Consider the following 1,016,594-nt stretch of genomic DNA (forward strand, 5'->3'; position numbering starts at 1 on the left):
AATATACTTCCAGTATAGGAAGCCAACAAGCAGTAACGTATGTAAGGCATGTGCCTTTTATTTTAAAGTGAACTTGTTTTTTTCCCATACAGGTTCGCTTAAATGTACACAATTTCCCCAACCCAACCCCTCATCTTACCCTGGAAATATATTTTCCTTCCTAATCCTTTCCTTTTGAATATGGAGGGCTAACTGTCCCATTTCTTTCAAGATGCAGTGCTGTGTTTCTGAGCGATCAATTACCAGGCCCAAGTCCTAAGAGAGAGTCCTTGTACTTGTGGGCAAAGGAGCATTTGGGGGAGCAAAGAGAAGTTAGGTAAAAGCAGGTGTGGGCTTGTTGGCATTTAAGGCTACGTTCACATGTAGGCGTTTTGGGGCATTTTTCAGCTCTAAGGATCAGCTCAAAAAACACCCAACAAGACAAATCCTACTCATTTCAATGGCCCCTGTTCACATCTGTGCGTTCCGATGACTTGAGCAAAACACCCGACGCTCTAAAAAGTACATGGGCTTCTTTTTGGGCAATTTACAGATGTTTTTTCCCCATAGACATCAATGCAAATGCTGGAAAGGTGATTTAGAGCGTTTTACAGGCATTTTACAGGCGTTTTGTAGCTGCTGATCTGCTCAAACAGCATCTCTCCACCCAGCTCTCCACCCATTGTCACGCCTCTGCTTTAGCACATGTTCTGCAAAATGGAGGACAGCACTTTACTTTTGGAAGCTGAAGGCTTCATTGCACTAGTGAGGACATATCCATGTGTGTACAATGCAAAGAATGTGCATTACAAGAATCGTGTGTATTGGAAGAATTTGTCCTCGCACACACGAAGGTCATCATACATTGCCCAGACCTGGCCACGCTGTCGCTGATTAGCGATCACACGATGGACCCAGTATTGTCGATCCCTCGCTTCCTCCTCTTCCTCCAGCATCAGAAGTACAACTGATGCACAAAACAGAAATCTGTATTTGTCGGCCATTTTAAAGACAAAAAGCAGGAGAGCACACAGTAACACAACCTCACACAGACACCAAACACCACCACAAAATCCTGAGGAGGAGGTCCCCATTTTATGCAAATGTTGTAAAAAAACACGCTGCTTTTCATCGGTCACCTAAACTCATATGACTACACAAAAACAAAAAGAAGGGCACACCAGCCTTGCGCATTATCCTCAGTAGGCTTTTATTGATAAAATATAAAAAAATGGCTACTCACAAACATGCAATGTAAACCAGCATATCAACTCCATTGTACAACGTCCATGATGTTGGAGTCCAATATCTTGTTAAAATGAATGGCTAACGCGTTTCGAGGCAGTGCGTCTTCCTCAGAGTCTAAGGGCCATGACTAGGCTCTGAGGAAGAGGCACTGCCTCGAAACTCGTTAGCCATTCATTTTAACAAGATATTGGACTCCAACATCATGGATGTTGTTCGATGGAGTTGATATGCTGGTTTACATTGCATGTTTGTGAGTAGCCATTTTTTTATATTTTATCAATAAAAGCCTACTGAGGATAATGCGCTAGGCTGGTGCACCCTTCTTTTTGTTTATGTCTACAGTGTTTTGTCGACCACCCCGGTCATAGAGGGCAGCAAGGATTGCCATTAGTGGATGCCAAGTGAGAGTCCCGGGATAGAGGCAGTCTGAGAACCAGGTTCTGAGCGCAGGAGCAAGGTGCCAAGCATCGCAATTTTCTTTTTGGACTACACAAAAACGCCTGTAAAAAACGCCTATAAAAATGCCTGTAAAACGATTATAAAAAGGCCTATAAAAACGCCTGGAAGACTCCTGGAAAACGCCTGAAAAACGCCTATAAAATAGCAATGCCTAGATGTGAACAAAGCCTAAATAGACCTGCTGCTTTTCCCCATGTTGGTAAAGCACAAGTTCACTATCAGATCCTCATACTTTTTCTCTGTGATACCTTACAGTGTAGCATATTCATATTTTATATTCTAAAGAAAACATTTAACTTGTGATTTCTTTGAAAATCAAAGATCCCTTGGCTCTGTTGGATTTTAGAACAATTTGATTAATGAACAGGCGGAGACAGTTAATAAAGAAATTAAACAGAAGGAGATAAAAGATAGCACTTGTTATTCTTTCTTTTTATTTCTAACTAGGCTAATTAAGTTGATTACTTGCAATCCACATCGATGTAAATAGAAGCAAGCTAATTAAATATTGCATCTGGGAAGAAAAATGTGTGCATTAGAATATGTGCAGTGGCAGAATTAAAATGATGTAGTAGGGTAGCCCATGTAATTCCTTTGAGGTTCAAGGTTGTGGGGTGCATGAACCAGATGTTCTTAGTAATTCCAGATGCTGCCAGTAATGTTCTCAATTGATAACAGGAATTTAAACTGTAAGACCTTGTTGTGTAGTGGATCGCTTTTCAGAGGCAGCTAAGCAGTGGTTTCCAGTCATTTGGAAGGTGATACTGGCGCATCCTGAATGCCTGTTCTTTTTTCCTAATGCCAAGGGAGTATTTGCCTTGCAATGCTGTGCTGCAGACATGTGCCAAGCAAATTCATTTGCAATTTACTAAAAACTAAACGTGTCCTGATTCTGGTACAGTACATTTGTTTAGGCTTTTCTAACATAAAGAAAAAAGAGCAGGAAATAAAGTTACTGAAGATCCACATAGGTTTAGCTTCTTATCTGGAAGGCACTGGATTTACATAATTACTTGTTAATTCGTTGACTCCCCATTTTACCTTTTCACATTGGAATGTGTAATGAATGCTATAATGTTATCTGATTATAATTAGTTCATCTGCTTAAGCTTCTGGGTATAAGGCTTACAGCACAGAGGGAGATAGACATTATATTGTTTAATTTGAATGTGATAGACACACAAATATGAAATTAAATGGATTTTATTACAGTCTACAGTACAATCCTTTAAAATGTGGATTATAGATTTTTTTTAAATGAAAGAAGGTCAATAAAGAAAAAGTAAATCTGCTTTATCTCTGACACACAATGTTCTTCATGTGTCAGCTAAGATATCCATTAAGTAGAAATGATGTAAAAATTTAGGGCATGATCTTGTCTCACCAAATGGACCAAATAATAATTGATGTATTTCATCCAAAACTCCAAAAAAGATTTTGATCACAATTTACATTTAAACAGATCATACATTTATAAGGTCAGGGAGCTTAGTTACAAGTTACCCAAAAAAAGTAGGATTCATAATACCGCAGCAAAAACATTTGGTTAAAAATTAGGTGTGAAAGAAATGACTGCAAAACTATACCTCTATCTCAGGAAGCTATTTGATAATTCAAATGTATTTTCCCCTACCCTGTATCGACCTTGTTTCTTCTATTCACATATTAAGCTCCTTTAACCACTTGCCAACTGGCTGCCATGTATTTACTGCGGCAATGTGGTTCTATTGCGCGAAACGACATACCTGTACGTCGTTTTTTCGTTCAATAGCACCTTGATGGCACCATCATGCCATGATTGGCTAGCGGGGATGTCAATCAGCAGGTCTGGCAGGCCTGATGTCTGCTGGCCAACCACGATTATCCCTGGGAGAGGCGGAACGGCAGTCTGCCTATGTAAACAAGGCAGATCGCCGTTCAGCAAGGGGACAAGATGGAGATCTTGTGTCCCTGCTAAGCAGGAACCCGGATCTCTGTCTTCCCCCAATTAGTGCAACACCCCCCCCACAGTTAGTAAGCACCCCTTAGAGACACCCTTTGATTCCCACTGATGTTAACCCCTTCCCTGCCAGTGTCATTAGTGCAGTGACAGTGCAATTTTTTTTAGCACTGATCACTGTATTAGTGTCACTGGTCCCCAAAAAGTGTCAAAAGTGTCCATTAGACATCCTTTTTGTCCGGCGCAATGTCACAGTCCCACTAAAAATTGCTGATCGTCGCCATTACTAATAAAAAAATAAAATAAAGGAAATTCTATAAAAACATTGCATCATTTGTAGACGCCATACCTTTTGCGCACGCCAATCAATATGCACTTATTGGGATTTTGTTTTAGCAAAAATATGAAGCAGAATGCATATTGGGCTAAACTGATGAAAAAATTAGATTTTTCCGCTCCCTCACACGGTCGAACTACGATCCCCGATCCGTAACATTCAGACTCAACTGAACAATTGGTCCACGTCAGATCTTTCATGGGTGGGCAAAATAGCGGCATATAAAAACTCCATTCTCCTGCAAATTTTATACCATTTTCGGGTTCTCCCCTTTCCTCTCCCACACCGATATATTGCCTTTCTCACAAAATCCCTAACCAAATTCCTTTGGCAGCACAAAAAACCGAAATGCGCGCATAAATTTCTCATTGCTCACAAATCTGTAGGAGGGATGGGTCTCCCCAACCTCAACGATTACAAATGGGCGGCAATCCTGGATCAAATACAAAACTGGTTTTGCACAGCTGACCGCCCACGCTGGGCGAACCTGGAGGCTGCACTAACCGACACCCGAGACCTGAAGTCCCTCTTGTTTATCGACTCGTTGGGACCCAGGGACCTCTCATCCCTACTCCCAACTGTGAGTGCCTCTATACTGGCATGGTGTCGTCTTCTTTGATTCAGACGCTATCCTCTAGGTCTAGGATACCCTTTCTGTACACCAAACCCCTAATTTCACACAAGACTTTCTTTGTGAGGGAAAACCTCGCAATTGGACGGAGATGAAGGATAGGTTCTCCCTGCCGCCGACATTACACTTCTCCTGTTATCGCATATCCTAATTCCTCTCCAAACACCCCTTACCCCCCCCCCCCCCTACACATCCCACCCGCAGTATGGAAGTTCTTGACTAGAGAGACTCAGAATAAGGGAGGTATATTCCTTTTCTACGGCACATTACAGCAGAAAACTAAACCTCAAACTCTCTACCATTACAGAAATGGGAGGAGGACCTTGGCACAACATACACCTGGGCAGAATGGCAATTGGCAATCTGATCCTACTATCGTTTTTCTAAATGCACCAGTCACTGAAAATGATGCTTAAACTCTTGCATAAATGGCACTACACACCGTACAAGCTGTCAAAATTTTCTCCCCATCACTCCGCCACATGTTGGCGACTATGAGGGCCGGATGGCACTCTCCCCCATATTATGTGGGAGTGTCCCAGCTTGACGAGTTACTGGAACACAGTTTTCCAACTGATCTCTTCTCTCACGGGCATATTGATGGCACCCGATATGGGCTTAGCGATGCTCAATCTGGGCATCGATCGCTTTCCACTGCAAACGAGACAGGTGATATGTCACACACTGCTAGTGGTCCGCAATAACATACTCAAGAACTGGGGTTCTCAAAACTCTCCAAATTTATCTGATGTCAAAACTACCGTGACTTGCAATTATGTCTTTGAACGCTTACTAGCTATTAACCAAGGGACATGCAAACCCTTTGACGACCGGTGGACTCTGTGGCAGAACGCTAACGCTAATATTAAACTTTTGTAACATGGTTTATTATCTCTCTCATGTAAGCCCCTTACATCTTTAACATGTCTCTGTGAGTCTTGGCGAGGGCCTGGCGCTCCCTCCTCCTGCACAGCTTGCACCCAGTTGGTGTGCGGGGGAGGGGACAGACCTATATCACCTACTATATAATCCAGTGATGCATGCATATGATAAAGCTATATTGTCTTTTTGCACGTTAAGGCATTTTGCTCCTATACACCTGTGAACCTATTTTGGACCATTGTACGGTACATTGGTGTTTATCTTCTGTTTGTTTTTTGCAAATCAATAAAAATTATTGAACCAAAAAAAAAAAATTAGATTTTTTACATTTTTTTTTATTGGCTGTGTTTTATAGCAGAAAGTAAAAATTATTGTTTTTTTTTTCAAAATTGTCACTCTTTTTTTTGTTTATAGTGCAAAACTGCAGAGGTGATCAAATTTTACCAAAAGAAAGCTCTATTTGTGGGAAAAACATGTAATGCATTTTATTTGGGTACAGCCTTGCACGACCGCGCAAATGTCAGTTAAATTACCACAGTGCCGAATCGCAAAAAATGACCTGCTCATTAGGGGGGAAAACCTTTCAGTCCAGAAGTGGTTAAGCCTCACCTAAAGTGGACTTCAACTCAAAAAATTAAAATGTGCTATCCAAGTTATCCTTATCCTATAGGAAGAATCTAGATATGTATTCAAGCAGTACCTCAAACGATTTACTTTTTGTCTTGAAAGCCTCCTAAATGTGAACATGTTTTGTCTAGGCACTTGTTTTGCCTACATCCATGATTAGCAAGCCATTGAAGATTTTGAAAATTAATAAATGATTAAAAAAAAATAGCAAACATAGTGTATATGATTTCTGCAGAGGATCTTTTTACACACTTTTATGGGCAATAAATCATTTTTTGAATAATTATGAAATATAAATAAAATGTTAATAACCACCACCAAAGAAACACAAACAGTAAAGATTAAAGTTTTCTTTTACATTATTTGGCAGAGAAGTGCCCCCTTACATTGCTCGTCAGTGAAGACGGGCCCCACTCAAAATGGTGGCCAGTGGAGAAGGGTCCCCTTGCAATGGTGGTCAGTGTAGAAGGACCCCTTACATTGGGGAGCAGTGGAAAATAGCCACCTTAAACTGATAGTGTGCTGGGATATTAGCTCAATACTGCTTACTAGTTAAGGAACAGCTAGCAAACTTTGGACGATCCCTATAGTACCACAGAACCTTGGTTGAGTAAGGCTTAACTATTCTGCATTTATGAAGTGTGAATCTAAGGCACTTAGCCAATCACAGCGTAATGGTGCCATCTAGTGGCTATTGAACGAAACGACATACAGATATATCGTTTCGCGCAATAAAGCCACACTGCTGCAGTAAATACACGGAGGGTGGAACATTTTTCTCACCTACTGAGGACTACTACAGGCTTAAATGCTTAAAGCATTATTAAAAACAAATAATGTTGAGAAAGTAGAGTTTGTGTCATGGCAGGTGTCGAGCCATCATGTCACCAGACAAATGAAGACTTTAAAGAGGCCAGAGGCACAGAAGCTTGTGGGTGCCACCTGGTATTCAGCAGTGCTTCCCACACGAAGTGATAAAATTGACTTTGGAATGGCTCCCATACAGCGGTGCCTTAGATCAGTGTTTCTCAACTCCGGTCCTCAGGGCACACTAACAGGCCAGATTTTAAGTATTACCTTGATGAGATGCAGACTAGAATACTGCAATCACTGAGCAGCAAATTATATCACCTGTGATGAATTTCAGTTGTCTTGCAAACCTGGCCTGTTAGTGTGCCCTGAGGACCAGAGTTGAGAAACACTGCCTTAGATTCACATTGCATAAATGCAGAATAGTTAAGCCTTACTCATCCAGGGTTCTCTGGAACTATAGGGTTCCTTCAAAGCTTGCTAGATCTTCCTTAACCAGTAAGCAGTATTGAGTTAATATCCCAGCTACACTATCAATTTAAGGTGGCACTTTTCCAGTGATCCCCAATGTAAGGGGTCCTTCTACACTGACCACCATTGCAAGGGGACCCTTCTCCACTGACCACCATTTTGAGTGGGGCCCTTCTTCACTGTCCAGCAATGTAAGGGTGCACTTCTCCACCTAATAATGTAAAAGAAAGCTATAATCTTCACTGTTTGTGTTTCTTTGGTGGCAGTTATTACCATTTTATTTATATTTCATATTTATTTCATATTTACTCAGCTATTGGCAAAATGTCAATCAGCAGACCTTTTTCGGTCAAGCCTCTTTAACAGAAGCCAGGTGTACAGCCGACTTCTGTCGGATCGACTGCAGTACACATGAGCCAGATGGCGGCCGGTTTCTATTGAACAGGCTGATGCTGCCCACATTTGGCCCATGTGTACTAGGCTTTACGCTGCGCTTTCCCAAGCCCGTGACTGGACAATGAAGGAGCAGCAACAAACTGATGAACAACACCTTCCCTTGCTAATCCTTGTTGCAAAGCCCTTTGGAGCACATGTACACAGCAGATACAGTAAATAAATTAACTGCATTAAGATTTTTTTGTTTTTTTAGTTGTTTTTTTTTTTTTTTTTGCCTGGAGCTGAGAGGTTACCCTGTTGACTATTGTATCTAGTGATACTTTTTTTCCAAAAAAGGTTTAATTCACATACACAAATAATGCTTAGTTTTACTAAAAAAAAAATGTTCATGTGGTACATTTAACTGACCTGTACAAAAATGAGGATCAGACAATAGAATCTATGATTGTAAAAAATGGAAACATCATATGATAATGAACCTTTTGCATGTTTTATGTTTTTGTGAATTGAGTCAGTAGACATGCCGCAGAAGTGTTGTCAAACTTGTGTCTGGCAATTTAAAGGTCCTCAAATGCTAGGGTATATACTTTTTACAGATCACACGCAAGACAGACCGAGAATTGGCTGCTGAAATCAGAAGAAAAAAAGTCATGCCACTAAAAATAAACAAAAGGAGCACTGTCTAAATTATTGAACTTACAGACTTGTAATAAATGTTTGCAAACCCGCAGAAAAGGCTGCTTAGCAACTGCAAGTCAAGTGAATCAGCAGTCTACGAAGGATGTGGCATAGGGGTTGATTTACTAAAGGCAAATCCACTGTGCACTACAAGTGCACTTGGAAGTGCAGTCGCTGTAGATCTGAGTGGAAGATCTGAAATGATGGGAAGCTCTGCTGATTTCTATCACCCAATCATGTGCTAGCAAAAATGCTGTTTTTTATTGTCCTTGCATGTCCCCCCTCAGATCTACAGTGAGTGCACTTCCAAGCGCACTTGTAGTGCACAGTGCATTTGCCTTTAGTAAATAACCCCCATAGTCATATTCTGGCCACTCTTAGACTCCTTAGGGTAGAAGATTATTGCATTACCATTTACAGAGTGACAGTGGCTCCAGCTGCTGGATACAAACAGAAATGTGCATATTTGCGATCCAGTCAGTGTAAAAGAAAAATGCTTGTTGAGCGTAGATAGGAGCACACAGCAGCCCTATTAGGATACATTTTTCCCTCATTGAGCGTGCAGAGAGTAAGAAATAGTAATACGAAAGTAATATGCTAACATAAGTGTCAATGCAACATGAAAAATGGGGTAGACATAGACAGCTGACCCTCTGATTCATTAGTGGAATGGTAGTTAGTAAAAACGCTTTATGTCCAGCCACAGAAGATGGGAAATCCTGGCTGCTAATATAAAGGGCAGCGACAGCATGGCTATATTGACGTCAGGTCGTACTGACGAAACGTACGTCGGGAACGGAAACGTGAGACCGTAGCCATTTCCGGGTTAGAGGAGCGCTGTGCGATCGGCAGTGCTCACAACCCTCGCTGGATGTTTTTATGAGAAAGGCGATTGTTTTATGGTGATTCGAGTAAGTGCAATACTTTTTAAATAAAGCGATATGTTTAGATGTACTGCACCATGAGAGTCTCCTTTTTGTCCCACCCATGTTTGTCACCTGATCCGAGCCACACTATAAGGGCTTGATGCTGGATTACCCACTGTGTAACAGAGGAGCTGAGGATCGTGTGTACTGAGTGGAGATATTGCCTATGTGACCCCCTATAATCAAGGGGTCATATATTTCCGGTAAGGAGTACCTTACTAGATCACTGGGTGAAGTGTGGAGGTGAAGGTTAATCTGCACTAACATCAAGTCTCTGCTAATTTGTGTGACACCAAAGAGATGTGGACTGTTTGATGCTGCATATGGACTGTTTGCACTTTACAATGTTGAGCACAGATTGATTGATTTTTTAGATTGTCACCTATCATGAATTTTTAATTTTTAATTTTTGAATTAAGGTTTAATTATCTGCACAAGCACTTTTATGTTTGAGCGCGACACTACCCTTCTTTTAAACAATTGTTCAGCACCTCGCTTTTTTTGTTGCCGCTCACTACAAGGAAGCAATTCCTGTAAATAATTAATATTTATTAATTATTATATTAATATCTATATTCACATATAAATATAATTTTAAGTTTATATTTATTGATTATATATTTATATATTTATACATATATACACGGTTGAACCACTTGCGCGGTTTTTGGTTTGCACCAAACCCCCCTTTTTTTCTTATATTTTTTAATTGTCTCTTCAAAGTAGAAATCTGTCCCTTCTAAAGCCTGGAGAAAAACTAGAGTTTGCTTCAGTCTACAAAAACGGTGTCTGCCTACGGCCTGCTATTTTCTGTTGCCACTAATTTTCTAGCCAACCTGCCAAATTTATTCATGCTTTGCTGATAGAGGTATGCAGGTCAGGAGTTATCAATACAGTGACATTATATTTTTTTTACTAAGAAACAAAATATGGTTGGTAGTACCATGCGAGGCACCTCAACCCCTATTGTGCATACAATTGGAGAGTTTTGCCCATTGGGACATTGGATGAAGCGCCACACAACCAGTAATATAAACATATTACAAGTTTATTGAGTTTATGCCAGCAAAAAAAATGGAAAAGGTGTCATAATGCTAAACAGTAGGCCCAAGTATACAAATCCATTACATGGGTACATACAGTAATCAAAAAGTCCATGGTAAATGTGTCATAGCATCTATGGTGACCCAACGTATTTTGTGAGTTCAGTCTCACTCTTCAGGGGTTGATGCATTGACATAATCTGAAAAGTAAAATGGTTAAAAAAATTTACCAGGTAGATTGAAATGTGGGAATCAGACTAAGGGATGGTGGCCTCTTGCACAGTTCCTATCCGAGCACCCCTGGATGTTGAGACAGGGTCTGCAGTGGTGAAGGAAAGGCACAAGTGCCAAGGTGTAGACACTGTGAGCAGGAGTTTGGGAGAGCTGGTATCTGATGAGTAGCGGTATAGCTGACAATAAACCGTGGAGATGCCAAGTTCAGTTGAAGGTAGAGCCAGGTCTCAAACCTGGTCAGTTGATAGCCGAGTGAAAGGACACCAGGATGTGAGCAGAATTAGAGTTAGTAATAGGCAGCAACAATTCGGCAGCGTGGACCAGATTTATTACTAATCTTGTCCAATTAATCTGTCAAAGTAATCAGTCTGTAGCCACAGAAGAACATTCTCACATTACCATGCTGACTTCAAATTTCATCATCCAAAACATTCATAATCAAATAATTATAAATTATTCACTGCAATCATCCAAATCATAAAAATAAATGTAGATCGAAATCCACATTAAGCCCCCACAGTTAAATCCATTTCACCTCTCTCCTCTTGGGTCTGGCTCGGAAAGGTTCTTTTGCATGTCTAAATGTTATGCACTAAATATAGCTATAATGATAGGAAAGAGTTGTATTCATCCCCAGAAAGGAAATATTATACCTATTAAATATTATCATGTCACTTAAGTTAAGTGATATATATTAAGTCTGTGCAGTCTCTGAAAACCCACACAGAAACTTAAGGACTGTAGGGAAAAGAAAAAAATGCAATTAGAGATAAAATAATGTAATACCTTTGGTTAGACACATAATTGATAAAGGCCATGCAGTTTCACAGTTAAAATAGATGGCCATTGATCATATCTCTAAATTATAGGAAAATACATTTGTTAAAAAAGAGGAACTAGACCCAAACATTTTTCCCATACATTTTCTTGTTTGTAACTTTAAAATATTGAAGATGTGTTACTTTTAATAGATTAATAAAAAGAAGAGTGCTTCAAAAACTTGGTGTTACATATATACATACAGTATACAGCAAGTAAAACAGGTATAGAACACGTCACTATTTTTCTAGATAAATATATTTCTAAAGGTGCTATTGACATGAAATTTTCACCACATGTGGGTAACAACCCATGCAGTCCATACATAAAACAAAACCAAAACAAAAAAGTTCAGAAATGATTTTATGTGTAATAAAATAGAATGACATAGGGAAAAAGTATTGAACTCGCTAACTGAAATTTACTTAATACTTCGTACAAAATCATTTGTTGGTTATGCCAGCTTCAAAATGCCTCCTGTATGGAGAAACCAGTCGCATGCATTGCTCAGGTGTGATTTTAGTCCATTCTTTAACACAAACACTGTCTTCAAATCTTGAAGGTTCCGTGGACCTCTTCTTTGAACTCTGATCTTTAGTTATTTGCATAGATTTTCTATTGGGTTCAAGTCGGGTGATTGGCTGGGCCATTCTAGCAAATTAATTTTCTTTCTTTGAAACCAACTGAGAGTTTCCTTGGCTTTGTATTTGGGATCATTATCTTGGTGAAATGTCCACCCTCGTTTCAACTTCATCATCCTGGTAGATGGCAGCAGATTTTTATCAAGATTGTCTTGGTACATTTATGCATTCATCCTTCCTTCAATGATATGAAGCTTGCTAATACCATATGTTAAAAATCAGCCCCACACCATGATGTTCCCACCTTCAAATGTCACTGTTGTTATGGTGTTTTTTGGGTGCTGTGCAGTGCTATTTGACCTCCAAACATGGTGTGTATTATGGCATCTAAAGAGTTCAATTTTGGTCTCATATGACCAGATTATATTATCCCAGTATTTCACAGGCTTGTCTAAATGTTGTGCAGCAAACTTTAAATGAGCTTGAACATGCTTTTTTTTCCAGCAATGGAGTCTTGCGTGGTGAGCGTGCATACAGGCCATGGCGGTTGAGTTTATTACTTATTTTTTTCTTTAAAACAATTGTACCTGCTAATTCCAGGTCTTTCTGAAGATCTCCACAAGTGGTCCTTGGTTCTTGGACAACTCTTTTGAAATTTTTTTTTCACTCAGAAATCTTGCGAGGGGCACCTGGTCACGACTGGTTTATGGTGAAATAATGTTCTTTCCACTTCTGAATTATAGCCCCAACGGAAACATTCATAAAATTAGATATCCTTTTGTAACCAATACCATCAGTATGTTTTGCAACAATAAGTTTGCAAAGGTCTTGAGAGAGTTCTTTGCTTCTGCCCATCATGAGATGTATTTTGTGTGACACCTTGGTAACCATTCCTGTTTAGGAGGGTGTCTCATTGTTGCCCATCTAGTGCACCTGTTGTTAATTTAATTAACACCAAAGCAGCTGAAACTGATTAACAACCCCCTCTGCTAGATAACTAACCAGGTCAATATCCCATGGGTTTAATTGAATTGATTGTACACTCTTATTAGAAAGTGTTCCTTTAATTCTTTTGAGCAGTGTATATTTTTCTCGAAAAATAGTGACATGTTCAATACTTATTTTACCCAAGAGTTATATATATACATATATATATATATATATATATATATATATATATATACATATTATTACTATTATTTAGATAGAAATAAAAGTGTAAACAAAGAAGAAAGAGCTGAATGTTGGGTCCACCAGCTCTGGTGATTTTTTGAGCAAATGTTGAACAGTCAAGAATAATTAACCTGACCTGGGTTAATTTTTTAACCTTACTGATTGATTTGCTCATCCCCAATATTTAATGTAACATTAACATTAACACATTAAATCTCTGTTTGCTTCAATGATATTATAAATGTTTGCATGCTTGACATTAGGACTTTTCTGTAAAACATGGACAACCCAGCTGAGGTAATCTGTCCAACCGTATTTATTTGGTAGGGAATTTGTGGTTTACATATGGTCAATGTCACTAGAAGTACAAACCATATTTTGTATCAGAGTTTATTGCTATGGAAGTAAAAGGGAAATGCCGACTTTAATCTGTAAACATCAAAAATCAGTTACATAAAATGGAGCAAGCGGTGTATGATCTGAAAATAGAAAGCATGCATAATGAATCATCCTGAAATTCATTCATAAAGCATGGATGACTACATGTTGATGTACAAAAATTGACTTTCATGTACATACCAAAGTGAGGAATGATTTCTCTCTCAGAACAGACAGCATATGTGATTGAGGGCACATAAGTATCACACATCCCCTTAACTAATAAAAGGGATAGTTAGACATGGTGCTCTGTAGAGAGGTGTAATCTCAGCAATAAATCAATGAGAGTCACCTAGCACTGTGTCTCTTTCATGGAAAGTCATCTAGTGTTGTGTCTCTTTCGCTAAAAAAAATGTGCTCCTTTCCAGTTTTTAAAAAGGATTTTCCTCTCGTAGAGCCCAAAGCATGAGAAATGAAAGGAAGGGTATTGTGGGTATAGTGTGGATCAAATCAGAAGAATCAATGATTTGCAAATTTATGACTGACCTGAATATTTGCATAAACTCAATATAGTTTAGGGAGTGTCTTACAACTCAAGAGTTCAGGTGTGGTTCATAAATGCAACCAGGCAGACATGTATGAGGGGAAATGAAAAGGAAGTGATCACCATGTTACTCCCGTTCAGAAGCATATCATAGGCTCCCTTCTGCTGGGCACTAATGAACTTTAACAAAGTGAGAATTGGCACATTTCTTTTGTGAATAATAATGGATGGATGAGGGAGGGATTGAAAGCTCGACTTCCAATGTAAGCATGCTCACTGGCTGAGAGTAAACAGGTGGGATTTACAACCAATGCTTGGTGATATTGGGAGGGTAATAATTCCAGGAAATGTTTAGCAGCCGTGTTTGTTTTTTTTAGATCTTTTTTGTTGTTGCCCTTTCTTATTTTGTTTCGCCAGATGAAGTTAATGTAATGGCAAAACATGGTGAGTTGTGGATTATGTTTGTGTATTTTAAAATGATAGGAATTAGGAAGGAAAAGGACTATATAGTGAGGGCAAGTAACCAGTATGTCTATGGTTATGACCTCTTCCTTCCCTTCCTTATATATATAAAGTATTTAGGGAAGTTTATGAATAAGCGATTGTCTGTATCGTGAAACGCATCAACCTGGCATGTCTGTTTTGCACTGTCTGTATGAATTCATCTATGAGGAATAAAGAAATTTATTGATTTCCATTAAATTGCCTCGAGTGCGGTCCTACTTTTGGATTTTCTGCTATTTCGGACGACGGATCTGACCTGTACCGGGCTCATTTAACTACACCTGAGCGGCTTCTTTCTGTTTATTGCATTATCTTGTAACAGTGCTAGGCTCTGCCACTGTGAGCCCTAATACTAATTTAGCTGTCTTCATTTGTGTCTATGGGATGATATGTGTCTCTGGTTAAGGCCAGATCATTTCCCTTTTCTCAGCACCTGTTTTTTTTTAAGTGAATCGGTCTTGGTCAAAAGCATAAAGAATGCTTCCTCTTCCAGGAAAATAATATATCATAGCATGTCAGATGTTCATTAATTCATGACTTTATAATACTGTACAGTTGCTCTTTTTTAACCGTTGGTTACCTTTTTATGCCATAAAACTGACAATTGTAGCTGGAAAAAATTATTGTGGCAGAACACTGAATTTACTAGTTCAAGGGCACTAAAGTTCATGTGATATCCCTAACATTAAACTATCAATTAGAAGATAGCAGCCTCCATCAGATGCTCTTGAATGTTTGTGTGTTGTGACATAATCTCACTGTCAATTTGTGAAGCCATTGAAAAAACTGAAAAAGCAGCAGCACTATTTACTTTATTAGTAGTAGTAGTATTGTACTAGTATTGCAGTCACTATATCACAGCTTCTGTAACAGTGGCTAAGAAAGATAACAGAAAAATACTTTTGCATATATGTTCAAAGCACTGTACTTATCTTACTAGTTTAGGTAAGTACTAAATGAAAGAAACAGTATAGTCCATTTCCTCAGATCCTCAAAACTGGCCATCTATTAGCTAGTAAGATTTAGTCACATTCAACTGGGCTTGGAATGAAATGTTGAAGATGCCTCACAGCTTATCCAAGCCAGTTCTTATGAAGCTTAGGAACATAAGCCAGCAATTATATCCACACAGGTAGCACAGTCTCCTTAAACAAATGACTATGGATTGTGTTAAGGCAGGTGTTGGGTAGTGAAACCATCCTGTTCTAACTACATAATCCAGTCCCTTGGTATCATGGAGCCTACATAGTTGTTAAAGAATACTTTCAGGCATCGGCATGTTATAGTTCCTTTGGTCCAGCCTGGACCATTGTAACTATAATATATATGACATACTTGGCCTTTGTTGCTGGAAGCTGGAAATCACTGAAGAAGACACCTCTAATTCACTGATCTCAACTTGCTTCCAGGTCGCATGCAGAGCGCCTAGCCTGATGCCTTTTGAACATAGGAGGTTTGCATTTCAACATGGGCACCATTCAAATAATTCTTTGCATATTCTGAATGAATACAAAGCGTTCTCTGGGTGCACAAGGTAGGGATTGTGATGTCATCGCCCCCTGTATCTCCACCTCACCCAGTCAAAGAATGCTTTACATTCATTTAGGAAATAAAAAGCATTCTCTGAATGCTATCTATAACATTCTGATGCCTGTAATTATTATTAAATAATTTGATTTAGACGGATAAAGTGGAAAAAATTGATTAAGTACGCTCCCAGCTAGCGGTATCCTGGGCGTCTACATAGCGTAGTGAGTGCCACATCCTATTAGAAGACTAAACAAAAACTAAATGGAAAGAAGCATGGACTTTGGAGGCACTGGGTACTTTAAAATATAACATTTTATTAAATAACATGTATAAAAACATCAAAAGGAAAAAAAAAACAAAACAGTGTAACCATCCCATTCATAAAGGGGGACACATTTGTACAGAATAAACAATTCTGGCAGTTACATTGCTGGTGAATAATGAACAAGTACAGATCATTTGAATAACATAATAAAGTAATTGATACTTCACATTAAAGCGATCCAACCGAAGGTTTAGATTTTTTTTAGATTTAGACGGATAAAGGTGTAATGTGTTGAAGGCCCATCTGCTATGACCTTTCCTAGAAGCACAGTGCTTTCTCAACAGGTTCTCTTGATAACAGTACACAGCAAACATTCTTTAGACATAAGTTACATTCTCAGCACCTGCATTTAGCTATAATTTAGTAATAGCAGGAAACCAATGTGGTCTAGAATCTATATTTTCTCCATAAGCAGAGCTGTATTTATGATGGTAACATTGGTGGGTCAGTGCCTAGGGAAGCAATTTAGAGGGGGCAGCACCAAGCTTTGAAACTTACAAACTATTTTTGTTAATTATTTTCCACCTTCTTCCCACCTCTGGACATTTGTGAATACATTCAGCAAGAGTAGAGGGTGCAGAAGATGTTAAGAGAAAATTTGGAAGGCTCTTTATAGTGCAGAAATGTGAAACTATCTCTGTTTCTTCTTCTTCATTAGAGCTACTTACTAGGAACATGCAGCTCACTGGGGAATTTAGCAATGCAGAAGCTGATTGCCCCTCCCCTCAATCAGCTGATTGTTAATGTCACCCCCCACCTGACTGATAAAAGCGACTAGCAGTCAAGACCTGGAAGCTTAATGTGTCTTATAAAAGGAGACTGTGCAAAATTGAAAAAAAAACATTTTTTTTTCATTTGCCCATAACATTAATGATATGTCAAATGGGATAAACTACAGAATAAAATGTATACACTGCTGTATATACCACAGCTGAAGTGCTAAAATGTGCTCTTGACACACTTTTTGTGCATAAACCCTCTAGAGAAGCTGCTTTGATTTTGCTCAATGCTATGAACATTGAATGTGTAAAAATATATGGTGCGCTAAATCCAACTGAACAAATTTAAATAAAATGAATTAGGTGCAAAAAAAATATAATCATAAAGTCCAACAGTTCATAGAATAAATTCTTTCAATCGGTGATATGATGATGTGAAAACGGGTGTGAAATTCAAATAATAATATCAAGTTGATAGTGATGAAATCCCTCCACCTGGTGAATTTCCCCCTTACCCGGCGGACGATAGGTAAGTGCAATATATAATAACCAAGATATACTCTTCATGTGACAACACCAAATGACCGTGCTCTTCAAAACTGGTGCAAGAACCAAAATAGCCTCTTACCATATCTTGGTTATTATATATTGCACTTACCTATCGTCTGCCGGGTAAGGAGGAAATTCACCAGGTGGAGGGATTTCATCACTATCAACTTGATATTATTATTTGAATTTCACACCTGTTTTCACATCATCATATCACCGATTGAAATAATTTATTCTTTGGACTGTTGTACTTTATGATTATATTTTTTTTGCACCTAATTCATTTAATTTGAATTTTTTCAGTTGGATTTAGCGCATCATATATTTTTACACATTCTTATCTATTTTTCTGGTAGCAGCTTTATCACAGATCAGCGCACCTTTTCCACACACAACATTATGAATATTGAATGCTATCAATATGTGAATGTCAACCCAACATTGTACTGCACTACAAGAAAACCGTTGATAAACACAGTAGGGTTAAGGTACTAAAACTAGGGATTTTTTTTTTTGGGTCAAAGCTTAATTGAATGTATGAGAGAGATACATTGAATCACTCTCTGTCCTTGCAGGGATAGAAAAAAAAGTTTGAAGAAAAAAGAAAAAAAAAATCATGATAATTCTAAAAAAAAAACAAAAAACCTTAGATCACAGTTTGATCTAGCTCAGTGCCAGGATTAGTGTTTGGGTCAAGGTCAGGGTCAGAGGGCAAAAGTCAGGGTCAGTATTTTTTTGGACAGGAATTTTTTTAATTATCTGTGTCAGTTAGTGTCTATGTTTTAGAAAGGATTTAAAAAAAGCAAAATGCACACTATTGATTCTGGGCTGTACTACGGGTACAAACAACGACTAACATGCACATATGTGGTATCGCTCTGATTGTCAGGAGCAGTAGAATATATTTTGGGTTGTTCTTTGGTGGCAGATTATTATTTAAAAAAAAATATTTGTTTTTACTATTTTGGGACAGTTTTCTTTTAATAATAAAAAAAATCAGGAGATGTGCGTTACCATTTACCACCAAACGAAAGCCCAATTATTTCTGAAAAAAAAAATTTTATATTCCACCTGGATACACAAAGTAGTTGTGCTGATATGTACGGTTTTACTAACACATGTCAAAATTACAAAATTGGGCTTAGACATTTAGATTTGTTTTAACCTTAGGCGCGAAGGGGTTAAAATCATAATGCCATTCAAACCTATTGCAGGCCAAAATTTTAACATGCCAAAGATTATTTATAACAGATCAGAGGATTATTATATCAATAAAATGTATATAAGCTTCATAAACAGCGAAAGTTAACTGCATATAGTGACATTAAGGTTTTCTACTTAACAAGTATCATTGAGTATTAGGAAGAGATTACCTGCCATGTGGGAACAAGTGCATTTAATTAATCAACAATAGAGTTAGAATACCTGCTGAACAGTGTTTATATACTGTATGTGTAATCTCTAGAATGAAGGTCAGGGATAGCATTTAATTCCTAAATCCAATTATTTCCTGCTTTTATCTTTAGAGATTAGATTTGGTGCAGTTTAACTTTACACAGTAGATAAATACCACCCTAAGGTATAGATTAAATGTAACAAGTACTTTTGAATAAAGAAAGCTTACAGATCTCTGTAATATGCAGCCTGTTTTTCTTGGAATGTTATTATACCCATGTAGTTTTGTCATGGTTTAACATTTTAAATCAAGAAAATTGTGTAGAAAATAAAACATTAAATCTACTCATTTTAAACTTTAGGTAAAGAGTGGTAAATGGTAAACTCTCTAAATATCACCTAATTACTTTATCTTTCTCAAAGTTCCAGTGTGCAAAAAAATAAAATGGGGCTACAGGGCTCAGTCAGGTCTGAAGTCTACCCTGATAGCTTAGTAAATGCAAATAATGATCTTCAACACCATTTCTACAATGGTCACTACTATAGAACTAAACTTATTAATACAGCTATTCACATTTGCATAGGTTTAGGTCTTTGTTAGCCCCAAAAATGAGCATGGTGTATGGGACGATTATGTGCTTTGTTTTTCTAAAACAAAGGTGCACCATATGTCTAAGAAACTTTTTAGGTATGATGTGCTGAGGAGGAAGTGACAAAGAGATTAAGAGAATCTACTAGTCACATCCTTGACATGAGATTGCACTAGAATAATTTATCCTTTTAGAGGAGCCTTTCTCAATCTTTTCACTCCAGAGGAACCCCCAAAATAGTTTTTAGTTCTCAGCTAAAACAAACTCATAGGAGGTCTTTGACAACAATGCCACTTAAATTGATGGTCATTTGCAGGAGTGCAACTCTTACATTGGTGATTAGAATGCTAAGCCTATTCATCCCATTTATATGTATCGCCAGCAGCAAACAATAGGTTAATACAATTATATATGCTACATCAATCATATCTCTCTCCAAGTAGACTTTATGCAATGCAAAGCATTGCATCTCCTAAATGTTTGAGATGCAGTGCTAAGCGGGCAGACTTTATACATATTATGTGGTTTTGTCCAGTGATATCAAGATTCTGGCAGGAAATAATTCAAATATTATCCTCTGTCCTGAATATGCCTGTACCTTTGACCCCAGAAACCTGTTTGCTGGGTATATTAAATGAAATAACATGGTCTAGATATCACAAGATAATGCTTAGAGAAACACTGTTTATGGCAAGGAAAACAATCACAGTTACAGTAAGTGGATTCAAGTGAAGCCCCCTGCTGTTAAGAACTGGATAAGAGCGGTAAATCAGATTTTACCGTTTGAAAAAGTATTGTATATGCATAGAGGATGCTCAACGAAATATAATAAAATTTGGGATAATTGGTGTCAATCAACATTAACCAATGGTTGAATATAAGGAGATAACTAAGAGGATATAGAGGGATGCACATAGTATGATGAGGAAATAAATCTATGAATGCAATGGAGCAAGGGGTTGGGGCACACCAGGACAACGGCGATCAATTAAGCTAAATGGATATACCTTGGCATAAAGAGATTATGAATACTAAGTAAACAGATAATTATTTGGATATTGTATAATTTTTTTATTTTATATTGTTTTGTCCCTTTGTTGAAAGGACGTTTGGAATGTTCGTTTTTATGCACATATTGAAATAAAATGAATTAAAAAAAAAAAGAATGCTTATCTTAGGCCCCTTTTACCCTGCCCCACTGCGGTTTCCCATAAATGGAAGTGCAGCGTTCCTGTGGTTTTTGTGCAGGTTACCCACATGTTCCCTTAGACTCCAATTAAATTGTGTGTTTTTGGTGTGTTTTCTGAAAGCCTACCAAAGAAGCAGCATGCAGGACATTTGGTGTGCTTTCATAAAAACGCACAAAAATGCCCAATCTAATAGAAGTGTTTGGGAAAGTGCGGGTAACCTGCATGGGGAAACCACAGTGGGGCAGTTTAAAGGCACCCTTACAAGCAACTACAAAAGATTCCAGGTTTCGCAAAACTGGCTTTGCCAAGTGATTTAGGTCCTACAACTATGAAAACACCATCAAATGAGGTTAACCTCTTAAGGAACCCTAAAGTTCCACAGAACCATGATTGGGAGTGACTGTTTTAGATAGTTGTTGAACTTAATCTTTTATTGCTCTTCCTGATAGGCCATTTAAGATGGAATACATTCAGTTTTATTCAGTTAAGAGAAATATGGTGACTCAAAGTAAGTTAACCAATCAAACATCTTTTAAAAACTGCTTTACACTAATGCATTCATGAAAGAGATGATTAGTTCTCTAGGGTGTTGAACTTTTCAAATGTTTGAATTGCTTTTTGAATTGCCTTACTGAAAAAAAAATCTGCAACACAGAGTACACGAGGCAACTGTTTTGTTATTTTTCACATTTACTGTTGAAAGGGGAAAATCCCTTTATGGTCTTCATCGTTAATAGATGCAATGTGTCGCACAGTTTAGGATGGGTTTTCATTGAGCACATCACTTGAGTTATTGTAGTGTGTGTCTCAAAATAAACCTGCATAAGACCCACATACGGGCTGCCACTGCATTCAATGTTTAAAAAATGTTAAGATAGAATATTAGCCACACACAGGGGTCTATGTATCATTGTTTTCACCAAAAATTCAGATAACATGAATATAACATAAACACAAGATTCACCCATTTTTCTAATTAAATGCTATGTTAAAATGTGTGAAATATGGGCAAAATGAATCTTAGATGAAAACATTAATAAATGGACCCCACAGAGAACATTGAGAAGATTATCAGTGAATCAGCTGACTCACAAACTTGTGAGAAGGAGCAGTAAAAACAGAATGCAGAACCTAAAAAATTCTCTTTTTTTATCATTCTGGATAGAGATGGAATGGTTAAAACCCCATCACTTTTATTGCCATCGGTGCCCCCTTTAAAAGATTTCCTTAATAATATATTCTCTCTTAGACTGTTGTCAGTGGAGCAAGTGTCCATATTGGAGGATTTACCATCTATTCCTGTTTTGATGGCAAGTTAAAATGTATAATTTTCGCATTGTACCCAGTGGCATTAGTCTTCAAGACAAATAGAAAAGTAAAGTTTCTTTAGTGGAGACTCAGGCAACAATGACAACTTGACATAGGTTCTAACCTTGCTCCAATCTATCCAAAACTAAAAAAAATACTTTGCCTTTATGTATAGTTTATTTGTAAACTTTACATATAATTATTTTTAAAAGCCCTTTTCTGAGCAAAGCAAAATACATTGCTCAAAAAATTTAAAGGAACACTTTGAAAACACATCAGATCTCAAAGGGGAAATATATCATGCTGGATATCTATACAGAAATGGACTAGGTAATGTGTTAGGAAGGAAAGGATGCCACATTGTTTGATGGAAATGAAAATTATTAACCTACAGAGGGCTGAATTCAAAGACACCCTAAAAATCAAAGTGAAAAAATGATGCAGCAGTGGAGTCCATTTTGCTGAAATTTCATTGCAGCAACTCAAATTGGTACTAAGTAGTTTGTATGGCCCCACGTGCTTGTATGCATGCCTGACAACATCGGGGTATGTTCTTAATGAGATGATGAATGCTGTCCTGGGGTATTTCCTCCCAGATCTGGACCAGGGGATTACTGAACTCTTGAATAGACTGAGGTGCAACCTGGTGGCATTGGATGGACCGAAACATAATGTCCCCAGAGGTGTACTATTGGATTTATGTCAGGCGAGCCTGGGGGCCATTCAGTGGTATCAATTTCATCATACTCCAGGAACTGGCTGCATGCTTTTCGCCACATGAGGCTAGGCATTGTTGTGCACCAGGAGGAACCGAGGACCCACTGCACCAGCGTAGGGTCTGACAATGGGTTCAAGGATTTCATCTCGATACCTAATGGCAGTCAGGGTACTATTGTCTAGCCTGTAGAGGTCTGTGCATCCCTGCATAGATATGTCTCCCAAGACTGTCACTGACCCACTACCAAACTGCTCAAACTGAACAATGTTACAGGCAGCATAACATTCTCCACGGCTTCTCCAGACCCTTTCATGGCTGTCACATGTGCTCAGGGTGAACCTTCTCTCTTATCTGTGAAAAGCACAGAGCTCCAGTGGCGGACGTGCCAATTCTGGTGTTCAATGGCAAATACCAATCAAGCTCCACAGTGCCGGGCAGTGAGCACAGGGCCCACTTGAGGACGTCGGGCCCTGAGGCCACCCTTATGAAGTCTGTTTCTGATTGTTTGGTCAGAGACATTAACACCAGTGGCCTGCTGGATGTCATTTTGTAGGGCTCTGGCAGTGCTCATTCTGTTCCTCCTTGCACAAATGAGCAGATTCTGGTCCTGCTGATGGGTTAAGGACCTTCTACGCCCTCTCCAGCTCTCCTAGAGTAACTGCCTGTCTCCTGGAATCTTCTGCATGCTCTTGAGACTGTACTTGGAGACATAGCAAACCTTCTGGCAATGGCACGTGTTGATGTGCCATCTTGGATCGCCTCATGCTACCAGAAGTGACACTGACCCTAGCCAAATGCAAAACTAGTGAAAAACAGTCAGAACAGATGACTAGGGAAAAAAAATGTCAGTTACCAGGGTTCGCAGTTAGAGTCCAAATTCTTTCCATGTTCGGGAGTTTTGGTGCAAACCAAACCAGGGGGTATTTGACCCATCACTAGTGTTCACTAAGAAACACATCTAAAAGTTTTTTTCATTTATCTACACTCTCCGCTGTCACCACCAACTGTAAAAGGGAGTTTCACATCCCTACTGCTCTAACAGTAAACAACTTCTTACTCAGTTTAAGACGGATCCGCTTTTCATCCAACTTTATTGTGCCTTCTATAGAGACATTAAAACATTTGTAACCCTAAAAAAAATAATGCTCCTGTTCCTTTAACCTTCCTAGCGGTATTCCCGAGTGTGACTCGGGGTAAGATTTTAGTGCCAAAAGCGGTAACCCCGAGTCACACTCGGGGTAGCGCTAGGAAGATCGCTGGATGCTGGAGGAGGTTTTACTTACCTTTTCTCCGGGATCCAGCGATGTCTGCGAGCGGTGTGCGGCGGCGGAGCTCTCTCCCGATCGTCTGCGAGCCCCGGCTTCCGTCTCCGGCGACGTGACGTCCGCCGGGGGGTGGAACCGGCGGCAAATTCGAATGTAAAATGCACCAAACACACTGATATCGTTCAAAATAAAATAAAATCACATTACATTACCCCCCAGTGCCCTTTCCTGCAGTTTTACTGTACTTTTTATGTAAATATATGTATATATATATATATACATATATATACAGTATATATATATATATATATACATATATATACAGTATATATATATATATATATATATATATATATATATATATATATATATATATACGTATATATATACACATATACATATATATATATATATATATATATATATATATATATATATATATATACACACACACACATATTATATATATATATACATATATATGTATATATATATATATATATATATATATATATATATACACGTATATATATATATATATATATATATATATATATATATATATATATACACACGTAATTCTTGTGAATGAGCAGCCCAAACCAACTGTATACATTATATATATATATATATATATATATATATATATATATATATATACGTATATATATATAATATATGTATACATAATATATGTATACATATATATATATATATATATATATATATATAATATGTATAATAAATGTATACAGTTGGTTTGGGCTGCTCATTCACAAGAATTACATGCTTTCAGCACCTAAAATAATGGTACCGCTTTCAGCACCTAAAATCCAAAAGAATCATACCGCCAGGGAGGTTAAAGCATGAATAACAGGTTAATGCTTTTGCAGTGTATTTTTTCCTTTTCTATTTTCTACAAACCTGGTTGAACCTGTCTGTTCCTGTGTCCTCCTTTGTGAATTGACCACGGTAATTATGGCTGCTGATCTGTGATACCGTGGTCAGTTTATGTGTCTCTGTCATCCTGCTGTGTTCTGAGTGTCTCCCGCTCTCCCTTCTCCCCCTCCCTCCCTGCCTATCAGCTCCAGTCTGTGTGTGAGAGCCGATCTGCTCCCCACCCCTCCCCTCTCCTCCTGCCTCAATGCTGCAATACATATACTTGTATCCTCTCTGTTTTATACAGCCATAAAGTACTGTGTGTCTGGTTTATTTTTTCATTCTAATCCCAAAAACCTTTTTTTACAGCACAGCTCTGCAGTCACGTGACCTCCCTCTGCCTTTGGTGGGTACTCTCAGCCCCTCCCGCTGAGATTGGGAAAGGAGAGCAGAGGGAGGTCACATGACTGTAGTGCAGTGCGTTGAAAGAAGGTATTGGGGATTAGAATTAAAAAAAAAAACTGACACACACTACTTTATAGCTATATAAAACAGAGAGGATACACGTATCGGATATATGTGACTTCACAACTACTTTAAATTAAATAGTTTCCTTCCAATGCTAGAGTCACCATTTAAGAATTTCTTTATTGTGATAATATTTCCTCTTATGTGCCTCTTCTTCAGAGATAATGACAAATGCTATTGTTTATTTGGCCTAAAAAGCACTCCCATTCAGTGTTCTTTGATGCAAGAATTTGATTCTGTTTAGTATAATGTAGTATGGAGCACAGCTTAGTAAATTTGGCCCTTTTGAAAGTGTTCTTATCCCTCTCTCGTGTCTCACTTTCTTATAGTTTTCAGCAACCATAATTACTCTGTGATCACCATTACCTAAACTATCCCTTACTAATAATCTCTGTGCTATTTTAATTAAAAGGTCCAGCAGAACATTATTTCTAGTTAAGGCTTCCACTGTTTGAAATTGTCCTTTATTACATTCAAGAAATGATCGGCTTTAATTGAGTTTTAATAATTCGAAACAGAGCATACCCTTGGATAGTCGCAAGCCACTCATGCGAGCTGGTAAATCAGTAAATAGAACAGTAAATAGAACAATATAAAAAGTTACCTACCTTGTACTATGAATTGAATTATGGGAAAACACTCTTCCTGAATTTCTGTACTTTCACAGGTTACTTGTGATTAAGTCCTTGATGATTGAAACTTAAAGTCTTAGTCACATGAAGCTGCATTCACATTACATCTCTAAGGGATCGTTTCTTATGTTAAGGTGCACTTCATTTCACAGCTTATTCAGAATAATTAGGCTGAAATGCATAAAAAATAGTTGAATTTTTTTTTGCACATCAGTGCAATGCACGGGACACCACAGTGCACCAACACAGACCCCATTACTGCTAATTACTGCATTACATAACTTGATTGGTGTGAATTGGCCCTAAGGCCAAGATCATACTAATAAATGGTACTCATTCTATGCGTCCTTTGTTCAGAATAATACAAATGAATGACACTCATTCTATGGGTCCAAGCCTGGGGTCATGCTATTGAATAATGTATGGGACCTAAGAACAGGAACACAATATTGAATGGCACTTATTCTATGGGTCCCAAGGCCAGGATCACCGTACAGTATTTAATGTACTCATACTATGAACCCTAAGGCCGGGATCAAACTATCAAATGGCACTCAATCTATGTACCCTAATGCTGGTATCACACTCATTTTGAATGGCACCCAGTACAAAACAGGCAAATGCCTTATCCTGAAACCAATAGCAATGCATGTGTTGATTTCCTGAAAAAGGGTCAGGGGTAGTTTTGAGACCACAGTGGGGTGCATTGGAAAACCATTAAAAATGTATTGGCTGTCTTACTGTAACACATGTTGGAGCACCACCGAATTGTGAACCTATCCTAAGGGTAAAATCAGGGTTTAAAGTTGAATTGATATATTAATTAATCAATGTTTCATTTAACTCTGGAATTCAAGTAAAAATCACACTTCAAAATTGTCAAAAAAATTCTATATAGCCTACACATCACAATGTGTTTATTCTCATGGTTTGTATACATAGCATCACATCTATTAACCATGAGAAACAGATGAATTATGTATAATATGAAATGTTATACAGCTGTATATGCTGTGTATAATCAGAGATATTGAGATATTTTATATCAATAATGACGTGGAACAATGTTTCAACCTAATTGCATAATAACGCTCCAAATTATTCAGATTTATTTTAGCCTAGATACAGTGTTCAGCAGGATTGCCAAATTTAGGCTGCAGAAATGCTTTGATCATAATTCAGTTTAAAAGATTCTATTACTTACTGAAGAACCATATAGCTTTCTTAGAATATCAGAAAGAATAGTAATAATACTTCCTGGTTACATACACGGTGAAAGTGTTAAATTATTTGCAACTGTATGCATGCCTTATAATTCATGCACACAATGGATATGTATATACGCAGTCAAAAAACCTATATGCTAATATATGGCCCCCAACCACTTTTGCTAAAGTTAAGTTAATCATGTGGAACCCAAAATAATGTTGCCCACATAATTGGCTCTACATTTAATGAAGATTCCTCAGGTAGATTGTAAAGTATGTGGTCAGCTTAATGGTGGCCATACATGTTCAATAAATGTTTAATTTGTTTTCTAATCAAACTCTACTCTACTCTAATCAAACTCATAGGAATAATCAATTTATAGCATACAACTCAATTGATTAGTATGCCACACACGGGAAAATGAACTCTGATTGATAATTTGATGGTACGAGCATAAGTTAAATGATTGTATCTCTGTTTTCACCATGCAATCTCTGATTGACTGGAATACAAATAAATTGATGACCAAAGCATCTCAGTGCTGTCGATCAATGCAAAAGGATCCATAATTTTCTGACGTGGCCAACTGACTCAGATTGACCAAATTGAGTCTACATCAATCATAAGGGAAGTTATAACTATTTGATTGTTTGCTGATTCAACCATATTGATCGGATCACACATTGCTTGGATTATTCAAAAGAGAATAAACACTCGCGTCAGGAAGAGAAGTTTAAAATAATTGTGTATGTGTGGACTGCTGCTGCTACAACCCACAAGTGGTGTAAATGTTAAAAAACTGTAATAAAGGAAATATTACTAGCAGCACAATGACTTGCCTAAAATTGCTTCTAAAGCCAAAAATATAACTGAGGTCAGTATATGTAGAATGGTGTAGGATACGTGCATGACAGCAAATAATAGCCTTAATAAAAATCCCAACATGTATATTACATCTGCCCAATAACAGGTAAACTAATTAATTGCAAATAACATTAAAGTGCAAAGGTGCCAGAAAAGGGCAAATGGTGCCCTGTTATCATAAACTGGTAAACAACATCTGAAGCCCTTCTGAAGCTTCAGAAGACATCAATTTTTGATGACGAAACGCGTCAAGCTGTAACGCAAATAGCCTCGTTCTGGTACGTGCCCTTGGAACACACTCCACTCTGAGCATATCCTGAAATGGCGGGCTGCGTTAGCAGTGTTCCTAGCCGGCTTCCTACTGTTTCCTACTGTTTATTCAGAGTTTGTTTTTTTTTACAGCGGCATTATTATCCACTGTACCACCAAAGTTTTTTACTGTGTAATATTTTAATAACATTTAGCTATTTTAAACAATATACTACACAATGAGGAGCCCCTTTTTTATACCTGCACACACCAGCAACTAGGACCATCCAGTTCCACCCAGGCACGGATAAAGGGGATACCTATCTGGATATTATCCTATAAGACTGCTTTGACTCCCCTTGCCGTACGGTATTGGAGGTTAACATCTTCTGGTGAGTGTGCATTTCTAGTACATCTCACGAGCACGGAGGGTGACACCACCATTGTATCATAGTGCATTCCAGAGGAATTGATCCCAGGAGTTATCTGTTCGCGCCATTTCAGTGGCAGCCTAACAAATTGGACACTGAGAGACTTCACTTACCAAGGACGCTATACCGCACTTGTTTGGCACTTTTTTTGCACATATTTTTTATTCATTTTTATATTTTTTTATTTATTTATTTCAAGTGCATTGTCATTTATGTTGTTTACCAGTTTATGATAACAGGACACCATTTGCACTTTTCTGGCACCTTTGCACTTTAATGTGTAATATACATGTTGGGATTTTTATTAAGGTTATTATTTGCTGTCACGCACGTATCCCACACCATTCTACATATACTGACCTCAGCTATATTGGCTTCAGAAGCTATTTTAGGCAAGGCATTGCGCTGCTAGTAATATTTCCTTTATCACAGTTTTTTACCATTGCTTGGATAATAAAATTTTTAACTTGTATGACCACCATTAGACTTACAAAATGCTAAGCAGTGTGACTTTGGAGGCATTGCAGGCCTGTCTATCCAAGTAAAAAAGCCTCTGTGAGTGACAGAGAAAGACATGGTACTGCCTACTGACAGGGCCAGATTTCCCATTAGGCACTATAGTCATGTGCCTACAGGCACCCTTTATAAGGGCCACCCGCCCAGTGGTAGAGGGAGGAGGATATATCTGGGTCCCCTCTGGAGGATTGATCTGTCGGGGTCCCCCCTGGCAACGAGTGCCGGAATGGTGTGGAGTGTACAGCTTTGTCTAGCTGGCTGCTGATGCTGGGGGGTAAAAAGGAGCAGGTAGCACCTCCCTCCTCAGGAACTCACCATTACCCAGAGGCTGCCACTGCGACTTTGTCTGTAAAACTGGAGCCCCGACACAGCCTTTTGTCTTTAGGAAGAGGGATCTGGCCGGCTGAATTGGTGGGGGGATTCCCGGGAGCTCTAGCGATCTCACCCTCCCTCCATCCCCTCCTGCTCTGGCTCAGGAAAGAATTGGGGGGCATGGACATGTGAAGGGGGGGTGATGATCGGCCATGGCACCTGGATCAGGGATCGGATCTGTGCCCATACACAGCCTGGGCTCCAATCCCTCCCTACCCACCTCTATGAACGTGGCACCCGATGTTAAAGATCGAGTGTCTGCTGTGCCTGCCGATCTTTCTCTACCTTACCCTGGGATCGGGTGTGATCGCTGCTGCTGCTACTTCTCGGCACCACACCCAGAAATCAGTGCCCAGTGAGGATGCAGATCCTCCATGCACTGCTTCTTTCTGTATTTCAATCCCTTCCTGGTGCTGGGTGGCCCCTGTGCTGGAAGGCGGCGGCAGGGGCACCCTGCAGGCTAATCCCCGGAGATCACTGACTGCCTGTCCTTCCATGGGGGAGGGGGGTGACGTCACCACCCATAGCCCCCATCCAATGCCACCCGCACCAGGCTCTACCAATCACTGTCCGCTTACATTGATTCCACCCAATGTCATACAGATTACTCCAAATCTCCTGCTGACCAATCCCAGTACTACACCCTAAACCCCAACCCATCATCTCTAACATGGCTTCCCATGCCAATCAATGTCACCTATCCTAAAATCTCATAACCACCATCAAAATTATTTCTGAAAATCTCTAAGATTCTGGCAGCGGTGCTGGAGGATGCAGATGTAGACACCACCCCTTACCATCACTCCAATCTATGTTTTAAATCTGGCAGGATTGGTTGTTTTTGCGTTGTTTGCATTCACAAAATGATCTGATTGTTCCTTGAATGTCATATTGGCAAAAAATCTGCACCTCTGTGTCTGTAAGATGAACTGTTTGTGTTGCACAGAATAATTGTGTTTGCTGTAGAGGGGTTGATGATTGTTATTTTTATGTTATATTATTAGTGATCTGCTATTAATAGCCATATAACATAATAAAAGACTATATATGACACAAGGGGCTTACGTACACAGCTGTATAAGATTTACACAGTGATCTGTACTGCGTCTGAACTCACACGAACGTAAACACACTTATGTCTGTATGAACTGTGTGTGCATTTTGCGCTGCCGCTGATGATAATACATTGTCTGTGTTTACATCTCCCCCTAAATTAGGAGGGGGGCGCTTCTGAATTCTCTGTCTATAGGATCCTGAGATGTAGATCCAGCCCTGCCTACCGAATATTGTAATTTAAAAACCACAAATTAATATATTTTTTAACGGCAGCTACTTTGTTCAAATATTTTAATACACAGGTAAAAATGTAAATAACAGAAATAAAATGTATGCAGAAAACAGGGTAAGCTATAAATAGTAATGAGGTATTAAAAATAGTAATTAGATACAATTATTCTGAAGGTTGTGTTTTATATATTCATAAACATGATCTACGCTGGCGAGCACAAGAGTTATTACTCCCTGTTTAATTTTACCCTTTAATTATATGACTAGTTTGGAGTTTTAGAATGACTGTTGGTGAAAAGAAAATCTAATATGACTACCAGGCTGCAATAAATCTTGTCACCATGAAGCATGCAATTTATCACAGGTTTCATAGCTTAATGTATTCATTGTCCCACTGTGCAGAGATATTTACTGTGTAAGATACAGGAAAATGTTCATTTTAACCTAGATATAAAACACCCACCCAAACAGGTTGTACATACAGAATCAATTAATCGCTTCCATAATTTAACACAGTCAGTAAACCCATGTGCACAAAACATGGAGATAGTATTAATGATGTAATATTGTAATATGTAAAGGGATTAAATGGAAGTGAGGGTAGCGCTGCTTGTTATTAGTTGGGTGACTAAATATAGCGTGGTGATTTTTAAAATAAATTACAAATTTACAAAAAGTATGCAACCAAGTGTGTGCTTACTCCATTCAGAAACACTGCATTTCATCCAGACAAAATGTATAGATACAAAGATAGGAAAATGTAAAAAAGTGACAAGTGCCGTGTCAATAAAATGACAAAATACTATGTAGCAATATTGATCCAAAAACAAAAAACGGATTAAAAAATAAAGTGACGTGCTGAAATTTGATAACGAGTCCATAAATTATTATACAGCTCTCGCAGTGTGCCGGTGGTGTTCACACGTGCTCCGTGTTGACCTCATTCACCAGAAGTCTTTCCCCTTGTGGGGTGTATTTGCATTCACAGCGCTATTGTGGCTGTACACATGCTTCAGATCCAGGGCTGTCCTCCCCTTTGCTTGTCTGCCCCTCCAGGTCTCTCTCATACTGAGATAAAAACAATAGGCATACCCCATAGTGTGATATTGTTTTAAAACTTTTCTTTTATTTAAAAATGCATTTGCACTTACATTGTAGAAAGAAACATTTAGCATTTAGAATCAGGAAGTCCAGGAGTGTGTCTGCGTTCCACGGCTTCAAGTGATGCAATGAAACTGGAGGCTCCGCCCTACGTGTTTCGTCACAATGACGTCATCAAGTGAGGCGCCATCTTGCTACACTTCCGGATTTATATACACTACAGTATCCTAGCAACCCGAGGACATGTGATTGGTGTCCATGTTTACTAAATTCCCAACTATGTATTTCAGTATCTAGGTACGTTCAGAACACATGGCCATCGGCCATGTTTTAAGTATACTCAGGTGCTATTGTGATGGAAACCCCGTGACTGACGCCCATATATACAAATGTGCCATATTGACACTTCCAGACCTTTATCTATTGCCACTGAGTTTGAGAGACAGCAAACAGCTTATATTGGAGTTGAGAAATATACAAGGAGTAGAAGATGAGTTATTGGTTACTATAGATGTAAATTCATTGTACACAAATATAGTACAGATGGATGATATGGATAGTGTAAAATGGGCATTACAAAAATACACGGATTTGAATATATATACATATATATATATATATATGTGCATTTTGTCTGGATGAAATACATAGTCTTTCTGAATGGAGTAAGCATACACTTGGTTGCATACTATAAATTGTAATTTGTAATACTACTAATTGTACTTGTAATTTATTTTAATAATCCCCACACTATATTTAGTCACTCAACTAATAACAAACAGCGCCACACCCACTTCCATTTAAACCCTTAATACTTCTGACTCTGCTGGCAGTAGTCTCAGTGGGGGCAGCAGCTTATTATATATTCTTTGTTCATCCCATATAGTGGTCCATAGCATGGAATACATTTTCTTATTTTAATATTCTAATATAATTTAGGATAAAACTGCTCACAAATAGAAACTTCTATGAGATACTACAATATTATAGATCCATTGTGCTGGTTACGTAACATGTTGTTTATTTTATATGTATTATTAGGAACTTTTCAGAAGCTCTGGATTTCTCCTGTATTATTGTATAATATATGTGTGTAAACAGGATCTTCCCAGAAGCCCCTTATTAACCTCATTATTTTACATTTTTTCCACAAGATGTTAAAAATCAACATTAAAAAAAAGTAATATTAAAAATACTAAAGTGACAGTACATTAATAACGATCAAATACAAAAATGGTAAAAACAAAAATACAAAGAACACTATATATATGATTTCACCCATGATTTCAACACTATATATATGATAAATATCAAGGGGGGAGGGGAAGGGGGGAAGGTAATGATGGTTAGTATCAGGTAGCAGAGGCAATCGGCATATTGGGTAAAACAAAGTAGTGGATAATGTATGGTAAGACATAAGATCCGTAGACTATATTTGAATATAAAGCCGATTCGCCTGAGGTTACTGACAAATAAAATAGGTAAGAGGGGAAACAATTGGGACTTTAGATGAGGTGCATGAGAAGGGTTGGCAGATAAAAGGTACAATCACAGATATAAGACATATAAAAAGATTTAATGGACAAATCTCATCACAGTACATGAATAAGGATAGATGCATGATATAGACATGTGATACATAATAAAGGAAATAGAAACAATGTTGGACACTCCATGCAAGCTATAGGATGCACATTCGGAAGGGGATGGACAATAATGGTAGTTGCTGTGTATGGAATCCAAATCAATGGACGATAGGAAGGATGCACGTAAGGAAGCTCAACGCGTTTTGTGGATTTTCCCACTCGTCAGGAGCAAGTGCATCACCAAACCCACTTTGACAGTGGAACCATGTAGGTAAATTAAAAACGTTTGGTAAAGTAGTTTGATAAGGAAATTGGTATAAGTGTTTTGGGCGATTGTCCAGAAGGGCCAGGGGTCCTGCACGGGAGCTGTGGTGGCCTCGACTGCAGCCAAAGGGCATCCCCCATGGGCATCCCTGGAAAAAGAAGGCAACAAGGCCCAGGTTGAGTGTGGTGATGGATATCAACATAGGATCCCCATGGATAACTGTGTAAATAAAGTAAAAGGTAGTGATTATTCAAAAGTTGGGATAATAGGAGTGATAAAGTGAGAGTAGACATCCAAGGTGAGGAAGGAATTAGACCCAAAATCACCTAAAATGAAAGAGTGACGGAAAATGGTAGTGCTAATGCATAGGGAGTGAATGAAGGGTGAAGGAGAGAAAAAAAGGGAAGAGAAAACGACAACATTGTCGTGAGTGAAAGTCCAGTGAAATAGGGCAGTAATAGCCACAGAGGTGAATGCTGAGTGCCTAGGAGAGGTATAGATAGGATGAGACAAGGTAGGTAGAAAGTGAGGGGTGTCCAGGGAGGGGCGTACCGGAGGCTGGTCACAGCCGGGTCACCAGCGTCATGTCCACGCTCAGGAAAGGGAGAAGGTAGCCGCATCGTGGACAAGCAAGCTTTCTCCCATGTATATGAGCGCGAGGTGGACATCACGTGCCATTGACGTAGTGGCGCCAAATGATGACGTCACACGAACGGCACGGAAGACATGACGCCGATGCACAGCAGGGAGCCGCCCCAACACCCCGCGTCCACAAAGGAACGAAGGGGAGGGGGGAGGCCCCCGGGGTGCATCGCAGCTCCCGAGCTAGACAACGGTCCAAGTGGAGAATCTCCCAGAAGCAAAATTGGAAATCTATAATTCCAACCAATATGAATCCTGTGCCTGATGAATGGCAACAATGATGCATAAATCCACTAATAGAGTAGTGTACATATTCAAAAATAACAATAAATACAATAAATACATTAGTAACATGTAGGCTGGAAAAACCTGCATTGCTGTCCAATCACAGAGCCATGCACCTCCATCCCTATGAATATCAAAAAACTGAAAAACAAAAAACAAAAGTTGGGACTTTAGATGAGGCATTATACCATTGGTATAAGTCTCCATCCCTAATGTATAAATATCAAGGGGGGAGGGGAAGGGGGGAAGGTAATGATGGTTAGTATCAGGTAGCAGAGGCAATCGGCATATTGGGTAAAACAAAGTAGTGGATAATGTATGGTAAGACATAAGATCCTTAGACTATATTTGAATATAAAGCCTGAGGTTACTGACAATTAAAATAGGTAAGAGGGGAAACAATTGGGACTTTAGATGAGGTGCATGAGAACGGTTGGCAGATAAAAGGTACAATCACAGATAGGTACAATCACAGATAGGTACAATCACAGATATAATGCTGAGTGCCTAGGAGAGGTATAGATAGGATGAGACAAGGTAGGTAGAAAGTGAGGGGTGTCCAGGGAGGGGCGTACCGGAGGCTGGTCACAGCCGGGTCACCAGCGTCATGTCCAGCCTACATGTTACTAATGTATTTATTGTATTTATTGTTATTTTTGAATATGTACACTACCCTTCATTCACTCCCTATGCATTAGCACTACCATTCTCCGTCACTCTTTCATGATTTCCCGTCACTCTTTCATGATTTCAAGAGTCACACAACCTTCCCTCAAGATTCACAATTTTTTTCAGTTGGATCCAATTCTAAGATTGTGTGATTATTTTCTGAAAGTTGTGTGAAACTAGTGTAAAAACTTTTAAAAATGGACTCCTAAATCAAACAAGCTGAATCAACCTAAATATACCACCAAAAATGCATACCTTTTAAATGCTGCTCATCCCAACCTGATCTGTTTGGTAATCAGCAATGGCGAGAATATTTAAAAAAAGTTTTTTAGTAAATCAAAAATGTGGATTCCAGTTCCTGTCTGTTTTTTTTTTTTTATATTTTCGGCAAAAAAACCCTATTAATGAGAGTAGGCATGGGGTATTTATCCAGAATGTATGCTTTAGACTACTGAAGGAAAACTACACTGCCTGGCAAAAAGAAAATTTGCCGCCAAAAACAAAGTTTACACACATAGGACCGCCTTTAGCTTGTATTACGGCACGCATTCGCTGTGACATTGTTTCGATACGTTTCTGCAATGTCACAAAATGTATTTCCGTCCAGTGTTGCATTCATTTTTCACCAAGATCTTGTATTGATGATGGGAGAGTCAGACCACTGCGCAAGGCCTTCTCCAGCATATCCCAAAGATTCTCAATTGGGTTAAGTTCTGGACTCTGTGTGGCCAATCCATGTGTGAAAATTATGTCTCATGCTCCATGAACCAATATTTCACAATTTTAGCCTGATGAATCCTGGCATTGTCATCTTGGAATATGCCATCAGGGAAGAAAAAATCCATTGATGGAATAACCTGGTCACTCAGTAAATTCAGGCTGACCTTATTCTTTGGGCACATGCAGTAACTATCCAACGGGATAGTTACTGCATGTCTAGTTTAGTTAGTTGCTTAGTTAATTCCAGGTGGTGACTTTTTTTTTTTTTTAGCAAGGCAGTGTATTTCATGAATAGGAAAGCAAGATACACCCTAAGAAATTGCCCTGAATGGGGTCTGGATCAGCATGAGATGAGAGTTCTGAATTTCCTTGAGACATTGAAGTGGCCCTGGATACCATATTGGGCAGTGTTTCTCAGGTAGGGTGCCACCTGGATCCCCTGAAGGTGCCATGAACCCAGTTTGCCTGGATCAGTGTCATGAGTTGCCATGGTGCAAGCAGGCCAGTTGATTCACCATTCTGATGCACGATGTTGATGCAGGGCAGGCAGCATGTAGGCCAGCATTCAGGAGAAGACCGAAGTTCAACCTCACCAGACCTCTTTCACCACCCATTCTCTGCCACGCTGCTGGAGCCAAAAGCTAGGGTGCTGGTGTGAACAAGGGACTGCATGATTGAGGAGTTTTGTGATGGGAAAGCTGTGTTATGTGGAGGCTCTGATGTAATTGGGGGATACTGATGTGATGGGGGGGACTCATGTACAGCATAGGGGGCCTATGATGTTTAGGGGGACTGTGATTTGATGGGGGCCTCTGACATGCAAGGGTGACTCTGACATAAAGGGAGAACTCTGATGCGATGGGGGGGGGGGGGTTGGGGGGTCTTGTGTGGCATGGTGAATTGACTGGCCTGCTTGCACCATGGCAACTCATGACACTGATCCAGGCAAACTGGGTTTGTGGCACCTTCAGGGAATCCTGTTGGCACCCTGCCTGATATAAGAGGAGGCTTATAGTGGGGGGGGGGGGGGGTCTGATGTGAAAGAAGAACCTCTTATATAAAAGGGGGCTTCTGATATGAAATAAAGTGGTTGTGTGCATTGTCCCAGGCTCAGGTTTCCCACTGATTAGTAATATTAGGTTTTTTTTTTTCATTTTAGACTGGGGTGCCTTAAGATTTTGCATACTTTTAATAAATGCTATTACTGAAAAAAGGTTGAGCAATGCTCCCAAATGTGTCCCAATTTTTCTTTTGGCTCCGTTCTCACTAGTGTATTTCAGTGTGACTTTCATGCGACTTAAATGTGATTTATTATTTCTATGGCGTTAAAGTTGCATCAAAGTAGTGCAGGAACCTTTTTTTAAAGATTCTGCGACTTTAGTTGCATAGATTGGAACAAGTGCTAATAAAATTAAATGGGTTTTGACTTGTCTTGCGACTTTATGTGTCCCAAGTCACATGATAAGTTGCACTAGTGTGAACCAAGGCTTAGGATGTGCTGTCCCTATTACTACTTAAATTTAAATTGAAGTCTGATGTCTGTATAAGTTCCTGTAGTTGTTTTATTAAAGTTATGTCTTTCACGTCTATGGGACGAAGTGAGTCTCAAAAGAAGGGAACAACTTTTTAACTTATTATATTTTATTCATTTATTTTAAAACTGTGTTTCACATTGTAATGTTTCAGGTTCTAGCTGTAATTATTTCCTAAATTGAAGAATGACAGATTCTGCAACATTACAATGAGCAGCACAGTTATTAAATAAACAGAAAATTAAAAATGGCAGCAGATTGTGATGGGTGGTTGTAAGTAATACATATATATATATAAATATTAAGGATTTCAGTTGAAGAAAAAGCATACCTATCCAGCTGGAAATCAATACAAACATACCATAATAAGACAAGACTGAACAGACTTGGTATCAGCATGATTTTAGGATGATGCTTTGAACTCTAGATTTTGCTATGGGCTTCCGGGTAAATTTAGACATGCTTACTTATTATTCAAGCACCAAGAATGCAAGAAAAGCCAAGAACTGCTCACAGTCTTAAGGAAAATGTATAGTTGTTTCAATATTCTTGTTGTTAGATAAACATAACAACATAAGATATGACAGAGTGCCTTGTCCTTGTGAAACACGGTACAGTGCAAAGTTTTCGCAGGTGGGAAGAAATCCTGTAAAGTATACATTCAAAGAGAATACATTCAAAATAAATATTTTGTTCATTTGTTATCAATTTACAAAATGCAAAATGAGCAAACAAAAGAAAAATCTAAATCAAATCAATATTTGATTTGACTACTCTTTAGCTCAAACTGGCAACAATTATTACACTTGCACACTTTTTTACACTTACACAAAGTCAGGGATTTTGTATGATTAGAGTCGGGTGTATGATTAAGCAACTATACCAAAAAGGTGCTAATGATGATCAGTTTTATATGTAGGTTGAAACACAGTTATTAAATGAAACAGAAACAGCTGTGTAGGAGGCTTAAAACTGGATGAGGTACGGTACAGCCAATCTCTGTTACTAAGGTGAGGATGTGGAAGACAATTTCATGTCACAGGTCATACGCCATGGCAAGACGGAGCACAGCAACAAGACACAAGGTGGTTATACTGCATCAGAAAGGTCTCTTCCAGATAAAGATTTTAAAGCAGACATGCTGTTCAAGTTCTTTTGAAGAAGCACACAGAAATGTGCAATGTTGAGGGTTGTAGATGTAGTGGTCGACCAAGGAAACCTAATGCAGTAGATGAAAGACATATCATGCCTACTTACCTTCAAGATTGGAAAATGTCCAGCAGTGTCATCAGCACAGAACTTACAGAAAACAGTGGGTCCCTGGTAGCATCTACTTGGGGAGAATTCTGGTCAGACTCTGACCTGGAAACAAGACTAAGTGACTCAACTATGCAATAAAACATAGGAACTGTGGTGCAGAAAATTGGCAGCAGGTGCTCTGGACTAATGGGTCAAAATCTGAAATATGTTGCTGTAGCAGGAGGCGATTTGTTCGCCAAAAGGCTAGAGAGTGATACAATAATGAGTTTCTGCAGGCTACAGTGCAGCATGGTACTTGCAAGTTTTGGGCTGCATTTCTGCAAGTGGAGTTGGAGATTTGGTAAGAATCAATGGAGTCTTCAATGCTGAGTAATACAGGCAGATACTTATACATCATGCCATAGGAAGGCATGTGATTGGCCCCAAATGTATTCTGCAGCAGGACAACAGCCCTAAGCATATAGCCAATGTCATTAAGAACTATCTTCAGTGTAAAGAAGGACAAGTAGTGCTGAAAGTGATAGTTTGGCCCTCACAGAGCCCTGATCTCAACATCATTAAGTCTGTCTGGGATTACATGAAGAGGCAGAAGGATTTAAGGTAGCCTACATCCACAGAAGATCTGTGGTCATAGGTGTGCGCAACCTAATGCATTAGGGCGTACACCCCTTAGCTCAAACACACATGCCTGTATGTGATATATATATATATATATATATATATACAGTATATATATATACAAATACACATACGCACACTTTTATTAAAAAAATATATACAAACATTTAAAAAAAAAGGAACTTATCAATGTTAACAAATACTTCATTTTTTTAACTTATCAAAAATATGGTGTGGACAGTCAGTGGGCAGTATGCAGTGTGGACAATCAGTGGACACTATGCAGTGTGGACAGTCGGGGGGCAGTATGTGGTGTGGGCAGTCAAGGGGCAGTATGTGGTGTTGACAGTGGACAGTCTGGGGCAGTATGTAGTGGGCGCACTGAGAGCAGTTCTCCAGTCCTTTGTGGGGAGTGTAAAGGCTTGAAGCAGCACAGATGAAGCATGAAGAGAATTTGTGCAGGGGAAAGGTAAACCTCTCCCCATCAGCCACTTACCATATGGCTGGAGGTTGAAGACTCCTGGGCTTCCATCACTGCTCCACCTCCTTCCCAGTTTCAGCTGCTTGATGTGTATGAAGGAGAGTTGGGGTACATCCCTGCCCACCCCTTTCTCAGCTGGCTGCAAAGGTTGATACTGAAGAGATGAGAGATTCTCTGCAGGCTGCAAGCCTCATGATGCTGTGGGTGGGGTGTTAGAGGGGCACTGTGGCCTGTGTAGAAAGTCAAATACAGTCCTTGCCATCTTGTTGACAGAAATGGTTGCAGAGATGGGGTTGAGCCCCAGCTCCCTCCTGGTGCTGCCTCTGGATTAGGATGTGCTGCACATGCCTATGTCTGTGGTTAGTTCTCCAAGATGTTTGGAACAACCTACCATCTGAGTTCCTTTAAAATACTGTATACAAGTGTACCTAGAGGGATTGATGCTGTTTTGAAGGCAAAGGGTGGTCTACCAAAAAGTGATTTGATTTATTTTTCTCTTCTGTTCATTTACTTTCCATTTTGTTAATTGATAAACATAAAGTATTAACACTTCTATTTCTGAAAGCATTCTTAATTGACAGCATTTTTGTTCACACCTGCATAAAACTGTTTGCACAACATTGTATATTTATTGTATGATTTAATAAAGAATAGATAGGTACTCACAAGATGAATAAGCATAAATTGCATATCAGATCAGCACTATATTTGTGACCCCCGGAAATGATCCATTCCTCTGATTTCCCAGGCACTGACCAATCCAGTGGTGTGCGAAAAGCAATGGCTAATGTCTTTTCAGGGCCATGGCCCCATTATCAGAGGCTTTTTTATGTACTATAGAGTTTTCCTTCTCAGATGTATGTGGCCTTTCTTCAGTGAAGTCTTAGTATGACTGTGATTACATTTGTGGTAGTTAGAGTGAAAATTGCTAGTCCTGGGAATAATAAACTTTGAAAACTGTAACAAAGGGCATCTTAAAAAATAATAAGGACCCTTCCACATGGGCTTTAAGATCAGATCCACCTGTCAGTTTTGTAAGTGGACCTGATATGAGGTTCCATGCAGCTCTATGGAGAGGCAGATGTAAATGGACATGTGGCTGTTTATATTGGACTACTTCTGAGTCCGTCCTGCATCCTTTTCTTTTTTTCCAGACCTAAACATGAGGGAATGAAGGCAGCAAAAGGGACACAAATCTGTTTACATCCAGCCACCCATAAATTCATCACAGGTCCTATCCTATCTGCTGTGTGAATGCAGACACTAACTGCATTGGCAGGGATGTAAAAAACTGACATCCTTCTTGTTCAGCTGTGATTCAGCAGGAGATCTGCTCATGGATTCCCTGCTGAACTGAACAGAGCATCTCTGTGAAAAATAGCCCTGAGTAAAGCCTCGTACACACGCACAGATTGTTGGCCAACTGATCGGCCAACTTTTGTCCAGTGTTGTTTGTTGGTTGAAATGTGCTCTAGACTTGCACTGGACTTTTGTTGGCCAACAAAAACCAACTTCAGAAGTGATGTCATGTGATGGTTAACTTTCCGTGTGTTTTTTCTTCTCTGAGCATGCCCAGTCTTGCTCATCAGATTTTTGTCTGCCGAAATCTGTACTGACTGAGGAACAATCGGCCGTTCTTTGTTGGCCAACAAAAATTTTATAGCACGCACACCAGATTTTTTTCGGCCGAAAATTTGCAGTTGGTTGTCGGAAGCATCATACTAACAAGCCTACAATCGGCAGATCGGACGTTGGCCGACAATTTACGGCCAACAATCTGTGCGTATGTACGGGGCTTTAATCATCAATATGTTGTGGTTTTAGGTATAACTTGTAATTCTGGTATATGTAGAAGGGAGCAGTGCAATCATTTTGCTTTTCTGCTTTTCTGACTGATTTACTAAAAGATTTGAAAACGTTCACGCATTCAAATTTGTAAAGACCCACACCAATTATCCAATCATGTTAAAAGAAAATCCCTGTCTACTTATTATAACTGCACATGATTGGATAATTGAAGTTCATATTTACATAATTTATTGTGTGAACATGCTCAAACCCTGTTAACCACTTCAGCCCTGGAAGGTTTACCCCCCTAATAACCAGGCCATTTTTTGCGATACGGCTCTGTGTTATTTTAACTGACACTTGAGCGGTCCTGCAACGCTGTACCCAAAAAAAAATGATGTCCTTTTTTCCTTACAAATAGAGCTTTTTTTTTGGTGGTATTTGATCACCTCTGCGGTTTTTATTTAGTTTAGGCCAATATGTATTCTGCTACATGTTTTTGGTAAAACAAATATCAAATCCCTGTCTACAAACTATGGGATAGATTTATGGAATTTTTTTTTTTTTTTTACTAGTAATGGCAGTGATCAGGGATTTTTATCTGACACTAAGTGACACTTTTTGGGGACCAGTGACACCAATACAATGATCAGTGACACTTGCAGGGAAGGGGCTAACATCAGGGGCAATAAAAAGGTTAAATGTTCTCCTAGGGAGTGCTTTCTAACTGGTGGGGGTTGCTTAGGCTGCGAGAAGACAGAGATCCGTATTCCTACGCATCATAAACACAGGATCTCTGTCTCCCCTACTAGCAGAGCGCTGACCTGCCTTGTTTAAATAGGCAGACCGCTGTTCTGCCTCTCTTGGGAATGATTGCCATTTGGGCGGACATCGGATCTGCCGGACCAGCTGATTGGCTCCTGGTGTGTCCATTTGATGACCGAAGAGCGAAATCACGTACCTGTACATGATTTCATGCAGGAAAGCCGCCACCTTGCAGTATATATACGTGGGGCGGTTGGCAAGTGGTTAAAGTACCCTTATCTTGATAAAAGTATAGGGGCTGCCACTAAAAGGAATGCTCATTAAAGTCTCTTTTTTTTGTTTAAATATAACAAACATGTTCTACTTATCTGCTCTGTGCAGTTGGTTTTGCACAGGGCAGCCCAGATCTTCCTCTTCTCGGGTCCCTCCCTGCCGCTCCTGGCCCCTCCCTCCTGTCGAGTGCCCCCACAGCAAGCAGCTTGCTATGAGGACACCCAAGCTAAGCCGCTGCTTTGAGTGCCCATTCAGACACAGAGCAGCCACTCGGCCCCGCCCCCTCTCGCTGTCCACATTGGCTCACTGTCTTTGATTGAGAGCAGCAGAAGCCAATGGTGCCCCTCTGCTGTCTCAGCCAATTAGGAGGGAAAGTCCCAGACAGTTGAGACTCTTGTGCAACATCTCTGGATCAAGATGGGGCTCAGGTAAATATTAGGGGGACTGACGGGAGCTGCTACACACAGAAGCTTTTTTTATCTTAATGCATTCTATCTGAAAAACCTTCTGCCTTTAGAACCACTTTATTGAAACATGCAGTGGGATTTCTCATACAATAGGCAATTCACAGTACTCTGGCTGGAAACACACAGCATTTTAATGCATCCCAACAGAATATAGATGAAAGATTACAGCGATGATAACCCCAGTCAAAACCACAGCCCCTACAACTATATACATATTTCCTCGCAGTTTATATAGCAAAGCCTTGGACAGATGCTACTTTGTTTTACTTGTCTATAACAAGAGAAATTGAAATCTAGTTCAAATCTCAGAAGATGCACAGTGTAGACGATAGGTGGAACAGTGATTTATGACCACAGTGTTCCATATCTGTACATAAATCTATTTACTGCTTTGTCTGCTGGTGAAACACCTAAATAGCATTGCCAATATGGGTGACATGACAGCCACAGTAATGCAGAAATACATTAAGGTTTTCAATAAAGAGACATTTTCTTCTAATATAGGAGGAGCAAAATCCCATATAAATAAAATGACTAAAGAACATTTAGAAAAATAATAATACTTTGTGTTGATAATAAAATAATAATAAAGACTGTATTAAAGAGCAAATCTGTACTAAAAGTCAAATCATTCAATAAAGTGGTAATCAAAGAAAAACTGCAGTCATGCTAACATCATAAAACCTGCCCAGTTTGTTCTAATCTGAGTAGGATATGCATCAGCTTTACTGTTTACAGCAACATTAAACCCCCTGGCACACGGGAAGTCCTGATTAACCAATTCTGGCCAGGAAGGATTTGCCCCCTTAATGACCAGGCCATTTTTTGCTATTCGGCACTGTGTTATTATAATGGAAAATTGCACAATCATGCGATGCTGTACTGAAAAAAAAATTGGTGTCCTTTTTTTACCCACAAATATAGCTTTCTTTTGGTGGTATTTGATCACCTATTCGATTTTTATTTTTTGAGCTATAAACAAAAAAAGAGCGACAATTCTAAAAAAAAAAAAAAAAAAAAAAACACAATATTTTTTTACTTTCTGCTATATAACATTCCCCCAAAAATATTTAAAATATCATTTTTTCATCATTTTAGGCTAATTTGTATTCTGCTACATATGTTTGGAAAAAAAATCACAATAAACGTATTTTGATTGGTTTGTGCAAAAGTTATCACGTCTACAAGCTAGAGGAAATATTTATGTAATTTTTATTTATTTATTTATTTTTACTAAAAATGGTAGCGATCTGTGATTGTTAGCGGGACTGCGACATTGCGGCGGACAGATCGGACACCTAACTGACATTTTTGACACTTTTGGGGGAACCAGTGACATTACTACAATATTCAGTGCTAAACATATGCACTGTTACTGTAACAATGACACTGGCAGGGAAGAAGTTAACCTAGGGGTGATCAAGGGGTGAAATGTTAGCCTAGGGGAGTGTTTCTAACTGTGGGGGGGAGTGGCTTTTGAAATGATCATAGAGACATGTGATCCTATAAAGAAGGTTCACAGGCGCTCTGAGATCATTCCAGAGAGAAGAACAGTCAGCTGTGTTTACAACATTATCTATGATCGAAGTTAAAGCATATGTAAACCCTCACCTTGTAAAAACCCATTCAGTTTATAATCTTTGTTGATCGTGTGACCTTGGTTCCCAGCTGTAAAAGGTGCTTGGAGAGGTAGGGGTATATACTGCAAAAGGTCTATCTACAGGAGACAGAGAAACTGCAGCACAATGATTTTTCCAGTGAAGAGCTGTGCAGGGGAACATGTCTGCAGGAGGCAGAAAAACAGCAGTACACTGATCTTTCCAGTGACATGTTGTGCAGGGGGATGTTTCAGCAGATGTCTGACCTTGGGTGTATTTACAGCGAGGCAAATAAGGAATTTGACTTGGGCAGAATTTTTTAGGGGGGCGGCGTCTCTACCAGGATAATGCCTGCAGCTGCAGGTATTACCCTGGTATAATTTTAGGGAGAAGGCAGTCGGCACCCTTGTAATAGCAATCGGAGCAGCTTACTAGCCACTCGATTGCTATTACAAGCAGCGGGAGGGGTGACTAGCTGGATGGACAGCCAAGCAAAGCTGGAATTGGCTGTGCTCAGCTGTTTGTAACAGTAAATCGGAAGCAAGGACATGACATCACTTCCAGCTTACTCGGGAACCATCAGCGCCAGTTTAGAAAAATCTAAAGCATTCAAAAACACAGATCTTGGTGTTTTAAATGCCTTTAAGGGCAGAGGAGGGATTTGGGGTCTTATAGACCCCAGAACTCTCCATAATAATTACCTGTCACTGCCTATTGCTGTCACAATGATGTTTACTTTCCTTGTGACAGAAATAAAAGTGATAAAAAAAATATATATTTATTTTCTTCAATGGATCAAAAATGTATATAAAAAAATGCACCTGGAATATGCAAACAGCAACCTGCAGAGATGGGAACCAGGCCTGAGGCCCCTTTCACACATGTGGACCATTCAGTTCCACCTGTCAGTTTTTCAGGCGGATCTGAACGGATGCCCCATGCATCTCTATGGGGCATTGGATGTCAGCAGGGACATGTCCGCTGACATCCGATCCAATCCCGTCCGTCAAATCCTGACGGATGGAAACCCCTATTTTCCATCCATCTGGTGGATCGTATCAGATGAGAACGAACAGACGGTCCGTTCTCATCCGATTCCCCCATAGAGGAGAGCGGGGATCTGACACCTCCCTCTCTGCACACAGAGCGGAGACAGAGCTGTCATCCGCCTGCTCAGTGGAGGATCGGCGGATCGATCCTCCGCTGAGCAGAACGGCTTCCGTCGACGGAACAGAGCTGTGTGAAAGGGGCCTTAGACTTAAAGGGATGTGTGCACCTTTTTTTTTATCTTTTAAATATTTACATTTTAATTGTGTCCATTTAACTTTGATGTAACGCAGACCATACGTTTACTGACTGTACAATTACTTTTAGGTCTACCATCATCTATATGCTATAAGGTCCTAACTTATTGGATACAGAATGAATGGATTTTTTAATTAGTGAAAGTCTTTGAAAAAGTAAGGGCACTTTCACGCTGCTCCGGTGTAGTTTCCCTGCAGTGCTGGTGAAGTGCTGTGTACTAGCGGTTTGCGTGTGGGTTACCCACATTTTCCCATAGACTACTAGTTTTGGCATTTTATGGTGCATTTTCTGAAAGTGCACCAAAATCCTGGATGTTGCATCTTTGGTGCGCTTTAAAAAAACCCACAAAAAACACAATCTAATAAACATCTATGGGAAAGAGTGAATAACCTGCATGGAAACCATGGGTTAACTGCACTGCACCAATGCTGCAAGGAAAATCAGAGAATTTTTAAAGGGCATTGAGGAGATCATATAGAGATTATAAACTCATATTGCTACATATATAGCCAGCGGAATATGCAGTCCCCTGCAATGCATGTCCTGAACACAAAAAAATCTAAATGAAAAGAAATCATATCTTTACAATGTAATCTGACTAAGCAGGAGGATAAAATTAATTAAGTCTCCTAACAGAAAACATTTTTGGTTTCCAAATATATGATAAGTTTCCTGACAGACTGATATTGTTTATATTACATAACGATATTTATCAGTAACTGAATCATCAGAATTGCATACGTGTTTATACAAATTTTTGTTGCTAGTGTATTTTTTCCTCTTTTTTCCAATGGACACTTTATTTTCATTCAGAACAATATGCATTCCAATACATTTACATGGATTTACACGTGAATTATCGCATTTTAGATAAAAAAAAATGCAGCAGATTGTCCTCTTGTAGAATGCACTGGAACTGACTGCACTGGTGTGAAATAGGGCCATTAGAATGCATGGCAACCACTGCCACTGTGCATGCATTCTGGATATGGTTTAAAAACGCACTGGAAAGCATCTGATGTTAAACAGCCCAAAAAAGAATGAATGCACAGAGGAGAGCTGAAATATGAGGGACATAAAAGTGTCTTACTCCCGATATGTATGAAACAAAAAAGAAGAATGCCAAAGGGACTTTGTAAGACACAAACCACAAGGTATACAATGTACAAAATGTATTACATTTTCAACACTTTGGTACATACAATTGAAATAATTCTGATAGACAGGTTTGCAACAGTCTATCAGGTGTGAGCTTGTTTGGTTTCTGGTGTGCATACCTTTTGGAATATTCAGGGAAGTATTTGTACATCCCTGACCACTGTGACACCCTGTCACCTTCTTGGATGTTTGCCTGTCTGGCTGGCCCCCTCCCCTCCACAGCCCCCGGGGAGTACTACATGGACCATTTGGGGATATTATTCTGTTTTCCTTCATCTCCAATGAGGAGTCCTATGGAACCCATGAATCTACCTGACTGTTTTCCCTGGTTTAGAAGTTTGTTAGGACTATTACACACAATTGCATTTATATATGTATCCCTGAGGAAGCGACCATTGTCTTGCGAAATGCGTAGAGAAATGTATCATATACACATTTACACCTTGGATTGTCAGTCATACTTTGATTTACAGTGGGGATCGAAAGTTTGGGCACCCCAGGTAAAAATTTGTATTAATGTGCGTAAAGAAGCCAAGGAAAATCTCCAAAAGGCATCAAATTACAGATTAGACATTCTTATAATATGTCAAAAAAAGTTAGATTTTATTTCCATCATTTACACTTTCAAAATAACAGAAAACAAAAAAATGGTGCCTGCAAAAGTTTGGGCACCCTGCAGAGTTAATATCTTGTACTGCCCCCTTTGGCAAGTATCACAGCTTGTAAACGCTTTTTGTAGCCAGCCAAGAGTCTTTCAATTCTTGTTTGAGGTATCTTTGCCCATTCTTCCTTACAAAAAACTTCCAGTTCTTTGAGATTTCTGGGCTGTCTGTCACGCACTGCTCTTTTAAGGTCTATCCATAGATTTTCAATTATGTTGAGGTCAGGAGATTGTGAAGACCATGGCAAAACCTTCAGTTTATGCCTCTTGATTTAATCCCCCATGGATTTCGAGGTGTGTTTAGGATCATTATCCATTTGAAGAAGCCATCCTCTCTTTAGCTTCAGTTTTTTCACAGATGGCATCAAGTTACCATCTAAAATTTGCTGAAATTTTATTGAATCCATTTTTCCTTCTACTCGTGAGATGTTCCCTGTGCCACTAGCTGCAATGCAACCCCAAAGCATGATTGATCCACCCCCATGCTTAACAGTTGGACAGAGGTTCTTTTCATTCAATGCTGTGCCCCTTCTCCTCCAAACATACCTTTGCTCATTCCGGCCAAAGAGTTCAATTTTAACCTAATCGGTCTACATAACTTGTTTCCAAAATGCATCAGGCTTGTCTATATGTTCATTTGCACAGTTCAAACGCTGATTTTTGTGGTGAGGACGTAGAAGAGGTTTTCTTCTGATGACTCTTCCATGAAGACCATATTTGTACAAGTATCCCTTTATAGTGGAATAGTATACCACAACTCCAGTGTCTGCCAGATCTTTCTGGAGGGATCGTGCAGTCAAACGTGGGTTTTGAATTGTTTTTCTCACAATCCTGCGAGCTGTTCTGTCTGATATTTTTCTTGGTCTTCCAGATCTTGCTTTAACTTCCACTGTTCCTGATGACTGCCATTTCTTAATTACATTCCAAACAGACAGAGGATATTGACATCTAAAAATGCTTTGCTATCTTCTTTTTTTTAATAGTATTTTTTATTGAATTTTCAACAAGGTACAAGGGGCAAAAATGTACAGTAGAAACAAAAAGACAAGTCACAGCATAACAGAATACATTAGCGCCCAATCAGGGGGAGTTGGGGGAGGGAGGAGGGAGGGAGGAGGGAGGGAGGGGGGAGTTGGGAGGCCCCAACTTTTGCATATGTTATTTTTTTGTTTTCTGTAATTTTGAAAGTGTCAATGATGGAAATAAAATCTAACTTTTGTTGACATAGTATAAGAATGTCTAATCTGTAATTTGATGCCTTTTGGAGATTTCTCCATCTTTCCTTGGCTTCGTTATGCACATTAATACAAATTTTTACCTGGGGTGCCCAAACTTTCGATCCCCACTGTATGTACAGTAACTATGGAAACCCATGCATATATCTATGTACGTATGTATGTCTATCAGAATTATTTCAATTGTATGTACCAAAGTGTTTAAAATGTAATACATTTTGTACATTTTATACCTTGTGGTCTTTCAAAGTCCCTTGGGCATTTTTCTTTTTTGTATTAAAAAATAATGAATGTTTGAATAAAAATTGTAAATGCTTTATCTCGTTTAAAATTGACCGAACATCATATTTATGTTTAAATTAATAATGAAAACCTTCTGGGCTGCAAAAAGGTGCTTGATGCTAAGTAAGGCAGGCCATACATTATACATTTTTTTTACGTTCATCCAGAAGGTTGAATAAAAAAAATGTGCAGATTCTGCCATCTATACACTCGATGAGGATGGGGGGATCCTCCTTCTGTACTATTGTATTTTGCTGACAGTGAGCGTTCCCTGCCAGCAGAATACAATAATCAATGTTGCTGGCTATAGCCGGCAGTGCTAATCATGTGAAAAAAAAAGCTAGGGGACAAGCGTGTGCCGCTGCCGGCGCGCTCCCGTCCCCACTTGGCAGCGGGGAAGCCAATGCACGGGTCAGGCGGCTCCGATTGCCGTCTGACACCAGCGATCTCTCCCCACTGAGAGAGAAGAATGATCAGCTGTTTTAAACACAGCTGACCGTTCTTCTTCCTGGAATGATCATAGAGCCCCTGTGATCCTTCTATATAGGAACACAGGTCTCTATGTTCATTTCAGAAGCCACGCCCCCCCCCCCCACAGTTAGAATCACTCCCCTAGGCTCACATTTAACCCTTTGATCACCCACAATGTTAACCCCTTCCCTGCCAGTGCCATTATTACAGTAACAGTACATACTTTTAACACTGATTGCTGTAGTAATGTCACTGGTCCCCCCAAAAGTGTCAAAATGTCAGTTAGGGGTCTGATCTGTCAGCCGCAATGTCGCAGTTCCACTAAAAATCGCAGATCGCCGCCATTACTAGTAAAAAAAAAAAAAACAATAAATATGACATAAATCTTGCCTGTAGTTAGTAGACGCGATAACTTTTGCGCAAACCAATCAAAATACGCTTATTACAATTTTTTTAACCTAAAATATGTAGCAAAAAACAAATTGGCCTAAAATGTTAAAAACATTTTGATTTTAATTTTTTTTTTTTGAGAATGCTATATAGCAGAATGTGAAAAATATTGTTTTTTTTTTTTTTTTCAGAATTGTCGCTCTTTTTTTGTTTATAGTGCAAAAAATAAAAATCGCACAGTTGATCAAATACCACCAAAAGAAAGCTCTATTTGTGGGAAAAAAAGGACGTTAATTTCTTTTAAGTACAGTGTTGCACTGCGCAATTGTCCGGTAAAGTAACACAGTGCCGAATCGCAAAATATGGCCTGGTCATTAAGGGGGACAATTAAAATCAACACAGCACAGACTGACGTTGTGTACAACAGGATTTATATAAGACAAATCATTATTCACATATAACGTTGTATATATCTTGAATTTGTATTTCATTATTTATTGATGCTTTTTCTATTGATGAATTCACCATGTTGTTTTTAAAATATGATGTGCAATAAATTTGTTTGATTTTAATATTGGCTATCTGTCTCTTTAAAAGTCCCGCGGGTCATTCCTTGTGTTTTTCTAGTTGTACATAAGTCAGTTGAACAGAGAGGCTGACTTCTGTACAACCTGCCTACAACCAAATGGATCAAAACTCGGGCTGGTCCCTGCTAAACCGACCAAATTTCAATCCATCTATGGCCAGCTTTAATTGAAAGGGAAAATCTAACTGCTGTTCTAAAACAATACATAAGTGTAATATATATGCGGTATGATACTTAAGTATGTAATAAGATATAATAGCCCTGATTCATCAAATTGAAAAAGCACTTAAGGTAACATAAAATGTGCTCAGCATATGCTAAGTGGCCTCTCGGTTAAAATTATCTTGTTATCTTAGCGTGCCTTAATTAGCTGTTTAGCATGTCTCATACCACAATGATTTTAGGTCAGTTTTGTTTTAAATTTTTTTAACCACAAGAGTCCCAGGTTAATTAGCCGTTACATATGGTTTAGCAAGTATTTCTACCAGCACACATTTTTAACCACTTCAGCCCTGGAAGGTTTTACCCCCTTAATGACCATGCCCTTTTTTGCGATTCGGCACTGCGTTATTTTAACTGACAATTGCGCTGTTGTGTAACGCTGTACCCAAATAAAATTGATGTCCTTTTTTCCCCACAAATAGAGTGTTCTTTTGGTGGTATTTGATCACCTGTGTGATTTTCATTTTTTGCGCTATAAACAACAAAAGAGCGACAATTCTGGAAAAAAAAATATATATATATATTTTTTTTCACATTCTGCTATATAACATTCCCAATAAAAAAAATATAAAAATCAAATTTTTTTCATCTTTTTAGGCCAATTTGTATTCTGCTACATATTTTTGGCAAAATAAATCCACATAAGCGTATTTTGATTTGTTTGTGCAAAAGTTATCGTGCCTACAAACTAGGGGAAAGATTATGTCATTTTTTTTTATTTATTTATTTTTTACTAGTAATGGCGGCGATTGGCAATTTTTAGCGGGACTGTGGACAGATCGGACCCCTAACTGACATCTTTGACACTTTTGGGGGGACCAGTGACATTACTACAGTAATTAGTGCTAAAAATATTCACTGTTACTGTAATAATGGAACTGGCAGGGAAGGGGTTAATACCGGGGCAATCTAAGGGTTAAGTGTGAGCCTAGGGGGTGTTTTCTAACTGTATGGGGGAGGGACACAGAGACCTTTGATCCTAAATAGGAGGATCACAGGAGCTCTGTGATCATTCCAGAGAGAACGATGGTCTGCTGTGTTTACAACGTCAATTTCTTTTAAGTACAGTGTTGCACGACTGCGCAATTGTCCGGTAAAGTAACACAATGCCGAATCGCAAAATATGGCCTGGTCATTAAGGGGGACAATTAAAATCAACACAGCACAGACTGACGTTGTGTAAAACAGGATTTATATAAGACAAATCATTATTCACATATAACGTTGTTCTCTCAGCGGGGAGTGATCGGCGGTGCCCAGCAGTAACCACGGCCACCGGCCCCATGGATCGGCTTCAACACTGCCTAATGGGGTTTGCGCAGTATATCTGCAGTGGGCGGTCGGCATGTGGTTGAAGCAATGACACTATCTGGGAGTCCAATGAAAATAAAACCAAAGATTTTAAAACGCACTCAAAATTCTTGTAACTTCAGAAATATATATATATATATATATGTATATATATATATATATATATATATAATCTTTTTTTTTTTTTTTTTTTTTTTAGAGCTTGTTCAAAGTAAGTAATAAACAAAGTCCATTAGAAAAAAAGTCCATCATTTAAAAACAGTTCATGTCCATAGGTAGAGCCAGGCATTAGAATCATCAAGAGTAATTAAAGGATAAGTTCACCTTTCTACAAAAAATAATAAATGCACATCTTTTTGCATGTAAATAAATGTGCATTTATTATTATTATTTTAGTAGGAGCCTGTAAAGCGTTCTACCAGCAAACAGTAAATAGCTTATGCCATATACGCCTCCTGTACACTGTCAGTGTATCTGCTTGCCCATACATCCCATCCGAGTAAGCTGATACTCCCTACCAGGAAGACTTAATGACTTACCACAGCGCTCCACAGTGCCATGGTAGTTTTTTGAGAACTATAAGCCGACAGCCGCTATGCATGTTGGGGCTTGTCATTCGTTCGGACACACAGAGCTGTGTGTGTGAATGATGCAGCTGTGTGGGCGGAGCCCCACGCGGCCGCGCTGTTTTCAAACAGTGACAGCTAGTACGGGGAAGTTCTCCCCATACTGCTGCCACAGGGAGGAAGGGCAGCTTGATGGCAGAACATGGAACATGTTCCCAAGGGTGAACTTATCTTGATGTCTTTGTTGCTGCACCCCACAAGATTGGGGAAATTTACAAATGGCATACAAACAAACACCTCTTGCTTCCTTTATTGCTGCTCCACACAAGATTGGGAAAAACTACAAATGGCATACAAACAAACAAACAAGAAGAGTGCACGCTAAGTGCAGTAGCGTTAAAAGCTGTAATGTTTAAATCAAATGCCCACTCTCAAAATTAGGGCATGTACGCAACACTCGCTAGCATGATCCCGGAGATGTGACATCTTTCCAGAGATTTCCTACAGCACACTGTGTCTGCGTACAGAGCTCTTCTCTGTCCTTCACCTGCAGCTATTCCTCCATCTGACAGGGCTGCTGCCCAGGACTACTAGAGTGAATACAGAGAGGCGCACATGCTGAGGAGTGTTGAGTAAATGTCTTTTCTTTTTCAATTTTGTGAGAGGACAATTTGCATTTGATTTTAACAGTAAAGCTTTTCTACTGCACTCAAGCCTAGTACACATGGGTCGAATGTCAGGCGGCATCGACCGGTTCAATAGCAACCGGCTGACATTCGGGCCGTGTGCACACAGGCCGTCTGGCCGGCTTCTGTCGAAGGGTCATGACCAAAAAAGGTCTGCCGACCTCCTCCCGATCAGGGCTCTCAACCAATGGCTGACCTGAGTGTTCTGGCAGGAAGGGGGAAAAACACAATAGCACAGCAGGGCAGTGGCTCTGACCTAAGCTGTCAGTTTGTTTTTCATTCAACCTGCGGGGTTGAACAAATAAAACTAGTAGTGTGCACAAGGCTTTAGTGCGCACTCTTCCTATTTGTTTGTTGGTATACTTGGAAGTCCAAAAGCCATTTATAAACAGGGTACAGCTCTTCCCTGTCTCCCTTTGCAGCAAAAGATCACTTCTATAGCAAATTACTGCAACAGAGTTGCATGGGAGGTTATGTCAGATCTCCCCTGACCCAAACCATCCAATTTGTAAAAAAAATGTGTAAAAAAACATATTAGGTAATTAATTTAAAGAAATACAAAAACAGAAAACATTTCTTTCCCCCATTAACCCCCACAACCCAACAATTACATTGCATGCTCGAGATGACATTTGCATTAGCTGCAGAAAGCATGTAGAAAGCCTTTTGGAATTTTGATGACACAACCCTGTGAAAATATTGCCATTATGCTAATCTCTTTCTGTGCAAACCCATCTGATTTTATCTTGATGTTATGCTAACAATTTTCACAAGGAAATAATTAGTTCCTGTGTGCATTGCAATGTAACATCGAAGGTGGAAAGATTGCTCTCCTAACCTACAAAGCAACATTTTTGCTTTGAGGAATACCATTCTTCTAAAAATGCCATGGAATTTGTGGTCAGAAAGAAGAAAAAATATCCCAGCATTGGTGATCAGTAGGAGGTAAAAATGCCTCATCATTGGTCAGTGGGAGAAAAAAATGTATTGTTGCCAGTAATCAGTGGGAAGAACAAATGCCCCAGTTTCCAGTGGGCAGAAATACAATTTTCTGGGCTCTGGAGGGAAATGGAAGCTCTTCATGTGCAATGTGGAGGACTCTCTGAGTTGCTTTGGGTTGAGATGTCTGTCTGTATATGCTCTGCATCAGGGTAGGCATTGATCTACAATGCTTCTGATTGATGCCTGATGGAGCTTTACCTGGTGCTGGAATGCTCAGCATTTAGGCATTGGGCACCTGCTTTCACCTTGCTCTGAACACTTGACACTCTACTAGGCTTCATCCCTCCCAAAACGCTTTTAAGGCTTCAAGGTCCAGACCCTAATCTCGTATTAAAGAACCCAGAGAAAGCTGCAAACACTGCTTTGTCTGCTCACAATCAACATTCTGAAGGCCAGTGGCGGGGCCTCACACTGGCACAGCTGCTATGGTGTTTATTCTATTCTCCCAGTGGTTTCAATTATATTGTGTGCAAATATTTAGAGCTGCATGAATTTCATAACAGGTTGTGTAGGGAAACAATGAAGGTACTTTTTACTTTATTTTTACCAAATTTTTAATAATTAAAACCAAGGGTATAAATATATATTACTCAAAACCTGCTAACAAATCAAAGCTTAACTGTTGGATAAGCAAATATTGTTTAGATAAAGGCATGTATTTTCATATGACCCTAGATTTTCTGTGCATTTTGTGCTTTCTAAAGATAGAGCTTAGCAGAAGCTGTTTGCTTTCAGACTTTCTCTGATTTAAACTTTGCACATAGTCTGAACAGGCAGGCAAAAAGGGGTTGTGACTCCTTTGAACTCTGTAAAATAGGTATTATTTATTTTTAATGTAGCAACTGAAAAAACATTTAAAAGTAAGTCTGGAGCCCCACCTGTTGTCTGAAAATAGGAATACAAAATATTCAAGTATTTTGGCTAACAGAAAATAATGGGTTTCTGTGAGGAAAGCAGGCTCACTACACTATCCCAGCATATTGGCCAATCTGTCTCCAACAGTTTACACTCTGAGTCTGATTAGGAACCAGCAGGATTGGTCTCTGATTATGTGACCACTACTGTATGAGAGCCAATAACAGAGGTTGTGTTATAGAGATGTTGCATTGCCCCCCAGCGTTAAAACCCTCTTAAGGGGCTGTTGGGAGGCAGCATGAAGGGATTAAGCAGAAAATATACAAAAGCCTTCTATTCTTTTCATTTACAGGCCACTTTGGCTTGATAATTTAGGACCATTGAATCTTGCAGGGCAATAATCTATTTACTACTGTTTTCTCCAGACTTTGATACCAGCTTATTTCAGTAATTTATTACAGGTTTTAAAATGATCACAGAATCAAAGAAAAAACGGAATAAGCCATCCTTGTCTAAGCTATGCTAGGATGAAGCTGTTTGCCCATCACAATGTTGCAGGGACAAAATCAAACGATTGCTTTCAGGGAGAATTAAAGCTGCAAGTTTTATATTTTTCCTCACTCGACATAACATTATTATGAGTTACAGCACTGTGCATCTTATTACATAAGCCTGCCTCTCATTTTCTAGGTCCGTCAGTTTTTAATATCATGTTGTGCATACTAATTTTATGTGAATCATCGCACACATTGGAATTTATTAGAACTTATTTATAACTAAATGTCCTTTTTTTTTTTTAACTAAACTCATGGGGATGGAAATCTGGGGTATGCAAATGCCCATTTGCTTTAACAGGTGCAGGCTTGGAGATTGTCATGTGATCCTGACTTTTCTGCCTGGTTAGTCCTAAATCCCAAGTCCTGTATGGTTGTTTCGTGTAAGAGACTTGTTAGATAGCCAAAAATCACAAAAACCTGGGTATAAACTGGGTGAAGTGCTACAAAATTCTATCTGCCGGGACTCATATAGTGCTTAATAATCTATCCACCTAATTTAAAATCACAATACTTCTAAATATCACAGTGAGCACAACAAACCATATACGACATAATGTATGTCCACAACCGTAAGATCAAACAGTGTCCACAGAGTCTTCTCATGTTAGCTAACTCTTCCCTCTGTATCCACACTCTTCTTCTGTTAAACCACCCTTCTGTTACACTTCATCCACAGTGGACAAATTCTCACCTTACTTGATGGACCTCAAATACCTATAAAGTCTGACAGCGTTTTGTACTGTTGTCTTTCTCCTCATTGGGTAATTCTATTAAAATTCTGTGCACATTTTCTTTTTATTCTCATCCATATTTCTATGTGCGATTTTTACTTTTTGCGCTATAAACAAAAAAGAGAGAACATTTTGAAAAAATAACCATATTTTTCACATTTTTTTATATGAAATTCCCCCCAAAAAAATGTAAATATCAAAATTTTTTATCATTTTTGGCCAATTTGTTTTCTGCTACATATTTTTGGTAAAAAAATCGCAATAAGCATATTTTGATTGGTTTGCGCAAAAGTTATTGCGTTTACTAACTAAGGGAAAGATTTTTGTCAATTTTGGTGTTTTTTTTTTTTAACGAGTAATGGCGGCGATCTGCGATTTTTTTTGCGGGACTGCGACATTGCGGAGGACAGATCGGACCCTTGACTGACATTTTTGACACTTTTGAGGGTTCCAGTGACATTACTACAGTAATCAGTGCTATAAATATGCACTGTTACTGTAAAAATGACACTGGCAGGGAAGGGGTTAATTTTATTGGAGATGGAGGGGTTAATGTATGCCTGGTGCTTACTGACATGTGTGGGGGGAGGTGACTGAGTGACACAAGGACAGATCGCAGGTTCAGCTATGCTGAACCCTGCAATCTGACCCTGCCTGTCAGATTTGTTTTGTAAACAAAGCGGGCGGATCTCCACACTTGATTCCCCGACGATCGGGGAAGAGCAGCGGCGATCGCCGCTGCTCCTCCCCTGGCCCGACACCCGCTGTGACTGAATACAGCGGGAGCGAGCCTCAGGCGGCGCCCACAAGGGGAGGAGTCCAGCGACGTAGGTCTATGTCGCTGGACGATAACGAGCCACATTGCCGCAGTAGCAGCAGTGTGAGCGGTCGTTATGTGGTTGAAGTAACGCAGTGCCGAATCGCAAAATATGGCCTGGTCATTAAGGGGGAAAATCTTCCAGTACGAAAGTGGTTAATGACAAGGCCATTTTTTGCGATCTTGCACTGCGTTATTTAACTGACAATTGCACATGCAATGCTGTACCCAAAAAAAAATGAATGTCCTTTTTTTCCCACAAATACCTGTATAGCTTTCTTTTGGTGGTATTTGATCACCTCTGCGATTTTTATTTTTTATAAATTAAAAAAGGGCAACTATTCTGAAAAAAAAAAAACATATTTTTTCACATTCTGCTATATAATATTCCCAATAAAAAAAAATGTTAAAAATCAAATTTTTTCATCATTTTAGGCCAATTGTTATTCTGCTACATATTTTTGGTAAAAAAAAATCCCAATAAGCGTATTTTGACTGGTTTGTGCAAAAGTTATTGTGTCTACAAACTAGGGGAAATATTTATGTCATTTTTATTTAATTATTTATTTGTTTTTTACAAGTAATGGCGGCGATCAGCAATTTTTAGCGGGACTGCTACATTGTGGCGGACAGATCAGACACCTAACTGACATTTTTGACACTTTTGGGGGGACCAGTGACATTACTACCGTAATCGGTGCAAAAAATATGCACTGTTACTGTACTAATGACACTGGCAGGGAAGGGGTTGACACCAGGGGCGATCAAAGGGTTAAATGTATGCCTAGTGGGTGTCTTCTAAATGTGGGGGGGCTTATGCAATTAATGCAGCGACCTGTGTTCCTAAATAGGAGGTACGCAGGAGCCCTGTATTGATTGCTGACAGAACAACAGTCTGCTGTGTTTACAATGGCAGAATGCCGTTCTGTCTCCACGGGGAGCGATTGCAGGTGCGCGGTGGCAATGATGGCCACTGGCCCTGCAGATTAGCTTCCCCGCTGGCGCATGGGTGCGCACCTACGACAGCACGCGTGTGCCCCCATGATCGCTTCCTGCGAAGCAACATACGGGTACAGCGTTTTACGGGAACCTACCGACCTGCCGCCGTATATCTGTTGGCAAGTGGTTAAACATAGAAAAATGTAAAACAGATAGAGAAATTTTATTTTACAGCAACTGTATTGTTCTCTAAGAGAAGAAAGGTTAACATATTTTAGTTTTCCAACCTGCATTGAAAACTCAGGAGAAACACTCTTGAACTATGATAAATGATATTCCTAATAGTAAAAGCGCACAATCTAGCATCTGTTAAAGTTTAACGTGATATGCTATTGTGTTTTTCCCTAATTGTCATCTCTAAATGAAACTAGACTAGCATTGCCCATTAAAGTAGACCAAGAATCTGTACTTGCTGACAACAGGCACTTCTACAAGAAGTAATCTCTCTAGCACTTGACAGGGCTTACTTCAAAGCATTTCACGCTGTCACAACTCCAGAATTTCCCTCTGAGTGCTCTGATTATTGTAGGAGTAGAACCTCCTGTACTAAATAAAGTATTGAGGAAAAGCCTACTATCTTATCTTGTTCTATTTTTTTTTTTTTAAGAAAATAATATATAAGTAGTGGTGAAACAGCAGTCTTAAATTCAACCTATAAAACATAGGTTGTCATGGATACAGTCATGCTGAAGGCCATATAATAAATGTATGATGAATCTGACACTTTTTAGAGGGATGCCCTTTGGGAAAAGATAAATTGAGTCATCCTGTTCTGTAGTATTCATAATGTTTATGATAAAGATCCCATGTGAGTAAATATTAGACATTTTGAAGATGCCTGTAAAATAACAGCTATAGGCTATTTGACATATATACCTACTGAATATATTTGTTATGATTAGCTGCTAGCAGTGCATGCTCATTATGATCCTAAGAGCAGCCTTCAAATCTAACATCATAGTCTTCTGGAATCGACAAATCAATTCTAATCATTTTTTCCCTTTGGCCCTTTAAAGGAAACATGGTTGTTCATTAGCAATCTTTGAAAGATCTTTAATATGCTCAACGCATATTCATACTTGAGTCAATTGTATGAGCAGAATTTGGGCTGTGCAGTGGGAAAAAGCTTTCTGCCTTTATGATTCTTTTTATTTCTCCACTGGTCGTTGTTGCAGTCTTCTCCAATGCATTGCCACTAAGGAAATTTCTTTGATATCATAATTATTACATTCTTATAAAGTTGTCATACAAAGGCAATACAGTAATTCAAAAATCATTTTTTTTCTTGATTAAAGGTCTTTTATGAGTGACCACTTTTGTGCTGCTTACAGATAATCAGATAATGATCACAGTGCTTCTTACAATAATCTTTGCGTTTGTGAGTACCATAATAAAAACAAATAACACAATAAACTATTGATCAGTTGATAAAATGAAGTCGCAACAAGAGTATTATATTATATTATGTATGGCACAATTTTTTATATAATTTAACCACTTTTGGACCGGAAGATTTTCCCCCTTAATGACCAGGCCATATTTTGCGATTCGGTACTGCGTTACTTTAATGGACAATTGCGCGGTCATGCGACGCTGTACCCAAATAATATTGATGTCCTTTTTTTCTAACAAATAGAGCTTTCTTTTGGTGGTATTTGATCACCTCTGCAATTTTTATTTTTTGCGCAATAAACAAAAAAAGAGCGACAATTCTAAAAACAATATTTTTCACTTTCTGCTATATAACATTCTCAAAAAAAAAAAAAATGTAAAAATCTAAATTTTTTAACATTTTAGGCCAATTTATTTTCTGCTACATATTTTTGGTAAAAAAAAATTGCACTATTTTGATTTGTTTGCGCAAAAGTTATCACGTCTTCTAACTACGGGAAAGATTTATGTAATTTTTAGCGGGACTGCGACATTGCGGCGGACAGATCGGACCCCTAACTGACATTTTTGACACTTTTGGAGGGACCAGTGACATTACTACAGTAATCAGTGCTAAAAATATCCTATATAGAAGGATCACAGGAGCTCAGTGATCATTCCAGAGAGAAGAACGGTCAGCTGTGTTTACAACAGCTGACTTTTCTTCTCTCTCAGCGGGGAACGATTGTGGGGGGCAGGCGGCAATTGGACCCGCCTGCCCTGTGCATCGGAGTCCCGCCGCCGAGTGTGCGCTCGCCCCCTAGCTGCAGGCGTGCAGCCGACGTAGACCTACGGCGGTTCTCGTAGGAGGGCCAGCCTGCCGCAGTAAATATGCGATGGGCGGTCAAGAACTGGTTAAGAAATCTTACAGCATGCTACAACTGCAATAGGTCAGGAACTGTATATCTTTCGGTTTATTTTTTCATATACAGTATACTTGACTGCAATGAATGCTGGCTGCCCATTTAAAGTATTCAGGTAAGCAAATATGGTCTAAATACAATAGGCATGTGTATTGTTATTTGAACTTTGGTTTGCTTTGTGTGTTGCTTCTGGATCTGTGCAGTAATGCAGCATGAACTTCGCTATGTGCAGAAGTTTCCTGTAATTAAGACCAGTCACTGCTGGCTTCCCTTTGTACAGGGAGACTGGTTATGTATCCGCCCAGATTTTGTCCTTTTTAGGTTAAGGGCCTTAAGTAAATAATTAAAGTATGACCACTATATGCCTATATGCACCTCTGTCAATGGTAAATAGTTTGTCTCAGCCTGCTATCTGCCACTTCTGCTTCACTGTTTGGTCTGTTAAAGGCAGTTGAAAAATAACAGCAGGATCAAAGTTAAAAACTAAGTTACAGGCAGGACTGAGAAAAACAGACTGATATGTTAATGTTAGTGACAGACTGCACCATATATGTCATTTTGTTTTTGACTTTCATACTATTTTAAGTTCCTCAATCACGAAGAAGACAACAATAAAAACTTGATATAGGGTCTAAACCTTCCCCACTGTACCCAGTACTACAAAAAAGGTTTTGAGTAAAGAATCTAAATTCAACCAGTTCAGCAGGGACCAGACGAATTTTGATCCACTTATGGGCAGGCTGATTGTACCCAAGTCAACCCATCAATCAGCTTGTGTATAACCAGTCTGTCAAATTTTTTTGGCATGCAATTACCGCCAGAGGCTATAGCTGCTAGCAGTAATCATCATGTTCTGCCAGCTGGGAAGGCTCCCCACACACACCCACACACATCCCCAGCGCCCGTGCCACCCCCTCCCACCACATCAGAACCCAATATTGCTGTGAGAGGCATACAAAACAACTTTAGTCTAGGTTTTGTTGCTGAGAAGACTGGGAGGTTTCTCTGTACTCCTGGCATGCTCCCAGTCCTAGGATAACAATGCTGCTCCTCCATGGACACAGTGCATTAAGTAAGTGTTATCACCGTAAGTCAGAAAGTGAGTTACTGGCAGGATTTCTGAGTAAGCATCTAAACAAGTGAGCAGCCTTCCAACCTGAGAGTGTCCCTCTCAAAAAACAGGTCTTCAATTCCAGCCGAGCTAAGAGTAGGTTGTGCCTCTGCAAAAAGGGAATGCTGAACTAGCACTAGAAGTAGAACCATGACTGTCTCAGTCAGAATGGTAGGACTGCAATTACTGTCTGTCAAACATGCCAGTAATAACCATTCATGGTTTTTCAAGGCATTGCGAGAATGTGTCAGCCAACATGTTCTGTGATCATGCATACACCAAAATTTCCCTTAGATTGGATTATTCCCACTTTATCATTGGAGCCACCTTACTCAGCAAAGTCCTGCTGCAAATTCCCCTTAGCTTCCTGATGTTCACTACCAATGTCCTTTTGTCAATATTTAAGGACATGGCTTGACCCTTGACCACATGAGTGAGGTGTGAAGGGCACAGGATGCTGCCTTGAGTTCCAGTGTATTCAACACAACCTGAAAAACATCAAGGTCCCATAAACTCTGTGTAGTAACTCCTTGCCAGTATGCCAGTACCACCACATGCTGACATTCATGGGAAAAATAATGAAGATCTATTGTTTTAGGGATCTGCTGGAATACTGTTGGAGAAACCCCGGTTCAAAAGGTTGGATCTGCTATTGAGGCAATATGATCATATGGATTGTAGTGGTCAGTGTTTTAATGATCTTGAGGCACTGTGTCACAGAATTTGAGAAGAGAAGGCCTCTTACACCCACTGTCAGACTATCAGACTTTATGGGGAAGTGGTTGCACAGTGGTCATAGCACCAGCTTAAACAGGAATCTACTGTAGGCATTGATTAAAAGATGAAGAAACTAAATTAAGCTACATTAGCTCAGTAAGTGAGTAAACCAACTGCTGAAACTACTTAAAAAATTGAGGGTATATTATAAATTTAGGTCGATTGACAGCATTGAATAATTGCCCACCCTGCCAAAAGGATGTAGTGAAATAGGATGATATTCTTGTCCTGCTGTTCTGCAATATTTGTGTGACTGAATGGATTTTTGGGCTTTGCTGGAAAGATCAGCTATGGCCCTGACTTATTGTCTTTAATAGCCACCCATCTGTAAAAGTTTCCAGCCAGCCCTGGTGAAAGCAAAATAACTGAGATTCCACTGTACAGTCCTGATGGATGCACTCACAAAAGGACATACCTTCATCCTCTTCTTAGAACAGAAAGCTTGATCATTTCAATGGGTTCTTCTGAATTCTCTAATTGGTCTTTGGGCTTTTACCTCTCTTGAACATTGTCTGGTGTGGTTGGAATGTTATCTGTTTTGTAAGTCACCAATCCTGGGTTATGCGCCTCAACATCCTGTTAGTTACTTTGGAAATAGCTTTGTCTAGGGTGATGGCTGATGAAGGCTGATGTGTGTGTCAGCCCCTGTTTCAAGAAAGGGTTGGCTTTGCTGTGACTGCATGCAGCATGGATCTAGCTGACTGGTTGGAAAGCTCAGCATGCATTCCATTGCACTTTTGGGATATTCTGCTACCTGAGAGCATGGTAAATGGTAAATAACAATCAATGTGGGTAGTGTCGTTACTGTAGTATAAGGCAGGCCCAGCAGACACTGTACAGAACAGATCACAGCATAGCTCCTCTTCTGGGAAGGAGTCCATCACAATTGAAGTAAAAGCATCCTGGCAGTCAAAACAGTCTTTCTGTTAGTCTAACACCATTGAAATAACCAGTATTCTGGGGACTCTTGTTAAAGGCTCAAAATGTACACCACCGAAGGGCTGTTGCAACCCAGATTTACTGGGGTGGGTAGGTAGATTTCCACCTGAAGAATAAAAAAGGAGTGTTCCTGTAGGGTGAGACTCAAATCACATAAACATCCTGGAAGGTTGTGCAGAAGGTGAAGTCTACATATGTGTGATGTCATGGAGACGTCAGGAAAAGAGCTTGTATGCTGACTACCCTAATTTACGCCTACTAAAGGAATTTCTTCCAAAGTGCCGTTTCTGGTACCTTTAAGTTTAGCTGCCATTCGCTCATGAGTAGCTTTAGGGTAATGTTATGTGAAAGCTTTGCATGCCAGAGGATTTTGAAATTTTAAATTACAATCGAAAAATGACACTGACTTCATTTAACCTGTAGAAAACATACAGATTGTAAAACACATACAGGTTTTTTTTTCAGTAGAAGAGGCGCTCATCATCCCAAAATTAAGTTAAATTGATGAAACTATTTTACTGAAAAACATTTAAACCCACGAAAAGCAGTTGAGTTGAGAATCTTTACACCAATAGTAAAAGTCAATTATTCACTTCAGTTATCCAGTTATTTACCGATGAAATAAGCAAATATGGATTTCCTTTTCATGTTATTGGATGATTGAAGTGAAATATTCACACAATTTGTTGTGAGAAGATTCTCCGCCCCTTTAGTAAATCAGCCTCAGTCTATATATATATATATATATATATATATATATATATATATATATATATATATACAGCATATAAATCAATACATTTTAGAGTTTTAGGAATTTAGAAAAAATAGTGAATTTCATCAGAAAAAAATTGCACGTGAATCATTATATAATACAAGCATCTACAATGGGAAAAAGGTAATATAAAATGATATAGTCATATGGGGTTTATTCATTTTCCTCAGTCTAAATATAGAATAAAGAAACCTGCAGTGGGACCATTAAGGAAATGGTAACCCTGCATGAGCTGACATAGGATTTCATTTAAGGAAGTTGTTTCCCTATAATTATTCACACAGCTACCACAGTTGTAAGTCTGTAACTCAGATGTATTTCAGATACTATTAACTACTCTAATCAGAAACTGTAAACACAGACTATGAATGCATCTGATTTAGTAAGAGAATATTTTAAAGAACTACACCATTTACGAGTTAATACCGAAGCTTTGTAAAATATGTTTGCAGTTTAATTTAAAAAAATCAGACCATGGCAATTAGTGTAAATGTTCATACTTTGGTACAATTGCAGTGTTTGCTGACTAGAATTAATACTAAATTGATGTGTTTTCACCTGATCACTGGAATTACATGTATACTTGAATTACATAGAATGACATACTGTATATATTGCATTTCAAGTGATTGTAATTGTTCCATCAGGAGTAATTACACCTCAAAGGTTTTTTTTTCCTTTCAAGATGGGCAGACGCTAAACACAGATACACAGAAGATACTATATATCTTATGCACTATATTGTCAAAAGTATTGGAGTGCTTGCCTTTACACTCACAACATTAATGGCATCCCAATCTTAGCCCGTTGGGCTCAATATTGAGTTTGCCCACCCTTTGCAGCTATAACAGCTTCAACTCTTCTGAGAAGGCTGTCTACAAGGTTTAGGAGTGTGTCTATGGGAAGGTTTGACCATTCTTCCAAAAGGGAATTTGTGAGATCAGGCACTGCTGTTGGACAAGATGGCTTGGGTCGCAGTCCCCGCTCTAATTCATCCTAAAGGTGTTCTATGGGGTTGAGGTCAGGACTCTGTGTAGGCCAGTCAAGTTCCTCCACCCCAACCTGGCTCATCCATGTCTTTATGGACCTTGCTTTGGGCATGGGTCCAAATCATTTAGTGGAGGGAGGATTTTGGTGTGGGTTGTTTTTCTGAATTTGGGCTTGGCCCCCTAGTTCCAGTGAAGGGAACTCTTAAGGCATACCAAGACCTTTTGGGCACTTTCTTGCTCCCAACTTTGTAAGAACAGTTTGGGGATGGCCCCTGTGACAATGTAGTGTACTTTTTTTAAGGGTATGTGCACAGAGCTGGCTTATCTTTGTTTAATCAACATATAAAAGCAGAAAATGCTCTATAATATTTCAACTGAGCTGGTATTTAGAAGCCAAAAGAAAAAAGTGAGATGCAGCAGCAAGAATAGCCAGATCTTAATCTCTGCTTTGAGGCAAGTCAAGGCCCCATGTACAGTCTGGGCCCCAACTCTAAGGATATCCATAGAACACTGAGGTAAATTTGAACATGATACCAGTACTTTGTTACTTATATGAGACCAGAAACTTTATAGGCCAGTACAGGCTCACCATTAAAAAAAAAAAACCTGAGCTTTAGTGCTTACTCACACCTTTGTATCACTTTTGGGTGTGTTATAAAATGTGTTATTGGAAGTTTCCGATTTGCTAATGCACTTTGCAGATCCAATATAATAGCCAAGAAAATCTTTCCTTTTAGATTTTTCTAGGTAGAAGGTGTGATGGCCAATTCTAAGAAATTCAGGAGAGTCCCACGGTGGCTTTGTCCCCACACAGGCTCTAGCTATCCCTCATTCTCATACAATGCAGGAAGGTGGTTTTTAAAATGTTAAGCCTTTGCTAGGTTAGAGTTCATATCTAGTTTACAGCTTATAATGAAGAACTAGTACACCCGGGGTGTGAAGAGGTAACCACAGGTATCGTGTCTGCAATAACAGCCACAAGCTTGTACTTGTTTTCTTCAGCTGGCTCCTGGCTGTAAAGTGAAAGTCATCCAGGTGGCTGTATAGGTACCTTAGCTCATACCAGGAGCTCAGGAGTCAGGACATCATCAGAGAACTTCAGGATGGTGAACTAAAGGAGACCAAGAATTATTTAATCCTTAGTCTCCTCTGCACTGAATGAAACTGAAAGTAACAATTATTTTGTCACTTTCAGAGCTGGCATTTCTTGACTGATACAGCTTTGGAAGGCAGGGGAAACATTGGGGTACCGGTCACCTGCCCAATGCTATCACATAAGTTTTTATTTTTTAACCCCTTCTGATAACAAAAAAGTTAAATAAAAAAAAAAGTGTAAAAAATTCCAATAAAATGTATTAAAAGAAACACAAAAATAAAATGAAAGGGGGCTTAGTGGGAACACACGACTAATAGTAAGTAAATGTTATCACAATTTGGCTGAAAAGCGGAAATACACATTAAAGCAGAACTGCCCTGGGAAAAGTTTTCTAACAATTTTTTTGCCTTTTACTGTACTGTTTGTTGCACATACACAGTTCAGGTAAGCTCATAGCATGTAGAATGCAGAGAGGTGGGTGCTAGGAAAATGGAATTCAAGAATAATTGTGGGAAATTACATCATGACTGGCCACCCAATGGGCAAAGAAAGAAGTCACTGTAGACAGTTGCAACGGAGTGGTAGCTGTGAATGTGAACCTGGAGAAGGGCAAACTATGGCGTAAGGCAAGGGACAAAGTCACATTGCAGTTTTATAGACATAATAATAATTATTATTGCTAATAATAATAATTGCTATTTTGTTTCAAAAAATAATATTTTCACTTATATTTTAACATTTTTCACATATCAGTTATGCTGATTTGCTTCAGCCTCTTTCAGCCTCCCTCTGTCTACAAGCACCTACTCCAATGTTGGTCGCAATGTTGTCATAAACCAGTATCCTGACAACAGTGAACCTTGTCTACACAGCGTGTATCAGCTTATAATTTTTACTAGGGTTGCATGTGACAATTAGAAAACATTTGTCACCCCAAAGCTGGAAGCGTCCGTACAATGGTCTTTATGGCATGCTTACCAGGTATTATTTTAATGAAAGCTGCAGATTTAAAGCGTTTAAAATGACATTTGCAAATACATAACATGTTTAACATTGTATGAAATTTAATTTAATTAGGTTCTTTTTATTTTAAATATGTCTGTATTATGTCACTGGAGTCATACATCTTCTTATATTCACCAATATAGAGTCATGCATATATAATGTTTGTGGTTTGCAGCATTATTAGGAAAGAGCAGGTCCTCAAAATGCTGGGATACAAAGAATTAAAAAAAATAAATAAATTCTGGGATACTGAAATTTAAATAACTCTCCCTTCCTCTCCACAGAGAGCAACCATTACTCATATGCTAACAATTAATTATTTTGGTTGTCAGATTTACAGGTAGAGGTTGTTTGCATATTGAGGCAGCACCTCACTGAAGGTACAATTGTTATATTTATAGCTTGATCATGCATATGTATTTTGCTTTTTTGGGCTTTATGTGTATGGCTACCAAAAAACTTTTTTCATTTTGGATAGAGCAGGGAACAGTGTCTATTCTAGATCCTGTCAGTTTACTTTTTGCTGCCTGTTTCAAGTTGGTGAGATTTTCTTTCATTCCCTGTCCTGGAGACACAATACGAAGTGATAAGAAACTTCGAATTAAGGGGTCCTTTCCTCTTAGACATTTGTCACTACTAAAAGATTTTTCCTCATGCTCTGGTAACAACTCTAAAATTATTATCATTTCCTTCAGTGTCAGTGACAGTCTTCACTAGAACATATAGTATAATTTTAACAGAACCATTCAATCCACTTTTGTATTCAATACAATTATTGAAGGGGAATTCCACTTTGGTGGGAAAAATAGTAGGTAAAAAAACAATATTGCATATATAATCGCTACACAAGCCATAATCTAACTGAATGTTATTATAAAATGCCTTTCCTTTTCAGTCTGCAGTGATGTCATTTTTTGTAAAATCCAATGCAGCATGGCAACCTGGAAGCAATCAGCATACCCACAGAAATGTAATTTCCTGCTTGCGTAGTTGGCTCACTGGTTTTCCCAGAAGTCTGTGCAAAGATACAAGTCAGATTTTAGGTATCCTAAAATCCTAAAAATGTAATATTTGGTGAGATGACCTGAAAGAGTTAGGGCCGGTTCACATTAGTGCGATCACAGAGATCGCATGTAATTTGGAGCGCACTGCTCCTAAATTACATGCGATCTCTGTGCGGTGCAAATTTCAGCCATACAGTTTGTATGGCTGAATTCGCACCGCAATCGCACTCTACACGCACAGGACCCTTTTTTTATCCACAGCAGAATCGGATCGCATGATGGTTCACACTAGTGCAATCCGATTCTGTGCAAACTTGCAGATCGCACTGCGATATGCGATCTCAACTGGGGGTGTCGTTAACTTTTAATTGACACCCCCTGCGTATCGCATATGGCAGTGTGAACTGCCAGGGGTGCGGATGCGATGAGGGAACGCGCTGCATATTCGCAGCATTCCCGCATCGCAGAAGTGTGAACCAGGACTAAAGAGATGCAGACCCTGCAACTTTCCTCATTAGAACACTGCAAGTGCATCAGCTGATTAAGTGATTAATAATAATGAAGTCACTACCATTTAGAATTAGTATCCAAAGACACAACGTTGAACAAACAGCTATTTCTTAAGAGCAAAAACAGGTAGGAATTTGCTATAAAGTTTGTTAAAATCCTAGCAATACACATTGATCACTCAGAGGGGAATATTTTTTTTTTCTCAACAAAAGTGAAATGTAAAGCTTATTTCCAGCCAAAGCTTCTGCACCAAAGTTTTACACCTCCCCCCCCCCAATCCACCCACTAGTTGCCCAATTATATTTGAAAAAAAGGACACACCTTTTGCTGGCTGTTTTAATGCAAACTAACATGTCTCTTTTGCTGCCTTTGGGATGCCATTAACAATAAATTATGTCTTGTAAAGCCATTCAAATTGTGCATTTTTGCACAAATTGTGCATGCTCATGAAACACTGTTGTGTGAATGCAGATGGAACGTAATACAGTTCATGAACATGTATTTTGCCTGTGCAGTTAGCTGTTTGCCTGGAATCCAACATTACTCCTTAACCTAACCCATGTATGACAAAGCAACTTGCTTAACTGCCTTTCCTTTACTATCCCACTTTTTTGTGCTGACTTAAAATTTTTTACTAGACTTAGGCTTAAAACTGTTCAATTGAATAAACGGGTTTGGTGCTCATTTGGTGGCCCATGAGCACCATGTGACTTGCCTGTGCCACATCCTACAATTTATGCATGATTAAAACTTGGGAAAAAATAATTGGACTTTAAAGGCACATATATAAAGTTGGAAAAATGTATTGATCTACATTAAAATTATTTTTTTGCATACAATAATATAGTAGAACAAGTAGAAAGGGCCAAGGGGGTGATTGCTGATTCTGCCTGCATTCAAGTGTCTGATGTGTGGAAGACGACATATTTCTATTGTTATGTTATTATGTATTCAAATGCTTTTCATCTGTTAAAGTATTGTTATATCTCCTGAAGAAGCGACAAAAGTCGTGAAACATGTAGAACGGAACTCATCAGGACAAGTGATACCCCAATTTCTTGAGGCTATGTAAATGCTGATGTATTATTCCTTGCATTAAGTTCTATATACAATATACTATCCTCCAGGGCATGAATACTTAGTCCAAATCCTTTTTACTTTTTCTAATGTATTATTGTATGCAAAAAAATACTTTTGATGTAGACCAATAAATGTGTCAAAAGTTATATATGTGCCTTTAAAGTCCATTATTTTTTCCCAAGTTTCAATTAGTCTTTAAACTGTACATACAGTATCACTTAATTGAAAAGTGTAATAATTTATCTTCAACTCTTTAAAAATCTACATAAAAGTGATGATAAGAAAATCTAGGTTTCTGCTGCATTTACGTTTGGGTGTTTTTAATTAGAAATTAGATAATATTTAAAAATCTGCTCCATTTGCAAAGGTGATTTTCTCCCCCGACCCTGGTCACTTCATTCAGGTCCACTCATCCACCGATTTTTATACCTCAGATATTTTTACAGTAAAACATACCACTGCTATGTTGATTGCAGCCCCGATTACCATCTGCATTAGGCAGAGTTTATAAAGAGGCCACAAAAAGAAAAAAAAAAACATTTTGGAAAAAAAAAAATTTTGGCCCCCTTAGCATGCTTGTGCTTATTTCCTATGTAGAGGCCTGAAGGGGCTGTACAGCTCTGGATGTTTCTGTCTTTTCCTTTAAAGATTTTTAGGTCATTTCTGAGAACCAGCCTGACACGGGTCAGATCTTGAGCCATGCAAATTGGTATGATTTCAATGTATTGATTTTTCATACCAGTTACCCAATACAAGCCATTGCACTAGATACATTCATTCATGAGACCTCCATTCTTAAGTGAAAACAGGACTACAATTCTCTATGACAACTCTCTTGGGAATTTCTGACACATTACACATCAGCAGAAATCTTTATACTACATAAGACATACAACATGCTTCTTCATTATTTCTTACGTTTTCAAGTACAGCTAGTAAAACCTTTTGAAAAAAGAATATTTGGTCTAAAAATACTGTATATGTTAAGCATAGCAGGTGATCCTTACTTATTTTTTACTAGCTTGGAAAATGAAAGGAAATACAGGTATATAATTGAAGTAATTTGAAATAAATTGATTCATATTCAATTTAAATCTGCTATTCTATTCCCTATAATTAAACAAAAATATTTTAGGGGTATATTTATAAATGTTTTCACATGAGATCAACACAACATTCATTTAATTTTCTAACTTTCAGAAACTGGACCCCGGAAGCTACAAACCAGTAAAGAGGGCCATAGACAATTCAAATCTTGGCCGGTTCAGCAGGGACCAATCAAGATTCTAACAATGTATGGGCACGATGATTGTACCCAAGTTGATTGATCGATCAACCTGGGTACAACCATACTGGCAGCGGCTTTAGCTCTCCATTGGGAGAACACAATAGCTCCGCAGGAGTTGGTGTGGTTGCAGGAAAGAAAATCACACCATCTATAGTGCCTGATTTATGCTCTGTGCAAGTATTTTTGATACGCTAAAGGATGATATAGAAAAACATATGGCATAATACAATCTTATAATAAAGAAGCAGTGTGGTTCAATGAAAGCTGGGTTGTGTCCAACTAGCAAGATTATTTTTATTAGGTAAGGATGATATATTTGGATTTTGCTAAAGCATTGATCACTGTTTTTCATAACAGCCTGCTATATAGTTTAAGGTTTAAAACAGGACATTGATATTTATGTTGGTTTAAATACAGAAGACAAAAGGTATTTATAAAAAGAACATATTTTAAAATAGGCAATAGTTGCCTTTGGCTGCCAGAACCATTTTTTTTTTCTTGCACATGTTTAAAGATTTAGGCCTGAAGATTACTTAAACCCGCACAACATTATATACTTTCGGAAAGCAGAGCTCTTGAAGAATAAATGACTGGTAAATTATATTTTTATGTCACACACTATTATTACAATGGTTTATCAAACACAAAATTGTGGTACTAAAGGTAATTTTAGGGCACCCAAACGCAATATATTACCCAATTTGTATGGTAAGATAAAAAGATAGAGTTGTGCTGAGTAAATACTGTAGATCCCCAAAATGTCAAAGCTTAAAGCGTAACTCCATTTTTGTTGAGAAAAAAAAATATTCCCCTCTGGGTGATCTATGTACATTGCAAGGAATAAAAAAAACCTTTATTGCAGATTCATACCTTTTGTTATTCTGAAGAAATCACTGTTCACCGCTGATGCCTGCTGCTCTCCGATTCAATGTGGTCCGTGAAATCCAGACAGATGGAAATCCTATTTTCCATCCATCTGGAGGATTGGATTGGATAGGATCAGATGAAAACGGACAGGCGGTCCATTTACATCCAATCTCCCATAGAGGAGAGCAGAGATCTGACAGGTCTGTCTCTGCAAAGTAAGCGGAGATGGACCTGTCATCTGCCTGCTCAGCGGGGATTGGCGGATCGATCCCTGCTGAGCAAAACAGAGTCCGCCGGGTGGAAACCCCATGTTAAAGGACCCTAACAGAGAGATAAGCTAATCACTTTGCTGCCTTTTTTCTAAACGATGCAATCACAGGCTGGGGTGGGTCAGGGACAACCTGGACTCAGAGCAGAGGAATGATTTGAATGATTCTAGTTAGCAGACTGAGGATATCTAGTGGTAGGAAAATATCCTGCAGGAAAAACCTCTGGATTGAATATTGCAGCAAAATCTAGTTTTGCTATCTTATCTTTTAATAGGCTGTTGATTTTTGTTGTTATTTTTGACTGGAGTTCGGCATTTACATGACTTACACTGTGTAAGCTGCATCCAAAAAGGCAGATAGTGAGCAAAGTCACCAATATTGCCTATCAATTCCCTGCAGCTAATCTTTATACCATTTCCAACTTGCCATGCTTAGTAGGGATGATCGAACGGTTCGGGTGGACCATCGGTTCGACCCGAACATTGACTGTTCGGAATTCGGCAACCAGAACTGCCCAAAATGCAATGGGACAGGAACTGGGCTTTAAAAGCCTGTGATTGGACCAGAAACATCAGTAAAAGCCAATTGAGGGGACAGGAGGATGCTAGGAATGTGATTGGAGTGACTTGGGGGTCCAGAGGCCAATCAGTAGTGAATACGCCCCCCCCCCCCAGTATATAACATAGCCCTGCCAAATCTATAGCACTGTAATACAGGGGCTGTGGAAGAGAGTGGAAGCAGTTCTGTTACTCCTGCTGCAAAAGTGTCATTTAGCAATTATTAGTGTGAGGAAAGGGATATCTAGTGTAGTTAGGGTACTATATACCACTATAGTTAGATTCAATAATCTAGTTTCTGTAGGGGAAGTGTTAAGTGTCAGGGTGACCGTAGTGTAGGGTGAACTGACTCTGACTGCTATGCCAGGGTGACAGAACTCATCCATGTCAGGGTGACCGCCATAAGAAAAAGATCATTTTTCTTAGAATTAATAGTAGAGCAGGGATGGGGCTCCGCTCCTTGTATGCCAGGGTGACCGAATTCATCCATGTCTGGGTGACCGCCATAAGAAAAAGATCATTTGTCTTAGAATTATTAGTAGAGCAGGGATGGGGTTCCGCTCCTGTCACACCTTGGCATTTTTGTTTCAGGCGTTTATTGGGCTTTTTTAGGGACGTCTTTGGAGGCAGGCATGACATCTGAACTTCTGTGTAGCGGCATATATACACACACACATATATGTATATATACATATACACACATATAGGTGTGAAAGTAGCAGAACCCCATCCCTGCGCTAATTAAATTATTTGCAGAAGTTCAGATGTTATGCCTGTCTCCAAAGATGCCCAAAAAATGCCCAATAAACGCCTGCAACAAAAACGCCCAGGTGTGTTGTTGCAGGCGTTTATTGGGCATTTTTTGGGCGTCTTTGGAGGCAGGCATAACATCTGAACTTCTGTATAGGGGTATATATACACACACACATATATGTATATATACACATCCACACATATAGGTGTGGTAGGAGCGGAACCCCATCCCTGCAAACAATTTCATTAGCGCAGGGATGGGGTTCCGCCACTTTCAGACCTATATGTGTGTATGTATATTTATATATGTGTGTGTGTATATATACCCCTATAAAGAAGTTCAGATGTTATGCCTGCCTCCAAAGACGCCCAAAAAATGCCCAATAAACGCCTGCAACAAAAACGCCCAGGTGTGTTGTTGCAGGTGTTTATTGGGCATTTTTTGGGTGTCTTTGGAGCCAGGCATAACATCTGAACTTCTGTATAGGGGTATATATACACACACACACACATATATGTATATATACACATCCACACATATGTGGTACCCCATCCCTGCAAACAATTTCATTAGCGCAGGGATGGGGTTCCACCAATTTCACACCTATATGTGTGTATGTATATATATATGTATATATATACCCCTATAAAGAAGTTCAGATGTTATGCCTGCCTCCAAAGACGCCCAAAAAATGCCCAATAAACGCCTGCAACAAAAAACGCCCAGGTGTGTTGTTGCAGGCATTTATTGGGCATTTTTTGGGCGTCTTTGGAGTCAGGCATAACATCTGAACTTCTGTATAGGGGTATATACACACACACACATATATGTATATATACACATACACACATATAGGTGTGAAAGTAGCGGAACCCCATCCCTGCGCTAACAAAAATTCTAAGAAAAATTATCTTTTTTTTCTGGTTCTGGACATGCTACAGAGCTGAAACTTCACAGGTACACTTTTTAGACCCCCCAGACACTAAATCCAAAGAAATCTCATTTTTTTTTCAATAATCTTTTCAATAATTGGCTCTCTATCAAAAACGACAATTTTTAAGAACTTTTTTTGTGTGATTAATAGTCCCTGGGGCATGACCCAGAACCCTAGGCACTTTTTAGGGGCATTTATTGGGTTTTAGGGCTTCAAAATTGTGTTTATTGATTACCGAAGTTCGGGTCCCATTGATTTCAATGGGGTTCTGGAATAAAGACCCGAACTTTCGGGAAGTTCGGGTGTTCTGGTCAAACCAAACTTTTCAAAAGTTTGATCATCCCTAATGCTTAGTTCTGCACGTTCTCTCTGTGTCAAAGTGGCCATCTTGGTAGAAGGCTTTGCTACCCCATGTCAAAGCTGTCCCCTGATGACTAATAATCTGATAACTGGTGGGTGAATAATCAAGAAGGAGCAGAAGGAGTGGAGGAAGCATTGAATGAGGCAGATGCAGGAAAATCCTTGCACTGCAGCATTTTGTCCAGTAATATTGAGCAACACAGTAATGGTATCACCATTTCCCAATGCAATTCTCCTGAGACTAGGAGTCAAGGACAGAAGTGCCTCAGTTAAATTTTAATTTTTAGATATACAGCTTAAGTCCCCTTTCACACAGGGGAGTCCGTCGGCGGACTCCGTTTTTCTCAGCGGGGGATCGATCCGCCGATCCCCCGCCGCATTGAGTGCGGAGACAGAGCTGTCAGGTCCCCGCTGTTCTCTATGGGGGAATCGGATGGGAATGGACCGTCTGTCCATTCTCATCCGATCCGCTGGACGAATGGAAAATAGGGTTTCCATCTGTCCACATGTCTCCGCTAACATCCAATGGCCCATAGAGATGCCCCAAAAAACTCACAGGTGGATCTGAATGGTCCGCCTGTGTGAAAGGGGCCTTAGGCACAGGTGTGCCTAGGCAGATGAAGTACACTGCTTTCTAGATGAAATGCTAGCAGTGATAACGATCTTCATGTTTTGAGTTTAGGTCTATTTTAACAATGACATTTAACAATGAAATAATAAATACATTTTCTTTTTTTTACTTAAGTGACAAATTAAATAGCTATAATAAAAAGAGGCTTGATAAAATATGGACAATTTAAAAGCAAATTATCGTTTTATGCTAGGTACTGTGCTAAAGGGACATTAGCTGGGTATGGAAGAAAATGTTCCAGATAATGACATGGTTCTTTACAGTAAGCTTCCATTAATGGTTGTAATAGCAATAACAAGGGAAATATCAAAAAAAAAAAAAAAATGATAAATGATATTCAAAGGTATTACAATAATGCAATAGAACAATTTTTTTGATCCAGAATATTTATTTAACTGTCATTGTGGGCCGGGATGCCAACATTTGCAACAGTTGTGCAGTGGACTTTGTATTTCTAACTGCAGATGTTATTAGGGGCTAAATTTAATAGACAATTCTTTTTTCAACTTTAATGACTGGGCCACTGTGTGTGTTAATAATGCATTATCTTTCTACATTAGGGAAGTTGCAGAGTAATCTGTGCTGTCAGCACCCAATAAAAATGAACAATGCTGGCCACACACCAATTGTTATTGTCTTAGATATTAACTAGTTAGTTGGAGTAGTGTGCGTTCAAGTATTCATTTACAGCCTTCTCAATTTATATCCAATCAGGCAGAGTCTTACCTATGCAGGTATTGGTGACTTTGCAGTATTCGCAATCTAACTCACAGTTCCCATTCATGCAGTAATACAGTATCTGTACTGTCTGAGTCTTTGTGTAATATTGATGATATCCTTCCTGAGATTCCAGTATAAGTCTGCATGATTTCCTATTTCTGGTTAATTCTTGTCAATTGTCCTATACATTAGGTTGTTGTAGGTTTTGTGTTCTGTTTTGGCTACTAATGAAAAACCGAAGGAAAACTGGTCCAATATAATTATTATTTTTTAAATGTAACTGTATATTTTTATGCCATTACTGTGAACCTCCAGCAAAAAAAAAAAAAAGCCAAAATTAAATTCTGCTACTTCTGACATTCTTGGGGATACTTCATACAGTATGCATGCATTATTTATTGTTTGTACCTGAAGTAGGGCTAAGAAACAATACTGCATATTTTCCTTTTTTTTTCTACCTGAACACCTTGGAATCTGAAAAGTGCAACATCTGTTGCAGCTGTGCATAGAAACCAATCAGCTTCCAGTTTTTTTTGTCAAAGCTTAATTGAACAAGCTGATGTAAGAAGCTGATTGGCTACCATGCACAGCTGCACCAGATTTTGCACTCTCTAGTCTAGTTTAGTAAATAAACCCCAATGACTTTGACAGTAACACCGGCACTAAATACAAAACCCTTTATTTTTCTAACTACAAGACACTATCACTGACACTAAGCCCCCCCCCCCTTCACATGGGGGCAAATTTAACATGCGATTTGCCATGTCAAATCGCATGCCTAATCGCCGCCTATTGCCGGCAAGGTCACCGTACCGAATCCCAAATTAATTTCTTGCACTATTTTTGGCGACTTTTGAGGCCTTTTAAATAGATGTCTGTGCATGAACCCTCACAGATGTCTCTTAAATCGCCCCCGAAGTTGGACTGAAATGTCGGTTTGAAATTGTGCGTGTACCTAGGCTCACACTAACTTAGTTCAAGTATCAAAAAAAGGAAAGAAAGCGGGGCTTTACTGGTGTTGACTACCACATTCAGTAAAAAAATGCATCAATCTTAAAAATTCTTACTTTATTCAAATCAAGTAAAATTAATACCAATCATGACAAATAGAGTCAATACAAAATATTGCACACATTCATTGAACAATCCAATCCATAAAAAGTCACCTCCCTCAATCTAAAGAAGCTCGACCTCTCCCACAGATCTGCTGTAAATACAATATGATCAATGTGCACACAGGAGGGTACAGAGCTTCTCCCGACATGTTTCGCCTGTCCAACTTCCTCAGGGGTATTAGGTAAAGAGGGTTCAAGTAGGTGACTGTGAGAAAAAAGGAGAAAAGAAAAACAGGCTAATACAAAATTATATTTTATTTAACGCAATTATGCTGTATACTACAGTGTAGCATCTACACACTAAATCTGATACTCCCTAACAGTGCATATATCTTAGCACAAAATAATACCCCTGAGGAAGCCAGACAGGCGAAACGCATCGGGAGAAGCTCTGTACCCTCCTGGGTGCACATTGGTCATACTGTATTTACAGCAGATCTGTGGGAGAGGTCAAGCTTCTTTAGATTAAGAGGGGTGACTTTTTATGGATCGGATTGTTCAATGAATGTGTGAAATATTTTGTATTGACTCTATTTGTCGTGATTGGTATTAATTTTACTTGATATGAATAAAGTAAGAATTTTTAAGATCAATGCATTTTTTTACTGAATGGGATATTCAACCTCGGTAAAGCCCCACTTTCTTTCCTTTTTATGATACTATACGCTCTTTTGGAGTGTGGTGTAGCATGATTGGCTAGGTCGATATAATATGACTTAGATCAAGTACTGATCAAACTATTTTATTCTTACTTTTTTTAACAGTGACTTTTTTTTTTTTTGTTTTGTTTTCCTTTAGCTGGAAGGAAAAGTACAAAAAATGGATCTTGAAGCAGGAGAGCTTTCTATTTTACTGATCTAAAAGTCTAACTACTTTTAGTTATTTGTTTAACCATTACAGCTTTCTCACACCTATATGCCCCTAACTGACCAGAAAATGTTTTACATTGCAGGTAAACGCCTATTAATTTGGCAATTTCCCCATATTTAATGACACTAAAATCACAAAGCATGATAAAGTTATTTACAATTGAAAGGCCTTTTACATTTGAATGATTTTTCAGCTAAAAATATTACTAACAAGTAAAAGAAGGAGAAAATAGGTAAAGTGAAATTAAAGGTTAATTTAGGAAAAAAAAAACATGTCATACTTACCTGCTCTGTGCAGTGGTTTTGCACAGAGCAGCCCCAATCCTTCTCTTTTTGGGTCCCCCCTTGGTATCCTCCGTCTGCTTCCTCCTCTTCAGCCAGTGCCCCGAATAGCAAGCCACTTGCTTTGGGGGCACTGATGGGTGCCTACTCCCGAGCTCAGATCTTTGTGTCCAGAAGAAGACACACAGAGCCGGGGCTCGCCCCTGCTTCCTGCTCTATTCTTATTAGCTCACTGCCTGTGATTGACAGCAGCAGGAGCCAATCAATCCTGCTAGTGTCTCAGTCAATGAGGAATGAGACCCGGGAGAATCTCAGCTCTCATGAACATTGATGGATTGAAAGGAAGCTCAGGTGAGTATTAGTGTGGGCTGGGGGGCCACTGCACACAGAAAGTTTTTCTACCTTCATGCATGAATGCATGAAGCTATAAAAATCTTGAGCCTTTAAAACCACATTATTATGGCTGGTTAGGAGTAATTTAACCAATTTAGGACCACTCACTGTGCTGCTACTGTGGACTCCTAGCTGTCTCGGCGGCGCGTGCGCACAGCCGGAGGCTCGCTACCTCTGCGTTTAGACACAGTAAGAGTCAGACCGGAGGAGGAGAGGCGGCGATCACCTCTCTTTGCTTGTGTAAACAAAGCAGGTGGATCTTCTCTGTGACAGAGAGGGACAGATCACAGGATTCAGCATAGCTGAACCTGCAATCTCTGTCTCTGTCACAGAACCCCCCACAGACATCGGTAAGCATGAGGCATACATTTAACCCCTTGATCACCAACAGTGTTAACCCCTTCCATGCCAGTGTCATTATTACAGTATTTATATTAATATATTTTTAGCACTGATTACTGTAGTAATGTCACTGGTCCCTCCAAAAGTGTCAAAAATGTCAGTTAGGGGTCCGAACTGTCCGCCGCAATGTCACAGTCCTGCAAAAAATTGCAGATCACCTCCATTACTAGTAAAAAAAAAAACAATAAAAATGACAAATCTTTCCCATAGTTAGTAAAGGTGATAACTTTTGCGCAAACCAATCAAAATCCGCTTATTGCGATTTTTTTTACCAAAAATATATGTAGCAGAAAACAAATTGGCCTAAAATGTTACAACATTTTGATTTTTAATTTTTTTTTGGAATGTTTTATATCAGAATGTGAAAAATATTGTTTTTTCTTTCAAAATTGTCGCTCTTTTTTTCAAAAATTAAAAATCACACAGGTGATCAAATGCCACCTAAAGAAAGCTCTATTTGTGAGAAAAAAAAGGACGTAAATTTCATTTGGGTACAGCATCGCACGACCGCGCAATTGTCCATGAAAGTAACTCAGTGCCGAATCGCAAAATATGGCCTGGTCAGGAAGGTCAAAGACATGTAGCTAAATACATTTTGGCCTTAATATATGACAAAAATTTAATACATTGGATATTGTTTAACCGTCAAAGTAGAAAATGTAAATTTTTCGCAATTTTTTTTTTTTTATTAATATCGCAAAAAATAAAAAGCGCAGAGGTGATCAAATACCACTAAAAGAAAGCTCTGTTTGTGGGAATAAAAGGACGTACATTTAGTTTGGGTACAGCATTGCATGACCGCGCAATTGTCAGTTAAAGTCGCACAGTGCCAAGTTGAAAAAAGTGGCCTGGTCATTCAGCAGCAAAATCTTCTGGTCTAAGGCTCCATGTACACGGGACGCTGGAAATGGCCGCTTAGGAGCAGTTGGGCATTTTTTTCAGAAGCCCCTGAACCCATCTACATTTTATCTTATCTGTCCATATACACCAATTCGTTTACAGTCATTTGCAGGCAGTTGCGTTCAGGGACTGTTTTTAGAACGCAATTATTTGCATTCGAACGTGTGTTTCCCGGCGTTTCAAACGCACAAACGCGTCCGAACGCGTCTGAACGCGATGACCCGCGTTTAGCGTTCGCGTTTTTCCATTTTAAAGGGAAATAATTTTTATGACCTCTAGGAACGCTTCTAAACGCAAACGCCCGCAAACGCTGCTAAACGCCCACTAAACGCGGGTACAAACGTGACTGAAGGGACTTTTCAAACGTCCTAAAAATTCCAGCATTCAAAGGGACTTTTAACAACGTCCCGTGTACATGGAGCCTTAAAGTGATTGATAATGTGTTAAACGGAACCTATTGTATTAAATAATAAAAAAAGTAAGTGATAAAATCCACTGCTGAAAGTGCTTAAAAGGGTTTAACTTCACTTTAAGCTCTTGTGATATGTACAAAAAAGTCATTTTCAAAATGCGTGGTAGCAATTACCAACAACACTTGTAAAAAGTTGCTTCTGGGACATGAAGCAGAACAGTGAAAATGACAGCCAGGTTTCGCCAACTATACCAGCAGAACAGCTGCAGCAGAGGAAGAGGACCGGGGCATTAAATATATCAGAAGTATTGAAAACATTTTTTATTTTTTATATGTTTTACCTCATACCCCCAAGGTCCATATCAGATTAAGCCATCATTTTTGAAGAGGATAAAGTTTGGTGTTAATCTAAAACTTGTCTGTGTCATTTATTTGCCTATATTTACACCTTTGGACACCAAGTCATTTAGGTTCAGCCTTTACTGTGCCTGCTTAGTGATGGTCCTACTTCTCACATGACTAACTCTCCACTGAGACATGATAGATAGCTCTTTCTCTAACAGGTCAACCATGGCAATCTGAGAAACTCTAACAAAGTTAAGAAAGGCTGGTATTTCTAAGAAAATCAGTGGGGGCATTTGACCTTCTGTGGTCTGTTCAGCTTTAATAAATTAGTATATTCCACAGCACTGGGCTTTGAATGCTTTAGTGAGTCAGAAACTCGTGTTAATTAGGAAAACTGTTTTATTAATCTAACGAATTTAGGACAATGTGAAAATCAGCAGAAGTTTGGGGCATTTATTATTAAAAGTGAAACTATATTATACTCTCAGTGAACATTAAATGTTGTACATACATGTTGTACCATGTATAATGTTTCCAGTGTTTCTTTATACAGGTTTGGAGATTTTCCCCCAAAAATACAAATAGCTTGCATTATTTTCAGTTAGTTAGACCCAGTGTTGGTAGTAACTGCGTTTAAGTAAACGGCGTTACTTAACGCAGTTACTTTTCAGGGTAACGAGTAATCTATCTGAGAACTGGAGAGAGAAGAGGAGGAGACTCAGTCGAGTGAGTCACGCGGCGCCAGGAGTCGGACAGGGACAGAGGCAGCACAGCGTGCCAGGAGAGGGCATAGAGTCCGGGGCGGCGAGTCGGCGATCCGACCCAGCCATTGCCGCCCAGTGCGCCCACAGTGCCAGACAGTGCCACCCACACTAGTACTTCACTGTTGTGACTTACTTTTGCCAGGCTGGCAAAATATATATAAAACAAGGCAGTTACTTTACTTACAAAACGATATAGTCCAGGTCCAGGAGACTCCACCACCACCACAGGGCAGTGCACTGGGCAGCAGGAAGTCCACCACCACCAGTCCACCAACGGTCCAACGCACACAGCCAGCCCAGAAGAGGAGAGAGGCACAGACAGGCAGGCCTGAGGCCTGCAGGAGGATGGAGCCAGAGGGACCGGACAACAGTGTGCCTGCCAGGCCAGAGGCCACACCACCACCAGCAAGCCCAGCACAGCAGGTACCAAAAAAAAACTCACAGTCAGTCACAGACAGTCAGGAGTCAGGACTCAGACCCCCACCAGCCACCACCCACCAGCCACCACACCACCACCAGTGTGCCACACCACCACCAGCAGCGTGCCACACCACCACCACCAGTGTTCCACACCGCCACCCCACCGCCAGTGTTACACACCGCCACCACCAGTGTTCCACACCGCCGCCGCCAGTGTGCCACACCACCACCACCACCAGTGTTCCACGCCGCCACCACCACCAGTGTGCCACACCACCACCACCAGTGTGCCACACCACCAGTGTGCCGCACCGCCACCACCACCACCAGTGTGCCACACCGCCACCACCAGTGTGCCACACCACCACCACCACCAGTGTTCCACGCCGCCACCACCACCAGTGTGCCACACCACCACCACCAGTGTGCCACACCACCAGTGTGCCGCACCGCCACCACCACCACCAGTGTGCCACACCACCACCACCAGTGTGCCACACCACCAGTGTGCCACACCACCACCACCAGTGTTCCACACTGCCACCACCAGTGTTCCACACCGCCACCACCAGTGTGCCACACCGCCACCACCACCACCAGTGTGCCACACCGCCACCACCACCAGTGTGCCACACCGCCACCACCAGTGTTTCACACTGCCACCACCACCAGTGTGCCACACCACCACCACCACCAGTGTGCCACACCGCCACCACCACCAGTGTGCCACACCGCCACCACTCGTGTGCCACACCACCAACAGCCAGACACTCCAGGCAGCAGGTACCAAAAAACAAAACAAAATACAGTTACTCACAGTCAGGAGGACTCAGGACTCAGACCCCCACAGTGTGCCACACCGCCACAACTATTAAAGGTCTCATAGAACGTAATTGCATTATAGAATAGTAAAAAAAGTCGCAGTTACTTTGCTGAGTAACTAATTACTTTTTCAATGTGGTAACTGAGTCAGTAAGTCAATTACTTTTTGGGAGAAGTAATTTGTAACTGTAACTAATTACTTTTTTAAAGTAAGATGACCAACACTGGTCAAACCTAACTTGTGAGCTTGCACATAAAGAACAACAATTTTAAACTTTTTTAAACAGAACACTTAACTTGGAAGGCATGCTGAGCTATCATGTCTTCCCCCATGCACACATATAGTTGCAAAAAATATTAATTTTTTTTTGTTTTCCAGTTAGACACAGCTAGGCTGAAACTAGTTTAAGCTTTGTTAACATTTTCAGTGCTCTGCAGATGTTTCTATGTTCAGGTTATTGATTGCTCCTGCCTGTAAATCAGGGCTTTTGTTATCCAGAACGGGGTGGAACAGTGTTCCGTCACCTCTGGCAACCCTCTTCTTTCCAGGCTGTCACTCAACACTGAAGCCGGTGGAGGAAGTTCTCTATATTGTTTCCTCTACCAGCTGTGTGCTAGCGTTGGCATCCAGGGCACATTCCCCACACCTGGAGTTTTTTTAATCGGAGGCTTCCAGAGGCATCTTCTGTCCCTTTCTGCTGCCTATCAGATCAGTGTAGTATGGAGCTGAATGAAGCACTCTGAAAGTACTACTCGGCTCTGTGCTACACTGATCTGACAGGTGATGCTGTACAGAGTAGACTGTGCAGTAGGCAAAAAGAAAAAGCCTGTTCTACCTTACAGAACAGAGCCGACTGCACTAATCTAATCATGTGAGGATAAACTGTGACTGTAAACTATGTAGAGGTGAGAAAGCTGTGAAGGGAAAGGGGGTGGGGTCGCTGTGCGGAGAGACAGCTGTGGAAAAGTTAAGGTTGTTCTGCAGGGGTCAGAGCTGGAGACGGGGTTTGGGGGGGTGGTTATTGGGTATTAGATTTTGCACAGTGAGAACTGCGGAGGGAGCTGGAGGTGCAGAGGTAAAAGATTGGAAGTTGAGAGCTATGGATTAGGGGGGCTGTAGATAGGGATGCAGAAGTGAAATGCGAAGGGGTAGATAGATAATCTGTGGATGGGGGTGCAGAGGTAACATGTTGATAGAGGGTAAAAAAGCGAGTTGTGGATGGGGGGGCACACTAAGGTAAACTGTGGAATGTGGGGTAGAGAAAGAAGGGTTAAGCTAGGGGGGGGCTGTGGATGGGGAGGGAGAAGGTGAGCTTTTAGGGGGGAGGTGAACTGTTGGTGGGGGAGGGTGAGCTGTGGATGTGGAGGAAGGATGAGCTGTGGGGGGGGGGGGGTGAAGAGGGTGAGTTGTGGATAGGGGGAGGGGGAGAAGGTGACCTGTGGATAGGGAGGGAGAGGGTGAGCTGTGGATGGAGAGAGAGGGTGAGTTGTGGATGAGGGGGAAAGCAGGTGAGCTGTGGATGGGGGAGAGGGTGACCTGTGGACAGTAGGGAAAGGGTGACCAATAGATGGGGAGGGGGGAGAAAAGGTGGCCTGTGGATGGGGAGGGAGAGGGTGACCTGTATACAGGGGGAGAGAGGGTGAGCTTTGGATGGGGAGGGAAGGTGATCTGTGAATGGGGGGGAGAGAAGGTGAGCTGTGGATGGGGAAGAGGAGGGTTACCTGTTGACAGGGGGGGGGGACAGTGAGCTTCAGATAGGGAGGGAAGGTGGGCTGTTGATGGGGGGGAGAGAAGGTGAGCTGTAGATGGAGAGGGAAGGTGGCCTGTGGATAGGGAGGGAGAGGGTGACCTGTAGACAGGGGGGAGAGGGTGAGATGTGGATGGGGAGGAAAGGTATGTTGTGGATGGGGGGAAGGGAAGGTGAGCTGTGGATTTGGTAGAGGAGGGTAACCTGTGGAAGGGGGGGGGGACGGTGAGCTTCAGATGTGGAGGGAAGGTGGGCTGTTGATGGGGGGAGAGAAGGTGAGCTGTGGATGGGGAGGGAAGGTGATCAGTGGATGGGGTGGGAGAGGGTGACCCATAGACAGGGGGGAGAGGGTGAGCTGTGGATGGGGAGGGAAGGTAAGTTGTGGATGGGGGAGAGGGTGACCTAACGGGAGGAAAAGAAGGCAAGCTATGGATGAGGGAAAGGTGAGCTGTGGACAGGAGGAAGAAAAGGCAAGCTGCGGATGGGGGGGGGGGGAGTGGAGTTGAGCTGTGGATAGGGTAGTAGAAGGTGAGCTATGGACAGGAGGATGGAAGGTGAGCTGTGGATAGGGATTCTAATTTTTTTCTGCACACTGTGTGATACACACTCTGCACAACTCTGTGTGTTACACTTTCCTGAACCTTGAATTGTGTGCGAAACGCAGTTCTGAGCCTTGACCAAAACCATTATTTGGCATCATTTTACTTCTCTTCCCCAAGGAATGGCGAGATTGGGGGCAGTAGGGGGTGGGAATGGGGGCGGGAGGGGATGGGGGCGGGGAGCTGACTGGGGAGGGTGGTTTCCAGCACCTATTTTTTTTTTTTTTTGGGGGGGGGTTTGTTTTTTGTTTTTGTCTGTTTTTTTTTCATTAAGTTTGTTGTCTGACTTTAGATCTATGTTTACCCAAGCATGTTTAATAGCTGTTTACTGTAGATTGTCTCAGTACCTCTGCTGGTAGTTTATTCCAAGCATTAACTACCCTTCCAGTAAAATAATACTCTCTAAGATTAGTTTTGTACTTTCAATCTGTCACATGGAGGGGGGTTGGCACCAAGGCCCAAGTGTCAATGCTGTGGACACTGTCCTCATTGCATGTTTAGCCTCTTGATAGCTAGGGCACTATTGGCTCTGCAACCGACAGTATGCTAACAACTTATGACTCATCCTTGGCCCCATTCAGCTCAGGATGTGACAGCTGAAAGTAAAAAAAGCAGTGGGGATGCTGGCTGATGCTATTACCAAAATATGGCCATGTCATAGCTGGACAATGAAATCAGCCAACATTCCTGTCCCTTTGTTTACTTTCAGCTGTCAGCCAGGGAATCATCCAGCTAGCAACTGATAGGGGATGGTAATGAGTCATTGGTTGTTAGAAAGCCAGTGTACATGATTGTCCTATCTGCCTATAAGTCCTATGTGGGAATCTGTCACATCAATGGCAGCTTCCAAGCACATATGTCGAACTGTGCTACCTTTCTGTACACCGACTCAACATTGGTCCTAAACACTGCAGTTTGCTTATATGCGAATCGGCGGTCATTTTTTAAAATCTGCTGCAGCCACAGTGACAGATTCTAAGTGGTGATAATTAGTGTTGAGCGAACACGGACTGTATTATTCGTGTTCGTACCGAATAATTGGATTTTTTGTACCCGAACACGGACACGGACACTTTACTGTATGTTCGGGTAAAAATCCGTGTTCGGTCGTTTTATTTCCGGGTTTTGCATGCTTTGGCGCTCTTTTCATGGCGGGCTTTCAACAGCCAATCAACAATCGTTTAACTGGTGTGCCTTAAGCCATCCCAGCCATGCCTGCAAATGTCTTAGTAGCTGTGATTGGCCGTCTGAAGCATGTGACCAAGTCTTTATAAGTTCGAGGCAGCCGCAGCGGCGTCATTATGCTGCTTATATCAGGGACAGAGCACACATCAACGTGCTGGCTGCTGATTAGGGAAAGATAGGCAGGAAAAAACCATTTGTGTCCGGATAGAATTGAGGGACAGGTCGGAGTGTTTAGGCAGGGCGAGTTGTAGGCATTTTAGGGATAGAGTCTGCTGAATTATAGGGTCAGTGTCTTCTACAAACTACAATCGATATTGCTGTGTGGGGGGTGGGGTGAATCTGCACTCAATCCTGATCTACGATCTCTTCTCAATCCTGTTAGGGACAGAGTCTGCTGAATTTTAGGGAAACTGTGTTCTACAAACTACAATCGATATTGCTGTGTGGTGTGGGATTGGAGATAGGCAGGTGTCAGTGATCCACATCCATTTTTCTGTGTGTGAGCTGCAGTGAACACAATCTTTTTGGGCTGCAGTGAACACAATCTTTTTGGGCTGCAGTGAACACAATCTTTTTGGGCTGCAGTGAACACAATCTTTTTGGGCTGCAGTGAACACAATCTTTTTGGGGTGCAGTGAACAAAATCTTTTTGGGGTGCAGTGAACACAATCCTTTTTGGTGTGCAGTGAACACAATCTTTGTGGGGTGCAGTGAACAAAATCCTTTGTGGGGTGCAGTGAACACAATCTTTTTGGGGTGCAGTGAACAAAATCCTTTTTGGGGTGCAGTGAACAACATCCTTTTTGGGGTGCAGTGAACACAATCTTTTTGGGGTGCAGTGAACAAAATCCTTTGTGGGGTGCAGTGAACACAATCTTTTTGGGGTGCAGTGAACACAATCTTTTTGGGGTGGAGTGAACAACATCCTTTTTGGGGTGCAGTGAACAAAATCCTTTTTGGGGTGCAGTGAACAAAATCATTTTTGGGGTGCAGTGAACACAATCTTTTTGGGGTGCAGTGAACACAATCTTTGTGGGGTGCAGTGAACACAATCTTTTTGGGGTGGAGTGAACAACATCCTTTTTGGGGTGCAGTGAACAACATCCTTTTTGGGGTGCAGTGAACACAATCTTTTTGGGGTGCAGTGAACACAATCTTTGTGGGGTACAGTGAACAGAATCTTTGTGGGGTGCAGTGAACACAATCTTTGGGGGGTACAGTGAACACAATCTTTTTGGGGTGCAGTGAACACAATCTTTGTGGGGTGCAGTGAACACAATCTTTTTGGGGTGGAGTGAACAAAATCATGTTTGGGGTGCAGTGAACAACATCCTTTTTGGGGTGCAGTGATCAAAATCCTTTTTGGGGTGCAGTGAACACAATCTTTTTGGGGTGCAGTGAACAAAATCCTTTGTGGGGTGCAGTGAACAGAATCTTTGTGGGGTGCAGTGAACACAATCTTTGGGGGGGTACAGTGAACACAATCTTTTTGGGGTGCAGTGAACACAATCTTTGTGGGGTACAGTGAACAGAATCTTTGTGGGGTGCAGTGAACACAATCTTTGGGGGGTACAGTGAACACAATCTTTTTGGGGTGCAGTGAACACAATCTTTGGGGGGTACAGTGAACACAATCTTTTTGGGGTGCAGTGAACACAATCTTTTTGGGGTGCAGTGAACAACATCCTTTTAGGGTGCAGTGAACACAATCTTTGTGGGGTGCAGTGAACAAAATCCTTTTAGGGTGCAGTGAACACAATCTTTGTGGGGTACAGTGAACAGAATCTTTGTGGGGTGCAGTGAACACAATCTTTGGGGGGTACAGTGAACACAATCTTTGTGAGGTGCAGTGAACACAATCTTTGTGGGGTGCAGTGAACACAATCATTGTGGGGTGCAGTGAACTCAATCTTTGTGGGGTACAGTGAACACAATCTCATACTTCTGAAGATTTGAGGGTGCTGCCTGTTCCATACTCCCCCTACTCCTCATCTAGCCTTTTAGGGGTACAAACAATAGTTATTGGGGCCTAGTGTGGTTGTGTACGTGTGATATACATACACTTTTTTTGGATCATATTTTCTATTCCGCTATTTAATCAAAAACCTTTGGGGATCAGTTAAATTGGGGGATAGTCTGTGTTGGTACGTGTGAGAGAGATCCACCTTTCCAAGTTGTTGGGGTTCATCTCATACTTCTGAAGGTTTGAGGGTGCTGCCTGTTCCATACTCCCCCTACTCCTAGCCTTTTAGGGGTACAAACAATAGTAATTGGGGCCCAGTGTGGTTGTGTACGTGTGATATACATACACTTTTTTTGGATCATATTTTCTATTCCGCTATTTAATCAAAAACCTTTGGGGATCAGTTAAATTGGGGGATAGTCTGTGTTGGTACGTGTGAGAGAGATCCACCTTTCCAAGTTGTTGGGGTTCATCTCATACTTCTGAAGGTTTGAGGGTGCTGCCTGTTCCATACTCCCCCTACTCCTCATCTAGCCTTTTAGGGGTACAAACAATAGTAATTGGGGCCTAGTGTGGTTGTGTACGTGTGATATACATACACTTTTTTTGGATCATATTTTCTATTCCGCTATTTAATCAAAAACCTTTGGGGATCAGTTAAATTGGGGGATAGTCTGTGTTGGTACGTGTGAGAGAGATCCACCTTTCCAAGTTGTTGGGGTTCATCTCATACTTCTGAAGGTTTGAGGGTGCTGCCTGTTCCATACTCCCCCTACTCCTAGCCTTTTAGGGGTACAAACAATAGTAATTGGGGCCTAGTGTGGTTGTGTACGTGTGATATACATACACTTTTTTTGGATCATATTTTCTATTCCGCTATTTAATCAAAAACCTTTGGGGATCAGTTAAATTGGGGGATAGTCTGTGTTGGTACGTGTGAGAGAGATCCACCTTTCCAAGTTGTTGGGGTTCATCTCATACTTCTGAAGATTTGAGGGTGCTGCCTGTTCCATACCCCCCCTACTCCTCATCTAGCCTTTTAGGGGTACAAACAATAGTAATTGGGGCCTAGTGTGGTTGTGTACGTGTGATATACATACACTTTTTTTGGATCATATTTTCTATTCCGCTATTTAATCAAAAACCTTTGGGGATCAGTTAAATTGGGGGATAGTCTGTGTTGGTACGTGTGAGAGAGATCCACCTTTCCAAGTTGTTGGGGTTCATCTCATACTTCTGAAGGTTTGAGGGTGCTGCCTGTTCCATACTCCCCCTACTCCTCATCTAGCCTTTTAGGGGTACAAACAATAGTAATTGGGGCCCAGTGTGGTTGTGTACGTGTGATATACATACACTTTTTTTGGATCATATTTTCAATTCCGCTATTTAATCAAAAACCTTTGGGGATCAGTTAAATTGGGGGATAGTCTGTGTTGGTACGTGTGAGAGAGATCCACCTTTCCAAGTTGTTGGGGTTCATCTCATACTTCTGAAGGTTTGAGGGTGCTGCCTGTTCCATACCCCCCCCTACTCCTCATCTAGCCTTTTAGGGGTACAAACAATAGTAATTGGGGCCTAGTGTGGTTGTGTACGTGTGATATACATACACTTTTTTTGGATCATATTTTCTATTCCGCTATTTAATCAAAAACCTTTGGGGATCAGTTAAATTGGGGGATAGTCTGTGTTGGTACGTGTGAGAGAGATCCACCTTTCCAAGTTGTTGGGGTTCATCTCATACTTCTGAAGGTTTGAGGGTGCTGCCTGTTCCATACTCCCCCTACTCCTAGCCTTTTAGGGGTACAAACAATAGTAATTGGGGCCTAGTGTGGTTGTGTACGTGTGATATACATACACTTTTTTTGGATCATATTTTCTATTCCGCTATTTAATCAAAAACCTTTGGGGATCAGTTAAATTGGGGGATAGTCTGTGTTGGTACGTGTGAGAGAGATCCACCTTTCCAAGTTGTTGGGGTTCATCTCATACTTCTGAAGGTTTGAGGGTGCTGCCTGTTCCATACTCCCCCTACTCCTCATCTAGCCTTTTAGGGGTACAAACAATAGTAATTGGGGCCTAGTGTGGTTGTGTACGTGTGATATACATACACTTTTTTTGGATCATATTTTCTATTCCGCTATTTAATCAAAAACCTTTGGGGATCAGTTAAATTGGGGGATAGTCTGTGTTGGTACGTGTGAGAGAGATCCACCTTTCCAAGTTGTTGGGGTTCATCTCATACTTCTGAAGGTTTGAGGGTGCTGCCTGTTCCATACTCCCCCTACTCCTAGCCTTTTAGGGGTACAAACAATAGTAATTGGGGCCTAGTGTGGTTGTGTACGTGTGATATACATACACTTTTTTTGGATCATATTTTCTATTCCGCTATTTAATCAAAAACCTTTGGGGATCAGTTAAATTGGGGGATAGTCTGTGTTGGTACGTGTGAGAGAGATCCACCTTTCCAAGTTGTTGGGGTTCATCTCATACTTCTGAAGGTTTGAGGGTGCTGCCTGTTCCATACTCCCCCTACTCCTAGCCTTTTAGGGGTACAAACAATAGTAATTGGGGCCTAGTGTGGTTGTGTACGTGTGATATACATACACTTTTTTTGGATCATATTTTCTATTCCGCTATTTAATCAAAAACCTTTGGGGATCAGTTAAATTGGGGGATAGTCTGTGTTGGTACGTGTGAGAGAGATCCACCTTTCCAAGTTGTTGGGGTTCATCTCATACTTCTGAAGGTTTGAGGGTGCTGCCTGTTCCATACTCCCCCTACTCCTCATCTAGCCTTTTAGGGGTACAAACAATAGTAATTGGGGCCTAGTGTGGTTGTGTACGTGTGATATACATACACTTTTTTTGGATCATATTTTCTATTCCGCTATTTAATCAAAAACCTTTGGGGATCAGTTAAATTGGGGGATAGTCTGTGTTGGTACGTGTGAGAGAGATCCACCTTTCCAAGTTGTTGGGGTTCATCTCATACTTCTGAAGGTTTGAGGGTGCTGCCTGTTCCATACTCCCCCTACTTCTAGCCTTTTAGGGGTACAAACAATAGTAATTGGGGCCTAGTGTGGTTGTGTACGTGTGATATACATACACTTTTTTTGGATCATATTTTCTATTCCGCTATTTAATCAAAAACCTTTGGGGATCAGTTAAATTGGGGGATAGTCTGTGTTGGTACGTGTGAGAGAGATCCACCTTTCCAAGTTTTTGGGGTTCATCTCATACTTCTGAAGATTTGAGGGTGCTGCCTGTTCCATACCCCCCCTACTCCTCATCTAGCCTTTTAGGGGTACAAACAATAGTAATTGGGGCCTAGTGTGGTTGTGTACGTGTGATATACATACACTTTTTTTGGATCATATTTTCTATTCCGCTATTTAATCAAAAACCTTTGGGGATCAGTTAAATTGGGGGATAGTCTGTGTTGGTACGTGTGAGAGAGATCCACCTTTCCAAGTTGTTGGGGTTCATCTCATACTTCTGAAGGTTTGAGGGTGCTGCCTGTTCCATACCCCCCCTACTCCTCATCTAGCCTTTTAGGGGTACAAACAATAGTAATTGGGGCCTAGTGTGGTTGTGTACGTGTGATATACATACACTTTTTTTGGATCATATTTTCTATTCCGCTATTTAATCAAAAACCTTTGGGGATCAGTTAAATTGGGGGATAGTCTGTGTTGGTACGTGTGAGAGAGATCCACCTTTCCAAGTTGTTGGGGTTCATCTCATACTTCTGAAGGTTTGAGGGTGCTGCCTGTTCCATACTCCCCCTACTCCTCATCTAGCCTTTTAAGGGTACAAACAATAGTAATTGGGGCCTAGTGTGGTTGTGTACGTGTGATATACATACACTTTTTTTGGATCATATTTTCTATTCCGCTATTTAATCAAAAACCTTTGGGGATCAGTTAAATTGGGGGATAGTCTGTGTTGGTACGTGTGAGAGAGATCCACCTTTCCAAGTTGTTGGGGTTCATCTCATACTTCTGAAGGTTTGAGGGTGCTGCCTGTTCCATACTCCCCCTACTCCTCATCTAGCCTTTTAGGGGTACAAACAATAGTAATTGGGGCCTAGTGTGGTTGTGTACGTGTGATATACATACACTTTTTTTGGATCATATTTTCTATTCCGCTATTTAATCAAAAACCTTTGGGGATCAGTTAAATTGGGGGATAGTCTGTGTTGGTACGTGTGAGAGAGATCCACCTTTCCAAGTTGTTGGGGTTCATCTCATACTTCTGAAGGTTTGAGGGTGCTGCCTGTTCCATACCCCCCCTACTCCTCATCTAGCCTTTTAGGGGTACAAACAATAGTAATTGGGGCCTAGTGTGGTTGTGTACGTGTGATATACATACACTTTTTTTGGATCATATTTTCTATTCCGCTATTTAATCAAAAACCTTTGGGGATCAGTTAAATTGGGGGATAGTCTGTGTTGGTACGTGTGAGAGAGATCCACCTTTCCAAGTTGTTGGGGTTCATCTCATACTTCTGAAGGTTTGAGGGTGCTGCCTGTTCCATACTCCCCCTACTCCTCATCTAGCCTTTTAGGGGTACAAACAATAGTAATTGGGGCCTAGTGTGGTTGTGTACGTGTGATATACATACACTTTTTTTGGATCATATTTTCTATTCCGCTATTTAATCAAAAACCTTTGGGGATCAGTTAAATTGGGGGATAGTCTGTGTTGGTACGTGTGAGAGAGATCCACCTTTCCAAGTTTTTGGGGTTCATCTCATACTTCTGAAGATTTGAGGGTGCTGCATGTTCCATACTCCTCTTCCTCATCCTCCCTTTAGGGTAGGAAAAAATTTAATCGGGCCTAGTCTGTGTTTGTACGTGTGAGATACACAGTTTTTTATCCTATTCCGCTATTCAATACACACCCTTTTGGTGTAAAAAACATTAAATTGCGGCATAGTTTGCATATTTGACATTTGCATATATTGTGCCTTGTTGCGCTGTTTTGGGTACTCCACCAACATGGCCAGTGGCAATGACGCCATTCTCAGCTTAACTATCCCACTTCTATGCCTCCTTGAAAAAACAATTTGGGCGATGATGGAAGAGGATGTGGCACAGGATGAGGAGGAGGAGGAGGAGGATGAAGAGGTAACATTTCAAAGGCTTTCAGGGCAGTCATTCGCAAGGGGCTCCGAGGGTGGGTTCCTGCACACACAAACGCCAGGGACACAATTGTCCAGCAGGGGCACAGTTCTGGAGGATGAGGAGGATGAGGAGGAGGAGGAGCTGAAGGAGGAGATGGAACCATGTTCACAGCAGGGTGGCACCCAAGCCAGCTCATGGCCATCACTGGTGCGTGGCTGGGGGGATACAGAGGACACGGACGATACACCTCCCACAGAGGACAGCCTTTCGTCGCCTCTGGGCAGCCTGGCACACATGAGCGATTACATGCTGCAGTGTCTCCACAACGACCGCCGAGTTGCCCACATTCTAACTTGTGCTGATTACTGGGTGGCCACGCTGCTGGATCCCCGTTACAAGGACAACGTACCGTCCTTAATTCACTCACTGGAGCGCGATCGCAAGATGCGCGAGTACAAGCGCACGCTGGTAGACGCAATGCTGCTGGCATTCCCATCTGACAGCGGGGCCACAGTGGAAGCACAAGGCAGAGGAGGAGGAGGAGGAGGTCGCCAACGCAACCAGGGCACCGCCAGCACCTCAGAAGGCAGGGTTAGCATGGCCGAAATGTGGAAAAGCTTTGTCAGCACGCCACAACAAACAGCAGCACCAGCAGCTCAGATGGAACGTCTTAGCAGGAGGCAGCATTTTACCAACATGGTGGAGCAGTATGTGTGCACACGCCTACATGTAGTGAATGACGGGTCTGCCCCCTTCAACTTCTGGGTCTCCAAATTGGGCACATGGCCTGAGCTTGCCCTTTACGCCTTGGAGGTGCTGGCGTGCCCTGCAGCCAGTGTATTATCTGAACGGGTATTTAGCACGGCTGGGGGCGTTATAACAGACAAGCGCAGCCGCCTGTCCAGAGACAATGTGGACAAGCTCACGTTCATTAAAATGAACCAGGCATGGATCCCACGGGACTTTTCCGTACCTTATGCAGAATAGCAATGGATACCGACCTTACCCACCCATTGTTCCATTTTTGCTCTTTCTCACTCTTTTGGGGTGTACCCTCATTTAAAATTTTTGAAAAGAAGCAGTGTTGGCTACCTCGTCCTCCTCCTCAGGGCCAGATTAATGTAGGGGCTATTGGAGCTGCAGCTCCAGGCCCCTACCTTTTATATAGGCCCCGGGTTGGCCATATTCACTGTTACCGCTCTTCTGTCACTTGTAAACACAGAAGTCTGGCTTCTATGCTCGCTTCCCCAGGCAGCACCCTCAGAACCTCCCCACACAGCGTGAAGGCCGGACAAGGAGGGACAGTTGGCGATGCATGGATGTGTTTATGGGCTTCAGAGACAGCATCCCATGTTGAATTAGGCATGCATGGCTGCACCCTTCCTCCTCTGGGTGCATGGCAAGGCACGGCCCTTAAGGCCCTTCAAAATCCTCAGCACCAAGCCCATGATGCTGTTAATCCGGCCCTGGTCCTCCTCCACCGCCGCTTCCACCTACACCGCCCATAGGTGTGCGCAGCCTATTGCATTAAGGTGTGCACCCCAAAGTTGAAATACACATGCATGTGTTTGCCAGCAGGGAGAGTAATGTATCGGGGCCATGTACCTGTAGGCAAGGAGAAATAGAGCAGAGCAGGTCCCAGGGAGATCTTTCCCATCTCCTCACTGGCAATGCTATGTGCCCTAGGTGATTAGGGTGTGCCCAGGCACACCCAGCACACCCTGTGCGCACGCCTATGTCACCGCCACATCCACCACCACCTCAACCTCCCTCCTACTCCATATGGGCCTCGTCCTTCAGAGATGAAGAAGAACATTGTTTTATTTTTCTGTTTTTTTTTGTTGTTTTAAGTTATTTCCCTATCCACATTTGTTTGCAGAGCACTTGCCATGCTCTTAATTACGTTTTGCTGCCATTTGCAGCACTCTAGCCCTTTCCTTTGGTGTTTTAGAGCCATTTTAGTGCCTTAAAGTTCGGGTCCCCATTGACTTCAATGGGGTTCGGTGTCCGGGAAAAGTTCGGTAAAAGTCCGGGACACGGACCCGGACTTTTTTTTAAAGTTCGGCCGAACCCGTCGAACACGGACATCTAGGTGTCCGCTCAACCCTAGTGATAATCAAATTCCCTTATCTGGTACACATTTTGGTACTGGTAATGAAACCAGTGCAAGCTTTCATGAACCAAGCATGGGGACCATAACTCTAAAAAAGATATCCTTATTGCTTTATTGAATTCCTCGTTATGTGTGAATGGGGCCTGCAGGCAAGAAGCTGCTACACATAAGAGGCCTTGGAGACAGCTGTGCAAATGAGTTGCTGTATAGAGAATGTACGGTTGTATCTTCAGGTATCCTGTTTCCTCACTGCTTCTTTTGATTGTACAGCAATTATACTACAAAATCCTAAAACTACAGTGACTTTCACCTATCTAATTACCCACCAAGAATATAATAAGACAAAACTACTAATAATATTCTATTATTCTATAATCATTCATTACTGTAGTTTTGTCTTTTTATATTCTTTACTCACTTAAAATTACTAATTTCAGATATCTATATATATTTTTTCATACCTCACATAGTTTAACTTGATCAAGACTTCATGCAGTAAGTACCCCTCATAATTACTATCATCTCGCTATTACCCACATATCTTTCATTTCCTCTTTTTTTTTTATACATTTATCCCTTTTTCATTCATTTATGCTTTATGTACTCATAAACCTGTATTTTTAGTGTACATATATACAGTATGTGCGTATACGTGTGTGGTATATATGTATTACTCATGTGCTTATATCTCATATTAATTTATTCATCTATTTATTCCTTATGTATTACCTGATCCTGAATTGTCACATGATTTAGTATGTAAGGTAATTTTTTGTATTAACTTTTTGTATTAATGATATCCGTTTTAACTAGGGATCGACCAATTATCGGCACCACCGATATATTGGGGGCCGATATGCACTTTCCCCGATATATCGATATCGGCCCCTGAGGTTACCAATATTGCCGATGTTTCGGAAAGTGTTTCTACCGGGGTGATGCCTGCAGCTAGAGGCATCACCCTGATACTGACATCCATAGCCGACCGTCGGCTGTCTTGTAATGACAACCGATATGGCTGAGAAGCCGCTCGGCTGTCATTACAAGGAGTGGGAGGGGACCCCCCCCCCCCTCTTGCTGCCTTTCATGGCTCACCCGTCCCACTAGGAGACCTGGGCATCCTACCTGCACGCCCGCCGAAGACCCGATCAAAGCCGCATTCGGCTCTGATTGGGTCTCCATGTAAAAAACCCAGAAGTGATGTCATGACATCATCTCCAGGTACTCGGCGCCAAATTAAAAAAAACTGACAGCATTCAAAACAGCCAAACTTGGCGTTTTTTCCAGTAGAAAAAAAAAATAAAAAAAAAAAAAATTTTTAACATGTCCGAAAATATCGGCCGATATCCGATGACTAAAATATTGGTATCGGCATTAAAAAACGATAGCCATACATTTTATCCTTTGTATGGAGCTCTATTATGGCAATTTTCTTGTATTTGTTTTATTTTGCCTTATATAATCATCTTATAATTTATGGACTACAATTTCAATAATTGTCACCTTAAGGTATTCTTATTGCCCCTTTAAGACTCTTTTACACACCCCCCTGATTAGACTATATTAGTCCGTATTGCTTAAACATCCCATACACTTGATAAAGGAACATGCATGCCCTGTGTGGCTGATGCGCATGCTCTGAAATGCGCTGTGTTCTCTTCTGCCCTTTGGTGACGTCACGTGCTCTGACATAGCGGTTCAAGCCTCTCCCTGACGCCAGCCTACCCGGAAGACGCTGAGTGCCGGTTCCCTCCTCGTCTCCCACTGACATCTTGGCCCTGCAGTCTCGGTGTTGGCTACACCACACCATGATCACCAGTTGGACCAGATCAACTGGTGATCATGGATCAACTGGATCAGATGAGCTTTTACCTTTACCTCTATGTAAGTTTACTATTGTGTGCATTGTACCCACCCACATTAAAACTACTGCACTTAGAGGCACTCTTCTCTTTTTTAAAAAACCTGAAGGTGCTACTTTGATTTTGGGCTCTTTTGTGTGGTTAGGCAGAGAAAATTCTCACATATGTAGTATCCCATACTTAGGAGGAGTTGCATAATGTGTTTTAGGGTGTAATTCTAAGTATGCCTATAATGTGTGTTAGAAATATCTTATTAATTGACAACTTTGTAAAAAAAAAATACATTTTCTTGCCTTCATTTTCAAAAACTTTTGGCAAAAAATGACATCTTCAAAAGATTCATTATGCCTGTTAGAAAATACCTTGCAGTGTTTGTTTTTCAAAATGGGATCATTTTGTGTGTGTTTCCGCTATCCTGGTGCTTCAGGGTCTCCAAAAATGTGATAGGTAGTCAGAAAATTAAATTTATAACTTACATGTAAGTTATGCTCCTTAAAAGCCCAAAGGTGCTACATATATTTTGGGTCCCTATGTGGATAGGCTGTAAAAATCTCAGACATGTGATATTCCCATACTTAAGAGGAATATCAGAATGGGTTATTGTGGGGAATTCTAAGTATGCCTATGCTGTGTTTGATACAAATCTTGTTAACTTTGGGGGAAAAAACAAAAAACTAATTTTCTTCAATTTCTTCATTTTCCAAAAATTGTGAAAAAGAAAAACAACTTAAAAAACTTAAAAAAACTTACCATGCCTCTTATTAAATACTTTGGATTGTCTACTTTCAAAAAAGGGGTCATTTGGGGGGTATTTGCGCTGTTTTGGCATTTTAGGGCCTTAAGAAATAAGATAGTAAGTACATCAGGAATTATCAATTTTCAAATATATGTATCATAGCTTGTAGACTCTATAACTTTCACAGACTGAATAATATACATTGGTTATTTTTACCAAACAAATGTAGCAGTATAAATTTTGGCCTAAATTTTTGAAGAAAATGTAAAATGTTGCAAAATGTTTTAACAGAAGCTAAGAAAAACTTGTTTTTTTTTGCAAAATGTTCACTCTTTTTTCATTTATTTAGCAAAAAAAATCCAGTGGTTATTAAATACCACCAAAAGAAAGTTCTATAATAACAATTGTGTTTGGGTACAGTGTTGCATGACTGAGCATTCGTCATTCAAATTGTGACAGCGCTAAAATGGCCTGGGCAGGAAGGGGGGAAGTGTCTGGTATTGAGGTGCTTACATTTTTGACAAATGACATTCATTGCCAGCTTCTTTTTTTTTAAAAAACTCCAAAAAACAGGAAGCAGACCCCTCAAAAGGTCCCCCAAAATACAAAGCAGACCTTTGAAAGGACTGTGTCTTGTATGTTTTTTTTATTTTAAAAAAAGACATTGTCAACGACATGTCATTTGCCTGCAATTGTCAACAATTTTTACCTTTGTAAATGTTAGTGCTGCTGAACCACTCCTCACAGAGATGCACCCCTTCACAGGCAGGATTATAATCCCCCTCCACCATCCCCCCATGTATGTTATTTAAAGGAATTTTTAATGTTTCACTTTTGTTTCTAGCTGAATTAATTATTTTAAAAATGTTTTTCATTGGCACATGTTACCCAGGGCAGTGACCCCCCTACCCCAACCATGTTATTTTTTTACCCCTTGCCTATTAAATGGACATTGATTTCCATTGATTTTAATGGGGTTTGGGTTAAATCTTCTTTGAAGTTTGCAGACCCCTGATCGAACAAAACCCAGGGTAGTTCAGCTGATCCCTACCCACCACAATCCAAGGATCCAGCCCTGTGCTTGGGAGCTTAACTCAATTTAGACCACTTAGGCAATTTAGATCACATGATCCTGGAGATAGTAGCATTACTATTCTTTTTAAATAGTCACACGCATAGATAACATTGTTATCTTCCCTCATTAACTGTAGCCCTGCTTTTAATTTACCATCATTCCCAATACCCCACTTACCACAGTTGGCAAAATGGAAATTGAAGATTAGTGATGTCGCGAACCTAAAATTCGCCGTTCGCGAACGGCGAACGCGAACATCGCCAAATGTTCGCGAACCGGCGAACCGCCATAGACTTCAATAGGCAGGCGAATTTTAAAACACACAGGGACTCTTTCTGGCCACAATAGTGATGGAAAAGTTGTTTCAAGGGGACTAACACCTGGACTGTGGCATGCCGGAGAGGGATCACGCCAAAAAAAGTTCTTAAAAATTATAATTTTTTGATAGAGAGCCAATTATTGGAAAAATTAAAAAAAAATAAAAATAAAAAATTTATTTGGATTTAGCATCTGGGGGGTCTAAAAAGTGTACCTGTGAAGTTTCAGCTCTGTAGCATGTCCAGAACCCCTAAAAAACAGCATTTGTCTTATATTTTCAGGAATATGGCTTCTCTGCGGCTGGCTTTTTCTCTTGCAGGCATTTATCGGGCATTTTTTTAGGCAGGCATGTCATTTTTTGTATTTAGTGTCTGGGGGGTCTAAAAAGTGTACCTGTCAATTTTCAGCTCTGTAGCATGTCCAGAACCCCTAAAAAACAGCATTTGTCTTATATTTTCAGGAATATGGCTTCTCTGCGGCTGGCTTTTTCTCTTGCAGGCATTTATCGGGCATTTTTTTAGGCAGGCATGTCATTTTTTGTATTTAGTGTCTGGGGGGTCTAAAAAGTGTACCTGTCAAGTTTCAGCTCTGTAGCATGTCCAGAACCCCTAAAAAACAGCATTTTTCTTATATTTTCAGGAATATGGCTTCTCTGCGGCTGGCTTTTTCTCTTGCAGGCATTTAGCGGGCATTTTTTTAGGCAGGCATGTCATTTTTTGTATTTAGTGTCTGGGGGGTCTAAAAAGTGTACCTGTCAATTTTCAGCTCTGTAGCATGTCCAGAACCCCTAAAAAACAGCATTTTTCTTATATTTTCAGGAATATGGCTTCTCTGCGGCTGGCTTTTTCTCTTGCAGGCATTTAGCGGGCATTTTTTTAGGCAGGCATGTCATTTTTTGTATTTAGTGTCTGGGGGGTCTAAAAAGTGTACCTGTCAAGTTTCAGCTCTGTAGCATGTCCAGAACCCCTAAAAAACAGCATTTTTCTTATATTTTCAGTAATACGGCTTCTCTGCGGCTGGCTTTTTCTCTTGCAGGCATTTATCGGGCATTTTTTTAGGCAGGCATGTCATTTTTTGTATTTAGTGTCTGGGGGGTCTAAAAAGTGTACCTGTCAAGTTTCAGCTCTGTAGCATGTCCAGAACCCCTAAAAAACAGCATTTTTCTTATATTTTCAGTAATACGGCTTCTCTGCGGCTGGCTTTTTCTCTTGCAGGCATTTATCGGGCATTTTTTTAGGCAGGCATGTCATTTTTTGTATTTAGTGTCTGGGGGGTCTAAAAAGTGTACCTGTCAAGTTTCAGCTCTGTAGCATGTCCAGAACCCCTAAAAAACAGCATTTTTCTTATATTTTCAGTAATACGGCTTCTCTGCGGCTGGCTTTTTCTCTTGCAGGCATTTATCGGGCATTTTTTTAGGCAGGCATGTCATTTTTTGTATTTAGTGTCTGGGGGGTCTAAAAAGTGTACCTGTCAAGTTTCAGCTCTGTAGCATGTCCAGAACCCCTAAAAAACAGCATTTTTCTTATATTTTCAGTAATACGGCTTCTCTGCGGCTGGCTTTTTCTCTTGCAGGCATTTATCGGGCATTTTTTTAGGCAGGCATGTCATTTTTTGTATTTAGTGTCTGGGGGGTCTAAAAAGTGTACCTGTCAAGTTTCAGCTCTGTAGCATGTCCAGAACCCCTAAAAAACAGCATTTTTCTTATATTTTCAGGAATACGGCTTCTCTGCGGCTGGCTTTTTCTCTTGCAGGCATTTATCGGGCATTTTTTTAGGCAGGCATGTCATTTTTTGTAGTTAGTGTCTGGGGGGTCTAAAAAGTGTACCTGTCAAGTTTCAGCTCTGTAGTATGTCCACAACCCAAAAAAAAACAGCATTTGTCTTATGATTTTTAGTAGAAAACTAATGCAGTGTCTTTCCAGCTGTCTTTTTTTCTTTCTGGCAAGCTGAAATATGATATGCCAAGGCAAACATGCCTATCAGTTGAGCTATGACACAGACAACACTGCACACATGGGGAAATATGTAAAACAAAAAACAGGAAAAGGAAATTAGGTGACGGTCACAAAACATGATATTGTGATTGGCCAAATAAAAAGTCACCTCGCGATGAGGTCGCGCCAAAGTCGCGCTAAGTCGCGCCAAAGTCGCACTGGAAGCGACGCTACTTTAGTGGTAGCGGCAGTGTAAACCAGCACTAAAACATCCAGTGTGTGAATACGATCAGGTATGATGTTTTATCGGTCAAGTAGTGTAAGGGTTACGCCCGTCGCCCGCTTCACAGTGACAGACCAAACTCTGACAGACCAAACTCCCCGTTTAACAGTCAGTCAGTCCATTTGCACAACCGCAAACTCCCAATTTGCACAAGGTTGGATACCAAGCTAGCCATGTCCCGTTCCTTGTCCTCACTGACATCATTGAAGGTCTCTTCCTCCACCCAGCCACATACAACACCAAGGGTCCCCGAAAGGTGAGAACAAGCCCCCTGGGACGCCTGCTGTGGCTGGTATTCCACCTCCTCAAAGCCACCTTCCTCCTCTGACTTCTCTTCTTCAGACTCCTCTCTCTGCGTTGCCACAGGTCCAGCAATTGACAACGACAAGGCTGCTTCTGGTGGTGATGAGGACCACAACTCTTCCTCTTCATGCTCATCTACAGCCTGATCCAGTACTCTTCGCAGGGCACGCTCCAGAAAAAACGCATATGGGATGAGGTCGATGATGTTGACTTGGGTTCGACTGACCACCAGGGTTGTCATCTCCGCAAAAGGACGCATGAGCCTACAGCCATTGTTCATGAGCATTCAGTAACGCGGCCAAAAAATACCCAGCTCCGCAGAAAGAATGAAAGAAAATGAATGTTTTTTTTTATGAAAAATTATCCTGCGGATCGCTTTTGGTCTGTACACAATGAAGCAACGACCTTATCATCTGGGGTGTGCCAACACAATCCTAGAGGTGATCGCTTCATTGTGATACGCAAGCCCCTTCACCACGACAAGGTAACGATCACGAAGGGGAATTGACACATGTATGTGCCTTTTTTTTTGTTTTTTGTTTTTTTGCAGCCACAGTGTAGCACCAGAGGCCAGAAAAATTAGGCATGTACACATGCATGAAAAAGTAAGTATTGTTGCAGCCGCTGCTGTAGCAGCGGCCTGAAAAATTGAGGTTTTAAGGCAGAAAGTGCACTAAAACATTGCGGCTTGAACCGTAGTTGGTGGCGGAGACGTCACGTAAGTCATCCGGCATGCAGAGAATGATTATATACAGCAGCGTGTGGACCATTTTTAGGCCAAGGCATCTCAGTCATCACCAGGCCTTTTTTAGTCAAATGCATCCCCCACTGTCAGTCCCTTCGGGATCCATGCCTCATTCATCTTAATAAACGTGAGGTAATCAAGACTTTTTTGACCTAGGCGACTTCTCTTCTCAGTGACAATACCTCCTGCTGCGCTGAAGGTCCTTTCTGACAGCACACTTGAAGCAGGGCAGGCCAGAAGTTCAATGGCAAACTGGGATAGCTCAGGCCACAGGTCAAGCCTGCACACCCAGTAGTCAAGGGGTTCATCGCTCCTCAGAGTGTCGATATCTGCAGTTAAGGCAAGGTAGTCTGCTACCTGTCGGTCGAGTCGTTCTCTGAGGGTGGACCCCGAAGGGCTGTGGCGATGCATAGGACTAAAAAAGCTCCGCATGTCCTCCATCAACAAGACGTCTGTAAAGCGTCCTGTCCTTGCCGGCGTGGTTGTGGTGGTAGGAGGAGGATTACTTTCACCTCTTCCCCTGTTGGATTCCCGTTGTGCTGTGACATCACCCTTATACGCTGTGTAAAGCATAGTTTTTAACTTATTTTGTAGCTGCTGCATCCTTTGCGACTGCCGGTAATTGGGTAACATATCACAGACTTTCTGCTTATACCGGGGGTCTAGTAGCGTGGCCACCCAGTACAGGTCGTTCTCCTTCAGCCTTTTTATACGAGGGTCTCTCAACAGGCATGACAGCATGAAAGACCCCATTTGCACAAGGTTGGATGCCGAGCTACTCATGTCCAATTCCTCGTCCTCACTGATGTCATTGAAGGTGTGTTCTTCCCCCCAGCCACGTACAACACCACGGGTACCAGATAGGTGACAACGAGCACCCTGGGATGCCTGCTGTGGTTGGTGTTCCTCCTCCTCAAAGCCACATTCCTCCTCTGACTCCTCTTCCTCACACTCCTCTTCCAGTGTTGCCGCAGGTCCAGCAATCGATGGTAAGGCTGTTTCTGGTGGTGGTGATGGTGACCACAACTCTTCCTCTTCCTCTTCACGCTCATCTACGGCCTGATCCAGCACTCTTCGCAGGGCACGCTCCAGGAAAAAAACATATGGGATGATGTCGCTGATGGTGCCTTCAGTGCGACTCACTAGGTTTGTCACCTCCTCAAAAGGACGCATGAGCCTACAGGCATTGCGCATGAGCGTCCAGTAGCGTGGCAAAAAAATACCCAGCTCCGCAGAGGCTGTCCTAGCACCCCGGTCATACAAATACTCGTTGACCGCTTTTTCTTGTTGGAGCAGGCGGTCGAACATTAGCAGTGTTGAATTCCAACGTGTCGGGCTGTCGCAAATCAAGCGCCTCACTGGCATGTTGTTTCACCGCTGAATATCTGCAAAGTGCGCCATGGCCGTGTAGGAACGCCTGAAATGGCCACACACCTTCCTGGCCTGCTTGAGGACGTCCTGTAAGCCTGGGTACTTCTGCACAAAACGTTGCACAATCAGATTCAACACATGTGCCATGCACGGCACATGTGTCAACTTGCCCAAATTCAATGCCGCCAACAAATTGCTCCCGTTGTCACACACCACTTTGCCGATCTCCAGTTGGTGCGGGGTCAGCCACTGATCCACCTGTGCATTCAGGGCGGACAGTAGTGCTGGTCCGGTGTGACTCTCTGCTTTCAGGCAAGTCAACCCCAAGACAGCGTGACACTGTCGTATCCGGCATGTGGAATAGCCCCTGGGGAGCTGGGGGGGTGCAGTTGGTGTGGAGCAAGACGCAACAGCAGAAGAGGACTCAGCCGAGGAGGTTAGCAAAGAGGATGGAGTAGGAGGAGTAGAGGAGGTGGCAGCAGGCCTGCCTGCAAGTCGTGGCGGTGTCACCAACTCCTCTGCAGCAGAGCCACGCATTCCATGCTTGGCAGCCGCCAGCAGGTTTACCCAATGCGCAGTGTACGTTATATACCTGCCCTGACCGTGCTTTGCAGACCAGCTATCAGTGGTCAGATGGACCCTTGCCCCAACACTGTGTGCCAGACGTGACATGATTTCCTTTTCCACAATAGAGTACAGGTTGGGGATTGCCTTTTGTGAAAAATAATTTCGGCCGGGTACCTTCCACTGCGGTGTCCCAATAGCGACAAATTTTTTGAAGGCCTCAGACTCCACCAGCTTGTATGGTAAAAGCTGGCGGGCTAAGAGTTCCGACAAGCCAGCTGTCAGACGCCGGGCAAGGGGGTGACTCTGCGAGATTGGCTTTTTACGCTCAAACATTTCCTTCACAGACACCTGACTGTGGGCAGGTGACGAGCAGGAACTGCTGAAGGTGAGAGGCGGAGGGGCGGGTTGTTGATAGGGGGCATGGAGGACAGCAGTGGTTGACGTGGCTGAAGATGCTGGACCAGGAGGAGGATGGTGGCTTTCAGTTTGTGTGCTGCTTTTACTCATGTGTTGATCCCATAGGCGTTTGTGATGTGAGATCATGTGCCTTCGCAAAGCAGTTGTACCTAGGTGGGTGTTGGACTTCCCACGACTCAGTTTCTTTTGGCACAGGTTACAAATGGCATCGCTGATATCAGAGGCAGACACACAAAAAAAATGCCACACTGCTGAGCTTTGCAAGGACGGCATTCTGGTGGTGGCAACAGCTTGCGTTGATTGGCGTGCTGTCTGGCTGACCCCGGGTGCCGAATCTACATGCTGTCTGACTGCGCCACTAGCTCCTTGCGATGACCTCCTCCCCCTGCTTCCAACTCGTCTCCTCCTCCTCTCTGTCTCCCCATCTGAACTTTCCCCCTCTTCTTCTGCTCTTCGAGCAGGCACCCAGATGACATCCACAGACACATCGTCATCATCAGCCGCTTCACTTGACAACTCAGCAAAGGCAGCAGCAGCAGGTACAACATCATCATCATCACAATGTACGTCCATGTGTATAATGCTGCCTGACTGAGACATATCCCCGTTATCTACATCCTCTGGCACTAATAGTTGCGCATCACTTATTTCTTCAAACTGATGTGAAAATAACTCCTCTGACGGATCAAGTGAAGCGGCTGTGGTGCTAGTGTTGGTGGTGGTGCCGGCGGGCTGGCGAGTGGTAAATTGAGAGGTGCCCGAAGCTGAGCTGGAGGAGGATGGTGCATTAGGGTTCCGAGCGGAAGCTGTAGACGATTGGGTGTCTTGTGTAAGCCAGTCAACTATGGCCTCAGAATTTTTTGAGTTCAGGGTCTGTGGTGGCCTCTGAACACTGGGCATTATTCTAGGGCCTAAGGAAATCACAGCACCACGACCACGACGGCCCTTGCGGGGTGGCCTGCCTCTGCCTGTCATTTTCTTTTTTAATGTGTTGTGTACTATGAGTGCAAGGTGCTGTGCCACCCTATAGGAGTGTTGGGCAGTGGGTACAGTACACTCTGTGGACCTGACAGTCACTGGCACTCAGGCAACTGCAATTAAAAAATCTATATATTTTTTTTACTTGGCAAGCTGCTGTGCCACCTTATATATCAGTGGTGGGTGGGCAGTGGCACAGTACACTCTCTGTGGACCTGACAGCAGTCACTGGCACCCAGGCAACTGCAATTTTAAAAAATATATATTTTATTTTACTTTGCAAGCTGCTGTGCCACCTTATATATCAGTGGTGGGTGGGCAGTGGCACAGTACACTCTCTGTGGACCTGACAGCAGTCACTGGCACCCAGGCAACTGCAATTTTAAAAAAATATATTTTATTTTACTTTGCAAGCTGCTGTGCCACCTTATATATCAGTGGTGGGTGGGCAGTGGCACAGTACACTCTCTGTGGACCTGACAGCAGTCACTGGCACCCAGGCAACTGCAATTAAAAAATATATATATTTTTTTTTTACTTTGCAAGCTGCTGTGCCACCTTATATATCAGTGGTGGGTGGGCACACAGTGGCACTGCAGTGGGCACAGTACACTCTGTGGACCTGACAGTAACTGGCAGCCCAGGCAACTGCAATAATAAAAAATATTTTTTTTTTTCAATTTATTGCAACAAGATGCTGTGCCACCGTATATATATCAGTGGTGGGCAGTGCACTGCAGTGGGTACAGTGCACTCTGTGGACCTGACACAGCACTCACTGCAATTATGACAGAGGAAAAAAAAAATATTTTTTAAAATGCCAGGTACTGTGCCTGTGCCACCCGAAATGAGTGTGGTGTGCACACAGTACAGTCTGTGGTAGGTCTGTGGCCTCTCACACACAGCGGGCAGGCAACTGCAGTGTACAATAGATATATATAGATATATATATAAAGAAAAAAATCTATTACCTTACCAGCCCTTAAAAGGGCTTTTGGGGACACTATATATATATATATATATATGTATATATATAAATAAAAAAATCCTCAATTACCAGCCCTTAAAAGGGCTTTTGGGGACACTAGATAGATATAGATATATATATATATGAAGAAACAACTCAATTACCAGCCCTTAAAAGGGCTTTTGGGGACGCTAGGTATATATATATATATATATATATATATATAAAAAAAAAACACAAATACCAGCCCTTAGAAGGGCTTTTTGGGGTGCTGATATTACAGCAGTAGTGGACCAAGAACACTGCAAGACCAGGAACACTGACTAACTGTCCCTAGCTTAACAGCAGCAGCAGCAGCAGCTCTCCCTACTCTCACTACACACACTGCTTCAGAATGATCTAAGATGGATGCTGCCCTTGCTTATTTATAGGAGGTGGGAGGGTGTGGGAGGGAGGTACGCTGATTGGCTGGAAATGTGTCTGCTGACTGTAAAGTTCAGGGTCAAAGTTTGCCTCAATGATGTCTTATGGGGGGCGGACCGAACATCGCATATGTTCGCCGGCAGCGGCGAACGCGAACATGCTAAGTTCGCCGGGAACTGTTCGCCGGCGAACAGTTCTATACATCTCTATTGAAGATGAGCCCATCCCTTTTGATAAGTGGTTTACAATCTTGTTTTGCTCTTTAACTATGGTATGAGAGTCCATTAGCTCTGGTAAGCATGCATGGATTTCATATAGTGGTGGATCACTTAATCGTCTCATGCATTACGGATTGTCACTTTTAAATGTACAAAAACTTTTATGGTGATCTTTGGACTTGTTACATGTACTATCACTGTGATGTTTACACCTTGGACTTTATTCACCACTATACTTCTTTGATTTCTTTTTTATTTAGCAGTTACTTTTTATTTTTATACAACAATTTATGCATATCATTTTTTGGTTTGTTTTACATGAAGTGCTGCACTGTTATATATATCGTGAGGGATTAGCTCGGTGGTAGGCGTGGATGACCCCTTGGGGGGGGGGGTGCATTTACACATTAAGATAGCCGAGAAGTGGTTGCAAAAACAGTGTATGAGTTTTATTCTTGCAATTTTTCTTCATACCAGTGCAAGCATCAAAACAGCCAAAATAAAATAAAACAAAATAAATCCTTGCCATGGTGGGCGGCTACCTTCACACACTGGAACCTACCTAAGAGTCTGTCCCCAACCTACTGTTGGGCAGACTTGGCTGATCATACAGCAGACAATCAATAGTCCATGTTTTATCTTCTCACAGCACATGTTCATTGGACTTTCTTTTCACATAGAAAACATGTCCCTTTGTTTTCTCTCCAGCTAGAGAACTTTCCTTTGTTTTCTTTCCACAAAGAAAAACAATCCATGTCCTCACCTTGTGAAGTCTTCACAGCGGTTTACCCTCCTTAGCGCATATCACTTCAGGGGGTCTTCTCCCATGCTCACCAGCTTGTCGGGAGGCACTCATCTGTCTGTCCTCCTCTCCCAGCCCACACGGCTTCAGGAGACAGCTTCTGGAGGCAGCAGTCCTTCTCCCAGGCTTCCTGAGCGTCGGGAGGCACACATCTGTCTGTCCTCCTCTCCCAGCCCACAAGGCGACAGGAGGCAGCAATCAATAGGACTTCCTTTGGACAAATTATAGAGGCCTTCATTTCCTCATTCTGAACAGCTGAAGTCTGTTCAACTTCCTGCTGGCTAGCTCTGTAGCCAACACCCTATAGTAATTGGTGAACTTTCTAAATCAGGTGGAAATGTATCTCCTGCCTGTGACTACATCCACAGATTTACCTGACTTCCTGTCACAATATCTACAAAGTTAAAATTCCCTTTTCAGCATCCTACATGGGACACCATTTGTTTTAGACACAGACAAGCGACAAGAAATCTCTCAAAATGAGTACCATGGATATAGAGGTATTTTTCCTTCCACTGACACCCCCAACACAGGGAACTTTTTTTTCTTCTGGTGGTACCACCAATGTTGGGGCATTTTTTTTTTTCTTTAGGTGACCTCACTGATGCAGGGACAATTTTTTCCTTTCACTGACACTATGGAAGTAGGAGCTTTTTATTTCCACCACTGTTAGCCCTTTATTGCCGCACAGCATACTCTGTCTACAGTGATTAAACTCTTCAGTTCATTGTGGAGCGGAAAGCACACCACAACCAATACATCTATATTGGTGCAGCACACACCAGGGGAAGCTGCATGCACTACTAATATTCCTGCACTTGCTCCATCCCCAATCTCAAGCCCAATGAATTGCAGAAATTCCCAGGTATCCTCTTGTCAGAGCTGCACCCCGATGACTGGTGATCTGATGACTGGTGAAGTAAGAGAGAGAGAAAAGGACTGATGTTTGAAGGTCCTCAGGTGCTGCTTCCTCTCCAGCCGGCCCTCCCAAGAACAGTGAGCAACAACGCAAAAGCATCACAGAATCTCACTCCAAATCTCATACTAATCACATTTGCCAAAACTATGTAATATGAGGACCTAGCTAAACTATCAAATTAGTCTGTATGTAATCAGGAAATCTCTTACAGGACCATGCTTTAGTGAATATAAAGGAGATATTGCAGAAGAATTGTAACAGGTAACATACTGCACTTTAGATGTTCTCATACTGCACATATATATCTCTGAGGCTACAGGCTATAGGCACAGTCACAGACAGAAGTATATTGCAATACATGCCCGACGAAGGGGTTCTGTGTGGTTCCGAAACGTTGCACTGGTTTTTTTTTTATGTGATCCTCTTTGCAATAAAGCTTTTGGACTGCTTTTGCAAGATCCATGGTGTGCTGGTGAATATGTATCTACTAGAAAGTATATTGCTTCTTCTCAGATGGACTTCAAGGTAAAAGGTAGATATACTGTATATTGAAATCTTCCCTTTAACAATGCAAATCTCTACTTTTTAATTATATATACACCCACTTCAAGTCTACCCTGGCTAATCAGACAGATGATCTATTTACACATGAATGCAGTGTTCTGCAGCATGTGCATGTTTGTGCATTTAGGCGTATTGCATCAAGCTGCGTTATGCAGCTCATTCAAAATGCATGGGCTGTAATGCACCCCAAGGCACACATTTTAGGTCCTTCTGCATTTTGTCAGCACAGCATACATTGTGGTGCTCAGTGATTCATTCTGACAGATATGCTTTTTGGCTGTATGATGGGGTGGCATTCAAAATGAATAAATAATACAATATACAATATACTAACTTTTGGTCCACCATGAGTGTATCTATAGTGGTTCTACAAAATACAACTTACCCATAAGAATGAATGGGCCCATGGAGTGCATGTGCAATATGAATAAGAGAATTCAGGACCTCGTAGGAGGAAAGTTCCCTTTAACCAGGAGAAGAGTTAGTATTATCCCAGGTGAGCTGCACTCAAGGTGGTGAATAGTTCATCTGAACTATTTTACCAGCCAAAAAAGTTCTAATTCTGTGCATCCAGACTTAACATCCATGCAATCCTGCCAGGCAAAATCACTAGATTCTTAACCAACTTGGCAGCAACAGAACAACATGGTAAATAAATTAGCCCAAAACTGCTGATTGGATGATAAATGAACATCAGGAAACTGGCCAAGCATTTTTCGGCTCACAACATCAACCTCCCATTGCAATTGTGATATACGATGTCTTATATTGTAATGTACAAAGAATTGCACTCTAGACTGCATGCAGTATAACAGAGAAACACCTCCAGAAAAACTTCCCTGTTTTTTTTTTTTTTTATAGAGATCATAGACAACAATTTTTCAATGGGCTAAGGAAGATTCGATTTGGATTGTTAATTAATTTTTTGTTTACCCTGTTGCATCTCAAATTCTGCCATACCCTCATAATGATAATTTCATGGAATGCTGTGAAACACCTTTGGGACAGACATAAATACAGCATTCAAGGATGGACTATGCATCCATCAAAAACATTCAAAAGTTGCAAAATGCGTTAACAACAGCACCAAATTACTACTGCATCCATATAATGTTATTGTCACACTATGTTAATTGCTGTCAGGAAAGAAATGCAACATGGTACCTGTTGGGGTTTATATATACTGTATATATATATATATATATATATATTAATTAGGTATCGACCAATATCGGTTTTTCGTTGCTGATACCGATATTTTGGCCATTGCAGATCGGTATCGATAGATATTGGCCGATATTTTTGTACATTTAATTTTTTTTTTTTTATCACTTGACAGGTACTCTTGTGGAGGGATCTGGGGATCTAAAAGACCCCAAACCCCTCCTCTGCACTTAAAAGTAGGGATCAACCAATTATCGGCACCACCGATATATTGGGGGCTGATGTGCACTTTCCCCGATATATCGAAATCGGCCCCTGAGGTTACCAATATTGCCGGTACCGGCGTCCATAGCCGACGGTCGGCTGTCTTGTTTTGACAACCGATGCGGCTGAGAAGCCCCTCAGCTGTCATTACAAGGAGCGGGAGGGGACTTCCCCCCCTCCCGCCGCATTCTGCGGCTCGCCTGGGTCTCCCGTCCCTCCCATCCTACCTGCATGGCCGCTGAAGACCCGATCAAAGCCGCATTCGGCTCTGATTGGGTCTCCATGTAAAAAACCCGGAAGTCATGTCTTGACATGACTTCCGGGTACTCGGCGCCACATTAAAAAAGTGACAGCATTCAAAACAGCCAAACTTGGCATTTTGAATGCTTTTCAATGCCGAGGAGGGGTTTGGGGTCTTTTAGACCCCCATATCCCTCCACAAGAAGTACCTGGAAAAAAAATAAATAAATAAATAAATGTTTTACATGTCCGAAAATATCGGCCGCTACCGATATCCGGTGACCAAAATATCGGTATCGGCATTAAAAAAACAATATCAGTTGATCACTACTTAAAAGCATTCAAAATGCCAAGTTTGGCTGTTTTTAATGCTGTCATTTTTTTTATTCTGGCGCCGAGTACCCGAAAGTGATGTTATGACATCACGTCCGGGTTTTTACATGGAATGCCGAATGCAGCTTTGATCAGGTCTTCGGTGGCCATGCAGGCTGATTGCCCGGGTCTCCCGGTGGGTCAGTAGAACCGGGTGAGCCGCAGAAGGTCTTTGTAATGACAGCCGAGCAGCTTCTCAGCCGCATCGGTTGCCATTACAAGACAGCTATGGACTCCGGTACCGGGGTGATGCCTCTAGCTGCAGGCATCACTCCGGTACTAGCACTTTCCCGAAATATATTGGCAATATCGGTCACCTTGGTGGCCAATTCCAATATATCGGGGAAAGTACAGATTGGCCCTCGATATATCGGCTTTGCCGATAATCGGACGATCACTAATATATATACACTGTTCAAAAAAATTAAAGGAACACTTTTTAATCAGAGTATAGCGTCAAGTAAACTCCTAGGATTTTGATCTGGTCAGTTAAGTAGCAGAGGGGGTTGTTAATCAGTTTCAGCTGCTTTGATGTTAATTAAATTAATAACAGATGCACTAGATGGGCAACAATGAGACGACCTCCAAAACAGGAATGATTTTACAGGTGGGGGCCACTGACATTTTTTTCCCGACTCATCTTTTCTGTTTTTCATTAGCTTTGCATTTGGCTAGGGTCAGTGTAACTACTGGTAGCATGAGGTGATACCTGGACCCTATAGAGGTTGTACAGGCAGTTCAACTCCTCCAGGATAGCACATCAATACGTGCCATTGCCAGAAGGTTTTCTAGGTCTGCCAGCACAGTCTCAAGAGCATGGAAGAGATTCCAGGAGACAGGCAGTTATTCTAGGAGAGCTTGACAGGGCTGTAGAAGGTCCTATATCCATCAGCTGGACCGGTTTTCTGCTCCTTTGTGCAAGGAGAAATAGGATGAGCACTGCCAGAGCCCTACAAAATGACCTCCAGCAGGCCACTGGTGTGAATGTCTCTGACCAAACAATCAGAAACAGACTTCATGAGGGGGGCCTGAGGGCCCAACATCCTCTAGTGGGCCCCATGCTCACTGTCTGTCACTGTGAAGCTTGATTAGCATTTGCCATTAACCACTTCCCGCCCGCCCTATAGGCAAATGACGGCGGGAATGTGGTTGCATTATCCTGACTGGACTAGAACCACCAGGGATGCCCACCCATGACCCCAGGGATACCCACTATGGCCACCAGGGATGGCAATCAGGGCACAGGGAGCCCCCCAGTGCCCTCCCCATCAGTGCTGCCCACCAATGCCCTTCCCTATCAATGCTGCCTCACAGTTCCCATCATTGCCATCTATCAGTGCCGCCCACCAGTGACCATTATTGCCCACCAGTGCTGCCTATCAGTGCCCATCAGTGCCGCCCATCAGTGCCAATCAGTGCCCACCAGTGCCGCCTATCAGTGCCCATCAGTGCCCACCAGTGCCGCCTATCAGTGCCCCAATGCTGCATATCAGTGCTACCTATCAGTGCCACATATGAGTGCCACTTCATCAGTGCCACCCCATCAGTGCCTCCTCATCAGTGCTTGTCAGTGCAGCCTCATCAGTGCTCATCAGTGCAGGAAAAAACTTATTTATTTACAAAATTGTATAGCATAAACAAAAAATTTTTTTTTTTCAAACTTTTCGGTCTTTTTTTTTTATTTGTTTAGCAAAAAAGAAAAAACCTTGTGGTGATCAGACGTGAAAGGGTCTGGAGTAGCCGTGTTATGCTGCCTGCAATATCATTCAGCATGACCGGTTTGATGGTGGATCAGTGATAGTCTATGGAGACATATCCATGGAGTGATGCACAGACCTCTACAGGCTAGACAATGGCACCCTGACTGCCATTAGGTATGGGGATGAAATCCTTGAACCTATTGTCATTGCCCAGCCTCATGAGGCAAGAGTATGCAGCCAGTTCCTGGAAGATGAAGGAATTGGGACCATTGAATGACCCCCACGGTCGCCTGACCTAATTCCAATAGAACAACTCTAGGATATGTTTCAGTCCATCCAATGCCGCCAGGTTGCACCTCAGTCTGTTCAGGAGCTCAGTGATGCCCTGGTCCAGATCTGGGATGATATACCCTAGGATACCATCGGTCATCTCATTAGGAGCATTCCCCAACGTTGTCAGGCATGCATACAAGCACTTGAGGTCCATACAAACTAATAGTACCATTTTGAGTTACTGCACTAAATTTCAGCAAAATGGACTAGCCTGTTGCATCATTTTTTCACTTTGATTTTCGGGGTGTCTTTGAATTCAATGTAGGGTGATCATTTTAATTTCCATCAAACGATGTGGCATCCTTTCATTCCTAACACATTTCCCAGTCTATATCAGTAAAGATATCCAGAATGATATTTTTCTCCATTGAGAGCTGATGTGTTTTCAAAGTGTCCCTTTAATTTTTTTAAACAGTATATAAACAGTATATATATATATATATATATATATATATATATATATATATATATATATATATGTATGTATGTATGTAAGCAAACCCGTATTCATGGCACACATATGCTGCCACCCTAATAGGCACACGTGGGCTCTTACTGTTAACTATTAAGTAGATTCTACTTGGTCTTTGCTGTGCAGGCAGGCAGTTATTTTGAAACATAACCATATGCCTGTCAGCTAGGTGTAAATAGACAATTAAGTAACAAATGGAAATCTTTTAAATTATATATTTAAAAATAGACTATACATTAATAAGGAAGCCCTTACACATTATACATTATGATGACAGCAACTCAGAGTTAATGTGAAGCATGAATAATTACAAGGCAGATATGTGCTTTTTTTCAGGGATAAATGTTGCAGCTCATATGAAAGATAGATAGATGGATAGATAGATAGATAGATAGATAGATAGATAGATAGATAGATAGATAGATAGATAGATAGATAGATAGATAGATAGATAGATAGATAGATAGATAGATAGATAGATAGATAGATAGATAGATAGATAGATAGATAGATAGATAGATAGATAGATAGATAGATAGATAGATAGATAGATAGATAGATAGATAGATAGATAGATAGATAGATAGATAGATAGATAGATGCTTGATGGCTATGATTCATGCATGTAATATTTGCACTGAGGTTCAGTAGCTTAATGAGATGCAATACATAGCCCTTTTTATAGCCTTAATGGGTATTAGCCATTTCACACTGTGAAACAAGTAGAGATATAAAAACAAATAAAGAGCTTGCCAGATAGAGTTTAATGCAGTCAGAATAAATGGCATGTGTGTGTAGTGGAAGAAACAGCATGTGTAACTGGAAACAGTGAAGGAGAGGAGGAGGGGGGGTGAAGGAGAGACACAGGAGATGGAGAAAGGTAGATTCCTGTTTTTATGCAGGCTACCCCTCTCCTCTAAAAGAGTGCAACCCTCCCCTGAGCAGCAGGCTGATTGGAACCATTCAAGCACATTTGGTATGCATGAGCACTGCTGCTTAAAGAAAGGAGGTTGATTTTTTTTTAAGGAGGATCAGGAGCTAAAGAAAATCCACTTTTCCAGCCTTCCAAGTTCCAGGGAGCATCAACTGCACGGAATTGCTACAAAGCTGGAATGGACATGTTGATGAGCATGGGATGTCAGCGTTGCAAGGGCTCTTTTGTTCTATAGATATCTCTTAAGGTTTATTTTCCCAGTGGAATATTACAAAGGGTCATGAGTCAGATTGATGCACCCCGGCCTCTAAACTGGACCATTCGGAAGCTGTGCCATGCTGCCTTTCTGCCTTCTGTAAGACTTCTAAAGGTATGAATGCTCTAGGATGCTGACAGTCATTATGAGCAATTAAAATATTACCATATAACTGCTTTTATTCTGTTTTGTGTTAACTTTATTTCCCTTCTTCAGCATGACAGGCTACTGTGTGTGTATAGGCATGTAGCAGATAATTTGCTTTTCAATCAGTTTGGGCATTTGCAAGTAGGGTTAAAACTGGCGTAAAAGAGAGAACAATGCTCTTGTGTTTCTATCTGATAGCTGCTCTCCCTGAGTCATAGAAGCAATGTATTTAGATCACTGATTAATCCAAGTCTAAAGCTGCAGCTAAATGATTTGAAAACCAGAAGTATTTCTTTATTGCTTTGGGACATATGTCACAGAGGCATAGTTAGAAGATCCATTTTCAGAGAACAAAAGACTGTCACGCTTGATATAACGCTTATTTCTTAGGTCACTGTATCACCCCAGGAGACCAGGGAGCATCAGATGTGTGATATTTCCTCCAGTAACTAAAGGGTTACTACTTATTCTAAGAGTTAATCTTGTATGTCATATGGAAAAATAATGGAAAATGATAAAAAGTATATTTTATTACAGAGGAGCAAAGGTGACAACAAAAGCCATAGACCATGCCAGTGAAACCATTTCACTTCATCTTATGCTTTTCACCAACCTTAGATTTGTGGTGTAATACATCTTACTGTCAAGACCCACTTCCATTTGAAACAGAACATAATGCTGTGCCTGTGTACCACAAACTTGCATGCTATTAAATATTTAACGATGCTAGAAAATGGAAGTCTTTTATAAAAATAGTTAATTCTAGCACAAAACCACAAAAAAATTATAATCAGGGCAAAACAAGAAAAAGATTTAAAACTTTTTATTCAAGAATATGTTTAATATGTGTAAATAAAGGGTATACGGTATAAACCATTTTGTTTGTAATAAGAACACAGCATATCACAATAGTCCTTGCAGCTAGTGACCCATTTAACATTTTTCTGTGCTGTCAATGTATAATTATGTTTTTGTTTAACATCTGACACATTAGGTATAAATCATTCAATTTAGTGTGTAGTGCTTTTCACAGTAGATCGATATGCCTGGCTGGTATTTCTAATGATATAGGAATTTCTATCAGTGCTATAGAGGGGCAGGTCTTCATGAGATGTTTTCTGATAAGCCTCAGATCTTCAGAACAGCAGCCAGACAAACTTAGAGTATGCCAGGTCTCTGACAGATGTCAGCGCAGTAATGACAAGAGGCTATTCCAGGGAACATGATAACGCTGAGGAATTAAGAGTGAAGAAAATGATGACATAAAGTAGTAAAGACATTCCCTGAATAAGGAACAGGAAAAAATATAGAATCATCGTTTTTGGTCAATACAATTTCATTGTCACCTATTTACTAATGAGCACTGAACCTTTAATAAACAGGTTAGCTTGGAAGTCTCACCTCCTTGAGTGTTATCCTGTGGAGTCTGCTTGCTAATATGTGTAAAACATCTGTCACTGGAACTGGAGAGAAGGCAGCATACATTATAATCACGAAGAGAATGATTACTATATGCTATTGGAAGACATGAAAGGAAGTCATAACAGATTTTATATTTATTTAAAGGGCTATAATCTATTATATTCAAGTTTATGAACTTGTTCAGACTTGGAAGAAGATTATAGCTTGTCATCAACAGTTCACTTTTATGTAATATTTTACAAAGTGATATAATCAGAAATGCTTTAACTCCCTGGCTGACTTCACAATTCTTTCTAAAGCTATATTTTGATTTGTGGTATGCTATTATATGAAGACATCTCATGGAATTTAGGCTGGGTGTAGTCGTGCATTTTCTGCAACTGCAGTCATCAGCAGAAGCAAATTTTGCATTTGTGTTTGAACAGCTGGACATTAACAAAGCACATACAGTACCTGTTGGAAGATGGCAAAGTCTGCCATGGACAGATTGTTTTTTTTTTTTTTTCTTGGCTTTCTTTTTGGTATGAGGCTGATACCTTTTTGTATAGATAAAGTACAGAAATAATTTTAGAGCTGAAGGTTTAAAGCTTACGTAAGGGGCTATGTTTAAGTGGTAGGTACCCTGACCAATTGTATTGCATAAGGTTTTATGCCTTGTACACACGCAACGATTATCGGCCGACTGATCGTCCGACTTTTGTCCAGAGTGGTGTTTTGTTGGTTGGAATGTGCCTAGACTGCACATGAATTTTCTCGGCCAACAAAAATCTACTTCAGAAGTGATGTCATGTGCTGGTTTACTTTCCGTGTGTTTTTTCTTCTCTGAGCATGCCCAGTCTTGCTCATCAGATTTTTGTCTGCCGAAATCTGTACTGACTGACGGAAAATCGGCCGTTGTGTTGACGGCCAACAAAAATTTTATAGCCTGCACACCAGATTTTTTTCGGCCGAAAAGTCGGAGTCGGTTGTCGGAAGCATCATACTAACAAGCCGAAAATTGGCCGATTGGACGTTGGCCCGAAAATTCACGGCCAATTATCGATGCGTGTGTATGGGGCTTTAGTCACTGACCTGGAACAGGTGTTGGTGGTCAATGGTGAAGTGCTTCCTTACCTTGGTGGCCAATGGATAAGTACCTCCTTATATTATTTTGTTGTCAAGTGATACATTTAGCTTTCTTAAATTTGTGGTCAGAGTAGTGCCCCCTTACATTGGTGGTTAGTAGTAAAACGGCTTCTTATTTTAGTGGTCAGTGGAGAAGCACCCCCTTACAACAACGGTCAGTGGGAAAATGCATCTTTAAATTGATGGTCAATGGGGATGAGCACATTTACATTAGGAGTCAGTGGTGAAGTGCCCCTCAAGCTGGTGGTCAGTAGTAATTGGCAAAGCTGGTAGGGGATCACTTGGCCCTACTAGTGCCTGTATTCTGTCTGGGACTCACTAGATTTGGACAAACTGGCAGTAGACCTAAGGCACATGCCCATAATGTCTATTAATTCACATGTTCCTTAAAGGAATAATTCACCTTTACCAAAAAAACTGCCTATGAAGATAAGGGACATGTGTGGAGGAAACCAAGCTATGTAGCTTCGACCAAAATTTAACAATGCCCTTGCTATAGGTTTACAGAACATTAGGGGGTTCCCCTCGTTTGGGACTTTTTAGGCACATAGACTATAAAAAATGAATGTTCAAATAATTTATTAGATATTAAAGTACAAATTTTTTTTAAAAAAAAACAGCAAGCAGCAATCAATAACAAGGTGTACAACCATATATGTTCCAGAACCCGAAACACAAATGTTTCAAAGATAAAATTCTTCTTCTTCAGGGGTGGTTCTTAACAATGCTAGGGTTGACCTTGTGTGGAATTTATGACTAACCATAACCTTGCTGGTTGGAAGCCGTGACACTGTCGAATATATGACTTCTTTTGTTGAAAGCATTCCTTCAGCTTTAATGCAGCTTTGGCGTCCACTTATCTGGACTTCGGTTGCCCACACTGAGGGACACCTGTCTGGCTCTATCCTTCATTCCATCTAGCATATCAAGGGATGTGTTTTTTATTTCTACAAGGAAAAAAACACTGCCAGTTTAATCATGGTCAACCTGTTGATTTGAATGCGTGCTGCAAGCATCATAAATTCCACACAAGGTCAACCCTAGCATTGTTAAGAACCATCCCTGAAGAAGAAGAATTTTATCTTCGAAACATGTTAGGTCTCGGGTTCTGGAACATATATGGTTGTACAACTTGTTATTGATTGCTGCTTGCTGTTTTTTTTAAAAAAAAAATTGTACATTAATATCTAATAAATTATTTGAACATTAATTTTCTATAGTCTGTGTGCCTAAAAAGTCCCAAACTAGGGGAATCCCCTAATTTTCTGTATTTCAAAGGGATGTGGCACTTTTTACAAGAACACTGGTCATGAGCAAATCTCTATTGCTATAGGTTTAGGCCATTTACATACTCCATGAATCCTGACCTGACAACTCACAGGATGGTACTAGGATGTTGCTAGGTGCAGCCTAGCTATTACTGTTCACCTTCACCATCGCAAGAGTGAGCTGTTTCTCTGGTTCAAACCTCTTTACATTTCACTTTCTCTCCCCTGATGCAGTAGCTCTGAATTCAGCAATGTCCTGGGAGTTTTCAGGTTTGGTTTCATGAGGAACGTTAATGGCCTACACCTATTGCGAGGGCATTATTCAACTTTAGTCAAAGCCGCACAGTTTGTTTTTATCTACAGATGCCCCTTATCTTCATAGACAGCTTTTTGGTAAAGGTGAACTAACCCCTTAATGTTTGTTATATTTGGATATAAAAAAGATCCTGTAGCATTTGGGGACCCTGTGGTAGGTAATTCATAGCAGAAATATGTATTCAGTGTAGTGCTATATAATTTTGCAGCAATATACATTATAGGTTGCTTATATATCATTACATACAGTAGGTCTAGTGGATTAGTATTATTGTAATTTAAGCATTGTCTCCAAATCAGTAGCAGTATTTGGGTAGTACTTGTTTTGGCTTGGTTTATTTAGGTGGATGTCCAAAGCTAAATTTTACCACATATATAAAACAGGTCTAAAAATCATTAATTGCCAGTAAACAATACAACTAGCATGACCAAAGGATAAATCTAAAATAATTTTAAGTTTACTATTCTGAAGCAAATGTATTCATCAACTACTACATTTAGCTGAACTGTAATAGATTGTCTAAAATAAAATCTAGTAAAAATTCCAGCTCCATCATTTTTTTTACACATTATGTCTCCAGAAGCATGGGATATGCTATGTAGCCAGTAATTTGAAGTATAAATAGATTTTGATCTTTTTTTTTTTTCTGTACTTGTCATTTTTTTACATATTCTAGCAAAAGTGTGCCCATTTGCTGAACCAGCTGAATATGGAAGGGGAGTGTCACTGCAATGTATTGTGAGGCATGTGTAGATTCAGTGGCAGTTAGTGCAGTGACGAGTGGAGTGGGGGAGGAATAGGAGTCAGAGCGAGGGGGTTGGTGTACATGTGTTGTGAGACAGAGGGGGGGAGGATGGAAATCAGCCAAAGTGAACACGCAGGGAAGGAGGTTAAGGCACAGTTGGGGAAAGGTTTCAGGCACAGTGGTAAAAAGGTGGGTACAGGCACATTGGAAAGGAGGGAGGGAGGGTGCTGGCATAGTGGACCTCAGGGGGTTGGATGCAGGGGTGGTGGTGAAACTGGAAAAAAGCTAAAAAGCCATGACTTACTACAACACTTCTGCTGCAGGGACCACTGTGGATGTTCTTCTTGCTGGGTTTGGCTTTTGTTGATGGAGCTGGTCTACATCTAAATGACAACAGAGTGACACAATGGTGTCACCTTCTTGCCTCTCTTGCCTCTCTTGTGCATTTGTCAGGTACTGGCTCCATTTTGGGTTCTCCCAAAGACTTTACACTACCCCTAGAGCAGACCTGGCTTACAATGCTGCTGATCTTCTCTAACGTGCAGTGATCTTCACAGAAACTACCAGTCATCTCCCAGCATAGGAATTCTCCCATCATTTGTAACTTATTTGTGAGAGTTGCAAATACATTATTAGTGTTGGAAAACAGGAGCTGATTTGCTGGCTCATTAAATGCTGAGCCTGGATCCCATATCCAGCAAAGGCATAGTAGAACACCATAGACTTCTGTGGGGTTCTACTGCAAACAGCCCATTCACAGAACTTTTCTGTCAGCTAGCAACTCTACCACTACATAAAACTGCCCATCTGTCCCTACTTCTTCTCGTCACCTTTGCATGGACATGAAGAGAAGAGACTAAGTCTGGAGATCCTGGGTATTCTTCTTATGTCTTCCTTACTCTGGTCTGGGGACATCACCACCTTCTTAGTGAAGCCTGTAGAGATAGGTCAATCCTTCACCCACTGGAAGCACTGTGCACAGTGTGTTTCTAAGAAAAAGAGGCAGGAAGCACAAGCTTCAGGGGTAAAAGCCAAAGGGAAACAAAATATTGAACCTGCCCAACACCTTTATTACTACAGAACCCTTCCAATGTGGTAGCCATCATATAGAAGCCCAACATCCAAATGTGTTTTTTATTTATTTTACTTTTAAAGTTAAACATTTTATTTTAAGTGTAACACCACTGTTTATCACTCCTCCCTCCTAAACTATTGAACCTTCTATACTTTTTTAAGCATGAAATCCCTATATCAGGATGAAAGTAAGTGTGAATCTAAAACTCAATTTTAATTCCTCCTTATTTTTCTTTTACAACAAATATAGGATAGGGCAGTTTTCAGCAATTCAGAAATTATGTAGAAAATACCACACCTGATACTCTTTCTTTATTAGAAAGAGAGTAGAGTCTACAAGGAGGGAGCGCCCAATCTCCAATGGAATGCAAGTCTAGATGACTCATCTAGACGAGTCTCGATGTTGCCGCTCCAAACACACTCATTTGGGATCATTTTCCCCATTCACCATCAGCAGACAGCAGCAGCCCTGAGAAAGGGAGATCTTTTCCCCCCAAAATGCGTTGGCTTGATCATTTGTTGCTACTTTCAATGAACGACCTTAATTTCACCTCTAGACTTGCATGTAATTGGAGATTGGGCACTCCCTCCTTTTCCTACCTCTACTAGTACATCCCCAAGGCTGTACCCAAAAGCAGCAGCCCAGGCCCCCAATAAGGGTTCACCACATTTGTCCGGTATAGTGGGGCAGAAAGCATCAGGAGATAACTCATCCATTCCCCCCCCCCCCCCCCATCACCTAACCATTGACCTTCAACTGATTAAGTCAGTCCAGTGCGATCTCCAACCCTACAGAAGCTTATTAAGAAAATGGATGGTTAGTTCAAATACTTATTGAAATTTGTTTGACCTCATCTAAATATTTCAGGTGCAGGAAAATTGTGCCAGTATTTTGATGGGTAAATAGATTTTGCCACCTTTATACTGAATCTTTGCTCTAATGTTTCACCAATAAAACTATAAAACAGATGGTCTTCTAGGTTGTGAGACTGGCAATATTTTCCGTTTGGTGTAGATTCTAGCTTAAGAAAAAGGTTAAGTTTTCACATTTAAAAAGTTAGCCAAGCAAAACGGATTTCAGTTTTGGTAGATGCCAGAGAGTTAAACCACCTGATAGTTTCTTAAATCTTTGCAATTGTGCTACTCAGGATGGGCGAGGTTTGGATTTACCACTACCATAGATTTGTGGTGAATCTCTGGAATTTGCAAAGTTCATAAATAGTGAATTTTTGGCTTGAAAACTTTGCAGGTTTGTCACCAAAAATAAGTAACAACCTATAATGCACTGCATAGCCATTTCCCCTGATTCACAAGAGCCAATATATTAAAGGAATGAATAACCCAGCCCCCTTTTTGAAAAAAAGGCGGGTTCACAGCAGCAATTTTGTTAGTGTGTGTTGGATCTGTTGGGCAGAGCTGACAATTCTGTGTAAGGAGATAGAATGTTTTTCTTTTGTCAAATTAATACAAGTCCCCTATGGCAGTGCTTGACATCCCATTGCTTTTGTTTGACAATATATTATTTTTTTTAGCCCTACAAAGGGCAAGAATTGAATAACAAGACTTATTCTCCCATATATTTAAATTCGGTTCAACTTTGAGCAAGAATTGCTAAACTGTTTGAGAACAGAATCCAAGAGAATACTCTCATTCCTATTTCTTGCGGATTCCTTTATGAGAAGTTTCCACTCTCCCTGTTGGATTTTTTTTTTTTTATAAAGAATGCAACAAGAGCAGCTGGAATATGCAAAGGAGGATGGAAATATCCAAAAGTCACAAGTGGAAATTAAGTCTAGAATTGGGGCAAGGGGACCTTGCTGCTGAAATATGCAAATCATTGAGAAAGCCAGAGGACATCTAACTTTATCTATAATTAAAATCAGTTTTGGGTGGACTTATCCTTTAATTAAAAGTCCAGTATTCCTATATGTTTACTACGTATTAGTACTGTTTCAGAATTATCAATAGATGAGATTAAAGACAGCAACAAAAGCTTTTTTAGTCGAATAGTAAGACGTTTTTATTGCTCCCTGTGTATACCTACTTCACTGATTCCAGCACCTTCTAATTTCTTTCCCTGGTGATATTGTAACAAGAAGAGAACACAGACCAAAATAAAAACTTGACAGAAGTTCTTACTCCTACCTACTCTATTGAAAACTAAAAAAAAAAAAATACTTTTTATTTTCTGAAATCAAGTTTTAAATAAACTGCAGGTTTTCAACCATAGCATTATTCTATTCTATCTGCTTTATATTTTACATTACTGCTTTTCAACTAACAATCTTTTTTAAGGGCTAATTCACATGGGTGCAAAGAGCTGTAAAAAGTTTGCATCCAGGGCTGCTCATTTGCCTCTGTACGCAAGTAAACATTCATATGTGATATTACCAGCGTACACCTTTTGCCTGCTATTGATTTTCAGCTGTACACAAACACCCAGCATTCAGGGGCGTAGAGAGTGGCTTGTTTTTCATGACTTTTATTTTCTTGATTCCCTTGTTTTTCACATTGTACTGATCTCTGCCTCCGTGTAAATGAGCCATAGGCTTGACTATGCTTTTTCATCAAATTTCAGCATTAGGTAGCACTTGATATGTATCAGCAGTGCACACTAAGCCCCCCCATTTTGTCATCGGTCATTAGATGCATATTGTAGCATTCTACCCAAACATATTGTAAACGAGTATATCTTGTTTTAATTTAGAATTTACAGTGACTTGTAATAGTTCAATCACCCTTTAGAATCTCTTTTGAGCCACCCCATTGAAATTGATGGTGCTTGCGCCCGTATCATGTACCTGTCAGAGCCAGGTACTGAGGTTTGAGTGTTCAAACTGGATACTCCTCGCTCAGTGTGCTCCCTCCCCACAAATCCACACTCACAGGTACATAGCCCAAGTAGGTGTGGGCCCAAGCCTGATAGGGAACTGGGAGAATAATTCCCCATCAGGTCTGCCTTGCTGTCGATTGACATCCCACAGCGGTGGGCACATCCATAGCCGATATTTAGTTCAATAGCGGCTTTTGAAACCATGCAATGTCAATTAAATGTAGAACACAACCAAAGAGAAAAAAAGATGGGGCTTTGTAAAGGCCAATGGAGAGAGGAGGATCACAGGTAACACATAATTGTATAAAAAAAATATCTTTATTGAACAAAACAACATAAAAAAAATATATATAATATATCATAAAATCATATATCCAATTACAATATATAAAAGAAAATGCATGTGTAGAAATAAATTCCCATATAGGAATACCGATTCTTGGTATCAGAAGATGGTATGGTCTCTATGTAGCGCGGTCTAAGGGTCCCCAGCAAGCCGACGCATTTCGCAGCAAGGCTTACTCAGGGCCAGAGAAATCAAGACAGACCGACATTTCCCACTCCCACAGAGACCATGACGAACAGATGCGCCGATGGGCAGACCGACCAGGGTGACCAAGATAAAAGGCTCACGCTGAAATAACCATATGCATGTAAATGGATAGAGATGTCCCATTCGTCTTCAAGGTGTCACAATACACCTGCAGCTTAAATATGCTTATATTATGGAATCCCTCTCATGCTCAGCATCTGTGGTGACAACAAAAACTTAGTTTAACCCACTGTCAGCATGAGGCAGGCGCTCCCCAGGCACATTCCAAGCAGTTCAATATAGATAATATAAACTCCCTGATCACTGGGATAGGGGTAGCCTCAAATACACCAACAATTCACAAGCCTGCCCCTGGTCAATTAAATGTAAGGCCCACTAAGTGACTCAAATCATTTCCCAATTAAGGCATTGCTATATTTGACGTCACCACTATCCTCTTTTTTTACATTTAGCTTTAGGCCAGGGAATCCCTGAATCTCTCTCTGAATGGGGCCAGAGTAAGAACCCTTATATCATTGACAGCTTCCTAGCACAGGCATGCTCTGCTCTGAGCACTGGTGTACCTCTGCACACCAGCTCAGAGCTGGTCCCAATTGCCACCAGTTTCCTAATCCATGAACTGGTGGTAGTTCCTTAAGACTCCCTCACAGCCATAGCAACAAGTTTGGCAGTAGTTAAAATGAACTGATTTTGTCACCTGTGTCAGTAATGTTACCGAAACTGGTGAAAATGCTTGCCTAAATTAGGCGCAGGTCATTCTAAAGGGACCTACTGACAGAATTGCTTAGATTGAAACTCACCACAACTCCATTTAACTCATAGATAGCAATGTCACTCCATAGATGTCATGTGGTCTATTAAAAGTCCACAGAGGGACAAGGGGGGAATTGGGACTGTGCGATACCAAAAAAATAAAATATGATAGAAAATGGAAATGTAAATATTGAAAATTGATATTCTAAAAAAGATTTTTTTATTAGTACAAAAACACATCAATGATGATCATTAGTAGGGTGAAAACCCATGAAAGCATACAAAAGGACATTAATGTATATATATGGGAAAGCCCCTAATATAGATACAATTACAGATGTCAGAGATTGTGGACACAGAAGTACTGACGCGTTTCAACCTGAAGTCTTCTTCTGGGGGTAGATGTCCACTTTACACAGTTATCTACAACAGGTATATCAAGAAAGATAATGACTATGCAAACATTTAAATAGAAAACAATAAAACTGCAATAATAAAGCAAAATACAGCAGCATCCCATCAAACACTACTTACAGTGAATAGATCAACATATACATTAATGTCCTTTTGTATGCTTTCATGTTTTTTTTTTACCCTACTCAACAATGATCTTCATTGATGTATTTGACTGTGTTTTGTACTTTTAGAATATCCATTTACAATATTTACATTTACATTTTCTATCATATTCCCAATTCCCCTCTATATCTTTAGGAACAGATAACGCTCCTTCTTATATCATTACCTTCAAACTTTGGAACCTAGCTTTTTTGGAATGTCATGTGGTCATATAACACACTTCAAACAGGTTCATACATGTAAAGCTCCATCATACAAAATGTATAGAATAAGTTAGGTTCCCCTGCCTATACCTAATAGTGTGTCTATTTCTATATTCGTAGTAGAATAATGTCCAAGCAGGCAGCTTTGGGTGTCACAAATAAATCAGTTGCATTTTGTGTGATTAAATAAAGCTGTGTTTTTAGTAATTAATATATAGAAATATGACAATAAGGCAAAAATCAATAGCATGCAAACTTTTCCCAATATACCTACGTAACACATCAGTAGGATTAAATTGATAAACTGTCTTTTCATGCAAGGTTGTGCACTTATAGATATGTTGTGGATGTTAATTTTTTTCCTTGCTCTGATTTGTATATGTATTATTTTCTTTAGCTGTTACTGTTACCCAGTGGGCTTTTATGTCCTGTCTGTTATCAACAGCTGAATGACTTCTGCTCAAAGATGCATACACAAAGCACTGAACCAACAAATCAATTAGTATATCACCCATCTATCATTACAGTACTACAATGACTAATCCTTGCTTAGTTGTGCATTGGTGGAAGAAACAACTCACACACATCAGCGGACCACAGAGCGGCTTGACGTTTTATGGTTTGAGTTATACAGCTATGACAGCAATAAGCTATGAAGGCATTTACTTAACTACATAATTCAAAGGAAACATGTCATGGGGAAAACACCTCAACTGTTCTTTCTGATCTCCTTGCTAATTGGCTGGCTGTCATGCTGATCCTCTGGTTGACAAACTGACCCAGAATTATTATGCAGGCAGTGAGGTCAAAACTCCTGACTATCTGTTCTTTTACAAATTCAGTGACCAAGAAGGAATTCATTTCATAGGATCACCCGAACGGGCAAGCAATCAGCATTTTTAGAAGGCAATAACAAATGGCAGCCAAGGTATCTCCTTCATAACAGGTTTTGTTTACTAAGGTAAAGAGCTATGCTCAAAGGCTCATATAGACTTGCGGTTGAGGAGCGTTAAAATGGTCCCCCCTTAAGGACAGGGGTGCTCAAATGCCGCAATTAAGATGCTTTGCTTCTCATCTGTGGCAAAAACAATTGCTCCTATTGCAAATAAAGCAGTGATAAAACCCAAAAGCAAACATTTATTATATTGCAGCTTACCAATTCTTGGTCTGCCATTGTTACCGGTTACCTCTCCAGCCCATGTGAGCTGCGACCCTGGGTGTGAGAACTGAGACATGGACAACTCCGGCATCTTTGTTTGGTTGTTTAATTGTATTTTAAGGGGATGGGAGAAGGGAATGGGTGGGATACTCCTTTGGCTCGACTATGTACAATCCTGGGACTTTATAGCAAAAAATGCCCGTTAGCGCTGTCTTGACGCCAGCCAATGCTTACTGGCGCTTGGAACACACTGTATCTCTGAAAGCTGTGCTGGAACTCCGACTTAAGTCCAAAAGATCCAGGACTGTAGAATATTGAACTTCTAACAATACTTGCACTCAAAAGTCACTAACTACTCCCTCCTGCCTTGCACTGGCTTGAGGTAGCTTGTTGTGAATTCCTGTATGGCTGCAACTCTTAACTGATGCACTGTGCACTGACTCTTCAGGGCCCAAACTGCAGAAGGCCCCTTTAACTCTTCAGGGTCCCCCGACTAGGCACCCCCTCTGTCACTTCAGGGTCCTCAACCTAGGCACCCCCTTTACAGCTAGCTGACATTTGGATCCTAGAACCTTCTCGGGAGTGGTCCCCTTTGACACTAGGCAGGCCCCTAGGGGCAATCCTCAGTACTCACGACCTGTTTAGGCTTTCCTGGGACTGGACCCCTGTTTCCCTCCTCTGGTTTTCGGCACACCGGATCCCCGCAGCTCAACTCAGCATCCTCTGGATTCTCAGAGAACACCCCAAGACATCCACTTCCTCAACAGGAGGAGAGACAGCCGTTCTCTCCCTCCTGGGACTCTGCTCCCGCCAAAGACGCTGAGTCACGCACTCCCCTCAGACTTATACCCACTCCCAGAATCCTCTGCAGCAGAATGTGCCTTCTGGGGTAGTTACAAGCCTGAATGTGTCCCTGATTGGGTTTCCTCCAATGCCCTATGAGAAGCCTCTCACAGAGCCAGTGGGGAGACTCCCCTCTCAGCAGGTACACCTGGAAGCCCTGACACCCTAACCAAAAAGCAATTATGGCCCTGCTGTTAGGCAGACAAGGCCCACTATGCATTTACCTTGCACCTACCTGTAGGGTGCTACACCTACTTAACCCATGACCCCACATTTACTATATTTGATCTCCCACAGTACACAGAACATGCAATTATTTTAGTAAATTTAAACTGCTAAATACCTTTTATCAACCGCAGTATATAGCAGTCCTATGACTTCTACCAGTGTCTGGTTTAAGCTTGAAGGAGGAGTTTTCACTTTCCTCTGACTGTCCTGACAGTGCTGATTGGCCCTGATCACATACACGCTCCCAAGAAAAAAAACTCTCTATCAATACACCAAACTGAGCATGTGCAGAGTGCCTCCAAGGCACTGTTCTATTAGCAGATGGAAGAAGGGGAGGATGAGAAAAGACAGCACCAAACAGCCTTTTTACACAATACTGAGGATTAACCCCTTAGGTTCCACAGTGAGTACAACAAGCATGCTTTACTGTATATACATGCTGATTTTACTATTGTGGGTTTAGTAACACTTTAATGCTTAAACAATAAATGTGCCTAAACATGCCTGCAAAATGTGTCTTTTACCACATTTGTTAAACAGCGTGTTCCTGCCAGGAGCTCTGGAGTTTGGAGGGGCTTAAACAGACACCTAGTGTGCATGAGGCTTTAAAAAAAAATGTTGATTTGGGCTTTAAGCAAAGTAGTTAAAGTGTATCTGAACCCAAGAACAAAAAATAACAGTATTGTAACTTAGATTTGGGGCTGCATGAGTTAACACACTTACTGTCCTATGGAGGTCACCATATTACAGGGACTGTGTTAGGACTACATAATACATTCTTCTCTTCTCTTTCTCAGAGGTAGCAGGGAACAATGCTAACGGATAGCAGTCCAGAGACAGAGAGCACAAGATTTCTGGCTGGATAAACAGCATTATTTTTTTTTATTTTGCGTTTGTCAAACGGATATAATAAAACACTTTATATGATAAAACGACCTGACCAACAGGCAGCAAATAATAGAAATGTTTTGTTAAACAGTACATACACTTTAAGTTTAGCCTAGTAAACAAGTAAAAAAGAGGAACCTGATGGCTGCTAATAATAAATATGTAATATTCATATAAAATATTTCATATTTACCTTGACATAAATGTGTACTGCTACATAGTTTCTTTCCCCTAGGGCAGTGATGACGAACCTTGGCACCCCAGATGTTTTAGAACTACATTTTCCATGATGCTTAACTACAATGCAGAGTACATGAACATCATGGGAAATGTAGTTCCAAAATATCTGGGATGCCAAGGTTTGCCATCACTGCCCTAGGGCCTGCTATTGTTAAAAAATCCATAAAAAAATAGTTTTCACCTGTGGACTATATGTAGACTAGTGATCTATTATGGTGAAGAACATTTCTAATAATACATTTTAAGTAGAGTTTCATTGGCTGTTAAGTTGTATTCCCCCTACGTGATTGCTATTTATCATAATGATTTACTTCTGCACGCCATTGCTCTAATTCACATTGCTAGGCTGGATATTTAATTAAGAGGATATGTTACAAAGATATCACTGCCAGAAAAATAAATCTGTTAGTATGCTTTCCAAGCACTACAACACACATACTTGATAATCACTAATCCCCCAGATTTTCATGTCACAAAGACTCTGGAGTAAAAGATGAATTGAGAGGCATTATAATGAATTATAGCTTTCTGCAAAAGGTAATTGTAGTCATATTAGCGCACTATTGCAACAACAAAGTTAACTATTGTCCGTAGTACTTTTTTCATCCTGAAAATATAATTGTTATAAGCAAAAAAATGTGTTTGTTTAAAATAGGATGAATACACACCTCTACATACACTTTATAGTCAGAAGTATTGGGACGCCTGCTTTTACTCGCACATGAATTTTAATGGAATCCCAGTTTTAGTCTGTAGGGTTCAATATTGAGTTGGCCCACCCTTTGAAGCTATAACAGCTTCAACTCTTCTGGGAAGGCTGTCCACAAGGTTTAGGAGTGTGTCTATGGGAATGTTTGACCATTCTTCCAGAAGCGCACTTGTGAAGTCAGGGAATTGATGATGAATGAGAAGGCCTGGCTCGCAGTCTCAGCTCTAAATCATCCCAAATGTGTTCTGTCAGGTTGTGGTCAGGATTCTGTGTAGGCCAGTCACGTTCCTCCACCTCAACCTCACTCATCCTTGTCTTTATGGACCTTGCTTTGTGCACTGGTCTAAATCATTTGGTGGAGGGGGGATTTTGGTGTGGAATCGTTTTTTAGGGGTTGGGCTTGGCCCCTTAGTTCCAGTGAAGGGAACTCTTAAAACGTTAGCATACCACGACATTTTAGACAATTTCGTGCTTTGTGGGAACAGTTTGGAGATGGTCCCTTCCTGTTCCAACATGACTGCACACCAGTGCACAAAGCAAGGTCCATAAAGACATGGATGAGCAAGTTTGGGGTGGAGGTGCCTGGCCTCAACCCGATAGAACACCTTTGGGATGAATTAGAGCGGAGACTGCAAGCCAGGCCTTCTTGTCCACGTCAGTGCCTGACCTCACAAATGTGCTTCTGGAATAATGGTCAAACATTCCCATAGACACACTCCTAAACCTTGTGGACAGCCTTCCCAGAAGAGTTGAAGCTGTTAAAGCTGCAAAGGGTGGGTCAACTCAATATTCAACCCTACAGACTAAGACTGGGATGCCATTAAAGTTCATGTGCGTGTAAAGGCAGGCGTCCCAATACTTTTCACAATATAGTATACGTGCATATAGAGGGGCACGGTTAAGAAGAGGTAACCATTCTGTAGTATATTATATTATTTCAGTAAACATTTTAGAAACTGAATAGAAAGGTCTTTAGGCAGCTCACAAAGTTCAGGTAGAGTTCAGGCATGTGTCATGAGGCATGAGCAACCCACATGCAAAAATAACTGCATGCTGAGAAATGTTTTCCTCCTTTTTCAGCTAAAACAACATCCTGCCAATGGGAAAATCTGCTGGAACCAAAAATAGCTGTTCAAAAAACAAAAGGAACAATGTTATAATTTGGGATGTTCATTGATTGACTAGAAAAATGTATAGTTTCCTAGCCATCTTTATTATACAGTATGCTTGACTTTTCTGGGCTGTATTTTACCTGTCTGAGTAGAGGAAGTGATAAGTGCTGCAGTACCCAGAAGGAAATCTCAAGCTCGGTGAATTAGAAATGTCAGTTAAATACTTGTGCAATGCTGTGTACTAATAATTCCTATGGGAGTCTTATCTGACCTCCAAATCTGATTTATAATGTCAATACCATTATTTGTTTCTATGGTCACTGGCACTAATAGTTTCTATTAAATTCATGTAACTAGATGTGGGCTGTGTCTAAACCTACCATTCATTATATACATGCTTCAGGCATGTCAAGCCATTTATGAGTCATATTACTCTACTTTGTATCAGATACATTTTTAAAGACAAAATAAGTACAATTTGCATCTTAAATATATCTAAATATACTGTAGTTTTTAATAGAATAAGAAAGGGTTAAAACCCCAGTTTATTATTGGAGTCCCATTAATGATGATTCCCTTGACTTCAATCCAACAGGAAGTCAGAGAAATTTTCCGCAAAGTGAGAGTAAATCCATTTTTAGATTGCTGTTTTCCTACTAGCAGATTTCCCTTCACCTCTTGTTATGGTGACAACAGTAAACATTTTGATTACCCGTCACCTATTGTCCCTTTGACAATGGGTTCAACCCACCATCCGCTATATCCCCAGTACGCTCCAGGGGTACCTATTATTACTCTTCTTTCAGGATTTTAATGTTTTTTTTTTAATTTGCCAACAGAGTGGTTTTATTAACCACTTGCCAACTGCCTGATGTACATTTACAGTGGTAAAGTAGCTCACACAGTTAGTAAGCACCCCTAGGGAAACATTTAACCCTTTCATCACCCCTGATGTTAACCCCCTTCCCTTCCAGTGTCATTAGTACAGAAACAGTGCATATTTTTAACACAGTGTCAAAAGTGTCAGTAAGGTGTCCGATTTGTCCGCCGCAATGTAGCAGTCCTGCTAATAATCAGCGATCGCCGCCATTACTAGTAAAAAATAAAAAAATAAATAAAAATGCCATAAAAATATCCCATAGTTTGTAGACGCAATAGCTTTTGCGCAAACCAATCAATATATGCTTATTGGGATTTGTTTTACCAGAACTATGTAGCACAATACATATTGGCCTAAATTAATGAAGAAACTTGATTTTTGACATTCTTATATTGGATGTGTTTTATAGCAGAAAGCACAAAATATTGTTGTTTTTTTTTCAAAACTGTTGCACTTTTTTTTGTTTATAGCGCAAAAAACAAAAAACAAAAACAAAATGCAGAGGTGATCAAATACCATCAAAAGAAAGCTCTATTTGTGGGGAAAAAAAACAACATCAATTTTTTTGGGTACAGCATCTCACGACCGGGCAATTGTCCATTAAATTAACACAATGCCGAATCGCAAAAAATGGCCTGGTCATTAAGGGGGTAAAACCTTCTGGGGGCTGAAGTAGTTAAAAGTCAAACAACAGGGATAAAGGTGCTCTACCTCCTTCACTCATGTTTCATCGGCAGCGGATATCAGTGCTTGTTTAGGCTCCCGCCAACCCCTCAATCATTGCTTAGGCTCCTGACAGCCCCTCAATCATTCAAACAAAAGGGAAAATAAAACCCAGTCTTTGATCATCTATATGCCTTTATTTTGTCTCTGGCTTACATACAAGCCCCGACAGAGGTGCTAACATGTTTTGGCCAATGTGGCCTTACTCATAGCTATGAATAAGGCTGCATCGGCCAAAACATTTTAGCACCACTGTGCCAGAGAAGTCATAAAGATATATAGAGGATCAAAGACTAGGCGCTGTTTTTTCCTTTTACCTTGTTAAAAGAGCCTGCCACTGCCGGTGCAGACTGATCTTGTCATCCTGATCCTGGCTTTACTGCCTAGTAAGTTGCTGATCTAGAACAACTAGTAGCTAGTAAAATCTAAAAAGTCTGAACTCCTAACCAGCCTACAAAATTTCTGTTCTCATAGAGTGAATGTGGCTAATCATAAGCCCAAGCACCAAATGATTGATATTAAAAAGGTGACAGAACAGGGGCAAAGCAACAGATCCATTTTAAGGACTACCTCTATAGCTGCTAGTACTTGCCTTTTCTTTGCTCCTATAATGTTCCATTTACCCAAGGAGGCAAAGTGACATACCTGGTATATTAGGATAATGGAGAGCATGTGACACACTCCCCTTCCTCCCATGTGACAGCAGTAGTGCCTGACTATTGATTGCTTAGGCTGCCTGCCACTTCACTTGGGTATGAGGAGAGAGTCCTTAGCTCTGAGTAAGCGTCAAGTCATGATTTGTAAGGAACAGAGCCTCGCGTATGCTCGGAAACGCGTTGTGACATCATATGCCAGCCGGCGCTGCGCCTCAATCAGTGGACCGCACAGCTGAGAGCCGGAAGCAGCCTATCTCCCCACTGAAGACACCATGCTGTACGGAGATAGAAGATCCATCACAGAACTCTAATGCCAGTCTTCTCCCCACCGCTGTAGAAGTCTCATTAGTGAAGAGCTTCACCTTATTCCTTCTACTTTAATGTGAGTTTTAAATGTGCTATGTACTTTGGACTAATAAAAACTACACTTAGAGGTGCTCTCCTATTTCTCTCTATATTTCATATGGACCTGTGAGCTGGCTTCACTCTAGAGGAGATGCCTTAGCTATGGTGTGGATCGCTGACTTTTTACAGTCTACTACTGACTCCTTGAACCATCCATGGTTTATTTATATTTATTTTAATTGCATTCTAATTGTATTTTAATTAATTTTACCGGTTATTATCATTTGATTTACCTGTGTGCCAGCTTTCTATGTATATGTAAGAAACAAAAGGTTTTGCTTTTGTTGGTTACAGCAAAGAAGCAAAGGGATGGTCTATATAAAGAACTGCGGTAGCTAAATTAAATCTTTCCTATGAGAAATATGAGGGCCACCATTGCTAACCTCTTTCTGAAAATGACCTCCCTAGATGTTATGCTGACCCTCCTATTTCAATACTTCCTGAATCATCAATCCAGAAAAAGTATGCTTATGAGATAAGTGAGTGTAAAGTCACAGTTCCTTATCTTTATACATGTTTTTGCTCAATAACTAAGAAGCTATTGAAAACAAAGGGCCATGAAACTAGTAATTTCATAAGGAGTTTCCTTTAAGACATATTAAATCAGGTACACCACAGGGGAAGCCATTATAGAATCATCTGTGGGAAGCTTGTGTCAGGAGCAGTTCAGCCTGCTACTCATAGCCTGCTGCCTCATAGCCGCAGCTGCAAGCAATAATGTCTTGGAATTGAAATCGTACCTGTAAATATACAAGCAAGAATAGCTGGATATCATCTGTTCATTTAAGGACACAAAGAAGGATGTATATATATATATATATATATATATATATATATATATATATATATATATATATATACATACAGTATCTCACAAAAGTGAGTACACCCCTCACATTTGTGTAAATATTTTATTATATCTTTTCATGTGACAACACTGAAGAAATGACACGTTGCTATAATGTAAAGTAGTGAGTGTACAGCTTGTATAACAGTGTAAATTTGCTCTCCCTTCAAAATAACTCAACACACAGCCATTAATGTCCAAATCGCTGGCAACAAAAGTGAGTACACCCCTAAGTGAAAATGTCCAAATTGGGCCCAATTAGTCATGTTCCCTAATGTGACTTGTTAGTGTTACAAGGTCTCAGGTGTGAATGGGGAGCATTATATATATACATATATATATAATATTAGTATTCATGTATACACAAGTATACATCATATAGCTGTTCTGTATTAATTTAATCTTTGAATTATTTTTGACAATCTTTTAGAGCTTCTGTTATTGTTGTCATCATACTACTGTATATTACATGTAAGACTAGGGCTACTCCAGCCCTTTTAGCACAGCCCTCGGATCCTAAGATTGGTTATTTCATTTTGTAAACTCCCCTTTCAAAGATCCCAAAAAATGACTGCAATTGGCAGCTGCAGGTTTCATCTGCATAGAAAATATGAAGGAATGCTAAAAGTAATTTATGAGAGTCAGTGACTCTGATACCTCAGAATCAACTTATTCTGTAAGCACAGGATAAAAACAAAAAAAACAAACGCCAGGTAAAAATTGTTAGGTATTTTTTACTTGCTTCCATTTATTTTATTGTTGCAAAATGTCTGTTTTGTAATATCTGCTCTGTAAATACATTATTGCAATGTTTTTCTTAAAACAATTTACATACATAGTACTTAAACCATTAAGCACAAGCTGAAGGCTGCAGTGCTGGTTTTAGCTCCCGGCTTGAAAGTGAAAGTGATGCTGCAGCCGTATAGCTGTTGATCACTTTTACATGGCGGGCAGTGTTCCCCCAACATGTGGTTCCCAAGCTCAATAATTTAGTCACTTCCGGTTTCAAATCTTCCTTTTCCTGGCTGGTACATCTTTTAGACCCCCAATGTCTCCATAAAGAGTACTTGTCATCTGCCCAATGCAAAATTAAACACAGGCCTAGGGTGTTTCGTGGATGGGTAGAATTGCTTGACTTTACTACCAAAAGTTTTATATTATTTAGAAACATTACTTATTAATATCCCCTCCCTGGATGTTGTATGTCCTCAGATCATCTAGTGAATTGGAGGCCAATTAACCCAACCTAATGTCAATATTCCCATGGCACACTTTCCTGAAAGAGGCTTTAGGAGTACTAAAGCAACAACCACCCGGAACTGAGACATCATAGATCAAATGCACATATTCGCCAGCCAACCACGGATTGTCGAAAAGCGTCCAGATCTTTATTGAAGAATGAACACATCACAGAGGACATAATACAATCTTTCAGATCATCAAATGCCTGTAGAAGGTGTTCTGCGCCGCTCCAAAACATTGCACTATGTCCTCTTTGATATGATCATTCTTCAATAAAGATTTGGACACTATTTGATGATCCGTGATGTGCTGGTTAATATGTGCATTTAATTACCCAACTGTCACAAATTTACTACACTACTTTCAAACCAGACTAGAAATACATTGAATCTCAGACAGGTATTCCTCATCCCATGGACTTCTTACTGTGGTTGTCTCTGAAACAATACAGAGCAATTTCATGCCCTACACTTTTGCTTTTTTTACATTTAATGGATGCCTCTTGCAGACTATTTACTCTCAAATCCCACACATTCCAGTGGCTCAGCTTTAAATACTGTAACCCAGCATTTCTGCTGTGGTTGCAAACTCTAACTGTGTAAGTGGTGGATGAACAAAGGTTTATACCGCATAGGACATTTCCTTGATCATAGGGGAGTTCAGACTTTAAATTAATTTCTCTGAAACCTTCAAAAACCCTCTCAGAAATGTTTCACTTGGACCAAATTATACATTTGCTAAATACTGACAAAAAAGGGACAGATGACATCACTGCAGGATCTTTTTGAAAACAGATAAATGCAAGACATGAAACAAAGAGCAAAAACAGCATTTTAATGCTATACCAGTTGCTCTCCATCATTTCATACTAGAATACATAAGGTAGTACTTAATATGACCCTCATTAAAGCAAATTTTCTCACTAGAATCACAAGTATCTACTCCAATGGCTCCCAATATTGCTTCAGAGCATGCAGACAAATTATATCTGTTGTACCTGCCCTTTCATATCTGGTGGACAAGAATATTTACAGTGATATATTCTCTTTACACCGTTATTTGTTCCCAAGCCTGCGAACAAAGCCCGTTAAAAGAATGGTTGCCTATATTTCCAGACAATCTCGGGCACTCATCTTCTACATTTTTTGGTTGTGAAAATATCCCTTGCTAATGAATTTACAGTATATGGAATTCCCATATTTAAGCTTAAAAATATGGGTGAAGTGGAACCTTGACCAGGAGGAGGGTTTGCTTATTTTTCTCTTTTCTTTTCTTTGTTCCTATCTTTACCCTTACCTTCTTTTCTTCTCATCTTGAAACTTTCAGACGCTTTACTGTTCTTTATGGTTAATTAAGTATTGAAACAGTTAAGGTATATATTTTTTTTTATAAAAAAAAAAAAAACTTGCTAAAAACCTGCTTGGGATAGGTCTCTGAGTCTGTGGTGATCTCACCAGATCCAGACTCAAGCTGACTTTTTTTCCTTGCGCTACAAGCCGACTTGCCTGAACTGAAACCTTACCTCCTAGAACTTAGCTTGACTTAATGTAATGGCCTCCTATTTTGCTTTTTCTAAATACATTTGCATTATTTTTCTGCTTTTTTTTGGAAGTGTCATAAATGTAAGACCAACAGACATACAGTATGTTTGTAAAATTTCTCTATTAACGACTTGAGTCCCCAGTCATTTTTCTCATTAAACTTCCTTGATTTCCAGAACTTTTTTTTTTTTCGTTTTTGGTGATGTCTTAGTCTCGCACATTTTACCTATACAAAATACATCTATACATAATTTTTGTGGAACAGACAGGGGTATTTTCTGCTAGAAAATTTGTATATATTATTTTTTTATTATTGTCTTTTATTGGAAATATATTCAGTAGTTAGAAATTAGAAAGAAAATGCATTATCCTGTAATTTTTCCCAACACTCCTTATACATAATTTTGCTCATTCCCATAAATTTACCACAACATATAATCAACACAGTCTGCTGATTAAAATGATATCACATTAGTGACATTAATGCGATGTAGCCGAAGTTCACTTAACGTGAATGTATGCTTTTTACTTTAGGACAGGTTCACTCTCCTTTAAACTTAATATTATGACACAAGCTGTAGATATTGTAAATTGTTGGGGTAACATTAAGATAAGAATAAGTTTGGTTGACTAGGCACATCTAACATAATAGCACATTTTTTACAGGTTTGCGGTTGCTAAACATTTAATTTACATGAGCATTTAATGTTTGCGCAGTGAAAGCAAATGTCATGCAGATAATTTAATGTCACTTTACACTTTTTTTCATAGAGAGTTTAGATCAGGTCATAGGAGACCAGATTCAGACCTGCTAATCCAACTGTGTGGCAAAAGATCACGCCCCTTCTTATGTAAACACGGAAGCATTGTGTTTACAGCAATCTGCTACAGGTGTCCCTATGGAGGACCATAAGATTAGAAGCCCATGAGCTGTCAGTTCTTGGGCTTAGCAGTGGACCCCAGTGATCAGTGATCACCAATGGCCAACAGTTTCAGTGCTAATGTTGACAAGGACAGCAGAAACCATGGAGAATGGGTGCCATTTTAAAGCATCACTGGGACCCTGATAAAAGAACGTTGAAACAAAAAAGGAAACAATAGTGCATTTTCAAGAGATACTGTATATTTTGAGGTATTACTGCAAATGTACCTACATTTTAAAGCAATTTTTTTGACTTTCACATTTTTTTCCCTGTTCCTCTATATTTTAATGACTGTAGTTCACAAACAGATTCATGCTTTGCCTTTTTTAGTATCTGTATAAAAACTTGTTGTAAGACTACTGAGATAAAACAAATTACAAGTCAACTCACCAGAGATTTTATTCTTCTGTAAAATTTTGTATAGGTAGACATACTGTGCTATACTTTGCTATACTGTGCTTTCAATTTTTGCATTGCATCATGTCCACCATGGCAGCTCCTGGCATCACATGATTTAATTTTGACAATACCATGCTTATCAGCCCTACAGATGACCAGATCTGAACACAGATCCCCCCCCCCCCAGGACTTCAATGGGGTTTTATGCAAACGTCTGCAACTTTTGCAAACCTCGAACTTAAAATTATTGTAAACCTATTTTTTTTTAATAACAAACATCTTATACTTACCTGCTAAGTGAAATGGTTTTGCACGGAGCAACCCCAATCTTCCTCTTCTCATATCCCCAACAGCGCTCCTGGCTCCTCAGCTTCTTGGTGTGCCACCAAAAGAAGCTGCTTCCTGTTGTGGCACACCTGACAGTGTGGCTCGGGCCCCTCCCTCTGCTCCCTCGTGACAGGATTTGATTGGCAGCAACAGGAACCAATGGCTCTTGCTTTTGCCTCAATGTCCTTTGAGACGGGAGAGATTGGAAAGGGCCCCTGCTTTTGGGCACAGCGCTGAATCGAGATCAAGCTCAGGTAAGTATAAGGGGGGCTGGGCAGGGAGCTGCACACAGAAGGTTTTTCACCTTAGTGCATAGAATGCATTAAGGTAAAAAAAAGCTTCTACCTTTACAACCACTTTAAAGCAAAATTTGTATAACTGTCAGTGAACTGAACCCAAGCAGATATGTTCTTGGGAGCAATACTGCAGGAGAGACTTTTGTACTTAATTATGTAATCTAAATGAATTCAAAATAAATAATAATAGTGCTGCCACACCTATATATATATATATATATATATATATATATATATATATATATATATATATATATATATATATATATATATATATTTTTTTTTTTTTTTTTTTACTTTTTTGTCTATATAGATCTTTGTTCATCCCAAGCATGTTTGGATCCACACTTGAGCTAAGTGCCTCTGATTGTTTTGCAGGCTTTTAATGCTTGTTGGGACCAAAATGTTGGCGCTTGAAGCTTGTGACTTAAAAGAAGCTCATGCACTTTTTCAAGCCAAACACTTTGTTTTTCAAACACTATGCTCAGGTGTGAACAGGCACAATTGAAAACCAAGTAATTTTGTATGTTGAGCATTTTGTAGTTTGGAGCTTTGGGCTTCAAAATTCTCAAATGCGAATGGGGCCTTACTGTTGATTTTCTCACTGCCTCTACTGGATGTTTATTCTAAGCATCAATTACTCTACATTCTAAAGCAAGCCATACAATTTTCTTTCCTTCAACTTCCTACACTCAGTGTTAATGGGGGAATCCTCCCCGAAGCTTTATTGTATTCTCACAGTGGGAAGATTCAATGATCACTGCCAGCAGCTATAGCTACTGCCAGTGATCACACACAAAAAACCTGACAGGCTGGTTGTAGTACTTCAGTACAACCAGCCTGCCCATAGACAGATCAAAATGTATCCTGCTGAACCGGCCTAATTTCTATGTGTCTGTGACCGGCCTAAGTTTTGTTATGAACCTTAATCCTGCTAGTCTGAGCCATGTCCACTAGTTCCTGATCTTGACTTTATAATGAAAATATACTGTACATATTAAGTTCCTGAAATCTCTCCAGATATGTTTTATCCCCCAATCTTTTCACCATTTTTTGTTGCCCATCTCCTTACTCATTCCATCTTGTCAAAATTATTTTGTAAGTAAGGTTTCCAGAACAGAAAATAGTATTTTAAATGATACATAAGGAAATGTCTATAATAGGGAATCGGGGCCTCCTGTCTCCTGCTGGCATACTTCCGAACTTTAGAACTTGAGAATGAGAGACACTTGAGGGAGATCGTAGTCTGCGGTAGGCTATGCATGCCAAAATGTGGGTGTGGCTTAAAATACAGTGGCTCAAAGTGAACAATCTTCCTCAGCGCCAGGGGCATTGCTTGGATTGTAAAAAACGGAGGCACCCTTGAGCGCCCCAAAGACAGTAAAAATCCTCTTCTCCTTTAGCACACACTTCCCCCTCCCAAATACGCTTTCGCTTTCAGCTTCTCTGTGACTTCCCAATCTCCCCTTCCAGCAAAAAATCCTCTTTGCTTTCCCGCACAAGTCATCTCTGCACCTGTTTCCTCCCAGCACAAATCCTCTCTCCACTTCTAGCACAAATATCTATTACAAATTAATCTATTACATTTATCCGTGGGATTTGTTTGTTTAAGTAGACCTAGTATCAGATATATAATTGCATGGTAAGTGGATGTATGCTAAGTAATGTGTAAGTGTAACACAGGTATGTATTACCTCTCACAGAGATCACAGCGCTTCTTCTAACAATGCTCCATCCATTTTTCTCATCAGAAGAAGGGAGCCACCTTGATTCAGGGCTCAGCATATTTTTCCTAGAATGAGATGTTGGCTCAGAGATGTCACTCCCATGTAAATCCTGATGTTTGCGACTCTATGTAGTCCTCAGCTATGATACAGATCAACCCCTAGCTTAAGCTCTTGCCTTGTGGCTTGCAGTCTGAGGACTGGTCTATATAATGATAAAAAAGTGTGAAATCTGCCCTAGCATATTCTATTTTGTATACCTTGTAATCAGCATTGGCGATGTCACTGAATCTCCATTAGATTTAGTCAGAATATATCTAAGAGAAGGAGTCTATAATCTCTAAAGGTTTACCAAAAGATTTTATATTTCATGAGAAGGTAAAACAGTTATCAATTTATAGGATCCAGGAGGATAGAAGACCTTATGGATTAAATATTAAACCATTATTGCAAAATGAAACGTGTTGTAGGAGGGTAGGAATTGCATGTGCACTTGTAAGAAAGATGCATAAAAGCCTAAGTGTCCATTGCCCCTACTTGAAGCATCACCTGAGAATGAAGTGCATTTGGCTGTTAACCTCCTGGTGGGGCCCCATATGCTTAAAAAGCTCCAGTCTTAGAGGAGCCTGCCTTTATGCCTAGTGTGCATTGTTTGTATCACTCAAAGGAGGGTGGAGAGAATGCCTGCTTAAAGAAACAAACAGAAACAAAACAAAACAAAAATGACAACTGTTTGGCTAAATACATTATAAGCTTAAGGGTACATAAAAGTAAATGTATAGTGTCAAAAAAAAATATATATATATATATATATATATATATATATATATATATATATATATATATGTTTTAAAAGGTGTTGTTAACAAATGCGTCAAATTTGAAGAATTACATATTAAAATTTCCATTTTTTTACCATTTAGAAAATATAAGCAGATTTTGACCTAGAACTCTAATAGTTTCCCTAGTGGACCTTTGTGAATTTCTCACAACAAAAGCATAACAGCATGTTTCACTTTCCCAAAAAAAGAGTATGCTCAACAACAGGTAGCTGCAGGAGCTTAGTCCTGTTTGCCTCAAAATTGCATTCTTGTGCCAGATTCTTTACCCCATCTGCACCATCTTCTAATGTGCATCATCAGTAACTAAGGTCATCTTACTTCATCTATGAGACAGCCCACCAATGGCAAGCATTTTAGATATTGTGAGTGCAGTGCTGTTTTCTGTAGAGAAGCTCATTGTTGCAAGATTTTAAGGAAGGTGCTGCAGTCTGCCTTCAGCATCCAGTAGTTTCCAGAAGGCTGCAGGGAGGTATGGCATAATTCATGAGTGCCTACATTGAAAGGCTGATGAACAAAGATTCCAGAATGGGATTTAGGTATTTGTAACTAAAAGTTTTCTTTTATTATACATAATAAACAGGCAAAACATTTGGGAGAGCATACCCATGTATTTCTAAAGCTGCTGCAGCTGTGAACCAAAAGACATGTATATTAAAAAAGAATAGCGCGCAAATGCAAAAGAAATTACTACCAAATCTGAAGACAATCCATAAATAAAAATGGGGATTTGGTCCCACCATATGGCCATATCGTGCTCAAGCCCACTACTGCGTCAAAGTACCCCATTATCAGTGGGTTCTACACTATCCATGAAAAAGAGATGAATCCATTCTTTCTAACCCTTGGAGATAATACTCCTTGCTGGGAAAGATGTGCAAATGCACTACAGGGGACTCCTCCTATATCCACTTGATGGTGGACACTGATTGAGTACAGGTGTGTGTGGGGGGTGGGGAGGGTTGCTCAACCTCGGTGGTCTGGTCAGACCGAATACATAATAAACAGGCAAAACATTTGGGGGAGCATACCCATGTATTTCTAAAGCTGCTGCAGCTGTGAACCAAAAGACATGTATATTAAAAAAGAATAGCGCGCAAATGCAAAAGAAATTACTACCAAATCTGAAGACAATCCATAAATAAAAATGGGGATTTGCTCCCACCATATGGCCATATCGTGCTCAAGCCCACTACTGCGTCAAAGTACCCCATTATCAGTGGGTCCTACACTATCCCCCTGTAGTGCATTTGCACATCTTTCCCAGCAAGGAGTATTATCTCCAAGGGTTAGAAAGGCTGGATTCATCTCTTTTTCATGGATAGTGTAGGACCCACTGATAATGGGGTACTTTGACGCAGTAGTGGGCTTGAGCACGATATGGCCATATGGTGGGACCAAATCCCCATTTTTATTTATGGATTGTCTTCAAATTTGGTAGTAATTTCTTTTGCATTTGCGCGCTATTCTTTTTTAATTTTTTATTATACATATTTTATTATATTATTATTATTAGATTAGATTCATAATAGATTATTATTATTAGATTTATAATAGATTATTATTATTTACAGATTCCTAAAGTGTATCTAGACCTGCAATATCAAAATGTAATATATTGCAGATTGCCAATCCTTAGATTAGGTGCCTGAATTAATTTTCTTTTGTCAGACCTTTTTAACTTTATTTTCACCTGTTAATCTTGTGAATAATATACTTCCTGTCCCTGGGTGATTACATGTACTTTCCCAATGTATTTATTAACCACTTAAGCCCCGGAGGATTTTCCTGCTCAAAGACCAGGGCCTATTTTGCGATTCGGCACTGCCTGAATTTAACGGACAATTGCGCGGTCGTGCGATGCTGTACCCAAAAAATATTGACGTCCTTTTTTTTTCCCACAAACAGGGCTTTCTTTTGGTGGTATGTGATCACCTGTGCAATTTTTATTTTTTGCTCTCTAAACAAAAAAAGAGCGTCAATTTTGAAAAAATAACAATATTTTTCACATTTTTTTATATGAAATTCCCCCCCAAAAAAAAGTTATTGCGTTTACTAACTAAGGGAAAGATTTATGTCATTTTTATTGTTTTTTTTTTTAACTAGTAATGGCGGCGATCTGCGATTTTTTTTGCGGGACTGCGACATTGCGGCGGACAGATCGGACCCCTGCCTGACATTTTTGACACTTTTGGGGGTACCAGTGAAATAACTAAAGTAATCAATGCTATACATATGCACTGTTAGTGTAAAAATTACACTGGCAGGGAAGGGGTTAACTTTATTAGAGATCCAGGGGTTAAGTGTGTCCCTAGGGGCATGCTCCTAACTGTCAAGGGGCGTGGCTTTTGATGCAACCACAGAGACATACGATCCTACATAGCAGGATCGTATAGTCTCTGCTGTTACACCAGGGAGAATGACAGGCGGCTTTGTTTACATCAGCCGCCTGCCTTTCTCCCTCTCCAGCGGGAGATCGCGAGTGAGCGGTGGACATCGGAGCCGCCGGTCACTCGCACGGGGAAGGCAGGGAACAAGCGGGGGCGGGAGCGCGTCTCCGGCGGCGCACGCTCGCCCCCTACAGGCTCGTAGGTGAGTGACGTAGTACTGCGTCACTTTGCCCAGGAGGGGCTGACTGCCACTGTAAATGTACTTGCGGCGGTCGGCAAGTGGTTAAGATATGGTTGCTGGTCTTCCACATCTAAGGACCCATAGGCTGCTATAGTATTAACTTTTTTTTTATTTTATTCTGTTACGCTTTAACAATTGATAAATTGGCTTTAAAATGGATTTAATTACCTTTGTAGCTGCAGTCACTGTGGAGCATGACAAGCACTGAAGGTAATAACCCTCAGCATCTCATCTTACCCTGTTTCCTCCTCCCTATCCACTCATTCTATACTTAGGTGAGATGCCTGAGAGAACAATTTGACTTTGGTGCTTTTGCTGAAAATTTTAGGTTAAATTGCTCCTCAGTGGTCAATGGTCAAAGAGGTCAATAAGTGTTTGATTCAAACCTCATTCAGTTCTTGTCAAAATTATGTAAGTATGTGAATATCCATATCCTGACCACACTTAAAGAGCTGTCATTAATTTTCCCATTATATATTTAATGGTATTGTATGTCTCATAGTGTTCTCTGTTTACCCTGATAACTGTAATGTTAGCATGAAAGAGGAATTTTTTTCCTAGATGCTATAAAGTTTCTGTGATGTAAGACTATTCTGAAACTCTAAGGTGATGGAGATTTTCCCGTGATTTTAACTTCTGTTCCTAAAAAATGCAGAAGATTGGTTTACTGGAAAATTCTAGAATTATAGTAACACATAGGACACATGGTACTTAATGTCTAAAGATTATAAAATGTCTCATGATTAAATTTTATTATAGGCACATAAATATATTCAGCAGTCAGGCTCATGAAGGTGGAGCCAGGTAATTGACGCAAAGATTTAATAAGCTTGCAAATGGTTGTAATTCCAAACAGCCTTAGCTGATTTCCATAACATAAATCACTTTAATTGGCAAGGGAAGTTGTAGCTCAATCAATCACCTCAGTGATTGAGATTGACCATGAAAATAAATAAAATAAATAAACTGACATGCAATATAAGTTGATTGCATACACTATTAGGAAGGTTGCAGGCAAATAGAGGAGAGAAAGACGACAGCTTGTAGATAAAATTAGACTACAAATGAGTCTGTCCTCTAACTCTCATTCTTAGCCTTGAAAGCCCAGCTTAATGTGGACCGTGCATTAAAAATAACATTTACCAGTAAAATCTGTAGGGCTCTCACAGCTATGTTAAGTATATGCAACGTGTAAAATCATTATGTGGTATGTCTCTAACGTGCAAAGCCTTGGCCCGCCCTTTGCATTGCTGACTGTTTTACCAACAGACAACGTGGACAGTATGTTGTTGTCAAACTTTCTGATCACCAGTCAAACTGCAGTGATATATGTTTGTGTCTAAAGTCTCATGAGTTTAGAAACTATGAAATAAAGAGAGGAAACAGAATGCAAGCTCTTTCTATGCTACATTTTAGGCTACACAAAATTGGCTACTCCAGAAAATCATTCCTACACAGGAAAATACAAGAAACAGTTATACCAGATAAAGCAACTTGCAATGTTGACATGTATCAATATTGTGTAGAAATTTCATAGACAGTGTTTTTTTATTCATAATGCAAGAAGCCCTATGTAGATACTTGTAGATACTTCGTACTAGGTCGCCAACTCAAGGTATTGGGGCTAGAGTATCATCATGACAGCTAGGAAACGAGTATCAGCAGAACACAATGTCCATTAAGGCAGCCTCTGTGTTTTTCTCCGGAAAGATTTATTTTATTATCCACATTGTTCAATTTACATTCCCAATTACCTGTTTAAAGACGCTGTCCAACCTAATGTCAAACTAAGAGTGCCAGTATGCATGTAAAAGAGAATACCTATATTATCTGCTACCCTTACCACTAAAGGCCTTTTAGATGAAATCGCTGGCCAAATATCTTCATAAATTAAAACAACTGGGGTTCTTGTCCGGTATAGTACCTTCAGTTGACCTCTATGTTACTAAGGGACACTACCAAGGTAGTAATGCAGGGGTTGGTGGGGAGAACCAGGAATTTGAAAGTCCAAGATATGTCAGTTTTGAAGCATTTGTAAAGTGATGGTGGCATTAAGTGGACAGCATTATGTCCAAATAGGGAACAATTGTTGTAACTCTTACAACTTTCTGATTGACACCTTTTTCCTGAACAATGAACTGATGTTTAAAGTATTCTCATGCTTTCTTTGATTTACTCTTTATCTTTTATTTTTTTAAATAGTTTCCATGACATCCAGGGCCCTGTCACAGTTGCACCTACAGCCCTGTAGTTATGTCCTAGTAAACGTTTGGGGAGATTTACTAAAACTGGTGCACACAGAATCTGGTGCAGTTGTGCAGAGTATTGCAATTGTCCAAGTCAAGCTAACTGTTTGGATATTATATATTTTCCAACAGAATTTTCCCAATGAAAATGCATAGTGTGTACAGGATCCCCATGTTGTAAGTTTGGAAGACTGTATTATATGCCACATTATGAATTAGGATGTATTAGATGCCACATTATGAGTTAGGATGGAAGTACTGCATACTATGGGGTGCTGCAATAAACATTACAAATACTGCTACCAAAATATTTTCTTATTTTTATAACCACCAGAAAATATTTCTATATAGTGATAAAAAAGTTAGCTTTATAGAAGTATATAATTATAATCAGTAGTATGTATAATCAGTAGTATGTAGGACACAAAGCTAAGTGTCTGGTATTGTACAGTCCAACCCATCTGTGACTAGTGTGACCAGGGCCACTAATAAGGCAGTACAACTGGTCTTGTTGTACTAGGCCAAGACCTCATCAGCTAAACATGGGGGCCAAGGACAACTTTATTGTTCATTTCTTCCTAAATGAATGAATGGATTTTACTAGACCACAACCCGCTCATACTTGTTTACCAGAGCTTATACTACATTTATATTACAGTACATTTCCCTGGACCCATTCAGTTCAACAGAGGGGCCCTAAAAGTGGGATTCTCTTTCATTTTCGGGGCAAAGGGGGGTAAAATCAGTGTTGTTTTTCTGAATGGGGTGGGTGGGGTGTAGCCAGAGCTGGGGGGGGGGCTGTAAGAAAGGCTGCACAGGGCCCCATGATTTTTAACACCAGCCCTGGGTATAATAAAGAAACTGTACTGATTAAAAATGTCATAATTTATTCTCAAAAATAATTTGTTCTATCTTTGCAAATGGAGAGATTGGTCATTTTACACCAGTTTTCTAATATCTCCATTTTTTGTCTGTACTTGGACTCATCCAACTACCCCCCGTATTTTCCCCAAATTTCACATTATGAGTGCTCAGATGCCAAACTGAACAGTCATAGGTCAGGATTGTTTACAATACTTCAAAATGCACTCCATGTGGGGAACCAGTATTAAGGATAGCAGAAGTGGATAGAATATAATGAAATATCATAGACTGAGGTCTTCTCAAAAAAACAAAACAAAAACTCCAAAATGCAATTACACAAAATTGGCCTAAAGCCAGATAATCTCAATTTTCCAATTAAAGTGTGTGGGACAACAGTATTAAAAGCTGAACTAATAATCAAAAATGAATGCCTATTGAACCAGCCATGAAATAACATCTGAGAGCAGTTCCGCTGCTTAATGTTTAACATTAGCATAGGTGATTACAATGATCAGCTTGTATTTATTTATCTAAAACCTTTCTACCAAAAGGCAAAAACGGTTTGTTGTAACTGATTAAAAAGAGTGAGCTGGAGTTTGGTTTCAATTTGTAAAGCCTTCTACACACTACTAGTTTTTGCTGACAGCTTAGGTAGGAGCTGCTGTGCTAACAATCGGATGCTAGTACAGTGATCCCCCCTGCTGTGCTATTGTGTTTTGACAGGGGGGACAGTCCCCCTGCCAGGACACTCCGGTCTGCATTCTCAGCCATTGGCTGAGAGCACTGATTGGGAGCTGGTCAGCAGACCTTTTTTGGACATGACCCTTCAACAGTAGGACCGACTGCAGTACACACAGGCTGTTTCTATTGACCCGGCCAATGACACCCGACATTTGACCCATGTGTACTAGGCTTAAGTGTATTTAGGTCTGTTAGTACATCCAACACTCCCCTCCTCTCCAGACTGACAATGCTGCTATCCAAAGGTACTCCTGTGTTCCTTCATCCAGAGTGGGAGCACTCTAATGCAGGAAGTGTGTAACTGACCAGATCCCCTGGTAAAAACATAGAAAAAAAGCCTAACAAAAACAAAAAACGAATGAAGCTGCTACATCTATGGATCGGTAATCTAAAATATATAAAATTTTTGGTTTTGAGAGTAATACCACTTTTAAGCATGTAGAAACAGATGCTTGAGAAAGTGAAACATTACCGATATCCATCAGCACCTAAAATACCTGATAAGGACCCAACCTTGGATGTTATTTGGGCCTGCAGCCTTATGAGACTTAACTTCCTGCAGAGATCTCCTTTAGTCTCTCTGAGGGACAGTGCACTCAATGTGGTTTAAACCCACAGTAGAGATAGTATTGGAACATTTAAAATGAGCATTACATTTATTCAGAGCGTCAGGGAGAGATGAATCACCAGGACATTCTACTAGGGATGATCGAACGGTTCGGGTCGACCATCGGTTCGGCCCGAACATTGGGTGTTCGAGGTTCGGCCGAATTTAGAACTTTTTGCCCAAAAAGTTCGGAATTCGTAAACCAGAACCGCCCAAAATGCAATGCTTCAGGAAATGGGCTTTAAAAGCCGGTGATTGGACCAGAACCATTAGCAAAAGCCAATTGAGGGGGCAGGAGAATGCTAGGAATGTGATTGGAGTGATTAGGGGGTCCCTAGACCAATCATTAGTGAATACGCCCCCCAGTATATAAGATCGCCCCCGCCATATTCCTAGCATTGTTATACTGGACATGGAAGAGAGTGGAAGCAGTTCTGTTAATTTTACTTTAAAAGTGTCATTTAGCTATTTATTAGTGTGAGGAAAGGGATATCTAGTGTAGTTAGAGTGCTCCTTTACACTTAAGTTAGCTTCAAAAATGTAGTTTCTGTAGGGAAAGTGTTAAGTGTAAGGGGACCATAGTGTAGTGTAGGGTTAACTGGCAGTGACTGCTATGGCAGGGTGACAAAACCCTTCCATAGCAGGGTGACCGCTATAGAGAAATGATCATTTCTCTGAATTGCTTCGGCACAGGAATATGGCTTCTCACCAGCCAAGCATTTTTTATGCTGCAGGGGCTGCCACTGCCAGTGCTTTTTTGAGGACATGTTTGATGTCAGACATGACATCTGAACATGTGTATAGGGGGTATATATACACATATATGTCTGTATATATACCCTTAGACATATATAGGTGTGATAGTAGCAGAAATAAATGCTTGCACTAATGAAATCATTTACAGTAATATATTTCTGCTACTATCACACCTATATATGGCTAGGTGTCTATATACATATAATTATGTGTGTATATATACCACTATACACAAGTTCAGATGTTTTGCCTGCCTCAAAAGAACCCAAAAAATGCCAAAAAAACGCTAGCGTCAAAAAAAATGCCCAGGTGTGTTTTTGCTGGCATTTTTTTGGGGGTTTTGGAGGCAGGCAAAACATCTGAACTTGTGTATAGTGGTGTATATACACACATCCATATATTTATATACACACCTAGACATATATAGGTGTGATAGTAGCAGAAATATATGCTTGCGCTAATGAAATCATTTACAGTAATATATTTCTGCTACTATCACACCTATATATGGCTAGGTGTCTATATACATATAATTATGTGTGTATATATACCACTATAGACAAGTTCAGAAGTTTTGCCTGCCTCAAAAGAACCCAAAAAAATGCCAAAAAAACGCTAGCGTCAAAAAAAAATGCCCAGGTGTGTTTTTGCTGGCATTTTTGGGGGGTTTTTGGAGGCAGGCAAAACATCAAAACTTGTGCACAGTACCACTATACACAAGTTCAGATGTTTTTCCTGACTGCAAAGAACCCAAAAAAATGCCTTCTATTAAACCGGCAAGGTGTTACAGCAGCGAAGCCAACCCCCTGAGCTGAAAGTTTTCTAATACAAACAATCTTTTTTTTTATGGTTCTGGACATGCTACAGAGCTGAAACTTCACATGTACACTTTTTAGACCCCCCAGATACTAAATCCAAAGTAAAAATAAAAAAATCTCTCTTTTTTTTTTTTTTTAATTTTTTCAATAATTGGCTTTTTTATCAAAAATGACAATTTTTAAGAACTTTTTTGTGTGATTTTGTGTCTGGTGGGTCTAAAAGGTGTACCTGTGAAGTTTCAGCTCTGTAGCATGTCCAGAACCAGAAAAAAAAGGATTGTATGTATTAGAAAACTTTCAGCTCAGGGGGTTAGCTTCTCTCCTCGGTTTTCACACCTTGCCGGTTTCAAAGCAGGCATTTTTTTGGGTTCTTTGCAGTCAGGAAAAACATCTGAACTTGTGTATAGTGGTACTGTGCACAAGTTCTGATGTTTTGCCTGCCTCCAAAAACTCCCAAAAAATTCCAGCAAAAACACACCTGGGCATTTTTTTTTGACGCTAGCGTTTTTTTGGCATTTTTTGGGGTTCTTTTGAGGCAGGCAAAACATCTGAACTTGTGTATAGTGGTATATATACACACATAATTATATGTATATAGACACCTAGCCATATATAGGTGTGATAGTAGCAGAAATATATTACTGTAAATGATTTCATTAGCGCAAGCATATATTTCTGCTACTATCACACCTATATATGTCTAGGTGTGTATATAAATATATGTATGTGTGTATATACACCACTATAGACCCCCCAGATACTACATCCAAAGTAAAAATCAAAAAATCTCTTTTTTTTTTTAATTTTTCAATAATTGGCTTTTTTTTATCAAAAATGACAATTTTTAAGAACTTTTTTTGTGTGATTTTGTGTCTGGTGGGTCTAAAAGGTGTACCTGTGAAGTTTCAGCTCTGTAGCATGTCCAGAACCAGAAAAAAAGATCATATAGGTGTTAAAGGAGGGTCCCACATCCCTGTTCTACTGAAAAATTATCTTTTTTTTTTCATGGTTATGGACATGCTACAGAGCTGAAACTTCACATGTACACCTTTTTAGACCCCCCAGATACTAAATCCAAAGTCAAAATCAAAAAATCTCTCTTTTTTTTTTCAATAATTGGCTTTTTTATCAAAAATGACAATTTTTAAGAACTTTTTTTGTGTGATTAATAGTTAATGGGGCATGACCCAGAACCCTAGGCACTTTTTAGAGGCATTTATTGGGTTTTAGGGCTTAAAAATGGTGTTTCTTTGATTACCGAAGTTCGGTTCCCATTGATTTCAATGGGGTTCTGAAATCCGAACCGAACTTTTGGGTATTGGGGTGTTCTGGTCGAACCGAACTTTTCAAAAGTTCGATCATCCCTACATTCTACGTTTATAGAGGCATGGCCTGTGATTCTGCTAATGCCTGAATAATATAGAAAAATGACCCTTAGGCATCTTTCACACATAAAGACTGTTCATTTCATCAGTTCAGTCACGTCTTTTCAAAGAAAAAACAGATGAAGTTTTATAAGTTTTTTATCAGGTTTTCATCAGTTTTTTATCAGCTGCTCATCATTTTTTTAAATCAATTTCTCATCAGTTTATTTACATCCACTACCAATGCAAAAAGGGATGATAAAACGGATCGTTTATCAGTTTAAATCATCCGATCTGTTTTTTTCTAACGAAAGAAAAATAGAGCTTTGATCCATTTCAAAAAACGATTGTTGACGGATGCGGATGTAAACTGATTTAAATAGATGATCATCCATTTATATCCGTTTTTCCATAGAGATGCATTAATGTTTGTTTTTTTATTCGTCAATGGATGGATGAAAACGAACAAATGGACGGCATGTGGGAAAGGGGCCTTAAAGAGAATAGGTTGCTTTGGCTGTCCATATACTCGTAAACGGAAGAGGAGAAATTTAAAGTCTAGTGGAAAATGAGCCATCTTTCAATTAATTGAAAATGATGATTGTGGATTTTAGAAAAAATAGTACCATCCCTCCTCCTCTTCATATTGAAGGTGGAGCTATAGAAGTGGCTTCAAATATCTGGGGTTGTTTATTTCCAATACTCTTACTGGAAAGTATTGATATAGATAGTATAGTGAAGAAACCAATGCTTTTATTTCTTGAGAAGAATTAAAAAATGCCAGTCTTGGCTCTTCAGCTTTTATTCCATTTTATGGGTGCACGATAGAGAGTACACAAAGGATTATTGAAAGTACCCCACCAGACCTCAAAGGCATTTATAGCAGCAGGTGCAGTAAAAGGACTTTGGACATCATGAGGGATTGGACTCACCCTGCTTATAAGTTGTGTACCCCTGCCCTTTCAGGTCAGAGGTTGGTTGCATTAGAGCCAGGACCCTAAGTTGAGGGATAATTTTGTCCTGTTGTGGTGAGACTGATAAATTCAGCATGGCATTAGATGATTTGCTATAGCATTGACTGCTTTATGGTATTATTGTTTTCATGATGCAATTTGTTGTTTGCTATGACTGATAATATTATAATTTTATTGAATATTTGCTAATATTTTGTGTTTTTAAACAAAGTGCTGCTAAGAATGATTATTTATTATGTGTTTGTTGATTAGGATTTTAATACTGTTATCTGGACCAAAGTACTGTTTATTGTTCTTTCTCAAATATAGAAATATCCTTAACTTATAAATATGCCACGATGCTGAGTTCACCAGCAGGTAGATGTGTAATTTACAGTCGTAACTGTAGCACTTTGCCCCATAGTCTTAACCTTAAGGTGCAATCAAACTGAGGATCTAAAAAAAAACAAGGAATTTTATGTATTTTCTATAAACATTGTCCTGAGTCATAGAAACTTTTAAGGAGCTATATATGATATTACATTTTTGGAAAAAAAAAAAAAAAAGATAATATTACACCAATACTAACATTCTAAATTCTGTAACCTGTTCACCTTTCCAGCCGGTAGCTTAGAGAGTAGGGTTGAGCGGACACCTAGATGTCCGTGTTCGACGGGTTCGGCCGAACTTTAAAAGTCCCGGACTTTTAGCGAACTTTTCCCGGACACCGAACCCCATTGAAGTCAATGGGGACCCGAACTTTAAGGCACTAAAATGGCTCTAAAACACCAAAGGAAAGGGCTAGAGTGCTGCAAATGGCAGCAAAACGTAATTAAGAGCATGGCAAGTGCTCTGCAAACAAATGTGGATAGGGAAATAACTTAAAACAACAAAAAAAAACAGAAAAATAAAACAATGTTCTTCTTCATCTCTGAAGGACGAGGCCCATATGGAGTAGGAGGGAGGTTGAGGTGGTGGTGGATGTGGCGGTGACATAGGCGTGCGCACAGGGTGTGCTGGGTGTGCCTGGGCACACCCTAATCACCTAGGGCACATAGCATTGCCAGTGAGGAGATGGGAAAGATCTCCCTGGGACCTGCTCTGCTCTATTTCTCCTTGCCTACAGGTACATGGCCCCGATACATTACTCTCCCTGCTGGCAAACACATGCATGTGTATTTCAACTTTGGGGTGCACACCTTAATGCAATAGGCTGCGCACACCTATGGGCGGTGTAGGTGGAAGCGGCGGTGGAGGAGGACCAGGGCCGGATTAACAGCATCATGGGCTTGGTGCTGAGGATTTTGAAGGGCCTTAAGGGCCGTGCCTTGCCATGCACCCAGAGGAGGAAGGGTGCAGCCATGCATGCCTAATTCAACATGGGATGCTGTCTCTGAAGCCCATAAACACATCCATGCATCGCCAACTGTCCCTCCTTGTCCGGCCTTCACGCTGTGTGGGGAGGTTCTGAGGGTGCTGCCTGGGGAAGCGAGCATAGAAGCCAGACTTCTGTGTTTACAAGTGACAGAAGAGCGGTAACAGTGAATATGGCCAACCCGGGGCCTATATAAAAGGTAGGGGCCTGGAGCTGCAGCTCCAATAGCCCCTACATTAATCTGGCCCTGAGGAGGAGGACGAGGTAGCCAACACTGCTTCTTTTCAAAAATTTTAAATGAGGGTACACCCCAAAAGAGTGAGAAAGAGCAAAAATGGAACAATGGGTGGGTAAGGTCGGTATCCATTGCTATTCTGCATAAGGTACGGAAAAGTCCCGTGGGATCCATGCCTGGTTCATTTTAATGAACGTGAGCTTGTCCACATTGTCTCTGGACAGGCGGCTGCGCTTGTCTGTTATAACGCCCCCAGCCGTGCTAAATACCCGTTCAGATAATACACTGGCTGCAGGGCACGCCAGCACCTCCAAGGCGTAAAGGGCAAGCTCAGGCCATGTGCCCAATTTGGAGACCCAGAAGTTGAAGGGGGCAGACCCGTCATTCACTACATGTAGGCGTGTGCACACATACTGCTCCACCATGTTGGTAAAATGCTGCCTCCTGCTAAGACGTTCCATCTGAGCTGCTGGTGCTGCTGTTTGTTGTGGCGTGCTGACAAAGCTTTTCCACATTTCGGCCATGCTAACCCTGCCTTCTGAGGTGCTGGCGGTGCCCTGGTTGCGTTGGCGACCTCCTCCTCCTCCTCCTCTGCCTTGTGCTTCCACTGTGGCCCCGCTGTCAGATGGGAATGCCAGCAGCATGGCGTCTACCAGCGTGCGCTTGTACTCGCGCATCTTGCGATCGCGCTCCAGTGAGTGAATTAAGGACGGTACGTTGTCCTTGTAACGGGGATCCAGCAGCGTGGCCACCCAGTAATCAGCACAAGTTAGAATGTGGGCAACTCGGCGGTCGTTGTGGAGACACTGCAGCATGTAATCGCTCATGTGTGCCAGGCTGCCCAGAGGCAACGAAAGGCTGTCCTCTGTGGGAGGTGTATCGTCCGTGTCCTCTGTATCCCCCCAGCCACGCACCAGTGATGGCCATGAGCTGGCCTGGGTGCCACCCTGCTGTGAACATGGTTCCATCTCCTCCTCCAGCTCCTCCTCCTCCTCATCCTCCTCATCCTCCAGAACTGTGCCCCTGCTGGACAATTGCGTCCCTGGCGTTTGCGTGTGCAGGAACCCACCCTCGGAGCCCCTTGCGAATGACTGCCCTGAAAGCCTTGGAAATGTTACCTCTTCATCCTCCTCCTCCTCCTCATCCTGTGCCACATCCTCTTCCATCATCGCCCGAATTGTTTTTTCAAGGAGGCATAGAAGTGGGATAGTTAAGCTGAGAACGGCGTCATTGCCACTGGCCATGTTGGTGGAGTACTCAAAACAGCGCAACAAGGCACACAGGTCTCGCATGGAGGCCCAGTTAAATTAAATAGCGGAATAGAAAATATGATCCAAAAAAAGTGTATGTATATCACACGTACACAACCACACTGGGCCCCAATTACTATTGTTTGTACCCCTAAAAGGCTAGATGAGGAGTAGGGGGAGTATGGAACAGGCAGCACCCTCAAACCTTCAGAAGTATGAGATGAACCCCAACAACTTGGAAAGGTGGATCTCTCTCACACGTACCAACACAGACTATCCCCCAATTTAACTGATCCCCAAAGGTTTTTGATTAAATAGCGGAATAGAAAATATGATCCAAAAAAAGTGTATGTATATCACACGTACACAACCACACTAGGCCCCAATTACTATTGTTTGTACCCCTAAAAGGCTAGGAGTAGGGGGAGTATGGAACAGGCAGCACCCTCAAACCTTCAGAAGTATGAGATGAACCCCAACAACTTGGAAAGGTGGATCTCTCTCACACGTACCAACACAGACTATCCCCCAATTTAACTGATCCCCAAAGGTTTTTGATTAAATAGCGGAATAGAAAATATGATCCAAAAAAAGTGTATGTATATCACACGTACACAACCACACTAGGCCCCAATTACTATTGTTTGTACCCCTAAAAGGCTAGATGAGGAGTAGGGGGGGTATGGAACAGGCAGCACCCTCAAACCTTCAGAAGTATGAGATGAACCCCAACAACTTGGAAAGGTGGATCTCTCTCACACGTACCAACACAGACTATCCCCCAATTTAACTGATCCCCAAAGGTTTTTGATTAAATAGCGGAATAGAAAATATGATCCAAAAAAAGTGTATGTATATCACACGTACACAACCACACTAGGCCCCAATTACTATTGTTTGTACCCCTAAAAGGCTAGATGAGGAGTAGGGGGGGTATGGAACAGGCAGCACCCTCAAACCTTCAGAAGTATGAGATGAACCCCAACAACTTGGAAAGGTGGATCTCTCTCACACGTACCAACACAGACTATCCCCCAATTTAACTGATCCCCAAAGGTTTTTGATTAAATAGCGGAATAGAAAATATGATCCAAAAAAAGTGTATGTATATCACACGTACACAACCACACTAGGCCCCAATTACTATTGTTTGTACCCCTAAAAGGCTAGATGAGGAGTAGGGGGGGTATGGAACAGGCAGCACCCTCAAACCTTCAGAAGTATGAGATGAACCCCAACAACTTGGAAAGGTGGATCTCTCTCACACGTACCAACACAGACTATCCCCCAATTTAACTGATCCCCAAAGGTTTTTGATTAAATAGCGGAATAGAAAATATGATCCAAAAAAAGTGTATGTATATCACACGTACACAACCACACTAGGCCCCAATTACTATTGTTTGTACCCCTAAAAGGCTAGATGAGGAGTAGGGGGGTATGGAACAGGCAGCACCCTCAAACCTTCAGAAGTATGAGATGAACCCCAACAACTTGGAAAGGTGGATCTCTCTCACACGTACCAACACAGACTATCCCCCAATTTAACTGATCCCCAAAGGTTTTTGATTAAATAGCGGAATAGAAAATATGATCCAAAAAAAGTGTATGTATATCACACGTACACAACCACACTAGGCCCCAATTACTATTGTTTGTACCCCTAAAAGGCTAGGAGTAGGGGGAGTATGGAACAGGCAGCACCCTCAAACCTTCAGAAGTATGAGATGAACCCCAACAACTTGGAAAGGTGGATCTCTCTCACACGTACCAACACAGACTATCCCCCAATTTAACTGATCCCCAAAGGTTTTTGATTAAATAGCGGAATAGAAAATATGATCCAAAAAAAGTGTATGTATATCACACGTACACAACCACACTAGGCCCCAATTACTATTGTTTGTACCCCTAAAAGGCTAGATGAGGAGTAGGGGGAGTATGGAACAGGCAGCACCCTCAAATCTTCAGAAGTATGAGATTGTGTTCACTGTACCCCACAAAGATTGAGTTCACTGCACCCCACAATGATTGTGTTCACTGCACCCCACAAAGATTGTGTTCACTGCACCTCACAAAGATTGTGTTCACTGTACCCCCAAAGATTGTGTTCACTGCACCCCACAAAGATTCTGTTCACTGTACCCCACAAAGATTGTGTTCACTGCACCCTAAAAGGATGTTGTTCACTGCACCCCACAAAGATTGTGTTCACTGCACCCTAAAAGGATGTTGTTCACTGCACCCCAAAAAGATTGTGTTCACTGTACCCCCCCAAAGATTGTGTTCACTGCACCCCACAAAGATTGTGTTCACTGCACCCCAAAAAGATTGTGTTCACTGTACCCCCCAAAGATTGTGTTCACTGCACCCCAAAAAGATTGTGTTCACTGTACCCCCCAAAGATTGTGTTCACTGCACCCCACAAAGATTCTGTTCACTGTACCCCACAAAGATTGTGTTCACTGCACCCCAAAAAGATTGTGTTCACTGTACCCCCCCAAAGATTGTGTTCACTGCACCCCACAAAGATTCTGTTCACTGCACCCCACAAAGGATTTTGTTCACTGCACCCCAAAAAGATTGTGTTCACTGCACCCCAAAAAGGATTTTGATCACTGCACCCCAAAAAGGATGTTGTTCACTGCACCCCAAAAATGATTTTGTTCACTCCACCCCAAAAAGATTGTGTTCACTGCACCCCACAAAGATTGTGTTCACTGCACCCCAAAAAGATTGTGTTCACTGTACCCCCCAAAGATTGTGTTCACTGCACCCCACAAAGATTCTGTTCACTGTACCCCACAAAGATTGTGTTCACTGCACCCCAAAAAGATTGTGTTCACTGCACCCCAAAAAGGATGTTGTTCACTGCACCCCAAAAAGGATGTTGTTCACTCCACCCCAAAAAGATTGTGTTCACTGCACCCCACAAAGATTGTGTTCACTGCACCCCAAAAAGATTGTGTTCACTGCACCCCAAAAATGATTTTGTTCACTGCACCCCAAAAAGGATTTTGTTGACTGCACCCCAAAAAGGATGTTGTTCACTCCACCCCAAAAAGATTGTGTTCACTGCACCCCAAAAAGATTGTGTTCACTGCACCCCACAAAGGATTTTGTTCACTGCACCCCAAAAAGATTGTGTTCACTGCACCCCAAAAAGGATGTTGTTCACTGCACCCCAAAAAGGATTTTGTTCACTGCACCCCAAAAAGATTGTGTTCACTGCACCCCACAAAGGATTTTGTTCACTGCACCCCACAAAGATTGTGTTCACTGCACACCAAAAAGGATTGTGTTCACTGCACCCCAAAAAGATTTTGTTCACTGCACCCCAAAAAGATTGTGTTCACTGCAGCCTAAAAAGATTGTGTTCACTGCAGCCCAAAAAGATTGTGTTCACTGCAGCTCACACACAGAAAAATGGATGTGGATCACTGACACCTGCCTATCTCCAATCCCACACCACACAGCAATATCGATTGTAGTTTGTAGAACACAGTTTCCCTAAAATTCAGCAGACTCTGTCCCTAACAGGATTGAGAAGAGATCGTAGATCAGGATTGAGTGCAGATTCACCCCACCCCCCACACAGCAATATCGATTGTAGTTTGTAGAAGACACTGACCCTATAATTCAGCAGACTCTATCCCTAAAATGCCTACAACTCGCCCTGCCTAAACACTCCGACCTGTCCCTCAATTCTATCCGGACACAAATGGTTTTTTCCTGCCTATCTTTCCCTAATCAGCAGCCAGCACATTGATGTGTGCTCTGTCCCTTAGCTAAGCAGCAGAATGACGCTGCTGCGGCGGCTGCCTCGAACTTATAAAGACTTGGTCACATGCTTCAGACGGCCAATCACAGCTACTAAGACATTTGCAGGCATGGCTGGGATGGCTTAAGGCACACCAGTTAAACGATTGTTGATTGGCTGTTGAAAGCCCGCCATGAAAAGAGCGCCAAAGCATGCAAAACCCGGAAATAAAACGACCGAACACGGATTTTTACCCGAACATACAGTAAAGTGTCCGTGTCCGTGTTCGGGTAAAAAAATCCAATTATTCGGTACGAACACGAATAATACAGTCCGTGTTCGCTCAACACTATTAGAGAGTACTTATATCACCCAGTCAATTTACAAATTATGCAAATGATATTGTGTGTCTGTCTCAATGTCATCCTCTAAAGAATGTTTGTAGTACATGTAATCTCTTTTCAGATTTTGGAAGTGCCCGTAAGCCCTCTTTAAACACTACAGCAGTATTATGTTGGTAGCTTTAAAAGTATTACATTCGATTAGGTGGTTTTATATTTTTGGAACACTTAAAATATAAATAAATTCATTAAAACTAGATACTAGATTGCAAAACACATTTTTCAAAAATTGATACTCTCTGTCTTATGCCATTCATAAAGATATAAAACGGGGGATGGGTAAAGTGGACATTTGGGAAATACATACTATATTGATTCTGTCAGGCAACACATTAGAGAAAGAAAAGAAACTGAAATCTTTAAGCAAAAAGCACTCTTCACAACAGGGGTTTAACAAAACCACATTTATTGGCAGCTACGCTATTCACCTTTTATGCTTTCATGAAAGCAGTTAAAGGGCTGCAGGAGACGTCAACTACCTAATTGCAAAGAAGGAAGAGAGACAGGTCTGTTTTAGAGATGAGCTCAAGGTTTGGACCGAATATTGGCTGCTCGGGCTTTCATCCAAACACCAGACTTTTTGCTTATTCAAAAGGAGCTTAAAGTCATATATAGCAGCAGTAGAAATACCAATACTATTTATGACAGATTATTTCCTGTCAATGGGTGCTAAATATTTGGTGGGTGCAGACACCTGCTACATCTTCTGCAACCGTTAACATCACTCCAAATAGCGCCATATATTTACTGCCTTGGTATCCCCAGCCATGTAACCAAATGCAGGATAGAGTGACATCACTGATCAAATATTGCAATATTGGTCAATTATGTCACCCAAGAGATGCAGCCCCTCGGTTTACTTTAGCGGTGGGGCCCCAGAAGATGTAATTCTTGGTGAGTCAGAGACAGGATGTGACATTTCTTTTAGTCAGTGAGGTTTTTTTCTTTTATTGGGCATCAGGCGTTGTCCATTGTAAGTGTCGTGGATCTGCCTCACTGGACCATGTGATTGACGATTAATGAACATCATGGGACATTGTGCGGAAGAGGCCCTTGTCTTCATCAATATTAGTTAATTAAGGGGGGAGGAGGTGGACACATTCTTGACTCCCTCCCCCATCCTTTCCTGTATGCTCGAAAAAGGACCTGGTATGGACTTTTTTGGGGGTAGGACCTCGTGCTTTTTTTCTTGGTTTTGCATGGGATTCCCTCTTAAAATGCATATCAGATACAAAAGGTCTACTGTGGAAACTAGGGGAAGCCCTACAACATTTTATGTATTTTTTTATTTATTTTTTAGATTTTTTATGGATTCCCCCTTGACATCCCAGGCGAGCCTCTACTGATTGAGAAAGTGCTTAAAATATCATATACACCTTTACCCATCCCCCATTGAAACTGATGTGTTTGCAAGTGTGTGTTGTCTTCCACAGATTCAATGCATGGGATTGCATGTGGTATCAGATTGCTTTCTGGTTTTTAATGGGTATCTACATTTTGAGGTCTATAGGGGGGAAGAGCACACACCTGGACTTTTATGTTAATCCAGTCTAATCTACAGGATTTGAAAAAGATTTTTAACAGTTGCAATAATTAGGCTGCCTGATAATATTTCCAAGGGTTCGGGAGTCCCACGCCACCCAACTCTTTGGGGGCATACCACTCCTGGCATGCGAATCTGCACCCCCCAGAGTCCAAAATGTATTTTAGTTTACAAAATTGGATATCAGGAGTTGAAATATTAATAGGTAGTGAACTAAAGCAATTAAGAACTTTAGGTGATATGGTCATTTTAATTGAGGCAATTCTGCCTATCCACAAAAGGGAATTGGTTGACCACATATCCATCTTTTCTAACAATTTCATGAAAAGTGTGGTGTAGTTTGCTTCAAATAATTATAGCTGTGTTTGAAATGAGTTTGAGCCCCAGTTATGGTAAGGAGGGAGGTTGCCAAGAGAAGGGGAATTGGACCCTAAGATTTTCAAGTTTAGATTCTGCTAATTTAAAAAATATGTCACCCCAACATTTCATTTTCCTGATATGTGCCTGTTGTATCATATACTTGTGTTAAACACTTGACCTTGGGAAGATTTAGCCCCCTTCATGACCAGGCCATTTTTTGCGATACGGCACTGTGTTATTTTAACTGACAAATGCGCAGTCATGTAATGTTGTACCCAAATTAAATGTATATGCTTTTTTTCCCACAAATAGAGCTTACTTTTGGCGACATTTGATCACCTCTGCATTTTTTTTTATTTTTTGCACAAAAAAAAAAAATCGACAATTTTGAACAAAAAAAAAAAAAACAATATTTGTTATTTTCTGCTATAAATCCTATAAAAAAATTAAACAATCACATTTATTCATACATTTGGGCCATAATGTATTCTGCATTTTGATAAAAAAATAAATCCCAATAAGCATATATTGACTCGTTTGCACAAAAGTTATAGCGTCTGTAAACTGTGTGTGATATTTTTATTTATTTTTACTTTTATTTTTTTACTAGTAATGATAGTGCTCGGTGACTTATAGCAGGACTGTGATATTGCAGCAGTTATTCTGACACTAACTGACACGTTTGACACTTTTTTGGGAACCAGTGACACTAAACAGTGATCAGTGCTAAAAAATATGCATTGTCACTGTAATAATGACACTGGCTGGGAAGGGGTTAACATCAGGGCTGATCAAAGGGTTGACTGTGTGCCTAGCCAAAGGTTATGTGTACTGTGTGAGGTGCTTTTACTAGAGGAAGATGTGGAATTTGTACCCTGCTTTGCAGGGACACAAATTCCATCCCTTTCCTCCTGTCATAATGGCGATCTGCTTTGTTTACATAGGCAAATCAATGTTCTGCCTCTCAGCCAAATGAGTGGCAGGTGCCGATGGACATCAGGTACCGTGCACCCACCAATTGGTTTCCACTGTGTATTATACACAGCGGAAGTGAGCCGCCAGCAGCACACATGCGTGCCCCCACCCGGAAGTGTCGGAAGTGTCACACAGGTGCTGCCATGTAGCAGTAAAATTGCAATAGGGCAGACCTGAACTGGTTAAAAAGTATCCTATTCTATTTGTTTTGCTTTCTTTGTGCAAATTACCTGGTATTCCTGCCAGTCCCCCTGCTTTTCTATTTCAAACTGGCGATGCTAGGCATGATAGCACATTCATCTCAGCATGATCAGTTTCTGGCTTTGCTGGGAGCACAGCCTACCTGTAATCCAATGATCAGACTTGTGCTGCCCCGTTTGCACAGCCATTGACTGAAATCCACTGTACTGCTGTTTCTCCACCCCTAGCTCTCTAAGCCCCTTATGTGGCTGAGAACACAGAGATTATGAAATAAAAACAAGTTTATATATATTTATATGTATATATGCACAGTATATATAAATGTTCTACTTTTCATGCTTTTCATTTTTATTTTAAACTGAATGGGTTGTTTTACAAGGTAAGGGTTCACATATAATTTAATGTTTAGTGCTTCCATTTTGTATGAGTTGACCTTAAATCCTAATATTTTGCCAAGTTTCTTAAGGATATTGACTAGGTTGAGCAGGGTGGTATACAGAGAAGTGATGAATAGGAGTAAATTATCTGCATAAAAAAGCACACTTTTGGTGTAATTTTCTGTTTTTAATACTGAATATATCAGGGTTTGCTCAGCTATAGCTAAAGTCTCAGTAGCTAAATAGAAGAGGTGATAAAGTGCTTCCCTGCTTAGTTCCCATATGGATATGAATTTATATCCCTTCATTGTGATCTGTACAGCAAAACTTAGCATTTTTAATGTTGCAAACTGAATTTTGAACCTTTTTTGGCTTTGGTTCCCCAGGGCAATGTCCAGCCCTCCACGCCCTTTGTTTGACAATCCCTTGCCTATTATAGACTGCCTATTATGGACTGCACATTTTAGGCAACATTAATCTCATCTTGAAAGATCTTCTTAAAGCAAATGAAGAGGGAAAAAAATGCTATTTACTATTGTGTGTTGGAGAGGAAAGCCAAGACATTTTCCGAACATGAGGAGAGAGACCTGCATAGACAAGTAGCTCAATGCTTATTGCAAAATATACTATTGTATCCCCAAAATCAGGGTTCCAGTGCTTACTGGTTCCCCCACCAATGACTAAGAACTTCCACAGATTATCATTAAGAGGCCTAAAAGTAACTGTCAGTGCTCACTGGTTTCCCCCATTAATGACTAAGAAGTTGAACTCCCACAGATTGTCATTAAGAGGCCTAAAAGTAACTACCAGGGTTCACTGGCTCCCCCCACCAATGACTAAGAACTCCCACAGATTGTCATTAAGAAGCCTGAACGTAGCTACCAGTGCTCACTGGTTCCCCTCACCAATGACTAGGAACTCCCACAGATTATCATTACGAGGCCTAAAAGTAACTACAGATAAAATTTCAGCAATCTCTTACACATCCAAATTGGTTTTCCTAATATTTTTTCATAAAATATCATGCCCTTTTCAGTCTTTAGTCTGCCAACCCATAGCAATCGCTATGTAGACTAGGATTTTTTTTTATTATGCAGCATGCTGTACTTGCTAGTGTGCTAAAGTGCCTTTTCAAATATACAACAAAGCAGTTCACAAAGTGCTATGCAATAACACATCATTCATTAGTAACGTCATGCTGGAAACTAAGCATACCATGACATGTCACAAAAGTGACAATTCAGGCATTTAGCATTAAAAATTGTTTTGATGCTGGTCAATTCTCATCCACTGTGGACTACCTAGTTACAATAAATGGGAAGACATGAACACACTGAAATCTACAACCCTCTCCAACCCAATCCAGTTTGATAAGAAATAATCCATTCATCACTCCCAAAAACAGCAACATGTAAAAGATCTCAGCACTCGTAGAGAAAACAATATTGCAATCTGAAGACAAAAAAACTACATAAGGTGAATGTCTATTAGAAAAGTATATAATTATTTAGTGCTACCAAATAATTCATTAAACATTGAACAAGTCTATTGTTAGAATCTGTGTAGCTTCATGCTGGACTTTACAACAGATCCTAGGGGTCATCTAGCTCAAGCACGACTTATTTATGACTATCAACTTTCTAATTAACGCACTATAAATGTTGTACCTCATCGAGTACGCTACCACGGAGCATTACATAAAGAATGTGCTCCCTGTGGACTAAATATTAAAAAAGGAATGTGAGACAGATGTAACTTATGTGCATGAGAAGCACTGAAGAAAACAGTCACCTTAACAGGTGACAAGATTGTGGGATTCAGATAAGCTGCTAGGCCAGAAAGGAAGAAAATAAGGAAAGGCTTATTTAACTAAAGCAGTCTTGTTACACAAAGGCATTGGCTTTTCATTACAATAGTCAGCAGCTCAAAAGAACTCATTTAAAATGGCTTTATAACATTTCAAATATCCAACTACAAAAGGCTGACATCATGAGCATTTAAACTGAAATTATGCACAGCGTTTTATAATACAAATGTCTTCACTTTTGTTCTTCAAAGGCAGACCCAGCACTATATATATATATATATATATATATATATATATATATATATATATATATATATCTATTAGAGAGAGAGAGCGAGAGTCTATTATTCCAAAAATATTAGGGTATCCAGAACATAGGAATGTTATGTGTTAAGTCAAAACAGCATCAAATCAGCAGATAGCTTAGAGACAAATTCGAAAAGGCAAACGAAACAGCATGTCTGCAATTTTTTAGGCTGGTGACAAGGTCTCTTTAAATGTTGTTTTGTTTGCGTTCACCCTAATTTAAGCTCAGATTAATAGAGGTAGCAAAATCTCTCTTCAATGAGTTTTGAACCATTTTCATGTCAATATACCAGTCAATATCAACTGTCAATAGCAAAATGTCCAGGCACGATGTTCATCATTGTATTGAAATCAGGTTGAGTTTCATCCAAACACTAGGGGCAATTATTGTCAAATAGAAACGCTAATTGATTTTATGCTCTTCCACACCTAACAGTAGAAACAATTTGCTAGAGGAATTTCCTCATAAAGGCCAGTCTAGATTTAAAACACATCATGATCAGTTTTTTTTTTATGCAAATTTTATCTAAGGGAAAGAAATGTAATATTCTAATTTAAAATACTAGACTAGTTGATAGTACAGTTTTTTTTTTTTTTTTTCATTTTTTTTTTTTTTACCTTATACTTGTTGCATCAGGTTTCTCTCTTGCGCTTTTTGTACCTGTTGCTTTTTATATGTTTCTTTAGTTTATTGAGTGTTATTGTTCTAAAGAATTCTTGAGGAGAATTGTGCTTTAATATAGCTTACTTTTATCCTGTACTAATGGTAGCCTAAGGATTTTACCACAGGCCCAACATTCTTGTGGAATGTGAATTTGGTAACAGATTGGGACAGAAGGGAAGAGAAGTAATGACTGTCTATGGCCCCTTTTGTCAATTATACCTGTTAATTTGTCAAGTATGGGCAAAGCAGGGGTTTGCTTTGAGAACTAGTGATTGGTCCACTAGTATAATTTTTGTTGACAAGAAGACCTTGGAATAGCAGAGGTTAGAAAATATAAAATATAAGTTGAAGAATGGGTTGATGACCCTTCCTGCTTCTCACCTGTTTGTACATAAAATTTGTACAGACTATGCACCTGCTTTACTCGTCTATTGAATAGCAATAAGTACATTTCAATTATATCATATTTTCATCTGATTAATGCTATTTTATGCACTGTATAACTGTGAATGATTTAGTTTTTTTGCAATAATTACTTCCTTTCTACATGCACGTGCATGCATGGGCAAATTCTTATAAGACCTGGCTTTTTAAGGACCTTCAAGGATGCTAAATTATGTCACCCTAGCCTAAGTGAACAGGCCAGAAGCCAGGGTCTAAAGTAAGTGTGAGGGAGGGGGCTACTATATAGGGTTTAGTTGTTGCAGAAGGCAAGATCTTCTTTGCAATTGATTCAGTATTTGGGTTTAAATTTATGTTAATTGACTTGAATTGAAAGATGTAAAGCTAAATCAGGATAGGACATGTTTGAGGATCCTCCTAACCACTTGCCGACCGCCAGCAGTACATATACATTGCCGACCGCCAGCAGTACATTGGCTCTGTCCCACGAAACAGCGCAACTGTACGTCGTTTCGAAGGACCGCTAGTGGGGGTGTGCGCACGCACTGATTGGCTTCAGGGGGAGTCAATCAGGTCTCTATGTTCATGCAGCAAGCCCTAACCCCACCCAGTTCGAAAGCACCCCCTAGGGACACATTTAACCCTTTGATCCCCACTGGTGTTAACCCCTTCCCTGTCATTATTACAGTAACAGTGCATATTTTTAGCACTGATTGCTGTAGTAATGTCAATGGTCCACCCAAACGTGTCAAAAATGTCAGTTAGGTGTCCGGTCTGTCTGCCGTAATGTCGCAGTCCCACTAAAAATCGCTGATTGTTTGATTGATTAATAGTAAAAAATAAATAAAAAAAAATGACATAAATATTTCCCCTAATTTGTAGACGCAATAACTTTCGCGCAAACCAATCAATATACACTTATTGGGATTTTTTTTAACAAAAATATGTAGCAAAATACAAATTGGCCTATAATTATGAAAAAATTAGATTTTTAATTTCTTTATTGGGAATGTTGTATAGCAGAAAGTAAAAAAAATATTGTTTTTTTTTTCAGAATTGTGTCTCTTTTATTGTTTATAGCACAAAAAATTTAAATCGCAGAGGTGATCAAATACCACCAAAAGAAAGCTGTAATTGTGGGGGAAAAAGTACATCAATTTTATTTAGGTACAGCGTTGCATGACTGTGCAATTGTCAGTTAAAATAACGCAGTGCCGTATCGCAAAAAATGGCCTGGTCATTAAGGGGGGAAACCTTCCAGTCCTGAAGTGGTTAAGCCAATGCACTAATTAATAAAACTTTTTTTTCATTCAATATAAATGAGATATCTTAATGAATATATCTAAGCTGTTAAAGTCTTTTCAGCCTACAGACAATAAATGGTCTATTCTGCCTCATTATTATCCCACGTACAAGAAACTTTAATGCAATCAGCTTAGTTAATATAATGTTTTTTTCACGTTTTTTTCCAAATATAGTTATAATTCATCATTTGCTTGATGCAGCTAGTATATTTTAATAATTCAAGAATACCTTCAACTTTAGAAAGTGTTAATAGTTTCAAGCATTTGATCCAACCAAGCAGAATGAGACTCCTTTATGCCAAAGGAAAGCCTGCCTACTGGAATCATTAAAGAGTGGTGGGTTGCATAATGAATCCTTCCTTCTCACCTTTCAAACCTTCCCTGTTAATTATTAGGCAACAAGGACTCTTTATTTGCTGAGTTGCCTTCTGGGTAGATAAAGCTGTAAGTTTATTTATGTTTGTTCTGCGGGTGGAATCACTGACCTGAAGCCACCCCAAACAACCAGGAAATTGTCCACCCACCCTCAACCTTTTGTGATCATCATACCTTTATTAGAGTTTACCATTCCAGTATTTAAATAGTTCTAGTTTAAGCCTCCATGTGTTTTGATGGCAATTAGGTGATGTTTTAATAATAATTGGGTGCCTACGGTCTATCTGTATAAAGCATGGTGCTTATACTAAATCAGAAATGTCATACTAAAGCTGAGTATAAAAAATTTTAAGGGGCCACACCTATTTCGTTTTTGATTGGGGTCCATTCATACTAGGGGGATGAAATGTGGTACATTGAATGAACACCCATTAACCTGCATCATGTCATACATTATCATACTTTTAGACTTCCCAATGCACCAAAACGTATCACAAACCTACTACCTGGTACATTTTTGTTAACACAATGCACCGCAATGGTTGTGCATCACCATGCGTTACAGTGTGGTGCATTGTGAAGGTGCATTTAAGTGCCAATGGTACACCAACACGTGTGGTTACGCACTCATTACAGTAACACAATGGTGTGAATGGACCCTAAAAAATATATTAATTTGATAATTAATATTATAGTAACAACAGCAACTTACAGCACGCTTTATCAGGGAGAAGGTAAAAAAAATAATTTAGCAATTAGCAGCAAAACTACATACAGAAGTGTAGCTTTTGGCAGCTGAAGAACAGCTAGGCCTACATCCAGTCAAAATTCTTAAACCAGCTAACAATCATAAAAAAGTGGCAATAGGTCAACATGGAGCCCAAAACACCAGTTTGATGCATCTTTAAAAAAATACACATTGCTAGTTTACTTCGATTTGTGGTATGTGTCTATGCCTGTGGTTCTCAGCAGTCATAAATGGATGACTTTATTCCATCAGCCAAAAAATTTAATTAGATATGTGGAAGATGATTTGTGATTGGCTGCTTTTGGGCACTACACTTTGATCAATGCCCTACTGAAAAATTCCCAAAAATTCAAAAGCATGATCTATGGTTCCAAATATGCTCCTGAGTTTAGTGAAAGCTCTTCTGAACATTGTACATCTACTGCTGAGGTATTTTTAACAAAGTTGTATAATTGATGGTTGACTTAAAAAGTGCTGACCTGTTTTCAAGAGCGCTGTAACTAATGTAAAGCCGTGCCAGATTCATAGAGATTACAAATTCTGGATGGACCCTCTGCATGCTGCTATACACCCTTTCCAGCAAACTATGGAAATGTAAAACAGGGATTTTTAGTTCACACATATTTGATACATGTTTAAGCTGACCATCTGCGCCAAAGAAAACCCTCTTATGGCCATTCCTACACTGCTTTGACACTGCAAATGCTACAGTGGACACCATGCCAACCTGGGGCACAGAGACCCAAGGTGGGTAGAGCTACTAGATTTAGGTCTGGTCACTGACCTGTGTCAGGTCAGGTTAAGGTCTGGTCACTGACCTGTGTCAGGTCAGGTTTAGGTCTGGTCACTGACCTGTGTCAGGTCAGGTTTAGGTCTGGTCACTGACCTGTGTCAGGTCAGGCTTAGGTCTGGTCACTGACCTGTGTCAGGTCAGGTTTAGGTCTGGTCACTGACCTGTATCAGGTCAGGTTTAGGTCTGGTCACTGACCTGTATCAGGTCAGGTTTAGGTCTGGTCACTGACCTGTGTCAGGTCAGGTTTAGGTCTGGTCACTGACCTGTGTCAGGTCAGGTAAAGGTCTGGTCACTGACCTGTGTCAGGTCAGGTTTAGGTCTGGTCACTGACCTGTCGCAGGTCAGGTTTAGGTCTGGTCACTGACCTGTGTCAGGTCAGGTTTAGGTCTGGTCACTGACCTGTGTCAAGTCAGGTTTAGGTCTGGTCACTGACCTGTGTCAGGTCAGGCTTAGGTCTGGTCACTGACCTGTGTCAGGTCAGGCTTAGGTCTGGTCACTGACCTGTGTCAGAAAAGATATACTTGTGTTCAAATCCCAGTAGCTTGTACATGTATTTAAACTATCAGGTGTTAAAAGGGTGTCACCATATATTAACACTACAAAATCTGAACAATTCCCTACTGAAAAAGCCCCAAAAACTCAAGAGCTTGATATATGGTTCTAAATATGCTCCTGAGCTTCGTGAGAGCTCTTCTGAACATTATACATCTACTGCTGCGGTACTTTTAACAAAGTTGTATAATTGATGATTGAATTGGGTGAATTCCCTACATAAAAAGTGCTGACCTGTTTTCAAGAGTGCTGTAACTAATGTGAAGCCATGCCAGATTCATAGAGATGTCTGTGCAAGCGAGTATAAAAAATGTTTCAGTAATCTCTCCTAATCTGATTTGACTCTTGCATTCCTCTGCTGAAGAGCGCACTGCTATCAGATTGTAAGGCTGCCTTTCTTTACTGGCCTCCAGTACTGTAGCTTCTTTAAATCTGGGTTAAAACATATTTACAGTTGATGCTATGTACAGAATGTATATATAGAACGAGAACATAATTGTTTGTTGCATTCACTAGCTTGAGAAATAATACCATATTGACTTTGATAATAAATATAATAATGCAATGCTGTACTTTTCTTTGAAATAGCTGTTTTTTTTTACCATATTCAGTCTCCTAGTTTATTTCTTGCTGGACTAGGCCACATAATATGCACTGTTGGCAATATGGTGCGTAATCATTAGCTTGGGTAATCCGTGCTTGGTCCAGCTGCTTGATAAAGGAAGACATTGTGGGGACAGAGACTTGGCAGCTGTGATTACATCAGAAAGCTTTACTCTACAATTGAGCTTTAGCCCACTCTGATAAACACTGAATTCCATGTTACTTCCTAGAAAATTAGTTTTTTCTTTCCCTGCTGCAAAATGAGGCAGTTTCATTTGTAAGCTTCAGTTGGAGATATTAGTTTTCCAATTTCTGTCAAACATATCACCAAAATGTTTCTTCTTGTGGGATTCTGCTATAATCCAGCATGTTATTCTTTTCAAATTAGCCAAACCTAATAACCTCGTAGAGTGTGTGTGTCTGTGTATGTGCTCTCTGTTTTTTATATATTAACTGCAAAATGAAACTGCTGCTGGCTAACTATAGCTCATTATGTTTTTTATGATTTTCGTTTACATGTAGAATCATGAATAAAAGATCAAATGCAAATATTTTGTCTTGATTACATTATATGTCATCAAGATAATGTTTGAGGTCTGCTCAATGTATTAAACATATTTTTTTTATTTTGTTGTAAATTTACAGTTAAGGATTAAACATGATCATTAGTATGAATTAGTATGTATGCTTTTCAGGACTGGAAATATAAAAAGTACTGTATGTTTTTTTATAGACTGAAGTAGAAAAAGGTTTCTCTGGAATCTTAAAAAAAAAAAATATATATTAAATATATATTTTAAGTATTTTAAAATGGCTGCTCAGGAAGATATTCAAAATACAGGTACCTACATCCCCGAATTCACTTCTATATCAGGCCATTTCTGGCACTCCGCTCCTACATGTAAAAATCATAATTTTTTTGCTATAAAATTACTCAGAACCCCCAAACATTATATATATTTCTTTTTAGCGGAGACCCTAGGGCAGTGATGGCGAACCTTGGCACCCCAGATGTTTTGGAACTTCATTTCCCATGATGCTCAACTACACTGCAGAGTGCAAGAGCATCATGGGAAATATAGTTCCAAAAACATCTGGGGTGCCAAGGTTTACCATAACTGCCCTAGGGAATAAAATGGCAGTCATTGCAACTGTTTATGTCACACCGTATTTGCGCTTTTTTTTAAAAGGAAAAAAATTATATCTGAATGATGCCTGCAGCTATAGGCATCATTCAGCTATCCCCACTTAAAGCCCTGAACGTCATATGATGTCCAGGGGTAAGGAAGTGGTTAAAGCATGTTTGGAAGGGTAGGGCAATGGAATTTTTCTGGTAATGTCACGAGACATTACAAACAACTTGTATTAAAATCAAATAAACTTATTGCACATATATAGAAACAAAATGACAATGTAAAACATCAGAAAAAACATTCAAAATACATAATGGGTCCCTCTAGAGTAGACAGTCCCAACACCTTTTTGGGAGATTACTAGGTCTAAGGATACCTCTGAAAGTAATGTAGGTGTGGACAGTCATGCTCTCAACATGTTTCAACATTGCCTGCTTCTTCAGGAGAAATGAAAAGAGCAGGGTACCGGCTGACTGTAGGTGAGAATGCATGCTATTCACATATAACTAATACTCTTAACTGTTTCTTGATTTATTCAAATGCATTATTGCTCTCTGTTTCCCCTCCAGGGTGATTCACTCTTTCCTTGTCCCTGTTAACATTGTAACTTGCACTAAAAGTGAAGGAAAATACAAAAGTTTGAGTTGTAACTGGAACAGCACTAAGGTGGAATTCTTCAAATGAGGATATTGGTTCCAATGAGAACTGTCAGAAGAGGGCATTTTCCTCACTTTGAAGAAATTTCTTATTATTTGTTGTGCCTACAGGACAGAAAGGTAATGAAACCTCCCCAGTAGGAAGCAGACATTAAAAAAAAAATTAATAGAGACTTTAACCATTTACTACCGTACAGTATCCAAAAAAAATAAATAAATGTTTGGCTTTATATACAGTACATTAATATTGCAAACTGTGATTAAAAAAAAATGTTACCAATACTATCAGAGCTGAACATGATTTAAAAGCCAATCAGACAGGCTTTTGTCTTGACAAACTTAAGAAGTTTGTACAATCAGACTGTAATGTGAGTGTCAAGCTTTAGAGAGAGAAATTAGTGCCTTTTAAAAGTCATTTAAAATAATCTTTTAAAGTAGTGACACTAGTCAATAGTAAAGAATAGACATTATTTTAAATGATTAAAATCAGCATTATAAAGCATATTTCAGTTATCTCTTTGGCCATTCCATTCATGCAGGAAATGAGCCAGTTTGCAACACTGTATAAAATGGCAAGATCTTTGATAACCCTTGGTAAGTAGCATTATCTGAAAAAAAACATCAGAGACATACAATCCTTAGGACGCCATTCACATATCACACAGCAGGAACCTGGGTTCCTGCTCAGGATTTTAAAAGCGCAATTCACACATTTCCACGTGTCGCTCATAGGGCAGCTCATTCACTTGAATGGGCAGCCCTATGTGTGTTTGTCACTCCAAAGAAGCTCAGGGACCAAACTTTAGCCCTGAGCCAGGCGTAATGTTACACGTGAATTTTGTCACACAAAAATCAGGAAGAATGGCACCCAGAAGCTTGTTATATATTTTGCCACAATTTGTAATCGTGGGTAGAATTGTGATGATTCTGTCCGCAATTCCCAATCTCTCAAATATGAAAGGACCTAATAATAAAAGTTTTCTTAATGCTGAAGTTATGGATTGTTGGTGAGGACACAAAATATAGCAGGAGCAGGCACCCTGTGGCCAATTTAATTTCCCACTGACCTTTTTTGTGATCATATGTCTCAGGGCTGATGCATGGAAAGTGTGCTATGTGAAATATTTCTTTTTTTTGTCTCCAGAAGCCAATACATTTCTGTAATTTACTGAAATGCAGGTTTGAAAATTAAGTAAGGATGTGGATTGGTTACTATGGTCAGCAGGAGATCATTCTCACGTATATTCTGCTTTCCAGGCTTCAGTCACAGGATGTTTTGTAAAGAAAAATGTGCAGCCCTTTTTATTTTATTTTTCCGTAGGGAGAATACATTTTCTACCAAATAGGTTTACCCTCTTAGCTGTCTACCAAATCTTGGTAAAAAAAGCTTTATACTTTTAGATAAGGTATCAGGATACCTCTGGATAACTTTATTTTCGGTGTTGGTGTCCCCTTACACTACTTCCTGATTTGGTGACCACATAGTAAGTTAGGGAAATGTATCCAGCAGGGGTAAAGCAAAAAATGAATAAATAAAAAAAAATTTGATGAGGGTAGTAATATACTTACACTTGGGAAGGTCTTCTGAATGGACTCACAGACTACAATGAAAATTGAATATGTGTTATAGCCTTTTATTGCCTTTCACAAATAACAAAAAAAAAACATATTTTTGCATATCTTGTATTAGTCAAATATTTTGTATTAGTAAAGCTATTTCTGTAAGCTAGCACATCATAACCTTTTCTAAGCTCCCAGAGGATTCTGGGAATCACATAACATCTGCTATATGTTTCTCTTTGCTTTATAAGACAAGAGAGCAAACATATTTGTGTTCATTTGTTCTAGCACACATTTCATTATGAAAAAGGTTACGTTTATCATCAAACATAACAGAGATTATTAACATGCTTAACTACAAACAATAATGATCACACAAAATGAAATTTGCCAAAACATTTGTATTACATAATAAGAAAACTCTACTGCCATTGTTTCATGAATGAAATAATTAAAGCTTATTTTCAGGCAAAACCCATTTATTTCCATTACAAATTCAGATAAATAGGATTTCCTAGCAAATATATCATTTTGTGTTTATTGGAGATTTTATATATGTATATCCTTTATTTATGTATTATTTAAGTCATTAAAGTCGATGCAAACCCAATTGTTAAATGCCTTTAACCACTTAAATACTGGGCGCTTTCACCCCCTTCTTGCCCAGGCCAATTATCAGCTTTCAGCGCTGTCTCACTTTGTCATGCAACACTGTACTACTTTGACATTTTTATAATTTATTTCACTCAAATAGAGATTTATTTTGCTAAATGAACAAAAAAAGACCAAAAATTCAAAAGAAAAAAAAGGACAAGTTTTCCTTTGTTTCTGAATAAAAAAAATATTTTTTTTTTCTAAAATATTTATTTTAAAAATAATATTTCTTCATAAATTTAGGCCAAAATCTATTTTGTTACATTTCTTTGATGAAAATAACCCAAATCAGTGTATGTTAGTGTATAGGAAAGTTACAGAGTCCACAAACTATGGTATTTAAATCTGAAAATCGATCAATCCTGGATTCCTGATGTACTGACAGCCATTTCTTGAGACCCAAAAACCCAGGAAAATACAAATATCCCCCAAATGACCCCTTTTTGGAAATTAGACAGTCCAAGGTATTTAGTGAGAGGTATGCAAAGTTTTTGAAGTTGTAAGTTTTTGTCACAGTTTTGAAAATCAAGGCATTTAAAAACATTTTTTTTATTATTTTTTACATATTGTCAGCAGTGCTGTACAGTGTCATCATATAACTGGTGTGGCGGTGATCAGGGACACTGACTAGTAACAGTGTGTAAAAAAAGTAGAAAAAATGAAATGCATTCATTCATTGTTTACTATTATGATTGGCCACAGCTAATCACATGGTACAGATGGGATGTGATTGGCCCTGTCTGTACCATGTGATCACTGTGACCAATCACTGTAAGCAACACAATTGTATACAAGGAATCACATGAATAGAAGCCATCCATTTGTCATGTGACCTGCTGTGATTGGTCACAGCGATCACATGGTATCGGCAGCAGGCCAGTACACTGATCTGTCATCGGCTGTGTCTGGTGGACACAGCAGGTGACAAATTGTGCCGCAGCGTGGCACTTCGGGCCCATGCAAGGCACATTCTGGGGAGGACCTCATATGAGATGAGAGGGCTCCCGTCATTTGTCTATAGGCCGGGCGGGAAGCAGTTAAATTCTTACCCACCTACAAAAATTATTTTCAATATTTCTAAATCTCAAGCTTTCATTATTATAACACCTAACCATATTTAGTCACCATTTTAAATTGCTCTTCACTATTGTCACAGGCGTGTTCCACTGCTGTTACAATCAGGAAACCTGTTTGAAAAATGATAATCAATAGCTAATATATTTAATGCATTTAGACAGGACATGGATGCAAAGATCCTGCAGGAGATTGTCAGTGTTAAAGTGATGTAAAGGCTAAAGGATTTTTTTTTTTTACCCTAATGCATTCTCTGTATTAAGGTAAAAAAAACTATTAGGTGCAGCTCCCGCAAGCCCTCCCAAATACTTACCTCGATCTCGATCCAGCGATACGCCCGAGAGCAGCCAATACACACTGTGTGTGTCAACAGACGGACACCATGAGGCTGAGGATTGAGCCCACATGAGTGACGTCCAAGCAAGCGGCTTGCTAGGGGTGCGCTCACAAAGAAGGAGGAGCCTGGATCGGCGTGGAACCTTGAAGAAGAGCATCAGGAGGCTGCTCTGTGAAAAAATGCGCAGAGCAGGTAAGTATAACATGTTTGTTAGTAAAAAAAATAGATCCTTTACGATCACTTTAATATGCACCAAGGATAATATACAATATTTTGTTTAAAAAAAAATGCCAGTTGTTTATGATGCACCATGCTTTATCAAACTAAATGTCCTTCAGCTATGGTTTACATCAACCTTGAATTTATTTTTAAATACTGCTAGTATATTTGCCTAAATTCAATTTTTAAAATAACTTTCCATATTTTCCAAATGTAAGTGCAGTTGCACTTTAATAACTGTGCAAAGTCAATCTGCCATAGCATACCACTTTATAGCGGGCAAGAATATTTCTTGTATTTGGCAAAGATTCTTTAGAGAGAGAGAGAAATACAGAAAGAGAGGGAGACATAATATTTCCCCTATACCAAATATTAGTAAGAAGACCTCACCTGGAATAATTAGTTTTAAAGTGTCACTAAATCCACATCATAAAAATGATGTATTATATGCTTTTTTCTGTATTCTGCAAAAATCCAGGTTGATCCAGCAGCTCTCTATCTCTACCTTCTGTTAATGTCCCCAATTCAGCTAGTAATTTTGCAGCTGTAGTGGCAACTCTGCACATGCTCAGTCTTCAGGGAGTTTCTATGGTGAGCATTTCCTCCCCATCACATCTGAGCAGCCCATGTGATTAAAGATTAATACATGTGGGTGTATACACAGTGGTAAATGACAGCCCACTCCCTCCCTCCTCCATGTCCACTAACCAGTTAAACACAATAAGGTGTAGATTGATGGAGGCTTCATCTCCCTCTTATTCTAAGACAGGCTGGAGGTGCGTGATACAACCCATGACAGAAATCCAGCCACACTAGGTTATTTCCACAAAATAATAAAGATTTGATTACAACTATATATTTGTATGACAACTTAAAACAGTTTATTGATATTAATTATTTATTTTTACTCTGCATCCCAAAGGCTGTTTTTTTTATTTTGAACATATAACCAGCAGCAGAGGACTAGAAGCTCCTCCTATTTATGTTTCCCTGGGAAAGAGCTGGGTCATGTGATAGCTGTATACCAATTAAGAAAAAGGTAATTAGAGTTTTTTTATAAAATAATTACCATTATATAAAAATAAAAAATAAAGTCCATTTGAGCCTTTATTACTGGCCTATCCTAGGCCTCCTAGAGCAGTTGCGGCCCCTGCACCTCTAGAACCCTCCTGGGGAGAAGGAACCCAGATTTCCAGTGTCTGAGACTATTTATTCATACTTCAGCCCCCTACTGGACACTTCTCCTCCAGGTATAGGCTAGAGCCCAGATAAATATTCAGGCTGGTTGATTTGAATATCCAACCCTAAGCTCTGAAAGCTTCTTTCAAAAGGCAGGGAGAAGCAATCAAACTCCAAACCTGTGAGACACTGAACAGGCCAGAACAATTTTTGCTCTCTTGGTTACAGAAGGAGCAAAAGCTAAATTTGCCTAGAAACCTATGCTAGGAGGGGGCTACAATAATGTAAAGTGGTTGAGGTGCATGTTGTTCTTGAACTTTTTTTTACCTTTCAAACAAAAGACTGATCCAAGAACAGATTATCAGTAACAAAAAAAAAAAAAAAGTCAAAACCCCAAAATACTACCACCCAGAAACACAAGCCCCAAGGTAGGTCTTGCATTAAAAAGGACACAGGACAGCAGCTAAAAATGACAGCTCTTTTGAAGTCAATTATAAAATAAAATTAAAGACAAAGAGTCTCTAATAGGGTTGAGCGAACCCAGACTGTATTGTTCGTGTTCATACCGGACTTTTGGGTATTCGGTACCCGGACCCAAACCCGGACATTTTACTGTATGTTCGGGTACTGTCCATTGTTGGGTAAAGTTATTTTAATGTTTTGGAGCGGTTTTAATGGCGTGCTTTCAACAGGTGCAAGGCAGCCAATTAGCAAGCGTTTAACTAGTGTGCCCTAGAAGCCATCACAGCCATGTCTACTAATGGCATGGCTGTGATAGGCCAGTGCAGCATGTGACCCAGACTGTGTATAAGCTGGAGTCACACAGCGCCGCGCATCACTCTGCTAATACTACTGTAGGGAGAGGTTCCTGACTGCTGCTGCTGATGGAGAGATAGGACTTTACTATAGGGCGAGGCTGGAGAAATTGCTTGTAGGGAAAGCATAGGAGGAACAATCTGCTTTATCATACAGCGATCTACATTGATTGTATTGTGTGGGGGTGCAGTGAACGATCTTTATGCCCTGACCTGACCCAAGTGAGGAGGAGAAGGGAGAAGGGAGAAGGGAGAAACAAAAAAATATTATCAGTCTGTTAGGCGTGCGGTGCTGCACATTTCATGCAACCGTGCATATGTGTGTGCTTAATCTGCATTTAAAAAAGACAAAATGTGAGGGGAAAATAATTATTTTACAGTATTTAGGGTAAAAAAAATATTTTTCAGTTTTTCATTCAAATGTTTTTTTTTTTTTTAAATTCAATACGGGAATAGAACAACATTATCCAACCTGTTAGGCATGCAGTGCTGCACATTTCATGCAACCTCTGTGCATATGTGTGTTCTTAATCTGCATTTAAAAAAGAAAAAACATTTTTTCCTTCATATTTAACTTTAAAGACTATATGTCAGACAGACATTGCTTTTCTAACCTGCTCTTCAAAAAGCACCAATGTGAGGGGAAAATAATTATTTTACAGTATTTAGGGTAAAAAAATAATTTTTCAGTTTTTCATTCAAACATTACAGTGAGATACACCCATTGCATACTGTTGTATTGCGCCTTGCAATAAAATAAAAAAAACATTTAGGGGCAAAACAAGTTGATTGCGGCCCTGTCCGCGTATGTTACAGTGATATACACCCATTGCATACTGTTGAATTGCGCCTTGCAATAATAAAAGCTATTTAGGGGACATAAGAGTTTATTGCTGCCCTGTCCGTGTATGTTACAGTGATATACACCCATTGCATACTGTTGAATTGCGCCTTGCAATAAAAAAAACTATTTAGGGGACAAAAGAGTTTATTGCTGCCCTGTCCGCGTTTGTTACAGTGAGATACACCCATTGCATACTGTTGTATTGTGCCTTGCAATAAAAAATAATAATTTAGGGGACAAAAGAGTTTATTGCTGCCCTGTCTGCATATGTTACAGTGAGATACACCCATTGCATACTGTTGAATTGCGCCTTGCAATTAAAAAATAAACATTTAGGGGACAAAAGAGTTTATTGTTGCCCTGTCCGCATATGTTACAGTGTGATACACCCATTGCATACTGTTGAATTGCGCCTTGCAATAAAAAAAACTATTTAGGGGACAAAAAAAGTTGATTGCGGCCCTGTCTGTATATGTTACAGTGAGATACACCCATTGCATACTGTTGTATTGCGCCTTGCAATAAAAAATTGCTTGTAGGGAAAGCATAGATAGAAAGAATCTGCTTTAATCAGACAGCGATCTACATTGATTGTATTGTGTGGGGGTGCAGTGAACGATCTTTATGCCCTGACCTGACCCAAGTGAGGAGAAGGTATAAAAGCTATTTAGGGGACATAAGAGTTTATTGCTGCCCTGTCCGCGTATGTTACAATTATATACACCCATTGCATACTGTTGAATTGCGCCTTGCAATAAAAAAAAACTATTTAGGGGACAAAATAGTTTATTGCTGCCCTGTCCGCATATGTTACAGTGAGATACACCCATTGCATACTGTTGAATTGCGCCTTGCAATAAAAAACTATTTAGGGGACAAAAGAGTTTATTGCTGCCCTGTGTGCGTATGTTACAGTGAGATACACCCATTGCATACTGTTGTATTGTGCCTTGCAATAAAAAATAATAATTTAGGAGACAAAAGAGTTTATTGCTGCCCTGTCCGCATATGTTACAGTGAGATACACCCATTGCATACTGTTGAATTGCGCCTTGCAATAAAAAAAAAACATTTAGGGGACAAAAGAGTTTATTGCTGCCCTGTCCGCGTATGTTACAGTGTGATACACCCATTGCATACTGTTGAATTGCGCCTTGCAATAAAAAAAAAACTATTTAGGGGACAAAAAAAGTTGATTGCGGCCCTGTCTGTATATGTTACAGTGAGATAAACCCATTGCATACTGTTGTATTGCGCCTTGCAATAAAAAAAAATATTTAGGGGACAAAAGAGTTTATTGCTGCCCTGTCCGCATATGTTACAGTGAGATACACCCATTGCATACTGTTGAATTGCGCCTTGCAATAAAAAAACTATTTAGGGGACAAAAAAGTTTATTGCTGCCCTGTCCGCGTATGTTACAGTGAGATACACCCATTGCATACTGTTGTATTGTGCCTTGCAATAAAAAATAATAATTTAGGAGACAAAAGAGTTTATTGCTGCCCTGTCTGCATATGTTACAGTGAGATACACCCATTGCATACTGTTGAATTGCGCCTTGCAATAAAAAAAAAAACATTTAGGGGACAAAAGAGTTTATTGCTGCCCTGTCCGCGTATGTTACAGTGTGATACACCCATTGCATACTGTTGAATTGCGCCTTGCAATAAAAAAAAAACTATTTAGGGGACAAAAAAAGTTGATTGCGGCCCTGTCTGTATATGTTACAGTGAGATACACCCATTGCATACTGTTGTATTGCGCCTTGCAATAAAAAAAACTATTTAGGGGACAAAAGAGTTTATTGCTGCCCTGTCCGCATATGTTACAGTGAGATACACCCATTGCATATTGTTGAATTGCGCCTTGCAATAAAAAAAAAACATTTAGGGGACAAAAGAGTTTATTGCTGCCCTGTCCGCGTATGTTACAGTGAGATACACCCATTGCATACTGTTGTATTGCGCCTTGCAATAAAAAAAACTATTTAGGGGACAAAAAAAGTTGATTGTGGCCCTGTCTGCATATGTTACAGTGAGATACACCCATTGCATACTGTTGAATTGCGCCTTGCAATAAAAAAAAAACATTTAGGGGCAAAACAAGTTGATTGCGGCCCTGTCCGCGTATGTTATGGCGCTTTTCCACTGCATGGAACCGTACCGGTTCGGCACGCTTTTGTGCTCTTCCACTGTGGTACTGCATGGTATAGGGTCGGAACGGTTCGGTACGGTACGGTATAGGTTTGCTTTTCCACTGCATGGAACCGAACGGTACGGCTCTGAAAAAACAGTACCTACTTGATTGTGGTTCCAACAGGTACCAAACTGGTACCATATCCCACAATCCTTTGCATGCAGTCACTACTAGCCACTGATTGGTCAGAGAATCACACCCACCCCGTTGTTATCCCACCCACTTAACTTTAGTACTACTTTAGTGGAAAAGCAAACCTATACCGTACCGTACCGAACCGTTCCGACACTATACCATGCGGTACCGCAGTGGAAAAGCAAACCGGGCCAAGCAGGGCCGAGTAGAGCCGAGCCGGTACTAGCCGGTACTTGCAGTGGAAAAGTGCCATTACAGTGAGACCCACCAATTGCATACTGTTGAATTGCGCCTTGCAATAAAAAAAAAACTATTTAGGGGACAAAAAAAGTTGATTGCGGCCCTGTCTGTATATGTTACAGTGAGATACACCCATTGCATACTGTTGTATTGCGCCTTGCAATAAAAAAAAACTATTTAGGGGACAAAAGAGTTTATTGCTGCCCTGTCCGCATATGTTACAGTGAGATACACCCATTGCATACTGTTGTATTGCGCCTTGCAATAAAAAAAAAACATTTAGGGGACAGAAAGATATTAAATTGCGGCTTAGTCTGTATCTGTACGTGTGAGATACACTCGTTGGATACTATTGTTCTAGTCCGCTATTCAATAAACACCCATTTAGGGAAAAAATATTACATTGCGGCTTAGTTTGCATATTTTACTGTGAGATACACCCGTTGTATACTGTTGTATTGCGCCTTGCAATAAAAACTCATTTCGGGGAAGATCCAAAATTCGATAAATATGAGGAGAAGGTCAAATAAGGGACGTGGCCTGGGTCGTGGTGTTGCTGTGGAGCTCCTGTTGCAAAGAGAGGACGTGGTCGATCTGTGCCAGCTACACGCACAGGTGAAACACCTTCCTCAGCTGCGAGTAGGCGACAGAACCTGCAGCAGTATTTGGCAGGGCCTAATGCGCCTCTACAAATGTTGAGGCCAGAACAAGTACAGGCGATAGTAGATTGGGTTGCTGACGGTGCCTCCAGTTCCTTCACATTGTCTCCCACCCTGTCTTCTGCTGAAAGGTCAGAGTTGGCACCTTCAACCGATGTCCATCAAACTGTCACCGCACCCCCTTGCAAATCAGCCAAGCAGTCTGAGCCCCAATTCATGCAGCAATCTCTTCTTATTTTTGATGACTCTGTTAGCATGGTTTCCCAGGGCCATCCACCTAGCCCTGCCCCAGTGGAAGAGATTGAGTGCACTGATGCCCAACCACTTATGTTTCCATATGAGTACATGGGAGGACCATCGCAGCACGTCTCGGATGATGACGAAACACAGGTGCCAACTGCTGCGGAATTCCGAATTGTGGAGACCGATAAGGGTTACAGTAATGAAGACTGGGTGGAAGACGATGTGAGGTCCTCGACCCCACATGGAATGAACGTCATGCAGGTGACCTGAGTAGTTTGGAGGAAGAGACGGTGGTCGCACAGAGCCACCAGCACAGCAGAAGAGAGAGCAGGGTGTAAAAGCAGAGCGGCCGTGCCCTAGACACTACGCCTGCTACTGCCCAACGCAGCAAAGGACCGAGCACACCAAAGCCAGCTCACAGGAGTTCCCTAGCGTGGCAGTTCTTCAGACAATGTGATGATGACAGGACAGTGGTTTGCACGCTGTGCAATCAGAGCCTGAAGCGAGGCAGAAACCTTCTCAACCTGAGCACAACCTGCATGACCAGGCATCTAAGTGCAAAGCAAGAGCTGCAGTGGAGTGCACACCTCAAAAACTAAGAAAGGTCTCTGGCTCCTCCTGCTTCCTCTTCTGCTGCTGCAGTCTCGGCCTCTTCATCCACCTCTGTAGTGACAGTGGCACCTGCCACCCCGCAAATAGAGGATCCACCAGCAACACTACCACCTGGGTCACCAACAACCATCTCCACAATGTCCCGTGGAAGCATTCAGCTTTCTATCTCCCAAACACTGGAGAGGAAAAGGAAGTACCCCCCTACCCACCCGCGATCCCTGGCCCTGAATGCCAGCATTTCAAAATTCCTGGCCTTTGAAATGCTGTCATTCTGGCTGGTGGAGACGCAGAGTTTTAAGAGCCTTATGGCGGTGGCTGTCCTACAGTACGTCGTGCCCAGCGGCCACTACCTTTCCAGGCAAGCCATCCCTTCCCTGCACAACCAAGTGGGTGACAAAATCAGGTGTGCACTGCGCAACGCCATCTGTGGCAAGGTCCACCTAACTATGGATACGTGGACCAGTAAGCACGGTCAGGGACGTTATATCTCCCTAACAGCACACTGGGTAAATGCAGTGGCGGCTGGGCCTGAGGCGTATAGCAGTTTGGCGCATGTCCTTCCACCACCGAGGATTGCAGGTCGCTTCAGTTCGCCTCTTGTTCCTAACTCCTCCTACTCCTCATCCTCTACCACCTCCTCTTCCGGTCAGCGTAACACCTTCACCACCAACTTCAGCACAGCCAGGGGTAAACGACAGCAGGCAGTTTTAAAACGTGCCTGTTTGGGTGAAAAACCACACATCGCGCAGGAGTTGTGGAAGGGCATTGAACTGCAGACCGATGAGTGGTTGCTGCCAGTGAGCCTCAAGCCCAGCCTGGCAGTGTCCGATAACGTGCAAAATCTTGTAGCAGCTCTTACTGCGTGGCCACCCTGCTGGATCCCCATTACAAGGACAAAGTACCGCCCTTAATTCCCTCACTGGAGCGTGATCAGAAGATGCGCGAGTACAAGCGCACACTGGTAGACGCGCTGCTGGTGGCATTCCCACCTGACAGCGGGGGCACAGTGGAAGCACAAGGCCAAGGCAGAGGAGGAGGAGGAAGAGGTCGTCAACGCTGCCAGGGGAACGCCAGCACCTCAGAAGGCAGGGTTAGCATGGCCGAAATTTGGAAAAGCTTTGTCAGCACGCCACAACAAGCAGCTGTACCAGCAGTTGATATGGAATGTCTTAGCAGGAGGCAGCATTTCACTAACATGGTGGAGCAGTATGTGTGCACACGCCTAGACGTACTGAATGACGGGACTGCCCGCTTCAACTTCTGGGTCTTGGAGGTGCTGGCCTGCCCTGAAACAAGTGTATTATCTGAACGTGTATTTAGCACGGCTGGGGGCGTTATCACAGACATGCGCAGCCGCCTGTCCAGAGCCAATGTGGACAAGCTCACGTTCATTAAAATGAACCAGGCATGGATCCCACAGGACTTGTCCGTACCTTGTGCAGAATAGACATGTATACCGGCTTTACCCAGCCATTGTTGGATTTGATCTTTCTTACTCTTTTGGGGTGTACCCAAATTTAAATTTTTTTTTATTAAAAACCAAAACCAGTGTTGGCTACCTCGTCCTCCTCCTCCACTGCCTCCGCTTCCACCTACACCGCCATATCCACCGCCATATCCTCTGCCACCTCAACCTCCTACTCCATATGGGCCTCGTCCTCCTCCTACATCATTCAAGATGATTATTTTTTATTTTTCTCTTTTTTATGTTATTTTAAGTTATTTCCCTATCCACATTTGTTTGCAGAGCACTTGCCGTGCTCTTAAGATGATTTTGCTGCCATTTGCAGCCCTCTAGCCCTTTCCATGTTTGTTTTAGAGGCATTTTAGTGCTCAAAAGTTCGGTCTCCATTGACTTCAATGAGGTTCTGGATCGGGTCAAAGTTCGGGTTAAGTCCAGGTTCGTTTTTTTTTCAACTTCGGTCGAACCCGCCGAACCCAAACATCCAGGTGTTTGCTCAACTCTAGTCTCTAAAAATAACAACAATGATAGCAATTATAGTTAGCGATCAAAAAAAAGTACAGTATCCTAACTATTCTCTGTGCTATTTTGGCAGCTTCCTCTATGCTTTCCAATTCACTGACACTATGGCTGCTCAGTGCCCCCATTATAGTCAGGGGGATGGCTTAACCAAAAGCACCCTGATTTGCTGTTCTAAGCTGCTGGCTGTATTACAAAGGCAATGCTTTGGATTATGGCTTTAAATCTGCACTTAAATTCATCGTGACTGGGAATTTTTGATCCAGGATTTTCATCGAACACATGGTAGCAGCGAACCCAAATATGTTTGGTAGCACCAATTTAAAATAGGGATGTTGTAGAACTAGCAAGAGTGCAGATATGATAAACTAATTTATTAAAGGACACTGTTTGGTGGAACTCAGGAAATTTCTTTTTTCTATTCTGCTTTCAGTAAGCTACATAACTCACTGAAAGTTGGAGACTATCTGAATTGTAAATGTGAGCTGTTTAATGCAATAAATGTAACTTTCTAAAATGGCACATATTAAAAGTATAAAAAGCCTTATTTAGCCGCTAATACTGCACAGCTTATTCCATAATACTGTATTTTGTCTGGCCAAACAAGAATTAAATGATTGTTTATTAAACTGCAACAATTTTGCATAAGCTGTTGGATGATTAATGACATTCTTGTATCTGGGACAGCTTAAAAAAAACTAATTGGGAGTCTCAAAGCAATACAGTATAATTCATCCTCTTGTAAAAAAGAGGTCAATAAGTTTTTAAACTCATGTTATGAAAAACCTTCACCTAATGTTGTCAACACCATCTCCGTCATTAAATTGGTGTATTGACCCAGGGCACTGTAGGGTACTGTATTCATGCATAGAGTTCATAAAGTAATATCTTATAATTGTATTCCCTACATTTTCTTCCAAGTCTTCACTTATTACTCCTCATCAGTACGGTAGGCTGTTATTGCATTTTAAGTCACTTCTCTCTTTTGTGCACAGTGGTAATAGCAATAGAGATATGACGTTATTAGTATACGTATATCTTAATCATGAATACTACCCTTTTCTTTCAGTTATAAAATAAAATTCTCCCAGTTAATCGTACATAACAAGCAGTCTTTCATGTTTGTATTTGTTAAATTTTTATTCTATATCCTTAATTTTTTGTTCATAGTCATTCACCATTGAAAAATGATTTTTCCATTTGAGTAACTATTTACATACAAAGATAACGTTTTCTGTTTTCAATGTCACTATATGCAGTGACATACTTCCTTAGAAGTATGTCCTTGCTAACTTGACAAGATCCACAGGTAAATACACTTGTAATATTATTATTTTTAATATTATTATACAGGATTTACAGTATCTCACAAAAGTGAGTACACCCCTCACTCAAGTGACATAAACCTCACATTTTTGTAAATATTTTATTCTATCTTTTCATGTGACAACACTGAAGAAATGACACTTTGCTACAATGTAAAGTAGTGAGTGTACAGCTTGTATAACAATGTCAATTTGCTGTCCCCTCAAAATAACTCAACACACAGCCATTAATGTCTAAATTGCTGGCAACAAAAGTGATTACACCCCTGAATTAAAATGTCCAAATTGGGTCCAATGATCCATTTTTCCTCTCCGGTGTGAATGGGGAGCAGGTGTGTTAAATTTGGTGTTATCACTCTTACTCTCTCATACCAGCAACTAGGTGAGGAGTACAAAGACAAGTTTTTCTTGCCTTCATTCAAGCATGGTGGTTGGAGTGTCATGGTCTGGGGCTGCATGAGTGCTACTGGCACTGGGGAGCTACAGTTCATTCAGGGAACCATGAATGCCATCATGTACTGTGACAAAATGAAGCAGAGTATGATCCCCTCCCTTTGGAGACTGGGCAACATGATAATGACCCCCTACACACCTCCAAGACAACCACTGCCTTGCTAAAGAAGCTGAGGGTAAAGCTGATGGACTGGCCAAGCATGTATCCAGACCTAAACCCTATTGAGCATCTGTGGGGCATCCTCAAATGGAAGGTGGAGGACCGCAAGCTCTCTTACATCCACCAGCTCCCTGATGTCATCATGGAGGAGTGGAAGAGGACTCAAGTTGCAAACTGTGAAGCTCTGGTGAACTCCATGCCCAAGAGGGTTAAGGTAGTGCTGGAAAATAATGGGGCCACACAAAATATTGACACTTTGGGCCCGAACTGGACATTTTCACTTAGGGGTGTACTCACTCTGTTGCCAGAGGTTTAGACATGAATGGCTGTGTGTTGAGTTATTTTTAGGGCACAGCAAATTTACACTGTTATACTGTTATACAAGCTGTACACTCACTACTTTACCTTGTATAAAATATTTACAAAAATGTGAGGGATGTACTCACTTTTGTCAGATACTGAAAAAAAAAAACTGCAGACAATTTACATAGCATTTATATAGCGCTTATATTGTCTTTATGAAGACAATACAGAACAAAGAATATTATTCCAATCTTTTGAAGTGTGAGAAGGCTTTCCTAACCCTGACTCTGCAGTGGTAAAACAATTAAAAAAAAAAAAGCATGGAGATGCTGGTAGATTATAATTGAAGACAATATTGTGTAACAGCAAATAGGGGAGAGAAAACAGGGGAACATACCAAAATAAAATAAAATAGATATGATATCTAAGCTGTTGTGCCAGCACATTTCCAGGGACAGCTTCTATGGGTCCTAGGGACAGGACTTCTGGTCATGCCTCACTTTGGCATATATCTGACACCGGTGTGCTTAGACCCCTGACAATAATGCAGCATTTGTAAAAGTATTCCATCACATCCAGACATTCTTTATTGTTGAGCATGCCAGAGTTCTTTTCCCCTGTCCTCTCGGACACATTTTCACATGGTCTGGCAAATGTACTATAGGTCCTACCTGCTCATGGACTCCTGCATATATCGTACCAAGGGTGGCAACTGCAGTTCATTTCCTGTCATTACAATAGGTGTTCGGATTAGGGCTATAGACAATGCATGAGCCTTCAAAGTTATATATGTTACTGGGGAGAAGATGTGCTGCTGAGAGCTTATTTCTTGTATCTGTCAATATACTCAAAAGCAAACATTTATTATATTCTAGCTTACCAATTAGATTTGATGGCTGCTTAAGTTATCTTTTTTAGGCTTTCTTTCTTTTATTTTCACCTGGTGTTCCTGCCAGTAAGTCTGTTGTTTTAAATAAAACAGGCTATTCTGAAAATGTAGAAGTTAGGGGGTTGAGACAAACTATTCACCAATGACAAGAGTGCTATTCACCAATGACAAGAGTGCTTACAATGATCAGCTTTTATTTATTTATGTAAAACCATTACCCCAAAAGATACAAAACGGTTGATGTAACTGCCTAAAAAGTGTTAGCTGGAGTTTGCCTTCAGTTTGTTTTGTGTATCTAAATCTTCTAGTCCGTCTAACACTTCCCTCTCCCCAGACTGAAAATGCTGCTGTCCAAAGGTGTCTCTGTTGGCCCTTCAGGGGTTATAGAAGGTGTGTTACTGCCAGAATATCAAATGAAAACAGAGGGGAAAAAAAACATACAAAAAAGAAACCGAATGCAGCCACTATCCAATAATCGATAAGCTGCAATATATTAAATTTTTAATTTTGGGTTTAATACAATATTTTATATTAGGAAAGAATATGCTCATATCATTCGCAGATAATGTAAAGAGCAGCCAGTCATAGCAGTTAGTATACTGACACTGATGGTTAGGAGCAAATCTGTCTGGGTTGGGTTTACTGAACAGTTTCACAAAACTTGCCTGAAGTTCACACACTTTGTGGCAAACAACTTTAAAGGCTGTGGGGGGAGGAGGGGGCGAATCTTGTTTATTTAATTCTAGCAATTTTTAGGCAAAAGGTACAGGAAGCTGAGTACTGCCATGGGGATATGTATCTTTGCCAAAATTAATAATAGGGGAAAAAAATTATATACAGAATTTTCATCACTCCAATAGCTCCAACACACATAGACACACATAGACACACTGAGCCCACCTGTTTATAGAAGAGGGACTAGGTTATCTATTGCTTCAAACTGGCTATTGTGATAGATGCTTCAAAGAGGGGTTGCTTAAGAAGATTCAGTGGTAGTTGGGAAGGGGCAACATCAACATGTATATAGCCATGGTCTTAACCAAATAAATTCAAGTACAGCATGGAGAATAAATATTCCTGTGCAGGTAATTTAATAAAACATATAATACTTTCTAAAAATCTTAAGAACAAAATGAATGGGGACATTTCAGCTGTTCATGCTACACAGTGATACCCAAAGGGGCAGATTTACCATTTAACCTATGCCTACAGGTGGCAGGGGTAAAGATGTAGCTTTTACCTGTATGATTATCAGCCACATAATTTTTACCAATTATAAACAGAAACACAGATATCTTTAATACACATATTTACATGTTGCGGCAATATTCTATGCAATGCTAGGAGCAGTAAAACAAGAAAATATGTTGAATCTAACAGCTCTGCTTCCAGGGAAGTAATGGTTAATTGCTGCCAATAGGGTGATCTGAAGCCAGTTCACATTACAACATTACAACAGAAAAGAAGAGGACCCATAGTGCGTTATCGTCACATAAAATTGTTTATTTATTCAATAAATATATACTCACAAAAATAATCTTTTAATCACTGATATAATACAGCATTCAGCCTGTCATATAGTGATGTCAGTGACAAAGCTCCGGCCCTACACCTTTCGTCCACATAGACGTCTTTTAGGGAAATGGAGATTCAGCACAGTAAATAGCTTTACAAAATAAATACAGTTGTTGCATATGGTCAGATACTTCAATGCTATAGTAACTACTTAGGCTGCCTTTTTTTTATTTATTAAGGAGTTCTGTGGTGCAGAGCTAAGGTAATCCACTGTGATCAATAAAAGTAAACTGTGAAATCACAGAATACAAAAAAGTGCATGAAGGATACAGAATAGGATCAATCTTCCATGAGGAAGAGCCTCAATCGATGAACTTCACAGGGTGCAAGGCTTCTGACAGGGGCAAGGCATACTATGGTCAACTTAGGCCAAAGCCAGGTGGACACTGCTTCTTAGGGACCAGCCAAAGCTGTCCTCCAAACGGTAGAGTCACATGGGAAACCCCCTGTGGACATCTTCCTGACCTTATTAACTGGTTAGTGAGATACCATATAGATTAGCAAGTTGCGTCTTGGAGATCCTACAGAATTGTTGCCAGTTTCAAGATGTATGACATGTGTGACATAAGTCTGCTCTGACTCCCCCCCCCCCCCCCCATGCTTCCATATTGCAATTGGAAAGCTTTCCATAGTCCTAGCTAAGACTGAATGCATCCCTATAAATAGAAACGCTTGCGGAGGGTAACAATTTTCATTATGATAATGTCATCATAGGTGCTGAACCACAACATAATTATGCTGTGCATGTGTGTGATGATGTGATCTCTGCATCTGGCATGGGATCTTTTGAAGCAAAAATAAATTAATGGTGTGAAGTATGTAAACATTACCTTGTAAGATTTACACTGTATTGCTATAAGCCTAACACAAGAAGAAAGAAAGAAATCTTCTACTCAAAGAATGGCTGATTTACTTGTCTGTTGCAGTATTCCTCAATAAAACATAACATGTAATGTCACATACCTATATGAGTGCCATAAAATTTAATGTACTGCAACATCAATGGATTAGTACAAAATGGTTACTTCAAAAGAAACTGATGGCTATAAATATTGCAGGGCCTTTTTTTAACTGTTTCCTGATGTTTACTAAAGGTATTCCAATTAATACTGTGCCATTTTTAGATTTTTTTCTCTACTTTCTATGTTTGTAGAGATCCTCAATTTTGCCATTATATTGTTGAAATATTGGAAGGATGGGGCTCATTTCACTGACATATTAGAGGATTATTATTAAGTCTGTGCCTCGTGTGTGGTGCTTTCACAGATTCCCCCAATGCTGCATGATTGGAAAGTGATCATTTATGAACTTATTTTTATTGATCATGTTATATCAAATTTAGGGAGAACTGATGAGCTATTAGGGGACAGATAATTCTACAAGACAGAAGAGCTATGTTAGCACCGAAAGGCAGGTTCGAAAAGAAGTGGCAATACACTTTGTCTCAAACAGGAAGTCCACAGGAAGCTTGGGCCTTCTGTCCACTATGTAACCTCAAACTACCCATTAGGTTCCAATGGGGATACTACTTTTAATGCTGCAGAGGTGTATGGAGTGATAATCCCTGACCCTGTGAAAAAAGGGGCCTAATAGGGAGATATAGGAGTTGGTTTACCAAAAGAATATTTAGTAAATAAGTGTCCATTTTGAATGCTTAGTAGCGTGAAAGTATGTGAACACAGCTTTTACCATAGTCACTAAACTAGATGAAAGTTTACTTTGCATTGTGAAAATACACTGAAAAAAAATGATTAGTCTTTTTCTTTTAGTAAATCAACCCCATGGAGTAGTTTATTGGTGGGATAACTGCCACTCTCCAATCAAAAAAGTGAACTGGTAAGCAGTCATTTAAACCACTTTTTACTAATTCATTGAAAGCACCTTGCAAATTAAGTCTTCACCTATTGGATAAAAAATTGGAGTTCACTCTGCTAAATAACTGGCAGTGCTTATTTTCCATTCTTAACTCATCTCTAATTAAAAATTGCACACTCTAGCCTGAAAAGTATTGACATTTAGAGACTGCTGTGTGAGTTACTACTGAATCCCAATTCCTCTTTGCAAACACATCGGCAAAAAGGAATATCTAATAAACAAATTCTGAAAACTTTAGTTGTTGGTAACAGAGGCACAAGTGAGTATCACTTTTGCAAAGCAACATTCACTCCTACCTACAAGATGGAATGCAACAAAAAAACACAAAGATTAGTAGATTGAAAGCCAAAAAGTGTATACATTTGACAAAGGAGATGTCAGGAAATGCTGTCAAAAATCCAGCTGTTTCTGTTTCTTATACTTCCTGCTTATCCAGCCCACTGGGTTGGGACCCTGTACACTGCCTAGCATCAGCAGCACAGTGGCTAGTAGGGCTAGTAGGGAACACAAACTGCTTCTGCTAGCCAAAAGACTTTCGGCAGGACTTCACATTTCTGCAGTTAGCTCGGGTGCCTAAAAGTATATTTTACTGACAAAAAAAGTCTGCTTTATGTAGCCCTTAAGCTTTTTTTTTTTCAATCGGTCAGCTCATGTATGGGGTTGAGCAGTGTGCTGGGTAATGGGGGATACAGGGAGATGCAGATTTCAGGGGCTTAATTTTCCTCAACACTAAAAGCCATACACAGGGAAGCGAAACCCACCTTGTTGGCCTTGCCTCTAGTTGATTAGTAGGTGGTTCTCTTTGCTGGCTATATTGTTCAGGGGACAGTGCTAAGCACATTGCATTTCTTTTCTAGGTAACTTTAAATCGTCCCTCCTAACTCTGCATGCATATATCAGTGCCTCTTATTTGTTATACCTTGAATGTCTGCCTCTTGTTCCAAAGGTCTTTGACCAATTGTTTTGAGGGTGTGATTAAAAATAAGACAAAGAGAGTACAGTGTCCCCAGATTTCATTTTTGTAAAAAAGAGCTTTCACCTTCACAAAAATGTTCAGCAATTATTTTCCTAAGTGGTCTACCTGTACAGCTCACTTAATGTAAATTCAGTTTGTACTGGCAATCAAATACACAACATTAAGGGGGAGATTTACTAAAACTGGTGCACACACAATATGGTGCAGCTGTGCACCATATTGTAAAAAAGTTAAAAAACTGTTTTTTAACGGTAAAAAATCAGCTTATAACTTCAGCTTGTTCAATTAAGCATTGACAATAAAACCTAAAAGCCGATTGTTTTACGATACACAGCTGCCCCAGTCTCTGTGTGCTTAAGTTTTTGTAAATCTCAACCCTATGAGCAGTACAATTTATGAACTGCTGAATTGGAAAAAAAAAACCTTGTTAGACACCATACATTGTAACTTTATTTTTTTTTTATATATGTTACAAAACCAACAAACCATTTAATAGGACCCACCTACTGAGCTGGCAATAGTCTTAGCTCTATCTATTGTTAATTCTGTATAAGTCCTCTAAGTCATCTCTCAATTAAAGTGGTTTATAATGCATAACTTTCTGCATCTAAACAATTCCTTAAACCTCTTGTAAATTTCCCCACTAGCACTGCTTATATTGTATGTAATCTATGACAATTTGTGGTCAATAATGTTTACGAAAAGTCAATGTTGATATTTTTCCGAAATAACCTTAGAGCATCAGATACAAAATATGAATATTGACAGCATCCATTCCCTAGTGAAGGACAGGTTTAATTGATTATCATTTATATAAGTCACAAACTCTGACAGTTGAGTTGGGGACCCTTGCCATATAGCAATCAGGATAATTTTAAAGAACTCATACAATAGACATTTTGTCGCTAAAAGGGTTTCCACAAGTTATTTACAACAAAGCTATAACATCAACCTGGTGAAAACTGGAAAGCAGCCTAGTGCTCCACTTTTTAGCTGCATTGAGAAGTAAATACTCAAATGAGTTCATATTTACGTTACTAGAAAATGTGTATTTTTTTTAGTCCTAATCATATTAAATAAATTATTATTTTCAAAACCCCTCACCTTCCCATTCATTTTCTTGGCTGCCGATTGTGGCATGTGAGAAGCTTTTGGGACACTGTAAAATATATGAAAATTAACTGCAGGGGGAAAAAAAAACAGGCTGGAGATTACAGTGCCTGTGTGAGCTGCAGCAAAATCAAGGGTTTAAGGAGCTTGTGTCAGCTAATGGGACCAGAAAATAGAAGGCCATTTCCATTGCAAAACAAACTCATCTGCAGCAGGGACTGAAACTGATTTCCTTTTCCATTGCCTATGACTTATGTAAGTAGCGCTGGCCTACATTTACATTTAGAAACAACCAAGCATACGTGGAAGCATCTTTAGGATGTGCAAAAATGATTCAGTTGTCTGACACTACATCTAGAACATACATGACATTAACCGTGACAATGATCTCCTCTAACTTGCAGCAAACTCTCCAGATATTGGCACTCAGCTACCACCACACTTATCTTCTGTCACTAATAACTTATTTGTGGCTTATACATGTCACATGAACTACTAAAGAAAGCCACAGATATGTTATTAGTGATAGGAGACATCCTGTGATTGGAGCTGAGTGCTGGAATGTGCAATGATCGCTGCAGGTTAGAGGCGACCAGCAGCAATGTCACTAAATGCTTGGGTCCACATCCTTAAGCCTGCCTGCACATGCATAGTAGAACTTCAAAGACTTTGGAGATGTAACAGTCTCCAAGCCTCATTGAAGTCTATGGGGTCCTACCGTGCACATGTAGACAGCAGGAAGAAGGGGACAGGCTGGCTGAAAGTCAACATTGCAGCAGAATGGCGATATAGAAGGAGGAGGGTGGTTTAGACAACAGAGCTGGGGGGGAGGCTGTTTGTTTTTTGTAACTTCATAGCAGCCAGGTTATTATGAGTGGGTTGCCCAATGCGCAGTAATGAAAGAGAAACAATGCCTGCACCTTTTTTAACACAGCACACCACAACACAAGGAATATGTGTGGTGGTGTGCTGTAGTACGTCTGTTGTGCATTGGGGTTCCACTCTAAATGAATAAGATGGCAATGTACTACCATACAAACTGCCGTGTGTTAACATGTGTTGAGGTAACAAGCCATGCATAGGTCTGAAGGGGGCTAGCTATACTTTGAAAACAAATTAACCCTTACCTTAATGCAAGCTAAATCCCTTTGCCTTTGTACCTTACATCAATGGATGATGTGATCCAGGTGCCTACGCCATATTGTAGACAGTAGACAGCTTTTGAAGAACTGCCCACTTCCTCCTCCTTCTTATTTTACAATAAGTATAGGATAGGATATGAAATGAGGACAATGTGACCATAATGTTTTTTCCTAGTAAACTTACTAAAAGAGAATTTGAGCCTAAAGTGCATTTTACTTGGGACCATTACCCTCTTGCCAATTGTGTAAGGAATAATTGCGGCAGCAAGAAATGTGGGCTTTAAAGGAGAAGTATGGCCACGCTTCTCCTGTGGGTCACAAGAGTGCACCTACTTCTGCAATCCTGTGCCCCAAATTCAGCCCTCAGTGGGCTAAAGTCCACTTTTAGCTCATTTCACAGAGGTCCACACATATGCGTCAATTGTAGCCTGTGTTTGTGTGCTGAGAGAATGCAGCTGGATGGGCTCTCGATCATGGGACCACTGTAAGAGCCTATCGCAAAGGCCACATGATATAGAAGCCATGCTGCCGCCTGACAGCAATTCAAATGGACTTTAAAGCGGAGTTCCGGCCACAGAAAAAAAATTTCAATGAACATACCCCCGGGACAGTCAGGGCTAGCACATTCCACAATGGCTAGCCTCTGATCTGTCCCGGTTCGCACTTACCTATTAGAAGAAATACTTACTTTTAAAATTTCTTCTCCAGCGCTGCCCTCTCAGGTGTGGGCAGCTTGAAGGCAGCGCGATCCTCTTCCGCGTCTTCTTCCGTCCTCTTTGGTCCCACGATCCACTGCGCCGGCCCCGCCGTCACTTCCGGGTCTGCAGCGTCATCCCTGCACAGCTTCTGGGCATGCCCAGAAGCTGTTTAGCAAGGTATGACGCGCCTGCACCGGAACTGACGTCGGGGCCGGTGCAGGCGCATTGATTCCTGGGAGCGATGACGTTCAGCTCCCAGGAATCATTGCAAAGCGGAAGTGACGGCCGGGCTGTGCGGCCGAGGGAGGAAGTGGAAGGAAGGTGAGTATTTTTTTTGTGCAATTACAAGGTGAGTAAAAAAAAAAAAATCCTAACTACCCATTTCTTTTTCAAGGGAGGTATAGCAAGCGGATGGCCCAAAATCGACTATGTCGATTTTGTGTCCGGAACTCCGCTTTAATTCCTGGAAGTAGCCATTTAAACTTTATCCTGGAGTTTGGCAAGTAAAAGTGTTTATTAAAAATAACAATCTTGATCGGGTTTAGTCATTGTGAACTAAACATAAGTAAATTTGAACTATATCTTTTATAGAAGGAAATGTAATGAGATATTTGCCATGGGCACACTATTGCCTTGCAACAGCTCTGACTTTGAAGTAAAATGGGTAATTTAACATGATGAGAATGCCTAAAGTCATCCCTTTCCTTCCGTTTGGAAGCTACTTGGTTGGTTCTATAACCTTGCCCTTGTAGACACTATAGGTTATTTTACTTCTAAAGTTTGAAACTTTAAATAAAAACCAACCACATCTAGAGCCAATTGCCTAAAATGTCACTAAATGTCATAAAAGCAGAGCACTCAGCATTCAGATCTTTTCACTTCCAATTAAGCTGTATCTCAATAGTATGATCTTTTTACAACATGAGATGCTAGTAGGCTTATTAACCTATCTTAGGCTATGCTAGGGCAACACAATTGGACTGTCTTTCTATATGTTGTGAAATACTTTATCACTTGATACCTCTGAAATATTTATTTCCTCTAAAACGCACTTTAATTTTGGCTCTTGAAAAAAAAAAAACTAATTTAAACTGTACTGTATGTAAAGGCACAGCCTGAATTGTTGATGAATTGCCATTCATTTTTTAGTGCCACCCCAGCAGACACAAACAGACAAAACAAACTCACCTAACCCTCAGTGCTCCACGACATATGCAATAAAGAACACAAGTTGCTTTGAAATACTTTGGAAAAAAGTAAGGCAGGTGTGTTTTTGGTTGATAAACATGCATTGAGGCCCTGAATGTGCCACAATAAGTTTGAAAACAAGTAATATAAATGGGCCCATGCCCATTAGGGAGTTTACCTTCACTTACTGTAAATATGACACCGATCCAAAAGACAGAAACTAGGAGGATACAAACAGTAATAAAAAAGACTTTAAAATGAAAATAAAAAAAAAAACGAGAAGTTTTGGCTAGATTTGGTCTTTAAACATTATCATTTTCCAATTGGTTTCTCTGTTTGGTGTGTGGTTTCTTACAGTTGGGTTAAACTATCAGCAGCTCTGAATATTGTTTTCTAATATTTAAATATGCATGCTGATATCATTTGCTTTTAATACCAAAGTATTTTATCTATTTATTCACTCTATACACTCTTTCACACTGGTCCATTAGGGAGGCATATAGGGCAGTGGGAGGAAACCTGACAAATGAGTGCACAGGTATTTAGTACAGCCCTGGTGATTGGCAAAGGAAAGTGCCTTGGTGCATGTTGGGATACTGTATAAATGCCAAGGGCACATGTGCTCGGGGGTCTTTCAGCTGGAGAGTGGAGTCACAGAAGTAGGGGGCGGCTGACTCATCCTCTATAGAGGTTGCCATGCGACCTCAGGTGGTTGACTTGAGGGTCTAAGAGTTAGAGAGAAACTGAATCCGGAGGTCCTGTAGAGCTGACTGGAAGGGAAACACTGGAAAGGATCTGATTGTACATACAGTGAGTTCAGATCTGTGTCAAGGGGCCTGACCTGAGGGGGCCATCCCTTCAGCTAGAGGAGTCAGTGGATGGTTGTCAGTAAAGGTGATGCTAGAGAGTGTCCTGAAAATAATTTAGTTCATCAAGTCTGTCGCTGGAGAGAGAACAAAAAGACTTAACCCTTTCCATACAAGTGGCAGTATGGTTAAAGCAGTGTGACTGCCTCCACAAATAACCTGGTGAGGCCAAGTGAGAGTTATCCTTATCAACTGTAAATAGTTCAAGTTGGAGTATCCCACTATTCCCTTCTCCCATCCAATTTCCACAATAAATACCCAAAAGCATAACTAATAGACTGTTTATTAAGTAATGAGCCTTTGGGAGTAAGGATGAATGTGTGAACTGTCTCTAAATGACTGTCTGCAGGTAATCAGGGGAGGCCCAACAAGTCATCACACAGCAAGCCCTACTGGGACAGTGCTAGAGTAGTTTAGAAAAATGCAGTCTACAGCAGGGGAAGGCAACATTAAAGAGGTGGAGAGCTAGATCACCGTGCACACCTTCTTGCAGCTGATTTAAACCTCTAATTGCTTTACTACCCTGTCACAATTGCATGCATTGCACAGCAATTTATGGGTTTAAATCAGGTGGTGAGGAGGCAACATATCGCCTCTTCCTACCTGTCAAACACACTTGGATCACTTTTCAGAGGAGCAGCAGTGCCTGCTGCACTAGTGAATGAGCCTGTAGTTGCATTGTGGCATCCTTAGGGCTCATTCACACATACAGCTGGAGGGTGGTAAAACCCTGCAGTTGAGTCACAGTTTTACTGCCCAAAATCTTTACCCCTTTAGTTGCTGAGGCAACAACCAAAAGGTGTACATACTGTATGTGGCAGCAGGAATTAAACCCCCTGTTGCTTTTGGTGAGTTCTACAGCCTGCCAATCATGACCTATTCAAGTAAATGAGGCCACTGCTGGGTCCAAGGGGTTAAAGCAGGTGGTGAGAAAGCAAAACAACCCTGCCTGCTTTAACCCCTTGTTTTCTGTACTGCACAAGGTTGCAGGTCACTAACAGAGAGGCAGGTTCTATACCTACCAACCATGACAGGGCATACAACACTTGCTGTGGCTGCGACATGTGTACACCCCTGACCACTGCAGCTAAAGGGGGTGCAGTTGGGGCAGGGGGGGGTAAAAATATGTCTTAACTATGGGGTTTTACCACCATCAAAACTGAAAATGTAAATATACCCTTACTGTTCTGAGCCCCCTATAAGGCTGCTTTCACACTGATGTGCTGTGGTTTACTTGCACAACAGGTGCAGATCAGTGCATCTGTGACTTTCCTGGGTTAGCTGCATTTTGCCATAGACAGGAGTTTTGGTGTGCTTTCAGAAAGTGCAACAAGCCCGCAGGGCGGTAAAAATATGTCTTAACTATGGGATTTTACCACCATCCATGGGATAAAATGTAAATATACCCTTACTGTTCTGAGTCCCCTATAAGGCTGCTTTCACACTGATGTGCTGTGGTTTACTTGCACAACAAGCTGAGCCCCCTATAAGGCTGCTTTCACACTGATGTGCTGTGGTTTACTTGCACAACAGGTGCAGCGCAGTGCATCTGTGACTTTCCTGGGTTAGCTGCATTTTGCCATAGACAGGAGTTTTAGTGCACTTTCAGAAAGTACAACAAGCCCACAGATATAATTGAAGTCTATGGCTAAGCGCAGCAAGCTGCAGGTACACTTCACTGCACCCGCGGTGTGAGTCTACCTACAGCACATCAGTGTGAAAGCAGCCTTATACCATTATGCCCAGTGTATTGCTTCAGACTGACCTGAAGAGCTCTTCTTTCCTGCTGCTGGCACAACTCTGGAGACTGCTAGCTGGGATAAAAGATGGAGCACAGCTGGTATCACTCTGCATGGAACAGGAGCCAGCACTACAGAGGATCTTGATCCCTACTACGGCTCCAACTTTACAAGTAGTCCCTCTGACTGCGATCTACTGGTAGATTGTGATCTACGAGTTGCTGACCCCTGTTCTACAGCTTCTCTCTCCAGTTTTCATAGAACACATATGTCATTGTTTTCAGTGGCTCACCATGTACAGTAAAAGCAAAATGTAGATAAAACCAGAGGGAAAGCACATGTAGATGCATGAAACCGAACATATGCAAACCAAAAGCAAAATGCATAAATTTTCTTATGTAACGGTATATATCATGATTATTTTAGCATTGCACAATTCCTGCACACTACATGCTGTAGACAGTTACAAATGTTGTGTGTTCACTTGTGCAGCTTGCTTGTGAAAAATGCAGCTTAACCACTTTACCTCTGCTCACATTTCTGCTACTGCAGCAATGTGGCTCGTTCCCATCCAGTGACGTAGACCTACGTCGCTGGACTCCTCCCCCTGTAGGCGGCGCTCCCGCTGTTTTCAGTCACAGCGGGAGTCGGGCCAGGGGAGGAGCAGCGGCGATCGCCGCCGCTCTTCCCCGATCGTCGGGGAATCGAGTGAGGCGATCCGCCCGCTTGTGTAACAGGGAGTGACAGATCGGAGTGTTCAGCATAGCTGAACATCCGATCTGTCCTTCTGTCACATAGTCACCTCCCCACCCACACGTCAGTAAGCACCAGGTATACATTAACCCCTCCCTCTCCAATAAAATTAACCCCTTCACTGCCAGTGTCATTTTTACAGTAACAGTGCATATTTATAGCACTGATTACTGCAGTAATGTCACTGGTACCCCCAAAAGTGTCAAAAATGTCAGTCAAGGGTCCGATCTGTCCGCCGCAATGTCGCAGTCCTGCAAAAAAAATCGCAGATCGCCGCCATTACGCGTTAAAAAAAAAACACCAAAAATGACAGAAATCTTTCCCGTAGTTAGTAAACGCAATAACTTTTGCGCAAACCAATCAAAATACGCTTATCATGATTTTTTTTACCAAACATAGGTAGCAGAAAACAAATTGGCCAAAAATTTTTAAAAAATTTGATTTTTACATTTTTTTGGGGGGGAATTTCATATAAAAAAATGTTAAAAATATTGTTATTTTTTCAAAATAAACGCTTTTTTTTTGTTTATAGCGCAAAAAGTCAAAAGCGCACAGGTGATCAAATACCACCAAAAAAAAGCTCTGTTTGTGGGCAAAAAAGGACGTAAATTTTGTTTGGGTACGGCGTCGCACGACCGCGCAATTGTCAGTTAAAGTCGCACAGCGCCGAATCGCAAAAAGTGGCCTGGACGTAAGACAGCAAAATCCTCTGGTGGTAAAGTGGTTAACATCTGTCTTTTTTTCGCCTTTGTTTTTCTTTTTAGCTGTCCATGTTCCCAAAAAGACATCTCCCCATACTTTCTGCTGCATTGACAGTGGTTTTCAGGACAGAAAGTGGAGGACATAGGCAGTAATACAAACCCTATTTTTTTATAAATGGAGTTGATAAGTACGAGAACATCTGTCTGATTTGAATTGCTGTTCATGGCCCTGTTAGGAAGATTTTGCCTACTTTCCTGGGAGCAGTGGTCACTAGGACAGGAAGTGAACAGGAATCTCCCTAGCAGACACACAAACATTGTCTGTGACATTGCCTGACATGGTTCCAATCCTTGCCCACTCTAAAAAATATAAAAGGAGAAGCATTTATTTTAATGAGCAACAGTGATATTGTGATATCAAAATAATCACACAGTCTTTATGTGTGACAAACGTTGTGTTTTTTTTTTTTTTTCTGCCACTAAGTGTAAGTATTTCTAAAGCTATTTTTTATTTTGAATAAAGAATGGTGTTCCAACACATCTTAAAAGGAATAAAGAGGAAATCTTTGAAAAGGTGAAAATCCTTGTTACACAGGTGTCACCTAAACAAATGTCCCCCCTATAAGGTTTCATCCCTGTTCTTATTTTGAAGTAAACTCAGAATGTAGGATATTCTCTTACAAATGTCACATGACCAATAAAGAGGATGAATGATTCTAGCCAAAACATGGACGGGCAGCAATAAAAACCTAACAGGGGTTTTAATACTTCTGTATTCTATCCGCAACAAAAAAACTTTTGGCTTTAGATATACTTTAGTTATCTGGTCCAGGAATTAAAAAGGTGTGACCATCGAATTATAGCAAAGGAAGTGAAAGTGTCATGTTCAATTAGGCAGGAACATCTAACAGCAACATTAAAGGGCACTCTCAGTTTGCTCATTTGGCGTAAAGTGGCAATGTCTGTGTAAAAAGTCCCACCTCCCACCCACTTATAATCAGGTCTCTATTGACCCCCTGCTCCTTCTGCATTTGTCACAACCACCACCAAATTTCCCAAGGTAGGCTGGTGTTGGAGCCTAATGGTAGTGGTGACATTATCCCCTCCACCATGTGACGGTGCTTTGGCATAGAAATTGACTGCTAGGCCTAAGCACAATATCATGGCTGGTGGCCCCCTATACCTGGAAGTACGGGGTATTTTGTGACAGCTTTGATGAAGCAAAGAGTGCCTGGTGGGTTTAAAATTTTTGGGCTAGCTAGATGGTGAGGGAGCCTTTATACAGTCACTTTGCCCTAAATAAGCAAAACAACGGTGTCTCTTTAGGTTAAACATACTACAATAACTCTTAGTTATTGATCATTTTTCCTTTAAAAAGAAAAAGGCTCAGATAATACTTAAGCTGGGTAAAATAATGGTTTGTAGTGAATTTTAAATCCTATAAAATAGAAACTTGAAGCCGCATTTTGGTCATTTGTAAGGAGAAGAGCTAAAATGGAGAACATTTATATACAGGGCATAATGTGAGTAAATATTAATAGGAGGTACTTTGTACCCAAGGGGATACCTGCCATTTAGAGAGGTGTACATACTATGAGAACATTGAGAAGCACTGCTGTGAAACGCAGTACTAGCGAGAGAGGTGTAAAAATGGTAAAGGACATAAAAGTGCTTATATTGTCTAGATAACTAGTTTATACAAGGGTACTTTAACCTTGATAGATATAAACTGATTAGGTGTAGCTTGCAAATGAATGTTTAAATGTTTCTATAGAACACATTTTGCAATGTTCCAAAAAGAAACATATTAAATGTGCAGCAAATCTATTTCAGAGCCATGGAGGTGTGACATAAAGCTGAAGGTAATTACCATACAAAGTCATTGTTGAGTAAATTGTTTTTCCAGTCTGTATTACAACCAGTTAGAAAAGGGCAGATAGTAAATTAGCAAAGCATTTTCTTTGCAAATGAAGTGTAGGGGATTAATAATGCACACATAAAGTGGAGCCCCAGCCATAAAATTTTTCTAGTTTTGACTTTGGTCTGGTGACCTTTGTCAGTGAAACAGTAAGTGAGGACAAATAAACATTTTTTACAGATGTCACCAGAAAAAATGTAGAGGGGAAGTGTTTCAATTTACAATTTTTTAAAATTTACTTCTAGGTTTTGTATACACGTATATATGTAATATACAGTAAAAAGTAGATTTGGATATATATATGAGTATAAAGTGTATTTTGAACTTATGTCATGCACTTTTATACCGATCATCTGATAGTTCTTGCTATTTCTTTTGTACATGAATATGACCATAAAAAAATTGATTAAGCTTTAAAGAATAATTCTCTGCATATCAGTCAAATATACATGCAGACACGAACCAAATCAATTGCCCATGGGACTTTAAATGAGGCATAGCATGTAAGTAGATTAAATGTAAAATGTCAGTGTATTGAGCATTACATGAACATCTCATAGAATAAAATAACAAGCTGATTGGTTATATCCAACATACATCAGCCTAGGGTACACATTGTGTTGATAAAATTAATCCATACTTTTATTCCCACATTACTAAAAAAAAGGTGTGTATCCTAAAACGTAAATGTAACTTCTCTAGTGCTTCTCAATCTTTTTTCAGTCACGGCACCCTCTAAAATTATAGACAATCCCAAGGCACTCTTTAAAATTATAGACAATCTCAAGGCACCCTTTGAACAGTCTCTAGGCACCCCATTCTGAAATAAAAAAAAAACTATTCTAATAGCTTTAAACAATGCAGCAACATCCACACGTAGTACACTAAACGTTGGAGGTAATTTTTTCTTCCTAAGCAAATACACTTTTGCACACTGGTACTGACTAGTACTTAACCACCTAGGCGGTAATCCCGAGCGTGACTCGGGGTAGATTTTTCATTGCAGGAGCGGTAACCCCGAGTCACGCTCAGGGTGGATGTGCAGAGAGTGCAGCGGTGTTCTCTTACCTTATCCTGGCGATCCAGCGATGATCTCTCATTGCTGAGATCGCCAGCCGAGAGTCCCGCCGCTCCTCCGTCCACCGTCGGTGTTATCACTTCCTAGTTCCGTTCCCTGCAGCAGCAATGCTGCATGGGAGCGGAACTAGGGAGGGAAATTTAAAAAAAAAAAAAAAAAAACGTTGCACAAAACACATTTTATATTATATATATATATATATATATATATATGCATATATATATATGCATATATATATATGCATATATATATATATATATATATATATATATATATATATATATATATATATATATATATATATATATATATATATATGTGTATATATATATATATATATATATATATATATGCACACACACACATATATATATATATAAAATGATATTATTGATTCGATTATAATTCATGCGTTATATATTATATATATATATAGATATATATATATATATATATGTGTGTGTGTATATATACATATATATATATATATATATATATATATATATATATACACACACACACATATATATATATATAATATATAATGCATGAATTATAATCTAATCAATAATATAATTTTATTATATATATATATTATATATTAAATAATAAAATAATATTATTGATTCGATTATAATTCACGCGTTTGTGTTTCAAATTTATCACATCTGGGATGTCTACTAGACTCTTGTTTTGGTCAGGTTTAAGTCAGTAATTACTAAGAATTGTAGGCCTATAATACATAACGCCAAATTTCCATGAAAACAATTGTACCGCTTTTGGTATGTAATTCCTGACATAATCATATCGCCAGGGAGGTTAAATGTTTTTCTTCTCCCTCAATTTCTCTCCATCAGTCAACTAATGTCACCCCAGTGCTGAGGGAGAGGAGCACAGGAGGGTCAAAAAAAGGATACTGTAGAAGTAACAGACATCCCCCTTATCAACTGATGATGTCAATGATTGTTAGGATGCCAGTGTCTAGAAAGCCGTAATGGTGCATAATGAAAACCCATAGCTTTGTGTAAATAAAAGGGGGGGTTTGATCCACTTGCTGGCTTGTATACAATTTTTGATCAATTTTAAGCCAGCCCTGAAGTAACCTCAAGGCACCCCAGGTGCCTGGACACCCTGGTTGAAAAGGGCTGAGCTAGAAAACAAGGTTTCAGAATATATTTGAGCATTCCTTAACAAGGGGAGAGATTTGTAATGTTGCTCAACTGTTGTCATTAATTAATAAAAAAGAGTACTTACAAACTATCTTGATAACAAGATCATTGTTGCGGCATCTCCAGATGGTGACATCCACATGGTGTCTGCCCCGGGTGTTGTAGAAGGGGCCCATGACACTCCAACAGGACAACCAAAGAGTGGCACAAAGAGGTGTCAATATGGAATTTGAAAACCCAAAGTCCCACCTGTGAAACAGAAAAGTCAAGTGGAGCAGATGTAGAATATCAATATGCATGGGACTACCACCGGTAATACCCAATGAAAAAGAAAAATTATTTGAGTATACATGCAAATATTCAGAAGAATCAAAAATGATGAATTTTCCTGATTTAATTACCCTTATACCCCTTATACTTCAGTCCACTCAAAAGTGAGATTTCAATATTAAGTTTGATAAAACTGCCAACTGCCTATGTTTCTCAGGTGTCCTAGTTCCCCCCCTAGTTAGCAGGAAGTATCTACTAGGAGTTTCCAGGCTGCTCATACTGCTCCTTATACATTATATCACATTGGCCTTAGTATGAGACAGGTGTCATGATGCTAGTATGATGCAAGTTATATTTTATACAGGCACACATACCCCCGCTCTTCTGACAGTGGATGCAGGCTTCCAGTGGTCACCAGCCCTTTAATACATTCCATTTGTAGAAACAGTTGGAACGGTCTATGCTTTGGATGCTTCAATAAACTTACATGCAAGGCTGATACAGTATAGCCTCAAATTGAGTGCAAAATGGAAAGGGCGGATCTACCTCATTATTTTCTAAGAAGAAAAATGGTGGGGGTTCAAATTATGAGAAGGAAAAATAAGAGGTGGGTGGCTACTAACAGCTTAGAATCTATGTTGTGATACATGGAGAGTGGGTTAAAAATATGAAAGAGAAGAAAAGGCAGAGACTTCTGACAAAAGGAAAAGAAACTCCAACAATTACAAAAAATGTCCTACTATTAGTCAAAGCTGTGAAATCTCCAAGAAGTCCAGATTTCCCAGTAGCCACCTGAACTGCCCATCACTGTCTTGAAATAAGCTGCAAAGCTTTAAGGCTGGCACTCTGCTGTCCTTTCTTGGCATTTACCAAGCTTTATTTCACAAAAAAAATGCATTCAATGCCCTTTACTGACCATAGTAAAACCCTGGAAGAATGTAGATATGCTCGAGAGACAAGTTAGAGTAAATGGCTGTATCTGTACTATAGGCAAGCAGCAGTATTAGAAACATCCTAATGAAGGAATGCTTTACACTGTTTTTCTAATCTAGTATGTGGGATAAACCTTTTGGTTTTTTAGATTTGTATTGGAATTGAGTATATGCTCATTCATTCTTTTTTAACAAAGAAATGCTTCGGTGTCTGAAACAATTTTAACACGAACGACTCAAGACCAACCAAAGCAGAACTGATAAAAGAACATGAAAATGTAAATCTGTTGGATTTCCATTTTACAGGACTGTCCTGGAACAGAGAATTTTGCGATGTTCATGGTCTATTACAGATGATGTTAACTGTAGCCATATGTTTTTTTTGCTGAATGTTCAGAAAAGTCACAAGCTAAGGTAGCAAAATGTCATGGGAAACATGTTATCCCTTGTTTCATTGACATATGTCCTTCTTATGTAAGCGTACAAGAATAAATTAATAGGCGCATACTATATCGTTTTTATAAGACAGGAAATAAATTCTCATTTAGAGTGTCCAACTTTATTTTTTATTGAGTCCAAAGGATTTTATTTAGATAGTTCACATAATTTACACAGCTGAGCATTCTCGGCAGACTGCATATAATATGATAAAATATAATAAAACAAAGAATCCCGTGAGCAACCTCCCTAAATATAGCAAATAAAATGCCGCAAGCACTTCACTTCTCATATAAGTGTAAAAAATCTTATGAATAAATAAATAGTGTTGCGCAAATCTAAAACCTAATATTCAGTGATAACAATAAATAATAATAGATGATAATAGATAATAGATATCTATTATTATATATGATAAAATATGTTGGCATGCAAAATTTAATTTTGCAATAATGATAGCAGTATTATAGTTCTTTATCATAAAAACACACATAAAAAATGTCTCATGGTGCGTCATAGGGAAACTATTTGATTGTTTAATTGAGTTAAAACACATTATTGCATCTTAAACAACAGCATATTGCATAGCTCTGAATATTAAAGTCTTAAAAACAGAAAAATAAGCTATAATTTGATTTACTAAAGTCATAAAGGGTGTTCATTTTGCAAGGGAATGTTTCTCTTTGTAAGCGAATTAAATGAGGTGAAGCTCTGTTGACATCCATCATCCAGTCATGTGCAGGCAAAAACCATGTTTTTTACTTTCCTTGTACGTGATTGGGTATTTATTGCAATTTTCACTGTATTCACTAAGCTTTTGTAGTGATGACCCCTGGAGGGGTCGCTGGAAATATACTTACCTGTTCAGAGAATGTCAATCCTGTTTCCAGTCCCAGAAACACACCAGGTCATTTTGGAGGACAGCTTGAATATCTTGTCCCACAGTATTAGGCCCTGTAGTTGCAGCCTCAAAATTATTGCAGATAGAAGAGAGGACAGCCAGTAAATATTAGACCCTCTTCGAGCAATTACAGTACTTAAGCAGCAACCTATGGCATCTCAAGGAGTACTTTCATACCTTGAGCTAAGGACGAAAGGCACCACCTCTCCAGCTGAGCTTTCACAAGCCAGTTTCCTTTGACCTATAGCACACACTGAGGCTTAGTAGGCGTAGCTTCTCTGAAACACAAAAAGCATGCCCCCTTCCAGGGTTGAAGCACCAGGTGAAAAGAAAGACTGATAAGCCCCTCCCAAATATTTATAAGGTATATTCTCCACAGCCACGCCTTCTGGGTCAGCCTCCCAGGGATTGGCTAGGGTCAGATAACTAATCATAACACAATGATTGATCCTCCCACTCTATTTCTGGAATATCGTTTCAGAAGCAAGCAGAAGCAATCATCCACCAGGTTTAGGGAAATCCTGATAAGACCTGAAAAATGAATTACAGCTCACCTAGCTACACCAGAACCATGTATTAAATTTAGCCAGCACAGGAGAGGGCAACTACATTAATTTTAATCACAAAGTGAATTTTTGCCACATTAACTAAGCTGGTGAAAATTCCCTTGCAATGTATATTATATTGCTTCTAGTAAATTTACCCCCTATATCTCAGTTTATTATGCTGTCAGTAGGGGTAATAGGGTTCTATGGATCACACGAAAGGTGGCATTGGATTACAAATCCTCTGACAGGTTAGACAGCCTCCATATATGTTTTTAAACTTTGTTTTTTGCTGCTTGCTCAGAATTAAGCTATAAAGTGATTCTAAAGAATAAACACTTTTTACCTTAATACATTCCTTGCATTAAGGTAAAAAATGTTTAGGCATCAGCATCCCCCCTCACCCCCACCCCTTTATTTACCCTTATTCGATCCAGTGCTGTGCACGTCTGCAGTTATTTTCTCCCCTCACTTTCAGGCCTTACTGGCTTTTCTGGGGCACCAGGAGCCATTAGCTCCCAGTGCTGTAAATCAAAGCCAGTGACAAGGGAGCGGGGGGGGCAGAGTCTCGCTGTCTGTGTCAATTGAAACAGCAGCTGGGCTCAGGAGCAAGCATGCTCGAGTGCCCCTATAGGATACGGCTTCCCACGGGGTCACTGGAGAGAGAAGAAGGGCCAGGAGTGTCGGCAGGGACCCGAGAAGAGGAGATTTGCAATTCCATTGCACAGAGTAGTAAGTATGGACATGTTTGTTATTTATTTATTTTTTTTAATTACCACAATCACTTTAAGGAGATCATGATACAAATAAAAGCTAATGAACAAAAAATAGGTTATCATATAAGTCAAGTTTAAATTCTACATAGACTCTACACACCATAAAAAAGGTGAAATTTTAAGTCTGAGTTAATATATTAGGTCATAAAGGAATGTGAAATGTGCCAATCAGCAAAGATCTTTCATTGTACTTATTGATGAAATGTGACTTTGCACATCATTACTTCTTTTTGCACTACATTAATTAACATTCTTTTCAGAGTCTACAAGTGTTGAGGCACAAATGATTAGCTGATTTATGCTTCTTTTCCCACACATACAAATGTATACCAAATACTTACAACATCTTACAAAGCAATCAACAGCTTAGCCCCCAACTACATCACCAGCCTCGTCTCAAAATACCAACCTAATCACTCTCTTCGTTCCTCTCAAAACTTCCTACTCTCTAGCTCCCTTGTCACCTCCTCCCATGCTCGTCTCCAGGACTTTTCCAGAGCCTCTCCAATCCTATGGAACTCCTTACCCTTATCTGTCCGATTATCTCCTACTCTATTAGCTTTTAGGCGATCTCTGAAAACCCTCCTTTTCAGAGAAGCCTATCCTACCAAGACCTAACAAATATACCTCCATTTTCTCCATCAACCCATCCCCCAAGGTTATTGCCTTTTGTTTCACTTGACCCTCCCTTCTAGATTGTAAGCTCTAACGAGCAGGGCCCTCTAGTTCCTCCTGTTTTGAATTGTATTGTAACTGTATTGTCTTCCCCCACATTGTAAAGCGCTGCGCAAACTGTTGGCACTATATAAATCCTATATAATAATAATACTATATCACTTGTGTTTGTATCTCTAAAGCCAGCCACAGATGGTTCGAATCTTGGCAGGTTCAGCAAAGACTGGCAGAGATTTAGACCATGTATGGGCTGGCTGGTTTTACCCAAGGTGATTGATTTGATCAACTTGGGTACAACCAGTCTGACATATTTTACACGTGATTATTGCTAGTGGCTATAACAATGACTCAGCATGAGGGATTCTCCCATCAACCCATGATTGCAGGAAAGAAAATTCCTCCATCTATGGCCAGCTTAAGGTATGCATATGATTAAGAGAGGCAGACAGATTTAGGACCATGCTTATCTCTGCAGTCAGAAAAAAAAAGTTTTCAATTAAAAACATTCCAACTTGGCTGATAGCAATTTCCACCTGCAGTATAAGAGCTGCGATATTGACTGATCCATTTTTTTACACCAAAGACAGTCTGATTATTATCCTAGTTTATGTATTGGATGACAGTCATTAATATCTATTCGATCTTTTAGGTTGAACTTCTCTATTTTCTCTTTTAGTCTGTTAAATACACCATTAATGGTATTTTTTTAAGTTTTGTTTGGGAAGTTCAAAGATAATCCTACAATTTAATCCTGCCAAAAATCTTGTAAATTGATAACTTTCTGTGCATTCTGCCTCTGCTGACTGTTATCAGTTAACATTGTTATCAGCTATTTCTGCAGAACAACTCATCTCTTGTGGTAAATAGGAGAGGAGAATGTGTTCTGTAGCCCTGCCCTAAGGTTAAGGCAGTAAGACACCGTTCCTCCACAGATTCAGTATGGTGAGTAAACGTTGTCACCCTAGAACAGAGAGCAAAAGGAAAAAGAAACCAAATGCAGCCACCACATCTAAGGACTGATAAACTGCATTATAAGAGATGTTTGTTTAGATGTTTAACTTTGAAACTCCGAAAGACTAACAATTGCGAAAAACGGAAAATTTATATCAATACTTACCGTAATTTTCCTTTCCTGATAGAACTCCATGGCAGCACACGTATGGGTAGGCTCCGCCTCCTCTCCTACCCTATAGGACCCCACTCCCATAAATTTTTGCTCCAAGCCAGGAGCCGTGTTCCATATATAGACTACTCCAGCAGATGGGAGGGAACTCCTGCTGCCATGGAGTTCTATCAGGAAAGGAAAATTACGGTAAGTATTGATATAAATTTTCCGTTTTCCTGACAGACTCCATGGCAGCACACGTATGGGAAATAACTAGCCATACACACCCGGGTGGGCAACTGCTGGTCAAACAGAAATAGGTTTAATTTGCACCGTCAACAGACAAAATCTTTAAACCAAAATCAACTGAGGATAAAGAAGCAGGTTCAACACAATAGTGTGACATGAAAGTGTTAATTGAGGACCATGAGGCCGCTCTGCAAATGACATCTGGTGCAACATGAAGGGAAGCCGCCCAAGACGTAGAAATCCCTCTGGTGGAATGAGCCGTCACCACTTCCGGAGGAGCCAGTCCCTTGGCTCTATATGTCCACTGGATGGTCTGAACTATCCAGCTAGAAATTGTTCTGGAAGAAGCCCTCTTGCCTCTGTTCTTTCCATAAAAGAGAACAAATAGATAGTCTGACTTGCGAAAGGAAGCTGTGAACTTCAAGTATGTTTGAAGGACTTCGCCCACATCCAACGGATGGGTACTCTGGTCATCTTGAGACTTGAATGTAGGTAAAACAATCTCTTGGTTGACATGAAAAACTGAATTTACCTTCGGATTGGACCCTAGCATAGGGACCAGGACAACCCGATCAGGAAAAAATGTCAGAAAAGGTTCTTTGCAACCTAGGTCACTAATTTCAGAGACACGTTTAGCCGATGTGATGGCTACTAAAAAGGCCGTCTTCATAGACAGATTCTTAAGGAAGAAGGAATCTCCATGTTCCAAAACTGTTGTTGAGAGAAACTCAAGGACTAGTGGAAGGTCCCATTTGGGGAACCTGGGTTTCCTGGGAGGTCTCATTCTTGACGCACCTCTGAAAAACTGCCGGACCAGAGGATGTTTTGCCCATGAGGTCCCCGTGAAGGCAGAGATTGCTGAGATCTGTACTCTGAGAGAGCCAACAGCCAGAGATAGGTCTAAGCCTGTCTGGAGGAACCCCAGAATGTGATGGATCTTAGGATTAGTGATGAAATCGGACTCATTAGACATGTAATCCTCAAACTTAGACCAGATCCTCTCGTAGACTTTGTTGGTGCCCGGTCTCCTGGCACTCATCATTGTGGACATTGCCGCACTTGGACAGCCAAGAGCTTTTAGTCTTTCCCTCTCAAGGACCATGCCATGAGATGTAACTGCGCTGGGCATGGATGCAGCACTGGACCCTGAGATAGAAGGTCCGACCTGAATGGCAGGGGAACAGGATCCCGAAAGCTCAGTTGGAGCAGCAGAGGAAACCAGGGCCTCCTTGGCCAAAACGGAAGAATTGCTATGATTTCTACCCTCTCTCTCCTGAGTCTCTGCAGGAACTTGAATATCACTGGGACCGGGGGAAAAGCATATGCTTTGTGGAACTTCCAGTGGTCCGTCAGAGCATCTACCCCGTAGGCTTGGGGATAACGCCATCTCGAGTAGAATTTCGTCAGTTTGGCATTGTTTGGAGAGGCAAACAGGTCTACTTCCGGAAGAATCCCCAGAGAGATGACCCACTTGAAGGTTTCTGGATGAAGAGACCATTCGTTGTTGTCTAGATTGGTTCTTGACAGAAAATCTGCCTGAACGTTCTGGACTCCTGGAAGATAAGCAGCTGATAGATTGGCAAGATTCCGTTGGGCCCATGCCATGATCGGTTTCACTTCTTCCAGAAGGGAGGAACTGCGGGTGCCCCCTTGCCTCTTGATATATGCGACTGCCGTCGTATTGTCTAGCCGTAGAAGGACCGAGGACCCTTTCACCAAGTGACGGAAAGCCATGATGGCACGAAAAACTGCCCAAAGCTCCAGGACATTTGAGACCAACCCGAGGGTGGGAAAGTCCCACCTGCCCTGGGCCACCTCTGACAGGCAGTGCACACCCCAGCCCGTCTGGCTGACATCCGATGTCACAACGATCCAAGGAACGGGAACGATCGAATGACAATTCAGGAGATTTTCCCGTTGTAGCCACCAAGACAGACTCGCCCTCATAGAGGATGTTATCCGTACAGGAGTGTCTGGATTCCCAGAGCTCCATTGGCGGAGGAAACCGATTTGAAAGGGCCTCATCCTCCACTGTGCCCACTTGACCATGGGGGCCGTGGAGACCATGGTCCCTATTATTTTCAGACACTGTGATGCCCGAAGATAAGGAGTTGACATTGCCGGTTGTATTCTGCTGCGGATCACCGGAATCTTCTCCACTGGAAGAGAGATGGTGCCTCTGGAGGTGTTGAAGAGTGCCCCCAGGAAGATCAAGGATTTTGACGGATCCAGATGGCTTTTCTCCAGATTCAAGAGCCACCCGAATTCTTGAAGGGTGGAGATTACCTGAGATCTGTGTTGCAGAATCTGTGCTTGGTCTTGAGAAAGAAGAAGCAGATCGTCTAAGTAGTGAAACAGTCGGATCCCTTTCGATCTGATCAGAGCTACAATAGCCAGTAAGACCTTTGAAAAGACTCGAGGTGAGGTGGTAAGCCCGAAAGGGAGACAGGTAAACTGGAGATGCACTTGACCCACGGCAAAGCGAAGAAACTTTTGTAGTTCTGCTGCCACTGAGACATGGAAATAGGCATCTTTTAGATCTATGGAGATCATCCAATCTTCTGGTTGCACCACTTGGCGGATAGTGAAGAGTGTCTCCATCCTGAACCTCTCTTTCTTTATGAAAGAGTTCAGATGAGTCAGGTCTATGACCGGTCTCCAAGAACCGTTTTTCTTTAGCACCATGAATAGAGGTGAATAAAGGCCTTGAAACCTTTCTTCGGCCGGAACTGGGATGACAGCACCTTGAGAGATCAGGGAATCTACGTATGACAGAAGAATTGACTTCTTTTCTTCCACGCGAGGTAGAGCCGTAGGGATGAACCGCAGAATTGGAGTTTCTTCGAAAGACCAAACGTGACCATGAGACACAGTCTTGACGGTCCACTGGTCCATAATCAAGGCTGCCCAAACGTGCGCAAACTGACGTAGACGAGCGCCTACTCGCAACGCTTGAGCAGGCCTGATATCAAAAAGACTTTGTGGTCTCCCGACCACTAGAAGGTGTTCCCTTGTTGAACTTCTGACCTGTAGGTTGAGATCTTTTCCAATTCTTTCTGAACTCACGTCCAGGCCTGTAAGATCGAGCTTCTCTGGATCGATCCGAACTTGGTTTGTGCTGAAATCTTCTGCGGTCAAACAAACGGCGATCCTGAGGGAGGAAACCTGATTTACCACCAGTGGCACGGGTAATGGCACTGTCCAGCTTGTTGCCAAAAAGGGACGCACCCTCAAACGGAATCCTGCACCAGGCTTGTTTGGAAGCAGGATCGGCCAGCCAGGGACGTAACCATAAAGCACGTTTGGCCGTGACAGAAGAGAGCATGACCCGCGCCACCAGGCGAATGATATCAATGGAAGCCTCTCCCAAAAAGGCCGTTGCTAACCTTAGTTCATACACAGCCGAGCTTCTGGCTGCTTCTTCTGAGACACCTTTCAGTGTGGTCTCCACGTTATCTACCCAAGCCTCCATAGCTTTGGATGTGGCTGCAAGGGCTAGGGCTGGCTTGCAGGTCATACCAGCTAACAGATAGATCTTTTTGAGATCCGTATCAATTCGTCTATCCAGACCATCTTTAAATGAGACGGAATCTTCCAAAGGTAGGGTAACGTGTTTGACTAGCCTCATCAAGGCTGCGTCTATTGTAGGTGCAGAATCAAGATGCTTCACCTTGTCGGTCTTAAAAGGATATAACCTGGAAAATTTGGACGATAAGGAATTCTTTCTTTCAACTCCATGCCATTCGTCTGTAATGATTTCCCCCAGCTCATTCAGAAAAGGGAAATGATCCCGTTCTTTCTTGAGATGTTTAAAGTATTTCTTCTGCTTTGCTGGGGAGTCTGCTGGCTCTTCCCATTTTAACGCCTCTTTTACCGCTCTTACTAGCGGAGAGATCATGGCAAAATCAAAACCTGAACTTTGGTCTTCTAGGTCATCCTCACTTTCAGAGGAATCCGAGAAGCGACTCGGCTGGGAAGTGCCTGGCTCTACGTCTTCCCTCTGAGGGAGAACTGGAGTATCGGTTGTATGCCCAGACAGCCGGTTGGAATCCCAATCCCTTAAGGATTCTTGCACGATCCGCCTGACCAGGGTTTCCACTGGTGGATCTGGGACTTGTTTTTCCTTGATTGCCCGAGAATAGCAGGCATCACACAAGGATCTATCCTCAGGGACTACAGCCCTACAACCCCAGCAAGATTTGTGTGCGGGGCGGTCAGCATGTCGGGAAGACCGGCTTGGACAATCATCATGGCGCCTAGACCTAGACCTGGATCTATGGTGCCTGGATTTGGATGATGCATGGTGATGGCCTGAAGGTGATCTATCCTTTGATCCCGATGCAGGACGTTGGTCAGACCTAAAAGGGCTGAAAACAAAGGAAAGAAAAGCTCAGGCTACAGTAAGCCAGCTGGCAGACAAGCGAGAGTTAAAAGCTAAAGCTCACCTGTTGCGCAGGGACTGGCCACCGGGGGGCGGTGAGGCATCCATTGCAAATCACAGCGAGATAACCTGCAATAGGAAGGATGTAAGAACTCAATCTTACCTTCCCATAGCCGCCTTTCCCCTCCCCCATTCAAGCAGGACTGACCCAGCACAGGACTTACCAAACACAGGCAGAGACACAGCGTGGGGAGGCCGCCGCAAAAGCCCACAGACATCCCAAGAATGACAGCTCCATCAGCTGTTTAAATTTCCCGGGAGCCGTAAAGCCACGCCCCCCCCCGACGCCACCGCGTCATGGAGGACCGGAAGTGGCGTGCGCACATGCGCAGACCACTTAGGAACCAAGCCTCGCAATGAACACCCAACTGGGAATCAGGAGGCAGGGGGAGGAGCCGAGAGCGACGGCCTGGAACGCAGGAGCGCTCCAGCCGCCATACTAACCAGGAAGCAAAACGATATAAAGTATAAAGTAAGCAATACATTACCACCAATACCGACAGAAGGACCTGGAACGCTCCTCAACCGGAGACTAGCGTGTGCGTCAGGGCATAAGGGCCTCCCGCTAGTAGCAAGGACGTTTGGCCAAGCGATGCAGCCCACCTCTCATTCAGGATTTATGGCATCTTCCGGCATCATTTCAAATTGCCCGGGTCCACCCAGTAGTACTGAGATTGCTGGACTAAGGTAGAAAGGCATCATCCAGGAAAGCCACACGCCACCAGGTATGTAAGAAAACGCATCCTATAAGGTAAGACTTCTCTTGCGGAAGGAGGACAAAAAAGGAACACGGCTCCTGGCTTGGAGCAAAAATTTATGGGAGTGGGGTCCTATAGGGTAGGAGAGGAGGCGGAGCCTACCCATACGTGTGCTGCCATGGAGTCTGTCAGGAAATAATTTACCTCTCTCTGACTTCTTTTTTTACTTTTTTATTACAAGACAAATTGCAGACAGCACAATATTGAAAGTGACCTACCCTGTCCATTTTTTTTATTTTTTTATGATAAGTCTAATATCTAGTTTTTATTACACATTATGCTTCTAGAATGATTTGACCTTATCATATTTTGTGTGCCTTTGGGTGCAATCATTCATTTTTACTTTTGCATGTTAAATTTTGCAATATTTCGTCATTATATTTTAAATATGGGGAATACAAGCTTATGTAGCCATTCTCGGTAATTCATTTTAAGCTTATTAAGTGGAACACTCTGTGAATGTACTGTATATAGCTTCAAACTGCATTTTCCCAGTGAATAGTTGAGAAGTATGTATGAGCTTGTGAATATAAAAGCAAAGTTTAGCTACAATTTAAATTGACCTAAGGCAATCTATCATATAAATCATATAATTGTATCTCTGGCAGAAATATATTCTTGACAACCTCAAACTGATTGTTGAAAAATATAAGGCATAAAAAGATCCTGATTGCATCTGTCACAGCCTATGACCTACAGACAGGGTACCTGTCTATGGACTACTAGAGCCATCCTGGGGCTACTAAATGTAAGGCAGTAAGACGTGTCCTATTGCCTTATATTTAGCATATACTATCTTCACCCCTAAAAGCAAGGACAGACTTCAATAATTTCCCCACAGGGCAACTTTGCTGCATTATACCCCTATGGCCATAAATCCTGACATCTAAGAAGATATATTTTATCCATATGTGAGGACACGTGATCATTTCTCACAGTTTTTTTTTTTTCACCTTAGATATCAAATATCATAAACAGGAGGGTTCTGAAAAACAGTTTCCGCACTCTTTTTAAAACTAAGTTATATATATATAAGTGCAGAAACTTTTTGAGGTTTCTCTGACTTGCAGCACAAGAGACAGCAGTAAGAGCCAATCAGAAAAATAGGGTGACAATGAACATGCTGACAGGGTTAAGCCCCGTACACACGTACCGATGGTCGGCTTACAAATGTTCCTCTTTTCTCCCCGGGATGTCGGTGTCTGCTGAAAAGTGCAAAGACAGCACAAGGACAGCACAAGAATTTTGTCCGCCGACTGCAGAAGTGATGTCATGTAATGGTTAACTTTCCCTGTGTTTTCTATTTTCTGAGCATGCCCAGTCTTGCAAATCTGCGGTCTGTCGGCCGAATTGTGTACTGACAGGCGAACAATCGTCCGTTCTGGTGTCGGCATACAAATATTTTCATGTTTGCACGAAAGACTTTTGTCCGCGGATTGTGCGCAGACATCTGTCGGAGGCACCATACTAACACGCGTACAATCGGCAGATCCTTCGTCCACCGACGTTTGTATGCCGACGATCGGTACGTGTGTACGGGCCTTTAGAGAGCAGAGAGATATGTTCATCACTCTAATAATGTTTTTTTACTATCTAGGCTGTCCATCCGATGCAAGGGGTGACCAGACTGTGTTTAACTGCAGCAGTGAAAAGTTAGATTACCAGTAGATTTTCAGACTGGATAGATTTAAATAAAAACTGGGTAGGTGTAAAACATCACCCATATACAGTATATATTTAAACTGAGTATCTATAACTGTTTGCCTGGAGTTCAACTTTATAGCTACCCTGTTGCAAAAATTAGAAAAAAAAAGTTGACACACATTTAAAATGTTGGTTTCCAGAAGAACTTGGGGGGGGGGGGGTGACTCCTCATTAATGAAGTGTGTTCCGGGCTAGAGAGAAAAGTATTTGCACAATTCTCTTTTGCAGGAAAATAGTTTTGCACCTATTCTTTTTATTTTATTTTTTTGCAACAGGGTCACTTTAATAAGAACTGTTTAATAGTACATGGTTATGGTGTTTTGAATGTGTTTTCAGCTTCACGACAGAGTTAACCACCTTCTGGCCTTTACTGAACAGACAACTATAATATCATCACAGATGAAATCCTTTAATATCATCATACATATACATAAGCTTCCCACACATTTCCTTTTTTCCTGTACAGTATGTGATAAGCGAATTTCTGCTCTGAAATAGTATGTTTATTGATTCTCAAGCAGCGGGTAGTAAGAGAGGATTCAGCTTAATTTAATAGTGTAACTGTTGCCATCATTTAAAGAGATGAAGTGAGTCATTTAAGAGCAGATATATTCCATGATTTATTATGTACTAATATTTGTACTCTTCGAAACACTGCATTGCTATATATTTTTTAAAGCTAAAAATGCACGTTTTTTTTACAACTGAACTAGCTTATCTTTACTATTTTAAAATGCAATAATGACTTATACGCTTTGGCTGTATTTATATTTTAAGTGTAAGACTTAAAGAGTATTATTTACTAAAATTAGAGAGTGCAACATCTGGTGCAAGTCTGCATAGGAACCAATCAGCTTCCAGGTTTAATTGCCAAAGCTTAAAGTGGAAGAAAACTCAAAGGCATAATTTGTACCTATAGGTAAGCCAATAATAAGGTTTACCTATAGATACTGTAAATATCTCCTAAACGTGCACCGTATAAGGAGATACTTACATTATATACAGCCAATGACATCATTGGCGCATGCGCTCTGAAGGAACGGCCACCTGTGCAGTTCCTTCCGATACCTGTGCGATGAATGTCGGCTTCCCAGCGCATGTGCGGGAGTGATGTCATCGTGGCTCTGGCTTGTCACACAGCTGGAGTCTGTGGACCAAGAAAGAAGATGAGCGAAGATGGATGCTGCCCCAAGCGATTACTTTTAATTACTTTAATTGAACAAGCTGACGTTTGAAGTTGATTGGCTACCATGCACAGCTACATCAGATTCTGAGTGAACCAGTTTTAGTAAATCTACCCCAAAGTGGCACTAAACCCACATCAAAAATCATTAACAACTGTTGTATTACATGCTGATCATGCTCCCCCAGTCACTATGAGAATATTTTTCTGTATTCTGCAAAAGACCTGATAAACCCCAACTTCTGTTCATGTCACCAGGAGGCGGAGAGGGGTGCTGCAGCTGCACAGAGAAGCACAGGATCTGGCGGAGGAGTTCTGTCCTCCTCTTTGCTGCCAACTGCTGAGACAAGGAGGGGGCAGAAATGAGGGGGATGCCACAGCTGCAGAAAAGGTGTGAGGCAGGGGCGTAACTACAGGGGTTGCAATTGCAACCGGGCCCCATGCTCCAGGAGGCCTGTGCGGCTCCCCTGTACACTTGGATAGGAGGGGTGGTGGGGGCAGAATGTAGAGAAATCACTGTCCTCATTTTTCCTCCTGTAGCTGCTGGAGGAAAATGGAGAAGATTGGTTCCTCTGTATGCTGCCCCCCGCCACTCCTCCTATCCAGTTCACTTGTGTTCTGCTGTCTCTGGGTCCCTGTGTGCTCCCCGGTCCCCCCACCCCACTGTGTTCCCTTCCCTCTCTTGCCGGCTGCTGCAGGGGATGTGTCACAATAGAGAACCAGGAAGGGGTCGGTAAATATGTAATTTACCAGCTCCTTCCTTTTCTGAATGGACAGAGTCATAGTCAGTGACATTGTAAAAAACACAAAAAAAAAGATAAAAAAATAATACTAATAAAGTACCAAAAAATAAAAACTACTGACATCAGTGGGTGAACTTCCAGGATCACAAAGGTCACACTTGCGACCGGGCCCTGGCATTCCACCACCGTGGGGAGGCCCCAAGATGGCAGGAAGGGGGCCCACTGCAGAACTTGTGAAAGGGTCGTAATAAAGGGCCCGCAACAAGAGTAAAGGGCCCCCGGATCAGTGGGAAGAGCCCAAGGCTTGAAGAGAAGGGCCCTGGCCAGGGGTCCGAGGGGCCCCTCATGGTTTCTTGCACCGGGGCCCTGAAGGTTCTAGTTACGCCTCTGGTGTGAGGCCCCCGGGCCTTGTGTTTGACACATGTGATCAATAGCATTGAGTATAGAGTCTAATCATACACTAGAATAATGCAACATCACTAAGTACACAGCCTGATCCTCCAGCCATCCAATACAGAGTAGCACCATTATGGAACATGTAGGCTATCAAAGCACTAGATATCATCATATCAGCAATATCACTAAAAATGTAGTGATTATACATTAGAAAAGTTACTAAGAATATAGTTTTTTAATTTACTGGAGGCATTATGTGCTGAAAAATTATGCAGATGGCATTTAAAAGACTCTACCACCTAAAATAAAAAAATAACTGGTTTTGGGAATAAAGTGCAGGCACCTAGAGGTTCCTACACATACACTACCTGAAGAAGCTTTTATTCCCCTTTGCTATGACTGAATACTGAGCTATTCTGCAATGGCAAAGCCCCAATTCTAACATATAATATGGGTTCTTGTCCACTACCTTCCAAACCCTCATATTCATATTGACCTCTTGCATTTACAGTTTGCTTTGTTGATCAGTAAATATTTGTGTGAGACAGAGGTGCTGGGCAGATTGGTGCTAGCAGTTATTAGCGGTGTTTAGCTGTAGCAAAGAGGAATCAAGTGCCTTTAGATGCCTGAAATTTGAATCTGCTAGCAGACAATTAGTGTTCAGGCCCACTTATCTGCCTCTAATCGCATCTAACCAATCAGATGTGCAGTTACATACGAACAGCCACGCCACTTGTTAGGCCCCTTTCACACGGGCTTTCCAATCAGGTCCGCCTGTCAGTTTTTCAGGAGGACCTGATTGGATGCTCCATGTACCTCTATGGAGCAGCGGATGTCAGTGGTGTCATCTCCGCTGACAGCCGCTGCTCTCTGATCTGATGTGGTCCGTGAAATCTAGACTGATGGAATCCCTCTTTTCCATCCATCTGGGATAGGATTGGATGAAAATGGACAGGTGGTCTGTTTATATTCGATATCCCATACAGGAGAGCGGAGATCTGACAGGTCTGTCTCTGCAAAGTAAGCGGAGACGGAGCTGTCATCCGCCTGCTCAGCGGGGATCGGCATATCGATCCCCGCTGAGCAAAATGGAGTCCGCCAGGTGGTTAGCCCGTGCGAAAGGACCCTTAGGCTGTCATTGGTTTGTTCAGTCTGCTGGTCAAAAACACCTGCGCATACACACCTCAGAGAAATGCTGGTACTTGGCATCATTGAGAATGCAGTCTATCCATTCACTAGGAGACATTGCAGAGATTACAACCTATCTATGTACTAAATGCATAATTTGGATTATAGTCTACCTTTTCATTTATTAAATTAATGTTAAATGTTTGACAATGGACTAAAAATATGCAATCTATTTTATAGCTCATGGAAAGATTTAGATCCCAGTAAAGCACACAGTTTATAGGGCTCATGTACAAGAAGCGTAATAAAATATTGCAGACAAATATAAGCTTACCAGATCTGAAATATGACAAGAGGAGCAATGCTGTTATGACATATCTACTAACCTTTTAATTGGTAGCACAATTTAAAAACAAAAGTTCTTTCTTTCTAAAGCAGTCCAGCCTGAGTGGAAAAGCCTGTCCCCTGCCAGCATGCTGCAGAGAAGAATCCTTGTTCTCTGTATGCAAGCTGTGATCTCAACGCAGATGTCTGACACGCCACTTGTTGAGTCAATATCAGCGCTTTCCAATCAGTTGGGGGGTGTAGTGGGGGGGGGGGTGTTGGACCTCTGCAGAGAAACCACTGCTTCCACACACGGAGCCAACTGCTATAAGAACATTTTTTTTGCTTAGGCTGTGGATGCTTTAGGAAGAATGCAAGCTGTAACATCACAAACACCTTTTGTTTTGTTTTGTAAGCAAGACAGACCGCCATTCTGTCTTCACGAGGAGCGATCATGGGTGTCCGCCGGACCCACTGATAGGCTAGCCCTGTGGCAAAATGGTGTGTGGGCATGCCCCCACTAGCTGTCTCACGAAGCGATGTACAGGTGCGTAATTTCAGGGGACAGAGCCCACCTGCCGCTGTATAAGTACAGCGGCTGGTTGGCAAGTGGTTAAAAATGCATTGAATAGACCTTATTAACATTTTATCCAGTATTCTAAATTCTATATAAACCCACAATCTAATCTCAGTGATTTTGCCATTATGTATTATGTACATAGTTTTCTTAAATATTTTATGTAAAACTGTTGCAAAGTTTCTTAGGGCTGTTGGTGTGTTTTGGGAGGAAACAGTAGTGATGTGCTGATCCCATTGCAATGCACTGTTTATTTTATTTCTGGTTAGAACTTTATTGAAATGTCACAAATGACATTTCATTAAGTACTGTTGGCTGCAGGGCAGTGCGATGTAGTAGACTGTGTTGTGCCATGCTGTGCTGAAACAAAGTACTGCATGTTGTACTGTCAATGCACACCACAGCAGAACAGTGTTGTGAACTGCCTACATAGTGAAAAGGTTTTTTATCTTGTTGTACTGAGCAAGAGTGCCCAGAGCAGTCCCAATACAAAGAAAGAGCCTCTACTTCAAGATGCTGCCAGTATCAGCAATTCCAGTTGCAGGCTGGCAATGCTAACCTTCTGCCTTCCCATTTGAAGCATTGCCAGCCTGCCTTGCACATGCCTTCAGTTGGCTGTTGGGCTACTTATTAGATCTACAGAACAAATGCACAAACCTCCTTCATGTGTTTGGTGCGGTCCGACTCATTAGTAAGTTTACCTATTACTTTTTGAGAATTGTAACTTTAGGTTGTTGAGAGGTACTGTGAACAAAACAGTCCTTTCCTGCTTCCTTCCTCCAATTTTGTGTTCCCTTATTGAAAAGCAACAAAGATAAACTTTATTACTAAATTAATCATGATAAAAAAAAGTGTGCAATAATGATTCTGATGTCATGACATGACATATTAGAAGCTAAGTGCCCTTCAGCCATGAAACATTTCTTAGGTATTCTATTGCTGTATTACAGGTGGTAACACATTTTCTAAATGCTTTATTTTTGCTTAGTTAAATACCCTAATTAATTAATAATAAATTAGCAGCTATACTCGGATGTATTTATTTCCTAATACATAGTGGAATTTGGTATAAAATGTACAATAAGTACAGTACTGTAGAATAGTTGAACATATTTATTGCAGTAGTTCACTTTATTATTCAATTGTGTGTTTAATGATAAGCCTTCATGATAAAAGAGGGACTCCTTAATCTAGTACAATTAGGTCTCCTCTTTTATTGAGCTCCCAGGATATCTCTGCCTTTTTAGACATAATGGGCCAGAGAAATCCAGATGTCACAAAATACAATTCACTTTGAGAACACTTGTGTTGTGGCTCAGGGGAAGGTTGAGGATTTGGGTCAGGTTTAGGTTTTACTATTGAGGGACCAGTTGAGGTTAGGTTGAAGATTAGAGATATGGACTAGGTAAAGGATAACCCTTTCACTGCCAGAGCCATTTTTACATTTTTCTGCAAACAATAAATTGCACATTTTAAGCCTGAAGATTGGTTAAAACCCCAAAACAGAAAAAGACCCTGCAGAACAAATGGGGGTTAAATGAATGCATATTTTAAGGTCAAATGATATTAGCTCACATATTTCATTTTCACATCAAACAATTTTTTTTCTAGAAAAAAAATACAATAACGTTAAATTTAGTGTATACAAACATAATATATTACCCAATTTTTGGGAAACTAAAAAAAAGATGAGATTGTGTCAAGTAAATAGATACCAAACATGTCAATCCCTAAAACTGTGCATAACTGTGAAGTGACAAACTTTGGTACCCACTATTGGTGACTCTTTACAAGCCTTTACAGGACAGTTTGGAGTTAAGCATACATAGTGGCCCTATAATTACAGCTGTCACTCCGCCATGCGTGTTGATACCTGATATGCCCAATTATTTTTGTATGTAGCTGCACCTCATACAGGCCTGGTTATTTTTGTTAGTGCCTTTCTGTGCTCAAAGGGATTTGTTTATGGGGAGGAGGGAGGGGGTGGATTTAAAAAACAATTGTGTGTTTGTTTAGTGATTGTAATTTTTTCTTTTACTTTTTAATATAACTATTTGCTATCACATACAGTCAGGTCCATAAATATTGGGACATCAACACAATTCTAATCTTTTTGGCTCTATACACCACCACAATGGATTTGAAATGAAACAAACAAGATGTGCTTTAACTGCAGACTGTCAGCTTTAATTTGAGGATATTTACATCCAAATCAGGTGAAAGGTGTAGGAATTACAACAGTTTGTATATGTGCCTCCCACTTTTTAAGGGACCAAAAGTAATGGGACAATTGGCTGCTCAGCTGTTCCATGGCCAGGTGTGTGTTATTCCCTCATTATCCCATTTACAAGGAGCAAATAAAAGGTCAAGAGTTCATTTCAAGTGTGCTATTTGCATGTGGAATCTGTTGCTGTCAACTCTCAATATGAGATCCAAAGAGCTGTCGCTATCAGTGAAGCAAGCCATCATTAGGCTGAAAAAACAAAACAAACCCATCAGAGAGATAGAAAAAACATTAGGTGTGGCCAAATCAACTGTTTGGAACATCCGTAAAAGAAAGAACGCAACAGTGAGCTCAGCAACACCAAAAGACCCGGAAGACAACGGAAAACAACTGTGGTGGATGATCAAAGAATTCTTTCCCTGGTGAAGAAAACACCCTTCACAACAGTTGGCCAGATCAAGAACACTCTCCAGGAGGTAGGTGTATGTGTGTCAAAGTCAACAATCAAGAAAAGACTTCACCATTGTGAATACAGAGGGTTCACGACAATCATTGGTGAGCCTCAAAAACAGGAGGGCCAGATTAGAGTTTGCCAAACAACATCTAAAAAAGCCTTCACAGTTCTGGAACAACATCCTATGGACAGAGGAAACCAAGATCAACTTGTACTAGAGTGATGGAAAGAGAAGAGTATGGAGAAGGAAAGGAACTGCTCATGATCCAAAGCATACCACCTCATCAGTGAATCATGGTGGTGGTAGTGTCATGGCATGGGCATGTATGGCTGCCAATGGAACTGGTTCTCTTGTATTTATTGATGATGTGACTGCTGACAAAAGCAGCAGGATGAATTCTGAAGTGTTTCAGGCAATATTATCTGCTCATATTCAGCCAAATGCTTCAGAACTCATTGGACGGAGCTTCACAGTGCAGATGGACAATGACCCGAAGCATACTGCGAAAGAAACCAAAGAGTTATTTAAGGGAAAGAAGTGGAATGTTATGCAATGGCCAAGTCAATCCCCTGACCTGAATCTGATTGAGCATGCATTTCACTTGCTGAAGACAAAACTGAAGGGAAAATGCCCCAAGAACAAGCAGGGACTGAAGACAGTTGCAGTAGAGGCCTGGCAGAGCAGGATTAAACCCAGCGTCTGGTGATGTCTATGCATTCCAGACTTCAGGCTGTAATTGACTGCAAAGGATTTGCAACCAAGTATTAAAAAGTGAAAGTTTGATTTATGATTGTTTATCTGTCCAATTACTTTTGGTCCCTTAAAAAGTGGGAGGCACATATACAAACTGTTGTAATTCCTACACTGTTCACCTGATTTGGATGTAAGTACCCTCAAAGTAAAGTTGAAAGTCTGCATTTAAAGCACATCTTGTTTGTTTCACTTCAAATCCATTGTGGTGGTGTATAGAGCCAAAAAGATTAGAATTGTTTTGATGTCCCAATATTTATGGACCTGACTGTAGATCAGCCTTTCTCAACCAGTGTGCCGCGGCACACTGGTGTGCCGCTAGAGGTCCTCAGGTGTGCCCCAGAATCATGGGAGAGAAGGGCTGTCAGATGAGCCCGATTTCCCAATCCCCTGCCGAACTGTACATCGGCACTGTGAGGGAGCTCTCTCAGCCTCAGCATGGAGTATGTTGTGCTCTCTGCTTTCCCCTACAGTGCAGTAACCGGCTGAATGAGGAAAGGTACTGTGCTAAAACTTTTAAAAGGGCTTTATACGTGTGTGTGTGTATATGTAGGTGTGTGTGTGTGTATATGTACATGTGTGTGTGTGTGTATGAGTACATGAGTATGTGTGTGTATGTGTGTATGTATGGGTGTACATGTGTGTATACATGTGTGCGTGTCTGTGTGTGTGTACATGTGTGTATGTGTGTACTTGTGTGTGTGTGTATATGTGTGTACATGTCTGTATGTGTGTGTACATGTCTGTATGTGTGTGTTTGTTTGTACATGTGTACGTGTCTTTATGTGTGCATATATACATTTGTCTGAATGTGTGTGTGCATGTGTGTATATGTATGTTACTTTTAATCCTGACCCTACCCGCAGAAATGCAGGGAAAGAAGTCACTGACCATTTTTTTTATTGTAATGCATCAAAAGCACCCCACATTTGCCAATGGGCTACCATTAAGAATTAATGGCTCCCCTAAACATCAGAGCATTTGTCTGTGTGTCAGGAACAAGAGTGATTTTGAGTGTGTTCCGTGACATACAGTAACGCGAACCAAGCCTTGGACAGGGGTGCCTCAAGACTGTAAACACTTTTCCAGGGCGCCCTACTGAAAAAGGTTGAGAAACACTTCACAAACTGTGCTCAATTCACTGCTTCCCTGACCATAGCAGCTGTAGAATGACAGCTCTGAACCCAGAAACGATGTAATACGTACATTTACTAGTTTCATTCCCTGGAAGGAGGATCAGTGAATGGATGTTTGTTGATCTCCCTCTGCTCTATCCAGCGACAGTCACCATGCCTGTCCTGAGCTACCAGGATACAATGGAGAGGGAGGGGGGTTTGAGAGTTAGGCAGCATGTTGACAGTCAACTTGACAAGTTTACCTGCACTTCTGGATGCCTAATGTCTTTGTAAGTTTTCCTAAGCAAATCATTCTTTTTAAGTTCATTACCTGGAGATCTTTCCAGTAACAGCACTTCCTTCTTCAAGCTGACAGCCACTGCCAACTGTCAGGCCATTAAGATGCCTTCAGGTCTGCGTATGGCATACACCACCCTGATAGGCTGCTAAACATCCAACTGCAGTACCACCCATGGCAAGCTGACAACACTGCTGCTAATTGCAATGCAGCCATTTGCAGTGTCGTCAGCCTACAATGGGAAGTTTGGGTACTGAAAGATCTCTGGGAAACTCCAAAAAAGTAAGAAGCTTTGAAACAGGTTCAGAAAATATGTCTTGCTTTACAAAACTGTGTACAGTGAGGTATATTGTCAAGCATACATAAAAATGCATTTAGGGTATGCATATAATTTAGGGTAAGGGGTTTGATTGGGGGTGAGGGCTAAGAACTAGGGTGAAGTTTAAGGTCTGTGTGCAATGCCAAAACATCATATTTGCTGTAAGCTTATCAAAAGCCAAAAAGATATAGCACTGCCATTTGAGATTTCCAGCCACACGTTGTACACATTTACCAGTTATTTAGTGAACACATCAACATCATGGCACCAGTAAATGAATGCCAATATGCTTTCCATTAGCCAGTACATAGCAACAGAGCATAAGAAAAAAATGATTCTTTAACAAAATCGACTCTGAGTAAATGCCACCTGTCTGTTAAGGCCATCTGTCAGTACCACCTCTGGGAAATTGCAACTTCTCAATAACTACTAGCTTTTGAAATATGCTACCAGTAAGTAAATGCTCCCTATTAGAATTTGGTGCTTGTTATAACCTTTCACTTGAACATGCTGCCAGTCAGTAAATGGCACATTTCGAAAAAAGGAAAGAAAAATGACAAGTCTGAAGCTGTCACTTTTGTGTAATATATGATCTACTGCTGTTTTCTTCCTTGGAGAATGGATGATAAGTACAAAAAAAAAGTTTTATTTTGAAGGCTTTCCAAACGTTATTAATTTATTGTTATTGAAGTTGATTTTTCTATATTTATACCTGTTTGTATTATTCATTATATACATCTTCAGCGCATGAATATCATAGTAATTGTTTTCCCCCTGTACACATCCTGTGCTCTGTTTTCTTTGAACAGTGAAAATGTTTAAATAATTCAGTAAGAAAAATTACCATAAACTCCCCGCTGATTAAAGAGACGGCCCTGTATACCTCAATAGCTGTATGTCGGGCAACCGAAACAACAGTATTAGTTGATCCTTCTAATATTTCTCAATGTCTTTTTTGTCTCGGTTGGCCTTTTTTCTTTCAACAATGCTTTAAGAATACTACTAGCATTCTTCCAAATCCCAAATACTGCCTTTCCTACAGTTAACTGTGAGCTTTTTTTAATGGGGCAACCCTATGAACAGCAACAATGTACCGACTACATTTACTGACAGCAGGCAATTCCATTTTTGGAGCAATCTGGTGGAAATACAGTCAAATCAGTTTGCATTGCTTATATAGCATACACATTCTTTTGGCCATTCTATTCAACTTTTTTTAATGTAAAGCCCATTTCATTTTTTTCATTTAGTTCTGAGAAAAAATGGAGTCTGTCAAATTTTAATTCTGTCTGTGTCCCTATTAGGGAGATTGCCTCCTCATTTCCTGTCATGGTAGGTGGAAGGACTAGTACTACTACTCTGATATACTAAAGGAGAGAATGTTCACTTATTTTGCTTAGCTTAACAACTTGCCGAACTTGCCAAAGTTGTCCTGCACTTCCGGATCTGGGGCATCTGCATGCTGCCAGCGGCCCACTCCTGCTGTGATTAGACACAGTGGGAGCTGATCGGCGAATATGGCAGACTCGATGTCCGCCGGCACCCACGGATGCTTCGGTACACAGGCAGAACAGCGGTCTGCCTATGTAAACAAGGCATATAGCCTATCCCTCAGTACATAAGGCATGGATCCTGTGTATCTGCTATGCAGGGGCACCAATCCATGCCTTCTCCTAGTACAAGCACCTCCCCCACAGCAGTAAAGCACTGGTCAGGCAGACATTGAACCCTTTGATCATCTCTGATGTTAACCCCTTCCCAGCCAGTGTTCTTAGTACAGTGACAGTGCATAATTATCACATTATTAGTGTCACTGGTCCCAAAGAGTGTCAGTTAGTGTCTGATTTGTCCGCCACAATATCACAGTCCAGCTATAAGTCGCTGAACACCACCATTACTAGTAAAAAACAAATAATAAAAACATTTTAAAAAATATCCCACATTTTGTAAAAGTTATGACCTTTGCGCAAACCAATCAATATATGCTTCTTGGGGTTTTTTTTACCAAAAATATATTGCAGAATTCATATTGGCCTAAACTGATGAAGAAATTAGATTTTTTCATTTTTTTTATTGGCTATGTTTTATAGCAGAAAGTAAAACATATTTGTTTTTTTTTGTTTTTTTGTTTTTTAATTTTCAGTCTTTTTTTGTTTATAGCGCGAAAATAAAAACGCAGAGGTGATCAAAAACCACCAAAAGAAAGCTCTATTTGTGGGGGGAAAAAAGAACATAAATTTTATTTGGGTAAAGCGTCGCACAACCGCGCAATTGTCAGTTAAAATAACACAGTGCTGTATCGCAAAAAAATATCTGGTCATAAAGGAAGGGTAAATCTTCCGGAGGTCAAGTGGTTAATAAATAGCCATTGTGTGCGAAGGTAATGAATAAAACAATTTTTGCTTTCACATTATTTGATGATTGACATTAAGCCCAGGTTCACACTATTGCGAACACAGACATTGCATGTGATTCGTACTGCCTTGCTGTGCAGGCCACATGCGATGTCTGTCTGAAGCGAATTCATCCATACATATTGTATGGCTGGTCTCGCATTGCATTTGCATGAAAATGCTGCACAATCTTTTCTTTTCCTGCACTGGAATCAGACCGCATGGATGTGAACACCCATGCAATCCAATTTCTGTCTGAATTCACAGTTTGCACTGTGATCTGCGAACTGATCTGGGGGGTGTCATTAACTTTATATTGATACCCGCAACGGTTCGCAGAGGGCATTTGAACTGCCTGCGAGGGAGATACGATGCGGGAACCCCCACTAGAATTGCGCTGATTCCTGCATCGCAATAGTGTTAACCCAGGCTAACAGAACGTTACTAAGATAAGTGAACAACATTTTTCAAAGTTAAAACTCTACTCCTTTAGAAAATTGGGCCATGTTTTTTTTTCCAGTTTCTAGTTTTTGAAATTCATATTGAATATACACTAGAGCTTTAATTATTGCTGTGGCAATGCAATCCTTTGATGACTGTGTCTTCCTTTATTATCATGTATCATTATTTACCAGCTAGAAGGGGACCTGCTATCCAGAGGGCCACAGGGTAAATGATGTAATTACAGGGATTATAAGATCATTATACTGCATGTTACGTGACTTAGAGACCTCTATAGACATTCATGTGCTTGAGGACACTAATGGTATCCAGTCAGCTGCTGCAGTGGCTTCTCATCCCATCAAGCCTAGTACATCCTTAGGCTGCTCTTCAATCACCATCAAAGTCGTACTGAAAAATAACAGTTGGAAAATGAAAGTTTTAATGTAATGGATTTCAGTTTGAAAGTGTAAACCATTTTTATTTCAAATACTTAGGGGTATATACAGGCTTACATAACATTAAAAATAATGCTGGGCTCATTATTTAGAGATCTATTTTCTCTTGCCATGGTCAGCTGATCACTTAAAAAGATCAAATGAGAGGTCGAAAATCCTAAAGATCTGTAAGGGGCTGTTCATACATTAAAATGCATGCATAGTTACATAGTTAGACGTGTTGAAAAAAGACACATGTCCAATCTGGCTCAACCAATAAAAAACAAAAAACAGTATTGAAAACCCAACCATACAATCCCATATACACAATCCTATACCCGCAGTTGATCCAGAGGAAGGCGAAAAAACTCCAGCAAAGCATAATCCAATTTGCTACAGCAGGGGAAAAAACGTCCTTCCTGATACCCCCGAAAAGCAATCGGATATTCCCTGGATCAACTTTACCTATAAATATTCAAAGTGGTTGTGCATTGCCTCCCATTGATATGCCTTTTAATGTATGTATGTATGTTGACATGTTTTTACAAAGTTAAATTGCAATGCATTTTGCAGGTTATTTCCTCTGACATCACATCCTTCTCCTGTTTGTGGGCTGAGAGAAGGAGTGAGAGAGAAAAACAGAGAGGGGCACATTTTTGCCAAACAGAATGTCTAGCTTAAAATCCCTAATAATTGTAATTGTGCTAGCTATATTGAGGAGAAAGAGGAGGATAAAGAGATTGGGCAAAGCCATACAGCGCTATTGAGTGCATCTCTTGCTCACACAACCTGACAGTAAAGGGCAGTTTTGGACCTTATACCAGGATTTGCAAAGCCACCCACCTATTTCTTTAAACCCTGTCATTAAGACACCTCACTATCAAAGTTTAAACAGCACACTTTCTACTCCCCCTCTCCTTTAAGATGGCTGCCATATGGGTCCTTGTAAGGGACAAAATAATAAAAAAGCTTTATTTTTTCCTCAGTAGACTTGGATTGTGCTGATGTGCATTCCCATGCATTCACACGCATTTCACAAATGTAGCAATTTATTGCAATGCAACCAGGTCCGTCTTTAATATTGGTTGGACCCTAGGCAAACATTTTCTTGGACCCTCCCGAATCCACGTATCAACTATTTGCAGGCAGTGAGGGTTCAAAGGGCAGCTGCTTTGGGCTCCACAACAATGAGGCCCGGGGCAGCTTCCCCTTTTGCCCTGTGTTAAAGATGGCCCTAAATGCAATGCACTGCACATGACACCAGTGCCATGGTGTAAACAGGACACATAGAAAACAATTGTTTTCTTTGTTTCCTTGTGATGACTTGCATTCTTCAAGTGTGGAAAAATGCAGGTCAATGCAGTATGTGTGAACAGGGCCTGAGGTCTTTTATTTTGTGCATAGTATGTTTAAAGTGGTTGTAAAGGCTAAAGGTTTATTACCTTCATGCATTCTATGCCTGAATGTAAAAAACCTTCAGTGTTCAGCTCCCCCCTTACCCTCCCTAATACTTACCTAAGACCGATCTTGATTCAGCGATGAGCTTAAGACCTGAGGCTCTCCCGGGTTTTTCCTTCCTGATTGGCTGAGAAACCATTAGCTCCCACTGCTGTCAATTACAGCCAGCAGGGCAGGAGCAGGGGGTGGGATTAAGCCGTGCTCTCTGTGTCTTATCGAGGTGGAGAGCTGGCTTGAGAGCAAGCACACACGAGTGCCGACACAGCAAGCGGCTTGCTTTGGGGACACTTGGCAAGGGGGAGGGGCCCAGGGCGCCATCAGGGGACCCAAGAAGAGGAGAATCGGGGCTGTTCTGTGCAAAACCACTGCATTGGGCAGGTAAATATGACATGTTTGTTATTTTTTTGTTTAATAAAAAATTGTTCTGTTACAATCACTTTAAACTGCACTGATTTGTATGTGTTTAAAATTTGTTTTTTCTTCAGTCTTAAAACTGATCTCCAACCAACTATTTAAATATACATTTCAAATGCATATTAAAAAATAAGAGATATTTTACTTTTCAAATGATAGATATTTCTGTCCATCCTTTCCTGAGATGTATACAGCAATGCCACACAGCACAGCTAGCCCAATGATCTGACTTTTCTCTCCTAAAACATCAGAGTTAGGCTACCTCTCCACCCTACCCCCTTGCAGTTTGGGTGCTCTTCACAGAGCATTACAAGGAACTAAGATCAAGTAAAATTTAGGTATATGAATATAACATAAATAAGTATATTACTTTTTTTTGTGCCAAATTTATAACTACAGTTGTTACTCTTTTATGCTGGGCATTTAAGTTTAATATTTCTTAGTTGGTCATTATTTCTGCACTCGGAAAGGAGTGAGATTAGCACAACTAATCCATGGAGCTTAATTCTTATTAGGGCCAGGGACAAACCATTACATGGTACTTCCAGCCTTTTCATTATTCTGCCTTTGTATTTATTCATCTATTAGAGGTTAATCCTCTATTGTAAAATATCTAAATGTCTTTTTGAATAGCTTTATCTTCTATAGATTACATGCTTGTGAGTGTACCTTGTGTTAGTCTTTTCATAATAAACCTAAATTTTGTTTCATTTTGCCATCATAGTCAACAAAAAAATTCTGAACAGCTACTAAGGGCAACAGCTCTGTTTTAACTTGCAATCATTCTTTCATAAATCAGCCATAAAGCCTCATTTTAGACCGTATCGGCAGCAACTGTCAGAGGAGTAAATTCCAGCTGAAGTTTAGTTGTTTTTTTTTATGTGATTGTAAAAGATTTTTTTCGTAAAAAAAAAACAGCTACTAAGGGCAACGGCTCTGTTTTAACTTGCAATCATCTTTCATAAATCAGCCCTAAAGCCTCATTTTAGACCATATCGGCAGCATCTGTCAGAGGAGTAAATACATTCTAAAGTTTATTTATTTTATTTTTTTATGTGATTGTAAAAGCTTTTTTTAAAGAAAAAAAAAAACACAGCTACTAAGGGCAACAGCTCTGTTTTAACTTGCAATCATCTTTCATAAATCAGCCCTAAAGCCTCATTTTAGACCATATCGGTAGCAACTGTCAGAGGAGTAAATAAATTCTAAAGTTTAGTTGTTTTTTTTTTTTTTTTATTATGTGATTGTAAAAGCTTTTAATACAAAAAAAAACAGCTACTAAGGGCAACAGCTCTGTTTTAACTTGAAATCATATTTCATAAATCAACCCTAAAGCCTCATTTTAGACCGTATCGGCAGCATCTGTCAGAGGAGTAAATAAATTCTAAAGTTTAGTTGCTTTTTTTTTTTTTATGTGATTGTAAAAGCTTTTTAGAAAAAAAAAAAAAACAGCTACTAAGGGCAACAGCTCTGTTTTAACTTGCAATCATCTTTCATAAATCAGCCCTAAAGCCTCATTTTAGACCGTATCGGCAGCATCTGTCAGAGGAGTAAATAAATTCTAAAGTTTAGTTGTTTTATTTTAAGTGAATGTAACAGCTTTTTAAAAAAAAAAAAATAAATAACAAACATTATATTTACCTGCTCTTTGCAATGATATTGCACAGAGTGACCCCACACCTCCTCATCAGGGGTCCCCCGTCGGTGCTCTTGGCACCTCCTCTTGTCCGAGTGCCCCTATAGCAAGCTGCTTACTATAAGTTCACTCATGCAGGCTTGATCCCGGGCTGGACTGTGTGTGTCTATAGAAACACAAAACACAGCTCGCCCCCCCCCCCCCACCCACATGATTTGGCTGAGAGCAGCAGAAACCATGGACTGCCAAGACTATAAGAGAGGGGAAAAGAACTGCTGCACATGGGAGAACGCTGGATCAGTGGAAGACTCAAGTGTACTATTGAAAGGAAATTTACCTTAATGCAGGGAATACATTAAGGTAAGCAAAAAAAAAAACACAGCTGCAGCCACATAACTTACCTGTAATGCAGTATGCCCCAGGTCCTGCAGGCTGATGGTTCTTGTAGGAATTTGCTCTCTGGTGGTGCCCTGTCCTCTTCACAGGTACTTAAAGTACAAGTAAACGCAAAAAAGGCAAACATTTTTTTTAGTTTTGGATAGAGTGGAGATGGATTAGAACCTCATGTCTGTTTTTTTTTTTTTCTGTCCATGCCCCCGTTAGGGAGATTGACTCCCTCTATTTGTCATGTTTACCGTTATCATTGAAAGTGAAAGTAAAAGAAAATCCCAAAATTTGGGTTGTCCCCAGAAAAGTAATAAAGGGGTAATCTTCCAATGGGGACACTAGTTCTGGTCCCCAAGAGATTCCTTTAGTTTACAGGGATTTCCTCTTACTTCCTGTTTGGCTATGGGACAGGAAGTGACGGGAAATCTCCCCAATGGGACACAGATGGCAACAAAAACAAACTGATGGGAGTTATAATCCTCCCTTATTCTATCCAATTTGAAAAAAATAAAATAAAAATTTGCCTATAGTTCTTGAACTTCTGGTGCTGCTGGAGTTTAATAGCTTCAGGTCTAACACATGTCTTCAGCCCATCCCTCTCTGTCTTCTCCTCCACTCACAAACATCCTTGCATTGCTTTCACAGAATGTAACGTGTTCTGTAAATGGGGGACGGATGGATAAATGACAGAATCCTCCCCGCCATTCACAGAATGTGTCACATTGTTTGAAAACAAGGCAATGACTTGTTAGCAGAGGGGAGGACAACATGGTGGGCAACTGTCAGGATCTCCTTCATTGTAATTCAATGTTAGATCTAAAGCTATTAACCCCTGCAGCACCAGAGGTTCAGTGCTGAAGGAGGACTAGGTACTACTGGAAAGAAGACTTCTACAGGAACCATTAGCCTGCAGGACGGGGTTTGGGACATACTTTATTACACTTTATTACACTTTAGGTTATGTGACCGCAGCTGTAGCCAAGAAAATAAATAAATAAATAAGTACACTTCAGTTTTAAAGTGTTACTAAACATTCAGCAGTAAAATCAGTCTTTATATGCAGTAAAGCATGCTTGTTATACTCACTGTAGAACCTAAGGGGTTATACCTCTGCATTGTGAAAAAAGGCGGTTTGATCCTGTCTTCTTTGATCCTCCCATTCTTCCACAGTCCCCAATCCATCTCCTGATAGAACAGAGGCTAGGGGACAAACTGCACATGCTCAGTTTGGTGTTTATTAATAGAGACTTTATTTTTCTTTTTTTTCTTCCTTATGGGACAACAGCCATACAGACCAATTTGATGCAGTGTGTTGCGTTTGGTCTGAGCACTGACAGGCTGACCCCCCACCCCTTCAACCTCTGCAGCAATGCTGGTAGCACTCATACGTCTATTTCCCAAAGACAACCTCGGGATATGACGCTGAGCTCGTGCACTCAACTTCTTTGGTCGATCATGGCGAGGCCTGTTCTGAGTGGAACCTGTCCTGTTAAACCGCTGTATGGTCTTGGCCACCGTGCTGCAGCTCAGTTTCAGGGTCTTGGCAATCTTCTTATAGCCTAGGCCATCTTTATGTAGAGCAACAATTCTTGTTTTTAGATAATCAGGGAGTTCTTTGCCATGAGGGTGCATGTGATCAGCACAGGGCCAATCAGCACTGTCCAGACAGGGGGTCAGGGGTCCTGCAGCCTTACAGGACAGTTAGAGTAGAATGAAAACTCCTCCTAAAAGCTTTAACTAAACACTGATAGAAGTCACAAGACTGCTCTAACTGCTGATGAAAAAAAAAAGGTATTTAGCAGTTTAGATTTTCTAAAATATTGCATTTCCATGTTCTGTGTACTGTGTGAGACCAGATATAATGAATGCAGGCTCCTGGGTTTTCGTAACACTTTAAAGCATCACCAGTCTAGAGAAAATTTCTAATACAGAAAAAAACACTACTATCTTACTAAAACTTTTTTACAGAATGGGTTCGGTTTTAACTTTTCCAATCTCTGTAAGCTTTATAATTCTGCTGGAGGCTCAAACAGCAAGTGACAGAATAGGAAAGAGAAAAGAAAAATCAAATTCTCCTTTATTCTGTACAGATTCCAGTAGAGAAGCTCAGCTAATAAGTACGAAGGAGAAGAAGCTGTTACTGGACACTTTGACATCATGGGCTCAGTTGCAGCCCCCACAGCCCTGTAGCTAGGCTTTGTGGTTTATGATGGAGCTGGGGATGCAAGTTTGATCCAGGTAGGAGAGGAGAAGTAGCAAGAGAGATGAAAGTGATTAGAGCAGAATGGGGTCATGTGTGCGTTGCTGCAGGTCCAATTCCTACTCTCACTGCTCTTACAGATTTGTCATTAGTTCTCTGTACCGCTGCAGGTACTAATATTTTTATAGTGTATTTGACCTTTTTTGCACACCTATACATCAGTCTACAGTTTAGTACTACTACAGTAGTTCTGTCTTTCTGTCTAACAGCATGCAGAAGGGCATCCAAAAAATGTGTACACTACAAAAGCAGTGTAGCACTGTCCCCATAGCACTTGGTGTGTGATGACTTGTTGGGACTCCTCTGATTACCTGCCGACAGTCACTTAGGGACAGTTCACACATCTATCCTTACTCCCAAAGGCTCATTGCTCAATAAACAGTCCAAAGGTTTTGGTTTTTGTATTTATTGTGGAACTTGGATAGGAGAAGGGAATAGTGGGATACTCCAACTGGAACTATTTACAGTTGATAAGAATAACTCTCACTTGGCCTTACCAGGTTACTCGTGGAAGCAGTCATGCTACTTTAACAGACTGTCACTTTTATGGAAAGGGTTAAGTCTCCTTGCTCTCTCCAGCAACAGACTTTGTGAACTACATTATCTTCAGGACACTCTCTAGCATCCTCTTTACTGACACCCGTCCACCGACTCTTCTAACTGCAGGGATGGCCCCCCTCAGGTCAGGCCCCTTGATATTTACTGTATGCAGAATCAGATCCTTCCAGTGTCTCCCTTCCGGTCAGCTCTACAGGACCTCCGGGTTCAGTTCCTCTCTAGTTTTTTAGGCCCTCAGTTCGACTACCTGAGGCTGCATGGCAACTTCGACAGAGAAAGAGGCAGCCACCCCCTCCCTTCGGGACTCCGCTCTCCAGCTAAAAGACCACAAGCATTTGTCCCCCTTGCATTTTTACAGTATCCCAGCATGCACCGAGACACTTTCTTCTGCCAATCACCAGGGCTGTACTAAATGTCTGTGCACTCATTTTGAAAAACAAAAGATCTCTCTCCTATACGGCTATATGAATGCAATGAATTGGAGCAGGGGGGGGGAACAAAAGATCACCCCCTAGAAATGCTCTCTATACCACCTTTTGCCCTACTGGGGGCTAATATAGTCTGTTGACCAAATGAATAAATATGCAAGAATAGAGGAGATAGGAAATTCTCCACAGACAAGGGTCAACAATGGACACAAAATGTATTCAAAGGAAAAACTTTATTGATTGAAAAATGTGACATGCATAGACTCCCAGAACCATACAAACTCTCAACAATAAAAACATATACATAAAAACAACAAACAACTTGAGGGATAACTGAAGTAACCAACCCAGCAATCCCCCAGACCTGTGAATAGATCAAAATTGTGAAATTGATGAAAGAAGGGAGAGGGATCCACTTGGGAAGTGGGGCGCAGTCCCTGATAATTAATTGATTCCACAGGGGTGAGAGGTTGGGCCAAACATGGATCCAAAGCATTCAGAGAGTCAGTTCAATATATGGACCAATATTCCAGGTAGACTGAACAGGGAATATTCCCTATAGTAGAAATAGGCAGTATGAACTGAAAGCCTGAAAAAACATTGTGTGTGCACTCATTTGTCAGGTTTTCTCCCACTGTCCAATATGCCTCCCTATTGGACCAGTGTGAAACACTTATATCACAAAGAACAAATAGGTGTGTGCAACTAATAATGGCCTAAATCACCTCCCAAAACAATTTACATGAGAAACAAAAAGGAAAACGTCCCACTGGGATTTAAATGGACATGGCCGATCAAGAAGTAGGAGTAGTAAATGGCGATAGAAAAAGTGTAATTGAATAAAAGCAATAATTTATTAGGCAAAGATAAAATTGTATAAATTCATAGAACATACAACAGATATAACAATGCATCACAATACAGTGTACAGGTAACACAATACCAAACTCGTATTGAGGTTAAGCTCAGGTCTAGGCATAAGGTCAGTGTCATGCTGTAAAACAACTGATCAATAGTGCAACATATAGACATCCCGACATGTTTCAAAATCTATATTGATTTCTTCCTCAGGGGAAATTCAAAGCATAGACATATTAGATGGTATGTGCGACTGTATGAATGTGTACATTTGGCAGGAAAGAGGATAAAGTAAAGGATGTGTTGGTCCCAGCAGCGACAACCAGTCTCTAAAAAAGAGAAGGGTATTCACAGGTGCAAAACGCAAACATGGATAATTCAAGGCCGTAGCTAAAATGAGGGCACTTCTAGCAACCAAATACAAGATTGCCAAAGATGTGATTGCAGTATCTTAGCCCAAGGGTACATCAAAAGCAAAAACACTCACGAGGACCGCTAAAGCAAGGGGAGCAATCTGTACAGCGCACCCTGTCTCAGCCTGTCCATCACACGCATTGGCCATGAAATGACCACCGGCGGGCATTAGGGGTTCTGTTTGGAAGGGCATAACATAGAAGGGCATGGTTCTGTAGTCCTCAGAGATAACTTCGAATAAAATAATTGATAGGACTCAGCACAGACAGAGAGCACAGGGATTTAGCAGCTCACAAGATTCCTGGCAGGATCAACAAGTATTTTTTAACTTATCAAACAAATATAAAAAAAAAACATTTTCAATATTATATTTAACAGACCAAAAGGAACTAAATACTTATTTTTTGTTTTTGAGTTTTTAGGCTTGTTGAAACATCTTGAGCATGCAGCACACATTAGGTTATGTTGGATGCCTGGTCCCTGGCTCTTTTCTGGGGCCTCACTCCTCTGTTCATGAGTGTTAGATGCAGATGATTCTTCACCAACCTAGCAAAGATCAGTGATATTAAGTATTAACTGCCCGGAGAACTTTATTAACCTCTTTACGACCGTCCGCTGCAGATGTACTGTGGCAGGCAGCCGCTCCCGTGCGAATTGCCGTAACTGTACGGTGGTCGTGAGCAGAACGTTAGGGGGTGGCACGCTCCCGCCCCCGCTTGTCAGCGGAGAAGCCGATGCAGCAGGCAGGTGGCTCTGATTGCCGACTGACACCCATGATCGTTCCCCGCTGAGAGAGAAGGACGGTCAGCTGTTGTAAACACAGCTGACCATTCTTCTCCCTGGAATGATCATAGAGCCCCTGTGATCCTTCTATATAGCATTACAGGTCTCTATGGTCATTTCACAAGCCACGCCCCCCCACAGTTAGAATCACTCCCTTAGGCTCACATTTAACCCCTTGATCACCCACAATGTTAATCCCTTCCCTGCTAGTGTCATTATTACAGTAACAGTGCATATTTTTAGCACTGATTACTGTAGTAATGTCACTGGTCCCCCCAAAAGGTCAAAAATGTCAGTCAGGGGTCCGATCTGTCCGCCGGAATGTCGTAGTCCCGAAAAAAATCGCAGATCACTGCCATTACTAGTTAAAAAAAAAAAAAAAACAATAAAAATGACATGAATCTTTCCTAGTTAGTAGACGCAATAACTTTTGCACAAACCAATAAAAATACGCTTATTGCGATTTTTTTTACCAAAAAAATGTAGCAGAAAACAAATTGGCCTAAAATGTTAAAAAATTTTGATTTTTAATTTTTTTTTTTGGGAATGTTATATAGCTAATGTGAAAAATATTGTTTTTCTTTTTAGAATTGTCGCTCTTTTTTTGTGTATAGCGCAAAATATAAAAATCGCACAGGTGATCAAATACCACCAAAAGAAAGCTCTATTTGTGGGAAAAAAGGACGCTTGGGTACAGCGTCGCATGACTGCGCAATTGTCAGTTAAAGTTACGCAGTGCCAAGTTGAAAAAAGTGGCCTGGTCATTAAGGGGGCAAATCCTTCCGGTCTTAAAGTGATTAAACTTTTTGAATCTTGGGATGGAGTAACTTTAAAGAAAATTTCTTCACAAGACAAAAGTTTTTATGTGCAGCAGCAAACTAATTAGATCAAGGGACATGCCTTCAACAAGTCTGCCTATGTCTGCACCAAAGATGGCTCAAAAAAACAGCATTTCCAAGCATTTTGTAGCCTTTTGAAATACTGACAAAATGCTTCAACATGAATGTTTTTTTTTTTTTTAATAGGAAATAGTCACACTGTGACCTTCTGCTTAATAGTGTTTAGAAAGTCGCCTGAATTTTGCAAGAATAGTCATGTGATCTCACCTTTCACTGTAGTGTATAAAAACACACATACAAATCTCTCCTAAAATGTCCATAAAAAGCTTATAAACGTAGCTATATGTGCTTACATGCTTTCTTAGTTCCAGAAGTCATCACAATATGTTTCAAAACACTTGAAACTTGCCCATTAAACACTTATCAAGCTCACATAAAATGAAAACACGCACCAATACTCAGACATAAATGCTAGGTATGCCGGCTTATTAATGCTCAGCTTGTATAATAGATATGTAATGTCCCAGTGTAATACAAAAGTCATTCTGGAGATAGCTGTGCTGGATAATACAGAGGGCTTGATATAATAAAGGAGCAGAGAATGTTCACTTAGCAAAGTAAATAGTCCCTGAACTTAGTAAATGAGGTGAAGCTGTTTTACCCAATCATTCAATCAATCAATTTTACCCAATCAATGCTTGAAAATGGTTGCACATGATTGGGTGTTCAAAATGAACACAGGTTCACTTTGTTTACTAAGATCCCTGAGCATTTACTTTTGGAACATCTGTTTCTTTTGTAAATCAAGCGCCCAGACACAGAATGGTCATTTACTACTGTACATGGTGCTTTTTGAAAACGCAATAGATATTAACTACTTGCCCTCCAGAAGATTTACCCCTCTTCATGACCATGTCATTTTTTGCGATATGGCACTGCATTACTTTAACTGGCAATTGTGCGGTCATGCAATGCTGTACCCAAATAAAACGTATGTAATTTTATTAATACAAATCATGTTTTTGGTGATATTTGATCATCTGCGTTTTTAATTTTTGAGCTATAAACATAAAAAAAAAAAAACAACAATATTTTTTACTTTCTGCTTTAAAACATATCCAATAAAATCCAATTTTTAAAAATCAAATTTCTTTATAATATTAGGCAAATATGTATTCTGCTACATGTTTTTTGTAAAAAAAAAAAATCCCAATAAGTGTATATTAATTGGTTTACGTGAACTTTATAGCATCTACAAACTATGGGATATATTCATGGAACTTTTTTTATTTACTTTTTATACTAGCAATGGCAGTGATCAGCGACACGTGCGCCCCCCTGCAGGCGAAAGTGCAGAATCACGTATATATATACATGATTCTGCACAGGAAAGCCACCCTGTAGCAGTAAAACTGCTATGGGGAAGTCTTTAAGTGTTTAAAATAATATGTTAAAAAAGCTTCTTTTTTTCAACTGCTAATCACTGCAGGCAAGGCAAGATAAATTTAGAATGTACTGACTGAATACAACTGAATAAGGCCTCTTGCACACAATACTCCTGTTTAAACATCTACTTTTTCTAGATGTTTTTTTTTTATGTATTTGCCTGTATTTTCGCACAAATGCGTTTGCGCATTTTCGCGTAAATGCATGAATGCACAAAGCTTGTTTACGTGCCTTTGTGCACAGGCACATTACAATTAATGGGCTGTATTTTAGCTCAGTAAAAAAAAAAAAAAAAAAGCTGTACTGCGAGATTCTCAAACAGGAGTATCGTGTGCAAGAGGCCTAAATACATGTGGAAGCTTTGCAATTACAGTAATGATAAAAAATGATATATTGTATTTGGATTGTATCCTAAAACACAGGGGGAGATTTACTAAAAAGCTGTGCATTTTAACCAATCAGCTTCTAACTTCAGCTTGTTTAATTAAGCTTTGACAAAAAATCTGGAAGCTGATTGGTTTCTATGCTAAGCTGTGTAATGATATCATGTACTGGACACAGGAAAAGCTGTAGCTAGTGGCCATGTTGTTCAGGAATCATAGGTCGGCCATGACAGTTTTGTAAAACAGTTACACTTTGCAGCAGCAACTACTTAGGAATGCACCTCCAGCTCCTTCTTATTTAGCTCGCACTTCAAAAGAGCCTGCTATCTCAACTTCGGGACAGCAGAAACCAGCACTTAGGCCTTTGCAGAGCTGTAAACAGCTAATTGAGTTCTAGCAGGATGTTTGTTAGTTTTCTGACCAGACCTATCGTAAAATTATGACCAAATCCATAACAAATACAGAACATGCCATAAAATGCCTATCCAGAACTAATGGGGATCGTTAAAAGCAGTTAAGCTCTATGCGACCTCTTGGAGACCTCTGACAATTCACAACTCAACAAAATCCACCCACAATTAATATTCAGTATATGTTTGAATGGGGAATATCATGCTGAGCAAAACAGGGTCACACATGACTAAGCTAGCACATACAGAAGGGAATATGGCAGTCTCCTATCTCCTGGGTGACAGTTTTTTCTGAGATACCCTGTGTTTAGTATCCCTGGACATGAAATTCAATGCTGAACAATAATCTGTCAGTTTCTAGAATGCAACCGGTACCTAGTAGGAAACATTTATAGACGTATAAAACTGCGTGTAAGGGAGGGCCGTGATACTGTCATAATCACAATGGCAACTCCTCAAACACTTAATTGGTCAGATGGCCTCTGTCAACACCCTTTTTATCCCAGAGAAAAAGGGAGGTGCCAAGACAGTTGACAGTTCACATGCTTAAGAACCAATAACACCTGGCTCATCGATGATAAAACCAAGGACACAGCAAGTATCTTCCCTCTCAACTCAGTTTTGTTTCTCTGTTGCTGTATTATTTCTTTATTTCTTTGTAAAACCCTTTTTTTTCTGTACATATTTTATTTGCACCAATTTGTCCTTTTTTATTATTAAACCCTATTTTGAAAAGTGTTAAACTTGTCCCTAAGCTTTTAATGCAAGCTAAACAAATCTATGTCTCTTGAAGAGCACTACTGTATACAATAAATCACTGAACATACCTGTTTGTGGTGACAGCATGTGTTACAGACGTTTATTTTAAAATCATAATAGGTATTGGTATCACAAAAATTATGAGTTTCCACCTTTCTGTTCAAAGGCAATGTTGGTAGCTAAAGGGTTAATTGTTTAGGTTACATAGCTCAGTGCCAATCGCTCTCAGGCTGCTGGGTCTGTGGTCTCGCAAGTTGGAAAATCTATGTGCAGGATGCAGCTGAGAGTGGCATTGCTACGTAAGTGGCAGCGCGGTGTGAGGCCAGTCGTTTGTCATGAGTGTGTGGGGAGGGAAGGGATCTGATACCTGCATCTGTCACAAGCTGCACCAGATTTTGCATGCTCCAGCTGTAGTAAATACCCCCCATTGACCACACAGTAACTAAACACCTTGTTCAAGTTACCATTTTGGCACACATATACATTAAGCCTGACCATAGATGGTTTGAATCTCAGTTGGTTCACCTGTCCATCAATTGACTTGGGTACAACCAACCTGTCAGATTTTTCATTCAATTATTGCTAGCTATAACTGCTACTAATAATTAATGTATGTTCTCCCAGCAGGGGCAGCTTCCCATGCTCCCCTCCCAGGAGAACACAATAGCTCCATGGGAGGAATTTCCCCATCAACACTGACTGTGCTGACGGGAGAATCAATCGATTTTATTTCCTGCAACTCATGCTTGCAGGAAATAAAATCTCACTATCTATGGCTGGCTTACCAGCTTTACTTTAAATTAATTTGTTGAAGCCATGTAACAAAATGACCACACTTTAACTAAATATCAAGCTTTAGACACCTTTCACACTTTAACTAAATATCGAGCTTTAGGCCCCTTCACGGCGGACTCCGTTTATCTCAGCAGGGGATTGATCCGCCGATCCCCCGCTGAGCAGGCAGATGGCTGCTCTGTCTCCACACTGTGTGCAGAGACAGAGCTGTTAGGTCCCGCTGTTCTCTATGGGGGAATCGGATGGGAACGGACCGTCTGTCCGTTCTCATCCAATACCATCCGATCCGCTGGACGGGTGGAAAATAGGGTTTCCATCCGTCCAGATTTGACGGATTGTATCGGATTGGATGTCAGCGGACATGTCTCCGCTGACATCCGATGCCCCATAGAGATGCATTGGGCATCCGTTCAGATCTGCCTGAAAAACGGACATACGGATCTGAACAGTCCACCTGTGTGAAAGGGACCTAATTCAAATTATATCTAAGCATTCTCTCCAGCTAAAATCCTTGAGCCTATGCTTCATTTATGTTATTTTAGTAATGCCAAATTTTGATAAAAACAATACAGCTCTGGCCATCTTTGGGTTAGTCTGCCTTTCTACATACATAGTTTTTTACAACATTGTTTTACAGGTTTGATAGAACTCTTGGAGGCAGTTAGGATAAACGGTTAAATCTGTAGCTGAAATAGGCTTGAGTTGTCTTCCTAGCCTAAACATTTGTAATTCTTTTCTGACAGTTTTCTAATGCAGACATTCATGATAAAAAGCACGTCCAGGATCTGACCTCACTTTTCTCCATTGCAGTTATAACAATAAAGCTTGGCCAAAGGCTGCTGTAGCCTGTGACTGGGCAGTAAAGGGACAGCAATACACTTAATGAGGTCATCCCTCAGCTCTTTCCTCCAGCCAGCCTGTACTGTGCAATGATGTAAAGCCTGATGTGTTTGTGCTATTACTCCTCTCTGCCTGAGCCTGTATCATTCTATGCATTGAACTGTAAGAGGCTAATATAGTAATCAGATACTATTGACCAACTGCAACTCTCACACCTGTACACCCCCTATGAACTAGAGCATAGTTTATGTTTCTGCTATGGACTTGTTAAAACGGTATTAAACCAAAATTGTAATATATTGCAGTTTACACATCATTAGTGGTGGTGGCTGCAGCAGTTTTCTTTTCTCTTCTTCTCCTGTATCACCTGGTGATCTGACCAGTAACACACCTCCTATATTAGTTAGACACAACTCTGGATGAATGTACACAGGAGGCACCGCAAGCAGCAGCATTGTCAGTCTGGGGGGAGGTAGCATATTTAGAACTACTAGCAAATTGAAGCCAAACTCCAGATGACACTTTATAATCAGTTACAGCAAACGTTTTTTTTTTTCCTTTCAGGATAAAGTTTTTGCATTATAGATAAAAGCTGATCATTTTAATTTCCCCTGCCAGTGTTAAGAGGTTTGTCTCATCCATGAAAACGGACACATTCTACCGGAAAGTTTATGCTGTAACAAACAACAGACTTGCTGGCTGAATTACCAAATGAAAACAGAAGAGAGAAAGCTTAAAAAGGAAACAAATGCAACCATCACATCTAAGAATTGATAAGCTGCAATATAATACATTTTTGATTTTGGGCTTAATACTGCCTTAATTAGGTAATAATTTTGCCATTACTTAAAGCGACACTAAGGTCTGGTTTGAAAAAAAAAACCAAAAAGAAATAGATTAAACAAAAAATACCAACAGCCAATTTTTTAATGAAGTATGGTGTTGGAAAGTTGTAGGCTTTTGTTTTATTTCATATGTGCTTCCCTCTGTTAGAGATATTTTTAATAGATGTTTCTAATTAGATGATTGTAAAAAGTGATTATTTTTATTTTGTTTGTTTTAAATGTATGTTTTGTTACAATACAATCAGTTTAGTGTCGGTTTACACTAGGGCGACACGACTTTGGGCGACTAATGCCGTCGCCCGTGCACCTTCGGTTCGGCTTGCAACGACTTCACATAATGGAAGTCAATGCAAGTCGCTCCTATTGGATGTGTAGTGTGCACAGAGCAGTGTACATGACCACAACTAATATAGATGTAGCACCCTCTTAGGTAGGTGCTAAGCAAAGCATATACGTATGTGACCCTGTTCTGCTTATCAGGAGGGTCTGATCTGTTAGTTAGCCTGACACATGCTTCCAGGTGTGACCTGTTGAGTCTGGGGAGCCTCCCCAATGTATCCAATGAGGGACCTTGTTAGACAGTGGAGGAAGCCTAGCCAATAGCACACCAGGGTTTATGACTGTCCCAGTGGGTGGGCATTGCTGCAATGCATCCTGGGATTGGGAATAAATCCAGAGGGAGCATATGACAGGGTGTCTTTGGGCAGGAAGCCAGGTCCCAGGAGGAGGGTGACGGCTGTCTCTCCTTCTGTTGCTGAGGAAGGTGGTCCAGGCAGTCGGCCTAGGGACCAGAGGTTGAGCTGTGCTGCAGAAGGATCCAGTGTGCTGACCAAGTGGAGCTGCTGGGCAGAATACTTCTGAAAAAAAAACAGTATCATGAGTACTCAAGCATCTGCACAGGGGTCTGCCTAAGAGAGGGGACCACTCCAGAGGGGTCAAGGGGATCCAGAAGTCAGCTACCACAGAGTGATAGAGTAAAGGGGGTGCCAAGTTGTTAAGCCCTGAAGATTAGAGGGTAAGGGGGTGCCAGGAAGGGCCCTGAAGTTGCTCAGCAGTGCAGTCTTCTATAAAGGACTGTTACCTCAGGAAAGGAGTGCCTTAGGAAGCTTAAAGGACTCTTTCACAGTCAAAGGCAAGTAAAGTAAGCGGCCTAGCTGTGACTAGCTCAAACAGCCTTAACCAACGTCAGTCAGTGTTAACCAGCGTCAGTCAGCGTTAACCAGCGTCAATCAGCATTTTCTATATCGTCCCAGCATATTGTGCATAGTTCAGTTTAATTGAAGTATCCCACTCATCCCTTCTCCTATCCAAGTTCCTAATAAAACATAAAAACCAAAGAAACTGGACTGGTCCTTGTCTGAGGTAAAAACACTTGGAAACATGTCAGAATGGTCTACTGTTGCTAATGGTAACCCAGTAGAACCCACACACAGCAGCTCCCATGGGAGTAGTGCTACATACGCTGCTAATTCCAGCCATATGGAAGTGAGGGTGAAAAGGAAAAGAGAGCTATGGGAACTCACGGAGGATGTTACAAGGAGGCAGAAAAACACAGTAATAAACAATTTCATGGAAAATAGATCAAACACTTGCCTACTGGGCACTTTCACCCCCTTCTTGCCCAGGCTGATTTTCAGCATTCATGCAACACTGTACCCATAGGAAATGTTATAATTTTTTGGAGACTAATAGAGCTTTCTTTTGGTGGTATTTAATCACCACTGGGTTTTTATTTTTTGCTAAACAAATTAAAATAAAAGAACAACTTTTTTTTAATTTTTGTTATAAATTTTTACAAATAAATATTTTTTCTCTTTCACTGATGTGCACTGATGAGGCCGCACTGATGAACACTGATAGGCTGCACTAATGAGCACAAAAATGCTGCAAAAAATGGACACTGATGAGGCTGCACTGATATGTGGCACCGATGGGCACTGAAATGCAGCACTGATGGGCAATGAAAGGTGGCATCACTAAAGGGGCACTTAAAGGCAGCACTGATTGACATCACTGATGGGCACTGACAGACACCACTGACAGACAGGGCACTTATAGAACTGCACTGATAATCAGGGTCAGTGCCCTGATTATTAGTGTAAATGTCCCTATGTGGATTGCCACTTACTGGCTCTCCACCTGTCAGCGTGAGGAGATGACTGCCGATAACTGGTAAATCCTGTTTACGTGCAGGGAAGCAGGTTTCTGGAAGGACCTCAATAGACACCATCCCAGAAATGTGCGACCACACTGTAGCCATCATTCGGCTATTGCGGTGTCAGCAAAAGGTTAAAGGGCTATTAGGTAGTAAATGGAAATGGATTCTTTTTGGAGAACAAGGATATCATTTAGTGTCATATTGAGGTAACAGAGAATAAAATATATTATTATGTAGATGTTGTTTATTATTATTATTATTAATATTATTATTATTATTATTATTAATTATTCAGGATTTATATAGTGGAAGCAGTTTGTGCAGTGCTTTATTTTGTTTTATTTCTTTTGGTAACATTGTCTTGCACAAATTATTTTAATTTTTATGAAATCCATAGACAACAAACGTAATAAACCTAAAAAAATGCACAAAATGCCTACTTTGAATAATGTTAATAAAAATGCGTTACTGTAGATACAATTTTTCGCTGCTCGTGCTGCTTTATCCTCTCATGCTCCAGTTCTGCTGTACAGGTTCTGAAAGAGACTGATATCAAATCAGGTGCTTACACTGCTTATGTTAAAAAAGGAAAACAAAATGAATGATGTATTAAAAATTACAGATCTGCATTAAATTGAGTCTTTTATATCTGCCTAGAGTTTAGATTTAAGAAAAGCTACAATGAAAACATTATTATAAATAAAAGGTTGCCATTTATTGTAACACAGGTTCTCGATTTCCAAAAAAGTATCCTTCTTTGATCACAAAGTAAAAAAAAAAAGAGCCTGACCAGGGTTCCTCTGACATTCCTATATCATACTGCTGTCAGAAATTCAAGTTTAATAACACTCATATTTCTATGCTAAGTACAAAATTGGGCTTGGATTTCCTTATTACTCACCTGGCTATATATATAATCCAAGGAAACTGGGAATCCAGGCTCTTTCTGCCAGCCATCACAATGGGTTGAGTTTTTACACTTAACAGCAGCTGTTTGTCAGTTTTATTATCTATCTGCCAAACAGTCTGACTCAGCTAGTTATCAGCCAAGTTAAGGGCTGTATTTATAAAAATGTGAAAAATACACATTTCACTTACGAATGCACTTGGCTTTCTACATGCACCACTTCACATCATGAACTTTGTGGAAGATGCAAAGTCATGAGGTATTTTTTTCTTCTAAATGTCCCTATAATATGGTGATAGTATGATGGTATTGCTCCATATTTACTTTATATAGCTGAAAGTAGTGAATCGGTGGGTGAGAAGAGATAGAATCAAAACACTTTTCATGGCTCAGTAAATATCAGGCGTGCAAGGTTACTTTGTATCTTGCAAAAAAAATAGCAATGGTAACATTATGTAAAGTAAAAAAGGCATCATACTGTGGAGATGCAGACAAGAGAATATACATTTTGGTGAAATAATAACGTTTTGGCAAAACACCTTCTTCCAATTTATATAAATATACCTTTGATTGGATTGCTAATGTCTGTAGTAATATATAAAGATATAGCTGTACTTTACATACTAGATGGCAGATAGTTTTCATTGTAGGATAGGGAGGTTCACTTTCTCTATTTGTTCCATTAACCATTGTCACTAGGCTAAAAGTGGGGGAGAAATCCAAGATTTTGCATCAGGAAAGGAAGAAATGGAAAAATCTTCCAATGAGTACATTCCCAGTGTTGTTCCAGTGACAACAGTTTAATAGGGGAGATTTCCTCTCACTTCTGATTGAATTTCAGGATAGGAAGTAGAGGGGAGTCATCCCAATGACACACAAATTGCAAAAAAATTCTCAACTCTGTTCTTATTAAAAAATGGGCTTAAAGCCTCCTACACATGATGAGAATATCGGATGAATGATCGTCCGTTTTCTTTTTTGCATGCTAGTCTCATATCGAAAACCAATAGGTTACTAAAGTTAAGAAAATTCTTGTACGACAGAATACAACTTCAGAAGTGATGTAATGTATAATATTGTAAAGTATTCTTTCAATTCCAAGCATGTGTGGTTATGATCTTCTCATGAATACTGTACTTATTAAACGAAAATCATTCATTCTGGTATGCTTAAATGAACTAATGATCACATTATTGTGGTCGTTAAGGTGCCCAGCTAATAGTTTTTTTTAAACTATCAATGCTCCCCGCTGACACCACTGCTTGTGGAAGAGAATTCCACATCCTTACTAGTCTGACGGCATAGAACCCTATACGCAATTTAATGTTAAACCGCTTTTCTTCTAATTTTATTGAATGGCCGCGAGTCCTTTTATATTCCCTTTCGCTGAATAGTTTGTTCCCTATGCTAGGATCGCCAACACTGTATTTGTTCATTGATATCATATCCCCTCTCAAGCAGTGGTGTATTTTGGTTTTGAGCTGCCCTAAGCAAGACTAAAATTGGATGCCCCCCTCCCCCTCCTATGTAAATTTGCCTCACCCTTCCTGTTTAATGGATGTGACTCCCTCCAAAATGTAAGCACTACAAGTCCCAGCAAGAACCCCTAAGATCTTACGGGGGGGGGGGTGAGAGGGAGTGGGAGAGAGAGGGGGTGGGTAAGGGAGGGTGAGGAAGGATGAGAGAGGGAGAAGGTGGTGGGAGAGAGAGAGGGTGATGGGAGAGAGAGAGAGAGAGAGAGAGAGAGGGTGTTGGGAGATAGAGAGAGAGGGTGCTGAAGGATAGAGCGAGAGAGAATGTGTTTGGGAGATAGAGAGAGGGTGTTGGGGGGGTGTTGAGAGAGAGAGAGAGAGAGATGGGGATGAGAGAGAGAGAGAGAGGGAAATGAGAGAGAGAGAGGGGGGTGAGAGAGAAAGGGGGGTGAGAGAGGGAGAGGGGATGGGAGAGAGAGGGAGGGGGGAGGGAGAAGGTGTGACTTCACTGGTTGCTAGACGCCAGGCGGCTCTAGCAACCAGTGGCTAATAGAGTCTTAGATGGAGGCAGGGGTGGCTATTTTGCTGCCCCCCTGCAAAGTGCCGCCCTAAGCCTGGGCCTTGTCGGCCTAGGCCAAAATATAGCACTGCTCTTAAGTGTCTCTTCTCCAGAGAGAATAAGTTCAATGCTTGTAGTCTTTCCTCATAGCTGAGATCCTCCAGTCCCTTTATTACCTTTATTGCCCATTTCTGGACTATCTCCAGTTCCAGCACTTCCTTCCTGAGGACCGGTGCCCAGAATTGGACAGCATACTCCAGATGAGGCTGGACCAGAGTCTTGTAGAGTGGAAGAATTATCATTTTATCTCTGGAGTGAATCCATTTTTTAATACATGCCAGTATTCTGTTGGCTTTGCTCGCAGCAGCTTGACATTGCATGCCATTACTGAGCTTGTCATCTTCTAGGACCCCCAGGTTTTTTTCCATCTTATATTCCCCCAAAGGCTCTCCCCCTAGTGAGTAACTTACGTTCGTATTTCTGGCACCCAAATGCATTACCTTACATTTTTCAACATTAATTCTCATTTGCCATTTAGATGCCCACCCCATTATTTTGTTCAGTTCTTCTTGTAAGGTTTCCACATCCTGCGTAAAAGTTATTGCCCTACTTAATTTAGTATCGTCCGCAAATACGGAAATTGAGCTGTTTATCCCATCCTCCAGGTCGCTTATGAATAAATTAAATAGGATTGGTCCCAGGACAGATCCTTGGGGGACCCCACTTTCCACACCAGACCATTCTGAGTACTCCCCATTTATCACCACCTGAAGCCAGCTTTTAATCCAGGTACTCACTCTATGGTCCATACCTACATACCTTAGTTTGTACAGTAAACGTTTGTGGGGAACTTACATAGTTACATAGTTACATAGTTAGTGAGGTTGAAAAAAGAAATCAGTCCATCCAGTTCAACCTATGATGTGTGTGTGTGTTTGCTTTTAACCGTACATTGTATACCCCTGTATGTTTTGGTCTTTAAGGTGTCCATCTAATAGTTTTTTGAAACTATCAATGCTCCCTGCTGATATGACTGCTTGTGGAAGAGAATTCCACATCCTTACCGCTCTTACAGTGAAGAACCCCTTACGCACTTTAAGGTTAAACCGCCTTTCCTCTAGTTTTAGTGAGTGGCCACGTGTCTTATTGTATCTCCTTTCACTGAATAGTTTGTTCCTTAGGCTTGGGTCACCAGTACAGTATTTGTACATTGATATCATATCCCCCCTCAATCGTCTCTTCTCCAGAGAGAATAGGTTCAGTGCTTGTAGTCTTTCCTCATAGCTGATGTCCTCCATTCCCCTAATTATTTTTGTTGCCCTTCTCTGGACTTTCTCCAGTTCCAGCACATCCTTCCCGAGGACCGGTGCCCAGAACTGGACAGCATACTCCAGATGTGACCGGACCAGAGTCTTGTAGAGAGGGAGAATAATCTCTTTATTTCTGGAGTGAATCCCCTTTTTTATACATCCCAGTATTCTGTTGGCTTTGCTTGCGGCGGCTTGGCATTGCATGCCACTGCCAAGCTTGTTGTCTACCAGTACCCCCAAGTCCTTTTCCATCCTAGACTCACCCAGAGGTTCCCCCCCTAGTGAGTAGCTTGCTTTCAGGTTTCTGGCCCCCAAGTGCATTACTTTACATTTTTCAACATTAAACCTCATCTGCCATGTAGTTGCCCATCCCGTTATTTTGTTCAGGTCCGCTTGCAAGGTTTCCACATCCTGCATAGAAGATATTGGCATGCCTAGTTTAGTATCATCTGATACTGAGATTGTACACGATATCCCCTCCTCTAGATCATTTATGAATAAATTAAACAGGATTGGTCCCAGGACAGAACCCTGGGGGACCCCACTTTCCACCCCCGCCCAATCCGAGTACTCCCCATTAATCACCACCCTCTGGACTCTCCCCTGGAGCCAGTTCTCTATCCAGGTACTCACCTTATGGTCCATACCTACCTTCCTTAGTTTGTACAGTAAGCGTTTGTGGGGAACTGTATGAAATGCCTTTGCAAAATCCAGATAAACCACATTCACAGGACTTCCTTTATCTAGATGGCAGCTCACTTCTTCATAGAAGGTTAATAAATTGGTCTGGCAAGAGCGATTTTTCATGAATCCATGCTGATTACTACAAATGATACCGTTTTCATTACTCAAGTCTTGTATATAGTCTCCTATCATCCCCTCCAATATATTATAGACTATTGATGTTAGGCTGACCGGCCTGTAGTTCCCAGGGATATATCTCGGCCCTTTTTTAAATATTGGTACCACGTTGGCTTTTTTTCCAATCAGCTTGTACCATTCCCGTCAGTAGACTATCCCTAAAAATTAGGAACAATGGTCTGGCTATCACCTGGCTGAGTTCTTTAAGGACCCTCGGGTGTAAACCATCTGGTCCCGGTGACTTATTTATGTTAAGTTTTTCAAGTCCAGTTCTGAGTATGTCTTCTGTTAACTATGAGGGTGCTTCCTGTGATGTGTTATTAACTTTAACATTACAGTCTAGGTTACTGTATTCCCCCCAATTATTTTGTGAAGACCGAGGAGAAGAATTTATGTAGCACCTTCACCTTCTCTCTGTCCTTTGTAGCCAGATTCCCTTCTTACTATTTATATACTTAAATCATTTATCAGGGTTTTTTTTACTCTCTTCCACTATGTGCCTTTTGTGTTCTATTTTAGACGCCTTGATTGCGCTCTTACATTTCTTATTACATTCTTTGTAATGTTGGGATGCTGCCTTGTATTTTTTGAAGGCCTTTTCTTTAGTTTTCATATGCATTTTTATGTTGGAGTTTAGCCACTCAGGGTTTATTTGAGGTCTTTTAAATGTATTCCCCGTTGGAATGCACTGGCCAATACCTTTATTTAGTATGTTCTTAAAGCACTCCCATTTTTCCTCCGTGTTCTTTGTTCCTTGGATTTTATTCCACTTTATCTTGTCTAACAAAGAGCGCAGTTTAGGGAAGTTGGCTCTTTTGAAATTCAGTGTCGTTGTATTACCCTTGTGTTTCCTATTTCTATGATTTTTACTGAAACTAATTGACCTATGGTCACTATTTCCTAAGTTGCCCCGTATTTCTACATCCATGATCAGGTCTGTATTGTTAGTAATTGGTAGGTCTAGTAAAGCATTGTTTCTTGTTTGTGCGTTCACCATCTGACCCATGAAATTGTCCTGCAAAACATTTAGGAAATGGGGAGCCTTAGATGAATGCGTGGTTCCTTCTGCCGACTAAATATCTGGATAATTGAAATCCTCCATGATAATGACATTTCCCATCCTTGCTGCCATTCCAAGCTGTGATAGAAGGTCCACCTCCGCCTCCTCCCTCTGGTTGGGGGGGTCTATAGCATACTCCCAATATTACTTTCCCCATAGTACCTTCCCTTTGAAAATCCACCCATAGGGATTCTATCTCCTCCCTAGCTCCATTCGTGATATCGTCCCTCATATTCACTTGCACATTATTCTTGATATATAGGCATACCCCTCCCCCTTTTTTATCCTCTCTATCTCTGCGATAAAGGGAATACCCCTAAATGGTTGCCAGCCAATCATAAGAGCTGTCAAACCAAGTCTCTGAAATTCCCACAAAATTTAAATCCTCTTCATACATTAGCAGCTGCGGTTCTCCCATCTTGTTGGCCAGACTTCTAGCATTGGCATACAAACCTCGTAATTTTGTCCGGTTGCATACTATATCCTTGTTAGATGTTAGGAGGCTGAACTTTCAATTTGTCAGCCTACCTACCTTGATGTATTCTGTTGTACACAAATTTTCGTAACTGTAGTAACCTATTGGTTTTCAATATGAGACTAGGATGCACAAAAAAACTCAGATTCGTCCAATAGTCGCATCGTGTGTATGAGGCTTTACATTTAATAGAATGCTATATATTAGTCCCCCACCCCCAAATTTGCTCATAATTTACTTAATGTAATTTAAGCTTCATTGGCACAAATTTGCCATAGTTGCCACCAGAGATAGTATATTCCATAGGTAGGGCATTGGTAACATGGGTAAATAATAGTTCAGTATGCTAATCCCACCAAACCACTTACATTGCAGTTCTATCCACAACGTTTTATGTTGTTTTGAATAGGGAATAGGAGAAATAGAGCCTCTTCTGGGTTTTATGGCTTTTTGTTTCTCTTTTGGATACAGGACATTGGCTAGACAGGAAGTGATGAAAAATGAGGGGACACAAAAAAGTCAAAACACATTTTGTTACGGTGAGAAAGCAATGTTATTATTGCTATGTGTTCCATCATGTTTCATTGACTACCACGCCAGTCATTTCTTATAAGGGACAGAACATAAAAGAAAAACTTCCCAATGGGGGCGTAGACAGAAAAAAAATTCTTTCCCACTCTATCTAGAACTGAAAAAGGTTTTATCTCATGTTTTCTCAGTTAGGCCCCTTTCACAAACGGAGTCCGTCAGACGTACTCCATTTTTCTAAGCGGGGAATCGATCCGCCGATCCCCGCTGAGCAGGCGGATGACAGCTGTGTCTCCGCGCTGTATGCGGAGACACAGCTGTCAGGCCCCCATGCATCTCTATGGGGGAATCGGATGGGAACGGACCGATGCCCCATAGAGATGCATGGGGCGTCCGTTCAGATCCGCCAAAAAAACTGACAGGCGGATCTGAACGGACTCCATGTGTGAAAGGGGCCTTAGGAGGCAAATCAACTGTTCTAGAACCCCCAACACCTGGGTTTGCAGCTACTAAAATAAATTAGTCTAACCTCTTTGCATACTGCAGAAGTTCAACAAAAGAATTGAGACCAATTTTGGTAGCACCAATCCACCTACCTCCATCTCACCCCAGTCCAAAATTGAAGCTTTTGGCCAGCACAAAAGAGAGACAGGACAAGTGTAGACAACCAGTTTTGTTGGGTTAGCATCCACTATATTTAAATGTGTATTCAGATCTCTAGACATTACCATATATAGCTCATTTTTTAATAGAAATAAGCAAAGTAATGTTGCCAAAATAAAACTCAATTCATCATGTTTACTTATTAAGCATGCCTTTTTTTAATCGCACGGCTTTGTTTTCTAACAAGACTATGTATACATTTTTACAGCATGACAAGACAATCAATGTTTTTTTTTAATAAACAAAGCCATCCCGTACATCAGCACTATTGTTAAAGCGTTTGTTACCTCAATACTTTTATATTCCTGATATCTGCGTGCTGTACCATGTGTATATCCTGTTCTCTTTGTATTGGTGATCCTGCCAGTCCCTCTGCTTTCCTATTAAAAACTGACCACACTAAGCAGGAGAACACACCAAAGTCAGTTCTCTAACCTGTTCTCCTCCAGTGAGCACACTTGTCCTTCACAGCCTGTCACTGGGAATATCATTGTGCTGCTGCTTCTTTTCCCCCAGCTCTTATGCAGCTGAGAACAGAGGGAATGTGATTACTTATAAAAAAGGTGAAAAGGGAATTTATAATGTTTTTGTTTATATCCATACAAAAATGTTTTGCCTTTCACTTCTATTTTAAACTGAATGGGTTGTTTTACAAGGTGAACGTTTACAATCAGTTTTACTCTAAGAGCCCATTCACACTAATACGGCTTGTCAGGCGAGCCTGACAAGTCGGGGCCCGTCGCGGTCACATTGTGTGGTACAGGAACGGTTCTAATAGGAGCGACACAAGTCGCTCCGACTTAAAAAAAGGTTCCTGTACTACTTCGGAGCGACCTGGAGCGACTTGCATAGACATTCATTCTGTGAAGTCTGTACAAGTCGCGCCAAAGTGGCGCTGCACGCGACTTCACAGGTCGCCCCCGAAGTCGTGCCGCGTTGGTGTGAACCGGCACTTAATGTATTATTTTTCTTTTTCTTTGGTTCTGATATGGTGATTACATAGCTTTGTTGATAAACAAATTATTATCTTTAGTGTTAGCATTAGGAATAAAATTACCATTAGGGTTATCTTTAGGGTAATGCTTAGTATTAGGTTTCCTGTGTTCTTCAGTATAAAAACAGGTCTAGCTTTCCCAACTATCAGGGGCCTGTAATCAAAAAACACCTAATTTGTAGAAAAATTGTGCTCATCCCTACTGATCATCGTGTGCAAAGCGTGGCTTCATTTTAAAAGTAGACACTTTTCTACCACTTACCTTGCTTTCAATCAATGAGGGAGATTTACCAATACTGAAGCACAGAGCCAATCAGCTTCTAGGTTTTAGTATCAAAGTTTAATTGAACAAGCTGAAGGTACTATGAGGTTACTATGCACAGCTGCATCAGATTCTGTGGGCTCCAGTTTTAGTAAATTTTTCATTATTGCTTATGAAAAAAAGAAAAGATGACTGTTAGCTGTCATCATCATCATCGACAACATCATAAGAGAGCTTATTTATACCCGCTAAAGCCAATGATAAATGGAATGGAATAAATAGTGAAGTAGCTAGAGAGGTCAAACTCCTGCACATAAAGTCATGATTACCATGAAAAAACATGGTATTCTTCTTGGAGTTTAAAGAAAACAAGCTCCACTGATATTTCATGAATAATATATTTCCTAATATATATACACTGTCTGGATATAGTTAATATTTTGTAAATGTTCTTGGATTTTTATAAATTTTAATGATAGCCCCTTGTGAGCTGGCAGAGGGACATCATTTTTAATTATTTAAAGCCTTGCAGACAAATTAGTGTTGGAAGAGGGAGGATAATATCAGTAAATATGCATAAAGTGTTAGAAATTGTATGCTTCTTAATGTTTATTACTGAGTTCAAGTCAAAGCACATCAGACTCTGTAGACATATGTGAGAGATCCCAGATCAGACACACACCCCCGTCTGTGGAGCAAAAGGAGAAGGATGTGAATAGTAACTTACTGTTCCTGCTTTTATGAAAAGAGGCACTTCTACACATGAGACATACACTATATTAACAAAAGTAATGGGACGGCTGCCTTTACATGCACAGGAATCTTAATGGCATCCCGGTTTTTGTCCGTAGGGTTCAATATTGAGTTCGCCCACCCTTTGCAGCTATGCAGCCAGGCCTTCTCTCCAACATCAGTGCCTGACCTCACAAATGCGCTTGTGGAAGAATGGTCAAACATTCTCATAGACACACTCCTAAACCTTGTGGACACCCTTCCCAGAAGAGTTGAAGCTGTTAGAGCTGCAAAGGGTGGGCCAACTCAATATTGAACCCCACAGGCTAAGACTGGGATGCCATTAAAGTTCATGTGCCTATAAAGGCAGGTGTCCCAATACTTATGGTAATATAGTGTATATGTAAATTACAGTATATAACAAAATATCCTAATTTATTGATTGATACTATATTTCAGCTGCCCAATCTGTTTCGCTGACATATCCTTTTTAAGATTACTCTCTATACAACATAGAACATTATGACTGATTGATGTTTGCTTAGAGTAACCATCTATATTTTATATTATAGAAAATTAATCTTACAGCTATTTGTGACTATAATGTAAGACAAACATGTAGCACCATGCCTACCAAATTTGTAGATTTAGGTTTAGACACAGTGACAGGTCACTACAAACAATCTGATTCTAGTATATTGCTAGGAATATTTCTAATGAATATTTACATTGAAAAAACTGTCCTTGAGTACTCTTCTCACACCTCATAACTTGTAGTTAGCAAACTGGTTTGACTAAAACCAGTTTTAAATAAGTGCCAATCTGTTGCATTCTAATCCATTCAATTATCTAGTAAAAGGGTGTTTTGCACCCCTTGCCAGTTTACCCACTGTTTTAAGAGCCCATTGTGGGTCCCATCCTTCCCCAATTTTGCTCTACGGAGCATAAATTTCCAGGTCATACTTGGTGATTGAAAGTCACCAGGTAAAAAGGTAAATACCATTTATATTGATAAAGGCAAGAACAGACTTTACTAAAATTGAATAAAGACTTGCCAAAGTTCAAACTAAGGCATTAAAACCATTATGATATGTCCAACAGCATTGTGGACCAATTATTTAACCACTTAACCACCGGAGGATTTTCCTGCTTTACGTCCAGGCCACTTTTTGCAACTTGGCACTGCACGACTTTAACTGACAATTGCGCGGTTATGCAACACCGTACCCAAACAAAATTTACGTCCTTTTTTTTCCACAAACAGAGCTTTCTTTTTGGTGGTATTTGATCACCTCTGCATTTTTAATTTTTTGCGATATTAATAAAAAAAGCGAACATTTTGCAAAAAAATTGACATTTTCTAATTTGACAGTTAAAAAACATCCAATATATTCAGTTTTTGTCATATATTTAGGCCAAAATGTATTTAGCTACATGTCTTTGACAAAAAAAATCCTCAATGAGCGTATTTTTAACCGCTTTAAGACCGGAAGATTTTACCCCATTCCTTACCAGGCTATATTTTGCGATTCGGCACTGCATTATTTTAACGGACAATTGCACGGTCATGCGACGCTGTACCCAAATTAAATTTATGTCCTTTTTTCCCCCACAATCAGAGCTTTCTTTTGGTGGTATTTGATCACCTGTGCGATTTTTAATTTTTTAAAAAAAAGAGTGACAATTTTGAAAAAAAATAACAATATTTTTTACTTTCTGATATATAACATTCCCAAAAAAATTTAAAAATCAAAATGTTATAACATTTTAGGGCAATTTGTTTTCTGCTACATATTTTTGGTAAAAAAAAATCATAATAAGCGTATTTTGATTGGTTTGCGCAAAAGTTATCGCGTTTACTAACTACGGGAAAGATTTGTCATTTTTATTGTTTTTTTTTTTTTTACTAGTAATGGCGACGATCTGCGATTTTTTGCGGGACTGCGACATTGCGGCTGGCAGATTCGGACCCCTAACTGGCATTTTTGACACTTTTGGGGGTACCAGTGATATTACTACAGTAATCAGTGCTATAAATATGCACTGTTACTGTAATAATGACACTGGCAGGGAAGGGGTTAACTTTATTGGTGACCAAGGGGTTAAATGTATGCCTCAGGCTTACTGACGTGTGTAGGGGGAGGGGATTGTGTGACACAGACACAGATCACAGGTTGAGCTATGCTGAATCCTGTAATCTGTGACTGTCTGTCACAGAGGAGATCCGCCAGCTTTGTTTACACAAGTGGGCGGATTTCCTCACTCGATCCCCGACGATCGAGGAAGAGCGGCGGTGATCACCGCCTCTCCTCCCCTGGCCCGACTCCCGCTGTGTCTGAATACAGCGGGAGCGAGCCTCCAGCGGCGCGCGTGCCGCCGAGACAGGGCATTGTCCAGTGACGTAGGTCTACATCGCTGGATGATAACGAGCCACTTTGCCGCAGTACCAACTCAGTGAGCGGTCGGCAAGTGGTTAATATGCAATTGTCATTTGACCCATCAGCAGTCAGCATGGGTGTCCAAGAACTAACCCCTGGAATGAAAAAAAAAAACAATGTAGTTTAGCTTCCTCTGCAAATATCTACAAAAATATGATGCTAGAGCACGGAGACAGAATTGGAAAATACTAAACTAACCTACAAGTTTATAAAAAAGGTGTGAACGTAGCTCTTAGATATGAACCCTTATCACACTAGCAGCGCTGAAAGAAAGAGCAACAGAAGATCCAGGTGATGGAAATTCTAAACCATTATTAACCCTTGCACATATGTAATGTCAACTTCAATTGAGGCCAATGGTGCAAAACTGCATAAGCTCAAAGATCTCCAGTTGGCTATAAATCACAAATAGCGATTAACATACATATATATGTATTAATAAGATAAGGGTAAAGGTTATTGAATAGTTCATAAATAGTATATAGGGTTCCAATGAAGCGTATCCTTCACCACGGTGCAAACGTATCTATGGTTGGACCACCTTCACCACACCAAAGTGTGTCCCCCGTAGCAATGAACACTCACCGGACCACAGAACAAATGAAGCCTTTTTGGAGTAAAGTAAACGTCCCACATCAGATGGAATAAAGGCGGTCAATATGGATCTCTCCAACATCCACCAACATGTAATCTCCAAACTCCCATGAGCTCCATTAGATGTATAAGTGCATATACGGCATATAAAGCGAAGAAAAGGGACCCATAGCGTAACTCAATTATAAGCAGATTTATTTAAGCTACAGATTCCCCTTCCCCAATGCAAATGCACTCACATGTAAATAAAAATAATTAGCATATATAAAACTTGCGTCTGTGCCAGAAACTCCTGACTGGTGTTCACTCACCGCTCGGCGCCTTGAGCGAGTGAGTTCCGGGTGTGTGACGTCAGACGTATCCAGGTGCTCACGCCCTTACGCGTTTCATCATCACAGACTTCTACGGAGTTTAACCTACGAGTTTACTTCATTCTGGGTTGGAGACCCAAGAATGTGGACATACTGTAAGTAACTTTGCTCTCCAAAATGTATCACATGTTTTCTTGCAATGAACAGGAAAAGTAAAAACACAGTAATATTTTACTTATATCCCATGCAACTTTTATGAGGCACTGGTACTGTTGAGAAAATCAGTGCCCCTCCTCATCATACTTGTGTTTTGAAGGGGACCCTCTCTAAGCACTCTCAAAATGCTGAAGGACCTCTACACTTGCAGCCCTTTAAGTTAATATGCATTATGCGCTGGGGTTCAAGCCACTGTCAAAATGTATTTTTGATTTAAAAAAAAAATAACAAAAAATAAATAAAAAAGTGAGGTCTGTGAATTTTCACCTCCATGAACTTGGATCATAATTTTTATAACCTGTTGCTTTCACATTTCACATTACTTACTTGTCTCTAATCATGGAATTCTGAAGACTGAAATGGAAAGATAATTTTACATACCTTTTGCGGCTTGCAATGCAATTATATATATTATAGCAATTAAAATAAGTTTTTTTCCAGTAATGTGTGTTATCCCACGATGTTAACTAGCCTAATCGAATGAAATGAGTGTTACAGAGGAATTGCATTTTAGATTAACTGAAATGCACACTTTAATTCTTAAAATAAATGAGACCACAGACATAAAGGTTTGACCTTTATGAAAAAGTATCCAGTCAATACAAAATGAATCATCAAAATTATCTAGTGACACCATTATTAAAATATGGATGATGTTTTAGAATTTTGCAGTACCCTACAAGTTGATAAACTAATTAACCTTGAAAATGAATATGCATTTGTGTTTAAAAACTTTGTATGTGTTATGCTTTTGGTGTAGAAAGTTCAGCCCTACCCACAGAGCAAATCCAATCCTTCTCAATAGTCCCAAGAAAATGATCCTGCAATCTTCCTGGTGGGTTGGTCTAGACGTGTGCAATGTCAGCAGTCTCTCCTCTCCAGTTTTTATTTTTTATTTTTTATTTGCACTCTATTGCCTTGTTAAATATACCATTAGAATTAGTTTGTTAGTTCTGATTGGTAACTGCGGTCCTTTGTCTTCTCCGCACTTCCCGTGTTATCTGAGAGACTATTAAGTCCTCCTAGTTCGTATCATAACTACAGAATGATTAGATCTGAGAGTTTGAGTTGTTGAGTAATTTAGCAAAACTGAGGACTGAGTACACTTAATGTCAGCCCACAGTGTAGCAAATGGAAGGGGAACTTCAACCGTATCTTAAAAGTTACAACAGACGCACTTTTAGAATTGTTTAGAAAGGCTAAACATTATTGATACTTATACTAGTATACATGATATTTATAGATAATCACAGACTTTTTATTCTTTGTATAACTTATTTTTCTTTCCTCCGCATTCTTCTCACTGTGGCCATTTTCACTAGGGGCAAATTAATCCATCGCTCCTTACTTCCTGGAACTCTTGGTGTGCCTCCTGGAGCATGTGACTGTGGGGGAGAATTACTAAAACTGGTGTCAAAGCCCATACCCATAATTGAACAAACTGAAGTTAGAAGCTGATTGGTTACTTTACACAACTGCACCGGACTCTTTGTGCATCGGTTTTAGTAAATCTCCCCTAGTGCCTATCATCTGAGGAGAAAGGTACTGCTGAAGTGATTTTCCTAAGATGCAGCTGTTAGACCAGAACTACATCACCTGTGCCTCACTCAACCAGGAAGTAGCTTTTCTCTTATCCTGCCTATCCTGACTCCACCTAACAACTGTATTTTTTTTTTCTCCATCAGCTCATCCCCCACAGCTATTACCTTTTGTATCACTACCCTCCCTTTTAGGTTGTAAGTTCTAAGGAGCAGGGCCCTCTGATTCCTCCTGTATTAAATTGTATTGAAACTGCAATGTCTGCCCTCATTTTGTAAAGTGCTGTTCAAACAGTTGGCGCTATGTAAATCCTGTATAATAATAATAAAAAAGTAGAAAAACATTTAACAAAAAATATATAGGTAAAAGCAAAAAATGTTTGTTTAATTAACTAATGAATGTAAGAGGATTTCATATCAGCATGCAGAGCTGGGTGGGTGGAAAGGTCCGCTTTAGTAGGGATACACCATAGGGAAATGTGGATGTATTACACACCTGTACTACATATGTATTTATATATTTGTTTGCCTTGATATTTCCTTGAAGTGACTGAAACCTTATTATAGGACTTTAAAAACCCCCCAAAAAAAAGAAATGGAGTCAGAAAGTAATTCACTCCATGCAGTGCAGTTTAACGCCCCGTGCACACAGTCGGGCGGCACACATTCGGCTTGTGTGTACTGCAGCCTGAAAATGGTCTGCCGATTCCAAATCAGCACTCTCAGCCAATGACTGAGTGTGCTAACCAGAGTGTTCTGGCGGGGGGGCCGTCCCCCTGTCAGAACACAATAGAACAGCAGGGGAGATCACTGTACTAAAAGTGCGGAGTCGGAGCTGTCATCCACCTGCTCAGTGGGGATCGGCGGATCGATCCCCGCTGAGCAGAGAACGGAGCTCATGGGAAGGCGGATCGTGTGATAGGACCCTAAAGGGAAAACTTAAATAATAAAAAAATAGAACAGTTTTATGCATAGATTTTTAAATTACATTTTAATTGTTTCCGATATGTATATAGAATATTCTTTAACCACCTCAATACTGGGCACTTAAACCCCCTTCCTTCCCAGACCAATTTTCAGCTTTTAGCGTTGTTGCATTTTGAATGACAATTGCGCGGTCATGCAACACTGTACCTAAACCAAATTTATGTCATTTTTCCCCACAAATAGAGCTTTCTTTTGGTGGTATTTGATCACCGCCAGGTTTTTTCTTTTTTGGTGCACAAATAAAAAAAGACCGAAAAATTGGAAAAAAAAAAAAGTTTTTTTGTTTAGGTTATAAAATTTTGTAAATAGATACGTTTTTTCCTGCACTGATGAGCACTTATGACGCCGCACTGACAGGCACTGATAAGGAGACACTGATGGGGTGGCACTGATGGGGTGGCACTGATGGGCACTGATAGGTAGCACTGATATGCAGCACTGATGGGCACTGATATGTGGCACTGATAGATAGCACTGATATGCAGCATTGGTGGGCACTGATAGGCAGCGCTGATGGGCACTGATAGGCAGCACTGATGGGCACTGATCTGAGGCACTGATGGGCACTGATAGGCGGCACTGATGGGCACTGATGGGTGGCACTGATGGGCGGCACTGATCAGCACTGATGGGGGGCACTGATGGGCACTGATAGGCAGCACTGGTGGGCAATAATGGGCACTGGTGGGCGGCACTGATAGATGGCAATAACGGGCACTGGTGGGCAGCACTGATAGATGGCATTGGTGGGCAGCACTGATAGGGGGGCACCACTTGCAGGCTCTCTGAGCCCTGTTTGCCATCCCTGGTGGCCATGGTGGGCATCCCTGGTGGTCATGGGTGGGCATCCCTGGTGGCTCTAGTGGCATCCCCTCCCCCCAGGGCTGCACTTGTAATCAATCATCTGATTACCAGCACAGACCCCCCTGTGATCAGTGAGTAATTAGAAATACTTACTGATCACCCCGGCTGCAGAATCGATCCTCTACTTCTCCTCACACTGACAGGATCTGTCAGGAGGAGAAGAGATCGAAGCCGTTACAACGGCTGTATTGACATTACATGACGGCTGTGATTGGTCACAGCCGTCATGTGATCAGGAGGGCCAATCACAGGGCCCTCCTGCTGAGTCTTGTTGCTCTGTGTCCTAGGGACACAGGCACATTGAGATCGCGCCGCTGCGTGTGCCCGCGGCGGCGCGATCTCTCTCCTTCTGAAGGACGTTCCGGAACGTCCATTCAGAAGGACGAGACTCCCACCCGGCCGTATATGTACTATGGCCCGGGTGGGAGGTGGTTAAAAGAAAAAAAATATTAAGTAGAGTGTGCACCCATGATGCTGGTGTCACAGAGCATTATGGGTTTTCCAAAGAAAGACCACAACAGCAGATTTTTGCTTTTAGGCAGCCACTCTCTAATTGAAAATCAGTAGAGCAATATGAGTATGGGACGGGCATACAACGGGTATGGGATTGTGTATATGGGATTGTATGGTTGGGTTTTCAATACTGTTTTTTTTTTTTTGGTTGAACCAGATGGACTTGTGTCTTTTTTCAACCTGACTAACTATATGAAGCAGATAAATAAAGGAGGAGTGAGTCGCACTTATTAGCTGTGTGTATAATTAAACCTAGGGCTATACAGGTAAAATTAGACTGGTAAATATTTTAAAAAACAGTTTAGAACCCACCAACTGGTTGATAATATGTAAACATTAAATAATAGTAAGGCTCCTTTCAGACGGCCGCTCCGCTGCTTAAGTCCGCTGTGGGACTTTTTTTTTTTTTTCCATGGAGCGGATGACATTTCTGTCATCCGCTCCGTGTGCCCGCATATCATGCCATCCGTTTGCGGATAATATGCGGACATAATGTAAGTATATGGCATTGCGGATGTCAGCGGATGACACCGCTGACATCCGATTTTCCTTCCTTTCCGTTTTTTACACGGATGGAAAAATGGGGTTCTGTTCCATTCGAAAAAACGGAACAGAACTGAAAGGAGGAAAATCGGATGTCAGCGGATGGTATTCCGCTGACATCCGCAGTGCCATTCACTTACATTGATGTCCGCAAATCATCCGCAAAAAAATAGGATGATTTGCGGACACACGGAGCGGCCGTGTGAAAGGACCCTAAGCATACAAATGTTATTTTTTTTATCCATAAGCATGAAGGAAACATACAACATTTTAATGTGTGCCAAAACTTTTTAAAACAAAAAACTAACCTGACCCTGCTGCAGTGCAGATGCAAAGCCTGATATGATGTGTTTTTCCTTTACTGATAGATTGAGTTTAAGCCAGAATACCATTTTGGACAGGGAAGATAAGACATTAGAAAATGTAATCATCCCTGTTGGCAGGTGTTCATTTTTAAAAATGTTTCTGCTCTGTGCAAAAAAAAAAAATGGTTCCTGTGAGATATGTTTCAAAATCTTGTCATTCATTTTTATGAGGGAGAAAATAAGTACAGAATTGTTTTAAAAACACTTTGTAACTATAGTTTAATGTATTTATTCTCCCAAAAATGTAGAGAAAATAGACAAATTAGGGAGTTTTTAAATAACATGATGCTTAATAATCCTAATTTATTCAGTGCGTTAAATCTTGTTGAGAGTTGAAATATATATGACAGCAGGAAAATTATTAACATGAATGTAATAGGATACATTGCCATTTATGTTTTAAATCTGCATGATTGCATGCACTGGCTTAATCAAATTGTGTTGAATGTTTGCTGTCTTATGCTTACAGATCCTCTGTACTACCTTAACATTATCAGAATGGGTAAAGAGTTATAAACTGGCTAGAATTCTTGCCCTTTTTAGCAATAAATGCTGCTTCAGACTCATTCAAGTTCACGTTCTTACGTGTTATTCATATTATCTTCATTTATGCTGAGGATAAGAGTTTAGATTGTTTAAACCACACTTAGATAAACGCCAACATGTTTCAGAAGTAGTATGACTTCTTCAAAAGGGTTGTAAGGATAAACAGTTGAAAATAGGTCATGCAATTGTATGTAATAATCACAGCAACCATACAGAAGTTTTGTCTGTTATAATGTCTTACACTTATTCACCTGTCTTAAAATTCTTAATTAACTAGTAAAAAAAAAAAAAAATATATATATATATATATATATATATATATATATATACACAGTGAGTACACCCCTCACATTTTTGTAAATATTTTATTATATCTTTTCATGTGACAACACTGAAGAAATGACACTTTGCTACAATGTAAAGTAATGAGTGTACAGCTTGTATAACAGTGTAAATTTGCTGTCCCCTCAAAATAACTCAACACACAGCCATTAATGTCTAAACCGCTGACAACAAAAGTGAGTACACCCTAAATGAAAATGTCCAAATTGGGCCAAAAGTGTCAATATTTTGTGTAGCCACCATTATTTTCCAGCACTGCCTTAACCCTCTTGTTCATGGAGTTCACCAGAGCTTCACAGATTGCCACTGAAGTCCTCTTCCACTCCTCCATGATGAGATCATGGAGCTGGTGGATGTTAAAGACCTTGCGCTCCTCCACAGGATGTCCCACAGATGCTCAATAGGGTTTAGGTCTGGAGTCATGCTTGGCCAGTCCAATACCTTTACCCTCAGCTTCTTTAGCAAGGCAGTGGTCGTCTTGGAGGTGTGGTTGCAATATTGCCTAAGCCCAGTCCCTGAAGGGAGGGGGGTCATGCTCTGCTTCAGTATGCCACAGTATATGTTGGCATCCATGGTTCCCTCAATGAACTGTAGCTCCCCAGTGCCGGCAGCATTAATGCAGCCCCAGACCATGACACTCCTACCACCATGCTTGACTGTTGGGAAGACACACTTATCTTTGTACTCCTCTCCTGGTTGCCACCACACACGCTTGACACCATCTGAACCAAATATTTTTATCTTGGTCTCATCAGACCACAGGACATGGTTCCAGTAATCCATCCCCTTAGTCTGCTTGTCTTCAGCAAACTGTTTGCAAGCTTTCTTGTGCATCATCTTTAGAAGAGGCTTCCTTCTGGGATGACAGCCATGCAAACCAATTTGATGCAATGTACAGTGTATAGTCTGAGCATTGACAGGCTGACCCCCACCCTTTCTACCTCTGCCGCAATGCTGGCAGCACTCATACTATTTCCCAAAGACAACCTCTGGATATGACACTTAGCCCGTGCACTCAACTTCTTTGGTCGACCATGGCGAGGCCTGTTCTGAGTGGAACCTGTCCTGTTAAATCACTGTATGGTCTTGGCCACCGTCCTGCAGCTCAGTTTCAGGGTCTTGGCAATCTTCTTATAGCCTAGGCCATCTTTATGTAGAACAACAATTCTTTTTTTCAGATCCTCTGAGATTTCTTTGCCATGAGGTGCCATGTTGAACTTTCAGTGACCAATATGAGAGAGTGAGAACGAGAACAGCAAATTTAATACAACTGCTCCCCATTTACACCTGAGACCTTGTAACACTAACGAGTCACATGACACTGGGGAGGGAAAATGGCTAATTGGGTGTACTCACTTTTGTTGGCAGCGGTTTAGACAATATTGTCTGTGTGTTGAGTTATTTTGAGGGGACAGCAAATTTACACTGTTATACAAGCTGTACACTCACTACTTTACATTGTAGCAAAGTGTAATTTATTCAGTGTTGTCACATGAAAAGATATACAAGATATACAAAAATGTGAGGGGTGTACTCCCTTTTGTGAAATACTATATATATATATATATATATATATATATATATATATATATATATATATATAAATAAAAAAAAATCGGTATGTGTACATACAAACATCTGTTATGGGACTACTTGCTTACTATTACTACTACTTACCAGAAACAAGAGTATAGCAAGTTGTGAGACCTAGGCACCATATAATTGTCTTTAATTGGTAGTAGTAATCATAATTATAACAACAATGCTAATTATTATTTTTTAATATATATGTTTTTAGACATATACTCTACTTCCTATTTGAGGCGTTGTGCCTTGACATATAATATGTTAGCGACAGCACTAATTCCTTTTTTTAAGGACAAACAATGATTTTGTTTTGTGGATATTGTCCTGCAACAATAATTTTTTTCCACAATCCTTAGACAATTAAATGTAATAAAACTAAGCAACTAAACAAACTAAAAATACTTTTTAGTTATGTGTTACTGCACATAAAAAAGAGTGCATTTCTTTATGTAATTTGTCCTGTTTAAAACAAAACTAAAATTATGATTTTGGTAAAAAGCATTACAAAGTTATTTACAAATGAAGTAAAGTGGGTTTTTTTCAATTTTGCGCTTTTTTTCAGTGTGATACGTGTAAATATATGTAAAAGGTGAAAAATTATAATAAAGCAAAAAAAAAAAAAAAACAGAAAAAAAAATTTTAACTATTAGCTAACAAAATAGGAAAATAGGAAAAAAGTCATCAGGAAAATTACAATTGAATGGAGAAAGAGAATACAGAGTTAATTAGTGCTAATTGGAGTAAACTAAGGGGTTAATAAGGAGTAGGGATGATCAAACTTTTCAAAAATTTGGTTCGACCAGAACACCCGAACTTCCCGAAAGTTCGGCCCGGATTTCAGAACCCCATTGAAATCAACGGGACCCGAACTTCGGTAATCAAAAAACACCATTTTGAAGCCCTAAAACCCAATAAATGCCCCTAAAAAGTGCCTAGGGTTCTGGGTCATGCCCCAGGGACTATTAATCACAAAAAAAGTTCTTAAAAATTGTCATTTGTAATAGAGAGACAATTATTGAAAAAATTAAAAAAAAATGAGATTTTTTGATTTTGACTTTGGATTTAGTGTCTGGGGGTCTAAAAAGTGTACCTGTGAAGTTTCAGCTCTGTAACATGTCCAGACCCAGAAAAAAAAGATAATTTTTATTAGAATTAATATAGAACAGGGATATGGCTCCGTTATTTTCACACCTTGCCGGTTTAGTAGCAAGCGTTTTTTTGGGCATTTTTTGGGGTCTTTTGAGGCAGGCAAAACATCTGAACTTGTGTATAGGGGTATATATACACACATACTTACATGTATATATACACCTAGACATATATAGGTGTGATAGTAGCAGAAATCTATGCTTGCGCTAATGAAATAATTAACACCAATATGGCTCCGCTCCTATCACACCTATATATGTGTAAGTGTAAAAATACATATAAGTATGTGTGTATATATACCCCTATACACAAGTTCAGATGTTTTGCCTGCCTCCAAAGACCCCAAAAAAATTCCCAAAGAAACGCCAGCTACAAAAGCGCCCAGGTGTGTTTTTGCAGCAGGCGTTTTTTTGGGGGCATTCTTTTGGGGTCTTTGGAGGCAGGCAAAACATCTGAACTTGTGTATAGGGGTATAAATACACACATACTTATGTTTTTATACACTTACACATATATGGGTGTGATAGGAGTGGAGCCAAATGCCTGTTAATTATTTAATTAGCGCAAGCATAGATTTCTGCTATTATCCCACCTATATATTAGTGATGGGAAGTTCGACTCTTTGAAGTGAATTGGTTCATTTCGAGTCACTCACTGAAATGAACCGATTCATTGAATCGAACCTTCGGTTCACTTGGCGAGTCTACTGACAAGCAAGTGAACTGAGGCTCCGACTCAACTCTATACAAATGAGCTGAATCAGAGGAGTGACTCATACGTTTGGCAGCTCTCTGGGGATGTTTTCTTTGATTTAACTCCTTCTTGGCTCCTCAGAGCTGTCTCAAGCCTACGGTATGTCAGACACAATACACTTTGTCAGATAAGCCAGCATTATCACATTCAGGACTTCAGGTGACTGAGCTGTATACATGAAAAGCAGGTTTCTGTGCATGCGAACTGCATTCTGATGGGCCAACTTCACAGTTAACATTGCCAGCTATCAGATTTGTCCAGTTTTTACAGCGCATGCACAGGAATAATGATCAGATTTTACTAATGTGTGGGTACATCGGCCAAAGTAATAAAATTAGATTTTTATTGCTTTGCATGCGCTGTAAAAACTGGACAAATCTGATAGCTGGCAATGTTAACTGTGAAGTTGGCCCATCAGAATGCAGTTCACATGCACAGAAACCTGCTTTTCATTTATACAGCTGTATGTGCTAGTGATGAACGGTTCTTTTAGTGTACTGTGTGCTAACAGAGACCGACTCATAAGTTTTGATTCTTTTGACTCAGTAACTCGTGTACTGAACTACTCAGTGAAATGATTCGACTCTTCCCTCTGAACGGTTCAATACAAGCTTGTTTCTGGCCAGTTCTTCAGTGTGCTGGCCTGGGAGCTGATTGGTTAGAGGGAGGAGCTGAGCTCCTCACTCTAGGATCATATTACAATCAGCCCAGACCAGCTCTCCTTCACTGAATAATGAACTGTTTTCCTACCGAGTCGTTCAGAACGAAGAACCGAGTCATCCAGTTCACTGAAAAGAATCGATTCAAAAGAACGATTTGTTCATGAACTGGACATCACTACTATATATGTCTAGGTGTATATATACATATAAATATGTGTGTATATATATACCCCTATACACAAGTTCAGATGTCATGCCTGACTCCAAACTTGTCCTCAAAAAAGCCCTATAAACACCTGCAGCCAAAAAGCAGGCTGACAGGCGAGAAGCCATATCACTGTTCTGTAAGTGACCTAATAGAAACAAACTTGTTTCTATTGCGGTCACCCTGACATGGAAGGGTTTGATCACCCTGCCATAGCAGTCAGAGTCAGTTCACCCTACACTACATTACGGTCACCCTGGCACTTAACACTTTCCCTACAGAAACTACATTTTTGATTCTAACTAAAGTGGAAAAAAGCACTCTAACTACACTAGATATCCCTTTCCTCACACTAATAAATGCTAAATGACACTTTTGAAGCAGAAGTAACAGAACTGCTTCCATTCTCTTCCATGTCCCTGTATTACAATGCTAGGAATTTGGCGGGGCTATCTTATATACTGGGGGGCGTATTCACTAATGATTGGCCTGTGGACCCCCTAGTCACTCCAATCACATTCCTAGAATTCTCCTGCCCCCTCAATTGGCTTTTACTAATGGTTCTGGCCCAATCACGGGCTTTTAAAGCCCATTTCCTGTCCCGTTGCATTTTGGTCGGTTCTGGTTGCCAAATTCCGAACTTTTTCAGCAAAAAGTATGGAATTCGGCCGAACCTTGAACAGCCAATGTTCGGGTCGAACCGATGGTCGATCCAAACCGTTCGATCATCCCTAATAAGGAGTTAAACAGAGAAACATTAAATTAGAAAAAAAATGTATTTTTTTTACTTGTCATGGTTACTTTAACTCTCTTCATCTGCAGATTGAAGTTCATCCCTTTAATCGGTAGATGAGAAACACAGAAAGTTACAAATGATACAATATAACTTTCTGTAATCCTGTCTGAGCAATGTTGTTGATAAATATTGCCAGACTGCTTTTTTTATACAGCTCCTGAGCTAATGTTTTCTGTGTACTCTTTAATGCAGCTGTGAATAATCACAGCTGAATTGTCAGGTACTGGGACAGGGGAAATCCCGGCAGCAGAGCAGAATGATTGGACATACTACAGACGCCCTGTGTACACTGATGACATGTTTTTGGGAGTGTCTAGTACGCCCAGAGTCTGCAACTGGATATCTAAGAAGGAGCATTGTTAGGACTCTAATACAGAACGTCTGTTAGGACTACGGAACACCTCTCTCTTTTCTCATATCCAGGGGGAGGGAGTATTCTATAGCTCACAGAGGTTACCTGGGCAGGTTTAATTACACTGAACCTAAAGCTGAACTCCAGGATCTAGCTACCTTTGCAAATGCAGATTCCTCTCCCTAAGTACTGTAAAACGATGGCAAAGTTTAAATCGTAGGTCCTTACTTTTCTTGAAATCCAGGATTTTTAGCCCTACTGATGTCATGTAATTCTTTGCAAAAGAGTGTTCCTTCCTGATGCTGGGAGGAGGACTATCTACAATGTATCTTGCTGCTGTATTCACATCCATGTGGGGAATGCAGGAAATCACAGGCAGCATGTGCAGTGAACTTGAGTAGGAGCAGAGGAGGTGGAGCTGAGAACTGTATTTCAGGTACATCCACATAGCCATCCACCCACCACTGACACAACCCTGGTACAAATAGTGGACAACTCAGACCAGGAGTCTCAGTCTCTCGAGTCCGCCCATTATTTACATCACCACTCACTGTAATGAACTATACTGGAGCAAAGACAAGACCAGTGGCCAAGGGGATACACAGTATAGCGGCCACCAGTCTTACAACATGTATGTCACAGAGAATAAGTGGGGAAAGAAACAAGCAGCAATTTGCAGTTAAAAAAGCAGCAATGCTGCCAGCTAATACATTTTTTGCCCAGAGTTCAGCTTTAACTCTCCTACTGAGGATTGGGAAAAAGGAACCAATATATACAGCAGTGTATGAGAAAAAGAAAACATGGTCTTCAGTGTAATGTTTGCTGGCATTGGCATTTTGTTAAAATGTATACCCATAAAAAAAATTACAGGTGCATCTCATGAAAAAGGGAATATCATCAAAAAGTTAATTTATTTCAGTAATTCAATTCAAGAAGTGAAATTCAAATACTGTATTTTATATAAATGTGTTACACACAGAGTGATATATTTCAAGCATTTCTGATGATCATGGCTTACAGCTTTCAGCCAGTGAAAACCCAAAATTCAGTATCTCAGAAAATTAGAATATTAAAGACCAATAAAAAAAAGTATTTTTAATACAGGAATGTTGGCATACTGAAAAGTATGTCCATGTACAGTATAGCATGCACGCAGGGCTTCTGTTTAAAATCACGGGCCCCAATATGCCAACCTAGCAGGGCACCCCCAAATATCAAGACAATATTTTCACTAAAAATACACTAAAGTTATTATTATTAGACTCAAACATAACAGAGAACCTGTGTGAATTAGCCCTTTTTAATTATTTTTTACATTTTTTTTATTTTTAACAGGGAGGGGGTTTGGTGTCGGAGAAGCAATTGCTGAAATGATGCCCTGTGTCTGAAAAGCTGGCAGGAGTTGGAGAAACTGGTTTTCAGCTGCTGCAGAGAGCTGCACAGGGTTTCCTTCTGTAATTGCCCCTCTGCCCCATCGCACCGATTCCCCATGTTGTTGGGGCCCCCCTGTGTGCTCGGGCCCCCTACAGGTGGACTGGTGGTCCCCCCCTATCAGCGGCTCAGCATGCATGCAATACTTGGCCGGGGCTTCTTTTGCATGAATTACTGAATTAATGTGGTGTGGCACTACTAAGGGGTTATGGAAGCCCAGGTTTCTTTTAGCAGTGTGGGCAGGTGCCAAGTCCTGCTGGAAAATAAAATCAGCATTTCCCTAAAGCTGGTCTGGGAAGCATGAAATGTGCTCTAGAATTTCCTGGTAGAGGGCTGGACTGGCTTTGGACTTGATAAAACACAGTGGACCAACACCAGCAAATGACATGGCTCCCCAAATGATCACAAACTGTGTAAAATGTTGCATTCCACTTGGAAATCCAGGTCTCGGAGTCTGGAGGAAGAGTGTAGAGGCACAGAATCCAAGTTGCATGAGGTCCAATGTGAAGTTTCCACAGTCAGTGATGATTGGGGGAGCCGTGTCATCTGCTGGTGTTGGTCCACTGTGTTTTATTCTGAGATGCTGAATTTTGGGTTTATACTAGCTGTGAGCCATAATCATCAAAATTAAAAGAAAGAACTGCTTGAAATATATCACTCTGCATGTAACGCATCTATAGAAAATACAGTTTATGAGTTTCACTTTTTGAATTAAATTACTGAAATAAATGATCTTTTTGATGATAGTCTAATTTTACGAGATGCACCTGTAGTATTTTGTATATCAATAACATTTGGTTTAAAGTTAATGCAGGGAAGAGGCAAGAGTGGAAATTAACAGGGCAGAGATTTATGAAACACTAACAAGGGGAGGATAAAAACACTGGAGAACAGACCCAATAAAAATGCTTTTGCCTTTTGTAAAGATTACCAGATTTTCCTCTAAAACCCTGAAAAATTATTTTATTTCATTTTATTTGAGTTGGCAGCATGCTAGAAATAAAATTATTTGAAACTGTGGCAGGCTGGTCTGAAAACACATTGACCTGGGTGATTAGTGTGCTTTCATAGGTACAATGACAAGTGTGTTACTTTGAGTTGGAATCAATTTTGTGAATCAGTCATAACACTGTGAACTTTTCCAGTTGGTGGTACGTTTATGTTTTACCTTAAAGTGGTTGTAAACTTCTGACATGAAATATGAACGAAGCACATATTTCCAGAGTGTTTACTTGGCTGGACAGGGGGAGGAGAGCATATTTACAAGGCTGTACAGGAAAAATTGGTGCAGATAGGAAGCTACAACTTATGTAGGATGATTTGTTTCATCTCTGTGTTTCAGCTTAGGCCAGTTACTTCACTGGGTATATGTAAGGGTATACAACCACTTCAAAACACAAACCCTACCCACCATAAAAAGCTTCCTGCTATTAATATGCCACATGAATGACCTACAAGGTGAGCTGCTGAGCTCTTATGATTTTCATCATCCCTTCCCACACCATATTTACTCCATTAATCTTTGACTCTGTCAGTGAAACTGGAATTGAAGTAAACTCTTTGTATTGCGGACACAAACAGCATCTAATCATTTTTATTCCTGTCTTGATGATATTTTCCCTCTCCTCCCACTGCAACACCAGGTCACTAAGTGATGAAAAAGCTCATCAACAGGGACACATACAGCTAAAAGAAAGAAATTGATAGAGATTGAATACCAATCCAACTATATATTAACCACTTTAGCCCCGGAAGATTTGGCTGCTCAGTTACCAGGCCACTTTTTTCAACTTGGCAGTGGCCCTGCCAAGTATCCAATACATTCAATTTTTGTCAAATATTTAGGCCAAAATGTATTTAGCTACATGTCTTTGGCAAAAAAATTGTCAATGAGCCTATTTTTATCCACTTTAAGACCGGAAGATTTTACCCTCTTCCTGACCAGGCCATATTTTGCGATTCGACACTGAGTTACTTTAATGGACAATTGTGCGGTCGTGCGAGGCTGTACCCAAATTAAATTTATGTCCTTTTTTCCCCACAAATAGAGATTTCTTTTGGTGGTATTTGATAACCTGTGCGATTTTTAATTTTTGATAAAAAAAAAAAGCGACAATTTTGAAAAAAAAAAACAAATATTTTTTACATGCTGCTATATAACATTCCCCCCAAAAAATGTATAAATCAATTTTTTTTAACATTTTAGGCAAAGTTGTTTTCTGCTACTTATTTTTGGTAAAAAAAAATCGCAATAAGCGTATTTTGATTGGTTTGCGCAAAAGTTATCGCGTTTACTAACTACGGTAAAGATTTGTCATTTTTATTCTTTTTTCTTTTTTTTACTAGCAATGGCAGTGATCTGCGATTTTTTTGCAGGACTGCGACATTGCGGCAGACAGATTGGACCTCTAACTGACATTTTTGACATTTTTGGGGGGACCAGTGACATTACTACAGTAATCAGTGCTAAAAATATGCACTGTTACTGTAATAATGACACTGGCAGGGAAGGGGTTAACACTGTTGGTGATCAAGGGGTTAAATGTATGCCTCATGCTTACTGACGTGTGTGGGCGGAGGGGGTTCTGTGACAGAGACAGAGATCGTAGGTTCAGCTATGCCGAATCCTGTAATCCTGTAATCCACAAGCGGGTGGATCTTCTCACACTTTCCCCAACGATCGGGGAGGAGAGTCGGTGATCACCGCCTCTCCTCCTCTGGCCCGACTCCCGCTGTATCTAAACACAGCGTGAGCGAGCCTCTGGCGGCGTGCAAGACAGCTAGGAGTCCAGCGACGCAGGTCTACGTCGCTGGACACAGGGCTGCCACTGTGCCGCAGTAGCAGCACAGTGAGCTGTCCTAAAGTGGTTAAAGGAGTTTCTATAGTCAAAGCATGCACTTCCACTTTATAACATCAGTACTGTAATAACAATACAAACAATGATTATCTCTGACAATCCAATGTAAGCTAACTTGAAAATTCTCCTTTCATATTGTGTGTTCTGTATCTACTGACGATCTCTTTCTACAACTTCCTGAATTCCCTGCATGCTTTGAAGCTTCTGCTCTGCTGTCTACTTTCAGTTTCTAAGGACTACACATCCCATGGTACCTTGCTGTCTACTAACAGTGATTCTTGCACTGACTCCACCTCCTGAAACTCCTTTCTCAGCACCTCTGTAGTTCAAAAGGCAGGCTTTGTGAAATGTGGGGCACAGCACTGCCTACTCAAAGGGCATTTGAATCTATGTCACAGAATTCAAGGAAATAAATATGTGTAGATCTTCACAGAATAAGTTTACAAACTTCAACATTGTTCAGATTAATAGGAGTAGGCTAGAAATAAATAAAAAATTGTGGAAAGTAATATATGGCTTTACATTTTGACTACAGACTAGCCTTAAGAAATTGCCAGTGTTTCACTATAAAGGAGAATTGTGCAATATTTACTGCTATATATGTGAGCTAGGTTATCAGTCAGTTTACATATTAGCATCCCTTTGAGCTTGAGAAACACAATTCTTGCTGAATTATTAAAGATATAAACTGCTATGCCCTTAACACCTACAGAAAGGTTAGGTTTAAATGAGATTTCTTCAAACAATCACTACACTGCAGCATATTATACAGCTACTTCTCATGCAGTATTAGCAGTAAAAGCAAAGAAATATTGTAAAGTTTTTATAACAGATTACGAATATAATATTGCATGTGACTCTTTGTCATGTTAAGCTACCCTAAAGAGATTTCCAACAATGCAGCTAGATCTTCCAAAGCAACTGAAAATAGTATTTAAAATGTACTTTTGTTAAATTCCTAATACATACAGGCTTTTATTTACTAGCCACGAGATGGCGTTGACTTCCCCACAATCCTTTTTTTTTTTAGCTCTAACTATAGGACAACACTGTTGTCAGTTACATAAAAGAGTTTTCATGTGTAAAAAAGCCAGTAATAGAAAAAAAATGTTTTCCCTGTTATTGGGTGAACAATGTCCTTCATGAGCCTAAGTATATCTGAAAGTCACAGTAATAACTATTAGGATCACGAGGAAAAGGGTTTAAAGAAGATCTATAGCGTGGCTGTTGCATATCTCCCAACTTTCTAAAATGATAAAGGGGGACACCTTTTGGCACAAGGACAAAGGGCAAGGACCAGGACATGGCTCTGGTTACATGGACCACAGAGATCTAATATGCAGAAAATGATTGGCTAAACTATACAAGTGCTTTTTTCGCCTCTATTTTTCCTTTATGTTGGCTTCTCGAAATACAAATGCAGTAATATAGAGGTTGGATAAAACGTTTTGGTAGTAAAATAATACATTTTGTATGGAGATGAACACATTAGACCAAAAAGAGTAACATCTGAGTCTGCACAAGGGACAGAGGCATTTGGTCTCAAGAGAGGGACAGTCCCTCCAAATATAATGACAGCTGAAGCTATTATTATTACACAGGAATTAAAGTGTGCAGCATTTTACAACATGAGGGCAGACAGTACAGTTACAATACAATTTAATACAAGAGGAATCAAAGGGCCCTGCTTGTTGGAGATTACAATCGAAACGAGAGGATCAAGTAATAGAAAAGGCAATACCTGTGGGGATGAGCTGATGGAGAAAATGAAAGTACAGTTGTTAGGTGGAGGCGGGATAGGCTTCTCTAAAGAGCAGGCTTTTGAGGGATTGCCAAAAAGTTGACCAGAGCAGGAGATAATCGGACAGATTGTGGTAGGAAGTTCCAGAGAATGGGAGAGGCTCTGGATAAGTCCTGGAGATGAACATGGCAGGAGGTCATGGAGAAGCTGGAGGACAGTAGGTCTTGGGAGGAATGAATAGAACAATTTGGTTGGTATATTGAGACAAGCTTTGTGACGTAGCTCAGGGCAGAGTTGTGGATGACTTTATAAGTTGTTAGTATGTTGAAATGTATTTGTTGAGTAAGTGGAAGCCAGTAGAGGGGTTAGCAGAGAGTGGTGACAGACACCGAACGGTTGATAAGATGGATGAGTCTGGCAGCAGCATTCATGATGGACTGAAGGTGGGATAGCCTATATAAAGATATTACGATCAGGAGGTAATTGCAATGGTCGAGATGTGAGATAACCAGGAGTGTTTTTTGGAGATACTGGGGAGGTTGAGGTGGCAAGATCTTGACAGTGATTTCATGTGGGGCTGAAAGGAGAGTTCAGAGTCCCAGGAACACCTTGGCATGCGGGGACAGACTGATAGTTGTTACATCAATCTCGGCAGAGAAGTCAGGGGGAAGGGACATGTGTGAGAGGAAATATTATGAGCTTAGCTTTGAATAGATTGAGTATGAGGAAGTGGTGTGACATCCAGACTGATATGTCTGCCAGTAAATTAGTGATGCACATTGAGATTGATGGAGCAAGCTGAGGACTTTTAAGATTTGGGTTTTGTCAGCATAGAAAAAGTAATGAAAGTCATGGGAGGCTGTCCTCTCATCAGCTGTCCTAGGGAGGAGGTGTGGACTGAGAATAACAGAGGTCCAAGAGCAGAACCTTGGGGGATCTTGATGGAAAAAGGAAGAGCAGAGAAGGAGGCAGAATTGTAAGTGATACTGAAGGGGTCAGTGTGATAGGAAAGTTGAGAACCAACAAAGGCTTCAGTCACAGGGATCAAGGGAATGGAGTTTTTTGAGGAGGAGGAGGAGGGGGTGGTTAACTGTGTCAAAGGCAGCAGCTTTGGGAGTTGTACCTAAAAAATGCAAGCAGAGGACAATCAACTAGTCACCAGTATTACCTATATCAGGGTTGCCCAGCCTTTTGATGAGCAAGGGCCACTTGAGCGACTTGGTAACTGGTCGAGGGCCACAATGAGCAGAGTGAACAGATGACAGGTCTGTGTCCACTCTGCATATGCAGAGTGGATATGGACTCAGCCAGCTCTACTCTATGGGCCTTGGATCTGCCCAGAAGGAAGGGGACAGATCCCATTCTGTTTTTTTTTTTTTTTTTTAGCAGATCGGATTGGGAGGCAGGAGGGTGTAAACAGACTGTCCGTTTATATCTGCCACTCTATAGAGGTAAATAGAGGGTCCAATTGGACACACCTGAAAATGTACAGGCCGACACAATCAGACTGTTCATGGGAAAGGGGCCTAAGGCTGCTTTCACATTGATGTAGTGCAAAAAGGTAAATCAGCGCAATTAAATATAAAGTGATGCAGTGCTTAGACCCAATAATTTGGGACAATAAAATGTGAATATACAGCAGCTATATGAAACCTCCCTCACTGGCGGGAGAAAAGACCTGTAAACAATATATATACAGCGCTATATAAAATCAAATAAAGTGACAATGTGCATCATATAAATCAATATTCCTTTTAAAGTGCAATATATAAATAAATATTCCTCTTAAGGTGCAATAATTAATGTCCATAAAGTGCATTCAAAGGTGAAGTGCATGAAAAGTCCACTAAAACATGAATAAAATCGTGAGCCAAACTTCAATCAAGGTGCTTGATAGATGTTTCCATATATAAAGTGCAAGGGACACCACCACCGTTTAGCCACAAGATGGCCTCTCACCTCACTGAAGCATTAAACCAACAATGAATCCTCAATAAGACCAGTGTAAGGGATGCCACTTCCTGGATCGATCTCTTACAATCTGCGGAGACTCGGACGGACTAGCGGCCAACCCATCAGCTCGGCTCCAGACAGCTACTGTTTGGCATGTACGGTCCGCACAAGCCCATTGTGCCGATTCCTGTGAGTGCATTTCCACCTTTGAATGTGATTTAATAAAAGGATATTAGCAGTGTACACTTAGATGCTTTATTATCTTTATTCACATACTATATCCATGGGATTGTGAGAGATCGATCCAGGAAGTGGCATCCCTTACACTGGTCTTATTGAGGATTCATTGTTGGTTTAATGCTTCAGTGAGGTGAGAGGCCATCTTGTGGCTAAACGGTGGTGGTGTCACTTGCACTTTATATATGGAAACATCTATCAAGCACCTTGATTGAAGTTTGGCTCACGATTTTATTCATGTTTTAGTGGACTTTTCATGCACTTCACCTTTGAATGCACTTTATGGACATTAATTATTGCACCTTAAGAGGAATATTTATTTATATATTGCACTTTAAGAGGAATATTGATTTATATGATGCACATTGTCACTTTATTTGATTTTATATTTCACATTGATGTGCTGCGGTTTATTCGTACTGCGGGTGCAGCGCAGGGCACCTGTGCCTTTCCTGTGGGTTAGCTGCACTTTGCCATAGACTTCTATTATATCCTGCAGGTAGTCTATGAAGTCTGTGTGAAACACTTGAAAAACCTTCAGGAGTTTTGGTTCACTTTCAGAAAGCGTACCAAACCCGCAGGTAATAACAGACGTCTGTGGCTCAGTGCGGTGCACCTGCAGATCAGTCTGAAAGCAGCCCAGTAACCACTGCAGAAGAGAGATGCCCATATATACACTATGGTTTTAAAATATAAATTGACCTTTATTAATAATTTTCTATCCAGGAATCTCCCTTGCTACAGGTATTGCCAGGTGTTGCTGTCCCAGGTGGAGTGCAATTGCTATCACTTCACCTGTGACAGGAGCAGGCCCTATACAGGAAGCATAAGCTTATTCAGCTCTGCTCCCTTCGCAGTCATGCTTCCTTAAGCACTGGCTCCATTGCTCCATTAAGAACATTGATGATCTGAGATGGCGGGTGGGGAATCTGAAATCTGGGCTTGCCGACCCCCCCATCCCAGAGCAGGAAGCCACATCAGGAGGGGCCAGCGGTTGGGCACCCCTGACCTATGGATTCCATGCAACTAACTGATCCTTTCTCCATCCACTTTTCTAACTTACTAAAGTGCCTTGTTTCTCGCTGTGTCTCTGTGAAGATATGGTCATCTTAAAAAAAAGCACGGCTTTTCTTCCTATGTTAGACCTGCCATCTCTGAACATTGGTGATCTGATTATTTGACAAGGTGAGCGGGAGATAGTGAAGAAACAGCACAAGAGTGGAGGAGGATTAGAGGCACAGATCAATAGAATGACTGAAGTAGAAGCAGAGTAAATCTTTCATTGCAGGTTTTTAGCAATATATTCCTCTCCAGCAAGAACATTAAGCAGCACAGTAGTGACATTACCAAATCACACTCTAGATCTGGTGAGACTAGCAGTCACAGGCAACTGTGCCTTAGATAATCTCATACTGCATAGGCTGTAGGTATACTGTAGGAGTACATAGAAACAATGAACTACCATGCACTTTTTAGCCACCAGTGCACAACAAACCTTTAAATTTAAATGTTATTTAATATATTCTACAATATAAACACTCACAATAATACAATCTACTATCCAAGATAAGTTACTAGCACAAACTAGAAACCAAACCCCTTCCTAAATAGTATGGTATAAGCGCCAGAGATATTAAGGCTGCCAACATCCAGACGGGCTTGGTGTGGGTTGATGTAGCTTGTTCGGGCTCTACATGACACGCAACACTGTGCTTCTTCAAGAGATTAAGCATATAACCGGGATAGATAAAAATATACAGTATGTGATTTGTAAACTCTCATATACAATATACTGCCAAAAGTATTAAAATGTATATTAGTCACCATCTTTCTGGCTAGTACAAGGGCCAAGATAGACCACCAGCATAGGAGAGGCAGTTATTGGACATGAGGACACGGATATGCACATGAAGGTATAGGAGTGTCTAGGCACATTCAGGTACCAGGATGTACAGTGCTATTTTTCTAGGACAAATGCTACATTTTGTTTAGGGTATTGCTAAGGCACAGTTCTAATATTAGATAGCAGATAATATTCACCTTTTGAGTTCGGGTCCACTTTAATAATATTAAATATAATAATAAATAAATGTAATAAATAAATGTATAAATGTAATAAATAAATCTGTAAAATAATATTTTTCTATGGTATTGTAGCTTGGAAATAGGCATATATTAAAAAACAATCCACAAATGAAAGCCTGGTAATAAAAGAAAAATACTGTAATATGTATTATTATGCTGTTTAATGTTCTGTTAATAAATTTGTTTTTAATACACGAGAAAACTAACAGCTGGTCAGTCGTTTTGGGTATTATAGTACAGAAATGTTCTTTTTTGGTCTGACCCAGTTAAGGAATGATGGCAGAAATACCAATATCATCTAAAACCTCCATCCGTCTCAGTCCTGTGTATTCAGCTTGCATAAGTGTTCTTTAGTCATCATACATTAAACTTTTATTTTACTTTCCTCACGGGTAAGAAATGTGCAAACTTTCTAACACTTGATATTTCTAGATAAGAAGAAATCTGACAGCAGCGAGACTGGAAACTTGATATATTTATTAGCTAAATAAAGGAAAATGAACCCCATTGCACATATCCCTGGTGCCCCTTTATAGGGTCTGTATGCTTTGGGCAGAACTGATTGGCCGATCACGTAATTGCTATTATAGGCTGTCACAGTGGTCACATGATAAGAAGCCAGTTCCACCAATTCCCAACCATTAGTACCATTAGGACCGAGAACTTTCTTTGACAGCTCGGTTACTCTGCTGGGAGCATGCAGCTGGCATAAATCTCTGTTGCCCATTGATGCATACGTGTGTCCTGTGGGCATTAAAGCCTGCCCTCCTTGTTACCGCATATATTCATTAGATGAGCAGTAATCGGTTAATAAGGTGGGTAAGGATGGGGATTCAAATACAAATTGAACTTGAAACAAATATGCCAATTGTGACTAGGGCTTACTTGCTATGTGCTAATTGAGTTACCTTTTCTACAGTTAAGTCTACAGAGTGTTTCAAGTGCATACCAAAATCTGAAAACCATAATAAGTTTAAATTGTATTAAAAACAACCTTGAGAAGCTTTACCAGTCTATTAACACTTTGCAGTCGTTTATTAAATAGCGATGTATATGTTGGCTCTCACTGATTTTTATATAAATTTAATAGACTCCTACAAAGGCATAGCAGCAGTAGCAAATTAAAGTCAAATCTTAGGGATGTTAAAATGATTTGGTCTACTGGTCAAAATTTAGCTTCCAAAACTGGAAGTGTTTTTCTCTGCCCCCAGCTCTGTTGACTCTGTACTGGGAGCAATCTAAATGCATTTGTACATACAAGTGCTATGAGCAGCCTGTGAAAGTTTATATAGTAAAGACAAATTATTCCACAGTGGTCACTTTGTGGACACTCTATACTGTGCCTCCAGGACTAAACACAAAGGGTCCATGAGTAATAAAATAATGTTTACAATAGAAAATACTTTTTCATTTACACCCCTCACCACTAAAAGCAGCAATACTCAGACAACAGAAAAGGAAGGTCCGAGAACCAAAAGACATAGCTTCCACAGGTTGCATGTACAAAAAGAATGTATGTGAAAAAAGCAGCAAATGCAATGTATGCAATTTCTAAAATTCTATGTGTATCAGTGTTGATTTACTTAAAGGGATTATAAAGGCAGAATGTTTTTTTTTTTTATTCTAGAGCATTCTATGCATTAAGATAAAAAAACTTTCTGTGTTCACCAGCTCCCCTCAGCCCCCCTAATACTTACCTGAGCCTCATCTCTGTCCAGAGTAGTTTCAGGCATGTTTCAGCTGCCCTGGACTCCCCTGGCTGAGACAGCAGCGTGGTGCGATTTGCTCCCGCAGCTGTCAATCAAAGCCAGTTAGCCAATCAGGAGAGAGAGGGGCATTGCTGGGTTGTGGCTCTGTGTCTGAATGGACACAGGGAGCTGTGACTCGGCTCGGGTGCCCCCATAGCAAGCTGCTTGCTGTGGGGGCACTCAACAGGAGGGAGGAGCCAGGAGCACAGAAGAAGGACCCGAGAAGAGGAGGATCCGGGCCACTCTGTGTAAAACCAACTGCACAGAGCAGGTAAGTATAACATGTTTATTGTTTAAAAAAGAAAAACTAGACTTTTCAATCGCTTTAAGTGAAAAAAGTTGAACTGTGTTTACCATCAATACTCAATCATGGGTGAGGGAAAATAAAATAACTGCATTTGTTCTAGCACATAGTCGGGTATTTAAAATGAACACAGCTTCACCCTATTCACTAACATTAACTTTGCATAAAGAGCTGCCTCTGCCCTTGTAGCAAACCAACCCCATTGATTTCTAGCTACATGTACACACTGCTACAACAATTTGATTAGGTGAATCAACTAGTACAGAATTATAGATTATTAGGGTAACACCTGGATTTTCTTTTTTAATGCATACTTTGTCATTACAATACCTTCAAACCTTTCTTTATAGTATATATAGAAAACTGTGTTCCCTCTACACATTAGAGGAATATTAGGGTTCACTGAACAATGTGTAGTCGGGTCCAAGTCTATGGTACCCAGATCAGAGAGACCACACATTGCAGTAATGTAGTTTAATATCAAAGTTCCCACAAGGTAGTAACAGTTAACACGACTGAACTGGCACAGCAGCACATACAGAGACGTTTCAGAGGATATCCAGAAACAACTTATGATGCTGACAACATTTGACAGAGGAGGTGGCTGCAAGGCATAGAAACCAGTTCCAACTTCCAATATTATTTTTTTTTTTTCTTGTTAAAGTTTAATTGAACAAGCTGAAATTAGAAGGTGATTGGCTACCATGCACAGCTGCAGCAGATTTTGCACTCTCCAGTTTTAGTAAATAAACCCCTATGTGTGTTTTTGAGTTATTTATTTACTGGAAAGTGCATGTTTTATATATTTTACCAAATAAATAACAATTTTATTTGTCCCTATTCCTAACAGGGTCATCTTACATTTCCCAATTTTGTTTGCAACTGATTTATATTATAGTATTTATTGCATGGTGTGTTGCATTAGACCTGCACCATCTATTGTGTCCAGGGAAAACATCCTAAATGAGTTAATTTTTATCTTTGTCATTTAGTACATGTATAATTAAAAGTTTAGAATTAAAATCAAAGTTGTGTATACTGTTTTTCAAGCTCATAATTGAATTGGCAAGTACTATACATTTGACATAAATGTACAGTGTTAAAAAGTTATCTGCATTTAAATTGTATACTCAGTGAAATACTGAAGATTTTAGTTAAAAAATATTTAAAAATACACTGTCACCTTGCCAATATGCAGCAAAATTACCTTTTCTGCTTAAAGCCCAGTCCCTCATCAAGCTATATTCACAAATGTGCAGTCTCCACAATGTAATGTAACAGTAACATGGGAAGGAGCAGTAATGTCATCCATCAACAGCATCATCCAACTCTGGAGCTTACTCAGGATGGACATTTGCAGCAGGGAGGCAGCGGAACTTGATGAGATTGATAAGTGTAAATTGAGGAGTGCACTTGTTGGGGTAACTGGGCTGTCAAGAGACCAGTGGCAGCCAGTCAATAGCGCCTCCACCCCCCCCTCTAGGTCCCTATAGTTTTAAAAAGCATTTGATTGATGCTGGGAGCTCTAATTGGCACTACTCTCTGAACCCACCCACTTTTGATTGTAGCGAATCTATATTGTTTTTTTATTTTTGGTCTTATGTGATTGGACGGTTCTCAACGAGCAGGGTGGTGCCTTAAGCGTCATTTCGTCCGTCATTTCCAGTTTCCGGCTTCTCGTCCCATGGAAAAGCGTCCCGGGCAGTGGCATGCTGCGTATTGCATGCAATTGTTTTTCTACAGATGCAAGTGAGTTTTTGGCTGTTTTGTTTGTGCCCCCCCCAAAAAATTTTAGCATCAGCCACCACTGCAGGAGACATTGTCAGCTTGCTCTGAATAGACAGTGTCTTTTGACACAAAGACTGTGTTTTATGACACAAAGAATGTATTACTGTGCTTAGTAGTACTGACTACTGTAGCCAACGTGATTTGTTCTGCAGTATTGAGCAATAATAATTAAACATTAAAAAAAAAAAAATGGATTGCAGTAATAATCTTGAGCAAATTATAGCACATATTCTGTAGATTTACATGGATCATTATGAGCAATTACTGGGCTATTGAAAGAATTTGAAAGAATTTTATGTATAAATCTGGGCCGAGTGATCAAAGAATGTGAGGCCTAAATAACATATTGGACATGACAATCCAGAAAACCTTTAGGCTTGTTCTATTCTTCATGGAGCATGTGTCACGTTCGATCTAGTAGTGGGAAACAGAACAAGTCTAGTCTTCCTTATACCATCTAGAGTCTGTACAGATAGGTAGAAAAGAGCCACTTTCTATGCCCAGTCTAAAACTAAAATACTTTTCTGCTATGAACTGTTTTGTATATTTAAAGTAAAAGTGTTGCCAGGATTTTGAAATTCAAATAGTTTTATGTTCCTTAAAGCGACTCTGTCTCTTTCCTGGAATAAGCTGAACAATGCCCCACCTACAATAAAAAGGAAGTGAAGGAAAATCTGCAGGAAAACAAACAACAATTAAAAGCGGCCAGAGGATCTAGCATTCCCCTGCTTAAGTTAAAAAAGGAAAAGGGGGGAGGGAAAAACTGCTGACTTAAATCACTTCACCATTTGTATTATGAACTTGTATTAGAGTATGGATTGCTCCACAGTGCCTTCATCTAAGGAGATCTTTCCTTTACTTCCTGGCTCATAGCTGAAACAGGAAGTAAAAGGAAATCTATCCAAAGTAAGAGAATGCCTGGTTTCTCACCATGGTCACCAGAACTAGTTTTCTCATTGTAAGATTGTCTCTCTATTATTATTCTAGGGACAACCCAATATTTCTGATTTTCGTTTATTTTCACTTTTGATGATATCTGTAAACAGGACAAACAGAAGCGGCGAATCTCCCTAATGAGGGCACAGTCAGCAATAAAAAGTGGCAGGTGTTCTGGGTGTTCTGACTCCTCTCCACTAAAAAAAAAAAATAAATTATTTTATTTAGCTACACTCTAAATTACATCTTAGGTAGCAGTTTCCCTAGTTGATTATCTTGAAAGGCTGTATAATTTGCTTTGCCTGTCCGCATTCACAAGAGTTTTCCATACCTTCCATTGTGTTCAATATTTATACTGGTTCCCTTTTCTTTGACAAGTGAGATTTTGGCTTCATAATTTTTGGCTAGAATTAGGAAGACTAGATCTTCTACCTACACACTTCTACCTACATACTTCTGTAGATGTATAAAAAGATATTTTAAAAATTGAGTAGATCAAGTGGTTCAATTTGAATGTCACAAAGCTGTCTTTTTGTTACCATGTATGTGCTGATAAACTAAAAGACATATAAAAGACCATACTGCCCACTTGTAGGCAAGCATTTTATTTCCACATTCTCTTTGTAGTTAAAGAGGAGTTCCACCCCTCAGGAAAAAAAAATAAAAGTCAGCAGCTACAAATATTGTAGCTGCTGACTTTTAAATATTAGAACTTACCTGTCCAGGGTGCCCGCGATGTTAACACTCGAAGCCGATTTTTGTATCGGCTCTGAGGTGCTGCCGCAGCCATTCAGGGTAAGTGAACCCAGCAGTGAAGCCTTTCGGCTTCACAGCTGGTTCCCTACTGCGCATGCACGAAGCGCGCTGCACTTTCTAATATGCCCAGCAGTGGAGGAAGAAGGAGGGGGTCAAACTTTCGAGGGACAGCACCGCGGCGCTGTCTCCCGGAAGTGGGGAAGGGTACCTGTCAAAAACAGGTACCCATTCCCTCCTCCCCTCTAAAAGGTGCCAAATGTGGCACTGGAGGGGGGGATGCAGATAAGCGGAAGTTCATCTTTTTTCGTTTCAATAATTTTTATTGAATTTTCAAGAAATTTGTAACAATGTATAACAAAAATAGAAATAACAACTGGAACTGAGAAAAACATGTATATACATGTCCAGTTAGGTTAGAGGAAGTATCATTGGACCATTTCAGAACAAAGCAGCGCACCACAAGAGGAATGGGATCGGGTAAGCATCAGGGTAGTTACAGAGTCAGATACTTAAGCAATACAAAGAGTGCAGAAAACAACATGTCAGAAGAGTGAGGCATAGTATTTACTGCTGATCCATGGCTGCCAGTTATTGAAAAATTTAGCACTCTGAGAGATAGAGTAAGAATATTCTTTTTCAAAGGAGAATTGTGTATTGACCAGGCGAATCACCTCCAAGTGGGATGGGGGGTCAGGCGGCTTCCAATGTCTGGTGATGACGGTTTTGGCTGTTATTAGGGTATGGCCGTATACTGTTCGCATGTCGGGAGGGATGTCGTCAATGCCTAAGGAGAGGAGTGCTAGAGCCAGGTTAGGTGCTATTAACATACCAGTGGCAGTCGAGAGAACCTCAAAAACTCTCCTCCAGAAACCCATGGACGCCTGGTACGTGCTGCGTATAGCTGTTTGCCATTGGGCATCTGAAAAAGATTTCCGAAGCTCTCCTTCCCAGTTCAACATGTGTTTGGTTTTTTGGAATGTCAGCTTGTGGTGAAGGAGGTTGTAAAAGAGGTAGATACCTTTAGTGGTGGGACGTGATGAAGTGAGGAATCGCCACACGGAGGTGGGGAGGCGTATTTAAGGAGGGGGATACTTGGAAAGAAAATTAGAAACACTATTGTAGGTGTACATAGACGTTCTGGGCAGGCTGAATTCAGCTTGAAGTGTAGTGAAGCTTTTCAGGGAGCCTCGGTGAAACAATTGGTCTATCGTGTGTACGCTTGCCGATGCGAATTTGATGAGGGATATGCAAGGAAGTAAGATTTCCAGAGTTTTTACCGGGATAGTTACCGACGTGACTAGTGTAGATGTGTCTAATTGATTCATCAATGTTCTCCAGGCCTTAAGTGAAGTTTGTGTGGTGATAGGGAGCGTTTGTATATTGAGGGGCCTCCAGAGGTCTGCTAAGAGCAGAAGGTTAAGGTCTTCATATTTGGACAATGTTGATTCAATGATTAACCAGGGGAAGGATGGGGGTTGAGAGAACCATTGGCGCAAAGGAGCCAGTTGAGATGCAAAGTAGCAGTCTTGTAGGTCGGGGAGACCCAGGCCACCTACAGTTTTATGTCGGATAATGTGGGCATAGTTACATCTGGCGCACTTCTTCTGCCAGATGAACGCGCGTAGGAGCTTAGAAAGGGCGGTAAGATATCATAGGGGGACGTGTACAGGGAGAGTGTGGAATATATATTGAGAATTTTGGGGAGGCAAACCATTTTGAAAGCAGCAATTCTGCCCGCCCATTATAGCTCTCCCATGGTAAGCTTTTGCGTGTCTTCTGAGATAGAGGTCAGGAGGGGTTTTAAATTAGAGGGGACTAAGGCTGAGGTTGGAAATGTCCTCTTAAGGGATAAGGGATCTCACGGTCTGTCCAAGTATAGGGCAAAAATGCTTTTCAAGTGGGCAAGTGTTAAGGGGTGGATGCCCATGTTTAGGATCAAGGATTTATTGAAGTTTACTTTGTAGTATGATATTTTACTAAACGTTTGAAGTAGTTGGTGTGCGGTTGGGAGAGAAACTATGGGGTTTGTGAGGCTGAGGTTCACGTCATCCGCGAAAAGGGTAATGGAGTGGTGCGAGTGGTGGAACTTGAAACCAGAAATGAGAGGATGATTGCGGATCGATGCAGCAAGGGGTTCTATTAGGAGATTGAAAATGAGAGGGGAAAGAGGACAACCCTGGCGTGTGCCATTCGTTATCGGAAAAGATTTAGAGAGCAGACCAGACGAGAGGACTTTGGCAGACGGAGAGGGGTATAGTGCCAGTATTGCCAACGTAATAGGGCCGGAGATGCCAAACTTAGCCAGAACCGCCCTCATGTAGCCCCAATGGACAAGGTTGAACGCCTTCTCTGCATCAATTGACAGAAGCAGAGAAGGCGTTCGAGTGCGCTCTGCATGGTGGATCAAGTTGACCACTCGTCTGGAGGCATCAGGAGCCTGTCTGCCTTTGACAAACCCCATTTGGTCAGGGCCTACCAAATCTGGGAGAACCATAGCCAATCTGTTTGCTGGGGAGTTTAGCAAAAATCTTTACGTCTATGTTTAACAGGGAAATAGGTCAAAAATTAGCAGGGGTGTTAGGGGGTTTACCTGGTTTGGGAAGGGTAGTTCTGTGGGCCTGTAACATTTCTGGAGGAAATTGTTGAGTATCTATGGTAGCAGAGAACATTTTGAGTAGGTGGGGGACTAGTAATTCTTGTAGGGAGCGGTAATATTCATTGGTCAGCCCGTCTGGGCCAGGGGATTTGTTCAGAGGGAGGGATTTCAAGGTTTGGAAAAATTCTTGGGGGGTGATGGGGCTATTGAGGAAGGATAAGGAAGTAGGAAAGAGTAGTGGTAGGTGAAGGTGTCACAGGAAATTGTGAATGTCCACGTCTGAGGGTTGCAGAGTATCTTTATCACTATTGAGATTGTAAAGGGAACTATAGTAGTCCGCGAAAGCATCCGCTATATCGTGGGGATGGAGTAGCTTGGTTCCGGTGTGGGGGTGTATGATTGAGTTAATCTTAGTTCTGGTCCTTTTCGCTTTTAATCTAGAGGCAAGAAATTTCCCCGCTTTATTATGGGAAGTGTAGTATTGGAGGCGTAAATGCACTAGCAGTTTGTCGTGCCGCTCCCATAAGAGACTACGTAGATCAAGTCTAAGAGAGGATAGTTTGGAAGAGTGAGCTTGGCATGGTGACTTCTTATGTAAAGCGTCAAAGATCTGGATGTCGGTCAACAAAGTATTCAATTTGGTTGTGTAGCGTTTTTTTAGTTTGGAGCCAAGTTGAATCAGGATGCCTCTGGCAAATGCTTTATGGGTGGTCCAGAGGAGAGATGGTCGCACATCCGGAGTGTCATTGTGTTCAAAAAAGTCTCAGAGTTGGGATTTAAGGGAGGTCAAGGAATCAGGGTCAGATAGGAGAGAGTTGTTACACCGCCAAATATAAGATGAGGGGTGGGTAGGGCCTACTGTGATGGTCATGTGGATAGCAGCATGGTCAGACCTTTTGTCAATTGACCCTAAAGTAGTTAAACCCAAGAAGGATAAGATCAGAATCATACTAGACTATAATATCCAGCACAAAAAAATCGAAAAAAAAAAGAAACACTGGCCCATCCTTCAACAGGATAAGACTTTGGGAACAATTATACCTGCTAGACCATCGTTTGTGTACAAAAAAGCACCCACTCTCAGGAATTTTTTGGCCCCAGGGGTAGTCGACCCACCTACACAGATTAACAACAAACTGTTGCCATATTTATCAGGTTTTTACGCCTGTGGCAAATGCGTGGTGTGTAGAACAGCCAAAGGGAACTTGAAACGCAGGAAGGAGTTCATAGCAAACGCAACAGGAAGGAGCTATGCAATCAAAGACTTGATCACTTGCTCGACTACAGGCGTAGTATACATGTTAGAATGTGACTGCGGCCTGCAGTATGTAGGCAGGACATCAAGGGCCCTACAAACTAGGGTTGCTGAACATGTCCGGAGTATTAAAAAGGGAAAAAACCCCCATCATGTGACCCAACATTTCAAGAAATTCCATAATAAAGATCCTAGGAATCTGAAGTTTTGGGGTATTGAAAGAGTTCACAAGCACTGGAGGGGGGGTAACCTGAGTTAAGTCAACGAGAGCCCTTTTGGATATACGAGACTAAAGTGGGGGTACCCCGAGGTCTGAACGTGGAGTTCGACCTCAATTGTTTTATTTCTGACCGTTAAATACAATTCTTGGTTTTAAGGTTTTTAGTGTTTTATATTTTATATTCACATGCGTTTTTTCTTTATGTGATCCAGACAACAGTGGGACGTCTACAGCTCCATATTTCATATTTTAATATATATAAGGGCTTGAACCACCCTTTAGTGATGTAATTAGAAATTACAAATACTATATGGGCATTGGGACATGTGGGGGTGGAGGTATATTTGAGTACGTGCACCTGTCGTGGGTGCAGGGATGCTTTATACGGAGAGTACCTCCATCCTTAGCCTAAGGGCCTTATGTTACCTTTTTATCTATGTATTCAACATATTTTTAATGTATTTTTGTGTTTTAACACGGCTTGGTTTTAACACAGCCTTATTTTGAGTTCAGACAAGCAGGAGTTACATCCGGTTTTGTCTCAGTTTTATTACATATATGCTGATAGTAGTACAAATTATGGGAGGTACCATGGACTCCCATCGGTACGATACAGCACTGTTTACTTCCGGCCATATGTAAGGATAAGGAAGGAAGGGGCGGTCCTCTGACGTCAAGCGTGGGCGCTTCCTCTCTAAGCAGAGCGGTGGCGTCTACCGTTCCTATGACGACGAGAGACCTGCTTCCAATGGGACCCGGTCCGCTCATCCAAACAGAGAGCGGCGAAGGGGCGGTCTCCAAATGCGGGGCATCGTCACTTCCGCTCTAGAGAGAGCGGAAGTGTATGCAGTAGTCCGGGCAATGGAGGCCAGCCAATGAGGGGGTCCTTATCGCCTGTCCAATCAGTGGACATGGCGGTATATTTAAGGGGCGACGTCAATTACCAACCTTTACACACCGCTGAAGAAGTCCCCGCCCATTGTGGGACGACACGCGTCCGGGGGGAAGGTGGAGCTATCAGACGTCGCCCGCTGCTGCCTGGAGATCCGGTGAGGTACCTACGGGACCCGTCGGCATTACTGTTGATGCAATTTCATCTCTTTTTACAAGTAAGAGGCTGTCTTCACTTCATCTTTTGAATAAAGTTTTGTCAGTATTACGCTATGGGCTTGTCCGGTGTTTTCCCTGTCTCATGGTTTTATGGGGAGCTGCTGGCTGAAGTCTATCTGTGATCAGTGTTAAGTCCGCTCTGGGAACATTGTGGTGTTGTGCCTGGTCAATGTGAAGTCTCTATATGGTGGAGCACAAGAGGGAGAAATACCCTATTTGCCGCCTGTGATAAGGGGAGGATCGCTACATGAGAATTTGAGTCATATGCTTATATCCAATAAGCTTAAGGTGAGAGGCCATTTCACTTGGTGGTGGATTCAAGCACTTAGAGCACCTGTTGATCCTGCCAGAAAGTGTGTTCACTTTTCATCCTGGGCCTTTGCATGGACTCATATTGCTTCTTATGATTGGTCTACGTTTATATTAGTGTGTTTTTAGCGCTGCTTTATTGCACCTTACATTTGGTCAGACCACATGATAGGGGAGATGGAGGTATCTGTAATAGTAGGGAATACCTGTTTGTCAACCAAAAACATGTCAATTCTGGTATAGGTTTTATGTCTAGAGGAGAAATGCGTGAAGTTTCGTTCTTCAACGTGATGTGAGCGCTATACATCATGCACGTCCTCAGAGTTAAGGAGGTTGGCAAGAGTACGTAGTTGGGATTTCCCCCTGGATGAGGAATCCATGGCATGGTCTACCACCAGGTTGAAGTCTCCGCAGACAATTTGTTTCCTGGCTTTCACCTTATTAATTTTAGACCACAGTTTGCGTAAAAAGCGTAACTGGTGTGTGTTTGGCGTGTACACATTAACGATTGTATATGGACAATTGTTGTTAGTACACACAAGGATCACATATCTGCCATCTGTGTCCGTCACCACTTTGGAAGGGGAGAAGGAGACAGAGTCTGCAATTGCAAGCATAACACCTCTTTTTTTAACAGGAGCAGATGCTAGAAACATTTAGTGTGTGAGCAGCAAGGAGTCCGATCTATCTGGAAGTGGGTCTCTTGGACCGCCACTATGTCCGCTTTAGTGCGAATGGCCTCTGTCCACAAGGAGTACCTTTTGGCGGGGTGGTTCAGTCCCCTAACATTCAGGGATAAAAAATTGAGAGGCATATGGATAAAAAGGAGTGGGCGTTATACATACACTGACTTGCGTGTATAGAGCGGGATGCCAGGGTCTGCCCGGAGCCGGCCACTGAGAGTGTTATAGGAATGGTACCTTTGATAGAGCAGCAATTTGGTGTGAGGGAGCCACTTTCGGATGCAGTTCAGGAGAGCAAAACTGGGGAGGAATTCGCCAGTCGTAGAAGCTGTGATGGGCTTGGTTGGTGGTCGCGGAAGGAGAATGAGGTTTTCTTGGCATGATGGGACGGTCCTTGAGGAACTAGTTAAGGTCAAAATGCAGGAAAAGGCACTGTAAAGAAACAAATAGAACCAGCAACAACAGGGAAAAAATAAACATAGTACATTAAAAAAAACGAGGTCCGCTCGTGGGGAACAGAGTACAGTGGAGGGTACTCATTAACCTTAGAAGGGCAAGGTGGACCCGGTAATTTAGTCCATTGCATCTTTCAGTTGTGGCGGTGCGAGGTCCTTGACCTCCTGGAGACTACCTGCCAGTCCGGCTGGACATGGTTGGGAGAAGGGGATATTCGGCCCGATGGTGCGGTGGGAGGATCCGGGACAATGCCCCACTGGCGAAGGAGTTGGAGGGCATCTTCCATGGTGGGGACATAGGAGTGCCCTGATGTGTCACGCATAATTTGGCAGGCTATTTCCACTTGTAGATAACCTGATTGTTTCTCAGCGCCTTAGTGATGGAGTTCAGATTGCGCCGGAGCTGTAAGGTGTACTGAGAATAATCAGGGAAAAACTTGTAATGAAACTGCTTGCTCTGGTAGGTGGTCTTTGCGGCAAAAGGCTTCCAGGATCTTTTCTTTTGCTTGAAAAAAGTGTATTCTCATCAGCAAGTCGCGTGGGATTTCTTGTGGGAGAAAGGACGGTTTAGGGATGCGATGAATCGTATCTATGGTCAAATCATCAGAGGACAAATCAGGTAGCACTGTTTTGAAGAGGTCTTGTACATAGTGGGGTAGTTGATTTGGTGGGACAGATTCAGGGATCCCTCTTACCTTTAAATTGTTGCGTCGCGACCTGTCCTCGAGGTCGGCGAGTTTGGCTTGCACGCGAAGCATTTATTCCTGGTGGTGTGTGTGGGAATCCACTAAAGTGTTATAGGATGTAGTGAACTCACTCATCTTATTCTCAATGTTGTCCACTCTCTCCTCTAAGCCATTCATTTCACGCTGACAGTATGACATGGATGTGACAATATTAGCTTGTAGGGATGAGTGTAGCAGAGTCAGCATGTCTTTCAGCGTAGTGTCAGACACAGGTTGCCCTGTGGTTTGGAAGGAGGAAAAAGGATCAGGTGCAGGCGAGTGTGTTAGGGGAGAGTGCTGGTCATTGCTCACCTCCATAGATAGCGCTGGGGGGAGTGGCTGCATGTTGTCCCGCCTAGGCCTGGATTTTGCAGGGCATTGCATGGAGGGTGTAGAGTGTGAGGAGTCTACAGATCGCTGGGTAATGCTGCGGGCAGACATGGATCCCGGCATGTGCAGTGCGGGCTCTTCAGTGCCCTCCTCTCTGGTCTTGAGCATGGCTGCCGCTAGAGGGCTCGTGGAGCGGCCGCTCAGTATGTCTCTGCCACCATGTTTGTGTGGACCAGCGGGGACGGCAGAGAAAAACTCAGAGAGTTTCCTCACCGGAGCCACATCTGTGCACCTTCTACGTTGGGCCATCCTGTAGTATGGGTATTCCACCGACCGGGCAGGGAGAGATTAGGTCCCAAAAGATGCAGTGGATGGGTGTAGATGGGAAGTAGACCGGGCACATGCTGGAGCTCTCAGTTCAAGCGGCCATTTCTTTCGGCAGTCGCCACGCCTCCCCCCCCCCCTTGGGTAAACTTTTTTAAGTAAAGCATGAGTCAAGAGTGTTGCTCTTAGTAAACTGTTAACTGATGCAATAAGCCTCTTACCTGCAGGAAAAAGGGAATGGGAACTGGGTGGATGCCATAGTTGACACTGAACAGAATCAGAATTGTAACAGTGCTTCCAGGGGTAGTAGCTAGCTCTTTTAGATGCAGGTAAAATAACACTGGATATGAAGGTTAAGCTGCTGTTTAGCAAAATTTTATAGACATTTTTAAGGGTTGGTAAAGAATTCAAAGGCAAATGTGAGCCCTAACATGAAATATTGTGAAATACATGAGGAACAACTCTTAACTGCAACTAAAATAGTATCAAACATTTTTTTGGGGTGTAGTATTTTTGCAAAAATACTTTTTGTATTTTTGTAAAAATAATTTTGTATTTTTGTGACTCTGTAGAAATCAGTCTATCTGTACCCCAGCAGGAGTGATCTCCAAGCACAGAATGTAATTTCAATACCACTTGCTGTTTTAGCATTCGCTAGCAGGGTGTGCTAGGAAGGTCTATTTCCGTTATTAATGTGTAATTACCTAGCCAATCCGCAGGCTTAAGGAACATGAGATGCATGCTGAGAGAACTGTTAAATATTTGGGACACTTTCTGCTGAGACGTTTCCCTCGTGTTTTTTTGCCCTGTGAGGATGTAAATGTTGAAGATCTGTTTATCTCTCTAGGCCTTTGAGCCTAGGGATTGGAAGGAAGCTAAAGAGTTCTGGCCTAGAGGAACAAGCTGTGGTTGAGTAGAAAGTATACACAGTAACCTTTACATGTTGGCTGCCTTGAAACATAAAGATTAAGATTCCAATTTAAGCTCAGTTGCCAAGGAGCCATAACTCTGTGGGCATCCAGACAGTATAGTTTGTTTTCAGAAGGTTTAGAGAGACTTTATCAGAGATGAGAGCTTAAGAAAGAAATAGGGCCTAGTCTGCTGTTTGAGACGCTCCAGATTCTACACCTCACCCTGCTTCCCATATGTGCAATACATCATTCATTTTGAGCTCACTAAAGTGTGCATTCTTTTTTACACTCAGAGAATATAACCACACTTTCAAATGTGCCTAGGACATTTTTGCCATGTAACAGTACTTAGGACATTCACAATGTAGTTGTTAGTAATTTGGAAGTCAATGTCTATTGAAGATCAGTACCAAAAGCATTGCACCTTCAAAAGAAGTAAGTTCTATAGTATCTTAGGAGCTAATTACTGCTTTAAAGGAATCTGGCTGACCTAGAACTAATCAGTTTATTAGAGAAACAGATGTGAAAGATTTTGATAAAAAAACAAATGAGAGATTTAGGGGGAGACTTACTAAAACTGATGAACTCAGAATTTGGTGCAGCTGTGCATGGTACCCTACCAGGTCCCATATTCAGCTTGATTAATTAATCTTTGACAATAAAGCCTGGAAGATGATTGGTTCCTATACAGAGCTGCACCGGATTTTGCACACATTTTTACCCCCTCGCTGTCTAGGATTAGGTAAACGTTAGGTGAGCTAAGGTTCTTTAAAAATAATATAGTTAACTGGAGCTGAAAATGTTGTTCCTGCAAGTCAAGGTCAGGGATGTTTAGATTGGCTTGTTTAGAGACCATAATGGGCACCACATCTAGATATGGATTTTGAATAATATTATGTGAGAAATAGATTTGAAAAGAAAAGTGTGTCACTGTTCCCTGAATGTCAAGAAACTTATAGTTGGCATATATCAAAGTTTGCCATAAATTGGCTATTCCATCAATATTTGTCATTCTTAAAACGCAGATATAGCAGTTTTCATACACAAACATGTAAATATTCTTTGTCTGATAACTGCTTCTAAGACTGCCAAACGTCCTCTGTTTCTGAATTACCTGCCTTGCCTTACTCCGGGACTTCAGTGTTTAAGATAATCAGCAGACTCAAAGCATGTATGAAGATTGGGTACATGAATGAAGATTGGGTAAATGTCCAAAATCGCTTCATATGGTTCTGACCAGCAGAATTTAGTGTTTTCTTAGTGAGATCGGTAATTGAGCAAATAATGTGAAAAAGGTATCTGTTGTCTTTTCTGTAAATGTTTGCTGATTCCATGAAGATTTACATTTTATATCAATATTTTATCAATGAATTATATTTAAATAATAACATTATTATTATATTATTTTATTAATATTATATTATTGGTGGTCAGACAAAGTTTTCTATTACTTTTCTTGCTAGAAATCTATTTAAAAAGCAAAATGGTTTCATTTATTTGCAATTCTTCAATTTTGATAGCAGTGTGAATACAAAACAGGTGAATTAGGTTTATTGCCAACGACTTTATCTAGACCAGACATTCATTGTGGAGTTGAAACTCTAGGATTAAAGTAGCCGGAATAGCCAAATCGTCAGGTATTTGTCCAATGTTTAGCCAGAGTTTAGGCAGGGCATGAGCCTAGTTGGTTAGACTCAACAGGAACACAATATTGTCACTGTAACATCCCTAAACAGGGTGACAGTAATTAATGAAAAATTAAAAAAAAATTTGGAGAATGATTTACTAAAGACCAATGGACTGTTCATTTTGAAAGGGAAGTTAAACTTGGCAAAGGAACTTCGCCTGAGCTTAGTGAATGAGGTGAAGCTCTGCTCACTTCCATCATCTAATTGTGCAAGCAAAAGTTCTGTTTTTTTATTATTTTTCTTGAATATTCTTTGTAAAGTGACATTTCATTGCATTCAACAGGAACACAATATTGTCACTGTAACATCCCTAAACAGGGTGACAGTAATTAATGAAAAATTTAAAAAAAATTTGGAGAATGATTTACTAAAGACCAATGGACTGTTCATTTTGAAAGGGAAGTTAAACTTGGCAAAGGAACTTCGCCTGAGCTTAGTGAATGAGGTGAAGCTCTGCTCACTTCCATCATCTAATTGTGCAAGCAAAAGTTCTGTTTTTTTATTATTTTTCTTGCATATTCTTTGTAAAGTGACATTTCATTGCATTCACTAAGCTCTGGGGGAAATTCCATTGCAAAGTGAACCTTATATAGCAAAGTGAACAGCCTATTTGCCTTTAGTAAATCTGCTCCATTATTTCAGTGTGCTTTGTAAGGTTGCCCTAATTGAGCATGATAAAATAAATAATGGATTATTAATGGAATGAATGTAAACTTCAAAGGAATATACTGTAATTTCCTCCTTCAGCCAAAACTGGTTATGTAGGATCCTTTGCATAATGTTGTTGTGGTTATGTAGGAACCACACTTGGTCTGAGGTTTATGGTCAGTCTTCTCTTGTAAAGAGGACAGACCTAGGGCAGCATGGCCATTAGTAGCACTGTTCTACAATTATAACATTGCAGTTCTTGATTCCTTTAGAACAAGCATATTCTCTTAGGCAGCAGAGTTGGTCTGTGAAAATATTTAAATGTCTACACAGTATTATGCATTTAATATACAGTTTGGATTTAGCTGAATCTATTGACTGTCAGCATTCACAAAAAAATACATTTTGGCATTGTGGAACTAGTACTTTTTTAACACAACAAAATATAGTTTCTTTTGCTAGAGGCATTCATTTCAATGTGTTAACAGCACAGAGGGAGGTCGTAAGGGGATTCTCCTTGTCATTGTCTCTTCGTGTATATATACTATTCATGTGCAACTTGCTGACAGTAGTCTTCTTGGCACCATTTCATTTTTTACATTTTATTTCAGCATCTAATGTGAAGTAGGGATTGCGGGCTAGAAAATAATGTTGAAATGATAAGGTTATTGCCTTTAAAAATGGTCATTACCTGAAAATATGTATAGTTATTATGACACATTTTTACATTCAGAGTGCTATGTATTTCTAAGTATGTGAAAGAATTATAGCATGCCACTAATTTATGTATATTTTAATATTTATTGTTACAGTCATTTATATTACAAGGTACTTGAAGAATCTATAATTTAATATGCTAAGCTAATTGACATGATTTGTTGTAAGAAGGCAAGTGTCTAGATTTATTTCTATGGCTACTGTTAAACTTGTGACCACTGTGTTATTGGTAGAACAAAGTAGAGCTGCAAAAAAGAAATGTTTAAAAATAATATTGAAAACATGTATGTAGTGGTTCATGCTCTTTGGAAAACATGTGGGTAGATTATGAAAATGTTGGTACCTACCACACTTTCTTTGTGAGGCTCCATTCACACCTGAGCGTAGCGCAGCGACAGCTGCTGCAGCGCTTTTTTTTTCTGTTTTTTTTTTCAGTGGAACGTTTTTGGAGTGGTACCATTTATTTGAATGGGCCTCCCTCTGCTCCAAATAAGCTCCAAAGAAGCTCATGTACCAAATCTTGGCACAGAGCAAGAAGCATTTGCGGTTGAAATTTTTGGTGTGATTGTAGCATGTTTTGTCACTCAACAATCATGGCAAAAGCATTGGGGTGCCATTAAGAAATAATGGCATTGCAAACATGTTCCACGGTTTGCCGCAATCCGAATCGTTCAGGGGTGAATGGAGTCTGGAAAAAAAAAAAAAATTTTGTATGCAGTATTGTACATCATATCACATTTTTTAGTGCCCTTGTATAACTCCACTACATTTTACATCTTTAACCACCTCCCACCCGGGCCATTGTAGATATACGGCCGGGTGGGAGTCTCGTCCTTCTGAATGGACGTTCCGGAACGTCCTTCAGAAGGAGCGAGATCGCGCCGCCGCGTGCACGCGCAGCGGCGCGATCTCGATGTGCCTGTGTCCCTCGGACACAGCGCAACAAGATGCGTCAGGAGGGCCCTGTGATTGGCCCTCCTGATCACATGACGGCTGTGTCCAATCACAGCCATCATGCAATGTAAATACAGCCGTTGTAACGGCTTCGATCTCTTCTCCTCCCTGACAGATCCTGTCAGGAGAGGAGAAGAAGAGGATCGATACTGGAGCTGGGGTGATCAGTGAGTATTTCTAAGTACTCACTGATCACAGGGGGGGTCTGTGCTGGTAATCAGAACATTGATTACTAGTGCAGCCCTGGGGGGGGGGTGGGGTGCCACTAGAGCCACCAGGGATGCCCACCCATGACCACCAGGGATGCCCACCATGGCCACCAGGGATGGCAAACAGCCTGCCAGTGGTGCCCTCCTATCAGTGCTGCCCACCAATGCCATATATCAGTGCTGCCCACCAGTGCCCATTATTGCCATCCACCAGTGCTGCCCACCAGTGCCCATTATTGCCCACCAGTGCTGCCCATCAGTGCCCCCCATCAGTGCCCCCCATCAGTGCCAATAAGTGCCGTCCATCAGTGCCGATCAGTGCCACCTATCAGTGCCCATCAGTGCCGCCGATCAGTGCTGCCTATCAGTGCCCATCAGCGCTGCATATCAGTGCCCACCAATGCTTCATATCAGTGCTATCTATCAGTGCCACATATCAGTGCCCATCAGTGCTGCATATCAGTGTTACCTATCAGTGCCCATCAGTGCTGCATATCAGTGCCACCCCATCAGTGCCACCCCATCAGTGCCACCCAATCAGTGTCTCCTCATCAGTGCCTGTCAGTGCGGCGTCATCAGTGCTCATCAGTGCAGGAAAAAACGTATCTATTCACAAAATTTTATAACCTAAACAAAAAAACTTTTTTTTTTTTCAAACTTTTCTGTATTTTTTTATTTGTGCACCAAAAAAGAAAAAACCTGGCAGTGATCAAATACCACCAAAAGAAAGCTCTATTTGTGGGGAAAAAATGACATAAATTTGGTTTAGGTACAGCGTTGCATGACCGCGCAATTGTCATTCAAAATGCAACAGCGCTAAAAGCTGAAAATTGGTCTGGGAAGGAAGGGGGTTTAAGTGCCCAGTATTGAGGTGGTTAATAACACAAACCCTGCTGTGAAACTCACACTTCCCGTGAATAATTATAACACCATCAGCTGCCAGTAGAGTACACATCCCAATTTTCAAATATTAAAAAAAAATTCTAAATTAAGTGATGAATCAAAACATACACATGTGCATAAAATATAGTCCTTCATAAATCAAATGTCCACAATAATAAACTGAAAGTCCTTAAAAGTAAACAAAAAATCTGTGTTGTACAATCCACCAAATTCTTCCAATATGTGGCCAGTACTTATCTCAAAAAGGCTCGTCGCAATTTATTGACCTCTTGTGTTTTTAAAAGTATGTCATATGACGCTTTCCCAAAGAGGGGTCAATCTCATCAGATCTGTCTCTCCTCTCAGGTTAGGAACTCCCACTTCATTCCTTCACCACTCTCTTTACTCCATGACTCAAGAACAACATTTAAGAAGAAAGGAACATCTCCATAGTATAGTATCTCTCAAACTATTAGAACTATAGTCTCATAGTATTATACTCACATTATGTTATTAAAAAGGATCATCATATATTTAAAACGTTATACAATATTATAAACAAAGGCTCACCAGATATAAAATATGCATTATATTAGTTGAGTCAGATGCACATTTCGCAAAATGTAATTCACGTACTCCCTGCTATTAAATTGGGTTTTGTCTATTGCATACCAGGACCTCCTCATTCATCTACCACTCATCCATCTCCTAAGGTGCAAAAAGGAATTGACCCCTTTTCTCAAAGAGAGTCACATACACGTTACAATATTCCCTCAGTTTACCTCCGCTCAGGAAAAGGCACAGGACAGGAACCCAGCTCTGAACAGGAACCCAGCTTAGGGCGAGAGCCCAGATCAGCATATAGAAATCCAATATCCCCTCAGTTATCCTCTACTCAAGACAGGAACAGGAACTTTGCTCAAAACAGGAACTTTGCTCAAAACAGGAACCAACTCAGGACAGGACCCAGCACAGATCAAAACAAAATACAATTTCTCCCATGCCTTTTTGCATAGTATCATTAAAACCAATATTAGTCACAAAATGTTAAAATCAATGCTCCTTGAAAACATTGTACAAAAACCAGCACTAATGGGTGCACACAGTGATGACATCACTTCTGGTCAACGCATTTTGTCATGGGCATCTTAAGGATATTCTACACTCCCTGCATTACAGTTCCTTGCTTTCATGTCTTTTCCAAAACAATGCTTTTTTGTTTGCAAATTGAAAGGACCATGTATTTGGAAGCTAAAATATCTTTTGTGTTTCATTTTTGATTACAGTAGTTTTAAAAAGGGTCTTGATTTGAACCTCTGGAGTGATATCCCACATAGGACTAGGGCCACTGGCTAGTTCATGGACCATTCAGACATCTAGTGAACCCATCATAAAGTCTGAAAACTGCAAACTTTAATTTCAACTTGAAATTTATGAGCCAAAATCCTGGAAATACATTCTGCCAATTTTCATGGCTAATGAGCAAGGGATTATCAACAAAAAGCATGGGGATGATCTTTTTTGATGAAACATCTGATTTTTTTTGATTTTTTTAATTCAGTTGGAATTGACCAGTGAAAGTAACAGTCACAACAGATCTGAAAGCTACAGAAAAGTGTATACTTAAAAAACAATTAAGCTTAAGCTCTCAACTTTGTACAAACTTACCTGTGGCAAAACAGTTTTGTAGTTTGTGGGTGCCTTTTTGTTCTGCAGTACAATCTTGCACTGTCTTAAAAGTTTAATAAAACATCAAAATAGTCTACAAAAACACATACAAACCACAATACCACATTCCCTGAATTCCTTCCTATTCCCATATCCCAAATTATTCTCAAAATAATCAAACTATGGATATAAGATATGTGTTTGGTACAAATTGGCTACTATCAGGACAGTAAAGAAGTACTTACATAGGCTGCAAATAAAACGAGCTCTGCAGTGGGGGCCTTTTTTTAACATATCTGCTGCCATTGACATAGTTATGCCCACAGTCTCTGTCTGCAGTGTATCAGCTGTGGTAAAAGTAATCGCCATTTGGATAAAAAATATACGAATAAACACATGATGCTACACCACAGAACTTGATAGATCCATCACCTTAATGAGAGCAGCAAAAGGCATGTGCTATTCATTCATCCCAATGGGTTTTCCAATAGCCACCTTATTTTAGAGTGCTGTTATTGCAACCATTTTCCTCCTCCTCTTCCTAAGGGGAACAAAACAGCTCTTTTCTTTTAGAGAGCTGCTAATGAGCCATTTTCATCTTCCAGTTCCTGAAGGGCATATAGCAACCACCTAAAATTAGAGTTCCTTTAGATTGACCCTTTTCTCCCCCTCCTTCTCAAAATAACAAATATTGTATTTTGAGGACTACTGATGCACCATTTTCCTTGTCCATCTCAGGGGCACATAGCAGCCATTTTTAGGAGGACTGCTAATATATCCATTTCCTCCTTCTCCTCTACTAAGAGAAGATTGGGTCACTGATTGTGATGAGGGGGGATGTGGTTCTGGCATTAGGAGGGAAGAGGAGTTTAGCAAACATAAAAAAAGCCACCTGCCATTCCACTGCACAGGGATAAGGGAATACAGCACAATTAGGAGGAGGAGGTAATTATATTCCAGGGAATAGGACAGGCAGCAACAACCCTATGTTCATAGACTGCCCTTCCTTCCCCAATCTTCCTTTTTTAGGGAAAAAGAATTAAGGAGTCCAGATTGGATTCTTTCTTAGCTGTCATTTATATATTTTACACATTTACAAAATTTACATATTTACAAATTCATTTTGCCCATTTATTTTGGGCCTGCTAATGTGTCAGTTGTATCCTCTTCTTCTTCCTCTTCAAGAGCACATATCAACTATTTATTTTGGCCCTGCTAATGCACCCTTCTCCCCAAAGAGAGCATAGCAGCCATTTATTTTGGGGCTGCTAATGCACTCATTTCCTTCTTCTTTATGAGGACAAAAATTGCCTTTCTATTTCCCCTTTTCTCCTCCTCTTCTGCTAATGTCACCCTATCCCCACCAACTAGCTTTGTGAAGTTGCTATCCCTGTCCTCATGCCAACTTTGTGTACCACCCTGTTTATGCCTTTTCAGTGGTCTGTGCTACAGCACAGTGCTTGGCACTCAGCCACCATTATTTACCCAGGAGGTCATATGACAGCTGTTATCACTTTGCATAGAAAATCATGCATGCCCTTCACCATCATGGGGAATGTCATGAGGCAGCAGGATGCAGAGAATAAATATGAGGAAGAGGAGAAAAGGTGTGCAGGCAATAAAGAGGGGGAGAATAGTTTGGGGACTGGCAGTGAGGAGGAGTGTTGTGGTGTTGATGGTGAGGAAGAGAATGAGGGTTGGGGTAGCAAGAAAATTGGAGTGATTTAAAGGGGAACTTTTCACCCCCTCCCAGTACTTATGCAAAATCATGCAAGAATCTATGCCACTATCCAAGAGGGAGCACAAAGTGCCTTAACTTAAGGATGCATGACAAATAAGCTTTTCTCCATTTCCTGATGGTGGCTAGATACAAATCCTTTTAGGCATAGGTGATGATGGAAAACCTAAAGGGAAAAGGCTGGCTTTCTTCCCAATAGGTGGCTTGATTTTTTGCTTAAAAAAATGGCGGCTTTTTTTTTTTTTTTTACTCGGTTTCTGCCATAATAAGGATGCCAGCTCAGGCACTGGCCTTGCAGAGAAGTGAATGGTGACAATAAATTATTTTGGTGTAGATGCACAAGGTTCTCTGTTGTAAAACAGCTTTTGAACTTGACTTCAACTGCATCCCTGGGCTCTTCTGACAATATGGAGGGCATGAATGGAAGAGCCCGGACACTGACATTTCAAAGGAGTTATTAATTTTTTTTTTACCCAAAGGCATTACCCTAATTAAGATAAAGAAAAAAACTTCAACTAGTTGTTCCCCCCACCTAGCTACCTAAATACGTACCTAAATCCTGCATCAAACCAGTGATGTGCCTGTCTATGGACGCACACTGCCTGGTTCAGGACTAGTACACCGGCACATGTGAGGTGGAGCAGAGAGCACCGGCGTGAACCCTAGAAGAGGAGGTCCGGGGCCGCTCTGTGCAATACAATTGAACAGAGCAGGTAAGAATAAATCTCTTCTTTTAGTTAAAGTTTATTTTAGGTAAACCAACATGAGCCTTTAGTATCACTTTAAGCTTCAATTTCAAAGACAGAGATGACCATGGCTTATAAAAAAATAAAAATCAGAGTGTATTATTTCAAGGAAAAAAACAGAACTATAGTAGTTCCACAACACTTTTAATAGACTACATCTTCAAAGGGAGACACCAGGCAGATTTATGTGAATACGTCAAAATTAGAGTGGTTTATAGTCAAATCAATCCAGGTGTATAATCAAATGGATATTACACTTTATTATTTCACAGTATAAATGAAGTCTGTAAACATTCTGGCTTTTCTTCTATGTAAGCAGTTCTTACTAAGCCACACTTTAATACAGTGACGCTTAAACTAAACTAAAGTTTTAGAGCGAGACACCAGGCATCTTTTAAAACAGATGCATGACCAAAGTTCTTTTGGTTTGGTAACAATGTAATTTTGGTAACACTGTAATTTTTTTTCGTGAAAAAAAAAAAAAAGATTCCACTAAGTTTATTAAGTTTTAAAAACCTAAATTAAGGTAAACATAAAAAATAAAAAAAAAACTGCAGTTAAGTGCATGCAAAGAGAGGGAGACTCAGCAAGCTGGAAAGGCTGCAGGCAAACGATCAACAAGAAACATTGCTGAGAATGACACACACAGCAACAGGAAATGAAGGGATCTACAGACAGAAACCAAAGGGAATATAACTGCACAGCCAGAGGGAAAACACTGAGAACAAAGACATGATCAAGCAACACACAAAATATTCACTCAGACGGTGGTGAATACCACAGGTGCAGGGGGGTCCGACTTCCAAGTGAAAACAGGTTGCTTGAACACTAACACACAGGTGTAAGGGCTTAATAATACCTAGGTTCATGGCGGATAACCAGGAACCTAAGCAACTCAAATGGGAGACAAAACCCCTGCACCGGATGGATGTGTACGGAAGCGTGGCACTGTTGTCCTGGCACATGTTTATATCTGTTATGAAACCTAAATAAATGGGATATTAAAGACTTCTACTAGTGCTCCAGAAACAAATTATGTTTTTTTAATGAGCTGTTGGCAAAGCAGTTTTAAAAAAAAGATGAATTCATTGCTTGTGATAATCCTAGCTAAAAGGATTTCCATTGCCTGAGTTTTTTTCGCATTTTATTTTTTTTTAATAGACAATGGCCTACTTAATTTAGAGAAGTCACACTTCTAAAAGGTAAACTCATTTTTGTAACATCTGCTTAAGCGAGGAGGATCATTATGACATTTTAGAAATGTTTCCATTTGTTACAGACAGGTGGAAGATTAATGAGATATTATCTTTGTAATAACATGAGCTGCATATGAGCTGTGAATAAAAAAAAATTGGTAAAATTTTATTTTTTTTTCATTTACAAGAATTTACATAATAAAAAAATTAATCTGATTATGCTAATCCACTAGTTCTACATAATTGAAAATGAAACATTGAGGTTTACAACACTTTCCCTTAATGTCATTTTCAGCCTGCTGGGCTTTGGAAAAAAAAGGTTTAGAGTGCAACAATATGCACTGACTGGGAAATTACTGCATTTGTTGTTTTTCTACGCTACCCACTGAATAATAGAATAATAAATGTACTAGGATTACTTTAGTGGTTTCCTCTTGAAATGGTATTTCCACTTATATTTTAGGGGTTTAGGGCTATTCTCTTTTGTTAGTATACCAATTGTTGGCTATTCCTGTTGGACAGAGTTTGGTAGGGATACAATGAAGAGTCTGGCAATACTAAAGTGACAGTGAAAATGAGCAGATCACTCATTGGAACTGATGGATTTAACTAATGCAGTATATGGCAGAGATGAAAATGAGAAAAATATTTGAGTAGCTGCAAGTAGAAATAATTCAGATTTCATCAATAATTTTATGGATTGGTTGGTTATCGTCAACAACCTAGTTTTGCGTTCATTTTTTTTCCACTGTTAATGGATCATCTCTATTGTGTAATTGATGAGAGGGCTACCCATTCATTAAATGTCCTAAAACTTGACTGTGATTAAAATAAGGGTGGAGACGCAATGGAATTCTTGGTTGGAACATTTACCGTTTACAGAATATAGTAACTCTTTAGATCCCTTATGGTGCCATTTAGTCTGTTAAATAAGTGCAGAAACACCTGCTGATCTAGTCAGAAATCGTGGCAACTGATTACTCCCTGGGCTCCCTGCTTGTGCTTCAGTCTTATCAGTTAAATATGTTATAGGAAAGAGGGGAAGGCTTCTGTAGTCCTGTCTCTGGGGAACAACTTTTTTTACACATAGATACATTACAGTAAATGGGTCACCTTAAGACAGAAAGTGTGTTACAGAATCGGCAGGTGAAAATAAAGTTTGATAAAAATAATGCATCACACCAAATAACTGATGAACTGCAATATAATACAGTTTTGATTTTTGGGTTTAGATATGCTTTAAGACTTGTATGTTAATTACTTTGATGAAAGAAGTAAACAGTTGAATGTTAAAGCGGAGTTCCACTCAAAAGTGGAACATCCATTTATCTGTCTCCTCCCCCCTCTGGTGCCACATTTGGCACCATTCAGTAGGGATGAGGGAGCGGTACCTGTTGTTGACAGGTGCCCTGTCCCCACTTTCATCGGACCTCACCGCGGCGAGGTACGTCAGAGGTTCGGTCCCCTCCTCTTCCCTCTGCTTCCAGGCCAATTACCGAGTGCAGCACACTTTACATACGCAGTAGGGACCCGGCTGTGAAGTCTTCACTGCCGGGGTTCCCTTACCGGCAATGGCGGCGGCAGCACCCGACAGCCAATGGAAACATCGGCTGCGGTGCCGACATCGCTGGATTCCAGTACAGGTAAGTGTCCTAATATTAAAAGTCAGCAGCTACAGTATGTGTAGCTGCTGAATTTTATTTTTGGAGGGCGGGGGCGGAACACTGTTTTAATATTTGGTAAGCCATGGGTTATAGGTCTCCTCTCTTTTCATTGTTTTATTAAATAAGCCCTACAAGTTTATAATAGGCAAACATGACTGCCCCAAACTAAAGCAATGGCAGGCACAGTTTTGCAATAAATTTGATATTTTTAGGAGATTTATCGATATATCTGGTTTCAGATCATAAGATAGGACAGTTTAGTTCTTTTACTCCATCTGGCAATACCAGTTGTTATTGATTCGAACAAAATTATATAATACGGCCAGTATCTTTATTTTGTTATTATTTTCACAGTATGTTATGATAATGTTTTATACATCATAATGAGGCTAATTGACTTACAGTAAATCAGTTGAGAACTTTCACACAATATATTGGGTAAAAATTAACTTTTTCTTAAAAGCAGATTTCTGTTTACTTATTTCATTTGCACACAATTGGATATTTAAAGTGAATATTCACACAATTTATTGTATGGTGTTTCCTAACTACATTAGTAAACTAGCCTCAACATCCATTTGGCTTTTATGCAGAGAGATAATCATGAAAGAGTCCAGACCTGGAATATTTGGAAGCACTTCCTTGCAGCTTACACCAGGATCTATTCACTTTGTATTTCTAGTTTTCACTGACTAAAGCTGACCATAGACTAATCAAATTTTGGCCAGTTCAGCAGGGACTGGTTGAAATTTGATCCATCTATGGGCAGGCTAGTTGTGCTAAATTTGATCCATTGATCGACTTCAGTACAACCAGTCTGTCAATTTTTTTGCATGTGATTACTTCCGGTGGCTATAGCCGCTAGCAATAATCTTTGTGTTCTCCCGGCAGGGAAGGCTCCCTGCGCCCCCCACCGGCAGAACAAAATAGTGTGAGGGAGGGATTCCCCCATCAACACTGACTGTGTTGATGGGAAAATTGAACGTTTATCTTTCCTGCAACCAGTGGTTGCAGGAAAGAAAATCGCATCATCTGTGGCTTGCCTCACACTAAAGGGTATTGCAACCAACCTTGTCTCTTTAAAGATCACTTAATGGAGGAGATTACATTTGTCAGTCTTAAATATCATACAACTTGTAACATACAAAATATAAAATTGTATCTAAACCCATGAACAAAATGTATTATATTGCAGCTTACCAATCCTTAGATGTGGTGAATGCGTGTGTTTGTATTTTTTCCCAGAGTTTTTTCCTTTAATCTCATCTGGTGACCCTGCCAGTAGCACACATCCTGTCCTGGGGGTGACAATAGGCATTTGCTGTATTGTTTATGTAAAGGAGCAGTGTTGGCAACCTAACACAGCACAATTAACTTAAATTCAAATTCTACGTACAGCAAAATTCTAGTTTTAGAGTTTAATTAAAAATTGTCATGCCCAAAACTTCTTGAATTAAAAAAGAAGCTTTTGGTGCAATACTCATTCCCTCCTTGGCAATGGTAATGACCTTTCTGTGTCTATAGACAAAGGCAGTGTGACTTAGGATCAAACCCACTGGTGTGCCATGATAGGAAATGGTGGCACGCTGAAAAGAGGAGAAGCCAGGAGTGCTGGCAGGGGACCCGAGAAGAGGAAGCTTGTGACCGTTCTGTACAATTTCATTCCTAAGAGCAGATAAACCTCTGTTATGTTTTTTTTTTTTTTTGCACATTGCACAGAGCAGGTAAGTATAAACCTCTTTGTTATGGGTTTTTTTTTTTAACCTTTGAGTTTGCAATCACCTTAAGAAACAACTAACTTAGGCTTAAAGTACAATGAAATGTGTTTTTGAGAACTATCAACAGCTCGCTTAAAGGGGCACCCAGCTCATGTTAAAGAGATATCAGGTGCTTTTCTTGAGTCTCAATCACTGTGCAAAGGCAATCTCATGGGGAAAGCCTCACTTGTCATAACTGTACTGATGCATCTTTATTATACCAATGTAGTGTATATAATTGCATACATGGTTGGCATTGATGTAAACTGGGTATGTAATATAAGGAGTGTTGTTTTTTTTTATTAATTTAGGGAAATACAGTAACTAGGGAAATAATCAAAATAAAGTGCATGCAGCTTTAGATGTTTTTCTGTGTATTGTTCTGTGGTTCTGAAGCAGGGATTGTGACAAACATGCTAATGCGTTTGGTTCATACCATATCCTAATCTTTGTTCCATCCATTTATAAATATTATAAACTTTTTGTTTACAAATAAAGCTCAGTATTTTTTTGCTATAAAATTATTTAGAACCTCCAAACCTAATATATTTTTTTATTTTTTTAGCAGAGACACTAGAGAATAAAATGGGCATCGTTGCAATTTTTTGGGAAAAAAATACATTTTAATTAATGTTAATGGCAAAAAAACACTATACATAAGCCAATTTATTGGTAGAATAAAAAAGATCATGTTACGCTGAGTAAATAGATACCTAGCATGTCATGCTTTAAAATTGCGCACGCTTGTGGAATGGCGACAAACTTTGATACTTAAAAAATCTCCATGGGCAACATTTTACAGGTAACCATTTTAGAGTTACAAAGAATTTATAGAGCTAGAATTATTGCTCTTGCTATAACATTTGTGGTGACACCTCACATTTGTGATACAAACACCATTTACATAAGAGTGCACAACCTACGTATGCATTCACCTGGGGGCACTTACATTTCTTTTTTTTTATTATATATTTAATTTAAAAAATTATATTTTTACACTGTACCTTTCAAATTTTGTATATCCCTTTTATTGCTATCACAAGAAATTTAAACATCTCATGTGATAACAGTAAAGCATGACAGGTCCTCTTTATGGAATTATCTGGGGATCCCATCTGGGGATCTCTCCTCTACCTTTGCAAGCATCATTAAAAAAAAAGAGAAAAACACATTGATATGCTCCCCCCCCCCCAAAAAAAAGCCAGTGTTTACATCTGCCCTAAACCTGGAGTGACGTCATGACATCACTTCTGGCCACCTAGATCATGAGGTGATCAGAGACAATCTGGTCTCTCTTTACCTCTATGGCCAGCCGTGTGAACCACTGAATTGAATCCTGGGCTTCCTGGTGAGACGGGTAAGCCCCAGAAACACTGGCGAACAATGGGAGGGGGAGGACAACCCCTCTTGCTGCTTTAAAAAGTGATTCAGAGGCTAATCGGGTGCCATTAACCACTGTAAGTGGTAGGTAGGGCAAAATTGAATAAAATGATGTGAATGTGCCAACTGCTTTAGGTTTTACACAACTCCCCAGTTTGAATTTTAAAGAAATGTTTGGACTACAAGAGAATTACTCTGGAAAAGTGGTCACTCCAGATTAAAATTTACCACGCTTAACCTAGGCTTAACATGCTGAAAATGTAATATTACTTTAAGTCATTCTGTAGTGCTGTGCATCTTTATCCTGTTTCCATTTTGGCAGCCCAAGAAGATTTTGTATAATGAGTAAGGTGAGACAGGAAGAATTGTTTAGAGCTATCAAAAGTTGAATGTAGAAGGTTTAATAACTGTACTAAAAACTTGAAATAGGTATTTCCACCTGCTATTTAATAGTAGCTCATTCATGCTGTCCATTCATCAACACATCGCTTCCATGGCAATAAAAACTTTTAAAAGATGGGATTTTGGGTGTTTCAGAAACGGTTTAAAGTGGTTGGAAACTCCATTCATAAAATTTGAACTAAGCACATATACACTACTGTATATTGTCAAAAGTATTGGGACAACTGCCTTTACACGCACTTTAATGGCATCTGTCTTAGTCTGTAGGGTTCAGTATTGAGTTGGCACACACTTTGCTGCTATACCAGCTTCAACCCTTCTGGGAAGGCTGTCCACAAGGTTTAGGAGTATGTCTATGGGACTGTGTGACCATTCTTCCAAATGGGCATTTGTGAGGTCAGTCAATAATATTGGACGAGAAGGCCTGGCTCAAAGTCTCCACTCTAATTCATCCGAAAGGCATTCTATCGGGTTGAGGTCAGGACTCTATGCAGGCCAATCAAGTTCCTTCACTCCAAGCACACTCATCAATGTTTTTATGGAACTTGCTTTGTGCACTGGTCGAAATCATTTGGTGGAGGGGGAATTATGGTGTGGGATTGTTTTTCAGGGGTTGGGCATGGCCCCTTAGATCCAGTGAAGGGAACTCTTAAGGCATCAACATACCTAGACATTTTGGACTATTTTATGCTCCCAACTTTGTGGGAACAATTTGGAGATGGCCCCTTACTGTTCCAACATGACCGTGCACCAATACACAAAGCAAGGTCCATAAAATACATAGATGAATGAGTTTGGGGTGGGGGAACTTGACTGGCCTTCACAGAGCTCTGACCTCAACCCGATAGAACACCTGTGGGATGAATTAGAGCAGAGACTGCGAGCCAGGCCCTCTTGTCCAACATCAGTGCCTGACCTCACAAATGCACTTCTGGAAGAATGTCACACATTCCATAGACACACTCCTAAACCTTGCAGACAGCCTTCCCAAAAGAGTTGAAGCTGTTGTAGCTGCAAAGGGTGGGCCAACTCAATATTGAACCCTACAGACTAAGACTGTGATACCATTAAAGTTGTGCATGTAAAGGCAGGTGTCCCAATACTTTTGACAATATAGTGTATCTGTAGTGTTTACTTGTCCCTCTCCAAAGCTCTAAGTGTCATTTCTCTCTGATGCTTCCTTCCTCTGTTATCAGCATGAGTTACTTCCGACAAGTTCTCTGACACATGAGATAACATGAGCTAGAAATTTGTGTAGGGGAGGGTGTTTAGAGATAGATAAGCACGGAGCTTGTCTATTCAGATCACATCTCTGCATGTTCCTTCATTTCTCTGCCTATGTGGAGGGGGTTTGTGTCCCTTTCCTCCAATCAGCTGTCACACAGTGTGTGACAAATGCCCATTTGCTGGGACGTTCGCCACGGGCTACTGGAGGAGTGTGGAGGCCAGCCTCCTGCCCAGGGACTATGGCCCTGGCTTGTAGGGGAGCGCAGCTCTGTGTGGGGGTGTATGCTGGGGGACCCTTGGAGTACTGTTACTTTGAATTCAAGTCCCTGTCACCACAAGCGACACAGACTCTAGGCCTAAGCTGCCTAAAACCAAGGACTTCACACAAGAAGAGACTAAACAGATGCTAATGACATAAGACTCAGCTATGGTATACTGGGGGGTATGTGAATTGACACTTAAGTTATAATAAGGTGTGTTGAAAATGGAGATGGGCAGTCTGCGAGCCTATGTCTTCTGCTTTCATCTGTTTTGAGGTGGTGTGTGTTCACACTTCTAGGAATGCGTATTCGGCTATGTTTTGGGCTTGTTATTTGTTGAGTCAATTATGATAATGCCAATCCTGTATGAGCCTATTGTTTCTGTCCAGATAGCCAGGTATGTTAATTATGTTCTGTATACAATACATTTGCATGATGTAATCAAGCACCTAAATATTTGGGGGGGGGGGGAATTGAGGGTCATAGACACTGCATCACGTGGCATTCGAGAGACCTAAAACAGAAATACTTGGTCGAAGTATTGGGGGTCTGTTACACTGGTGGCAGTGGTGGGATTCTTCTCCCAAATAGATCCCAAACCAGGAATGCAGTGAGGAGTCCAGCAACGTCTCGATCTAAGGAGGAACTCAGGAGATGGAGCAAGCTAGCCCCCGGGCAGTGTCTCCATATGAGGGGGAGTTCCAGAGGAGACTACTGCCAAAGGACATATGTCAGCCAAGGACAAGGTGGACTGGAGAAAATATGTAATGCGAGAACTCTGGCAGGAGTCCATGGAGGTAGCACAGCTTCAGTGGAAAGAGAAGCTTCCAAGTACAGCGCAACGCTAGCAGGAACAAGTGAGCCAGCGGATGTTTATCCTGGGAGAGCAACCCTTGACGGAGTGGGTAAGGCACCTTGAGTGCCTGATCCAGAGAGAAATTATGCTGGACGACTCGTACCGGGCACTATGGTGGTATGCAGTCCAGTGAGACCCTTGGTTGGCAGAAGGCATTTAACCAGAGGGGGGATGCTATCATGGCCCAGGCCTGTTGAGGAAGGCCATGGAAGGCGATGATGATTTTGGCAGTCCTGCGATGTCGTGGTTCTGGGCTATTTATTATTACCGGAGAAGGATGCTACCGGTCCAATGGTTGGAGCTGAGACTAGACCTCAGCCACCTGGTTATAATGGAGTGCGGGTTAGAACAGGACTACCAACACCTCCTAGACTTGGCCCAGCAGCAGCCAACAGCACTGGGGGCGGAGATGGTCATGCCCACTACCCAGGACCAGCCAGCATTAGCGGGAGAGGCGATTGTAGGTCCCTTGTCCCAGCAGCAGCCAGCAGCACTGGGGGTGGAGATGGTCTTGCCCACTGCCCAGGACTAGCCAGCATTAGCAGGAGAGGTGATTGTAGGTCCCTCGTCCCAGCAGCAGCCAACAGCCTTGGGGGTGGAGATGATCATGCCCACTACTCAGGACCAGCCAGAAATTCCAGAGGCGCGGAGTCTAAGTGTTAGCTGGTTTTCACCAGGGCCCCAGATGGTGGGGATGGACTTGGCTGCTTGCTAACACCAGGTGCCGGCCCCCAGATTCCCTGGTGGAGCCAGGATCAGGTCCAGGACCAATAGCCGGTAGCGGATAAACAGATCAGGATCAGGCAGGAGAATAGTCAGGACAAGCCAAGGTCAAGGCGGGCAGTAGGTAATCAGAATCCAAAGACAAGCCGGGTCAGGTAAACAGGAACAGCAGAATATAAACAGGCACAGGATACAGGAGAGCTGATGATAACACAGCAATTACCTGGAGTGACTGCTGTTTTTAAATAGGCTTTTTTGGTGCCAATTTAGTAGCCTCAAACTATTCTAAGGTAGCCTCGAACTTATTCCAAGGTAGCCTCTAACTATTCCAAGGTAGCCTCTGACTATTTCAAGGTAGCCTCTGACTATTCCAAGGTAGCCTCGAACTATTGCAAGGTAGCCTCGAACTACTGCAAGGTAGCCTCGAACTACTGCAAGGTAGCCTCGAGCTATTGTAAGGTAGCCTCTAGCTATTCAAGGTGCCTCTTCATACGCGCATGCGCATAGGCATTCGCCGGTTAGCGGCGCCAGTGCGCCTGCACAGGGTATTGATTCCCTGACACAGTCCATGCAGCATTTGGCATGGAAGAGATGGATGGGGCCGTGGCCTCCACCCCTGGATTACAGAGATGCTGGGCAGTCAGCCCAGATCCCCAACCCCCTAATATGGGGGCCCATGCCACCCTGATTTTACCCCTCCAGCAACAACGGGATGCCTCTGTAGTGGATTATAGTTGGTGCCCTGCCCAGGAAGACTCCGGATATTTAAACTGGGACGTAGCCTAGGGCAGGAGGCCCTCTGGAGCACAGCACAGTCTGGGAAAAGACACCAGACTAACACAAACCCAAACCAGTTGGAGGTTTGGGGTCTGGTTAGTCTCCCCAGGAGGGGCGAGATACATATGTGACGAACGCCCATTTGCTGGGACGTTCGCCATGGGCTACTGGAGGAGTGTGGAGGCCAGCCTCCTGCCCATGGACTACAGGCCCTGGCTTATAGGGGAGCGTGGCTCTGTGTGGGGTGTATGCTGGGGGACCCTTGGAATACTGTTACTTTGATCTCAAGTCCCTTTCACCCCCAAGCGACACAGACTCTAAGCCTAAGCTGCCTACAACCAAGGACTTCACACAAGGAGAGACTAAACAGATGCTAATGACATAAGACTCAGCTATGGTATACTGGGGGGATGTAAATTGACACTTAAGTTATAATAAGGTGTGTTCAAAATGGAGAGGGGTAGTCTGCGAGCCTATGTCTTCTGCTTTCATCTGTTTAGAGGTGGTGTGTGTTCACACTTCTAGGAATGTGTATTCGACCATGTTTTGGGCTTGTTGTTTGTTGAGTCAGTTATGATAATGCCAATCCTGTATGAGCCTATTGTTTCTGTCCAGGTGGCCAGGTATGTTAATTATGTTCTGTATACAATACATTTGCATGATGTAATCAAGCACCTAAGACTGTATATATTGGAAGTGAGTTGTTGAAAAAAGTCTTTGTTTTTACCCTTCATCGAGCTTAGGCTGATGTTTGGGGGGGGGGGAATTGGGGGCCATAGTCGCTGCATCACGTGGGATTCAGTAGACCTAAGATGGAAATACTTGGTCAAAGTAATGGGGGTCCGTTACACAGTGTAACTGCAGTCTCTCCACCCTTCCCTATGTACTGTTGGCTGATTAAGAAAGATTTTTAACACGATCTTCACTTTTGAAAGGGTGTATAAAGGGGAAGACAGCAGATATACAAGTATGTAGGAGGATTTGTTTAATTTCTGTGTATCATCTGAGGCTGTACACTTCGCTGGGTATATTTGAGGGTTGACAACCACTTTGACAGTACAGAAGGTGTGGCTTATTTAGTCTAATTCATGTTTGAGAAAATAAAGGTAATTGCTACTTTCTAGTTACTTTCCTAGTCTGCTCAGTCACAGCAAAACCTGGTACAAATTGGCATGCAGACTGAAAAAAAAACAGAAATTGGATGAAGAATAAATAACTCTTTCCATCCTCTATGCAAAATGAATAACACAACATAATAATGATGTACCACTTTGAGATGCACTTACCTTTATGTTTCTGGATAGGCAACTTTAACATGTGGCTATAATGTTGATGTTTCTATTCTGGATTTCCACTGTAAGAAAGCTTACAGCTGTTCTTTTTTTTCAATAATTTATTTATGTAGAGACATTGTAACTGCAGCACTTCATTTTTAATTCAATTGCATTCATATTTTATTTCATACTATGAAGTATTTATTTGAAGTCTCTCTTTGTTTTATCAGTGTGTATTAACAAGGTGCTGGCATGCAGCATGCCTTGAAAAAAATCACTTGCTGTAACCGTATAAGTAAATTAATAGTTGATTGATGTCTTTCTGTCATAATGCTCTATATTTCATAGACAAATTGTTTTAATAAATTGTAAAGATGAACACACACATCAATGCATAATGTTGGGAGAAGCACTGAGGCCACAGCACACAACTTAGTTTAAAGACCATACACAAATACCAATGTGTCTGTTATATAATTGGCATAGCTGTCTAAGCTAAGTTAGCCTACTGAATTATGTAATATTTAATGCATCTAGGTATATGATTGTACATACTTATATGCATTTGGAAGCTGCCCTGTGCATGGTGGGTGCACAGGACATTTACTCCATTATGAGAAGTGGTTATGTAGACAAGCCTACAACCCAGGAAAAAAGTATGCACATTGCTTAAAGCGTAACTCCACTTTTGTTGAGAAAAAACATTCCCTTTGGGTGATATATGTACATTACAAGGATTTTACCAAGCTTTGTTGCATATTCCTACCTTTTGTTATTGTGAAGAAATAATTGTTTGTCCCTCTGTGCCTCTGTGCTGAATGGGTCTAATGGGAGTGGTTTCATAATTATCTGTCAGCTGTGGCAGCTGCAGAGCACTAATGAGGAAATCTGCTGGGCCTGTATCCCTTTAGACGTGTTTCTGTTGGGAGTCTCTCACCAAAAATGACATTTTTGTTGCAGGGAATGCCAGAAATCTGACTTGTATGTTAGGCAGACTTCTGGGAAAATTGGTGAGCCAATCACACAAGCAGGAAATTATGTTTCTAGGGTGTGGTCAGTATACATTCTGTGTACAGAACAGCTCTAGGTAGCCATATTGCATTGCATTTCAGAAAATTACAACAGCTACAGATTGAAAAGGAAAGGTCATTTTTAATAACACTCAATTACAATGTGTCACAATTGTATACTCTATATTGTTTTTTCTTTATTTGCTATTTGTTTCCCCCACGAAAGTGGAGGTACCCTTTAAAGGGACACTCTCATGATAGATTTGTAGATGTTGCCATTACTGAACTCTCCTTTGATATTGATGGTCCCCTAACTGTCATCCTGATACTAAAATATTTAGACTTAAATGCAGCTAACATAGAATAAGTATTAGTATAGTGATAATTCTGACACCTTTCAAACACTTATTTACGACATACTTGTTGCAGGACTGTGACTGAAATGTCAGATAAAGCCAGGCATCTAGCATTGGCAGCCCTCATACTTCTCCTATGACAAAATCACTTTAATTCACAAAACTTTATCCATGTGACTTTAATTTTAAAATATTTTTTTGACTAAAATAACTGTAATAACTGTGATTTTTTTTTTTTTTTTTTAATCTGAATCTCTATCCAGGTGTTAGTTATTTGAATTGATTTAATTATTAACAAACATTTCAAACTTACCTGCTCTGTGCAATGGTTTTGCCATGATCCTCCTCCTTTCGAGCCCCCCGCTTACACTCCTGTCACCTCCCTTCTGCCGAGTGGCCAATAGCAAGCATCTTGCCATAGGAGCACCCAAGTAGGCTCGTTCCTGAGCCTCTGCTCTCTGTGTCCATTCACACATGGAGCGTGGCTCAACCCCACCCCCACTGTCTCCTTTCTCTTCTCATTGGGTCTCTGACTCCTGCTGCTGTCTCAGCCAAAGAGAAAGAGACCCGGCAGAGCCGCTGCTCTTGTGCACATCACTGGATCAAGATATGTCTCAGATAAGTATTTGGGGGGGGGGGGCTGCTGTACACAAAGGTTTTTTTTTTTTTAAATCTTGAGCCTTTACTACTACTTTATTGTCATTTGAAGTGACATTTTATTAAAGCCTAGTTTTTTTTTTTTTTTTTTTTAATTAGCACAAGGGACAGTGGCTGCAGTCATAGTTGAAATCCCAAAAATCAAAGCATGTTTTGATTTTTGGTTTGTTTTGTGTTTATCTCACTTTATAGTTGCTGCTCCAATGTTCCTTTGGTTTTCTGTGGATGCTGACCTTTATATTATTATCTAAGTTTCTAACTGAATACCTGTCACAATCTGTTGCTAAGCACATCTAGTCATATTATCCCTGCCATTATCCAAGTCTCCCAGTGCCATATGGGCTAATTAGGGGAAGGGTCTATCTGGCTGATACAGGCAACATTGAAAAATTTCCCACATACATTTTAATAAATGTGATTCTCTGTTTTCAGAACCTTTTCAAATCGCATTCATCTGCCAATAATAATCCAATAGGAGTCATTGATAAAATCGCAGGGAAAGAAAAAGTCTCTAAATCAAAAATTAAAATTGGAATCTGTCTGGTTGCTTTGCAAAGTAGCTACATTTTTTTACCTGTTTTTTATACACTAATACTAATTCAGGTTTGGAGAACTTGGTCATCCATGTAAGCTGGTATATGAAGAAATGGCATCACTTGATTACCCTAGGTATATACAGTATATGTGGAAGTATTTGGTTATTGGTTACTTGATTACTCACATTAAATTGAAAATTGGATTCACATTCTTTATCAAGGGGTTGTGACATGTGGAATGTCACATTGCCTTTTTGAAGAAGTCATGCATGACTCCAAAACATTTTGTTATTTGTTGTACTTCAATAAAAAAAATGGACTTAGTTAAGAGTATGTTGGGCTGGCACAGTGGGAAAGGGGTTAGCACTTCTGAGTGGCAGCACTGAGGTCAACAGTTTGAATCACACCACTGCTACAACCTGCCTGGAGTTTGCATTTTCTTCTTGTTTGAGTTTCCTTTGGGTACTCCAGATAGAGTACCCAAAGAGTAAGGTGTGCTGGCACAGTGGCAAAGTGGTTAGCACTTCTGAGTGGCAGCATTGAGGTGATCAGTTTGAATCCCAACCATGCCACAATCTGCCCGGAGTTTGCATGTTCTACTTGTGTGGGTTTCCTTTGGGTACTTCAGTTTCCTCAATCACCCCAAATAAATTCTAGTTGGTTTACTGGCTCCTCTGGAAAAATAAATTTACCTTGAATGGAGGAAGTATGTGTATATATGTGAAATAGGGATCTTAGACTGTATGCTTGTAATAAACAAATAATTTTGTTGTCTACAATGCTATTTGCTAGTTGCTACAGCACGCTGTGCAAGGGGACAACACCAGTAGGTTGTACGATAAAAATGTACTGACTGCTGGTCATTCTTTGGACTCAGATTTGGCAGATCTTGATTTTCAATTTATATGCATATGTCAGGATATGTTATTATTTTAACACACCTGGGAACATTCTAATTAAAGCGGTTGTAAACCCAGAAAAAAAAAAAAAAACCCTGCAAGACAAAGGCATAATGAGCTAGTATGCATCGCATACTAGCTCATTATGAATTACTTACCTTTGAACGAAGCCCCGACACGGACCCACGGACACCGCTGCGGGCACTGACATGATCCCACGGCGTCTCTTCTGGGTTCGGCGCTGTGATTGGCCGGAGCCGCGATGACGTCACTCCCGCGCATGTGCGCGGGAGTGATTTTCCAGCAAGCTCCCGGCAAGGGAAGCTGAAGGTCCGCCGGACCTTCAGAGCGCATGCGCCGCTCGCGTGAGCGGCTGCATGCACTGCAAATATCTCCTAAACCGTGCCGGTTTAGGAGATATTAATTGTACCTACAGGTAAGCCTTATTATAGACTTATCTGTAGTTAAAAGTGAAAAAAACGGGATACTACTGCTTTAACCACTTATGCCCCGGAAGATTTTACCCCCTTCCTGACCGGGGGTATTTTGCGATTCGGCACTGCGTGACTTTAACGGACAATTACGCGGTCGTGCGACACTGTACCTAAACAAATTTGACGTCCTTTTTTTCCCACAAACAGAGCTTTCTTTTGGTGGTATTTGAGCACCTGTGTGATTTTTTGATCCTGCGCTATAAACAAAAAAAGAGCGTCATCTTGCAAAAATAACAATATTTTTCACATTTTTTTATAAGAAATTCCCCCCCAAAAAAATGTTTAAATAAAAATATTTTTTAACATTTTAGGCCAATTTGTTTTATGCTACATATTTTTGGTAAAAAAAATTGCAAAAAGCGTATTTTGATTGGTTTGCGCAAAAGTTATTGCGTTTACTAACTAAGGGAGGGATTTTTGTCATTTTTGTTGTTTTTTTTTTAACGCGTAATGGCGGCGATCTGCGATTTTTTTGCCGGACTGCGACATTGCGGCGGACAGATCGGACCCTTGACTGACATTTTTGACACTTTTGGGGTTACCAGTGACATTACTACAGTAATCAGTGCTATACATATGCACTGTTACTGTAAAATGACACTGGTAGTGAAGGGTTAACTTTATTTGAGAGGGAGGGGTGGTGTGTGTCCCTAGGGGTGTGATTCTTACTGTGATTGGCTGTGGCTTGAAGTGTAGGAACAGTGATCAACGGTCCTACATAGTAGAACCGTATGATCACTGTTCTTACACAGGGGAGAATGAAAGGCGGCTTGTTTACATCAGCCGCCTGCCTTTCTCCCGCTGTCACGGACGATCGCGAGTGCCTGGCGGACATCGGGTCCGCCGGGCACACGCGCGGGAGAGTCCGTGACCGAGCGGGAGCGCGCCTCCAGCGGCGCGCGCTCGATTGCTCCCCAGAGCCTCACAGGCTAGTGACGTACCCATACGTCACTTTGCCTGTGAGGGGCTGACCTCCGCAGTATATGTACTTGCGGCGGTCGGCAAGTGGTTAATGCATGTAGGAACATATTATAGTCATTTTGATCTCTTGGAAGCATCACTGAGACTTCAGTAACTTGTGAGGTGAACAACACTGTGACCAAATTTAATCCAGAAGTAGTGCTCCATAAATACCACCACCAGGCCTATGCTGTGTAGGGGGACCAGTTGTGAGTGCTGTGGCCACAAGCAGGCTTTATCCTACATCCCACAAAATGTATCAAAAGGAATAAATAGGCTCTACTACCACTTTTTTCTTCCATTCAATAAAATGTTATTGCTCCATCAACATTCGCTGATATGTTTTGCTTTAATGTAGGACCCAATTGTAGAGGTATGGTGACTAGAAGGAATGGGGCTGTTTATATAACCATAATCACATATAATTTGTCGTCGGGTGTAAAATCACAATCTCTATCAATAAAAACAGCATGCGTCACTTGAAATTTGGAGAAAGCAGTAGCCTTTTTTAAAATATAGGATATACATACAAAAGTTTTTAATGAGTGTTATATTGTTTTTTGGTTTAATAGTGTCAAAAAAAATATGATTTTTTTAGAGAGGTGGATTAAGGGAAGAAGGATCATTTATATATTGCATAATATTGTGTATCTGCATATTAGTTGCAGAATTCTATTTTTTTGAGTTAATGTATTTATTGAAAAAGACTGACTACTATGTATATGTGATTATGGACATATATATATATATTTAAATACAGTATATATATCCCCATCTCTCAAAGTCTCGCTACCACTAAAAGCAAACTCTATACTAGGCTTAAACACATCAAAAGTAGACTAGTTTCTAACAGAAGGTGGACACAGATGGAACAATAAATTTACCTTGAATGGAGGAAGAAAGTAGTAGTGTGGCCTAAATTTTCTTTTTAATTAACGTAAACCAGAAAAATCTTCTTGACAGGGCATTAGGATGATTTGCAGTTCTTGTAGCTGAAATAGTTACAGACACAATGGTTATTCATATATCAACAGAATTCTTGCAACTGATTCTGTCAACTAGAAATCCAAAATTGGTCTAACCATGTTTATTGTGCTTGATTTTATGCCAATTGTTCTAGTTATACCCACTGAGCTCTCATTTCATTCGGAACTGCTGTGGTAGGGTCAGAAGCAGGGGACACATTTTTCGTTTTGAATGAGTGGGTGTATTTTGTGAATGTTCCCCTAATGGGGACTGTCCCAAAATGAAAATGTGAGTTGTGTTCTGGAGAAATTCTACTATTTAATAATATTAACTAAATACTCTGCATGGTATCTATTATAAAATGTGTGAATTAAAATGAACAAGATTGAAGAGTAATGCAGTAAAACGCATTTCATGCTGTACTGTACTCACTACAATTATACCTTCCTTAGTAATAGAAGTCATGTTGTACTGCATGCATTTCTGCGCTCATCTGGGTGAAACTAGTTTGCAGAAATGCTGTTTTTCTTTCGAGGTTACAAGTGTTGAACGTTATAGTTTGCTGCTACAAATAAATTATATATACCACATTCAGTGACTTCTGGGGATAAGCAATAAATAGCATTTTGCTGCTCTGAAATTGTTTTCCTGGGCAACAGCATGTCCTTTTCCATTGTTTTATTCATTTTATAGGTTCATTTTTCTGCAAATCATCAGTGTAGCATATAAACATGGAAGCCCAAGAGATTTTAAAGAGATTCCTTTGCAGAGTGTCTACCAAATCATTTTACATCGGTTATGGAGAAATCTTGGCTTCTGATGGCATCTCTGCAAAGATAACCAAGGGTTAATTTCCTTTAAAGGCAACATATTAGGTGTGATTCACTAAAATGTTTGTGATACATTTATGGTGGTATAATCCCTTTAAAAAACCTTGCGCTAATTCATGAAAGTTGTAACAGTTTTGTAAAGAATTCTGAAAAGAAATGTGTCACCTCATAGATAAGGAAACTGGAGATAATTACAACCAATTTTATGTCGGCATACAGAGACAGGCCAGTGCTTAGAGTTGGGACTTAGTGTGTATTTATCTATGTGTGAACCTTCCCCTAATCCCCCCCCCTCCCCACTTGTCATTGATTGCTAAGAGACTGTCAACTACACAACATCACTGGTTGCCAGGACGCTGTTGGCTACACAGCATTGCAGCTTGTTAAGATGTTGTCTGCTACACAGCAAACAGCATCCTAGCAACCAGTGATTCTGTGTAGCTGACAGCATCCTAGCAACCAGTGATGTTGTGTAGCTGACAGCATCCTAGAAACCAGTGACACTGTGTAGCTGACAGCATCCTAGCACCCAGTGACGCTGTGTAGCTGACAGCATCCTAGCACCCAATGACGCTGTGTGGCCTTGGAGCACTGAAGAAGGATGGACACTCTGACCTCTGTACCGCTCACCACCATGCCTAACTGACACTTTTTTGGGGACCAGTGACACTAATACGGTGATCACTGCTAAAAAAAAATGCACTGTTACTGTACTAATGACATTGTAAGGGAAGAGGTTAACATCAGGGGCGATCAAAGGGTTAAGTGTGTCCTTAGGGGTGCTTACTAACTGTGGGGGCTGATTGGGGGAAGACAGAGACCTGAGTTCCTGCTTAGCAGGAACACAAGATCTTCATCTTGTCCCCTTGCAGAAGAGCGATCTTCCTTGTTCACATACAGTAGATCATCTTTCTGCCTCTCCCGGATTATTGCAGGTGGCCATCTGGTCCACTGGACACGTTGATTGACAATGCTGCTCGCCAATCATAGCTAGTAGCTATTGAACGAAACGACGTACAGGTACGTCATTTCGCGCAATAGGGCCACTTTGCCGTAGTAAATACATGCCAGCTGGTCGGCAAGTAGTTAAAGTATAATTTAAGGCAAAACTTTTTTTTTAGTTTTGGATAGAGTGGAGAAGGATTAGAACGCTTGTCAGTTTTTATTGATGTCTGTGCCCCTGTTATAAAAATCCATCCTCTCCATTTGTCCTGTTTACCATTATCATTGATAGTGAAAGCAAAAGAAAATCCCAAATTTTGGGTTGTCCCCAGAAAAGTAATAGATGTGAAATCTTCCAATGGGGACACTAGTTCTGGTGGCCTGGGGGTCCCCAAGGAATTCCCTTAATTTGCAGGGATTTCCTTTCACTTCCTGTTTGGCTTTGGGACTGGAAGTGAAGGGAAAAATCTCCAAAATGAGACACAGATGGCAAAAAAAATCTGACAGGGATTATAAGCCTCCCTTACCAGAGTTGTATAAAGTACTCGAAACACATACTTGAGTAAAAGTACAAGTGCTCGATCAAAAAGTGACTTGAGTAGAAGTGGAAGTGCTCAATCAAAAAGTGACTTGAGTAGAAGTACTAAAGTATTCAACATTTTTTGTACTTAAGTATTGCAAGTAGTTTTTTTAAAAATGTTGCTACTCAAGTACTGAAAGTAAAAGTACCAGTAGTTTTGAAAAAAAAATTGCTACTCAAGTACTGGAAGTAAAAGTATAAGTACTGTGTTATGTAGTTATTAAAGAAAGAAGTCAAACGTTTGAACATTATATTGTTTTTTATTATTTCAAATGCAGCTTTTATTTATACATACAGTAGCATTTATTTTCGTATGCGCTGATAATACACATGTTTTGCGCTTCATGAAACCTGCCATCTACTGTTCTGGCAGTGATAATTTTTATAATAGTAACGAGTAACTATGCAGCACAAAACAAATATATCAGAGTAGAAGTATTGAAATCATCGAAAAAATGTAGTGAAGTAAAAGTGGAAGTAGGAGAAAAAAATTCTACTCTAGGAAAGTACAGACACCGCCTTTCGGTACTTAAGTACAGTAGTGAAGTAGTTCTACTTAGTTACTATACATCTCTGCTCCTTACTCTATCCAAAATAATAAAAAAAAAAGTTTTGCCTATAGTTCTACTTTAATAAGGCAAAAGAGTAACAGCCAATGTATTTAGTAAAATGTCCAAAAAATGTCAAAATGGCATTATTAGGCTACCCTGGATACCCTGTTTCTTGGTCATAATATTATATATTAAGTTCTAGTGCATAGGGTAATACAATAATGCTTAATTTTTTTCTTTGACCTTTGAAATGATTAATATATTTATTTGCTTGAACACATGAAAAGCTGGCTGTATAATACATTAAGAATCATTTCCCCTTGATGCATTTTAAATGGATGCAGAATGGAAACCCAGGCCTAGACTGCTCCCTTTCAATACACATTGGCACAATTTATTGAAAGTGAAATGTCGTTACGGAAAAACATGCCTGAAAATATATCACCTAGGAATTTTAATAAGGGTAAAATGATTTGCATAAATACTGATGTGCATATTCCTAGTTGGTATTCTAGAAAATGCTATTCCTAGAAAACCATTCCACATTAACATTCAGCGCACATTGGATGGAATACCCAAAAGCATGGAAGCTTTTACATGCCATAAAGAGTCTGAATTGCTCTCAGCCTAACCCTAGGGATAACTGCTCATCTGCTGGATAATTATATATATAATTCAGATGGAAATGATTGAATGCAAATTATTAAGTCTATTTCTTAAAAAAAAATGAAAAATCTACCACTGTCACTAAGAGATTTATTGTCTCTTTTTTAAAAACGAAATCTATATATATTTTTTAAATATACATACAGTGCTATCTTTTCATTTCATATTTGATTTAACCTGATCAGTGAACACATCTCCAAATTAAAATTATCTATATTTCTGCAATTTATGTGTACTAAAAAAATATGGGATATCCCGCGCTACCTTATAGGTAATAACATATGGCTTGTCTTGTGACGGGTGGCTGCATACAACCTAATTGTGTTTCTACAATGTGAATCAAATAATGAGAGTGTGCGTTGTTGTGCCTAATGCCCTTAGTAGTGTCAGTAAAAGAATTGTGTTGTAAGGTGCAAACAAAGTCTAAGTCTCCATTCACACTGGTACGACTTGTCAGGCGACTTGGACAGCCTGACAAGTCACGCACCGTCGCGTCCCCTAGTGTAGTACAGGACCGGTTCTAATAGGAGCGACACAAGTCGCTCTGTCGCTTCCTCTTTATTGTCCTTGGTAAATAGTAAGTGAGTCATATACAAAACGGCAATATCATAAAATCAAACACTGGTTCCTAGGTAAACTCTAATACAGAGATTATAAATATGAAACACAAATATGTACTAAAAAAAAAAAAATCGCAACTGAATGGCATGATCTCAAAATCAAAGTATCGCAATATAATCCCATGAACAAAAAAAATTCCTTAAAAATGCAACGTGTGTATGCAAATTATAGGTGATTCCATATTATTACCAAAAACAAGTGCAACCAAAGTCTGAAACTTTCCTCCTTAGTATCCTTTATAAATAATATTGGTAGATACACAATTATAAATCGATTTTATAAATTCAAACTATGGTTCCTAGGTATACTCTAAAACAGTGCAAATAAATGTGAAACATAATGTGTAATGTGAAAAAATGAAAAAATCACAATATCGCAGTGTAATCGCATAAACTGGAAAAGTCCTTAAGAGTGCAACATGCATATACAATTCATGAGTCCATAATAATAATCCGTAATCAGAAAAGTGCTGGTGCTTCGGTGATCCCCACTACCTCTCAACTAATGTGCTTGCCTCTATGTTTGACCTCTCTTACTAGGTCAAATTTCACCTTCCCCTATATGCTGAGGTATTCCTGGTGGGCTCCTCTTGCGTCCTCCTCCTCCTCCTCCTCGTTTGTTCCACTGTATATCCAGATACCCTTTCTTTAGTGGGGTGTGTGGACCTTTAGAACTGCGTTTTTTCCTCCATATAAGGATTCTTGCAAAAAAAAAAAGGGTCCTCATGGTGTAGTCATTTCAAAGTAGGTATTTATTTAAAAGTAGTAACTTAAATTTAAGATTTAGGCCCCTTTCACGCGGTCCGCATTCCATTGCGGACCGTGCTCTGTTCAGCGGGGATCAATCCCAGCTGAGCCGGCGGATGACAGCTCGTCTCCGCACTGTGTGCAGAGAGGGAGGTGTCAGAGCCCCGCTGCTCTCTATGGGGAATCGGATGAGAGCGGACCGCCTGTCTGTTCTTATCTGATCCGATCCGATCCGATCCCCAGGACGGATGAAAAATAGGGTTTCCATCCGTCCGGATTTCACGGACAGGATCGGATGCGGATGGCAGCGGGTGTCAGCGGACATGTCACCACGCTCCATTGGGCTGAATGGGGCATCCGATCAGATCCGCCTAAAAAACTGACAGGCGGATCTGATCGGAACGCCCGTGTGAAAGAGCCCTAAAACAAACAGCTCCTGTAATGGACAGCAGGACACAAATGTTTTCACATCACTTCCTGTGTGCACAGATCTTATTTGTTTTTTTTTTTTGTTTTTTTATATAAACAAAAAAAGACAAAAAAAAAATATTTTATACTTTCTGTTATAGAACATATCCAATAAAAAAAATAAAAAAATCAAATTTATTTATACTGTGAGGGATTAGCTCAGTAGTAGGGTGTGCAGGACCCCCTGGATGGGTCACAGCACAGTGAAGTAGGCACATATAGACAGCAGGATCTTTGTGAAAACAAAACTGTGGTTTATTTTCATGTCTGTGGTTACAAAGTGCAGGTATAAAAACAGCAAAAATAAAACAAAACAGAACATAAACCTTGGGCTGGCCATACATTATACAATTTTCTTACTATTTCCTGTACAATTTTTTTTGAAAGTTACATTCAACTATGTAGTACAAAGACCTGCCTAATTGGATACAAGTGAAAGTGCTGTTTAGCTTTGACCTCATATTATGTGGTTTGTGGTAAATCTAACAGAAAATTGTACAAGTAAGTGTAAAATTGGAAATGTATTTGCCTATACCAGGAATACTCTTTGCTCTGCATATGTGCTGTGTGGTATCTGCTTTTTGGATATTGTATAAAATGTTTTTATAAAAATGTATGTTGTACTATCTTGAGTGTCGCAGGTGACCTCCCTGTACAGTCATTTAAATATTTTTACTCCTGTTTTGAAATAAGGATTTATTCTTTTATATAAAAATTATATTGCTATATAACTTTTGTGATTATCACACAGTTCTACCATTTCCTTGGAATCACAACATCCCTTTCCCCGTTTTGTTTTTGTTAAATCCCTTTCTTGGGATTTTTCTTCGTATCATAAAAATTAAGATCGTTTTACCAGCAATGCTTTGAACTGTTATGTATGAGTTTCATTCATGACAACTGTAAATACTAGTGATCTGTGATTGGCTACAGCTAATCACATGGTACCCGGTGCTGTGATTGGCCCAAGTACCATGTGATAGCTGTGGTCCAATCACAGCTTACTAGTATCAGCAGCAGAGCTGTTATGAATGAGATTTATTCATAACAGCTTTGTTGACATTAGAATCATAGCTCAAAGCAGCCCAGTACTGTGAGCCACAGTTCAACACAGCGATTGCTGGGGGGAAGAGGGGCGTGTGTAGTGCCCCCTTTAGCCTGAACAAGCACAATGATGCACTTGTACGTGATTGTGCCTGCATGTACCACATTGCCACAGTATGTACTGTGGCAGGTTGTCAAGTAGTTAATGGGCTATTTATTTTTATTTTGTAAATTTTGGCTGGAGTTCTGTTTAAATAATATATACATATTTTAATTCCCATAGCCTGGGCACAGAATCAATTTAATCATTTTCTTTAAGTAATTACCAATTTATGCGCTACTTTGTCTTTGCACAGTTCTTGAAAAAAGTTTGCCTTTATATCTCAGTAATGACAGTACATTTTTTCATACTGCAATTGATGATAATGGACACAGAGATTCAGTAAATACTGATATTTTTTTATTTATTTTCTTTATTGGGTTGTAAATGTTCTTTTTGGCTCATCCAGCAGTTTCCAAAGCATGCTTGGAAAACGATTAATTTATTACAGTTTTTTTGTACATAATGCTAGAATGCTGTGATACTGGACAGTATAAACAAAAAGGCAAAATATTGCATTGAAACTCAGCCTAGGGCACTAAATCTGGATCTGATCCTAGAGCACATAATCCATTTACAATTCCTGAAGCAGCATATTAACAGCAAGAGAGCAACTTTGTGCTTTAATTGACCCACAGACGCCTGTTCTTCAAAGTATTGCCATCTGTTTCCTTTTCTAATCTGCCATTTTGTCTATCACTTCTTTCTCTGTTTGTTTCCTGTGGTTTGCCCTGGATGTAGTTATGATAGCTGTATATCATTTTTCTGTTTTTCTTTTCTTTCTTTCTTTCTTTCTTTCTTTCTTTCTTTCTTTCTTTCTTTCTTTCTTTCTTTCTTTCTTTCTTTCTTTCTTTCTTTCTTTCTTTCTTTCTTTCTTTCTTTTTACAAAAGCATTCATTTTGGCCCCATTTTCTTGTAAACCTGTTTGGTAAGGTCATATTGGTATTCATTGAAGAAATGTTGGCATTTTAAACTACAATTGGTTTTTATAATGGCTCTTATAACTAGTATTGAATTCACGATTTGTAGGTCTGTGTGTAATGGAAGCACATTCTAGCTGGCAAACATTACATAACCCTATTACAATATAAAATAAGATAAATTAAAAATCATCAATCGGTCAATCTTTACTGGGAAAGATTTAAACAAAGAAAAATATTCTGCATAAAAATCTGTACCAAGGAAATAATGTGGCAATGTTTGTGCAACTAAAAGCTGCAATTTTGTTAGTCTGACTCTCTATATAACTTTATATTTTTAAATTTGTAATATTTATTTATTCCCACCAACTCACCCCCAAACCTGGGAAACTCTGGAGTCACCTGACATTTTGAGTAGGTCTCATAATTACTTAACTCGATCTCTAGTAGTGTCCCAAATTCCTGTGATTCACCCAAAAATATCTACCAAGTTACGAGTAGGTACTCATGTCTTGAAGTCCAAGTCCCACAAGATTTTTCAGAATTGTTTGTGATTCTTGAGCCTCAAAAACACACAGTGAAATGCGAAAGTGCCAAGCAGAGCTAAATGTACAAATACTTATTATAACCACTTGCCGACCGCCTGCCGCATATTTACTGTGGCAGGTCGGCTCTATTGAGCGAAATCACGTACCTGTATGTAATTTTGTGCAATAGCCACTGGGTGGAGTGCACATGCCGTCGGAGGCGTGATCATGCCCTGATTGAACACAGGGATGCCAATCAGTGGGCCAGGCAGACCCAATGTCCGCCAGCCACCACTCTGGGGATCGTTCCCCAGAGAGGCAGAACAGCAATCTGGCTATATAAACAAGGCATATCGCCGTTCTGACAGGGAAGAAGATGGAGTTCTTGTGTTCCTGCTAAGCCAGACCATCCCCCACACAGTTAGCAAGCACCAGCTAGGAGTACACTTAACTTTCTGAATGCCCCTGGTGTTAACCCCTTCCCTGTCAGTGTCATTAGTACAGTAACAGTGCATATTTTTAGCACTGATCACTGTAATAATGTCACTGGTTCCCAAAAAGTGTCAAAAGTGTCAGTTAGGTGTCTGATTTGTCCACCCCAATGCTATGAATGAACAATAAATTATGCAGATGAGGCCTGTACTGCAAAAATCCCAATAGCAACGTCACACGACAGGTGGGGAAACCCGGAAAAGAATATAAATGCAACCAAAAACCATTTATCTGACTGGTCAGTTTTAGATCAGGAATGAAAATTCTTAAATCTTTCTCCTTTAAGAATATATGCTCGAATAAAATACCTGATATTCTTTTTTTTGTTAGGGGGTACCACCTCAGAAATTTGCAACGCCCCAAAAAAGAGAATCGAAAAAACAGCCCGAAATAAATTTGCCTCGTAAGGGGAAAAACAAACCTCATCAACGGCCATACATAACTGTTCAAGAATAAAGGGAGTGATAGGGGATCGTGTATCTGGCCCATTGAAACCTGGATAATAATGCAATTTTAGGAAAAAAGAAAGCCCTGCTAAAATGTTATTAATATGGGCCCAAGTTAGAGATTGAGACATCAGGCTGTTGAGGATGGATAAAAGTAATTGTTCAGAGAAAGCAGATGGAGGTTCCCTCCTGGAGGCTAAGTAAGAGAGCCACTGCCACTATGCAGAAGAATAAGCTGTGAAGGTAGAAAGTGCAACGGATCCCTCAATGCTCTCGTAAACCATTCCTAAATCAGATCCCAAAAGTGCGAAGGACATTGGATCCCTCTCTCGTCCGCAGTTGGTAAAAGCATCCTGAATCTGGTCATCTGCAAAGGAGAGAGGGAATCTGCAATCTCTTTGTGCTTACCTGGTAAATAGCAGGCCTTCACCCATATGATAAGATTTAAGCATTTGAAAACAAGGTGTCTGAATAAAATGATGTCTGGTGGGGATTTGGAGGATAAGCAATTCACAGCGAATAGGACCCTTGTATTGTCTGTGCTAAAAATAATCCTTTCATTCCTAAAATACTCACCCCCAAATCTCAAACGCAACCAGAATAGGAAATAGCTCCAGGAGCACCACATTCTTAACCAAACCATTAGCTCTCCAAGAAGAATGCCCCAATGAAGCACACCAATGGATTTCCCAAATGGATGCAAAACCTACTGAGCCCGCTGCAAGAGACACAAATCATCATTTGATACACATTCTTCTTGGAAGATAGCCCTCCCCATTAAATTATTCTAAAAACTGAGCCCATATGAACAGATCCTCCCATAAATCCGAGTAGAAATCTCCCGTAAATCCCATAAAACCTGATATGAGACAAGGGGGATTTAAAACCCGAAATTGCCAGGTAGAAACACCTAGAGAATATCCTGCCAATAGGCAATACTATAGAAGCAAATGCAAGGAGGCCAAGAAGATTCTGCATATCCTTCAGGATGACTTTTTTTCTGTCTAACTACCATGGCAATGACATTCTTTAGTGTCGCAATTTTTCCATCCGGTAACCTAAATTCCATGGCCAACGTATCAATCGTAATACTTAAAAATATAATGCGGATATAAGGGGATGGAAAGATGGTCTTCTCATGGGCCAAAGGAATATTGAATTTTTTAGCACAAACTGCTAAAAAAAGGAATTTAAAATATTATTGCATTCAAAAACTGATGAACCTAAAAAAAAAAAAAAAAGAAAATCATCTAAATAATGCATTGTTAAAGAAAACCCAGAACGGACTCTAACCACCCACTCACTAGAAGTAGAAAAAGCCTCAAGGTATTTATAGGAAAGAGAGCAACCCATGGGAAGGCATCGATCAAAGAAAAAACAATTGTCAAAATCAAATCCTAGAGAAATAAAAGATAAAGGGTTTATGAGCAGTAAACGAAAAGCAGATTTCACATCCCATGAATGCACCCTCACCTAAATTGAATTTTAATTTCAGGCATCTTCAAAAGTAGAATAATGCACCGTAGCTAATTCATCACCAATCTGATCATTTAAAGAGCCTCCTTTAGGAAAAAATAAGTGATGAATAAACCTGTAAAATGCAACTCTTTCTTTCACACAATCCCTAACAAGGAATTTCTGAAATCCTGAAAAAGAGGGTGCAAAAATGGGTCCACAACCCTGCCTTCCAGGATTTCTTTAAAAAAATTCTCCCTAGCTACCTCAGACAAAACAGATACAGATTTAAATTTTTTTTTTCTAAAGCAAGAAACCTTTGCTAAACCCTTCAAATAGTAGATGAGCCACCTGCCTGTCTGTGTAAAGTTGCAGCCATGGGAGCGTTTTTTATAATTTCACTGGTGTTGGAGCTTTTTGGAAATGGCTCCCGGCCTTGATGTTGATTGGTGATTGTCATTTTCCTAAATCACTTGGAAACAGGATGGGCTCCTTCGCAAAACGCGCATTCATGTCTAAAACGACAGGATCTCGGCCGCTTACATTGGGAATCGTTGAATGCAAAACAGATTCCTTTCTTCTAAATGGGAGTTGGAGACACCGGGGGCTGCTGTTTACCTGCAAATGATCGTTGAGGCAGAAAATGTTTAAGCCATAAACCAATATCCTTGCAACCCCATTTCAGACTAGGATGCACAGATAGTTTCTGCCTGAACGACTCATCATAGGCAAACCAAGATACCCTTCCAAAGTTCTTATAAGCCTCCAGAACAATATCTAAATCAGTGGTTCTTAACCTGGGTTCGATCGAACCCCAGGGGTTCGGTGAGTCAGTCTCGCGGGTTCAGAGGGGGGGCAAAGGGGGAATTGCTCCCCCCAAGAAAATATTACACTTGACGCTCCGCCCCCTGTACCTCCCCCAGCAGGTTTCCAGCCTACCTCCTGCAGGCTGCTTGCTGCTTGATTGGGCGGGATGGGGATGTACCTGACCACGGAGATCGCACCCGCCTGGAAGAGGGAAGTGTGAGCAGCTGATCAGAGGGAGCCGAGTGAATGTTCCTGGAGGTAGGCTCAGCCAGCTGTACATGGTGGATTAGTTTACAAGCACCTCTATGCTAAGTTTGCTGAGTTACTGAAGCTTAGCATAGAGGTGCTGTTTGCTGACAAATTAAAATACATATCCTTTTCATTTAGCTCAATAAAGCATTGTGAATGCCCCCTAGTGTGTGCCCTCCTGACACCCCATGGTTTGCCCTCCCAACCCCCCCCCACCCCAGTGTGTGCCCTCCTTACACCCCATGGTATGCCCTCCCAACCCCCCCACCCCAGTGTGTGCCCTCCTGACACCCCATGGTATGCCCTCCCAACCCCCCCCCCCCAAGTGTGTGCCCCCCTGACACCCCATGGTATGCCCTCCCAATCCCACCCCAGTGTGTGCCCTTCTGATACCCCATGGTATGCCCTCACATCCACCAGCCACCCCCCCCCCCCCCAGTGTTTTGGTGTGAAAATCATGTTTTAATGGTTTTGTTCTTTGCTCTTAATGGTTTTGTTCATTTTGTGCACCTATGTATAAATATATACCTAAATATATACCTATGTTTTGAATTTGAAAAAATCATATTTTATTTTTCCAAATAAGAAGGGTTCGGTGAATGCACATATCAAAACTGGTGGGGTTCAGTACCTCCAACAAGGTTAAGAACCACTGATCTAAATGTTGGAATAAACCAACACTTTTTTCTGGATGCTTCCCACAAATAATGCTGCAATAAATATAGTACGCCTGTAACCAATTGTTAAAATTCCTGGCGACAGGTCTGCGCCTGTCCTCCTCAGTTTTGTCCTCCTTTTTATCTCCCTTGAACAAGAATTTCTTAGAAGAGGGGAGAACAGGATGTCTCCTTTTGGATTTATTTCTTTAATGTTAGCTGAGAGGTGATAACCTAGCGGAGATAACTCACAAGACATGGCTTCTTTAACCACTTAAGCCCCGGAGGATTTGGCAGCTAAACGACCAGGGGGTATTTTGCGATTCGGCACTGCGTGAATTTAACGGACAATTGCGCGGACGTGCGACGCTGTACCTAAACGAATTTGGCGTCCTTTTTTCCCCACAAACAGAGCTTTCTTTTGGTGGTATTTGATCACCTGTGCGCTTTTTACTTTTTGCGCTATAAACAAAAAAAGAGCGTAAATTTTGCAAAAATAACAATATTTTTCACATTTTTTTATATGAAATTCCCCCCCAAAAAAAAGTAAAAATCAAAATGTTTTAACATTTTCGCCAATTTGTTTTATGCTACATATGTTTGGTAAAAAAAATCCCAAAAAGCGTATTTTTATTGGTTTGCGCAAAAGTTATCGCGTTTACTAACAAAGGGAAAGATTTTTGTCATTTTTGTTGTTTTCTTTTTAACGCGTAATGGCGTAATGGCGGCGATCTGCGATTTTTTTTGCGGTACTGCGACATTGTGGCGGACAGATTGGACCCTTGACTGACATTTTTGACACTTTTGGGGTTACCAGTGACATTTCTACAGTAATCAGTGCTATACATATGCACTGTTACTGTAAAAATACACTGGTAGGGAAGGGGTTAACTTTAAGAGAGGGAGGGGCTGTGTGTGTCCCTAGGGGCGTGATTCTTACTGTGATTGGCTGTGGCTTGAGGTGTAAGGACACTGATCAACGGTTCTACATAGTAGAACCATGTGATCAGTTTTTTTACACCGAGGAGAATGACAGGTGGCTTGTTTACACAAGCCGCCTGACTTTCTCCCTCTCCCCCGACGATCGGCGAGTGACCGGCGGACATTGGGTCCGCCGGTCACACGCGCGGGGGGGTCCGTGACCGCGCGGGAGCGCGCGTCCGCGGGCGCGCGCTCGCTCCCCAGACCCTCCCAGGCTAGTGACGTTAATTAAGGTCACTCTGCCTGGCCGGGGCTGACCGCCGCAGTAAATTTACTTGCGGCGGTCGGCAAGTGGTTAAAACATATTTCGGGAACATAAGCCACACCTTGAGATGCTTCAGAGCTAGGCCACAACTGAGAGACCTTAACAGTAGACACAGACAAAGCTAAAACTGCTGGCCCAGCAGAACTGAAAACCGCTTGGCCAGGATCAGAGAGAGTGCTGCTAAATGGGGAAGCAGAAGCAGCCCAAACAGAAGCCGATGAAGTAGCAGCAGACTGGGAGCTGGCAGCAGTAGTAGCTTTAAAACTATCCACAATAAAGGATAAAGAAGCAATAAATGAAGATAACAGGTGTAATTGTGAAAACTCACCATTCCCTTGAATCCCAGGTTGAGACACCACTGGAGAGCACACCACAGGGATGTTTTGTGCCTCTGCAGGAGGATTAATGTTGTCTACTCTATTTTCTTCCAAAGGCAGCCTGCTGTAGCTATGTGATCTGTTGCTGGGGGATGTAGCAATGAGTTTGGGGAGCCCATTCAGACTAGCGCGACACGACTTTGGGGGGCGACCTGTGAAGTCGCATGCACCGCTGTGCACCGCGACTTCGGCGCGACTTGCAAAGACTTCACATAATGGAAGTCTATGCAAGTTGCTCCAAGGTCGCCCCAAAGTAGTACAGGACCCTTTTTCTAAGTCGGAGCGATTTGCTCCTATTAGAACGGGTCCTGTGCTAATCAGTGGACCGCGACCAAGCGCGACTTTTCAGGTTGACAAGTCGCCTGACAAGTCGCGCTAATGTGAATGGGCTCTAAAACAGGCACCCCTTACTTTCATTCCTCCTTCAACGCCACAGTGCACACAGGAAAAAAAATGATTCCTGTAAATTGTTTTTTAATCTAGATAGGTTTAAGTTGCATTCACAGGGACATAAATTAGCACAACAACATCTTTGTTGCAGGTTTGTGGCTGCCCATCCTCCTTATTTAAGTTGGCCACATCCCTCCCTTTTGATGTGCAGGTAAACTTCTCCCCAGGTTGCCAGTTGACAGCTCCACATATTTTCCCTCTACAGATGTGCACTTACCTGTATTCCCCAGCCGTAGCCTGCTGTAATGTTTACTTTTTTGTGCGTTGCTTGCAATTGCCCAGTTGATTGCCATTTTGTAAACATTCAGAAGCTGAAACCTCATCTCCAACCATTCCTTCTGGCTGCTGATTTATGCAGGGAGCAGGAACATATGACCATCACAGGAAGCTTACAGGCATCTCTGACATGCGGGCTATGATTCATACCTTCCAACTTTCTGAGATGGGAAAGAGGGACACCTTGTAGCACAAAATATGGAAGCAGGGGCATGACCATGCAATGCCCCTAATTATGCACACTATGATGCAAAATTAGAATTAGACTTAATTAATTAATTAATTAATTAGACAAAATTAGACTAAAGCCCTGTACACACGAGCCGAAATTCGGCCGGGAATTTTCGTCCGACGACCGATCTGTCGATTTTCGGCTTGTTAGTATGATGCTTCCGACAACCGACTCTGACTTTTCGGCCGAAAAAAATCCTGGTGTGCAGGCTATAAAATTTTTGTCCTCCGTCCGATTTTCGTGCAGTCAGTACAGATTTCGACAGGGAAAAATCTTATGAGCAAGACTGGGCATGCTCAGAGAAGAAAGAACACAAAGAAAGCAAACCAACACATGACATCACTTATGAAGTAGAATTTTGTTGTGCGGGAAAATTCGTGGGTAGTCTAGGCACATTCCACCACTCTGGATAAAAGATGGATGACAGGTCGGCGGAAATTCATTGCGTGTGTACTAGGCTTTAGAATGCAAAATATGATTGGTTAAACCCACACCTGATTTTTTTCAACCACAGAATTTTACTTTACACAGACTTTTGTAAATTACGAAATGCAATAATGTAGAGGTTGGAAAAAATGTTTGTTGCAATATAACACTTTTGCTAGTTAAATAGTGCATTTTTTTAGAGGTCTATACATTAGGTCAAAAAGAGGGACAAATGAGGTGAAAAGAGGAACAGACTGATTTGGTTCCAAAAGGGGAACAGTCCCTCCAAATGAGGAAGAGTTGGGAGCTATGTATGACTGATAGTCTGACTTTGCCTTCCCTTTCATATGCAGGTACCCAATGAGAAATAACTAGGTCTCTGGGGACAGACTGGATTTTTGTTTACTGACTGTGAATCAGTGGGTTTTATGTAAGCTAAATATGTTATACTTGGCAGCAGCTTCTATAAACATTGGCAAAGGAAAGGGCTGCCTTATAGCTATAATTTGCACAGATTCAGCTGATTTCATATTTGTTTAAATTGTATTTTTATAATAATAACTGCAGGAAATAAGTGAAACCAATTGTAAGCACACAACCTTGGTTTAAGCTCATAGCATGCTTGCCCACATATTCAGCTACCTATCTACAGTTTATTGCATACTAGAGGCATGCAAAAAAGAGTCATCAGTGAGAACATGTCGCAGACATTGTATGCTTTCAGCATACCTCATGAGATTATTTTCTAACACGAGGAATATTTGTTCCACATGAGGGAGCTGAAGACCAATTTCTCCGAGAGCCATTACTTGTATTGTGCTATCACTGAAACATTATGTCCTTAGTTCATTAACTGAATGAAGAAAAAAATTGCACCTTTTCTGAACAATACAATACCTATACCAGTATTGAGCAGGAAAACTTAGTGTGAATGTAGGTTGTTATGTCATTTCTATGTCATTATTTCCCTGTAAAACCAAAATAATCTTTGTACTGTCTGGCATTGCACTCTGAACAGATGCTTTCCTAGCATTAGGGAAATTTTAAGCTTTTTTGTAGAATTTTATGATAATGAAAAGGTGTATTGCTATATTTTTACTTTTTTTTTTTTAGTACACATTTATAATTTTGCACATATGATCCCTTCCTAAATGAACCTTTCAGTAACAGATTTGCAAGATTACATTCCCAATACGTCACAATATATGGCAGCAATACATTTTTTTAAAAAAAGCTCTACTTTTGAAGCCAAAAGTCTAGGAAGAATAAAAAGGGACCCTTGCTTCAGGACTTTCACCCACACTTCTAGGGTTTAAGGTTTGTTTCATCTAGGGGGAACAGAAATAGCACTATACTTACCTTACCCCTTGCTCTCCCAGTAGTTGGCACTTGAGGTCATTTCTGATGCTCCAGGTCAAGGATGGGCCCTTGACATCATGACATACAGTGGGTACGGAAAGTATTCAGACCCCCTTAAATTTTTCACTCTTTGTTATATTGCAGCCATTTGCTAAAATCATTTAAGTTCATTCTTCTTCCTTATGAATGTACACATAGCACCCCATACTGACAGAAAAACGCTGAATTGTTGACATTGTTGCAGATTTATTAAAAAAGAAAAACTGAAATATCACATGGTCCCAAGTATTCAGACCCTTTGCTCAGTATTTAGTAGAAGCCCCCTTTTGATCTAATACAGCCAGGAGTCTTTTTGGGAAAGATGCAACAAGTCTTTCACACCTGGATTTGGGGATCCTCTGCCATTCCTCCTTGCAGATCCTCTCCAGTTCTGTCAGGTTGGATGGTAAACGTTGGTGGACAGCCATTTTTAGGTCATCCAGAGATGCTCAATTGGGTTTAAGTCAGGGCACTGGCTGGGCCATTCAAGAACAGTCACGGAGTTGTTGTGAAGCCACTCCTTCGTTATTTTAGCTGTGTGCTTAGGGTCATTGTCTTGTTGGAAGGTAAACCTTCGGCCCAGTCTGAGGTCCAGAGCACTCTGGAGAAGGTTTTTGTCCAGGATATCCCTGTACTTGGCCGCATTCATCTTTCCCTCGATTGCAACCAGTCGTCCTGTCCCTGCAGCTGAAAAACACCCCCACAGCATGATGCTGCCACCACCATGCTTCACTGTTGGGACTGTATTGGACAGGTGATGAGCAGTGCCTGGTTTCTCCACACATACCGCTTAGAATTAAGGCCAAAAAGTTCTATTTTGGTCTCATCAGACCAGAGAATCTTATTTCTCACCATCAGGTGTTTTTTAGCAAACTCCATGCGGGCTTTCATGTGTCTTACACTGAGGAGAGGCTTCCGTCGGGCAACTCTGCCATAAAGCCCCGACTGGTGGAGGGCTGCAGTGATGGTTGACTTTCTACAACTTTCTCCCATCTCCTGACTGCATCTCTGGAGCTCAGCCACAGTGATCTTTGGGTTCTTCTTTACCTCTCTCACCAAGGCTCTTCTCCCCCGATAGCCCAGTTTGGCTGGACGGCCAGCTCTAGGAAGGGTTCTGGTCGTCCCAAACGTCTTCCATTTGAGGATTATGGAGGCCACTGTGCTCTTAGGAACCTTAAGTGCAGCAGAAATCTTTTTGTAACCTTGGCCAGATCTGTGCCTTGCCACAATTCTGTCTCTGAGCTCTTCAGGCAGTTCCTTTGACCTCGTGATTCTCATTTGCTCTGACATGCATTGTGATCTGGAAGGTCTTATATAGACAGGTGTGTGGCTTTCCTAATCAAGTCCAATCAGTATAATCAAACACAGCTGGACTCAAATGAAGGCGTAGAACCATCTCAAAGATGATCAGAAGAAATGGAAAGCACCTGAGTTAAATATACGAGTGTCACAGCAAAGGGTCTGAATACTTAGGACCATGTGATATTTCAGTTTTTCTTTTTTAATAAATCTGCAACAATGTCAACAATTCTGTGTTTTTCTGTCAGTATGGGGTGCTATGTGTACATTCATGAGGAAGAAGAATGAACTTAAATGATTTTAGCAAATGGCTGCAATATAACAAAGAGTGAAAAATTTAAGGGGGTCTGAATACTTTCCGTACCCACTGTATAATGCTGAACTGCTAGTCCCGCATTGCATGTGATCATTTCAAAGTCCCTGTGACCAAAGAGAAGTGGCTTTTGGAAACCAGTCATGCAGATGTGTGGAAGCATGTGGGTGTAAAAAAAAAAAGGTAAGTATAGTTGCTTTTTACAAAAAAAGAGCCCTAGACAAAAATGCCCCTTAGACTAAAATGGGCATTTTACCCTTGTGATACAAGTGTAAATTCTTTAAATTTCCCAGAGAGTAGCTGAGTTTATGTTATCAGTCTTTAGAAGGTGGGAGGAAACATTTCCTCATCCTCTTCTCCACCAGTGATCAGACTTGTAACTTGTAATCAGCATTGTAACATTTTAGCAAGTCAGAAGGTGAATATGGTATTTTGGAAGTAATTTATAATTTAAACTGGTAGTCCACCCAAAATTTATATTTTAAATATAGTCATGGGCAAGGGGGCTGAACCAGCTGTTGAAATAAACAGAGGTGACCAGCGCTATTGAGTTGTATAAACAGCGTATATGAAGTGTAAGGTGTGAGCTGCCAACAACCGAACCCCTAGGGGTTAAAATGAGGTAGGTGCAAAGAGGTTGAAACGGTGCTACCTGTGAGTGGCTAAGTGCCAAAAATAAATAGTGTACCAAATCAAATGGTGATACCCAAAGTTATTTGGGGTATATAAATAAATAAATTAAAATAAAGTGCACAAGTGATGTTGTGTACCCAAATGGTCTAAAAGAAATTACCAATTTATTATCCTGAACCCAACAAGGTGCAGTGAACCAGCTGTTGTTTTCTTATATCTTGGATATTCCAACGGTGAAATCTCTTTGTCACAGTTCCCAATTCTAGTCTTGTACATTACGGAGTTCTAATTTTTTCTCATATTGTACTTATCATAATTTAAATAATGTAAACAATAATTTAACGAGTTTCAAAATAAGACTTATTTTTTTTTTTTCATACAGTCAATCACCAGGAGATGATAGGTGGTATCTAAATGAAAATTGCACCTGTTTTTTCTGTGTTGTACCATATTTTTAATTATATGACCCTTAATATGCACCAAAAATGCCTGTGTCAAACAATGTTTGCAATATTTTGGGATATATTGGTAAATTTGCTCCGATGAGTTTCTATATGTCCTAAAATAGTTGACATCTGATAATAAATCAGGCCAAGCTCTGTAGGGATTACATTATTTTCATAAATTTCTGCAGGGTGTCCCTGTGCAGAGAAACAGTTTGCATCCCCTCTTCGTTTGATTCCTTTGATGCTCATCATTGTTGCTCTATATATAGAGCATTCTGTCTGGCAGTTTGCCTTCATCAGAAACTAACAGCACATTGGGTGGGTGGTGCAAATTTAACTCTGCACAAATAGTACTTTTTGTGTATACACACATATATACATCTCAAAAATCCAATGTCTTCATCCAGGGCACTAAAGAATAGGGAACAAAAATGTAATGCAAATCCAATGAAACTTTTAGTTTACTGTACTCAGGTCTGTGAAACGCACATCTGATTGTCTCCTATGTCTAACAGCACCACTGTATACACATTCCTCTTTGTTTTATTACATAGTCACAATACTGGATAGTGATATACTGCATGTCTGTGCAATATTTGGTGAACACAGCAAACAGAAACTTTAAAAGTCTACACCTAAATGTGACACATGAGATTAAATGTATTGTAGTTGGAGAGACTGCAATACAAAAACAAAATCCCACTGGATTTGAGTGCACAGTTTAGAGATTTGAAGCAGACTGAAATAAAATGTGAATATCTAAGCAATTCATAATTATTTTGTTTTCTCGATGGACAAGCTCCTTAGAAATTATACATCAAAGGCACACATTTGAGGTTAATATAGAAATAGGCAATTAATATGCTCTCTTTTTGGCAGCTGTTCAAGCTTGTGCCAAAGGTAATTAAACAATGGTTCATATAGCAGACTATGGAGCTTTGAAGATATCTGTGGGAAATGGGCTGCATAGCTGTTCTTTACCGTTGTAATGTATTAGAAGTGACATTGCTAAACAAGCTCATCTTTCTAGTCCAGTAGACCAATTTAGGCACTCACATTAGTCATCCCATGTGTGTACAATGGCAACCCCTACTGTATTCCTCCATCCCAATCACTCCAGGGGAATCCAATAAATGTATTTGAAATATCTGTAAAAATGCTTATAGACATGATTGAGACAGGTAATATGTAATATTGCCATCTGTGTCCTTGTCTATTGAAATGCAACTTAACTTGTTGCTCTGGTGATCAAACAGTAAGTGAATACATCTCCCCAATGGAAGCATAGTAAGCAATAAAACCCCACATATGTTCTCACCCTTCCCCATTCCAATTTAAATAATGTGTATTATTGCCTATAGGGGTTTTGTTCACTTCCTGTTTTGGCGACCACACAGGAAATTAGGAAATATCTCCCCAATGGTGACAAAATGATCCTAAAAATCTGACAGAGTTTCTAACTCATTCCCATTCTATTGGAAACGAAGCAAAGATTTTAGCTAAAGTTATGCTTTTAAAAATTAGCGAACCTACTACCAACATAGCCTGTGCTGCTGTCCAAGATTTTAAGTTAAAAAGGAGCCCATAAGAGATTACAGAGTAGCTTAAAAAAGAGTAAGGGATCAGGATTAAGGAGGAGCCTCCTTTCCACTGCTGAACCATTTGGACATTTCTGTGGAGGGAGGTACGCACAGTAAGAAGGCTTAAGTTAATAAAGTGAACCTAACAACCTTTTTAAAGAGGTTGTAAACCTCCCAAAAAAAATTAAAAAACAAACACCTGAAAGGCAAAGTCATAATGAGCTAGTATACATTGCACACTAGCGTATTATGAAATACTTACCATTAAACTAAGCCCCCACAGCACCGCCCGCACAACACTTACACGGCCGACATGTTACCCCGTCTTCCATCTGGGTTCGCATCCTTCGGCCATCTGATTAGCTGAAGCGGCAATGATGTCACTCCTGCGCATGTGCACGGGAACCACCGTTCACGGCATAATGCTCTGAAGGAACGGCACGGGCGGCCGTTCCTTCAGAGCGCATGCACCAGTGATGTCACTGTCTGCATGCAAAGTAAATATCTCCTAAACAGTGCATGGAGATATTTAAAGTACCTATAGGTAAGTCTTATCATAGGCTTACCTAAAGATACAAGTTACAGAGGAAGTTTTACTTCCTCTTTAAGGTTTTAAAGCGCAACTCCAGGAATTATCTTTTTTTGCACATATACATTTATCCAGTTTGGCTTGATGTAAGTATCCATATCTGATATTCAAAGATCTAGCAGGAATGCTGAAACTGTACTACTGTAGTTGTCTGCACTACATACAGTATCTCTCAAAAGTAAATACACCCCTCACATCTTTTCATGTCACACCGCAGAAGAAATGGCACTACAATGTAAAGTAGTGAATGTACAGCTTGTATAACAGTGTAAATTTGCTGCCCCCTCAAAATAACTCAACACACAGCCATTAATGTCTAAACCTCTGGCAACAAAAGTCAGTACACCCCTTAGTCAAAATGTCCAAACTGTCAATATTTTGTGTGGCCACCAATTTTTTCCAGCACTGCTGTAACCCTCTTGGAGTTCACAAAAGCTTCACAGGTTGCCAGTGGAGTCCTCTTCTATCCCTCCATGATGAGCTGGTGGATGTTAGAGACCTTGCACTCTACCTTCCATTTGAGGATAACCCACATATGCTCAATAGGGTTTAGGTCTGGAGACATGCTTGGGCAGTCCATCACCTTTACCCTCAGCTTCTTTAGCAAGACAGTGGTCATCTTGGAGGTGTGTTTGGGGTTGTTATCATGTTGGAATACTGCCCTGCAGCCCAGTCCCTGAAGGTAGGGGATCATGCTCTGCTTCAGTATGTCACAGTACATGTTGGCATTCATGGTTCCCTCAATGAACTGTAGCTCCACAGTGCACTCATGCAGACCCAGACCATGACACTGCCACCACCATGCTTGACTGTAGGCAAGACACACTTGTCTTTGTACTCCTCACCTGGTTGCTGCCACACACTCTTGACACCATCTGAACTAAATAAGTTTATCTTGGTCTTGGTCTCATCAGACTACAGGACATGGTTCCAGTAATCCATGTCCTTAGCCTGCTTGTCTTCAGCAAACTGTTTGCGGGCTTTCTTGTGCATCATCTTTAGATTCCTTCTGGGACTACAGCCATGCAGACCAATTTGATGCAGTATGCAGCGTATGTTCTGAGCACTGACAGGCTGACCCCCCACCCCTTCACCCTCTGCAGCAATGCTGGCAGCACTCATACTTCTTTACGTATTTCCCAAAGACAACCTCTGAATATGACTCTGAGCACATGCATCCAACCCCTTTGGTTCGACCATGGCGAGGCCTGTTCTGAGTGGAACCTGTCCTGTTAAACCGCTGTATGGTCCTGCCCACCGTGATGCAGCTCAGTTTCAGGGTCTTGGCAATCTTCTTATAGCCTAGGCCATCTTTATGTAGAGCAACAATTCTTTTTTTCGGATCCTCAGAGAATTCATTGCCATGATTTTACATGTTGAACTTCCAGTGACCAGTATGAGATAGTGAGAGCGATAACACCAAATTTAACACACCTGCTCCCCATTCACACCTGAGACCTTGTAACACTAACGAGTCACATGACATCGGGGAGGGAAAATGGCTAAATGGGCCCAATTTGAACATTTTTAATTAGGGGTGTACTCACTTTTGTTGCCAGCGGTTTCAAGATTAATGGCTGTGTGTTGAGTTATTTTGAGGGGACAGCAAATGTACACTGTTATATGAGCTGTACACTCACTAATTTACATTGTAGCAAAGTGTCAATTCTTCAGTGTTGTCACATGGAAATATATAATAAAATATTTATAAAAATGTGAGGAGTGCACTCACTTTTGTGAGATCCTGTACAATGAGAGCCATGATTTTCCAGGTGCCCTTTCAGTGGTGTCCTCTCTGCATACTGAACACACGGAGTAGCTTGCTTGGCACTGCCACCATACAGATAACATCTTGTATTTTTTTCAGTTAAAAATGACATAATCAATTGATCCTCTCCACCTTGTTTAGTAGAAAAATCTCTTGCATGTATTTGTTTTAAAAATACAAGGTGTTCTCTGACTGGTGGCAGTGCCAAGCAAGTGACACTCTGTATGGGAAAGCTGCTGGAGCAGCAACCAGAAGAATATGGATATCTCTGTATGTAGTGAGGACTGCAACTGTGATTTTCAGCATCTCTAACAGCCCTCCAGAAAATAAAGATAATTCTTGTTCCACTTTAAACCAAAATTCCCTCCTTGGGGTTGAAGTATCGTAACACACTGTGGAGAAGATTTACTAAAACTGGTGCACCCAGAATCTGGCACAGCTTTGCATAGTAACCAGTCAGCTTCTAGCTTCAGCTTGTTCAAATAAGCTTTGACAATAAAACCTAGAACCTGATTGGTTACTGTGCGCAGCTACACCAGATTCTGTGTACACCAGTTTTAGTAAATCTCCCCGTGCGTGATATGGATTTGGGGGAGGAGGGGGCAGGGTTTATCTGACTTCAGAGGTAAAAAAAGACAGTGGGCTTAATTTTCTAAAACTGGAGAGTGCAAAATCTGGTGCACCTGTGCATGGAAACTAAACATCTTCAATTTTTTTTTGTTTTGTTTTATCAAAGCTTAATTGAACAAGCTGAAGTTAGAAGCTAATTGCTACCAAGCACAGCTACACCAGATTTTGCACTCTCCAGTTTTAGTAAATCAACCCCATTGTGTGGTATCCCTAAGTAAGGCTTTTAGATTCATTTTAAAATGCTTATAGTTTTTTGTTTTTTATTTTTAATTTTGGACCAAGTGGATATGAATTAAAACACCTATTAGGTTTTTGTTGCTGCCTGTGCCCCCCCCCCCCCCAAATATTCACCCTCTTTTGGCACTGCATGACTTTAACTGGTAGTTAAGCAATCATGTAACGCTGTACCCAAATGAAATTTATGTCCTTTTTTTCCCACAAATAGAGCTTTCTTTTGGTGGCATTTGATCACCTCTGCGGTTTTTATTTTTTGCGATAAATAACTAAAAGCGACCAAAAATGTTGAGAAAAAATTAAATTTTCTACTTTTTTCTTATAAAAAATATCCAATAAACCCAACTTTTGTCATACATTTAGACCAAAATGTATTTATCTACATGTCTTTGATAAAAAAAAAAAATCTCAATAAGGGTATATTTATTGGTTTGCGCAAAAGTTATAGCGTCTACAAACTATGGTGTCTATGCTGGAATTTACGCAGCTTTTACCTTCTGATTGCCTATCTCATTTCTTGAAATGATACCACACGTGTGAGACTTTTTGGGAGCCTAGCTGTGTATCGGGACCCCAAAAACCAATCTCCTCCTTCAGGCTTTGTAAGGGCATAAATTGCTTATTTTACTTCCTCACTACCTATCACCAGTTTTAGGTGCCCTGAAATGTCAAGATAGCACAAACTCCCCCATACCAGTGACCCAAAATTGGAAAGTAGACGCTCCAAGCTATTTGCTGAGAGGCATATTGAGTTCATGGAATATTTTATATTTTGCCACAAGTTTCGGGAACATTACAAAAATGTTTATTTACACAAAATTGTCACTTAAATGATATATTGATTACACATGCCATGGGTATATGTGACATTACACCCCAAAACACATTCTGCTGCTTCTCCTAAGTGTGGGGATACCCCATGTGTGTGTGTGAGACGTTTTGGCAGTCTAGCCGCGTACAGGACCCGAAAACCAATTACCGCCTTCAGGTTTTCTAAGGGCGTAAATTGCCATTTTGGAAAGTAGACACTCCAAGCTTTTTGCTGAGAGGCATTGTGAGCTCATGGAATACTTTATATTTTGCCACAAGTTTCGGGAACATTACAAAAATGTTTATTTATTTACACAAAATTGTCACTTAAATGATATATTGCTCAAACATGCCATGGGTATATGTGAAATCACACCCCAATATACATTCTGTTGCTTCTCCTGAGTATGGGGATACCACATGTGTGAGACTTTTTGGCAGTCTAGTCGTGTACAGGACCCCGAAAACCAATCACCACCTTCAGGTTTTCTAAGGGCGTAAACTGTTGATTTCACTCCTCACTACCTATCAAAGTTTCGGAGGCCATGAAATGCCAAGATTGCACAAAACCTCCCAAAATTACCCTTTTTCTGAAAGAAGACACCCAAAGGTATTTGCTAAGAGGCATGGTGAGTATTTGGCAGCTCTCATTTGTTTTGCAAAATGAAGAAAGGAAAGAAACGAGATCTGCAAAATACTCACCATGCCTCTTGCAAATACCTTGGCTATCTACTTTCCGAAAAGGGGGCATTTGGGGGGGAGGGGTTGTGCTATCTTGGTATTTCATGGCCTCCAAAAATGTGATAGGTAGTGAGGAGTTAAATTCCCATAAGCAGCAGAATGTATTTTTGGGTGTAATTCCACATATACCCATGGCATGCGTAAGCAATATATCATTTCAATGACAACTTTGTGTTAAAAAAAAAATAAAAAATGTTGTAATTTTTCAAACATCTGTGACAAAAAATTAAATATTCAATGGGCTCAACATGCCTCTCAAGAAATTACTTGGGGTGTCTAATTCCAGGTTGGCCACTGAATGGGGAAAGTACGGGCGCTGCAGCAGTGGTTGGCTCCCAATCAGGATTTGCAAGGGGATCAGGAAGAACAAAGTCTGAGGGACATTACTTTTGCTAGCCACCGCACCAACTTGAACTGCACTTATGGGACTCACCACGTGACCAAGTGATACTGCAGTGCTGGTTTGTCTACCAGGATATACTAGGCCTCTGGTGCTTGTCAGTTCATCAGAAGGTTGAGCAGCACTGGTACTGACACGCTGCTGCATACCATGCGATTGTTGCACCTCAGCAACAGAAGAACGGTTCGAGTATGCCTGACCTTAGCAGGGACTACTACTCCGCGGTCAGTGCTATCTGTCAGGGTGCCGCTGCTCTCTACAGGTTTGAATACTGAGCCTGATTTTGACTGTGAGGCTTCTCCATCGCTCTTATCTGTCATACTTAGCATTGTGTAGGCCTCTTCACTAGTGTACCTCTGTTTAAACATTTGGCCAATAAATTTATAGGTACCTAGTGTGACCCACAGGAAAAAAAAGTACTTGGTTGTTGAGGATTGTTTGAACCGCTACCAAAAAATGTAACTGCTTGCACTAGCAGAGATCAGGTCTGACTCTGTTCACGCTGTGGTTTTGTGTGCTGTGCATCGTAAGCGACAGTAATCTGCTGACACTACACTTCTTGGGGGCAGGGCAAAGGGGATAACTGCAGGAGCTGGCAAGTGTCGGGGGCTGATCCTTCTAACGCTGCATTTTGGGAACACTATACTATACTATTGGGGGCACTAGTATAGTTCTGATCTGATCATAGATATTGATTAGTTCAGACACTATACTAGTCATGGAGGTGTTTAGTGTTTGTGTGTCACTTACATTCAAAGGGTTAAACATTTTTACTAAATATGTGGCGGGCAATCTCACGCTATCCTGGATTGATGCTAACTAATGTTAACACTAACTGAAGTCACCTTTGACACTAATACAGTGATCAGAAAAAAGATCTGTACACTATAATAGTGACACTGTGACAGGGCAGTGAAGGGGTTACCTTGGGGTGATCAGGGATTTAATCTTTATTAGGAGCTATATGGCAGGTACCCTAAACTTATCTGGGACAGACACTAACTACCACTAACTGCCGCTCACACTAACTGGCATCACCAGTGACTAATAGTATTATTGTCAGCAGGGGATCCTCGAGCAGATGTCAGCAAGGGATCCTCGATCCGGCCCACCCCCTGCATCTGTCGGAAGGAGAGAGGAGAGGGAGAGCAGGGAGCAGGGCGGCAATCTGCTCACATAGCTTGACATTCCAGGGGGGGCACTCGCCCCCCCTTGCCCCCCCATGCGGACGCCCATGACTAATACAGTGATCAGTAAATTATCTGTATACTATATATAGTGACACTGTGACAGGGAGTTAAAGGGTTAACTGGGGGGGGGGGGTGATCAGGGGGTGACAACTTTCCAAAATGTCTCTGCATATGCTAATGACAATAATGCCTATTTCTCTACATATTATAGGCCTTAAAACATTTCATAAACATATAGGACACAATGAGATGTTCTTCACCACCTTATATTCAAAGTTAGGTTCCTCTGAAAATCAATAGAACAGTAGGTTTTAAAGTCTTTTACATCTCTAGCCTATCAGTGTTGCCTCATCATTGCCCATCAGTGCCCATCAGTGCAGATCAGTGCAGCCTCATCAGTGCACATCAGTAATGAAGAAACAAAAAAAGGTGTTTTTTTTCTTTAAATTTCAGCCTTTTTTCCTTTGTTTAGCAAAAATTTTAAACTCAGTGGTGATTAAATACTACTAAGAGAAAGCTCTATCTGTGTGAAAAAATTGTCATTTAAAGTGTAACTCCAATTTTGTTGAGAAAAAAACATTCCCCTCTGGGTGATCTATGTACATTACAAGGATTTTAACAAACTTTGTTGCAGATTCCTACCTTTTGTTATTCTGAAAAATCACTGTTTGTTCCTCTGTGCCTCTGTGCTGAGTGGGTCAGATGCAGTGGTGGGATTCAAAAATTTTAGTAACCAGTTCCGACTTTCCCAGCAGAATGACCAGCGTGCCCCCTTTCAAACCACAGTGACCAGCATGCCCCCTTTCAAACCACAGTGACCAGCGTGCCCCCTTTCAATGCACAGTGACCAGCGTGCCCCCTTTCAATGCACAGTGACCACAGCATTGCCCCCAATCATTGCAGAGTGCCACAGCATTGCCCTCAATCATTGCAGAGTGCCAGCCACAGCATTGCCCCCAAACATTGCAGAGTGCCACAGCATTGCCCCCAATCATTGCAGAGTTCCACAGCATTGCCCCCAATCATTGCAGAGTGCCGGCCACAGCATTGCCCCCAATCATTGCAGAGTGCCGGCCACAGCATTGCCCCCAATCATTGCAGAGTGCCGGCCACAGCATTGCCCCCAATCATTGCAGAGTGCCAGCCACAGCATTGCCCCCAATGATTGCAGAGTGCCAGCCACAGCATTGCCCCCAATGATTGCAGAGTGCCAGCCACAGCATTGCCCCCAATGATTGCAGAGTGCCAGCCACACATTGCCCCCAATGATCGCAGAGTGCCAGCCACACATTGCCCCCAATGATCGCAGAGTGCCAGCCACACATTGCCCCCAATGATCGCAGAGTGCCAGCCACACATTGCCCCCAATGATCGCAGAGTGCCAGCCACAGCATTGCCCCCAATGATTGCAGAGTGCCAGCCACACATTGACCCCAATGATTGCAGAGTGCCAGCGATCCCCCGCACTTACCTCATGCAGCTTCTCTTCAGTCCCCGGCTCCCCGCGTCTCTGAGTCTTCAGTTCTCCCGCGGCGCCTCCTCCTCGTCCAATGGCACGGTGCTTGCCTTTCGGCCAATCAGGAAGCGGGAGGACCCGCTCCCTGATTGGCCAGCAGGAGGATCAATGTGACAATAGCGAATTCTCATTCGATATTGTCACAGAATGGGCGGGTCGGGGCGCGCTGCTCCCTCCCTGGCCGCCAAGTCTGCGGCTGCACGGTCCGAGCGCGGGACATTTAATTGTACTGCGCTCGGACGCGCAGAGGGATTCAGCCGGTTCTGCGAACTTGCAGAAAGTTAGTAACCGGTTCTATGGAACCGGTGCGAACCGGCTGAATCCCACCACTGGTCAGATGGGAGTGTTTTCATAATTATCTGTCAACTGTGTCAGTTTCAGGGCTCTAATGAGGAAATCTGCTGGGCCTGCATCACTTTAGACGTGTTCCTATTGGGAGTATCTCACCAAAAAATGACATTTTTATTGCAGGGGATGCCAGAAATCTGACTTGTATCTTAGGCAGACTTCTGGGAAAATCAGTGAGCCAATCACACAAGCAGGAAATTATGTTTCTGGGGTGTGGTCAGTATACATTCTGTGTACAGAACACCTCCAGGTAACCATATTGTATTGCATTTCCAGAAAATTACAACAGCTGCAGATTGAAAAGGAAAGGTCTTTTTTTTTTTCTTTTTTCAATTAGCAATAATCATGCCTCGGATAAACCTCATTGGCTACGATACTGCCACTGCAAAAAGCAGTGGCAATATCGTGAAAGGTCATTTTTTAATAGCATTCAATCACAATATGATTTGTGTCGCAATTGTGTACACTATAATGTGTTTTCTTTATTTGCTGTTTTTTTTCTCCCCAGGAAAGTGGGGTTACCCTTTAAAGTGCAACAGCACGGAAAGCTGATAATTGGCCTGGGCAGGAAGGGGGTGAAAGCGCCCTCTATTGACGTGGTTGTACAAGAATATCAAATGATATATTTTTTTAGAATTAAGAATATCAAGCAATCTCTTTTACAACTGAATAAGAGAAAAAAATGGGAATAAAAAATGTATAGGTGTTTTTTTCTATTGGGTGAACAGGCATGCATTTGGTATCCCCATATTATTTTTACACATATACTGTAGCAATACATAGTCATTGTTAGTAATAAACAGGGCAAGGAAATGGCACATATGTGCTCGGTGTAATTTATGTATAGAATATATGAAATATAAAATGTATGATACAAACATTTCTATGTTCTCTTAGAAGGTGATAGAATTATTTCTCCATTTACTGCGTAGCTGAAAAGTAATGTAACATACATGAATTAGATGTACTGTTCAGTTCCACACACAGAAAAGGTTACTTGTTTGTCCCTCTCAAAGCGTAATGCCTTGAGAATTCCTGAGCGCTGTACTTTTAAAGTGGTACTTGCATTTTCAAAATGTTTCTTCCTCAATTTCCTGACACATAAACAGGCGCAAAGGGTGTTCCTTGGTGTTGTGGACTGATGACCAATGAAATTTTAATATGCCATACCAGTTTCCAGCAGCATTGAATTTAGGTCATATATGCTTGCTGGAGCACTATGAATTTCTGAATGTGTCTGTGCCCTAGAGCCTGCTTTAAGCTGCATGGAATCACAGGTAAACCACCGTACAGTAAATCCCTTTTATTGTACTGTTTGAGGAAATCTTATGGAAAATAAAGCAGCCTTGAGACTTATAGATTTACAAGATTGTACTAACTCTCATAGGTTTGTATGAAACAGGAATAACAAGTAAATGAAAAGAATGAAAAATATATTTTTTTAAGGTTAAAATGAATCCAAATCTTCGGTTAGGTACTTTACATGGTGTAAGCAATTGAAAGTAATTAAAAATAGAATGAGTATTTTGCCTTGATACTACAATAAGCACAGTAACTTCACCGAACAGCTTCATTAAATAGTGCTGAATGGTTAAAGTGCTTTGAAAATAACACCTCTATTTTACAGATGCACTGATTTAAAAGCTTTAAATCTCAACTCTAGGCAGATATAAGGCGCAAATTATTCAGCTTTGTATTTATTAATGCAATGCTAAATTTATCTTTTTTAACCACTTAAGCCCCGGAAGATTTTACCCCCTTCCTGACCAGGGCCTTTTTTGCGATTCGGCACTGCATGACTTTAACGGACAATTGCGCGGTCGTGCGACGCTGTACCCAAACAAATTTGACGTCCTTTTTTTCCCACAAACAGAGCTTTCTTTTGGTGGTATTTGATCACCTGTGCGATTTTTTGATCATGTGCTATTAACAAAAAAAGAGCGTCAATTTTGCAAAAATAACAATATTTTTCACATTTTTTATATGAAATTCCCCCCCCCCCCCCCACAAAAAATGTAAAAATCAAACTTTTTTTACATTTTAGGCCAATTTGTTTTCTGTTACATATGTTTGGTAAAAAAATCACAAAAAGCGTATTTTGATTGGTTTGCGCAAAAGTTATTGCGTTTACTAACTAAGGAAAAGATTTTTGTCATTTTTATTGTTTATATTTTTAACAAGTAATGGCGGCGATCTGCGATTTTTTTTTGCGGGACTGCAACATTGTGGCGGACAGATCGGACCCTTGACTGACATTTTTGACACTTTCGGGGTTACCAGTGACATTACTACAGTAATCAGTGCTATACATATGCACTGTTACTGTAAAAATGACACTGGCAGAGAAGGGGTTAACTTTATTTGAGAGGGAGGGGTTAAGTGTGTCCCTAGGGGCGTGATTCTTACTGTGATTGGATGTGGCTGTGTGTGTAACAGCACAGATAAACGGTCCCACATAGCAAGACCGTATGATCTGTGCTGTTACACAGGGGAGACTGACAGGCGGCTTTGTTTACATTAGCCGCCTGCCTTTCTCCCGCTGTAACCGACGATCGCAAGTGACCGGCGGACATTGAGTCCGTCGGTCACTCACGCGGGGGGTCTGTGACCGAGCAGGAGCAGGAGCGCGCCTCCGGCGGCACGCGCTTGCTCCCTAGACCCTCACAGGCTAGCGACGTAGACCTACGTTGCTTTGCCTGTGAGGGGCTGACTGCCGACGTAAATCGTCGTTAGGCAGTCGGCAAGTGGTTAAGCAAGAGTTTCAAGTACCTAAATTCGGCTTGGTATCATCTTGCAGTCCCATATACAGTATAGCTTAGACCAAGAGAAGGAGAAGCAGCACATAAAGTTAATCAGTTGTGCAGCTGATGTGCTAACAAGGAATATACTGATAGAAGCTGAAAACAGACTGATAGGGTAATGAGCTCCTCATTGTGCTGTTTCTTTTTTCACTGTTCAGTCACATGCTGGAGGAGGAACAAGACCTGTAAATGTTACTTGACTGAAGCAGGGAAATAGCAGGTCCTGACCTTGCCAGACAAGTTTGTGCATTGTGCATCAGTGCGGATCAGTGCAGCAATTGAACTGGAATGAAGACAAATACAAATCCTTTGCAGTCAAGACAGCTCTCATATAAACATTTCAACTATGTATTTAGCTTTTTGCATTGAATTCAGTTTTAAAGTATAACTAAAAGTGTGGAGATGGATTAGAACACCTGTTCAATTTGTATCACTGTTTGTGCCCCCATTAGGGAGAATTTCCTCTCTATATGGCCTGTTTAACATTATCATCAAAAGTAAAGTAAAAGGAAATTCCACATTTTGGGTTAACACCAGAACAGTAATTGAGGGAAATCTTCCATTGGGGAAACTAGTTCTGGTGACCCCAGTGACACCACAGAATTTCCTCACTTAGGAGGGATTTCCCTCACTTCCTGTTTTTGACAAGAAGTGAAGGGAAATCTCCACAATGGGTCACAGATGGATGTTATAACCCTCCCTTACTCTATCTAAAATGAAAAAAAAAAAAAAGCACCTTTAGTTCTACTTTACACACTGTGGTAAGTATCTTGCTTGAAGTACATGATAAAAATGTAGACATTAATGATAAACCTTAGGTACACAGGTGACTGTAAACCAGAAGAACAACAACATAAGAGAGTGCGTGTAATTTGGGATTGTCAGTACAAATCACACTCACACTCAGTTCTCTTCCCCTGTTTAGAATTATAAAGTACAAATGTATTTTGCTTCTTTTCTTTTATAGTCAAGCTGATAACCATTTTAAAATATAAAAAAATAAGGTGTCTGCTGTTACCTTTGATAGGCACCTCTTCAACTATTTCAACCGTCCTTATTATATATCAAGAAGCTCTTATTGGCCTAATTCTTAAACCAGCCATGAATGGATGGATGGATAACTTCGAACTATGGGGAGGCTGGTTGTACAGAAGTTGATGTCTCCATCGACTTCTGTACAACCAACCTGTCGGAAAACGGTCGCTCAATCAGGACCACCAACTACGGTGTCAGTGAGTGTATTCTGACGACGAGGAAGCCTCTCAGCTGTCAAAATACAATAGCTGTGCAAGAGGGCTTCCCACTGGTTGGACAAAAGAAAATGAATCATGTATGGTCTGCCTAAGGGTAGGGCAAAGTCATTTATGGTGATCATAACAACCTGCAATTGGAAATAGCTAGACAAAGTTACTGGCACTGTGTGCTATATAAATAACAGAACATTTTCTATAAATGTACAATATGCTATTGAAGCACAAGTGTGAATTACATGAATTACATTATTTCTGTTTTACTATACAGAGAATTCGAAGCTTTTTTTGTATTATTATTTTTTTTTTTTACATTAAGCTAGTGGAAAAGGTTAGCTATGTGAGCAAACTATGCTAACCCAAGTCCAACATGTTAAGACCAATATGAATTCATTTCATTGAACGTCAGCTAATGAAGCTTTGGGGCTTCAATTATCCACAGCTTAAAAAAAGGCCTAATCTGTATTAAATGAAATCCTTCAATAAATCACATGGAAACAATGTGTAAGTAATAATCAACAAGCCTTGTTACAAGAGCCTGCTGTGGCAACAGTAATGGAATGTACTGTGTAATCAGATTCCACAAGGTTTAAGAAACACAGCCTGTTATCTAACAAGTGCTACACTACACAATCGGCGAGCTTTCCTGCAGGCAGCACTCTAATTCTTAAACAAGGTCATTTTTTAACTCTGGAAGGTCAGCAGCTTTCAAATGAATTTTTAAAGTTGAACTCTAGGGATGAAAAGCATTTCACTTTGCTGTGGGTCCATCTCCCCACTACGAGGCCTAACTGCTCATTTTGTCAAGGAGATGATAAATAGGGTGATATACCTACATTACTCTTCCATCAGCCCTTCTCCTCTTAATGTGACCTGTCCCCCAAAGTCTCTTCCTTTCGTTGCATGACCAGTCACAGTTTTCTGATTCCATCTCATACAATGCAGGACCAGCAGTAACCTTATTCACCTTATATAACATCTCCTAGGCAAAATGAGTAGTTATCTCTTGCAGTAGGGATTGGGGTGGAAGACTCATCGCAAGGTAAATACTTTTCCTCCAAGAGTGGATGGATAATAAGTAATATATACACTATACTACACAAACGTAACACATAACACTTCGAGCCTTGTGCCCCCTTTTGATTGCTCACTACCATGACATCAGATCTACTTTGGGTCAAAGTGTATTGTATTTGACTTGTCAGGTAAGTCTACATGTATATTAATCAGAAACATTTAAGATAAGTATGCATAACATAATATTTCACTTGATATCTAAGAATGTACCTGGGTTCAGTTTGTGGGAGGTTTGCCGAACTGTGATAAAATTCTGAATGTTAATCCACACCCCTTAACCACTTAAGGACCGGAAGATTTTGCTGCTTAATGAAGAGGCCCTATTTTGCGATTCGGCACTATGTTACTTTAACGGACAATTGCACGGTCGTGCGATGCTGTACCCAAATAAAATTGACGTCCTTTTTTTCCCACAAATAGAGCTTTCTTTTGGTGGTATTTGATTACCTGCGCAATTTTTATTTTTTGCGCTATAAACAAAACAAAAGTGACAATTTTGAGAAAAAAAAACAATATTTTTCACATTCTGCAATATAACATTCCCAAAAAAAAAAAATATTTAAAAATCAAAAATGTTTAACATTTTAGGCCAATTTGTATTCTGCTACAAATTTTTGATAAAAAAATCGCAATAAGTGTATTTTGATTGGTTTGCGCAAAAGTTATTGTGTCTACTAACTATGGGAAAGATTTATGTCATTTTTATTGTTTTTTTTTTTTTTTTTACTAGTAATGGCGGCGATATGCGATTTTTTGCGGCACTGCGACATTGCGGCGGACAGATCGAACCCCTAACTGACATTTTTGGCACTTTTGGGGGTACCAGTGACATTGCTACAGTAATCAGTGCTAAAAATATGCACTATTACTGTAATAATGACACTGGCAGTGAAGGGGTTAACATTGTGGGTGATCAAGGGGTTAAATGTAAGCCTAGGGGAGTGATTCTAACTGTGGGAGGGTTGAACTTCTGAAATGATCATAGAGACATGCGATCCTATATAGCAGGATCCCATGGTCTCTGTGATCATTGTAGGCACAAGGACGGACGGCTGTGTTTACATCAGCCGTCCGTCCTTCTCTGTCAGCGGGGGGAGATCACCGGTGTCAGGCGGCAATCGGAGCCGCCTGACACACGCACTAGCTCCCCGGCTGATGGGCTCGCCCCCTACCCTTCTGAGAGTGAGCGACGTAGTACTACATCGCTTTGCCCAGGAGTGGCTGCCTGCAGCAGTAAATCTGCGGTGGGCGGTCGTCTAGTGGTTAATGGGAGCCACATTTTTTAAATCAGTTCTGGCCATTTTTAAGGCAATTAGGCAAGGGATTGCCAAACAAATGGCAGTGGGGTCAGGCACTGCCTTGAGGGTCATATACTAATGCCAAGAAAATGTTAAAAAATTACCATATGGCTGAAAATGAATCATCAAAATTGCTCTATTCCTTTAGAAAACATACTTGGGGGATGCTGTAAACCTGCCTGTGAAATGGTGTACCTGTACAATGTATAATGTATACAACGTATACAATGCACTACACAAAAGTGATACTTATAAAGAAAAAAATACCAATTCCACTACCATTGACAAGACACCTGTCTGCTTAGTTTTCTTTGTTAAAAAATTGGGGGATCTTTGGAGGACCTCCATGCTGTTAAAATAGAAGAAAATGCCAGCAGTAAAATGTAAATTACCGGCAAAAGCTTTTTCTCTTTGCTGTTGTACACCAAAAAATAAATTATGGGGTCCCATCAAAAATGATGCCAGAGTCCTTATCCCTGATGAGGGTTTGTTATGGATTTTCATGGGGAACCCCACGCCCCCCCCCCCCCAAAAGAAAAGGTATGAGTTTCCCTCTCAAAATCCATATTAGACCCCCATATTAGATTGTAAAGTGTTACCCCATGCAAAAAGCAGAAAAAAATATTTGGTAATAAAATGTATCACTGCCTGCAGCCAAGAGTTTAGCACAGCAGGTGGCAAATACCCTATTAATTCACATTCTCAGAATGTTGAAAAGGGCAAAGTTTGTAGATATTTATTGGAAAATTCCTCAGATATTCCATATTTTTTATATTTATTAAAGCCAGTCCAGGCAAAAAAAATTTGTGACCATGTAGTGAGCTTTAGTCAGATTAGCTGTGTATTTGTTAGTGTTCTCTATCTCTATGCATAAAGTGTATCATCTTAGCCACTTGCTATGTTAGTGTTCTCCAGCAGGTTGCTGGGGATATCAAATTGTGTTATGAATGTTTAATACATGGCCAGAAGCACAGCAAAAGAAGACAACTTAATTTGGATTTTTTTTTTTTTAACACTAACGACTACCACAATTAAACAAAAGCATAGTGGACAGTAGATAATAGACCACTTCCTTTCATTCATTTTAAGCTGGCATTTGCTAAAAATGAATGAAAGTTTGATTGTAACAATATTTATTATGAATACAATCATAAACACTTGAAGTCATTAATTGAATTCAACAAAGCTGCCATGCATATTGGTATTATATACACTAAAGCATTTTTAAACCAGGTCTAAAAGTAATCTGCAATTGATTCAATCCAACATCATTCACCCAAAACATACATCTTAAGTAGGGTATATTGACATGACTTGAAACAAATGATAAATTGTTCTGTAAATGGTGGCAATGCCAACTCACTGTAGTAGCACAGAATACTACAGTGGTCGTCAGCTTCCCCAGCAGTCCCTACAGTATGGAATATACACTGAAGATTATACCTGGCATTCTTCTTTAATAGTTTACCCCACCCCCTCAGTGAGGCCCAGCTTTTAGAATAATTACACTGAAGATTGAAGTATATACCGCAATGAAACCGTCCAGTGGAAAAAGTACAGTGGACAGTAGATAATAGACCATTTTTTTCCATTTATTTTGTCGACCACATAGACTTTGCAGTTATCGTTCAGCTACCACTGCACATGTGCCCACTCACCCCATGTATGCCTAAGGCTTGGTTCATACATCTCTGAATGGCTGGGGGCATTAAAGGGTAAAATAATATAGCGTATACGATTGCCACACAAGTTACATTGTAATTGAATGTTATTAAAAATTCCCTTTCCTTTTCAATCTGCAGCTCTGTAAATTTCTGTTAATGCAATACAATATGGCTACCTGGAGGTGTTCTGCACACAGAATGTATACAGAACACCCCCCCCCCCAAACAGAATTTCCTGCATGTGTGATTGGCTCTCTAATTTTCCCAGATGTCTTCATTAAGATACAAGGCAGATTTTTGGCATCCCCTGCAACAAAAATGTATTTTTTGGTAAGATGCTTCCAATAGGAAAGCATGTCTTAAAGGAATGCAGACCCCGCAATTTTCCTCATTGGAGCTCTACAGGTGCAGCTGCTGGTTGATAATTATGAAACCACTCCCATTAGACCCACTCAGAACAGGGGCACATACAAACACACAGGGATTTCTTCAGAATAACAAAAGGTAGGAATCTGCCACAAAGTTTCATAAAATCTTTATAATGTACAGAGATCACCCAGAGGGGAATTTTTTTTTCTCAACAAAAGTGGAGTTACTCTTTAAGTATCTACCCCTTATTATCCAAATGTATGCTATCATTTTGTGTAAATCTGCTCCATTTTGGTAAAATTAGCAGAATGAGCTCCCCAGAACTCCCCAGCTGCTCCTGAAAATGTTAGTGAGGTGATTAGTGTTTGGCCTGCTAGTTATTGAGGCATTCAGAAAGAAGTGGTACACCTTACAGTTTGGAAATAACTTTCATAAGTGCTCATGTAAGATAATATAATGGTGTTGATTTACTGAAGGCAAATAGACTGTGCACTTTGCAAACTGCAGTTGCATTCTGCAAGTGTAGTTGCTCCAGAGCTTTGTAAATGAGCAGAATTTCTGCTGACTTTTATCATCCAATCACGTGCAAGCAAAAATGCTCTTTTATTTTTTATTCTACTTGGTTGGGTTTTCTTTGCAAAGTGAAGCTTTCCCACCTCTCAGTTCAGCCGCTGGGAGAAAAGAATGTCTCTGAAATCTACAAGTTGCCAGAGACATAGTTTACATAGAGCTATGGACTCCCAGTGTGACAGCAGGGGTTCATTTACTAAAAGCAAATAAACTTTGCACTTTGCAAAGTGCAGTTGCACTCTGGAAGAGCAGTTGCTCCAGAGCTTAGTAAGTGAGCAGAAGCTCTGCTGGCTTCCATCATCCAATCATGTGCAAGTAAAAATTCTGTTTTTTTTTAATTATTTTCCTTGCTTGTGATTGGATGTTATGTGCAAAGTGAAGCTTTACCTGAATGCATTTGAACTTTGCAAAGTGCACAATCTATTTGCTTTTAGTAAGTCAACCCCTAAATGTCTGTACTCTCATGTTGAGCCATGTGCTTTTTCATACCAAGGGGTGCCTGGTGTTTCTTTGAGAGCTGAAAAGAGTGGCAGGGAAAGTAAGGATTGGTAAGTATATTCTGGGAAGGGGATTAAAGCAAGGCTGTTGCTTAGCCCTTAACCACTTTCAGACCGGAGGATTTTCCCCCTTAATGACCAGGCCCTATTTTGCGATTCCGCACTGCGTTACTTTAACGGACAATTGCACAGTCACGCGGCGCTGTACCTAAATAAAAATTGATGTCCTTTTTTCCCAAAAATAGAGCTTTCTTTTGGTGTTTTTGATCACCTGTGTGATTTTTATTTTTTGTGCTATAAACAAAAAACAGCGACAATTTTGAAAAAAAAAAAAAACAATATTTTTCACATTCTACTATATAACATTCCCAAAAAAATTTAAAAATCAAAATTTTTTAACATATTAGGCCAATTTGTTTTCTGCTACATATTTTTGGTAAAAAAAAAAAATCACATTTACTGACTACGGGAAAGATTTATGTCATTTTTATTGTTTTTGTCTTTTTACTAGTAATGGCGGCAATCTGCAATTTTTTGTGGGACTGCAACATTGCGGCGGATAGATCGGACCCCTAACTGACATTTTTTACACTTTTGGGGGTACCAGTGACATTACTACAGTAATCAGTGCTAAACATATACACTGTTACTGTAATAATGACACTGGCAGGGAAGGGGTTAACCCTATTGGTGATCAAGGGGTTAAAGGTAAGCCTAGGGGAATGATTCTAACTGTGGGGGGGTTGGGCTTGTGAAATGATCACAGAGACATGCGATCCTATATAGCAGGATCGCATGGTCTCTATGATCATTGCAGGGAGAAGGACAGACGGCTGTGTTTACATCAGCTCTCCGTACTTCTCTGTCAGCTGGGAGAGATCAAGAGTGTCAGGGGGCAATCGGAGCCGCCTAAAACACGCGCCAGCTTCCCCGCTGATGCGTGGGGACGGGAGCGCCGGCGGCGGCACGCGCTCGCCCCCTAGCTTCTCCCAGGCAAGTGACGTACCGATATGTGATTCTGCCTGGGAGAGTCACTATGCCTACGTATATATAAAGTATATGGTCGGCAAGTGGTTAATGAGAAAAACACAGGTTTGCTTTAAGGGAACTCTCACAAAAACAATTTATTTAGGCTTGAATGCTCTAGACAATTCTATGTCCTTTAGTGGTTATACATATATAATAAATAATAAATTGCAGAGCTGATGCGCTTATGCCATTGAATCTTTAACTCCTTTGGGCTTAAAACTTCATTTCATATAATTAAAATATTATAAATATGTATACCCTCACAGCAACCCCCAAATCCCAACAATCTCTGTTCCTACAGAGAATTGACAGAAGTACAGGTCATTTATGACTGCTGAGGGTCCAAATATTTGGATGCATTGACTGCGTAGTATCATTCTTTCTCATAGGATATTGATATCTCCCCTAGAAAGCACTAGTCTACTGTTTAGCAAATGCATCACTATTCCCTCTGGTCTTTTAATATATCTAAACCTCACTGTTTAATCAATGTCTACCCTAAACAGCAATAAACTATAACTTACAGTCTCCGAGAAAATCTAAAGTGCCAATTATAATTGTTTTTTAAGGTTTACAATTTTAGTGAAGTTTGAGGTAAAAATGGATTAGATGAGTGGTGGCATAAGAGCATTACTTAGGCAATTACTAATCATTTCCTTTAGGGTAAGAGTTATCCTTGAATCCTTGCATGATCAGTTCCCTTGTTCTAATAGTAAGACCTCTTCCTGAGATGATGGCAAGTTTTGGACCGTGAATAAAAAGCTTTTTTTTGTTAGAAAAACTATGTCAGTATGCAACAATCTTTTGTAATTTGTAATGCACTCAGTTTGCAACTTTATGCATTACAGCATGATAATTCCATGTTATGCACCTTGTATCATTAAAGGCTAGAATGGCAGCTAAAAACAAAATCAGATTTAAATAGGAAAAGCCAGTAACAAAAGCTTATTAAAGTTTCAATCAGATTTCAATTCAGATTGAATTGCGAGATAGGTTTATTGACAAAAAATTCAGTTTGATTTTATTTTTCTTTGACCAGCTTATAGCAGGAGGTATTAAAAGTCCAGTTCTCCTAAACATTATTTTTTGGTTATAGGTGGACTGCCCTCACCCTTTTCTTTTTAGAATATCTCCAGCACAGAGATCCCTATGGGTTTCTTTCCACCCCCTTGGTTCATTTACTCACCCCTTTGTACTCCCATTGATTCAATCGAATGCTCAATAACATAACATTAATAAAAAATTTGGGCTACTCCTATACGGGACTCCGTTTTTTTTTTTTTTTTAAAGCAGTTAAAGCAATACAATATTGCTATCAATTTTCCAAAGTGCAGATAAGAGCTTGAACTCATTGATTCATGTGTTGTACCTTTTTTTTTTTTTTTTTTTTTTTTTTAAAGGGCAACTTTACTATATCGTTTTCCCCCACCCCCCTCAGAATAGCCTACATACCTAAATACTACATAGGTTTGTTGGTCTTTGCAACCCTTTGGTATTTTAAACTTTAAATGTATCTCAATAAAATGATGTTTTATTCACAAATATACTTCTGCCTACACATCTTTTGTTCGGCCGAGGATCCAACACAATTGTGATATTAACATACCTAAATACTTACATTCAGCCCTGCTCTCAAGGTCTTCACTGTGCGACACTGCCTGGTGTTGCACAGCCTTTGCAGAATAAACTCCCCGGTTGCATCCTAAGCCTTCTGTACTCTCCCCATTCATTCCTATGACTGACTGGTATTGAACTTATGGTAACCCCAACAATCCAGAAGAGTAAGAATAGATAGAGTGAGTGTCACACAAGTGCAGCAGGCATGGGACGTGATGGGGGTGGCTTTTTGCTGAAAAATCTGTGCTGGGCACAGTGAAGGTTCCTGGAGTAGGATTAAAGGCCCATTCACACTATGTGCAATTACCTGTCTTTTTCCTTACTGGATGAATGCAGGTAACTGCAATGACATATAGAAAACAAACATTTTCTATGTATTATGCGCACGCTATAAATTATATAGAGAATATATGATTTCCAGAGATGTGCTTTAAAATGAAACATGTTAAACCCGAAAATGAAAGTTCGTTCCATCTTCTTGGTCCGGGTCACCTGAAAAACAAATGGATAATCGCAATTTTTTTTTTTTTACTTGTTTAGAAGATAATATACTTACCTTACTTCCTGTTCCTCCCCTCGGCGGCGACGGCGAGTCGTCACTTCCTGGCTTGCAATGATTCCTGGGAGCTGAACGTCATCGCTCCCAGGAATCAATGCGCCTGCACTGGCCCCGACGTCAGTTCCGGTGCAGGCGCCGTCATACCTTGCTAAACAGCTTCTGGGCATGCCCAGAAGCTGTGCAGAGATGACGCTGCAGACCGGGAAGTGACGGCGGGGCCGGCGCAGTGCATCGTGGGACCGAAGAGGATGGAAGAGGACGCAGAAGAGGATCGCGCTGGCTTCAAGCTGCCCACACCTGAGATGGCAGCGCTGGAGAAGACATTTTCAAGGTAAGTATTTCTTCCTGCAGGTAAGTGCAACCCGGGACAGTTCAGAGGCTATCCATTGTGAAATGCACTAGCCCTGACTGTCCCGGGGGTATTTTTATGTATTTTTTTGTTTTTTAGGTGGAACTCCGCTTTAATCAGGTTGAAAAAAGATACAGGTCAATCTGGCTCAACCAATAAAAAACCAAAATCAGTAAAGAAAACCAGACCATACAATCCCATATACACAATCCTATATCCTCAGTTGATCAGGAGGAAGCCGAAAAAACCCCAGCAAAGCATGATCCATCTTGCTACAGCAGGGGAAATAATTCCTTCCTGATCCCCTGAGAGGCAATCGGATATTCCCTGGATCAACTTTACCTATAAATATTGGTACCCATTTATATTATGTAAACCTAGGAAAGAATCCAGGACTTTTTTTAAAGCAATCTAGTGAGCTAGCCAGAACCACCTCTGGAGGGAGTCTATTCCACATTTTCACAGCTCTTACGGTGAAGAAACCTTTCCGTATTTGGAGACTAAATCTGTTTTCCTCCAGACTTAAAGAGTGCCCCCTTGTCCTCTGTGTTGACCCTAAAGTGAATAACTCAACACCAAGTTCACTATATGGACCCCTTATGTATTTATACATGTTGATCATATCCCCCCTTAATCTCCTCTTCTCAAGAGAGAATAAATTCAGTTCCTCTAATCTTTTCTCACAGCTGAGCTCCTCCATGCCTCTTATCAGTTTAGTTGCCCTTCTCTGCACTTTCTCCAGTTCCCTGACATCCTTTTTAAGAACTGGTGGCCAAAACTGAACTACATATAGCAGATGAGGTCTTACTAATGATTTGTACAGGGGCAAAATGATCTCTCTCTCTCTGGAGTCCGTGCCTCTGTTAATACAAGAAAGGACTTTGCTTGCTTTGGAAACTGCAGCTTGGCATTGGATGCTATTATTAAACTTATGATCTACCAGAACACCCAGATCCTTCTCCGCCGTGGATTCCCCCAATTCTACTCCCCCTAGTATGTATCATGCATGCATATTCTTATCCCCCAAGTGCATAGCTTTACATTTATCAACATTAAACCTCATTTGCCACATAGTTGCCCAATGAAACAGTGCATTGAGGTCAGCTTGTAAGTTGGAGACATCCTGTAAGGAAGTTATTCCACTGCAAAGCTTGGTGTCATCTGCAAAGACTGAAATAGTTCTTTTAATCCCAAACCCTATATGTTTTTGAAGATATTAAAAAGTAAGGGTCCCAACACTGAACTTTGGGGTACACAACTGTAAACCTTAGACCATTCAGAGTATGAATCATTAACCACAACTCTCTAAATTCTATCTTTTAGCCAATTTTCTATTCATTAACAAATTGATCTTTTCAAGCCAGTAGACTTTACCTTACACATAAGTCGTGTGTGGGGAACTGTGTCAAACATTTTTGCAAAATCCAAGTATACTACATTCACAGCTACCCCTCTGTCGAAGGTTTTACTTACCTCCTCATAAAAAGCAATCAGGTTTGTTTGACAACTTCTGTCTTTCATGAATCCATGCTGTCTGTTGCTTAAAATTTTTTTCCAGCAAGAACTCATCAATGTGGTCTTTTATTAAACCCTCCAGTATCTTCCCGACTATAGAAGTTAAACTAACAGGTCTATAGTTACTTGGCAAAGACTTTGATCCCTTTTTAACCACTTTAAGACCGGAAGGATTTGCCCCCTTAATGACCAGGCCCTATTTTGCGATTCGGCATTGCGATATTTTAACGTACATTTGCACGGTCATGCAACGCTGTACCCAAATAAAATTGATGTCCTTTTTTTCCCCCACAAATAGAGATTTGTTTTGATGGTATTTGATCACCTGTGCGATTTTTTTGTTTCTTTTCCGCTATAAACAAAAAATGAGCGACAATTTTGAAAAAAAAAAACAATATTTTTCACATTCTGCTATACGACATTCTCCCAAAAAAAATCTAAATATCAAAATTTTAAAAATTTTAGGCAAATTTGTTTTCTGCTACATATTTTTGGCAAAAAAAATTGCAATAAATGTATTTTGATTGGTTTGTGCAAAAGTTATTGCGTCTACTAACTACGGGAAAGATTTATGTCATTTTTATTGTTTTTGGTTTTTTTTTACTAGTAATGGCGGCGATCTGTGATTTTTTTGCGGGACTGCGACATTGAGGCGGACAGATCGTACCCCTAACTGACATTTTTGACACTTTTGGGGGTACCAGTGACATTACTACAGTAATCAGTGCTAAAAATATGCACTGTTACTGTAATAATGACACTGGCAGGGAAGGGGTTAACCCCATGAGTAATCAATGGGTTAAATGTGAGCCTAGGGGAGTGATTCTAACTGTGGGGGGCGTGGCTTGTGAAATGACTATAGAGACATGTGATCCTATATAGTAGGATCACATGAGCTCTGTGATAATTTCAGGGAGAAGAGACCTTCTCTCTCAACAGGGAGCGATTGCGGGTGTCAGGCGGCAATCAGAGCCGCCTAACCCGTGCATCGCCCCCCCGCTGCCGAGTGGGGGCAGGAGCGCGCCACCGGCAGCGCACACTCGCCCCCTAGCTTCCCGCACGCAACCGAAGTAGACCTACGCCGGTTTGGGCAGGAGAGCCACCCTGCCGCAGTAAATAGGTGGCAGGTGGTCAGGAAGTGGTTATATATAGGCACCACATTGGCCCTACACCAATCTAGTGGCACTATTCCAGTCCTTAACGAGTCCCTAAAAATTAGAAACAAAGGCTTTGAAATTACAGCGCTCAATTATTTTAGGATGCATGGGTGAATGTTTGCATTATTAGCAGAAAGTGGAAACAGAACCACACACCATTGCCTTTATTTAGTGTAGCTGGCTTCCAAAACAGCCCTGCCTTAGGCCATGCCCCTCGGGGTGCATTTCCCCTCAATTTGGCTTACTAGTAGCAGATATATTGGGGTGAAACACATCAGAGGGGCGTGGCCTAAGGCAGTGTTTTGGAAGCCATTCTGCCGTTCTGTCTCCACGGGGAGCAATCGCGGCTGCCTAGCGGAAATCGCGGCCACTGGCCCTGCAGATCAACTTCCTCTCTGGCGAATGGGCACGCACGCGTCCCCGCGAAGCGACGTATGGGTACGTCATTTCGCGGTAACCTGCCGACTTGCCGCAGTATATGTACGGCTGCTGGCCAGCAAGTGGTTAATGTCACTGGTCCCGAAAAGTGTCGGTTAGAGTCTGAATCAATATCGCAGCCCTGCTATAAGTTGCTGATTGCCGCCATTACTAGTAAAAATATATAAATAAATTTAAAAAATCCCATAGTTTGTAGACGCGATAACTTTTGCACAATTCAATCAATATACACTTTTTGGGATTTTTTTTACCAAAAATATGTAGCAGAATATATATTGGCCTAAATGTATGAAGAAATTCAATTTTTTTACATTTTTTTTATTGGATATGTTTTATAGCAATTGTTTTCAAAATTGTCGGTCTATATTTATTCCTAGGGTCAAAAAAAATTAAAACGCAAAGGTGATAGAATACCACCAAAAGAAATCTCTATTTGTGGGGAAAAAAGGAAATACATTTTATTTGGGTACAGCGTCGCACAGACTCACAATTGTCAGTAAGTACAGATGGGCATGGACATGATTTACATGACTATACTGTGCTCAGGATTGGAGAATATGGTTATCTTGACTGACCAGTCCATAGCCCATTCAGCATAATTTTTACTGTATTAGGTGGACAATTCCTTCTCGTGTATAATGCTATTGTTTGGTTGAAACTGTATTGTATGGATCCTCTGTTTTTATAAGAATACGTTTTGTGTAATAAACTTTGGTTTTAATATATTATATGTGTCTATACCTCTATTAATCTATCCATTTTTTATGGCACCATTAAAGTCCCCTCTTTTTGCCCCCCCTTTTTTGCCCCATTAATGCACCTATTTGGGCCCACCTTGACCTGGATCTTTGGTCCAATTGGTCTATAGTGTGAGGTTTCTTTTTTTTTTTAATGTAAAGTAACGCAGTGTTGTATTGCAAAAAAATGGCCTGGTCATGAAGGGGGAAAATATCTGGTTAAAGCCCAACTCCAGCAACAGCTTTTTTTTGGATTAGGTTGATAGCATCAGTTTTTCAAAATTTGAAGGAAATGTTAGATTTCCTTTAGATTTACCTTAACTATGTAGTGCAAGGGCCTGCCTGATTGCATACAAATTGAAAGTGTTTTAGGTTTGACCTCATATTATATGGTTTTGGTAAATCTAAAGGAAAAAAATCTAAAGGAAATTGTATAATGTGTATCCAGCATAAATGTGTTCATTTTTGAATGATTTTTGTGTCAGATTTGAATGGGTGTTGAGGATATTTCTAAATCACTTTCTGTGCATTTTTTTTGGATGATAATACCTAAGAAATAGGCAGGAGATAAGAGATTCCCCCCTCACTTCCTTTCTGATTGACACCAATCAGCTGGAAAATGATAAGCAATCTCCCAAATAGGGACTCAGACATCGATATAACGTTTTGGCTCTTAGCATGTCTGCTGTCATCTAACATCCTATTATTTCAAATCAATGACTATACCTACTAAGGTTACAAGTGTAAGCAGTTCATTCAGATCCGTCTGTCTGGGACTAATGCCTCATAAACGCGTTCAGATAATCGTACGAAAAAAATCACTTTCGATTTGTTCGCACGATAATCTGATCGTTAGTACACAGCTTTCGATACAGCCGATCACGACAGTTCGTCCAACAAAATCCAAATGGACAAACACGAAAAACTTCTGTCGTATGATAGTCTAGCGAGTGACAATCATTTAATCAGTACAGTATGCATCCGCTAAAAATTGATAGACAAAGACAACGCATGATCAGAAACACAAAAATAACCTGGAAAAAGCATGGCTGCCATTGTTTTTTGTTTTGCACTATCCGATACGTAGCTACGCAACCAGGAAGCTTTTCCAGAATCGTACGACAAAAATCATACGTTTAGTACGCATTGTTGAATTTGATATTAGTATCATGTATTATTATTATTATTATTATACAGGATTTATATAGCGCCAACAGTTTGCCCAGTGCTTTACAATGTGAGGGAAGACAATACAGTTACAATACAATACAATTCAAAACAGGAGGAACTAGAGGGCCCTGCTCGTTAGAGCGTGTATGAGGCATTAAGCTGGATACACACTATACAACTTTTGTTGTTAGATTTCCTTTAGTTTTACCTTCAACTATGTAGTATAAGGGCCTGCCTGATTGCATACAAATTGAAAGTGTTTAGATTTGACCTCATATTATATGGTTTTGGTAAATCTAAAGGAAGAAATCTAAAGACAATCATATAGTGTGTATGGCCCATTAGCATTTGAATGTTTTCAATATCCGTGCAGTTTTCATGTACTTGTCATTTAGTCGCTGCCAGTGAAGAGCAGCAATGTTAGTGGTTGTAGCACTGTGGACGATGTAAAGTACCCCAACTGGTTTGCTGTAAACACACTGGATTCATTCTTTGCAGATTAACAATACTCTTGTGTGTGCAAATTCCTCAGCGCTTTAGCACACTGTGCCTTTTGAAGAATTTGCCTTTTGCAGCTAAGCTTTCAGAGGCCCGTACACCTTATCACACTTTCACATGCTTTCTTTCTGAACCAAAAAAAAAAAAAAAGCAGCCTGTCAGGGCTTGTGCCAGTTAAATCCAAGCTCTCAGAGGATTTGTTTTTCTTTTGGCGTCAGATTAGATGTTCAAATCATGCAGTGTACTTGGGGTCCGCCGTGAATGTCTGTGGAACTTTTAATGAGGCTAATCCCACAGCAGTACATTCCAAGTAGCTAATGGGCTCAGGTGCAGTGCAGAGTCTGCCATCAGTTCAGCAAGAATGAAGTGGCTTGGGCAGTGGGCGGTCTCGTTATTTGAATAACGGTCAGCAACAAGTGCCATGGATGCCACACACTTCAGAGGACTGACTGCCTTTGGTGCTGACTGTGCTTGCAACTCAGGTAAAAATGCTCTTTTTTTTTTTTTAACACTAAACAGAATGCTTTCCTTTGGCTTCAGAATAGTAGATTTATTTTAACACAAAACTGGAAAAATGATTTATTTAAGCAGCAAACATTTAAAAAAAAAAAACTCTAAATTAATGAAACATTACGTTTAAAATAGTCACTTAACTTTACAGTGATTTAATTTACTAATGAGGCTACTTAACATAACTTTACACCTTACATACCCACTAAGGGTGATTAACTAGAACAGTGGTGAATGTTCACTTAATTTGAATGTTTTTCTAGTAATTACAACTCTAAAATACTAAAAAATTTCAATTTACAGTGATTTTGTTTACTAATGAAGCTACTTAACATAAATGTACACCTTACATACCCACGAAGGGTGATTTACTATAGGAGTGGTGAATGTTCACTTAATAATATGAATGCTCTCTTAGTAAATAAAACTCTAAAATACTGCAAAATTTAATTTAAAATGATCACTTAACTTTACAGTGATTTCGTTTTCTAATGAAGCTACTTAACATGTCTTTACACCTTACATACCCACTAAGGGTGATTTACTAGAGAAGTAGTGAATGTTCACTTTACAATATAAATGTTCTCTCATTAAAAAAAAAAAAAAAAAATAGGTTAAAATACTGAAACATTTCATTTAAAATGATCACTTAACTTTACAGTGATTTTGTTTACTAAAGAAACTACCTAACATACCTTTACACCTTACATACCCACAAAGGGTGATTTATTATAGCAGTGGTGAATGTTCACTTAATAATATGAGTGCTCTCTTAGTAAATAAAACTCTAAAATACTGAAAAATTACATTTAAAATGATCACTTAACTTTACAGTGATTTAGTTTACTAATTAAGCTACTTAACATACCTTTACACCTTCCATAACCACTAAGAGGGGTTTACTATAGAAATGGTGAATGTTCACTTAACAATATGAATGCTCTCTTAGTAAAAAAAAAAAAAAAAAAGGTTAAAATACTGAAACATTTCATTTAAAATGATCACTTAACTTTACAGTGATTTTGTTTACTAAAGAAGCTACCTAACATACCTTTACACCTTACATACCCACTAAGGGTGATTTACTATAGAAGTGGTAAATGTTCACTTAATAATATGGATGCTCTCCTAGTAAATAAAACTCTAACATACTGACATTTTTAATTTAAAATGGTCACTTAACTTTACAGTGATTTAGTTTACTAATGAAGCTACTTTTGCACCTTACATACCCACTAAGGGTGATTTTCAAAAGGACTGGTGAATGTTCACTTAACAATATAAATGCTCTTTTAGTAAATAAGGTGACACTCTGTTTACTGTGAATGTCCCATCATATACAAGGGACTTAATAAAAAAACAAAAAAACAAAAGAAGATATTGTCTTGCATAGGATTGGTTGATTGCAATGACCCCAGCTGCCTCTAGTACATCAACCCTATTGTCTGATGCTAACCAGTCTGACAAAGGCATGATACAATTAGGTATTACATGAGATACAATTGATTGTAAGGGATAACCTTGCAATATAGGAAAACACGTCTAAAATTTTAGATAAAGTTTTACTGTATGTAAAAAAATTGCTCTTAATGTAAGTGCATAGATTAGCACAGCATCACATTTTACAGTCTTTACTACAAATATGAAAATCTATTTAACTACAATGGAATGTGTAAGTAGGCCCTCACGCTGTAGACCTGTAAATTTGCTAACTTGTAGATGAAAATTTGACTGTGTATAGTCAAACAATAATATTTATACAATAATGATTATTAGATGTTATTAAAGCATGATGTTTTAGAAGTATTGTAAGAAATATAACATTTTTGGATGAATGAACTGTGTCAGGAATGCTCATACTTATCCAAGAAGCAGCTTCACTTATTAGCAAGCAGAAGTTACTTTTTCAACTTGATTTACTGAGGTCATGGTCACGTTCCAGCCATGGTGAAAAAAGTTCACTCTCCCTTACCATCAAAATCTTGCTCACTTACTCTATATCATCTATTTATGTATTTATGGTTATATATGTATGCATTGCCCCAGGTGAACTTGATGCTTGATCGGTGAGAAGAAATGTATCAATTTAATATAATAGTTATTGCTTAACCACTTCAATATCGGACACTTTCATCCCCTTCCCGCCCAGGCCAATTTTCAATTTTCAGCGCTGTCACACTTTGAATGACAATTGTGCAGTCATGCAACATGCAAGTGACATTTTTATCATTTTTTTTCCACACAAATAGAGCTTTCTTTTGGTGTTATTTAATCCCCACTTGTTTTTTTGTTTTTGCAAAATAAATGAAAAAAATAGACCAAAAGCTGTGAAAAAAAGAATTTTTAATAGTTTCTCTTATAAACTTTTGCAAATAAATAATCTTTCTTCATACATTTAGGCCAATATGTATACTGCTACAATTCTTTGGTAAAAATAACCCAAATCAGGGTATGTTATTTAGGCTGTAAGAAAGTTGTAGAGTCCACAAACTATGGTATAAACATTGATCAATCCTGATGTACTACAAAAATGACAGGACAGTATGAATATCCCCCCAAATGACCCATTTTTGGAAAGTAGACAGTCCATGGTATTTATCAAGAGTCATGGTGAGTTTTTTAAAGTTGTCATATTTTTTGTCACAATATTTTGGAAAATGAAGACATTTTTTTTACTATTTTTACTTATTTTTTACATACTTTCACCAGTGAAGCACAGTGTCATCATATAACTGGTGTAGCAGTGATCATTGACACTGACCAGTGACAAATTATTTTTTTTAGCATTTTTTTCTTTTTTTTTTTACAATTTATTTTCTTTTTTAAATTTTTTTTTTTTTTTTTTTTTTTAAACACTGTTATCAGAGCACTTTATGCTTTGGAGTAGGCAATCAAGATTTTTTTTTAACCACACAATGATCGTTTATAACAGTTATAGACAATGTTATAAGCAACCATTTTTTTATTAATGAAATCCATTCATTTAGCGTGTACTATTGTGATTAGCTGTGATTGACCACAGCTAATCACATGGTACAGATTGGCTGTGATTGGCCTGTCTTTACCATGTGATCACTTTGATCAATCAAAGAGATCAACACAGTAGTACACAATGAATGGTATGAATGGAATCCGTTCATTGTGTACAATTGTCATGTAATCTGCTGTGATTGGTCACAGTGATTACATGGTACCGTCAGCCCGGTCCACTAAACTGTCTTCTGCTGTATCCAGTGGACACAGCGTGTGACAAGTCACAATGTGGGGTGCACATGAGGCGCAATCCTGAGAGAATGTCAAATGATTTCCACCCAGGATGGGAGAGCTCCCACCTGGCGGTCATTTGTCTATAGTTGGGCGGGAGGTGGTTAAAGTGATTGTAAACTGCTAATTTTTTAAAATAACAAACATGTCATTACCTGCACTGTACAATGATTATGCACAGAGAAGCCCCAATCTGCCTCTTCTGCGGTACCCCGCCAGCACTCCTGGTTACCCCTCCCCCACTGAGTGTCTACCCTAGCAAGCCGCTTGCTATGGGGGCACTCATGCAGGCTCGCTCCTGAACCGGACTCTGTGCATCCATAGACACACAGAGCCCGGCTCCGCCCCACTTCCTCCTTACTGGCTGTGATTGACTATGGCTCCCACTGCTGCTCCTAAGCCTATGAAGAGGGAGAGAACGGAGAGAGTTGTGCTCTCATGCACATCACTGGATCGAGATCGGACTCAAGTAAGTATGGGGAGGGGAGCTGGGGGGTGAATATTCAGCCTTTAGTAAATATATAGTAATAAATATTGTAGAATATGAAATGAAAAATGAAAATAGTCGATGTATGTGTATTTGTAAATATGTTGTTAATTTTTGAAGCCATAATAATGGATACTTTTTCTTGTTTCTGGGTCGGTGAGGGTCCCTGCTCAATGATGTTATTTTTATGTACCAAACTCTGTGGAGAGATTTAAAAAAGAAAAGATTTAAAAAAGAAAGAAAAAGATTTATAGAAACCTTAAAAAAATCCTTCCTTTTTCTATTACTATTTTTAACCTTATTTATTCAAATCATTGCACTTGATATGAATATGAAATGCTGCCTAATACATGGGATTTAATAGAGCAAGATCTTGCAACATGTGTGGCAAGATCATTTCAACTTTGATGAGGAAAAACCATCCTAACATTTTAGGGATTTTACCTTGTTCTTTCTGTGGCCATTTGATAAATAGGCGGGTTAACCTTTACTAGCACCACCTGGCAATACCGAGGGTTGTTGTCATAAGTACAGCTTCAGTGCCTGTATTTATTTAGGTGTAGATGAGCCTTATTAGAAAGTATCTCACCAAAAGTGTAGCCACTATTGCAGTGGCTGTCTGGAATGTCTGCTCATTTGCAGACATCTGGGAAAAGCAAAGAGTTGTGTATACATGTTACAGGGTAGTGGCATTTGAATTTTTTGACAACTTTAGAAAATCACAGCATCTGCAGAATTAGATGAAAAATAATTTTAGTAGCATAAACATAAATAGTAGCTTTTTCTCAAATTCATTAAAGAAAATTCTGCCAGTAGCTGCTAGAGAAGTGTCTTAGAAGAACTTACATGGCTAACGCACAGAATCGATACACAAATGCACATATTAAGAGTAACTTAGGACTATATTAACTTAGTTATATATAACTTAGGAAATATTTTGATCTCTCCCCAGGCAAACATTCATATGCATTCCTGCATGGAGAATGTGGTATCATAAATATTCATGAATGTTCCTTTTATTTTTTATTAATTAGTTTTTAGCGTTATTTAGTTTTTTAAACTCAACAACATAAATTGCTATCTTTCAAATAAATTCAGAAGAAAATAATTATATTGTTATTTATTTTTTAAGAGGAATCGTAGAACAGTAAAAATTAAATAATAAATGATGATATATATTACTTTTTACTATCCAAACATATATTATCTAAGACAATTAAGAACAACAGTAAACATAAAAAAAAAACTATAAACCATTATAAAATATTTGTATCCAAAGAAAAACTCCTGTTTGTTTAGTCTTAAGAGGAGATGGGATGTATGTTGAAATAGGCTATTAAAACCAAAAGGCCATGTGTTCACGTTCCATATTACCTTTTATTAAATGAAGGTAAGGTATCTTTCCTGCATTGTTTATAGTCCTGTAATAAATACTTTGCCCCTATTTTTTCAAGCTGCAATAGTAAATAGGGCACCTTAACAGAAAGCTGAAAAGGCCTTCATTTTAGCATGTTATTAACTATGGTCAAAGTCAGAAATGACGTATATGAAGCAGTCTGTCAATAGCATGAATGCAACCGTTTTTGTTTTAGAGTTTTATTACCTCTTGATGCTGCCAGTACATCCTTTATTTTTCCACTTCCCGTGACAAGGTGAAAATTCTGTTCATTTTGCTGTGAAATCAAACAGCAATATTTTTACCTGTGGACAGGGCAGTCTTTGATTAACTCCAGAATGATGAAGATAAAAATACACCTTAACGCCTGAGCCCAGTTTTGCAACTTTGGCATTTATTAATAAAACTGTACATATATTTGCAACTACTTCATGTACCATGGGGAATTATAGCTTGATTTGTTCAGGATACAGTGGACCTTACTATGTTAGTAAATTTTATCGGACTTGCTCTCATTTTTTTTTTCTTATGTTACAAAACAAAAATCAAAAACATTTTTTTTTTTAATTTTAGCTGTTTATTTCTTGTCATTACAATAACCAAAGAACAAGCCAAAATACATTTTCCTACTTCCAACGCTCATGGCGATACTGCATTTGCATACATTATTTCATGTCCTACAGTTTAACCACTTAAGCCCCAGCCCTATTTCGGACACTTTTTGTATTTTTTCCTAGAAAACTACTTAGAACCCCCAAACATTATATATATTTTTTTAGAAAAGACTCTGGAGAATAAAATGTCGGTCATTGCAATATTTTTTGTCACGCGGTATTTGCGCAGCGGTCTTTAAAACACCATTTTTTTGGGAAAAATTAGAAAAATCACATTTCACTGCATTTAAAAAATACTAAACAGTAAAGTTAGCCCATTTTTTTTGTATATTGTGAAATATGATGTCACGCCGAGTAAATAGATACCCAACATGTTACAGTTTAAAATTGTGCCCCCCGTAGGATGGCGACAAACTACTGTCAATAGAGATCTCAATAGGTGACGCTTTAAATTTTTTTAACGGTTACCAGTTTAGAGTTAGAGTGTAGCTCTATTTTTATTTTTTAATTATTTCCCACACTCTGGCAATCACGGCGATACCTCACATTCGCGGCTCAACTTCAGTTTACGTTATTTTTTGTGCGCGGGCTAACGGTGACGAGGGCGGCTAAAAATTATTTTTATTTTTTTTCCTATTTATTTATTTATTTTTTTTAACTTTATTACAGGTTTTAAAAAAATAAATAAATCTGATCACTTTTATTGCTGTCACAAGCAATGTAAACATCCCTTGTGACACCAATATGTAGTGACAGGTACTCTTTATGGAGGGATCGAGGGTCTAAAAGACCCTAGACCCCTCCACTACACTTCCATGTATGCAAAACGCCGAAAACAGTGTTTTTGCATACAGCCGTTTTTTAAATTTGCTGCCTTTTGCAGCACAGTAACCCGGAAGTGACGTCATGGACGCGGCCTCCGGGTTACGTCATCGGAGACCCGATCAAAGCCATTTCCGGCATTGATCGGGACTCCATCCAGCCGGCGGATGTGCCGGCTGGGTGCTCGGGGCTCCCGGTGGGACGGGAGCCTCGAGCAAAGCCACGGAAGGCGGCGGGAGGGGGGGGACGTCCCCTCCCGCTCACCCGGGTAACGATCGAGCGGCTCCCAGGCCACATCGGTCATTAACGACGGAAAGCCGACCGTCAGCTGTAAACCACGGTACCGGGATGGTGCCTCTAGCTAGAGGCATCATCCCGGTATACTACCGCAAAATTTGCCGACATAGTCCTACGTCACTTTGCGGTAAGTGGTTAAAAAACAGCCATAGCCTGATTGGAACAGCCTGATTCCTGCCAGTAGATGCAGAGTGGGACCGTTGCTGCCTATGGGGATGTAGTGATCTCCTTGCAAAGACCCAACACATCCCTCTGCTTAGTCAAAGCTTGAGCTCTCTAATTAACAGGGAGCAGAAGTTTTTCTAATCTTAGTGCTATTGGTTTGGCTCAAGATGGGGGGTGTCAGACTTCTGCAATGATACCACTGCTCTCCTACAAGGGTCCACTTTCTGGATGAGATTTACTAAAACTAGTTCACTCAGAATCTAGTGGAGCTGTGCATGGTAACCAATCAGCTTTTAACTTCAGCTTGTTCAATTAAGCTTTGGCAATAAAATGTGGAAGCTGATTGGTTTATTTGCAGAGCTGTACCGGATTTTGCACGCTCCGGTTTTTGTAAATAACCCCCTCTGCAGCTACTGGCAGGGGTTAGACTTTTCTACTTTGGCTGAAGTTGCTTTAGAAATCAAACAAACCGTAAGGCATTGAACACATTTTGTTGTGATGCACCTAGAATGTATTTGCCTGATTAACCTAAAGGCTTCATTCAGCTTTACTTATTTGAAGTATAGTATTTGGGCTACTAGCATGTTTCCTGGGTATAGCAAACAAACAACTAGTGGTTGTAAATAGGGTTGAGCGGACACCTAGATGTCCGTGTTCGACGGGTTCGGCCGAACTTTAAAAAAAAGTCCGGGTCCGTGTCCCGGACTTTTACCGAACTTTTCCCGGACACCGAACCCCATTGAAGTCAATGGGGACCCGAACTTTAAGGCACTAAAATGGCTCTAAAACACCAAAGGAAAGGGCTAGAGTGCTGCAAATGGCAGCAAAACGTAATTAAGAGCATGGCAAGTGCTCTGCAAACAAATGTGGATAGGGAAATAACTTAAAACAACAAAAAAAAACAGAAAAATAAAACAATGTTCTTCTTCATCTCTGAAGGACGAGGCCCATATGGAGTAGGAGGGAGGTTGAGGTGGTGGTGGATGTGGCGGTGACATAGGCGTGCGCACAGGGTGTGCTGGGTGTGCCTGGGCACACCCTAATCACCTAGGGCACATAGCATTGCCAGTGAGGAGATGGGAAAGATCTCCCTGGGACCTGCTCTGCTCTATTTCTCCTTGCCTACAGGTACATGGCCCCGATACATTACTCTCCCTGCTGGCAAACACATGCATGTGTATTTCAACTTTGGGGTGCACACCTTAATGCAATAGGCTGCGCACACCTATGGGCGGTGTAGGTGGAAGCGGCGGTGGAGGAGGACCAGGGCCGGATTAACAGCATCATGGGCTTGGTGCTGAGGATTTTGAAGGGCCTTAGGGCCGTGCCTTGCCATGCACCCAGAGGAGGAAGGGTGCAGCCATGCATGCCTAATTCAACATGGGATGCTGTCTCTGAAGCCCATAAACACATCCATGCATCGCCAACTGTCCCTCCTTGTCCGGCCTTCACGCTGTGTGGGGAGGTTCTGAGGGTGCTGCCTGGGGAAGCGAGCATAGAAGCCAGACTTCTGTGTTTACAAGTGACAGAAGAGCGGTAACAGTGAATATGGCCAACCCGGGGCCTATATAAAAGGTAGGGGCCTGGAGCTGCAGCTCCAATAGCCCCTACATTAATCTGGCCCTGAGGAGGAGGACGAGGTAGCCAACACTGCTTCTTTTCACAAATTTTAAATGAGGGTACACCCCAAAAGAGTGAGAAAGAGCAAAAATGGAACAATGGGTGGGTAAGGTCGGTATCCATTGCTATTCTGCATAAGGTACGGAAAAGTCCCGTGGGATCCATGCCTGGTTCATTTTAATGAACGTGAGCTTGTCCACATTGTCTCTGGACAGGCGGCTGCGCTTGTCTGTTATAACGCCCCCAGCCGTGCTAAATACCCGTTCAGATAATACACTGGCTGCAGGGCACGCCAGCACCTCCAAGGCGTAAAGGGCAAGCTCAGGCCATGTGCCCAATTTGGAGACCCAGAAGTTGAAGGGGGCAGACCCGTCATTCACTACATGTAGGCGTGTGCACACATACTGCTCCACCATGTTGGTAAAATGCTGCCTCCTGCTAAGACGTTCCATCTGAGCTGCTGGTGCTGCTGTTTGTTGTGGCGTGCTGACAAAGCTTTTCCACATTTCGGCCATGCTAACCCTGCCTTCTGAGGTGCTGGCGGTGCCCTGGTTGCGTTGGCGACCTCCTCCTCCTCCTCCTCTGCCTTGTGCTTCCACTGTGGCCCCGCTGTCAGATGGGAATGCCAGCAGCATGGCGTCTACCAGCGTGCGCTTGTACTCGCGCATCTTGCGATCGCGCTCCAGTGAGTGAATTAAGGACGGTACGTTGTCCTTGTAACGGGGATCCAGCAGCGTGGCCACCCAGTAATCAGCACAAGTTAGAATGTGGGCAACTCGGCGGTCGTTGTGGAGACACTGCAGCATGTAATCGCTCATGTGTGCCAGGCTGCCCAGAGGCGACGAAAGGCTGTCCTCTGTGGGAGGTGTATGGTCCGTGTCCTCTGTATCCCCCCAGCCACGCACCAGTGATGGCCATGAGCTGGCCTGGGTGCCACCCTGCTGTGAACATGGTTCCATCTCCTCCTCCAGCTCCTCCTCCTCCTCATCCTCCTCATCCTCCAGAACTGTGCCCCTGCTGGACAATTGCGTCCCTGGCGTTTGCGTGTGCAGGAACCCACCCTCGGAGCCCCTTGCGAATGACTGCCCTGAAAGCCTTGGAAATGTTACCTCTTCATCCTCCTCCTCCTCCTCATCCTGTGCCACATCCTCTTCCATCATCGCCCGAATTGTTTTTTCAAGGAGGCATAGAAGTGGGATAGTTAAGCTGAGAACGGCGTCATTGCCACTGGCCATGTTGGTGGAGTACTCAAAACAGCGCAACAAGGCACACAGGTCTCGCATGGAGGCCCAGTTAAATTAAATAGCGGAATAGAAAATATGATCCAAAAAAAGTGTATGTATATCACACGTACACAACCACACTGGGCCCCAATTACTATTGTTTGTACCCCTAAAAGGCTAGATGAGGAGTAGGGGGAGTATGGAACAGGCAGCACCCTCAAACCTTCAGAAGTATGAGATGAACCCCAACAACTTGGAAAGGTGGATCTCTCTCACACGTACCAACACAGACTATCCCCCAATTTAACTGATCCCCAAAGGTTTTTGATTAAATAGCGGAATAGAAAATATGATCCAAAAAAAGTGTATGTATATCACACGTACACAACCACACTAGGCCCCAATTACTATTGTTTGTACCCCTAAAAGGCTAGATGAGGAGTAGGGGGAGTATGGAACAGGCAGCACCCTCAAACCTTCAGAAGTATGAGATGAACCCCAACAACTTGGAAAGGTGGATCTCTCTCACACGTACCGACACAGACTATCCCGCAATTCAATTGATCCTCAAAGGTTTTTATTGAATAGCGGAATAGGAAATATGATCAAAAAAAGTGTATGTATCTCGCACGTACACAACCACACTAGGCCCCAATTACTATTGTTTGTACACCTAAAAGGATGGATGAGGAGGAGGAGGAGTATGGAACAGGCAGCACCCTCAAAGCTTCAGAAGTATGAGATGAACCCCAAAAACTTGGAAAGGTGGATCTCACACGTACCGACACAGACTATCCCGCAATTTAATTGATCCCCAAAGGTTTTTATTGAATAGCGGAATAGGAAATATGATCAAAAAATGTGTATGTATCTCACACGTACAGAAGCACACTAGGCCCCAATTACTATTGTTTGTACACCTAAAAGGATGGATGAGGAGGAGGAGGAGTATGGAACAGGCAGCACCCTCAAAGCTTCAGAAGTATGAGATGAACCCCAAAAACTTGGAAAGGTGGATCTCACACGTACCGACACAGACTATCCCGCAATTTAATTGATCCCCAAAGGTTTTTATTGAATAGCGGAATAGGAAATATGATCAAAAAATGTGTATGTATCTCACACGTACAGAAGCACACTAGGCCCCAATTACTATTGTTTGTACACCTAAAAGGATGGATGAGGAGGAGGAGGAGTATGGAACAGGCAGCACCCTCAAAGCTTCAGAAGTATGAGATGAACCCCAAAAACTTGGAAAGGTGGATCTCACACGTACCGACACAGACTATCCCGCAATTTAATTGATCCCCAAAGGTTTTTATTGAATAGCGGAATAGGAAATATGATCAAAAAAAGTGTATGTATCTCGCACGTACAGAAACACACTAGGCCCCAATTACTATTGTTTGTACACCTAAAAGGATGGATGAGGAGGAGGAGGAGTATGGAACAGGCAGCACCCTCAAAGCTTCAGAAGTATGAGATGAACCCCAAAAACTTGGAAAGGTGGATCTCACACGTACCGACACAGACTATTCCGCAATTTAATTGATCCCCAAAGGTTTTTATTGAATAGCGGAATAGGAAATATGATCAAAAAATGTGTATGTATCTCACACGTACAGAAGCACACTAGGCCCCAATTACTATTGTTTGTACACCTAAAAGGATGGATGAGGAGGAGGAGGAGTATGGAACAGGCAGCACCCTCAAAGCTTCAGAAGTATGAGATGAACCCCAAAAACTTGGAAAGGTGGATCTCACACGTACCGACACAGACTATCCCGCAATTTAATTGATCCCCAAAGGTTTTTATTGAATAGCGGAATAGGAAATATGATCAAAAAAAGTGTATGTATCTCGCACGTACACAACCACACTAGGCCCCAATTACTATTGTTTGTACCCCTAAAAGGCTAGATGAGGAGTAGGGGGGGTATGGAACAGGCAGCACCCTCAAACCTTCAGAAGTATGAGATGAACCCCAACAACTTGGAAAGGTGGATCTCTCTCACACGTACCGACACAGACTATCCCGCAATTCAATTGATCCTCAAAGGTTTTTATTGAATAGCGGAATAGGAAATATGATCAAAAAAAGTGTATGTATCTCGCACGTACACAACCACACTAGGCCCCAATTACTATTGTTTGTACCCCTAAAAGGCTAGATGAGGAGTAGGGGGGGTATGGAACAGGCAGCACCCTCAAACCTTCAGAAGTATGAGATGAACCCCAACAACTTGGAAAGGTGGATCTCTCTCACACGTACCAACACAGACTATCCCCCAATTTAACTGATCCCCAGAGGTTTTTGATTAAATAGCGGAATAGAAAATATGATCCCAAAAAAGTGTATGTATATCACACGTACACAACCACACTAGGCCCCAATTACTATTGTTTGTACCCCTAAAAGGCTAGGAGTAGGGGGAGTATGGAACAGGCAGCACCCTCAAACCTTCAGAAGTATGAGATGAACCCCAACAACTTGGAAAGGTGGATCTCTCTCACACGTACCAACACAGACTATCCCCCAATTTAACTGATCCCCAAAGGTTTTTGATTAAATAGCGGAATAGAAAATATGATCCCAAAAAAGTGTATGTATATCACACGTACACAACCACACTAGGCCCCAATTACTATTGTTTGTACCCCTAAAAGGCTAGGAGTAGGGGGAGTATGGAACAGGCAGCACCCTCAAACCTTCAGAAGTATGAGATGAACCCCAACAACTTGGAAAGGTGGATCTCTCTCACACGTACCAACACAGAATATCCCCCAATTTAACTGATCCCCAGAGGTTTTTGATTAAATAGCGGAATAGAAAATATGATCCCAAAAAAGTGTATGTATATCACACGTACACAACCACACTAGGCCCCAATTACTATTGTTTGTACCCCTAAAAGGCTAGGAGTAGGGGGAGTATGGAACAGGCAGCACCCTCAAACCTTCAGAATTATGAGATGAACCCCAACAACTTGGAAAGGTGGATCTCTCTCACACGTACCAACACAGACTATCCCCCAATTTAACTGATCCCCAGAGGTTTTTGATTAAATAGCGGAATAGAAAATATGATCCCAAAAAAGTGTATGTATATCACACGTACACAACCACACTAGGCCCCAATTACTATTGTTTGTACCCCTAAAAGGCTAGGAGTAGGGGGAGTATGGAACAGGCAGCACCCTCAAACCTTCAGAAGTATGAGATGAACCCCAACAACTTGGAAAGGTGGATCTCTCTCACACGTACCAACACAGACTATCCCCCAATTTAACTGATCCCCAGAGGTTTTTGATTAAATAGCGGAATAGAAAATATGATCCCAAAAAAGTGTATGTATATCACACGTACACAACCACACTAGGCCCCAATTACTATTGTTTGTACCCCTAAAAGGCTAGGAGTAGGGGGGAGTATGGAACAGGCAGCACCCTCAAACCTTCAGAAGTATGAGATGAACCCCAACAACTTGGAAAGGTGGATCTCTCTCACACGTACCAACACAGACTATCCCCCAATTTAACTGATCCCCAGAGGTTTTTGATTAAATAGCGGAATAGAAAATATGATCCCAAAAAAGTGTATGTATATCACACGTACACAACCACACTAGGCCCCAATTACTATTGTTTGTACCCCTAAAAGGCTAGGAGTAGGGGGGAGTATGGAACAGGCAGCACCCTCAAACCTTCAGAAGTATGAGATGAACCCCAACAACTTGGAAAGGTGGATCTCTCTCACACGTACCAACACAGACTATCCCCCAATTTAACTGATCCCCAGAGGTTTTTGATTAAATAGCGGAATAGAAAATATGATCCCAAAAAAGTGTATGTATATCACACGTACACAACCACACTAGGCCCCAATTACTATTGTTTGTACCCCTAAAAGGCTAGGAGTAGGGGGAGTATGGAACAGGCAGCACCCTCAAACCTTCAGAAGTATGAGATGAACCCCAACAACTTGGAAAGGTGGATCTCTCTCACACGTACCAACACAGACTATCCCCCAATTTAACTGATCCCCAGAGGTTTTTGATTAAATAGCGGAATAGAAAATATGATCCCAAAAAAGTGTATGTATATCACACGTACACAACCACACTAGGCCCCAATTACTATTGTTTGTACCCCTAAAAGGCTAGGAGTAGGGGGAGTATGGAACAGGCAGCACCCTCAAACCTTCAGAAGTATGAGATGAACCCCAACAACTTGGAAAGGTGGATCTCTCTCACACGTACCAACACAGACTATCCCCCAATTTAACTGATCCCCAGAGGTTTTTGATTAAATAGCGGAATAGAAAATATGATCCCAAAAAAGTGTATGTATATCACACGTACACAACCACACTAGGCCCCAATTACTATTGTTTGTACCCCTAAAAGGCTAGGAGTAGGGGGGAGTATGGAACAGGCAGCACCCTCAAACCTTCAGAAGTATGAGATGAACCCCAACAACTTGGAAAGGTGGATCTCTCTCACACGTACCAACACAGACTATCCCCCAATTTAACTGATCCCCAGAGGTTTTTGATTAAATAGCGGAATAGAAAATATGATCCCAAAAAAGTGTATGTATATCACACGTACACAACCACACTAGGCCCCAATTACTATTGTTTGTACCCCTAAAAGGCTAGGAGTAGGGGGGAGTATGGAACAGGCAGCACCCTCAAACCTTCAGAAGTATGAGATGAACCCCAACAACTTGGAAAGGTGGATCTCTCTCACACGTACCAACACAGACTATCCCCCAATTTAACTGATCCCCAGAGGTTTTTGATTAAATAGCGGAATAGAAAATATGATCCCAAAAAAGTGTATGTATATCACACGTACACAACCACACTAGGCCCCAATTACTATTGTTTGTACCCCTAAAAGGCTAGGAGTAGGGGGAGTATGGAACAGGCAGCACCCTCAAACCTTCAGAAGTATGAGATGAACCCCAACAACTTGGAAAGGTGGATCTCTCTCACACGTACCAACACAGACTATCCCCCAATTTAACTGATCCCCAGAGGTTTTTGATTAAATAGCGGAATAGAAAATATGATCCCAAAAAAGTGTATGTATATCACACGTACACAACCACACTAGGCCCCAATTACTATTGTTTGTACCCCTAAAAGGCTAGGAGTAGGGGGGAGTATGGAACAGGCAGCACCCTCAAACCTTCAGAAGTATGAGATGAACCCCAACAACTTGGAAAGGTGGATCTCTCTCACACGTACCAACACAGACTATCCCCCAATTTAACTGATCCCCAAAGGTTTTTGATTAAATAGCGGAATAGAAAATATGATCCCAAAAAAGTGTATGTATATCACACGTACACAACCACACTAGGCCCCAATTACTATTGTTTGTACCCCTAAAAGGCTAGATGAGGAGTAGGGGGAGTATGGAACAGGCAGCACCCTCAAACCTTCAGTATGAGATTGTGTTCACTGTACCCCACAAAGATTGAGTTCACTGCACCCCACAATGATTGTGTTCACTGCACCCCACAAAGATTGTGTTCACTGCACCTCACAAAGATTGTGTTCACTGTACCCCCCAAAGATTGTGTTCACTGCACCCCACAAAGATTCTGTTCACTGTACCCCACAAAGATTGTGTTCACTGCACCCCAAAAAGATTGTGTTCACTGCACCCCAAAAAGGATGTTGTTCACTGCACCCCAAAAAGGATTTTGTTCACTGCACCCCAAAAAGGATGTTGTTCACTCCACCCCAAAAAGATTGTGTTCACTGCACCCCACAAAGATTGTGTTCACTGCACCCCAAAAAGATTGTGTTCACTGCACCCCAAAAATGATTTTGTTCACTGCACCCCAAAAAGGATTTTGTTCACTGCACCCCAAAAAGGATGTTGTTCACTCCACCCCAAAAAGATTGTGTTCACTGCACCCCAAAAAGATTGTGTTCACTGCACCCCACAAAGGATTTTGTTCACTGCACCCCAAAAAGATTGTGTTCACTGCACCCCAAAAAGGATGTTGTTCACTGCACCCCAAAAAGGATTTTGTTCACTGCACCCCAAAAAGATTGTGTTCACTGCACCCCACAAAGGATTTTGTTCACTGCACCCCACAAAGATTGTGTTCACTGCACACCAAAAAGGATTGTGTTCACTGCACCCCAAAAAGATTTTGTTCACTGCACCCCAAAAAGATTGTGTTCACTGCAGCCCAAAAAGATTGTGTTCACTGCAGCCCAAAAAGATTGTGTTCACTGCAGCCCAAAAAGATTGTGTTCACTGCAGCCCAAAAAGATTGTGTTCACTGCAGCCCAAAAAGATTGTGTTCACTGCAGCTCACACACAGAAAAATGGATGTGGATCACTGACACCTGCCTATCTCCAATCCCACACCACACAGCAATATCGATTGTAGTTTGTAGAACACAGTTTCCCTAAAATTCAGCAGACTCTGTCCCTAACAGGATTGAGAAGAGATCGTAGATCAGGATTGAGTGCAGATTCACCCCACCCCCCACACAGCAATATCGATTGTAGTTTGTAGAACACAGTTTCCCTAAAATTCAGCAGACTCTGTCCCTAACAGGATTGAGAAGAGATCGTAGATCAGGATTGAGTGCAGATTCACCCCACCCCCCACACAGCAATATCGATTGTAGTTTGTAGAACACAGTTTCCCTAAAATTCAGCAGACTCTGTCCCTAACAGGATTGAGAAGAGATCGTAGATCAGGATTGAGTGCAGATTCACCCCACCCCCCACACAGCAATATCGATTGTAGTTTGTAGAAGACACTGACCCTATATAATTCAGCAAACTCTATCCCTAAAATGCCTACAACTCGCCCTGCCTAAACACTCCGACCTGTCCCTCAATTCTATCCGGACACAAATGGTTTTTTCCTGCCTATCTTTCCCTAATCAGCAGCCAGCACGTTGATGTGTGCTCTGTCCCTGAATCTAAGCAGCATAATGACGCCGCTGCGGCTGCCTCGAACTTATAAAGACTTGGTCACATGCTTCAGACGGCCAATCACAGCTACTGAGACATTTGCAGGCATGGCTGGGATGGCTTAAGGCACACCAGTTAAACGATTGTTGATTGGCTGTTGAAAGCCCGCCATGAAAAGAGCGCCAAAGCATGCAAAACCCGGAAATAAAACGACCGAACACGGATTTTTACCCGAACATACAGTAAAGTGTCCGTGTCCGTGTTCGGGTACAAAAAATCCAATTATTCGGTACGAACACGAATAATACAGTCCGTGTTCGCTCAACACTAGTTGTAAATAATAAAAACTGTGATATCAGCAAAGCAAAACATAGACATTTGGTCTGTAATGTCCTGGAATAGATAGCAAATAGCAGAAACTCAGTGACTTGTCACACATTGTTATACAGGCTGGCATGTGCCCATTCTTGTCTATGCTGAAAGTTCAATCCCCTAGTTAAGCCACTCTTATCCCAGCTGTGATCATGATGGATGAATCATATAGTATTGTTCAAAAATGTCTACAAACATCTAGGAATTGTCATAAAAAAAGTCATAAAATTTTAACATGCTCTTACATGGCTGGTCTTTTAAGTTATTAAAGGAAAGCAACATACAGAATGTATAACCTTCTTACTGAAAATTATCCTTAGTTTGTAAGGAGCTTCCAACAAAATGATACACGGATAAGGTGAGCTTGAAAAAATATGTGGCAAATCATTTTTAGTTTAATAATGTTTGGGACAATTGTAATACAAGTAATAATACTGATGTGCACTGCCAGTTATATGTAGCAAGCTGAATACAACTGGAAAGCTTTTGTCTGGCCACAAAAAGGTCAATTTCAACCATTTAGTAATTGCAGCAGGCAAGCAAGGTGTTGATCAAAGAGAAGTTTGAGCTTGACAGAAAGGTTCTTGGAACCAGTGCTTGATTGTTTCCATTTTCTTAGGAAAAGATGGCAATCTATTCATCACTCTCACACTGAACGTTGCAAAATGACTGGGGGACTGCTACAGTCAATCATTGCAGTGATTGTTTTCAGGACAAATAGAACTCAATGTCATCAAAAAGACTTCAATGACTTATAATCACAATTCTGTTTCTAGTTTATAACCATCTCTACACAGAAAGGTATAACTTTTGAATAGCAATGTTGATCTGATTATTCAAAAAGGAAATATTATTGCAAAATTACCTTATGACATATACTTTACGGTCTTTATTTTGAATCCTAATCCCAGTGCTCTATTTTCAGCTTTTTATCAACCAGTTCTGAATTTTCAAAAGTTTTTTAGGTCTAATGTTTAGATGTGTATAAATTAGGAACCGCCCAATATCGTTTTTTCATTGCCGATACCGATATTTTAGTCATCGTGTATCGGTATGGGCCGATATTTTCGTACATTTAAATTTTTTTTTATTTTTTTACTTGACTGGTACTCTTTTGGAGGGATCTGGGGATCTAAAAGAGCCCAATCCCTCCTCTGCACTTAAAAGCAAATAAAACGCCAAGTTTGGCTGTTTTGAATGCTGTCGTTTTTTTTAAATCTGGTGCCAGTACCCGGATGACATCACTTCCGGGTTTTTGCACAGAGACCCGGCTTAGAGCCAAATGCGGCTTTGATCAAGTCTTCGATGGCCATGCAGGCTGATTGGACAGGAGACCCGTGCGAGCCACGGAAGGAGGCGGGAGGTGTGGGAAGTCCCCTACTGCTCCTTGTAATGACAGCCGAGCGACTTCTCAGCCGCATCGGTTGCCATTACAAGACAGCCGACCGTCAGCTATGGACACCGGTACCGGGGTGATGCCTCTAGCTGCAGACATCACTCCGGTACAGCACTTTCTGAAATATTGGTGGCCGATTCCTAGTATAAATAAGTTCACTGGTTGTAAACTTGCTGATCCCATTAACCATATAGACCTGAGAAATACACGTGCCTCTTCTCAGCGTAGAATTAAAAAGATCCTAAAAAGACCCTCTGGTGAATTATAGAAAATGGAGCAGATGTTAATTTTGAGATATCCATGTTCATTCATTTTTTTTTCTGCCATCACAAGATGCAGAGCTCAACGGACCTATCTTAGGTCTAGTTAGGTCTATGGGCAGGTATATGTAAATGGACGTGCATTGTTTATATACTTTTATTAATATTAATATTATTATTATTATTATTATACAGGATTTACCTCTGACTTATAATGTGTAGGTCCAAAAAAGGATGCAAACCTTTTCTTTTCTTTCAAAACTAGACAGACTCATAGATAATTAGCCTGTCCATAGACTAATATTGAACATCTGTTTGGATCCCATGAAAAACTGACAGGAGACTTTGATTGGAACACCCTTGTGAAAGAATCCTCAGGGTTTCCATTCACTATGCATGCACACCTCAGCACCCGCATGCACTCCTATGATTCAAGCACATCAAAATGATTTATCCCTGCTCAAATAAGTTTCCTAGGTTTCTAATAAAAAGGAATCAAGCAAGGGAAAAACTGCTTTGGCATGCTTGGATTGCAGAGTCACATGTCTGTTTGGGTGTACGCCATAATTCAGAGAAAAAACACAACATAGGCAAGATTATTTATTATTGGAAACACATACAGAAATAGCCAGGGTCATAATAACAGGCAGCTTCCTATGCCCTTCAGTCCAGGGGTCCTACCAGCAGATCAGAGCACTGCAGCATGGGTCCCAATTTTATGAATTAAAAAAAGGGCAAACTTTTCACATTAGGCACCAGCTGCGAGGAAAAAGGAAAATCCTATGCTCTTATTCCCAGTGTTCCTGCCATGTCATGTTTATTGGTATCAGGTCATGACGTGAAGAAGATATTTATTGTAATCTGTGTTTCAAAGGAGAAAAACATAATTTTTTTGACTCCAATAATTACAACTTGTTTACACCACAGTATCTGCATATTATATGCAAAAGAATTGCATATAGCTACAGAATATATTAAATCACCATAAAAATTGAAATAAATGTTTGCTACAATTTTCTGTACTATTTTCTTGAAAATGACTTCAACTATGTCGTACAAAGGCCTGCCTAATTGGATACAAGTGAAAGTGTTGTTTAGCTTTGACCTCATATTATGGGGTTTGTGGTAAATCTAACAGAAAATTGAACATGTATGGCCAGCCTAAGATAGAAACAAACATCTTATGTAACCAAGGGATTAGATAGGAAGCATTGGGGACCAAGGTTCCCATGCCTTCTGAGGCTGAGTTCACACCTATGCAAATTGGGTGCAGGTTTCCCCGCATCCAATTCGCATGACAGGAGAGTGTGACAGGCTCTCAATGGAGCCGGTTCACACACCTCTGGGGTGGCTGCAGTCCTAACTCGAAAAGGGTCCTATGTGTTTTTGGATCTGTTTCAGATCTGAATTCAGGCAAAAATTTGGACCTAAAATGGAGAACAAGGACGCACTGGACCCCTGCTGCGAGCCGTGCCCCCAGTTAGTGTGAATCCAGATCCTTAACTTGGAAAAAGTGTTTGTGCTCAGAGACAGGACTTTTTCATATTTGAAGGATAGGTTAAGATACATAATGAACTCAGAGACATTAGGAGCTTTATCTGTCCACCACAATCTAGTTAGGAGAATTTTGGCAGCTAAAAGAATAAGCATAATGATAGTCTAACATTCCTTAGGGAAATACTCTATACCCAGGTATAATATACAGTAGCTAATGCCGGGTCAGGTTTGATAATTATTTCTGTTACCTGTGAAATTAAATTAAAGACTTTATACCAAAAACTAGTTAGACACTTACATTCCCAGAGGGTACCAGAGTGACCATATCCTCTCCAGCAAATAGAGGGAGTTGTCGGAGGAGTGGTCAAAAGCTATTTGTGCAAATAAATGTACACATATATTAAGGTACACTTATATGCTACACATACACTCATATACAATACATTTTGAATTTTTTTGCAAGTGACCAGGTACTGACTGTCCCCCATAAAGGTGAACACCTTCTTTTGCACATCACAATTATATGCATTGTTGGTCCACTGTTGGGATCAAGCGCTGGGTTTACTGCCAGACAGAGGCCTTCATTGACAGATGGCAATTCAAGCACTGGTGCTAGGGGGCTGCAGACAAATCAGCCATCTTAACTTTGTGTTTCAATGGAACATCTGAACAAAAATATCTTTGCTTATATATATATTAAAATGTATGGAGTACCTTGGGTGTTTGTAGAAAAGTGATTTATGTAAATGTTCAGCAACATGTGTGTAACAGTGTTTTATGAATATATTTTTGTTTACTGGAAGCAATATAATTTTGTGATTCTATATAATAATTGTCATATATTGGTACCATTTGAAGATCTTTTATGGTATGCACCACGACTACCCCCGGGTGGAGGAAGGGATGGAGCTAATAGTGGTGCATGCAGCAAAAAGGTATTTTAAAGAATAAAACAGGTGGTAAGGAGGCGACATAACACCTTCTCTTTACTTGTCAACTGCCCCTCTGAAAACTATTGAAGATCACTCTTCAGAGGGCTACCACAAGTGTAAATGAGCCCTAAGGGAGGGAGGAAGCTAAATAGTTCCTCAAGGGGTTCTGAGGAGAAAAGGGGAGGTTTAGTGCTGAGTTATTCCCCCACCCCCTATGTAGCCACAGTTCACATTTTAGGCTTAGCAGGGTGCCTGATGGAAATGAAGGCAGCTTCTCCTTCTTCCCATCATGGGTCATGTGATATGTCACATGAGAAGAGGAGACAGGAAGAAGGTCAGTCCACTGTCACTCCCCTGCAGCCCAGTGCTGAAACTAAGGTGAGTTCTCAGCATCTGCTCCTTTCCACCCACAGCAGGCTGCTATGAGCATCACAGTGATTAAGTGGTTCGCACTTACGCTGGGCAGCACCAGGGTTTTTGGTTTGAGTCCCAACCATGGCACTACCTGCCTGGAGTTTACATGTTCTCCCTGTGCCTGCGTGGGTTTCCTCCAGGTACTCTGGTTTCCTCCCGCACTCCAGAAACATGTCTGAATATTCCCTAGTGTGTGTGTGTACATAATATGTTAAGCGCCACGAAAATTCTCAGTGATATATAAATACCTGTAATAAATGAAATAAATAATAAATAATAAATACATCTTGGAGGGAGGAGAGAGAAGAATTCTCCCTCCAGCAGCTATCGGGCCCTTGATTTTCTGATAGGTGTGATGCTGCAGTCACTTCTGTCAGTAAGAGACAGGAAAAGAGAAAGAGCAAAAGGAGCTCTCAGAGGCATTGCTAAGGGCACCCCATGGTGAGCAGTAATGTAATTCGCTATGCGCGCTGCAACAAACGATAGATGTGGCCAAACTGTTAACAATGGGAGGGGCTTAAGGGTCATAGTTAAACAAAACTTGAGCCTCCTTGTACCATTCAAATATACTCTAAATTGCTGTGCCGAAGGTGAGAGTCTCACAAATGCATATAAACCTCAGCCAAAAAAACACTGTCATTACATATGGTTTTGTGCACATCTAAAATAGTAATAGAGCTAACACTGAGCCAATCCTAAAGAAGAACTTAGAAACTCCTTAGCAACCAGCAACTGTTAAGGCAATTAACACTTTGGTAAAAAATACATAATGTACAGTATATTGTATATAGTGCAGGGGTATGGCAGAGTTCAAAGGTCAGGGGAGTCACAAAGTGCAAGGGTCAGGAGTACATAACACACAGAGTTATACAGACAGTGTTGGGCCTAGGAATACATAACATAGATTGCAGGGGTTCAGGGCGTGTATTGCACAAAGCACAGGGGTCTGGAGTTTGTGATGCATAGAATGCAAAGGACAGGAGTGTATAATGAATAATAGGGGTTAGGAGTACAAATGAAAAAAGTACAGGAGTCAGGGGTGTGTAACAGATAGTGTAGGGGTCAGGAGACTGCAATACTCAACCCTCCTTTATCTGTTCAGAAGAAATACACCCCCACCCAACCACACTCCCAGCACAAATCCTCTCCCCCTTCTAGCATGACTTTTCTTTATCCCAATCTTCCCTCCCAGCATAAATCTACTTCCCTTCTCAGCACAATCCCCACCCTACATCCTCTTCTACAACTCCAAAACCCTTCCTCCACCTCCCAGCACAAATCTTCTCTCCCTTCTACCACAAAAACACCCATCCCCCTACCAGCCATAATCCTCTCTCCTTCCCTGCATAAACACTCTACCACACCCTCACAAATGTTCCTTCTAGTACAAATCACCTTCCAGCCAGCATAATCCCTATTCCAGCATAAATACCTCACTCAAATTCCCCCTCCCAGCACAAGTCTTCTCCCCCTTCTAGCACATAACCCCCATCCCCCCTCCCCAATCCCTCTTTCCAGCATAGATCCTCTTTACTTCCCTGCAAGGATACTCTACATCCCCCCCCCCCAATTCCCCTTCTAGTATTCCAGTAAAAATCCCATTCCTCTCCAAATCCCCCCATCACAAATTCCCCCCATTACCCCCTTCTAATACAAATACTCTTCTCTCTCCAGTTCATCCCTACAGCACAAATACTCCCTCCCCAATCCCTCCTTCTAGTACACATCCTCCTATACTTCCACCCACCTAAATTCCCCCTACCAGCACAAATTCCCCTTCCCAGCGAAAATCCTTCTCTCTCCCCAAACCCCTTCCCAAATCTTCTTAACCCCCCCCTAAACCCCCTCCCCCATGACTGTTGTTATAATGTGCAGCCAACAGGGGGAGATGCTGGCTGCTGCAGTGTCACCCATTGCTGCGTTAGGGACCCGGGGCACCCTGTAGGAGATGCAGGCAAGTACCCTGGGCACCCTACACTAGCGATTACTGAAATTGCAGCAATCACACCCCCTCTATGCTAGCACAGTGCACTGAGGGCTTGTGCCCCTTCTGTCACCTTCCCCTTGTCTAATCCCTGGCAAATCCAGATATGAAAGATAATTTGTTCAAAAAAATGACACAAATCAATGGATCCACTCATGAGGAAGTCAAATAATAATTGAATACATAGGGTGGAGCCAGTGCACAAACATCATCTTGCAGGAAGGGGAGGAGCACACATTCAACATTAGTGAAATACCTACTACATATCTGAGTGATTTATACCTTTTTCTTTTTAAGAAAAAATATGTTTTCATTGAGTGATTTATACCTTAATGCTGGGAGAAAACACATCTGAGTAAGCTTAGTTGTTGCTTGCTTTTTAATATATTTTGATTAAATGGATGGCCTTATACAATTATGGACTTATTTTATGCCTAAAGTATCTCAATGGGGATACAAGTCTGTCAGAGCCTTTGATGGGGAAAACCAGGATTAATCACAGGTGTTGTTAGACCGGATTATTTACTTGACTGGTTCTATGTTTTAGAATTATTCACAATCTTAAAGATTGTGAACTGTTTTTACTTTTTGTGAACTTTCCTCTGTGTGAAGGAAAAATTAATAATCTTATAAATAAGGTTTTGCACATTCTTGTTTGCATATTTGTATATTACATGCATTGAATTTGGCATTGTTAGACAGTTTGCACCAGTGGCGGCCCATCCATTGGGGGCGCAGGGGCACCGCCCCCCCATCCATGCGTCCGGCCCCCTAATCTACATGCAGGGCGCTGGACGCATGGATTCCAATAGGGGACTTTTTTTTTAAGTACGTGATTAGAGCCAGAGGCTCTAATAGGCTTCAAAAAAGGGTGGGCTCGGGGCGCAGAGAACTGCTCCCTGAGCCCACCCAGTTGCATAGCAATAGTGAATTAATATTGTCAAACTGACTCACCTCCCAGCCAATCAGGAAGAGGGTTGTGAGACCCCTTTCCCGATTGGCCAAAAGGAGAAGTGATCTTACTGCCCAGTGGCCAGGAAGAGGCAGAAGACACATGGCTGGAGGAGAAGCACAGCGGCTCAGCCATCCAGCACTCCCAGAAGCATTCCCGGCTTGGACAGGAGGAAAGAGGAGGTAAGGAGGCAGACGTTGGGGGGGAGGGAATGGGTTGCCTGCCAACTGACCAACCGACCGAGCGGGGGGGTGCATTGGTTTGCCGCCCCCCCCCCCTTCCGAATTATCGAGCACCAGCCGCCACTGGTTTGCACTATAGTTAGTGATATTTAGTTAGGGGGGCATTTACTAAAGTTGGAGCAGCCAGAATTGCATAGCAAACAGTTGGCTTCTAACTACAGCTTGTTCAATTAAGCTTTGACAATAAAACCTGAAAATTACTATGCACAATTGCACCCAGATTCTGTGTGCTCCAGTTTTAGTAAATACCACCCTCAGTATCATTATATTTCTCATTTGTACATTTGTTATATTTATAGTGCTAAGTGCTGAATGCTTAAAGATTATATAGTTTTTTTTTTTTGGTTATTTTTTAAACAGTCACTGGTGTAACACTGATATCACTTTATTTTTAGTAGGGATTTTTATATTTGTGTGTTAAATATATTTATAGTATTTAACCCTGTGTCACACAGATAGAGATCTTGCACTTCACCTGCTGTAGGAAATCATTAACAACTGGAGTTCCTAATTAATTTTGGTACTTTGATTAAAATTGTGGGCAAGCAAACATCAATTGCCTTGGCTGCTTTATAATTCTAGTCCAGTATTTTAAAAATAGTATGTCAGGGAAAACATAATAAAACGGCAAGTAGTTTTATGAGTACTGTAAACAAACACATTTCCAAAGCGATGATGTTAAGGATATATTAAGCAAGAAAATATTGATTAGCCATTCGCTTGTATAACACATAGTCTGTGTTTCAATTACCACATAGCATTGTTTGAAGTATGTACTGGTATTAATAAGGGAATTGAACAAAAGTTTCTCAAGAGAAAATTCATATCTCTCTTCATTGCCTCAGTAGGTCTAGAATGCCTAAGGCACAATAAAAGTAAAATTGCAGAAAATGACTCTTGTAAATGTTTCTTGCTAGCACAAAAACAAGTATTTTCTGGTGCAAAAAAAAAGAAATGGAACAAATTCAGAAGTGTATACCTGACCTGCCCTTTCAACTCTAGTTTTTTTAAGAAAACAAGTCCTCTAGGTCAATTACTGGACTTTTGGAAAACTTTATTTTGCTTACTTTTGATTTGTAGTTACTGATGCAGGTCTTGAAAGTGGATTTTCTGAAACTGACTGATAAATGGGGGAGTCTACACTTACTATAATCACCTCCTTCTTTGCAATACAGTTTGTATGCCACCAAATGAAAGTTCTACTTCAAGGGATGTCTCTTTTCTGACCTCATACTCTGTACACTAGTCTTAAAAAACAGTGAGAAAGCAATGGCTGCAAGCAATATACTGTTGACATTATTGGCGGTAGTCATGGCCAACAGCAGATTGTCTAAGGAGAGATACAAAATATATGGGACTGATCCATCTTATAAAGGGATCATAGCGATTTAGGTCCTGGCAACCTAAAACATCTGATAAGAGGCAGAGATTGCTTATTTTAACAAGAGCACATTTGGAGCACAAAATCACCTTGAAGAACTCATTTATTTTCACGGACTATTTTCACTTGTTGCACAATAATTTTGTGGATACACATTTTTATTGCATATGTTTTACAAATATTTTATGAATTTTTATTAACATTATTATTATTATTATTTCACATCACTATCACCAGTGTCACTCATTTAATATTTGTTTTCATAATAAGTCACGGATTATGCACACTGTTTGTGACAAAATATTTTAAAATATTTGAATTTTACCGAAAAATGTTTATCTAATGGTATTATCATAACTTTATTTATATTTTATACACTGTTTGCACTTTAAATTTGATAAAGAATACTAGCATAACTACCAGAACACATTTAAAACTAGAGATAACCATCTAGATTTCTAAATACATCTACAGACATATGAAATAATCCTATAAACTCATACCATACCATGTATGTATGTATGTATCTATCTATCTATATGTATATATGTATATATATATATATATATATATATATATAAATATGTATATATAAATATGTATATATACTGTATATACATATAATATTTTTTAATAATATTTATTTATTTTTAATTTATTACAAAAAAGAAATTCATCACAGGTATATATTGTGATTTTTTGAATTACAAGGTATTGAAAAAACAAGAAACAGACTAGTATGCAGGTAGCACTTAACAACACAACGTTGAATATACTTATGTACTTATCTTTTTTTTTCTTAATGTGTGTAATGTAGGGAAATACTAAGGTTACAGGGAGCTGCATTTAAAGCCAGTCATCATGTGCATTATAGTGGTGTAATAAATCCAGTCCTTAAGAACAATTGATCATAGGTCTGCGGTAGGGACATTACAGTGCCCCTGATTGCACTAATACATCACGACTAGGAAGACTAGTCAATCAATATGTTTTATATCATTTTTTTAATGTGAAATGATCATTTAAGATAAGTATTGGCAACAGAAAAACTGCACTTGTGGTATAATAAATCAAATGAAAGCTGCACCACTAATGTGAGATATTTTTCACAATAAAAGATTATTACAAAAACAGTGTTGCGCTTAAATCAAAAAACAATGAACAGTGAGTCCAAGTGTCAAACTCCTAACACAAGTGAAAAGTCCAAAAAAATTTGATAAGTGACAAAATTCCTGTATTCCAAACTCAGATAGGGTCCCCTCAACCTTGTGGATTCACCGCCACCACAAACAAGAGGTACTTTTACCATAGAGCATAGACCTCCTGTTAAGGGAGCATGCTACTGTGTCTCATCCACTCCTGTTTTATTATGGAAAACAATATGAACCGTTCAAGACCATCTACGGACGTGGTAACACTTTACTAGCCTCAAGCTGTCGCAACCGGTGATATGTACCCCACTGTTCTCTTCTATCTCTGCGTTCATGTGAGAAACCGCTCCTCAATACTGTTTGTATTTTGGCCTTTTCACTTGTGTTATGAGTTTGACACTTGGACTCACTGTTTAATGATTTTTGATTTTAGCGCAACACTGTTTTTGTAATATTTAGGATAAGTTGGCTTTGATGCATTGCATTTTGTTTCAATTCATATAATGTCTATAACCTTTCTTTCCAGCTTCTGCGTTGTTACTTCACTTTAAAATGCTCATGATTTATTTATTTATTTTCATTCCTTTAGGCCCAGAAATCATGGATCGAACGAGCATTTCACAAGAGAGAATGCGTGCACATTATACCCAGCACCAAAGACCACCATAGGTAAGTAATTCTATATTTAAAAAAAAAAAGACTGTCACCCAATTGTTTTGGTCTTCTTTTCTACCGAAGGAAAAGCTTCTGATGTCTTCCCTTTCCATAATCCCTAAGGCTGGATACACACTATACAACTTTTGTTGTTAGATTTCCTTTAGATTTACCTTCAACTATGTAGTGCAAGGGCCTGCCTGATTGCATACACATTGAAAGTGTTTAGGTTTGACCTCATATTATATGGTTTTGGTAAGTCTAAAGGAAAAAGTCTTCAGAAAATCTTATAGTGTGTATGGCCCATAAGTCTTGTCTTCACATGCTAGACTGTCAAGCCTTACAGAGATTCTTCAAAAAAATACTTACATTTTATTCCAATATGCACTATTTGAAAGACACGTCTTCAATCTATTTCCAGTAGGAAACATATATATATTCCACATAGAACATATAGGGCACCCAAGTGGTTACATAAAATCAGATATAGAGACTTTCCTCTTTGTCTTAGATGTCTTGAGATCTAGGCGATCTGATTCATATGTTGTGCCATTGCCTTTTGTTTAGTTATTGACAAGAAATAGTGGATATAAATAACACTGTGAATGATATTCAAATTCCTCTCACCCACCTTTTTTTGTTTTGGGTGGGTTTCATTTTTTTTCGAGGTCATTTTTTTTTTTTTAATCTTGGCTGTTAATCGCCTTCTGTTTTTGGCAAGAAAATTTGTGGCCAGAAAATGGCTTTCACCAGCTCCTCCCACAGTGGATGATTGAATCGGGGATGTAAATACTTCTCTCTACTGGGAAAAAAAGAAGAGGATGCACTAATACGTTTGAAAAAAATGTGGCTTGCATGGTTAAATGCACCTCAGGTTGCTCCATAAGAATTTATCCAAAATAGGCTACTATGGTAATATTTTAAATAATTATATTTTGAGTGACTCTGCAGTGAGGTATATTTACATATTAGGCTTATGTTATAGCATAGGAGTACGGCTTGCTGAACAAGCTGGGATTGGTGTTTTATTTTTATAATCGTATATGAAAATGATTTGATAATGTTACCCTTACGGGCTTATTATTGTGTCTTATGTATTATTATGTAAGAAACGAGTTCTTCAATAAAAATTATGTATCTTGAAAACAGGCAAAACATGTGTAGTTTCTAGGTAAACAATTCATCAATACAGTTGATTTCCAACTGTTAAAATTATTAGAGAGCTGCAAATCTGAGTTTGGGATTATCAGAGTGATATTTCTGATTAACAATGTGTGTGTATTACAATAATGGCTGACCAAAAAGACAAATCCTTTAAAAGGGTAAAACTGTATATGTATTACATCCATATACTGTATTTGTTTGTCTGGAGTTCCACTATAAGGTAGATGAAAGATAGTTAAAGTGTTTTCAAACAATTACATAAACCCACTTAAGAGACTGGCCTCAAGTGAAACACAGAAATTAAACAAATCCCCCTACATAATTTGTACCTGTTTATCTGCAGCTCTCTCTGCTCTACAGCCTTCTAAATCACACATTTTACACAGAATTTCTGAGTTCCAGAGGGCAGGGGTGGGGATCTGATGCCATACACTGCACAGCATAGTGCAGGGACCTGAGTGATATCTGTGAGCTGAGTGGAGGGAATGAACACACCCCCCTCTAAACAATCTCATAGGGAAACATGTACAGCTGAGGCTATCAATCATCTTCTGTGTGCTGGAGGGGGGGAGGGGGGTTGAGTCATCTCCCAGGATTCTATGTGGCATAACCTATCAGACTCATGCAGATAGCAGAGGCAGGAGACAACAGATAAGAACTACACTAGGTGCTTTGGATTTAAGCAAGTACCCACTATAGAAGGAAATGTTTTGCTTGTTTTTAATTTCTGAGGTTTACAACCTCTTTAAATACATTTAATATGATCATCAACATATACTCCATATTTTTGTAATAAAATAAACAAAGCAATATTAAAAACAAAGCAGCGCTGTCATTTTAGCAATGCAAATTAATTTTGCTACATTTCTGATATAATGAACTATTCTGATTCAGTAGGAAATCAAATTATTACAAATGAAATGGAGTTTTGGCAAGTTGACATCTGTGCTGTGTATCCCACAAGCGAGAATCTTTGTTAAACATTTAGTCTATTTTTGCAGCTAATATGTAACATGTTTTTTGGCTGGTTGGCTGAATTTATCAACAGGCAGGTGTAAAAAAACAAAAAAAAATAAAACACCTGGAACTTCAGCAAGAAGGTATGTATGATTTTTCTAAGTGAGAAATTACCAGATTGTAGCCCTTCAAATTTGCCATACTTATAACAACTGATGTGCAGATAGGTAACTAGAAGTGCCAACTTGACAGGCTAGAGCATAATTAGTAAAAGGTTTAAGGTTACGATAGACAAGACTTAGGCAAATTCATAATGCAGGCATAATTCAAGGAGATGGCAGATGATGAAGGTTCATCCAAAAGACAAGCCAGTTGTATAAAGATAAAGACTGTAAAAAATAGAGAGCAAGATACCATCCCACCATAAAGACCAGGACAGCCATTTTTCCAAGCACTCTATCAATGCTGTTCCAGTGCTCTGAGTGGTTTTTTTTTTTTTGCTGCCAATGATGTCACAGAAATGATTTACCTGTGCTTCAGTATATATTTAAAGAACTAGATGCTATGACAAAATGGGCTCCCCGGTCCAATTGGTCCCCAAGCAATGCCTACTGGGTATATACCCAGATGAAGACATGGACAAGAGCCTTCTTACCTTCCTCCAGACCACATTATTTATAGCTCGTAAGTTGATTGCTAGAAAATGGATGCGGGACTCCCCGCCCACGTTTGGTGCGTGGAAGGCTGAGATAAATAATGTTTTACCATTTCATAAACTCATGTATAAAAACAGGGGAAACCCTGCTAAGTTCACTAAGATATGAGATAGATGGGTCCAAAATCCAGATACTGGCCATTGAGATGATCCGGGGTGGTGGTTGGAACCCTCTCGGGCTGCTGAGCTCCGAGCAGATACTGTATACACTTTGAGTTAGATGTCATGCACTGTTGAAGCACGTTACCTTGCATATGCCTGTAAGCACTGTTTTAGTTGGCGCTTGTTGCATTCCTTTTTTTTGCACTCATATCTGTAAACTCTGTATATCCTTGTTTTTTTGTTCAATAAACTCACTGGTTTAAAAAAAAAAAAATAATAACTAGATGCTACAAATGAACGTATAAGATCAGTGCATCTGAGAGATAAAGATCCTTGACTTTGCAAGGGTTAAGTATTTGCTGTCTGCAGGTGGTAAGCATGAGCCAGGAGGTTCTTATGTTCATCATAAATACAGATACAGTTATGAAACTTCATTTACACCAGCCTACATTTACAGCAGCCAGGGGAAAATGCAAAACACAGTTTTGCTGCATTTTCCTGCGGCCATCAGTCAATACATTCCTATCCTGAATGCAATATTTTTATGTTCAGGAGAGGGAGGTTGAAGCTCACCTAACCGCAGCAGCTCCTAAACTCTGCTTAAAGCCTATGTGTATACTGACACATAGGCTTTTATGGAGTTGAATTTAGGAGCTTTGGAAAACAAAATGCCAAAAGCTCCTAAACTCAAGTTTAGGAGCGGAGAGAGTAGGCTAGTGTAAATGAACCCTAAAGGAAACCAGTACAGAGGAAAGTTTGGGGGCCGCCATTGCTGAGTAGTTTCTCAAAATGCTAGTTGTCTGGCTGCAAAACTTTTAGTCATTGAGCTGGAACATATCTACAGCAACCAAAGTCAGAATGAAACCAACTTACAGTATCTGCATACTTGTAGATTAGTTACTCAGTACGTACTGAAGATACTGGGATTGATTTACTAAAGACAAATTGGCTGTATAATGGAATTTTTCCCAGAGCTTAGAGAACTTGGAAAAACTTCACATTGCAAAGAATACCCAATCATGTGCAAAGAAATTAAAACAGAATTTTTGTTTCCATATGATTGGATGATGGAAGTCAGCAAAGCTTTATTCCATTCACTAAGCTCTGTGACAGAATTCATATTTCTTTAGTACATGTTTTCTTTAAATATGACACCTCATTAGCAATTTTGTGAGACATTTTTCTAGGAGTCCAGCTTCGGGTTCTTTGGAACAATATTCTAAGCAAAACAACTTTCTATATCTGGCTGAATCCTCTGTGCGATCTTGTAGAAAATCAAGAAAGATACCTGTGTTCCAACACTGCAGAAGTAGTACAAGTAAGAACAATGCAGAGTGCAGTAGTTCTTGAGGGAATTTTTCTGAATAATAGAAGATCAACATGTGAATTAAAGTGCATTGAAAGTGCTTTTAATATTGTAGGGAAGAGACAGGGAATGTATTAAATGTTTATTGCTATATCCATGTCCCTGCTCTCGAAATTCATTCTCCCTTTTTGTCCTGGTAATCAATGTCACCAATTTAGAAAGTGATGGGAGATCCAATATTTTACTTTTATTACTCGAAAATGAGGTTAGTGAAAAATTTCCAATGGAGACACCTGCGGTCCACCAAATTTCCAATTGGGTTTGGCTAAAAAACAATACAAGTCTAAAATCCAATAAGCTGTTATCAATACTGCAGCATTTATGAGAACATCTGTGTTGTAACAAATCAGCATTATCTTAATGCAAAGTATTTGGAAAAGGGCACAAATGAAGTTGAAACCAAGTACAAACAGACAAAACATTAAATCTGATATCTTGCCTACTACTGTACATAGTGTGAATGCATTACACAGCACTGGCACTGTCCTGGGAAACATGATTGTCTTTTTTTCATTCTGCAGAATGTTGTGCTGTCATTGTAAAACACTAAGTGTATTGTTTTATTCGTACTGTAGGTGTTGTTGTGGACGGCTCATAGGCCAGCATGTTGGGCTGACTCCAAGCATATCAATCATCCAAAATGAGAAGAATGAAGGCAGACTGGGGCGTAATGATGTTCAGTCAGAGAAGTGGTCAATCGGAAAACATACACAGCTGAGCCCCACTGACGCCTTTGGCACCATTGAATTCCAAGGAGGGGGGCATTCCAATAAGGCTATGGTACATTTGTATTATTTGTTCTTGAATTTCTCTGCATAATGACAATCTTCCTGCACAAATTCACCTTATCCTGCTGCACATTATGATTACCACTATGCATATTCCTTATTCATAAGATGTTTAGAACTACAGTGATCAATATATTAAGTAAAATTGTCTTCACAAAAACTTAACATCCAGAAGCATAACTATCAACCACCACTGGCATTTCTACTATAACCAAATCTAGGAAGGTGATTGTGTCTGGATTTGATTATATTATAATAATAATATATAATTCCAGATATCCTCAAAATAGATAAATGATAAGCAAAAGGGTCATATTAAACATGTTCTTCTCAGGTTTGAGACATTTTTACACTATGTATAAAGGTTTGGTCATCCCTATGGGATGGACCTACAGACTCATAGGTTATATATTATTTTTTCTTTATTAGTTATATATTTCTATTTTGTTAGTTTATATTTCTATATTTCTATACATCATCCACCCCACAGAGATTACTATCAAAAGATAAATTAGTGCAAGAAGAAGTAAAAATTAAACAGTCAAACATTATGACACTGACGAGTCTTAGTTCTGTGCTCACACGTCTTGATTACCAAAATGCAAAATTTGATAAGAATTATATGCTACAGTTCATTTACTAAAGGAGCAGTGGCAATTTACTTAGTAAGGTGAATATTCTCTTTACAAAGTGAAAGGTGGGAAAAAAAAAAACAGTTTTAATTTTGAATACCTAATTATGTGCATGTGTTTATTTTCTTTTGCACAGGTGATCACAAGTCCCCCATATTTACCAACATTAATTTTGCACTTTAAACATACACTTTGTCAAGTAAAAAGCCTTTAGCAAATATATCCCATTATGCTACCATGACCTGGCAAAGCTTTTTAAATTATGGCTGGCAAAGCTTTTTAAATTATGAACAGAGTATTTAAGTCACGTATATATAAACACGTATTATATTAAGCAGCTTTTAACAGAAATAAATAATTCTGCCCCCATTGTTTCTTCAAGCAAGAAACTTGGTAAATGTTTTACATTAGACAGGATTTTATGCATCGTATTTCATTACACTGCTTAGGCACCTATGTATACAGGCCACTTCAGCTATAGTGACTGTAATAATAATTGTTACAACTGTTACCTAAACAAATCCTAATGTGCAGTATGTGCCTATTTACAGGTTTACAACTCAATGGCATTTTTCAGTTGTCATGGGAAAGTTCCATCTGATTTTGTCCCTACATAGAGATAAGAAGGGATGTATTCCTCCATTAGCCTCTGGGTTATATAAGTTTGTATCAAAATATTAAATGCTATCTGTGAAATTAATGTTCTTGTTTTTGAAGCCTGAATTTATCAGCAAATTAATCAAATTAATCATCTTGAGGATATTATATTATTTTAGAAGATTTCATAGCAATGTATAAATGTAATTCAACTTTACATTGGGTTTTTTACAACCTATGCTTAAGACACAAGATTTAATACAGAGCTGGGTGATATGGTAACGTATTTTTCATACCCTTGTGTTGTTACAACATATTTTCTGAAAATGCATGTAATTTATTTACGTAATTATTCATTTCTTTGTTTGTTTCTGCCTGTTTACAGTATGTGCGTGTTTCGTTTGACACCAAGCCTGACCTGCTGCTGCATCTCATGACAAAAGAGTGGCAGCTAGAACTGCCAAAGCTCCTCATATCTGTTCACGGAGGCCTCCAAAACTTTGAGCTCCAGCCAAAACTGAAACAGGTCTTCGGGAAAGGCCTAATTAAAGCTGCCATGACAACAGGAGCTTGGATATTCACTGGTGGAGTGAACACTGGTAAAAAAAATCACTATATGGTATACTCCCCCCTTAAACTCTTAAAGTCCAGTAGAAAATCCTAAAAATAGCATTCATGTACCAGACTATAAATCTACTCCTATGGCAAGGCCACTTATATTAAACAGGTATCAGAAAACATGTCAAAAGTTTTTCTCTCAAAATTTGTTCCAGGAAGAGTTGAAGCCAAATCATAATAATGAAGGACAGGAAACAAGTAAACTCACAAGAATAGATCATCAATAGCACGCTATATAATTCTCTAAAGGCGTGCTTATTTTAAAGTGTTTCTAAAGTCAGTTTTGGATATGATTTTGAAGTGTTACAACTCTTCGTTTTTTTATTGTCCACTGAAACAGAAAGGGATGGAAAATCTAAAATTTTACAATTGTCACAAAAACAGAAATAAATGGAAAATCATCCAACGGGGACAACGGCTCTGATGTTTACTGTTTCAGGGGTGATTTCCACTTACCTTGTAGATATTTTCTTCCACTTCTTGTGTTCTTGGAAAGAAAGGGAAGAAAATCTCCTCAACAGGATGTGGACTCTTCCATACTCTATGTAAACAAAATCTAAAAAAATTAAAAAAAACAACATTTTAGCTTTATATATATTTTAAAGTGGAAAATAGTGTTATTTTCAGGTCAGTCCTTGACAGAACTGTTTTAAAGCATTTTTAAACAGTAATTTAAATTTTAAAAAGTATACAAGATTTGTTTGACGATAGACAACAAACAGCTTGTGTTATATTTTCAAAGCAGTTTATTAAATTGTATAAGAGATATGTCATTAGATAATAGCTCAGAATATTCTAGTTATGTAACTTACAATGCATTATGTAATTTAATATGAATATAATTTTCTAGGTGTCATTCGTCATGTTGGTGATGCTTTAAAGGATCACGCATCAAAATCTAGAGGAAAAATCTGCACAATTGGTATTGCCCCTTGGGGAATAGTAGAAAATCAAGAGGATCTTATTGGCAAAGACGTAAGTTGTCTTTTTTTCTATGATGTTCTTATAATTACACTTCATAATCTGCAATTAGTTTCACTTTCTTGTACTTCTACACATGCTAATGTAAAGCCAATTGCTGGAGTCTACCAATTAAAAGAATTCATCATCACAAACTAGTGCTTAAATTACATGTATATTACAAAGAATATGCCAGCTTTTCAATTATGTGATTACAAATCTACCATATTTAATGGCAAAAGAAGTTTAAGTTACTGAAGGAATTCTGAAGAATTTCTTACAATGGAGAGTGTAGGGAAAACAAGAGTGCCACATCACAGGTTTAGGAGCTCAAAAGTATTTATTTATCATAGAAGGCATTGACCCCAGAGTGGTGCTTTAATAGCTGGTCAGCACTTGAAGCCCTGATGAAGAGGGAACATTGTTAACCCCCAAAATGCATTAACTTTTAGCATTAAATACTATTGAAATTTAAACTGTGGTTTGGCACCCTTGTTTTTTCCCATTTACTTAGCTGTGTTTATCTAAGGTGCATTTGAGGGACCTTTGTGCTGAAGCCCCACCTAGCAATGGTCATTGTAGTCTTTAGTATACACTAATCCAAACACTGAGAAGGAAAACCAACTCTGGATCAAGCATGTCCCACTCCTATTAGGTTATAGGTTATACTAACCTGCAGTACATGATTAAAAGTGTCTATCTTGATCACAAGGTACACACTGTAGCAGATTTCTTGCCTTGTTCATTATCAACAACAAAAATAATGGCCCATGGGATTGTTTTTGTTTTTGTGTTCAATTTTTGAGGTACGCTCTTATTCCATACATAACAGCCTTTACTTTTCTTGTTCATTATCAAAAGATGTTCTTTAGGTGACATTTATAGTAGCATGAACTTTTCAGGGACCAGATGGTAAATATTATGGGAGTTCTGTTCTCCACTGGCTGTACACATGGGGTGGGCTTTAACACAGAGCATCTGCATACAGTATATATGACCATAGGGAACAGCTTTTCTTTGCTGACAGCATGCTCACTGCACTCACAGCAGAGTAACTAACAGGCTAACTAACGAATGGGCAGCTATTTATGCATAGTTGTGATCGTGATCTTCTAATCATGTGACTGTTGTGACAGCCAATTTCAGCAGTTACAAGATCTAAAAGCCAGCCTCTGACTCCCAGCATTTAGATCCTCTTAAAATGTCAGGGGGCAGTGGCAGCAAGAGGTTAACCTGTGGATTTTGCTAATCCTTGGAACCATTAAGCTCACTATAGATCCTACAATCTGTATTATTTACTTCTGATCTGTCAGCAACTGTGTATTCAGTGGCCCTATCTGAATAATCACAATCTGAATGCATTTAGTTGACAGGCTTTTACATTGCAATTTTTTAATAGAGATTAAATAGATGTTGTACAATTAGATTATGCAGTTTTAGAGCAAACATTTTCATGTGTGTATGTGTAGAACCCCCGAGACCTCTATTTTGCAAACTGAACTGAAAACCTGCACTGCCTGTCCCCTTATTATAGGCAGGGGGATTAACACATTGCTTTTAAAGGGCCATAGAAGTACAGAGGTTGGAGGAGACAGCCAGAGCATGAGCATGCTAGGTCAATTTGTATTTCTTTTCTGCTAGTGTTCAGCTCGTTGAAATTATCACACAAACATTTTCTTCATTATTATTTCCTATAACTTTCCAATAAATTGTGTGAAGAATCACTTCTGTTATCCAAGCATGTGAAAAGAAATTGCCTGCCTTCCTATTTCATCTGCAAATGATTGGATAATTGAAGCATATATTCACACATTTATTGTGTGAACATTCTCAATTCCTTTAATAAATCAGCCTATTTGTGTTAATAAATGGATGCAATGTGTTTTCAGGTACATTGAATTTGCCTATGAGATCAGTTTGAGATATTTTTGAGTTAATTTAAACATACTTCCTGTCAAGCTGCTTTTTAACACATTATAAGCAGCATCAAGCTATTTTTGGATTTTTAATGGCTTGTATGGATAGAAAAACAGTTGTGCGAATTCCCTTGAGAGTGAAACACAAGTTTTTTTAACAACTGTCCTTTTCCTGAGTAGAGATAAGCCTAAAGTTCAGACCAAACACAAGAATGGCTTTTTGGGCATTCACCCAAATGCCAGACGTTTTATTAGTTGGTCAGTAGCCAGACACCATATTTTATCTAAGATAAATGGCATTCCATCTCTTAGTTAGAGTAGCAGGGCTCCAGGAGATGTCATTCAGCACCAGTCAGCCATGGGATCACACATGTCCACTGGTTAGCATGTTTTTTTTCTTTTGGTGGGTGCTAGGCATGATTGATATGGATCTGCATCAGTGGACAATGTAATTGATGATAGATGGGGACACATTTTTGTCTCTCTTTTAAATAAAGGACTTGCCAAAAATTATGTGTGTTTATTTTCTTTTAACTTTTTGTGTGAATGAGTAGGGATATTTTGTACTTAATATTCATTTAGATAGTTGGGGGGGGGGGGTATCTTGGGGCGCCCTAATTGTTAAAGAGAGTTTCCAGATTCTGATAAGCTCTCACCTGCACTGTGGCCCAGTGGTTTTGGGAAAAGGCCCTTCTCCTCATCAACCTGTTGAGGGCATGTGACCTGCTATGGCTCAGGGGAGGCACAAGCTTACCCCCTCCTTTCCTGGCCAGCAAGGCTGCATGCTCAAGAAAGGAGTCTGGTATTGATTTTGTGAGGGACCCAATGCTGTTTCTTTTAGTTTTTGGGTAGGGCTCCTAAAATTTGGGTCTGGTATGGAAAATAGGAGGCCCCATTTTTTTTTTTTTTTTGGGCCAAAGTCTTTTTTTTTTTTGTTTCTTTTTTTTGTGGGATAAGGATGGCATGTATTTTTCGGGGGAACCCCTCGCCATTTTTTTTATGTGTGAAGTATCCCTGTTAACTTCTATATCAGGCCAACATCTAGGATACTGCTCTGGTATATGAACAAAAACCTCAACCATTGGTTTACATTGTACAGATGTGCCATTTTCACAGGCAGATAAAAGAAATACCATTTAAAGCAATTTTGCATTTTTAATGTTGCTCTTAGAGCATTTTCAAAATCTCTACTCCTTGCCAAAAGGAAATTAAAAAAAAAATTAAAAAAATGTTTTTTGCTTTGACACATGCTCCCCAAGGCAGTGCCCAGCCCCTCGTGTCATGTTTGATAAACCCTATTATACCAGACATTGTCCATTACTGTTTTTTAACATATGTCTCCTGTTGACTTTAATGGGGTTTAGGTTTGGCACTCTAACTTTTCTCATGTTCAATGAAGTTAAAACCATGGAATGTTCAGCTCATCCCTATTTCTGAGCTGTATTGCACACTCATTTTCCACACTTGCACAATCCTTTACTTACCAACTGGTCCTATTTTTGTCATGATAATCACTGATTGTATATGACCTCACACCCAAATGCAACCTCACCTGTGCCCATCAATGCAGTTTTACCTGTGCTCGTCAATGCAGCCTGACCATTGCCAGGGTAATGAGAGGAGAGGAAGAGGAAAGCTGGCCGGATAATCACAGAGCGGGGATCATCCCGCTATAACAGCTTCCATTTGAATTGCCGGGCGCTCGCCATCACACACAGTCCCGCCTCTGGTATCGGCAGCTTTGATAGACATCACACGTCCCGGCATTGAACCGGTGTTCTGTCTATCAAAGGAGCCGGGCCAGGAGGTGGTGCTGTATGTGATGGTGAGTGCCTGGCAATTCAAATGAAAGCTGTTACAGTGGGGCAACCCCCCACTCTGTGATGATCCGGCCGGCTTTCCTCTCCTCTCTCTTCCCCTGGGCGATCACTGGAAGAACGGCTCCAGAGGCAGCCCCACACTCGCCCTCAATCTTTTTCTCAGCGCAAAATGCAAGCAGGCGAGTGGAAAATTTGAGGGCTGCACATTAGTACAGAGTTATTTTGAATAGCAAATTCATCCTGTAGCTATCAGTAACTAGGAGCCACAATCCCAAAATGTACACACAGCATTAACTGATGATGAATGTAGAGGTGTCTATAGACAACCAAACATATCCCCGTGAAGGATGGTTTGTGGAATTAACTGTTTGTCCTCAAACACACTTGCAGGGACATTCACAAACAAATTCCAACTTTTGAAGATGCTTGTGATCATCTCCTGAAAGTTTAGAATCCTCCCAAAACTCACAAGATATGCAATCTACAGGTGTCAGTAGCCAAATGGTAATTACAGTTTTTCCTGAATAGAATTACAGTCGATGGGTCTTCCTGAATAATTGCAATGCAGTAATCATTGATTAAGTGCATAGATAGAATAATATTTCACTTTTCAGTGTAATAAATATTACTTTATAAGAGCAATAATTACTGTAGATAGGCTTTCATCCTTTGAAAATACTTTAACAATTTGATAATGTGGTTTTTGTGCAGAAGGAATGGTGTAAACTCCTCAGTTGCACTCTGCAGGAGCAGTTGCCCCAGAGCTTAGTAAATGAGGTAAAGCTTCACTGTGCAAAGAATACCCAATCACATGCAAGGAAAACAAAAAAAATAACACTTTTGATTTGCACTTGATTGGATGATGGAAGAAAGCAGAGCTTCTGCTCATTTACTAAGCTCTGGAGCAACTGCTTTTTCAGAGCGCAACTGCACCTTGCAAAGTGCACAGCCTATTTACCTTTAGTACATCAACCCCAAAGGGTTCTGTGTAATTTGAAAAAGGTTGTTAAAAGGTGGACATCACCTTTAAGGGACCTGGTTACCTGGGTGGTTAGGTTTTCATGGACGCATCCATATCCCTGACTCATGTGATGGTTATTAGTAACCAGGCAAAGATTTAGCAAATAGATGCAGGTACTTTGCCCTAGACCTTGTGTGTAATACAGGAGTCATGAAATGGCTTCTTCTATGAGTCATTGAAGTGAGATCATGGCAGTGTTAAGATAGTAAACAGGAAGAACACCAAAAAACTGTAAACACTGAGGGCACTATGTGTTACAACTGGCTGAAAAATCATGAAAACCCTTATTCAGAACTTGTTTAGAATAATGTTATGCATTCTATAATGAAGTTATATTTATTTCCTCCTTTACTAACATTACTAATTATACTGATTCTTAAAGGTGGTGCGACCATATCAAACCATGTCTAACCCCATGAGCAAACTGACTGTACTTAACAGTATGCACTCGCATTTCATTCTTGCTGATAATGGGACAACCGGCAAATATGGAGCCGAAGTGAAACTAAGGAGGCAACTGGAAAAGCACATATCTCTGCAGAAAATTAATACAAGTAAGCAACTGGCTGAAATTGTTAGCATGGCAACATTGTTTGATCCCATTATTTCTTCTCTCAACTATCAGGTAACTTTGCACTTCGCCAGCTACATTTCCAGGGACTGAAATATAAGAGAAACCTTCAAATCTTCGGACTATATAGGTTGTTAAATTACTATCAACAAATACATTGATGTAAACCAGATTTCACTGTTGTTAAATTAGCTGTACTTTTAACTAAAAACATCAGCTATTAGGCAGACATGGATTGGCCATTACTTTTCAAAATGTAAGTGTCTGCTTCATGCTGGCTCAGAAAAATATTATCTAACAGCCCACACACGTCTGAATGTTGCACTTACAGTCCAAAACCATTTTGAAGCATCCAGAGGTGGCCATGCCTCCTGAAACATTTTGCCCTACCCACTGGGGGCTTAGTTATAGAGATTAGAGGAGCAGTGCTGGCTGAAGCTATCATATCCACTCTACATTGCCCTGGCTGGGTGAGCGGCATCTTAAACTTTTTCTACTGGATATGTGAGATTTGATACCAGCACCCCTCTTCCTGAGCACCAGCAAGAAAGCATACTGTACTCTTGCTTGGAGCAGTACTACAAGGTCTGGCAGGTCACATTTATAAGCATTGCTGATAACAGCAATTGGCCATAGGCTACAGAATGCAACGTGTAGTTATATAGCTAGGAATGCCACCTGCTACCAACTTGTAACTAAGATATGCTTTTGGTCAAATATATATCTATCCTTTAGAGATTAACTCCAGGAAAATATCAAATATTCTGCTGAAATACATATATGGAATTCATTTTACCCATCAAAGGATTTGTATTTCTGTCCAGATATGTGCACAGTCCTGCTGGACAGAAGAGCCATAATGGTGACCTTGCTATTTTTTTCTTGAGCAAATAAAGCATATTATTATTTTTATTATTGTTATTTGTATTCAAGATTGATATAGCGCCAACAGTTTGCACAGTGCTTTGAAACATGAGGGCAGACATTACAGTTACAATACAATTCCATACAGGAGGAATCAGAGGGCCCTGCTCATTAGAGCTTACAATCTAGGAGCGAGGGTCAAGTGATAGAAAAGGTAATAACTGTGGGGAAAGATCTGATGGAGAAAATAAAAGTACAGTTGTTAGGTAGGGGCAGAATAGAATATGTAAACCCCTAAACAAAACATTATTGTTGCAACTTACCAGTCTTTTATTGAGGTGACTACATTAGTTTCTTTCCTTAGGCTTTTGTTTCCTTTTTACTCAGTGATCCTTCTCACTCACTCTACTGTGTCTATGGATCGAACTATGGTTGCCACTCATGCTGGACTTCAGTTACGTCTTGTCTTCCTCTCCTCATATGCATAAGTGGAGGGTTAAAAGTATACAGAGGGAAAATAACATTGTTTGTGCTTTCTGTTTACTTGACAAGGACACTGCATTTCTGTAAAGATCAACGTGTCTTTTTTCTTCTAGCTCAAAAAATGTTATTAGCATCAAAAATGAAAACTGACACAGCCACCACATCTAAGAACTGATAAGCTGCAATATATTCCATTTTGGTTCCTGGGTTTAGATATTCTTTTACTTATACAGTTATGTTACCTCCCTGCCACCTGGCTGTGTTGGAACAACAGACTAATTATCTCATCCCTTGCTTTCCCCTCATCATGCTCCTTATCAGAATATTTGCATGCACTACACCAGACTGACCGATAGCGCTACCCCTTCCATCTGTCAGCATACAGTTCTACTGTAAAGAGGATTACAAGAGTCTGATATCATGTCAAGTTCAGGCAATTTCACTAGTTACATTTAAAAAATACAAATTATAAATGCACAAGCGCATTATTTGGTGTATTTAAATATTTTAAATAATTGCAATGCATATTGTGCTACCTCTATTGCTTAAGAGTAGGAAATGGAGGATAAAGATTAAGGAAGACTGGAGGATTATTTTTTACAAAATGGTAGAGTCAGTAGCAAGAGTCCATTTTTTCCATGTAATGAGTTTTTTCTGCTTCTCTGCTTTTTCACTGCTTCTACAATCTACATTGTGTATAAAAGAAACATTGAATGTAAATGGTAGATTGACATATTGGAACTTGTGGAACTTGTGAACATTGTATTCCTATACAGTATATTTCATGCCTGCAATAACCATAAAGAAGCCTAGATGGATGTTATGTTTTCTCTGAATAGATCATCAATGCTACTGATGAGCCAAACATACCTAAGTTAAGATGTCAAATTCATACCCTAATGAAATCAGTCGGAGTCCAGTCTTAGAAACCCATAATGCAATTTTCTTGGCTATTAGACAAGCAATTGTCACACAAAGGGCATGGGAAGTAGATAGTGCCCTATGGGACATTTACCAAAGCAACCTTTTAAAAAATTTGCTTTGGTGGGGAGTAGTGTTTTTTTTTTAAGGCTTTAAGGATAATCTCACATTTGGGAACATGTTACATGTTCCACCCATTTTTAGGGTGGAACATGTAACATGTTCCAAATGCTGCAGCCACTGCCCGCTGCCCTCTCTCCCTGTGGCAGCAGTACAGGAAACCTCTTTCACTTTTTAAAATCAGCACCACACGGCCGCATCATTTATACACACTGTGTGTCAATGAACTACAAGCCTCTGCATCCTTTGCAGTTGCTGGCTTGTAGCTTTCAATGAAGTTCATACTTGAAGGATGCCTCTTGTCTGCATGCCAAGTGATCTTTGTGATGTATACATCCAAGTACATTAAAACTGACATTTACAAGGCTCTGGTGATGTGTCATGGGGTACACCATGCAAAAAAGAAAAACAAGAAAAAAACATGCTCCCCCAATATCCATATCCCTTATCTGTGCATGCAGGGGAAAATGAGCATACACCCCCACATGAACTATACTAGGCCACATGCCCTCAAAAATAACTCTGTTCCATACAACCATGGCCTAGTGGTTGTGGGGGTCTGTGGGCAGGGGACCTATCGGAATTAGAAAGCCCCCTTTAAAATAGCAGGACACCCAATATCCTACCCTCTCCTCACATAAAAGAGTAAGGGGTTCATAATACCCTTACTCATTCAAAAACCATTGTAAATTTAATAAACGCATTAACACATATTTGGGGAATGACTTTTCACTGGGTGGCCAGAGCCTCATGGGGAACTAAGAGGCTGATTCCCCATCAGGTCGGAATGGCTGTTGATTGACCGCACACAGTAGTTGGTGGATTTAAACACTACTATCGGACTGAATAATGGCCATGGATCGGCCCACTGCCATGTGCTGTCAATCAACAGCAAGGCAGACCTGATGTACCTGTCTCTGACACTTTCAGTACTCCACCCCAGTGTAATTCTAAAGGGTGTCTATGACCGCCTTTGTGAATTCCCCAGATTATTCTGGCAACTAATTATTGCATTATTAAATATTGATCTTTTAAGTGTCTCCTAGGTTTTAGATTAGGTTCACAGCCTGTCCTGTCCGAGCTGGTGATTAGGAGTGATACATGATATCATTGCTAAAAAGATACTAAGGGCATGTATAAACAGACAAATACAACATGCTTTCAAGTGCATTCAGCCTGCATTTGAAATGTGCTGGAGATGCAGTTTCTTTCATTCTGACCTCCTTCCTAGGTGCTAGGGACTGCTTTGAGCTGCTTTTGAATTTCCACTGGCTTGTATGTGGAGACAAGTAGTTGTGACATAAAAAAATACAGTACCTTTGTATATCAGCCCTAATACAGCATTATTTATGCAGATTAGGTCTATGAACTAAGGGACAGTTTAATGATGTCATTGTGACATGTACATAAATCATTTGACCTGTCCCTAGCGTTTTTTGGCTGCAGTCCAAACACAAAAACATATCTGGGTTTAGGAAGTATGCCCCCTACTTCCTAAAATTTACCATGACCAGTTATTAAAACTAATATTCAGTCACGCTTGCTGTTGAAATCTTTCGCATACAGATAAGCTGTTTCCATGTATTTATCCTGCTTTCTTTCTTTTTTTTACATATTATTATTATATATTATTATTTAAAAAAAAATGTTTTTATGTGTGATTTGGGGAATGCAGAAGATGGGAAAAGCTTGTTTTTGTTCAATACTGTGCACTAAATCAGGGGTGCTAAAAAAAAAAAAAAAAAAAAAAAAAAAAGTCTTTACTGATAATGCCTGTGTATATGCCTTTTTTCAGTTCTTTTATTAGTTGCTATGAAAAGCAGTAATAACATGCTTTTGTCATGTTGTATTTTATGAATAATTTGTTTGCTATAGCTGTGTATATATATATATATATATATATATATATATATATATATATATATATATATATATAAATACTGAGGTATAGATATGTTCTACAATTTGAGTTTAGGTCAAGAGGACAGGAATGTATAAAGTAATTAAACAGCTATACTATCAAGAAAAATCCTCCAAAGTGCAATTGTATGAATTTGAAATACACGGCTGTGTCTCCTTCAGCAGAGACTGCTGGATACCAGATAAGAAAGCTTATTTATCAAATTAGCTATTTCTTTTCATACAATTATATCATGCTATGTCAAATCCAGAATTCAACAATTACAGTAATTCTCATTACAATGCCAGACAGGCTACAAGGAATGATTATCTCATTAATGATGAGTGTTTTCAGTTCCTTTTAAACTGTATAACAAAATGTATAACTGCTATTTCAGAACAAAAAAAGTCTATAATTGGCAAGCACCAGCTAAAATCTTTTCTTTAATTTACGTGAATTTTTAAAGTTTTCAAGTTATTTAGTCATTATGGAAAAAATATTTTAGGAACAACTGTAGATGACTCATTTTTGTGTGCTTAAAGCAGAGCACCACCCAAAAGGGAAAGCTCCGCTTGTTCACACCCTCCCCCTTCCATTGCCACATTTGGCACTTTTTGGGGGCAGCAGGTAACTGGTTTTCACGGGTACCCACTCCCACTTCCGGGTAAGATCGTGTCAGGGCACTCTATGACATTTCTGACCGCTCCTCCTTCTCCCCACCTCTGCTTTGTAGGACACACAAAGGTCCCTGAAAAAAATGGGACCATTCCGAAAGCACAGCATGACTCCTGCTTGCACAGTGGGAAACAGGCTGTGAAGCTGAAAGGGTTCACTTCCTATTTTCTTTAATGCAGATGCCGGCGCCTGCACCCAAAGCTAATTGACGAATCAGCTAGTGGTGCCGACATTGCGGGATCCAAGGACAAAGTAAGTGTCCTTATATTAAATGTCAGCAGCTATAGTATTTGTAGCTGCTGACTTTTAATTTTTTTTTGTTACAGACTGGATCTCCTCTTTAATAATTTACATTGTTGTTCATCCAGTTTAACACTCTACGTTTATACAATAAGAATTGGTAAACCTGCAACAGGAATGCAAAGTGGTCACTCTCTGATGTTTGCATGTACCTCTCTATGTCTTCTGGAATCTGGACCATCTGAAACCTCCAAAACCAAAGGTGTTCTGACTGGTTGAATTACCCTGCCTCTCTGTATCCCTACTGACTTTTCATATTGATAGACAGGCTTAGTAGACAAAAGCAGTGCAAAAGGGCAGAAGGAGGGTAATCTTTCGTGCTCCAAGTTGGTATTTGCCTACTGAAAAGGTACCTGAAGCCAATAACAAATAACTATAAGGACCGCAAGCACTAAAGGCTGCTTTCCTTGCATTGCTTTTGCATATTTCAAATGTTATTGATGTTGATAGTTATTTTAAAGCAGAACTCCATCTATTTTTTTATTTTGAATGGATGGGATAAGCATTGATTCCCCTTATCCAAATAGCCACAATGCTTGGAAAGCAGGAAAATCCCCTACTACCTTTAACCCAAGCATAGCAGCCAGGGCTTTGACATGGGTTGAACTCTGAGGGCCGGGGATAGGTTTAATTCCACTAGAAGCAAGTTAAAAAGAAATACTGTAAGTATATTACAAGAATAAAATATATAGAGGAGACATAGAAAATACAGTACATCCAAAGTATAGCAAAACTTTGTCATGTGCTCATAATACCTGGTAAACTGAGATTATGAAAAGTCAAATTTGTCCAGGACCAGGATCATTCCTCTTTTTACACTAGTGACCACAAGTTTAGATTTAGATGGTTAGAGGGCAATTGTAGAAAGTGTGTGGGTGTACTCCTTTAAAAAAATACCTGTAGTGGTCCACTATAGGCTGTACAGAATCTTTGGATATATGTATTCTTTTCAGATTGGAATGGAGGTGATACTGGAACTACATTAACAAAAGCACAATGTGGAGAGCAATCTCTAGCTGACATCAATGTTTGCAGATCATGTGCACTAGAGCTTGAATCTTAATTAACAACTTGATGCAGCATGCAAAGCACTGCCACTCACAGTACAATGTGGTGGTACATACCTTTCATAATTATTCCTGGTGATAGTAAACCAATTTCAGCCAAAATTATTAACATTATATTGAACAATGCAATGCCTGCTTTAAAAAATGAACTATTTATACTGATTATTTCTGTCCTTATTTTAAAATTAATTTAACATGTGCATACTACTATTGAGTAATGTTTCTCAAGCTCCAACACTCGAGAAGTAAAATGGCAAAACTTGTGGCCGCCAACTCAGTGTATGTTGTACAAGAAAAAAAGCATTAAAATACCTATTGTAGTTAACGGCTATTTCATACATTTCCCATTTGGAATTGTGAGCCGAGAAAGTGAAATAATGCTGTATTTACATCTGCTGATGCTAAACTAAAAAGCTCTGTCACCTTACATCAAGGAAAATATAAGGAAAGTACTAATACAACTATCTTTTGACATAAAAACATCCATTTGAGCTAATACACATTACTGTCACAATAATACATCAAGGTCAAGGTCATAAACTCAATGATACTTATCTCTAAATAAATACTGGCTGCCTGGATAAGGAGATGTAACAAGTTCAGTTCTTAGTTTAAAGCTTCTGATTATGTGTTGCTCAGTATGAGCTCAAAAGCTCAATTTTACTTTGGTTCTAATTACAATTGACAGCGACAATCCAGTATCTAAACCATTACCAATACAGGGTGCTTTTAAACATTTCACTTAAGGATTAATGTTTATTTGAATTTCAGATGTGTGTAGTCTTTTTAATGGTTATCCTATATAATAGTAAGGGATTTTTAATGCACATAAGGCACATCAAAACTAGCTTTAAAGAACAGCTATGACAAATGAAATATATTCCAAATTATTGGTTTAACAATAAGAGTTTGCTTATAAAAATGGACGAATTTGTAGCAGTAGCACTTATTTGGTACTGCACAGATAAACTGGAATCATGCAAAAATATTAATATGTATTTTTATGTATTTTGCATGTGTTCAAGCTATTATTTAATTTCCTAAATCACCATTAATATATGCACTATATTGTCAAAAGTATTGGGATGCCTGTCTTTACATGCACATGAACTTTAAACATGAACTCACTCATCCATGACTTTATGGACCTTACTTTGTGCACTGGTGCGCAGCCATGTTGGAACAGGAAGGGGCCATCCCCAAATTGTTCCCACAAAGTTGAGAGCATGAAATTGTCCAAAATGTCTTGATATGCTGACACCTTAAAAGTTCCCTTCACTGGAACTAAGGGGCCAAGCCCAACCCCAACCCCTGAAAAACAACCCCAAACCATAATCCCCCCTCCACTAAATGATTTGGACCAGTGCATAAAGCAAGGTCCATAAAGACATGGATGAGTGAGTTTGGGGTTAAGGAACTTGACTGGCCAGCACAGAGTCCAACATCAACCCGAGAGAACACCTTTAGGATGAATAAGAGCTGAGACTGCGAGTCAGGTTTTCTCATGCAACATCAGTGCCTTACCTCACAAATGTGCTTCTGGAAGACTGGTCAAACATTCCCTTTGACACACTCCTAAACCTTGTAGACAGCCTTCCCAGAAGAGTTTAAGCTTTGAACCCTATAGCCTAAGACTGGGATGTCATTAAAGGTGTCCCAAAACTGTTGACAAAACACTATATATATATATACAGCATGTGCTTGCCTATCTATCTGTTGATAGGATATATATATATATAATACAAGGGCAAAATATCAGTTTAAAGATTCCTACACTTTAAAAAAAAGTTTGAGAATCTAAAATTTGTGTTTGCAGAGGCTTTTAGACATACAGTATTACAGAGTAATGTTTATATTGCAGAGAGATTTTTTTTTTTCTGCTCTGCTTTTATTACAGACATGTTCTTAATACCACTCTTTTTACAGCACTAGCAAGTGACAATGACAACAAAATTAGTTTGGGGCAATAGCATTTTTATCTGATGTCGGAGGCCCAAGGTGGTCACCACCAAAAGTTACCACAAAATAGTTTTTTCCACATTACAGTTTATGTAAACCCTAAACCTATTTTCAGTATGTTGGGTATCATGTCTCATTGTATGTAGTTTTCTTAAGCGATTATTTTTTATTCTGTTCTGCCAAGTGTCTTACCTGTAGATCAAGTAACAGTACTTTCTGTTGTGTGCAAGCAATGCTAACACTGCCTCGTAATAATAACAGTATTGTCAGACTGTGGTGTGCACTCCTTCAATTGGCTGTTGAGCCTATCAAATTTGGGCATGTCTCCTGCAGCCTTGTTAGGTAGCCCAAAAGCCAACTGTAGAAGTGTGCATGGCAGGAGGCCAATATTACTGCTGTTTGCAAGGTAGGGGATTAACGTTATTAGCTTGAAGCAGGAAATACTGTTGCAGATTTACATAAAACAATTTGGCTTAGAAAATTTTATACAATAAGACATGATGCCAAACATACTGGCAGACATACATAATTCAGGAATAGCAGTACATCTAAACTTATTTCCAGATCCCACCAATTCTGGAATAATGTCCTTGTTTTAACGGATACAGAACTTTAAACATGGGGGTGATTTATAACAGAGAGTAGGTATTGATATCAACTATTGTATATACAGTAAACCCCCGCTCCATCGCGGTTCAGTTTTTGCGGTCCCGGTATATTGCGTTTCTTTTTTTGTAATTGTATTTTACTATATAAATCATTAAAAATGAAATATTTTTGTGTTTTCCATAGCTCTTGCTCTGTCTCTCAGTATCTTTTATGTGTTTAAATGAGTTTCTATTGTTTTAAAAGTGTGTTTAAAGACCTTAAAATGCTTTTACACGTACAGTGACAGTAAAAAAAACATGCCTACAATGCATTTTAATAGGGTTTTTCTATTTCGTGGATTTTCACTTTTTCGCGGCTAGGTCCGGAACGTAACCCCCGCAATGGAGGGGAGATTACTGTACAGGACATTGTAGTGATTACACTACACCGTATCCGCATTTTACAGTTTATTCATAACATGCATGCTAAGGAGTTGCAGTGGTCTTTAGATGGTTCTCAGCGAGTGATATTGTCATTTGACCTGCTAAAGTCTTTTCAGACTACCACCAGGTTGAATATCAGTTCAAGGGAGACAAAGAGTTTTATAAAAGTGCTGGAGTATTTTTTTAAGCAAAGGTTTGACTGTAGTAAGGCCATACTGTTAAGAAACAAAAGGTTCCAGACGGCTACAGTTCCGAAAAATCCACTTTATTGAAGATAAAAAAGGCAAATGACAGCTGGTTAACAGATGAAGCAGGGGACAAACAGTTAAACGCATTTCATGCTTTTAGTAGCGCTTAGTCATAATGGGTAATAACTAAGCGCTGCTAAAAGCATGAAATGCGTTTACCTGTTTGTCCCCTGCTTTATCTGTTAACCAGCAGTCATTTGGCTTTTTTATCTTCAATAAAGTGGATTTTTCAGAAGTGCAGCTGTCCAGAGCCCTTTGTTTCTCAGTATAGAGCATGCAAGCTGGGCTGGCACCAGATCAGTGTGTGTGGGGATGATTTAGAGATACACCACCTGGAGTGGCTTTTAATTTTTAGGCCAAACTGTTGCTTTATAAATTCGCCCCATAAAGTTTTATTTATGACTTTCCTATTGTACTTATCTTCAAACTCGTATATCTATTTTGTATTCTATTCTCTGTATTATTTATAGTTTAAACCTGGAAACAGTCATAAATATTAACCATGGGTCTAAGAAATGCTTCTGGCACTGTATTTATGGCTGCAACATTTTCTGCTTGTTTTTTGGAATCTAGCCATTTTTAGTGCTAGGGGATTTGGGAAAGTGTCTATTATTTTTTAGCTGCAAGATATTGTTAAGGGTCCCAGAATGGATTCAGACGTGGATTTGTACTAAAATTCTTGAGGATGAAGGGTTTTCCCTCTAGCACTAGAAAGTTCATGACACAGCTTTAGCTAGGAGAGTTAACCCTACAGCAGTATTGGCATATGAAGGATGCCAGCAATAATCAAAGTTAAAATCTCTATTTTTATGCTATTTGGGTGTAATATATGCAACCATTTATGTATTTTTAAAAGGAATTCTTTGAACAGTTTATGTAAATGATTTGTGTTTGTATACTGTATCTACACACTTCTAATATGTTTTTCAAGACCGTTATCCATTAGATTCAAGTCATTATTCAATATTGTGATTATATGCGTGTAATTTCAGATACTGATGCACCATGTAATTTGCCAGAGTTGATATGCAACTTATTTACTAACATATAGAGAGGGGAGTGATCTTTTATTCTATATGACTGGATGTTTGAAGTGACTTTAGGTTTACGTCACTTTATTTCACTAATTGTCTGCCTTCATACTTTTGTAAGTGCCCATTCACACAGGGGCGACACGACTTGCCGGGGCGACCTGTGAAGTCATGGTGCATAGCGTGCACCGCGACCTCGGCGCGACATGCACGGACTTCATATCATTGAAGTCAATGCAAGTCGCCTCCAGGTCGCCCCAAAGTAGTACAGGACCCTTTTTCTAAGTCGGAGCGACTTGTGTCGCCCCTATTAGAACGGGTCCTGTGCTAATCAATGGCAGGGGACCCACCGCGACTTGTCAGGCGACCAAGTCACCTGACAAGTCGTGCATAAAGAAGCCAAGGAAAGATGGAAAAATCTCCAAAAGGCATCAAATTACAGATTAGACATTCTTATAATATGTCAACAAAAGTTAGATTTTATTTCCATCATTTACACTTTCAAAATAACAGAAAACAAAAAAATGGCGTCTGAAAAAGTTTGGGCCCCCATTGAGTTAATATCTTGGACTGCCCCCTTTGGCAAGTATCACAGCTTGTAAACACTTTTTATAGCCAGCCAAGAGTCTTTCAATTCTTGTTTGAGGTATCGTTGCCCATTCTTCCTTACAAAAGTCTTCCAGTTCTTTGAGATTTCTGGGCTGTCTGTCATGCACTGCTCTTTTAAGGTCTATCCATAGATTTTCAATTATGTTGAGGTCAGGAGATTGGCCATGGCAAAACCTTCAGTTTATGCCTCTTGTCCAAACGTACCTTTGCTCATTCCGGCCAAAAAGTTCAAATTTTAACCTCATCGGTCCACAGAACTTGTTTCCAAAATGCATCAGGCTTGTCTATATGTTCGTGTGCAAAGTTCAAACGCTGATTTTTGTGGTGAGGACGTAGAAGAGGTTTTCTTCTGATGACTCTTCCATGAAGACCATATTTGTACAAGTATCTCTTTATAGTGGAATAGTGTACCACAACTCCAGTGTCTGCCAGATCTTTCTGGAGGGATCGTGCGGTCAAACGTGGGTTTTGAATTGTTTTTCTCACAATCCTGAGAGCTGTTCTGTCTTATGTTTTTCTTGGTCTTCCAGATCTTGCTTTAACTTCCACTGTTCCTGATGACTGCCATTTCTTAATTACATTCTGAACAGAGGATATTTACATCTAAAAAAGGCTTTGCTATCTTCTTATAGCCTTCTCCAGCTTTGTGAGCGTCAACTATTTTCAGTTTTCTAGATAACTGCTTAGAAGATACCATGGTGCTGATTGTTGGGGCAAGGTCAGATGAGTCTGGGCATTTAAAACCTTTGAGACTGACATCACCTGGTCTTCACAGACGATGATTGAGAACAATCCATGACACTGGCAGGTCTCAGCCTTGCAAAGGGGGCAGTGCATGCTATAAATTCTGCAGGGTGTCCAAACTTTTGCTGATGCCATTTTTTAGTTTTCTGTAATTTTGAAAATTTCAATGAGGTAAATAAAATCTAACTTTTGTTGACATATTTAATAAGAATGTCTAATCTGTAATTTGATGCCTTTTGGAGATTTTTCCATCTTTCCTTGGCTTCTTTATGCACATTAATACAATTTTTTACCTGGGGTGCCCAAACTTTCGATTACCACTGTATATCCATATGTCCAAAAATAATTCATACATGTTCACTACCTAATGGCCCTGTAATCTATTATTCATTACATCATTTCTTACTGTATTTTTCTCCTACTACAGTATGTAACATCCTTAAAAGCTCAAGAGCTTCTCTTTTTCTCTCTCACTTCCATTTGTTTGAAACAAGCAGTACACATTAGTTACAGCCACATGCATGGCTCTATGTGCACTACAAATGTTATTGTCTATAGGCTGCTGGCTCCAAAATGGTCCTTGATCCATTCACATCAAAGGCACAGAAACAAAAATGGATCCGTTCAACTTTGAGGAGTCCAAGGTTCATTCATTAATATCCCCTTATAAAATCCACTGGCTTCGTTACACGTTTCACTCCAACAGGAGCTTAGTCATACAGTGCCCATAGAGTTTCCATAGGCCATAATTCATAGTCTTTAGTTCATCTCAGAAGGGAGCAAGAGTAGGTGGCTTTGTTCCTACATATAGTGAAACCATGGAGAATGAACGTAGCCACCTTCTAACTGGAAGTCAGATATATTCAGCAAAAAAAAGTTTGGTGTGATCAGCCAGTTACATGTTGTGGGGTGGCAAGGCTTACCTCCATACTGTATCTATGGAGAAGTTAAGTTTTCTCCCTGGACTATAGAACACCTAATGCTTTCCTTATTTTCATTACATGAATGAGGTGTTCTGTAGCATACAGAGGTAATGTGGGTAGAAACAGCAACACTGCTTAGTATATCAATGCAGCAGAGGTAGAGAGCATGGGAATTCCCAAGTTTACTGGAGTTTGGGCAAGTTCAACATGTATTTGGGTGTACTTAGAACATTTTAAATATACAAAACACAGGGAAACATGTACAGTATGCATTGGAAAGATGTACTGAATATTTTTTTTTTTTTTTTTTTGGTTTTGCTTTTATACTTTTGCCCTACACTTTAACTAAAGTGAACAGAAGTGCACCTGTGCTTTATTCAAACATCTATACAAAGGTGGAGATTTCCCTGGAAATAACTGGATGCATGAAGTGAACATAAAAGTGCAATTTAAATTAACAAACTTCTTTGGGCAAGGATCACAGGAGGCACATTCATTTACTCAGGGATTTTTTTCTCAGAGACTAGATGCAGGTACTCCTTTTGTCTGAGTCACCCTTGTATGCAGCCCCTACCACTCACCTTCAAGTATCATCCGTTGCTTCTACCCCCTACCCACCTCTTAGTACCGCCCCTTTTAAAGAATAGCCCCCCAAAGAACAACAGATCCCCCCAGCAACACTAGACCCCTCCTAGCCAGCATTGGCTACTGGGAGATCTATTGTTGTCTGACCCCTACCAGTCAGCCAACAATAGATCCCCCAGCAGCCAGCAAATACACCCTCCAGGACCCAGGAACAATAGTACCCTCCCTTAACAGTAGATCCCTCCCAGCAACAATCGACCCCCCAGCAAAATAAGACCACCTCAGCAGAAATAGACCCCTCCCTCAACAATAGATTCCCTCTCCAGCAATAATAGCAGCCAGCATCAATGGACCCTCCAACACACCCCAGCACCCCTTGACACCACAGTGCTAGAGGTGCCGGGACTGTGTTCCCCCGTGTTCCCGCTAAAAAACAACCCTGAATTTATTTAACAGTATAAACCTCAGCAGATTGCTAGAATACCACCTACAGTTTCTGTTTAAAAAACAATTATAGGACAGCATGTTGGCAGATTCCATATTAGTTAGAGAACATCAAAGAACAAGTACAGTGAATTTTACTTAAAAAGTGGACTCCTGGGCCTCCATGTAACATCGTCTTTAATCAAAGCAAATAAATCAGTATGGTAACAAAGTAATTATAGCCCCAAAGGCAGTAATCTGTTTGCCTAAATAAAATGATTAACATGTTCTAAAAAGAAATGATTTGTGATCAGTGCGAACGAACTGATTTTATATTGTCAAAATTTATCTTTTACGCCATAAGTAATAAGTGGATGACTATAATTTTACATTGAGCTCACTTTTCTCCACTTCTAATTAAAAAAAGAGAAGAAGGGCACAAAACACAGCTTGGTTATTTTGCTAAAAGAATATTTACATAGCTTAGCAAATAAGGTGAATATTAACCTTCAATCGTCCAATCATGTGAAGGCAAAATATTGTATTTTTTTCCTTTTATCCATATTCCCTTAGCTAAATAAATATTCCTTTTGCACAGTGGAAATTCCTTATTTCTCTAACACATCAGACCCAATAATTGTACACTACCTATGACAACTAAAATGAAAGAGTAATAGGAACTTTTTATTTTTTAACAAACTGTTTTAAGAATTAATTTCATGTTTCATCTGTTGATTTTATATTACCAAACCTGTTAAGAATATTTTTGTGTTTCATTCATTATAAACATGCATTCATCATTTAACAGATGGCCATTGCTTTATTAACGGAAGTCATGTGACCCGTGGGCTTCCCTTTGTCATCCTATGCCTGAGAATATATGAAGGGGGCTGGGAAGGCAAAGGGACGTTCAACTGTCATTACTGACATCTAACTCAACCATCATTCCATCATTAGCCATCTCAAAGTACATCAACCTGATGCTCATAAATAGATAAATATCCGTAAAATGTTTAATTCTGCAAAGTTTGGGATGTATTATAATTAGTGAATTATAAAAAAAAAGTGTCTTGACTTATTCACTTCTGCAATGTTTTGAATTATTTCCTGATACTGTACTATTTGGCTTTGTGACAACTGTCATAAATGTTTACAGATATTTTTGAAGTATGATCATTTTGGCATCAGACTTATATCTCATTATATTAGTTATTGAAACAAATGCATAACACATTGTTTCCTTTCTAATTTGCAACTTGTTTGTGGGCATTTTCATATGAGCAGAAGTAATTTGTAAGGCAGTGGATAGAATTGTGTGTCAAATATTTCTTTACACCAAAAGACTAGGGAACATGTACAAAAACACATATCTAGAAAATATCATAACCAATTCTTTCAAATTTTGCTAGAACAGGAATTGCAGCAATCAAAGATGAAGTACAAATCAATGGCACACGTGTCTATTATCTTTACATTTGACATCTATTTAATACCTCTTTTGAACTTAAGAGGATTTATAAAAATTGAAACAAAAATTAGGCCCATAGAAAGCAATGAGGTGATCATCCAAATGAAACAAGGAAACCAAATGATGAATATAGGAAGGAGAAGCATGCAGCAAATGTACTCTAGATATCCTGTCTACAGATCGAATTTTATGTTCAGATGATGAAATCTGAATGACACCTATAAGTAGTGTCCCATTTGCATCTGTATTCTGTGACCCAGTTTCCATATAGCACAAACAGCCTCATGTTACACTGGCCCATGGCCAATCACAATGCATGCACATAGGATTCCGTAAATGCATATAAGATCTAGTAAAGTGGTTCTTGTTTATCATGTTTAATAAAGTGTATTTTTAAACAATTAAATTATAGATATTTAGGGAAAATATTTAATATTAGCTGTACTCATCTGACTGGGATTCCATAAATCACAAATGTAACATTATTAAAGCCAAAATTAAGTCAAACCATACTTTGAATAGAATGGAGATGAGATGGGATCATTGTTAGGCTTTTGATGCTGTCTCTTTCTTTCTACTGCAGAGATGTTTCACCGGTCATCCTTCTGTAATTTGAGACATACGCAGTAATTAAAACAGCATTTTATATAGCTGAGAAGTGTTAGAATCCCTGTCAGATCCCTATCGTTATCTAAACCCTGACTGGGGAGCTTTCCCATAATATTCTCTTTTGATATTTAAACTTTACTGCTTTCCCATTATAACAAAAACTGGAAAAATGTTTGGAGTTAGGCTACAAAAAAACAGGCAAAGACAAATATGCCCTTAGCGTTTTGTGTATAGTACGCAAGTGCCAGTTTTTACAAATTACACAATTTAACAAGATGGGGTGATTACATTTGAAACAATAATTTATAACTACCTACACAAAATCTGCATATGGCTACCAGGAGATTCAACCCCTAAGAATCGATTACTTTAGTCTCTATGTCTGTGTAAACATTATTTATCTTCATGCATAACAAAAATCTAATTCAGCATATGGGAGGAGGGAACCATATGGTAATTAAATGCATTTTATGCAAATGTGCCTTTACTCTGTATACAGAACTCATTTAGCAAATCAAATTACTCGTGTTCTGTTGTATTGTACAAATAAAGTGTTAGCTCAGTGACTATATCCATCAGTTTTTTAGGATGCCTGGGGACTTCTCTGCATTAAAATGTGTCATATCCTCCAGTGGGCCAAGTTGGAATGATTAATACTAACAACTGAGAGGCATACAACTAAAAACATTGTTAAAGTTAAAATAAACATGCTGCCCACTTAATGAAATGCAAACTGCCTGGTAGTATCCTGATCCAATTTCATCTATTCTCTAAGTTGTCAACCAAGAACTAGTATGCAGAGCAGGAAAGTCCATAATGTCCAATGTCATTTTCTATATATTTGTTCCAGGTCAGTGACTCAGTGTGGCTGTTCACTTAGTAACTTGAAAGTTAGTAAATAAGGTGAGGTGAATCTGTGTTCACTTTGAATACCCAATGTATGAGGGAAATTAGTAAAGTTCGTTTTTTTTACTGCCACATAATTGCTTAATGGACATGAACACACACACAATTGGTTTACTAAGCTCAAACATTCATTTTGTTAACTGAACAGACTCTATTCCTTTCCTAAACATACATTACAGAACACAGGATTTTAAGTTTTAGACCATTGGCTTATGAAGCCGCCTGAAAGGTGATTGACCACTGGGGGAAACAAAGCTGTATGGACAGCCTGTCCCCTCCAACTTCAAGCAATCAGCGCTGTATTCAACACATTGCCTGAACTACTTGGGCCTAACTTTGGATACTTCCTTGTGCAGGATCTTCCTTCCACCAGTCCTAGAACTGCCAATCCATGAATTTTTGCATGAGGGTTTTGGACCTGACGTGGCCACTTTTGAGGCAGTGCCTTACATCCATTTTCACTCCAGACCTTTGCAGCATTCCAGCAGGGTAGGACAAGTAGGCTTAGTCCCTGGATTGCCCTGCACCTGACCAGCAAGACCAAGCTTACCCTGGCATGACGGATCTGCAGTCCAGCACTGGATTTAGGTAAATAGATGGATTTATGGTCTGGATGATGCTCATGATGAATGCTGATTAATATTCTGGAGATCAGGGCAACTCAGCTGCCCCTTTAATGCTGAACCTCTTGGCTGCAAGATTCCCAAACCAGGATTCAGCTGAACATTGCCACAGCCATGGCTTACAACAGCCATCAATGGGGCACCATAAGTCATGCAGATCAAACAGAAGCAGGCCTGATCATGGCTTGGACAGAAGTTCACATTCCACATCTGACTCCCGTTCACTTCCCAGGTGTGGAAAATTGGTAGTCAGACTTCCTCAATGGTCAGCGTCTAAACTCCAGAGAATAGTCCCTTCTTCTGGAGGTGTTTCATGTTCTATCGCAGGTGGAGGATGCCATACAAGCACCTCCTGGTTTCCAGGACCAGGCATCCTTGGGCCTTTAAAGTGGATGTTCTGGTGACTCTATGGGATTATTGCACCAGCTTGGCCCAGTAGGATGTTGATCGACATAGCAAGGCTTCTGGCAGATTCTCCCTGGGCCCTCCTGGATCTTCAGGATCTTCTGTCCTAAGGACCAGTTTACTATTCTGCTCAGTTTCTGGCTTTAACGACTTGGCTTTTAAAACCCCATTCTTGAGAGACAGAGCCTATTGGGCTCCCTACGCTCTTAAAGGCTAGAAAATTAAATTAATACAGAGTGTCACTCATATTACTTCCAGTTGGCATTATCAAGTGGCTCCATGGGATCTTAAACTGGTTCTGTTGGCTTTGCAAAACCCACCCTTTGAACCTATCACCGATATCCCATTTTATACCTTCACTTATAACATTTGTGTCTTGCATTGTTATCTCCTCTGCAAGGTGAGTGTCTGGGTTAGCGATACTATCCTGTGTTTATTCAGGGATAAGGCTGTCTGGAGTTCTCCCTTTTTCCTAAGGTAGTTTCCTAATTCCACCTTAACCAAAACATCCTAGTGAGATTTCTGTCCACAGTTTTGACATGGTACACCCTGTTTGGGTCTTGCTTTCTGCTATACTTTCTTTTAGACATTTGGATTCATTCTTTGTCATTCCTGAAGGTCCCCACAGGGGACCGCCTGACTTACGGCTCACTGTTTCCAGGTGGATAAAATGTCTCAACATTTATGGTTTAAATAATAAGGTTTCCTGTCAGAGTACATTCTAAGATCTGCTTGTTCTTCATGAATTTTTTAGCATCAGACATTTTGTGCTAGATTTGCAAGGGGGCCCCTTTGTTTTCGGTTCACAAAATTGTTACGCTTTTCTTGATGTAGGTTCAGACCTCTTCTGATGCTAGTTTTGGTTGTAAAGGACTCTCTGAGTTCTTCTAAGCTCTTCCTTGACTCATGTGTATAAGGGCCTGTTACTGTTAGTCTACTGTTGCCCACCCCTCAGGTGAATTGCTTTTGGATGCCCCAATTGTCTAAGTCTTTAAGAGCCTCTATCCTGTAATGTATAATTATGTATAATTAAGAAAACAGGATTTTGTCTTACACATAAATTCTTTTTTGAAGTATATTACAGGAAATGGGCTCCCTCCCTTGTGTTTTGTATGATCCAGTATTGCTTGTTTAACCACTTTACCACCGCCCACAGTAATATTACTGCGGCAGAGTGGCTCGTTATTGTCTGACGACGTAGTACTACGTCGTCAGACACTCCCCCTTCTGGGCGGCGCTTGCACACCGCCGGAGGCTCGCTCCCGCTGTTTTCAGTCACAGCGGGAGTCGGGCCAGGGGAGGAGCAGCGGCGATCGCCGCCGCTCTTTCCCCGATCGTCGGGGATCTAGTGTGGAGATCCGCCCGCCTGTGTAAACACAAGCGGGCGGATCTCCATAGTGACAGGGAGTGACAGATCGGAGTGTTCAGCATAGCTGGACATCCGATCTGTCCATGACTCACTCAGTCACCTCCCCCCACACACGTCAGTAAGCACCAGGCATACATTAACCCCTCCCTCTCCAATAAAATTAACCCCTTCCCTGCCAGTGTCATTTTTACAGTAACAGTGCATATATATAGCACTGATTACTGAAGTAATGTCACTGGTACCCCCAAAAGTGTCAAAAATGCCAGTCAAGGGTCCGATCTGTTCGCCGCAATGTCGCAGTACCGCAAAAAAAAACGCAGATCGCCGCCATTACGTGTTAAAAAAAACCACCAAAAATGACAGAAATCTTTCCCTTTGTTAGTAAACGCAATAACTTTTGCGCAAACCAATCAAAATACGCTTATTGTGATTTTTTTTTACCAAACATAGGTAGCAGAAAGCAAATTGGCCAAAAATTTAAAAAAAAATAGGTTTTTACATCTTTTTTGGGGGAATTTCATATAAAAAAATGTTAAAAATATTGTTATTTTTCAAAATAAACGCTCTTTTTTTGTTTATAGCGCAAAAAGTAAAAATCACACAGGTGATCAAATACCACCAAAAGAAAGCTCTGTTTGTGGGAAAAAAAGGACGTAAATTTCGTTTGGGTACGGCGTCGCACGACCGCGCAATTGTCAGTTAAAGTCGCACAGCGCCGAATCGCAAAAAGTGGCCTGGACGTAAGACAGCAAAATCCTCCGGTGGTAAAGTGGTTAAAAAAAACATGAGGCTTGCTGAGAGTAGAAGGGACTATACAGCACTGTCCTTACAGCTTAATTTACTAGTTTGCAATCACCCGAAGGCAGCTGTATAAACCAGTGGTCTTAAAGACTTAAAGAACCTGTATCTGGTAGTGTACTTTCAAGAAAAGGATTTTAAAGGTAGGACAAAAATCCAATTTTAGTAAATCAAAGCTGTTGTATTGAAGCCAGAGAGTCGCCATGAGAACCAGGCAAGCAGCATTTCCATGATAACATGCCATTAATGGTATCCTTTAAATTTTTCTCATGAAATGTTTTTTTCAAATTAACTAGTAGCTTATTAAAGTTTAAATGAATATAATTGTGTATATATATGTATATATATATATATATATATATATATATATATATATATATAAAAATAAAACTATCAGCATTTTTATCAGTATAATATTTATCACTTGAAACACAACAGGAGTTAAATAATCTATTTATGTCATGTTGGGGACATGGCTATTGTTGTGCTTTTACAGGAATTGGTCAAGGAGTTCCAGTGGTGGCTCTTATTGTGGAAGGTGGGCCGAATGTGATATCGATTGTCCTGGAATATCTTCGTGACAGCCCACCAGTTCCTGTTGTGGTGTGTGATGGAAGTGGACGTGCATCTGATATCCTTGCCTTTGGTCATAAATATTCAGAAGAAGGAGGGTAGGCAGATATTTTAGCTTGTGATATACTTATGTGATAAATGACATAATAAAATGTATGAATACATCTGTTACAGTATTTATATAATATTGAACAATAAATCACTGTCACCAGACCAGTAGTTTATCTGTATGCATGTAGGTAATGTATTAGGGCAGACTCAACATTTTAAAAACAGGCATATTGGTAAAAAAGAAAATAATAGAATAATGCAAGTGAAACAGTGAAAAAAATGCCTGCACTGAATTTTTATGCTTATAGGAAAGCAATGCGTTTATTTAAAAAAAAAAAAAAATGTAGTGTATACTGTATATTTCCAACACAAGCCATTTTGTAATTCAATGGTATAGAAAACTACTACCTATGTAACTCAATTTAGTGCCAGCCACTTGGGTTTTTTTGCTCCCTTGTTTTATGGAACTCCCCCAGAAATGTAATTCTCTGCTAGATGTAATATTTGCTCACTGCTTTGCCCAGAAGTTTGACTTTTTTTTTTTTTGTAATTATAGCAGGCAAACGCTCCTATATGGAGGAAATGACTAAAACACATGTACTAAAATGCATAACTTCATATCTATGAAGAGAACTACATATTAAATCCACAATGTAGATAACTGACTTAACCACTTGACCTCTGGAAGGTTATACCCCCTTCCTGACCAGAGCATTTTTTGCTATTTAAGACTGTGCTATTTTAACTGGCAATTGCGTGATTATGCAACACTATACGCAAATGAAATTTATATCATTATTTTCACACAAATAGAGCCTTCTTCCGGTGGTATTTGATCACCACTGGGTTTTTTATTTTTTATTATATAAAGAAAAAAGACAGAAAGATTAAAAAAATATATATGTTCTACTTTCTGTTATAAAACATATCCAATAAAATTTTTTAAACAAAATGTCTTCATACATTTAGGCCAAAATTTATTCTGTTACATGTCTTTGGTAAAAAAAAAAAAATCCAGAAAAGTGTATTCTAGTTGGTTTGTGTGAAAGTTGTAGCGTCTACAAACTTTGTTATATATATATATATATATATATATATATATATATATATATATATATACTGAAATTTACACAGCTATGACGCTATACTGGTAATGGTGGTGCACAGCGACTTATAGTGGGACTGTGATAGTGTGGCGGGCAATCTAAGGCTAATAGACCCTCACTGGGAGTTGCAATAACTGACACTGACATCAATAGTGACACTAATACAGCAATCAGGTATAATATAGTACACTGTATTAATGGCACTGGCTTTGAATGGGTTATCATCAAGGGGCAATCAAGGGGTTAACTGTGTGCTTAACAAGTGTGATGTGTATAATATGGGCTGCTTTTACAAACAGATATAGCTGTTTTTTCTACCTGCTTTGCAAGGGGAAGAAACAGCCAGATTGCTGATCCTGTTTGTATGTAAACACAGAACTCTGTGCTGTGATTGGCTATAACCAATTAACAGGTCTAAGCCATAAATCCATAACACTAACCTGGAGCAGGCTGGATGACGTGCATGTACATGACCCAGCCTGTCCATGCTGCCGTCACAGTAGATGCACTGGGGGCAGACGGAACTGGTTAAAGTGTTTAACAAGTGTAATGTGTGTAATATGGGCTGCTTTTACAAACAGATATAGTTGTTTTTTCTCCCTGCTTTGCAAGGGAGAAGAAACCGCCAGATCGCTGATCCCATAGGTGTGCACAGCCTATTGCATTAGGGTGTGCACCCCAAAGCTCAAACACACATGCCTTTCTCTGTAGCCTCAGCTGCACGGGACAGTGAATGAATTGGAAGTGCTCTGTGCTGAGTGGCTTTCTGTTTATTCAAAAACTGAAGCATAGTAAACACTGTTTTATATGCTTCAGTTATGAATGAACACAGTGAGTGTGTTCACTGTGTTCATTTATAAAAAGAAGGGGTTGGTAAATGACGTATTGACTAGTCCCTTCTCCCGCTCTCCATCCTGAAACATTCCCCACAGCAGCCGAGGGAAGTGGAGAGAGGAAAAGGGAAGCCAGCAACACTCGGGGAGGTCAACACAGCGGGAAGCCTGAGCAATAGGGGGGAGTCAGCACCACACAGAGTAATTAGGGTGTGCAGACACACCCCTTGCGCACGCCTATGGCTGATCTTGTTTGTATGTAAACACAGAACTCTGTGCTGTGATTGGCTACACCCATTGCGCATGCCTACGGCTGATCCTGTTTGTATGTAAACACAGAACTCTGTGCTGTGATTGGCTACAACCAATCATCAAGTCTCAGCAATAAATCCTTCATACTAACCCGGAACAGACTGGATGACGTGCATTGACGTGATGCAGCCTACCCAAGCTGCAGCCGCAGTAAATGCACTGTGGGCAGGCAGGAACTGGTTGAAGTTGAAATTCACATGAAATGTATACATATATTATCCATGTAAAATAAAGCTTTTTTTTTGTATTTTATATAACTATATTATTAGTTAGTACAAGTCAAGACTGACATTCAGGTCATTTCTTCCATGAAGCCGGTAAAAACAGACAACTCCAGCCATTTTTTCCACAAGCCTTTCCTTTATCCTGGTCTTAACCGGTAATAGAAGGCAGGAAAGTCAGTTTGCTTCTCCATTTGCTGAAGAGAATATTACTGTGTCAAAATAAATCTTTGAGGTAGCATGGTGAATCATATATTTGATTACCAGCTTGGAAATAATGGCTCTATAATATTAGGCTGCATCTGTAGTATAGCAGAGCAGTTCTGAGTGCGCGGTTGGCCCAGAAGCAAGTAAAAAATATGGATGATTCTACCCGCCATCTCAGAATGAGGGAAAAAGCGTAGTTTCTAGATTGTTAATAGAAACATGCAGATACTTTCTATTTAAGTAGGCCTCATTTTTTTCACTTTCTACAAATGTTTAGAGCAAGAGAGGGAGAATATTGCCAGGACAGTGTAGCAGAGATGATAGAGTCGAATATACACTCCTAAACTGAGGCACACTGGTGTTTTACCTTGAAATCAGATGATAATTCAACATATTTGTCCTTTTAGTTTGTAGCAATTAAAGCAATATTAAACCCAAAAGCAAATATGTATTACATTGCAGATTACCAACTCATAGTTGTGGCTGCGTTTGTATTCTTTTTTAGGCTTTATTTCCCTTATTTTCACCTGATGATCCAGCCTGTAAGCTTTTGAAAACTCCTCCCTTGCAGATGTAACAGTTACAGGGATGAGACAAACCATTCAACACTGACAGGGATGCCTACAATGATCAGTTTTATTTATTTTTGTAAAACCTTTATCCCAAAAGGAAAGAAAACTGTTTGCTGTGAGCTGGAGTTTGGTTCAATTTGTTAATGTATTTAAATCTTCTAGTACAACCAACAGCCCTCCCCCAAACTAAAAATGCTGCTGTCCAAAGGTGCCCCCTGTGCTCCATCATCCAGAGTGGGTGCACTCTAATATAGTAGATGTGTTACTGGCCAGATCGCCAGTTATAAACAGAGGGGAAAAAGCCTGGAAAAAAAAAATGAATACAGCCACCACATCTAAGGATTGGTAAGCTGCAACATATTACCTTTTCGGTTTTGGATTTAATATTTTGCCCTAGTTCACACCAGTGTGGCTTTGAAAGCGCTCTACTTCAGAGAGATTTCAAAGTCACCAATCAGTGCGATTCTGATGTGCCATTTCATGGCGACTTGCAACTTCATCCAACAGAATTCAATGCAAAATTACAATGAAATCGCAAAAAAAGTAGTGCAGGAGTATTTTTCATAATCACTGCGACTTGAGTTTCAACTACAGTAAACCCCCCTCCATTGCGGGGGTTACGTTCCGGACCCAGCCGCGAAAAGTGAAATTCCGCGAAATAGAAAAACCCTATTAAAATGCATTGTAGGCATGATTTTTTTACTGTCACTGTACGTGTAGAAGCATTTTAAGGTCTTTAAACACACTTTTAAAACAATAGAAACTCATTTAAACACATAAAAGATACTTAGAGACAGAGCAAGAGCTATGAAAAACACAAAAATCTTTCATTTTTAATGATTTATATAGTAAAATAACATTACAAAAAAAACCGCGAATTACCGGGACCGCAAAAACTGAACCGCGATGTAGCGGGGGATTACTGTATTTGAACAATTCCATTGCTGGCAATGGGGTGCAATTTGTCATGGGATTTGTAGCTGTCAAATGACAAATTGCACTAGTGTGAACCGGGGCTTAATGTCCCGATAACATTTTATCATTGCTTACCTTAGCAAAGATATTTGTGGTATAATATAAAGCATTGATAATTTCATTGTTTAGCCAATAGGAGAAAATCTTGTGCTATATGGCAACTTGTTGCTCCATTGCTACTTTTGAAGCCCTTTAACCTTGGGTCACACCAAAAATACTGATTTTATTCAAATCAATACCCAAAATAATTATTGCATGGTAGTTGTGTTCCGCCAGCAGAAACATTTTATTATATAGCACACAGAGTCTGTTTCTTTTCTATTATTTAAACCTGGAAAATGCATTATACTTATGCTGTCAGCTTTTGCAACTATAGTAGAAGTAAAGCTGTAAGAAATGTGCTGTGAAAAGAAGAGTTTTCTGCTGACATTAAACCAAATTCTAAATGTCAAAACACTTCACAGATGAAAATGAAGATACAGCAAAGGAGATTCTAAGGAATAAAATGCATTAAAATACAAGAGGAAAGGCAGGCATTGTTAAAAAATAAAAGTTAAACATGAAAGCCTGCCAAATAAAGTTTTTTTTTAAAAGTAGTTTCAGTAACAATGTACAGTGTTTATGTTTAATTTGTGTAATAACCTGGTTTGTGACTAATTATGATGATTATTATTATTCATAATATTATTATTAATCTATATAATGCCATTCTCTCATGTGGTTTTGTACAAATGAAAATTGTACACCATTGTACAGTCATAAGATGCACCATTAAAATGTATCATGAAACTTGCAATATAGACAGTTTAATTATGTAAGATTTTTTTGAGGGGAATGTCCAATTTGAAAGAAAAAAATAAAAGACTCATAAACTCTGGGCTTCCAACAGGAAACACAACTTGATGGTGACATAATGTTACTGCTGTGTAGGAATGGCCCCCTCTAGCTATTACATACAATAGGCTAAGTTTGTAAAGGTTTAACACAAGAATAAGGCCATACATTTTCAGTCATGTGACTGTAATTTTCAAATCTCATTGGGTACATCTGAAATTACAAATTTTTAACAAACCAATTTATATTTTATTCACATGGTAAGCATTGTTTTATATGCACCTTGCACTGGCACTTTATTCCACACATGGTTTTAAAAGTGTTTATTATCTCAAGGTTTGGATATACCATTATTTTATATATTAGGTAGCGCCGACTCTAACTTTTTATTCTCCCTTACACTACTTTGGCCCCTATTTCTTAGGGGTTGGTTGGTGGCTGCTTCCTATCCACAAGAGTCTCTGTGATCAGTCCATAGCGCTGGTCACCCCCATATATTTTTTACTTTACATCTGAAATTAACAGTCATTTTTTATGGGGATAAGGATCATTATCTTGGTGCATTACCTCTGTAAATTGAGCCTAATCCATAGTAATTCAATCACAAACCCGTATACTTTTCTACCCGTCAACAAACTGATGTCATTAAGAACTTGCATTCAGCAGAAAAGAGCTTTAAAAGTAAAAATCCCCAGTGGATATTTGTAATAATCTGAATGACTACTCTTGAATTGCTAAAAGACGGTAGCCCTATCTCTTAGAGATTACTTCAGATTTAAATATTAAACTTGCATACTCTTTCTGTCAGACCAAAAGTGTCTGACCAGTATGTGACTCTAAAGCAGTGGTTCTCAACTCCTGTCCTCAGGATGCACTAACAGGTCAGATTTTAAGTATTAAATTGGGGAGATGCAGACTAGAATACTGCAATCACTGAGCAGCAAATGATATCCCCTGTGATGGATTTCAGTTATCTTGCAAACCTGGCCTGTTAGTGGGCCCTGAGGACATGGGATTGTAGGCTACACCTTAGATCGAACTATCTATTCCTAACTATTTGAAATAAATAGATAAACAGCAAGATGGTGTTAAAATGGCCGCAGCACCTTTATTGGTATAAATTCATCCATAAAACTTAATAAAAACATAAATAAGAATAAATATATAATAAACTTTAAAAATCCAAGCATTAAAATTCACTCAGTCATAAAACTCGAGTAATAACCAAGAATTAATTCATCAAACTCTCCCGTTGGTTCAAGGGTGACAAAACCACATAATGGTGCCAATGGTGGGGGGGAGGGGAGCTCGCCGAGCCAATCCAAGACACTGAGGAGAAGTCAGTCACGCAGGGCTTTATATATAGCCCACAGCACGTGACGAACCTTCTAGAAGCTCACGTTTTTCCCGCCATAACTCCTCGTGACCCACACCTCAGAGGAAATTAAAGCTACACTAAGCTAAAAATGATATAATTTTTTTTATATATATTAACCTGCTATCTATCACTAAATAAATACGATTTTAATTAATTCTAGGGCAACCACATTCCCATGCCATGGGCCCTGAAATGTGCCCACTTATCAGGAGTTGAGAACCACTGCTCTAAAGTTTGTGCCTGAGCTTAAGGCTCCATGTACACGGGACGTTGTTAAAAGTCCCTTTGAATGCTGGAATTTTTAGGACGTTTGAAACGTCCGTTCGGTCGTGTTTGTACCCGCGTTTAGCGGGCGTTTGCGGGCGTTTGCGTTTAGAACCGTTCCTAGAGGTAAAAAAAATTATTCCCCTTTAAAATGGAAAAACGCGAACGATAAACGCGGGTCATCGTGTTCGGACGCGTTCGGACGCGTTTGTGCATTTGAAACGCCGGGAAACACACGTTCGAATGCAAATAATTGCGTTCTAAAAAAAGTCCCTGAACGCAACTGCCTGCAAATGACTGTGAACAACCTGGTGTACAAGGACAGATAAGATAAAATGCAGATGGGTTCAGGGGCTTCTGAAAAAAATGCCCAACTGCTCCTAAACGGCCATTTCCAGCGTCCCGTGTACATGGAGCCTAAATGTGATAAGGGTCTGTATTGATGGGCTTTTGTTTGTTTCAAGGGAGTTTTGTATTTTTATACATGTTTAGAGAAATGCAACACCCACTTGAAGGTCAAATGCAGGTTGGAAGGAGGAATTCTGACTGATCTCAGACGCATATCAAACTGATGTCAAACTAATGACATTGGCTTAAGCCCAAAGCCCATTAATGGTGATTGGAGTAGACACTCAAAACCTTGTAAAATTACAAAGATTCTGTAATTAAAGGTAGCAGGGAAATCTGGGCAAATTTGACAAGCTGTGGGCCCCCTGGCTAGCTATGCCGGGGTTGGCACCGATGGACCTGGTATAAGATAGGCTGCTGGTGGGTGGTGGGCAAATGTAGGAGAAAACCTAAGTGAAAGAGGATGTTGATAACCAGTATGGTGGATGAGGACTGGTGGGTCTCGACACTGCGGGTTGTTATTTGATGCGGCAAAAATATATAAAAAAAAAAAGGGAGAGGTACTAATTATTGGTATTATGTATAATTGCTGATTGGGTGTTGAAGGGAATTGACATCTGTATTATTTGTAATCAATGAGCGGGTGAACCGGTCTTGGACTCTGTTACTGTTATGTTTTTTATGTGAATGTTCAATAAAGTCTTTCTTGACAAAAAAAAGGTAGCAGCAGTCCAGAGAGTTTGACCAACGTACTAAAGGAGCTGAGAATCATCACTTCACAAATTATGTGAATATTTATTTAAATAGTTTAATCATGTAAAAAAGTTTATTTCTGTGTGTTTCAACTGCACATGGTGAGGTATTCAGACTGAGTGAACAAGAATTTGCTTTTAATTTGATTGGATAGTTTAAAGTAGTTGTAAATGTTAAAGGTTTTTTACCTTTTTGAATTCTCCGCATTAAGTAAAGAAAACCTTCCAAGATTAGATCCCACCCCTCAGCCCCCTCTTAATACTTACCTGAGCCTGATCCTGATCCTGCACTGTACCCAAGAGCAGTAGCACTGCTCTTTCTCTTCCCACTGGACTTGGGGGCAGCAGTAGTAGCCATTAGTCAATCAAATCCAGTGAGGAGGCAGCAGGAGGCAGGGCTGAGCCACGCTATGTGGGTTTACATATAGTCCACACATCTGCCCCCATAGCAAGTGCTTGCTATGGGAGAAGACACTGAAGAGGAGGAGTGGACAGCACCAGTGGGGGACACCAGAAGAGGAGGTTCAGGGCTTGGAGCAGGTACATATAATATGTTCATTATATTTAAAAAATTGCATAGTAATGCTTTAAGTGAATATTCACACCATTATTGAGTGCAGATTTTCAACTCCTTTAGTAAATCAGCCTCAGTGTATCAGTTATCAGTCCTGAGCTGAAGCACGAAACAGGCCAATCTGCAAAGGTGGCCTTACAGCCTTACATTTGGCTGACAATTCTTCTCCAACAAGAGCATAATACAGCTAAATACAGTGCAAGGTGAATACAGTGAAAGGACAAGCAACACCGCCATAACAATTTAAGAGCAGAGATTCAGATTTTCTAAAAAGTCCATTCCTCACTGGCTCTTTTAAAGCTGGGGTATTGCTGTAAATTACATTAAAAAACCAAAACAGCTAGGGCACATAAACCTAAAGACTATTTTACTGTTAAATATCATGTTTGGTAAGTCTTCTTTTAAGTGGATGCCAAATCTATATACTATTGCTCCCTTACACCTACGACCTACTGACCTTCACCTACTGATAAAGTCTGTGGTGCCCTTACCATAAAATTCATTTTGAAAGCATTTTATCGAAATAGTAAGACATCTAAAAAAAAAACAAAAAAAACAAACAATGGAAATCTGTAAATCCCTTATAAATATGTTTGAGTGATAAAAAAAAACCCTTGTTTGAAAACAGAAACTTGCTTTAACACTGCAGTGGGTCAAATGATCACAGAAGACTGACTCCTGAGAAATCTCCCCTATCAGATCCTGTGATAGGAGTAAATCAGAACTGACAGAGTGAGTCTGCTGTTGGTAGAGTGATGTCAGCAAATACCACCAGGTTAGTGAGTCATCAGTGTGGGTGACATGCTCCTGTAAACTAGTACTAGACAGATGAAGGAGTTTCCTAAATTGGCTCCATTAGGGCAGGCATAAGTTCTGTTTTAAATGGAACATTCAGTGTTTTACTGATGGGTTTGGATCACAAGATTATCCACATAAAAGATGCTGTAGATATTACACTTTAGACTACATTTTATTTCAGGGTCACAATGCTAATGGCCACGCTAGACATCACTTTCTGTTTTTTTTTTTTTTTTAATCGGAACCTAAAGCAAAACTTTTTCTTTAATTTAGAGCAGGCAAATGCTTTAACCTCTGTCAAGTTTTTATTGTTACCCATGTAGACAAAACCAGAGGAGAAAGGAAATCTTCCCTAATGAAGATAAATCCTTTTTTTGACAGCTATCCCAGGAACGGGGGTTCACAGTAGGAGGTTTTTCCACTAAGTCTGTTCCTGGTAAACATAACCACAATTAAAAGGACAAAAAGTGACCTTAAATCCACCAAATAAGAATATACACAGCATCAAATGTGATCAATTTTATTTTTAAGCCCTACAATATTCTATCCAAAACTGTAAATAACATTTTGTCCAGTGTTTAGGTGGGAGTTGATGTTAACTAGGCAGCCAATCCTTCTCCATTTTTAAAACACCCATAACATGGAATTTAGACTAGAACTGCTTTGGTTAGATATCAAATATTATATTTTTGGGTTGTAAGCCACCATGCTTCCGATGTCACACTCATACCTTGTTTATATTAAGATAGCAATACTAAAAGCTACATTACATGAAAAAATGAATAACTTGGGTTAATGACTGGGTAGACTAAATGCAAAAATAGTTTGGTTACACAAGCATTTCCAAAAGCAACATGGCTTCATCCTTATGCACCAAAAGATCAAACAGGCGCAATAAATCTTCAAAAATACAATGCTATTTAGCTGTGTAAACTAACCAAATAGGATTCCTTGATAATTTCTAACGAAACACAGCACTGTAATTTTCAGAGGCATAATCTTTCATATATCTTCTCAATATCTATCTAGCTCATGTGTAAGTATTAATATTTTCTGATATCTATATCTACATGGGTCTTTTTAGATGGTTCTGGACAAGAGCTCAGCAAATTAAAAAAAAAACACATATCAGCAAGTACTTTCACATGCGAAAACATAGGGTAATCTAAAATAAGAGGTTTTCTGTTGTTTATTTTCTTTCCATGGGCCAATATGTGTCTAGGCAATAGCTTAGCCAAATTGAGACAAAAATACACAGGTCAGCAAAGCATAAAGGTGGTGTACTGTATTTAAAGTTGTTTTCATCTGCATGGGTCAATTTAGGTAGGTCTAAGTAGTGGTTTTAAAAGAGCCATCAAATAATATGGTAATTACTCAATTATCTTTCTATGGGGAACATACAGTATATTAGCATTTATCTTACAAACCACTGCATGTAGCAAAACTATTTGTATGGGGAAAGGTTTAATTTAATTAGGCTAATACCCTTGTAGCTTAACCATCCCTATAGACAAATAGTCTCTGAAAAATAAGCAGAAAATATTCATCAGATGCAGCATGACAAAGTACAAATATGGAACATTCAGTAATAATAGAGAAACAGTGTCAGTCGTTTTGGATTTTATTTTAAAAGGTATTGAATTTTACAGATGAAGCGGTTCATTAAATATATAATCTGAGTGTTCTCAGCCTGAAGCTAATGTGCCAAATGATATGATATTAGACCCACCTATTCCAACACTCTGGAAGGTTTATGTGACCTGGTTTAAGACAAGTTTAGAACAGGTAGTCTATAAAATCAAACAATTTAAAAACAGATTTATCATTTACCATTTTAAATCATTTAACCCCTGCAAATTACATTTACATGGACAAAACTACTTTATAAGAAGGAAAATGATATACGGTACATAGAAAAGCAAAGAAACATACTATCCCTGCCTTTCTGTCTTTTCACTTCTCATCTCTTCAGAAATAAAACAAAATACATAAATCATCCCTTCTTCTGAGTGTTATCATTACAGTAGAAGTGAAATGATATTATGAAGCAGTATCATCCCATCCCAAATATATCCAACTCTGGGGCAAAGCACAACATAAGGTATAGGTCTTGGCATAAAACACAGGTCGCATAGTGGAAATAACAAAGGTAACCATCAACACCAAGGAATGTATTAACAAAAAGCATAGCAATTCACCCTCTATAAAAGTGCTTGTACTTTTGTTTTGTGTGAAAAAGGAAATGTTAGGGTATTTCTTGTGCTAGTCAAAAAATGTAATTCATTTAAATCGGACAATACTGTATTTGGCTGCTCGATTTCACTAAATATTACAGCATTTTTTTATGATACTTACAGGAGCTCCTACCTTGTAGCCAAATGCAGTTTTTTTCCATTTTTAAATCACTGACAATTTTTAAACAGCACATAAAATAGACTAATATAATTTGTTTTTTTTTGTCCCATACACTTATACCGGGCAAAACGCTTTTCGTTTTTCTATAAATATACCCCTATAAGAATTGGTAATATTGATGAATAAACTGTATTTCCACAGTGTATGGATAAAACCAGGGCAATAGCTTAAGACACTTCAGTCTCTGTTTTAGAAAATGCAGGACACACCACTCACAGCTTGATAAAGAAACCCTAATTAGGGCCACCATAAAAAATTCCATTGACCTTTTGCCTGATGTTTTAGTGCACTTTTTGCTTTTTTAGCCTGGGTTCACACTAGATGCAGTATGAATTCACAGCGAATTCGCTGCGGATTCAGCACCGCATCTAAATGGGCATCCGTCTATGAGAACCGATTGGGGAGTGTATGTTAGGTTAACGACACCCCGCAATCAGTTTGCAAAATACAGCGTGGTTTGCAGAATTGGATCACATAGGTGTGAACACCCAAAAAAAGGGTCCTGCACCAGTTTGTTGTGAATGCATTGCGATTCGAGCCATACAAATCCATGTATGAAGATATGTTCATGTTGAATAGTCCCATACGTGCCACATCCCAAAATACTGGTGAAGAAAAAAATTCCCCTTTGGGTGGGACTTTTTAGGCACTGATTTATAATAGACACAAAAATAACGTTTTAATAATGTTTATTGGAAAATTCAATACAAAAGAGATAAAAAGATTTGGCAAGCTGTATAATAAATCACATATAACAGATGGAAAATAACCACATAGCCCCAGGGTAAATACCCGACGCGTTTCGGAGTGTCAATAAATACTCCTTCTTTAGGGGTGCCCTTGGAAAGTGGTCTGTAAGTAATGAGTACAAAATGGAAAATTATTTTCTAATGCAAACAATGCATATTCTTATAAAACACATTTTAAGGAAATATATAGAAGAAAAATTTACACAGTCCACTGTAGTGATTAACATAGATAGCCTGCCCACATGTTAAAAACAACAAGAGATCAGCGTGCTTGAGTCAAACATCAGGAAATGCCGTTTGCAGGTGAAAAAGTATGTTCTGAAATTAGATAGAGTCTTGAATCTATAGTCTCGGTAGTGCGTGCTGACCAGCCTCAATATGGGCTGGGTGGGGGCTGCTGGAACCCGAAAAAATGGCAAACCTGCTGAATAAGAACCATGTAATTACTTATTTGTGTCTCTGTAAAGGAGCGGACATCAAAAGTTCCATGTCAGTTCCTGAATTTATAATAAAAAGGCCAGGCTTAATTTAAATTGGGTAATAAAAGAGAGGCAAAAAGAAAAAGAGGGATTTAGATGCTATTGGCTTGGCATATCACTAGATACTAAAATGCAGCTTTTTATGGAATAAGGAAAATCTTATCAATGAACCAATGGTAAAAGGGTCAATTGTCAGTCATACAAGTCCATGGCTCAAATCGCATTCCAGATACACCGCATGTAATTCACACAGGAATGCGCTGCGATTCCTGTGTGAAATACATGCGGTGTCTCCAACCGCAGCAGTGTGAACCCAGGCTTAAAGTTGTTAATGTTGTTAATCTATCCTCATTGTGCAGGATCCTTCAGAGTACAAAAATATATTGCACAATTAGAGAAAAAAAGTGTACATAGAAAGATGCCCTTTACATGGAAAATACCCTGCAATGATAGATTACCATTTCTGTATCAAATTCCTGTAAAATTGGATAAAACTAAAATTAAAAAGTAGGTCATGTAAATTGCACCCTGCACATAGAAGAATAGAAATAGCACTTTACACCATGTATACATATCATTTAAAAAAAAATACTGATAATTACTTCCCCCGTACAGAACAAGGGAAGTGTTACCATATACTGTCCATAAGTACAAGACATGAAAAAAATTCTACTCAGCTTACGGGACAAGAGAAGCCATACTGTTCTTATTCCACACATGAAAAATTAAGGGTAGATGCTCAGCATTATTACCGAGGTATACACACACACACACCCGCCAAAACAAAAAAATTGTGCACTCATAAAATTGCATTTAGATCTACAGGTATGTCACATTGTCAATCCAAATCTTAGTGACTTTTTTGGATTCCTCTGCAGTAGATGTTTTGCACTTTTCTGCGCACTTTGCGAGCAGCGCCACACAGCTTGCTGGTACTAAGAACCAACAGCCTTTTTCACCCTTGAACTTGGTGGGAAAAAGGACACAGAACATGGCACAAGTATAAGGATCTTTATTTTAGCCATGTGACTGCCAGTTTTAAATCTCATTGAACTCGGCTGAAAACAAAGGTCACATAAGAAAAAAAATAAATAAATATATTTCCTTCCCCTGTGTGCCAGGTAGTGTATGCTCTAAAGCTTGTTTTCTCAAAAACCTGAAGAACTGAGAGTAACATCAAGATACTTGACATTTTTATATATACATAGATACAGATCTTTATGTTTGTAGCAAAGTGTTTCCAGAGGTACGCCTACACCTCTTGCTGAAGGCACAATTGAAAATAACATTGAAGCTGGTGGATCAGCCAGAAAGCCAGGCAAGCATCTTTTTCAGAAACATCTAAGAGCACTCTACCTCTCTGTCCTTGAGGCTCATTCAGTTCCAGAGCAAAAGTCATCCAGTCATTGAAATTTAATCACAGCTATGGTTAAGGCTCTATAGCCAAAACTCATTGGTGATCTTGTTGTTGGAAAAAGAAGAAAACAAGGGCGCCAGGTCACAAAGGATAAATGAACAACAGTAGCTTTATTGTGGCAACTTACATTTGTAAAATCCAGCATCAGCCTGTGTGCTATCAAGGAAGGATCCTCGCAGTGAAGACAGGTGGTGTATGGACAACTGCAAACCTAGGCGGCGGTCCTGTGCTATATAGAGAAACAGTCCGGGCACTGGGCTGGGGCTAAACGTGGCAGAGGCTCCCTGGATGGGCAGCCTCGCTGATGCCCGTAACCGGAAGTGACCGTGACCGGAAGTGAGGTATGGGTGCACTGCCGGTTCCTCCACGGAATCCGACAGGGATCAAACAGCAGAGCAAGTAGTGCTTCATCAATAGACTTATATATGGAGCAGTGACCTATGAACTAGTTTTGGGGAAAAAAAGGCTTCAATTTAGAATGGCATCAAAATAGAAAGACCAGAACAACAGGGGAAGATTAGAAGGATTCAATACGAACCCTCATAGTTACATCATGAAAAAACTGTAAAAACCACAATGTCCTGGTCTTGACACTTAATGGCGTGAGAGGTTACTATATTAAACCCCCCCCCCCCCACACCTGTGCATCACTGCTACGAAAACTCTTTCTTTTACATTTCATTAGACCCTACACAGTAATACTATCTCTACAGTGGATAGATATAACACATGTATATATTAAAAGGAAATAAAATTGACATTAAGTAACTGATCTAAAAAATAAATATATGTAAACCATAACACTACACCATGGGACAAGTACATGTATGTGTCAAATACATATCACATTATTGTTATAAAAATCCTTATTAAAAATGTTATTAAAAGAGCAATATTATAAAAAATCTTATTGTTGGTTGCTCTTGCCTTTTAAACAATAAACTGTTGGATATGGATCAAAGCTCTGTGCCAGCCTTTTTGATTGTTTGTATCAGCTGCTTTTTCAGAGGTAATTTAGCACCCCGTACCCCCCCATTTAAGCAGATAGAGACCGACAATGGTTGGATGTGCTACCATTTCATCTAGGAGTAGCATCCTTGATTTGTAGCGGGGAGTGGAAAGATGGGCACCAGTCCTTTAAGAAAAATAAAAAATGTATTAACCACCAAAAACTCAACTGAGAGTGGGTAAGACTCACAGGGTACCCAAAGGACACAGCATAATCCAAGAAAAATAATGCAGTCTTCAAAGGTAAGAACCTCCTAGAGCTTGGACAGTGGGGACATAAGTATTCACTCTCCAGCATTATTAGATCCTCTTACTCTACTGCCAGGAACACTCTCCAGCAGCAAGCAATACAAAAACACTGGGCTCAAAATAAGACCAAGTGAATGCAGAACTATCAGTTGAGCATAGGCTAATTACATCTTAGCAACACTAAATCTGAGGAGCGACATCTGCTTAGGGAAAGGTAGCTACAGTAACAACAGCATAAGGCTTCAAGATTTTCAAATTTAATACAGGACATTCTACTGACCATGTCCACTATTAACCATGCCCACAAAACAGCTCCCTCATTTGTAGACACATTCACAAAATCACACCCCCATTTTTACACTCCCTAAAGCTTTGGGTTGCAGACTTTTGGATAAAGAGGCAGACATTTGATGTATAAATACAAAATACCTTAGGCATCATGAGAAGGGCAATAATGTGGTGCATGTAGCATGCAGTGGCCAATTGTGGGTGTGGCTAAATTATTGTAACAGTAGGTGGGGCCTAAAGGGGTATGAGTCTTTTGCTGCTATGGGTCAAGAGAGTGTAAAGCATAGAGTGCAGGGGCCAGGATTAAGTAATGCACAGGAATCAAAGGTCAGGATTAAATAACACTTAATTATTAAGTAATTTAAAGCTAAGGATTAAGTAATGAACAATGTTCAGGGGTCAGGATAAAAGTAATTGTGAAGTCTATTTTTTTTTTTATTAAAAAAAATAAACATGTTATACTTACCTGCTCTATGGAGTGGTTTTGCACAGAGTACCCTCTTCTCGGGTCCCTCTTCAGGCCTCCTGGCCCCTCCCTCCTGTTGAGGATTAAGTAATGTAGAGAGCTCAAGAGCAAGAATTAAATCAAGCAGAGAGTTTAGGGCTCAGAATTAAGGGCTCAGGATTAAGTAACACACAGATTTTAGGGATCAGGATTAAGTAGCACACAGAGTTCAACAATCAGGGTTGTGTAACACAGAGAGTTTAGGGTTTAGGATTAAGAAATGCACATAGTACATGGGTCAGGATTATGTAATGCACAAAGGTCTGAAGTCAATATTAAGTAACGCGTAGAGGTTAGGTTAAGTAATCCACAGAGTGCGGGGGGGGGGGTTAAGGATTAGGTAATACACAGAGTTCCGGAGGCAGTATTAAGTAGCACCAAGAGTTTAGAGTTTGGAGTAAGAAACCTGCAAAACGCAGAGGCTAGGATTAAGTAATGCAGGAGCTCGGATAAATAACACACAGAGTGTAGGGGTCAGAATTAAGTAATGCACAGGGCAGGGGTAAGGAAGTGAGTGGCAGATGAAATTCAGGTTCAGGAGTAAGTAAAGCACAGATAGCAAAGTTATAACTGCAGCTGCAGTATATATTTAAAATAGACTATACCTCTACCTCGGGCATGGTGGTTGTACCTGGTTTACCCCACGTCTGGCAGCAGACTTATTCTCCCTCCCCTTTTGCAGTCATCCCTTGCATCCTCCCCAGGAGCCAGGCATCTCAGAGTAAATATTACAGTGCGCAAGGTCAAACTCATGTCAATCCAAAAGGGCATTGCTGGAGCAGTCTCTGCATGTGCGAATGTCCCCAGGAAAAGTAACCAAACAACAGCACCCTCTCTATTTCTCTTATTAAAGGATTACTTTAAGATTTACCAGAAAATGCTAGATAGCAAAGCAATCAAGTAATAACAAATAATATTTTTCTCATCTGAAATAAAACACTGAGTGCTATAGGTTACTGCACTTAGCATTACTACATATTCACTGGTATCACTCTTATTGAATATTTCACTGTTCAATAAGGCGGTGCAGAAACTGAAGTGCCAATGATATTACCCATAGCAGCCAATCAAACTGAAGTTTATGTGACTCAAATTACTGAAAGATTGTAATGGGTCACTGTTCTTTGTCATACAAAATATTATGTTTGCAGCAAAAATATTATCTAGCATTATTTAACAAATAGCATTATTTATCTAACTCATTTAACAACACTTTGGTTGGTCCAGGAGAAAAAGAAATACAAAATACAGTCATTTTAATTTCAAACTGTAACTATCAATTATTAAATGTAATTGTTTCTGAAATAAAGGGGGTGGGGGATGAATTAGTGGAGTTTTAATCTGCCCAAATAATTTGCGACGGTTGCTTTGTGGTACCAATTCATGTATCAGAATTTAAAATTTCAATTTGATTGTTTTTTTTTTTGCTCGCTTATTTGAGGTAATTTTTCATGTGGCTCTTATGAGCATTCTGCTATAAATGCTTTGTTTAAGCAATTCTAATACTATGGTACATTACCATAGTACATTATTCTTCCATGCTTCCAGACTAGTTATATTTCCAAAATCAGATCTTTTTTTGGTAAAATGAGGTTGAGCTACCCACCAGGTGCCATCATCCAAATTAACTCACAGGAGAAAAGGAAATGTCAGTTGGTGAACCAACTGAGCATAACAGAAAGAACTGGACTTTCGGAGGCACATCAACAGATAGATACATGCAACTCAGATTCTTAAAAAGGAATACTTTTATTAAACACAATATTAAAAATCGGTCAGAGCTAGAAAGACCTCAACACTGAACACAATTCAATACATGAAAAAATAATAATAAAAGAAAAGGCCACAGGCCATATCAATGCATATTTATACACTTGTATAAATTTGAGGATTTATCAGATTGCAGGTCAGAGATTTATACTTGACTTTGAAGAATAAACTTTATTAAAGGTCAACGTGTTTCATGGTAAGCTTCGTCAGGACCCTTATTAATCAGAACAGCTCTTAAGATAAAAAGAAAAAAACTAGCAATCAAGTTTAGACCATTATACAAGGAGATATCCTAGCACAAAATATTTGATATCTACTATATATATATGCATAAGTGACAGTAAAGTGAACCAACCTTCTCTGATATGCGTATGGCAAACAATGGCTTTTGGGCGGACAAAGGGGACAGGTAGGAAGCAGGACGCCTTAGATGGACGTTAGAACTCATAGAGTGTATCCTGTATTTAAACATATGTAGTATATCATTTATTAACTAGGGTATTCTTTGTGCAAATATCCATACAAAAGTTGGGTTAAATCACAAAAAAGGTTTTCATTACCCAGGCTTCCTTTAATGCAGCATATGGGACAGGAATATGGTTTTTCAAGATTCAGCCACACTGGCTGGTAATCCGATAGTATTGGTGAATACCGAATTGGTTCCCTAATGCTTACTATTCTGGAGAATACCTATGGTAGAAAGAAAGAGAAAAAGGGAAAAGGAAAAAAGAGCAGCAAGTTTTTTGGAGTTCATAGAGGTAAAACATTTTATGAGGGCAGAAAAAATGATATGAACATGTGTGAGACTTACCCCAAGATATATGGTGTTATGGATCTGGTGAGAGCAAGATGCATTACTTAAGGGGGGGTATGCTCAAATAGGTAGGTCCAATCTATCCTGCAGGTCCCCAGATGCAAAGGGAGGGAGGCACAACACTGGTAAATCACAGTGATGATGTTGTTAAATGGGGTGATTAATAGAGGGTGATCGGGTGGCAAGCAGGAGTGTAGTTGCCTCCTCAAGGGCCCATAGTCTGTCTCCAAACAGATGAAAGCGTCCAAGAACTTCTCCCCAGCCTGTAAATGTCAAAGATTACATGGGGTGATATCCTCAGGGTAAATGATCCTAAATATCAAGGTCCTGGCCGTGAGGAGAATACTTACTGTTAATTGTACCTGTCCCTGCTTGTGATTTAACCCAACTTTTGTACGGATATTTGCACAAAGAATACCTTAGTTAATAAATTATATACTACATATGTTTAAATACAGGATACTCTCTATGAGTTCTAACGTCCATCTAAGGCGTCCTGCTTCCTACCTGTCCCCTTTGTCCGCCCAAAAGCCATTGTTTATCATACGCATATCAGAGAAGGTTGGTTCAATTTACTGACACATGCATATATATAGTAGATATCAAATCTTTTGTGCTAGGATATCTCCTTGCATAATAGTCTAAACTTGATTGCTATTTTTTGTTCTTTTTATCTTAAGAGCTGTTCTGATTAATAAGGGTCCTGACAAAGCTTACCATGAAACGCGTCGACATTTAATCAAGTTTATTCTTCAAAGTCAAGTCTAAATCTCTCACCTGCAATCTGATAAATCCTCAAATTTATACAAGTGTATAATTATGCATTGATTTGGCCTGTGGCCTTTTCTTTTATTATTATTTTTTCATGTATTGAATTGTGTTCAGTGTTGAGGTCTTTCTACCTCTGACCGATTTTTAATATTGTGTTTAATAAAAGTATTCCTTTTTAAGAATCTGAGTTGCATGTATCTATCTTATGATGTTCCTCCGAAAGTCCAGTTCTTTCTGTTATGTTCAGTTGGTTCACCAACTGACGTTTCCTTTTCTCCAATATTATTTTGGTACCCAAACCTATTGAAACATTAAAAGGAACATGTATTGGTACTTGTACCATCAGATTGCTTGTTATAGCTTCTTCTTTGTCATTTTATAATATTTTTTTTATTTTCTGTTTTCTTATATTACTTTGTAAAAATTCCTACTAATAAAAAACAAAAAGACCATTAAAGACAATTTGCAGCTGTGACATGCTTAAAATGAGGAGTGCCTTATTTTCTTAATATTTCATTTTAGCAAATGTGTATGACAGAGGCATGGGTACACAATAAATGTGAAGTATGTGTTTAAAAAAAAATAACTCATTGGTATAAAAAAAAATTCTATACAACAACCAGGTTGTTAGAAGTTTTATTGAAAATAAATATATCACAATTTTATATAAAACAACCACTTTTTTTTAAAGGGCTTGACCTCTGTATAGCTAACATAGGTGGTAGCATAAAATATTAGTGCTGCCAGGGGCGGCACAATGCCACCAACACATCTCATGTGCTGACTATTGCCCAGAGCAATTGAGCTAGGTTCTTGCTATTAATATCCTTGCATAGTTTGAAGATGGTGTACTATATACTTACAATATTTGGTCAAACACTTAAACACTTGACAGTTTGTCTTACTCTTGTATTTTTTGATCCTGTGTGTACTGATGCAATGTGGACAAACTGTTTTATTCAGCTTCTTTCTTCCACCTTGGCTATAATGTCTGATCTTGTTAGTGTGATTCTAAAGCTAGCCAGTCAAATAGAATGTGGCCCAAAACAAGATTTTTGGCTTAGGGTGTCAGGAAATATACATTCAGTTTTGCTTCTTATCATTTTGCAGTAGATCCACAGTGAATTATTTTACTGTGGGGTATATAATTGAGGAATGTGCATGTGTCAAATGTAAAGCTCAAAGAACCAGAAGTGTTTCTTATGCAACTTTGCTCCCCTGTAAAATATAAACTGTCAAAATTTTACTTAAATCCAAAATCTAAACATGAGTTCACTCCTTTCATTACAGCAGATTAGCATCTCATGTATACTAATAAATGTGCATAAGTAAAAATTCTTATTTTTTTAAAATGCCCATAGAGTTCTTTTATGAGTATCAGGAATTAATTAATCTTACTTTATTTAGAACTATTCTTGCTGGAACATTATACAGAAAACATTCCATTTTTTTAAAGGGTTAATCGACCCCAAATATTTTTTTTATAAACACTAGCATCATTATGTACTCATTATTCTACCACCAAGAAATTATTAACTTATCAAAAATCTCAGGTTCCAGCCTTTCTACCATAGTTCTGATATCTATGGAGTTTTTAATCATGTAATTTATTCCATGTTTAATTCTACTAATTATTTTTTTTTTAAAAGAGTATGTTTTTATTTAACTTCAAGAAACAAACGTCCTCATAAGAACATAAATAGTTACCAATACCCCTTACAAAAATCCCAGCTCTCTTGTTAAATGTGTAAAATTCTCTGCTTTTTATCGAGAACCAATATAAAGAAAAATACATTTGTTTACCTCCCTGATTTATGTACACAGTGATATATACGATTTAATAAATATTTGATGTTTCTGACTGCCACTACTTTGTATCTATATCTTTTACATTTAATAAAAACATTATTAAACCAAAAAAAAGAACATAAAACACACAAGCTTTGCCCCCCCCCTCCACACCTTGCCCCCACCCAATCAGTTACAGACATTACTTAACCAACATTTAGGTTAGACAATCTAGTTCTTTCTGCCATCAAATAGAAGGTCAGCTTGAACAGAGGAACAATGGTGGACCCTTTATAAGTTGTTATGTTAAAGAGAGTGTGAGGCTACGGCCCTAGAACACCATTTGAGAATACACATAGAAAAGGATGAAAAACCTTCTTCCTAGTTTAGAAAACACAAAGAGAGAGTATGAAAAGAAAAAAAAAAAGGTTAAGTAAAAGGTAGTTTCAAGATTTACAAATTAAACATATCCCCTTCTTTTCTGTCCTAAAAAAATAAAAGGAGATGACTGGAAATCTCCTCAAAGTGAACAGATCTGTCAGGGGAACAGATGACTGTATTGAAGGATTTTTCTTCCCCCTGATGACAACTCAAAACTTTATAAATACCCATTAGGGATATTGCTTCCTTGCCTTTTGGCTAAAATCAAGTGTAGTGTATCTGTTCTTTTTAGTGTCCAGTAAGGATGCCTCACCATCATTCTGGCCTTTTGGTAGGAATGGCTGGCTGTATAGTATCTTATCTGGTATGATGGGGGTCCTGAGGGACCTTTCTGCTGGGTTAAGGAAACCGAAGAGTGCACAACGTAAGGTGTGAGTTGGTAATACTTCCCCGGGGGGGGGGGGGGTTCCGAGAGGCCCAGTGCCTCCTGATTTGAATGTTACCTGGTCTGGTCATGGGCTGTAGAGGCAGAGAACCTGCGATGTCAGTGCTGTCTGGGAGTTGGTCGCCCCAGGGGTGTTCTTAGTATCACTATGGGCCTGGGAAATTCACTTTGAGCATATGGCACATGGCCACAGCACTTCTCATTTTTTCTGCACTGCACCTCTTGGACTAGTCCTTTTGGCTAAGACTGGGCAGTTTTTTTTTTTAACAGGCCACAATGTCTAGCTATTGCACATGTTCTGGCACTTATTTATTTAGTTTTTCTTCACATGTGTGTCATCTGCACTTATGTTTGTGTTTTCTTTTTAACCCAGATAGAGGGTGTGGGTCCTCAGGCCTACCGGTTAGTCTAGGGGGAGGATGTGTAACCATCAGGTTCCTTCCCCCCAATCCAGAGGGGGGGGGTCTTTATTCGGAAGAGCCCCTCACCCGGTACTCAGTGGTTGGCTTCGGCTGACTATGAGGAGAGGGGTCCTCCACGCCTTTTGGCTAGTGGCTATGCCACTGACCTTATTTGGAGAATGATGTCACCATTATCTCTGTTCTTCCCATATGTATATAGCCGATGATAGCGTGAGGAGTAGTGATTCCGATAGTGGTATCCAGGGGCGTAACTTGAACTTTCAGGGCCCTGGTGCAAGAAACCATGAAATGCCACCCTGACCCCCAGCCAGAGCCTTTCCCTCCTGCCCAGGACTCTTTCCACTGAAATTGAGGCCCTTTACTCCCATCACTGGGCCCTTTATTACGGTCCTGCATTGGGAACCTTTTTCATGTTCTGCAATGGGTTCCCTTACTACCACCTTAGGACCCCCTGGCTGTGCCTGAATGCCAGGACCTGCCCCTGGTAGTTCTGCCACTGGTGTCAGTCATTTTTTATTTTTGTTATTTTATTATTTTTTTATATTTTTTACCATTTTATTTTTTAATTTTTTTTTCATCATTTTTTAGAAGCTCCGTTGGGGGTCTTTGGTGAAAAATCAGGGGTCTAGACAGACCTCTATTGTTCCACATTTGAGACAGGGAAAGGAGATTGATGACACAGCCCTCAATCTCTTTCTCTGTAACCTCAGTTGCACAGAATGAATGGACAGGAATAGCTATGTACAGGGCTTCCCGTTCATTCACAAACTGAAGTAAAGTAAACACTGATCGACCCTGTCTATTCAGAAAAGGAAGGAGCCAGTAAATTACATATTTACCTGCCCCTTCTCAGCTCTCTATCCTGAAGACATCCCCCGCAGCAGGGGACAGGAGAATACACAGGAGCCAGGGTCAGCAGGACCTGGATAGGAGGGGTGGCGTGGCGGCATATAGAGAAACTGATACCCTTCATTTGCCTACTGCAGCCACTGAAAGCCTGCAGGGGAGAGAGGGTAAGAAACAGGTTTTCAGTCGCTGCAAGATGAACATAAAGATAATCGTCCCCACTAGCCCTCCTATTTAGATGTACAGGGAAGCCACATGGGCCCCCTGGAGCATGAGGCTGAGTTGTAATTGTGCCCCATGTGACCTCTGTAGTTATGCCCCCCTGGTGGTCTCATCAAGATTGGCAGTGTGCACTGGATCATGTTTTTTTTTCCAGCAACTTAATGGATGGCGGGCATCATGATTGTTGATGAATTTACAAGGCTCTTTTTTTTAAACCTAGTTTTTTTTTTTATGGATCTGTCAAATCTTTGGGAGTCTGTATTTCTAGATGACTATGCACCCCATACTCATTCACACAGGAGAGCTCTGGTTTCTGAGGGTCCACCTTTTATTAAAGGAAGATTTCAGATTCTGATAAGCCCCCACCCACAGACCCTGAAAATACTTAGCTCTTGCCCTCAAAAACATAGGGACAATCTGCTTTTAATGCATGTAGCATGGTATTGTTGGGGGTGAAGGCTGCATACTTTTAGCCACCTTTCCTGACCAGCCAGGCTGCACACTTGGTTTGATGTCCCTACTGGAAGATTTCCTCTCACCTCCTATTATAATGACAACTCCAAAATGTCCCAGTGATTTTTATACTAATGACATTGGTTTTACCAGAGCCTTACCCAATCCAACAAAGAAAATATTCATTTGGATTTACATATACTTTAATTAAAACATTGATAGCAAAGCAAAGCCCATTCTGAAAAAAATAGCACGCTGCATTCTGAAATTGTTACTTGTTGGGCTGTCATGATGAATAGGGTTGAGCGAACACGGACTGTATTATTCGTGTTCGTACCGAATAATTGGATTTTTTGTTACCCGAACACGGACCCGAAAATTTTACTGTATATTCGGGTAAAAATCCGTGTTCAGTCGATTCTATTTCCGGGTTTTGCATGCTTTGGCGCGCTTTTCATGGCGGGCTTTCAACAGCCAATCAACAAGCGTTTAACTGGTGTTCCTAAGCCATCCCAGCCATGCCTACAAATGTATCAGTAGCTGTGATTGGCCGTCTGAAGCATGTGACCAAGTCTTTATAAGTTCGAGGCAGCGCCGCTGCGGCGTCATTCTGCTGTTTAGTTCAGGGAGAGAGCACACATCAACGTGCTGCCTGCTGATTAGGGACAGACAGGAAAAAAAAAACATTTGTGTCCGGATAGAATTGAGGGACAGGTCAGAGTGTGTTAGGCAGGGCGAGTTGTAGGCATTTTAGGGAGAGAGTCTGCTGATTTTTAGGGTCAGTGTGTTCTACAAACTACAATCGATATTGCTGTGTGGGGTGGGGTTTGCAGTGACCGATCTACGATCTTAGCAATCCTTTTAGGGAGAGAGTCTGCTGATTTTTAGGGTCAGTGTGTTCTACAAACTACAATCGATATTGCTGTGTGGGGTGGGGTTTGCAGTGACCGATCTATGATCTTATCAATCCTTTTAGGGAGAGAGTCTGCTGATTTTTAGGGTCAGTGTGTTCTACAAACTACAATCGATATTGCTGTGTGGTGTGGGATAGGAGATAGGCAGGTGTCAGTGGTCCACATCCATTTTGCTGTGTGTGGGCTGCAGTGAACACAATCTTTTTGGGCTGCAGTAAACACAATCTTTTTGGGGTGCAGTGAACACAATCTTTTTGGGGTACAGTGAACACAATCTTTTTGGGCTGCAGTAAACACAATCTTTTTGGGGTGCAGTGAACACAATCTTTTTGGGGTACAGTGAACACAATCTTTTTGGGGTGCTGGCTGCTGATTAGGGACAGACAGGAAAAAAAAACATTTGTGTCCGGATATAATTGAGGGACGGGTCGGAGTGTGTTAGGCAGGGCGAGTTATAGGCATTTTAGGGAGAGAGTCTGCTGATTTTTAGGGTCAGTGTGTTCTACAAACTACAATCGATATTGCTGTGTGGGGTGGGGTTTGCAGTGACCGATCTACGATCTTATCAATCCTTTTAGGGAGAGAGTCTGCTGATTTTTAGGGTCAGTGTGTTCTACAAACTACAATCGATATTGCTGTGTGGTGTGGGATAGGAGATAGGCAGGTGTCAGTGGTCCACATCCATTTTGCTGTGTGTGGGCTGCAGTGAACACAATCTTTTTGGGGTGCAGTGAACACAATCTTTTTGGGGTGCAGTGAACACAATCTTTTTTGCCCACTGAGGAGGAGGGAGAAAAGTATTTTTCTATCAGGCACTGTGTGCAGCATTTTTCCTTCAGCTGTGCTGTGCTGAGTGACTGATCATAAACTGCTGTGTTCAGTTCACATGTGCTAATATTGAGTGGTTTCAGAAATCATACACTTTTTTTCTATTCCACTATTCAATATACAGCCTTGGGTTAAAAAAATTAAATTGTGGCCTGCAGCAGAGCTGAATGATATTTGGGGTTTTTGGGGTTCATCTCATACTTCTGAAGATTTGAGGGTGCTGCCTGTTCCATACTCCTCCTACTCCTCATTCAGCCTTTTAGGGGTACAAACAATAGTAATTGGGGCCTAGTGTGGTTTTGTACGTGTGAGATACATACACTTTTTTTGATCATATTTCCTATTCCGCTATTCAATAAAAACCTTTGGGGATCAATTAAATTGCGGGATAGTTTGTGTTGGTACGTGTGAGATCCACCTTTCCAAGTTTTTGGGGTTCATCTCATACTTCTGAAGATTTGAGGGTGCTGCCTGTTCCATACTCCTCCTACTCCTCATTCAGCCTTTTAGGGGTTCAAACAATAGTAATTGGGGCCTAGTGTGCTTCTGTACGTGTGAGATACATACACTTTTTTTGATCACATTTCCTATTCCACTATTCAATAAAAACCTTTGGGGATCAATTAAATTGCGGGATAGTCTGTGTCGATACGCGTGAGATACACCCTTCCAATTTTTGGGGTGCATCTCATACTGCCGAGGATTTGAGGGTGCTTCAGTCTGCCTCCTGCCTGTTCCGAACTCCTCCTACTCCTCATCCTGCCTTTAGGGTACAAAAAATTGTAATCGGGGCCTAGATTGTGTTCGTACGTGTGAGATACACCGTTTTGTAAAATTTGTCCTATTCCGCTATTCAATATACACCCTGTTTGAATGTAAAAAATTAAATTGCGGGATAGTCTGTATCGGTACATGTGAGATACACCTTTTTAAATTTGTTTGGCGCATCTCCTTCTACCGCCGAGGATTGCAGGGCGCTTCAGTTTGCCTCCTGTTCCCAACTCCTCCTACTCCTCTTCCTCATCCTGCCTTTAGGGTACAAAAAATTGTAATCGGGGCCTAGTTGGTGTTTGTACGTGTGAGATACACCGTTTTGTAAAATTTGTCCTATTCCGTTATTCAATATACACCCTGTTTGAGTGTAAAAAATTAAATTGCGGGATAGTCTGTATCGGTACATGTGAGATACACCTTTTTAAATTTGTTTGGCGCATCTCCTTCTACCGCCGAGGATTGCAGGGCGCTTCAGTTTGCCTCCTGTTCCCAACTCCTCCTACTCCTCTTCCTCATCCTCCCTTTAGGGTACAAAAAATTGTAATCGGGGCCTAGTCTGTGTTTGTACGTGTGAGATACACCGTTTTTTTATCCTTTTTAATATTCCGCTATTCAATATACACCCTTTTGGGGTAAAAACATTAAATTGCGGCATAGTTTGCATATTTGACTGTCAGATACACCCGTGCGATACTGTTGTTGTTTTGTTCCGCTATTCAATAAACACCTTTCTAGGGCAAGATCATAAATTACAGAAATATGAGGAGACCGTCAAATAGGGGCCGTGGCCTGGGTCATGGTGCTGCTGGTAGAGCTCCTGTTGCAAGTAGAGGACGTGGTCGATCTGTGCCAGCTACACACACAAGTGAAACACCTTCCTCAAGTGTTAGTAGGCGACAGAACCTGCATCAGTATTTGGTAGGGCATCATACGCCTCTAGAAGTGATGAGGCCAGAACACAGAGAGGCGATAGTAGATTGGTTTGCTGCTGACAGTGCCTCCAGTTCCTTCACGTTGTCTCCCACCCAGTCTACTGCAGAAAGGTCAGAGTTGGCACCTGCAGCCGATGTCCAACCGTCTTTCACTTCACCCCCTTGCAAATCAGGCAAGCAGTCTGAGCCCCAAGCCATACAGCAGTCTCTTCTTCTTTTTGAGGACTCTGTCAGCAGGGTTTCCCAGGGCCATCCACCTAGCCCTGCCCCAGAAGTGGAAGAGATTGAGTGCAGCGATGCCCAACCACTCATTTCTCAAGATGAGTACATGCAAGGACCATCGCAGCACGTCTCCGATGATGACGAAACGCAGGTGCCAACTGCTGCGGCATTCAGCATTGTGGAGACCGACAAGGAGGGCAGGGGTGAAGACTGGGTGGAAGATGATGTGGAGGACGATGAGGTCCTCGACCCCACATGGAATGAACGTCATGCAGGTGACCGGAGTAGTTTGGAGGAAGAGGCGGTGGTCGCACAGAGCCACCAGCACAGCAGAAGAGGGAGCAGGGTGCAGAAGCGGAGCGCCCGTGCCCTAGACACTACGCCTGCTACTGCCCAACGCAGCAAGGGAACGAGCGCACCAAAGTCAGCTCAAAGGAGTTCTCTAGCGTGGAAGTTCTTTAGAAAATGTGCTGATGACAGGACACGAGTGGTTTGCACCCTGTGCAATCAGAGCCTAAAGCGAGGCATAAACCTTCTCAACCTGAGCACAACCTGCATGATCAGGCATCTAAGTGCAAAGCACGAGCTGCAGTGGAGTAGACACCTTCAAAACCAAGAAACGTCTCTGGCTCATCCTGCTTTCTCTTCTGCTGCAGTCTCGGCCGCTCCAGCCACATCTGTAGTGATACCGGCACCTGCCACCCCGCAAACAGAGGATCTGTCAGCAACACCACCACCTGGGTCACCAACCATCTCCACAATGTCCCGTGGAAGCGTTCAGCTTTCCATCTCCCAAACACTTGAGAGGAAGAGGAAGTACCCCCCTACCCACCCGCGATCCCTGGCCCTGAATGCCAGCATTTCAAAATTCTTAGCCTTTGAAATGCTGTCATTCCGTCTGGTGGAGACGCACAGTTTTAAAAACCGTATGTCGGTGGCTGTCCCACAGTACGTCGTGCCCAGCCGCCACTACTTTTCCAGGCAAGCAATCCCTTCCCTGCACAACCAAGTGGGGGAAAAAATCAGGTGTGCACTGCGCAACGCCATCTCTGGCAAGGTCCACCTAACTACCGATACGTGGACCAGTAAGCACGGTCAGGGGCGTTATATCTCCCTAACGGCACACTGGGTAAATGCAGTGGCGGATGGGCCTGAGGCGGATAGCAATTTGGCGCATGTCCTTCCACCACCGAGGATTGCAGGGCGCTTCAGTTTACCTCCTGTTCCTAACTCCTCCTACTCCACTTCCTCATCCTCTACCGCCTCCTCATCCGGACAGCGTAACACCTTCACCACCAACTTCAGCACGGCCAGGGGTAAACGACAGCAGGCAGTTTTAAAACTTGCCTGTTTGGGGGAAAAAACCACACACCGCACAGGAGTTGTGGAGGAGCATGGAACAGCAGACAAATGAGTGGTTGCTGCCAGCGAGCCTCAAGCCCGGCCTGGTGGTGTGCGATAACGGTCGAAATCTCATAGCAGCTCTGGGCCTAGCCGGTTTGACGCACATCCCTTGCCTGGCGCATGTGCTGAATTTGGTGGTGCAGAGGTTCCTTAAAAACTACCCCGATATGTCAGAGCTGCTGCAGAAAGTGCGGGCCATCTGTGCGCACTTTCGGCGTTCTCACCCTGCTGCTGCTCGCCTGTCAGCGCTGCAGCGTAACTTCGGCCTTTCCGCTCACCTCCTCATATATGACGTGCCCACAAGGTGGAACTCCACCTTGCACATGCTGGAAAGACTGTGCGAGCAGCAGCAGGCCATAGTGGAGTTTCAGCTGCAGCACGCACGCGTGAGTCACTCTGCGGAACAGCACCACTTCACCACCAATAACTGGGCCTCCATGCGAGACCTGTGTGCCTTGTTGCGCTGTTTTGAGTACTCCACCAACATGGCCAGTGCCGATGACGCCGTTCTCAGCTTAACTATCCCACTTCTATGCCTCCTTGAAAAAACAATTTGGGCGATGATGGAAGAGGATGTGGCACAGGATGAGGAGGAGGAGGAGGAGGAGGAGGATGAAGAGGTAACATTTCCAAGGCTTTCAGGGCAGTCATTCGCAAGGGGCTCCGAGGGTGGGTTCCTGCACACACAAACGCCAGGGACACAATTGTCCAGCAGGGGCACAGTTCTGGAGGATGAGGAGGAGGAGCTGGAGGAGGAGATGGAACCATGTTCACAGCAGGGTGGCACCCAGGCCAGCTCATGGCCATCACTGGTGCGTGGCTGGGGGGATACAGAGGACACGGACGATACACCTCCCACAGAGGACAGCCTTTCGTTGCCTCTGGGCAGCCTGGCACACATGAGCGATTACATGCTGCAGTGTCTCCACAACGACCGCCGAGTTGCCCACATTCTAACTTGTGCTGATTACTGGGTGGCCACGCTGCTGGATCCCCGTTACAAGGACAACGTACCATCCTTAATTCACTCACTGGAGCGCGATCGCAAGATGCGCGAGTACAAGCGCACGCTGGTAGACGCCATACTGCTGGCATTCCCACCTGACAGCGGGGCCGCAGTGGAAGCACAAGGCAGAGGAGGAGGAGGAGGAAGAGGTCGCCAACGCAACCAGGGCACCGCCAGCACCTCAGAAGGCAGGGTTAGCATGGCCGAAATGTGGAAAAGCTTTGTCAGCACGCCACAACAAACAGCAGCAGCACCAGCAGCTCATATGGAACGCCTTAGCAGGAGGCAGCATTTCACCAACATGGTGGAGCAGTATGTGTGCACACGCCTAGACGTACTGAATGAGGGGTCTGCCCCCTTCAACTTCTGGGTCTCCAAGTTGGGCCCATGGCCTGAGCTTGCCCTTTACGCCTTGGAGGTGCTGGCGTGCCCTGCAGCCAGTGTATTATCTGAACGGGTATTTAGCACGGCTGGGGGCGTTATCACAGACAAGCGCAGCCGCCTGTCCAGAGACAATGTGGACAAGCTCACGTTCATTAAAATGAACCAGGCATGGATCCCACGGGACTTTTCCGTACCTTGTGCAGAATAGCGATGGATACCGACCTTACCCACCCATTGTTCCATTTTTGCTCTTTCTCACTCTTTTGGGGTGTACCCTCATTTAAAATTTGTGAAAAGAAGCAGTGTTGGCTACCTCGTCCTCCTCAGGGCCAGATTAACGTAGGGGCTATTGGAGCTGCAGCTCCAGGCCCCTACCTTTATATAGGCCCCGGGTTGGCCATATTCACTGTTACCGCTCTTCTGTCACTTGTAAACACAGAAGTCTGGCTTCTATGCTCGCTTCCCCAGGCAGCTCCCTCAGAACCTCCCCACACAGCACAAAGGCCGGACAAGGAGGGACAGTTGCCGATGCATGGATGTGTTTATGGGCTTCAGAGACAGCATCCCATGTTGAATTAGGCATGCATGGCTGCACCCTTCCTCCTCTGGGTGCATGCCAAGGCACGGCCCTTAAGGCCCTTCAAAATCCTCAGCACCAAGCCCATGATGCTCTTAATCCGGCCCTGGTCCTCCTCCACCGCCGCTTCCACCTACACCGCCCATAGGTGTGCGCAGCCTATTGCATTAGGGTGTGCACCCCGAAGTTTAAATACACATGCATGTGTTTGCCTACATGTACATGGCCCCGATACATTACTCTCCCTGCTGGCAAAGTGAAATAGAGCAGAGCAGGTCCGAGGGAGATCTTTCCCATCTCCTCACTGGCAAACAGAGCGATAATGCTAATGTGCCCTAGGTGATTAGGGTGTGCCCAGGTACACCCGGCACACCCTGTGCGCACGCCTATGACCCCGCCACATCCACCACCACCTCAACCTCCCTCCTACTCCATATGGGCCTCGTCCTTCAGAGATGAAGAACATTGTTTTATTTTTCTGTTTTTTTTTTTGTTGTTTTAAGTTATTTCCCTATCCACATTTGTTTGCAGAGCACTTGCCATGCTCTTAACAACGTTTTGCTGCCATTTGCAGCACTCTAGCCCTTTCCATTGGTGTTTTAGAGCCATTTTAGTGCCTGAAAGTTCGGGTCCCCATTGACTTCAATGGGGTTCGGTGTCCGGGAAAAGTTCGGCAAAAGTCCGGGACACGGACCCGGACTTTTTTTTAAAGTTCGGCCGAACCCGCCGAACACGGACATCCAGGTGTTCGCTCAACTCTAATGATGAACCAATGACACCAATTATTTCTTGGTCACTGACAAGGACCAAGTAAACAGATGAGGAGTAGGAAATTCAGTCAGACTTCACTTGCTGCACACTTCCTCTGAGTCTGGGGTTTTGAAAATATTAGAGACAGGGTCAGACAAGCAACTAGTATTTTCTAGAAGAAGATCATGAATGGCAGCCTTGATTTTTTTTCTCTATGTAGGTTTTCTTTAATATTAGTCATGAAGCTTTTAAGAGGGATATATGGTAGCCTTTCTCAAACTTTTTTTTTTAAATCTACAGCTCATGCAACATTAGCTCGATGGTCAGTGGAAAGAATGCTTCTAACATTTGTGGCCAGTAAGAATCCCCAAACTACAGATAGCTAAAAAGATTATTGGTGTCAATGATTATTAGTCTGAGAGTCAGATTTCGCTAGTAGCTCAATATACCCATAGCAACCTCTAGCCAGATGTGGCCCTTTGCTTGCTTTTATCTGGCCCTTGGGGCACTATTTCATCTACTGATACCAACAATTACGCATAATCCCCTGATTGACACCAATGAAGGGGGCACATTTTCTCCCAATGACACCAACGATGGGGCACAATTCTTCCCACTGACAAGAACAATGGACATCAACGATGGGGCACAATTCCTCCCACTTACACCAATAATGGGGTGCAATTAATCTCACTGAAACAAACAATGAGGCATTATTTTTACCACTGATTTCTGGACCTTTTCTACTCCCACTGGCCACAGTCCAGCCCTCCTAAAGTCTGAAGGACAATAAACTGGCCCTATGTTTAGAAAGTTTGGAGACCCCTGCTCTAGAGGAACCTTATTTGAGAAAGAATGATCTAGAAGAATTTAATAAAGATGAATACAATACCTCACCTTGTCTCTCCCAGCACGCACTTCGGTCTACTCCTCTCCACTTTAACAATAAAGAGATATTCTTAACTACTGTTTTAACTAGTAAACATTGGTGACAGATATTCTCTAACATAAGGTTAGACCTGGATCAATTTTTCATCAGGACAAAGAGCAGCAGCAGATCAATACCTTGGAAAGTCCAATGTGATTTACCATGTTTAACACATTTATAGCCTGACCAATATTTTTATTTTTCACATACATACTAAAACCCCAAAACAATATAAATGTTCTGAAAGTAGAGGACCTATAGAATAAAATCATGGCACCTGCAATTTTTATGCCATTTGATGATTTCACAACTGTTTATCATAAACCGCACCACAAAACACACATAAAAGCCAACATTTAAATGTAGATATGTTCACAGATGCTGTTATGATACCAGTTATGAGCTTGTTTACATCCTATTACTGCTCTGAAACGGTAACTCCACTTTTATGGGGGAAAAAAATAGCAAAATATAAAAATAAAATAATATAGCATATACAATTGTGACACAAGTTGTATTATTATTGAATGTTATTAAAAATGACCTTTCCTTTTCAATCTGCAGCTCTATAATTTTCTGTAAAGTGCAATGTAATATGGCAACCTGGAGGTGTTCTTTACACAGAATGTGTACAGAACGCCCCCCCAGAAACATAGTTTCCTGCTTGTGTGATTGCCCCACTGATTTTCCCAGAAGTCTGCACTAAGATACAAGTCAGATTTTTGGTATCCCCTACAACCAAAAATTGTATTTTTGGTCAGATACCCCCAATAGGAAATAACGTCTAAAGGGATGTAGACCCTGCAACTTTCCTCATTAGAGCCCTGATTCTGCAGCAGCTGGTTGATAATTATGAAACCATTCCAACTAGACTCACTCAGCCCAGGGGCACAGCCCAGGGGCACAGAGGAACAAACAGTGATTTTGTGTATAATTTATAAAAGGAAAAAAGAAAGTTCATTTTTTCCAAGCATGACGCGTAATCATTTTAAAACAACTGGTGTTACTGTAGATATCAAGTACAAAACAGTCTACTTCTCCTCCAATTTAACATGTTTATCAAGACATCAGAATTTTGTTTCTTGTACAAAACATGCAGCATGAACTTACATAGGAATGAGGTTACCTATAAATTAATTAAAATCTTTGAAAAACAAATCATGTTTTTATACAACAATAAAAAAAAATTCAAAATAATAAAATGTAGCTAGGGGAAATAATTTGTTAGGGCTTACTATGGTTGCATAGGAGACATTTTATTTAAAAAATACTTTTTAGTTACCTTTGCAGGTATGCTGCATTTAGCTACATACAGGAAAATGTTGCTGGGCTACAGAGGGTTGGGCACTGAGAGCAGCACTTTTATTGTGACATACCAACATTTTTTCATACCAACCATATAGTATAATGAGGTATTTCTAAAGATTCTGAAGATGGCATATATTAATAACTGGGCAGCATATGCGCAGTATGTCACAGTAGAAGAGCTAGCAGTATGCTGTAAACATTCCCAGTCTGTGACTTTGCAGTCTCCAGTAACAAAACCTCCCTACCAACATATCTGATGTCAAATGTCATCATAAGATCTCCCTATGCTTGCATCTTGTAAGATCTCCTTACATATGCATCTGAGGTTATCATAAGATCTTCCTTTGTGCGCATCCTATGTATGCATCTGAGAATATCATAAGATCTTCCTTTGTGCGCATCCTATGTATGCATCTGAGAATATCATAAGATCTTCCTTTGTGTGCATCCTATGTATGCACCTGAGGTTATCATAAGATTTCCCTACGTATGTATCTGAAGTCATCCTAAGATCTCCCCTATTATACATCTGATATTATTATAAGGTCTCCATGCCTATGCACCTGATGTCTATTGGAGGAGAAGGAGACTGTTTTGTTGCTCTTATGATTGCACCTTTAAGTGACACAGTGTCAAGATTTAGTTGATGTAGCCACCAGATATGATCTTTGGAATATTATATTGCACTGTGTTTCTCTTTTCAGCCTTATCAATGAATCATTAAGAGACCAACTTCTAGTTACTATCCAGAAGACCTTCACTTATACACGAACCCAGGCCCAGCATCTTTTTATGATCCTTATGGAGTGTATGAAAAAAAAGGAGCTGGTAAGCAAATTAAATTAGGCCTTCATTTCTAAATCAGGGATGCTGACACTAAATATGTGGTTGCATTTATTATAAATGACATGTAATTCTAAGTAAAATAGATGATCATACTTTGATACATTGAATAAGCATGTATGAGTCTGCACACAAAAACATTATCTGGTTTTATATTCCCAAAATGTACAGCATATGGCAACAATTGATTTTGATAAATTTACTGGTGGATCCACTGTAAATGTTTTTGCTGTGTGGTGTAAATATAAAGCTAGCTGAAGAATGTATGGTATAATCTAAGTATTAGGGTTCTTTTACTGAATAGATTAAACTAATGGTCTGTTTCTATAGGTAGATGATATGTAGAAGAGAAGTTTGCTCAGGAGTCGGACTGTTCACAAGAGGACATAGATTTTCATTGCTTACTCTTTCTGCAAATGTGTATTACATAGCAGTCTCTGGCTTTATTACTTAATGAGTCATTGACCTCAGAAAGCAAAATTATACCACTCAATGCTTCAGCATTTACTACCCTGGCATGCAAGCAAAAACGGGAGGGGCATGTATGTTGCCTTGTGACAGACTCTCTTTACCTTTTTTCTTTGTCATTGATGTAAAACATCCCTCCATATTTGCCATTTATAGGGCAGATTTTAAATGAAACTTGTCTTAGTTAAAACATGGATGCTGTCACTGCAGCAATTTCTCACTTATTCTGAAAATGTAGTATTCCAAATCTTTTTTTTTTTTTAATCAGTGACCTGGAACAAGTATACAGTTGAGAACTTTTTTTCTGACTTTCGTGATCTACATACTTGTTCTAAGTATTTAACTCAATGTATGGTAGCCAAAGAGTAGGCAACAGTCAGATAACCAGTGTTTATAAAGGAGCATAGCAATGGTAGCTTCATACTTCTCTCAAGAGAAACACGAAGGCTGCTACTACTAAATTCTCCTTTTTTTTTTGTAATGATACATTTCTGGTGGCCATGCTGATTTATAATGTCAATACTTTGAGTCACTGACAAGTATTGGAACTTACTTAGTCTACATACTTGTTCATGGTCAGTGAGTCAAAGTATTGATGATGCAAGCTGGTCAGCATAACAGCTAGCTAACGTGCAGTTTCAAAGGGAGATCAGCAAAGGAACCCTCTTCTTTTCTTTCAAAAAACGTATTACTTTATCTTAAACCTTAATTCAGTAAATTAATTAGCTAATGGATTCAATAGCCTAAAATAAGTTCAACTCAATTTATTTTATGTAAACCCTTAAGGATATACTATATGTGAGAACTTTTTTTTTGTTAAGTTTTTCTACTTTATCTAATTTACATTTATTTCAGACTGTTTACAAACTTCACATCAATCGCAGCTTATATACAGTCATTACGAATGAGCTGAAATCACTTTCAGCACTTGTCTGCACATACTGTATGCTATTGATTGTGCAGGACGTTTCAAAATCACTAATCTATCTTTATTTAGACGTACAGTCCTCTACAAACATAGCTGTCCTGATGAAAAATCACCGGGGATTTTATAGCTATGGCCTTTACTTTTTCCAATAAAACAAATATGTTTTAGTCAATGCTTTGTGCTTCACTGAGAATAGGGAGGCTTTGTAGAACAATATGTCTAGCAAGGTCTCAGAGCTTTATTGATTTATAACATAGCCTTAGAATCCAATAACTGGATTCATTCCTGTGTCCGGCCATGGTGTTGTAACAACATACTGTCAATGTGAAATAAACTAGAAGGTGTTAATATGACATACCTATAGGTCTATTGTTTTAAGTGGGCAATGAAGGGCATTTGCTTCAAGTTCCCCAATACAGGAACTTGTCTTAACAAGAACTATTAAGGGGCATATATATTTATAACTCCCAACTGTCCCTTATTTGGAGGGACTGCCCCCCTTTTAAAAATAAATCTCATTGTCATCTCTTTTAGCTATAGTGTACAGATCTGTATAAATAATTGGACTATTTCGTTTCCAAAATTATTTAAATTGTACTAGACTTTTTCGAATATTGTTATGATTTGTTTTAAATGTTATTATAAAAAATAAAAAATAAAAAGTTAGGTGCCTAAATGGTCAATATTGTACTTTAAATAGACATTGTCATTAGAGGATAATGGAGGCTACAATTGATAAACTCTTCTTTGGGAATGCTAGTTTTCTGTCTGTCATGTTGATGCTTTGGTTTCAATGCCATCTGTGTAGCTTATCTGAAATAAGTATGGAAATAGGAAGGTCTGACACTTTTCTGACACTTTTTTCACATATGGTTATTCTGGTTTTGTGATTCAAAAGTACTTAACTTTACTTTAGTACTTTACTTTAGTACAAAAGTACTTAAAGTACTTAACTTAAAAGTACTTACTAAACCCACAACAGTAAAATCAGGCTATATATGCAGTAAAGTATGCTTGTTATACTGATTGTGGAACCTAGGGGGGTTAATCCTCTGCATTGTATAAAAAGGCTGTTTCTCCTCTGATCCACTCCTCCTTCCACTGTCCCCAATATATGTCCTGATAATACAGAGCCAAGGGGCAGGCTTAATATACTCAGTTTGGTGTGTATTGCTAGAGAGTTTTTTTTTTCTTGGGAGGGTGATAGGACAACTCAGTGCAGACACTGATTGAGGTCACAAGACTGCTATATACTGCTGATGAAAAAAAGATATTTAGTACTTTATATTAACTAAAATAATTGCATTTCCATGTTCTGTCTACTGTGGGAGACCAGATATAGGGAATGTGGGGTCCTGAGTTTAGTAACACTTTAGATCAGTCAACGGCCTGCCTATTGCTAATAGATGTGCCTTTTTCACATCTCAGAAGGTTGAAAGGTATGTGTATAATAAATCAAAATTTCTCCTAGCTGCCAATCAGGATCCTTGTTTTATTTTCATGTTTTCACTACATAAATAAGAGGTAGAAACTAACCATATTAGAAGATGAATTAGTGAAGATGAAAAAGAACACATGCATTTACTTATAAATTTGAATTTTCAAACTGCCAGATTAGTATGCTGATACAATATACTTGGTACAAGCCTGTAAAATTAATTACTATACAGTAAATAGCAACATTTATAAATATATGAACTCACTTAAAGTATCAATAAAGCACTGTAGTTTCATTTTGTAATAATGGGAAATTACAGTAAAACCAGGAGCTGCCATTGCTAACACTTTTCCTATTAATAGCTTCTTTATTAAAGAATTTGGATGTACATAAGCAATAGCAGTAACAGAAAAGTTGCTCAATTTTTATAGTACATGGCGTTAACTCACTTTTAAAGTTATAGACTTCAAGTCTCTTATCTTGAGTTTCAGTCTTTGAGTCTTGGCTTCACTTCCTAGTGGCATAGAGACATTATTTAGCCAGTGACTCACTAGGTAGGGCAACTATTATCGGACTGACAGGCCAGGAGCCTACATCTTTAAAACAAGCAAGTATAAGCATTTGCCATATTTTTCTTTTAATACCTGCCCTTTATAGTTATGTTTTGTTAGGGAGCCCCCAGGTGGCTTTGTGGTGCTAGCATTTCACTTCAGTTAACAATCCTTGACTCTTCGTGGGTTGGAAAAAATGAGGTGCCAGTCAAATTTAGAAAGTTTTACAGAGTTTGCTATAGGACCAATAAACTCAGGGAGAGAGGGATTAGGATACTGGATACCCGAAAAGACCAAATATACACAGACTGGCTTGCTTTACTATTCAGATTGTAGAGCAGCTTCAATACTGCATACTTACTTCTTGGATAAGCTACCAAAGTTTCTTGCACTGTCTCTAAGGCTGGCCATACATTATACAATTTTCTTGTACAATTTTCCTTTAGATTTACCAAAAACATATATAATGAGGTCAAACCTGAACACTTTCAATTTGTATGCAATCAGGCAGGCCCTTGCACTACATAGCTGAAGATAAATCTAAAAGGAAGAAAATTGTATAATGTATTGCCATCCTTACTAACTCTTCTTGACATTCTTCAGGAGCTAAAGTTTCACTTCTGGTGCTCCAGTCCAGGCTAAATTCCTCCAGTTCTTTCCTCAATGCTGCAAGAGAGCTTTCCAAGGTCACTAACATATATTTATGCCCTTCCCCAGCATGTTTCTCTGGCAATAAACCTCTTAGTGGTTTACCAGGGAGACATAAATATTCATAACTTAGGTTTTGTATCCTCTTACACTATTGCCAGGGACACTCCTGAACAGCTGGCAAAAGCAACAATAATGATGACCTTAGGAAAAAACCTGAAAAAAATCAGAACTATAAACTAGAGCTCAAGCTGACTACAGCCCAACCGCACTTAATGTAGGCCAAGGAAATGCCTGCTTAAGGCAAGGTCGTTACATTTATACATTTTAAATAATTGTCAAAATACCTTTGTACTTTATGTACAGTACATGTGACTTTGTAATTGCTGCTTTATGTTTATTTATTAGTTTCATTTATGCATTTTAAAATACGCAAATATGGCCCGGATCTATAGATTTTTGCAAAGCCTAGTTTGTCTGACTGGTTGCTTTGCTTAATGGAGAATTGATATTACGTGTTATAAATAAACTATATTTGGATAATGCAATTCAATATAATTAATAGTGTTACTATTTTTTATCATGCAAACATTTTCTGCAACACATACTTTTACTAAAAACACTGAAACATTTACATTAGTCCAAACCACAAAAGAAGCTTTCAGTCTAATATATTCATTACAGTCATACAAACATTGAGTAGAAACAAATTGGGGCCAATGTGCACATGTGTGCTTGGCTATATTCCTACGTGCAGTGAAAAGGATATCAAAAGGATCCTCCTGAGATTCTTTGTATGGTACTCAGCAGGTGGCACTTGGACAACTTCTCAAAAGAGCCCATTCACTCCGTATGCATTGGGCTGTGCTGGACAGCCTAGACAAGGCAATTTGGCTTCTGTTCTGTTAGTTTAGTTCATGACACTACACTGCAGTAGTATGTGCTAAAAAAAATGTAGGACAAGTTGTACCATTTTTCAGAACAGCCTTCTTAGTTGCATGACAATGAATGAAATGTAATTTTGTAATATTACAGTAGAGTTAAAAAAAAGTTAAAAGAGCAGTAAGTCATTACAAAATATCGCACCTTTACAAAGCACACCATTGGCTGCATTCTGGGCCCTAAAACTGTCTACACCTGCAATAACCTGCTTCCGGGAGTGTCAGATACCCATGCCCCCTGTCACATGCTGTAGCTTACTCAGATCACTTTTTCACTAAAGGACTTATGCCTCATACACACGCAACGATTGTTGGCCGTGAATTTTCGGCCAACGTCCGATCGGCCGATTATCGGCTTGTTAGTATGATGATTCCGACAACCGACTGCCACTTTTCGGCCGAACAAAATCTGGTGTGCATGCTATAAAATGTTTGTTGGCCATCAACAGAACGGCTGATTTTCCATCAGTCAGTACAGATTTCGGCAGACAAAAATCAGATGAGCAAGACTGGGCATGCTCAGAGAAGGAAAAACACACGGAAAGTAAACCAGCACATGACATCACTTCTGAAGTTGGTTGTTGTTGGCCGAGAAAATTTGTGTGCAGTCTAGAGCACATTTCAACCAACACAACAACACTGGACAAAAGACGGCCGATCGGTCGGCCAACAATCGTTGCGTGTGTACGAGGCAGTGTGTTCATATAGGGGTCTGCAGATGGAATTATGGTGTGCAGCAGTGGACACAGACACCTGCTGGAATTGAGTATATCAGTTTATCACTTGCAAATGAGTGTCCATTTGATTTCTGACAGGGCCTCTTTAAAAGACAGGTACTGGATGGGAATAAAATAGCAATGATTTAAGTTTATGATTTTAAAAAAAGTTGAAATAACAAGAAATAACATGGTTCACTTTGAACATCTAGCCTTGCAGAGAGCAATTTATGAAAACTGTTCTTAAATATGATATTTAAAACAATAATAGGTTCACATTACTTCACTTTGGTAACTCACCTTCAGATTGTCCTTAACATGGATTGCAGGTTACCTAACCAAGGATATCAGGTGACATTTTCTTTAGAATTATCATTCTCAGTACAACATGGCAAGATAGCAAGAGTGTCAGGGCAAAGATAAAGATTAACTATGTGGGATGATGTGAATATTGGTAATGAGATGCAGAGCCAAAATGCTGGGGGGGAGAAAGAAGTGAAGTAGAAAAGTACAGTAGTTAATTAGTAATGGTTTGGTATAATGTGATCAAAAGAGGGAAGGACATTGGAACATACTGATCCAGGAATAAATTGGCACGTATTTTTTTAATACTACATATTAGTCACTGAAATGATTCCTTATTAGGAAAGAAACCTTTTATGTTTGGTTTGCTTCAAACATCCAATCATGTGCAACGTAAGTTCCACTTGTATTTGTTTTAATCACCTGGCACATGATTCAATATAAATTTAATTATAAAGTTGACAAAATGGGGCAATATTGACTAAAAATGTCACTTAACCACAATTCACCCAACCTTGCCACCGAGTGTCAACTCCAATTTATAAAAGATTGCTTAAGATAGCTGAAATGTTAACATGCCATGTAAAAAAAAAAAAAAAAAAGAAAAAAAAAATTAGTTCCTTGGAACAGAAGAAGTTGCATTGGGTTTGGTATAGAAAAATCTTTGCAAAAGCATTTTGCAACAATTGCCTTTGTAATTTGGTAAAACATATGTACAAATGTATATTTTGTCATTTTATATTCAACATTTGTTCAAATATAACAAAATGAGCATAAGAAAGCAAAAGGCACAACAGTGTATTAGATAATTATTTTGAGAAAACTTAAGAAAAATAATGAGTATTACTGAAAATTAAAAATAGAGGATCCACTGGGAATTACAATCCACATATGATAAATTACATTAAAGTGACCCAAGATGACCAGATATTTGTAACATTACAACATAATAATGTGTATTATTATTGTTTTTCATTTTCCAAACTCCAGATTACAGTGTTCAGGATGGGATCAGAAGGTCATCAAGATATTGATTTAGCAATCCTCACAGCCTTGCTTAAAGGTAATTATGTGGCACATATACAATAATCATTCCATTCAATTAGATGGTTAAAGTCTCAGACATTTATATCCATTGTAGCCAATGTCTTCATGCATTATTAGTATTATCATGTACAATAATAATGCTTTAATCATATAAGAATGTGTTCATTAACAAAGAACACATTAGATGCCATTGGTACATGCTAACAAATGTCAGCTAATCTAAGTTCACTTTTACTGTGTGTTACCAAAACATTAACTACAAAATAAATGCAAGAACATTAAGCAAGCCAAAAATATTTATGGTTAAATATTTTAGACCTATATGGAAACATGGAGGCAAAAGGGATTGCATGCAGTAGATACAGAAGGGTGACTTAAAATAAAAAAAGGTAATAGGAGTTTTCAGCTAAACTGTTAATTCTTTGTTTAAACAGACATCAACTATTCATTGAAGTTTTCAATCTAAAGCTCAATTGAAATTTTTGCCTTTTTATTTATAATCCTATAACCTTATGTTATTGTTTGCAACAGATTTTTGATTGGAAATGCCCTTAATATTTTTTACTTTTAATGATAATCCTGATTTCTGTCCTCTCCAGCGCTCTGTGTTGGCATAGATGAGTAACAGCTACACCCCTCATCACAAGCATCCTCACACATATTTGTATAGCAATGGAGCCTGGGAAAATTAAAGCATTGCAGAAGGAACCCAGTGTTTCACCTAATATCCTTATAAAGATATCAAATTCAACACTTTTTTTTTTCAGTGTGTTTGAGTAGGGCCATTTGATTATTAAAACAACAAAAACTGACAGTGCTCAGGAGCTAATAAAAGCTGGAGCTGGAGAATGGAAGCGATGATCCACAGGTAATATTCAATGAAAGTGCTGTCATTTTATGCATAACATTTAAAATGATGTATATTCCAACTTACACAAGAAAAACATTACCACACTGGCGCTGGAAGTGATGAGGGCACTGATGGATGAATGGGTCCAGGATATGGTAAGCCATAAAGAGACACCAAACACTGTGGCTGATAGGATGAAACTAGCTGCAGGGGAATCCAAGCTGGACCATGCCGGCAGGATTGGATGCTGTCACTAGAACGCCTGGGCAGAAGCACAGTACCCGTAAAAGGAAAAGCCACTCTGAGCAGTGTGGAATGCATGCATCCCTGTTGCTGTGTCTACGCGTTTTGTGCGCAAATGCTTTTTCAAGTCACGGGATTAGCTACAACCAGAGATTTTTAAACCCAATGTGGGGGCGGGGAGTGGGCAGAGCTGTGCCCAGAATTACCACATCCTGGGCAAAGCTCTGCCCACTCCCCACCCCCCCCATTGGCCTGCTAATCCCGTTGCTTGAAAAAGCACATGCGTGAGAAACATGTAATCACAGCAACAGGGATGCATGCATTCCACCCTGGTCAGATTGGCTTTTCCAGGTACTGGGCTTCCGCCCAGGCGCTCCAGTGACTGCATCCAGACGCGCCACCGTGGTCCGGCTTGGATTCCCCTGCAGCTAATGTCATCCTTGCAGTGTTTGGCGTCTCTTCGCAGCTTACCCTATCCTGGACCCTTTCATCCATCAGTGCCCTTGTCACTTCCAGCGCTAGTGTGGTAACGTTTTTCTTGTGTTAGTTGGAATATACATCCTTTTAAATGTTATAAATAAAATGACAGCACTTTCATTGAATTCTGCCTGTGGATCATTGCTTCCATTCTCCAGCACCAGCTTTTGTATAGCTCCTGAGCACTGTCAGTATTTGTAGACAGAAGCACAGTCAAGCTGTGATTACAACATTGTATTTCTATTGTACATACAATATACACCTATGTGTGGGGGTTTACAATATATAGCGCTTGGAACTTAGCCTTTTTTGTTCCATTTGATTCTCATATTAGGTAATCCTTAGACTATCAAAAGCTGATCTTACACTATACAATCTGATCATACAATCTCCTTTAGATTCGCCATCAACTGTATTGCGAGGGCCTGCTAAATTGGATACAGTTTTAATAAATTGTTTAGGTTTGTGCACATATTACATAGTGTTGGTAAATTTAAAGTGTATATATATATATATATATATATATATATATATATATATATATTTAAAAAGAAGAGAGAAGGTTTATATTCTCAATGCAATGGTTCTTCTACATTACCTAAAATTTAAACAAAAACCCAACAGCTTACTGTATTCAAAGCGATATTAAAGTCTTGTATATTTTTGTTTAAAAACAACAAACATGTTATACCTACCTGCTCTGTGCAGTTAGTTTTGCACAGGGCAGCCCAGATCCTCCTCTTCTCTGGTCCTTTGATGGCGCTCCAGGCCCCTCCCTCCTGCCCAGTGTAGGTTTGCTATGGGGGCACCCAAGCCATGCCGCTGCTCTGTATGTCCATTCAGACACGGATCCATGGTTCAGCCCCAGCCCCTCTCTCTCCTCATTGGTTTACTGATTTTGATTGACAGCAGCGGCAGCCAATGGCACTGCTGTGTCTCAGCCAATCGGGAGGGAGAGTCCTGGACAGCCGAGTCTGTCGTGCAACATCGCTGGATCGAGATGGGGCTCAGGTAAGTATCAGGGGAGGCTAAGGGGGGTTGCTGCACATGATTTGTTTTTTTTTTATCCTAATGCATAGAATGCATTAGGAAAAAAAACTTCTGCCTTTAGAACCACTATCATTTAATATATCATTTTCTTTTAACTATTGAAAAACTTCCCAAAAATAAAACATACTCTTTCTACCACACAAAGTTAAATATATAGTTAAATGGCTATTTCTTGCAGCATGTATTGTATAATGTGAGGCCAAAAAAAAAAAAAACTGAGAATATTCTATTTGGTACTTATTTATGAAATTGTATTTTATTCACGTAATGCCTTTTACTGCTAATTCCACATATCCTTCAATATCAAATGCTTCTTAAATAGCATTACAGTAAGTGTGTAAAAACAGGTGGATTTGTGCTCCCAACTATGACAACTTGACTGTAATAAACTGAGATAACTATAAGCAACTAAATGTGTAGTAACAGAAACAGAAATATGGCAATAGATCCTGGGCAGATTAGAGTATTGCAAAAGGAACCCATTATTTTACCTAATATCCTTGAAGAAATGCAATACCCTATATTCAATTTATTTGAGTAGAGCCATTTGAATATTATATTAGGTGATCCCTATCTAATTGCATTATAGAAGTGCAGATATCATGCATTAGATGCTGGCTGTAGGCAGTATATTTCTCCTTAAGGGTTATAAATGTACCTATGATTTCTATAGCAATCACTTGGAAATTAAACTAAACTTAGTATATTATAAGCTATTGCTTTTTGAAATTCTAAAAACTGTTAAAACTTTGGCAAAAGAGGTTACCATTGTATAGTGCAAATGCACCATACACATTTTAAATATTGTTTTTCTTTTGAATCCCTTGTGAAATAGGTGCCAATGCCTCTGCTCCTGATCAACTAAGTCTGGCGTTAGCCTGGAACAGAGTGGACATTGCTCGGAGTCAGATCTTTATTTACGGACAACAGTGGCCGGTATATATGTTTAACAATAATAATGCTAATATTTTCTTAGAAAAAGTAATGTAGATCTCACGGGTCTAGAAATTAGATCATCATTTTTTTCAAAACTAAGAAGATGTGAAAGTTTGCAGTGCAATTAATATGGGTTTTCATGTTTATTCCCTGTGCTTTAAATTGGTTAGGTGGGGTCCTTGGAGCAAGCAATGCTAGATGCACTGGTCCTGGATAGAGTCGATTTTGTGAAACTACTTATTGAAAATGGGGTTAGCATGCACCGTTTCCTCACCATCTCTAGATTGGAGGAGCTGTACAATACGGTAAGAAAAACAATACTTCATTCTGTAAATGGTTTTTCATTATCTTAACAAATGCCACCCTGAGTTTGATTTACTAAAGAACTATAGGTTATTTACTTATCAATGTAAATTTTCACTTTGCACAGGAATTTTTTCTTAGCTTAGTGAATGAGGAGAAGCTCTGCTACCCTAAATCATCCGTCAACATTTTAGATGTTCCTTGCATGTGATTGGGTATTCTTTGCAAAGTCAATTTTACCACATTAACAAGCCTAAGTTTAAATTTCTACGCAGATCAAAAATTACTTTGCAAAGTGTTCTACTCCTTTAGTACAGTAAATCAACCATATTATGTGGTATTCGGCACTTTGTGGATTACATTGAATCTAAACATGGTAAACATTGTATAATTTAACATTTTGTGGTTCTGACAAAATTGTAAAGGATAACTAAACCCAAGTATATTGCAGCTTACCAGTCCTTAGCTGTTGTAGATGCATTTATTTTCATATTTAAGCTAACATTTTCAACAAGTACAGGACCTATCTGTTAATATTGCTAGAAATGCTGTGTCTTTGGAACTATGCAACAATCAAGTTTGTTATTACATATTTAAGGACTGTGCAGATTGTTTTTCACTCCTAAACAAACCAAAAGGAAGACAATGGTGAATATTGATTCGCTAATGTCACAAGTGGGTGGGTTCAGGGCGCCCTGGGCCAAACCTTTTTTAAGGCAATTAGAACCTTAGACTCTAATCATGTGTTTCAAAAAAAAAAAAAAAATTGAAAGTCTGGCGCCCCACATGGAGATTAGGAGGCGGAGCATGGAGATTAGGGGAGTGGCGCCCCTGTCCCCCTTATGGACCAGCCGCAGCTGGTCAGTGTATTCCCTCCTCCGGCAGTAAATAACTCTCAATTCTGTGTAGAAGGTGATAAGTATTCTTAAAATTCTCGGCAATTAATAGACCTAGCATTCATTTTAAGGCTTAAAGGGTCCTCATTCCAGGAATAGTCAAACTCTTGATAATTATTTGAGAATATAAGTTACTGAAAGTTGCCCAATAAAAAATTAATTTTCAGGATGCACTCTTTACAAAGTGGTTTTAACTGCTTTATTTTTAGTAGATTATTTCAATTTAATTATTTTTTTAAAAAAAAAAAGGTTGATGTATAATTTTTACACACATTAACAACATATCAACAGTATCAAAACCATAGAAGTGGTTAAATTATTACTACCTGATATTGACCTCTACACGGATTCACTACAGCAAGATAAATGTTTGATTGATGTTGCAAATTTAAATGTTTAATTTTCCAGCTCAGAAATGTGCTGTTAGAATGAGTTTTCTTTTCTGTTTATGTAAATGTGACAGAGCCCTAGAAATCTAACAGAATATGTTAGAATTTACTGATGTTCTAGACTGTGAGTACCTTGTACATTTCCCTAGGGGTATATCATTATAATAATCTCTGATTCATACATATTGAGAAATTCTAATTTTAATCATTAAAGCCAAAGTAGACTTGTTGTTGATTGCTGTGCAGAAAAATTATACATGAAGCCAATAAAATTGATGTACATAAAACTGATATAACCTACATACATCAGAAAACTATCCATTCAAATAGCGTTTCTCTATATATAAAAAAAAATGAAAAACGTTCCTCATTTTACAGTATATATGACTTAGAATGTGAGCATAAAATTAAGGAAAATGCCAGACCAAAAAGATCATGAACTTACTGATTTGAAGGAACCAATAAAGTAGCCTTTGCGAGTACAAGTTAACAGGAACATGTATTTGTACTGCCCTGTCATTACGCTGTGTAAGCTTAAAGAAGAACTCCAGCTTTTTCTTCCCAAAACAACAGATACATTGTGTATGTAAATTAATCACATCCACGCTTTACGTTTGTGTGTAACCTACCTCCTTTAGCAGTATACAGCAGGTTTCTATGTCTGTGATGTCACTCCTCCTCCTAGCTGAATTTCAGAGTTCTCTGTCTTCCTTCCTTTTCCAGTCCTGATACTATATCTCCCATGATCCTTTGGGCCTCTGTAGTTTCAGGGCAGGCTATGAGAGTCATTTGTACCAGTTCTAGGAGTTGATGTGGGTGGGTCCTAGACTTACTGTGGGTGTTTCTAGGCCTTCATGTAGGTGATGAATGGTGCAAATGTGTCATACATCCTCCTGTGTCATTCCTGTCCAAATGATAATCTCTTACTGCAAGACTACAGAGGAAGGGCTATTGGAGGTTATTATGAAGATGTATCCTTCATATGTAAATGAATCACTTCACAGAGAGCAGGCATCTGGGATGGCAGGATCTGAGGGGTGGGACTCTCCTTGTTCACATTGATCGGCATATTTAACTGGGCATGTGATCCGTTCAATCCTTCCCAGCAGCAGCACAGTTATCTATCAGAACAGGCTGTGTATAAAGGGGTTTCTTTCTTAAATAATGCTGTGATCTGTGAGACGGGACTTGGGCAGTTATAACTCCTCCTGTAGGTGTGACTGGGCGGGACTGAATGCTAATTAGGATGTATTCAATCCAACCCACCATCAAATCTGTGAAGGAAGTTATCATTTGAAGGGTCTGCAAGACTATAGAGGGGAGTGTTATAGGCTCTAGCTGCTGCAGGAAGTGGCTGTGGAAGGAACAGAGTCTATCAGCAGGATATACAGTGTAACATGATACAAAACCACAACTAAACCCAGAATAACAGGGGATCTGCAGACAACTGAGCAACATGGTACAGAGGTATGATCTATGCTGGGACTGATCATTCCATTCAGTTCTAGTGAAAATAAAGTTGGAATTCAGCTCTAAACATACATATAGAGGGTGATTGCTGCCAATTTTGATGATGCATTGCTCCACAGTGCATATAGCATTAGAGGTCAGTGTGGGGTTGCTGACCTCTTTACGTGAAAGTCTAGTATATCCAAACTGCCTTTGCAATACTGCTGGTCTGCATTGTACTGTAATGACTTATGTCAGAAGTGTTATTTTTATGTTGTGGTCCCAGATATGAGTTCTCTGGGATCCCATCTGTGGGTTTTCTGGCATCTCATCTATTTATTTTGGGATATTTACAACATATTTTAGTCCACAAGTAGTGCATCTAGAACTTATGTCACCCATACATTTGAGATGATAGATACTAGATCTGCCTGGTTTTGCAAGATTGGACAACAATTTCATATCTCTGGGAACTCCAGCTGCACATCTGCCCACCCTGATCCTCTATTATCTACGGGCAAACATATGTGGCAGGATAAGGGAAATGAATGGCTGTGTGTAATATAGCATTACTATATATCTTCAATCCTTATACATTCTTTATTCTGTTGTGGTTCACGCTATGCATGACAATTAGGTTAGATGTTTCTACTGAACAAGCAATACTGGCTTCATTCTATACCAGTGGCTGATAATGGAATATTTATTTTGGTGTGCATGTTTTAAAGCTGAAGTTTAGCTAAAAATTATTATCTAATTCTACAGCTTTAGTGGCTTAACTTACCTGTAATGAAGTATGACCCCAGCTTTGGGTCGTCTCCAAGCTAAATTCAATAGAAAGGATCCCCAATAGAGACCAGCCCCCTCCTTCCTCTTCTTCTCTTGAGAAAAGTTATTTTATTGTCTTCGCTGCCCAGAATACATTCTCTGAATGGGGGAGACTGATGAATGACAATTTTTTTCTCGCCGTTAGGAAATCTGTGCGGGACATACTTCTTCACAGGAAAGTTAGGTCAGTAAAGCTGTAGGGCTAAAAATTATTCTTAGCTAAACTTTATCTTTAGGTAACCAACACACAGTCCTAATCTGTCAATATTCCATAATCTATGTGTATAAAATTACTTTTGTGGTTCACTGATATTTGTAATTTATGATGGGCACTAAAAATCCATTGGTATGATGGCTGAATTTATATCTGAAGAAAGACATAAGGGTTGATCTAATAAAACTGGAGAGTGCAAAATCTCTGGTGTAGCTCTGCATAGAAACTAATCAGCTTCCTTTTTTATTTTGATCAAAGCTTATTTGAACAAGCTGAAGTTAGAAGCTGATTGGCTACCCTGCACACTTGCACCAGATTTTGCACTCTACAGTTTTATTAAATCAACCTAATAGTTTTTCTTCTATTGTACCAGCTTGACCAATGCAGAGGTCCACTTCAAATGCAGAACACATCAATGTTTTATAAATAGCCATAGACAATTATTGAACAAGTTGCGTTAAACAGCCAAATTTTATAGTGTATAAGCAACTAGTCAGGGTAATCCATAAACTGTTTCTCTATTATTAACTATGAAGAGTTTATTTAAACTATATAACAGTAGAGTAGATCAGCACAGGTTTAAAATGTAAACACATTGTTATGTAAAAGGGGCTATTACTACATGAAACTTAAGCTGGGTACACACACAGCAACTTTTTTTTTTCAAATTGTACAGATTCCTGCATCCACACAAGCAATGTGGGTTACATTCATCTCCTCCACTGCGCTATTGTATTTTAACAGTGGCGACTCCTCCACTTTAGATTAGAAAACACTAATCAGCGCTGCAACCCTAGTCTGCAGTGGCTAACTGAATCCTGTTTTTCCAGCAGGGTAATTTGACAGAAACTAGTGTAATGATTAGCTTCTGTTGAACAAAGAGGGCTACACACATATCGGGACCCCCTTCCACCACATGCAGAAGTGATTGAGTTGGTAATTAGCCACTTGGATCACTTCTGCCTGAAAGGGAATCGCCGATTGAAAGAATACATACCTGGATGATGCCTGTAGGTGCAGGCATACCACTGAAACAGTATAACCACTGAAACAGGGGGGAGGTCCATGGACGTCCTCCTGGCGGGAAGTGGTTAACATCAATTTTCCAAACAACTGAATCACCCAAGCGCTTACTCTGATGGGAATGGTAGGCTTGCTGCTCTCCTCAGGAGGGGAACTCCAAACAAAGTGCACATGAAAGAGAAAAGGAGGCACGAATACCTAGTGCATTAACATTGGACACCTTTAAAACTTTTATTAAATTGCCAAAAACATACTCACAGACATGAAGAGCAAAAATCGCATAGAATGAGTCCACCGCATGTGGAAATGAACCTGTCCCTGTACTTGGACTTAGAGCTCTGAGGAAGGGAGCTTGCCTCCCGAAACACGTCAGTGGTCCAAGTACAGGGACATGTTCATTTCCACATAAGGTTGACTCATTCTATGCGATTTATGCTCTTCATGTCTGTGAGTATGTTTTTGGCATTTTAATAAAAGTTTTAAAGGTGTCCAAGGGTAATGCACTAGGTGTTCACGCCTCCTTTTCTCTTTCATGGGAAGTGGTTAACATGTCCATATCTCTTCTGCTTTTATTCATTCTTTTTGATAAAGAGTGAAACATCTTTGCAATAGTTCTGCATGTAATTCATGTTTATGTTCCCACTTAAATAATGGTTTACCAGAACTGCTGCAGACCATGTGCAAAAGTATTCAGTAGATGTTGGACCGGTCAGGTCTTTCAGTACATAGTGTTTCTATGACCTGTTTGCTTCTATGCTAATTTTTTTTTCTAATTTTACTGTATTTCAGAGACATGGGCCATCAAATACATTATACCATTTGGTCAGGGATGTCAAGAAGGTAAGCATTAGCTCCCGAGCAAGGTAATATTTGTATTTGTTTGTAGATCCTAGAAACTCTTTGTTTTGCATGAGCTTTTCTGATGTGATTTATGTTTCTATGTATCTATTTTGTTTACCACCTCAATTCAAAACACTCATCTCAATCAACATTATTTTCAAGTGCTTTCATTGTATGTATCAAGATGTTTGTCACTTTTTCCTGTTTACCATCATTAAAAAAAAAAAAAAGAATTCTTACAATTACGCAGATATAGGTTGCATTATAATGAATTGATGAAATAGTAGTCAAGAAGTAGATGTTTGGCTAAGTCTTCTCATGATGACAACATACTGCCATCTTGTTGTAAATAAAGCCAATGCTGATGATGCACATATGTGTTATCAACATTGTCTGTTTTAATATATATAGCCCAAATAGCTCATTAGCAGGGATTAAATGGCAGTGGGACCCTAATCCTAAATGTCCTACATATTTAAAATGTATTTACTAATAACATATCAAACAATGTCATTTTTACTGCATAGTAACACCAGAGCATTGTACATTCCTTAATCATTTGGTGGTTGTGACTAAAAAGTCACAAAACCAAAATAATTTAGGTCAATAAGGACTTGTTCATCACAGTATATAAAATTTTCAAACATCATCATGAAATATTCAAACTAAGAGCCATTTCCAGTACATTTGGCATCTTATGTGAATGTGACGCAGAAAATTGCTATTAGGTCAAGCTCAAAATAAGAAGGATTTTATATTCCACTGAGCTGTACTAGCAATCCCTAAGGCAAAGTTTATTTCTTTAATGGCCTACTCAGCTTGGTATCCTTATGACTTCAGCTTAGTATAGCATATAATAGATAGCGATGGCCATTAGGATAATAATAGCAATGGTGTTAAATAAGCTAATGACAAAATATGGACATTTTCTTTTTTCTACCCTGATAATATTCTCGATACATATCACTATGTGTTGTTCTCACATATGCACCATCAAAGATATTTTGGTTTTAGTGATAGTAACTATAGATGCTTTTTTCAAACACATCTTGTTAGTAAGTTAAGATAAGCTGGAAAGATTTGTGAGACTTACAAACTTTTTTGCCATAGAATTTAATATAATATGATAAATGTGTATTTTGTAATGTATAATACACAATATCTTTACAATGCCCATTAAGCAATCAGTGGTATGCAATATTATGGTATCAACTGACTGAAATGCATATTTTTTTTTTACTTACAAAATCAGCCAGTGTATAAAAACTGTAATGTTCACAAATCACATACTGATGAATACAAACTATTTATTGTTTGCTAAGTGTTCTATAAATGTTAATACTGCCACAAAAGGGTAATTTATAAAGCAGGAAAAGTATAGATTCATAAGGCAAAGTTGTTTTTTTTAAAATAAGTTTTGCCTAGGGAGGCATATTCACTTTTACACTTTGGGTTTTGTCTGCTGCATGATTATTACAGGCTAAAATTAATAAGAGAATGCTGAGGTATCACTTTCCAGTAATTTACAGGAAACGATTAGTTTACTATGGTTTTTAATTCTAGAGTAGGAAAGCTTGCAGTCCAAAATCTCCATCATCCAAAAGACCAAAGCCACAGAATTAAAACAAAGCAAGGGGTTGCTTTTCAGAAATTATCATTTTAATGGCCCCCACCAACAGTTATCTTAAATCTATTTTTCTGGAAATCAAGTGTATAGCTCAAAGCCCTGCAAGCTACCAGGAACATATATCTACTATAATTAGAGGAGTAACTAGAAATCATAGAATAGTCATAGCACAATTCTAATTGGACCCCCATACCCTTAATCCAAATATAAGGTAGAAATACACTGTCTTAATAAAACATTTTTTTTTAAAAAAACTTGTGACCATTTTCTGACTATTTTGCTCCTCTAAAAATCAAATTTATATTTTAGGTGGGTGACAGCTTTATGTCACCTTAATAAAAGCCTCCTTTAGTTGCAGCCTAAAATGCTTTCCTAAAAACAATTTCCTTTAAGTTTACATTGGTGGTCATTGTTACTTCATGCCACCTTTATAAAAAAAATATTGCTTTAGTTTGGTGGTCTGTGGTGCCTTATGCCTGAAAACAAAACCCCCTACAATGGTGATCATGCTATCCTATGCCCATGATATCATATGCCTCTCCTGTAATACCCTGCTTTACAGTGGTGATTTTTGTAACCTCGTGCCCCCTAATAATAAGTCACTTTACAACTGGAGACAGTGGCTGCCTAGAATGCACAACAATTATTTTGACTGGATCATTGAACTTGCTTGACCACTTTCATTTATCTATATCTTTATAGACCTTGCTTTGTGCACTGGTGCAAATCATTTGGTGGAGGGGGCAATATGGTTTGGGGTTGTTTTTCAGGGGTTGGGCTTAACCCCGTAGTTCCAGTGAAGGGAATTCTTAGGGCATCAGCATACCAAGACATTTTGCACAATTTCATGCTCCCAACATTGTGGGAACAGTTTGGGGATAGCCCCTTCCTGTTCCCACATGGCTGCGCACCAATGCACAAAGCAAGGTCTAAAATAAAAAATGGATGAGCGAGATTGGGGTGGAGGAACTTGGCTGGCCTGCACAGGATCCTGACATCAACCCGATAGAACACCGTTTGGATAAATTACAGTGGAGACTGCAAGCCAGGCCTACTCGTTCACATCAGTGCCTGACCTCACAAATGCGCTTCTAGAAGAATGGTCAAACATTCCCATAGACGCACTCGTCAACCTTTTAGACAGCCTTCCCAGAAAAGTTGAAGCTGTTACAGCTGCAAAGGGTGGGCCAACTCAATATTGAACCCTATGGACTAAGACTGGGATGCCATTAAAGTTCATGAGTGTGTAAAGGAGGGCGCCCCAATACTTTTGGTAATATAGTGTATATATATATATATATATATATATATATATATATATATATATATATATATATATATATATATATATATATATATATATATATATATATATATATACAGTGCCTTGCGAAAGTATTCGGCCCCCTTGAACTTTTCGACCTTTTGCCACATTTCCGGCTTCAAACATAAAGATATAAAACTGTAATTTTTTGTGAAAAATCAACAACAAGTGGGACTCAATCATGAAGTGGAACGAAATTTATTGGATATTTCAAACTTTTTTAACAAATAAAAAACTGAAAAATTGGGCGTGCAAAATTATTGGGGACTGGGAAGTAGGCACTGTCAGAGAAAGCCGGATGGGTCCAATGCCTTCTGATTTGAATGGGATCCGCCCCTGCCAGTTTGAAGGGAGCAAGAAAACTGGGAAAAGACGGTTAGTATTGCTCCTGGATGTAATTGGTAAGGAATTTGGATGGCGGTGGGTGGGCTTTTCCTCCTGGGTTGAATCTGGCCTTGCAAAAGGCTTGTCCCCAGTTGAAGGCAGGCTTCTCCCTAAGCTGTCTACGTTCCAAGCCTCCTGGTAGGTAAGGGCTACACCGGGTCTGGGCGGGGGCAGAGACCAAAAAAGCCTGTGGTGTACGTGCCCCTGGGGTGGCAGCCCAGGGGTACCTTAATTCTCACCGGTGAGGGGCAGTTCACCCGAGGTTTTTGGCACCTTGGTCACTGCACCACACACACTTTTTCCGCACCTGCCTCTTGGGACAGGCCATTTGGCCAGCACCAGAGGAATTTTTTATTCCTGGCCGGGGGGCCTGTCAAGGTCTTGCACTTTGACACTACCCAGCACTTCTCCACTTCCCTTTCCCCACTCATTTTTCTTTGTTGTGTGTCACGTTTGTCCCTTTTTGGTTGATCACTGGCACGATTAGTACGGCGTAGGTCCTCGGGCCTGCCCTGAACGTCTTGGGAGGGGGTGGATATGGCGTTCTGGCTTAGTTCACCCTCTCTCATGGGGTCTCCCTTCAGGGGGACCCCCACCAAGTACTTGGGGTGGGCTGTTTCGGCAGTCCCCCTGGAGAACGGCTTCTGCCTGGCTTCGGCTGGGCAGGCCATAGTGAGTACCTCAGTCCCCGTCAGGACCCTCGCGCCCCGGGGTATCAGGGTTAAGGCCCTTCCTCTTCGGAGGAGGGCTATGTGTACGCCTTGTACACTTTTTGTGTGTCTCACGTTTTGCGTGTGTGCACTTTTTTATGCACCGGTGTATGTCTTTTGAGTGTGTTTCACACACCACGGGCTTACAAAAAAAAAACTCCCAATTGTGGGGCTCCTGATTGCCTCTGATTGGCTATCACAGTGATAAGTCACTGTGAAGCCTGCCCCCATGTTCTATCTCTGTGAATGGAGAAGAGACACATCCTATCTCTCTCTCCTCTCAGAGTAAAAAAAAAAAAAAGTGTGTGCAAAAATAATAATAATAATAACAGTAATAAAATAAAACAAATATTTAGACCAAGGTTTGATCTAGGTAAGTGCGAGGGTTAGTGTTTGGGTCCAGGTCAGGGTCAAAGGTCAAGGTCAGGGTCAAAGTTCATGGGGCAGGATTTTTTTTTGTTTATTAGTATCAATTAGTGTCACTGTGTTTTAGGCCTGGTTCACACGTATGCAATTTTTAGTGCTTTTTGTAGAAACGCACTACAGTCCATTAACTACTTCTGGACCGAGCCCATTTCTGACACTTGTTGTTTACAAGTTAAACTCTGTATTTTTAGCTAGAAAATTACTTAGAACCCCCCCCCCCCCAAACATTATATATATATATATATATATATATATATATATATATATATATATATATATATATATATATATATATATATAGATATATATATCTATATATATATTTTTTTTTTTAGCAAAGACTCTGGAGAATGAAATGGCGGTCATTGCAATATTTTCTGTCATGCGCTATTTGCGCAGCGGTCTTTTCAAATGCCATTTTTTGAAAAAAAAAAAAAATAGATTTTACTGCATTTAAAAAAAAACTAAAGTTAGCCCATTTTTTTTTTTTTTTTTGTATATTGTAAAAAATTATGTTACACCGAGTAAATATATACCCAACATGTTACGATTTGAAATTGCGCACACCCGTGGAATGGCGACAAACTACCGTACATAAAAATCTCCATAGGCGACGCTTTAAATTTTTTTTACGGCTAACAGTTTAGAGTTACAGAGTAGCTCTTTTTTCAGAATTATTGCTCTTGCTCTTGCTCTGGCAATCGCGGCGATACCTTGCATGTGTGGTTTGAACAGCGCTTTCATTTGCGGGTGCGACTTACATATGCGTTTTCTTTCATGCACGAGCTCAAGACAAAAGGGCGCTATGAAAAATGTTTTTTTTTCCTATTTATATTATTAAATTTTTTAATTTTAGCACAGTTTTTAAAAAAAATAAAAAATCTGATCACTTTTATTGCTATCATAAGCAATGTAACATCCCTTGTGACAGTAAAAGGCAGTGACAGGTACTCTTTATGGAGGGATCGGGGGTCTAAAAGACCCCAGACCCCTCCACTGCATTTCAATGTCTTCAAAATGCCAAAATCGGCATTGTCGAATACTGACAGTTTTTTAAATTCGGCCCCTTTAGCCGCCGAGTAACCCAGAGGTGACGTCATCAGGCCGCTTCCGGGCTACTACATCGGAGACCCGATCAAAGCTGAATTCGGCTTTGTTTGGGACTTCAACAAACGTTCCGGCTGGTTGCTCAGGTCTCCCGGTGGGACGGGAGACCCGTGCAGAGCCGCGGAAGGTGGCGAGAGGGCGTCCCCTTTCACTCGCTGGGAAAACAGCCGAGCAGCTCCTAAGCCACTTCGGCCATTATCACCTGAAAGCCGTCTGCCGGCTCTAAAAAATGGTACCGGGATGATGCCTCTACCTGCAGGCATCACCCCGGTACAACCACTTCTCTGAGCCGAACGTAGGGCTCCACATAATTGTGGCTCATGTAAATGATTTTGTGACAATGCCTTACAAGTTACATTTTTGAAGTAATGGGACGTGTTTATTCCTATGGGGAGAGTAAATGTAGAAAAGGATGAGTTTAAATCTCCTTTTGGCAGCTTAGTGATTACTGGACTAATGGAATCATTGAAAGTTGTGGTGTAAATATGAACAAATTGAAAAGTAAATATCCCATTACTTGCTTCTCGTCTTAAGACCTTTCACTGAACACTTGCAAAATCCTCCTGTGCTGTATGGCTGCCTTAATATAATCACATAAATATTATGTTCACTTGAAAGTTGATTATAGTGAAATTATGTAATCGTATTTATGAGTGAATGACAACAAAACATAAATATAAAGGAACTAATAGTGAAAATATGTGTAGCATTGTGTGTTCATTACCTTCGGGAAATTTTAAAAGTACTCACAATCTAGTGTCCCATGTTGCTGCCAAATGTAATTGGGGGTCAGTAATGAAATTACTTCCACAGACCATTATGTCTAGTGTAGTGTCCACAACTGCCTCCAAGCCATAAGCATTTGTAGGGGGGTAGTTGGTTGGACAGTTGACACTTCCTACATATTCCCCTGCTCGTTGGGTACCAAGTACAGGTCACATAAGTGGCCTACCCTGGGGTGGGTTCCTCTGTATTAGGCTAGGCACTTTTTAATAGGGTCACTGCCTTACACATGGGGTACCTTTAATTGAACAGATATCTGAAGTCTAGTTAACCCTCTTGATGTTAATAAACACCACCAAGCTCATTGATGTCTTTAGAAGGGACACACTGAGCCAATGTCCTCTCCACCTGTCCAGCATATCTTCTGTCTACCTCACTCTCGGTAATGGAATGGGGTCCTGCTGTGCACTCCATGCAAGAACTTCCTTAACTCTTGCTCTTCCGTACCTGTGCACAGGCTGAAGACCCCTGCGGTACTGATCTGCTCCCGTTGCTATGGGAGATGGACCTGCTCACAGAGCGAAAGCCGACAATAGCTCTTCCTGCAAGAAGCTAAACCACCGGCTACATGTACATGTGTACAACAGGCTGCTATAGAAATCTTTATTACCCTTGGTAACCACTTGCATCTTCGCACTGCATTAACTCTTACACTGTTGTCTTCCTACTCCAGTGTGTTAAACTGACCCGAGCTGTAGACTATGTATGTACTACAGTTACTCGCATTACACCCCTTTAGTAACTTTAGACCAGGCAAAGGCAAAGTTTCAAAAGTTTTATTTATATAACATGGCATAACAGTAGAACAAAATGTCATGGAAAATAAATAGGCTTGTACTGAAAAGTACAAATGGCCCGCTCTTTTGCATAACGATTTACCAAGCACTCGGCGATAAAGAAAGGAACAAACGCGCTGGGTCATTTCAATGCCATCTGCCAGGTCTCTCTCCATTGGATATGTATGTGTGTGCATTTGTGTAAGAGTAAGTGTTTGTGTGTGAGAGTTTATGTGTGAGAGGTTATGTGTCTCTTAAATGGCTATGTGAGCTTGTGTCTGTGTGTCTGTGTGTCTGTGTGTCTATGTCTGTGTGTGTGTGTGTGTGTGTGTGTGTGTGTGTGTGTGTGTGTGTGTGTGTCAGTGTGTGTGTGTCCTCTGTGTTCTGATGTGTTCTGTCTGAGGGCAGGGCAGAGCAGGTTTATTTACATCAAGTGAACAAGAGGAAGTTACAGGGAGTGGCTTCACAACCACCAATCACAAAGTACAATGGGCAGGGCTTATGTACAAACACAGCCATGTGCAGAGATGAGCAGAAATGGCTGCCATCTTATTACTAACAAGTCTTTCAATGACAGTTAAAGCAACAATCACTGTGAATATCGATTATCGGTAAAACCGACACTGGGAGACATTATGACTATTTAAACTAAAGAAAATGTCCTATCAAAATTTCCACAACACAAAAGCAACAGACTCTTCCTAAACTAATCCTTAACTCAGGCTTGTGGCTGCCTCAGTGTACCCACACAAGAAAGAGTCCATTATGGTAGAATTCTAACATTGGTGTCTTCAAGCAGTTTGTAGCTCTCAGTGGTCCTGGACTTTTTAGAGGTCCTATATCCATGGGTGATCCAGATTCGGCAGATGGCTGTGTGGATAGATCCTAGTAACAGTGATACGTTATGCAATTAGCACACCTACTCATTAATCGGACCCCTGTCCCGTTTTTATACAGTACAGGACCAGTGGGTTGGACCCAAGAAAAGCCCACCAGGAAAGAACCAGAAAACATATTAACAGCCCTTCTAGCTGGGGCAAAATAACATTTAACCTGCTTACACTTTCATCACAGTTAAATTGAAATCTAGCGGTGCTTCCTGTCATTATGCATGGTGTATCTGAAATAGCTTAGTTACTTTTTACATTTCCTTTACTCTATGGTCTAAAATATAGTAGTTATGATTCCTGTAAATTTAATTAGAGTCAATTTATTAGCTAAACACCTTGGAGGTTTCCCATCTAGTGATGACACAATTATAGTGCATTGGTGTGGTCCAAAATCATAATGGTCATCAATACAGGTACCAATGTATTTTTGCCGGTGGGCACTGAAACATTTCCGACATTTTTTACTATGTTCTTTTGCTCTTTATGAGCAAGAGGTGATATTGATGTGTAAGTAATGCATATTGACATTTTCCTAGCATTTTTCATGCTTTTCTGAGCTGTTCAGAATGTGTGGTCCCTGGTTAACAATGTTGTTAGTGTTTTGTGTCCAGAGGTGCAATCCATGTTGCTTGGCAACATTATAGTCAAGGGAGATTTTTGCACTGTTTGCACTTCTTTTTCTACTAGTTGATTACTTTAAGCATTTTTAAACTAATTATCAGAATGTCTGACAAAATATTTTAATTTTATAAGCCATATGATTATTACATTTCCATTTACTTAATTAGTACATAAATATTGTTGAATAAGAAGAACTATGGGTAAAGGAATGTGTGAACTAAGGGAAAACAGAGTCCTTTAACAGTGGTAGTGTCTTCTCACAAACAGTAACAAATTAATATGAATTAATATAAGAAATAAGAAAGTATTGGTGTTACCAAATTGGCAACTTGTAGTAGGTGATGTGTGTGCCAAAATAATTCTTCCAAATATAATATATATATATATATATATATATATATATATATATATATATATATATACTGTATATATATATATTTTTTTTGTGCAGTGTTGCATTGATGAATAAATTGAAAATAAACCAATTTCTATTTTGAACAAAAAACCTAGGAGTGCGGCGATGGAGGAGGTGAGCAGTAATGACATAATGACTAGGCTTCACTTAGCAATGTACTAGCGACGTCCTGAGAGTATTCCAGTCAGGCTTCAGAATTTATGTAAATGGCCTTCACCTATAGCAAAGGCATTATTCAACTTTATTCAGAGCTGCACACTTTGTTTTTATCTACAGGTGCCCCTTGTCTGCATAGGCAGTTTTCAGTAAACCCTTTAAAGAAGTAAACTGTCAGTCTTTTTTATTTATTTTTTTATGACCTGCAAATTAAAGCCATTATGTGCCAGTATGCAATGCATACTAGCACATTTTGTGAAAATTACCTGCAAACAAAGCCCTCGATCCCTGCAGGCTGCATCTATCTTCTCCCATCTTCCTTCTGGGTCCGCGGACTCCGGCTGTATGATTGGCCGGAACTGCGTGACATCACTCCCATGCATGAGTGGGGGAGCCACCATTTACGGCACAGGAATCTGAAGGAACGGCATGGGCAACTGTTCCTGCAGAGTGCATGCGCCGATGACATCATTGACTGCATTGTGATTTTTTATGAACTGCAAATTAAAGCCATAATGTGCCAGTATGCAATGCATACAAGCCCATTATGTGAAAATTACCTGCAAACAAAGCCCTTGATCGATGCCTTGTCCTCGCTGCAGGCTGCATCTATCTTCTCTCATCTTCCTTCTGGGTCCGCGGACTCTGGCTGTATGATTGGCCGGAACCACGTGACATCACTCCCATGCATGCGTGGGGGAGCCACCATTTACGGCACAGGAATATGAAGGAATGGCATGGGCGACTGTTCTTTCAGAACGCATGCGCCAATGACATAATTGACTGCATGTATACTAAATATCTCCTAAACTGTGCCCATTTAGGGGATATTTACTGTACCTATAGGGAAGCCTTATTATAGGTTTACCTATAGGTACAACTAATGGATCAGAGTTTACTTCTTCTTTAAGGGAGGCACAAAGAAATTGTCCTCTCTAGACATCTATTTCAGTCCCTTACAGAGCATGCAGCCTGACTGGCAAAGGAAAGATTACATGCACCCAGGCCAATGTTCTTAACTTGTAGAGGGTACCTCGCCAGCCCCCCCCCCCCCTTCCATGGAAAAGGGCCTTGTTCTAAAGTTGATGGGTACAAGGGCCTCTTCCCCACATCTCTGGCCTGGTGGATATGGGGGTCTGTGGGGGAACTTATTGGAATCAGGAAGTAAGTGGTTACTCATTCACAAAAAAAAAATACAAAGTAAATAAACACACAACGCATTTGGCAAAGTATTTTGTTGAAAAAAAAAATGACCCACCCACTCTGTAAATCCAATGTAGATCCACATCAGTCATTATGATTGATGCTCGCCAACCCTCTGAAGCAAAACAATCTAATCACTGGAGATGATGCACTCCCAAAGAACTCTTGCGGAAAATGACATTTCCCAACCCAGCAACCAAATGTAAACAAAGAGACCTGGGTGGTGTAATATTTGATCAACCACATCACCCAGGACCCCTTGCCTCCCGGTATAGGACAGCCAGCATCGACCGTGTCCTTGAAGCCAAAGACCCTTGCAGCCCACACAAGAGGATTTTTTTATTTAGCAGCAGCAGTAATACTGCCACAAAATGAAAGATTTCCAAATGTAGAAGCAGTCAGAGGTTCACATGGGCCAACAGGCCAATTCTAGCCATTTGGTTCACCTATTTGGTGAACCATGAACAGGTTTGCTGAAATCCCTGCTTCACAACAAACTCAAACTTCATCTCTTTCTCTATTAGGAAGATATTCCCTCATTACCTGTCTCTGTGACAGCTATCTTCAAGTACCGTAGGGACATCTCCATTATGAAACAAATGCAGCAGTAAACCACAAAACTGCTAACAAAGCTTTTAAACCTGCTCCATCCTGTTAATAGAACAAAGCAGGAAGAAATGATAAAACTCTGACAAATAACAATAAATCCTCAACATAGATTTTGAGCCTGTCCCAAACTGTTCAAAAAAAAGTGGAAAATACCTCTTTTTTTCTCTTTCTTTTTTTTTTTTTATTAAAAAACACCTTTTATTTTTCCTGTTTTAACATACAAGCACAAGAAAACCACATAAATAATATTTTTATTATGAATTTCTTTGCACACGTTTAAATCAAAGTTAAAAAAGCATGTGGATATAACTTAAAAATGAAAAAGAAAAGACTTAAACCCAACCTCAATATGTGCTTTTATAGTGCGAATAAACTGGTTAGATTTCTGTGTTGTTTAATATGTTTCAAACAGTCACACATCTGATAGATTAGTGAGATATTTTCTAAAAGATAAAACCGCACAGAATAAAGATGAACTGTACTCAACAAAATAATAGCTAGTGAGCCCCATCTGGTGGTTTAATCTGCAACTTGCAGACTTAAACAAAACAACAGACTAGGCTTGTATCATTCCCAAATGAACATGCAAACACCTATAACATGTTTCCTAAAGGGTCAGAATCATCAAACTTCAGTACAATACAGCATACTGCATGCTAATAGTAATATTTTATGAGCTATTATAATGTGGGCGCATAATACTTATCAAAAAAAAGAACACTTTTAGGTTTTATGCTAATTTTGGGTGTAAACAGTTTACTTGCCAAGAAATGGAAGAAAGAGAGCTAATGTACTGGTCTACAGGTCTTACTATTACACAAAAAAAAAACAACAACAGTAGACCTAAAGTGTATGCCATGCCAAAAACTTTTTCTAGTTTTCCATAACTTCCACTGCTATCTGGGGCTCTGTAGGAAACATTTACCCTCTCTTTCTTTTTCTGCTGGCACAGTTTTACCAGACAGGTAATAATGAGAGGGAACTATATAACCGCAATAGAGACAGAAATAAAACATTTTTTTAGTAGCATACGGGAAGGCTAGAACCCCTGTCACAGTTAATTTCTGTGTCACTCTTTCCCCATCGTACTTTCTGGGGAAACTCAGCTGGACAGCAAGTGAGGGCAAATCTATCTAATGAAGCCTCAGATGGCAGTAAAAATTACAACCCATCTAAAATTTTAGAGCTTTGATGTTGTTTATAGGCTCCCTCCTCTCCCCTGCATCCACTGCTCAAAATGGATGGGAATTCTGGGAGCTGTGATGTTGCTTATAGGCTCCCTCCTCTCCCCTGCATCCACTGCTACCAAAAATGTACAACTACGTTGTGGCAAAAAAAAAGCAACAAAATGATATTAAGACCCTGTTCACACTGGGGCGACTTGTCAGGCGACCTGGTCGCCTGACAAGTCGCCTGCCATAGAGTAGCACAGGACCCGTTCAAATAGGAGCGACACAAGTCGTTCCAACTTAGAAAAAGGGTCCTGAGCTTCTTTGGGGCGACCTGGAGCGACCTGCATTGACTTCAATGATATGAAGTCCGTGCATGCCGCTCCGAGGTCACGGTGCGAGCTGTGCACCGCGACTTCACAGGTCGCCCCGGCAAGTCGGGTCGCGCCTATGTGAACCGGCTCTAATCCATTTTTCCTCACTTTGCCACTTTCATTTTAAATATAAAGTATTTGCTCTGATAAACTGCAGAAACCAATAAACTATTCTGCTGAGAATTCTATTAAAACTTTCTTGGATAAAGCTGACTGTGAAAACAAAGAAATGTATCTACAAATTTCAGCAGACCATTGTAATCCCACGATTGTTACTTTTCCCACAGAGGGAAAATACAACATGCATTTTGGTATTTCATTACTAATGCCTAGTACACGCTATAAGAAAATGAGACAAAAATAACCGCATTCGGAATGATCGTTTGATATTCAAATCATTAGTACACAGTATAATAGCATGCTTAAAAAAAACAAAGGAGCATTCAGCCAATTTTTTTATTTTGTGTACTAGGCATAACTGTGCTTAAACATGTTCTATCCCCTCTCCTCCTTACCTATCCTGCCTAACCAATGTAAAAAAAAAGATGTGTATACTTACCTATTTATTTATTTTTTTGATCATATGACCAGACCACTCCAGTCTGGTCATATGATTCGCTGTGTCAGTGAGTGGCAGCTGCAGGGGAGAGGAGGAAGCACTTGACAATGGATGGGAATTCTGGGAGCTGGGATGTTGCCTCTCCCCTGCATCCACTGATTGACACAGGGTAGCCAGAGCTCTGGATAACATGACGGACTGAAGCAGACTAAAAATAGGTGTAGAGGTTTTTTTACACACATTAACAAGGATAGGTAGTAGGACAGGGAATATTTTTAAGCATATTTAGTGTTAGGTTGGAATTCTACTTTAGGTCACTACAAGTCTACTTTAAATTAAAAGGTCAACTTTAATGAAAAGAACTACAAAGGTCTCATAATATGAAAGGGAACCAAAAATTCACAACTACGTTGTGGCAAAAAAAAGCAACAAAATGATATTTGTCCATTTTCCTCACTTTATCACTGTCATTTTAAATAAAAAGTATCTGCTCTGATAAACTGCAGAGACTATTCATCTGAGAATGCTATTCAAACTTTCTTGGATAAAGCCGACTGTGAAAACAATGAAATGTTTCCACTAATTTCAGCAGACCATTGTAATCCCACGATTGTTACTTTTCCCACAGAGGGAAAATACAATGAATGCATTATTTTCAAGATGTGAATATACAGCAAATATCAAAAATATTTGTAATTTGTAACATGGAATGATACTGTAATATACATGGGAAATAGTACCTCTGCAGTATAGTTTAGAGACAGATGATATTTTCATAAACCTTATTACAAAAACTAGAATTCACCACCCAGCAGACTCATGTCTATTAAGGCTGATTTATTAACAGTATAACTATAAGAGTCTTTGCTATTCTGTACACACAAATGCCCTAACCTACTAAATGGAATGAACAAGAGCTGGAAGAAATTTCTATGCTATGCTTGATAATCAATAACCCAACAGTGCCGCATTACCCACTTAAAACCTTGTCCAAATGATCACTTAATATCTACATAATTCACACTGTAAATATAAAGTGCACATTTCAGAACACTCCACATCAAGCGCTAAGTGTGCTTGTATTCATATCACTTATCATTAAATAAAATTTGATAAAAACAACTAACAGTGTGCATAAAAAAAATATATATATATATATAAGCCAAAATTCAAAAGTGATCAAGTCCCATTCCAAATGAATACAACAATGCTATTCTCTTCAAATCTCATACTGTGTACTGTAGTGCAAATATCTTACTCTAGTGACACTCCAATCTGCTCATCTTACTGATTTGACCTCTAAGGTAGTATGAGGTTAATATAACACATCAGCTTATTTCCCATGTAGGGGTTAATAGTATGGTCTGATCTCCTCCCTTATTATTCAGATAAAAATCGGCAACTCATCTTGTATTAACGTGTATAAAACAACAGGGAAACGAGAAACCTCATAGTTCTCACTAATTTATTTATTTATTTATTTAATTAAAGGGATTAAAAACACAATGCAATGTAAATACAGGGCATCATTAAAAAAAAATAGTCCATCCTTCCTGGTGGCTTCACTCCAAAATTTTATAAACTGTTTGCCCCTCTCCTCACTACTTTTCTGACTACAGTATTCAAATCCCTAGCGGATGGTTCTGCCTCCCCCCCCCCCCCCACAAACTCTACAGGCGCACATCTTAACCGGAAGCCAGAAAATAACCCCTCCCTTTGCACAAATTACTGACCCATATCCTTAATTGGGGTTGGTTGAAACATTTTTTCAAAGGCGTTAGCCAATAGATCACAGCCGTTATTGCCCAAACTAATACACCTTGACCAGGTCAGCTTTGTAAGTGGATGAGAGACAAGGGACAACACACTGAAAACCCTCCTTGTGACAGATTACACCCGCACTCATGATATCCCTGTCTGCCTTTTAGCAGTTGATTCCGAACAGGGCATTAGAACGGGTAATTTGGAAGTTACGATTTTCTCTTCAGCAAATCAGTTTAGGCCCCCACATGATTTCGAGGATAATGTCCCTTTACTTGTTGCTGTTGGCCAGGCTCAGGGTGAATGGATCCCTGTCTTCTGCATTTCTATCTATAATGGAACACGCTGAGGATGCCCTCTATCCCCCCTCTTATACATTCTCACAATGAAATACCTGGTGATCACATTGCGACAGAACCCACACATTACGGGTGTCTCGGTGGCCCTCAAAATGCAAAACTGCTCCAATTTGTAACACAACCACGTACCTTTCATCCCTTCATATTTCTGGAATTTCAGAGATTCAGTAAAGTTAGTATTTTCAAGGTTAAATAGACTAAATCAGAACTTTTCAACGACTTTTTCTTTCAAGACCTCCTCTATACTTTACCTAGGGATCCGGATAACGACTTAGGCATCCCAATTGTTCTAATTTTCTCCCATTGCTTTACAAGACTTGGACTTGGACTTGGACTTGGCTTCTTACACCTCTAAGAGACTTTTTTGTCTCGGCAGGATCAATACCCTTAATATGCATGTCCTCCCCTGCTTTCTATTCTGGTTTCAAAAGATCTGTTTGTCTCCCTGCCTCATATTTTCGAAAACTTCACTGGATGTTTTTTAAGTTTGTCTGGAATTCAGCTCATGCCAGAATTATTTTTGGGCCATTGTCCTTCCCGAAGCCTTGAGTCGGGACAAGAGTACCAGATGCCTTTATTTACCACAAAGCAGCAGTGTTCACATGAATCCTTGACTGGTTTCACCACTCTTCATCCAAATTGTGGGTTCAACTGGAAGGTTACATAAATCCTATAAATCTCTGCACCCTTCCATGGACCCCACCTGATCTCTATAAGGGCCCCTCCATTCAGGTTGACCTAACTTGCCAGATACTCCTCTGTGGCACCCCATGATACCCACCTTTAATTTATCTAAATACCTATACCCCATTAATTTGTTTAGGGACACCAGTCTTCCCACCACCTCTCTGATCTACTGGATTTGGCCTCTGGCACAAACAAGAACACAGAAGACTCTTCCAGATTCTCCAGTCAGATTTGTCGCTAACAACGGCTGCTTCCTCCATGATGTCTCTACACCACTCTTCACAGTGGTTGCATAAGCAACAGGCCCTATCTTACCTCCGATCTATCCCCTCACTACTGGACATCCTAGCCAAAGCAACTGACTTTGAATCTCTGATTCTGCAGAAGGATCCACCAATACACGTGGTCTCTCAGTTATATTCTCTTATCCTGGTCGCAGCACACCCAGAACTTCCTTCATACACGCAAACTTGGGAAAAGGATTTACAACAGACTCCCCCCCCCCCCTTCAAACTGGCAGTGTTTTAACTTGACCCATAAACTGTCATTGGCCACAAAAACTTAAAAAAGTGGTTAAATTACCAGATGGTACAGGTGTCCATTGGTTCTCCATCACTTTAACCACAACATCCCTAATACCTGTCGGTGGTTTCACATTTCAAAGGGCACTATGCTCCACACCTGGTGGAAATGCCTCCCTATATGGGCATTCTGGACACTGATTTTCAATTTGTACTGTAAACCTATGGCAACCTCTGTTCACACATCTCCCAGGACAGTCCTTTTATGCATGATTCCCATAACCTTCAAATCAGCAAAAAAAAATATGTTCTCATGCAGCCAGAGCAGTCATTCCCCACCACTGGAAATTGACTTCTGTACCCTCCCTTGGGGAGTGGGCGACCAAACTAGACTCCATTAGAGACCTGGAACAGCTGGGCGACCATACTAGACTCCATTAGAGACCTGGAAAAGTTTTCACTCACCTGGACTGCATGGTCCACGTTCTGTTACTCATCCGGGTTCCTGGTTTGGGCTGGCAAAGATTCTAACGCTGCCTTTTACCAACCATGATGGAGTGTCCTTGCCCTTTTCCTTCTCCTTGTCCTGGCTTTTGGGAAACAGTATAATTACAATACAATTGCAATTCAAGAGGGTTAGGAGGGCCTGTTCACAAGATCTTACAATGTAATGTATTGCTCAGGGCATATGGTGCAGTTCTAGTGTCAAGACACCCAATGCTGGTATGCTGCACTCCTAATGTGACTAGATATGTAAAAAATACACAGAGGAGATTGTACTTAAACCTAATTTAAAAAAATACAAAAGATGAATTGGGTAACTGGGTGGAGAGGAATCAGGTGCGAATACAGGGAGCTCTAACAGTTTTAGAAAAGGGGGCAGGTCAGGATATGTAGCGGGTTCAGAAATGAACAGCTCCAGAGTGTGCAGGTTCACAGGAAGAACAACGAGGCTACCTCAATAAACGAGTTGAGAAACTTCACTTAGCCAATACTGGGAACATAATCACTTTAATTATCCAATACTGTGAAAAGCAAATTAATTTTTCCATCTGCACATGATTGGATAATCAAAGTGAACATTCTAACAATTTTTTATGTGAAGATTATCAATTCCTTTAGTAAAACAGCTCAATTGTGTGATTTTGATTCCTGAGGCCAGGCTAGAAAGGCTCTCAGCACCCTGCAGGTCACAGGTATTAATTAGTACCTGATGCTGGCTGCTGGGGGACACCTGCGGTTGGATACTGGAATTACACCTTTTAAAGGGTCTGTTCACCTTTAAAAAAAAAACTGCCTATGCAGAAAAGGCAGGCAATATATTTTTCAAATTTCTTTCCTTCTACCTCAGGGAGGTCCTGCCAGCTTCAGGGAGGAAGAGCCTGAGCCTAAAGCCTGGGTGCACTAATTACCCAACATCTCCTCTTTCCTGCAATCTGACCCACATGAAAATTAGGCCTCATTCACAAAAAACGTATGTGTCCATCCCCCGTATGATGGCTATGTACCACATAGGGATGCACAGGTGTTCTGTGCATCCCTGTGCAGGCAGTCCTCAAAGTCAATTCAGATGCAGCAGCTGCATGGACATAGTAACATGTCAAAATTTGACATGCCGGCAGGATGGGATGTGTGTATCCAAATGCACAGTGTCTGCATACAGATAAGTGCACCAATTTCTATAGGCTCTGAGGTGGATGCAGAAAGTGGCTCAGCATTGAGGACGTGTCTCAGCGCTTGTCTGAATTAGCCCTTAGGGGAATTTATCAAAACTAGAGTAGCCAGAATCTGGAGCAGCTGTGCATGGCAATCAATCAGCTCATAGCTTTCATTTTCAAAGCTTAACTGAACAAGCTGAGGATAGAAGCTGATTGGTTGCCAGATTCTGACTGCACCAGTTTTGATAAGTTACCCTCACTGTGTTTTACATTTCATACTCCTGACTACTGCATCCTAAGTACAGAACATTCTTTGTTAAGGTTAGCTGTGTGTAGAAAAAGATATGTAATAGAACAGGTTTATTTAGTTAAAATGAGTGTACTGAGGTTTGTACATGTCTATTACATACTCACTTGTGGCACAGTCAATAAAGCATATAGCCCTTTAAGCCCCTCCCACTGTTGATGCAATCTGACCACACCCACAGTTTTGGCATGTGCGCAAGACGCCCCGCTATATTACCGCATACCATTTTTCTTTAGGGGGGGGGGGCAACCCCAGGTGCCAGATATGCTAGCTATGCCACTGCACACTATAGTATACCATATAAATGCTGTGCCCTGTGCGTTTATGTCCATGTAATGTGCCTGCATAGTAAATAGTGTAAGGCTGGCGTATGATTGTGCATTAGTATTTTAGTTTTGGTAAATCAGACCTGTGTTGTCAGCACTAATTGCTCCTAGTAATCTACAAAGGCTCTATTGCTGTTTTTTTAGGATACCAGTAGATGCATTAGAGATTATTCCAACTTGGGTTTTTTTTTTAAACAAAAATTTTACTACAAATGTGAAATAAGTTATGAATGGTGGTAAAAGCTTAAGGCTGCATGGTTTCATGCTCGTTTACAAAATACACAAAAACCACATGTCGTGTTTGCAGTGCAACTAATTGTTAAAAGACACCCACATTTTGCGCAAAAAAAGCACATATCAAACTCTGTAAAATGCGTGATTAAATACGTGCAAAGCTTGATGCTCAAAAAGTTGCATGAGCTACCTTGCAGGCATTATCACACATAGGGAAGCCCATTGAAATGAATGAGCTGCCCTATACGTCTGGCAAAGAAACCCCATATATGTACTACACAGTTTAGCACATGTAGCCAAATGTTAGGAATATCTGAATAGTATTTTTGCACACAGTATCTCATATTTTCCAGCCTATTTGAATCTATTTAGTCGCATACAATAGATTTCATTTGGCCTAGCCACCTATTCTTTAAATTCCTTGATGTTTTTAAAGGCTGTAAAATAGTGTTATTGATTTATGAAATTTAAGTCAAGGGTTGCAGTTTAGGTGTGCAAAATCTCCATGAATCTTTGAGTTTTTGTGTTCTGTCGTGAAAGGTGGTCCATATATTGCAGATATGTTGTAATGCATATCTAACAATATTGCTAATCCTTGCCCATTCCAAGTGTTAAAAATGGCTCATGCTGTGTTCAGCCCAGGTATGTTTCAGTTTATGTGTGTAGATGTTTTCTATATAAGAACTGTGAACTTCCTTCACAGTTGTGTAAGTGGTATTAATATTGTGTTGTCAGAACATATAGCACAAGTGCACTATATATGTGCTATATGTGAAAAAAAGACAAAAAAGACTTTTAAGCAGTTTGGCAGTAGTCATTTCTGAACAGGAAATGGTTGGAAGAGCTTGAATGAAGATTCATAGTGGAAAGGTAAGCTTAAGTTGAGTGTTTGTAGAACACAGATCTGGTGCTTATTCCTACTTTGTACAGTATCTCACAAAAGTGAGTACACCCCTCACATTTTTGTAGATATTTAATATATCTTTTCATGTGACAACACTGAAGAAATGACACTTTGCTACAATATAAAGTAGTGAGTGTACAGCTTGTATAACAGTGTAAATATGTCCAAATTGGGCCCAATTAGCCATTTTTCCTCCCCGGTGTCATATGACTCGCTAGTGTTACAAGGTCTCAGGTGTGAATGGGGAGCAGGTGTGTTAAATTTGGTGTTATCACTCTCACTCTCTCATACTGGCATACTGGTCACTGGAAGTTCAACATGGCACGTCAATGCAAAGAACTCTCTGAGGATCTGAAAAAAAGAATTGTTGCTCTATATAAAGATGGCCTAGGCTATAGGAAGATTGCCAAGACCCTGAAACTGAGGTGCAGCATGGTGGCCAAGACCATTCAGTGGTTTAATAGGACAGGTTCCACTCAGAACAGGCCTCGCCATGTTCAACCAAAGAAGTTGAGTGCACGTGCTCAGCGTCATATCGAGAGGTTGTCTTTGGGAAATAGACGTATGAATGTTGCCAGAATTGCTGCAGAGGTTTAAGGGGTGGGGGGGTCAGCCTGTCAGTGCTCAGACCATACGCCGCACACTACATCAAATGGTCTTCATGGCTGTCGTCCCAGAAGGAAGCCTCTTCTGAAGACGATGCACAAGAAAGCCCAAAACATTTTGATGAAGACAAGCAGACTAAGGACATGGATTGCTGGAATCATGTCCTGTGGTCTGATGAGACCAAGATAAACTTATTTGGTTCTGATGGTGTCAAGCTATTGCGGCGGCAACCAGTTGAGGAGTACAAAGACAAGTGTGTCTTGCCTACAGTCAATCATGGTGGTGGCAGTGTCATCGTCTGGGGTTGTGTGAGTGCTGCCGGAACTGGGGAGCTACAGTTCATTGAGGGAACAATGAATGTCAACATGTACTGTGACATACTGAAGCAGAGCATGATCCCCTCCCTTCGGAGACTGGGCTGCACGGGAGTATTCCAACATGATAACGACCCGAAACACACCTCCAAGACAACCACTGCCCTGCTAAAGAAGCTGAGGGTAAAGGTGATGGACTGGCCAAGCATGTCTCCAGACCTAAACCCTATTGAGCATCTGTGGGGCATCCTCAAATGCAAGATAGAGGAGCACAATGTCTTTAACATCCACCAGCTCCATAATGTTGTCATGGAGGAGTGGAAGAGGGCTCCAGTGGCAACCTGTGAAGCTCTGGTGAACTCCATGCCCAAGAGGATTAAGGCAGTGCAGGAAAATAATGATGGCCACACAAAATATTGACACTTTGGGCCCAATTTGGACATTTTCACTTAAGGGTGTACACACTTTTGTTGCCATCGGTTTAGATATTAATGGCTGTGTGATGAGTTATTTTGAGGGAACCACAAATTTGCACTGTTATACAAGCTGTACACTCACTACTTTACATTGTAACGTGTCATTTCTTCAGCGTTGTCACATGAAAAGATATAAGTAAATATTTACAAAAATGTGAGGGGTGTCCTCACTTTTGTAAGATACTGTATGTACATTGGGGCTGTACAAACCAAAATGAAGGGATTTCCCTTTCTGCCAACAAATTAATTTTGCTCCTAGCAAAACTGTCTCTTGTACAGGTGTAAGTTGTTCATTGCTAACCAAGGCCAGTTGACATGTGAGACAGCTGATACATCCTGTTTCAACACATGAAGAAATATGGGGACCTTCCCAATGACCCAATGAATTAGTAAAATGGCTGTTAAGAGGCACCTTGCACCTGCTTTAAGACAAGTTAGTTGGAAGCAAAGTAGATGCATAGTTGGGTGAAAAACTTTTGTGTGTTGCTACACAAAATAAGTATTTATTGGTTTCTAGTCCAGTAAAATTATGACTAATTCAGTTAACATATAAGGCATTTAGAACTTATATATTTACTTTATAGAAGACCCTTATTAAGAAAAATAAATAGTGATAGTTACATATATAGAAAAGAGTTAAATAGAATAAATGTCAAAATGCCAAGAACTCATTATTTTAGAATGAATATAAATACATTCATTACTGGGTACAATAATGTTATCAAATGAATGATTTTGAAAGTAATGGGCCACCTGCACATGGGTGCCTGAGCCCTTGCAATGTAAATTCCAGTGTATTTCCCTATCTGGAAAGGCAAGGTGCGAAATTTTCTATTTTTTTTGCATAGGCCTGTACAATGTACAAAAAATGTTTATGCTAACACTGGCATAAACCCGAGTACAGCTCCGCACAGCCATCCTGTTCACTAGGCAGCTGTGCACAGCACCTGGCCTTTCTGGATGGAGGAAATACTCTGGGGTTTGCATCTCACAGGCTCAGGCACCTGTATATACTGTACAATAGAGTTTTTGTAAAAATGTATTCTCATGATTTATTGGCAATTCATTTTTCTAACAAAACAAGCTGGTTATTTAATTCAGTGACACTACAATAATTCAAACATTATTCTAAAAATAAGTTGCAGATAGGAAAAGTTTTATAAAGTGGTAAAGGGTTATATGTTGAATATATAACTGACCCAGATGCCTCATTTTATGCAAAAATAGCACTGTGTTTTATGAGCGATGTAATTATAAATAAAACTTTTTTAAAGTGTTACTAAACCCACAGCAGCAAAATCAATCTGTATATGCAGTAAAGCATGCTTGTTATACTTACTGTGGATCCTAAGGGGTTAATCATCTGTGTAAAAAATCGGTTTGATCCTGTCTTCTCTGATCCTCCCCTTATTACACAGTCCCCAATCTATCTCCTGATTGTACAGAGCCTTGGGGGCCCTCTGAACATGCTTAGTTTGGTGTTTATTGCTAGAGTTTTTTTTTTCTTGGGAGGGTACATGTGCTTAGCAGAGGGCCAATCAGCACTATATAGACAGAGGGCCAGGGGTCCTGCAGCCTCATAGGACAGTCAGAGTAGAATGAAAACTCCTCCTACAAGCTTTAACCAGACACTCATAGAAGCCATACGACTGCTATATACTGCTGATGAGAAAAGGTATTTAGCAGTTTGTATTCACTAAAATGATCACATTTCCATGTTCTGTGTACTGTGGGAGACCAGATATATTGAAAGCAGGGTCTTGGGTTTAGTAACAATTTAAATTTCACTACATTAAAAAAATATCTTTTTTTACTCTCAATAAACCCATAAATCATATAAAACCATATATAGACATGCAATGTCGAAGAACTCCTGATAGTTTGATTCTTCTCCTCTTTGATGGTATATCAAGCCCTTCCCACACCTTTAACGATATCTAGAAGCCATGCTAGCCTTTCAAGGGAATCTGCGTAGATGTTCCGGATTAAAATTTTCTATCATCTGTGATGTTCATCGATTGCTGCATCTTCTTATTTCATTTATGTCTTCTTTCCAAGCGAGAATATCCAGGTTTCGGTTGGATCTATTTTAAGGTGAATTACATAGCCTAATATCTTTCATTTGTTTCCATACATTTCAAATCATTAATAATTTCATTTACTTTAATGATTATTTATATGTATTCTGATAAACATTGTTACCTCCTGTTTTGTGTGCGTGTTCCTCCATTGTTGTGTGTGTGCCTTTCCCACAGGGAAACCTACCTCCAGATTACAGGATAAGCCTGATCGATATTGGTCTTGTTATTGAGTACCTCATGGGTGGAGCCTATCGTTGCAATTACACCAGAAAAAGATTTAGAACTCTGTATCACAATTTATTTGGGCCCAAACGAGTAAGTAAATCATTTTATATTATCAATATAAATTGTAATAAATAAATGCATTACCTTTCAACAAAGGCTATGTTATACATTGCATTCATGCTGTTGGTCCCAGATCCTCCAGCATGGCCCATTCCATAATGTAAAAAATACCCTGTTCTTTAACCACTTTAAGACCGGAAGGATTTGCCCCCTTAATGACCAGGCCCTATTTTGCGATTCGGCACTGTGTTATTTTAACGGGCAATTGCGCAGTCCTGCGATGCTGTACCCAAATAAAATTGATGTCCTTTTTTCCCCACAAACAGAGCTTTCTTTTGGTGGTATTTGATCACCTGTGCTATTTTTATTTTTTGCGCTATAAACAAAAAAAGAGCGACAATTCTGAGAAAAAAAAACAATATTTTTCACATTCTGCTATATGACATTCTCCAAAAAAAAAAAAAGAAAAGATCAAACTTTTTTAAAATTTTAGGCCAATTTTCTGCTACATATTTTTGGTAAAAAAAATTGCAATAAGCGTATTTTGATTGGTTTGCACAAAAGTCATCACGTCTACTAACTACGGGAAAGATTTATGTCATCTTTATTGTTTTTTTTTACTAGTAATGGCGGCGATCTGCGATTTTTTGCGGGACTGCGACATTGCGGCAGGCAGATCGGACCCCTAACTGACATTTTTGTGAACACCTTACATGCTTGCATGCTAATATAAAAAATCAGATAAAAGAACCATGGTAAGAAAAAAAAAAACATATATATATTTTCTGTTAAGGAAGGCACTGGTAGAACTGCTATGGTCACAGAAATGTCAGCACACTCTGGATCAAAATGTTTTATATGAGCCTGTCTGCTACCCACTAATAGTATCTTACACTACTGTGATACTTTGAGCAATTATAATGAAAATCTCCTTATTCTCAAGAACTATGCTCCACAGAATAGTTACTGTATATAAACAAAATCCTTTAAGTGTCGGTTCTCACTATGGCGATCCGACTTCGGGGGCGACCTGTAAAGTCGCGTGCACCGCGACTTCGGCGCGACTTGCGCGGACTTCACATAATGAAGTACAGGAACTATTTTCTAAGTCGGAGCGACTTGAGTTCGCTCCTATTAGAACGGTTCCCGTAGCACTGAATGGACCGTGACTTGTCAGGCTGACCAGTCGCCTGACAAGTCGCGGTAGTGTGAACCGGGACTAAAACCTACCTTGTTGTTTTATCTTGACAGTGAACGATAAATTTGCCTGTTGTTAGACATTTAGTGCTGTTTTTAAATAGATTTTAGACTTGATTGGCTTACATTTTCAATTATTCCAAAAGATTTAAATGACTGACAATTAAAGTTTTTTACCACTCTTCTTAAAATGCTATATTTCTTTCCTACTCCAAAACTGTACCAGCAGCACTTGAATCTATGTGTGATAAAGGATGAACACCTTTACTATGCTAATATATATCTATATATATATATATACACCATATATATATATATATATATATATATATATATATATATATATACCGTATATATATATATATATATATATATATATATATACCGTATATATATATATATATGAAATATGCATAAGATTTAAGCTGGTCATACACTATACAATTTTTTAATTCAATTTCCTTTAGATTTACCTTCAACTATGTAGTGCAAGGACCTGCCTGACTGCATACAAATTGAAAGTGTTTTGATTTGACCTCATATTATATGGTTTTGGTAAATCTAAAAAAAAATTGAACAAGAAAATTGTATAAGAAATGGCTAGCCTTAAGCCTAGTACACACGATCAGATTATCGGACAAATTTTCTTCAGTTTTTTGTTGCATGCTAGTCTCATATGGAAAGTGAAGAGGTTACTTTCATACGAAAATTCTCGTACGACAGAATTCAACTTCAGAAGTGATGTCATGTGTTGAATTGTTTTGTATGTATTCTTTAGCTTTCGAGCATGCCTAGTCTTGCTCTGATGATTTTTTTCAGAAGAAAACTGTACTAATTAAACGAAAATCGGACGTTGTGTTCATGTACAATAAAAATTTTATAGCCTGCACATCCAGTTTTTGTCATCCGAAAGTCCGTAATTGGCTGTCGAAAGCACCATAGTAACGATCCGAAAATCGGCAGATCGTTCGTTGGATGAAATTTTACTTCCGATTTTCTTATCGTGTGTACGGGCCTTTAGTCTACCTATTGTTTAAACAGATTTACAGTCTTCCTGACATAATAAGTATTAGCACTGGATGAAATAAAAATATAGAAAAACACATCTGCAATAGACCACATCTATATTAATCCATTTCACAGTCTTAAGAACAGTTTTACCTCTGGGAAGCAAAGGATTGAAGAAATCAGCAGGCAATATAAATCATTAGCTGTTGCTACCTTTTTCAGCAATAACTCAGTATCCCCAGCTCCCATACCATATTAACGTGTACTGATTACCTTTTATATTTTTTATGAGCCCATTAAATCATTTTGTATTATAACGTTTGACTTCTTATGAAGCTTTAGGCCATCTTACTCATTTTTGCCAATATAACATACTCTTTAGTTAAAGCATTTTTCCTCAAATATGATTAATTTTTTTTTTCTTTTTTTTTCCCTTTCCTATGTTAAAGAAAGGTTTTAGCAAGTTTTTTCTTTACAACAAAACTTGAAGCAAACTTTGTAAAATAATTTCTGTCATGTTTTAATTGTCTAAGGGCCGTTTCACAAATAAGCCTCCTGCACACAGACAGGACGCCACTCTTTTTACTGATCTGAACATAGGTGATAGGTGCATTCTTGTCTGTGGGACAATACACACAGATGTATAAAAATTAGTAATAAAGCGTTGAGTTCACAGATATAAAATAAAAATTGAAAATGTTACATTTGAGTGCAGCAATTTATGCACATATGTATGTATCAGTGTGCATACGCACGTATATTGCAACACTGGCCATTAGAAGATGAAGAAAATTATTACGCATGTATACACTAATGCATACTTTGTGCTTTTACTTGTGTGTATGCAAGGTCCTAAAGTGGCTTCTCAGTCAATTTTTTCATCTTTCCATTAAATCTTCTGCCCTTGTTGTTTTAACTTTGACAGTAAATAGCTTATACAGCCCATTTCCTCTTTCCTGTCTAGTCATTAGCCTAGGATCTAGGCTAATAACATCATGCACAGCTCTCTCTCTCTCACTCTCGTAAGAGTTTGTCAGCAAGGGAGGAGGGATGAGTCATAGGAAATCCAAGGACAGCTGCAGTGTGTGTCTGTGTATATCCAGGAAGTGAACAGGCAGCAGCTTCAGCTGCCCACAGTTAAAATGGCTGCAGTGGAGGGAGATTTCTGCAGCATGTTTGGCAAGTAGAGAATATATAGAAAATAATATGCAAAGTAGTTGGAGGGAAGCTTCAGAATAGCAAAGATGTTTTAATTACAAACAATGTGAGCAGACTGTAGTTCCTCTTTAAGAAACATTTTAGATTACATTTACATGGGCGCAAAATTTTTAATGATCTTATTTTGCCTTTTTCTACCCCAGATGTTCTGATAATGATCAGTAAATAGGTGTATAAAACTGTCCTGTTTTTTTCGACACCTGCATCTCACATACGTGTATACCAATGTCCTCAGATGCAGATTTTTGGATTTTGTGTTATAGATCTGAATGCAGGATAGGTTTATGCATCTGTAACGATGTCTTCATTGAAAACAATCGTTAACAGATATAAATAAAAAACATTTGTAAATGTGTCTTTTTACAGCCATGTGAATGAAGTCTTACTCAGGATCTTTCTGTCAGCAAGATCCCGATTATAAACATCACTGCGCTGTGCTAAAACGTGCATCACATCGCCCCCTACTGCCAGCACACTGCATCCAGAAAGGACTGCTGCTGCATATTAAACAGCTAGAGTTCAGTGTGCAGCTGCTGTTTGGGTTGTGTGAATGGGTCCTAAATTTATAGAAAGTTCTGAATGCGCTGATGTGACAGTCAAATCTTTATTAGCTCTGCAATGCGTCTTGCAGACTAATTTCTTTAAACGGACATAGGTTTTAAGAGCTATCCAGAAAGGAAAATTGCAGAGCAAGGTGGTGGGGCAAGGTGAGGGTATGGGCAAAGTGTTTTAAAAGATATGTAATGCATTGTCATGCGTAACTGCCAGGTTGCATTGAAATATAAATGCATTGTCATGCCTAACTGCCAGGTTGCATTGAAATATAAATGCATTGTCATGCCTAACTGCCAGGTTGCGTTGAAATATAAATGCATTGTCATGCCTAACTGCCAGGTTGCATTAATTTGAACGATGGGGCAGGTAATGTTATAAGTTGAAAATGTTGGCAAACTATTTCTATGATCATGTTAGATTAGATCCACATATATTTGACGTGTTTGCGTAATTTCTTTATTGTTATTTCCTAAACAGCCAAAAGCACTAAAGCTATTAGGAATGGAGGTGAGTACAGTTTCTAAGTTCTTTTAACTTTCCTGTATTAAAGATATTATGTCAACCACTGCCTTATTTTTGCTTATATTTTCTGCATAAAAAAAAAAATGATGTCATGTAAAAATAATACTGTCATGCAACTGTGTTGGTCAAACCTAATAGTTCTTTCATTTCTTGAAATATTAAGAGAATGGACAATTCTATGGCAAGCAGACATGTGCAATTTGTTTCGGTTCCAATATAAGTTAGTACTAATTTCTGTTTATTCAGAGACACGGATGTATCCAGTGCAGATACAGTAATGTAGATAAAGTAGATCCAACGTCAATCACGATGCCTGCCACTACCGCTGACCCAAAAAAAAAAAAGGTTCCCGCCGTCTGCCAGCTCAGTCATCTGAAAGTTTTTAAATCACTAAGGGGCGTGGCAATGTTATCGGGTGACCCCCGCCCTTTTTTGACATCATCAACCCAGCACTTCACGGCCAATGATGTCACAAGGGGGCAGGGGTCACCTGATGATGTCATAAGGTATTTTAGAACTGTCAGATGGCAGAATGGGCAGGCGGCAGGGGCCTTCCTTGGAACAGTTTTTTTAAAGTCAGCGGTCATTGTGATTGACATTGGATCTGCTTTAGGGGACATTTATGTATTTATTTATTTATTTTTTTATAAAAGGACTTGTCAAAAACAAGTTTAGGTTTAACACTGTTTCAGTGAATGAGTAGGGGTACGTACCCCATACTCATTCACATGGTGGGGCTGGGATCTGAGGGCCCCTTTGTTAAAGGGGGCTTCCAGATTCCAATATGTCACCCACCACAACCTCACAACCACAGGGCCAGGGTTGTGGGGAAGAGGCCATTGTGGAATGTGGCCTGTTATGGTTCAGGAGGGGGAGGTTGCTCACTCATCCCCCCCCCCCTTTCCTGGCCTTTCAAGCTGCATGCTTGGGTAAGGATCTGGTATGGATTTTGGGGGGGCGACCCCACACTTGTTTTTTTAAGTTTTGGCATGGAATTCCCCTTAAAATCCATACCTGCATTCTTTTGTTTACATTTCAGCTGTCAGCGGGGAAGCCACTTCTTAACAACCAGCTATTCTTCACACAGAATTCAAATTGATCAATCATTTTTCGACCGATCCGAATTCTAATCGTTTAGAAAATTTTGAATTCATTAGAAAATGAGTAAACGAAGCAAAACAAAACTAATCAACGAAACGGAATAAGTAACATAACGAATATATCCGAAACTAAATAAAACACATTTTTCTGTTTTGCACATGTCTAATAGCAAGTATCAACCTTAAGATGGGGGCTTTATAAACATTATAGACCAGTGGTCTTCAAACTATGGCCCTCCAGTTGTTCAGGAACTACAATTCCCATCATGCCTTGTCATGTCTGATTGTCAAGAGTTTTACAATGCCTCATGGGATGTGTAGTTCCGCAACAGCTGGAGGGCCATAGTTTGAGGATCCCCGTTTATAGAAGATTAGAGACCACCAGGAATTTTCTAGATGGGTTTAGACATAATAAATTACCTTGCATATGCATGCATAGATTAACATGTTTTTTAGAACTTTGGCATAATTGTTTGGGATATTACAGTGAATCTTTATGACATGGATTAAGACTCACTAATGTTTCAGAGCAGTTTTGCACATGCTTCTTGAATGACTTTATTGTATATTAGTAGTTATCTAAGGGTTGATCATTTTAGAGCTCAAAACCTTAAACAGAAATATTTTTCCTATAGCACATTCCTTTGTTATTATGAGTAGTAAACTGTGCTTTTATAGAAATAGTTTTCTTCATCTTGATCCTAACTCCACACCACTGTCGCTTAACTTTTTTCAATGCTTATTTTTAGATGAAGTCTTACAGAGATAAAAAAAAGAGGTAAAAAAGACATCTCCATAATTTGATTCAAACCGAAACTCAATGCAGACAGCTAAATGCTCTCAAATGTTTCCTGTTGTATCTACCAAATCTGCAGAAAACTGTACTAGTTACACACATTTTCCACACTGCACAGCCAGTCAGGTGACACCTGTAGATAAGGTATTCCTATTCCTGGTTTAGTAACTATAGATCACAAGAGATGAGCTTGGGTGACCTCCAAACTGATCTCTAGTAAAACTTTTAACTTGCGCTCTTTTTTTTACTCTGATAAACTAATGGCGAATCAAGCTGCAGGGCAAAAATGACCTTCTCCATAGTTCATCAGAGTACAAATAATGCACAAGTTCAGCTAGAGATGAGTGAAAGGCGATGTGAAATTAGTGGACTGAGAGTTTCAGCAGGAGATGGTCATTGATAATATGAATAACATCTTGTAGATTAAGTGGTTGTGTGGTTTTCTGTCATCTCAATAACAGCTAGTCTGGCAGCAGTAAGGGTATGAGTTTTGAATGAAATATGATGAGGCCAGGCCTAGATGCCTAATCCTAGGAGGGCCTGGGTGATCACAGTTGCACCAACATTTCACCAAATGATCTGGGAGTATGGAGGCAAGCCTGTAGGGAGTATAGTACCACTGGTGAAATATCTTATGCAAGGATTCCCAGTATGAGAGGCATTTCGAAAATTTTAGTGGGGCTCTGAGCATAGAGTGCCATAGTAAGTATAGTGAAGTTAAGGGGGCTCTCGCAGTAGGTAAAAGATATTGATTTTTTTGTAAGTCAGGTTGGAGAAGTAGATGATTGATAAATGAGTGTCCATTAGTTTGAGAGCCTAATTTTTATAGTGATCAAGCAAGTCCCAACAAAAGGAGCATTAGGCCAGTTCATTTTAAAGAGGAAATTCCTGTTTCAGAGGTTTTTAAAGAAGTCTTCAGAGAAAGTGGTGAGTTTGTCGGATACCTGCCATGATCCAATTTTTTAGTGATGAGCTCCACTGAAGCAAGTGGAAGTATTCAAAGGAAAGTTTTGGGGATGCCTCTGTAGATTAGTGGGATGGCAAACCAGATTTCTATGGTTGCTGTAATAGAACTGAGATATGAGTGCTTGGACTCAAGACACAGGAGAAGGGAAGAGAGCAGCAACCACTGTGTTGTTTGAAGCACCACTTGTTCAATTTGCAGCCAGAAATGCACTGTTGCCCGGGACTGCCAGAATTTAGCTTGATCCAGGATAATGGCTCTATAGTATGTTAGGATGCTAGATGCACCCAATTTTGCCCACTTGTTTGGGGTGTAGAGCAAGAAGCTCTGAATCCAGGAGTGTTCAACAGAGATGAAAAAGTTCAACAGAGATTAAAGCTAATCGATATGAAAGGGCAAAAAATGAAATGGTAGAGTCCAGAATATATATAAGATATGGTTTAGAAGGAACATTTTTAATCATAGTTTACTGCCAGCTCAAGATGCCATAGTAGAGCAAAGCTCATGGCATATGTATTGGAGCTTTTCTAAAAGCTCATCATATTAAGTACGACGTAAATTATAAGAGGGTGAGAGCAGTCTTATACCTAAATAGGTAAAAGAGACTGTTGGTGCCCAGGAGGAGGAGAAAATATTGGAGAGGCATGACTTAACAGCAGAGATTAGACCAAGGTCGGCATACAGCCTTGGTTACTGATCAGGATTCCAGATATTAGGGGATTCGAGCGAATTGATTCTGCAAAGGGTTCTATAACAAGGGAAAAACTATAGGTGAGAAGGGGCATCCTTGTTGGGTGCCATTAGTAATGTCAAATGGGCCAAAGAGAAGTCTGATGTCCAGACAGTCATACTAGGTAAGGTGATATATACCCAAATCGGTGTAGCAGAACTCCCTCAGTGGGGAAGTCCCAACTATTGGATGCAATGCGTATAGGAGGTGAAGTGCTGTACATGACATCATCCCGCGGCCATCTCTGCATCAAGCCGTTTGCCAGTGATTGTCATACACAAGTGATATATGGCTGGCACTGCCTATAGTGCTTAAGTTGTAAGTGCAATACTTTACTGTTAAGATTAAATTACAGTTTTGAATGGATAACACTAGGGTTTGTGTGCTCTTTGGTCATATCTGAGACCCATCTATCTATCCATCCATCCATCTGGATAGGAGGCAGTGAGGATTCAGAAGTGGTAGCTGTTATCTCTATAACCCTAGAGGGAAAACTGCGTGTTGTGACCTACTGGTAATGTAGGGGGTCATGACACTGAGGTGAGAGGCCATACTGCACTGGTGGTGGAGTGAGTTATTTCAGTTTGGACACAGTGGTGATTTTCATTTTTGGAAGCTGGGTTATCTTCCTTGATTTAAGCTTTTTTTCACATTTGGGAAGTTATACATACCTTTTTGGAAATGTGTTGGACTGTATACATCACTATTGTATATACAGTATCTCACAAAAGTGAGTGCACCCCTCGCATTTTTGTAAATATTTTATTATATCTTTTCATGTGACAACACTGAAGAAATGACACTTGGCTACAATGTAAAGTAGTGAGTGTACAGCTTGTATAACAGTGTAAATTTGCTGTCCCCTCAAAATAACTCAACACATAGCCATTAATGTTTAAACCGCTGGCAACAAAAGTGAGTACACCCCTATTAGCAATGAGACCTTGTAACACTAACGAGTCACATGACACTGGGGAGGGAAAATTGCTAATTGGGCCCAATTTGGACATTTGCACTTAGGGGTGTACTCACTTTTGAGAGATGTCACTACTTTACATTGTAGCAAAGTGTCATTTTTTCAGTGTTGTCACATGAAAAGATATAATAAAATATTTACAAAAATGTGAGGGGAGTACTCAATTTTGCATGAATTATAGAAGTGTATTCTGTATATATTATTTATTTTTTGCACATTTAAAATGGAGTGATATTTAGGATATCGCACTTTGTCTATTTTATTCATCCAAAAGCTGCTAGTTTATGGCTCTTGTAATATAAATCCAGTGCAAATTTTATTATTTTGGTAAAGAGTTGTGCTACAGCAATTAGGTTATTTGTTAATTTAATAGGTTGTTGAATCACTTATAGGTGTTGGCAAGCAATTTGTTTCAGTACTGTGATTTTTTTTTAGTTGATTGCGCTGATTGATCACCTCTTAACACTAGGTAACGTGTACAGTCCCAGAATAGCTTTCGAGGATGTTGCTCTGGAGGCCAGATTTAGTAAGGACTTCCTGCAGATAGGCCCAATTAACCCTGTCAAACACCTTCCAGAAACATTCTAGTACCATCCGAGGTCCCTAGACAAAGTCCTTTTAGATTAAAAGTGTCAGCGAGTGACATTTGGCATTGACATCTCGTTGCTGTGCGATTCCAGGCCGCCAGCAGCAACCCATGTGAGTTCTTATTGTTTTTTATTTTTGCATTTGATGTGTATTTCATTCATTGAATAAACCTACTACACTATGAATATACTTCTGGGCTCTGCGTGAGCTTATTTATTCCCAGTTGGATCCCGGTAGGAATGACTGTCAGAATCGGTCCACTGTGGACTTTCATATGTGTTTGAGGCTTACTTGCTGCTGTAACGGCAGCCACTTTATCCGGTGAGTTTGCAATCTTCCCAATGGTGGCGGTACATTTGATCGGACACCATTGCCTTGCTGTTTGCTCACTGGATTGTTGATTTTACTATGGACTATTTTTTGTTCTATGGAATCAATTTATATGGACTCTTTGTTTTTTATGTGTTTGCATGTTTTTATGCTTGAATACTGATTGATTTTTGTTTAAAGGCGCTAACATTCCTTTTATTATACCATAAAATTAGATCAATTTTGGTAGACTGAATAGACTGCAACAGCTGTTTATTAACCAGGAAAAGATCAATTCTGGAATATAATTTTTGGGTGTGGGAATAAAAGGTATAATCCCTTTCTGAGTTGTTTAAACATCGCCAAGGATCATAGACCTTTTCTGCCTTGAGAAAAACAGAAACAGCTGTATTCCATTTACGGAATTTGTTAGATGAATCTAAATTGGGATCTGGAATCTCATTAAGGTCAACATAGATTTAACACCTTATCTGCAACAGCTCTTTACCATACTTCTCCCCACCTTGTCACTGCTTGACCTTACTATTGATCAAGCACAAAGAATTATTAAAACCTCTATCGGCTTCAACTCCCAGAGATGTCTTGGGCCGTATACATTTCTTTCTTGTTAAAGAACAAATCATGGCAGCCGCCACAGCATCTCGTTCACTACCTGAATGATATTCACAGATCTCCCTCTTTGCAGATATATCGCCCATCACTTCTCAAAAATGTAAGGAATTCTTGCCTATCACTACAATCTTATGATTTTAATAGACTCAGGATTAATAAAAAGCGTCATATTGTTTCTCCTATAGCGGTTTTCCAGATCATACATTTTAGATTTGAGGACTGGAACTGGAACTCATCCATGTGGTCATGATGTGAATCAACCAGTTCATTGTAAGCACTAATATATTCCTCCATATGTCTCTCAATCTGATCAGCTCATTTCTCCACATGATCAAACCTTATCTGTATGTGTAAAATGGAGGAACCTCTTTCCCTTTCTAGATCATTGTGCAGTGACAAAAGCATAGATTTAAGTGTGTGTTCAGATATAGGAACGTCTGAGGCAGGCATGAGGGCTAGTGTCTCTGTCCCCTGTCCCACCATGTAGTCAGCCTGTGTTTCTGCCCAGTGCTGTTTCTTATGCCAGCCATAGACAATTCGAATCTCAGCTGGTTCAGCAGGAACCATCCGAGGTTCGAACCAAGTATGGGCACGCTGAATGTACCAAGTTGATCGATTGATCATCTTGGGTACAACCAGTCTGTCGGATTTTACTTGCTATTATTGCTAGTGGCTGGTATAGCCACTAGTAATAATCACTGTCTTCTCCTGGCAGGGGCAGCTTCCCCCGCCACTGCCTCCACTCTCTCTCTTCCTCCCCGGGAGGGGATATCTGCATCAACACTGTCTGTGTTGATGGGGAAATTAAGCACATTTTACTTTCCTGCAACCCATGTATGGCCTGCCTTACTTACAGGTGCCTTGTTGGGAGAATATGTAGGAGATAAGGCTGCTCTTTTTGCTAGATCCTCAGGGTGAGAGGTGGAACAGACAGGGCAGAGAGTGCAGTAGCAGGGTCCTCCATATCAGACAGGCTGCCAGCACTGTGTGGGGAGAAGCTGTGCTAAGGCTGTGACTGGCTATCTGCAGTGGTGAAATCCTGGGAGTCCATTGCCAGCTTTTTGTTTTTTTGTTTTTTAGACATGTCCCTGGGTGTCTCTGGCAGTCAGTGTCTACATTGGAATGCAGGTAGAACTGGTGGGATCACTGTGAGTTTCTGGTAGAGAGCAGCTCAGAAGCTAGGCAGTCATCCTGCTCTGCAGCCAAGTCACCTTTCACTGTAGTGCTTATTTTCTTTCCACATGGTTAACAAAGTCAATTTTCAACTACTAAGTTTAGCAAAAGTTCACTTTGCAAAGTGTTACATAGTGAGGTTGAAAAAAAGACATCCGTCCATCCAATTCAACCTATGATGTGTGTGTTTGTTGTTAACCATACATTGTATACCCCTGTATGTTGTGGTCTTTAAGGTGCCCATCTAATAGTTTTTTGAAACTATCGATGCTCCCTGCTGATACGACTGCTTGTGGAAGAGAATTCCACATCTTTACCGCTCTTACAGTGAAGAACCCCCTATGTACTTTAAGGTTAAACCGCCTTTTATCTAGTTTTAGTGAGTTGCCACGTGTCTTATTGTATTCCCTTTCTCTGAATAGTTTGTTCCTTATGCTAGGGTCGCCAGTACAGTATTTGTACATTGATATCATATCCCCCCTCAGTCGTCTCTTCTCCAGAGAGAATAAGTCCAGTGCTTGTAGTCTTTCCTAATAGCTGATGTCCTCCATTCCCCTAATTATTTTTGTTGCCCTTCTCTGGACTCTTTCCAGTTCCAGCACATCCTTTCTGAGGACCGGTGCCCAGAACTGGACAGCATACTCCAGATGTGGCCAGACCAGAGTCTTGTAGAGTGGGAGAATAATCTCTTTATTTCTGGAGTGTATCCCCTTTTTTATGCATCCCAGTATTCTGTTGGCTTTGCTTGCAGCGGCTTGGCATTGCATGCCACTGCCAAGCCTGTTGTCTACCAATACCCCCAGGTCCTTTTCCATCCTAGACTCACCCAGAGGTTCCCCCCCTAGTGAGTAGCTTGCTTTCTGGTTTCTGGCACCCAAGTGCATTACTTTACATTTTTCAACATTAAACCTCATCTGCCATGTAGTTGCCCACCCCATTATTTTGTTCAGGTCCGCTTGTAAGGTTTCCACATGCTGCATAGAAGATATTGGCATGCTTAGTTTAGTATCATCTGCAAATACTGAGATTGTACTAGATATCCCCTCCTCTAGATCATTTATGAATAAATTAAACAGGATTGGTCCCAGGACAGAACCCTGGGGGACCCCACTTTCCACACCCACCCGATCCGAGTACTCCCCATTAATCACCACCCTTTGCACTCTCCCCTGGAGCCAGTTCTCTATCCAGGTACTCACCTTATGGTCAATACCTACCTTCCTTAGTTTGAACAGTAAGCGTTTGTGGGGAACGGTATCAAAGGCCTTTGCAAAGTCTATATACACCACATCCACAGGCTTACCTTTATCTAGGTGGCAGCTTACTTCATCATAGAAGGTTAATAGATTGGTTTGGCAAGAACGATTTTTCATGAATCCATGCTGATTACTACTAATAATACCGTTTTCATTACTAAAGTCTTGTATGTGGTCCCTTAACATCCCCTCCAAAATCTTGCAGACTATAGATGTTAGGCTGACCGGCCTATAGTTACCCGGTATATATCTCTGCCCTTTTTTAAATATTGGTACCACGTTGGCTTTTTTCCAATCAGCTGGCACCATACCCGTCTGTAAACTATCCTTAAAGATCAAGAATAATGGTCTGGCAATCACCTGGCTGAGCTCTTTAAGAACCCTCGGGTGCAAGCCATCCGGTCCCGGTGATTTATTTATGTTAAGTTTCTCTAGTTTGGTTCTAAGTTTATCTTCTGTTAGCCATGGCGGTACTTCCTGAGGTGTATTATTTAGTTTGGCCTTACAAGCTGGGTTAGTGTAGCCACCCGATTCTTTTGTGAAGACTGAAGAGAAGAAATTATTTAACTCTTCCGCCTTTTCTCTGTCCTCTGTGGCCATATTTCCTTTGTCATCTTTTATGGGGCCAATGTGTTCTGGCCTCGCTTTCTTACTGTTTATATACTTAAAGAATTTCTTGGGGTTCTTTTTACTCTCCTCCGCTATATGTCTCTCGTGTTCTATTTTAGCCGCCCTGATTTTGTCTTTACATTTCTTATTGCGCTTGAATGCTGCCAATGACCCCTCAGTCTTGTATTTTTTGAAGGCCTTTTCTTTAGCACTAATATGCATTTTTATGTTGGAGTTTAGCCACCCAGGGTTTAGTTTAGCTCTTTTAAATTTATTTCCCTTTGAAATGCACTGGCCAATCCCCTTGTTAAGTATGCTCTTGAAGCACTCCCATTTTTCCTCCATGTTCTTTATTCCCAGGGTTCTATCCCATTTGATAATTTCTAGCAGCGAGCGCAGTTTTGGGAAATGGTGTTGTATGGTGGTAAGGGTTAGGAGTGCAGAACTGATAGGCATTTTATGATATGTGATGGATAGTTTATGGATGTTAGTAGGCAGCTTTTTGGTCATAAGGACCTTTTGGAAATGTAGAAGGATAAAAGTGCCACGACACAGAGGACCTAAAAGTGCCACGTCTTAGGTGGACAGTGGAGGAAATTTGACCAATGGGTACACAGGCTTTGATACAGCCCCAGTGAATGGCACAAACTGCTTATTTCAGTGCATTGTAGAGTGTGGTATAAAAGCCAGGAGCACATGTGCTGCGGGGTCTTTGGCTGGTGAGCAGAGTCCCGGAGGGAGGGTGAAGGCTGCCTCCTCCTCTGTAGCAATGGCATGTGGTCACAGGCCTGGGGACCAGAAGGAAGAAGCTGAACCCAGAGGTCCATGAGAGCTGACTGAAGGGGTAGAGACATTGGAGACCCTCCAAAAACAGTATCATGAGTACAGGGGATCGTGTCTAGGGGTCTGACCTGAGGGGGGCCACCCTTGTGTAGGATAGTCAGAGTACAGGTGTCAGCATGTGGAGTAAAAGGGGGTACTAGGAGTGTATCCTAAAAATAATTCATCCTAACAAGTCATCTCCATAGAGACTTAATCCTAAATACATCTAAGTGGCAAGGTGAATCTGCAGCCTGACTGCATCTTCAGACAGGAGTCCTCGTCTACTGTGAAAAGTTCAAGTTGTAGTATCCCACTCTTCTCTTCTCTTCTCCCACCCCTAATTTAAATAAAACCACAAAAACAACTACATCCCCTAGACTGTTCATTGACTGAGCCAGAGAGTAAAGAGTTAAATTGTGTATGCTGCACTTGCTATTGGTAACCCAAGGGAATCCCAAGGTGAACAATCCAGCAGTCCTCAAGGGGACAGTGCTACACCAAATACAACATACTGTACATATACAAGGCATTCCTGAGTCAGTCTAGTCAGGAGAGCTTGCATCTTTGATGGAAGACATTTTAAAGCATATATTGAAATATCAACCTTTTACAAAAACAGATATTTTCGGAGGGTTGACAGACCATTGTTGATTATATGCAACTAGACAACATATGTAGGATTTATCTCCACAGAATTAGGCTACCATTAATAAAGCTTGAGAAAAGAGTAAATTACTGTATATATAATAACACAAAACAGGCTATTTACCAAAGAATAGGAGAATGCTAAAACCTATTAGTCATCTCTTACATGGCAAACAACTAACAAGCAAATGTGTATTTCTTTTTTTTATGTTGCTAAACTATCATTTTAAAGACTACAATATATTGGACATTGAAGAATGAGAATATTTACCACCTCTCTCTTAGACAGAGAAGAGAAAACTTAATGCTCATCAGCCAGCCATATCAATGAAGTAAGATTAAAAGAATGGAATGTTACCAGCATCCTCGCAAAAATATAAAATAGAGACTGTGGAAGTTGATAAGGTATAATACAACACCCAATATCAAAGGAACATTAGGCAATTTTGTCCATGAGGGAAATTTACAGGTTGGAAGGCTAACCAGTGGTGAAACTACCAGGGTTGCAAAGGTCACACTTGCAACTGGGCCCTGGCATTCAGCCACCGTGGCGGGTTCCAAGATGGCAGAGGGGGGGCCGCTGTGGGACAGACCATGCTGGCTATTCAAACCTTAACCACTTAAGGGCCAAGCCTATTTCTGACACATGTTGTTTACAAGTTAAAATCAGTATTTTTTGCTAGAAAATTACTTAAAACCCTCAAACATTCTAAATATTTTTTTAGCAAAGACTGTGGAGAATTAAATGGACTGAAATATTTTTTGTTACGCAGTATTTGCGCAGCGGTCTTTCAAACACAATTTTTTGGGGAAAAATATGATATGAACCCACCCTGTGGGTGGTTACACTAGTCAAGATGAAACATCCGGCAAACCGTTTTGTGAACTACTGCTTACAGATTGTCACTTTATATTTTTGTGCACTGGTTTTTAGTATAATTTATCCACATTTATTTGTGCCATTATTTACATCATTTGCAATTCACTTGGATTTTATTCACTGATGGAACTATATAATTTAACACCAATGTGTATATGTAATTAATTTATTGTTTTACAATATTACATATTTTATTTATTCACGGTTATTTTAATTTAATTATAGGCGCCTCACTTTTATACATTTTACCATTTCACACACACTTACCACAAGGGGAGTGATTAGTGCAGGCAGCAGAGAATATATATTAAATCGCATAGTAGCTCATAGTAGCCCATAATTGTTATTTAGTTGCAACAGAGAAACATCAGATCTCCAGTCATGGCTGTGCTGTGTGGCAGAGCTGTGTAAATCTCAGAACTGGATAGACAAAATAGTAAAAGTAAAACAGCTCCCAGATATTTCACTTCTGTATCTTGGTGTTTACCTTTACACACCTAGGTTGAAGACAAACAGTTCAGTTTAAAGAGGTTGTAAACTCGTTCAGAAAATTTTTTTTTTTTTTACAACCTGCAAGAGAAAGACATAATGAGCTAGTATGCATCGCATACTAGCTCATTATGAAATACTTACCTTAGAACGAGCCCCCGCCGTGCCGCTCTCTTACCTGTATGATGGGCGACATGTTCAGTCGCCCGTCTTCCGGGATCGCGGCATCCGGCCATCTGATTGGCCGGAGCCGCGGTGACGTCACTCCCGCACACGCGCGCGGGAGCCGACGGTCACGGCACGGGGCTCTGAAGGAACGGCACGATCAGCCGTTCCTTCAGAGCGCATGCGCCAGTGACGTCACTGGCTGCATTAAAGGTAAATATCTCCTAAACCGTACATGTTTAGGAGATATTTACAGTACCTATAGGTAAGCCTTATCATAGGCTTACCTATAGGTACAACTTCCTGAGGAGGGTTTACTTCCTCTTTAAGCTTCCATCCCAATAATATCTAATACAAGCTGAAGAAAACTATTTTGTTATTTAGTAATGCATTGTTTTTTCTAATATTGTTATAAACTATTTATCAAAATATGATGTTTGTAATAGGATGATATCCCAATGAGGAGAGGAAGAAATACTACAAAGAAGAAAGAGGAGGAGGTGGACATTGATTTAGATGATCCTGAAATAAATCATTTCCCTTTCCCCTTTCATGAGCTCATGGTATGGGCAGTACTAATGAAAAGACAAAAGATGGCTTTGTTCTTCTGGCAACACGGAGAGGAGGCAATGGCAAAAGCACTGGTGGCTTGCAAGCTCTGCAAAGCAATGGCACATGAAGCATCTGAAAATGACATGGTTGATGACATTTCACAGGAACTCAATCACAACTCCAGGTCTGTATAATTTACTAGTAATGTTTTTTTTTTTTCCACAATAAATATGAATAATGCAGAGAATGTCAGTATTTTCCTAAAATAATAAAATAAAAAAACATATATTAAGTAAACCAAACAAAAGTTTCTGAATAATATGTTCTTTTATGCAAGCAGTGACAAACTTGCAGATAAGGAATAAAACCACTTGCCTATTAAGCCAATTATCCCCACATACATGTAAAAATCTGCATTTGTTTCCTAAAAACTACTTTAAACCCCCAAACATTATATATTTTCTGAAAGAAAACGCTCTGGAATCTAAAATGGTGGTTGCTGCAATGTTTTTTCTTTAATTTCAGTAGTATTTTTTAAAATTTTAGAAATAAAGACATACGTGGTGCTTCAAAATAGAAAATCTAACAGTTACATATCACAGTAGGATAAATATCCAAATTGTGCAGAAGCAATACAAAGTGTCAAGGAATGCAAACAGGTGAACCTTTGGGGAATGCATCTCCTAATTAGAAAAAGGAAGAGAACAACACTAAAGCGGAGTTCCGGCCTCAAATACCTTTTTTAACTAAAAATACCCCTATAATACTAATCCATCGCCCTTTACAGAACCGTTATAATTGATTGAATCCTATCGCTCAGTACCCAGTGCAAGTGGCCATCATCCCGATAATTGGATACAAAAAGGCTGAGGCAAGAAAGACGCAGGCACACCCCAAGTCTTGGACTAATACTTCCTTTATACCTTGCTGACCTCTAGCCACGAGAAATACGCATCCATGGCAGGCATTTCATACTGACCTAGATGCCCATTAAGGACCACTTAGGACCAATTTTGGATCACTGTGGTGCCCACAGTCCTGCCGTCTACCAACCACTCTCTATACTGTTTTCTTCCCCAGTGAATCATGTGTATGTGAGATTTGGCATTCCCTCTTTCGGTTTTATACCGTTTTAATCAACAGACCAGCTACCTTTATAGAAGGACTTCCTTTGGTACTATTAGTGTATTGAACTCTGGTTGACCCCTGAAGAAGGGTGCTACACCCAAAACGCATAGGGTCCGGTCCAGTTCTCTCCACCAAGGGTCCTTAAGAGTCTTCTGTATAGAAACTGGTCTGTTATTGCATGCATATTTTAATCCTCTGTATATCCAGCATCTTGCTGGGTATATACAAATGGTCAATGTAAATGTTTTTTGATTTTTCTTATGTAATAAAATTTATATTTTTATACTTTTTTGGTCTAATTGTTTCAGTGCATCAGTGGCATACAAAGTCCCAAACCATTGGGGGTACCCCTTTTTGTTTACAGAACCGTTATTCTCATATTTACAAGGTGTACATTATTGGATTTTAGTCAAAATCTTACTTTTAAAAATGCTGTCTGGGCGCAGCCATCTTAAATGTGGGCATCTGAAGCTGCAGTGTAATCTGCTGTGTCCTTCTTCCTGATTCCAGGGAATGTTCTGGGAGTTCTTCCTGATTCCAGCCTCCTGGGAGTGATGACAAACCGCTCCCAGGATGCAATGCAAAGGCAGAAGTGATGTCAGTATCAGCATAGCAAGCACTCCAGGAATCAGTAAAGTTGCAAAATAGGCCGGAACTCCACTTTAAGGAAAATGGCTAGACATCAAGGGTACGTCTCAAGGGGATCCTATGGGGTTGTCTTATCACCATACAGATGAGCAATACATAATGAGTGATGGAGCCAAGCCAACCATTGTGCACAAAAGAATTTACTTTTGACATTTTTTTACAGAAAACATAAGTCAAACTGTGTCTGAGTGTTGAGGTTCATCAAGAAGGAAGGGAACTTTGGAGGGTCTTGTTTTTTCCAGCATGATGCGATAGATTTCTTGGCAGGTGTCATCAGTGTTGGTCATCTTAATTTAAAAAAGTAATTAGTTACAGTTACAAATTACTTTTCCCAAAAAGTAATTTTGTTACTGACTCAGTTCCACATTGAAAAAGTAATTAGTTACTCAGCAAAGTAACTGACTTTTTTTTAATATTCTATAATGCAATTACGTTCTATGAGATCTTTAATAGTGGTGGCGGTGTGGCACACTGTGGGGGTCTGAGTCCTGAGTCCTCCTGACTGTGAGTAACTATATTTTGTTTTGTTTTTTGGTACCTGCGGCATGAAGTGGCTGGCTGTTGGTGGTGTGGCACACGAGTGGTGGCAGTGTGGCACACTGGTGGTGGCAGTGTGGCACACTGGTGGTGGTGGCGGTGTGGAACACTGGTGGTGGTGGCGGTGTTGAACACTGGTGGTGGTGGCGGTGTGGAACACTGGTGGTGGTGGCGGTGTGGAACACTGGTGGTGGTGGCGGTGTGGCACACTGGTGGTGTGGCACGCTGCTGGTGGTGGTGTGGTGGCCGGTGGGTGGTGGCTGGTGGGGGACTGAGACCTGAATCCTGACTGTCTGTGACTGACTGAGTTTTTTTTTTTTTTTTTGGTACCTGCTGTGTTGGGCTTGCTGGTGGTGGTGTGGCCTCTGGCCTGGCAGGCACACTGTTGTCCGAGTCCCTCTGGCTCCGTCCTCCTGCAGGCCTCAGGCCTGCCTGTCTGTGCCTCTCTCTTCTTCTGGTCTGGCTGTGTGCGTTGGACCATTGGTGGACTGGTGGTGGTGGACTTCCTGCTGCCCAGTGCCCTGTGGTGGTGGTGGAGTCTCCTGGACTATATCGTTTTGTAAGTAACTGCCACTGGTTGTTTTATATATATTTTGCCAGTCTGGCAAAAGTAAGGTCCCCCATAGATCCCCCTTCAGTGCAGGCCAGGGCAGGTCTCCCGTAGATCCCCTTTAGTACAGGCCAGGGCAGGTCCCCCATAGATCCCCATTTAGTGCAGGCCAGGGCAGGTCTCCCGTAGATCCCCCTTTAAAGCAGGCAGGTCCCCATAGATCCCGCTGTAATGCAGGTAGGTGCCCCATAGATCCCCCTTTAGAGCAGGCCTGACCAGGGTGAGGGTCCCCCATATTTATGCATCCCCCTTTAGAGCAGGCAAGGGAGGCAGGTCCCCCATAGATCCCCCCTTAGAGCAGGCCAGGGCGAGGGTGCCCCATAATTATACATCACCCTTTAGAGCAGGCAAGGGCAGGCAGGTCCCCCATAGATCCCCTTTTAGAACAGACAAGGGCAGGCAGGTCAACCATCCCCCATAGATCCCCCTTTAGTGCAGGCAGGTCCCCCATAGGAGTCCCTTGCCTGCTCTAAAGGGGGATGTATAAATATGGGGGACCCTCACCCTGGCCTGCTCTAAAGGGGGATCTAGGGGGGACCTGGGATGGCTGACCTGCCTGCCATTGCCTGCTCTAAAGGGGTATTTATAAATATGGGGGACCCTCACCCTGGCCTAGGCCTGCTCTAAAGGGGGATCTAGGGGGGACCTGGGATGGCTGACCTGCCTGCCATTGCCTGCTCTAAAGGGGTATTTATAAATATGGGGGACCCTCACCCTGGCCTAGGCCTGCTCTAAAGGGGGATCTAGGGGGTTCTAAAGGGGTATTTATAAATATGGGGGACCCTCACCCTGTCCTAAGCCTGCTCTAATTGGGGATCTAGGGGGTTCTAAAGGGGTATTTATAAATATGGGGGACCCTCACTCTGGCCTAGGCCTTCTCTAAAGGGGGATCTAGGGGGCTCTAAAGGGGTATTTACAAATATGGGGGACCCTCACCCTGGCCTAGGCCTGCTCTAAAGGGGGATCTAGGGGGTCCCCCCTAGATCCCCCTTTAGAGCAGGCCTAGGCCAGGGTGAGGGTCCCCCATATTTGTAAATACCCCTTTAGAGCAGGCAACCCCCTAGATCCCCAATTAGAGCAGGCTTAGGACAGGGTGAGGGTCCCCCATATTTGTAAATACCCCTTTAGAGCAGGCAACCCCCTAGATCCCCAATTAGAGCAGGCTTAGGACAGGGTGAGGGTCCCCCATATTTATAAATACCCCTTTAGAGCCCTCTAGATCCCCCTTTAGAGCAGGCCTAGGACAGGGTGAGGGTCCCCCATATTTATAAATACCCCTTTGTTAGAGCAGGCAATGGCAGGCAGGTCAGCCATCCCAGGTCCCCCCTAGATCCCCCTTACAGCAGGTCAGGGTGACATTCCCCCTTAAAGCAGGCCAAGCAGGGTTCCCAGGCCTCCAGTCCAGTGAGTCCACCACAACCTTACCTACCGTTACAATCCTCCTCTGTTCTTCTCCCGCGCTGGACATTCAGTCACAGAGAGATCACTGCGCAGCCGCGCACGCAGGTCTCTCTCCAGTCTCCACCACGACTCCACTTTGTGGGCGGTGCCACTGCCGAACAGGAGGCGGGAGCGGACAACCCGAGGGAGGCCTGAGGCTCCGCCCCCGAGCGATCCGATTTCAGCAGACGGGCAGAGTGAGTCACTAGTTTCGGCGCGGCAGACACTGCAAGGACCGCTCACGGACACCAGTGTCCGTGTGCAGACACCTTGCCGACCCCTGAATACAATTACATCTACTGCCATCTAGTGGCGGTAGATGTAATTCCGGTAACGCAGCCGAAAGTAGCGGCAGCGGCGTTACAGGGACAAAATGAGTAATCTGATAGATTACTCGTTACCCTCAAAAGTAACTGCGTTAAGTAACGCCATTTACTTAAACGCAGTTACTACCAACACTGGGTGTCATGCAATGAAGCATGAAGGGAAGATGATTTTTGGGCCACCAATCATAGTTTAGCAGAAGGAGAGCCATGGCTGGGTCGGGGGCACATTTGGTGCCAATGACTGATGAGATGAAGTGAAACACTTTCTTCCAGAAGGGCAGAAGCTTAGGAAAAAGCCACCATACATGTAGTAGAGATCCTGTTTCATTGCAGGTTCACCAGCAGAGTGATGAGTTAGCTTTGGAGAATTTTCATAGCCGGAGTGGCTTATAATACCAACAATGCAGTAGCTTTAGGTGTGATTCCCAGTGTGATGTACAGTGGGAGACTTCAAGTAAGTTTTTGTGGCATTGCTCCATTGTAAATGGTTGAAGGTACAGGAAAGATAGGCTTACCAGTTCTTCATGGACTGGATTTTTTGTTGCAACTTTTTATGTCACAGGATATTTGCACAGCAGTTTATCAAATGCAAATTTTCAGGAAAAAGAACACTATAATGAATTTAAGTGCACACAAACACGATATAATACCCAATTGTTGATAAAATAAATTATGCAAATTTTGAAAACAGAATGATGGCTGCAGCTGTGTAACTACTTCCTGTATATATATATGTAGCACTGCCCCCCTTAAGAGCTGCTGGTTTTTAATACCTTTTGATTCCCCTGGGTTACCCGTAGCAACAGCAAGCAGAAATCCTAGCACTTTACATTTTTGTCTCAGTCAATGATCAGTCTAGGGGTTTATGTTTTTGTTGTTTTTATTTTATATTGGGATGGGAGAAGAGATGAGTGGGATACTCCAACACTTAAACTATTCACAATTCTGAGGACTTCTAACTTGAGGATGCGGCAAGGCCCCTACTTCATTCTGCCACTGTATGAATCTGAGGTAAATGTTCCTTATAGTATTTCTCTTCAGGGCACTCACCTAGTACCCCATTTCATCCAGCTGACACCTGTCCACTGACTACACTACTCCGGAGTGGTCCCATTCCTGGGCAGACCCTTAGGCAAGATCATCTGTACTCATGATACCTCTTTCCAGATTCTCGCAGTGCCCCAACTCCTCCAGTCAGCTCTCCTGGACCTCTGGGCTCAGCTCCACACCTCTGGTTCACCAGGCCGACTGCCTGTGACCACGCTCCAACCACTTCAGAAGAGGAGGCAGCCGCCACCCTCCTTCTGGGACTCTGCTTCCCACCAAAGACCCCGTGCACACGTGCCCCCTGGCTTTATATACCACACCCCACAATGCACGAGACAGCCGTCTGTGCCAATCCCTGGGGCTGTATCAAAGCCTGTGTCCTCATTGGCCAGTTTTCCTCCACTGTTCAATGTGCCTCCCCATTGGGCACAGTGGGGACATTCCCTCAGACCATATGAATCATACACTGGACACATTGAACATAACTCACAGATCCTGGTCCCTGTTAAGCAGAGGGCAATATCGAATGTACCTGCTGCTCCTCTGATAGGTAGACAGAGCCAAAAACTATACTCACTCTCTAGCACCTACCTAGGAGGGTGCTACATATATACAGTGTATCTCACAAAAGTGAGTACACCCCCCACATTTTTGTAAATATTTTATTATATCTTTTCATATGACAACCCTGAAGAAATTACACTTTGCTACAATGTAAAGTAGTGGGTGTACAGCTTGTACAACAATGAAAATTTTCTGTCCCCTCAAAATAACTCAACACACAGCCATTAATGTCTAAACAACTGACAACAAAAGTGAGTACACCCCCAAGTTAAAAAAAAATTTGAAAATTGGGCCCAATTAGCCATTTTCCCTCCCCGATGTCATGTGACTTGTTAGTGTTACAAGGTCTCAGGTGTGAGTGGGGAGCAGGTGGGTTAAATTTGTTGTTATCGCTCCCACTCTCTCATACTGGTCACTGGAAGTTCAACATGACACTTCATGGCAAAGAACTTTCTGATGATATGAAAAAACAGAATTGTTGCTCTACATAAAGATGGCCTACGCTATAAGAAGATTGCCAAGACCCTGAAATTGAGCTGCAGCACGGTGGCCAAGACCATACAGCGGTTTACCAGGACAGGTTCCACTCAGAAAAGGCCTCGCTATGGTCGACCAAAGAAGTTGAGTGTACATGCTCCGCGTCATATCTAGAGGTTGTCTTTGGGAAATAGATGTATGAGTGCTGCCAGCATTGCTGCAGAGGTAGAAGGGGTTGGGGGGAAAGCCTGTCAGTGCTCAGACCATACACCACACACTGCATCAAATTGGTTTGCATGGCTGTCGTTCCAGAAGGAAGCCTCTTCTAAAGATGATGCACAAGAAAGCCTGCAGTTTGCTTTAGACAAGCAGACTAAGGACATGGATTACTGGAACCATATCCTGTGGTCTGATGAAACCAAGATAATTGTATTTGGTTCAGATGGTGTCAAGTGTGTGTGGTGGCAACCAGGTGAGGAGTAAAAAGACAAGTGTGTCTTGCCTACAGTCAAGCAAGGTAGTGGGAGTGTCATGGTCCGGGGCTGCATGAGTGCTGCCGGCACTAGGGAGCTACAGTTCATTGAGGGAACCATGAATGCCAACATGTACTGTGACATACTGAAGCAGAGCATGATCCCCTCCCTTTGAAGACTCGGCCGCCGGGCAGTATTCCAACATAATAAGGACCCCAAACACACCTCCAAGACAACCACTGCCTTGCAAAAGAAGCTGAGGGTAAAGGTGATGGACTGGCCAAGCATGTCTCCAGACTTAAACCCTTTTTAGCATCTGTAGGGCATCCTCAAACGGAAGGCGGACTCCATGCCCAAGAGGGTTAAGGCAGTGCTGGAAAATAATGATGGCCCCACAAAATATTGACACTTTGGGCCCAATTTGGACATTTTAACTTAGGGGGGTACTCCCTTTTGTTGCCAGTGGTTTAGACATTAAGGGCTGTGTGTTGAGTTATTTTGAGGGGTCAGCAAATTTACACTGTTATATAGGCTGTACACTCACTACTTTACATTGTAGCAAAGTGTAATTTCTTCAGTGTTGTCACATGAAAATATATAATAAAATATTTACAAAAATGTGAGGGGTGTACTCACTTTTGTGAGATACTGTATATGTATGCTGTTCAGGAGAGTAATGTAGGTTTGTTTCCCATTATCCCTACCTGCTCCTGTGCAATGGGAGCCATGTATCATATAGAAGAGGCATTTCTACCATTTCTATATATGACAGCTTCCCACTTTTACTGGTCCCTAAGAAAGCCACCCACAGCATCCCTAGGAACCATTGATGTCACGGGGAATCCTTGCTACTTTTAAACAAAGCAGCGTGGATAGCCAAATTTGGTCAACAATGTCACCACTATCCTTGCCCCTTCCCTCGTTTAGCTAATGACAGCTCAGGGAGCTGTCATTCAGCTATGTGTATCATCAGGGTTGATCATGTGTTCTGGGTTGTCTGGCTTTTTTCAGCGGTTGACAGGCATCTTAAATGATAATAGATTTATGAGGGGCTTTTTTTGAGATTTTTTTTGTAATTATGAACTTGTTAAATGCTTTGGTGTCTTTATTTCTAGATCCCATTTTTTTTTTTCATGAGAACAGGTACTATGTATCCCATACTCATTCATGCAGGGCATGGTATCTAGGGGCCTCCTTACTATTAAATAAGGCTTCCAAATTTCAATAAGCCCTCACCCACAGACCCCTATAACCACCTTATCAACATGGGACAAGACACTTTTCCGAGGGGATTTTCCTTTGAATGCACCCCCCGTGTTCTGGGCATGTGGTCTGGTATGGCTCAGAAGGATGGGAACCGCATGACTCACAGGGTCTGGTATGTATTTTGAGAGGGGTTCTACACAACTATTTTCATTTATTTCTTGCTGTAGGATGTGCTAAAGCAAAAATTACATTTACAAATAAAAAAATTATACAGTTTAAATTGCCAGAAAATTAAATTTATTGTCTGTTTCTATAAAAAAATAAATAAATAAATAAAAAGGACACAAAGGTTTCCCCAAAACACATAGCATACCCTTGACACCTTTCAAAGTCAATTGCCAGCATTTTAAAACTTTTTTTTCTTTAAAAACTGTCAGTGCTGCTGCAGCCCTTTCTGTACATGCTCGAGATGCACCCCTTCACAGGAAAGATTAGGACATCCCCAGGCATGGCATTTAAAGATATTGGACAGGTATTTCACTTTAAGCATTTAAAAATCATTGCTCCTGGCTGAATTGAATTCTTAAAAAATAGTTTTACATTGGTATGTGTTCCTTAGGGCAGTGCCCACCCCTCATGCTTTTTTGACACCCCCTTTCCTATCAGCCCAGAAAGTGGGTATTTTTAATTTGATAGATTCAACACCAATTCATTTCAGTGGTGTTCTGTTTCAGTATGTAAACTTCTTTGAAGTTTGCAGAACCCTGCTTAAACCAAACCCAGGGTAGTTTGGCTAATCCCTACTGGTAACAAGTCCCCATCCATAATCATTAATCATTCTGTAGCACTGCCCCCTTAGGGGTTGCTTGTACAGTAGTTGTTGTTCTTCTGTGCCGTTTTAACCCTGTGAACTATCCAGCCCTCCTGACACTCTAGGTTCAGACATGTTGTGTATACCTTTAAATGACACATTGACACAATGTAAATCTGTTTAAACTCTTAGATTTACTTTACTCAAAAAGAAGGCTTAAAGTAGGTATTATTCAACTAGGCCCTAGGTAAAATGCCAAGGCTCAGTTGAAATAATAAAAGAGAACAGTTAAATAACCAGCTATAGTAACAAGCAAATAACACCAATATACACAGTATATAACAGTAGATGAATAAATCTCTCAGAAAGCTATGAATTGCTAAATGAAATACTCCTACTAAAGGGGAATCCCAGGCTGGCCTATAGTACCTGTAACCTAATGAGAGATGAGGTAATTTAGATACCAGTAGCATGTCCCCTTTAAAAGTACTAAAATAGCAATGTTCAGAATGCAAGGTCTTGCTATTATCTTCACCGGCAGTTGGAGCTCAAAGAACAAATGATTCCCAAGTGTAGCAGAGTGTGAAACAAGCAACGGAAGATAGCTGATTCTGATTAAAGTGGAGTTCCCACCTATTTTGCAACTTTAGTGATTCCTGGAGTGCTCGCTATGCTGATCAACAATTGGGCATTTTCATTTTTATCGGGGGTCCCTTACCTTATTTTCAGGGCATTTTTAATTGTACTTCCTCCTTCTCCCCCCTCTGTGGCTGTGGCCACCAACATCACTTCCGCCTTTGCATTGCATCCTGGGAGCTGTTTGTCATCACTCCCAGGAGGCTGGAACACTTCCTGGAATCAGGAAGAAGGACTCAGCAGATTACACTGCGGCTTTAGATGCCCATATCCAAGATGGCCGCGCTCAGACAGCGTTTTTAAAAGTAAGATTTTGATTAAAATCCAATACTATACACCTTGTAAGTATGAGAATAGCGGTTCTGTAAAGGGCGATGGAATAGTATTATAGGGGTATTTTTAGTTAAAAAAGGTGTTTGAGGCCGGAACTCCGCTTTAATGATGATCCACTAACTGATCCAAATGTAGGGTGTCTGTATACAGTTTTCAAGAGATGCTGTAGCAATTGATAATTGCGCTTTGGGCAGGTGCTCTCTCGCCAATCCTGATGTCCCTCTTATAACTTCTGGAAGAACAAGCAAAGTCAACTCTCCACACTGTGAGACACTGAGATGGCTGTGCTCTGCTGATTCAGTGAGTTCCGCCAACTCTGATTTGATCAGCGATGCTGCAGGGATGTCCGTGATGTAAAAAGTGTCGTCCGCTCCGCCTGGGCTGAGTCTGCAAACGGCTGGGTGGCGTGCAGTAGGCCGCAGTCCTCTCTCTCTGCGGCGGATTGATGCACACACAATAGATCCTGGGAAGCAAGAGAGCAGGGGCCTGGTGAGCAGATCTCTATATAGTCTCTCCCACAATTCTCCCCTGGAGCGAATGGCCTGCTGGGAGGTGAAGTTCATAAACAGTTAATTGCAGTAATATCTTTCCAGAAGAATACAGTTTCCACAATGCTTTCTTTCCAGTCTCAAGAGTATGATGCATTAAATCTGAGACCAACACTAGGGGAGCACAGAGACAGACTGAGAGAGCAGAGAATAAGTCTGCAGTGTCAGATAATTGTAGTCCACTCCCGGATCCACTTCTCTATGTAAGTTTTGACAGCATGGGAACAAAATAAACACCAAATTTGAGTTTTATTATTATTATATTATTATCAAAATACCCAAACCAGTAAGAAGACAGCAAGGAAGGTTGAGCAAAGCAAGAAAGCACAAGATACCACCCTAAGGGCTTATTCACATGTCACTGGGCATGGTAAAACCAGGTGGTTGAGGTTTTACTACCCCTGTCCACCAGCATGTACACATGCTGCGAGCATGGTGCTGTGCTTTATGGTTGTGGAAAAACGTTCTCAGTATGTATTTTTGAGCAGGGAGCATGTTCACTGCCTGTCAAAGACCTCCGAAAAGTGATCTGAATGTGGACAGGCAGCGAGGAGGTGTTTTACAGGCAGTGAGGAAGCAATATGTCACTTCCTCATTGCCTGGATTACCCCATAATTGCCATACCACCACGACACATTTGCATGCATTGCACGCAGTTGTGGCATGATTCTGGTGCGACCCCATAGAACTGCATTGGTTACACCAACTGCTGCACCTGTGAACAAGCCCTAAATGATCACCTTGCTTTATGTTTATTAACCATTGTGTATTAGGAAAATGCATGACTGACTATCTCTTCAAGGATAATTAATTATAACACTTTTATAACATAGTAAATATAATGATTATTTTACAAGACAGTTTATACAGCTATGTCCCTTTTTCAATCTGTGAGAATGTAATTTATCTGAGTAAATTATAACTGTCTCAGCTGCTCGGGTAAATTGTGCTAATCGTTTTTTATTTGCATACTAAAGGTTTTATGTCCAAGTAGATTGTTTTCTAAATTAATACATTTTCATTAAAGATATAACATTTCTTGTCAAAATTCAACCAGATTTTTCCTGACAAGCTAAACCTAAATCTTTATTTTACCTTAATTTCATATTTTTTAATAAATAGCCAAATTGTCCCCCTAACAAGTTACATAAACATATACATACAGTAGCCACTAGTAGCTTATGGTTCAGGTCTATAGAGAGTTCGATCTGAACTCTAGCTGTTTCAATTTCACCGAACTGGCAAACCAAATGACCAGATTAGGCCTATTACAAAACTGCTGCTGCATCCAGAAATGATTCAATTAGTGGTGGTAACACTACCGCCCCTAACTGAATGACTTCCCGGCCTGTCCACTGACTTGTTTTACAGTTTAAAAAAGCCAGTAGGTATCATTGACCAATAATTGTCATGGCAATATGTGGTCAATGACTTCAGTAAGCATCACTAACAGTTTTGTTGAAATTCAGCAGACAGCTGGGGACCTTTTCATACACAGCCAGAGTCTGTCAGGAGTAGGATCGTCATGCATGGGTCATCGCGTTCTTGTTGTTGGGGTGTCATTCATCATAATTGATGATGTATCTGCATGTATCTGGGTTTACATATTAACATTGTGAGACCTTTTTTTTTTTTTTTTTTTACTTTGTCAAGGTATAGGTGTATTTATTGGTATTTTCCTTTTTTTTCTAAATGCTTAAAGTGATTGTTAAGTCTTGTGTTTTTTTTTTTTAAATACCAAACATGTTATACTTACTTGCTCTGTACAGTTGGCTTTGCATAGAGCAGCCTGGATCCCCCTCTTCTCGGGTCCCTCTTCAGCTCTCTTGGCCCCTCCCTCCTATTTAGTGGGCCAGGAGAGCCGTTTGCAGCTTGTTATGGGGGTACCCGAGCCAAGTCACAGCTCCCTGTGTCTATTCAGACACGGGCTGCAACCATGCCCCGCCCCCTCTCTCTCCTGATTGGCTGATCGATTTTGACTGACAGCAGCGGGAGCCACGCTGCACTCTCAGCCAATGAGGAGGGGAGTCCCAGGTAGCTTAAACACTCCTGCAACATTGCTGAATAAAGATGGGCTCAGGTAAGTATTAGGGGGGCTGCTGCACACAGAAGGTTTTCTTATCTTAATGCAAAGAATGCATTAAAATAAAACAAACTTCTGCCTTTAAAAAGGGCTAGTATGTAAATCTTACACATAAATGTGGGGGGATGGATATCTGAGGCCCCCTTAACTTAAAGGAGGATTCTATATTCTGATAAGATCAGCATGAGGACATGGTGCCTTTCCAGGGGGGCAACCCTGGCAGGGTACCCTCCCAATGTTAAGGGTATGTGAACTGGTGTGGCTCATTAGGGAGAAGGCACACCTGCTTCCCATCCCTTTCCTGGACAGCCATGCTGCCTGTCTGGGTAGGTGTCTTGTATGGCATGATTGGGCAACATCTCGACGACCTGCCAACACAAACATGACAACCCGTGCACAACAATACTGCTCCCAAAGGACTCTCACAGCAAATTACAAAGTTCCCCTTCAAAATTGACAACAGTTGCCTATACAGGATAAGTGTCATGGATTTTTAGGGGGCCTTTTTTTTTTTTTTTTGCAAACAAACTGAGCTAGCCAGAAAATGCCATTTTGTGGCAAATTTTGCATTGCATACTAGCACATTAGTGCAGTGCTCTCACCACTCCCTTTGGTCCACAGCACTTCCATCTTTACCTGGTCTTCCTTTCAGGTTCCATCTCTTTGACAGCTTGAATAGCCAGGCCACAATGAAGTCGCTCCCATGCATGCGGAGCACAGCAAGGGTGTTGTAAATGTTATGGGAGCTGTGCATGCATGTCCCAGATTACATTTCCACTGAAAGGCTGGAAGAGGTATTTATGACAGAAGAGACCCCCAGGGTTTTGTCTGTGATAAAAACACTGTCGGTCAGCAGTTTTTATAAAATAACGGGAATACTACTTAAAATAAAAGTGTAAATACTTATGCGCTGCTATGTGCAAATAATAAAAATTACCTAATTCTCAGTGCTAATGATCAAAAAATATTATCAGGATAATAAGATGAAGGTAGTGAAAAAGATAGAACAGCAGTAACTGTTATAATAGTGACCTCTAAGATTAAAAATAGAGATAGAGAAAATTAAAGCAAGGAGAACAGTACGCTTGTTCATAAACCAACCCTAAATGACATAGATCCACATAAAGCAATTAATATAAAAAAAACATTAAAAACATGTGTTTGACCATATAATCAAGGTAATATATACAAAAAAATATAAAAAAATTATAAAAAATTAATTGTGAAAAAGTCCAAAATGTGTTCATGCATATGAACAATCCGCAAAAGATTGTATAATTTCATTCATCCAGCAAAGTAAAGCAATCCTTGAAAGAGTTGTGACGATAGGACAGAACCACCACCAACAGGAGAAATCACTGCTCACCCTACGGAAAGACCACTATGGTCAAAACACGCTTAGTCACAAGGAAACTCAAGGGACTGTTCCCCTCCACTGTAGCAGCCTCCCACCCTGGATCACCAGATCAATCCACCAATCAATCTCTGCGGGTATCCAGGATCCTTGCCTCCAATGTTGGAAAATCACTTGGTTCCTCCAGAATCTGGAGCGGCTTGAGTGACGTCAGCCTGTCCACTAAATATGGGTCACAGGAGTGCAGAACGAAGTGCGCTCCTGTGACCTACAATGAGAAGTAGGACCAAAAGAGCCTTGGCCCTACTTCTCCTTTAAATATATACATGTTCAGCATTTTTTTGCTTTATAACTGATCTCCATACCGATATTATAGTGATATCAGCCTTCAGTAATCCTCTGTATGACCTCACTGAGAGAGGGAGAGGCAGCTCTCGCAGCTAATGAGGTCTCTGCTAATTTATGATAAGGAATATGCTTGCAGTAAGACTGATTCACAAGAATGTCGAAACAGAATTAAAAATGATTTGGTTGGTAAAACAGTTCATGTTCAGTATATGTATTTCCATTTCAAAATATGTAGTTGGTTTTCTGAAGTTCTATAATATTTGGATACATGGAAATGCTTGGGGAACTTCAGATAAGGCCTGTTTACTGGCCTTTTTTTTTTTTTGCACTGTATTTTTTTAAATGAAAGCAGTTTAGTACCTGAATTTGGCTTGGTATCAGCCTCATCAAGTCTACTGTACAGTTCGTACAGCAGAGCTTAGAAAGGGAGACTGAGAAGCACTGCAAGGGGCCAATTAGGTGCAAAGAGGAGAACTGAAAATGAAAATGAACCTGAACATCCCCTCCCTTATCAGACAGGGCTGTGCTGTGTTGCAAAGGTGTGTCAATCTTAGGACTGCATAATATGCTTTCATTGTGCACAACAGCAACCAATCAGGTTTAATTCTTTCTTTCTTTTTTTTTAACTGTCATTTCTCAGTACAATATTCAATATGACTGGTTTCTGAAAACAGTAAAAAATGCATATGGTACTTCTTTCCTATGACACCTTGACAAAAGAGACTATGTAGCTCCACTATGAAAAAATTGTATTGTAAAATGCAGTAAATAAGAATAATGTTTATGTTTCAGGGAGTTTGGGCAGCTGGCCGTTGAGTTATTGGACCAGTCATACAAGCAGGATGAGCAGTTGGCAATGAAACTGTTGACCTACGAGCTAAAAAACTGGAGCAACGCCACATGCCTGCAGCTTGCTGTAGCAGCCAAGCACCGGGACTTCATTGCTCACACATGCAGCCAAATGCTTCTGACAGATATGTGGATGGGAAGGCTGCGAATGCGTAAAAATTCTGGTCTAAAGGTTGGTGTCCTGTGAGGTGACTAAAAAGTAAAGCCATTTATTTTTTCAAGGTCATTTTATTAATTTCATTTGAAAATCCATGACAAACACTTATTCTGTAGGACCACAACTTCGATGCTAATAATTTACTTAATTAAGTTATAAAGCACCCCAAATGTGTATATTTTTAATATAGAGGATCATTTTTAAAAGGGAGTGGTAGTCCTAAAATGTAAAATAATATAAATAAGATCCAGTCAGCAAAGTTAAAAATAAAGATTTTTATTATTTTTTTTTTTTAGATTTTATTATTTTTATACTTTATGTTGGTAGAAGAAGAAAAAAACAGAATTGTCACATATACAAACCAGTCAGTTTTTAATTTGCACTCAATATTTTAAAGACGTTATTTGTTAGGTAGAGACATTATTTGTTAAGGTGATGAATAATGCATTCTTTTATCTCTTCTTTTTTTAGAAAAAAAAAAAAAAAAAAAGAATCCAAATATTTATTTGATATACAGTATGAAATAACATAATTATGAGACAGCAAAATGTAATGTAACCTGTCAAGTGGAATGTAAGGAAAGGGTGTTAGATTCATCAATAAAAAAATAAAAATGAATATATTTTTATTTTCTAGTCAGGTAAATTTAAATTATTGCACATAAACCTTTTGGATTTTCTTTTGTTTTTTGGCAGGTAGGGATTTAAACTCTTTTTTGCGTGTTTACCAAGCTGTCTTTGACCACTTTGCGAAAAAAAATCTTGTTGTTTACAGAGTTGAATAGTGATAACTCAGATTACATGCAGCTGAATAAATCAGAGAAGAGCCATATACCCCCTTTTCTGTACGACCCTGACTATCAAATAGAAAGAGACACTCAAAGGAAAAAGTTACTGCTCTTCTCCTTCTTTAGAAAACCCAAAATTCTTATTAAAAACCTGTGTAATGGGTTTATAACATTACATAGTTTCTTTTATAAATGATTTTAAATAGGTAGAAAATATGTAAAATGGTTTAAAAGCATGTCAACTTCGAAAAATAAAAAAAATGTACTCAAAACCATTATAATTCCCATGCATTTTGAAACCACTCCAGCACGACAGTAGTTCTGCCAACAGAAGAGCACACTATAAAATAGGATTTCGAGAATTCAGTTCCTAAAAGCTTAATTCACCAGGCTGTATTCCAATTCCTTAAATATATGATAAGCATTTCCATTTCAATATCAACAGTATCAACTTCCTCATCCAATGTTTCTATAATTAAATACAACGTATACTAGATGACAACCAGAACTGCTGTGTTTAACTACAACCCTTAACAATGTATATAATGCTGCTTCTGACCATATCCTATTATTGCCTCTTTAGGTGATTCTAGGAATTCTTCTTCCACCATCAATTCTTAGTTTAGAGTTTAAAAACAAAGATGAGATGCCTTACATGTCCCAAGCACATGAATTGGAACTGCAAGAAAAGGAAGTGGAAGAACCAGACAAGACCGTAAAAGAGAAAGAAGACGATGACATGGAGCTAACGGTATGATTGCGATTTGTAATGCTGATCTCTATTCAGAGTATATCCTCCATAGAAATGCAATATAGGGTTATTATTTATCAACTAAATATTGCAATTTCATGTGTCATGTGCAGTAATCTTACCTCTGTGTAACATTCAATCCACACTCAGCCATCCTGCTCAGCCCTTCCCCTCTCTCCTTAAAGTAGAACTATAGCCACACCATTTTTTTTTTCATTTTGGATAGAGTAAGAGAGGGCTATAACCCCTATCAGATTTTTTTTTCACCATCTCTGTCGCATTGTGGAGATTTTTCTTCACTTCCTGTCCAATAGCAAAACAGGAAGTGAGAGGAGATCCCTGCAAATTCCAGAACCAATGTCTCCTATGGAAGATTTACCCCTCTATTACTTTTCTGGGGACAACTCAAAATTTGGAATTTTCTTTTACTTTCACTTTCAATGATAATGGTAAACAGAACAAATGGAGAGGGCAAATCTCCTTAGCAAGGGCACAGACAGCGATAAAAACTGACAAGCATTATAATACCTCTCCACTCTATCCAAAACTAAAAAAAAAAAAGTTTTACCTTTAGTTATACTTTAAATACTTTTAACTTTACCAATACCCTGTTCTGGTTCTCACAAAATAAACTGTCATGTATGCCTCTAACAATGACTCCTCTGGTGTCTGTGTCTTGAATTCATTCCCTTTCATGCATTGTTCTTGACTTTACTAATTTTTTACTATTTTTGTTCACTAATATTTTCTATATTTTATACAGTTATTAAGACTTGATACATATTTTAAATACTTTTTTAAACTTGAATAACTTACATGATGAGAAAGTTAAAGAATGATTTATAATCCCATAGTCTTTCCTGGCAATCAGGTTTAGTCAATATTTAACAATTTTTTCATCAATCAACTGTAGCTTCCCCAACTTATTTTTATATTGCTTCATTGTCTGAATTTTTCACTAGGCAAATGAAGCATTGATGTTCATGGAGGCAACTACCTACAGATATATGAAGGACAATAATAATCCTATTTAAAGGGATGGGTGGTTTAAAACAAAACTTTTTTATGCAGGGAGTGGTGAGGGTGTGGAGTCGCCCACCTGACGAAACAATCCAAGAAAGAATGGTGGACTTCAAGACAAAATTAAATTCTGTAAGTACTTGGGACCCATAGTCTTGTCCAGAGGGTGAGCAGGATGGACAGATTATTATTATTATTTTTTTTTTTTTTTGCTTTTACCGCTCCTTCACTCCCTTCATCTAGTATTCTGGTTTAGATAACCCATTCACTTCACATTCTTATCTCTATCTTTTCCCATTCTTCACCATATGAGGGTACTTAAAAATTACATTTGGATGATCAAATTGGTGTAATTCTAAGTTAGCTAATCAAAGCATATAATAAAACAGAGAGCGCATCCTGGAATTTTGTGAATCTGTGTATTATATAAAATAAAATTATTCTCATAAACATTATATTTCACAGCTTTGTATGCATTAAAATCGACTTGGCTGCTGTAGTGTACCATTAACCGTTATGAACACACAGTCCAGTCAGCTCCCGCTGTAACCACTACTTTTAACAGTGGTGTGTGGCCTGAAGTGGTTGGAAGTGTTGACCCCAAGTGGAATAAAGACCAGACTTTGTGTTCACATCCCATGCTAACAATTGCTGAATGAGAGCACTTGTATTCAAAGAGTTGCGTAGGAGTTGATACATTAGATGCAAATAGGCTGTACACTTTGCAAGTAAATGTTTACTTTATGAAGGAATTTTCTCTTAGCTTAGTGATGCTAATTCACTTTGCAAAGAATAATCAGTAAGTGCAAGGAAAATATAAAAAAAACAAAAAAAACTGTTTTGCTTGCACCTGATTGAAGTGCAGCTGTGGCAAAGTGAACAGCCTATTTACCTTTAGTAAATCAACCCCATTGCTTAATCCATAGATGCAAGTGCTGAAGGTTGTATAAAGAGACGAGTCTATGTTTCACAACAGGACCTCAGCAGATAGCATGTAAGTGAACCCCAAAGGGTCTGATGTGTTTATATATGCAGCATTATAAAGACAATCCTTGATAAGCTCTGTTTACCTGATTAGTGTTCTATTGCTATTGCTATGCATGATGAGGTCTCTATTGACCTAAGCAAATGGAAGAGGTAGAGGCCCTAAAAACTTATTGCAGCAATTGCAGAGATGGAAGCACAAGATCAGGACAATTAGGAACTAGAACTTGTACCCAAATTTATTGTTCTTCTCAAGCTTGCTTACCATAAATATAGATGCAGATGTAAAACAGTAACCAGCTTCAGCTAACAAGTGAAAAACCCACATCTCCCAGGAGTCCTGCAAAGAGATTAGGGAGCATTTGATATGCAACTGTCTTCGGCTGATGAGAAAGTCATCACAGCATCTGTTTTGGAAACCCATAGAAACACTTATAGGAAGCTATTTTGTAATCTCCTTACGCATCTTTAAACATTAAAATGTAAGTTCACCTGTTCACAAAAAAATGAAAAAGTGAACTAACACTGTACGCTTTTTAATGGCTTCTGAGACATATCAGAGCAATTCTAATTGGTCAAAGTGCCAGCATGTGAGCAATCAGAATCACTCTGATCCCTTCCAGAAGCCCCGAGGAACAAAGGAGAACAGTGGGACTTTCAAATCCCAGAACCAGCTTCATGGCCACTGACAGCTATTCACCTATGGGGGTGAGTTCCGGCGGGACCTAGGGATGTGGAGTGTGAAGGGTGAAAAGATGAATTTACACTTTTTAAGTACAAGAAGACATTAAAAAAACAAATGTTACTGTAAGGCCTCATGTACACAGCTGCTGACTAATGGACAGAGATGTATAGTAACTAAGTAGAACTACTTCACTACTGTACTTAAGTTTAGGTTAATCATTTGAAATAATAAAAAACAATATGATGTTCAAACTTTTGACTTCTTTCTTTAATAACTACATAACACAGTACTTGTACTTTTACTTTCAGTACTTGAGTAGCAAGTTTTTTTAAAAAACTACTGGTACTTTTACTTTCAGTACTTGAGTAGCAAAATTAAAAAAAAAAAACGACTTGCAATACTTAAGTACAAAAAATGTTGAATACTTTAGTACTTCTACTCAAGTCACTTTTTGATAGAGCCCTTCCACGTCTACTCAAGTCAATTTTTGATCTAGCACTTGTACTTTTACTCAAGTATGGGTTTTGAGTACTTTATACAAGTGTGCTAATGGATGTTTACGAGCAGTTGGGCTTTTTTTTCAGCAGGCCCTGAACTCTCCTCTGTTATCTTATCTGTCCATGTACACTGAGTCATTTATACTCGTTTAGAGGCAGTTTAGTGACATTTTTTTGAAAGCATAAAAATGCGTTCAGGCGGAAGTTTATTGCCTTTTGAGACACCAAATGCTTGTAACAGTGTGCAAACATGTCTAAATGCGGTAACTCTCATTTATAAGCATTTCGTTTATAGGTGTGTTCAATGAGGATATATTTCTGACCATTTTACAATGTAAAAATGCTTCTAAATGCAAACGCTGCTAAATGCGTATAAACACGGCATGTAAACGCGGCAAAACTGATGTTTTTTAATCGTCGGTTACTAGCTGTCAAGTTCCAGCGTTCAGGAGAGGTTTTAAAATGTCCCAAGTACATGAAGCTTTAAAATGTAATCAAGCCACCACAAGCACTCTAGACCATTATGGAGAATTTTAAAGCAGTGGAGGTGAAGAGATCTAATTGGAGAACTTGTTGGTGTGTATGGCTCCTACATCAAAAGGGTTTTCCACATTAATAAAAAAAAAGTGGTGAGTTAGTTTATAATTATCCCACAATACAAATATTATACCTATGACATGAATTTAAAGAGGTTGTAAACTTGTTTAAAAATTTTTTTTTTTTTTACAACCTGCAAGAGAAAGACATAATGAGCTAGTATGCATCGCATACTAGCTCATTATGAAATACTTACCTTAGAACGAGCCCCCGCCGTGCCGCTCTCTTACCTGTATGACGGGCGACATGACATGTCGCTCGTCTTCCGGGATTGCGGCATCCGGTCATCTGATTGGCCGGAGCCGCGGTGACGTCACTCCCGCGCACGCGCGCGGGAGCCGACGGTCACGGCACGGGGCTCTAAAGGAACGGCACGATCAGCCGTTCCTTCAGAGCGCATGCGCCAGTGACGTCACTGGCTGCATTAAAGGTAAATATCTCCTAAACGGTACATGTTTAGGAGATATTTACAGTACCTATAGGTAAGCCTTATCATAGGCTTACCTATAGGTACAACTTCCTGAGGAGGGTTTACTTCCTCTTTAAAAAAGACAGAAAATTAGGGCTCATTTACACTTCGACTTCAACACACATTAAAGCACCTATTGCTTCAATATGCTTTTTTTATGTATTTTTAATGCTTCTGTCATTCTTCGATGGTGCTTTGATGATGTTTCAGTGTGTTTTTTTAAGCTTCAATGAAGCTTGGCAGATACCCTGTGTGTTGATATCCATACCTGAAGTTTCTCCAAAACAAAGCAAAGCTAAAGCTGAATAAAAGCCTCTCAAAAGCTTCAGGGGCTTCAAGCGAGCTTTGTCATAGACTTCTATGGAGGCTTTGAAGACGCTTTGAAGCACCACTAAAACGACATAGGGTATACGTTTTGAAGCAAAGCAAAACAAACATAACCTGAGAACAGAAATGTAAGGTGACCATTTTATTTAGTGGCATTTAGAGTGCTTTAAAAAAGCATGTCCGAAGCCATGTTTTGAAGCAAGTGTAAACAAGCCCTTAGTGAAACCCCTGTGCTAAACTAGAAAGCAAAAATATAGAAACCTGTTTTGTGTTTGGAATAGGAGGAAAGGATAAAAATTCTATTCAGATTTTATTCAGATATTCATGCTGATGGTTTATTCACTGGGGAGATTTATCCTTTCTCTCAGTCCTGTGACTGGTTTTCAGGGTGTTAGTGCAAATAAGTATCTATTGCCATATAAAGTTTCTTGTTAGTCCAAGCCTAAAGTGTGTCAACACAGACGCTAAGGGAGGTTGTATATTCTTGATGTTGCTACATGAAGGAGTTTCTAATAGGGGTTGATATTATCATAAAGTAGAAAGCGTTTTAAAGTATAAAAGGGGTCTTTCGAATCTTTTATTCCCCTTAAATTGAAACTCAAAGGATTACATTCATTGGAAACACAATAAAAAAATCGGAAAAAAAAAAAACTTTTATAAAACATGTTGCACTTTATGCTAGTACTAAACCATGCTTGAGACACCTCCAGATAGCAATATCAAGAGGTCACTTCAACCAAAAAGAGATTAAAGCGGTAGTATACTTCGCTATATGACTTTTACCTACAGGTAAGCCTATAATAAGGCTTACTTGTAGGTACAATTAATATCTCCTAAACCTGCACGGTTTAGGAGATATTCAACCTGCATGCAGCCACTGACGTCTGCGGCGCATGCGTTCTGAAGGTCCGGCAGACCGTCAGAGCTCCTTGCCGGATCTTGCCGGAAAGTGAAACTCCCGCGTGCATGCGTCATCGCAGCTCCAGCCACTCACAGCGACGGAGCCACCGAACCAGGAAGAGACGCCAAGGGAACATGTCAGCTCCCTCAGCGTTGTCCAGATGACCGTGCCGGGGCTTCGTTCTAAGGTAAGTATTTCATAATGAGCTAGTATGCGATGCATACTAGCTCATTATGCCTTTGTCCTGCAGGGTTTTAATTTTTTTTTTTTATAAGTATACAACCGCTTTAAGGATCTATAATTCGTTGAACTGTAATTAATTAAATGTATTAACTGCTTAAAGCCTTTAGAAATGTTTTGTACCTTTCTTTTTGTTTATAAATTGAGGAGTGTTTGGTTCATATTGGTTATTCTAGGCAACAGGAGCTTTTTCTAGTTTAAACACTTAGGACCCTGTTTGTTTAAAGAAGGTAACTCCTTTTACTGTTTATTTTTACAATGTTTGAATGCTGGCACAAGCAGGGAGTGCGTTTAAAACAATGCAGTGTCCATCATGCAGTCCTAGAACTGCCAGTTCTGGCCATGAGATGAATTATGCACAGTCTCTAAGGTCAGGGCCAGCCTGGAGGGGAGTAGAAGCGATCTCCAAACATACAGAAATAAGAAAAAGAACAGGCGCCTCTGAGTGTAAAGTAAGGAGGAGGAATAAAACTTACATAATGAATGTGAATACAGGCACATTGGGGTCTCCTGTGGTCAGAGTCTCCATCGGGCTGCCTTCTGGGTCGTGTACTGCCGGTATGGCTGTTAGCACGCGCTCCTTTTTCAAGCTTGTAAAAGGAGTGCACGCTGACAGACATACCCAGTGCACATACTCCAAAACGCGATGCGAGCATGCCGTTGACGTATACAGGGCGATGCGGTCCAGCCTGCGGTTCAGCACTCGGACATGTCATCTATCACCACTTCCACTTCCTGCTGGCCAGGACAGTGCTACGAGCGGCCAGTACACGACCCGGAAGGTGGCCCAATGCAGACTCTGACCACCGGAGATCCCTATGTGTCTGTATTCACATTCATTATGTGAGTTTTAGTCCTCTTCTTCATTATTAAATTCTTTACAGTCTACACTCAGGCGCCTGTACCTTTTCTTATTTCTACTCTTTATTTTTAGGTGTTCCAAGGCTAATGTGAAATGCATTCAAAGAGAATAGTGCACAATTACTTTAAACAAGTCACTGTTGCTGGAGATGGTACATGTTCTCTGTGACTACTGTCTTTGTGTTTTCATTGACTTTACACTAACCCCAAGCGATTTCTACATCCAAGCCATCTTGAAGTGTCATTGCAATTTGCATGGTTTGTCTCCTGATCCTGCATTTTACAGCAGACTCTGGAAATGCCGTCTTTATTTAAAGTCGCAAATTAGGTGGAAATAAGGACAATGCTTTGAAAGTAGTCTCCAGCTGATTTGAAATTTAAATTCTGTTACATTAAGGATGTGTCAGGCAGTAATTAAAATTAATGAAATGCATGGACTCTTTTCAACAAGACACAAAGCTCATTTCTACAGAATAATACTTGTCAGAAATTTCAGTTTAGAACAAAATAAGACAAAACAATGGGTGTAATGTTTACTGTGAAATTCTTCAATTATAAAGTCATGATTAGTGTTATTCTACATTGATCAAAACCAGCACAACAAACCAAAACAGACAGGAAATGTTGTGCAAAGATGAAAATTCAACTCAACAATACGGCAGATTCCTTGAGTGGAAAGTAGAGTAGCAAATCTTACCATCCTTTTAGCTTTTCCCAAGAAGTGATAAAGTCATTGAGCTCTTCACTGCACATGCAATATTGTTAAACAATGACAAGGCATTGTTCCTACTTGATAATAAGCACTAATAAAGTTTTGTACAATCAGGGCTTATAAAAAAAACTTAGGGCACTACATGCTCATATTAACCACTTCCATACAGAGCAGTTAGACCCCCTTCCTTCCCAGACCAATTTTCAGCTTTCAGCACTCTCACACTTTGAATGACAATTGCTCAGTCATGCTACACTGTAACCAAACAAAATTTCTATCATTTTTTTCACACAAATAGAGCTTTCTTTTGGTGGTATTTGATCACAACTGGGTTTTTTTTTCTTCGTGATATAAGCAAAAAAAGAGCAAAAATTTTGAAAAAAAAACACTTTTTTTTAGTTTCTATTATACAATTTTGCAAAAAATTAATTTTTCTTCATACATTTGGGCCAAAATTTATACTGCTACATATCTCTGGTAAAATTAACCCAAATTAGTGTATATTATTTAGTCTGTGTGAAAGTTATTGAGTCTAGAAGCGATGGTACCAATTACTGAAAATTGATCACACCAGATGTACTAACGGCCTATCTCCTTTCTTGAGGCCCTGAAATGTCAGGACAGTACAAATACCCCCCAAATGACCCCTTTTTGTAAAGTAGACAGTCCAAGGTATTTAGTAAGAGGCATGGTGAGTTTTTTGAAGTTATAATTTTTTCCCACAATTCTTGGGAAAATGAAGAAAAATTTTTTTTTTCTTTTTTTTCCCAAAACGTTGTCAATGTATAAGCTATTTCTAACACATAGCATGTACACAGCAAAAATGACACCCCAAAATTCATTCTGTTACTTCTTCTGAGTATGGTGATACCACATGTGTGAGCCTTTTACACAGCCTGGCCACAAAAAGAGACTCCACGTCCAAGTAGCACCATAAGGCGTTTTAGGAGCATAAATACACATAAAACTTTCTTACTACCTATCACACTTTTCAAGGCCCTAGAGCACCAATACAATGGAAAAGTCCACAAAATGACCCCATTTTGGAAAGCAAACACTCCAACGTATATTCTATGAGGCATTATGGGTCCTTTGAACATGTCATTTTTTTCCACAAGTTTTTGGAAAATGTGGGAAAAAAATAAAAACTTTTTTTTTTTACACAAAGTTGTCAATTTATAGGATATTCCTAACACATAGCATGTACACAGCAAAAATGACACCCCAAAATACATTCTGCCACTCCTCCTGAGTATGGCAATACCACATGTGTGAGACTTTTTCACAGCCTAGCCATATAGAGGGGCCTAACATCCAAGGCGCATCATCATGCATCCTAGCCACTTGCCTAGGCCTATTTTTGACATTTGGTGTTTACAAGCTAAAATCAGTTGTTTTGCTAGAAAACTGCTTAGAACTCCCAAACATTATATATTTTTTTTTTAGCAGAGACCCTAGAGATTAAAGTGGAGATTATTGCAATATTTTTTATCACACCGTATTTGCGCAGCGGTCTTCCAAACGCAATTTTTTTGGAAAAAATTCACTTTTTTTAATTAAAAAATAAGAAACCAGTAAAGTTAGCCCAATTTTTTTCCATAATGTGAAAGATAATGTTACGCCGAGTAAATAGATACCCAACATGTCATGTTTCAAAATTGCGCACGCTCACGGAATGGCGACAAACTTTGGTACTTAAAAATCCCCATAGGCGACAATTTAAAAATTTCTACAGGTTGCCATCTTTGAGTTACAGAGGAGGTCTAGGGCTCAAATTATTCCCCTTGCTCTAACGATCGCGGCGATACCTCACATGTGTGGTTTGAACACCGTTTACATATGTGGGCGGGGTTTCCATATGCGTCGCTTCTGCGCGCGAGCTAACGGGGACAGGGCGCTTTCATTTTTTTTTTTTTTTTTTTACTATTTATTTTATTTATTATTTTTTATTTTTACACCGTTTAACAAAAAAAAAAAAATTATCATTTTTATTTCTATTACAAGAAATGTAAACATTACTAGTAATAGAAATAGGCACGACAGGACCTCTTTTTGTGAGATCTGGGGTCAAAAAGTCCTCAGATCTCACAAGTACACTAAAAGATAGAAAAAAAAAAAAAATTATTATATAAAATGAAAAAAAAAAAAAAAAGGACATTTAAACCGGTTGCTAGGCAACAACATTTTCCGTAGCTCCGGTCCTCCAAGACCATAGAGTCAAGTGAGGGCAAGCTTGCCCTCACTCGACATCCTGTCTGTGAGTATCCGGGACCGGATCGTTTTCCCCGCTGCCGGCGGGTCCGGTAAGCGGGGAAAAGGACCGGACGCGGCGGGAGGGGGGGGGGCACCTCTTCCGCCATCCCGAGGGGGGGGGAACCCACGGCGAATCCGCCGCTGGGACCACCCTTATCGGAAAGCCAACCGTCCACCGTTTAAAAAAATACCAGGGTTATGGCAGCTATCTGCTGCCATAACACCGGTATTTAGGTTTAAACGGAGGACGTATATAAACCTTTTTGGACTTGGACATGGTGGCTGTATGAAGGGTGACAGGTACTCGGGTACTTTGTTGGGCAGGTGACAGGCAGGTGACAGGTACTCTGGTACTGATGAGCAGGTGGCAGGTACTCGGGTACTCCGATAGGCAGGTGACAGGTACTCGGGTACTCTGATGGGCAGGTAACAGGCAGGTGATAGGTACTGATGAGTAGTACTGATACTGATAGGTGATACTGTACTGATGGGTACTGATGATCAGTACTGATACGTGATAGGTACTGATGAGTACTGATGAGTAGTGATGGGTACTGATGAGCAGGCGGCAAGTACTCGGGTACTTCAGGCGTCAGGTACTCTGATGAGCAGGTGGAAGGTACTCGGGTACTCCGTTGACAGGTAATCAAAGTATCCGAGTATCCGTCATCAGAGTACCCGAGTACCCGTCATCAGAGTACCCGAGTACCTGTCATCAGAGTACCCGAGTACCTTTCATCAGAGTACCCGAGTACCTGTCATCAGAGTACCCGAGTACCTGTCATCAGAGTACCCTAGTACCTGTCATCAGAGTACCCGAGTACCTGTCATCAGAGTATCCGAGTACCTGTCATCAGAGTACCTGTGTACCTGTCATCAGAGTACCCGAGTATCTGTCATCAGAGTACCCGAGTACCCGTCATCAGAGTACCCGAGTACCTGTCATCAGAGTACCCAAGTACCTGTCATCAGAGTACCTGATGGGCTGGTGACAGGTACTCGGGTACTTTGATGGGCTAGTGACAGGTGCTCTTTATTGGGGGGGGGCAATCAGTGTGGTTGGGGTGCACTGTATTTGGTAACTAGCTGTTACCACACTCTCTTCCTCACACAGGATCAGTGTGTGAGGAGGAGAACACGGTGACAGCTAGTTACCGTGTTCTCTGTTGACATGTGATTGGACACAGCCGGTCACGTGGTAAAGAGCCAATTTCATTGGCTCTTTACCTAGATCGGGGATCGACTCTGTCCGAGGGACGAGCCTCGTCCCCGATCGCTGCTCTGCGCGCCCCCGTGGGCGCGCATTGCAGAGAGAACGAGCGGCTCGTGCAGGAGCCGCTCATGTGATCGGCTGTGACTGACACAGCCGATCACATGGTAAACAGCCAATTTCTATTGGCTGTTTACCTTGATCAGGGATGGGCTATGTCCGAGGGACGAGCCTCACCCCCGATCGCCGCGCTGCGCGCCCCCGGGGGCGCGCAGTAGCAGCTAGAGCGGGCGGACGTCATATGACGGCCGCCCGGAACGGTAAAGCCATCCTGCCGGCGTCATATTACTATGCGCCGGTATGGATGTGGTTAAGAAACAGTATGCTATTGGTGGAGACAAATTACAGCCCAGCTCCTTTAACATCATTTTTGTAGTTTTGGATAGAATAGGGAAAGGGTTAGGACATCTGTCAAATTTTTATTGTAGTCAGTATAGACATATTTCAGGAAGTGAGATAAAATCTTTTGAACAGGGACACAGAAAATACAGGAAATACACAAAATGCATTTTTAGTAAAGTGAGGAAGGTTTAGAACTTCTGATACTGCTTGTATTGCCATTTCTTCTATAGTTGTTACCAAAATTCTCCCCAATGACAAAAATGTTAACTTTTCCCCACTCTGTCAAAACATTTTTGGAGTTAGTCACCAAATAAAAACGGAGGGGAATAAAACTAAAAATGTAAAACGAATGAAGCCAACACATCTAAGTGTTGGTAAGCTGAAATATATTACTTTTTTGGTTTAATACCGCTCTAAGTCTTATTGTCACAGTAGTATGTATTTACATTTGCCAGGCTATGGCCTTGCCTCAGAGGCCAATGTGCAATAAAAATGTGCCCAAATACACAGAACAGGTTACACAGAAGAGATAAAACAAAAAACAAAAATTAAATCGGGGAGTTCTGCTATTATATATAAGAGAGAAGAGGTACTATCCCCTATAAATGAAGGGGGGGGGGGTGTAATCAACAATTACAAATACCAAAAAAAAAAAAAAAAAAGATCAGAACACACCATTAAGTTACCTCTAAAATAATTTATTAGCCAATCTGACAAAAAATCTCAGTACAGCATCCGGTGTTCCTATAAATACAACCTCCCTACAAGTAAAACCACTACCAAAAGTAAACCACTAACCTAAAATTGCCCTTAAAGTATACATATTACACCTCATAAACCCCATATTATGCAGGCACTCTGGTGGGAGCTGGTCATCATCTCCTATGAATCCCCTACTGTCCACCCAGTGGCCTTACACTCATACGCACTAATAAACCATAAAAGACCCTGAGAGAAAATGGCACCTCACCTTAAAACCACATTGGGTGAATGAGGTGCTGAGACTCTACAGGGTAAATACCATAATAAAAAGAGAGCTATTGAACCAACCCTATAAAGTAACACAGATCAGTGAGAGAACATTGAAATCAAGAAAAGATACATTGTAACTATCAATTAGCAACAATGGTCCTTTATGGTTTATTAGTGCATATGAGTGGAAGGCCACTGGGTGGGCAGAAGGGGATTAATAGGGGATGATGACCAGCTTCCACCGGAGCGCCCACATAATATGGGGTTTATGAGGTGTAATATGTATACTTTAGGGGAAATTTTAGGTTAGTGGTTTACTTATAGGGAGGTTGTTTTTATACTGCGATTTTTTTTCAGATTGGCTAATAAATTATTTAGAAGTACCTAAAGGGTGTTTTCTGATCTTTTTCTTTTTTCTTTTTTTTTTTTTTTAGTACACAGAAGAGATCACTGTGTATTTTAGTCATGAATATTAGCCAGGGTCACATTTTCAGTATCTAAAATCAATTTGTATGTGATAGCTTCTCCAACTTCAAGTGAAACATGATATTGTGACTTCTACAGCCATACAAAATTAAACTGTGTAAAAAAATACATGCAAGGAATAGGCACTTTAGTCTAAGGGAGTGTAATTGACAGTTGGACAAAGTTCACTACCTAAATGTGAATCCACATCAACAGGTTGTTGGATTCTTAAAACTGTTATCCCATACAATAATAAAAGTAATATTGCATTTTGTTTTGGCTACTGTAGACCTGCTATAGCCAGACCGTTCTCTTCTAACCACCATTGTTCCCTGATAAGTGTCCAGTGGAAGGACCGTTTCCCTTTTCTATGGAAGAATTCACAGGGCATTCCCTGCGCACAGTGCTGCAAGTGATCATCCAATTGCTTGCATTATTTGCAATTATAGCAGTATAGAACCAGCATTACCTATGTAAAAAATACTTTTACATGTTCTGTTGGTCCATAGGAAGGCAAAATTGAACCATAGAGGTGCAAAGAGCAGTCTACAGAGAACCTCATATGTTGAAGCTGGAGAAATGTATATAGACGGGGTAAACCCTCTATTCTCAACTTCTCTGTCCCCATATTTGTCTGGATATATGTCTGTATGTTTCCCTGGGTTTGCTTTATTTGGATCTTCTTTTTTCTACCTGTAACCCCAGTAACCTTTCTTGGTATAACTTGTGTATTCTTTGACATTCTTTGATGCTCTTAATTAATTTTGTGGCATACCTTCCTGAAGCAAGTTTGCTATAAATGTTAATGTTAATTGGAATTCTTCTGCAAGTCTTTGTGAAGAAGATATACATCATACCTCCCAACTTTTATCACACAGTATGTAGGCAAATGACCAGTGCCCACCACAGTCCTATTTACATGGACCACACAAATCTAAAATGCAGAACATGACTTGGCTAAAGCACACAAATGCTGTTTGACCTCTATTTTTTATTTATATAGGCTTTTAAAAATAACAAATGCAGTAATATAGAGGTTGGATCAAAGTTAAGTGCAGCATAACAGTTTTGGTAGGAAAAAAGTCGATTTTGTATAGGAATGTACACATTAGACCAAAAAGAGGGACATCTGAAGCTGCACAAGGGATATAGACATTTGGTCTAAAAAAGAGAGACAGTCCTTCCAAATGACGAACAGTTGGGATCTATGATGCACAACGAATGCTCCTTAAAGGGTAGCTCCGCTTTCGTGGGAAAAAAACTAGCAAATAAAGAAAAGATGAATAAAGAAAAAATAGTATAGCTTATACACTTGCGACACAAGTCATTTTGTAATTCAATGTGACTAAGAAGGACCTTTCCTTTTCAATCTGCAGCCGCTGTAATTTTTTGAAAATGCAATGCAATATGGCTGCCTGGAGGTGTTCTGTATACAGAATGTTTACTGACCACACCCCAGAAACATAATTTCCTGCTTGTGTGATTGGCTCATTGATTTTCCCCGATGTCTGCACTAAGATGCAAGTCAGGTTTCAGGCATTCCCTAGAACAAAAATGTCATTTTTGGTGAGTTACTCCTAATAGGAACATGTCTTAAAGGGATGCAGACCCAGCAGATTTCCTCATTAGTGCCTTGCAGGTGCACAGCTGATTGATAATTATGAAACCACACAGGGATATTTTTCAGAATAACAAAAGGTAGGAATCTGCAACAAAGTTTGTTATAATTCTTGCTTCGTACATATATTACCCAGAGGAGAATGTTTTTTTCTCAACAAAAGTGGAATTAGGTTTTAAATGTAACCTGTCACAGTAGAATTCTGTTGTGACTGTGGGTTTAGAAGAACCATCAGCATCTGCTACATGTAAGGTGGCAGAAATCTTGCTGACTGTTTCTGTATTTGGACAGTTTTTAGAAAGTGTTACAAGGCCTCAAAGGCTGAAATCATTTCACAGACAAATTTAGGATGACTTATATCTAAATGGTGACAGAGAAGAATCCTATTTGTGTGTAACACTTATTTTAGAGTTGTAAAAAAAAAAAAAAAATAGGTAATTAAAGTAGAACTAAAGGCAAGACTTTTTTTTGTTTATTTTGGTTAGAATAAGGGAGGGGTATAGCCCCTGTCGGTCTTTTTTTTCCATCTGTGTCCCATTGGGGAGATTTTCCTTCGCTTCCTGTCCCATAGACAAAACAGGAAGTGAGAGCAAATCCCTTCAAAGTGAGGGAATCCTGGGGTGTCACCAGGGCCACCAGAAGATTTGCCCTCTATTCCCATTCTGGGGACAACCCAAAATGTGGGATTTTCCTTTCACTTTTGATGATAATGGTAAAAAGGACTGTAACGGATCAACTGGCACCCCGACTGGATACCTCCATTGATGGATGCTCCTAGTGCTTGCCGAGGGCTCCAAGCACTCCACCAGACACCATAACCATTTCAGACCCCACGAACCACCGCAGTTTGGTTGGGGTCTCTTCGTCTCCTACCCACCCTGGACCTACGACAAGGCTCCAGGTTCCAGTGGGTGAACCTCTCTTTCCCCAGAGAGTGGAACAGTAACAGGAACAAGCTCTTACAAGAGCTTAGTGATTATTCAAGGGAGTATGAAGAGCATAGCAATCCCTTGTAGCAGATTCCCCCAATAAGAGACAGAACTCTAGATTGTGGGTGAAGTAGAACTCAGGGTTTAATGGTACAGCTGCTCTTTTATACAGTTTTCCCCCAGAAGGTTACCGCCCAGGTGGACCTTGTTGGGAACAGGACATTAAATTCCCAATCCAATAAAAAGTTTTAGAGTTTTAGACTCAGTCACTCCCATACAGGGTACACAATCCATTCCCTCTGCCTGATTACATTATCATATGCGGATGAAATTGTATACAGAAACAGAATTAACCTGAACTAATTATCTAGCCATCTGGACATAACAATGTGAGGTCATTAACATTTAACAATGGGACAGGCAAAGTTCACACAATACACATCCCACCTCAAAACAGACAATAGGACAAGACTGCTAATGACAGTCTAAATGTCTCCTATATTGAAGTACATGGAAAACACATTTCTATGATTATTTAGGTGTCACAGACTTCATGGCAACAGGCTAAAGGTCTGCCAGTGTAAAGTGGGGTCAAATCTTCATATTTCTTGAGAGACACTGTTGACAAATATCACTCTCCCGCTTGAAGTCATCCAAACCATACTCCCAGTGTCCCCCAAGTATCTGTCTCTCACTCCCAGTGACGGTGAGTACCTTCATAGGACAAATAGAGAGGGTGAATCTCCCTAAGGCCTCTTTCACGTGCCCGTTTCGATCAGGTCCGCCTGTTCGTTTTTTAGGTGGACCTGATTAGATGGTCCATTCACCCCTAAGGACTGGTGGCTGTAAAGGGACCTGTGTTCGTTTACACCACCCTAACTCCAGTCCGATCCAGTCCCCTAAAAAAGAAAATGGAAGGGGATCTGTTCTCCTCCATGTAGGCAGATTGGATTGGAGGGAAATCTGGTGTAAATGGACAGCGGAGTCTGGTTACACCCGTCCGCCCATAAAGCAGGCTGTGTCCATGTTCACTCTGCATAAACTGAGTGGACACAAACCTATCATTTGCCCACTCTACTCTGATCAGCAGGGGATCAGCGGACAGATCCCCAGCTGATCAAAACAGAAGGTTCCCGTGTGAAAGGGGCACAGACAGAAATAAAAATCTGACAGGGGTTTTAATCCTTCTCCACTCTATCCAACACTAAAAAAAAATTGCCTTTAGTTATATTTTAATGCAAGAAGTACAGTAGAAATGCAGTACACTTTGAAAACTCTACAATGGTTCAACCTTACCCGGAAAGAAAATGAAGGAAAGGAAATTTTGTAACACAGAACATATTACTACTGTGCCTTTTAAGTAACAAATCAAATCTAATCTTTTACAGGCAATGTTGGCAAGAGGTAATGGGGATTCATCCAGAAAGAAAGATGATGAGGAGCATCCAAGACACCGGCTTATACCACTGGGAAGGAAAATCTATGAATTTTACAATGCACCTATAGTTAAATTCTGGTTTTATACAGTAAGTTTCTATATTTGCTTAGATTATTATTATTATTACTACAACAGTACATAGTAGGGGTATATATATATACTGCACAGTAGTAGGGGAAATTCAAAGGGAGTGCTAGCTGATTAATATTTCAGATGTTTTTGATCATACCTAGTACATTAGTTCACAGATATAATAAACATACAGATTATTGCCATACTAATAATGTTCTAATAATGTTATTTAACCCCTGTATGTCACATTAAAGCTTTGTTCACACAGGCTTCAGCTAGTACAAGAGCAGTGTGCAGCTAGTTTTTAGGAAGAAAACATTTTCAAAGTTTCCAACAACCTTCAGGCAGGTTTGTTAAAGCTTTTAGGCTCTGTTCACATATTGGGGTCTCAGATTGCAGGCAGAATCATGGCGATTCTGCCCGCAATCCCGAATCATTGCAAATCGCGGGACTCCCGTGCGATTCCAGTGACTTGCAATGGCACCCCAAACGCTGCACAATTTTGCCACGATTGTCGCCCGACTAATCCTGGCAAAATCACACAAACAGAATCGTGGGACGCCTGTCGTCCAAAAGAAGTTCTTGTATTTTTTTTGGGCGACAGGCATCCTGAGACTCTGTTTGTGCGATTTTACCATGATTCATTGAGCGACAATCGCGGCCAGATTGCGTTGCGATTGGGGTGCCATTGCAAGTCTTGGGAATCGCACAGGCGTCCCGTGTTTTGCAATGATTCAGGATCGTGGACAGAATCGCGGCGATTCTGCCGGCGATCCGAGACGCCAATATGTGAACGGAGCCTTATCATTCTGCAACATTTTGGAGAGAGTGATACAGATGTTAACTGGAGTACCGAATGTCACTTTTACCATACTGCCAGCAGTATTCAGTAGTCTTCAGCACTTCTTGAAATTTGTTAAAAGCCTGATGAAACCTTCCAGCAGCTTGTTTAGCCACTTCCCCTCTTGCATTTGTTTACCCTCTATGGCTCAGAGCAATTTTTACATTTCTGCTATGGACTTGTTTTTTCAGCAATTACTTTGACAATACGTAAAGCGGAGTTCTACCCAAAAGTCTAACTTCCGCTCATTTGCTTCCTCCCCCCCTCCGGTGCCACATTTGGCACCTTTCAGGGGAGAAGGGGGAACGGGTACCTGTTTTTGACAGGTACCTTTCCCTACTGCAAGGAGACGGCGCCGTGGCGGTTTCCCTCCTCCTTCCCCTGTCGTCAAGCCAATCCGAATGCAGCAGCGTTCCGCGAATGCGCATTAGGGACCAGCCCGTGATGCCGCAAGGCTTCACTGCCGGGTTCCCTCACCGGCAATGGCGGCGGTGGCAGCACCCAACAGCCGATGGAAACATCGGCTGCGGTGGCGACATCACTGGATTCCAGGACATGTAAGTGTCCTAATATTAACCACTTAAGACCCGTAAGATTTTACCCCCTCCTGACCAGGCCCTATTTTGCGATTCGGCACTGTGTGACTTTAATGGACAATTGCGCGGTCATACGACGCTGTACCTAAACGAAATTGACGTCCTTTTTTTCCCACAAACAGAGCTTTCGTTTGGTGGTATTTGATCACCTGTGCGATTTTTTGATCATGCGCTATAAGAAAAAAATGAGCGTAAATTTTGAAAAAATAACAATATTTTTAGCATTTTTTTTTATATGAAGTTCCCAAAAAAAAAAATGCAAAAATCTAAATTTTTTAACATTTTTAGCCAATTTGTTTTCTGCTACATATGTTTGGTAAAAAAAATTGCAATAGGCGTATTTTGATTGGTTTGCGCAAAAGTTAATGCGTTTAAGGGAAAGATTTTTGTCATTTTTGTTGTTTTTTTTAACGAGTAATGGTGGCGATCTGCGATTTTTTTTGCGGGACTGCGACATTGCGGCGGACAGATCGGACCCTTGACTGACATTTTTGACACTTCTGGGGTTACCAGTGACATTACTACGGTAATCAGTGCTATAAATATGCACTGTTACTGTAAAAATGACACTGGCAGGGAAGGGGTTAACTTTATTGAGAAGGAGGGGTTACGTGTGTCCCTAGGGGCTTGTTTCTAACTGTAAAGGGGCGTGGCTTTTTGTGTAACAACAGAGAAATACGATCCTGCATAGCAGAACCATATGATCTTTGTCATTACACAGGGGTGAATGGCAGGCGGCTTTGTTTACATCTGCCGCCTGCCTTTCTCCCTCTCCAGCCGACGATCGCGAGTGACCGGCGGACATCGGGTCCTCCGGTCACACGTGCGGAGATGTTAGGGAGTGAGCGAGGGCGGGAGCGCGCCTCCGGCGGTGCGCTCGCCCCCTAGAGCCTCACAGGCGAGCGATGTAGATCTACGTCACTTTGCCTGTGAGGGGCTGACCGCCAACGTAGATAGTCGTGCGGCGGTCGGCAAGTGGTTAAAAGTCAGCAGCTACAGTATGTGTAACTGCTGACTTTTAATTTTTGGAGGGGGAGAGGGGAGGCTGGAACACCAATTTAACCACTTGCCCTCCAGAAGATTTACCCTCCTTCACGACCAGACCATTTTTTACAATACGGCACTGCGTTATTTTAACTGACAATTGCATGGTTGTGTGACGCAAACAAAATGTATGTCTTTTTTTCCCACAAACAGAGCTTTCTTTTGGTGATATTTGATCACCACTGCGGTTTTTATTTTTTTGGTTACAGACAAAAAAAGACTGACAATTTTGAAAAAAGAAACAATATTTTTTACTTTCTGCTATAAAACATATCCAATAAAAAAATAGACTTTCTTCATCAATTTATCCCAATATGTTTTCTGCTACATATTTTTGGTAAAAACAATCTCAATAAGCATATGTTGACTGGTTTGCTCAAAAGTTATAGTGTCTACAAACTATGGGATATTATATTGATTTATTTTTTATTTTTTTACTAGTAATGGCAACGGTCAGTGACTTATAGCGTGCCTGCAATAATACGGCAAACAGTTGGGACACTAATTGACACTTTTGGGGACCAGTGACACTAATACAGTGATCAGTGCTAAAATAATGCACTGTCGCTGTACTAATGACAATGGCTGGGAAGGGGTTAAAAATCAGGAGCAATTATAGGGTTAACTGTGTGCCTAGCCAGTGTTTTCTAACAGTGTGGGAGGTGCTTTTACTAGGGGAAGGCATTGATCCACGTTCCTGCTTCGCAGGAACACAGGATCAAGGCCTTCCTTTACTGACAGAATGGCTTGTTTACATAGGCAGATCGCCGTTCTGGCTCTCTGCCTAATAACTGGCAGGTGCTGGCGGACATGGACTCCGCGGTAACCACAGATCAGCTCCCTCTGTGTCTAATCGTAGTGGGAGCAGGTCACCGGTGGCACGCAGGCACACTCCAGACCTGGAAGTGTCAGATCACGTACTAAGTACATGACCCGGTGCAAATCGGCTGCCCTGCTGCAGTATATGCACAGTGGGCGGTCTGCAAGTGGTTAAGATAACAAGGCAATACATATATTTGATTTTATAAGGACAAACAAGGTTTTCTTTTCATAATATTGTCTTGCAAAATTTTCTTTTTGCTTTGCATGCCTTAACAAAACAAAACAATGTAGCAAAACTAAACAAAATAAGCTTTTTCTATTTTTGACCAGTATAAGTTTGAAAATAAATAGTGTTACTATAAATAAAAAGTAAGCATGTAATTCTCTAATTTGTCCTGTTTAATATGACACCACAATTATGATTCTGGTGCAAAGAATTGCAAAGTTATTTACACATAAATTATTATTTTTTCCCAAATTGGGGCCTTTTAAATGTCAAATATGTAAATATATGTTTAATGTGTAAAAAATATTAACAAACAAAATGAACAAAAACGAAAAAGTGAAATATTAAGGGTTAAAAAAATAGAAATTATAGTTGAATGTAGAAGGAGAATAGGGAGTTATTTAGGGCTAAGGGTTAAGCAGAGGTATATTTTATTAAAACAATAAATGTTTCTAATTGTGAGGTTGCTTTAATTGATATCATCTGCAGATCAATATTCATCATTTTGAATGAACAAAATAGATACAAAAGTAACAATGTTACTCTGCGGCCCCGTTCACACTGGGGCGATCCGACTTGCCGGGGCGACCTCATAGGTTGCGGCACGCTGCTCGCACCGCGACCACGGAGCGGCCGGCACGGACTTCATAACATTGAAGTCTATGCAGGTCGCTCTGGGTCGCCCCAAAGAAGCTCCGGACCCTTTTTCTAAGTCGGAGCGACTTGTGTCGCTCCTATTAGAATGGGTCCATAGCTTCTCTATGGTGAACGACCTACGGCGACCTGTCAAATCTTTCTATTTCCCTTCTGAACAGTGTTGTTGATAAATGTTTGTTTTTGTGGGTTAAATAAAAGCAAATAGACTGTGCAATCTGCAAGTTCAGTTGCACTCAATTTCCCCAGAGGTAAAATGGGGCAAATCTCTGCTGATTTCCATCATCCAATAATATGCATTCAAAAATGCTTTTCTTAAAAGAAAATTTTAAAAAATTTCCCTGCACCTGATTGGGTATTCTTTAAAAAGTGAAGTTTTACCATATTACATTTACTAAGGAAAATGAGTGCATCTGCACCAGCAAAGTGCACAGCCTATTTGTCTTTAGTAACTAAACCCCATTGAGTGAGACTGCACTGCCAGAGCTTCTCTCTACATACAGCAACTGCAGCTTTGAATAATCGGAGCCAAGAATTGCTGTGAAATGGGAGGAGGGGGATCCTGGCAGCTGGATAGGACAATACGTGCTACACACGTACAATGATGATTACTTTTTTTGAGCATATGTAGCACATCCAATGTCTCGAACTAGTTAAAGTGACAGTCAGCACTCCCATTTAGATCTTTATTTAAAGTGGTTGTAAAAACCCTTATATATACACAGTGAAGGGACTATGCTTGGTTGATACACAGAGATGAAAAAAGTTCTCCTACATAAGTTGTACCAGTCTATCTGCAGACTTCTCTACATTTGTTCAAAGTGCTGAATGTAAAAGCTTGCCTGAGAATTCAGAAAAAAGGGGGCGGAGAGCTGAAGTTACAGATTTCAGTGAGAAGAGCTCTGAGAGCTGATTGGAGAGAAGAGATACATCCCCCCCCCCCTTCGCACAGCTTACAGGAACAGAACTAAGGCTGTCAATGTGCTGTAGGTCCCTCCCCTGTCACTGTGACATATGCTGATAGCAGAGGAATAAAGCAGCAGACAGAAATTACGCTTAATGTTTTTAATTGAGAGAAGTATACACTATGCCTGACATTCCCATACTGGAAATACAAATACTTTGTAAAACTTGCAGTATGCACTGCTCTAATACTAGCTGACATCTGTATAAACAAGGTCTAAAGTATCAATTGCAGCAAAAACGAATATTTGACATAGGGAGAAAATTACTTACATAGGTAAATCAGTTGATCATCAATGGCTTCCACAAGCCATTTTCTCTCGTCCTCTATGGCAGACATAGATTTACTAAAGCTTTTTAACTTGCTTTGCAAGGGAAACTACACTTTGCAAGGGAACTTTCCCCCGGGCGCTTAGTGAATGTGGTGAAATTTAACTTTGCAAGTATACCCAATTATATGAAAGGAAAAGAAAAAAGAAAAACAGCATTTTTGCTTGCACATGGTTGAGTGATGTAAGTAAACAAAATGCAACTTCCTTTGCAAAGTGAACACTCTAATTTTAGTAAATCACCCCCACAGAGGTACTGCCACCACAACACTGAAAGAAATATAGAATGTGAGAGCAATTTTTAGATATTGAACACACTAAATATAAAAAAAGGAATATAATTAAGAGAAAGAGTAGGTTGAAAACAGGGGAAAGTTAAAGCCAGGAAGGGGGTTTCCGTCTCACAGAGTCAACCACCTGAAAGGTATTGAATCTATGGGTCCCAGAATCTCCCAAAGGCCTACATCCTGTAATTTAACAGATTATTTTTCATTGATCAATTGCCAAGAGAATTTTGATTTCACAAAATCAAATAGGAAAGACATGATCTGGCTATGGAAATTCTAGCTGTGATAAAAAATGCAGGATATCAGCCTCCTGGATCATTTGGAAATCTCCCTACTAAACCTTTTTAGCAATGCTTAAGATGAGGGTTTGCTAAGATTTAATTGGGTAAGGGAAAGTATAATTCTGATCCAGAATCACCTAAATTTAGGGCAACACCACCATATATGGTATAACATACCTTGCAGTCTGCATCTTCGCAAATATTTGGGTGAAGCATCAAGCACAGAGGAGAATCGGGATGGAACCATACAAGTTCCATCTTAATCTTACCTTATAATTTTCTTCAATATTGAAGTATTTTTAAATGATTTAGATTCCTAGATACTAATTTCCGCCATTCTGCCAAATCCATCTCCTTTCCCAGGTCTTGTTCCCATTTATCCATATAGGGTAAGGATAACATATATTGTGGAGATATAGGCTGTCATCCTGTCCAGATTTCTGCAAAAATATTCAAATGATATCATTGTAGTCAGATCCGTTTGTGATTCAGTTATGATCCATGTGGGATGAGGGTTCAGAGTGTGGAAATTTATTAGTTGAGCTAATTGTGCAGCATGTAAGTATTTTATGAGACCTTGCATTCCCAGTGCTCCACGGCATTTAGGGGTTTATAGCATCCGCTTATTAATTCTAGACTGTTTATTACCCCATATTAAGTTTAACAATCTCTTTTGGAAAGAAAGAAGATCAGATTTCAAGTTATCTATTGAGTTCTTTCTGAAAAGATATAAAATCAAAAGACAAAATATTAATATTAATATTAATAGAAGGTAACCTCCCAAACCATGAAAGTGAGGAACTGAGACCACTTCTGAGAGTTTTTTGAATAGGGAAAGAATAGTTACATTTATACAGATTCTGAAAGGAAGAAGCTAAGTTAATGCCCAGGTAAGGGAGGGCTGCTCATTTTTACAGATGTAAATTATGTTAAAAAGGCATTTAGTTTCTTTTTACCTTTTTTTTTTCTTTCTTTTTTTTTCTATATTTAAATATTCTTATTAATGTTCAGTCCCTAATGTACACTTGTAAATTATTCTTAATATATTCCATGGTAACCTATGTTAATTCCTATGGGTTTATACTTAAATACACATAGGACACTTATGGCCTTTATTGTGCATTTCCAAGTTGCTAATTGTGTTTCTTTTCTTTCTCTTGTAAATTTCTATGATGGAAATTTCAATAAAACTATATAAACAAAAAAGCTTTTAGCAGGCATATCATCTGGATGTACTGCACGCTTATAAAATAAATTATTTTTGTATAGTAGCTTCTAAATAAAATTCAGTTTACAAAATTGTTGCTCTGGTTAAACACACTGTACACATTATAGTAAACTGAGCCTATTGCAGTCTTTGGAGAGAAGTAAGTTACACAAAAGGTAGCAGTAAGCTACATTAATGCCTATGTGAATAAGAAAAAGTTCACTGTGGAAAAATGGATACTGTCATTACGAATTTCTTCTTTGGAAAAAATAAATAAAAAAATGCTCTGACTTCACTGTGACTTTCCTTTTTCAGGTCAGTGACTCAGAAGCAGTTTAAACCAGAGACAGCCAGGAAATTGGCAGTATGAAGAGGTTAGATACTTGAGAAACCCTCATTGATGGGATGGCAGTGGGTAGTGACGGAGCTCCATTTTTTAATAGAAGCTGTAACACTTACGTTTGGGGGGCTTTCCAAAAAAAAAATTGCAGGCAGCTCTGTGATTGAAACAGGCACCACTAAAAAAAATCTGTGGTTCAGCTACTCTTGCATTTTGTCCCATGAAAACATGCAGCACAATTTCCTGTTGATGGGAATGTGCCCTAAATCAGTGGTCCTCAACCCTGGTCCTCAGGGCCCACGAACAGGCCAGGTTTTCAAGATAACTAAAATACATCCCAGGTGATATAATTTGCTGCTTAGTGATTGCAGTACTCTAGTCTGCATCTCCCCAAGGTAATACTTAAAATCTGGCCTGTTAGTGGGCCCTGAGGACCGGAGTTGAGGACCACTGCCCTAAATGATTGTGTTGCAGTGAAGCTTTTCTCTTACGCAATTACCTAAATTAAAATACAAAATAAGGTGCATGCCATTACCTGCAGCTTTAACCAAAATTCTCTTCAAGACCTTGCCATAATCCAAAAAGATCCAATGCTAATTACTGTACAACTTGCTGAAAGTCTGAATTTACATTGGCTTACATACAGTACATTCAGCCCTCTCCCACCCATTTAGGAAACTGGCAAGTCAGTTTTACTAAGCACTGGCACATGGCAGGTAGATGTGAATGATTTCCCATACCCCAGGGAGTGGGTATTCTTTGTTGGGATTTGGTAGCACTTAGAACGGGTTACAGCAGAGCCAGATTTGACATTAAGCATAACAGTCTTATATGGAGGAGTATCAGCTCTACTCCTACAGCTGCTCCTGTACCTTGAGGGGGACCCACCCTATCAAAATAATCCTTCAGTGAGCTGATGAATACTTCATCCTTAGGGAACTTACAATAAACATCAAGTCATTGGTCTCCATGGCACACCTGGTATAAGTATACATTTGGTTAAAACATACCCCTTAATGGTAACTTGGTCCCTTCCTACAACCCTTCGAACAGACTAGTAAGGTACAACTATATTCGATGAAGTGTCCTCACTTTCAGAAGACTGGGGGAAGTGCCCGCTCCTGGACACAGTACGTACCCATTGGGCTGCCCAGGAGCTGGATAACCTTCCCGGGAATTACCTCCTTATGTACCGCTTTCTGATATTGTTTATTATAGCGACCTAGTAATCTAAGAAAGAATTGTAGATTCCACTTTCCCTCTACGAATGTTAACTCCCTTCAGAAGACAGCTACCCTACCAAACTGAATACGGTAGTTAGGCAGATAAATGTTCCTTACTGTTATTTTATGGTATGATGGTGAATTGCACACCCGTATACATTTGTACTCTTATGTACTGCATTTCTTGTTTATGTTCATGTTTGAAGATTTCAATGAAACCAATTGAACCAAAATAAAATAATCCTTCAGAATCCTACACCAGGTAGTCATCAAAAGGATTAGTTATAGCCCTCTGTCTAATTAAAAATAATGAATTTACACCATGTAAGATGTATTTTTGCAAACTAATCAATGTAAAACAGTCTTGTATTTTGATATGATGACTTTTTTTTATAATACTGTTGTGTTTCTCTTTATACAGTTGGCTTACATGGGTTATCTTATGCTCTTCAATTATATTGTATTAGTAAAAATGGACCGCTGGCCCTCAATGCAGGAATGGATTGTTATATCATATATCTTTACACTGGGAATAGAAAAAGTGAGAGAGGTAAAAACACAGTGTAATTCCAAGCACAATTTCTTTTTTTACTATCATGTGTTTCGTATCATTGCCAACACACACTATAATGTCTTTCGTATTCTTTACATATTAAGGTATCATTAAATGCAATGTTATTTTTAGGTGTTATTTTCTCTATAGTTCTACTTGAAGGTAATATTTATCTGTGACTTTATATTAGGGGGCTGCGTTGAGTGATGATTTTCTTTTTAACATTCTAGCTCATGGCAAATTAATTTCTGAAATGTTCAAATTGTAAGGGCTCGTTCACCCCATATATCAGGGGTCTCCAAACGTTGTTTGAAAGTTGCGGAACTACACGTCCCATGAGGCATTGTAAATCTGACATTCACAGACATAACTAGGCATGATGGGAATTTTAGTTCCTGAACAGCTGGAGGGCCATAGTTTGGACACCCCTGCCATACGTGAATGAAACTTCATGGGAACTGATGAGAAGATTGCGCAGATTTCACTTGCAGAGACGTGAGTTTACATCAGATTCACATCACTTTTCATGCGTGTTTCAGTGGGTTTTTTTTTCACGTTGACATCAGTTTCCACGCGCATCCGTTATGTGTCCCATTCACACCAATGTTGATGTCATATCAGTTTTTTCCCTTGCAGAAAATTGCATACACGTTGTAGATTCCTGTGCAGAAAAAAATCTGCATGTTGTGGTGTGAACAGGCACATAGAGAACAATTGTTTTTGCTGTGCCCTTGTAGAATGCCTGTAGTAAAACTGATGTCTCTGCACCATGGTGTGAGCAAGGCCTAAGGGTGTTTTTCAACAGTCCTTTTACAGCAACATAAAACTTTTGCCTAAAAAATGTATGTGGAAGTTAGGAGACTGGCCACTAGAGGTCTCTAAAATCTCATGAATTGTGCTGTACTATTAGTTCCGCTATGAACTAATACTTTTAGTGTGATAATAAGGAAGTGATGATCAACAAGCATGGGGAAAAAAGCTAATTTTGTTGCACAATACACTGAGGACTGTCTGAATTATTTAGCTATGAGTTATAAGGACAATCAAAGATCTAATATAGTTAAAATACGCTAGGGCATATTTATTAGATAATGAATGAACAGCTGCCAATCAGATTACAAATGGGTTATTTACATAATTATTAAGTGCATTTACCATACACGCATGCACCGAATCTAATTCAATCTAATGCAATTCAAATATCTGGGAAGGTATCAGTAGGAAACATTGCACATACCATATAAGGATGACAGTGCCAATCTGTGTTTAGACAGTGTTTCTTTGAAGATGGCAATGCTTTGTAGATGGCACTGATTTTTAAGAATGGTACAAGTTTAGGACTTGCTGCACTCAGTCACTATGTTAGCAATAGACTGGTTTTCCTGCAAATGCAGTCAAACAGGTTGAATACAGTGCCAAAGCAGGAGACCCTAATTTAAATGCGTAGATTCAACTGTTTTAAAATATACTAATATGACTGTGTGGCATTATTTATTAAAAAAAAGAACCCTACTCACATATTTCCAGTGCTTGTTAGAAAGTTAAGAGGGGAAAAAAAGTGGAAAGATAAGAAGTGATCTGCAATAGTGATATAGGAGAACAACCAATCAAAGATCACCAAATACGTAATCTGACTACAGTAAACAGAAATCTGATTGGCTGCTAAAGGCAAATGAACTGAACCTTGCACATGCCACTTAGCAATTGTACTGCCTTACAAAAAAATATAAAAATAAATGCAGAATATAATTGTACACACCAAACAAAATTGCCTATCTGTCCAGAGTTTTATTTTTTTTATTTTTTTTTTTTTTAGAAAGCTGTATATAAGCCTCCCTAATAAGAAGTCAATGTATTTGCAATGCCATTCCTTGTACATTAAGCCATATGTATTGTACTACATTATGTGACTACAGCCAGTGATGTGAGAAGGTTATAAAATCTGTATGTATTTGGATTATATAAATCCCAGATTAACATAAATCAGTGGACTTTCTGACTCACTGTGTTGGAGGTTACCCAATGATTTCCTTTGCCTGGAGTTGCTCTTTAATACACGCAAAAACACCAAGGAGTGAATTTATTTGTCCTGTGTTAAAAAAGAAAAAGAAAAGCACATTTTTGCTACTAAACTGTAGAGAGGAATTATCAGATATTAATAATAACTAAATACTTACCTGTCATGTAAGTGTGGTCAATTTTGGCTTTTAAAATTTGTCCCTAAAAGCAGGACAGCTGGGGACAGCTGTTGAGTAAAGAACATGGACATACAGTATTTTTATGGTTCTAAAGAGGAATGGTTGAGTGCTATGCACAAAGACTATTTGCCTGGTGATCTATGTCATAGTAAATAGGATATTAAGGACAAAAATCATGAAATTGAAAAGGGTTTTATGACAGACAATTATTTATGTGCTCAGGGTCATTATTAACTTTTACCAAAAACGTGGAAAGTTTATCATTATCAGACATTACAATGAAGGCCCATACAATAGGCAGTTAACTTGCATGTGCAGCCCGTAAATGAAACATTCCAAGGGGATGATAGGCAAATAAACTGTGCACTTTGCAAAGTTCAGTTGTATGTGTAGTTGCTCCAAAGCTTAGTAAATGAGGTAAAGCTTCACTTTCCAAAGATTATCCAATCACATGCAAGGGAAAAAAACAGCATTTTTGCTTGCACATGATTAAATGATGTAAGTCAACAGAGCTTCTGCTCATTTACTAAGCTCTGGAGCAACTGCTCTTGTAGAATGCAACTGCACTTTTCAAAGTGCACATTCTCTTTGCCTTTAGTAAATAAATCCCCAAGTGTCAAATACACAGAAAAAATATATTTTTCCATGTTAGACTAATGACCTAATGAAAAGTGCATTTTTCCATTACTTTTTTCAGTTTAGCAAATGTTGTTTTAAATTATTTGCAAACCCAAAAGCTATACTGTATTTCAGTGTGTTTAGCACCATGCCTCACTGTATAGAGTTTTCTTTTTCAAAACTTTTGTGTATGCATCTGTAGCAGAGTTTCCTACCTGCTCATCGTCCTTAGGTTCTTCCCTACTAGGAAGGCACCTAGGCTGGATGGTTTACCTATAATTCTATAAAATAAATGGGGGAACTTCTTGCCCTCCATCTGACATCACTATTTACCCACTGCCTAGCTGCTGACCAGCTGCCCTCTTCTATGAATGCGGTTCATGTAGTCCTTATTAAGGATGATCGAACGGTTCGGGTCGACCATCGGTTCGACCCGAACATTGACTGTTTGAGGTTCGGCCGAATTTAGAACTTTTTGCTGAAAAAGTTCGGAATTCGGCAACCAGAACCGACCAAAATGCAATGGGCCAGGAAATGGGCTTTAAAAGCCTGTGATTAGACCAGAACCATTAGTAAAAGCCAATTGAGGGGGCAGGAAAATGCTAGGAATGTGATTGGAGTGACTAGGGGGTCCGTAGGCCAATCATTAGTGAATACGCCCCCCAGTATATAAGATAGCCCCCGCCAAATTCCTAGCATTGTAATACAGGGACATGGAAGAGAGTGGAAGCAGTTCTGTTAATTTTACTTTAAAAGTGTCATTTAGCATTTATTAGTGTGAGGAAAGGGATATCTAGTGTAGTTAGGGTGCTATTTTCCACTTTAGTTAGATGCAAAAATTTAGTTTCTGTAGGGAAAGTGTTAAGTGCCAGGGTGACCGTAATGTAGGGTGAACTGACACTGACTGCAATGGCAGGGTGACCAAACCCTTCCATATCAGGGTGACCGCTATAGAGAAAACATTGTTTCTCTTAGGTCACATTCAGTGCACTAATATGGCTTCTCGCCGGTCAGCCTGCTTTTTGGCTGCAGGCGTTTATAGGGATTTTTGGAGGACAAGTTTGGAGTCAGGCATGACATCTAAACTTGTGTATTGGGGTATATATACACACACATGTCTGTATACATACACCTGCGCATATATAGGTGTGGAAGGAGCAGAAAACTATACTTGCGCTAATTAAATAATTAACACCAATATGGTTACGCTCCTATCACACCAATATATGTGTATGTGTAAAATACATACAAGTGTGTGTGTATATATATACCCCTATACAGAAACGCTTGCTACAAAACCGGCAAGGTGTGAAAATAGCGAAGCCATATCCCGTTCTATAAAATACATAATACAAACAATCTTTTTTTTTATGGTTCTGGACATGCTACAGAGCTGAAACTTCACAGGTACACTTTTTTAGACCCCCCAGACACTAAATCCAAAATTCTAAATCAAAAAAATCTCTCTTTTTTTTTTTTCAATAATTGGCTCTCTATCAAAAATGACAATTTTTAAGAACTTTTTTTGTGTGATTAATAGTCCCTGGGGCATGACCCAGAACCCTAGGCACTTTTTAGGGGCATTTATTGGGTTTTAGGGCTTCAAAATGCTGTTTTTTGATTACCGAAGTTCGGGTCCCATTGATTTCAATGGGGTTCTGAAATCCGGGCCGAACTTTTGGGAAGTTCGGGTGTTCTGGTCGAACCAAACTTTTCAAAAGTTCGATCATCCCTAGTCCTTATTTACAAACCCTCCAAAGACCCTAAGGCTTGTGCCTCTTATAGACCAATTGCCTAAAAATTGTGACCTCAAGATTCTTACCAAGCTCCGTACTGGCAGATTGAACTTTTGCACTCAGTGGTTGATGCAGATCAGACTGGGTTTATGGCTTATAGGGCCACAGACATCAACCTACGTAGGTTATGTAGTTATTCATGCTCTAGATGTAGAAAAGGCATTTGACACTGTTGAATGGCCTTACCTATGGGAGGTTCTAAGATGGAAGGGGTTCCCTTGATTTTCATACTTTGGCTGCAAACAATTTATCAGAACCCTATAGCCGCGATTAGACTATGAGGTGGTTTGTCATCACCATTTACCTTCATTAGGGGCACCATGCAAGGCTGTCCTCTCTCTCCAGGTCCTTTTTCAATCGCTATGAAGCCCGTGCCTGAGGCCCTGCAAGTTTCACCACTCATTCGGGGTTTAAGGATTGCATGACTGGAGGAGAGGGTAGCCTTGTATGCGGATGACTTGTTGGTCCTAAATTATGCGGGTCCCTCTTTCAAATGGCGTACTCCAGACCTTGGAAGAGTTCTCCTCTATCACAGGGTTAAAGGTTAACTGGTTGAAGTCTCTGCAATCCCCAATTGACCCTGAAGCCCGCATCTCTGCTTTGCCAACACAGCCATTGTAATGGGTTGAGGAATTCAGATACATGGGGGGATTATTTCTCGTTGTGCTGCTGACTATGTCCGTCTTAATCTTCTGCCACTGTATCAGTCTACTAAGGCTCAGCTGAAAGCATGGGAGAACCTACCCTTGTCCCTATTAGGATGTATACATTTAATACAGATCAAAATACTTCCGAAATGTACTTCTCTTTTTAGGCACTCTCCTCACTGGATTCTGAAATCCTTTTTTTCCCAACTAAACCAGCTTTTTTCTTCCTTTACGTGGGGATCCAGCCCTCCAAGACATAAATTGTCCACACTAATGAGACCCACCTCCAGGAGGGGGGAGGCCTAGCCCTTCTGGACTGTTATAAATACTTCTTATCCACACAATTGGTAACGGCTAGTGTGACCACTAGAGACACTCTACAGCTAGGTGATGGCTGTGCTGAATTCTTTGGAGGCCCTCCAAAATCTCCTTTTCTGAGGTCCGAAGGCCCCTTACTCCTTGACTCCCTCTATGGATACTACTCTTAAGGCCTGGAAAACAGGTCTAGCTTCTGAAGACCTATAAAATAATACTGTATCTCCGAATGCTCCATTGTGGTGCAATCCAAATTTGTCTCATTTTTATACATTGCCAGATCCATAAGTTTAGGCTAAGTACAAATCCAAATCGCAAGGTAATCCCAGCACAACACACAGTGCATGTTTGTGTGCCATTATCCTTCAATAGCACCCCAAATGTGAAGCGATTTTGCCGCGATTGCTATGCACCTTTAAAAATCACATGAAGCTTGCCACCTGAAAAAGAGCAGCAGCTACTTTTTGGGCAAAAAACACGCGTGTGAATGGGCTGGCCCTATGCGACACACAAAACTGCATGCAAATCGTTCAAACAGAGCCCTCTTTAAATTAATTTAGCTGTCAGCTGGGGAATTCCCGCTGATGGAGGAATATAAACAAAGCAGCCAGGATTGTGTAAAAACAATATTATTGGCTCCCCAATATTTATATCAGGCTCTTCAGGTATGGATTGTAGTGAGGACCCCACACAATAAAAAAAGGCAATGTTTATACCACACCCATATGAATTTTAGGGGGAACCCGATGAAAAAAATACAAGATAAAAGCATGAGGTCCCACCTAAAATTCACCCCAGATTCAAACATAAAGTCTGCCTGGCCAAGAAAGGAGGAGATGATCGGATGCAAGGTCGGATGCTGATTTTTCAGCATGCTCATTTGACAGAAGCCAGTCATGAGGGGCTTCCAGATTCTCAGCCCCTTACATGCACACCCCCACAATCACCAGGGTTGTAGGGAAGAGGCCCTTTCCATCAATATGGTGCAAAGTGCCTTCTCAGGTCCCCCCTGGCAAAGAAATCCTCAATGTTGAGAGCATATGGCCTGGTATGGTCCAGGAGGGTGTACCCATCACTTGGTCTGTCAGGCTGCATGCTCTGATAAGGAGGGTAGGGTACAGAATTTTGGGCGGGACCCCTCACAGTTTTAGTTTTGTTCACTTTTGCATGGGGAGCTACTTGACATTCATACTAGACCCTCATGAAGGAGAAGGGTCTGGTATGTATTTTCAGGGAGAAACTCATGTCTTTTAAACCCATGTCTGTGCATGGGTTCCCCAATAACATGTATACCAGAAGCTCATCTAGGTTACTGGTCTGGTGTAAATGAAGAGAATCCCTGACCTCCTTGTTTGCAAACAGTATAAATTGCCAGCAATTTAAATGCATTTTTTCTTTGCAAATATTAGTTTTGTTATAGGTTATGTACAGGGCCGGCCCTACCATGGGTCCCAGTGGGACCATGGGAACCAGGCGGCACTTAGAGAGGGGCGGCCCCCGGCCGCCTCTTCTCTTCATCGGCTCAAGTCAAAAAAAAAAAAGGTCCGCGCCGCTCAGGAAAGCCCGTACACGTTCGGCTATTTCCAGGAATAGCCGAACATTTACAGGCTTTCTCGAGTGGCGGCGGCGCATGCGCGGTGACGTGTTGGCGCCGGGCAGCGCCATTTTCAAATCTAAAGCCTCAGGAACAGGTAAGTGACACCCCTTCACAGCCACACTACCTGCCATTAGGCGGGGCTGCGGGCATACTACAGAAGATGCAGTGCCATGTATCATCCCCGCAGCCCCGCATTCTCTTCTACAATGCCCGCAGCCCCGCATTCTCTTGTACAATGCCCGCAGCCCCACATTCTCTTGTACCATGCCCGCAGCCCCGCATTCTCCTGTACCATGCCCGCAGCCCCGCATTCTCCTGTACCATGCCCGCCACCCTGCATTCTCCTGTACCATGCCCACAGACCTGCATTCTCCTGTACCATGCCCGCCGCCCTGCATTCTCCTGTACCATGCCCGCAGCCCTGCATTCTCCTGTACCATGCCCACAGCCCTGCATTACCCTGTACCATGCCTGCAGTCCTGCATTCTCCTGTACCATGCCCGCAACCCCACATTCTCTTGTACAATGCCCGCAGCCCCGCATTCTCTTGTACCATGCCCGCAGCCCCGCATTCTCCTGTACCATGCCCGCAGCCCCGCATTCTCCTGTACCATGCCCACCGCCCTGCATTCTCCTGTACCATGCCCACAGCCCTGCATTCTCCTGTACCATGCCCGCCGCCCTGCATTCTCCTGTACCATGCCCGCAGCCCTGCATTCCCCTGTACAATGCCCGCAGCCCCTCATTCTCCTGTACCATGCCCGCCGCCCCGCATTCTCCTGTACCATGCCCACAGCCCCGCATTCTCCTGTACCATGCCCGCAGCCCTGCATTCTCCTGTACCATGCCCGCAGCCCTGCATTCCCCTGTACCATGCCCGCAGCCCTGCATTCTCCTGTACCATGCCCACAGCCCTGCATTCTCCTGTACCATGCTCGCAGCCCTCCATTTTCCTGTACCATGCCTACAGCCCTGCATTCTTCTGTATTATGCCCGCAGCACTGCATTCTCCTGTACCATGCCCGCAGCACTGCAGGGCACTGTTGTACTATAGACAGGAGAGAGCCTGGTGCGCTCATCTGCCCAGTGTCTACTGCTCTGTTCTGCTCCTGCTGTCACTCCGTACACACTCACACCCCTCTGACTGCTTCCATAGTCCTAGAATGTGGGGGCCTTTTGGGGGCGTGAGTTTTTTTTTTTTTTTGGGGGGGGGGGGGATGGGATGGCAGCATTTCATTCTTGGACCCAGGCAGCACAATGTCTTGGGCCAGCCCTGGTTATGTACAATGTACAGATACACCAAGGAATGTTATATTTGATATATAGCTTTAAGCGTTATCAAAACCTCTGCTCCCTGTCAAACTGATTTTTATTTATTTTTTTGCTTTGGTTCAAACCCCACATGGCAGTGCCCAACCCCCATGGCATTTGTTTGACAATCCCTTGCCTATTAGCCTAGAAATTGGCCACAGAAGGGTTTGGATTCAGCACCCAAACTTGGGTAATACTCTTAAACCTGCCTCAAACCGAATTCAGATATATTCATCGTAATCCTTAGGTCCCTTTCACACATGCGGAACGATCTGGTCCGCCTGTCTGTTTTTCAGGCGGACCCGATTGGACCATACATTGCCCTCTATGGAGCAGCAGATGTAAACGGACATGCGTCCATTTACATCCGCCTCCATCCGATACACTAAAAACAGACGGATGGGGGATCCGTTCCCCATCCATCTGGTGGATTGGATGACAGTCCAATGTAAACGGGGAGGTGGTCCGTTTACATCCGACCACCCATAGAGGAAAGCGGGCTGTGTCTGCTCTGCATAAACAGAGTGGACATGGACCTGTCATCCACCTGCTTAGCTGAGATCAACAGATAGATCTCCCACCAAGCAGGCGGAATCCACCCATCTGAAAGGGGCCTAAATCACAACACCCTCTTACTACCTTCTAGTCCTGTTCTGCGGAAATAGCTACCACTCTGACCAGTTCAATCAAGGGCTCAAACAACAAATTTAGAACTACTAAAGTTCTCACGTACAGATGAATACAAACAGTTGTTTTATGGGTTGTTTCCTTCAGCGAGTACATATTTAAAGTACCAGAAGCAGAGCTTAGGTTCTACGTGATAATGTGTTTTCTGGCATTGGCTCCCTCCGTGTCGTAAGGGGACAGGCTTCCTACCTGGTGGACTCCCCAAACCTTCTAAATCCCTAGCTCCAAAGCCGGGTACACATGGCCAGAATATCAGCCGAAATCAGTCAGTACAGTAGAAACTGACAGACTTTCGCCCAGTTTGTACAACTGCCTGTCCAACAGAAGCCGATCTCATCACCAGCTTCTATCAAATGAGCATCTGGAAAACCAGCATCCGACCTTGCATCCGATCAGCACTGGCAGCTAATGACTGCCAGCACTGATCAGTGTGTTCTGGCGGGGAGGCGGTCGCCCTGTCAGAACACAATAGCACAGTGGGGGAAATCAGTGCACTGTTATCAATTGTGTTAGTACAGCGATCTGTCGGGTTTTTTTTTTCATTCAGCCCGCTGGGTTTAACCACTTTACCACCGGAGGATTTTGCTGTCTTACGTCTGGGCCACTTTTTGTGATTCGGCGCTGTGCGAATTTAACTGACAATTGCGCGGTCGTGCAATGCCGTACCCAAACGAAATTTACGTCCTTTTTTTCCCACAAACAGAGCTTTCTTTTGGTGGTATTTGATCAGCTGTGCAATTTTTACTTTTTGCGCTATAAACAAAAAAAGAGCGTTTATTTTGAAAAAATAACAATATTTTTAACATTTTTTTATATGAAATTCCTCCCCAAAAATATGTAAAAATCTAATTTTTTCTAAAATTTTTGGCCAATTTGTTTTCTGCTACCTATGTTTGGTAAAAAAAATCACAATAAGCATATTTTGATTGGTTTGCGCAAAAGTTATTGCGCTTACTAACTAAGGGAAAGATTTTTGTCATTTTTGGCGTTTTTTTTTAACGCGTAATGGCGGCGATCTGCGATTTTTTTTGTGGGACTGCGACATTGCGGCGGACAGATCGGACCCTTGACTGACATTTTTGACACTTTTGGGGGTACCAGTGACATTACTGCAGTAATCAGTGCTATATATATGCACTGTTACTGTAAAAATGACACTGGCAGGGAAGGGGTTAATTTTATTGGAGAGGGAGGGGTTAATGTATGCCTGGTGCTTAATGATGTGTGGGGGGGGAGGTGACTGAGTGAGTGAGGGACAGATCGGATGTTCAGCTATGCTGAACACTCCGATCTGTCACTCCCTGTCACTTAGGAGATCCGCCCGCTCTGTTTACACAGGCGGGCGGATCTCCAAACTAGATTCCCCGACGATCGGGGAAGAGCGGCGGCGATCGCCGCCGCTCCTCCCCTGGCCTGACTCCCGCTGTGAATGAAAACAGCGGGAGCGCACCTCCGGCGGCGTGCGAGCACCGCCTACAGGGGGAGGAGTCCAGCGACGTAGGTCTACGTCGCTAGACGATAACGAGCCACTGTGCCGCAGTAGAGGCACAGTGAGCGGTCGTAAAGTGGTTAATGAAAAAGGACTTATCTTGTGTATCAGGCTTAACTTTTCCTCTTTTCCCATAAGAGCACTAGCCCCCTAATACCCAGTGGATACAGCCTTTTGAGAACACATTTTACTTGTCATTACAGGGGTTTGGCTTACCCCCATCCTTACTCCTGTTTTATCATTAAAAACTTGAATATAGGATAATCTGTTTACATGAATTATCAATATCGACAAGAATTGCTACTATAACCGTAAGACGTAAGTGAGCAATATGTTGTATTTTGCAACATATTTGCTTATAATTTACATATTAACTGTTTATGATGTATGTACACTGTTTCTATGTTTCTATATCTAGATTCTGACGAAGTGATACTCTAAATTATTGTAAACTGTAATTGTTTTGATTGGTCCCATTTATGTTGTACACTACCCAATTTCTTTGAAGAAAAGAAGAATGGGTTAATAAAAAAACAAGTGCTAAATAATTCCACCTTGGGTAATTCTGAAATAAATTACCAGAAATATTATATGATATGATATGATATGGTATACAGTATTTGATGTGATATGATATCCCGAAAAGCTGAACCTGAGGTTATACATTACTGTACATTTTATTACTTCTCTTTCTCCCGAATGGCGTGTTTATAGATAGTGTTTCTAAATGTCATAGAATATCAGACATAGAGTTCCTGTCATCCCGAGTATTGATTGTAGTCATGTGCTGTTTTTCCACACAGATCTTAATGTCTGAACCAGGGAAGTTGTTACAGAAGTTTAAGGTTTGGCTGCAGGAATATTGGAATGTGACAGATCTCATCTCCATCCTTCTCTTCTCTATTGGAATGGTGTTTCGATTACAAGAGCAACCTTACAGCAGCTACGGGAGAGTGATATACTGTGTAAACATCATCTACTGGTATATACGCTTGCTTGATATTTTTGGTGTCAACAAGTATCTTGGACCATACGTTATGATGATTGGCAAAATGGTAAGTCAACTCTAATGCATAATGCCAATGTCATCAGTCAACCTATGCTTTGGATTTAGAGAAAAGCTCCATTTGGAAAATGGAAATGATTGTGTGACTGGCTCATTGCTTTTCCCAAAAGTATATACAGATAGAAGTAAGAAGAGACATCCACTGTAAAAGGCATTTACATTTTTCTTAAAGACTTTCTATACGTCTAATATAGGATGTAAATGATGCCCCTTTTTTCAAATCACATCAGGATTCTCAGGTGATGATAAGGAAGGCAGTCCCCACCACTCCCCCCAGACTTTTTTTAAAAAGGACTCACTGAACCAAGTATCAGTTTCTTATGAACATGAAAATATACTACTTTGAAATAATACTTGGGTAAACCTTTGCAATATATACAATTCACTGGGATAAAATTGTTGTTAGAGGGTAACATCACAAATGTGCCAAAGTATACACAGCCTGTCTTAGTTCATTATGTCTTGGAATGCTTTTAAAGGGCCTGATCTGTAAAAAGTACAATGGTTTTTTTTTATTTTTTTTTTTTTAGAACTGTAGACACAGAGCCTAAAACATAGCTCTAGTGCCACATATTGTGAAATTTCCTTTTTGCCACAACTAAGTGTTGAACATTTCCTACTAGACACCATAGATATTTCAAGCACTTGTAAAAACAGACAGAAACAACCTAGGTAACAATTACTACTGGTAAAGACTGTTATGTTGCTTACCTAAGCAATTTTTTGAACAATAGGGCTGTGTTTTAATTGTAGATATTTCACCAATTCTATATCTTTTCACATATAATATTTGTATAGTACTTTTATTTGGCTAGTGGTAATCCAAAGTCTAGTCCTTCTGATGCGCCCTTGTTTGCTAAACACCTAGGCCACCTTTTATATCCCTGACTGCATTATGGTAAGCCTTTGAGCAGGTTAATGGAAAATGACCTATCAAATACTTACTGTAATTTTCTTTTACTCATGGACTCCATGGCAGCATACAGGTGGGTTAGCCCCGCCACCTCCTCTCTTACCCTATAGGACCCCTACTCCCATAAATGTTTGCTCCAAGCCAGAGGCCACATTCCATAACTAGCCTACTCAGGATACTGGGAGGGAACTCCTGCTGCCATGGAGTCCATCAGGAAAGGAAAATTACAGTAAGTATTTGATAGGAAATTTTCAATTTTCCTGACAGATTCCATGGTAGCATACATGTGTGAAATAACTAGACAAACACACCCAGTGGGCAATTTGCTGAACAAACCAAAAAAAAAAAGCTTTAATTTGCACCCTCAATAGACAGGATTCATAAAACAAAGTTACCACAAGACAAAGAGGCCGGCTCAACACAGTTATGAGCCATACAGGTGTTAATCGAAAACAATAAGGCTGCTCTACAGATTACTGCAAGAGCTACATGCCATGAGGCCGCCCACAATGTAGAGACACTTCTGCTTGAGTGTGCAGTCACCGCCTCTGGAGGTACCATGCCCTTATTTTTATAGGCCCACTGAATGGCCTGAACAACCCACACTGAAAACTATTTGGAAGAGGCACGCATTCTCTTGTTCTTACCATGGAAAAGAACAAACAGATGGTCAGACAGAGGGAAGGGAGCTGTAGTTTGCAGATACAGTTTCAGAGTTTCCCCTACATCCAGCGGATGAATTTTGGAACTTTCCGATGACCCGAACGTTGGTAGGACAATCTCCTGGTTTCCGTGAAAGACAGATGTTACCTTGGGGTTTGACCCCAGCATAGGGATTAGCACCACTCAGTCTGGAAAGAATGTTAAAAACTGTACTTTACAACCCACGGCTCCTATCTCGTAGATTCTTTCTGCTGATGTGACAGCTACCAAAAAAGCAGTTTTGAGCAAAAGATCTTTGATAGAGACCGGCTTTACATGCTCCAATCCTGTTCCAGAGAGAAAGTTGAGGATGAGTGGAAGGTCCCATTTGGGGAACATTGGCTTCCTCTGCCGTCTAAGCCTTACTGCTCCTTAAAAGAACTGGCAGACAAGAGTGTGTCTTGCCCAGGACACCCCGGTGAAGGCTGATAATGTGGACACCTGTACCTGGAGGGAACTAACTGACAGGGCCATGTCAAGGCCAGATTGTAAGAAACCCAGAATATCCTGGATTGCAGGGTTGCTTCCAAGTATTCCATAAATCATGACAATATCCTCCCGTAGACCCTGTTCGTGCTTGCTCTCCTAGGGCTTTTCAGCATAGAGATGACCTCATCTGGGCAGCCTAGGGCCTCCCGCCTTCCCCTCTCAAGAACCAGACCCTCAGGTACAGATGAGACGGGCAAGGATGTAGGGCAGCCCCCTGAGACAGGATTTAGAAAGCTGAACTGAGTCAATAGAGTAAACCACAGCCTGTTTGGCCACTATGGAATTATCAGAACTAGCTCCACTTCTTCATCTCCGCCGAACTCTTCTTGAGTCCTGAGTCAACTGAAGGATGACTGGAACCAAGGGAAAGGCATAGGCCTTGTGAAATCTCCACCGATCTGTCAGGGCATCTACCTTGAAGGCCTGGGGATGTCAAAAGCCCGAACGGGAGACAGGTAAACTGGAGGTGAACCTTACCAATGGCAAAGTGAAGGAACTTCTGGAAATCTTCCACCACAGGAACATGGAAGTAGGCATTCTTCAGATCTATGTGCACAAGCCAGTCGCTTGGCTGAACTTTTTGTTGGATTTCGAGTAAGGTTTCCAGTTTTAACTTTTCCTTCCTGATGAATGGGTTCAGATAGGTAAGGTCTATGACTGGTCTCCATGTGATGTTTTTTTCTGGACCATGAAATGAGCGAGTAAATGCCCTGAAACTTCTTGCCATTGAAAACAGGCATGGCAGCACCCTGTGTCACCAGAGACTCTACATAAATTAGGAGCATGGAAGGGTAGTGGAAACAAACCTGAGCCGAGGGGTGCTGCTGAACACCCAGATATGACAGAAGTGGAGAAGATGTGCCCTCATCCGACCTGCCTGAGTGGGCCCAATCTCAAAATGACTTAGTGGCCTCCCGGCCGCGTGAGGACCTGCTTTTTGAAGATTTTTGAAGTTATGACTGGTTTCCTAAGCTGTGGTCTCTTCTATGCTTAGCAGGTGCAGGTCCTGGGACAGAAACCCCCAACTGACCCCCTGTGGCACGGGGTAGAGTGAGGAACCCTCAAAGTGAAGTCTAAATCCTACACCATGGCTAACCACGGCCAAAGCCACAAAGTGCGCTTGGTGGTGACAGAAGAGAGCATGACCCATGCCACCAGGCGTATAATGTTTATAGAAGCCTCCCCAAGAAAAGGCCTATGCTAGCCTCAACTCTTTAACGGCCTAACTCCTGGCCACTTCTTCTGAGATGCTTCTCAGGGTCTCATCCACATTTTCCATCTAGACCTCCATTGCTTTGGACATAGATGCCAGGGCCAAACCTACTTTGCAGGCCATGCCTGGTGTCACATAAATCTGCATGAGGTCAGTGTCGATCCTTCTCTCAAGGCCATCTTTAAAATACACTGTATCCTCTAGTGGGAGAGTTACGTGTTTTACCAGTGGGAGAGTTGCATGTTCAACTTCCTCACTCTTGAAGGGATACAATTTGGCCACCTTCGTTAGCAAGGAGTTCTCCTTCTCAACCTTGCCCCCATTAATCCATTACAATCTCTCTAAGTTCCTGCAGAAATGGAAAATGTAGGTGCTCTTTTTGAGATGCTTGAAAAATTGTCTTTGTTTAGAGGGGGGCTCCACTGATTCTTCCCACTTTAATGCTTCCTTTATTGCCCCTACAAGGGGCAGTACCAGGGCAAAGTCCACGCCAGGATCATCCGTCTCCAACTCGCTATCTGAGGTTCCGACAGGTGGGCAGCTAGGCTGAGAGGGTTCCAGTGTGCCCTGGACATCTTTCGAGGGGGAGTCTGCTAGCCTGGTGGAAGGGCTATGGGTGTGGCTGGTGCCCATCTCTTTGAGGGATTCCTTGACCACCAGTCTGACCAAAGACTCTACCTGCTGGTTTCCACCCTCCCTCTCACCCACTGCCCAGGAATACCATGGTTTCCAGAGAGATCTGCCTTCCGGGACCTGGGACCCGCATCCCCAGCAGGTTTCCCCTTCAGAATGAGCAGTGTGGTTGTAAGAGCCTAGATCTGAATTGCGACCTATGGCAACAGGATCTAGAAGAGCAGTGCCAATGTTGCGACCTCAGAGGATTTCTATCTTTGCGTACCGTTCGTTGGTGTTCAGACCTAGAAGGCCTGACAAGAGAGAGAGAAAAAAAGAGAGAAGAAAAAAAAAACATAAGAAAGATCTTTGGTCGGCACCCAGGCCAGCCCAGTAGAAAAAAGGTTTAAATACACCCTTCCATACCTGTTGCGAGAGGGTTTGCCACCGGGGGGGTGGTGAAATGTCCGTAGCAGGGTATTGCTCAGCAAAGCAGACTGGAAGGCAAACACCATATTAGACACAAGAACTGACATGCAGCATAGGGAGTCAAAGGCATCAGCACCTACCTCTGACAGAGAGCCACAATGCCTGGGGAAGCTGCCGCCTAAGCCCACAGTCTAATCCCTTTTTGTGACAGCTTGACAGGTGTTTAAATTCCCCACCATGCTGATGTCACTGCCTGCAGTGTGCATGCGCCGGAATTTACACCACTCGGCGTCGTGCCTGCCGCCATTTTGATGAAACCGAACCGACAGAACCCGACCCGGGTGCCGGTCAGAGCCAATGCGGCGGCTTGGAACGCAAACACTAGAACCAAGCAAAAAAAGCAAATGGACAAACACACAAAAACACTGCGGCCATGAATTATACCTAAGAATAATTAAAGAGAATACATCACCACGCACGCCATCCCCATGACCATGTCTGGATCCAGGAAGCTGCTGCACAAGGTCAAGTGCATTAATGACCACCCGCTAAAAGCTAGGTAATTAGGCCAGACTGCCACTTTGCTGGCCAATGGCCAGGCTCTAAGCTCTTCATGACTACCTCATCCATCGCCCTATAAGCTGGGGCCTATTGGAGTCTCCGTACACTTCTCTGTATTTGCTGAACAGGCCTCGATTGTGGACACTTTATCCAAGGTTAGACTTCAATCGTTTGGTTCTTAGGAGGAGGACCTAAAAGGAACATGGAGCAAAAGTTTTTGGGTGTAGGGGTCCTATAGGGCAAGAGTAGAGGCGGGGTTAACCCACAAATATGCTGCCATGGAGTCTGTCAGGAAAACATTTTTCCTCCCAGATGGCTATTAGCTTTATCCCACCCACCAGTAAGGTAAACTTGTCCCTGTGCTTGTGCAGGATACCATTGATCCATGGAATCTGAATAAAGAAATGCTTCACCAGCATGATGGTATCAGTAGAGCTCATCTACAATGTTTTCATTGCTCTACCAGAAATTAAGAAACAAATGATAAAGAAAAAAAAAATATTATTCAATGATAACTTTTTTTCCTACTCAATTCCTAAATGTCTGTTTTTTGGCAGGTAATTATATAAATCTGATATTTACCATTTTGTAGCCTGGTGGCAAAGATTCCAAAAGAAGCTTTACTGCTTAGTTGTGAATGCAGACCAGAATAGAAGGATGATGTTACACATAGCTGAATGAGTCAGGGGAGACACATTACTCCTACTCTCTTAATAGGGGTGATGCCTTCTAGATCCTCTAGCATGTGCAGAGCTAGCACTGGGCTTTCCTATTAGACAGCACTGCAAGCACTGTACACACAAAAGTATAAAAGTACCCTGTATGAAATGTTTATGTGTAAAATACGGATTTTATACAAATAATAAAACAACAAAATAATTGTATGTATTTAAAAATAGATAAACTTATTTGGGCATGAACCATCAAAGTTTTGCTTTAAGAGATAGCACAACATAACTTGCTATTATCAACCTACCAAAATATTAATAATAATGGGAAAGCACCCACTATTGTTTTATACAGGAACAAATTTCGATCTCTCCTTAAATATCTTTATTAGCAATCAGTATACAAAAATTCTGTGCAAAGGGTTAGTGACACAACAAAAGTTAAAACTGACAACGGTGTCATTAAAACACCCCTTGGGTCTCATCCACACCAACACAAAAACAAAAATAATAAATCATAAGGGTCAGAGGGAGAACCTGGGAAATACACTCTATAGTTGTGTTAGCCAGGATACGGCCACGCAAATCATCAGGTAACATCCAGGCTCACTATTTCCCCCGTAATAAACACTAAATGGTACAGTTTAATAGTGTGCAAATAGGTTCCCTCCAAACGTCCTCTGATGGTGTCAGAATAAGGAAACAAGAAATTTCTAATCTGCAAACCATGGTTGGTACACAAATACAATGGTGCTAGTTTAGTCACCCACAATTGACAGTTGAAATAGTCTGGTGCATGGAGTCAAATGGTGTACTGAGTGGAGACAGATACAGTGCATCCGGAAAGTATTCACAGCACTTTACTTTTTCCACATTTTGTTACATTACAGCCTTATTCCAAAATGGATTAAATTATTTATTTTCTTCAAAATGTTACAAACAATACCCCATATTGACAACATGAAAGATGTTTGTTTGAAATTTTTGAAAATGTATAAAAAAACAAAAACATAAAAAAAATCACATGTCCATAGGTATTCAAAGCCTTTGCTCAATACTTTGAAGCACCTTTTTGCACCAATTACAGCCTCAATTCATTTGAGTATGATGCTACAAGCTTGGCACACCTATTTTTGGGCAGTTTCTCCCATTTCTCTTTGCAGGACCTCTCAAGCTCCATCAGGTTGGATGGGGAGCATCTGTGCACAGCCATTTTCAGATCTCTCCAATCGACTTCAAGTCTGGGCTCTGGCTGGGCTACTCAAGGACAGTCACAGAATTGTCCCATAGCCACTCCTTTGTTATCTTGGCTGTGTGCTTAGTGTCGTTGTCCTGTTAGAAGATGAACCTTCGTCCCATTCTGATGTCCAGAGCGCTCTGGAGCAGGTTTTCATCAATGTCTCTGTACATTGCTGCATTCATCTTTCCCTCAATCTTGACTAGTCTCACTGTTCCTGCTGTCGAAAAACATCCGCATAATATGATGCTGCCACCACTATGCTTCACTGTAGGGATGGTATTGGCCAGGTGATGAGTGGTGCCTGGTTTCATCCAGACATGACGCTTGCCATTCAGGCCAAGGAGTTCAATCTTTGCTTCATCTGCATTTTGTTTCTCATGGTCTGAGAGTCCTTCAGGTGCCTTTTGGCAAACTCCAGGTGGGCTGTCATGTGCCTTTTGTTGAGGAGTGGCTTCCACCTGGCCACTCTACCATACAGGCCTGATTGGTGGAGTTCTGCAGAGATGGTTGTTCTTCTGGGAGGTTCTCCTCCTTTCACAGAGACTGTGGGTGACCATGGGGTTCTTGGTCACCTCCCTGATTAAGTCTCTTCTGCCACGAATGCTCAGTTTGGCCGGGCAGCCTTCTCTAGGAAGAGTCCTGGTGGTTCCAAACTTCTTTAATTTACAGATGATGGAGGCCACTGTGCTCACTGGGACTTTCAATGCTGCAGAAATGTCTCTGTACCCTTCCCCAGATCTGTGCCTCGATATAATCCTGTCTTGGAGGTCTACAGACAATTCTTTGGAACTCATGGCTTGGTTTGTGCTCTGACATGCACTGGTAACTGTGGAACCTTATATAGACTGGTGTTTGCCTTTCCAAATCATGTCCAATCAACTGAATTTAAAACAGGTGGACTCCAATCAAATTGTAGAAACATCTCAAGATTGATCAGTGGAAACAGGATGCACCTGAGCTCAATTTCGAGTGTCATGGCAAAGGCTGTGAATACTTATGTAGATGTGATTTTTTAATTTTTTATTTTTAATAAATTTGCAAAGATTTTAAACAAACTTCTGTCACGTTGTCATTATGGGGTAAAGTTTGTAGAATTTTGAGGAAAACAATGAACTTAATCCATTTTGGAATAAGGCTGTAACATAACAACATGTGGAAAAAGTGAAGCACTGTGAATACTTTCCAGATGCACTGTATATCGGTCAAAGCAACAAACCAGTGGTGGCCAACAGAGATGGCTGCATAAAGTCTAGAAGGAAAATGCCTACAGCTTTGATGGTGCCTTAGCTTACATAGGCAAATGTGCGTAACCAGCAAAAAGTTACACTGCCGTGTCAAACACCATGTCAAATACAGGCACAGTCCAGTTTATAGTTGTGACACATAGCCATGTGCAGTCTAATGCACATTGGACATTTCTTGTTGCTTTGTTCTGACACTCGGAGGATGCTTGGAGGGAACCTATTTACACACTATTATCCTGTGCCATTTAGTGTTTGTTGCGGGTGAAATAGTGAGCCTGGATGTTACCCGCTGATTTGTGTGGTCGTTTCCTGGCTAACACAACTATAGGGTGTACTTCCGAGGTTCTCAATCTGACCCTGTTGGTGGCAATGAGTGTTGTTGTGGATGAGACCCAGGGGGTGATTTAATGACAACGTTGTCAGTTTTAACTTTTGTTGTGTCATTAACCCTTTGCACAGAATTTTTTGTATACTGATTGTTAATAAAGATATTTGAGGAGAGATTGCGGTTTGTCCCCTGTATAGAACAATAGTGGGTGCTTTCCAAATGTTCTATTGTCCATTGCCAATCATGTTCTAGGGGGCACCACCTACACACTGTGAGGTGTGGCAATACTCCTCTTTTGCTGGCCCTATACACATTGAACCGCCCTGGATCCAACTGTATTTTTAATTGTTTTGTTTAGTCATGGTATTTGGGTCCTTTAATATATCTAAAACAAGTTTAAAAGTGGTATTCATTATAATAGTCACCTATAGCAGCCATGTCTAGCTGTGGTATAAGCAATTTGCAATGTTTGATAGCTGCAGCAAAGAGAGGGACATTTGAAATACTGTGTTTGTTACACTTTAATTGGATAAGCAATAGTAGAATTGTAAGTATTTTATAAGCACATTTGTTGGCAAATGCTGGGCTCCCGTCTGATCAACATTCGTCATTTTTTTAGATTAAAAGAGGGACAAGTCTGTATGTGAGGGCATAGACACTTTTTATGTGACCATAAACTGTAAAATTTCAAATTCTTAAATGTTGAACTTTCCAGTATATCCTACTGCAGATAAATAAACCATTTCAATTTTAAGTTTACATACCATGGAGAATATAGCCAATTATCCATAAAAATAGGGATTTGATTGTATTAGTCTTGTCATTTCATGGACCCAGTGTACAAGAAGTGTATTGTTCACTGCTAATGTGTACAGTTTAAAGTATTAAAGGCACACAGGCAGGTAAATTGGTACCATGTAGACTTTGATAGATGAATGAATGGATGATCTATAACAGCCTTTCTCAACCAGGGCTCCACCTGAGGATGACAGGGATTCCTTGTGTAGTATTGAATTGATATCCCAACTACAAAGATCACTAGTGTGAAGGGACAATTTTCCACTGACCACCAATGTAAGGGTTTACATCTACATTGACCGGCTTTGCTACCGGGCACAACAATTTTCACTATCTGCCTTTTTAAATTATTCATTCAATTTCAAGACTGGCACTAAAAATAATTTTATTATGTACAGCAAGTGGGTGTTAAAGATTATCTATCCTTGGTGACCAATACACTAGGTATGTCACATTCTTTATTTTATTTATTTAAAACTTTCTTTCTAACTGATCATGCTAATGTACTGTGAGCTGCAGGTAGTCATTTTAGCAGGGGTTTCCCGAGGTTTGAAAATTATTTTTAGGGTTTCTTCAAGGTAAACGCTTGAGAACGGCTGATCTACAGTATAGGTGCAGTAATTTACATTATATACCCATCTCCCCTTGAGTTAATTTTGGTATATAGAAGGGAGAGAGGTCCTCAGAAAGGAATAATCTATAGGGATGATGTTGTTTGAGCACACTTACGGTATCTCACAAAAGTGAGTACACACCTCACATTTATGTAAATATTTTATTATATCTTTTCATGTGACAACACTGAAGAATTGACACTTTGCTACAATGTAAAGTAGTGAGTGTACAGCTTGTATAACAGTGTACATTTGCTGTCCCCTCAAAATAACTCAACACACAGCCGTTAATGTCTAAACCGCTGGCAACAAAAGTGAGTACACCCCTAAGTGAACATGTCAAAATTGGGCCCAACTAGTCATTTTCCCTCCCCGGTGTCATGTGACTCATTAGTGTTAGAAGGTCTCAGGTGTGAATGGGGAGGAGGGGTAAATTGGGTGTTATCGATCTCTCATACTGGTCACTGGAAGTTTAACATGGCACCTCATGGCAAAGAACCATTTGAGGATCTGAAAAAAAGAATTGTTGGAAGAACATAAAGGTGGCCTAACAAGATTGCCAAGACCCTGAAAATTACAATACAGCGGTTTAACAGGACAGGTTCCACTCAGAACAGGCCTCGCCATGGTCGACCAAAAAAGTTGAATGCACATGCTCAGTGCCATATCCAGAGGTTGTCTTTGGGAAATAGACGTATGAGTGCTGCCAGCATAGCTAAAAAGGTTAAAGAGGTAGGAGGTCAGCCTGTCAGTGCTCAGACCATATGCTGCACACTGCATCAAATTGCTCTGCAGGGCTGTCATCCCAGAAGGAAGTTTCTTCTAAAGATGATGCACAAGAAAGCACGCAAACAGTTTGCTGAAGACAAGCAGACTAAGGATATGGATTACTGGAACTATGTCCTGTGGTCTGATGAGACCAAGCTATACTTATTTGGTCCAGATGGTGTCAAGCGTGTGTGGCAGCAACCAGGTGAGGAGTACAAAGACAAGTGTGTCTTGCTTACAGTCAAGCATGGTGGTGGGAGTGTCATGGTCTGGGGCTACATGAGTGCTTCCGGCACTGGGAAGCTGCAGTTGATTGAGGGAACCATGAATGCCAACATGTACTTTGACATACTGAAGCAGAGCATGAGCCCCTCCCTTCAGACACTGGGGCCGCAGGGCAGTATTCCAACATGATAATGACCCCAAACACACCTCCTAGATGACCACTGCCTTGCTAAAGAAGCTGAGGGGAAAGGTGATGGACTAGCCAAGCATGTCTCTAAACCTAAATCATATTGAGCATCTGTGGGATATCCTCAAACGGAAGGTGGAGGAGTGCAAGGTCTCTAACATCCACCAGCTCCATGATGTCGTCATGGAGTAGTGGAAGATGACTCTAGTGGCAACCTGTGAAGCTCTGATAAACTCCATGCCCAAGAGGGTTAAGGCAGTGCTGGAAAATAATGGTGGCCACACAAAATTTTGACACTTTGGGCCCAATTTGGACATTTCCACTTAGGGGTGTACTCACTTTTGTTGCCAGCGGTTTAGACATGAATGGTGTGTTGAGTTATTTTGAGGGGACAGCAAATTTACACTGTTATACAAGCTGTACACTCACTACTTTACATTGTAGTAAAGTGTAATTTCTTCAGTGTTGTCACGTGAAAAGATATAATAAAATATTTACAAAAATGTGAGGGGTGTACTCACTTTTGTGAGATACTGTAGGTATATTACAAAGCCGTGTGAAAAGGGGTACATTTTAGGAAATGGTTCACTTGTCCAGTGCCTGTTCCACCAACTGCTAATATACTGTAAAATCTTGTATGTTGCTTCTTAACAGCCTAGTGATCTTGACATTCTTGTCTGTAATATCTCCTCCACTATCCTATCAATGTAGTGTAGAGAAACTAATCTTTTTCCTTTTTATCCTAACTTATGCAGATGATCGACATGATGTACTTTGTGATCATTATGTTAGTGGTACTGATGAGTTTTGGAGTGGCAAGGCAATCTATCCTCTTCCCCAATGAGGAGCCATCATGGAAACTGGCAAGGAACATTTTTTACATGCCCTACTGGATGATCTATGGTGAAGTGTTTGCTGATCAGATAGACCGTAAGCAAATATTTTATGATTCTTTACCTATATAGATATTTAAAACTGCAGAAATAAAATTAAGAATTCTTGTTTTAGTCATGTTCAGCCAATACATGGCTCAAACAGAAAACCCTTCCCTGTGTTGTGGTAACATTAAAGGAAGATCCATTTTTAACCCCTACAAAAGGAGTAAGAATGTTTGAAAAGTCATAATGGCAGCAATCATCAGTCCTGGGCAATAAAACATAAAAATTAACGGATTCCTCTCCTCAACCACCACATTCGAGGTTTATAGAGGAATGCTCCCCATGGGGCTATAGTATTGTAACAGCAGTAACTCCGCTTCTGTCAGAATATACTGATCAGACAGCACTGCAGCTGAACGGGAATTGCCATAGATGGATCAAACATTTTTCTGGTACTTACTGAACTGGACAATTATGATCCATCTATGCCCAGCTAAACTTTAGTATGGTAATCATGAAACAAGCACCACCTACACCACCATAGACAAGCCAAAAGTGTTGCTTCTTGGTTCTATACTGCAATGGTCTACTTCAGAAGCAGGTTTTCAGTGTGTGCTATGTCTTATGATTCTCATTGGCTGCTCCTCATGGCAGTCCAAAAGCATAGCTTACAGTTTACATGGTGAAAAAAATCTACTGAAGCTGTAAAATCTAAAGGGTACCCAAAGGGATCTGATGCACACCCATTTGATCTGGAATTGAATTTCAGATCCAAAGAATATGACAAGAGTCAAGACTGTACAATGTGATTTTTTGGGGTCTGTGATGAAGTGCTTCCTATGAGGTTTAAAGAAAACAATTTCTTAGTCAAACTCAGAGTGCTGGGGTGGGCAGTATTGATGCTTATTGGGTTGTGTGCTGGAGATCCTACACAGGTAAAGCTGAATGTTAGCTGTTGTGTATACGCATACTTACATACTGTTGAAGGTGTCTGTAACTATGAGAATGCTAATAAGGCAATTCCAATTAAAATGATCTGCAATCAGCCAGAAGTAGATCACCAAAGCAGTGGTTTACTGCTGTAAGGAGCAAACTGGTTAGAGTTGCAACAACTCTGTCCAAGATTTCCTACTTACAGTAAGTCAGGCCATACATCATACAAATTGCCTGATATCCCCATCAACACAGTCAGTGTTAATGGGGGAATCCCTCCTGCAGCATTATTGTGTTCTGCCACTGGGAAGCACAGGGAGCCTTCCCCACTGGCAGAATACAATGATCAGCAGTCACACAAAAAAAAAATGATAGTCGATGGATTGACTTTAGTACAACCAGCCTGCCCATATATGAATCTAAATTTGTTCAGTTCCTGCTGAACTGGCTGAATTCTAATCTATCTATGGCCAGCTTAAGTGCCATGACAGCTCTTGTGATATCACTACCAACAGAGATGTATAGTAACGAAGTAGAACTACTTAAGTACTGTACTTAAGTACCGAAATGCGGTATCTGTACTTTCCTAGAGTAGAATTTTTTTCTCCTACTTCTACTTTTACTTCACTACATTTTTTCGATGATTTCGATACTTCTACTCAAGTATTTTTTTTTTGTGCTGCATAGTTACTCGTTACTTTTAAAAAAATTACCACTGCCAGAACAGTAGATGGCAGGTTGCATAAAGCTCAAAAAAATGTGTATAATGTCATTTGTAAATCAGCGCATACGAAAATAAAGGCTGTGTATAATAAAAGCTGCTATACCAAATCTTTCCAATAAAAAGAAAATATGAAACAAACAAATAAATGGTGCTACAGCGCTTAAAGTGCATCAAGAAACTACTAACAAACACAGGTTAATCATTTGAATAAATCATTTAAAATAATAAAAACAATATGATGTTCAAACTTTTGACTTATTTCTTTAATAACTACATAACACAGTACTTGTACTTCTACTTTCAGTACTTGAGTAGAATTTTTTTTTCAAAACTACTGGTACTTTTTACTTTTAGTACTTAAGTAGCAAATTTTTTGAAAAAACTACTTGCAATACTTAAGTAAAAAAAATGTTGAATACTTTAGTACTTCTACTTAAGTAACTTTTTCTGCGAGCACTTCCACTTCTACTCAAGTAATTTTTTGATCGAGCACTTGTACTTTTACTCGAGTAGAAATTTCGAGTACTTTATACAAGTCTGACTACCAATGTAAACACTACTCAGAAGACCATTCCTAAGCATATCAATTATACAGCATCGAAAAAGATAAACACAACAGAGTAAACACAATAAGCCGAGTTCATAAAGCACAAACACAAAGGGCTCTTTTTCTTCAGCCAGATGAGTAAATGTTTCAAATTTATTAAAATAGAAAAAAATATTGAAATCAGCTATAAATAACAGTGATTTTTATTTTTTTCTTATAAAAATAAGGATACTTATACTGGTGTGTAAAGTTTGTGAATTGCACCTAATGCCTCTTAGAGAAGGGACTACATTTCAAACAAAAGCAAATATGACTTCAGAACTCATTTGAGTTTAACAGAAACACTTGAAAGAATTAAAAAAAAAAAAAAAGTTAACCAATACTAAACGTCTTGTTCGATTTAAACACTCATGTCAGGACAAAGTCTGCTGGAAGAACTTATCAAAGGTCAACATATAATAACAATGACACTAATCCAGGTTGTAATGAAAGGCTTGTGGGAGGGCACAATGTACCTAGTATATTGACAGACGGAATTTTGGGCAGAAAGCCAATGTGCTGTAACAGAAGCATTTTAGGCTTATCAGGGCACAGATGGTATGTGTTGATTATATAGTAAAAAGTGTCATAAGGTATAGAAAAATTGTTGTCTTATTATGTGCAGGTATGCTGTAGACCAGTATAATATTTCATTATATTAACTGCAGGTTACTATTACCAGGCTACTGATGCTACACAATACTTGAATCACTGTAGCCATTTTCATTGTCATCCTGTGTCTGCAACAAACCTTTTTGTTGATTGCATAATTACTCATGCAAAGTTGCACCTGTCCAGGCAAAACAACTAAAAACACAATTGAAGTATACAAACTATATCAAATTCATTTTGGTACAGTGCTGCATGATTGAGTATTAGCAATTTAATATCACAGCACTGAAAAATGGCTTACTTATAAAGGGGTAAATACCGGTTGGTATTCAAGTGGTTAATGTGACACTAAACTCTGGGGTAAAAAAAGAGCAATCCACTCATGTATGGTTTTTTAACTCAAAAAGTACCTTCTATTGCTTTCAGCCTTCCCCAAATCTCCAAATTCCATGTTAGTTGGTGGCTATGTTTGTTCTCCATGATCCCACTGTATGTACTACCATAGCCACCCTCTCTTGCTCACTATCCCTTGATCGACTAGGGAATATGAACTATGGACTATGAGTTGTGTAATGTGCATAGAACGGTGCACATGACTGCAACTAATGTGCACTGCTTGTTTGAAACAAACAGAATTGGGGGGGGGGGGGGCATTAGGGGGAGGCAAAAAAAAAGATATGATTTATTGAATATTGGAATACAGGTTCATTAGGTAGCAGATGTGTATGGATTATTTGTGAAAAATAAGGATATTGCTGAGTGTCTCTTTATTACACTGCTCTTTATCCAATGAAGGTCAAATAACAACTAATTACAATAAATATGACACAATTGAAAAAAAAAAAACACCTAAATCCTTTGTCCGTTTTGTACATCATTGGTTCAATGGCTTATACAGCACCTTCTGTAATAATGTCTTTGCTGTGGTAACACATCTGGAATTCAGTACAGCCTAACAAAGTGTCTCATGGACAGAAATACAAGAGGGTTCTCAATTGAGAGCATCCTTCAGTTCAGGCTTCTGGGCATATGGTCCTTTTATAATTTATATCAATGAACTATGAGGAGGTGTAGGAAATGCACTGCTATTGAATTGTATACTGTTAAAAAACATGTGGAACACTTTAAAAAGGAACAATTTAAAAACACACCAGATCTCTATAGGGAAAAATATTGTGCTGGATATTTATACTGATATGGACTGGGTAATGTGTTAGGAACTAAACTACGCCACATTGTTTGATGGAAATAAAAATTATCAACCTGCAGTGCAGAGGGCATTCAAAGACCCTCTGAAAATCAATGGGAAAAATGATGCAGAAGGCTAGTCTATTTTGCTGAAATTTCATCGCAAAACCTCAAAATGCCCATCTAGCAGTGGCGACACTAGGAACAATATATAGGGGGGGGGGGGGCACATAAGATACCAGAGTCAAAACTGGGAGGGGGACTCAAAATCTTCACCACTATATCATACCACTGAAAAAACTTAAAGTGGAGTTCCACCCATTTTTGGAACTTTAGATCTATGTAATCCCCTTTAAAATGGCTTTTACCAATGGAAACTTTTTTTTTTTTTTTTGCTAGTAAATACCTTAATTTCGGCTTTATTCCTCCTCTCCTCACTTCCGGGTCCGATCGGCAATGACGTCATTCGGCGATTCGCAGTGTCTGCTGGGATGTATTCTTTTCCAGAAATCTCGCAATAGCTGTATCTGTACTGAGCCGTGCCTGCCCCGCCTTCGCCCCGCCTCCTCTCATTGAGTTGTATTGTATGCAATGTATTAAGGCTGTTCTCTGCCCCGCCTCCGCCCCGCCTCCTCTCATTGAGTTGTATTGTATGCAATACAACTCAGTGAGAGGAGGCGGGGCGGAGGGGGGGGCAGAGAACGGCCTTAATACATTCATACAATACAACTCAATGAGAGGAGGCGGGGCGGAGGCGTGGCAGAGAACGGCCTTAATACATTGCATACAATACAACTCAATGAGAGGAGGCGGGGCGGAGGCGGGGCAGAGAACGGCCTTAATACATTCATACAATACAACTCAATAAGAGGAGGCGGGGCGGAGGCGGGGCAGAGAACGGCCTTAATACATTCATACAATACAACTCAATGAGAGGAGGCGGGGCGGAGGCGGGGCAGAGAACGGCCTTAATACATTCATACAATGCAACTCAATGAGAGGAGGCGGGGCGGAGGCGGGGCAGGCACAGCTCAGTACAGCTCAGCTACTGCGAGATTTCTGGAATAGAATACATCCCAGCAGACACTGAATGACGTCATCGCCAATCGGACCCGGAAGTGAGGAGAGGAGGAATAAAGCAGAAATTAAGGTATTTACTAGCAAAAAAAAAAGTTTCCATTGGTAAAAGCTGTTTTAAAGGGGATTACATAGATCTATGTATTCCAACCTATTAAAAATGGGTGGAACTCCGCTTTAATAAGTGTATATATAAATAAGGTTACAAAATACGAGAGTAATGCAGTATGCAATGATACCTTTTTATTGTACTAACCTAACACTTAAAAAAAGCTTTCAAGAGTTTTCCTTTCTTCCTCAGGTATTGCTTCATACCTGAGAAATAGGAAAACTCTTAAAAACAGTTTTTTATAGTTTAAAGCAATTTCAGCAAACAGTTTATGCAGTCATAACCTCTAGTATTGGTGCCAGTTTATGCAGTAATAACCCTAGTATTGGTGCCAGTTTATGCAGTAATAACCCCTAGTATTGGTGCCAGTTTACGCAGTAATAACCCCTCATATTGGTGCCAGTTTGCGCAGTAATAGCCCCTAGTATCGGTGCCCATTTATGCAGTAATAGCCCCTAGTGTTGGTGCCAGTTTACGCAGTAATAAAGCCTAGTATTGCTGCCAGTTTACGCAGTAATAACCCCTAGTATTGGTGCCAGTTTACGCAGTAATAAAGCCTAGTATTGGTGCCAGTTTATGCAGTAATTACCCCTAGTATAGGTGCCAGCTTACGCAGTAATAACCCCTAGTATTGGTGCCAGCTTACGCAGTAATAGCCCCTAGTATTGGTGCCAGTTTATGCAGTAATAGCCCCTAGTATTGGTGTCAGTTTACGCAGTAATAGTCATTAGCATTAGTGCCAGTTTAAGCAGTAATAAAGCTCAGTATTGGTGCCAGTTTACGCAATAATAAAGCCTAGTATTGGTGCCAGTTTACGCAGTAATAAAGCCCAGTATTGGTGTCAGTTTATGCAGTAATAAAGCCTATTACTGATGCCATGCTCTCAGCGTGGAGGAGGCACGGAAGAATAGTGAGACCTGCCAACCACAGTGATGAAAGTGTTAAGGCCAGCCACGTCAGTTTTATCAACTTCGTGGGAGACCTTTATGATTTCCCAGAGGGTCTCCAGTATAGCGCACCTCTCCACACGGGACTCCTTCCCTCCGCCACACACCATGGTGAAACTAAGGGGAAAGGCTGCTACAACGCACCTCTCCATCTGGGACTTATGCCTCTACAGCTGGGGTCCCCAACCTTTTGAGGAGCAAGGGCCACTTTAGTGACTTGGTAACAGGTCATGGGCCACAATAAGCGGAGTGGGCAGATGAAAGGTCCGTGTCCACTCATCATATGAAGAGCAGACATGGACACAGCCTGTTCTACTCTATGGGCCCTCCGATCTGATCCGCCCAGACAGAAGGGGACGGATCCCCTTCTGTTTTTTTTAGTGGATTGGATTGGATTGGAAATAGGCAGGTGTAAATGGACACAAGTTAGTTTACATCTGCCGCTCTATAGAGGTGAATGTAGTGTCTGATTGGGTCCACCTGAAAAACAGACAGGCAGATCCAATTAGACCGATCGTGTGAAAGGGGCCTAAGGCTGCATTCACATAGATGCACTGCTGTTTACCTGCACTTCAGCTTACGTTAATCTTCACTTTTTCCTCAGGATTCCTGCAGGTATGGCTGGCTGCTTCTGTCCTCCAGGTGGGTATGGCTGGTGGCTTCTGCTGGCTGTCCTCCAGGGCTGGTACTGCTGGTGGGTACTGCTGGCTGGCATTTCTGGTGGGTGCTACTGGCTGGTACTGCTGGCTGGTACAGCTGGTAGGTACTGCTGGTGGGTACTGCTGGCTGGTACTGCTGGAGGGTACTACTGGTGGATACTGCTGGTTGGTTCTGCTGGTGGGTACTTCTGGCAGGTACTGCTGGCTGGTACTGCTGGTGGGTACTGCTGGGTGGTACTGCTGGCGGGTACTGCTGGCTGGTACTGCTGGTGGGTACTGCCGGCTGGCACTGCTAGCGGGTACTGTTGGTGGGTACTTCTGGTGGGTACTGCTGGCTGGTACTGCTGGTGGGTACTGCTGGCGGGTACTGCTGGCTGGTACTGCTTGTGGGTACTGCTGGCTCCTCTGAGACACAAACGGAGTGGGACAGGAAGCATGCAGCTCCAGTAGAAAGCAGAGCCGTTGCTTCCTGTATCACTCCAGTCACAGGAGGAGTACATTTGATATCCCTCCGCCTTTGACAGGAACTGGAACTGTACAAGAAGCATCGGCTTCCTCTAGTGTGGCTCTGTTCTTCACAGTAATGCTCGGGTATGGCAGGTCAGCATCCCGCAATCTGGGCTTACCGGGCCCCCATCCCTGAGCAGGAGGTGGGATCCTGTTGGAGGGCACATGTCGGGGGGGCACAGCATAATGTTGGGGGGCCCCCCACTGAAACCGTTGGTAATTTAATTAATACCAAAGCAGCTGAAACTGATTAACAACCCCCTCTGCAACCTAACTGACAAGATCAATATCCCAGGAGTTTATTTGACTTGATGCTATACTCTTAATAGAAAGTGTTCCTTTAATTTTTATGAGTAGTGTACATTAGTTACCACCAGGCTCCACATGACTTAGATTGGTAGTTGTAACACCTTTTTTAAACTATCTTCTCCCCATTTGTTGTCTTTTACTTATGTCATGTTATGGTAGTCATGGCAATAAAATAGATTAAAAAAAAGAGTATTAAAATTACTGTAAGGTATCTGCACAAAGGTTCCTGTAACTGCTCATCTCATACACACCCCATTCATTTTCTGATATTTATACTGCTTTTATCTATTTCCATATGTTCATTCATGCAAAATATGCAGAAATGGAGTAAAATGTCTTATGAAAACTCATCATCATCTATGCAGACGTACCACTTCACACATGATTAAAGTTATAGTGCCCCGCTAAATGCCAAATTTTGTCCAAGAGCATCAAGTATAAAAGCATCCCTACAGCGTTATTTACGGCAGTTATAAAATTATATTGATTGTAATCTCATCTTCATTTGAGCCACTTATATACATTTAATAACACCTCAGATATCTAAAACATGTCATTGATCTTTTTCTTGGTTTAGTAAGAAGGCCAAGATCTCTTTCTTGAATACTTCCAGCTCAGTATTTAGATGTGTTAAGTCTTTAAAGCGGAGTTCCACCCAAAAGTGGAACTTCCGCTTTAGGGAGTCCTGACCCCCCGACATGCCACATTTGGCATGTCATTTTTTTGGGGGGGGAGCGGGTACCTAGTTTTGACAGGTACCCGCTCCCACTTCCGCTCGGAGCGCCGCGGCGCCCTGAGCGGAAGTTCTCCTCTCCCCCTCCCTCCCTGCAATCTTCTGGGACACGTCAGAGGTCCCAGAAGATTGCCGGCCAATCACGGCGCGCAGCGCGACTCGCGCATGCGCAGTGGGTACCCGGCTGTGAAGCCGCAAACTGTAACAGCCGGGTGCCCACAGCAGTGATGCCGGCGCCGAGGGAGAGGATCGAGGCTTCCGGCGGCCGCATCGCTGGACCGTTGGACAGGTGAGTAAATGGCTGGAACTCCGCTTTAAGTAGAACAAACCCCTTAACACTAATCTGCTAGTGAAATCTTAAAGGACAGCAATAAACATGTGACAGAGGACCTAACACCTTCCCACTCAAATAGCAAATAATTGAGATGAACACAGGTTCACTTCAGCCCATTTCCAGGTACAGTATATTGAATCAAGTTCCAATCTCACTTCACCTTCTCTCATATCACTTTGCACATCGGTAAAGTAACCTTTTATGGTAATGGTCTATGAGGGAAGAGAACACTCTGGAATCTGAAATACCCCTGTGTTTACCCCTACTCTGTTAATTTGCCTAATTAGCCCCACAATCCAGAATTTTAAAACAAGGAGGTATTATTACAGTCCACATTCACAGATGCAACACCAATTGCTGTATTGTTGTCATAAACATGTATCCATTCTAGCTATTATTTAAAATGCAGTAGAAAAAAAAGATTGTTTTTTGGTGGAGAATTGATATTTTGAGATATATATTGAAACTACAGAAGTCAAAATTTGGGAATATTTCTTTAGATTTAAATTACCAGGCTCACATGAAATCTCCACTTTTTTGTGCATCTCAGCTTTAGGGATGATCGAACGGTTCGGGTCGACCATCGGTTCGACCCGAACATTGGATGTTCGATATTCGGCCGAATACCGAACTTTTTGCGGCAAAAGTTCGGTATTCGGCCACCAGAACCGCCCAAAATGCACTGGGACAGGAACTGGGCTTTAAAAGCCCGTGATTGGCCCAGAAACGTCTGCAAAAGCCAATGAGGGGGCAGGAGTCTCCTAGGAACGTGATTGGAGTGACTACGGGGACCAGAGGCCAATCAGGAGTGAATACGCCCCACACTATATAAGATGGCCCCGCCTAACCCCTAGCACAGTTATCCAGAGCCTGTTGAAGAGAGTTGAAGCAGTTCTGTCTGACTCCTGCTTGCTACAATACATTTCCTACATATCGAGTGGTTCTAAAGCTCCATATAGCAGAATTGTATTTAGCTTACAGCCAGTGTAGTTAGATACAGCGATTGTGCTGGTTCTTAGAGTTAAAAAAAAAAAAAAAAAAAAAAAAACTTAAGGGACAGTGTCAGTCTTCTGCTGTATGGAGCTTTCTATTTAGTGGAAAGGGATATCTAGTGTAGTTAGGGAACTTTGTACTACATTAGTTAGATTTGAAAATTTAGTTTCTGTAGGGAAAGTGTGAGGGTTCTGTTTAGTGAGCACGTGGCACAGTGCTGCTGTATCACAGCAGGTATACGTGCTTGCTAGGCAGCAAAATACAGTGACAACTTAACGCCTGTTGTTCAAAGCGTTAGGTGCACTGTACAAAAGCCTTTGCAACTGTGCGTGACACGCAACTGCTGTGCTGTATCCAGCGACAACTGTGGGTCGCATAGCAGTGTGCGTTTTTCACCGCACACAGTTGCCAACGCATCAGTGACAACCTAACGCCTGTTGTTCAAAGCGTTAGGTCCACTGTGCAAAAGGCTTTGCTACTGTGCGTGAACCGCAACTGCTGTGCTGTATCCAGCGACAACTGTGGGTCGCATAGCAGTGTGCGTTTTTCACCGCACACAGTTGCCAACGCATCAGTGACAACTTAACGCCTGTTGTTCAAAGCGTTAGGTGCACTGTACAAAAGCCTTTGCAACTGTGCGTGACACGCAACTGCTGTGCTATATCCAGCGACAACTGTGGGTCGCATAGCAGTGTGCGTTTTTCACCGCACACAGTTGCCAACGCATCAGTGACAACCTAACGCCTGTTGTTCAAAGCGTTAGGTCCACTGTGCAAAAGGCTTTGCTACTGTGCGTGAACCGCAACTGCTGTGCTGTATCCAGCGACAACTGTGGGTCGCATAGCAGTGTGCGTTTTTCACCGCACACAGTTGCCAACGCATCATTGAGAAATATGCCTGGTAGACCAAGAAAAGGCATACGTGGCCCTGCTGCGGAAAGGGGCACAGCTTCTAGGGTGTCTAGAGGCAGGGGTGGACGTGGTGGTCAGTCCTCAGCCAGGCCACCATTTGGATTGTTCTCCGGCAGTGGCCAAGCTATACGTCCACAGTATGTACAGGAGGTGGTGGACTATATGAACAAACCCTCATCATCGGCATCATCTGCAACTACAGTGACCCAGGCAGAGAAAAGTGGTCAGTCTTCTGCAGTTGTCAGAACAAATACAGATGAGTCCATGTCCACCTCATGTCCTCCCTTAGACCCAATTTCAGACATGGCAGAGGAGTCAGCTGAGCTGTTTGACCACAGTGTCGGCCATCTACTCCAGCCTGATGCTCAGTCCTTTATGGAGTCTGATGTTGGGTCTGAGTTTGAGGAGGAGGCAGAGCAAACAAGAGGGGAGAGCAGACGGCCCGCTCCATCTAAGGCCGCACCTGTTGTCTCCCAGGCCAGGCCTGATGCTCAGTCTTTGATAGAATCAGATGTTGGGTCTGAGTTTGAGGAGGAGGCAGAGCAAACAAGAGGGGAGAGCAGACGGCCCGCTCCATCTAAGGCCGCACCTGTTGTCTCCCAGGCCAGGCCTGATGCTCAGTCTTTGATGGAGTCAGATGTTGGGTCTGAGGTTGAGGAGGAGGCAGAGCAAGCAAGAGGGGAGAGCAGACGGCCTACTCCATCTAAGGCCGCACCTGTTGTCTCCCGGGCCACTATACACACCTCATCTTGCTGGGCCTTTTTTGAGACATCCCATGCAGATAAAACAGTTGCGATCTGCAAGATTTGTAAGAAGGGTATAAAACGTGGCAAAAATGTCAACCACCTGGGTACAAGCTGCCTAAACAGGCATTTGACAACCCACCACTCGGCCCGTTGGCAGGAGCATTTAAAGAACCCACAAAAGGGCCAAAGATTGGTCAGTCGGCCTCTTAGTTCTCCTCGCGCTCCTCCTCATGCTCCATCTGCTCCACCTGCACATCAGTCTGTTCCTGGCCCTGCTATAGTCACTCGTCACCTGTTGGCAGCCTCCACTGGCAGGGATGATGATATAGCAGGCAGTGTCGCATCTACCTCCAGCACACCACCAGCTGTATCATCTAGACGCCAAATTTCGATTCCACACATGCTGGAACGAAAAAAAATGTATACTCCCCGCCACCCACATGCCCAGCGTCTAAACAGTAGTTTGGCTAAACTACTGGCTCTGCAACTATTACCATTTAACCTGGTAGAGTCTGCTCCCTTCCGTGACTTCGCAAAATGTGCAGTTCCACAGTGGCAGGTGCCAAGTCGGCATTACTTTTCCCGTAAGGCCCTGCCATCCCTATACCAACATGTGGAAGGCAATGTAGTGTCATCCCTGGCCAAGTCAGTCAGCCGTAAGATACACTTGACGGCTGACACTTGGTCAAGCAAACATGGGCAGGGACGGTACATTTCTGTCACTGCTCACTGGGTGACACTGCTTGCCAGTGGAAGGGATTGTAGCCAGGGCTCGGTGCTGCAGCCAGTGTTGCCCCCACGTCTGCAAACAGCTGGTGGTGTCGCTGATCCGGGTAGATCGATCACTTCTACCCCCTCCTGCTCCTCCTCCTCTACCTCCTCCATGCCCTCCTCTGCAGAATGGTCCTTTGAATATGATGAGATACCACGTAAACGTTCAAAGGGCTATTCTATGTCTCAGGCCAAAAGGTGTCACGCAGTGCTGCAGCTTGTGTGTCTAGGGGACAGGCAGCACACTGCCCCTCAGATTCTTGGGGCTCTGCAGGCACAGGCCCAGAGGTGGTTGACACCACGCCAGCTGCAGCCAGGGATGGTGGTTACTGATAATGGGTCAAACCTCCTGGCCGCCCTTCGTCAGGGAAAGTTAACCCATGTGCCATGCCTGGCGCATGTCCTGAATCTCGTGGTACAGCGGTTTTTGAACTCATACCCGGGAATGCAGGATGTGCTAAGGATGGCAAGAAGGGTGTGCAGTCACTTCAGGCGGTCGTACAGTGCCACTGCACGTTTGGCCGAAGTGCAGCGCGAGTTTCACCTGCCGGTACACCGCCTCATCTGTGACATGCCCACCCGCTGGAACTCCACCTTGGCTATGCTGCAGCGCCTGTACACGCAGCAGAGGGCCCTCAATGAATACCTATGCGAGTACGGCACCAGCACTGGCTCTGCGCGCCTGGGCTTCTTTTCACCACGGCAGTGGCTTTTGATTAAGGATGCATGCGCTGTCCTCTCGCCATTTGAGGAGGCCACAAGGATGGTCAGCCGGGACAGCGCATGCATCAGTGACACCCTACCGGTACTGTTTTTGTTGGAGCACACTCTGCGTGGCATTATGGACAGGGCACTGGAGGCAGAGCAGCAGGAGGAAGAGGAGGACTTCCTTGCCTCTCAAGGCCCCCTTTATCCTGAGAATCCTGACCCCATTATGCCTAGCTCCCAGAGGCCCGAGCAGGATCCAGGGGTGGAAGAGGAGGAGGAGGACGATTCTGCGGGAACTTTTGCAGGGTTTGAGGAGGAGGAGGAGGAAGACATGCGGCAATCTGCAAGGCCTAGTTTGACTCCCTCGGGACACTTTGGAGTAGTACGTGGCTGGGAGGAGGAGGAGCCCGTTGAAGATAATGTCGTTATGAGTGACCCCGAGGAGTCAGCTTCTCAGGCCTTCGCTAATTTGCGACGCATGGGAAACATCATGCTCCAGAGCCTGCGAAAGGACCCCAGAATCAAGGCCATTAAAGAGACTAACCACTATTGGTTGGCCACCCTACTTGACCCCCGGTACAAGTGTAAAGTCTCGGAGCTTTTCCCATCCACCCATAGAGTCCACAGGATCAAATCCCTTGAGGACAGTCTCAAGAGGAATCTGGTGAACATGTTCCCCGACTCCCGTAGGGTGCAGGGGCGGGGACAACCTACCATGGATTCTACTGGTGGTCACGAGAGGAGCGTTGGAGAAGGCGTGCGGTTGACGGATGCCTTTCGGTCTTTTTTTAGTCCTCACCGCCCAGGCCTCTCAGCTGCCACATCGCATCGACACCGTCTGCATCACATGGTGGACGATTACGTGAGGGCACAAAGTGACACAGAGGGCTTTTCATGTGACGAATCCGATCCACTGGCATACTGGGTCTTAAGATTAGACCACTTGCCAGAACTGGCCCAGTATGCCATGGAGTTGTTGGCCTGCCCTGCTTCCAGTGTCCTATCGGAACGGGCATTCAGCGCAGCAGGAGGATTCGTCACAGACCATCGAACTAGACTCTCCACCGACTCAGTCGACCGTTTGACATTCATTAAGATGAATCAGTCGTGGATATCAAGCTTTGATGCACCTGATGCAGACCTTGTAGACTAGGCTATCGTTGTGATGTGGCAGTTGAGCCTCAGTTTAAGCCTGGACCATGGTGCCACCCTCAAACCCTCCTCTCATTCTCTTTACGTTCACAGAACCTCATTTTGGTTATGACAAAAACGACAATGTTTGCGCACCTGTTCCACAGGTGCACACCTTTACAATTTTTGGGCCTCCTTCAACACCAGCTCTTTGGGGTTAAGGTGGGGAGGCTATACTAAAACAAAAACGACAATGTTTGCGCACCTGTTCCACAGGTGCACACCTTTACAATTTTTGGGCCTCCTTCAACACCAGCTCTTTGGGGTTAAGGTGGGGAGGCTATGCTAAAACAAAAACGACAATGTTTGCGCACCTGTTCCACAGGTGCACACCTTTACAATTTTTGGGCCTCCTTCAACACCAGCTCTTTGGGGTTAAGGTGGGGAGGCTATGCTAAAACAAAAACGACAATGTTTGCGCACCTGTTCCACAGGTGCACACCTTTACAATTTTTGGGCCTCCTTCAACACCAGCTCTTTGGGGTTAAGGTGGGGAGGCTATGCTAAAACAAAAACGACAATGTTTGCGCACCTGTTCCACAGGTGCACACCTTTACAATTTTTGGGCCTCCTTCAACACCAGCTCTTTGGGGTTAAGGTGGGGAGGCTATACTAAAACAAAAACGACAATGTTTGCGCACCTGTTCCACAGGTGCACACCTTTACAATTTTTGGGCCTCCTTCAACACCAGCTCTTTGGGGTTAAGGTGGGGAGGCTATGCTAAAACAAAAACGACAATGTTTGCGCACCTGTTCCACAGGTGCACACCTTTACAATTTTTGGGCCTCCTTCAACACCAGCTCTTTGGGGTTAAGGTGGGGAGGCTATGCTAAAACAAAAACGACAATGTTTGCGCACCTGTTCCACAGGTGCACACCTTTACAATTTTTGGGCCTCCTTCAACACCAGCTCTTTGGGGTTAAGGTGGGGAGGCTATGCTAAAACAAAAACGACAATGTTTGCGCACCTGTTCCACAGGTGCACACCTTTACAATTTTTGGGCCTCCTTCAACACCAGCTCTTTGGGGTTAAGGTGGGGAGGCTATGCTAAAACAAAAACGACAATGTTTGCGCACCTGTTCCACAGGTGCACACCTTTACAATTTTTGGGCCTCCTTCAACACCAGCTCTTTGGGGTTAAGGTGGGGAGGCTATGCTAAAACAAAAACGACAATGTTTGCGCACCTGTTCCACAGGTGCACACCTTTACAATTTTTGGGCCTCCTTCAACGCCAGCTCTTTGGGGTTAAGGTGGGGAGGCTATGCTAAAACAAAAACGACAATGTTTGCGCACCTGTTCCACAGGTGCACACCTTTACAATTTTTGGGCCTCCTTCAACGCCAGCTCTTTGGGGTTAAGGTGGGGAGGCTATGCTAAAACAAAAACGACAATGTTTGCGCACCTGTTCCACAGGTGCACACCTTTACAATTTTTGGGCCTCCTTCAACACCAGCTCTTTGGGGTTAAGGTGGGGAGGCTATGCTAAACAAAAACTACCATGTTTGCGAACCTGTTCCACAGGTGCACACCTTTACAATTTTTGGGCCTCCTTCAACACCAGCTCTTTGGGGTTAAGGTGGGGAGGCTATGCTAAAACAAAAACGACAATGTTTGCGCACCTGTTCCACAGGTGCACACCTTTACAATTTTTGGGCCTCCTTCAACACCAGCTCTTTGGGGTTAAGGTGGGGAGGCTATGCTAAAACAAAAACGACAATGTTTGCGCACCTGTTCCACAGGTGCACACCTTTACAATTTTTGGGCCTCCTTCAACACCAGCTCTTTGGGGTTAAGGTGGGGAGGCTATGCTAAAACAAAAACTACAATGTTTGCGCACCTGTTCCACAGGTGCACACCTTTACAATTTTTGGGCCTCCTTCAACGCCAGCTCTTTGGGGTTAAGGTGGGGAGGCTATGCTAAAACAAAAACGACAATGTTTGCGCACCTGTTCCACAGGTGCACACCTTTACAATTTTTGGGCCTCCTTCAACACCCGCTCTTTGGGGTTAAGGTGGGGAGGCTATGCTAAAACAAAAACTACCATGTTTGCGAACCTGTTCCACAGGTGCACACCTTTACAATTTTTGGGCCTCCTTCAACACCAGCTCTTTGGGGTTAAGGTGGGGAGGCTATGCTAAAACAAAAACGACAATGTTTGCGCACCTGTTCCACAGGTGCACACCTTTACAATTTTTGGGCCTCCTTCAACACCAGCTCTTTGGGGTTAAGGTGGGGAGGCTATGCTAAAACAAAAACTACAATGTTTGCGCACCTGTTCCACAGGTGCACACCTTTACAATTTTTGGGCCTCCTTCAACGCCAGCTCTTTGGGGTTAAGGTGGGGAGGCTATGCTAAAACAAAAACGACAATGTTTGCGCACCTGTTCCACAGGTGCACACCTTTACAATTTTTGGGCCTCCTTCAACACCCGCTCTTTGGGGTTAAGGTGGGGAGGCTATGCTAAACAAAAACTACCATGTTTGCGAACCTGTTCCACAGGTGCACACCTTTACAATTTTTGGGCCTCCTTCAACACCAGCTCTTTGGGGTTAAGGTGGGGAGGCTATGCTAAAACAAAAACGACAATGTTTGCGCACCTGTTCCACAGGTGCACACCTTTACAATTTTTGGGCCTCCTTCAACACCAGCTCTTTGGGGTTAAGGTGGGGAGGCTATGCTAAACAAAAACTACCATGTTTGCGAACCTGTTCCACAGGTGCACACCTTTACAATTTTTGGGCCTCCTTCAAAGCCAGCTCTTTGGGGTTATGGTGGGGAGGCTCCGCCAACACCAAAACTACCATGTTTGCGCACCTGTTCCACAGGTGCACACCTTCATAATTTTTACGCCTTCTTCAACACCAGCTCTTTGGGCTTACAGTGGTATGGCTCCGCCAACACCCAAACAACAATTTTTGCGCACCTGTCACACAGATGCATATCATTGTAATTTTTTTCCTTACAAAGTCAATTATTGCTTTCATTACCAGCACTTTCATAGGGATATGGTGTCAAGGCATCGTCCGCACCACCAAATGCCCAATTTTTAAGCATCCTTTACTTCTATTCAAAGTCAAGAGACAACAGTATTCATCCAAAACATCTCTAATCTTGTTCACTCTGCACTACATTGTGGCCCCTACCCCTAACCCTCAATGTATCCGTGCATATATGTCTGTTTCTTGTGAGATTTCAAGTTAAAGTGCACCAAACACCATTTTACATGAAATAAAGTGCAATTACATACATCTTTGGACTTCTTGAAACATTTGGTAATAAAAGCCCCATTGTGGAAATACACCCGTTAATTATATGCACATTTAAAGAGACAGCACCTTTTTCCAAAAAAACCTCTAATCTTGTTCCCAGTGCACTGCATTATGTCCCCATCATACACATTGGCTGAGCCGTTGATTAGGAGCAAAAGAAAGGTGCGGTTAAGCAAAAAAGTCATTTTTGAAGGTTTGGTATGCTGTAATTCTGGTTCTGGACATGCTACAGAGCTGAAACTTCACAGGTACAACTTTTAGACCCCCCAGACACTAAATCCAAAGAAATCTCTTTTTTTTTTTTTTTTTTTAATTTTTTCAATAATTGGCTATCTATCAAAAACGACAATTTTTAAGAACTTTTTTTTGTGTGATTAATAGTCCCTGGGGCATGACCCAGAACCCTAGGCACTTTTTAGGGGCATTTATTGGGTTTTAGGGCTTAAAAATGGTGTTTTTTGATTACAGAAGTTCGGGTCCCATTGATTTCAATGGGGTTCTGAAATCCGAACCGAACTTTCGTGAAGTTCGGGTGTTCTGGTCGAACCGAACTTTTCAAAAGTTCGATCATCCCTACTCAGCTTGACATAATTTTGTAACAGTATGTAGTTTTACATGCCCTTTTTAGCAACCAAGCTACTTTTTCATTGGTTTGGGATGAAACACATGCAATCGAATTTAATGCAAGAAGTAAGACTATTGGAAGTGATATACAGTATCTCACAAAAGTGAGTACACCCCTAACATTTTTGTAAATATTTTATTATATCTTTTCATGTGACAACACTGAGGAAATGACACTTTGCTACAATGTAAAGTGGTGAGTGTACAGCTTGTATAACAGTGTAAAATTTGCTGTCCCCTCTAAATAACTCAACGCACAGCCCTTAATGTCTAAACTGCTGGCAACAAAAGTGAGTACACCTCTAAGTGAAAATGTCCATGTGACTCGTTAGTGTTACAAGGTCGCAGGTGTGAATGGGGAGCAGGTGTGTTAAATTTGGTGTTATTGCTCTCACTCTCTTATACTGGTCACTGGAAGTTAAACATGGCACCTCATGGCAAAGAACTCTCTGAGGATCTGAAAAAAAGAATTGATGCTCTACATAAAGATGGCCTAGGCTATAAGAAGATTGCCAAGACCCTGAAACTGAGCTGCAGCACGGTGGCCAAGATCATACATCGGTTTAACAGGACAGGTTCCACTCCAAACAGGCCTCGCCATGGTCCACCAAAGGAGTTGAGTGTACATGCTCAACATTATATCCAAAGGTTGTCTTTGGGAAATAGACGTATGAGTGCTGCCAGCATTGCTGCAGAGGTTGAAGGGGGGGGGGGGGGTCAGCCTGTCAGTGACTATATGCTGCGCACTGCATCAAATTGGTCTGCATGGCTGTCTCCCCAGAAGAAAGCCTCTTCTAAAGGTGATGCACAAGAAAGCCTGCAAACAGTTTGCTGAAGACAAGCAGACTAAGGACATGGATTACTGGAAACATGTCCTGTGGTCTAATGAGACCAAGATAAACTAATTTCATTCAGATGGTGTCAAGTGTGTGTGGTGGCAACCAGGTAAGGAGTACAAAGACAAGTGTACAGTCAAGCAAGATCTCTAACATCCACCAGCTCTGTGATGTTGTCATGGGGGAGTGACAGAGGACTCCAGTGGCAACCTGTGAAGCTCTGGTGAACTCCATTTCCTAGAGGGTTAAGGCAGTGCTGGAAAATAATGGTGGCCACACAAAATATTGACACATTGGGCCCAATTTGGACATTTTAATTTAGGGGAGTTATTTTGAGGGGACAGCAAATTTACACTGTTATAGAAGCTGTACACTCACCACTTTACATTGTAGCAAAGTGTCATTTCCTCAGTGTTGTCACATGAAAAGATATAATAAAATATTTCCAAAAATGTGAGGGGTGTACTCACTTTTGTGAGATACTGTATGTTCATGTTCAAGTTATTACAAATAGGGTAGGGCGAACGGTTTGGCCCAAGTATGAGTTTGGGCCAAACATTAGCTGTTCACCCATTCAAGGAACAACCCAATTATCGGGGCGTTCGGCAGTTTGTTCGGCCCGCCGAATGACCACAATGCACTGCACCACCTTACAGTGCATTGGAAGCCCTAGTTGGCTGAAGCAATGAAAGCTTTGCCAAATCGGAACACAGAGCCATGATAGGAGAAAGTAATGATGACTCTATCCAATCATGGCTCATTGTTCTTAGTCCTGCCCCAAGCTATAAAACTATTCTTTCAATAGCGGCCATTTGCAGTGTGATATTGGTGTGGAAAGAGAAAGAACAGGGTTCTGTTCAGTGCTGCTAGTGAGTTAGTTATATTGTCAGTGTAGAATATCAGTTTAGTGTGAACCTAAAGATAGTTCAGTGTGAGTGTAGTGTGACCAATTATTATTACTTTAGTGTCAGTTTATTTTGTCGGTGCAGGTGTACTGCACTATATTTCAGTGCGTTACTGCAGATTTAACACAGTAAATTTCAGTGCGTTACTGCACAGTTAACGCAGTATAGTGCAGTGAGTTGGTGCACATTTAACGCAGTATATGTCAGTTCGTTACTGCGTGTTTAATGCAGTATATTTCAGTACGTTAGTGCCATTTAACGCAGTATATTTCAGTGGGTTACTGCACGTTTAACGCAGTACTTTACAGTGCATTAATGCCGTTTAACGCAGTATATTTTAGTGCGTTACTGCATGTTTAGGTAAGAGCAATGGGTCCAGATATGCCAGGGAAAAGTGGGAAAAGGGAACTGGACATGAAGGAAAAGGAAACAAGCATATCTGGGAGATGGCGATTTAAATGTGCCTGTCAAACAGCTTAAATTATAGAGTCATTTTGTAAACAAATATATAAAAAATGTATTAAATATGTATCAAATGAATCATATCATATTTGTAATACAAACATATACATTGTCACAATAGTCATTGCAGTGCAGTTATCCCAAAAGGGCAATACATAGGTGAGTCTATTGCTGGATCAACACGTTTCGCTGAAGATGCTTCATCAGGGTCCAGCAAGTTTTAATTCACAATAAAGTTATACAATTATATCAAATCCTTTGTTTATATCTGCAAAAAAGAAATGCTATGCGCAGTGGACAACATTAGATTAAAATGAGTATTAATCGCCACGGATCCCCATAGTGTTTGAATTATGAAAATTGATACGACCTTAGGAAAGAAAGGCCTGTATCATACAAGATTTTAGGTCCAAAAAGGAGTCAAAAAATCACTAAATAAATAAAAAAAATAAAATAAATAAAAAGCCACATGGAAAGCCCCGATGCTTATGGTAGCCAAAAAAGCTAAATGCCCATACTGGACTGGAATCACTCCCGCTGTCAAGGCAATGGAGAGGATAGCCTGTCTGTATGTCAGCAAATCAGTGGCTATTGGGGCGATTAAGGTTCAAAGTGGTATAATCATGTCCTGAAAGGACCACGGTTGTTGTATTACAAATAGGATATGATTCCTTTGATACATATTTAATACATTTTTGATATATTTTTTTACAAAATGACTCTTTATATAATTTAAGCGGTTTGACAGGCACATTCAAATCCCCATATCCCAGATATGCTTGTTTCCTTTTCCTTCATGTCCAGTTCCCTTTTCCCACTTTTCCCTGGCATATCTGGACCCATTGCTCTTACCATTACCTTTTAGGGGAAGGTGCCATTATATTCATATATGTTTTGTTTGGCCATTTTCTCCCCACACAATCTCCATTACTGCATGTTTAATGCAGTGTATTGCAGTGCATTGGTGCACGTTTAGGGCAGTATATTTCAGTGCGTTACTGCACATTTAATGCAGTATATTGCAGTGCGTTGGTGCACATTTAACGTAGTACATTTCAGTGCGTTACTGCACGTTTAATGCAGTGTATTGCAGTGCGTGATGCACATTTAAGGCAGGATATTTTAGTGCGTTACTGCACATTTAATGCAGTATATTTTAGTGTATTAGTGCCGTTTAACGCAATAAATCTTAGTGCATTACTGCATGTTTAACGCAGTATATTTCAGTGCATTAGTGCCATTGAATGCAGTATATTTCAGTGCATTACTGCGCATTTAACGCAGTATATTTCAGTGCATTAGTGCCGTTTAACGCAGTATATTTTAGTACCTTACTGCAGGTTTAACGCAATATATTTCAGTGCGTAACTGCATGTTTAACACAGTATATTGCAGTGCGTCAGTGCAGTGTTACTGCAGTATATTGTAGTGTGTCAGTGGAGTGTGTCTGTGTAGTGAGTACACTGGTTAAAGTGCACCAAACACCACTTTCCATTGTTTAAAGTGCAACTATGTACACATTTCCACATCTTTACTAAAGTACGTTTTGTTAAAAAGCGCCCCACCATCATGTCTGGGAGGCCAACAAGGAGAGGCAGACGTTGCCATGGCACTGTGCGGGGGCCAGCAGCATATGTGTCCACAGGCAAAGGTGGACATGGTCAGTCCTCAGGCAGGGCATCATTTTCTTCTGTTTAGTGATGTTGGCCATGCTATCCAGCCACAGCATGCAGAGGAGGTGGTGGACTGGCTTACTAAACCATCCTCATCTTTCTCATCCTCTGTCACCCAAGCAGAGGCTAGTGCACAGTCCACTGCAGCTGCCAGAGTGGCTTATTCTGCCTCCCTGTACACAGCTATTCCTGCCATAGCCCCAGAATCATGGAGGCGTCAGTTGAGTTTTTTTTTTTAACACAGTGTCAGCCACTTGCTCCTTGATGATGCACAGCCATTACTTCAGATCTTGGTTCTGAGGTTGAGAAAGGTAGGAACATGAGCCTACAGAGAGGGGAGAACATTGGTACACCAATTGGCAGTCCTTTCCCCCAGCTGCAGCATTCTGCCAAGTTGTCTCCAGTGATAATGAGGATGGAGGGAATAATGATGATGAGGTCACTGAGCTGTTATCTCCCAGCTCACTTCCCACAGCTCAGCTGTCTGGGCCCTTTTTATCACATGTGCACCTCAACCACATCAAGCGTGTCAAAAACAGCAGCCATTTCGGTTCCACATTCTTGACAAGGCATTTAACATCCCACCACTCAGCCCCTTGACAAGTGCACCTGAAAGCCACACAAAAGGGACGCAATTCTGCTCCTCCTCCTTACTCAGCTCAGTCTACCGCCGTTATACCTCATGACCTCTCAGCAGCCTTCACTGACAGGGATGATGGTATAGCGCAGGGTGTCCCAGGTCCCTGCAGCACATCTGCCAGTAGCCCATCACCAGTTGTAGACTATAGCAGGCAAATTTCTCTAATCCATGTGCTGCAGCAGTAAAAAAAATACAGTCACTGCCACCCAAATGCCCAGCGTCTAGATGCAAGCTTGTCTAAGATGCTGACTTAAAAAAACTCCTGCCTTTCCGTCTGGTGGATTTTGCCCCTTCCGTGAATTTGCAGTATGTGCTGTACCACAATGGCAGGTTCCCAGTCGCTTTTTCTTTTCACCTAAGGCCATTCCAGCTCTGTACCATCACCTGGAAGGCAATATTGTGGTATTTATTGGGCAAGGCAGTCAGCCTGCTTAAGGTCCATGTTACTGCTGACACGTGGTCCAGCAAGCATGGTAAGGGATGCTATATTTAGTTCCCAGCACACTGGGTAACTCTGGTTGCAACTAGGAAGGATGCAGGACAGGGCTCAGTGCTGCAGCTTGTTGTGCTTCCACGTCTCTATACAGCTAGTGGTGATGATGCGGGATTTGTCAGTTCCATCCCCTCCCCCTCCTTCTCCTCCTCCTCCATGGCCTCCTCTGCAGAATTGCCCTATCAACCAGAAGTACCCCTTAAGCGTTCAAGGAGCTATTTAATGAGTCAGGCTAAAAGGTGCCCTGCAGTGCTTCAGCTGGTGTGTCTAGGGGACAGGGACCACACTGGAGCAGAGATTCTTGCAGCCCCAGAGGTGGCTCAGGCCACACCAGCTGGAGCCAGGAATAGTGGTGTGGGATAATGGAACAAACCTCCTGTCTGCCCTTAGACAGGGAAATTTGACACATGTGCCATGCCCACCAGGTGGATCTCAACTTTGGCAATGCTGCAGCAGCTGCACATGCAGCAGAAGGCCATCAACGAGTGATGCATTTCACAATTTTTTTAGTTCTCTGTGCCCAGGGCTGTCAGCTTCAACATCCCATCGGCAGCGTCTGTAGAAATGGTGGACGATTATCTAGGTGGGAAAACAGAGATGGAGAGCTTTCCAGTTGACGATCCACTGGGTTACTGGCTCATGAGAATAGACCACTGACCAGAATTTGCTCAGTATGCAATTGAGCTGCTGGGCTTCCTTGCATCCAGCGTGCTTTCTGAACAGGCATTCAGTGCTGCCAGAGGTTTTGTTACTGATAATAGAACGCGTCTGTCCACAGACTCAGCGGACCGGCTGACATTTATCAAAATTAATTAGTCCTGGATTAGCAGCAGGTATGACGTCTTTGATGCCAATGTCACTGATTTAGTGTTTGGGAAGAATTCCCCTTATTAGGTGCTGGGTGGGGCTGAGCGCATTGAGTGGATGGAGGGGGATGTTTTTGCTGAGGGGGTTGTGTCCACACAATTATTGAATTAGGTTTGAATTAATTTGTTTAATATGAAAGATGATATTACATCAAGTAGATATATACCTAAAATGTCATGCTTTAAAATTGCGCACGCTCTTGGAATGGCGACAAACTACGAGACTTAAAAATCTCTATAGGCGACACATTAAAATTTTTTACAAGTTACCTGTTTAGAATTACAGAGGAGGTCTTGCTCTAGAATTATTGCTTGCGCACTAACGATCAAGGCAATACTCACATGTGTGATTTGAATACTGTTTACATTTGTGGGCACGACTTATGTATGTGTTAGTTTCTGCACGCAAGCACGGAGGGATGGGGCAACTAAAAAAAATGTTTTTTATTTTTTTATTTTACACTGTCCCTTAATTTTTTTTGTATCACTTTTATTGCTGTCCCAAAAAATGTAAACAACCCCTGTGACAGTAATAGGTAATGACAGGTATTCTTTATGGAGAGATCTGGGGAATATAGGACCCTAAACCCCTCCTCTGCACTGAAAAAAGTATTCAAAATGCTAAGATCAACGTTTTTGAATACTTTCACATTTTTAAACTGGCACATTTAAGAGTCCAGTAAACCGGAAGTGACGTTGTGACGTTGCTTTCGGGTTACTACATCCAAGACCCGATCAAAGCTGATCCCAGCCCGATTTCCAGCTTTGTTTGGGTCTCTGGCCAGCACGCACAATGTGCCGGCTGGTCGCTCAGGGCTCCCGGTGGGAGGGGAGAGCCTGGGCAAGCGTCCGGAGGGCGAGGAAGTCCCCTTCCGCTGCTTGTAATGACAGCCGAGCAGCTGCTTAGCCGCATCAGTTGTTTTTACAAGAGAGCCGACCGTCAGCTCTATAAAATGGTACTGGGGTGATGCCTGCAGCTTCAGGCATCATCCGGTACAACCACATGAAGCAAATTGAGGTATAGGTATGTGATTTTGTGGCAAGTGGTTAAGGATCTTTGGAGCATCATCAGATTATTTAGAATTATTATAGTTTCCTGTGAATGAATGAATGAACTATAAGTACTGTCTTCCACTGCGGCAGACAGCTTGTGGTTATCAGTTAACTGTAAGGGAGCTGGTGAGTTAATGGATTCTTCCTGCAGTGCAATAACTGTCTGCCCATACGGGAGGTATGGAAAAACAGCTGACCAGGAGTATGCAGGATCAGGCATTGCAGTCACGATCTGCTGATCACAAGTGCGATGCTTTACAGTCTGCAATATAAAAAAATAGAAAACACACATTTTGCATTTAATATTTTTTACAAAAGGTGAACTTAGCCTTTAACCTCCTTAGCGGTACTACCGAGTGTGGCTCGGGGTTGAATTTCAGTGCCATTAGCGGTAACCCCGAGCCACACTCGGGGTACCACCAGGGAGCATCGCTGGATCCTGGTAGAGGGTACTTACCCTGTCCCCGGGATCCCGCCATGTGTCCCTGCAGCATACGGTGGCCGGATCTCCCGCCCGATGCTTTGAGCCCCGACTTCCGTCTCCTGTGACGTGACGCTCGCAGGGGGGTGGAACCGGCGGCAAATTTGAAAAGTAAAACACACAAACACACAGATATATTGTAATCCTATTGGATTACATTACAAAATAAAATAAATTGACATTAGTTTGCCCCCCAGTGCCCTTTCCTGCAGTTTTACTGTACTTTTTATATATATATTGTGACAGGAAGTCAGGTAAATCTGTGGGTGTTGTCACAGACGGGAGATACATTTCTGCCTTGTTTAGACAATTCACCAATTACTATCAGGTGTCGGCTGTGGAGGTAGCCAGAAAGGTTTAGGACGTTGGAAAGCTTCAGCTATTCAGAATGAGGCAATTAAGGCCACTATAAGTTATCCAGAGGATGACTACTGATTGCTGCATCCTGAGGCTTTTTGCGTTAAGGAGAGCAGTGAGCTGAGAAAGACTTCTGAAGGTGAGGTGGTGTTGACTTTTTCTGTGTGAAAAGAAAAACAAATAGACTATTGGTTTTCTGCTGTATGACAAGCAGTGTCTGCCCAGCAGTAGGTTGTGACAGACTCCATAGGTAGGTTCCTGTGTTGTGAAGGTAGATGCCCCAAGTGGCCAGGGTTTATTTATGTTTTGTTTGATTTATGCTGTTTGGATGCTTGCACGTGTTTCCAGCAAATTGGAAGAATAAACCATAGACCATTGTTTTCAACCACACCTCGGCTGTCTCTCTGTGTAGCGAACCCACACCAGGGGGTCACCCACACCTGCTACCGAGCCAACCCCTTACAATATATATATATATATATATATATATATACGCATATATGTAGATAGATAGATATACACATATGTATATATATATATATATATATATATACTTTATCATATTTATAGTTATTTATTATATTATAATTTATGATTTTGTGTTTCAAACTCTGTCATACCCAAGATGTTATGAAGAAGAACGCACAGTAAAAAAAAAATCATATGTAACTAGTTAGTTTTGGGCTGCTCGTCCTTAAGAATTGCTAGCAAAATAATTGTACTGCTTTTAGAACCTAAAATCGGAAACAATCATACTGCCAGGGAGGTTAAGATAAACTCCAGGCAGATATCAAAAACACAGATGAATGCAGTTGTTTTAACATGTATGTTAATTAAACTAGTTTAAATACCTGAATTTATCTTGATTGCACTGTACAGGGGGTTGTAATACTCTGTACAGTACCGCAGACTGGGAGAAGAAGGGTCAGCAGTTGGGGCCAATGAGATGTCCTGCATTCACATGTACTAGCAAGGGACATGTTAACAAAATAAGATGACCTTAGCCTTTTGGTTTTGCTCCATCACTAATCACAATCTGGTGGTCGGGAGGTAACATGGCTGTTTTTATTAACTGCAGTAGAGAAAATTCAGGTCAGCAGCCTAACTGTGCTGCAGCACCACATTGAGTAGTCATGGTAAGCTTTAAAGACAATTACAAGAAGAAATAAAGAGAAAAAAATATAATTTTCTGGGAAGTGGCTGCCCTACAGCAAAACATAATGGGCTTTCTATCTAATGAGGATGTTAGGTTGACAATACAGAATAAGATTATTCCATGGAGTAAAACTTTATGGACTATGAATCATGGGCCAGGCAGGTAGACTGAAAAAAAGAATCATTATCCAAAAATATGATTTTGGTAAGTGTTTGTCTCAATCAAGGAAACATGTGAACAGTGCAGAGACTGTTAACGGTGTACACTCATGGATAGCCAGCAAAAATAAATGTTCCCAATTGTGGGGCAGAGAGGCCTGTGATTTTGACAGGAAGATTACAAAAAAAAGTAAAAATAAAAAGTCTTTATTAAGCCCCACTCATGTGTCATGCTGTTTACTGTAATTCTAGGAAAAATTGGAAACCCCCCCATATGTTGGGACTTTAAAGGCTCAACGTAATATCATAAAATATATTTTTATTGTAGTATCCTATAATAAAAAAATATTTTATGATATTACTTAGAGTCCCAACATATAGGGGATTTCCAATTTTTCCTAATATAATTTAGAGATGTTTGCTAATACTGCACACTAATCTTTCAGATTTCCTTATTTACTGTAATTCTAATCTTTTGATTACGAAGCTGAGAATAACATTATTTTCAGCAGTGGTGCTGTGTGTTCTAGTGTTTCCTTCTGAAATAGTAAACACCTAAACTAATTAAAGTGATATTTCAAGGAGTGAAAAACATCATGCAAACATTTTAGGATATTGACTTTTTCAAAGGAATAAGACATTCAAAAATTGTAATCATTTATATGCTATACATTTTAACACATGAGAAAAAATCCTTAGTAACCCAACCCTCAAAGTTTTTTGTTACTGGTGTGCTTTACTGAGAAATTGTACATAGGCTATATATATATTCTGTATATATATATATATATATATATATATATATATATATATATATATATATATATATATATATATATATATATATATATTATATATATATCATATACTGCAATGTGACATGAATAATATACATTGCTGTTGAAAAGATGGTGTAATGAACAAATGGCCAAAGTCAACTACTACTAGGAGAAGCAATTTCCAGTTACTAAATAATCACTTGGTTAGAAAGAATTATTGTTAACTTTAAGAGAAAAGCATAACATTCCAGAAGGGCAACTATATGTATTTGTGCATTTTATGTCCATGTCTAATAATGGATCAACCATTTATATAGCTTTTTAAGGAACAGTAAATTACTGTAGGAACCAAAATTTCACTCCAGAGATACATCAAATTGAAGCACTGCATTAAAAGAAATGGTTTCACAGACAGCTATATTTCATTCATGACTTTTTACTATGACTGCTGGTTACACAATTCACAGTTTTTAACTAAAACCCTTTTCTGCAGTAGCATGAAATTAATCCCAGCAGTAGTTACCCAAAATGAAAGAGAAATGGGTGATATTCATGTGAGAATACAGAAAGGAATTAGAAAAGTTGCAATGCTAAGAAAATTACTGTAAGTGGTTTAGTGTGGTAGAAGGGCTTCCAGGTCATAAGCAGAAGAAAGATTTTTTGTGAGGTCAGAAGTGTGTCTGGGGAATATAATTAAAGACACTTAAAGCCCAACCCTTCCTTTGCAGTTGGGGTTACACCCATCTATTTATCAGAAATGTATAGTATTCAGGTAATATTGCAGTATTATATACAGTATATATATATATATATATATATATATATATATATATATATATATACTGTATATATATATATATATATATATGTATATATATATATATATATATACCGTATATATATACCGTATATATATACCGTATATATATATATATATATATATATATATATATATATATATATATATATATATATATATATATATATATATATATATATAGTATATGTACAATTTCTCAGTAAAGCACACCAGTAACAGTAACAAAGAAAACTTTGGGGGTCGGGTTACTAAAGTAAAGCTGGATACACACTATCCCACTTTTGTGGTTAGATTTCCTTCAGATTTACCTTTTCTATGTAGTGCAAGGGCCTGCCAGATTGCATACAAATTGAAAGTGTTTAGGTTTGACCTCATATTATATGGTTTTGGTAAGTCTGAAGGAAAAAGTCTTCAGAAAATCTTATAGTGTGTATGGCCCATAAGTCCATTTACTGAGGATTTTTTTCCTGCTGATTTAGGCCCTAAGCCTGAACCCTCCCGGCTATTCATGTGTCCACCCTGAGCTGTACAGGCTTTCTGCCTCTTGTAGCACTGTCTATGCCAGTACCAAACATTGTCCCAAACAGCAGGCTGGATCAAACACCTGTTAGCCAGAACACAGACACGCATCCCTCGTATTTCTCTTTACACACATAGCTGCTCTATGCAACTGACTCTACTGTGGAGAGAGCAGCACTTCCTAGGCTAACATGTGACCGCTGAGACAGTCTGCATCCAGGGTCAGTCACTAGCAGGTAATCTACCATGAAAGGTCATACTAAGGTAACATAGATGTCTAAAATAAAATAAAAAGGCAACCCCCCTACAAGTAAGCATGAAAGCTTGTTAAGAGCAGAGTGGAACAAATTGCTATCTACTGGAAAAATCGTAATTTATTTGATGCCTTTGGCATGCATTCCATGAGACAGACAGCATTGGCTATTGTTTTTCTGAAGTGACCATTCTGCATGAATAAAGCATGAGAATGTTGCTATTAAGTTGGGACTTTCTACCCCAGAAATGTGTTTTCTTATATGAATCTATACCATTTTTTTTTCTAGCACCCTGTGGATACAATGAGACAACAGAAGATGGCAAAATAGTGCAGCATCCCCCATGCAAGACTGGAGCATGGATTGTCCCAGCAATCATGGCTTGTTATCTCTTGGTTGCTAATATTCTTTTGGTAAACCTCCTGATAGCTGTGTTCAAGTAAGTTTTTCTTTTTCTGAGCACAAATCGAAACTAACAGTAAAAGTGGATGCAAACTCATAATGAAGTTCCAGTGAAATAATATTTCTAACAAAATGTGCCTAAACCATACATTACTGAAAGCATTTCCACAATGGGGTCAGCGGTAATATACAGGTGATAAAGAAAGTCACTAATGTTATAGCTAGAATTCATACCACTGCTTTGGTTTTTTAATCTGCATTAAAATAATAATTATTTGCTGAATATGCTTTATTTTCTTTTATACAATATTAAAATTTGCTCATTATCTAAATTCCTTTAAAAACTCAAAAGTGTTAATACTTAAAACAGAACTATGGCCAGGCTATGGATATTCAACAATTTACACATTCTTAACAAGCAATAAATGTTTTTTTTTTTTTTTTAAATAAGCCCTCACTAATTTCAGTAGTTACAGACAATTTGTTTTTGATTAACCCTCACTCTACACCCCCACCACCACTGCTCATGGTGGTTCCCAGGATTTTTCATCCGTCCAAGTAGCCCAGGACTGCGATAAATGTTTTTAGGATGGAGAACAGGCAGAGCTCAGGGAACATAATGTACATTCCCTGATTTTCTCAGCGACTGATGAACCCAGAAGTGATGATCTTTTTGTCACTTCTGGGTTCAGAGCTGTCATTTCCTGGCTGCTGTAGCCGGGGAAGCAGCAAATAAGGCACAATGTGTGCATGATTGACTGTTGCAGTGGAGAGTAGGGAAGATATTAGGGGAGGATTTGCTAAAACTAGAGTGTGCAAAATCAGGTGGAGTTCTGCATTTAAACCAATCAGCTTCTAGGTTTTATTACCAAAGCTTAATTTAGGAAGCTGAAGTTAGAAGCTGATTGGCTTCCATGCACAGCTGCACCAGTGCTTCCGTTTTAGTAAATCTCCCACTAGGGGTCTATTAGGCCACCGATGTCTCCATTAAGGACCTGCCACTTGCCAGTACTATCACGTAGGTGATTTATTAGTTCCCTTGTAATAGCTATACAGTATAGTTAAATAAACACATGAATAAACAAGTGTTAAAAAAGTGCATTATAATAAAACAAAAATAATTTGCCTAGGGCAAGCACATGTATGTAAACAGCAGTTGAGCCACACGTGAGGTATCGCTGCAGATGTCAGAGAGAGAGCAATAATTCTAGGGCCATCAGCCATGGGTAACTATGGACTAATAACCTATGAAGGCTTTTTTTTTTTTTTTTTGGGGGGTTGCTGGTGCCTCAAACCAGATAGAATGGGACTTTGCGGGCAAGTGAATGGTTATACATAGGAATTTAGGATATATATATATCAAGGAAAAGACAATATAAAAAGAATAGTATTTAATCCATAAATACCAATAGGATATATACAAAAGGCATTTGGTGAGAATTGTGCTTGGGGCAGAGGCCCAAGTGTGAGGAAGAAAAAGATGATTCGACAGAATCAGTGACAGTGGTGTATCTGGTGACTTTAAACATGGATTTTTTCTGTTTTCCAATGGATGTTGAAAAGGAAGTTAATTCCAGAAAGAATCCTAGATTGCTGACGCGTTTCGGCTCTATCATGGACCTTTCTCAAAGCGTTCAGTCACACAGTCTGTGGTCTATGAGAGTAACATGGGATGTAAGGATTATTGAACAAATCCTCTAGAGTATATCCAATGCAATCTTGATATTAATAATGTTTGAAAATTACATACATGGGTGTAGCCATTGTTCCTGCGCAGAGGCCCTCTATCCGTTCACAATCACAACGGGAGTCGTGTACTGCAAGGCCTGGGATAATATATAATGTTCCTTTAAGGATTGGGGTTCAGATAGGTCATGTGAGTGTTTCAAGAATTATATATATATATATATTCCTCCACTTACAGTTAAGTTAACTGATAGGAGGGGCTTGCCACCGGGGTCCTGGGGTATATTCCCCTCTTTGTCCACCGGGCTCTTGATCTGAAGTGTAATAGGAATTGGTTTGTGTGGATAGAGTTTTATATATTGTACACGGTAACTTCAAGGGTGGTATGACTATGGTGTCCGGTTTATTATAAAAATAAGTGCCGACATCTCATTGACTTTAAAAATGGTGTTTATACATAGGTAAGGTGACTTTTTATAACCGTGACTAGGTGCCAAAATTTTGTTTCCAAAGATAAGGGCTTTGAAGTCTGTAGCACTTACGATTTGCAGGATGAAATGGAAGTATTCCTTCAGACAGCGCAGGTTAGGTCCGTCATCTCCCCTCTGCTGGAGAGGAGTGAGGATTGCCTGTTCGTTCCCCGGCCTTAAGAAGCCCCTCGCGCATGCGCATTGCGCGCTGCACGTAGGCGGGCTCCATGGCGGCGTGACGTGGCACCGACATCTGCGCCTGCGCCGCATGGATGCGCGTGCCGGTCGCAACCCCATTGCTGGGGACGCCGCTCTGGCCGCCGACACGGGAGGAGGGGCCATCTTCTCCCCGAGGGGATTGATTGGTCCCAAGAATCCCCTACGAAGTAGGGGTTTCCCGTGCCGGGTGTGACTGTGGGATATTGCGGGGCCAATCTGCGGAGGCATGGTGTGTTCCCATGTACTGACAAGAAACAAAAACAAAATGTACGAAATCTAAGGCATTTTCATTGATATATGTGTGCTTTCACACAAAGGTGGATTCAGCACTTTTACAGTAATTGTAGTATACTTGTAATATATTCATGAAACAAAAGTAATAATAACACAATATTTTAACAGCAGTTGCATATATCACCACCACAGGTAGCTGTGGGTCAGGGAGGGACATTCCCGATTGCTGGGCAGTGCCATGGATAGCTTCCAGGGCCATGTCCATATGCAATCGGTTTCTTGAGCACTAATATGGAAAAAAGGCAGTGTTTAATATACGGTGGAATAAAGCATATATCTCGTATGCATTTTATTTACATCACTGAAAAGGGGGGAGAGAGAGGGGGGGGGCCGGATGTGTATGAGGTCATGGGGGGGGGGGAAATTATTTTTTTGTGGATATCACAATGATGCAAGCGTAAGGATGAATGGATGAGTCATTAATCTGTCTTGCCAGAGGCAAAGCCTTCAAGGAATGGGCGAAAGCTCTCGTTTTCATTTAGGCCAGGAGGTTTTGTGGCGTAGAGGCGTCTAATCCACCTCATTTCCATCTGAAGCAGTCTTTTATTCCAGTCCCCCCCCCCGATGCGGTATATGGATCCTCTCAAGTGCTATAAAAGTCACTTTTGGCATTCTGTTTTTGTGATAGTGGGCAACATGCCTCCCAAGGGGTACATAAAAGTTGCACAATTGCATGCTGTTGATGTGTTGATTGACCCGTTTGCCAAACTCTTGTTTGGTCTTTCCTACATAGTAGGACCCGCATTGGCACCGCATGAGGTAGACGACTCCTCTCGTCCTGCAACCCTGAAGGAACAGAGTGGACATGACATGAAGTTTAATGACTTCATAGTTATGATGTTGGACTACATCTTAAACAACAATTTCTTCGTATTCAATGGCACCTATTACCTGCAAATATGTGGGGTTGCAATGGGCACAAGCTGTGCCCCCTCCTATGCCAACATATATCTTGGGGCCTGGGAACAGGACTTCCTGGCCAAAGAAGAAAACAGCGCCTTTGCCAATAATATCATCTTATGGCAAAGGTTCATAGATGATATATTCATCATATGGACAGGACCAGAAAGTATGATTAAAGAATGCCTGCAAGCCATGAACAACAATGAATATAATATGTACTTTACTCTTAACTACGATAAGGAAAAAATTGCCTTCTTGGATACTTGGATCATCAAAGATAAAGACGGACTTCTAAAGACAACTCTATATAGGAAGGAGACAGCTGGCAACTCCATACTGCATGCGTCAAGCTTCCACCCCACCCCACTGAAGAATGCAATCCCATACAGTCAGTTTCTAAGGCTTAAAAGAAACTGTACTAAGGAACAAGATTTTCAGAAAGAGGCAAACATCCTCACCGCAAGGCTACTAAGAAGGGGCTACACAAAGACGACGTTGAGAAAAGCCTTTAATAGAGTTAAGAAGCAAGACAGACATAACATTCTATTTAAAAATAAAAACAGACGGAAACCCATTGAACAGGAAAATATAACCAGGATAATAACGAGGTTTACAAACGACCACCAAAAAATAAGGAAGATCATATCAAAAAACTGGCTGATCCTAAAAGAAGACCCCGTGGTAAAATTGTTTATACCAGAGAATCCACAGATTACATTCCGTAAAGCAGGGTCAATGAAGCAATCACTGACACACAGTGAATATAAGGAAACCAGAAAGGATCCCTGTAAACAAATGGGCACTTTTCCATGTGGAAACTGCGGACAATGCAGCGTTATACAAAAATGTGTTAACACCACTCTCCCAAACGGGGAGCCCTTCAGACCTCGACACTTTGTAAATTGCAGGACGAGAGGAGTCGTCTACCTCATGCGGTGCCAATGCGGGTCCTACTATGTAGGAAAGACCAAACAAGAGTTTGGCAAACGGGTCAATCAACACATCAACAGCATGCAATTGTGCAACTTTTATGTACCCCTTGGGAGGCATGTTGCCCACTATCACAAAAACAGAATGCCAAAAGTGACTTTTATAGCACTTGAGAGGATCCATATACCGCATCGGGGGGGGGGGGACTGGAATAAAAGACTGCTTCAGATGGAAATGAGGTGGATTAGACGCCTCTACGCCACAAAACCTCCTGGCCTAAATGAAAACGAGAGCTTTCGCCCATTCCTTGAAGGCTTTGCCTCTGGCAAGACAGATTAATGACTCATCCATTCATCCTTACGCTTGCATCATTGTGATATCCACAAAAAAATAATTTCCCCCCCCCCCCATGACCTCATACACATCCGGCCCCCCCCCTCTCTCTCCCCCCTTTTCAGTGATGTAAATAAAATGCATACGAGATATATGCTTTATTCCACCGTATATTAAACACTGCCTTTTTTCCATATTAGTGCTCAAGAAACCGATTGCATATGGACATGGCCCTGGAAGCTATCCATGGCACTGCCCAGCAATCGGGAATGTCCCTCCCTGACCCACAGCTACCTGTGGTGGTGATATATGCAACTGCTGTTAAAATATTGTGTTATTATTACTTTTGTTTCATGAATATATTACAAGTATACTACAATTACTGTAAAAGTGCTGAATCCACCTTTGTGTGAAAGCACACATATATCAATGAAAATGCCTTAGATTTCGTACATTTTGTTTTTGTTTCTTGTCAGTACATGGGAACACACCATGCCTCCGCAGATTGGCCCCGCAATATCCCACAGTCACACCCGGCACGGGAAACCCCTACTTCGTAGGGGATTCTTGGGACCAATCAATCCCCTCGGGGAGAAGATGGCCCCTCCTCCCGTGTCGGCGGCCAGAGCGGCGTCCCCAGCAATGGGGTTGCGACCGGCGCGCGCATCCATGCGGCGCAGGCGCAGATGTCGGTGCCACGTCACGCCGCCATGGAGCCCGCCTACGTGCAGCGCGCAATGCGCATGCGCGAGGGGCTTCTTAAGGCCGGGGAATGAACAGGCAATCCTCACTCCTCTCCAGCAGAGGGGAGAGGACGGACCTAACCTGCGCTGTCTGAAGGAATACTTCCATTTCATCCTGCAAATCGTAAGTGCTACGGACTTCAAAGCCCTTATCTTTGGAAACAAGATTTTGGCACCTAGTCACGGTTATAAAAAGTCACCTTACCTATGTATAAACACCATTTTTAAAGTCAATGAGATGTCGGCACTTATTTTTATAATAAACCGGACACCATAGTCATACCACCCTTGAAGTTACCGTGTACAATATATAAAACTCTATCCACACAAACCAATTCCTATTACACTTCAGATCAAGAGCCCGGTGGACAAAGAGGGGAATATACCCCAGGACCCCGGTGGCAAGCCCCTCCTATCAGTCAACTTAACTGTAAGTGGAGGAATATATATATATATATAATTCTTGAAACACTCACATGACCTATCTGAACCCCAATCCTTAAAGGAACATTATATATTATCCCAGGCCTTGCAGTACACGACTCCCGTTGTGATTGTGAACGGATAGAGGGCCTCTGCGCAGGAACAATGGCTACACCCATGTATGTAATTTTCAAACATTATTAATATCAAGATTGTATTGGATATACTCTAGAGGATTTGTTCAATAATCCTTACACCCCATGTTACTCTCATAGACCACAGACTGTGTGACTGAACGCTTTGAGAAAGGCCCATGATAGAGCCGAAACACGTCAGCAATCTAGGATTCTTTCTGGAATTAACTTCCTTTTCAACATCCATTGGAAAACAGAAAAAATCCATGTTTAAAGTCACCAGATACACCACTGTCACTGATTCTGTCGAATCATCTTTTTCTTCCTCACACTTGGGCCTCTGCCCCAAGCACAATTCTCACCAAATGCCTTTTGTATATATCCTATTGGTATTTATGGATTAAATACTATTCTTTTTATATTGTCTTTTCCTTGATATATATATCCTAAATTCCTATGTATAACCATTCACTTGCCCGCAAAGTCCCATTCTATCTGGTTTGAGGCACCAGCAACCCCCAAAATATATACATGCAGGGACGGTGGCAGAACCTACTTTAGTACATGTGTTCAAAGGAAATCCCCCCCCCCAACCTATGAAGGCTTTAATATGTTTGGTACCTATTTCTCAATACAACCTCATCTTTTATAATGGGTATTTTGTTGTGCTTGCGTGCACTAAATTTTATCACCGCTGCCACCATTTGATTATACAAAGCCTTTGCAGAAAATATATAACTGGAGGTTTTAAAGTAATTTTCTAGTAAATATTGCAAATTTTATCATTTGTGCATTGCCCTCTCGGAAAAGTAGGTAGAGTTCAGAGTAAATTAACTGAAGTCCTTCAAGTGGGGACTCATTTTGGTGTCACCCTCTACCTTTGCACCTGCTCTGTGTTTATAGTACTTATTTCTGACAGGGGAAAGCAAAGGATTTAGGGTAAGAAAACAACATTTGAAAGTTTCTTATTTTCAGGAACTTTGAGGATAAATTACTCCGAGGTGCCTGCAGCTACAGAGGTCGGCAGGGGGTTATTTTAAAATATTTTTTTAACTGCTTGTTAATAACATATAAGTATTAGAATGTTCGTAGCCTGGCTACAGTCCTACTTTCAATGTTTTTCTTGTGTACATATCTCTACCATAAATTGTTTTTAAGGTTTGGTTTAGGGGTATAGAGTTGTATAAAGAGTTTAAGGCATAATGATTTTTAAATGTTTTAGCATAGTCATTGTAAAATGATTTGTTGGTGCTAGAAGCCTAACTACACTTCATGGGACTCAATAGCAAAATTGTGATGCCTTACCCCTTCCCTAACAACCTCTCTCTTTAACACCTGGCAATGTCAGTTGGGACAATTGTATAATTTATCCTAACAAAAAGTAAGTCTTAATCAGGAACAGGCAGCAGGGGAGTTATTAATGTAGTCTGCACATTGCTAGAGATCAGTTCTGTGAATAGAAGTTGCCAGAGAAGAGCAGCAGTTTTAACTTTTAGGCTTGATTTACACTATCCCAACTCAATAGTCGCGCAGCTTTCAGTGCAACTTTGGAATCCGACTTTGATGTCACTTTTTACTCTCTGTGGCATTAAAGTCGTATATTAAAGTGGGACCAAAGTAGTGCAGAAACCTTTTCTAATGTCAGACAGACTTTTCTAGTATCAGTTAAGACAGCTCTCATAGGGAAACATTGCATTTCACATGTCATCTGAATTGGGGTCTCACAATTCGGATCCTATGTCGCATCAGTGTGAACAGAGCCTTAACCTTAAATCTCCAGCTAGCTACTCAGAATTCACCAGCATTTTCAGTATAAATTTTATAAAATCTTAGAGCTTTGGTGTAAATGCTTAGTCTTCACAACAATTTTACCACCCCAGCCAGCAGGTGCTGAACATGGTCTAGTAGTCTGTAAAAAAATGATGTTTTACTTTTATTATATTACATAATTGTTAGATCTCCTAGTCACAATACCTTTACAAATATAATACAAACTTCTTTAAACTATTGCTTTTTTGAATAAATTCAAATCCTAAACATCATCACTTTTAAGCTGTGAAGAGACTCTGGGAGTTTCAGCCACAGGAATATTGTGTTAGACATACGGGGTTAATTTCAAAGTGCTGTCCAAGATGACCAGAAGCTCTAAACTAAGGGTATAAATCTACTCACAGTTTAGAGAGATCCAAAGGAAATCAGCAACAGCATGATCCTTAGGCATGATACTGTGCATCTGACCTCAGCACTTTTGGAATGGAGACATCAGGCTACCTCCCTTGTGGGACCTTAGGGTAGCCCAGCTGTTTTTCTTTTGAGTTGATTTATTGAAATAACTCATGATTAGTGTACACATTAAAGAACTTTATTCCAATGGGAAGGTAGGACATTGTCTTAAAAAGACAAATGTTCAAAGAAATAAATACAACTTTTACTTCTTTTGTGTGATTTAGTAAAACTTATGCATGTATGCTGGTGCATTGATTGTGCATAGGCAAAATTGTATCCTTGCAGTTTTGACAATGCTCCTCTGATTTGCACTTGCTATACAGTAAACTTTAGAGGAGACTCCCATTGCATCATGAGAACAGGGCTATTTCCTTGGTTAATAAAGTAAATTATGGAGGAATATGAGTATTTGTACATGGGCCTTTTGTTTTTTTAAAGGAATATTGTCATAAATGAAATATACAAGCTGCCACTGCTTGCCGATTCTGATAATTCTGGTCACGTAGCTGTCTCTGGTTTTTAGTGCTTTCTGGGTCACTAAAACAGAAAAAGTATACAGGAAATGAAAACAGAGCCAAAGTCAGATTTTCTGATCTGCATACCTGAGAAAAAGGATCAACATGACATCCATGCAACTATCATTTACAGAAGGAGCTCAGCTTTATATTTCTCTTAGGAGGTTTCCTTTAAAAAAGTATTTCCATCAAAAACAAATTTTAGCTTTGGAAAAAGCGCTAAAGGATTAAAAAATGTGCTGGGGTTTTACTGCTGTTAAGACGGTTTAGGAGATTTCCCCTCATTTCCTGTCCTGATTGAAAAGTTGTCACCAAGGCAGGAAATAAAGGAAAATTTCCATAAGCGACAGCAATAAAAAAAGAAAAAAAAAACATTTTTTAGTAGGTCAGGGAAGGTTAGAATTCATGTTAGCTTTTAAATGCTGTGCTCCCATTGCAGATTTTCCCTCACTTCCTGTTTGGTGATTACATTGCAACCATACCAGGAAGTGTGGGAAGGGACTCCTCAGCAATTCCTCAGACAGCAAGTGTAGAAGTTCACCATAAAACTAAAATCTGTAAAGCAACTTGCATCCAGAATCTAAGACTTCCTATCCTATCTTATCCTATCCTAACCTATCTAGCCCTGTAGCTGGTAGCAGTAGCTCTCTGTGGAGCTGGGTGCAGAGGAGGCAGCCCCATAGAAACTCTACAGGGGACATCACTTCCCAGGATTTTCCCAGCCGTTGTCGGCTGTGTCCTCTGCAGAGCTTCCACCGCTGCAGACCGGACCGGATCAGCTTCAGAAAAGGTATGCATAGCAATTTCTTCTTTTCAGGGCTAGATAGGTTAGTCTTAGATTGTAGATGCAAGTTGATTTACAGATTTTAGTTTTAGGGTGAACTTCTACTTTGAGTTACTCTATCCTAAACTAAAAAAAAAAAAACATTTTGGGTTGGTGGTATGCTTTACACATACATGCCCAGTAGCAAAAAAGATGAATGAATAGCAACAGCCTTGTTGAAAAAGCAGTAAAAATGCAAAGTGCAGTATCCTACAACAAGCAATCATCAGAAGTCATTTTTGTCTATGTATAACTTCCTTAAAATCTGTTGTTAGGCTTTATTTACCCTGTTGTTCTCTTATGCACTTTAAAATACGTTGGAAATCAAAAAGATGTGAATGTCCCAATAGTTTTTGTACGCTTGGCCTTCAGTAATCATTTCAGTTGGTTCTGATATTTTTCTTTCCAGCAACACGTTCTTTGAAGTCAAGTCCATATCAAACCAAGTTTGGAAGTTCCAGAGATACCAGTTGATAATGACATTTCATGAAAGGCCTGTCTTGCCTCCTCCTTTGATTATTTTTAGCCATTTCACTATGATATGTAAGCACCTTTGCTGTCGCTGGAGAAAGCAGGAAAGTGATCAAGAAGAAAGAGACTATGGATTAAGTAAGGCTTGCATTATAAAAAAGTATATATATTTGTTTTGTATAAGTACATAGCACTATATGTGAATGTACTCATCCTGTATGACTGCAGCAAAAACAAGTAAATAAGACTAAACAAAATCCCTAATCGATGTAACACTGATATAAAATTATACCCAATAGAGTTTTACAATCACCCCCATCTTCCCTGAACAGTAACTTGCAATGCCTTTGGCGCTGACTGTAATGGCAAGTGATGTTACGGATTTAAAGGTATACACAAATCAAACTTGAAAATTGAGCATGCCAATACTGTATATTGAGATGGTTTTACTTACTTTCCTAGGCCTTTTCCTTCCCATCCATGTAAAATCCTTTGGTTTCAAATAGCCTGGTGTTGTTTATCAGTCCCTTCACACTATCCTGATCCATTGCAATTTGTTAATGTGTGGTATGTTGCAAATGTCTTGCACATTAGCATGCACTGCATTATTGGCTGCCAACTCATTCCTAAACGCTCACTGCCAGTGCATGTTTTACACTTGTCTTCACAAACACACAGATAAGATAGAGTTTTATGCAAGCTATTTCACTCGTATATATTTGTCCCTAACTCCTGAACATGCATTGCTAGTAGGTCTTTGGGGACAAGAGTTAACCACTTTACCACCGGAGGATTTTCCTGCTTTACGTCCAGGCCACTTTTTGCAACTTGGCACTGTGCGACTTTAACTGACAATTGCACGGTCATGCAATGCCGTACCCTAACGAAATTTACGTCCTTTTTTCCCACAAACAGAGCTTTCTTTTGGTGGTATTCGATCACATCTGCACTTTTAATTTTTTGCGATATTAATAAAAAAGAGCGAAAAGTTTGCGAAAAAATTGACATTTTCTATTTTGACAGTTAAAAAATATCCAATATATTCAATTTTTGTCATATCTTAAGGCCAAAATGTATTTAGCTACATGTCTTTGACAAAAAAAATCTCAATGAGCGTATTTTTAACCGCTTTAAGACCGGAAGATTTTACCCCATTCCTGACCAGGCCATATTTTGCGATTCGGCACTGCGTTACTTTAACGGACAATTGCGCGGTCGTGCGATGCTGTACCCAAATTCAATTTATGTCCTTTTTTGCCCACAAATAGAGCTTTCTTTTGGTGGTATTTGATCGAAAAAAAGAGTGACAATTTTGAAAAAATAACAATATTTTCCTTATTCGTAGCAAATGCTGAAAACGGGACTTATTTGTGGTACTTAAAACAGCACTTTCCTTTGCAAATGTTTGACAAAACCATTGTAAATATGAACTATTGAGCATTTAACCACTTGCCTACTGGAAACTTTCACCCCCTTCCTGCCCAGGCCAGTTGTCAGCTTTTAGCGCTGTCACACATTGAATGACAATTACGTGGTCATGCAGCACTGTACCCATATAACATTTTTAGTATTTTTTTTCACACAAATAGTGCTTTCTTTTGGAGCGATATTGGCCCAGCTCCATCTGTCCATGCTGGTTTTTTATCTTTTTTTTTAAACCTTTTATATCAATAATTAGACTCGTCACTGTCTTCCTACATTTGTGGAGGTTTTTATGGTACCACCTACATCTGGATAGCGCTGTTTACATTGGTTGCTTGCTTGTTAGTCATTACATGTACTAATTCTAACGGCCACACCAGATTGGTTTGGGACAGTGTTGCTTTCCACAGGGCCTAGTGCTTGGGACATCTTGCTGTTAAGCTTATGGAGAGGATTAGGAATATACCAGTTTCTCTTACGTCCTCCGACAGTCGCCGCCCACTTCATATTCATCACAATGGGGTTATGACCTTTGCTCCGTAGGAGTAGCTAGGCAACAGAATATGTTAGTATTAAAGCTTTTAACATATCCCACCCCCAGGGGGTGGTCCCCTCAGTCTATAACCCTCCACTTCCTGTATCCAACTCAGTTTCAATGTCTAGCTTGTCAGGAGTAGCTGGATGTCTCTGTGCTGGGGCACTTGTCTCAGCCTTCTTTCCTTTTTTGGATTTTATTTGAGTTTTTTCTCTCTTTCTTTATTTAGCTGTTATTTTTACCAGCAATAGTTAGGTCTTCTGATGAAGAGGATACTGCGGGCTGCGTCTCGGGCTGACCCCACTGGTCGCAGGTTGTGGGTCAGTGGTTTCTCAGCCCGCCATCGAGCGTTCAGTCAGGTACCGCTCCTGAGTTTTCTGAACGACCCATCCCTGTTCCGTGCAGGGATGCTTGGGTGAGGTGGCTACCTCACTGGACGCTGTGCGGTTTCTCAACCCACCTTCTGCTGCGTCCTGGATGCGACTCTCCCTGTCTCATGTACAGCGGCTTGTTCGCCTGTGCGGGTCCCCCACGCCATGCAAGAGGTAAGTGTATCTATGTGGGGACCTGTCTGTCTGGGGGGTGTCAGTCTGGGACTGTGTTACCTTGCCCTGTGTTCACACTATTGATGTTTCCCTATCTCTCACACTGCATGCTGTGGGCTGCAAGGAGGGGGGGCTGTGCTGCACTTCTGTGTCAGTCTGAGTGTGTGAACGGCTGTGTGCTGTGGAACTTGATGCTATCATGTTTGGGGCACATTACAGCGCCGCTGCGGCGGTTCACCATGTTATTTATAACTTGTGGTGTATTTTTATTCCACCTTCATGAGGTGGGGGAGCGGCGGTTTTCGGCGCCAAACAGCTCCATTTTGGCTGTACTCGCTCCGGCCGCATGGTACACATGCATGGCAGCCATTTTCTTGTAGCCTCCCATAGGCTTTCATAGAGCGCCCTGCATACAGCATTTCCTTTCTCCAGGAGGACCGATCTAGGCAGCAGCAGCAACGGTCTCTCCAGGTTTTTTCCATCCATTTCACTGTATCCTTGCCTGAGTATACCTTCTCCCTGTGGGGGTCCCTGGTGTGGGTGTGCTTGTGTGGCGGTGGGCTACGTTCGCAGCGCCTTATTTAAAGGGGCGGTCACCCATTTAATTTTACTCTTTTGGGGCATGGATTCTCAGGAAAGCAAATTTCCTGCCACATTGGTGGGAATGATGGTGATGGGGCTGCTGTGGCTGGGGTCTCCTTGTCGGGGTCCCGTTCCTCCCTGGACCTTGTAGGGTCAGAGGTGGAGGCTGAGGTTGAGGGGGTTGATAATTCTCCCCCTGGCTCGTCTGAAGAGCTTGCACTCATGGATGAATTGGTTGCTTCTATCAAGCAAACACTGCGTTTGCAGGATGAACCATGTCCCCCTGCTGCCTTGGCAGCTTATGGGATGCAGAAAAGACGCAAAACATCGCAGGTATTTCCCTGCACTGATGATTTTCAATGCGCTGTTAAGGAGCAATGGCGTAATATACGCAAGCCTTTCGCTGTACCGAGTAGGTTTAACCACTTGCCGACCGCCGCACGACTATCTACGTCGGCGGTCAGCCCCTCACAGGCAAACTAACGTAGGGCTACGTTGCTTGCTTGTGAGGGTCTAGGGAGCGAGCGCGCGCCCCCCGGGGCGCGCTCCCGCTCCCGCGTGGTCACGGACCCCCCCGCGCGTGTGACCAGCGGACCCGATGTCCGCCGGTCACTCGGCGATCGGCGGGGGAGAGGGAGAATGTCAGGCAGCTTGTGTAAACAAACTGCCTGTCATTCTCTTCGCTGCAAAGACACTGATAAAACGGATCTGGTATGTAGATCCGTTGATCAGTGTCTTTACAGCTAGAGCCACAGCCAATCACAGTAGAAACCACGCCCCTAGGGACACACACAGCCCCTCCCTTCCAAATAAAGTTAACCCCTTCACTACCAGTGTATTTTTACAGTAACAGTGCATATATATAGCACTGATTACTGTAGAAATGTCACTGGTAACCCCAAAAGTGTCAAAAATGTCAGTCAAGGGTCCGATCTGTCCGCCGCAATGTCGCAGTACCGCAAAAAAAATCGCAGATCGCCGCCATTACGCGTTAAAAAAAAAAACAACAAAAATGACAAAAATCTTTCCCTTCGTTAGTAAACGCGATAACTTTTGCGCAAACCAATCAAAATACGCTTTTTGCGATTTTTTTTACCAAACATAGGTAGCATAAAATAAATTGGCCGAAAATTTTTAAAAATTTTGATTTTTACATTTTTTTTTGGGGGAATTTCATATAAAAAAATGTGAAAAATATTGTTATTTTTGCAAAATTGTCGCTCTTTTTTTGTTTATAGCGCGTGATCAAAAAATCGCACAGGTGATCAAATACCACCAAAAGAAAGCTCTGTTTGTGGGAAAAAAAGGACGTCAAATTCGTTTAGGTACAGCGTCGCACGACCGCGCAATTGTGCGTTAAATTCACGCAGTGCCGAATCGCAAAATACCCCCTGGTCGGAATGGGGGTAAAATCTTCCGGGGCTTAAGTGGTTAAGCTGCGCTATCCTTTTATGCCCACTACTGATGAGCGTTGGTGTGTCCCGCCTCCGGTGGACCACACAATAGCAGTTTTGAATAAGTCCACTGCGATTCCTGCTGAAGATACCCCGGTGTTCCGGGATGCTACGGACAAGAGGATGGAGTCCCTTGCCCGTCATACCTATTCTATTATGGGTTCTATGCTGAAAGCTTTATTTGCTTCGCTTATGGCGGCCCAGGCGGTCGCGAGCTGGACACAGGTGCTTAGACGCGTCCTGGTGGCTGATTCTGCCTCCCAGGCGACTTTGGATATGGTGGATCAAATCCATCAGGGTGTCATGTATTTGTGTGATACGGACCTGGATATGGTTCCGTTGGCTGCACGTGTACATGGTGTGGCGGTGTTGTCTCGCCGCTTGGTTTGGTTGAAGTGTTGGTCGGTGGACCAATCTTCGCGTAAGACCTTGGCTAATCTGCCCTATGATGGTTCTCGCCTTTTTGGTGAATCCCTAGATACGTTAATTAAGGGGATCACGGGTGGTAAGAGCACACTCTTGCCCCAATCCCACAAGGTTAAGACGGCTCCCAGTAAGAAGCATGCTCCCTTTCGGCCCCCTCAGGGGTCCTTTCGTGCCTTTCGGTCACACTATAGGGGCAAGCCGTCCAAGGGTCAAGGCTCCCACAAGAAGCCGTGGACTGGTAATCAAAAGTCCGGCCAGTCCGGTTCCGCGGCCCACAACAGTGCGGCCTGAAGGGGCGCCCTCACCCGGCTCTGGGGTGGGGGGATGCTTGCTCGGTTTTCTACGGCCATGGCTGTCCCGGGTGCGGGACAGGTGGGTTCAGGAAATCGTTCGATCTGTCTACAAGATCGAGTTTCTCTCTCGGCCGGGGAGCAGATTTTTTCCCTCAAATCTTCTACTGTCCCCGGAGCGTTTGCGGGATCTGCATCTAGCGGTGCAGGACCTGAGGGCTCAGGGAGTGGTGGTTCCGGTACCTCATCGGGACAGATTTCGGGGGTTCTATTCCAATCTGTTCACCGTGCCCAGGAAGGAGGGCAAGGTACGTCCGATTCTGGACTTAAAGGCGCTGAACCGCTTTGTGCGGGTGCGCAAGTTCCGCATGGAATCCCTGCGGTCGGTGGTAGCTGCCCTGGTTCCGGGGGAGTTCATGGCTTCCATCGACTTGAAGGATGCGTATCTTCACATCCCGATTTTCGAGGGTCACCAGAGGTACCTTCGATTCGCCATAGCGGAGGATCATTACCAATTTGTGGCGTTGCCCTTTGGGCTCGCCTCGGCTCCACGGGTGTTCACCAAGGTGCTGGCACCGGTTCTGGCTTTGTTGAGAGCCCAGGGCGTCTCTGTCCTGGGGTATCTGGACGATATTCTGGTTCGGTCTGCGACCAACCAGGGTCTGGAGGAGGCTCTGTCCGTCACGTTGCAAACTCTGCAGGAGTTTGGTTGGACGGTGAACTTTCCAAAGTCCACACTGTGCCTGTCGGTTCGTCTTCCCTACCTGGGAATGATTCTGGACTCTGTCCAGGCAAAGGTCTTCCTACCGGAAGACAAACTCAGGACTCTTCAGGAGGATGTCAGGTCCCTCAGGGACGCTCCATCCTCGTCCATTCGGACGTGCATGCGGTGTCTGGGATTGATGGTCTCGGCTTTCGAGGCGATTCCCTTCGCCCAGTTTCACACGCGGGGTCTCCAAGCGGAGGTTCTGTCCTGCTGGGACGGCCGACCGCAATCCTTGGATCTTAGGATCTCGTTGAGTCTTCGGACCAGAAGGGATCTTCTGTGGTGGCTCCAGTCCCCGTCGGTGTCGGGGGGCAAGTCCTTTCGTCCCTTGACATGGACGGTGATCACCACGGACGCCAGCCTGTCGGGCTGGGGTGGTGTTCTGGGAGTGCTTTCCGCCCAGGGTACTTGGTCGGAGGAAGAGTCCTCCCTTCCGATCAACATTCTGGAAATGCGAGCGATACACCTCTGCCTTCGACGTTGGACGGACAGACTACAGGGCTGTCCGGTTCGGGTGCAGACGGACAATGCCACGGCGGTGGCTTACATCAACCACCAAGGGGGCACCAGGAGTGCCCGAGCGGCTCGGGAAGTGGCCAACATTCTGTCTTGGGCCCAGACGCACGTCCCGGCAATATCGGCAGTTCACATTCCGGGGGTGGAGAATTGGCAGGCGGATTATCTGAGCCGTCAGACCCTGGACCAGGGGGAATGGTCCCTTCACCCGGATGTCTTCCAGATGTTGTGCGCGAAGTGGGGTCTCCCGGAGGTGGACCTGTTCGCGTCTCATCTGAACCACAAGGTGGAACGGTTTGTGGCAAGGTCGCGCGATCCTCGGGCAGACGCGTCAGACTCGTTGGTTGCTCCGTGGCATCAATACCGGCTGATATATGCGTTTCCACCGATTCAATTGCTGTCCAGGTTCCTTCGCTGGTTGCACTCGGAACCAACCACGGTGATTCTTGTGGCACCAGACTGGCCTCGCCGGTCCTGGTACGCAGACCTCGTAAATCTGGCGATCGACGCCCCGTGGCGTCTGCCTCTTCGAGAAGATCTCCTGTCGCAAGGGCCGATCTTCCATCCTGCTTTACAGTCGCTGGCTTTGACGGCCTGGCTGTTGAAGCCGAGGTCCTGAAGAACAGGGGTCTCTCCCCTGAGGTCATTCACACTTTGATCAATGCGAGGAAGTCTTCCTCGGGGAAGGTCTATTACCGTACTTGGAAGGCTTATTTTGCCTGGTGCGAGTCCAGGGGGTTCCCACCTCACACTTATTCGTTGTCTAGGGTGTTGTCCTTCCTTCAGACGGGTGTTGACCAGCGTTTGGCGCTGGCTACAATCAAGGGTCAGGTGTCTGCGTTGGCCGTTCTTTTTCAACGTCCTGTGGCATCGAACTCTTTGGTTAGCACTTTTGTGCAGGGGGTACGGCATCTGATCCCTCCTAGGAGGGACCCTCTACCCCCTTGGGACTTGAATCTAGTTCTGTCCGTGTTGCAGCGTGCTCCTTTTGAAAGGATCAGGGAGATCTCGCTGTCCTTGTTGTCCAAGAAGGTCGCCTTTTTGGTGGCAATTACCTCGGCTCGTAGAGTGTCGGAGCTGGCAGCCTTGTCCTGCAAGTCTCCGTATCTGGTCGTGCACTTGGACAAGGTTGTCTTGCGACCTAACCCTTCTTTTCTTCCGAAGAGGGTTTCGGATTTTCACCTCAATGAGGACATTGTCTTGCCTTCGCTCTGCGCGAAGCCTAAACATCCGAAAGAGGTGCAGCTGAACTCTTTGGATGTTGTCCGGGCGATTAGGGTTTACTTAAAATCAACTGAATCCTTTCGCAAATCGGATTCCTTGTTTGTCCTTCCAGAGGGTCCTCGGAAGGGCATGGCGGCGTCGGCTTCTACCATCGCCAAATGGATCAGACAGACCATTGAACAAGCATATACTTTGAAGGGGAAAGTCCCCCCTGTGCCTGTGAAGGCGCACTCTACCAGATCTCTGAGTACGTCTTGGGCCTGTCGTCATGGGGCCTCTGTGGCCCAGGTGTGTAAGGCGGCGACTTGGTCGACCGTACACACTTTCACAAAATATTACAGAGTGGATGTTCAGGCATCGGCGGATGCTTCCTTTGGCCGCAAGGTTCTTAGTGCGGCAGTTCCCTAGAGCCTTTGTTGCGGGCTCCTTGGCTGTTTGGGATTATTTGTTTTTCCCTGGGTTCTTGCTCCTGTTGAGCGAGTGTTTTTTTCTCATTGCCCAGCTGGTTTCCTTCCTTTGGTAAGGTTCCTTTCTCTGATGTGGAGACGGCGTTGCCTTAGGCGCGGCTGCGTTTCCCACCCCTCATGTTTGCACTGCTTTGGGACGTCCCCATTGTCATGAATATGAAGTGGGCGGCGACTGTCGGAGGACGTAAGAGAAAACGGAATTTTTGTAAAATCTTACCTGTAAAATTCCTTTCTCTGAGTCCTCCGACAGTCGCGCCCCCGCCCCTCTTTTGGGGTTGTTGGTTATATACTCTACTGCTATTCCACTGAAACTGAGTTGGATACAGGAAGTGGAGGGTTATAGACTGAGGGGACCACCCCCTGGGGGTGGGATATGTTAAAAGCTTTAATACTAACATATTCTGTTGCCTAGCTACTCCTACGGAGCAAAGGTCATAACCCCATTGTGATGAATATGAAGTGGGCGGCGACTGTCGGAGGACTCAGAGAAAGGAATTTTACAGGTAAGATTTTACAAAAATTCCGTTATTTTCACTTTCCCAGGGAATAGAAAGTTGAAGAACATCTCAACAACTTTTGTAAAGCACTGTCCCATATTCATTTTTCAATGTAAAAAGTGGACCTTCCTGTGGTAGCAGGGAGGTGGGGGTATTGACAAGGATGATTACCAAGCACCTAAAAATGAACTTCCTTCTATGAAATTATGACTTTATTATAATGAAAATGACCATAAAATGATTAGCCTTTTTCAGACCACTAAGTGAAAATCAGCTCCAAATATGTGATCATGGTTCATGGCTGCGCTACAAATTAATATATGCACATTATATTATTACACATCACTAAAAGAATGCTTAATAAAAGCAAATGTAAAGAGACTCTGTCAGAACAGAAATATGTATGTTGTCATTGGTTACATATTTTGAGGCTATCTCCTTATTTCCTTCATTTATATCCTAGTTAGAAAGAACAAGTATTTACATACCAAGTATCAGGACTTTACAGTAATAACCTAAATGTGTACACACTGAACATACAATATATTATTCCTTCAAACAGCACCATGAAAACCAAATCATAAGTGAAAATTCTGTATTCTGATAATAGGTCATCTAAAAAGTAAGCTGTCAGCACTTATGTGGTCTGCAAAAAGCCGCATGCAACATGTGTGAATATACAAACACAAAAAGTACATACAAAAAGTACATAAAAAAACAGCTTTTTTCTTTTTAATGCTCTTTTTTATGTATTCTGATACCCCCTTTTTATATCAAAAGGCACATTTGTACTGTCGGCTTTTGAAGATTCTAATTTGTTCATTTACAGTATTCAGAACAGCATGTGAAAGTCGGCACTCCCTAACAAAGTAATATTAATATAGCATAATAGACAAACTGTTTAATAAAATAAGTGGATCATTCAGAAGAGAAAGTAGCTTTATTCATTTGTCATCATACATCAGTTAATTGAATAATCTCCAAACAGGAAGAATCCCTTTTCTATGTCAGAGGATTACATTTCTGCAGGATCTGAGTGCCAGGTGTCACACATGGCACAGTGAGAGAATATCTCTCAGATAATAATCATTCTGACCTTGTCCTCACTCTTCTGTGAAGCCGCCTGCGCTGCTTAGTGTACATTATGATCACGTTTACTAGGACAACATGTACGTTAAAGGGTAGTTCCACTTTTGTGGGGAAAAAAATAAGTAAATAAAAAAAAAAAAATTATTATACCACATACAATTGCGACACAAGTCATCTTGTAATTGAAGGTTATTAAAAATTACCTATCCTTTTCAATCTGCAGCTCTGTAATTTTTGGTAAAATGCAATGAAATATGGCTACCCCAGATCTGTCTTTTTCTGTTTGTGCAATTGGCTTGCTGATTTTCCCAGAAGTCTGCACTGAGATATAAATCAGATTTTGTGGATTTCCTGAAACAAAATTTTGGTGAGATACTCTCTAAGGGAAATCACATCTAAAGGGATACAGACAGTGGTGTATTTTGATTTTGTGCTGCCTAGGCAAGACGAAAAACCGACACCCCCCCCCCCCCCAACTAAATGTTTCCTACCCCTTCCTGTTTAAGATCCACCCCTTCATCTGTAAACTCAAACAGTCAGAGATTGCGGACGTGATACAGGAGTTGGTCAGAGACTGCGAACATGATACAGGAGTTGGTCAGAGATTGCGGACATGATACAGGAATGGGTCAGAGACTGCGGACAGGATACAAGAGATGGTCAGAGACTGAGGACATGATACAGAAGAGGGTCAGAGCCTGCAGGACAGGATACACGAGGTGGTCAGAGACTGCTGATTGGAGATGGTTAGAGGCTGCGGACCGGATACAGGAGATGGTCAGAGGCTGCAGAGAGGATATAGGAGAAGGTCAGAGACTGCAGACAGGATACAGGAGATGGTCAGAGACTGCAGACAGGATACAGAAGATGGTTAGAGACTGCGTACATGACTCCCCAGTAATGATCATTCATGGTCATCATAGGGAATAGAAAAGTCTCCTATAATGCTTTCCATTTGCTCACTTCTCTGTATAGTAGTGATTTGATGGAAGTCACACATCACAGTGGAGTCTACACTAATACCCTGCACCAAGGCTCCTGGCAACGACAGGCAGCAATCCCGCCTCCCCAGCCAGTCCTGGCTATTGCTGTGATTCATAAAAGGCACCAAGCGGTGCCATTACATCACTGCTGGCCTGCCCCTCCTGCCCGAGCCTGGCCGAGCCCAGCCCAGAGGAGACTGCCCGCCTATCTGAGCCAAGCCAAGACAACCTGAGACATCCCGATACAGTCTGCCCCTGATGAGGAGGGCAAGGAATAACCTAGAGGGGCAATTTCCTCCCCTTGACCCCTTTTTTGTTCATTGACTACCTAATTATAAACACTGGGTTAAAAAAAAAGGCAACATGCCCTAAAGCAGACCTTGCCCCCCAGGTAAAAAAGATACTTATCTTCGACCTTGGCCTCCAGTCTTCTCACTCAACCCAAACATTGTGAAAAAATGTTCCTGCATGATACCTAAATAGTGTGACTTTGCATTTTATTGCAGGGTCCACTTTAATTGTGTGCATTCAGTGTATGGATGCAATTACACAACTTGATGATGTCGACATGTCCTCTATGAGTGGAGCGATGAAGAATCCCAGGAATCTGAACTAATCCCTGGGACAGGAAGGCTCATTCTATTATTTTAGGGCACAAGTCTGGCACTGAAAATGGGAAAATCCTTCCTCCCATTGGTCTGAAAGGATGCTGACCAGTTGGGCTGGGGAGAAGCCATGGATACCCTCTGAGTACAGGGGACTTAGTACCTGGAAGAAGCTTGTCTCCCAGTCAATATTCTGGAACTAAAAATGATTTTCTTGTCCCTGCAAGGCTTGACCATTGCAAGGTCATTTGACCTGCAATTGCTGGAACAATGCAATAGCAGTAGCATACATCAATCATCAAGGTAGAACCAGAAGCCCTGCAGTTCAAAGAAAAGGCAACAAAATTCTGGCTTGGGCAGAGCTTCATGTCCTAGCCCTGTCTGCAGCACACATTCCAGTTATCAATGTCTGGACTCCAGAGAATGGTCCCTTCATTTCAAGGTGTTTTAAAACCTCTGTCACCGGTGGGGGGTGTGGATCTCTTGGCTTCCAGGTTCAACAGCAAACTGATCAGGTTTGTCTTCAGGTCCAGGGATTCTCTACCCTTTGCAGTGAATGCTCTGGTGACTCTGTGGAATCAGTTCAACCTGATCTATGCCTTCCCTCCTCCAAAAATCCTTCATCATTTACTTCAGAGGATCAAGATGGAGGGCATTCCAGTGATTCTCATTGTACTAAACTAAGACATGGTACTCAGATTGTCAGACTTTTGGCAGACCCAAAAGATCTTCCAGATATTCTGTCCCAGGGACTAATTTGTCATTCTGCTTCTCAAGTTGCTGGCTGTTAAAGTCTAGGTCCTGAGAGACAGGGGTCTGTAGGATTCAGTTATCCCTATGCTCTTGAAAGCTATGAATTCATGCAAAGTCTATCACACCTAGAAGAAATATTTATTTTGATGACTTCATCCCTGAAAGTACTCAATGTACTGAATCCTATCTTTTCTCCAGTTTGTTCTGGATCAATGTTTCGCTTTGAGTACCATCAAGGGTCAAATCTCCGTCTTAGAGGTTCTTTTTGAACCTTTCTTTTTGAAAGACTGCTTGTGGAGGCCTTTTTGCAGGATGCCACTCATGTCATTCACCTGTACTTTCCCTAGTGCCTCTGTGGGATCTCAGCCTGGTTCTGTCAAGTTTCCGAAAACCACCTTTTGAACCTATTAGGGGTATTCCTTTGTCTATCCTAGATCGAAAGGTTGCCTTTTTTTCCATTGTCATAACTTCTGCAGGGTGAGTTTCTGAATTGGTGGCCTTAAAGTGATATTTAGACACTTTTAACAGCTGATTAAATCCCTTGCTGAGTATGCAGCTTCTTTATGTTTTAATAGGAGCTATGTTTCAGTTAAAGCTGATGCCACAACTGCTGCCTCAGGTTTCCTGTTTCAAAGTTGTTCCTTTCTCTTGCAACATCCTATGGAGTCACCCTTGCATGCAGGGACTAGAGTTGTGTCTTCCAACACTGTGTGCATTAATAGAAACATACACCCCCCATGGACTAGAATGGCAAGACACTCCCCTACTCCTCCCTCCTCCAAGCTAACAGACTGCACTGTCCACTGTTAAAGGAGAAGTATAGCCAAAGATATTTTTGCTATACCTTTCCTGTGGATCACAGGAGTGCAGTTTGTTCTGCAGTCCTGTGACCCGTTTCTAGCCGACAGTGGGATTAAGTCCACTGTCGGCTGACATCACTCAGCCAAGCCAGGCTCGAGAAACACCCTGACTTTACAGTCGGGATCCACCCACATGCCTTAACTGGCAGATGACCTAGCCTGCAAAGTAAGAGGAAGTATGACCGCACTCCGGTTGGTAGTTTTTTTCAAATCAAAAAGTGTTTCCTTTATTCTTCAAGTAAGATCAAATAAAGACAGACAGTGTACAAGCAGATGTAAAGGTAAAGGTAATTTGAAAAAAACTACCAAACGGAGTGCGGTCATACTTCCTCTTACTTTGCATGCTTCTGGATTACGGATCCGACCTGCACCAGGTTCCGGACACACACCAGCTTTCTGCTCACTAAGGGCTCAGACTCAAACAATTGGTGGTCTTTGATAGCTCAGTTCTCAGTCTTATAGCTGGCGGGGGACAGAAGCAGCATTGGATCGATGCTGCATCCATCTTGGTGAGCATCATTTTTTTTTTTTTTTCAAAAGCCCATACTTCTCTTTTAACTGGAGCAAGCAGCAATGAAAGTTGTAAACTGACAGCACTGGTATTGGAATTTTAACACAGTTTATTGAGAAATGTTTATTTGACTGTGCTCAATGTGTTAAACTAAAAAAAAATGCTGAGGGTTATTACTACTTTAACCTGTAATGAACCCTAAACCCAGGGATAAGGTTGTTCTGAGGCCCAATGCTTCTTTTCTTCCAAAGGGGTTGTATGGATGCGGTATATCATATTTAAGTCTATCTCTTGGCTTCAGCTTCCTTACAAAGGTTTAGCTCTCTTTGTCATTCCTGAAGGTTCTGGTGAGGGACAACCTGCTTCCCAGTCCACCATATCCAGGTGGAATTGGTATTCTATCACTCAAGGCTATATACTCAAGGTCAAGGTTCCTTCTTTTCCCATCAGAGCACACTTAATTAAATCAGCTAGTTCCCTATGGGACTTTAAGGCATCATGCATCTGTTTCTCAGATTATCAGGTTTTACCGGGTGATTGTTTAGGCTTTAGGTGATGCGCTTCTTCAGGGGGCTCTGTAGACTCTGTTGAGCCCTCTCTGTTAACCTATTGGCTTTTGTGGGCCTGTTGGACATTCATTTTCTGTGTTGTCCACCCCTGAATTTGTACCTGAATGCTCATACTGTGTCCTATAACATTTAAGAAAACAAGACTAGACTTATTGTAAAATCATTTTTTTGGAGTATATTAGAGTACATTGGTCCCCTCTGTTTTCTTATGATCCACTCGTAGTATTGTTTGCTACAAAACTGAGGCAGGCTTAAAATGTTTGTTACCCTAAAAATAAAAAAAAATAAAAATGGTTCCTGTTCGCTTAAAGCATGTTATACAGCACAGTGCCTGTGCTGTGTAATTTGGCCCCCGATATCATATAAAATACCTGGCTGATCCTGCCTAATTCTGCCCTCCCCCTGTAAACTGACCACGGTTTATCATGACTGCTGGGCCCTGACACGGTGGTCAGTTTACATGCCTCCATCATCCGCAGCTATCTGCAGCTCTCCCCTCCCATCTTGATGCTAAAAAACTATGATATGATCATACAATAGCCTCAGTTAAATAAAGACTAGGGTTGAGCGGACACCTAGATGTCCGTGTTCGACGGGTTCGGCCGAACTTTAAAAAAAAGTCCGGGTCCGTGTCCCGGACTTTAACCGAACTTTTCCCGGACACCGAACCCCATTGAAGTCAATGGGGACCCGAACTTTAAGGCACTAAAATGGCTCTAAAACACCAAAGGAAAGGGCTAGAGTGCTGCAAATGGCAGCAAAACGTAATTAAGAGCATGGCAAGTGCTCTGCAAACAAATGTGGATAGGGAAATAACTTAAAACAACAAAAAAAAACAGAAAAATAAAACAATGTTCTTCTTCATCTCTGAAGGACGAGGCCCATATGGAGTAGGAGGGAGGTTGAGGTGGTGGTGGATGTGGCGGTGACATAGGCGTGCGCACAGGGTGTGCTGGGTGTGCCTGGGCACACCCTAATCACCTAGGGCACATAGCATTGCCAGTGAGGAGATGGGAAAGATCTCCCTGGGACCTGCTCTGCTCTATTTCTCCTTGCCTACAGGTACATGGCCCCGATACATTACTCTCCCTGCTGGCAAACACATGCATGTGTATTTCAACTTTGGGGTGCACACCTTAATGCAATAGGCTGCGCACACCTATGGGCGGTGTAGGTGGAAGCGGCGGTGGAGGAGGACCAGGGCCGGATTAACAGCATCATGGGCTTGGTGCTGAGGATTTTGAAGGGCCTTAGGGCCGTGCCTTGCCATGCACCCAGAGGAGGAAGGGTGCAGCCATGCATGCCTAATTCAACATGGGATGCTGTCTCTGAAGCCCATAAACACATCCATGCATCGCCAACTGTCCCTCCTTGTCCGGCCTTCACGCTGTGTGGGGAGGTTCTGAGGGTGCTGCCTGGGGAAGCGAGCATAGAAGCCAGACTTCTGTGTTTACAAGTGACAGAAGAGCGGTAACAGTGAATATGGCCAACCCGGGGCCTATATAAAAGGTAGGGGCCTGGAGCTGCAGCTCCAATAGACCCTACATTAATCTGGCCCTGAGGAGGAGGACGAGGTAGCCAACACTGCTTCTTTTCACAAATTTTAAATGAGGGTACACCCCAAAAGAGTGAGAAAGAGCAAAAATGGAACAATGGGTGGGTAAGGTCGGTATCCATTGCTATTCTGCATAAGGTACGGAAAAGTCCCGTGGGATCCATGCCTGGTTCATTTTAATGAACGTGAGCTTGTCCACATTGTCTCTGGACAGGCGGCTGCGCTTGTCTGTTATAACGCCCCCAGCCGTGCTAAATACCCGTTCAGATAATACACTGGCTGCAGGGCACGCCAGCACCTCCAAGGCGTAAAGGGCAAGCTCAGGCCATGTGCCCAATTTGGAGACCCAGAAGTTGAAGGGGGCAGACCCGTCATTCACTACATGTAGGCGTGTGTACACATACTGCTCCACCATGTTGGTAAAATGCTGCCTCCTGCTAAGACGTTCCATCTGAGCTGCTGGTGCTGCTGTTTGTTGTGGCGTGCTGACAAAGCTTTTCCACATTTCGGCCATGCTAACCCTGCCTTCTGAGGTGCTGGCGGTGCCCTGGTTGCGTTGGCGACCTCCTCCTCCTCCTCCTCTGCCTTGTGCTTCCACTGTGGCCCCGCTGTCAGATGGGAATGCCAGCAGCATGGCGTCTACCAGCGTGCGCTTGTACTCGCGCATCTTGCGATCGCGCTCCAGTGAGTGAATTAAGGACGGTACGTTGTCCTTGTAACGGGGATCCAGCAGCGTGGCCACCCAGTAATCAGCACAAGTTAGAATGTGGGCAACTCGGCGGTCGTTGTGGAGACACTGCAGCATGTAATCGCTCATGTGTGCCAGGCTGCCCAGAGGCGACGAAAGGCTGTCCTCTGTGGGAGGTGTATGGTCCGTGTCCTCTGTATCCCCCCAGCCACGCACCAGTGATGGCCATGAGCTGGCCTGGGTGCCACCCTGCTGTGAACATGGTTCCATCTCCTCCTCCAGCTCCTCCTCCTCCTCATCCTCCTCATCCTCCAGAACTGTGCCCCTGCTGGACAATTGCGTCCCTGGCGTTTGCGTGTGCAGGAACCCACCCTCGGAGCCCCTTGCGAATGACTGCCCTGAAAGCCTTGGAAATGTTACCTCTTCATCCTCCTCCTCCTCCTCATCCTGTGCCACATCCTCTTCCATCATCGCCCGAATTGTTTTTTCAAGGAGGCATAGAAGTGGGATAGTTAAGCTGAGAACGGCGTCATTGCCACTGGCCATGTTGGTGGAGTACTCAAAACAGCGCAACAAGGCACACAGGTCTCGCATGGAGGCCCAGTTATTGGTGGTGAAGTGGTGCTGTTCCGCAGAGCGACTCACGCGTGCGTGCTGCAGCTGAAACTCCACTATGGCCTGCTGCTGCTCGCACAGTCTTTCCAGCATGTGCAAGGTGGAGTTCCACCTTGTGGGCACGTCACATATGAGGCGGTGAGCGGGAAGGCCGAAGTTACGCTGCAGCGCTGCCAGGCGAGCAGCAGCAGGGTGAGAACGCTGAAAGTGCGCACAAACGGCCCGCACTTTCTGCAGCAGCTCTGACATATCGGGGTAGTTTTTAAGGAACCTCTGCACCACCAAATTCAGCACATGCGCCAGGCAAGGGATGTGCGTCAAACCGGCTAGGCCCAGAGCTGCTATGAGATTTCGCCCGTTATCGCACACCACCAGGCCGGGCTTGAGGCTCGCTGGCAGCAACCACTCATTTGTCTGCTGTTCCATGCTCCTCCACAACTCCTGCGCGGTGTGTGGTTTGTCCCCCAAACAGGCAAGTTGTAAAACTGCCTGCTGTCGTTTACCCCTGGCCGTGCTGAAGTTGGTGGTGAAGGTGTTACGCTGTCCGGATGAGGAGGCGGTAGAGGATGAGGAAGCGGAGTAGGAGGAGTTAGGAACAGGAGGCAAACTGAAGCGCCCTGCAATCCTCGGTGGTGGAAGGACATGCGCCAAATTGCTATCCGCCTCAGGCCCATCCGCCACTGCATTTACCCAGTGTGCCGTTAGGGAGATATAACGCCCCTGACCGTGCTTACTGGTCCACGTATCCGTAGTTAGGTGGACCTTGGCACAGATGGCGTTGCGCAGTGCACACCTGATTTTTTCCCCCACTTGGTTGTGCAGGGAAGGGATGGCTTGCCTGGAAAAGTAGTGGCGGCTGGGCACGACGTACTGTGGGACAGCCACCGACATAAGGTTTTTAAAACTGTGCGTCTCCACCAGACGGAATGACAGCATTTCAAAGGCCAATAATTTTGAAATGCTGGCATTCAGGGCCAGGGATCGCGGGTGGGTAGGGGGGTACTTCCTCTTCCTCTCAAGTGTTTGGGAGATGGAAAGCTGAACGCTTCCACGGGACATTGTGGAGATGGTTGTTGGTGACCCAGGTGGTGGTGTTGCTGACAGATCGTCTGTTTGCGGGGTGGCAGGTGCCGGTATCACTACAGATGTGGCTGGAGCGGCCGAGACTGCAGCAGAAGAGGAAGCAGGATGAGCCAGAGACGTTTCTTGGTTTTGAAGGTGTGTACTCCACTGCAGCTCGTGCTTTGCACTTAGATGCCTGATCATGCAGGTTGTGCTCAGGTTGAGAAGGTTCATGCCTCGCTTCAAGCTCTGATTGCACAGGGTGCAAACCACTAGTGTCCTGTCATCAGCACATTTTCTAAAGAACTTCCACGCTAGAGAACTCCTTTGAGCTGACTTTGGTGCGCTCGTTCCCTTGCTGCGTTGGGCAGTAGCGGGCGTAGTGTCTAGGGCACGGCCGCTCCGCTTCTGCACCCTGCTCCCTCTTCTGCTGTGCTGGTGGCTCTGTGCGACCACCGCCTCTTCCTCCAAACTACTCAGTTCACCTGCATGACGTTCATTCCATGTGGGGTCGAGGACCTCATCGTCCTCCACATCATCTTCCACCCAGTCTTCACCCCTGCCCTCCTTGTCGGTCTCCACAATGCTGAACGCCGCAGCAGTTGGCACCTGCGTTTCGTCATCATCGGAGACGTGCTGCGATGATCCTTGCATGTACTCATCTTGAGGAATAAGTGGTTGGGCATCGCTGCACTCAATCTCTTCCACTTCTGGGGCAGGGCTAGGTGGATGGCCCTGGGAAACCCTGCTGACAGAGTCCTCAAAAAGAATAAGAGACTGCTGTATGGCTTGGGGCTCAGACTGCTGGCCTGATTTGCAAGGGGGTGAGGTGAAAGACGGTTGGACATTGGCTGCAGGTGCCAACTCTGACCTTTCTGCAGTAGACTGGGTGGGAGACAATGTGAAGGAACTGGAGGCACTGTCAGCAGCAAACCAATCTACTATCGCCTCAACTTGTTCTGGCCTCATCACTTCTAGGGGCGTTTGATGCCCTACCAAATACTGATGCAGGTTCTGTCGCCTACTCACACTTGAGGAAGGTGTTTCACTTGTGCGTGTAGCTGGCACAGATCGACCATGTCCTCTCCTTGCAACAGGAGCTCTACCAGCAGCACCACGACCCAGGCCACGGCCCTTATTTGACGGTCTCCTCATATTTCTGTAATTTAAGATCTTGCCCTAGAAAGGTTTTTATTGAATAGCGGAATAGAAAATATGATCCAAAAAAAGTGTATGTATATCACACGTACACAACCACACTAGGCCCCAATTACTATTGTTTGTACCCCTAAAAGGCTAGATGAGGAGTAGGGGGAGTATGGAACAGGCAGCACCCTCAAACCTTCAGAAGTATGAGATGAACCCCAACAACTTGGAAAGGTGGATCTCTCTCACACGTACCGACACTGACTATCCCGCAATTCAATTGATCCTCAAAGGTTTTTATTGAATAGCGGAATAGGAAATATGATCAAAAAAAGTGTATGTATCTCGCACGTACACAACCACACTAGGCCCCAATTACTATTGTTTGTACCCCTAAAAGGCTAGATGAGGAGTAGGGGGGGTATGGAACAGGCAGCACCCTCAAACCTTCAGAAGTATGAGATGAACCCCAACAACTTGGAAAGGTGGATCTCTCTCACACGTACCGACACAGACTATCCCGCAATTCAATTGATCCCCAAAGGTTTTTATTGAATAGCGGAATAGGAAATATGATCAAAAAAAGTGTATGTATCTCACACGTACAGAAACACACTAGGCCCCAATTACTATTGTTTGTACACCTAAAAGGATGGATGAGGAGGAGGAGGAGTATGGAACAGGCAGCACCCTCAAAGCTTCAGAAGTATGAGATGAACCCCAAAAACTTGGAAAGGTGGATCTCACACGTACCGACACAGACTATCCCGCAATTTAATTGATCCCCAAAGGTTTTTATTGAATAGCGGAATAGGAAATATGATCAAAAAATGTGTATGTATCTCACACGTACAGAAGCACACTAGGCCCCAATTACTATTGTTTGTACACCTAAAAGGATGGATGAGGAGGAGGAGGAGTATGGAACAGGCAGCACCCTCAAAGCTTCAGAAGTATGAGATGAACCCCAAAAACTTGGAAAGGTGGATCTCACACGTACCGACACAGACTATTCCGCAATTTAATTGATCCCCAAAGGTTTTTATTGAATAGCGGAATAGGAAATATGATCAAAAAATGTGTATGTATCTCACACGTACAGAAGCACACTAGGCCCCAATTACTATTGTTTGTACACCTAAAAGGATGGATGAGGAGGAGGAGGAGTATGGAACAGGCAGCACCCTCAAAGCTTCAGAAGTATGAGATGAACCCCAAAAACTTGGAAAGGTGGATCTCACACGTACCGACACAGACTATCCCGCAATTTAATTGATCCCCAAAGGTTTTTATTGAATAGCGGAATAGGAAATATGATCAAAAAAAGTGTATGTATCTCGCACGTACAGAAACACACTAGGCCCCAATTACTATTGTTTGTACACCTAAAAGGATGGATGAGGAGGAGGAGGAGTATGGAACAGGCAGCACCCTCAAAGCTTCAGAAGTATGAGATGAACCCCAAAAACTTGGAAAGGTGGATCTCACACGTACCGACACAGACTATTCCGCAATTTAATTGATCCCCAAAGGTTTTTATTGAATAGCGGAATAGGAAATATGATCAAAAAATGTGTATGTATCTCACACGTACAGAAGCACACTAGGCCCCAATTACTATTGTTTGTACACCTAAAAGGATGGATGAGGAGGAGGAGGAGTATGGAACAGGCAGCACCCTCAAAGCTTCAGAAGTATGAGATGAACCCCAAAAACTTGGAAAGGTGGATCTCACACGTACCGACACAGACTATTCCGCAATTTAATTGATCCCCAAAGGTTTTTATTGAATAGCGGAATAGGAAATATGATCAAAAAATGTGTATGTATCTCACACGTACAGAAGCACACTAGGCCCCAATTACTATTGTTTGTACACCTAAAAGGATGGATGAGGAGGAGGAGGAGTATGGAACAGGCAGCACCCTCAAAGCTTCAGAAGTATGAGATGAACCCCAAAAACTTGGAAAGGTGGATCTCACACGTACCGACACAGACTATCCCGCAATTTAATTGATCCCCAAAGGTTTTTATTGAATAGCGGAATAGGAAATATGATCAAAAAAAGTGTATGTATCTCGCACGTACACAACCACACTAGGCCCCAATTACTATTGTTTGTACCCCTAAAAGGCTAGATGAGGAGTAGGGGGGGTATGGAACAGGCAGCACCCTCAAACCTTCAGAAGTATGAGATGAACCCCAACAACTTGGAAAGGTGGATCTCTCTCACACGTACCGACACAGACTATCCCGCAATTCAATTGATCCTCAAAGGTTTTTATTGAATAGCGGAATAGGAAATATGATCAAAAAAAGTGTATGTATCTCGCACGTACACAACCACACTAGGCCCCAATTACTATTGTTTGTACCCCTAAAAGGCTAGATGAGGAGTAGGGGGGGTATGGAACAGGCAGCACCCTCAAACCTTCAGAAGTATGAGATGAACCCCAACAACTTGGAAAGGTGGATCTCTCTCACACGTACCAACACAGACTATCCCCCAATTTAACTGATCCCCAAAGGTTTTTGATTAAATAGCGGAATAGAAAATATGATCCCAAAAAAGTGTATGTATATCACACGTACACAACCACACTAGGCCCCAATTACTATTGTTTGTACCCCTAAAAGGCTAGGAGTAGGGGGAGTATGGAACAGGCAGCACCCTCAAACCTTCAGAAGTATGAGATGAACCCCAACAACTTGGAAAGGTGGATCTCTCTCACACGTACCAACACAGACTATCCCCCAATTTAACTGATCCCCAGAGGTTTTTGATTAAATAGCGGAATAGAAAATATGATCCCAAAAAAGTGTATGTATATCACACGTACACAACCACACTAGGCCCCAATTACTATTGTTTGTACCCCTAAAAGGCTAGGAGTAGGGGGAGTATGGAACAGGCAGCACCCTCAAACCTTCAGAAGTATGAGATGAACCCCAACAACTTGGAAAGGTGGATCTCTCTCACACGTACCAACACAGACTATCCCCCAATTTAACTGATCCCCAAAGGTTTTTGATTAAATAGCGGAATAGAAAATATGATCCCAAAAAAGTGTATGTATATCACACGTACACAACCACACTAGGCCCCAATTACTATTGTTTGTACCCCTAAAAGGCTAGGAGTAGGGGGAGTATGGAACAGGCAGCACCCTCAAACCTTCAGAAGTATGAGATGAACCCCAACAACTTGGAAAGGTGGATCTCTCTCACACGTACCAACACAGACTATCCCCCAATTTAACTGATCCCCAAAGGTTTTTGATTAAATAGCGGAATAGAAAATATGATCCCAAAAAAGTGTATGTATATCACACGTACACAACCACACTAAGCCCCAATTACTATTGTTTGTACCCCTAAAAGGCTAGGAGTAGGGGGGAGTATGGAACAGGCAGCACCCTCAAACCTTCAGAAGTATGAGATGAACCCCAACAACTTGGAAAGGTGGATCTCTCTCACACGTACCAACACAGACTATCCCCCAATTTAACTGATCCCCAGAGGTTTTTGATTAAATAGCGGAATAGAAAATATGATCCCAAAAAAGTGTATGTATATCACACGTACACAACCACACTAGGCCCCAATTACTATTGTTTGTACCCCTAAAAGGCTAGGAGTAGGGGGAGTATGGAACAGGCAGCACCCTCAAACCTTCAGAAGTATGAGATGAACCCCAACAACTTGGAAAGGTGGATCTCTCTCACACGTACCAACACAGACTATCCCCCAATTTAACTGATCCCCAAAGGTTTTTGATTAAATAGCGGAATAGAAAATATGATCCCAAAAAAGTGTATGTATATCACACGTACACAACCACACTAGGCCCCAATTACTATTGTTTGTACCCCTAAAAGGCTAGGAGTAGGGGGAGTATGGAACAGGCAGCACCCTCAAACCTTCAGAAGTATGAGATGAACCCCAACAACTTGGAAAGGTGGATCTCTCTCACACGTACCAACACAGACTATCCCCCAATTTAACTGATCCCCAGAGGTTTTTGATTAAATAGCGGAATAGAAAATATGATCCCAAAAAAGTGTATGTATATCACACGTACACAACCACACTAGGCCCCAATTACTATTGTTTGTACCCCTAAAAGGCTAGGAGTAGGGGGAGTATGGAACAGGCAGCACCCTCAAACCTTCAGAAGTATGAGATGAACCCCAACAACTTGGAAAGGTGGATCTCTCTCACACGTACCAACACAGACTATCCCCCAATTTAACTGATCCCCAGAGGTTTTTGATTAAATAGCGGAATAGAAAATATGATCCCAAAAAAGTGTATGTATATCACACGTACACAACCACACTAGGCCCCAATTACTATTGTTTGTACCCCTAAAAGGCTAGGAGTAGGGGGAGTATGGAACAGGCAGCACCCTCAAACCTTCAGAAGTATGAGATGAACCCCAACAACTTGGAAAGGTGGATCTCTCTCACACGTACCAACACAGACTATCCCCCAATTTAACTGATCCCCAAAGGTTTTTGATTAAATAGCGGAATAGAAAATATGATCCCAAAAAAGTGTATGTATATCACACGTACACAACCACACTAGGCCCCAATTACTATTGTTTGTACCCCTAAAAGGCTAGGAGTAGGGGGAGTATGGAACAGGCAGCACCCTCAAACCTTCAGAAGTATGAGATGAACCCCAACAACTTGGAAAGGTGGATCTCTCTCACACGTACCAACACAGACTATCCCCCAATTTAACTGATCCCCAGAGGTTTTTGATTAAATAGCGGAATAGAAAATATGATCCCAAAAAAGTGTATGTATATCACACGTACACAACCACACTAGGCCCCAATTACTATTGTTTGTACCCCTAAAAGGCTAGGAGTAGGGGGAGTATGGAACAGGCAGCACCCTCAAACCTTCAGAAGTATGAGATGAACCCCAACAACTTGGAAAGGTGGATCTCTCTCACACATACCAACACAGACTATCCCCCAATTTAACTGATCCCCAGAGGTTTTTGATTAAATAGCGGAATAGAAAATATGATCCCAAAAAAGTGTATGTATATCACACGTACACAACCACACTAGGCCCCAATTACTATTGTTTGTACCCCTAAAAGGCTAGGAGTAGGGGGAGTATGGAACAGGCAGCACCCTCAAACCTTCAGAAGTATGAGATGAACCCCAACAACTTGGAAAGGTGGATCTCTCTCACACGTACCAACACAGACTATCCCCCAATTTAACTGATCCCCAAAGGTTTTTGATTAAATAGCGGAATAGAAAATATGATCCCAAAAAAGTGTATGTATATCACACGTACACAACCACACTAGGCCCCAATTACTATTGTTTGTACCCCTAAAAGGCTAGGAGTAGGGGGAGTATGGAACAGGCAGCACCCTCAAACCTTCAGAAGTATGAGATGAACCCCAACAACTTGGAAAGGTGGATCTCTCTCACACGTACCAACACAGACTATCCCCCAATTTAACTGATCCCCAGAGGTTTTTGATTAAATAGCGGAATAGAAAATATGATCCCAAAAAAGTATATGTATATCACACGTACACAACCACACTAGGCCCCAATTACTATTGTTTGTACCCCTAAAAGGCTAGGAGTAGGGGGAGTATGGAACAGGCAGCACCCTCAAACCTTCAGAAGTATGAGATGAACCCCAACAACTTGGAAAGGTGGATCTCTCTCACACGTACCAACACAGACTATCCCCCAATTTAACTGATCCCCAGAGGTTTTTGATTAAATAGCGGAATAGAAAATATGATCCCAAAAAAGTGTATGTATATCACACGTACACAACCACACTAGGCCCCAATTACTATTGTTTGTACCCCTAAAAGGCTAGGAGTAGGGGGAGTATGGAACAGGCAGCACCCTCAAACCTTCAGAAGTATGAGATGAACCCCAACAACTTGGAAAGGTGGATCTCTCTCACACGTACCAACACAGACTATCCCCCAATTTAACTGATCCCCAGAGGTTTTTGATTAAATAGCGGAATAGAAAATATGATCCCAAAAAAGTGTATGTATATCACACGTACACAACCACACTAGGCCCCAATTACTATTGTTTGTACCCCTAAAAGGCTAGGAGTAGGGGGGAGTATGGAACAGGCAGCACCCTCAAACCTTCAGAAGTATGAGATGAACCCCAACAACTTGGAAAGGTGGATCTCTCTCACACGTACCAACACAGACTATCCCCCAATTTAACTGATCCCCAAAGGTTTTTGATTAAATAGCGGAATAGAAAATATGATCCCAAAAAAGTGTATGTATATCACACGTACACAACCACACTAGGCCCCAATTACTATTGTTTGTACCCCTAAAAGGCTAGATGAGGAGTAGGGGGAGTATGGAACAGGCAGCACCCTCAAACCTTCAGTATGAGATTGTGTTCACTGTACCCCACAAAGATTGAGTTCACTGCACCCCACAATGATTGTGTTCACTGCACCCCACAAAGATTGTGTTCACTGCACCTCACAAAGATTGTGTTCACTGTACCCCCCAAAGATTTTGTTCACTGCACCCCACAAAGATTCTGTTCACTGTACCCCACAAAGATTGTGTTCACTGCACCCCAAAAAGATTGTGTTCACTGCACCCCAAAAAGGATGTTGTTCACTGCACCCCAAAAAGGATGTTGTTCACTCCACCCCAAAAAGATTGTGTTCACTGCACCCCACAAAGATTGTGTTCACTGCACCCCAAAAAGATTGTGTTCACTGCACCCCAAAAATGATTTTGTTCACTGCACCCCAAAAAGGATTTTGTTCACTGCACCCCAAAAAGGATGTTGTTCACTCCACCCCAAAAAGATTGTGTTCACTGCACCCCAAAAAGATTGTGTTCACTGCACCCCACAAAGGATTTTGTTCACTGCACCCCAAAAAGATTGTGTTCACTGCACCCAAAAAAGGATGTTGTTCACTGCACCCCAAAAAGGATTTTGTTCACTGCACCCCAAAAAGATTGTGTTCACTGCACCCCACAAAGGATTTTGTTCACTGCACCCCACAAAGATTGTGTTCACTGCACACCAAAAAGGATTGTGTTCACTGCACCCCAAAAAGATTTTGTTCACTGCACCCCAAAAAGATTGTGTTCACTGCAGCCCAAAAAGATTGTGTTCACTGCAGCCCAAAAAGATTGTGTTCACTGCAGCCCAAAAAGATTGTGTTCACTGCAGCCCAAAAAGATTGTGTTCACTGCAGCTCACACACAGAAAAATGGATGTGGATCACTGACACCTGCCTATCTCCAATCCCACACCACACAGCAATATCGATTGTAGTTTGTAGAACACAGTTTCCCTAAAATTCAGCAGACTCTGTCCCTAACAGGATTGAGAAGAGATCGTAGATCAGGATTGAGTGCAGATTCACCCCACCCCCCACACAGCAATATCGATTGTAGTTTGTAGAACACAGTTTCCCTAAAATTCAGCAGACTCTGTCCCTAACAGGATTGAGAAGAGATCGTAGATCAGGATTGAGTGCAGATTCACCCCACCCCCCACACAGCAATATCGATTGTAGTTTGTAGAACACAGTTTCCCTAAAATTCAGCAGACTCTGTCCCTAACAGGATTGAGAAGAGATCGTAGATCAGGATTGAGTGCAGATTCACCCCACCCCCCACACAGCAATATCGATTGTAGTTTGTAGAAGACACTGACCCTATATAATTCAGCAGACTCTATCCCTAAAATGCCTACAACTCGCCCTGCCTAAACACTCCGACCTGTCCCTCAATTCTATCCGGACACAAATGGTTTTTTCCTGCCTATCTTTCCCTAATCAGCAGCCAGCACGTTGATGTGTGCTCTCTGTCCCTGAATCTAAGCAGCATAATGACGCCGCTGCGGCTGCCTCGAACTTATAAAGACTTGGTCACATGCTTCAGACGGCCAATCACAGCTACTGAGACATTTGCAGGCATGGCTGGGATGGCTTAAGGCACACCAGTTAAACGATTGTTGATTGGCTGTTGAAAGCCCGCCATGAAAAGAGCGCCAAAGCATGCAAAACCCGGAAATAAAACGACCGAACACGGATTTTTACCCGAACATACAGTAAAGTGTCCGTGTCCGTGTTCGGGTACAAAAAATCCAATTATTCGGTACGAACACGAATAATACAGTCCGTGTTCGCTCAACACTAATAAAGACATGTGCCCCACTGCATGTGTTTTATTAAAAAAATGTTCATTCTACCTTATTTCACAGCGCCTTCGACACACATGTGCTCGCCACTCTCCTCCTCTCTTCCTCTTATCAAGGCTGACATCAGCAAGAGTTCTCTGCCCCTCCCGCTGTATGTGTCAGCCCAGAAGAGGTGTGAGGTGAGGAGTCATGTGAGTGCAGGGAGGATCTGTGAAAGAAGGTAGAATCTGCATTTTTGTAAATTAAACATGTGCAGTGGGGCACATGTCCTTATTTAACAGAAGCTATTGTATGATCATATCTTATTGGCTTTCCATTCACTTTACGTATGAGGGGTTCTCTTGTTTGCCCGTGTCCAATTTCCTGAAGTTGCCATGATGCTGCACTTGTGATCAGTTATGGCACCAGCCATTTGATGACTTCATAGTTCAGTTGATAGCACGAGCAACTGTGACATTGATTATTTTAGTTAAGCACAAAGAGATTTAAAAATTATAGTCATGTGGCTGAACGATACTTACTCTTGTGTTAAAGATTTGTGAATAAAATCTAAGTGTCTTGTGGTTTCATATTCCTTTGTCCTGTTCTTAGTGTGACATAAAAATATTGCAAGCCATAAAAAACAGTACACATTAAATGTCAAACACTTATAGCAAATTTACTATATTTTATCATCTGCAACATGTTCAGCATGAAATGGACATTAACAGTATGGCAGAAGATTTATATAGACCAACATAATACTCTTTGTGTTTTGTCCCTCCAACAGAGTTATTTATAACAGAGGATGAACTAAAAAAAGTACATGATTTTGAAGAACAGTGTATAGAAGAGTATTTCCGAGAAAAAGATGACCGGTTTAACTCTTCTAATGATGAAAGAATAAGAGTCACAGCAGAAAGGTTTGTATGTGGTTTTCTATTGCTTCCTAACAGTAGCTATTATTACAATTTATCATAAAACAAACCTGTTTCTAGGGAAAAGTTGACTTAGATCAGACACGGAAGTATCAAATACCAGTGGCCATTAGACATGTGCAGAATGAAAATATTTGTTTCATTTTGGATTGATTCGTTAAGTTACTAATTTCATTTTGTTGCATTCATAATGAAATGTGTTTACTTTTGTTTTGTTTAGTTTATTAGTTTTCGACCAGAATCAAATTTTCCAATGGATTCCAAGTATTCTAATCTGATTTGAATAGAAAATATTGAATTGATCACAAGTCATCGTGAAGAATAGCTGGTTCTATTCGAAATTTGAATTTTGGAAGATGGCTATATTCTTTCTATTTTATTCTAGGCTATGCTATTTTATTATTTTCGAAATTCAATTTTTTAAAAACAGCTATATTCTTTCTATTTTATTCTATTTTAATCTGTTACATTTTTTTTCTATTCTATTCTATTCTTTTTATTTTATAGTCAATTCTGTTTTATTCTACTCTATTCCTTTCTATACTATTCTGTTTGATTCCTTTCCATTCTATTAAACTCCTTTCCACTCTATTCTATTCTTTTTTTCCATTCTATATAATTCTATTCAGTTTTAGTATATTCTATTCTTTTATATTTTATTCTACTCTTTTATTTTCTATTCTATTCTCTTCTTTTTTATTCTATTCTATTCTATAAAGCAGCCTAAGTAGGAATCGTCATGTTATTTCTAGTTTATACCTTACTGTATATATTGAAATATTTTTCCATTTTGAATAAAAATTTATTTTTTAATTTGAATTCATTTTCAAATTCAGATAATTAATTTCATTTTCATTTATTTTAGTTTAAATGTATTACTACTGTGATTTGGGAATTCAAATACAATCTCCAAATAATGAAAATTTAATCTGAATTTTGATTTCTAACAAAACGAATTGCACATATCTAGTGGCCATAGCCTTGCAATTGAGTAGGATTAGAGTAGCAATCTACTGGGAGGGAAAAAATTACTACTATTGATCTTTTTTCTTTCACTTATCCTAAATGTCTAGCTGTTTCAAATTATCTTGTTTGGCCAGTTTAATAGATAGATTTACAATGTATGATTCGACATTTTTTCTGGTCCATCCCTTATAAAAGGAATGAGTAACTATAAGGCCGGGATCACATGGGTGGGTTCTTGCCTGGGGTCCGGCGTGTGTCTGTTCAATGGTTCAGGTGTGATTCAGGCTTTAATTTTTGCCTGAATTCACACCTGAATCAGACCCAAACATGCATAGGACCCTTTTGCAATTCGCTCCATTGCTGCCCGGGACCTGTGTGAACTGACTCACACTCGTATGTCATGCAAATTGGATGCAAGGAAACCCGCATCCAATTCGCAGATATGTGAACCCAGTCTGAGGAGATGTGCTACATCAAACTACATAAATCAGAGATTTTCATTTACCTTCTTCAGGTTGTTGAATTGTTTCTGTCCCAGGCTTCCTGCAAAGGGTTTAGAGTTACATCTCAGTTGTTTGTATTTTTATCTCTATTGCTAGCATATCTGTACTATAACTTTCTGCTGGTCTTAGTATCGGCTCACACTAGCTGGGCTTCAAAGACGCCTGACTTTGAAGCCACGCCGCATCGCACAGCATGACTTCTTTAACAGAAGTCAATACAAGTCACTCTGAATTCACCCCCAAGTAGTGCAGGAACCTTTTTTTTTTAAGTTGGAGCAGCTTAAGTCACCCCAATTACAACGGTTCCATTGCACTGAATAGGGTGCGACTTGTCAGGAGACTAAGTCGTCTGACAGATTGCCCCAGTGTGAACTGAGCCCTAGGATGCACACCTACGCCATTTGCTACAATTTATCGGTCCAGCAACTTATTTAGGTTTAGGCATTCCTGCAATGTTGTGACAATGTGTGACAAATATAAATTGTGTATCAATATCTGAACTTCCTGATTCTTTTCTCATTATGAACCCAACCTATCATTGCTCACCTATCTGAATTTAACTCTGCTTGCATTAAAGTATGTCTGATTGGCTCTTGACCTAATCTTTGGCTGTCTTGTGAACCTGCCTGTCCTGACCAGTACTCATCTTATGATTTTGCAGGCACTGAATATAACTTTTTTTCATAGACTATGTTTTCCTTAGCAAATTTTTGTCACCTGACTACAGGTCAGCAAGTGAAACAAACTCAACATTGGTTTCTTGTGAATATTGCATTGTCCTTCTGCTCTCTGTCTTATGGCTGACATAGGGTCTGCCCTAACCAACGACAGTTAGATTGTAATGCAATTGTAATACTAGACTAGCCTGTCTAAATTCAAATCCACATATGTAAATATCTATAAGGCTCCGTTCACATGTAGGCATTTTGGGGCGTTTTTGGGGAGTTTTTCTGCTCTAGGATCAGCTCTCAAAACGCCCAACAAGACAAATCCTATTCATTTCAATGGCCCCTATTCACATCTGAGCGTTTTGACGCTGTGAGCAAAACGCCCAACACTCAAAAAAGTACATGAGCTTCTTTTTGGGCAGATTACAGGCGTTTTCCATTCGTCTCTATTCAATCTAAAAACGCCTGCACAAAAAAACGCCTGTAAAAACGCCTGTAAATCGCGGTAAAAATTGCGGTAAAAATCGCTGTAAAATCACGTTAAAAACGCGTGAAAACGCTACGCTCAGGTGTGAATGTAGCCTTAAGCTAGTTTATGTATAAAGGCATAAAAGAAGAATATGCATTTCTAAAAAAAAAAAAGAAATAGTGTTTTTTTACAACAAAACAAGTTATACATATATTTTCTTTTTCAGAGTGGAAAATATGGCTATGCGCCTCGAAGAGGTCAATGAAAGGGAACATTTTATGAAGGCATCTCTCCAAACAGTAGATATAAGACTTGCTCAGCTTGAGGAGCTGCTGGGAAGAATGACTACAGCTCTAGAAAAGTTTACAGGAGTGGAAAGAGTAGAGAACAATAAACCAAGGTCTAGAACTTCCTCAGATTGTACTGATGCTGCTTATATGGTTAGACAGAGCAGCTTTAATAGTCAAGAAGGGAATTCCTATAAATTGCATGAAATTATAGACCCTGTTGGTGAAGAACCATTGTCCCCTACATCACCCACCCTTATGCCTCGAATGAGAAGCCAATCTTTTTATGCAACAAATTTAAAGGACAAGACTGGGTTAGAAAAATTTGATGGTTTGTTTAAGGAAAGAACTTTAAGCCTACAACGTGCTATAAGCTCCCACTCTATATCTAAAGATATAAAACCTCCGCCTTCCCCATTAAACTCTTTGTCAGTAGCTCCAGACTCTAGGAGGCCTTCTTCTTGCATAGACATATATGTTTCAGCAATGGATGAGGCGCAGTTTGGCATAGACTGCGGAGAAAGCTCAATGAATGTAGGTTGCAGTGATCACTTTGCAGATTCGGCTTTCACAAGTCGGGGCTGTAGTTCTTCCGGTCATTGTGGGGAGAGAAGATGCAGCAGAAATCCTAGCTATGAGGAAGGCACAACTACAGACACCCTTGGATATGTTTCAGATAACACAAGTATGCCATGTGGCCAAAATCCCTGGGATACAGACCCTCCAACGTATCATACACTAGAACGCTCTAAAAGCAGTCGTTTTCTAGCTACAGCGCCCTTCATCCTAGAAGAAACGCCTATAGTAAAATCTCAGAGTTTTATATTTTCACCCTCTAGAAGTTATTATAACAATCTTGGTATACCAGTAAAGACTGCAGAATATACAAGTATCACAGACTGTATAGATACCAGGTGTGTTAGCAATACACCCCAAGCAACTGCTGAAAGGTCCACATCTCCAGGATGTGTTCGAGAAAAGGTAGAAGACCTTAGCTGCTGCCATCCCGAGAGAGAAGCTGAGCTTAGTCATCCCAGCTCAGAGAATGAGGATCCTGATGCAGATGGGAAAAATAAATGCACACCTTCCCAAGAAAGTTCATCATCAAGAACGATTTTCAATAATTTATCATTCCCAAAGATTGAAAGGGCAAACAGTTACTCTGCAGAGGAACCCAGTACAGTGTATGGGCACACAAAGAAGAGCTATTCAATAAGTGATAAACTAGATAGACCGCGTACTTCTTCAAGCCTTAGAAATCCATTCCAAAGGAGTAAGTCATCCAGACCTGAAAGCAGAGGAGACTCTTTGTCTATGCGTCGACTTTCAAGAACGGCAGCCTTTCGTAGTTTTGAAAGCAAACATAAGTTCTAAAACTATTTTGTACAGATTGAAAAGGGAAAAAATTGTAAGAGTTGCCTACCCACAATATTTTCTATCACCATACTGTGACCTCACCATGTGAATCATTAAGTGAAAAACCCACCACTGCCACATGCCAAGCAATCACTTTACTTATCCTGTCCAAAAACTATTTTTAGTATAATTTTCAATACATAATGGTCGAGTCTGCAATATAATGTGATTCACATGCATTTTAAGTTGTACAAACATTTAAGCCTCTTTCCCAAGGGTTTTTATGAACATGTCTCGATTTCACAAAATGGTCTATCTACCTTGATTCTTGGGGTAAGTTAAGAAATTTGCACAGCACAGAAGGACTTTAGCATTGAAGCACATATATAATGTACTTGATATCTCCTGTGTTTGCTCTCTGTTAAAAAGCCTCTATTGTCCTGTTTTGTGTATTTCACAACAGGAGATCTCAGGTCTGAATCCTGTCCTGCCAACAACACTTCAGTCCATCATGTCAGAAGAGCAAACATGACAACGTAATTGCAGCATGATTAATGGCCTGCCTGTTCTGTATTAGCTTCCAGTGCCACACAACAATTCAGTTTTTTCCAAAACAAAAAAAAAAAAAAAGAAAAAATGCCTTTTGTATTGTTAAAAGCATAAAGTTTTATCTTACATATGTATATATCTAAATAAACTGTCTTTCATGGGCATTGTAGCACAGTCAAGCAAGCTCAGGATGAATGTAATTTCATGGCTTAATGTAATATATTTATTTTTTTACCATGTGTTGTCAATACAGTTGCCTAAGTAAACGCATGCTTTAAAAGCAGTGGTGATATTATGACGATACATGTTTGTGAGAGGAGTGTGATATGCTAAACCTCACTGTTTTGTTTCTGTGATTTTGGTTTTTTAATCTAAATTCCATGTTCTACGATCACTGCCAGAGTAGTTAACCTTTAAACTTCAGATTCATTACATAAAAAAGAAATAGAAAAAATGCATTTACTTTTTGTAAAATACATAAAGGTCTTTTGTTTTCTGTACTCAGGGCCTGATTTACATAGGTGGAGCTTGTAGGCAGAAACCTTACCCTTGCCCATCCTTTACCCTTAGGTGCAAATGACTGATAGTGTTCTCAAAGTTTCCTTTTTCACTACAAAGGTTGAACATATAAAAACTAGTACCAAAGTTGCATAAGGGGACAACTTTAAAACCAAGCCTAATGCTAAAAATGACCCTGGCTGTGCTACACGCTAGTTGGAAGTTGGTCAGGGCATGCATTTATATTATTAAAAAAGAGGTACCCAAAATGAAATCAAAGTGAAGGTTAGTGGCTTGGGCGTTTAACATGAAATGGTAATTTAATGTATTTTGTGCATTTAAATAATAATTGTACAGTATAATTTTTGGCAATGCAAACTACCAGAACGAGTAAATAAGCAATGTGTCTCATTTTAAGCTTTAGTTTCCTTACTTAGACCTTTACAAAGTCGCTCATATTAAAAAAGTGATGGATATAATGCAATCGTAATTCTTTGGGTCTTGGTACTAATGTAAGGCAGACAGGGTTACTAGCACTAGACAGAAGAAATGTTTAGTGCACTAGTTGACCCCTGGAAGATTTAGCCCCCTTCATGACCAGGCCATTTTTTGTGATACAGCACTGAATTACTTTAACTGACAATTGCGCGGTTGTGCGAGGCTGTACCCAAATAAAATGTATGTCCTTTTTTTCCCACAAATAAAGCTTTCTTTTCGTGGTATTTTATCACCTCTGTATTTTTTTTATTTTTTGCACTATAAACAAATAAAAACTCACAATTTAACAATATAAAACATATCCAATAAAAAAATAAAAAAAATTTAATTTCTTTATCAATTTAGGCCAATATGAATTCTGATACATATTTTTGGTAAAAAAAAAAAATCCCAAAAAGCCTATATGAATTGGTTTGCACAAAGGTTATGGTGTCTAGAAATTATGGGATATATTTATGGAATTTTTATTTATTTATTTATTTTGCCAGTAATGGCGGTGATTAGCAACTTATAGTTAGATATTGCGGTGGACAAATTGGACACTAAAGGGTATTATTTACTAGCTAGAGAGTGCAAAATCAGTCACACTTTTGCAGAGAAACCAATCAGCTTCTAACCTCAGCTTGTTTAATTAAGCTTTGGCAATAAAACCCAGAAGCTGATTGGTTTCTCTGCAGAAGTGTGACTAATTTTGCACTCTAGTCTCTAGCTTTAGTAAATAAACCCATAACTGACACTTTTGACACTTTTTTGGGGTCCAGTGACACTAATAAAGTGATCAGTGCTAAAAAAATATGCACTGGCTCTGTACTAATGACACTGGCTTGAAGGGGTTAACATCAGGGGCAAGCAAAGGGCTGTGTTCCAATTTGTCAAACCAGTGATTTTGTACTGTGTGGGAGTTGCTTTTACTGCTTTGCAGGAACACAGGATCAATACCTTCCCTACTGACGGAACGCGATACGTTTACATAGGGAGATTGGCAGTATAACTCTCTGCCTAATGATTGACCAGAGCTGATCGAGATGATCAAGATCAGCTCCCTCTGTGTATAATCGCAGTGAGAGTGGGTCGCCGATAGCGCGCATGTGTGCCCCCACATCCAGAAATGCAGGATTATGTACTAGGTATGCGATCCTGCACAGGAGAGCTGCCTTGCTGTTGTATATGTAAGTTATACAGTCAGGGAAGTCAAACAGATGGAATGGAGCATAAGAGTAAGTGTTATTTACCTACCATGCCAGCCCAACCACCCTCCACTAATTCACAATGAGTGCCATTGTCTTTTTTTTACATTACATAGAATAATATATTCGGTCTATCAATAGAAGGCAGTTAGTAAAAGCTTTTCTTTGTGAGGACTGATGTTGTCTAGGTTTATTGTTTATATAAAGAGTGCCTGAGCCATCACTATGTTGGTCATTTTTGGAGAAGTTGAACAGCCATGTGTGTAATGCATATCATTCTGAGGAACCATGGGTTATAATAATAGTGAAGCAATCCCTGTTTCCTATCATATGCACAGTACACAGAAAAAATGTAAAGCATAAAGTTACCATACAGTTACCATACAGTAGTTATAAGAATGACAACAAAGCACCTTTCTGATCTAATATAATCTGAAGTAAGTGAGCAAGTAGTCTTATTATGGCACAAAAATTGCCAGAAAGAAAGATTAAATTCCTAAATTCGAGTTTATTATAAGATTTGTTATGTTTCTTTTTTTGGTTGGGCTGCCTTAAAGGCTTTTGCAGACACTAAGGTCCACGGGTATGTAGTTGTGACACATGAGTATTTGTTTTATGCCTATAGTTTGTATGCTTGTATGTGTTTCTTTTTTATTTCTTTGTCCAAATGTCAGAACTGGGCTTTGTATATTTTGACATCTGAGGATGCTAGAAATTTAGGGCATAGTGTGCATTTGAGTTTTGATTTTTACATTAGTTTGTCAATTATTTTTAATAGATTTGGGATGCAGTGTTTGAATTTGATTTAATAGAAAAGCTTTTACTTTCCATGCAAGGTAAGATGAGTACAGCGCAAACACATACCAAACTAATTTTAAACTGACCTTGACCTGATCTCAAAGTGATAAAAAATACAAGTCACTTATCTGTATTTCTTTTTGTTTAGGGCCCATGTGCGCTAGCTATAAGGTCCCACAAACAGGGTTCTTCTCATACCCCTATATTTTAAGAAAGTAATATTGGAAAGATTATGGATGTGGGATGTGGGGTTTGGGATGTAGAACTTTTTTTTTTTCAAGGGCATAGCCATGGAAACTAAAAAAAACTTGAGAAAAAAAATGGTACAATACCTAGGTCATAGTTTCACATGCAGTAAATCAATGTTATGATGATTTCATTGAACATAGCAGGGTGCATTTGTCTGCTTTATTGGTTTATTCATTTTACCAACTGTTAAAGAGCAGACACCTCCCCAAAATTTAAACTGACAAATGATCCAAATTCAAAAAGAATAGCTAATTAAGGCCTCCACTGAAATTTAGTTGCAACATTAGGCCAAATGTTTGTGGAAACCTCACAGCCTTGCAAACACTATTTGGATCAATGTACGTGGGGCATTTAGGTCAAACCGGGACTTTTAATTTTACAGGTATAAAAAGGAATGCAGCCTGGCAGTATTAAATGCAGTAGTAAGTAGCAAGTGTGTCCTATTACTGATAGGCGGCACACATGTCGCGGGCCTGTCCAAAGACCATTAATCAAGATAGCAGACAACAATTTTAGTGCGTGCATGGAACAGCGTGTGCTGATTAGGTTTCTTGTGAATGAATGTGTAAAACCCGCGGGCATCTACAGGACACTTCAAGCACAGTATGGCGATGAGACGCTCAGCCGCACTAATACATTTGAATGGTGTAAACATTTCAAAGATAGCCGTACATCCATCAGTGACAATCCCGGCCATGTTGGGTCTCAGCCCACAGCAGTCATTCCTGTGAACATTTAGTGTGTGGAACGCCTGATCCTGGATAATCGATGCATAACCTGTTGGGAAATTGCACAAGAGGCAAATCTTTCCGTGGGAACAGGGAACACAATCATTCACAAACATTTGCTTTTTCGAAAAGTTAGCGCGTGCTGGGTACCAAGACAGATTTCCACTTTTGACTGGCACAGAGGAGCTGATGTCTGCATTGCGTTGAAGGAGCATTTTGACAGGGAAGGCCAGGATTTGCTGGATCGCATGATTATATGTGATGAAACCTGGACACATCATTTCACTCCGGAATCAAAATGAGCATCAAAGCAGTGGAAGGCCCCTAAAAGAGTTCCTCGGAGGTCAGCATTTTAGCACTGGGATGAAGTGAAGCAGGCTGCCCCAGGATGATTCAGATGTACTGACAAATCTTTCTATGTCAAAGCTTTCCAGGCATTGGTTAAACATTGGGATAAGTGTATTATTGTAGCAGGGGAGTATGTTGAAATATAAATGCAGTTCCCACTCCTTGAAATATGTTATTTTATTTTACAATCTCAAAAGTTCCAGGTTGACTTGAATGCCCCTCGTATGTGGACACACCTCCAAAATATTAATTTCAAGTGTTTCCAGTGAAGTGTTCAATTAATGCTACAGCATATAAAAAAATGTTTGACAATGGTGTGCTTCCAATCTTTTTACAACAGTTTGGGGAAAGTTTTTTCTCCTCCAGCATAACTATGCCATGCACAAATCCTGGTTCAAAATGATATGGATTGATGAGCTTGGTGTGGAAGAATTTTCCTGCACAGAGCTCTGACCTCAACCTTATCAAATAACTTTGGGATGCATTGGAACGCTGATTGGGAGCCAGATCTTCTTGTCTAATATTAGCACCTGAGCACACAAATGTATGGAGCTGAATGGGCATTAATCACAATCACAATCCAAAATTGTGTGGCAAGTTTCCCTAGAATAATGGAGACTGTAAAAGCTACAAAGAAATGAGGAGGGGGTGACAACCCTTATTCCAAAACCCATGGCTTTGCAATATATATTTTTACAGAAGGTGGATGTATTGGGAATCCAAGGGACAAATGGTGTCAAAGACTTGCATAAACACTTTGTCATACTATTGATAGTTTGGAAGAAGAGCAGAAACCTCACCATCCCTGGTGAGGTTTTCCTCTATTCCTCTATGTGGCCAGTGTCTGCTATGGATATCAACATTTTCCATGATACCTAAATGGGTGTGTGTGGGTTGACCAGCATCAAGAGCCAGTTTTTGGCTTACAGTAAACTTTAATTTTATTTTATTTATTTTTTTGTCACTTTAGGTGTTACTTCTTTTTTTTACTTTCCCTGGCAATTCTTATTATCAATAAATGAGAGTTCTGCCCAAAGTTCAAGTTCTCAAAACCAAAGCATAAAGTGCTTTGAGGCTCACTGAACCTGAACTTCACACTCTTTACATTTCGCTGAACCCAAATTTGGTTGGGATGCTACTGATGTCCCTGGTAGGCAAATATTGTAATTGAATTCCTGAAATTCTCAAGAATAAAAGGCAAGCTATTGTCAAAAAGGGCATGATGAGCTGGACACTGCCATGGGGCACTTATGTATGTACATGCCAAAAGCCATTCGGCGCGGAGAGGGTCTTATCAGGTAGGTTCAAGGCAATATTTGGAAAAGACACAAATTCTTTAAACAACATGCATGGGAGATGCTCTAAAACGCCAAATGCTGTTACGAATGTAAATGCTGTTAGACAGCCCTTTTAAAGTGACATTTAAAAAATGGGAAAAAACAATGTAGGGTTTTTCTTACAACTTAAGCTAGACTTTATCCAGGCATGAAGCAATAGGGAGTGGGGGGGATGGCTAAGCCCCCACCCTTGCAAAGCACTTTATCCCCATGTTGAGGAGACAAGGGCTTCATCCCCACATCCTGCCCCCCATAAAGGATGTCAGAGTTTGCAGGGGGAATGGTACTTATCAGAATCTGTAAGCCCTCCTTATGATAAGGGGGCCAGCAGATATCTAGCCTCTTCAAGAAAATTATTATAGGGTACCTCTTATTACTCATTTTAAAAAAGGGTTACATTTATATAAACTCTTAGACCCCTTCACAAATTCCTTTAATTATAATAAAATGCACACACCAAACCAAAATATTTTTAATATTGTCCCTTGTTTAAATCACATTGTCCAGCGATGTAATCCATGTCAATCTCAACCAAACACCTGTCAATCTTTAGGTAGAGCACTCCCAATGCAAAATGACAGATTCTCTGCACTGAGGAATGTAAATACCTGTTAAAGTCATTTGACAAACTGTTCACCAATGCGTTTTATATTCTGCCAATGAGAAAGTTGTGGAAGTGATGTCAAAACCAGGCATGTGGGAAATACGCTTCTTCTAACAAATATTTTAAGCACCATTTCAGAACTGGAGGTAATCCACACACTATCTGTACTGGTAAAACATTTAAAAACATTTGGTGCGTACTATTGCTGCATAGGTATAAATACATAGGCTTTGACATTTACAATTAGCTTGGATCTTGCCCTTAACAGTTCTGCATGCCTGAAATTTCTCCCAGAACTGGCAACTTTTTTTCAAACATGGCAATTATGCCCCCTCATATACAAAATCAGCCCTTTATGTAGTATAATAGTCTAATGGGCATTTGCATTTCCAGCAGTTAAACAATGATTTATCTGACAAAATTACTGTGAAACAATTTCAAAATAAGCTGGCTACAAAATCATAAATAATGGCATAATATGCATTTTCAAATAAATGTACTCCTCAAAAACATTATTTTATTTTTACCTATATATTATGCCAACCTAATGTTTTGCTGTAATTAGCTTTTCTATAAGGCTGTCTGTGGTTGTTGATATCCCTGAGTTATACAGCATGTCTAATAACTTTAAGGCTTAACATACAGTACAGTATGACTTACATCAACTGCCATCACGCAGTTCATTTCAGAAAAGCAGATAACTGACAGCATTGATGGTGTGGTTACTCTTTGGACTAGTCTAAAAAGACATTTATTATACTTTAATAAGATAAGACTTGACAGTGAACTACAGGCTTGAAATGAAACCTTTTGGAGCATTCTGAAAATGTAAAATGTTGCAGTGGGTAACTAATAACAACTATTACAAATTTGCTTTAATCTGGGCCAAATGATAATAAATAATTTTTTACTTAATTGGCCTCTACTGACTGATGTGATCTTTAAAAACTATTTTGTATGAAGCACTTTTTTGACATTTAACATAGTGTTGACACCTGTAAAACATAGCTATTCCTAATATAGTTAGTGGAATGTTCATGAAAATATTGAAACATTACAATACCAGCTTCAACTTCCTTACTCCCACACACTCCCTTACACATGTAGTAGAGGCTGGCTTATTCAGTCTGCAAGTTTGAAGGACGAATCTGATCATGACCATTGGAAACAAAGGTCACAGCATTTTAATAAATGGGAAGCCTACATGAATAGGCAAGAAACAGAAGATTATGGGGACCATTTATAATTGATTATAGCAAAAAGGACAAGAATTCTGCTGTCTATGGTGTCCAATTAAAGTCAATTTCTATTCTTTTGGCTAAATGGAAGAGGGGTCAGTAATGCCCAGAATATTGTCATCCACTGACTCTTGCTGTGTGTTAGCCCTGCATAGAATAAGCAGAATGACAAGACTTTTCTTTGGACTATGAGTGAACACTACCATTTCACTACTGCCTCCCTCAACATTTCCCTACCCTGTATGTCCACCTAAGTAGCATCCACTCTTTCTCATCAGTTTACAGCGCAGTCACACTTCTGCTAAAAGCCTGATTTAATAATTTATCTAGATGATTGCACCCAAAAAGAAATGTCATATTAATACACTAGATCAGGGGTTTCAAAACTACGGCCCTCCAGCTGTTGCGGAACTACACGTCCCATGAGGCATTGCAAAACTCTGACATTCACAGACATGACTAGTCATGATGGGAATTGTAGTTCCTAAACAACTGGAGGGCCATAGTTTGGAGACCCCTGCACTAAATGAACTGAAAAAAAAAAATCATGACTTTTGAAATAAACCACAATATAGATTAAGGGATGTGGCCTTCTTTAATCCATAGGAAAGAAAAAAGTAAGAAAAAAGAGTGACATTAATATGAAAACAACATATTCATAACCAGTTGTTATAAAACAGAATATTAACATCATATTACTAATCTGAAGCTTGGATAGCACCATAAGAAGGATCCCAAATCTTGTTAAAAACCTCAACACAGTGAACATAGCATTCGGTTTTCTATTCACGCTAACAGACCAGGTCTCAGTGATTGAAAAGAATAAATAGATTTAACTCCCTCTTGAATGCAGACAGTAAGATCTAGAAATTGTTTAAGCCACATAATGTTACTATTAATTAAGATAAGGAAAGGATATAAACAAGAACCCACGTTCATGTATTTACCTCATTTGTCCTTGGGGTGAATCCACAATCTGTAAAATATGTTTTGATGTTGAAACTGCCCTGTTCAAAAGATTTAATACATTACCATAAACACACAATTATAGCACTGCAGTGCAATGGGTAATCAGATTTCCTAGTCCCTTACATCAAATAATGCTATTATGTAATTGCATAGTGCCAGAAGTGTGTTTTTGTATTTGATAAGAAATCTTTTTTCTCAGGCAGAGGTGGATGCATCATTTTTAGTTGTGATTTGAGCATGCTTTTACAAAATAATAGTATACACTATTCCTTGGAATCATTTAAGGCTCAACAACAACATTCATAATTGTTATCTGCTAACCACTGAGAAATTGAACGCAATTGTGGTCATTTCCTTGTGTGCAGTTAAAATAGTTTGTGTAGTCGTTTTAGTCTTTGATAGAGTAAAAAAAAGATTAGAACATCTGTCATGTTTTTGCTGCTGTACGAGACTCCAATAGAAGGATTTCCCCTTAATTTTTACCAACGTTTGCCAAAGTGCTCATTATTGACCCTCAAGGATCAATGGGACTATCCATAGGTCATAAAGGGTCTAGGGGTCAGTAAATGTTTGGCATTCAATAAGTGGTTGATAAAATGTTGGAGGATCAGTTGGGTTCAGCTAAAGGATCAATTCACCTTTTGCAACCTGTTACGTTTTCTACAAATATAAAGTTAGTACAGCGCAATCATCTATTTAAATTGTTAGTGCAAAATATCAGTAAACAAATAAATCTACACAAATGTCCCAATAGGTGAGGATAAGAAACGGTTAAAAAAAAAAAAAAAACCCAGTATTGAATGTTCCAAATTATCATACAAACTGTGCAAAAAAATTTTAGTGAACAAACAAATTTGCACAAATGTCCAAAACGATGAAAAACATACAGGAGATTAAAAAAGCAGTGGAATAAATCCTTATATCGAGTGTTCTTGTCACCTCTCTGTTTAACGATCAACTTAAATCAAACAGGTGCTCGTGTTATCCACCACCAGTGCTCTCTAGCAGCTCACCTCCAGCTTTGACTCCTGCTTTACGAAAGAGTCAAGATACATTTTTTCCCTTTAGGGATATATGGAGATCTGTGCAGATGGATGGATATCCTTAGGTAATTTGCAACCTAGCTCTCCCCTTCATATGGTGCTCACATATATTACTGGCCATATAAAACAAAACACATACCATCTAGTGCCCTCTGTAAAAACAAATTGATTGCTATAAAATATAAAAGTAGCTCACTCACATAAAAAAAACACTGAAAGCCGTGCCAGCTGTAATATGCACAATTATGTAACCACCTGCTTACCGCCTTCTGGTTGGGAATGGTCGCAGGATAGCATCAGCTGTTAGCTCCTAACTCCAAACACGTTGCGTCCTCGTATAGACTTCTTCAGTGGGGTCCCTGGCACGGCTTTCGCATTATTCCCGCAGCAACTAGGTTCATTCAGAGAGATTAAATTTTTTGAGTCCCAGTACAGAATACAGAGTCCCATTCATCATTCATATCTTAGCAAGCATAGAGACACTATAATCCAGCATATGTCCAATCTATATTATGCACCTATATAGCTTCCATGCATGTAATAATGTGTATTATAATCTAGAACATCTTGATGAATAAAGAATGTGTAAAAGAATGAATTCCTCTAACACCTCAAAATTGTACCTGAAATACCAGTGTTTGTAACTGGTAGGGGGGTTTCTGATTGGATGGCAAAATACATTTGATCTTAACATGAAAAGACCCTACTCGTAATTGCTGTCAATACCCTTTTAAAGTGTTTACCAGGTAAATAAGCCACCATTTCTCATGAATACCTCCTCAAGTCTAATTACCACCAATAAATATTTCTTGTATGGTCCTTTATCATCCTTATATATGTAAACAATGTACCCTTTGAAATACCAAATTAGATAAACAGGCTATTCCCCAATACCGAAGCGACCTTGCATAAAGTTACCTTAGCAAAGAGTCATCAGCCCTCCTTTGGTTATGTAAAATATAGTCGGCTTGTGTCAAAACATGGCCTGCATGTCTTGGCATATATACCTATACAAACCATCCCATAAAAATCATAGCCTACATCTGTGACTTTCCACCGTCCCCCATCTGAGTAGGATGTACCTATGTGTAGGCAAAAAAAGTAGGTGTGGCAAAAAAAAAATGGATTGCTGTGCATTTACTACAAATTAATTGATGTAACAACCATAATGGAATCATAATCTGAAAAATAGTTTTTTGGCCTGTCCCATCCTGGACCACCTCTTATCTAACTTACAAACACTGACCCCTAATCCTGTCTTTCCTTAAGTAACAGCACACACCTGTGCCATTACTGAGCCTGTTTTCTCCAAAACCTGGCCCAGACTGCCTCATCACACAGTGGCATGGCCTTGCCTTACCACAAAACATAGATGGGGGCATATATATGACAGAGTTTTATTGCTGTTATGTAGGACCTGACATTCTCAGAAATATGTTGCTTATCTAAAAAACAAAAGAGTATTTTGCATTAAAGGTATGGTAACCCATAACAAACAATAAGACAAGCTCACATGGCTTTCAAAAATTGCAGAACTATGAAATATAATTTAGATCCAGTGGGTTATAGTACCGCTCCTTGCACATAACTGTTTTGTGGACCTTTCTAAATAAATAAGGTTATTGGCATTGATGGTGGCCATTTCTGCTATATCATAATAAACGACTTCACAGTCCATTCATGAGCAGAGCATCAAAGATTTATAGTGCACCTTGGGAGCTGAATTTTTGGGGTTGATGATTTATTAAATGCAAATATGCTGTTCACTTCACAAGGGAATCTTTCCTTAGCTCAGCGAATGAGGTGAAGCTTTGCTGACTTCCAGCATCCAATCATGTGTAAGCAAAAATACCGTTTTTTGTTTTCCCAGCACGAGATTTTGGTTATTCTTTGCCAAGTGAATTTTTTCCATACTAAGTAAAGGGAAAACTTCCTTGCAAAAAATAAATAGATTATGTGTCTTTAGTAAACCCCCTTGTGTTGTCTCCACTAAAACATGAACATACATGTTCATCGGAGGCCATAAAAAGCAAGCTTTCATTACTGTAAGATGGCAGTTTTCCTAAATGTATTAGGCTGCACTGCGTTGTCATACTATAGGTAAGTAGTACCTATATGAGGTGTTCTTTGAGGTCCTCTCCAACACCTGTGTGGTCCAATGCAGCGCGGTGTTTCGCACTTTAAAGTGCATTGCTTGCAGGGAGCCTATTAATTTGAATGGGATGCCAACACACCACAGTAGTCCTAAAATCGATCCTGCAGTTTTTTGGATTTTTTTTGCAATGCAGTGCACCACAATGCACCGTAGTGCCTTACCACGAATGTACATTGGTTTAGCACATCAGGGTGCCATTCAAAATGAATGGCAGTGCAGCAAAATGCATTGCATATGTGTGATGTGAGGCTAAACCATATCACCATTCTGAGATAATATAGAGCAACTTCCACTCATTCTAAGAGCTGTGATGTTAAATTAAAGGCATTCTGTGGACATAAAAGGTGTGAAAATTCTTACATAAGTATAATTTGTACATAAGTACATGTGTCCATTTAGGAGTGTAATTATTTTTATACTTCCAGACCAATGTTTTTAAGCAATCAAGAATGTTTTTAAGAATGCATGTGTGCTGAATGAATGAATTTAAGTAAAGGGAATGAGAAATAAGCAATAATCCAGTCCAAGCAATTGGGCAGGTGTCAATATTGTTATATACAGGTATATGAGCGATTTGTATACAAGAAAACTAATAGCAACTTGCGCATACAGTAGTTTGAAGGAAAAATAATTTGCAAGATTATGTTATTAACATGGAAGTTTGAAGAAAGTGACTTGTTAGTACTTTTTTGCAAGGCAGAGCTAAGCTACTGCTACAATGCACAACAGTTTCCTTTAGCAATATATAGTCCACACTAATGTATACAATAATAAATAAATGGTTATGATTCTATGTTCTATTTAGATATTGTTTAATGACATTTCTAATAAAGATATAAATATAATTTATTACAGAAAATGTGATGGTTATGTCTAAATATATTCAGATAAATGGGATCCCCACCATGCCACTTCATAGTCACCCTGCATACTGTACAGGTTTATTTAATCACCTCAGTGGTCTGTAAAAGGCACCTAGTACTTTTAAGTATGGAGACATACATAGCGCTCCACCTTGCCCCTGTAATCTAGCGGTCGCTGGCTATATATCCAAAACTGATACATGGGGGTTACCCTACTTACACCTGTGGAGTTTTCAACTTAAAGTGCACTCAGCAGTGGATGGTTAAGCAAGTGAATGTTGGTGACTGGTGATATAAGTGCAGGAACCTAAGGATGACTGCTGCTTAGACTGACAGGTGTATAAGTAAACTGTACTAAGAACAGGTATATTTTGAAGGCCAGGAAGTTTGAGTTTAGCATACTGTTGTAAACAGTAATGGTGTATAGTGATTATAGACCAGTCAATACTTTATATACACTAAAATGAAATGATGAAGGTAAAGATTGCTTACCATGAGTTACACTAGATTATTACAATCCAGACCTACAGAGCAACACTGCTACTCGTGGTCAGTTTGTACTATTACCATATAGCAGAGAAAATGTATAAATGTAAAACTAGTACTTATAGTATTCTTCAGATGCTAATCTTAAATAACTCTTTTTAGTATCTTTTTGGTTTTTTTTTTTTTTTGGGGTCTTTTTTTTGCAAGTTGGAAACATAAAAACAGAACTTCTTTAAAGTATATATTATTTATATACAGTCAGTTGAGTGTTTGCCATGGAAATATAGGCCTACTCAAATGTATTTTCCAAGGAACCAGCAGAGAGGAGAGATTCAGGAAAAAGAAGATTGGAAAATTGATAAGAACAGATACTGCAGACCTCCCTCATTTTAGTGGAATGTCGTGCAAAGTGATATGGTCTAATCACCCTAAATGCATGCACCAGACATCCGAATTTTGATACCTCAATTCATCTCTGTGTTTGTGACCTTCTCATCATGTGCCATAAATTCTATGGAGCCTTATGGGTGGAGTGCTCTGCCAACAACTGTAATTAGGGAGTTAATCTGTTTCCAGTACCAGATATGGGAATATGGGAAATTGATCAGACTGCCCTTGTGTAATCTGCTCCTGTGTGATCCTTGACTCAAAGGGTGAACAACACACATGGTGACGATCTTATTCTCTTATCCCCACACAATAGGGATTGATCTGCACTTGCAGGCAAGTTGTAAAATATCTGATTGAAATAAGAAGAGCTTGTTAGCAGCAAAAGTATGTGTTATCATACCCAAGTAACCCCTATATAGACTACTCCTTGCATGATGCAATTTCTGATTTTGTCCTTTGCTTAGAAACACTGAGTGGTGTATGGGCATCCTGTTTATAAAGGACAGAATTGATATTTCTAGTTATGTGATGGTCACAACTCCTTTTTATCTAATTTCCATTAACGTGAAAATATAAAATCAGAACTAAAGTCTGAGACACTTTCCTTAATTTCAAAGGTCCAATGCCCACAAGGTCCCTCTTCTGTGTCAGAATCTTCTCCCTGGCTTCTTCGTGTGCCAGTCCTTGGCCATCTTGATTGGCTGGCACATGATGACATAATTCCTGCATATGCAGAAGTACACTTGTATCATCCTGGCACACAGGCACAGAGTCACAATGTACTGAGCTGCACATGAGCAGCTCAGTGTACATTTTAGGAAAGACTGCGAGCAGTGTATATTTTTACAGTTTTGTGTTCAGGAATGGTAATCAACACCATACTGTTGGTATAGTGGACTAAATTGATTATTGGTCCTTTTAAGTAGGAAAGTCCTGTGGATAATCCCTACTTTTTGTCTTATTTTAAAGTAGGTTTATTGGAGGTAGGTATATTTTATTGCAAAAGCTGAATTCCAGGGTAAGCAAATATGAAATATATATATATATATATATATATATATATATATATATATATATATATATATATATATATATATATATATATATATATATATATATATATATATGAAATATAAACAATAAATGCAATACTAAGATGAGCTGATTTTTCTCTTTTTGTGTGGAGTGACTGGTCTTTCTATCCTTATTTTTTTTGTAGTTTTGCATGCAACAGCTAGTATGAGAACCTGATGGCTCTCTGCACAGGCTCAGCAAAGGCTCAGCACAAGCTATGTGTACCAAAGTGATGATACTGTTACTTTGACAAGGTAAAGGCATTTGGTGCACACAAAGTGGATTTATATTGAGGAATATATTTAAACAAAATCTGCAACTTTGGCAATACTCTGTCCCTGTATTCCAGTTGTGTTGCCTCCCATCACATGGGCCTTCCATGGAGACTACAGTTGGGCATTTCAACACACACTATGTAAGCATGGTCCATTGTTGTCCTCATCAGGAAACCTACTCTGATAAATACCACTCAGACATCACTGCAATGCATCCATGTAGAAAAGGAAGGAAGGAAGTTTCAGCAAAGGAGCTGCAGAAGTGTATCAGCACTGGGGTGCAACAAAGGATGAAAATGAATAACCAAAAATAGTCTTATCATTGAAAACGGCCCTTGTTTATGATGCACAATGTTCTAGAAAACGAATATCATACAGTTATGCTTTATTTCTACTTGCCTATTTGTTCTTCTCTCCCTGCACTGTACACATCATGTAGAGTCCTTGTATGACCTTCCCCTGGATGTGTGTATAAACCAGCAGTGACTGAACATTACTATTTGACTGCGGTGCAGTGACTACAGCTGAATGTGCCAGCATACTGTTCATTTGTACGGTTTCTTGTAGTCCAAATCAGGGGCACACAGAAATTGATGACAATGCCGCAGGATTGCTAAGAGAATAAGACCTTGTGAACGGTGGCGGCTGGTGCTCCATGGGATGGGGAGATGGCAGACGGACCCCACCATACCCTCCCCCCGGACCACACCAGCTCCAGCATGCACACCATACCCCCCCCCCAGTCGCCAGCTCACACACCCTGGACTGACATGTGGAGGGCAGGCAGCGGCGGCGGCGGCAACAACTTCCCCCTCAGTCTTCTCTGTGAGTCGGGCTTCCCCTGCGTCTCCTCTCTCCTCCTCCTCTTTGGACAATAGCATGGCTTCTCCTTTCGGCCAATCGGGAAACGGGTCTCAGGACCCGCTTCCTGATTGGCTAGGAGGAGAATCCGTGTGACAATAGCGAATATTCATTTGCTATTGCCACACAATTATTTTGAAGCCTATTAGAGCCTGAAAGTGGGGGGTGTCATGGCGCTCTTCTAATATCCCAAGGTGGTACAAGGAATGTGGGTGGATGGGAGGGGGGGGGGTTATGGGGCTGCGTGGGGGGGAACAAAGTTTGGTACTGTAGGGAAGCTATAGTCCGCGGCAGCCGGCTGAAGCGTGGAGAAGCCCTGAGAGATGCAAGAAAGGAGAGAGCGGCGCCAGCTTAGTATAGTACAAGTTTATTTAACACTGTTAAAATTGGTGACTCACTGTCCGAGGTTGGGTGAGACCGGTACACAAAGACTGTTAGGGTCATCCATCTTCCTCTTCCAGGATAGTGGTCATAGGAGAAGGTGGTGAGGTTCCAGAGGTATAGCCGAGCCGCTGTGGGGCTGCTAGTTGTCACTGGCCGCGGCGGAGCATGCACAACAGGGCTCTGGCTGCCGACTTCTGATCCCTGATGACATCACTTCCTGGCAGGAGAAAAATAGGGGTTGCACGCGTTCAGAGCATCCGTGCTCCTTCGTCAGGCGATGGGCTGCTCCGCCGCGGCCAGTGACAACTAGCAGCCCCACAGCGGCTCGGCTATACCTCTGGAACCTCACCACCTTCTCCTATGACCACTATCCTGGAAGAGGAAGATGGATGACCCTAACAGTCTTTGTGTACCGGTCTCACCCAACCTCGGACAGTGAGTCACCAATTTTAACAGTGTTAAATAAACTTGTACTATACTAAGCTGGCGCCGCTCTCTCCTTTCTTGCATCTATTAGAGCCTCTGGCTCTAGTCATGTGCTTCAAAAAAAAAACCCATTGGAATCCATGCGTCCGGCACCCTGCGTGTAGATTAGAGAGGCCGGATGGATGGGGGGGCGGCGCCCCTGCGCCCTCAATTGATGGGCCGCCACTGCTTGTGAAACACCTTACTCATAGGATCGCCGGTATAAATAACTGAAGCAGCAAAGGGTTACATTTTTTATCATTACAGGAACAACATACTTGCATTGGTGTTTGGGTTTTGGTACACTTTAAAGTGGCTATGCACAACATTGTCTATTGTTATCTGCATATTTTCAGTTAGAATGAGATAACATGCTACAGTTTACAAACACAAATCCACCTACTATCCAAACTGTAGCAACAGCAATTACAATTTATAAAGCTTCTAGGCTGAACATTACAACCCTTGTTTAGAAAATCAGCATACAAAAATAGCAGAAAGTATTTTAGTTTATGTGGCATGACACTTTTTTTTATGAAAAGCCTATGTAGGATTTCTCTTCCAGATGGAGATTTGCATACTGATAAAACCCCTCGCTACTTGAACACCCCTTGAGTTCAAAGCTGGATTTTGCATTAGACACAGTAGACTTGTGCCTTGGCATATCTAAGTCTACAAGGCATTTTACTTTTCCTGCATACACCATGGTAACATTGTTTCAACTGGACAGGCGTAGTTATTAAGAATTCAAATGTAATTCTAAAGGGATATCCAAAAACATTTTACTGTGTAGAGGGATCGACATGTGATAGATAAGCCGTTACGACTTTAATGGCTGTGGACCTACAAGCTCCAGGCATGTAAATCTGGCCCTTTGATATAGAATATTTAAGAAATAGCTTACAAAAATGGAAAAAAGAACAGTGTTTTGCCATCTACTGAAACAAAGAAAAAAAAATGTGGATTTTATTCTATATACATGTTACTGTTATAAATATTTTCTACAATCGTACTTTTGTGATAAAATCATGATAGCAACTCAATAAAATGTCAGCAAAAAGGATTTAGGAGAGAGAACTGTTGTGTGTGGGTGATTAATGTGGCAGCATGTTCAGTGAGCCATTGACCTTTCAGCGTGCGCTAGTCATCATCTATTGAGACTTTGAATATAAAATACTGACTTAAGGTGTCCGTGTTTTGTTCTCCAGGCCATAGACGAGGAGAACCTTTGCTGCTACTGCTGTCTGGAACAGTGTTTGCAATACGATTTCAAAGACTATTATTAGGAATTTATTTATACATGATATAATGATCAATAGCTTTTGCGGAAAAGGGAAAATGAGGATGTCTTAAAGGCATCCCCTGACAATAATTTCTAACCTTTCCTTGTGTCAATTTCCTACATGTGATGTACATATGCAGTTATTCCACAGTGCAGCCTGTGCCATTTGTATTATATTGCTCAATGTATGTGGAAACAAATGACCGTGGCAAGCTGTACACTGCTTTATGGAATCTCTGTGTAAATACAGGAATATTTTACAGGGAAATGGCTTTAAATAAGTTACTGGATTCACCATGCACTTTTAGGTTGTGTGTTTAGAAATGAGTAATGATGTAGCCATTTCAGGGCTTTATGTAACAAATGTTTTTCAATAAAAGAAAGGATGTGGTTAAGAATTGTTTTCATGGGTGTGTTTTTTCTTGGACCTAATGTCATACAGGTAAAACAACATTATATCTGTTTTGATCATACTGGAAGTAATATGTGCAGATGTCTGGATTTAACCACTTCCACAGCTCTCTCTGGCTCTCCCTTCCTACCAGCTGGCTGGATGAGCTTTGATCAGCTGTTCCTAACAGTAAACTGGAAGCGTAGACATGACATCACTTCCGGTTTACTCAAAAACCATCAGCACCGGTTTTTAAAAACCTAAAGCATTCAAAAGCGCCGATCTTGGTGTTTTGAATATTTTTAAGTGCAGGGAAAAGATGAGGGATTTGTCCCATGCGCACGCAAACAGTGATCGTCCCAATCATGTGAGCTATTACCGCGAATGTCAGATCATGGGAAGTAATTCTTGCATTAGACCCCCTCTGTAAATCTAAAGTAGTAACCTGTAAAGGCTTTTTTTTAAGTGTGGTCTATGGATAGTAAAATTTTACATTGTTTGTTGCCGTTGCATGGGCATGTGCAATTTTAACTGCTTACATACCAGACCAATTCTGGCATTCCTCTCCTACATGTAAAAATCATACATTTTTGCAAGCAAATTACTTCGAACCCCCAAACATTATATACATTTTTCAGCAGAGACCCTAGGGAATAAAATGGCACTCATTGTAATTTTTTATGTCACATGTTATGTTTTTTATGTCACATGTTATTTGCGCAGTCATTTTTCAAACGCAATTTTTTGGGGAAAAAAATGTCATAAATTAAAAAAAAAAACAGTAAAGTTATCCCAATTATTTTGTATAATCTGAAAGATGATGTTACACCGAGTAAATAGATACCTAACATGTCACGCTCTAAAATTATGCACATTCGTAGAATGGTGCCAAACAGTATTTAAAAATCTCCATGGGCTAAGCTTTAAAAATGTTAACATGTTTACTAGTTTAGAGATACAGAGGAGGTCTTGCACTAGAATTTTTGCTCCCGCTCTAACATTCGCGGTGATATCTCACATTAGTGGTTTGAATGTCGTTTACATATGCGGACGCCCTATGTATGGATGGGGCACTTAAGTTTTATTATTATTTTATTTTTATTTTTTTGTTTTTACACTTTCCCTTTCCTTTTTTTTTTTGATCACTTTATTCCTATTACAATGAATGTAAACATCCCTTGTAATAGGAATAGGGCATGACAGGTCCTCTTTATGTAGAGATCTGTGGTCCATAAGACCCCACATCTCTCCTCTAGGCTTGAAAGCCTGAGGCCACCGGGAGTGACAGAGATGACCAGTCCATTTTGGTCCTCGGCCAGCTCTATGGTAAATTTCCCCCTCCAGTGGATTCCTTCTTTGGGTCGCCTATCACATGGGCGAGCCGGTAAAAGCGCAGAGGGTAGTGGGAGGGGGGACTTCCCCCCCCCCCCGCTGCTTGTAAAAACAATAAAGCGGCTAAACTGCTGCTATGATTGTTTTTACTGTGCAGGGAATCGCCAGCAGAAAAAAAAGATATCTGAATGATGCCTGTAGCTGCAGGCATTTATCAGATATCTCCATTGAAATCCCAGGATGTCATATGACGTTCAGCGGTATGGAAGTGGTTAAAACGTGACATGTTTGGTATCGATTTACTTGGCATAACAGCATCTTTTATATTGTACGAAAAAATGGGTATAAATTTTGCTTTTTTTGCATTAAATTTAAAAAAAAGTGTATTTTTTCCCAAAAAATCGCGTTAAAAAACTGCTGCACAAATACCGGGTGACAAAAAAACTTGCAAAACCTACCAATTTAGCAAAAAATACTGATTGTTACATGTGAACAAAGACTGACTGTGCTCTGCGACTGACTGTGTTCTGCGACTGACCGTGTTCTGCGACTGACCGTGACCTGCGACTGACCGTGCTTTGCGACTGACAGTGTTCATGGGCTGACAGTGCTGTGTGTACCTGTGAGTACCGGTGAGTGTCTGGGAGTACCTGTGAGTGTTTGGGAGTGTCAGTGAGTGTAGCGGAGTACCAGAGGGTGAGAAAGCAGAGTTAGGAAACAGCCACACATGATAGACTTAAATTACTGAATCCCCATTAGATTAGTGGGTACAATGCCCGGCGGGTGTGGAGATGCGATTCGGTGTACATCTTGTGATATGTATGCCTTCCTCAATCATGAGATTGAGGGCGAATACGAATGCACGAAATATAAGCACGTTGCTTCCCTGGAAGCTCAGGTCCTGAATCCAGGGAAGCAGCTGGCAACACTGAGACGAATGTCCATACCGAAGGAGAGCTGGGATCGTACCCGTCAGGTGCAGGCAGGGGCCTGCACAGAGGTGGGCAGAGAAACAGAGGGGCAGGCATCAGAGCAGAGTAGATGGGTGACAGTTAGGAAGGGTAGAAGGGAAAAAGGCAAGGAGGCCGATCCTGGGCTGGAGCACCCCAATAAATACGCCCAGTTGCGTGATGTTGGGGAAACCAGTCAGGGACCAGCATTGCTGGAGCAGAGCGATGCCCCTAGCTGCCAGGGGAAGAACTCCTCCAGTGAGGCCGGGAGAAAGGGAAAGGAAAGACAGGTGCTGGTGGTAGGGGACTCAATCATTAGAAGGACAGACAGTGCAATCTGTCACAAAGACCGTGAGCGCTGAACAGTCTGTTGTTTACTGGGCGCTCGGGTTCGGCACATCACGGATCGGGTGGACAGATTATTGGGTAGGTCTGGGGAAGACCCAGCTGTCATGGTACACGTAGGTACCAATGACTTAGGCAGAGGAAGATGAAGAGTCCTAAACGATTTCAGGGACTTAGGCGCTAAGTTGAGTAGGACCTCCAAGGTAGTATTTTCAGAAATACTATCTGTACCTTGAGCCACACCAGAGAGGCAGCGGGAGATTAGGGAAGTTAACAGGTGGCTGAGGAGCTTGTGTAGTAAGGGGGGTTTCGGGTTCCTGGAGAACTGGGCTGATTTCTTAGTCGGCCACCGGCTCTTTGATAGGGACAGATTGCACCTAAATGGGGAGGGTGCAGCCGTACTGGGTGAGAGGATGGCCATAAAGTTAGAGGGGCTTTTAAACTAGGTGATGGGGGGAGGATACAGATGTAGAATTATCCAGTGGGGAGCAAGATTCAGAGGGCACAATTGGGGACATTAGCGGTAGGGTGTTCAGAGCTCCTAAACCCAAGGAGGGTATGGGGAAAAATCACAAGAGCAGCCTAAAAACAACATCAAACGAGGATATATGCAACTGGTCAGAATTACGAGGTTTGTATACCAATGCCAGAAGCCTGGCCAACAAGATGGGAGAGCTGGAGCTACTGATGTTTGAGGAGGACTTAGATTTTGTGGGGATAACAGAGACTTGGTTCGACAGCTCTCATGATTGGATGGCGACCATTCAGGGGTATTCTCTTTATCGCAGGGATAGAGAAGGTAAAAAAGGGGGAGGGGTATGTCTGTATATTAAGAACAGTGTACAGGTAAATATGAGGGATGATATTAATAATGGAGCTATGGACGACGCGGAATCCCTATAAGGCACTATAGGGAAGGTAATATTGGGCATTTGCTATAGGCCCCCCAACCAGAGGGAGGAGGGGGAGGCGGACCTCCTTTTACAGATAGGATTGGCAGCAAGGATGGGAAATGTCATTATAATGGGGGACTTTAATTATCCAGATATAGACTGGGCAGAAGGAACCACGCATTCAGCCAAGGCTTGGCAGTTCCTAAATGTTTTGCAGGACAATTTTATGGGTCAGATGGTGAATGCACCAACAAGAAACAATGCGTTACTTGACCTACTGATTACAAACAATACAGACCTGCTCACAGATATAGGAATACGGGGCAACTTAGGAAACAGTGACCATAGGTCAATTTGTTTCAGTATTAATCATAGTAATAGGAAACACAAGGGTAATATAAGGACACTGAATTTCAAAAGAGCGAATTTCCCAAAACTGCGCTCTCTGCTAGAAAATATCAAATGGGATAGAACCCTGGGAACAAAGAACACGGAGGAAAAATGGGAGTGCTTCAAGAGAATACTAAACAAAGGGATTGGCCAGTGCATTCCAAAGGGAAATAAATTTAAAAGAGCAAAACTGAACCCTGGGTGGCTAAACTCCACCATAAAAATGCATTAAAACTAAAGAAAAGGCCTTCAAAAAATACAAGACTGAGGGGTCATTGGCCGCATTCAAGCATTACAAAGAGTGTAATAAGAAATGTAAAGACAAAATCAAGGCGGCTAAAATAGAACACGAGAGACATATAGCGGAAGAGAGTAAAAAGAACCCCAAGAAATTCTTTAAGTATATAAACAGTAAGAAAGCGAGGCCAGAACACATTGGCCCCATAAAAGACAACAAAGGAAATATGGCCACAGAGGACAGAGAAAAGGCAGAAGTGTTAAATAATTTCTTCTCTTCAGTCTTCACAAAAGAATCGGGGGGCTACACTAACCCAGCTTGTAAGGCTAAACTAAAGAATACACCTTAGGAAGTACCGCCATGGCAAACAGAATATAGACTTACAACTAAACTAGAGAAACTTAACATAAATAAATCACCGGGACCGGATGGCTTGCACCCGAGGGTTCTTAAAAAGCTCAGCCAGGTGATTGCCAGACCATTATTCTTGATCTTTAACTACCTCAATACTGGGCACTTAAACCCCCTTCCTTCCCAGACCAATTTTCAGCTTTTAGCGCTGTTGCATTTTGAATGACAATTGCGCGGTCATGCAACACTGTACCAAAGCCAAATTTTTCCCCACAAATAGAGCTTTCTTTTGGTGGTATTTGATCACCGCAAGGTTTTTTTCTTTTTTGGTGCACAAATAAAAAAAGACCGAAAAGTTTGAAAAAAAAAAAAGTTTTTTTGTTTAGGTTATAAAATTTTGTAAATAGATACGTTTTTTCCTGCACTGATGAGCACTAATGATGCCACACTGAAAGGCACTGATGAGGAGACACTGATGGGGTGGCACTGATGGGGTGGCACTGATATGCAGCACTGATGGGCACTGATAGGTAGCACTGATATGTAGCACTGATGGGCACTGATATGTGGCACTGATAGGTAGCACTGATATGCAGCATTGGTGGCCACTGATAGGCAGCACTGATGGGCACTGATCGGCGGCACTGATGGGCACTGATAGGTGGCACTGATGGGCACTGTTCGGCGGCACTGATCGTCACTGATGGGCGGCACTGATGGGCACTGATAGGCAGCACTGGTGGGCAATAATGGGCACTGGTGGGTGGCACTGATAAATGGCAATAATGGGCACTGGTGGGCAGCACTGATAGATGGCATTGGTGGGCAGCACTGATAGGGAGGGCACCACTGGCAGGCTCCATGGTGGGCATCCCTGGTGGTCATGGGTGGGCATCCCTGGTGGCTCTAGTGGCACCCCCCCCCAGGGCTATACTGGTAATCAATGTTCTGATTACCAGCACAGACCCCCCTGTGATCAGAGAGTAATTAGAAATACTCACTGATCCCCCTGGCTGCAGCATGGATCATCTTCTTCTCCTCACTGACAGGATCTGTGTGAGGAGAAGAAGAGATCAAAGCCGTTACAATGGCTGAATTTACATTACATGACGGCTGTGATCAGGAGGGCCAATCACAGGGCCCCCCTGCCGCAACTTGTTGCTCTGTGTCCAAGGGACACAGGCACATTGAGATTGCACCGCTGCGCGTGCCCGCGGTGGAGCGATCTCGCTCCTTCTGAAGGACGTTCCAGAACATCCGATCAGAAGGATGAGACTCCCACCTGGCCGTATATGTGCAGTGGCCGGGTGAGAGGTGGTTAAACATAGTCTACAGACAGGTATGATGCCAGCTGATTGGAAAAAAAACAACGTGATACCAATATTTAAAAAAGGGCCGAGATATATGCCGGGTAACTATAGGCCTGGCCAGCCTAACATCAGTAGTCTGCAAGATTTTGGAGGGGATGTTAAGGGACCACATACAAGACTTTAATGGAATGTGCCTGCGCTTAGGTAATATATAAATAGATAAAAAAATATATAAAGTGGCTGCTGCTGTTTAAAAAGGGGAAGACCTTTTACATAAATAAAGTTGGTAAGTATCAGCGCTGCTCAATAAATATATGTAAGTATCGTGCTAAAAATATTATATAAAGTGCTATATTATGCTAACAAAATAAAGTGCTCTGGTGTGTGATCAAATAAATGTATAAAGTAAACATACGTATACTAAGTTGATGTGACAATCCAGTGTAAACTTATACCATGTATTAAATAAATGCAAGATAAATCTACTATAAAGTGTCCAGTGCTTAATGCCAATAATTATATAAATGATGGCACTACAGTGTAAACCTCTTACATAAACATATTATTAAATACAAATTTAATAAATAAATATACTATAAAGTGTCCAGTGCTTGGTGACAATAAATATAAATATATATCCTCTTCAAAAAAGTGCTCAGTGCTTATCTGCAGACATATATCTATGAAGATATCCAAAGTACTCGGTGCTTGTGCGTCCAGGTGCTCCCCTCTCAGTCCCCTACTCACCGGACATGAAATGGGAAAACGCCTTATATGATATATCCACAACGGTCTGGATCCCAAGTGAGCACCCGATATAATGCACCATACACCGCTATCTCCTCCTAATCGTGTCACAGCAGTCTCCAATAATTTGCATCAAGGTACAAACTCCCCATGTGGGATATTTAAACAGAGAGAGACCTCATTGTGCTGTATGTAAAGACTTTATTAAAAGCTATTAAAATTGCACTTACAGCGTTCAAATAACATTCGTGCGGTATGAAATCCTAGATCGGGACGCCAAACATTCCTGTGCGTTCCATCCGTTCAAACCGGAAGTGACGTGGTGCGTGAGAGCAACGGCTTGACGCGTTTCCAATCAGAGCGTTCTCAAAAGCAATTGCGTCATCCTCAAGTACCACTATATATATTTCAGCTACACCCCTTGATTGTAATTGGATCGCAATCACTTGGCGAGACCGGAAGCCTTCCAACTCCATTTTGGTACACCCCATCCAATATACTTCCTCTTAGCAACGCCATATTGGTACTCTTTAAACATCGGCGCTGATACAAGTGTATTATAATGAACACAAACTCTACTCAAAGTGTTATTAAATACTCTGCACATAATTATTAAATTATAAGCTGCTTATATTATTAACCATCTTATTGCTCGCTTCCGCAAGCCTGTTATTGTCGGCTATAGTCTCTCCAAATAAGTTGCCATTCAATTAGTACACATACCTTACATAAAAAATGTTTTTACATAAAAAATTCTCTGTCAACATCTATATAATTACATAATCATAAATAACTAAGATTAATATATATTTTATATACAAAATGTTTTACAGTATATAATTACATACTATATGATAAAATAATCAATATGGGTCAAAAATATAATATGACTCCTAGCTCCATTGTGACTTATATTAAATTATTTTAAATATTATTGCACCTCCCATTTAATCCTATCTGACCCCAAATCTATAAATACAGCTTCTACAAGTCAGCCATGTACTGTATATAAAATTAAAACAATAAATATATAAAATTTAAAATTATTTATAAAACAATTGATATCAAGTTCTATGGCAGGCCTGACATAGCAAGTTGGACCTTTACAAGTGTGAATTAAAAATCATTCCAAACTCCAAGCATCTAAAACTTTTTTCTTATTAATTACTAATTTAGGTCTAAGGGAAACACAAAAGGAAGGTGCAGTATCTCACAACAGTGAGTACACCCCTCACATTTTTGTAAATATTTTATTATATCTTTTCATGTGACAACACTGAAGAAATGACACTTTGCTACAATGTAAAGTAGTGAGTGTACAGCTTGTATAACAGTGTAAGTTTGCTGTCCCCTCAAAATAACACAACACATAGCCATTAATGTCTAAACCGCTGGCAACAAAAGTGAGTACACTCCTAAGTAAAAATGTCCAAATTGGGCCCAAAGTGTCAATATTTTGTGTGGCCACCATTATTTTCCAGCACTGCCTTAACCCTCTTGGGCGTGGAGTTCACCAGAGCTTCACAGGTTGCCACTGGAGTCCTCTTCCACTCCTCCATGATGATATAACGGAGCTGGTGGATGTTATATACTTTGCGCTCCTCCATATTCTATTTGAGGATGCCCCACAGATGCTCAATAGGCTTTAGGTCTGGAGACATGCTTGGCCAGTCCATTACTTTTACCCTCAGCTTCTTTAGCAAGGCATTTGTCATCTTGGAGGTCTGTTTGGGGTCGTTATCATGTTGGAATACTGCCCTGCAGCCCAGTCTCTAAAGAGAGGGGATCATGCTCTGCTTTAGTATGTCACAGTACATGTTGGCATTCATGGTTCCCTCAAAAAACCGTAGCTCCCCAGTGTCGGCAGCACTCATGGAGCCCCAGACCATGAAACTCCCACCACCATGCTTGACTGTAGGCAAGACACACTTGTCTTTGTACTCCTCACCTAGTTGCCGCCACACATGCTTGACACCATCTGAACCAAATAGGTTTATCTTGGTCTCATCAGAAAACAGGACATAGTACCAGTAATCCATGTCCTTAGTCTGCTTGTCTTCAGCTAACTGTTTGCAGGCTTTCTTGTACATATTCTTTAGAAGAGGCTTCCTTCTGGGACGACAGCCTTGCAGACCAATTTGATGCAGTGTGCGGCGTATGGTCCGAGCACTGACAGGCTGACCCGCCACCCCTTAAAACTCTGCAGCAATGCTGGTAGCACTCATACGTCTATTTCCCAAAGACAACCTCTAGATATGACGTTGAACACGTGCACTCAACGTCTTTGGTCCTCCATGGTGAAGCCTGTTCTGACTACCTGTCCTTTTAAACTGCTGTATGGTCTTGGCCACTGTGCTGCAGCTCAGTTTCAGGGTCTTGGCAATCTTCCTAAAGCCTAGGCCATCTTTATGTAGAGCAACAGTTCTTTTTTTTTCAGATCCTCAGAGAGTTCTTTGCCATGAGGTGCCATGTTGAACTTTCAGTGACCAATATGAGAGAGTGAGAAAGATGAAACCAAATTTAACACACCTGCTCCCCATTTACACCTGAGACCTTGTAACACTAACGAGTTACATGACACCAGGGAGGGAAAATGGCTAATTGGGCCCAATTTGGACATATCGACTTAGGGGTGTACTCACTTTTGTTCCCAGCGGTTTAGACATTAATGGCTGTGTGTTGAGTTATTTTGAGGGGACAGCAAATTTACACTGTTATACAAGCTGTACACTCACTACTTTACATTGTAGCAAAGTGTAATTTCTTCAGTGATGTCACATGAAAAGAAAATAATAAAATATTTACAAAAATGGGAGGGGTGTACTCACTTTTTGAGATATTGTATACTTACCTGATCTTCCACTCCTTCCCACAGCTAGACTAGTCCCTGCCGCATCTTCTCCTCCACAATCTAGAAGTTGGGGGCCCTGACATTATCAAGACCATAGTAGGGTGCATAGCCCTGCATTGTATGTGTTGACGCCAAGCGACAGTCCTAGGACAGAGCATGGAGGAGGGCCATCTGCCAAGGGAGTAGAGTAGAGGATCGAGATGTGTTTCTCCTCCTCCCAAAGCAAAATGAGCAATTAATTCTTGCTGTGCGGGTGCAGCCCTACTGCAAGGGATGATTTTAAATTGTCCAAGAGTTGGGCTTTAAACATAAAATCCATAAAATGAAGCATAACAACTATGACCATTGTAGGATACATTATTGCAATTTTTCTTTAGTAAGTAACTCCAATGATCTATCCCAAGCCATTGGTAAAATATACCTGTTCTGCAGATATTTTTGTATTCATTATAATACCAAAAGTTTATGCTGTTTTTCTTTTAAAATATAGACCTGATCCACTCTGTGTGAATTATTTCTTCTCCTGTTACATAAAGAAGATGGTTTATCACAAAATGATATTTTGAGGCCTTAGAGAGAGATAGGAATAAGAGTAATATATGTGGTCAGACTTGTAGGTAAAAAAGGAGAAAGGTTTGATGAGGTTCTGAATCGAAAAACAAAATGAGAACATATAAAATCCTTTGCTAACTGTTCCCCTTTCATGTCTTTGTAAATCACCCGTAGAAAACGTTGGTGTATTTTCTGCTGAATATTTCATATAGCAGCAAGAAACTGCCAGCACCCTAAAAACTGATATACTGTCCGATCAGTGGTGTTGTGTATTTGTGAAGTAGAACTAGTAACTCAGGCTAAAAGCTTTGTCACACTGCACTGCTTTCTATGCAGAACTCCTATAGAAGTATAGGTTGAGTTTAGATGTGTCTTATTGTGCTAGCTGAACACAAAGAGGGTTTTCATTAAATTCATTTACAGTACTATGTAGAATGTGTAGGGTTTATCTAAAGCACTAAATATGTCTCAAGGCAAGAGGACTTTACACAATATTACATTTACTGGTAGTTGTATGCTTTGTCAAGTTTACATAGACAAAGAAGGTCAGTGCCTACGCAAACAGAAGCAAAGAGGAGATTTTTTCCTGTTAAGTTATCAGCCATACATTGTCATATCTAAAAAGTAGATGCAAACCCAATCACTAAAATCTGCTATAAGCTTTAAAACGTTAATGTAATTGTAGCACTGCCCCCATAAGAACTGCTTGATATTCACACTGTGGGTTCCCCCTGGTTACCAGTACATGGCTATAATTAGGAATAAGTCCTTAATTCTCCTTGCCTCACATTCCAATAATCAATGCATGGATATTCTGTTGTTTTTTTTTTGTTTATTGTAGAATGGAGATAGGAGAAGGAAATACTCCAACATTGGGATACTCCAACATTAACTATTCACAGTGATTGAGAACTCCTATCTCCTCTGCTTTACATTAGATTGGAACAGCCAGGCTGTTGATTCATCCTGCCACTTTGGATGAATGTGGATTCAGTCTCTTAGCTTTAAGATGACTTAGTGAACAACTAATTATCTTCAGGACACTCTCCTTAGTATCCTCTCTCTTACTTTGCTGACACCCGCCCACTGACTGTCCTACAAGCAAGAGTGGCCCCCCTCAGGTCAGGCCCCTTGGCACGAGTCCATGTACTCACGATACTGCAGTCCCTGGGTCTCCAGTGTCTCCCCTCTTAGTCAGCTTCCCTGGACCTCTGGGTTCAGCTCCTCTTCACCGCTCCTCTGGCCCTCAGGACGACCTCCTGCAACCACATGGCACCTCTACAAAGGAGGAGACAGCCGCCCCCTTCCCCCGGCACTCCGCTCTCCAGCCAAAGACCCCTCAGCACATGTGCTCCTGGCTTTTATACAGTATCCCAGAATGCACCGAGGCGGCCTGCTGCCAATCATCAGGACTGTATCAAAAGCCTATGCACCCATTCGTCAAGTTTCCTCCCACCGTTTAACATGCCTCGCTATTGGACCAGCGTGAAACACTCTTCAGACTGAATGAATCGCATACTGAGCACAATGAGCAGACCTCACTTACAGATCCTGCTCCCTGGTAGGCAGAGAGAAAAATATATTTACCTGCAGCCCCTCTGGTAAGCTGACAGAGCTCAAAACTATACTCTCTCACTAGCACCTACCTAGGAGGGTGCTACATAATTTAGAGTCACATTCAATCTTTTTAAAAGAGGAGTATGGGATTTGTTTTTTTTTTTAGAATCATACCTACCAAGCTGGCCACCATCTGTCTCCCGCTGGCTCTAACACTGAGAACCGAGCTATCAAACACCGGCAATCGCTCGCTTCTCATAGCTCCAAGAGCAGAGAGCTGGTGACTGTCAGTTACCGGCTCTCTGCTCTATCCCCCCTCCCCACTCTCACTGGGGCAATGATCTGTAGAGGGGGCGGGAACTGCCTGCTCAGGCTCTCAGGAGCTTGCTGAGAGGCTGTGCCAGGTGCTGGTCCAGGCATGTGGGCGGATGCTAACTATATGGTCACGATCTTGCCCAAGCCTGGACCAGCTCTGTGACTTCAGCCCGCTGTCTGCTGAAAAAGGGTCACAGGAGTGCAGAATGAACTACACTCCTGTGATCCACAGGAGAAGTACAGCCAAATGAGCTTTGGATGTAAATCTACAGCTTTTATTAAAATAATACCCAGTGATCCTGCCATGAATGTTTTGTTAATGGACTTCCCATTATATAGTGAATTTACAACATACTTAGGGTTTAGATTTATTTTATTCATCCCATATAATCTTTTTTAAACATTAAGCTGCAGTTGCCTCTAGTATTCATGAAAGGTGAAACATGGTTGGCTCCTATAGTTTCTGTTCTTACTGTGTGAATATATGCATATAATGCCCCTGCTCACCTCCTATAAATGGCCACTGGACCTCTGTTCACATGGTTGGTTTTATTGTCAGGTCTGTCTGTTTTTGGGCTGGACATTCCTTACTTTGATGTGTGCCTATTACATCTGCTGCCTATAACTAAGAATGTCATTTCTACTTTGCTGCTGTTATCCAGAATTTACAAGGGACCTGGGAACATCAGATTGGAAAACCCAAACCTCCTTCTGGAAATCACTGGCAATGAACAACTATTCCTTAGAACAGGGTTGCTCAACCTTTTGAAGAGAGCGGGCCACTTAAGTGATTTGGTAACCGGTTGTGAGCCACAGTTAAATAAAATGGCTCAGAATTTTGATTTTTTTTTTTTTTATTTAATTTTGAATAGCATAAAGATTTTAAACGACGATCAGGATCATCATTTGGATGATCACATGGAACCAATCCCAAGTAGGGATATTTAGCTACTGTTTAATCACAATCACAAAAATTACATTTTTTATTAACCAAATCACAATTAATCCCACTCTCACGTTCAGGTGTGATCAGCCAAAAGAGCTCCAAACCAGTGTTGCAGCCTTCACTGTATGTCTTTGCAGCCATCTCTTAAATTGCCAAAACAAGGACTTTGGACAATCTAAACTTAAAACAACAGACCAGGGAAGCACATAGCCTAGTAGTGCAATAAACGTCTTTATTAAGCAAAGATAACATGACACCTACTGCACTCACATGCTCCCGGAATGACATCAAGCTCACCACGCAACATAAAAATCCATCTTACGAACCCCTGCATGGATGCCACTAGATGTAATTCTCTCAGCTCAGCTCCCCATAGCTGTGTGTTAGAAAAGAAAGGTAAGAGCGACATGCCAGCCGCAAAAGCAGCTTGTGTATGATAGCCATTGGGATTAAGGACCGACTATCATTTAGTAAAGCAGCATGCACCCAAAGGAAGCTGTAAGGGTTGCCATAGGCTTGAGGTTGTGGGCCACATCAGGCTGCTCTGCGGGCCACATTTGGCCTGCTGGCCACAGTTTGAGCAAGCCTGCCTTAGACTTTGTCCCTAGGGGGAAATCAAGCTTGCTGTTAGTAGATCGACACAACTAAAGCCACATACACATAGGTCAATGTCGGGAGACCTTGGTCGGTTCAAGAAAAAAACAGCCCACATTTCACCCGTGTGTACGTCGGTCTGTCTGAGAGAAGGCAGCCGATTGGCTGCCTTCTGTCGGACAAGCATACTGGAAAACCAGCAGCCAACTGATTCCTGATCAGAGCTCTTAACCAATGGCAGAGAGCATTGATCGGAGTGTTATGGCAGGTGTCCGCCCCCCTGTCAGAACACAACAGAACAGCAGGGGAGATCGCTGCACTAACTTTGCATAGTGAGTACAGCGGGTTCAACCGGAGCTGACAGTTTTTCTTTTCCTTCAACCTGCTGGATTGAACCAAAAAACTCATAGTGTGTACCAGGCTTTACAGGTCATGGAGATAAGCAGCAATATTACTTCATCAACATACAGAAGAAATCAAATATTCCTACATGCAGTGCTGGGACAAGGTCATCCAGCGCCCAGGGCAAAGATGACAAACTGCGCACCCCTACCCCCATGGTGTGCAAGCTTAGGGGATCCTACACTCAGCAGTCACTTGCTTGTCAAAATCACTGCCTCGGTCACTACTCTGTCTGCCTTGTAAAACCATTGCTGCCAGGGCAGCCGACCCTTCTGCCCACCCCTTGTCCTGGCCCTGCCTACATGCATACTGGTTTGTTTATACAGATACAAAAACCTAATTTGGAGGGACTGTCCCTCTTTTGATACCAAATCATGTAGCTTCAGTTGTCCTTCTTTTTGGTCTGATGTCATCTCTATACAAAATGTATTGTTTTCCTACAAAAGTGTTATGCTGCACTTATATTTTATCCAGCCTCTATATTGCTGCATTTTTTATTTAAAAAAGCCAACATAAGATAAACATAGAGGTAAAAAAATCCAATGTGTGATGTAGCCAATCATTTTCTGCATATCAGAACTTTGTGGTCCATGGCAGGGACGTGTTCTTTTGCCTACATACTGTGTGCTAAAAGGTACCCTCTTTATTTCATTTTATTTGGGAGGTATAAGAAACGCCAAATAAGAATTGCATTGAGTAAGAATCTTAACTACAACAGTATGCAGAAGAGACCAGTTTATTCCAAAAACAAATTACTAATATTGGCATCCTTTCTCATATGAAAAAATCAGGCACCTCCCTTATAATCCTTGTGGCTGTTCTAAAGTATAGCTCCAGTAATTTAATTACTGTAAAATTATTAGTAAATTGAAAAAAAAAAAAACATGTCTGTTTACATGAGGTGGCTAGATGCATGGGTTCCAATCATTTTATACAAAAGTTATTCAGTGGCAAAGAGAGATAAGAACTTTACATGGCTCTATAAATTGCTAAAAATATATCTATAGCAACATGCCTGCTTTAATGCCAGGTCTATATCTTACCAAAGCCTTAGTTCCCCATACCTAATGTAGCCCTCTCCTAGGTAGGTGTTAGTGAGAGAGTATAGTTTTTGGCTCTGTCTGCCTATCAGAGGAGCAGCAGGCAAATCTATATTGCTTTATGTGTAGCAGATAGCAGGATCTGTGAGTGAGGTTTGCTTAGAGTGCTCAGTATGTGATTCATTTAGTCTAGAGGAGTGCTTCACACTGGTCCAATAGGCAGGCATGTTGAACAGTGGGAGGAAACCTGACCAATGGATACATAGGCTTTGATACAGTCCTGGTGATTTGTAGAGATAGGCTGTCTTGGTTCATTCTGGGATACTGTATAAAAGCCAGGAGCAAAGGTGCTGCGGGGTCTTTGGCTGGAGAGCAGAGTCCCAGAGGGAGGGTGCCGGCTGCCTCCTCCTCTGTAGCAGTGGCATGTGGCATCAGGGGGTCGTCCTGAGGGCCGGAGGAACGGAGTTGAACCCAGAGGTCCAGGACTAAGCTGACTGAGGGGGAGACACTGGAGACCCTAGAAAAACAGTAACAGGAGTACAGGGGATAATGTCAAGGGGCCTGACCTGAGGGGGGCCACCCCGGAGTAGGATAGTCAGTAGACGGGTGTCAGTGATCAAGAGAGAGGATACTAGGAGAGTGTCCTGAAGATAACAGTAGTTCATCAAGTCATCTGGAAAGAGACTTAACCCTAAATCCACCCTAAGTGGCAAGGTGGATCAACAGCCTGGCTGTAACTACAGATAGATGTCCTCCCAACTTTGTGCATAGTTAATTTGGAGTATCCCACTATTCCCTTCTCCCATCCCTATTTAAATTAAAACACAAAAAAAACAACTACAAACCCCTGGACTGATCATTGACTGAGCCAAGAAGTAAAGTGTTAAATTGTGAATGCCAGTGTTGCTAACGGTAACCCACGGGGACCCGAAAGTGTAATATCCAGCAGTCCTCAAGGGGGCAGTGCTACATTAAAATTTTGAGTCAAGCATTATACAACCAAACTGCACCACCACCTTCCCTATATATAGCGACAAAGACAAAAAAAGAGTACTTTTTTCCAGGGTACTTGCAGGCTTAATGGTGGCCATATACGCTTCCATAAATGATCATTTTCTTTCCTAATTGCTTTCTCACAATAGAAACAATTGCTCCATAGTCAACAACCTATTAGTTCGATGTGCCACACACAGGAAAGTAGATTTCGATCGATAGTTGGAACATACGTTCACAAGTTATCAATCGCATCTCTGTTTTCCCTCATGCAATCACATAACAATAATTTTCTATGCTTCCCTATTGACTCCGTTTAATTGATCAGAGTCAAAATTGATTGGAAGAGAAGTTATATCTATTCTGTATTTTGCTTATTCAATCATTTTGATTAAATCACACATTGATCAGATAATAAATCAAAAAGAGTGTATGCCCTTGAGATTGGTTGTAGGTCTGCCATGAAGATGCACATACTGGTCCTGCACTCTGATCTTCCAATGAGTCCAGTTTTCTACATTTATTTCTATCCTGCATCCCATCTCTCTTGAGGATCTGAAGAAAAGCCCTCTTGTTTACTATACTACATTACTGCTGGATACTCTGACAGTATTGTCTAATTTACCATACATACAGCTCTGGGTTATTTAGCGCATACACCCCCAGACATCTATATGGTTTTTTCCATGCACAATTTTGTATGCCTCTTCACCACAAATGGGATATTATCCTTGGTACCTGACTACCTCTTTTAGTCCAATACACCTGTCCTCCGTTTTAAATCACTTTTTTACCCATGTTACCCATAGATGGCGCAATTCTCCTGCCTTCCTGGAAATAGGCTGTGATGTTCTTCGATGTTAGAAAAAGAAACTATATGAACATCTCTCATTCATTCTGCATGTGGAATTTTATCCTATTTTTTATGTTACTACCTCTGAACATGGGCTCCCAACTTCCTGTGATTGGATGCACCTCTCCAGTCTGGCTTTGGGGTCCCTATTTGGCACCCTATTGAGAGATTGTATTGTTAGTTTTACTGTTACTCTTTTTGCCTGCACTGTGGGCATTGGACTGACACCCCCAGAGACATAATTTTTTTTCCTGTCACAGACTTTATTGTTTTTCTCAAAAGTTTGGGATATAGGTTTGATTTGACCCTCCGCTATGGGAAGAATACAAAATAGGGCAGACCTTCAACACTGTTCCTTGTCAGGCTTTTGCTTAGTTACATATTTGTTTACTGGCATTTGATTACTTTATATGATTGCTATGTACATTTATTACTACACCCATGCTTCTGCCTTGTGATTTTGGATGCCTCCCTTTTAGCATATCTCCAATTACAACATTAACTATTTTGAGCTTGAATGTTCCTTGCGGTCTAAAAACTAAATTTAAAAGACTTGTGTTCTCTAAATGTGATATGTAGCCATAAGCATGTGCATGGGGGTGTGCCAGGTATGCCTGGGCACACCCTAATCACTGCGAACAGTGTCGATTTCCCCTATTGCCTGGGCTTCCCCCCATGTTGCACACCTGCTGTATGTATGTAGACTGTGCACACCTATGTACAGTATGTCAGTGGTCCTCCTCAACTCTGGTCCTCAGGGCCCACTAACAGGCCAGATTTTAAGTATTACCTTGGGAGATGCAGACTAGAATACTGCAATCACTGAGCAGGAAATGAGATCACCTGTGATGTAATTTAGTTATCTTGCAAACCTGGCCTGTTAGTGGGCCCCGAGGACCGGAGTTGAGGACCACTGCAGTATGTAGCACATAATGACCCCCAAAGGTATCAAAGGAACCTCAGAGGCAGGGTGTCCTAGCATTTTACCTCAGAGCCTGATCCTTGAGAATAGTGGAGTAATGTGTACAGAAGGACACCAGTAACTTTTCAGAGAAACAAGGGATTTATTATCTCTAATTCAAACTCCTGGGGTTAGGGAACAGGACACCCATAGATGTGGCAGACTACAGAATAGGAACAAGTACTTACAGCCTTCACAGATAGCTGACCTCTAAGGATTCAACTCCTGGCTGCAAATTACTGAATGGTTCAGCTACCGACTCCTTTGAGAGAGGTCACCACATTTCCATCGAGAACCAAGGTCCTCTTCAGCTTTTCCAGTACCCCGGTTAGGCTGAAGTTCCTCCAAGTTATTTTGATCTCCATGCACAGCTTTCTAGAACTCGAACCTAAGCCTTTGCCTAATAATATGGTCACCCTTTAAAGCAGGCATGTCCAACCTGCGGCCCGGGGGCCGCATGCGGCCCGGAACCACAGGCAATGCGGCCCACTGCCCCCTGACAATTTTTTCTTTTTTTGCTGGGGAGGAAGGAAGTCGAGTCGGGGGCTCGGTCACAGAGGCAGCCTCGGAGGGGATCTTCCACTAGTTGTGTAAAATTAGTGCTGGGGGGGGTGCGGCAGCACGGGAAGGGCGCCGCGGCGTTTTATTACTTATATACTTTAACTAATATTATATATTTTATATGCGGCCCGAGAAAATTTCTCTACACTCAATGTGGCCCAGAGAAGCCAAAAGGTTGGACACCCATGCTTTACAGGCATAAGGCCTAAGTGGAGCCGACATACAAAGTATTTCTACCTTCTCCCAGCCTGCACCACTGGCAGTAAACCTCCTAGTGATTGGCCAGAGATATAGATTTTCATAACTCAGAATTTTGCAGTGGCCCACGCTATTACCAGGTTCACTTCTCAGCAGCTGACCGAAGCAAACAATAACAATCATGCCTAGGCTGATTATATCTTAGCAACTTCAAGTTTAAATGGACACTTCTGCTTAGGGTAGGGTGGCTACACTTAGGAAACAACACCCAGACTTTGGGGCATTGCAAGAGACACACATCATTAGTAGAGTTTTAATACTCTAAAGGGGATGGGTTGGCTGAGTACATCATTCCATATTCTCCCAGTAGCCTATAGGAGTCACATTGATTATTAATCATACAGTGAACTTTGCATTAACTAATCTGAAAATAGACCTATCCTGTAGGTATGTGTTCCTATTGGTTCTAAGTCTATTAATATTTAGGTTTTTTCAACCCTTCCCTCATAAACTTTGTAGCTACAAATCCTTAATCGAAGAATAAATATATGGGTAATTGGCGCTGCCTATATTAAGTATTGCAGTGTGTAAATGAATGAAATCACAGTGATGTGTATGTGAATACAATAAATTATCAGTGCAATAAATAAATATGCAGGATTAAAAATATAAGACCAACATATAAAAACAGAGGTAAATATATATCCCCGTGATAAAGTGCAATCTAAGTGCAATCAAAGTGATAAAATATATAAAAAATATATACAATAAGACAGTGAATAAATCCAATAATGGTATAAACAGATTAAAGTGACAACTGGCAAAAAAGTGCTGGAGGATATACACTAAAAGTATAATAAAAAATCTGGACGTTCAAAGAAGAAACAGAAAAAATGACAACAATAGTGCAGTGAAGTGCAAAAAATAGTGATAGTAAAATGTATATAGTTACTGGCTAGGAAAAAAGTCCTATTAGCCAGTAATAGTTATAAATAATAAATTAGTCCATAATCAAATAAAATTGTCCATGACTTAGTGAATAGATCTTATGGTGACCCCGTGGTGGGCAACTGGCAAGGTGCAGGGTGACCCCTCAAGTAAATATCCTACTAACCAGATATACCCACCCCACACAGGGGTATAGAGCGGGTATTAGGGTACAGATGGAACTCCTTTCTTTGGCTCCTAGCTCCCTTCTGTGCTGGGGGGATGTTGGGGATCGTCCCTGGGGGTCCGAGATGTCCCAAAAGAAATTCAGGATCCTATGGTCCTCTCCTATGAGGGCAGTAATATGTGCAGTGGTCCGTGGATGGACGCTGGCCACTCGACAGTAGGGTCATACAGGGCAAAAAAAAGCTTGATAGTGTGAAACCGTAATCCTTAATCTACACAGTGACACACAGTGAATTACACCTAACTGATGTGTGGCACCAATTCTATTATCAGTACTGTCAATAGTCCTGGTTTTAATCCACACAGCCACACTCCAAAATAGACCTTGCCTAGGTTCAAACTAGGGCTGCTGCATAATCATGTGTTTTTCAGCGCGCTTTTGTATCATGTTTTTGCACATTTTGAAATGCGTTTTTGATGCGTTTTTATGCTTCATGCATTTTTTCTCTCGAAGGAGGAGACTGGTTGTTAAACACCTGCCAAAAAAGCACTGAAAATGCATGTATGTGAATTGTTCATGAGCTCTTATTGATGTCTATGTGGGCAAAAAAATGCATTATGCTGCACCAAAAGAAGCGCCTGCACCTTTTCAAAAATTGCACTACACCATGCTGCATTGATGTGAAGGGGCACCATACAGAATAATGTGATGTTCAATGCCATGCATCGGATCACAGTGGCAGACGCAGAAGAGATTGCACTAGTGTGAAAGGTGCCTTAAGTGGTAGTAAAGTCTTTTTTTTTACCTTGTACCTACAGGTAAGCCTATAATAAGGCTTTCCTGTAGGTACAGTGAATATCGCCTCAACATTTACTGTTTAGGAGATATTCACACTGAATGCAGCTGGTGTCGTCACCTTCAGAGCTCTGTGCCGGGGCTGTGACTCCCACACACAGTGATGTCATTGCAGCTTGGCCAATCAGACGGCCAGAGCACGTGAGTCCTGAAGGAAGACCAGGCAAAGATGGAAGCCTGTCAGCAGTAAGGGTTCCGCTGGAGGGCTTCTTTCTAAAGTAAGCATTTGCAATGCATACTAGCACAATATGCCAATGTCTTCCTTTTTTTTTTAAAGCTGCGGTTTACTGCCGCTTTAGTCTCAGGTAAACTGTCCTCCCTGGTAACATAGGTTGAGTAACTCCCATGTCTGGTTTTAGTCTACAATTCCCTTTAGTTGTACATAGATTGGAGCCAAATGCCACAACACATTTTTTGTTTAACACATTTTGGTTTCACCTTTTCTTCCTCAGATGCCACATCTCTGGACAGTCTTCTTTAAATCTAATTCCAACTCCGATTTAAAAACAGATTTTTGTTATGTTGTGGGACTCCTTTAAAGCCTATTCCTATGGTGTACTAACTCATACTACTTCTCACCTCCAAAGACACTCACATTAATAACCCAGCTGCCAACATGACATACAGTGGATATAGAGAAGAATCACCCCCCTTTAAAATAATCACATTTTATTGCTTTTCAGTCTGCAATGAAGACAGACACAGTTTTTGTTTTATCCAGCTGTATTTACTCAGTTCAACTTATAACATCCAAGTGAAAGCTATAACACCAACATGTATAACACTAACATGTAAAATCTGTAATTAAAGTAAAAGGTGGTACTGACATAAGGAGGGTGATCTTTTTTCCACCTCAGTAATTCTGTTGTAGCACCCTACAGGTAGGTGCTAGGCAAATGTATAGTGGGCCTTGTCTGCCTAATAGCAGGGCCATGATTTCTTTTTGCCAGGGTGTCATGGCTTCCAGATGTGCCTGCTGAGAGGGGAGTCGCCCCACTGGTTACTTTGAGAGGCTTCTCATAGGGCAGTGGAGGAAACCCAATCAGGGGACACATTCCGGCTTGTAACCACCCCTGAATGCAGATTATGCTGCAAGGGATTCTGGGAGTTTGTATAAGTTTGAGGGAAGTGCGTGACTCTGTGTCTTTGGTGGGAGCAGAGTCCCAGGAGGGAGAGAACGGCTGTCTCTCTTCCTGTCTGAGGAAGTGGATGTCTCGGGGTGTCGCCTGAGAATCCAGAGAGTGCTGAGTTGAGCTGAGGGGGATCCAGTGTGCCGAGAACCAGCAGAGAGCGAGAGGGGTCCAGTCCCAGGAAAGCCTACACAGGTCGTGAGTACTGAGGATTGCCCCTGGGGGTCTGCCTGAAGTGTTAGAGGGGACCACTCCGGAGAAGGTTCTAGGATCCAGATATCAGCTAGCTGTAAAGGGGGTACCTAGGTTGAGGACCCTGCAGTGACAGAGGGCGTACCTAGTCAGGGGACCCTGAAGAGTTAAAGGGGGCACCTGCAGTTTGGGCCCTGAAGAGTCAGTGTACAGTGTTTTGGTTGAGAGTTGCAGCCATATAAGAATTCATAGCAATCTACTTCAAGCCAGTGCAAGGCTGGAGGAAGAAGCCAGTGACTTTGCAGTGCAGTAGTGTTAGAAGCTCATTACTCTATAGTCCTGGATCTTCTGGACTCAAAGTCGAGGATTCAGCACTTCCTTCAAGTTACAGTGTGTTCTTAGTGTCAGTGAGCGTTGGCTAGCGTCAGCTGGCGTCAAGACAGCGTTAACAGACATTTTTTGAGAAAGTCCCAAGTTGTACTTAGTTGAGCCTAAAGGAGTATTCCACTCATTCCCTTCTCCCATCCCCTTAAATACAATAAAACAACAAAACAAAGATGCCGGAGTTGTTCATGTCTTAGTTCTCACACCCAGGGTCGCAGCTCACAAGGGCTGGAGAGGTAACCGGTAACAATGGCAGACCCACATCAAGCTCAATGCCTGGAAAACCTGCTACACTGTTTTGGGATATTTTTAATTTATTTTTTTGACATGTTGGTGTTATATCATTCACTTGAATGTTATAAGTTGTACTTGTATATACAGCTAGATAACACAAAAGATGCGTCTGTCTTCATTTTAGGCTGCAAAGCAACAAAATGTAATTATTTTAAAGGGGGGGGTGATTCTTTTCTATATCCATTGTATCTCAATGACCCTTCTGAATCTAGAAACTTTGCTTATTGTTATGCCTTCAAACAGCATCAGTTTGCCTACAATAAGAATGCTTATAGCAAACTCTTTTCTTTTTTTTTTTGTAAAACAAGCTGTATTTAAACAATGGGACAAAACAGAATCTGTGCTGGCATATCTAGCTAAAATCTATACCATACCTTCCCTCCTATCGCATTATTGGGTGAGCCCAATGGTACACTTGCCATGATCTCCCGATGCACCCTACCACACTAGTACTAAGGTAGCCTTACAATTTAAACTGACACCTAGCTTTTTGATACCAACACACACCAACTTGTGATTGTGACATGTTAGACGCCCCAGGTTCTATCGATGAGATCAAAGCCGAAACATACTCCTTTCCCAATTAAAAACCTTCTGAGCTGGACAGACTTGCTATCGAAAATTGTATCAACTTGATTCCCAAGTGTTCAAAATATTTTCAACATTGTGATTCCTATAGACCAATATACTTTTATGAGCACAAATGGGAAATTATTAGCAAAGATGTTTGCTACACTCTAGATAAAGTGATTTCCTCTATCCAGTGGCATAGCATTGGTGGGGCCACAGGGGCAGTTGACCTGGGTGAAAAATTCTTAGAGGCGCAAGATTAGTAAGGATTCACGGTGAGAAGAGGCTGGAGATTGGTTTGTGCATGCTCCCGTTCTGGTCCTGTTAGCGGCATGCTCCCTCCTTTCCCTCTCTCCCTTTGAGTTGGGTGGATGGGTCTGGCTGGACAGTTTGAGGAACAGAGTGGGTGGAGTTGAGGAGAGCAAGCTTCTGCTGAGTGTTTGGCAGTGCACTGCTACAGTTGAGGATGATTCTGAGTTAGAGGGTGCAAGTTGAGTATGGGTTAGGTGGCAGAATACTTTCCTTGCCCAGGCTCAGGCAACTCATGCTACCCCACTGCCTCTACCATACACTGAGATCAAAATGGCTTTATGCCTGGTATGGGCACAAATAAGCTAGACATATTATTTGAAAATATACAACTACTTGAGAACAGAGGGCAAAGGGTGTCTCTTTGAATGCAACAAAGGCATTTGACTTAGTGGACTTACCAAAGGGCTTCCTTGTACAGATTTGTTTTGGCCAGGTCTTGCCCCCCTGAAAGTATAATCTGCTACCAGGTATATTCACTGCTTATTGTACCTGGTTGCAGTAACTTATTCAAAATTGTTCTTTCTCCAAAAGTACTGTAGATTATCGTACAATCCCCAATTTTTCTTCTACTTTCCCTTTTCAGGAAATTGAATGCATTTATTGTGGAATTTATATGCAACAGTGAAGATTCTTTTTTAGGATCCTTATCACCTAGTTACCCAGTACTACATAGCAGCACACCTTTCACAAACAGCCCGCTGGTTTGGAAGAGTATTATACAGTACATTAGGGAAAGTCATCAAATTCTTAACATAAAATCTGTAAATACCCTACTGACCACTGCCACTTATCACACACCCAAAAAACACCCCCCATTTGAGGCCACACCAACAAAATCATGTTCCCACCATTATTTTTAACATATCATGAAAACAACTGGTCACAAATTTATGGAACAATAGACAGCCATTTATAGTATAAAGACAAAATCAGATTTTAAATAATAGGTATGAAGATAAGCATACATACTGTATTAAGGAGGGACACGTTGAAGGTAGGAAGAAGAAAGATGCCACAGAATACTGGCACAAATTTATTGGTTGTAGCAAGCACCAAAATAGTAACAATGGTTGTAGCACACCACAGCAAATTGAAGAGCTAAATAGAGGTGCAAAATATGGGGCTAACAGTTTCAAAGGAAAAAATGTCCCAGCATCTGTGTGGGCCAAAAATGTCCCTTTGTTGGTAGTGCCAAATAAAAAAGTGGCGAGTCAGTGGGAGAAAAAAAATGCTGCTGTGTAAGTGGCACCCATGTCAGTGGGAAGAAGGAGGGTAGTTGGGGGCAGGGGTGGGGGTGGTCACTTTTTGGGATGCACTGAACTATAGGGCCCTGTGTGGGTCTAAAGAAAGGGGCTGAAAGACACTGAGATTTGTACAGGAGACTACTGGGGGCACTGTGATTTATACTGATCCCCTCCCACCTCAGTGTGTATCAGAGCAGTAGTACAGCTCCCTATACACTGTATATCCTGGTACCTGTCCTGCCTCTGCTGTCCACAGCAGGAATGTTGTTAGGATTGTGAAAGACCTGAGGCACTCCAAGGTGAAAAATGCAGTGTGCTACGTCATGGTGAAAAGCAGGTGTAGCCTCACTGCACTGACAGTGTAAGGAGTTTAAAAGGGCATATTTAAAAAGAACCTGAGCCTACTTTTAGGCAGGTGCAGTCTGTTCTTCCCAATGCAGGTTGAGCTCGACCGAAGTGGCAATGCAGAAGGTAAAGAAAGTTGTGAGGGACTTGGTTCCCCCTATGACTTCCTGCAGTCACAAGGAGGCAGCTGTCCAATGGGAAGCTGGAGCAGCATGTAACATAAGTAGTCATCTTGGGTCAGGCAAAGTCTATTTAAGACTCTTGTTCTTGGGTTTGGTGTGCTTTACGCGAATGTCTAGTGTATGGACAGGTTTCCTGTCCAGTAGGGACAGTGCTTAGCGGTAGGGAAAGGTTCCAGAGGAGTAGGGTGTGAACCAGCCAGGCCGAATTTCGCTTCTCGTTGCAGACGCTGTCAGCATCTTTCAAGTCATCAGAAAGCTGTTACAGGGCCTAGCTGTATGTTGTTGGACCTTTCTACCATATATTACTATTATCTTATATGCACTCTGTATGTTTACTACCCACTGCACCACTCGGCACCCTGATCACACTTGCTGCAGTCAGCAGGATATGTCCCTCTTTGAATTCGGTGCCAAAGGAGGATTTGTGATTACGATGACGACACTAGGAGCGGCCTTGGCTTAGTGACTAAGTTAATGGGTCAAACATCTCTCTATCAAAAAGGAAGGAGAGACTGGAGAGTGCCGCTCGCCTGTATCAGGTCCCCACCCAGCTGATTGCAGAGCTGGCCATTACCTCCTTAGAGAATGACGCCCGCCGTGCGATGATAGTGCTACCAGAAATTTCCCTAGAACAGATTGTGGCAAGTCTGGAAGGCATGTTTGTGAAAAATGTGAAAGTCCCGGAACAAAGACATAGGTTCTTTGTTGCAGACAGCAGGAGGACGAAAGCCTCAACCACTTTGTGGTAGCCCTCAATGTCAATGGAAGTGCTTGGAGAGGTAGTATGTGCATGGTTGTGTCGACATACAGTATCTCACAAAAGTGAGTACACCCCTCACATTTTTGTAAATATTTTATTATATCTTTTCACATGACAACACTGAAGAAATGACACTTTTCTACAATGTAAAGTAGTGAGTGTACAGCTTGTATAACAGTGTAAATTTGCTGTCCCCTCAAAATAACTCAACACACAGCCATTAATGTCTAAACCGCTCTCAATAAAAGTGAGTACACCTCCAAGTGACAATTACAGTCACCTGTCGTTTTAGTACAAAAGAAAGATGGTAGCCTGCAGTTCTGTGTGGATTATCACAAGTTGAATGTCTGTACCCTCCGGGATGCCTACCCCTCGTGCTGCTGGGTTAGGCCTGATATTTCTCTATGCTCAGCCTCGCGAGCCCCAGTGAGGGAACAAGACTGAGAGTAAACTGCCTTTATTTCACACTGTTTAAGTTTAATTGTATGGTCTTTGGGCTGAACAATGCCCCCAGTACCTTCCAACTGTTGATGGAATGCTGTTTGGGGGACTGCAATTTAGAGGCCGTGCTAATCTATCTCAGCAATATCATTATTTTTTCCAAATCATTCGAGGACCACATTCAACACCTAGACCGGGTGTTCACCCGTCTAAAGTCCAGCAAATACCGCATGATGTGACAGAGAATTCAATATCTAGGCTTGTTGAGGAGGCTGGGGGAGCCTCCCCAAACTCGGCAAAGGTCCAGGCAGTACAGGAGTGGCTTAGGACTAGACTATCACCAGGTTACGCTTTTTCCTGGGACTAGCGTCAGTTCCTCCCCAAGTTCACACAGATCCCTGCAACTCTCACCCAGCTGGTAAGCAGTCAACCTACGCAGAGAAAATGAGGATCTTTGAATGTCCTTCCGAGGATACTATATTTGTTTCGTACCCTCCCAGTAGCGCTGGTTTGATCCAACTTGCCAGATTTCCAATAGAAGGTACTTTACTTGATCTGGAGAGATAAGAGGCCTAGTGTGAACAAATGCACATTATATACCCCTAAACAGAAGGCTTGGGGGTTCCAGATTTACTTAAATACTTTTAGAGTATCTCACAAAAGTGAGTACACCCCTCACATTTTTATATATATTTTATTATATCTTTTCTTGTGACAACACTGAGGAAATTACGCTTTGCTACAATGTAAAGCAGTGAGTGTACAGCTTGTATAACAGTGTAAATTTGCTGTCCCCTCAACTGCTGGCAACAAAAGTGAGTACACTGCTAAGTCAAAATGTCCAAATTGGGCCCAAAGTGTCAATAATTTGTGTGACCACCATTATTTTCCAGCACTGTCTTAAACCCCTTGGGCATGGAGTTCACCAGAGCTTTACAGGTTGCCACTGGAGTCCTCTTCCACTCCTCTATGACGACATCACGGATCTGGTGGCTGTTAGAGACCTTATGCTTCTCCGCCTTCCGTTTGAGGATGCTCCACAGATGCTCAATAGGGTTTAGGTCTGGAGACATGCTCGGCCAGTCCATCACCTTTACCCTCAGCTTCTTTAGCAAGGCATTGGTCGTCTTGGAGGTGTGTTCTGGGTTGTTATCATGTTGGCCCAGTCTCCGAAGGGAGGGCATCATGCTCTGCTTCAGTATGTCACAATACATGTTGGCATTCATGGTTTCATCAATGAACTGTAGCTCCCTAGTGCCAGCAGCACTCATGCAGCTCCAGACCCTGACACTCCCACCACCATGCTTGACTGTAGGCAAGACACGCTTGTCTTTGTACTCCTCACCTGGTTGCCACCACACTCACTTGACACCATCTGAACCAAATAAGTTTATCTTAGTTTCATCAGACCACAGGACATGGTTCCAGTAATCAATGTCCTTAGTCTGCTTGTCTTCAGCAAACTGTTTGCGGGTTATCTTGTGCATCATCTTTAGAAGAGGCTTCCTTCCAGGACAGCAGCCATGCAGACCCATTTGATGCAGTGTGCGATGTATGACAGGCTGACCCCCCACCCCTTCAACCTCTGTAACAATGCTGGCAGCACTCATACGTCTATTTTCCAAAGACAACCTCTGGATATGATCAGTGGTGTATTTAGGTTTTGTGCTGCCCTAGGCCTGGCTAAACTTATGCACCCCCCTAATTTACATATGACCCACCCCTTCCTGTAAAGGCCACACCCTTTACTGTTTATGACCCGCCCTGTCATCTGTGAACTACAGACCACAAGTCTATCAGTGCCCATAAGCCAAGCCTCATTAGTGCCCATCTGTGCAGCCTTATCAGTGCTGCCTCATTACTGCCCATCAGTGCAGCCTCATCACTGACCGCTTTATGGGGGTGCCAGACCGATTTGCCTCCTGGACTCTGCCCTCTGGCCCAATTCACCCCATAAGACTGGCACTATATTAAAAGTGTAGCGCAAGCCGGCGTAGACCCTTTTCGTGCGGGACCCAGCTGTTTTTTTTTTGTGCAGGGTGCATTTTTTTTTGCTGCCCCCTGCAAAGTGCCGCCCTAGGCCTGGGCCTTGTTGGCCTAGGCCAAGATACAGCACTGGATATGATGCTGAGCACGTGCACTCAACTTCTTTGGTCGACTGTGGCGAGGCCTGTTCTGAGTGGAACCTGTCCTGTTAAACTGCTGTATGGTATTGGCCACTGTGCTGCAGCTCATTTTTAGGGTCTTGGCAATTTTCTTATAGCCGCCCTAGACCATCTTTATGTAGAGCAACAATTCTTTTTTTCAGATCCTCAGAGAGTTCTTTTTGCCATGAGGTGCCATATTGAACTTCCAGTGACCAGTATGAGAGAGTGAGGGCTATAAAACCAAATTAAGTAAAATAAAATTACCACACCTGCTCCCCATTTACACTTGAGACCTTGTAACACTAACGAGTCACATGACACCGGGGAGGGAAAATGGCAAATTGGGACCAATTTGGACAGTTTCACGTAGGGTTGTACTCACTTTTGTTGCCAGCAGTTTAGACATTAATGGCTGTGTGTTGAGTTATTTTGAGGGGACAGCAAATTTACGCTGTTATACAAGCTGTATACTCACTACTTTACATTGAAGCAAAGTGTAATTTCTTCAGTGTTGTCACATGAAAAGATATAATAAATATTTTAACAAATGTGAGGGGTGTACTCACTTTTGTGAGATACTGTATGTGGCCCAGCTGGCTCAAGTGATTAGATTCCATTCCTGTCAGCCCCACCCATTATGGATGGAAGCAGAGTCCTATTCTTGCATGTCGGGGGCCGATCTCCCATGTGCTGTGGTTATTGGCAAGGGAAAGGCCATGAATTCTATGCCCTTCCCTCTCATTTTCATTGGGAATATGGGACAGACTTTCCAAAGCTCACAAATTTTGATCTCCCTATGGCCCTCTGGCTCCTCTGCTCCGCAACAGAGAGTTTACCCCGGGTCTCACCCCCAAAATATTTGAGTGGTGGACTAATAAAGGCTTTTCTACATATAGCTGATCTCTGTGATCACAAATATTAGCTGCCAATATCAGAACATTTTTCGATATGCTCAAAGCGTACATTTTTTGAACACATTGTCTCGTAAATCCAATGTTGTTACTATGTCAACTATGGAGTATCTATGTCACAATTATGACAAAATGTGAGGTCACATCTATATGGAAAAATGGGAGCAGGATCTCAACGAGACCCTTCAATCTGATAAATGACATTCGTTAGCTCAAGCAACCTCGAGGTCTCTTATTAATACATCCATTATTGAGGCAAACTATAAAGTGCTATTATGATGGCATATGGTACCGGTTAGGCTGGCAGCCTATGTACCAGGATCTTCTCTGCTATGCTTCCGAGATAGTGGTCAGAAGGGGACTGTGTTCCACATATTGTGGCAGTGTCCCAAAGTGAGGCGTTTTTTTTGGATTGGAGTATATAATTTATTTTTTTCCCTATCACAAGTTAATCTGACCAAATCCCCAAAACACGCTTTACTGGGCAGCGTGGTGGATGAGGTTCCCGTGACATCAGAGAAGACCTATCACCTATATATTTATGTCTGCTAAAATCATCATTGCCAAGCTGGCAGTCATACCTTTTGATCAGCTCAAACACAAACTTTCCTGGATCATTTATCGGCAATCTTGCATGACAAGCTGAAGGTGTTTGAGCAGGTATGGGACCCTTGGATCAAATATCTGACTACTGATCCCAACAGTTCCTCATCCCTCCTCCCCCTTCTCCCTCTTTCCTTTGTCCCCCTTTATCTTCCTCTATCATGGCCTTCTGGCCTCTCTTCTCTATTTGTAACTACACTTCCTCCTATTGACAACTCAGGGAACAGGTGTGTTCTAGGGGTTCACATAATGTGATTGCCCCCCCATGAAGGAGTATATGACACGGAAACTCCAGTTTTGAACCAGAGAACACATTTCCTGCTACATTTACACATGGTATAGGTAACATGCTTTTGCGTAGCATATTTAGGGCTGATGCCTTCAGTCTGGGGGCAGACTGCAATTTGTGACAACAAATATGGAAATTTACCTCTGTTACATAAGTGAGACCAAGTGTATTGAGAATATAATTCCCTATGCCTCATTAGCTGATTAGTACACTCCTTTCGCTTTTAGAATTTGCAGTACCTAGGTACTCTCTTCCAGTGTAGTCTCATCCATAGGTGTTCCTGGGGCAGCACCCCAGGGCCGGACTGGCCTACCGGGATACCGGGAAATTTCCCGGTAGGCCGCCGGCCCTGGGGCCGCTGGGGCCGCTTTGAGATGTGGCCGGTCCACTGCACTCGATTCTATGGTATGCGGCCAGCCGCTGTGAGCGGCATCACGTCATATCCGGCCGGCCGGCGGGCGGGCGGCGGCGTTGTTCCAACAGATACAGAACAGCGGATCTCCTGACTTCACCCTGCCCGCTTTGAGATGCGGCCGGTCCGCTGGCTGCTGCACTCGATTCTATGGTATGCGGCCAGCCGCTGTGAGCGGCATGAGGTCATATCCGGCCGGCGGGCGGGCGGACATCTGCGCGGCGGTGTTCCTACAGATACAGAACAGCTGATCTCCTGACTTCACCCTGACAGCGGCATCTGATCCCTCCCTTCCTATTCCCTCCGACACAGACACCAACCAGCATCGATGCAGGTATCACTGGACACTGACTGAGTGAGCTGCCCTGTTGTAGACAGCCAGGTAAGAGGGGGGAGGGGGACCTCGTGTATTGCATTTAGGGGGGGAATCAGCATTGCATTAGGGCCCCTTAGATACAATGCTGATCTGCCCCCCTCCCCCTAATTCAATGCTGATCCCCCCCAAATTTAGGGGGAGGGGGGAAACAACATTGTATTAGGGGGAGAGGGGCGATCAGCATTCTATTAGGGGGAGAGGGGCGATCAGCATTGTGTTAGGGGGAGAGGGGGGATCAGCATTGTGTTAGGGGGAGGGGGCTGGGGGGGTCAGCATTTTATTAGGGGGAGGGGGTCAGCATTGTTTTAGGGGGAGGGGGCTGGTGGAACAGCATTATATTAGGGGGAGGGGGCCAGAGGGGGGATTAGCATTGTATTAGGGGGAGGTGGGGATCAGCATTGTATTAGGGGGAGGGGGCCGGGGGGACAGCGTTGTATTAGGGGGGGTTGTGGTCAGCATTTTATTAGGGGGAGGGGGCCGGGGGGTGGCAGCATTGTATTAGGGGGAGGGGGGATCAGCATTATATAAGGGGGAGAGGGCCAGGGGGGAGGAACAGATTTGTATTAGGGGAGGGGGGATCAGCATTGTATTAGGGGGAGGGGGCCGGGGGGGGGTCAGCATTTTATCAGGGGGAGGGGGGTCAGCATTGTATTAGGGGGAGGGGGCCGGGGGGTCAGCATTTTATTAGGGGAAGGGGGGTCAGCATTGTATTAGGGGGAGGGGGGGAACAGCATTGTATTAGGGGGAGGGGGCCATATGGTGGGGATCAGCATTTTATTAGGGGGAGGGGGCCAGGGGGGCAGCATTTTATTATCAGGAGGGGGGTCAGCACTGTATTAGGGGAGGGGGCTGGGGGAACAGCATTGTATTAAGGGGAGGGGGCCAGAGGGGGGGGGTCAGCATTGTATTAGCAGGATGGGGCCAGGGGAACAGCATTTTATTAGGGGGATTGTGGTCATCATTTTATTGGGGGGAGGGGGCCGGGGGAAAGCATTGTATTAGGGGGAGGGGGATCAGCATTATATAAGGGGGAGGGGGCCGGGGGGAACAGCATGGTATTAGGGAGTGGGGGGATCAGCATTGTTTAAGGGGGAGGGGGGACAGCATTGGATTAGGGGGAGGGGGTGGTCACTAGTGTATTAGTTTAAGGGGGGGTCAGCAGTGTACTAGGGGAAGGGGGGTTACTAGTGTATTAGTTTAAGTGGGGTCAGCAGTGTATTAGGGGAAGGGGGGTTTACTAGTGTATTAGTTTAAGGGGGGGTCAGCAGTGTATTAGTTTAAGGGGGGGTCAGTAGTGTATTAGGGGGAGGGAGGTAAGCATTGTTAATACTAGGGATCGACCAATTATCGGTGATATGCACTTTCCCCGATATATTGGAATCGGCCCCGGAGGTGACCGATATTGCCGATATTTAGGGAAAGTTTTATACCGGAGTGATGCCTGCAGCTAGATGCATCACCCTGGTACCGGCGTCCATAGCTGACGGTCGGCTGTCTTTTAATGACAACCGATGCGGCTGAGAAGCCGCTCGGCTGTCATTACAAGGAGCAGGAGGGGACATCCCCCCGCCACTTTTTGCGGCTCGCCGGGGCAACCAGGCTGCATGGCCGTCGAAGACCGGATCAAAGCCGCATTTGGCTCTGATTGGGTCTCCATGCAAAAACCCGAAAGTGATGTCATGAGTGACATCACTCCCAGGTACTGTCTGGCGCCAGATAAAAAAAAAATGACAACATTCAAAACAGCCAAATTTGGCATTTTGAATGCTTTTAAATGCAGAAGAGGGGTTTGGGGTCTTTTAGACCCCCAGATCCCACCAAAAAAGTACCTGTCAAAAAAAAAAATTTTTAAATGTACAAAAATATCGACCGATACCAATACACATTGGCCAAAATATCGGTACCGTAATGGGCAACGAAAAACCGATATCGGTCAATCACTAGTTAATACTGCTATTTTGTAGTGTATAGGGGGGGGGGGTCAGCAGTGTATTAGGGGAAAGGGGGGGGTCAGCAGTGTATTAGGGGAGGGGGGTCAGCAGTGTATTAGGGGAAAGGGGGGGGGTCAGCAGTGTATTAGGGGAGGGGGGTCAGCAGTTTATTAGATAGCAGGAAGGTCGGGTCAGCAGTATATTAGATAGTGGGGAGGGGGCTTCAGCAGTGTATTAGATAGCAGGAAGGGGGGTCAGCAGTGTATTAGATAGCTGGGGGGGGGGGTCAGCAGTGTAGAGCCTGTGGCCTCCCAGCTGGGCTGTCCCTGGAGCCTGCGCCGCTCTCCCAGCCTCCCCCGCCACCCCCCCCCTCAACAAGGAGTAAGAGAAGGAATAAAAAGAGAGAAATACATGGAAGAGAGAGGAAAAGTGGGGGAGGAACAAAGAAAAAGGGAGAGAAAGAATATGAGAACAAGAAAGCCAGATAGAGAGAGATGGAAAAAAAACAAGAAGTTAGGATAGAGAGAGATAAAAGGGAAAGAAAGGAGAACAAAGAAAAGGAGTGGTAAATCCTAAAATGTACCATAAGGGGTTTTAATTCTGTATGAGTGGTAGGGACCCAGAGAGCGCTAAATGTCCGCTGGTTAGAGGCGCAAATTACTTGCCTTTCCTTGGGTGCTGACAACCCACGCTACGCCACTGGGGCTGGTATGAAATTATTTCCAGGGCTGGTTTTTATTCCCAGTCCGGTCCTGCAGCACCCCACCAGTTTTTGCTGCAGAGAAACAAAAACAAAAAAAAAAAAATAAACTATATAATTTTTTATTTCTGCAGATTTTTTTAATTTTGTTTAAACTTACACCTTAATATGTGTCTATGTGATAAAATGTGTTCTGTGCCTTTAAATGCAAGTCCTGCACATGCAGCTCTCTTCCCTGTTTGTTATCTCTCTCTCTCTCTGCTGTTGCTAGGTAGATTAGAAATAAAAAGTCTAATCATGATTAGACTTTTTTTTTTTCTAATCTACCTAGCAACAGACCATCTGTCCGAAAAATAATTTAAAACAGTTTAGAACACTGAGTAACAGTTTCTCCGTGCTTACTGGCTGCCTGACATTCTCCAATTGTGTTTAATTAGAGCTCATAAGGGTGGGCGGAAATACCGACCTGGCCTGCCTAATGAGCTCCCTAATTTGCTCCCCGAACCAGGGGGTGGAGATCTTCTCCTGGTGCAGTTGCATTGCTGAGCCAGAAGAAATAAGACAGCAGTGAGCTCAGTGGCCTGTGGCTTCCTTGCAAGCCTCAGCACAGCAGACAGTCCACCCAGGCAGGATCATTCCTTCTGCAACCGTCTCCCTTTCTCCCTCAGTCCTCCTTGGTGCAGCAGCTGCCTGTCACATCAGGTTGGTTCAGGTAGGTTGCTGCTTGTTTGCTAAGTTGTGCAGAGCCAGCGCCAGGATATGCCGGTGGCAGGCAGTTGCACTAGTTTTTGTGCTGCACTTTAGCACTGGTCTCTTCTCACTATTCAGCTATGATGGCAGGCATTGGCTGCTGGCGGCCGAGATATCCCGACTTCCTCCCCGCTGTAATAATAAAAATTTTTACAATTAAAAATTTGACTCTCAGGCGGTCTCTCACTCTCTCAGTATATCCCCTTAGGGTGTCTTTCTCAGCCACAATTGCATTGTGTGGCTGCACATAATTGGATTGTGATTCCTTTTGCTAAATCTTTATTTCAAATTTCAAAATAAAAATGCAATACATTAAAAAAAGTTTTAGGTAAATTTTAATGCTTAATTCTATGGTATATGTTCCAAGGAAGTGACAATTCTACTTTAAATTTATGCAACATTTAAATAAAAGGATTTTTTTTTGTTATATATTGCATTTGAAAGGAATACTCCAAGCACAATAACCCCGACAGCTTGCTATAGTGAAAATGGTGCCAGAAGTGACCTGGCACCATCCTACTGTAAGTAAGCAAACCATTTTAAAATGTCTGCCAACTTACCTTGCATCCACCAGGTACCTGCAGTTGCATACCCTGCTTCCAGTCTCAGCTAATGGGCTTAGTCCTGCTTAGCTCTGTAGTGCCTATAAAATCCCTTCCATAGTCCTGTGCCTCTAGCTCCATAGTGCTAAGCAGAAGAGAAGCAGTGTATGTGGTCAGAGGACTCCAGGTAAGTTGTCAAACCGTACAAAAGTGATTTGACTACTTAACTATAGGATGACGCCAGGACATACCTTACTACTGCAGACTCTATTGGTTATGCTGCTTGCAGTGTTCCTTTGAATAAACAGCACTTTAATTTGTTCTCTTTCTTATGTGCTCTATATTTTATTTATATATAATATTATTTATGTTTAAATTAAGATTATATTAAAATATTGCTTACAATGGCTGTTGCTTATTTATCTATATTTTTACACCATTTTAAAAATGTGATATGTGTTCAAGAAAGTGAAATACAGGGGACAGAGTGGCTGGAGTCTATAAGGGATGGGGCTTATAAGAAGTGGGAGGTGTCAAAAAGGAAGGGCTGGGTCTGACACCCCACCATCTTAAAACTTTACCAGCCATCACTGCTCTCTTTTATGGTTTATGTTTGTTTTATTCCATGTGTTCTCCTTATGCATACATTTTGTCCAACGGAGATTCCGGTTCATCGTCAACTGTCAATTTTTCTTTCTTCAGAATACAATTTGTGACATGTTTATCTTTTACCTTTTTTGACAAAATCTTCAATAAAAAAAAAAAAAAAAAATTGAAGCAGGAAAATGCTTCAATTCAGTCCCAGTGACAGGAACCGCAGCAGCAAGCCTTTGATGCTCTGAAACAAAACCTGATGTCCGCACCTCTCTTGGCCTATGCTGATTACAGGGCATGGGGTCCATCTGGGCCTAGGAGCAGGATAGACTTGAAAGAGTGATCGCCTACCCAAGCCACAGCCTGTGGCCCATGGAGCAAAACCCCCACAATTACAGCACCTTTAAACTGGAATTATTACTTTAAAGTGGGCCATCACGGAAAAGTTTGCAGTTTACCTCACGGGGCAGAGATTGAGGTCTTTATGGAAAAAAAAACCCTTCCCTACCTAGAAATCTACAAATTAGGGGCACTGGCACAGAGGTGAGTCTCCCATCTGGCTTGCTTCAGCTACAACATACATTACAAACCTGGGAAATTCAATGGGCATGTTGATGCCCTCTCCTGCTATCTGGTGGAACACCAAGATGGGGACGTGGACTCGAGTTGGGAGGACTTGGAGACTTAAAGCTTTGTAAACGCAGTCAGTGGGGCAGTGTAAGCAACAGTGTAACAGTGTCTGCAACAGTTATTCTCACTAGATAATGCAGGGAAAAAACTAGGTAGGCAGCCTCAGCACCCAGAGCACCAAGTGAGGGATGCAGGCATGTGCGGAAACCAGCTCACTGCATGTGCATGTATGGCTTGGCCAACAGCATCATCCATTTCGATGGTGTGGGCGGAAGGCCTAGCCACCTATATCCTAGCATGCAGTGACATTGAATTTTCAGCTGGCTAATCAGCTGTTACTGAGTTATAGTCATGGGTCAGCCAGATCAGGAACACATTTTTGGGGTCACTTTTCAGCTGGGGACACCATCCTCAAATTGGGAAATGTCACTGGAAATCAGAGATTTCTGGTCAACTTTTCATAAGGTCTAGCTGCTGGGTTTTACCTCCCTACAGGAACCCAAGATGTGGTTATATGAGAAATAGGGTAAAACGGCCGGGTTCCATCTTCTGACAGGCCATTTGTATTTGGGTATAAACCAAAACGTTAATTACTCCCACCTTGATTATTAGACACTTATTTGGCATAATAAAGCACTGTCTGAGGTAAAAAGGCTAATGAACATTGTTATGCGGCAAGCTAAAGAAGTGTGGCTCCTTGGTCAAATTACAACTGATGGATTCCTTAAACCTTATTCTCAATTATGCTCAGCCTTTAATTTGTTCTGAGGTTATTGTTTCCATTTTCTCCAGCTTAGACATGCAATAAATGCATAAATTCAGCATAATATTTTTACGCTGAGTGACTAACCCTTGAGTGGTAGTAAACTCGCTTGGTTATTTATACCTACAGGTAAGCCTATAATAGGGCTTACCTGTTGGCACAGTAAATATCTCCTAAATGTGCACTGTTTTGGAGATATTTACTTTAGTAGCAGCTGGTGACCTCATCGGCGCTAGGGTTGCCAGCTCACCCCTTTAAACCAGGACACACATTAATTACACAGGTTCTGAGGTTGATTAAGGTGGTAATTAAACTCACTTGGTGCCTTATGTGCATTGCAGCCTTTAGAACCTGTGTAATTAAAGCGGAGTTCCGGGCACAAAATCAATCTTTTTTTTTTGTGCCCGTCCGCTTGTTCACCTTCACCTGAAACAGAATTGGATAGTTAGGTTTTTTTCTTTTTGTACTCACCTTGTAATTGAAGATCTTCACTTCCTCCCTCTGTGCCGCAGCTCTGCTGTCACTTCCGCGCTTGCAATGATTCCTGGGAGCTGAACGTCATCGCTCCCAGGAATCAATGCGACGGCACCGGCCCCGCTCGTCACTTCCGGGGCGACGCCGCATTCCCTGCTAAACAGCTTCTGGGCATGCCCAGAAGCTGTGGAGGAATGCGGCGCCGCACCGGAAGTGACGAGAGGGGCCGGTGCAGGCGCATTCTGGGAGAAGAGGACGCGGAAGAAGACGCGGAAGAGGATCGCGCCGGCTTCAGCTGCCCACAAGAGAGATGGAAACGCTGTGGAAGAAATTTTATCAGTAAGTATTTCTTCTTGCAGGTAAGTGCGAATCGGGACAGATCAGAGGCTAGCCATTGTGGAATGTGCTAGCCCTGACTGTCCCGGGGGTATGTTTATTGAAAAATGGTTTCTGTGCCCGGAACTCCGCTTTAATATGTGTCCTGGATTAAAGGCATGAGGTGGCAACCCTAATCGGTGCATGTGCACTGCACTCTCAATAGACGGCTTGCCATCCATTTAGAGAGCTGTGCTGTGGCTCCCATGTGCCTGTGCAGGAGTGACGTCATCATGGCTTAGTCATCAAATGGCCGGAGCTTGCGAATCAGGAAGGCCAGGTGAACATGGAAGCCCTTTCAGCGGTGACAGCATGCTGCTGGAGGGATTCGTTTTAGGGTAAGTCTTTCATAATGTGCTAGTATGTTATGCATACTAGAACATTATGCTCCTAATTTGCAGGGGGAGAAATTTTTTTTTGTGCGATTTTCTACCGCTTTAATACAATTTATACAGGAAGTAACAGAAAGGGCATAAATGTAGAGCTATATAGTTGGTTTCTTGTTAAAGTGTAATTATGCAAGGGAGCATCAATTCATACCTTCACACCACTATGGCTAAATGTTCTAGCAACGCATCCTCAAACTGTCCCAAATGCTTATAGCATAGACTTTCTTCTTTCATTTGATAAAGAACTGTCCCATAATACATTCTGGGAGCAAATCCTTAAACTCCTCCACTTGATGGTTTGCTAAGTCCTCCTTAACCCTCTGGTCTGTGTTTTGGGAATCTTTCACAATTTAATGCTACCTTCAGCTTCACTCACATTATTGCACAAACTCCTGTTACCATCCAGAAAACCAAAAAAACACAAAAGAATAAGGCCTCATGCACAGCCAGTAAACTCTTCACCATGTTATCCTATGTGCCCATGCACACATAGGCTGTTATCAGCGTTTTTTGGCAAGGGGGTTTTCTGGCTAAGAAAGCCCAGAACTAGGTTTTATAAGTTTTTGAACTGGAAAAACGCTGTAACTCTAATAAAAGCTTAAAAAGGCCGACAAATGCTAGAACACACTGAAAAACATGGCTATTCTGCATTTGTCAGCGTTTTTGAGCCATAAGCTGTTGTGGGAGTATAGTTTCGCAGAAAAAGTTTAAAAAAAGCTACAACGGAAAAAAGTGTTGAAAAACGCTACTGCAAAAACACTGCAAAACGCATTCTACAGTTACAGCTTTCTCTGGCTAATGCTACTGGCGTTTTTATAACGTCCAGTGTACATGAGGCCTTATTAATGATCAGTAGGCCCTGTTTCTATGTTGCAACGTTAATACCTTTCACTGTCCTGTTGTTATATTGGGGTGATTGCAACAATTTTATGCAGTAGAACGGATGTCACCTTTGTTTTGTATGATGTGTTGTGATCACCTCTTACCCATACTACACGTTATTCTGTATTTTGCCTGTTATCTTTTCTCAACATACAATTATTTGAATGAAAATGTTTCAGGTGAACTAAACACTAGAGCATGACAATTCACTTTCCTTAGGTCCCTTTCAAACAACTGGTCCGCTTAGATCAACCTGTCAGTTTTCAGGTGGACCAGATCTAAAGCTCCATGTTAGTCTATAGGCAGTTGTTTGAAAATTTACCTTCGTGCCTTTACATCTAATTACAAGTCAGTCCAGACCAGAAAAAAAGTTATAGAAAAGGTCGGCATCCTTCATGGCCCATGTGGAAGATTCCTTAGAGAAAATAAGAAGAGGCCTCCACCATGTAAGGAAATTAAAGGCATGCTAGAAATCAAGAAAAGAGACACATTTCCTGTTTACAGTCAATAACAGCCACAGAATGATAACAGACCTGCCAATTTCTTCACAGAATAGAAAATCCCAATTTACAAAAGAGTGTGCCATAAATATCATTAAAAACACAATTAACTTACTAACAGTTTCTTTCATAATATAATGGCAGCCCCCAATAGTTGGGAAAGCACCTGGGTCTGAAAAACATTAATAACATTCAATGAGGAAATATCCTCAGCCAAGTAACATAACAAAGCCACATAGAGATATACTGTATGTATATTATTTAGAGAAGGTGATACAAAAGTGGAAACACCCTGTAAAGTAAATAAAAGTAAAATATGTAATTTAAATGATTGAAAAATAATAACTTTAAATGAAGATGCAAAGATAACTGTGTCTGCAGATTTTATAAAGTGTTTTTTACACCTAAAGTTTATGGCCTATGAGATCGCACCTATAGTGCATGAAAAGGCAGTGATAAGTATTCCTTGGGCCACATAAGGGGTGTTAATAATAGACATTAAGGGAGAACACTAGGGTACAGCATGTACTATTGTTGATCACAGTGGAATCCATCATAATCCATGAAAATTAGAAACAATCTCTTCCCAGATACAGTATCCTAGGATGACAATAAGTCTAGCAGGCAGTACAGGGGTATTTACAGGCATATGGCCTCTGTACAATTATCAGAACTTGTTCATTTACTGTAGAAGGCATGCTTGTAAATGCACGAAAAAATAGAAGATATTGTTTTCTGGTCAGAATTAACTATTCAGTTAACCAAACATGTTATTGCAGTCAATGATTGTAATAAACTGATCAGTAGAAGATCAACTCTAACTGGTCCATGTAGGTTATTTACTGTAGTATGTCTATTTAACTTTGCCGTAATAAATAAACCAATATGAGTGTTATAAACTTAGAAAATCTAATATTCCTCACCCCAGTTTAATAGTACAGCCTACTAAGGTTTCATGTAAGATATTTTCTTTCTTCCTTTAACTTAAACATAACAGATTGTTTACCCAGGTTATGGTTTAGGTTGACTGGTACAAAAAGGAATGTTTTGCAGAAAAAAAGATTGAAACCTGTGTGGCCAGCTCTACAATCTGTTACAGCTAATTAAAATCTTCCATCACATCCAGTCAGTGTTCCATACAATCTCATCCAATTTTTAAAAATACATTTAATGATGTGCCATCATTTCTAGCTTGTTAGCAAAAGCTATTAAAGCTGCAAAAAACTCAATGTCCTTCCTTGCAGTGGGGCTGTGCCTGCACTGCAAGGGTCAACTGCTTGTGTATGTCTAAAGGACTGACTTACAGAAGTTTTACTCATAGATCCTCTGCTCCTCTGGGCTCCTTTGTGCTTCTAGCCTTGTCCATGCAGCCTCTTCTCTAATGCACTATTATCTACTGTAAGGTCCAATAAACATCATCAAAACCGATGAAGGGCACATAGCCTTGCATTGGACATGGGGACACCAAGAAACAATCCACTGCCATAGCATAAGGGAGAGACATCTGCCAGACTTTGATTTCCCAGAACTGGACCTTAAAGCGACACTCCACTCAAAAAGGGGACGCTCCGCTTGTTTGCTTCCTCCCACCTCGCTGCCATATTTGGTACATTTTGGGGGGGGGGAAGGGGGAGCGGGTACCTGTTTTTGACAGGTGCCGTCCCCTCTTCCAGGAGACCTCGCAGCGGACCCCGCCGCAGGAAGTTCAGCCTCCCTCCTCCTTCACTCAACACCGGGCCATTCAGAAAGCACAGCACGCTTGGTGCTTGCGCAGTAGGGAACTGGCTGTGAAGCCGTAAGGCTTCACTGCCGGTTTCCCTTACAAGGAATGGTGGGGGCAGCACTTGAGAGCCAACTAAAAAATCGGCTGGGGTGCTGACATCGCAGGACCCTTGGACAGGTAATTGTCCTAATATTAAAAGTCAGCAGCTACAGTATTTGCAGCTGTTGACTTTTAATATGACTTTTGGTCATATTAACGCTTATAAACATTTTCCACTTATTAATGTCTCATTTCCAGTACGCTGCTGTGTGTTGCCTTGGTGTTTCGTGCCGTTCCCTGCCATGGTGTTTCATGCTTTAAGGATTAGGTGGCCCAATTAAAATGAATGAGCAGCACTCACCCCAATGAATGAAAAAATAGGACAAGCTGATTATTTGCACAATGCAGAATACTGCACAGGGCATGCATTGGAATGCACTGTGTGGCAGCACTCGTACATTGTGAAGATTCATTGAGGTTCATATGACTTTGTGCTCTGCCACATATTGTGGTGTTGCACATTTTTACCATGTTTTACCGCAAAGTAAGTGGTGTTAATGGGCCCCTGTTTATTTGTAAATAATCTGCGCTTCCCTTAGTCTCCATTCACACTAATACGACTTGTCAGGTGACTTGTCAGCCTGACAAGTCGCGGTCCGTCGCGGTCCGTTGTGTGGTACGGGAACCATTCTAATAGGAGCGACATAAGTCGCTCCAACTTAGAAAAAGGTTCCTGTACTACTTCAGGGCGACCTGGAGAGACTTGCATAGACATTCATTCTCTGAAGTCCGTGCAAGTCGCGCCGAAGTCACGCTGCACGCGACTTCAAAGGTCGCCCCCGAAGTCGTGCCGCTTCAGTGTGAATGCGGTCTTAGGATTTGGTCCCATTTTGCAACCTTCTATTTGCTGGGGGTAACTTCAATAAAACAAACAAGAGACCAGTCAGAGAATGCTTTAGTATTTCCTGCAGATCAAATGCAGTTAAATGTACTTCAGGCCATTCCATAAACAATGCTAGTGGCAATTGGAATGTATAGTGGGCAGGTATACATAGCAAGGAATAAAAAATCCGCGCTTGTGGACGAGGGATAGGGCTGCGGCCTATCTCAAAATATGGCCCGAAGGCTATATCAAAATATATGGGTAAAGTGAGGTAAAGTGGCGCTGCCTAATTTAAAGTGCTAAAGGAGTAAAAAATGTTCCAGTTTAAAGTGCTATAGTGTTATTTGAAGACACAGTGTAAAAACAGTATCAAAAAATTCTGCAAAATGTTCTCCTGTTGGAGTGTGATAAAGTGTTCCAGTGCAGATAACAAATAAATAATTGATTGTGCCAGTAAAAAAGTATATATAAAGAATATATATGGGTAAAAGTACACTTGATATAATGTGTGCTTTAACCGATATACATAGGTGAACCGTGCAATAGAAAAATTATAAAATCACATCTGTGCTAATAGTAAATAAATATAGCAATAAATAATGCTCATGCAGTGAGATAATAGTCCCAAAAACAGCAAAAAAAAACAAAAACAGCAAATCAACAGTCTTTCTCTTGCTGGGTGATTCAATGATGTGTAAAAAGATATATTCAATAATCGGTGAAAAGCAGCAATTTCGGTGACATTAAGGTGCTTCAAATCCTTTAGGGGTGATGTGAGTGGTGAGTGAAGGAAAGAGAACAGAGTGTGTTTCAGATGTCACAGGGACACATAAAGAAAGACTGTACTATATGGAAAGCAGAGCAAAGAAGAGAGCGTCCCTCTTATGCTAAACAAAAGGTCAAAGCCACAATCAATGATCAATGGGAAGGAAACTTGAATGCCACTTTTAAAGCAACAGGCAACAATAAATGTCAAGGCTGGTGCATCGATTCGGGGGCAACCAGTCACATGACGAGTGATAGAAGTTTTTTCACAGAACTTGATCTGAACAACAAAGAAACTATTTATCTTGCAGATGGTAACAAAATACATGCAGAAGGATATGGGCATGGAACCCCTGTATGCCCTGATGATGCGGGACACAATCTAGCCATACCAGTGAAAGATGTGCTTTATGTTCCTAATCTAGAAGGAGGACTCTTATCTGTGAAGCATCTGACAGCCAGAGGACTCACTGTAAAATTCCAAGGTGACAAGTGTTCAATCCTAAAAGGCAACCAAACAGTAGCAAGTGCCAAGCTGGATGATCATCTATATCACCTCGACACAGTGAAGGAAAAGGTGAGACTATGTACACACAAGCACAATGACTGTATACATATATGGCACAGACGTCTAGGTCACAGACACCCAGAATGCATACAGGAACTATAGAGGAGGAATCTGACAAGGGATCTAACAATATCCCCTTGTTCAGTTAATGTGAAGTGTGAATGTTGCATTAAATCCAAAGCTACAAGAGCAACACTTCCCAAAGTCAGTCAGAAGAGAGCTTCAAGACCACTTGACTTAGTTCACAGTGACGTGTGTGGTCCCCTAAACCCACCTACACCTGGAGGCAAAAGGTACATAGTGACTTTCATAGACGACTATTCAAGATACACAGTCACCTACCTAATGCAACACAAGAGTGAAGTTTTTGACAAATTACAAGACTACATAATAAAGGCCAGTAACAAGTTTCAGAGGAAGCCTCTCATACTTCGGAGTGACAATGGAGGTGAATTCACAGGATATAAGATACAAGAGTACTTAAAACAGAATGGAATAGAACATCAAAAGACAGTCCCATATACACCAGAACAAAATGGAGTAGCTGAAAGAAAGAACAGAACTCTGACTGAAATGATCAGATGTATGCTGACAGACTCTGGACTACCACAAAAATACTGGGGTGAAGCAGCTATGACAGCTATATATTTGCAGAACAGACTTCTTTCCAGAACAATAGAGAAAACTCCATATGAACTTTGGCACAATGAAAAGCCAAATGTAAAACACCTAAGAGTTTTTGGATGCAAAGCATTCATCTACATACCTGAAGAAATACGCACCAAACTCCAAAACAGAGCATTTGAATGTATCTTTGTTGGATACAGTGACAATGTCAAAGGTTACAGAATCCTTGATCCCAAAACAGACAAGGTTACCATTAGCAACAGCATAACTTTTGTTGAAGATTTCAGAGACAATGTAATGACAACAGTAGAAGCAAGAATAGAAGAGAAAGCTGACATTGACCAGCCTATCTTCATAACTTCTGAACAAACAGTTGAAGTGAGTGCAGACTCTACCAGTACTGAAGAGCAGACAAAAGAAGGCTCAGACACAAAACCGAGACGTTCAACAAGAGAAAACAAAGGTAAACCACCTGTACGTCTCTCATACAAAGCAAGTACTGCCAGTATCAACGAACCTGCAACTTGGGAAGAAATATCTCAGCTTTCAGAACAAGAAGCAAGTAAATGGATAAAGGCTGCTGATGAAGAGATAAAATCCATGCATGACACTAAAACATGGACACTTACAGAACTACCACCCGGAAGGAAAGCCATAGGCTGTAAATGGACTTTTAAAGTGAAATACAATGCAGATGGCACAATTGAGCAATACAAAGCAAGGCTAGTAGCCAAGGGTTATTCTCAAAAATACGGAGAGGACTATGACGAGACATTTGCACCAGTAGTCAAGCACACTACAATATGGACTTTACTGACAGTGGCCGTCACAAGGAAAATGCAAGTGAAACATTTTGATGTGAAAACCGCGTTTCTACATGGCGAGCTAACGGAAGAAATTTACATGGAACAGCCGCCAGGGTTCAAAGATGAACAAAGGCCAGACCTAGTATGCAAACTTCGGAGGAGTATATATGGTCTAAAGCAAGCAGCCAGAGCGTGGAATATAAAAATAAATGAAGTGCTTTCACATCAAAACTTTCTGAGGAGTAAAGCAGACCCCTGCTTATACACAAAGAAATTGGGAGACAGATGAGTCTATATGCTTATTTATGTGGATGATATCCTGATTTGCTTTGAGCAAGAAGGGGATGAAGCGCAAATACTAGAAAAACTAAATCAGAACTTCAACACCAAAGATCTTGGCAACATAAAGAATTACCTCGGCATCCAGATTGAGAGAGAGGAAGATGGCAGCTTTCTTCTGAACCAAAGACACAAAATACAAGAAATAATTGAAACATTTGGAATGGAAGACGCCAAACCAGTAAAGTCTCCTATGGAAACCAACTACCTAAAGGAGATGAATTGCCAAGATGACCCATTACCTACTAATACTCAATACAGGAAGGCAATAGGGAAATTGCTGTATCTTACCACTGCTACAAGACCGGACATTGCAGCAACTGTTGGAATCCTATGCAGAAAGGTTTCAATGCCAAGTCAAAAGGACTGGAATGCTGTAAAGCGAATCATTCGCTATCTTAAAGGGATTTGCACTACAAGTTAAAGTTACCAGCAAGTGATGAAAGCACCTTGACAGGATATGTGGATGCTGACTGGGCAGGAGACACCAGCGACAGGAAATCTACCAGTGGATACTTATTTTTTCTGTCAGGAGGTGCCATCAGTTGGACTAGTAAAAAGCAACTCTCTGTTTCACTGTCGTCTACTGAAGCAGAATATGTTGCTGCAGCGCAGGCAAGCCAAGAAGTTATATGGCTGAGACAGCTATTAACAGATTTGGGTCAACCGCAGTTGGGACCAACAGAAATCTATGAGGACAATCAAGGATGCCTCGCACTAGCGCGCATGGAAGGAGTTAATTCAAGAACCAAGCAGATTGATGTGAAGTTCCACTTTCTTAGGGATCTTCAAGAGCAAGGTCTTCTTGAGTTACTTTATTGCCCAACCGAGGACATGACAGCAGATATCCTTACAAAGCCTCTGACCGCTGAAAGACACTCAAGGCTTACAAAGAAAATGGGTTTAATAGACTAAGCCTTAGCCGTTGAGAAGGGGTGTTGGAGATACAACAACTTTAAGCTTAGTCTATTGCAGTTCATAAATAGGACACTAGATGTCGCTAATGCTTAGTGATATGCTATGCATTCTCTATGATGTGTTGTAATTTCCTGTACACTGTACTGTAATTGTTGGTTATCTCTTCCTGTCTGTTGTTCTTATTACAATGAGGTGACATGTTTGATTCCTGTGTTATGTTCTAATAAAGAAGCCAGTTCCTGTTTACTCCACAATGTCTGATCTGAATGGACTCCGCTGCACCCAGTGATCGCACTCTGCAACAAACATAACACTGGTAAAATCAGAATGTTAGTTCAGTTTTCCTCAATCCAAGTTCTCAGTAACCCACTGCACCCATTTTTCACAGACCACCTAACAGCCTGAGTTTGTTTAAATTTAAAAGAAAAGTTTGGGGAAAACATTTTTTTAAGAATAATGCTAAGTGGATTCAGCATCAGTCCAATGCTGCATCTCTCCCCCGCTAGCTCTAAGACTGAGAACCCAGCAATAAAAGACCACTGATAGCTCTCAATGCTCCATCAGCAGAAAGTTGGTGACTGTGAGTTACCGACTCTCTGCACTGCCCCCACCCCATGGGCCGCGCTCACTGAAGCACTGGGCTGTGGAGGCGACGGGAGTGGCTGGCTCAGGCTCTCAGCGGCTTGCTGAGAGGCTGAGCCAGGTGCCAGTCAATGCTCTGGGAGGACCCCGACCATATAGGCGCAATCTTTCCCCAGCCTGGACCGACTCGGCTTCAGCCCACTGTCTGCTGAAAGTGGGTTACAGGAGGGTAGAACGAACTGCACTCCTGTGATTTACAAATGAGCTTTGGCTGTACTTCTTTAATTCTCTGTGGGCATTGTTTCTGTATATAAATACGAGCAAATAGTCTTCAGGGTTGTTCCACTATCTCAAGCAGGCTGTTCCAAATTTACCAGAATTTGTACAAAAAAGACTGCATGTGTATGGTCTACAAACTCCTTTTGTAGACATTTCATACATTTCAGCAGGGTGTACTAAGTTTGTTTATTTTATACAATACTTAGCAAGTTATGTGGTTCTGGTCAGATAGTGCAAAACTAACAGTTTGATATGTTGTGACCCTGTAGGACACAGGGGGAATTTCATTGATCTTACAAGAGGGAAGGGAGGGGGATAATGTCTCCACCAAGTTTTTATATGCACATTGTTGGATAATAAAGTTGTTGTCGATATATCTTCACATCTTGAATGATGCACTTATGGTGTTTTAAGTCTGATTTGCCCCGTCTCCTGTTTCAAGACCTGTAAGTGGCTCCAAAACATCTGTATATATATATATATATATATATATATATATATATATATATATTTACAAATTCTTGTAAATATTTTATTATTTCTTTTCATGTGACAACACTGAAGAAATTACACTTCCAAGTAGTGAATGTACAGCTTGTATAACTGTATTATTATTATATTATAACTTTTTATATAAAGTTATACAAATAACAAAGTTATTTATAACTTTGTACAAATTTGCTGTCCCCTCAAAATAACTCAACACACAGCCATTAATGTCTAAACCACTGGCAACAAAAGTGAGTACACCTCTAAGTGAACATGTCCAAATTGAGTCCATTGAGAAAATTGAGTTTCCCTCCTCAATGTTATGTGACTCATTAGAGTTACAAGGTCCCAGGTGTGAATGGGGAACAGGTGTGTTAAATTCGGTGTTATCACTCTCACTCTCTCATACTGGTCAGTGGAAGTTCAACATGGCACCTCATGGCAAAGTACTCACTGAGGATCTGAAAAAAAGAATTGTTGCTCTACATAAAGATATCTTTATGTAGAGCAAGGGACTCGAGAAGAGGAGGATCTGGGACAATCTGAGCAAAACCAACTGCACAGAGCAGGTAAGTATAACATGTTTGCTATTTACAATAAAAAAAAACGAGACTTTACACAGGGGCGTACCAAGGTCAGATTGGCACCTGCCAGGGGCACAGGCCAGGGGCGCAGGCCGAGGGGGGGGGGGCGCAAAAAAATTGGCAGTGTTAGCAGTAATTTTTGCACCCTCCACTCAGCCTGCACCCCCGGCGCCCCCAGGCAGCGTGTGGCTCCAATCCTGGAGCCCTGTATCCACTCCAGGCAGCAGTGCAGGCTCTCCAGAGCTCTGTCTGCCCACACATACGGGCGGTCAGCAGTCACATGCCAGTGATATCATCAATCGGCTCCAGCTCGGCTCACTCTCTCTCCATCTCTCCATCACCCCTCTCTCTCTCTCTCTCTCTCTCTCTCGCTGTCACCCCCTCTCTCTCTCTGTCATCCTCCCTCTCTCTCTATCACCCTCTCTCTCTCTGTCACCCCCTCTCTCTCTCTCTCTCTCTCTCTCTGTCACCCTCTCTCTCTCTGTCACCCCCCTCTCTCTCCATCACCCCCCCTCTCTCTCTCCGTCACCCCCCCTCTCTCTCCTTCACCCCCTCTCTCTCTCCGCCACCCCCTTTCTCTGTCACCCCCCCCTCTCTCCTTAACCCCCCCCTCTCTCTCTCTCTGCCACCCCCCCTCTCTGCCACCCCCTCTCTCTCTCTCTGCCACCCCCTCCCTCTCTCTGTCAACCCCTCTCTTTCTCTCTCTCTGTCACCCCCTCACTCTTCCACCCCTCTCTCTCTCTCTCTCTCTCTCTCTCTCTGTCACCTCCTCTCTTTCTCTCTGTCACCTCCTTTCTCTCTCTCTCTCCCTCTCTCTGTCACCCCCTCTCTCTCTCTCTCTCTCTCTCTCTCTCTGCCACCCCCTTTCTCTGGCACCCCCTCTCTCTCTCTGGCACCTTCCTATATCTCTGTCACCCCCCTCTCTCTCTCTCTCTCTCTGTCACCCCCTCTCTCTTCCACCCCTCTCTCTCTCTGTCACCTCCTCTCTTTCTCTCTCTGTCACCTCCTTTTTTTTTCTCTCTCTGTCACCCCCCCTCTCTATGTCACCCCCTCTCTCCCTGCCACCACCTCTCCCTCTCTGTCACCCCCTCTCTGTCACCCCTCTCTCTCGCTGTCACCCTCCCTCTCTCTGTCACCCCCTCTCTCTTCCACCCCCCTCTCTCTCTCTCTCTGTCACCTACTCTCTTTCTCTGTCACCTCCTTTTTCTCTCTCTGTCACCCCCCTCTCTCTGTCACCCCCCCCCCTCTCTCTCTCTCTCTCTGCCACCCCCCCTCTCTCTCTGCCACCCCCTCTCTCTCCGTCACCCTCCCTCTCTCTCTCCGTCACCCTCCCTCTCTCTCTCTGTCACCCCCTCTCTCTCTGTCACCACCTCTCACTCTCTGTCACCCCTATCTCTCTCTCTCTGTCACCCCCCTTTCTCTCTCTCTGTCACCCCCTTTCCTATCTCTCTCTCTGCCACCCCCTTTCTCGCTCTCTCTCTCTCTCTGCCACCCCCCCTCTCTCTCTGTCACCCTCTCTCTCTCTCTCTCTCTCTCTGTCAAACCCCTCTCTCTCTCTCTCTGTAAACCCCCTCTCTCTTTTTTGGGAAGGGGGTGGGCGCCGATACAGCTCCTCGCCAAGGGCGCTGGAGACCCTAGGTACGCCTCTGACTTTACAATCACTTTAAGTAATCTGTCACTGGATTTTTGGTTCACTTACAGTATATGTTATGTTTGCCCTGTGCTGGTGTTTGGATGGATTTTGCTTTACTGTATATAAATCTTACTTTAAATATATATAGTCCCAGTTTCCTGAGTGTAGCAATGCAGATTTGGCCATCCTGCTTCTAATTCCGGACACTCTGATTGCGTTTAAAAAATGCATTTATTGTTATTGATTACAGAGCTGCATTAATTTGCGTATTTTTATTTACCTAGATTTCAGCTTTAAGGTACATGTCAAACCAAAAACAGCAGAAGAAATCTCTCTAAAGCAAGGGGATATGCCCTAAAAGTTGTCATCAAAACAAGTGTTTACATTGGAGCCTCATCTTCTAAAATATTGGAATTTTTATCACTTTCTGTACTGGACAGTGGTCATCTGGATAAACAATACACAAACAGTAAAAAAAGTTATAAAGTCCAGCTTACAAAAAATCTCTACAGCTTTAGATACATTACTTACCTGTAAGGAAGTATGTTTCATGCTGTGCAGGCTGCTGGATTCTGGAGAAATCTTTACTGCAGGGCTGCCCTGTCCTCTTCCTGCTACTGAATGTCTGGCACTGTGGGGGTATATAGCTGATTACACTGCATGTAACACAATCTGTGACTGGGGGAGATTCTGATCAGTCAAAGATTTTTATCCCCCATATACAGATCATACTACAGGAAGTGTAATCAGTCCCAAGCTTTGAACATCTCATGGAGCACTGTTCAATCCATCATCCAATGCAAAGAGTATGGCACAACTGCAAACCTACCAAGACATGGCTGTCCACCTAAATGGACAGGCTGGGCAAGGAGAGCATTAATTAGATAAGCAGCCAAGAGGCCCATGGTAACTCTGGAGGAGCTGCAGAGATCCACAGATCAGGTGGGAGAATCTGTCCACAGGAAAACTATTAGTCGTGCACTCCACAAATCTGACCTGTATGGAAGAGTGGCAGGAAGAAAGCCATTGTTGAAAAAAAGCCATAAGAAGTCCTGTTTGCAGATTGGGAGAAGCCATGTGGGGGATACAGACATGTGGAAGAAGGTGCTCTGGTCAGATGAGACCAAAGCTGAACTTTTTGGCCTAAAAGCAAAATGCTATGTGTGGCAGAAAGCTAACACTGCACATCACCCTGAACATACCATTCCCACTGTAAAACATGGTGGTGGCAGCATCATGTTGTGGGGATGCTTTTCTTCAGCACAGGGGAGCTATTCAGAAACATAGAAACATAGAATGTGTTGGCAGATAAGAACCATTTGGCCCATCTAGTCTGCCCAATATATCTGAATCCTATGAATAGTCCCTGGCCCTATCTTATATGAAGGATAGCCTTATGCCTATCCCATGCATGCTTAAACCCCTTCACTGTATTTGCAGCTACCACTTCTGCAGGAAGGTTATTCCATGCATGCACTACTCGATGGTCGATGGTTTCTCACCCTCTGTGCTTGAGTCCATATCCATGTTGTCCTTACATTCTGAGAGTGCTGCAAATGAATTTTGGAGAACCACCGACTGTGGGACACGTCTTCTATCCACCACTCTAAGTCTTCCAGAACCTACAGTAACCCATCTGCCATTTCTGGGGGTCCTCTGTGGCAGTGGCATTGCAGCAGTCCCAGCTGGAGTTTGTTTAACAGATAATTTAAATATCTCTGATTTCAAAAATGCAATTTCCTACTGCAGTAAGGAGAATTGCCTACAGATCTGACAGCATCCGAATCTCCAAAGAGTGGAACATGAAATAAATGCACAACAATTCCTGCACTGAACCAAGTCTGCCATTTTAAAGAGGAGAAAGAGAAAAAAAATTGTAAATTTAAGTCAAACAAATCTTACCTTTTTTTTTTTCTTTTTTCCACCTTCCAGCCTGCCTCCTGACTATCTCCTGCAATATCTCTTCACTGTACTTAAAATGTTGTACTTGAATGGAGTACTTGCAGCTAATGAATTAGGCCAGCTAATGAGTATGTCTCTATATATACACACACTTCTTCACAGCTCCTCCCCAGCAACAAATGTAACACCTTAATGAGCTGGTCTCATTAGCAAATGCACAATAGCAAACACCTGACCAAATTCCTTTCCTCTTCTCAAGCAATGGTCAGTCAGTTGCAAACTCCAAGCCAATCTCTTGCAGTATCTCTTCAATCTCTTCAGTCTCCTGCAATATCTCTTCACTGTACTTAAAATGTTGTACTTGAATGGAGTACTTGCAGGTAATGAATTAGGCCAGCTAATGAGTATGTCTCTATATATACACACACTTCTTCATAGCTCCTCCCCCAGCAACAAATGTAACACCTTAATGAGCTGGTCTCATTAGCAAATGCACAATAGCAAACACCTGACCAAATTCCTTTCCTCTTCTCAAGCAATGGTCAGTCAGTTGCAAACTCCAAGCCAATCTCTTGCAGTATCTCTTCAATCTCTTCAGTCTCCTGCAATATCTCTTCACTGTACTTAAAATGTTGTACTTGAATGGAGTACTTGCAGCTAATGAATTAGGCCAGCTAATGAGTATGTCTCTATATATACACACACTTCTTCATAGCTCCTCCCCCAGCAACAAATGTAACACCTTAATGAGCTGGTCTCATTAGCAAATGCACAATAGCAAACACCTGACCAAATTCCTTTCCTCTTCTCAAGCAATGGTCAGTCAGCTGCAAACTCCAAGCCAATCTCTTGCAGTATCTCTTCAATCTCTTCAGTCTCCTGCAATATCTCTTCACTGTACTTAAAATGTTGTACTTGAATGGAGTACTTGCAGCTAATGAATTAGAGTTTAGAGAAGATGGATGGAGCCAAATGCAGGGCTATCAAAGAAGAAAACCTGTTAAAGTCTGCAAAAGACTTGAGTCTGAGGTGGAGGATCGCCTACCAGCAGGACAACGACCCTAAACAAACAGCCAGAGCTACAATGGAATAATTTGTATCAAAGTATATTCATGTGTTAGAATGGCCCAGTCAAAGTCCAGACCTAAATCCAATTGAGAATCTGTGGTAAGACTTGAAAATTGCTGTTCACAGATGCTCTCCATCCAATCTGACAGAGCTTGAGCTATTTTGCAAAGAAGAATATGCAAAAATGTCACTCTCTGGGCATGCAAAGCTGGTAGAGACCTACCCAAAAAGACTTTCAGCTGTAATTGCAGCAAAAGGTGGTTATACAAAGTATTGAGTCAAGGGGAATGAATACTTTTTTAAAGCAGGCATGCTGATTGCACAGTTGTGGGCTGGGTTTATTATAGTCCCGGAGTTAGCACTCAGGGCTCCCAGTTGGAGACAGCTACACCTGGCAGACAGGAGGTCTAGCCCAGGAGTCAGGAGGACCCCACCCTACAGAGACGAGGTCTGTGTATGGGAGTCAGGAGGGATCCCACCTTCCCAAGAGAGAGAGGCTGCAGGTAGTAGTTTGAGCATACATGTCTGCAGGAGGTAGACGAAGTCCACGACAGCAAAGCGTGAAGCTGATCCCAAGTAAGCTTCAAGGAAGCATGACTGAAGGGTACTTGTGTTGGTCTGAGGAGCAGACTTAAGGCCTAGAGTCCAGCACCTGATGCTTCTTAATATATTTAATGGCCGACAGCCGCCGTAATAAAAGTAGAACCAAAGGCTTCCAAAGACAGAAGAGACACATTCAACCTGTAATGATGGATAAAGGTATTGGGTGCTCTCCAGCTTACTGCCTTGCATACTACTTTAGGCGATACTTTAGCATACGTGGCCCAGGAAGCTGCCATACCCATAGTCAAATGTGCCTTAACTTCAGAGGGTGGGGGAAGACCCAAAGATTTGTATGCAATTTGAATGGTTTTGACGATCCGAGAGGATACGATCCTGGATAGCCCTGCCAAACCCTTCTTTGGTCCGATTGGGAAAACAAAAAAGTTGTTCCTGTCTATGAAACACTTTAGTCCGGTCCAGGTAGCAAGATAAGGAGAAAACCAATTCCAGCTTCCTCTGCTCATCATCTGCTCCACCCACCGGAAAGTCCAGGAGCACTGACTCCCAATTTAAATGAAAAGATGTTGCCACTTTTGGAAGAACACTTGGTACTGGTCTGAGCACAACTCTGTCTTGAAGAAACAGACAATATGGTCCCTAGCAGAAAAGGCACATAATTCAGAGACAATTCAGGTAGATAAGGAGAAAACCAATTCCAGCTTCCTTTGTTCATCATCTGCTCCACCCACTGGAAAGTCCAGGAGCACTGACTCCCAATTTAAATGAAAAGATGTTGCCACTTTTGGAAGAACACTTGGTACTGGTCTGAGCACAACTCTGTCTTGAAGAAACAGACAATATGACAAAACAGAAAAGGCACATAATTCAGAGACAATTCAGAGACTCTTCTGGCTGAGGCAATGGCCATCAAGGAAACCGTCCCTAAGGTCAAATGAAATAAGGAGCAGGAGGAAGTCGGATCAAATGGAGGAGCCAACAAGGCTTTCAAGACCAAAGACAAGTCCTATTTAGGAAAAAACTATTTCACTTGAGGTCTAATCCTCATGGCTGCTTTCAAAAACCAGACTGAGATGGCAGAAACCTGGACCTTTAAGGAATTGTAGGCCAATCCATTGACTAGACCATACTGCAGGAACTCCAAAATATTTGACACCGAAGGAGACCCATAATTTTAATCCCTTTCTGCAGAGAAAGACAATTTGTTGTCCTCTTCCAAGCTTGCAACAACGTATCTAGAACTCCATCTGAAAGATCTTTACCCCTCAAAGATCTCCTTTTAATCTCCATGCCATTCATTTTATCCTTTCGGGGTTCAGGTGACAGATTCTGTTTTGTTGTTGGAGATCCTGGCAAATGGGTAGAAGTATTTCAGGACCGATCTTCATCTTCCATACTAGTGGAAACCATGGCCTTCTGGGCCAGAAGGCCAAATTTACTATGGCTGCCACTTTCTCTTGATGATTCTTCAACAAAACCTTCGAGAATCAATGGAAGCAAAGGGAAAACATACACCAGGGGGAAACTCCATGGCTTTGAGAAAGCATCCTGACCCAAGGCTTGCAGATGCCAGAGTCGGGAGAAGAAGCGAGGAAGCTGATAATTCTTCACTGAGGCCATAAGATCTATCACTGGTGTCTCTGAGGTTTAGAAGATCCTGCTTAAATATCTGGGATTTAGGCCCCACTCTTTGTGGTCTATGAAACTTCAGCTATAAGAGAGGTAACATTCCTCCCCGCCCACAGAAAAATTTGGCAGACCACGGTGGTTTTGTTGTCCGATAGGACCTTGACCACCTGATCCTCTAGCACAGGTTGGACCGCTAGCAGAGCGTGCCGAATGGCATCAAACTCCAAAAGATTTGAATTTGGAGAAATCTCTGTCTTTCATCAACCTGGAACATGCTTCCCTTGACAGTGAGCTCCCCAGCCTAGAAGACTGGCATCCATTGTCACCACTACCGGCTTCAGGGACTTGAGCGGTACTTCCCAAGACAGATTGCAGGAAACTCTCCACCAAGCCAACGACTGAATTATCAGAACTGGCAAACCGATCCTCTGAATCATGGAGTGGCGATCCCAATGGAGAAGGAAATTGTGTTGATATCTCCCTCTTTGCCACCTGGCCCACGGGACCACTGGGATCGTGGAGGACAGAAGGCTGAGATACTGCATACATTTCTTTGAGATCAGAAAGGATTTGGACATCACCTGCTTCGTCCGGATTTGAATCTCCAGAACGTTCCTATGGGGAAAAAAAACATGACCCTGCACCGTATTGAACTGCACCCCGAGATATTCCAACACCTGGGTCGGACACATCTGACTCTTTCAATGATTTATTAACCACCCAAAATTAGATAGCGTCTCGCAAGTTAGAGCCTCATGCTTTTGCAGGAGAGCTTTGGAAGGACCCAGAAGTAGCATGTCTTCCAAGTAATGTTAAATTTGGATGCCTTTGACCCTTAGAATTGCGATGACTGCTGACAGCACTTTCGAGAACGTTCAGGGAGCCATGCAGAGGCCGAACTGCAGACATCGAAACTGGAAATGTCGGCCTTCCACTGGTAACCTGAGGAAGCAATGGTGATCCGAATGTATGGGAACATGCAGATAGGCATCTGCCAGATCAATGGAGGCAATCCAGTCTCCTTCTTTCACTACTGAAATAATGGCTTCCAACGACTCCATCTTGAATGGTGAAATTCTCATAAAGGAATTCAAAAAGGTTAGGTCCAAGACCGGCCTGAAACCTCCTGATGCCTTTGTTACTAAGAACACAGGGGAATATACTCCTTGACCACATTCTCGACTTGGAACCGGGACAATGGCCCCTGCTGCTAATAATTCCTTTATGTACGCTAGCAAGCAATGCTTCTCTGGACAGGCCAGAAGTAGGGTTTCCACAAAAATAGCTTGAGGAGGTCTTGCTTTGAACTCCAGTCTTGCAGAAGAGAAGCTTCCCTTCAAACGGGACCAAACAAAGAGTGTTTAGATGCATTACCCACTGACCAGTGCTTCAAACATAAAGCTCTACCTGCTGTCACAGAATAAATGAGCCATCATGTTAGCGGTCATCATGATTTGGTCCACTGCTGCTTCTGCCAGGAAATCTACTTCCTGCATGCTGTTCCCGCCACCGTATACAATCTCTTTAAATCTGTGTCAATTCTGCGATCAATGGGAACCTAAAAATAGACAAATCTTCCAGTGAAAGTGTAACATGGTAGGCCAACCTCTGCAATGAAGGATCCACCCTAGGAGTAGTGTCCCATAGTTCCGCATCTTTAGAGCTGAAAGGATAAAGCTTTGAGACCCTAATATGGATATTCAGCTTTTTGTCCCGGCTTGCCTATTAATCCTCCTGAATTTCAGAAATGAGGGAAAAAGAAAGGAACAGATATTTTCAAATCAAGATAATATTTCCGTCGCTTCTTCGGGGGGGGGGGGTCTCGCGCCATTTCATTGCATATTTCACTGCTTCCACCGAAGCGGGAACCAAAGAAAAATCAAATGTATGAGATTCCGGCTCAACTTCAGATTCTGAAGAATAAGAGCCCCTCTCCCAATTCGAGTTGAAACTGACTGACGCTTCCAGATCCGAATCCCCTGAAGCTGAATACAAAGTGGGCTGAGCTGGTTTCCTTGAAACGCTCCTCAACCCTTTCTTGACAGCTGCCTTAATCTAGGATTTCACCTGTCGAGCATCTGCCTCATTGTCTCGTGCAGCTTCCTTGAAGCAAGAAGCGCAGACAAGCTTCCCTTGCAGAACCTGGACCAAGCAAGTCCAACATGCCTTCTCTTCCAGCTGGTCTGGTGAAGATGCCCTGGAAGATGGGATGAGGATCTTCTTCTGTGCTTACTCTCCGATATACTCTTCATGGAGGCCTTTCGATGCCGTAACCTCTCTTGGCTCGGATCTGAGCGGCTACAGTGGGGTAAAGGTGAGGGTGATCTGGACCATTCAGACAGGCGATCCTCCTGTACCTGGCGACTTTGCGACTTGTCATGTCCTGCCCCCTTCTTATTTTTCTGAGCTGGGGCATTGACTTGGCACCTCTTTGGGGGTGTTTATTCCGCCTTGGGCTCTTCCCCCTGAAAAAAGACAGAGGGATGCTCTCTTTTACTTAAAAAAAAAAAAAATATATATATATATATATATATATATATATATATATATATATATACCGTAGGGGATCAGACTCAAGGCAGGGACATGCTCACAAAATCTGTAGAAAATGTCAGGTTTAATCCACACTCAAGTTCATAACAAAAGAAACTGGCTCCTGTCCAAACAAACAAAAGTAAACTTCCGCTCTGCTGAGCCTAAAGCCCCGTACACACGTACCGATTGTCGGCCGAACGATCGGCCGTCTTTTGTCCAGTGCTGTCGTGTTGGTTGAAAAGTGCTCAAGACTGCACACGAATTTTGTCGGCCAACAACAACCAACTTCAGAAGTGATGTCATGTGATGGTTAACTTTCCGTGTGTTTTTTCTTCTCTGAGCATGCCCAGTCTTGCTCATCTGCTTTTTGTCGGCCGAAATCTGTACTGACTGACAAACAATCGGCCGTTCTTTGTTGGCCTACAAACATTTTATAGCCTGCACACCAGATTTTGTTCGGCCGAAAAGTCGCAGTCGGTTGTCGGAAGCATCATACTAACAAGCCGACAATTGGCCGATTGGACGTTGGCCGAATATTTACGGCCGACAATCGGTACGTGTGTACGGGACATTACTGTGTTTGTAGTCCTTTAAAGTTCTTGTTCAAAGGTAAGTGTCCTTTCTGGAACAAAACATTGGTATCCAAGTTTTCAGAGACAAGCAGCCATGCTTCTTCTAATGGAGACATCCACACTCTCTCTGAGATCCAGGTACAGCTGCCTTAATCAAGGCCTAGCCAGAGACCAACAAACTGTTGTCCACGGAATTGGGAATCTGTCCCACCCACAGCACTATCAGATTCGCAGTAAAACCAGCCCCAGAACAGACTTTACTAATAAAGGGTAAAGAACTAGCACTCTTTACCATAACGTCTTTGCTGATTTTACCTTAGATTGAAAAACTGAGTCTGAAATTGATCCCAACCACTTCCCCTGCCATTTGGAGCTGTTTTACCAGCACCCTGCTGCTAGAAATATATATATATATATATATATATATATATATATACACACATATACACACACACACACACATATTTTCTAATGTGCTTTCAGTCAAGAAACATATTTCTCTGACTATACTATACATGACAGCTACTGTGATTTATTTGAGGTCATATGCTTCCAGAAATGTATTTTCATTTTCTCAGAACACTTTATGCAACATTGTAACTTTATACTTGATGTTTTCTTTTCCCCTGGTATTTGGTTTCATGAGGATCATTGCTGCTACAATGTATGTTGCATAAAATTGAATAAATAGCTTCTTACACAATCACATTATCCACAGCAATATATTTTACACAATCACATAATCAACAGCAATATGTTTTACACAATCACATAATCAACAGCAATATGTTTTTAGTCCATCAACCTGGTTACATTAAACTGCAAAAAATCTCTTTTTAGTACATATACCACTATAATGTATTTTTTTACATAATACTGAACCAATATTTTTCATGTTTATTTTTATTTACTTAATTTAAAATATGAATTTATAATCTCAACATAAAGAGGAGCTTGAGCAAGGTTCCAAAAACTGTAGCTGCTGACTCAGACATTCGCCTGTCCTCACCATATCCGGTTATTCACTGATCGTTGGGTCCTGGTGCCAACATGTTAACTGTGGGAAGCTAGCAGTGGCTCCTGAAGCCCCGTACACACGTACCGATTGTCGGCCGACCGTTCGGCCGTCTTTTGTCAGGTGCTGTTTTGTTGGTTGAAAAGTGCTCAAGACTGCACACGAATTTTGTCAGCCAACAACAACCAACTGCAGAAGTGATGTCATGTTCTGGTGTACTTTTCATGTGTTTTTTCTTCACTGAGCATGCCCAGTCTTGATTATTACATTTTTGTCGGCCGAAATCTGTACTGACTGACGAACAATCGGCCGTTCTTTGTTGGCCAACAAAAATTTTAAAGCCTGCACACCAGATTTTGTTCGGCCGAAAAGTCGCAGTCGGTTGTCGGAAGCATCATACTGACAAGCTGACAATCGGCCGATCGGACGTTGGCCGAACATTTACGGCCGACAATCAGTACGTGTGTACGGGGCTTTACAGCTTCACAGTTGGCTTACCTCTGCGGATGCATAAAGTGGGAACAGGTACCTGCCTCCCCACTCCCCAAGAGGGAAGGGGGGTGGGAGAGCGGAACTTCCTCTTTTGGGTGATGTTCCCACTATAAAGATCACAAAACGGCTAGTGGAACAGTGGTTACCTGTATTGAGGGGGACCTATTAATCTTGTCCAGCAGCTAAACAAAAAAAAAAACAGGACCTTGATGTGACTAAAATGCTTCTGGAGATTTATTTTTTTGCCAAAACTATTTTAGTGCCGGTTCACACTTCTGCGATGCGGGAACACTGCGAATATGCAGCCTGTTCCCGCATCGCATCCGCACCTCTGGCAGTTCACACTGCCATATGCGATACGCAGGGGGTGTCAATTAAATGTTAACGACACCCCCCGTTTGATTGCATATCGCAGTGCGATCTGCAAGTACGCACAGAATCGGATTGCACAAGTGTGAACCACTGTGCGATCCGATCCTGAGGTGGCTCAAAAAATGCCTCCTGTGCGTGTTTGGTGCGGATGCGCAGCAAATTCAGCCATACAAAGTGTATGGCTGAACTCGCATCTGCACAGGAGATCGCATGTAATGAAGAAGCAGTGTGCTCCGAATTACATGCGATCTCGCAAGCCGCAATAATGTGAACCGGCACTTAATGACAAATTCTCTGCGTAATTAATGACTAAATATTTCTACCAAAAACATATATATATATATATATATATATATATATGTACAATATCTCACAAAAGTGAGATACTTTTCATGTGACAACACTTAAGAAATGACTCTTTGCTACAATGTAAAGTATAGTTACATAGTTAGTCAGATTGAAAAAAGACACAAGTGATGGACTCAACCAAAAAAAAGAAAACAGTATTGAAAACCCAGCCATACAATCCCATATACACAATCCTATACCTGCAGTTGATCCAGAGGAAGGTGGAAAAAAAGCATGATCCAATTTGCTACAGCAGGGGAAATAAATTCTTTCCTGATACCCCCGAGAGGCAATCGGATATTCCCTGGATCAACTTTACCTAAAACAAAAATGTTAGTACCCATTTATATTATGTACACCTAGGAAAGGTCAGGCCTTTTTTAACGCAATCTAGCGAGCTAGCCAGAACCACCTCTGGAGGGAGTCTATTCCACATTTTCACAGCTCTTACGGTGAAGAAAACTTCCGTATTTGGAGACAAAATCTGTTTTCCCTTTAGGTGTGAAGAGTGCCCCCTTGTTCTCTGTGTTGACCTTAAAGTGAACAACTCAACACCAAGTTCACTATATGGACCCCTTATGTATTTATACATGTTGATCATATCCCCCCTTAACCACTTAAGCCCTGGAAGATTTGGCTGCTCAAAGACCAGACCCTATTTTGCGATTCGGCACTGCGTGAATTTAACGGACAATTGCACGGTCGTGCGACACTGTATCCAAACAAAATTGACGTCCTTTTTTTCCCACAAACAGAGCTTTCTTTTGGTGGTATTTGATCACCTGTACGATTTTTGTTTTTTGTTATTATATAAACAAGAAAAGAGCGACAATTTTGAAAAACTAACAATATTTTTCACAATTTTTTATATGAAATTCTCAAAAAAAATGTAAAAATCAAATTTTTGCAAACGTTATTGCATTTACTAACTACGGGAAAGATTTATGTAATTTTATTGTCTTTTTTTTTTACAAGTAATGGCGGCGATCTGCGATTTTTTTTTTTGGTTGACTGCGACATTGTGGCGGACAGGTCGGACCCCTGAATGACATTTTTGACACTTTTGGAAGTACCAGTGACATTACTACAGTAATCAGTGCTATAAATATGCACTGTTACTGTCAAAATGACACTGACAGGGAAGGGGTTAACTTTATTGGTGATCAAGGGGTTAAGTGTGTCCCTAGGGGCGTGATTCTAACTGTGGGGGGCGTGGCTTGTGATGTAATCACCGAGACATACGATCCTACATAGCAAGATCGCATAGCCTCTGTGCTTACATCAGGGAGAATGACAGACGGCTGGTCTGTCTTTCTCCATCTGCAGTGGGAGATCATGAGTGACCAGCGGACATTGGAACCGCCGGTCACTCGCGCTAGCTCCCCAGGTAACGAGCGGGAGCGGGAGCGCGCCTCCGGCAGGGCACACTCGCCCCCCACAGGCGGCTGAGCAAGTGACGTACCCCTACGTCACTTTGCCCAGCAGTGGCTGCCTGCCGCGGTATATCTGCGGTGGGAGGTCGTTATGTGGTTAATCTCCTCTTCTCAAGAGAGAATAAATTCAGTTCCTCTAATCTTTAGCGGAGGTCCTCCATGCCTCTTATCAGTTTGGTTGCCCTTCTCTGCACTTTCTCCAGTTCCCCCGATATCCTTTTTAAGAACTGGTATAGTTACATAAGTAGTAGTGAGTGTACAGCTTGTATAAAAGTGTAAAATTTCTGTTCCCTCAAAATAACTCAGCACACAGCCATTTTCTCCCAGGGTGGAACCTGCGCGACTTTTGTTAAGGTGTTGATATGCTGTGTTTTTTATTGTATCCACCATTTGGTGGATCTATGTTCATGCAGTAATATATTTTGTATGTTTCATACATTTTTAACCAATCAGAATAAATTATCAAATATTTTATCTGTGCCTTTAAAGTCCACGTTGTTTACAATATCCACACGATTTACACTGACATTAATGTCTAAACCTATGGCAACAAAAGTGAGTACACCCCTAAGTGAAAATTTCCAAATTGGGCCCAATTAGCCATTTTCCCTCCCCAGTGTCATGTGACTCGTTAGCGTTACAAGGTCTCAGGTGTGACTGGGGAGCAGGTGTGTTAAATTTGGTGGTATCGCTCTCACTCTCTCATACTAGTCACTGGAAGTTCAACATGGCACCTCATGGCAAAGAACTCTCTGAGGATTTGAAAAAATAATTGTTGCTCTACATTAAGTTGGCAAAGAGCTATAAGAAGATTGCCAAGACCCTGAAACTGAGCTGCAGCATGGTGGCCAAGACCATACAGCGGTTTAAAAAGGACAGGTTCCACTTAGAACTGGCCTCACCATGGTCGGCCAAAGAAGTTGAGTGCACATGCTCAGTGTCATATCCAGAGGTTGTCTTTGGAAAATAAACGTATGAGTGCTGTCAGCATTGTTGCAGAGGTTGAAAGGGTGGGAGGTCAGCCTGTCAGTGCTCAGACCAAACGCTGCACACTGCATCAAAGTGTCTGCATGGCTGTCGTCCCAGAAGGAGGCCTCTAATAAAGATGATGAACAAGAAAGCCCGCAGTTTGCTGAAGATAAGCACACTAAGGACATGGATTACTGGAACCATGTCCTGTGGTCTGATGAGACCAAGATAAACTTATTTGGTTCATATGGTGTCAAGCGTGTGGGGGCAACCAGGTGAGGAGTACAAAGACAAGTGTGTCTTGCCTACAGTCAAGCATGGTGGTGGGAGTGTCATGGTTTGGGGCTGCATGAGTGCTGCCAGCACTGGGGAGCTACAGTTCATTGAGGGGACCATGAATTCTAACATGTACTGGGACATATGATCCCCTCCCTTTGGGGATTGGGCCACAGGGCAGTATTCTAACAGGATAACCACCCCAAACACCCCTCCAAGATGACCGCTGCATTCCTATAGAAGCTGAGGGTAAAGGTGATGTGGACTGGCCAAGCATGTCTCCAGACCTAAACCCTATTGAGCATCTGTGGGGCATCTGTAGGGCATCCTGAAATGGAAGGTGGAACAGTGCAAGGTCTCTAACATCTACCAGTTCCGTGATGTCGACATGGAGGAGTGGAAGAGGACTCCAGTGGCAACCTGTGAAGCTCTGGTGAACTCCATGCCCAAGAGGGTTAAGGCAGTGCTGGATAATAATGATGGCCACACAAAATATTGACACTTTGGGCCCAATTTGGACATTTTCACTTAGGGGTATACTCACTTTTGTTACCAGTGGTTTAGACATTAATGGCTGTGTGTTGAGTTTTTTTGAGGGGACTGCAAATTTACATTGTTATACAAGCTGTACACTAACTACTTTACATTGAAGCAAAGTGTCATTTCTTCAGTGTCGTCACATGAAAAGATACAATAAAATATTTACAAAAATGTGAGGGGTGTACTCACTTTTGTGAGATACTGTATATAAGGAATTGTGAGCGCCTAGTTTTGCGCCTCCTCAGGGATCTAACCAACAAGGAGTCCAGCCATCTTTTGGGATCCGCTGGCAGGGTACCTAGTCAGCTCCTAGACCCCAGTGATGGGGCATAGTGGAGCGTCTGGAGGCCACTCCTTTAATTGGGAGGGGGCGGGACTGTCAGGACCTGGATAACCTTCTGATGACACTGTGCTTCCCAGAGCGGAAGGTTGTGGTTCTGTTGTCCACCAGTAGGTGTCTTCCAGTAGCCAGCAGATCCCAGTAATCAGTTTCCACCTGATGCTACCTGTTGGGAGTTTATTTAGGTCCTCCCCTACTAGTGTCTCCCGCTCTTGTGTTTTGCTGGAATTGCTGCTAACAGATACTGTCTGCCATTGATCCTGATCTTGCTCCTGCCCTGTACTCTATACCCAGCTGCCTTGTACCTGCTCTCCCTTGTTTCTGATCCCACTTTTAGTTCCCAAGTCCACCTTCTTTTTACAGATCTTTTTGTTAGGCCTATCATTATAAAGCAACACCTCTCCAACAGTTACTCGGCTCCAAAAAATGAAATACCATCATCATGCTTTACCTCCTAAAATATGTACTTTATTAAAATATTAAAGAAGCAGACTCACATATATTGTGCATTTAAATGCCAGTATACAAACAATAGGATCACTATTCAATTAATAGTACAGTGCCCCCTTAAGACCTGGGCTTCAGCATCATCTCAGCACATTGTGACCTACTTATTTCATAGGTCAGTCTCTTAAGGTGAGCGCATTGAGAGAAAGGTGGTGGAACTTACGTGAGAATTATCACACAAAAGCAGGCATGAGCACAGAGTAGAATTATATTCACTATAGACACGGACTTATATGAGGACTTTTTAGATTGTATATGAATGTTATATCACAGGATATGTGGATTATGCACACGTCATATGTAAATGAGTGGAATTTATCATTTATAATGTGTTTGTATTTTTCTTGCCAATGTTGTATTGGAGACATGGACACAGGTAGGTTGTGCTGCACTTTCTAAAGCAGTTTTATTGCCAAAATGCTGCTTGCCAGGAGGAATGGTGTTTAGGAGAGCTGGGCAAACGCCCTGTGTACATGGGGCCTTATGAGATTTATCATGAAATATGATTTGCTACTTCAAAAAAGTTTTACAGGACTATCCCATTCTTCCACTACTGCGTGTATATGTTTTAAGTACATCTCACATTTCTGTTTAGTGTCACATTCGTCTTCTCAGGGTTGACAGTGCAGGGGTCATTATTACGCATGAAAACCCCAGCACCGCCATCTTGGCTGTGGGAAGCCAGCTGTGTGCTACTTTTAGACTGGTCCTGCAACCTCCTAGGACCTGGGACGTGTCCCAAGAGATTAAGGGCAAGGGGCAAACTTCTGCTATACTAGTTACCAGCCTAGGTGAAAATAGCGGAAGTGGGAACAGATACCTGTGAGAAAAGGGTACCTACTCACTGAAAAAAAAAAATTCTGATAATGGTATTGAAGGTTGGAGGGAGGGGGAGGTATGTTGGGCAGAGGAGGATAAGCAGAACTTTCACTTTTAAGTGAAGTTCTGCTTTAGGCTGGTTTCAGACATGTAGCATTCGTAGTTCACAGCATGGGGTCTGGTGCGTCCCAGTTTACCAATTCAGCGTTGGAAATTTTGCCTGAAACAGGTTGGAATTTTTGCCTGAATTTGCACCTTATTTGGAACCAAAGACGCACAGGACCCTTTTTCAATGCAGACCGCGGCTGCACCAGAGCTATGGGAACCGACCCCATTGAGAGCCACCCATACGCTCCTGTCATGCAATCTGGATGCGGGGAAACCGTACCCAATTTGCATACGAGTAAGCCCAGCCTAAAACTGCATTGAGCATTTTTAATACAAACCATGTTTAAATGACTTCTTCTATGAGCCCTTATTAAATAAACCATTGTTAATGACGTAGACATGCAAGAATCTCACTTGTTTTTCATGAACAGCTAGAAGCTAAAATCATTTCACTAAAAAGGTCAGCTAGGATCCTGACTTGTGGTTATCTCTTGCTAATATTTTAAATGGAAACAGATGAAAACAACAAAAAACGTACTGTTTCATGAACGCAGCATAGTACGTTTAACCATCTATGAACCAATTCAGATCTTTTAAAAAAAAAAAAAAAAAATCATAAAAATGTTTAATGTCTACTATTAATATTACAGAATAATATCTTGAGTGCGACATAAATTATATTTTCAGTCTCTTTGTTTAATACATTTGGGAACTTAGTTGAGTTGAGTGTTAATCCTTGTGCATGTGTGTAAAGGATAAAGCTTCTACTGTGTGGTGGGTTTAGGGGTACACCTTAAAAAAAAAAAAGGACGGATCCCCTCCTGTTTTTTTTTTTTAGCTGATTGGATTGGAGGTAGGCAGATGAAAATGGACAAAACTCTGTTTTCATCTACTGCTCCATAGAGATGAATAAAGGGTCCAATTTACGATTGCCATCCTGTTCCCTTAAAGCATGTTATACAGCACAGCGCTATGCTGTGTTATTTGGCCCCTTCTATCATAAAATACCTGGCTGATCCTGCCTGGCTATGTCCTCCCCCCTGTAAACTGACCACAGTATACCATGGCTGCTGAGCCACTGTGGTCAGTTTACATGCCTCCATCATCCGCAGCCCCCCTGTCCTCCGCTATCCTTGCTCCCTGCCTGTCTGCTCCTGTGTCAGTACCCGTCCATCTCCTCCTTTTGCTGTAGTTTCATTTAAAGTTTCATATCCTGTCTACAGTCTGTTTAATAATCCTGTGTGCGCCAGTGTCTGTGTTTTATAAAAATAAGCCATTCTTTACAAGTTTTCAGAGCGCCTCATCACTCACGTGACCCGCTGCCTCTCTCCTCCTCTCCCCCTCCCCTCCTCCTCCCGACTGACATCAGTGAGGAATTCTCGGCCCCGCCCGCTGCAGGCAGCTGTCAGACAGGGAGAAGAGAGAGCCGACGGGTCACATGAGCGGTGCTCGGCCCTCTGAAAACTGGTAAAGAATGGCTTATTTTTTTAAAACTTATACACAGACACACAGGCACACAGGATTATTAAACAGACCAGACAGGATGGTATAAAGTGGCTTAACAAGGGGAAGTTAAGATTCCGGGGGGCATTTGCCCCTACCTGCGGATGCCCATGGGCAGTTGCTGCCCCCAGCGAAGTGCAATTCGTATCACTCTGCTTGTGACAGGAGCCAGCGCTGTACAGGAACCATCGGCTTATGCGGCTCTGCTCCGCAGCTTCCTCCACCGCCGGCTCCATTTACAACACTAAAGCTCTGGGATGGTGGGTCAGCAACCCTCAATCTTGGCCAGCCGACCACCATCCCAGAGCATGAGGTCGCGGGCCACATCAGAGGGCTTTGCGGGCCACCGATTGGGCATCCCTGGTGTAGACGGCAAAAGAATTGCTTTAAACGCTAGTGAAGTATATACTTTTAGACTGATAACCTAAAAATAACCTAACATAAAGGACACTTTTGCTTTAGTTTGGCCACTGTGATTTTCTAAAACTTTTATTAAATTCCAGTGCTGTGCCCATGCTTCCCTAGTTCTCAGTTTGTGCTTGTGTGAATGGCCTTCTGATTTTCTCCCTGAAGTCTTCAATGTGATAAAGTCAAATCTCAGGTATCTAATGCAATATAAGTTTCATTATTGGAGAGAAACTCTCTAAAGTTTGAAGCGATGCAGACACTGCAGGTTATCGCATTACAACAATATGATTGCATCAGGTGGTTACAATGAAGACAGACAACCAGAAATCAACTACAGGAGAGAGAACTGCGTGCAACAGCTAGAAAGTTTGATAAAAATCTAGCAATGCATATGCAGTAGCTTTACAAAGATGGGATTGTTTCTTCCCAACAAAATACTTTCTGGGGATATAAATAAACTTCCTGGAAATTGTCAGAAGTGGCCTGCGCCACAACAGGGCAGACCTGATTCAGGTCTGTCTGCGCCACCTGTGCCAGTTTCTATTTCAGAGTGAGACAGAAAAAAGTGCAAAGCTGGATACACACTATCTAACTTTTGTGGTTAGATTTCCTTCAGATTTACCTTTTCTATGTAGTGCAAGGGCCTGCCAGATTGCATACAAATTGAAAGTGTTTAGGTTTGACCTTATATTATATGGTTTTGGTAAGTCTAAAGGAAAAAATCTTCAGAAAATCTTATAGTGTGTATGGCCCACAAGTCTGCACCTGATCAACAGAGGGAATACAGCAGTTTTCCATATAGAAAACTGCAGCAAATTTCCACCTTGTCATACGCGACATGAGCGGTCACCAGATAGCTCACATCCCTCTCTCTGCCCATGCAGTGATTGCACTACATGAGCAGAGACTGCACAAGTTCAACACCCTTCACCACCCTCTGCTCTGAGCTAAGCAGAGGGTGGGTAAGGGCAGATAGATCATGCTGCTTTACATCTTACTATTCGCTGTGCTGCATGCAGTGCCTGTCACAGCCACAGAACAAAGAACAGATCGCTCCTAATTAGAGTGTTACTAAACCCAGGACTCTGCATTCACTATATCTGGTCTCTCACAGTACACAGAACATGGAAATGCAATTATTTTAGTAAATACAAACTGATAAATACCTTTTCTCATCAGCAGTATATAGCAGTCTTGTGACTCCTTTCAGTGTATGGCCGAGCACTGGATAAAGCGTGTAGGAGGAGTTTTAATTCTCTTCTGACTGTCCTATGAGGCTGCATGGCCCCTGACCCTCTGTCTGAACAGTGCTGATTGGCCCTGTGCTGATCACATGTACCCTCACAAAAAAACTCTCTAGTAATACAAACCAAACTGAGCATGTGCAGAGTGCCCCCAAGGCTCTGTTCTATCAGCAGATGAATTGGGAACTGTGGAAGAAGGGGAGGATCAAAGAAGACAGGATGAAACAGCCTTTTTAAACAATGTGGAGGATTAAACCTTAGGTTCCACAGTGAGTATAACCAGCCTGCTTTAATGCAAATACAGATTGATTTTACTGTTGTGGGTTTAGTAACACTTTAACAAAGGGACTTGTGCCCCTTTTGTCATTTAGAAGCAGCATCTGCTTAATGTTCTAAGTCAGGTGTGTCAAACTCCATTTCATTGCGGGCTCAGGGCTGCAGCAGCATTATGGTTGCCCTCAAAGAGTCGTTTGTATCTGTAAGACTAGATGTCCAGAGCCCCCGACCCCCTTACATCAGATGTTCAGAGCCCCCCCACCATAAGTTAATAGTCCCCCACCCTCCCTTACATCACAGTGCCCTTACCTTGTGCTGCTGCCAGTAAGAGACTGGGAAGCAAAAAGTGCAGGTTATGGAGGAGGACCAGAGGAGGGCTGGATTTAGCTGTCAGAATCTGCTAAATGCTGAGATTAGGGGAGGCAGAGATGAGGGGGTGCCAGGACTACACAGAGAGGTGCAGTATCTGTAGGAGGAGTTCTGTCCTCCATCTGCTGCCAGCTGATGAGATGAGAAGGGGGCAGAGATAAGCCTCTCTGCGGTTGCATGGAGAAGCACAGGATCAGTAGGAGGAGTTCTGTCCTCTTTGCTGATGCCAACTGCTAGGACAAGGTGGGGGAGGAGATGAGAGAGGTGCCACAGCTGCAGGAGAGGTGTGAGGGCCACATAAAATGGCCGGGCGGGCTGGATTAGGCCTGCGGGCCTTGTGTTTGGCACATGTGTTCTGAGTCGTGCAATCATTCCATGCAATTACCTAAACTTCCTGCACCAGGTGCGATCTTGTCATATGAGATGTGAGCTGACAGCAGATAGCTCACATCCCTTTCTCTCCTTGAACAGTGAATACACAGCATGAGCAGATACTGATCCTCCTCCTTCTGCTCTGAGCTGAGCGGGTCGGCAGGAACAGCTGTGAGATTGGAGTTTGCAGCTCCAGCTCTCTATTCTCTTTGCTGCATGCTGTGTTCACAGCCACAGAACAAAGAACTGACCCCTCCTTATAAACAAGGGGCTTGCACCCCTTTTGTGAATTAGAAGTAGCATATGCTCCATGTTCTAAATCAGGGGTGTCAAACTCAGTTGCATTGTGGGCCCCATCAGCATTATGATTGCCCTCAAAGGGCCGGTTGTATCCGTAAGACTAGATGTTCAGAGCATCCCCCCTTACATCAGATGTCAAGAGCTCCCTCACCTTTAGAAGTCAAGGGTCCCTCAATCTCCCTTACATCACAGTGCACCCCAGTTATCTTTTGCTGCTGTCAAGAAGAAGCTAGGGGTGGAGCTGCAAAGCAGAAAGTACAGGGTCTGGAGGAGGACCGGAGAAATACTGGAGTCTGCTGAATGCCGAGACCAGGGAAGATGGACACGAGGAGTTGCTGCACAGAGGGGTGGAGGATCCATAGGAGGAGTTCTGTCCTCCTCTCTGCTGCCAACACCTAAGATGGGGAGGGGGCAGAGAAAAGCTTCTCCGCACCTGCAAGGAGAAGGGCAGGACCTAAAGGAGGAGTTCTGTCCTCCTTTCTGCTGCTGACTGCTAAGACAAGGTGGAGTCAGAAACCAGGGGATTACTGCAGCTGCAAGAGAGGTGCGAGGGTCACATGAAATGGCCAGGAGGGCTGGATTTGGCCCGCGGGCCTTGTGTTTGACATGTGTTCTAAATTATGAAGTCGTGCAAGCTTGTGCTTGTGCATCTCTTTGTTAATTCTGAAGATTGTGCCTGCACAACTGTTTAACAATTTCCCCCCTTTAAATCTATCCCAAAGAAAAACACCAGTCTACATAAGAAAGGATGCTGTAATAAACGAGTAGCAACAAAAATCGAGAAAATCAACCAATAAGCACTTTAAAGTGTAACTCCACTTTTGGTGAGAAACAAACATTCCCCTCTGGGTGATCTCTGTACATTGCAAGGATTTTAACAAACTTTGTTGCAGATTCCTTCCTTTTGTTATTCTGAAGAAATCATTGTTTGCTCCTCTGTGCTGAGTGGGTCTTATGGGAGTGGTTTCATAATTATCTGTCAGCTGTGGCAGCTGCAGAGCTCTAATGAGGAAATCTGCTGGGTCTGCATCCCTTTAGATGTGATTTTCTATTGGGAGTATCTCACCAAAAATGACATTTTTGTTGCAGGGGATGCCAGAAATCTGACTTGTATCTTAGGCAGACGTCTGGGAAAATCGGTGAGCCAATCACACAAGCAGGAAAGGTTTCTGGGGTGTGGTCAGTATACATTCTGTGTACAGAACACCTCCAGGTAGCCAGATTGCATTGCATTTGTAGAAAATTACAACAGCTGCTTATTGAAAAGGAAAGTGAATTGTTAATAACATTCAATTACAATATGATTTGTGTCGCAATTGAATATACTATATTGCTTTTTTATTTATTTATTTATTTATTTTTTTAAATCTTTTTTATTGCTTTTGAACATACAAACAACAACAACAACTTAGTGCACAAGGTTCACCATATTGCCATACATGAGCACATAATCAACAGCCGCAAGCCACCCATGCAGGGGCAAGAAAATAACATTATGCAGCAAGCCAAGTCACAAAACTCATGGAACACAGACTGGAACACAACGGCGAGGAGGGAGCAGAGCTTTTTTCTTTATTTGCTATTTTTTTTCTGCATTGAAGTGGAGTTACCCTTTAACTTTTTTCTTTCAAAAGAGGCAGCAGTTTTTGTTTTTTCAGTACATTGCTTGACACTCTCTCATGCTTTGTTGCTGTGCCCAATCCTTCCATTATGCTATGTTGATTGACAGCACAGCTTACACAGAGTGAAGCATTAAATGCTGTTTTTGCTCTTTAAGATACTATCTTCTTTTTTTTTTTCTTGTTCAGACATATTCAATTGTGACATGTTTAGTAAGACAGGCCATACACAGGAGATTCACATCTGTCCACAGAGACAAGGAGACACCATAAATGGTACATTCCTTTTACATAAAGTGTTGCAGTTAGACCTTTATTTTTGGCCATACAGGTCTAGTAGTACAGTACAATTTTGAGGAGCATCACTGCTGGTGCTACAGCCATTAACTGAAACACATATCTTTTTGCAAGGTTGCTATTAATTAATTCACTAGTGTAAATTCAGATGCAAATTGAGTCACAGAGAATCGCAAACCATGACAATGGAAATCAAATTGGTTTTTATGGTGTCACTTCACATCAATGTGACTCAGCATGAAGAAATTTTGAAAAAAAGGTTCCTGTACTACTTTGGTATGATTCCAGTGCAATTTTGTCCCCATGGAATATGCAGAGTCAAGTAGCAGGGCTGGAACAAGTAGTGGGCAGGAGGGGGGCTGCCTTGGGCACAGTGGGGATTTTTGGGGGTTGTGCTAGGATGGGTGATTGGGGGGGGGGGTGTACTAGGAGAGTGGATTTCTGTTAGGAGGGGATATAGGGAGGATTTGTGCTGGTGGAGATGATTAAAGGGATTTGTGCTGGGAGGGGATTAGTGGTAGGAGAGGGGATTTAGGAAGGATTTGGGCTGGGATAGGGAGATTTGGAAGGGGGGATTTATGCTCAGAAAGGAAATCTGAAGGGTAGTGGATTTCTGTTAGGAAGGGGATTTGGAGGGGTTGTGCTAATAGGGATGGTTAGGGGGATTTGTGCTAAAAGGGGAAATTAGGGGAGGAGGATTAAGTGCTAGGAGGGAATATTTGTGTGTGTGTGGGGGGGGGGGGGGCTGCTTTTAGGGGGATTTGTACTGGAAGAGGGGGAAATATTTGGGGGGGAATTTTGGCTTGCAAAGGGAATTTATACTTAGGAGGTAAGTGTGAAGATTGGTGCTCACTTTTTTTTTGGGGGGGGGGGGCGGATTTTTGCTGACACATAATGCTTATACCAGAAATAATGGAGTAAGAATAAAAGACCAATAAGTCCCTACAACTCACTCACAGCGCTATGGATATGCATAATAAGTTGCTACTAAAGTGTGAAAATTAAATTGATAAAATTATATATTTATAAAACCATATATAGCAGCTGCTATTATTAAAAATAAACTTACAGTATATTGAAAGAGCTGTATATATTATTCAAACCAAGATTTTCCCTTATGAACCTATACACACTAGCAGAGCATGTAAGACTCAGTCTCCAAAGTCCACACACTCAAAACAAATGAGCCAAAGTTCATCAGTAGTATCAATAATAGAGTCCGTGGTATAATCAGGTGAATAATTCTTCTGTGCTTAAATGCATAAGATGATGTGCACCTTCACCGCACCTCTGTGGACCCCCTTTGGTAGTGCCCACGTACCTTCAAAACATGTATATTGCGCCTTATAGATCAATCCTCTGGCAAGGCTGCATGGACCACTCCCTTGAAAGACCGCAGACCACAGACCACCTGGACAGCATACGATCCACCGGATATCTCCCACTCCCAGCAATACCATGCAATCACAAGGGGGAACTCACAGTGTATACCATATAGACCATTTTTATTGCATTAAAATCATCAATAATGACACTCACATTTGCAGCATAGAAATATAGCGTAGTAGAACTGGGCACCCTCACGGCTGTGCGTACTAACACCGCTTGTGGTCCTCGTACTGTTCGCAGCTTGGTACCAGCTAACAGACTTCCGGGTTCCTGGGTGTGACGTCAGATGCTCCGGGTTGCCGGGGTGACTGTGTGCTCACGCTCTAACGCGTTTCATCACCAAAGGAGTTCAATGGAGGGCCGTGGACACTACCAAAGGGGGTCCACAGAGGTATGGTGAAGGTGCACATCATCTTATGTATTTAAGCACAGAAGAGTTATTCACCTGATTACACATAATGCTTATACGTTTTGGAGAAGTGGGGGGGGGCATTGTTTGGCATCTTCGCCCTGGGCGCTAGGTGACCTTGTCCCAGCACTGCCAAGTAGCATCCAAGTAGCACTAAATATTCACACTAAAAAGTCGTATCGTAGTAGTGTGAACTTAGCCAGAGGAGCCTGTAAAAATGTTTTGTCCAAATCAATAAAGGTATACATACAGTATATGTCTATTGTTTTGCCATGCCCTCTAGCCATTTTCTTCCTTTTGCCAAATGTCCCCCATTTTCCTTATCTTACTAAGTATTTTGTCTTATGCAAGCATCAGGTAATTAATAACATGGCCTTTAATCACGTGGACTTCCATTACATGAAGATCACAAGCTATGTGGAACTGTGAAGCCGCAGAGCTCGGTAATCTTAGGAAGTGACATAAGAAGCCATATATATATCTCAACTCTGGAACTCTGACCTATATAATATAATTTTACAGTTTAAGCAGAGTTAATTTTTGAATATACTGTTTTATTCTGCATTAAATTAATCAAGTGAGAATACATTAGGTCTCTATTATAAAGGATTTCTACTGTTTTAATGTTGAAAAATGTAAAGTAATGCACTTGGGGGCCAGAAACCAGAAAGCAAGCTACTCGCTAGGGGGGGAACCTCTGGGTGAGTCTAGGATGGAAAAGGACTTAGGGGTACTGGTAGACAACAGGCTTGGCAGTGGCATGCAATGCCAGGCCGCAGCAAGCAAAGCCAACAGAATACTGGGATGTATAAAAAAGGGGATTCACTCCAGAAATAAAGAGATTATTCTCCCACTCTACAAGACTCTGGTCCGGCCACATCTGGAGTATGCTGTCCAGTTCTGGGCACCGGTCCTCAGAAAGGATGTGCTGGAATTGGAAAGAGTCCAGAGAAGGGCAACAAAAATAATTAGGGGGATGGAGGACATCAGCTATGAGGAAAGACTACAAGCCCTGAACTTATTCTCTCTGGAGAAGAGACGATTGAGGGGGGATATGATATCAATGTATAAATACTGTACTGGCGACCTGAGCATAAGGAACAAACTATTCAGAGAAAGGAGATACAATAAGACACGTGGCCACTCACTAAAACTAGAGGAAAGGCGGTTTAACCTTAAAGTGCGTAAGGGGTTCTTCACTGTAAGAGCGGTAAGGATGTGGAATTCTCTTCCACAAGCAGTCGTATCAGCAGGGAGCATTGATAGTTTCAAAAAACTATTAGATGGACACCTTAAAGACCACAACATACAGGGGTATACAATGTACGGCTAAAAGCAAACACACACACACATCATAGGTTGAACTGGATGGACTCATGTCTTTTTTCAACCTCACTAACTATGTAACTATGTAACTATGTAACTATGTACTACATATATCACACATGTACCCATTAAAGCAGTATTAAACCCAAAAGCAAACATTTATTATATAGCAGCTGACTAATTCTTAGATGTGTGCTGTCGCACATCCTACAGAAAAAAAAATATTTGAGGTCCATCAGGAAATCCATATCAGGCCCTTAAAGCAGTATTAAACAATTATTATATCGCAGCTTACCCATTCTTAGATGTGATGTCTGTATTCGTTTCCTTTATTAGGTTTTCTTCTATTTTCATCCGTTTGATCCAGTCAGCAAGTCTGTTGTTTTTCAAAAGCACAAGCTCTCCAGCAGAATGTATCAGTTTACATGAATGAGGCAAACTACTGAACACTGGCAGGGTGATTAAAATGATCAGCTTTTATATACAGTATTCATGCAAAACCTTTATCTCAAAAGGAAAAACACTGTTTGCTATAACTGAATATAAATTAATTAAAGGGTAAGTTCACCTTTTTTCGAAATTACAGCTTTCCTATGTACCAATATACCATTACTGTACTTCTGTTGCAGAAAAAATGCTTTCTCTGTATTCTAGAGCACTCATTACTGTACCTCAGCCTCCAGTGTCTTCTATAGAAAACTCCTCCATCACTTCCTGCTATTCATCCTTGGGACATGAAAACCGAAGCAAATAGTTCAGCAGCTGACCTTATTAACACACACCCTGCACCTGCCTTCCCCTCCAGGAGATTTCTCCCACCCACCTCTGTAGTTACATGGAGACATTGTCAGTGAGCATTGTTCTCCCTGAATACACAGCCATTGCCCTCTTTTTTGCTGATTGATTGCACCTTATCTTCTTACATAGTACATTCATTTGGCAGAGTGTGAAGGAGCTGAGCAATCACATAACAGCCTATGTGGAACAGATGAAATGAAAAAACGTGAAGTGTGTCCCTGGAAGTCTGTAAAGCTTGTAATGCACGATACAATCTGACTGTACAATCTCCTTTATATCTACAATCAACCAATTAGTGCAAGGGCCTGCCTTATTGGATACAGAGTGATTGGATAGATAGGTGTTTCTTCCTAATATATCATTTTGGTAAATCTAAAAGAAGATTGTACAGAGTTTGTACAATTAGATTATATACTGTATGGCCACCTACATACACTTAAAATGAAATAGTTGCACTTTCTGTGCCATTTATTGTTAACAGCACCCCAAAATAGGCAAATGTATTTTTTGTTGCATGCAAAACACACGACAAACGCACAATATAAAATGTGCAAACCGCAATGCGCCAAAAATGTCCCATGAACTACTTTGCTGCATTTGCCGTGCATAGGGCAGCCCATTGAAAACAATGGGTTACTGTATACTTGTTGCAGGAAAAACACACCAAAAAATGTGCACTCCCACTACGCTGTGCAAATGGGGCCTGAAAGTCAAATTGGTGTGTTTAGACCCTCTCCCTCCATGAGCTGGACCTGGATTGCAAGAACATTGACAGCTGTATATCTCCCTCCTATATACTTGTATAAATCTGGCCATACACCACGTAATCTGATTGTACAATCTCTGTACAATTCCCTTTAGTTTTACCAAAAGTATAGATAATCAAAAATATATGTAATTGAACTCACCTGAACAATCCATTCAATTTGTATCAAATCAGGCAGACCCTTGCATTACATTGTTGATAGTAGATCTAAAGCAGATTGTACAATCAGGTTTTACAGTGTAAGGCCACCCTAAAGAAAGAAGTAGGAAAATGGGTGGAAATAAAACAATGATGAGGGAGGTGTGGTCCACAGAATTAAAACACGCCCTATTCTGTAATGCAGTAAGACATGCCATGATGGGATATGAAGGTCCCTGAAAGGTTACATGATGCCACAGCAAGTAATGAGCGCAGGTGCATGTTTTGAACCCAGAGGTGCAGATTCAAAGATGCCATGGGCTAGGTTAGTCTCCAAACTGTGGCCCAAGGGCTGGACGTGGCCTTTGCTTGCCTTTGTCCAGCCCTTGGGGCACTACTCCTCCAGCTGACACCAATGATGGGGTGCTTTTCCTCTCACTGACACCAATGATGGGGCACTATTCCTCTCACTGACACCAATCATTGGGCACTATTCTTCCCACTGACACCATCGATGGGGCCTTATTCCTCCCTTTAAAACCAACAATGGGACATTGTTTACTCCAACTGGCCACAGCACTGCCTGCTAAAGCCTGAAGGATAGTAAACTGGCCCTTTACCCCTAGACTAGGTAAGTAAGAGAAAAGCACATTGGAATGGCTTGGGCAGAAAAGGCATTAGAAAAGGCAAATTAAAAATGTCTTGGTATGCTGACGCCTTAATAGTTCCCTTTACTGGAACTAAGAGGCCAAGCCCAACCCCTGAAAAACAACCCCACACCATAATCCCCCCTCCACCAAATGATTTGGAGCAGTGAACAAAGCCAGGGCCGGCCTTTGGGGTGTGCGAGCTGTGCGGCCGCACAGGGCACATGGGCAACAAGGGCGCCATGCAGCCATCACAGCTCGCAGAAGATCAGGCAATTCAGGCCACACAGCGAGAGGTAAGCGGCGACCACGGCCTGGACAGGGTCAACACAGGCCGCGGCCGCCGCTTACCTCCCACTGTGCCTCGGTCACCTACTGCTGCAGTCTGAGGCTGCTCAGCCTCCGATCCACGCTGACAAATCCCTCCTCCCTGCAGGGACGCCAGAGGAGGGATCGTCAGCTCCTCCTCGCCCTGCCCCTCCTCCTCCTCCCGCCCGCCCACACTCCCCGGGGATGTGTGGGCGGGAAGTTTAAAGGAAAAAAGAAGCTGCAGACAGCGTGAGGTAAGTGAGTTCTCTCTCCTTCAAAAAATGTAAGGGGGGGCTTTGTGTGAGGGGAGCTTTGTGTGGGGGTCTGTGATGTAAGGGGGGCTCTCTGATGTAAGGGGGGCTCTGATGTAAGAGGGCTTTGTGTGTGGGGGGGTCTGTGATGTAAGGGGGGCTCTCTGATTTGGGAGGCTCTATGTGTGGGGAAGCTCTGATGTAAGGGGGCTTTGTGTGGGGGTTCTGTGATGTAAGGGGGGGCTCTCTGATGTAAGGGGGGCTCTGTGTGGTGGGGGCTCTGATGTAAGGGGGCTTTGTGTGGGGGTTCTGTGATGTAAGGGGGGCTCTCTGATGTAAGGGGGCTCTGTGTGGGGGGCTCTGATGTAAGGGGGCTTTGTGTGGGGGGTCTGTGATGTAAGGGGGGCTCTCTGATGTGGGGGGCTCTGTGTGGGGGGGCTCTGATGTAAGGGGGCTTTGTGTGGGGGGTCTGTGATGTAAGGGGGGCTCTCTGATGTAAGGGGGCTCTGATGTAAGGGGGCTTTGTGTGGGGGGTCTGTGATGTAAGGGGGCTCTCTGATGTAAGGGGGGCTCTGTGTGGGGGGGTCTCTCTGATGTAAGGGGGTCTCTGATGTGGGGGGTCTCTGATGTAAGGGGGCTTTGTGTGTGTGTGTAGGGGGTCTCTGATGTTATGGAGGCTTTGTGTGGGGCGTCTCTGATGTTAGGGGGGCTTGGTGTGTGTGTAGGGGGTCTCTGATGTTAGGGGGGCTTTGTGTGGGGGGTCTCTGATGTGAGGGGGGCTCTGTGTGGGGGGTTCTCTGATGTGTGGGGGGTCTCTGATGTAAGGGGGCTTTGTGTGGGGGGTCTCTGATGTAAGGGGGCTCTGTGTGTGGGGTCTCTGATGTGAGGGGGGCTTTGTGTGGGGGGTCTCTGATATGAGGGGGGCTTTGTGTGTGGGTAGGGGGTCTCTGATGTTAGGGGGGCTTTGTGTGGGGGGTCTCTGATGTGAGGGGGGCTCTGTGTGGGGGGTCTCTGATGTTAGGGGGCTTTGTGTGGGAGGTCTCTGATGTGTGGGGGGTCTCTGATGTAAGGGGGCTCTGTGTGTGGGGTCTCTGATGTGAGGGGGGCTTTGTGTGGGGGTCTCTGATGTGAGGGGGGCTTTGTGTGGGGGGTCTCTGATGTGAGGGGGGTCTCTGATGTGGGGTGGGTCTCTGATGTGAGGGGGGGCTCTTAATTAAGGGGGGCATTGTGTGGGGGTCTCTGATGTAAGGGGGGCTAAGTTATTAGGGATCATAAAAAAGAAAAGTCAAAGTGTAAAAAAGTGCAAGAAAATGCGCGCGGGGGGGGGGGGGCGCCACAGGATTAGCTCGCACAGGGCGCCTGAACGCCTAAGGCCGGCCCTGATCAAAGCAAGGTCCATAAAGAGTTGAAGCTGTTATATCTGCATAGGGTGGGCCAACTCAATATTGAACCCTACGGACTAAGACTGGAATGTCATTAAAGTTCATGTGCGTGTAAAGGCAGGCGTCCCAATACTTTTGCTAATATAGTGTATATGTGTAATGTCAATGAGAAGGGGTTAAAGTAATTTTAAAAGTTGTTTTAAAACTTTTTAAATGTGCTGTTTTTGGTAATATTATCCTCTGTGAATCCTGCCACGAAGATCCTTTTATAGGGTGACACATATCATTTAGTTGTGCTCAGGGCTTTTTTTCTCAGAGAATAGGTGCCGGAACTCCCCCTTTTCAAGTCACCCCTTGTCTCCGCCCCTACCCACCTCCGAGCACCGTTTCTTGGTTCCACCCATTGCCCATCTCCGAAAACCACCCCTTTTAGATAATACAGTAACATTTGTGGTACTAACTAATTTGTATTGAGCTTGCTAATGATAACATGAAAAGCAGTAGAATAGATCCCCTGCAGCCAGCAACAATGGACCACTCACAACAAAACACCCCCCTCCCTAGCAGCAACAACAGATCTCCTCGCAGCCAGCATCATCAGACCCTCTGGAAGAATAGATCCCCTCAGCAACAATGGACCACCTACAAGAAAATACCACCCCTTCCTCAGCAACAATAGACCCCCGGAAGCAGCAATAGACCTCTTCCTCAAAAGTATATCCCTCCCAGAAATGACTGACCCCCCAGCAACAAAAGACCCACCCTTAGCAACAATAGATCCCATGCCAGCAACAACAGATCTCCCCAGCAACATACCCCCCTGCAATAATAGATTCCCTCCAGTGACAATAGATCCCCAGCAACCAACATCAACAGACCCTGCAGCACACCTCCAGCACCCCTTGCCATTACATACATTCAGTCCTGGAGGTGCCGGAACTGCGTTCCCCCGCGTTCCCGCTGAAAAAAAGCCCTGGTTGTGCTCCTGGAGGAGAATACAAGCGGCCATAATAGCGCAGGAATGGTTCATCATTGCCCATCAGGAAGCTTCTCTAGAGCAATGGTGTGCAGCTGATACTAAATAAAGCGCATGTAGATAGGACATGGTTGAAAGGGACTGGAGGACATAAACAGAACTGAGGAACAAAATAATGTGAAAAAGAAGTAAAATAAAAACAGTATTTAATGAAAAAAAAAATGACATGGCAATTCTCAGCCAAAATAGATGCCTTCAAATTGGGGTTTAAATGTACTTTAAATTATTTAACCCATTACGACATTAAAAACAACATTCAGTTTTGCATTTGCTGAAAAATGCTGAATTTGCAAAAAAAAAAAAATATATATATATATATATATGTACTTTAATACATGCGGGTGTGTTTTGTTAAGTGCATATTAAGTACAAATGCATTTTACTCATCTTTGATGTGTGTTGCCACAACATTCAATCAATATCCCCTGCCCCTTTCCCTACTTACTTCTACCTATAATGATCACAGATTTTGTGGCACATTTGAGTGTCAGGTTTGTTTTCACTAAGCCACAGACTTGAAAGAGCTGTCTTGGACTGTGAAGCCTTGTGATGTACCTTTTATCCCTTGGTCATGAATTTGAAAAATGCAGTATTAATCTTTATGCAGCATATAGACAATGATTATCTGTCAAAAGCTGTAAAGAGCCACAAAAACTGAAATACCAGTTTGTGACCGTCAACAGGTAAAGACATACACCTGCATTGACCCCCCTGTTTAAGATAACTCTTGCCAAATAAAAAAAAAAAATGTGTGATCCTCTGCTCAGTATCAAAATGTGTCCCCAGAACACAGATTAGTTCATGTACAACAAAATAAAAATCAATAAAGCCCTAACTACACTTTTATGGTGGTATGGCTCTTTAAAATGGCCTGCGCCAGATTGCAAAATCACTGCCACCAGTTTCAGTAGATTTAGTTCCAGTTCACATTGGTGCGATGCGGGAACCCTGTGAATCCACTGCGGGTTCCCGCATCGCAACCAACTCGCAGGCAGTTCGCACTGCCATATGCAAATCGCTATCAATACAAAGTTAACGACACCCCCCAGATTAGTTCGCATATCGCAGTGTGAACTGTCAGTTCAGGCAGGAATTGGATCGCATAGGTGTGAACAACCATGCAATCCGATTCTGGTGCGGACCAAAAAAAAGGGTCCTGTGCGACTTTGGTCTGAATGCGATGCAAATTCAGCCATGCAATCTGTATGGCTGAAATCGCAGACATTGCATGTGATTTGCATAGCAGTGCGCTGCGAATCACGTACGATGTCTCACATCGCATATGTGTGAACCGGCACTTACTGACACGTGCAGCAGATTCAGTTAAATCTTAATAGCACAAATTTTACAAAGTGACACTATTGCTGCACCAAATTAAAAAATAATTTATTTCTAGTTTGTAGATAATGAAACTGCCTGCTCTGTATGCTGTGTAGCAGAGGAGCATGCTTGCCGCCACTACCCCCTCCTCTCACCACCCGTCACTGGTTGTTAACCTGTACATGATTTTGTGCACTGGGTCTGGGGCAGGCGCGTGCCACCGGCAACCCACTCCCAATCAGTGGTCCGCAGGGGCCACCGGTCATGCTCAGTAGACACAGAACGGCAGTCTGCCTATGTAAACAAGGCACACCGCTGTTCTGTGAGAGGGTGTGAAGGAGAAACAGTGTTTCTGCTAAGCAGGAACACAGATCTCTGTCTTCCCACAGTCAAAGCACCTCCCCCACAGTTAGAAAGCACTCCTTATGGGCACATGTAAGCCTTTGATCGCCCCTGATGTTAACCCTTTCCCTGCCAGTGTCATTAGTCCAGTGGCATTTTTTTTAGCACTGATCACTGTATTGGTGTCATTGGTCCCCAAAAATTGTTACCGTGTCAGATTTGTCCACTGCATTATCGCAATCACTGCCAATAAAAGTAAAAAAAAAAAAAAATACAAATTTAATAAATATATCACATAGTTTGTAGATGCTATAACGTTTGCACAAACCAATCAATATACGCTTACTGGAAATTTTTTTTTTTTAACAAAAATATGTAGCAGAATACACATTGACCTAAATTAATGAAGAATTGATTAATTAAGATTTTTTTTTACATTTATTTATTGGATATATTTTATAGCATAAATTAAAAAATATTGTTTTTTTTTTTTCTTTTTTTCAATATTGTCGGTCTTTTTTTGTTTCTAGTGCATAAAATAAAAACCACAGAGGTGATCAAAAACCCCCAAAAGAAAGCTCTGTTTGTGAGAAAAAAGGACATCGATTTTATTTGGGTACAGCGTCGCAAAACTGCGCAATTGTCAGTTAAAGTAATGCAGTGCCATATTGCAAAAAATGGCCTGGTCATGAAGGGGGGTAAACCCTCCAGTGCTGAAGTGGTTAAAGACGCTATCATCTCCACAGCCCCTAACAACCAGTGATGCTGACAGTTGACAGAGCCTATTGGGGAAATTTAGATGCTAGTTCCCATCAGATCCTCTTTCTCCTTGTGATTCTATCCAAATAGCAGGCTGTCTTTTTGCCAGTGGTGTATCATCCATGGGTGCAAATGTGTGGTGCATATGGGCTCCAAGGGTGGGGGCCCACTGTGCCTTCACTCATTGCACAACATGGCAAGATGCCGCTTCTCTGTCTTTTTTATCTCGGTAAAGAGCTGAGTGGGCCGTACATAACAGTTACCCCACGCCTGCTGGAGAAGGAGCCCAGTAGGGTCGAATTCCACAGCTGTTGGGCATCTATACTTTTTAACGAGCGGGCGATACCAAAGCATCCGCTGGTTACTGTTAGTGTGGCTGAGATAAGAGATAAAAAACAGAGGTTTATTTGGTCATCATGGCTATACTACTGTTACATGTATACTCAAAAGAGAGGCATCTACTGGCTTTCTATGCCAATGACCCTCTCCTTATATATATTATTTACTGCCCTTCGTGACCTGGGTATATGGAGTTTCTAATAGATTTTTGCCTATGGATTTGTATGTCTCTTACTGCTTCCCTACACACCCAAGGGTTAGTTGGGCTTAAAGTAATTGTAAAATCTTGTTTAAAAAAATAAATAAATAACAAACATGTTATACTTACTTGCTCAATGCAGTTGGTTTTGCACAGAGCAGCCTTGATCCCCTTCTTCTTGGGTCCTATTTCAGCTCTCCTTCCTGTTGAGTGCCGCCACAGCAAGCAGCTTGGTATGGGGGCACCCGAGCAGAGTTACAAATCCCTGTGTCCATTAAGACATGGAGCCATGACCCAACCCCACCCCCTTTCTCTACTGATTGGCTGAATGATTTTGATTGACCGCAGCAGGAGCCAATCACACCGTGCTGCTGTCTCAGCCAATAAGGATGGGAGTCTCAGGCATCTTAGACACTCCTGCAACATCGCTGGATAAAGACAGGCTCGGGAAAGTATTAGGGGGGCTGCTGCACACAGGTTTTTTTAACTTATTGCATAGATTGCATTAAGATAAAAAAAACTTTCTGCCCTTACAACTCCTTTAATTATTTCCCCCGTCAAGTGTTTCCATATGTTTCTTTTGTTATGTTTTCTATATCAGTATTCCCAATGTACTTTTGCCACTATCATACTGATTGTGTATATGTCTCAGTGCCTTATCCTCTTTGTCTTTTTTTTGTAACTGTGTTATAAGCAGATCTTTAAAATAAACAGATTAAACAGAAGCGGCATCTACCCATGTTGTGCAATCAGGGAGAGCACAGTGGGCCCCCCACCCTTGGGGCCCATGTGCACCACACACATTTGCACCCATGGATCATACACCACTGGCCAACAGACAGCCTGCTATTGGCTATAGAATCACAAGGAGAAAGCAGACCTGATGGTAACTTCCCGCTTCGGTAGTGCCCGCTAGTTACATAGTATTGATGCTCAGCAGCTGTAAAGTTTGGCTCCCAATAGGCTTCTTCTCCAGCATCTCTGCTTTTGGCGTTGCATCTACCGACTCCCTGTTGTCAATCACAAGGGGAGTGCACCTGATGAAGAACTAGTGTCTCTGTATTCCGATCAAGCTTTGTCCATCGAGCTAGTAATTCTTGGCTGCTGCAATGTCTGTCTGTGGCAATCTAGGTGTAACGTTCATGCGTTTTTGTTAATGGATGGATTTTCAGCTGCAGAATTATCACACTCAGTAGCCTTGTAGAGATACTGTTGAATAAACCTATCCAACTCTCAGGACTTCATCACGGTGTACAGCCTGTTATGCAATATACATATACTCAATCAGATGTTTTAGTGGAGGGATAGAACATATGAGAATGTATAGATGAGAGACAGGTTGTATGGTGATTACTAGGAGTAATATTAGGAGAGTTGCAAGTGATGGTAAAGCAGATAGGTTCTGATGTCTAGTATAGTGCAGATGGTAAGAGGACACAGATGGAGTATACTTAGACAGAGTAACCTAGTGCAAGGATAGTTGAAGGTAGTCCCAAGAGCTAACAGTCTATGCAGATGGTATGGAATAGATAGATAGATAGTCCTGGTAATTGCAGTAGATGACAGTAGGAGATTGGTTAGTAAGGAATCCCCTGTGGGGTACTTATCACTTAGATAGGTTAGTAGTAACAATGTCCATAGATAGAGAGGTGATCCCGTAGCGAGATACGGATCAGCGGCGAGGTTCCGGCGTCAGTTCAGCAAAGGAAATGTCAGCAGCTCCGACTTCACAGGAGAAGGTGCGGTGAACATGTGGTTTGAACGAGCGATGAGTGAGAGAAAGCCGGCGATTGAAATAGCCGCTCATAGCGGCGCTCGGCAATGATGTCATCCGGTCTTAAAGGTATATGCGTCTCTTGTTACACAAGATGGGACGCAATTAGCAAAGGAGAAATATGGAACAAGGGTACCAGAGGTACCAGAACATTACAGTACCCCCCCCCCCCTTAAGGCCGGCTCAAGAAGGCCTCTAGAACTGTTTTTTCTGGATATTTCGAGTGGAAATTGCGAATCAGTCTAGGGGCATGTATATCGGAGGTATCCAGCCAGGTGTCATCTTGGGGCCCATAGTTCTTCCATCGTACAAGATACTGGAGTCTTCTTCTATTGAAACGGGAATCCAAAATTTCTTTTATCTCAAATTCTTCTCCACCTTCCACTTGTACAGGAGGTGGAGGTGAGATAGTAGGCCTTATTCCTTGGTTAGGAACATGGGGCTTCAGTAGAGACACATGGAAGATAGGATGTATCTTGAGGTCTGCTGGTAATGTGAGTTGTACTGCAGCTTTTCCAATAAGCTTCTCTTTTTTACTAGGGATTTTTAATCTCAGATTTTTTGTAGAAAGCCAAACAAGATCCCCAATGGCCTATATACGGCTGCAGCGCGGACTCAAATTTTCGGGAGGCCGTTTTTAAATGGCCTCCCAGTGACACGCCCCCAGCGCGCTCCCGCGAGCGCGCTGCGGGGAAAATCTGTGTCGGCCATGTCCCTTGGACACGGCCGATCACAGATCGTGGTGAATGGCCAATCACAGCGGCCATTCACCACGTGATCTGGCCGTCCAATGAGCGATGATCTCATATGTAAACATATGAGATCATCTCTCATCGCCGGCGCTCCTTCCTCACACGGAGCCTGCAGTGTGAGGAAGGAGGGGGAGCCTCACAGCGCCGGGGACACAGGAGAATGTAATCAGGGCACCGATCACCAGTGCCCTGATTACACAAGGTAAAAACACACACACAGTGCCCCCCCATCAGTGCCCACAGTGCCCGCCATCAGTGCCCCCCATCAATGCCCACAATCAGTGCCCATAGTGCTGCTAGTCAGTGCCCATCAGTGCCTGCTCATCTAGGCACTGATGAGCACTGACTGGCAGCACTATGGGCACTGAGTGTGGGCACTGATGGTGCTGCCCATCAGTGCCGCTCATCAGTGCCACCCGCCAGTGTCCTATGCCATCCGCCAGTGCCCATCAGTGCCGCCTATCAGTGCCCGTCAGTGCCGCCCGTCAGTGCCGCCTCTCAGTGCCCAGCAGTGCCACCTGTCAGTGCCCAGCAGTGCCACCTCTCAGTGCCCAGCAGTGCCGCCTATCAGTGCCCAGCAGTGCCGCCTATCAGTGCTCATCAGTGCCGCCTATCAGTGCCGCCTATCAGTGCTCATCAGTGCGGCATATTAGTACCTCCTCATCAGTGCCCATAAGTGCCACCTCATCAGTGCCCATAAGTGCCACCTCATCAGTGCCCATAAGTGCCACCTCATCAGTGCCCATCAGTGCAGCCTATCAGTGCCCATCAGTGCCGCCTCATCAGCGCACATCAGTGAGGGAGAAAAATTTATTATCAAAATTTACTCGCAGAAAATAAGAAAAACTTTTTTTTTTTTCAAAATTTTTTGTCTTTATTCTTTTTTTTTGTAAAAAATAAAAATCCCAGAGATGATTAAATACCACCAAAAGAAAGCTCTATTTGTGTGAAAAAAATGATAAAAATTTCAAATGGGTACAGTGTAGCATGACCGCGCAATTGTCATTCAAAGTGTGACAGCGCTGAAAGCTGAAAATTGGCCTGGATGGGAAGGGTGTTTAAGTGCACAGAAGGCAAGTAGTTAAAGACATGTTTCACGGGGGAGTGGCTTGGAGAGGGCGTGATGTGAGGACGTCTGAGTGAAGCTCCCGACCGCCACGCTCCCGGACCAGCCCGACACGGCACTGTTAGCGCAGCATGCAAACAAGCAAACCGGCCAGGACCCGCCCGGTAACCCGCTCGACTAGCGACCGCTTGGCTGTGGAAAGGCGCCACCCGCAGAGGAGATCAGGAGACATTAAACAATACTTTTCCCATCAGCTGCCTGGAACGCCTGAAGCCAAGATGGCGGCGGCACGTGCGGGCACACAGACCAAACTGAACACACAAGGTATACATCATACAGAGAGAGGGGAAAAGCTGCCGGAGGAAACTACAAGCTCGGAGGCAATAGCAGTGAGGGGAGCTGGACCAGACCCCACTAAACAACAGGAGCTGGAGAGTCCGGATATCAAAGACCTACTGAAAGCACTTCCAACAAAAGCGGAAATAGAGGCTTTGATTATGCGGATCGAGGAGACACACCGGACAGATATGCAAGAGCTCCGTAAAGACATGACACAGTTATCAAACAGAGTTGTTTCAAAGGAAGCTGAGATCACTGTAGTTAAAGAACAAGTGGCCGGAATAAGGAAAACTACAGAAGTACTGTTTGAAGCTACTATCAATATGCAACTATACATGGAAGACCTGGAAGACCGGAGCCGCAGGGGTAATTTGAAGTTGAGAGGTGTCCCTGAGGAGGAAGGGGAAAACCTACAGGAGAAGGTGAGAGATATTTTTCTAAGATTGCTAGCTCCTACCTCTCACCCTATGGCCCCCATGGAAATAGACAGGGTCCACAGAGTTGCGGGGTTTAGAAGCACTGACCCCAACAGACCCCCAGACATAGTGTGTAAAACACACTATTATAGACAGAAAGAGGAGATTCTCCGTAAAGCCTGGGCTACAGGATCTGTTGAAATTGCAGGGGCCAAAATAAAGATACTTCCGGACCTGTCTATATCCACTTTATACCGTAGAGCTTTATTACGGCCAGTGCTGGAAAGAGCAAAACAGCTAGGATTCAAGTACAGATGGGGATACCCATTAGCAGTGACTTCTTTTAAGGAACGCAACTCATTTGTTCTTCGTACCCCAGAAGACCTGCAGAACTTATTTGATTTTCTTGGTACTGAACCTGTACAAGTACAAGACTGGCTTGCAATTCCCCCAAGAACAAGGGGATACCCAAGTGGGGGACCCCGTGAAAGGAAGCTGGATGGAAATAGGACAGTACATGCTTGAGAAACCTGGATAAACTGAGGATTAATATGGAGAGGAGAGGGGGATGGGGTGGGGGGCAAGGGGGAATTTTGACCCCCCCCCCCCTTTTTTTTTTTTTTCTGTCTCTGGAAGGGGGAGAGGGAAGCCATATTCATATAATTTATATTATGTTCTCCTGGCATCTCCCTCTCTACGCAATTTTATCCTCCATTCTTTTTCTCTCTCTTGTCAAGGGGTGAATAATATGTTGTACCATGTTGCTTAACGGTTGAAGATAAATACACCTCACCCCTTTCTCTTTTCTCTGGTGAGGGACAGAGGGTAGAGTTCCTAACCCCTTTGGACAGAATATGATCGTTTGCACGGACTCAATTGATCATATAAGCTGAAGGAGGGTTTTTTTCTTTTTATCTTTTTTTTTTTTTTTTTTTTTTTGTGTGTTTGGTTTTGCTATTTGGTGTTTTCCATAAATATCACTAGAAACACGTACACGATTGTAGAGGTGTGGAGAAATGGTTCTCTTTTGAGTAAAGAGGGTGTTAGATTTTGGTGGGGGGTTTTTCTTTTTTTTTTTGGGGGTTTCCCCCCCCCCCCTTATTTTTTTTTTTTCTTTTTTGCTGGTGTGGGTACGGTTTTTTACACAAAATGAATAGATAATTGAATATACTAAGTAAATAGAGGAATTAGAAGGAACAAGAGATAAGAAAGGGAGAAGTGGTTTCCACAAAACAAACACAATATAAATATTCAATCTATATCTTATTTTATTGCACAGCACTTCCTGTTTTTTTTTTTTTTTTTTTTTTTTCTGTGTTTTTTTGTTTCCTTTTTTTTTTTTTTTTTTTTTTTTTTAGCACTTAATAGTTTAATAGGACCGAACTAAGGGGGTCCCTAAGAGGGTGATAAGACAGGGAGACTGGGGGGTTCACTCACCTTTTTTTTTTTTTTTTTCTCTCTCTTTGGCGAGATTAAAGATGTAAGATCTCTCTAGGGAAGTATGGAGGATGGAGGAAGATTTAACTAGCAGCTCAATGACTGGAGTACTAAGAGAGGGGAAGGAACCAGTGAATGATGAAGGAGGTATGAAACAGGTCCCTGGACGGGGGCTGGGGGGGTGGGGGGGGGTTGGGAGGGGGGAGGGTTTTCCCCTCTGCCTGCCCTTTCCCCCCCCCCACCCCCCCTTCTTCTTTTTGGGTTCTGAGGGGGAGGGGGAGGGAAGGGGGGAATTTTTATTTATTTTTTTTTTTTTCTCCATCCTCCCAGCCTCAGCTTAAAGAGCGAGATAGAGATGTATTGAGAGGAGGGTGGGTTCGAAGGAGAAAGTGAATGTATATAAATAAATGCCATTAGACTATGGAAATGATCTGTGTCGGGACCCGGGAGCGGGAGGGGAGAGTTCCTCTTAATGTTTTTTCTGTTTTTTTTTTTTTTCTTTCATTCTCTAGCCTAATCCAACCATAACCCCATTTAGGAAACTGCTCAAAGAACCAATAATAATTGGAGGAGCAACTCAGCGCAAAGCTATTTAGTGACCTCTTATAACTGAGAGATCAAGCGGGTACTTTCCCCTTCCCTCCCTCATCCTTTGGGGGGTTTTAAGTTTTGATATAAATTTTTTTTTTTTTTTTTTTTTTCTTCTCTACTTTAGCCCGTTAATACAATGGAAAACATACGAATTTTATCTATTAATGCAAAGGGCCTTAATGTGCCTGAAAAAAGGAAAATCTTATTAGATGACTTGAAAAGATCAAAGGTGGATATAGCAATGGTACAGGAGACACACTTCAGAGAGGATAAATGCCCAAGGCTAGGCAATAATTTTTTCCCTATAGTCTACCACGCAACTAACTTGGAGGCAAAGTCAAGGGGTGTATCCATCCTGATATCAGGGAGTCTGCCCTGGAAATGTAAACAAATCTTGAATGACCCAAATGGTCGTTATTTATTTATAAAAGGGACTATACGGGAGACCGTAGTCACATTAGTCAACATGTATGTCCCAAACACAAAACAGGATGGATTCCTGGGTAGAGGGATGGATATACTCAATGAGTTTAGGGAAGGACAAGTAATAATAGGGGGAGATTTGAATATTCCCCTGATTCCAACAGAGGATACATCACGGGGAGTATCCTCAATCCCTGTTAGGGTACAAAAAAAGTTTGCCAAAATATTACAGGAAGGGCAATTAATAGACGCATGGCGTCTTAGACATCCAGGAGAAAGAGACTACTCATTTTATTCCTCCCTACATCAACAATACTCCCGTATAGATTATTTTTTAATTCCACACAGTCAACTACACGCTATAAAAGATATAAAGATAGGTTCAGTGACTTGGTCCGACCATGCCCCAATTATATTAACTTATGAGTTACCAAATAAAAGAGAAAGGAGAGAAACAACTTGGAGATTGAACGAAAGTCTTTTACAGGACCGTGAGACCATGGCAGAGGTAGAATCAGAAATAGAATTTTTTTTTCTGACTAATACCACGGAAGACTCAGATCCAGGTATAATATGGGAAACTCACAAAGCAGTCATACGTGGGATATTAATTAAACATGGGTCTAGGATCAAAAAACCAGGAAATAAACAATTAAACCATTTACTCCAATCCTTACATAAAGCAGAAGCAAAACACAAGCACGCACCGACAACAGAGGGAAAGGCAGAACTTTTAAAAATAAGAAGGGATATTAATGAACTCCTATCTTTCAGAGCCAAAGCTGCAATTCAGAAAACTAAAAAAAATATCTATGAATCAGGGGACAAATGTGGAAGGCTTTTGGCAAGATCGCTTAGAGACCAAAACCTGACATCTTATATACCACATATAGTAAACGATGCAGGACAGAGATTCACCTATCCTAAACAGATAACCCAAGAATTCAAAAAGTATTATGAAACCCTATATAACTTGAAAACCCCGATAGTTCCACATACGCAGTTGGAGGAATATGTACAAACTTCACAAATGTCCCAATTGTCAGAAGAGGAGAGCAAGATTCTTGAATCTCCAATTACAGCAGCGGAGATAATGGAAACTATTAAAAATATCAAAGTAGGGAAGGCACCTGGCCCTGACGGATTTACTATACACTATTATAAAAAGTTAATCTCATACCTGAAAGAATTCATGAGAGATATGTTTAACTCATGGGGTGCAGGGAATAGTATCCCCAAAGAAACCATACATGCTCATATAACGGTAATCCCCAAAGAAGGGAAAGACCCTTCCTCCTGTAAAAGCTACAGACCAATTTCATTGTTGAATACTGATTTCAAAATTTTTACAAAGATCATAGCAGTAAGATTACAGAAATACCTGACAAAACTGATCCATTTAGATCAGGTTGGATTTGTCCCAACCCGAGAGGCAAGGGACAACACGACCAAGTTACTGAACCTAATACACATAATACATCAGAATAAGATACCAACGGTCCTGTTAAACACTGACGCAGAGAAAGCGTTCGACAGGGTTAGGTGGGAGTATATGTTTGTTGTCCTACGCTACATAGGAATAGGAGAGAAAATGTTAAAATGGATAAAACAGAGTTACTCAATTCCATCGGCTAGAGTAAAAGTAAATGGAGTTCTCTCCTCAGAATTCTTAATCACAAATGGCACAAGACAGGGCTGTCCCCTGTCTCCACTCCTGTTCGTACTGTCACTGGAGCCCTTTCTCTGCAAAATTCGTATGAATCCTGATATCTCGGGTATCAAAGCGGGGAAGGACCAATATAAAATATCAGCGTACGCGGATGACGTCTTATTCTCGATTACAAATCCAACTATATCACTTCCCAATTTGTTATATGAATTGGAGAGATACGGTATTCAATCGAATATGAAGATAAACTTTATTAAGTCCGAAACAATGGGAATAGAACTGTCAGAGGCACTTCAACAACAATTACATGTAAATTTTAAGTTGAATTGGACAAAGAAGGCCCTAAAATATCTTGGGACACGGATTACACCAAAAATAACGCAACTATTTAGCTTAAATTTCAACCCTTTACTAAAATCAATAAATCTATTATTGCAAAAATGGAAAGGGGGATTGCATTCATGGATCGGCAGGTGCAATATAGTCAAAATGAGTGTACTACCAAAATTTCTATACATGTTCCAGGCACTTCCCATCCATATCCCATCTCGATTCCTGTCACAGATCGAAACCATGATAATGAATTTCATCTGGAAATCAAAACGTCCGAGAATAGGGAAAAAATATCTATTTAAATCAAAATCAGAGGGGGGTCTGGCAGTTCCGAACATGAGGAAATACTACCAAGCTATTCAACTGGGAAGAGTGATTGACTGGTGCCGTCATGGGAAATATAAGATATGGCCAAACTTAGAGCAGGCACAATGTGAGATCTTACTGAAAAGAGCTCCATGGTGCTATAAAACTATACCAGCATCCATGAAGAACCATCCTATTATAGGAAACACAATTAAAATATGCGCGAAAACATTTAAACAGGAAAAACTTATACGGGAGAATTCCATCCTGTATCCGGTCTTGGGTAATCCCCACTTCGAGACGGGATATCGGGATAAGAAATTTAAGATATTAGCAGAGAGAGGAATATTCCAGATATCAGATTTTATCTCAGAGACAGGATGGGTAACCATGGAAGAACTAACAAGTGTCTCAGGCCATTTTGGCCTAGATTTATGGAGAGCATTTCAAGTACGCCATTTTCTAGGGACGTTGCGGATGCCATCTCAGGGAGACAAAACTGTATTACCTTTTGAAAAAATATGTATTCAGAATGGGATTTTGGAACATACTATATCAAAATTGTATTCCCTGATAATGACATCAGCAGAACGACGAAAACTTCCGTTCCTGAGGGAATGGGAAAGGGAAATGGGTACCATATTTTCAATAGAACAAGAAAATCAAATAATTAAGTCAGTATTTTCAACTTCAACGTGTGTGAGAATTCAAGAACTGAATTATAAGATATTTACCAGATGGTATTATACCCCAGTTAAGTTGAATAAAATTTCTGTAGCAAACACCGACCGTTGCTGGAGATGCGGAACGGGGAGAGGGACAATGCTTCATGTATTCTGGACATGTCCTGAACTAGAGGTGTTTTGGGAACAGATCTGGAGGACAATACAGAAGATTACGAAATGTAACTTTCCTAAAGAACCATCTCTCTTTCTGCTCCACGCCCCCAGTAAACCGGTGCAAAATTATAGAAAATCTATTATGCCCCATTTAGTAAACGCAGCAAAGATATGCATACCCCTTAGATGGAGAGAGACTGAGCCACCTAATATAAACATGTGGATGAGGAAAGTGGAGGAGATAAGCAGCTTGGAGAAACTGGTTCTATCAGCCCGCCAACAAATGGATAAATATGAGAAGAAATGGAAACAGTGGATAGATTATACTAACTCAGAGGAAGGCCAATCTGTAATCATAGAGCAAGAATCAGCCCATTAGCATACAGAAAATAGATAAATTAGAATAACAGAGTATTAACTATCCTTTTTTTTTTTTTTTTTTTTTTCTTTTTTGTTGTTACTTGTTTGTTGTTAGGACCTCGGAGGAGAGGGGGGAGGGGGAAAGAGGGAAAAGATAAGGAAAAATGGGAGATTTGGGTTCAGTTATAGAATATTATGAAAGATATTTGCCCCGAATGTGGGACATACATGTTTTGTATATTATAATTTTGGAAGTCAAAATGTATTAAATGTTTATGTAACTGAATTTAAAGAAATAAAGATATAATTTGAAAAAAAAAAGACATGTTTCACAAGTAATTCCGCTGTTTGTTTGGACGAAGGTAGTCTTCGGATAGGAGTAAAATGTGCCATCTTGGTCAGATGGTCCACTGATACCAAGATGGTGTTGAATCCTTTGGAAGGTGGTAGTTCCACTATGAAGTCTAAGGATACCACTTCCCACGGAACCTGGGGTATCGGTAAACTACAAAGTAACCCCGATGGTTTTGTGTTGTCGATTTTAGACCTTGCACAGATATCACAAGATGAAACAAACTTTTTTACGGTTGTCTTCATGTCTGGCCACCAAAACTGCCTAGTAAGTAGATTTAAAGTTTTAGTCATACCCATATGTCCTGCCATAGGTACATCATGCGACAATTCCAAGATCTTGATTCGCATAGTAGGGGGTATGTATAATTTATCGTTGTAATAGAGGAAGCCTTCTGCGTCAGTAGTTAGTTGTGGTGGAGGTGAGTCCAGTCCTATGCTGTGCAAAATCTCTTCCTTCAGGGAGCGAATGACACCGATAATACGTTCAAGTGGTATTATAGGAACTGAGGGAACCTCGGTAGAATCTTTCTCGGCTAGTCGTGAAAGTGCATCCGCTTTTTTATTTTTGTCTGCGGGCGTATAAGTCACTAAAAAATTAAACCTCAGAAAGAATAACGACCACCGAACCTGCCGGTGGGAAAGAGTTCTATTAGTCTGAAGGTATTGAAGGTTTTTGTGATCAGTATATATCAGGATTGGCAATTGAGTGCCCTCAAGTAGATGTCGCCAATTCTCTAATGCCAGTTTTATGGCTAATAACTCCTTCTCTCCTACTGGGTAGTTCACCTCGGGGCTGCTTAATGACTTTGAGAAGAAAGCAACTGGGTGAAGAGGTGAGGTGTTTGTTGGTCGTTGTGAGAGAACTGCTCCTACTGCCATATTTGACGCATCTACCTCCAAGATGTATTGAAGGGATGGGTCTGGATGGCATAGTATGGGGGCAGTAGTGAAGCTTGATTTCAGCAGACAGAATGCTCCATCTGCTTCTTTTGACCAATTAAATGGTTTCTTCGTGCTTGTGAGTTGTGTGAGAGGTTTCACAATCGCAGAGAAGTTCTTAATGAATTTCCTATAGTAGTTAGAGAATCCTAGGAACCTTTGCAATGCTTTGCGAGTGGTTGGCACAGGCCAATCCAGAATGCAGGATATTTTGCTCATGTCCATCTTGATTCCATTTTTTGATATAATATATCCTAGGAATAGTACTTCCTCTTTATGAAACAAACATTTTTTTGATTTAACATATAAGTTATGTGCAAGTAGTCTTGACAACACAAGTCTCACATGTTTTATGTGCTCAGGTAAGGAATGAGAATAGATAAGTATATCGTCCAAATATACTACAACACAAACGTCAAGCAAGTCTCTGAATATCTCATTTATAAACCGTTGGAAGGCTGCGGGAGCATTACATAGCCCAAATGGCATTACAAGGTACTCAAACAGTCCGTATCTGGTTCTGAATGCCGTCTTCCATTCATCCCCTTTACGGATTCGAATTAAATTGTATGCCCCTTTTAGGTCCAATTTTGAAAAGAGAGAAGCTCCACGCACCTGTTCGATAAGTTCAGGAATAAGAGGTAAAGGATAACGATCCTTTAATGTAATGGCATTTAATTGTCTGAAATCAATGATAGGCCTAAGGCTAGAATCCTTATTGCGGACAAAGAAGAGTCCAGCAGCAGTGGAGGAAGTAGAAGGTCGGATGAATCCTTTTGCCAAGTTCTCATCCAGATACTCCTTAAGATGAGAGAGTTCATCCTGTGAGAGAGGATAAACATGTCCGAAGGGCAACTTGCTATTAGGGAGTAGATCGATACAACAATCATAGTCCCTATGAGGAGGTAGCATTTGAGCGTTTTTTTCAAGGAAAACCTCCGATAAGTCCTGATAACACTTGGGTATAATGTCATCGGACACTACAGACAGGATCCTATCATATGTGGGGAGATTACACGTCGTTTCACAATAGTGAGAAGAGAACGCTAGCGTTCTTGTTTTCCAATCGATGATTGGTTGATGTATGTGTAACCAGGGAAGTCCCAAAATAATTGGGAAATGTGGTGATGTTAACACATCAAAGGTGGTGGTCTCCACATGAGACTCGTCAGCAGTTACAAGGAGTGCCTGTGTCTGACTGGTGATAGGACCAGAGGATAGGGGGGTACCGTTAATAAAACTAACGGAGACAGGTTTGGGTTTTGAAACAATAGGTATTTTATTAAGGGAGACAAAACAAATGTCAATGTAGTTTCCACAAGATCCTGTGTCGATCATAGCCTTGGTGGTGATCCTAGTTTGGTCCCACTGCAATGTTAAATGAACAAAAAGATAAGGATTAGAAAAGGAAGTTGTGAGTCCGCCTAGCAAGACATTTGAACACTCACCCTCTTTTCTGCGGACAAGGGGACAGCCGCTTATCAAATGATTCGGGGATGCGCAGTACATGCAGAAATGTTCGGTCTTCCTTCTGGCACGTTCAGAAAGGGTCAGAGGTGGGCGTATCATTCCTACCTCCATAGGAGTAGGGTCAGCAGGCAACATCCGAGAAGGACTGGAAAATGGTGAGCCCATCTTCTCAGCCTTTCTTTCTCGTAGTCGTCTGTCAATATTGATACTGGTCTGTATCAGTCCCTCCAGAGTGCCAGGTAAATCCGCTCGGGCGAGCTCGTCTTTAACGGCCTCAGATAGGCCGAGTCTAAACTGCGTTCTCAAAGATGTGTCGTTCCACCCTGAATCAGGGGACCATCTTTTAAAATTTGCCACAAAATCTTCAACGGGTCTCCTTCCTTGTTTCAAGGCCCGTAACTGGGTATCAGCGGTACTCTGCTTATTGGGGTCTTCATATAAACTAGCGAGTTGTGCTAGGAATAGAGGGTAAGAATTAAGGAGTGGATCATCCTTTTCAAAGAGAGCGTCTGCCCAGGCCCGGGGTTCACCCGTTAAATAGGAGATGATGGTACAAACTTTAATTTGGTCAGTGGTGTAGGTTAGAGGTTTTAACAAAAAAAATAAATGACATGCGTTTTTAAATTCACAAAATTTGCTCCGATCACCAGAAAACACTAGAGGAGGGTTTATCTTAGGCTCACGGGGCTGAGTAGCAGAAAGCTGTGTGAGACGGCCAACCTGCTGTCTCAAGGTCTGATTTTCGTTTTGTACCTCTGTAAGCGCAAGGATCAATGCATCTACTTGCTGTTTTAATTGTAGTACATGAGTGGGTAATTCTGCTGAATCCATATTTTTTTTAAGGCTCGTTCAATCTGTAACGTTCATGAGTTTTTGTTAATGGATGGATTTTCAGCTGCAGAATTATCACACTCAGTAGCCTTGTAGAGATACTGTTGAATAAACCTATCCAACTCTCAGGACTTCATCACGGTGTACAGCCTGTTATGCAATATACATATACTCAATCAGATGTTTTAGTGGAGGGATAGAACATATGAGAATGTATAGATGAGAGACAGGTTGTATGGTGATTACTAGGAGTAATATTAGGAGAGTTGCAAGTGATGGTAAAGCAGATAGGTTCTGATGTCTAGTATAGTGCAGATGGTAAGAGGACACAGATGGAGTATACTTAGACAGAGTAACCTAGTGCAAGGATAGTTGAAGGTAGTCCCAAGAGCTAACAGTCTATGCAGATGGTATGGAATAGATAGATAGATAGATAGTCCTGGTAATTGCAGTAGATGACAGTAGGAGATTGGTTAGTAAGGAATCCCCTGTGGGGTACTTATCACTTAGATAGGTTAGTAGTAACAATGTCAATAGATAGAGAGGTGATCCCGTAGCGAGATACGGATCAGCGGCGAGGTTCCGGCGTCAGTTCAGCAAAGGAAATGTCAGCAGCTCCGACTTCACAGGAGAAGGTGCGGTGAACATGTGGTTTGAACGAGCGATGAGTGAGAGAAATAGCCGCTCATAGCGGCGCTCGGCAATGATGTCATCCGGTCTTAAAGGTATATGCGTCTCTTGTTACACAAGATGGGACGCAATTAGCAAAGGAGAAATATGGAACAAGGGTACCAGAGGTACCAGAACATTACACTAGGGAGGGACCTTAGCAATGAGGATAGAGTGTCCGCTTAAACATCCGAGCCTCAGTGTGTCTCTGTATACAGCGCTTGCCCTAAATGTATGTACCTGCTTCTAGCAGGTACATGAATCTGTCACCTTTACTGACATTTGTTGTGTGGAGGCACGCCAGAATTTAAAAGGATGTGGAAGACACTCTATATGAATTACCCTAAATGTCAAGATATTTCCTTCCAGAAGTTCTCTTTTCTTTAAAACGTATGTTTACTGCTAAACAATAACCCCCAGGATTTTGGGTGATGAAGAATAAGGATGAGATGAACTGCCATGGGTTCGGTTCAAGCAGGGTTTGGAGAACTTCAAAGAATTTTGGATAATGAACCTGAAAAAATTTTCAACAGTGGGCATTGCCCTGAGGAACAGAAGTTTAAAAAATTCTATCTACCTATCTAATACCAAACGCTTAATCCAAGCATGCAGGCTGGCTGACCAGGAAAGGGGAATGATGCACATTACCACCCTGACAAGTCCTTTATTAAAAAAATGAAATTTCCCTTGAAAAATCCCATCACATGGCAATAATAAAAACCCCATGGACACAAAGCACACAACAGTACTGCTCGCCAAATAACACCTCCCCAAGCAGTCATTATCTATAAAAAAGGGAAGGTTCGGGAAAAGTAGTGACATCTTTGAGCAAATATGGCCATATGTGGGCAATGTCATCGCCCAAATATTGAAAGTGACCATCTTTGAGCAGTGATGATACTGCTATCCCCGACTCTTAGTTTAGGTGGCTGGGGATTCCTTGTAAGTCAAAGTACCATTGATGGCAGCAATTTCTAGGGATGCAGTGTGTGCCAGCACCTGCTGCTTTCTCAGGAACCATCTCAGGAGCTCAGACAACCTGCCTATTGAAGAAATGGTCCACTGTATTAAAGACAAGTAATACTGTATATACTATAATACTAAAAGTATTGGGATGCCTGCCTTTACACGCACATGAACTTTAATAGTATCCCAGTTTTAGTCCGTAGGGTGCAATATTGAGTTGGCCCACCCTTTGCAGTTATAACAGTTTCAACTTTTCTGGGAAGGCTGTCCACAAGGTTTAGGAGTGTATCTATGGGAATGTTTGACCATTCTTCCAGAAGCGCAATTGTGAGGTCAGGCACTGATGTGGACCAGAAGACCTGGCTCATAGTCTCCACTCTACTTTATCCCAAAGGTGTTCTATCAGGTTGAGGTCAGGACTCTGTGCAGGCCAGTCGAGTTCCTCCACCCCAAACTTTTTCATCCATACCTTTATGGACCTTCCTTTGTGCACTGGTCCAAATTATTTGGTGGAGGGGGATTATGGTGTGGGGTTGTTTTTCAGGGGTTGGGCTTAACCTCTTAATTCCAGTGAAGGGAACTCTTAAGCCCCTTCCTCTTCCAAAATGACTGTGCACCAGTGTACAAAGCAAGGTCCATAAAGACATGAATAAGCGAGTTTGGGGTGGAGGAACCTAACTGGCCTGCACAGAGTCCTGACCTCAACCCAATAGAAAATATTTGGGATGAATTTGAGTAAACACTGCGAGCCAAGCCTTAAAAATCACATGTACATAAGTATTCACAGCCTTTGCCATGACTCTCAAAATTGAGCTCAAGTGCATCCTTTTCCCACTGATCATCCTTAAGATATTTCTACAACTTGATTGGAGTCCACCTGTGGTAAATTCATATGATTAGACCCACAGGTCCCACAGTTAACTGTGCATGTCAGAGCACAAACCAAGCCATGAAGTCCAAGGAGATGTCTGTAGACCTCAGAGACAGGATTGTATCAAGGCACAGGTATGGGGAAGGGTACAAAAAAAATTCTGCAGCATTGAAAGCCCTAATGACCACAGTGGCCTCCATCATCTGTAAATAGAAGAAGTTTGGAAGCAACAGGAATTGTCCTAGAGCGGGCCACCCCGTCAAACTGAGCGATCAGGGAAGAAGGGCCTTAGTCAGCGAGGTAACTAAGAACCCGATGGTCACTCTGACAGAGCTCCAGCGTTTCCCTGTGGAGAGAGAACATTCCAGAAGAAGAACAATCCCTGCAGCACTCCACCAATCAGGCCTGTATGGTAGAGTGGCCAGACGGAAGCCGCTCCTCAGTAAAAGGCACATGACAGCCCGCCTGGAGTTTGCCAAAAGGCACCTGAATGACTCTCAGACAATGAGAAACAAAATTTGCTTGTCAGATGAAACAATGCTTGAATTCTTTGGCCTGAATGGCAAGTGTTATGTCTGGAGGAAACCAGGCACCCCTCATCACCTGGCCAATACCATCCCTACCGTAAAGCATGATGGTGGCATCATTATACTGTGGGAATGGTTTTCAGCGGCTGGAATTGGGAGACTGGTCAGGATTGAGAGAAAGATGATTGCAGCAATATACAGAGACATCCTTGATGAAAACCTGCTCCAGAGCGCTCTGGACCTCAGACTGGGGCAAAGGTTCATCTTCCAACAGGACAATGACCCTAAGGACACAGCCAAGATAACAAAGGAATGGCTATGGGACAACTCTGTGAATGTCCTTGAGTGTCCCAGGCATAGCCCAGGCTTGAACCCAATTGAACATCTCGGGAGAGATCTGAAAATGGCTGTACACCGACGCTCCCAATCCAACCTGATGGAGCTTGAAAGGTCCTGCAAAGAAGAATGGGAGAAACTGCCCACAAATAGGTGTGCCAAGCTTGTAGCATCATACTCAAAAAGACTTGAGGCTGTAATTGGTGCTAAAGGTGCTTCAACAAAGTATTTAGCAAAGGCTGTGAATACTTATATATATGTGATTTTGTTTGTTTTTTTTAATAAGTTTGCAAAGATTTCAAACAAACTTCTTTCACGTTGTCATTATGATGTATTGTTTGTAGAATTTTGAGGACAATAATTAATTTAATACATTTTGGAATAAGGCTGTAACATATCTAAAAGTGGGAACAATGAAGCACTGTGAATACTTTGCAGATGCACTGTATACTGTGATATTGAGGAATTCAGCTCAGTGGCAGAAACAATTTCAGGTGAGCCTACGCCAGTCCAAACTTTTAAGGCTTTACTTTTATTAAACAAACTTAAAGAAAAGTTCAAACAGAACAGTTGCTCAAGCAGGGGATTTTCAGCAACAAGAATAGATAGAATAAAAAATGTAGAGCCACCTGGCTCCCTTTTCAGCAGCACCAATGCTGGTCCCTCAGCCTGTCTCACTCAACAATTCTGGCTCTGGACTCTCCTGGCTCACTCAGCCTGTATTTACAACAGCCTGATGCACGGGCCCACTCCTGGCCTCTCAATTGGGGATCTCCTGGCTCCCCAGGCTCTGCCACTCCTCCGATACCTCCATGTTCCCTGGACTCGCCTAGTCATTCCAGCTCTCTCAGTCCCTTAGACTCGCCTAGCCACCTCGACTCTCTCAGTCCCAGTGTATTTTGGTTTTGTGCTGCCCTAGGCAAGACTAAGATTGGGCACCCCCCCCCCCCCACCCCATTATGTAAATTTGATTTGCCCCACTCGTTTTTTAACGGATGTGTCTCCCTCCAAAATTGAAGGACTACAAGCATGAACCCCGGAGATCTCACAAGATGGGGGGTGAGAGGGGGTGGGAGAGAGAGAGAGGGGGGTGGGTGAGGGAGAGAGAGAGAGGGGTGAGGGAGGAAGAGAGAGAGGGGGGATGAGAGATAGAGAAAGAGAGAGGGGGTGGGCAAGGGAGGGAGGAAGGGAGAGAGAATGGGGGTGGGCAAGGGAGGGAGGAAGGGAGAGAGAGAGGGGGTTGGGTGAGGGAGGGAGAGGGGGGGTCGAAAGAGAGGGGGATGAGAGAGTGTGGGGATAAGAGAGAGAGAGAGAGATGGCAGATGAGAGAGAGAGAGGGGGGATGAGAGAGAGGGGGGGATGAGAGAGAGAGAGGGGGATGATAGAGAAAGAGAGAGGGGTGAGAGAGAGGGAGTGAGAGAGAGAGAGAGGCTGGTGAGAGAGGCGGTTCTAGCAACCAGTGGCCAATAGAGTCTCAGGTGGAGGGGGGTGGCTTTTTTGCTGCCCCTCTGCAAAGTGCCGCCCTAGGCCTGGGCCTTGTTGGCCTAGGCCAAAATAAAGCACTGCTCAGTCCTATGGACATAGAATCTCTCCTCCAAGATGGAATGCTGTCTCTTGAGTAGAGCACCTCTGTCTCTTAACAGCAGCATGCCTGTCTCCAAATGGCAGCCAGAAGTTATGGCCAAGGCTATCACTATAAGGGCTGTGCGTACCTGGACACATACTCTGCTGGTCTTCAGCAAGACCTGGACACTGGGCTGGAGATTTCTTCCCTCCCAAAGCACTTTGATATCTCCCAAACTACCAGAAATACCAAAACCCATAGAAAGCTGTAAAAACAGTTTTAGCGGCTCATAATCAATACTCCAGAGTCACACATTCTGCCTACATGTTGGCCTTGTGTCCTTTCTACAACCATTTTCACAGCGTCAGGGTCTCGCACTGTCACAATACATACATGCATAGAACAATAAAAGCATTTTGCAACAAAGCAGCGATTCACTAGAAGACGATACCATAATGCAATGTTCACTATGAAAGGAGAACCATAAAGCATTGTGTGATATCCATCAATGCCTTCATTTTTTTTTTTTTTTTCAGTCCTGGAAGAATAAAAGCATAGATGGTAAATATCTATTTTCTTCCATAGGGCTAAGACCGTGCATCCTGCTGCTTTTGATCTACACCTCCTAGGAGAGTTACGTAACTCCCATGAAGCACATGTGCACCCCACATTTCAAAGGTATTTTTATAATCTACTTCTGAAAGTTCTCAGTGCCAGAGAGCTTGGTATCAACAGGTTGCCTTTTTTTTTTTTTTATAAAGCATGCCCCTAAAATACCTTGTATTTTTCCGTGATATTTTTTTTCTGTTAGTTATGTCCTTGCTCGGTAGGTATAATTCAAATGACACGCAGAAGCCTTTTTCCAGGGAAGTCATGTGCAATGCAAAATGATTGCAGACATAAACCTATTAATCTGTCTTTTCTCAGTGTTTGCATTCTGTACTGTGTGACACGCAGAGGCAGACTTGGGTAATTAGAGTTCACAGTGGTTGTGCAGCAGGAAAGCAGCTGAGCCCTGTGTTTAAATGTTGGTCTAGTTTGTAGTGTGTATGTTGTACCTCTGTGGTTACTGTGACACACTGAGGTTGCAGAAGTTCAGTCTTAGTTCAGGGAAGAGAACATTCTGTTCCTGATCACAACAGGCAGGGCCGAGCCTTCTATCGCTGCTGTAAAACAAGATCAACAACACTAGGAGAAATCACCATAACAAGGGCAAATGACAGGGCCTCCTTACCACATTGCCTTTAACTCTCTGCTTCCCAAAGATCTATATTAATTGAGAAGGCTTATGGACAAATAGTATGCATACCTTCTTATACTCAGGCGCAATCAGGCTAATGTTAAACGCTAAAGTAGAAACTAAATTTTGCTTTAATATGCAGTATGTGCTACTGCATTTAAAGTATATTCCTCTGATATTTATATACAGTAACTCACAAGCTGTAACTACATCCACAGCAGACTATTTAACTACTATGGGGCAGTGTTGCCAACCTACCAGTTTGAGATTTTCTTAAAACGACACCCAAAATTTACTGGCACATCCAAGTTTTATTGGCATCTATAAAAGTTACAAATTTACAGTTTTAAAGTATAACTCCACTTTTGTGGGGAAAAAAAAACAATATATCATATACAATTGCGACACAAATCATATTGTAATTGAATGCTATTAAAAATGACCTTTCCTTTTCAATCTGCAGCCACTGTAATTTTCTGAAAATGCAATGCAATATGGCTACCTGGAGCTGTTCTGTACACAGAATGTATACTGACCACACCCCAGAAACATCATTTCCTGCTTGTGTGATTGGCTCACCAATTTTCCCAGAAGTCTGTACTAAGATACAAGTCAGATTTCCTACAACAAAAATGTAATTTTTGGTGAGATACTCCCAATAGGAACATGTCTGAAGGGATGCAGGCCCAGCAGCTTTCCTTATTAGAGCCCTGCAGCTGCCACAGCTGATTGATAGTTATGAAACCACTCCCATTAGACCCATTCAGCACAGAGGCATAGAGGAACAAACGGATTTCTTCAGAATAACAAAAGGTAGGAATCTGCAACAAAGTTTGTTAAAATCCTTCTAATGTACAGAGATCACCCAGAGGGGATTTTTTTTTCTCAACAAAAGTGGATTTACGCTTTAGGTGCAAATTTAAAGAGTAACTCCACTTTTGTTGAGAAAAACAACATTCCCCTCTGGGTGATCTCTGTACTTTGCAGGGATTTTAACGAACTATGTAGAGATCGACCGATTATCGGCAAAGCCGATATATCAAGGGCCGATATGCACTTTCCCCAATATATCGGAATTGGCCTTTTGATTTACCAATATTGCCGATATTTCGGCAAAGTGCATGTATTGGGGTGATGCCTGCAGCTAGAGGCATCACCCCAGTACCGGTGTCCATAGCCAACGGTCGGCTGTCTTGTAATGACAACCGATGCGGCTGAGAAACCGCTCGGCTGTCATTCCATGGAGCAGGAGGGGACGTCGTCCCCCCTCCCTCCCCCTTCCACGGCTCGCCTGGGTCTCCTGTCCCACCGAGAGACCCGGGAATCCTACCTTCACCGCCGCCGTCTGACCGGGTCTCCACTTCTTTGAATTGGGCGCTGCCGAGTACCTGAAAGTGATGTCATGACATGACATCATTTCCGGGTACTGGCAGCGACGAATTCAAAAACTTACAGCATTCAAAACAGCCAAACTTGGAGTTCTGAATGCTTTTAAGTGCAGAGGAGGGGTTTGGGGTCTTTTAGACCCCCAGATCCCTCCACCACAGTACCTGTAGACATTAAAAAATAAATAAATAAATAAAAATTTTAATGTCCAAAAATATCGGCCGATACCGATAGCCGATGACCAAAAAATCGGTAAAAAAACGATATTGGTCGATCACTAGAACTTTGTTGCAGATTCCTACCTTTTGTTATTCTGATGAAATCCGTTTGTTCCTCTGTGCCTCTGTGCTGTGAGTGAATGGGAGTAGTTTCATAATTATCTTTCAGTTGTGGCAGCTGCAGGGCTCTAATGAGGAAATCTGCTGGGCCTGCATCCCTTTCGACGTGTTCCTATTGGGAGTATCTCACCAAAAATGACATTTTTGTTGTAGGGGATGCCAGAAATCTGACTTGTATCTTAGGCAGACTTCTGGGAAAATTGGTGAGCCAATCACACAAGCAAGAAGTTATGTTTCTGGGGTGTGGTCAGTATACATTCTGTGTACAGAACAGCCCCAGGTAGCCATATTGCATTGCATTTTCAGAAAATTACAACAGCTGCAGATTAAAAAGGAAAGGTCATTTTAATAACATTCAATTACAATATGATTTGTGTTGCAATTGTATACGCTATATTGTTTTTTCTTTGTTTGCTGATTTTTTTCCCCACGAAAGTGGAGTTACCCTTTAAGTATTTAGGCTACAAACAAGTACAATATGCAATTAGCAAATGTGATTTAAGATAGATATTATTTTCCTTCTTTTATTTTCGATATAGTAAGTAAGTAACTCAGGGACAGGACTCAGGAGGGCAAGAAATTAGAACGGGCAGGCACACATACACATGAATTTGACTCTCACAGTGATACTGACTGCAGTGTGCAGCAGCACAGACGATGATGACACCTCACGGCACATATAACCTAAATAAAGTGCGGTGCTACATCCAAATAATAGATAATGTGATAAATATCAAAAGGCTATCCTATTCAATAAAAAAAGGTTGATGTTGTGATCTTAATATCTTCTAAATAACATGTAGCAATTTCTGTATGTAACAATAAAAGGGATTCAGATATATGGTATGCATTATAAAAATTGTTAATAAAGAAATAAATAATCAGTGAAACGCCCTGCTGAGCAGTGAATTAAAAACAATGTGCTGGTCTGAACACACAGGATCAGTAACAAAGTAAATATCAAAAGTTCTTTCAAGGTGAAAGATAAAGTGCAGTGCCAATCTTCATAATATGGTGACCTTCTTTCATGCAATCCAATATGTTTCACAACTGTGCTCCACCTGCAAGTTAAATATAGAGTGCTTTCTAGTACACAGTGGCGGCTGGTGAAGTTTTAAGATGGGGGGGGGTGCAAGACCCCGCCCTTCCATTTTGACCCCTCCCATTTCTCAGAAGCCCCACCCCTTATAGACTCCACCCATTTTGTCCCCTGTATTTTGCTTGCGTGAACCAATTTTCCCAATATATCACATATTAAGGGGTCCATCAGTACTAGTATATCCCAAAATAGGGAGCAGGGGCCCTATTATGGGATATACTGTCAGAGACATCCTATTATGGGATACATGGACTGAGAGTGGCACAAACCCCACAGTACAGACACCCCCCCCCCCAGTACAAACCCCTCAAGCACAAACCCCGCACAAACAACTCAAGCACAAACCCCACAGTACAGGCCCTCTAGCATAAACCCCACAGTACATGCCCCCTTCAATATAGTGACCAGTATAAATGCCCCCTTTCAATGTAGTGACCAGCATACATGTCCCCAATGCAGAGCTATGCGTGCATGCCTCTAATGCAGTGACCACCAGTGTACATGTCCCCAATGCAGAGATATGCGTGCGTGCGTGCCTCCAATGCAGTGACCACCAGCGTACATGTCCCCAATGCAGAGCTATGCATGCGTGCCTCCAGTGCAGCCAGTGACCACCAGTATACATGTCCCCAATGCAGAGCTATGCGTGCATGCCTCCAGTGCAGCCAGTGACCACCAGTATACATGTCCCCCAATGCAGAGCTATGCGTGCGTGCCTCCAGTGCAGCCAGTATACATGTCCCCCAATGCAGAGCTATGCGTACACCCCCTCCTGAGTCACAGTCTTTCCCCATGCCAGGTGGTCCCTTCTGTCCACTCCAGTTCTAACAGCACTGAAAGTCCAGTTCCCAGTTTGCCTTGCTCCTGTCCCGCAGACCTGTACATGAACTCCGGCCACTTCACTCGGCTCCTTTGCACCATGACATCACACGACACACTCAGGCTCCACCTCTGTCAGACCTTTCCCCCCCCCACCGGTGGCACCCGTACACACTGGCGGGCACACAAGGCACTCGGATGGTCTCGACCTAGCTTCACAGCCATATTTTTTACTGGCAACCTTTTCCTGTCACTGGCATTTACTGGCAGGAGAAAAGTGCCCATTTTTTACTTCCTGCCAGTAAAAATACTGATGGTTGACAACACTGCTATGGGGCCCAAGAACCAAGGGTTCGTCATTGTTTGGCTGCATGCTCAGTCAGACTGCTGAATATTTGGTATTCATTTGGAATAAAATCAGGTGACTGTACCAATCTGTAACATTCAGCCAACTTAAAGTTGAACTCTGGGTGCATATAAAAACACACATTAATGCAGCTCTGTAATCATAAAGTGGTTGTAAACCTCAGACATGAAATGTGCACAAAGTATAACCCTCTATAATGTGTACTTATCTCAAACCGGAGCACTAAGTGTCATCTCTGTCTGCTGCCTCTGCTATCTGCAGAGACAGTCACTTTTAACAAGTTTTCCTGACACCAAGAAAAAAAAAAGGAGCACCAGCCTCTGCTCTTTTTCAGTGTGCTGTGTAAAGGGAGTGTGTCCCTTTGCTCCAATCAGCTCTCAGAGCTCTCCACACTGAGCTGTGCAGTGTGTAACTTCAGCTCTCCAACTTCTGTGTTCTGAAAGCTCAGATATACTTTATACATTCTAGGCCAGGGGTCCTTAAACTACAGCCGCATGCAGCCCACCAGGGTCCTGAACTTGGCCCGCCGGCCGGGATGTATCATTCATGTTTTTTATTTTTTTCTTCATGAATCACCTAATTAGAGCCAGAGGCTTCAGAAAAGGGTGGACCCGGGGTGCAGAGCACTGCGCCCTAGCCCACCCATTTGTGTGACAACAGCGAATGAAAATTTGCTATTGTCACACGGATCCTCCTCCTGGCCAATCAGGAAGCGGGTCTGAGACCCGCTTCCTGATTGGCCGAAAGGCGAGCTCATGCCATTGGCTGAGGAGTAGTCGAGAGGACTCGAGGAGACGCCGGGGGACTGAGGAGAAGCCGCCGCTGCAGGTAAGTGCACTGACTGGTCTCTCTGCATTGAAGGGGGCACGGCACGATGGTCTCTGCATTGAAGGGGCATGATGGTCTCTGCATTGAAGGGGCATGATGGTCTCTGCATTGAAGGGGCACGATAGTCTCTGCATTGAAAGGGGGCACACTAGTCTCTGCATTGAAGGGGGCAGGTGGTCTCTGCATTGAAGGGGGCACGATGGTCTCTGCATTGAAGGGGGCACGATGGTCACTGCATTGAAGGGGGCACGCTGGTCTCTGCATTGAAGGGGGCACGCTGGTCTCTCTGCATTGAAGGGGCAGGCTGGTCTCTCTGCATTGAAAGGGGGCACGCTGGTCTCTGCATTGAAAGGGGGCACACTGGTCTCTGCATTGAAGGGGGCACGATGGTTTCTGCATTGAAAGGGGGCACACTGGTCTCTGCATTAAAGGGGGCACGCTGGTCTCTCTGCATTGAAGGGGGCAGGCTGGTCTCTCTGCATTGAAAGGAGGAACGGCACGCTGGTCTCTCTGCATTGAAAGGGGGCATGCTGGTTTCTGCATTGAAAGGGGGCACGCTGTGGTCTCTCTGCATTGAAAGGGGGCATGCTGGTCACTCTGCATTGAAAGGGGGCACGCTGGTCTCTCTGCATTGAAAGGGGGCTTGCTGGCTTCACCTGTATTGCATGGAGTAACTTTTTCTTAATGTCCTTGAAACTGGGAACAGCAGTTTTACTTATCTGACTCCTCCACAGTGAAAGACTGGTCCCTGCAACCTTATTTCCCCTATACTCTGGTGGTCAGGTGTCCCTGGGGTCTTCAAGACTAAAGCTTAGCACACACCTTTCCTTTTTTTTTCCACTCAGCCCAGCGGGTTCCGAATGCAATGTTAGTAAAGCAATCTCCCCTGCTCAGGCATTGTGTTCTGACATTGGCTGAGAGTGCTGAGTTCAGCCACTGGTTTTCCAGCATGCACGTCCAACAGACACAAATGGCAATCTTCTTTCGGACCGGCTTTCATACACATATGCGGGCCGTTTTTATTGAACTGGCAGATGTCGCCCGACATTTGGCCTGTGTGTACTAGGCTTTATGCAGGGCCCATAGTCCTGTACTGGATGTGAGTACACTGAGGAACACTCCCCCACTGGAGCACAGGGGGCAGCACAGTCCGCTGGCGAAGTAGAGGATCAGGTAAGCAAAACTGCTTTTCCCATTCCCTAGAAATAAACCAGTATTTAACCCTGTATTGTAGGATAGCCTCACTGCAAAGAAGCAGTTTACTTTCCTAAAGTTGGGCTTTAATAATAAATAGAGGTAAGCTTGGATTCGGTCCGAACCTATGTTCAGCTGAACTGGGAAGGAAACTGTCAGTGTCAGGCCAATCTGTAACTGCACGAAAACAAATGGCGGGAATTTTGAAGACATCACTGACCTAATATGACCACATATAAGGCCAATGTAATTTTTTTAAAAGTACAAGCACTGTATTAGGTCAATGATGTCACAAGAATCCCCACACCTTTGTGTGCAAGCAGCGGACTAGCCCGGCACTAACAAGTTCCTTATGGGTTCAGACGAAACCTAGGTTTGAACTAAACCGAAGCTTGTCCCTAATCATAAGTGATGCTACAGTTTTCTTTTAGTCTCCCAGCAAAGTCCACCAAATATTTGTTGAGTCTGCTAGTGAAGTCCACTTAATGCAGCTTTCTGTTATGAGGTGGCAACAATGCTGCACTGTTCCTGAACCCAGAGCAGAGTTGCCACTCTCATTCTGACTGTGCTTGCTTTGCACTACAGTGGAATGGGAAATGTTGCAGGGGGCCTGGTTATAAGAATTGTTACTTCGGATTCACAAGCCTGTTGCTTGTCAGTCAGGACCTAGACACACCTACTCCTCAATACTGCTTTCTGGATGAACGGCATTGCCTTTATTACTGATAGCCTCCTATGTGAGTTGCAGTGTCTGGGGGGGGGGGGGGGCATGCGGGATACAAATGAAGGAGGATTTGGCTCAGTCAGGGGAAGGCATTAGAAATTTATTGTTTGCTTTATGAGGCTTGTATGTCCTATAGTAATGTTTTTTTTTAACTTGTTTAGCCTGTCATACAGGAGATTTTAGTTGTACTTTGAAACATTATGCTATGTATTTTTTAAATGCAAGCCGCATGAGTGCCTAAATCTGAGTCTGTATCAGCCTCTCAGTCTGTACAGAGTATTTTAGAGACGGGGAGGGAGAAGAGCACAATGCAGAGGCAGTCAAATATGCAAAGAGCAAGGAGCATGTCGACATAAGGACAGAACAGAGTAAAAGAACCGAACAGAATATACACTATATTACCAAAAGTATCGGGACACCTGCCTTTATTTGCACATGAACTTTAATGGCATTCCAGTCTTAGTCCGTAAGATTCAATATTGAGTTGGCCCATCCTTTGCAGCTATAATGGCTTCAGCTCTTCTAGAAAGGCTGTCCACAAGGTTTAGGAGTGTGTCTATGGGAAAATTTGCCCATTCTTCCAGAAACGCATTTGTGAGGTCAGGCACTGATGTTGTACGAGAAGGCCTGGCTCTGTAGTCTCCACTCTAATTCATCCCAAAGGTGTTCTGTCGGGTTGAGTTCAGGACTCTGTGTAGGCCAGTTAAGTTCCCACACCCCAAACTCGCTCATCCATGTCTTTATTGACCTTGCTTTGTGTACTGGTGCGCAGTCATGTTGGAACAGGAAGGGCTAACACCAAACTATTCCTACAAGGTTGAGGGCATGAAAGTGTCCAAAATGTCTTGGTATGCTGACACCTTAAGAGTTCCCATTTACTGAAACTAAGGGGCCAAGCCCAACTCCTGAAAAACAACCCCACACTATAATCCCCCCTCCACCCAATGATCTGGACCAGTGTACAAAGCAAGGTCCATAAAGACAAGGATGAGCAAGTTTGGGGTGAAGGAACTTGACTGGCCTGCACAGAGTCCTGACCTCAACCCGACAGAACACCTTTCGGATTAAATTAAAGTGGAGACTGCAAACCAGGCCTTCTCGTCCACAAATGCGTTTCTGGAAGAATAGTCAAACATTCCCATAGAGACACTCCTAAACCTTGTGGACAGCCTTCCCAGAAGATTGGAAGCTGTTATAGCTGCAAAGGGTGGGCCAACTAAATACTGAACCCTATGGACTAAGACTGGGATGCCATTAAAGTTCATGTGCATTTAAAGGCAGGTGTCCCAATACTTTTGGTAATATAGTGTGCATGCTGAGGCTCCCACTAATTCTTTTTTGGATTAAATATGTTATCTTTTTTTCAACATGTGTGAGTTCATTTTTGAGCTAGAAGGTCTTTGATGATTATATTGCGGGATACAGGATAGTGCCTCTGATAGATGTCTGTGACCTTACTTAACTGTGAAAACCGAGAGATAAGCAAGCACTTTGCAATACATTCTTTTAATTATATACAGTAAAACCTTTTTATTTATAATTCGTTCTGGAAACATGCTTGTAATCCAAAGCACTCTTATATCAAAGCGAATTTCCCCATAAGAAATAATGGAAACTCAGATGATTCGTTCCACAAGTCCTTCAGTTTATAGTCTATATACAAAGATTATAGCAATGTGATAGGTTGTGTAATCATAAAATGTCCATCCACAATATGCAGCCTTCCCAAGGGGATTAGAAGCAAAATCTAGCAGAGCTACAGAGTATAAGAGAGATGAGAGGCGCCTCTAAGTGTAGCAATATGGTTACATTTAATGAAGGTTCAACATTTAGCAACTCACATGGTTGATGAGTAAAATAGGCACACCTAAGTATGCAGGCATTCGGGGTAAAGCTGACCACATAGACCATCTTCTGAACCACCAACTCTCACCACTGTCAGTCTGCAATCATGACCGGGAAGAATAGCCTGCAGTAGAGTGATCTGAAAGTGAGGCTTTGAATCACTCGTGGAGTGCAGCGGGGAAGGGATGATGAAGATGTCTGTGCAGAGGATGGCCTATGTGGACAGCTTTACCCCAGATACCTGCATACTTAGATGTGCCTGTTTTAATCAACCATGTGAGTTGCTAAATATTGTACCTTCATTAAATGTAACCATATTGCTACACTTTAGAGGCTCCTCTCTTCTTTTTTATACATGACGCTACTTGTATATCAAGACATTGCTTGTATATCAAGTCAAAATTTATTTAAAAAATGTGCTTGTCTTGCAAAGCGCTCTCAAACCAAGTTACTCTCAAACCAAGGTTTTACTGTATTTCGTTTTGCCAGGTATTTTCATGTGTGGCTGTATTTATTTAAAATGTTTTTAATCTTTTGTGACATTGAAAGGCAATTTTTGTATCAATAAAGAATTTTTCTATATTTGTTTTTCTCTTTTTCTGTATATGTTGTATTTTTATTATAACATAAAATGTAAAAACTCTCCATACCATGTTTCCATAGTAATTTGAACACAGACAAGGGCTTTCTCAGATAGGGAGATAAAAAAAGGCAGATGAGCATTAGTTTTACCAACCCCCGGCCACCCACCCAAATTGTAACATTACAGCTGGACAGATATTAACATGCCACAGCCACAATGCTTTGTTTCGAAGCCAAATCATTTTCACTACGGGTGCAGAGTTTGACAGGCAGTACCACCTGTCAAACTCGCCCCTTGAGTTCTATGGGGGCCGCACCCTTACTATGAGTTGAACTCTTGGCTAGTGGTTGTGGAAAGTTCCCGGAACTACAATCGCAATTTCAAAATTAAAACAAAACAAAAAAAAAAAAAAACAGGCGTTCAGGAAACGGCAGTAGTAGCTCCTGAATGCCTGTCAGCTGCTGCTATACCACCTGCAGAAAAGCACGGGTTGCTTTTCAGAGAGCGGTAAGCTGTGCCACTAATGTAAAAGAAGCCATAGATCAGGTTCTCTTCCCTGCCAAACAGGGCAGTGCTATATGCTGCTGCACATCCCAGAATTGGACCAACAGAAATAGAAATGTTTTGACAGATAAAATAGCTCTGATATCATTATTTCATCTGTGCAATTTTACTTTTTGGATAAAGACCAGCTTTAAAGTGGTTGTAAATTTAGAAGGTTTTTTTTATCCTAATGCATTCTATGCATTAAGATAAAAAAAAAAAACCTTTTGTACAGCAGCCCCCCTCAGCCCCCTTATGCTTACCTGAGCCCCATCTCGATCCAGCGATGTCCACGACTGTCTCAGCCATCCAGGACTTCTCTCCTCATTGGCTAAGGCACAGCAGAGGCGCCATTGGCTCCCTCTGCTATCAATAAAAGTCAGTTAGCCAATGAGGCGAGAGAGGGGGTGGGGCCAAAGCGCAAGTAAGTAGAACATGTTTGTTATTTTTATTGACAAAAATGAAACTTTACAATTGCTTTAAGGTGAACCTGTGCTTCATCCAGAAATAGGTTCACTTTAATTCTGACCCTGCTAGTTGCTTTTACCTACCTCCCCTTTGCTCCCTTGTAATTCTGTTCACCCATAATGATCGGCTTCTGTTGAACAGTCATAATGGAAAACCAGTATTCAGTGGAAAACCAGTATTCACCTTAACCATGACTCCAAGCACTGATCTATGTATTCTGGTTGGGGGGTACCCCTGTTAGAATACAATAGAATGTTGTAACGGATCAACCGACTGGGTACCTCCATCGACGGATGCTCCTAGTCCTTCCCAAGGGATCCAAGCACTCCACCAGACACCATAACCACCTCAGACCCCATGAACCGCCGCAGCTTGGTTGGGGTCTCACCGTCTCCCACCCACCCTGGACCTACGACAAGGCTCCAGGTTCCCGTGGGTGAACCTCTCTTTCCCCAGAGAGTGCAGCAGGAACAAGCTCTTACACAAGCTCTTACAAGAGCCTAGTGATTATCCAAGGGAGTATGAAGAGCATAGCAATCCCTTGTAGCAGGTTCCCCCCAATGAGAGACAGGACTCTAGATTGAGGGTGAAGAATAACTGAAACTTTAATGGTACAGCTGCTCTTTTATACAGTTTTCCCCCACAAGGTTACCACCCAGGTGGACCTTGTTGGGAACAGGACATGACATTCACAATCCAATAGAAACAGGGTTTTACACTCAGTCATTCCCATACAGTGTACACTAAACAAATTATCTAGCCATCTGGACAGAACAATGTGAGGTCATTAACATTTAACAATGGGACAGGCACAATCCACATTCAATTTAAATACACAAACAATAGGAAAGCCTGTCTGGCATGCAGGGATATGGAATACACACATTATTTAGCAGTCAGGCTTCATGGCAATGGTCTATAACAGTCTAAGTCTCTCAGTGTGAAGATATTGCTGACAAATATTACTGTCCCATCTGAAGCAATTCAAACTAATAATTATCTGTCTTTCACTCCCAGTGACGGTGAACACCGTCACAAATGTCAAGGGGGAAAATCCCTGCATAACACATCTTTTGTGTTGATGCAGGGGTCTGTCAGCCTTTTTTCTTGTTATCCTGCTTAACCATACAGTATCTCATAAAAGTGATTTTTTGTAAATATTTTATTATAACTTTTCATGTGACAACACTGAAGAAATTACACATTGCTACAATGTAAAGTAGTAAGTGTACAGCTTGTATGATAGTGTACATTTGCTGTCCCCTCAAAATAACTCAACACACAGTCATTAATGTCCAAACCACTGGCAACAAAAGTGAGTACACCCCTAAGTCAAAATGTCCAAATTGGGCCCAAAGTGTCAATATTTTGTATAGCCACCATTATTTTCCAGCACTGCCTTAATCCTCTTGGCCATGGAGTTCACCAGAACTTCACAGGTTGCCACTGGAGTCCTCTTCCACTCCTCCAGGTTGACATCACGGAGTTGGTGGATGTTAGAGACCTTGCACTCCTCTACCTTCCATTTGAGGATGCCCACAGATGCTCAATAGGGTTTAGGTCTGGAAACATGCTTGGCCAGTCCATCACCTCTATCCTCTTCTTCTTTAGCAAGGCAGTAGTCGTCTTGGAGGGGTGTTTGGGGTCGTTATCATGTTGGAATACTGCCCTGTGGCCCAATCTCCAAAGGGAGGGGATCATGCTCTGCTTCAGTATGTCACAGTACATGTTGGCATTCATGGTTCCCCTTAATGAACTGTAGCTCCCAGTGCCGGCAGCGCTCACGCAACCCCAGACCATGACACTCCCACCACCATGCTTGACTGTAGGCAAGACACATTTGTCTTTGTACTCCTCACCTGGTTTGCCGCCACACAGTCTTGACACATCTGAACCAAATAAGGTTATTGGTCATGGTCTCATCAGACGACAGGACACGGTTCCAGTAATCCATGTCCTTAGTCTGCTTGTCTTCAGTAAACTGTTTGCGGGCTTTCTTGTACATTATCTTTAGAAGAGGCTTCCTTCTGGGATGACAGCCATACAGACCAATTTGATGCAGTGTGTGGCATATGGTCTGAGCACTGAAAGGCTGACCCCCCACCCCTTCAACCTCTGCAGCAATGCTGGCAGCATCTATACGCCTATTTCCCAAAAACAACCTCTGGATATGACGTTGAGCACATGCACTCAACTTCTTTGGTCGACCATGACGAGGCCTGTTCTGAGTGGAACCTGTCCTGCTAAACCGCTGTATTATTATTTTTATACAGGATTTATATAGCGCCAACAGTTTGTGCAGCGCTTTACAATGTGAGGGAAGACAATACAGTTACAATACAATTCAAAACAGGAGGAACTCGAGGGCCCTGCTCGTAGAGCTTACAATCTAGAAGGGAGGGTCAAGTGAAACAAAAGGCAATAACCGTGGGGGATGGGCTGAGGGAGAAAATGGAGATATATTTGTTAGGAGTGGGTAGGATAGGCTTCTCTGAAAAGGAGGGTTTTCAGAGATCGCCTAAAAGCTAATAGAGTGGGAGATAATCGGACAGATAAGGGTAAGGAGTTCCACAGGATTGGAGAGGCTCTGGAAAAGTCCTGGAGGCGGGCATGGGAGGAGGTGACGAGGGAGCTAGAGAGCAGGAGGTTTTGAGAGGAACAAAGAGAGCGATTAGGTTGGTATATTGAGACTAGGCTAGTGATGTAGCTAGGGGCTAAGCTGTGGATTGCTTTGTAAGATGTTGTAAGTATTTTGAATTTAATTCGTTGGGTGAGCAGAAGCCAGTGGAGGGCTTGACAGAGAAGAGCAGCAGACACTGAGCGATTGGTAAGGTGGATGAGTCTGGCGGCAGCATTCATGATGGATTGAAGGGGGGATAGCATGTGTAGAGGTATGCCAACGAGAAGGGAATTGCAGTAGTCAAGGCACGAGATGACCAGGGAGTAAACTAAGAGCTTTGTTGTGCCTTTGGTTAGAAAGGGGCGTATTTTGGAGATGTTGCGGAGGCTGTATGTTCTTGGCAACCATGCTGCTGCTCAGTTTCAGGGTCTTGGCATTCTTCTTATAGCCTGGGCCATCTTTATGTAAAGCAACAAATTTTTTTCAGATCCTCAGAGTTCTTTGCCATGAGGGGCCATGTTGAACTTCCAGTGACCAGTATGAGAGAGTGTGAGCAACAACACCAAATGTAACACACCTGCTCCCCATTCACATATGAGACCTTGTAACACTAACTGCAACTCAGAACAGATAACCTGTAAAAAAATTTAAAGTGTCGCCTATGGAGATGTTTAAGTACTTATAAGTAGGTTGTGCAAAGTGAATAAATCAGTGCATACGACAATTGAAAATATAAAAGCAGCTATACCAAAACTTTTTTCACTAAAAATTAGATAATAAAACAAATAATGAGGGTACAGCGCTAAAGTGAAACAGTGCACCAAATGCTTAAGTGGATAAAAGTGACAGTGCTAATAAAGTGCCTGCAATTTATATATATGTATAAATGCCAACAATATCAAATTAAAGTGGCATGTGCTAATAAAGTGCCGGTCATTAACAACAATAACCACAGGGTCCCTTCCCTTACTGAGGAAGTCGTGACGTGGGAGCGTATGACGCAACGCGTTTAGGGGGCAGAGACCTCGAGCGGCGACACGGCAGCCTGGCTCCTCCAGAGGCTTATTGTACATGCCCTACCAGCTAGCACAAGCTGTTGATTGTGCTCTATTTGTGAGTGTATTATTTTTATTCGTATATATTAAAAGCTATTGAAACAGAGAGCATTAGATCTCCTGTCACTTCCTATACATGTATATTGGGAACAACGGTGGCTACATGCGGGTGTCCCATTTAAGGAGTATGTCACTTACATCCTTATGAGGATTACCATGTGGATTACATACGGCTTAATGAACCAGTGGTAAGGTGAGAGGCTATCCATAAGTGTTGGTGGTGGTCACTTGAGCACTGAAGGTGGAAGCATCTGACAAACACTTTTACTTTGCAGATTTTGCACACTGGAATATATAAATGGACTTTTCTTTATGTGATTGATTATTTTTGTTATGCCTATTCACTAGCACTGAGTGATTTATATTGTATTAATTTTAGATTTATTTGATATTTGCTTTATCACATAATATTGTGGTTATTGTTGTTAATGACTGGCACTTTATTAGCACATACCACTTTAATTTGATATTGTTGGCATTTATACATATATATAAATTGTGGGCACTTTATTAGCACTGTCACTTTTATCCACTTAAGCATTTGGTGCACTTTTTCACTTATAAGTAGGTTGTCACCATTCCAGGAGCGTGTGCAATTTTAAAGCATGGCATGTTAGGCATCTGTTTACTTGGCATAACACCATATTTCACATTATACAAAAAAATTGGGCTAACTTTACTGTTTTTTTTTTTTTTTTTTTTTCCAAAATTATGTAATTATAAAATTATAAAAATACAGTGTGACATAAAATATTGCAACAACCGCCATTTTATTTTCTAGGGTCTCTGTCTCTGCTAAAATATATATATAATGTTTGGGGTTTCTAAGAACTTTCTAGCAAAAGATACTGATTTTTAACTTGTAAGCAACAAATGTCAGAAAAAGGCCTGGCCTTCAGGAAAATCCTAAAGTAGTTATGTTTTAGTTTAGATACTATGGGAACAATAATTGCCAGGCGCACCATCTTTTCTCTTTAATAATAATCACCATGAAGCATCTGCAAGCCCCATGTATTTAACAGTCTTTCAGACACAGTGGACCTCGTAGCATTTAATGTGATTTTCTATTTCTTCCTCCTAGCACACTAGAGTAAACCAAATCCCAAATTTGCTGTTACAGGTAGCACATATTTTTTCATGAATATGGCACAATGAATGATGTTACACATTTCTTTTAGACAAGATGAGAGTATGAACAGCATACAGTATAGTTTACATCGTCTTCACTGGTCTGTAATAAAATGCCATAAACCTGACTTGAGACATCATCTTTTTCTAGGCATGTTCCCCTGATTGCTTTCATTTCTGGCACACATCCATAGTTACACTATATTATTAGCAAATGATATCTTACTTTCTAAGAAACCCCTCTGTCTTTTCATATATGCAAGCCAAGTGTCATCATGGATGATTACATGCAGAAAACTCTCACTTTCTTAGCAGTATTTTTTATCAGGATTTACTAGGACATTGATTATTTTGTTTACAATTAAATTGGTCATTATAATCTTTTATATAAGGCTCGGTTCACACTACGTCGCTCCGACTTAGGGGGCGACCTGTGAAGTCGCGTGCAGCGCAACTTCGGCGCGACTTGCGCGACTCATAAAATGAATGTCTATGCAAGTCGCTCCAGGTCGCTCTGAAGTCGTACAGGACCCTTTTTCTAAGTCGGAGCGACTTGTGTCGCTCCTATTAGAACAGCTCCTGTAGCAGTCAATGGGCCGCGACGGTGCATGACTTGTCAGGCTGACCAAGTCGCCTGACAAGTCGTGCTAGTGTGAATGGAGACTAAGACTTCATGTCAAAAACTGGGAAATTCTCTTTCAGATTTTTTATTTTTGTTAGCAAACCATACTGAGATGACCCATACAAGTTCTATTTGTTAATATCACATCAAATGTAACTGGGGATCAATCTCATATACCTAGTACACACAATGAGATCATCAGACAAATGATTGTCCATTTTTTGTTGCATGCTAGTCGAAAATGAAGTGGTTACTACAGTTACGTAAATTCAACTTGGGAAGTGATGGAATGTTTTGTATTGTATTGTAATGTATTTTATCATTTCCGAGCATGTGTGGTCTTGATCTTCTGATTTTTTGGACAAATACTGTACTGAATTAACGGAAATGGTACGATCTGGTATCGTACAGGAAAAATTTTCTTGCTCGTCCCTATAAAAATTGTTAGATGAACTGTCGTCATCTGCTCTCAAAAGCTGTGTACTAACAATCAGATTATCGCACATTCGCTCAGAAAGTGATTTTTGTCGTCCCATTTTCTGATCGTGTGTACTAGGCATTAGTATTGCAGCTGATGGTTGTCTTTGTTTATCTTTGGATTTGTATGACCATACCATGTACCTCCCCAACAAAACCCATGAAATACATACAGGGAACACATACTACGTTAATCCTTGCTGATGACAGCTTTGTGCTTGTATTTTTGTCATGGGGCTCCAAGTACCAATCATATAGTTTTAAACTTTCTCAAAGTAGAACTATAGGCAAATTTTTATTTATTTTTTGTCATTTTGGATAGAGTTAGGGAGGGTTATAAGTAACCCATGTTAGATTTTTTTTCATCTTCTGTGTCCCATTGCAGAGATTTCCCATCACTTCCTGTCCCATAGCCAAACAGGAAGTGAGAGGAAATTCCTGCAAATAAAGGGAATTCCTTGGGGACCCCCAAGTAACCAGAACTAATGTCCTCTTTAGAACGTTTCCCCTCTGATACTTTTCTGGGGAGAACCCAAAATTTGGGATTTTCTTTTACTTTCACTTTCAGTGATAATGGTAAACAAGACAAATAGAGAGGGGGAATCTTCCTAATGGAGACACAGACAGGAATAAAAACTGGCAAGGGTTCCAATCTCTCTCCACTCTATCCAAAATGGAAAAACAAGTTTTGCCTTTAGTTATACTTTAACTGTCCTTAAAAAGTGTACCTAATAATAAAGCAAACCCTAACATTTAACCCCAACCCTTTCCCACCTAAACCTTTAAAGTCCAACTGAAAATCCAGGAGCAGCAAGTATAAATTGAAATTGATGAAAATTGTTATATTTTCTTTAATTCAGGCCTACCACCAGCAGTACATCCTGAGCAAAGCTCATATTCCCTGATGACTTCAGAGTTGTAATTATGACTAAGAAGAGAACCCTTGTCAGAGAATGCCTATCAGACGTTTGGCTCACAGAAATGCACATGTGAGTGGCATTCTTAGCAGAATAGTGGTCAGGCACGTGCATGTGTGCAGGAATACTCCAGGTGGGCTACTTAGGGATTCTTCTGCTCATGCCTACATGCTGACTGGTCTTTTAGCTATGACCTGCATCCTGCACTTCTTGTTCTTTTGTTGTTGACCTAGCTTGCCTCTGACCTGAACTTGGATCCTGTTTCTGCCTTTTTGCCAGTTCCGGACCCCGATTCCTGACCAAATCTCTGCCTTATGATTCTGTACCTCATTGCCCACATGCTGCAGACCTCAGCTATTCCAATGACCACGCTTCTGTTCCTGGCTCAGTTCCAACATACTTTGAGTGCCTACCTGGCTGTCATCTGCACCAGTTCTGCTCACCACACTGAGTTCTTGTCTCAAGTCTGCTGGAAGCTCTGACAAGCCTCACATCCAGACCCTGTTGGCCAGGTGAAGTGCCACTTTGACGTCGGCTGACTCTCCTACCACAGTTCCTGACCCAATGTTCTACCAGCCTGCCTGGGACAGCATCGCTTGCTGTAAGCACTCCTATCAACACCTGCCGACACTCTCGTTCCTCCTGTCCATCGGTACCCTCTGTTCCATCCTTAGCAGTACCTGGGCTGGAGATACAAGAGAGATCAACCTTGTAATTTTAGTCTCTGATCAGATATGTGACAACCTTATATTGTGCTGAGAGGCTGGTGCTTTCAGAAAAGGTCCAGTACAATGGACTCAAATAGGCGTTAAGAACTTTTAGACTTGCAGATGAAGGAAAACTTCAAACAAGCTTAACAGCAATGGCAGCCCATCCATTAGTGGGGTAGCCCCTCTAATCTAGTCTCCCAGGAGTCCTAAGACTTGATTGGGTGCGAGTCCTAACTCCTAATTGGCTGGAAGGAGAAGCAACCGCAGGGACTCAGGAGGAGACGCAGGGGGAGAAGTCGCGACCTGGATGGGGTAAGTGCAGAGGCTGGCGGGGGGGCCTGACGGGCGATCAATCGACTGAGTGACATGGGGGCTGATGCGGTTGGCTGGCTGGGGGGGGGGGGGCACAGGCCGCCCACCTCAAGAAAATTGAGCACTAGCCGCCACTGCTCAACAGCTCTGTCAATGGAGCTCGAAAACAGCAAGACTTCCCTCAATCCACCATATAAATACAGAAAGGAGCACCAGACCAAAACTGTATAAAAGAGTCCAAGATAATTATTGGTAAAGAAAAAGGCATATAATAGTTTCGGGGGCAATACAATTTCCCCTTCATTAAGACTGTATTAGAACTAAATGAAATCTTCTCATGGAGTATCAACTTGACAGCAGTTGTTTAGCAGTAAACTGCTGCCATATTGTTACTCCATGAAGAGAGTTCAATTTGTGTATTTCTATGCTCTCGCAAAGAAGGTAGAGGTCCTGCGCCGCACCCTGCTTATTATTATACATTATTATTATACAGAATGTATACAGTGCCAACAGTTTGCGCAGCGCTTTACAACATTAAGGAAAACAGCACAGTTACAATACAATTCAATACAGGAGGAATGAGAGGGCCCTGCTCATTAGAGCTTACAATCTAAAAGGTAGGGTCAAGTAGCACAAAAGGCAATAAGTGTGGGGGATGAGCTAAAGGAGAAAATAAAAGTACAGTTGTTAGGTAGAGGCAGGATAGTCTCTGAAAAGAAACGTTTTCAGGGATCACCTAAGTCTATAGAAATAGTAAGACAGATTGGAGTAGGGAATTCCAAAGGATGGGAGAGGCTCGAGAAAAGTCATGGAGGTGAGTATGGGAGGCGATGACAAGGGAACTAGAGAGCAGGAGGTCTTGGGAGGAATGAAGAGAATGATTTGGTTGGTATTTTGAGACTAAGATGGTGATGTAGCTGGGTTCCAAGTTATGGTTAGTATTTTGAATTTAATTTGTTGGGTAAGTTGCAGCCTATGGAGGGATTGGCAGAGAGGAGTAGCAGACACAGAGCGGTTTGTAAGGTGGATAAGTCTGGCAGCAGCATTTATGATGGACTGAATAGGGATAGCCTATTTAAGGGTAATCCAATGAGCCAATGAGGAAAGAGTTGCAGTAGTTGAGGCGAGAGATAACTAGAGAGTGAATTAGGAGCTTTGTGGTGTCATTGGTTAGGAAAGGGCATATTTTGGAGATGTTGCAGAGATTGAGGTGAGCAGCTTTGGAAAGTGATTGAATGTGGGGCTGAAAGGAGAGTTCAGAGTCCAGGATAACACCTAGTACCCTGGCATGCAGGAATGAGTTCATGGTTGTGCCATTACCCATGGGTCTGCTTATAGGTCTCACTATGGCTGAATTATAAAGAAAATAACAGTAATATACAATAGTTCTACTGGCAGGATCAATAGGTATTTATGTCTCACTGGGTACTTACATCACATATGCGATTTTACAGTTTCATTACAGACATATTTCAAAGCAGAACTCCAGCCAGAGACATCTATATACATTTTTAGGGGGAAAAAATTACCTTTTGTGATGAAGTAAAGTATAATTCATTCATTACAAAATCGCCATGTATAACACCTTGCTCCTGCGCTCAGAACCCGAGCTCAACGACCACTCTTTCCACGGGACATTTGGCATCTCAAATGGCTAAGGCCTTGCTGCCCTATAGGACTGGGGTAGTCGAAAAAGTACTGCAAACAAAAAACAAAGAAAGGGCGCATCAGCCTAGCGCATTATCCTCAATATAGGCTTTATTGATAAAACATAAAAATGTTCGCCTCTTCCTCAGGCTTCGCCTCGAAATGCGTTAGCCATCATCCGTCAAGGACAGTGGACATTTACATGGACCGCTCCTGATATTTGGACTTGACATGCTGGTTTATACCATTGTTTGTGAGTATTAATTTTTATGTTTTATCAATAAAGCCTATATTGAGGATAATGTGCTAGGCTGATGCACCCTTTCTTTGTTTTTTGTTTGCAATAATTCATTCATTAGTATAACCCAAATACTACACCAAGTAGTTTGCTACCAGCACTGTTGCTACGAGAAGTTCCTCTCCCATACAGTAAAGTGCTTTTATCATGTATCTGCATCTCCTCTCCCCTTGTCAATTCACAGAATGCCTTGTATTCCATAAACCTTTAACAGAACACAAGGCTTTCTGTGAATGGACAAGGGGAGAGAAAAGTTAAATGAATGACTGGATCGCTTCCTTTTATGAGAGCTGTGGATCTCATAGCTGCAGTGTCGGAAGTACAGTGCTGACTGTAGTATCCAGTGTATAATAACTGAATTTTCCAGTAAACAAACCAATGTGAACATTTTACATCCCATGACAGGGTTATTTTGCCCCAAGAATGTATATACAGTAGATGTTTTCATGCAACCTACATTTAAATAGATTCTTGTTGCTGAAACTTCAGTTGGCCTGTTAACCTTTAACCCCTAACTCCTAAAATGTATGTAAACCCTAAAAGAATGAATATATTGTAGCTTACTACGTGACCTTTTAGGTGGGTTTTGCCATTTTCATACCGTTTGAACCCTCCTGGATGGACAAAGGCCCTGGCTGGGTATAAGCCACAAGTGTCACTGACCTCCCGTAATAGGAGGTCTGTGCAAGCTGGTAAGCGAGCACTCTGTATGGTGGAGGTCACACTTTATTTTTGGTGTTGGATGGTGTGGCTATCACTAGAAGGACTTCCTTCATCATAATTTGGACCAAATATTGGATTTATTTTGTTTTCACTATTTCTGGCACTGGTGGTCCAGCGCAGTTCTATTTATAATTGCTCATTAGGGATGGTTATATTCAACAGCAGGACTTTCTTTTTTTTCATAATTTGGACTATGTATTTGATTCATTCTTCAATATTTTTTACTGAATTTTCAACGCAGCTCTATATGTGATTTAAATAGAGCAAGTGTTAAAAAAAATACTCAAAGACATCTTCTGCATTTGAACCCTCCATGGAATTTGAAATCAAATTAGTCTGACAGCAAAAAGAGAGAGTTAAAGCGGAGTTCCGGCCCCGGGGGTCAAATTTAGAAAAAAATACCGCCGGGACAGTCAGGGCTAGTACATTCCACAATGGATAGCCTCTGAACTGTCCCGGGTCGCACTTACCTGTAAGAAGAAATACTTACCTTGAAAAGTTCTTCTCCAGCGCTGCCATCTCAGGTGTGGGCAGCTGAAGCCAGTGCGTCCTCTTCTGCGGCCTCTTCGGTGACGTCGGAGTCCTCAATGCACTGCACCGGCCCTGCTCGTCACTTCCGGTGCAGGCACGGCATCCCTGCACAGCTTCTTGGCATGCCCAGAAGCTGTTTAGCAGGGAATGAAGTGAAGTGAAGGGCCGGTGCAGGCGCATTGATTCCTGGGAGCGATGACGTTCAGCTCCCAGGAGTCATTGCAAACCGGAAGTGACGGCGCGGGTGGCCGCAGAGGGAGGAAGTGGAAGGAAGGTGAGTATATTTTCTTCAATATCAAGGTAAGTGACCAAAAAAAAAAATTGGGAGCATCCATTTCTTTTTCAGGTGGCCCTCAGCAGCGGATGGCCCAAAATTGATTTTGAGGCCAGAACTCCGCTTTAAGCCTGGTACACACAGGCTTAGCAGCTTGCAAAGAGCTCTCTGAACTACCTATTCGATGTTGGTGCAGCAATCTCCCCTGTTGTGCTATTGTGTTCTGCCAGGGTAAACCCCCATGTCAGAACGCTCCAGGTAGCGCTCAAAGCCATTGGTTTTCCAGCATGCACATTCATCAAAAGCCGGTCGTGAGATTGGCTTCTGTAAGACAAGGACCTGTACACAGTTTCTTCTGTACCAGCTGATTTCAGATGATATTCAACCCGTGTGTATGGGGCTTTAAGATGGCCATACAGGATTATTTATTTCTCTTCAGCCTGTGGGCTGCATGGAAAAAAAAAAGAAAAAAAAAAGATTCCACACAAACATGGTAGATGGAGGAATCCTCACCCACCAGGACATTGTATTCTGACAGCAGCACCCCATCAGTTGTTGGAATACACTGATCTGCAGCTGCTGATCAAGAAAGTTTTCCATCTTGTCTCTTCTACAGAAGTTGATCAAAGAATACATGTTCATGTCAGTGACAACCAGAATCCAAGTGTTTCAGCATGACAACCAGGGTACTAGCATTCTTAGAAGGATAGATCAGCTTTGAAGAACTATATATTTTTCTCAGTACATTTCCACCAAGGTGGATTAAGTGGAATTTTTGACTATAGCACAGTTGCAGTGTTTGCATTAATATGCAATAGGGCTCAGCGCCAAAAATTAAAATACAGTGAAGAGACTCAGTCCAACAAAGGAATGTCCATGGGTAAAAGTGGTAATCCCCACACCAAATGCCGTGAATCTTGAGAGCACACATCAGAGCTGTGTCAGGAGAAAGATCTGCTTACCCAAAGATGATGACCCTCAAATTATGGAGTGGAAAGCCCATGAATTGTTATCTGCATTCTGCAATAAGGCCAGATGACAAGGCCAGGAATCGGTACTCCTCTTCTCCAACACCAGGCAGATACACATCAACAAGAGATCGAACCCACAAAGTTTGTGGCGCTGGCCAATACAAAAAAATGGAACACCCCAGAAGATCAGGGGACACCGACCACACCAAAAGAGGGGGGAAAGAAAATTCAAGGGACAGACTGCCAATAAGACCCAGATGGGCAACAGGTATGGATCTTAAAAAAGGGGATGAAATGTAGATAGATCTAGCTAGAATTTAAATATGGCAAGTCCAAGGTTCCAGGATGTCTGTCACTAGAAGTCTCAGGTGAGTGTAGTCCCATTATGTGCAGGGCTGTATTTTGGCCTAGGCCAACAAGGCCCAGGCCTAGGGTGGCACTTTGCAGGGGGGCAGCAAAAAAGATGCCCCCCTCCACCTGAGACTCTATTGGCCACTGGTTGCTAGAGCTGCCTCTTATCCCCCCTCTCTCTCACCCCTCCTCTCTCTCTCGCTCTTATCCCCCCTCTCTCTCACCCCTCCTCTCTCTCTCGCTCTTATCCCCCCTCTCTCTCACCCCTCCTCTCTCTCTCTCACCCCTCCTCTGTCTCTCACCCCTCCTCTCTCTCTCTCTCACCCCCCTCTCTCTCTCTCACCCCTCCTCTCTCTCTCACCCCCCCTCTCTCTCTCTCACCCCTCCTCTGTCTCTCACACTCTCACCCCCCCCCCATCTTGCTCTCTCTCTCATCCCCCCTCTGGCTCTCTCTCTCTAATCCCCCCTCACCCTCCCCCCTCTCTCTCTCTCCCTCACCCACTCCCCCCCCCCCTCTCGTGAGATCTCAGGGGTTCATTCTGGGACTTGTTGTCCTTCAATTTTGGAGGGAGCCACATCCGTTAAGAAAGGAGTGGGGCAAATTTACAAAGGAGGGGGAGGGGGTGCCCAATTTTAGTCTTGCCTAGGGCAGCACAAAACCAAAATACACCACTGATTAGGTGGTGTTTGCATTAGCAGTTCAATAATTCCTGTTCAGCTCTTCCTACTAAGCCCTACCTATTGTCCTAGCAGTGTCATGGCTGGTGCAAATAGTTGCCTTGCCACTTTTAGGCCTCATGCACACAGGACATTTGACCACCTCTCCTAGATGCCTTTCCTCCTGACAGCAGCGGGAAAAAAATGCTTGGCACTTGTAAATGCGTGTAAGCACATTTAGGCACATTTCATCATATCATATTATCACTCAAGAGATAAACAAGCCTAGTGTTAACGCTTTTGGATGTTTTTAGATGCGTTTTTTCACGTGTAGCATTTTTTTCTACCAAAATTTTGCATACGGGACCCAAATTGATACATCAGATCCTAAGTGATAACACGCAAGGTAATTTTTTTTTTATTTATGTTGCCTCATTTGCTTGACTGCTGGAAGCAAGTAACCCAATGCACAGCAATGTTTTACATTAAAAAGGTTTGTATTCCCAAACTGCCTTGGGATTTTGTTATGTGACTAGTTTAAACGCTTACACTGCATAAATTCATTATATTATAAAACAATCTCTTATTAAATAAACCATTGGCCCTGATATAAACATGTATGAATCTCACTTGTTTTCTATTTACTGCTAAAAACTGAAGTCATTTCACACAAAGGGTCAGCTAGGGTCCTGACTTGCGGTTATCTTTGGCTAATATGTTAAATGGGAACAGATGAAAACAATACAAAATGTACTTTTTTTTATGAACAATAGCAAAGAACACATTTAACGATTTAGTGTCTGTTCACATTAGTGCGATGCGGGAACCCTGTGAATCCACTGCGGGTTCCCGCATCGCACCCGACTCACAGGCAGTTCACACTGCCATATGCACACTGCTAGGAGTATCAATACAAAGTTAATGACACCCCCAGATTAGTTTGCAGATCGCAGTGCAAACTGTCGATTCGGACAGGTATCGGATCGCATTGGTGTGAACACCCATGCCATTCGATTTTGGTGTGGACCAAAAAAAGGGTCCTGCACGACTTTGGTCCAAATGCGATGCGAATTCAGCCATACAATCTGTATGGGTGAATTTGCATCGCACAAACTTTGCATGTGATTTGCATAGCAGTGCGGTGCGAATCACATGCAATGTCTGACATCGCTGAAGTGTGAACCAGCACTTATGCACCAGATAATATCTTTTAACGCAGGCTTATAATGAACAACTGAGACATCTACAATTAATATTTAAAGAGTAACATCTAAAGTGTGAAGTACTGTATATTTAAAATCTCATCCATCTTTCAGAAGAAGTATCAGCTGTAAAAAAAAAGAAAAAATGGTAATCAGTTTCCACAAGTGGGTAAAATATTGTGTTCTTGTGCCCTAAAATTTACATTTAAACATTTTTTGTTGAAATCTTGTGCTTGATAAACTGTGTAACTATCAAAGGACATAGAAAATTGGAACCACAACTTTTTAATTCTACGGTGTCTCTACTTTTCAGAAAACATATAATGTTTGGGGGTTTTAACTAATCTTCAGGTCTGAAATTCAGTGGCGGCTGGTGCTCAAAATTTTTTTTTTGGGGGGGGGGGGGGTGCAAACAGAAAAATGTAATAGGCATTGCTTTGCGGCAAAAAACGCGGTAAAAAGTTGCATGACTTTGAGGTCACAAAAGTGTGAAAGGGGCCTTCAGTAATCAAGGTATAGTGTGCCCTCTTCAATGCAGAGTGACCAGTGACCAGTGTGCCCCCTTCAATGCAGAGTGATCAGTGTGCCCCCTTCAATGCAGAGTGACCAGTGTGCCCCCTTCAATGCAGAGTGACCAGTGATCAGTGTGCCCCCCATCAATCCAGAGTGACCAGTGTTCAGTGTGCCCCCATCAATGCAGAGTGACCAGTGTGCCCCCTTTAATGAAGAGTGACCAGTGACCAGTGTGCCCCCTTCAATGCAGAGTGACCAGTGTGCCCGCTTCAATGCAGAGTGACCAGTGTGCCTCCTTCAATGCAGAGTGACCAGTGTGCCCCCTTCAATGCAGTGACCAGTGTGCCCCCTTCAATGCAGAGTGACCAGTGTGCCCCCCTCAATGCAGAGTGACCAGTGTGCCCCCTTTAATGCAGAATGACCAGTGCACTTACCTGATTTGCAGCGGCGGCTTCTCCTCAGTCCTCAGTCCCCCGCGTCTCCTCGAGTCTTCGAGTCCTCCCTCCTCCTCCTCCTTGGCCAATGGCATGGGTTCGCCTTTCGGCCAATCAGAAAACGGGTGTCGAAGCCTATTCGAGCCTCTGGCTCTAATCACGTGCTTCAGAAAAAAAAAAAAAAAGCCCATTGAACTCCATGCGTCTGGCGCCCCGCATGTAGATTAAGGGGCCGGACGCATGGATAGGGGGCATAGGGGGCCGGCATCCCTGCGCCCCCAACGCACCAGCCGCCACTGCTGAAATTATTTTTTATATGTAGGCAAAAAATGCTAATATGTCTAAGGTTAAACACTAGCGCACATTAGAATGTGGTGATCTGCTGCAAACAAAGAGCAGCTTTGCCTGTGTCAGCAAAAAGTTTATACTCGTACCTACCCCCCCCCCCCCCCCAAAAAAAAAATTAAAAAAAAGGAATAAACCCTAGCAAAATGATATTCAAACAAAACCTGAAACACTAAACTATATCTCAAATGCTGTGCAAACATTTTAGGGAGGTGTGAAGAGATTCTGTAAAGTTAGAATGTGTTCCATAATATATATTTTATTTGTTTATTTTTATCCATTTACAAAATGCAAAGCGAACAGAAGAAAAATATAAATCAAATCAATATTTTGTGTGACCACCCCTTGGCTTTGAAACAGCTTTAATTCTTCTAGGTACACTTGCACACAGTTTCTGAATGAACTCGGCAGGTAGATTAATTCCAGACATTTTGGAGAACTAGCCACAGATCTTCTGTGGATGTAGGCTGCCTCAAATCCTTCTGTCTCTTCATGTATTTCCAGAGAGACTAGATGATGTTCAGATCAGGGCTCTGTGGGGGCCAGACCATCACTTCTGCTGAATATAGTTCTTAACCCCTTTGCCGCCAACCACCTCCCAGCCCTTTAAGAGTTCTAAATACCAGGAGGCAGAGGCAGGCATTCCGGTCATGTGACGGCTGTGATTTGCTGTCACAATGGTCACATGATAGGAAAGCTCCCAATCGCAAATAGGCATTTAGGCAAATAGGCTTTCTGGTTCCTGCCGTTAACTGTACTGGGAGCAAGCATGACGCTCACTCTCAGCACAGAATAGTTTACATTTGAGCCACATATATGCAGCCTCTCTGCGTTAGAGCCCACCCGCATATACAGTAAAACCTTAGATTGCGAGCATAATTAGTTCCGGAAACATGCTTGTATTCCAAAGCACTCTTATATCAAAGTGAATTTCCCCATAAGAAATATTGGAAACTCAGATGATTAGTTTGACAACCATTTAAGTCCATCAGTTTATTGTCCATATAAAAAGATTATAGCAATGTAATAGGTTGTGTAACCATAAAATGTCCATCCACAAGTGGCGCCTCCACAAGGGGATTAGAAGCAAAATCCAGCAGGAGCTACTGAGTATAAAAGAGAAGAGAGGTGCCTCTAAGTGTAGCAATATAGAATAAATTTAATGAAGGTACAACATTTAACAACTCACATGGTTGATGACTGAAAGAAGCACATCTAAGAATGTAGGCATCCGGGGTAAAGCTGTCCACATAGACCGTCCTCTGCACCGCCAGCTCTCACCACCATAAGTCTGCAGTCCTGACCGGGAAGACTACCCTGCAGTAGAGTGATCTGAAAGCGAGGCTTGAAGCGCTCGTGGAGTGCAGTGTGGAAGGGATGACCTTGATGGTGGTGCAGAGGACGGTCTATGTGGACAGCTTTACCCCGGATGCCTGCATACTTAGATGGGCCTGCTTTAATCATAAACCATGTGAGTTGCTAAATATTGAACCTTCATTAAATGTAACAATATTACTACACTTAGAGGCACCTCTCTTCTCTTTTATACTCAGTTGTGACATGATGCTACTTATATATCAAGACATTGCTTGTTTATCAAGTCAAAATGTATTAAAAAATTTAGCTTGTCTTGCAAAACGCTCTCAAACCAAGTTACTCTCAATCCAAGGTTTTACTGTATATGTAAAGTTGGCAGGAACCGGTTAATGACACTGGCTGTATATTTGGGGCCATTGTTCTGCTGCAGAATAAATATGGGGCCAATCACATGCCTCCCTGATGGTATGCCATGATGGATAGTCATCTGCCTGTATTTCTCATAACTGTGCAATTACCAGTTATATATCACGATAGAGAACAGTTAACAGTAATGTACAGACTATGTAGCCCAGCACACTGTGATTCACTGTATTAATTTAACACAATACAGTACAGGTATCTATCTATAAAGCACAGGTTAGCTTTGTAAAACAGCAACCATCTCTCCCTGCAAACAGTCTGTCAGCTGTCCCCATCTACTCTAATGCCCCGTACACACGTGCAGATTATCTGAAGACTTTTTCCTTTAGATTTACCAAAACCATATAATATGAGGTCAAACCTAAACACTTTCAATTTGTATGCAATCCGGCAGGCCCTTGCACTACATAGAAAAGGTAAATCTGAAGACAAAAGTCTTCAGATAATCTGCACGTGTGTACGGGGCATAAGGGGTAATTTACTAAAAGCAAAAAGACTGTGCAAAGTGTAGTTGCACTCTGCAAGTGCAGTTGCTCCAGAGCTTAGTAAATGAGCAGAACCTTGACAAAATGCTACTGGGAACACAGACTTTTATAGTGAAGGGGCTGGCATCTAAGAAAACCCCCAATAATGGTTCTTATAGGCCCCCTGACTACAGAGGACAAGAAAAGATTGTTAATTAAACGCTATGGGGTGAATGATTACATTCATTTGCTATTTTCATTAACTGTGAACAATTTGAGTTTGGGTCAACTCCTGGTCAACCCAAATGCAAAGCTGATCCCTAATCAGCACTAACTATGAGTTAGCTAGTGGGGATCCAGGTGAAGAAAGTAGGATCTGGGTATCCCCAATGCGGGAACCAGTGATTGCAGTGAAATAATGTTAACTTTTTCACCTTTAATATGTTGGATAATGGGGCTCCAGTGAGTGCATGCAAAGTTGGTGATGGTGTTGGATTACCTTATTTTGCTTAATTTAAGAGACCATTCACCATTTGACTGTTGGGAACTTTGCATATAGGGGGTTGATTTACTAAAAGCAAATAGACTGTGCACTGCAAAGTGCAATTGCACTTTGCAAATGCAGTTGCTCTAGTTAGTGAGCTTAGTAAATGAGGGAAAGCTATACTTTGCAAATACTACCCAATTACATGCAAGGGGGAAAAAAAAAAAACAATTTTGCTTGCACTTGATTGGATGATGGAAATCAGCAGAGCTTCTGCTCATTTACTAAGCTTTGGAGCAACTGCACTTTGCAAAGTGCACAATCTATTTGTCTTTAGTAAATCAACCCCAAAGTATCCAAAAGCATTGAGCTGGGTTTTTTAACAACAACTTATGGAATACGAATGTTATTTATGGTTCTTTTAAATATCCAAGCTTTAAATGATTTTACATAGTTACATAGTAGGTGAGGTTGAATAAAGACAATAGTCCATCCAGTTCAACCTGTGTAGGTGTGTGTGGCCCTAATCATCTCACATACCCCTTAATGTTCTGATCCTTGAGATGTATGTCCAAGAGTGTTTTGAAAGCCACCATACTTCCCGCAGAAACCACCTCTTGTGGTAGAGAATTCCACAATTTTTGTAGCTCTAACAGTAAAGAACCCCCCACGTTGCTTGGTTAAAACGCTTCTCCTCTAATCGCATTGTATGCCCTCGAGTCCTCATGCACTCCCTACGACTGAATAGCTTTTTTTCTATGCCGAGATCACCATTGAGATATTTATAAATTGCTATCATGTCCCCTCTCAGGCGTCTCTTCTTCCTTGAGAACCCAATCAATGGTGAACAGTACTTGGATAGTAATATAAATACATGCCCCTCATTCTGTTTCTTTGTATAATATATGCAAAATAGAAGAGGGCAGATAAAGATCTCTTATATGAATGTGGTAAATACCAGAGAAATGGTAGGTGGCTTAGTCAAATAAAGTAACAAAGGAAAATGCACTGGGACCACCATTCTTCATTTTTGACAGATAACAAAAGCTACTACAGCAAAGTTCATTGGATTATTCAGCGCTTATCAATAGTCTCTTATGCTAGAAAAACTCTGTTAAATGATGTTTTAGGAAGTCCAGTGAGCATGGCAGTTAATGGGGTGTCCACCAAGGGTATTCATTGATATAAACATCTGCCTGGCAAAAATAGGTGCTCTAGAAACATAAACACGATTACAAGTATGTAAACATGAGTAAAACATCAGGACAGAAGGTAAGCATCCAATATAACAGTTATTACACAGTTGTGAAACATGTAAAACATGTCTGTTTTTTTATTTGTATTAGATATCATTTTACTGTGCTCCAGAGTATAACAGACTTTCTTTAACAATAGTATGCCTGGTGGAGAACAAAGCCAATCCAACAAAATACACCAAAGGCAAATATGGAATGCAAGGCCTAGATATAATGTTTATTGCATTGTGTGCTGACTGGCTCTGGAATCAGTAAAAAAAGATGCCAGCCTCTGGTGTCAGTAATGTACAATGCCAACCTTTGATGCTTGGAATTTGCCTCTGGAATGTGTAAAACAGATTGCCAGGAGTAGCATCAATAAATATATAATTACAGCCCCTTGCGTTTGCAAAAAACAGTGCCTCTCTGCAGTATCAGGAAATGTATACTCATGTCTTACAGCATGTGTTGAAAAAAGCATTACAAGCTTAAAGTGCTATTCAATTCAAAACCAAAAATCTACTATATTGCAACTTACCAATGATTAGATGTGGTGGCTGCATTTGTTTTCTTTTTTTTATGCCTTTTTCCCTCTGTTTTTAGCTGGTGAGCGGACCAGTAACACACCCCCTGTATTAATGGATGAAGGAGCACAGGGAGCACATTTGGACAACAGTCTTGGGGGGGGGGGGGCAGTGTTAGACAGACTAGCAGATTTAAATACATTAACAGGTTAAAACCAGACCCCAGCTAACATTTTCTAAGTAATTACAGCAAACTTTTTTTTTTCTTTTTAGGATAAAGGTTTTATGTAAATAAATAAAACTGGTCACTGTAAGCACCCATGTCAGTATAAAATGGTTTGTCTCATTCATGTAACTGATACATTTGCAAGAGAGCTTGTTCTGTTTAAAAACAACAGACTCATTGGTCAGATTTCCAGGTGAAAACAAAGGAAAGAAAGCCTGAAAAAGAAAACGAATGCAGCCATTACATCTAAGAATTGATAAGCTGCAATATAATATATGTTTGCTTTTGGGATTAATACTGCTTTAAGATGTTGCAATTTAACACTCTTCTTTCAGTAAATATGAAATGCTTGTTTTCAGTGTGGGTGAAGATATGATATCCATGCTCAACTTCCAGTAGAACCCTCTTCTAAAGAACAAATGGAACCTTCATCCTAAAAGGTCCCTCAGCTCGCTTGCTTGCTTAATTTTGGTCCTCTACAATAAGAAAGCTAGAGCAAACATCCAAGGATAATTTTGCATTGTAGGCTTTATGGTCTTTCCCCCCCTGATAGAAACTGATGAGGTGGCACTGATTAAGCGACACTCGTCCAAGAATTAGTAATAGTCAGCATGGGTTTACAAAAAGATGCTCTTGCCAGACCAATCTGTTAACATTCTACGAGGAGGTGAGCTGCCATCTTGATAGGGGGAGGCCTGTGAATGTGGTGTATCTGGATTTTGCAAAGACATTCAATACAGTTCCCCATAAATGCTTAATCTACAAGCTAAGGTCTGCAGGCATTACCCAAAAGGTTTGTTCTTGGATAGAAAACTGGTTACAGGGGCGCGTCCAAAGGGTAGTGATAAATAACGTGTACTCAGACTGGTCTGGAGTGGTAAGTGGGGACCCCAAGGTTCTGTCTTGGGACCTATTCTGTTTAATTTATTTATAAATGATATAGAAAATTCAGATAAGTAGCTCAATCTCAGGATATAGAAATCATACATAATGGCCTGAACAAAATAATTGACTAGGCAACTACATGGCAAATAAGGTTTAATGTAGAGAAAGGTAAGGTAATGCACTTGGGGGCTAAAAAAAATACACGCAAACTACTCACTAGGGGGGAACCACTGGGGGAATCAAGGATGGAGAAAGATCTGGGCTTCCTAGTGGAAGAGAGACTTGGCAATAACATGCAATGTCAAGCGGCAGCTGTCAAAGCGGGCAGAATATTAGTATGCATAAAAAAGGGGATATACTCCAGAGATAAAACTATAATCCTGCCACTTTACAAAACTCTGGTTCGGCCACATCTGGAGTATTCTGTCTAGTTCTGGTCACCGATCCTCAGAAGGGATGTGCTGGAGCTAGAGAGAGTTCAAAGAAGGGCAATGAAATGAATTAGGGGATTGGAGGACCTTAAAGCGGTTGTAAGCTGCTGCACTTTTTTTTTCTTACCTGCAAGGCAAAGGCATAATGTGCTAGTATGCATCACACACTAGCTCATTATGTAAAAGTTATCTGAAAAAATTAAGCATTCCATCGCTGGAGGCAGCATCCATCTCTACCCCGTCTTCCTTCTGGGTTTGCAGGTCCAGCACTGTGACTGCCGGAGGTGCGATGACGTCATGCACGTGGGAGCTGCCAGTCATGGCACACTGCTCTGAAAAAACGGCACAGGTGGACGTTCCTTCAGAGCGCATGCACCAGTGACATAACTGGCTGCTAGCTCAGTAAATATCTCCTAAACCCTGCATGTTTAGGGAATATTTACACTACCTATAGGTAAGCCTTAATATAGGCTTACCTATATGTAAAACTTAAAGATGGAAGTTTACTTCCTCTTTAATTACGAGGAGAGACTACAAGCACTAAATTTATTCTCACTGGAAAAGAGACGTCTGAGAGGGGACATGATAGCAATTTACAAATACCTCAATGGTAATCCCAGGATAGGAAAAAACTATTCATTCTCAGGGAGTGCAAGAGGACATATGGCCACACAATGAGATTGGAGGAGAAGTGGTTTAACCTTAAGCTGTGTAGGGGTTTTTCACAGTCAGGGCGATAAGAATGTGGAACTCTCTTCCACAATTGGTGATATCAGCGGGGAGTATGGATACTTTTAAAAGACTCTTGGACGTTCATCTCAAAGAACACAATATACAGGGATATGGGAAATGGTTATCATCACTGACATACAGACCTGCACAGGTTGAACTGGATGGACGATTGTCTTTATTCAACCTTAACTACATTCAGTGGCGGTTCTACATTAAATTGCTCCCCGGGCAAGACTCCCTCCCGGCGCCCCCCCCCCCCCAAAAAAAAAAAAAAATAACATGACAACATAACAATAAATGCAGAGTGCCACGGCATTGTTGCCCCCAATAAATGCAGAGTGCCACAGCAATGCCCCCAATAAATGCAGAGTGACACAGCATTGTTGCCCCCAATAAATGCAGAGTGCCACAGCACTGTTGCCCCCAATAAATGCAGAGTGCCACAGCACTGTTGCCCCCAATAAATGCAGAGTGCCACAGCACTGTTGCCCCCAATAAATGCAGAGTGCCACAGCATTGTTGCCCCCAATAAATGCAGAGTGCCACAGCATTGTTGCCCCCAATAAATGCAGAGTGCCACAGCATTGCCCCCTTTCAGTGCAGAGCGCCACAGCAATGCCCCCTTTAATGCAGAGCGCCACAGCAATGCCCCCTTTAATGCAGAGCGCCACAGCATTGCCCCCTTTCAGTGCAGAGCGCCACAGCAATGCCCCCTTTAATGCAGAGCGCCACAGCAATGCCCCCTTTAATGCAGAGCGCCACAGCATTGCCCCCTTTCAGTGCAGAGCGCCACAGAAATGCCCCCTTTAATGCAGAGCGCTACAGCAATGCCCCCTTTAATGCAGAGCGCCACAGCAATGCCCCCTTTAATGCAGAGCGCCACAGAAATGCCCCCTTTAATGCAGAGTGCCACAGCATTGCCCCTTTCAATGTAAAGATGGCATGCCAGAGTGCCACTTTTCAATGCAGAGCGCCAGCGTTCCCCCCGACCCATCCGTGCACTTACCTCATAGTCACTTCTCTTCAGTCCTCCCGCGGCGCCTCCTCCTCGGCCAATGGCGTGGGGTTTGCCTTTCGGCCAATCAGGAAGCGGGAGGACCCGCTCCCTGATTGGCCAGGAGGAGGATCAGTGTGACAATAGCGAATTTTCATTCGCTATTGTCACACAATGGGCGGGCTCGGGGGGGGAGCAATGCTCTGCTCCTCGGCTCGGCTCGGCTGCGGCGATTTTAGGCATGGGCGAACGGGGCTCGGGCGGTCCGGTACCATTTGATCCACGGACCGGTACCGGTCCGCGGCCCGGGCATGCTGCCCCCCATGCCATGTGGTATGAAAAAATGCCGCTCCGGGCGGCTGCCCCGTTCGCCCGTGCCTAAAACCGCCACTGACTACATTACTATGTTACTGTTACTTTTTCGCTACTCGCCCCTCCCATGTAAACATCCCATGTCTATTTTCAATAATGGGCTATTTGCCATTTTCTGTCTTTGCCGTTTATTACTGTAGTATCCAGCAAGCCACACGGCTTTAGTGGCTGATACATGCAACAGTGATCCCTTTGTAACAAATGCTACAAAGACTAAATTATTTTACTAAATTAGCTATTGTTGAATTCATTCATTTCTACAGTTGGGTTTTGTTCAAATATAATGGTTTCATCTTAGTATGATTATCTAGTCAAATAATAGGTCAAAGACTTCATTAGCCTACAGCGGGCAACAAGTACAAGAAACTACACTTTCACACTAGAAAAATGAAGACTTCTATTCACACAAATAATTTTGTTGTTCAGTTTGTGTAAGTCAGAGCTTTTGAGATATGTACATTTGTGCTTTAGGAAGTGTAAATATCTCCAAACAAACTACATTACAAAGCATGTGAAAGTTTTGGAAATAATAAGACACCCATAGCTTTATCCTCCAGCAGTAGAAGTGTCTAAAGTGACCTATACATAGAAAATCACAGTCCCCATACCAACCCAATGCAGTGCTGATCTCCTTTCTATGAATCTCACTCATGACAGCCAGCCTACCAGTTTCAGTGACATCAATCAATTGGCCAGGTTAGAAAACATGCCTCGATTGACAAAGTTTCCAGCATCTACATCACTCTCCTTACCAATCCCCAGTCCACTAACAAAACATTTGGCTGAACCAAGGGCTTATATTTATGGGACACACATACAGCTAGATGCTAGACTGTGGTTGGCAGTGCTCACAGGATCTTTCCATAAATATGAATGATTTTCTGATGGAAAAAAGTCTAAAAAATACAAAAAAAACAATGATGCTAGTAAGGGGGATGCCTGGACAGAAAAAAAAACATATTCAGTACATCTTAATGTAGTGCCCTGTCTTTTAGCTAGGTTAAATTTAGATTCTGGCTCTGCTGTACTCAGTGGAATGGCAATTTATTTTCTAGGTCTGGTCTGGCCAGGTTTCCCTAAGCTTGGTGTTTGATCGTGCCTGTCTGGCTGTTGAACAAGCTTCCAGAGATAGAGCAGAAGGGTCAGCCACTGAAGTTATGAATATTTATCTGACCTCAGCCCAAACTTAAAGCAGAACTTCACCCTCCTCTGCCACATTCAAATTCATTTTTTTGGGGGGGGTAACTAGTTTTGACAGGTACCTGCTCCCACTTCCACTCAAATCGTTCAGACATTCCAAGCCCACAGCCTTCTGGGACACATTACAAGTCCCAGAAGACTGTGGGACCATTCACAAAGTGGTTCTCGCATGCACAGTGGGCAGCCGGTTGTGAAGCCGCAATCAGTCACAGCTGACTGCCCACGGTTAAGATGCCAGCGCCGGGGCCGAAGACCAGTGAAAAGACCGGCTCGCGTGAGAACAGCGCTGAATCTCCGGACAGGTGAGTTTCTTTTTATTAAAAATCAGTAGTTACAGTTTTTGTAGCTGCTGACATTTCATTTTTACACATATGAATGAAGCTTCTCTTTAAGAATGTATATAATTAAAAACATACACAACTGTTTGGAAACCAGTTATACTGTACCTAGTTAAAGGATTACGGCATTTAAATCCACTCATGTAAAGCAGTACTTGTGACAAACAAAGTCACACCAGGAAGTACTTGTTCAATACTGGTTTTTATAAAGGGGTACATAATTTAGCGAGAATGATAAAAACTGAGCTCATTAAGAGGGAGTGAAAATATTTATTATCATACTAATGCCAAGACAAAGGGAGGCAAATCTTGCCTCAGCAATAGAAATCTTGCAAAAGTTGGTAAAACCGTTTCTTCAGTTCCCTTACCCAAACCCAGTTTTGGTGCACCCTAACCACTTGAGCCCTGGAAGGTTCACCCCTCACGACCAGGCCATTTTTTGTGATACGGCACTGCGTTATTTTAACTGACAATTGTGCAGTCGTGCGAGGCTGTACACAAAAAAGAAAAATTATATCTTTTTTTTTCCCCCACAGATAGAGCTTTCTTTTGGTGGTATTTGATCACCTCTGTGGTTTTTATTTTTTACGCTAACAATTTTGAAAAAAAAAAATAATAATTTCCTGACAGACTCCATTGCAGCATACGTTTGGGTTAACCCCGCCTCCACTCCTCCCTATAGGACCCCACTCCCATAAATATTTGCTCTGAGCCAGAGGCCGCACTCCTTTTTTTGTCCTGCTCCTAAGGACCAGAATGGTTGAAGTCTTACCTTGGATGAAGTGTCCACGATCGAGGCCTGGTTGTTCGGCAAGCTGTGCCCCGGAAGACATGTGGAGTCTCCAGCAGTCCCCAGCTATTATCAGGGTGTTGACAGGCAATAGATTAGGTGCAACATGGAGTCCCCAGCAGTCCCCAGCAGTCCCCAGCTATTAGCAGGGTGGAGAATGGCGATGGATTCGGTGCCATGTGGAGTCTCCAGCAATCCCCAACTATTAGCAGGGTGGAGAGGGGTTGCATTGCCATGAACAGCTTAAACTTGGCCATTGGCAGGCAAAGCGTCAGTACGGCCTAAGAGCCTTGCTATTAGCAGGTGGCCATAAATGCTCTGGGGCCGTGCAGCAGGGTCTTCTGGATTCAGGTATGGTCGTGGGGATGCCTTGTGCGGTGATGTATACTTTTATTTTAGATATTCCATGGCAGCAGTTGTGTGTGTTTGTCTGTTTTTCTTCACTGGCTTTAGTGTCTTCCAAATTATGGTGGCTGGAGCACATTTGCGTTCCAAGCCGCCGCCCTCTCTTCTGGCCTGGTGTCCCTGGGTTACTCCTGCCCAGGGACTTAGCGCATGCGCGCTGTGGGTGGCGTTGGTGTCATTAGAGTGGAGAAATTCAATCAGCGGTCAGTATTGTTGAGATTGGGATTTCCCTGTTGGCAGCTTACAGCAGTTTCCCAAAATACTGTGTGCAATATTTGCATGTATATGCTCTGCAAAAACACCCTTGTGTGCTCCCTGTGTGTGTGATCCTGATGGTTCTATCACCTGTGCAAGTTGGCTATCTGTGCCGTTTTCACACTACGGATGTATCACTGCCCTCCTTGTGGCCAGCCCTTGTGTAGCGGGGATGAGAGGGTGTGTTAAACCCTTTTCTCGCTTGCCTGGGCGCTCTTTTTTGGGTTTTTAACCTCTACCCTATTTTGTTTTCTTTTCAGGTTTTTAAGTCCTTCTAGGTCAGATTGACAATACACGGCACGAGAAGATAAAGACCTGAATATGTCACCACATCAACATTCTTCTTCCAGATTTAGTCATCATTGGTCACCGTCAAGGTCCAGCCTTAATAGCAGAAGCTCTGAATCCTCCTTTAGGCACCACATCCACCGCCGTGTCAGCCGCACCAAGGAAGGAGCCAGCTGGGGATGCAGGACTTAGGTCACAGAGGGCACGTCTCTGTGTTAGCCATACTAAGCCCAGGCGTTTGGAAAAGGGGATGGTGATTTCCAGCAAATGGAATCTCTGGTGAGGCGCATAGTGCAGAAAACATGAAAAGTCGAACAGCCGTTACAGCATGTTCTCCTACTAGGAACAGCCAGGAAGAACTGGAACTATCCTAACCAAGACATCCATCTATGAAGACCTCAGAAAAGTGTGCCCACACCCTGGACAGCTTTGCAGCTTGTGGTTCCCAATGTAATCGGTAGGGCGGCCTTGTGGTCCCTGATCAATAGATTTATGGTTCATTATTGTGTAGAGTCGGCCTCTTTATCTTCTGTTAGATTTGATAGGAAATTTTCAGGTTTTTTTTACTTTCTGCTATAAAACATATCCAATAAAAAAAAAATGTAAAAAAAATCAAATTTCTTCTTAAATTTAGGCTCATAGGTATTCTGCTACAAATTTTTTGGTAAAAAAAAATAAGCATCTATTGATTGGTTAAAAGTTATAGCGTCTACAAACTATAGGATATTTTTTATGGAATTCTTATTTTTTATTTTTTTTTTTACTAGTAATGGCGGCGATCAACGACTTATAGCGGAACTGTGACATTGCGACGAACAATACGGACACTAAGTGACACTTTTGGTACTGTATTTGGTGACGCCAATACAGTGATCAGTGCTAAATAATATGCACTGTAAGAAGACAGAAATCTGTGTTTCTGCTTAGCAGAAACACAAGATCTCTGTCTTCTCCTGTCACAGAACAGCGATCTGCCATGTTTACATAGACGGACCTCCGGGAACGATCGGCGGGTGCCGCCGAACATCGGGTCCCCAGGACCCGCTGATTGGCCCCCGCTGTGTCCAATCACCAGCAGTGCGCGCGCGCGTGCGTCCCAAACCAGGAGGAGCGGATTCACGTACAGAGGCCGCCCTGCTGCAGTAATTGTATGTAGGGCAGTCCAAGAGCGGGTAAAAAAACAAAAACACTGGAATGCTTGATTATGGAAATCTATTCAATTACATGTATATACAGCAGCCAAGCAAACGCTTGCGAAAACCTAGAAAAATCAACCATCCTATTTTCTAAATTCACAGCAATACAAACTAATAAATGAATAAATATGTATGCTATTTGACCTAAAAAAAACACTCTTTGCCTGATTTGGGCTGCTCACGTGTTTCCCTAAATTGAGTATGGTACACCTTTTTTAAATGACTGCTGACGCCCCACCTGCCTCTCACCTCTACGTTTATGTCACTCTCCATCCCCCTTTCTCTATCCTATCTCCAACTTCCGATCTGTACTTAACTCTTATCTATCCCTACTCTTAATACAACTCTGGTGTTCCTGGCACTAAGCTATCCCCACATATACCCTTCATTAATTTCCAGATATTCTCTCTTGTTATATCTTCCTCTCATCCTTTCTTAACTACGTTCACATCTTATCAATCCCCCTTCCCCAAGTCCTCACTCCCACCACCTACACTAATTTCCCTGTGCTAGTATCATCTTACATTTATATTTTTTCAGTCTAAGTATTCTCCATAATTTTTCTGATGATTGGAAATTTAGTGATAAGGTCCAAGATCTAAAAAATAGATTACTACAACATGGCTTCAGCAGTAATATATTTCAAAAGGTCTATAACCAAGTGCAGAAAAAATCCAGACATGAACTGTTGTTCAGACCCAGGACAGATAATTGCAGACTCAGGACCGATTATTACACATTACTCCTGCCAGCATGAGGAGGTATATGAAATCTTGCACAAATGTTTTCCAACATCTTTCTTTTGTAACAACATCTTTTGTAATATTATGTGTATATCGTTTTCCTATTTCCTATTTCTGATTCAATGATGAAGACTCATTGGAGTTGAAAAGCTTCGGGACCTTCATGTTAGATATGAACAATGGTTGTTGATTTTCACATTTACTGGTCTGTTTCTTAAAAACATATGTCACTTTGTATAATATGGTTTTGTTTTTAAAGGTTTTGTGTTAATAAAATCAGAAAAAAATATTTTTTGTCACATTTGGTGCCTACAAAATGCCATCCAAAAAAAGTATGTTCTGTGTCACAACTGACATTTACATCTACATGTCTCTAAGTACACAACACCCTCTGTGTCACATGTCACATAATGATATGGGGTCAGGGTAGATCTGTCTGGCAAAAGAAATTTTGCAGCACTGTTTACTCATGGACATTGTGAACATTACCTGAATTTATGAATGCCTTATTTGGTATCTTGTTCACCCCTTCTTTCTGTTATACAGTAACTGTGTACCAATTGATCCCTATAGGGTCACTTGTAATGAGATTACCAATATTTCAAAAATTAAAAGCTCATGGTAGACTTGGAGAGGATGGCACCACATCCCTAGTAATATATAATATTCTTGGAAACGTTTATTATACATATGCAATTGTCATAGGCCGATTACCAAATCCAATTCTGGAGACATGTGGGTTTTCAACATAATTTTGATGCATTTTGTGTTTTACACTTGACCGTATTTATGAAGACCCAGAGGTTTGAAATGTGAAATCAATTGGAATGTGCTTACTGAGAGTCACACAATTCCCTGGCCATAATGAGGTCTTATCTTTAATTTTTATAGATTTGCATAGCCAGCACACCAACATATATGATGAAAGCAAATGATTTTTAGGGGTAAGAAGCTTGTCCTGATATGAAACCAGGAATAAAAAAATGTAAATCGCTCAGATGATGAGAGTGAGAGTGAGAATAAGTTCTACGGCCATCATTCATGGTTAAGGGCTAAACTGAAGACTCATAAGAGCTTTTAGAGCATCCCTTGGGGACAATTTGGGTACCGAAGTTTGTCACCACTTCCGATGTTGCTCACCATTATTCCACCACAGATATAAACAAAGATAGGCCCAATCAGGGCAATAGTGAAAACAAACGTTGAGCCATTAGGGTAAATTGAGTCAATCTTGGCACCTCTGACCAGGGATTCCACAATTTTTCCAAATTTTCAGGGACAATTTCTGAGTTGAACCACTCATTTTTCCTTGGATATGGTAATATTAACCAGATTTTTCCATTCTGGAACAGTGGGGGGATGGTTAGGGATAACCATTCTTGAGCTAATATATTACGTACCATATATAGTAGCCTAATAATGGGAACCTGTGCATCAATAGGTATAACTGCATCATCAATCAAGTTCAGCAATCATGTTTTGAATTCAATTGGAATATTGACTTGATATACTGAATGTATAAAGTTAACAACCTCTTGCCAATACCAGGGTAAGTTGGGATATCTCCTTAACATATGTATTAGATCTGCCCCCCTTTGTCACATTTAGAGCAATCAAGAGTGTCTCTATGATGCCACAAATCTATCTTAGCAGGTGTGTGATAAGTCCTATGCAATATGAAAAGCTGTGTAAGCCTCTGTGTAGGTGATAGGGATACTGAAGTAAATTTAGTCAGTGCCTGTTCCCATAAGTCCTCATTTATGTGTCCCTGATTCCCCTCCTGACTTTTTTTGCTGGAATTTTAGTGCATGTATCTTACCATACAACAGCCAATATAGTTAGGAAATAAGTCCCTTTTTAGAACTAGCTTGTGCTAATACATGTAATATTGGATTCCGTTGTACCTTCAATGTATGGGTATGGGTTTGGGCCATCAAGGAGTGTCTTAATTTTGTAGATATTGGAAGAATCTATGCTTTGGGAGATCATATTCATTTTGAAGCACCTGATGCATTTTATTTGTTTGTTCCTCATTAGGGTTGAGCGGACACCTAGATGTCCGTGTTCGACGGGTTCGGCCGAACTTTAAAAAAAAGTCCGGGTCCGTGTCCCGGACTTTTACCGAACTTTTCCCGGACACCGAACCCCATTGAAGTCAATGGGGACCCGAACTTTAAGGCACTAAAATGGCTCTAAAACACCAAAGGAAAGGGCTAGAGTGCTGTAAATGGCAGCAAAACGTAATTAAGAGCATGGCAAGTGCTGTGCAAACAAATGTGGATAGGGAAATAACTTAAAACAACAAAAAAAAACAGAAAAATAAAACAATGTTCTTCTTCATCTCTGAAGGACGAGGCCCATATGGAGTAGGAGGGAGGTTGAGGTGGTGGTGGATGTGGCGGTGACATAGGCATGCGCACAGGGTGTGCCGGGTGTGCCTGGGCACACCCTAATCACCTAGGGCACATAGCATTGCCAGTGAGGAGATGGGAAAGATCTCCCTCGGACCTGCTCTGCTCTATTTCTCTTTGCCTACAGGAGCATCATGGGCTTGGTGCTGAGGATTTTGAAGGGCCTTAAGGGCCGTGCCTTGCCATGCACCCAGAGGAGGAAGGGTGCAGCCATGCATGCCTAATTCAACATGGGATGCTGTCTCTGAAGCCCATAAACACATCCATGCATCGGCAACTGTCCCTCCTTGTCCGGCCTTCGCGCTGTGTGGGGAGGTTCTGAGGGTGCTGCCTGGGGAAGCGAGCATAGAAGCCAGACTTCTGTGTTTACAAGTGACAGAAGAGCGGTAACAGTGAATATGGCCAACCCGGGGCCTATATAAAAGGTAGGGGCCTGGAGCTGCAGCTCCAATAGACCCTACGTTAATCTGGCCCTGAGGAGGAGGACGAGGTAGCCAACACTGCTTCTTTTCACAAATTTTAAATGAGGGTACACCCCAAAAGAGTGAGAAAGAGCAAAAATGGAACAATGGGTGGGTAAGGTCGGTATCCATTGCTATTCTGCACAAGGTACGGAAAAGTCCCGTGGGATCCATGCCTGGTTCATTTTAATGAACGTGAGCTTGTCCACATTGTCTCTGGACAGGCGGCTGCGCTTGTCTGTTATAACGCCCCCAGCCGTGCTAAATACCCGTTCAGATAATACACTGGCTGCAGGGCACGCCAGCATCTCCAAGGCATAAAGGGCAAGCTCAGGCCATGTGCCCAATTTGGAGACCCAGAAGTTGAAGGGGGCAGACCCCTCATTCACTACATGTAGGCGTGTGCACACATACTGCTCCACCATGTTGGTAAAATGCTGCCTCCTGCTAAGACGTTCCATCTGAGCTGCTGGTGCTGCTGTTTGTTGTGGCGTGCTGACAAAGCTTTTCCACATTTCGGCCATGCTAACCCTGCCTTCTGAGGTGCTGGCGGTGCCCTGGTTGCGTTGGCGACCTCCTCCTCCTCCTCCTCTGCCTTGTGCTTCCACTGCGGCCCTGCTGTCAGATGGGAATGCCAGCAGCATGGCGTCTACCAGCGTGCGCTTGTACTCGCGCATCTTGCGATCGCGCTCCAGTGAGTGAATTAAGGACGGTACGTTGTCCTTGTAACGGGGATCCAGCAGCGTGGCCACCCAGTAATCAGCACAAGTTAGAATGTGGGCAACTCGGCGGTCATTGTGGAGACACTGCAGCATGTAATCGCTCATGTGTGCCAGGCTGCCCAGAGGCAACGAAAGGCTGTCCTCTGTGGGAGGTGTATCGTCCGTGTCCTCTGTATCCCCCCAGCCACGCACCAGTGATGGCCATGAGCTGGCCTGGGTGCCACCCTGCTGTGAACATGGTTCCATCTCCTCCTCCAGCTCCTCCTCCTCCTCATCCTCCTCATCCTCCAGAACTGTGCCCCTGCTGGACAATTGTGTCCCTGGCGTTTGTGTGTGCAGGAACCCACCCTCGGAGCCCCTTGCGAATGACTGCCCTGAAAGCCTTGGAAATGTTACCTCTTCATCCTCCTCCTCATCCTGTGCCACATCCTCTTCCATCATCGCCCGAATTGTTTTTTCAAGGAGGCATAGAAGTGGGATAGTTAAGCTGAGAACGGCGTCATTGCCACTGGCCATGTTGGTGGAGTACTCAAAACAGCGCAACAAGGCACACAGGTCTCGCATGGAGGCCCAGTTATTGGTGGTGAAGTGGTGCTGTTCCGCAGAGCGACTCACGCGTGCGTGCTGCAGCTGAAACTCCACTATGGCCTGCTGCTGCTCGCACAGTCTTTCCAGCATGTGCAAGTTGGAGTTCCACCTTGTGGGCACGTCACATATGAGGCGGTGAGCGGGAAGGCCGAAGTTACGCTGCAGCGCTGCCAGGCGAGCAGCAGCAGGGTGAGAACGCCGAAAGTGCGCACAAACGGCCCGCACTTTCTGCAGCAGCTCTGACATATCGGGGTAGTTTTTAAGGAACCTCTGCACCACCAAATTCAGCACATGCGCCAGGCAAGGGATGTGCGTCAAACCGGCTAGGCCCAGAGCTGCTATGAGATTTCTCCCGTTATCGCACACCACCAGGCCGGGCTTGAGGCTCGCTGGCAGCAACCACTCATTTGTCTGCTGTTCCATGCTCCTCCACAACTCCTGCGCGGTGTGTGGTTTGTCCCCCAAACAGGCAAGTTGTAAAACTGCCTGCTGTCGCTTACCCCTGGCCGTGCTGAAGTTGGTGGTGAAGGTGTTACGCTGTCCGGATGAGGAGGCGGTAGAGGATGAGGAAGCGGAGTAGGAGGAGTTAGGAACAGGAGGCAAACTGAAGCGCCCTGCAATCCTCGGTGGTGGAAGGACATGCGCCAAATTGCTATCCGCCTCAGGCCCATCCGCCACTGCATTTACCCAGTGTGCCGTTAGGGAGATATAACGCCCCTGACCGTGCTTACTGGTCCACGTATTGGTAGTTAGGTGGACCTTGGCACAGATGGCGTTGCGCAGTGCACACCTGATTTTATCCCCCACTTGGTTGTGCAGGGAAGGGATGGCTTGCCTGGAAAAGTAGTGGCGGCTGGGCACGACGTACTGTGGGACAGCCACCGACATAAGGTTTTTAAAACTGTGCGTCTCCACCAGACGGAATGACAGCATTTCAAAGGCCAATAATTTTGAAATGCTGGCATTCAGGGCCAGGGATCGCGGGTGGGTAGGGGGGTACTTCCTCTTCCTCTCAAGTGTTTGGGAGATGGAAAGCTGAACGCTTCCACGGGACATTGTGGAGATGGTTGTTGGTGACCCAGGTGGTGGTGTTGCTGACAGATCGTCTGTTTGCGGGGTGGCAGGTGCCGGTATCACTACAGATGTGGCTGGAGCGGCCGAGACTGCAGCAGAAGAGGAAGCAGGATGAGCCAGAGACGTTTCTTGGTTTTGAAGGTGTGTACTCCACTGCAGCTCGTGCTTTGCACTTAGATGCCTGATCATGCAGGTTGTGCTCAGGTTGAGAAGGTTTATGCCTCGCTTCAAGCTCTGATTGCACAGGGTGCAAACCACTCGTGTCCTGTCATCAGCACATTTTCTAAAGAACTTCCACGCTAGAGAACTCCTTTGAGCTGACTTTGGTGCGCTCGTTCCCTTGCTGCGTTGGGCAGTAGCGGGCGTAGTGTCTAGGGCACGGCCGCTCCGCTTCTGCATCCTGCTCCCTCTTCTGCTGTGCTGGTGGCTCTGTGCGACCACCGCCTCTTCCTCCAAACTACTCAGGTCACCTGCATGACGTTCATTCCATGTGGGGTCGAGGACCTCATCGTCCTCCACATCATCTTCCACCCAGTCTTCACCCCTGCCCTCCTTGTCGGTCTCCACAATGCTGAACGCCGCAGCAGTTGGCACCTGCGTTTCGTCATCATCGGAGACGTGCTGCGATGATCCTTGCATGTACTCATCTTGAGAAATAAGTGGTTGGGCATCGCTGCACTCAATCTCTTCCACTTCTGGGGCAGGGCTAGGTGGATGGCCCTGGGAAACCCTGCTGACAGAGTCATCAAAAAGAAGAAGAGACTGCTGTATGGCTTGGGGCTCAGACTGCTTGCCTGATTTGCAAGGGGGTGAGGTGAAAGACGGTTGGACATCGGCTGCAGGTGCCAACTGTGACCTTTCTGCAGTAGACTGGGTGGGAGACAATGTGAAGGAACTGGAGGCACTGTCAGCAGCAAACCAATCTACTATCGCCTCCACTTGTTCTGGCCTCATCACTTCTAGGGGCGTATGATGCCCTACCAAATACTGATGCAGGTTCTGTCGCCTACTCACACTTGAGGAAGGTGTTTCACTTGCGCGTGTAGCTGGCACACATCGACCACGTCCTCTCCTTGCAACAGGAGCTCTACCAGCAGCACCACGACCCAGGCCACGGCCCTTATTTGACGGTCTCCTCATATTTCTGTAATTTAAGATCTTGCCCTAGAAAGGTTTTTATTGAATAGCGGAATAGGAAATATGATCCAAAAAAGTGTATGTATCTCGCACGTACAAAACCACACTAGGCCCCAATTACTATTGTTTCTACCCCTAAAAGGATGGATGAGGAGTAGGAGGAGTATGGAACAGACAGCACCCTCAAATCTTCAGAAGTATGAGATGAACCCCAAAAACTTGGAAAGGTGGATCTCACACGTACCGACACAGACTATCACGCAATTTAATTGATCCCCAAAGGTTTTAATTGAATAGCGGAATAGAAAATATGATCAAAAAGAAAGTGTATGTATCTCACACGTACACCACCACACTAGGCCCCAATTACTATTGTTTGTACCCCTAAAAGGATGGTTGAGGAGTAGGAGGAGGAGTATGGAACAGGCAGCACCCTCAAATCTTCAGAAGTATGAGATGAACCCCAAAAACTTGGAAAGGTGGATCTCACACGTACCGACACAGACTATCACGCAATTTAATTGATCCCCAAAGGTTTTAATTGAATAGCGGAATAGAAAATATGATCAAAAAGAAAGTGTATGTATCTCACACGTACACCACCACACTAGGCCCCAATTACTATTGTTTGTACCCCTAAAAGGATGGTTGAGGCGTAGGAGGAGGAGTATGGAACAGGCAGCACCCTCAAATCTTCAGAAGTATGAGATGAACCCCAAAAACTTGGAAAGGTGGATCTCACACGTACCGACACAGACTATCACGCAATTTAATTGATCCCCAAAGGTTTTAATTGAATAGCGGAATAGAAAATATGATCAAAAAGAAAGTGTATGTATCTCACACGTACACCACCACACTAGGCCCCAATTACTATTGTTTGTACCCCTAAAAGGATGGTTGAGCAGTAGGAGGAGGAGTATGGAACAGGCAGCACCCTCAAATCTTCAGAAGTATGAGATGAACCCCAAAAACTTGGAAAGGTGGATCTCACACGTACCGACACAGACTATCACGCAATTTAATTGATCCCCAAAGGTTTTAATTGAATAGCGGAATAGAAAATATGATCAAAAAGAAAGTGTATGTATCTCACACGTACACCACCACACTAGGCCCCAATTACTATTGTTTGTACCCCTAAAAGGATGGTTGAGGAGTAGGAGGAGGAGTATGGAACAGGCAGCACCCTCAAATCTTCAGAAGTATGAGATGAACCCCAAAAACTTGGAAAGGTGGATCTCACACGTACCGACACAGACTATCACGCAATTTAATTGATCCCCAAAGGTTTTAATTGAATAGCGGAATAGAAAATATGATCAAAAAGAAAGTGTATGTATCTCACACGTACACCACCACACTAGGCCCCAATTACTATTGTTTGTACCCCTAAAAGGATGGTTGAGCAGTAGGAGGAGGAGTATGGAACAGGCAGCACCCTCAAATCTTCAGAAGTATGAGATTGTGTTCACTGTACCCCACAAAGATTGTGTTCACTGCACCCCACAAAGATTGTGTTCACTGCACCTCAAAAAGGATTTTGTTCACTGCACCCCACAAAGATTGTGTTCACTGCACCCTAAAAGGATTTTGTTCACTGCACCCCAAAAAGATTGTGTTCACTGTACCCCCCAAAGATTGTGTTCACTGCACCCCACAAAGATTCTGTTCCCTGTACCCCACAAAGATTCTGTTCACTGCACCCCACAAAGGATTTTGTTCACTGCACCCCAAAAAGATTGTGTTCACTGCACTCCAAAAAGGATGTTGTTCACTGCACCCCAAAAAGGATTTTGTTCACTGCACCCCAAAAAGATTGTGTTCACTGCACCCCACAAAGATTGTGTTCACTGCACCCCACAAAGGATTTTGTTCACTGCACCCCAAAAAGATTGTGTTCACTGTACCCCCCAAAGATTGTGTTCACTGCACCCCACAAAGGATTTTGTTCACTGCACCCCAAAAAGATTGTGTTCACTGTACCCCCCAAAGATTGTGTTCACTGCACCCCACAAAGATTCTGTTCACTGTACCCCACAAAGATTGTGTTCACTGCACCCCACAAAGGATTTCGTTCACTGCACCCCAAAAAGATTGTGTTCACTGCACCCCAAAAAGGATGTTGTTCACTGCACCCCAAAAAGGATTTTGTTCACTGCACCCCAAAAAGATTGTGTTCACTGCACCCCACAAAGATTGTGTTCACTGCACCCCACAAAGGATTTTGTTCACTGCACCCCAAAAAGATTGTGTTCACTGCACCCCAAAAAGGATGTTGTTCACTGCACCCCAAAAAGGATTTTGTTCACTCCACCCCAAAAAGATTGTGTTCACTGCACCCCACAAAGATTGTGTTCACTGCACCCCAAAAAGGATTTTGTTCACTGCACCCCAAAAAGATTGTGTTCACTGTACCCCCCAAAGATTGTGTTCACTGCACCCCACAAAGATTCTGTTCACTGTACCCCACAAAGATTGTGTTCACTGCACCCCACAAAGTATTTTGTTCACTGCACCCCAAAAAGATTGTGTTCACTGCACCCCAAAAAGGATTTTGTTCACTGCACCCCAAAAAGGATGTTGTTCACTGCACCCAAAAAAGGATTTTGTTCACTGCACCCCAAAAAGATTGTGTTCACTGCACCCCACAAAGATTGTGTTCACTGCACCCCAAAAAGATTGTGTTCACTGCACCCCAAAAAGGATTTTGTTCACTGCACCCCAAAAAGGATGTTGTTCACTGCACCCCAAAAAGGATTTTGTTCACTCCACCCCAAAAAGATTGTGTTCACTGCACCCCACAAAGATTGTGTTCACTGCACCCCAAAAAGGATTTTGTTCACTGCACCCCAAAAAGATTGTGTTCACTGCACCCCACAAAGATTGTGTTCACTGCACCCCAAAAAGGATGTTGTTCACTGCACCCCAAAAAGATTGTGTTCACTGCACCCCACAAAGATTGTGTTCACTGCACCCCACAAAGGATTTTGTTCACTGCACCCCAAAAAGATTGTGTTCACTGCACCCCAAAAAGGATGTTGTTCACTGCACCCCAAAAAGGATTTTGTTCCCTGCACCCCAAAAAGATTTTGTTCACTGCACCCCAAAAAGGATGTTGTTCACTGCACCCCAAAAAGATTGTGTTCACTGCAGCCCAAAAAGATTGTGTTCACTGCAGCTCACACACAGAAAAATGGATGTGGATCACTGACACCTGCCTATCTCCTATCCCACACCACACAGCAATATCGATTGTAGTTTGTAGAACACAGTTTCCCTAAAATTCAGCAGCAGCCTCTCCCTAACAGGATTGAGAAGAGATCGTAGATCGGGACTAAGTGCAGACCCCACACAGCAATATCGATTGTAGTTTGTAGAACACTCTGACCCTAAAATTCAGCAGCAGCCTCTCCCTAACAGGATTGAGAAGAGATCGTAGATCAGGATTGAGTGCAGACCCCACCCCCCACACAGCAATATCGATTGTAGTTTGTAGAAGACACTGACCCTATAATTCAGCAGACTCTATCCCTAAAATGCCTACAACTCGCCCTGCCTAAACACTCCGACCTGTCCCTCAATTCTATCCGGACACAAATGGTTTTTTCCTGCCTGTCTTTCCCTAATCAGCAGCCAGCACGTTGATGTGTGCTCTGTCCCTGATCTAAGCAGCAGAATGAAGACGCTGCGGCTGCCTGGAACTTATAAAGACTTGGTCACATGCTTCAGACGGCCAATCACAGCTACTGAGACATTTGCAGGCATGGCTGGGATGGCTTAAGGCACACCAGTTAAACGATTGTTGATTGGCTGTTGAAAGCCCGCCATGAAAAGAGCGCCAAAGCATGCAAAACCCGGAAATAAAACGACCGAACGCAGATTTTTACCCGAACATACAGTAAAGTGTCCGTGTCCGTGTTCGGGTACAAAAAATCCAATTATTCGGTACGAACACGAATAATACAGTCCGTGTTCGCTCAACACTATTCCTCATATATTTGGTGTGCATATTTTGTGTTCTTCTCGTACCACACGCTAAAGCCTTTCAGTTTGTTCCTTTCCTCAAAAGTCGTATTTTTCCATAAGGGGATATACTAAGAAGTACCTGCACAGTATAGTTTTCATACCCATACCTTATGAAAAATAAAAAGAAGGCAGAAGAGTTTTGCTGTGCAGCAAACACTGCCCCCCAGGTGATAAATTAAAGGTTTTTTGGTACAGCAAGTCAACAAGAGACCTTGAACTGGACCTGTCATGTCCTCCATATCCCAACTTTGAGGAGGACATTTTTAAGGGTCTCTTGAATCATTGTGCTGGTTGGTCGGGGAAGGTAATGGTGCCCTATTTAAAGGGGAGTGAGCCTTGGTTGTATGGAGGCTGTTTTTCCTGAGTGTCACTACAAAGAGGTAGATATGTGTTCCCCTTAATTCTTCCTTACCTTCCTGCTTTTTTGAGGTTTACTACATACTTTTTTTTCTGTGTGCTGTAAATTGCCTTCCTGGAGCTATGCATTAGTCAACCTCTCAAAAAAGATCAGCCCTTGCATAAAAGGTAGGAAATTGACATGAGTATAAGGTGATGTACCTGTGTTTTGGAGCCTAATCACATGTCCTGTCTTGAAGCCCTGCCAATCAAAAGTCCAGAGCCAAGTCTCCCCTAGGTTCCAAAGCAAAAAGACATGATGAAAGTTACCAGTCCAAAGCTGCCTCAACTGCCATTAACGTGCATCAGACTTAGGACAAAGTCAAAATACAGTAAGTGATGCCTGCTAGGCGTGCTTAAAAATAAGCCTTCTGGGTAAATCCCTCTGTGAGGCTTGTTTGAAGGAAGCTGCCAGGACTATGGATTCAGACAACCAAGTTTTTACTGTGGAGGTGTATAAAGAATCCTTAAAGGACTTCAGGATTTCTCTTGGCCCTCAGCCTCTTCCCAGATACTTCCCCCTTCAGGCAGTACCCAGCCGACTGAACTTACCTCTAAGGCAGTGGTCTCCAAACTCTGGCCCGGGGGCCAGATATGGCCTTTGCTTCCTTTTATCTAGCCCTTGGGGAACTATTTTCATCCACTGATACCAAGAATGAGACATAATTCCCCCTACTGACACAAATGAAGGGGCACAATTCCCCCCAGGACCTTTAGGTGTTGGTATCCATCGTGGCTTTGTTGTGTTTAAAGGATATAAGAATCCATCATTATTGTGGCGTAATATTGCTTCTAGCCCATTCCCCAGAAGAACTTCTGGAGACAAGGAACATAACGATTCAAGTCCTCACCAGCTTCAATTGGTTGATAAATGTTGAAAAAGTGAGTGGTAGCCAATGCAAGTCGTGGTCTACCTCAGAACGAGAATAGACACGAAAGTAGACACCATCTCTTTTCCTGCAGAGAAGGTGTCTGTAATTAGGAGCAGAGATCAGGGAGCCTTGGTGGCCTCACATCTGAAAGCTTTCCAATGCCTCAGAATCATAGGAACAATGTTGTCTGCTATTACCATAGTCAAATGGTCGTAATGGCATAGTCACCTTTTTCAGGCAGGGTTTCTGGCACAATGGAATACTATAGACCTGAACCAGCCAATCAAGGGCACCCAGACCATGAAGTTGAGTCTATAGTAGTGGACCAATAACTCAAATATCATGAACTCACTGGCACTTACTGTGGTTCCCTGGGTGTCCGCAATATCCGATGGGTTGGGGGCTCAGTGTCTTGATGAGTCACAACCAATGGGAAAGTGTCAAATGTTCACCAGCATTCTGTGCCCTCCAAGTCTTCATACAATGAATTTCCAACAAGCCAGTGACACTCCTAATGGACAATACAATGGTAGTAGCAAACATGAGGAGGCCAGGTGGAACAAGGAGTCTCTCCTTGCTAAAAGAGGTGGGGCCCATCATGTCTCTAGCTCAAGACAGGTTACAAAACATCTCAGCAACCTATCTGCCAAAATCCCTAAATAGAGATTACTTGTCCAGGAGCATGTTTGACAACAAGGAATGGGCCTTAGCAGCAACAGTTTTCTTGCAGATCCAGTAGGAGCTGGGTCCATTGGAAGTTGACTTGTTTGCATCACCGCTAAACAACAAACTTCCCACCTTTTACATGAGGTTTCTGAGTCAGCAAGAGGTAGCAGTGGACGCCTTGTGGTTGCCTTGGAACTTCCACCGGGTGTATGCCTTTTCTCCAGTGCCAATATTCCTCAGGTTTATGAACAAGCTAGTGTCAGGGGATGACTGGGGGGTGGAACTGTTACTGTATTCAGCCAAACGCACATGGTTTCCGAAATTAATGTTCTTAGCAGTTCAAGATCATAAACCGTTTCAAGGCACACCAGATCTCCTGAGCCAGGGGAAAAATTGCTGTCCAAGCCCTGCTTGCTTCCATCTTTTTATATGAATACTGAAAGTTAGAAGCCAGGATGTTTTCTCCAAATTTGCAAAGACCTCAAGATTTAGTCCAGAATTTCCAGGTACTCATAATGTGTGAAAATGTTTTCAATCTGGCCTGGATAAGGGTCTCGCTTTATGGACCCTAAAGACTCACGTCTTATCACTGTCGCCCTTTAACAATACCCAAAGAAGCTGTAAACATGCTAATCATCCAATTCTTCAAAGCAGTCTGTCATCCAAAAGGAGATCCCCCTTTCCTAAGTAGGACCTACCACTTTCTGTTTTTCCCTCAATTTTAGAAGAAACAAGCTAGTTCTTTGTGGGTAATAACCTTGAAGACTACTTTCTTGGCAGTGATTACTTATACCTGAAGGACTTCTGAGCTGAGTGCACTAAATTGTGTGGAAGGCTTTAATGCCTTCCTTGCGAATAAGGGTTCTTGAGGCCAATCCTCTCCTTCATCCCAAAAGTGACCACGCCCTTCCATACTACTGTGAAAATAGTCCAACTTACCTATGAGGATGGAGGTCAAGGAGAACCTCATGCCTTGGACCTGGGCAAAATCTTAGGCCAATACAATCAGGCAATGGAGCCTTTTGGAAAGATTATTTGTGATCCCTACAGGAAAAAAATAAGGGTAAAGAAGCTGTGTCCAGGACCATTGTGACTTGAATATTCTGGGTGATATGCGACACCTTGTTGGCTCCAGATAGGGTGGCTACACACTCAGAAACAGAAGTGTGTTGACTTCTTGGGCCTCAGCTGCTGCAGTTTTAATGGATGTGATCTGCAAGGCAGCCTCCTGGTTGACTCCTCACACCTTCCTTACACCTTATAGGATAGAATCAGCCACCTTAACAACTGTAAATTTTGAGCATTCAGTTTTTGCATCCACTGCTGTATGTACTAAATATTAATTGACTGGTGCCCTCCCATGTTGTTAGTTACTTCCCACTTGTATGTTGACATGGAGGCCTTAGGAATAAGGAAAATTTAAATTCAATACTTACCATAACTTTCCTTTCCTGATGGACTCCGCGGCAGCGTGCGGGTAGGTGCAGTGTGGTGTGGCGGTGCAGAAAACTGCGATATAATCATAATGTAATCGAAGTTCGGCAATACACAGGGTGTAACAGTGATTAGTGGTAGCAGAAGTTCTCAGGTATGCCAACAGCGTATCTCGAATGCAGTCTGGCCGGTCTGTACCCAAGTGTGGAGGCTTTCAGGAAGGATGGCATTTCTCTTCACTTTCCCTACCCCTCTGAAACCTCTCCCTGATCCTAAGCACTGTTCCTGAAAGGCTGGTGACCCGTCCCTACTCTAGCTACACATGAAATGCACACCAAGACCATGAGCCAGAGTCTTAAATGGACTCTGCCTGACTCAAAATGGCTATCAGAGGAACCTAGGAAACCATAGAAAAACTAAGTTCCTCTTGACTTCCTTTCCCTCTGTAATGCCGCTGTGGTTGAGCATCACCTGCAAGCATACAGTTTCACTTATGTGCCAGGAGTACACTAGTCATAGAACACTATAGTTAAGTCTGATTGGTGTTTACTTAAGATCTGCACCATGGGGTACTCGAGGGGTTGAGTCTACTCACTCATATAATGCTATGGAGTCTATCAAGAAAAAATAAATAAAAAAATAGTGGATAGTAATTTTCTTTATTCTCGTTGCAACCTTACAAAATCTTACCAAAAACTGGGTAATATATTGTGTTTGTGTGCACTAAAATTACATGTAGTATATTTTTTACTGAAAATGTAGGTTTGATACAGAATTATCTTGCATCTTTTTATTCTCCAGGGTCTCTGCTCTCATAAAATAAATAATGTTTTGGGGTTTTAACTAATCTTCAGGCCTAAAGTCATTTTAACATGGCCCAGGCAGCTAAAGAGATAAGAGTGTGTCAGCGTAGCATAAAAAAGGCTTTCCAGCACACTTACCATCCACCCATCCAGAGGACCCTGGTGTTGTGCAGTAATCACAGGCAGTGAGACATTTCCTGATCCGCAGCTGCACAGACCATGAAATGTTTCAATGCCTGTGATTAGTTGAGTGCAGCGTCGGCTTCCCAGCGGGATTGGGCAGGTGGGCTGGGACTAGGATCCCAAACACACCTGAGTCCATCACTTTTGTCCAGTGGAAATGAGTTTAGGTGTCCTCCAAACTCTTCCTTATCTGAACTTGACGTTGAATAAATATGGGCATGTGTCTATATAGGAGGGCACTGATGTCCCATACATTCCACCCCCATTGTTTAGTGTCTTGCAGGGCAGGGAATGACCTGGATGGCAGCTAATTTGATGAGAAAATAGTGCAAAGTTCAGATAGAGATCAGTTCTAAGGATGCCCAAGCTCATTCTTTATTATGCAGTATGCTGGTATGCCAAAATTAGAACACAATCATTGCATAAAAAGCAAATAAACGACATGAACTGTTTTGCAACAGATCATTATAAATTAAACTATCACTATGAGTTTCAGTAAAAAAATGTTGCCAAACACAGGTTAATGTACTGTATAATATTTCTATTGAATGTATAAGAGTATGTGTGTTTACATTGCAGAGCAGAAAATTACTAACATGTGGGTAGAAGTTCCTCCTTTATCCTTAAAGAGCAGCTCCTGACAGAATAGGCAGACATAACTGCTGCAATTAACGTCACAGCTTGTTTATTGTGTATAATATTTATGTCAAGTGTGCAGCACACCCCCTGTTCTGTGTTCCTGTTGTGCAATGGGAGGCGTGTTCCCTCGTCTATATTCTCAGCTACTGTGAGCTATAAATGTATACAATGATTCACAGCAGTACTTTGCTGACCCTAACCAATGGGGCCTTCCCACCAAACTGTCTGTGTTTTCCTGTTACAAAATCTTCATGTTTTCCACTTATAGAAATAAACAAGGCAGCTTCCATGTATTCTTTTACAAAAATAACACGGTAACGTCTTTCAAATCATCAGATATATTTTACTGGAATTATGCACTATAAAGGCAGTACATCGTTTAGTGAGAATGAGAAAAACTGAGCTAATTAAGAGGGAATGAAAATATGTATTATCATCAGAGTTGCATAAAGTACTCGAAACTCATACTTGAGTAAAAGTACAAGTGCTCGATCAAAAAGTGACTTGAGTAGAAGTGGAAGTGCTCAATCAAAAAGTGACTTGAGTAGAAGTACTAAAGTATTCAACATTTTTTGTACTTAAGTATTGCAAGTAGTTTTTTCAAAAAAATTTGCTACTCAAGTACTGAAAGTAAAAGTACCAGTAGTTTTGAAAAAAAAATTGCTACTCAAGTACTGAAAGTAAAAGTACAAGTACTGTGTTATGTAGTTATTAAAGAAAGAAGTCAAAAGTTTGAACATCATATTGTTTTTTATTATTTCAAATGCAGCTTTTATTTATACATACAGTAGCATTTATTTTAGTATACGCTGATAATACACATGTTTTGAGCTTCATGAAACCTGCCATCTACTGTTCTGGCAGTGGTAATTTTTACAATTGTAACGAGTAAGAATGCAGCACAAAAAAAAAAAAAATATTGGAGTAGAAGTATTGAAATCATTGAAAAAATGTAGTGAAGTAAAAGTGGAAGTAGGAGAAAAAAATTCTACTCTAGGAAAGTACAGATACCGCCTTTCGGTATTTAAGTACAGTAGTGAAGTAGTTCTACTTAGTTACTATTAGTGTTGAGCGAACACGGACTGTATTATTCGTGTTCGTACCGAATAATTGGATTTTTTGTACCCGAACACGGACACGGACACTTTACTGTATGTTCGGGTAAAAATCCGTGTTCGGTCGTTTTATTTCCGGGTTTTGCATGCTTTGGCGCTCTTTTCATGGCGGGCTTTCAACAGCCAATCAACAATCGTTTAACTGGTGTGCCTTAAGCCATCCCAGCCATGCCTGCAAATGTCTCAGTAGCTGTGATTGGCCGTCTGAAGCATGTGACCAAGTCTTTATAAGTTCGAGGCAGCCGCAGCGGCGTCATTATGCTGCTTAGATTCAGGGACAGAGCACACATCAACGTGCTGGCTGCTGATTAGGGAAAGATAGGCAGGAAAAAACCATTTGTGTCCGGATAGAATTGAGGGACAGGTCGGAGTGTTTAGGCAGGGCGAGTTGTAGGCATTTTAGGGATAGAGTCTGCTGAATTATAGGGTCAGTGTCTTCTACAAACTACAATCGATATTGCTGTGTGGGGGGTGGGGTGAATCTGCACTCAATCCTGATCTACGATCTCTTCTCAATCCTGTTAGGGACAGAGTCTGCTGAATTTTAGGGAAACTGTGTTCTACAAACTACAATCGATATTGCTGTGTGGTGTGGGATTGGAGATAGGCAGGTGTCAGTGATCCACATCCATTTTTCTGTGTGTGAGCTGCAGTGAACACAATCTTTTTGGGCTGCAGTGAACACAATCTTTTTGGGCTGCAGTGAACACAATCTTTTTGGGCTGCAGTGAACACAATCTTTTTGGGCTGCGGTGAACACAATCTTTTTGGGCTGCAGTGAACACAATCTTTTTGGGGTGCAGTGAACAAAATCTTTTTGGGGTGCAGTGAACACAATCCTTTTTGGTGTGCAGTGAACACAATCTTTGTGGGGTGCAGTGAACAAAATCCTTTGTGGGGTGCAGTGAACACAATCTTTTTGGGGTGCAGTGAACAAAATCCTTTTTGGGGTGCAGTGAACAACATCCTTTTTGGGGTGCAGTGAACACAATCTTTTTGGGGTGCAGTGAACAAAATCATTTGTGGGGTGCAGTGAACACAATCTTTTTGGGGTGGAGTGAACAACATCCTTTTTGGGGTGCAGTGAACAAAATCCTTTTTGGGGTGCAGTGAACAAAATCATTTTTGGGGTGCAGTGAACACAATCTTTTTGGGGTGCAGTGAACACAATCTTTGTGGGGTGCAGTGAACACAATCTTTTTGGGGTGGAGTGAACAACATCCTTTTTGGGGTGCAGTGAACAACATCCTTTTTGGGGTGCAGTGAACACAATCTTTTTGGGGTGCAGTGAACACAATCTTTGTGGGGTACAGTGAACAGAATCTTTGTGGGGTGCAGTGAACACAATCTTTGGGGGGTACAGTGAACACAATCTTTGTGAGGTGCAGTGAACACAATCTTTGTGGGGTGCAGTGAACACAATCATTGTGGGGTGCAGTGAACTCAATCTTTGTGGGGTACAGTGAACACAATCTCATACTTCTGAAGGTTTGAGGGTGCTGCCTGTTCCATACTCCCCCTACTCCTAGCCTTTTAGGGGTACAAACAATAGTAATTGGGGCCTAGTGTGGTTGTGTACGTGTGATATACATACACTTTTTTGGGATCATATTTTCTATTCCGCTATTTAATCAAAAACCTTTGGGGATCAGTTAAATTGGGGGATAGTCTGTGTTGGTACGTGTGAGAGAGATCCACCTTTCCAAGTTGTTGGGGTTCATCTCATACTTCTGAAGGTTTGAGGGTGCTGCCTGTTCCATACTCCCCCTACTCCTAGCCTTTTAGGGGTACAAACAATAGTAATTGGGGCCTAGTGTGGTTGTGTACGTGTGATATACATACACTTTTTTGGGATCATATTTTCTATTCCGCTATTTAATCAAAAACCTTTGGGGATCAGTTAAATTGGGGGATAGTCTGTGTTGGTACGTGTGAGAGAGATCCACCTTTCCAAGTTGTTGGGGTTCATCTCATACTTCTGAAGGTTTGAGGGTGCTGCCTGTTCCATACTCCCCCTACTCCTAGCCTTTTAGGGGTACAAACAATAGTAATTGGGGCCTAGTGTGGTTGTGTACGTGTGATATACATACACTTTTTTGGGATCATATTTTCTATTCCGCTATTTAATCAAAAACCTTTGGGGATCAGTTAAATTGGGGGATAGTCTGTGTTGGTACGTGTGAGAGAGATCCACCTTTCCAAGTTGTTGGGGTTCATCTCATACTTCTGAAGGTTTGAGGGTGCTGCCTGTTCCATACTCCCCCCTACTCCTAGCCTTTTAGGGGTACAAACAATAGTAATTGGGGCCTAGTGTGGTTGTGTACGTGTGATATACATACACTTTTTTGGGATCATATTTTCTATTCCGCTATTTAATCAAAAACCTTTGGGGATCAGTTAAATTGGGGGATAGTCTGTGTTGGTACGTGTGAGAGAGATCCACCTTTCCAAGTTGTTGGGGTTCATCTCATACTTCTGAAGGTTTGAGGGTGCTGCCTGTTCCATACTCCCCCTACTCCTAGCCTTTTAGGGGTACAAACAATAGTAATTGGGGCCTAGTGTGGTTGTGTACGTGTGATATACATACACTTTTTTGGGATCATATTTTCTATTCCGCTATTTAATCAAAAACCTTTGGGGATCAGTTAAATTGGGGGATAGTCTGTGTTGGTACGTGTGAGAGAGATCCACCTTTCCAAGTTGTTGGGGTTCATCTCATACTTCTGAAGGTTTGAGGGTGCTGCCTGTTCCATACTCCCCCTACTCCTAGCCTTTTAGGGGTATAAACAATAGTAATTGGGGCCTAGTGTGGTTGTGTACGTGTGATATACATACACTTTTTTGGGATCATATTTTCTATTCCGCTATTTAATCAAAAACCTTTGGGGATCAGTTAAATTGGGGGATAGTCTGTGTTGGTACGTGTGAGAGAGATCCACCTTTCCAAGTTGTTGGGGTTCATCTCATACTTCTGAAGGTTTGAGGGTGCTGCCTGTTCCATACTCCCCCTACTCCTAGCCTTTTAGGGGTACAAACAATAGTAATTGGGGCCTAGTGTGGTTGTGTACGTGTGATATACATACACTTTTTTGGGATCATATTTCCTATTCCGCTATTCAATAAAAACCTTTGAGGATCAATTGAATTGCGGGATAGTCTGTGTCGGTACGTGTGAGAGAGATCCACCTTTCCAAGTTGTTGGGGTTCATCTCATACTTCTGAAGGTTTGAGGGTGCTGCCTGTTCCATACTCCCCCTACTCCTCATCTAGCCTTTTAGGGGTACAAACAATAGTAATTGGGGCCTAGTGTGGTTGTGTACGTGTGATATACATACACTTTTTTTGGATCATATTTTCTATTCCGCTATTTAATCAAAAACCTTTGGGGATCAGTTAAATTGGGGGATAGTCTGTGTTGGTACGTGTGAGAGAGATCCACCTTTCCAAGTTGTTGGGGTTCATCTCATACTTCTGAAGGTTTGAGGGTGCTGCCTGTTCCATACTCCCCCTACTCCTCATCTAGCCTTTTAGGGGTACAAACAATAGTAATTGGGGCCCAGTGTGGTTGTGTACGTGTGATATACATACACTTTTTTGGGATCATATTTTCTATTCCGCTATTTAATCAAAAACCTTTGGGGATCAGTTAAATTGGGGGATAGTCTGTGTCGGTACGTGTGAGAGAGATCCACCTTTCCAAGTTGTTGGGGTTCATCTCATACTTCTGAAGGTTTGAGGGTGCTGCCTGTTCCATACTCCCCCTACTCCTCATCTAGCCTTTTAGGGGTACAAACAATAGTAATTGGGGCCTAGTGTGGTTGTGTACGTGTGATATACATACACTTTTTTTGGATCATATTTTCTATTCCGCTATTTAATCAAAAACCTTTGGGGATCAGTTAAATTGGGGGATAGTCTGTGTTGGTACGTGTGAGAGAGATCCACCTTTCCAAGTTGTTGGGGTTCATCTCATACTTCTGAAGGTTTGAGGGTGCTGCCTGTTCCATACTCCCCCTACTCCTCATCTAGCCTTTTAGGGGTACAAACAATAGTAATTGGGGCCCAGTGTGGTTGTGTACGTGTGATATACATACACTTTTTTGGGATCATATTTTCTATTCCGCTATTTAATCAAAAACCTTTGGGGATCAGTTAAATTGGGGGATAGTCTGTGTCGGTACGTGTGAGAGAGATCCACCTTTCCAAGTTGTTGGGGTTCATCTCATACTTCTGAAGGTTTGAGGGTGCTGCCTGTTCCATACTCCCCCTACTCCTCATCTAGCCTTTTAGGGGTACAAACAATAGTAATTGGGGCCCAGTGTGGTTGTGTACGTGTGATATACATACACTTTTTTTGGATCATATTTTCTATTCCGCTATTTAATTTAACTGGGCCTCCATGCGAGACCTGTGTGCCTTGTTGCGCTGTTTTGAGTACTCCACCAACATGGCCAGTGGCAATGACGCCGTTCTCAGCTTAACTATCCCACTTCTATGCCTCCTTGAAAAAACAATTCGGGCGATGATGGAAGAGGATGTGGCACAGGATGAGGAGGAGGAGGAGGATGAAGAGGTAACATTTCCAAGGCTTTCAGGGCAGTCATTCGCAAGGGGCTCCGAGGGTGGGTTCCTGCACACGCAAACGCCAGGGACGCAATTGTCCAGCAGGGGCACAGTTCTGGAGGATGAGGAGGATGAGGAGGAGGAGGAGCTGGAGGAGGAGATGGAACCATGTTCACAGCAGGGTGGCACCCAGGCCAGCTCATGGCCATCACTGGTGCGTGGCTGGGGGGATACAGAGGACACGGACGATACACCTCCCACAGAGGACAGCCTTTCGTTGCCTCTGGGCAGCCTGGCACACATGAGCGATTACATGCTGCAGTGTCTCCACAACGACCGCCGAGTTGCCCACATTCTAACTTGTGCTGATTACTGGGTGGCCACGCTGCTGGATCCCCGTTACAAGGACAACGTACCGTCCTTAATTCACTCACTGGAGCGCGATCGCAAGATGCGCGAGTACAAGCGCACGCTGGTAGACGCCATGCTGCTGGCATTCCCATCTGACAGCGGGGCCACAGTGGAAGCACAAGGCAGAGGAGGAGGAGGAGGAGGTCGCCAACGCAACCAGGGCACCGCCAGCACCTCAGAAGGCAGGGTTAGCATGGCCGAAATGTGGAAAAGCTTTGTCAGCACGCCACAACAAACAGCAGCACCAGCAGCTCAGATGGAACGTCTTAGCAGGAGGCAGCATTTTACCAACATGGTGGAGCAGTATGTGTGCACACGCCTACATGTAGTGAATGACGGGTCTGCCCCCTTCAACTTCTGGGTCTCCAAATTGGGCACATGGCTTGAGCTTGCCCTTTACGCCTTGGAGGTGCTGGCGTGCCCTGCAGCCAGTGTATTATCTGAACGGGTATTTAGCACGGCTGGGGGCGTTATAACAGACAAGCGCAGCCGCCTGTCCAGAGACAATGTGGACAAGCTCACGTTCATTAAAATGAACCAGGCATGGATCCCACGGGACTTTTCCGTACCTTATGCAGAATAGCAATGGATACCGACCTTACCCACCCATTGTTCCATTTTTGCTCTTTCTCACTCTTTTGGGGTGTACCCTCATTTAAAATTTTTGAAAAGAAGCAGTGTTGGCTACCTCGTCCTCCTCCTCAGGGCCAGATTAATGTAGGGGCTATTGGAGCTGCAGCTCCAGGCCCCTACCTTTTATATAGGCCCCGGGTTGGCCATATTCACTGTTACCGCTCTTCTGTCACTTGTAAACACAGAAGTCTGGCTTCTATGCTCGCTTCCCCAGGCAGCACCCTCAGAACCTCCCCACACAGCGTGAAGGCCGGACAAGGAGGGACAGTTGGCGATGCATGGATGTGTTTATGGGCTTCAGAGACAGCATCCCATGTTGAATTAGGCATGCATGGCTGCACCCTTCCTCCTCTGGGTGCATGGCAAGGCACGGCCCTTAAGGCCCTTCAAAATCCTCAGCACCAAGCCCATGATGCTGTTAATCCGGCCCTGGTCCTCCTCCACCGCCGCTTCCACCTACACCGCCCATAGGTGTGCGCAGCCTATTGCATTAAGGTGTGCACCCCAAAGTTGAAATACACATGCATGTGTTTGCCAGCAGGGAGAGTAATGTATCGGGGCCATGTACCTGTAGGCAAGGAGAAATAGAGCAGAGCAGGTCCCAGGGAGATCTTTCCCATCTCCTCACTGGCAATGCTATGTGCCCTAGGTGATTAGGGTGTGCCCAGGCACACCCAGCACACCCTGTGCGCACGCCTATGTCACCGCCACATCCACCACCACCTCAACCTCCCTCCTACTCCATATGGGCCTCGTCCTTCAGAGATGAAGAAGAACATTGTTTTATTTTTCTGTTTTTTTTTTGTTGTTTTAAGTTATTTCCCTATCCACATTTGTTTGCAGAGCACTTGCCATGCTCTTAATTACGTTTTGCTGCCATTTGCAGCACTCTAGCCCTTTCCTTTGGTGTTTTAGAGCCATTTTAGTGCCTTAAAGTTCGGGTCCCCATTGACTTCAATGGGGTTCGGTGTCCGGGAAAAGTTCGGTAAAAGTCCGGGACACGGACCCGGACTTTTTTTTAAAGTTCGGCCGAACCCGTCGAACACGGACATCTAGGTGTTCGCTCAACCCTAGTTACTATACATCTCTGATTCTCATACTAATGCCAAGACAAAGGGAGGCAAATCTTGCCTCTGCAATTTAAATCTTGAAAAAGTTAGTAAAACCGTTTCTTCAGTTCCCAGTGGAGGTGCTCCCTAACCACTTCAGCCCCGTAATGTTTTATCCCCTAATGACCAGGCAATTTTTTGCGATACTGCACTGCGCTACTTCGCTACTTTAACTGACCGGCCGCGCTACACTGTACTCAAGTAACATTTTTGTCTTTTTTTTCCCCACAAATAGAGATTTCTTTTGGTGGTATTTGATCACCTCTGGAGTTTTTATTTTTTTTTGCGCTATTGACAAGAAAAAAACTGACAATTTTGAAAAACAAAACAATAGTTTTTGCTTTTTGCTAAAAAACATACCAAATAAAAAAAATTTAAAAACATGTAATTTCTTCATCAGTTTAGGCCAATATGTATTCTGCTACAAACTTTTGTTAAAAAAAAAAAAAAAATCCCAATAAGTGTCTATTGATTAGTTTTCGCAAAAGCTATAGTGTCTACAAACTATGGGATATTTTTAAATATAATTTTTTTTTTTTTACTAGTAATGGCGGCAATCAGCGACTTATAGCTGGAGTGCAATATTGTGGCAGACAAATCGGACACCTGACACTTTTTGGGGACCAGTGACACTAATACAGCGATCAGTGCTAAAGAATATGCACTGTCACTGTACTAATGACACTGGCTGGCAAAGGGTTAACATCAGGGGCGATCAAGGGGTTAAATGTGTGCCTAGCATGTGCTTACTCCCTGTGTGGGAGGTGATTTGACTAGGGAAGGCAAAGATCTGTGTTCCTGCTTTGTAGGAACACAGGATCAATACCTTCCCAACTGACAGAACAGCAGTCTGCCTCGTTTACATAGGCAGCCTGCTGTTCTGCCTGTGTCCTGTGTAATCGGCAGGTGCCGGTGGACATCGGGGCCGCAGTATAAACAAAAAAGTCCTGGCGCTGTGGTTGCGATAATCAGACGGCGGGGCTGGGATAATGGGGTCGGACAATGTCCCAAAGGGGTCCACCTTCAATGTCACGTCCAAGTCTGGGCTGCTGCCTACCCTAACCCAGATTCCAACTGGGTGGAGAGAATAGCAACACAAAAAAAAAAGAGATCTGAAGAAGGGCTTGGCCCGAAACATGTCATTTCCCTCCAATTGTGGCATTTTCCAATAGCTCCGCCAGGTGACTCTTTGGTGATGCAAGAGCCGGGTCGTTGTTGAGCCACCTCCACACTTCCGGCTACATCGTGGGCTCAGCCCCTGGTGCGCACATCGGCGCTAGGCGCCTGGTGACGTCATCTCCCGGCGCCGCGTCAGCAGGGACTGACGAGCAGCGGCCGCTGCCACCTCGGGCGCGCACCACCACCGGAGCTGCAGGTCGGGGTTTGAGGATATCATCCCTCCATCAACCTCTCCTCACCCCAGGCATCGCCCCATCTGGAGACTCACCCGCAGCGAAGGCTCCCGATCCGATCGAGGCTGTCGGTCAGCCCATCCACAGGTGACACACTGTCCAGACCTTACTGGTGGTAAGGCGTTGTTTCCCTGCCTCTGGGTCCTCCTTGCTGTTTGAGTCTACATGCTCAGCATTACTTCCCTGGCACACCATTGTTTTTTCCTTGACCGGGAGCCATTTTTATTGATTTTAATAAATAAGTTTATTATCCAGATCCTGAGCAGCACAAAAGTTTTTTCTTTCTTTTTCATGTCATTTTGTCCGGGAGCGCCATCATACCCGATTTTTTGTGTTGCTATCGGGGCCGCAGTACCCGCCACTAGGCTCCCACTGTGTGTGATCAAAAAAGAAAAGGGATTTCCAGTCACTACTTACCAACCAGCCAGCAACCAGCCAAATTAACCTGTCTAACAGTATGCGTTAAAAACAGGGGTTTCGTTGCACACATTTGCAAATACATGCATAAGCTGCAGGCCGCGACAAGGCACCCTGATATCTGCAGTCCCTAACTCTACCTTTAAACAGTCTCCACAATGGGAGCACATGTATTATAATGGATAGATGGAGGACAGGTGACTGGGGGGAGCCCACCCCTCCTTAAAGGCGCAGGGTCACACTGAACGCCCAGCACATAGCACAATGGCAGCAAAGGTGTCAGTACATTGCCTGACCAATATAAACGTTGTACGATATTGCAAAAAGTGGTCACCTCCCCCACCTATAACTGGTCTTAATAGTAAGGAGCACTGGAAGGGCAAACGCAGATCAAAAAAGCAAAGGGATTTCCAGTCACTACTTACCAACCAGCCAGCAACCAGCCAAATTAACTGTGTGTGATCACAGCGGGAGCAAGTCGTCTGCGGCGCGCACGCGCACCTCAGACCCGGAAGTGTCAGATCACTTACTAGGTACGTGATCTGCCATAAAGCGGCCACCCTGCCACAGTATATGTATGGTAATGGGGTCCACAAGTGGTTAAAACAACCTTTAGGCTACATTTACATCTGCACATTTCTGGGAACGTGTGCAGAAGCTCGCATATCCACGCAAATTCCTGGAACGCACAAAACAATTGTGTCCCTTTTGCGGTGCCATTAATTGTTAATGGCAACCCAAACGTATCCAGAAAATGTGCATTTTCGTGCTCAGCAAAACACACCACAAACGCGGGGTTAAAAAAAACTCCTAGTCTGTCAGTCACTGTGTGAGTTCGTTTGAAGCGAGACAATCCAGGAGTCTTCTGGCCCCTCAATCAAAAGATGCTGATACAGTAGATGGTGCAGACCATGAGTCTGAGACTCACAGAACCACCTATTACATCTGCAAAGAACTAGAGCATGAAAGTGACAAGACCTGTGGCCAGAGGGATACAGAGATTGCAGAGATTTCCCGTCACTTCCTGCCACTTAACCAAAACAGATAGTGAGAGGAATACCTTCAATGTGAGGGAATCTCCGGATATCAACAGGGTCACCAGAACTAGTCTTTCTTTTGGGAAATTTCCTCTCTATTCCTGTTCGAATGTCAACCCAAAAATGTGAATTTTCTTTTCCTTTTACTTTCCATGATTATGGTAAACAGGACAAATAGAGAGGGTGAATACAGATAGCAATAAGAACTGACAGGAGTTCTAATCTCTCTGCACTCTATCCAAAACTAAAAATTGCCTTTAGTTACACTTTAGGCTCCGTTCACATGTGAGCGTATGGATCGCGGGCAGAACCGCCGCGGTTCCGCCCGCGATCCGGAGATTTATTGCAAATCGCGGGACTCCTAGCGTTGCCCGTTGATTTGCAATAGCCCCCCAAACGCCGAGCGATGTTGCCGCGATTTCCGCCTGCCGAATCGCGGCAACATCGCGCAAACAAAATCGCGGGACGCAATACGCTCCAAAGAAGTACAAGAGCTTCTTTGGAGCATATTGCGTCCCGCGATTTTGTTTGCGCGATGTTGCCGCGATTCGGCAGGCGGAAATCGCGGCAACATCGCTCGGCGTTTGGGGGGCTATTGCAAATCAACGGGCAACGCTAGGCGTCCCGCGATTTGCAATAATCTCCAGATTGCGGGCGGAACCGCGGCGGTTCTGCCCGCGATCCAAACGCTGACATGTGAATGCAGCCTTAATGGTGCGTCTACACTTCCTTAACCACTTTACCACCGGAGGATTTTGCTGTCTTACGTCTGGGCCACTTTTTGCGATTCGGCACTGTGCGAATTTAACTGACAATTGCGCGGTCGTGCGACGCCGTACCCAAACGAAATTTACGTCCTTTTTTTCCCACAAACAGAGCTTTCTTTTGGTGGTATTTGATCACCTGTGTGATTTTTACTTTTTGTGCTATAAACAAAAAAAGAGCGTGAATTTTGAAAAAATAACAATATTTTTCACATTCTTTTATATAATAAACAGGCAAAAAATTTGGGGGAGCATACCCATGTATTTCCAAAGCTGCTGCAGCTATGAACCAAAAGATATGTATATTAAAAAAGAATAGCGCGCAAATGCAAAAGAAATTACTACCAAATCTGAAGAGAGTCCATAAATAAAAATGGGGGTTTGGTCCCACCATATGGCCATATCGTGCTCAAGCCCACTACTGCGTCAAAGTACCCCATTATCAGTGGGTCCTACACTATCCATGAAAAAGAGATGAATCAAGCCTTTCTAACCCTTGGAGATAATACTCCTTGCTGGGAGAGATGTGCAAATGCACTACAGGGGACTCCTCCTATATCCACTTGATGGTGGACACTGATTGAGTACAGGTGTGTGTGGGGGGTGGGGAGGGCTGCTCAACCTCGATAGTCTGGTCAGACCGAATACATAATAAACAGGCAAAAAATTTGGGGGAGCATACCCATGTATTTCCAAAGCTGCTGCAGCTATGAACCAAAAGACAGGACCCTTGACTGACATTTTTTACACTTTTGGGGGTACCAGTGACATTACTACAGTAATCAGTGCTATAAATATGCACTGTTACTGTAAAAATTGCACTGGCAGCGAAGGGGTTATTTTATTGGAGAGGGAGGGGTTAATGTATGCCTGGTGCTTACTAACATGTATGGGGGGAGGTGACTGAGTGACACAGGGACAGATCGAAGGTTCAGCTACACTGAACCCTGCAATCTGTCACTGTCTGTCACTTAGGAGATCCGCCCGCTTTGTTTACACAAGCGGGCGGATCTCCAAACTCGATTCCCCGACGATCGGGGAAGAGCAGCGGCGATCACCGCCGCTCCTCCCCTGGCCCAACTCCCGCTGTGAATGAATACAGCGGGAGCGAGCCTCCAGCGGCACGCGTGCGCCGCCCACAAGGGGGGGAGTCCAGCGACGTAGGTCTATGTCGCTGGACGATAACTAACCACTTTGCCGCAGTAGAGCTCGAGTGAGCGGTCGGCAAGTGGTTAAAATATGGCATTGGACACGCTTTTTTAAAGCACTCTGAATGCCCTTTTAAAGCACCTGTCACTAAATAAAATGGTTCCCTTACAGTCCTGTTCCCACTTTTGCATTTGCTTTGCTTCACCTAAAATGTATACCCCATGTCGCTTTCTTGGTGTTTCAATGCGTCTCCAAAGCCTCCATAGAATTCTATGACAACACTCACTTACAGAACCTAAAGCTTTTGAGGGGCTTTTATTCAGCATTAGCTTTGCTTTGAAATGGAGGTATTGCAGGCAGGTCCACTATTATAGATATCCTGGGGCCCCATACAGCCTACCCAATGGGGACCCTAACCTAACCCCCCCCCCCCCGAGGGGGAAAAAGGGAGGTGAGACAGGGTGAGAGGAGGAGGTGAGAGAGAAGAGGATGAAATAAAGAGAGGGGGTTGAGGGAGAGAATAAAAAGGAGTTTAGGGCTGCAGAGTTGGGGAAGTGATCCCAGTGACCATTGAGTGGCCGCTGGCCAGGCTGCAGAGGAGGAGTGGGGCTTGTCATGCATTGCTCTACTGAAGTGGGTGTTCCCTGTTTTGTGGCTGGACAATGGGCTCCATCCTGTCCTCATGTATTGTGGGGACCAAGTGTGTGGGGAGGATGAGGGGACAGATCACATGTCACCAATCTATGGTAACTGGACTAATAGAAAATCGGACTGCTGGGGAGAGCACTGTGAAAAAAGACTGCTCTGCAGGAAAGTATGATTGGTGCTCCACAACAAGTAGAGGTGCAGTGACAGAGCCTCACATGGGGCCCCCTACTGGCCCCAGGCCTTAGGCAGTGCTGGCTGGGCCCCCTTGTTAAGTGATAGGGCTTGGGCCTCCTAAAGGCGATCCAATGGTACCCCCTTATCGGGGGCCCTGATTGCAGGTATGGGAAATCCCAGGATCCACTGGGAAACCAACAAGTCATCCGGAAAGGCGTTATCAGCAGTAACTTCTGGTTCATCTGGATATATTCTGGAAGTGTCTGGTTCAGACATCACATCTGGTATGCAGCATGGAGCAGCAGGAAGGTGAGCAGGGTCCAGATTGAAGCAGAGCAACTAGCAGATGGTACACGTGGTGATGGGAACGTTATAGCAGAAGGTGAGCGGGGACTGGAGAGGGAGAACTGAGCAGTAATGGATCAGCAGAGTTTGGGGACCGAGACAGGAGAAACTAGCAGATGTTACACATGGCGAGCAAAGTGGCAGCAATATAGCGGGAGGTGAGCAGGAACTGGAGAAAGAGGAGGATCAGAAAACATGAGGATCAGCAGAGCTGGGGGTTCTTACTGCATGGGGGATCAGCAATGTTGGGGGTTACTACTGAGAAGGGGATCAGTAAACCTGGGGGTACTACTGAGCAGGAGATCTGCTAAAAGAGGGTAAAAAAATGGGGATCTGTTAAACTACAGTAGTAAAAAAGCTAGGGACCTGCTGAACAAGGGTTCTTAGCCTATAGTGTAGGCTATTTTCTCTATTGGTCGAATGTTCTTCAGGTCTACCAGACAACTAGCATTTCTAAAGGAAAGTCAGCAGTGATATGTATTTGTGCCATGGCAGGTTTTCTTCAAAAATAAAAAATAAAAAAATTACTGTAGCCTTGCCCATTTAGGGCAAAGTGACAGCGTCCTTGATATAGCTTCCTCACCCCACATCCCACTGATACTCACCTTGCCAGCAGAGATATCCCTAAAATAATTTTCTACTCTGGCCAAATGTTTTAGCTTAAAGTGTTAGGCTCTTTTTTCTATTGGTCAAAAGTTCAACTCTTTTGGTCAATTGTTTTTAGGGATATTTAACCACTTAAGCCCCGGAAGATTTTACCCCCTTCCTGACCAGGGCCTATTTTGTGATTCGGCACTGCGTGAATTTAATGGACAATTGCGCATGCTGTATCTAAACGAATTAGACGTCCTTTTTTTCCCACAAACAGAGCTTTCTTTTGGTGGTATTTGATCACCTGTGCGATTTTTTGATCATGCGCTATAAACAAAAAAAGAGCATAAATTTTGCAAAAATAACAATATTTTTCAAATTTTTTTATATGAAATTCCCATTAAAAAAAATGTAAAAATCAAAATTTTTTAACATTTTAGGCCAATTTTTTTTTTTACCATATGTTTGGTAAAAAAAATCGCAAAAAGCGTATTTTGATTGGTTTGCCCAAAAGTTATTGCGTTTACTAAGAAAGGGAAAGATTTTTGTCATTTTGTTGTTTTTTTTTAACGCGTAATGGCGGCGATCTGCGATTTTTTTGCGGGACTGCGACATTGGGGCGGACAGATCGGACCCTTAACTGACATTTTTGACACTTTTGGGGTTACCAGTGACATTACTACAGTAATCAGTGCTATACATATGCACTGTTACTGTAAAAAAGACACTGGCAGTGAAGGGGTTAACTTTTTTTTGAGAGGGAGGGGTTAAGGGTGTCCCTAGAGGTGTTTTTCTAACTGTGATTGGCTGTGGCTTGATGTGTAAGAACAGTGATCAACGGTCCTACATAGTAGAACCGTATGATCACCATTCTTACACAGGGGAGAATGACAGGCGGCTTTGTTTACATTAGCTGCCTGCCTTTCTCCCGGTGTAACGGACGATCGCGAGTGGCCGGCGGACATCGGGTCCGCCGGGCACACGCGCGGGAGAGCCTGTGACCGCGCGGGAGCGCGCCTCTGTCGGCGCGCGCTCGCTCCCTAGACCCTCACAGGCTAGCGACGTAGCCCTACGTCGCTTTGCCTGTGAGGGGCTGACCGCCACCGTAAATAGTCGTTAATAGTATTGAATGTAAGGAATCTTACATTCTTTTTGCAAAAAGCAACAAGCAGAAACTGACACTTTACACATATTACAAAAATTATTCCTGACTTTTGCACAAATGCTGAGACATTTGCACTTTGATTTTTTTTATTTACTTTTATTATAAATTGACTCTTATGTCTCTTCTGCAATAAAAAAAAAAAAAAAAAAAACTTTCTTTTTTTCCTCACACGTTTCTGTAGATTATACACTGGGCTTCATGCGCACAGCTCAGTGTACAACAGTGTACTTGCGTGGCATGCCACAGTGACAATAAAAATGAACTCCCACACGGTGCATACAGACATTATGTACGGTATTCCCAGCCTGGCCAATCATGATTATTAAAAATCCTGAATCTGGAGAAAGCAGAAGAGTAAAAATTGGTCCATGAGAGGTATGTAGGCGTAAAAGCTAAACTGGTTAAAATTTATATTTAGGGAACTAAACAGCACTGCCAAAAGAAACCACATACATTTTTTTGTTTGAAGTTGTTTATTTATTTATTTATTTATTTATTTATTTATTTATTTATTTATTTGTTTTGCTAATTAAAATCCCTGGAATATCTAATTTCAAACTCAGACTTTATTCACAAGCGGAGTTCCACCTAAAACATAAAAAATACATAAAAATATCCCCGGGACAGTCAGGGCTAGTGCATTCCACAATGGATAGCCTCTGATCTGTCCCGGGTTGCACTTACCTGCAAGAAGAAATACTTACCTTGAAAATGTATTGTCCAGCGCTGCCATCTCAGGTGTGGGCAGCTGAAGCCAGCGCGATCCTCTTCTGCATCCTCTTCCATCCTCTTCGGTCCCACGATGCTCTGCACCGGCCCCGCCGTCACTTCCGGGGCTGCAGCGTCATCCCTGCACAGCTTCTGGGCATGCCCAGAAGCTGTTTAGCAAGGTATGACGCGCCTGCACCGGAACTGACGTCGGGGCCGGTGCAGGCGCATTGATTCCTGGGAGCGATGACGTTCACCTCCCAGGAATCATTGCAAGCCAGGAAGTGACGACTCGCCGTGGCCGCCGAGGGAGGAAGAGGAAGTAAGGTAAGTATATTATCTTCTAAAACAAGGTAAGTAAAAAAAGAAAAAAAAATTGTGATTATCCATTTGTTTTTCAGGTGACCCGGAGCAAGAAGATGGAGGTAAGTATAATTTTAGGGTGGAACTCCACTTTAAGATGATAGCAGCCCCTCTATCCAGGCCACCATGTTTAGGTTAACATGACAGAGTATAATTCAGGAGGGAAATCTAATTTTATCTTTAATATATATTGTCTGTCTAGCTTGTCTGTCTAGCTTGTCATAAGTCACAGAGAAACATGTACATACATTTTTGTATGTAGGGTTGGACAACTATTTATCCTTTTGTTATGTGCTAGAGATGACACCTATGTTTTATTATAAAAATATGAAATGTCATTGGACAGACGTCTATAGTTTTACTAGCCAGGTTCATTGTTTTGCTAGTTAACACTCCCATTACCTTTTATGATGACAAATCTCTCAGGAAACCTATAAAATCACAGCTCTATATAAACCCAGAATAGAGAGACTGGAATGAGTCATAGCGATTCATAGATTAATTCACTCATCTGTAGCATGGTCTACATTTTTAAACATATTGCCACGGTCTCTCCACATTTTAAAATGCTATTATTAATATTTTTTTTTTTTTTTTTTTAGTAAAAATTGTGCATTTTATTTAGTAACTAATGTTTTATTTAATAACACAGTCCTTTCAGTTACACACTAAAATGTGAATGTGTGAATAAGGTTGACCTTCAGGTTTTATAATGAGCTCAAAACCCTTTAAAAACCCCTATGAAAAATATCTAGTTAGTAGATACATTATTCCCCTTTTTTGCTACAGAGCCCTTTACCAACACAACATGGTTTCCCACTATCATAAATCTGTATACAATTTATATATATTATTATTATTATTATATAGGATTTATATAGCGCCGACAGTTTTCGCAGTGCTTTACAACTTGAGGGTAGACAGTACAAGTACAATACACTTTAATACAGTAGGAATCAGGGGGCCCTGCTCGTTAGAGCTTACAATTCTCCTTTCCTCTCCACCCCAAGCTTCTCTTTGGGGATAGATATCATGTACCTTCCTAACTTAAAGAGGATGTAAACTCAATTTTTTTTTCTCCCCCTGAAAGAGAAACACATAATGAGCTAGTATGCATCGCTGAAATACTTACCTTAGAACGAGCCCCCACTGTGCCGCCCGCTTACCTCTATGACTGGCGACATGTTCAGTCGCCCGCCTTTCGGGATCGCGGCATCCGACCATCTGATTGGCCGCACGCGGGAGACGACGGTCACGGCATGGGGCTCTGAATGGACCGCACCAGCGGCCATTCCTTCAGAGCGCATGCACCAGTGACGTCACTGGCTGCATGTAAGGTAAATATTGTAATGTTCCGGTACCTTTGGTACCCTAAATTACACTTTCCACAAGTGTATGCGCCCCACCATTTACTTTTGGAAAGGTGCGCATACACCTTTAAGACTGGAGCTGTCATCACTCAGCGCCGGACTAGATGGCTATTTAAGGCGTCGGTTCTCACTCACATGTGTTCGTTCAAACACCCTTACCTGGATGCTAACCTTGCTTGAAGCTTCCATGCTTGCAAGCGTACTTCGCTGACGGAACCTCGCTGCGCTGATCCCTGTATCCCGCTACTGGATCATCCGCCTCTCCTGAACCACCCTTCGGCTGTATCGCTAATAGTGCTAAGTACCCCGCAGGGGAATTCTCTATAAACTTATACTAAGCTTACACTATCTAGCTCTGCATAGTAAAGACTGTTTATCACATCTGCATAACTAGATTGCTAGCTCTTGAGACTACTGCTACTTTTCTGCACTGGGTTGATCTCTTTTGTATGTCCACCTGCTATTCTATCATCTGCTATCATACAACATTGCTAAACCTTCCTGCATCCATCTGCTACTGTCTCACCTTCAAGTGTCTATCACCTACTACCTCCACTCAACCTATCCCTCAACCTTCATCATTGTTTTACCACATACATAAAGTCACTCTAGGAACCAGCTTGCTAATTGTGTGTATTTACTGGCTGAAATAAGACCTTCCACACATGATGAGTCATTGAGGTTGGGAATGGTATCTCAGCATATCTCTTACATGACTACTGACGTGGAACTATTTCTGCAGCTGAAAATCCACACCATATAAGAAACGCAGAAGCGTTAAAGATTGAACGAACCTAAAATGGATTCAGCAGAAATAACCACTCAGGTGACACAATTAAAACAGCAAGTATTTGCGTTAATACACGCACTTGCTGAATTAAAAGAAGACAATCAGGCTCTGTCGCAGCAGGTAATTAGACTGACACAACTTACCGCTGCTCAGTCCCCTGAACCCAAGATAAATCCCCCTTTGGTATTTACAGGCGATCGCAAAAAATTTCGCGAATTTAAAAACGCATGTGAGTTACTTTTTTTGCTAAAACCTCGTACCGACCTTACTGATCACATTAAGGTTTGTACTATTATTTCTTACCTATCAAGCGATCCTCGAGCCTGGGCAGATTCTCTTTTTGAGAAAAACAACCAGCTTCTCAACTCCTATGCCTTGTTCCTGGCAGAGCTCACTAGCCTATATGATGACCCCAATAGGCAGAGTACTGCTGATCTTCAGTTAAGATCCTTGAAACAAGGAAGGAGGCCTGTAGAAGACTTTGTCGCAGAGTTCAAGAGATGGACCCTTGATTCAGAATGGAATGATGCATCTCTGAAAACCCAATTTAGGCTTGGCCTATCAGAAGCCGTTAAGGACGAGCTCGCCCGAGCGGATCTGCCAAAAACCCTGGATGCATTAATACAACTCAGTATTACCATAGATAGAAGACTACGAGAAAGAAAGGCTGAAAAGATGGGAATGCCATTATCCGTTTCCTCTCGGAGTCTGGCCGTTGACCCCGTTCCTATGGAGATAGGAACCATACGCCCACCACTATCAACCATGGAAAAAGCCAAAAGACGAAATGAAAATCTCTGCTTGTACTGTGCATCCCCGGATCACAAGATAAACGTCTGTCCCCTAGTCAACAAAAAGAAGGGTGAGTGTTCACATGTCTCTCTAGGAGGATTGACAACTTCATTCACTAACCCCTACATTTCTGTTTTTTTGACATTACAGTGGGACCAGAACAGGATTACTACTAAGGCCATGATTGACACAGGATCTTGTGGAAATTATATGGATATATGTTTTGCTGCTTTAAATAAAATTCCTATTATTTCTAAACTCAAACCTGTCTCAGTAAGTCTTATTACCGGTGTTCCGTTATCCTCTGGTCCGATCACCGATCAGACACAAGCACTTCTAGTCACTATTAACGAGTCTCATAGGGAGACTTCTACCTTCGATTTAATACCATCACGCCACTTTCCCATTGTGTTGGGACTTCCCTGGTTGCACACACACCAACCAACCATAGATTGGAAGAAACGGTCCTTGACCTTCCCTTCTTGTTATTGCGAGGAAACGTGTAACCTCCCGTTTTCCGGGAAGATTCTGTCTGTGGTGACAGATGAGATTGCACCACTATGTTATCAGGATCTTTCTGAGGTTTTTCTTGAGAAAAATGCTCAAGCATTACCTCCTCATCGAGACTATGATTGTAGCATTGATCTACTCCCAAATAGCAAATTGCCGTTCGGTCATGTTTATCCTCTTTCACAGGATGAACTTGCCCATCTCAAAACCTATTTGGATGAGAACTTGGAAAAAGGTTTTATTAGACCTTCCACTTCTTCCACAGCAGCAGGACTCTTTTTTGTTCGCAATAAAGATTCAAGTCTCAGACCTATCATCGACTACAGGAAATTGAATGCTATCACAATAAAAGATCGCTATCCTCTACCGCTTATCCCTGAGCTCATTGAGCAGGTGCGTGGAGCTACCTATTTTTCAAAATTAGACCTGAAAGGAGCATACAATCTCATTCGAATCCGTGATGGACACGAGTGGAAGACTGCATTCAGAACTAGATACGGATTGTTCGAGTATCTTGTGATGCCATTCGGCCTATGCAATGCCCCTGCAGTTTTTCAACAATTTATAAACAATATTTTTAAAGACTTACTAGATGTCTGTATTGTGGTATATCTGGACGATATACTTATATATTCACGGACCCTGTCTGAACACATAAGACATGTAAGACTTGTATTATCGAGATTGCTTGCACATAATCTTTATGTGAAGCTGAAGAAATCCTTGTTCCATAAAGATGAGGTACTCTTTCTAGGCTACATCATATCCAAAACAGGAATCGAGATGGACATGAGTAAAATATCCTGCATTCAGGATTGGCCTACACCAACTACACGCAAGGCGCTACAGCGATTCCTGGGATTTGCAAATTTCTACAGGAAGTTCATAAAAAACTTTTCTGCTATTGTGAGACCCCTCACACAGCTCACTAGCATAAAAATACAATTTAAATGGTCAGAAGAAGCAAATAAGGCTTTCCACTTGTTAAAGACAAGGTTTACTTCCGCTCCCATATTACGCCATCCAGACCCATCCCTCCAATACATTCTGGAGGTAGATGCGTCAAACATGGCAGTAGGAGCAATACTCTCCCAACGACCTACCCACACTTCACCACTTCATCCAGTCGCTTTTTTTTCTAAATCCCTGAGCAGTCCCGAGATAAATTACCCCGTGGGTGAAAAGGAACTGCTTGCTATAAAATTGGCTCTGGAGAATTGGCGACATTTACTCGAAGGCACCCAACTAATAATAATAATATACACGGACCATAAAAACCTCCAATATCTTCAGACTAGCAAAACTCTCTCGCATCGACAGGTACGATGGTCACTATTCTTTCTAAGGTTTAACTTCCTAGTGACCTACACACCTGCAGATAAGAACAAAAAGGCGGATGCACTATCACGACTAACTGAAGAAAACTACTTTGAAATCCCTTCCGTTCCTATAATACCTCACAAACGCATTATTGGAGTTGTCCGTTCCTTAAAGGAAGAGGTTCTGCATGGTATAAGTTTGGATTCACCCCCACCACAACTAAATACTGATGCAGAAGGCTTCCTCTACTACAACAACAAACTTTACATACCACCTACCCTACGCACCAAGATCTTGGAATTATCGCATGATGTGCCTATGGCAGGACATATGGGTATGAAAAAGACTTTCAATTTGATTTCTCGACAATTCTGGTGGCCTGACATGAAAACATCTATACAAAAATTCGTCTCTTCATGCAATGTCTGTGCCAGGTCCAAAATTGACACTAAGAGATCATCCGGTCTACTATGCAGTCTACCAATACCCCAAACTTCATGGGAGGTTTTGTCATTGGACTTCATCGTAGAATTGCCTCCTTCCAAAGGATTTAATACCATCTTGGTGTCAGTGGACCATCTGACAAAGATGGCACATTTCATTGCTATTCGCAGACTACCTTCGTCCAAACAAACGGCAGAACTCCTGATGAAACATGTCTTCAGATTACATGGTATCCCAAAAACTCTTCTGTCTGACCGTGGATCCCAATTTATTTCTAAATTCTGGCAAGAACTATGTCACATACTACGGATTGAGCGGAAGCTCACTTCTCCTTACCATCCGCAGACCAACGGACAGACTGAAAGAGTCAACCAATGCATCGAGCAGTATTTACGTTGTTACACTTCTTACCAACAGGATGATTGGTTGGATCTTCTCCCCCTGGCAGAATTTGCCTACAACAACGCAACTCACAGTACAACCAAGCAGAGTCCGTTCTACTTGAACTATGGGTTCCATCCCTCTATTCTCCCTCCACGCATCCTTCCTTCAAATAACCCAGTAGCCTCAGACTATCTTACCCAAATAAAGGATTCTCTGGGTTTACTAAATACTACCATTGCACACGCTCACAGTCAACAAAAGAAGTACTATGATCTTCGTAGAAGACCTTCTCCACAGTATACTATCGGGGACCTCGTTTGGCTCTCAACAAAAAACTTGAGACTGAAGATCCCTAGCAAAAAGCTTGGACCTCTGTTCTTGGGACCTTTCCCAATCAAGAAACTTATTGGAAAAGCTGCAGTGCAGCTTACATTGCCAATGGACCTAAAAATCCATCCCATTTTCCATGTGTCACTACTAAAACCCCATGTTCCGGACCAAGGAATAAGGCCTAATATTCCACCTCCCCCTCCTGTACAAGTTGAAGGTGGAGAAGAATACGAGATAAAAGAGATTCTGGATTCTCGTATCTACAGAAGAAGACTTCAGTACTTGGTTAGATGGAAGAACTATGGGCCCCAAGACGAAACCTGGCTAAACACCTCTGACATACATGCCCCTAGATTAATCCGCAATTTTCATGTGAGATTCCCAGACAAACCAGCTCCAGAGGCCTTCAGGAGCAGGCCTTAAGGGGGGGGTATTGTAATGTTCCGGTACCTTTGGTACCCTAAATTACACTTTCCACAAGTGTATGCGCCCCACCATTTACTTTTGGAAAGGTGCGCATACACCTTTAAGACTGGAGCTGTCATCACTCAGCGCCGGACTAGATGGCTATTTAAGGCGTCGGTTCTCACTCACATGTGTTCGTTCAAACACCCTTACCTGGATGCTAACCTTGCTTGAAGCTTCCATGCTTGCAAGCGTACTTCGCTGACGGAACCTCGCTGCGCTGATCCCTGTATCCCGCTACTGGATCATCCGCCTCTCCTGAACCACCCTTCGGCTGTATCGCTAATAGTGCTAAGTACCCCGCAGGGGAATTCTCTATAAACTTATACTAAGCTTACACTATCTAGCTCTGCATAGTAAAGACTGTTTATCACATCTGCATAACTAGATTGCTAGCTCTTGAGACTACTGCTACTTTTCTGCACTGGGTTGATCTCTTTTGTATGTCCACCTGCTATTCTATCATCTGCTATCATACAACATTGCTAAACCTTCCTGCATCCATCTGCTACTGTCTCACCTTCAAGTGTCTATCACCTACCACCTCCACTCAACCTATCCCTCAACCTTCATCATTGTGTTACCACATACATAAAGTCACTCTAGGAACCAGCTTGCTAATTGTGTGTATTTACTGGCTGAAATAAGACCTTCCACACATGATGAGTCATTGAGGTTGGGAATGGTATCTCAGCATATCTCTTACATGACTACTGACGTGGAACTATTTCTGCAGCTGAAAATCCACACCATATAAGAAACGCAGATGCGTTACAAATATCTCCTAAACGGTACATGTTTAGGAGAAATTTACAGTACCTATAGGTAAGCCTTATCATAGGCTTACCTATAGGTACAACTTGCAGAGGAGGGTTTACTTCCTCTTTAATGATTATTATAAACAAACTCAATTACCAACCCAGGTGGGAGGTTGACATAAAATTTTTGCACCCATGCTTGTGCCTTGCATTTGGATGTATCAATCCTCCTGAAATTTATAGTAAGTGTGCTCAAGACAAACACGGGTACCCTCCAGAATGAATTCTGCCTAGGTATGGTGCAAATTAGGTTCTTTAGCCAAAAAATTACCCAGTGACGTAAGACAAACCTCATCATGGAGGATTGAGCTGTAAAGTTATTTAACATCTAAAGATACCCAGTGATAAGACTGTTCCTAGGTATAGTTCTTTAGAGTGTCCATACGCAATAGGGAGTCTCTAATATACGAAGGTAAGGACTGTACTAGTGGCTATAGGAAATAATCCACATATTGAGACAGTCTAATAGTTACACTCACCAATGAGGCAATAGAGAGTCTGCCAGGAAGATTGGTATGGTTCCAGTTTAGTAACTCAAAGACTCTAGGAACAAAAAAATCTTAATTTTTAGAAGGAGACCGAAAATTAGAAATGGCCAGGCCCCTAGGTTATATAAATAAACAGGCCTTATATTTTGTATGTTTAAATTCACCCAAAACATATTTTTCATTCTGTAGAGTAAAATAAGTAAAGTAAATGTTTGTGCAGAAGGAGCAAATGTGCAAATTTTTTCGATCTGGTTTGTATGTTTGTTTATGCAAAAGAAGACAGCAACAGGTAGCAGTAATTAGAAAATTAAAAAAGACAGAACTTTATTAAAGTAAACACCCTTACAATCAAGGAGTCCTAGTTCCTACCAGAGTGATAGCAAAGGTGAGGGCTATGCCTAAAAGGTTACCAGGAACAGCAGCATTGTATGGCACCATAACTGCTGGGTGATACAATCACTGGCAGGGTCTACAGTCGCAACTTGTGCAGAATACAGTCAGCAGGCTGGGTGGGCTGATACACTATTCAGGGCCTCTGCCCCCTTTGTCAACCTAGCTCAATAGGAAACAAGCAGGTGTTAAGCTTAGCTAGTGCAAGAATGAATTTCCAGAGGAGGGTTATGTAGCACAACCCCCTTGAGGGCTGCTGGTTAGTGGAAGTTCCTCTGCACTCACCTGACCCTGAGAATCATCCAACCCGCTAAGCACTTTAGGTTTAGACATTTCAGAGGTGATCTCCAAAAAATACACTGACACAATAGAAGTACAAGTCTGACTGTTTACTGAGATAAAAGGTAAACCAAACAACTTAATAAAACAGAAAGGAGTCTGTAATAACAGTTATGGCAGTGTCAATCAATTAAAACCCCACTTATTACAAGGGAGCTTGAAAAGACAGGCACTGCAGGAATAAATGCCTAATCAACAAAGCGTTATATTGAATGAATAACAGTGACTGAAAGAACTACCAGTTTAACTGTTAGGGCTATTGCTAAATGTATTAACCATAAACACTGCTTAACCTCTTCTAAAATCAGAACTGACACTACCTCATGTGTTCATAATAATAATCTAGCATTATTTCAACGGGTCCCCTTTAAGGATAGTGAGAAATGAAGTTCCTGCTCTAGCAAGGCCTTGCAGAATCTTCGCCAGCAGTTGGAGCTCGTTATGACTCTTCAGTGTGATATTTGTAATCCCAATGTCGTGATGTATATGAAATCCTAGCTGCAGTCAGTGTATGGTGGATGCCGGTTTATACTTTCAGATGTCACCAGGCACTCTTTCATACAGCAATGTCCACATGTGACTATCCGGTCACCCAGGCAGAATATCTCCCCACGATGCTGCTTCACTGGGGATGTTCAGCTCTCACTGTTCCGATCACCGGTCAGATATTCAGCTTCACTGTAGCTTCTGTACTCAGCTCAACTGGATCTGTCACCTCCCTCTGACTACCAGCATCCGCACCGCTGAGGATGGGCTCTGCTCTCTCCAGGCCGCACACTCAGGCCTCTGTCACCAACTGTGCCCTCTAGCACCTCCCAGACCGATCCGTCCTCCACAAGTCCCAGAAGCAAGAGAATGCGCCCTCGGCCTCACAGAAAGGTATATTGGCTCTCCCATCATCCTTCACTCTCCCGTGGCTCCCTGGGAGTATAGTCCATTCTGCCATCCATGTAACAATCTGCCGCCCACACCAAACTACATCTCCCACAATCCGATTGGTCCATTTCCGGGGAAAGCCGATCCTTCTTGTAAAACTCTTAAAGGAGCACTCTAGTTGCATTATAACGATAACTTGATTATATATATATATATATATATATATATATATATATATATAACATATATACATATATAGTAGTCCCAGCTTAGCAACATCTAAAAATTAGTTCTTACATATAGTTACATAGTTTGTTTGTGAGGTTGAAAAAAGACATCAGTCCATCCAGTTCAACCTATGATGTGTGTGTGTGTTTGCTATTAACCATACATTGTATACCCCTGTATGTTGTGGTCTTTAAGGTGCTCATCTAATAGTTTTTTGAAACTATCAATGCTCACTGCTGATACGACAGCATGTGGAAGAGAATTCCACATCCCCACTGCTCTGACAGTAAAGAACCCCTTACGAATGTTTAGCTTAAACCGTTTTTCCTCAAGTTTTAGTGAGTGGCCCCATGTCTTATTGTATTCCCTTTCTCTGAAAAGTTTGTTCTTTATGCTAGGGTCGCCAGTACAGTATTTGTACATTGATATCATATCCCCCCCTCAATCGTCTTTTCTCCAGAGAGAATAAGTTCAGTGCTTGTAGTCTTTCCTCATAGCCGATGCCCTCCATTCCCCTAATTATTTTTGTTGCCCTTCTCTGGACTCTCTCCAGTTCCAGCACATCCGTCCTGAGGACCAGGGCCCAGAACTGGACAGCATACTCCAGATGTGGCCAGACCAGAGTCTTGTAAAGAGGGAGAATAATCTCTTTATTTCTAGAGTGAATCCCCTTTTTTATACATCCCAGCATTCTGTTCGCTTTGCTTGCAGCGGCTTGGCATTGCATGCCACTGCCAAGCCTGTTGTCTACCAGTACCCCCAGGTCCTTTTCCATCCTAGACTCACCCAGAGGCCCCCCCCCCCCCCCAGAGAGTAGCTTGCTTTCGCATTACTGATGCCCAGGTGCATTATTTTACATTTTTCAACAGTAAACCTCATCTGCCATGTAGTTGCCCACCCCATTATTTTGTTCAGATCCTCTTGTAAGTTTTCCACATCTTGCATAGAAGATATTGGCATGCTTAGTTTAATATCGTCCGCAAATACAGAGATTGTGCTGGATATCCCCTCCTCTAGATCATTTATGAATAAGTTAAACAGGATTGGCCCCAGGACAGAAGCCTGGGGGACCCCACTTTCCACACCCACCCAATCCGAGTACTCCCCATTTATCACCACCCTCTGAACTCTCCCCTGGATCCTGTTCTCTATCCAGGTACTCACCTTATGGTCCATAGCTACCTTCCTTAGTTTGTACAGTAAGCGTTTGTGGGGAAAGGTGTCAAAGGCCTTTGCAAAGTCCAGGTACACCACATCCACAGGCTTACCTTTATCTAGATGGCAACTCACTTCATTGTAGAAGGTTAATAGATTGGTTTGGCAAGAACGATTTTTCATGAATCCATGCTGATTACTACTAATAATACCATTTTCATTACTAAAGTCTTGTAAGTGGTCCCTTAACATCCCCTCCAAAATCTTGCAGACTACTGATGTTAGGCTGACCGGCCTATAGTTACCCGGGATATATCTCGGCCCTTTTTTAAATATTGGTACCACGTTGGCTTTTTTCCAATCAGCTGGCACCATACCCGTCTGTAGACTATCCTTAAAGATAAAGAATAATGGTCTGGCAATCACCTGGCTGAGCTCTTTTAAGAACCCCTCGGGTGCAAGCCATCCGGTCCCGGTGATTTATTTATGTTAAGTTTCTCTAGTTTAGTTCTAAGTCTATCCTCTGTTAGCCATGGCGGTACTTCCTGAGGTGTATTATTTAGATTAGCCTTACCAGTTGGGTTAGTGTAGCCCCCGGATTCTTTTGTGAAGACTGAAGAGAAGAAATTATTTAACACTTCCGCCTTTTCTCTGTCCTCTGTGGCCATATTTCCTTTGTCGTCTTTTATGGGGCCAACGTGTTCTGGTCTCGCTTTCTTACTGTTTATATACTTAAAGAATTTTTTCGGGTCCTTTTTACTCTCTTCCGCTATAAGTCTCTTGTGTTCTATTTTACTTGCCTTGATTTCGTCTTTACATTTCTTATTACACTCTTTGTAATGCTTGAATGCTGCCAATGACCCCTCAGTCTTGTATTTTTGGAAGGCCTTTTCTTTAGTATTAATATGCATTTTTATGTTGGAGTTTAGCCACCCAGGGTTTAGTTTTGCTCTTTTAAATTTGTTTCCCTTTGGAATGCACTGGCCAATCCCTTTGTTTAGTATGCTCTTGAAGCACTCCCATTTTTCCTCCGTGTTCTTTGTTGCCAGGGTTCTATCCCATTTGATATTTTCTAGCAGAGAGCGCAGTTTGGGGAAATTGGCTCTTTTGAAATTCAGTGTCTTAATATTACCCTTTTGTTTCCTATTACTATGATTAATACTGAAACTAATTGACCTATGGTCACTGTCTCCTAGGTTGCCCCGTATTTCTATATCCTTGATCAGGTCTGTATTGTTGGTAATCAGTAGGTCAAGTACCGCATTGTTTCTTGTCGGTGCATTAACCATCTGACCCATAAAATTGTCCTGCAGAACATTTAGGAACTGCCGAGCCTTGGTTGAGTGCGTGGTCCCTTCTGCCCAGTCTATATCTGGATAATTAAAGTCCCCCATTATAATCACATTACCCATCCTTGCTGCCAATCCTATCTGTAAAAGGAGGTCTGCCTCCCCCTCCTCCCTCTGGTTGGGGGGCCTATAGCATACGCCCAATATTACCTTCCCCATAGTGCCTTCCCTTTTAAGTTCAACCCATAGGGATTCTGCCTCATCCTTAGCTCCATTATTAATATCATCCCTCCTATTTACCTGTACACTGTTCTTAATGTACAGACATACCCCTCCCCCTTTTTTACCTTCCCTATCCCTGCGATAAAGGGAATACCCCTGAATGGTCGCCATCCAATCATGAGAGCTGTTGAACCAAGTCTCAGTTATCCCCACAAAATCTAAATCCTCCTCAAACATCAGTAGCTCCAGCTCTCCCATCTTGTTGGCCCGGCTTCTGGCATTGGTATACAAACCTCGTAATTTTGACCAGTTGCCCATATCCTCGTTCGATGTTGTTTTTAGGCTGCTCTTGTGATTTTTCCCCATACCCACCCTGGGTTTAGGAGCTCTGAACACCCTATCGCTAATGTCCCCATTTGTGCCCTCTGAATCTTGCTTTCCACTGGCTAATTCTACATCTGTACCCTCCCCCCCATCACCTAGTTTAAAAGCCCCTCTAACTTTTCGGCCATCTTCCCACCCAGTACGGCTGCACCTTCCCCATTTAGGTGCAATCCGTCCCTACCATAGAGCAGGTGGCTGACTGAGAAGTCGGCCCAGTTCTCCAGGAACCCAAAACCCTCCTTCCTACACCAGCTCCTCAGCCACTTGTTAACTTCCCTAATCTCCCGCTGCCTCTCTGGTGTGGCTCGAGGTACAGGTAGTATTTCTGAAAATACTACCTTGGAGGTCCTACTCCTCAACTTAGCGCCTAAGTCCCTGAATCGTTTAGGACTCTCCATCTTCCTATTCCTATGCCATTGGTACCCACGTGTACCATGACAGCTGGGTCTTCCCCAGCCCCACCCAGTAATCTGTCCACCCGATCCGCGATGTGCCGAACCCGAGCGCCCGGTAAACAACAGACTGTTCGGCACTCACGGTCTTTGTGGCAGATTGCACTTTCTGTCCTTCTAATAATTGAGTCCCCTACCACCAGCACCTGTCTTTCCTTTCCCTTTCTCCCGGCCTCACTGGAGGAGTTCTTCCCCTGGCAGCTAGGGGCGTCGCTCTGCTCCAGCAATGCTGGTCCCTGACTGGTTTCCCCAACATCACGCAACGGGGCAAATTTATTGGGGTGCTCCAGCCCAGGATCGGCCTCCTTGCCTTTTTCCCCTCTACCCTTCCTAACTGTCACCCATCTACTCTGCTCTGATGCCTGCACCTCTGTCACTCTGCCCACCTCTGTGCAGGACCCAGCCTGCACCTGACGGGTACGATCCCAGCTCTCCTTCAGTATGGACATACGTCTCAGTGTTGCCAGCTGCTTCCCTAGATTCAGGACCTGAGCTTCCAGGGAAACAATGTGCTTACACTTTGTGCATTTGTATTCGCCTTCGATCTCATGATCGAGGAATGTATACATACCACAAGATGTACACCGAGTCGCATCTCCACACCCGCCGGGCATTGTACCTACTAATCTAATCTAATCTAATGGGGATTCAGTAAATTAAATCTGTCCTGTGTGGCTGTTTCCTAGCTTCCTAACTCTGCTTTCTCATCCTCTGGTACTCACAGATACTTACAGACACTCACAGTCGCAGAGCACGGTCAGTCGCAGGGCACATCAGTCGCAGGGCATGTCAGTCGCAGGGCATGTCAGTCGCAGGGGATGCCAGTCGCGGGGCCCAGTCAGTCGCGTGGCACATCAGTCGCAGGGCACGTCAGTCGCAGAGCACAGACAGTCGCAGGGCAAGTCAGTTGCAGGGCACGTCAGTCGCAGGGCACGTCGGTCGCAGAGCTCGTCAGTCGTAGGGCACGTCGGTCGCAGGGCACATCAGTCGCAGGGCTCGTCAGTCGCAGGGCACGTCAGTCACAGGGCACGTCAGTCGCAGGACACGTCAGTCGCAGGGCACAGACAGTCGCAGAGCACAGTCAGTCGCACAGCACAGCTAGTCGCACAGCACCCACTGATACTCAGCTACACAATACTCACTGACTCTCAAGTACTACCCTACACCCTCAGTCACAGTCTTAAGTCACAATCACATCACAGTCTTTGAACAAAAAAGAGTCTGTCACTGACAGTCTTTACTTACAATCACAGTCTTAACTTACCAAGTGTGTGTCCCTGTGTACCTGTAAGCCGATACTTACAGTGCTTGTCGGCGATGCCTCACTCCTTCCTCCCTCAGTCAGTCAGTCTTCTGCTCCCGCCTCCCTCCTCTCTCACTTCCTGGTCTTGTCAGCCAGCCAGCTAGTGGGGGGGGGGTGAGCTCTCTCTCTGTCTCGGTCTCGGTGTGTGAGAGGGGGGAAGGGGGTTGGGAGCTCTCTCTCTGTCTCGGGAGGGGTCCGGTTTTTCCACTCACTCTGAGAAGGGGGGGAGGGGGTTACTATACTTCCTCACTCACCGCACCGCACAGCTCTCACTCACTCCCTCACACACGCAGCCTCAGCCTCTGATCCCGCTTTTCTCAGCTTCCTCTGATCCTGTCCCACGCTGTCTCACACGCTGTCTCCTCACACACACTGCCTCTGATCCCGCACTTTTTCCACCGGAAGTGATCCTCTCTCCTTGTTCTAGTTATTCGACCATCCAAATCTAGATGGGGAAAGGCCAAGGAAGTAAAACTCTATACATGTGTAAAAGAAAGGCCTAAGTTGTTAGCATTACAATGTTGGACAAGGGAAATAATGGTGGGGGGGCTGTCCCATATGACCATGATATCTTTGATACACCTGCCGTAAAAAACTATATTATCTGGAAGGGATTATTATTCCAAATGCAAGACTCCTCCCACCAACCCGGAGGGAGGTTGGCATAACATTTTTGTACCCATGTCTGTGCCCTACATTTGGATGTATCAATCCTCCTGAAATTTAAAGTAGTTGTGCTCAAGACAAAAACGGGTACCCTCCAGAATGAACTCAGCCTAGGTATGGTGCAAATTAGGTTCTTTAGCCAAAAAATTACCCAGTGGCATAAGGCAAACCTCATGGAGGATTGAGCTGTAAAGTTATTTAACATCTAAAGATACCCAGTGATAGGACTGTTCCCAGGTATAGTTCTTTAGAGTGTCCATAAGCTGTAGGGAGTCTCTAATATACGAAGGTAGAGACTGTACTAGTGGCTGTAGGAAATAATCCACATATTCAGACAGTCTAATAGTTTACACTCTCCAATGAGGCAATAGAGAGCCTGCCAGGAAGATTGGTACGGTTCCAGTTTAGTAACTCAAAGACTCTAGGAACAAAAAAAATCTGCATTTTTAGAAGGAGACCGAAAATTAGAAATGGCCAAGCCCCTAGGTTTTATAAATAAACAGGCCTTATATTTTTTATGTTTAAATTCACCAAAAAGATATTTTTTATTCTAAACGATACAAAATTTAAACCCGCGCTTGGAACAAAATTTATACAAAAATATGTGAATGTTTGTGAAAAAATGATATGTGAAAAAATTATATACGGTATATATTTGCAGCTGCTGCTCACTAAGTAAAAACTTAGAAAAATAGGTACACCAAAGGTCTTTGAAAACGCCCCTTGTAGGCGGGCGAAACGTGTCGACGCACTTCAGGTAAACGGCAACCACACTACGTCACTTCCTGGAGTCCGTGGCTGCGTTCCCGGAAGGACCGTGTGATCGTTCCTTACATGCGGACATCTGGGCCGACAGCTAATTAACCAGAGGCTGTCGCAGCTGTGTGTCAACCAATCACCATAAGTTAGGTCCATGTATCGGTGCAGTCCACGTGACAAGGGAAAGCATAAATTCAGGATTAAAAGTTAGTTCACCAAGAAAGTGATCATTGTGGAACACTATAGTTGTAAGAAAAACAGCTTTAATAGAAAAATATCAAATCAAAAACAAATAGAGACAGTAAATGAGCCTTAAAATAATGACAACGTTGTCAGTGGGGGTAGGCAGCTGCACATGCAATCAAACATACATACACACAGTCACTCATAATGAATCACGGGCCCAGGCAGAGAAATTCCTAGAGTCTGAAAAGCATCATTCCTTGTAGTGGATGTGAGCGCAGGGACAACCTCAAGTAAGGGAGATATCTGCATGCACGAGGTGGTGAGCTATTACCCCTGTGTCATCCTCCTTCGTTTTAACCCCTGTGTGGCCTAAGGGTTGCCCAGGACTCACCCACTTTTCTTGCACCCTGATCTTTGATCATTTGCTTCGACCTATTTTAGAAGCCCTGATTCCCGACAGATTATCTCTGGGATTTGCTGGCCAGCATACCGTACAAGTTTATTAAACTTCTGTCCAGGGCGGGCACTCAAAGTGTCTCCTCTATCCACCTACTAGTCCATCTGACACATAGTCAATATTTCCCTTTTATACAGCACCCAAGTCCAGGCCTGCTCACTACATTTCCTCAGGGATGAACTTGTGCTCTGCACTATTTCATACAAGGAATGATGCTATTCAGACTGTAGGAAGTTCTCTGCCTGGGCCCGTGATTCATTATGAGTGACTATATGTATGTATGTTTGATTGCATGCGCAGCTGCTTACCCCCACTGACAACCTTGTCATTATTTTAACTTTAGTGTGGTAATGGCTCATTTACTGTCTCTGTTTTTGATTCAGTATTTTTCTAATAAAGCTGTTTTTCTTACAACTATAGTGTTCCACAATGTGACTATCTTGGTGGACTAACTGTTCATCCTTAATTTATTCAGTTCAAAATTAGATCGTTACCTCTATCTATAAGCCCTTTGGGGAAAATATGGTCTTGATGAGATAACCAGAGCTTGGGCTGTTGATACTAGAATGTTAGTGAATATTCCATAGGAATATATTGAGAATGCACTCCGGGAAAGACATCCAGGAAATGTATCCAAAAGCAGAACCCTGGCTGGCACAGTGAAAACCGGAGTAGGATCCAGCCAAGATCATAAACAAGAATAAGAGCTAGACATGAGATAAAACCCTGGTTTGAATGGAGATCCACTTTAATCTCTTATAAATATTCTTAGGTAACGACATTGAGTAATTTTGTTTTGGTTGTTTGGAGCTTGATTGTTTTCATTTTTTGTTCCAGGAAACTATAAAAATAGACCTAATTCGAAACAGTTATAAAACCCACACAAGTCATGTTACTGAGAGAAAGTATTTGCAATTGTTAGCACTTTTTTTTCTTTTAAGGTAAATAACGACTATGTCACTACCCCAGTTTTTACAGTTTTCTATTTTCAGTGCATATATTCTAAATCTGGGATATACACATAATGTATAGGCCCCCAAACCTTATTTGGCCTATGGCAACCTGTGACGGTGTTCACTGTCACTGGAATTTAACCAATTGCCTACAGTGCACTTTCACCCCCTTCCTGCCCAGACTGATTTTCAGCTTTCAGCGCTTCACACTTTGAATGACAATTACTCAGTCATGCAACACTGTACCCATAAAACATTTGTGTCCTTTTTTTTTTACACAAATAGAGCTTTCTTTTGATGGTATTTAATCACTACTGGGTTTTTTATTTTTTGTGCTATAAATAAAAAAAGACTGAAAATATTGTGAAAAAACGCATTTTTCTTTGTTTCTGTCATAAAATTTAGCAAATGAGTAATTTTTCTTCACACATTTTGGCCAAAATTTATACTGCTACTTATCTTTGGTAAAAATAACCAAAATAAGTATATATTATTTGGTCTTTGTGAAAGTTATAGAGTCCACAAGTTATGGTGCTAATCATTGAAAATTTATCACACTTGATGACACCTGATGTACTGAAGGCCTATCTCATTTCTTGAGACACTAAAAAGTCAGGAAAGTACAAATACCCCCCAAATGACCCCTTTTTGGAAAGTAGACATTCCAAGGTATTTAATAAGGTGCATGGTGAGTTTTTTGAAGTTGTAATTTTTTCCCACAACTCTTTGCAAAATTAAGATTTTTTTTTTTTTTACAAATTGACGTATTAACAGGTTATTGCTCTCACACAGCATATGTATACTTGCAACTACACCCAAAACACATTCTACTACTCCTCCTGAGTATGGCGATACCACATGTGTGAGACTTTTTCATAGCCTGGCCACATAAAGAGGCCTAACATCCAAGTAGCACCGTCCGGCATTCTAGGAGCACAAATTACACATATAATTTCCTGACAACCTATCGCACTTTTGAAGGCTCTGGAGCACCAGGACAATGGAAACCCCCATAAAATGACCCCATTTTGGAAAGCAAACAGCCAAACGTATAATTTTTGAGGCATAATGAGTCTTTTGAATATGTCATTTTTTTCCACAAGTTTTTGGAAAATGTGGAAAGAAAATGAAAACGCATTTTTTTTACACAAAGCTGTCCATTTATGCAATATTTCTAACACATAGCATGTACATAGCAAAAATTGCACCCCAAAATACATTCTGCTATTCCTCCTGAGTATGGCGATACCACATGTGTAACACTTTTACACAGCCTAGCCACATACAGAGGCCTAACATCCAAGTAGCACTTTTCACAAAGTTGTCCATTTATCCACTTTAAGACTGGGCCTATTTTTGACACTTGGTGTTTACAAGCTAAAATCATTTTTTTTGCTAGAAAACTACTTAGAACCCCCAAACATTATATATATATTTTTTTTAGCAGAGACCCTAGAGAATAAAATGGAGATCGTTGCAATATTTTTTATCACACCATATTTGCGCAGCAGTCTTCCAAATGCAATCTTTTTGAAAAAAATTCACTTTTTTTAACTAAAAAATAAGAAAACAGTAAATTTAGCCCAATTTTTTTCCATAATGTGAAAAATAATGTTACGCCAAGTAATTAGATACCCGAAATGTCATGCTTCAAAATTGTGCATGCTCACAGAATGGCGCCAAACATTGGTACTTAAAAATCCCCATAGGCAACATTTTAAAAATTTCTGCAGGTTACCAGCTTAGAGTTACAGAGGAGGTCTAGGGCTCAAATTATTGCTCTCGCTCCAACGATCGTGGAGATACCTCACATGTATGGTTTGAACACCGTTTACATATGTGGGCGGGACTTGCGTATGCGTTTGCTTCTGCGCGCGAGCTAACTGGGACAGGGCGCTTTAAATTTTTTTTTTTTTCCTATTTATTTTATTTATTATTTTTTTATTTTTACACAGTTTAAAAAAAAATGTTTTGATCATTTTTATTCCTATTACAAGGAATGTAAACATCTCTTGTAATAGAAATAGGCATGACAGGTCCTCTTTATTGTGAGATCTGGGGTCAAAAAGACCTCACACCTCACAACTACACTAAAAAAGAAAAAAAAATTGTTGAAAAATGAAAAAAAAAAAAAAAAGCGTCCCTTTAAACCGGTTGCTAGGCAAATACTTTTGACGTAGCTCCGGTCCTCCAAGACCATAGAGTCGAGTGAGGGCCATCCGGATCGCGGGCAGAATCGCGGTGATTCTGCCCGTGATCGCTACGCTCACATGCGAACGTAGCCTTATGGGTGTCAATTTCTGGGCACTGATGAGGTGACTGTTGGGTGACAGGTGCAATTGGGCGGGGCTGAGGACTGTGTGGGGACATTTATTTGTGTGATTTTACTTTGACAGATGTACAGAGCAGTAACTCACTGTTTCTGGCTCTGCTCTCCTCACACTGGAAACTGTGTGAGGGGAGAAGAGCTAGTAACAGTGAGTTACTGCACTGTGTTTACATTTTGTGATCGGCTGTGAATGGATTCACAGCCGATCATATAGTAAACAGTCACTGTCAGTGACTGTTTACTACTGCCGGTGACTAGCTGTGTTCCTAGGGAACACAGAGCCACCGACATGACCGCGCTGCGTGCTCCCGATCGCGCATGCGCGGTCTGATTCCAGGCTTTGCTATTGTGATCGGCTGTGTCATTGGAACACAGCCGATCACGTGGGAAACAGCCATGCCCATTGGCTGTTTCCCCCCTGCCGGTGACGGGGTGTGTCCCGGGGACACGCCGACACTGGCAGTGCAGGGCGGCACGCACACGATTGCGCGCCTGCCCTGCTGAATGGGATCACGTCATATGACGTCCGCCCAGAACAATGGCCGCACCGTCCTGCCGTCATTTGACGGCGGGCGGGCTGCAAGTGGTTAAGGACAGATGGGTGATGGTTTGGATTGCTTCATATTTGTCAGCAAGGTCTCCATGTAGAAATATTGAGATTTGTTCCCATTTGCCATGAGGTCTGTGATTTCTGAGTGCTGTGTGTGTTACATATCTTTCAGTGTCAGAGAGGCTTTCCTTTTGTTTGTGTATTGGGAGGGAATGTGGATTGCCCTGTCTCATTGTTGAGTACTGATGACCTCCCATTGTTCTGTGTCTGGCTATTGTGTACATTGATTGCCCCCTGGGGGCTTCTGTCTCATTACACATAACAGTCCTTCTAATCAAGCTATCAGACCAATCCCTGCTGACTCATTTTCAAGTCCTCATTTGCATGGCTAAGGAGGACCTGAAGGAGAACTGCATGTACTTTGCAATTGACCAATGGGAAAGCGGTTGTTGGGGGCGGGATGTTCCAAATTCTGTATAAAAGTGTGTTGTGTACTTCCAATAAAGGTCGTCCTGTTTGAACTTACATACAGCCTGCCTGGTGTTTGTTCTAATGGATTCCGAACGGCACATAGCTGTAGTTCGGATCCCGGAGCCTGGGATGAGCAAACCATCAGACGTTGCGATGCTGACTCACTGGTAGCAGAGGAGTGTCGGGAGAGCGGAAGCGAGCGAGCAAGGGTCTCGTTACACAACCATTCAAATGTCATATAAGGTGTTTAATTTTTAAATCTACAGCTTTCATTCCGAAGGTGCCCGGTGATCCTGGCATATTATAAGGGCATCCTTGTATATTGGGTATATGTAAGGTGTGACATAAGGAAAGGGAAAGTCATAGAGGGGCGATATATTTCCCCTCACTTTCTGTCCTATACACAGGACTAGCCGAACCCAGACCAGGTTTTCGCTAGGACGTTTGGTCTGAACAATACAGCTCGGGTTTTGTGAATCTCACCTGGGTTGTTAATGGCTTAATTGGTCATCCAGGTGAGATAAAAGGGGAATGCTGGAGCATGAGGTTGCTCTTGGTCTAGGACTCAGAAAGTCAAACCTGAGAGAGCTATGGATATGGAGATTGCTCTGTAAAAGTAAGGGCCCTTTCACACAGGGAGTCCGTCAGGTGGACTCCGTTTTTCTCAGCGGGGGATCGATCCGCCGATGCCCCGCTGAGCAGGCGGATGGCAGCTGTGTCTCCGCGCTGTGTGCGAAGACAGAGCTGTCAGGTCCTGTTGTTCTCTATGGGGGAATCAGATGAGAACGGATCGCCTGTCCGTTCTCATCCAAACCGATCCGCTGGACGGATGGAAAATTGGGTTTCCATCCGTCCAGATTTGACAGACATGTCTCCGCTGACATCTGATGCCCCATAGAGATGCATGGGGCATCCGTTCCGATCCACCAAAAAAACGGACAGGCGGATCTGAACGGTCCGCCTGTGTGAAAGGGGCCTAAGGAAAAGGTTAGCATAGTATTTGTTTTGTTGGTGACTGGGAAAAGCCCCTCACCTGTGAGTTAGGAACCTGTGTATGTGTGTAGTTAGAGCCGGACGGCAAGAATTTGTTTTCTGTTTTATTTTACTTTCTGTGCAACCTTTAAAATAAAGCTGACTACAAGTCAGATTTTAAGAAAGACCTGCTGTCTGGCCTACCTTTTTCCCAGGGAAGGTCCCCATTTGAGCTACCCCCACAAAGGGCATAATAAAATAGTAAAAAGAATGGGAATACTATGGCCTCCGAGGTGAGCAGCCAGCAGAGCTAAGGCCTAGAGATCCAAGAGAGTCCAGGTCCTTCACTGTCACTGTACCTGCACAGCAGCTGGGAGTCCTTTTGGAAAAGCCATAAGACACATAGGAGTATGTTTATAATGTTTTTCAGGCATAAGTCACATAACGGTCAGTATTTCATTGAAAAAAATGTGGTTCTGCTTTAGAATGGAAATTTAAATTATAAAATTATAGGAAATAGAGTATTTTGGCAGAAAAGACTTTGCATAAAAAGAACCCTCACATGGTAAAAGCAGCAGACCTACCGTTCCAAATAAAGGTATAATTACATATCTTGCCCCTTCACTGCTTCTGCTAACCAGCCTATGACTGGGTGAGCAGAAGCAGCGAACTGATAAGCTCATCTCTGTCACTCTCTTCTCTCCTCCTGTCAGCATGCTACTTTTTAACATTTGAGCACAACTGATTGGCACCTTGTGCTGTTTCTCCATCTTCCAGTTTGAGCTCTGCTGTAAAGGTGCTGCAAGAGGCTAATCGTAATAATCAGATATTTGCACAAAAAAATGAATGGTGTATTAAAGTGTTACTAAACTCAGGAGCCTGCATTCACTATATCTGGTCTCCCATAGTACACAGAATACGGGAGACCAATTATTATTATGTAAGTAAATATAAACTGCTAAATACCTTTTCTCATCAGCAGTATATAGCAGTCTTGTGACTTCTAACAGTGTCCGGCCAAGCACTGGTTAAAGCTTGTAGAGGGAGTTTTCATTCCCCTCCTATGAGACTGCATGATCCATGACCCTCCGTCTGGACAGTGCTGATTGGCCCTGTGCTGATAACATGCAGAAAATAAAAAACCTTTCTAGCACAACACACCAAATGGAGAATGTGCAGAGTGCACCCAAGGCTCTGTTCTATCAGGAGATGGATTGGGGACTGTGGATGAAGGGGAGGATTAGAGAAGACACAAAAGAGGGAGATAGAACAGCTAACAAGGGAGCTGTTCAACGATGGGTATAATTCCCAAGCGGTGATGAGGACTAAAAATCAAATATTTATTGAATATATATAAAATACATTTCTTTTAAAAGTATTTGATTTTTAGTCCTCAACACCGCTTGGGAATTATATATATCTTTGAACAGCTCCCTTGTTAGCTGTTCTTTCTCCCTCTTTTGTGTCTGGTTAAACACATAGGTAATCCCACACCCTACAGGTGAGACGTCGAGGCTTATCCCCTACTAAACTAAGTGATTTCACTTGGCCTGCTTTGTGTACCTGGGAATTAGAGAAGACAGGATCAAACAGTCTTTTTACACAATGTGCAGGGCTAACCCCTTAGGTTCAACAGTGAGTACAACATGCATACTTTACTGTAAATACACACTGATTCTAAGAAGTTTAAAAAAAAAAAAAAATACACACTGATTTTACTGTTGTGGGTTTAGTAACAATTTAATAACTACAGATCAGCATTATTATGAGTCACTTATAAATGCTTGGAGTTCAGCTTTAACCACTAAACTTTCAACTGGAACTATCAGCCCTTCTTTCCGTGCCATCAGTGCCCAAAAGTTAAAGCTCAACTTCTGGAAAATTACAATGAATTGCTTGTTTAGGTCTAGGGGACATGTTAAAGGAGATTTACTTACCCAATCCTCTGCTCTACTAGACCGGTCCTTATAGTATCTTCTTCCCTATGCTCTGGTAGTCTCATAGTATCTTCTTCCCTATGCTATGGTGGTCTCGTAGTATCTTCTTCCTTATGCTCTGGTATTCTCGTAGTATCTTCTTCCTTATGCTCTGGTAGTCTCATAGTATCTTCTTCCCTATGCTATGGTGGTCTCATAGTATCTTTTTCCGTATGCTCTGGTAGTCTCGTAGTATCTTCTTCCTTATGCTCTGGTAGTCTCATAGTATCTTCTTCCCTATGCTCTGGTAGTCTCGTAGTATCTTCTTCCTTATGCTCTGGTAGTCTCATAGTATCTTCTTCCCTATGCTCTGGTAGTCTCGTAGTATCTTCTTCCCTATGCTCTGGTAGTCTCGTAGTATCTTCTTCCTTATGCTCTGGTAGTCTCGTAGTATCTTCTTCCCTATGCTATGGTGGTCTCGTAGTATCTTCTTCCCTATGCTCTGATGGTCTCGTAGTATCTTCTTCCCTATGCTCTGTTGGTCTTGTAGTATCTTCTTCCCTATGCTCTGGTAGTCTCGTAGTATCTTCTTCCCTATGCTCTGGTAGTCTCGTAGTATCTTCTTCCTTATGCTCTGGTAGTCTCGTAGTATCTTCTTCCCTATGCTCTGATGGTCTCGTAGTATCTTCTTCCCTATGCTCTGTTGGTCTTGTAGTATCTTCTTCCCTATGCTCTGGTAGTCTCGTAGTATCTTCTTCCCTATGCTCTGGTAGTCTCGTAGTATCTTCTTCCTTATGCTCTGGTAGTCTCGTAGTATCTTCTTCCCTATGCTCTGATGGTCTCGTAGTATCTTCTTCCCTATGCTCTGTTGGTCTTGTAGTATCTTCTTCCCTATGCTCTGGTAGTCTCGTAGTATCTTCTTCCCTATGCTCTGGTGGTCTCGTAGTATCTTCTTCCCTATGCTCTGGTGGTCTTGTAGTATCTTCTTCCCTATGCTCTGGTGGTCTCGTAGTATCTTCTTCCCTATGCTCTGGTAGTCTCGTTGTATCTTCTTCCCTATCCTCTGGTAGTCTCGTAATATCTTCTTCCCTATGCTCTGGTGGTCCAAGGTCCTGATGCTATCAAGATCAATGCAGGGTCCATAGCTCTGCTCTGAACATAATGACACAGAAGAACAGTCGACCACTGGAGTGTGGGGGAGCGCCACCTGCAGGGGCAGCGGAGGTTAAGGTAAGTTAAAGTGCTTCTTCTCTCCCATAGATTAAATGAGCAGTCACCCCTTGCAGTGTGGCTGCAGCCCCACTGCAAGAGATAATCTTCACATTTCTCAGAGTTGGGCTTTAACCATCCTGTGCCATGCAATACCTGTGCATGAACAACAGCACCAAAAATGAATAATCAGTATCAGTAATAGGTATAAATAAGACCGTATTCCTAAGTGCCAGTTGAAGAATTGTGTGAAGATGTCCTAACAAGTATCCTAAAGTCAGGTTTCATTAATCTATAATATCTGTTTGCTAAGAAAATGGTCAAAGTGCTTTTAAAGAAATAAGTTTCTTGCAATTACTTTGGGCACATAGCAGCTGGGAACAACCCAGAGTAAACATTATTCGTAGGGACTGGATGTGCAAGTCAAACATTTTCCTATGATTTTTTTTTTTTTTTTTTTAATATTTACACATTTCTTGCCAAGTCCAAATGCTAGGCAAATTTGAATTTCGCAACAGTCCCTGGAAACCTTTTATGCAACAGTTTTTTTGGGTGTGCTTTCAGAGCCAGTTCACACCACATGCAGACCAGTTTGTTTTTTTTCTGCACCAAAAACGCATGGAGAGTAATTTATATGGTTTTCAATGGCATAGTTCACACCAGTGCGGTCAGTTCCAGTGTGTTCCAGTTCCAGAAAAAAAAGTAGAACATGCTGCATTTTTTTCTGCACTGAACTGTACTAGAACACGGTAAAATGAATCAAAAACGCTCCTAAACGCACCAAAAATGAACTGGAACACACGTGTCTTTATTAAAGTTTAAGAGAAAAGAGGAGGGAAAAATGCTCCAGAAAATGTGTCAAAAACGCGCATGCAGAAAAGCATCCGGAACGCATCCAAACTGCATTTCTTTGCTGTGAACTGGCCCTAAAGCATTGTGTGATTGTCTTGAGAATAGGAGTTTCAGGGCTGGTTCACATTACAATGCGTTTCTACATGCATGTTTTTAATGCGTTTTTGGCACAGTCCACTGTCTTTTAAATGCGTTTCCAGATGCATTCCAGATGCTTTTTTTTCTTTTTTCCTGTTACACTGGGGTCGGGTGCCTTTTTGATGCATTTCAGTGCATTTCGGTGCATTTTTTATGCGTTTTACTGCGTTTCAGCACAGTCCAGTGAAGCAAAAATGCAGCATGTACTACTTTTTTTTTCTGGAACTGGAAAGCACTATAACTGACTGCACTGGTGTGAACTATGCCATTGGAAACCATATAACTACTTTCCATGCATTTTTAATGCAGAAAAAATGCGCACTGGACTGCGTGTGGTGTGAACTGGCCCTTAGTCAAAGTAGGAGGATGAGAAGTCACCTTATATTTCCCTGTTTTAAAGGTACAGCATTTAAGTGGTTGAAAACCTGAGACATGAAATATGAACAAAGCATATCCCTCTAAAGTGTGTACAGTACTTGTCTCAATTAGGAGCACTAAGATTCATTTCTGTCTGCTGCCTTATTCCTTTGCTATGTGAATGAGTCACTTCTGACAAATTTTCTCGACACCAAAAAGAAAAAAGATGACAAAGGAGGGACCTCCAGCTGATTGACAACCTCAGCTTTGTTCCTGTGTGCTGTGTGAAGGGAGTGTGTCCCTTCCCTCCAATCAGCTCTCAGAGCTCTCCTCACTGAGCTCTGTAGAGTGTAACTTCAGCTCTCCTCACCCTTTTTTCTGAACTCTCAGACAAGCTTAAAAATTCAGCACTTTGAACAGATGTAGAGAACAAAACACTGCAGATAGACGGCTAGAACTTATGTAGGGGGATTTGTTTCATCTCTGTGTATCACCTAAGGATAGTCCCTTCACTGGGTAAATGGAAGGGTTTACAACCACTTTAGACTACACCTGTCAGCTATTAGGATCAGGCAATAAGAGTTGCCACATACACTATATTGTCAAAAGTATTGGGACACCTGCCATTACAGGCACATGAACTTTAATGGCATCCCAGTCTTAGTCTATAGGGTTCAATATTGAGTTGGGCCACCCTTTGCAGCTATAACAGCTTCAACTCTTCTGGGAAAGGCTGTCCACAAGGTTTATGAGCGTGTATGACCATTCTTCCAGAAGTGCATTTATGTGGTCAGGCACTGATGTTGGACAAGAAGGCCTGGCTCGCAGTCTCCGCTCTAATTCATCCCAAAGGTGCAGGCCAGTCAAGTTCCTCCACCGAAAGAATATGTTTTGGGAAACCCTTTCTTATATTTGCAATGTGCTCCTTCATTCGCACCTGAAAAGCGTGCACCGTGCGGCCAATATAAAACCAACATTCTTTAACCAACTTAAGTTTTTTTATCCCTGTAAAAGGTGTGCAGTTTGCTCTATTAACTCCCTTAAAAACAGGAAATACACCTCCTTTCAATCTAATGTCACCTTAAAGAATTATGACAATGATCAGCTGTTGACTTGTACCACTAAAAATGTTATATATTTAATCACGTGCCCCTGCGGCCTTCATTATATTGGCCACACGGTGCGCGCTTTTCAGGTGCAAATGAAGGAGCACATTGCAAATATAAGAAAGGGTTTCCCAAAACATAATCTTTCGAAACATTACGATCTAAGCCATCGGAGTAACCCAATGGGTACATCATTTATGTCTTTTGAACAATATTGTCCCCACTGGAGGAGGGACGACGTAAGGAGGGGAATTTGCCATTTAAAACAATATGAAAATCGAATGTCGATTGGGACATTAATTTGTCCATTAGTAACAGTTGATCTATGTTTCTGTGATGTTATATTTTTATTCTTAGTGTTGTGGCATGTTTCGGGCCAATTGTATTTGGCCAACCTCCATCTTTTAGATGTTAACATCAGTGTCGGATGTAATTATATGATATTATTCTTTTATGTAGGTTCAAGTAGGAGGAGCTTATTTCTCCATCTTTTACTTATTGTACAATTTTTTATTTTGTCATATTTTATGTTTTATAATGCATAAACTTTTGGTACATTTTTTATGCATATTACTTCTTAATTGATTGATTGTCATTTAATATACTTTGTGCATATAAGTGGCTCATATGTCATATTGGCCCTATATATTATTTATTTGCTAGTTTTACAATGCACATTATTCTCTTGTTGAGTATTGTGCAGATTTGCTTTTGAGTATGTTATGTACATATATTTGTCTCACATTTCCCATAGGCCCTCTTTTTGTTTATTCATTATTAGAGTGTCATTTCTACCCTCTTTCTCTATTTTTCAGCACTGGTCCGCATGTATGTTATAAGTAGGATGTGAGCGTTATGCTCCGTGCGGGGTCCCGGATGTTGCAGCTGCTGGATTTAGTTCCTTTTGGGCAGTGGAACGCATTTAGCGTTCTCCCGTGGCCTGATTCAGAATGCTGTGTCGTCATTTCCGGATTAGGGTTCCGAGAATGACGACTTCCGGTCTCTGGCGGAACGTCATTTCCGGTCCGGGTTCCGGACAGAGCGGTTGTTATTTACACCACTTCTGTCCGAGCGCCACCTCATTTATTTTACATATTGTTGGGGTTTATTCTATATTGTTTAGTGAAATGAATGGCCCTAACTATTTATATTACTAATAATTCTAAATATTACTAATATATGTATATAGTTCCTATTTGTTTCTGACCTCCGCCCATTTCCGGTGTATCATCTATTTATAGGATGGGATATGCTGTGTGGTCACACCCCCTGATGATGTCAGTTATGATGAAACATGTTGGGAGGAGCTTAACCACATGACACTGGCGTTGCATGCTATTGGAGCACGGCCATGTTTTTGGCTTGAAACAAATACAGACCAGTTCTTTGTCATTATTACGTTTGTTGTTTTGCAAATAATGTGAGTATGATCCCCTCCCTTCAGAGACTGGGCCGCAGGACAGTATTCCAACATGATAACGATCCCAAACACACCTCCAACGGCCTCTGCCTTGCCAAAGAAGCTAAGGGTAAAGGTTGTGGACTGGTCAAGCATGTCTCCAGACCTAAACCCTATTAAGCATCTGTGGAGCATCCTCAAACGGAAGGTTAATGAGCGCAAGGTCTCTAACGTCCGCCAGCTCCATGATATCATCATGGAGGAGTGGAAGAGGACTCCAGTGGCAACCTGTGAAGCTCTGGTGAACTCCATGCCTAAGAGGGTTAAAGGCAGTGCTGGAAAATAATGGTGGCCAAACAAAATATTGACACTTTGGGCCCAATTTGGACATTTCCACTTAGAGGTGTACTCACTTTTGTTGCCAGTGATTTAGATATTAATGGCTGTGTGTTGAGTTATTTTGAGGGGACAGCAAATTTACACTGTTATATAAGCTGTACACTCACTACTTCACATTGTAGCAAAGTGTAATTTCTTCAGTGTTGTCACATGAAAAGATATAATAAAATATTTACAAAAATGTGAGGGGTGTACTCACTTGTAAGATACCGTATATACTGTATATATTCCGCTGCCCACAGTTAAAATGGCTGCAGCCAGACTTAGTGGAGTCTGGAGTCTTAGTATAAAAATATAAAAAGTGGTTGGAGGGAAGCTTCAGAATGGCAAATATGTTTTTATTACAAATTATGTGAGCAGACTGTAGTTCCTCTTTAAGGGGTTAAAACCGGTAGGAAAGCCAGGTCATCTGTGTACTTGTATGGCCTCCTCTGCATGCTATTAAAGGTTTAGAATGCCCTGACCTTACATTCACTTTTAAAATTGTACTGAAAAACAAGATCCACTTAAAGAAAAAAAATCACTAAGTTTTCTTTTCCCAGGCCTCAGCCTTGAGTGCTGTAAATGTTCAACTGAGACCTCTCTAAAACCCAAATAAAGTATAAACACAGGAAATAAACACTATGACTGTGTTTTGTTATCTAAGGTAGAAGGATCACAACACAAGCACATGTGATGACAGTTATCCTCCCCGTGCATGCAAGGTAATGAGCAAGCCTTCTGAAAGCAAGCCCTGGGTCAAATGAGGTGAATACGTGCACTGCAGAGTTTCCTATAAGGTTCTTTACTTTCTTCTGTTTCTGGTTTAAATTATTACATTTGAGCCTGGAAAAGCCAGGCTGAAATATTACTGGATTTTATTAGATGGGAAACGTATTCATAAAAAAGCCTCTTGCCAACTCAAACTGAGCAGTTTAGGTAAGAGCGTTAAGTCTGTAGCATGTGAATAGACTTTTATTATTCAGACTTTAACATTGTAAATATACATAGAGCGCTTTACTTGTATTTAGTGAAAGAGTGGTTTAGGAATAAAGTAAACAGATAGTTATCAACTGTCCTGGATTTGCCAGGACAGTACGGATTTTTTAGGCAGTTGTCCAGCAATGTCTGTGTCCCCAGCTTTAGGTATAATGATTCTATTGGTAATGGTCTCTCGTTGTATGGAAGCAGCCTACACATCACCCAGATGTCATCAGGATAATATTACTATAGTATTGTGGCGTTGCCAATCATAAATGCAGAGGAAAATCTACCTAGTGGCCCAGTGCCATTCACTCATACTATCCCAAGTATTCCAAACTGCAGGGACAGAGCCCTGTCAGTACCGTATTGTATTGCATTTTGTAGCAGAGTGCTGGATGGGGTTTGAAGGGCCTTCCCCTCTTTGTGTAGACTTCTCCACTCTCCCTTTAGAACCTCTGCAGCTCTATGCTTTATGTTCCTGCATGCAGGAAGTCCAGGCCCCTCCCTTCACCCTGACTTGTATCAACCACGCCCTGGTTTCCACAACTGGGTTCTTGTCACGTCTGGGCTGGGCTCAGGGTGATCTCGAGTGAGGGTCTAGGGAAGCTCCACTACTGTTGGTGAGTCCTGGTCATCATCTACTTTTGCTCCCGCTTCTGCACTGCCTTCCATATGCCTGACTTTCTGGAGAAACAGTGCTCATCACAGTGCACGGGAGCAGTGCTCAGCACAGTACTGGAGGACAGTTCTCAGCACAGTACTGGAGGACAGTGCTCAGCACAGTGCTGGGGTGCAATGCTCAATACAATGCTTACAAGTTGTGCTTACCACAGTGCTGGGGGAGGAGGTTCTGTGTGACTTACTGTACTGTGGGTAAAAGTGAGTGAGAAGAACAGAAAAGGTATTATTGTTTGGATACAATGGGTGCAATGGTGAGGCTGCAGAGGGGGCACTGATCAGGCTGCAACAATAGTGAGGCTGTAGAGGGGGCACTGATCAGGCTGCAACAATGGTGAGGCTGTAGAGGGGGCACTGATCAGACTGCAACAATAGTGAGGCTGCCGAGGGGGAACTGATCAGGCTGCAACAATGGTGAGGCTGCAGAGGAAGAACTGATCAGGCTGCAACAATGGTGAGGCTGCAGAGGGGGAACTGATCAGGCTGCAACAATGGTGATTCTGCAGAGGGGGCACTGATCAGGCTGCAACAATGGTGAGGCTGTAGAGGGGGCACTGATCAGACTGCAACAATAGTGAGGCTGCCGAGGGGGGAATGATCAGGCTGCAACAATGGTGAGGCTGCAGAGGGGGAACTGATCAGGCTGCAACAATGGTGAGGCTGCAGAGGGGGAACTGATCAGGCTGCAACAATGGTGAGGCTGCAGAGGGGGAACTGATCAGGCTGCAACAATGGTGATTCTGCAGAGGGGGAACTGATCAGGCTGCAACAATGGTAAGGCTGCAGAGGGGGCACTGATCAGGCTGCAACAATGGTGAGACTGAAGAGGGGGAACTGATGAGGCTGCAGATGGGGAACTGATCAGGCGGCAACAATGGTGAGGCTGCAGAGGGGGAACTGATCAGGCTGCAACATTGGTGAGGCTGCAGAGGGGGCACTGATCAGGCTGCAACAATGGTGAGGCTGCAGAGGGGGCACTGATCAGGCTGCTACAATGGTGAGGCTGAAGAGGGGGCACTGATCAGGCTGCTACAATGGTGAGGCTGCAGAGGGGGCACTGATCAGGCTGCAACAGTGGTGAGGCTGCAGATTGGCACTGACCCTTATTTTGCTTCAAAGTTATTTATTTAAAACATGCGTTTTTTTTCCTCAAAATTTCCCTCTTAAAATTAGGGTGCCTGTTATACGCCGGTGAGTGTTATACGCCGATAAATATGGTACATGTTATTATTTATGGTATTAAGGTTTGATCATGCACTACAGACACAGATTTAGCCCTTATCATATATAACTAAGTTTCATAAACAAAAACATATTGCTTTTTGACAAACAGAAGTGCAACTTTAAAAATAAATAAATAAATAAATAAATAAATCAATTGGCTGTACAGTAAAGCTATTGCACATATTACCTGAATATATTACCAACATTAACCTCCCTAGCGGTATTCTTGAGTGTGGCTCGAGGTTAATATAGTGTACCAAAAGTGGTAACCCCGAGCCACACTCGGGATTACACCAGAATCAAACTCACCTTCCCCTGCGATCCCCCGCCGGCCTCCCCAGCTGTCCTCCAGGCATCCTCATGCTGTGTGCTTACCGACACCTGTCTTCCGATTCCCTTCCCTGCGAGCGTTGCGACGCAGGGGGGTGGAACCGGCGGCAAATTCAAAAAAGTAAATAAAATAAATGACATGATACAAAGTTGTTATCCTAACAAATTACACTGTATCAAGTCATTTACCTCAGGATTTCACCTGCTGACTTTTCCAGTGCCCTGCCTGTGCTTTACCATTTCTTTGTGCCTGGAAAATAGAGAACGACCATGGCGTTCAAAAAGCTTTCTTTTTTGCGTAAAAGCGCTTTTAGACAAACTCGAAACTGGAGGGTGGAAGGAAACCCACGCAAGCTCAGGAATAGCATGCAGTCTCCATGGAGACAGTAGCATAGTTGGGATTTCAACTGATGACCCTAGTGTTGAATGGCAGGAGTGCTATAACATAGTTGCATAGTTAGTCTGGTTGAAAAAAGATACAAGTCGATTCAGTTCAACCAATAGAAGGAAAAAGAAAAATTATACAATCCCATATATACAATCCTATACCTACAGTTGATCTGTAGGTATACAAAAACCCCAATAAAGCATGATCCAGTTTGCTCCAGCAGGGGGGGGGGGGGATCCTTCCTGATCCCCCAAGAGGCAATCTGAAGTTCTCTGGATCAACTTTTACATATAGATATTAGTATCCAGTTATAATATGTGTCAGTCCAGACTGCGTTTTTTTAAGGGCATGGCAGCCCATTTTTATTTAAAGAGCAGAAAATTCACAAAACCACAGCAATTTCCCAGTAATGGTTCCACCATTACTGTATATGGTTAATACAGCCTCCTGGCTTACTCACATGCCTCACGGCTGCTTCAGGCCTCACGCCTAGGCCTAAGGTCTAATCCTCAGACCAACACAAGTATCCTTTGGCCAAGCTCCCTTGTAGCTTCCTTAGGATCAGCTTCATACTGAGCTGTTGTGGAACACATCTGCCTCCTGCAGACCTGTACGCTCTGTCTGCCAAATGCGGCCTCTCTCTCTCTCTCTCTCAGGAGAGGTGGAAGGCCTCCTGACTCCCATACACAGACCTCGTGTCTGTCAGTTGGAGTCTTCCTGACTCCTGGGCCAGACCTCCTGTCTGCCCAGGTACAGCTGTCTCCAACTGGGAGCCCAGAGTGCTAACCCTGGGAATAATTTGAACCCAGCCCACAGGTATGCAATCAGCAGGCCTGTCTTTACTAAAACCAGGCATAGATTGTTAACACACACAGTGACCCATGGTTGCCTCTCTACAGTATCTAGAAAAGAATCCAGGCCTTTCCAAAAATAATCTACTGAGCCGGCCAGAACCACCTCTTGAGGGAGTCTATTCTATATTTTCACAGCTCTTACTGTGAAGAAGCCTTTCCGTATTTGGAGACATAATTGATTTTCCTCCAGACTTTAAGAGTGCTCCCTTGTCCTCTGTGATGACCCTAAAGTGAATAACTCAACACCAAGTTCACTATATGGACCACTTATATATTTATATACAGTATGTTGATCATATTCCCCCCCCCCCCCCCTTAATCTTCTCTTCTCGAGAGAGAATAAATTCAGTTCCTAAAATCTTTACTCATAACTGAGCCCCGCCATGCCTCTTATCAGTTGAGTTGTCCTTCTCTGCACTTTCTCCAGATCCCCTATATCCTTTTTGAGAACTGGTGCCCACTACTGAACTGCATATTCCAGATGAGGTCTTACTAATTATTTGTACAGGGGCAAAATTATTTATCTCTCTCTGGAGTCCATACCTCACTTAATGCAAGAAAGGATTTGACTTGCTTTGGAAACCGCAGCTTGCCATTGCATGATATTATATTAAGCCTATGATCTACCAGAAAACCCAGATCCTTCCCCCAGTTGTACTCCTCCTAGTATGTATGTATGTATGATGCATGCATATTCTTAGCCCCAAATGCATACATTTATCAAAACTAAACCTCAATTGCAAAATAGTTGCCCAATGAAACAGTGCTTTGAGGTCGGCCTGTAAGTTGGAGACATCATGTAAGGACATTATTGAACTGCATAGCTTGGTGTCATCCGCAAAGATTGAAATGGTACTTTTAATCCCAGACCCTATATCATTTACAAACATATTAAAAAGCAAGGGTCCCAACACTAAACCTTGGGGTACACCACTAATAACCCTTAGAACATTCAGAGTATGAATCATTAACCACTACTGTATAAATTTGGTCTTTTAGCCAGTTTTCTATCCATTTACAAACCGATCTTTCCAAGTCTGTTGACTTTACCTTACACATTAGCCGTGTGTGGGGAACTGTGTCTCACGCGTTGGCAAAATCTAAGTATACTACATTCACAACCACCACTCTGTCCAAGGTTTTACTTACCTCCTCATAAAAAGAAATCAGATTTGTTTGACAACCTCTGTCTTTCACAAATCCATGCTGTCTGTTACTTAGAATATTGTTTTCTAGCAAGAACTCATCTATGTGGTCTTTTATTAAATTCTCTAGTATCTTTCTGACTATAGAAGTTAACAGGTCTATAGTTACTAGGTAAAGACTTTGATCCCTTTTTAAATATAGGCATCACATTGGCCATAGGCCAATCCAGTGAGACTAAGCCAGTCATTAAAGAGTCCCTAACCTATTAACCATAACCATATTTGTTTCTCAAGCACTTAAACATTGACAACTCTGTAATGAGGAGCTACATAGACCGTAAATATGAAGTGAAAATTTGTTTTGCATACGTAATGAACAAATATGACTGCCCAAACACACATATACTGTATTTTTACTGCAAAACATGGTATTTTTAAAATTACAAGCAACTAAAACTTTCATTTACATCAAATTTAGCACATTTACATACTATATATATATATATTAAAATCTAAAACTACCATGATTTTCATTTAAAAACAATAATTAATTTTAAACTTTAGAGAAAGTTTACTAAAAGCTGTAGTAGATGGGAACAAAAACTAAAAGCTATATCTTACTGCAGCTGTTGCTTGTAAAATATCTAGAGGATCAGAATATACTGTAACAATTACAATGTAATTGATAGTTTGCAAGGCTTAGAGCTGTTTAAAGCACATAAACCCAAAAGTTAAAAATCTAATATTGTAGCACACCAGTCCTTAGTTTTTTTTCTTTATTTTTTACCCGGTATATCTGTGAAAAGAAAAATCTCACTGTATTTAAAGTAGTTCTAAACCCTAGGTGTTTTTTTACCTTAATTCATTCTCTGCATTAAAGTAAAAAAACACCCCACTAACTATTTCCCTCCCTTTCCTCGAATTACTTAACTGAGCCTGTCAGCGATCTAGAGCTGTCCCGGCTTCAGGTCTTCTCTTCCCTCTCTTCCTCTTCTTCTCACAGGGACTTGGGCAGCAGCGGGATCCATTGGCTCTTGTTGCTGTCAATCTGAGCACGTGGTGGGGCTGCGCCAAGCCACTCTGTGTGTGTCTAAAGATGCATCAAGCCAGACCCGGGAGTGAGCCTGCAGGTGCACCCCCTCTGGAAGTGGATCCCTACGGTGGCGACTAAAAACAGGAGGGGCCGGCTGACAGCCGCCCTGGTTAAAAAGCCATTGCAAAGAGCAGGTATAAGTATAAGGGCTCTTTCACACGGTCCGCCTCCGTAGGCGGATCCGTGTTGCTCAGCGGGGATCGCGGATCGATCCCCGCTGAGCCGGCGCATGACAGTGCGGTGCAGAGAGGGAGGTGTCACAGCCCACGTTGCTCTCTACGGGGAATCGGATGAGAGCGGACCGCCTGTCCGCTCTCATCCGATCCCATCCGATCCGATCCCCAGGACGGATGGAAAATAGGGTTTCCATCCGTCCGGATTTCACGGACAGGATCGGATGCGGATGGCAGCGGGTGTCAGCGGACATGTCACCGCTGACATCTGCTGCTCCATAGGGCTGAATGGGGCATCCGATCAGATCCGCCTAAAAAACTGACAGGCGGATCTGATCGGACCGCCCGTGTGAAAGAGCCCTAACATGTTTGCTATTTTAATAAAAAAATAAAAATTGCAGTCTTTACAATCACTTTAGAGGGGAGCCACTGTTGCCACTCAGGCTAGAGTGAAAGAGTGTGTTTGATAATAAATTTGACAGCATCTCCACCCAGGACAGGGACTTTATGAACAAAGTGGATTCCCTTCCTGGGAACTCAATACATAATCTAATCAAAGCAATTGGGTGCAGAGGAACTACTGCAACCAGCATATCGCATTAAACACCATAAGTATAAAGATGAACACCAGTATGGAAATAATACAAGCTTTATATAAGAAAAGATTAACAATAGGACATATAGCCAATACTACAAACAGGTAGTATCAGCATAGGGCCCAAAAGGGATCCTGATGGAATCATGCACATATACCCGGGTATATATAGCTATTAATAGAGATACCAGATGAATGTTACAGCAAAGTCCAGTTGTGGGGTCCCTGAGGATGATCCCCATGCAGCATCTGCCTTTGTGTTGCAGATTTGAAGACAAGATCTGCAGTGAAGGGGAAATCCTCTAAACTGTTCTCCAACCACCCTGGAACACAGTTTGTCATGCGCAGAAACCGAAGTGTGGCACCAGAACTAAAAGTCAGCCTATCCACTCTGCACTTTAATGCCTCCTAAATTATTTCTAATCTGATATGCATCAAGACCTCTAACTACCAGAAGTGGCCGTCAGATGCCTAATCTAGTCTATGCTGGTTATCGAGCCCTAAGCTAAAACTAGCTATAAAATGCAAGACCAGGATAGACAGATTTAACTAAAATAACATGAGCCACTTAGCCACTTACCGACCGCCCACCGCAGATGTACGTCATCACTTTGATGCTAAATACTGGGATTATGGCAGCGGCTTTCAGATAAGGGTGGTCCCAGCGGACGGGATCACCCTTACATTGCGGCGGAAGAGGCGCCCCCTCCCGCCGCGTCTCAGCCGTTTTCCCCGTTTACCGGACCCGCTGGCAGTGGGGAAAACGATCCGGTCCTGGATCCTCTAAGACAGTAAGTCGAGTGAGGGCAAGATGGCGCCCTCACTCGACTCTATGGTCTTGGAGGACCGGAGCGACGTCAAACGTCAATGCCTAGCAAGCGGCTTAAAGAGCCAATTTTTTTTTGAAACCATTTTTGGGGTTTTTTTTCTTCTTTTTTAGTGTACTTGTGAGATCTGAGGACTTTTTGACCCCAGATCTCACAATAAAGAGGTCCTGTCATGGCTATTTCTATTACAAGGAATGTTTACATTCCTTGTAATAGGAATGAAAATGATCAAATTTTATATATTCTTTTAAAACTGTGTAAAAATCAAATATAATAAATAAAATAAATAGGGGAAAAAAATGAAAGTGCCCTGTCCCCGTTAGCTTGCACTCAGAAGCGAACGCATTCGCAAGTCCCGCCCACATATGTAAACGGTGTTCAAACCACACATGTGAGGTATCGCCATGATAGTTAGAGAGAGAGCAATAATTTGAGCCCTAGACCTCCTCTGTAACTCTAAGCTGGTAACCTATATACATTTTTAAAGTGTCGCCTATAGGGATTTTAAAGTACCAAAGTTTGTTGCCATTCCGCGAGCGTGCGCAATTTTGAAGCATGACATGTTGGGTATCAATTTACTCGGTGTAACATTATCTTTCACATTATGGAAATAAATTGGGCTAACTTTACTGTTTTCTTAATTTTTAATTAAAAAAAGTGAATTTTTTCCAAAAAAATTGCGTTTGGAAGGCCGCTGCGCAAATACGGTGTGATAAAAAAATATTGCAACGATCTCCATTTTATTCTATAGGGTCTCAGAAATAAAAAAAAAATATATATATATATATATAATGTTTGGGGGTTCTAAGTAGTTTTCTAGCTAAAAAAAGATTTTAGCTTGTAAACACCAAGTGTCAAAAATAGGCCTGGTCTTAACTATTTTGCAATAAACAGGTTCACCCACTAATATATTGGAATGTGACCACTACATACATACAGTAGCACAGACCTAGCTATCTACCACAGTGCATGTGAGATAATAACAACAGGACAGAGACACTCTGTCTGTCACAAGGATTCAGATATACACACAAGAAGCAATCGGTAGCTGCAATTAAACTATTGGAGCAAAGGAATACTTGTATAACATCTCGTCTGGGCTTGATTTAGCAGCATGGACAGGCTATGTGGCTGAGACTTTCTCTCTCTCACCACATCCACCTTCTGGGGGTTTTCAAAGCCAGCCTCCCAGAGACAGGAAGTGCTAATACATAATTATACAAAACAATAGTGACATTAGCAGCTAACAGCAGAGGGCAGCAGATCACTACACATTTTTTTAATTCTTTCAATTCAGCTCAAAGTGGGTGGCAAAAACACTTCTGGCAGGATTAACAGATATCAGGTATTTTTTTTTTAACTTGCTTTAACTACTTTCTTGTTTATTTTTTTAACTTGCTGTAAATGTTAATGCTCAAATGTTAATCTAAAAAGAGGGGTTGTCTCAAATCTCTCTGCAAAAGTGGAAATACACTTTAAACTAGCCATACACAGCACAATCTTCTCTCGTTCAATCTTCGGGCTGAAGGAGAGAAAATTGATAAATTCCTCTAACCATGGCAAACAGTGTAGATGGAGGAATCTCCACTGCTGGCTATTGCACTCAGCAGCAGCAGCACTGTGGGTGTCTGAATATGTGAACAACGAATGCACTGATGCGATGCAGTTACTGTTCGACTGATAATTTTCTACCTGGGTCAGTTGATATTTAAAACAACTTTTGTTGAGCTGGCTGATGATTGCAGGGCTACCCATTGCTAACATTTCAGCTTATTCAGCAGGAATGCTCTGTTAGGAATTTTAGGAAACCTGACACCATTCGCTGCCAGCTCTGACCATGGCAACTTCCTGACCTAACAAGTCCTGGCTACAATTCCACACCATATGAAGTAATTTTACTGTCCAACTGGCTTCTAAACCTTCTGGGTATAGTTGACTTTTTGCACTCTTTAAACCTACTGGAGCTAGTTCTTTTAACAGGCATGTCAATCCTGTCTTCTGCGCAACAAAAACATCAAACTCATCTAGTTTAACTAAAAATGGTCCCATATAGGTAATGCACATTTTACATCCTTTTCATTCCTAAATCCTAACCAAGAACCTTAAATCACAGGTCACCTAATCATAATGTATCAAATGACAGATAATCAGTAGGCTATATCTCAGATTACAGGAAAAACTATTTATCTGGGTTGCAGCCTAAGAATCTTTAGTCTCAGCCGCTCAATCACAGTCAACACCAAGACAACTGTCTCCCATAGATGATTTTTTTTTTTTTTTTTACTTTATAAATGCCTGAAAACTTTACATTACAATACATTGTCATGACTCTGCTCCAGTAAGACCCATAGTATTAAGAGAATTATGGTTAAGGAAAGGGATTAGATCAACAGTTAAGGGTTCATTTTAAATTGGGGTTTTATTCTAAAGGCTGAGGTAAGAAGATACACTGCTCAAAAAAATTAAAGGAACACTTTGAAAACACATCAGATCTCAATGGGGAAAAATATCACGCTGGATATCTATACTAATATGGATGGGGTAATGTGTTAGGAATGAAAGGATGCCACATTGTCCAATGGAAATTAAAATTATCAACCTACAGAGGGCTGAATTTAAAAACACCCTGAAAATCAAAGTGCAAAAATGATGCAGCAGGCTAGTCCATTTTGCAGAAATTTCATTGCAGCAGCTCAAAATGATACTCGGTAGTTTGTATGGTCCCCAAGTGCTTGTATACATGCCTGACAAGGCCGGGGCATGCTCCTAATGGAACGATGGATGGTGTCCTGGGGTATTTCCTCCCAGATCTGGACCAGGGCATCACTGAGCTCCTGAACAGGCTGGGATGCAACCCCGTTGGATGGACCAAAACATAGTGTACCAGAGGTGTTCTATTGGGTTTAGTTCAGGCGAGCGTGGGCAGTGCCATCTTAAGAGCATTAAAGGGCCCCGGGCAATGCAGTGTACTGGGGCTCTGCCTACACAATCACTCACGGGAATAAAAATGCAAATTATCGATAAGGCTATATTTATTGGTACAGCAGTGTCAGGCTAATGACAGCTTGCAAGTTTAGCAGCTGGGTCCGGTCCACGGCCCAAGTGACTTGACAACAGAGTAGGGCCGACAGGTGCTTGCCACCTGCTAAGTTCAGCAGTGGGATGCACTTGGGAATCAAGACTAATGCTTGGCTGGGGCTGGGTTACCGGGCAGGTGGGGCCCCAGGGAAACTGCCAAGCATGCCAATTCGGTAAGATGGCCTTGAGCATGGGGTCCATTCAATGATATTAATTCCTTCATCCTCCAGGAACTGGCTTCATTCTCCTAATGGTAGTCAGGATGCCACTGTCTATCCTGTAGAGGTCTGTGTGTCCCTCCATGGATATGCCTCCCAGACCATCACTGACCCACTACCAAACTGGTCATGCTGAACAATGTTATAGGCAGCATAACGTTCTCCATGGCTTCTCCAAACCCTTGCACGTCTGTCACGTGTGCTCAGGGTGATCCTGCTCTTATCTGTGAAAAGCACAGGGTGCCAGTGGCGATCTGCTAATTCTGATGTTCAAAGGCAAATTCCAATTTAGCTGCACAGTGCCGAGCAGTGAGCACAGGTCCCACTAGAAGATTTAGGGCCCTCAGGCCACCCTCATGAAGTCTATTTCTGATTGTTTGGTCAGAGACATTCACACTAGTGGCCTGCTGGAGGTCATTTTGTAGGGCTCTGGCAGTGGTCATTCTGTTCCTCCTTGCACAAAGGAGCAGATACCAGTCCTGCTGATGGGTTAAGGACCTTCTACAACCCTGTCCAGCATCTCTAGAGTAACTGTCTGTCTCCTGGAATCTCCTCCAGGCTCTTGAGACTGTTCTGGGGGGACAACGCAAACCTTCTGCCAATGGCACATATTAATGTGCCATCCTGGAGGAGTTGGACTGCCTGTGCAACCTCCATAGGGTCCAGTTATTGCTTCATACTACCAGTAGTGACACTGATCCTAGCCAAATGCAAAACTAGTAAAAAACAGTTAGAAAAGATGACTAGGAAAAAAATGTCAGTGGTCTCTACCTGTAAAACCATTCTTGTTTTGGCAGTTGTCTTAATGTTGCCCATCTAGTGCACCTGTTGTTAATTTAATTAACACCAAAATCTTTGAGGAATGTTTCCAACACCTTGTTGAATCTATGCCATGAAGAATTAAGGCAGTTCTGAAAGCAAAAGGGGGTCCAACCTGGCATTTGCAAGGTGTACCTAATAAAGTGGCTGGTGAGTGTATATAATGGAAGAATTACATTTTTTACCAATGATTGTGTTGAAGTTTGAAAGTGTCTAGACTCTAGTTTGTGGCACAAAAAATAAACCTATGTTTTGGTAACAAAGACCGTGGCATATGTTACCATGTACACTGTGAGTAGTCTCAAGTTTTAGGCCCGTCCTAAAACGTCCGTCGCAATTTTGTCACATCCATAATTTATCATTGCACACACAGCATACCACCTAATTGTTCCCCTCAGAGTTCCCAAGGAGGAGCCCCTCCCCAGGAACTATAAATTATCCACGACCCTGAATGCATAACCAGAAACAAAAATTGATCACCAAAGAATACAAATGTTTAGAAAATGACAACAATGTGTATCATCTGCTCCAGAGGAATTGCCATAAAAAAAAGATCTCTAGCCAGAGGAAGAGGTCTGCTACTTTATTAGAATAATAAAAAAAATACAAATTAAAAAAAAAAGGTTACATCTCATTGTTGGTCTGATATGAAGTGTGTTATGTGTTCAGGCTAGTAGTCATGACAACTCCCCTGTGATCAATTACTCATCTAGAAACCCTTACAAACCAGACAGGAGGAAGGACTCAGAAAAAAAATAAGAGGTTTATCAGGTAACTCCCTTCTCTTCCTGGAACATAGATTTCTGTCTAACGTCACTTTAACTGCTTAGTGAAGTTAGTTACTGCAATCATGCTCATTATGGTGTCTTGATAACATAACTATTAAAGAGTTACCAAGCTTTTAGCTATAATAAAGGAACACGTTTCTGGCAGTATGGTGCCTGCATCTAATTCATGAAATCTTGCAACAGTTTTGCTGAGGCTACATTCACACCTGAGCGTCGTGTTTTCAATAGTTTTGTCAGGCGTTTTTTGTAGCAGAATTGCACATTTTTGCAGCTTTTGTCAGGCCTTTTTTTAGGCCTTTTTCAACTAAAAGGTGTGGAGTGCTTCTGAAAAATTAGAGTAGAGCTTCTGTTTGAGCTAGAAAAATGCTCATGTTGAGCTGTTCAGGTGTTTGCATTGACGTCTATGGGGAAGAAACTGCTTAATTCTGCCTGGAAAGTAGCTCATGTATTTTTGGAGCGACGGGCATTTTGCTACAAGCAACAGAAAACTCAGAAGTGAACAGGGGCCATTTAAATTAATGGGATTTTGCTTATTGAGCTTTTTTTTTTAGCTTTGAGCTACAAGCTACAAAATGCTCAAGTGTGAACTTGGCTTAAGAGGTCCAAGTTCCAACACATGAACTGATTTGCACCTCTTTTACGAGCTGTTGTGTCTGGAACAGATTAAAAAAATAATTACCTCTAGTTTGTAGATAAACTGGAGTAATTTAAAGAATTGTAAAGGCAGAAGGTTTTATTTGTTTTTATTTTATCTTAATGCATTTTATGCATTAAAATAAAAAGCCTTCTGTGTGTAGCAGCCTACCCACCTCCCCCTAATACTTATCTCAGCCCCATCTCTATCCAGCGATGTCCACGAGTCCCTCGGCCATCTGGGACTCTTCTTCCTGATTGGCTGAGACACAACAGCGGCGCCATTGGCTCCCATGGCTGTCAATCAAAGTCAGTTAGTTAATCAGGAGAGAGTGGGCAGAGCCGAACGGCAGCTACGTGTCTGAATGGACACACGGATTGGTTGCTAGGATGCTGTTGGCTACACAGCATTGCTGGTTGCTAAGATGCTCTCGGCTCAGTCTGAGATATGCTACCTGCTCCTTGTGCCACCATTATGGTGAGAAATGGAGGACTGATGCTTAAATGGCCCAGTGAAAAGAATTGAGCAGGCAGGAGAAACGTTTTGTTTGTTGCATTTTCATTTTATTTATGAGCATGCACATCAAGTAAAAGTGTAAATTACAGTTTTTATATTAGAGAAATGTACTATATTGCAAACAAAACAATATTAAAAACATGTGTGTGTATATATATATATATATATATATACATACACACACACATATATATATATATATATATATATATATATATATAAAATGTCATCTTTAAATTTGAATTTGCTAGACTTAGAGCAATGTAGGTCAATCTAGCATTTACCATTTTTTATTTTGTTTAGGTACATGTGTTCTGTCCCACCTATGTTTTTTTGCATTGAACTCTCTCAATTTACTAAAGTAATGTTGCATGCTGACATCTAGTGGTGGTTTAGGGCCACTACAATTTGTTTACTTATGTGATTTGGGATCTCCCTCTATACTCCCCTCCTTAGTTCAGGAATAGTTAGACCCTCCTTGTTTTTTCCATATTCACTCAGTGTTAGTCATTGCAGAGGCAAGGTTAGAAAGCCATAGTCTATGTATACTTCAAAAGACTGGAAAACATCCTCTGTTTTACCATTATTTAAAGTAAAATTACATTGGCTTCAACTTCCGTGTTTTATTCAAAATTTAAGCTGCCGACGGGTGGTGCCAGGTCAGTAGGTAACATAATATCTGGACAGACTGGGTATATGGAAGTATGTCAATGCATAAAGTGGTATTTGGAACACAGTATGTACCAGTATATAGAATAGCATGTGCTATAACAGTTCTGCACTTAATAGTTCCTTTAGTGAAGGCTGTGGATAACCCTAATGTTGTAGGAAACCTATTGTGACAGGGGTTCAGCTAAAGCAAAGAAGGGGAAAGATAAGTGGTTTGGTAAGCTGTTTACCAAACCTTGATCTAATTTATTAAATGTATTGATTTATATAAAGACAGAATTATAAAGGACTTTGCTCTATATGCTGTGAAGTTTCACCTGCGCCTCAGTAAGCACATGGTCTTTTAATGCACTATAAGTGAGCACATGGCTGAAACACATAGCTCCCTACTGTCCTTGATTTCGAGGGACTTCTTCCTCATTTGTCCCTCATTTTGTTCTAAACTATATAGTTGTATACAAATTGCACTATTTATCTTTCAAAAAGTGTTTCACAGTGCTAAACCTTTCATCCAATTTCGAAATTACTGCATCTATAAATGTAAAAAGCCAGTGTAAAGGAATAGAAGTGGTTAAAAAAAAAAAAGGACTTGTGGATTTAACTAATCTTTTTCTTTTTTTGTATAATTCTCCTTTTAAGGGGGCATGGCAGGGGGTGTGTCCTATGCCTACATAATTTTGTTAAAAGGTGTCCCTTGTTCCCATATCAAAAATTGGGAGGTATGCAACATAAGCCTTATACACACGGGCCGAATGTTGGGGGACATCGGCTGGTTAAAAAAAAAACACCGTAATTTGGCCCGTGTGTATGCCACCCTGTCCGACAGAAGCCAGCCGTTTGGCCGGCTTCTATCGAACAATCATGCTGGAAAACCAGCAGCTGACCGACTCATGGCGGAGATTGCTGATCAGAGTGTTCTGGCAGGGGGAGGGGGGCATCCCCTGATCTTACTCATTAGAAGCAAATCTGTTTACATCCTTTGGACTTCTAGGGTATTGAATTTGCTTGTAGAAACAAGGACTGTGCGTCTTGGGTTAGCCCTGCTGGTGGAATTGCTGTAGTGAACTGTGCTTGAATCCTGTTCTGTTCTAGCACCTGCTTTCTGCATAATTTGTTACTGCACACATACTGTATATAGAGTAGGTTGCAGCAACATGTCTTAGCAAGAATCTGTGCACCCACTAGTCATAGGCCTTTGAGATGAAGCTAATTTGCAAATAGTAGAGATATCTGCTAGACCCAAATGCACAGTTAAGCCCTCCTTGAAGTGCACAGAGAATTATTAAACAAGCAGGATAGAAATGTCAGATAATTTGTTTGCTTTGTGAAACAGGACTGTGAAGAGCATAACTCTTTCTGATGAAACATGTAATGATCTGGAGCAACTATGCAGTGTACTTGCAAAACTAGAAAGCTTATGAAAACTTTAAGGCTGCATTCACACTTGGGTGTTTTGAATGCCCGCGATTTCAAGACGCTCCTCTAAAACGACAAATCGTACAACGCGATTTTCAGATACCATTTATTTTAATTGCGATGCAATTGCAGCAAACCGCACTGCATAAAGCTTATCGCTTAAAAGAAGCTCATAAACCTTTTTTGGTTTGTTCATCTGCTGGTGTTGGTCCACTGTGTTTTATCAAGTCCAAAGTCATTGCAGCCCTCTACCAGGAAATTCTAGAGCACTTCATGCTTCCTTCTGCTGACCAGCTTTATGGAGATGCTGATTTCATTTTCCAGCAGGACTTGGCACCTGCCTACACTGTCAAAAGTAACAATACCTGCTTTAATGACCATGGTATCACTGTGCTTGATTGGCTAGCAAACTCGTGTAGCACCACCCCCGCAGGAGCTGCTGATTAGATTATTGGGTCTACGTCCTGCCTACCAACCCCTGAAATTGGCTCGAACCCTCCCTAGGCACAACTGACATGAAATGGGACTATAATACCAAATGGCTACAGGACAACACAATTCAGGATATATCACCCAAATAAGTAATAATAACTTGTTACCTTTCTCCAGCCGCAGTCCCTCTGGGTGACACAAGGTGCAACACACAGACTTTTGCTTAACCAAAGTAGCTTTACTGAGAGTTAAAGTACAAGTTGACTCCAAAAGACATCACAAGAGTCAACTAAGAAAGATAAAGTTATTGACACAATAATAAACAATATGATTAAGATAGCTATTTTTGTATACTTATGCAACTAAAAGATAACTCATAAGCTTTCTTTTACCCAATTCAGACTACACTTTACACGCGTCTAGTCTCTTGCATCAGGTAGGCAGAACCTATTTGAATCCCACACACAGTTCCTTCCTTTTGGTTTGGAATCTTCGCTAGAAATCGTTGGTGCACAAGCTATTTGTAATCCAAAAGTAAGGATATAAAGGGTGAGAAAAAAAAAGTTACAATCACCCGCAATGTTACTGCGTAATTGGGCGTAATAATCTTCTTAGGGGTGCATATATAGGCCCCTGACACCTTATGTACTTGTGTTTAAATGCTTAGTCTCCTAGAAGGTGCACTAGGCCGCTGAGTGTACTGCGTACTATCTGAAGTGTAGTTAGCACCGGCTAAAGTTACTTTCTTCCAAGCGAGAATCAGATTTGGGCATGTGCCCTGCTCACCAAACGGCCTCTTTCTTCAGGAGCTCTCCACCTCCGATTTCTGTCACCAGCCGCGCTTGTGGTTAGATGTGGGCAACACCAGTCTCTGCAGAGCATCAATGGGTTCTCTGGGAAGGCTCCTTTACTGAAGATGAAATGCTTCCACTCAGTCACTTCAGGCCCAGGCTTCAGGCCTAGTCCACAGCATCAGCCCACAGCACTTGCTTCCTTCTAGCTGTTGTGTGTGGAGCCTTTATAAAGCTTCTCCCAAAAGGCTGTGCGGTGAAGCAATGCACCCTGGTGTTCCAACTGAATTGTGGGTATCGTAGTATCTGATGAAAATCATCAAGTTGCAGTGTGGCCGTTTGGCCACTAGATGGAGCTGAGTTCCTTCAAAATGTTATACAGTCATTCTAATGAACAATTGTAAAGGGGAGAATGCCTGCTACACTCGTCTGACCTAAACCCCATAGAGAATCTGTGGGGTATTGTCAAGAAGATGAGAGACCCCAGACCCAACAATGCAGATGAGCTGAAGGCCGCTATCAAAGCAACATGGGCTTCCATAACACCTCAGCAGTGCCACAGGCTGATCACCTCCATTTTTCATGCAAAAGGAGCCCAGACCAAGTATAGAGTGCATACTATACTGTACATGGACATACTTTTCACTAAAACAACATTTCTGTATTAAAAAATCCTTTTTTTTATTGGTCTAATTATAATTTTTGAGATACAGAATTTTGGATTGTCACTAGCTATAAGACATAATCATCAAAATTAAAATAAAAAAATGCTTGAAATATATCACTCTGTGTGTAATGCATCTATATAAGATATGAAATTTACTTTTTGATTTGAATTACTGAAATAAATGTACTTTTTTGATGATATTCTAATTTTATGAGATGCACCTGTATATACATATACACAGTACTGTGCAAAAGGTTTTGGCAGGTGTGAAACAATTATGTAAACTAGAATGGTTTCAGAAATAGAAGTGTTAATAGTTTTTTTATATCAATTACCCAATGGAAAAAAAGTGAACAGAAGAGAAATTTAAATCAAATCAATATTTGGTGTGACCACCCTTTGCCTTCAAAACTGCATCAATTATTCTAGGTACACTTGCAAACAGTTTTTAAAGGAACTCAGCAGGCAGGTTGTTCCAAACATCTTGGAGAGCTAACCACAGATCTTCTGTGGATGTAGTCTGCCTCAAATCCTTCTGTCTCTTCATGTAATCCCAGACAGACTTGATAATGTTAAGATTAGGGCTCTGAGTAGGCCAGACCATCACTTCCAGGACTCCTTTTTCTTCTTTATGCTGAAGATAGTTCTTAAAGTGGAGTTCTGGGCACAGAAGTCATTTTTTAACAAACATACCCCCGGGACAGTCAGGGCTAGTACATTCCACAATGGCTAGCCTCTGATCTGTCCCGGTTCGCACTTAACTTTTAGAAGAAATACTTACTTATAAAATTTCTTCCACAGCGTTTCCATCTCTCTTGTGGGCAGCTGAAGCCGGCGCGGTCCTCTTCTGTGTCTTCTTCCGCATCTTCTTGTCCCAGAATGTGCCTGCACCGGCCCCTCTCGTCACTTCCGGTGCGGCGCCGCATTCCTAAACAGCTTCTGGGCATGCCAATCATCGCATGAATCATCGCAGCGCAGGAAGTGACAGCGGAGCCGCGGCGCTGAGGGAGGAAGTACCCTGAGGTGAGTATTTACGATCGTCAATTACAAGGTGAGTTTTTAAAAAAAAAAAAAACCTAACTATCCAATTCCTTTTCAGGTTATGCTGAACTAGCGGAGGGGCACAAAAAAAATATCGATTTTGTGCCCGGAACTCCGCTTTAACCACTTCTGGACCGGAAGGTGTTACCCCTTTAATAACCAGGCCATTTTTTAGCAATGAGGCACTGCGTTATTTTAACTGACAATTGCACAGTCGTGCGACCCAAATAAAATTGATGTCCTTTTTTTCACTTAAATAGAGCTTTCCTTTGGGGGTGTAACGGAACCGCGACCCACACTGTGCTTGTGGGCTTACATCAGTATACCTCTTCTTTCAGTCTGAACATAGATATCACATATTCGAGCCACCCCCATACAAAACTAGCCGAGAATAGCTTGTAAAGGTCTGGAACCAACTACAACTTTATTGAAGAGTCTCACACCAAATATATACAGGATGGACATCCCCCTCCTGATCAGATTACTCCACCAGGTTAGGTGCCTGATTACATTATCATATGCAGATGAAATTGTATACAGAAATATATTTGAACTAATTATCTAAAGAACAACCAACACAAACAGTATTCTACTTTTCTAGCAGTAAATGAATAGATGACAATGATTCAATCAACCTGAGCAAATTAACAAGCAGACTGCCCGCCTCAAGCTCATGAAGTACAATACACATTATCATAAATGTAAACACAGAACCCACAGTATGTAACAGGTGAGTAAATCAGCATAATCAACTATGTGTGGAAGGCAGGTGGTTGAGCTGATGATATTAGCATCTGCTTTGAGTCTGACTGTGTGAAGCAGTTTTCATATGTTTCTTGAGATATATGGTTGATAAATATTACTGTCCCATTTGAAGTAATCCAAACCATATTCTCAGTGTCCATTAAGTACCTGTCCATCATTTCATTGGTCACCTGTGTCCCTAATAGACACAAGGTGACTTACACATAAGAGGGGCCTAGGGGGCTGAGAGAGAGATTTCCCAACCTCTCTATGGTAAGCTTTGTTCCACGGGCCCCCCAAACAGGGGCTATTTGATCACCTCTGTGGTTTTTATTTTCTAATGAAATTATTTGCAGGCATAGGGCTCCGCTACTTTCACACCTATATGTGTGTATGTGTATATATACATATATGTGTGTGTGTATATATACCCCTATACAGAAGCTCAGATGTTATGCCTGCCTCCAAAGACGCCCAAAAAATGCCCAAAAAACGCCTGCAACAAAAATGCCCAGGTGTGTTGTTGCAGTCGTTTTTTTTGGGCATTTTTTGGGCGTCTTTGGAGGCAGGCATAACATCTGAACTTCTGTATAGGGGTATATATACACACACACATATATGTATATATACACATACACACATATAGGTGTGATAGGAGCGGAGCCCTATGCCTGCAAATAATTTCATTAGCGCAGGCATAGGGTTCTGCTACTTTCACACCTATATGTGTGTATATGTATATATACATATATGTGTGTGTGTGTATATATACCCCTACACAAAAGTTCAGATGTCATGCCTGCCTCCAAAGACGTCCACAAAAAAGCCCAATAAACGCCTGCAACAAAAACAGCCAGGTGTGAAAATAGCGGAGCCATATCCCTGCTCTACTGCAATTCTAAAACAAACAATCTTTTTTTTCTGGTTCTGGACATGCTACAGAGCTGAAACTTCACAGGTACACTTTTTAGACCCCCCCCCATACACTAAATCCAAAGAAATCTTTTTTTTTTTTTTCAATAATTTTTTCAATAATTGGCTCTCTATCAAAAACGACAATTTTTAAGAACTTTTTTTTGTGTGATTAATAGTCCATGGGGCATGACCCAGAGCCCTAGGCTCTTTTTAGGGGCATTCATTGGGACCCGAACTTTTGGGAAGTTCGGGTGTTCTGGTCGAACCAAACCTTTCAAAAGTTCAATCATCCCTAGTGGTCACCCAAGAAAAACTCTACCAAAAAGCTCTATACCCACCTGCACAGTCAGAGTGCTAGTTGTCTGCACTTTCTGGTCCCAGGATTGGAATCTTCAACCCTCCCAGATCTCTACAAAATCTCTGGACTCCAGGTCCTAAGCTAGGCTTTACTAACTGATGGGGAAACTTAAAAACCTTTTTACTCTGAATCAAATAAGCAATCTGGAGCCCCTCAACCTGCCTGGATGAGAATCCTGGGCGATAGAAAACCCTTTCAAAAAAATATAAACATAAACTATATATATTATATAAGGTTGTAACAGAATAACAGATGTAGAAGATCCAAAAATATGATTGCAAGTCATTATACACAGGCAAAACACATACACAATACAAATTAGAAATAAAATATACGTAGAAAATCTCTTTCTGTACAGCCACACAGCTAAGATTCCAAGAATTAAGTATCATTGGCAGAATACCTACCAACAGGCACACAGTTCTGAGAAGGTAATCTTATACCAGCAACTTGAACTTTGCCCTCTGACAATCATTATTGCTGTAGCACAGATAACATGTATTAGCCATGGGCTTTAAAGCTGAAAATAATTTGTGACTAATGTTCCCAAAAATGATATGCACAAGGCAGCTTACAGCATATGGTAAATGGCTAACAGCATTAATGGCATATTTTTGTATATTTCAAGAACAATATTTGCCTCTGATTTATATTTGAAGCAATTTTCATTGCATTCCAACTATTTTACATCAACTGAGAAAAAGACCAGACAATTACACCAAGCCTTAAATCTTTTTACAGCATGCCAAGCATAAAAACAGCCTAAAACTGTTTAAAAGGAATGTTCAGCTATAGTACCTTTAAGCGCATTACACTAAACTGGCTGCAAATATTGTGATCGCACACTTTTCGAACATAAAAAGGAAAAGTAAAACACTGGTTGGGGCTTATGTGATTTTTTCACAAATCAAGTCCTCTCACTGTGGGTACTTTGTTAAAGAGGAGCTACAGTCATTTCTAAATAAAATTAAAAGTCAGCATCTTCAAATACAGTACAATTTTATTTTCATTCTAATTTTATTTAGAATCTATTTCCTGAAAGAACTGGTGACCTCAATGTGCCTTACCACTGCCTCCTAGGAAACTGGGTTCTTAGATTTTTATATTAAGACCACAGGGGAATAAAATAAGTGGCAATACAGTCACATAGCATTGAAGATGTTCCAGAATACCCATTGGGATTGATTAACTAAAACTGGAGAGGGCAAAATCTGGTGCAGCCCTGCATAGAAACCAATCAGCTTCCAGTTTTTGGTTTGTCAAAGCTTAATTGAACAAGCTGGATTTAGAAGCTGATTGGCTACCAAGTATAGCTGCACCATATTTTGCGCTTTCCAGTTTTAGTAAGGCCCCTTTCACACTTATGTGACGCAATTTTACAGCGATTTTGCCTCGATTTCATGGCGCGATTTTGCAGCGACTTTGCCGCGATTTTAAAAGCAATGGCAAGGCTATATGCCTCAAAATGCATTAAAATCGTGGCAAAGTAGTGCAGGAACTACTTTGAAGTCGGTGCGACTTCAAAACGCACTGATATGAATGGGGCTCATTGAAAATAATGGAAAACGACTTGTCATACAATTTTGCGGTCCAAAATCGCAGGACAAGTCGCACTAGTGTGAATGGGGCCTTAATCAACCCGAGTGTAAGAAACTCTAATCTGGTATACAAAGATTTAACAGGAAGGTCATCTGTGTCTGACTTCCCATGAGGGAAACCCCAAGAACTCCTCATGAAGAACGCAAGAATTCCTGATGAAATTTGTGCCATCAGTTCAAAGATGACTTACAGCAATAACTCATTAATGATAGGCTCTCTTTAAAACCCATCTCCAAGAATTAGACAAAAATCTACCCTTTTAGTGGGGCCTTCCTGCATGGGTTAACTGCTTGTTATGTCTGGGAGTGCAGGATTAATTCTTGCCATAATCCTTGCTTCTGTAGGCTACCTCTGTCCATGTGACTGCTCCTACACAGTGCTGTCCATTACCCACACACAACTAAATCATAAAATAGAACAAAGAATGCACAGGCCTAGTGCATTATTCTCATTAAATATCTTTAATAAGTAAAAAGAAGGTAAGTAGTATGCTCACAAATAAATGCTTGTATCATAGCTTTCCATAAAAGACAACAGCTCAAGTTCATAATGACACATCCACATAACTGATAGAACATGCATAGGTCATAGGTCATAGAACATAGATCAGCATTATGGTAGGCTAACGCGTTTCTAGGCTTGCCTCTTCCTCAGAGCTTCGAATCGCGGTAGCCTTATTGCTCCATGTTCTATTAGTGATGTGGATGTCTCATCATGAACTTGAGCTGTTGTCTTTTATGGAAAGCTATGATACAAGTATTTGTTTGCAAGTATAATACTTACCTTTGTTTTACTTAACCACTTGCTGACTGCTCACAGTATATTTACTGCGGCAGTCAGCCCCTCACAGGCAGAGCGACGTAGGTCTACGTCACTAGCCTGTGAGGCTCTGGGGAGCAAGCGCGCGCCACCGAATGCGCACTCCCGCTCGGTCACGGACCCCCCCGCGCGTGTGCCCGGTGGACCCCCGGGCACTCGCGATCGTCCGTGACACCAGTAGAAAAGCAGGCGGCTAATGTAAACAAGCCGCCTGTCATTCTCCCCTGTGTAAGAATGGTGATCATAAGGTTCTACTATGTAGGACCATTGATCACTGTTCTTACAGCTCAAGCCACAGCCAATCACAGTTAGAATCACGCCCCTAGGGACACACACCACCCCTCCCTCTCAAAATAAGTTAACCCCTTCACTACCAGTGTAATTTTACAGTAACAGTGCATATGTATAGCCCTGATTACTGTAGTAATGTCACTGGTAACCCCAAAAGTGTCAAAAATGTCAGTCAAGGGTCCGATCTGTCCGCCCCAATGTCGCAGTCCCACAAAAAAAATCGCAGATCGCCGCCATTATGCATTGAAAAAAAAACAACAAAAATTACAAAAATCTTTCCCTTTGTTAGTAAACGCAATAACTTTTGCGCAAACCAATCAAAATACGCTTATTGCGATTTTTTTTACCAAAAAATATGTAGCAGAAAACAAATTGGCCTAAAATGTTAAAAAAGTTTGATTTTTACATTTTTTTTAGGGAATTTCATATAAAAAAGTGTGAAAAATATTGTTATTTTTGAAAAATTGACGCTCTTTTTTTGTTTATAGCGCATGATCAAAAAATCGCACAGGTGATCAAATACCACCAAAAGAAAGCTCTGTTTGTGGGGAAAAAAGAACGTCAAATTCGTTTAGGTACAGCGTAGCACGACCACGCAATTGTCCGTTAAATTCACGCAGTGCCGAATCGCAAAATAGGCCCTGGTCAGGAAGGGGGTAAAATCTTCCAGGGCTTAAGTGGTTAATAAAGATATTTATTCAAGATAATGCACTAGGCCTGTGCGCCCTTTGTTCTATTTTATGATTTCTGTGTATTCAGACTTCCCCAGTGTTTGGAGGGCAGCAAGGTGTGACATATCCAGATAAGCCAGGGTAAGACTCTAGAATTGCATCCGGGCCCATTTCTAAGTGCAAGAAATTTTGTTTTGATATGTAACCCACACACACCTGCCTCCTCCACATACACTGCAGGGTTAATAGTCCTGCATTGTTTGTGATGATGCTAAAGGACCAACAGCCTGGAGCACCAGAAGAAGAAAAGGGGAGTGTAGGAGCCTGCCGGAGTGGGATGTAGGGTAAGTAATGCAGCCTCTTCAGCTTCCCTCAGACCAAATAAGGGTAGGTTTTGTCTTTAACCATTTAAGGAACGCCCCACATACACTTACTGCGGCAGGGCGGCCCTTAAGTGCAAAATCACGTAACTGTATGTGATTTTGTAAAAGGGCCCTGAACCGCGCGCCCGCTGTGATTGGACTCCCACGATCGTTCAGGAGGATGACAGAGCGGCAGTCTGCCTATGTAAACAAGGCAGACCGTCGTTCTGTCAGACAGGAAGAAAAAGATCTTGTGTTCCTACTAACAAAGAACACAGATCTCTCTCTTCCTACAGTCAATCCATTCTCCCTACAAATAGAAAGCACTCTCTAGGAGCACACTTAACCCCTTGATCGCCCCTGATGTTAACCCCTTCCCTGCCAGTGTCATTTATACAGTATCAGTGAATATTTTTAGCACTGATCACTGTATTGGTGTCTCTGGTCCTCAAAAAGTGTCACAGGAGTCTCAGATTTGTCCACAGCAATGTCGCAGTCCCACTAAAAATCGCTGATCACTGCCATTACTAATAAAAGCAATAAAAAAAATAAAACATCCATAAATCTATCCCATAGTTTGTAAAGGCTATAACTTTTGCGCAAACAAATTAATATACGCTTTTTGGGATTTTTTTTTTTTACCACAAATATGTAACAGAATACAAATTGGCCTAAACTGATAAGGAAATTTGATTTTTTTACATTTTTTTTATTGGATGTGTTTTATAGCAGAGGGTAAGAAATATTATTGTTTTTTTTTTTCTGAAGTTTCAGTCTTTTTTTGTTTATAGCGCAGAGGTGATCAAATACCACCAAAATAAAGCTCTATTTGTGGGGAAAAAAGGACATCAGTTTTATTTGGGTACTGCGTCGCATAACCACGCAATTGTCAGTTAAAGCAACACAGTGCCGTATCGCAAAAAATGGCCTGGTCATTAAGGGGGTAAAAACTTCCGGAGCTGAAGTAGTTAAAGTCCAACTCCAGACAAAAATTACATTTAAATAGTGCATTATTAGGAACAAAGGATATCTCTCCCTACAGACCACACGCCATGCAAGCGTGAAGACAATAGGGGGAATACCAATTGTCACCCATCACACATGTCACCCTCTCTCTTTCCTACTTTTCACCAAACACCAATGGGTCTTTAACCCTCACTTGATGTGATATTTAACATATGTATTGTACTTTTCATTTCTTTGGATACTCTTTTTGAATAAAATTTATTTAAGAAAAAAAACCCGACTCTATACTAGCCCTTAAAGTCCCAAACTACTGGCCTGAGGTACCAAAACAACCTATACCAATTTTTCAGGGATGAAGGCTAAAACTTACTAATAGGATTTTGGGAACCAAATCCACTAGCAATAGTGCATTATGCATCAAATACCTGACTGCTCAGTCTTGATTTCAAACACCTCTTCCTCAGCCATCCTACAGTGTAATAGATCAAATTCACCTGCATGGGCCAACCATGGTAACCAGACATTTCATAGTTAGTGAGGTTGAAAAAAGACCTCCGTCCATACAGTTCAACCTATGATGTGTGTGTGTTTGCTGTTAACCGTACATTGTATACCCCTGTATGTTGTGGTCTTTAAGGTGTCCATCTAATCGTTTTTTTAAACTATCGATGCTCCCTGCTGATACGACTGCTTGTGGAAGAGAATTCCACATCCTTACCGCTCTTACAGTGAAGAACCCCCTACGTATTTTAAGGTTAAACCGCCTTTCCTCTAGTTTTAGTGAGTGGCCACGTGTCTTATTGTATTCCCTTTCTCTGAATAGTTTGTTCCTTATGCTAGGGTCGCCAGTACAGTATTTGTACATTGATATCATATCCACCCTCAATCGTCTCCCCCCTCAATTTCTCCCTGCTGGTGATTTTCATGGACACTTCCTCACTGCCTCCATGAGTTCTGCTTCCTCAGGAGCCTATGAGAGAGGACCCAGCCACTGGATGTATTGCCTATACCAATAGAAAGTGTCCACATCAAATACAGGGCAACCTTGGCTACAAGACCCTAGATGTTCTCTTTGACTTACTTGATATATTTTCCCCTACTACCAAATCAAACTTCCTTATGAAATAGTTGCATTTTGCATCCATGCCCAGTTGACCATTGACTTTAGTATAAACTAACCCATTACCTCCAACTTATTATTATTATATGCCCCGTTTCACTTTTATACCCTTTACCCATACTCTATATACAGTATCTCAAAAAAGTGAGTACACCCCTCACATTTGTGTAAATATTTTGTTATATCTTTTCATGTGACAACACTGAAGAAATGACACTTTGCTACAATGTAAAGTAGTGTACAGCTTGTATAACAGTGTACATTTGCTGTCCCCTCAAAATAACTCAACACACAGCCATTAATGTCTAAACCGCAGGCAACAAAAGTGAGTACACCACTAAGTGGAAATGTCCAAATTGGGCCAAAAGTGTCAATATTTTGTGTGGCCACCATTATTTTCCAGCACTGCCTTAACCCTTTTGGGCATGGAGTTCACCAGAGCTTCACAGGTTGCCACTAAAGTCCTATTCCACTCCTCCATGACAACATCACGGAGCTGGTGGATGTTAGAGACCTTGCCCTCCTCCACCTTCCATTTGAGGATGCCCCACAGATACGCAATAGGGTTTAGGTGTGGAGACATGCATGGCCAGTCCATCACCTTTACCCTCAGCTTCTTCAGCAAGGCAGTGGTCATCTTTGAGGTGTGTTTGGGGTCGTTAACATGTTGGAATACTGCCCTGCGGCCCAGTCTCTGAAGGGAGGGGATCATGCTCTACTTCAGTATGTCACAGTACATGTTGGCATTCATGGTTCCCTCAATAAAATGTAGCTCCCCAGACCATGACCATGACACTTTGACCACCATGCTTGACTGTGGGCAAGACACACTTGTCTTTGTACTCCTCACCTGGATGCCGCCCCACACGCTTGACACCATCTGAACCAAAATAAGTTTATCTTGGTCTCATCAGACGACAGGACATGGTTCCAGTAATCCATGTCCTTAGTCTGCTTGTCTTCAGCAAACTGTTTGTGGGCTTTCTTGTGCATCATCTTTAGAAGAGGCTTCCTTTTGGGATGACAGTCATGCAGACTAATTTGATGCAGTGTGTGGTGTATGGTCTGAGCACTGACAGGCTGACCCCCCACCCCTTCAACCTCTTCAGCAATGCTGGCAGCACTCATATGTCTATTTCCCAAAGACAACCTCTGGATATGATGCTGAGCACATGCACTCAACTTCTTTGTTCAACCATGGCAAGACCAGCTGTAAATGGAACCTGTCCTGTTTAACCGTTGTATGGTCTTGGTCACCGTGCTTCAGCTCAGTTTCAGTTTCAGGGTCTTGGCGATCCTCTTTTAGCCAAGGCCATGTTTATGTAGAGCAACCATTTTTTTTCAGATTCTCAGGGAGTTCTTTGCCATGAGTTGCCATGTTGAACTTCCAGTGACCAGTATGAGAGAGTGAGATTGATAAGACCAAATTTAACACTCCTGCTCCCCATTCACATCTGAGACCTTGTAACACTAACGAGTCGCATGACACCGGGGAGGGAAAAATGGCTAATTAAGCCCAATTTGGACATGTTCACTTAGGGGTGTACTCACTTTTGTTGCCAGCGGTTTAGACATTAAGGGCTGTGTGTTGAGTTATTTTGAGGGGACAGCAAATTTACACAGTTATACAAGCTGTACACTCACTACTTCACATTGTAGCAAAGTGTCATTTCTTCAGTGTTGTCACATGAAAAGGTATAATAAAATATTTACAAAAATGTGAGGGGTGTACTCACTTTTTTGAGATAATGTATATCCAGTAGATTGTGATATAGCAATTCTGTTAATGGAAAGTCACATATTGTTTTATTATTTTTTCCTGTTCTGGATCTCTTGGTATATACTTTGCACTAGTTCTCCATTTCTTTATACACTTTGTTGTGCCATTTGTCCATAATTCTAATAAAGATTGAGTATAAAAAAAAAGTGTCCACATCAAGAAGGCAGGGATGTGAATAACCAGAGGAAGGACCTCAGGAAGTAAACAGAAGAAAGAAGGATTGTCACATGACCATGGTTTCAGGAAAGCAAAATGGGCAGTTGGAAAGTTTTTTTTTATACCTGACGTTAGAGGGGGTGGGCTTTGGGCTTTAAATATGATCTCCAGGCAAAAACTTTGCAACCCACTAACAACAATAAAACATAGTATATCTCAGATATATAAAATGTTAAGGGGTATGGTGGAACTGAGGAAACCTCCATTCATAGAAACATGGGAAAAAAAGATAGGTTCATATTTAAAAGAGCGTGAAGTGAATGCTACACTGGGAGCCGTATATTATACTGCGATAGATGTGAACACCATTGAAATGAACTATAAATGCCTATTGAGACTGTACATAACGCCGGTAAAAGCACATAAATGCCACCTAGAGAAATCTGTACTGTGTTGGAGGGGCTGCAATGTGCAGGGCACAATGTCTCATATCTGGTGGGACTGCCCTAAGATTCGAGATTACTGGCAGAAGGTACAACATTTTAATAGGGAAATGACAGGAAAGAGTATCACGGATAATCCATGGACGTGTTTATTTCATAAAACAGATAAATCACAAAAGCAGTAAAAAAACACAATTTTTTCAAACCTGATAAATGCAGCAAAGGGGGCAATACCAAAAAAATGATTAGATGCCGAAAGCCCCAACCTTAGAGATTGGTTCATTAGAACCGAGTATATTTATAATATGGAATATTAGCGATGAGGAAAAGGTCGAGAATTTCTCCAAAAAAAAATGGAGAAAATGGGCAGACTTTAAAAAGCCCAACAAATATATAGAAGCATGGGTAGATTAGGGATTTGATTGAAGAGTTGGGTCAATGTAAACGGAGATGTAGGAGGAATCCAGCAGGCCCACTCACTACAGGCTGCCTGTAGGAGACTACAGAATGGGGTGTAGACAGTGGCGTCACTAGGGTTGGTGTCACCCGGTGCGGTAACTCATGGTGTCACCCCAACCCCTTTTAATAAATGTCTGGGGAGTGGCCCTTGCACACAGAGGAGGAGGAACAGCAAATTCACACTGACACTAAGGGCTCTTTCACACTGTCCGTCCATCGGACGGACTCAGTTTATCTCAGCAGGGGATCGATCCGCCGATCCCCTGCTGAGCAGGAGGATGACAGCTGTTCTCTGTGCTGTGTGCGGAGACACAGCTGTCAGGTCTCCATACATCTCTATGGGGAAATTTAGATGGAAACGGACCGTCGCTCAGATCTCATCCGATCCGCTGGAAATAGGGTTTCCATCTGCCCAGATTTGATGGATCGGATGTCAGCGGACATGTACATCCGATGCCCCATAGGGATGCATGGGGGGTCCGTTCAGATCCGCCTGTCCGTTTTTTTGGCGGATCTGAACGGTCCCCCCATGCATCTCTATGGGGCATCAGATGTCAGCAGAGACATGTCCGCTGATATCCGATCTGTCAAATCTGGATGGATGGAAACCCTATTTGCCATCCATCCAGCGGATCGGATGAGAATGGACCGACAGGCTGTTCCCATCCGATTCCCCCATAGAGATGCACGGGGAACTGACAGCTCTGTCTCTGCACTGCTGTCTGTCATCCTTCTGCTCAGCAGGGGATCGGCGGCTTGGGAATAACGCAGAGAGACGGTCTGGATGGCATTTTTTATATTTCTCTCCCCAGTGCATGAAAGATGAAACAGGGGGGACCCACTAGAAGGACATCTGTACTGTCTGTACTCAAAACACAGGGGGTCTTTGCAGGCCCAAATCTGTCTGAGGAGTGGCCCTGGCTTGCACACACAGAGCAGAGGAGGAGGAATACAGTTACTTCACATGACTGACACTGTCTGTTGAGAGAGTGAGAGTGAGACAACAAGCACTATGATGATGATGATGATCTGCTGCTAAACATACTGACAGGTGACTGACCAATATAATGAAGTTCAAGGTAAGGCAAGCTGCCATAATCCATCCGATCTGTGATCTGCTGGCTGCTGCTAAAACATACTGACCAGTGACCGACATAATGAAGTTCAACTTAAGGCAAGCTGCCATAATTTATGGCCATAATCCATCCTATCTGTGATCTGCTGCATATTTAATTGCACTATCTTCACCCGGCCCGGCCGCCCGCCCCTCACTACTCACCTCCTGTCTCCTCTCCCTAGCGCTGACGTCACCGCGACTGGCTCCGCCCCCACCCGCCTGCCTGAACGTGAGGGCAGGGAGTGAGGGAGGGGAGGCTCAGGGCGCGCGGCCCGGCCCCGAGAGAGGAGGAGCAGAGAAGTCCAGCCTAGGCACTGGCTGGCAACAGACAGGACTGACACACTCACAGTACTAGTATGCGGCGCAGCGGCGATGCAATGCCGGCCCGCATAGTTGATGAGTAAGGAAGAGAGGCAGAGCGGTGTCACCCTCCACCCGGTGAACACCCTGGTGCGGCCCGCCCCCCCCCCCCCCCGCACCCCCCTTGTGACGCCACTGGGTGTAGACAAGACCAGTCAATGCTGCTTGTGCAGGGAGACTGGTCATGTCTCAACCCCCTGCTGTTGTTTCCTGCAACATGCAGTGGGTGGGCCTGATTTTTTATTTTTTTTTTTATTATAAAAGAAAAGTGTCACACTAGATTATTGAAGAAAGGAAAGACACTGCTCCAGGTGTATAGTGTGTGGTGATTGCCAGGAGATAGGATATCCAGTAGAGTGCTGGCCCCGGCCCGCCTCCGTGGGAACACTTGTAGGAAAATAATTAGCCGCACATCCAGGGATTCCAATAGGTTTCAAATACCTTTATTTCCAAAGTTGCAAATGATGACACCAAAGACACCAGCATGAAGTCTCGTAGACGCGTTTCACACATACATCTTGTGCTTAATCATTACCAAGCACAAGATGTATGTGTGAAACGCGTCTACGAGACTTCATGCTGGTGTCTTTGGTGTCATCATTTGCAACTTTTGGAAATAAAGGTATTTGAAACCTATTGGAATCCCTTGATGTGCGGCTAATTCTTTTCCTACACTAGATTATTGGACAGATCAAGAAGTACGCAAAACTCGCCAAGATCCAAGTAAGATTACATATGGCTCTTATGTTTAGACAGCACGTATCCCGCAGTCCAGCTATAAATCCCTTGCGAATCTGTAGACAATAAGTACAGAAGGGAAAAGCCTTGCAAATATTTGCAACACGCACAAAAAAAAAAGTACATTTTATCCCTTCGTGCTAACATACACCTGCTGCTCACACACCCCCTTCAGTACATGAGAAGTGATAAGCGCTGTATTCATTCTGAGAAGTCTTGTGACTAATGTTATTTTTTTTTCTTAGCACGCTGCAGCTGTTATTAGTACAGGGAAAAAAAGAAGAAGAGGGAGGGAGAGGGGACTAAGAATCAACAGGAGGATAAACATGCAGAGGAGGCAGACAACATTTCCTGAAGCATTATGCAGCACGCCCACCATTAAAGTACATAGAAAAGTACATAGAGTCCTTTCCCTGATCACCCTACCCTTTAGTACCAGAACAGGCGGTGGGTTGTATTCTCACTATCCACGCACGTGGATCCCTCCTACATTGCCCTCCTCTGCTCACACCCTCTCCTCTGACTGTGCGTGACTGACTACCCACTCCTTCCTGCTTCTTAATGCAAACAATGAAACAGCAATAATACACAAAGCTCTGGGTCATGCTTTTTCCGGAAAATGAACAGTGGGCTATTTTTTGCGAAGGCCATACTAAGCAACAGACAGAATTTCTCGGTAACTGTCATGTCACTGAAAGGAGGAGGAAATGTTCTATAACTTTGTGTCTAGATATGCAGTTTGCCTCTAGATGATGAAATGTATTGTGCTGTTATTTTCCAAGAAAGTACTGAGACACACTGTACTGCCGGCTCTGGAAATCAATCAATGTTCATGGAACACAGCAGAAATTGGAGGGGAACATGCAGATTATGGGCTCTGATCAAAAGCTCACTGAGTCAGGAGAGAGAGTACAAACTGTGTATACTATTAGGCATATAGGAGGTCAAAGTCTGTACTGGGAATATTATTACCAGAACTTACCTGTATTGATTTACTATGAGCTGTCTGCCTCATCGTAATCAATCACATTCAAATGTTCATTCTTTATCTGTTATTTTCCATGTTATGTTATAATTTGATTGGTAGCCCCAGAACAACTTAGTTTTCAATTATCATTCTTTCATATACACTCACTGGCCATTTTATTAGGTACACCTTGCTAGTAATGGGTTGGATCCCCTTTTGCCTTCAGAACCCTAATTCTTCATGGCATAGAATCAACAAGGTGTTGGAAACATTCCTCAGAGATGTTGGTCCATATTGACATGATAGCATCACGTAGTTGCTGCAGCTTTGTAGGCTGCACATTCATGCTGCGAATCTCCCATTGCACCAGGGCTGTCTTTAACACAGGGCAAAAGGGGCAGCTGCCCTGGGCCTAATCATTGTTGTGGGGCCCAAAGCAGCTGCCCCTTGAGCCCGCACTGCCTGCAAATAGTTGATAAGTAAATTTGGGACGGCTCAAGAAAATATTTGCCCAGGGTCCAGTCGGTATTAAAGACAGCCCTGCATTGCACCAAATCCCAAAGCTGCTATTTTGGATTAAAATCTGGTGACTGATTTGCGCTTTGTGACATGATGCATTATCCTGCTGGAAGTAGCTTTAAGAAAATGAGTACACTGTAGTCATAAAGGAATAGGCACATCCCAAAAGTGCTCTACTGGATTGAGATCTGGTGACTGAAGGCCATTGGAGTACAGTGAACTGGTTCTCATGTTCCAGAAACCAGTTTGAGATGATTTGAGCTTTGTGACATGGTGCATTATCCTGCTGGAAGTAGCCATCAGAAGATGGGTACACTGTAGTCATAAAGGAATGGGCACATCCCAAAAGTGCTCTACTGGATTGAGATCTGGTGACTGAAGGCCATTGGAGTACAGTGAACTGGTTCTCATGTTCAAGAAACCAGTGGTGAGATGATTTGAGCTTTGTGACATGATGCATTATCCTGCTGGAAGTAGCTTTCAGAAAATGGGTACACTTTAGTCATAAAGGAATGGGCACATCCCAAAAGTGCTCTACTGGATTGAGATCTGGTGGCTGAAGGCCATTGGAGTACAGTGAACTGGTTCTCATGTTCAAGAAACCAGTGGTGAGATGATCTGAGCTTTGTGACATAATGCATTATCCTGCTGGAAGTAGCTTTCAGAAAATGGGTACACTTTAGTCATAAAGGAATGGGCACATCCCAAAAGTGCTCTACTGGATTGAGATCTGGTGGCTGAAGGCCATTGGAGTACAGTGAACTGGTTCTCATGTTCCAGAAACAAGTTTGAGATGATTTGAGCTTTGTGACATGGTGCATTATCCTGCTGGAAGTAGCCATCAGAAGATGGGTACACTGTAGTCATAAAGGAATGGGCACATCCCAAAAGTGCTCTACTGGATTGAGATCTGGTAACTAAAGGCCATTGGAGTACAGTGAACTGGTTCTCATGTTCAAGAAACTAGTGGTGAGATGATTTGAGCTTTGTGACATGATGCATTATCCTGCTGGAAGTAGCTTTCAGAAAATGGGTACACTTTAGTCATAAAGGAATGGGCACATCCCAAAAGTGCTCTACTGGATTGAGATCTGGTGGCTGAAGGCCATTGGAGTACAGTGAACTGGTTCTCATGTTCAAGAAACCAGCGGTGAGATGATCTGAGCTTTGTGACATGATGCATTATCCTGCTGGAAGTAGCTTTCAGAAAATGGGTACACTTTAGTCATAAAGGTATGGGCACATCCCAAAAGTGCTCTACTGGATTGAGATCTGGTGGCTGAAGGCCATTGGAGTACAGTGAACTGGTTCTCATGTTCCAGAAACCAGTTTGAGATAATTTGAGCTTTGTGACATGGTGCATTATCCTGCTGGAAGTAGCCATCAGAAGATGGGTACACTGTAGTCATAAAGGAATGGGCACATCCCAAAAGTGCTCTACTGGATTGAGATCTGGTGACTGAAGGCCATTGGAGTACAGTGAACTGGTTCTCATGTTCAAGAAACCAGCGGTGAGATGATCTGAGCTTTGTGACATGATGCATTATCCTGCTGGAAGTAGCTTTCAGAAAATGGGTACACTTTAGTCATAAAGGAATGGGCACATCCCAAAAGTGCTCTACTGGATTGAGATCTGGTGACTGAAGGCCATTGGAGTACAGTGAACTGGTTCTCATGTTCAAGAAACCAGTTTCAGATGATTGGAGCTTTGTGACATGGAGCATTATCCTGCTGGAATTAGCCATCAGAAGATGGGTACACTGTAGTCATAAAGGGATAGCTAAGGTCAACAAGGATACTCATGTAGGCCATTGCGTTTAACCAATGCTTAATTGGTACTAAGGGGACCAAACTGTGCCAATAAAATATCCCCCACACCATTACACCACTAGCCTGAACTGTTGATACAAGGCAGGATGGATACAAACTTTCATGTTATTTTTACGCCAAATTCTGACCCTAAAATCTGAATGTAGAAGCTAAAATTTAGTTTCATCAGACCCAGTAACTTTTTTTCCAATCTTCTATTGTCCAATTTTGGCTAGCCTGTGTTAATTGTAATCTAGGTTTCATGTTCTTAGTTGACAGAAGTGGCACCCGGTGAAGTCTTCTGCTGCTGTAGCCCATCTGCTTCAAGGTTCAATTTGTTGTGCATTCGGAGATGGTATTTTGCATACCTTGGTTGTAACGAGTGGTTATTTGAGTTACTGTAGCCTCTATATCATCTCAAACCAATCTGCCCATTCCTATCTGAACTCAACAAGCATTTTCGTCCACAGAACTGCCACTGACTGGATAGTTTCTCTTTTTTTAGACCATTCTCTGTAAACCCTAGAGATGGTTGTGTGTGAAAATCCCAGGAGACCTGCAGTTTTTGAAATATTTAGACCAGCCTGTCTGGCACCAACAACCATGTCACGTTCAAAATCACTTAAATGCCCTTTCTTCCCCATTCTGATGCTTGGTTTGAACTTCAGCAAGTTGTGTTTACCACGTCTAGATGCCTAAATGCATTAAGTTTCTGCTACGTGATTGGCTGAATATAAAGTGGCCTGTGAGTGTAAATTCTTGTATTAAAAGAGACATGGACTCCAAAGAAACATACATATTTTTGCCCCTGCACAAGGCATTAGTTATACCTTAGCTAGAATATGCAGTTCATTATTGGGCACCAGTTTGCAAAAAGAGGATTGGGGAACTGAAGAAAGTGCAAGCAAAGTGATCAGAGGCATGAATGATGTCAACTATGAGGAAACCTTATGTGAACAGAAAGCTTTCTCTCTTGAAAAGGGGCAATTTAGGGGGAATATAATCACTATGTATAAATACATAAATACATATACCTACCTTCAAGCCAGGGCTGCCTTTCATTTCAAAGAGAGTAGGCAAAAATTGCATTAATAGGAAGCTTTCTAATAGTCTTCAGCCTGTGACGGCTCTGTTCCGAGTTATTGTAGCTACACTTCCATTCCCCTTGCTGTATCTACATTGCAACTTTCTCTGCAAAGTTTATAAGTGTGCATCAGCATTCCCTGTATTTTCTTAGGCGTCCTGTCCACCTGCATGGTCATTGCTAATAGGGATTATCGAAGGGCCGATATTCCTTTTTCCCGATATATTGGTATCGGCCCCGGAACTTTCCGATATTACCGATAACCGACAGGGTGTCAGCAAGCCAGCCACCTACAACAGGGTGCCACCAAGCTAGCCACCCACAACAGGGTGCCAGCAAGCCAGCCACCCACAGCAGGGTGACACCAAACAATCCACCCACAACAGAGTGACACCAAGCCAGCCACCCACAACAGGGTGACAGCCAGCAAGCAGTTACAGCATTGGGACAGCCAGCCACCCACAACAGAGTGCCAGCAGCCAGCCACCCACCCCACAACAGAGTTTCAGCAAGCGAGCCACCCACAACAGGGTGCCAGCAAGCCAGCCACCCACAACAGGGTGCCAGCAAGCCAGCCACCAACAATAGGGTGACACCAAGCCAGCCAACCACAACAGGTTGCCAGCCAGCAGCCACAGCAGGGTGCCAGCCAGCCAGCAGCCACAGCAGGGTGCTGGCCAGCCACCAACCTCACAACAGGGTGTCAGCAAGTAAGCCACCCACAACAGGGTGACACCAAGCCAGCCACCCACAACAGGGTGACACCAAGCCAGCCACCTACATCAGGGTGCCAGCCAGCCAGCAGCCACAGCAGGGTGCCAGCCAGCAGCCACAGCAGGGTGCCACACAGACACCCACCCCACAACAGGGTGCCAGCGAGCCAGCCACCCACAACAGGGTGACAGCCAACCAGCAAGCCAGCCTCCCACAGCAGGGTGCCAGCAGCCAGCCAGCCAGCAATTTTTTTAACCTTGTATTGTCTCTTTCAAATTGCAATGGAGATGGATGCAGACAGAAAAAGTAAAAGAGTGATCTGGGACTATTTCTCATCTCAACCATCTCCAGGAAAAGCAGCAAACAATGTAAGCATGGGATCAGTAACTGCAAAAAACAAAAATACGTCAAATCTTTGGGCCCATCTAAGAGTTCATCATGTTGAATTATATCATGCAGCACAGAAAAAAAACAAAATGAATCACAATCACAATGTGAAATACCTCCTCCACCAATTCAGATGGAAGATCCCAACTGCTGGACAGAGTAATCACAGAGATGATGGTCACTGATAACCAGCCATTTACAATGGCATCTGACTCTGGATTTAAGCAGTTGATGTCCATAGTTGAGCCAAGGTACACACTGAAGAGTGAGAAGTATTATCGAAACTGAAATTCTGGGAAAGATTTGCCAAAAGGTCTTTGAGAAAGTAAAGGCTATGCTGCAACCAGAGAATTCTGTCAACTCACACTCATTCACGACTGACTGCTGGTCAGGACAAACAGAGTCACTAATGAATCTTACATGCCACTTCATTGACAGCGGATGGAAGAAAAGGCAATTGGTGTTGAATACAAACGTGATGCAAGGATCCCACACTGACTACAGTAGAGAAATGTTTCTAGGCATGCTTGAAGACTGGGGAATCAACAAAGCCTGGGTGATGCTTGTGCTCCTTCGAGACAGCGGAGCAAACATGCGGAAAGGAATGAGGCTTGCGGATGTGTCAGACCTCAGTTTGCATGGCACTTGCGGATGTGTCAGACCTCAGTTGCATGGCACACAACACCTTCCAACTTCTAAATGATGGTCTGTCAAGCCAGAGAGCTTTGATTGATATATGTTTTGAGAAGCATGAAGAGATTAAAAATCTTGTGCTGGCAAGTCTTTTGGATCCTCGATACAAGAACCATGCTTTCTCTTCTGATGATGTATTGGCCAAGGCAAAACAATGGCTGACAGAAATATTCAACAGGAGGTTCAGGAGGTTCCTGCCAAAAAGTCAAGTCCAGAACAGCATTTTTATCTGGAAGAGCAGGATGCTGCAAAAACAGAAAAATGTCCAAGAAGAAGACAACAGACAGAAGAGAATCTTCTTCATCGTAGTCAAATTGATGGCATGTTCAGTGTTTTATTGGGGCCTAATGCGGAGGATTCTTCTGTATCTGCAATAATGAGCCTGGATGATGAACTTAATCTCTATTTGAAGGAACCAGAAATTTACAGAAGAAGTGGTGATCCTCTTCAGTGGTGGAAAGAAAATGAGGCACACTACAAAAGACTTGCCTTTCATGCTAGACCTCTCTGCTCCTCTTTCCTGTCCAGTACCAAGTGAGTGTGTTAATGAAGTGGCAGCAATATATGAAAAAAACAGAAACTGTTTAACAGGTGAACATGCTGAAATGTTATGCTTTCTGCACTATATTATTGTTCTACTTAACTGGGAGTATTGAAAAGTGTAGTAGTACTAGTGTCCACTCCAATCCACTGTCTAGCTTTTTTTCTATCAGTTTTGCACTGACTGCAGTAGTGATTCAAAATCACTGCAGTGAGTGAGTGCACTACTGCAGCAGTTTATTCATCATTCACAATCACATGATGTGAAACTGATGTACCTGCAAGTGAAAGCTGTGAGGTTTTCCTATCAGTTTTCACGCAGGTAAGGTGTGAAGAACGAGCCTTTAATGTTAAAAATGTTAATACACAAATATTAAAATGTTCAGTATCAGATTTGTGTCAAAAAATATCTTTATTTTTCAAAACTTTAAATGTACAAAATATCAGCCCATATCGGCTGATACCGATACTTTGTGACCAAAATATCGGTATCGGCCCTAAAAAAAAATATATCGGTCTATCCCTAATTGCTAACCACACTTGCGCAAGTGGGAATCAATGTACATCCTCAATTGGTCGAACTTAATTTTTAGGGGAAACTTGCCCCGCTCTCAAGCCAAGAAACTTAACATTGGTGAGTTTATCAAAACCCCTGGGTGCAACAACTTTCTATTTTTCAGATTTAACTTTGTTACTGCCCTTGTTTATAGGAACCTCACTTGAACTCCTTCTGCCCTGACTTTGGGGATCCCTGTTTGTTCTCTTCTCTGCCATTGACACATGACTCTGATTACCCATGGCAATATCCTCTGACCACAATCATTCTGCCCTGTCCTCTGGAAATGTCTTTGGTTGGTTGATTATGACCGCCTCTAGTTTATTCACTGTTGTAGTTGAAACTCCTGGATCAGTGATGCTGTCCATTTTAGTCCCTGAATTGTAAACCACCTCCTACTTTATGGGCAGCAAGCCTGGCCAGGCACTGTAATCTGCTGCCCAGTTCCTGAGAGCACCACAGAGCCAATGCATAAATGAACAGCGGGCAAAGGTGCTTCTAGTGTCTAAATACCTCTGTAATCCTCATTAAACATTGTCTATGAATTAGCAATCTATAGTACTGTATGTAGGGAGAATAATGAGTTTCAAAGCCAAGTCTCTATTGCTAGAAATCTCAAAAATATAGCATAATATATTTTGTTCAAACAAGATTTTAGCTACATGTATATATTATCTTCTAATGCTACAGCTTATAGTAATGCCTTTTTTCTCCCCAGACCACAAACATAAACACTAATACTTGTTCTCAGACCTCCTAATAAATTGTGCACATGGGCTGGGTAACGTGAACCTTGAAAGCTTAGCACTAGGTGGGAAGACTGAGTGTCTAATATTGGCAGTCAACGTGTGTACTTTGGCACAGAGCGGATTTAAATTTTAAACTACAGTTGAAGAAACCCAAACTTCTATATAAACATATCTGTGAGTACAATTTAAATAGAAAGATAACAGCATCTATATGGTCTAGGCTTAACTACACGCAAATACAGACAATTAATGCTTATACTACTTTATTATGCAGAATTATTTAAAAAATGCTCCTTCTATTTTTTTTTTTAAATGACAGAAGAAAGATAAAACTGGATAAAAATAAAAACACCAAATTATGCAGATATGTATTAATTAAAAACATTCATAGTATTTTATGAATGCACATACTGTTAGTAAATTACTTTTTTATTATTATTATTACTACTCAGGATTTATATAGTGCCAACAGTTTGCACAACACTTTGCAACATGAGGGCAGACAGTACAGTTACAAAACAATTAAACACAGGAGGAATCAGAGGGCCCTGCTCATTAGAGCTTACACACTAAAAGGGAGGGTCAAGTGATGCAAAAAGTAATAACTGTGGGTAATGAGCTGATGGAGAAAATAAAGTACAGTTATTAGGTGGGAGGCAGAATAGGCTTCTCTAAAGAGAAAGGTTTTCAGAGATCGCCCGGAAGTGGACAGAATAGGAGATAGTCAGACAGATTGAACTAGGGAATTCCTTAGGACAGGAGAGGCTTGGGAAAAGTCCCAGAGGCAAGCATGGGGGAGGTGACAAGAGAACAAGAGCGTAGGAGGTCTTGGGAGAAACAAAGAAAACTATTTTGTTGGTATTTTGAGACTAGGTTAGTGATGTAGCTAGGGGCTGAGTTGTGGACGGCTTTGTAAGTTGTTAGTATTTTGAATGTAATTCGTTGGGTGAGTGGCAGTCAATGGAGGGATTGGCAGAAGGGGTGGCAGACACTGAACAATTGGTAAGGTGGATAAGTCTGGCGGCAGCATTCATGATGGACTGAAGGGGGGATAACCTATGTAAAGGTAAGCCAATGGGGAGAGAGTTACAGGAGTTGAGTCAAGAGATAACAAGTGAATTAGGAGCTTTGTGGTGTCATTGGTTAGGAATGGGTGTTATTTGGAGATGTTGCAGAGGTTGAAGTGGCAAGCTTTGGACAGTGATTGGATATGGGGCTGAAAGGAGAGTTCAGTGTCCTAGTATCCTGTTTTTGCTGATATCCTTTTGTAATAACCTGTATATCAACACCTGAACTGAGACAGGGGACTATCACTGTTGTCCAGTCATGCCCTTCAGCATGTGCCTGCAGTTAAAATGTTAACACAAGGGACACAGAGAGACAACCCCATACTGTGTTTCCTTCATTATCTTGTTAGCAAGCTGGGGGTATTTTCTGGTTCTGTTGTAGTTGCTGAGCTGTAGTTGCAGAGGAGATCCTAGACCTGTCTATGCTGTCTGATAGTTATGTCTGCATTCCAAAAGTATAAACAGAAAATCTCTAATCCTTTGGAAGGTAACCATGTATGTATTTCAACTATGCAGTTTTTTTTTACCCTTATAGAAACATTCCACCCAAATAATTAGGTCAGCTTCTAGTAGAGGCTATAGAGTTAATAAACTAATGGCCTTTTGTGACTCTCAGGAACTTTAAGAATGAGATCTCTTGGGCTCTCAGTTTCCCTGTGGAATTTAAAAGTTGGAGATATCTTGCTGCTGGAGCCCACAATAAAGGCTGCTATTTTACAGGGAATGTCATGTTACAGTGACTACCATCATAAAAGTGTAGCCACCCTGCGTTAAGCAGGAATAGGCTTTTAAATCTAGTTCTGCTGGGCTGGAAAAGCCTGGACTGTTCTTGATAGTTCTGATTTCTACAGTTTTTCCCTGAGCCCAATGTTTTATTTTGTTTTGCCTGCTGCTGGGGATTATCTCTGGCATTACATCAAAAAGATATAGTAATGCTGGGTTATGGAAATATATTGCCCAAGCCAACCACTAGGAGGTTTATTGCTAGCTGTGCATGCTGGTAAAAAGTATAAATATTTTGGACAACCTTATGGAAGATCTCTTGCCTTCTAGGCTTTGCATGCCCTGGGGAGGATGTGAGATGTTGTTCCTGACCTCCCAGGCCTTCTGCCTGGGGAGGAATCATGCTTTCTGAAGATAGGCCCAAGGCTGGTGCCTGAAGTTTACACTGCCTGGCCAGAGGTGTTTTCCCAGGAGAAATGAAGCTGAACCCTGGATTAGAGTATTAGGGAGAACTTTGGCTGCTGGAGGTACTATGAGAAGCTTAGACCTTGCAGGTAGTCTGGTGACTTGTCCTGAAGACTAAGTGCTCATACCTAGAAGAATACAGAGCTCTGGTCCAGCTTCTTTTTCTTGTATGGCTATACAAAGGGGTCTTACTGCTATTCAGTTTGTCATTATATACGGGGAGTCAGTCTCGTCTTAAAGTGGTACTGAAGCTAAAAATGTTTTTTTTTTTTACCTTAATACATACCTGGGATTAGGGTGAAAAATGTTTTATGGATTTCTGTCCCCCCTTCCCTGTGCGAAGGGAAAGAGAGGGGAGAAGAGAGCAAGCACTGTGCATGGCTGCATCTTTTCTCTCCTCTCTTCCTCTTCGCACAGGGATTTGAATAGCAGCAGCAGCCATTGGCTTCTACTTATGTCAATCAAATGCAGTGAAGAGGAAGTGGGGGCGGGGCTTAGTCCCGCAGCGTGGATGGCTCCGTAGACACACAGCTGGGGAGCAGGCAGACACCATGTGCCCACATGGCTAGCAGAAGGAGCTAAGATAGCCTGTGGGGAACCCAAGAAGAAGAGAAACAGAGCAGGTGAGTATAATATATATATATATATTTTTTTTAATTGACTTTAGTAACACTTTAAAGGTCCTTTCTGTATGACTGATAGCAGTATTTGAGACTATGCTATATTTTTGGGGCATCCTTTGGCCCTAAACTTCTCTCCCTAGAATTTATTAGCCTGAATAAACTCTCTAGACCAGGGCTTCCCAAACTTTTTTGGGCCGAGACCCACTTCTGAATACCCTTATTTTTCGGGACCCACTTGCTTGTAATTGAATATTGTAAAGCGCTACAGAATTTGTTGGCGCTAATAGAAATGCAAATAATAATGCATATTTTTAAAGGGAGGGGGATGTTAAATGAAAAATATAAATTTACCAATTTTTTATTTATTATTGAATGCACTTAATTAATATATACATAAATGTGTTGTTAAGAGCCCAGCACACCTCACTCACCCAGCGTCTCTATGATGAGGAGCTCTATGCTGGTCTTGGTGTCCTGGCTCTTCTCCTTCAGATCCTCTACTGGGGTCACAGAAGCTGCCATGAACTCTTGACAACGCCGGGCCACCTGGTCCTCCTATGACACCGAGGCTGCCGTCTCTGACCACTGTAGCTGAGAGAATCCCACCGTCAGTCTAGCCACCAGGACTGAGGAGCTGGCTCTGCACCCTATGAACATATCCTACATAACAGCCCACAAACATACACACTGATGCAAGTATCCTCCTCGTGGGTAATGCAGACCAGCCTCCGTAAACTGCGTGAGCGGGTTCCTGAATCTATCGCAATTTGACTGCTCTGGCTCTCTGCAATTTGCGGGGGCTCACACAGCACAATTTGCAAAAGCGGGTCTGCTCTCAGTGATTTCCGGCTCAGCACGACCCACTCAAATGCAGCTCGCGACCCACCAGTGGGTCCCGACCCACAGTTTGGGAACTCCTGCTCTAGACTGTTCAAAAGTGACTTGGGCCAATCTGTTCAGCCTACCCTTTAAGATGCTAACCCTGAGCTGAAAGGTCTGCCCACCTGACCTTTCCCTAAAAGCGTCTGGGTGGTAAGGAGGTAGTAGGGACACAAGAGACTGCTAGGTTAGAGGCCATAATATTAAAGGGATCACCATATTACAAGAGACTGCTGGATTAAATAGAAAATATTACATAGAATGCCAAGTAACTGCTACATTCCTTGTTACAAATCTCCTCACACAAACTCATCTTGCAGATAAGAAGAAGAGTGTGTCAGACCAGATCTATTATTGAGTTCTGATTACTGGGTGCACTGGGTCTGCCTTTGAGGCCTTTTGGACTACAAAGTCATAAAAATACACAAAAGAAAACAACTGTAAAAGGGTTTTAGTTTATTGCGTATCTGACTGCATATATATTTAACTATATGTAGCATATATGACGTATTTGGCTTAAAAGAAAATGTCATAAAACAGAAACAACCAATATAAACTTCTGCTATGTTAAAGAGCCTGCCTGGTTAAGAAGACTTGCCAGATTAGAGACTGCCATGTTACATAGACTGATATGTTGCAGAGACTACCCTGTTAGATTTTGCAATGTTAAAAAGGCTGTTGTGTTAAAGATACCGCCAACTGCCATTCAAAGGGGTGTCTAAACAGTTGCAAGAAAATGTATTTCTTCACTCAGGAGAAATTAAAATGTATTCTATACAATCCAGAGCAACAGGGGACACATAAAAACATTTATCTGTGCTCAGTGTCAAAATCAGGTACTCTCTGCATGCAATGACATTGGTAATGTGCTACACTCTGTAACCAATAAGCAGCCTTTCGGCTGGCCCTAATGGAATCAGATCTTGGAACAGTGGGTATGTACACAGATGACACTATTCTATACCTGGAGGATTCAGGGCCTTCACTTTTTTCAGCTTTTAATGCTATCGATCAACAAATCCCAGTTGGTTCATAGGCCCATTGTGGCCTACGAATCAACAGGGACAAATGCCGAATCCTCCATGTAGATCATTTTCCACCAACTGATGTTCAGGCCAATCTACCCCTAGCCAAGGTGGCCTCACTCCAATATCTTGGGGTTGCAGATCTTCCAATCTCTCAAGGATTTTGTCCCATTGACTATTGACCTCTTGTTTACAATAATTAAGCAAAAAACTAAATATTGGGCAAAACTTCCCCTAGGAGTCATGGGTAGAATCAAGTTAATTCAAAATTATTCCATTATTCAAAATATTGTATTTCCTTTGGCACTGCCCTGTTTACTTGCCCCTGAAACTATGTAAGACTCTTTTCTAAACACTTTCATCTGGGGCAACGGTAGGCACAAAATAGCATTGGCTAATTCCAAAAAAACTGACATTATGGGAGGAGCAGCCTGACCCAACTTGAATTTATAGTTCCTTACGGCAGTGTTCCCCAACCCCCGGGCCGCGGATCGGTACCGGTTCGTGGATCAAACGGTACTGGGCCGCCGGAGGAACTTTGAATGACTTCACTGCGGCGGCCAAGGCGCAGAGCATTGCGCCCCATTGTGTGATAATAGCGAATGAAAATTCGCTATCGTCACACTGATCCTCCTCCTGGCCAATCAGGGAGCGGGTCCTCCCACTTCCTGATTGGCCGAAAGGCAAACCCCACGCCATTGGCCGAAGAGGAGGCGCCGCGGGAGGACTGAGGAGACGCGGGAAGCCGGGGACTGAACTGAAGAGAAGTGAGGTAAGTGCACGGACGGGTCTCGCGGGGGGAATGCTGGCACTCTGCATTTATTGGGGGCAATGCTGTGGCACTCTGCATTTATTTGGGGTATTGCTGTGGCACTCTGCATTTATTGAGGGCAATGCTGTGGCACTCTGCATTTATTGGGGGCATTGCTGTGGCACTCTGCATTTATTGGGGGCAATGCTGTGGCACTCTGCATTTATTGAGGGCATTGCTGTGGCACTCTGCATTTATTGGGGGCATTGCTGTGGCACTATGCATTTATTGGGGGCAATGCTGTGGCACTCTGCATTTATTGGGGGCAATGCTGTGGCACTCTGCATTTATTGGGGGCATTGCTGTGGCACTCTGGATTTATTGGGGGCAATGCTGTGGGACTCTGCATTTATTGGGGGCATTGCTGTGGCACTCTGCATTTATTGGGGGCAATGCTGTGGCACTCTGCATTTATTGGGGGCAATGCTGTGGCACTCTGCATTTATTTGGGGCAATGCTGTGGCACTCTGCATTTATTGGGGGCATTGCTGTGGCACTCTGCATTTATTGGGGGCAATGCTGTGGCACTCTGCATTTATTGGGGGCAATGCTGTGGCACTCTGCATTTATTGGGGGCAATGCTGTGGCACTCTGCATTTATTGGGGGCATTGCTGTGGCACTCTGCATTTATTGGGGGTATTGCTGTGCCACTCTGCATTTATTGGGGGCATTGCTGTGGCACTCTGCATTTATTGAGGGCAATGCTGTGGCACTCTGCATTTATTGGGGGCAATGCTGTGGCACTCTGCATTTATTGGGGGCAATGCTGTGGCACTCTGCATTTATTGGGGGCAATGCTGTGGCACTCTGCATTTATTGGGGGCAATGCTGTGGCACTCTGCATTTATTGGGGGCATTGCTGTGGCACTCTGCATTTATTGGGGGTATTGCTGTGCCACTCTGCATTTATTGGGGGCATTGCTGTGGCACTCTGCATTTATTGAGGGCAATGCTGTGGCACTCTGCATTTATTGGGGGCATTGCTGTGGCACTCTGCATTTATTGGGGGCAATGCTGTGGCACTCTGCATTTATTGGGGGCATTGCTGTGGCACTCTGCATTTATTGGGGGCAATGCTGTGGCACTCTGCATTTATTGGGGGCAATGCTGTGGCACTCTGCATTTATTGGGGGCAATGCTGTGGCACTCTGCATTTATTTGGGGCAATGCTGTGGCTCTCTGCATTTATTGGGGGCATTGCTGTGGCACTCTGCATTTATTGGGTGCAATGATGTGGCACTTTGCATTTATTGGGGGCAATGATGTGGCACTCTGCATTTATTGGGGGCAATGCTGTGGCACTCTGCATTTATTGGGGGCATTACAGCACAACTGTCTTATATATGTCACGTCAACAAAACCAATCTAGGAATCAGATCTTAGCACCCATTCACATCAGTGCGGATTTGAAATCGAGTTACTTCAGTGCGATTTCAAAGCTGCATATTAGTGTGATTTGCACTGCCAATTTCATTGTGGCTTGAGGCCTAATTCAACAGAAGTCTATGCAAGTCAAAATGAAATCGGTAAAAAGTAGTGCAGGAAGCTTTTTTCATAATCACTGCGACATGAGTTGCAGCGATATGAAGGGTTCCATTGCCGACAATGTGGTGGGACTTCTTATGCGATTTGGAACTGTCAAATCGCATGACAAGTTGCACAGGTGTGAAAGGGGACTTAAGGTGCACAACCCATAAAAATGTATCTATTGCCAAAATTGGAACGTGAACCTTGGCATGCTTCCCTAGATAAATTGCAAGATTTTTTACAATGGTGACAGTGCAGATACATATCTTTGGATCATCCAAGAAGTAGATCACCACACCCTGGTATTATATGTGGAAACATGAATATAAACTAACAATTATGAAAACTGGGCCACCGGAAGCCACAGCATTCTGTAAGACGTCAACTTTCATTTTCTAAATTGTACAAGAATATTTCCATGATATATCTGTATTTGCTGAGCATTACAAATGTACCTTTCTTAGCATACCAGCCTCATTATTTATCCATGTGGGATAGGTATTTATATGGTTACTGGGCAATATAGTGTAATCCACCCTATATCACTGTCAACCAGTTGCTGCCTGTTTGAATTATCCATCGCCTTATTCTTTCCATGACTTCATAGGCCAGATTTCTGCACTGGATTTCCCAGCTCTGCCAATCTCTCGTGTCTGTTTTAAAGCAGTCTCACACTCACAACTTGAAGTTCCCTTGATTTTATATAAGGTTAGGTGCAGAAGAAGGAGTAATTCTGCCTTACATGGCTTCATAATTTTAGAGGAAAACAGGCAAAGCTGGGAACTGTACGCTGAAGTCTCTGTAATTACAAGGGCCTGTGTTGACAGGTTATTGATTGCTTCAAGCAGGTTTTGCATCCCCAAAAAAGTATATGGGAATGCAAATCCCACTAGAAGCAGATCAGAAGGATGTCAAATGCACTTGTCAAAGAATTCTGTATGATTTCACAAGAATCTCAAATGGATATCAAACTAATGTTGATGCCCTAAAAGCCTGATGCTTACTGGTATCCTTGTTTTGTTATGAGCCCTGGATCTGGTCTGTTTGTACAGGACAAAATCTCATCACAAAATACTGCAATCTTTTCCAGAAGCACTATGAAAAGCTCCTTAGCTAACCATCATGGGGATCAGAATGGTTGCCTCCCACCCACGGGATCCTCCTGGTGGCAAGCTAGCCAGGAGGGACCAACAGCATATTTTCCTGAGCAACAAGCAAAAGCTATCTCTGGAGGAGCTCTTTGTCTCTTGTGTTAAGAGTTGCAGATGTGGATTAAAATTACAAATAAGTAACTGAAAGACTATTATTGAAAAAGCTACACACATTGTTCTGTTTCCAGTAATTTCTATGGCAGTAACACTATCCTTTAACATGTACACTCTAACAATATGTTTCTCTTACTTTCTCTCTTTTGGTTTATAAAATAAACCATTGGAAGAGTTTTACTATATCTGTTCCACCAATGAAAAAAAGAAAATCTGCTCATCCAGACAGAAATGTTGAGAGCTGATAACTTCTTGTGCTTTCTATTTTTGGACTATTGTTAGTTATCGTTGTTCCCACCTACCTATGTAGTCCTAACACTGTGCTATGTAGTCCTGATACACACACGCACACACACTGTCCCATACCTCCCAACCATCCAGGATTGCCAAGGACCGTTCTGGTATTTCAAGTAAATCTCAGTGTCCCACTAATTTGGACTGAATTCCACAGCAGAGCCCAGTGTTGACTCCACTAATACAGCTGGCAGGTGTACAGGTACAGGGGGGTGCTTGCCCTCCTGTATCTGTACACAACCCCTGGCATGCAGCCAATGCTGTGCCTGTGAAGGGGTTGTGTGGGTGGATATTTTAAAGCAGTGCACTGCAGACCATACAGCCTCAGCAGAGTGGACACAGCCTGTGACTAAACTCACCCTCTCTCTCTTCCTACCTTCCGTATATAGTGATCCTTACTTCCTGCCTTCTCTGTACCATAGTGATCCTTCTTTCCTGCCTTCCATGTGCCATAGTGATCCTTCCTTCCTGCCTTCCATGTTACACAGTGATCCTGCCTTTCATGTGCTATAGTGATCCTTCCTTCCTTCCTTGTGCCATAGTGATCCTTCCTTCCTGCCTTCCATGTGCCATAGTGATACTTATTTCCTGCCTTCCAGGTGTCATAGTGATCCTTCCTGTCATCCAGGTGTCATAGCCATTTTCCCTGCCTTTCATGTACCATAGTGACCCTTCCTGCCTTCCATGTGCAATAGTGATCCTTCCTTTCTGCCTTCCATGTACCATAGTGATCCTTCCTCCCTTCCATGTATTATAGTGATTCCTCCTTCCTTTCTTCCAATTACCATAGTGATCTTCCCTGCCTTCCATGTACCATAGTGGTCATTCCTGCCTTCCATGTACCATAGTGATCCATCCTGCCTTCCATGTGTCATAGTGTCATTGGAGGGCCCTTTATGTGCTGACATCACTCCGCCATTTCTGAGAGCCGGATCGGCGGCCATCAGAGTGAGTCCCGTTTGTTTGTTGCTCTATATTTCACGCAATATTTTATATGTATTGACCATTTTTAACAAGTAGTATACCGCTTAAGGTGACAGCCCTGCTACTTCACCTCGACTGCACGTAGAGAGGGTGCTGGCTCTGTATCCAGCAGAATATATGAAATGAAGAAATTCCAGATAGCCACACTCCAATGCAATCACCTTTATTCGTGTAAAATGATAGCCCATACAGCAAATTGATGATAGAAAATAAAGCTTCAGCTGAGCTAACACGTTTCACACCTTTCCTGGTGTTTAGTCATATCATGCTGATTGCATTGGCGTGTGGCTATCTGGACTTTCTTCATTTCATATTGGCCATTTTTAATTGTAGTAAATTACTGCACTATATAATCTATCTCTGGGCTCCATTGTGTGAGCTTTCTCACTAAGGAGATCTATGCTGTTGCCTGAGAATTGGAATACTGAGGATTACCTGAGGAGACGGGATTAGTTACCATACATGCCATTGTATTTCAGCCATCTGGTGAGTGCATAAAGGAGGTAGAGGGTTTGCACACTTCTGGTGACGCAGTGGAGTGCCTTTAATGCTTTGTGAACTTTTTATGCACATTATGATGGATAAAGTCCCCAAATGTTAATTTGGGAACTTTATAATAGCACTTTAAAAGAGACTGGCTTCTATTTATTTAAATTTTAACTTGGGTAGCACTTAAGTATTATATGAACAATTTTTATTGTGCTATGCATTTGTTGTATATTTAGTTTGGCTCTATTTAAGCACTTTATTAGTCACTCATAGTGTATTTGATTGTTTTGAGTGCTGTACTATTATGTTTTGTCACTAACTGATGATGGGGGGAACTGACTAACTGCCACTGACATCACCAGTGACATTAATACAGTGATCAGTTATAATACCAAGCACTGTCATCGTATTAAACTTCACTGGCTGTGAAGGGGTGACCATCTAGTGTGATCAAGGGGTTAATGTGTGCCTAACTATGTATAGTGTGAGTAAAGTAACCTACTTTTACTACAAAATCTCCCAGTTTCTCATACCTGCTTTGACTTATCGCTCCCTCTGTACAGAGCTCTATGTTGTTTACCAACACAGAGCTCTAGGCTGTTAGGCCCCGTTCACACTGGGGCGACGCTACTTTGCCGGGCGACCTCATAGGTCGCGGCACGCTGCTCGCCCCGCGACCTCGGAGCGGCCGGCACGGACTTCATAACATTGAAGTCTATGCAGGTCACTCCGGGTCGCCCCAAAGAAGCTCCGGACCCTTTTTCTAAGTCGGAGCGACTTGTGTCGCTCCTGTTAGAACGGGTCCGCAGCTTCTCTATGGAAGGTTACAGTGAACGGGGGCTTATTGTACGCAGCTGATCAGCAGGTCTTGGCTGTAAATAATTGGCCGGGACTTGCTGACAGGCTCCCGCTGTGTATAATCACAGTGGGTGCCGGGCGCACCTGCGCGCTCCCTAAACCCAGAAATAGGTAGCGACGTACAGGTACATTGCTTTGCCTGCAGTGTCCAGTCCTCTGCAGTACATTGTGGGCAGCCTGTCAGCAAGTGCTTAAAGTTAAAGTTTAATCTGCTTAGATTTTGAATTCCTTGGTTCCTTCACTCCCCATCGTATTAAAATGCTTATGATTTTTTTTTTTTTTAAATAAAACCTGTTTTCATCACTTACCTTATTTTAGACCCAGTGACATCATCACTAGGCTTCTGTGATTCTTTATGCAATCTGGACAGATTAAGAGCAGTGGGAGTTGCACTCTCACTGACCAGGGTGAAGCACCGTACACACAGGTCGAACATCAGGTGGCATTGGCCGGTTCAATGGAAACCGGCTGACATTTGGCCCGAGTGTACTGCAGCCAGGCCGGCTTCTGTTGAAGGGGCATGACCAAAAAAAGGTGTACCGATCGGCTCCTGAATTGCCTAGAAGCGTTTTCAGCCAATGGTCCTCGGCCCTACCCCTGTCAAAACACAATAGCACAGCAGGTTAGTACAGCAGCTCCTCCTGAGCTGTCGTTTTTTTTTTTGTTTTCCCTGCTGGGTTGAACGTCAAAAAACTAGTAGTGTGTACGAGGCTTTACACCGACATGTGATGCTGAGCCTCCATAATTGAACAATCTGAAATCCAACAAATGAAAGGGGTGGGTCCTCCAGCAAGGAAATGAGGCTGACTGCTTGCTGCAGCTTCTACTCCACATTGTGAGAAGCTCACAGTGTGCAGTGAAATCAGGGAAAGCAGTGCAACTGTGTATGACTGAAGGTAAGGTTGGAGTTTACCTTCAAGTTTGTGTTATTATATTGTGCTCAAATGTAGGGGTAACACCTATAAAAAGTATATCCCTGAATATAGGCTAATAGTATTCTGTGATATTTGTGCTTGAGAAAACTGTAGCAAACAGAATTCCAGATCTGCAAACTAGTTTGACAAAGTCATTATGAACTTCAGCGCCATTTAACCATTCCAGTCCTGTTGAGTTAAACACTCCTTGGTTACAGTGTTATTGTTTTAAAAAAGCCAAGTAGAGAATATTATTTTCTTATAGCTAGGGAGAGAATGACTATAAAAAATGATGACTTCCCCTAAAAATGGACGCTAATAAAGAGCTTTAAACTAAGCTTATAATTCTGGCAAGGGGGGAAGACATTATCCTTTTTGTTAAAAAATATTTTGCAGCAGTTTTTAACTGCATGTGAGAAGCCCCGTCGATAAGGTGCCATAAACCGGCCCTACCTAGTACTTGGGCATTTATCTCAAAGCAAATCAGTAGGTGGCACACTGCTGCATGAAGAATGTTCTTTGTGTCTGACTCGAGAAATCCATTCTAACATCCCTTACTAGTCAGCAGCTGCAGAGGCTGCTTCCAGTTTTATCTGGAGCTCTTTTCAGCACCTCTCCTAGCTCACATCATCATCCTCATCCTCAGCCTCTCACTTGGCTTCCATGAAATATTCTAGTAGAATCTAAGGAAGGCAAATGCTGAAGACAGCTAGCGTGTTGCCACTTTGGCTGGCAGCCATGTGTTTACTCCAGTTAACGTCTGTTGTCATTAAACAGAACTGGGCATGAACCCTCATTTTTCTTATGTATTTTCTGCTAGTCTTAACCCCCCCTTGCACCCATGATATTTTATGTAGGCATCGTCTTTTTAATTTTATGCAGAGATTTTACGTGCAATAATCCTACTTCAGCAGTGAATAAATTATCATCGCTACCTTTTATGCGGAAGACATTCATCGTGTTTTAACGGAACAGTACAACCATTAAGGTCACGGCAAGGGAGTACAAAGGGGGCCATAAAGCCCACCTCCGTGGGTTATTTTTTTTAATAAAATCAAAATTTGAACTTGAAAAACAGTTTTGATCTCCATACAAAACATAAATAGACACAAGAGAAGCTCGCATCATGAAACTGACAGTTAAACAGAGTGATCTGTAAAATATAAAGGCGATCTTATGAAACAAAGGCTTTTTCTTTTTTTATGATCACATTGTCAGCTCCCCGAATTTGTCCCTGTACAGTTTAGGGCGGGATGCAGTTTGAAATCCAGGGCAGTGTGTTCATGTGCAGCAGCGAACTGCATGTTCCAGCAGAGGGGATTTCTGAGAACTGAATCTGTGTCCTCAGATGAACTTCCCTGCTGCTTGCTGCGGTACAATTTCTTAAAGCGGCGCTGTCACAGCTCATCTTGTAAACAAGGCATGTTCTCAATGAGACATCAGACACACTTTTTTTTTCTTTTTTTTCTGATGAATCAGGAAAGTTCATGGGAATTCTTTTAATACAGGCACAGATGCAAGAGGAGAAGCAGACTGTTTTATGAATAATCTTTAAAATTTGCAGTTCCATGGTTTTGTGCAAAAGAGATAACAAGACAGCCTGGGAAAGCTGAGAGGCTGCAAACAGTTAATCGGGGGGAAAAAGCCTGTCTACTCATGTCGCCTGAGCTGACTTTATCCAGTTTTTAATTATATGCATAAGAAATAAGCTAAATTTAGTAATTCCTTCAGGCTTTTTTTTCTGAGGATCCTTCTTGGTCACTCAGCAAAAGCTCCCTATCCTATTATTTCAATGTAAATTCGGAGACCATCAGCTGGGAGAAGGGTAACAAAACATGGTATTGTTCTCTATCACAGAGGGTTGTGGTGCCAGAACCACAATACTTTTTGTTAAAAGGCAAATGAGCTTTAGAATATTGTAACAATAGAGGGTACTAAAAGATTGTGAAAAGGAAAAGATGGCATTGCCCATAGGGGTCAAATATTAACACATTAACTCATTTGCTAGATTCTGTTTCAGAATGATTGTTATAAAGTGCTGTATAAACTGTTGGCGCTATATAAATTCTGTATAATAGTGATAAAATAATAGTTGTACCATTTGATGACTACATACTAAGTTCACAATCTTTTTTTCTCTCTGATTTGACTTTTATTATTGGCCTTACAATAAAGATACCCATTGACCTTTAAGGTGCCTTATGCATGTTAAAGCGGAGTTCCACCCTCTTTTTCTTCTTTCCGGATTCCTGTGGGGAAAAGCAGGTTAAAAAAGAATTGGACATTTTATTTATTTTTTTTTTTGGGGGGGGGGTCACTTACCTTATTTTAGGGGCATCTCTGTCCGACTTCCTCCTTCTGCGGCCATGGCCCAGGACGTCACTTCCGGTTTTGCATTGCATCCTGGGAGATGTGAGTCATCAATCCCAGGATGCAATGGGAATGGCTGGCCGCTACTCTGATTTCCGATAGCAATCTACAGCGCATGTGCGAGATTGCGATCGGCATTCTGGGAGCCAGAAACCAGGAAGAAGTGGCTTCAGACACCCACACCGGAGATGGTCGCGCTCTGCAATCAATTTTAAAGGTAAGATTTTATCTTAATACAATCACTGTCCTGTAGTGTAATGTGGGATTAGTGTTAGTGTAATTGGTGTTAGCTTAGGATTAGGGGGGTATTTTTATGTCAAAAATGTGTATGTGGCCAGAACTCTGCTTTAAATACAATCACCACAAATGTCCAAAGTGGCTCTTCCGATTTCTGTGCTTTATCCATAGGAGGGCTAAGGTGACCTATCCGTGACACCCATCTTTGTCTAACTTCAGTTAACTATATATGTGACAGCAGGAAAAGTGAGCATTAGGCCCCTTACAAATGGGGCAGGCTCCGTTGCAATTTGTCTGCTCAGCAGGGAATTTGTCCGCTGATCCCCGCTGAGCAGGTGGATTGCCGGTCCGTGTCCGCTCCACTTATGCAGAATGGCCACAGACACAGCCCGCACTTCTCTATGGTCGGTCAGATGTAAACAGTCCACCTGTCCATTGACACGCGACAGCCATCCAAACCGCCAGACGGATGCGGAACAGATCCCCACCCGTCTCTTTTTAGCGGACAGGATCAAATTGGAGGTCATTGACACGCACCGCTCCATAAAAAAGACTGGAGGGTCCATTCAGGTCCATTTGCTACACAAATGTATCCATGGCGATCTGAGATTGTGTGCTGAGAACACGCTCACTCCCGAAACACTGGCCAAGCCGTCTCCAACAGCTTTTTATCAACGCTTCTGAACAAGAGCCAGCGGGACAGGCTCCCATTTATGTGACCACTGTGAAAGCCAATCGCAGCAGTCATGTGATTGGAAGCTGCTATGGCTCCCAGCATTAAAGCCAAACATAAGTAGAACTAAACCCATCAATTTAAAGGTTTATCCACATTATGTGCAATGACCTGTATTTTTGCATACTGGATAAACCCCAAGTCACCACTAGGACACATAAAAAATAATTGTTTTATATATGCCCTGTTCACATCTCGAAGCTGGTGTGATGTGTGGTGCAGTGTAGTGCAGAAAAATGCAGCATGTCTGTTGTTTTTATTGGTAACAAACAGCAACTGGAAATGTATCCCATCTGTGGCCTGCAGCTTCCCACTCCCCTTGACTTTAATTTAACCAGTGAGACCACCAATCACCTTTGATGGCCAATAGGTGGATGAGGGGAGCAGCATTGGGAAGGCCACAGTGCAGCTATAAGATAACTGATCACTGATTTGAATGTAGGCACTGGAAGGACCATCCTGCATACAGTCAAATAGCCACAAGTACAACTCACCAACTGCTCCAATCTTTGTTACTCCTTCTTCGAGGAGAGTAAACACCAGGAATCATAATCTATCCAAAGAACTGCTTCAACCTACCAAACACTGACACCCTAGTCGCAACCAAGAGCCTTTTCTCTCTGTAAGAGCCAGATGCGTTTGGACTTTCAGCATTAACACAGTTGAGAAGCAGTTTGAAGTCTCCTTCTGCAGTCACTTTCTCAGGTCTTTGGAAGTTTCCAGGTTCTCAAAGTGGAAAAATGCTACCCTCCAGCAGACCTCACTCTGTTCCCCAACAGCATTTTCCCTTTCATGTCAGGCCATGCTGCATTCACCTTTGTGCATAGCCCTTTCTCCACCATAGAGTAAGGGCTTTACAGTATATTCCTTACATTTACAATCCACATAAAACTTGAAATCTCTTAAATCTGTACCTATTTGGTCCACATACGCACTTTCATCGATGGCCAGATTAATTCAACAGAAGTAGGGTGAATCTCAACCACTGCCATAATCCTTCCCACATGCCTCACAATTGTGGAGCATCTGCTCCACATGGGCTGCTGGCGACAGAAGAGCCCCCTCAGGTCTAAAAAAACGACTTCCAAATCCCACAGTGTCCCAGATTTTAAAGTACATTATGAACTACATTTGGTGGTATTCTTTCAGGTCTTTGCTGGCAAACAGGTAAGACTTTCTCCTCAAGCAGCTGTACTGGTACAGAACACCCTGATGCAACTATAGTCGGGCCACAGCTGCATTAATTGGTGACTCTGGGTCCAGCTGCTTGCTTTATATGGCTTACAGAGCAGATAGAGTTTACCACTTTCTTCACTGGTATTACCACCAGGTCTCCACTGCTGAGCCACCACCCAGGACATTTGTAGAAGCCCATTCCTGCTTCCTTATCCTTTGACAGGTGTGGGCGACTTACATTAAAGGTGATGCAAAGCTGCAGGAGCTATGTTATGATATCCCTTCTGTTATCAAATTGCTAACTCTTCATCTGTATGCTTTGGATCCAGGCCCCTAAAACAGGATCTAAACCCATTGAGTTAACTGTTTCCCAAAACAATTGCATTCAAGGCGTGCTGTATATGGTAACTTACACAGTTGCTTGGGCTTTAAACTAAACTTTCAAGCTAAGGCTGGTGTCATAACTGATCACATATGCAGCACCATGGCAACTGCAAATCAAACTGCGGCTAAGATGGCAGCCTTGCCTCCAAAGCAGTAATCTCCAAAATACAGCTCCTTGCTTGCTTTTATCTGGCCCTTGTGGCAATATTTCATCCTCTGACACCAACAATAGGGCACAGTTCTTCCCAATGACACCAATTATGGGGCACAGTTACCACACAAAAACACCAATGATGGTGCACAATTCCACTCACTGACACCAAAGAAGGGGTAATTGTTTACTCCTACTGATGCCGGGACATTTCTACTTCCAATGACCACAGTCCAGCACTCCTAAAGTCAGAAGGACAGTAAACCTGCCTTTTGTTTAGAACGTTTGAAAACCCCTGCTATAAAGTATAGGAGGGTTCAGCTTCACTTTAATATGTCCTATCGATGTTTAGGAATAAGATGGCAGAAGCTACTGAAACAGATATCTTTTTCAAAATATCAGTTACTTGTCAGGCCAGTCATTCCTCACATAGTTCAAAATCAATCTCAATAATACAATGCCTCGCAATGGTACATATACCATTGCCTTTTATAAGTGCTAACCAGGTTTTCTTCTTAAATAGCTACCTGAATGCCAAATGGGATTCGCCCTTGAGCTCTTCTTGGTCAGCTCTTTCATTGTCATCCTAATTTACATCAGTGCCTCCCTCAACAATGATGGCACATTTTTGACGTATTTGGTTGCCTCCTCTAGCTTTCTCAAGATGATTGCCCCCTCTTTTAGTGGAAGAAGATTAATATGTGTCTGCACATGTTGTCCGACAAGAGAAACGTTCAATAAATCGCACAACTAATGATGTCCAAAATTAATGGAAGAAGCTTTCATAAAATTGAACATAAGAAATACAGATTTTTCTCTAACGTGGACTACTGAAATGTTACAATCACACTTATGAGTAGACAACTTCATGATATGCAGTTAACTTTGTTTAGGTTATTAATAGATGTGATGAATCACTTTATACTCATTAGCTTTGTAGGCAGAGAAAGGATTTGGGAACATGAAAACCAGTTTAAAAATACATGTGTCGTGCCTTTTATATAAAAAAAAAAAAACAACCCTCCAACTCAGCATATGCCATCAGACCAGGGATTACACAGAGATTAGATCATAAATACAGGGGTGAATCTTTGCAGCAGGTGACATTGCAGTTTGATTTCATGACAAAATAAATGATATAAATCAAGCATTTAGGAGATTGAGGAACAGATATTACCCCAATCAATAACTTTCTCTCAGGATAAAACATCAGAGATAGCACTATGATATAACTGGTCATGTATACACACTTGGACATTTGCAATACAATCTTGCATAAAAATGCACCATAACAAATATTTACAGTATTGCATGCAGAAAGGAGACTGCATTCACTTATCTATTTATAACTGCAAAAGGTTTAGTCTATATACAGTATATATGTTTAGTGTTGGGAGCCAAAGGAAATACTTGTTACTTTCAGGTATGGAGGAGCATGTGACCCACTCTATTTGACAGCATTAGGCCATTAACTGCTCTAACACAAGGAATCAATAGCCCTGTGTAAGCTACTGCTCTGATGACTTGTAGATTAAAGACGTGTGAAAAATAAAGACTAAGGGTCCTTTCACACGGGCGGTCTGATCAGATCCGCCTGTCAGTTTTTTAAGCGGATCTGATCGGATCCTCCATGCAGCTCTATGGGGCAGCGGATGTCAGCGGAGACACCTCCGCTGCCATCCGCTGCCATCCATGTCCGATCCTGTCCGTGAAATCTGGACGGATGGAAACCCTATTTTTCCATCCGTTCAGTGATCGGATCGAATCGGATCGGATGAGAGCGGACAGGCGGTCCGCTCTCATCCGATCCCCCATAGAGGGCAGCGGGGGCTGAGACACCTCCCTCTCCGCTCTGCGAGCGGAGACGGAGCTGTCATCCACCGGCTCAGCGGGGATCGGTGGATCGATCCCCGCTGAGCAACACGGATCCGCCTACGGAGGCGGACCGTGTGAAAGAGGCCTAATGCATCCATTTAAGGACAGGTAAGGTGCAATACAATAATTTTTTCCCTGGGATTAGATACATTTTAGGTCCAAAAAACATCAAACAAATTGGAAAATAGACTTGGTCTGACGAAGGGCTTGATGCCTGAAACTGTTGCTAATTTTTTATATTTCTTTTGGATATTGTAATATGTATACAAACAATATTTATTTCTGTCAATCCAATATAAACTAACTTGAAAAATCTCCTTTGGTGTTGTGAGTTCCGTCTGTCTACTGGCTATCTCTTTCTACAACTTCCTGGATTCCCTGCATGCTTTGCAGTTTCCTTTCAATTTCTAAGGACTATGTATCCCATGGTACCTTGCTGCCTGCATGCAGTGATTCCTATACTGACTCCGCCTCCTGCAACAATTCCTCTCCCCACCTCTGTAGCTAAGAAGGCAGGGCATATTAATGTGTGTCACAGAATGAATCCTCCTCTAACATTATTGGGGGTTTATTTATGGGAGTGGGATGAGTACCTTGTATTGGCAGTTACCTGCTCCCACTTCTGGTTGGATTGTATAGGCCACATATGTCAAACAGAAGGCCTGTGGGCTGAATCCATCCCGCCAGGCCATTTCACATGGCCCTTGCACCTCTCCTGCTGTTGCCGCACCCCCCTTGTATCCACCTCCACCTTTTCTCAGAGGTTCAGCAGCAGAGAGGAGAGAACTCCTACAGATCCTTTTGATGTAAGGGGGTGGGTGGGGTTCTCTGGACATCTGCTTATAATTATTATGAGAATAATACAATTCTGTGCCAGTTGAAAAGAAGTGTCTCACACCACTGGTCATCCACAGAAACTTTATTGGAGACTGTTCAGACAGAACATCACAGCAGAACCATATTCATTCTGAGCAGTCTCCAGTAAAGTTTATGGTGGGTGATACCAGCAATGTGCGACCCTCCTTTTCACACTTGCATCATCTGCTACAGTAGCATGAATGGGCTCTGTGCTGGTCTGCACCTGCCCTTTACAGCTTAAACTGCTTGTAAACCCTTACATATACCCTGTGAAGTGACTGGCTTCAGGTGATACACTGAGATGCAACAAATCCTCCTACATAAGTTGTATCTGTTTATCTGCAATCTTCTCTTCTCTATATCTGTTAAAAGTGCTGAATTTATTAGTTGGTCTGAGAGTTATTAAAAAAGGGGATGGAGAGCTGAAGTTTCACTCTACAGAGCTCAGTGAGGAGAGTTATGAGAGCTGATTGGAGGAAAGAGACAAACCCGCTTTCACACAGCTCACAAGAACAGAGCTGAGACTGTCATGTAGCTGGAGCTCCTTCCCCTGTCACCTTTTTTCTCTTGGTGTCAGGAAAACTTGTCAGAAGTGACTCATGCTGATAGCAGAGGAACAAGGCAAATTACAGAAATAAAACTCAGTGCCTTGGATTGAGACAAGTACACGCTATAGAGGGATGTGCTTTGTTCATATTTCATGTCCGATCTTTACAACCACTTTAAGTCTTAAATTATAACTAAAACTAGAAATAATCAATGCGGAGGCAATTATTTAATCTTATAAAGAGTAGATACATTTATATAGTATTACAGATACAACTGGCCCTTTAAGGGCAACCATAGGGCTGATGCCGGGGTTAAAGGGATTGCAAAGTCTCAAGGTTTTTCACCTTAATGCATTCTATGCATTAAAGTGAAAAGCCTTCTTTGTAGCATCTGCCCCCAGAGCCCCCCACCTTCCCTCTATTTTTCTTACCTGATTCCATCTGTTCCAGCGATGAGCATGAGCCCAGCAGCTCTAGCTGCTGTCTCTGATCTCATTGGATAGATTGAAAGCAGCAGCAGCCATTGGCTCCCGCTGCCTATCAATCAAATCCAGTAACACATGAGCCGGGGGCGAGGTGCTCATGGGTGGCTTCATGGAAACAATCTCTCCGTGGGGGTACCTGATGAAGGGGAGGAGCCAGTAGCGCTAATGGGGCACCCCAAAAGAGGAGGATTGGGGCTGCTCTGTGCAAAAACCTGGCACAGAGCAGGTAAGTATAACACGTTTGTTATTTAAAAAAAAAAAAAATCTGATCCTTTACAACCCCTTTAACAACAGGGGTGAGGGGTGATCAAAGGATTAAGTGTGCTCCTAGGGAGTGCTTTCTGTGGGGGGGGGGGGGGGGGCTTAACTGTAGGAAGACAGAGATCCATGATTCTTAGCAGAAACACAAGATCTCCATCTTCCTCCCTGATAGAACGGCGGTCTGTCTTGTTTACAAAGGCAATATTGATAGGGAAAAAAATACATATATATATATATATATATAATATACACACACAGTATCTCACAAAAGTAAGTACACTCCTCACATTTTATTATATCTTTTCATGTGACAACACTGAAGAAATGACACTTTGCTACAATGTAAAGTAGTGAGTGTACAGCTTGTATAACAGTGTAAATTTGCTGTCCCCTCAAAATAACTCAACACACAGCCCTTAATGTCTAAACCGCTGGCAACAAAAGTCGGTACACCCCTAAGTGAAAATGTCCAAAATGCGCCCAATTAGCCATTTTCCCTCTCCGGTGTCATGTGACTCGTTAGTATTACAAGATCTCACGTGTAAATGGGGAGCAGGTGTGTTACATTTGGTGTTCTCACTCTCACTCTCTCATACTGGTCACTGGAATTTCAACATGGCACCTCATGGCAAAGAACTCTCTGAGGATCTGAAAAAAAGAATTGTTACTCTACATAAAGATGGCCTAGGCTCTAAGAAGCTTGCCAGGACCCAGAAACTGAGCTGCAGCATGGTGGCCAAGACCATACAGTGGTTTAACAGGACAGGTTCCACTCAGAACAGGCCTCGCCATAGTCGACCAAAGAAGTTGAGTGCACGTGCTCAGCGTCATATCCAGAGATTGTCTTTGGGAAATAGACGTATGAGTGCTGTCAGCATTGATGCAGAGGTTGAAGGGGTGGGGGGTCAGCCTGTCAGTGCTCAGATCATATGCTGCAGAATGCATCAAATTGGCCTGCACGGCTGTCGTCCCAGAAGGAAGCCTCTTCTAAAGATGATGCACAAAAAAAGCCGTTTGCTGAAGACAAGCAGACTAAGCACATGGATTACTGGAACCATGTCCTGTCGTCTGATGAGACCAAGATAAACTTGTGTCAAGCTTGTGTGGCGGTAACCAGGTGAGTAATACAAAGACAAGTGTGTCTTGCCTACAGTCAAGCATGGTGGTCAAAGTGGCATGGTCTGGGGCTGCATGAGTGCTGCCAGCACTGGGGAGCTACAGTTCATTGAGGGAACCATGAATGCCAACATGTACTGTGACATACTGAAGCAGAGCATGATCCTCTCCTTTCGGAGCCTGGGCCTCAGGGCAGTATTCCAAAATGATAACGACCCCAAACACACCTCCAAGACGACCACTGCCTTGCCAAAAAAGCTGAGGGTAAAGATGATGGACTGGCCAAGCATGTCTCCAGACCTAAACCCTATTGAGCATCTGTGGGGCATCCTCAAACGGAAGTTGGAGGAGCGCAAGGTCTCTAACATCCACCAGCTCTGTGATGTCATCATGGAGGAGTGGAAGAGGACTCCAGTGGCAACCTGTGAAGCTCTGGTGAACTCCATGCCCAAGAGGGTTAAGGCAGTGCTGGAAAATAATGGTGACCACACAAAATATTGACACTTTGGGCCCAATTTGGACATTTCCACTTAGGGGTGTACTCACTTTTGTTGCCAACGGTTTAAACATTAATGGCTGTGTGTTGAGTTATTTTGAGGGGCAGCAAATTTACACTGTTATGGTCCTTTCACACGGCGCAAACTCCGACGAGGTCCGTTCTGCTCAGCGGGGGATCGATTTGCCGATCCCCGCTGAGCAGGCGGATGACAGTGTGCGGAGACGGAGCTGCCAGATTCCCCACTGTCCTCTATGGGGAGATCGGACCGCCTGTCCGTACTCATCCGATCCTCCAGACGGATGGAAAATAGGGTTTCCATCCGTCCGGATTTCACGGACAGTATCGGAAGCGGATAGCAGCGGGTGTCAGTGGAGATGTCTCTGCTGACATCCGCTGCCCCATAGGGATGCATAGAGCATCCCATCAGGTCCGCCTGAAAAGCTGACAGGCAGATCTGATCGATTCGCCTGTGTGAAAGGACACTCTGGCTCCTTGCACATGGTCCGCAGTGCGGTGCGGACTGTTCTCTGCTCAACAGGCGGATGACAGCTCCGTCTCCGCACTGTGTGTGGAGATGGAGGTGTCAGAGCCCTGCTGCTCTCTATGGGGGAATCGGATGTGAGTGGACAGCCTATCCGCTCTCATCCGATCCCCTGGACGGATGGAAAATAGGGTTTCCATCCATCTGGATTTCACAGACAGGATCGGATGCGGATGGCAGCGGGTGTCAGCGGACATGTCTCCACTGACACCCGCTGCCCCATAGGGATGCATGGAGAATCCGATCAGATCCGCCTAAAAAACTTGACAGGCGGATCTGATTGGATTGCCTGTGTAAAAGGACCCTAAGGCTCGGTTCACACTACGGCGATCTGACTTCGGGGGCGACCTGTGAAGTCGCGTGCACCGCGACTTCGGCACGACTTGCATGGACTTCATAAAATTAATGTCTATGCAAGTCGCTCCAGGTCACCCCGAAGTAGTACAGGACCCTTTTTCTAAGAGGGAGCGACTTGTGTCGCTCCTATTAGAACTGTTCCTGTACTACACTATGGGACGCGATGGTGTGTGACTTGTCAGGCTGACCAAGTCGTCTGACAAGTCGTACTAGTGTGAATGGAGACTTATACAAGCTGTACAATCACTACTTTACATTGTAGCGAAGTGTCATTTCTCCAATGTTGTCACATGAAAAGATAGAAAATATTTACAAAAACGTGAGGGGGGAGTGTGAGTTTTAGAAAGGGGAAGTGATAATATTATGGAAATATTCTGGAAAGTGCAACAAAAGGATGGAGCAGCAGTTTGGAAAACTTTACAATAACTTGATAAACTTTGTTTAGGATCCTGCAGAAGAAACATTGTTTAGACTGTAAAGCATGTAACCTTTTCGGAGTGATGTTTTTTCCGCTTTCTTGGAACACTTAGCAGTAAAAGAATATTTCCACGAGTTTGGCTTGGTGTCTGAGATCAGGCGAGTGGAAAAAGGCAAAGCCAGGTGACTGGGCGATGATGAAGAAGAGAACAGATGGTGAAGGATCGCCCTTTTAAGAGCCAGCTGTGTGCCTGTCTGTATGTGTGTGTATGTGCGTCTGGCTGAGTAGCACGCTGGAAGCTGTAGAAGGCACCTGATTGGCCGTGACTTAAGTTGTTCTCCCCGCCTCTGACCGAGGGGGGGCGCCCTGATTGGGAGAAGGGCTGGAGGTAAACAGAATAGAATGTCCCCTTCTCCTAGAAACCTATGGGAGCCTCATCCCATTGTGACGCGTGGGGTTCTGTTAAATTGTTACTGAGGCAGGAGAATGCCTGAACCCTGAGAGTGGAAGGTGGAGGGGCGGGAGAGAGGGGGAGTGAGTGAGTGAGTGAGGAGGGAAGAAAAAAAAAAAAAAAGTGTGTCTCATATAGAGCTTTGTCTGAGATTTCATCACAGACTGTATGATTGAGGAGGATGCGTGCAGTGGTGGGGACAGTGAAAGCACCTGGTTGGCCCCTTGTGAGGGGGGGAGACAATGGCGCTGGTTCGGTAGGTGCCACGTGTGGTGGTGGTGGAGTTGGCACACAAGTTTTGTGAAAGAAGGTAAAGAAGTGTGGTGCGGCAGACACAGGAGGGGCATTGTGTAGTAGAAGTGGGGAGGTCCCAGACTAGTGCTGTCTGATGAAGATGAGGGGCTGGGTGCTGCTCAGGAGGAGCACACACTGATAGCTGCCTTGCACGACTTGTCGCTGCGCTGCTTCTCTTCTCTACTCTATACATTGGCAATGACAGCAGTCGCCTACACGGACTTCGTGGCTGCTCAGTGTCTGGTGTCTATCTCTAACCGTACCAGAGAACCTGACGAGGAAGCGCCCCCAACTACACCTGCCGCCACCGAGCAGCAGCACCTGAGAATGAGCGAACCCGAAGCCAGCCTGCATCACCTCAGGACAATGGCCGAACCCCTGACTAAGGAACACCACGAGGGGGGACCCGGGGAAGCCTGGAAGGACTACTGCACCCTGCTGACCATAGCTAAGAGCCTGCTGGAGTTAAACAAGTACCGGCCCCTGCCCTCCCCGGTCTACAGCGACGAGGAGCTCAGCTCGGACAGTGACGTGACCACAGAGTCCGGCCACAGCTACCACAGCAGTAGCAGCAGCACGACCCCCAGCCGGACGGACTACAGCCCCGAAGCGGGCTCCACACAGCAGCCGCCACGCCCACCCAGCCCGGACACGCCCAGCTCCCCGCCACGCCCCGCCGGCTCCACTAGTGAAAAGAGGCACAGGTGTCCCTATGCTGGCTGTGGCAAAGTCTATGGCAAATCTTCCCACCTTAAAGCCCATTACAGAGTGCACACAGGTCAGTAACCCCTACCCCATGTACACTAACTACACAGGGGCTACCTTTAAATGGGGGAGGGGGGATGGTACCAATGGGTTTCCACATTCAGAAACACCTGTCTAGACAACCTGGGTAGAACATCACCACCTTCAGTCTAGAACCCTTTATGCAGATTGGTAAACAAGGGGTATTTACTAAAACTGGAGAGTGCAAAATCTGTTGCAGCTCTGCATAGAAACCAGAACAGCTTCCAGTTTTTATTTCCCGAAGCTGATTGGCTGCCATGCAAAGCTGCACCACATTCAGTAAACCTCCCCCATTGTTATTGTCAGATGTCAAATGAGGACACGGGGACATCCTGAATATCTGCAGTGGTGGCTCCTTTGAGTTCTGCCAATCCAAGGCAGGTCAGGTTTGTCTGATGACATCTTGATGTTTGCAGGTTGAGGACGTGGCTCTTCCAGATCAAGGTACAGATGTGTGATTAGCCTAATTTAGAGTGTGGTAGGGTTCTTCCCATAGTGTCTGTATGACACCTTCTCCGGTAGATCTCCACTCAGTGTGAGGTTACCAGAAGACTGGTGTCCCTGATCCCATCTTCTGTTCTCTACCGAGTGCCGAAGAATACTGCAGCATTATAAAAGTGTCCCAGGATGTCCTATAATTGGTGTCCTCCAATCCCCTTCCCCGGTGGCACCTTGACCCAAGCTAGTCAAACGAAGGAGTTGTGTCTCCTTCCAGTGAGACATGCATGCTTTTGGCAACGTAGTTGTAACGACGTGTTGATGGGGGTGGTTCCCGTGGATTCGGGGGAACACCCTTTGGTGACGCCTATATTTGTAACCCAGCCAACCGGTGGGTAGCCACCACTAACACGTGTATTGCAGCATGACGTCACACTAACAAGCAACCTACACCTGGGTCGGGTGCCATTCACTGAACGTAGAGATCCTTCGGCAGGTGCATACCCATGTCCAGTTGCCACGGACGAAGCACTCGGGTATAAGTCTGATTCTTCTGAAATGCCACATTTGTCGTAGCGATCTTAGTACCAGGGCTTTAGACTAGAGTTTAAGGGCATCTATCGGAGTGCTCTGGTTAGCTGGTTCGGTCCCTGTAAAGTCTAGTGGTAAATCATTCAGAGACTTTACGTCAACAACATGTTCCCAAGCAGAGTCTATTTTTAGATTCAGCAGGTTTTTTTTATTTCTAGGAGACTTTCCAGTCTTGGCAGTTTTGTATTTTTCTGTGTTTTTTTCCCCTTGTTTGATTAAGAGCCAGCAGGGGTAAGAGCGAACTGTCTAATCACATTCTTCATTATCTGCTTCCGCACTCCCATACCAAGTAGGTGACCTCATATTACCTCTTCCACTGAGACTGACTGAGGATATTGTGTTTCTGCTGTTCCACCGCCTGCGCTCAGACAGCATACAGTGTATCTCAGACGCTCTATCTCCAACAGCAGCTGAATCATGATGACATTAAATACTACAGCAGTTTATTTACATCATTTCTTTACATTATTAGATGGAAACTAATTAAGGATGCTACCAGAAAATCCACATTTATCTGTATGTGCGTGCCGTGTCTGGTTTCTTCCCCTTTGCTGCTGTTCTCAGCACCAGTAAAAAAAAAGGCATGAATCAGAATAACCTTTATGATTCACATTGCAAGATAGAGCTTGATCTATATTCCATCCTATCTTTTGGATTAAGGGTGTGGTGATTCATGGCATGACACAGGGGGAAAGAAAAAAATACAAATTGTGCTTTGAGATTGGAAAGCTCCATCTTGTTTGCATTTTAATCAGTTTGGATGACATTGCAGTTACCCTGCCACAACCTGCCAAGTGTACCATAGAGAGACCCGGAGCGAGAGGTGACATCACAATGCTTTTAGCCTTAACACTTGCCAGTGTAAATTTTAGTTTTTAGATCTTTTCTAGGCTGATCTTTTTTATGAAGGCTGGTAAAAAAAATGAAGAATTTCTTCTGGAATCCAGTGAAACCCAGAGCAATCATCTTTTGTTTTCATTGACCTAATTGGTTACAGTCAGGAAAGAGTGAAGGCTGGGTGTGTCGGTGGAAAAGTACAGCCTTGCTCACTTCTAACAGCTTCTCTAAAGAAGTTTTGAAACAGCTGTGGGTGCAAACAAAGACTTTTTTTTTTTTTCCAAAGAATGCACTATGCACATTCCAAAAAGGTTATAGATTTTTAAGTATAGGTGTTTGATTTACTAAAGCTGGAGAGTGCTAAATCTGGTGCCACTCTGCATTGAAGCCAATCAGCTTCCAAGTTTTTTTGTCAAAGTTTACCACTTCTAGGGTTGCCACCTCATCCCTTTAAACCCGAACACATATTAATTACACAGGTTCTGGGGCTAATATAATGCAGATAATGCACCAATAGAGTTTAATTACCACCTTAATCAGCCATGGAACCTGTGTAATTATTACGTGTTTTGTTTTAAAGGGATGAGGTGGCAACCCTAACCGCTTCACTACTGGGTACTTTCACCCCCTTCCTGCCCAGGCCAATTTTCAGCTTTTGGCATTGTCACACTTTAAATGACAATAAGAGCCCATTCCCATTAGCGCGACTTGTCAGCCTGACAAGTCGCGGTCCATTGACCGCTACAGGACCCGTTCTAATTGAAGCGACACAAGTCGCTCCGACTTAGAAAAAGGGTCCTGTACTATTTCGGGGCGACATCGGAGCGACTTGCATAGACTTCCATTATGTGAAGTCCCTGCAATTCGCTCCGAAGTCGTGGTGCAATGTAATGCACAAGTCGCCCCCGAAGTAGTAAGGAGTCGTGTCGCGCTAATGTGAACCGGCTCTTACGCTGTCATGCAACACTGTACCCAAATGAAATTTTTATCATGTTTTTGAGACCAAGCTTTCTTTTGGTGGTATTTATTAATCACTGGGTTTTTTATTCTGCTAAACAAATGAAAAAAGATAGAAAATCTTGGAAGAAAAAAACCTTTCTTCATTTCTATTATACAATTTTGCAAATAAGTAATTTTCTTTTTCACTGATGTGTGCTGATAGGCTGCACTTATGGGGCTGCACTGATGATTAGTGAAAAAGGCCCCTTTAACCGGAGAGCCAGTTATCGCGTTCCTTTCCTCAGACACTTGACAGCGCTGGGTAAAGGAAATGCCAGTAACCAGCATTTGTTTACATGTGATCAGCTGTGATTGGACACAGCTGATCACATGGTAAAAAGCCTATGTCATCGGCTCTTTAACCTGATTGGTGACGTGCTGTGTCCAAGGGACACAGCTCACCACCAATCGTCACTCAGCATGCCCCCAGGGGCACGCATGAGCGGCGCAATTTGAAGGATGTCATATGATGTCCAGTTAGAACGGTAAAGCCACCACGCAGCCATTATTCTGCTATAGCTTAGAGAGGAAGGTGTTAATTGAACAAGCTGAAGTTAGAAACTGATTGGCTGCCATGCACAGCTGCACCAGAAGTTACACTCTCTGGTTTTAGTAAATCAACCCCAAGGTTTTCATAAGTGGTCACATGGGATGATCAATCTGAAACCAAACCTGAATCCAGGCTCTTCACTAGTAATCCCCAGCATTTACAGTGAAGCTGTCTAGCTAATCATAAGCATTTTTTTTTTACAGTGCTCACATGGTTTGTTTCAGAATCTTAATCACCGTTTTTCAACGTCTGTCTGCACACTGATCCTATTAACATGTTAAAGTGCATGCTGTGCATGGCTATTTAAAGAACAGTTCTGGCTGTGAAATGTAGTGTTAGGGCTCTTTGATATAGCTGTCCTATTGTATAGTCTTACCAGCTGTTACTTGATGTCACTTGTCCCAGTATTATAAAATAATCGATAAAATGATGCAGCTGATTGAGCAAAGTAGTGCTAATTATATTATAGGCCCTCATTTCTAAACAGTGATATAAGGGTACTGGGTTGCAGTGCTGAATAAGCTATGTGTCATGTGCAGAGGGAACAAGATTATTGATGAGTCTGGATTTAGTCACGACTGTACAGCACTAGTCATGAACAAATGGAGTGTTTAAGTGGGTGACTGCTGCATCATGAGATCAGGACAACTGTGGGAATTTATGACTGATCTATAGCAGTGTATATGGAGCTCTGACTAATGTCCACGTGTTCTAAGCTGGTAAAAGGGATCCTTTTGCTTACTGTATATGTAAGGAAGCAACACAAGGCTTTACCATAGCCACTCTGATGTCTTTATTTCTTCTGCTATGCTTTATACTTTGTTGTTGTAAGTGCTAGCATTATAGGAGCCTTTCTGCGTTTTAAAAACAGGTTTATGTGCAGTAAGCCATAGCAACCATTCAAAACAACAAAGGATTTCAGCTTTCAGTTTAAACTGAAACGTGAAATCTTATTAGCTGGTATGGATAGCTGCACGTCATTGTACTTTGCATCTTATTGATTAGGCCTGTGCTTACTTTCTATAATTTAAACTCAAGATTTAGTGTTAATGCATATAAATGGCACATCTCCTAGCTGTATTCTCTCACAGGACCCATCTCAGTGGAGCAATATGTACCCATTTATGAAGTAATATCTACTCTTTCACTCTTATTATGACCTTACAGAGAGAAGAAAATATATTTTACATGTGTGTTGCAAAGGGACAGAAAACATATTATAATTTGCTATTCCTAGGCCTGACCCCCAATGGTCCCATGCTAGTTAAGCAATGGGGTATGCTTCTTTTGAACCTTGCGCTGTAGGAAAATAAAGGTTTTAGGTATTTCTACTCACACAGGATTCAGCTTATTTGTAGCCTGCAACTCTTTAACATTTTTATTTTATTGGTTGAGCTAGATCAGGGGTCTTTAAACTACGGCCCTCCAGTTGTTCCGGAACTACAATTCCCATCATGCCTAGTCATGTCTGTGAATGTCAGAGTTTTACAATGCCTCATGGGATGTGTAGTAACATTTGAAGGGAGCTAAGGGCTATATAAAGTGTAATCCCTTCTCTTAAACCTGTAAAGAAGGGGGTCTCCAAACCTTCTAAACAAAGGATCAGTTTACTGTCCTTCAGACTTTAGGGAGGCTGGACTGTGGTCAGTGGAAGTAGAGATATGTCCCAGTGTAAGTGAGAGCAAAGTATGCCTCAGGCTTGGTGGTCAGCGGGAGGAGGAATAGTGTCCTATCATTAGTGTCAGTGGAAGAAATAGTGCCCCATCAATGGTATCAGTGGAATGAATAGTTCCCCATTGTTGGTACCAGTGGGAGTAATAGCATCCGATTGTTGGTATTAGTGGGTAGAATAGTGCCCCATCTTTGGTGTCAGTGAAAGGAATAATGTTTCATCATTGGTGTCAGTGGAAGGAATCATGCCTCATTGGTGGTGACAGTGGAAGGAAGGGTGCCCAGTGGTTGGTTTCAATGGGGGGAATAATGTTCCATCAATGGTGTCAGTGGAAGGAATCGTTCTCGTATCAGTGGAAGGTATAGTCTCTAAGGGTCGGATAAAGGCAAGCAAAGGGCCACATCTGGCCCACGGGCCACAGTTTGGAGACCCCTGCTGTAAAGCATGGATGAGGACAACTTTTTTTCTAAGGGATGTGATGAAGAGAATATCCATATAATGGAAAGGTTATCTGTAGCAGCATGTAGAAAACCAAAAACCATTCTTTCTCATAGTGGTTGATGTCACTCAAGGATGTAGAATTCTGGCTACTTTAATGCCTATGGATGCTAACGTACGTGTCATGAAAAAAATGATAAAGCAAGCATTGGTCTTAATTCCCAAATGTATGTACCTTCAGACCTTTACAAAAGTGCCACGGGACCCTTAGAAACTTTATTCTGCTGCTCTAATCTGCAACCATTCACACTTCTTAGAAGGCCATCCTACGCCCCTTCAACCTATTGCCCATTGAAGAGCCCATGTATGACATAGGACAAGCATGCAGAAGAGGGGTTTATTTCATGTTAGGACTTACTATAGGGGTTCGGTCAGACAAAGGTTTAATGTGAACCTTTCAGGTAGAAAAAAAATCGACAAACCACCAAACAATTTGGTGGTATCCTTCAGTGCCTGTATTTCTTTTTACCATTTCTTCTGTGCCACATGAAATGCCCTCCATTTTTCTGTAAAGTCATGAACAATTGTCAACAAAGCTTTGCATTCACATTACTTGTACACTAAATAATAAACAGGAAAGCATAGACAGCAACAAACAAAAGTTCTGAGCTTCCCTCTGCAAAAAAAAAAAGTTTCTGTATTTGTCTGTAGTTATTAAAGAAAATTTTTTATCACTTCCTGTCCAGATAGGAAGTGAGTAGAACTCTCCTCAATTGAGACACAGGTGGCAATAAAGGTGGAATAAATTTTTTTTTTTTTTTTTTTTTGAGGGGGGTATGTGTAGAGCTTAGAAATTATTATAAGTGTTAGGTTAAAGTGTATCTAAAGCCAAAAGGGCGTTGAGTATAAAGACTCATATTGGATGTTAGGTTAACAGAATAGGTAGAAAGAGAATTATGTTTTTGGTAACATTTATTGTTTAGGGCCACTCTAGGGAACTTAACGGCTTTGTCCTGTTTTGGTACTAAAAGCCCCATGCCAAAAGCAAATGTACCAAATAGGAACTTTCAACAAGCAAGCCAGCCTTTAACATTACAAGAAAGTAACAACATTTGCAGATTAGAGTGGATTACGTTTTGGTGGTCCCATGGAGCAAATATTTCTATAATATGTGGCAACTCTAATTGCCTGAACCTAATAGCTGTCAGGTGTACTCTAAAGTGGTTATAAACCCTTACATATACCCAGTGAAGGAGGACTATCCTCAGGTGATACACGGAGATGAAATAAATCCTCCTACATACGTTTTACCTGTTTATCTGCAGTCTTCTCGTCTATTTAAAGTGCAGAATTTATAAAAGTTGTCTGAACTGTCATAAAAAAAGGGGATGAATAGCTGAAGTTACACCCTGCAGAGCGAGGAGTGAGAAGAGCTGATTGGAGGGAAGGGACACCCCCCCCCCCCCATTCACACAGAAACAGAGCTGAGGCTGTCATTTAGCTGGAGGTCCCTCCCCTGTCACCTTTTTATCTTTTAGGCTCCATTCATAATGCCACGACTTGTCATGCAACTTGTCAGCCTGACAAGTCGCGGTCCGTCGCAGTCCATTGACTGCTACAGGACCCGTTCTAATAGGAGCGACACAAGTCGCTCCGACTTAGAAAAAGGGTCCTGTACTACTTCGGGGCGACCTCGGAGCAACTTGCATAGACATTCATTATATGAAGTCCGTGCAAGTCGCGCCGAAGTCGCGGTGCACGGGACTTCACAAGTCGCCCCTGAAGTAGTACAGAGTCGTGCCGCTGCAGTGTGAATGCGGGCTTAGTGTCAGGAAAATTTGTCAGAAGTGATTCATGCTAAAAGCAGAGGTATGAGGCAGCAGACAAAAATGACACTTAGTGCTCTGGATTGGGACAAGTACACACTATAGAGGGATATGCTTTGTTCATTTTTCATGTCTGAGGTCTACAATCACTTTAAGGGCATGTGTTGACCAGATTTTAGCTTGTGTAAAAGGGCAAATGCAGCTTGCATTTGATATGATCCAGAAATCATTCAGAATTCCTTGACAAGTGCATTTGACTAGCAGATGACTTCCTCCGGACCTGCATTTGGCCTCATTTAAGCTGCTTTTGAATTTCCAACAGCTTGTATGGTATAGTAATAATGATGCAAATTAAAGTTCGTTGACACAGGCCCTAAAGGTAACCTGTGTGCGTGCATGTGTGTATAGACTCTGAAAGACACAACCCATTCCCTAACTCATGTGATCACGTGTATGCTTTTTTTGGATCCTGATGAGTATGATAACAGTACAGGTCCTCTTTTGGTAAGTGGAAACTGTTTAACAAGCTTCTGGAGAACCTTTCTGTGTTCAGTTTACATAGACTACCAGGATTTCAAGATTATGAGAGTAATTACTTCTTCAGTGGAGAGGACAATTGCCTTTTTTCCATGGAGCTTTATCACCTTTAAACTTTGTTTAGCTATACAATTTTTTCTGCTAAGATTTCAGGGTACAGAAAATTAATATCTGCAGCTTGCATATATTTCTAGTGGGTTCTGTTTTTTTCTCTTTTTTAGGTAATTCTTTTTTGCCCCCATAGGTGAACGTCCTTTTCCATGCACATGGCCAGACTGCCTTAAAAAGTTCTCCCGATCTGATGAGCTGACCCGCCATTACCGGACCCACACAGGAGAGAAGCAGTTTCGATGTCCACTGTGCGAGAAGCGGTTCATGAGGAGTGACCACTTAACCAAGCATGCCCGTCGCCACACAGATTTCCATCCCAGCATGATCAAAAGGTCCAAGAGGTCCAGCTCAGCCTTCATCTGAATACTGCATCTTTGAGTCAACAAAGCTGTCACATGAAAATTTCAGCTGCTGTACATATCATCTTTTTTGCATCTTTTCAAAAGAAATGTAGCAGTTTTAAAATCCATGCTTCTGCAGCAGTTATATTAAAGAAAAATGCTGCCCGGTTTCTTTTGGTGGCACACGACTCTAGGTATTTCTTGTAGTGGTGTAATCTGTACCATCACAGTTTTGACTGTAAGATCTTTTGTGCTTGCGCTGGCATGAATATGTGTTTATGAAATAGAAGCCACAATGGATCAGCTTTACATTTGTGAAAGAAGTATGAGAACACGTGCTTACAAATATAAAGGGAATACTTTTTTGTTTCTTTTTTGATGAAACCGTATGGTATTTGGAACATATACTGTACATCTTATGAAGCGAGCAGGTATAGAGTATACTTGAACCTGGTTTCTTGTGGATTAATGTCTTACAGTGTCTTGAAATATGTGTTTTATTGTTGATGGAATACTAGTCTCCCACTATTATGGACCTCACCAGGCACCTAGTTTGACTTGACTCATGAGGTGCACTTTTAGGACCGGCACCATCCCTTATTCTGTGGAGCATGGTGAACAGCGATGGAACTAAAGTACACTAAGGACTGGAAAGCTTAGAGGATGAAAGCCTTGTTTTAACCTATCATGTCGTAGGTTGATAAAAAAAAAAAAAAAGCTGTTAATGGGAGATGCAATACTCAGTAATTATACTGTATATAGTTTTCAGTATCTTAAGATAAAATGTCCTTCCATGGATAGATTCACACCTTACCTAACTTTCAGGCAGACTGTCTGTAGGTCTGCTTTGAGTGCATCTGTTGAAGATTGACACACAGCTCCACAGAAGACAAAGAACTTATATGCCTTTACCCTGCAAGTTTAGAATAATATCAGAGGGTCATTTTATTACATCTGTAGGTTGCTATACATATTTTATATCTCACATAGCAACGATGAACAGTTTTTGCAAAACCAGAATGTTTGATTCAGCTTTTGGCAGAGGCGATGCCATCTTTTCAGTGCTTTATGAGACTAAGCACTGAAACACTGGGCAGTGCAAACTTGCAAGGAGTCTTTAGATCAATTTCCAGGCAAATGGTCTGTCACTGCATCCACTACAGTATCGCACTTTCTGATTGTGTGACGGCACTCTGCATGTACAGACTGACAGAAAGTGTCATTCTTTTAAATGCGTCACAATTGTGTCATTTAGGTTCTTGATCTAATTATTCAATTCACGTTTACATAACTTCATTTGGTAGCCAGAAGCACCAAATGGAATGAAGACTTTTTTGCACCTTATGTTTCCTATTTCACATGACGCCTATAGACTTTTTCCATAACGGAGAGGCTGCTTATTGGTGTGGTAGGCCTCTCTATCTGCGAGGGAGGGGGGATAACTATGCATAATCTGGCCAGACAGGCGGTTTACAAATTTCTGTATCTGTACTTAAAAAGTTTGGTTCATTCCATAGTATAAGCACTCCAATCATTCTTTTTTTGAAATAGTAGAAAGGACTGTTGTGAGTAACTCCACACTAACAGCTATTTGCCTTATAGCTATCCTACTAATTAAATTATAGGGATGCCATGTCACAAGGCATTACTAACAAGGCCAGTCAGGTTTCCTACATGTTTCTGATTCACTTAGCCTTTAAAACAATTACATATATGCACGGGGATGAAATATTAGCTGTAGTTCTGACCCCTTCATAAAATATTATAATTACCCTTGGGACAGTTTTATAATCATGCAAGTGCCAAGGGTCTCCCTTTTTATAACATTTTTGTACAATTTTCACAGGCCTTTAGTGCCTCTTTTATTTGGTGTCTTTCAGATTTTTTTTTCCAGCTGGATCGTACATTAGAAGTGCATCTAATGGAGTCTAATGCACATGCAGATAAATGTAAGTTACTGGTAAAAAAAAAAAAAAGGATTAAATTCAGATTTAAAGGGCCAGAAATCCTACAATACAAGATGAATCATAGAAAAGACATCTGAATAATAGCCACAATCAGTCAAAATACGGCATATTCTGCAAGGCCGTACAAAGAGCAGGTCTGAAGTGCAAATTTCAGTAACCCATGCAATAAGTTGTATTGCAGTTTACTGGAATTATATTACTGGGAACATTTTTGTATTTCTTATTGCGCAAAGATGATTTCAGACTGGTACTATGAGGTACTGCACTTTGCTGCTTGGTCAGCCTTGCTGAATATGCCTGTATATGTTGGGATAGTGTTCTGTTTGCAGGCAGAGCTATTTTGGATTGCACAGCTGATTTTCTGTTCTATAGTCAGCCTATCATCAGCCTGACTTGGATGATAACAGAGGCCGCACAGCCCTATGCTTGAGCAATGCATAATATTTAAGTGTTTAATTTAGGTTTATTTTCCCCATTAACACAATTTAAATGTCAATAGAGGGGCAGCGGAAAGAAATTTTTACTTGTGCACTGAAAAGGAGTTTTTTTTTTTAAAGGACGCTTCAAAAGCAGTTCGAGGCATGTTAGATTTTAAAAATAACTAAATTATCAAATGTAATCCTTCTTGTTTACTGGTGAAACAATTTGAGGTACAGCACAGTAGGCACTTTGGTTTTCTATTTTATTTAATATGTATCCTTGACCAGAAATTATTATACAGTGTGCAATCTTTTGTTTGTCATTAGGCCATATAAAAACTGTTGCAAAAAAAATAAAAATAAAAAAAAAATCAACAACAACAACACTACAGTTCAATAAACTATGAAACCGGAATGTCAGGAAAAAATAACATTATACACTTTCTACCTCTGTTTCAGTTTTTGAAACACCTAATTCTTTATTCCGTATAGCCGAGTAATTCTTCCAGTCAAGGTAGCCAGATAAAAAAAAAAAAAAAAAAATCTAAAAAAACAAAAAACAAAATTGTATGGTTCGGTTTAACGATTTTCTGTTTTACTGCCAGGGGCAGCATGTGGTTTTAGTGGGAGATCTTTTAAAAAGGCTAAATGAGGACAACTGCAAGCATTTCTGGTTTTGCACTTTGAGCAGAAGGAAAAAGAGAAAAACGTAACGTCATCAACAAGCACAAATTATATACAGTGACTTATGAAAACAAAGAAAGAAACTTGTGGGGCTTTTTGCATTCACGTTCAAACACAAGCACCCCTTATTCTGTATGTAATTGTTGCAGATAAGATTTGTTTTTCAAGATAAAATGATGTTTGTCTGTTAAGTATTTGACATAAGATCTTTGAGCATTGTATTTACAGCGTCCTGACTTGCTTTAAGGTGTATAGAAATATTACAGGTTTAAATTGGATTTATAGTGGTTAAGTATGACAACTTGTATAAATAGAGCTTCAACATGTTTCAGCTTATAAGTACAAAAAAACATCATTTAAGTCATTATAAGTTTAAGATAAGTGAACTTTAGTCTAAGTGACGTTAAGGAAATGTTTATTTTGTGATTGAATTACAAAGCATGTGTCTTTACCACTTCTGAAACCAACATTTTTATAACATTTTATAACATTTTGCTGTGGCTTTAAATCGAATGGAGCTGCTTATGCTCCATAATGTCAGATTCAGGAATTCTAATACATTTTCTCATGCATGGTTCCTATCCTACAGAATTACATCGTCATGCTTATTTTTTTAACATAAACTGTATGTAATGCTCAGTACAAGACTGGCAAACAGTAGTAAACATTCCATGAAAGTAAACCAAACCTAGCCCTTCAGTGGCAGAAGAAATCAAACCATACGTATGATTCAACAGTAGTTTTTGTTTTTTTCTTAACTACAGTACAGCTTCTAGTCATTATCACTGTAGGAAAGTGACTTTGGGCAGTGAATGCCCAACCAGTCGTTCTTCTGAATACTTGCATTTTTTGAATTAATTGGATTTTTTGCTTTTTCTCAACTTCACATAAGATTTTCTTTTTCTTCTGTGTTTCACAAATTTGATTAGGTTTGCGATAACTGCTATAGGCATTAGGCTTGACAGAAAATTAGTGAATTGGAAACTCATGCCTTAAACCCAAATTAACATTCAGTTTAAATCAGCAAAATACATTCTAAGTGCATTAGAACAAAAGCTGTGCAGAGCCTTACAGTTTATTGTGTGCATGCAGCAATCACAGCCTAAGTAAACAAGCCTGTCCCCTGCCAGCATGCTGTAGAGTAGGACTTTTCCGCACGTTGGAAAAGTGATCTTTCTGCAGAGGTGTGACACGCCCCGCGAGGAGTCAGACCTAGAGCTCTGCAATCAGGATAAGCTGATACTCCTGGCTGATTGGAGAGCTCAAGGTCTGACTCAGCAGGGGGCATGTCAGACCTCCGCAGAGGGATTACTGTTTCTACACAGAAAGGTGCTGTTCTTCTCTACGACATGTCGGCAGGGGACAGGTTTTTCAACTCAAGATGTGGCTGCTTTGTAAAGAAAATGAAATGTAAGACTTCCCACGCATTTTTTTATTAATGCACCTGAAAAGCATTTAGCCAATTTAAACTAAAAGTTCAATTGGGTGTTAAGTCTTTGGTTGTTTAGACAATAGGTATTGTATAAAAGGAAATATGCCTTTAGTATAGAAGAGGTGTTTTGGATAGACATAAAATTAATAAGTTGCAGAAATATTCTTTAAAATAGAGAGTGGAGATATTGTCTATATCAACCTATCATGCATTTAAAATGTTTTTGAGATGAATATAAAATAATGATCATTGTTTTGTCTTTCAGGAACCTAGGTGATAAGAAACCTTGAATTCTATTCCATACTTCCCCATGCACAGGCCCTGAAATACAAACATAATTGTAATAAGATAACTATTGACGTCTCCAGAATGATATTGGTGATCATCCTGGTTATAGATCAAGTCTACATGGTAGAGAATGCTAAAAACATCAAATCCTGTTTGTTCATTTTGTTTTCAAAGGTGAACTACATAATCTAGTTGGCTGCTGTGACCATCACCTCCACTGTATAGAATACCTTAGTTTATAAGCAGTGATCACTGGCAACTATTATCTGCCGTCTATACCTTAAAGGATTTTTCTACCTGGTACCTACACACAAAAGGGTGCCTTCATTTAGATTGACAAAATAACTGCTTTACTTTAAAAAGGTTTGATATGGACAGTTGTTATATGAAAACGTAATGTATAAATGCTAAAAACTTAACAAAAAAAACTGGCATAGTATAGTTAACATAAACAAATCGACACCGCCTTGAAGGAAGTTCTTTTAGGATCTCTCAATACAAAATAAGCAGTTACATCAAGTAAAAGATGGTAAAAATGAATTAAGTAAATGAAAAAATCGTGTTGGTTAATTGGCTAAATATATGTATAAAATAGGTTTTGCTGGACATGTTTCATGTTTCTCAAATATGCTTGCCTAGAGCAGCTTTATTAAAAGAAACAAAATGACAAAATTAATGTACCCTGGATAAAAATAGGAGGCCTTTATTTTGATTTTTTTTTTATAAATATAGACCTCTTAAAGTTTTAGTAGAACTAGATTTTAGACCGCATGGAGGTAAGTGCATTTAAATCATTACACTCACCTCCATGCTGTCTGAGATCTAGCTCTACTAAAACTTTGCCCAAATTGCAGTGGTACTGCTAGTTCGGTGCTTTCGGTCTTCCTACTTCTTGTCCCTCCTTTTTATATGGAATGAATTGCAGCAATAGAAGTCTAAAAGTTACTAACTCCATTTACAAAAAAAGACCTGGAAGTAGAGGGCATCAGGAAAAGAAGCATTGTTTTAAGGGTACTTCTGCAGTTACAGTTTTGGACAGGTGCATCTCAGACAGGACAGTGTGAAGGTAAGTGTAACTAACACATAACACTTCCTTCTGCTTTCCTTTCCAGTTATTTTTCCTGGATCACTGCTTTAAACATGTTCAGCGATACCTGATGTTTTCTAAATGTGTTTTTATGTCCCTTCCCTTCTGTGAAACTGTTAATTGAGCACCCCAATACCAACATTTGAGCTTACTTTTGGCCAAATCAGCATAGAAAAAGTACTGAGAATTAGACTCCCTGCCTCACTCAAAGAGAGTGTACCTTTTAGTTAGTACATGGAGGGACCCTCAACAGGGTATTTACTCCAAATAAACGTAGAAACCCCATTTACTTCATTTTTAGAAACCCATCAGCACGCTCCACTTATCATAATGCAAATGTACGTGAAGTATCTATATAGGATTCTGCAATAAAATTAGGACCATGGTGGAGCAAATACGTTTTAAACTGTATATGGGACAAATATAATCCACTATTTTATATTTTGCTTCACAGCAACAAGGATTTCTTTTTTTAGAAAAGGGAAAACTGGTGTTCCACTAGATATTAGTGCCAGAAACTTGTAATTAGAGGCCTCACATGATTTTAAAGCACCATCTTTACTTGGAGAACTGTTTTCTTTGGAAATTGTTATATCATAACTTGGAGGTCCGGCAGAGCTCTTGTGGCCAGTGATCTGTAGCATGCTGCTGAGTTATGAACCTTAAATGTCATGAATCTAACAATTTTGTTATCGCACTCTATAGGAAAAAAGGTCATTATGTATTGTTGAGAATTAAAAAAGCTTGAATAATTGATTTTGCTACAACAGCTATTGTAAAGGACATTAAATAATGAAGAATTACATGTTGGGAATTCCAGTTCTGTTTGATCCAATCATCTTACGTTTAGTCTTCCAGAATAGATGCTGCCCAAGCACCAGTTCTGAAAGAGTGGTAAGATATTACCGAGGTTAAATGCAGATCAATAACTTGCAATTTTCTAGCATAGTCATTTCTGCAACTGTTTAATTTTTACAATGTTTTTGTATAGTTTCATAAGTTATTTCTGCTGTCTTTTTGGTTTTGGAAAGCAAATGGAATTGTTTAATGAAATGATAGAACAACCCTATTTTGTACAAGTGTATATAAATTGTTCCAATAAAAAATGCCATTCAAATATGAATCCACTTTGTCAAATGTCCGTCTGTTAAAAAAAGCATTTATAACAAAGCAGTTAACTTTAAGGTGACACAGTAGTGATCAATAGGGAAAAATGTCAAGTATTTTACAGTGGTCTTACTGCAATACAGTGGTGTGAATGGACCCTTAATCTCCTGCAGATCAGGCACACTGAACTCCATTTGGGGTCAGTAAGAGAGCAGTAGGAGTGTTCTTCCTGAAGCCTGTGCTGAGTAACATCCCCACTCTTGCTCTACTACTACTTGCATCTTTACATTTAGACTTGTAAAGTACTTTTGAATTCGATTGGTGGCTGTGAGAAAGGAGGGTGGCTGTGAGAAAGGAGGGTATTCCAGCAGACAAAGAGGAGTTTGATGAACTGCTGCAGTATAGCAAATCCTGGATAAAAAAATGCAACTACTTGTGAGGTTGACTTTGCCTCCTGTATGCAGCTCAGATTTTAAAGTGTAACTAAATTCTGTCAATCAGCATTAGCTATTTTTAATCCTTATGCTGCTATCATTTGTAAATATATAGGAAGTTGCAATATATTTTCTTGGTTTAACCTTTTTTTTTTTTTTCTTTACACATTTCTTCACTTGCTTCCTGGTTTTTGGCCTAGGCCCAGGAGTCTTCATTGATGTTTTTTTTCTCCTGTCTGCATGTCTGAGCTAAGGGCAGATGGGTCCTAGGAAGTAAATGCTACATGAATCATCTGCCTTTACCCAAGATGACCATGGCTAGAAATTAATCAGGGGGTGTTTTTTCAAAGTGACTTTGACAAAATAAAGCATAAAGACATGGGTGGGTGGGTTTGCTGTGAATACCAAAAATTAATTAAACAGGGTTTTCAGTTTGTGGTGCTCAGGTACGGTTGACTTCCACTTTAATTCAATTTTGACTGCAGTCTTACCTTTTACATATATATTGCTTCAAACAAGCCTTCCCTTTTTAGAAAGAAGATAAGATACACTCTTCTAGTTTACCCAGTGAATGTTTTAAAAAAGCTAATGCTACTGCAAAAACCAAGAACAATACTTTTTACATTTAATATTTTTTTTATTAAGCAAAAGAGGATAGGGACATTGTACATCAATTCAAAACAAGTTATAGTTATTTTGTATACAGAATGAAAAAGAAACCAATAATCAATGTACATAGTGCAAAAATAGTTTGGGGAGCAATTCAGCATAAAGTACAGTGAAGTTCATTTAAGGTTACAGATGAGCCAACAGGGTAAACCTAGATATAGAATTCCCATGGCTCCATAATTTGTACCATAATGCCAATTAATGCCAAAGTGGCAAGGCCATAACTGGGGAACGAGCTTTAGATGGTTTCAACAATATGGTAAAGGGTCGAAAAGCTTGCCATTCCATAGTGACCCAGTGAGATTGTTCCATCTTTGAATATACTGTACATCTGATAATTGTGTTAATTGTGCTGCCTGATAGTATAACCAAAGGTTGGGGACCCCAAGTCCACCCTGAGATCTGGGAGCAACCAACCCCCTCTTCGCGAGTCTATACCCCTTCTTTCCTTATATATAATGAATTGTTTTCAATCAGAATTGCATCCAAACAGCCAATTGCTATATAGAGGGGAAAAAAAAAGTTATAAATGTTTGGGTAAATGGTAACTTTTACCGTTTTGACTGGACCCAACCAAAATAAATGAAACCAAGACCATTTAGTGAATCCCTCCTCCAGACATTTATATGTAGCAGGATAGTTGAGATGATAGAGCTGTGATAGAGAGGAGAGAAGACTCTTGCCAAATAAAAGGAAAGTGTTCTTGCAACCTAGCTAGAACGTTCAGAGGAACTTTAAAATTTAAGGCTGTAGATTTTGTCTCTTTCACCTGAAGGCCCAAAACCAGAAGGATAAATGTTAACAGGGAAGTGTTAAACAAAAGCAAATCATCTATGAATAGTTAAACTTATGAATCCTAGAACCACGTATCACTCCCACAATGTAAGGATTGTCCCTTACAGCTATCACTAAAGCCTCAATTGCGATTGCAAAAATGAGTGGGAATAATGGACAACCCTGTCTGGTACCGCTGGAGATTGAAAGTGAAGAGCTGTTCTTGTAATTTTTAATGGCGAGACAGTGTAAAACGGAAAGCTGGTGGTGTCTGTCTGTATGTGAGAAGTGATCTCAAAGCTAGTGTTAAGAGGATCTAGTTGATAGAGTGTGTGATGAGGCTGAAGCATTATGGGTGGAATTGCATATGGGTGTGTGTGTACTATAAAGTTAATCCTTGGAGAATGTTATAGACCACCCAGTGTTAATGAGGTGGTGGAGACTTGCGCAGATTGAAAGGGCTGGAAAAATGATGATAATGGGGATTTTAACCAGAGATTGACTGGAGCAATGCCACTGCAGGAACATTTAGAGGGGAAGAAAATGTATAAACCTATTAAAAGACAATTTTATGGTACAGTTCATAGAGGCCCTGACTAGTAATGATGCTCTGCTGGACCTGGTAATCTCAAAGCATGCAGAGCTTATTACTAATGTTCATATAAAAGAACTTCTGGGTAGCAGTTGCCATAACATGATTTCATTTATGTTGGCTGTAAACAAGGAACACATACTGGAAAAATAAAAACACAACTTTAAGAGAGCAAATTTTCCAAGGCTGCTCTCCAAGACTTATACTGGGAGGGAATATTGGCATCGATATACACAGAACAGAAATGGAAACGCTTCAAAACGACTATATGCAAATTACTGCAACACACTGCAAAATATATTCCCATAGGCAATAAGTTTAGAAGACTAAAAACAAAACCTATGTGGCTCACGGCCAAAGGTAAAAAAGCTATAAATAATAGGAAAAGAGCTTTTAAAAAATATAAAAATGAAGTGACACTATCATTATTTAAATGTTACAATGAATATAACAGAAAATGTTAAAAGAAAATCAAGGATGCAAAAATTGCAAAAAGATAGTAGGAGAATCCCTAAAAAAATGATTGAATTCTTGATACATTAATAGTAAATGGCATGTAGGCCCTTTACAAAATAAACTAGAGTGGGTGACTGGGGACAAAGAGAAGGCAAATTTATTATTTACATTCTTCAGCTATGTGTATACAAATAAGCATGGCGGAGCGCATGTTCATAATGGCGATGTTAGTGACAAACCCAAAATGATCCACAATGGCTCAAAACTGATATGGTACAGAAATTTTTAGACAGAATAAAGGTGAATAAAACACCTGGACCAGATGGCATACACCCACGGATCCTAAAAGAATTGAGCTCTGTCATTTCAAAGCCATGGTTTCTAATTTTTAGGGACTCTTTAATGACTGGCATAGTACCACTGGATTGACGTAAGGCTATATTTAAAAAGGGATCAAAGTATTTACAAAGTATTTACCAAGTAACTATAGACTTGTTAGTTTAACTTCTATAGTTGGCAAGATACTGGAGAGTTTAATAAAGGACCACATAGATGAGTTCTTGCTAGAAAAAAGAAAAATATTTTAAGTAGCAGACCTCATGGATTCATGAAAGACAGAAGTTGTCAGGAAAATATGATTTCTTTTTAGGAGTAGGTAAAACCTTGGAAAGAGGGGTGGAGATGGATGTGGTATACTTAGATTTTGCAAAAGTGTTTGACACAGTTCCCCACACACGGCTAACGTGCAAGGTAAAGTCCACAGGCTTGGAAAAATTGAATTTTTGTCTTACTGTAAAGTCCTTTTCTCTAAAGTTTATTGACGGACGCAGTCTCTGTTCTTCATAACAGTAGGGTTTTACTGCCCCCTACAGAAGTAGGACACTAGGCAGAGAAAAAGTTCTGGCTACGCCTATGGGCAGTCCCTGGAAGTATACTCCCCCTCTCTGCTATAGGGTGTCAGTATTGTACCAAAGCAGTGTCAGAGAAAACAATACCAACCCAACTCAAAATAGAGGGGTGGGTACTGTGTCCATCAATGAACTTCAGGGAAAAGGATTTTACGGTAAGACAAAAATCCAATTTTCTCTATCGTTTATTGACAGACGCAGTCTCTGTTCTTCATAACAGTAGGGACGTCCCCAAGCAGTGTCATAAAAATGAGGGGCGGGAACAGCAGAAAAAATTCTGAACCATAGCCAACTAGGCAACATAGGACTCATCAGAACAACCAGATGAGAACCCCCTTAAAAAAAATATTAAACATCCTCAAGGAAGACTAAAAAACACCCTTAAACGGCAGCCTGCAAAACTTTGAGGCCAAAGGAGGCATCTGCAAATGCCAGCACATCCACCTTATCCACCTTGTAAAACTTTGTGAAGGTATGAACAGACGACCAGGTAGCCCCCCTTGCAAAACCTGAACCACAGATGCCTGATGGCGAAAGGCCCAGGAAGCACTACGCGCCCGAGTAGAATGCGCCCTAACAGGAAAAGGTTGAACCTGACCCTTAATTGAATAAGCCTGCACAACTGTCTGTCTAATCCATCTGGAAATAGTCTCAGCAGACGCAGGCAGCCCTTTCTTTGGTCCACCTGTGAGTACAAAGAGCAAATATGACTTTCAAAATGACTCAGTAGTCGACAAGTACCCCCTGATTGCCTGAACCACATCCAAAGTATGCAGTGCAAATTCCTTAGGATGTTTAGGTTTAGGACACAAGGAGGGTAGCACAATATCCTTATTTAAGTGGAAACTGGAAACCACCTTCAGAAGGAAGGACAGATCAGGACGAAGCACCACTTTATCCCTGTGAACCACCAGATAGGGAGAACGACAGGACAATGCCGCCAGTTCCGACACCCTGCGTGCAGAAGTAATAGCCACTAAAAAGGCCACCTTCTGGCATAAGGTAAACAGGGGAATCTCCTGAATATTTTCAAAAAGAGTTTTCTGAAGAACCGACAGCACCAAATTAAGGTCCCAAGGTGGCATTGGTGGTCGCACCGGAGGTGCCAAGTGCCGCACCCCCTGGATAAAGTTACACACCAGGGATTGGGTGGGCAATGGCCTTTGGAAGAAAATTGCCAAGGCCGAGATCTGACCCTTGATAGTGCTCCAGGCCTATTTTTGATCTACTCCCCAATGAAGGAAGGACAAGATCCGAGCCACTAAGTAAGAGCGAGGGAGAACCCCAAGAGACTCACACCACGCAATATACGACTTCCACGTACGATTATAGATCTTTCTAGAAGTCGCTTTTCTCGCTTTAAGCAGAGTGGGGATCGCTGAAGCAGGCAATCCCCTGTTCTTCAGCACCTGGCTTCCAACAGCCAAGCCAGCGACTGTAAAGCAGGATGGAAGATTAGCCCTTGAGACAGTAGATCCTCCCTGAGAGGAAGTCTCCAAGGAACGTCTGCGACCAGACAGACCAGGTCAGGGAGGCCAGTCCGGAGCCACAAGGATAACTGGAATCTCTCTATCAATAGAGATCAAAAGAGGCCAGCAGATCTCCTTGATGCAGGAAAGCTAAAACTGTGCGGATGAACTCCATGCAAAATTTCTGAACCCAAAGTCAAGAGCCTTGAGATCCAAGATCGGACAAACCTTGCCTTCCTTCCTGGGAACTGAACAGATTTAAAAAAAACCTTGGAAACATTCCGACTCTGGAGCGGCACAATAACTCCTTGTGTTAACAGGTCCTGCAATGCCCTGTAGAGGCCCTGTAGCCGCACTGGAGACAGGTGTAAGGTGGAAAGAAAGAACCTTGCTGGAGGCAAGGACGGAAACTTGATCTTTTAACTGAACCTAATCAGTTCATGGACCCATTTGTTCTGAATGAGCAAGGTCCACAGATCCGGAAAGAAGCGAAGACGTCCCACAACCCCAGACACGGGTGAGGGCGCCTCTTCAGGCTGGGGAAGGCTTGTCTGCGGAACCAGAAGCGCCAGCTTTCGACTTGCCATTACAGGGTCTCTTGGAGCATCCTGCAAAGTTACGGGTGGATCTTGAGCCCTTTTCCTGCGAGCCAGCCGGACGAAAGGGCCGCTTATGAGCTGAAAAGAAGGGACCCTGCTTACGGTGAGGTTCCTTGCCCTTAACAGCTTACGGAAGTAATGTACTCTTACCTCCCATTAAACCCTTAATGAGCTCTTCCATAGAGGCACCAAACAGACGGTCACCTACAAAAGGAAGATCCCTCTTAGAAACCTGGTCAGCTGACCAGTACTTCAACCAGATCATGCAGCAAAGGATCACCGCCATTACAGAAACCCTTCTGGCCAAGGGGGCCACATCCAGGGATGCATCACAAATATACTGTAACCCTTGGATCAACTGACCTGCCAGCTCAGAAGGGTGTTGACTCCCCTCCAGATCCTGGCGCTAAATCTTAGCCCATTCCATTAAGGTCTAGGATACCAAGGTGATAGCAAACACAGGTCTTAACATTGAATCAGCCACGGTGAAGAGGTACCAGACCAGAGCCTTAGCTCCTTTGTCCACGGGGTCCTTAAAAGACTGGGAATCTTCCACCCGCAAAAGTGTGGCCTTATTTAGCCTGGAAACCTGAGAGTCCTCAAAGGGATATCTTCTAGCAAAATGCTTAGGTATACCAACCATGTGTTTCAGGGAACCCCACTGACTAGTGACAATCTCGTCAAAATAGGCAGGAAAGGGAAACACTTTAATCACCTTGGAAGATTTGCGGGTGCCAAATTGCACCGGTGTCGCTGACTCAGCAGTAGCTGAGTCCTCCAACTTTAAAGTTTCCCGCACTGATACAATCAGGGCCTCTACCAGCACTTTTTCATGCGCAGCTACAGAGGAGGAGGACTCATCCTCACTATTAGAGCACTCAGTGTGTGTGTGGACGCAGAGCTAGTGGGCTGACTCTCGTCCGTGGCGACCAAATCCGCCTCAGAATTTGAGGAAGCACAGGTGAAGGCAGGGGGCGCTTCTTGCCAGGTCTCCATTGCAGGGCCATATCTACTTTGGCTACTAGCGACTGCAGGGCTGCCATCATGGCCGCCAGTGCAGACTGAGACCCAGAGGGTCCCGCAGCTTCCAGGAGGGGATCGGGTGGTGAAACCTGCTCCATAGGCTCCATGACCATATAGGGTTAAACGGAACCGTGCTGCTCAGCAAAGAAAAAATTTTTTATTTTTGGAAAAAAAAATGGGGCACCACAAGAATCAGCACACCCACGGTGCTGTATACAGCAGAGGAAGGATATATACCCCCCAGAGACTCGCCACCCGAGCTGGAGAGCGCCAAAAGGGTCTGCCACACTGCAGGAAGAGGAAACACTGATCTGGCACTGGAGGCCCCCCGCAGCCTCAGCACTGCATGAGACTACATCAAAATGGCCGCCATAGAAACTCTTATGGGGAAACCAAAAACATGGCTGCTGGACTCCACAAACATGGCCGCCGAAACCGGGAATACAGAGACCACGGCAAAATGGCGGTACCACGCAGCGCTGCACATGACCTTGGACTCCACAAAAAAGTACACAGACCCCAGAAGGAGACCCCCCACAGCACCTAGGTATGGACACCCCGTACAGAGGGTCAACAGCGGCATCACCCACCACACCAACTTAGGGGGGAACCCCGCAAAGGAGAAGGGAAAACCACAAGGCACAGGAAGGACACAGGAGGGGTCTACCATCCCGGGGGGCGACCACCCCAGCAATTCCATAGGAAAGGAGGGTAGACACTACTCACCATACCACGGTCACCAGGCAGACGCCACTTCCAGCAGTCCACTGCACCATCTTGGAATGGGGGTTCTGCGGCCTGAGGTACGCTGCGACTTTGGTCGTGACTGTTGTGACCAGGGCTATGCGACATTGCGAGGTGTTTCACTCGCCGGTCAGCCCCCGTCCAGTGGGGCTATGTGTCAGGGTGCTAGGAAACCAGACCACACAAAGATGCAAGTTAAATAAAGCAGTTTATTAGAGCAGCAACAATAAATGCACAGCAAGAGCAAGGAGCAAAATCAGGAACAGCCAGGGTCAAGTCCAGAGCGGGTAGTCATTCAAGCTGGGATTGAGTCTAGATGCGGGTAGTCATTCAAGCCAGGGTCCAGTGCAGAGGCAGGTCGTCTGCCAATTCGGAATCGAGAGCCAGGAAGGTCGTCAGCAAAGCCAGGTCATCCACAGAGGAACACGGAGAACAGAAGATTGCTAGCAGTGATGCACCTTGGAATACAAACACAAGGGCAAAAGACTGCAAGCCAACAGGTGATATATATAGTCAGGTGTGCAACATCATCACTGAGCGACGCCCAGGCAGCAGGAAAGTAATGATGCAAACAGTTTTTAAAAGACAGCAGTCTGTACATTTCCAAGATGGCTGCCAACAGGAAGGCAAGGTAAGACCTTGACACTATGTCACAGGCCAAGCTAGTGCCGAGCTAATAGTTGGGTCCAACTATTCCAACATGATAACAATCCCAAACACACCTCCAAGACGACCACTGCCTTGCAAAAGAAGCTGAGGGTAAAGATGATAGACTGGCCAAGCATGTCTCTAGAGCTAAACCCTATTGAGCATCTGTGGGTCATCCTCAAACAGAAGGTGGAGGAGCGCAAGGTCTCTAACATCCACCAGATCTGTAATGTCGTCATGGAGAAGTAAAGAACTCCAGTGGCAACCTGTGAAGCTCTGGTGAACTCCATACCCAAGAGGGTTAAGACAGTACTGGAAAATAATGGAGGCCACACAAAATATTGACACTTTGTTCACTTAGGGGTGTACTCACTTTTGTGGCCAGCGGTTTAGACATTAATGGCTGTGTGTTGAGTTATTTTGAGGGGACAGCAAATTGACACTGTTATACAAACTGTACACTCACTACTTTACATTGTAGCAAAGTGTAATTTCTTCAGTCTTGTCACATGAAAAGATATAATAAAATATTTACAAAATATTTGTGAGATACTGTATATACACACACACACACACACACACCCTGAATTTCAAAAGTTGGTAAAATCTACATAAAAAAGAATGCAATGATTTGCAAATCTCATAAACCCCTATTTTATACTCCATAGAAAACATATCAAATGTTTTTTAGACTGTCTCTGTGGTTACATCAAAAACCACGCCCCTTGACAGATAGAAGCATGCCCCTAGGGACACACTTAACCCCTCCTTCTCCAATAAAGTTAACCCCTTCCCTGCTAGTGTCATTTTTACAGTAACAGTGCATATGTATAGCACTGATTACTGTAGTAATGTCACTGGTGCCCCCAAAAGTGTCAAAAATGTCAGTCAAGGGTCCGATCTGTCCGCCGCAATGTCGCAGTCCCGAAAAAAAATTGCTGATCGCCGCCATTACTCGTTAAAAAAAAAACAATAAAAATGACAAAAATCTTTCCCTTAGTTAGTAAACGCAATAACTTTTTTGCAAACCAATCAAAATACGCTTATTGCGATTTTTTTACCAAACATATGTAGCAGAAAACAAATTGGCCTAAAATGTTAAAAAATTTTAACATTATAGTTCCACAAAGCCACGGGTTTTCATTGTACACCATTACAACCTTCTAGCTGCTGACACCATAACAACCAATAACATCATCAGTTGATAAGGAGGATGTTGGTCACCTGCACAGCAGACTTTTTTGACCCTGCCCTGCCCCTCTCTGTCAGCACTGGGATCACATGAGCTGAGTGATGGAACAAAAAAAAAGTCGGAAAAGAGAAACATTGGAATACTAGTCAGTACCAACTTGCAAAGGTGTATTTGCTTTGGAAGAATAAATCACCTCTTAACATTGGGAGTCCTACGTGTGTTGAAATTGCTGCGTTATGTAAAACTATTAGAATATTTTTTACATTTTTGAATGGGGTGCCTCGAGATTATCCATAATTTAAAAGGGTGCCTAGACTTAAAAAAGGTTGAGAAACACTGCTCTATATCACCCCTACAATATCCTCACAACCTCTCTTAGCTCCCCACGCAGCTGAGAATGTAATAACAAACAAAAGGTATTTATAATATTTTTTAGACCTCATATACACAAACATTTTGCCTTGCATTTCTTTTTCAAATTTAATGGATTGTTTTAACCATTTAAGGTATGTATAATAGCTGTTTTACTGCTACAGGGTTGCCCCTCTGAGCAGGATCTCATATATAAATACATAATCTGGCTCTTCTGGGTTGCAGGTGCGAATGTGCATCGCTGGCGGCTTGCTCCCGCTGTGATTATACACAGCGGGAGCTGTGCAGTGGGTACTGCAGACTCGATGTACATAGTACAGAGGCAAAATGGCAATCTGCCTATGTAAACAAGACAGATCACCATTCTGTCAGGAGGGGGGGGGGGGGGGTATGGATCCTGTGTTCAAGGGACAAGGATCCATGTCTTCCCCTAGTAAAAGCAGCTCCCACAGAAACACAGGCTAGGCACACAGTTAACCTTTTGATCGTCCTTGGTGTCAACCCCTTCCCAGCCAGCGACATTAGTACAGTGACAGTGCTTATTTTTAGCACAGATCACTATATTAGTGTCACTGGTTCCTGCAAAGTTTCAAAGGTGTCTGTTAGTGTCAGAATGTCCACCGCAATATCGCAATCCCCCTATAACTCACAGATCGCAATTACTAGTAAATAAATAAAAATATCCTGTAGTTTGTAGACACTATAACTTATGTGCAAACCAATCAGTATATGCTTACTGGGATTTTTTTAACCAAAAATATGTAGCAGAATACATATTGGCCTAACTTGATGACCTAATTTGTTTTTTTTTATTTTTTTTATTGGATGTATTTTATAGTGAAAAGCAAAAAAAAAATTTTTTTTTATTTTATCAAAACGGTTCTTTTGGTGGTATTTGATCACCTGTGCAATTTTTTGATCATGCGCTATAAACAAAAAAAGAGCGTCAATTTTGCAAAAATAGCAATATTTTTCACATTTTTTAATATGAAATTCCCCCCCAAAAAAATGTAAAAATCAAAATTTTTTAACATTTTCGGTCAATTTCTTTTATGCTACATATGTTTGGGAAAAAGAAAATCGCAAAAAGTGTATTTTGATTGGTTTGCGCAAAAGTTATCGAGTTTACTAACAAAGGGAAAGATTTTTGTCATTTTTTTTAACGCGTAATGGCGGCAATCTGCAATTTTTTTGCGGTACTGCGACATTGCGGCGGACAGATCGGACCCTTGACTGACATTTTTGGGGTTACCAGTGACATTACTGCAGTAATCAGTGCTATACATATGCACTGTTACTGCAAAATGACACTGGTAGTGAAGGGGTTAACTTTATTTGAGAGGGAGGGGCTGTGTGTGTCCCTAGGGGTGTGATTCTAACTGTGATTGGCTGTGGCTTGAGCTGTAGAAACAGTGATCAACGGTCCTACATAGTAGAACCGTGTGATCACTGTTTCTACACAGGGGAGAATGACAGGCGGCTTGTTTACACTAGCCTGACTTTCCCCCTCTGCAGCGACGATCTCAGAGTGACCGGCGGACATCGGGTCCGCCGGTCACACGCGCAGGGGGGTCCGTGACCGCGCGGTGGTGCGCGCTCGCTCCCTAGACCCTCACAGGCTAGCAACATAGATCTACGTCACTCTGCCTGTGAGGGGCTGACTGCCGCAGTAAATATACTGTGAGCAGTCGGCAAGTGGTTAAAGAGTTGATTTTTTTTTTTAACAATTTTTTTTTTTTGTCTTTTTTAGTGTACTTGTGAGATGTGAGGACTTTTTGACCCCAGATCTCACAATAAAGAGGTCCTGTCATGCTATTTCTATTACAAGGAATGTTTACATTCAAAAATGATCAAATTCTTTTTTTTGTCCCCATTAGCTCGCACGCAGAAGCGAACGCATACGGAAGCCCCGCCCACATATGTAAACGGTATTCAAACCACACACGTGAGGTATCGCCACGATCATTAGAGCGAGAGCAATAATTTAAGCCCTATACCTCCTCTGTAACTCTAAACTGGTAACCTGTAGACATTTTTAAATTGTCGCCTATGGGATTTTTAAGTACCAAAGTTTGTCTGTGAGCGTGCACAATTTTGAAGCATGACATGTTGGGTATCTAATTACTTGGCGTAACATTATCTTTCACATGGTGGAAAAAAAATTGGGCGAACTTTACTCTTTTCTTATTTTTTGATTAAAAAAGTGTTTTTTTTCCAAAGAAATTGCGTTTGGAAGACCGATGCGCAAATATGGTGTGATAAAAAATATTGCAACGATCTCTATTTTATTCTCTAGGGTCTCTGCTAAAAAAAAAAATATATAATGTTTGGGGGTTCTAAGTAGTTTTCTAGCAAAAAAAAAAACTGATTTAAACACCAAGTGTCAAAAATAGGCCTGGTCCTAAAGTGGTTAAGAAAAATACATTTCCCATCTAGGGCAGAAAGATGTTACATATGCTAGATAAGCCAAATTCTTTATTCTATTATGCAAATGAATCATGCGCTATAGTTATATAATTGTTTTTAGCAGGGATTCCCCAAGACCTGAAAATTATTTAAAGGATTCTTAAGTGAAAAAAAGACGCAAAAGAAGCAAATAATAAAAAAACTAAATAAAAAATCTGTTCTAACCTTTCCCAAAAGTGCTAAGCTTGTTAAAGTACTAAAAAGTAGCACTTTAAAGTAAATGTAAAGGGTTAAAGGACTACTGTTGTGACACTACTGTTGGTAGTGTTCCCTACATGCAAAGGCTTGTTCCTGACCACACCAATAAACACTAGAAGCTTGGTTAAAGCTTAAATAACTTTTAGATTGTAAGCTCTAACGAGCAGGGCCCTCTGATTCCTACTGAATTAAAGTGTATTTTAGTGTCTACCCTCAAGTTGTATAGCGCTGCGTAAACTGTCAGTGCTATAGAAAATTCTATATAATAATATTAATAAAAGGTATGAACATTCTTACGAAGGTGAATAAGAAGTCATAGAAGCCCTAAAATCCTTACCTTGCTTATAGAAAATACTGTTCCATGCTTCCTTCAGTGCTGTGCAAATACACAAAAGCCAAACATTTCGTTACATGATCTCTGCTAAAGAGGAGGGTCCGATTTTCTACTAGCTGAGATTTTGTGACCAAATGTGCTTTTCATTATGTCCTTTTGGCCCTACAATCCAAAGGTCTGTAACCCTTAATGCACCCATGATGAAATATCTACCTTAGTGCTTAACACTTTTGTGGTGATGCTAAAAAAGCAAGGTGTTGACATGATGGTGACCAGGCAAAATTGGCCTTGTTTTCACAACCACCAAGCCTTAACATACCAGTGTTGTCAATCACTGGGTTCAAGTTGGCAATTGGACTGTTTTTTGGAATGTTCTACTTGTTAAGTATACATTTGATTTCTGTGCTAAAGACATGCTGTTATACACTGCAATTATGATGAGTTCACTTTGTGCAATGTCCTCAGCAGAGGGAGGCCTTTGGCACTTGTGCCAGCTATGGCAGTTAGTGTCAGTGAGTAGTGATAGCAGTGTGTGATATGGACTAACCTTGCAATGAGCCGTACGAGACTTGTCCACTTAGAGAAATGCTCAAAGTGTTTGCAACTCAGGTTAAACCTCTGATCAGGTCTGGTAGCAAGTGTTTTGACTTCAGGATGAATCTCTGGGTCTAGATCATAAACATCAGTTGTTTTTCCTTCTGCATGATCTAAGCAATTCTGGATCAATCTGTAAAGGCTTTTGCAGACACTGGCCTGGTGGCATGATCTGCAGGGTTAATTGCAGATGGAAAATAATGCCATTTTGCTCAGGCTTTGAGGATCCTCAATTGCTGACATAGAAATGTTTTGTCTGGTTGTATAGGTAGCCCTGTTGTCCGTGTGAAGCTGTCTGTGTAGAATTTGACATCTACTTGAATGTCAAGCTCACACAGTATAAAGTCTGCTATTTCCAAAGTAAGCACAGTCCCACAAAGTTCAAGCCTTGGAATTGTATGCTCAGGCTTAGGTGCCAACAGCTGTAATGGCCTCTGTGCATGCATCTGAGAAAATGTGAATCTCCTTTCTCTGAAATGCAGAAAGGGTAATGGTAGTGTAGCAATGTGGTATGTGAATCCCATCTAAAGGCCCGTACACACGATAAGAAAATCTGAAGGGAAATTTCATCCGACGACGATCTGCCGATTTTCTTATTGTAAGTATGGTGCTTTCGACAGCCGACTCCGACTTTTCGGCTGACAAAATCCTGATGTGCAGGCTATAAAATTTTTGTTGTCTGTAATACAACGTCCGATTTTCGTCTCATTAGTACAGATTTCGACGGAAAAAAATCTTAAGAGCAAGACTAGGCATGCTCAGAGACGAAAGAACACATACAAAGCAATCCAACACATGACATCACTTCTGAAGTAGAATTCTGTCGTACGGGAAAATTCATATGAAAAAACCTCTTCACTTTCCACATCAGACTAGCATGCCACAAAAAACGGATGACAGATCTTTCGATAATCTGATCGTGTGTACGGGGCTTTAGTCATGTAGGGATTGTTTCCAGAACTTCCATTTTGATTGTTTGTCAGTTGATAGTGGAGAGTCCCAGTCCTTAGTATTCTCTTAAATGTAAGGATTTGCCTTGTATGGTGAGGGGGGCTACACAATCCAGTGGATTATACAGGCTGTTCACCACTAAGAGATCACCACATTTGGCAAATGATTTGTCTGTTGAGCCAACTTGTAAGCCAAATTAGTTTTAATAAGATCCAGCATAAGCCCAGACTTCTCTTCAAAGGTGGATTGTCCTCTCCCAGATTTAAAGTGGTTCTAAAGGCAAAAGATTTTTTATCTTAATGTATTCTATGTATGAAGATGAAAAAAACCTTCTGTGTGGAGCAACCCTCCCCCCCCCCCTCCCCTCAGCCCCATTTCAATCCAACGATGTTGCAGGAGAGCCTCGCTGTCCAGTGCATTTTCTACTCATTGGCCGAGAAAGCAGCAGGTGTCATTAGCTCTCGCTGCTGTCAATGTCAGTGAGCCAATGAGGAGAGGGAAGGGGTGGGGCCGATTTGTGGCTCCGTGTCTGAATGGACACACAGAGCAGCAGCACTCAGCAGGAGGGAGGGGCCAGGAGCACTGGTGAGGGACCCAAGAAGAGGAGGATCTGGGTTGCTCTGTGCAAAATCACCACTAAGTATAATGTTGGTAATTTTTAAACAAAAAAAAAAAACAAGACTTTAATATCACTTTAAGTCTTTAAATCCTGTGTCATGATCACAAAGCTGAAATGCTTGCATAACAGCAGCACTGTTTGTGGCAATCTTGTGAATCTTAGGTTAGCTTCAGAAAGCATACCTTGTGTCCTTTGGAGCAGGTTGATAGTGTACTTATCCTTTGATAGGGATTGGAGTCTGTTGTCAACATAGAAGTCTCTTGGAACAAAATATCGAGCTCCATACACGCCATCAAGAACAGTTCTCCCTAGGCGGTATGATGCAATGGCAGGCGAAGGTCTGTTACCAAAGACATGCCCCTTTACACAGTATTCCATGACTTTGTTTTTGTCATGACTATGTCATTGACAGTGTGCCACAGAAACGTGTGGAAGTTCCTATGGTCTTCTCATACAATAAAGCAATGAAACAGCCGTTCAGCGTTTGCTTTACAAAAGCTACAGGTTCTCTTTTGAACCTCATAAGTACTCCTACAAGGTTGTTAGCTAAGTGAGGGCCAGTAAGAAGAATGTCAAGCAGCGATACACCTTAAAACTTGGTTCTGAAGTCCAACACTACCCTTATTTGCTTCGGCTTACATGGGTGATACACTGTGAAAAATAAGAATGGGGGGAGATACCAGCACTTGTCGTGCTCTTGTAACAGTGGAGCTAGCCTAACATGATCGTTTGAGTATATTCTTCATAAAGGAAACAAAATGGTCTTTCATTTCAGGCTTGTGCTTTAGTGCTTGCTGCAGTGAGAGAAATCTGGACAAGGTCTGCTTACGATTGTTTGGAAGCATGGCTCACGAAGGGGTAGAGGTGCAACCTAGCTGTTGGAGTGATCCATGAAGAATTTGTTTTCCATTACTCTAATGAATTCTTGGTCTTTGACTTACATGGCTATTTTTGGCGTCAGGTGTAGTACAAAACACTGTGTTCATCACAGAAGAAAGGAATGACATTAGGCACTTGGATGACATCTATAGTCTTCTTCTTCACTTCATAATGGTGAGAGCGTAGCTTGAAATGATCAGTACATCCATTTAATACATGAGTTTTGAAACCATTGACTTGAAATGGTTTTGTGCATCTTGTCCAAGCACACATTACTCCCAATTACCCACCCTAGATCAAGTCTTTGTGCATATAGGGCGTTGCCAGGACCGTGTCACTGCTGGCACACCTTTTGTACTCTGAGAATCTCTTCTCAGAATTCATGTTCATCGCAGGAATTTGATCAGCCAGGTACCTTAAGTGGGGATTGTAATATGCAGCCTCCAGAGTATCAATCTATTTTCTGTTGTCAGGTATCTGATCACATTCAGTTAGCGTTGGCAAAGGTATGTGCATATTTCCCTTGACTGAAGACACCATGTACCCATTAGCCCTTCTAACAAAAAACTCTCTACATGACTACAACAAATGTTGAGGATATATGGTGTTGCATGTCCCTTTATGCTGATGATTAGTGATGTCGCGAACCTAAAATCTGCCGTTCGCGAACGGCGAACGCGAACATTGGCAAATGTTCGCGAATCGGGCGAACCGCCATAGACTTCAATAGGCAGGCGAATTTTAAAACACACAGGGACTCTTTCTGGCCACAATAGTGATGGAAAAGTTGTTTCAAGGGGACTAACACCTGGACTGTGGCATGCCGGAGGGGGATCCATGGCAAAACTCCCATGGAAAATTACGTAGTTGACGCAGAGTCAGGTTTTGATCCATAAAGGGCATAAATCACCTAACATTCCTAAATTGTTTGGAATAACGTGCTTTAAAACATCCAGTGTGTGAATACGATCAGGTATGATGTTGTATCGATCAAGTAGTGTAAGGGTTACGTCCGCTTCACAGTGACAGACCAAACATTGACAGACCAAACTCCCCGTTTAACAGTCAGTCAGTCAGTCAGTCCATTTGCACAACCGCAAACTCCCCATTTGCACAAGGTTGGTTACCAAGCTAGCCATGTCCCGTTCCTTGTCCTCACTGACATCATTGAAGGTCTCTTCCTCCACCCAGCCACGTACAACACCAAGGGTCCCCGAAAGGTGACAACAAGCCCCCTGGGACGCCTGCTGTGGCTGGTCTTCCACCTCCTCAAAGCCACCTTCCTCCTCTGACTTCTCTTCTTCAGACTCCTCTCTCTGCGTTGCCACAGGTCCAGCAATTGACAACGACAAGGCTGCTTCTGGTGGTGATGGGGACCACAACTCTTCCTCTTCATGCTCATCTACGGCCTGATCCAGTACTCTTCGCAAGGCACGCTCCAGAAAAAATGCATATGGGATGAGGTCGATGATGTTGCCTTGGGTTCGACTGACCACCAGGTTTGTCACCTTCGCAAAAGGACGCATGAGCCTACAGCCATTGTGCATGAGCATTCAGTAACGCGGCCAAAAAATACCCAGCTCCGCAGAAAGAATGAAAGAAAATGAATGTTTTTTCTATGAAAAATTATCCCGCGGATCGCTTTTGGTCTGTTCACAATGAAGCAACGACCTTATCATCTGGGGTGTGCCAACACACTCCTAGAGGTGATCACTTCATTGTGATACGCAAGCCCCTTCACCACGACAAGGTAACGATCACGAAGGGGAATTGACACATGTATGTGCCTTTTTTTTTGTTTTTTGTTTTTTTGCAGCCACAGTGTAGCACCAGAGGCCAGAAAAATTAGGCATGTACACATGCATGAAAAAGTAGGTATTGTTGCAGCCGCTGCTATAGCAGCGGCCTGAAAAATTTAGGTTTTCAAGGCAGAAAGTGCACTAAAACATTGCGGCTTGAACCGTAGTTGGTGGCGGAGACGTCACGCAAGTCATCCGGCATGCAGAGAATGATTAAATACAGCAGCGTGTGGACCATTTTTAGCCCAAGGCATCTCAGTCATCACCAGGCCTTTTTTAGTCAAATGCATCCCCCACTGTCAGTCCCTTCGGGATCCATGCCTCATTCATCTTAATAAACGTGAGGTAATCAAGACTTTTTTGACCTAGGCGACTTCTCTTCTCAGTGACAATACCTCCTGCTGCGCTGAAGGTCCTTTCTGACAGCACACTTGAAGCGGGGCAGGCCAGAAGTTCAATGGCAAATTGGGATAGCTCAGGCCACAGGTCAAGCCTGCACACCCAGTAGTCAAGGGGTTCATCGCTCCTCAGAGTGTCGATATCTGCAGTTAAGGCAAGGTAGTCTGCTACCTGTCGGTCGAGTCGTTCTCTGAGGGTGGACCCCGAAGGGCTGTGGCGATGCGTAGGACGAAAAAAGCTCCGCATGTCCTCCATCAACAAGACGTCTGTAAAGCGTCCTGTCCTTGCCGGCGTGGTTGTGGTAGGAGGAGGATTACTTTCACCTCTTCCCCTGTTGGATTCCCGTTGTGCTGTGACATCACCCTTATATGCTGTGTAAAGCATACTTTTAAACTTATTTTGTAGCTGCTGCATCCTTTGCGACTGCCGGTAATTGGGTAACATATCAGAGACTTTCTGTTTATACCGGGGGTCTAATAGCGTGGCCACCCAGTACAGGTCGTTCTCCTTCAGCCTTTTTATACGAGGGTCCCTCAACAGGCATGACAGCATGAAAGACCCCATTTGCACAAGGTTGGATGCCGAGCTACTCATGTCCAATTCCTCGTCCTCACTGATGTCATTGAAGGTGTGTTCTTCCCCCCAGCCACGTACAACACCACGGGTACCAGATAGGTGACAACGAGCACCCTGGGATGCCTGCTGTGGTTGGTGTTCCTCCTCCTCAAAGCCACATTCCTCCTCTGACTCCTCTTCCAGTGTTGCCGCAGGTCCAGCAAGCGATGGTAAGGCTGTTTCTGGTGGTGATGGTGACCACAACTCTTCCTCTTCCTCTTCACGCTCATCTACGGCCTGATCCAGCACTCTTCACAGGGCACGCTCCAGGAAGAAAACATATGGGATGATGTCGCTGATGGTGCCTTCGGTGCGACTGACTAGGTTTGTCACCTCCTCAAAAGGACGCATGAGCCTACAGGCATTGCGCATGAGCGTCCAGTAACGTGGCAAAAAATACCCAGCTCCGCAGAGGCTGTCCTAGCACCCCGGTCATACAAATACTCGTTTACCGCTTTTTTTTGTTGGAGCAGGCGGTCGAACATTAGCAGTGTTGAATACCAACGTGTCGGGCTGTCGCAAATCAAGCGCCTCACTGGCATGTTGTTTCGCTGCTGAATATCTGCAAAGTGCGCCATGGCCGTGTAGGAACGCCTGAAATGGCCACACACCTTCCTGGCCTGCTTGAGGACGTCCTGTAAGCCTGGGTACTTCTGCACAAAGCGTTGTACAATCAGATTCAACACATGTGCCATGCACCGCACATGTGTCAACTTGCCCAAATTCAATGCCGCCAACAAATTGCTTCCGTTGTCACACACCACTTTGCCGATCTCCAGTTGGTGTGGGGTCAGCCACTGATCCACCTGTGCGTTCAGGGCGTACAGTAGTGCTGGTCCGGTGTGACTCTCTGCTTTCAGGCAAGTCAACCCCAAGACAGCGTGACACTGTCGTATCCGGCATGTGGAATAGCCCCTGGGGAGCTGCAGTTGGTGTGGAGCAAGACGCAACAGCAGAAGAGGACTCAGCCGAGGAGGTTAGCAAAGAGGATGGAGTAGGAGGAGTAGAGGAGGTGGCAGCAGGCCTGCCTGCAAGTCGTGGCGGTGTCACCAACTCCTCTGCAGCAGAGCCACGCATTCCATGCTTGGCAGCCGCCAGCAGGTTTACCCAATGCGCAGTGTAAGTGATATACCTGCCCTGACCGTGCTTTGCAGACCAGCTATCAGTGGTCAGATGGACCCTTGCCCCAACACTGTGTGCCAGACGTGACATGACTTCCTTTTCCACAATAGAGTACAGGTTGGGGATTGCCTTTTGTGAAAAATAATTTCGGCCGGGTACCTTCCACTGCGGTGTCCCAATAGCGACAAATTTTTTGAAGGCCTCAGACTCCACCAGCTTGTATGGTAAAAGCTGGCGTGCTAAGAGTTCCGACAAGCCAGCTGTCAGACGCCGGGCAAGGGGGTGACTCTGTGAGATTGGCTTCTTACGCTCAAACATTTCCTTGACAGAGACCTGACTGTGGGCAGATGAGCAGGAACTGCTGAAGGTGAGAGGCGGAGGGGCGGGTTGTTGATAGGGGGCATGGAGGACAGCAGTGGTTGATGTGGCTGAAGATGCTGGACCAGGAGGAGGCTTTCAGTTTGTGTGCTGCTTTTACTCATGTGTTGATCCCATAGGCGTTTGTGATGTGAGATCATGTGCCTTCGCAAAGCAGTTGTACCTAGGTGGGTGTTGGACTTCCCACGACTCAGTTTCTTTTGGCACAGGTTACAAATGGCATCGCTGATATCAGAGGCAGACACACAAAAAAAATGCCACACTGCTGAGCTTTGCAAGGACGGCATTCTGGTGGTGGCAACAGCTTGCGTTGATTGGCGTGCTGTCTGGCTGACCCCGGGTGCCGAATCTATATGCTGTCTGACTGCGCCACTAGCTCCTTGCGATGACCTCCTCCCCCTGCTTCCAACTCGTCTCCTCCTCCTCTCTGTCTCCCCATCTGAACTTTCCCCCTCTTCTTCTGCTCTTCGAGCAGGCACCCAGGTGACATCCACGGACACATCGTCATCATCAGCCGCTTCACTTGACAACTCAGCAAAGGCAGCAGCAGCAGGTACAACATCATCATCATCATCACAATGTACGTCCATGTGTATAATGCTGCCTGACTGAGACATATCCCCGTTATCTACATCCTCTGGCACTAATAGTTGCGCATCACTTATTTCTTCCAACTGATGTGAAAATAACTCCTCTGACGGATCAAGTGAAGCGGCTGTGGTGCTAGTGTTGGTGGTGGTGTCGGCGGGCGGGCGAGTGGTAAATTGAGAGGTGCCCGAAGCTGAGCTGGAGGAGGATGGTGCATTAAGGTTCCGAGCGGAAGCTGTAGACGATTGGGTGTCCTGTGTAAGCCAGTCAACTATGTCCTCAGAATTTTTTGAGTTCAGGGTCTGTGGTGGCCTCTGAATACTGGGCATTATTCTAGGGCCTAAGGAAATCACAGCACCACGACCACGACGGCCCTTGCGGGGTGGCCTGCCTCTGCCTGTCATTTTTTTTTTTAATGTGTTGTACTATGAGTGCAAGGTGCTGTGCCACCCTATAGGAGTGTTGGGCAGTGGGTACAGTACACTCTGTGGACCTGACAGTCACTGGCAGCCCAGGCAACTGCAATTATAAAAAAATATATATATTTTTAATTTGCAAGCTGCTGTGCGACCGTATATATCAGTGGTGGGTGGGCAGTGGCACAGTACACTCTCTGTGGACCTGACAGTCACTGGCAGCCCAGGCAACTGCAATTATAAAAAAATATATATATATTTAATTTGCAAGCTGCTGTGCCACCGTATATATCAGTGGTGGGTGGGCACACATTGGCACTGCAGTGGGCACAGTACACTCTGTGGACCTGACAGTCACTGGCACCCAGGCAACTGCAATTATAAAAAAAATATATATATTTTTACTTTGCAAGCTGCTGTGCCACCGTATATATCAGTGGTGGGTGGGCAGTGGCACAGTACACTCTCTGTGGACCTGACAGTCACTGGCAGCCCAGGCAACTGCAATTATAAAAAAATATATATTTTTTTAATTTGCAAGCTGCTGTGCCACCGTATATATATCAGTGGTGGGTGGGCACGCAGTGGCACTGCAGTGGGCACAGTACACTCTGTGGACCTGACAGTCACTGGCACCCAGGCAACTGCAATTATAAAAAAATATATATATTTTTACTTTGCAAGCTGCTGTGCCACCGTATATATCAGTGGTGGGTGGGCAGTGGCACAGTACACTCTCTGTGGACCTGACAGTCACTGGCAGCCCAGGTAACTGCAATTATAAAAAAATATATATATATTTTTAATTTGCAAGCTGCTGCCTGCTGTGCCCAGCCCAGGCAACTGCAATAATAAAAAATATATATTTTTTTTCAATTTGCAACAAGATGCTGTGCCACCGTATATATATCAGTGGTGGGCAGTGCACTGCAGTGGGTACAGTGCACTCTGTGGCCCTGACACAGCACTCACTGCAATTATGACAGAGGAAAAAAAAAAATCTTTTTTAAAATGCAAGGTACTGTGCCTGTGCCACCCAAAATGAGTGTGGTGTGCACACAGTACAGTCTGTGGTGGGTCTGTGGCCTCTCACACACAGCGGGCAGGCAACTGCAGTGTACAATAGATATATATATATATATATATATATATATATATATATATATATATATATATATATATATATATATAAAAAATACTCAATTACCAGCCCTAAAAAGGGCTTTTGGGGACACTAGATATATATATATATAAAAAAAATACTCAATTACCAGCCCTAAAAAGGGCTTTTGGGGACACTAGATATATATATATATATATATATATATATATATATATATAAAAAAAATACTCAATTACCAGCCCTAAAAAGGGCTTTTGGGGACACTAGATATATATATATATATATATATATATAAAAAAATTACCCAAATACCAGCCCTTAGAAGGGCTTTTTGGGGTGCTGTCAGGATGCTGTCCTTACAGCAGTAGTGGACCAAGAACACTGACTAGCAAGACCAGGAACACTGACTAACAACTGTCCCTAGCTATTAACAGCAGCAGCAGCACTCTCCCTGCTCTCACTAACACACTGCTTCAGAATGATCTAAGATGGATGCTGCCCTTGCTTATTTATAGGAGGTGGGAGGGTGTGGGAGGGAGGTATGCTGATTGGCTGGAATGTGCCTGCTGACTGTGAAGTTCAGGGTCAAAGTTTGCCTCAATGATGTATTATAGGGGGCGGACCGAACACCGCATATGTTCGCCCGCAGCGGCGAACGCGAACAAGCGATGTTCGCCGGGAACTGTCCGCCGGCGAACAGTTCGGTACATCTCTACTGATGATCAAAGAATTGTGGTTTACCCAGAAACCTGTTGCATTGGCATACTTCCTAGTAGGGGCTTTGAAGACGTCAATACAACGTAACCTGTAGAGTGGAGCTTCCAACACATTTGTCCAGAGTGGAAATGTTTTTCTCATGTCCAGAAGCAGCAATCCACCCCAGAGCAGACTGTAGCGGATAGCCAGAAAGCCAGTGTGACCGGTGAGCAGTGAGCTTTTAACGCACTGAATACGGATTTAAATGCGCTGTCCTTTTATCTCTTTGTGAGTGTTATTTCACAAGTTAATTAAAGGAATAGTTTGATTTATACAGGAAGCACTAGTCCTATTATTTTTTTATGTGCGTTTACATTTATCCTGAAGCTGATCTTGATGAAAGGAGAGACAGCAGAGTGTTCAATTGATTAGGCCGATCCCACCTTTAAAAGAGATATGTGCTAATAGACTTTTTTTTTCAATTAACCACTTAAGCCCCGGAGGATTTGGCTGCTAAAGGACCAGGGGTCTTTTTGCGATTTTTTACTGCGTGACTTTAACGGACAATTGCGCGGTCGTGCGACGCTGTACCTAAACGAATTTGACGTCCTTTTTTTCCCACAAACAGAGCTTTCTTTGGTATTTGATCACCTGTGCGATTTTTTGATCACGCGCTATAAACAAAAAAAGAGCGTAAATTTTGCAAAAATAACAATATTTTTCACATTTTTTATATGAAATTCCCCAAAAAAAAAAAGTAAAAATCAAAATTTTTTAACATTTTTCGGCCAATTTGTTTTATGCTACTTATGTTTGGTAAAAAAAATCGCAAAAAGCGTATTTTGATTGGTTTGCGCAAAAGTTATCGCGTTTACTAACAAAGAGAAAGATTTTTGTCATTTTTGGTGTTTTTTTTTTAACGCGTAATGGCGGCGATCTGCGATTTTTTTTTCGGTACTGCGACATTGCGGCGGACAGATCGGACCCTTGACTGACATTTTTGACACTTTTGGGGTTACCAGTGACATTACTGCAGTAATCAGTGCTATACATATGCACTGTTACTGCAAAAATGACACTGGCAGGGAAGGGGTTAACTTTATTGGACAGGGAGGGGTTAAGTGTGTCCTAGGGGCGTGCTTTCTACTGTGTAGGGACATTCCTATTGGTGTAAAAGCAAAGATCAACCGTTCTACATAGTAGAACGGTCAGATCTTTACTTTTACACAGGGAGAACTGACAGGCAGCTTGTTTACACAAGCTGCTCTGTCTTTCTCCCTTCACAGGAGCGATCGCAGTGTGACTGGCGGACATCGAGTCCGCCGGTCACACGCACTGACTTGCCTGTGAACGAGCCGCGGCGGGCGCGCGCCTCGGCGGGCGCGCGCCCGCCCGCGATAGGCTCGCAAGTCAGTGACAGGCGAGTGACGTACCGATACGTCACTCTGCCTGGCCGGGGCTGACCGCCGCAGTATATAGTCGTGCGGCGGTCGGCAACCGGTTAAGGTCTATTCTTTCAGGTGAGCATCTCTGTTGCACCATTGGTGGTGGAATTTTCACTCTTTGGCAATTAGAAATGAAAGCACATTGGGAAATTCATCTTTCACAAACGTTATGGGCTTTTAAATAAATGTGAAGAGACTGACACTTGTAATAAATCTTGCATTTTTTATGTGTGTGTGTGTGTATATATATATATATATATTTAATTTTTTTTTTTGCGGTTAGTGGTGGGTGCTGCAGATGTGTTTGGTTTGATTTTTTTATATCCATTATTCATTTATATAAATATTTTTTTTACATTTTGGGTGAGCGCGAAAACACTGATATTTTATGTGTAAGCATGAAAATAAACAAAACCCGATTACCACCCTTGCCTCTGTCAATTAAAAATGCTGCAGTTATAATGTGCAGGTACAAAAAAGTGTCTGTGCATACCTGCAGCAGCTTCTAATGTTAGAGTTGGATTCTGTGCTGTTCTGATAGGGAAAGCTCGGGTATTGTCAAATCTCTTTAATGCTGTCCTGCGGCTTGCTTGAAAATATCACATAGTGCAACCTAGAACTGTGTAACCAAATCTTTTAAAAGAGCTAAAAATCATTTTTTTTGGTGCAGAGAAATATAGGGAATATTTGACTTCGGTTGTGATAGAACTTAATATTGGTTCTTGGCACAATACCAAACACTTTTATCTTGCCTGACAAGGATAGATAGCATTAATACACCCATCAGAATTTAGGCTGTAAATGTAGCCCATACCTAAAATATTGGATGTGCAGTCGAAACCAAGCCAAACAAGGCAGGGCATACAGACATGTCCAAGGCTCCATACACTGGCAGCATCTAAACTTGAGTTTAAGAAATTGTGGCGTCTTTTTGCCAAAGCTGCTAAACTCAACTCCATAAAAGCCTATGTGTCCATGTAAACAAAGACTTTTAGCAGCGTTCAGGAGCTGCCCCATTTAGGGGTGGTTAAACCTCCCTCTCGTGAATGCAGAAGAATCTTGTTCAGGATAGGAATGTTTTGCATTTTTGCCACGGTTTGCATTTTCCCACGGCATGGAAAGGGTAGGCTAGTGTTTTTTTTTTTTCTCATCTTTTTTTCAGATTTTTTCTGATGTTTGAAAGAATAAACTTTTATCCATATGTCCCGGTATACATATGGTTTTGATCTTACCCATATTTTTTCTCTGCCTTGCTCCTTTTATTTATTTATTTTTTATCCACTCATTTGCTTATCCCTAATTTTTCCCACATTCTTATTGTGGGATCTTATAAAATCTTATCTCATAAATTCACATGATTACGTTTTCTATGATTAGGGCACATGGAAAGTTTTTTTTCCATGGGGAGTTAGGGCTTAGGTTCCAATTCCCTTATTATATCTCTTTCATGGTACAATATTTTTTATATAATTTTAAATAATTTAAATATTTTCCATTTTATTCAGTGTCACATTTTTTTATCAATAACCTCCCATATATATAATTTTTCTATTCTTTATATTTTCTCTTTCCCATATAATTCCTCCTCATTTTATACATCTCTCCCGTAATTAATTATAATCAAACACTAGGGTTGAGCGAACACCTAGATGTCCGTGTTCGACGGGTTCGGCCGAACTTTAAAAAAAAGTCCGGGTCCGTGTCCCGGACTTTTACCGAACTTTTCCCGGACACCGAACCCCATTGAAGTCAATGGGGACCCGAACTTTAAGGCACTAAAATGGCTCTAAAACACCAAAGGAAAGGGCTAGAGTGCTGCAAATGGCAGCAAAACGTAATTAAGAGCATGGCAAGTGCTCTGCAAACAAATGTGGATAGGGAAATAACTTAAAACAACAAAAAAAAAACAGAAAAATAAAACAATGTTCTTCTTCATCTCTGAAGGACGAGGCCCATATGGAGTAGGAGGGAGGTTGAGGTGGTGGTGGATGTGGCGGTGACATAGGCGTGCGCACAGGGTGTGCTGGGTGTGCCTGGGCACACCCTAATCACCTAGGGCACATAGCATTGCCAGTGAGGAGATGGGAAAGATCTCCCTGGGACCTGCTCTGCTCTATTTCTCCTTGCCTACAGGTACATGGCCCCGATACATTACTCTCCCTGCTGGCAAACACATGCATGTGTATTTCAACTTTGGGGTGCACACCTTAATGCAATAGGCTGCGCACACCTATGGGCGGTGTAGGTGGAAGCGGCGGTGGAGGAGGACCAGGGCCGGATTAACAGCATCATGGGCTTGGTGCTGAGGATTTTGAAGGGCCTTAAGGGCCGTGCCTTGCCATGCACCCAGAGGAGGAAGGGTGCAGCCATGCATGCCTAATTCAACATGGGATGCTGTCTCTGAAGCCCATAAACACATCCATGCATCGCCAACTGTCCCTCCTTGTCCGGCCTTCACGCTGTGTGGGGAGGTTCTGAGGGTGCTGCCTGGGGAAGCGAGCATAGAAGCCAGACTTCTGTGTTTACAAGTGACAGAAGAGCGGTAACAGTGAATATGGCCAACCCGGGGCCTATATAAAAGGTAGGGGCCTGGAGCTGCAGCTCCAATAGCCCCTACATTAATCTGGCCCTGAGGAGGAGGACGAGGTAGCCAACACTGCTTCTTTTCAAAAATTTTAAATGAGGGTACACCCCAAAAGAGTGAGAAAGAGCAAAAATGGAACAATGGGTGGGTAAGGTCGGTATCCATTGCTATTCTGCATAAGGTACGGAAAAGTCCCGTGGGATCCATGCCTGGTTCATTTTAATGAACGTGAGCTTGTCCACATTGTCTCTGGACAGGCGGCTGCGCTTGTCTGTTATAACGCCCCCAGCCGTGCTAAATACCCGTTCAGATAATACACTGGCTGCAGGGCACGCCAGCACCTCCAAGGCGTAAAGGGCAAGCTCAAGCCATGTGCCCAATTTGGAGACCCAGAAGTTGAAGGGGGCAGACCCGTCATTCACTACATGTAGGCGTGTGCACACATACTGCTCCACCATGTTGGTAAAATGCTGCCTCCTGCTAAGACGTTCCATCTGAGCTGCTGGTGCTGCTGTTTGTTGTGGCGTGCTGACAAAGCTTTTCCACATTTCGGCCATGCTAACCCTGCCTTCTGAGGTGCTGGCGGTGCCCTGGTTGCGTTGGCGACCTCCTCCTCCTCTGCCTTGTGCTTCCACTGTGGCCCCGCTGTCAGATGGGAATGCCAGCAGCATGGCGTCTACCAGCGTGCGCTTGTACTCGCGCATCTTGCGATCGCGCTCCAGTGAGTGAATTAAGGACGGTACGTTGTCCTTGTAACGGGGATCCAGCAGCGTGGCCACCCAGTAATCAGCACAAGTTAGAATGTGGGCAACTCGGCGGTCGTTGTGGAGACACTGCAGCATGTAATCGCTCATGTGTGCCAGGCTGCCCAGAGGCAACGAAAGGCTGTCCTCTGTGGGAGGTGTATCGTCCGTGTCCTCTGTATCCCCCCAGCCAAGCACCAGTGATGGCCATGAGCTGGCCTGGGTGCCACCCTGCTGTGAACATGGTTCCATCTCCTCCTCCAGCTCCTCCTCCTCCTCATCCTCCTCATCCTCCAGAACTGTGCCCCTGCTGGACAATTGCGTCCCTGGCGTTTGCGTGTGCAGGAACCCACCCTCGGAGCCCCTTGCGAATGACTGCCCTGAAAGCCTTGGAAATGTTACCTCTTCATCCTCCTCCTCCTCCTCATCCTGTGCCACATCCTCTTCCATCATCGCCCGAATTGTTTTTTCAAGGAGGCATAGAAGTGGGATAGTTAAGCTGAGAACGGCGTCATTGCCACTGGCCATGTTGGTGGAGTACTCAAAACAGCGCAACAAGGCACACAGGTCTCGCATGGAGGCCCAGTTAAATTAAATAGCGGAATAGAAAATATGATCCAAAAAAAGTGTATGTATATCACACGTACACAACCACACTGGGCCCCAATTACTATTGTTTGTACCCCTAAAAGGCTAGATGAGGAGTAGGGGGAGTATGGAACAGGCAGCACCCTCAAACCTTCAGAAGTATGAGATGAACCCCAACAACTTGGAAAGGTGGATCTCTCTCACACGTACCGACACAGACTATCCCGCAATTCAATTGATCCTCAAAGGTTTTTATTGAATAGCGGAATAGGAAATATGATCAAAAAAAGTGTATGTATCTCGCACGTACACAACCACACTAGGCCCCAATTACTATTGTTTGTACCCCTAAAAGGCTAGATGAGGAGTAGGGGGGGTATGGAACAGGCAGCACCCTCAAACCTTCAGAAGTATGAGATGAACCCCAACAACTTGGAAAGGTGGATCTCTCTCACACGTACCGACACAGACTATCCCCCAATTTAACTGATCCCCAAAGGTTTTTGATTAAATAGCGGAATAGAAAATATGATCCAAAAAAAGTGTATGTATATCACACGTACACAACCACACTAGGCCCCAATTACTATTGTTTGTACCCCTAAAAGGCTAGGAGTAGGGGGGAGTATGGAACAGGCAGCACCCTCAAACCTTCAGAAGTATGAGATGAACCCCAACAACTTGGAAAGGTGGATCTCTCTTACACGTACCAACACAGACTATCCCCCAATTTAACTGATCCCCAAAGGTTTTTGATTAAATAGCGGAATAGAAAATATGATCCCAAAAAAGTGTATGTATATCACACGTACACAACCACACTAGGCCCCAATTACTATTGTTTGTACCCCTAAAAGGCTAGGAGTAGGGGGAGTATGGAACAGGCAGCACCCTCAAACCTTCAGAAGTATGAGATGAACCCCAACAACTTGGAAAGGTGGATCTCTCTCACACGTACCAACACAGACTATCCCCCAATTTAACTGATCCCCAAAGGTTTTTGATTAAATAGCGGAATAGAAAATATGATCCCAAAAAAGTGTATGTATATCACACGTACACAACCACACTAGGCCCCAATTACTATTGTTTGTACCCCTAAAAGGCTAGGAGTAGGGGGAGTATGGAACAGGCAGCACCCTCAAACCTTCAGAAGTATGAGATGAACCCCAACAACTTGGAAAGGTGGATCTCTCTCACACGTACCAACACAGACTATCCCCCAATTTAACTGATCCCCAAAGGTTTTTGATTAAATAGCGGAATAGAAAATATGATCCCAAAAAAGTGTATGTATATCACACGTACACAACCACACTAGGCCCCAATTACTATTGTTTGTACCCCTAAAAGGCTAGGAGTAGGGGGAGTATGGAACAGGCAGCACCCTCAAACCTTCAGAAGTATGAGATGAACCCCAACAACTTGGAAAGGTGGATCTCTCTCACACGTACCAACACAGACTATCCCCCAATTTAACTGATCCCCAAAGGTTTTTGATTAAATAGCGGAATAGAAAATATGATCCCAAAAAAGTGTATGTATATCACACGTACACAACCACACTAGGCCCCAATTACTATTGTTTGTACCCCTAAAAGGCTAGGAGTAGGGGGAGTATGGAACAGGCAGCACCCTCAAACCTTCAGAAGTATGAGATGAACCCCAACAACTTGGAAAGGTGGATCTCTCTCACACGTACCAACACAGACTATCCCCCAATTTAACTGATCCCCAAAGGTTTTTGATTAAATAGCGGAATAGAAAATATGATCCCAAAAAAGTGTATGTATATCACACGTACACAACCACACTAGGCCCCAATTACTATTGTTTGTACCCCTAAAAGGCTAGATGAGGAGTAGGGGGAGTATGGAACAGGCAGCACCCTCAAACCTTCAGAAGTATGAGAGTGTGTTCACTGTACCCCACAAAGATTGAGTTCACTGCACCCCACAATGATTGTGTTCACTGCACCCCACAAAGATTGTGTTCACTGCACCTCACAAAGATTGTGTTCACTGTACCCCCCAAAGATTGTGTTCACTGCACCCCACAAAGATTCTGTTCACTGTACCCCACAAAGATTGTGTTCACTGCACCCCAAAAAGGATGTTGTTCACTGCACCCCAAAAAGGATGTTGTTCACTCCACCCCAAAAAGATTGTGTTCACTGCACCCCAAAAAGATTGTGTTCACTGCACCCCAAAAATGATTTTGTTCACTGCACCCCAAAAAGGATTTTGTTCACTGCACCCCAAAAAGGATGTTGTTCACTCCACCCCAAAAAGATTGTGTTCACTGCACCCCAAAAAGATTGTGTTCACTGCACCCCACAAAGGATTTTGTTCACTGCACCCCAAAAAGATTGTGTTCACTGCACCCCAAAAAGGATGTTGTTCACTGCACCCCAAAAAGGATTTTGTTCACTGCACCCCAAAAAGATTGTGTTCACTGCACCCCACAAAGGATTTTGTTCACTGCACCCCACAAAGATTGTGTTCACTGCACACCAAAAAGGATTGTGTTCACTGCACCCCAAAAAGATTTTGTTCACTGCACCCCAAAAAGATTGTGTTCACTGCAGCCCAAAAAGATTGTGTTCACTGCAGCCCAAAAAGATTGTGTTCACTGCAGCCCAAAAAGATTGTGTTCACTGCAGCCCAAAAAGATTGTGTTCACTGCAGCTCACACACAGAAAAATGGATGTGGATCACTGACACCTGCCTATCTCCAATCCCACACCACACAGCAATATCGATTGTAGTTTGTAGAACACAGTTTCCCTAAAATTCAGCAGACTCTGTCCCTAACAGGATTGAGAAGAGATCGTAGATCAGGATTGAGTGCAGACCCCACCCCCCACACAGCAATATCGATTGTAGTTTGTAGAAGACACTGACCCTATAATTCAGCAGACTCTATCCCTAAAATGCCTACAACTCGCCCTGCCTAAACACTCCGACCTGTCCCTCAATTCTATCCGGACACAAATGGTTTTTTCCTGCCTATCTTTCCCTAATCAGCAGCCAGCACGTTGATGTGTGCTCTGTCCCTGAATCTAAGCAGCATAATGACGCCGCTGCGGCTGCCTCGAACTTATAAAGACTTGGTCACATGCTTCAGACGGCCAATCACAGCTACTGAGACATTTGCAGGCATGGCTGGGATGGCTTAAGGCACACCAGTTAAACGATTGTTGATTGGCTGTTGAAAGCCCGCCATGAAAAGAGCGCCAAAGCATGCAAAACCCGGAAATAAAACGACCGAACACGGATTTTTACCCGAACATACAGTAAAGTGTCCGTGTTCGGGTACAAAAAATCCAATTATTCGGTACGAACACGAATAATACAGTCCGTGTTCGCTCAACACTATCAAACACACATTTTTTATTATTTACACAATTAATTTCTGTGTATCAGTACCCCAATAGGTTTTAAATACTGTAAGGGGGTGATATAGGATCTGTTTGTCATGACCTTTTTATAATTTTTATTCTTGTGAATAAGATTTATCACACTTTTGGCTTTTTTAATTTTTATATATTATCCATACATGTTTTTATAGTGTTGGGGTTAAGTAATCTTTCGTTTTTACATATTTCTAATAAAAACTGGATTTTTGACCTACCGTAAAATCCTTTTCTCTTAAGCTCATTGACAGACGCAGGACTGATATCTTGATATCCGTAGGGTTATACTGCCCCCTACAGGAGTAGGACACTAGGCAGGAAAAAAGTTCTGGCCACACCTATGGGCAGTCCCACGGGGTATATCCTCTCTCTCCCTGCATAGGATGTCAGTTATGTAACAAAGCAGTGTCAGAGACTCCTACCAACCCAACTCAAAATAGAGGGGCGGGTACTGCGTCTGTCAATGAGCTTAAGAGAAAAGGATTTTACGGTAAGTCAAAAATCCAGTTTTCTCTGTCGCTCATTGACAGACGCAGGACTGATATCTTGATATCCGTAGGGACGTCCCAAAGCAGTGCCATAAATGAGGGGTGGGATAATAGAAATAAATCCAATCCAGAAGGCCAAAACAGAGCCAACCAGAAGAACAGAGGACTCATTGAACCAAGCAGATGAGACCCACCTGAAAAAACAAAACCCCAGAGGTAGACCAAGGGTCCCCTCAAACAGCGGCTTGCAAAACCTTGCGGCCAAAAGAGGCATCCGCCGATGCCAGCACGTCAACCTTTTGTAAAGGTATGAACCGACGACCAGGTAGCAGCCTTGCAAACCTGAAGCACCAACGCCTGATGGCGGAAGGCCCAGGAAGCACTAAGAGCCCGAGTAGAGTGCGCCTTAACAGGGAACGGAGGAACCCGACCCTTAATAGAATAAGCCTGCACCACTGTCTGTCTGATCCATTTGGAGATAGTCGCAGCAGACGCAGGCAACCCCTTTCTAGGGCCATCCATGATCACAAAAAGTGAATCAGCCTTACGAAAAGAGTCAGTAGTAGCCAAGTACACCCTGATTGCCCGAACCACATCCAAGGAGTGTAACGCAAATTCCCGAGGATGACTGGGCTTAGGACACAGGGAAGGTAACACAATATCCTCATTCAAGTGAAAGTCGGAAACCACCTTAGGAAGGATGGATTCGGACGAAGAACCACCTTATCCCTATGAACCACCAGATAGGAAGAACGACAGGACAACGCAGCCAGTTCCAACACCCTGCATGCAGAGGTGGTAGCCACCAAAAAGGCCACCTTCTGGGATAAGGTAAGCAAGGGAATCTCCCTAAAATTTTCAAAGGGAGGTTTCTGGAGAACCGACAACACCAAATTAAGATCCCAGGGCGGCAAGGGCACGCGCACCGGAGGAACCAGGTGCCGCACCCCCTGGATGAAGTTCCGCACTAAAGAATGAGTAGCCAGTGGCCTCTGGAAGAAGATCGCCAATGGTGAAACCTGACCCTTGATAGTGCTCAAGGCCAGCTTCTGCTCAACCCCCCGTTGCAGGAAGGCCAATATCCGAGCCACCGAGTAAGAACGTGGAGGGACTCACACCACGCGATATAAGATTTCCATGTGCGATGATCGATCTTTCTGGAAGTCGCTTTCCTCGCTTTAATCAGAGTAGGAATAACTGAAACAGACAAACCCCTGTCCTTCAGCACCTGGCTCTCAACAGCCAAGCCATCAAAGCCAGCGATCGTAAAGCAGGATGGAAGATCGGTCCCTGAGACAGCAGATCCTCCCTGAGAGGAAGTCGCCAAGGAGCGTCCGCGACCAGCCTGACCAAGCCGGCGTACCAGGCCTGACGAGGCCAGTCACAAGGATGACTGGAATTCCCTCCGCCTCTATCCTGCGAAGAAGTTTCGGCAGCAACTTGAGAGGAGGAAAGGTATACAGCAGCTGATACTGCCCCCACGGTGCAACCAGCGCGTCTACGGCGTCCGCACGAGGATCGCGGGAGCGGGCTGCAAACCTTGCACCTTCCTGTTGAGCCGAGATGCCAACAGATCCACGTCCGGGGTGCCCCAATGAAGGCACAACTGGTGAAACACCTCTGGATGAAGAGACCATTCCCCTTGATCCAAGGTCTGACAGTTGAGAAAGTCCGCCTGCCAATTTTCCATGTCCGGAATGTGAACTGCGGAAAGAGCCGGAACAAACCGTTCCACCCAATGAAGAATGCCGGCCACTTCTACAGCCGCCAGAACACTCTTGGTGCCCCCCTGGTGATGGACATAAGCCACGGCCGTGGCATTGTCCGACTGAATCCGAACCGGGTAGCCCCGAAGATGCTCGATCCAGTGAACCAGGCAAAACCTGATCGCTCTCAGTTCCAACACATTTATCGGCCACCTGGATTCTTCCAGGGACCAGAGCCCCTGAGCAGCCAGAGACTCCCTGGTCCGCTCGCTCAGCCGGATCCGATTGTCCAGGGAATCGGGATTCCGGTTCCATTTGAGAAGAATCTCCTTTTGGAGAGTCCACGTATGAAACTGAGCCTGCGGAGACTCCGTACCAAGGAGGAGGTCGTCCAGGTAGCCCAGGACCGATATGCCCCGCAGCCGCAACAGCACTAGAACTGGGGCCAAAACCTTTGTGAAAACCCGGGGAGCAGAAGCGAGACCAAAGGGTAATGCCACAAACTGATAATGGTCCTCTCCCACAGCAAAGCACAGAAACCGCTGGTGTCCTGCGTAAACGGGAACATGAAGATAGGCCTCCTTGATGCCTATGGAAGCCAGAAAATCCCCCTGATGCAGGGAGGTCACCACTGTGCGAATGGACTCCACTCCTTGTTGCATCAAGTCCTGCACTGCCCCCAACAGAGCCGTTAGGCGATTCGGGGACAGTCGCATATTGGAAGGGAAGAACCGCACCGGTGGAAGCGATCGAAACTCGATCTTGTATCCCGACCGCATGACCTCGTGAACCCATTTGTCTTGAATCCTGGAGAGCCACGGGTCCGGGAACCGGCGAAGACACCCCCCCACCCCTGATATGGGAGGGGGCGCACCTTCAGGCTGAAGCGGTCTTATCCTCAGGTCTGGAAGGACTGTATTTTTGCGTACCAGACCAGGGTCTCTTGAAATCCCCGGGGGGGGGGGGGCGCTTTGGAGGGCTTCCCCTTTTGGCCCCCCCCCCCGGAAGAGCAAAAAAACTTCTTGTGAGCGGAAAAGGAAGGTCCCCGTCTGCGACGAGGTTCCTTACCCTTATTAGCCTGTGGTAGAAAGGTGCTCTTGCCCCCAGTGAGATCCCTGATAATCTCATCCAAGGTAGCACCAAACAGGCGATCCCCCTGAAAAGGAAGATCAGTCAAGGCTTTTTTTGGAAGCCCGATCCTCCAACCAGCACTTCAACCATAGCATGCGCCGGAGGACCACCGTCGAGATCAACACACGCCCCAGCAATGGAGCAGCGTCCAGTGCGGCGTCACAAACTGTAGCCCCTGCACCATTTGCTCCAGCAACTCCGCCACGGCAGGGGGGGGAGACTTCTCCCCTCCAGATCATGGCATAACAGCTTGGCCCATTCTGTCAACGTCTGTGAAACCAGAGCAATGGTAGGAAACAGGCGGATCCACCGAAGGTGGCACCGTCCATTTCTTAAGGAGGGACTCTCCAAATGGGTAGCGCCTAGCAATCCGTTTGGGCATCCCTGGGGGTTGTTTTGGACGGACCCACTCCTTCTTAATGATATCGTCAAAGCATTTGGGAAAGGGAAACACCTTCGCCACCCTGGAGGGCTTGCGAGTGCCAAAGGCAACTTCCGTATGAGCTGCATCCGCAGGTGCAACCTCCAGTTTTAGGGTCTCCCGGACAGACACAATCAGTGCGTCCACTGTGCTATGGCGGAGGCAGAGAAGTCATCCTCACTATCAGAGGAGACAGGGCGCGAGACAGCAGCCCCAGAGGAGGAACCCGCAGCAGCAGCGACTGGCTCAGGATCAGAATCTGAGGCATCAGACAAGACAGGGGTAGGCGGGGGTCGCTTTTTAGCCCCCCGTCCCTGACAGGCCACCTCCACCCGGGACACAAATGACTCCAGGACCGCCGATAATAGTGAGCGGAGAATCAGAGGGCCCTGCGGCCACCTCGAGGGGATCAGGTGGTGACATGTGCAGCAGGGTCCATAGTAACACCAGGGGAACCCGTCAGCAAAGTATGACAAAATTGAAAAAAAATAAAAAAAAACTTTTTTTTTTTTTTTTTAGAAATGTCACCCAGCGCTACAGCGTCCCTCAATGAGACAGCGTGCCTCGAGACCCCCAAAAGGCTCACCACACTATGCACCACAGTCCAACAGGACTGCTCTCAGCGTTGTCTACATGACAAGGAAGTCCTGTGGAGCGATTTTCCCGGGTCTAGGGAGGGGCTCCGCCCCCTCACACGCCCTCAGTAACTCCCACAGCTGCCCAGCTCTGCAAACAAAACGAGCTGGGTGTACCAAGATGGCCGCCCCCATGAGCCACATGAGGGACTCCAAACAAATGGCAGCCCTGAGCGCTGCGGTTGGAAGGGGGTCCCAACATCTACTAACAGACGATCGATCGGCAGGTAGGCCCTGGAAAGCCAGGGAGGAAGCCCCCCGCCCAACAGCCGTCCGCACTCGGGACCCCCCCACCCCCTTAGCGGCTTGCATGAACGGCTAGCCACCCCACACACAAACACCCCCCCGTAGGGGGGAAGGGAGGGGGGAGAGGGACACCACAGGGGGAGGGTGCACAGGGGAACAGAGGGGAACCCAGATTAGGGTGGGTCCGACCGTCCCAGGGAGGGGCCCGGGTCCACCCCAGAGTCAGCCATGAGGAGCAGGGGGGAAACATTTACTCACCATACCGGAACAGATCGGGCGCCACTCCAGACAAAACCCCTCGCCGCCCAGTGGGGGGGGGGGGTGTCGGCCAAAGGAGATGCTGCGACTCGGCCATCGACCGGTCGTATGCGACTCGGCGGGACGTTTAACCAGCGGGCCAGTCCCCGTCCAGCGGGACTATGTCGCGGCTGACCCAGCGCGGAGCTAGGGCCTGCACGCGCTCGTAGGCCGGCTGGGGTGACCACTGGATCTCAACATCCAGCCCGTCGCCCAGATCCGGCATAATTGCTTGAAGATCTCACAGGAACAACTGGAGAAAAAAAGCTAACTAAAAAAAGATTTATCTAAAAAAGCTTGCCAGGACCAGAGATCCCAGCAAGGAACTTAGGTCCTTACTCCTGACTAGGCAGAAAAAAACTGACATCCTATGCAGGGAGAGAGAGGATATACCCCCTGGGACTGCCCATAGGTGTGGCCAGAACTTTTTTCCTGCCTAGTGTCCTACTCCTGTAGGGGGCAGTATAACCCTACGGATATCAAGATATCAGTCCTGCGTCTGTCAATGAGCGACAGAGAAATATTGTTTTAATTTTGCTTGCACGGTATTCGGACTGATCACATATGATGAAGCAGCAATCATACTCTTCCGTGTCCTATTGCGAACTGATCACACCTGAGGGTGTAGGAAAATGGCCTCCGATCAGTTTCGCTGTAGCACCAATATGGCGGTAGTTGTGGTTTTGGTTGCTAGGACACGATGGGCTATATAAAGACCGGGAGCACATAATATGGCGCTGCTCCAGTAGACGTCTGAATGACAAAACGCGTAGGGCGAAGTTCCGTACGTCATAGGTCACTTCCGGTTTTGCAGAGTGGAGCATTGGAACGCGGAAGCATTCCGGCGTCCTGAACTGATTGTGATCGGTCCGAATTGTGAGGGTTTACTTGCTTGTCTTTTACAAACTACTGTATACTACGCCAATGGGGTCTTTTATCTGTTTGAGCATCATAGAATTTTGAACATCGCTGTGGAGGCACCCCTCGGCCTGGCTCATAGCAGTCTTAAAGGAACCCCGGACCAGTCATCCTTCTCTCTGTGGTGGAAAACAACAACCTCCATTTACTCTGCCCAGGAGAGATAAAAATATAGGGTGAGTGCGATACCTAGTGGGCATCACTGGTATAGGCACTAGACTCACCAATACTCCCCTTTTAATCACTTGTCACAGGCACTACGACCAGTTAATAAAATTTATGACACAGTGTGCACTTTCGTTTATTTATTGAGCATTTACTATACTGTTTTGCACTGAGCACTTTGTTCTCAGGGGGGTGCTTATCAGCCCACCCATCAGCTCTTTCTAGCACAAGCACTTTATTTATCACTGATAGATTGTTTTATTTTTCATTTAATGGTTTTATGTTTTATGGGGAAAACGTTTTAAAGAGGAAGTAAACCCTCCTCTGACACTTTTACCTATAGGTAAGCCTATGATAAGGCTTACCTATAGGTACTGTAAATATCTCTTAAACATGCACCGTTTAGGAGATATTTACCTTACATGCAGCCAGTGACGTCACTGGTGCATGCGCTCTGAAGGAACGGCCGCTGGTGCCGTTTCTTCAGAGACCCGTGCCGTGACTGTCGGCTCCCGCGCGCGTGCGCAGGAGTGACGTCACCGCGGCATCCGGCCATCTGATTGGCCGGATGCCGCGATCCCGGAAGACGAGCGACTGGACATGTCGCCCGTCAGAGGTCAGCGGACAGCATGGCGGGGGCTCGTTCTAAGGTAAGTATTTCATAATGAGCTAGTATGCGATGCATACTAGCTCATTATGTGTTTCTCTTTCAGCTTGTAAAAAAAAAATTGAACTGAGTTTACAACCTCTTTAAAGTCTGATCAACAGGTAGCGCCTTATACAAACTTCTCCCCTCTTTTTAACATTTGTACCCCTGTACATGTACATGTAGCCCACAGATGTTAAAATGTTTGCTATACAGTTTATACTAGTCAACTATACTGATGACTTTTCTGAATCTACAATATTTTCATAAAATGGACAATTGCTCTAACCAGTTCTGGACTGCCACGTTGCTGCTACTGCAGCACAGTGGCAGCCCTGGGTCCAGCGATGTAGACCTACGTCGCTGGATTCCTCCCCGTCTCGGAGGCTCGCTTCCGCTGTGTTAAGACACACAGCGGGAGTCGGGCTGGAGGAGGAGAGACGTCGATCACCATCTCTCTTCCCCGATCATCAGAGAAGATCCGCCTGTTTGTGTAAACAAAGCGGGCGGATCTTCTCTGTGACAGACAGGGACAGATCACAGGATTCAGCATAGCTGAACCTGCGATCTCTGTCTCAGAACTCCCCCCACACACGTCAGTAAGCATGAGCATTTAACCCCTTGATCGCCAACAGTGTTAACCTCCTTCCCTGCCAGTGTCATTAGTACAGTAACAGTGCATATTTTTAGAACTGATTACTGTAGTAATGTCACTGGTCCCCCCAAAAGTGTAAAAAAAAATGGATTTTTGTAAAATCTTACCGTAAAATCCTTTTCTCTTAAGCTCATTGACAGACGCAGTTCTCTTGATTAATAACACATTGGGTTATACTGCCCTCTACAGGAGTAGGACACTAGACGGAAGGAAAACGTTCTGGCCACACCTTAGGGGCAGTCCCAGAGGGTATATCCTCTCTCTCTCTCTGCTACAGGAAGTCAGTTATGTCACAAAGCAGTGTCAGAGAATTTAACCCAACCCAACTCAAAAAACCGAGGGGCGGGTACTGCGTCTGTCAATGAGCTTAAGAGAAAAGGATTTTACAGTAAGATTTTACAAAAATCCATTTTTCTCTGTCGCTCATTGACAGACGCAGTCCTCTTGATTAATAACACATTGGGACGTCCCAAAGCAGTGCCACAAATGAGGGGTGGGATAACAGAAAAATTTAAATCTAGAAGGCCCAACCGGTGCCGACTAGAAGTCTTTAAAGGCTCATTAAACTAAAGGATGAGACTCAACTGAAAATCCAACGGAAAAAAACCCTCGAGGTAGACCACCGGTCTCCTCAAATTGCGGCCTGCAGAACTTTGCGGCCAAAAGAGGCATTCGCCGATGCCATCACATCAACTTGATAAAATTTTGTAAAGGTATGAACCGACGACCAGGTAGCCGCCTTGCAAACCTGGACCACTGACGCCTGATGGCGGAAGGCCCAGGAAGCACTAAGCGCCCGAGTGGAGTGCGCCTTAACAGGGAACGGGAGATCCCGACCCTTAATAGAATATGCCTGTACCACCGTCTATCTGATCCATTTGGAGATAGTCGAGGCAGATGCAGGCAACCCCTTCTTGGGGCCATCCGTGATCACAAAAAGTGAATCCGTTTTACGAAACGAGTCCGTAGTCTTCAGGTATACCCTGATTGCCCGAACCACATCCAAGGAATGTAACGCAAACTCCCGAGGATGACTGGGCTTAGGACACAGGGAAGGTAATACAATATCTTCATTCAGATGAAACTCTGAAACCACTTTAGGAAGGAAGGATGGATTCGGACGAAGAACCACCTTATCCCTATGAACCACCAGATATGGGGAAAGACAAGATAATGCAGCCAGTTCTGACACCCTGCGTGCAGAAGTGATAGCCACCAAGAAGGCCACCTTCTGGGATAAAGTAAGCAAGGGAATCTCCCTGATATCTTCAAAGGGAGGTTTCTGAAGAACCGACAACACCAGATTAAGATCCCAGGGCGGTAAGGGCGCGTGCACTGGCGGAGCCAGATGCCGCACTCCCTGGATGAAATTCCGCACCAAGGAATGAGCAGCCAAAGGTTTCTGAAAGAAGATTGCTAACGCTGAAACCTGACCCTTGATAGTGCTCAAGGACAGCTTCTGCTCAACCCCCTGTTGCAGAAAAGCCAAGATTCGGGTCACCGAATAGGTACGTGGGGGAAATCCAAGGGATTCACACCACGCAATATAAACCTTCCATGTGCGATAATAGACTTTGCTAGAAGTCGCTTTCCTTGCTTTAATTAGAGTAGGAATAACTGAAGCTGACAATCCCTTGTCCTTCAGTACCTGGGTCTCAATGGCCAGGCCGTTAAAGCCAGCGATTGTAAAGCAGGATGGAAGATCGGTCCCTGAGAGCGCAAATCCTCCTTGAGAGGAAGTCTCCAAGGATCGTCCGCGACCAGTCTGCCCAAGTCGGCAAGCCCGGCTTGACGAGGCTAGTCCGGAATTACCAGGATAACTGGCATTCCCTGCACCTCTATCCTGCGGAGAAGCTTCAGCAGCAACTTGAGAGGAGGGAAGACATACAGTAGCTGATACTGCCCCTACGGGGCAATCCGCGCGTCTGCTGCATCCGCTAGAGGATCGCGGGTGCGGGCTACAAACCTCCGCACCTTCCTGTTGAGCCGAGATTCCAACAGATCCACCTCCGGGGTGCCCCAATGAAGGCACAGCTGGTGAAATCCTTGGTGCTCGACCTAAGCCACAGCCGTGGCATTGTCTGACTGGTCTTATCTTCAGGTTTGGCTGAGCCGGATTTTTGTTTACCCAACCAGCGCCCTCTGAAACCCCCTGAGGGGGCTTTGGAGCCCTTCTCGCTCGCCCCAGAGGAGCGAACAAACCTTTTATGAGCGGAAAAGGAAGGTCCTCGCCTGTTGCGAGGTCCCTTGCCCTTAGCAGTCTGTGGCAAAAAAGTGCTCTTGCCCCCAGTGACATCCTTTATAATCTCATCTAAGGTGGCCCCAAACAGGCGATCCCCCTGAAAAGGGAGATTAGTCAAAGCTTTCTTGGAACCTAGATCCGCCGACCAGCACTTTAACCACAACACGCGTCTGAGGACCACTGCTGACATCGATGCATGCCCTAACAAGGGAGTGGCATCCAGGGCGGCGTCACAGACGAACTGTAGTCCTTGCATAATTTGTTCCATCAAATCATATGCTGCCGGGGGGATACTTCTCCCCTTTAAGTCATGGCGTAACAATATGGCCCATTCTGTCAATGTTTGTGAAACTAAACCAATGGCAACCACTGGCCTAAAGGTTGACCCTATCAGGGAAAAAATGGTGCGGGATTCCGCTTCCACTTTTCGATCCACCGGATCCTTAAAGGACGCAGCGTCCTCCAACGGGATAACAGAGGCTTTATTTAGTCTGGAAATCGGTGGGTCCACCACTGGTGGTACCGTACATTTTTTAATGAGGGATTCCTCAAACGGATAACACCTAGCAATGCGTTTAGAAACAGCAAGGGCTCGTTTCAGATGATCCCATTCCTCTTTAATTTTATTGCCAAAACATTTGGGTAAAGGAAAAACCTTCGCCATCTTGGCACGCTTACTAGTATCAAAAGGGATTTCCATCTCGGTTACCTCTGCCGGTGTAACCTCAAGTCTTAAGGTTTCCCGGACAGACACAACTAGTGCGTCCACCAGCGCTTCTTCTTGTGCTATGGCGGAGGCAGATACGTCCTCCTCACTGTCTGAGGAGACATTACCTGAGACAACAGCCCCAGCAGAGGGACCTGCAGCTGCAGTGACCAGCTCAGTATCTGAAGTATCAGATGAAATAGGGGTAGGCGGGGGTCGCTTTCTTGACCCCCGTCCCTGACAGGCTACCTCCACCCGGGATACCAAAGACTCCAAAACTGCTGATAATGCATCAATAACCAGTGGGGTACTGGAGGGTCCTGCGGCCACCTCGAGGGGATCAGGTGGGGATACATGTGTGGCAGGGTCCATGATTATACAAGACACTTGCCAGCGAACAAAAAAATAATTGCAAAGAAAAAAACTTCTTTTTTTTTTTGTAATCCCCCAGCGCAACAGCGCCCCTCATTGTTACCTGCTTTGGACCCCACAGAGGGAGAGAGAGACCTCAAGGCTCACCACCTGATGCACAGAAGTTTCTATCAACCTGCCTCAGCGCTGTCTTCTTACAGACAGGAAGTCTTTTGGCACTTTTCCCGGGTAAAGGAGGCGGCTCCGCCCCTTTACACGCCTTCGGGCGCCTCCCATGCTTCTCCACGAGGCAACTGGTCACTTCCAAAATGGCCGCCCCCATGCTGGAGACACGAGGCTACGCCAAGATGGCGGCCCCGCGCGACCTGCGGGGAAATGGCGGCGGCCTGTGGAAGATGGCTGCGGCCTGCGGAAGCGCTATCGGCCTGTGCGGCCTGCGGGGAGCTGTGGGAGGATGGAGGCCTGTGGGAGGATAGCGGTCTGCGGGAGGATGGCGGCCTGCGGATGGCGGTAGTCCAGGCACAGGCATCGGCCTGTATTGCAACCTTATCAGGTAGGATGCTATCACCCTTATACATGGCCATCATCACAGTAATGCCACTGACTTCAGTCATGGCCCCTTAACAGTGCCCACTTATACAGTGACTTTAGATAGTCCGCTCCCAAACCAAGCCTCCTGTTTTTTTTTTCACACAATCACACTCAATTGGGGGATCTGTGACCTGTTACAGGATAGAGAGGGGACCCAGAAACCTGAGCGTCCGACCATCCTAAGGAGGGGCCCGCGTCCACCAACCAACCCGACAGGGGGTAAAGGGGGAACATTCTACTCACCATACCGGAACCAGGCGGGCGCCAACTCCTGACAGAACCCCTCTCCACCGAGGTGGGGGGGCTGTCGACAATACGGACGCCGTGACTCAGTTTCCAACTGGTCGTTGGCGTCCAGGCTAGACGTTTAACTCGCAGGGTCAGTCCCCGTCCAGTGGGACTATGTCGCGGCCAACCCAGCGCAGAGCTAGAGTCTGCACGCGCTCGCAGGCTGACTGGGGTGACCACTGGATCTCAACATCCAGCCCGTCGCCCAGTTTCAGCGTACTTGCTTGAAGATCTCACAGGAACACTGGAGAAAAAAAGCTGCCTAATAAAAAAGTTTTCTAAAAAATCTTGCCAGGACCAAGATCCCAGCAAGGAACTTCGGTCCTTACTCCTAACTAGACAGAAAAAACTGACTTCCTGTAGCAGAGAAAGAGAGGATATACCCTCTGGGACTGCCCCTAAGGTGTGGCCAGAACGTTTTCCTTCGGTCTAGTGTCCTACTCCTGTAGAGGGCAGTATGACCCAATGTGTTATTAATCAAGAGGACTGCATCTGTCAATGAGCGACAGAGAAATGTCAGTTAGGGGTCCGATCTGTCCGCCGCAATGTCACAGTCCCGCAAAAAAAAAAAAAAAAACGCAGATCGCCGCCATAACTAGCAGAAATAATAAAAAAAAAAAATGACAAATCTTTCCCGTACTTAGTAACTTTTGCGCAAACCAATCAAAATAGGCTTATTATTTTTTTTTTTTACCAAAAATATTTAGCAGAAAACAAATTGGCCTAAAATGTTAAATTTTGATTTGAAAATTTTTTGGGGAATGATATATATCAGAATGTGAAAAATATTGTTTTTTTTTTTTTTTCAAAATTGTCGCTCTTTTTTTTCACAAATTAAAAATCGCACAGTTGATCAAATACCACCAAAAGAAATCTCCATTTGTGGGGGAAAAAAGGACAAATTAAATTTGGGTACAGCGTCGCACAACCGCGCAATTGTCCGTTAAAGTAACGCAGTGCCGATTCGCAAAATATAGCCTGGTCAGGAATCGAGTAAAATCTTCCAGTCTTAAAGTGGTTAAAAATACACTCATTGAGAATTTTTTTGTCAAAGACATGTAGCTAAATACATTTTGGCCTAAATATATGACAAAAATTGAATATATTGGATATTTTGTAACTGTCAATTTTTCGCAACATTTTCGCTTTTTTTATTAATATCACAAAAAATAAAAAGCGCAGAGGTCATCAAATACCACCAAAAGAAGGCTCTGTTTGTGGGAAAAAAAGGACCTAAATTTCATTTGGGTACAGCATTGCATGACTGCGCAATTGTCAGTTAAAGTCACGCAGTGCCAAGTTGAAAAAAGTGGCCTGGTCATTAAATGGCATGCCCAGAAGCTGTTTAGCAGGGAATGCGGCGTCGCACCGGAAGTGACGAGCGGGGCCGGTGCCGTCGCATTGATTCCTGGGAGCGATGACGTTCAGCTCCCAAGAATCATTGCAAACCGGAAGAGATGGCGCGGGCCGAGACCACAGAGGGAGGAAGTGACGAAAGGCGAGTATTTCTTTCTACAATTACAAGGTAAGTAAAACAAAAAATTAATCCTAACTATCCAATTCCTTTTCAGGTGAAGCAAAGCAAGCTGATGGGCACAAAATCGATTAGGTCGATTTTGTGCCCGGAACTCCGCTTTAAGCAGGAAAATCCTCCGGTCTTAAAGTGGTTAAAACACTGTATATTAGTAATAAGAGCATAGCCCTCTCTTTTCTAAAACCTAACCTTATTAGCAACTCTGGTTCTACCATGTTTGTTTCATTACGAGAACAGCGGGCCCTACTATTCGAATCTGAATAATTTACTTGTGATAGTTCAATGTGTGTAAATGTGAATGTAAAAAGGTGCACATTTTGAATTTTTTTTTTTTTACATATCC

The 1,016,594-nt window shown here is 41.7% G+C and overlaps 2 protein-coding genes across 4 annotated transcripts; both read left to right on the forward strand.

Annotated features, from left to right (window-relative positions):
- The first annotated feature begins 116,452 nt into the window (after nucleotides 1–116,452).
- On the forward strand, nucleotides 116,453–669,212 carry TRPM3 (transient receptor potential cation channel subfamily M member 3). 3 transcript variants are annotated; one of them, XM_082252764.1, is made up of 26 exons: nucleotides 116,453–116,846; nucleotides 402,549–402,628; nucleotides 407,493–407,697; nucleotides 409,320–409,533; nucleotides 410,403–410,527; nucleotides 415,652–415,823; nucleotides 436,398–436,572; nucleotides 471,453–471,576; nucleotides 478,575–478,647; nucleotides 482,087–482,187; nucleotides 482,358–482,492; nucleotides 488,079–488,129; nucleotides 511,671–511,811; nucleotides 516,237–516,266; nucleotides 528,863–529,152; nucleotides 544,330–544,558; nucleotides 545,914–546,081; nucleotides 547,153–547,233; nucleotides 562,612–562,749; nucleotides 571,968–572,096; nucleotides 583,561–583,812; nucleotides 595,570–595,744; nucleotides 625,368–625,518; nucleotides 635,590–635,789; nucleotides 663,775–663,907; nucleotides 666,755–669,212. In XM_082252764.1, exons 1-26 carry the CDS (start codon nucleotides 116,757–116,759, stop codon nucleotides 668,187–668,189), a joined length of 5,097 nt encoding a protein of 1,698 aa, XP_082108890.1. In that variant the 5' UTR covers nucleotides 116,453–116,756; the 3' UTR covers nucleotides 668,190–669,212. The 3 variants fall into 3 exon arrangements, 2 of the variants coding, with proteins under 2 accessions (XP_082108890.1, XP_082108891.1); XM_082252765.1 differs by lacking the exon at nucleotides 547,153–547,233 and having other exon boundaries at nucleotides 666,755–669,211; XR_014225124.1 differs by lacking the exons at nucleotides 595,570–595,744; nucleotides 663,775–663,907; nucleotides 666,755–669,212 and having other exon boundaries at nucleotides 116,455–116,846; nucleotides 635,590–635,708.
- Nucleotides 669,213–955,267: 286,055 nt separating this feature from the next.
- KLF9 (KLF transcription factor 9) lies at nucleotides 955,268–966,429 on the forward strand. The gene is made up of 2 exons (XM_082247935.1): nucleotides 955,268–956,046; nucleotides 964,187–966,429. The coding sequence occupies exons 1-2, from the start codon at nucleotides 955,467–955,469 to the stop codon at nucleotides 964,414–964,416; spliced, it is 810 nt and encodes a 269-aa protein (XP_082104061.1). The 5' UTR covers nucleotides 955,268–955,466; the 3' UTR covers nucleotides 964,417–966,429.
- The last annotated feature ends 50,165 nt before the right edge of the window (nucleotides 966,430–1,016,594 follow it).

Source organism: Pelophylax lessonae (assembly GCF_965119305.1).
Source record: "Pelophylax lessonae genome assembly, chromosome: 1".
NCBI lineage: Eukaryota > Metazoa > Chordata > Amphibia > Anura > Ranidae > Pelophylax > Pelophylax lessonae.

Excerpts from the sequence above, each read along its gene's own strand:
- TRPM3 (XM_082252764.1), top strand. The coding sequence starts at position 116,757 with ATGAGTCAGATTGATGCACCCCGGCCTCTAAACTGGACCATTCGGAAG. Across the intron at positions 407,698-409,319 it reads GGCATTCCAATAAGGCTATG|TATGTGCGTGTTTCGTTTGA; the intron begins GTACATTTGTAT and ends GCCTGTTTACAG. Across the intron at positions 572,097-583,560 it reads GAATAGAAAAAGTGAGAGAG|ATCTTAATGTCTGAACCAGG; the intron begins GTAAAAACACAG and ends TTTTCCACACAG.
- KLF9 (XM_082247935.1), top strand. The coding sequence starts at position 955,467 with ATGACAGCAGTCGCCTACACGGACTTCGTGGCTGCTCAGTGTCTGGTG. Across the intron at positions 956,047-964,186 it reads CCATTACAGAGTGCACACAG|GTGAACGTCCTTTTCCATGC; the intron begins GTCAGTAACCCC and ends TTGCCCCCATAG.